This window comes from Ranitomeya variabilis, chromosome 1, assembly GCF_051348905.1.
Source record: "Ranitomeya variabilis isolate aRanVar5 chromosome 1, aRanVar5.hap1, whole genome shotgun sequence".
NCBI lineage: Eukaryota > Metazoa > Chordata > Amphibia > Anura > Dendrobatidae > Ranitomeya > Ranitomeya variabilis.
The window spans coordinates 528,777,998-529,931,430 of record NC_135232.1 but is presented as its reverse complement, the minus strand read 5'-3'; the positions used below and the strand labels follow the sequence as shown (position 1 = coordinate 529,931,430).

General features: G+C 46.3%; 2 protein-coding genes and 1 pseudogene across 2 annotated transcripts; 2 read left to right on the top strand and 1 right to left on the bottom strand.

Moving 5' to 3' along the window:
- Positions 1 to 242,316: 242,316 nt before the first annotated feature.
- LOC143766616 (serine protease ami-like) lies at positions 242,317 to 800,413 on the top strand. Its single transcript, XM_077254425.1, has 5 exons — positions 242,317 to 242,420; positions 592,343 to 592,496; positions 737,116 to 737,254; positions 750,734 to 750,991; positions 798,872 to 800,413. Exons 1-5 carry the CDS (start codon positions 242,363 to 242,365, stop codon positions 799,058 to 799,060), a joined length of 798 nt encoding a protein of 265 aa, XP_077110540.1. The 5' UTR covers positions 242,317 to 242,362; the 3' UTR covers positions 799,061 to 800,413.
- On the top strand, positions 377,042 to 380,411 carry LOC143793790 (polymerase delta-interacting protein 3 pseudogene; annotated as a pseudogene).
- Positions 800,414 to 1,013,619: 213,206 nt separating the features above from the next.
- Positions 1,013,620 to 1,016,761, bottom strand: LOC143766607 (myeloblastin-like). Its single transcript, XM_077254414.1, has 5 exons — positions 1,016,618 to 1,016,761; positions 1,016,105 to 1,016,258; positions 1,015,033 to 1,015,174; positions 1,014,392 to 1,014,625; positions 1,013,620 to 1,013,899 (listed from the first exon to the last, which is right to left on the bottom strand). Exons 1-5 carry the CDS (start codon positions 1,016,697 to 1,016,699, stop codon positions 1,013,750 to 1,013,752), a joined length of 762 nt encoding a protein of 253 aa, XP_077110529.1. The 5' UTR covers positions 1,016,700 to 1,016,761; the 3' UTR covers positions 1,013,620 to 1,013,749.
- Between the last annotated feature and the right edge of the window lie 136,672 nt (positions 1,016,762 to 1,153,433).

Below are 1,153,433 nucleotides of genomic sequence, written 5' to 3'. Positions count from 1 at the left end.
ATTCAGATCGATAGGCGTCTGCGGGAGCGCAAACCTGTGCACCATTTGGCGGTGTCTACTGAGAAAACGCCAGAAAATATGCAATGTGATAGAATTCTGTCCAGAAGCGAGCGGCAGAATTTTAGACGAAAAAATGGGTTGTGCTTCTATTGTGGTGATTCAACTCATGTTATATCAGCATGCTTTAAGCGTACTAAGAAGCCTGACAAGTCTGTTTCAATTAGCACTTTACAGTCTAAGTTTATTCTATCTGTGACCCTGATTTGTTCTTTGTCATCTATTACCGCGGACGCCTATGTCGACTCTGGCGCTGCTTTGAGTCTTATGGATTGGTCCTTTGCCAAACGCTGTGGGTATGATTTGGAGCCATTGGAGGCTCCGATACCTCTGAAAGGGATTGACTCCACCCCATTGGCTAGTAATAAACCACAATACTGGACACAAGTGACTATGCATGTTAATCCGGATCACCAGGAGGTTATTCGCTTTCTGGTGCTGTATAATCTACATGATGTTTTGGTGCTGGGATTGCCATGGCTGCAATCTCATAACCCAGTCCTCGACTGGAGAGCTATGTCTGTGTTAAGCTGGGGATGTAAGGGAACTCATGGGGACGTACCTTTGGTTTCCATTTCATCATCTATTCCCTCTGAGATTCCTGAATTCTTGTCTGACTTTCGTGACGTTTTTGAAGAACCCAAGGTTGGTTCACTACCTCCGCACCGGGAGTGCGATTGTGCCATAGACTTGATTCCGGGTAGTAAATACCCTAAGGGTCGTTTATTTAATCTGTCTGTGCCTGAACACGCTGCTATGCGAGAATATATAAAGGAGTCCTTGGAAAAGGGACATATTCGTCCTTCGTCATCTCCCTTAGGAGCCGGTTTTTTCTTTGTGTCTAAGAAAGACGGCTCTTTGAGGCCGTGTATTGATTATCGACTTTTGAATAAAATCACGGTTAAATATCAATATCCGTTACCACTGCTTACTGATTTGTTTGCTCGTATAAAGGGGGCCAAGTGGTTCTCTAAGATTGATCTCCGTGGGGCGTATAATTTGGTGCGAATCAAGCAGGGGGATGAGTGGAAAACCGCATTTAATACGCCCGAGGGCCATTTTGAGTATTTGGTGATGCCTTTTGGTCTTTCAAATGCCCCTTCAGTCATCCAGTCCTTTATGCATGACATTTTCCGCGATTATTTGGATAAATTTATGATTGTGTATCTGGATGATATTCTGATTTTTTCGGATGACTGGGACTCTCATGTCCAGCAGGTCAGGAGGGTTTTTCAGGTTTTGCGGTCTAATTCCTTGTGTGTGAAGGGTTCTAAGTGTGTTTTTGGGGTTCAAAAGATTTCCTTCTTGGGATACATTTTTTCCCCCTCTTCCATCGAGATGGATCCTGTCAAGGTTCAGGCTATTGGTGATTGGACGCAACCCTCTTCTCTTAAGAGTCTTCAGAAATTTTTGGGCTTTGCTAACTTTTATCGTCGATTTATTGCTGGTTTTTCTGATGTTGTGAAACCATTGACTGATTTGACTAAGAAGGGTGCTGATGTTGCTGATTGGTCCCCTGATGCTGTGGAGGCCTTTCGGGAGCTCAAGCGCCGCTTTTCTTCCGCCCCAGTGTTGCGTCAGCCTGATGTTGCTCTTCCTTTTCAGGTTGAGGTCGACGCTTCTGAAATCGGAGCTGGGGCGGTGTTGTCGCAGAGAAGTTACGACTGCTCCGTAATGAGACCTTGTGCTTTTTTTTCCCGTAAATTTTCGCCCGCCGAGCGGAATTATGATATTGGGAATCGGGAGCTTTTGGCCATGAAGTGGGCTTTTGAGGAGTGGCGTCACTGGCTTGAGGGGGCCAGACATCAGGTGGTGGTATTGACTGACCACAAAAATTTAATTTACCTTGAGTCTGCCAGGCGCCTGAATCCTAGACAGGCGCGCTGGTCGTTGTTTTTCTCTCGGTTTAATTTTGTGGTGTCGTACCTACCGGGTTCTAAGAATGTTAAGGCGGATGCCCTTTCTAGGAGTTTTGAGCCTGACTCCCCTGGTAATTCTGAGCCCACAGGTATCCTTAAAGATGGAGTGATATTGTCTGCCGTTTCTCCAGACCTGCGGCGGGCCTTGCAGGAGTTTCAGGCGGATAGACCTGATCGTTGCCTACCTGGTAGACTGTTTGTTCCTGATGATTGGACCAGTAGAGTCATCTCTGAGGTTCATTCTTCTGCGTTGGCAGGTCATCCTGGAATCTTTGGTACCAGGGATTTGGTGGCAAGGTCCTTCTGGTGGCCTTCCCTGTCACGAGATGTGCGAGGCTTTGTGCAGTCTTGTGACGTTTGTGCTCGGGCCAAGCCTTGTTGTTCTCGGGCTAGTGGATTGTTGTTACCCTTGCCTATCCCGAAGAGGCCTTGGACGCACATCTCGATGGATTTTATTTCGGATCTGCCTGTTTCTCAGAAGATGTCTGTCATCTGGGTGGTGTGTGACCGTTTCTCTAAGATGGTCCATCTGGTTCCCTTGCCTAAGTTGCCTTCTTCTTCCGAGTTGGTTCCTCTGTTTTTTCAAAATGTTGTTCGTTTGCATGGTATTCCTGAGAATATCGTTTCTGACAGAGGGACCCAATTCGTGTCTAGATTTTGGCGGGCATTCTGTGCTAGGATGGGCATAGATTTGTCTTTTTCGTCTGCTTTCCATCCTCAGACTAATGGCCAGACTGAGCGGACTAATCAGACCTTGGAGACATATTTGAGGTGTTTTGTGTCTGCGGATCAGGATGATTGGGTTGCTTTTTTGCCTTTGGCGGAGTTCGCCCTCAATAATCGGGCCAGCTCTGCCACCTTGGTGTCCCCGTTTTTCTGTAATTCGGGGTTTCATCCTCGATTTTCCTCCGGTCAAGTGGAATCTTCGGATTGTCCTGGAGTGGATGCTGTGGTGGAGAGGTTGCATCAGATTTGGGGGCAGGTGGTGGACAATTTGAAGTTGTCCCAGGAGAAGACTCAGCTTTTTGCCAACCGCCGTCGTCGTGTTGGTCCTCGGCTTTGTGTTGGGGACTTGGTGTGGTTGTCTTCTCGTTTTGTCCCTATGAGGGTTTCTTCTCCTAAGTTTAAGCCTCGGTTCATTGGCCCGTACAAGATATTGGAGATTCTTAACCCTGTGTCCTTCCGTTTGGACCTCCCTGCATCCTTTTCGATTCATAATGTTTTTCATCGGTCTTTGTTGCGCAGGTATGAGGTACCGGTTGTGCCTTCCGTTGAGCCTCCTGCTCCGGTGTTGGTTGAGGGTGAGTTGGAGTACGTTGTGGAAAAGATCTTAGACTCTCGTGTTTCCAGACGGAAACTCCAGTATCTGGTCAAATGGAAGGGATACGGTCAGGAGGATAATTCTTGGGTCACTGCCTCTGATGTTCATGCCTCCGATCTTGTCCGTGCCTTTCATAGGGCTCATCCTGATCGCCCTGGTGGTTCTGGTGAGGGTTCGGTGCCCCCTCCTTGAGGGGGGGGTACTGTTGTTAAATTGGATTCTGGGCTCCCCCGGTGGCCACTTGTGGAATTGTGCTTGTGTGCATCATCCCCTCTGTTCACCTGCTCCTATCAGGATGTGGGAGTCGCTATATAACCTTGCTCCTCTGTCAGTTTCTTGCCGGTCAACAATGTAATCAGAAGTCTTTCTGTGCATGTTCCTGCTACTAGACAACTCCCAGCTAAGTTGGACTTTTGTCCTTGTGTGTTTTTGCATTTTGTTCCTGTTCACAGCTGCTGTTTCGTTACTGTGTCTGGAAAGCTCTAGTGATCGGAAATTGCCACTCTGGTGTTATGAGTTAATGCTAGAGTCTTAAAGTAATTTCTGGATGGTGTTTTGATAGGGTTTTCTGCTGACCATGAAAGTGCCCTTTCTGTCTTCCTGCTATCTAGTAAGCGGACCTCGATTTTGCTAAACCTATTTTCGTACTACGTTTGTCATTTCATCTAAAATCACCGCCAATATATGTGGGGGCCTCTGTCTGCCTTTTGGGAAAATTTCTCTAGAGGTGAGTCAGGACTGTCTTTTCCTCTGCTAGGATTAGGTAGTTCTCTGGCTGGCGCTGGGCATCTAGGGATAAAAAACGTAGGCATGCTACCCGGCCACTTCTAGTTGTGCGGCAGGTTTAGTTCATGGTCAGTATAGTTTCCATCTTCCAAGAGCTAGTTCTCATATATGCTGGGCTATGTTCTCTCGCCATTGAGAATCATGACACCACTGTGTAATACTTGGCCATTTTTTTGTGGGGTAAATTCTCCCTTTTCAAAAAAAAATAATTAGTGGGAGATAAATATTGGCAAGTCTGCATCTGTGCCGTTGCTGTGTGTGGCATCTGTCTCTCATTGTGTGCCACCGAAAACCACTATGTAATACTTGGCCATTTTTTTTTTTTTACAAATTCTCCCTTTTCAAAAAAAAAATAATTAGTGGGAGATAAATATTGGCAAGTCTGCCTCTGTGCCATTGCTGTGTGTGGCATCTGTCTCTCATTGTGTGCCACCGAAAACCACTGTGTAATACTTGGCCATTTTTTTTGGGGGGGGGTAAATTCTCCCTTTTCAAAAAAAAATAATTAGTGGGAGATAAATATTGGCAAGTCTGTCTCTGTGCCATTGCTGTGTGTGGCATCTGTCTCTCATTGTGTGCCACCGAAAACCACTGTGTAATACTTGGCCATTTTTTTTTTTTTTTTTACAAATTCTCCCTTTTCAAAAAAAAATAATTAGTGGGAGATAAATATTGGCAAGTCTGCCTCTGTGCCATTGCTGTGTGTGGCATCTGTCTCTCATTGTGTGCCACCGAAAACCACTGTGTAATACTTGGCCATTTTTTTTTTTTTTTACAAATTCTCCCTTTTCAAAAAAAAATAATTAGTGGGAGATAAATATTGGCAAGTCTGCCTCTGTGCCATTGCTGTGTGTGGCATCTGTCTCTCATTGTGTGCCACCGAAAACCACTGTGTAATACTAGGCCATTTTTTTTTTTTTTTACAAATTCTCCCTTTTCAAAAAAAAAATAATTAGTGGGAGATAAATATTGGCAAGTCTGCCTCTGTGCCATTGCTGTGTGTGGCATCTGTCTCATTGTGTGCCACCGAAAACCACTGTGTAATACTTGGCCATTTTTTTTTGGGGGGGTAAATTCTCCCTTTCCAAAAAAAAAATTAGTGGGAGATAAATATTGGCAAGTCTGCCTCTGTGCCATTGCTGTGTGTGGCATCTGTCTCTCATTGTGTGCCACCGAAAACCACTGTGTAATACTTGACCTTTTTTTTTTTTTTTTACAAATTCTCCCTTTTCAAAAAAAAATAATTAGTGGGAGATAAATATTGGCAAGTCTGCCTCTGTGCCATTGCTGTGTGTGACATCTGTCTCTCATTGTGTGCCACCGAAAACCACTGTGTAATACTTGGCCATTTTTTTTGGGGGGGGTAAATTCTCCCTTTTCAAAAAAAAATAATTAGTGGGAGATAAATATTGGCAACTCTGTCTCTGTGCCATTGCTGTGTGTGGCATCTGTCTCTCATTGTGTGCCACCGAAAACCACTGTGTAATACTTGGCCATTTTTTTTTTTTTTTTTTTTACAAATTCTCCCTTTTCAAAAAAAAATAATTAGTGGGAGATAAATATTGGCAAGTCTGCCTCTGTGCCATTGCTGTGTGTGGCATCTGTCTCTCATTGTGTGCCACCGAAAACCACTGTGTAATACTTGGCCATTTTTTTTTTTTTTTTACAAATTCTCCCTTTTCAAAAAAAAATAATTAGTGGGAGATAAATATTGGCAAGTCTGCCTCTGTGCCATTGCTGTGTGTGGCATCTGTCTCTCATTGTGTGCCACCGAAAACCACTGTGTAATACTAGGCCATTTTTTTTTTTTTTTACAAATTCTCCCTTTTCAAAAAAAAAATAATTAGTGGGAGATAAATATTGGCAAGTCTGCCTCTGTGCCATTGCTGTGTGTGGCATCTGTCTCTCATTGTGTGCCACCGAAAACCACTGTGTAATACTTGGCCATTTTTTTGGGGGGGTAAATTCTCCCTTTTCAAAAAAAAATTAGTGGGAGATAAATATTGGCAAGTCTGCCTCTGTGCCATTGCTGTGTGTGGCATCTGTCTCTCATTGTGTGCCACCAAAAACCACTGTGTAATACTTGGCCATTTTTTGGAGGGGTAAATTCTCCCTCTTCAAAAAAAAAAAATTAGTGGGAGATAAATATTGGCAAGTCTGCATCTGTGCCGTTGCTGTGTGTGGCATCTGTGTCTCATTGTGTGCCACCGAAAACCACTGTGTAATACTTGGCCATTTTTTTTTTTTTTTACAAATTCTCGCTTTTCAAAAAAAAATAATTAGTGGGAGATAAATATTGGCAAGTCTGCCTCTGTGCCATTGCTGTGTGTGGCATCTGTCTCTCATTGTGTGCCACCGAAAACCACTGTGTAATACTTGGCCATTTTTTTTTTTTTTTTACAAATTCTCCCTTTTCAAAAAAAAATAATTAGTGGGAAATAAATATTGGCAAGTCTGCCTCTGTGCCATTGCTGTGTGTGGCATCTGTCTCTCATTGTGTGCCACCGAAAACCACTGTGTAATACTTGGCCATTTTTTTGGGGGGGGTAAATTCTCCTTTTCAAAAAAAAAAATTAGTGGGAGATAAATATTGGCAAGTCTGCCTCTGTGCCATTGCTGTGTGTGGCATCTGTCTATCATTGTGTGCCACCGAAAACCACTGTGTAATACTTGGCCTTTTTTTTTTTTTACAAATTCTCCCTTTTCAAAAAAAAATAATTAGTGGGAGATAAATATTGGCAAGTCTGCCTCTGTGCCATTGCTGTGTGTGGCATCTGTCTCTCATTGTGTGCCACCGAAACCACTGTGTAATACTTGGCCATTTTTTTGGGGGGGGGTAAATTCTCCCTTTTCAAAAAAAAATAATTAGTTGGAGATAAATATTGGCAAGTCTGTCTCTGTGCCATTGCTGTGTGTGGCATCTGTCTCTCATTGTGTGCCACCGAAAACCACTGTGTAATACTTGGCCTTTTTTTTTTTTTTTTTTACAAATTCTCCCTTTTCAAAAAAAAAAATTAGTGGGAGATAAATATTGGCAAGTCTGCCTCTGTGCCATTGCTGTGTGTGGCATCTGTATCTCATTGTATGCCACCGAAAACCACTGTGTAATACTTGGCCATTTTTTTGGGGGGGGGGTAAATTCTCCCTTTTCAAAAAAAAATAATTACTGGGAGAGAAATATTGGCAAGTCTGACTCTGTGCCATTGCTGTGTGTGGCATCTGTCTCTCATTGTGTGCCACCGGAAACCACTGTGTAATACTTGGCCATTTTATTTTTTGGGGGGTAAATTCTCCCTTTTCAAAAAAAAATAATTAGTGGGAGATAAATATTGGCAAGTCTGCCTCTGTGCCATTGCTGTGTGTGACATCTGTCTCTCATTGTGTGCCACCGAAAACCACTGTGTAATACTTGGCCATTTTTTTTGGGGGGGGGTAAATTCTCCCTTTTCAAAAAAAAATAATTAGTGGGAGATAAATATTGGCAAGTCTGCCTCTGTGCCATTGCTGTGTGTGGCATCTGTCTCTCATTGTGTGCCACCGAAAACCACTGTGTAATACTTGGCCATTTTTTTTGGGGGGGGTAAATTCTCCCTTTTCAAAAAAAAATAATTAGTGGGAGATAAATATTGGCAAGTCTGCCTCTGTGCCATTGCTGTGTGTGACATCTGTCTCTCATTGTGTGCCACCGAAAACCACTGTGTAATACTTGGCCATTTTTTTTGGGGGGGAGTAAATTCTCCCTTTTCAAAAAAAAATAATTAGTGGGAGATAAATATTGGCAAGTCTGCCTCTGTGCCATTGCTGTGTGTGGCATCTGTCTCTCATTGTATGCCACCGAAAACCACTGTGTAATACTTGGCCATTTTTTTTGGGGGGGTGGTAAATTCTCCCTTTTCAAAAAAAAATAATTAGTGGGAGATAAATATTGGCAAGTCTGCCTCTGTGCCATTGCTGTGTGTGGCATCTGCCTCTCATTGTGTGCCACCGAAATCCACTGTGTAATACTTGGACATTTTTTTGGGGGGGATAAATTCTCCCGTTTCAAAAAAAAATAATTAGTGGGAGATAAATATTGGTAAGTCTGCCTCTGTGCCATTGCTGTGTGTGGCATCTGTCTCTCATTGTGTGCCACCGAAAACCACTGTGTAATACTTGGCCTTTTTTTTTTTTTTTTTTACAAATTCTCCCTTTTCAAAAAAAAAATTTAGTGGGAGATAAATATTGGCAAGTCTGCCTCTGTGCCATTGCTGTGTGTGACATCTGTCTCTCATTGTGTGCCACCGAAAACCACTGTGTAATACTTGGCCATTTTTTTTGGGGGGGAGTAAATTCTCCCTTTTCAAAAAAAAAATAATTAGTGGGAGATAAATATTGGCAAGTCTGCCTCTGTGCCATTGCTGTGTGTGGCATCTGTCTCTCATTGTATGCCACCGAAAACCACTGTGTAATACTTGGCCATTTTTTTTTGGGGGGTGGTAAATTCTCCCTTTTCAAAAAAAAATAATTAGTGGGAGATAAATATTGGCAAGTCTGCCTCTGTGCCATTGCTGTGTGTGGCATGTGTCTCTCATTGTGTGCCACCGAAATCCACTGTGTAATACTTGGACATTTTTTTGGGGGGGATAAATTCTCCCTTTTCAAAAAAAAATAATTAGTGGGAGATAAATATTGGTAAGTCTGCCTCTGTGCCATTGCTGTGTGTGGCATCTGTCTCTCATTGTGTGCCACTGAAAATTACTGTGTAATACTTGGCCATTTTTTTGGGGGGGGGTAAATTCTCCCTTTTCAAAAAAAAATAATTAGTGGGAGATAAATATTGGCAAGTCTGCCTCTGTGCCATTGCTGTGTGTGGCATCTGTCTCTCATTGTGTGCCACCGAAAACCACTGTGTAATACTTGGCCATTTTTTTTTTTTTACAAATTCTCCCTTTTCAAAAAAAAATAATTAGAGGGAGATAAATATTGGCTAGTCTGCCTCTGTGCCATTGCTGTGTGTGGCATCTGTCTCTCATTGTGTGCCACGGAAAACCACTGTGTAGTACTTGGCCATTTTTTTGGGGGGGGTAACTTCTCTCTTTTCAAAAAAAAAAAAATTAGTGGGAGATAAATATTGGCAAGTCTGCCTCTGTGCCATTGCTGTGTGTGGCATCTGTCTCTCATTGTGTGCCACCGAAAACCACTGTGTAATACTTGGCCATTTTTTTTTTTTTTTACAAATTCTCCCTTTTCAAAAAAAAATAATTAGAGGGAGATAAATATTGGCTAGTCTGCCTCTGTGCCATTGCTGTGTGTGGCATCTGTCTCTCATTGTGTGCCACGGAAAACCACTGTGTAATACTTGGCCATTTTTTCGGGGGGGGTAAATTCTCCCTTTTCAAAAAAAAAAAAATTAGTGGGAGATAAATATTGGCAAGTCTGCCTCTGTGCCATTGCTGTGTGTGGCATCTGTCTCTCATTGTGTGCCATCGAAAACCACTGTGTAATACTTTGCCTTTTTTTTTTTTTTACAAATTCTCCCTTTTCAAAAACAAATAATTAGTGGGAAATAAATATTGGCAAGTCTGCCTCTGTGCCATTGCTGTGTGTGGCATCTGTCTCTCATTGTGTGCCACCGAAAACCACTGTGTAATACTTGGCCATTTTTTTTTTGGGGGGGGTAAATTCTCCCTTTTCAAAAAAAAATAATTAGTGGGAGATAAATATTGGCAAGTCTGCCTCTGTGCCATTGCTGTGTGTGGCATCTGTCTCTCATTGTGTGCCATGGAAAACCACTGTGTAGTACTTGGCCATTTTTTTGGGGGGGGTAATTTCTCCCTTTTCAAAAAAAAAAAAATTAGTGGGAGATAAATATTGGCAAGTCTGCCTCTGTGCCATTGCTGTGTGTGGCATCTGTCTCTCATTGTGTGCCACCGAAAACCACTGTGTAATACTTGGCCATTTTTTTTGGGGGGGAGTAAATTCTCCCTTTTCAAAAAAAAAATAATTAGTGGGAGATAAATATTGGCAAGTCTGCCTCTGTGCCATTGCTGTGTGTGGCATCTGTCTCTCATTGTATGCCACCGAAAACCACTGTGTAATACTTGGCCATTTTTTTTTGGGGGGTGGTAAATTCTCCCTTTTCAAAAAAAAATAATTAGTGGGAGATAAATATTGGCAAGTCTGCCTCTGTGCCATTGCTGTGTGTGGCATGTGTCTCTCATTGTGTGCCACCGAAATCCACTGTGTAATACTTGGACATTTTTTTTGGGGGGATAAATTCTCCCTTTTCAAAAAAAAATAATTAGTGGGAGATAAATATTGGTAAGTCTGCCTCTGTGCCATTGCTGTGTGTGGCATCTGTCTCTCATTGTGTGCCACTGAAAATTACTGTGTAATACTTGGCCATTTTTTTTGGGGGGGGTAAATTCTCCCTTTTCAAAAAAAAATAATTAGTGGGAGATAAATATTGGCAAGTCTGCCTCTGTGCCATTGCTGTGTGTGGCATCTGTCTCTCATTGTGTGCCACCGAAAACCACTGTGTAATACTTGGCCATTTTTTTTTTTTACAAATTCTCCCTTTTCAAAAAAAAATAATTAGAGGGAGATAAATATTGGCTAGTCTGCCTCTGTGCCATTGCTGTGTGTGGCATCTGTCTCTCATTGTGTGCCACGGAAAACCACTGTGTAGTACTTGGCCATTTTTTTGGGGGGGGTAACTTCTCTCTTTTCAAAAAAAAAAAAATTAGTGGGAGATAAATATTGGCAAGTCTGCCTCTGTGCCATTGCTGTGTGTGGCATCTGTCTCTCATTGTGTGCCACCGAAAACCACTGTGTAATACTTGGCCATTTTTTTTTTTTTTTACAAATTCTCCCTTTTCAAAAAAAAATAATTAGAGGGAGATAAATATTGGCTAGTCTGCCTCTGTGCCATTGCTGTGTGTGGCATCTGTCTCTCATTGTGTGCCACGGAAAACCACTGTGTAATACTTGGCCATTTTTTCGGGGGGGGTAAATTCTCCCTTTTCAAAAAAAAAAAATTAGTGGGAGATAAATATTGGCAAGTCTGCCTCTGTGCCATTGCTGTGTGTGGCATCTGTCTCTCATTGTGTGCCATCGAAAACCACTGTGTAATACTTTGCCTTTTTTTTTTTTTTACAAATTCTCCCTTTTCAAAAACAAATAATTAGTGGGAAATAAATATTGGCAAGTCTGCCTCTGTGCCATTGCTGTGTGTGGCATCTGTCTCTCATTGTGTGCCACCGAAAACCACTGTGTAATACTTGGCCATTTTTTTTTTGGGGGGGGTAAATTCTCCCTTTTCAAAAAAAAATAATTAGTGGGAGATAAATATTGGCAAGTCTGCCTCTGTGCCATTGCTGTGTGTGGCATCTGTCTCTCATTGTGTGCCATGGAAAACCACTGTGTAGTACTTGGCCATTTTTTTGGGGGGGGTAATTTCTCCCTTTTCAAAAAAAAAAAAATTAGTGGGAGATAAATATTGGCAAGTCTGCCTCTGTGCCATTGCTGTGTGTGGCATCTGTCTCTCATTGTGTGCCACCGAAAACCACTGTGTAATACTTGGCCATTTTTTCGGGGGGGGGGGTAAATTCTCCCTTTTCAAAAAAAAAAAATTAGTGGGAGATAAATATTGGCAAGTCTGCCTCTGTGCCATTGCTGTGTGTGGCATCTGTCTCTCATTGTGTGCCACCGAAAACCACTGTGTAATACTTGGCCATTTTTTTTTTTTTTTACAAATTCTCCCTTTTCAAAAAAAAATAGTTAGAGGGAGATAAATATTGGCTAGTCTGCCTCTGTGCCATTGCTGTGTGTGGCATCTGTCTCTCATTGTGTGCCACGGAAAACCACTGTGTAATACTTGGCCATTTTTTCGGGGGGGGGTAAATTCTCCCTTTTCAAAAAAAAAAAATTAGTGGGAGATAAATATTGGCAAGTCTGCCTCTGTGCCATTGCTGTGTGTGGCATCTGTCTCTCATTGTGTGCCATCGAAAACCACTGTGTAATACTTTGCCTTTTTTTTTTTTTTACAAATTCTCCCTTTTCAAAAACAAATAATTAGTGGGAAATAAATATTGGCAAGTCTGCCTCTGTGCCATTGCTGTGTGTGGCATCTGTCTCTCATTGTGTGCCACCGAAAACCACTGTGTAATACTTGGCCATTTTTTTTTGGGGGGGGGGTAAATTCTCCCTTTTCAAAAAAAAATAATTAGTGGGAGATAAATATTGGCAAGTCTGCCTCTGTGCCATTGCTGTGTGTGGCATCTGTCTCTCATTGTGTGCCATGGAAAACCACTGTGTAGTACTTGGCCATTTTTTTGGGGGGGGGTAAATTCTCCCTTTTCAAAAAAAAAAAAATTAGTGGGAGATAAATATTGGCAAGTCTGCCTCTGTGCCATTGCTGTGTGTGGCATCTGTCTCTCATTGTGTGCCACCGAAAACCACTGTGTAATACTTGGCCATTTTTTCGGGGGGGGGGGGTAAATTCTCCCTTTTCAAAAAAAAAAAATTAGTGGGAGATAAATATTGGCAAGTCTGCCTCTGTGCCATTGCTGTGTGTGGCATCTGTCTCTCATTGTGTGCCACCGAAAACCACTGTGTAATACTTGGCCATTTTTTTTTTTTTTTACAAATTCTCCCTTTTTAAAAAAAAATAATTAGAGGGAGATAAATATTGGCTAGTCTGCCTCTGTGCCATTGCTGTGTGTGGCATCTGTCTCTCATTGTGTGCCACGGAAAACCACTGTGTAATACTTGGCCATTTTTTTTTGGGGGGGGGTAAATTCTCCCTTTTCAAAAAAAAAAAAATTAGTGGGAGTTAAATATTGGCAAGTCTGCCTCTGTGCCATTGCTGTGTGTGGCATCTGTCTCTCGTTGTGTGGCACCGAAAACCACTGTGTAATACTTGGCCATTTTTTTTGGGGGGGGGTAAATTCTCCCTTTTCAAAAAAAAACAATTAGTGAGAGATAAATATTGGCAAGTCTGCCTCTGTGCCATTGCTGTGTGTGGCATCTGTCTCTCATTGTGTGCCACCGAAAACCACTGTGTAATACTTGGCCATTTTTTTTTTGGGGGGGTAAATTCTCCCTTTTCAAAAAAAAATAATTAGTTGGAGATAAATATTGGCAAGTCTGCCTCTGTGCCATTGCTGTGTGTGGCATCTGTCTCTCATTGTGTGCCACCGAAAACCACTGTGTAGTACTTGGCTATTTTTTTGGGGGGGGTAAATTCTCCCTTTTCAAAAAAAAATAATTAGAGGGAGATAAATATTGGCTAGTCTGCCTCTGTGCCATTGCTGTGTGTGGCATCTGTCTCTCATTGTGTGCCACGGAAAACCACTGTGTAATACTTGGCCATTTTTTCGGGGGGGGGGGTAAATTCTCCCTTTTCAAAAAAAAATAATTAGTGGGAGATAAATATTGGCAAGTCTGCCTCTGTGCCATTGCTGTGTGTGGCATCTGTCTCTCATTGTGTGCCATCGAAAACCACTGTGTAATACTTTGCCTTTTTTTTTTTTTTACAAATTCTCCCTTTTCAAAAACAAATAATTAGTGGGAAATAAATATTGGCAAGTCTGCCTCTGTGCCATTGCTGTGTGTGGCATCTGTCTCTCATTGTGTGCCACCGAAAACCACTGTGTAATACTTGGCAATTTTTTTTTGGGGGGGGGTAAATTCTCCCTTTTCAAAAAAAAATAATTAGTGGGAGATAAATATTGGCAAGTCTGCCTCTGTGCCATTGCTGTGTGTGGCATCTGTCTCTCATTGTGTGCCATGGAAAACCACTGTGTAGTACTTGGCCATTTTTTTGGGGGGGGTAAATTCTCCCTTTTCAAAAAAAAAAAAATTAGTGGGAGATAAATATTGGCAAGTCTGCCTCTGTGCCATTGCTGTGTGTGGCATCTGTCTCTCATTGTGTGCCACCGAAAACCACTGTGTAATACTTGGCCATTTTTTCGGGGGGGGGGGTAAATTCTCCCTTTTCAAAAAAAAAAAATTAGTGGGAGATAAATATTGGCAAGTCTGCCTCTGTGCCATTGCTGTGTGTGGCATCTGTCTCTCATTGTGTGCCACCGAAAACCACTGTGTAATACTTGGCCATTTTATTTTTTTTTTACAAATTCTCCCTTTTCAAAAAAAAATAGTTAGAGGGAGATAAATATTGGCTAGTCTGCCTCTGTGCCATTGCTGTGTGTGGCATCTGTCTCTCATTGTGTGCCACGGAAAACCACTGTGTAATACTTGGCCATTTTTTCGGGGGGGGGGGTAAATTCTCCCTTTTCAAAAAAAAAAAATTAGTGGGAGATAAATATTGGCAAGTCTGCCTCTGTGCCATTGCTGTGTGTGGCATCTGTCTCTCATTGTGTGCCATCGAAAACCACTGTGTAATACTTTGCCTTTTTTTTTTTTTACAAATTCTCCCTTTTCAAAAACAAATAATTAGTGGGAAATAAATATTGGCAAGTCTGCCTCTGTGCCATTGCTGTGTGTGGCATCTGTCTCTCATTGTGTGCCACCGAAAACCACTGTGTAATACTTGGCCATTTTTTTTTTGGGGGGGGGGTAAATTCTCCCTTTTCAAAAAAAAATAATTAGTGGGAGATAAATATTGGCAAGTCTGCCTCTGTGCCATTGCTGTGTGTGGCATCTGTCTCTCATTGTGTGCCATGGAAAACCACTGTGTAGTACTTGGCCATTTTTTTTGGGGGGGGGTAAATTCTCCCTTTTCCAAAAAAAAAAAAATTAGTGGGAGATAAATATTGGCAAGTCTGCCTCTGTGCCATTGCTGTGTGTGGCATCTGTCTCTCATTGTGTGCCACCGAAAACCACTGTGTAATACTTGGCCATTTTTTCGGGGGGGGGGGTAAATTCTCCCTTTTCAAAAAAAAAAAATTAGTGGGAGATAAATATTGGCAAGTCTGCCTCTGTGCCATTGCTGTGTGTGGCATCTGTCTCTCATTGTGTGCCACCGAAAACCACTGTGTAATACTTGGCCATTTTTTTTTTTTTTTTACAAATTCTCCCTTTTTAAAAAAAAATAATTAGAGGGATATAAATATTGGCTTGTCTGCCTCTGTGCCATTGCTGTGTGTGGCATCTGTCTCTCATTGTGTGCCACGGAAAACCACTGTGTAATACTTGGCCATTTTTTTTTGGGGGGGGGTAAATTCTCCCTTTTCAAAAAAAAAAAAATTAGTGGGAGTTAAATATTGGCAAGTCTGCCTCTGTGCCATTGCTGTGTGTGGCATCTGTCTCTCGTTGTGTGGCACCGAAAACCACTGTGTAATACTTGGCCATTTTTTTTTTGGGGGGGTAAATTCTCCCTTTTCAAAAAAAAACAATTAGTGAGAGATAAATATTGGCAAGTCTGCCTCTGTGCCATTGCTGTGTGTGGCATCTGTCTCTCATTGTGTGCCACCGAAAACCACTGTGTAATACTTGGCCATTTTTTTTGGGGGGGGGTAAATTCTCCCTTTTCAAAAAAAAATAATTAGTTGGAGATAAATATTGGCAAGTCTGCCTCTGTGCCATTGCTGTGTGTGGCATCTGTCTCTCATTGTGTGCCACCGAAAACCACTGTGTAGTACTTGGCTATTTTTTTGGGGGGGGTAAATTCTCCCTTTTCAAAAAAAAATAATTAGTGGGAGATAAATATTGGCAAGTCTGCCTCTGTGCCATTGCTGTGTGTGGCATCTGTCTCTCATTGTGTGCCACCAAAAACCACTGTGTAACACTTGGCCATTTTTTTGGGTGGGGGTAAATTCTCCCTTTTCAAAAAAAATAATTAGTGGGAGATAAATATTGGCAAGTCTGTCTCTGTGCCGTTGCTGTGTGTGGCATCTGTCTCTCATTGTGTGCCACCAAAAACAACTGTGTAATACTTGGCCTTTTTTTTTTTTTTTTTACAAATTCTCCCTTTCAAAAAAAAAAAAAAAAGTGGGAGATAAATATTGGCAAGTCTGCCTCTGTGCCATTGCTGTGTGTGGCATCTGTCTCTCATTGTGTGCCACCGAAAACCACTGTGTAATACTTGGCCATTTTTTTGGGGGGGGGTAAATTCTCCCTTTTCAAAAAAAAATAATTAGTGGGAGAAAAATTTTTGCAAGTCTGCCTCTGTGACATTGCTGTGTGTGGCATCTGTCTCTCATTGTGTGCCACCGAAAACGACTGTGTAATACTTGGCCATTTTTTGGGGGGGGTAAATTCTCCCTTTTCAAAAAAAAATAATTAGTGGGAGATAAATATTGGCAAGTCTGCCTGTGTGCCATTGCTGTGTGTGGCATCTGTCTCTCATTGTGTGCCACCGAAAACCACTGTGTAATACTTGGCCTTTTTTTTTTTTTTTTACAAATTCTCCCTTTTAAAAAAAAAATAATTAGAGGGAGATAAATATTGGCTAGTCTGCCTCTGTGCCATTGCTGTGTGTGGCATCTGTCTCTCATTGTGTGCCACGGAAAACCACTGTGTAATACTTGGCCATTTTTTTTTGGGGGGGGTAAATTCTCCCTTTTCAAAAAAAAAAAATTAGTGGGAGTTAAATATTGGCAAGTCTGCCTCTGTGCCATTGCTGTGTGTGGCATCTGTCTCTCGTTGTGTGGCACCGAAAACCACTGTGTAATACTTGGCCATTTTTTTTGGGGGGGGTAAATTCTCCCTTTTCAAAAAAAAACAATTAGTGAGAGATAAATATTGGCAAGTCTGCCTCTGTGCCATTGCTGTGTGTGGCATCTGTCTCTCATTGTGTGCCACCGAAAACCACTGTGTAGTACTTGGCTATTTTTTTTGGGGGGGGTAAATTCTCCCTTTTCAAAAAAAAATAATTAGTGGGAGATAAATATTGGCAAGTCTGCCTCTGTGCCATTGTTGTGTGTGGCATCTGTCTCTCATTGTGTGCCACCAAAAACCACTGTGTAACACTTGGCCATTTTTTTGGGTGGGGGTAAATTCTCCCTTTTCAAAAAAAATAATTAGTGGGAGATAAATATTGGCAAGTCTGTCTCTGTGCCGTTGCTGTGTGTGGCATCTGTCTCTCATTGTGTGCCACCAAAAACAACTGTGTAATACTTGGCCTTTTTTTTTTTTTTTTTACAAATTCTCCCTTTCAAAAAAAAAAAAAAATAGTGGGAGATAAATATTGGCAAGTCTGCCTCTGTGCCATTGCTGTGTGTGGCATCTGTCTCTCATTGTGTGCCACCGAAAACCACTGTGTAATACTTGGCCATTTTTTTTGGGGGGGGGTAAATTCTCCCTTTTCAAAAAAAAATAATTAGTGGGAGAAAAATTTTTGCAAGTCTGCCTCTGTGACATTGCTGTGTGTGGCATCTGTCTCTCATTGTGTGCCACCGAAAACGACTGTGTAATACTTGGCCATTTTTTTGGGGGGGTAAATTCTCCCTTTTCAAAAAAAAATAATTAGTGGGAGATAAATATTGGCAAGTCTGCCTGTGTGCCATTGCTGTGTGTGACATCTGTCTCTCATTGTGTGCCACCGAAAACCACTGTGTAATACTTGGCCATTTTTTTTGGGGGGGTAAATTCTCCCTTTTAAAAAAAAAATAATTAGTGGGAGATAAATATTGGCAAGTCTGCCTCTGTGCCATTGCTGTGTGTGGCATCTGTCTCTCATTGTGTGCCACCAAAAACCACTGTGTAACACTTGGCCATTTTTTTGGGGGGGTAAATTCTCCCTTTTCAAAAAAAAATTATTAGTGGGAGATAAATATTGGCAAGTCTGTCTCTGTGCCATTGCTGTGTGTGGCATCTGTTTCTCATTGTGTGCCACCGAAAACCACTGTGTAATACTTGGCCATTTTTTTTGGGGGGGGTAAATTCTCCCTTTTCAAAAAAAAATAATTAGTGGGAGACAAATATTGGCAAGTCTGCCTCTGTGCCATTGCTGTGTGTGGCATCTGTCTCTCATTGTGTGCCACCGAAAACCACTGTGTAATACTTGGCCATTTTTTTTGGGGGGGGGTAAATTCTCCCTTTTCAAAAAAAATAATTAGTGGGAGATAAATATTGGCAAGTCTGCCTCTGTGCCATTGCTGTGTGTGACATCTGTCTCTCATTGTGTGCCACTGAAAACCACTGTGTAATACTTGGCCATTTTTTTTTGGGGGGGGGTAAATGCTCCCTTTTCAAAAAAAAAATAATTAGTGGGAGATAAATATTGGCAAGTCTGTCTCTGTGCCATTGCTGTGTGTGGCATCTGTCTCTCATTGTGTGCCACCGAAAACCACTGTGTAATACTTGACCATTTTTTTGGGGGGGGGTAAATTCTCCCTTTTCAAAAAACAAATAATTAGTGGGAGATAAATATTGGCAAATCTGCCTGTGTGCCATTGCTGTGTGTGACATCTGTCTCTCATTGTGTGCCACCGAAAACCACTGTGTAATACTTGGCCATTTTTTTGGGGGGGGTAAATTCTCCCTTTTAAAAAAAAAAATAATTAGTGGGAGATAAATATTGGCAAGTCTGCCTCTGTGCCTTTGCTGTGTGTGGCATCTGTCTCTCATTGTGTGCCACCAAAAACCACTGTGTAACACTTGGCCATTTTTTTGGGGGGGTAAATTCTCCCTTTTCAAAAAAAAATTATTAGTGGGAGATAAATATTGGCAAGTCTGTCTCTGTGCCATTGCTGTGTGTGGCATCTGTTTCTCATTGTGTGCCACCGAAAACCACTGTGTAATACTTGGCCTTTTTTTTTTTTTTTTTACAAATTCTCCCTTGTCAAAAAAAAAAAAATAGTGGGAGATAAATATTGGCAAGTCTGCCTCTGTGCCATTGCTGTGTGTGGCATCTGTCTCTCATTGTGTGCCACCGAAAACCACTGTGTAATACTTGGCCATTTTTTTTGGGGGGGGTAAATTCTCCCTTTTCAAAAAAAAATAATTAGTGGGAGACAAATATTGGCAAGTCTGCCTCTGTGCCATTGCTGTGTGTGGCATCTGTCTCTCATTGTGTGCCACCGAAAACCACTGTGTAATACTTGGCCATTTTTTTTGGGGGGGGTAAATTCTCCCTTTTCAAAAAAAAATAATTAGTGGGAGATAAATATTGGCAAGTCTGCCTCTGTGCCATTGCTGTGTGTGACATCTGTCTCTCATTGTGTGCCACTGAAAACCACTGTGTAATACTTGGCCATTTTTTTTTTGGGGGGGGGTAAATTCTCCCTTTTAAAAAAAAAAATAATTAGTGGGAGATAAATATTGGCAAGTCTGTCTCTGTGCCATTGCTGTGTGTGGCATCTGTCTCTCATTGTGTGCCACCGAAAACCACTGTGTAATACTTGACCATTTTTTGGGGGGGGGGGTAAATTCTCCCTTTTCAAAAAACAAATAATTAGTGGGAGATAAATATTGGCAAGTCTGCCTCTGTGCCATTGCTGTGTGTGGCATCTGTCTCTCATTGTGTGCCACCGAAAACCACTGTGTAATACTTGGCCATTTTTTTGGGGGGGGGTAAATTCTCCCTTTTCAAAAAAAAATAATTAGTGGGAGATAAATATTGGCAAGTCTGCCTCTGTGCCATTGCTGTGTGTAGCATCTGTCTCTCATTGTGTGCCACCGAAAACCACTGTGTAATACTTGGCCATTTTTTTTGAGGGGGGGTAAATTCTCCCTTTTAAAAAAAAAATAATTAGTGGGAGATAAATATTGGCAAGTCTGCCTCTGTGCCATTGCTGTGTGTGGCATCTGTCTCTCATTGTGTGCCACCGAAAACCACTGTGTAATACTTGGCCATTTTTTTTTTTTTACATATTCTCCCTTTTCAAAAAAAAATAATTAGTGGGAGATAAATATTGGCAAGTCTGCCTCTGTGCCATTGCTGTGTGTGGCATCTGTCTCTCATTGTGTGCCACCAAAAACCACTGTGTAATACTTGGCCATTTTTTTGGGGGGGGGTAAATTCTCCCTTTTCAAAAAAAAAAATTAGTGGGAGATAAATATTGGCAAGTCTGCCTCTGTGCCATTGCTGTGTGTGGCATCTGTCTCTCATTGTGTGCCACCGAAAACCACTGTGTAATACTTGGCCATTTTTTTGGGGGGGGGTAAATTCTCCCTTTTCAAAAAAAAATAATTAGTGGGAGACAAATATTGGCAAGTCTGCCTCTGTGCCATTGCTGTGTGTGGCATCTGTCTCTCATTGTGTGCCACCGAAAACCACTGTGTAATACTTGGCCATTTTTTTTTGGGGGGGTAAATTCTCCCTTTTCAAAAAAAGATAATTAGTGGGAGATAAATATTGGCAAGTCTGCCTCTGTGCCATTGCTGTGTGTGACATCTGTCTCTCATTGTGTGCCACTGAAAACCACTGTGTAATACTTGGCCATTTTTTTTTTGGGGGGGGGTAAATTCTCCCTTTTCAAAAAAAAAATAATTAGTGGGAGATAAATATTGGCAAGTCTGTCTCTGTGCCATTGCTGTGTGTGGCATCTGTCTCTCATTGTGTGCCACCGAAAACCACTGTGTAATACTTGACCATTTTTTTTGGGGGGGGTAAATTCTCCCTTTTCAAAAAACAAATAATTAGTGGGAGATAAATATTGGCAAGTCTGCCTGTGTGTCATTGCTGTGTGTGACATCTGTCTCTCATTGTGTGCCACCGAAAACCACTGTGTAATACTTGGCCATTTTTTTTGGGGGGGTAAATTCTCCCTTTTCAAAAAAAAAATAATTAGTGGGAGATAAATATTGGCAAGTCTGCCTGTGTGCCATTGCTGTGTGTGGCATCTGTCTCTCATTGTGTGCCACCGAAAACCACTGTGTAATACTTGGCCATTTTTTTTTTTTTTTACAAATTCTCCCTTTTAAAAAAAAAATAATTAGAGGGAGATAAATATTGGCTAGTCTGCCTCTGTGCCATTGCTGTGTGTGGCATCTGTCTCTCATTGTGTGCCACGGAAAACCACTGTGTAATACTTGGCCATTTTTTTTGGGGGGGGGGTAAATTCTCCCTTTTCAAAAAAAAAAAATTAGTGGGAGTTAAATATTGGCAAGTCTGCCTCTGTGCCATTGCTGTGTGTGGCATCTGTCTCTCGTTGTGTGGCACCAAAAACCACTGTGTAATACTTGGCCATTTTTTGGGGGGGGGGTAAATTCTCCCTTTTCAAAAAAAAACAATTAGTGAGAGATAAATATTGGCAAGTCTGCCTCTGTGCCATTGCTGTGTGTGGCATCTGTCTCTCATTGTGTGCCACGGAAAACCACTGTGTAGTACTTGGCCATTTTTTTGGGGGGGGTAACTTCTCTCTTTTCAAAAAAAAAAAAAATAGTGGGAGATAAATATTGGCAAGTCTGCCTCTGTGCCATTGCTGTGTGTGGCATCTGTCTCTCATTGTGTGCCACCGAAAACCACTGTGTAATACTTGGCCATTTTTTTTTTTTTTTACAAATTCTCCCTTTTCAAAAAAAAATAATTAGAGGGAGATAAATATTGGCTAGTCTGCCTCTGTGCCATTGCTGTGTGTGGCATCTGTCTCTCATTGTGTGCCACGGAAAACCACTGTGTAATACTTGGCCATTTTTTCGGGGGGGGGGGGGTAAATTCTCCCTTTTCAAAAAAAAAAAATTAGTGGGAGATAAATATTGGCAAGTCTGCCTCTGTGCCATTGCTGTGTGTGGCATCTGTCTCTCATTGTGTGCCATCGAAAACCACTGTGTAATACTTTGCCTTTTTTTTTTTTTACAAATTCTCCCTTTTCAAAAACAAATAATTAGTGGGAAATAAATATTGGCAAGTCTGCCTCTGTGCCATTGCTGTGTGTGGCATCTGTCTCTCATTGTGTGCCACTGAAAACCACTGTGTAATACTTGGCCATTTTTTTTGGGGGGGGGGTAAATTCTCCCTTTTCAAAAAAAAATAATTAGTGGGAGATAAATATTGGCAAGTCTGCCTCTGTGCCATTGCTGTGTGTGGCATCTGTCTCTCATTGTGTGCCATGGAAAACCACTGTGTAGTACTTGGCCATTTTTTTGGGGGGGGGTAAATTCTCCCTTTTCAAAAAAAAAAAAATTAGTGTGAAATAAATATTGGCAAGTCTGCCTCTGTGCCATTGCTGTGTGTGGCATCTGTCTCTCATTGTGTGCCACCGAAAACCACTGTGTAATACTTGGCCATTTTTTCGGGGGGGGGGGTAAATTCTCCCTTTTCAAAAAAAAAAAATTAGTGGGAGATAAATATTGGCAAGTCTGCCTCTGTGCCATTGCTGTGTGTGGCATCTGTCTCTCATTGTGTGCCACCGAAAACCACTGTGTAATACTTGGCCATTTTTTTTTTTTTTTACAAATTCTCCCTTTTAAAAAAAAAATAATTAGAGGGAGATAAATATTGGCTAGTCTGCCTCTGTGCCATTGCTGTGTGTGGCATCTGTCTCTCATTGTGTGCCACCGAAAACCACTGTGTAATACTTGGCCATTTTTTTTGGGGGGGGTAAATTCTCCCTTTTCAAAAAAAAAAAAATTAGTGGGAGTTAAATATTGGCAAGTCTGCCTCTGTGCCATTGCTGTGTGTGGCATCTGTCTCTCGTTGTGTGGCACCGAAAACCACTGTGTAATACTTGGCCATTTTTTTGGGGGGGGGGTAAATTCTCCCTTTTCAAAAAAAAACAATTAGTGAGAGATAAATATTGGCAAGTCTGCCTCTGTGCCATTGCTGTGTGTGGCATCTGTCTCTCATTGTGTGCCACCGAAAACCACTGTGTAATACTTGGCCATTTTTTTTTTGGGGGGGGTAAATTCTCCCTTTTCAAAAAAAAATAATTAGTTGGAGATAAATATTGGCAAGTCTGCCTCTGTGCCATTGCTGTGTGTGGCATCTGTCTCTCATTGTGTGCCACCAAAAACCACTGTGTAACACTTTGCCATTTTTTTGGGTGGGGGTAAATTCTCCCTTTTCAAAAAAAATAATTAGTGGGAGATAAATATTGGCAAGTCTGTCTCTGTGCCGTTGCTGTGTGTGGCATCTGTCTCTCATTGTGTGCCACCAAAAACAACTGTGTAATACTTGGCCTTTTTTTTTTTTTTTTTTACAAATTCTCCCTTTCAAAAAAAAAAAAAAATAGTGGGAGATAAATATTGGCAAGTCTGCCTCTGTGCCATTGCTGTGTGTGGCATCTGTCTCTCATTGTGTGCCACTGAAAACCACTGTGTAATACTTGGCCATTTTTTTGTGGGGGGGTAAATTCTCCCTTTTCAAAAAAAAATAATTAGTGGGAGAAAAATTTTTGCAAGTCTGCCTCTGTGACATTGCTGTGTGTGGCATCTGTCTCTCATTGTGTGCCACCGAAAACGACTGTGTAATACTTGGCCATTTTTTGGGGGGGGTAAATTCTCCCTTTTCAAAAAAAAATAATTAGTGGGAGATAAATATTGGCAAGTCTGCCTGTGTGCCATTGCTGTGTGTGGCATCTGTCTCTCATTGTGTGCCACCGAAAACCACTGTGTAATACTTGGCCATTTTTTTTTTTTTTACAAATTCTCCCTTTTAAAAAAAAAATAATTAGAGGGAGATAAATATTGGCTAGTCTGCCTCTGTGCCATTGCTGTGTGTGGCATCTGTCTCTCATTGTGTGCCACGGAAAACCACTGTGTAATACTTGGCCATTTTTTTTGGGGGGGGGTAAATTCTCCCTTTTCAAAAAAAAAAAATTAGTGGGAGTTAAATATTGGCAAGTCTGCCTCTGTGCCATTGCTGTGTGTGGCATCTGTTTCTCGTTGTGTGGCACCGAAAACCACTGTGTAATACTTGGCCATTTTTTTGGGGGGGGGTAAATTCTCCCTTTTCAAAAAAAAACAATTAGTGAGAGATAAATATTGGCAAGTCTGCCTCTGTGCCATTGCTGTGTGTGGCATCTGTCTCTCATTGTGTGCCACCGAAAACCACTGTGTAATACTTGGCCATTTTTTTTTGGGGGGGGTAAATTCTCCCTTTTCAAAAAAAAAATAATTAGTTGGAGATAAATATTGGCAAGTCTGCCTCTGTGCCATTGCTGTGTGTGGCATCTGTCTCTCATTGTGTGCCACCGAAAACCACTGTGTAGTACTTGGCTATTTTTTTGGGGGGGGTAAATTCTCCCTTTTCAAAAAAAAATAATTAGTGGGAGATAAATATTGGCAAGTCTGCCTCTGTGCCATTGCTGTGTGTGGCATCTGTCTCTCATTGTGTGCCACCAAAAACCACTGTGTAACACTTGGCCATTTTTTTGGGTGGGGGTAAATTCTCCCTTTTCAAAAAAAATAATTAGTGGGAGATAAATATTGGCAAGTCTGTCTCTGTGCCGTTGCTGTGTGTGGCATCTGTCTCTCATTGTGTGCCACCAAAAACAACTGTGTAATACTTGGCCTTTTTTTTTTTTTTTTACAAATTCTCCCTTTCAAAAAAAAAATAAATAGTGGGAGATAAATATTGGCAAGTCTGCCTCTGTGCCATTGCTGTGTGTGGCATCTGTCTCTCATTGTGTGCCACCGAAAACCACTGTGTAATACTTGGCCATTTTTTTTGGGGGGGGTAAATTCTCCCTTTTCAAAAAAAAATAATTAGTGGGAGAAAATTTTTTGCAAGTCTGCCTCTGTGACATTGCTGTGTGTGGCATCTGTCTCTCATTGTGTGCCACCGAAAACGACTGTGTAATACTTGGCCATTTTTTTGGGGGGGTAAATTCTCCCTTTTCAAAAAAAAATAATTAGTGGGAGATAAATATTGGCAAGTCTGCCTGTGTGCCATTGCTGTGTGTGACATCTGTCTCTCATTGTGTGCCACCGAAAACCACTGTGTAATACTTGGCCATTTTTTGGGGGGGGGTAAATTCTCCCTTTTAAAAAAAAAATAATTAGTGGGAGATAAATATTGGCAAGTCTGCCTCTGTGCCATTGCTGTGTGTGGCATCTGTCTCTCATTGTGTGCCACCAAAAACCACTGTGTAACACTTGGCCATTTTTTTTTTGGGTAAATTCTCCCTTTTCAAAAAAAAATTATTAGTGGGAGATAAATATTGGCAAGTCTGTCTCTGTGCCATTGCTGTGTGTGGCATCTGTTTCTCATTGTGTGCCCCCGAAAACCACTGTGTAATACTTGGCCATTTTTTTTGGGGGGGGTAAATTCTCCCTTTTCAAAAAAAAATAATTAGTGGGAGACAAATATTGGCAAGTCTGCCTCTGTGCCATTGCTGTGTGTGGCATCTGTCTCTCATTGTGTGCCACCGAAAACCACTGTGTAATACTTGGCCATTTTTTTGGGGGGGGGTAAATTCTCCCTTTTCAAAAAAAAAATAATTAGTGGGAGATAAATATTGGCAAGTCTGTCTCTGTGCCATTGCTGTGTGTGGCATCTGTCTCTCATTGTGTGCCACCGAAAACCACTGTGTAATACTTGACCATTTTTTTTGGGGGGGGTAAATTCTCCCTTTTCAAAAAACAAATAATTAGTGGGAGATAAATATTGGCAAGTCTGCCTGTGTGCCATTGCTGTGTGTGACATCTGTCTCTCATTGTGTGCCACCGAAAACCACTGTGTAATACTTGGCCATTTTTTTGGGGGGGGTAAATTCTCCCTTTTAAAAAAAAAATAATTAGTGGGAGATAAATATTGGCAAGTCTGCCTCTGTGCCATTGCTGTGTGTGGCATCTGTCTCTCATTGTGTGCCACCAAAAACCACTGTGTAACACTTGGCCATTTTTTGGGGGGGGTAAATTCTCCCTTTTCAAAAAAAAATTATTAGTGGGAGATAAATATTGGCAAGTCTGTCTCTGTGCCATTGCTGTGTGTGGCATCTGTTTCTCATTGTGTGCCACCGAAAACCACTGTGTAATACTTGGCCTTTTTTTTTTTTTTTTTTTACAAATTCTCCCTTGTCAAAAAAAAAAAATAGTGGGAGATAAATATTGGCAAGTCTGCCTCTGTGCCATTGCTGTGTGTGGCATCTGTCTCTCATTGTGTGCCACCGAAAACCACTGTGTAATACTTGGCCATTTTTTTGGGGGGGGGGTAAATTCTCCCTTTTCAAAAAAAAATAATTAGTGGGAGACAAATATTGGCAAGTCTGCCTCTGTGCCATTGCTGTGTGTGGCATCTGTCTCTCATTGTGTGCCACCGAAAACCACTGTGTAATACTTGGCCATTTTTTTTGGGGGGGTAAATTCTCCCTTTTCAAAAAAAAATAATTAGTGGGAGATAAATATTGGCAAGTCTGCCTCTGTGCCATTGCTGTGTGTGACATCTGTCTCTCATTGTGTGCCACTGAAAACCACTGTGTAATACTTGGCCATTTTTTTTTTGGGGGGGGGGTAAATTCTCCCTTTTCAAAAAAAAAATAATTAGTGGGAGATAAATATTGGCAAGTCTGTCTCTGTGCCATTGCTGTGTGTGGCATCTGTCTCTCATTGTGTGCCACCGAAAACCACTGTGTAATACTTGGCCATTTTTTTGGGGGGGGTAAATTCTCCCTTTTCAAAAAAAAATAATTAGTGGGAGACAAATATTGGCAAGTCTGCCTCTGTGCCATTGCTGTGTGTGGCATCTGTCTCTCATTGTGTGCCACTGAAAACCACTGTGTAATACTTGGCCATTTTTTTTGGGGGGGGGGGTAAATTCTCCCTTTTCAAAAAAAAATAATTAGTGGGAGATAAATATTGGCAAGTCTGCCTCTGTGCCATTGCTGTGTGTGGCATCTGTCTCTCATTGTGTGCCATGGAAAACCACTGTGTAGTACTTGGCTATTTTTTTTTGGGGGGGTAAATTCTCCCTTTTCAAAAAAAAAAAAATTAGTGTGAAATAAATATTGGCAAGTCTGCCTCTGTGCCATTGCTGTGTGTGGCATCTGTCTCTCATTGTGTGCCACCGAAAACCACTGTGTAATACTTGGCCATTTTTTTGGGGGGGGGTAAATTCTCCCTTTTCAAAAAAAAATAATTAGTGGGAGACAAATATTGGCAAGTCTGCCTCTGTGCCATTGCTGTGTGTGGCATCTGTCTCTCATTGTGTGCCACCGAAAACCACTGTGTAATACTTGGCCATTTTTTTTGGGGGGGTAAATTCTCCCTTTTCAAAAAAAAATAATTAGTGGGAGATAAATATTGGCAAGTCTGCCTCTGTGCCATTGCTGTGTGTGACATCTGTCTCTCATTGTGTGCCACTGAAAACCACTGTGTAATACTTGGCCATTTTTTTTTTGGGGGGGGGTAAATTCTCCCTTTTCAAAAAAAAAATAATTAGTGGGAGATAAATATTGGCAAGTCTGTCTCTGTGCCATTGCTGTGTGTGGCATCTGTCTCTCATTGTGTGCCACCGAAAACCACTGTGTAATACTTGGCCATTTTTTGGGGGGGGGTAAATTCTCCCTTTTCAAAAAAAAATAATTAGTGGGAGACAAATATTGGCAAGTCTGCCTCTGTGCCATTGCTGTGTGTGGCATCTGTCTCTCATTGTGTGCCACTGAAAACCACTGTGTAATACTTGGCCATTTTTTTTGGGGGGGGGGGTAAATTCTCCCTTTTCAAAAAAAAATAATTAGTGGGAGATAAATATTGGCAAGTCTGCCTCTGTGCCATTGCTGTGTGTGGCATCTGTCTCTCATTGTGTGCCATGGAAAACCACTGTGTAGTACTTGGCTATTTTTTTTTGGGGGGGTAAATTCTCCCTTTTCAAAAAAAAAAAAATTAGTGTGAAATAAATATTGGCAAGTCTGCCTCTGTGCCATTGCTGTGTGTGGCATCTGTCTCTCATTGTGTGCCACCGAAAACCACTGTGTAATACTTGGCCATTTTTTTGGGGGGGGGTAAATTCTCCCTTTTCAAAAAAAAATAATTAGTGGGAGACAAATATTGGCAAGTCTGCCTCTGTGCCATTGCTGTGTGTGGCATCTGTCTCTCATTGTGTGCCACCGAAAACCACTGTGTAATACTTGGCCATTTTTTTGGGGGGGGTAAATTCTCCCTTTTCAAAAAAAAATAATTAGTGGGAGATAAATATTGGCAAGTCTGCCTCTGTGCCATTGCTGTGTGTGACATCTGTCTCTCATTGTGTGCCACTGAAAACCACTGTGTAATACTTGGCCATTTTTTTTTTGGGGGGGGGTAAATTCTCCCTTTTCAAAAAAAAAATAATTAGTGGGAGATAAATATTGGCAAGTCTGTCTCTGTGCCATTGCTGTGTGTGGCATCTGTCTCTCATTGTGTGCCACCGAAAACCACTGTGTAATACTTGGCCATTTTTTGGGGGGGGGTAAATTCTCCCTTTTCAAAAAAAAATAATTAGTGGGAGACAAATATTGGCAAGTCTGCCTCTGTGCCATTGCTGTGTGTGGCATCTGTCTCTCATTGTGTGCCACTGAAAACCACTGTGTAATACTTGGCCATTTTTTTTGGGGGGGGGGGTAAATTCTCCCTTTTCAAAAAAAAATAATTAGTGGGAGATAAATATTGGCAAGTCTGCCTCTGTGCCATTGCTGTGTGTGGCATCTGTCTCTCATTGTGTGCCATGGAAAACCACTGTGTAGTACTTGGCTATTTTTTTTTGGGGGGGTAAATTCTCCCTTTTCAAAAAAAAAAAAATTAGTGTGAAATAAATATTGGCAAGTCTGCCTCTGTGCCATTGCTGTGTGTGGCATCTGTCTCTCATTGTGTGCCACCGAAAACCACTGTGTAATACTTGGCCATTTTTTCGGGGGGGGGGGTAAATTCTCCCTTTTCAAAAAAAAAAAATTAGTGGGAGATAAATATTGGCAAGTCTGCCTCTGTGCCATTGCTGTGTGTGGCATCTGTCTCTCATTGTGTGCCACCGAAAACCACTGTGTAATACTTGGCCATTTTTTTTTTTTTTTACAAATTCTCCCTTTTAAAAAAAAAAATAATTAGAGGGAGATAAATATTGGCTAGTCTGCCTCTGTGCCATTGCTGTGTGTGGCATCTGTCTCTCATTGTGTGCCACGGAAAACCACTGTGTAATACTTGGCCATTTTTTTGGGGGGGGGTAAATTCTCCCTTTTCAAAAAAAAAAAAATTAGTGGGAGTTAAATATTGGCAAGTCTGCCTCTGTGCCATTGCTGTGTGTGGCATCTGTCTCTCGTTGTGTGGCACCGAAAACCACTGTGTAATACTTGGCCATTTTTTTTGGGGGGGGTAAATTCTCCCTTTTCAAAAAAAAACAATTAGTGAGAGATAAATATTGGCAAGTCTGCCTCTGTGCCATTGCTGTGTGTGGCATCTGTCTCTCATTGTGTGCCACCGAAAACCACTGTGTAATACTTGGCCATTTTTTTTGGGGGGGGGTAAATTCTCCCTTTTCAAAAAAAAATAATTAGTTGGAGATAAATATTGGCAAGTCTGCCTCTGTGCCATTGCTGTGTGTGGCATCTGTCTCTCATTGTGTGCCACCAAAAACCACTGTGTAACACTTTGCCATTTTTTTGGGTGGGGGTAAATTCTCCCTTTTCAAAAAAAATAATTAGTGGGAGATAAATATTGGCAAGTCTGTCTCTGTGCCGTTGCTGTGTGTGGCATCTGTCTCTCATTGTGGGCCACCAAAAACAACTGTGTAATACTTGGCCTTTTTTTTTTTTTTTTTACAAATTCTCCCTTTCAAAAAAAAAAAAAAATAGTGGGAGATAAATATTGGCAAGTCTGCCTCTGTGCCATTGCTGTGTGTGGCATCTGTCTCTCATTGTGTGCCACTGAAAACCACTGTGTAATACTTGGCCATTTTTTTTGGGGGGGGTAAATTCTCCCTTTTCAAAAAAAAATAATTAGTGGGAGAAAAATTTTTGCAAGTCTGCCTCTGTGACATTGCTGTGTGTGGCATCTGTCTCTCATTGTGTGCCACCGAAAACAACTGTGTAATACTTGGCCATTTTTTGGGGGGGGTAAATTCTCCCTTTTCAAAAAAAAATAATTAGTGGGAGATAAATATTGGCAAGTCTGCCTGTGTGCCATTGCTGTGTGTGGCATCTGTCTCTCATTGTGTGCCACCGAAAACCACTGTGTAATACTTGGCCATTTTTTTTTTTTTTTACAAATTCTCCCTTTTAAAAAAAAAATAATTAGAGGGAGATAAATATTGGCTAGTCTGCCTCTGTGCCATTGCTGTGTGTGGCATCTGTCTCTCATTGTGTGCCACGGAAAACCACTGTGTAATACTTGGCCATTTTTTTTGGGGGGGGGTAAATTCTCCCTTTTCAAAAAAAAAAAATTAGTGGGAGTTAAATATTGGCAAGTCTGCCTCTGTGCCATTGCTGTGTGTGGCATCTGTTTCTCGTTGTGTGGCACCGAAAACCACTGTGTAATACTTGGCCATTTTTTGGGGGGGGGGTAAATTCTCCCTTTTCAAAAAAAAACAATTAGTGAGAGATAAATATTGGCAAGTCTGCCTCTGTGCCATTGCTGTGTGTGGCATCTGTCTCTCATTGTGTGCCACCGAAAACCACTGTGTAATACTTGGCCATTTTTTTTGGGGGGGGGTAAATTCTCCCTTTTCAAAAAAAAAATAATTAGTTGGAGATAAATATTGGCAAGTCTGCCTCTGTGCCATTGCTGTGTGTGGCATCTGTCTCTCATTGTGTGCCACCGAAAACCACTGTGTAGTACTTGGCTATTTTTTTTGGGGGGGTAAATTCTCCCTTTTCAAAAAAAAATAATTAGTGGGAGATAAATATTGGCAAGTCTGCCTCTGTGCCATTGCTGTGTGTGGCATCTGTCTCTCATTGTGTGCCACCAAAAACCACTGTGTAACACTTGGCCATTTTTTTGGGTGGGGGTAAATTCTCCCTTTTCAAAAAAAATAATTAGTGGGAGATAAATATTGGCAAGTCTGTCTCTGTGCCGTTGCTGTGTGTGGCATCTGTCTCTCATTGTGTGCCACCAAAAACAACTGTGTAATACTTGGCCTTTTTTTTTTTTTTTTACAAATTCTCCCTTTCAAAAAAAAAATAAATAGTGGGAGATAAATATTGGCAAGTCTGCCTCTGTGCCATTGCTGTGTGTGGCATCTGTCTCTCATTGTGTGCCACCGAAAACCACTGTGTAATACTTGGCCATTTTTTTGGGGGGGGGTAAATTCTCCCTTTTCAAAAAAAAATAATTAGTGGGAGAAAATTTTTTGCAAGTCTGCCTCTGTGACATTGCTGTGTGTGGCATCTGTCTCTCATTGTGTGCCACCGAAAACGACTGTGTAATACTTGGCCATTTTTTTGGGGGGGTAAATTCTCCCTTTTCAAAAAAAAATAATTAGTGGGAGATAAATATTGGCAAGTCTGCCTGTGTGCCATTGCTGTGTGTGACATCTGTCTCTCATTGTGTGCCACCGAAAACCACTGTGTAATACTTGGCCATTTTTTTGGGGGGGGTAAATTCTCCCTTTTAAAAAAAAAATAATTAGTGGGAGATAAATATTGGCAAGTCTGCCTCTGTGCCATTGCTGTGTGTGGCATCTGTCTCTCATTGTGTGCCACCAAAAACCACTGTGTAACACTTGGCCATTTTTTGGGGGGGGTAAATTCTCCCTTTTCAAAAAAAAATTATTAGTGGGAGATAAATATTGGCAAGTCTGTCTCTGTGCCATTGCTGTGTGTGGCATCTGTTTCTCATTGTGTGCAACCGAAAACCACTGTGTAATACTTGGCCTTTTTTTTTTTTTTTTTTTACAAATTCTCCCTTGTCAAAAAAAAAAAATAGTGGGAGATAAATATTGGCAAGTCTGCCTCTGTGCCATTGCTGTGTGTGGCATCTGTCTCTCATTGTGTGCCACCGAAAACCACTGTGTAATACTTGGCCATTTTTTTGGGGGGGGGTAAATTCTCCCTTTTCAAAAAAAAATAATTAGTGGGAGACAAATATTGGCAAGTCTGCCTCTGTGCCATTGCTGTGTGTGGCATCTGTCTCTCATTGTGTGCCACCGAAAACCACTGTGTAATACTTGGCCATTTTTTTGGGGGGGGTAAATTCTCCCTTTTCAAAAAAAAATAATTAGTGGGAGATAAATATTGGCATGTCTGCCTCTGTGCCATTGCTGTGTGTGACATCTGTCTCTCATTGTGTGCCACTGAAAACCACTGTGTAATACTTGGCCATTTTTTTTTTGGGGGGGGGGTAAATTCTCCCTTTTCAAAAAAAAAATAATTAGTGGGAGATAAATATTGGCAAGTCTGTCTCTGTGCCATTGCTGTGTGTGGCATCTGTCTCTCATTGTGTGCCACCGAAAACCACTGTGTAATACTTGGCCATTTTTTTTGGGGGGGGTAAATTCTCCCTTTTCAAAAAAAAATAATTAGTGGGAGACAAATATTGGCAAGTCTGCCTCTGTGCCATTGCTGTGTGTGGCATCTGTCTCTCATTGTGTGCCACCGAAAACCACTGTGTAATACTTGGCCATTTTTTTGGGGGGGGGGAAATTCTCCCTTTTCAAAAAAAAATAATTAGTGGGAGATAAATATTGGCAAGTCTGCCTCTGTGCCATTGCTGTGTGTGACATCTGTCTCTCATTGTGTGCCACTGAAAACCACTGTGTAATACTTGGCCATTTTTTTTTTGGGGGGGGGTAAATTCTCCCTTTTCAAAAAAAAAATAATTAGTGGGAGATAAATATTGGCAAGTCTGTCTCTGTGCCATTGCTGTGTGTGGCATCTGTCTCTCATTGTGTGCCACCGAAAACCACTGTGTAATACTTGACCATTTTTTTTGGGGGGGGTAAATTCTCCCTTTTCAAAAAACAAATAATTAGTGGGAGATAAATATTGGCAAGTCTGCCTGTGTGCCATTGCTGTGTGTGACATCTGTCTCTCATTGTGTGCCACCGAAAACCACTGTGTAATACTTGGCCATTTTTTTGGGGGGGGGTAAATTCTCCCTTTTCAAAAAAAAATAATTAGTGGGAGAAAATTTTTTGCAAGTCTGCCTCTGTGACATTGCTGTGTGTGGCATCTGTCTCTCATTGTGTGCCACCGAAAACGACTGTGTAATACTTGGCCATTTTTTTGGGGGGGTAAATTCTCCCTTTTCAAAAAAAAATAATTAGTGGGAGATAAATATTGGCAAGTCTGCCTGTGTGCCATTGCTGTGTGTGACATCTGTCTCTCATTGTGTGCCACCGAAAACCACTGTGTAATACTTGGCCATTTTTTTTGGGGGGGTAAATTCTCCCTTTTAAAAAAAAAATAATTAGTGGGAGATAAATATTGGCAAGTCTGCCTCTGTGCCATTGCTGTGTGTGGCATCTGTCTCTCATTGTGTGCCACCAAAAACCACTGTGTAACACTTGGCCATTTTTTTTTTGGGTAAATTCTCCCTTTTCAAAAAAAAATTATTAGTGGGAGATAAATATTGGCAAGTCTGTCTCTGTGCCATTGCTGTGTGTGGCATCTGTTTCTCATTGTGTGCCCCCGAAAACCACTGTGTAATACTTGCCCATTTTTTTTGGGGGGGTAAATTCTCCCTTTTAAAAAAAAAATAATTAGTGGGAGATAAATATTGGCAAGTCTGCCTCTGTGCCATTGCTGTGTGTGGCATCTGTCTCTCATTGTGTGCCACCAAAAACCACTGTGTAACACTTGGCCATTTTTTGGGGGGGGTAAATTCTCCCTTTTCAAAAAAAAATTATTAGTGGGAGATAAATATTGGCAAGTCTGTCTCTGTGCCATTGCTGTGTGTGGCATCTGTTTCTCATTGTGTGCCACCGAAAACCACTGTGTAATACTTGGCCTTTTTTTTTTTTTTTTTTTACAAATTCTCCCTTGTCAAAAAAAAAAAATAGTGGGAGATAAATATTGGCAAGTCTGCCTCTGTGCCATTGCTGTGTGTGGCATCTGTCTCTCATTGTGTGCCACCGAAAACCACTGTGTAATACTAGGCCATTTTTTTTTTTTTTACAAATTCTCCCTTTTCAAAAAAAAAATAATTAGTGGGAGATAAATATTGGCAAGTCTGCCTCTGTGCCATTGCTGTGTGTGGCATCTGTCTCTCATTGTGTGCCACCGAAAACCACTGTGTAATACTTGGCCATTTTTTTGGGGGGGGTAAATTCTCCCTTTTCAAAAAAAAATTAGTGGGAGATAAATATTGGCAAGTCTGCCTCTGTGCCATTGCTGTGTGTGGCATCTGTCTCTCATTGTGTGCCACCAAAAACCACTGTGTAATACTTGGCCATTTTTTTTTTTTTTTTACAAATTCTCCCTTTTCAAAAAAAAATAATTAGTGGGAAATAAATGTTGGCAAGTCTGCCTCTGTGCCATTGCTGTGTGTGGCATCTGTCTCTCATTGTGTGCCACCGAAAACCACTGTGTAATACTTGGCCATTTTTTTGGGGGGGGGTAAATTCTCCCTTTTCAAAAAAAAATAATTAGTGGGAGACAAATATTGGCAAGTCTGCCTCTGTGCCATTGCTGTGTGTGGCATCTGTCTCTCATTGTGTGCCACCGAAAACCACTGTGTAATACTTGGCCATTTTTTTTTTGGGGGGGGGTAAATTCTCCCTTTTCAAAAAAAAATAATTAGTGGGAGATAAATATTGGCAAGTCTGCCTCTGTGCCATTGCTGTGTGTGACATCTGTCTCTCATTGTGTGCCACTGAAAACCACTGTGTAATACTTGGCCATTTTTTTTTTGGGGGGGGGTAAATTCTCCCTTTTCAAAAAAAAAATAATTAGTGGGAGATAAATATTGGCAAGTCTGTCTCTGTGCCATTGCTGTGTGTGGCATCTGTCTCTCATTGTGTGCCACCGAAAACCACTGTGTAATACTTGACCATTTTTTTGGGGGGGGGTAAATTCTCCCTTTTCAAAAAACAAATAATTAGTGGGAGATAAATATTGGCAAGTCTGCCTGTGTGCCATTGCTGTGTGTGACATCTGTCTCTCATTGTGTGCCACCGAAAACCACTGTGTAATACTTGGCCATTTTTTTGGGGGGGGGTAAATTCTCCCTTTTCAAAAAAAAATAATTAGTGGGAGAAAATTTTTTGCAAGTCTGCCTCTGTGACATTGCTGTGTGTGGCATCTGTCTCTCATTGTGTGCCACCGAAAACGACTGTGTAATACTTGGCCATTTTTTTGGGGGGGTAAATTCTCCCTTTTCAAAAAAAAATAATTAGTGGGAGATAAATATTGGCAAGTCTGCCTGTGTGCCATTGCTGTGTGTGACATCTGTCTCTCATTGTGTGCCACCGAAAACCACTGTGTAATACTTGGCCATTTTTTTGGGGGGGGTAAATTCTCCCTTTTAAAAAAAAAATAATTAGTGGGAGATAAATATTGGCAAGTCTGCCTCTGTGCCATTGCTGTGTGTGGCATCTGTCTCTCATTGTGTGCCACCAAAAACCACTGTGTAACACTTGGCCATTTTTTTTTTGGGTAAATTCTCCCTTTTCAAAAAAAAATTATTAGTGGGAGATAAATATTGGCAAGTCTGTCTCTGTGCCATTGCTGTGTGTGGCATCTGTTTCTCATTGTGTGCCCCCGAAAACCACTGTGTAATACTTGCCCATTTTTTTTGGGGGGGTAAATTCTCCCTTTTAAAAAAAAAATAATTAGTGGGAGATAAATATTGGCAAGTCTGCCTCTGTGCCATTGCTGTGTGTGGCATCTGTCTCTCATTGTGTGCCACCAAAAACCACTGTGTAACACTTGGCCATTTTTTGGGGGGGGTAAATTCTCCCTTTTCAAAAAAAAATTATTAGTGGGAGATAAATATTGGCAAGTCTGTCTCTGTGCCATTGCTGTGTGTGGCATCTGTTTCTCATTGTGTGCCACCGAAAACCACTGTGTAATACTTGGCCTTTTTTTTTTTTTTTTTTTACAAATTCTCCCTTGTCAAAAAAAAAAAATAGTGGGAGATAAATATTGGCAAGTCTGCCTCTGTGCCATTGCTGTGTGTGGCATCTGTCTCTCATTGTGTGCCACCGAAAACCACTGTGTAATACTAGGCCATTTTTTTTTTTTTTACAAATTCTCCCTTTTCAAAAAAAAAATAATTAGTGGGAGATAAATATTGGCAAGTCTGCCTCTGTGCCATTGCTGTGTGTGGCATCTGTCTCTCATTGTGTGCCACCGAAAACCACTGTGTAATACTTGGCCATTTTTTTGGGGGGGGTAAATTCTCCCTTTTCAAAAAAAAATTAGTGGGAGATAAATATTGGCAAGTCTGCCTCTGTGCCATTGCTGTGTGTGGCATCTGTCTCTCATTGTGTGCCACCAAAAACCACTGTGTAATACTTGGCCATTTTTTTTTTTTTTTTACAAATTCTCCCTTTTCAAAAAAAAATAATTAGTGGGAAATAAATGTTGGCAAGTCTGCCTCTGTGCCATTGCTGTGTGTGGCATCTGTCTCTCATTGTGTGCCACCGAAAACCACTGTGTAATACTTGGCCATTTTTTTGGGGGGGGGTAAATTCTCCCTTTTCAAAAAAAAATAATTAGTGGGAGATAAATATTGGCAAGTCTGTCTCTGTGCCATTGCTGTGTGTGGCATCTGTCTCTCATTGTGTGCCACCGAAAACTACTGTGTAATACTTGGCCTTTTTTTTTTTTTTACAAATTCTCCCTTTTCAAAAAAAAAAAAAAATTAGTGGGAGATAAATATTGGCAAGTCTGCCTCTGTGAAATTGCTGTGTGTGGCATCTGTCTCTCATTGTGTGCCACCGAAAATCACTGTGTAATACTTGGCCATTTTTTTTGGGGGGGGGGTAAATTCTCCCTTTTCAAAAAAAAAATTAGTGGGAGATAAATATTGGCAAGTCTGCCTCTGTGCCATTGCTGTATGTGGCATCTGTCTCTCATTGTGTGCCACCAAAAACCACTGTGTTGTGAAATTGGATTCTGGGCTCCCCCGGTGGCCACTTGTGGAATTGTGCTTGTGTGCATCATCCCCTCTGTTCACCTGCTCCTATCAGGATGTGGGAGTCGCTATATAACCTTGCTCCTCTGTCAGTTTCTTGCCGGTCAACAATGTAATCAGAAGTCTTTCTGTGCATGTTCCTGCTACTAGACAACTCCCAGCTAAGTTGGACTTTTGTCCTTGTGTGTTTTTGCATTTTGTTCCTGTTCACAGCTGCTGTTTCGTTACTGTGTCTGGAAAGCTCTAGTGATCGGAAATTGCCACTCTGGTGTTATGAGTTAATGCTAGAGTCTTAAAGTAATTTCTGGATGGTGTTTTGATAGGGTTTTCTGCTGACCATGAAAGTGCCCTTTCTGTCTTCCTGCTATCTAGTAAGCGGACCTCGATTTTGCTAAACCTATTTTCGTACTACGTTTGTCATTTCATCTAAAATCACCGCCAATATATGTGGGGGCCTCTGTCTGCCTTTTGGGAACATTTCTCTAGAGGTGAGTCAGGACTGTCTTTTCCTCTGCTAGGATTAGGTAGTTCTCCGGCTGGCGCTGGGCATCTAGGGATGAAAAACGTAGGCATGCTACCCGGCCACTTCTAGTTGTGCGGCAGGTTTAGTTCATGGTCAGTATAGTTTCCATCTTCCAAGAGCTAGTTCTCATATATGCTGGGCTATGTTCTCTCGCCATTGAGAATCATGACAGTTTGACCGGCCCAAAAAAGGGTTAAATTACTGGCTGAGAAAGGAGAGAAAAAAGAAGTCTGCTACAATTTTTTTTTTTTTTTTTTTTTCCCTCTAGTTCTGAGTGTGCTCTTAATTGAATCACTTGCTAGTCTGCCTATACTGCAGCCTTCCTCTCTTTCTCTCCTTCTAATCCTTGAATGGCTCTGTGTTCACCTGTTTCAAATGGATCTTCAGAGTGTAGCTACAGGTTTGAATAATCTCGCCACAAAGGTACAAAATTTGCAAGATTTTGTTGTTCATGCACCTATGTCTGAGCCTAGAATTCCTTTGCCTGAGTTCTTCTCGGGGAATAGATCTCACTTTCAAAATTTTAAAAATAATTGCAAATTATTTTTGTCCCTGAAGTCTCGCTCTGCCGGAGACCCTGCACAGCAGGTCAGGATTGTAATTTCCTTGCTCCGGGGCGACCCTCAAGACTGGGCTTTTGCATTGGCACCAGGGGATCCTGCATTGCTCAATGTGGATGCGTTTTTTCTGGCCTTGGGGTTGCTTTATGAGGAACCTCATTTAGAGCTTCAGGCGGAAAAGGCCTTGATGTCCTTGTCTCAGGGGCAAGATGAAGCTGAAATATACTGCCAAAAATTCCGCAAATGGTCTGTGCTTACTCAGTGGAATGAGTGCGCCCTGGCGGCGATTTTCAGAGAAGGTCTCTCTGATGCCATTAAGGATGTTATGGTGGGGTTCCCTGTGCCTGCGAGTCTGAATGAGTCCATGACGATGGCTATTCAGATCGATAGGCGTCTGCGGGAGCGCAAACCTGTGCACCATTTGGCGGTGTCTACTGAGAAAACGCCAGAAAATATGCAATGTGATAGAATTCTGTCCAGAAGCGAGCGGCAGAATTTTAGACGAAAAAATGGGTTGTGCTTCTATTGTGGTGATTCAACTCATGTTATATCAGCATGCTTTAAGCGTACTAAGAAGCCTGACAAGTCTGTTTCAATTAGCACTTTACAGTCTAAGTTTATTCTATCTGTGACCCTGATTTGTTCTTTGTCATCTATTACCGCGGACGCCTATGTCGACTCTGGCGCTGCTTTGAGTCTTATGGATTGGTCCTTTGCCAAACGCTGTGGGTATGATTTGGAGCCATTGGAGGCTCCGATACCTCTGAAAGGGATTGACTCCACCCCATTGGCTAGTAATAAACCACAATACTGGACACAAGTGACTATGCATGTTAATCCGGATCACCAGGAGGTTATTCGCTTTCTGGTGCTGTATAATCTACATGATGTTTTGGTGCTGGGATTGCCATGGCTGCAATCTCATAACCCAGTCCTCGACTGGAGAGCTATGTCTGTGTTAAGCTGGGGATGTAAGGGAACTCATGGGGACGTACCTTTGGTTTCCATTTCATCATCTATTCCCTCTGAGATTCCTGAATTCTTGTCTGACTTTCGTGACGTTTTTGAAGAACCCAAGGTTGGTTCACTACCTCCGCACCGGGAGTGCGATTGTGCCATAGACTTGATTCCGGGTAGTAAATACCCTAAGGGTCGTTTATTTAATCTGTCTGTGCCTGAACACGCTGCTATGCGAGAATATATAAAGGAGTCCTTGGAAAAGGGACATATTCGTCCTTCGTCATCTCCCTTAGGAGCCGGTTTTTTCTTTGTGTCTAAGAAAGACGGCTCTTTGAGGCCGTGTATTGATTATCGACTTTTGAATAAAATCACGGTTAAATATCAATATCCGTTACCACTGCTTACTGATTTGTTTGCTCGTATAAAGGGGGCCAAGTGGTTCTCTAAGATTGATCTCCGTGGGGCGTATAATTTGGTGCGAATCAAGCAGGGGGATGAGTGGAAAACCGCATTTAATACGCCCGAGGGCCATTTTGAGTATTTGGTGATGCCTTTTGGTCTTTCAAATGCCCCTTCAGTCATCCAGTCCTTTATGCATGACATTTTCCGCGATTATTTGGATAAATTTATGATTGTGTATCTGGATGATATTCTGATTTTTTCGGATGACTGGGACTCTCATGTCCAGCAGGTCAGGAGGGTTTTTCAGGTTTTGCGGTCTAATTCCTTGTGTGTGAAGGGTTCTAAGTGTGTTTTTGGGGTTCAAAAGATTTCCTTCTTGGGATACATTTTTTCCCCCTCTTCCATCGAGATGGATCCTGTCAAGGTTCAGGCTATTGGTGATTGGACGCAACCCTCTTCTCTTAAGAGTCTTCAGAAATTTTTGGGCTTTGCTAACTTTTATCGTCGATTTATTGCTGGTTTTTCTGATGTTGTGAAACCATTGACTGATTTGACTAAGAAGGGTGCTGATGTTGCTGATTGGTCCCCTGATGCTGTGGAGGCCTTTCGGGAGCTCAAGCGCCGCTTTTCTTCCGCCCCAGTGTTGCGTCAGCCTGATGTTGCTCTTCCTTTTCAGGTTGAGGTCGACGCTTCTGAAATCGGAGCTGGGGCGGTGTTGTCGCAGAGAAGTTACGACTGCTCCGTAATGAGACCTTGTGCTTTTTTTTCCCGTAAATTTTCGCCCGCCGAGCGGAATTATGATATTGGGAATCGGGAGCTTTTGGCCATGAAGTGGGCTTTTGAGGAGTGGCGTCACTGGCTTGAGGGGGCCAGACATCAGGTGGTGGTATTGACTGACCACAAAAATTTAATTTACCTTGAGTCTGCCAGGCGCCTGAATCCTAGACAGGCGCGCTGGTCGTTGTTTTTCTCTCGGTTTAATTTTGTGGTGTCGTACCTACCGGGTTCTAAGAATGTTAAGGCGGATGCCCTTTCTAGGAGTTTTGAGCCTGACTCCCCTGGTAATTCTGAGCCCACAGGTATCCTTAAAGATGGAGTGATATTGTCTGCCGTTTCTCCAGACCTGCGGCGGGCCTTGCAGGAGTTTCAGGCGGATAGACCTGATCGTTGCCTACCTGGTAGACTGTTTGTTCCTGATGATTGGACCAGTAGAGTCATCTCTGAGGTTCATTCTTCTGCGTTGGCAGGTCATCCTGGAATCTTTGGTACCAGGGATTTGGTGGCAAGGTCCTTCTGGTGGCCTTCCCTGTCACGAGATGTGCGAGGCTTTGTGCAGTCTTGTGACGTTTGTGCTCGGGCCAAGCCTTGTTGTTCTCGGGCTAGTGGATTGTTGTTACCCTTGCCTATCCCGAAGAGGCCTTGGACGCACATCTCGATGGATTTTATTTCGGATCTGCCTGTTTCTCAGAAGATGTCTGTCATCTGGGTGGTGTGTGACCGTTTCTCTAAGATGGTCCATCTGGTTCCCTTGCCTAAGTTGCCTTCTTCTTCCGAGTTGGTTCCTCTGTTTTTTCAAAATGTTGTTCGTTTGCATGGTATTCCTGAGAATATCGTTTCTGACAGAGGGACCCAATTCGTGTCTAGATTTTGGCGGGCATTCTGTGCTAGGATGGGCATAGATTTGTCTTTTTCGTCTGCTTTCCATCCTCAGACTAATGGCCAGACTGAGCGGACTAATCAGACCTTGGAGACATATTTGAGGTGTTTTGTGTCTGCGGATCAGGATGATTGGGTTGCTTTTTTGCCTTTGGCGGAGTTCGCCCTCAATAATCGGGCCAGCTCTGCCACCTTGGTGTCCCCGTTTTTCTGTAATTCGGGGTTTCATCCTCGATTTTCCTCCGGTCAAGTGGAATCTTCGGATTGTCCTGGAGTGGATGCTGTGGTGGAGAGGTTGCATCAGATTTGGGGGCAGGTGGTGGACAATTTGAAGTTGTCCCAGGAGAAGACTCAGCTTTTTGCCAACCGCCGTCGTCGTGTTGGTCCTCGGCTTTGTGTTGGGGACTTGGTGTGGTTGTCTTCTCGTTTTGTCCCTATGAGGGTTTCTTCTCCTAAGTTTAAGCCTCGGTTCATTGGCCCGTACAAGATATTGGAGATTCTTAACCCTGTGTCCTTCCGTTTGGACCTCCCTGCATCCTTTTCGATTCATAATGTTTTTCATCGGTCTTTGTTGCGCAGGTATGAGGTACCGGTTGTGCCTTCCGTTGAGCCTCCTGCTCCGGTGTTGGTTGAGGGTGAGTTGGAGTACGTTGTGGAAAAGATCTTAGACTCTCGTGTTTCCAGACGGAAACTCCAGTATCTGGTCAAATGGAAGGGATACGGTCAGGAGGATAATTCTTGGGTCACTGCCTCTGATGTTCATGCCTCCGATCTTGTCCGTGCCTTTCATAGGGCTCATCCTGATCGCCCTGGTGGTTCTGGTGAGGGTTCGGTGCCCCCTCCTTGAGGGGGGGGTACTGTTGTTAAATTGGATTCTGGGCTCCCCCGGTGGCCACTTGTGGAATTGTGCTTGTGTGCATCATCCCCTCTGTTCACCTGCTCCTATCAGGATGTGGGAGTCGCTATATAACCTTGCTCCTCTGTCAGTTTCTTGCCGGTCAACAATGTAATCAGAAGTCTTTCTGTGCATGTTCCTGCTACTAGACAACTCCCAGCTAAGTTGGACTTTTGTCCTTGTGTGTTTTTGCATTTTGTTCCTGTTCACAGCTGCTGTTTCGTTACTGTGTCTGGAAAGCTCTAGTGATCGGAAATTGCCACTCTGGTGTTATGAGTTAATGCTAGAGTCTTAAAGTAATTTCTGGATGGTGTTTTGATAGGGTTTTCTGCTGACCATGAAAGTGCCCTTTCTGTCTTCCTGCTATCTAGTAAGCGGACCTCGATTTTGCTAAACCTATTTTCGTACTACGTTTGTCATTTCATCTAAAATCACCGCCAATATATGTGGGGGCCTCTGTCTGCCTTTTGGGAAAATTTCTCTAGAGGTGAGTCAGGACTGTCTTTTCCTCTGCTAGGATTAGGTAGTTCTCTGGCTGGCGCTGGGCATCTAGGGATAAAAAACGTAGGCATGCTACCCGGCCACTTCTAGTTGTGCGGCAGGTTTAGTTCATGGTCAGTATAGTTTCCATCTTCCAAGAGCTAGTTCTCATATATGCTGGGCTATGTTCTCTCGCCATTGAGAATCATGACACCACTGTGTAATACTTGGCCATTTTTTTGTGGGGTAAATTCTCCCTTTTCAAAAAAAAATAATTAGTGGGAGATAAATATTGGCAAGTCTGCATCTGTGCCGTTGCTGTGTGTGGCATCTGTCTCTCATTGTGTGCCACCGAAAACCACTATGTAATACTTGGCCATTTTTTTTTTTTTACAAATTCTCCCTTTTCAAAAAAAAATAATTAGTGGGAGATAAATATTGGCAAGTCTGCCTCTGTGCCAATGCTGTGTGTGGCATCTGTCTCTCATTGTGTGCCACCGAAAACCACTGTGTAATACTTGGCCATTTTTTTTTGGGGGGGGTAAATTCTCCCTTTTCAAAAAAAAATAATTAGTGGGAGATAAATATTGGCAAGTCTGTCTCTGTGCCATTGCTGTGTGTGGCATCTGTCTCTCATTGTGTGCCACCGAAAACCACTGTGTAATACTTGGCCATTTTTTTTTTTTTTTTTACAAATTCTCCCTTTTCAAAAAAAAATAATTAGTGGGAGATAAATATTGGCAAGTCTGCCTCTGTGCCATTGCTGTGTGTGGCATCTGTCTCTCATTGTGTGCCACCGAAAACCACTGTGTAATACTTGGCCATTTTTTTTTTTTTTTACAAATTCTCCCTTTTCAAAAAAAAATAATTAGTGGGAGATAAATATTGGCAAGTCTGCCTCTGTGCCATTGCTGTGTGTGGCATCTGTCTCTCATTGTGTGCCACCGAAAACCACTGTGTAATACTAGGCCATTTTTTTTTTTTTTTACAAATTCTCCCTTTTCAAAAAAAAAATAATTAGTGGGAGATAAATATTGGCAAGTCTGCCTCTGTGCCATTGCTGTGTGTGGCATCTGTCTCATTGTGTGCCACCGAAAACCACTGTGTAATACTTGGCCATTTTTTTTTGGGGGGGTAAATTCTCCCTTTCCAAAAAAAAAATTAGTGGGAGATAAATATTGGCAAGTCTGCCTCTGTGCCATTGCTGTGTGTGGCATCTGTCTCTCATTGTGTGCCACCGAAAACCACTGTGTAATACTTGACCTTTTTTTTTTTTTTTTACAAATTCTCCCTTTTCAAAAAAAAATAATTAGTGGGAGATAAATATTGGCAAGTCTGCCTCTGTGCCATTGCTGTGTGTGACATCTGTCTCTCATTGTGTGCCACCGAAAACCACTGTGTAATACTTGGCCATTTTTTTTTGGGGGGGTAAATTCTCCCTTTTCAAAAAAAAATAATTAGTGGGAGATAAATATTGGCAACTCTGTCTCTGTGCCATTGCTGTGTGTGGCATCTGTCTCTCATTGTGTGCCACCGAAAACCACTGTGTAATACTTGGCCATTTTTTTTTTTTTTTTTTTTACAAATTCTCCCTTTTCAAAAAAAAATAATTAGTGGGAGATAAATATTGGCAAGTCTGCCTCTGTGCCATTGCTGTGTGTGGCATCTGTCTCTCATTGTGTGCCACCGAAAACCACTGTGTAATACTTGGCCATTTTTTTTTTTTTTTTACAAATTCTCCCTTTTCAAAAAAAAATAATTAGTGGGAGATAAATATTGGCAAGTCTGCCTCTGTGCCATTGCTGTGTGTGGCATCTGTCTCTCATTGTGTGCCACCGAAAACCACTGTGTAATACTAGGCCATTTTTTTTTTTTTTTACAAATTCTCCCTTTTCAAAAAAAAAATAATTAGTGGGAGATAAATATTGGCAAGTCTGCCTCTGTGCCATTGCTGTGTGTGGCATCTGTCTCTCATTGTGTGCCACCGAAAACCACTGTGTAATACTTGGCCATTTTTTTGGGGGGGTAAATTCTCCCTTTTCAAAAAAAAATTAGTGGGAGATAAATATTGGCAAGTCTGCCTCTGTGCCATTGCTGTGTGTGGCATCTGTCTCTCATTGTGTGCCACCAAAAACCACTGTGTAATACTTGGCCATTTTTTGGAGGGGTAAATTCTCCCTCTTCAAAAAAAAAAAATTAGTGGGAGATAAATATTGGCAAGTCTGCATCTGTGCCGTTGCTGTGTGTGGCATCTGTGTCTCATTGTGTGCCACCGAAAACCACTGTGTAATACTTGGCCATTTTTTTTTTTTTTTACAAATTCTCGCTTTTCAAAAAAAAAATAATTAGTGGGAGATAAATATTGGCAAGTCTGCCTCTGTGCCATTGCTGTGTGTGGCATCTGTCTCTCATTGTGTGCCACCGAAAACCACTGTGTAATACTTGGCCATTTTTTTTTTTTTTTTACAAATTCTCCCTTTTCAAAAAAAAATAATTAGTGGGAAATAAATATTGGCAAGTCTGCCTCTGTGCCATTGCTGTGTGTGGCATCTGTCTCTCATTGTGTGCCACCGAAAACCACTGTGTAATACTTGGCCATTTTTTTGGGGGGGGTAAATTCTCCTTTTCAAAAAAAAAAATTAGTGGGAGATAAATATTGGCAAGTCTGCCTCTGTGCCATTGCTGTGTGTGGCATCTGTCTATCATTGTGTGCCACCGAAAACCACTGTGTAATACTTGGCCTTTTTTTTTTTTTACAAATTCTCCCTTTTCAAAAAAAAATAATTAGTGGGAGATAAATATTGGCAAGTCTGCCTCTGTGCCATTGCTGTGTGTGGCATCTGTCTCTCATTGTGTGCCACCGAAACCACTGTGTAATACTTGGCCATTTTTTTGGGGGGGGGTAAATTCTCCCTTTTCAAAAAAAAATAATTAGTTGGAGATAAATATTGGCAAGTCTGTCTCTGTGCCATTGCTGTGTGTGGCATCTGTCTCTCATTGTGTGCCACCGAAAACCACTGTGTAATACTTGGCCTTTTTTTTTTTTTTTTTTACAAATTCTCCCTTTTCAAAAAAAAAAATTAGTGGGAGATAAATATTGGCAAGTCTGCCTCTGTGCCATTGCTGTGTGTGGCATCTGTATCTCATTGTATGCCACCGAAAACCACTGTGTAATACTTGGCCATTTTTTTGGGGGGGGGTAAATTCTCCCTTTTCAAAAAAAAATAATTACTGGGAGAGAAATATTGGCAAGTCTGACTCTGTGCCATTGCTGTGTGTGGCATCTGTCTCTCATTGTGTGCCACCGGAAACCACTGTGTAATACTTGGCCATTTTATTTTTTGGGGGGTAAATTCTCCCTTTTCAAAAAAAAATAATTAGTGGGAGATAAATATTGGCAAGTCTGCCTCTGTGCCATTGCTGTGTGTGACATCTGTCTCTCATTGTGTGCCACCGAAAACCACTGTGTAATACTTGGCCATTTTTTTTTGGGGGGGGTAAATTCTCCCTTTTCAAAAAAAAATATTTAGTGGGAGATAAATATTGGCAAGTCTGCCTCTGTGCCATTGCTGTGTGTGGCATCTGTCTCTCATTGTGTGCCACCGAAAACCACTGTGTAATACTTGGCCATTTTTTTGGGGGGGGGTAAATTCTCCCTTTTCAAAAAAAAATAATTAGTGGGAGATAAATATTGGCAAGTCTGCCTCTGTGCCATTGCTGTGTGTGACATCTGTCTCTCATTGTGTGCCACCGAAAACCACTGTGTAATACTTGGCCATTTTTTTTGGGGGGGAGTAAATTCTCCCTTTTCAAAAAAAAATAATTAGTGGGAGATAAATATTGGCAAGTCTGCCTCTGTGCCATTGCTGTGTGTGGCATCTGTCTCTCATTGTATGCCACCGAAAACCACTGTGTAATACTTGGCCATTTTTTTTGGGGGGGTGGTAAATTCTCCCTTTTCAAAAAAAAATAATTAGTGGGAGATAAATATTGGCAAGTCTGCCTCTGTGCCATTGCTGTGTGTGGCATCTGCCTCTCATTGTGTGCCACCGAAATCCACTGTGTAATACTTGGACATTTTTTTGGGGGGGATAAATTCTCCCGTTTCAAAAAAAAATAATTAGTGGGAGATAAATATTGGTAAGTCTGCCTCTGTGCCATTGCTGTGTGTGGCATCTGTCTCTCATTGTGTGCCACCGAAAACCACTGTGTAATACTTGGCCTTTTTTTTTTTTTTTTTACAAATTCTCCCTTTTCAAAAAAAAAATTTAGTGGGAGATAAATATTGGCAAGTCTGCCTCTGTGCCATTGCTGTGTGTGACATCTGTCTCTCATTGTGTGCCACCGAAAACCACTGTGTAATACTTGGCCATTTTTTTTGGGGGGGAGTAAATTCTCCCTTTTCAAAAAAAAAATAATTAGTGGGAGATAAATATTGGCAAGTCTGCCTCTGTGCCATTGCTGTGTGTGGCATCTGTCTCTCATTGTATGCCACCGAAAACCACTGTGTAATACTTGGCCATTTTTTTTTGGGGGGTGGTAAATTCTCCCTTTTCAAAAAAAAATAATTAGTGGGAGATAAATATTGGCAAGTCTGCCTCTGTGCCATTGCTGTGTGTGGCATGTGTCTCTCATTGTGTGCCACCGAAATCCACTGTGTAATACTTGGACATTTTTTTGGGGGGGATAAATTCTCCCTTTTCAAAAAAAAATAATTAGTGGGAGATAAATATTGGTAAGTCTGCCTCTGTGCCATTGCTGTGTGTGGCATCTGTCTCTCATTGTGTGCCACTGAAAATTACTGTGTAATACTTGGCCATTTTTTTTGGGGGGGGTAAATTCTCCCTTTTCAAAAAAAAATAATTAGTGGGAGATAAATATTGGCAAGTCTGCCTCTGTGCCATTGCTGTGTGTGGCATCTGTCTCTCATTGTGTGCCACCGAAAACCACTGTGTAATACTTGGCCATTTTTTTTTTTTTACAAATTCTCCCTTTTCAAAAAAAAATAATTAGAGGGAGATAAATATTGGCTAGTCTGCCTCTGTGCCATTGCTGTGTGTGGCATCTGTCTCTCATTGTGTGCCACGGAAAACCACTGTGTAGTACTTGGCCATTTTTTTTGGGGGGGTAACTTCTCTCTTTTCAAAAAAAAAAAAATTAGTGGGAGATAAATATTGGCAAGTCTGCCTCTGTGCCATTGCTGTGTGTGGCATCTGTCTCTCATTGTGTGCCACCGAAAACCACTGTGTAATACTTGGCCATTTTTTTTTTTTTTTACAAATTCTCCCTTTTCAAAAAAAAATAATTAGAGGGAGATAAATATTGGCTAGTCTGCCTCTGTGCCATTGCTGTGTGTGGCATCTGTCTCTCATTGTGTGCCACGGAAAACCACTGTGTAATACTTGGCCATTTTTTCGGGGGGGGTAAATTCTCCCTTTTCAAAAAAAAAAAATTAGTGGGAGATAAATATTGGCAAGTCTGCCTCTGTGCCATTGCTGTGTGTGGCATCTGTCTCTCATTGTGTGCCATCGAAAACCACTGTGTAATACTTTGCCTTTTTTTTTTTTTTACAAATTCTCCCTTTTCAAAAACAAATAATTAGTGGGAAATAAATATTGGCAAGTCTGCCTCTGTGCCATTGCTGTGTGTGGCATCTGTCTCTCATTGTGTGCCACCGAAAACCACTGTGTAATACTTGGCCATTTTTTTTTGGGGGGGGGTAAATTCTCCCTTTTCAAAAAAAAATAATTAGTGGGAGATACATATTGGCAAGTCTGCCTCTGTGCCATTGCTGTGTGTGGCATCTGTCTCTCATTGTGTGCCACCGAAAACCACTGTGTAATACTTGGCCATTTTTTTTTTTTTTTACAAATTCTCCCTTTTCAAAAAAAAATAGTTAGAGGGAGATAAATATTGGCTAGTCTGCCTCTGTGCCATTGCTGTGTGTGGCATCTGTCTCTCATTGTGTGCCACGGAAAACCACTGTGTAATACTTGGCCATTTTTTCGGGGGGGGGTAAATTCTCCCTTTTCAAAAAAAAAAAATTAGTGGGAGATAAATATTGGCAAGTCTGCCTCTGTGCCATTGCTGTGTGTGGCATCTGTCTCTCATTGTGTGCCACCGAAAACCACTGTGTAATACTTGGCCATTTTTTTTTTTTTTTACAAATTCTCCCTTTTTAAAAAAAAATAATTAGAGGGAGATAAATATTGGCTAGTCTGCCTCTGTGCCATTGCTGTGTGTGGCATCTGTCTCTCATTGTGTGCCACGGAAAACCACTGTGTAATACTTGGCCATTTTTTTTTGGGGGGGGGTAAATTCTCCCTTTTCAAAAAAAAAAAAATTAGTGGGAGTTAAATATTGGCAAGTCTGCCTCTGTGCCATTGCTGTGTGTGGCATCTGTCTCTCGTTGTGTGGCACCGAAAACCACTGTGTAATACTTGGCCATTTTTTTTGGGGGGGGTAAATTCTCCCTTTTCAAAAAAAAACAATTAGTGAGAGATAAATATTGGCAAGTCTGCCTCTGTGCCATTGCTGTGTGTGGCATCTGTCTCTCATTGTGTGCCACCGAAAACCACTGTGTAATACTTGGCCATTTTTTTGGGGGGGGGGTAAATTCTCCCTTTTCAAAAAAAAATAATTAGTTGGAGATAAATATTGGCAAGTCTGCCTCTGTGCCATTGCTGTGTGTGGCATCTGTCTCTCATTGTGTGCCACCGAAAACCACTGTGTAGTACTTGGCTATTTTTTTGGGGGGGGTAAATTCTCCCTTTTCAAAAAAAAATAATTAGAGGGAGATAAATATTGGCTAGTCTGCCTCTGTGCCATTGCTGTGTGTGGCATCTGTCTCTCATTGTGTGCCACGGAAAACCACTGTGTAATACTTGGCCATTTTTTCGGGGGGGGGGGGTAAATTCTCCCTTTTCAAAAAAAAATAATTAGTGGGAGATAAATATTGGCAAGTCTGCCTCTGTGCCATTGCTGTGTGTGGCATCTGTCTCTCATTGTGTGCCATCGAAAACCACTGTGTAATACTTTGCCTTTTTTTTTTTTTTACAAATTCTCCCTTTTCAAAAACAAATAATTAGTGGGAAATAAATATTGGCAAGTCTGCCTCTGTGCCATTGCTGTGTGTGGCATCTGTCTCTCATTGTGTGCCACCGAAAACCACTGTGTAATACTTGGCAATTTTTTTTTGGGGGGGGGTAAATTCTCCCTTTTCAAAAAAAAATAATTAGTGGGAGATAAATATTGGCAAGTCTGCCTCTGTGCCATTGCTGTGTGTGGCATCTGTCTCTCATTGTGTGCCATGGAAAACCACTGTGTAGTACTTGGCCATTTTTTTGGGGGGGGTAAATTCTCCCTTTTCAAAAAAAAAAAAATTAGTGGGAGATAAATATTGGCAAGTCTGCCTCTGTGCCATTGCTGTGTGTGGCATCTGTCTCTCATTGTGTGCCACCGAAAACCACTGTGTAATACTTGGCCATTTTTTCGGGGGGGGGGGTAAATTCTCCCTTTTCAAAAAAAAAAAATTAGTGGGAGATAAATATTGGCAAGTCTGCCTCTGTGCCATTGCTGTGTGTGGCATCTGTCTCTCATTGTGTGCCACCGAAAACCACTGTGTAATACTTGGCCATTTTATTTTTTTTTTACAAATTCTCCCTTTTCAAAAAAAAATAGTTAGAGGGAGATAAATATTGGCTAGTCTGCCTCTGTGCCATTGCTGTGTGTGGCATCTGTCTCTCATTGTGTGCCACGGAAAACCACTGTGTAATACTTGGCCATTTTTTCGGGGGGGGGGGTAAATTCTCCCTTTTCAAAAAAAAAAAATTAGTGGGAGATAAATATTGGCAAGTCTGCCTCTGTGCCATTGCTGTGTGTGGCATCTGTCTCTCATTGTGTGCCATCGAAAACCACTGTGTAATACTTTGCCTTTTTTTTTTTTTACAAATTCTCCCTTTTCAAAAACAAATAATTAGTGGGAAATAAATATTGGCAAGTCTGCCTCTGTGCCATTGCTGTGTGTGGCATCTGTCTCTCATTGTGTGCCACCGAAAACCACTGTGTAATACTTGGCCATTTTTTTTTGGGGGGGGGGGTAAATTCTCCCTTTTCAAAAAAAAATAATTAGTGGGAGATAAATATTGGCAAGTCTGCCTCTGTGCCATTGCTGTGTGTGGCATCTGTCTCTCATTGTGTGCCATGGAAAACCACTGTGTAGTACTTGGCCATTTTTTTTGGGGGGGGGTAAATTCTCCCTTTTCCAAAAAAAAAAAAATTAGTGGGAGATAAATATTGGCAAGTCTGCCTCTGTGCCATTGCTGTGTGTGGCATCTGTCTCTCATTGTGTGCCACCGAAAACCACTGTGTAATACTTGGCCATTTTTTCGGGGGGGGGGGTAAATTCTCCCTTTTCAAAAAAAAAAAATTAGTGGGAGATAAATATTGGCAAGTCTGCCTCTGTGCCATTGCTGTGTGTGGCATCTGTCTCTCATTGTGTGCCACCGAAAACCACTGTGTAATACTTGGCCATTTTTTTTTTTTTTTTACAAATTCTCCCTTTTTAAAAAAAAATAATTAGAGGGATATAAATATTGGCTTGTCTGCCTCTGTGCCATTGCTGTGTGTGGCATCTGTCTCTCATTGTGTGCCACGGAAAACCACTGTGTAATACTTGGCCATTTTTTTTTGGGGGGGGGTAAATTCTCCCTTTTCAAAAAAAAAAAAATTAGTGGGAGTTAAATATTGGCAAGTCTGCCTCTGTGCCATTGCTGTGTGTGGCATCTGTCTCTCGTTGTGTGGCACCGAAAACCACTGTGTAATACTTGGCCATTTTTTTTTTGGGGGGGTAAATTCTCCCTTTTCAAAAAAAAACAATTAGTGAGAGATAAATATTGGCAAGTCTGCCTCTGTGCCATTGCTGTGTGTGGCATCTGTCTCTCATTGTGTGCCACCGAAAACCACTGTGTAATACTTGGCCATTTTTTTGGGGGGGGGGTAAATTCTCCCTTTTCAAAAAAAAATAATTAGTTGGAGATAAATATTGGCAAGTCTGCCTCTGTGCCATTGCTGTGTGTGGCATCTGTCTCTCATTGTGTGCCACCGAAAACCACTGTGTAGTACTTGGCTATTTTTTTGGGGGGGGTAAATTCTCCCTTTTCAAAAAAAAATAATTAGTGGGAGATAAATATTGGCAAGTCTGCCTCTGTGCCATTGCTGTGTGTGGCATCTGTCTCTCATTGTGTGCCACCAAAAACCACTGTGTAACACTTGGCCATTTTTTTGGGTGGGGGTAAATTCTCCCTTTTCAAAAAAAATAATTAGTGGGAGATAAATATTGGCAAGTCTGTCTCTGTGCCGTTGCTGTGTGTGGCATCTGTCTCTCATTGTGTGCCACCAAAAACAACTGTGTAATACTTGGCCTTTTTTTTTTTTTTTTTACAAATTCTCCCTTTCAAAAAAAAAAAAAAAAGTGGGAGATAAATATTGGCAAGTCTGCCTCTGTGCCATTGCTGTGTGTGGCATCTGTCTCTCATTGTGTGCCACCGAAAACCACTGTGTAATACTTGGCCATTTTTTTGGGGGGGGGTAAATTCTCCCTTTTCAAAAAAAAATAATTAGTGGGAGAAAAATTTTTGCAAGTCTGCCTCTGTGACATTGCTGTGTGTGGCATCTGTCTCTCATTGTGTGCCACCGAAAACGACTGTGTAATACTTGGCCATTTTTTGGGGGGGGTAAATTCTCCCTTTTCAAAAAAAAATAATTAGTGGGAGATAAATATTGGCAAGTCTGCCTGTGTGCCATTGCTGTGTGTGGCATCTGTCTCTCATTGTGTGCCACCGAAAACCACTGTGTAATACTTGGCCTTTTTTTTTTTTTTTTACAAATTCTCCCTTTTAAAAAAAAAATAATTAGAGGGAGATAAATATTGGCTAGTCTGCCTCTGTGCCATTGCTGTGTGTGGCATCTGTCTCTCATTGTGTGCCACGGAAAACCACTGTGTAATACTTGGCCATTTTTTTTGGGGGGGGGTAAATTCTCCCTTTTCAAAAAAAAAAAATTAGTGGGAGTTAAATATTGGCAAGTCTGCCTCTGTGCCATTGCTGTGTGTGGCATCTGTCTCTCGTTGTGTGGCACCGAAAACCACTGTGTTATACTTGGCCATTTTTTTGGGGGGGGGTAAATTCTCCCTTTTCAAAAAAAAACAATTAGTGAGAGATAAATATTGGCAAGTCTGCCTCTGTGCCATTGCTGTGTGTGGCATCTGTCTCTCATTGTGTGCCACCGAAAACCACTGTGTAGTACTTGGCTATTTTTTTGGGGTGGGGTAAATTCTCCCTTTTCAAAAAAAAATAATTAGTGGGAGATAAATATTGGCAAGTCTGCCTCTGTGCCATTGTTGTGTGTGGCATCTGTCTCTCATTGTGTGCCACCAAAAACCACTGTGTAACACTTGGCCATTTTTTTGGGTGGGGGTAAATTCTCCCTTTTCAAAAAAAATAATTAGTGGGAGATAAATATTGGCAAGTCTGTCTCTGTGCCGTTGCTGTGTGTGGCATCTGTCTCTCATTGTGTGCCACCAAAAACAACTGTGTAATACTTGGCCTTTTTTTTTTTTTTTTTACAAATTCTCCCTTTCAAAAAAAAAAAAAAATAGTGGGAGATAAATATTGGCAAGTCTGCCTCTGTGCCATTGCTGTGTGTGGCATCTGTCTCTCATTGTGTGCCACCGAAAACCACTGTGTAATACTTGGCCATTTTTTTTGGGGGGGGGTAAATTCTCCCTTTTCAAAAAAAAATAATTAGTGGGAGAAAAATTTTTGCAAGTCTGCCTCTGTGACATTGCTGTGTGTGGCATCTGTCTCTCATTGTGTGCCACCGAAAACGACTGTGTAATACTTGGCCATTTTTTTGGGGGGGTAAATTCTCCCTTTTCAAAAAAAAATAATTAGTGGGAGATAAATATTGGCAAGTCTGCCTGTGTGCCATTGCTGTGTGTGACATCTGTCTCTCATTGTGTGCCACCGAAAACCACTGTGTAATACTTGGCCATTTTTTGGGGGGGGGTAAATTCTCCCTTTTAAAAAAAAAATAATTAGTGGGAGATAAATATTGGCAAGTCTGCCTCTGTGCCATTGCTGTGTGTGGCATCTGTCTCTCATTGTGTGCCACCAAAAACCACTGTGTAACACTTGGCCATTTTTTTTGGGGGGTAAATTCTCCCTTTTCAAAAAAAAATTATTAGTGGGAGATAAATATTGGCAAGTCTGTCTCTGTGCCATTGCTGTGTGTGGCATCTGTTTCTCATTGTGTGCCACCGAAAACCACTGTGTAATACTTGGCCATTTTTTTGGGGGGGGGTAAATTCTCCCTTTTCAAAAAAAAATAATTAGTGGGAGACAAATATTGGCAAGTCTGCCTCTGTGCCATTGCTGTGTGTGGCATCTGTCTCTCATTGTGTGCCACCGAAAACCACTGTGTAATACTTGGCCATTTTTTTTGGGGGGGGGTAAATTCTCCCTTTTCAAAAAAAATAATTAGTGGGAGATAAATATTGGCAAGTCTGCCTCTGTGCCATTGCTGTGTGTGACATCTGTCTCTCATTGTGTGCCACTGAAAACCACTGTGTAATACTTGGCCATTTTTTTTTGGGGGGGGGTAAATGCTCCCTTTTCAAAAAAAAAATAATTAGTGGGAGATAAATATTGGCAAGTCTGTCTCTGTGCCATTGCTGTGTGTGGCATCTGTCTCTCATTGTGTGCCACCGAAAACCACTGTGTAATACTTGACCATTTTTTTTGGGGGGGGTAAATTCTCCCTTTTCAAAAAACAAATAATTAGTGGGAGATAAATATTGGCAAATCTGCCTGTGTGCCATTGCTGTGTGTGACATCTGTCTCTCATTGTGTGCCACCGAAAACCACTGTGTAATACTTGGCCATTTTTTTGGGGGGGGTAAATTCTCCCTTTTAAAAAAAAAAATAATTAGTGGGAGATAAATATTGGCAAGTCTGCCTCTGTGCCTTTGCTGTGTGTGGCATCTGTCTCTCATTGTGTGCCACCAAAAACCACTGTGTAACACTTGGCCATTTTTTTGGGGGGGTAAATTCTCCCTTTTCAAAAAAAAATTATTAGTGGGAGATAAATATTGGCAAGTCTGTCTCTGTGCCATTGCTGTGTGTGGCATCTGTTTCTCATTGTGTGCCACCGAAAACCACTGTGTAATACTTGGCCTTTTTTTTTTTTTTTTTACAAATTCTCCCTTGTCAAAAAAAAAAAAATAGTGGGAGATAAATATTTGCAAGTCTGCCTCTGTGCCATTGCTGTGTGTGGCATCTGTCTCTCATTGTGTGCCACCGAAAACCACTGTGTAATACTTGGCCATTTTTTTTGGGGGGGGTAAATTCTCCCTTTTCAAAAAAAAATAATTAGTGGGAGACAAATATTGGCAAGTCTGCCTCTGTGCCATTGCTGTGTGTGGCATCTGTCTCTCATTGTGTGCCACCGAAAACCACTGTGTAATACTTGGCCATTTTTTTGGGGGGGGGTAAATTCTCCCTTTTCAAAAAAAAATAATTAGTGGGAGATAAATATTGGCAAGTCTGCCTCTGTGCCATTGCTGTGTGTGACATCTGTCTCTCATTGTGTGCCACTGAAAACCACTGTGTAATACTTGGCCATTTTTTTTGGGGGGGGGGGTAAATTCTCCCTTTTCAAAAAAAAAATAATTAGTGGGAGATAAATATTGGCAAGTCTGTCTCTGTGCCATTGCTGTGTGTGGCATCTGTCTCTCATTGTGTGCCACCGAAAACCACTGTGTAATACTTGACCATTTTTTTTGGGGGGGGGTAAATTCTCCCTTTTCAAAAAACAAATAATTAGTGGGAGATAAATATTGGCAAGTCTGCCTCTGTGCCATTGCTGTGTGTGGCATCTGTCTCTCATTGTGTGCCACCGAAAACCACTGTGTAATACTTGGCCATTTTTTTGGGGGGGGGTAAATTCTCCCTTTTCAAAAAAAAATAATTAGTGGGAGATAAATATTGGCAAGTCTGCCTCTGTGCCATTGCTGTGTGTAGCATCTGTCTCTCATTGTGTGCCACCGAAAACCACTGTGTAATACTTGGCCATTTTTTTTGAGGGGGGGTAAATTCTCCCTTTTAAAAAAAAAATAATTAGTGGGAGATAAATATTGGCAAGTCTGCCTCTGTGCCATTGCTGTGTGTGGCATCTGTCTCTCATTGTGTGCCACCGAAAACCACTGTGTAATACTTGGCCATTTTTTTTTTTTTACATATTCTCCCTTTTCAAAAAAAAATAATTAGTGGGAGATAAATATTGGCAAGTCTGCCTCTGTGCCATTGCTGTGTGTGGCATCTGTCTCTCATTGTGTGCCACCAAAAACCACTGTGTAATACTTGGCCATTTTTTTTGGGGGGGGTAAATTCTCCCTTTTCAAAAAAAAAAATTAGTGGGAGATAAATATTGGCAAGTCTGCCTCTGTGCCATTGCTGTGTGTGGCATCTGTCTCTCATTGTGTGCCACCGAAAACCACTGTGTAATACTTGGCCATTTTTTTTGGGGGGGGTAAATTCTCCCTTTTCAAAAAAAAATAATTAGTGGGAGACAAATATTGGCAAGTCTGCCTCTGTGCCATTGCTGTGTGTGGCATCTGTCTCTCATTGTGTGCCACCGAAAACCACTGTGTAATACTTGGCCATTTTTTTTTGGGGGGGTAAATTCTCCCTTTTCAAAAAAAGATAATTAGTGGGAGATAAATATTGGCAAGTCTGCCTCTGTGCCATTGCTGTGTGTGACATCTGTCTCTCATTGTGTGCCACTGAAAACCACTGTGTAATACTTGGCCATTTTTTTTTTGGGGGGGGGTAAATTCTCCCTTTTCAAAAAAAAAATAATTAGTGGGAGATAAATATTGGCAAGTCTGTCTCTGTGCCATTGCTGTGTGTGGCATCTGTCTCTCATTGTGTGCCACCGAAAACCACTGTGTAATACTTGACCATTTTTTTGGGGGGGGGTAAATTCTCCCTTTTCAAAAAACAAATAATTAGTGGGAGATAAATATTGGCAAGTCTGCCTGTGTGTCATTGCTGTGTGTGACATCTGTCTCTCATTGTGTGCCACCGAAAACCACTGTGTAATACTTGGCCATTTTTTTGGGGGGGGTAAATTCTCCCTTTTCAAAAAAAAAATAATTAGTGGGAGATAAATATTGGCAAGTCTGCCTGTGTGCCATTGCTGTGTGTGGCATCTGTCTCTCATTGTGTGCCACCGAAAACCACTGTGTAATACTTGGCCATTTTTTTTTTTTTTTACAAATTCTCCCTTTTAAAAAAAAAATAATTAGAGGGAGATAAATATTGGCTAGTCTGCCTCTGTGCCATTGCTGTGTGTGGCATCTGTCTCTCATTGTGTGCCACGGAAAACCACTGTGTAATACTTGGCCATTTTTTTGGGGGGGGGTAAATTCTCCCTTTTCAAAAAAAAAAAATTAGTGGGAGTTAAATATTGGCAAGTCTGCCTCTGTGCCATTGCTGTGTGTGGCATCTGTCTCTCGTTGTGTGGCACCAAAAACCACTGTGTAATACTTGGCCATTTTTTTGGGGGGGGGTAAATTCTCCCTTTTCAAAAAAAAACAATTAGTGAGAGATAAATATTGGCAAGTCTGCCTCTGTGCCATTGCTGTGTGTGGCATCTGTCTCTCATTGTGTGCCACGGAAAACCACTGTGTAGTACTTGGCCATTTTTTTTGGGGGGGTAACTTCTCTCTTTTCAAAAAAAAAAAAAATAGTGGGAGATAAATATTGGCAAGTCTGCCTCTGTGCCATTGCTGTGTGTGGCATCTGTCTCTCATTGTGTGCCACCGAAAACCACTGTGTAATACTTGGCCATTTTTTTTTTTTTTTACAAATTCTCCCTTTTCAAAAAAAAATAATTAGAGGGAGATAAATATTGGCTAGTCTGCCTCTGTGCCATTGCTGTGTGTGGCATCTGTCTCTCATTGTGTGCCACGGAAAACCACTGTGTAATACTTGGCCATTTTTTCGGGGGGGGGGGTAAATTCTCCCTTTTCAAAAAAAAAAAATTAGTGGGAGATAAATATTGGCAAGTCTGCCTCTGTGCCATTGCTGTGTGTGGCATCTGTCTCTCATTGTGTGCCATCGAAAACCACTGTGTAATACTTTGCCTTTTTTTTTTTTTACAAATTCTCCCTTTTCAAAAACAAATAATTAGTGGGAAATACATATTGGCAAGTCTGCCTCTGTGCCATTGCTGTGTGTGGCATCTGTCTCTCATTGTGTGCCACTGAAAACCACTGTGTAATACTTGGCCATTTTTTTTTGGGGGGGGGGTAAATTCTCCCTTTTCAAAAAAAAATAATTAGTGGGAGATAAATATTGGCAAGTCTGCCTCTGTGCCATTGCTGTGTGTGGCATCTGTCTCTCATTGTGTGCCATGGAAAACCACTGTGTAGTACTTGGCCATTTTTTTTGGGGGGGGTAAATTCTCCCTTTTCAAAAAAAAAAAAATTAGTGTGAAATAAATATTGGCAAGTCTGCCTCTGTGCCATTGCTGTGTGTGGCATCTGTCTCTCATTGTGTGCCACCGAAAACCACTGTGTAATACTTGGCCATTTTTTCGGGGGGGGGGGGTAAATTCTCCCTTTTCAAAAAAAAAAAATTAGTGGGAGATAAATATTGGCAAGTCTGCCTCTGTGCCATTGCTGTGTGTGGCATCTGTCTCTCATTGTGTGCCACCGAAAACCACTGTGTAATACTTGGCCATTTTTTTTTTTTTTACAAATTCTCCCTTTTAAAAAAAAAATAATTAGAGGGAGATAAATATTGGCTAGTCTGCCTCTGTGCCATTGCTGTGTGTGGCATCTGTCTCTCATTGTGTGCCACGGAAAACCACTGTGTAATACTTGGCCATTTTTTTTGGGGGGGGGTAAATTCTCCCTTTTCAAAAAAAAAAAAATTAGTGGGAGTTAAATATTGGCAAGTCTGCCTCTGTGCCATTGCTGTGTGTGGCATCTGTCTCTCGTTGTGTGGCACCGAAAACCACTGTGTAATACTTGGCCATTTTTTTTGGGGGGGGGTAAATTCTCCCTTTTCAAAAAAAAACAATTAGTGAGAGATAAATATTGGCAAGTCTGCCTCTGTGCCATTGCTGTGTGTGGCATCTGTCTCTCATTGTGTGCCACCGAAAACCACTGTGTAATACTTGGCCATTTTTTTTGGGGGGGGGGTAAATTCTCCCTTTTCAAAAAAAAATAATTAGTTGGAGATAAATATTGGCAAGTCTGCCTCTGTGCCATTGCTGTGTGTGGCATCTGTCTCTCATTGTGTGCCACCAAAAACCACTGTGTAACACTTTGCCATTTTTTTGGGTGGGGGTAAATTCTCCCTTTTCAAAAAAAATAATTAGTGGGAGATAAATATTGGCAAGTCTGTCTCTGTGCCGTTGCTGTGTGTGGCATCTGTCTCTCATTGTGTGCCACCAAAAACAACTGTGTAATACTTGGCCTTTTTTTTTTTTTTTTTACAAATTCTCCCTTTCAAAAAAAAAAAAAAATAGTGGGAGATAAATATTGGCAAGTCTGCCTCTGTGCCATTGCTGTGTGTGGCATCTGTCTCTCATTGTGTGCCACTGAAAACCACTGTGTAATACTTGGCCATTTTTTTGGGGGGGGGTAAATTCTCCCTTTTCAAAAAAAAATAATTAGTGGGAGAAAAATTTTTGCAAGTCTGCCTCTGTGACATTGCTGTGTGTGGCATCTGTCTCTCATTGTGTGCCACCGAAAACGACTGTGTAATACTTGGCCATTTTTTGGGGGGGGTAAATTCTCCCTTTTCAAAAAAAAATAATTAGTGGGAGATAAATATTGGCAAGTCTGCCTGTGTGCCATTGCTGTGTGTGGCATCTGTCTCTCATTGTGTGCCACCGAAAACCACTGTGTAATACTTGGCCATTTTTTTTTTTTTTTACAAATTCTCCCTTTTAAAAAAAAAATAATTAGAGGGAGATAAATATTGGCTAGTCTGCCTCTGTGCCATTGCTGTGTGTGGCATCTGTCTCTCATTGTGTGCCACGGAAAACCACTGTGTAATACTTGGCCATTTTTTTTGGGGGGGGGTAAATTCTCCCTTTTCAAAAAAAAAAAATTAGTGGGAGTTAAATATTGGCAAGTCTGCCTCTGTGCCATTGCTGTGTGTGGCATCTGTTTCTCGTTGTGTGGCACCGAAAACCACTGTGTAATACTTGGCCATTTTTTGGGGGGGGGGTAAATTCTCCCTTTTCAAAAAAAAACAATTAGTGAGAGATAAATATTGGCAAGTCTGCCTCTGTGCCATTGCTGTGTGTGGCATCTGTCTCTCATTGTGTGCCACCGAAAACCACTGTGTAATACTTGGCCATTTTTTTTGGGGGGGGGTAAATTCTCCCTTTTCAAAAAAAAAATAATTAGTTGGAGATAAATATTGGCAAGTCTGCCTCTGTGCCATTGCTGTGTGTGGCATCTGTCTCTCATTGTGTGCCACCGAAAACCACTGTGTAGTACTTGGCTATTTTTTTTGGGGGGGGTAAATTCTCCCTTTTCAAAAAAAAATAATTAGTGGGAGATAAATATTGGCAAGTCTGCCTCTGTGCCATTGCTGTGTGTGGCATCTGTCTCTCATTGTGTGCCACCAAAAACCACTGTGTAACACTTGGCCATTTTTTTGGGTGGGGGTAAATTCTCCCTTTTCAAAAAAAATAATTAGTGGGAGATAAATATTGGCAAGTCTGTCTCTGTGCCGTTGCTGTGTGTGGCATCTGTCTCTCATTGTGTGCCACCAAAAACAACTGTGTAATACTTGGCCTTTTTTTTTTTTTTTTACAAATTCTCCCTTTCAAAAAAAAAATAAATAGTGGGAGATAAATATTGGCAAGTCTGCCTCTGTGCCATTGCTGTGTGTGGCATCTGTCTCTCATTGTGTGCCACCGAAAACCACTGTGTAATACTTGGCCATTTTTTTGGGGGGGGGTAAATTCTCCCTTTTCAAAAAAAAATAATTAGTGGGAGAAAATTTTTTGCAAGTCTGCCTCTGTGACATTGCTGTGTGTGGCATCTGTCTCTCATTGTGTGCCACCGAAAACGACTGTGTAATACTTGGCCATTTTTTTGGGGGGGTAAATTCTCCCTTTTCAAAAAAAAATAATTAGTGGGAGATAAATATTGGCAAGTCTGCCTGTGTGCCATTGCTGTGTGTGACATCTGTCTCTCATTGTGTGCCACCGAAAACCACTGTGTAATACTTGGCCATTTTTTGGGGGGGGGTAAATTCTCCCTTTTAAAAAAAAAATAATTAGTGGGAGATAAATATTGGCAAGTCTGCCTCTGTGCCATTGCTGTGTGTGGCATCTGTCTCTCATTGTGTGCCACCAAAAACCACTGTGTAACACTTGGCCATTTTTTTTTTGGGTAAATTCTCCCTTTTCAAAAAAAAATTATTAGTGGGAGATAAATATTGGCAAGTCTGTCTCTGTGCCATTGCTGTGTGTGGCATCTGTTTCTCATTGTGTGCCCCCGAAAACCACTGTGTAATACTTGGCCATTTTTTTGGGGGGGGGTAAATTCTCCCTTTTCAAAAAAAAATAATTAGTGGGAGACAAATATTGGCAAGTCTGCCTCTGTGCCATTGCTGTGTGTGGCATCTGTCTCTCATTGTGTGCCACCGAAAACCACTGTGTAATACTTGGCCATTTTTTTGGGGGGGGGTAAATTCTCCCTTTTCAAAAAAAAAATAATTAGTGGGAGATAAATATTGGCAAGTCTGTCTCTGTGCCATTGCTGTGTGTGGCATCTGTCTCTCATTGTGTGCCACCGAAAACCACTGTGTAATACTTGACCATTTTTTTGGGGGGGGGTAAATTCTCCCTTTTCAAAAAACAAATAATTAGTGGGAGATAAATATTGGCAAGTCTGCCTGTGTGCCATTGCTGTGTGTGACATCTGTCTCTCATTGTGTGCCACCGAAAACCACTGTGTAATACTTGGCCATTTTTTTTGGGGGGGTAAATTCTCCCTTTTAAAAAAAAAATAATTAGTGGGAGATAAATATTGGCAAGTCTGCCTCTGTGCCATTGCTGTGTGTGGCATCTGTCTCTCATTGTGTGCCACCAAAAACCACTGTGTAACACTTGGCCATTTTTTGGGGGGGGTAAATTCTCCCTTTTCAAAAAAAAAATTATTAGTGGGAGATAAATATTGGCAAGTCTGTCTCTGTGCCATTGCTGTGTGTGGCATCTGTTTCTCATTGTGTGCCACCGAAAACCACTGTGTAATACTTGGCCTTTTTTTTTTTTTTTTTTTACAAATTCTCCCTTGTCAAAAAAAAAAAATAGTGGGAGATAAATATTGGCAAGTCTGCCTCTGTGCCATTGCTGTGTGTGGCATCTGTCTCTCATTGTGTGCCACCGAAAACCACTGTGTAATACTTGGCCATTTTTTTGGGGGGGGTAAATTCTCCCTTTTCAAAAAAAAATAATTAGTGGGAGATAAATATTGGCAAGTCTGCCTCTGTGCCATTGCTGTGTGTGACATCTGTCTCTCATTGTGTGCCACTGAAAACCACTGTGTAATACTTGGCCATTTTTTTTTTGGGGGGGGGGTAAATTCTCCCTTTTCAAAAAAAAAATAATTAGTGGGAGATAAATATTGGCAAGTCTGTCTCTGTGCCATTGCTGTGTGTGGCATCTGTCTCTCATTGTGTGCCACCGAAAACCACTGTGTAATACTTGGCCATTTTTTTGGGGGGGGTAAATTCTCCCTTTTCAAAAAAAAATAATTAGTGGGAGACAAATATTGGCAAGTCTGCCTCTGTGCCATTGCTGTGTGTGGCATCTGTCTCTCATTGTGTGCCACTGAAAACCACTGTGTAATACTTGGCCATTTTTTTTTGGGGGGGGGGTAAATTCTCCCTTTTCAAAAAAAAATAATTAGTGGGAGATAAATATTGGCAAGTCTGCCTCTGTGCCATTGCTGTGTGTGGCATCTGTCTCTCATTGTGTGCCATGGAAAACCACTGTGTAGTACTTGGCTATTTTTTTTTGGGGGGGTAAATTCTCCCTTTTCAAAAAAAAAAAAAATTAGTGTGAAATAAATATTGGCAAGTCTGCCTCTGTGCCATTGCTGTGTGTGGCATCTGTCTCTCATTGTGTGCCACCGAAAACCACTGTGTAATACTTGGCCATTTTTTTTTTTTTTTACAAATTCTCCCTTTTAAAAAAAAAAATAATTAGAGGGAGATAAATATTGGCTAGTCTGCCTCTGTGCCATTGCTGTGTGTGGCATCTGTCTCTCATTGTGTGCCACGGAAAACCACTGTGTAATACTTGGCCATTTTTTTTGGGGGGGGGTAAATTCTCCCTTTTCAAAAAAAAAAAAATTAGTGGGAGTTAAATATTGGCAAGTCTGCCTCTGTGCCATTGCTGTGTGTGGCATCTGTCTCTCGTTGTGTGGCACCGAAAACCACTGTGTAATACTTGGCCATTTTTTTTGGGGGGGGTAAATTCTCCCTTTTCAAAAAAAAACAATTAGTGAGAGATAAATATTGGCAAGTCTGCCTCTGTGCCATTGCTGTGTGTGGCATCTGTCTCTCATTGTGTGCCACCGAAAACCACTGTGTAATACTTGGCCATTTTTTTGGGGGGGGGGTAAATTCTCCCTTTTCAAAAAAAAATAATTAGTTGGAGATAAATATTGGCAAGTCTGCCTCTGTGCCATTGCTGTGTGTGGCATCTGTCTCTCATTGTGTGCCACCAAAAACCACTGTGTAACACTTTGCCATTTTTTTGGGTGGGGGTAAATTCTCCCTTTTCAAAAAAAAAATAATTAGTTGGAGATAAATATTGGCAAGTCTGCCTCTGTGCCATTGCTGTGTGTGGCATCTGTCTCTCATTGTGTGCCACCGAAAACCACTGTGTAATACTTGGCCATTTTTTTGGGGGGGGGGTAAATTCTCCCTTTTCAAAAAAAAAATAATTAGTTGGAGATAAATATTGGCAAGTCTGCCTCTGTGCCATTGCTGTGTGTGGCATCTGTCTCTCATTGTGTGCCACCGAAAACCACTGTGTAGTACTTGGCTATTTTTTTGGGGGGGGTAAATTCTCCCTTTTCAAAAAAAAATAATTAGTGGGAGATAAATATTGGCAAGTCTGCCTCTGTGCCATTGCTGTGTGTGGCATCTGTCTCTCATTGTGTGCCACCAAAAACCACTGTGTAACACTTGGCCATTTTTTTGGGTGGGGGTAAATTCTCCCTTTTCAAAAAAAATAATTAGTGGGAGATAAATATTGGCAAGTCTGTCTCTGTGCCGTTGCTGTGTGTGGCATCTGTCTCTCATTGTGTGCCACCAAAAACAACTGTGTAATACTTGGCCTTTTTTTTTTTTTTTTACAAATTCTCCCTTTCAAAAAAAAAATAAATAGTGGGAGATAAATATTGGCAAGTCTGCCTCTGTGCCATTGCTGTGTGTGGCATCTGTCTCTCATTGTGTGCCACCGAAAACCACTGTGTAATACTTGGCCATTTTTTTTGGGGGGGGTAAATTCTCCCTTTTCAAAAAAAAATAATTAGTGGGAGAAAATTTTTTGCAAGTCTGCCTCTGTGACATTGCTGTGTGTGGCATCTGTCTCTCATTGTGTGCCACCGAAAACGACTGTGTAATACTTGGCCATTTTTTTGGGGGGGTAAATTCTCCCTTTTCAAAAAAAAATAATTAGTGGGAGATAAATATTGGCAAGTCTGCCTGTGTGCCATTGCTGTGTGTGACATCTGTCTCTCATTGTGTGCCACCGAAAACCACTGTGTAATACTTGGCCATTTTTTTGGGGGGGGTAAATTCTCCCTTTTAAAAAAAAAATAATTAGTGGGAGATAAATATTGGCAAGTCTGCCTCTGTGCCATTGCTGTGTGTGGCATCTGTCTCTCATTGTGTGCCACCAAAAACCACTGTGTAACACTTGGCCATTTTTTTTTTGGGTAAATTCTCCCTTTTCAAAAAAAAATTATTAGTGGGAGATAAATATTGGCAAGTCTGTCTCTGTGCCATTGCTGTGTGTGGCATCTGTTTCTCATTGTGTGCCCCCGAAAACCACTGTGTAATACTTGGCCATTTTTTTTGGGGGGGGTAAATTCTCCCTTTTCAAAAAAAAATAATTAGTGGGAGACAAATATTGGCAAGTCTGCCTCTGTGCCATTGCTGTGTGTGGCATCTGTCTCTCATTGTGTGCCACCGAAAACCACTGTGTAATACTTGGCCATTTTTTTGGGGGGGGGTAAATTCTCCCTTTTCAAAAAAAAAATAATTAGTGGGAGATAAATATTGGCAAGTCTGTCTCTGTGCCATTGCTGTGTGTGGCATCTGTCTCTCATTGTGTGCCACCGAAAACCACTGTGTAATACTTGACCATTTTTTTGGGGGGGGGTAAATTCTCCCTTTTCAAAAAACAAATAATTAGTGGGAGATAAATATTGGCAAGTCTGCCTGTGTGCCATTGCTGTGTGTGACATCTGTCTCTCATTGTGTGCCACCGAAAACCACTGTGTAATACTTGGCCATTTTTTTGGGGGGGGTAAATTCTCCCTTTTAAAAAAAAAATAATTAGTGGGAGATAAATATTGGCAAGTCTGCCTCTGTGCCATTGCTGTGTGTGGCATCTGTCTCTCATTGTGTGCCACCAAAAACCACTGTGTAACACTTGGCCATTTTTTTGGGGGGGTAAATTCTCCCTTTTCAAAAAAAAATTATTAGTGGGAGATAAATATTGGCAAGTCTGTCTCTGTGCCATTGCTGTGTGTGGCATCTGTTTCTCATTGTGTGCAACCGAAAACCACTGTGTAATACTTGGCCTTTTTTTTTTTTTTTTTTTACAAATTGTCCCTTGTCAAAAAAAAAAAATAGTGGGAGATAAATATTGGCAAGTCTGCCTCTGTGCCATTGCTGTGTGTGGCATCTGTCTCTCATTGTGTGCCACCGAAAACCACTGTGTAATACTTGGCCATTTTTTTGGGGGGGGGTAAATTCTCCCTTTTCAAAAAAAAATAATTAGTGGGAGACAAATATTGGCAAGTCTGCCTCTGTGCCATTGCTGTGTGTGGCATCTGTCTCTCATTGTGTGCCACCGAAAACCACTGTGTAATACTTGGCCATTTTTTTGGGGGGGGTAAATTCTCCCTTTTCAAAAAAAATAATTAGTGGGAGACAAATATTGGCAAGTCTGCCTCTGTGCCATTGCTGTGTGTGGCATCTGTCTCTCATTGTGTGCCACCGAAAACCACTGTGTAATACTTGGCCATTTTTTTTGGGGGGGGGAAATTCTCCCTTTTCAAAAAAAAATAATTAGTGGGAGATAAATATTGGCAAGTCTGCCTCTGTGCCATTGCTGTGTGTGACATCTGTCTCTCATTGTGTGCCACTGAAAACCACTGTGTAATACTTGGCCATTTTTTTTTGGGGGGGGGGTAAATTCTCCCTTTTCAAAAAAAAATAATTAGTGGGAGATAAATATTGGCAAGTCTGTCTCTGTGCCATTGCTGTGTGTGGCATCTGTCTCTCATTGTGTGCCACCGAAAACCACTGTGTAATACTTGACCATTTTTTTTGGGGGGGGTAAATTCTCCCTTTTCAAAAAACAAATAATTAGTGGGAGATAAATATTGGCAAGTCTGCCTCTGTGCCATTGCTGTGTGTGACATCTGTCTCTCATTGTGTGCCACCGAAAACCACTGTGTAATACTTGGCCATTTTTTTGGGGGGGGGTAAATTCTCCCTTTTCAAAAAAAAATAATTAGTGGGAGAAAATTTTTTGCAAGTCTGCCTCTGTGACATTGCTGTGTGTGGCATCTGTCTCTCATTGTGTGCCACCGAAAACGACTGTGTAATACTTGGCCATTTTTTTGGGGGGGTAAATTCTCCCTTTTCAAAAAAAAATAATTAGTGGGAGATAAATATTGGCAAGTCTGCCTGTGTGCCATTGCTGTGTGTGACATCTGTCTCTCATTGTGTGCCACCGAAAACCACTGTGTAATACTTGGCCATTTTTTTGGGGGGGGTAAATTCTCCCTTTTAAAAAAAAAATAATTAGTGGGAGATAAATATTGGCAAGTCTGCCTCTGTGCCATTGCTGTGTGTGGCATCTGTCTCTCATTGTGTGCCACCAAAAACCACTGTGTAACACTTGGCCATTTTTTTTTTGGGTAAATTCTCCCTTTTCAAAAAAAAATTATTAGTGGGAGATAAATATTGGCAAGTCTGTCTCTGTGCCATTGCTGTGTGTGGCATCTGTTTCTCATTGTGTGCCCCCGAAAACCACTGTGTAATACTTGGCCATTTTTTTGGGGGGGGTAAATTCTCCCTTTTAAAAAAAAAATAATTAGTGGGAGATAAATATTGGCAAGTCTGCCTCTGTGCCATTGCTGTGTGTGGCATCTGTCTCTCATTGTGTGCCACCGAAAACCACTGTGTAATACTTGGCCATTTTTTTTTTTTTACATATTCTCCCTTTTCAAAAACAAATAATTAGTGGGAGATAAATATTGGCAAGTCTGCCTCTGTGCCATTGCTGTGTGTGGCATCTGTCTCTCATTGTGTGCCACCAAAAACCACTGTGTAATACTTGGCCATTTTTTTTGGGGGGGGGTAAATTCTCCCTTTTCAAAAAAAAAATTAGTGGGAGATAAATATTGGCAAGTCTGCCTCTGTGCCATTGCTGTGTGTGGCATCTGTCTCTCATTGTGTGCCACCGAAAACCACTGTGTAATACTTGGCCTTTTTTTTTTTTTTTTACAAATTCTCCCTTTTCAAAAACAAATAATTAGTGGGAGATAAATATTGGCAAGTCTGCCTCTGTGCCATTGCTGTGTGTGGCATCTGTCTCTCATTGTGTGCCACCGAAAACCACTGTGTAATACTTGGCCATTTTTTTTTTTTTACATATTCTCCCTTTTCAAAAAAAAATAATTAGTGGGAGATAAATATTGGCAAGTCTGCCTCTGTGCCATTGCTGTGTGTGGCATCTGTCTCTCATTGTGTGCCACCAAAAACCACTGTGTAATACTTGGCCATTTTTTTTTGGGGGGGGGTAAATTCTCCCTTTTCAAAAAAAAAATTAGTGGGAGATAAATATTGGCAAGTCTGCCTCTGTGCCTTTGCTGTGTGTGGCATCTGTCTCTCATTGTGTGCCACCGAAAACCACTGTGTAATACTTGGCCTTTTTTTTTTTTTTTACAAATTCTCCCTTTTCAAAAACAAATAATTAGTGGGAGATAAATATTGGCAAGTCTGCCTCTGTGCCATTGCTGTGTGTGGCATCTGTCTCTCATTGTGTGCCACCAAAAACCACTGTGTAACACTTGGCCATTTTTTTTTTGGGTAAATTCTCCCTTTTCAAAAAAAAATTATTAGTGGGAGATAAATATTGGCAAGTCTGCCTCTGTGCCATTGCTGTGTGTGGCATCTGTCTCGCATTGTGTGCCACCGAAAACCACTGTGTAATACTTGGCCATTTTTTTTGGGGGGGGTAAATCCTCCCTTTTCAAAAAAAAATAATTAGTGGGAGACAAATATTGGCAAGTCAGCCTCTGTGCCATTGCTGTGTGTGGCATCTGTCTCTCATTGTGTGTCACCGAAAACCACTGTGTAATACTTGGCCATTTTTTTTGGGGGGGTAAATTCTCCCTTTTCAAAAAAAAATAATTAGTGGGAGATAAATATTGGCAAGTCTGCCTCTGTGCCATTGCTGTGTGTGACATCTGTCTCTCATTGTGTGCCACCGAAAACCACTGTGTAATACTTGGCCATTTTTTTTTGGGGGGGGGTAAATTCTCCCTTTTCAAAAAAAAAATAATTAGTGGGAGATAAATATTGGCAAGTCTGTCTCTGTGCCATTGCTGTGTGTGGCATCTGTCTCTCATTGTGTGCCACCGAAAACCACTGTGTAATACTTGACCATTTTTTTTTGGGGGGGGTAAATTCTCCCTTTTCAAAAAAAAATAATTAGTGGGAGATAAATATTGGCAAGTCTGCCTCTGTGCCATTGCTGTGTGTGGCATCTGTCTCTCATTGTGTGCCACCGAAAACCACTGTGTAATACTTGGCCATTTTTTTGGGGGGGGTAAATTCTCCCTTTTCAAAAAAAAATAATTAGTGGGAGATAAATATTGGCAAGTCTGCCTCTGTGCCATTGCTGTGTGTAGCATCTGTCTCTCATTGTGTGCCACCGAAAACCACTGTGTAATACTTGGCCATTTTTTTTGGGGGGGGGGTAAATTCTCCCTTTTAAAAAAAAATAATTAGTGGGAGATAAATATTGGCAAGTCTGCCTCTGTGCCATTGCTGTGTGTGGCATCTGTCTCTCATTGTGTGCCACCGAAAACCACTGTGTAATACTTGGCCATTTTTTTTTTTTTACTTATTCTCCCTTTTCAAAAAAAAATAATTAGTGGGAGATAAATATTGGCAAGTCTGCCTCTGTGCCATTGCTGTGTGTGGCCTCTGTCTCTCATTGTGTGCCACCAAAAACCACAGTGTAATACTTGGCCATTTTTTTGGGGGGGGGTAAATTCTCCCTTTTCAAAAAAAAAAATTAGTGGGAGATAAATATTGGCAAGTCTGCCTCTGTGCCATTGCTGTGTGTGGCATCTGTCTCTCATTGTGTGCCACGGAAAACCACTGTGTAGTACTTGGCCATTTTTTTTGGGGGGGGTAAATTCTCCCTTTTCAAAAAAAAAAAAATTAGTGGGAGATAAATATTGGCAAGTCTGCCTCTGTGCCATTGCTGTGTGTGGCATCTGTCTCTCATTGTGTGCCACCGAAAACCACTGTGTAATACTTGGCCATTTTTTTTTTTTTTTACAAATTCTCCCTTTTCAAAAAAAAAATAATTAGAGGGAGATAAATATTGGCTAGTCTGCCTCTGTGCCATTGCTGTGTGTGGCATCTGTCTCACATTGTGTGTCACGGAAAACCACTGTGTAATACTTGGCCATTTTTTCGGGGGGGGGGGTAAATTCTCCCTTTTCAAAAAAAAAAAATTAGTGGGAGATAAATATTGGCAAGTCTGCCTCTGTGCCATTGCTGTGTGTGGCATCTGTCTCTCATTGTGTGCCACCAAAAACCACTGTGTAACACTTGGCCATTTTTTTTTTTGGGTAAATTCTCCCTTTTCAAAAAAAAATTATTAGTGGGAGATAAATATTGGCAAGTCTGTCTCTGTGCCATTGCTGTGTGTGGCATCTGTTTCTCATTGTGTGCCACCGAAAACCACTGTGTAATACTTGGCCATTTTTTTTGGGGGGGGTAAATTCTCCCTTTTCAAAAAAAAATAATTAGTGGGAGAAAATTTTTTGCAAGTCTGCCTCTGTGACATTGCTGTGTGTGGCATCTGTCTCTCATTGTGTGCCACCGAAAACGACTGTGTAATACTTGGCCATTTTTTTGGGGGGGTAAATTCTCCCTTTTCAAAAAAAAATAATTAGTGGGAGATAAATATTGGCAAGTCTGCCTGTGTGCCATTGCTGTGTGTGACATCTGTCTCTCATTGTGTGCCACCGAAAACCACTGTGTAATACTTGGCCATTTTTTTGGGGGGGGTAAATTCTCCCTTTTAAAAAAAAAATAATTAGTGGGAGATAAATATTGGCAAGTCTGCCTCTGTGCCATTGCTGTGTGTGGCATCTGTCTCTCATTGTGTGCCACCAAAAACCACTGTGTAACACTTGGCCATTTTTTTTTTTGGGTAAATTCTCCCTTTTCAAAAAAAAATTATTAGTGGGAGATAAATATTGGCAAGTCTGTCTCTGTGCCATTGCTGTGTGTGGCATCTGTTTCTCATTGTGTGCCACCGAAAACCACTGTGTAATACTTGGCCATTTTTTTTTGGGGGGGTAAATTCTCCCTTTTCAAAAAAAAATAATTAGTGGGAGACAAATATTGGCAAGTCTGCCTCTGTGCCATTGCTGTGTGTGGCATCTGTCTCTCATTGTGTGCCACCGAAAACCACTGTGTAATACTTGGCCATTTTTTTGGGGGGGGGTAAATTCTCCCTTTTCAAAAAAAAATAATTAGTGGGAGACAAATATTGGCAAGTCTGCCTCTGTGCCATTGCTGTGTGTGGCATCTGTCTCTCATTGTGTGCCACCGAAAACCACTGTGTAATACTTGGCCATTTTTTTTGGGGGGGGGAAATTCTCCCTTTTCAAAAAAAAATAATTAGTGGGAGATAAATATTGGCAAGTCTGCCTCTGTGCCATTGCTGTGTGTGACATCTGTCTCTCATTGTGTGCCACTGAAAACCACTGTGTAATACTTGGCCATTTTTTTTTTTGGGGGGGGTAAATTCTCCCTTTTCAAAAAAAAAATAATTAGTGGGAGATAAATATTGGCAAGTCTGTCTCTGTGCCATTGCTGTGTGTGGCATCTGTCTCTCATTGTGTGCCACCGAAAACCACTGTGTAATACTTGACCATTTTTTGGGGGGGGGGTAAATTCTCCCTTTTCAAAAAACAAATAATTAGTGGGAGATAAATATTGGCAAGTCTGCCTGTGTGCCATTGCTGTGTGTGACATCTGTCTCTCATTGTGTGCCACTGAAAACCACTGTGTAATACTTGGCCATTTTTTTGGGGGGGTAAATTCTCCCTTTTAAAAAAAAAATAATTAGTGGGAGATAAATATTGGCAAGTCTGCCTCTGTGCCATTGCTGTGTGTGGCATCTGTCTCTCATTGTGTGCCACCAAAAACCACTGTGTAACACTTGGCCATTTTTTGGGGGGGGTAAATTCTCCCTTTTCAAAAAAAAATTATTAGTGGGAGATAAATATTGGCAAGTCTGTCTCTGTGCCATTGCTGTGTGTGGCATCTGTTTCTCATTGTGTGCCACCGAAAACCACTGTGTAATACTTGGCCTTTTTTTTTTTTTTTTTTTACAAATTCTCCCTTGTCAAAAAAAAAAAAATAGTGGGAGATAAATATTGGCAAGTCTGCCTCTGTGCCATTGCTGTGTGTGGCATCTGTCTCTCATTGTGTGCCACCGAAAACCACTGTGTAATACTTGGCCATTTTTTTGGGGGGGGGTAAATTCTCCCTTTTCAAAAAAAAATAATTAGTGGGAGACAAATATTGGCAAGTCTGCCTCTGTGCCATTGCTGTGTGTGGCATCTGTCTCTCATTGTGTGCCACCGAAAACCACTGTGTAATACTTGGCCATTTTTTTGGGGGGGGGGTAAATTCTCCCTTTTCAAAAAAAAATAATTAGTGGGAGATAAATATTGGCAAGTCTGCCTCTGTGCCATTGCTGTGTGTGACATCTGTCTCTCATTGTGTGCCACTGAAAACCACTGTGTAATACTTGGCCATTTTTTTTTTGGGGGGGGGGTAAATTCTCCCTTTTCAAAAAAAAAATAATTAGTGGGAGATAAATATTGGCAAGTCTGTCTCTGTGCCATTGCTGTGTGTGGCATCTGTCTCTCATTGTGTGCCACCGAAAACCACTGTGTAATACTTGACCATTTTTTTTTGGGGGGGTAAATTCTCCCTTTTCAAAAAACAAATAATTACTGGGAGATAAATATTGGCAAGTCTGCCTCTGTGCCATTGCTGTGTGTGGCATCTGTCTCTCATTGTGTGCCACCGAAAACCACTGTGTAATACTTGGCCATTTTTTTGTGGGGGGTAAATTCTCCCTTTTCAAAAAAAAATAATTAGTGGGAGATAAATATTGGCAAGTCTGCCTCTGTGCCATTGCTGTGTGTAGCATCTGTCTCTCATTGTGTGCCACCGAAAACCACTGTGTAATACTTGGCCATTTTTTTTGAGGGGGGGTAAATTCTCCCTTTTAAAAAAAAAATAATTAGTGGGAGATAAATATTGGCAAGTCTGCCTCTGTGCCATTGCTGTGTGTGGCATCTGACTCTCATTGTGTGCCACCGAAAACCACTGTGTAATACTTGGCCATTTTTTTTTTTTTACATATTCTCCCTTTTCAAAAAAAAATAATTAGTGGGAGATAAATATTGGCAAGTCTGCCTCTGTGCCATTGCTGTGTGTGGCATCTGTCTCTCATTGTGTGCCACCAAAAACCACTGTGTAATACTTGGCCATTTTTTTTGGGGGGGGGTAAATTCTCCCTTTTCAAAAAAAAATTAGTGGGAGATAAATATTGGCAAGTCTGCCTCTGTGCCATTGCTGTGTGTGGCATCTGTCTCTCATTGTGTGCCACCGAAAACCACTGTGTAATACTTGGCCTTTTTTTTTTTTTTTTACAAATTCTCCCTTTTCAAAAACAAATAATTAGTGGGAGATAAATATTGGCAAGTCTGCCTCTGTGCCATTGCTGTGTGTGGCATCTGTCTCTCATTGTGTGCCACCGAAAACCACTGTGTAATACTTGGCCATTTTTTTTTTTTTACATATTCTCCCTTTTCAAAAAAAAATAATTAGTGGGAGATAAATATTGGCAAGTCTGCCTCTGTGCCATTGCTGTGTGTGGCATCTGTCTCTCATTGTGTGCCACCAAAAACCACTGTGTAATACTTGGCCATTTTTTTTGGGGGGGGGGTAAATTCTCCCTTTTCAAAAAAAAAATTAGTGGGAGATAAATATTGGCAAGTCTGCCTCTGTGCCATTGCTGTGTGTGGCATCTGTCTCTCATTGTGTGCCACCGAAAACCACTGTGTAATACTTGGCCTTTTTTTTTTTTTTTACAAATTCTCCCTTTTCAAAAACAAATAATTAGTGGGAGATAAATATTGGCAAGTCTGCCTCTGTGCCATTGCTGTGTGTGGCATCTGTCTCTCATTGTGTGCCACCAAAAACCACTGTGTAACACTTGGCCATTTTTTTTTTGGGTAAATTCTCCCTTTTCAAAAAAAAATTATTAGTGGGAGATAAATATTGGCAAGTCTGCCTCTGTGCCATTGCTGTGTGTGGCATCTGTCTCGCATTGTGTGCCACCGAAAACCACTGTGTAATACTTGGCCATTTTTTTGGGGGGGGGTAAATCCTCCCTTTTCAAAAAAAAATAATTAGTGGGAGACAAATATTGGCAAGTCAGCCTCTGTGCCATTGCTGTGTGTGGCATCTGTCTCTCATTGTGTGTCACCGAAAACCACTGTGTAATACTTGGCCATTTTTTTGGGGGGGGTAAATTCTCCCTTTTCAAAAAAAAATAATTAGTGGGAGATAAATATTGGCAAGTCTGCCTCTGTGCCATTGCTGTGTGTGACATCTGTCTCTCATTGTGTGCCACCGAAAACCACTGTGTAATACTTGGCCATTTTTTTTTGGGGGGGGGTAAATTCTCCCTTTTCAAAAAAAAATAATTAGTGGGAGATAAATATTGGCAAGTCTGTCTCTGTGCCATTGCTGTGTGTGGCATCTGTCTCTCATTGTGTGCCACCGAAAACCACTGTGTAATACTTGACCATTTTTTTGGGGGGGGGGTAAATTCTCCCTTTTCAAAAAAAAATAATTAGTGGGAGATAAATATTGGCAAGTCTGCCTCTGTGCCATTGCTGTGTGTGGCATCTGTCTCTCATTGTGTGCCACCGAAAACCACTGTGTAATACTTGGCCATTTTTTTGGGGGGGGTAAATTCTCCCTTTTCAAAAAAAAATAATTAGTGGGAGATAAATATTGGCAAGTCTGCCTCTGTGCCATTGCTGTGTGTAGCATCTGTCTCTCATTGTGTGCCACCGAAAACCACTGTGTAATACTTGGCCATTTTTTTGGGGGGGGGTAAATTCTCCCTTTTAAAAAAAAATAATTAGTGGGAGATAAATATTGGCAAGTCTGCCTCTGTGCCATTGCTGTGTGTGGCATCTGTCTCTCATTGTGTGCCACCGAAAACCACTGTGTAATACTTGGCCATTTTTTTTTTTTTACTTATTCTCCCTTTTCAAAAAAAAATAATTAGTGGGAGATAAATATTGGCAAGTCTGCCTCTGTGCCATTGCTGTGTGTAGCATCTGTCTCTCATTGTGTGCCACCGAAAACCACTGTGTAGTACTTGGCCATTTTTTTGGGGGGGGGTAAATTCTCCCTTTTCAAAAAAAAAAAAATTAGTGGGAGATAAATATTGGCAAGTCTGCCTCTGTGCCATTGCTGTGTGTGGCATCTGTCTCTCATTGTGTGCCACCGAAAACCACTGTGTAATACTTGGCCATTTTTTTTTTTTTTTTACAAATTCTCCCTTTTCAAAAAAAAATAATTAGAGGGAGATAAATATTGGCTAGTCTGCCTCTGTGCCATTGCTGTGTGTGGCATCTGTCTCACATTGTGTGCCACGGAAAACCACTGTGTAATACTTGGCCATTTTTTCGGGGGGGGGGGTAAATTCTCCCTTTTCAAAAAAAAAAAATTAGTGGGAGATAAATATTGGCAAGTCTGCCTCTGTGCCATTGCTGTGTGTGGCATCTGTCTCTCATTGTGTGCCACCGAAAACCACTGTGTAATACTTTGCCTTTTTTTTTTTTTTTTTACAAATTCTCCCTTTTCAAAAACAAATAATTAGTGGGAAATAAATATTGGCAAGTCTGCCTCTGTGCCATTGCTGTGTGTGGCATCTGTCTCTCATTGTGTGCCACCGAAAACCACTGTGTAATACTTGGCCATTTTTTTTTGGGGGGGGGTAAATTCTCCCTTTTCAAAAAAAAATAATTAGTGGGAGATAAATATTGGCAAGTCTGCCTCTGTGCCATTGCTGTGTGTGGCATCTGTCTCTCATTGTGTGCCAACGAAAACCACTGTGTAATAGTTGGCCATTTTTTTTTTTTTTTACAAATTCTCCCTTTTAAAACAAAATAATTAGAGGGAGATAAATATTGGCTAGTCTGCCTCTGTGCCATTGCTGTGTGTGGCATCTGTCTCTCATTGTGTGCCACGGAAAACCACTGTGTAATACTTGGCCATTTTTTTGGGGGGGGGGTAAATTCTCCCTTTTCAAAAAAAAAAAAATTAGTGGGAGATAAATATTGGCAAGTCTGCCTCTGTGCCATTGCTGTGTGTGGCATCTGTCTCTCGTTGTGTGGCACCGAAAACCACTGTGTAATACTTGCCCATTTTTTTGGGGGGGGGTAAATTCTCCCTTTTCAAAAAAAAACAATTAGTGAGAGATAAATATTGGCAAGTCTGCCTCTGTGCCATTGCTGTGTGTGGCATCTGTCTCTCATTGTGTGCCACCGAAAACCACTGTGTAATACTTGGCCATTTTTTTTGGGGGGGGGTAAATTCTCCCTTTTCAAAAAAAAAATTAGTGGGAGATAAATATTGGCAAGTCTGCCTCTGTGCCATTGCTGTGTGTGGCATCTGTCTCTCATTGTGTGCCACCGAAAACCACTGTGTAGTACTTGGCTATTTTTTGGGGGGGGTAAATTCTCCCTTTTCAAAAAAAAATAATTAGTGGGAGATAAATATTGGCAAGTCTGCCTCTGTGCCATTGCTGTGTGTGGCATCTGTCTCTCATTGTGTGCCACCAAAAACCACTGTGTAACACTTGGCCATTTTTTTGGGTGGGGGTAAATTCTCCCTTTTCAAAAAAAATAATTAGTGGGAGATAAATATTGGCAAGTCTGTCTCTGTGCCGTTGCTGTGTGTGGCATCTGTCTCTCATTGTGTGCCACCAAAAACAACTGTGTAATACTTGGCCTTTTTTTTTTTTTTTTTTACAAATTCTCCCTTTCAAAAAAAAAAAAAATAGTGGGAGATAAATATTGGCAAGTCTGCCTGTGTGCCATTGCTGTGTGTGGCATCTGTCTCTCATTGTGTGCCACCGAAAACCACTGTGTAATACTTGGCCATTTTTTTGGGGGGGGTAAATTCTCCCTTTTAAAAAAAAAATAATTAGTGGGAGATAAATATTGGCAAGTCTGCCTCTGTGCCATTGCTGTGTGTGGCATCTGTCTCTCATTGTGTGCCACCAAAAACCACTGTGTAACACTTGGCCATTTTTTTTTTGGGTAAATTCTCCCTTTTCAAAAAAAAATTATTAGTGGGAGATAAATATTGGCAAGTCTGTCTCTGTGCCATTGCTGTGTGTGGCATCTGTTTCTCATTGTGTGCCACCGAAAACCACTGTGTAATACTTGGCCATTTTTTTTTTGGGGGGGGGGTAAATTCTCTCTTTTCAAAAAAAAAAATAATTAGCGGGAGATAAATATTGGCAAGTCTGTCTCTGTGCCATTGCTGTGTGTGGCATCTGTCTCTCATTGTGTGCCACCGAAAACCACTGTGTAATACTTGGCCATTTTTTTGGGGGGGGGTAAATTCTCCCTTTTAAAAAAAAAATAATTAGTGGGAGATAAATATTGGCAAGTCTGCCTCTGTGCCATTGCTGTGTGTGGCATCTGTCTCTCATTGTGTGCCACCAAAAACCACTGTGTAACACTTGGCCATTTTTTTTTTTGGGTAAATTCTCCCTTTTCAAAAAAAAATTATTAGTGGGAGATAAATATTGGCAAGTCTGTCTCTGTGCCATTGCTGTGTGTGGCATCTGTTTCTCATTGTGTGCCACCGAAAACCACTGTGTAATACTTGGCCATTTTTTTTTTTGGGGGGGGGTAAATTCTCTCTTTTCAAAAAAAAAAATAATTAGCGGGAGATAAATATTGGCAAGTCTGTCTCTGTGCCATTGCTGTGTGTGGCATCTGTCTCTCATTGTGTGCCACCGAAAACCACTGTGTAATACTTGGCCATTTTTTTGGGGGGGGTAAATTCTCCCTTTTAAAAAAAAAATAATTAGTGGGAGATAAATATTGGCAAGTCTGCCTCTGTGCCATTGCTGTGTGTGGCATCTGTCTCTCATTGTGTGCCACCGAAAACCACTGTGTAATACTTGGCCATTTTTTTTTGGGGGGGGTAAATTCTCCCTTTTCAAAAAAAAATAATTAGTTTGAGATAAATATTGGCAAGTCTGCCTCTGTGCCATTGCTGTGTGTGACATCTGTCTCTCATTGTGTGCCACCGAAAACCACTGTGTAATACTTGGCCATTTTTTTTTTTTGGGGGGGTAAATTCTCCCTTTTCAAAAAAAAAATAATTAGTGGGAGATAAATATTGGCAAGTCTGTCTCTGTGCCATTGCTGTGTGTGGCATCTGTCTCTCATTGTGTGCCACCGAAAACCACTGTGTAATACTTGACCATTTTTTGGGGGGGGGTAAATTCTCCCTTTTCAAAAAAAAATAATTAGTGGGAGATAAATATTGGCAAGTCTGCCTCTGTGCCATTGCTGTGTGTGGCATCTGTCTCTCATTGTGTGCCACCGAAAACCACTGTGTAATACTTGGCCATTTTTTTTGGGGGGGTAAATTCTCCCTTTTCAAAAAAAATTAATTAGTGGGAGATAAATATTGGCAAGTCTGCCTCTGTGCCATTGCTGTGTGTAGCATCTGTCTCTCATTGTGTGCCACCGAAAACCACTGTGTAATACTTGGCCATTTTTTTTTGGGGGGGTAAATTCTCCCTTTTAAAAAAAAAATAATTAGTGGGAGATAAATATTGGCAAGTCTGCCTCTGTGCCATTGCTGTGTGTGGCATCTGTCTCTCATTGTGTGCCACCGAAAACCACTGTGTAATACTTGGCCATTTTTTTTTTTTTACATATTCTCCCTTTTCAAAAAAAAATAATTAGTGGGAGATAAATATTGGCAAGTCTGCCTCTGTGCCATTGCTGTGTGTGGCATCTGTCTCTCATTGTGTGCCACCGAAAACCACTGTGTAATACTTGGCCATTTTTTTTGGGGGGGGTAAATTCTCCCTTTTAAAAAAAAAATAATTAGTGGGAGATAAATATTGGCAAGTCTGCCTCTGTGCCATTGCTGTGTGTGGCATCTGTCTCTCATTGTGTGCCACCGAAAACCACTGTGTAATACTTGGCCATTTTTTTTTTTTTACATATTCTCCCTTTTCAAAAAAAAATAATTAGTGGGAGATAAATATTGGCAAGTCTGCCTCTGTGCCATTGCTGTGTGTGGCATCTGTCTCTCATTGTGTGCCACCAAAAACCACTGTGTAATACTTGGCCATTTTTTTTGGGGGGGGGTAAATTCTCCCTTTTCAAAAAAAAAATTAGTGGGAGATAAATATTGGCAAGTCTGCCTCTGTGCCTTTGCTGTGTGTGGCATCTGTCTCTCATTGTGTGCCACCGAAAACCACTGTGTAATACTTGGCCTTTTTTTTTTTTTTTACAAATTCTCCCTTTTCAAAAACAAATAATTAGTGGGAGATAAATATTGGCAAGTCTGCCTCTGTGCCATTGCTGTGTGTGGCATCTGTCTCTCATTGTGTGCCACCAAAAACCACTGTGTAACACTTGGCCATTTTTTTTTTGGGTAAATTCTCCCTTTTCAAAAAAAAATTATTAGTGGGAGATAAATATTGGCAAGTCTGCCTCTGTGCCATTGCTGTGTGTGGCATCTGTCTCGCATTGTGTGCCACCGAAAACCACTGTGTAATACTTGGCCATTTTTTTGGGGGGGGGTAAATCCTCCCTTTTCAAAAAAAAATAATTAGTGGGAGACAAATATTGGCAAGTCAGCCTCTGTGCCATTGCTGTGTGTGGCATCTGTCTCTCATTGTGTGTCACCGAAAACCACTGTGTAATACTTGGCCATTTTTTTTGGAGGGGTAAATTCTCCCTTTTCAAAAAAAAATAATTAGTGGGAGATAAATATTGGCAAGTCTGCCTCTGTGCCATTGCTGTGTGTGACATCTGTCTCTCATTGTGTGCCACCGAAAACCACTGTGTAATACTTGGCCATTTTTTTTTGGGGGGGGGTAAATTCTCCCTTTTCAAAAAAAAAATAATTAGTGGGAGATAAATATTGGCAAGTCTGTCTCTGTGCCATTGCTGTGTGTGGCATCTGTCTCTCATTGTGTGCCACCGAAAACCACTGTGTAATACTTGACCATTTTTTTTGGGGGGGGGTAAATTCTCCCTTTTCAAAAAAAAATAATTAGTGGGAGATAAATATTGGCAAGTCTGCCTCTGTGCCATTGCTGTGTGTGGCATCTGTCTCTCATTGTGTGCCACCGAAAACCACTGTGTAATACTTGGCCATTTTTTTTGGGGGGGTAAATTCTCCCTTTTCAAAAAAAAATAATTAGTGGGAGATAAATATTGGCAAGTCTGCCTCTGTGCCATTGCTGTGTGTAGCATCTGTCTCTCATTGTGTGCCACCGAAAACCACTGTGTAATACTTGGCCATTTTTTTTGGGGGGGGGGTAAATTCTCCCTTTTAAAAAAAAATAATTAGTGGGAGATAAATATTGGCAAGTCTGCCTCTGTGCCATTGCTGTGTGTGGCATCTGTCTCTCATTGTGTGCCACCGAAAACCACTGTGTAATACTTGGCCATTTTTTTTTTTTTACTTATTCTCCCTTTTCAAAAAAAAATAATTAGTGGGAGATAAATATTGGCAAGTCTGCCTCTGTGCCATTGCTGTGTGTGGCCTCTGTCTCTCATTGTGTGCCACCAAAAACCACAGTGTAATACTTGGCCATTTTTTGGGGGGGGGGTAAATTCTCCCTTTTCAAAAAAAAAAATTAGTGGGAGATAAATATTGGCAAGTCTGCCTCTGTGCCATTGCTGTGTGTGGCATCTGTCTCTCATTGTGTGCCACGGAAAACCACTGTGTAGTACTTGGCCATTTTTTTTGGGGGGGGTAAATTCTCCCTTTTCAAAAAAAAAAAAATTAGTGGGAGATAAATATTGGCAAGTCTGCCTCTGTGCCATTGCTGTGTGTGGCATCTGTCTCTCATTGTGTGCCACCGAAAACCACTGTGTAATACTTGGCCATTTTTTTTTTTTTTTACAAATTCTCCCTTTTCAAAAAAAAAATAATTAGAGGGAGATAAATATTGGCTAGTCTGCCTCTGTGCCATTGCTGTGTGTGGCATCTGTCTCACATTGTGTGTCACGGAAAACCACTGTGTAACACTTGGCCATTTTTTCGGGGGGGGGGGTAAATTCTCCCTTTTCAAAAAAAAAAAATTAGTGGGAGATAAATATTGGCAAGTCTGCCTCTGTGCCATTGCTGTGTGTGGCATCTGTCTCTCATTGTGTGCCACCAAAAACCACTGTGTAACACTTGGCCATTTTTTTTTTGGGGTAAATTCTCCCTTCTCAAAAAAAAATTATTAGTGGGAGATAAATATTGGCAAGTCTGTCTCTGTGCCATTGCTGTGTGTGGCATCTGTTTCTCATTGTGTGCCACCGAAAACCACTGTGTAATACTTGGCCATTTTTTTTGGGGGGGGTAAATTCTCCCTTTTCAAAAAAAAATAATTAGTGGGAGAAAATTTTTTGCAAGTCTGCCTCTGTGACATTGCTGTGTGTGGCATCTGTCTCTCATTGTGTGCCACCGAAAACGACTGTGTAATACTTGGCCATTTTTTTGGGGGGGTAAATTCTCCCTTTTCAAAAAAAAATAATTAGTGGGAGATAAATATTGGCAAGTCTGCCTGTGTGCCATTGCTGTGTGTGACATCTGTCTCTCATTGTGTGCCACCGAAAACCACTGTGTAATACTTGGCCATTTTTTTGGGGGGGGTAAATTCTCCCTTTTAAAAAAAAAATAATTAGTGGGAGATAAATATTGGCAAGTCTGCCTCTGTGCCATTGCTGTGTGTGGCATCTGTCTCTCATTGTGTGCCACCAAAAACCACTGTGTAACACTTGGCCATTTTTTTTTTTGGGTAAATTCTCCCTTTTAAAAAAAAAATGATTAGTGGGAGATAAATATTGGCAAGTCTGTCTCTGTGCCATTGCTGTGTGTGGCATCTGTTTCTCATTGTGTGCCACCGAAAACCACTGTGTAATACTTGGCCATTTTTTTTGGGGGGGGTAAATTCTCCCTTTTCAAAAAAAAATAATTAGTGGGAGACAAATATTGGCAAGTCTGCCTCTGTGCCATTGCTGTGTGTGGCATCTGTCTCTCATTGTGTGCCACCGAAAACCACTGTGTAATACTTGGCCATTTTTTTGGGGGGGGGGTAAATTCTCCCTTTTCAAAAAAAAATAATTAGTGGGAGACAAATATTGGCAAGTCTGCCTCTGTGCCATTGCTGTGTGTGGCATCTGTCTCTCATTGTGTGCCACCGAAAACCACTGTGTAATACTTGGCCATTTTTTTTTGGGGGGGGAAATTCTCCCTTTTCAAAAAAAAATAATTAGTGGGAGATAAATATTGGCAAGTCTGCCTCTGTGCCATTGCTGTGTGTGACATCTGTCTCTCATTGTGTGCCACTGAAAACCACAGTGTAATACTTGGCCATTTTTTTTTTTGGGGGGGGTAAATTCTCCCTTTTCAAAAAAAAAATAATTAGTGGGAGATAAATATTGGCAAGTCTGTCTCTGTGCCATTGCTGTGTGTGGCATCTGTCTCTCATTGTGTGCCACCGAAAACCACTGTGTAATACTTGGCCATTTTTTTGGGGGGGTAAATTCTCCCTTTTAAAAAAAAAATAATTAGTGGGAGATAAATATTGGCAAGTCTGCCTCTGTGCCATTGCTGTGTGTGGCATCTGTCTCTCATTGTGTGCCACCAAAAACCACTGTGTAACACTTGGCCATTTTTTTGGGGGGGTAAATTCTCCCTTTTCAAAAAAAAATTATTAGTGGGAGATAAATATTGGCAAGTCTGTCTCTGTGCCATTGCTGTGTGTGGCATCTGTTTCTCATTGTGTGCCACCGAAAACCACTGTGTAATACTTGGCCTTTTTTTTTTTTTTTTTTTACAAATTCTCCCTTGTCAAAAAAAAAAAAATAGTGGGAGATAAATATTGGCAAGTCTGCCTCTGTGCCATTGCTGTGTGTGGCATCTGTCTCTCATTGTGTGCCACCGAAAACCACTGTGTAATACTTGGCCATTTTTTTGGGGGGGGGTAAATTCTCCCTTTTTGAAAAAAAAATAATTAGTGGGAGACAAATATTGGCAAGTCTGCCTCTGTGCCATTGCTGTGTGTGGCATCTGTCTCTCATTGTGTGCCACCGAAAACCACTGTGTAATACTTGGCCATTTTTTTGGGGGGGGGGTAAATTCTCCCTTTTCAAAAAAAAATAATTAGTGGGAGATAAATATTGGCAAGTCTGCCTCTGTGCCATTGCTGTGTGTGACATCTGTCTCTCATTGTGTGCCACTGAAAACCACTGTGTAATACTTGGCCATTTTTTTTTTGGGGGGGGGGTAAATTCTCCCTTTTCAAAAAAAAAATAATTAGTGGGAGATAAATATTGGCAAGTCTGTCTCTGTGCCATTGCTGTGTGTGGCATCTGTCTCTCATTGTGTGCCACCGAAAACCACTGTGTAATACTTGACCATTTTTTTTTGGGGGGGTAAATTCTCCCTTTTCAAAAAACAAATAATTACTGGGAGATAAATATTGGCAAGTCTGCCTCTGTGCCATTGCTGTGTGTGGCATCTGTCTCTCATTGTGTGCCACCGAAAACCACTGTGTAATACTTGGCCATTTTTTTGTGGGGGGTAAATTCTCCCTTTTCAAAAAAAAATAATTAGTGGGAGATAAATATTGGCAAGTCTGCCTCTGTGCCATTGCTGTGTGTAGCATCTGTCTCTCATTGTGTGCCACCGAAAACCACTGTGTAATACTTGGCCATTTTTTTTGAGGGGGGGTAAATTCTCCCTTTTAAAAAAAAAATAATTAGTGGGAGATAAATATTGGCAAGTCTGCCTCTGTGCCATTGCTGTGTGTGGCATCTGACTCTCATTGTGTGCCACCGAAAACCACTGTGTAATACTTGGCCATTTTTTTTTTTTACATATTCTCCCTTTTCAAAAAAAAATAATTAGTGGGAGATAAATATTGGCAAGTCTGCCTCTGTGCCATTGCTGTGTGTGGCATCTGTCTCTCATTGTGTGCCACCAAAAACCACTGTGTAATACTTGGCCATTTTTTTTTGGGGGGGGTAAATTCTCCCTTTTCAAAAAAAAAATTAGTGGGAGATAAATATTGGCAAGTCTGCCTCTGTGCCATTGCTGTGTGTGGCATCTGTCTCTCATTGTGTGCCACCGAAAACCACTGTGTAATACTTGGCCTTTTTTTTTTTTTTTTACAAATTCTCCCTTTTCAAAAACAAATAATTAGTGGGAGATAAATATTGGCAAGTCTGCCTCTGTGCCATTGCTGTGTGTGGCATCTGTCTCTCATTGTGTGCCACCGAAAACCACTGTGTAATACTTGGCCATTTTTTTTTTTTTACATATTCTCCCTTTTCAAAAAAAAATAATTAGTGGGAGATAAATATTGGCAAGTCTGCCTCTGTGCCATTGCTGTGTGTGGCATCTGTCTCTCATTGTGTGCCACCAAAAACCACTGTGTAATACTTGGCCATTTTTTTTTTGGGGGGGGTAAATTCTCCCTTTTCAAAAAAAAAATTATTGGGAGATAAATATTGGCAAGTCTGCCTCTGTGCCATTGCTGTGTGTGGCATCTGTCTCTCATTGTGTGCCACCGAAAACCACTGTGTAATACTTGGCCTTTTTTTTTTTTTTTACAAATTCTCCCTTTTCAAAAACAAATAATTAGTGGGAGATAAATATTGGCAAGTCTGCCTCTGTGCCATTGCTGTGTGTGGCATCTGTCTCTCATTGTGTGCCACCAAAAACCACTGTGTAACACTTGGCCATTTTTTTTTTGGGTAAATTCTCCCTTTTCAAAAAAAAATTATTAGTGGGAGATAAATATTGGCAAGTCTGCCTCTGTGCCATTGCTGTGTGTGGCATCTGTCTCGCATTGTGTGCCACCGAAAACCACTGTGTAATACTTGGCCATTTTTTTTGGGGGGGGTAAATCCTCCCTTTTCAAAAAAAAAATAATTAGTGGGAGACAAATATTGGCAAGTCAGCCTCTGTGCCATTGCTGTGTGTGGCATCTGTCTCTCATTGTGTGTCACCGAAAACCACTGTGTAATACTTGGCCATTTTTTTTGGGGGGGTAAATTCTCCCTTTTCAAAAAAAAATAATTAGTGGGAGATAAATATTGGCAAGTCTGCCTCTGTGCCATTGCTGTGTGTGACATCTGTCTCTCATTGTGTGCCACCGAAAACCACTGTGTAATACTTGGCCATTTTTTTTTTGGGGGGGGTAAATTCTCCCTTTTCAAAAAAAAAATAATTAGTGGGAGATAAATATTGGCAAGTCTGTCTCTGTGCCATTGCTGTGTGTGGCATCTGTCTCTCATTGTGTGCCACCGAAAACCACTGTGTAATACTTGACCATTTTTTTTGGGGGGGGGTAAATTCTCCCTTTTCAAAAAAAAATAATTAGTGGGAGATAAATATTGGCAAGTCTGCCTCTGTGCCATTGCTGTGTGTGGCATCTGTCTCTCATTGTGTGCCACCGAAAACCACTGTGTAATACTTGGCCATTTTTTTGGGGGGGGTAAATTCTCCCTTTTCAAAAAAAAATAATTAGTGGGAGATAAATATTGGCAAGTCTGCCTCTGTGCCATTGCTGTGTGTAGCATCTGTCTCTCATTGTGTGCCACCGAAAACCACTGTGTAATACTTGGCCATTTTTTTGGGGGGGGGTAAATTCTCCCTTTTAAAAAAAAATAATTAGTGGGAGATAAATATTGGCAAGTCTGCCTCTGTGCCATTGCTGTGTGTGGCATCTGTCTCTCATTGTGTGCCACCGAAAACCACTGTGTAATACTTGGCCATTTTTTTTTTTTTACTTATTCTCCCTTTTCAAAAAAAAATAATTAGTGGGAGATAAATATTGGCAAGTCTGCCTCTGTGCCATTGCTGTGTGTAGCATCTGTCTCTCATTGTGTGCCACCGAAAACCACTGTGTAGTACTTGGCCATTTTTTTTGGGGGGGGTAAATTCTCCCTTTTCAAAAAAAAAAAAATTAGTGGGAGATAAATATTGGCAAGTCTGCCTCTGTGCCATTGCTGTGTGTGGCATCTGTCTCTCATTGTGTGCCACCGAAAACCACTGTGTAATACTTGGCCATTTTTTTTTTTTTTTTACAAATTCTCCCTTTTCAAAAAAAAATAATTAGAGGGAGATAAATATTGGCTAGTCTGCCTCTGTGCCATTGCTGTGTGTGGCATCTGTCTCACATTGTGTGCCACGGAAAACCACTGTGTAATACTTGGCCATTTTTTCGGGGGGGGGGGGTAAATTCTCCCTTTTCAAAAAAAAAAAATTAGTGGGAGATAAATATTGGCAAGTCTGCCTCTGTGCCATTGCTGTGTGTGGCATCTGTCTCTCATTGTGTGCCACCGAAAACCACTGTGTAATACTTTGCCTTTTTTTTTTTTTTTTTACAAATTCTCCCTTTTCAAAAACAAATAATTAGTGGGAAATAAATATTGGCAAGTCTGCCTCTGTGCCATTGCTGTGTGTGGCATCTGTCTCTCATTGTGTGCCACCGAAAACCACTGTGTAATACTTGGCCATTTTTTTTTTGGGGGGGGTAAATTCTCCCTTTTCAAAAAAAAATAATTAGTGGGAGATAAATATTGGCAAGTCTGCCTCTGTGCCATTGCTGTGTGTGGCATCTGTCTCTCATTGTGTGCCAACGAAAACCACTGTGTAATAGTTGGCCATTTTTTTTTTTTTTACAAATTCTCCCTTTTAAAACAAAATAATTAGAGGGAGATAAATATTGGCTAGTCTGCCTCTGTGCCATTGCTGTGTGTGGCATCTGTCTCTCATTGTGTGCCACGGAAAACCACTGTGTAATACTTGGCCATTTTTTTTGGGGGGGGGTAAATTCTCCCTTTTCAAAAAAAAAAAAATTAGTGGGAGATAAATATTGGCAAGTCTGCCTCTGTGCCATTGCTGTGTGTGGCATCTGTCTCTCGTTGTGTGGCACCGAAAACCACTGTGTGATACTTGGCCATTTTTTTGGGGGGGGGTAAATTCTCCCTTTTCAAAAAAAAACAATTAGTGAGAGATAAATATTGGCAAGTCTGCCTCTGTGCCATTGCTGTGTGTGGCATCTGTCTCTCATTGTGTGCCACCGAAAACCACTGTGTAATACTTGGCCATTTTTTTTGGGGGGGGGTAAATTCTCCCTTTTCAAAAAAAAAATTAGTGGGAGATAAATATTGGCAAGTCTGCCTCTGTGCCATTGCTGTGTGTGGCATCTGTCTCTCATTGTGTGCCACCGAAAACCACTGTGTAGTACTTGGCTATTTTTTTGGGGGGGTAAATTCTCCCTTTTCAAAAAAAAATAATTAGTGGGAGATAAATATTGGCAAGTCTGCCTCTGTGCCATTGCTGTGTGTGGCATCTGTCTCTCATTGTGTGCCACCAAAAACCACTGTGTAACACTTGGCCATTTTTTTGGGTGGGGGTAAATTCTCCCTTTTCAAAAAAAATAATTAGTGGGAGATAAATATTGGCAAGTCTGTCTCTGTGCCGTTGCTGTGTGTGGCATCTGTCTCTCATTGTGTGCCACCAAAAACAACTGTGTAATACTTGGCCTTTTTTTTTTTTTTTTTTACAAATTCTCCCTTTCAAAAAAAAAAAAAATAGTGGGAGATAAATATTGGCAAGTCTGCCTGTGTGCCATTGCTGTGTGTGGCATCTGTCTCTCATTGTGTGCCACCGAAAACCACTGTGTAATACTTGGCCATTTTTTTGGGGGGGGTAAATTCTCCCTTTTAAAAAAAAAATAATTAGTGGGAGATAAATATTGGCAAGTCTGCCTCTGTGCCATTGCTGTGTGTGGCATCTGTCTCTCATTGTGTGCCACCAAAAACCACTGTGTAACACTTGGCCATTTTTTTTTTGGGTAAATTCTCCCTTTTCAAAAAAAAATTATTAGTGGGAGATAAATATTGGCAAGTCTGTCTCTGTGCCATTGCTGTGTGTGGCATCTGTTTCTCATTGTGTGCCACCGAAAACCACTGTGTAATACTTGGCCATTTTTTTTTTTGGGGGGGGTAAATTCTCTCTTTTCAAAAAAAAAAATAATTAGCGGGAGATAAATATTGGCAAGTCTGTCTCTGTGCCATTGCTGTGTGTGGCATCTGTCTCTCATTGTGTGCCACCGAAAACCACTGTGTAATACTTGGCCATTTTTTTGGGGGGGGTAAATTCTCCCTTTTAAAAAAAAAATAATTAGTGGGAGATAAATATTGGCAAGTCTGCCTCTGTGCCATTGCTGTGTGTGGCATCTGTCTCTCATTGTGTGCCACCAAAAACCACTGTGTAACACTTGGCCATTTTTTTTTTTGGGTAAATTCTCCCTTTTCAAAAAAAAATTATTAGTGGGAGATAAATATTGGCAAGTCTGTCTCTGTGCCATTGCTGTGTGTGGCATCTGTTTCTCATTGTGTGCCACCGAAAACCACTGTGTAATACTTGGCCATTTTTTTTTTTGGGGGGGGGTAAATTCTCTCTTTTCAAAAAAAAAAATAATTAGCGGGAGATAAATATTGGCAAGTCTGTCTCTGTGCCATTGCTGTGTGTGGCATCTGTCTCTCATTGTGTGCCACCGAAAACCACTGTGTAATACTTGGCCATTTTTTTGGGGGGGGTAAATTCTCCCTTTTAAAAAAAAAATAATTAGTGGGAGATAAATATTGGCAAGTCTGCCTCTGTGCCATTGCTGTGTGTGGTATCTGTCTCTCATTGTGTGCCACCGAAAACCACTGTGTAATACTTGGCCATTTTTTTTGGGGGGGGGTAAATTCTCCCTTTTCAAAAAAAAATAATTAGTGGGAGATAAATATTGGCAAGTCTGCCTCTGTGCCATTGCTGTGTGTGACATCTGTCTCTCATTGTGTGCCACCGAAAACCACTGTGTAATACTTGGCCATTTTTTTTTTTTGGGGGGGGTAAATTCTCCCTTTTCAAAAAAAAAATAATTAGTGGGAGATAAATATTGGCAAGTCTGTCTCTGTGCCATTGCTGTGTGTGGCATCTGTCTCTCATTGTGTGCCACCGAAAACCACTGTGTAATACTTGACCATTTTTTTGGGGGGGGTAAATTCTCCCTTTTCAAAAAAAAATAATTAGTGGGAGATAAATATTGGCAAGTCTGCCTCTGTGCCATTGCTGTGTGTGGCATCTGTCTCTCATTGTGTGCCACCGAAAACCACTGTGTAATACTTGGCCATTTTTTTTGGGGGGGTAAATTCTCCCTTTTCAAAAAAAATTAATTAGTGGGAGATAAATATTGGCAAGTCTGCCTCTGTGCCATTGCTGTGTGTAGCATCTGTCTCTCATTGTGTGCCACCGAAAACCACTGTGTAATACTTGGCCATTTTTTTTGGGGGGGGTAAATTCTCCCTTTTAAAAAAAAAATAATTAGTGGGAGATAAATATTGGCAAGTCTGCCTCTGTGCCATTGCTGTGTGTGGCATCTGTCTCTCATTGTGTGCCACCGAAAACCACTGTGTAATACTTGGCCATTTTTTTTTTTTTACATATTCTCCCTTTTCAAAAAAAAATAATTAGTGGGAGATAAATATTGGCAAGTCTGCCTCTGTGCCATTGCTGTGTGTGGCATCTGTCTCTCATTGTGTGCCACCAAAAACCACTGTGTAATACTTGGCCATTTTTTTTGGGGGGGGGTAAATTCTCCCTTTTCAAAAAAAAAAATTAGTGGGAGATAAATATTGGCAAGTCTGCCTCTGTGCCATTGCTGTGTGTGGCATCTGTCTCTCATTGTGTGCCACCGAAAACCACTGTGTAATACTTGGCCTTTTTTTTTTTTTTTTTACAAATTCTCCCTTTTCAAAAACAAATAATTAGTGGGAGATAAATATTGGCAAGTCTGCCTCTGTGCCATTGCTGTGTGTGGCATCTGTCTCTCATTGTGTGCCACCAAAAACCACTGTGTAACACTTGGCCATTTTTTTGGGGGGGTAAATTCTCCCTTTTCAAAAAAAAATTATTAGTGGGAGATAAATATTGGCAAGTCTGTCTCTGTGCCATTGCTGTGTGTGGCATCTGTTTCTCATTGTGTGCCACCGAAAACCACTGTGTAATACTTGGCCTTTTTTTTTTTTTTTTTTTTACAAATTCTCCCTTTTCAAAAAAAAAAAAAATAGTGGGAGATAAATATTGGCAAGTCTGCCTCTGTGCCATTGCTGTGTGTGGCATCTGTCTCTCATTGTGTGCCACCGAAAACCACTGTGTAATACTTGGCCATTTTTTTGGGGGGTGGTAAATTCTCCCTTTTCAAAAAAAAAATAATTAGTGGGAGACAAATATTGGCAAGTCTGCCTCTGTGCCATTGCTGTGTGTGGCATCTGTCTCTCATTGTGTGCCACCGAAAACCACTGTGTAATACTTGGCCATTTTTTTTGGGGGGGTAAATTCTCCCTTTTCAAAAAAAAATAATTAGTGGGAGATAAATATTGGCAAGTCTGCCTCTGTGCCATTGCTGTGTGTGACATCTGTCTCTCATTGTGTGCCACCGAAAACCACTGTGTAATACTTGGCCATTTTTTTTTGGGGGGGGGTAAATTCTCCCTTTTCAAAAAAAAAATAATTAGTGGGAATTAAATATTGGCAAGTCTGTCTCTGTGCCATTGCTGTGTGTGGCATCTGTCTCTCATTGTGTGCCACCGAAAACCACTGTGTAATACTTGACCATTTTTTTTGGGGGGGGTAAATTCTCCCTTTTCAGAAAAAAATAATTAGTGGGAGATAAATATTGGCAAGTCTGCCTCTGTGCCATTGCTGTGTGTGGCATCTGTCTCTCATTGTGTGCCACCGAAAACCACTGTGTAATACTTGGCCATTTTTTTGGGGGGGGGTAAATTCTCCCTTTTCAAAAAAAAAATAATTAGTGGGAGATAAATATTGGCAAGTCTGTCTCTGTGCCATTGCTGTGTGTGGCATCTGTCTCTCATTGTGTGCCACCAAAAACCACTGTGTAACACTTGGCCATTTTTTTTGGGTGGTAAATTCTCCCTTTTCAAAAAAAATTTATTAGTGGGAGATAAATATTGGCAAGTCTGTCTCTGTGCCATTGCTGTGTGTGGCATCTGTTTCTCATTGTGTGCCACCGAAAACCACTGTGTAATACTTGGCCTTTTTTTTTTTTTTTTACAAATTCTCCCTTTTCAAAAAAAAAAAAAAATAGTGGGAGATAAATATTGGCAAGTCTGCCTCTGTGCCATTGCTGTGTGTGGCATCTGTCTCTCATTGTGTGCCACCGAAAACCACTGTGTAATACTTGGCCATTTTTTTTGGGGGGGGGTAAATTCTCCCTTTTCAAAAAAAAATAATTAGTGGGAGACAAATATTGGCAAGTCTGCCTCTGTGCCATTGCTGTGTGTGGCATCTGTCTCTCATTGTGTGCCACCGAAAACCACTGTGTAATACTTGGCCATTTTTTTTTGGGGGGGGGGTAAATTCTCCCTTTTCAAAAAAAAAATAATTAGTGGGAGATAAATATTGGCAAGTCTGTCTCTGTGCCATTGCTGTGTGTGGCATCTGTATCTCATTGTGTGCCACCGAAAACCACTGTGTAATACTTGACCATTTTTTTGGGGGGGGTAAATTCTCCCTTTTCAGAAAAAAATAATTAGTGGGAGATAAATATTGGCAAGTCTGCCTCTGTGCCATTGCTGTGTGTGGCATCTGTCTCTCATTGTGTGCCACCGAAAACCACTGTGTAATACTTGGCCATTTTTTTTTGGGGGGTAAATTCTCCCTTTTCAAAAAAAAATAATTAGTGGGAGATAAATATTGGCAAGTCTGCCTCTGTGCCATTGCTGTGTGTGACATCTGTCTCTCATTGTGTGCCACCGAAAACCACTGTGTAATACTTGGCCATTTTTTTTTTGGGGGGGGGTAAATTCTCCCTTTTCAAAAAAAAAATAATAAGTGGGAGATAAATATTGGCAAGTCTGTCTCTGTGCCATTGCTGTGTGTGGCATCTGTCTCTCATTGTGTGCCACCGAAAACCACTGCGTAATACTTGACCATTTTTTTTTGGGGGGGTAAATTCTCCCTTTTCAAAAAAAAATAATTAGTGGGAGATAAATATTGGCAAGTCTGCCTCTGTGCCATTGCTGTGTGTGGCATCTGTCTCTCATTGTGTGCCACCGAAAACCACTGTGTAATACTTGGCCATTTTTTTGGGGGGGGGTAAATTCTCCCTTTTCAAAAAAAAATAATTAGTGGGAGATAAATATTGGCAAGTCTGCCTCTGTGCCATTGCTGTGTGTGACATCTGTCTCTCATTGTGTGCCACCGAAAACCACTGTGTAATACTTGGCCATTTTTTTTGGGGGGGGGTAAATTCTCCCTTTTCAAAAAAAAATAATTAGTGGGAGATAAATATTGGCAAGTCTGTCTCTGTGCCATTGCTGTGTGTGGCATCTGTCTCTCATTGTGTGCCACCGAAAACCACTGTGTAATACTTGACCATTTTTTTTGGGGGGGGGTAAATTCTCCCTTTTCAAAAAAAAATAATTAGTGGGAGATAAATATTGGCAAGTCTGCCTCTGTGCCATTGCTGTGTGTGGCATCTGTCTCTCATTGTGTGCCACCGAAAACCACTGTGTAATACTTGGCCATTTTTTTTTTTTACATATTCTCCCTTTTCAAAAAAAAATAATTAGTGGGAGATAAATATTGGCAAGTCTGCCTCTGTGCCATTGCTGTGTGTGGCATCTGTCTCTCATTGTGTGCCACCAAAAACCACTGTGTAATACTTGGCCATTTTTTTTGGGGGGGGGTAAATTCTCCCTTTTCAAAAAAAAAAAATTAGTGGGAGATAAATATTGGCAAGTCTGCCTCTGTGCCATTGCTGTGTGTGGTGTTATGACCCCAATGGCGAGGGTCTCAGAGGAACGTGGAAGTCTGCAGAATACAAAAATCCAGCTCATAGGGCAGTGGTAACTGGTTTGACCATATATCTACTCCTAACGCCATCACTAGAAGTAGCCGGGGATCATTCCTACGTTGATTCTAGATGACACGCGCCAGCCGGAGAATCTAGCTACCCCTAGTAGAGGAAAACAAAGACCTTTCTTGCCTCCAGAGAAGGGGACCCCAAAGCTGGATAGAAGCCCCCCACAAATAATGACGGTGAGGTAAGAGGAAATGACAAACACAGAAATGAACCAGGTTTAGCACAGAGAGGCCCGCTTACTGATAGCAGAATAAAGAAAGGTAACTTATATGGTCAACAAAAACCCTATCAAAATCCACACTGGAAATTCAAGAACCCCCGAACCGTCTAACGGTCCGGGGGGAGAACACCAGCTCCCTAGAGCTTCCAGCAAAGGTCAGGATATAGATTTGGAACAAGCTGGACAAAAATACAAAACCAAAACAAATAGCAAAAAGCAAAAGGCAGACTTAGCTGATATAACTGGAACCAGGATCAGTAGACAAGAGCACAGCAGACTAGCTCTGATAACTACGTTGCCAGGCATAGAACTGAAGGTCCAGGGAGCTTATATAGCAACACCCCTAACTAACGACCCAGGTGCGGATAAAAGGAATGACAGAAAAACCAGAGTCAAAAAACTAGTAACCACTAGAGGGAGCAAAAAGCAAATTCACAACAGTACCCCCCCCTTAGTGAGGGGTCACCGAACCCTCACCACGACCACCAGGGCGATCAGGATGAGCGGCATGAAAGGCACGAACCAAATCGGCCGCATGAACATCAGAGGCAACCACCCAGGAATTATCCTCCTGACCATAGCCCTTCCACTTGACCAGGTACTGAAGCCTCCGCCTGGAGAGGCGAGAATCCAAGATCTTCTCCACCACGTACTCCAACTCGCCCTCCACCAACACCGGAGCAGGAGGCTCAGCAGAAGGAACTACAGGCACAATGTACCGCCGCAACAAGGACCTATGAAATACATTGTGAATAGCAAACGACACAGGAAGATCCAGACGAAAAGATACAGGATTAAGGATTTCCAATATCTTGTAAGGCCCAATAAAACGAGGTTTAAATTTGGGAGAGGAGACCTTCATAGGAACAAAGCGGGAAGAAAGCCACACCAAATCCCCAACGCGTAGTCGGGGACCCACACCGCGGCGGCGGTTGGCAAAGCGCTGAGCCTTCTCCTGTGACAACTTCAAGTTGTCCACCACATGATTCCAGATCTGCTGCAACCTATCCACCACAGAATCCACCCCAGGACAGTCAGAAGGCTCCACATGACCAGAAGAAAAGCGAGGATGGAAACCAGAGTTGCAGAAAAAAGGCGAAACCAAGGTGGCGGAACTAGCCCGATTATTAAGGGCAAACTCAGCCAACGGCAAGAATGTCACCCAATCGTCCTGATCAGCAGAGACAAAACACCTCAAATAAGCCTCCAAAGTCTGATTGGTTCGCTCCGTCTGTCCATTAGTCTGAGGATGGAAAGCAGACGAAAACGACAAATCAATGCCCATCCTACTACAAAAGGATCGCCAGAACCTGGAAACGAACTGGGATCCTCTGTCTGACACAATATTCTCAGGGATGCCGTGCAAACGAACCACGTTCTGGAAAAACACAGGAACCAGATCGGAAGATGAAGGCAGCTTAGGCAAAGGAACCAAATGGACCATCTTGGAGAAACGATCACATATCACCCAGATAACGGACATGCCCTGAGATAGCGGAAGATCAGAAATGAAATCCATGGAGATATGTGTCCAAGGTCTCTTCGGGACAGGCAAAGGCAAGAGCAAACCGCTGGCGCGAGAACAGCAAGGCTTAGCTCGAGCACAAGTCCCACAGGACTGCACAAATGACCGCACATCCCTTGACAAGGAAGGCCACCAAAAGGACCTGGCCACCAGATCTCTGGTGCCAAAAATTCCCGGGTGACCTGCCAACACCGAGGAATGAACCTCGGAAATGACTCTGCTGGTCCACTTATCCGGGACAAACAGTCTGTCAGGTGGACAAGACTCAGGCCTATCAGCCTGAAATCTCTGCAACACACGTCGCAGATCCGGAGAAATAGCTGACAAGATAACTCCATCTTTAAGAATACCAACAGGATCAGCGACTCCAGGAGCATCAGGCACAAAGCTCCTAGAAAGAGCATCGGCCTTCACATTCTTTGAACCTGGTAAATACGAGACAACAAAATCAAAGCGGGAGAAAAACAATGACCAGCGGGCCTGTCTCGGATTAAGGCGTTTAGCAGACTCGAGATACATCAGATTTTTGTGATCAGTCAAGACCACCACACGATGCTTAGCACCCTCGAGCCAATGACGCCACTCCTCAAATGCCCATTTCATGGCCAACAACTCCCGATTGCCCACATCATAATTTCGCTCGGCAGGCGAAAACTTCCTAGAGAAAAAGGCACAAGGTTTCATAACAGAGCAACCAGGGCCTCTCTGCGACAAAACGGCCCCTGCCCCAATCTCCGAAGCATCCACCTCAACCTGAAAGGGAAGTGAGACGTCAGGCTGGCACAAAACAGGCGCCGAAGTAAACCGGCGTTTCAACTCCTGGAAAGCCTCCACGGCAGCAGGAGCCCAGTTAGCTACATCGGAGCCCTTCTTGGTCATATCCGTCAAAGGTTTCACAATGCTAGAAAAATTAGCGATAAAACGACGGTAGAAGTTAGCGAAGCCCAAGAACTTCTGAAGACTCTTAACTGACGAGGGCTGAGTCCAATCAAGAATAGCTCGGACCTTGACTGGGTCCATCTCCACAGCAGAAGGGGAAAAAATGAACCCCAAAAAGGGAACCTTCTGTACACCAAAGAGACACTTTGAGCCCTTGACAAACAAAGAATTTTCACGCAAAATTTTAAAGACCAACCTGACCTGCTCCACATGCGAATCCCAATTATCAGAAAAAACCAAAATATCATCCAGATAAACAATCAAAAATTTATCCAGATACTTCCGGAAAATGTCATGCATAAAGGACTGAAAAACTGAAGGCTCATTGGAGAGCCCAAAAGGCATCACCAAGTACTCAAAATGACCTTCGGGCGTATTGAATGCGGTTTTCCATTCATCACCTTGCTTAATGCGCACAAGGTTGTACGCACCACGAAGGTCTATCTTGGTGAACCACTTGGCACCCTTAATCCGGGCAAACAAGTCAGACAACAGCGGTAAAGGATACTGAAATTTGACAGTGATCTTATTTAAAAGCCGATAATCAATACAAGGTCTCAAAGATCCGTCCTTTTTTGCCACAAAAAAGAATCCCGCACCAAGAGGGGAAGAAGACGGACGAATATGTCCTTTCTCCAGAGACTCCTTGATATATGAACGCATAGTGGTATGTTCAGGTACCAACAGATTAAACAGTCTTCCCTTAGGAAATTTACTGCCTGGGATCAAATCTATAGCACAGTCACAGTCCCTATGAGGAGGCAGTGCACTGGACTCAGACTCACTGAAGACATCCTGATAATCAGACAAATACTCCGGAACTTCCGAAGGCGTAGAAGAAGCAATAGACACAGGCAGGGAATCCCCATGAATACCACGACAGCCCCAACTTGAGACTGACATAGCCTTCCAGTCCAGGACTGGATTATGGGTCTGTAACCATGGCAGCCCCAAAACAACCAAATCATGCATTTTATGTAAAACCAGGAAACGTATCACCTCGCGGTGTTCAGGAATCATGCACATGGTAACCTGTGTCCAATACTGCGGTTTATTTGCTGCCAATGGTGTAGCATCAATACCCCTAAGAGGAATAGGATTTTCTAATGGTTCAAGAGTAAAACCGCAGCGCTTAGCAAATGAGAGATCCATGAGACTCAGGGCAGCACCTGAATCTACAAACGCCATGACAGGATAAGATGACAGTGAGCAAATCAAAGTTACAGACAGAATAAATTTAGGTTGCAAATTACCAACGGTGACAGGACTAACAACCTTAGCTATACGTTTAGAGCATGCTGAGATAACATGTGTAGAATCACCACAGTAGTAGCACAAGCCATTCCGGCGTCTATGAATTTTCCGCTCATTTCTAGTCAGGATTCTATCACATTGCATTAAATCAGGTGTCTGTTCAGACAACACCATGAGGGAATTTGCGGTTTTTCTATCACATTGCACCGAATTAGGTGTCTGTTCAGACAACACCATGAGGGAATTTGCGGTTTTGCGCTCCCGCAACCGCCGGTCAATTTGAATAGCCAGTGCCATAGTATCATTCAGACCTGTGGGAATGGGAAAACCCACCATAACATTCTTAATGGCTTCAGAAAGGCCATTTCTAAAATTAGCGGCCAGTGCACACTCGTTCCAATGTGTCAGCACGGACCATTTCCGAAATTTTTGGCAATACACTTCAGCCTCGTCCTGCCCCTGAGACATAGCCAGCAAGGCCTTTTCTGCCTGAATCTCAAGATTGGGTTCCTCATAAAGTAAACCGAGCGCCAGAAAAAACGCATCAAGATCAGCCAATGCCGGATCTCCTGGCGCCAGCGAAAAAGCCCAATCCTGAGGGTCGCCCCGTAAGAACGAAATAACAATTTTTACTTGCTGAGCAGAATCTCCAGATGAACAGGGTCTCAGGGACAAAAACAATTTACAATTATTCACGAAATTCCTAAACTTAAACCTGTCTCCGGAAAACAGTTCAGGAATCGGTATTTTAGGTTCTGACCTAGGATTTCTGATAACATAGTCTTGTATGCCCTGCACACGAGTAGCCAGCTGGTCCACACTTGTAATCAAGGTCTGGACATTCATGTCTGCAGCAAGCATAGCCACTCTGAGGTAAAGGGGAAGAAGAAAAAAAAAACTCAGAATCTTCTTTCTTATAATCCCTCTTCTGCAATGCATTAAACATTTAATACTGGCCTGGCAAACTGTTATGACCCCAATGGCGAGGGTCTCAGAGGAACGTGGAAGTCTGCAGAATACAAAAATCCAGCTCATAGGGCAGTGGTAACTGGTTTGACCATATATCTACTCCTAACGCCAACACTAGAAGTAGCCGGGGATCATTCCTACGTTGATTCTAGATGACACGCGCCAGCCGGAGAATCTAGCTACCCCTAGTAGAGGAAAACAAAGACCTTTCTTGCCTCCAGAGAAGGGGACCCCAAAGCTGGATAGAAGCCCCCCACAAATAATGACGGTGAGGTAAGAGGAAATGACAAACACAGAAATGAACCAGGTTTAGCACAGAGAGGCCCGCTTACTGATAGCAGAATAAAGAAAGGTAACTTATATGGTCAACAAAAACCCTATCAAAATCCACACTGGAAATTCAAGAACCCCCGAACCGTCTAACGGTCCGGGGGGAGAACACCAGCTCCCTAGAGCTTCCAGCAAAGGTCAGGATATAGATTTGGAACAAGCTGGACAAAAATACAAAACCAAAACAAATAGCAAAAAGCAAAAGGCAGACTTAGCTGATATAACTGGAACCAGGATCAGTAGACAAGAGCACAGCAGACTAGCTCTGATAACTACGTTGCCAGGCATAGAACTGAAGGTCCAGGGAGCTTATATAGCAACACCCCTAACTAACGACCCAGGTGCGGATAAAAGGAATGACAGAAAAACCAGAGTCAAAAAACTAGTAACCACTAGAGGGAGCAAAAAGCAAATTCACAACAGTGTGGCATCTGTCTCTCATTGTGTGCCACCGAAAACCACTGTGTAATACTTGGCCATTTTTTTTTTGGGGGGGGTAAATTCTCCCTTTTCAAAAAAAAAAAATTAGTGGGAGATAAATATTGGCAAGTCTGCCTCTGTGCCATTGCTGTGTGTGGCATCTGTCTCTCATTGTGTGCCACCGAAAACCACTGTGTAATACTTGGCCATTTTTTTGGGGGGGGTAAATTCTCCCTTTTCAAAAAAAAAAAATTAGTGGGAGATAAATATTGGCAAGTCTGCCTCTGTGCCATTGCTGTGTGTGGCATCTGTCTCTCATTGTGTGCCACCGAAAACCACTGTGTAATACTTGGCCATTTTTTTGGGGGGGGTAAATTCTCTCTTTTCAAAAAAAAATAATTAGTGGGAGATAAATATTGGCAAGTCTGCCTCTGTGCCATTGCTGTGTGTAGCATCTGTCTCTCATTGTGTGCCACCGAAAACCACTGTGTAATACTTGGCCATTTTTTTTGGGGGGGGTAAATTCTCCCTTTTAAAAAAAAAATAATTAGTGGGAGATAAATATTGGCAAGTCTGCCTCTGTGCCATTGCTGTGTGTGGCATCTGTCTCTCATTGTGTGCCACCGAAAACCACTGTGTAATACTTGGCCATTTTTTTTTTTTTACATATTCTCCCTTTTCAAAAACAAATAATTAGTGGGAGATAAATATTGGCAAGTCTGCCTCTGTGCCATTGCTGTGTGTGGCATCTGTCTCTCATTGTGTGCCACCAAAAACCACTGTGTAATACTTGGCCATTTTTTTTTTGGGGGGGGGGTAAATTCTCCCTTTTCAAAAAAAAAAATTAGTGGGAGATAAATATTGGCAAGTCTGCCTCTGTGCCATTGCTGTGTGTGGCATCTGTCTCTCATTGTGTGCCACCGAAAACCACTGTGTAATACTTGGCCTTTTTTTTTTTTTTTTACAAATTCTCCCTTTTCAAAAACAAATAATTAGTGGGAGATAAATATTGGCAAGTCTGCCTCTGTGCCATTGCTGTGTGTGGCATCTGTCTCTCATTGTGTGCCACCGAAAACCACTGTGTAATACTTGGCCATTTTTTTTGGGGGGGGGGTAAATTCTCCCTTTTCAAAAAAAAATAATTAGTGGGAGATAAATATTGGCAAGTCTGCCTCTGTGCCATTGCTGTGTGTGGCATCTGTCTCTCATTGTGTGCCACCGAAAACCACTGTGTAATACTTGGCCATTTTTTTGGGGGGGGTAAATTCTCCCTTTTCAAAAAAAAAATAATTAGTGGGAGATAAATATTGGCAAGTCTGCCTCTGTGCCATTGCTGTGTGTGGCATCTGTCTCTCATTGTGTGCCACCGAAAACCACTGTGTAATACTTGGCCTTTTTTTTTTTTTTTTTTTAAATTCTCCCTGAAAAAAAAATAGTGGGAGATTAAGATTGGCATTTCTGCTTGAGTGCCGGTCCTGTGTGTGCCATCTGTCTCAAATTATTGGGGCACAGAAAACCAAGTGTGTAACATTGGGTCTGATTTTCCTTTCAGTGTCAGGCACCTGTAAAGGTATATATAAATCCTACAGAAGTTTGAGTTCACCTTATAAGTTGTTTTACAGTAACAAATACCGTTACTTTGGTTACGTTTTGCAAACAATGAGGAAGTCTAGTGGAAGAGGTCGTGGCCGTGGGCGGTCATTGTCAGCTGGTAATGATGGTAGTGGTGGTGGAGCATCAGGTGGTCATGGTAAAAGCAGTACATTACCTAAGTCTCGAGTTGTTGAGCCAGGTTCGTTGTCTGGCTACACAGGGCCTTGGACGCTCTCTTTTCTGGGAGTAGGAAAACCACTTTTGAAGCCGGAGCAGGAGGAACAAGTATTGGCTTTCATAGCTGACTCTGCCTCTAGCTCTTTCGCCTCCTCCTCGGAAAGTGCCAAATGTCAGAGCAGTGCATCGTCAGTGGATGCTCCCGGTCGGGAACAAGTCGCTTCCTTGTGTCCTTCACCCAGAACAATAGTGAAGGATGCGTCAGTCGACACAACAGGTTACTCCATGGAGCTCTTTACACATACCGTTCCTGGGTTAGACAGTGTAACAGTTAACAGGCTATGCCCATTAGAAGTTGAATCGGACATGGAGTTTACAGATGCACAGCCACAGCCAGATTACTATGCTGTTCCTTTGACTCAGACCAGAACATTGCCCTCGCAGTGTACTGAGGCAGAATCAAACCCAGCGGAGACTATGGTGCCCCGTCATGAACGCTATACCACCGGCTTACACGGTGACACAGACGAAGTTGCACACGACATAGAAGAGGAGGTCATAGATGACCCAGTTGTTGACCCCGATTGGCAGCCATTGGGGGAACAGGGTGCAGGCGGCAGTAGTACTGAAGCGGAGGAGGAGGAGCCGCAGCAGGCATCAACATCACAACAGGTTCCATCTACCAGGCCCGTATCTGGCCAAAAACGCGTGGCAAAACCAAAACCTGTTGGAGGACAGTGTGGCCATCCGGTTAAAGAAGCTCAGTCTGCAATGCCTGAAAAGGTATCCGATAGTAGAAAGAGTGCAGTGTGGCATTTTTTTAAACAACATCCAAATGATCAGCGCAAAGTCATCTGTCAAAAATGTTCCACTACCTTAAGCAGAGGTCAGAATCTTAAAAGTCTAAATACAAGTTGCATGCATAGACATTTATCCACCATGCATTTGCAAGCCTGGACTAACTACCAAACATCCCTAAAGGTTCCAGCACCCTCGGCCAATGAAGCTAGTCAGCAACGCTACATCCCTTCCCTCACTGTAAACCCACCATTTCCCGCACCACCTGCAGTATGTGTGCAGCTTTCGTCGCCAGGCCAAAGCAGTCAGGGAATCACCAGGTTTGCAGTAGGAAACACTGCATGTAGGGCACCGGCAAGAATAACATCTCCAACCCTCTGTCACTCACCCATGTCCACCGGCACCACCGCTAGTTCCACGATCTCGAGCTCTCCAGTCCAGCTCACCCTACATGAGACTCTTGTTAGGATAAGGAAGTACTCATCCACGCATCCGCGTACACAGGGTTTGAACGCCCACATTGCTAGACTAATCTCATTAGAGATGATGCCCTACCGGTTAGTTGAAAGCGAAGCTTTCAAAGCGCTGATGGACTATGCTGTACCACGCTACGAGCTACCCAGTCGGCACTTCTTTTCTAGAAAAGCCATCCCAGCCCTCCAACAGCATGTTAAAGAACGCATCGTCCATGCACTCAGGCAGTCTGTGACTGCAAAGGTGCACCTAACAACAGATGCATGGACCAGTAGGCATGGCCAGGGACGTTACGTGTCCTTCACGGCACACTGGGTGAATGTGGTGGATGCAGGGTCCACAGGGGACAGCAATATTGGGACAGTTCTGCCTAGGCCACGGTCAAGGAAAGAGTTGGCTGTAGGCTTTCGCCCCCCCCTCCTCCTCTTCCTCCTCCTCCTGCAGAAGCGAGAGCTCGTCCACAGACCGCAGTCGCACATCCACTCCATCCGCAGCTGCCACTGTTGCACACCAGGTGTGCCATTATGGGACAGCTAGTGGCAAGCGTCAGCAGGCTGTATTGGCAATGAAGTGTTTGGGCGACAACAGACACACCGCGGAAGTTCTGTCCGAGTTCTTGCACCAAGAAACTCAGTCATGGCTGGGCACTGTACATCTTGAGGCAGGCAAGGTAGTGAGTGATAACGGAAGGAATTTCATGGCTGCCATAGCCCTTTCCCAACTGAAACACTTTCCTTGCCTGGCTCACACCTTAAACCTGGTGGTGCAGTGCTTCCTGAAAAGTTATCCGGGGTTATCCGACCTGCTCCTCAAAGTGCGCAGACTTTGCTCGCATATCCGCCGTTCACCCGTACACTCCAGCCGTATGCAGAACTATCAGCATTCTTTGAACCTTCCTCAGCATCGCCTAATCATCGACGTTGCAACAAGGTGGAACTCCACACTGCACATGCTTCAGAGACTGTGCGAACAGAGGCGTGCTGTTATGTATTTGTGGGAGGATACACGGGCAGGCAGTTGGATGGCAGACATGGAGTTGTCAGGTGTGCAGTGGTCAAAGCTTCAAGACCTGTGTCAAGTCCTTCAGTGTTTTGAGGAATGCACACGGCTGGTTAGTGCAGACAACGCCATAATAAGCATGAGCATCCCCCTAATGCGTCTGCTCATGCAAAGTTTGACGCACATAAAGGAGCAGGCGTCTGCAGCTGAGGAAGAGGAAAGCCTTGATGACAGTCAGCCATTGTCTGGTCAGGGCCATGTAGAGGACGCGGTAGCGGGCGAAGAGGAGGAGGAGGACGAGGAGGATGATGGGGATGAGTACTTTTTTAATGAGGAAGCTTCTCCTGGGCCAACAGAAATTAGTGGCGTTGCAAGGCCGGGTTCTGTTTTTTTAAGGGAGACAAGTGACGTAGATTTGCCTGTAACTGCCCCTCAAACCAGCACAACCGCAGATTTGACAACTGGAACTTTGGCCCACATGGCGGATTATGCCTTACGTATCCTCAAAAAGGACACACGCATTATTAAAATGATGAGCGATGACGATTACTGGTTGGCCTGCATCCTTGACCCTCGCTATAAAGGCAAATTGCAAAATATTATGCCACATGAGAACCTCGAACAAATATTAGCAACCAAACAAGCTACTATTGTAGACCGTTTGATTCAGGCATTCCCAGCACATAGCGCCGGTGATGGTTCTTGTTATGATTCTAGTGGCAAGGATCGCAGGTCGGACTAGCTAAGTAACTGAACAGATTACTAGCTCTGGGGAAGTGGTAACTAGATTGACCACAACCTGATCCTATCCGCAAACAACTATAGGCAGCCGTGGAACGTTACCTAAAAATCCTAGATGTCTCGTCACGGCCTGAGAAACTGACTATTCCTGGAGGGAAAGTAAGTCCTCACTTGCCTCAGTGGAAGACCCCAAAGATATAGAATAGCCCCCCACAAATATTAACGGTGAGTTAAGGGGAAAGCACAAACGCAGAGATGAAATCAGATTTAGCAAATGAGGCCCGCTAATACTAGATAGCAGAAAATAGGAAGGAAACTGTGCGGTCAATAAAAATCACATGTTAGCAAGCTGGACTAGACTCATCATACACAGAAATCATATTGCAGGCAGATGAGCAAAAAATATTCAAACAGAACTTAGCTTATCCTGAAGAGGCAGAAAATGAGATAATCAGGAGTAATCAGAATAGCACTGAATACATTGACAGCCGGCAACAAGTGGAAGTGAAGCAGAGCTAAATAGGAGCCTCCCTGGTGAATAACGAGGCAGCTGATCCAGCAGACCCGCAGGATAATAAACCAAACCACCAGGGGGAGCCAAAAAACCAAAGTCACACAATACCATCTGTGACCACAAGAGGGAGCCTGAAAACGGAGTTCACAACAGGTTCTCACACAAGCTGCAGGGGGCTACAGGGCAGAGGTGTTAGAGGTACACAGATCAGAAGTGGCGTTGGACAGAGGGGTTTTCTGACCAGGTTGTGGAGTGATTTCGCAATGACCGCAGACAGGACAGGTACTGCAGCATCTATTCAAAGTGACAGGAGACAACATTTGTCCAGTATGGTTACTAATTATTTTTCATCCCTTATCGATGTTCTCCCTCTCCGTCATTCCCATTTGATTACTGGGCATCCAAATTAGACACCTGGCCTGAATTGGCAGAATATGCATTGCAGGAGCTTGCTTGCCCAGCAGCTAGTGTGCTATCAGAAAGAGTATTCAGTGCTGCTGGTTCAATATTAACCGAAAAAAGGACTCGTCTGGCTACCCAAAATGTGGATGATCTCACCTTCATTAAAATGAACCACTCCTGGATTTCAAATTATTTTGCCCCACCTTTCCCGGCTGACACCTAGCTTTCCTATAAAAATATAAAAAGGTCTTGCTTGTGGACTGGTCTTACTGAGTGTTCCAATCTCTTAATTTGCAGCAGCTGTTTGTCCAGCATATGACATGTTTACACCTCCCCCAATGGGAAAACTCCCCCCACGGGGCCGTGGTCTCGCCACTTGTCGCAAGCACCCGTTACAGTGCTGTTTGTCTGAAGAGGTGGGTGTGCCCGCTTTTGGTCGACGGCACTGCCACTGGGTCCCTCATAGTTCAATGTAGTGTCTCTGGCGGTGGTGGTGCGCACCCAATGTCAGACACACACCGTTGTAACATGAGGGGCCCTGGGACGGTACTGCCGGACACAAGAGAGTTCCCCCACCCCCCAGCTCAAACTGTGCTCTACCACGTGCAAAATTATCTCGCACAGCTCCACCAATGTTTAGTCTATGCGCTGACATCATTCAATGCCTGGCACTGACAATACCAATTTGTTGACATCTATGATGCTAGTTAAAGTAGTCTGGGTCAGTGTCCTATATTGACACCAGTAAATACTAAGTTACTGCCAAATTACTTTGTCAGAAACTCAGCAGATGAGCCTACCCCTGTACCTAAGTATGCCACCTTTTTTTTTTTTTTTTTGCGAGACATTAACATCTATTTATTTTTTGTGAGTACTAACTGTGTCAGACACTCCTTGCAATCCTCCTCCGCTGACCACAATGCTGCCTGTGTATCCGTGTAACCGATTTAAAACTGCCATGAGCCTATTTTTTGTTATGTTAGTGTTATGATCCTAGTGGCTGAGGATCACAAAACGGACTGGCTAAGTTTATAAACATAGACACAAGCTCTAGGGAGGTGGAAACTGGACTGACCGCAAAACCTGATCCTAACCAACACACTAAAGGTAGCCGGTGAACGTGCCTAAAATCCTGGACGTCTCGACGCAGCCTAAGAAACTATCTACTCCTGGAGGGAAAGTAAGACCTCACTTGCCTCAAGAGAAATCACCCCAAAGATATAGGAAGCCCCCAACAAATAATAACGGTGAGGTAAGGGGAAAACACAAACGTAGAAATGAAAACAGATTCAGCAAATGAGGCCCGCTAATACTAGATAGCAGAAGACAGATAGGGAACTGTGCGGTCAGTAAAAAACCCTATGCAAAATATCCACGCTGAGAATACAAGAACCCCCACACCAACTAATGGTGTGAGGGGAGAAACTCAGCCCCCTAGAGCTACCAGCAAGCAAGGAAATCACATATTAGCAAGCTGGGCAAGAAACAAAAAATAAACCAAGAAACATATGACCACTGATGGTCAAAAAATGAACCAAGCAAAACTTAGCTTCTCTTGAAGAGACTGATAACGAAGGACTGCAGGAGAGCTCCAAAATAGCACTGAAGACATTGACAGCAGGCAACAACTGAGAGTCCAGGTGAACTAAATAGGAAACCAGCTAACAGATAACGAGACAGCTAATCAGCCTCAGACCTGCAGAATGACACAAAGAACCACCAGAGGGAGCCCAAAGACAGCACTCACACAGTACCAGTTGTGACCACAAGAGGGAGCCCAAAAACAGCGTTCACAACATGTTAGGCCTTCGTTAGCCTGTCTGCGGTCACTCCTTGCAATCCTCCTCCGCTGACCACAATGCTGCCTGTGTATCCATGTAACCGATTTAAAACTGCCATGAGCCTATTTTTTGTTATGTTAGGCCTTCGTTAGCCTGTCTGCGGTCACTCCTTGCAATACTCCTCCGCTGACCACAATGCTGCCTGTGTATCCATGTAACCGATTTAAAACTGCCATGAGCCTATTTTTTGTTATGTTAGGCCTTCGTTAGCCTGTCTGCGGTCACTCCTTGCAATCCTTCTCCACTGACCACACCAATGCTGCCCGTGTACCCCTGGAACCTATTTAAAAGTTCATAGAGCCTATTTATATATTTTATTTAATATTAATAAAGCCATGATGGACTACGCTGTACCACGCTACGAGCTACCCAGTCGGCACTTCTTTTCTAGAAAAGCCATCCCAACCCTCCACCAGCATGTAAAAGACCGCATTGTCCATGCACTCTGGCAATCTGTGAGTACAAAGGTGCACCTGACAACAGACGCATGGACCTGTAGGCATGGCCACGGAAGGTTACGTGTCCATTACGGCGCAATGGGTTAATGTGGTGGATGCATGGTCCACAGGGGACAGCCTACTAAGTCTGTCTGCAGTCCCTAATTCAAATTGTCCTCCACTGTATAAATCTGAGCTTCAACCTTCAGGCTCTCATTAAGTGCTTTTTTAACCAAAAATTGGTGGTTGGGGCCTACTAACGGTGTCTGCCCCTCCCTGGTGTCTGTCCTCAAGTGAATAAAGCTGAGCTTCAACCTTCTGGCTTTCGGCCTATAGTATCAGATATTAAACTGCATTTGGCCTTCAACTTTGGTTACGGCCTACTAACGGTGTCTGACGCTCCCTGGTGTTTTCCTCAACTGAATAAAGCTGAGCTTCAACCTTCTGGCTCTCATTAAGTGCTGTTTTTAAAAAAATTGGTGGTTAGGGCCTACTAACAGTGTCTGCCCCTCCCTGGTGTTTTTCCTCAACTGAATAAAGCTGAGCTTCAACCTTCTGGCTCTCATTAAGTGCGTTTTTTAAAAAATTCGGTGGTTAGGGCCTACTAACGGTGTCTGCCCCTCCCTGGTTTTTTCCCTCAACTGAATAAAGCTGAGCTTCAACCTTCTGGCTCTCATTAAGTGCTGTTTTTTAAAAAATTGGTGGTTAGGGCCTACTAACGGTGTCTGCCCCTCCCTGGTGTTTTTCCTCAACTGAATAAAGCTGAGCTTCAACCTTCTGGCTCTCATTAAGGCCGGTTTCACACGTCAGTGGCTCCGGTACGTGAGGTGACAGTTTCCTCCCGTACCGGAGACACTGACACACGTAGACCCATAAAAATCAATGCATCTGTTCAGATGTCATTGATTTTGTGCGGACCGTGTGCGGACCGTGTCTCCGTGTGCCAAACACGGAGACATGTCAGTGTTCGTGGGAGCGCACGGATTACACGGACCCAATAGAGTCAATGGGTCCGTGTAAAACACGCACCTCACACGGACATTCTCCGTCTGGGGTCCGTGTGGCGTGCCGGAGACAGCGCTACAGTAAGCGCTGTCCCCCCCACATGGTGCTGAAGCCGCCATTCATATGTTCCCTGTAGCACCGTTTGCTACAGAGAAAATATGAATGATAGTGTTTAAACTAAAGATCCATGTGTCCGCCGCCCCCCCACCCCCTGTGCGCCCCCCCCGCTGGTCAGAAAATACTTATCCGGATCCCCCGTCGGCAGTCGCTCCTTCCTGGTCTGGCCGCGGCTTCTCTACTGTATGCGGCCGATTACACTCATGAATATGTGGCTCCACCTCCAATAGGGGCGGAGCCGCCTATTCATGATTGTAAATGATCGGGCCCACGTGACCGCATACAGTAGGAGGCGCGGCCAGACCAGGAAGGAGCGACTGCCGACGGGGGATCCGGGTGAGTATTTTCTGACCAGCGGGGGGGGCGCACAGGGGGTGGGGGGGCGGCGGACACATGGATCTTTATTTTAAACACTATTCTTCATATTTTCCCTGCAGCAAACGTTACTGCAGAGAGGATATGAATCGCAGCTTCAGCACCATGCAGAGTGGGTACCACACGCTCCGTGTGGTACCCACTCGCCATACGGGCGGCACACGTGTGCCGCAGGTATGGCCTCCGTGAGTTCCCAGGCACACGGACACGGATAACTCCGGTACCGATTTATTCCGGTACCGGAATTATCTGGACGTGTGGGTCAGCCCTAAGTGCGTTTTTTAAAAAATTTGGTGGTTAGGGCCTACTAACGGTGTCTGCCCCTCCCTGGTGTTTGTCCTCAACTGAATAAAGCTGAGCTTCAACCTTCTGGCTTTCGGCCTATAGTATCAGATATTAAACTGCATTTGGCCTTCAACTTTGGTTACGGCCTACTAATGGTGTCTGACGCTCCCTGGTGTTTGTCCTCAACTGTATAAAGCTGAGCTTCAACCTTCTGGCTCTCATTAAGTGCTGTTTTTTAAAAAATTGGTGGTTAGGGCCTACTAACGGTGTCTGCCGCTCCCTGGTGTTGTCCTCCTCCTGAGTGTTCTCCTCCTCCTTGGTGTTCTCCTCCAGGTTGCCTTGTCTGAGCTTCAACCTTCTGGCTCTCATTAAGTGCTTTTTTAACAAAAAATTGGTGGTTAGGGCCTACTAACGGTGTCTGCCGCTCCATGGTGTTGTCCTCCACTGTATAAAGCTGAGCTTCAGTCTTTAGGCTTTTGGCCTATAGTAGCAGATATTAAACTGCATTTGGCCTACTAGTGTGGTTGGGCCCTTAAAACAGTGTCTGCTGCTCCTGGGTTTGCTACTCCACTGAACAAAGCAATGCCGCCTGTTTAGTCCTGTTACCAATTTTGAACTGCATTTAGCCTACTTTATTCTTTGGCCCTATATCTGTGTTTCCTCCTCATCCTGCCCATTGCCCAGCCACTGCTAGATGAGTCTGCTGGTACATTGACCTAGACCACTACATTCCCCTTGCACTCTACACATCCAGAATCTGACCCTGCTGAAAGTAAGGTTCCCCTTCCCGCATGTTATACCACCTTACACAGGGACAAAGAGGAAGGTGCAGATGAAAGTGCAGGTTCCTTCATCAGGTGGGGGGGCATACTCGTTGGCGACGTCACTGGCACAGGGCCCCTCAGAGTACGCAAAAGTGTCGCTGCTGGTGAGAGGCGCCCCCGCCGTGCAAACACACCGCTGTACTTTGAGGGGCCCTGTGCCAGTGCCAATGCCAACGAGTGGGCCCCCCCTGCTTGCTTAGGATCACAGCACTTGCAAACTTGACATACTTACCTCTCACTGCTCCACTGCCGTGACGTAGTCCACGTTTCCTGGGCCCACTAAAACCTTGAACCAGCCCTACCCCCCACAACTTTTGCCAAATGACCCCCAATTTCCAATGCCCAACTATTATTATAAAGTTAATTAAGATTGACAAGCTTCAGAAACAAGAATGGATGTTTTTGGCATTAAAATGGGCACTGTAGGTGTTTTCCTGGCCTCCACTCACTGCCGACTATACTTCCCCATTGACTTGCATTGGGTTTCGTGTTTCGGTCGATACCCGACTTTTAGCGATAATCGGCCGACTGCACTCGACTCGACTCTGGACAAAGTCGGGTTTCACAAAACCCGACTTGATCTTAAAAAAATGAAAGTCGCTCAACCCTAGTGCCTGGTCCTTTTTTGACACAGTTGCAGATGACATTTGCTTTGTCAAATGCAAGCTGTGTAATCAGAAAGTGAAAAGAGGGAAAAGTGTCAGCAACCTCAATACCACAAATATGTGGAAACATGTGCGGACCAAGCACGTGGTGGAGTTACAAAAACACACTGAAGACCTAGGCCAACCTACAGCAGCACCTACCACCTCTTCAGCTCGTGTTGTAGCCTCTTCCTCCAGCTCACACACAGCTGGTTTGGCTTCCTCACAGGATCGCCATGGAAGAACCTCTGGCGCTTTTGGCCAGAGACAATGTAATTCCACCCACAGCACCACGTTCCCTGTCATCCTCGCACTCCCAGTCCAGTGTACAGCCATCGGTAGCACAGGTATGGGAGAAAAGGCGCCCATACTCAACAAACCACCCGTGAGCACAGGCTCTGAATGCTGGCATTGGAAAACTACTGTCCCTTGAAATGCTATCATTCAGGCTGGTGGAGACTGACAACTTCCGTAACTTCATGGCATTGGCAGTCCCACAATACAACGTGCCCAGCCTCTTTTATTTCAGCAGGCAAGCCGTCCCTGCCCTGCAAAAGCATGTGGTGGGAAAAATTAAACATGCGCTACTAAACGCCGTCAGTAGCAAGGTCCACCTGACCACCAATGCGTGGACCAGTCACCATGGACAGGGACGATGCCTTTCCCTCACTGCCCATTGGGTAAATGTTGTGGAGCCGGGGACAGATCTTGAGAGTGGCGCTATACGTGTTCTGCCAACTCCAAGAATTGCAGGAATCCAGTCTGTACACATTGACTCCTCCTCATACTCCAGTTCCTCTGAATCACCGCTGCAGGAGCCGTCACAGTCTACCTCCACATGAACCTGTGAACGCTTTCCTGTTACGACCGATATGAGCACAGCCGTGGCCAAACGTCAACAGGCCGTATATAAAAAAATATCTATCGGGAATCGAAGCCACACAGCGCAGTAGCTCTGGAATGCCATCAAGCAGCACAGCGACGTGTGGTTTGTGCCAGCGAATCTCCAGCCGGGCATGGTAGTGTGTGACAATGGCCTAAATCTGGTGGCAGCTCTGGGCCTAGGCAACCTCACTCACATCCCATGTCTGGCACATGTGCTCAACTTGGTCGTGCAGAGTTTTTTGAGGGTCTATCCGAATCTTGATGCACTGCTGCACAAGGTCCGCGTAGAGTGCGCTCACTTGCGGCGTTCCAGCATGGCAAGATCGCGCATTGCAGCTCTGCAGCGTCGATTCCGCCTTCCGGAACATCGCATCATAAGTGACCTACCAACCAGGTGGAATTCAATGTTACATATGTTGGAGCGGTTGTGTGAGCAGCAGGCAGCAGTAATGGAGTACCAGCTGCATCAGGCGCAAACAAGTCGCACTGCACGTGGTTCACACTTAACCACCACTGAGAGGGCCTCTATGAAGGACATCTGCCACGTTTTGCATGCCTTCGATGATTCCACACGGATGACGAGTGCAGATGATGCACTAGTCAGCATGACTATCCCCCTTATCTGCCTGCTTGAAAAAACACTGCAAGCACTAAGGGAGGAGGTTGTGGAAGAGGTGGAGGATGAGGTGTCACAAACGCCATCTGCTTTTGGACAGTCTGCGCAACGTGGTTCCTCACAAAGGCCTAGGCAGGGGACACTTTGTGAGGAGGATGAGGAGGAGTCAATGGAGGAGGAAGACATCTGTCCAGAGGAGGGAGTTACACAATGCTCTAGTAGCCAGTAGGTAGAGCAAGGGTGGGGTGATGCAGAGCAGGCAGAGATGATGCCTCAAGCAGGGGACAGCATTTCTTGGCCAGTTGGCAGTCTGCAGCACATGGTTCATTTCATGCTGCAGTGCCTGAGAAACGACCGCCGCATTGCCCACAATCTCAACACGGCTGATTATTGGGTGTACACCCTCCTAGATCCTCGCTACCGGGAGAACTTACAAAGCCTCATAACACCATTGACCTGGGAGCGCAAAATGTGGGAGTACCAAGACACACTCGTGCATTCCATCATGTTCTCCATTCCACCTGAGAGCAGTGCTGCTAGTGCTTTACAAAGCAGCTCAGTGTGTCGAGGCAGTGGAGGAAGCTCTGCACAAAGAGGGAGCAGAAGAAGTGCCTCAGCACAAGGCAAGACCAGTATGGCTCAAATGTGGCAAAGTTTTGTGTGCCCGCCACAAATGTCTACACCATCACAGACGGCTCCAGTCAGCAGGAGGCAACGTTTCCGTCAGATGGTGACAGACTACATGTCTTGCCCTCTTACTGTACTCCCAGACGGCTCTTCCCCCTTCAAGTTTTGGGTCTCTAAGCTGGATACATGGCCAGAGCTTAGCCACTATGCATTGGAGGTGCTGGCTTGCCCTGCTGCTAGTGTATTATCGGAACGCGTCTTTAGTGCCGCAGGTGGTGAACTAACAGACCGTCGCATGCGACTATCCTACGATAATGTTGACCGGCTTACTTTTCTGAAAATGAACAAGTCCTAGATCTCGAAGGATTTTGCCACTCCTCTTCCAGATTAAATAATTGGTTGGCAACAGTATCCAGGTCTCCTGTTGTGTTCATGTTTCTACCACCTGAACTGTAATCTTTGGGCTCCAACACCGCCAGTTGTTGCTCACAAGTGCCATCTGCACAGTCAACACATGACCCAGTGTTATTGGGTTGCAGTAACGTCAGCTGATCCCCAGCTGGGTATCCGGCAATTTCTCCTGCTCCGTCCACATTCACATTACAACAGATATTAAACTTGCTCCAATTAGGCCTCAGCCTACACTCTGCTTCTCCTGGATTCCCTGGGCTCCAACACTACCAGTTGCTGCTCAGAAGTGCCATCTGCACAGTCAACAGTTGCTCCTCTGTTATTGGGTTTCAGTAACGTCAGCTGATCTCCAGCTGTGTATTGGGCAATTTCTCCTGCTCCGTCCACACTCACATTACATCAGATATTAAAGTTGCTCCAATTAGGCCTCGGCCTAAACCCTGATTGACCCTGGGCTCCAACACCGCCAGTTGCTGCTCGGAAGTGCCGTCTGCACAGAGAAAAACACTAGCTCCTGTGTTAGTGGGGTTCAGTAATGCCAGCTGCTCCCCTGCTGTGTGTGCGGCAATTTCTCCACTCTGTTTCTAGCATTGACCCTGGGCTCCAACACCGCCAGTTGCTGCTCGGAAGTGCTGTCTGCACAGTCAACACCTGCTCCAGTGTTATTGGGGTTCAGTAACGTCAGCTGATCCTGTTAAATCCTTTGGTCAGCACAGCAAGGGTTAAATTGATTCTTCCCTGCTAATCATAGCACCATAACCAGTCCTTAGTACACAGGACACATATCAGGGTTGTAGCATCCTGACAATTACCTGATTGTTCACCAGCTTTCATGGAAGTCTTGTAGGTGATAGGAAACCACTGGAACATGATAAAAACATAATAACACAGTTCATCTTAGCATTATAGGATCATCGTCCTTTCCAATTGTGGTTGTCAGTTTAGATACTGTACTCATAGTTGTCAGTGATGGATACTGCAGTTGTATTTGTTAGTGGTGACATGAATTGTATTTGACACAGTCTATTATTACTCAGAAATCATAGCATTGTTACATTGTGAAACTTCTGGATAACGGCTTTTTTCTTCTTGAAACTTTTAAGAATCAATTGAATTTAGAAATATGAAAAGTCTTTATTAACGTAACTTCAGTATCTTGATTGAAGTCTTCATTCCGTATTCTATACCAAATCTGGTAATTTACCTCGCTTATAATATCACAGTGTACCATAGCAATCAATAATACCCAAATAATTATTATAAAAATACTAATATGGAATTCATATTTGGAAAAATAAAATTATAATAAATGATAAAACATTATTAACCATATTCTTCATGTGATAGAACATTTTTATGTCACAGGTGTCATTTCTTTTTGAACCCATAGATGTCAGTGTGTTTTTTATGTAACAAGTATTTCTATCTTTATTACTAAAACTTTATTAATAAACTATATTTATTAGACCAATAATATGTAAGAATGTATAGCCATGAACCAAAATAAGAATATATATGAATGAATGAGTGAGTGAGTGAAAGAATTGTTGTATTTAACTCAGAATTGAAACATTTCTTATATAATGAAACCATATGATCATTATATTTAATAAAGCAATATTCTTGTATTAAACATTTATTTATTAAATATTGTTTTTTTTCTTCTTGAGATATGAAATAAAAATTCAAAATTAAGAATAAAAATAAAGTAAGAAAAAAATAAAGATAAAAATGAGAATAAAAATAAAAATAAGGCCTTTATATGTTGATGATAAATGCAGTGGTTATATCTAAATAACACATTCCCTTTAATATTTTCATCATTTAAATGTTTTCATACTTGTCATAACCTTGTAGTACCAAAATATTGAAATTATGCAACTTTGCATATAAAACCCTTCATTAGAGTAAAAAAAATACTTTTATAATACTTAATGTTATTATACCCAATAATACCTTATTAATATTTCTTCTTTATTAAAATGTGTGAAGAAGTATTGATGAAATGTGATGATGTAATCTGGATCAAAAACACATTCCCCCTTATTGCCAAAAAATATTATTTTATGAAAACAAATAATTTGTAAAAACCAAAATTAAAAATAATTAATTTTATAACTGTTATGTCAGCCTTATGCCATATATTTGTTTGAAGATGTGTACCCATCTATGTAACCATTAAAAAAAAACTGAATATCATAAAATTATCATTGGGAAAAATGTTCTAAATGTAGACTTTATTGATAAACCATATCCCCAGCTCTCCCTGGCTCCTGAATGTTTCTGTTTATTGCATTGAATTTCCATGGTATGCATTGACCTTTCCCCAGCTCTCCCTGGCTCCTGAATGTTTCTGTTTATTGCATTGAATTTTCTATGCCTTCCCTGGATCTGAGTGTCTTGGTGCAGCACATATAATCCTTTTTAGTATGCTTTCTTACCTATCAGCCTGTTTCCATGACCTGTTCCATATATCTCATTGTGTTATTCTGGCATCTCTCTGAGTGGTCACTCCAACCCCTCCCTCTCTTTATGACCTCTGCTTAACTCGCTACATCTGGTCTCCCATACCCAGCCACCTCTTCATTCACACCTGAATGCCCTTAACTGGGGATATATTCACATGCAGGCGTCTGCTACAGACGCACTCTGCTGCATTTCATCTTTTAACTTCCATCTTTTAAATTACATCTTTTTAATTATGAATTTGAATTAGACTGAATTGGACTGGAATTGACTGGAAGGTAACAGAACACCAAACCACTACAATGTTTCGGTTTCTTTTCTCATTCACCCCCATACTACTTTCCTTCTTACAATCTCCTGCAATCCCTCCACCTTGTAAGGAACTAGTCATTTCTTCCTCCATCCTCCCCAGCCATCTCACCTTATCCTCAGAACTGTTCCTCCACATAGAATCCTTTTTCTCCAGACACACACGGCCACATCATGTCCTATCCAGCTCCCACCTTCTAACGCTCTGTCTGCTACTCCTCATTGCCGGTGATGTATCCCCAAATCCCGGCCCACCTCAACACATCCCCACGCTCATTTCTAACCCCCTACCTCGATCCTCCGCACGTTTTCCCAACCATGACAACCTCATACCCATTCATCCAGCCCCCACTCCCCCGGTCCCCTTACCTGGAGCACTATGGAACGCACGCTCCATCTGCAACAAACTGCCATTTATCCATGACCTCTTCATCACCAACAAACTCTCCTTCCTTGGCATCACGGAAACCTGGCTCATGCCCTCTGACTCAGCCTCTCCAGCTGCGCTTTCCTACGGCGGTCTCCACCTCTCTCACACCTCTCGCTCCACCAACAAACGTGGTGGAGGGGTTGGCTTGCTCCTGTCTGACACCTGCTCCTTCACTCCAATCCCGCTACCACCCTCCGCTACTCTTCCCTCATTTGAGGTGCACTCCATCCGCATCTATTCCCCCTCCAACCTCCAGCTGGCTGTCATCTACCGCCCCCCAGAACTAGCCATCTCCACCTTTCTCGACCACTTCACCACATGGCTACTTCATTTCCTCTCTGTTGACATCCCCACTATCATCATGGGTGATTTCAACATCCCGATTGACACTTCCACCTCAGCTGCCTCTAAACTTTTATCACTGACTGCCTCCTTTGGCCTCACTCAATGGTCCTCTGAGGCCACTCACAAAGATGGCCACACGTTGGACCTCGTCTTCACCCGCCTCTGCTCCCTTACTAATCTCACTAACTCACCCCTCCCCCTGTCTGACCACAACCTACTGACATTCTCTTCCCTCTCCTCTCCTAGTGTGCAACCCCCTCTCCACGAACTTCCTCGCAGAAATCTCAAACATCTCAACTTACAATCACTCTCTGAGTCCCTTCTCCCTCTTACCGACATAGCCTCCCTTCATGACACAAATGCTGCTGCTGCTTTTTATAACGCCACAATAACAGCAACACTCAATTCGGCCGCCCCGCTCATGCATAGCAAAACTCGTACAGTCAACAGGCAGCCCTGGCTGACCAGCCTGACTAAAGAACTGAGATGGGCTTCCAGGATCGCTGAGCGAAGATGGAAGCGATCCCGCTCTGCTGACCACTTCACCGCATACAAGCAGTCCCTCGCCAGCTTCAAGTCCGCGCTCACTGCCGCAAAACAAACTTACTTCTCATCTCTCATATCCTCCCTGTCTCACAACCCTAAACAGCTTTTCAACACTTTCAATTCTCTACTCCGTCCCCCTGCACCCCCTCCCTCCCCTCTCATTTCTGCTGAAGACTTTGCCTCTTTCTTTAAACAGAAGATCGATACGATCAGAGAAAGCTTTGGCCCACAGCGCCCACTGCCCATCTTAGCTGCTCACCCCTGCTCCTCCAAAACCAGCTTCTCCACCATGACAGAAGATCAGCTCTCCACCTTCCTGTCGAGATCACACCTCACCACCTGCACGCTCGACCCGCTCCCATCTCACCTCATCCCTAACCTTTCCACGGTCTTCATCCCAACCCTAACACACCTCTTCAACCTCTCACTCACAACAGGTGTCTTCCCCTCATCCTTCAAACATGCCAAGATCACACCCATCCTCAAAAAGCCCTCCCTCGACCCATCCTCTGTGTCTAGCTATCGCCCGATATCTCTTCTTCCTTATGCCTCCAAATTGCTGGAGCAACACATCCATCTTGAACTGTCCTCTCACCTCTCCTCCTGCTCCCTCTTTGATCGATTACAATCTGGCTTCCGTTCCCATCACTCAACTGAAACTGCCCTAACTAAAGTCACCAATGACCTACTAACTGCCAGGAACAAGCGACACTACTCTGTCCTCCTTCTCCTGGACCTGTCTTCTGCCTTTGACACTGTGGACCACTCCCTTCTGCTACAAATCCTCTCATCTCTTGGCATCACAGACTTGGCCCTTTCCTGGATCTCATCATATCTGACAGATCGGACATTCAGTGTCTCCCTCCGCCACACCACCTCCTCACCTCGCCCCTTGTCAGTCGGTGTTCCTCAAGGCTCTGTTCTAGGACCCCTACTCTTCTCCATCTACACCTTCGGTCTGGGACAGCTCATAGAATCCCACGGTATGCAGTACCATCTCTATGCTGATGACACGCAGATCTACCTATCCGGACCTGACCTCACCTCCTTACTTACCAAAATCCCGCACTGTCTGTCTGCTATTTCAGCCTTCTTTTCTGCTCGCTTTCTACAACTGAACATGGACAAAACAGAATTCATCATCTTTCCCCCATCTCACTCTACCCCTCCACCAGACCTATCCATCAATGTCAATGGCTGCTCACTTTCCCCAGTCCCACACGCCCGGTGCCTCGGGGTGATCCTCGACTCTGCCCTCTCTTTCAAGCCACATATCCAAGCCCTTGCCTCCTCCTGCCGCCTCAAACTCAAAAACATTTCCCGGATCCGCGCATTCCTTGACCGTGACACCACAAAAACACTAGTGCATGCCCTTATCATCTCCCGCCTCGACTACTGCAACCTCCTACTCTCTGGACTCCCCTCTAGCACTCTGGCACCACTCCAATCCATCCTACACTCTGCTGCTCGACTAATCTACCTGTCTCCCCGCTATTCCCCAGCCTCTCCCCTATGCCAAGCCCTTCACTGGCTTCCTATTGCCCAGAGACTCCAGTTCAAAACCCTCACAATGACCCACAAAGCCATCCACAACCTATCTCCTCCATACATCTGTGACATGATCTCCCGGTACCTACCAACACGCAACCTCCGATCTTCTCAAGACCTCCTTCTCTACTCCCCTCTCATCTCTTCTTCCCACAACCGCATCCAAGACTTCTCCCGTGCTTCCCCCATACTCTGGAACTCCCTACCCCAGCATATCAGACTCTCGCCTACCATAGAAACTTTCAAAAAGAACCTGAAGACTCACCTCTTCCGACAAGCCTACAGCCTGCAGTGATCCTGAACCTACTGAACCGCCGCACAACCAGCTCTGCCCTCTCCTAGTGTATCATCACCCATCCCCTGCAGATTGTGAGCCCTCACGGGCAGGGTCCTCCCTCCTTATGTACCCGTGTGCCTTGTTTTTTGCTCATATTTAATGTATTTGTCTATATTTGCCCCGTATTTCACATGTAAAGCGCCATGGAATAAATGGCGCTATAAAAATGAATAATAATAATAATAATAATAATTGATGTGTGATTGCACTTATTCACTATTAACTAAATCAAGAAATAATAATTACTAAAGAAATATGGAAATATATGTTGAGTAGATAATATTTAAATATATCTTAATATTGTAATAATTTAGCTGAATCACATTATTTCCCATAAACACAAGTTGTTGTTTTTTTCTTTATTCCAACATACCATAAATCATGAGGCCTCTTTCATATTGTGCATACATTCCACATTAGTTTACTCTTACGTAGTGTTGAGCATTCCGATACCGCAAGTATCGGGTATCGGCCGATACTTGCGGGTATCGGAATTCCGATACCGAGATCCGATACTTTTGTGATATCTGGAATCGGTATCGGGATTAATAGCAATGTGTAAAATAAAGAATTAAAATAAAAAATATTGCTATACTCACCTCTCCGACGCAGCCTGCACCTCACCGAGGGAACCGGCAGCCTTCTTTGCTTAAAATGCGCACGTTTACTGCCTTCCGTGACGTCATGGCTTCTGATTGGTCGCGTGCCGCCCATGTGACCGCGACGCGACCAATCACAACAAGCCGTGACATAATTTCAGGTCCTGAATGCCTAATTCTAGGCATTCAGGATTTAAAAATTACGTCACGGCTTCTGATTGGTCGCGTGCCGCCCATGTGACCGCAACGCGACCAATCACAAGCCGTGACGTAATTTTCAAATCCTGAATGCCTAGAATTAGGCATTCAGGACCTGAAAATTACGTCACGGCTTGTTGTGATTGGTCGCGTCGCGGTCACATGGGCGGCACGCGACCAATCAGAAGCCGTGACGTCACGGAAGGCAGTAAACGCGCGCATTTTAAGCAAAGAAGGCTGCCGGTTCCCTCGGTAAGGTGCAGGCTGCGTCGGAGAGGTGAGTATATCAATATTTTTTATTTTAATTCTTTATTTTACACAGTAATATGGATCCCAGGGCCTGAAGGAGAGTTTCCTCTCCTTCAGACCCTGGGAACCATCAGGGATACCGTCCGATACTTGAGTCCCATTGACTTGTATTGGTATCGGGTATCGGTATCGGACTAGATCCGATACTTTGCCGGTATCGGCCGATACTTTCCGATACTGATACTTTCAAGTATCGGACGGTATCGCTCAACACTACTCTTATGTTAACTTCAATCTTAGCAGCTGCTCATACGCTCATCTGTCATCTGTCACTCAGACTGTGACACACATGGATGGTGAAACTACATATTTCACATACAAAGAATAAGAATACATGTATATTAACACAAAATATTGTATCCTAATTATCAATGCGCATTGTAAATTATTAAATTTAATATTTTAATATTTCTTTGAATATTCCCCAAATACACATTATTTAACACTATGTTCTAACCTATGGATAGGACTCATAAGAACTTGAGCATTTGATCTACAGCTATATTTGGTACAGGGCCTGCAACTGAATCCATTTGACTTGCAAAGGCTGAGGAGCTTCTAAAGCTTCTTCTTACAGCTCTAAATTGAAACAAGGGTGTGACATGTCATGCCATGCAGTAAATATATTATTACCATGCAAAGGAAAAAAAACAAGTTTTAGATTATGTTACAGGAAAAATTTACAGTGCACAAATTTTAGATTATTTGTTATGTATTATTTCTCTTAAGTGTTAAATATATAAATCATGCAGTTATTATAACTTCATGTGTAAATAAAGACATAAATCCATATAAGAGGTTTTTTGTTCAATTCCTGCTTTGAAATGAAAATTCTAAGGAAAAATAAAAGATAAAGGTTAATTTCATATTTAGTTAAAAACAAAATAATTTAAATATCTTATACATTTGTATATATTTAATAAATAATTTAAATATCTTATACATATGTATATATTTAATAAATGTATTTCATGTAATTCTAAGTATTATTACTGGAGTAAATTTTAATTATTTCACTATACATATAAAAATACAGTTAATATAATCTCTACTTATACAAATATGCTACAGTATTTACTGTATACTATATTAATATATATAACTGCAGAATTATATTGTATAATGTAATTACATATTAATAAATAATACATTGTATAACTCATTTACACATCATATAATATAATTACATTTTTAGAAAATTCCTAAACCAAAATTTACTTCTCTCTTGATAATTTGTTGAAAAACTCTATTTAAAATTGCCATTTTTAGACTTATGGAATTTTTTAAGAGCTGTGATAATGAAGTGTTCAGCTCAGCCCCCATGCTCACCTGTTTCTGTCTGTCAATTTCCGCCCTCTTTACAGACAGATCTGACCCTTCAGCTTTTAACCCTTTTAGTGCAACTTCAGTGGAGGACCCCTGAATAATTTTATAAGGCTTATAACAAATATGTAATTTTCTTCGTACTTCATAGATTTGGAAATTTTGATTTTGGCTTCTGATAAGATTTAATTATGTCTGTTTTAGTATAATTCGATTTCCTTTCAAGATTCTCATGTTTTCTAGAAAAATCAAGGGATTGCGCACATTCAAATAAAGAATCTTTTTGTGACGCAATAACACGGGATGCAAGATTTAGGAATCCAAATTTGTTTACAAAACAATTTATCATTGATTGTTTATTGAAATTTGTAATAACTGTTTTGTACAACCTTTCAAATATGGACATGAATGTAAAAGTACATTCTTTCTGGCCAATCTTCAATTTTAGAAGAATATCAATATCTGGATAATTTTCTTGTAATCCACAAGTATCAACATTTTTAATCTTTCTACATCAGTCATTTCTTCATAGAACTCATCATTCTGCATTTTTAATGAGAACCTTCTGGAAAAAGTTACTGGAAGCCACATTTTAAACAACTGATTTTTCTCCTCATTAGTAGTGTTGAGCGATACCGTCCGATACTTGAAAGTATCGGTATCGGAAAGTATCGGCCGATACCGGCAAAGTATCAGATCTAATCCGATACCGATACCCGATACCAATACAAGTCAATGGGACTCATGTATCGGACGGTATTCCTGATGGTTCCCAGGGTCTGAAGGAGAGGAAACTCTCCTTCAGGCCCTGGGAACCATATTAATGTGTAAAATAAAGAATTAAAATAAAAAATATTGCTATACTCACCTCTCCGACGCAGCCTGCACCTTACCGAGGGAACCGGCAGCGTTGTTTGCTTAAAATTCGCGCTTTAACTTCCTTACGCGAAGTCCCGGCTTGTGATTGGTCGTGCGCCGCCCATGTGGCCGGGATGCAACCAATCACAGCAAGCCGTGACGTAATTTCAGGTCCTTCAGGATTTTAAAATTACGTTCCGGCGTTGTGATTGTTTGCGTCGCGGTCACATGGTCGACGCGACCAATCACAAGCTGTGACGTCACGGGATGCTGGACACGCGCGCATTTTAAAATGCGCGCGTCTCCTGCCTCCCGTGACGTCACGGCTTGTGATTGGTCACGTCGCGGTCACATGGGCGACGTGACCAATCACAAGCCGTGACGTCACGGGAGGCAGGAGACGCGCGCATTTTAAAATGCGCGCGTGTCCAGCATCCCGTGACGTCACAGCTTGTGATTGGTCGCGTCGACCATGTGACCGCGACGCAAACAATCACAACGCCGGAACGTAATTTTAAAATCCTGAAGGACCTGAAATTACGTCACGGCTTGCTGTGATTGGTTGCGTCGCGGTCACATGGTCGACGCGACCAATCACAAGCCGTGACGTCACGGGAGGCAGGAGATGCGCGCATTTTAAAATGCGCGCGTGTCCAGCCTCCCGTGACGTCACGGCTTGTGATTGGTCGCGTCGACCATGTGACCGCGACGCAACCAATCACAACGCCGGAACGTAATTTTAAAATCCTGAAGGACCTGAAATTACGTCACGGCTTGCTGTGATTGGTTGCGTCCCGGCCACATGGGCGGCGCGCGACCAATCACAAGCCGGGACTTCGCGTAAGGAAGTTAAAGCGCGAATTTTAAGCAAACAACGCTGCCGGTTCCCTCGGTAAGGTGCAGGCTGCGTCGGAGAGGTGAGTATAGCAATATTTTTTATTTTAATTCTTTATTTTACACATTAATGTTGTTTCGATACCGATACCCGATACCACAAAAGTATCGGATCTCGGTATCGGAATTCCGATACAGCAAATATCGGCCGATACCCGATACTTGCGGTATCGGAATGCTCAACACTACTCATTAGTCAAATAAAACTTATCAGCAAAACTCTCAAATATCTCAGAATTTCTGCACACATGGATTTTGTCATCATATGCAGGAATGATTTTGCATAATTTTAACAAGATTTTCCTAGATTTAGTTTGAAGGAGTTGTTGGGACTCCGAGTCGTCTTCTATTTTTAGTGACCCTTGTACATCTGTCCCTCGTATATCATCTTTGTCAGTTGTCATGTCTTCTACGTTTCCTCCATCTTGTTTTTCATCATGAGACACAAGGTCACCTTGAGTGGCCATTACAGACACATGTGTCACATCTTGTTTACTCTCTACATTACAGTCAATCTTGGGAACATCATTAGTATCAACTGGTACTATTTTTACACGGTCATTTTTGGATTTTTTCTGACACAAACTTGTTCAATACGTTAACCATATGTAATATATTTTTCAGTTTATCTTTTTCTCTTGATATAAACTTAGAATCTATCTTTAGATTTGCTATCTTGCATTCTGCAAATAAAGAAAGCCAAAATATTTCTAAGCTAGATTTGTACAAATGTACAAATTCCATCTGACTTGATTTAGCATACGTATTAATTAAATCCATTTTTCTTACCTTGAAATATCTCAGCTCAAAGTTCCTTTGCTGGACAATGCTGGGCTCATCATCAGCACGTCTGTCTTCAGCACGTCTGGCACTTGTAGTACTCCTACTACTTGTCAATCCAACAGGCACCTGTTAAGTCTCCTTACTCATAGGTTCTTGTGAGATCTTTGTGACTTGAAGTTTTGTAGTGGAATTCCTGAAAACTTGCACAACATCTAGCGAAGCTCTTCTCTTCCCCCGTGTGCAAGGTGAAGGAATCTCATGCAAAAATAGCACAAAAATTCAAAACTGGCTGGCTTGGCCAATGTTAAATATGCTTATTTTGCACATTTATTTAATCAAGACTATTCACCAGGTGCGTTACTCTTAAAGAAAAAATGTCTTGATATTTTCATAAAAAATGTAGTGGTTTATTGAATTGTCCACAGAAAAACCACATTGCAGCAAAACATAAAATAGATGAAATAGTTACAAACAGATTGTCCATTTGTTCCTAACAGCGTTTGTTCCACATCTTTCCCAAAAGTTCTGAATGGTAAAAGCCGTCTGTGTGAAATCTGAAGTCATCATGGCTACCAGCTGTTCCTTCCTTGTGTGACTTGTCTGACGTCCATGGAGAATGATGGTGAAGGCAGGAGGTGACAGCCCTCACGTGACAAGCAGCCCCTACACCCTCCTAAGAGACGTTATTTATGTCCCACAGACCACGTGTTCCCTTTATATGGTGTTGACTTATACTCTGAGCTACATACACAGAAATAGCTTTTTGTAATGTCAGCAAGAAGCAATGTGCTCAGTACAGAATTTAGAATAAGAAAAATTCAATTGATAAATAATATTTAACAGATCCCCAGCTGTGTATCCGGCAATTGCTTCTGCTCTCTCCACACTAAGACCACTACAGATATGAAACTTGCTCCAATTAGACCTCGGCCTACACTCTGTTTCTCCTTTAATCCCTTGGCTCCAACACCACCAGTTGCTGCTCGGAAGTGCCGTCTGCACAGTCAACACCTGCTCCAGTGTTATTGGGGTTCAGTAACGCCAGCTGCTCCCCTGCTGTGTGTGGCAATTTCTCCACTCTGTTTCTAGCATTGAACCTGGGCTCCAACACCGCCAGTTGCTGCTCGGAAGTGCCGTCTGCACAGTCAACACTTGCTGCCATGTTATTGAGGTTCAGTAACGTCAGCTGATCACTGCTGTGTATCCGGCAATTTCTCCTGCTCCCTCCACACTAAGACTACAACAGATATTAAACTTGCTCCAATTAGGTCTCAGCCTACACTCTGCTTCTATCATTGACCCTTGGCTCCAACACCGCCAGTTGCTGCTCAGAAGTGCCGTCTGCACAGTCAACACTTGCTGCCATGTTATTGGGGTTCAGTAACATCAGTTGATCCCCTGCTGTGTATCCAGCAATTTCTCCTGCTCCCTCCACACTCACACTACTACAGATATTAAAGGGAACCTGTCCCCCCCCAGGCGTTTGTAAATAAAAGAGCCAACTTGTGCAGCACTAATGCTGCATTTGGACAAGGTGGTCATTTTGTTATGCTCCTTGCACATGCTGAACTAACCACTTATAAAATGTGCCCCCTCATACCGTGAAAGTCCCGGAGGCGGGACTTTCCTTCCTAATCAGACGCGGCACAGACGTCATTCATACCCCCTTGGTGCCGTGCGCCGCCTCCTGAGCATTGTTTGAATCAGTCCCAGAGCCTGCGCTGTTATCTTTTCCCTTGGCCATGCGCAGTTATCGCTGCCCGTCTTCTGACATCATTTGATGTCAGGCTGACTGCGCCTGTGAAGCCGCGCTGCCCGAGATCCCGCTCCGCAGTGTCTTCTGATTTATTCACACTGTGGGGCGGGATCTCGGGCAGCACGGCCACAAAGGCGCAGTCAGCCTGAAATCAAATTATGTCAGAAGACTTGAAGCGCTATCTGCGCATGCCCAAGGGATAACATAACAGTGCAGACTCTGGGACAGATTCAAACAATGCTGAGGAGGCGGTGTACGGCGCCAAGGGGGTATGAATGACGGCTGTGCTGCGTCTCATTAAGAAGGAAAGTCCCGCCTCCGGGACGGTTTCGCGGTATGAGGGGGCACATTTTATAAGTGTTGACTTCAGCGTGTGCAAGGAGCATAACTAAAAGAGCCACCTTTTCCTTGTGCAGCATTAATGCTGCACAAGGTGGCTCTTTTAGTTACAAACGCCTGGGGGGAGTGATTGGTTCCCTTTCAATTTGCTCCAATTAGTCCTCTGCCTACACTCTGTATCTCCTGTAATCCCTGGGCTCCAACACCGCCAGTTGCTGCTCAGAAGTGTCTTTGTCATGGCTGCTCCCTCCTGCCCAGCCTGGTTCCAGCACGCCAGCTGTTACCGAGTAGTGTCAAGGTCACTTTGCCTCCAATATGTTGTCATGTCATGTTGCGGTCGGGTTAGCCGACTCTATGGTGCCTGCAGTTTAGGTCCTTCCTATGAGGGCTGTGGGATCTGGCAATCAAGGCTGGTTCTGTAGTTCCAATAGAACAAGCTCCCCCTGTAGGACTGTGGGTTTTCGGTAACTCCGGCCGGCTCGCGGCCTTGCAGTTTTTTGTTCATGTGGACCTTCTGCTGACTATCTGTGCTCCAGCACCATTAGCTGGATCTTTAGAAGTCAATTTTGATTAGATCCCCTTGGGTTCCAGTACCATCAGCTGGTTCCAGGCAGAGCCTTTGGCCTAGGTGCCTCCTTCTTGGTATCTGAGTTCCCCCAATGTCTGGTGGTCCTTGGTAGTGCTTTCTGGCACAGGTACCTCCTGCTTAGTAACCGGGCTCCAGTACCGTCAGCTGGTCCTCGGTAGTTCCATTGGCTCTTGTACCTTCTGCTACCCATCCGGGTCCCAGCACCACCAGCTGGTTCTTGGCAGTGTCTTTGGCACGGGTGCTCCCTCCTGCCTAACCTGGTTCCAGCAAGCCAGCTGTCTCCGGGTAGTGTCAAGGTCACTTTGCCCCCAATACGTTGTCCTGTCAGGTTGCGGTCGGGTTAGCCGACTCTATGGTGCCTGCAGTTTAGGTGCTTCCTATGTGGGCTGCGGGATCTGGCAATCAAGGCTGGTTCCATAGTGCCAATAGGACAAGCTCCCCCTGTAGGACTGTGGGTTTTCGGTAACTCCGACCGGCTCGCGGCCTTGCAATTTTTTGTTCATGTGGACCTTCTGCTGACTATCTGAGTTCTAGCACCATTAACTGGATCTATAGAAGTCAATCTTGAATAGGTCCCCCTGGGTTCCAGTACCGTCAGCTGGTTCCAGGCAGAGCCTTTGGCTTAGGTGCCTCCTTCTCGGTATCCGAGTTCCACCAATGTCTGGTGGTCCTTGGTAGTGCTTTCTGTCACAGGTACCTCCTGCTTAGTAACCAGGTTCCAGTATCATTAGCTGGTCCTTGGTAGTTCCATTGGCTCTTGTACCTTTGTTATGGAAATATTTGGGTTGGATAAATATATCCCTGTGTGTGCTGTGGCCGCTCCCAATAAGACTGAGTATTTTGAGCGCTCATCAAGAATGGACTGTACACAACTGTGACAGAACAACATTCCATCAATACTGGTACTTTATTGTACATACATAGTTTTATATTTTCACATAGAAAGGAGTGGTTAGGGGTTGTCAGGGGTGGTTAGTTAAATACCATATTGTCTAGCTCTTCTGTCATTGGTTATCTAAACATATATGGAATATTGTGATTAATGCTCATATGACTGCTGATTAAGCAACTAAACTTGAGTTCTGTATGTAGGACAGAGTTGAGACATTTGATCAGCAGTTAATACATCTGACACTATTCCGTTTTTTGGGATGGAAAACCCCATATGATCTGTCTGGGTTATATCAGGCTTATATCAGTTCGTGTCAGCCATTTTAAACCATTGATTATAATGTATATATTAGCTGTGCGCATATAAGTATATATTTGATTATAGAAGAGTATACATGCAAGTGAGATCTACATGATATATATATTTCTATCACAAGCCCCCCTTAGATATCACTTGCCCTAATCCTAGCCTCCTGTCCCAAAGCGCTGCAACTCTTTTGTGCTGTCGGCAAACTGACACAAGCCTAACGCCTGTGCCCCACTCCGTACAGACTTTTCGCAAATGGGCGGTCAGGAGATCTGTCCCTAACGGGGGTTCGTTGCAATCAGTCTCTTAGTCAATAGCAGGTGTAGTGAGCGATGTGTAGTCTTTATCAGGTAGGTCATCTTTTCGGTCAGGCCGCAACATCATTCTGGCTTGGATGTCATCTTCTGGTAGGGGAGCTTTCTTGCCATGTGATGAGTGGATCCAAGTGGGTCTTCCCTCCAGTTTCACAGAGTTTGGTGTCATCAGCAGCACCTGAGCAGGACCATCAAATCTGGGATCGAGTGGTGTTCTCCTTACAAACTTTTTCACCAACACCCAGTCTCCTGGCTTCTAGGAGTGCATACCGGACACTGAATCTGGATCTGGCAATGAAGGAAAAAACTCGAGAATGGATGTTAGCAAGTTTCTTGGTGATTTCAATTACATAAGCAGACAAAGTATCATATTACATAGTCAGCTGCTGAGGGAGAGGATACCCCTAACCTGGGACTAGACACAAACAAAATTTCATATGGGGACAGCTTTTCTGGGCCTCTGGGAGTGTGCCTAACACTGAGTAGTGTGATTGGGAGTGTTTAGGCCTAAGTTTTACCCTACTGCTGACTAGATCTCTCGTGTGAGGTTTGCTGTGAATGCGGGTCCCTGGTCACTCTCTATCACTTCTGGGACCCCATAGCTGCATATCTCGTCTCTGAGAGTAGCTTCTTTGCAGTAGTCTTTGCTGACTGGTTCTTCACTGGGAAAGCTTCTGGCTGCCATCCTGAGAACATGTCCACGGCCACAAGGGCATATTTGAAACCTCCACTTGGCGGCATCTGGATGTGGTCTATCTGGATCCTCTGGAAGGGGTACAGTGGTCTGGCAAGACTATGTGTGGTAACTTTCTTCATCCTTCCAGGGTTGCATTTGCCCCAGGTCAGACAGCTGTTTATGAACTTGGCTGTTAGGGTGGAGATTTCTGGGGCGAACCAGTAAGCACCAATCGGATCACTCTTCTGTGCCTATAATCTGTGTGTGGGCCCATGTGCCCACTGGACCACGATAAGGTACATGCTTCGGGGTAAACAGGGTTTGTAGTCCATTGAGTATACCCTTCCTTCTTCATGTGCTGCTCTCTTCTGCATCCAGCATTCCTTCTTGTCCTTTGGGGCTTGCTCTTGCAGCTTTTTTGAGCAGATCACAGGACGTCATCTTGTCAGATTTCCTGTCTTCAGCCGTCCTGTAGTAGCCGTCCGGCTCTACGACCTCTTCCACTTTTCCATATTGTCTTCCTTTGACTGCTTCTTTGGTTGCCATATCCGCCATGTTGTTGCCTCGTGCCTCTACTGTGTTTAGTTTTCCATGCGCTTTGACTTTTAGTACTGCCACCACTTTTGGAAGTTGAAGTGTGTTCAGCAGGTCCTTAATGGCTCCATGATGCTTCACGGTTGTTCTGCTTGCTGTGATGAAATCCCTTGCAGCCCAGATGGGTCCGAAGTCATGTGCTATGCCATGCGAGTACCTTGAATCGGTATACATTTTCTCAGTCTTGTCTTCTGCCATCTGGTAGGCCTTCATCAGCGCTATCAGTTCTGCTTCCTGGGCTGACAGACTGGGCAGCAGACTTCTGGATCACAGGATCTCTTGACTGCTGGTCACTGCACATCCCGTGTGGAATCTTCCTTCATCATCTGCAAATCTGGAGCCATCCACATAGAGGATCAACTCTGGGTTGGTCAGTGGCTCTTCTGCCACCTTGGGTAGTCCTGCTGTTTCCTGTGGCATGATGCTGAAGCAATCATGGTCATCCGTCCGGAGCAAATTCAGATCCCTGCAGAAGGTATCATGCAGATTTTGATCAGACTTTTTATCTGAGGGTCCATATCTGTATCCCCCCTTGGGAGTGGGAGTAGAGTGGACGGGTTGAGGACTGTGCATCTGGAGATGGTGACATTGTCGGGCAGGAGTAGAGAGCACTGGAGGCGAAGATGCCTGGCGGTGGAGAGATGTTTTGGCTGGGGTTGGTTGTTTGGTTGAGGATTGCTGAGATGTCATGCGGAGCCAGGATTTCCAATGGTTTTTCCACTGATGTCAGTAGTCCTGTCCAGGAGGGCGTGTGCTGCAACTGCTGCTCTCATGCGGGAGGAAGAGGCTCCCCTTGCAACTGGGTTCCAGGCAAGCTGAAAAGTAGTCCGAAAGTCTCTGCTTTCCCCCCTGAAGCTGCGTCAGGACTCCAGTAGCAAGGCCTTCTCTTCTCATCAAGTAGAGATGGAATGGCTTCTCGTAGTCAGATAGGCCTAGTGCTGGCGCTGAGACTACAGAGCCTTTTAACTTCTTGAACGAACTGAAAGCCACATCTATCTGGAGGAACGGGGTCACGCTGACGTATTCACACAGAGGGATAAATTAGGATGGAAGCATCAGGGATCCAGGCTCTGCAATACGAAACTAGACCAAGGAAGGCCTGTAGCACCTTTGGAGTTGTCGGAGGGACCATCTTCTCCACTGTGGTCCTCCGGTCATCTGTCAGGTGTTTCACCTGGTGAGCAATACAGTGTCTCTGGAACGTAACTTGCTTCAGACACCACTGGACTTTGTTCTTTGAGATCTTGCAGGGCTGCTCCACCAGGTAGAGTAGGAGATACAAGGAATGGGCTTTACACGTGTCAAAGTCAACAGCACAAAGGAGTAGATCGTCCACGTATTGTAGCAGGGTTACTTCTGCATGTTCTGTGACCCAGTTGGTGAGGACTGTGGACATTGCTTTGGTGAACTGTGAAGGGCTGTTCCGGGCCCACTGTGGCATCACTGTCCATGTGTGGTGTCCCCCCTGGTGCATTAAGGCAAACAGGAACTGGTCTTCCGGATGAAGGGGAACACTGGAGAAAACAATAATTGCAGTTTCAAACACCGTGGCGCCATTCACAGCTCTCAGGTCATATACCATTCTGAACTTGGCTGGCTCTCCTTTTACAGTCTTTTTCTTGACGGGGAAAAGCGGGGTATTGCAAGGCGATGTGCGAGGAACAATGATTCCTATTTCCAGGTATACCTTCAGTTGGTCAGAGGCAGCTTGACTCTAGGCCTGGCCTGGGCCTTACGAGGGTACGGGGTACATGGCTTGAGTGACACCCATACTGGGGCAACTTGAGGTCTTCTCATGTGCTGGGGTCCCTTAGACCATAGACTTTCTGGTACTACATCCAGTACCTCCTTGGGTAGGCCTCATCAATTGTTTAATGTTCTTGTAGGGCTGCCAGCATAACTCTTCTCGGGTCAGGGATGAAGAAAGTGTCACTGTCCCATCTCCCTGGAACACTGTGGTTGCCTTCAGCTTCTGCAGTAGGTTCGCTCCCAGCAGGTTGAGTGGCAGGTCCTTTACACCACAAACTGGGACAGGATAGAGTGTCCTGGCTGAGTGCACACGCTCAGTGGCTTTGTAAGCTGAGAATGTCTGACTTGACCATCAATGCCCATGCGAGACACAGAGGATTCTGATAGGCAGGTGGGATCAGTGAGTTCCACAGGTGTCATCACACTTCTGGCTGCACCACTTTGGATCTGACAACGCCATCCATTTTAAGGGTAATTTGAGGTAGTGGTTTTGCAGATGAAGTTTTACATGTCAGGAGCATAGTGTCTTGCGGGCCTGGCTTGCTTGCCTCTGTCCTATGGACGGGGTACTTCACTGCTTTCTGCACTTCCTCCTTGACCTGTTTCTCTGGACCAACTCTTGGATTGCATGGGTCCAGTCTCTTCGGGGGCGTGGGTGCCCTGCACTGGTTCTGGAAATGGCCAAACTTGCCACAGATGTAACTCTTGACACTTCTTCTGTCTTTGTAGGGTGGTTGCACTTCCAGGTCAGTGGTCACCATGAGAGGGGCTGTCTTCTGCACCCCTGGTTGGGACTCAATCCCTTTGGCTACTGTGGACAACGGCATGATGGGTACTGTAGCGGCAGCGGGGTCCGGCCTGCTGATTGAAGCTGCGGTGGTAAGACGGGGCCTGCAGGTGCATTCGTGGCGAGGCCCGGGGTGCCATGAGACCAGTGGCTGCATCCAACCCAAGGTCTTGGGGCATTACAGGGGCTGTGGCTGCATCTGCCATCACTTCTTCCTCCTGCTCCGACATAGCTTCTCCCCTTTGCTAACCTTATTGAGGTTGGTGTCTCCTCTCTGGAGTCTGCAGCGGTTCTTCCGGTGTGTTGATCGGCACTTTGCAGCATCTTCACCTATGGCTTCCCTTCCGGTGTTATCAGCAGCACGGCACCCTTTTCCTTCTTTGTGCTCTTTTGTGGTGCTATAATGGTGGCAATTTTGGTGACAATCGGCAATAAACAGTCTCCTAGGCGCACATAAAACATTTTTTCTGGGTCAGTCCACTGCTATTGACCTGTTCCTAGGCCTAGCCACTATCAGTGGTTTCCTGATTGGCTGTCTCAGTCCATGCCCAAAGACCTGTGTATCTGGTCATGAATGGTGAAGCCCAAGTCTTGGAATACTTGCATTACTCTGCAATGAAACTTCTTTACAGACTCTGTCTTATCTTGGCTCATGTCATGGCTTGTCCTGCCAAGCTGCCTTTGGCCCACTCTCTGATCTGTTCAATTAGCTGTGGCCCTGACTCCCAAGCATGTACGTCTGATTCTGCTGGAAGTTTGAATTGTTCCTTCATGATTGGCCAGAGTTCATCACCTGCTTCTATTTTCATTCATGGCCCAGAGATCATTCCAGGTGGCTGCATATCAGGTGGTTTCATATGTTTACTGCTTCTGCTACATTCTTCGGTAAAATGGCATGGGATGCATCCCTGGGTCTGGAAGATTGTCACCTGACTTGAAGTGCAGTGCACATAGTGTAATGGTGGTGCCTCTATCTGCCCTTGCATTCTTGGTGCCTGTGGGTTTCTTTTCTAGTACTGGACAGCATGTATGATGTTCCCTCTTCATCTTCATCAGAGGAATAGTTGTGATAGCTTGTACTGGGGTCGTACACTGACTGATATTGGACTTAGAAGTTGCTTTTTTATGTGAGGATGTCTCCCCCCTTGCTGAAGCTATGATGGATTAGGCTTATAGTTCTATGTTGGTGTGAATGTAGGCAGCTCTGACCGGTGCTGAAGTTGTACCTTAAGGGTTACAATATTGTTTGACTGTGAAATGAGGTAACGGAGGATCTGTCAGTGAGCTCGTTCTGATATCATTCCTCCCCCCTCTGCACCCAGGGCTGAGCTGTCTGCTGCCTGACACGTCTGGGGGTTGCCTACTGCATTGTGTGTAGTGGGATTTTCACTTTCTTTCCCCGATATCACAACTGGCAATGGCTGGTTTGTGCCAGGGGCATAGAGGGAAACCTTGTGCTGTAAGCACCATATTATTTGAATTGGGCGTTGGCCCAGCCGGCAACAAGGAGGAAAAAAGAGGAGGAAGAAGAGGGAGGGGTTGAGGAGTGAGACAAAGGAATAGTAGGAGGGGAGAGAGAGAATGTGGAGAGAGAGGAGAGAGAAGGAGGGGAGAGAGAGGGTGAGGAGAAGAGGGAGGAGAGATGGGTGTGGGGAAGGAAAAGAAGGAGGAGAAAGGTGTGGTGGGGGAGTGGAGAAGGAGGGAGGAGAAGATGGGAGGTGTGGAAGGGAGAGAGAGGGAGGAGAAGATGGGAGGTGTGGAAGGAAGAGAGAGGGAGGAGAAGAGAGGAGTGGAGAAGGAGGGGAGAGATAGAGAGGGGAAGAGAGAGAAGAGAAAAAATGTGAAGAGGAGAGGAAAGGAGAGAGAGAATGCGGAGAGAAAAGACTGACAGAGAAAAAAAGAGGATAGAGGAGAACAACAAGAATAATAGAGAGGAGCAATTATGCCTTCTCCCTGTAGGGAGAGACGGGGCGCACCACATACTGTGCAAAAATGACTACCTATACCATGGATTCTGCTAAAAGCAGACTGCGCAGATTCTCCTGTCTCATACCCACAAAAATCACTTCCTGGTTTGCTCACATAACTTTCTGTACCACCTAAACGATGTAAGCTCTGCTGCCACTTCATACCATGTATTAGTATTCAGCAATCTAACATCAGCTAACTTCCCTTATTTTCCTTTCTACATCATGCCATTCTGCAGCTTGAAGTCTGCCATTCTAATGAATTTCACGTACTTTATACCTTCCAAAAATCTTCACATACTTAACACCTTCGTGTTCTGCCACTAACTAGGGGCTGTTTTCTCATTAGGAAGTAAAAAGACTTTCCTGTTGCTCGGCCACTTTATTCCCCATGGCAAAAGCAAAAAAAAATGAAAAACACACAAAAATGAAAAAAAAAACAGTACTAAGAAAAAGAAAAAAACTTCTAAAAATGAGTATATAAAACTCTAAGAAAAACCCAAAACGATAAGAAAAACCGTCAAAAACTTAGTTCACAACCAAAAACTCAAAATTTTGATACAAAAGGGAAGGAAAAAAAACTTTTTTCCAAAAAAAAGTAAAAAAGGTAAAGAGATTGAAGATTGAGGAAAACTTAATTAAAAAACTTTAAAATGCCGCAAAAAGAAAAAGACCCTTTAAGAGAGTAAAAAAAAATAAAAAAAAATTAAAAATTAAAACGGCTTTTCTCTTCTCCTTTTTTCTTTTAGAATCTCTGCGCTCAAATACAGTCAGAGACACACTTCCTCTTTTATATGCTGCTGTATGCTATTGCAATAATATCAAATGTCACTAAAATCACGTATCTGAAAACACGTATGTCGCACCAAAAATGATAGATACAATCACTTCTTCACAAATAGCTACACATAGCTAGCATTGCAGCTGAAAACAGCCAGAAAAAAAAACCCAGATGTGACAGTGTGATTTACAATGCATATCTCTCCTTCAGCAGCCGAAAAAGAGGAAGTTCAAGAGAGAAGAGAAAAAAACCCAAAACTTTCTCTTACTATTTCATGCTTCTTAAAGAAGCAACACTTGACAGACAGAACCAGATAGACAATCCGAGAGATGCCCTTTTTTAATTCTGTGACACGTGCAGGTTGCTAACTGCTCTGGGAAACAGACTACTGCCAATCGCACTGAGCACACCTGTGCCCGGGCCGCCTGAGTGAGAACCACAACAAGCGGGAAATCTACCACCCTGGTCCGGACGTCCTGACTGGATCGCCGGCACTACGGGAATCTGCAGTAGCCCTCTAAGTTATCACTACCCGTGCCTGGAACATGGGACTACCTGCCCCGGAACTCTACCTGTTCCTCCTATGCACGGGAATCCTGCAATAACTTATCGAGCGATTTGACCTCCTGCGGTCTGTGTTATGACCCCAATGGTGAGGGTCTCAGAGGAACAAGTAAGTCTGCGAAGTACAAAAATCCAGCTCATAGGGCAGTGGTAACTGGGTTGACCATATATCTACTCCTAACGCAAACACTAGAAGTAGCCGGGGAACATGCCTACGTTGGTCGCTAGATGTCTCGCGCCAGCCGGAGGACTAACTACCCCTAGAAGAGGAAAACAAAGACCTCTCTTGCCTCCAGAGAATAGACCCCAAAAGTAGGATACAAACCCCCCACAAATAATGACGGTGAGGTAAGAGGAAATGACAAACACAGAGATGAACTAGGTTTAGCAAAGAGAGGCCCACTTACTAATAGCAGAATGTAGTAAGATAACTTATATGGTCAACAAAAACCCTATCAAAAAATCCACACTGGAGATTCAAGAACCCCCGAACCGTCTAACGGCCCGGGGGGAGAACTCCAGCCTCCCTAGAGCTTCCAGCAAGGTTAGGATACAGATTATGTACAAGCTGGACAAAAATGCAAACAAAAACAAATAGCAAAAAACAAGAAAGCAGACTTAGCTTAATTTAGCAGGAACCAGGATCAGTAGACAAGAGCACAACAGATTAGCTCTGATTACAACGTTGCCAGGCATTGAACTGAAGGTCCAGGGAGCTTATATAGCAACACCCCTGACCTAACGACCCAGGTGAGCATACAAGGGATGGCAGACATTCCCAGAGTCAAATCACTAGTAACCACTAGAGGGAGCCAAAAAGGTAAATTCACAACAGTACCCCCCCCTTAGTGAGGGGTCACCGAACCCTCACCAAGACCACCAGGGCGATCAGGATGAGCAGTGTGAAAGGCACGAACCAAATCGGCCGCATGCACATCAGAGGCGACCACCCAGGAATTATCCTCCTGACCATAGCCCTTCCACTTGACCAAGTACTGAAGCCTCCGCCTGGAGAGACGAGAATCTAAGATCTTCTCCACCACGTACTCCAACTCGCCCTCAACCAACACCGGAGCAGGAGGCTCAGCAGAAGGAACCACAGGCACAACGTACCGCCGCAACAAGGACCTATGAAATACGTTGTGAATGGCAAACGACACCGGAAGATCCAGGCGAAAGGATACCGGATTAAGGATTTCCAATATCTTGTAAGGACCAATAAAGCGAGGCTTAAATTTGGGAGAGGAGACCTTCATAGGAACAAATCGAGAAGACAGCCATACCAAATCCCCAACGCGAAGTCGGGGACCCACACCGCGGCGGCGGTTGGCAAAACGCTGAGCCTTCTCCTGTGACAACTTCAAGTTGTCCACCACATGACTCCAGATCCGCTGCAACCTATCCACCACGGAATCCACCCCCGGACAGTCAGAAGGCTCCACATGTCCCGAGGAAAAACGAGGATGGAAACCAGAGTTGCAGAAAAATGGCGAAACCAAGGTGGCGGAACTAGCCCGATTATTAAGGGCAAATTCAGTCAACGGCAAGAAGGTCACCCAATTATCCTGATCAGAAGAGACAAAACACCTCAAATAAGCCTCCAGAGTCTGATTAGTTCGCTCCGTTTGTCCGTTAGTCTGGGGATGGAAAGCGGATGAAAACGACAACTCAATGCCCATCCTACCACAAAAGGATCGCCAGAACCTGGAAACAAACTGGGATCCTCTGTCCGACACAATATTCTCAGGAATGCCGTGCAAACGAACCACGTTCTGGAAGAACACAGGAACCAGATCAGAAGAGGAGGGCAGCTTAGGCAAAGGAACCAAATGGACCATCTTGGAGAAACGATCACATATCACCCAGATGACAGACATGCCCTGAGACACCGGAAGATCAGAAATGAAATCCATAGAGATGTGTGTCCAAGGTCTCTTAGGGACAGGCAAGGGCAAGAGCAACCCGCTGGCACGAGAACAGCAAGGCTTAGCTCGAGCACAAGTCCCACAGGACTGTACAAATGACCGCACATCCCTTGACAAGGAAGGCCACCAAAAGGATCTGGCCACCAGATCTCTGGTGCCAAAAATTCCTGGGTGACCTGCCAACACCGAGGAATGAACCTCGGAAATGACTCTGCTGGTCCACTTATCAGGCACAAACAGTCGGTCAGGTGGACAAGAATCAGGCCTATCAGCCTGAAATCTCTGCAACACACGTCGCAGATCTGGAGAAATAGCTGACAAGATAACTCCATCCTTAAGAATACCAACAGGTTCAGCGACCCCAGGAGCATCAGGCACAAAGCTCCTGGAAAGAGCATCGGCCTTCACATTCTTTGAACCTGGTAAATACGAGACAACGAAGTCAAAACGGGAGAAAAACAATGACCAGCGGGCCTGTCTAGGATTCAGGCGTTTAGCAGACTCGAGATACATCAGATTTTTGTGATCAGTCAAGACCACCACACGATGCTTAGCACCCTCGAGCCAATGACGCCACTCCTCAAATGCCCATTTCATGGCCAACAACTCCCGATTGCCCACATCATAATTTCGCTCAGCAGGCGAAAACTTCCTAGAGAAAAAGGCGCAAGGTCTCATAACAGAGCAACCAGGGACTCTCTGCGACAAAACGGCCCCTGCTCCAATCTCTGAAGCATCCACCTCAACCTGAAAGGGAAGCGAGACATCAGGCTGGCACAAAACAGGCGCCGAAGTAAACCGACGTTTCAACTCCTGGAAAGCCTCCACGGCAGCAGGAGCCCAATTAGCCACATCGGAGCCCTTCTTGGTCATATCCGTCAAAGGTTTCACAATGCTAGAAAAATTAGCGATAAAACGACGGTAGAAGTTAGCGAAACCTAAGAACTTCTGAAGACTCTTAACTGACGAGGGCTGAGTCCAATCAAGAATAGCTCGGACCTTGACTGGGTCCATCTCCACAGCAGAAGGGGAAAAAATGAACCCCAAAAAGGGAACCTTCTGTACACCAAAAAGACACTTTGAGCCCTTGACAAACAAAGAATTTTCACGCAAAATTTTAAAGACCATCCTGACCTGCTCCACATGCGAGTCCCAATTATCAGAAAAAACCAGAATATCATCCAGATAAATGATCAAAAATTTATCCAGATAGTTCCGAAAAATGTCATGCATAAAGGACTGAAAAACTGAAGGGGCATTAGAGAGCCCAAAAGGCATCACCAAGTACTCAAAATGACCTTCGGGCGTATTGAATGCGGTTTTCCATTCATCACCTTGCTTAATGCGCACAAGGTTGTACGCACCACGAAGGTCTATCTTGGTGAACCACTTGGCACCTTTAATCCGGGCAAACAAGTCAGACAACAGCGGCAAAGGATACTGAAATTTGACAGTGATCTTATTTAAAAGCCGATAGTCAATACAAGGCCTCAAAGATCCGTCCTTTTTAGCCACAAAAAAGAATCCCGCACCAAGAGGGGAAGAAGACGGACGGATGTGTCCTTTCTCCAGAGACTCCTTGATATATGAACGCATAGCGGTATGTTCAGGTACCGACAGATTAAACAGTCTTCCCTTAGGAAATTTACTGCCTGGAATCAAATCTATTGCACAGTCACATTCCCTATGAGGAGGCAATGCACTGGACCTGGACTCGCTAAAGACATCCTGATAATCAGACAAATACTCCGGAACTTCCGAAGGCGTAGAAGAAGCAATAGACACAGGCAGGGAATCCTCATGAATACCACGACAGCCCCAACTTGACACTGACATAGCCTTCCAGTCCAGGACTGGATTATGGGTCTGTAACCATGGCAGCCCCAAAACAACCACATCATGCATTTTATGCAAAACAAGAAAACGTATCACCTCGCGGTGTTCAGGAGTCATGCACATGGTAACCTGTGTCCAATACTGCGGTTTATTTTCTGCTAATGGCGTAGCATCAATACCCCTAAGAGGTATAGGATTTTGTAATGGTTCAAAAATAAAACCACAGCGCTTAGCAAATGAGAGATCCATAAGACTCAGGGCAGCACCTGAATCTACAAACGCCATGACAGGATAAGATGACAGTGAGCAAATCAAAGTTACAGACAGAATAAACTTAGGATGCAAATTACCAACAGTGACAGGACTAACAACTAGGGTTGAGCGACTTTCATTTTTTTAAGATCGAGTCTGGTTTTGTGAAACCCGATTTAGTCCAGAGTCGAGTCGAGTGAAGTCGGCCGATTATCGCTAAAAGTCGGGGATCGACCGAAACACGAAACCCAATGCAAGTCAATGGGGAAGCATAGCCGGCAGTGAGTGGAGGCCAGGAAAACACCTACAGTGCACATTTTACTGCCAAAAACATCCATTCTTGTTTTCTGAAGCTTGTCAATCTTAATTAACTTTATAATAATAGTTGGGCACTGGAAATTGGGGGTCATTTGGCAAAAGTTGTGGGGGTAGGGCTGGTTCAAGGTTTTAGTGGGCCCAGGAAACATGGACTACGTCATGGCGGTGGAGCAGGGAGAGGTAAGTATTTCAACGTTGCAAGTGCTGTGATCCTGAGCAAGCAGGGGGGGCCCACTCGTTCGCATTGGCACTGGCACAGGGCCCCTCAAAGTACGGCGGTGTGTTTGCATGGCGGGGGCGCCTCCCACCAGCAGCGACACTTTTGCGTACTCTGAGTGGCCCTGTGCCAGTGACGTCGCCAACGAGTATGCCCCCCCACCTGATGAAGGAACCTGCACTTTCATCTGCACCTTCCTCTTTGTCCCTGTGTAAGGTGGTATAATATGCGGGAAGGGGAACCTTACTTTCAGCAGGGTCAGATTCTGGCTGTGTAGAGTACAAGGGGAATGTAGTGGTCTAGGTCAATGTACCAGCAGACTCATCTAGCAGTGGCTGGGCAATGGGCAGGATGATGAGGAAACAGATATAGGGCCAAAGAATAAAGTGGGCTAAATGCAGATCAAAATTGGTAACAGGACTAAACAGGCGGCATTGCTTTGTTCAGTGGAGTAGCAAACCCAAGAGCAGCAGACACTGTTTCAAGGGCCTAACCACACTAGTAGGCCAAATGCAGTTTAATATCTGATAGTATAGGCCGAAAGCCAGAATGTGGAAGCTCAGCTTTATTCAGTTGAGGGCAACACCAGGGAGGGGCAGACACCGTTAGTAGGCCCTAAACACCATTTTGTTTTTTAAAAAACACTTAATGAGAGCCAGAACGTTGAAGCTCAGCTTTATTCAGTTGAGGGCAACACCAGGGAGGGGCAGAAGCCGTTAGTAGGCCCTAACCACCATTTTGTTTTTTAAAAAACACTTAATGAGAGCCAGAAGGTTGAAGCTCAGCTTTATTCAGTTGAGGGCAACACCAGGAAGGGGCAGAAGCCGTTAGTAGGCCCTAACCACCATTTTGTTTTTTAAAAAACACTTAATGAGAGCCAGAAGGTTGAAGCTCAGCTTTATTCAGTTGAGGGCAACACCAGGCAGGGGCAGACACCGTTAGTAGGCCGGAACCACCAATGTGTTTAAAAACAGCAGTTAATCAGAGCCGGAAGGTAGAAGCTCAGCTTTATTCAGTTGAGGGCAACACCAGGGAGGGGCAGAAGCCGTTAGTAGGCCCTAACCACTAGGGTTGAGCGACTTTCATTTTTTTAAGATCGAGTAGGGTTTTGGGAAACCCGATTTTGTCCAGAGTCGAGTCGAGTGCAGTCGGCCGATTATCGCTAAAAGTCGGGGATCGACCGAAACACGAAACCCAATGCAAGTCAATGGGGAAGCATAGTCGGCAGTGAGTGGAGGCCAGGAAAACACCTACAGTGCCCATTTTAATGCCAAAAACATCCATTCTTGTTTCTGAAGCTTGCCAATCTTAATTAACTGTATAATAATAGTTGGGCATAGGGAATTGGGGGTCATTTGGTAAAAGTTGTGGGGGGAGTAGGGCTGGCTCAAGTTTTTCGTGGGCCCAGGAAATGCGGACTACGTCACGGCGGTGTTGCAGCGAAAGGTAAGTATTTAAACGTTGCAAGTGCTGTGATCCTGAGCAAGCAGGGGGGGGTCCACTCGTTCGCATTGGCACTGGCACAGGGCCCCTCAAAGTACGGCGGTGTGTTTGCATGGCGGGGGCGCCTCCCACCAGCAGCGACACTTTTGCGTACTCTGAGGGGCCCTGTGCCAGTGACGTCGCCAACGAGTATGCCCCCCCACCTGATGAAGGAACCTGCACTTTCATCTGCACCTTCCTCTTTGTCCCTGTGTAAGGTGGTATAACATGCGGGAAGGGGAACCTTACTTTCAGCAGGGTCAGATTCTGGCTGTGTAGATAGAGTACAAGGGGAATGTAGTGGTCTAGGTCAATGTACCAGCAGACTCATTTAGCAGTGGCTGGGCAATGGGCAGGATGAGGAGGAAACAGATATAGGGCCAAAGAATAAAGTAGGCTAAATGCAGTTCAAAATTGGTAACAGGACTAAACAGGCGGCATTGCTTTGTTCAGTGGAGTAGCAAACCCAAGAGCAGCAGACACTGTTTCAAGGGCCTAACCACACTAGTAGGCCAAATGCAGTTTAATATCTGATAGTATAGGGCGAAAGCCAGAATGTGGAAGCTCAGCTTTGTTCAGTTGAGGACAACACCAGGGAGGGGCAGACACCTTTAGTAGGCCGGAAAAGCCTATTGCATTTTTTAAAATGGTAATTTGGAGCAGAAGGTTGAAGCTCAGCTTTATTTAGTTGAGGGCAACACCAGGGAGGGGCAGAAGCCGTTAGTAGGCCCTAACCACCATTTTTTTTTTTAAAAAACACTTAATGAGAGCCGGAAGGTTGAAGCTCAGCTTTATTCAGTTGAGGACAACACCAGGCAGGGGCACACAGACAGACACCTTTAGTAGGCCGGAAAAGCCTATTGCATTTTTTAAAATGGTAATTTGGAGCAGAAGGTTGAAGCTCAGCTTTATTCAGTTGAGGACAACACCAGGCAGGGGCACACAGACAGACACCTTTAGTAGGCCGGAAAAGCCTATTGCATTTTTTAAAATGGTAATTTGGAGCAGAAGGTTGAAGCTCAGCTTTATTTAGTTGAGGGCAACACCAGGGAGGGGCAGAAGCCGTTAGTAGGCCCTAACCACCATTTTGTTTTTTAAAAACCACTTAATGAGAGCCGGAAGGTTGAAGCTCAGCTTTATTCAGTTGAGGACAACACCAGGCAGGGGCACACAGACAGACACCTTTAGTAGGCCGGAAAAGCCTATTGCATTTTTTAAAATGGTAATTTGGAGCAGAAGGTTGAAGCTCAGCTTTATTTAGTTGAGGGCAACACCAGGGAGGGGCAGAAGCCGTTAGTAGGCCCTAACCACCATTTTGTTTTTTAAAAACTACTTAATGAGAGCCGGAAGGTTGAAGCTCAGCTTTATTCAGTTGAGGACAACACCAGGCAGGGGCACACAGACAGACACCTTTAGTAGGCCGGAAAAGCCTATTGCATTTTTTAAAATGGTAATTTGGAGCAGAAGGTTGAAGCTCAGCTTTATTCAGTTGAGGACAACACCAGGCAGGGGCACACAGACAGACACCTTTAGTAGGCCGGAAAAGCCTATTGCATTTTTTAAAATGGTAATTTGGAGCAGAAGGTTGAAGCTCAGCTTTATTTAGTTGAGGGCAACACCAGGGAGGGGCAGAAGCCGTTAGTAGGCCCTAACCACCATTTTTTTTTTTTAAAACCACTTAATGAGAGCCGGAAGGTTGAAGCTCAGCTTTATTCAGTTGAGGACAACACCAGGCAGGGGCACACAGACAGACACCTTTAGTAGGCCGGAAAAGCCTATTGCATTTTTTAAAATGGTAATTTGGAGCAGAAGGTTGAAGCTCAGCTTTATTTAGTTGAGGGCAACACCAGGGAGGGGCAGAAGCCGTTAGTAGGCCCTAACCAAAGTTGAAGGCCAAATGCAGTTTAATTTCTGATACTATAGGCCGAAAGCCAGAAGGTGGAAGCTCCGATTTAGACAGTGGAGGACAATTTGAATTAGGGACTGCAGACAGACTTAGTAGGCTGTCCCCTGTGGACCATGCATCTAACACATTAACCCATTGCGCCGTAATGGACACGTAATCTTCCGTGGCCATGCCTACAGGTCCATGCGTCTGTTGTCAGGTGCACCTTTGTACTCACAGATTGCCAGAGTGCATGGACAATGCGGTCTTCTACATGCTGGTGGAGGGTTGGGATGGCTTTTCTCGCAAAAGAAGTGTCGACTGGTTAGCTTGTAGCGTGGTACAGCGTAGTCCATCATGGCCTTATTAATAGTAAATAAAATATATAACTAGGCTCTATGAACTTTTAAATAGGTTCCGGGGGTACACGGGCAGCATTGGTGTGGTCAGTGGAGGAGTATTGCAAGTAGGGGCTGCAGACAGGCTATCAAAGGCCTAAAATAACAAACAGTAGGCAGTCATGGCAGTTTTACATCGGTTACATGGATACACAGGCAGGCACTCCAGGCAGCATTGTGGTCAGTGGAGGAGTATTGCAAGTAGGGGCTGCAGACAGGCTATCAAAGGCCTAAAATAACAAACAGTAGGCAGTCATGGCAGTTTTACATCGGTTACATGGATACACAGGCAGGCACTCCAGGCAGCATTGTGGTCAGTGGAGGAGTATTGCAAGTAGGGGCCGCAGACAGGCTATCAAAGGCCTAAAATAACAAACAGTAGGCAGTCATGGCAGTTTTACATCGGTTACATGGATACACAGGCAGGCACTCCAGGCAGCATTGTGGTCAGTGGAGGAGTATTGCAAGTAGGGGCTGCAGACAGGCTATCAAAGGCCTAAAATAACAAACAGTAGGCAGTCATGGCAGTTTTACATCGGTTACATGGATACACAGGCAGGCACTCCAGGCAGCATTGTGGTCAGTGGAGGAGTATTGCAAGTAGGGGCCGCAGACAGGCTATCAAAGGCCTAAAATAACAAACAATAGGCTCATGGCAGTTTTACAGCGGTTACATGGATACACAGGCAGCTAGGTGGTGAGTGGAGGAGTATTTAAAGTAAGGACCGCAGACAGGCTATCAAAGGCCTAACATAACAAACAATAGGCTCATGGCAGTTTTACAGCGGTTACATGGATAGACGGGCAGGCAGCTTGGTGGTGAGTGGAGGAGTATTTAAAGTAGGGACCGCAGACAGGCTATCAAAGGCCTAACATAACAAACAATAGGCTCATGGCAGTTTTACAGCGGTTACATGGATACACGGGCAGGCAGCTTGGTGGTGAGTGGAGGAGTATTTAAAGTAGGGACCGCAGACAGGCTTCAAAGGCCTAACATAAGAAAATGGGCTGGCTGTAGGCACTTTATAATTGGTTCCAGGGGTACATGGGCAGCAGTGGTCTGGCCAGTGGAGGACTAGTGGAAGGAGGGACCGCAGACAGGCTTCAAAGGCCTAACATAAAAAAATGGGCTGGCTGTAGGCACTTTATAATTGGTTCCAGGGGTACACGGGCAGCAGTGGTCTGGCCAGTGGAGGACTAGTGGAAGGAGGGACCGCAGACAGGCTTCAAAGGCCTAACATAAAAAAATGGGCTGGCTGTAGGCACTTTATAATTGGTTCCAGGGGTACACGGGCAGCAGTGGTCTGGTCAGTGGAGGACTAGTGGAAGGAGGGACCGCAGACAGGCTTCAAAGGCCTAACATAAAAAAATGGGCTGGCTGTAGGCACTTTATAATTGGTTCCAGGGGTACACGGGCAGCAGTGGTCTGGTCAGTGGAGGACTAGTGGAAGGAGGGACCGCAGACAGGCTTTAAAGGCCTAACATAAAAAAATGGGCTGGCTGTAGGCACTTTATAATTGGTTCCAGGGGTACACGGGCAGCAGTGGTCTGGTCAGTGGAGGACTAGTGGAAGGAGGGACCGCAGACAGGCTTCAAAGGCCTAACATAAAAAAATGGGCTGGCTGTAGGCACTTTATAATTGGTTCCAGGGGTACACGGGCAGCAGTGGTCTGGTCAGTGGAGGACTAGTGGAAGGAGGGACCGCAGACAGGCTTCAAAGGCCTAACATAAAAAAATGGGCTGGCTGTAGGCACTTTATAATTGGTTCCAGGGGTACACGGGCAGCAGTGGTCTGGCCAGTGGAGGACTAGTGGAAGGAGGGACCGCAGACAGGCTTCAAAGGCCTAACATAAAAAAATGGGCTGGCTGTAGGCACTTTATAATTGGTTCCAGGGGTACACGGGCAGCAGTGGTCTGGTCAGTGGAGGACTAGTGGAAGGAGGGACCGCAGACAGGCTTCAAAGGCCTAACATAAAAAAATGGGCTGGCTGTAGGCACTTTATAATTGGTTCCAGGGGTACACGGGCAGCAGTGGTCTGGCCAGTGGAGGACTAGTGGAAGGAGGGACCGCAGACAGGCTTCAAAGGCCTAAAATAACAAACAATAGGCTCATGGCAGTTTTACAGCGGTTACATGGATACACGGGCAGGCAGCTTGGTGGTGAGTGGAGGAGTATTTAAAGTAGGGACCGCAGACAGGCTATCAAAGGCCTAAAATAACAAACAATAGGCTCATGGCAGTTTTACAGCGGTTACATGGATAGACGGGCAGGCAGCTTGGTGGTGAGTGGAGGAGTATTTAAAGTAGGGACCGCAGACAGGCTATCAAAGGCCTAACATAACAAACAATAGGCTCATGGCAGTTTTACAGCGGTTACATGGATACACGGGCAGGCAGCTTGGTGGTGAGTGGAGGAGTATTTAAAGTAGGGACCGCAGACAGGCTTCAAAGGCCTAACATAAGAAAATGGGCTGGTTGTAGGCCCTTTATAATTGGTTCCAGGGGTACATGGGCAGCAGTGGTCTGGCCAGTGGAGGACTAGTGGAAGGAGGGACCGCAGACAGGCTTCAAAGGCCTAACATAAAAAAATGGGCTGGCTGTAGGCACTTTATAATTGGTTCCAGGGGTACACGGGCAGCAGTGGTCTGGCCAGTGGAGGACTAGTGGAAGGAGGGACCGCAGACAGGCTTCAAAGGCCTAACATAAAAAAATGGGCTGGCTGTAGGCACTTTATAATTGGTTCCAGGGGTACACGGGCAGCAGTGGTCTGGTCAGTGGAGGACTAGTGGAAGGAGGGACCGCAGACAGGCTTCAAAGGCCTAACATAAAAAAATGGGCTGGCTGTAGGCACTTTATAATTGGTTCCAGGGGTACACGGGCAGCAGTGGTCTGGTCAGTGGAGGACTAGTGGAAGGAGGGACCGCAGACAGGCTTCAAAGGCCTAACATAAAAAAATGGGCTGGCTGTAGGCACTTTATAATTGGTTCCAGGGGTACACGGGCAGCAGTGGTCTGGTCAGTGGAGGACTAGTGGAAGGAGGGACCGCAGACAGGCTTCAAAGGCCTAACATAAAAAAATGGGCTGGCTGTAGGCACTTTATAATTGGTTCCAGGGGTACACGGGCAGCAGTGGTCTGGCCAGTGGAGGACTAGTGGAAGGAGGGACCGCAGACAGGCTTCAAAGGCCTAACATAAAAAAATGGGCTGGCTGTAGGCACTTTATAATTGGTTCCAGGGGTACACGGGCAGCAGTGGTCTGGTCAGTGGAGGACTAGTGGAAGGAGGGACCGCAGACAGGCTTCAAAGGCCTAACATAAAAAAATGGGCTGGCTGTAGGCACTTTATAATTGGTTCCAGGGGTACACGGGCAGCAGTGGTCTGGCCAGTGGAGGACTAGTGGAAGGAGGGACCGCAGACAGGCTTCAAAGGCCTAACATAAAAAAATGGGCTGGCTGTAGGCACTTTATAATTGGTTCCAGGGGTACACGGGCAGCAGTGGTCTGGTCAGTGGAGGACTAGTGGAAGGAGGGACCGCAGACAGGCTTCAAAGGCCTAACATAAAAAAATGGGCTGGCTGTAGGCACTTTATAATTGGTTCCAGGGGTACACGGGCAGCAGTGGTCTGGCCAGTGGAGGACTAGTGGAAGGAGGGACCGCAGACAGGCTTCAAAGGCCTAAAATAACAAACAATAGGCTCATGGCAGTTTTACAGCGGTTACATGGATACACGGGCAGGCAGCTTGGTGGTGAGTGGAGGAGTATTTAAAGTAGGGACCGCAGACAGGCTATCAAAGGCCTAAAATAACAAACAATAGGCTCATGGCAGTTTTACAGCGGTTACATGGATAGACGGGCAGGCAGCTTGGTGGTGAGTGGAGGAGTATTTAAAGTAGGGACCGCAGACAGGCTATCAAAGGCCTAACATAACAAACAATAGGCTCATGGCAGTTTTACAGCGGTTACATGGATACACAGGCAGGCAGCTTGGTGGTGAGTGGAGGAGTATTTAAAGTAGGGACCGCAGACAGGCTTCAAAGGCCTAACATAAGAAAATGGGCTGGCTGTAGGCCCTTTATAATTGGTTCCAGGGGTACATGGGCAGCAGTGGTCTGGCCAGTGGAGGACTAGTGGAAGGAGGGACCGCAGACAGGCTTCAAAGGCCTAACATAAAAAAATGGGCTGGCTGTAGGCACTTTATAATTGGTTCCAGGGGTACACGGGCAGCAGTGGTCTGGCCAGTGGAGGACTAGTGGAAGGAGGGACCGCAGACAGGCTTCAAAGGCCTAACATAAAAAAATGGGCTGGCTGTAGGCACTTTATAATTGGTTCCAGGGGTACACGGGCAGCAGTGGTCTGGTCAGTGGAGGATTAGTGGAAGGAGGGACCGCAGACAGGCTTCAAAGGCCTAACATAAAAAAATGGGCTGGCTGTAGGCACTTTATAATTGGTTCCAGGGGTACACGGGCAGCAGTGGTCTGGTCAGTGGAGGACTAGTGGAAGGAGGGAACGCAGACAGGCTTCAAAGGCCTAACATAAAAAAATGGGCTGGCTGTAGGCACTTTATAATTGGTTCCAGGGGTACACGGGCAGCAGTGGTCTGGTCAGTGGAGGACTAGTGGAAGGAGGGACCGCAGACAGGCTTCAAAGGCCTAACATAAAAAAATGGGCTGGCTGTAGGCACTTTATAATTGGTTCCAGGGGTACACGGGCAGCAGTGGTCTGGCCAGTGGAGGACTAGTGGAAGGAGGGACCGCAGACAGGCTTCAAAGGCCTAACATAAAAAAATGGGCTGGCTGTAGGCACTTTATAATTGGTTCCAGGGGTACACGGGCAGCAGTGGTCTGGTCAGTGGAGGACTAGTGGAAGGAGGGACCGCAGACAGGCTTCAAAGGCCTAACATAAAAAAATGGGCTGGCTGTAGGCACTTTATAATTGGTTCCAGGGGTACACGGGCAGCAGTGGTCTGGCCAGTGGAGGACTAGTGGAAGGAGGGACCGCAGACAGGCTTCAAAGGCCTAAATGTCATGATCTCCATGGCCAGAGAACTAGCATAAGCCTCTATAGGAACAAGCTCTTGGAAGATGTAACTGTACTGACCATGAACTAAACCTACCGCATCATCTAGAAGTAGCCAGGTAGCATGTCCTACTCTTTATCCCTATATGCCCAGCGCCGGCCGGAGAACTAAATAATGCTAGCAGAGGGAAATATAAGACCTGACTCACCTCTAGAGAAATGCCCAAAAGGAGACAGAAGCCCCCCACATATATTGGCGGTGATATGAGATGAAACAACAAACGCAGCAGGAAAATAGTTTTAGCAAATTTGAGGTCCGCTTTCTAGATAGCAGAAGACAGAAAGCATACTTTCATGGTCAGTAGAAAACCCTAACAAAACACATCCAGAAATTACTTTAGGACTCTGGCATTAACTCATAATACCAGAGTGGCAATTCCTGATCAACAAGAGCTTTCCAGACACAGTAACGAAACTGCAGCTGTGAACTGGAACCAAAATACAAAAACAAAACATGGACGAATGTCCAACTTATCTAGTAGATGTCTGGGAGCAGGAACAAGCACAGAGAGGCTTCTGATAACATTGTTGACCGGCAAGCATCTAACAGAGAAGCCAGGTTATATAGCGACACCCAGATCTAATCAGAACAGGTGAACAGGGAAGATGATGTCACAAGTTCAATTCCACCAGTAGCCACCGGGGGAGCCCAGAATCCAAATTCACAACAGTACCCCCCCCTCAAGGAGGGGGCACCGAACCCTCACCAGAACCACCAGGGCGATCAGGATGGGCCCTATGAAAGGCACGAACCAGATCAGAGGCATGAACATCAGATGCAGTGACCCAAGAATTATCCTCCTGGCCGTATCCCTTCCACTTGACCAGATACTGGAGTCTCCGTCTGGAAACACGGGAGTCTAGGATTTTTTCCACAACGTACTCCAACTCACCCTCAACCAACACCGGAGCAGGAGGCTCAACGGAAGGCACAACCGGTGCCTCATACCTGCGCAATAACGACCGATGAAAAACGTTATGAATAGAAAAGGATGCAGGGAGGTCCAAACGGAAGGAAACAGGGTTAAGAATCTCCAATATTTTATACGGACCGATGAACCGAGGCTTAAACTTAGGAGATGAGACCCTCATAGGGACAAAACGAGAAGACAACCACACCAAATCTCCAACACAAAGCCGAGGACCAACACGACGGTGACGGTTGGCAAAAAGCTGAGTCTTCTCCTGGGACAACTTTAAATTGTCCATCACCTGCCCCCAGATATGATGCAATCTCTCCACCACCGCATCCACTCCAGGACAATCCGAGGATTCCATCTGACCGGAGGAAAATCGAGGATGGAACCCCGAATTACAGAAAAACGGGGAAACCAAGGTGGCAGAGCTGGCCCGATTATTGAGGGCGAACTCCGCCAATGGCAAAAAAGCAACCCAATCATCCTGGTCAGCAGACACAAAACACCTCAGATATGTCTCCAGGGTCTGATTAGTCCGCTCGGTCTGGCCATTAGTCTGAGGGTGAAAAGCAGACGAAAAAGACAAATCTATGCCCATCCTAGCACAAAATGCCCGCCAAAATCTAGACACAAATTGGGTTCCTCTGTCAGAAACGATATTCTCAGGAATACCATGCAAACGAACAACATTTTGAAAAAACAGGGGCACCAACTCGGAAGAAGAAGGCAATTTGGGCAGGGGAACCAAATGAACCATCTTAGAAAAACGGTCACACACCACCCAGATGACAGACATCTTCTGAGAAACAGGCAGATCTGAAATAAAATCCATCGAGATGTGTGTCCAAGGCCTCTTAGGAATAGGCAAGGGCAACAATAATCCACTAGCCCGAGAACAACAAGGCTTGGCCCGAGCACAAACGTCACAAGACTGCACAAAGCCTCGCACATCTCGTGACAGGGTAGGCCACCAGAAGGATCTTGCCACCAAATCCCTGGTACCAAAAATTCCAGGATGACCTGCCAACGCAGAAGAATGCACCTCAGAGATGACTTTACTGGTCCAATCATCAGGAACAAACAGCCTATCAGGCGGACAACGATCCGGTCTATCCGCCTGAAACTCCTGCAAGGCCCGCCGCAGGTCTGGAGAAACAGCTGACAAGATAACTCCCTCCTTAAGAATACCTGTGGGGTCAGAGTTGCCAGGTGAATCAGGCTCAAAACTCCTAGAAAGGGCATCCGCCTTAACATTCTTAGAACCTGGTAGGTACGATACCACAAAATTAAACCGAGAAAAAAATAATGACCAGCGCGCCTGTCTAGGATTCAGGCGCCTGGCGGTCTCAAGATAAATCAAATTTTTGTGGTCAGTCAATACCACCACCTGATGTCTGGCCCCCTCGAGCCAATGGCGCCACTCCTCAAACGCCCACTTCATGGCCAAAAGCTCCCGATTCCCAACATCATAATTCCGCTCAGCGGGCGAAAATTTACGGGAAAAGAAGGCACAAGGCCTCATCACGGCGCAGTCAGAACTTTTCTGCGACAACACTGCCCCAGCTCCGATCTCAGAAGCGTCGACCTCAACCTGAAAAGGAAGAGTCACATCAGGCTGACGCAACACAGGGGCAGAAGAAAAACGGCGCTTAAGCTCCTGAAAGGCCTCCACAGCATCAGGGGACCAATTAGCAACATCAGCACCCTGTCTAGTCAAATCGGTCAATGGCTTAACGACATCCGAAAAACCAGAAATAAATCGACGATAAAAGTTGGCAAAGCCCAAAAATTTCTGAAGACTTTTAAGAGAAGAGGGCTGCGTCCAATCACAAATAGCTTGAACCTTGACAGGATCCATCTCAATGGAAGAGGGAGAAAAAATATATCCCAAAAAGGAAATTCTCTGAACCCCAAAAACGCACTTAGAACCCTTGACACACAGAGAATTAGACCGCAAAACCTGAAAAACCCTCTTAACTTGCCGGACATGAGAGTCCCAGTCATCCGAAAAAATCAGAATATCATCCAGATACACTATCATAAATTTATCCAAAAAATCGCGGAAAATATCATGCATAAAGGACTGGAAGACTGAAGGGGCATTAGAAAGACCAAAAGGCATCACCAAATACTCAAAGTGGCCCTCGGGCGTATTAAATGCGGTTTTCCACTCATCCCCCTGCCTGATCCGCACCAAATTATACGCCCCACGGAGATCAATCTTAGAGAACCACTTGGCCCCCTTTATGCGAGCAAACAAATCAGTCAGCAACGGCAATGGGTATTGATATTTAACCGTGATTTTATTCAAAAGCCGTTAATCAATACATGGTCTCAAAGAGCCGTCTTTTTTTGACACAAAGAAAAAACCGGCTCCTAAGGGAGATGACGATGGACGAATATGTCCCTTTTCCAAGGACTCCTTTATATATTCTCGCATAGCAGTATGTTCAGGCACAGACAGATTAAATAAACGACCCTTTGGGTATTTACTACCCGAAATTAAATCTATAGCACAATCGCACTCACGGTGCGGAGGTAGTGAACCCAGCTTGGGTTCTTCAAAGACGTCACGATAATCAGACAGGAACTCAGGGATTTCAGAGGGAATAGATGATGAAATGGACACCAAAGGTACGTCCCCATGAGTCCCCTTACATCCCCAGCTCAACACAGACATAGCTCTCCAGTCAAGGACTGGGTTGTGAGACTGCAGCCATGGCAATCCCAGCACCAAATCCTCATGTAGATTATACAGCACTAGAAAACGAATAGTCTCCTGGTGATCCGGATTAATACACATAGTCACTTGTGTCCAGTATTGTGGTTTATTATTAGCCAATGGGGTGGAGTCAATCCCCTTCAGAGGAATAAGAGTTTCCAAAGGCTCTAAATCATACCCACAACGATTGGCAAAGGACCAATCCATAAGACTCAAAGCGGCGCCAGAGTCGATATAGGCGTCAGTAGTAATAGATGACAAAGAGCAAATCAGGGTCACAGACAAAATAAATTTAGACTGTAAAGTGCCAATGGAAACGGATTTATCAAGCTTTTTAGTACGCTTAGAGCACGCTGATATAACATGAGTAGAATCCCCACAATAGAAACACAACCCATTTTTCCGTCTAAAATTCTGCCGCTCGCTTCTGGACAGAATTCTATCACACTGCATGCTTTCTGGCGTCTTCTCAGTGGACACCGCCAGATGGTGCACAGGTTTGCGCTCCCGCAGACGCCTATCGATCTGAATGGCCATTGTCATGGACTCATTCAGACCCGCAGGCACAGGGAACCCCACCATAACATCCTTAATGGCATCAGAGAGACCCTCTCTGAAAGTAGCCGCCAAGGCACACTCATTCCACTGAGTAAGCACAGACCATTTACGGAATCTTTGGCAGTAAATTTCAGCTTCATCTTGCCCCTGCGATAGGGACATCAAAGTTTTTTCTGCCTGAAGTTCCAAATGAGGTTCCTCATACAGCAAGCCCAAGGCCAAAAAAAACGCATCCACATTGCGCAACGCAGGATCCCCTGGTGCCAATGCAAAAGCCCAGTCTTGAGGGTCGCCGCGGAGCAAGGAAATCACAATCCCAACCTGCTGTGCAGAGTCTCCAGCAGAACGAGATTTCAGGGACAAAAATAGCTTACAATTATTTCTAAAATTCTGAAAGCTAGATCTATTCCCTGAGAAGAATTCCGGCAAAGGAATTCTCGGCTCAGATACCGGAGCATGAATAATAAAATCTTGCAAATTTTGTACTTTCGTGGTGAGATTATTCAAACCTGCAGTTACACTCTGAAGATCCATTATTAACAGGTGAACACAAAGCCATTCAAAGATTATAAGGAGAGAGAAAAAAAAAAAAAAAGACTGCAGCATAGACAGACTGGCAAGTGATCCAATTAAGAGCACAGAGGAAAAAAAAAAAAAAAAAACTCTCAGCAGACTTCTTATTTCTCTCCTTTCTCAGCCAAGGATTTTAACCCTTTAGTGGGCCGGTCAAACTGTCATGATCTCCATGGCCAGAGAACTAGCATAAGCCTCTATAGGAACAAGCTCTTGGAAGATGTAACTGTACTGACCATGAACTAAACCTACCGCATCATCTAGAAGTAGCCAGGTAGCATGTCCTACTCTTTATCCCTATATGCCCAGCGCCGGCCGGAGAACTAAATAATGCTAGCAGAGGGAAATATAAGACCTGACTCACCTCTAGAGAAATGCCCAAAAGGAGACAGAAGCCCCCCACATATATTGGCGGTGATATGAGATGAAACAACAAACGCAGCAGGAAAATAGTTTTAGCAAATTTGAGGTCCGCTTTCTAGATAGCAGAAGACAGAAAGCATACTTTCATGGTCAGTAGAAAACCCTAACAAAACACATCCAGAAATTACTTTAGGACTCTGGCATTAACTCATAATACCAGAGTGGCAATTCCTGATCAACAAGAGCTTTCCAGACACAGTAACGAAACTGCAGCTGTGAACTGGAACCAAAATACAAAAACAAAACATGGACGAATGTCCAACTTATCTAGTAGATGTCTGGGAGCAGGAACAAGCACAGAGAGGCTTCTGATAACATTGTTGACCGGCAAGCATCTAACAGAGAAGCCAGGTTATATAGCGACACCCAGATCTAATCAGAACAGGTGAACAGGGAAGATGATGTCACAAGTTCAATTCCACCAGTAGCCACCGGGGGAGCCCAGAATCCAAATTCACAACACCTAAAATAACAAACAATAGGCTCATGGCAGTTTTACAGCGGTTACATGGATACACGGGCAGGCAGCTTGGTGGTGAGTGGAGGAGTATTTAAAGTAGGGACCGCAGACAGGCTATCAAAGGCCTAAAATAACAAACAATAGGCTCATGGCAGTTTTACAGCGGTTACATGGATAGACGGGCAGGCAGCTTGGTGGTGAGTGGAGGAGTATTTAAAGTAGGGACCGCAGACAGGCTATCAAAGGCCTAACATAACAAACAATAGGCTCATGGCAGTTTTACAGCGGTTACATGGATACACGGGCAGGCAGCTTGGTGGTGAGTGGAGGAGTATTTAAAGTAGGGACCGCAGACAGGCTTCAAAGGCCTAACATAAGAAAATGGGCTGGCTGTAGGCACTTTATAATTGGTTCCAGGGGTACATGGGCAGCAGTGGTCTGGCCAGTGGAGGACTAGTGGAAGGAGGGACCGCAGACAGGCTTCAAAGGCCTAACATAAAAAAATGGGCTGGCTGTAGGCACTTTATAATTGGTTCCAGGGGTACACGGGCAGCAGTGGTCTGGCCAGTGGAGGACTAGTGGAAGGAGGGACCGCAGACAGGCTTCAAAGGCCTAACATAAAAAAATGGGCTGGCTGTAGGCACTTTATAATTGGTTCCAGGGGTACACGGGCAGCAGTGGTCTGGTCAGTGGAGGACTAGTGGAAGGAGGGACCGCAGACAGGCTTCAAAGGCCTAACATAAAAAAATGGGCTGGCTGTAGGCACTTTATAATTGGTTCCAGGGGTACACGGGCAGCAGTGGTCTGGTCAGTGGAGGACTAGTGGAAGGAGGGACCGCAGACAGGCTTCAAAGGCCTAACATAAAAAAATGGGCTGGCCGTAGGCACTTTATAATTGGTTCCAGGGGTACACGGGCAGCAGTGGTCTGGTCAGTGGAGGACTAGTGGAAGGAGGGACCGCAGACAGGCTTCAAAGGCCTAACATAAAAAAATGGGCTGGCTGTAGGCACTTTATAATTGGTTCCAGGGGTACACGGGCAGCAGTGGTCTGGCCAGTGGAGGACTAGTGGAAGGAGGGACCGCAGACAGGCTTCAAAGGCCTAACATAAAAAAATGGGCTGGCTGTAGGCACTTTATAATTGGTTCCAGGGGTACACGGGCAGCAGTGGTCTGGTCAGTGGAGGACTAGTGGAAGGAGGGAACGCAGACAGGCTTCAAAGGCCTAACACAAAAAAAATGGGCTGGCTGTAGGCACTTTATAATTGGTTCCAGGGGTACACGGGCAGCAGTGGTCTGGCCAGTGGAGGACTAGTGGAAGGAGGGACCGCAGACAGGCTTCAAAGGCCTAAAATAACAAACAATAGGCTCATGGCAGTTTTACAGCGGTTACATGGATACACGGGCAGGCAGCTTGGTGGTGAGTGGAGGAGTATTTAAAGTAGGGACCGCAGACAGGCTATCAAAGGCCTAAAATAACAAACAATAGGCTCATGGCAGTTTTACAGCGGTTACATGGATACACGGGCAGCTTGGTGGTGAGTGGAGGAGTAGTGCAAGGAGTGTCTGTCCCAGTACTCCCAAAGTATAAATAGATGTTAATGTCTCGCAAAACAACCAAAACAAAAAAAAAGGTGGCATACTTAGGTACAGGGGTGGGCTCATCTGCTGAGTTTCTGACATAGTAATTTGGCAGTAACTATTTAATGGTGCCAATATAGGACACAGACACAGACTACTTTAAGTTGCATCATAGATGTCTACAAATTTGTATTGTCAGTGCCAGACATTGAATGATGTCAGCGAATAGACTAAAGATTGGTGGAGCTGTGCGACATAATTTTGCATGTGGTAGAGCACATTTTGAGCTGGGGTAGGGGGGAACTCTCTAGAGGCCGGCGGGACCGCCCCAGGGCCCCTCATGTTACAACGGTGTGTCTGACGTTGGGTGCGCACCACCACCGCCAGAGACACTACATTGTACTATGAGGGACCCAGTAGCAATGCCGTCAACCAAAAGCGAGCACACCCACCTCTTCAGACAAACAGCAGTCTCACGGGTGCTTGCGCCAAGTCGCGATACCACGGCCCCGTGTGGGGAGTTTGGCCATTTAGGGAGGTGTAAACATGTCGTATGCTGTACAATCAGCTGCAGCAAATTAGACATTAGAAAAGTAATTCACAGGCAAGAGCCTTTCATAGGAAAGCTAGGTGTCGGCCGGGCAAGGTGGGGCAAAAGATTTCGAAATCCAGTTGTGGTTCATTTTAATGAATGTTAGATCGTCAACATTTTGGGTAGCCAGACGAGTCCTTTTTTCGGTTAATATTGAACCTGCAGCACTGAATACTCTTTCTGATAGGACACTTGCTGCCGGGCAAGCAAGCTCCTGCAATGCATATTCTGCCAATTCTGGCCAGGTGTCTAATTTGGAGGCCCAGTAATCAAATGGGAATGACGGTTGAGGGAGAACATCGATAAGGGATGAAAAATAGTTAGTAACCATACTGGACAAATGTTGTCTCCTGTCACTTTCAATTGATGCAGCAGTACCTGTCCTGTCTGCGGTCATAGCAAAATCACTCCACAACCTGGTCAGAAAACCCCTCTGTCCAACGCCACTTCTGATGTGTGCACCCCTAACACTCCTAGTCTGCTGCCCCCTGGAGCTCGTGTGAGAACGATCACGTGCGCTGTGTGCTGGGAATGCCTGAAGCAAACGGTCAACAAGAGTTGATTGTTTGGTTGCTAATATTAGTTCCAAGTTCTCATGTGGCATAATATTTTGCAATTTGCCTTTATAGCGTGGATCAAGGAGGCAGGCCAACCAGTAATCGTCATCGTTCATCATTTTCGTAATGCGTGTGTCCCTTTTTAGGATACGTAAGGCATAATCCGCCATGTGGGCCAAAGTTCCAGTTGTCAAATCTCCGGTTGTGATTGGTTGAGGGGCAGTTGCAGGCAAATCTACGTCACTTGTGTCCCTCAAAAAACCAGAACCCGGCCGTGACACGCAACCAATTTCCTGTGCCCCCGGGAAAGGTTCGGCATTAAAAATATACTCATCCCCATCATCCTCCTCGTCCTCCACCTCCTCTTCGCCCGCTACCTCGTCCTGTACACTGCCCTGACCAGACAATGGCTGACTGTCATCAAGGCTTTCCTCTTCCTCTGGTGCAGACGCCTGCTCCTTTATGTGCGTCAAACTTTGCATCAGCAGACGCATTAGGGGGATGCTCATGCTTATTACGGCGTTGTCTGCACTAACCAGCCGTGTGCATTCCTCAAAACACTGAAGGACTTGACACATGTCTTGTATCTTAGACCACTGCACACCTGACAACTCCATGTCTGCCATCCTACTGCCTGCCCGTGTATCCTCCCACAAATAAATAACAGCACGCCTCTGTTCGCACAGTCTCTGAAGCATGTGCAGTGTTGAGTTCCACCTTGTTGCAACGTCTATGATTAGGCGATGCTGGGGAAGGTTCAAAGACCGCTGATAGGTCTGCATACGGCTGGCGTGTACAGGCGAACGTCGGATATGTGAGCAAAGTGCACGCACTTTGAGGAGCAGGTCGGAGAACCCAGGATAAGTTTTCAATAAGCACTGCACCACCAGGTTTAAGGTGTGAGCCAGGCAAGGAATGTGTTTCAGTTGGGAAAGGGAGATGGCAGCCATGAAATTCCTTCCGTTATCACTCACTACCTTGCCTGCCTCAAGATCTACTGTGCCCAGCCACGACTGCGTTTCTTGTTGCAAGAACTCGGACAGAACTTCCGCGGTGTGTCTGTTGTCGCCCAAACACTTCATAGCCAATACAGCCTGCTGACGCTTGGCAGTAGCTGGCCCATAATGGGACAACTGGTGTGCAACAGTGTCATCTGCCGATGGAGTAGTTGGCAGACTGCGTTCTGTGGAAGAGCTGTAGCTTCTGCAGGAGGACGAGGAGGAGGAGGGGGTGCGAACGCCTACAGCCAACTGTTTCCTAGACCGTGGGCTAGGCACAACTGTCCCTAAATTGATGTCGCCTGTGGACCCTGCATCCACCACATTCACCCAGTGTGCCGTGATGGACACATAACGTCCCTGGCCATGCCTACTGGTCCATGCATCTGTAGTCAGGTGCACCTTTGTACTCACAGATTGCCTGAGTGCATGGACGATGCGCTGTTTAACATGCTGGTGCAGGGCTGGGATGGCTTTTCTGGAAAAAAAGTGTCGACTGGGTAGCTCGTATCGTGGTTCAGCGTACTCCATCAGGGCTTTGAAAGCTTCGCTTTCAACTAACCGGTAGGGCATCATCTCTAACGAGATTAGTCTAGCTATGTGGGCGTTAAAACACTGTGTACGCGGATGCGAGGATAAGTACTTCCTTTTTCTAACCAGAGTCTCATGTAGGGTGAGCTGGACTGGAGAGCTGGAGATCGTGGAACTTTCGGGTGTGCCGGTGTACATGGCAGACTGAGAGACGGTTGGAGACGGTATTGTTTCCGCCGGTGCCCTAGATGCAATATTTCCTCCTACAAAACTGGTGATTCCCTGACCCTGACTGCTTTTGGCTGGCAAAGAAACCTGCACAGATACTGCCGGTGGTGCGGAAAATGGTGGCCTTACAGTGACGGAAGGGATGTTGCGTTGCTGACTAGCTTCATTGGCCGAGGGTGCTACAACCTTAAGGGACGTTTGGTAGTTAGTCCAGGCTTGAAAATGCATGGTGGTTAAGTGTCTATGCATGCAACTAGTATTTAGACTTTTCAGATTCTGACCTCTGCTTAAGCTAGTTGAACATTTTTGACAGATGACTTTGCGCTGATCAGTTGGATGTTGTTTAAAAAAATGCCAGACTGCACTCTTCCTAGACTCGGATCCCTTTTCAGGGATTGCAGACTGAGCTTTAACCGGATGGCAACGCTGTGCTCCAACAGGTTTTCGCTTTGACACGCGTTTTGGGCCAGATACGGGCCCGGCAGATGGAACCTGTTGCGATGTTGATGCCTGCTGCGGCCCCTCCTCCACCTCCGCTTCTGAACTACTGCCGCCTGCACCCTGTTCCCCCAATGGCTGCCAATCGGGGTCAATAACTGGGTCATCTATTACCTCCTCTTCGAGCTCGTGTGCAACTTCGTCTGTGTCACTGTGTCGGTCGGTGGTATAGCGTTCGTGGCGGGGCAACATAGTCTCATCAGGGTCTGATTGTGGATCTGTACCCTGAGAGGGCAATGTGGTGGTCTGAGTCAAAGGAGCAGCATAGTACTCTGGCTGTGGCTGTGCATCAGTGCACTCCATGTCAGAATCTACTTGTAATGGGCATGGCCTGTTAAATGTTTCACTTTCTAAGCCAGGGACGGTATGTGTAAAGAGCTCCATGGAGTGACCCGTTGTGTCGCCTGCTGCATCCTTCTCTCTTGTTGTAGTTTTTGCTGAGGAGGACAAGGAAGCGACTTGTCCCTGACCGTGAACATCCACAAGTGACGCGCTGCTTTTACATTTACCAGTTTCTGAAGAGGAGGCAAAAGAGCTAGAGGCTGAGTCTGCAATGTAAGCCAAAACTTGCTGTTGCTGCTCCGCCTTTAAAAGCGGTTTTCCTACTCCCAGAAAAGAGAGCGTTCGAGGCCTTGTGTAGCCTGACGACGAAACTGGCTCCACAGCTCCAGACTTAGGTGGAATATTTTTATCCCCACGACCACCTGATGCTCCACTACCACTACCATCATTACCAGCTGACAATGAACGCCCATGACGACCTCTTGCACCAGACTTCCTCATTGTTTTAAAATCTTAACCAAAGTAACTTTATTTGTTGCTGTCAAACAACTTACACGGTGAGCTATAACTTCAGTATGATTTCAATATCCCTTAACAGGTTGGTGAGACCACAAGGAAAATCAGGCACAATGTTACACACTCTGTTTTCTGTGGCACAAAATCACAGAGATGACACACACGCAGGACTGTCACTCAAGCACTAATGTCAATATTAATCTCCCACCTAATTTATTTATTTTTTTTCTCAGGGAGACTTTAGAAACCAAATAATATTAAAAAAAAAAAAAAAAAAAAAGGCTTTCTATGGCCCACAATTAGAGAGAGAGAGGTGGCACACCCAGGAGTCAAGACTGGCGCACAAGCTGAAAGGGCAATATTACTCTCCCACTGTTTTTTTAAGTTTTTTTTTTATTTCAGGGAGACTTTAGAAACCAAATAATATTAAAAAAACCAAAAAAAAAAATAGCCTTTCTATGGCCCACTGAATGAGAGAGAGAGGTGGCACACCCAGGAGTCAAGACTGGCACACAAGCTGAAAGGGCAATCTTACTCTCCCACTGTTTTTTTATGTATTTTTTGTTTTTTAAGGGAGACTTTAGAAACCCAATAATATTTAAAAAAAAAAAAAAAAAAAGGCTTTGTATGGCCCACAATTAGAGAGAGAGGTGGCACACCCAGGAGTCAAGACTGGCACACAAGCTGAAAGGGCAATATTACTCTCCCACTGTTTTTTTTTTTGTTTGTTTTTTTTCAGGGAGACTTTAGAAACCCAATAATATTTTTTTTTTTTTTTTAAAAAGGCTTTCTATGGCCCACTGAATGAGAGGGAGAGAGGTGGCACACCCAGGAGTCAAGACTGGCACACAAGCTGAAAGGGCAATATTACTCTCCCACTGTTTTTTTATGTATTTTTTTTTTTTCAGGGAGACTTTAGAAACCAAATAATATTAAAAAAACCAAAAAAAAAAATAGCCTTTCTATGGCCCACTGAATGAGAGAGAGAGGTGGCACACCCAGGAGTCAAGACTGGCACACAAGCTGAAAGGGCAATATTACTCTCCCACTGTTTTTTTATGTATTTTTTTTTTTTTAAGGGAGACTTTAGAAACCCAATAATATTTAAAAAAAAAAAAAAAAAAAAGGCTTTCTATGGCCCACTGAATGAGAGGGAGAGAGGTGGCACACCCAGGAGTCAAGACTGGCACACAAGCTGAAAGGGCAATATTACTCTCCCACTGTTTTTTTTATTTTTTTTATTTTTTTTTCAGGGAGACTTTAGAAACCAAATAATAAGAAAAAAAATAAATAAATAAATAGACTTTCTATAGCCCACTGAATGAGAGATAGCACACACAGCAGTGGCACACAAGCCCTGACTGAGGCCAATATTTTTCTCCCACTGATTGATGTAGTGTTTTTGTGTTGAGGTAGATTTTAGAACACAAATCAAGGAAAAAAAAAAAAATGCTTTCTATGGCCCACTGAATGAGAGAGAGGTGGCACACCCAGGAGTCAAGACTGGCACACAAGCTGAAAGGGCAATATTACTCTCCCACTGTTTTTTTATGTATTTTTTGTTTTTTAAGGGAGACTTTAGAAACCCAATAATATTTAAAAAAAAAAATAAATAGGCTTTCTATGGCCCACTGAATGAGAGGGAGAGAGGTGGCACACCCAGGAGTCAAGACTGGCACACAAGCTGAAAGGGCAATATTACTCTCCCACTGTTTTTTTATGTTTTTTTTTTTTTTTCAGGGAGACTTTAGAAACCAAATAATATTAAAAAAAAACCCCCAAAAAATAGCCTTTCTATGGCCCACTGAATGAGAGAGAGAGGTGGCACACCCAGGAGTCAAGACTGGCACACAAGCTGAAAGGGCAATATTACTCTCCCACTGTTTTTTTATGTATTTTTTTTTTTTTCAGGGAGACTTTAGAAACCAAATAATATTAAAAAAAACAAAAAAATAAATAGCCTTTCTATGGCCCACTGAATGAGAGAGAGAGGTGGCACACCCAGGAGTCAAGACTGGCACACAAGCTGAAAGGGCAATATTACTCTCCCACTGTTTTTTTAGGTTTTTTTTTTTTTTTTCAGGGAGACTTTAGAAACCAAATAATATTAAAAAAAAAAATAAAATAAATAGGCTTTCTATAGCCCACTGAATGAGAGATAGCACACACAGCAGTGGCACACAAGCCCTGACTGAGGCCAATATTTTTCTCCCACTGATTGATGTAGTGTTTTTGTGTTGAGGTAGAATTTAGAACACAAATCACGGAAAAAATAAATAGGCTTTCTATGGCCCACTCAGTGAGAGATGGCACACACAGGGATGGCACTGTAGCAGAAATGCCAATCTTAATCTCCCACAAAAAAAATAAAAAATAAAACAGGGACTGTCCTACAATTACTATCTCCCTGCAGTAATCTAAGCCAGGTATGGCAGGCAGCAATAGGAGTGGACTGATGCACAAATTAAATAAAAAGTGTGGACAAACAAAAAAGATAGCTGTGCAGAAAGGAACAAGAGGATATGTGCTTTGAAAAAAGCAGTTGGTTTCCACAGTGGCGTACACACAGCAATACAGCTATCACGGAGCCTTCTAGGGCAGCCCAATGAGCTACAGCGCTGAGGGGAAAAAAAATAAAAAATAGCTTCCACAGTCCCTGCACACCGAAGGTGGTGTTGGACAGTGGAAATCGCTGCAGCCGTATTCTAAAAAGATTTTTACATAATCGGAATAATATTATAAAAATTAGTGAACATGTATCCCTTTTAAAATTTATTTTATTTTATTTCAAAAATATTTAAAATACACCACCCAGTGTTTATGGCAGAATACACTGCCTAGATACAAAAGAAGACCAAGGTCTAGCACATACCCTACACTAGTCCTTATTGACCCCTGCCTAACTGTGGAGGTTGGCACCCTAATAACGATTTTTTGGCGCCCCCACTCAGCGTAGGCTGACCCTCTCTGCCCTCACTCACCCTGCAATGCAGGTGGGAAAACAATAACATAAGAACAGAGATGAAGAAAGAAAAAAATTGGTCAACTCAATAAAAAAACCAAATATAACAAACTAAGCAAAAAATGAGAGAGGGGGTTTAGAGGGCAAATTAATGGACACAAGATATCATTTCCATAAAAGGAATGTTATAGCCATCTAATTGTTAGCAGATGCTATCGTGTAATGGGTATGTCACCAGATATGCCACATCAATGTTCAATTTAGGCAATGAGCACCTTTTTTTTGACTAGCACTCATACTGTAGAATAAATATTTCAAAGACTGTTATCAACTATACATTCTATATGATGTGATAGATAGCATATAATTGACCATCAGCCATACCATTGACCAATACTCAGTAACTGTATACAAATCAATCACATACGTCTGAACAATAGGCAAGATATATCAATGGTATCCACAGCTTTGCATAATGTCTTAGCGCAATACTCTGTGTCAACTCAACACTATTGCATGATACTTATCGCAATGTGCTGCGCCTCAACGCGTTTCCCCGTATACCGGTTCATCAGGAGGCCTATAAAAAAGGAATGCTGATAGCAGATGCCATGGATGAAAAGCATGGCCAGCGATCTTAAACCGTGGATTTTAATACCACCGGTAATGTTGAGGCTCCAATCAGCGCCCACACTAATTAGTTCTGGGAGAAAAAACCTGAGTAATGTGATGTTTTACCTGTCGCAGACAAACCCCCAATGCTCCGGCGTACAAGTCACTCCATTGCGCAGGTGCGGAAGTGCTAAAGAGATGAATTCAAAAGGTAAGTGTTGCTATGTTCTAGTGCGCAAGCGCAGAACCGGCGCACTAACCCTGGTGCGCATGACCGATATGTAACGCTGTTGTACACAAACGGATATCCGCATTGCGCAGCGGTGCCAGGTAATACATCACCGCACCAGACAGGATATGCTGTCTAATGTGCACCCTCAAAAGTGGTGTGCACGGAAAAAATTCCCAACACTTCAGTTCCGGCTTACAATCTATAATAAACTATGCCAGAAGAGCAACCGATACATATACTAGAAGCACTATAGATGCTACATATTACCTATCTCATTAACCATTAAATACGAATAATTGATAGTTATTTTGCATTCATTATATCTTTGTCCCTAAACCATGAGATATGTATGTTCATTAGATTAATTTAAGGGGTTTTAAACAGATAAATGAATAAAATTAAAGATATCTTGTCCCATACGGAACATACAATTTCCTAATATTATACTATACAATGTAGTGCACATACAAACGTGCATAAAACAAGACCACTCCAGAAGTACATATTCCACCCATACCCAAGGGGTACTCAGAAACTAACCATAATCACGATATTTCAGGAAAGGGAACTATTTTATAAAGCACGTGTATGAGAGATACTCGTTCAGACCCTTGGGGGACAAGGACTGTAGCCTATACATCCATTCCGTTTCTTTACACTGAATGGCTTTATCCAAGTCGCCCCCCCTTAATTTCGGTCTAATTAACTCCACCATACTGAAGCTTATCTCTTTCAGATTTCCTCCGTGTACCTCATTCATGTGCCGTGCCAACGGGGTGTCTCTTTTATTTCTTATATCCCCTACGTGCTCACCCACCCTCACCCTTAATTCCCTAATAGTTTTTCCGATGTAATCTTTTGGGCAGGTGCACGTAGCTTTATAGACCACCCCGGTGGATTTGCAGTTCCCAAAATCCCTAATGCGGTATTCTTTACCATTTGATGCACTGCAGAAGGTTTTACATTGTGTCATCATTCCACATCTAGAACAGTTTCCACACTTATAGAAGCCAATAGGTTTCCTATCAAGCCACGTACCTTCCTTCTGAGGTTTAGCGTACAGGCTACGGACCAAGGCATCCCCTATGGTCCTACCCCTCCTGTACGTAATACTAGGCCTGGGAGATATCAGATTACTAACGTTGGGGTCCGCAAGCAGTATCCCCCAATGTTTTTGAAACACCTGAAACACCCTATCCGACTGTCCATCAAATGTACCAATCATTCTGACCAAACCCTCATTACAATCCCGGTCTTTTTTAACCAAGAGTGATGGTCTATTGGCTCTGAGCGCCTCCTCAAAGGGGCCATCCAGCACATCCCTTGGGTATCCTTTTGCCCTAAACCTGCCATATAGCTCTTTCGCTTGTTTCCTGTAAACCCCCACATCTGAGCAGTTCCTCCTTATACGTAGGAACTGCCCTTTCGGTATCCCCTTTTTCAGGGGTACAGGATGATGGCTACTCCAACGTAACAGGTTATTGGCAGCAGTTGGTTTGCGAAATGTGCAGGTCTCAATACTCCCACACTGTCCCTTTGAAATGGTCAGATCCAAAAAATTGATACTGTACTCATGGTACTCACAGGTGAATTTCAAACCTATATCATTGTCATTAATGTCCTTCACAAATTTACAAAAATCACTGGCTGAACCGGACCAGAATATCAAAATATCATCGATATATCTGGCCCAAAAATTAATAAAGGGGCTCCACCATGCATCCTCCTCTCCAAAAATAAGAGTTTCCTCCCACCAGCCCAGGAAGATATTAGCATAAGTGGGGGCACATGGGCTCCCCATCGCTGTACCCCTGAGCTGGTGGAAGTACTTGTCATTAAACAAAAAATAATTATGAGACAGGACAAATGACAAAAGGTTCTGGACAAAGGCATTATGATCCCAGCATTCCACCGCTCTCGTACTAAGGAAATGAGCCACAGCCCTAACACCATGTTCGTGTGGTATAGAACTATACAGCGCCTCCACATCTATTGACGCTATAAGTACATCATTTCCTAGGGTAATCCCCTCCAACATAGACAAAAGATGGGACGTGTCCCTAACATAAGATAGGAGCAATGTAACAAACGATCTCAAAACCCTGTCCAAATATACTCCACTATTTTGCGTTAGGGAATCTATCCCTGATACTATTGGACGCCCTTTCAAGGGCATTAAGCCCTTGTGCACTTTCGGCAGAGCGTAGAACGTTGGGGTCATCACCTTGTCAGGTAACATAAATTTGTACTCATTCTCTGATATCAGGCCTTCCTCCTTGGCTCGTTTCAAAATGACTCCCAGATCCTTCTTATATTGCTTAGTGGGATCCTGTAGGGTATGTGCTAGACCTTGGTCTTCTTTTGTATCTAGGCAGTGTATTCTGCCATAAACACTGGGTGGGGTATTGGAAATCGCTGCAGCACAAGCGGTTTGGTGGTTAGTGGACCCTGCCTAACGCTCTCCCTGCTTCTGACGAAGCGGCAGCAACCTGTCCCTAAGCTCAGATCAGCAGCAGTAAGATGGCGGTCGGCGGGAACGCCCCTTTATAGCCCCTGTGACGCCGCAGACAGCAAGCCAATCACTGCAATGCCCTTCTCTAAGATGGTGGGGACCAGGATCTATGTCATCACGCTGCCCACACTCTGCGTTCACCTTCATTGGCTGAGAAATGGCGCTTTTCGCGTCATTGAAACGCGACTTTGGCGCGAAAGTCGCGTACCGCATGGCCGAAAAGCACAGGGGTCGGATCGGGTTTCATGAGACGCCGACTTAGCCAAAAGTCGGCGAATTTTGAAAATGATCGACCCGTTTCGCTCAACCCTACTAACCACCATTTTGTTTTTTAAAAAACACTTAATGAGAGCCAGAAGGTTGAAGCTCAGCTTTATTCAGTTGAGGGCAACACCAGGGAGGGGCAGACACCGTTAGTAGGCCCTAACCACCATTTTGTTTTTTAAAAAACACTTAATGAGAGCCAGAAGGTTGAAGCTCAGCTTTATTCAGTTGAGGGCAACACCAGGGAGGGGCAGACACCGTTAGTAGGCCCTAACCACCATTTTGTTTTTTAAAAAACACTTAATGAGAGCCAGAAGGTTGAAGCTCAGCTTTATTCAGTTGAGGGCAACACCAGGGAGGGGCAGACACCGTTAGTAGGCCCTAACCACCATTTTGTTTTTTAAAAAACACTTAATGAGAGCCAGAAGGTTGAAGCTCAGCTTTATTCAGTTGAGGGCAACACCAGGCAGGGGCAGACACCGTTAGTAGGCCGGAACCACCAATGTGTTTAAAAAAAAAAGTTAATCAGAGCCAGAAGGTTGAAGCTCAGCTTTATTCAGTTGAGGGCAACACCAGGCAGGGGCAGACACCTTTAGTAGGCCGGAACCACCAATGTGTTTAAAAAAAAAAGTTAATCAGAGCCGGAAGGTAGAAGCTCAGCTTTATTCAGTTGAGGGCAACACCAGGGAGGGGCAGAAGCCGTTAGTAGGCCCTAACCACCATTTTGTTTTTTAAAAAACACTTAATGAGAGCCAGAAGGTTGAAGCTCAGCTTTATTCAGTTGAGGGCAACACCAGGGAGGGGCAGACACCGTTAGTAGGCCCTAACCACCATTTTGTTTTTTAAAAAACACTTAATGAGAGCCAGAAGGTTGAAGCTCAGCTTTATTCAGTTGAGGGCAACACCAGGGAGGGGCAGAAGCCGTTAGTAGGCCCTAACCACCATTTTGTTTTTTAAAAAACACTTAATGAGAGCCAGAAGGTTGAAGCTCAGCTTTATTCAGTTGAGGGCAACACCAGGGAGGGGCAGACACCGTTAGTAGGCCCTAACCACCATTTTGTTTTTTAAAAAACACTTAATGAGAGCCAGAAGGTTGAAGCTCAGCTTTATTCAGTTGAGGGCAACACCAGGGAGGGGCAGACACCGTTAGTAGGCCCTAACCACCATTTTGTTTTTTAAAAAACACTTAATGAGAGCCAGAAGGTTGAAGCTCAGCTTTATTCAGTTGAGGGCAACACCAGGCAGGGGCAGACACCGTTAGTAGGCCGGAACCACCAATGTGTTTAAAAAAAAAAGTTAATCAGAGCCGGAAGGTAGAAGCTCAGCTTTATTCAGTTGAGGGCAACACCAGGGAGGGGCAGAAGCCGTTAGTAGGCCCTAACCACCATTTTGTTTTTTAAAAAACACTTAATGAGAGCCAGAAGGTTGAAGCTCAGCTTTATTCAGTTGAGGGCAACACCAAGGAGGGGCAGACACCGTTAGTAGGCCCTAACCACCATTTTGTTTTTTAAAAAACACTTAATGAGAGCCAGAAGGTTGAAGCTCAGCTTTATTCAGTTGAGGGCAACACCAGGGAGGGGCAGACACCGTTAGTAGGCCCTAACCACCATTTTGTTTTTTAAAAAACACTTAATGAGAGCCAGAAGGTTGAAGCTCAGCTTTATTCAGTTGAGGGCAACACCAGCGAGGGGCAGACACCGTTAGTAGGCCCTAACCACCATTTTGTTTTTTAAAAAACACTTAATGAGAGCCAGAAGGTTGAAGCTCAGCTTTATTCAGTTGAGGGCAACACCAGGCAGGGGCAGACACCGTTAGTAGGCCGGAACCACCAATGTGTTTAAAAAAAAAAGTTAATCAGAGCCGGAAGGTAGAAGCTCAGCTTTATTCAGTTGAGGGCAACACCAGGCAGGGGCAGACACCGTTAGTAGGCCGGAACCACCAATGTGTTTAAAAACAGCAGTTAATCAGAGCCGGAAGGTTGAAGCTCAGCTTTATTAAGTTGAGGGCAACACCAGGGAGGGGCAGACACCGTTAGTAGGCCCTAACCACCATTTTGTTTTTTAAAAAACACTTAATGAGAGCCAGAAGGTTGAAGCTCAGCTTTATTCAGTTGAGGGCAACACCAGGGAGGGGCAGACACCGTTAGTAGGCCCTAACCACCATTTTGTTTTTTAAAAAACACTTAATGAGAGCCAGAAGGTTGAAGCTCAGCTTTATTCAGTTGAGGGCAACACCAGGCAGGGGCAGACACCGTTAGTAGGCCGGAACCACCAATGTGTTTAAAAACAGCAGTTAATCAGAGCCGGAAGGTTGAAGCTCAGCTTTATTCAGTTGAGGGCAACACCAGGGAGGGGCAGACACCGTTAGTAGGCCCTAACCACCATTTTGTTTTTTAAAAAACACTTAATGAGAGCCAGAAGGTTGAAGCTCAGCTTTATTCAGTTGAGGGCAACACCAGGGAGGGGCAGACACCGTTAGTAGGCCCTAACCACCATTTTGTTTTTTAAAAAACACTTAATGAGAGCCAGAAGGTTGAAGCTCAGCTTTATTCAGTTGAGGGCAACACCAGGGAGGGGCAGAAGCCGTTAGTAGGCCCTAACCACCATTTTGTTTTTTAAAAAACACTTAATGAGAGCCAGAAGGTTGAAGCTCAGCTTTATTCAGTTGAGGGCAACACCAGGCAGGGGCAGACACCGTTAGTAGGCCGGAACCACCAATGTGTTTAAAAACAGCAGTTAATCAGAGCCGGAAGGTTGAAGCTCAGCTTTATTCAGTTGAGGGCAACACCAGGGAGGGGCAGACACCGTTAGTAGGCCCTAACCACCATTTTGTTTTTTAAAAAACACTTAATGAGAGCCAGAAGGTTGAAGCTCAGCTTTATTCAGTTGAGGGCAACACCAGGGAGGGGCAGACACCGTTAGTAGGCCCTAACCACCATTTTGTTTTTTAAAAAACACTTAATGAGAGCCAGAAGGTTGAAGCTCAGCTTTATTCAGTTGAGGGCAACACCAGGGAGGGGCAGAAGCCGTTAGTAGGCCCTAACCACCATTTTGTTTTTTAAAAAACACTTAATGAGAGCCAGAAGGTTGAAGCTCAGCTTTATTCAGTTGACGGCAACACCAGGGAGGGGCAGACACCGTTAGTAGGCCCTAACCACCATTTTGTTTTTTAAAAAACACTTAATGAGAGCCATAAGGTTGAAGCTCAGCTTTATTCAGTTGAGGGCAACACCAGGGAGGGGCAGACACCGTTAGTAGGCCCTAACCACCATTTTGTTTTTTAAAAAACACTTAATGAGAGCCAGAAGGTTGAAGCTCAGCTTTATTCAGTTGAGGGCAACACCAGGCAGGGGCAGACACCGTTAGTAGGCCGGAACCACCAATGTGTTTAAAAAAAAAAGTTAATCAGAGCCGGAAGGTAGAAGCTCAGCTTTATTCAGTTGAGGGCAACACCAGGGAGAGGCAGAAGCCGTTAGTAGGCCCTAACCACCATTTTGTTTTTTAAAAAACACTTAATGAGAGCCAGAAGGTTGAAGCTCAGCTTTATTCAGTTGAGGGCAACACCAGGGAGGGGCAGACACCGTTAGTAGGCCCTAACCACCATTTTGTTTTTTAAAAAACACTTAATGAGAGCCAGAAGGTTGAAGCTCAGCTTTATTCAGTTGAGGGCAACACCAGGGAGGGGCAGACACCGTTAGTAGGCCCTAACCACCATTTTGTTTTTTAAAAAACACTTAATGAGAGCCAGAAGGTTGAAGCTCAGCTTTATTCAGTTGAGGGCAACACCAGGGAGGGGCAGACACCGTTAGTAGGCCCTAACCACCATTTTGTTTTTTAAAAAACACTTAATGAGAGCCAGAAGGTTGAAGCTCAGCTTTATTCAGTTGAGGGCAACACCAGGCAGGGGCAGACACCGTTAGTAGGCCGGAACCACCAATGTGTTTAAAAAAAAAAGTTAATCAGAGCCGGAAGGTAGAAGCTCAGCTTTATTCAGTTGAGGGCAACACCAGGCAGGGGCAGACACCGTTAGTAGGCCGGAACCACCAATGTGTTTAAAAACAGCAGTTAATCAGAGCCGGAAGGTTGAAGTTCAGCTTTTTTCAGTTGAGGGCAACACCAGGGAGGGGCAGACACCGTTAGTAGGCCCTAACCACCATTTTGTTTTTTAAAAAACACTTAATGAGAGCCAGAAGGTTGAAGCTCAGCTTTATTCAGTTGAGGGCAACACCAGGGAGGGGCAGACACCGTTAGTAGGCCCTAACCACCATTTTGTTTTTTAAAAAACACTTAATGAGAGCCAGAAGGTTGAAGCTCAGCTTTATTCAGTTGAGGGCAACACCAGGGAGGGGCAGAAGCCGTTAGTAGGCCCTAACCACCATTTTGTTTTTTAAAAAACACTTAATGAGAGCCAGAAGGTTGAAGCTCAGCTTTATTCAGTTGAGGGCAACACCAGGCAGGGGCAGACACCGTTAGTAGGCCGGAACCACCAATGTGTTTAAAAACAGCAGTTAATCAGAGCCGGAAGGTAGAAGCTCAGCTTTATTCAGTTGAGGACAACTTGAATTAGGGACTGCAGACAGACTTAGCAGGCTGTCCCCTGTGTGGACCATGCATCCAATACATTAACCCATTGAGCCACAAAGGACACGTAATCTTCCGTGGCCATGCCTACAGGTCCATGTGTCTGTTGTCAGGTGTACCTTTGTCAGTGTAGGCCTATTGGAAGGAGGGACCGCAGACAGGCTTCGAAGGCCTAACACAATAAAATGGGCTGGCTGTAGGCACTTTAAAATTGGTTCCAGGGGTACACGGGCAGCAGTGGTCTGGTCAGTGGAGGCCTATTGGAAGGAGGGACCGCAGACAGGCTTCGAAGGCCTAACACAATAAAATGGGCTGGCTGTAGGCACTTTAAAATTGGTTCCAGGGGTACACGGGCAGCAGTGGTCTGGTCAGTGGAGGCCTAGTGGAAGGAGGGACCGCAGACAGGCTTCGAAGGCCTAACACAATAAAATGGGCTGGCTGTAGGCACTTTAAAATTGGTTCCAGGGGTACACGGGCAGCAGTGGTCTGGTCAGTGTAGGCCTATTGGAAGGAGGGACCGCAGACAGGCTTCGAAGGCCTAACACAATAAAATGGGCTGGCTGTAGGCACTTTAAAATTGGTTCCAGGGGTACACGGGCAGCAGTGGTCTGGTCAGTGGAGGCCTAGTGGAAGGAGGGACCGCAGACAGGCTTCGAAGGCCTAACACAATAAAATGGGCTGGCTGTAGGCACTTTAAAATTGGTTCCAGGGGTACACGGGCAGCAGTGGTCTGGTCAGTGTAGGCCTATTGGAAGGAGGGACCGCAGACAGGCTTCGAAGGCCTAACACAATAAAATGGGCTGGCTGTAGGCACTTTAAAATTGGTTCCAGGGGTACACGGGCAGCAGTGGTCTGGTCAGTGTAGGCCTATTGGAAGGAGGGACCGCAGACAGGCTTCGAAGGCCTAACACAATAAAATGGGCTGGCTGTAGGCACTTTAAAATTGGTTCCAGGGGTACACGGGCAGCAGTGGTCTGGTCAGTGGAGGCCTAGTGGAAGGAGGGACCGCAGACAGGCTTCGAAGGCCTAAAATAACAAACAATAGGCTCATGGCAGTTTTACAGCGGTTACATGGATACACAGGCAGCTTGGTGGTGAGTGGAGGAGTATTTAAAGTAGGGACCGCAGACAGGCTATCAAAGGCCTAAAATAACAAACAATAGGCTCATGGCAGTTTTACAGTGGTTACATGGATACACGGGCAGGCAGCTTGGTGGTGAGTGGAGGAGTATTTAAAGTAGGGACCGCAGACAGGCTATCAAAGGCCTAAAATAACAAACAATAGGCTCATGTCAGTTTTACAGCGGTTACATGGATACACGGGCAGGCAGCTTGGTGGTGAGTGGAGGAGTATTTAAAGTAGGGACCGCAGACAGGCTATCAAAGGCCTAAAATAACAAACAATAGGCTCATGGCAGTTTTACAGCGGTTACATGGATACACGGGCAGGCAGCTTGGTGGTGAGTGGAGGAGTATTTAAAGTAGGAACCGCAGACAGGCTACCAAAGGCCTAAAATAACAAACAATAGGCTCATGGCAGTTTTACAGCGGTTACATGGATAAACAGGCAGCTTGGTGGTGAGTGGAGGAGTATTTAAAGTAGGGACCGCAGACAGGCTACCAAAGGCCTAAAATAACAAACAATAGGCTCATGGCAGTTTTACAGCGGTTACATGGATACACAGGCAGCTTGGTGGTGAGTGGAGGAGTATTTAAAGTAGGGACCGCAGACAGGCTATCAAAGGCCTAAAATATCAAACAATAGGCTCATGGCAGTTTTACAGCGGTTACATGGATACACGGGCAGGCAGCTTGGTGGTGAGTGGAGGAGTATTTAAAGTAGGGACCGCAGACAGGCTATCAAAGGCCTAAAATAACAAACAATAGGCTCATGGCAGTTTTACAGCGGTTACATGGATACACGGGCAGGCAGCTTGGTGGTGAGTGGAGGAGTATTTAAAGTAGGGACCGCAGACAGGCTACCAAAGGCCTAAAATAACAAACAATAGGCTCATGGCAGTTTTACAGCGGTTACATGGATACACAGGCAGCTTGGTGGTGAGTGGAGGAGTATTTAAAGTAGGGACCGCAGACAGGCTATCAAAGGCCTAAAATAACAAACAATAGGCTCATGGCAGTTTTACAGCGGTTACATGGATACACGGGCAGGCAGCTTGGTGGTGAGTGGAGGAGTATTTAAAGTAGGGACCGCAGACAGGCTATCAAAGGCCTAAAATAACAAACAATAGGCTCATGGCAGTTTTACAGCGGTTACATGGATACACGGGCAGGCAGCTTGGTGGTGAGTGGAGGAGTATTTAAAGTAGGGACCGCAGACAGGCTATCAAAGGCCTAAAATAACAAACAATAGGCTCATGGCAGTTTTACAGCGGTTACATGGATACACGGGCAGGCAGCTTGGTGGTGAGTGGAGGAGTATTTAAAGTAGGGACCGCAGACAGGCTATCAAAGGCCTAAAATAACAAACAATAGGCTCATGGCAGTTTTACAGCGGTTACATGGATACACAGGCAGCTTGGTGGTGAGTGGAGGAGTAGTGCAAGGAGTGTCTGTCCCAGTACTCCCAAAATATAAATAGATGTTAATGTCTCGCAAAACAACCAAAACAAAAAAAAAGGTGGCATACTTAGGTACAGGGGTGGGCTCATCTACTGAGTTTCTGACATAGTAATTTGGCAGTAACTATTTAATGGTGCCAATATAGGACACAGACACAGACTACTTTAAGTTGCATCATAGATGTCTACAAAATTGTATTGTCAGTGCCAGACATTGAATGATGTCAGCGAATAGACTAAAGATTGGTGGAGCTGTGCGACATAATTTTGCACGTGGTAGAGCACATTTTGAGCTGGGGTAGGGGGGAACTCTCTTGAGGCCGGCGGGACCGCCCCAGGGCCCCTCATGTTACAACGGTGTGTCTGACGTTGGGTGCGCACCACCACCGCCAGAGACACTACATTGTACTATGAGGGACCCAGTAGCAATGCCGTCAACCAAAAGCGAGCACACCCACCTCTTCAGACAAACAGCAGTCTCACGGGTGCTTGCGCAAAGTCGCGATACCACGGCCCCGTGTGGGGAGTTTGGCCATTTAGGGAGGTGTAAACATGTCGTATGCTGTACAATCAGCTGCAGCAAATTAGACATTAGAAAAGTAATTCACAGGCAAGAGCCTTTCATAGGAAAGCTAGGTGTCGGCCGGGCAAGGTGGGGCAAAAGATTTCGAAATCCAGTTGTGGTTCATTTTAATGAATGTTAGATCGTCAACATTTTGGGTAGCCAGACGAGTCCTTTTTTCGGTTAATATTGAACCTGCAGCACTGAATACTCTTTCTGATAGGACACTTGCTGCCGGGCAAGCAAGCTCCTGCAATGCATATTCTGCCAATTCTGGCCAGGTGTCTAATTTGGAGGCCCAGTAATCAAATGGGAATGACGGTTGAGGGAGAACATCGATAAGGGATGAAAAATAGTTAGTAACCATACTGGACAAATGTTGTCTCCTGTCACTTTCAATTGATGCAGCAGTACCTGTCCTGTCTGCGGTCATAGCAAAATCACTCCACAACCTGGTCAGAAAACCCCTCTGTCCAACGCCACTTCTGATGTGTGCACCCCTAACACTCCTAGTCTGCTGCCCCCTGGAGCTCGTGTGAGAACGATCACGTGCGCTGTGTGCTGGGAATGCCTGAAGCAAACGGTCAACAAGAGTTGATTGTTTGGTTGCTAATATTAGTTCCAAGTTCTCATGTGGCATAATATTTTGCAATTTGCCTTTATAGCGTGGATCAAGGAGGCAGGCCAACCAGTAATCGTCATCGTTCATCATTTTCGTAATGCGTGTGTCCCTTTTTAGGATACGTAAGGCATAATCCGCCATGTGGGCCAAAGTTCCAGTTGTCAAATCTCCGGTTGTGATTGGTTGAGGGGCAGTTGCAGGCAAATCTACGTCACTTGTGTCCCTCAAAAAACCAGAACCCGGCCGTGACACGCAACCAATTTCCTGTGCCCCCGGGAAAGGTTCGGCATTAAAAATATACTCATCCCCATCATCCTCCTCGTCCTCCACCTCCTCTTCGCCCGCTACCTCGTCCTGTACACTGCCCTGACCAGACAATGGCTGACTGTCATCAAGGCTTTCCTCTTCCTCTGGTGCAGACGCCTGCTCCTTTATGTGCGTCAAACTTTGCATCAGCAGACGCATTAGGGGGATGCTCATGCTTATTACGGCGTTGTCTGCACTAACCAGCCGTGTGCATTCCTCAAAACACTGAAGGACTTGACACATGTCTTGTATCTTAGACCACTGCACACCTGACAACTCCATGTCTGCCATCCTACTGCCTGCCCGTGTATCCTCCCACAAATAAATAACAGCATGCCTCTGTTCGCACAGTCTCTGAAGCATGTGCAGTGTTGAGTTCCACCTTGTTGCAACGTCTATGATTAGGCGATGCTGGGGAAGGTTCAAAGACCGCTGATAGGTCTGCATACGGCTGGCGTGTACAGGCGAACGTCGGATATGTGAGCAAAGTGCACGCACTTTGAGGAGCAGGTCGGAGAACCCAGGATAAGTTTTCAATAAGCACTGCACCACCAGGTTTAAGGTGTGAGCCAGGCAAGGAATGTGTTTCAGTTGGGAAAGGGAGATGGCAGCCATGAAATTCCTTCCGTTATCACTCACTACCTTGCCTGCCTCAAGATCTACTGTGCCCAGCCACGACTGCGTTTCTTGTTGCAAGAACTCGGACAGAACTTCCGCGGTGTGTCTGTTGTCGCCCAAACACTTCATAGCCAATACAGCCTGCTGACGCTTGGCAGTAGCTGGCCCATAATGGGACAACTGGTGTGCAACAGTGTCATCTGCCGATGGAGTGGTTGGCAGACTGCGTTCTGTGGAAGAGCTGTAGCTTCTGCAGGAGGACGAGGAGGAGGAGGAGGGGGTGCGAACGCCTACAGCCAACTGTTTCCTAGACCGTGGGCTAGGCACAACTGTCCCTAAATTGATGTCGCCTGTGGACCCTGCATCCACCACATTCACCCAGTGTGCCGTGATGGACACATAACGTCCCTGGCCATGCCTACTGGTCCATGCATCTGTAGTCAGGTGCACCTTTGTACTCACAGATTGCCTGAGTGCATGGACGATGCGCTGTTTAACATGCTGGTGCAGGGCTGGGATGGCTTTTCTGGAAAAAAAGTGTCGACTGGGTAGCTCGTATCGTGGTTCAGCGTACTCCATCAGGGCTTTGAAAGCTTCGCTTTCAACTAACCGGTAGGGCATCATCTCTAACGAGATTAGTCTAGCTATGTGGGCGTTAAAACCCTGTGTACGCGGATGCGAGGATAAGTACTTCCTTTTTCTAACCAGAGTCTCATGTAGGGTGAGCCGGACTGGAGAGCTGGAGATCGTGGAACTTTCGGGTGTGCCGGTGTACATGGCAGACTGAGAGACGGTTGGAGACGGTATTGTTTCCGCCGGTGCCCTAGATGCAATATTTCCTCCTACAAAACTGGTGATTCCCTGACCCTGACTGCTTTTGGCTGGCAAAGAAACCTGCACAGATACTGCCGGTGGTGCGGAAAATGGTGGCCTTACAGTGACGGAAGGGATGTTGTGTTGCTGACTAGCTTCATTGGCCGAGGGTGCTACAACCTTAAGGGACGTTTGGTAGTTAGTCCAGGCTTGAAAATGCATGGTGGTTAAGTGTCTATGCATGCAACTAGTATTTAGACTTTTCAGATTCTGACCTCTGCTTAAGCTAGTTGAACATTTTTGACAGATGACTTTGCGCTGATCAGTTGGATGTTGTTTAAAAAAATGCCAGACTGCACTCTTCCTAGACTCGGATCCCTTTTCAGGGATTGCAGACTGAGCTTTAACCGGATGGCAACGCTGTGCTCCAACAGGTTTTGGCTTTGACACGCGTTTTGGGCCAGATACGGGCCCGGCAGATGGAACCTGTTGCGATGTTGATGCCTGCTGCGGCCCCTCCTCCACCTCCGCTTCTGAACTACTGCCGCCTGCACCCTGTTCCCCCAATGGCTGCCAATCGGGGTCAATAACTGGGTCATCTATTACCTCCTGTTCGAGCTCGTGTGCAACTTCGTCTGTGTCACTGTGTCGGTCGGTGGTATAGCGTTCGTGGCGGGGCAACATAGTCTCATCAGGGTCTGATTGTGGATCTGTACCCTGAGAGGGCAATGTGGTGGTCTGAGTCAAAGGAGCAGCATAGTACTCTGGCTGTGGCTGTGCATCAGTGCACTCCATGTCAGAATCTACTTGTAATGGGCATGGCCTGTTAAATGTTTCACTTTCTAAGCCAGGGACGGTATGTGTAAAGAGCTCCATGGAGTGACCCGTTGTGTCGCCTGCTGCATCCTTCTCTCTTGTTGTAGTTTTTGCTGAGGAGGACAAGGAAGCGACTTGTCCCTGACCGTGAACATCCACAAGCGACGCGCTGCTTTTACATTTACCAGTTTCTGAAGAAGAGGCAAAAGAGCTAGAGGCTGAGTCTGCAATGTAAGCCAAAACTTGCTGTTGCTGCTCCGCCTTTAAAAGCGGTTTTCCTACTCCCAGAAAAGAGAGCGTTCGAGGCCTTGTGTAGCCTGACGACGAAACTGGCTCCACAGCTCCAGACTTAGGTGGAATATTTTTATCCCCACGACCACCTGATGCTCCACTACCACTACCATCATTACCAGCTGACAATGAACGCCCACGACGACCTCTTGCACCAGACTTCCTCATTGTTTTAAAATCTTAACCAAAGTAACTTTATTTGTTGCTGTCAAACAACTTACACGGTGAGCTATAACTTCAGTATGATTTCAATATCCCTTAACAGGTTGGTGAGACCACAAGGAAAATCAGGCACAATGTTACACACTCTGTTTTCTGTGGCACAAAATCACAGAGATGACACACACGCAGGACTGTCACTCAAGCACTAATGTCAATATTAATCTCCCACCTAATTTATTTTTTTTTTTTTCTCAGGGAGACTTTAGAAACCAAATAATATTAAAAAAAAAAAAAAAAAAAAGTCTTTCTATGGCCCACAATTAGAGAGAGAGAGGTGGCACACCCAGGAGTCAAGACTGGCGCACAAGCTGAAAGGGCAATATTACTCTCCCACTGTTTTTTTAAGTTTTTTTTTTTTTTAAGGGAGACTTTAGAAACCCAATAATATTAAAAAAACCAAAAAAATAAATAGCCTTTCTATGGCCCACTGAATGAGAGAGAGAGGTGGCACACCCAGGAGTCAAGACTGGCACACAAGCTGAAAGGGCAATATTACTCTCCCACTGTTTTTTTATGTATTTTTTGTTTTTTAAGGGAGACTTTAGAAACCCAATAATATTTAAAAAAAAAAAAAAAAAGGCTTTCTATGGCCCACTGAATGAGAGAGAGAGGTGGCACACCCAGGAGTCGAGACTGGCACACAAGCTGAAAGGGCAATATTACTCTCCCACTGTTTTTTTATGTATTTTTTTTTTTCAGGGAGACTTTAGAAACCAAATAATATTAAAAAAACCAAAAAAATAAATAGCCTTTCTATGGCCCACTGAATGAGAGAGAGAGGTGGCACACCCAGGAGTCAAGACTGGCACACAAGCTGAAAGGGCAATATTACTCTCCCACTGTTTTTTTATGTTTTTTTTTTTTTTCAGGGAGACTTTAGAAACCAAATAATATTAAAAAACCCAAAAAAATAAATAGCCTTTCTATGGCCCACTGAATGAGAGAGAGAGGTGGCACACCCAGGAGTCAAGACTGGCACACAAGCTGAAAGGGCAATATTACTCTCCCACTGTTTTTTTATGTTTTTTTTTTTTTTCAGGGAGACTTTAGAAACCAAATAATATTAAAAAAAACAAAAAAATAAATAGCCTTTCTATGGCCCACTGAATGAGAGAGAGAGGTGGCACACCCAGGAGTCAAGACTGGCACACAAGCTGAAAGGGCAATATTACTCTCCCACTGTTTTTTTATGTTTTTTTTTTTTTTCAGGGAGACTTTAGAAACCAAATAATATTAAAAAAACCAAAAAAATAAATAGCCTTTCTATGGCCCACTGAATGAGAGAGAGAGGTGGCACACCCAGGAGTCAAGACTGGCACACAAGCTGAAAGGGCAATATTACTCTCCCACTGTTTTTGTATGTATTTTTTGTTTTTTAAGGGAGACTTTAGAAACCCAATAATATTTAAAAAAATAAATAAATAGGCTTTCTATGGCCCACTGAATGAGAGGGAGAGAGGTGGCACACCCAGGAGTCAAGACTGGCACACAAGCTGAAAGGGCAATATTACTCTCCCACTGTTTTTTTATGTTTTTTTTTTTTTTCAGGGAGACTTTAGAAACCAAATAATATTAAAAAAAACAAAAAAATAAATAGCCTTTCTATGGCCCACTGAATGAGAGAGAGAGGTGGCACACCCAGGAGTCAAGACTGGCACACAAGCTGAAAGGGCAATATTACTCTCCCACTGTTTTTTTATGTTTTTTTTTTTTTCAGGGAGACTTTAGAAACCAAATAATATTAAAAAAACCAAAAAAATAAATAGCCTTTCTATGGCCCACTGAATGAGAGAGAGAGGTGGCACACCCAGGAGTCAAGACTGGCACACAAGCTGAAAGGGCAATATTACTCTCCCACTGTTTTTTTATGTTTTTTTTTTTTTTTCAGGGAGACTTTAGAAACCAAATAATATTAAAAAAACCAAAAAAATAAATAGCCTTTCTATGGCCCACTGAATGAGAGAGAGAGGTGGCACACCCAGGAGTCAAGACTGGCACACAAGCTGAAAGGGCAATATTACTCTCCCACTGTTTTTTTATGTATTTTTTGTTTTTTAAGGGAGACTTTAGAAACCCAATAATATTTTAAAAAAAAATAAATAGGCTTTCTATGGCCCACTGAATGAGAGGGAGAGAGGTGGCACACCCAGGAGTCAAGACTGGCACACAAGCTGAAAGGGCAATATTACTCTCCCACTGTTTTTTTATGTATTTTTTGTTTTTTAAGGGAGACTTTAGAAACCAAATAATATTAAAAAAAACAAAAAAATAAATAGCCTTTCTATGGCCCACTGAATGAGAGAGAGAGGTGGCACACCCAGGAGTCAAGACTGGCACACAAGCTGAAAGGGCAATATTACTCTCCCACTGTTTTTTTATGTATTTTTTGTTTTTTAAGGGAGACTTTAGAAACCCAATAATATTTAAAAAAAAAAAAAAAAAAAAAGGCTTTCTATGGCCCACAATTAGAGAGAGAGGTGGCACACCCAGGAGTCAAGACTGGCACACAAGCTGAAAGGGCAATATTACTCTCCCACTGTTTTTTTATTTATTTATTTTTTTTTCAGGGAGACTTTAGAAACCAAATAATAAGAAAAAAAATAAATAAATAAATAGGCTTTCTATAGCCCACTGAATAAGAGATAGCACACACAGCAGTGGCACACAAGCCCTGACTGAGGCCAATATTTTTCTACCACTGATTGATGTAGTGTTTTTGTGTTGAGGTAGAATTTAGAACACAAATCACGGAAAAAATAAATAGGCTTTCTATGGCCCACTCAGTGAGAGATGGCACACACAGGGATGGCACTGTAGCAGAAATGCCAATCTTAATCTCCCACAAAAAAAATAAAAAATAAAACAGGGACTGTCCTACAATTACTATCTCCCTGCAGTAATCTAAGCCAGGTATGGCAGGCAGCAATAGGAGTGGACTGATGCACAAATTAAATAAAAAGTGTGGACAAACAAAAAAGATAGCTGTGCAGAAAGGAACAAGAGGATATGTGCTTTGAAAAAAGCAGTTGGTTTCCACAGTGGCGTACACACAGCAATACAGCTATCACGGAGCCTTCTAGGGCAGCCCAATGAGCTACAGCGCTGAGGAAAAAAAAAAAAAATAGCTTCCACTGTTCCTGCACACCGAAGGTGGTGTTGGACAGTGGAAATCGCTACAGCACAAGCGGTTTGGTGGTTAGTGGACCCTGCCTAACGCTCTCCCTGCTTCTGACGAAGCGGCAGCAACCTCTCCCTAAGCTCAGATCAGCAGCAGTAAGATGGCGGTCGGCGGGAACGCCCCTTTATAGCCCCTGTGACGCCGCAGACAGCAAGCCAATCACTGCAATGCCCTTCTCTAAGATGGTGGGGACCAGGATCTATGTCATCACGCTGCCCACACTCTGCGTTCACCTTCATTGGCTGAGAAATGGCGCTTTTCGCGTCATTGAAACGCGACTTTGGCGCGAAAGTCGCGTACCGCATGGCCGACAAGCACAGGGGTCGGATCGGGTTTCATGAGACGCCGACTTAGCCAAAAGTCGGCGACTTTTGAAAATGATCGACCCGTTTCGCTCATCCCTACTAACAACCTTAGTTATACGTTTAGAGCATGCTGAGATAACATGTGTAGAATCACCACAGTAGTAGCACAAGCCATTCCGGCGTCTATGAATTTTCCTCTCATTTCTAGTCAGGATTCTATCACATTGCATCAAATCAGGTGTCCGTTCAGACAACACCATGAGGGAATTTGCGGTTTTTCTATCACATTGCATCAAATCAGGTGTCCGTTCAGACAACACCATGAGGGAATTTGCGGTTTTGCGCTCCCGCAACCGCCGGTCAATTTGAATAGCCAGGGCCATGGTATCATTCAGACCTGTGGGAATAGGAAAACCCACCATAACATTCTTAATGGCTTCAGAAAGGCCATTTCTAAAATTAGCAGCCAGTGCACACTCATTCCAATGTGTCAGCACGGACCATTTCCGAAATTTTTGGCAATACACTTCAGCCTCGTCCTGGCCCTGAGACATAGCCAGCAAGGCTTTTTCTGCCTGAATCTCAAGATTGGGTTCCTCATAAAGTAAACCGAGCGCCAGAAAAAACGCATCAATATCAGCCAATGCCGGATCTCCTGGCGCCAACGAAAAAGCCCAATCTTGAGGGTCACCCCGTAAGAATGAAATAACAATTTATACTTGTTGAGCAGAGTCTCCGGACGAACAGGGTCTCAGGGACAAAAACAATTTACAATTATTCCTGAAATTCCTAAACTTAAATCGGTCTCCTGAAAACGGTTCAGGAATCGGTATCTTGGGTTCAGACCTAGGATTTCTGATAACATAATCTTGTATACCCTGCACACGAGCAGCAAGCTGGTCCACACTTGTAATCAAGGTCTGGACATTCATGTCTGCAGCAAGCTTAAGCCACTCTGAGGTAAAGGGGAAAAGAAAAAAAAAAACTGAGAGAGGAAAAAAAAAAAACTCAAAATTTTCTTTCTTATAATCCCACTTCTGCAATGCATCACACATTCAATACTGGCCTGGCATACTGTTATGACCCCAGTGGACAGGGTCTCAGAGGTACGTGTAAGTCTGCGAGATACGAAAATCCAGCTCATTGGGCAGTGGAAACTGGGTTGACCAAATATCTACTCCTAACGCCAACACTAGAAGTAGCCGGGGATCATGCCTACGGTGATCGCTAGATGACTCGCGCCAGCCGGAGAATCTAACTACCCCTAGGAGAAGAAAACAAAGACCTCTCTTGCCTCCAGAGAAAGGGACCCCAAAGCAAGATACAAGCCCCCCACAAATAATAACGGTGAGGTAAGAGGAAATGACAAACACAGAAATGAACCAGGTTCAGCAAAGAGAGGCCAGCTTACTAATAGCAGAATAAAGCAAGATAACTTATTTGGTCAACAAAAACCCTATAAAAATCCACGCTGGAGATTCAAGAACCCCCGAACCGTCTAACGGTCCGGGGGGAGAACACCAGCCCCCAAGAGCTTCCAGCAAAGGTCAGGATACAGATTGGAACAAGCTGGACAAAAATACAAAACAAAACAAAAGCAAAAAGCAAGAAAGAGACTTAGCTTTAACAAGCAGGAACCAGGATCAGTACACAAGAGCACAACAGAATAGCTCTGATTTCAACGATGCCAGGCATTGAACTGAAGGTCCAGAGAGCTTATATAGCAACGCCCCTGAACTAACGGCCCAGGTGAGCATATAGGAGAAGACAGAAGCTCCAGAGTCAAATCACTAATGACCACTAGAGGGAGCAAAACGCAAATTCACAACAGGAAGGTACGAAACCACGAAATCAAAACGGGAGAAAAACAGCGACCAACGAGCCTGTCTAGGATTTAACCGCTTGCCATACTCGAGATAAATCAAATTCTTGTGATCCGTCAAGACCACCACGCGATGCTTGGCTCCCTCAAGCCAATGTCGCCACTCCTCGAATGCCCACTTCATTGCCAACAACTCCCGATTACCAACATCATAATTCCGCTCGGCAGGCGAAAACTTTCTAGAAAAGAAAGCACATGGTCTCATCACCGAGCCATCAGAGCTTCTCTGTGACAAGACAGCCCCTGCTCCAATCTCAGAAGCATCAACCTCGACCTGAAAGGGAAGAGAGACATCAGGCTGACGCAAGACAGGAGCTGAAGAAAACCAACGTTTCAGCTCCTGAAAGGCCTCAACGGCCACAGAAGACCAATTCTTCACATCAGCACCCTTTCTAGTCAAATCCGTCAAAGGTTTAACCACACTAGAAAAATTAGTTATGAAGCGACGGTAAAAATTAGCAAAGCCCAAGAACTTCTGAAGACTCTTCACCGATGTAGGTTGAGTCCAGTCATAGATGGCCTGGACTTTAACTGGATCCATCTCGATAGTAGAAGGGGAAAAAATAAAGCCCAAAAAGGAAACCTTCTGGACTCCAAAGAGACATTTAGAGCCCTTCACAAACAAGGCATTGGCACGCAGGACCTGAAACACCATCCTGACCTGCTTCACATGAGACTCCCAATCATCAGAAAAGACCAAAATATCATCCAGGTACACAATCATAAATCTATCTAGATACTCTCGGAAGATGTCGTGCATGAAGGACTGAAACACGGAAGGGGCATTAGAAAGCCCAAAAGGCATCACCAAGTACTCAAAATGACCTTCGGGTGTATTAAATGCTGTTTTCCATTCATCGCCCTGCTTTATATGCACAAGATTATAAGCTCCTCGAAGATCTATCTTGGTGAACCAACTAGCCCCCCTAATCCGAGCAAACAGATCGGACAGCAGAGGCAAAGGGTACTGAAATTTCACCGTGATTTTATTTAGAAGGCGATAATCTATACAGGGTCTCAGAGAACCATCCTTCTTGGCCACAAAAAAGAACCCTGCACCCAAAGGTGACGAGGACGGACGAATATGCCCTTTCTCCAAAGACTCCTTTATATAAGTCCGCATAGCGGTATGTTCTGGTACAGATAAATTAAAAAGTCGACCCTTAGGGAACTTACTACCAGGAATCAAATTTATAGCCCAATCACAATCCCTATGAGGAGGTAGGGCACTGGATTTGGGCTCATCAAATACATCCTGGTAATCCGACAAAAATTCAAGGACTTCAGAAGGAGTAGAAGAAGCAATTGACACCAAAGGAACATCGCCATGTACCCCTTGACAACCCCAACTTGACACCGACATTGCTTTCCAATCCAGGACTGGATTATGAACCTGCAGCCATGGCAGACCAACACGACAACATCATGCAAATTATGTAAGACCAGAAAGCAAATAACCTCCTGATGTGCAGGAGTCATACACATAGTCACTTGAGTCCAGTAGTGAGGCTTATTCTTAGCCAATGGCGTAGCATCAATTCCCTTTAGTGGAATAGGGAATTGCAATGGCTCCAAGATAAAACCACAGCGCCTGGCAAATGACAAATCCATCAAATTCAGGGCAGCGCCTGAATCCACAAAAGCCATAACAGAGTAGGATGACAGAGAGCAAATCAAAGTAACAGACAAAATGAATTTAGGCTGTACAGTACCAATGGTGACAGACTTAGCGAACCTTTTTGTGCGCCTAGAACAGTCAGAGATAACATGAGTGGAGTCACCACAGTAAAAGCACAACCCATTCTGACGTCTGTGATTTTGCCGTTCAATTCTGGTCAGAATCCTGTCACATTGCATAGACTCAGGCTTCTGTTCAGAAAACACCGCCAGATGGTGCACAGGTTTGCGCTCCCGCAAACGCCGATCAATCTGAATGGCCAAAGACATTGACTCATTCAGACCCGCAGGCGTGGGGAACCCCAACATAACATCCTTAAGGGCTTCAGAAAGACCCTTTCTGAAAATTGCTGCCAGGGCACACTCATTCCATTGAGTGAGCACAGACCACTTCCTAAACTTCTGACAGTAAACCTCTGCTTCATCCTGACCCTGAGAGAGAGCCAGCAAAATCTTTTCTGCCTGGTCCACTAGATTAGGTTCCTCATAAAGCAATCCAAGCGCCAGAAAAAACGCATCCACATTTAGCAATGCAGGATCTCCTGGCACTAGGGAGAATGCCCAATCTTGAGGGTCACCACGTAACAAAGAAATAATAATTTTAACTTGCTGAGCAGGGTCACCAGAGGAACGAGGTCTCAGAGAAAGAAACAATTTGCAATTATTTTTGAAATTTAAAAACCTAGATCTATCTCCAGAGAACAGCTCAGGAATTGGTATTTTAGGTTCAGACATAGGACTGTGAATTACATAATCCTGAATGCTTTGTATCCTTGTAGCGAGCTGATCCACACAAGAGGACAGACCTTGAACGTCCATATCTGCAGCTGAGTCCTGAACCACCCAGAGATTAAGGGGAGGAGAGAGGCTAAACACACTGCAGAGGAAAAAAAAAACCTCAGAGCTTCTCTTATCCCTCTTTTGCGATGCATTAACACTTTACGGGCCTGCTGTACTGTTATGGTTCTGGTGGTCAGGAACACATGAACTGACCTGATAAGTAAACCAAAATAAGGACAAGCTCTGGGAATGTGGGAACTTTACTGACCGCAATCCTGATCCTATCAAACACACACTATAGGCAGCCGTGGAGCGTACCTGACTCGGCCTAGACGCCTGTAACAACTCTGCTGGCATCACGGCATGGCCTCACATCTCTCACACTATCTTACCCACTGCTCCAGGTCATGATGTGGTTTCTGTTTCTTGCCAGCTCCATGTTCTGTGTCTCTGCTCTCTGCATGCTTCATGGCTCTGTGTATGGAGGGGCGGCGCCTGAACTCTCTGGTTCTTATAGGAATCAGGTGCATCTGTCCAATCTGTTCCTGACCAATTGTCAAGAGGCCTCCAGTATTTAGTTCAGCTCCACCCAGTGTTCTGGGCCTGTGCAATGTGTTAGCTCAGTTAGTGTCTTGCTTCTGAGTTTGCCTGGCCTTTCTCTGAGTTACTCCCTCTCTGGAGGATTCTCTGTGTTATTTCCTTGGTCTTGTTGTCTGCCCACCAGGAGGCAGTATATCCTGGTCCCAGTGTCTTTGTCCTTGTGTCTTGTTCCATTGCCTTGTCTGTACTTAGTCTTATCTCTGTCTCCTAGTCTTTGACTTCCTTCCCTGTTGTCTTTCCTTGTATTCTCAGTCTGCTTACACTCCGCACTCTTGCAGCTCTGCCTGCTCTGAACCTTTGTTACTTTACCTCTGCTCCTCCCTTCTGCGTTTCTGCTCCTTTCTACTCAGCTTATCTTCTGCTGTTGCAGTTATCCCTTGCTGCAGCTTCTCTCCACATTCTTTGTGGCTCTGCTCAGCTTTGCTGCAGAGACCCCTCCCGCAGCACCTCTCCGCTCCTTGCGGTTCTACCTGGCTCCGCTCCTTGCGGTTCTACCTGGCTCCGCTCCTTGCGGTTCTACCTGGCTCCGCTCCTTGCGGTTCTACCTGGCTCCGCTCCTTGCGGTTCTACCTGGCTCCGCTCCTTGCGGTTCTACCTGGCTCCGCTCCTTGTGGTTCTACCTGGCTCCGCTCCTTGCGGTTCTACCTCCCCTGCACTTGGCTCCGCCGCCAGCCCTTGGCTCCACCTCCTGCCTGTCTGCACTTGGCTCCACCTCCAGCTCTTGGCTCCGCCTCCTGCCTGTCTGCACTTGGCTCCGCCTCCAGCTCTTGGCTCCGCCTCCTGCGGTTTTTCACTTGGCTCCGCCTCCTGCATTTCTGTTCTTGGCTCTAGCTCCTGTGCTTTCGCTCTGCATCCGCTCTTGCGGTCTTTATCTACTTATTCCTAGGTCCTCGTGTCTGAACAGGTTCTTACCCGTTCTGCAGACCGGTCCCTACCGGTTCTTCCAGTGTACCAGTCTTTCCCACCAGTCCTGCCAGAGAGCCAGCCGTGCCCGCCTACCTTTCCAGAGAGCCAGCCGTGCCCGCCTGCCTACCAGAGAGCCGGCCATGCCCGCCTGCCTGTGTTCCTGTTGTACCCGTCTGCCTGCCTATGTGCCAGCCGTGCCCGCTTGCTTGTCTATGTTCCGTTCCCCGGTGGGATCAGCAGCCACAACCAGACTCCACCCTGGAGTGGTACCTGGTAGCTTCCTATTGCACAAGTCTGACCTCACCATCAGAGGCTCCAGCGAACACCTAGGAAGCTACTTAGTTACGCCCCTTCCTGGGAGGTTTGGTCTGTGGTCCAGTGGGGCCACTCCCCCGCACGCCCGCGCCAACCAGTCTGGGCGCGAGCATGACAACGCCTCTTCACAGCCTGAGAAACTAGCTACCCCTAGAGAGAAACAAAGCCTCACTTGCCTCAGAGAAATTTTCCCCCAAGAGTAGGCAGCCCCCACAAATAATAACGGTGAGTTAAGGGGAAAACACAAACATAGAAATGAAAATAGGTTTTAGCAAATGAGGCCCGCTAGTAACTAAATAGTCAGAAGATAGCAAGGAATCTGTGCGGTCAGTATAAAATACTACAAAAATTATCCACGCAGAGAATACAAAAAGACCCCCACACCGACTCACGATGTGAGGGGCGCAACTCCGCATCCCAGAGCTTCCAGCTAGCAATCAAATAGCATATAAGCAAGCTGGACTGAACTCATCATATACTGAGAAACATTTTCAAAAAGCAATGAGAAAAATGGACTAGTATGAACTTAGCTTCTCCACGAGGAGACAGGTCACAAGGGAAGTCCCAGAGAGATCTGAACCAGTACTGAATACAACGACAGCAGGCAACAAGTAAAGGTCCAGGTGGAATTAAATAGGCAGCAAGCCTAGCAGGAAACGAGGCAGCTGGAGTCCAGCCACAGACCAGCCGTAACACTCAAAGCCACCAGAGGGAGCCCAAGAACAGAACTCACAAAGTACCACTCATGACCACAGGAGGGAGCCTGAGAACGGAATTCACAACACTTCCTCTTCAGAGTTGGTTCCGTTGTTTTTTCAGCATGTGGTTCGTTTGCATGGTATTCCGGAGAATATTGTGTCCGACAGAGGTTCCCAGTTTGTTTCTAGGTTTTGGCGGGCCTTTTGTGCTAGGCTGGGCATTGATTTGTCTTTTTCTTCTGCATTTCATCCTCAGACAAATGGCCAGACTGAGCGAACTAATCAGACTTTGGAGACCTATTTGAGATGCTTTGTGTCTGCTGATCAGGATGATTGGGTGGCCTTTTTGCCATTGGCCGCCTTTGCCCTTCATAATTGGGCTAGTTCAGCTACTTTGGTTTCGCCTTTCTTTTGTAATTTTGGTTTTCATCCTCGTTTTTCTTCTGGGCAGGTTGAGCCTTCTGACTGTCCTGGTGTGGAGTCTGTGGTTGACAGGTTGCAGCAGATTTGGGCTCATGTGGTGGACAATTTGGTGTTGTCTCAGGAGGAGGCTCAACGTTTTGCTAACCGTCATCGGTATGTTGGTTCCCGGGCTTCAGGTTGGGAATCTGGTTTGGTTGTCTTCCCGTCATGTTCCTATGAAGGTTTCTTCCCCTAAGTTTAAGCCTTGGTTTATTGGCCCTTATAGGATTTCTGGGATTATTAATCCGGTGTCTTTTTGATTGGCGCTTCCTGCCTCTTTTGCTATCCATAATGTCTTCCATAGATCTTTATTGCAGAAATATGTGGTGCCCGTTGTTCCCTCTGTTGATCCTCCGGCCCCTGTGTTGGTTGATGGGGAGTTGGAGTATGTGGTTGAGAAGATTTTGGATTCTCGTTTTTCGAGGCGGAGGCTTCAGTACCTTGTCAAATGGAAGGGTTATGGCCAGGAGGATAATTCTTGGGTTTTTGCTTCAGATGTCCATGCTGCTTATTTGTTCCGTGCCTTTCATCTGGCTCGTCCTGATCGGCCTGGGGGCGCTGGTGAGGGTTCGGTGATCCCTCCTCAAGGGGGGGTACTGTTGTGAATTCTGCTTTTGGGCTCCCTCCGGTGGTTGTAGGTGGTAATGCAGTTGTCCCTTAGTTGCAGTCCTGGTCAGGTGTATCTGCTGATTGCTGTTCTGACTGGGGTATTTAGGTGTGCAGGATTCATTAGTCCTTGCTAGTTGTCAATTGTTCTTGGGAGGTGTTGGACCTCTGCCTGGTTCCTCCTGCCTTTCTGCCAAATCAGCAAAGATAAGTGTCTGGTTTTGTTTCTGTGGCACACATGCTGTGTGCTTCATAATTCAGTGCTATTCTTTTGTGTTTTCTTGTCCAGCTTAGATTGTGTCAGTATTTTCTCAGTCTTGTTGGATTATCTGGGGTTGCAGATATTCACTCCACGTCTTTAGTTAGATTGTGGAATTTTTTGTATTATCTGCTGTGGATATTTTTTGAAGGGTTTTAATACTGACCGCCTAGTATTCTGTCCTATCCTTTCCTATTTAGCTAGAGTGGCCTCTTTTGCTAAATCTTGTTTTCTGCCTGCGTGTGTCTTTTCCATCACCCCACGGCTACTTCTAGTTGCGGTGTTAGTTCAGGATCTGCGGTCAGTACAGTTTCCACCTACTCTGGAGAAAGTTTCATGCGGCTCCAAGGTCACCGGATCATAACAGCCAACACCGAAAACGCATTGGGATTCACAGCCTCAGATAGATGATTTTGACATTTTTGGTACTCTATTAGATATTAATAAATTGGCCTGCAATTTGATGATTATGGTAAGTGCCATTTCCTACCACAAAATATTAATTGTGATGTTTCTCCAAACTGTGGAGATCAAGACATTGCGGTGGATGTCGTAAGAATATTTGAGGAACAGAAAGCTTTATTGAATTTGAATGTTTTAAAAAAAGAGACATCCAGCTGTACCGTTTCTTTAAATGATCAATTTATTCATGGAAATACACTCTTTTATCCATTACAGTGTAGACTGCTTGTTCTAGACCATTTTCAGGATTTATTTGAAAAAGATCTGCTGGACTTGAAAAAAGGACGGAAAATGTAAGCAAACATTATTCTAATTGGACTAATAAAGAAAAAGTAGCGTTGAAAGAATGTGGAGACAATAAAGACCTTTTAATACGATAATTAGACAATGGGGGCACGGTAGTTTTATTGGATGCGGCTTTAAATGAAAAATTGAATTTGATAGATTAGGAAAATGTTCATATTTACCAGGAAATTTTTTCAGACCCCACGAATGATTATAATTTTGAATTGAGTAATCTTATACAAGAGGGTTTACATATGGGAGTATTTAACAAAAACTTGGCAGAGTATTTATATAATGAATTTCTAGTAGTACCTATATATCATGCGCTCCCCAAAATCCACAAAGGCATATTTCCTCCACCCATGAGGCCCATAATGGCAGGGATTGGTTCTTTGGGTGAATGCTTAGGGGCTTGGGTAGATCATTACCTCCAACTCCTGGTACAGGAAACCCCAAGCTATATTAGATATTCTACAGGGTGGGCCATTTATATGGATACACCTAAATAAAATGGGAACGATTGGTGATATCAACTTCCTGTTTGTGGCACATTAGTATAAGGGAGGGGGAAAACTTTTCAAGATGGGTGGTGATCATGGTGGCCATTTTAAAGTCGGCCATTTTGGATCCAACTTTATTTTTTTCAATGGGAAGAGGGTCGTTTGTGGGTCGCCCATCAGGGCAGTGGCATACTCTGTACCGGGTCCGGTCGCAGTTAAAGGGGTGGTCACGATGGCAGCAACCCGGTCCATGGCCCTGGGCGCCCAAGTAAAAGGGATGGTCTTTAAAGGGGTTGTGGAAATAAAGTTTGTGACGCCACCTGTGGTTCTCGGTCAGAGGTGACCGACGCTGCTTAAAGGGGTGCTCTGGGGGCGATGGTGCTGCAGCAAAGATGGTGTCGCTTCCCACAGTTGAAGCGGTATCCCCAGGGCTCCCGGTGTATTTGGCAGGGATGGTGAATGCAGCAAATAATTGGAGGACACAGGATTGCAGTCTTTATCTAGTTTACTGAGATGGTATTCAGCCTCAGACAAGGATACCGGTAACAGGTGCAGCTGGAGTCCAGGCAGCCTGAAGACAGGTGGGAATCCCCAAGACAGGTCAGTTTGGGAGCCTTCCCCTATGCGCTGGTCTGTGGTCCCTTGCTGCCTGTAGCTCTCTAACAAGGTCCTCTTTCTTCCCTTTCCAGGGACAGTACTTGCACGGTAGGCAACTTGAGCCATCTCTTTTGGGTCTCTGTTCACGGTGACTCGGGACTCTGATTGCTGCTGTACCTCAGGCATTATGTGGGCAAGTCCCTTCTAGTTTCCTGCCCTCTGGTTCTGCCGTGGGGCTTGCAGTCCCCCTTAGCCTCGGGCTCTCGGTGCCCAGTATCCTGTGCTCCGCTTAGAGAGGCCCAGTAGCAGTCTTTCTCTAGCTTCTAAGTACCTCTCTGGTCCTTCAATGTCTGCTGCCAACTGTCAACTCTCTGCTTGTCTGCCTAGCAGCTCCCTAGCAACTGACTCATCCTCCCGACCAGAGAGAGCACCTCCCCTCAAGTCAGGTGTAGAGCTCCCCCTTCTGGCCTGGAGTCAGAATGTGTTGCATGTAAAGTTACCTGCCAAAGGGATTCCTCCTGTCTCCGGCATGGCATTACCCTCCGCGAGAGGAAGGCAATACCACTGATGAGCTAGTATACTTGTTGCTCGGGTTTTCCCGAGCATGCTCGGGTGGTCTCCGAGTATTTGTTAGTGCTCTGAGATTTAGTTTCTGTCTCAGTAGCTGCATGATTTGTGGCTGCTAGACAGCTTGAACACATGTGGGGATTCCTTAGCAACCAGGCAACCCCCACATGTACACAGGCTGGCTAGCAGCCATAAATCATGCAGCTGCAACGGCAAAAACTAAATCTCCGAGCACTCACAAATACTCACAAATACTCGGAGACCACCAGAGCGTGCTCGGGAAAACCCGAACAACGAGTATACTCGCTCATCACTACTTGGTGGCCATTCAACTGGCCCTCAATGACCAATCCATTTTCCATATAACTTCAGTTATGCACTGAAGATGGCATGCTCCCTGAGTTTTTCCAGCAAGATGGTGCACCATCACATTATGGGTGTCAGGTCTGAGCATTCCTACATGAACAGTTTCCTGGAAAGTGGATTGGTCGTTGTGGGCCAGTTGAATGGCCACCAAGGTCTGCTAATCTGACCCCATTAGACTTTGGGGTCATCTGAAGGCAATTGTCTATGCTGTGAAGATTCGAGATGTGCAGCATCTGAAACACTACAGCACTTTGAACACATGTTATAAGTGGTCATAAACTTGTATACAACTCATGAAAGAATAAAGTTACATTAAAACCAAGCACACCATTGTTTTTCTTGTGAAATTCTCAATAAGTTTGACGTGACTATCTTCTCATTGAAAAAAATAAAGTTGAATCCAAAATGGCCGACTTCAAAATGGCAACCATGATCACCACTAATCTTGAAAAGTTTTCCCCCTCCCATATACTAATATGCCACAAACAGGAAGTTGATATCACCAACCATTCCCATTTTTTTTAGGTGTAACCATATAAATGGCCCACTCTTTAAACATATTACTTCCATTTTTAATCAATTCTATTGGAAAAAAGAATTTGCCTGGCTGTCTTGTGATGTCATCGGCTTGTATGCTTCCATCCCTCACAATGTGGCAATATCAACTCTGTTTCATCATTTGGATTCATATAGTATTTATGATATAGAAATTAAGGAGTTTCTCTTGTCAATTGTGAATTTTTTATAACTTATAAATGATTTCATTCTTAAGTTCACTTATTCTTTTGAGACAAATAATATTAATTTTTTGGATTTGACACTTCATGGTGATTTTACCAGCCATTCAGTAAAGATTTCTCCATATAGGAAGCCGATGGCTAGTACCATATTTTTCAGATTATAAGATGCACTTTTCCCCCCAAATTTGGGGGGAAAATGAGGGTGCGTTTTGTAATGCGTATATACCTTACCGATACCATTGCTGCAGGGTGCAGGCTGGGTTGAGCGGGTGCCCGGAGGTGCTACGTGGGTGTCAGGTGCTGCGGGGGTGTCTGGCAGTGCTGCCCGGTGCTGCTGCTGGTGTCTACAGCCTAGTGCTGCTTTGAGGGGCTCTGCTGACATTCTGTGAAAGGCTGGAGCCCCCGCGGTGCCATGGTTTTGTAAGTGGTATACTGAGACCATGCAATACTCCACTACCTTCTTTAGTGTAAATATTCCCTTTGCATATATTTTTAAATGTATACACTTGTCTTGCTATGTATACTAGTTCTGAAATAGAGAAAGTGCAGTACCCACGTAGTCCACAAGATGGAGTGCCGACAGTAGCTAGTTAGTCCACACATTGTATATAGTTTGCTGTAGGAGGAGTCCGCTCCAGTTAAGGTAGGAAGGACTTCCTCTAAGGCCGGGATCACACATGCTAGAAATACGTCCTAGTCTTGCATGGTAATACCCAGCACTGCCGCCGTCACTCAGGAGTGGAGAGTGCGGCCACATGGCAATACATGCAGCCGCACGCTCCACTCCAGAGAGATGGTGGCAATGCCGTGAATTACCATGCGAGACTTGGACGTATTTCTCGCATGTGTGATCCCGGCCTAAGAGTCAGTCGGACCAGAGTGCCTAAACCGACTGGACGGGCTATAGAGCTCGGGATAGAAGCAGTGATCACGTAACATTCTAAGTTGGAGCCCAGCCTGTTATGATCCGGTGACCTTGGAGCCGCATGAAACTTTCTCTGGAGTTGGTGGAACCTGTACTGACCGCAATCCAGAACTAACACCGCAACTAGAACTAGAAGTAGCCGTGGGGTGTGCCTAACACGAACCTAGACATCTCGACACAGCCGGAGGACTAAATACCCCTATAGAGGGAAATAGGAATGCTACCTTGCCTCAGAGCAGACCCCCAAAGGATAGGCAGCCCCCCACAAATAATGACTGTGAGTAGGAGAAGAATAGACACACGCAGGTAGAAACAGGATTTAGCAAAAGAGGCCACTCTAGCTAAATAGGAAAGGATAGGACAGTGTTATGACCCCAATGGCAGAGGGTCTCTGCAATAAATACCAAGTCTGCAAACACAAAAAACCAGCTCATAGGGCAGTGGTAACTGGGCTGACCGTATAGCTAATCCTAGCACCACAAATAGCAGCAGCCGGGGAACGTGCCTACGTTGGTTCTAGACGTCTCGCGCCAGACGGAGAACTAACTAACCCTAGAAGGGAAAAGATAGACCTTTCTTGCCTCCAGAGAAAAGACCCCAAAAGTTGGATACAAGCCCCCAACAAATAATAACGGTGAGGTAAGAAGAAAAGACAAACGTAAGAATGAACTAGGTATTTAGCAAAGAGAGGCCCACTAACTAATAGCAGAATATAGTAAGATGACTTATACGGTCAGCAAAAACCCTATCAAAAATATCCACGCTGGATATTCAAGAACCCCCGAACCGTCTAACGGCCCGGGGGGAGAATACCAGCCCCCTAGAGCTTCCAGCAAAATCAGGAATCAAATTTAGTACAAGCTGGACAAAAAATTAGAGCAATACAAATAACCAAAAAACAAGGAAGCAGGACTTAGCTTAATTTTGCATGAACCAAGACCAGCAGACAGGAGCAAACAGAAAGGACTGATTACAACGATGCCAGGCACCAGACTAAGAATTCAGGAAGTTCATATAGCAACACCCCTGGACTAACGACCCAGGTGGGTGCCAAACTAGGGAAAGACAATCTCAGAGTCATACCACTAGTGACCACAAGAGGGAGCCAAAAAAGTCTAATTCACAACAGTACCCCCCCTTTAAGGAGGGGTCACCGAACCCTCACCAAGACCACCAGGGCGATCAGGATGAGCAGCGTGAAAGGCACGGACTAAATCGGCCGCATGCACATCAGAGGCAACCACCCAGGAATTATCCTCCTGACCATAGCCCTTCCACTTGACCAGATACTGAAGCCTCCGCCTGGAGAGACGAGAATCCAAGATTTTCTCCACCACGTACTCCAACTCGCCCTCAACCAACACCGGAGCAGGAGGCTCAACAGAAGGAACCACAGGTACAACATACCACCGCAACAAAGACCTATGGAACACGTTGTGAATGGCAAACGACACCGGAAGATCCAAGCGAAAGGACACAGGATTAAGGATTTCCAATATCTTGTAAGGACCGATGAAGCGAGGTTTGAATTTAGGAGAGGAGACCTTCATAGGAACAAATCGAGAAGACAGCCATACCAAATCCCCAACACGAAGTCGGGGACCCACACCGCGGCGGCGGTTGGCAAAATGCTGAGCCTTCTCCTGTGACAACTTCAAGTTGTCCACCACATGATTCCAAATCTGCTGCAACCTATCCACCACAGAATCTACCCCAGGACAGTCAGAAGGCTCCACATGTCCCGAGGAAAAACGAGGATGGAAACCAGAGTTGCAGAAAAATGGCGAGACCAAAGTAGCGGAACTAGCCCAATTATTAAGGGCAAACTCAGCCAACGGCAAGAAGGTCACCCAATCATCCTGATCCACAGAAACAAAACACCTCAAATAAGCCTCCAAAGTTTGATTAGTTCGCTCCGTTTGTCCATTAGTCTGAGAATGAAAGGAAGACGAAAACGACAAATCAATGCCCATCTTAGCACAAAAGGATCGCCAGAACCTGGAAACAAACTGGGATCCTCTGTCAGACACGATATTCTCAGGAATGCCGTGTAAACGAACCACATTCTGAAAGAACAAAGGAACCAGATCGGAAGAGGAAGGCAGCTTAGGCAAAGATACCAAATGGACCATCTTGGAAAAGCGATCACATACCACCCAGATGACAGACATGCCCTGAGACACCGGAAGATCTGAAATGAAATCCATGGAAATGTATGTCCAAGGCCTCTTCGGGACAGGCAAGGGCAAGAGCAACCCGCTGGCACGAGAACAGCAAGGCTTAGCTCGAGCACAAGTCCCACAGGACTGCACAAATGACCGCACATCCCGCGACAAGGAAGGCCACCAAAAGGACCTAGCCACCAAATCTCTGGTGCCAAAAATACCCGGATGCCCTGCCAACACCGCGGAATGAACCTCGGAAATGACTCTGCTGGTCCATTTAACAGGAACAAACAGTCTGTCAGGTGGACAACAGTCAGGTCTACCAGCCTGAAATCTCTGCAACACACGTCGCAAATCCGGAGAAATGGCTGACAAGATTACTCCCTCTTTAAGAATACCAACTGGTTCTGCGACTCCAGGAGAGTCAGGCACAAAGCTCCTTGAAAGAGCATCAGCCTTCACATTCTTTGAACCTGGTAAATACGAGACCACAAAGTCAAAACGGGAGAAAAACAATGACCAACGGGCCTGTCTAGGATTCAGGCGTTTAGCAGACTCGAGATACATCAGATTTTTGTGATCAGTCAAGACCACCACACGATGCTTAGCACCCTCGAGCCAATGACGCCACTCCTCAAATGCCCACTTCATGGCCAGCAACTCCCGATTGCCAACATCATAATTCCGCTCAGCAGGCGAAAACTTCCTAGAGAAAAAAGCACATGGTCTCATTACAGAGCAACCAGGGCCTCTCTGCGACAAAACGGCCCCTGCCCCAATCTCAGAAGCATCCACTTCAACCTGAAAGGGAAGTGAGACATCAGGCTGGCACAAAACAGGCGCTAAAGTAAACCGGCGCTTCAACTCTTGGAAAGCCTCCACGGCTGCAGGAGCCCAGTTAGCAACATCAGAACCTTTCTTGGTCATATCCGTCAAAGGTTTCACAACGCTAGAAAAATTAGCGATAAAACGACGGTAGAAGTTAGCAAAGCCCAAGAACTTCTGAAGACTCTTAACTGACGTGGGTTGAGTCCAATCATGAATAGCTCGGACCTTGACTGGGTCCATCTCCACCGCAGAAGGGGAGAAAATAAAACCCAAAAAGGGAACCTTCTGTACTCCAAAGAGACACTTTGAGCCCTTAACAAACAAAGCATTCTCACGCAAAACCTGAAACACCATCCTGACCTGCTCTACATGCGAGTCCCAATCATCAGAAAAAAACAGAATATCATCCAGATAAACAATCAAAAATTTATCCAGATACTTCCGGAAAATATCATGCATAAAGGACTGAAACACTGAAGGAGCATTAGAGAGCCCAAAAGGCATCACCAAGTACTCAAAATGACCTTCGGGCGTATTAAATGCAGTTTTCCATTCATCTCCTTGCTTAATGCGCACAAGGTTGTACGCACCACGAAGATCTATCTTGGTGAACCACTTGGCACCTTTAATCCGGGCTAACAAGTCCGACAACAGAGGCAAAGGATACTGAAATTTAACAGTGATTTTATTCAGAAGCCGATAGTCAATACAAGGTCTCAAAGATCCGTCCTTCTTGGCCACAAAAAAGAATCCCGCACCAAGAGGGGAAGAGGATGGACGGATATGCCCCTTCTCCAGAGATTCCTTGATATACGAATGCATTGCGGTATGCTCAGGTACAGACAGATTAAATAATCTTCCCTTAGGAAATTTTCTACCCGGAATCAAATCTATAGCGCAGTCACAGTCCCTATGAGGAGGAAGAGCACTGGACCTGGACTCGCTGAATACATCCTGATAATCAGACAAATACTCAGGAACTTCCGAAGGAGTAGAGGAAGTAATAGACACCGGTGGGGAATCACCATGAATTCCCTGACAGCCCCAACTTGACACAGACATTGCCTTCCAATCCAAGACTGGATTATGGGTCTGTAACTATGGCAGACCCAAAACGACCAAATCATGCATTTTATGCAGAACAAGAAAACGAATCACATCCCGATGTTCAGGAGTCATGCACATGGTTACCTGTGTCCAAAACTGCGGTTTATTTTCCGCCAATGGCGTAGCATCAATACCTCTAAGAGGGATAGGATTTACCAATGGCTCAAGAACAAAACCACAGCGCTTGGCAAACGACAGATCCATAAGACTCAGGGCAGCACCTGAATCCACAAACGCCATAACAGGGTAGGAAGACAATGAGCAAATTAAAGTCACAGACAAAATAAATTTAGGTTGCAAATTACCAATGGCGACAGGGCTACCAACCCTTGTAAGGCGTTTAGAGCATGCTGATATAACATGTGTAGGATCACCACAGTAAAAACACAACCCATTCTGCCGTCTATGATTTTTCCGTTCATTTCTAGTCTGAATTCTATCACATTGAATTAAATCAGGTGTTTGTTCAGACAACACCACCAGAGGATTAGCAGTTTTGCGGTCCCGCAAACGCCGGTCAATTTGAATAGCCAGCGCCATGGAATCATTCAGACTTGTAGGAATGGAGAAACCCACCATCACATTCTTAATGGCTTCAGAAAGGCCATTTCTGAAATTTGCGGCCAGAGCACACTCATTCCACTGAGTAAGCACGGACCATTTCCGAAATTTTTGGCAATACACTTCAGCTTCATCCTGGCCCTGAGAAATAGCCAGCAAGGCTTTTTCTGCCTGAATTTCAAGATTGGGTTCCTCGTAAAGCAATCCGAGCGCCAGAAAAAACGCATCAATATTCGCCAATGCCGGATCTCCTGGCGCTAGCGAGAAAGCCCAATCCTGAGGGTCGCCCTGCAAGAAAGAGATAACAATTTTAACTTGCTGAGCTGAGTCTCAAGACGAACGGGGTCTCAGAGAAAGAAACAATTTACAATTATTCCTGAAATTCCTAAACTTAAATCGATCTCCAGAGAACAGTTCAGGAATAGGTATTTTAGGTTCAGACATAGGACTACTGGTAACAAAATCTTGTATGCCCTGCACACGAGCAGCAAGCTGATCCACACTTGTAATCAGAGTCTGGACATTCATGTCTGCAGCAAGCTTAAGCCACTCAGAGGTAAAGGGGAGGAAGAAAGAGAGGAAAAAAAAAAAACTCAGAATTTCCTTTCTTATTATCCCACTTCTGCAATGCATTAAACATTCAACTTGGGCCTGGCATACTGTTATGACCCCAATGGCAGAGGGTCTCTGCAATAAATACCAAGTCTGCAAACACAAAAAACCAGCTCATAGGGCAGTGATAACTGGGCTGACCGTATAGCTAATCCTAGCACCACAAATAGCAGCAGCCGGGGAACGTGCCTACGTTGGTTCTAGACGTCTCGCGCCAGACGGAGAACTAACTAACCCTAGAAGGGAAAAGATAGACCTTTCTTGCCTCCAGAGAAAAGACCCCAAAAGTTGGATACAAGCCCCCAACAAATAATAACAGTGAGGTAAGAAGAAAAGACAAACGTAAGAATGAACTAGGTATTTAGCAAAGAGAGGCCCACTAACTAATAGCAGAATATAGTAAGATGACTTATACGGTCAGCAAAAACCCTATCAAAAATATCCACGCTGGATATTCAAGAACCCCCGAACCGTCTAACGGCCCGGGGGGAGAATACCAGCCCCCTAGAGCTTCCAGCAAAATCAGGAATCAAATTTAGTACAAGCTGGACAAAAAATTAGAGCAATACAAATAACCAAAAAACAAGGAAGCAGGACTTAGCTTAATTTTGCATGAACCAAGACCAGCAGACAGGAGCAAACAGAAAGGACTGATTACAACGATGCCAGGCACCAGACTAAGAATTCAGGAAGTTCATATAGCAACACCCCTGGACTAACGACCCAGGTGGGTGCCAAACTACGGAAAGACAATCTCAGAGTCATACCACTAGTGACCACAAGAGGGAGCCAAAAAAGTCTAATTCACAACAGGACAGATTACTAGGCGGTCAGTATTAAAACCCTTCCAAAAATATCCACAGCAGATAATACAAAAAGTTCCACAATCTAACTAAAAGACATGGAATGTATATCTGCCACTCCAGAGAATCCAACAAGACTGAGAAAATACTGACACAATCGAAGCTGGACAAGAAAACACAAAGAATAGCACTGAATTGTGAAGCACACAGCATGTGTGCCACAGGAAAAAAAACCCAGACACTTATCTTTGCTGATTTGGCAGAAAGGCAGGAGGAACCAGGCAGAGGTCCATAACCTCCCAAGAACAATTGACAACTGGCAAGGACAAATGAATCCTGCACGCCTAAATACCCCAGTCAGAACTGCAATCAGCAGATACACCTGACTAGGGCTGCAACTCAGGGGCAACTGCATTACCACCTACAACCACCGGAGGGAGCCCAAAAGCAGAATTCACAACAGTACCCCCCCTTGAGGAGGGGTCACCGAACCCTCACCAGCGCCCCCCGGCCGACCAGGACGAGCCAGATGAAAGGCACGAACCAAATCAGCAGCATGGACATCAGAAGCAAAAACCCAAGAATTATCCTCCTGGCCATAACCCTTCCATTTGACAAGGTATTGAAGCCTCCGCCTCGAAAAACGAGAATCCAAAATCTTCTCAACCACATACTCCAACTCCCCATCAACCAAAACAAGGGCCGGAGGATCAACAGAGGGAACAACGGGCACCACATATTTCCGCAACAAAGATCTATGGAAGACATTATGGATAGCAAAAGAAGCCGGAAGCGCCAATCGAAAAGACACCGGATTAATAATCTCAGAAATCCTATAAGGACCAATAAACCGAGGCTTAAACTTAGGGGAAGAGACCTTCATAGGAACATGACAGGAAGACAACCAAACCAAATCCCCAACCCGAAGCCGGGAACCAACACACCGACGATGGTTAGCAAAACGTTGAGCCTCCTCCTGAGACAACACCAAATTGTCCACCACATGAGGCCAAATCTGCTGCAACCTGTCAACCACAGAATCCACACCAGGACAGTAGGAAGGCTCAACCTGCCCAGAAGAAAAACGAGGATGAAAACCAAAATTACAAAAAAAGGCGAAACCAAAGTAGCCGAACTTAAGGGCAAACTCGGTCAATGGCAAAAAGGTCACCCAATCATCCTGATCGGCAGACACAAAGCATCTCAAATAAGTCTCCAAAGTCTGATTAGTTTGCTCGGTCTGGCCATTTGTCTGAGGATGAAATGCAGAAGAAAAAGACAAATCAATGCCCAGCCTAGCACAAAAGGCCAGCCAAAACCTAGAAACAAACTGGGAACCTCTGTCGGACACAATATTCTGCGGAATACCATGCAAACGAACCACATGCTGAAAAAACAATGGAACCAAATCTGAAGAGGAAGGCAATTTAGGCAAAGGCACCAAATGAACCATCTTAGAAAACCGGTCACAAACAACCCAGATAACCGACATCCTCTGGGAAACCGGAAGATCAGAAATAAAATCCATAGAAATATGCGTCCAGGGCCTCTCAGGGACCGGCAATGGCAAAAGTAACCCACTAGCACAGGAACAACAAGGCTTGGCCCGCGCACAAGTCCCACAGGACTGCACAAAAGAACGCACATCACGTGACAAGGAAGGCCACCAAAAGGACCTACCAACCAAATCTCTGGTACCAAAAATACCAGGATGACCAGCCAACACAGAACAGTGAACCTCAGAAATCACTCTACTAGTCCATCTGTCAGGAACAAACAATTTCCCCACAGGACAGTGGTCAGGTCTATCAGCCTGAAATTCCTGAAGAACCCGCCGTAAATCAGGGAAAATGGCAGAAAGGACCACCCCTTCTTTCAGAATGCCGACCGGTTCAAGGACCTCAGGAGAATCAGGCAAAAAACTCCTAGAAAGGGCATCAGCCTTAATATTCTTAGAACCCGGAAGATACGGAACCATGAAATCAAAACGGGAAAAAAACAAGGACCATCAAGCCTGTCTAGGACTCAGCCGTTTGGCAGCCTCGAGGTAAATCAAATTCTTATGATCGGTCAGGACCACAATACGGTGCTTAGCTCCCTCAAGCCAATGTCACCACTCCTCAAACGCCCACTTCATAGCCAACAACTCCCGATTGCCGACATCATAATTGCGTTCAGCAGGTGAAAACTTGCGGGAGAAGAAGGCACACGGTTTCATCAAAGAACCAACAGAATCCCTCTGAGACAAAACGGCCCCTGCCCCAATCTCAGAAGCGTCAATCTCAACCTGAAACGGAAGAGAAACATCTGGTTGGCGCAACACCGGAGTAGAAGTAAATCGGCGTTTAAGCTCCTGAAAGGCAGAGACAGCCGCAGAGGACCAATTCTCCACATCAGCGCCTTTTTTCGTCAAATCAGTCAAGGGTTTAACCACGCTGGAGAAGTTAGCAATGAAACGGCGATAAAAATTAGCAAAACCCCAAAATTTCTGAAGGCTCTTCACGGATGTAGGTTGAATCCAATCATGAATGGCCTGAACCTTAACAGGATCCATCTCCATAGGTGAGGGAGAAAAAATAAAGCCCAAAAAAGAAACCTTCTGCACCCCAAAGAGACACTTAGACCCCTTCACAAACAAAGCATTGTCACGAAGGATCTGAAATACCATCCTGACCTGTTCCACATGAGACTTCCAATCATCGGAAAAAATCAAAATATCGTCCAAATATACAATCAAGAATTTATCAATATAAGTCCGGAAGATATCATGCATGAAGGATTGAAAAACAGATGGAGCATTAGTGAGCCCGAATGGCATCACAAGGTATTCAAAATGGCCTTCGGGAGTATTAAACGTAGTTTTCCATTCATCACCCTGCTTAATACGAACAAGATTATATGCCCCCCCGAAGGTCAATCTTCGTAAACCAACTAGCCCCCTTAATCCTAGCAAACAAATCGGAAAGCAAAGGTAAAGGGTATTGAAACTTGACCATGATCTTATTCAAGAGGCGATAATTAATACAAGGTCTCAAGGAGCCATCCTTCTTAGCAACAAAGAAAAAACCCGCTCCCAATGGTGAAGAAGATGGCCGAATATGCCCTTTCTCCAAAGACTCCTTAACATAACTCCGCATGGCGGTATGTTCAGGCACAGACAGGTTGAAAAGTCGGCCCTTAGGAAGCTTACTGCCTGGAATCAAGTCTATCGCACAATCACAGTCCCTGTGCGGTGGAAGGGAACTGGACTTGGGCTCATCAAATACATCCTGAAAATCAGACAAAAACTCTGGAATTTCAGAAGAGAAAGAAGAGGAGATTGACATCAAAGGAACATCATTATGAAGCCCCTGACAACCCCAACTAGTCACAGACATAGATTTCCAATCCTACACAGGATTATGTACCTGCAACCATGGAAAACCCAGCACGATAACATCATGCAAATTATGCAACACCAGAAATCGACAATCTTCCTGATGGGCTGGTGCCATGTGCATGGTCACCTGTGTCCAAAACTGGGGCTTATTTTTAGCCAAAGGTGTAGCATCAATCCCCCTTAAAGGGATAAGGTTCTGCAAAGGCTGCAAGGGAAAACCACAATGCCTGGCAAACTCAAAATCCATTAAGTTCAAGTGGCGCCTGAATCCACAAACGCCATGACAGAAAATGATGACAATGAGCAGATCAAGGACACCGATAACAGAAATTTAGGTTGTACAGTACTGATAGTAAATGAACTAGCGATCCTTCTTGTCCGCTTAGGGCAGACTGAAATGACATGAGAAGCGTCGCCACAATAATAACACAACCTATTCTGACGTCTGAATCCTTGTCGTTCCGTTCTAGACAAAATCCTATCACATTGCATTGGCTCAGGACCTTGCTCTAAGAACGACGCCACAGCGCGCACAGTTTGACGCTCCCGCAAGCGCCGATCAATCTGAATGGCCAGAGACATAGAATCACTCAGACCGGAAGGCGTGGGAAACCCCACCATAACATCGTTAACGGATTCAGAAAGACCCTTTCTGAAAATTGCCGCCAAAGCATCATCATTCCATTTAGTCAACACAGACCATTTTCTAAATTTCTGACAATACAATTCTGCCGCCTCTTGACCCTGAGACAAGGCCAACAAGGTTTTCTCCGCTTGATCCACAGAATTCGGATCATCATATAATAATCCTAAAGCCTGAAAAAAGGAATCTACATTAAGCAAGGCAGGATTCCCAGATTCCAGGGAAAATGCCCAATTCTGAGGATCGCCACGCAGCAGGGAGATGACAATTTTAACCTGTTGAATAGAATCACCGGAGGATCGCGGTCTCAGAGCAAAAAACAGTTTACAATTGTTTTTAAAACCCCAAAATTTGGACCTATCACCAAAAAACAAATCAGGGGTAGGAATCTTCGGCTCTAAAGCAGGAGTCTGAACAATATAATCAGAAATAGCCTGTACCCTAGCAGCAAGCTGATCTACAGGAGAAGCTAGTTCCTGAACATCCATGCTGGCACAAGACTCCTCAGCCACCCATAGATAAAGAGGGAAAAAAAGACAAAACAGACTGCAGAAAAAAAAATGGCTCAACACCTTTCTTCCCTTCTTCTGAGATGCATTTAACTCATTATTGGCCAGTTGTACTGTTATGATCCGGTGACCTTGGAACCGCATGAAACTTTCTCTGGAGTCGGTGGAACCTGTACTGACCGCAATCCTGAACTAACACCGCAACTAGAACTAGAAGTAGTCGTGGGGTGTGCCTAACACAAACCTAGACATCTCGACACAGCCGGAGGATTAAATACCCCTATAGAGGGAAATAGGAATGCTACCTTGCCTCAGAGCAGACCCCCAAAGGATAGGCAGCCCACCACGAATAATGACTGTGAGTAGGAGAAGAGGCCACTGTTATGACCCCAATGGCAGAGGGTCTCTGCAATAAATACCAAGTCTGCAAACACAAAAACCAGCTCATAGGGCAGTGGTAACTGGGCTGACCGTATAGCTAATCCTAGCACCACAAATAGCAGCAGCCGGGGAACGTGCCTACGTTGGTTCTAGACGTCTCGCGCCAGCCGGAGAACTAACTAACCCTAGAAGGGAAAAGATAGACCTTTCTTGCCTCCAGAGAAAAGACCCCAAAAGTTGGATACAAGCCCCCAACAAATAATAACGGTGAGGTAAGAAGAAAAGACAAACGTAAGAATGAACTAGGTATTTAGCAAAGAGAGGCCCACTGACTAATAGCAGAATATAGTAAGATGACTTATACGGTCAGCAAAAACCCTATCAAAAATATCCACGCTGGATATTCAAGAACCCCCGAACCGTCTAACGGCCCGGGGGGAGAATACCAGCCCCCTAGAGCTTCCAGCAAAATCAGGAATCACATTTTGTACAAGCTGGACAAAAAATAAGAGCAATTCAAATAACCAAAAAACAAGGAAGCAGGACTTAGCTTAATTTTGCATGAACCAAGACCAGCAGACAGGAGCAAACAGAAAGGACTGATTACAACGATGCCAGGCACCAGACTAAGAATTCAGGAAGTTCATATAGCAACACCCCTGGACTAACGACCCAGGTGGGTGCCAAACTAGGGAAAGACAATCTCAGAGTCATACCACTAGTGACCACAAGAGGGAGCCAAAAAAGTCTAATTCACAACAGTACCCCCCCTTTAAGGAGGGGTCACCGAACCCTCACCAAGACCACCAGGGCGATCAGGATGAGCAGCGTGAAAGGCACGGACTAAATCGGCCGCATGCACATCAGAGGCAACCACCCAGGAATTATCCTCCTGACCATAGCCCTTCCACTTGACCAGATACTGAAGCCTACGTCTGGAGAGACGAGAATCCAAGATTTTCTCCACCACGTACTCCAACTCGCCCTCAACCAACACCGGAGCAGGAGGCTCAACAGAAGGAACCACAGGTACAACGTACCGCCGCAACAAAGACCTATGGAACACGTTGTGAATGGCAAACGACACCGGAAGATCCAAGCGAAAGGACACAGGATTAAGGATTTCCAATATCTTGTAAGGACCGATGAAGCGAGGCTTGAATTTAGGAGAGGAGACCTTCATAGGAACAAATCGAGAAGACAGCCATACCAAATCCCCAACACGAAGTCGGGGACCCACACCGCGGCGGCGGTTGGCAAAATGCTGAGCCTTCTCCTGTGACAACTTCAAGTTGTCCACCACATGATTCCAAATCTGCTGCAACCTATCCACCACAGAATCTACCCCAGGACAGTCAGAAGGCTCCACATGTCCCGAGGAAAAACGAGGATGGAAACCAGAGTTGCAGAAAAATGGCGAGACCAAAGTAGCGGAACTAGCCCAATTATTAAGGGCAAACTCAGCCAACGGCAAGAAGGTCACCCAATCATCCTGATCCACAGAAACAAAACACCTCAAATAAGCCTCCAAAGTTTGATTAGTTCGCTCCGTTTGTCCATTAGTCTGAGAATGAAAGGAAGACGAAAACGACAAATCAATGCCCATCTTAGCACAAAAGGATCGCCAGAACCTGGAAACAAACTGGGATCCTCTGTCAGACACGATATTCTCAGGAATGCCGTGTAAACGAACCACATTCTGAAAGAACAAAGGAACCAGATCGGAAGAGGAAGGCAGCTTAGGCAAAGATACCAAATGGACCATCTTGGAAAAGCGATCACATACCACCCAGATGACAGACATGCCCTGAGACACCGGAAGATCTGAAATGAAATCCATGGAAATGTATGTCCAAGGCCTCTTCGGGACAGGCAAGGGCAAGAGCAACCCGCTGGCACGAGAACAGCAAGGCTTAGCTCGAGCACAAGTCCCACAGGACTGCACAAATGACCGCACATCCCGCGACAAGGAAGGCCACCAAAAGGACCTAGCCACCAAATCTCTGGTGCCAAAAATACCCGGATGCCCTGCCAACACCGCGGAATGAACCTCGGAAATGACTCTGCTGGTCCATTTAACAGGAACAAACAGTCTGTCAGGTGGACAACAGTCAGGTCTACCAGCCTGAAATCTCTGCAACACACGTCGCAAATCCGGAGAAATGGCTGACAAGATTACTCCCTCTTTAAGAATACCAACTGGTTCTGCGACTCCAGGAGAGTCAGGCACAAAGCTCCTTGAAAGAGCATCAGCCTTCACATTCTTTGAACCTGGTAAATACGAGACCACAAAGTCAAAACGGGAGAAAAACAATGACCAACGGGCCTGTCTAGGATTCAGGCGTTTAGCAGACTCGAGATACATCAGATTTTTGTGATCAGTCAAGACCACCACACGATGCTTAGCACCCTCGAGCCAATGACGCCACTCCTCAAATGCCCACTTCATGGCCAGCAACTCCCGATTGCCAACATCATAATTCCGCTCAGCAGGCGAAAACTTCCTAGAGAAAAAAGCACATGGTCTCATTACAGAGCAACCAGGGCCTCTCTGCGACAAAACGGCCCCTGCCCCAATCTCAGAAGCATCCACTTCAACCTGAAAGGGAAGTGAGACATCAGGCTGGCACAAAACAGGCGCTAAAGTAAACCGGCGCTTCAACTCTTGGAAAGCCTCCACGGCTGCAGGAGCCCAGTTAGCAACATCAGAACCTTTCTTGGTCATATCCGTCAAAGGTTTCACAACGCTAGAAAAATTAGCGATAAAACGACGGTAGAAGTTAGCAAAGCCCAAGAACTTCTGAAGACTCTTAACTGACGTGGGTTGAGTCCAATCATGAATAGCTCGGACCTTGACTGGGTCCATCTCCACCGCAGAAGGGGAGAAAATAAAACCCAAAAAGGGAACCTTCTGTACTCCAAAGAGACACTTTGAGCCCTTAACAAACAAAGCATTCTCACGCAAAACCTGAAACACCATCCTGACCTGCTCTACATGCGAGTCCCAATCATCAGAAAAAAACAGAATATCATCCAGATAAACAATCAAAAATTTATCCAGATACTTCCGGAAAATATCATGCATAAAGGACTGAAACACTGAAGGAGCATTAGAGAGCCCAAAAGGCATCACCAAGTACTCAAAATGACCTTCGGGCGTATTAAATGCAGTTTTCCATTCATCTCCTTGCTTAATGCGCACAAGGTTGTACGCACCACGAAGATCTATCTTGGTGAACCACTTGGCACCTTTAATCCGGGCAAACAAGTCCGACAACAGAGGCAAAGGATACTGAAATTTAACAGTGATTTTATTCAGAAGCCGATAGTCAATACAAGGTCTCAAAGATCCGTCCTTCTTGGCCACAAAAAAGAATCCCGCACCAAGAGGGGAAGAGGATGGACGGATATGCCCCTTCTCCAGAGATTCCTTGATATACGAATGCATTGCGGTATGCTCAGGTACAGACAGATTAAATAATCTTCCCTTAGGAAATTTTCTACCCGGAATCAAATCTATAGCGCAGTCACAGTCCCTATGAGGAGGAAGAGCACTGGACCTGGACTCGCTGAATACATCCTGATAATCAGACAAATACTCAGGAACTTCCGAAGGAGTAGAGGAAGTAATAGACACCGGTGGGGAATCACCATGAATTCCCTGACAGCCCCAACTTGACACAGACATTGCCTTCCAATCCAAGACTGGATTATGGGTCTGTAACTATGGCAGACCCAAAACGACCAAATCATGCATTTTATGCAGAACAAGAAAACGAATCACATCCCGATGTTCAGGAGTCATGCACATGGTTACCTGTGTCCAAAACTGCGGTTTATTTTCCGCCAATGGCGTAGCATCAATACCTCTAAGAGGGATAGGATTTACCAATGGCTCAAGAACAAAACCACAGCGCTTGGCAAACGACAGATCCATAAGACTCAGGGCAGCACCTGAATCCACAAACGCCATAACAGGGTAGGAAGACAATGAGCAAATTAAAGTCACAGACAAAATAAATTTAGGTTGCAAATTACCAATGGCGACAGGGCTACCAACCCTTGTAAGGCGTTTAGAGCATGCTGATATAACATGTGTAGGATCACCACAGTAAAAACACAACCCATTCTGCCGTCTATGATTTTTCCGTTCATTTCTAGTCTGAATTCTATCACATTGAATTAAATCAGGTGTTTGTTCAGACAACACCACCAGAGGATTAGCAGTTTTGCGGTCCCGCAAACGCCGGTCAATTTGAATAGCCAGCGCCATGGAATCATTCAGACTTGTAGGAATGGAGAAACCCACCATCACATTCTTAATGGCTTCAGAAAGGCCATTTCTGAAATTTGCGGCCAGAGCACACTCATTCCACTGAGTAAGCACGGACCATTTCCGAAATTTTTGGCAATACACTTCAGCTTCATCCTGGCCCTGAGAAATAGCCAGCAAGGCTTTTTCTGCCTGAATTTCAAGATTGGGTTCCTCGTAAAGCAATCCGAGCGCCAGAAAAAACGCATCAATATTCGCCAATGCCGGATCTCCTGGCGCTAGCGAGAAAGCCCAATCCTGAGGGTCGCCCTGCAAGAAAGAGATAACAATTTTAACTTGCTGAGCTGAGTCTCAAGACGAACGGGGTCTCAGAGAAAGAAACAATTTACAATTATTCCTGAAATTCCTAAACTTAAATCGATCTCCAGAGAACAGTTCAGGAATAGGTATTTTAGGTTCAGACATAGGACTACTGGTAACAAAATCTTGTATGCCCTGCACACGAGCAGCAAGCTGATCCACACTTGTAATCAGAGTCTGGACATTCATGTCTGCAGCAAGCTTAAGCCACTCAGAGGTAAAGGGGAGGAAGAAAGAGAGGAAAAAAAAAAAACTCAGAATTTCCTTTCTTATTATCCCACTTCTGCAATGCATTAAACATTCAACTTGGGCCTGGCATACTGTTATGACCCCAATGGCAGAGGGTCTCTGCAATAAATACCAAGTCTGCAAACACAAAAAACCAGCTCATAGGGCAGTGATAACTGGGCTGACCGTATAGCTAATCCTAGCACCACAAATAGCAGCAGCCGGGGAACGTGCCTACGTTGGTTCTAGACGTCTCGCGCCAGACGGAGAACTAACTAACCCTAGAAGGGAAAAGATAGACCTTTCTTGCCTCCAGAGAAAAGACCCCAAAAGTTGGATACAAGCCCCCAACAAATAATAACAGTGAGGTAAGAAGAAAAGACAAACGTAAGAATGAACTAGGTATTTAGCAAAGAGAGGCCCACTAACTAATAGCAGAATATAGTAAGATGACTTATACGGTCAGCAAAAACCCTATCAAAAATATCCACGCTGGATATTCAAGAACCCCCGAACCGTCTAACGGCCCGGGGGGAGAATACCAGCCCCCTAGAGCTTCCAGCAAAATCAGGAATCAAATTTAGTACAAGCTGGACAAAAAATTAGAGCAATACAAATAACCAAAAAACAAGGAAGCAGGACTTAGCTTAATTTTGCATGAACCAAGACCAGCAGACAGGAGCAAACAGAAAGGACTGATTACAACGATGCCATGCACCAGACTAAGAATTCAGGAAGTTCATATAGCAACACCCCTGGACTAACGACCCAGGTGGGTGCCAAACTACGGAAAGACAATCTCAGAGTCATACCACTAGTGACCACAAGAGGGAGCCAAAAAAGTCTAATTCACAACAGGACAGATTACTAGGCGGTCAGTATTAAAACCCTTCCAAAAATATCCACAGCAGATAATACAAAAAGTTCCACAATCTAACTAAAAGACATGGAATGTATATCTGCCACTCCAGAGAATCCAACAAGACTGAGAAAATACTGACACAATCGAAGCTGGACAAGAAAACACAAAGAATAGCACTGAATTGTGAAGCACACAGCATGTGTGCCACAGGAAAAAAAACCCAGACACTTATCTTTGCTGATTTGGCAGAAAGGCAGGAGGAACCAGGCAGAGGTCCATAACCTCCCAAGAACAATTGACAACTGGCAAGGACAAATGAATCCTGCACGCCTAAATACCCCAGTCAGAACTGCAATCAGCAGATACACCTGACTAGGGCTGCAACTCAGGGGCAACTGCATTACCACCTACAACCACCGGAGGGAGCCCAAAAGCAGAATTCACAACAGTACCCCCCCTTGAGGAGGGGTCACCGAACCCTCACCAGCGCCCCCCGGCCGACCAGGACGAGCCAGATGAAAGGCACGAACCAAATCAGCAGCATGGACATCAGAAGCAAAAACCCAAGAATTATCCTCCTGGCCATAACCCTTCCATTTGACAAGGTATTGAAGCCTCCGCCTCGAAAAACGAGAATCCAAAATCTTCTCAACCACATACTCCAACTCCCCATCAACCAAAACAAGGGCCGGAGGATCAACAGAGGGAACAACGGGCACCACATATTTCCGCAACAAAGATCTATGGAAGACATTATGGATAGCAAAAGAAGCCGGAAGCGCCAATCGAAAAGACACCGGATTAATAATCTCAGAAATCCTATAAGGACCAATAAACCGAGGCTTAAACTTAGGGGAAGAGACCTTCATAGGAACATGACAGGAAGACAACCAAACCAAATCCCCAACCCGAAGCCGGGAACCAACACACCGACGATGGTTAGCAAAACGTTGAGCCTCCTCCTGAGACAACACCAAATTGTCCACCACATGAGGCCAAATCTGCTGCAACCTGTCAACCACAGAATCCACACCAGGACAGTAGGAAGGCTCAACCTGCCCAGAAGAAAAACGAGGATGAAAACCAAAATTACAAAAAAAGGCGAAACCAAAGTAGCCGAACTTAAGGGCAAACTCGGTCAATGGCAAAAAGGTCACCCAATCATCCTGATCGGCAGACACAAAGCATCTCAAATAAGTCTCCAAAGTCTGATTAGTTTGCTCGGTCTGGCCATTTGTCTGAGGATGAAATGCAGAAGAAAAAGACAAATCAATGCCCAGCCTAGCACAAAAGGCCAGCCAAAACCTAGAAACAAACTGGGAACCTCTGTCGGACACAATATTCTGCGGAATACCATGCAAACGAACCACATGCTGAAAAAACAATGGAACCAAATCTGAAGAGGAAGGCAATTTAGGCAAAGGCACCAAATGAACCATCTTAGAAAACCGGTCACAAACAACCCAGATAACCGACATCCTCTGGGAAACCGGAAGATCAGAAATAAAATCCATAGAAATATGCGTCCAGGGCCTCTCAGGGACCGGCAATGGCAAAAGTAACCCACTAGCACAGGAACAACAAGGCTTGGCCCGCGCACAAGTCCCACAGGACTGCACAAAAGAACGCACATCACGTGACAAGGAAGGCCACCAAAAGGACCTACCAACCAAATCTCTGGTACCAAAAATACCAGGATGACCAGCCAACACAGAACAGTGAACCTCAGAAATCACTCTACTAGTCCATCTGTCAGGAACAAACAATTTCCCCACAGGACAGTGGTCAGGTCTATCAGCCTGAAATTCCTGAAGAACCCGCCGTAAATCAGGGAAAATGGCAGAAAGGACCACCCCTTCTTTCAGAATGCCGACCGGTTCAAGGACCTCAGGAGAATCAGGCAAAAAACTCCTAGAAAGGGCATCAGCCTTAATATTCTTAGAACCCGGAAGATACGGAACCATGAAATCAAAACGGGAAAAAAACAAGGACCATCAAGCCTGTCTAGGACTCAGCCGTTTGGCAGCCTCGAGGTAAATCAAATTCTTATGATCGGTCAGGACCACAATACGGTGCTTAGCTCCCTCAAGCCAATGTCACCACTCCTCAAACGCCCACTTCATAGCCAACAACTCCCGATTGCCGACATCATAATTGCGTTCAGCAGGTGAAAACTTGCGGGAGAAGAAGGCACACGGTTTCATCAAAGAACCAACAGAATCCCTCTGAGACAAAACGGCCCCTGCCCCAATCTCAGAAGCGTCAATCTCAACCTGAAACGGAAGAGAAACATCTGGTTGGCGCAACACCGGAGTAGAAGTAAATCGGCGTTTAAGCTCCTGAAAGGCAGAGACAGCCGCAGAGGACCAATTCTCCACATCAGCGCCTTTTTTCGTCAAATCAGTCAAGGGTTTAACCACGCTGGAGAAGTTAGCAATGAAACGGCGATAAAAATTAGCAAAACCCCAAAATTTCTGAAGGCTCTTCACGGATGTAGGTTGAATCCAATCATGAATGGCCTGAACCTTAACAGGATCCATCTCCATAGGTGAGGGAGAAAAAATAAAGCCCAAAAAAGAAACCTTCTGCACCCCAAAGAGACACTTAGACCCCTTCACAAACAAAGCATTGTCACGAAGGATCTGAAATACCATCCTGACCTGTTCCACATGAGACTTCCAATCATCGGAAAAAATCAAAATATCGTCCAAATATACAATCAAGAATTTATCAATATAAGTCCGGAAGATATCATGCATGAAGGATTGAAAAACAGATGGAGCATTAGTGAGCCCGAATGGCATCACAAGGTATTCAAAATGGCCTTCGGGAGTATTAAACGTAGTTTTCCATTCATCACCCTGCTTAATACGAACAAGATTATATGCCCCCCCGAAGGTCAATCTTCGTAAACCAACTAGCCCCCTTAATCCTAGCAAACAAATCGGAAAGCAAAGGTAAAGGGTATTGAAACTTGACCATGATCTTATTCAAGAGGCGATAATTAATACAAGGTCTCAAGGAGCCATCCTTCTTAGCAACAAAGAAAAAACCCGCTCCCAATGGTGAAGAAGATGGCCGAATATGCCCTTTCTCCAAAGACTCCTTAACATAACTCCGCATGGCGGTATGTTCAGGCACAGACAGGTTGAAAAGTCGGCCCTTAGGAAGCTTACTGCCTGGAATCAAGTCTATCGCACAATCACAGTCCCTGTGCGGTGGAAGGGAACTGGACTTGGGCTCATCAAATACATCCTGAAAATCAGACAAAAACTCTGGAATTTCAGAAGAGAAAGAAGAGGAGATTGACATCAAAGGAACATCATTATGAAGCCCCTGACAACCCCAACTAGTCACAGACATAGATTTCCAATCCTACACAGGATTATGTACCTGCAACCATGGAAAACCCAGCACGATAACATCATGCAAATTATGCAACACCAGAAATCGACAATCTTCCTGATGGGCTGGTGCCATGTGCATGGTCACCTGTGTCCAAAACTGGGGCTTATTTTTAGCCAAAGGTGTAGCATCAATCCCCCTTAAAGGGATAAGGTTCTGCAAAGGCTGCAAGGGAAAACCACAATGCCTGGCAAACTCAAAATCCATTAAGTTCAAGTGGCGCCTGAATCCACAAACGCCATGACAGAAAATGATGACAATGAGCAGATCAAGGACACCGATAACAGAAATTTAGGTTGTACAGTACTGATAGTAAATGAACTAGCGATCCTTCTTGTCCGCTTAGGGCAGACTGAAATGACATGAGAAGCGTCGCCACAATAATAACACAACCTATTCTGACGTCTGAATCCTTGTCGTTCCGTTCTAGACAAAATCCTATCACATTGCATTGGCTCAGGACCTTGCTCTAAGAACGACGCCACAGCGCGCACAGTTTGACGCTCCCGCAAGCGCCGATCAATCTGAATGGCCAGAGACATAGAATCACTCAGACCGGAAGGCGTGGGAAACCCCACCATAACATCGTTAACGGATTCAGAAAGACCCTTTCTGAAAATTGCCGCCAAAGCATCATCATTCCATTTAGTCAACACAGACCATTTTCTAAATTTCTGACAATACAATTCTGCCGCCTCTTGACCCTGAGACAAGGCCAACAAGGTTTTCTCCGCTTGATCCACAGAATTCGGATCATCATATAATAATCCTAAAGCCTGAAAAAAGGAATCTACATTAAGCAAGGCAGGATTCCCAGATTCCAGGGAAAATGCCCAATTCTGAGGATCGCCACGCAGCAGGGAGATGACAATTTTAACCTGTTGAATAGAATCACCGGAGGATCGCGGTCTCAGAGCAAAAAACAGTTTACAATTGTTTTTAAAACCCCAAAATTTGGACCTATCACCAAAAAACAAATCAGGGGTAGGAATCTTCGGCTCTAAAGCAGGAGTCTGAACAATATAATCAGAAATAGCCTGTACCCTAGCAGCAAGCTGATCTACAGGAGAAGCTAGTTCCTGAACATCCATGCTGGCACAAGACTCCTCAGCCACCCATAGATAAAGAGGGAAAAAAAGACAAAACAGACTGCAGAAAAAAAAATGGCTCAACACCTTTCTTCCCTTCTTCTGAGATGCATTTAACTCATTATTGGCCAGTTGTACTGTTATGATCCGGTGACCTTGGAACCGCATGAAACTTTCTCTGGAGTCGGTGGAACCTGTACTGACCGCAATCCTGAACTAACACCGCAACTAGAACTAGAAGTAGTCGTGGGGTGTGCCTAACACAAACCTAGACATCTCGACACAGCCGGAGGATTAAATACCCCTATAGAGGGAAATAGGAATGCTACCTTGCCTCAGAGCAGACCCCCAAAGGATAGGCAGCCCACCACGAATAATGACTGTGAGTAGGAGAAGAGGCCACTGTTATGACCCCAATGGCAGAGGGTCTCTGCAATAAATACCAAGTCTGCAAACACAAAAACCAGCTCATAGGGCAGTGGTAACTGGGCTGACCGTATAGCTAATCCTAGCACCACAAATAGCAGCAGCCGGGGAACGTGCCTACGTTGGTTCTAGACGTCTCGCGCCAGCCGGAGAACTAACTAACCCTAGAAGGGAAAAGATAGACCTTTCTTGCCTCCAGAGAAAAGACCCCAAAAGTTGGATACAAGCCCCCAACAAATAATAACGGTGAGGTAAGAAGAAAAGACAAACGTAAGAATGAACTAGGTATTTAGCAAAGAGAGGCCCACTGACTAATAGCAGAATATAGTAAGATGACTTATACGGTCAGCAAAAACCCTATCAAAAATATCCACGCTGGATATTCAAGAACCCCCGAACCGTCTAACGGCCCGGGGGGAGAATACCAGCCCCCTAGAGCTTCCAGCAAAATCAGGAATCACATTTTGTACAAGCTGGACAAAAAATAAGAGCAATTCAAATAACCAAAAAACAAGGAAGCAGGACTTAGCTTAATTTTGCATGAACCAGGACCAGCAGACAGGAGCAAACAGAAAGGACTGATTACAACGATGCCAGGCACCAGACTAAGAATTCAGGAAGTTCATATAGCAACACCACTGGACTAACGACCCAGGTGGGTGCCAAACTAGGGAAAGACAATCTCAGAGTCATACCACTAGTGACCACAAGAGGGAGCCAAAAAAGTCTAATTCACAACAGTACCCCCCCTTTAAGGAGGGGTCACCGAACCCTCACCAAGACCACCAGGGCGATCAGGATGAGCAGCGTGAAAGGCACTAACTAAATCAGCCGCATGCACATCAGAGGCAACCACCCAGGAATTATCCTCCTGACCATAGCCCTTCCACTTGACCAGATACTGAAGCCTCCGCCTGGAGAGACGAGAATCCAAGATTTTCTCCACCACGTACTCCAACTCGCCCTCAACCAACACCGGAGCAGGAGGCTCAACAGAAGGAACCACAGGTACAACATACCACCGCAACAAAGACCTATGGAACACGTTGTGAATGGCAAACGACACCGGAAGATCCAAGCGAAAGGACACAGGATTAAGGATTTCCAATATCTTGTAAGGACCGATGAAGCGAGGTTTGAATTTAGGAGAGGAGACCTTCATAGGAACAAATCGAGAAGACAGCCATACCAAATCCCCAACACGAAGTCGGGGACCCACACCGCGGCGGCGGTTGGCAAAACGCTGAGCCTTCTCCTGTGACAACTTCAAGTTGTCCACCACATGATTCCAAATCTGCTGCAACCTATCCACCACAGAATCTACCCCAGGACAGTCAGAAGGCTCCACATGTCCCGAGGAAAAACGAGGATGGAAATCAGAGTTGCAGAAAAATGGCGAGACCAAAGTAGCGGAACTAGCCCGATTATTAAGGGCAAACTCAGCCAACGGCAAGAAGGTCACCCAATCATCCTGATCCGCAGAAACAAAACACCTCAAATAAGCCTCCAAAGTTTGATTAGTTCGCTCCGTTTGTCCATTAGTCTGAGGATGAAAGGCAGACGAAAACGACAAATCAATGCCCATCTTAGCACAAAAGGATCGCCAGAACCTGGAAACAAACTGGGATCCTCTGTCAGACACGATATTCTCAGGAATGCCGTGCAAACGAACCACATTCTGAAAGAACAAAGGAACCAGATCGGAAGAGGAAGGCAGCTTAGGCAAAGATACCAAATGGACCATCTTGGAAAAGCGATCACATACCACCCAGATGACAGACATGCCCGGAGACACCGGAAGATCTGAAATGAAATCCATGGAAATGTGTGTCCAAGGCCTTTTCGGGACAGGCAAGGGCAAGAGCAACCCGCTGGCATGAGAACAGCAAGGCTTAGCTCGAGCACAAGTCCCACAGGACTGCACAAATGACCGCACATCCCGCGACAAGGAAGGCCACCAAAAGGACCTAGCCACCAATTCTCTGGTGCCAAAAATTCCCGGATGCCCTGCCAACACCGAGGAATGAACCTCGGAAATGACTCTGCTGGTCCATTTAACAGGAACAAACAGTCTGTCAGGTGGACAAGAGTCAGGTCTACCAGCCTGAAATCTCTGCAACACACGTCGCAAATCCGGAGAAATGGCTGACAAGATTACTCCCTCTTTAAGAATACCAACTGGTTCTGCGACTCCAGGAGAGTCAGGCACAAAGCTCCTTGAAAGAGCATCAGCCTTCACATTCTTTGAACCTGGTAAATACGAGACCACAAAGTCAAAACGGGAGAAAAACAATGACCAATGGGCCTGTCTAGGATTCAGGCATTTAGCAGACTCGAGATACATCAGATTTTTGTGATCAGTCAAGACCACCACACGATGCTTAGCACCCTCGAGCCAATGACGCCACTCCTCAAATGCCCACTTCATGGCCAGCAACTCCCGATTGCCAACATCATAATTCCGCTCAGCAGGCGAAAACTTCCTAGAGAAAAAAGCACATGGTCTCATTACAGAGCAACCAGGGCCTCTCTGCGACAAAACGGCCCCTGCCCCAATCTCAGAAGCATCCGCTTCAACCTGAAAGGGAAGTGAGACATCAGGCTGGCACAAAACAGGCGCTGAAGTAAACCGGCGCTTCAACTCTTGGAAAGCCTCCATGGCTGCAGGAGCCCAGTTAGCAACATCAGAACCTTTCTTGGTCATATCCGTCAAAGGTTTAACAACGCTAGAAAAATTAGCGATAAAACGACGGTAGAAGTTAGCAAAGCCCAAGAACTTCTGAAGACTCTTAACTGACGTGGGTTGAGTCCAATCATGAATAGCTCGGACCTTGACTGGGTCCATCTCCACCGCAGAAGGGGAGAAAATAAAACCCAAAAAGGGAACCTTCTGTACTCCAAAGAGACACTTTGAGCCCTTAACAAACAAAGCATTCTCACGCAAAACCTGAAACACCATCCTGACCTGCTCCACATGCGAGTCCCAATCATCAGAAAAAAACAGAATATCATCCAGATAAACAATCATAAATCTATCCAGATACTTCCGGAAAATATCATGCATAAAGGACTGAAACACTGAAGGAGCATTAGAGAGCCCAAAAGGCATCACCAAGTACTCAAAATGACCTTCGGGCGTATTAAATGCAGTTTTCCATTCATCTCCTTGCTTAATGCGCACAAGGTTGTACGCACCACGAAGATCTATCTTGGTGAACCACTTGGCACCTTTAATCCGGGCAAACAAATCCGACAACAGAGGCAAAGGATACTGAAATTTAACAGTGATTTTATTCAGAAGCCGATAGTCAATACAAGGTCTCAAAGATCCGTCCTTCTTGGCCACAAAAAAGAATCCCGCACCAAGAGGGGAAGAGGATGGACGGATATGCCCCTTCTCCAGAGATTCCTTGATATACGAACGCATTGCGGTATGCTCAGGTACAGACAGATTAAATAATCTTCCCTTAGGAAATTTACTACCCGGAATCAAATCTATAGAGCAGTCACAGTCCCTATGAGGAGGAAGAGCACTGGACCTGGACTCGCTGAATACATCCTGATAATCAGACAAATACTCAGGAACTTCCGAAGGAGTAGAGGAAGCAATAGACACCGGTGGGGAATCACCATGAATTCCCTGACAGCCCCAACTTGACACAGACATTGCCTTCCAATCCAAAACTGGATTATAGGTCTGTAACCATGGCAGACCCAAAACGACCAAATCATGCATTTTATGCAGAACAAGAAAACGAATCACCTCCCGATGTTCAGGAGTCATGCACATGGTTACCTGTGTCCAAAACTGCGGTTTATTTTCCGCCAATGGCGTAGCATCAATACCTCTAAGAGGGATAGGATTTACCAATGGCTCAAGAACAAAACCACAGTGCTTGGCAAACGACAGATCCATAAGACTCAGGGCAGCACCTGAATCCACAAACGCCATAACAGGGTAGGAAGACAATGAGCAAATTAAAGTCACAGACAAAATAAATTTAGGTTGCAAATTACCAATGGCGACAGGGCTAACAACCCTTGTAAGGCGTTTAGAGCATGCTGCTATAACATGTGTAGAATCACCACAGTAAAAACACAACCCATTCTGCCGTCTATGATTTTTCCGTTCGTTTCTAGTCTGAATTCTATCACATTGCATTAAATCAGGTGTTTGTTCAGACAACACCACCAGAGGATTAGCAGTTTTGCGCTCCCGCAAACGCCGGTCAATTTGAATAGCCAGCGCCATGGAATCATTCAGACTTGTAGGAATGGAGAAACCCACCATCACATTCTTAATGGCTTCAGAAAGGCCATTTCTGAAATTTGCGGCCAGAGCACACTCATTCCACTGAGTAAGCACGGACCATTTCCGAAATTTTTGGCAATACACTTCAGCTTCATCCTGGCCCTGAGAAATAGCCAGCAAGGCTTTTTCTGCCTGAATTTCAAGATTGGGTTTCTCGTAAAGCAATCCGAGCGCCAGAAAAAACGCATCAATATTCGCCAATGCCGGATCTCCTGGCGCTAGCGAGAAAGCCCAATCCTGAGGGTCACCCCGCAAGAAAGAGATAACAATTTTAACTTGCTAAGCTGAGTCTCAAGACGAACGGGGTCTCAGAGAAAGAAACAATTTACAATTATTCCTGAAATTCCTAAACTTAAATCGATCTCCAGAGAACAGTTCAGGAATAGGTATTTTAGGTTCAGACATAGGACTACTGGTAACAAAATCTTGTATGCCCTGCACACGAGCAGCAAGCTGATCCACACTTGTAATCAGAGTCTGGACATTCATGTCTGCAGCAAGCTTAAGCCACTCAGAGGTAAAGGGGAGGAAGAAAGAGAGGAAAAAAAAAAAAAAAAAAAACCTCAGAATTTCCTTTCTTATTATCCCACTTCTGCAATGCATTAAACATTCAATGTTGGCCTGGCATACTGTTATGACCCCAATGGCAGAGGGTCTCTGCAATAAATACCAAGTCTGCAAACACAAAAACCAGCTCATAGGGCAGTGGTAACTGGGCTGACCGTATAGCTAATCCTAGCACCACAAATAGCAGCAGCCGGGGAACGTGCCTACGTTGGTTCTAGACGTCTCGCGCCAGCCGGAGAACTAACTAACCCTAGAAGGGAAAAGATAGACCTTTCTTGCCTCCAGAGAAAAGACCCCAAAAGTTGGATACAAGCCCCCAACAAATAATAACAGTGAGGTAAGAAGAAAAGACAAACGTAAGAATGAACTAGGTATTTAGCAAAGAGAGGCCCACTGACTAATAGCAGAATATAGTAAGATGACTTATACGGTCAGCAAAAACCCTATCAAAAATATCCACGCTGGATATTCAAGAACCCCCGAACCGTCTAACGGCCCGGGGGGAGAATACCAGCCCCCTAGAGCTTCCAGCAAAATCAGGAATCACATTTAGTACAAGCTGGACAAAAAATAAGAGCAATTCAAATAACCAAAAAACAAGGAAGCAGGACTTAGCTTAATTTTGCATGAACCAGGACCAGCAGACAGGAGCAAACAGAAAGGACTGATTACAACGATGCCAGGCACCAGACTAAGAATTCAGGAAGTTCATATAGCAACACCACTGGACTAACGACCCAGGTGGGTGCCAAACTAGGGAAAGACAATCTCAGAGTCATACCACTAGTGACCACAAGAGGGAGCCAAAAAAGTCTAATTCACAACAGTACCCCCCCTTTAAGGAGGGGTCACCGAACCCTCACCAAGACCACCAGGGCGATCAGGATGAGCAGCGTGAAAGGCACTAACTAAATCAGCCGCATGCACATCAGAGGCAACCACCCAGGAATTATCCTCCTGACCATAGCCCTTCCACTTGACCAGATACTGAAGCCTCCGCCTGGAGAGACGAGAATCCAAGATTTTCTCCACCACGTACTCCAACTCGCCCTCAACCAACACCGGAGCAGGAGGCTCAACAGAAGGAACCACAGGTACAACGTACCACCGCAACAAAGACCTATGGAACACGTTGTGAATGGCAAACGACACCGGAAGATCCAAGCGAAAGGACACAGGATTAAGGATTTCCAATATCTTGTAAGGACCGATGAAGCGAGGTTTGAATTTAGGAGAGGAGATCTTCATAGGAACAAATCGAGAAGACAGCCATACCAAATCCCCAACACGAAGTCGGGGACCCACACCGCGGCGGCGGTTGGCAAAACGCTGAGCCTTCTCCTGTGACAACTTCAAGTTGTCCACCACATGATTCCAAATCTGCTGCAACCTATCCACCACAGAATCTACCCCAGGACAGTCAGAAGGCTCCACATGTCCCGAGGAAAAACGAGGATGGAAATCAGAGTTGCAGAAAAATGGCGAGACCAAAGTAGCGGAACTAGCCCGATTATTAAGGGCAAACTCAGCCAACGGCAAGAAGGTCACCCAATCATCCTGATCCGCAGAAACAAAACACCTCAAATAAGCCTCCAAAGTTTGATTAGTTCGCTCCGTTTGTCCATTAGTCTGAGGATGAAAGGCAGACGAAAACGACAAATCAATGCCCATCTTAGCACAAAAGGATCGCCAGAACCTGGAAACAAACTGGGATCCTCTGTCAGACACGATATTCTCAGGAATGCCGTGCAAACAAACCACATTCTGAAAGAACAAAGGAACCAGATCGGAAGAGGAAGGCAGCTTAGGCAAAGATACCAAATGGACCATCTTGGAAAAGCGATCACATACCACCCAGATGACAGACATGCCCGGAGACACCGGAAGATCTGAAATGAAATCCATGGAAATGTGTGTCCAAGGCCTTTTCGGGACAGGCAAGGGCAAGAGCAACCCGCTGGCATGAGAACAGCAAGGCTTAGCTCGAGCACAAGTCCCACAGGACTGCACAAATGACCGCACATCCCGCGACAAGGAAGGCCACCAAAAGGACCTAGCCACCAATTCTCTGGTGCCAAAAATTCCCGGATGCCCTGCCAACACCGAGGAATGAACCTCGGAAATGACTCTGCTGGTCCATTTAACAGGAACAAACAGTCTGTCAGGTGGACAAGAGTCAGGTCTACCAGCCTGAAATCTCTGCAACACACGTCGCAAATCCGGAGAAATGGCTGACAAGATTACTCCCTCTTTAAGAATACCAACTGGTTCTGCGACTCCAGGAGAGTCAGGCACAAAGCTCCTTGAAAGAGCATCAGCCTTCACATTCTTTGAACCTGGTAAATACGAGACCACAAAGTCAAAACGGGAGAAAAACAATGACCAATGGGCCTGTCTAGGATTCAGGCGTTTAGCAGACTCGAGATACATCAGATTTTTGTGATCAGTCAAGACCACCACACGATGCTTAGCACCCTCGAGCCAATGACGCCACTCCTCAAATGCCCACTTCATGGCCAGCAACTCCCGATTGCCAACATCATAATTCCGCTCAGCAGGCGAAAACTTCCTAGAGAAAAAAGCACATGGTCTCATTACAGAGCAACCAGGGCCTCTCTGCGACAAAACAGCCCCTGCCCCAATCTCAGAAGCATCCGCTTCAACCTGAAAGGGAAGTGAGACATCAGGCTGGCACAAAACAGGCGCTGAAGTAAACCGGCGCTTCAACTCTTGGAAAGCCTCCACGGCTGCAGGAGCCCAGTTAGCAACATCAGAACCTTTCTTGGTCATATCCGTCAAAGGTTTAACAACGCTAGAAAAATTAGCGATAAAACGACGGTAGAAGTTAGCAAAGCCCAAGAACTTCTGAAGACTCTTAACTGACGTGGGTTGAGTCCAATCATGAATAGCTCGGACCTTGACTGGGTCCATCTCCACCGCAGAAGGGGAGAAAATAAAACCCAAAAAGGGAACCTTCTGTACTCCAAAGAGACACTTTGAGCCCTTAACAAACAAAGCATTCTCACGCAAAACCTGAAACACCATCCTGACCTGCTCCACATGCGAGTCCCAATCATCAGAAAAAAACAGAATATCATCCAGATAAACAATCATAAATCTATCCAGATACTTCCGGAAAATATCATGCATAAAGGACTGAAACACTGAAGGAGCATTAGAGAGCCCAAAAGGCATCACCAAGTACTCAAAATGACCTTCGGGCGTATTAAATGCAGTTTTCCATTCATCTCCTTGCTTAATGCGCACAAGGTTGTACGCACCACGAAGATCTATCTTGGTGAAACACTTGGCACCTTTAATCCGGGCAAACAAGTCCGACAACAGAGGCAAAGGATACTGAAATTTAACAGTGATTTTATTCAGAAGCCGATAGTCAATACAAGGTCTCAAAGATCCGTCCTTCTTGGCCACAAAAAAGAATCCCGCACCAAGAGGGGAAGAGGATGGACGGATATGCCCCTTCTCCAGAGATTCCTTGATATACGAACGCATTGCGGTATGCTCAGGTACAGACAGATTAAATAATCTTCCCTTAGGAAATTTACTACCCGGAATCAAATCTATAGCGCAGTCACAGTCCCTATGAGGAGGAAGAGCACTGGACCTGGACTCGCTGAATACATCCTGATAATCAGACAAATACTCAGGAACTTCCGAAGGAGTAGAGGAAGCAATAGACACCGGTGGGGAATCACCATGAATTCCCTGACAGCCCCAACTTGACACAGACATTGCCTTCCAATCCAAGACTGGATTATGGGTCTGTAACCATGGCAGACCCAAAACGACCAAATCATGCATTTTATGCAGAACAAGAAAACGAATCACCTCCCGATGTTCAGGAGTCATGCACATGGTTACCTGTGTCCAAAACTGCGGTTTATTTTCCGCCAATGGTGTAGCATCAATACCTCTAAGAGGGATAGGATTTACCAATGGCTCAAGAACAAAACCACAGTGCTTGGCAAACGACAGATCCATAAGACTCAGGGCAGCACCTGAATCCACAAACGCCATAACAGGGTAGGAAGACAATGAGCAAATTAAAGTCACAGACAAAATAAATTTAGGTTGCAAATTACCACTGGCGACAGGGCTAACAACCCTTGTAAGGCGTTTAGAGCATGCTGATATAACATGTGTAGAATCACCACAGTAAAAACACAACCCATTCTGCCGTCTATGATTTTTCCGTTCGTTTCTAGTCTGAATTCTATCACATTGCATTAAATCAGGTGTTTGTTCAGACAACACCACCAGAGGATTAGCAGTTTTGCGCTCCTGCAAACGCCGGTCAATTTGAATAGCCAGCGCCATGGAATCATTCAGACTTGTAGGAATGGAGAAACCCACCATCACATTCTTAATGGCTTCAGAAAGGCCATTTCTGAAATTTGCGGCCAGAGCACACTCATTCCACTGAGTAAGCACGGACCATTTCCGAAATTTTTGGCAATACACTTCAGCTTCATCCTGGCCCTGAGAAATAGCCAGCAAGGCTTTTTCTGCCTGAATTTCAAGATTGGGTTTCTCGTAAAGCAATCCGAGCGCCAGAAAAAACGCATCAATATTCGCCAATGCCGGATCTCCTGGCGCTAGCGAGAAAGCCCAATCCTGAGGGTCACCCCGCAAGAAAGAGATAACAATTTTAACTTGCTGAGCTGAGTCTCCAGACGAACGGGGTCTCAGAGAAAGAAACAATTTACAATTATTCCTGAAATTCCTAAACTTAAATCGATCTCCAGAGAACAGTTCAGGAATAGGTATTTTAGGTTCAGACATAGGACTACTGGTAACAAAATCTTGTATGCCCTGCACACGAGCAGCAAGCTGATCCACACTTGTAATCAGAGTCTGGACATTCATGTCTGCAGCAAGCTTAAGCCACTCAGAGGTAAAGGGGAGGAAGAAAGAGAGGAAAAAAAAAAAAAAAAAAAAACCTCAGAATTTCCTTTCTTATTATCCCACTTCTGCAATGCATTAAACATTCAATGTTGGCCTGGCATACTGTTAGGACCCCAATGGCAGAGGGTCTCTGCAATAAATACCAAGTCTGCAAACACAAAAACCAGCTCATAGGGCAGTGGTAACTGGGCTGACCGTATAGCTAATCCTAGCACCACAAATAGCAGCAGCCGGGGAACGTGCCTACGTTGGTTCTAGACGTCTCGCGCCAGCCGGAGAACTAACTAACCCTAGAAGGGAAAAGATAGACCTTTCTTGCCTCCAGAGAAAAGACCCCAAAAGTTGGATACAAGCCCCCAACAAATAATAACGGTGAGGTAAGAAGAAAAGACAAACGTAAGAATGAACTAGGTATTTAGCAAAGAGAGGCCCACTGACTAATAGCAGAATATAGTAAGATGACTTATACGGTCAGCAAAAAATATATCAGCTGGATATTCAAGAACCCCCGAACCGTCTAACGGCCCGGGGGGAGAATACCAGCCCCCTAGAGCTTCTAGCAAGATCAGGAATCACATTTAGTACAAGCTGGACAAAAAATAAGAGCAATTCAAATAACCAAAAAACAAGGAAGCAGGACTTAGCTTAATTTTGCATGAACCAGGACCAGCAGACAGGAGCAAACAGAAAGGACTGATTACAACGATGCCAGGCACCAGACTAAGAATTCAGGAAGTTCATATAGCAACACCCCTGGACTAATGACCCAGGTGGGTGCCAAACTAGGGAAAGACAATCTCAGAGTCATACCACTAGTGACCACAAGAGGGAGCCAAAAAAGTCTAATTCACAACAGGCCACTCTAGCTAAATAGGAAAGGATAGGACAGATTACTAGGTGGTCAGTATTAAAACACTTCCAAAAATATCCACAGCAGATAATACAAAAAGTTCCACAATCTAACTAAAGACATGGAATGTATATCTGCCACTCCAGAGAATCCAACAAGACTGAGAAAATACTGACACAATCGAAGCTGGACAAGAAAACACAAAGAATAGCACTGAATTGTGAAGCACACTGCATGTGTGCCACAGGAAAAAAAACCCAGACACTTATCTTTGCTGATTTGGCAGAAAGGCAGGAGGGACCAGGCAGAGGTCCATAACCTCCCAAGAACAATTGACAACTGGCAAGGACAAATGAATCCTGCACGCCTAAATACCCCAGTCAGAACTGCAATCAGCAGATACACCTGACCAGGGCTGCAACTCAGGGGCTACTGCATTACCACCTACAACCACCGGAGGGAGCCCAAAAGCAGAATTCACAACACCAGCCATCCAGTACAGGACATCCAGTAGGACAGAACAGCAGCAGTACAGCAGTAGTGAGAACTGGAGCTGAAAGGAATATCACGGAAGTACAGACAGGCAGGTCGCTCACCATGTGGCAACTTATAGCATTTGCAGATGCCCTCAGATATGGTGTGAAACAGCTGAGGGACTTCTCAAGTGAAGTAAATCTGGCCAGGGAGGATGCTGAGGAACTGTATGATATGGTCCGACCTGGGCACGTGCCGTATGACAAAGAAAGGAGTGCAGGGAAAGAGGAAGAAGTGTGCACAATGGAACCTGTTGATGATGCTGCTATGGATATGGATGTGCTGTGTAAGGAAACCAGTAAGTTGTTCATTTGAAAATTGATATAGACTGTGTCTCGATTTCTGCTAAGCCGTCTAGAGGGAGACTACAGAAATGAAGAGGAGACCCTGACAGTGCCAAAAGAGAAGCCACAGGTATGCAGAGCAATGAGTACTGTTTTCATGTGATGGGAGATCAGGGCACGACTATACAACTAGCATTGGTCATGACTACGGCCCTGGCCCACCCTCACACTTTCATGTGCGGTGGACTCCGGGAAAATGGCTGCCAGGGGGCGGCGCATGCGCAGATGGAGATCTCGGTACCAAGATCTCGGGAGATGAGATTTCAGCACTGAGATCTCATCTTCCAAGATCTTGGTGCCGAGATTTCCATCTGAACATGTGCCGCCCCCCCGGCGGCCATTTTTTCTGGAGTCCACTGCACATAAAACCATGGCACTGCGGTGGCTCTGTCCTTTCACAAAATGTCAGCAGAGCCTCTCGCAGCAGTACCTGACTAGAGACACCCGCAGCAGCACCGCCAGACATCCCCGCAGCGCTGGACACCCCCATTGCACCGTGGGCATCCGCAGCACCGGAGACACCCACAGCAGCACACTGCACATCGGAACACCCCCTCATCCCAGCCTGCGGCCTGCAGAATCACCCCTCTCCTGCCTCCTCTAGCAACGACCCTGGCACCCCACTTTACGGCAGCCACAACCCCCGGTAAGCAATAAGAAGCATGGATTATAAGAAGCACCACCATTTTATTAAAAGAAAATTGTCCTATTTTTCTCCTCAAAATTTGGTGTGCGTCTTATAATCCGAAAAATATGGTAATTCTATACTGACATCAATAATCTTGTCATCCCTCCCATGTCATCAACAATATTCCTTTTGGAGAATTAATAAGACTAAAATGTAACAGTACAGATAAGGAAATTTTTAACAAGGAGTCTGCTGAAGTTTGTGAAAGGTTAGCTAAACGGGGATACCCAAAATGGAATCTTGACAGAGCCAGAAATGTAGTGACTAAGCTTGATCGTAATAAACTGTTGGTTAGCAAGAGCAGCATTAACCGTAATATTTATTCTAATAACCGTGGTGTAACTTTTACTACACAATATAGTTCACAATATATTTAAATTATTTCTATTATTAAGAGATATCTACCAATGTTGAACCAAGATGATAGGTTAAAATTGATCCTCAAGAATAATGTTTGACTTGCTGCTAAAAAAGCACCTACATTCGGCTCAATTTTGTCTCCGAGTCTGTTTAATAGCAATCCAGATATGAAATGTCCACAGAGAGACTGGTTACAAATTAAATGGGATTTCTTTAAATGTGAAGCTACAAAATGTAAAGCATGTGTAACGCTCATGCCCAGACTGGATGGCACGAGCGAGGATTGTGGCCCCACTGCGCCACAAACCAGACTACCCCCTGGAGGGGCATGATTAAGCAGTTACTTTGGTCTTCACTGGAGCCTCTAGTGGTAAGGTCAGGCTTGTGCGGCTGGTAGCTGCCAGGTATCACTCCAGGGCTGTGTCTGGCAGTAGCAGCTGATCCCACAGGGAAACTGACAACTAATTACAGGTGCGGGCAAGTACTGACGGGCACAACTGGTACTCTGGCAGGCATGACTAGCACTCTGGCAGGCAGGTGGGCATGGTGGGCACTGGCAGGCAGGCACGGCGGGCACTCTGGCAGGCAGGCGAGCACTCTGGCGGGCGGGCATGGTGAACACTCTGGCAGGCAGGCGGGCATGGCAGGCACTGTGGTAGGCAGGCGGGCACGGCTGGCACTCTGGCAGGGAGGCATGGCTGGCACTCTGGCAGGCAGGCGAGCACAGCTGGCGCTCTGATAGGCAGGCGGGCACTCTGACAGGCAGGCAGGGACAGCTGGCACTCTGGCAGGCAGGCATGGCTGGCACTCTGGCAGGCAGGCATGGCTTAGACTGGAGGAACCGGAACCGTTTTGGATAGGACAGGAACACTGGCAGGTACGAGTGAGATATGGGAATGGGTAGGAACCAGTTCAGACTGGTGGGAATGGAACAGGTAGGCACCAGCTCAGACTAGAGGGATAAAGGACCAGGTAGGAAACAGTTCGGACTGGAGGGATCAAGAACAGGTAAGAACCAGTTCAGACTACAGGAACAAAGGGGCAGAGAGTGAGCTACAGATGGCCGGCAGTACCTGCTCACATGTGACATCACATTTGAGCAGGTACTGTCGGTCATCTTATTCATCGGCTGGTATACAGGGACGCCACCCGCTGGGGCTCCCCTGGCTCTACACAGCCTTTCTGTCTCCTGCTGTCTGCCAAGTGTAGGAGCATAGCTCAATCTCTGCCCCTTGCAGTCTACCAGCCCGGATGAAACTGTACAGCTGCCTGAGGATTGCAGGAACACACTCCTTCCTCTGCTCTCTGCAGCCTTCCTGCCCGGACACGACTTCACTATTTGCATGCGGTGACACACGATCTCTAGGGTAAGTGATTGGCCTCATATACCTAGTTCTTCCTCTCCTAGAATCACATCTGAGCACTCTTGTCTCTGCTACATCTCTGATTCCAACTGCTGAGGGTTGTTTGCCTGGTTGTGCGCACCGATGTGATTTGTTATTACTGACTTTTGCAAACTTATTTGGTTGGTCTTAACAGCCCTAGCAAGGAGCTCAGCCACATTCAAAGGGACCCCACCAATACAGGTGATCACCGCATCACCGAAGGGGTACGTATACCAATGTGATTCTCATCTGTGCTTTTGGAATGTACGGTACATTCCTAAAAGAACCACACTCAGTTTCCCCCTACAGGGACCATTCTGTAGGCAGCGATCTTTGTGCTAGCGTCTCCTATCCTCATTTAAAGGGGCCGCATCACTACAGTGACTTCTGTACTATCAAGAGGCTACTTTTTTCCTTGTTGGTACTTCTTATGACACACCCTCAAGCTCGGCATCATATACTATGATTATCTAGTCTTTTCGTACCTACAGAATTGGCACATGTTCTGTCTTGATTCCAGCTGCCAGAACTTGTTTTTCTTATATGTATATATATATATATATATATATATATATATATATATATATATATATATATATATATATATATATATGTATACACATATTATATATACTAGCTGGTGGCCCGATTCTAACACATCGGGTATTCTAGAATATGCATGTAGTTTATTTATGGAGATTTCAGAATAATGCAATGAATACACAGGATTCGGACGGCTAGGCGTGACCAATTAGTGAAGCGTGGTTCAAATCCTGCGCCAATTCGTTGCTGCCGGACTGCTCTTGTCGCTGATTGCCAGCCACGTAGTATATAGCACAGCTACGTAGTATTTAGCACAGCCACGTAGTATATAGCACAGCCCACGTAGTATATAGCCCAGCCCACGCAGTATATAACACAGGCCACGTAGTATATAACACAGCCACATAGTATATAGCACAGCCATGTAGTAAACATGCACAGCCATGTAGTATGTAGCACAGCCCACATAGTATATAGCCCAGCGAGGTAGTATATAACACAGCCAACGCAGTATATAACACAACCCATGCAGTATATAACACAGCCCACGTAGTCGCGCCCATCCGGATTTCTGTGACAGACAAACAGACAAACAGACAGACAGAAGTGGACCTTAGACAATTATATAGTAGAAATATATATATATGTCTGCTTTCTCTAACATGTCCTCCCTCTATCTGAAACTAAATCTCTCCAAAACTGAACTTCTTGTGTTTCTCCCCCCTACTAACCTCACTCTACCTAACATCGAAATAACCCTGGAGGGTTCAACCATAACTCCCAAGCAGCATGCCCGCTGTCTTGGCGTCATATTCGACACCGAACTTTCCTTTACTCCCTATATCCAATCACTCACTCGCTCTTGTCATCTGCATTTTAAAAACATCTCCAGAATCCAACCTTTTCTCACCTTTGAAACTGCTGAGACTCTTACTGTCGCTCTTATTCATTCTCGTCTGGACTACTGGAACTCTCTTCTGATCGGTCTCCCTCTTACCAAACTTTCTCCTCTCCAATCCATCTTGAATATGGCAGCCATGGTCATATTTCTATACAGCCGCTTCACCGATGCCTCCATCTTGTGCCAGTCATTACACTGGCTACCCATTCGCTACAGTACTCAAACTAGAAAACACGCACCACCACGAATCAAAATATAAAAATATACAAATTTATTGCAGTAAATACATAAAAGTACATGGGATATGACAGGGGTTTAGCCAAAACATGGGTGGAATCACAGAAGGGGACCAGGCACCAGCAGGTGTATATAGGTATAAAGGGTTAATAAGAGTTGCTCCATAGTGTCATGTCGGACGCTGTTCAGACCAAGTTGTCCGACAGACAGCTGTAATTCCGCTTTTGTCCACTGTGCGCTCATTGGCGTCGGCTAGATTTCATCTAGCTGGTCCAGGGTTAATTTAACTAGTGCTCGGATTGGAAGCTGGGCCATGCCCACTGCCTTTAAATAGTTCTCCTGAACTTTGGGCGTCGCTGATTATAGCTTCTGTCTTGTGCGTTGTTATCTTGGTCTGGAGTGGTGAGCTAGTAGTTGGAGTATTGTTGCTGGTGGTGTATTTCCCTTTGTCTTATTTACTCCTTCCTATATTTGTATTTGTTTTGCCCTTTGCATTTATAGTGTATTCCTGAGTGACTGCGGCATGGTGCTTATTTTTCCGTTATCCTTGTCTGTGCTAACTGTGGGTATTGGAGTGTGGACTCTTCACTGGGTGGTGGGTGGTGGTTTCAGCCTAGGGTTGAAACAGGAGATAGGGCGAGGGCGGAGGCCCAGACATGCACACCATCAGTGTAAACTCTGGGAGAGGGTCATTCAGGGTTTCCCTAGTCTGAGGGAAATCGCAGGGGCCCCAGGTTATTAGCTCTTTCCTACCTAGGTCTCCCGTGACATTATAATCGGCCTTAAAAGAAAAAAAAAAAAGGGGGTTAGTAGTGTAGCATCGCGTGGTTTCATCAAACTCAATTTGACAGGTGGACCCGCCCCTATCAGAGTGTATCAAAGTGTGTAACCCCTCCTCCCCTCCCTGTCAACCAGCTGTCCCTCCGGCTGGCTGCCCGCTTTTGATATAGTCTGATATTGTTAATTTGATCCAGTGAACACTATGCCAATTATATAATTTATATGCTAGTTGTGTATTTATTTGTTTTATATGAGTTTTATAACACACCAGACCCATTTTACGGGAATATTATGTATATTCTGTGTTTCTGCACTATTACTTGATACTGGTATTCTCATTTATATGTGTTTCATAACACACTGTGCCAGTTATATAATTATATCCTATTAGATGGGCCAGTTATATAAATATATCCTATTAGATGGACCAGTTATATAATTATATCCTAGGATTCTCATTTTTACACGTGTTTTATAACACAGTTTCTCATTTTCAACATCACGCCTACATTATATGCAATGCTTAATAGAATAGTGTGTGATAGTGTAATTCTCAATATTATGAAAAAATGACAGTCATTGTATGAGTTTTAAAAGACTTTATTAAAGTATGTAGCAGACACAATATGACCACTACACATTTAGAATGAAGCAACGACAGCATAACTTTTCAGCACAGAGACGACCCACCCTGTACAGATAATGTCCATGTAAAGCTGGCAGCCAGCTGTCCCTCTGATACGCTTCTGCAATGTTAGCTAAATCTCAATTCAACTGTGCACAAAGACACATACATTTTTGATGAAAAAGATGACGAGTGTTATAACGGTTCTTTAAAGTTGCTAATTTTGATGACACAAACTCTGACATGATTCTGCAATGTTAGCTAAATCTCAATACAACTGTGCACAGAGACACATACATTTTTGATGAAAAAGATGACGAGTGTTATAACGGTTCTTTAAAGTTGCTAATTTTGATGACACAAAAATCTCAGAACAACGGGTTAAGCTTGAAAATTTTGATGACACAAATTTAACACAGCAGCCCCACTGTATTGGGCATATTATGTATATCCTGTGTTTTTGTAGCATTATATGATTCTGTGATTCTCATTTATATGCTTTTTATAACACAGCAGGCTCACTGTACGGGAATATTATGTATATCATGTGTTTTTGACAGGTATAAAGCGGTTGTTTTATGCATGACAGGTATATGAATATAAAAAGTAAAAATCATCACATGTACAATTAACATACATCATTACACTTCTTACAAAATAGATAATATACAGTATATAATTCAGCGATAATGTCAGGAGTTGGACAGGCATTTATCAGTCTTTCATACGTATCACAGAAAGATTTTAGATTGATCTGTGCGAGTTTGATATGGATGTACAGAGCCCATGTTACAAAACCCGCAAGTATGAAGCGGTGTGTTTTTATACATTTATAAAAAAGCAAAGACACTATATTGTAAAAGTTTAAATGTGTATTTTATTCACAATGTTCACTAGTCAGGTGGATTTAGATTTATTTAAATTCACAGGTGGGGTGTATATACACATGCATGATTTAGTTTAAAAGCATATAGTTCAGCGATAATGTCAGGAGTTGGACAGGCATTTATCAGTCTTTCATACGTATCACAGAAAGATTTTAGTTTGATCTGTGCGAGTTTGATATGGACGTTCTGAGCAGACATGGCAATAAAGATTTTGATGTGTTCATCATTCCACACAGGGCTCCCTGTTTAAGATGAATGTTCAGCAACATTCTGTTTTTTACTTATGCGGCGCCGTGATACTGAGCGTTTCTTTAGAGGTAGTACATTGTCAAAATCGCTAGAAGATCCTGCAAGAGCAGAATCTGCAGATTGTACAGCTTGACACACCCGTATATTGAACGGAACTGTGGGTGACCACCACATACCCTCGGAGAGCTGTTCAATTTCTCTGTTTTCAGAAGTAACTTGTGGGATGCTGACTGTGCTATTGGCCTCATGATTTATACAGGGACTAGCGATCTGTGATGCAAATCGCTTTCTTGAAAAATTCTTAGATTTTTGACGTGAAATCTTGGAGCTTGGATTCCCGGAGTGTTTGGGTGCCGCGTAGCTTTCCTCACGATCTACAAAACAGATGGGTGAAAGAGGCGTTGTTCTCACAGACGCATTAGCTCTTTGTGGTTGATTCTGTGCAGATCCGTAATTACACCGCTTCAAATCTCGTGGTTGAAGATCCAGGGTATCTAAAAGAAAAGAAGCAAGTGTCTGTTACTCGCGAAATCGGTGTAAAATTGGAAAAGCTACACGCCGACACTTATCTATGATCCTGCGTAATATTTGAAAACTTACCGGCGACAGTTATCCATGAAATGATTGTAACCATATTTGCATAAATCCAGTATAGAGCAGACCAGATATATACTTACAAGTATGAACCGGGAATTGCACCTCCGCAGCTCCTGGTTTAATGGCCCGCGCATTGTTCAAACTCGTCGATACGGGGATATTCTCTTTTTCAAACTGAATTTTTCTGACAGCTAGTTTCGCAGATGTAAATAAAATATGACTATTAGTTAACACAAAATTGATTTTCAAACTCTCTCGTTGAGATGGAGATATTCTCTCTTTCAAAATGAATTTTCTGACAACTAGTTTAGCAGTTGTAAATAAAATATAACTATTACACAAAAAGTGAGAATCGTATGTATTTCAAGTGAACCGTTACCTTTTCTATTCTCGAGACACCTGCATAACGAATTTCCACATCTTTTAGGAGCATCGGGTAGAGGTGAAATTACAGTGTTCTTGACATCTATGATCTCGACGTCTGAATCCAGATCTTGACATGGTTCGGGAACACACCAGTTTTCCGGCATATAGACCGATGGTTGCGTGTCAGTATCTGTATGAGAAATTGCACTTAGTCCGTGTTTACATACAAAGGATTAAAGCAGCTGACATGGTATAATATAGTTTTATAGTATAACCCCTGTTTAAGGTGTATCTGTTTTAATAATTTAGTATTATATTGGTGGCTAGTGGCATTATTTGTTTTAATAATTTAACCGTATATTTATTATGACATAATTTGTGTAATACAATAGTTAATAGCTGTTATAGTTTTACGGTATAACCAGTATTTGTGGTGTAAAATTAATATAGCATGACTTATTCCGTATTACCTATGTATTGCTTGTTATAAACATATTTATGCAGTAGGCGTAAATTTAGTTGTTGAGGTGAGGTGAGACAGTTTTGTGTAGAAAATCAATTCTGTGTTAACTAATAGTCATATTTTATTTACAGTACATCTGCGAAACTAGCTGTCAGAGAAATTCACTTTGAATAAGAGAATATCCCCGTCTCGACGAGTTTGAACAATGCGCGGGCCATTAAACCAGGAGCTGCGGAGGTGCAATTCCCGGTTATACTTGTAAGTATATATCTGGTCTGCTCTATACTGGATTTATGCAAATATGATTACAATCATTTCATGGATAACTGTCGCCGGTAAGTTTTCAAATATTACGCAGCATCATAGATAAGTGTCGGCATGTAGCTTTTCCAATTTTACACCGATTTCGCGAGTAACAGACACTTGCATCTTTTCTTTTAGATACGCCGGATCTTCAACCATGAGATTTGCAGCGGTGTAATTACGGATCTGCACAGAATCAACCACAAAGAGCTAATGCGTCTGTGAGAACAATGCCTCTTTCGCCCATCTGTGTTGTAGATCATGAGGAAAGCTACACGGCACCCAAACACTCCGGGAATCCAAGCCCCAAGATTTCACTTCAAAAATCTAAGAATGTTTCAAGAAAGCGATTTGCATCACAGATCGCTAGTCCCTGTATAACTCAGGAGGCCAATAGCACAGTCAGCATCCCACAAGTTACTTCTGAAAACAGAGAAATTGAACAGCTCTCCGAGGGTATGTGGTCACCCACAGTTCCGTTCAATATACGGGTGTGTCAAGCTGTACAATCTGCAGATTCTGCTCTTGCAGGATCTTCTAGCGATTTTGACAATGTACTACCTCTAAAGAAACGCTCAGTATTGCGGCGCCACGTAAGTAAAAAACAGAATGTTGCTGAACATTCATCTTACACAGGGAGCCCTGTGTGGAATGATGAGCACATCAAAATCTTTATTGCCATGTCTGCTCAGTACGTCCATATCAAACTCGCACAGATCAAACTAAAATCTTTCTGTGATACGTATGAAAGACTGATAAATGCCTGTCCAACTCCTGACATTATTGCTGAACTATATACTGCATATTATCTATTTTGTAAGAAGTGTAATGATGTATGTTAATTGTACATGTGATGATTTTTACTTTTTATATTCATATACCTGTCATGTATAAAACAACCGCTTTATACCTGTCAAAAACACATGATATACATAATATTCCCGTACAGTGAGCCTGCTGTGTTATAAAACGCATATAAATGAGAATCACAGAATCATATAATGCTACAAAAACACAGGATATACATAATATGCCCAATACAGTGGGGCTGCTGTGTTATATTTGTGTCATCAAAATTTTCAAGCTTAACCCGTTGTTCTGAGATTTCTGTGTCATCAAAATTAGCAACTTTAAAGAACTTTTATTACACTCGTCATCTTTTTCATCAAAAATGTATGTGTCTTTGTGCACAGTTGTATTGAGATTTAGCTAACATTGCAGAATCGTGTCAGAGTTTGTGTCATCAAAATTAGCAACTTTAAAGAACCGTTATAACACTCGTCATCTTTTTCATCAAAAATGTATGTCTTTGTGCACAGTTGTATTGAGATTTAGCTAACATTGCAGAAGCGTATCAGAGGGACAGCTGGCTGCCAGCTTTGCATGGACATTATCTGTACAGGGTGGGGCGTCTCTGCTGAAAAATTATGCTGTCGTTGCTTCATTCTAAATGTGTAGTGGTCATATTGTGTCTGCTACATACTTTAATAAAGTCTTTTAAAACTCATACAATGACTCATTTTTTCATAATATTGAGAATTATACTATCACACACTATTCTTTTAAGTATTGCATATAATGTAGGCGTGATGTTGAAAATGAGAAACTGTGTTATAAAACACGTGTAAAAATGAGAATCCTAGGATATAATTATATAACTGGTCCATCTAATAGGATATAATTATATAACTGGCCCATCTAATAGGATATAATTATATAACTGGCACAGTGTTTTATAAAACACATATAAATGAGAATACCAGTATCAAATAATAGTGCAGAAACACAGAATATACATAACACACCACACGTTTAAACTTTTACAATATAGTGTCTTTGCTTTTTTATAAATGTATAAAAACACACCGCTTCATACTTGCGGGTGTTGTAACATGGGCTCTGTACGTCCATATCAAACTAAAATCTTTCTGTGATACGTATGAAAGACTGATAAATGCCTGTCCAACTCCTGACATTATCGCTGAACTATATACTGTATATTATCTATGTTGTAAGAAGTGTAATGATGTATGTTAATTGTACATGTGATGATTTTTACTTTTTATATTCATATACCTGTCACGTATAAAACAACCGCTTTATACCTGTCAAAAACACATGATATACATAATATTCCCGTACAGTGAGTCTGCTGTGTTATAAAACGCATATAAATGAGAATCACAGAATCATATAATGCTACAAAAACACAGGATATACATAATATGCCCAATACAGTGGGGCTGCTGTGTTATATTTGTGTCATCAAAATTTTCAAGCTTAACCCGTTGTTCTGAGATTTTTGTGTCATCAAAATTAGCAACTTTAAAGAACCGTTATAACACTCGTCATCTTTTTCATCAAAAATGTATGTGTCTTTGTGCACAGTTGTATTGAGATTTAGCTAACATTGCAGAAACGTATCAGAGAGACAGCTGGCTGCCAGCTTTGCATGGACATTATCTGTACAGGGTGGGGCGTCTCTGTGCTGAAAAGTTATGCTGTCGTTGCTTCATTCTAAATGTGTAGTGGTCATATTGTGTCTGCTACATACTTTAATAAAGTCTTTTAAAACTCATACAATGACTGTCATTTTTTCGTAATATTGAAAATTATACTATCACACACTATTCTATTAAGCATTGCATATAATGTAGGCGTGATGTTGAAAATGAGAAACTGTGTTATAAAACACATGTAAAAATGAGAATCCTAGGATATAATTATATAACTGGTCCATCTAATAGGATATAATTATATAACTGGCCCATCTAATAGGATATAATTATATAACTGGCACAGTGTGTTATAAAACACATATAAATGAGAATACCAGTATCAAATAATAGTGCAGAAACACAGAATATACATAATATTCCCGTAAAATGGGTCTGGTGTGTTATAAAACTCATATAAAACAAATAAATACACGACTAGGATATAAATTATATAATTGGCATAGTGTTCACTGGATCAAATTAACAATATCAGACTATATCAAAAGCGGGCAGCCAGCCAGAGGGACAGCTGGCTGACAGGGAGGGGAGGAGGAGTTACACACTTTGATACACTCTGATAGGGGCAGGTCCACCTGTCATATTGAGTTTGATGAAACCACCCGATGCTACACTACTGGGGTTTCTTCTTTTTTTTTGTCATGGATCCCATGACTTCCATAACTCGCCAGTTGGAGGCGCTGTCCCTACAGGTCACTGAGTTGAGGGGGGCAGTGAAGCAACAGGGACTAGCAGTATCAATTGTGCAAGCTGGAGCGACAGGTAGCGTTGCTGAGCCTAAGTTTCCTTTGCCTGAAAAGTTTGCTGGGGAACGCAGTAAATTTGTTTCTTTTCGTGAAGCTTGCAAACTATATTTCCGTATGCGCCTGATCTCCTCGGGTAATGAGGCTCAGTGTGTGGGCCTGGTGTTGTCATTATTAAACTGGGATCCCCAAGCATGGGCGTTTTCTTTGCCATCTGATTCTGCTGCATTTGACTCTGTGGAGAGTTTTTTTTCTTTTCTTGGAAACATTTACGATGAGCCTGACAGAATGGCTCTAACAGAATCTAAGATACACACTAGTCGCCAGGGGGAGCGAGTTGCAGAGGATTACTGTTCTGAATTTCGCTGCTGGGCGGTCGACACACAGTGGAATGATCCAGCGCTGCGGAGTCAGTTTATTCATGGGGTTTCTGGAAGGGTTAAAAAAGCCCTTCTGATGTACGAGACTCCTGCTTCTTTAGATTCCGCTATGAGTCTGGTTGTCCGCATTGATCACCGTTTGCGTCAGGGGAAGCATGAGACGCCGCCTATGGGAGAGGGTTTCGGTTCACGTGAGGTTGCTGCAGGTGAGCCCACGGAGCCTATGCAAATCGCAGGGGTGTCACATGTTAAGCATCAAGCCCCTGTGCGCAGGAAGCAGGGAGCCTGTTTTTACTGCGGTAAAACTGGTCATTTTGTTAACATCTGTCCTCAGCTGTCTAAGAAAAACCCAACGGCGGAAAACTTCTAAGCTCAGAGGGTGTGGAGGAGTCCAATCTGAGCTTATGTGTATCCTCCATGATGGTTTCTCAGTCCATGCTCCCTGCCAAAGTTGTTGTCGCTGGCAGAGAGCTGCCAATCACTGTTTTTGTGGATAGTGGTTCCGCCACAAATCTCATTGATGACGAGTTTGTGCGCACTGCTGGTTTTAGGATCGATAAACTGCCTCATCCTATCCGTGTGGTCACCATCAATTCTGCTCCTCTCCCACAGGGGGAGATTACTGAGTTTGTGGCTGAGGTTAAACTCCACATTGAGGTTCTTCATTTCGAGCAGGTTACATGTAAGGTGCTCAAGAGTCTTCCGGCACAATTGGTTCTGGGTTTTCCATGGTTGTCTACACACAACCCGGTGATTGACTGGAAAACTCAGGACATAATTCAGTGGAGTGATTTCTGTCAGGAGAATTGCTTGGCCACATGTGTTTCTGCTGTGACTCCAAGCATTCCTGAGTCACTTCTGGATTTTGTGGATGTGTTCTCTGAGAAGGGTTGTTCAGAGTTGCTACCACATTGCCCCTATGACTGTTCTATCAGGTTTAAACCAGGGGTCAAGTTGCCTAAAGCAAGGATGTTTAATATTTCCGGTCCGGAGAGACAAGCGCTTAAGGATTACATTGCTGAAAGTTTGAGCAAAGGGCAAATCAGGCCTTCATCCTCTCCTGTGGCAGCAGGGTTCTTCTTCGTTAAGAAGAAAGATGGTGGACTACGGCCGTGTCTGGATTTCAGGGAGTTAAACCAGATTATGGTTCGTGATCCATACCCTATGCCATTGATACCGGATTTGTTCAACCAGGTGGCAGGTGCTAAGTGGTTTACCAAGCTTGACCTCAGGGGGGCATACAACCTCATAAGAGTCCATCAGGGTGATGAGTGGAAGACGGCTTTTAATACCCCTGAGGGTCATTTTGAAAATTTGGTGATGCCATTTGGGTTGACAAACGCACCTGCAGTGTTTCAACATTTCATAAATGATGTGTTCTCGCATGTTTTGGGGAAATTCGTTATTGTGTACCTAGATGACATCCTCATATATTCTTGCAACCATGATACTCATTTAGATCATGTCAGGCAGGTATTACAGCTTCTCAGAGAGAATAAGCTATATGCAAAACTGTAGAAATGTGTATTTTCGGTACAGGAGTTGCCTTTCTTGGGCTATATTGTGTCTGCTTCTGGTTTTAAAATGGACGCCGCTAAGGTGCAAGCGGTGTTGCATTGGGAATGGCCTGATAACCTAAAAGCACTTCAGTGGTTCCTTGGGTTTTCTAACTACTATAGGAAGTTTATCAAGGATTTTTCTATCATTGCTAAACCGCTAACTGACATGACTAAAAAGGGTACCAATTTCTCCGTTTGGCCTGAGGCTGCTGTGTGCGCATTTGAATCTCTTAAAAACAGGTTTGTTTCGGCTCCCATTCTGGTTTAGCCAGATGTATCGAAGCCTTTTGTTGTGGAAGTCGATGCGTCTGAGGTTGGTGTGGGGGCGGTGCTGTCACAAGGCTCATCCTTGAGCGGTTTGCGTCCATGCGCCTATTTTTCCAAGAAACTGTCGCCCGCCGAACATAACTACGATATCGGCAACAGAGAGTTGTTGGCAATCAAATTGGCCTTTGAGGAATGGCGACACTTCTTGGAGGGGTCTGTTCATCAGGTTACTGTTATTACCGACCATAAGAATTTGCTTTATTTGGAGTCTGCCAAGCGTCTGTCTCCCAGGCAGGCTCGCTGGGCATTTGTTTTTCACGCGGTTCAACTTTGTTGTCACTTACAGACCTGGTTCTAAAAACACTAAGGCGGATGCTTTGTCCAGGTGTTTTCCCGGGGGAGAGCCTCGGGAAGATCCAGTACCCATCCTCCAAAAGGGTGTTGTGGTTTCGGCTCCCACTACCGAGGTTGAGGCTGAGATTGCCGAGGCCCAGGAGGAGGTACCATCTGAGCTTCCCGTCAACAAAATGTTTGTACCGCTTCATCTCCGCTTAAAGGTTTTGGCGGAGCATCATGATGCTGTCCTGGCTGGCCATCAAGGGGTTATGGGTACCTTGGAGTTGGTGTCACGTCGGTTTTGGTGGCCCAAGATCCGACAGGACGTGGTCTCATACGTGTCAGCTTGCACCACGTGTGCTAGGACTAAGACGCCCCGCTCCCGTCCTGTTGGCACACTACTTCCTCTCGAGGTACCTAGTAAGCCATGGATGGAAATTTCCATGGATTTTATCACTGACTTGCCCTCCTCAGCTGGGAACACGGTCATCTTGGTGATTGTTGATCGGTTCTCAAAAATGTCGCACTTTGTGTCTTTGCCTTCGTTGCCTAACGCTAAGACTCTGTCTCAGGTATTTGTGCAGGAGGTGGTCAGACTTCATGGGGTTCCATCTGACATCGTTTCTGATAGGGGGTCTCAGTTTGTGGCAAAGTTTTGGAAAGCATTTTGTTCACGGCTGGGGATCAAGTTGTCTCATTCTTCGGCGTTTCATCCTCAGTCAAATGGTCAGACCGAGCTTATGAACCAAAATTTGGAACAGTACTTACGCTGTTTTGTTTTGGATAACCAGGAGGAGTGGTCGAAGTTCCTTCCTTTGGCTGAGTTTGCTATCAATAATCACCTTCAGGAGTCGTCTGGGGAATCTCCGTTTTTTTTGTGTTTACGGGCTTCATCCTCAATTTTGTACTTTGAGTCAGGGGGGCTCTTCCGGCCTCCCGGAGGAAGACCAGTTAGGAGCACAATTATCATCAGTCTGGAGGAGAGTTAAACAACGTGAGTGCTAGGTACAAACGTGTGTCTGACAGTAGGCGTGTGCCAGGTCCGGACCTGAGTGTGGATGACTGGGTGTGGTTATCCACAAAGAACATAAGACTCAAAATACCATCCCTTAAATTGGTCCACGATTTATTGGTCCATTTAGGGTCGCCGCTGTCACTAACCCACCGTACCGGTTGGAGCTTCCTACGTTGTATAAAATACGATATTTTATTAATTACCATGGAGGGAATCTCAAACATTTTGAATTCTATAGAATAGAGAATGTCTACAGACCACAGAGAGGAGGTAATCATAAACGCAAATTGCTGAACAGATTCTCATCAAACAATATTATATATTTTACAATTCATAGTTATAGATATTATACGTTACTACTGTATATTGATTTTTCTCTTTCTCTTCCTTTCTATTATGCATTAATTAGTCTGTCACATGATGTGTTTTTAAGGTGGTTTATAATTGTGATTATATTGTATTATGTTTATTTAAATGTTTTTAATTGAGTAACCAATGAAATTGGTGGACACATGATATAAAACTACCATTTGCTGTTGAGAAGTTAGATCATGATGAAGACTTTTGTCGAAACATGTTGATCTGCTCTCCTGTGTATTCAGTGCCAGACATTATGTGTTTCCCACAGTTTTTACACTATTTTGGATTAAAAGATTTTTTTAGCTACCTCCGCTGGATCTTTTCCTCCTTTTTTCACTCATCTCTAAAGAAGACCTGTGATTCATTACTCAACATGACTGTTTGTCTCCAGGTCTTCCAGGGGGACGTGACACCCTTGTGACAGTATGTCAAGGAACGTATATACTATACAGTATAATCCTTAGATGAGTCATGAGTAGAAATATAGTGAACATTGCTACTCACTAATTTACTGGAAACCCAGTTCCACTTACAGATTTGCTATACAGAAACCTTTGTGATAAACCTTTTATGACAGATTAGCAATGTTGGTTCCCATACATAAATCCCTATCAGCCGGTGTTGTGTTTCCTGTTTATGCAGCCGATAATGCTGAAAGCACAGGAAGGCAATAGATAAGGTATGGGAGTTACTCCAGCAATTTATATATTCCAGGAAGACAATCTGGAAAAGGTCAGAGAGAGTTGTGCTTGCAATACAGAATGGCTGTACCCAAACTTCTGTCTGTTTTGACAGTGCTGCTGAGCATCGCACGTTATGGTAAGTAATACCTCTCTATAATGGCACAAGTATCGGTACGGTCAAGTGTGTGTAAATGATGATAGAAGTGATATGTAGTGTTGTGTATACATATAATATTTTTTTTTCTTTCAATAGAGAGACAACATTTGGTTTAAAACAAATTGATGTGTTTTTTTTTCAAAGCTATATGTGATACCTTCTATTATACTCTATCTGTATTTGTGTCCAAATTGTTTTTTTTTCTTTAATTGGAAATTCTATAATATAGTAATTTAGGTCTAGTAGTTTAACCTCATGAGCTATCCTACATGATAAAAGAAAAAATACATCTTCACACACTTTCAGATCCTTTATAGTTAATTGGTAGCTAGAATATCAGTATTGCATCCATTTAACTGACCATTTCCATAAGTGTATTTCTCTTTGTTACATTTTTCCTTGTGATTATGCACCAGTCAGATGTTATGTCTTTATTACTACGTGCTGTAATTTTTTTCTTCAGCAAATATTACAATAAAATACTCTGGTCGGAGATTGTTGTGAAGCATAGCTCACTCATAGGCATGAGAAAAATATATACAGTAGGATGCCATAATGTGAATGGTCAGGAAGAATGGTTTGACAAAATGAGCAATTGTTCTATGAATCCTTAACCACTGAGGCATGAAGGAAGGGGCTTAGGATCGGGGACATTACTACAGGAAAGGGCACAAGATTGGAGATTTTAATACAGGATGGGATTCAGAATGGGGACATTATTACAGGATAGGAGCCAAGAGAGAGGACATTATTACAGGGGCCTGTACATCTGACCAATGTGATGGTGGTAGACCTACTCCAAATTTTGTAACGGGGCCCATAACACTCTAGCTATACCACTTCTTATCACAATGCCCACCCTAATATATCCAGTGCCAGTGGTCAATTTCAAAGTAGTGGTATGTTTTATCAAATGCTTTATTACAAATGGTTTCTCCCCTAAATACATTGTAAAAATTTGGACCTATAATCTATGCCAGTTTCATATACATTTTACCACATAATAATACATTTCATTTTTAAATTAAGGGTATTGCATATATTCGTGCACTATGTGATATTTTGTATGTTTGCAAATTGTTTGTTAAATTTAAATTGTTTAAAAAATATATTGTTATTATAGTACGGTATCTGTCCCCCTCTGATAGGAGATGTAAGAAATATATTTTCCATGCAACATTCTCTTTATCCTCCTCTCTTTTGTAATTCTGTACATCATGTGTTTAATCTAAACTGTATAAATTGTGTTTGTCACAGAAATTGTCCTTATTTACTGTATTTATTAACTAAGGTGCACTTTGTCACTTTATACATATATACGAGTATATACTAGATGGAGGCAGTAATGTCACCATGGGGGCAGGCTTTGCAGCGTTCAGAATCTCTCCCCCCATGTGCTCATCCACCTATCCACTCTCTCTCCCCATGTGCTGACTTCTCCCGTCTGTGCTCTCTTCTGTGACCTGTGTACCCCATGTGCTCTTCTCCTTGTCTGCCGCTCCTCCTGTACAAAGATGGTGGCAGTCAGTGAATCATTCAGCTGATCCTGGTGGCGGCATGTTCGCGACAGTGTTCCACTAGTGGTACCACGTAAGAAGCTGCGTACGGCGTATACAGTGTGTGTGTGTGTGTGTGTGTGGTGCGTACGGCGTATATATTGTGTGTGTGCTGCATACGGCATATACAGTGTGTATGTGGTGCATGCGGCGTATACAGTGTGTGTGTGTGTATGCTGCGTATGGCATATACAGTGTGAGTTTGGTGCGTACGGCATATACAGTGTGTGTGTGTGGTGTGCCGGTGTTCTGCTAGTGGTACCACGCAAGAGGCTGGTATGTTGAATGACAACATTCAATAGCGCTTACGCAGGTGGTAAATTAACTTAAAATGATGTTAATAATAATAATAATAATTAAAAGTCAGAATAATACTAATACATTTTATTCACAGTGTAAAAGCAAACTGGATTCATGTAGTAATGTGTGGGGACAGAGCCTCGTGTGGTAATGTGTGGGGATGCAGCCTCATGTGGTAATGTGTGAGGATGGAGCCTCATGTGGTAATGTGTGGGGACAGAGACTCGTGTGGTAATGTGTGGGTACAGAGCCTCGTGTGGTAATGTGGGGGGACGGAGCCTCATGTGGTGATGTGTGTGGGGCGGAGCCTCGAGTGGTAATGTGGGGGGGATTATGTGTGGTAATATGGTGGGGGATGGGATTATGTGTGGTGATGTGGTAAGGGGGCAAGATTATGTGTGGTAATGTGGTTGGGGTGGGATTATGTGTGGTAATGAGGTGGGGGGGCTGAAATATGTGTGGTAATGTGGTGGGGGGCGGGATTATGTGTGGTAATGTGGTGGGGGGGCAGGATTATGTGTGGTAATGTGGTGGGGGGAATAAGTGTGTGTGGTAATGTGGTAAGGGGGTGGGATTTTGTGTGGTAATGTGGTGGGGGCGGCATTATGTGTGGTAATGTGGTGGGGGCGGGATTATGTGTGTTAATCTAGTGGGGGGTGGGATTATGTGTGGTAATGTGGTAGGTGCGGGATTATGTGTGGTAATGTGGTAGGGGGCGGGATAATGTGTGGTAATGTGGTGATGGGGCAGGATTATGTGTGGTAATGTGGTGGGGGGCAGGATTATGTGTGTAAATCGGTGTGGGGACGGGATTATGTGTGGTGATGTCGTGGGGGGTGGGATTATGGGTGGCAATGTGGTGGGGGCGGGATTATGTGTGGTGATGTGGTGGGGGTCGGGTTATGTGTGGTGATGTGGTTGGGGGCGGGATTATGTGTGGTAATGTGGTGGGGGGGCAGGATTATGTGTGGTAATGTGGTGGGAAGCGGGATAATGTGTGGTAATGTGGTGGGGGGTGGGATTATGTGTGGTAATGTGGTGGGGGGCAGGATTATGTGTGGTAATGTGGTGGGAAGCGGGATAATGTGTGGTAATGTGGTGGGGGGCGGGATTATGTGTGGTAATGTGGTAGGGGGTGGGTTTATGTGTGGTAATGTGGTGCAGGTGGGATTATGAGTTGTAATGTGCTGGGGGGCGGGATTATGTGTGGTAATGTGGTGGGGGGGTGGGATTATGTGTGGTAATGTGGTGGGGGCAGGATTATGTGTGGTAATGTGGTGGGGGGGCGGGATTATGTGTGGTTATGTGGTGGGGGGCGGGATTATGTGTGGTAATGTGGTGGGGGCGGGATTATGTGTGGTAATGTGGTGGGGGTGGGATTATGTGTGGTAATGTGCTGGGAGGGCAGGATTATGTGTGGTAATGTGGTGGGAAGCGGGATAATGTGTGGTAATGTGGTAGGGGGTGGGTTTATGTGTGGTAATGTGGTGGGGGGCGGGATTATGTGGGTAATGTGGTGGAGGGGCGGGATTATGTGGGTAATGTGGTGGAGGGGCGGGATTATGTGTGGTAATGTGGTGGGGGGCGGGATTATGTGTGGTAATGTGGTGGGGGGCGGGATTATGTGTAGTAATGTGGGGGCGGGATTATGTGTGGTAATGTGGTGGGGGGCGGGATTATGTGTGGTAATGTGGAGGGGGTGGGATTATGTATGGTATTGTGGTGGGGGGCGGGATTATGTGTGATTATGTGGTGGGGGGCGGGATTATGTGTGGTAATGTGGTGGGGGGTGGAATTATATGTGGTAATGTGGTGGGGGGCGGGATTATATGTGGTGATGTGGTGGGGGCAGGATTATGTGTAGTAATGTGGTGAGGGGCAGGATTATTTGTGGTAAAATGGGGGGCGGGATTATGTGTGGTAATGTGGTGGGGGGCGGGATAATGTGTGGTAATGTGTTGGGGGGCAGGATTGTGTGTGGTAATGTGGTGGGGGGCGGGATTGTGTGTGGTAATGTGGTGGGGGGCGGTATTGTGTGTGGTAATGTGGTGGGGGGCAGGACTATATGTGGTAATGTGGTGAGGGGCGGGATTATGTGGGTAATGTGGTGGAGGGGCAGGATTATGTGTGGTAATGTGGTGGGGGGCGGGATTATGTGTGGTAATGTGGTGGGGGCGGGATTATGTGTGGTAATGTGGAGGGGATGGGATTATGTATGGTATTGTGGTGGGGGGTGGGATTATGTGTGATTATGTGGTGGGGGGCGGGATTATGTGTGGTAATGTGGTGGGGGGTGGAATTATATGTGGTAATGTGGTGGGGGGCGGGATTATGTGGGTAATGTGGTGGAGGGGCAGGATTATGTGTGGTAATGTGGTGGGGGGCGGGATTATGTGTGGTAATGTGGTGGGGGCGGGATTATGTGTGGTAATGTGGAGGGGATGGGATTATGTATGGTATTGTGGTGGGGGGTGGGATTATGTGTGATTATGTGGTGGGGGGTGGAATTATATGTGGTAATGTGGTGGGGGGCCGGATTATGTGTGGTAATGTGGTGGGGGGCGGGATAATGTGTGGTAATGTGTTGGGGGTGGGATTATGTGTGGTAATGTGGTGGGGGGCAGGATTGTGTGTGGTAATGTGGTGGGGGGCGGGATTGTGTGTGGTAATGTGGTGGGGGTGGGATTGTGTGTGGTAATGTGGTGGGGGGCGGGATTATGTGTGGTAATGTGGTGGGGGGCAGGATTATGTGTGGTAATGTGGTGGTGGGTGGGATTATGTGTGGTAATGGGGTTTGGGGGCTGGATTATGTGTGGTGATGTGGTGGGCAGTGGTATTATGTGTGGTGATGTGGTGGGGGGGCGGGATTATGTGTGGTGATGTGGTGGGGTCAGGATTATGTGTGGTGATGTGGTGGGGGTCAGGAATATGTGTGATGATGTGGTGAGGTTGCAAGATTATGTGTGGTGATGTGGTGGGGGGCGTGATTATGTGTGGTAATGTGGTGGGGGGGCGGGATTATGTGTGGTAATGTGGAGGGGGGCAGGATTATGTGCGGTAATGTGGGGGGGGCGGGATTTTGTGTGGTAATGTGGTGGGGGGCAGGACTATGTGTGGTAATGTGGTGGGGGGCGGGATTATGTGGGTAATGTGCTGGAGGGGCGGGATTATGAGTGGTAATGTGGTGGGGGCGTGATTATGTGTGGTAATATGGTGGGGGCGGGATTATGTGTAGTAATGTGGTGGGGGCGGGATTATGTGTGGTAATGTGGTGGGGGGGCGGGATTATGTGTGGTAATGTGGTGGGGGGGTGAGATTATGTGTGGTAATGTGGTGGTGGGCGGGATTATGTGTGGTTATGTGGTGGGGGGGCGGGATTATGTGTGGTAATGTGGTGGGGGGCGGGATTATGTGTGGTAATGTGGTGGGGGGGCGGGATTATGTATGGTGATGTGGTGGGGGGCGGGATTATGTGTGGTGATGTAGTGAGGGTCAGGATTAGGTGTGGTAATGTGGTGGAGGTGGGATTGTGTGTGGTAATGTGGTGGGGGGTGGGATTATTTGTGGTAATGTGGTGGGGGGGCGGGATTGTGTGTGGTAATGTGGTGGGGGGGCGGGATTGTGTGTGGTAATGTTGTGAGGGGCAGGATTGTGTGTGGTAATGTGGTGGGGAAGCGGGATTGTGTGTGGTAATGTGGTGGGGGGCAGGATTATGTGTGGTAATGTGGTGGGGGTGATATTGTGTATGGTAATGTGGTGGGGGGGTGGGATTATGTGTGGTAATGTGGTGGGAAGCGGGATAATGTGTGGTAATGTGGTGGGGGGCGGGATTATGTGTGGTAATGTGGTAGGGGGTGGGTTTATGTGTGGTAATGTGGTGCGGGTGGGATTATGAGTTGTAATGTGGTGGGGGGCAGGATTATGTGTGGTAATGTGGTGGGGGGGCGGGATTATGTGTGGTAATGTGGTGGGGGCGGGATTATGTGTGGTAATGTGGTGGGGGCGGGATTATGTGTGGTAATGTGGTGGTGGGCGGGATTATGTGTGGTAATGTGGTGGGAGTGGGATTATGTGTGGTAATGTGGGGGGCAGGATTATGTGTGGTAATGTGGTGGGGGCGGGATTATGTGTGGTATTGTGATGGGGGGTGGGATAATGTGTGGTAATGTGGTGGAAAGGGGGGATTGTGTGTGGTAATGTGGTGGGGGCAGGATTGTGTGTGGTAATGTGGTGAGGGGAGGGATTATGTGTGGTAATGTGGTGGGGGGCAGAATTGTGTGTGGTAATGTGGTGGGGGGCATGATTATGTGTTGTAATGTGGTGTGGGGACAGGATTATGTGTGGTGATGTGGTGGGGGGGCAGGATTATGTGTGATGATGTGGTGGGGGTCGGGATTATGTGTGGTGATGTGGTGGGGGGCGGGATTATGTGTGATGACGTTGTGGGTGGCAAGATTATGTGTGGTGATGTGGTGGGGGCGTGATTATGTGTGGTGATGCGGTGGGGGGCAGGATTATGTGCGGTAATGTGGTGGGGGGCGGGATTATATGTGGTAATGTGGTGGGGGGCAGGATTATGTGCGATAATGTGGTTGGGGGCGGGATTATGTGTGGTAATGTGGTGGGGGGCAGGACTATATGTGGTAATGTGGTGGGGGGCGGGATTATGTGGGTAATGTGGTGGAGGGGCGGGATTATGTGTGGTAATGTGGTGGGGGGCGGGATTATGTGTGGTAATGTGGTGGGGGGCGGGATTATGTATGGTATTGTGGTGGGGGCGGGATTATGTGTGATTATGTGGTGGGGGGCGGGATTATGTGTGGTAATGTGGTGGGGGGTGGAATTATATGTGGTAATGTGGTGGGGGGCGGGATTATGTGTGGTGATGTGGTGAGGGGCAGGATTATGTGTGGTAAAATGGGGGGCGGGATTATGTGTGGTAATGTGGTGGGGGCGGGATAATGTGTGGTAATGTGTTGGGGGTGGGATTATGTGTGGTAATGTGGTGGGGGGGCAGGATTGTGTGTGGTAATGTGGTGGGGGCGGGATTGTGTGTGGTAATGTGTTGGGGGCGGGATTGTGTGTGATAATGTTGTGGGAGGCGGGATTATGTGTGGTAATGTGGTGGGGGGCAGGATTCTGTGTGGTAATGTGGTGGGGGGCGGGATTATGTGTGGTAATGGGGTTTGGGGGCTGGATTATGTGTGGTGATGTGGTGGGGGGGCGGGATTATGTGTGGTGATGTGGTGGGGTCAGGATTATGTGTGGTGATGTGGTGGGGGTCAGGAATATGTGTGATGATGTGGTGAGGTTGCAAGATTATGTGTGGTGATGTAGTGGGGGGCGTGATTATGTGTGGTAATGTGGTGGGGGGGCGGGATTATGTGTGGTAATATGGAGGGGGGCAGGATTATGTGCGGTAATGTGGGGGGGGCGGGATTTTGTGTGGTAATGTGGTGGGGGGCAGGACTATGTGTGGTAAAGTTGTTGGGGGGTGGGATTATGTGGGTAATGTGCTGGAGGGGCGGGATTATGAGTGGTAATGTGGTGGGGGCGTGATTATGTGTGGTAATGTGGTGGGGCGGGATTATGTGTAGTAATGTGGTGGGGCGGGATTATTTGTGTTAATGTGGTGGGGGGGCGGGATTATGTGTGGTAATGTGGAGGGGGTGGGATTATGTTTGGTATTGTGGTGGGGGGTGGGATTATGTGTGGTAATGTGGTGCAGGGCGGGATTATGTGTGGTAATGTGGTGGGGGGCGGGATTATATATGGTGATGTGGTGGGGGGCGGGATTATGTGTGGTGATGTAGTGAGGGGCAGGATTAGGTGTGGTAATGTGGTGGGGGTGGGATTGTGTGTGGTAATGTGGTGGGGGTGGGATTATTTGTGGTAATGTGGTGGGGGGGCGGGATTGTGTGTGGTAATGTGGTGGGGGGGCGGGATTGTGGGTGGTAATGTTGTGAGGGGCAGGATTGTGTGTGGTAATGTGGTGGGGAGGTGGGATTGTGTGTGGTAATGTGGTGGGGGGCAGGATTATGTGTGGTAATGTGGTGGGGGTGGGATTATGTGTGGTAATGTGGTGGGGGGGCAGGATTGTGTGTGGTAATGTGGTGGGGGCGGGATTGTGTGTGGTAATGTGGTGGGGGCGGGATTGTGTGTGGTAATGTTGTGGGAGGCGGGATTATGTGTGGTAATGTGGTGGGGGGCAGGATTATGTGTGGTAATGTGGTGGGGGGCGGGATTATGTGTGGTAATGGGGTTTGGGGTCTGGATTATGTGTGGTGATGTGGTGGGCAGTGGGATTATGTGTGGTGATGTGGTGGGGGGGCGGGATTATGTGTGGTGATGTGGTGGGGTCAGGATTATGTGTGGTGATGTGGTGGGGGTCAGGAATATGTGTGATGATGTGGTGAGGTTGCAAGATTATGTGTGGTGATGTGGTGGGGGGCGTGATTATGTGTGGTAATGTGGTGGGGGGGCGGGATTATGTGTGGTAATATGGAGGGGGGCAGGATTATGTGCGGTAATGTGGGGGGGGCGGGATTTTGTGTGGTAATGTGGTGGGGGGCAGGACTATGTGTGGTAAAGTTGTTGGGGGGTGGGATTATGTGGGTAATGTGCTGGAGGGGCGGGATTATGAGTGGTAATGTGGTGGGGGCGGGATTATTTGTGTTAATGTGGGGTGGGGGCGGGATTATGTGTGGTAATGTGGAGGGGGTGGGATTATGTGTGGTATTGTGGTGGGGGGTGGGATTATGTGTGGTAATGTGGTGCAGGGCGGGATTATGTGTGGTAATGTGGTGGGGGGGCGGGATTATATATGGTGATGTGGTGGGGGGCGGGATTATGTGTGGTGATGTAGTGAGGGGCAGGATTAGGTGTGGTAATGTGGTGGGTGTGGGATTGTGTGTGGTAATGTGGTGGGGGTGGGATTATTTGTGGTAATGTGGTGGGGGGGCGGGATTGTGTGTGGTAATGTGGTGGGGGGGCGGGATTGTGGGTGGTAATGTTGTGAGGGGCAGGATTGTGTGTGGTAATGTGGTGGGGAGGTGGGATTGTGTGTGCTAATGTGGTGGGGGGCAGGATTATGTGTGGTAATGTGGTGGGGGTGATATTGTGTGTGGTAACGTATTGGGTGTTGTGGTAATTTTTGTGTGCGGTAATGTAGTGGGGGCGGGATTGTGTGTGGTAATGTGGTGGGGGGTGGGATTATGTGTGGTACTGTGGTGGGGGCGGAATTGTGTGTGATAATGTGGTGGGAGTGGGATTGTGTGTGGTAATGTGTTGGGGGGCGGGATTATGTGTCATAATGTGGTGGGGGCGGGATTGTGTGTGGTAATGTGGTGGGGGCGGGATTGTGTGTGGTAAAGTGGTGGGGGCGGGATCGTGTGTAGTAATGTGGTGGTGGCGGGATTGTGTGTGGTAATGTGTTGGGGGCGGGATTGTGTGTGGTAATGTGGTGGGCGGGCGGGATTATATGTGGTAATGTGGTGGAGTGGGGATTGTGTGTGGTAATGTGGTGGGGCGGGATTATATGTGGTAATGTGGGATGTGGGGGGCGGAGCTACTGTGCAGGGGGCGGGATTAGCGAGTAATCACGATGCCTCATATATATAGATATATATATAGAACCAAGAAAGAAAGGAGTATACATGTCCCAAACACCATATTTAAAAACCAATTGTAAACTTTATTGCATAAGCTAAATAATAATAAACATATCCATAACAGTTATATGTATATATGCAGTAGGCAATATATACCAACACAGAGGTATCAAAGAGAAAACATAACGGTACACCAAGTTACAGGTGAGTTGCAAATTTCATCCCTATGGTAAACAACAAATGCATACACGCAAATGGCGGCACGTAGGGCCCTAAAACAAATTATACATCATATAGTCCTCATGTGAAATGAAGGGTCCACAATGCCGCTGTTTAACCAGTATAGTTGCCCACTTACCCATAATAAATACAAAGGGGAGCGACCCACACTTCACCCAGCGGCTCCGAACGCGCGTTTCACGGTATAGCTTTATCAACAGGGTTTGATTATGTCTCCGTCCCATGTGTTTATATACATGTAACGCCGGAAATATGGCCGGTAAACGGCACATGCGCATTGGCGAATCACACCAGCCACCATCAAGGGCCATTACTACAGAGCGCACATAGGGCGGAATACCGCAGTTAGACGTCATAACATGTGCGCCCTGCGTCTGTAGATAGCCACCAAGGGAGACGGGTAAGAGGAACAATCAACGCGCATGCGCTCCCACCAGCGGCCATTTACAAGGAGCCCAGAGGCGCAGCCATATTTGTGAAGACACAATAGATAAATACACATACCCAATACTTATACAGTGTGTCTAAAATCTAACCACCCCATGAAATATACAGCAATATTATTAACTGCACGTTCCCAATAAAGTATAAGTGAATACACCGTAAAGAAGAGAAAATTGTACAACATACTAAGTATTGTATACATAAAAACATGTATATAATATATATATATAATATACAAAATTCAAAAATTATTATATAAAAGTGCAGTCAGTGCATAGTATATAAAGTGCAAATATAGCATAAAAGATGTCTTCCTATATTCTTCAAACTTCCGTGTACAGAGACAGAGGAGAAAGGCTATCGCAATTCAATGGCATCTGGGCTTGGTGTACCGTTATGTTTTCTCTTTGATACCTCTGTGTTGGTATATATTGCCTACTGCATATATACATATAACTGTTATGGATATGTTTATTATTATTTAGCTTATGCAAAGAATTTTACAATTGGTTTTTAAATATGGTGTTTGGGACATGTATACTCCTTTGTTTCTTGGTTCTATGTAATTGGAGTTGTTAGTTTGATCGGACACCCTTGGGGTGTTCAGGGAGGGATATATACCCTCAGTTACAGGATATATTGGTGCTTTATGATTACGTCTATATATATATATATATATATATATATATATAAAATCATTATGGATTATATTTGGAAAAATTACACAATAATATAAATTGTACTTAACCCCTTAGTGACAGAGCCAATTTGGTACTTAATGACCGAGCCAATTTTTACAATTCTGACCACTGTCACTTTATGAGGTTATAACTCTGGAACGCTTTATCGGATCCCGCTGATTCTGAGACTGTTTTTTCATGACATATTGTAATTCAAGTTATTGGTAACATTTCTTCGATATTACTTGCGATTATTTATGAAAAAAATGGAAATATGGCGAAAATTTTTAAAATTTTGCAATTTTCAAACTTTGTATTTTTATGCCCTTAAATCGGAGAGATATGTCATGAAAAATAGTTAATAAATAACATTTCCCACATGTCCACTTTACATGAGCACAATTTTGGAAACAAAATTTTTTTTTGTTAGGGAGTTATAAGGGTTAAAAGTTGACCAGCAATTTCTCATTTTTACAACACCATGTTTTTTTTAGGGACCACATCACCTTTGAAGTCATTTTGAGGGGTCTATATGATAGAAAATAACCAAGTGTGACACCATTCTAAAAACTGCACCCTTCAAGCTGCTCAAAACCACATTCAAGAAGTTTATTAACCCTTTACGTACTTCACAGGAACTGAAACAATGTGGAAGAAAAAAATGAACATTTAACTTTTTTTTGCAAACATTTTATTCAGAACCATTTTTTTTAATTTTCACAAGTGTAAAAACAGAAATTTAACCACAAATTTTATTGCGCAATTTCTCCTGAGTACGCCGATACCTCATATGTGGAGGTAAACCACTGTTTGGGCACACCGCAGAGCTTGGAAGTGAAGGAGCGCCGTTTGACTGTTTCAATGCAGAATTGGCTGGAATTGAGATCGGACGCCATGTCGCGTTTGGAGAGCCCCTAATGTGCCTAAACAGTGGAAACCCCCCACAAGTGACACAATTTTGGAAACTAGACCCCTTAAGGAACTTAACTAGATGTGTGGTGAGCACTTTGAACCCCCAAGTGCTTTACAGAAGTTTATAACGTAGAGCCGTGAAAATAAAAAATCGCATTTGTTTTCACAAAAATGATTTTTTCGCCCACAAATTCTTATTTTCACAAGGGTAACAGGAGAAATTAGACCACAAAAGTTGTTGTGCAATTTCTCCTGAGTACGTCGTTACCCCATATGAGGAGGTAAACCACTGTTTGGGCGCACCGCAGAGCTTGGAAGTGAAGGAGCACCGTTTGACTTTTTCAATGCAGAATTGGCTGGAATTGAGATCGGATGCCATGTCGCGTTTGGAGAGCCCCTGATGTGCCTAAACAGTGGAAACCCCCCACAAATGATACCATTTTGGAAACTAGACCTCTTAAGGAACTTATCTAGATGTGTGGAGAGCACTTTGAACCCCCAAGTGCTTCACAGAAGTTTATAACGTAGAGCCGTGAAAAAAAAAAATCGCATTTTTTCTACAAAAATGATCTTTTTGCCCCCAAATTTTTATTTTCACAAGGGTAGCAGGAGAAATTAGACCACAAAAGTTGTTGTGCAATTTCTCCTGAGTATGTCGATACCCCATATGTGGGGGTAAACTACTGTTTGGCGCACCGCAGAGCTTTGAAGAGAAGGAGTGTCGTTTTACTTTTTCAATGTAGAATTGGCTGGAATTGAGATCGGACGCCATGTCACGTTTGGAGAGCCCCTGATGTGCCTAAACAGTGGAAACCCCCCACATATGACACCATTTTGGAAACTAGACCCCTTAAGGAACTTATCTAGATGTGTGGTGGGCACTTTCAACCCCCAGGTACTTCACAGAAGTTTATAACGTAGAGCCGTGAAAATAAAAAAATCACATTTTTTCTACAAAAATGATCTTTTTGCCTCCAAATTTTTATTTTACCAAGGGTAACAGGAGAAAATGGACCCAAGAAGTTGTTGAACAATTTGTCCTGAGTATGCTGACACCCAATATGTGGGGGTAAACCACTGTTTGGGCGCATGGCTGAGCTCGGAAGCAAAGGAGCGCTATTTGACTTTTCAATGCAAAATTGACTGGAATTGAGATCGGACGCCATGTCGCGTTTGGAGAGCCCCTGATGTGCCTAAACAGTAGAAACCCCACAAAAGTGACCCTATTTTGGAAACTAGACCCCCCATGGAACTTATCTAGATGTGTAATGAGAACTTTGAGTGCCCAAGTGCATCATAGAAGTTTATAATGCAGAGTCGTGAAAATAAAAAATATTTTTTTTTTTAACAAAAAAGATTTTTAGCCCCCAAGTTTTTATTTTCACAAGGGTAACAAGAGAAATTGGACCCCAAAAGTTGTTGTCCAATTTGTCCTGAGTATGCTGGTACCCCATATGTGGGGGTAAACCACTGTTTTGGCGCATGGCTGAGCTCGGAAGGGAAGGAGTGCCGTTTTGGAATGCAGACTTTGATAGAATTGTCTGCTGGCGTTATGTTGCGTTTTCAGACCCCTAATGTACCTAAACAGTAGAATCCCCCAACAAGTGACCCCATTTTGGAAAATAGACCCCCCAAGGAACTTATCTAGATATGTGGTGAGAACTTTGAATGCCCAAGTGCATCACAGAAGTTGATAATGCAGAGTAGTGAAAATAAAAAATATATTTTTTCCCACAAAAAAGATTTTTTAGCCCCCAAATTTTTATTTTCACAAGGGTAACAAGAGAAATTGGACCCCAATAGTTGTTGTCCAATTTTTCCTGAGTATGCTGGTACCCAATATGTGGGGGTAAACCACTGTTTGGGCGCACGGCAGAGCTCGGAAGGGAAGGAGCGCCATTTTGGAATGCAGGCTTTGATAGAATGGTCTGCGGGCGTTATGTTGCGTTTGCAGAGCCACTGATGTACCTAAACAGTAGAAACCCCCCACAAGTGACACCATTTTGGAAACTAGACCCCCCAAGGAACTTATCTAGATATGTGGTGAGAACTTTGAATGCCCAAGTGCTTCACAGAAGTTTATAATGCAGAGTAGTGAAAATAGAAAATATTTTTTTTTCCACAAAAAAGATTTTTTAGCCCCCAAGTTTTTATTTTCACAAGGGTAACAAGAGAAATTGGACACCAATATTTGTTCTCCAATTTGTCCTGAGTATGCTGGTACCCCATATGTGGGGGTAAACCACTGTTTGGGCACACGGCAGAGCTCGGAAGAGAAGAAGCGCCATTTTGGAATTCAGACTTTGATAGAATTGTCTGTGGGTGTTATGTTGCGTTTGCAGAGCCCCTGATGTACCTAAACAGTAGAAACCCCCCACAAGTGACCAAATTTTGGAAACTAGACCCCCCTAAGGAACTTATCTAGATATGTGGTGAGAACTTTGAATGCTCAAGTGCTTCACAGAAGTTTATAATGCAGAGTAGTGAAAATAAAAAAATATTTTTTTCCCACAAAAAAGATTTTTAGCCCCCAAGTTTTTATTTTCACAAGAGTAACAGGAGAAATTGGACCCCAAAAGTTGTTGTCCAATTTATCCCGAGTACGCTGATGCCCCATATGTGGAGGTAAACCACTGTTTGGGCGCACGGCAGAGCTCAGAAGGGAGGGAGCACCATTTGACTTTTTTAGCGCAAAATTGGCTGTCGTGTTTGGAGACCCCCTGATGTACCTAAACAGTGGAAACCCCCCAATTCTAACTCCAACCCTAACTCCAACACACCCCTAACCCTAATCTCAACCCGATCCATAATCCTAATCACAACCCTAACGATAATCACAACCCTAACCCCAAAACAGCCCTAATCTCAACCCTAACCATAACCCTAATCAAAACCCTAAATCCAACACACCCCTAACCCTAATCTCAACCCTAACCTCAAACCTAACCCTAATCCCAATACACCCCTAACCCTAATCCCAACCCTAACCTCAAACCTAACCCTAATCCCAATACACCCCTAACCATAATCCCAACCCTAACCTTAACCCTAATCCCAACCCTAACCCTAATCCCAACCCTAATCCCAAACGTAACCCTAATCCCAACCGTAACCCTAATACCAACCCTAATCCAAACCCTAACCCTAATCCCAACTCTAACGCTAACTTTAGCCCCAACCCTAACCATAACTTTAGCCCCAACCCTAACCCTAACCCTAATTTTAGCCCCAACCCTAGCCCTAACCCTAACTTTAGCCCCAATCCTAACCCTAAATTTAACCCTAACCCTAGCCCTAACTTTAGCCCCAACCCTAACCCTAAGGCTACTTTCAAACTTGCGTTGTGTGGCATCTGTCACAATCCATCGTTTTGGACAAAAAACGGATCCTGCAAATGTGCCCACAGGATGCCTTTTTTGCCCATAGACTTGTATTGCCGACGGATGGCCACACGTCACGTCCATCGTGCACTGGATCCGTTGTGTTTTGGCAGACCGTTGTCAGAAAAAAAGTTCAATGTAACCTTTTTTTTGTACGTCGCATCCGCCATTTCCGCGCATGCGTGGCCGTAACTCTGCCCCCTCCTCCCCAGGACATAGACTGGGCATCGGATGCGTTGAAAAACTGCATCCACTGCCCACGTTGTGCACAATTTTCACAACGTGCGTCGGTTCGTCGGGCTGACGCATTGCGACCGCCCCGTACCGACGCAAGTGTGAAAGAAGCCTAAGGCTACTTTCACACTAGTTTCGTACTCGGCCCATCGCAGTGTGTCGGGCCGACGTACCGACGCTAGCGTTGTAAGCGCCGCACAACGGGTGCAGCGGATGCTGTTTTTTCAACGCATCCGCTGCCCCATTGTGAGGTGCGGGGAGGTGGGGGCGGAGTTCCGGCCGCGCATGCGCGGTCAGAAATGGCGGACACGTCGCACAAAAAGAGTTACATGTAGCTTTTTTTGTGCCGACGGTCCGCCAAAGCACGATGCATCCGTCGCACGGCGGATGCGACGTGTGGCAATCCGTCGCAATTTGTCGCTAATGCAAGTCAATGGAGAAAAAACGCATCCTGCAAGCACTTTTGCAGGATGCGTTTTTTCTCCAACGACGCATTGCGACAGAAGCCAAAAAACGCTAGTGTGAAAGTAGCCTAACCCTAACCCTAGCCCTAACCCTAAATTTAGCCCCAACCCTAGCCCTAACCCTAAATTTAGCCCCAACCCTAGCCCTAACCCTAACCCTAACCCTAGCCCTAACCCTAGCCCTAACCCTAACCCTAGCCCTAACCCTAGCCATAGCCCTAACCCTAACCCTAATTTTAGCCCCAACTCGTCTCTCCTGCCGGCCGGCAGATGGCAGCAGATGGCGGGCGCACTGCGCATGCGCCCACCATTTTCTTCCCGAGGAAGAAGCCGGCCGGCAGGAGGAGACGTAGGAGGACCCAGGGACACCGGCTGAGTATGATAGGGTCCCCGAATCCCCCTATTTCTCTGTCCTCTGATGTGCGATCACATCAGAGGACAGAGAATTACAGATCGCTTTTTTTTTTTTTTTTTTGCGGTCGCCGGTAAACAGTTAATTACCGGCGATCGCAAAACAGGGGTCGGTGAAAACCGACCCCGATCATGTTCTTTGGGGTCTCGGCTACCCCCGGCAGCCGAGTCCCCAAAGATCTTCTGGGTGCCGGGCGGCGGGCGCACTGCGCATGCGCCCGCCATTTTTTCCCTGGAAAAAAGATGTCGGCGCCCATCGGGAGCCACGAGGAGCACCGGGGGAGATATGTGAGTATTGGGGGGCTATTGGGGGCCATCGGGGACCCTATTTCTCTGTCCTCCGATGTGCGATCACATCAGAGGACAGAGAAATTAAATGGCAAATCGCGTGGTTTTTTTTTTGTTGCGACCGCCGGTAAACGGTTAATTACCGGCGATCGCAACTCGGGGGTCGGTAAAAACCCCCCGATTTATGTTCTCTGGGGTCTCGGCTACCCTCGGCAACTGAGACCCCAGAGAAAATCCGACTCTGGGGGGCGCTATTCACTTTTTCCACAGCGCCGTTAATTAACGGCGCTGTGGTTTAAGTACCCTTAGCGGCCGCCGTTAAAAGGCGTATCGGCGGTCGTTAAGGGGTTAATATTGTTTTATTATTATTTTACTTTATAATGCAATCTGTGATAATATTTCTTCTTGGCACCTTTTGCACTTCAGGTTAGACACATACATCACAAACAGCACAATGTCACGAATTACACAATAGTGATTTTTCTTGGTACAACTTAATAGATTACATTACCGTAACTCACGCATGCGCTGAGTTCTCCTGCATTCTTCCTGCTACCTACAGCGCATGAGCACAAACGGAACTTTATATTAACCGCAGCCAGTCAAGTGACCGGAACGGCCCAATATTTATACCGGACAATTAACACACTGAGGCCATGCCCCCTGAAAAAGCGATAACCACGCGAAATGCGCATCGGAATACGTGGCCGCAGTCCAAGCAGGATCTTTTCTTCCAATGGGTAATTAACCTTTTATTTAATACTATCATGATACATGTATAGCGAGCACTAATTACATACCATGATTTTCACAATAGTTTTGACATCATAGCACCTTACCATATTATCTTTTTGCTATATATTTTGGTACACGGTAATGGATAAAGCAATCTAGTATAAGAATGATAGAAGATGCTGGCGTTTCTTATGTAGATTACTATAATTTATAGGTAGTTCGCATACCCTTCCTTATTATGTAATCCTGACTTGGCCTTCAGCCACTGTCATTTCACCTACGTATCAAAACCCTTTATGTACCCACTGTAATTTATTTTTATGACGCAAATGTTGATTATTGGTATTTTTTCATGTAATAATAAAGATATTTGTAATTTTTATATAGTCATGACTCTACTACTAGGTGGATACAGAGTGATTATAAAACGGGTACATTCCTTATAATATTCTAAATTTAAAACCAGTTTGAAGGAAATTCATGAATGTTGTGTGCCAGAATTGTTGTCAAAAGGTGACAAATTTTGGTGCATACTTAACTTGGGCAAAAATGTTTATCTTTTTTCTAAAAATATTTCTAAAAATTGTAATGGCACTGTAACACTGATTACGTCGATACCTTTGGCGAAGAAATTTGCTTTGTGGTTACTTAACCAGCATTTTAAGTTTTCAGCTACCTAGATTTCAGTGCACAGGGGTTGGACTGTACACGGGGGTCTTCACCTCCCTGTCTGTGATTCCCTAGCAGAAAAGTTCAAATGGTGATTAACCTCTTAACAACCAGACGTATTTTTGTTTTTGCAGTTTTGTTTTTCGCTCCCTTACTTTCCAGAGCCATAACTTTTTCATTATTTGGTCAAAATGGCCATGTGAGGGCTTAGTTTTTGCAGGACGAGTTCTACTTTTGAACAACACCATTAGTTTTAACATATCATGTATTGAAAAATAGGAAACAAAACTCCAAGTGCGGTGAAATTGCATAAAAAAGTGCAATCGCACAGTGCTTTTTTTTTTTTTTACCATGTTCACTAAATGCTAAAAGTGACCTGCCATAAGGAATCTCCAGGTCATTGCAAGTTTATAGACACCAAACATGTATAGGTTCTTTTTTATTTAAGTGGAGAAAAAAAAACACCACAATTTGTAAAAAAAAAAAATTGCGCGATTTTTCAATACTCGTAGCATCTCCATTTTTCATGATCTAGGGAAAGGGCGAGGGCTTATTTTTTTTGTGCCGAGCTGATGTTTTTAATGATTCCATTTTGGTGCAGATACAATCTTTATCTAATGCTGTGGTAACCAAAAAGGTAATTCTGGCATTTTTACTTTTTTACTCCTTACACTGTTTAACGATCAGGATAATCTTTTTTTTATATTGATAGATCAGGCGATTCTGAATGCGGCGATACCACATATGTGTATATTTGATTATTTTATTGTTTTATTTTGAATGGGGCGAAAGGGGAGTGATTTTATATATTTTTTATATTTTTAGAAACATATTACCATATATTTATATTTTATATTTTTTTTAATTTTTTTTTACTGTTTGCATGCTTCAATAGTCTCCACGGGAGACTAGAAACTGCAGTTGTCTGATCGGCTCTGCTACATACATGCGATGATCAGATCGACCACCGGGTGGTGCTCATAGCAATCTGGCTATGACAACCATAGAGGTCTGCTGGAGACCTCTGGTTGTCATGCCGACCCATCAGTGACCCGCGATCATGTGACGGGGGTCACCGATGAGTGGGTTTAGTGACACGCTTCCAGTAAACGCAAGTTAAATGCCGCTATCAGAGATTGACAGGGTCATTTAACTAGTCAACATCTGTGGGTGAATCGCGATTCCACCCGTGGTTGTTGCGGGCACATGTCAGCTATAAATATCAGCTGTCATGTGCCCAGAAAGGTGCGGCCTCAGCGCCTGAGCCCAAACCAAACAGCGGGAGTCCGACATCGATGTACTATTGCGCCCAATGTTGGAAAGGGGATAAAAAAGAACCACAAAATGGATTTCTTTAACAAAGGTATCAATTTGATTTATATTACAGTGCCATTACAGACATGTCTTTACATTACATAATCATTCTGACAGGATCTCGTTATTAAAACTCACTGCACTTGAGAATTTTTTGGGTTACTAACGGCTTGATTATTCTGCCTGATTATTAGAAAACAGATGTAAGTGCACTGTTATATGCAAATACAGCTAAGTAGAGACGCATCAAATTTATTAAGAAGTGCTTGCCTTTTAATCAATTACACTGTGTTCCAAATTATTATGCAATTTGGATTTAAGCGTCATAAAGATTTAATTGTTTTGTTTTTCAAATAAACTCGTGAATGGTATTGTGTCTCAGGGCTCAATGGATCATTGAAATCAATCTTAAACACATGTGAAAATTAGTTTTCCAGGTGATTCTAATTAAAGGAAAACTACTTAAAAATGATGTTCCACATTATTAAGCAGGCCACAGGTTTCAAGCAATATGGGAAATAAAAAGGATCTCTCTGCTGCTGAAAAGCAATAAATTGTGCAATGCCTTGGACAAGGTATGAAAACATTAGATATTTCTCGAAAACTTAAGAGTGATCATCATACTGTGAAGAGATTTGTGACTGAAACAGAGCACAGACAGAGTTCATGCAGAGAAAGTCATAATGAGGAAGGTTTATGCCAGACAAATTCATTGGATTAAGAGAGCAGCTGCCAAAATACCATTACAAAGCAGCAAACAGTTATAGGAAGCTGCTGGTGCCTCTGGAGTCCCTCGAATCTCAAGGTGTAGGATCCTTCAAAGGCTTGCTGTGATGCATAAACCTACTATTCACCCACCCATAAACAGTGCTCATAAGCAGAAACGGTTGCAGTGGGTCCAGACATACATGAAAACTAATGTTTAAACAGTCTTGTTTACTGATGAGTGTCGAGCACTCCTGGATGGTCCAGATGGATGGAGTAGTGGATGGTTGGTGGATGGCCACCATGTCCCAACAAGGCTGCAACATCAGCAAGGAGGTGGAGGAGTCGTGTTTTGGGCCAGAATCATGGGGAAACAGCTGGTAGGGCCCTTTAAGGTTCCTGAAGGTGTGAAAATGACCTCTGCAAAGTATATAGAGTTTCTGACTGACAACTTTCTTCCATGGTTTAAAAAGCAGAACCGTGCCTTCAGGAGCAAAATCATCTTCATGCATGACAATGCACCATCTCATGCTGCAAAGAATACCTCTGAGTCATTGGCTATTATGGGCATAAAAGGAGATAAACTCATGGTGTGGCCACCATCTTCCCCTGACCTCAACCCTATAGAGAACCTTTGGAGTATCATCAAGCAAAAGATCTATGAGGGTGGAAGGCAGTTCAAATCAAAACAGCAGCCCTGGGAGGCTATTCTGACTTCATGCAAAGAAATACAAGCAGAAACTCTCCAAAAATTTACAAGTTCAATGGATGCAAGAATTGTGAAGGTGATATCAAAGAAGTGGTCCTATATTAACATGTAACTTGGCCCGTTAGGATGTTTTGGAGTTAAATAGCTTTTTTGTTCAGTGAATGTGACCTCCTTATGCTGCAAATTCCACAAATGAGCATTTTCAGTTCTTTAAAGCATATCAAATGTTTAGAAATTCTACTGTGCCTAATAATTTGGAACAGTGCATTTTGAGTTTTTATTAATTTTGGAGATTACACTGTTATCATTGGGAGGTTTCTTCAATAAAATTCGATGTATACTCTAACGGGTGATGACTTTTATTAGACTGACTGTTATTTGAACCAACCAGTTAGGAAAATCTGAGAAAAATGTCATTTGCATAATAATTTGGAACATGGTGTAGGTGCAATCTACTCCAGCATACATTAGGTTTAGATTGGAGTATGAAATGCTAGTTTTTATAAATTATTCCTCAATTCTTGCGCTTTTACGAGGTAACCTACAACTAGTTTTTCACACCATTATCTATCTATAGGCACAACACAATACTACATATAACCTAATTTGTCCTCTGCATCTATTCCAACGTAACACCTAATTACATTAAAGGGGGCTCTGAGAAATGTAATAAATACAATGAAAATAAACAGAGTACATTTAACCCCTTAGTGATGGAGCCAAATTTTTGAAATCTGACCAGTGTCACTTTATGTGTTAATAACTCTGCAATGCTTCAACAAATCCCAGTGATTTTGAGATTGTTTTTTCATGACACATTATACTTTATGATAATGGTAAATTTAGGTCAATATGTTTTGTGCTTATTTATAAAAAGTATCAAAAATGTTAGAAAAATGTTAAAAAATTTGCACTTTTCTAAATTTGAATGATTATCTCTTTAATCCAGATGGTCATACCACAGCAAACCATTAATAAATAACATTTCCCACATGTCGGCTTTATATCAGCACCATTTGTAAAATGTTATTTTATTTTGTTAGCATTTTATGAGGTTTAAAAATGTAGCATCAATTTTTCATATTTTCAAGGAAATTTACAACATTTCTTTTTTTAAGGACTTATCCATGTTTGAAGTGACTTTAGGGGTCCTATATATTGGAAAACCCCAAACGTGATACCATTATAAAAACTGAACCCCCTGACATATTGAAAACTGCAGTCAGTTAGTTTGTTAACCCTTCAGGTGCATTACAAGAATTAATGCAAAGTGACATGACAGAAATGTAAATGTGTATTTTTACCACCTAAATATCTCTAACTTCTGAACAGATTACTACAGCTGTCAGACTCTAAGGCCACTATTTAGTCATGAATTGCCATGGCAAACATCAGGACCACAAAATCATGATCTAAGGGCACCAATTGGGATAAAGAGGAAGCCCTCACACTCTTTTACCCATTTATAATGATGCAGTCACTATTGACAGCAGCATCTAAGGGGTTAAACAGATTTGGATGGTGCAAACACTGATCATGGCTGATACAGCAAATTGTCAGCTATAGTGCACAGCCGACAGCTGCTGGATTGTCACCTGAATGGGGATGCTATTTTCTTATATCTGAGGTCAGTAAAAAGACAATTGGCAGTCATTAAGGGGTTAAATATTTAAAATTTTAATAAACACTAGTGATGGACGAGCAATAAAATGCTCGGGTGCTTATTGCTCAGGTCGTACAAATTAGAATTATCGGGTGCTCGACCCGAGCAACGAGCCCAATGCAATTCTATGGGAAACTTGAGCATTTTTACTGCGCACCCCCCGGCGGTCTGGAGATGAACTAAAAATTGCAGAAACCAATGGGAACAGTGCTCACATAACATGGGAACAGCATGGGGAAGACCCTTGGAAGTATTTCTGACTCCCAGGTCACTGCTGTGAACAATGTTATCAGAGTATCAAGCCACTTTTACAGACTCACAATAAAACATACAAAAACTAAACCAAAAGAGATTTTCCTGGAAAATATGTTAAGGAACATCCTTTCCAGGGTAATGACTTGTATATAAGGCAAAATAAATAACCAAAAACCAAAATTCTCCTCCACCACTTGGGCTATGTTCACTCGTAGTGTTTTTGATGTGTTTTTCAACTTTAGCATTGCTTTCAACCAAGACAAATGCATTCACTGGGAAATGTAATTTTACAACCTTATCGGGCCTTGTGGTGTGTGACACATCCTCAGACACATCCTGCTTCATTTATGAAGGAGGGACACTGAAAGACACAAAGCCAATTTTATACAGCAATAAGGCGGCAGTAGTGTATCTTACATATTACTCATCAAACTCAAATTGACAGGTGGGCCCGCCCCTATCAAAGTGTATCAAAGTGTGTAACCCCTCCCTGTCAGCCAGCTGTCCCTCCTTGTCTGGCTGTCAGCTTTTGATATAGCTTGATATTGTTAATCTGAGCCGGTGATTATTATCCCAGTATTGTTTTTTATATTAGATTTTCATATGTAGCTGGTGTGAGATTATTCTGTAAGATGTATTTTAGAAGCAGTGTTTCTGCCGGTTGTTATGTGAAAGCTCATTTTACAGGTGTCCGGGCAAGACATACAGCTAATGGCCAGTAAATCAACACAGCTTAGGTGTTTGTTTCTGGCTGCAATTTTGTTTCTGTCTGCAATTCCAGTTGTTATGTGAAAGAGGCATTCTCAAAGTATTTCTTACGTAAACACAAACAGCGCAAGACATACAGCTAATGGTCAGTCAATCAACACAGCTTAGGTGTTTGTTTCTGTCTGCAATTTTGCTGGCCATATTACAACACCCACAAGTATGAAGCGGTGTGTTTTATACGATTATAAAAACTAATCATATGTAGCTGGTGTGAGATTATTCTGTAAGATGTATTTTAGAAGCAGTGTTTCTGCCGGTTGTTATGTGAAAGCTCATTATACAGGTGTCCGGGCAAGACATACAGCTAATGGCCAGTCAATCAACACAGCTTAGGTGTTTGTTTCTGTCTGCAATTTTGCTGGCCATATTACAACACCCGCAAGTATGAAGCGGTGTGTTTTATAGGATTATAAAAACCAAAGACACGATATTGTAAAAGTTTAAAAAGATTTTATTGTAAAATTTTGTAGCATCGGTAGAGACTTTTTTTTAGGTAGCAGAGTTCCGCGTGTGGTACCTAATGATGGGGAATGTAAAGATTGAATTGTACGTGGCGGCGGGGCTAGCTTCTGTGGCGTAGATACAGCGTGTGTCTCACTGCTGGAAATTTTTAATTCATCCAAAAGCTTCCTAGTAGTGGGGTTACCAACAACTGTAGATGGTATATTTAGCTCGGCCATAGCCTGCATAAATGAATCCCAACCCGGCGGTAAATTTCTGCCGGTCAGAGCATGACTCTGCATTGTACTATGTACCAAATCCAGTAAGTTAGACCCTGGTATTACGGATCCTTTGAAAATAAATTCAGCTTTATTATTCCAGGCTGTGACATTTTTATTCTGCAGTAACCTGTTTAGTAAAATTTCAGCATTCTTTTTATATCTTTGGTTTATATGGCTGACAATTTCAGCGACCTCTTGATTTTTATCAGAGTCGGTATTTGCCAATTGTTGCTGATCAGGATCAGGAGTGCTAACGAGATTTAAAGCCGTTACTTCTTTTGAGCTGTGCCTCATATGTACCAAGTAGCGCTGTAGCACAGAGCTATATATTTTAATTTTCACATCATCGGGAATATCTACGAATGTATTCGGCAGACCCTCCACAAATCTGACGTGGGGAAAAGAGAGAGAGATTTCATCATTTAGTTTTTGCCAACACGAATAAAACCAAATAATATTATCAGGTTTCTGAGAAAAATTAGTTTCAATATTATACAGCAGTTGTTTTACAAAATAGCTCTTTCCAGAATTAGACGGCCCAGCTAGAATGCATGAGAAAAAGCAAGGTAGTGAAATCGTCAATTAGTCGCCGCTTTGTTTAAATGCACTTTTGTGTTTTGCGTAATGGCCTCGTCTCAATCGCCCAGTACTTTTTATTTCTCACAATGGACGGCTGCTGTACGACAATACGTTTCTGTGTATCTGTGTCAGAATTGCGCGGGTAGTCCAGAACTAGATCTTTTAGACTGTTGAAATTAATAGATTGAGAGTTACCGACATTTAGTGTTATCCCCTTAACTTTTAAGACAGTTTTACCGGTGTTGAGTTTGTACCCGTAAGTTTTGGGGCCCGTGGATACAAATTCTGTGATGTGTGTACCATCGGGTATTTCACTGGTCAGTTCCCCCAGGTAATCACCTAAAGGCGGCTGCCACTCACTATCTCTCTGTACATAAATAACAGAATCTGTGTCGTGATAAAGGCACCTCTCCTGCAGCCTGTCCCCAGCGAATAGAGCTCTAGCCGGGCATACGCTGTTGTAAAACACGCTATAAAAATGTTTGTGTTTTTGTTGAGTGTGTGGTGCCCTTTTGCGTATTTCCAGTTAATGGTTGCGGTGTCATCATCAAGGAAATGTAACATCGAGATGTCATAGTAAGGCAGGAACAAATACTTAAAAAGCTCATCTGGGTCCCTAACAATGCTGGTACATGATAGATTAGATCTGTGAGCAAACTTTCCCCATAAAGAATTTAAGAAAAGCTTGGAGATCTGTCTCTTAGGGTACCGTCACACATTGAAATTTTCATCGCTGCGACGGCACGATTCGTGACGTCGCAGCGATCGTATGGTTATCGCTCCAGCGTCGTAGACTGCGGTCACACGTTGCAATCACGGCGCTGGAGCGATGCCGAAGTCCCCGGGTAACCAGGGTAAACATCGGGTAACTAAGCGCAGGGCCGCGCTTAGTAACCCGATGTTTACCCTGGTTACCAGCGTAAACGTAAAAAAACAAACCGTACATACTCACCCGTCGGTGTCCTTCAGGTCCCTTGCTGTCTGCTTCCTGCTCTGAGTGCAGCCGTACAGTGAGAGCAGATCGCAGCACCGCTGCGCTCTGCTCTCACTTTCCGGCCGGCACTCAGAGCAGGAAGCAGACGGCAAGGGACCTGAAGGACACCGACGGGTGAGTATGTACGGTTTGTTTTTTTACGTTTACGCTTGTAACCAGGGTAAACATCGGGTTACTAAGCGCGGCCCTGCGCTTAGTTACCCGATGTTTACCCTGGTTACAAGCGAAGACATCGCTGGATCGCTGTCACACACAACGATCCAGCGATGTCAGCGGGTGATCAAGCGACGAAAGAAAGTTCCAAACGATCTGCTACGACGTACGATTCTCAGCAGGGTGTCTGATCGCAGTAGCGTGTCAGACACAGCGATATCGTAACGATATCGCTAAAACGTCACGAATCGTAACGTCGTAGCGATGGAAATTTCAATGTGTGACGGTACCCTTAGCAGGATTGACAGCTATATTTTCAGGCCGTAATTGGACACCTTCTTTTTCAAGAAAGGAGTCAATGTACTGCCTTTTCTTGTCGTCATCAGTGCACCAGCTAGGGTAGCCAGAGGCTTCCTGCTTATCCCTAAGATGTAATTTAATGTAGGGAGCAAACAGTTCATCAGTGGTTTTAGGAAAATGCCATATTTCATAGATGTGCGCGATCCAATACCCTTTTTCTATCGCCATCTCGAGCTCTATAGTGCACCAGGTGCCTGTAAAGGCACGTTCTTCATCACTATGAGCACAAACACCTGCCTGGGAATTTACAGCGCAAGTGTAGCAAAGGGGAAACATTAATTTTTTGTTGAGTTTTACCGGTAGAACTGGAAAAAATAAATCTCTTGGTGGGTAGACCTTGACTTTAGCAATGCCTAAGTATTTTTTAATGAATCCAAAATTGTCATAGATGATGTCTGGATGGCCTACAGGGTATGTTTTAGTTTTGTTTACAAAGGGGTACAGGCTCGTAAAATCGTAGTAAAGTCTCCCCTTCTTCCAGATGGTGATAGAGCTTAATGGCGTTAGTTCGCCAGCCATAAAGCGCATCACGGGGGTCTAAAGGAACGGGGAATTCCATCTGGTGGAGAAATGTTTGAAGGTTAGAATCATTTTCAACCATTTCATTCCACGCATGCTCCCACATCACTCTTACTGTGTACCCGCAGCACTGTAAGTAACGCTTTTTAGCTGAACAGGTGTAATATAACTGGCCGTAGGACGTGTTTGTGACCTTATTCGTGTCATTTTCATTATAGCACACGGGACAACCGTGGTAAAAACAACCCTGAAATTCAAAGGCTATGTGTTGGCCGTTAACATAGGCATAACCATCTAGAAAATATTTCCCGACCTGTTTTTCACCGCCTCTCAAAGCGTGCTGTATGTCGATGTTCTCGGAGTGGGCTACATACATGAGCCACTGTATAGTGGGTGACGAGTAGCGCTTTTTTGCCTTGTGATAATTATCACCTGGCAAAATGGCGATGGTTTTTTTTGGAAGAAATTTAAATCGGTACATTGCCATACACACCGAGGCCAGGGTGAGGAGCTGAAAAGGATCAACACATCTGCTCACTACAATCATTTGCTTTTGACGCTTACAGTATTTTTTGACATTTTTCTGTGTCATTTGCATAATACGCTCTCTATAGATCTCGCAGGAGCGTCTCAAAATTTCAACATCCTGTTTGCAATAAGATTTTAGCTCAGCCTTGAAGTCAAAAGTTGTATTTACCTGTGTCTCATACCACTTCAGGAACTCTACCTTCTCACCAGGTGACATGTACTCCACCCCATAATATTTTACAGCAGGTATGGGGCCTACATAGCTCTGGTTTTCTCTGGTATTGAAAAAGTGTGGAAAATGTCCTTTGCCACATGAAAAACCCATGGCCTGTGGTAATTTACTGAGTTTCATGGGGATAAAATTTAGAGAGTCTATGAACCTTATAGACAAATCGGTAGCGCCACACACAAGAGACGGCCACCTTGAGTTATCAATTGTACCTGTAGTTTTTCAGAAATCAGTTCCTTAACAATAAAGTATGAGTCGTATCTTCCACCATTGTGGGCAATAAATGTGTGATCTGAAAATTTACCGCTTGTAAAGAACTGTACAAAGTCATGTGTACAGGTATCCCCCTCAAACTCCCAGGAGGGGTGACCATACAGCGTTGTAGCATAAATGTAATTTGGGATGTGCGTGCCTGTCTCCTGCATACATTCAAAATCATAAAAGATATAACAATCTGACTCATCCTGTGCTACATACTGCCGCATGTAACAAAGACGAGCATCAAATTTATTTATACGGCTGCAACATACAGGACAGCGCAAACCATTACATCTATGCTCAGTCTCGCTATTTCTGAAAACAAAACGGTTGCATGAATCACAAAATGTTTTAAGCCTGCAGAAGGCTAAGTCGTCTACACCCAATTGTGTGTGATAATCTATGCACGCGCTCGAGCGGCAATAAACCCGGCAAACAGGACATCTGGGCTGCTGGTTGGTGCTGCCTTCTGCACAACCCTCTCTCTGACAGGCCCTACAAAAATGCTGGCAGGAATGATTGTTCTTGTGATGAAACACTGAATTGCAGAGCTCACAAAAGTAATCAGCACCGATAAAACCCTTCATATTTTTGATACCATAGTAGTGATTATCATGGAACAATATGAATACGGTTTTACCATTAGCTGTATTGCCACTCTGAAAGTAACGCCAATCACCATGACTATAGTACAGCACTTTAATGGTGATCCCCAAATATTTTTCAAATGCCGGAATGTCGCTAAAACTCACTAATTGATCATCAGGGATGCCCAGGGCTGTATGTATGTTTTTAGAACGGCTCAGTAAAACATCATCAGCGACATTGTGTCGTCCATCAGGGCGCACATACTAGCAGCCAAACACAGATTTGTCGTGTAATTGTTAAAATCATACAGCCATCGCATCTTTTGTTTAATGACCTGACTGCTCGCTATAGATTTCAAGCGCCTTTTTACACCACCGCATCGGTTTTTAATGATGGTGATGACTAGCTTTAGCGAATTGGATGATATGCATTCAGCGTTACTTTGAAGTGTGTTGGCAACAGCATTTAAAAAAGATTCAGAATTAAAATCTTCCCTGGTTTGTTTTATAGTGAAAATAGGGTCTAAAGTATCGCCACATTCAAGCCTTAACTGTACAAAGTCACCAGGTTCAAAGTCCCTGATGATTCTATCCAGTAATGACTGAATGTCGTCATGAACAATATTCACGCCCTCTTCAAATGATCGTACATGCTCCAAATTTACAAATCTAAAATGATTTGTATGTATATGACCTTTGAAATTGCGAAGGGACCTTTGATGATGATGAATGAGTTGCAAAAACACTGTATGATCGCTGCTCCGCACATTACCATCAACGGCAGCGTCAACGTCTGAGGCTTGTGAATTTTGTGTAGATGCATGCAGGGCATCTGCAGAGTTGTCTCGGCTATGTGAATGCTGGTCTGACTCTTGTGACGATAACTGGGGAGGCTGTAGAGCTATTGCAGGACACGTGCCACCACGACACATCCTAGCGCATAGCGAGCATTTAGCGCTGACCAACAATTTCAGAGCCCTCTTTATAACTCTAGCCCTATTATACCTGAGTAGTGTTGGTTTAGGTGGATTATGCATGCCGTGGCTGACCATATTCAGTCATAATGGGCTAGCTGCAGATGTTGTCTCGCCATCCAACTGCAGATCCGGAGTGCATATAGTTCGGCCTTATTAGCATGTGTTGGGTCTATTGTTGATAATAATTTTTCAAAAGTATCATAAAAAAACATTATGTTGGGGACCCAGAGTTTGTAGCGTAAGTAGCGGCTGAACTGTTCCTGAAACACAGCCATTTCAGCGATGCCCCAACCGACGGATTCATGCCGCAGATTTGTAGATGCCGCTTGAATCCTTGGCTTTTTACACACCTTAACAGTCACTGGTAAAGACCCCTTTAACCATTTCTTAACATTAACAGAGTTAGATACACAGGCATGAGATGTGCCAACCAAATTAGAGGGACCTGAGGGACCGGCACCAGAGGGATTAGTAGGTACAGTTAGATATGCCGCTGGCGGCTGCACAGTGTGTGCCATATGTATAATGATCGGTTCTACGACTGATTGCTTACCATCAGCGAGCTGATCAATCGCGCGATCAAGCGCTGCACCAGTCAGAGGGGCTGTGGCACCCACGGCGCCGGATGTGCTTGCTGGCTCTGTAATATGCTTTGTTTTTTGCTTATGTTTTCGGGCTGCCTCTACCACTTCTGGATATAGTAGCGCCGGGTCATTCACACAGCTGATCGATGGCTGGTCAGTACTTGAATGGGGTATTTCACGCTGGTCCGCCGCCACAAGGTTTCCCAGGCCGTGCACCACACAGATCGGTGATACCGGGGCGGTTCTAACAGGTCCATTAGACGACTGTATTGGCATCCACACTGGTGCTGCGCCATTCTCCGAGATCTGTAGTGGCTGTAGAGGTGCTGGTGGCGACTTTCTCACGACTTTGCGTTTAGCTGCGGGAAAGATTATACATGTGTCAGATATGTGCGAGACCGCCGCGTGTCGCTGTGCTTAGCTGCTGGAAAGATTATACATGTGCCAGTTATCTGCGAGACCGCTGCATGGCGCGGCGCTTAGCTGCTGGAAAGATTATACATGTGTCAGATATGTGTCAGATATGTGTTAGATATGTGTGGGACCTGGATCTCATTGGAGAAGCACGTGTATCATTGATTGAACAGAGAGTGTGCATGTATATCAAAATATACACTTACGGACTAGCGATATGGGGTGGACGATTGCCGTGACGGCTTCTGGAGCTTCTGTGAGGTTCTCTGTCATGAATCCCAATGGCTAGGGATAGCACTGGACAAGCAAAGTGCAAATAAATAACGGACGAGCTCTAGGGTGATGGAACCTGGGCTGACCGCTGCCCTACGCCTGACAAACGCAACTAGAGATAGCCAGGGAGCGTGCCTACGTTGGTTCTAGACGCCACGCACCAGCCTAAGAGCTAACTAGCACTGCAGAGAAAATAAAGACCTCACTTGCCTCCAGAGGAATGAACCCCAAAAGGTATAGTTGCCCCCCCCACATGTATTGACGGTGAAATGAGAGGAAGGCACACACATAGAGATGATATATAGGTTCAGCAAATTGAGGCCCGCTGTAACTAGAAAGCAGAAGGATACAAAAGGGGTCTGAGCGGTCAGCAAAAAACCCTAATCAAAAAACCATCCTGAGATTACAAGAACCCATGTGCCAACTCATGGCACATGGGGAGAACCTCAGTCCACTAGAGCTACCAGCTAGCATAGAGACATAATTAGCAAGCTGGACAAAAAACCAAACAACTGAAAATCAGCACTTAGCTTATCCTGAAAGATCTGGGAGCAGGTAGTCAGGAACCAAACTGAGCACATCTGAATACATTGATAGCCGGCAAGGAAATAACAGAAAGGCCAGGCTAAATAGGAAACACCCAGCCTCAGATGGACAGGTGGAAACCAGAGACCGCAACCCACCAAAGTCACCCAGTACCAGCCGTAACCACCAGAGGGAGCCCACAAACAGAATCCACAACAGTACCCCCCCTTGAGGAGGGGTCACCGAACCCTCACGAGAACCCCCAGGGCGATCAGGATGAGCTCTATGGAAGGCGCGGACCAAATCAGTCGCATGAACATCGGAGGCGACCACCCAGGAATTATCCTCCTGACCATAACCCTTCCACTTAACCAAATACTGGAGTTTACGTCTGGAAAAACGAGAATCCAAGATCTTCTCAACAACATACTCCAATTCTCCCTCCACCAGCACCGGAGCAGGAGGCTCAACCGAAGGAACAACGGGCACCTCATACCTCCGCAATAACGACCGATGGAACACATTATGGATAGCAAACGATGCTGGGAGATCCAAACGAAAAGATACAGGGTTAAGAATCTCCGAGATCCTATAAGGACCGATGAACCGAGGCTTGAACTTAGGAGAAGAAACCTTCATAGGGACAAAACGAGAAGACAACCACACCAAGTCCCCAACAAGAAGTCGGGGACCCGCGCGGCGACGGCGATTAGCAAACTGCTGAGTCTTCTCCTGAGATAACTTCAAATTGTCCACCACCTGATTCCAAATGTGATGCAGCCTGTCCACCACCACGTCCACTCCAGGACAATCCGAAGACTCCACCTGACCAGAAGAAAAACGAGGATGAAACCCCGAATTACAAAAAAAAGGAGAGACTAAAGTAGCAGAACTAGCCCGATCATTCAGGGCAAATTCGGCCAGTGGCAAAAAGGCAACCCAGTCATCTTGATCAGCAGAAACAAAACACCTCAAATAAGTTTCCAAGGTCTGATTAGTTCGCTCCGTCTGGCCATTTCTCTGGGGATGGAATGCAGACGAGAAAGACAAATCAATGCCCATTTTAGCACAGAACGTCCGCCAAAATCTAGACACAAACTGGGATCCCCTGTCAGAAACGATATTCTCCGGAATCCCATGCAAACGAACCACGTTCTGAAAAAATAAAGGGACCAACTCAGAGGAAGAAGGCAACTTAGGCAAGGGCACCAAATGAACCATCTTAGAAAAGCGGTCACACACAACCCAGGTAACGGACATTTTCTGTGAAACAGGGAGATCAGAAATAAAATCCATGGAAATGTGCGTCCAAGGCCTCTTCGGGATGGGCAAAGACAACAACAACCCACTGGCTCGAGAACAGCAAGGCTTAGCCCGAGCACACACCTCACAAGACTGCACAAAGGTGCGCACATCCCTTGACAAGGAAGGAAACCAAAAAGACCTGGCCACCAAGTCTCTAGTACCAAATATTCCAGGATGACCAGCCAACACAGAAGAATGGACCTCGGAGATGACTCTACTGGTCCAATCATCCGGAACAAACAGTCTTTCTGGTGGACAACAATCAGGTTTATCCGCCTGAAACTCCTGCAATGCACGTCGCAAGTCTGGGGATACGGCGGACAATATTACCCCATCCCTAAGGATACCAGTAGGCCCAGAGTCTCCAGGAGAGTCAGGCACAAAACTCCTGGAAAGAGCATCTGCCTTCACATTCTTTGAACCTGGCAGGTATGAAACCACAAAATTGAAACGAGAAAAAAACAACGACCAACGAGCCTGTCTAGGATTCAGACGCCTGGCAGACTCAAGGTAAATGAGATTCTTGTGATCAGTCAAGACCACCACACGATGTCTAGCACCCTCAAGCCAATGACGCCACTCCTCAAATGCCCACTTCATGGCCAAAAGCTCCCGATTACCCACATCATAATTGCGCTCGGCGGGCGAGAATTTTCTAGAGAAGAATGCACATGGCTTCATCACCGAGCCATTGGAACTTCTCTGTGACAAAACCGCCCCTGCTCCAATCTCGGAAGCATCAACCTCAACCTGAAAAGGAAGTGAAACATCTGGTTGACACAACACAGGAGCAGAAGAAAACCGGCGCTTAAGTTCCTGAAAGGCCTCCACAGCCGCAGGAGACCAATTAGCAACATCAGCACCCTTTTTAGTCAAATCAGTCAAAGGTTTAACAATACTGGAAAAATTAGCAATGAACCGACGATAAAAATTAGCAAACCCCAAGAACTTCTGAAGACTCTTAACAGATGTAGGTTGTGTCCAGTCACAAATCGCCTGAACCTTGACGGGATCCATCTCAATAGTAGAAGGAGAAAAAATGTATCCCAAAAAAGAAATCTTCTGGACTCCAAAGAGACACTTTGAGCCCTTTACAAACAGAGAATTGGCCCGCAGAACCTGAAACACCTTCCTGACCTGTAGAACATGAGACTCCCAGTCATCAGAAAACACCAAAATATCATCCAAATACACAATCATAAATTTATCCAGATATTCACGGAAAATATTGTGCATAAAGGACTGAAAGACTGACGGAGCATTGGAGAGTCCAAAAGGCATTACCAAATACTCAAAATGGCCCTCAGGCGTATTAAATGCGGTTTTCCACTCATCACCCTGTTTTATCCGCACAAGATTATACGCACCGCGAAGATCTATCTTAGTGAACCACCTAGCTCCCTTAATGCGAGCAAACAAATCAGTCAATAATGGCAATGGATACTGATATTTGATTGTAATCTTATTCAGAAGGTGATAATCTATACAAGGCCTCAGGGAACCATCTTTTTTTGCCACGAAAAAAAAAACCTGCTCCCAGAGGGGACGAAGATGGACGAATATGTCCCTTTTCCAAGGACTCCTTAATATAATTCCGCATAGCAGTATGCTCTGGCACTGACAAATTAAATAAACGACCCTTAGGGAACTTACTGCCAGGAATCAATTCTATAGCACAGTCGCACTCCCTATGAGGGGGGACCGAATTGAGCTTAGGCTCCTCAAAAACATCCCGATAGTCCGACAAAAACGCAGGGATCTCAGAAGGAGTAGATGAAGCGATTGAAATCAGAGGTGCATTATCATGAACCCCCTGACATCCCCAGCTTAACACAGACATTGTTTTCCAATCCAGGACAGGATTATGAGTTTGTAACCATGGCAGACCAAGCACTAGTACATCATGTAAATTATACAGTACAAGGAAGCGAATCACCTCCTGATGAACGGGAGTCATGCGCATGGTCACTTGTGTCCAATACTGCGGTTTATTCATAGCCAATGGTGTAGAGTCAATTCCCCTCAGAGGAATAGGAACTTCCAGAGGCTCCAGACTAAAACCGCAGCGTTTGGCAAATGACCAATCCATCAGACTCAGGGCAGCGCCCGAATCCACATAAGCATCGACGGAAATGGAAGACAGTGAACAAATCAGAGTCACAGACAAAATGAACTTAGGCTGCAGAGTACCAATGGCAAAAGATTTATCAACCTTTTTTGTGCGTTTAGAGCATGCTGATATAACATGAGCTGAATCGCCACAATAAAAACACAATCCATTTTTCCGCCCATAATTTTGCCGTTCACTTCTGGCATGAATTCTATCACATTGCATAGTCTCAGGTGCCTGTTCAGAAGACACCGCCAACTGGTGCACAGGTTTGCGCTCCCTTAAACGCCGATCAATCTGAATGGCCATAGCCATAGACTCATTCAGACCTGTAGGCGCAGGGAACCCCACCATAATATCCTTAATGGCCTCAGAAAGACCATTTCTGAAGTTAGCAGCCAGGGCGCACTCATTCCACTGAGTAAGCACCGACCATTTCCGAAATTTTTGACAATATATTTCTGCTTCATCATGCCCCTGAGAGAGGGCTAATAAAGCCTTTTCAGCCTGAATCTCCAGGTTAGGTTCCTCATACAGCAATCCCAGTGCCAGAAAAAACGCATCCACACTGAGCAATGCAGGATCCCCTGGTGCCAATGCAAATGCCCAATTCTGAGGGTCTCCCTGCAGGAAAGATATAACAATCTTGACCTGTTGAGCAGGGTCTCCAGAGGAGCGAGATTTTAAAGAAAGAAACAATTTACAATTGTTCCTGAAATTCAGGAAGGTAGATCTATCTCCAGAGAAGAACTCTGGAATAGGAATTCTAGGTTCAGACATGGGAGTGTGAACAACGAAATCCTGTATGTTTTGAACCTTTACAGCGAGATTACTCAGGCTGGAAGCCAAACTCTGGACATCCATATTAAACAGCTAAGGTCAGAGCCATTCAAGGGTTAAGAGGAGGTAAGAAGCAGCTAGACAGCAATTAAGGGCTAGGCAGCAAAACCTCTAAAGGAAAAAAAAAAAAAAAAATTCCCCAGAACACTTCTTTTTCTCCTGCTTCAGCCCAAACAATTAACACTTTGTGGGCCGGCTATACTGTCATGAATCCCAATGGCTAGGGATAGCACTGGACAAGCAAAGTGCAAATAAATAACGGACGAGCTCTAGGGTGATGGAACCTGGGCTGACCGCTGCCCTACGCCTGACAAACGCAACTAGAGATAGCCAGGGAGCGTGCCTACGTTGGTTCTAGACGCCACGCACCAGCCTAAGAGCTAACTAGCACTGCAGAGAAAATAAAGACCTCACTTGCCTCCAGAGGAATGAACCCCAAAAGGTATAGTTGCCCCCCCCACATGTATTGACGGTGAAATGAGAGGAAGGCACACACATAGAGATGATATATAGGTTCAGCAAATTGAGGCCCGCTGGAGCTAGAAAGCAGAAGGATACAAAAGGGGTCTGAGCGGTCAGCAAAAAACCCTAATCAAAAAAACCATCCTGAGATTACAAGAACCCATGTGCCAACTCATGGCACATGGGGAGAACCTCAGTCCACTAGAGCTACCAGCTAGCATAGAGACATAATTAGCAAGCTGGACAAAAAACCAAACAACTGAAAATCAGCACTTAGCTTATCCTGAAAGATCTGGGAGCAGGTAGTCAGGAACCAAACTGAGCACATCTGAATACATTGATAGCCGGCAAGGAAATAACAGAAAGGCCAGGCTAAATAGGAAACACCCAGCCTCAGATGGACAGGTGGAAACCAGAGACCGCAACCCACCAAATTCACCCAGTACCAGCCGTAACCACCAGAGGGAGCCCACAAACAGAATCCACAACAGTTCTCCATTAGCAGCGGTATATTCTCTTTTGTGTATACAATTCTCCTAGGCTTCACTTTACAGGCTATAAATAAAGATATAGGACTTAGTAGAGGTGAGGGGGATTTTCTCAGAGCGGTTGTGCAAAAACACGTTTTCATACGCTTGCTACCTTTTCCTTTCTTGCTCGCAGGCCCTCGTGGTTTTTTGGGGGTTCTAGAAACAGGGCTGTTTCTCGGTGTGGGGGTCTGGTACAACAGGTCTTCAGCAGACAGCTGATTGTGTACCGAGGTAATTGGTTCTGGAATCAGGTCGATATCTGTAAATAATTAATATATATTTACACGTCTAAATACTTAAAAGATATTCAGGGCGACATCTGTAAAGAATTAATATACATTTACACGTCTAAATACTTAAAAAATATTCAGGTTGACATCTGTAAATAAGTAATATATATTTACAAGGCTAAATACTTAAAAGATATATATACACACACACACACACACACACACACACAGACACACAACGCACCTATGGTGTCTTGCGCCAAATCCCAAACAACTGCGTCACCTTCATTAGTGTTACTATAGTCAGCTCCAGGTGTATCACACTCCAGAGCAGGCACGCTGAAGGCGTTTAAAAAAATCATCGGGGATGGTCCTCATAAGTTCATCTTAAACAAGAAAGAATAAAACAATATAAAATAATATACAAAACAGACCTTACTTAGAATGCCACACTAACAGTTGTATTTATATAAAGCTTGAAACATACCTAATAGCGAATCCTCAACTAGGTCGGAAAAAGCTGAAACATTTTGGGATTCCATCTAAAATAAATTATCTGTGTAAATTTTTGTGCTATCTATATTAATATGCCTATGTCATGCAAAACATATGTAATAAGTAAGCCGTGAATACGCTAGTTAGGATGTATTAACAGCTATTAACTATTGTATTACACAAATTATGTCATAATAAATATACGGTTAAATTATTAAAACAAATAATGCCACTAACCATCAATATGATACTAACTTATTAAAACAAATAACAACTTTAATTATGGTTTTAGCTATAGATAGTTAAATATAATTAAGCATTTGCGAATAATAAGGCAAAATAGAATAATGCGGCGCTCTGTATATACTTACATTTAGAATAGCTCTGCTGTTAGTCTGGTCTGGCTTCTGGTGGATGCCTGGTGTACTGCAGTGGTACAGACAGCTGTATTTATCCTGACTGACAGAAAACAAGCCTTCTGTTAACACCCAGAAACACACCCAGTTACGCCCCTGATGCGCAGTGGCAAGCGGATCTCGTAAGTTTAATTGACTATTCAAGGGAAAATGATAATGTCAAATACATCCTGACAGTGATTGATACTCTATTGAGATACGCATGGTGCGTGGCCTTACCAAACAAGACCGTGGAAGAGTGTAGCCAGATCGTTCGAATTAATATTCCAAAATGATAAGCGCATACCGAAGAAATTGCAGACAGATCGCGGCAAAGAATTTATAAATTCACAACTCAAGCAACTATGTAATATGCATAATATTCACCACTTTTTTACCAACAATGATGTGAAAGCAGCTATGGTAGAGCGCTTTAATCGCACATAAAAACCCCGTATGTAACGCTATCTTACGAAGCATAATACCTTTAGGTATATTGATATTTTACCGGATTTGGCGCATAGCTACAATCATACTTATCATTCTACCATACGCTGTAGTCCCGCTGAAGTGAGTTCGCAAAACGTGATGCAAATCTGGCGCAATATTTACAGTTCTACTATTACTAATAAGCTGATTAAACCATCTTTAAAGGTTGGAGATCATGTCAGAATATCGCGCTATAAGGGAACGTTCTGTAAGAGCTATGAGAAAACGTACAGCGAAGAGATTTTTTAATTACCGGTGTCTCCAATAAATTTCATAAACCTCTTTATAAAATTAGTGATTTAGCCGGCGACCCTGTAGAGGGATCATTTTAAAAGGAAGAGCTGCAAAAAATACCTATGGATGAGAATCGTGTCTACAGAGTATAAAAGATTTTGAGAAAAAAACGTGTCGGGGGTGTTAGTCACTGCTTTGTCAAATGGCTGGGGTACCCCGAAAAATTCAGTAGTTGGATCCCGGCTTCGGAGTTGACAGATATATAGCCATGGAAGCGGGCTCGTTTTTTGTGACATTGCCCAGCAATTCCTCAAATAAAATCTACCCCGATAACACCATATCGAGTTACAATAACAAGTTAGCGAGGGCCGTTCAACTTTCAGACGCTTATGAAGTGGCGTTAACGGAAATACAGTACCCCCATACATGGAACACGTTTGAGGCTTTTGAAGGGAACTTCTACGCAGCTAAACACAACGATCCGTTAGAACATTTTCACATAAAATCAGGATTTTACTCGAACATTCATAAGCTGGTTGGCGCGGTCAATGCCCGAATAGAAGCGCTGAATTTATCCACGCTTGCCTACAGAATACGGTATGATGAGCTACGCCGAGAGGTGATCCTGCCCGACCCGGCCTCTATACAATTTGCTCTGGGTACTAAGCTAAAATTTATTTTCGGCCTACAGACCTTCGATGACTCTCCTGTTGCTTTAATGCCATGGAATCGCCGCTTTTACCCCGATTCAAAGGCTGTTTTTTATTCGCTTTTTGTATACACTGATATAATTCAGCATCAGCTTGTAGGGGACAGTTACGTTCAACTGTTACGAACCGTAGAAGTTAGCGGCGATGATAATGATATTGTCACGGTGCGCTACTCGCGCCCCGATTACATACCGCTGTGCAAACAATACTTTGACTCCATAAACATTACAGTCATGTCGGACCAGGGTGCGCCGGTTAAATTCAGATACGGAAAGTGTATAGTGCGATTACATTTCAGACCGCGACAGTATTGACACAATAAAATGGTGTCTCAAAGGGTGTATGGAGATCCCGCTGTTTATGCCCGCTACTATACTGCCCAGTCGGGGCACGGGCTAGGGGGCTTCCACGGGAGCGAGTACATGTATGGCTCTGGCCTGGCCGGGATATTTAAAGGATTATTTCGTCGCGCTGTGCCACTTTTCAGAAAAGGCCTAGAATTAGTAAAACCACACATAAAGACGGCGGTCCGGAACATCGCGACGGACGCCGTCACGACCGCCTCAACGGCCCTTATGAAACGGATAAATACACAACCACAGCAAGACGGATCTGGGATAATTTATGTCACTAAAAAAGCACAAAAAAGAAAGAGGCGCGCTTGCCCGCCTTTACCGCTGATGCTCATGAATAAAACTACCACCAAGAGACGCCCCCGTCAGAAACGAGTAAGACGCTCTGTGGACGACATCTTCTAATCAGTTATCATGGCTTTCCTGCATGACGCTTCTGTAGAGTGCGCAAAATCTGAACTGGATATTTTTTACGTAGCCCCGACACAAACAAGTATAGAGAAATTTCTATTTGTAGAAGTACAACTGGTTGCGGCTCTGTCAGACAATGGCCTGTTGGAATTTTTCATATCTGGGAGCGGCGATTATTATTATGATCTGAACAACACGCTGCTGTACATAAGCTGTCGCATCGTGAAGCAAGATAATATGGCTATCGCCGATGGGGCGCGTGTGGCGCTCATAAACTATCCTCTAGCCACTCTTTTTAACCAGGTCGATATTACTCTGGGAGACCGACTTATCTCACAATTGGACAATCTCTACAGCTATAGAGCGTACATAGAGATCTTTTAAATTACAGCTCGCAGATGTTGTCATCACAATTTACAGCCGGTTTGTTCTATAAAGACACTGTGGGCCATCATAATGACCGGAGCTTGGATGGCGCAAAATGCAGGGTTTATCAAAAGAGCCAATGCAGCTTCCCGCTCAAAGCCCATCGACCTCTTGGGCCCCATTTTTGGGGATATATTTAATCAACCAAAGTTAATATTGAATGGTCTTGACCTTAAGGTTAAGTTAACAAGAAATAAGGATGCTTTCTGCCTCATGTCCGCAGAAGCCGAGCCGCTGAAGGTGCAAATCTCGCAAGCGGCTCTCTATGTGAAAAGAGTGCAGGTGTCTCTGGCTGTCCGAATCGGCCACAGCCAGGCCCTCCTATCCGCAACCGCCAAGTACGCTATTGACCGAACATGCATGAAAGTGTACAGCATCGCCGCAGGGACACGGATCACGAACCACGAGAACCTCTTCCTAGGCCAGATACCAAAAACTGTCATATTGGGGTTTGTAGATAATGAGGCCTTCAGCGGTTCTTACTCGAAAAGCCCCCTGCAATTCCACCACTACCACGTCAACCACGCCGCTTTATATCTGGACGGCCAGCAGATACCCGCGAGACCTTATAATCCTAATTTTAATGATGATTTAGCCATCAGAGAGTATATGGCGCTTGCCCATATATCTGGTAAGCAAAAGGCTGATTGTGCCATGGCGATAGATCGTGAAGAATTTATGGCTGGATTCACTCTATTTGCTTTTGATTTATCGCCTGATCAAGAGCCTGGAGGCCATTTCTCGCTCATTAAAACAGGCAACCTACGTGCTGAAGTCCGCTTTGCGCTAGCGACACCCCAAACGATAAATATGATTGTTTTTGCAGTCAACCACTCCATTCTGGAACTTAATAATAGGAGAGAGATCTTGTACGATTTCAGTTAAGTAACGATGGACAGTCTGCAGCTTACAGCGGTGGTGAAAGCTGATAATTATACAAATCGTATATTCGCCGGTGTGTTTCCGTGTGATTTGCTTCCGGAAGAAAGAGTGACTCAGAGACCCGCGGCATATATCGTGAATACAGACCCGGCGAGTCAGGCTGGACGCCACTGGGTATTAATCGTGCTCTGCGATGATAAGACGGGCATATTTTTTGATAGTTATGGCTTTCGTCTGGACAATATAATCTTCCCACGCGATTTTGTCACATTCCTGAACAAGAATTGTGAATCTTATTGTTATCAGAACGCGCAAATCATAGATATGTACAGCCGTGTATGCGGCCATTATTGCGTATATGTATTACATAATTTAGCGCACAGGTTACCATTCAAGAAACTTTTACAGCGTTTCACTTCTGACATGCAGAATAATGATAGAATCGTATAAGATTTTGTGTCATCAATATTTTCAAGTTTAACTCGTTGTTCTGTCAGAAATTATCAATTTAATCAAAAAATGTACTTGTCTTTGCAATCTTCGTTGATCTAAATGTCTCACCAGGACAGCTAGCTATGCAAAGTTCGTTGATCTAAATGTCTGACAATAAACATTTTAAACTGCTCTGTGTTTGTACAGCCAGTCTTGCCTACACTTCTGGGATCCCAGAACTCACAACATCCGTGGGACCCTCCATAACTCATAACACACACCTGCTTGTTGTTATGTGAATGCCTTTCACATAACAACCGGAATTGCAGAAAAAAAAAAAATTGCAGACAGAAACAAACACCTAAGCTGTGTTGATTGACTGACCATTAGCTGTATGTCTTGCGCTGTTTGTGTTTACGTAAGAAATACTTTGAGAATGCCTCTTTCACATAACAACCGGAATTGCAGACAGAAACAAAATTGCAGACAGAAACAAACACCTAAGCTGTGTTGATTGACTGGCCATTAGCTGTATGTCTTGCCCGGACACCTGTAAAATGAGCTTTCGCATAACAACTGGCAGAAACACTGCTTCTAAAATACATCTTACAGAATAATCTCACACCAGCTACATATGAAAATCTAATATAAAAAACAATACTGGGATAATAATCACCTGCTCAGATTAACAATATCAAACTATATCAAAAGCTGACAGCCAGACAAGGAGGGACAGCTGGCTGACAGGGAGGGGAGGGGTTACACACTTTGATACACTTTGATAGGGGCGGGCCCACCAGTCAAATTGAGTTTGATGAGTAATATGTAAGATACACTACTGGCGGCCTTTACTATTCTTAGATGGCTAGCACTCAGACATCTCTTTTCTTAGAGAGCCATCAGCCGGCTCTAATTTGTTGTTCCCATTATTAAACAGTGGATCCCCTATAATGTTGCTGCATATGCAGTGAGTGTCAGGGCTGCCCAAAATTTTGACGCACACCAATACCCCTTTGAAGAGACATACAGGAGGGCCAAATTAAATCAATGTTCCCAATTTTAGAAATTTGGTACTCCCATACTGTTTCTCTATGCATTGAATGCAAGACCTGCCCTGCGCTAAAATTTAGACGCACCCCAATAACCCTTTGAACAGACATAAATGAGTGCCACCTGAAAGCAATGTTCCCATTATTAGGAAGTTGGTACTCCCATACTGTTTGCCTATGAAGTGAATGCAAGGCCTTACCCAAATATGGACATACCCCAGTAACCCTTTGAAAAGACATACAGGATAACCACCTGAAAGCAATGTTCCCATTATTAGGAAGTTGTTACTCCTATACTGTTTTCCCATAAACTGAATGCAAGGCCTTCCCCAAATGTGGACGCACCAGAATAACCCTTTGAACAGACATAAATGAGTGCCACCTGAAAGCAACGTTCCCATTATTAGGAATTTGGTACTCCCATACTGTTTGCTCATGAAGTAAATTCAAGGTTTGCCCTGGCCCAAATTTAGGCGCACCCTAATAAACCTTTGAACAGACGTACAGGATGACCACCTGAAAGCAATCAGAGTCAAAACAAAAGAAAGTCAAAACCGCACCCTTTTATATATAAATTGAAGGTCTCAGCCGACACAAGGGCGCACGTCCAAAACCAGGGAGTCCATCCCGGCCAGTACCAACACCACAAAGAACAAAAAGACAGCGCCACAATGGATGGTGAAAAAACAGGAGCTTACATTTATTCTGCCTCCTGTAGCGACATTTTGGTCAACAGACTTGTGCTTGATAAAGGTCTGTTGACAGAAACGTCGCTACAGGAGGCAGAATAAATGTAAGCTCCTATTTTTTCACCATCCATTGTGGTGCTGTCTTTTTGTTCTTTGTGCACCTGAAAGCAATGTTATCATTATTAGGAAGTTGATACTCCCATACTGTTGCCTAACAGTGAATGCAACACCTGCCCCAAATGTGGATGCACACCAATAACCTTTTGAACAGATATACAGGATGGCCACCGGAAAGCAATGCTCCCATTATTAGGAAGCTGGTACTCCCATACTGTTTGCCCATGAAGTGAATGCAAGTCCTTCCCCAAATATAGACGCACCCCAATAACCCTTTGATCAGATGTACAGGATGGCCACCTGAAAGCAATGCTCCCATTATTAGGAAGTTGGTACTCCCATACTGTTAACCCCTGAAATGAATACAAGGCTTTCCCCAAATGAGGATGTACTCCAATAACCCTTTGAACAGATATACAGGATGGCCACCTGAAAGCAATGTTCCCATCATTAGGAAATTGGTACTCCTATAGTGTTTGACCATGAAGTGAATGCAAGGCCTTCCCCATATATGGACGCACCCCAATAACCCTTTGAACAGACATACAGGATGGCCAAATGAAAGCAATGTTCCCATTATTATGAAGTGGTACTCCAATACTATTTGCCCATGAAGTGAATGCAAGGTGTTCCCCAAATGTGGACGCACCCGAATATCCCTTTGAACAGACGGAAATGAGTGCCACCTAAACGCAATGTTGCCATTATTAGGAAGCTGGTTACTCCCATACTGTTTGCCAATGAAGTGTATTCAAGGCCTGCCCTGGCCCAAATTTAGGCGCACCCCAATAACCCTTTGAACAGATGTACAGGATGGCCACCTGAATGCAATGTTCCCATAATTAGGAAGTTGATACTCCCATACTGTTTGCCTATCAGTGAATGAAATACCTGTCCCAAATGTGGACGCACCCCGATAACCCTTTGAACAGACGTACAGGATGGCCACCTGAAAGCAACATTGCCATTATTAGGAATTTGGTACTCCCATAATTTTTCCCATGGAGTGAATTCAACGCCTGCCCTGGACCAAATTTAGCAGCACCCTAATAACCCTTTGAACAGATTAAAGGATGGGTACCTGGAAGTAATGATCCCATTATTAGGAAGTTGGTACTCCCATACTGTTTGTCCATAAAGTGAATGCAAGGCCTCCCCCAAATGTGGACGCATCCCAATAACCCTTTGAACAGACGTACAGGATGGCCACCTGAAAGCAATGTTCCCATTATTAGGAAGCTGGTACTCACATACTGTTTGCCCATAAAGTGAATTCAAGGCCTTCCCCAAATGTGGATGGAGCGCCCCCACACCGCCGCAGGGCCGAGGGGTACCCGGAGCCGGGCCTCTAGGTCTCAGTCCTGGGGTTGTCACGGTGGCTAGACCCGGTCCGTGGCCCTGTCTGTCAGTGGGGGACGTCCGGTGAAATAAGCAGTGTTGTAACGGTGCAGTTGTGGGGTGCAGGTCGCGGTAAATAACGAGGACACCAGGTTGCAGTCTCTTTACCTCTTTACTGGAGATCTCTGAGTCCTCAGTCCAGAATACGGTTCACCAGGCTGCGCAAGTCTGGCCGGTCCAATGGCACCTCCAGAGTTCTCTTCACAGGTGGAAATCGGTGCCTTCCTTCTTAGCGCTATGTGTTGTAGTCCTCCCCTGCTGTGCTTACGGAAAGTACCCCACAACTGTTGTGTCTGTTTCTTAAGTTCCCTCACAACTTGATTAAATGATGTTCTTCTAATCGTCCGTCCCTTCCTGATGTTACGGTTAGAACGGCACCCGTTTGTCGGGTAGGCCTGGAGTTCTTCCGGGACCCTAGAGACGCCCCTCTCCCGCAATTGCCTCCCAAGACTTCATAGGTGATATGTGTTAGACAGCCCGCCTTAAACTGACTGTCCTGCCGCTGTTTAGAGTATTGCTTGAAGCTGAATGTTATAATACTCTCTCGGCGTTCCGGCCACCGGTAGTGCGCCTCAGTAGAGTGTTGCTTCGGTCTTACAGCACGACCCCTACTGGAATTCTCCTATCGCTTGATCTCGTTTCTCACTCAGCACAATCTATCTCGCTTCTAGTCCTTTCTTGGGCCCCGCCGCTTCCCGGAGCTGGCGCGGACCCGTTACGTTCTTTCCAATGCCAAGCCTCTGTCAGGATCCCACCCCTGACAGAGACCCTACTGTCTCTTCCTCCACAACACCCTCTGCCACTAAGTGTTGCTTCGTCCAATCCAGTCAGCTTTCTGATCTAACTTCCTGCCTGACCCCCAGTTTACCCACTATGGTGGGGAGTGGCCTAATGAATAGCACCCTTAGCTCCCCCCGGAGGCCCAGCTGTGAAATGTATTGGTGTCTGTGATACCTGATCAGATGAACTCCTTCAGTGCCATCGGACGCACCGTAGCTCCCCATAGTGGCGGAGCCACAGTACTGCAACGACCAGGACTCTGGGGCGCTGCACTCCCCCCTGGTTAAACACAGTACTCCGGGACTGGGAAGAAAACAACAATACAAGTTAGCAAAAAGACATACAATTTTTGTTGAGTGTAATGACAATAAGTATACTTGAACAAGCTTCCCTTTATGGGAGGTGAGGACACTTGAACGTTACAAACATAATCAACATTATAAATTACAGGCTATAAATAACTCCTGTTACCCAACCGGGTATTCTACTAAGTGCAAAATTGCTGAACAATAATTTAACATTGCCTTTAAGGACATACACTCTTAATCCACCAAAGACCTTCCTATAATCACATTATAAGGTAATTTAACTTTTTCATTCTCCTTCTTTAAATCTGCAGGACCGCCTGTCCTATCGGCACCAGACCTACTGCCTCTCCTTTCAGTTACAGGACCGCCCCGTTCAGCCAGGGCCTACTGCCTTTTCAACCACTATACACAGTATAGAACATAACATTTCTTTCAGTTTGAGAACACCGAGCCGGCTCTACTTGGCTCCTATAAGGACTCACCCCCTAACCCTTACGGGTTCACTTTCTGTCCTTAGTAACACATTACTAACTTTCGATGGGGAACGCAGGGTTTACCTTCTATCCCCCCCCTTTTCTTATCAACATTATCAACTATCTTCTTTTCACAACATTAAACTTTCTCATTACTTCCTTTTACTTTTTCTTTCAGAGAACATTATCAGCATTCCTTTACAATTAACTAATGGCATACATATAACTTTTACATGTAAATATTATCATCATTTTCTTCCATTGACATTATTGCTACCGGTCTTAAAGCAATATCACCATTTACGTGCAACAAATGAACATCCCCTTTAAGAGGGGACCAAGTCTCTGTGAGGTAGCGTATTTTCTCAGGCTTCCAGTCCATACTCAGCAAAGGTTCCAGTGCGGTATCTTCGCAAAGAGTCCTTGTTTAAGTAAAACCAGTAGGGAGCACCTTTAATAAGGTGCAAACTATGTACAAAGAAGTTCTGATCATGCACTGTTCATGATTTCTCAGTTTTTTAAAACTTGTGCAAAAACTTTTAGAAAAGACACAAACAAAACAATAGGGATCCCGGGTCAACAAAGGGATCCCTTTAAGAGTTTACCCTAAACGGGTTTAGCAGCCAAACAGGAAACAGTAACTATTTACAGATTCATGGTATCGAGGTTTATTCTTTTAAGTCTGGGGGCGGTTCCCCCCCCGGTGGAGGCAGCTCCTGAGCTGGTAGTTGGTCTCTCGGGTGCCCTCAGATCAGCCGGTGCCTGAATTTGAAGGCTAATCCTGCTTGCAAGTTCTGGAGCCGCTACGAGGCGTACGGTGGTGATAGGAATAAGATCTGGCAAATCGGGATCATTCATGACCGGGGCCACAGGGGGCGCTCTTTCAGGCCCACACCGTCGAACGTTCCGGGCACACCATCCTTGTGCACTCCGATGGCGGGTGTAGGTCACCTGATCTCCCCTTTGTAACGGATCACCATTTCGGCTGCAGCAGGGGGTCTTCACGTTATAGCTAGTAACAAAAACATCAGTTGGTAGCGGAGGCACTAGCTTTCCCATCGCGTTAGAGGTGAGGATCACCCGCTCCACCAAGAAGGAACGATCATTGCTGGGGTGAGGAGCGGTCACAGGAGCGGGATCGATCGGGGGAACCGGATCGGTCGGGGGAGCAGAATCGACCGGGGGAGTAGGGGCGCTTTCCATACCTGCGCCTGATGTGATTCCACCGGTGTCGATCCGTTCCGCTGACAAGGACACTGGAGTCAGCTGCTGCTCGGACCGCGGCTCCTCCAATGCGGTCCTCGGACGCGGCTCCGCTCGCTGTGGTTCCTCCTCCGCTGGCTCCGACGACGGGATGGGTAAGCTCAGCTCCGCGGCCGGTTCCAACGAATTCAGATCTTTCCGCTGCATTGGACATAGGTCCGTCTCTGGTGAAGGAGGGCAAGCCGGAATCGCTTCTTCCTCGTTCAGGTACTTGCTGCTCGTCATCGCTGCCTGATAGTCGGTGGCAGTGCATGCACCTGACTCCGCCATTTCTCCAGGGACGGGCTTCTCCATCTCCTGCTTCCCGCCGTTGCAAATCAGGGGGTGGTCTTGTACTCCGAGGCAGGTCATCGCTTTGCAGCCAGAAACACAGGGGGCGGTAGCCATTTCTCGCGCCACTCTGATAGTCTCCTCCCATGGCACGCCCTCCTTCTTCTCTGGCGTAGCAATGGCGGCGGCTTTTGGCGGGAACTTCCCTTGGTCAATGGCAATACACAGTCTCTCAATAAAGTACAGTCCAAGCACAACAAATCACAGTTCCAAGGCACACATGACCCAATTCTTCAGGCTTAAGTAGATCCTGTTCGTGACGCCAAGCTGGAGCGCCCCCACACCGCCGCAGGGCCGAGGGGTACCCGGAGCCGGGCCTCTAGGTCTCAGTCCTGGGGTTGTCACGGTGGCTAGACCCGGTCCGTGGCCCTGTCTGTCAGTGGGGGACGTCCGGTGAAATAAGCAGTGTTGTAACGGTGCAGTTGTGGGGCGCAGGTCGCGGTAAATAACGAGGACACCAGGTTGCAGTCTCTTTACCTCTTTACTGGAGATCTCTGAGTCCTCAGTCCAGAATACGGTTCACCAGGTTGCGCAAGTCCGGCCGGTCCAATGGCACCTCCAGAGTTCTCTTCACAGGTGGAAATCGGTGCCTTCCTTCTTAGCGCTATGTGTTGTAGTCCTCCCCTGCTGTGCTTACGGAAAGTACCCCACAACTGTTGTGTCTGTTTCTTAAGTTCCCTCACAACTCAATTAAATGATGTTCTTCTAATCGTCCATCCCTTCCTGATGTTACGGTTAGAACGGCACCCGTTTGTCGGGTAGGCCTGGAGTTCTTCCGGGACCCTAGAGACGCCCCTCTCCCGCAATTGCCTCCCAAGACTTCATAGGTGATATGTGTTAGACAGCCCGCCTTAAACTGACTGTCCTGCCGCTGTTTAGAGTATTGCTTGAAGCTGAATGTTATAATACTCTCTCGGCGTTCCGGCCACCGGTAGTGCGCCTCAGTAGAGTGTTGCTTCGGTCTTACAGCACGACCCCTACTGGAATTCTCCTATCGCTTGATCTCGTTTCTCACTCAGCACAATCTATCTCGCTTCTAGTCCTTTCTTGGGCCCCGCCGCTTCCCGGAGCTGGCGCGGACCCGTTACGTTCTTTCCAATGCCAAGCCTCTGTCAGGATCCCACCCCTGACAGAGACCCTACTGTCTCTTCCTCCACAACACCCTCTGCCACTAAGTGTTGCTTCGTCCAATCCAGTCAGCTTTCTGATCTAACTTCCTGCCTGACCCCCAGTTTACCCACTATGGTGGGGAGTGGCCTAATGAATAGCACCCTTAGCTCCCCCCGGAGGCCCAGCTGTGAAATGTATTGGTGTCTGTGATACCTGATCAGATGAACTCCTTCAGTGCCATCGGACGCACCGTAGCTCCCCATAGTGGCGGAGCCACAGTACTGCAACGACCAGGACTCTGGGGCGCTGCATGGACACACCCCAATAACCCTTTGAACAGACGTAAATGAGTGCCATGTGAATGCAACTGTAACGGGGTCTACCGTGCTGGAGTACCTCTTTCAGTACCACCCTGTGTTTCAGGAGGTCCACTCTGCTTTGGCTGGAGTCTGAAGAAAGAACGTTGGCTGGAATTGCTTGGTTACATGGGCGCATATAAAAGCTCACTGCTTCTCCATGTATTTCCAGTCTGACAACACTTTACTCACAGGACACAGAATATATTACACAGATACAGAGGGCAGGCCAATTGAAAAGCGGCAGGCCAGACATACATTACAATAGCCGCAGGTGGCCGGAGCCTGCCGATATTTACTGTGGGAATTACAAAGGTGGGGAGGTCAGAAGGGGGATATCTTGTCTCCTAAGCCCAGGGGCGCAGCCTGTGGGCTGATGCATTAGGGACATGCATCTCACATGGAACCTATTATACATACATATAACTGCACAACATATTCTGAGTGCTGAGGGGTTCCGTAACACGTTACAGCAACATTCCCATTATTAGGAAGTTGGTACTCCCATACTGTTTGTCCATGAAGTGAATGCAACACCTGCCCCAAATGTGGATGCACCCCCAATACCTCTTTGAACCAACATAAATGAGTGCCACATGAAAGCAACGTTCCCATTATTGGGAAGTTGGTACTCCCATAGTGTTTGCCCATGAAGTGAATGCAAGGCGCTGCCCTGTCCCACATTTAGACACACCCCAATAAACCTTTGAACAGATGTGCAGAATGGCCACCTGAGAGCAATGTTTCCATTATTAGGAAGTTGGTACTTCAATACTTTTTGTCCATGAATTGAATGCAAGGCCTTCCCCAAATGTGGATGCACCCCAATACCCTTTGAACAGACGTGAATGAGTGCCACTTGAAAGCAACTTTCCCATTAATAGGAATTTGGTACTACCATACTGTTTGCCCATGAAGTGAATTCAAGGCCTGGCCTGGCCCAAATTTAAGTGCACCACAATAACCCTTTGAACAGAGGTACAGGATGGCCACCTGAAAGCAATGTTCCCATTATTAGGAAGTTGATACTCCCATACTGTTTGCCTATACAGTGAATACAACACCTGCAGGAAATTTGGACACAACCCAATGACCTTTTGAACAGATGTACAGGATGGCCACCTGAAAGTAATGTTCCCAATATTAGGAAGTTGGTACTCCCATACTGTTTGTCCCTGAAGTGAATGCAAGGCCTTCACCAAATGTGGACACACCCCAAAAACCCTTTTAACAGACATAAATGAGTGCCACATGAAAGCAACGATCCCATTATTAGGAAGTTGATACTCCCATACTGTTTGCCCATGAAGTGAATTCAAGGCCTCTCCTGGCCCAAATTTAGGTACACCCCAATAACCCTTTGAACAGATGAACAGGAAGGCCATCTGAAAACAATGTTCTCATTATTAGAAAGATGATACTCTCATACTGTTTGCCTATGCAGTGAATGCAACACCTTCACCAAATGTGGACGCACCCCAATAACCTTTTCAACACACGTGCAAGATGGCCACCTGAAAGCAATGTTTCCATTATTAGGAAGTTGGTACTCCAATACTTTTGGCACATGAATTGAATGCAAGGCCTCCCCCAAATGTGGACGCACCCCAATAACCCTTTGAACAGACGTGAATGAGTGCCACGTGAAAGCAATGTTCCCATTAATAGGAATTTGGTACTACCATACTGTTTGCCCATGAAGTGAATTCCAGGTCTACCTTGCCCAAATTTAGGTGCACCACAATAACCCTTTGAACAGAGGTACAGGATGGCCACCTGAAAGCAATGTTCCCATTATTAGGAAGTTGGTACTCCCATACTGTTTGCCCCTGAAGTGAATGCAACGTCTTCACCAAATATGGATGCACCTCAATAACAATTAAAACAGACATAAATGTGTGCCACCTGAAAGCAACGACCCTATTATTAGGAAGTTGATACTCCCATACTGTTTGCCCATGAAGTGAATTCAAGGCCTGCCCTTGCCCAAATTTAGGTGCACCCCAATAACCCTTTGAACAGATGTTCAGGAAGGCCATCTGAAAGTAATGTTCTCATTGTTAGGAAGATGATACTCCCATACTGTTTGCCTATGCAGTGAATGCAACACTTTCACCAAATGTGGACGCACCCCAATAACCTTTTGAACAGACACAAAGGATGGCGACCTGAAGGCAATGTTACCAATATTAGGAAGTTAGTACTCCCACACTGTTTGCCCATAAAGTGAATGCAAGGCCTTCTGTGGCACCCTAGGAGTCCGGTTGCCACAATGGCATTGCCTTCCTCACGGGGAGGGGGGGTGATGTCATGCTTGTGACGTGCCCACAGGGCAGTGGGGTACTCTGTACCGGGTCTGGTCGCAAAGGGAGATGTCACAGTGGCTGCAACCCAGTCCATGGCCCTGGGCATCAATGTTAAAGGGGGTTAAATGTTCAAAGTTTGTAGTGACGCCACCTGTGGAGTTCGGTCAATAAGGGGACCGACGCTGCATTAGAGGGGTCCCATGGGGGATGTTGCAGCAGCCCAGATGTTACACTTCCCACAGGTGAAGCGGGGTCCCCAGGGGTCCTATGGTGTGTGGCTTAGATGGTGTAGCCAGTGAATAAATGAAGACAAGTGATAAGTCTTTACCTGGTTTACTTGTGGGTTACAGGCCACAGTCAAGGGTACAAGGCATGGGTGATGGTGGTCCGGCAGGCTCAGAGGCAAATTAGAGTTCTCTTTTCCCAGTACCCAGTAAAGGTCCATGAGCCTTTCCTACTTGCGCCTTTCTAAGTGAGGTCCCTGCTGCTTTAAGCTTCCTACAAGGTCCTCCAGTTTCCCCCTGTCCTGGGACAGGTACCTGCACAGCGGGCAGCTTGAGCCTTTTTACAGGGACTCTCAGATGCCCCGGGCTCCTCCAGTGCTGCTGCATCTTAGGCGTGATGCAGGCAGGTGATCTGTAGTGTTATGCCCTCCGGTTCTGCTCTGTGTCTTAGAGTCTACGAAAGCCTCGGGCTTCCGGTTCCGGGATTCTGCGCTTTGCCACAGTTCCCCTCTGACCTCTGCCTCTCTCCTGTGCTCCTTCCCTTCTGGCTGCTCCACATGCAACCCAACAGGTTACTCCTTCCCAAAGGCTGCAGCTCCTTCGTGGCTCCCAGGCCTCTCTCTCTCTCTGCACTGCATCCCTCCTGGACGTCTGCTTTGCTTGGTCTCCCAGGACCAACTAACTAGCTCCTCCTCCAGGTCAGGATCTTTATACAGGGAAGCTCCCCTGAATCTGGGTCTTGAGCTCTCCCTCCTGGCCTGGATTCAGAATGTGTTGCATGTGTGTGCCTTACCTGGTGAAGAGAACTCCTTTGCCTCTGAGCATGACATCACCTTCCCCGAAGGAAGAGCAACATCACTGCAGCAACCGGTAACCTGGGGTGCTGCACTCCCCCCCAGTTAACACCAGTACTCCCAGACTGGGAAAAGAAAACAGGCATTACAGGTTAAGACAACTTTTGGAAATGCATTTCAACAGGTGAAACAGATTAAACTTAAGTATCCCTTTATGGGAGGTACGGTTCTTGAACGTTGCATAAAATAACAATAAAATAACTTTTTTATTAGAAGTGCACACAGGTTAAAGTGCAAGCTTAGAAATGAACTAGGCGCATTGACCAGTCCTGGTCTCTTCTGCGCCAGGTAGTTTTGCTCCAGTCCTGAAAAGCAAAAAAGGTACATAAACAATTCTGCTTTGAGTCTGTAAAGAATCAAGATATACAAGGCAAACAAGGTCCTACCCACGCCGGCAAAGTGGGCAGAACCAGGGTGCACCTTAACAGGTGCCAACTATTTATAACAGTTTCCAGGGAAACATCTTGTCCATAAATTCTGCAAAGGAAAAGGCATCAAAACAACATATATACATTTGTTATTTCACGCAGGTTAATGTCCTTTATTTCTGCTGTTTCCACGGCAGGTTCTGGTGTGCACAGCTTCCTGACTGGGGAAGTCTATTAACACAGGGGTCAGCAGGTGACTCCTTAGAAAAATGTTCAAGTTCCCAAGTTTGTGTAGCCTGAGTCTGCGTTTCAGTTCCACTTTCAGTGGCTACACGGGTATGATCAGGAAGTCCATGGCACCGTTTTACATGATGCTGGGTATAAGTGACTCTGTCACCAGGGTATAAATCGCGGTCAGGGTGTCCTCTTAACAGGTGTGACTCCACATCCCTGCAGTTTACAAACAGTTCTCTTTGTCCAATTTGCTCTCTTATAAATCCCCAAACTCTGTCCAAGTTAAAGGAAAATACAGTTCCAGTTAAAGTGGGCCCTCTACTGGCAGGTTTAATTAAACGGGATTGAGCTTTAGCTGTTAAGTTCTGTTGCTCTATAGCCTCCCATTTAGCTCTACATTTCTGTCCTTCTGTTGCCAGTTTTAGAATCTGCTGTTTGCAGTAGTCCTCTGTTTCAGTTATTGTCACGCTATTAGCTGCAGATTGGGCTTCTATAGGAAATCCCATAAGGTCTGTCTAAGGGTGTTCCCAGTGTAATGTCTCTTTAGGTCTACATGCCTTCAGGGGCGATGCTACTGGGATCATTGGCTCAGTCAATGTGTGACACGCATCAGTTATGCAGTCCCAAGTCATGGCAGTTGTTACTTGTTAGAGCACTAAAGTTGGCGGGGGTGCTAATGGTCCCACTAAAGTGTCTTCAGTTACCGAGGCAGTGAACATACCTGTCTGTTCCATCTCTGCTGGGGTCTGGATGCCTGGTTGGCGCTGTGCTTGGTCAGCGGGCTGCAGGGCTGGGAACATGGCTGGTAAGTGCTGGCATGGCGGCTGGGCGGTCTTCATTCTCCGGACCAGGGAATCTTTCCATGCAGCCACCGCTGTCATTTGGGTCTTCATCAGTTGTTGGGCCAGCTCCTCCATCTCTGCGGCGCGGAGCTCCGGGTCCAGGGTAGGTTGCAGGTCCGAGGTTTCATGCCGCTGCAGACCGGGGACATCTTTTGGGGTTTCTCTTAGTTCTGACAGCGCTTCTCTGCTGTCCACCAGGGTCTCAGCCAGGTTGCGCGCAGCCATCCTGCTGCCGCGCTGTTCCACGTGCTTCTTCTTCTGTGCCTCACACACTTTCCTGTCAGCTCCTTCTGGGGCAGACCCATCCTGGTGACAGACATCTTTGTTTTGCATTAGAGTCTCTATAGGGGGTGGATCCAGCTTTCGTGCCGGTTCTTGAACTCCACCCATAGCAACACATCTTTTCCTGTTCTCTGTCCGCCTCGTGGTATAGCAATGGCGGCCATATTGCAATTTCACATAGTACAACACAGTCCATTGTAATCCATGGCGCACAGTACCCGGTGATGCCAGGGCTCAAAATCCTGTTCGTGATGCCAAAAGTTGACGCGCCCACAGGGCATGTCCCCTATCTGAGGAAGCCAGTCAGGCGAAACGGCGCTGTCGGGGTCGCTGTGGAACATCTCCCACCAGGACAGTTATTTGTAAGTTCATTATTGTTTGTCTACAATGGCGTGCCATATGCTTACACACTGCATTGTAGTATATAGAGAAATCTATCAGATGTAGCATTAGAGCACTTTAGATTGGGCAAGTCATAGGTTACTACTGAGGCTAATTACACTTGGTACTATAGGAACTGTTGGTTCCTGTCCATTTGATTGTATGTTATATACCTCTTCTAGTACTGGCTTGCTCTTGTAGCAAATTGTTTATTTTTGTATTTTCTGGTGTGGTTATTGTTCCCAGCCATTTTAATGAACTTTACCCTGCTTTTTTCTACATATTTTGTATTTTTTAATTATGTTCATTAAAATTGGTTTTTAAATTTATAGCCTATGCCTCTTTTTCCCTTCATATGTTCTGGGGAAATTTTTGGTCTTATGTCATGATTTTGAGGTGTGCTGGATACCTTTGTGGGACTCTTGATAAAATTATTTCCTCTACTGTAGCACAACACATCTTTCTCAATCCAACATTACATCTCAGCCTTCACCTCACTCAGTCCAGCAGTTTGAACTTTTCTCCATACTCCACACACTCACTCAGCACAGCAGCCAGCCCTCGGGTCCGCAGTTGTGGTCACATAAAAGAATATTCCCTCCTACACATGCCAAAGCTAAGAACTTGAACTCCACCATCTCCAGTCTGTTGGCCATGGAAATTCTGCCTTTCCGCCTGGTGTATACAAACGATTTCAGAAAGTTGATGGCCATCACAGTCCCCCAGTATCAGATGCCCAGTCGCCATTACTTCTCTAAGAATGTTGTGCATGCATTACATGAGCATGTGTCCCGGGTGTGTCAAAGCCTCCAACGTTGTTCCCTATAATACTTGGTGCATTGGAAGGGGTATGATCCAGAGAAAAGGATGTGGGTTTCTGCATCAGAGGTGAACACCCCCAGGCTGGTTCATTTGTTCCACACCTCTTATCCTGAGAAACCTGGTCCTGAGTGTCCGGAGGCCACTTGTAGAAGGGGGGTACTGTAATGGGTGTGTCAGAGGCTGCAGACCGTCGCTCTGCATCTGACTGCAGGAGGTCTCAGCAGTTTGCTTTGCAGACTTCATCCTGATCTTTCTGACTCTAGGACCCAGTGGCAACTTCCCCCGACTCTAGTTGACACACCTGGACCAGGGTGTTTATAACTCCCAGCTTGTAGCTGGGAGTTGTGTTGTGAACTCTATTTTTGGGCTCCCTCTAGTGGTCACAAGCGGTACTGTGTAGCGTTGTCTTTCTGCAGGTTGCAGCATCAGCTGGTTCGTTATCCTGGTTGGTTTCCTATTTAGCTCACCTGGATACTCAGTTCCTTGCCTGCTATCAATGTATTCAGTGCTCTTCAGATTCCTTGTGTCTACCTTGCTCCCAGTCTCTCCAAGACAAGCTAAGTTTTTGTTTGATCATTTTTTGATTATCAGCGTTCATTATGTTTTTAGTCGAGCTCGCTAAAATGTGATTTCCTCGCTTGCTGGTTGCTCTAGGGGACTGAGTTTCTCCCCCCACACCGTTAGTTGGTGTGGGGGTTCTTGAAATCTCAGAGTGGATATTTTGTAAGGGTTTTTTACTGACCGCAGAGATTCCCTTTTCTATTTTCTGCTATCTAGTATTTGTGGGCCTCATTTGCTGAATCTGCTTTCACCCCTGTGTATGTGCCTTCCTCTTACTTCACCGTTATTATTTGTTGGGGGCTTCTATATCTTTGGGGATTATTTCTCTGGAGGCAAGAGAGGTCTTTCTTTCTCTCTAGGGGTAGTTATTTCCTCAGGCTGGCTCGACACGTCTAGGATTTTTAGGCACGTTCACCGGCTACTTCTAGTGTGTTTGGATAGGTTCAGATTTACGGTCAGTCCAGTTTGCCACCTCCCTAGAGCTTGTCCTATGTTTGTTACTTAGCTGGAGTAATTTGTGATCTTCAACCACTAAGGATCATAACAGTATAGCAGGCCCAAAAGTGTTTAATGCATCGCAGAAGTGGGATAAAAAGAAGACCTGAGTACATTTTTTTTTTCCTCCTGCTTTTCCTTTGCTGCAGTCTGTTTAGCTTCTTTCATCCCCTTGAACTCTGGGTGGTTTTGAGCTCAGCTGCAGACATGAATGTTCAGACTCTGACTTCTAGTGTGGATCATCTTACTGCACGGGTGCTAAGTATTCAGGATTTTGTTATTCATAGCCCTATGTCAGAACCAAAGATACCCATTCCTGAGTTGTTTTCTGGAGATAGATCTAGGTTTCTAAATTTTAAGAATAATTGTAAGTTATTTCTATCTCTGAGACCTCGTTCCTCTGGTGATTCCGCTCAGCAAGTTAAAATTGTTATCTCCTTGTTGTGTGGCGACCCTCAAGATTGGGCTTTCTCTCTGGCGCCAGGAGATCCTGCATTGCTTAATGTAGATGCATTTTTTCTGGCTCTTGGACTGCTTTATGAGGAGCCTAATCTTGAGAATCAGGCAGAAAAAGCGTTGCTGGCTATCTCTCAGGGTCAGGATGAAGCAGAGGTGTATTGTCAAAAATTTCGGAAATGGTCGGTGCTTACTCAATGGAATGAGTGTGCCCTGGCTGCAAATTTCAGAGAAGGTCTTTCTGAGGCCGTTAAGAATGTTATGGTGGGGTTTCCCACCCCTACAAGTCTGAGTGATTCTATGGCTTTAGCCATTCAGGTTGATCGGCGTTTGCGGGAGCGCAAATCTGCTCATCCTTTGGCGGTATTTTCTGGACAGAGACCTGAGTCTATGCAATGTGACTGAACTCTGACCAGAATTGAGCGACAAAGTCATAGACGTCAAAATGGGTTGTGTTTTTACTGTGGTGATTCTACTCATGTTATCTCAGCATGCTCTAAACGTTTAAAAAAAATCGCTAAACCTGTCACCATTGGTACGATACAGCCTAAATTTATTTTGTCTGTTACTTTGATTTGTTCTTTGTCGTCCTACCCGGTTATGGCTTTTGTGGATTCGGGTGCTGCCCTGAATCTGATGGATTTGTCGTTTGCCAGGCGCTGTGGTTTTGTCCTGGAGCCTTTGGAATTTCCTATTCCTCTGAGGGGAGTTGATGCTACGCCATTGGCTGAGAATAAGCCTCAGTATTGGACGCAAATGACCATGTGCATGACTCCCATACATCAGGAGGTGATTCGCTTTCTCGTTCTGCATAATTTGCATGATGTTGTCGTTTTGGGTCTGCCATGGCTGCAAGCTCATAATCCAGTTTTAGATTGGAAAGCTATGTCTGTGTCAAGTTGGGGTTGTCAGGGAATTCATGTCGATACTCCGTTGGTGTCTATTGCTTCTTCCACTCCTTCTGAGGTCCCTGAGTTTTTGTCTGACTACCAGGATGTATTTAATGAGCCCAGGTCCAGTGCCCTGCCCCCTCATAGGGATTGTGGCTGTGCTATAAATTTAATTCCTGGTGGTAAATTCCCTAAGGGACGACTTTTTAATTTGTCTATACCAGAGCATAGGAGTCTTTGGAGAAGGGACATATTCGCCCATCCTCTTCCCCTCTTGGTGCAGGATTTTTTTTTGTGGCCAAGAAGGACGGTTCTTTGAGACCTTGTATAGATTATTGTCTTCTGAATAAAATCACAGTCAAATTTCAGTATCCTTTGCCACTATTGTCTGATTTGTTTGCTCGGATTAAGGGGGCCAGTTGGTTCACTAAGATAGATCTCCGTGGTGCGTATAACCTTGTGCGCATTAAGCAGGGAGATGAATGGAAAACAGCATTTAATACGCCCGAAGGCCATTTTGAGTACTTAGTGATGCCTTTTGGACTCTCTAATGCTCCTTCTGTGTTTCAGTCCTTCATGCATGACATCTTCCGAGAATATCTGGATAAATTTATGATTGTTTATCTGGATGACATTTTGGTCTTTTCTGATGATTGGGAGTCCCATGTGAAGCAGGTCAGGATGGTGTTTCAGGTCCTGCGTGCTAATGCTTTATTTGTGAAGGGCTCAAAATGCCTCTTTGGAGTACAGAAGGTCTCCTTTTTGGGTTTTATTTTTTCTCCTTCTACTGTGGAGATGGACCCAGTCAAGGTCCAGGCTATTCATGACTGGACTCAGCCCACGTCTGTTAAGAGTCTTCAGAAGTTCTTGGGTTTTGCTAATTTTTACCGTCGTTTCATCGCTAATTTTTCTAGCGTGGTTAAACCTTTGACAGATTTGACCAAGAAGGGTTCTGATGTGACTAATTGGTCTCCTGCGGCCGTAGAGGCCTTTCGGGAGCTGAAGCACCGGTTTTCTTCAGCTCCAGTCTTATGTCAGCCAGATGTCTCTCTCCCCTTCCAGGTCGAGGTTGATGCTTCTGAGATTGGAGCAGGGGCTGTTTTGTCGCAGAGAAGCTCTGAGGGCTCTGTGATGAAGCCATGCGCTTTCTTTTCAAGAAAGTTTTCGCCTGCCGAGCGGAATTATGATGTTGGTAATCGGGAGTTGTTGGCTATGAAGTGGGCATTTGAGGAGTGGCGACATTGGCTCGAAGGAGCTAAACATCGTGTGGTGGTCTTGACTGATCATAAAAATCTGATTTAACTTGAATCTGCCAAGCGTCTGAATCCTAGACAGGCTCGTTGGTCGTTGTTTTTCTCCCGTTTCAACTTTGTGGTCTCATACCTGCCTGGTTCGAAGAACGTGAAAGCTGATGCACTTTCTAGGAGTTTTGCACCTGACTCTCCGGGAGTTTCTGAGCCGGCTGGTATTCTCAGAGAGGGAGTGATTTTGTCTGCCATTTCCCCAGATTTGCGACGGGTGCTGCAGAAATTTCAGGCGGATAGAGCTGACCGTTGTCCACCAGAGAGACTGTTTGTCCCGGATAGATGGACCAGCAGGGTTATTTCCGCGGTTCATTCTTCGGTGTTGGCGGGTCATCCTGGGATTTTTGGTACCAGAGATTTGGTGGCTAGGTCCTTCTGGTGGCCTTCCTTGTCGCGGGATGTGCGTTCCTTTGTGCAGTCTTGAGGGATTTGTGCTCGGGCTAAGCCTTGCTGTTCTCGTGCCAGCGGTTTGCTTTTGCCTTTGCCTGTTCCGAAAAGGCCTTGGACGCACATTTCCATGGATTTTATTTCGGATCTTCAGGTATCTCAAAAAATGTCTGTCATCTGGGTGGTGTGTGATCGTTTTTCCAAGATGGTCCATTTGGTGCCCTTGCCTAAGTTGCCTTCTTCCTCCGATTTGGTTCCTCTATTTTTTCAGAATGTGGTTCGCTTGCACGGCATTCCTGAAAATATTGTTTCTGATAGAGGATCCCAGTTTGTGTCCAGGTTTTGGCGGACTTTTTGTGCTAAGATGGGCATTGATTTGTCTTTTTCGTCGGCCTTCCATCCTCAGACTAATGGCCAAACCGAGCGAACTAATCAGATGTTGGAAACTTATTTGAGATGTTTTGTTTCTGCTGATCAGGATGATTGGGTGACTTTTTTGCCTTTGGCCGAGTTTGCCCTTAATAATCGGGCTAGTTCTGCTACTTTGGTTTCGCCTTTTTTCTGCAATTCTGGTTTCCATCCTCGTTTTCCTCGGGTCAGGTTGAGCTGTCTGACTGTCCTGGGGTGGATTCTGTGGTGGATAGGTTGCAGCAGATTTGGAACCATGTGGTGGACAATTTGAGGTTGTCACAGGAGAAGGCTCAGCGCTTTGCCAACCGCCGCCGCGGTGTGGGTTCCCGACTTCGTGTTGGGGATTTGGTGTGGCTGTCTTCTCGGTATGTTCCTATGAAGGTCTCCTCTCCTAAATTCAAGCCTCGCTTCATCGGTCCTTATAAGATCTTGGAAATCCTTAACCCGGTGTCTTTTCGTTTGGATCTCCCAGCATCGTTTGCCATTCATAATGTGTTCCATAGGTCTTTGTTGCGGAGGTATGTGGTGCCTGTGGTTCCTTCTGTTGAGCCTCCTGCTCCGGTGCTGGTCGAGGGCGAATTGGAGTACGTGGTGGAGAAGATTTTGGATTCTCGTATCTCTAGACGGAGGCTTCAGTATTTGGTTAAGTGGAAGGGCTATGGTCAGGAGGATAATTCCTGGGTTGTCGCCTCTGATGTTCATGCGGCCGATTTGGTTTGTGCCTTCCACGCGGCTCATCCTGATCGCCCTGGGGGTCTTGATCAGGGTTCGGTGACCCCTCCTCAAGGGGGGGGTACTGTTGTGAACTCTATTTTTGGGCTCCCTCTAGTGGTCACAAGCGGTACTGTGTAGTGTTGTCTTTCTGCAGGTTGCAGCATCAGCTGGTTCGTTATCCTGGTTGGTTTCCTATTTAGCTCACCTGGATACTCAGTTCCTTGCCTGCTATCAATGTATTCAGTGCTCTTCAGATTCCTTGTGTCTACCTTGCTCCCAGTCTCTCCAAGACAAGCTAAGTTTTTGTTTGATCATTTTTTGATTATCAGCGTTCATTATGTTTTTAGTCCAGCTCGCTAAAATGTGATTTCCTCGCTTGCTGGTTGCTCTAGGGGACTGAGTTTCTCCCCCCACACCGTTAGTTGGTGTGGGGGTTCTTGAAATCTCAGAGTGGATATTTTGTAAGGGTTTTTTACTGACCACATAGATTCCCTTTTCTATTTTCTGCTATCTAGTATTTGTGGGCCTCATTTGCTGAATCTGCTTTCACCCCTGTGTATGTGCCTTCCTCTTACTTCACCGTTATTATTTGTTGGGGGCTTCTATATCTTTGGGGATTATTTCTCTGGAGGCAAGAGAGGTCTTTCTTTCTCTCTAGGGGTAGTTAGTTCCTCAGGCTGGCTCGAGACGTCTAGGATTTTTAGGCACGTTCACCGGCTACTTCTAGTGTGTTTGGATAGGTTCAGATTTGCGGTCAGTCCAGTTTGCCACCTCCCTAGAGCTTGTCCTATGTTTGTTACTTAGCTGGAGTAATTTGTGATCCTCAACCACTAAGGATCATAACAGAGTTGCTGATCATATTTCCATATCTCTGTTGAGGCTTGGAGCCAAAGCAGTCGGCTAGCTTCCTCTTGGGGATTTGGAGGATGTCTGTGTTTCTCTCTACTCAAGCTAAGTCTTCCTCTTGTTTGTGTATACCATCTGTCTTTAGTTATAGTGACCAGTGTATCCCTCGTCCTTCCCTAAGCAGAGCTTACTGCTAGGGTCAGGCAGGGATTAGGTATCCTGCTCGGCGATAGGTGCAGAATTTACAGTGGTAACGGAAAGTATTCATACCCCTTTAAATTATTCACTCTTTGTTTCATTGCAGCCATTTGGTAAATTCAAAAAAGTTCATTTTTTCACATTAATGTACACTCTGCACCCCATCTTGACTGAAAAAAATGTAGATGTAGACATTTTTGCATATTTAATAAAAAAGATAAACTGAAATATCACATGGTCATAAGTATTCAGATCCTTTGCTTAGTATTGAGTAGAAGCTTCATTTTTGAGCTAGTACAGCCATGAGTCTTCTTGGGAATGATGCAACATGTTTTTCACACCTGGATTTTAGGATCCTCTGAGATTCTTCCGTGCAGATCCTATCCAGTTCTGCCAGGTTGGATGGTGAACATTGGAGGACAGGCATTTTAAGGTCTCTCCAGAGATGCTCAATTGGGTTTAGGTCAGGGCTCTGGCTGGGCCAGTCAAGAATGGTCACAGAGTTGTTCTGAAATCACTCCTTTGTTATTTTAGCTGTGTGCTTAGGGTCATTGTCTTGTTGGAAGGTGAACCTTCGGCCACATCTGAGGTCCAGAGCACTATGGAAGAGGTTTTTATCCAGGATATCTCTGTATTTGGCCACATTCATGTTTCCTTCAATGACAACCAGTTGTCATGCCCCTGCAGCTGAATAACACCCCCATAGCATGATGCTGCCACCACCATGTTTCACTGTTGGGATTGTATTGGGCAGGTGATGAGCAGTGCCTGGCTTTCTCCACATATACCGCTTAGAATTATCACTAAAAAGGTCTATCTTCGGCTCATCAGACCAGAGAATATTATTTCTCATAGTCTGGGAGTACTTCATGTGTTTTTTTAGCAAACTCTATGCTGGCTTTTATATGTCTTGCACTGAGAAGAGGCTTCTGTTGGGCCACTCTGCCATAAAAGCCCAACTGGTGGAGGGCTGGAGTGATAGTTGACTTTGTGGAACTTTCTCCCATCTCACTACTGCATCTCTGGAGCTCAGCCTTATCTTGGGGTTATTCTTTACCTCTCTCACCAAGGATCTTCTCCCACGATTGCTCAGTTTGGCTGGATGGACAGGTCTAGGAAGATTTCTGCTGGTCCTAAACTTCTTCCATTTAACACTAGAAGTCCCAGAAATTTCGAGCTCCCCCCTGAAGTCCTGAAAGAGGGTCAAATAACCCTTAGTCCAGACAACTCTGATGGCTCCAGCTAGCATCCTTTCATTTGTAAATGTGGCCATTGCCTGAGGAATCTGTTGATCTGTTGATCCACCTCAACAAAGGTCTTGTAAGAGAGTGTAAACAAAAGAATGTAAGCTGCTCCTGAGTGTGTCTGCCCACCCCCCAGCTACATTGTTAGCAAATTTGCATGCAGCCTTTCGTGCTGTGGGGGATAAATACTCACTGCTGTTTTCTGCAATACATTGCAACAAAACCAGATAAGTTTGGCATCAAGTTTTGGGTGGCTTGCGACTTGAAATCAAAATACATCTGTAATGTCCTCCCATATCTTGGCAAGGACCCCAGTCGTCCCAGTGGGGAGAGACTGTACAAAACTGTAGTGATGAGGCTGATGGAACCATTCATGGACAAGGGCAGAACTGTAACCACAGACAATTTCTTTACATCATTGTCACTTGCACAATGACTGCTTAGCCGGAAAACCACTATCCTCGACCTAGTCGACAAGAGTCGCCGGGAAATTCCTCAATCTGCTAGACAGATGAACTGCACTGAATTCACCACTCAGGTGTTTTCAACCACTGGTGCCACACTGACAGTGTATGCACCCAAACAAAAGAAATCCGTCTACATTCTCAGCAGCATGCACAGCGCGGTTGAGACTGAGGATACCAACAAAAGGAAGCCAAACACGGTCACACAATACAACCACACAAAGTGCGGTGTGGATGTAATGGACCAAATGGTGCGGGAGTACAGCGTGTGTGCAGGAACATGGAGATGGCCAGTCGCCGTGTTCTACAACATGGCAGCACTGAATGCTCATATTCTGTATCAGGCATGCACTGGGGTGCAGGAGAGACGGGTGGACTTCCTGGTTGAGCTTGCAAAAGAGTTAGGTGGCTCTCATGTGACTGAAAAGAAGGCACGCAAGGAGAAACTCCTTCGGCAACAACCTTCCACACCCAGCCCTGGCAAAAGGGCGAAGTGTCAGGTCAACCATCGATACACGAACAATTGTGCAACTGAGAGATGTGTTGAATGCTACAAATACACGTGTGGCAAATGTACCAGGGACATACCCAGGCAGTGCCAGGTATGTTCCGACAGTGCAGACAAACTGCTGAGTGAGTGCTGAAATGCTAGTCACACAAGAAGGACATGCCACTCACAAACACACACGCAGCCCCCCACTGCAGCCTATTGTAAATATGTGTGGAATTGTTTTATTCCTTGTATTTTTTTTATTATTTTTATAACAAAAATAAAAAGCATGGAAACAAATAACAGTTGTTCTTTTGTATATTTTTCACACTGAAATTTCAGTCCTCTTGTGCGATTTTCGAGCGATTTTTTTCGCTAGTGTGCTTGAGGCCTTAAGGCCCCGTCTCACATAGCGAGATCGCTAGCGAGATCGCTGCTGAGTCACTAGTTTTGTGACACAACAGCGACCTCAGTAGCGATCTCGCTATGTGTGACACGTACCAGCGATCAGGCCCCTGCTGTGAGATCGCTGGTCGTGTCGGAATGGCCTGGACCTTTTTTTGGTCGTTGAGGTCCCGCTGACATCGCTGAATCGGTGTGTGTGACACCGATCCAGCGATGTCTTCACTGGTAACCAGGGTAAACATCGGGTTACTAAGCGCAGGGCCGCGCTTAGTAACCCGATGTTTACCCTGGTTACCAAAAAAAACAAACAGTACATACTCGCCTTTCGGTGTCCCTTGCCGTCTGCTTCCTGCTCTGACTGAGCCGCCGTACAGTGAGAGCGCAGCGGTGACGTCACTGCTGTGATCTGCTCTCACTGTACGGCGGCTCAGTCAGAGCAGGAAGCAGACGGCAAGGGACACCGAAAGGCGAGTATGTACTGTTTGTTTTTTTTGGTAACCAGGGTAAACATCGGGTTACTAAGCGCGGCCCTGTGCTTAGTAACCCGATGTTTACCCTGGTTACCCGGGTGCTGCAGGGGGACTTCAGCATCGTTGAAGACAGTTTCAATGATGCCGAAGTCTTTCCCCTGATCGTTGGTCGCTGGAGAGAGCTGTCTGTGTGACAGCTCCCCAGCGACCACACAGCGACTTACCAATGATCATGGCCAGGTCGTATCGCTGGTCGTGATCGTTGGTAAATCGCTATGTGAGACGGGGCCTTTAGACACAATTGCTTCTGGTGATTACTCACAGCTGTACCTTGCTCTAAAATTTCTAATTCTCTATTTAAAATATATAAAAAATGATTCATTGTTTCAGTGCTTTTTTGCTCAAATAAAACTAAACTAAATACAATATGTATAGTCTTTATATTATCAAATACAATAAACTGAATAGAACTAACTTGAAATTAAATGGCTAAACTCAATGGAAAACAACAACCTCCTGTGGTGTGACAGTATTGGCCTTAATTACAGAACAAAAGACGGTGATTAGAGGATGTTAGCTAAAATCCTTCAGGTCATTCGACCAGCCTCTGGGTTCCAAAGATAGAAATGTTAAATGACCTCTTTCTGGGACTTCTAGTGTTAAGGATTATGGAGGCCACTGTGCTCTTAGGAGCCTTGAGTACAGCAGAAATTCTGTTGTAACCTTGGACAGATCTGTGCCTTGCCACAATTCTGTCTCTGAGCTCATTGGCCAGTTCCCTTTGACCTCATGATTCTCATTTGGTCTGACATGCACTGTGAGCTGTGAGGTCTTATATAGACAGGTGTGTGCCTTTCCAAATCAAGTTCTATCAGTTTAATTAAACACAGCTGGACTCCAATGAAGGAGTAGCACCATCTCAAGGAGGATCACAAGGAAATAGACAGCATGTGACTTAACCCCTTAAGCCCCGGGGGTGGTTTGCACGTTAATGACCGGGCCAATTTTTACAATTCTGACCACTGTCCTTTTATGAGGTTATAACTCTGGAACACTTCAATGGATCTTGGCGATTCTGACATTGTTTTCTCGAGACATATTGTACTTCATGATAGTGGTAAAATTTCTTTGATATTACCTGCGTTTATTTGTGAAAAAAATGGAAATTTGGTGAAAATTTTGAAAATTTCGCAATTTTTCAAATTTGAATTTCTATGCCCTTAAATCACAGAGATATGTCACGCAAAATACTTAATAAGTAACATTTCCCACATGTCTACTTTACATCAGCACAATTTTGGAAACAAATTTTTTTTTGTTAGCGAGTTATAAGGGTTAAAATTTGACCAGCAATTTCTCATTTTTACAACAAAATTTACAAAACCAGTTTTTTTAGGGACCACCTCACATTTGAAGTCACATTTAGGGGTCTATATAGCAAAAAATACCCAAAAGTGACACCATTCTAAAAACTGCTCCCCTCAAGCTGATCAAAACCACATTCAAGAAGTTTATTAACCCTTCTGGTGCTTCATGAGAGCTAAAGCAATGTTGAAGAAAAAAATGAAAATTTAACTTTTTAGTCATGAAAAGATATTTTAGCAACAATTTTTTTATTTTCCCAAAGGTAACAGGAGAAATTGGACCACAAAAGTTGTAGTCCAATTTGTCCTGAGTACGACAATACCCCATATGTGGGGCGGAACCACTGTTTGTGCACATGGCAGGGCTCAGAAGGGAAGGAGCGCCATAAGACTTTTTCATGCTAAAATTAGCTGGAATTGAGATCGGACGCCATGTCGCGTTTGGTGAGCCCCTGATGTGCCTAAACAGTGGAAACCCCCCACAAGTGACCCCATTTTGGAAACAAGACCCCCTACGGAACTTATCTAGATGTGTGGTGAGCACTTTTATCCCCCAAGTGCTTCACAGAAGTTTATACCGCCCGTGCGTGAAAATAAAAAATCCTATTTTTTCCACAAACATGATGGTTTAGTCCCCAATTTTTTATTTTCACAAGAGTAACTGAAGAAATTGGACCACAGTTGTTGTAGCCCATTTGTCCTGAGTACGCCAATACCCAATATGTGTGTGGGAACCACTGTTTAGGCACATGGCAGGACTCAGAAGGGAAGGAGCGCCATAAGACTTTTTCAAGCTAAAATTAGCTGGCATTGAGATTGGACGCCATGTCTGTTTGGTGAGCCCCTGATGTGCCTAAACAGTGTAAACCCATCACAAGTGACCCCAATTTGGAAACTATACCCCCTAAGGAACTTGTCTAGATGTGTGGTGAGCACTTTTATCCCCCAAGTGCTTCACAGAAGTTTATACCGCCCATGCGTGAAAATAAAAAAACGTATTTTTTCCACAAACATAATCGTTTAGTCCCCAATTTTTTATTTTCCCAAGGGTAACAGGAGAAATTGGACCACAAAATTTGTTGTCCAATTTGTCCTGAGTAGGCTGGTACCCCATATGTGGAAGAAAACTACTGTTTGGGCACACGTCAGGGCTCGGAAGGGAAGTAGTGACGTTTTGGAATGCAGGCTTTGATGGAATCGTCTGCGGCTGTCACGTTCCGTTTGACGAGCCCCTGATGTGCCTAAACAGTGGAAACTCCCCACAAGTGACCCCAATTTGGAAACTAGACCCCCTATGGAACTTGTCTAGATGTGTGGTGAGAACTTTGAACCCCCAAGTGTTTCACGAAAGTTTATAACGCCCGGGCGTGAAAATAAAAAATCCTATTTTTTGCCCACAAAAATGATCTTTTAGTCCCCAATTTTTTAATTTCCCAAGGGTAACAGGAGAAATTGGACCACAAAAGTTGTTGTCCAATTTGCCCTGAGTACGTTGGTACCCCACATGTGGAAAAAAACTGTTTGGGCAAACGTTGGGGCTCGAAAGGGAAGTACTGACTTTTTGAATGCAGACTTTGATGGAATCGTCTGCATGCGTCATGTTCCGTTTGCAGAGCCCCTGATGTGCCTAAACAGGAAAAAAACCCACAAGTGACAACATTTTGGAAAGTAGACCCCCAGAGAACTTACGTAGATGTGCCAACTTTGGAATTATTCTATTTCCTGTAAAGTAAATTAGTAGTGCATGGAGGTGTGGTACAATTTAAAGCAATCCTTCATACACAGGCCAGGTTTGTCGGGGCAGGTGTCGCATTGATAGATGGTGTCTCTTCTAATTCCTCTTTTGTAGCACACTCGGCACCTTTTTTGCGGCTTACCTTTTTTTTCAGTTGGCGGGATCAGCCCAGGAAAATGCTGGCCTGGTACGATACTTGCACCTTCAGTTCCAGAAGTACTGGGGCCCGCTCCTTCCCTCGTGCCAAATATCAGGGCCTTAACCACTACCTCCTGGAAATGAAGGTACGACATATCGGTGTTGCGTGCACATCGTGACAGCAGGAAAGCGTTGAGCATTGCCATTTGTGCACGGACAGCTTTTTGTACCACACCCTGGCCTTTCTCAAAGCACTGTACGGTTGGAGGAGTTGATCGGAGAGATCAACGCCCCCCATGTTTTTGTTGTACCCAAGTACACAGTCCGGTTTGAAGACCTGTGCAGAGGTACCCTGTACAGTGCTGAGGGCGCTGCCATCACCGTGTATGGTGGTCAACAGAAGGACATCCCTTTTGTGCTTGTACTTGACAACCAGCAGGTGGTCGCTACATTGGGCTTTGCTCTCACCTTTTCTGAGAATCTGCCCAAGAAGCGTCTTCGGGAGGCCTCTCTGATTTTTGCGGACAGTACCGCAGGCTGCGGTACCTCGCGCAAAGAGAGATTTGTAGAGTGGGATGCTGGAATAAAAGTTATCGGTATAGAGGTGATAACCTTTATCCAGCAGTGGGTGCACCAAATCCCACACAATTTTCCCACTCACTCCCAGGATAGAAGGACACTCAGGCGGTTCAATCCTGCTGTCCTTCCCTTCGTAGACTCTAAAGCTGTGGGTGTACCCTGAGGTACTCTCACACAGCTTGTAGAGTTTGATTCCGTACCTCGCCCTCTTGCTGGGCAGGTATTGACAGAATCTGAGCAGCCCCTTAAAATGAATTAAGGACTCATCCACGCAGATGTCCCTTTGAGGCACGTACACTTCTGCAAACTTTTTCTTGAAGTGTTCGATGACCGAACGGTCAAAGTTGGGGTCATCTTGTGCGGGACACCGTGCATTATCGTTGTAATGCAGGAACTTATGGATGGCCTCAAAACGCATCCGGGTCATGACCATTCTGAATACTGGAGTGTTATATAAAATATCCACACTCCAATATTGCCAAAGTTCCAGGACCAGGCCCCAAAACTGCATCATTTCAACTGCGTCTACAGGAGACAAGTTAGAATATGATGAACCTGAGTTTTGGTCCAAAAATTGAAGAGCATACAGATTAGTTTGCTCCACCATGAGGTTGACGAAAGCCTTAGAGAAAAAGACTTTGAAAAAGTCTAGCTCTGTGAGGCTGGTGGTGTCAAACTTGATTCCTGATTCTGCCACAAAATCAGGAATCAGTGGCTTGTAATTTTCGGGTGGCGAGGTCCATATGGGGTCCGCAGTGGGGTGCGCTGGTTCGTCTTCAGCAATGGTGGGTGCTTCATCTTCATCTTCATCAACGATGGGCCTAGCTTCATCTTCTGTCCTGCGGCGTCTGCGTGGCGGTTCCGCAGGTCCGGAGGAGGAAGATGAGGGGTGGGAAGAGGATGAGGAAGAATCAGAAAAATAAAGAAAAGTGGGATCCTCTCCCTCGCTATCAGTGTCGGAGGCAAGGAAAGAATATGCCTCCTCCGCTGAATAGCGCTGTTGGGACGAACGGGACAAGCGGGACTTTTTTTTGTGTGGTGCTTGGGTGTACTTTATTGGTAACTATGTGTAAGTGTGGGGGGATAGTGCTTGGTGCAAACTACTCTGAAAAGAAAAAGCTAAAGGAAAAAAAAATACATGTGAAAGAAAAGTATGAAACAGCAGGCCCTAGCTCTGATAAGTGAACCGCGTCACTTAACAAAGTTTGGCGGCTGCTGGGTGTGTGAACGGGGATGTGAAAAAAAAAACGCAGGCACGAGAGCTCTGATAAATGAACCGCGTCACTTATCAAAGTTCAGTGGCTGCTGGGTGTGTGAACGGGGATTTAAAAAAAAACCCCGCAGGCACGAGAGCTCTGATAAATTGATAAATGAACCGTGTCACTTATCAAAGTTCAGTGGCTGCTGGGTGTGTGAACGGGGATGTGAAAAAAAAAACCCGCAGGCACGAGAGCTCTGATAAATGAACCGCGTCACTTACCAAAGTTCAGTTGCTGCTGGGTGTGTGAACGGGGATGTGAAAAAAAAAAACGCAGGCACGAGAGCTCTGATAAATGAACCGCGTCACTTATCAAAGTTCAGCTGCTGCTGGGTGCGTGCACAGGGAAGTGAGAAAAAAAAGAAAAGGAAAGCACAGGTTAGACGCGGCGGGGTGAGCGCACGGAGATGTGGGGAAAAAAAAGAAAAGGAAAGCATAGGTTAGATGCGGCGGGGTGAGCGCACGGAGATGTGGGGAAAAAAAAAGTAAAGCATGGGTTAGACACGGCAAGGTGAGCGCACGGAGATGTGGGGAAAAAAAAAAGGAAAGCACGGGTTAGATGCGGCGGGGTGAGTGCATGGAGATGTGGGGAAAACAAAAGGAAAGCACGGGTTAGACGCGGCGGGGTGAGCGCACGGAGATGTGGGGGGAAAAAAAAAGGAAAGCATGGGTTAGATGCGGCGGGGTGAGTGCATGGAGATGTGGGGGAAAAAAAAGGAAAGCACGGGTTAGACGCGGCGGGGTGAGCGCAAGGAGATGTGGGGAAAAAAAAGGAAAGCACGGGTTAGATGCGGCGGGGTGAGCGCACGGAGATGTGGGGAAAAAAAAAAAAAGAAAACGGCAGGCACGAGAGCTTTGATAAGTGAACCGCGTCACTTACCAAAGTTCGGCGGCTGCTGGGTGTGCGCACAGGTGTGGTGAAAAAAAAAAGGAAAACGGCAGGCACAAACTCTGATAAGTGAACTGCGTCACTTATCAAAGTTTGGCGGCTGCGGGATGGGTGTACGGAATTGGGCAAAGGGGGCTGCTGAAAAAAAGCGAGCACGAGTGTTGATCGGTGAACTGCGTCACCAATCAACGCTCGGCGGCTGCTAAACGTGCGCACGGAGGCGGCGCAAAGAGGGACGGAGGGGGTAAAAAAGAGGGGGGAGGGGGTAAGAGGAGGGAAGGGGGGGATGGGTTGATGGGGGGAGAAGTGAGACCAGGTAGGGGCTGTTAGCACTTACCTTTTGTAGTCTCTCTTCTTTCTTTGGTTTTCTTTCTTCTTTCTTCTTTCTTTTTTTTGTATCGCAGGGGAATGTGGTGTTACAGGCTTCTGTAGCACCACAAGGCCCAGCAAGACAGGATCTGGCTGTGTGACCGCTCAGCAGGAGTCCCTCAGCTAGAGTGAGGACCCCTGCAGAGCGGTCACACAGGTCACCTGCAGGTGACAGACCGGTCACAGAGCGGTCACACCGCTGCTGTAAGCTGTCATTGGTGGGATCGAATGATAACATCGATCCCACCAATCCCTGCAGGGTTTGGTGACCATGGCAATTGCCTAGGATCCCTCCGATCCTTGGCAAGTCACTGCCAGGTCACCAGCAGGGCACACAGCGGTCACAACGTTAGTGCCGCTGTGCCCTGTGATTGGCGCGATCGTCGATCTCATCGATCGCGCCAATCAGCTCCTGCAGGCCCTGCTGGGCCTGCACTAGTCACTGGCCTGTGATCGGTGCCATTGCAGCACCGATCCAGGCCGCTACAGCAGGGGACAGCAGAGAGCAGGGAGTAAGGTACAGCCGGGCACAGCGCGGTAATAGCGCTGCTGTGCCCTGTGATTGGCACGATCGTCGATCGCATCGATCGCGCCAATCAGGTCCTGCAGGCCCTGCTGGGCCTGCACTAGACTCTGGCCCACGATCGGTGCTATTGCAGCACCGATCCAGGCCAGTACAGCAGGGCACAGCAGCGGTAATACCGCCGCTGTGCCCTGCGATTGGCGCGATCGATACGATCGGCGATCGCGCCAATCCGGGGGGGGGTTTGTCAGTGCCTGGCATTGCCAGGCACCGGCCCTAGGATCGAGTACATCGGTACTCGATCCTAGCCTGCGACCTCATTGTTTCAGCTGATCCGATTGGCTGAAACAATGAGGAACGCTGTGATTGGCTGTTCAGAATTGAACAGCCAATCACAGCGATCCAGAGGCCTGGGGGGGCGGAGCCAGGCCCGGGGATGTCGGCGCCATCTTCCTCCAGGTAAGATGGCGCCGGAAATGTAATGCGATCTCCGCGACTTAAGTCACGATGTCGCATTAAACAGTATGACGTACTATCCCGTCGGTGGGAATGAAGGCCACCCCACCTTGACGGGATAGTACGTCATATGGGATTAAGGGGTTAAATATGAGTGAACAAAGGGTCTGAATACTGATGACCATCTGATATTTCAGATTTTCTTTTTTATTAAATTTGCAAAAATGTCTACATTTCTGTTTTTTTCAGTCAAGATGGGATGCAGAGTGTACATTAATGTGAAAAAAATGAACTTTTTTGAATTTACCAAATGTCTGCAATGAATCAATGAGTGGAAAATTTAAAGGGGTGTCAATACTTTCTGTACCCACTGTGTATAGGACACTTAGGGTAGACAGGGTGACGTTATATCTGCCTAGGGGTCTCCACTCCTTAGTTTTGGGCTCTCTTCACCTTATCCCTTTGTAGCACTTAGTCTTTCCTACTTTGTGCGTAGACAGCATGTCGCTGACAATATCACCCGTTCCCTGAAAAAATCTGCCAGGGTGCATTTCACCACTGACACCTGGACAAGCAAACATGGGCATGGGTGTTACAGCTCACTGACTGGGCACTGGGTGACTCTGATGGCTCTGGGGCAGGCAGTCAAGAGGCTGCTCCACAAGTCTTTCAATCCCCAAGGCTTGCGGGACAAACCTCTGTATCAAACAGATCCTCCACTGCTTCTGCCTCCTCCACCTCCACTAGGGCCTCCACCTTTGCTCTCAACATCTCACTAAATCAGACACACATTCCAACAGTGGAGATAGAATCTCCCCCACCTCCGTACTCTGCAGCCATGGCTCACTACAATCAGGCAGTGTTTAAATTAATATGCTTGGAGATTGCAGTCACAAAGCTCAAGAGTTATGGATAGCTATCAAGGCTGAGCAATGGCTGTCTCCACTAAACCTGGAGCCAGGAAAGGTTGTGTGTGATAAGGATGCAAACCTTGTAGTGGCCCTACGCCGTGGTAACCTCATACCCATGCTTTGCATGGCTCACATCCTCAACCTGGTGGTACAACAATTTCTCCACTATCCCAGCCTGAATGCGCTGTCACTGTGTGCTCACTTCCAAAGATTGCACCCCATCGATTTGCATCTCTACAGGGGTCTTTCAGCCTACTGGTTAACCGTTGCAGCAGCTGTGGCAGCAGCAATGAGCCCTCTTGCAATATGTCCTTTTTCATAACCTGGGCCAATGCAGCATGGACGTGGTGCAAATAACGCTTGCGGAATGGATACAGATGAAGGACTTCTGCACCCTTCTGCACAGTTTTGAAATGGCTATTAAGATGGTTATCGCTGACGATGCCATCGTCAGCATCACCATTCCAGTCATCTACATGCTGGAGCACAATTTGAATAGTCTGCGTGAGGAGGTTATGGTCCCAGAGGAAGAGGTGGATGCAGAGGAGAATGTGAAAGGGAAAACAATACCTCAAATTTCTGTACTGTCGACGCAGTGGCGTTGTCGTGATGAGCGAGCACTAAAATGCTGAGGTGCTCGTTGCTCTGGTCGAGCAACTTGTAATGCTCGGGGACTCGGCCAGAACAATGTAAGTCTATGGGAAACCCGAGTATTTTTACCACGATCCCCCCCGGGGGTCCTTTGAAGGTCTAAAAACATCTAACAATGATGGAAACAGTGCTCAAATGACATGGGAACATCATGGGGATGCCCCTGGAAGCATTTCTAACTCCCAAGTCACAGCTTTGAGCAATGTTGTCAGAGTCTTACGCCATTTTTACAGGCACACACAAAAACGAAACCAAAATGGATTTTCATGGGAAATATGTTAATGAATATCCTTTCCAGGGTAAAGAATTTTATATAAGGCAAAATAACTAACCCAAAACAAAAATGTTCCTACACCTCTTGGGCTGTGTTCACACAGAGCGTTTTTAATGTGTTTTTCAACATTAGCATTGCTTTCAACCAATACAAATGTATTCACTGGGAAATCTCATTGTAAGATTTAACGTTATATATAGACTTGGCACACACTGTGTGGATGCAGTGAAAACATTTAATAAGGTGCAGTACATACAGTAGACGTTTCGGTCACTGCGACCTTCATCAAAGTACTATAAAAATAATGGAAAAGCAAAAAACCAAAGTATATACAAAAACATATAATAAGTCTGGGAATCACATATAGTTAGGAAAATAATGCCATGTTACATCATAATCATTATGGCTAATGGGTTATGTCTATATTGCAGAGTGGCTGAACAAAATTACACCGAGATAAGGTATGAACCTACCTAAAGTACTGTACTGTATAGAGTGGTAGTGGGGCAAGGTATCCTAAAAGAAAAGACATGCAAGTAGTGCATGAAGTGAATGAAAGTGCATTTCAAGAAGTCTGCAAAAGAGCAAATGTACATACCCCTAATTAAGGAAATGCTCTTCTAAGGTGATGCTAAAGAATCTGTGGGTCCAAACAACAATGGCAGAGTGATTAACCCCTTCAAGATGAAGCCCTTTTTCGTTTTTGTTTTTCGCTCCCCTCCTTCCCAGAGCCATAACTTTTTTTATTTTTTCGTCAATATGGCCATGTGAGGGCTTGTTTTTTGCGGGACAAGTTGTACTTTTTAACGTCACCATTGGTTTTTCCATGTCATGTACAAGAAAATGGGAAAAAAATTCCAAGTGAGGTGAAATTGCAAAAAAAGTGCAATCCAGCACTTGTTTTTTGTTTGGCTTTTTTGCTAGGTTCACTAAATTCTAAAACTGACCTGCCATTATGATTCTCCAGGTCATTCCGAGTTCATAGACACCAGGTCTAGGTTATTTTTTTATATAAGTGGTGAAAAAAATTCCAAACTTTGCTAAAAATTTTAATTTTTTAATTGATACCCGTAGCGTTTCCATTTTTCGGGATCTCAGGTCGAGTGAGGGCTTATTTTTTGTGCGCCGAGCTGACATTTTTAATGATACCACTTTTGTGCAGATACGTTCTTTTGATCGCCCATTATTGCATTTTAATGCATTGTCGCGGCAACCAAAAAAACATAATTGTGGCGGCTTGAATTTTTTTCTCGCTACGCCATTTTGCGATCAGGTTATTCCTTTTTGATTGATAGATCAGGTGATTCTGAAAGCGGCGATACCAAATATGTGTAGGTTTGATTTTTTTTATTGTTTTATTTTGAATGGGACAAAAGGGGGGTGATTTAACCCCTTTCTGACATCTGACGTACTATCCCGTCGAGGTGGGGTGGGCCCGTATGACCACCGACGGGATAGTACGTCATATGCGATCGGCCGCGCTCACGGGGGGAGAGCGGCCGATCGCGGCTGGGTGTCAGCTGCCTATCGCAGCTGACATCCGGCACTATGTGCCAGGAGCGGTCACGGACCGCCCCCGGCACATTAACCCCCGGCACACCGCGATCAAACATGGGGGGCTCCCTGCGTGCTTCCCTGAGACGATCGGTACAAGGTGATGTACTCACCTTGTACCGAGCGTCTTCTCCCTGCAGGCCCCGGATCCAAAATGGCCGCGGGGCTGCATCCGGGTCCTGCAGGGAGTACTTCCGGGTCAGGGTCCGGAGCAGCCTGCTCCGATGAAAGTAAGATCGCCCATCTGACAGAGTGCTGTGCAAACTGTCAGATGGGCGATCTGTGATGTCCCCCCCTGGGACAAAGTAAAAAAGTAAAAAAAAAAATTTCCACGAGTGTAAAAAAAAAAAAAAAAAAAATCCTAAATAAAGAAAAAAAAAAAAAATTATTCCCATAAATACATTTCTTTAGCTACAAAAACCAAAAAAAAACCAATAAAAGTACACATATTTAGTATCGCCGCGTCCGTAATGACCCAACCTATAAAACCGTCCCACTAGTTAACCCCTTCAGTGAACACCGTAAGAAAAAAAAAAAAAAACGAGCCAAAAAGCAACGCTTTATTATCATACCGCCAAACAAAAAGTGGAATAACACGCGATCAAAAAGACGGATATAAATAACCATGGTACCGCTGAAAAGTCATCTTGTCCCGCAAAAAACAAGCCACCATACAGCGTCATAACCAAAAAAATAAAAAAGTTATAGTCCTCAGAATAAAGCGATGCCAAAATAATTATTTTTTCTATAAAATAGCTTTTATCGTATAAAAGCGCCAAAACATAAAAAAATGATATAAATGAGATATCGCTGTAATCGTACTGACCCGAAGAATAAAACTGCTTTATCAATTTTACCAATCGTGGAACGGTATAAACGCCTCCCCAAAAGAAATTCAAGAATAGCAGGATTTTGGTCATTCTGCCTCACAAAAATCGAAATAAAAACTGATCAAAAACTGTCACGTGTCCAAAAATGTGACCAATAAAAACATCAACTCGTCCCGCAAAAAACAAGACCTCACATGACTCTGTGGACCAAAATATGGAAAAATTATAGGTCTCAAAATGTGGTAATGCAAAAAATATTTTTTGCAATAAAAAGCGTCTTTCAGTGTGTGACGGCTGCCAATCATAAAAATCTGCTAAAAAACCCGCTATAAAAGTAAATCAAACCCCCCTTCATCACCCCCTTAGTTAGCGAAAAATAAAAAAAAATAAAAAATGTATTTCCATTTCCCCATTAGGGCTAGGGTTAGGGTTAGGGCTAGGGCTAGGGTTAGGGCTAGGGCTAGGGCTAGGGCTAGGGTTAGGGTTAGGGCTAGGGTTAGGGTTAGGGCTAGGGTTAGGGCTAGGGTTAGGGTTAGGGTTAGGGCTAGGGTTAGGGTTAGGGTTTGAGCTAGGGTTAGGGTTAGAGCTAGGGTTAGGGTTAGGGCTAGGGTTAGGGCTAGGGTTAGGGCTTGGGTTGGGGCTAGGGTTGGGGCTAAAGTTAGGGTTAGGGTTGTGGCTAAAGCTAGGGTTAGGGTTGGGGATAAAGTTAGGGTTAGGGTTTGGTTTACATTTACGGTTGGGATTAGGGTTGGGATTAGAGTTAGGGGTGTGTCAGGGTTAGGGGTGTGGTTAGGGTTACCGTTGGAATTAGGGTTAGGGGTGTGTTTGGATTAGGGTTTCAGGTAGAATTGGGGGGTTTCCACTGTTTAGGCACATCAGGGGCTCTCCAAACGCGACATGGCGTCCGATCTCAATTCCAGCCAATTCTGCGTTGAAAAAGTAAAACAGTGCTCCTTCCCTTCCGAGCTCTCCTGTGCACCCAAACAGGGGTATACCTCAACATATGGGGTATCAGAGTACTCGGGACAAATTGCACAACAACTTTTGGGGTCGAAGTTCTCTTGTTATCCTTGGGAAAATAAAAATTTTGGGGGCTAAAAATCATTTTTGTGGGAAAAAAAAGATTTTTTATTTTCCCGGCTCCGCGTTGTAAACTGTAGTGAAACACTTGGGGGTTCAAAGTTCTCACAACATATCTAGATAAGTTCCTTGGGAGGTCTAGTTTCCAATATGGGGTCACAGGTGGGGGGTTTGTACTGTTTAGGTACATCAGGGGCTCTACAAATGCAACGTGACGCCTGCAGACCAATCCATCTAAGTCTGCATTCCAAATGGCGCTCCTTCCCTTCCGAGCTCTGCCATGCGCCCAAACAGTGGTTCCCCCTCACATATGGGGTATCAGTGTACTCAGGACAAATTGGACAACAACTTTTGGTGTCCAATTTATCCTGTTACCCTTGTGAAAATACAATACTGGGGGCTAAAAAATCATTTTTGTGAAAAAAAAAAGAATTTTTATTTTCACGGCTCTGCGTTATAAACTGTAGTGAAACACTTGGGGGTTCAAAGTTCTCACAACACATCTAGATAAGTTCCTTTGGAGGTATAGTTTCCAATATGGGGTCACTTGTGGGGGGTTTTTACTGTTTGGGTACATCAGGGGCTCTGCAAATGCAAAGTGACGCCTGCAGACCAATCCATCTAAGTCTGCATTCCAAATGGCGCTCCTTCGCTTCCGAGCTCTGCCATGCGCCCAAACAGTGGTTCCCCCTCACATATGGGGTATCAGTGTACTCAGGACAAATTGGACAACAACTTTTGGTGTCCAATTTATCCTGTTACCCTTGTGAAAATACAATACTGGGGGCTAAAAAATCATTTTTGTGAAAAAAAAAAGAATTTTTATTTTCACGGCTCTGCGTTATAAACTGTAGTGAAACACTTGGGGGTTCAAAGTTCTCACAACACATCTAGATAAGTTCCTTTGGAGGTATAGTTTCCAATATGGGGTCACTTGTGGGGGGTTTGTACTGTTTGGGTACATCAGGGGCTCTGCAAATGCAAAGTGACGCCTGCAGACCAATCCATCTAAGTCTGCATTCCAAATGGCGCTCCTTCCCTTCCGAGCTCTGCCATGCGCCCAAACAGTGGTTCCCCCTCACATATGGGGTATCAGCGTACTCAGGACAAATTGGTCAACAACGTTTGGTGTCCAATTTATCCTGTTACCCTTGTGAAAATACAATACTGGGGGCTAAAAAATCATTTTTGTGAAAAAAAAAAGAATTTTTATTTTCACGGCTCTGCGTTATAAACTGTAGTGAAACACTTGGGGGTTCAAAGTTCTCACAACACATCTAGATAAGTTCCGTGGGAGGTCTAGTTTCCAATATGGGGTCACTTGTGGGGGGTTTGTACTGTTTGGGTACATCAGGGGCTCTGCAAATGCAAAGTGACGCCTGCAGACCAATCCATCTAAGTCTGCATTCCAAATGGCGCTCCTTCCCTTCCGAGCTCTGCCATGCGCCCAAACAGTGGTTCCCCCTCACATATGGGGTATCAGCGTACTCAGGACAAATTGGACAACAACTTTTGGTGTACAATTTATCCTGTTACCCTTGTGAAAATACAAAACTGGGGGCTAAAAAATCATTTTTGTGAAAAAAAAAAGAATTTTTATTTTAACGGCTCTGCGTTATAAACTGTAGTGAAACACTTTGGGGTTCAAAGCTCTCAAAACACATCTAGATAAGTTCCTTAGGGGGTCTACTTTCCAAAATGGTGTCACTTGTGGGGGGTTTCAATGTATAGGCACATCAGGGGCTCTCCAAACGCAACATGGCGTCCCATCTTAATTCAAGTCAATTTTGCATTGAAAAGTAAAATGGCGCTCCTTCGCTTCCGAGCTCTGCTATGCGCCCAAACAGTGGTTTACCCCCACATATGGGGTATCATCGTACTCAGGACAAATTGCACAACAACTTTTGTGGTCTAATTTCTTCTCTTACCCTTGGAAAAATAAAAAATTGGGGGCAAAAAGATCACTTTTGTGAAAAAATATGATTTTTTATTTTTACGGCTCTGCATTATAAACTTCTGTGAAGCACTTGGTTGGTCAAAGTGCTCAACACACATCTAGATAAGTTCCTTAGGGGGTCTACTTTCCAAAATGGTGTCACTTGTGGGGGGTTTCAATGTTTAGGCACATGGGGGGCTCTCCAAACCCAACATGGCGTCCCATCTCAATTCCAGTCAATTTTGCATTGAAAAGTCAAATGGCGCTCCTTCCCTTCCGAGCACTGCCATGCGCCCAAACAATGGTTTACACCAACATATGGGGTATCAGCGTACTCAGGACAAGTTGGACAACAACTTTTAGGGTCCAATTTATCCTTTTACCCTTGTGAAAATAAAAAAATTGGGGGTGAAAATATCATTTCTGTGAAAAAATATGATTTTTTATTTTTACGGCTCTGCATTATAAACTTCTGTGAAGCACTTGGTGGGTCAAAGTGCTCACCACACATCTAGATAAGTTCCTTAGGGGGTCTACTTTCCAAAATGGTGTCACTTGTGTGGGGTTTCAATGTTTAGGCACATCAGGGGCTCTTCAAACGTAACATGGCGTCCCATCTCAATTCCAGTCAATTTTGCATTGAAAAGTAAAATGGCGCTCCTTCCCTTCCGAGCTCTGCCATGCGCCCAAACAGTGGTTTACCCCCACATATTGGGTATCAGCGTACTCAGGACAAATTGTACAACAACGTTTGGGGTCCATTTTCTCCTGTTACCCTTGGTAAAATAAAACAAATTGGAGCTGAAATAAATTTTGTGTAAAAAAAAGTTAAATGTTCATTTTTATTTAAACATTCCAAAAATTCCTGTGAAACACCTGAAGGGTTAATAAACTTCTTGAATGTGGTTTTGAGCACCTTGAGGGGTGCAGTTTTTAGAATAGTGTCACACTTGGGTATTTTCTATCATATAGACCCCTCAAAATGACTTCAAATGAGATGTGGTCCCTAAAAAAAAATGGTGTTGTAAAAATGAGAAATTTCTGGTCAACTTTTAACCCTTATAACTCCCTAACAAAAAAAAATTTTGCTTCCAAAATTGTGCTGATGTAAAGTAGACATGTGGGGAATGTTACTTATTAAGTATTTTGCGTGACATATCTCTGTGATTAAAGTGCATAAAAATTGAAATTTGGAAAATTGCAAAATTTTCTAAATTTTCGCCAAATTTCCATTTTTTTCACAAATAAACGCAAGTTATATCGAATAAATTTTACCACTATCATGAAGTACAATATGTCACGAGAAAATCATGTCAGAATCGCCAAGATATGTTGAAGAGTTCCAGAGTTATAACCTCATATAGGGACAGTGGTCAGAATTGTAAAAATTGGCCCGGTCATGAACGTTCAAACCACCCTTGGGGGTGAAGGGGTTAAACTTTTATATTTTTTTTTATTTTTTTCATATTTTTTAAACTTTTTTTTACTTTTGCCATGCTTCCATAGCCTCCATGGGAGGCTAGAAGCTGGCATAGCCTGATCGGCTTTGCTACATAGAGGTGAAGCTCAGATCGCCTCTATGTAGCAGAATTACTGCATTGCTATGAGCGCCGACCACAGGGTGGCGCTCATAGCAATCTGGCATCAACAACCATAGAGGTCTCAATGAGACCTCTGGTTGTTATGGCGACGCCTCGCTGACCCCCGATCATGTGACAAAGCGGTAGTTAAATGCCGCTGTCAAGAGTTAATAGTGGCGGGTGGATCGCGATTCCACCTGTCGCTATTGCGCGCACATGTCAGCTGTACAAAACAGCTGACATGTCGCAACTTTGATGTGGGCTCAACGCCGGAGCACACATCAAAGGGGGAGACATAAAAGGAGGCATAGATGCTCATGAGGAGAACATAATTTTACCTCTATACAAGTCACTAGTTCGACCACACTTAGAATACTGTGCACAGTTCTGGTCTCCGGTGTGTAAGAAAGACATAGCTGAACTGGAGCGGGTACAGAGAAGAGCGACCAAGGTTATTAGAGGACTGGGGGGTCTGCAATATCAAGATAGGTTATTACTAGTGTTGAGCATTCCGATGCTGCAAGTATCGGGTATCGGCCGATACTTGCTGTATCGGAATTCCGATACCGGGATTCCGATACTCTTGTGGTATCGGGTATCGGGTATCGGAACAACATTTTATTTTAATTCTCTCTTTTACACATTTTAACATTGTTAAAATGTGTAAAAGAGAGAATTAAAATAAAAAATATCGCTATACTCACCTGTCCGACGCAGCCGGGACCTCAGCGCAGGAACCGGCAGCGTTGTTTGTTTAAAATTCCCGCTTTTACATGGTTACGCGAACTCCCGGCTTGTGATTGGTCAGGGCGCCCATGTTGCCGGGCCGCGGACCAATCACAGCAAGCCGTGACGAAAATACGTCACGGCTTGCTGTGGTTGGTCCGCGTCCCGGCAACATGGCCGCCATTAACCAATCACAAGCCGTGACGTCACGGGAGGCTGGACTTGCGCGCTTTTGAAAAAGCGCGCGTGTCCAGCCTCCAGTGACGTCCCGGCTTATGATTGGTTGCGCCGCGATCAACCAATCACAAGCCGGGAGGCTGGACACGCGCGCAATTTTAAAATGCGCGCTTGTCCTGCCTCCCGTGACGTCACGGCTTGTGATTGGTTAATGGCGGCCATGTTGCCGGGCCGCGGACCAATCACAGCAAGCCGTGACGTATTTTCGTCACGGCTTGCTGTGATTGGTCCGCGTCCCGGCAACATGGCGCCGTGACCAATCATAAGCCGGGACGTCACTGGAGGCTGGACACGCGCGCTTTTTCAAAAGCGCGCAAGTCCAGCCTCCCGTGACGTCACGGCTTGTGATTGGTTAATGGCGGCCATGTTGCCGGGACGCGGACCAATCACAGCAAGCCGTGACGTATTTTCGTCACGGCTTGCTGTGATTGGTCCGCGGCCCGGCAACATGGGCGCCCTGACCAATCACAAGCCGGGAGTTCGCGTAACCATGTAAAAGCGGGAATTTTAAACAAACAACGCTGCCGGTTCCTGCGCTGAGGTCCCGGCTGCGTCGGAGAGGTAAAGTATAGCGATATTTTTTATTTTAATTCTTTCTTTTACACATTTATATGGTTCCCAGGGCCTGAAGGAGAGTTTCCTCTCCTTCAGACCCTGGGAACCATCAGGAATACCGTCCGATACTTGAGTCCCATTGACTTGTATTGGTATCGGGTATCGGTATCGGATTGGATCCGATACTTTGCCGGTATCGGCCGATACTTTCCGATACCGATACTTTCAAGTATCGGACGGTATCGCTCAACACTAGTTATTACACTTGGGGCTATTTAGTTTGGAAAAACGAAGGCTAAGGGGTGATCTTATTTTAATGTATAAATATATGAGGGGACAGTACAAAGACTTTTCTGATGATCTTTTTAATCATAGACCTGAGACAGGGACAAGGGGGCATCCTCTACGTCTGGAGGAAAAAAGGTTTAAGCATAATAACAGATGCGGATTCTTTACTGTAAGAGCAGTGAGACTATGGAACTCTCTGCTGTATGAGTTTGTAAGGAGTGATTCATTACTTAAATTTAAGAGGGGACTGGATGCCTTTCTTGAAAAGTATAATGTTACAGGGTATATACACTAGATTCCTTCATAGGGTGTTGATCCAGGGAACTAGTCTGACTGCCGTATGTGGAGTCGGGAAGGAATTTTTTCCCCAATGTGGAGCTTACTCTTTGCCACATGGGGTTTTTTGCTTTCCTCTGGATCAACATGTTAGGGCTAGTGTTGAGCATTCCGATACCGCAAGTATCGGGTATCGGCCGATACTTGCGGGTATCGGAATTCCGATACCGAGATCCGATACTTTTGTGGTATCGGGTATCGGTATCGAAACAACATTAATGTAAAAATGTGTAAAATAAAGAATTAAAATAAAAAAATAGGGATATACTCACCCTCTGACGCGCCCTGGACTTTACCGCCGTAACCGGGAGCCTTCTTTGCTTCAAATGCGCGCGTTTTCTTCATTCCGTGACGTCACGGCTTGTGATTGGTCGCCTGCCGCCCATGTGGCGGCGGCGCTACCAATCACAGCAAGCCGTGACGTAATTTTAGGTCCTTCAGTATTTTAAAATTACGTTCCGGCGTTGTGATTGGTCGGTGTCCAGCCTCCCGGCTTGTGATTGGTTGACCGCGCCGCAACCAATCACAAGCCGGGACGTCACGGGAGGCTGGACAAGCGCTCATTTTAAAATGCGCGCGTGTCCAGCCTCCCGGCTTGTGATTGGTTGACCGCGCCGCAACCAATCACAAGCCGGGACGTCACGGGAGGCTGGACAAGCGCTCATTTTAAAATGCGCGCGTGTCCAGCCTCCCGGCTTGTGATTGGTTGACCGCGCCGCAACCAATCACAAGCCGGGACGTCACGGGAGGCTGGACAAGCGCGCATTTTAAAATGCGCGCGTGTCCAGCCTCCCGTGACGTCACGGCTTGTGATTGGTTGCGTCGCCCATGTGACTGCGACGCAACCAATCACAAAGCCGGGACGTAATTTTAAAATCCTTAAGGACCTGAAATTACGTCACGGCTTGCTGTGATTGGTTGCGTCGCCCATGTGACTGCGACGCAACCAATCACAAGCCGGAACTTCACGTAAAGGAAAGAAAAGCGCAAATTTTAAACAAAGAACGCTGCCGCTTCCCTCGGTAAGGTGCAGGCTGCGTCGGAGAGGTGAGTATAGCAATATTTTTTATTTTAATTCTTTCTTTTACACATTAATATGGTTCCCAGGGCCTGAAGGAGAGTTTCCTCTCCTTCAGACCCTGGGAACCATCAGGAATACCGTCCGATACTTGAGTCCCATTGACTTGTATTGGTATCGGGTATCGGTATCGGATTGGATCCGATACTTTGCCGGTATCGGCCGATACTTTCCGATACCGATACTTTCAAGTATCGGACGGTATCGCTCAACACTAGTTAGGGCATGTTAGGTTAGGCTATGGGTTGAACTAGATGGACTTAAAGTCTTCCTTCAACCTTAATAACTATGTAACTATGTAACTATGAGACACGACATGCACAGTACTAGTACGGCGCATGTTGTGAAGGTGTTAAAAAGACTGTAGATTCAGTGCCATGGACAGCAAAAGTTTCAGTGAGGAATGACTTAGCGACCAAGGTGTAAGGTATTGGGTAAAGATGTGGTATCCACTGCTAGTTGCGTTTACAAGGTATTGTCTCATACTAGCATTTATAGAGTGCAGTAAAGTGATGAAGCCGTGCGGCCGCAAAGCATCAGCTGGAAGTGACATATCATGCATTCCAGTGATGCTGATTTGTGTCCCACTAGGCGGGAAGGAGGTGGGAATTAAATCGTGCATTCCAGGGATGCTGTCTAGAGTTCCATAGGCCAGAAGAAGATAGCAAGTGCATTCCGAGGAGGATGTAAAACGCTGCTAAGCTGTGTGTAAAGTGGATCCATAGATAGGGAGTGCTCTTTCTAGTTCAATTGGAATTATTAATTCTGAAATAAAAGATGCAACAAAGATAATACTAGATGGGTATTTCCTGAAGGAACTACAGATAGTGCTTTGGAATGGTGCCCGGGTTGCCCCAGCAAGACTTTCACACTTGGGTGCCCCTCAGGCGCTGGTTTGGTAGTTGTAGCCACTCTGGGTCCGATTTGGTGGGCGGGGCCACTCTGGGTCCGATTTGGCGGGCGGTGCCACCCTGGGTCCGATTTGGTGGGCGGCGCCACCCTGGGTCCGATTTGGCGGGCGGCACCACTCTGGGTCCGATTTGGCGGGCGGCGCCGCTCTGGGTCCGATTTGGCGGGCGGCGCCGCTCTAGGTCCGATTTGGCGTGCGGCGCCGCTCCGAGTCCGATTTGGTGGGCGGCGCCACTCTGGGTCCGATTTGGCGGGCGGCGCCACTGTGGGTCCGATTTGGCCGCCGGCACCACTCTGGGTCCGATTTGGCAGGCGGCGCCACTCTGGGTCCGATTTGGCGGGCGGCGCCACTCTGGGTCCGATTTGGCGGGCGGCCTAGTGCTTTGGAATTGTGCTGTGCTATCACTTTAAAAGCTGATATTATCTGGCAAAACTGTGCTGGTGTGGTTATGTACAGTTCGCAGGCATTGGCATAGTAACTGGGCCTGACTGCGCATATCAATGAGCTAATCAGCCAGGTGACAGGTACATTTCAAATTGCCTCAGAAACCCGGCCATTATAAACTATGGGAACATTTCCCTATTGAAATGCATTACAATGAGGGGAAAAAAAAATAAATTTCAAACGCAAATTGCGCCAAAACTACAAATCCGATCGACACGAAAAATACTTAGCACACCTCTTGGGGACGCTGGCTTCGAAATGACACCTCACTGGAGTCTGTGAGTGAAGCGGTTCGGGCCGCATTATGTGCGGACTGAATAATAATAACTAGATGGGTATTTCCTGAAGGAACTACAGATAGTGCTTTGGAATGGTGCCCGGGCTGCCCCTGCAAGACTTTCACACTTGGGTGCCCCTCAGGCGCTGGCTTGGTAGTTGTAGCCCCTAAAGGGGTGAGGCCACTCTGGGTCCGATTTGGTGGGCGGCGCCACTCTGGGTCCCATTTGGCGGGCGGCGCCACTCTGGGTCCCATTTGGCGGGCGGCGCCACTCTGGGTCCCATTTGGCGGGCGGCGCCACTCTGGGTCCCATTTGGCGGGCGGCGCCACTCTGGGTCCCATTTGGCGGGCGGCGCCACTCTGGGTCCCATTTGGCGGGCGGCGCCACTCTGGGTCCCATTTGGCGGGCAGCGCCACTCTGGGTCCCATTTGGCGGGCGGCGCCACTCTGGGTCCCATTTGGCGGGCGGCGCCACTCTGGGTCCCATTTGGCTGGCGGCGCCACTCTGGGTCCCATTTGGCGGGCGGCGCCACTCTGGGTCCCATTTGGCGGGCGGCGCCACTCTGGGTCCCATTTGGCGGGCGGCGCCACTCTGGGTCCCATTTGGCGGGCGGCGCCACTCTGGGTCCCATTTGGCGGGCGGCGCCACTCTGGGTCCCATTTGGCGGGCGGCGCCACTCTGGGTCCCATTTGGCGGGCGGCGCCACTCTGGGTCCCATTTGGCGGGCGGCGCCACTCTGGGTCCGATTTGGCGGGCTGGGTCCGATTTGGTGAGCGGGGCAATAATTATAATAAGACTATAGATAGTGCTTTGAAATTGTGCTGTGCTATCACTTTAAGAGCTGATATTATCTGCCAAAACTGTCCTGCTAGGGTCGTGTACAGTTCGCAGGCGTTGGCATAGTAACTGGGCCTGACTGAGCATATCAATGAGCTAATCAGCCAGGTGGCAGGTACATTTCAAATTGCCTCAGAAACCCGGCCATTATAACCTATGTGAAAATTCCCCTATTGAAAAGCATTACAATGAGGGGAAAAAACATTTTCAAACGCAAATTGCGCCAAAACTACAAATCCGATCGACACGAAAAATACTTAGCACACCTCTTGGGGACGCTGGCTTCGAAATGACACCTCACTGGAGTCTGTGAGTGAAGCGGTTCGGGCCGCATTACGTGCGGACTGAATAATAATAAGAATAAGAATAACTAGATGGGTATTTCCTGAAGGAACTACAGATAGTGCTTTGGAATGGTGCCCAGGCTGCCCCTGCAAGACTTTCACACTTGGGTGCCCCTCAGATGCTGGTTTGGTAGTTGTAGCTCCTTAGGGTTGAGGATTTGGTGGGCGGGGCCACTCTGGGTCCGATTTGGTGGGCCGGGTCACTCTGGGTCCGATTTGGTGGGCCGGGCCACTCTGGGTCCGATTTGGTGGCCCGGGCCACTCTGGGTCCGATTTGGTGGCCCGGGCCACTCTGGGTCCGATTTGGTGGCCCGGGCCACTCTGGGTCCGATTTGGTGGCCCGGGCCACTCTGGGTCCGATTTGGTGGCCCGGGCCACTCTGGGTCCGATTTGGTGGCCCGGGCCACTCTGGGTCCGATTTGGTGGCCCGGGCCACTCTGGGTCCGATTTGGTGGCCCGGGCCACTCTGGGTCCGATTTGGTGGCCCGGGCCACTCTGGGTCCGATTTGGTGGCCCGGGCCACTCTGGGTCCGATTTGGTGGCCCGGGTCACTCTGGGTCCGATTTGGTGGCCCGGGTCACTCTGGGTCCGATTTGGTGGCCCGGGTCACTCTGGGTCCGATTTGGTGGCCCGGGTCACTCTGGGTCCGATTTGGTGGCCCGGGTCACTCTGGGTCCGATTTGGTGGCCCGGGTCACTCTGGGTCCGATTTGGTGGCCCGGGTCACTCTGGGTCCGATTTGGTGGCCCGGGTCACTCTGGGTCCGATTTGGTGGGCCGGGTCACTCTGGGTCCGATTTGGTGGGCCGGGTCACTCTGGGTCCGATTTGGTGGCCCGGGTCACTCTGGGTCCGATTTGGTGGCCCGGGCCACTCTGGGTCCGATTTGGTGGCCCGGGCCACTCTGGGTCCGATTTGGTGGCCCGGGCCACTCTGGGTCCGATTTGGTGGCCCGGGCCACTCTGGGTCCGATTTGGTGGCCCGGGCCACTCTGGGTCCGATTTGGTGGCCCGGGCCACTCTGGGTCCGATTTGGTGGCCCGGGCCACTCTGGGTCCGATTTGGTGGCCCGGGTAACTCTGGGTCCGATTTGGTGGCCCGGGTCACTCTGGGTCCGATTTGGTGGCCCGGGTCACCTGGGTCCGATTTGGTGGCCCGGGTCACTCTGGGTCCGATTTGGTGGCCCGGGTCACTCTGGGTCCGATTTGGTGGCCCGGGTCACTCTGGGTCCGATTTGGTGGCCCGGGTCACTCTGGGTCCGATTTGGTGGCCCGGGTCACTCTGGGTCCGATTTGGTGGGCCGGGTCACTCTGGGTCCGATTTGGTGGCCCGGGTCACTCTGGGTCCGATTTGGTGGGCCGGGTCACTCTGGGTCTGATTTGGTGGGCCGGGTCACTCTGGGTCCGATTTGGTGGGCCGGGTCACTCTGACTGACAGCAGGATAAGGGAATGGCTGATAACAGAGAATAGACTGACAGCAGGACAAGGGAATGGCTGATAACAGAGAGAATAGACTGACAGCAGGACAGGGGAATGGCTGATAACAGAGAGAAATAGACTGACAGCAGGACGGGGAATGGCTGATAACAGAGAGAAATAGACTGACAGCAGGACAGGGGAATGGCTGATAACAGAGAGAAATAGACTGACAGCAGTACGGGGAATGGCTGATAACAGAGAGAAAAAGATGGGTATTTCCTGAAGGAACTACAGATAGTGCTTTGGAATGGTGCCCGGGTTGCCCCAGCAAGACTTTCACACTTGGGTGCCCCTCAGGCGCTGGTTTGGTAGTTGTAGCCACTCTGGGTCCGATTTGGTGGGCGCTGTATACTGCGCGGCTCTGCGCTGTATGCTGCGCGGCTCCGCGCTGTATGCTGCGCGGCTCCGCGCTGTATGCTGCGCGGCTCCGCGCTGTATGCTGCGCGGCTCCGCGCTGTATGCTGCGCGGCTCCGCGCTGTATAATGCGCGGCTCCGCGCTGTATGCTGCGGGGCTCCGCGCTGTATGCTGCGGGGCTCCGCGCTGTATGCTGCGCGGCTCCGCGCTGTATGCTGCGCGGCTCCGCGCTGTATGCTGCGCGGCTCCGCGCTGTATAATGCGCGGCTCCGCGCTGTATAATGCGCGGCTCCGCGCTGTATGCTGCGGGGCTCCACGCTGTATGCTGCGGGGCTCCGCGCTGTATGCTGCGCGGCTCCGCGCTGTATGCTGCGCGGCTCCGCGCTGTATGCTGCGCGGCTCCGCGCTGTATACTGCGCGGCTCCGCGCTGTATAATGCGGAGCTCTGCGCTTTATGCTGCGGGGCTCTGCGCTGTATAATGCGGAGCTCCGCGCTGTATACTGCGGGGCTCCGCGCTGTATGCTGCGCGGCTCCGCGCTGTATGCTGCGCGGCTCCGCGCTGTATAATGCGCGGCTCCGCGCTGTATAATGCGCGGCTCCGCGCTGTATGCTGCGGGGCTCCACGCTGTATGCTGCGGGGCTCCGCGCTGTATGCTGCGCGGCTCCGCGCTGTATGCTGCGCGGCTCCGCGCTGTATGCTGCGCGGCTCCGCGCTGTATACTGCGCGGCTCCGCGCTGTATAATGCGGAGCTCTGCGCTTTATGCTGCGGGGCTCTGCGCTGTATAATGCGGAGCTCCGCGCTGTATACTGCGGGGCTCCGCGCTGTATGCTGCGCGGCTCCGCGCTGTATGCTGCGCGGCTCCGCGCTGTATGCTGCGCGGCTCCGCGCTGTATAATGCGGAGCTCTGCGCTGTATACTGCGGGGCTCTGCGCTATATGCTGCGCGGCTCTGCGCTGTATGCTGCGGGGCTGTGCGCTTTATACTGTAATAATAATAAGACTACAGACAGTCCTTTTGAATTGTGCTGTGCTGTCACTTTAAGAGCTGATATTATCTGACAAAACGGTGACCTGGTGGAGTTGGTTGGCGTTGGCATAGTAACTGTGTCTGACTGCGCATATCAATGAGCTAATCAGCCAGGTGGCAGTTATTTTTAGAAATTGCCTCAGAAACCAGCCCATTATAAACGTATGGGACAATTTCCCTATTGAAACGCATTGAAAGACTTTTTTCAAACACAAATTGCGCAAAAACTACAAATCCGATCGGCACGAAAAATACTTAGCACACCTCTTGGGGACGCTGGCTTCGAAATGACACCTCACTGGAGTCTGTGAGTTTAGCGGTTCGGGCCGCATTACGTGCGGACTGAATAATAAGAATAAGAAGAAGTTTACCACGGTGGAATAACAGTATAGTGCTTTGTTCCAAAGCACTATAATAAGAAGAAGAAGTTATCCACGGTGGAATAACAGTATAGTGCTTTGTTCCAAAGCACTATAATAAGAATAATAAGAAGAAGAAGTTATCCACGGTGGAATAACAGTATAGTGCTTTGTTCCAAAGCACTATAATAAGACTATAGATAGTGCTTTGAAATTGTGCTGTGCTATCACTTTAAGAGCTGATATTATCTGCCAAAACTGTCCTGCTAGGGTCATGTACAGTTCGCAGGCGTTGGCATAGTAACTGGGCCTGACTGAGCATATCAATGAGCTAATCAGCCAGGTGGCAGGTACATTTCAAATTGCCTCAGAAACCCGGCCATTATAACCTATGTGAAAATTTCCCTATTGAAAAGCATTACAATGAGGGGAAAAAACATTTTCAAACGCAAATTGCGCCAAAACTACAAATCCGATCGACATGAAAAATACTTAGCACACCTCTTGGGGACGCTGGCTTCGAAATGACACCTCACTGGAGTCTGTGAGTGAAGCGGTTCGGGCCGCATTACGAGCGGACTGAATAATAATAAGAACTAGATAGGTATTTCCTGAAGGAACTACAGATAGTGCTTTGGAATGGTGCCCGGGTTGCCCCAGCAAGACTTTCACACTTGGGTGCCCCTCAGGCGCTGTTTTGGTAGTTGTAGCCACTCTGGGTCCGATTTGGCGGGCGGCGCCACTCCGGGTCCGATTTGGCGGGCGGCGCCACTCCGGGTCCGATTTGGCGGGCGGCGCCACTCCGGGTCCGATTTGGCGGGCGGCGCCACTCCGGGTCCGATTTGGCGGGCGGCGCCACTCCGGGTCCGATTTGGCGGGCGGCGCCACTCCGGGTCCGATTTGGCGGGCGGCGCCACTCTGGGTCCGATTTGGCGGGCGGCGCCACACTGGGTCCGATTTGGCGGGCGGCGCCACTCTGGGTCGGATTTGGCGGGCGGCGCCACTCTGGGTCCGATTTGGCGGGCGGCGCCACTCTGGGTCCGATTTGGCGGGCGGCGCCACTCTGGGTCCGATTTGGCGGGCGGCGCCACTCTGGGTCCGATTTGGCGTTCGGCGCCACTCTGGGTCCGATTTGGCGGGCGGCGCCACTCCGGGTCTGATTTGGCGGGCGGCGCCACTCTGGGTCCGATTTGGCGGGCGGCGCCACTCTGGGTCCGATTTGGCGGGCGGCGCCACTCCGGGTCCGATTTGGCGGGCGGCGCCACTCCGGGTCCGATTTGGCGGGCGGCGCCACTCCGGGTCCGATTTGGCGGGCGGCGCCACTCCGGGTCCGATTTGGCGGGCGGCGCCACTCCGGGTCCGATTTGGCGGGCGGCGCCACTCCGGGTCCGATTTGGCGGGCGGCGCCACTCCGGGTCCGATTTGGCGGGCGGCGCCACTCTGGGTCCGATTTGGCGGGCGGCGCCACACTGGGTCCGATTTGGCGGGCGGCGCCACTCTGGGTCGGATTTGGCGGGCGGCGCCACTCTGGGTCCGATTTGGCGGGCGGCGCCACTCTGGGTCCGATTTGGCGGGCGGCGCCACTCTGGGTCCGATTTGGCGGGCGGCGCCACTCTGGGTCCGATTTGGCGTTCGGCGCCACTCTGGGTCCGATTTGGCGGGCGGCGCCACTCCGGGTCTGATTTGGCGGGCGGCGCCACTCTGGGTCCGATTTGGCGGGCGGCGCCACTCTGGGTCCGATTTGGCGGGCGGCGCCACTCCGGGTCCGATTTGGCGGGCGGCGCCACTCCGGGTCCGATTTGGCGGGCGGCGCCACTCCGGGTCCGATTTGGCGGGCGGCGCCACTCCGGGTCCGATTTGGCGGGCGGCGCCACTCTGGGTCCGATTTGGCGGGCGGCGCCACTCTGGGTCCGATTTGGCGGGCGGCGCCACTCTGGGTCCGACTTGACGGGCGGCGCCACTCTGGGTCCGATTTGGCGGGCGGGGGCACTCTGGGTCCGATTTGGCAAGCGGGGGCACTCTGGTCCGATTTGGTGGGCTGGGTCCGATTTGGTGAGCGGGGCAATAATGATAAGACTACAGAGTGCTTTGTAATTGTGCTGTACTGTCACTTTAAGAGCTGATATTATCTGACAAAACTTGTGACCTGTTGGGCTGGTAGAGTTTATAGGCGTTGGCATAGTAACTGGGTCTCACTGCGCATATCAATGAGGTAATCAGCCAGGTGGCAGTTATTTTTAGAAATTGCCTCAGAAATCAGGCCCATTATAAACGTATTGGAAAATTTCCCTATTGAAATGCATTGAGACACTTTTTTCAAACGCAAATTGCGCCAAAACTACAAATCCGATCGACACGAAAAATACTTAGCACACCTCTCAGGAACGCTGGCTTCGAAATGACACCTCACTGGAGTCTGTGAGTTTAGCGGTTCGGGCCGCATTACGTGCGGACTGAATAATAATAATAAGAATAAGAAGTTTACCACGGTGGAATAACAGTATAGTGCTTTGTTCCAAAGCACTATAACTAGATGGGTATTTCCTGAAGGAACTACAGATAGTGCTTTGGAATGGTGCCCGGGCTGCCCCTGCAAGACTTTCACACTTGGGTGCCCCTCAGGCGGTCCGATTTGGTGGGTTGGGTCAATCTGGGTCTGATTTTGTGGGCGGGGTAAATCTAGGTCCGATTCGGTGGGCGGGGTCACTTTTGGTCCGATTCTGTGGGCGCGGCCACTCTGGGTCCGATTCGGTGGGCGGAGCCTCTCTGGGTCCGATTTGGTGGGCGGGGCACCTTAGGGACCAATTTGGTGGGTGGGGTCACTCGGTCCGATTTGGTGGGCTGGGCACCTCAGGGTCTCATTTGGTGGGCTGGGCACCTCAGGGTCCGATTTGGTGGGTGGGGTCACTCTGGGTCCGATTTGGTGGAAGGGGTCACTCTGGGTCTGATTTGGTGGAAGGGGTCACTCTGGGTTCGATTTGGTGGGCGGAGCCACTCTGGGTCCGATTTGGTGGGCGGGGTCACTCTGGGTCCGATTTGGTGGGCGGGGTCACTCTGGGTCCGATTTGGTGAGCCGGGCCCCTCGGGGTCCGATTTGGTGAGCGGGGTAATCTACTATATAATTGTCTAAGGGCACTTCCGTCTTTCTGTCTCACAACACCGCTACGTCATCATCTCATGAGACCGCAATGCACTCTTGGGACCGGAGCGCGCAACAAGCATCGGGTACCGGCCACTCCAGGTGCAACAAGCATCGTGTACCGGCCGCTCTAGGAGGTGCAACAACCATCAGATACCGGCCGCTCCAGGAGGTGAGTATGTAACTTTTTTATTTTAATTCTTTTTTTTTTTTTAACAGGGATATACAGTATACTATGTGACTGGACAATATACTACGTGACTGGGCAGTATAACTACGTGGCTCTGCGCTGTATACTGCGTGGCTCTGCGCTGTATACTGCGTGGCTCTGCGCTGTATACTACGCGGCTCTGCGCTGTATACTGCGCGGCTCTGCGCTTTGTACTGCGCGGCTCTGCGCTATATACTGCGTGGCTCTTCGCTGTATACTACGCGGCTCTGCGCTGTGTACTGCGCGGCTCTGCGCTGTGTACTGCGCGTGTCCGTGCTGTGTACTGCGTGTGTCTGCGCTGTATACTGCGCGGCTCTGCGCTGTGTACTGCGCGGCTCTGCACTGTGTACTGCACGGCTCTGCGCTGTATACTGCGGGGCTCTGCACTGTATACTGCGGGGCTCTGCGCTGTATACTACGCGGCTCTGCGCTGTATACTACGTGGCTCTGCGCTGTATACTGCGTGGCTCTACGCTGTGTACTGCGCGGCTCTGCGCTGTATACTGCGCGGCTCTGCGCTGTATACTGGGCGGCTCTGCGCTGTGTACTGCGCGGCTCTGCGCTGTATACTGCGCGGCTCTGCGCTGTATACTGCGCGGCCCTGCGCTGTGTACTGCGCGGCTCTGCGCTGTGTACTGCGCGGCTCTGCGCTGTGTACTGCGCGGCTCTGCGCTGTGTACTGCGCGGCTCTGCGCTGTGTACTGCGCGGCTGTGCGCTTTACACTGCGCGGCTCTGCGCTTTATACTGCGCGGCTCTGCGCTGTGTACTGCGCGGCTCTGCGCTGTGCACTGCACGGCTCTGCGCGGTATACTGCGCGGCTCTGCGCTCTGTACTGCGCGGCTCTGCGCTGTGTACTGCGCGGCTCTGCGCTGTATACTGTGCGGCTCTGCGCTGTGTACTGCGCGGCTCTGCGCTGTGTACTGCGCGGCTCTGCGCTGTGTACTGCGCGGCTCTCCGCTTTATACTGCGCGGCTCTGCGCTGTGTACTGCGCGGCTCTGCGCTGTGTACTGCGCGGCTCTGCGCTTTATACTGCGCGGCTCTGCGCTTTGTACTGCGCGGCTCTGCGCTGTGTACTGCGCGGCTCTGCGCTGTGTACTGCGCGGCTCTGCGCTGTGTACTGCGCGGCTCTGCGCTGTATACTGCGCGGCTCTGCGCTGTGTACTGCGCGGCTCTGCGCTGTGTACTGCGCGGCTCTGCGCTGTGTACTGCGCGGCTCTGCGCTTTATACTGCGCGACTCTGCGCTTTGTACTGCGCGGCTCTGCGCTGTGTACTGCGCGGCTCTGCGCTGTGTACTGCGCGGCTCTGCGCTGTGTACTGCGCGGCTCTGCGCTGTGTACTGCGCGGCTCTGCGCTGTGTACTGCGCGGCTCTGCGCTGTGTACTGCGCGGCTCTGCGCTGTATACTGCGCGGCTCTGCGCTGTGTACTGCGCGGCTCTGCGCTGTGTACTGCGCGGCTCTGCGCTGTGTACTGCGCGGCTCTGCGCTTTATACTGCGCGACTCTGCGCTTTGTACTGCGCGGCTCTGCGCTGTGTACTGCGCGGCTCTGCGCTGTGTACTGCGCGGCTCTGCGCTGTGTACTGCGCGGCTCTGCGCTTTATACTGCGCGACTCTGCGCTTTGTACTGCGCGGCTCTGCGCTGTGTACTGCGCGGCTCTGCGCTGTGTACTGCGCGGCTCTGCGCTGTGTACTGCGCGGCTCTGCGCTGTGTACTGCGCGGCTCTGCGCTGTATACTGCGCGGCTCTGCTCTGTGTACTGCGCGGCTCTGCGCTGTGTACTGCGTGGCTCTGCGCTTTATACTGCGCGACTCTGCGCTTTGTACTGCGCGGCTCTGCGCTGTGTACTGCGCGGCTCTGCGCTGTGTACTGCGCGGCTCTGCGCTGTGTACTGCGCGGCTCTGCGCTTTATACTGCGCGACTCTGCGCTTTGTACTGCGCGGCTCTGCGCTGTGTACTGCGCGGCTCTGCGCTGTGTACTGCGCGGCTCTGCGCTGTGTACTGCGCGGCTCTGCGCTTTATACTGCGCGACTCTGCGCTTTGTACTGCGCGGCTCTGCGCTGTGTACTGCGCGGCTCTGCGCTGTGTACTGCGCGGCTCTGCGCTGTGTACTGCGCGGCTCTGCGCTTTATACTGCGCGACTCTGCGCTTTGTACTGCGCGGCTCTGCGCTGTGTACTGCGCGGCTCTGCGCTGTGTACTGCGCGGCTCTGCGCTGTGTACTGCGCGGCTCTGCGCTGTGTACTGCGCGGCTCTGCGCTGTGTACTGCGCGGCTCTGCGCTGTGTACTGCGCGGCTCTGCGCTGTGTACTGCGTGGCTGTGCAATATACTTCGTGGACATACATATTCTAGAATACCCGATGAGTTAGAATCGGGCCACAGTCTAATAATCATAAGACTACAGATAGTGGTTTGGAATTGTGCTGTACTGTCACTTTAAGAGCTGATATTATCTGACAAAACTTGTGACCTGGTGAGCTGATGTAGACTTCATAGGCGTTGGCATAGTAACTGTGTCTGACTGCGCATATCAATGAGCTAATCAGCCAGGTGGCAGTTATTTTTAGAAATTGCCTCAGAAACCAGCCCATTATAAACGTATGGGACAATTTCCCTATTGAAACGCATTGAAAGACTTTTTTCAAACACAAATTGCGCAAAAACTACAAATCCGATCGGCACGAAAAATACTTAGCACACCTCTCAGGAACGCTGGCTTCGAAATGACACCTCACTGGAGTCTGTGAGTTTAGCGGTTCGGGCCGCATTACGTGCGGACTGAATAATAAGAATAAGAAGAAGTTTACCACGGTGGAATAACAGTATAGTGCTTTGTTCCAAAGCACTATAACTAGATGGGTATTTCCTGAAGGAACTACAGATAGTGCTTTGGAATGGTGCCCGGGCTGCCCCTGCAAGACTTTCACACTTGGGTGCCCCTCAGGCGCTGGTTTGGTAGTTGTAGCCCCTAAAGGGGTGAGGCCACTCTGGGTCCGATTTGGTGGGCCGGGTCACTCTGGGTCCGATTTGGTGGGCCGGGTCACTCTGGGTCCGATTTGGTGGGCCGGGTCACTCTGGGTCCGATTTGGTGGGCCGGGTCACTCTGGGTCCGATTTGGTGGGCCGGGTCACTCTGGGTCCGATTTGGTGGGCCGGGTCACTCTGGGTCCGATTTGGTGGGCCGGGTCACTCTGGGTCCGATTTGGTGGCCCGGGTCACTCTGGGTCCGATTTGGTGGCCCGGGTCACTCTGGGTCCGATTTGGTGGCCCGGGTCACTCTGGGTCCGATTTGGTGGCCCGGGTCACTCTGGCTCCGATTTGGTGGCCCGGGTCACTCTGGGTCCGATTTGGTGGCCCGGGTCACTCTGGGTCCGATTTGGTGGGCCGGGTCACTCTGGGTCCGATTTGGTGGGCCGGGTCACTCTGGGTCCGATTTGGTGGGCCGGGTCACTCTGGGTCCGATTTGGTGGGCCGGGTCACTCTGGGTCCGATTTGGTGGGCCGGGTCACTCTGGGTCCGATTTGGTGGGCCGGGTCACTCTGGGTCCGATTTGGTGGGCCGGGTCACTCTGGGTCCGATTTGGTGGGCCGGGTCACTCTGGGTCCGATTTGGTGGGCTGGGTCACTCTGGGTCCGATTTGGTGGGCCGGGTCACTCTGGGTCCGATTTGGTGGGCCGGGTCACTCTGCGTCCGATTTGGTGGGCCGGGTCACTCTGGGTCCGATTTGGTGGGCCGGGTCACTCTGGGTCCGATTTGGCGGGCGGCGCCACTCTGGGTCCGATTTGGCGGGCGGCGCCACTCTGGGTCCGATTTTAGCGTTCGGCGCCGCTCTGGGTCCGATTTTGCGGGCGGCGCCGCTCTGGGTCCGATTTGGTGAGCGGCGCCGCTCTGGGTCCGATTTGGCGGGCAGCGCCGCTCTGGGTCCGATTTGGCGGGCGACGCCGCTCTGGGTCCGATTTGGCGGGCGGCGCCGCTCTGGGTCCGATTTGGCGGGCGGCGCCACTCTAGGTCCGATTTGGCGGGCGGCGCCACTCTGGGTCCGATTTTATCGTTCGGCGCCACTCTGGGTCCGATTTGGCGGCCGGCGCCACTCTGGGTCCGATTTGGCGGGCGGCGCCACTCTGGGTCCGATTTGGCGGGCGACGCCACTCTGGGTCCGATTTGGCATTCGGTGCCACTCTGGGTCCGATTTGGCGGGCGGCGCCACTCTGGGTCCGATTTGGCGGGCGGCGCCACTCTGGGTCCGATTTGGCGGGCGGCGCCACTCCGGGTCCGATTTAGCCGGCGGCGCCACTCCGGGTCCGATTTGGCCGGCGGCGCCACTCCGGGTCCGATTTGGCGGGCGGCGCCACTCCGGGTCCGATTTGGCGGGCGGCGCCACTCCGGGTCCGATTTGGCGGGCGGCGCCACTCCGGGTCCGATTTGGCGGGCGGCGCCACTCTGGGTCCGATTTGGTGGAAGGGGTCACTCTGGGTCTGATTTGGTGGAAGGGGTCACTCTGGGTCTGATTTGGTGGAAGGGGTCACTCTGGGTCCGATTTGGTGGGCGGAGCCACTCTGGGTCCGATTTGGTGGGCGGGGTCACTCTGGGTCCGATTTGGTGGGCGGGGTCACTCTGGGTCCGATTTGGTGGGCCGGGCCCCTCGGGGTCCGATTTGGTGGGCCGGGCCCCTCGGGTTCCGAATTGGTGAGCGGGGTAATCTACTATATAATTGTCTAAGGGCACTTCCGTCTTTCTGTCTCACAACACCGCTACATCATCATCTCGTGAGACCGCAATGCACTCTTGGGACCGGAGCGCGCAACAAGCATCGGGTACCGGCCACTCCAGGTGCAACAAGCATCGTGTACCGGCCGCTCTAGGAGGTGCAACAACCATCAGATACCGGCCGCTCCAGGAGGTGAGTATGTAACTTTTTTATTTTAATTCTTTTTTTTTTTTTTAACAGGGATATGCAGTATACTATGTGACTGGACAATATACTACGTGACTGGGCAGTATAACTACGTGGCTCTGCGCTGTATACTGCGTGGCTCTGCGCTGTATACTGCGTGGCTCTGCGCTGTATACTACGCGGCTCTGCGCTGTATACTACGCGGCTCTGCGCTGTATACTGCGCGGCTCTGCGCTGTATACTGCGCGGCTCTGCGCTGTGTACTGCGCGGCTCTGCGCTGTGTACTGCGCGGCTCTGCGCTGTGTACTGCACGGCTCTGCGCTGTGTACTGCGTGGGCTCTGCGCTGTGTACTGCGCGTTCTGCGCTGTATACTGCGCGGCTCTGCGCTGTATACTGCGCGGCTCTGCGCTTTGTACTGTGCGGCTCTGCGCTATATACTGCGTGGCTCTTCGCTGTATACTACGCGGCTCTGCGCTGTGTACTGCGCGGCTCTGCGCTGTGTACTGCGCGTGTCCGTGCTATGTACTGCGCGTGTCTGCGCTGTATACTGCGCGGCTCTGAACTGTGTACTGCACGGCTCTGCGCTGTATATTGCGGGGCTCTGCACTGTATACTGCGGGGCTCTGCGCTGTATACTACGCGGCTCTGCGCAGTATACTGCGCGGCTCTGCGCTGTATACTGCGCGGCTCTGCGCTGTATACTGGGTGGCTCTGCGCTGTGTACTGCGCGGCTCTGTGCTGTATCCTGCGCGGCTCTGCGCTGTATACTGCACGGCTCTGCGCTTTGCACTGCGCCGCTCTGCGCTGTGTACTGCGCGGCTCTGCGCTGTGTACTGCGCGGCTCTGCACTGTGTACTGCGCGGCTCTGCACTGTGTACTGCGCGGCTTTGCACTGTGTACTGCGCGGCTCTGCTCTTTATACTGTGCGGCTCTGCGCTCTGTACTGCGCGGCTCTGCGCTGTGTACTGCGCGGCTCTGCGCTGTGTACTGCGCGGCTCTGCGCTGTGTACTGCGCGGCTCTGCGCTGTGCACTGCGCGGCTCTGCGCGGTATACTGCGCGGCTCTGCGCTGTGTACTGCGCGGCTCTGCGCTTTATACTGCGCGGCTCTGCGCTGTGTACTGCGCGGCTCTGCGCTGTGTACTGCGCGGCTCTGCGCTGTGTACTGCGCGGCTCTGCGCTGTGTACTGCGCGGCTCTGCGCTGTGTACTGCGCGGCTCTGCACTGTATACTGCGTGGCTGTGCAATATACTACGTGGACATGCATATTCTAGAATACCCGATGAGTTAGAATCGGGCCACAGTCTAATAATCATAAGACTACGGATAGTGGTTTGGAATTGTGCTGTACTGTCACTTTAAGAGCTGATATTATCTGACAAAACTTGTGACCTGGTGAGCTGATGTAGAGTTCATAGGCGTTGGCATAGTAACTGTGTCTGACTGCGCATATCAATGAGCTAATCAGCCAGGTGGCAGTTATTTTTAGAAATTGCCTCAGAAACCAGCCCATTATAAACGTATTGGAAAATTTCTCTATTGAAATGCATTGAAACACTTTTTTCAAACACAAATTGCGCAAAAACTACAAATCCGATCGGCACGAAAAATACTTAGCACACCTCTCAGGAACGCTGGCTTTGAAATGACACCTCACTGGAGTCTGTGAGTGAAGCGGTTCGGGCCGCATTACGTGCGGACTGAATAATAATAATAATAAGAAGAAGTTTACCACGGTGGAATAACAGTATAGTGCTTTGTTCCAAAGCACTATAATAAGAATTTTACCACGGTGGAATAACAGTATAGTGCTTTGTTCCAAAGCACTATAATAAGAAGTTTACCACGGTGGAATAACAGTATAGTGCTTTGTTCCAAAGCACTATAATAAGAATAAGAAGAAGTTTACCACGGTGGAATAACAGTATAGTGCTTTGTTCCAAAGCACTATAATAATAATAATAAGAAGTTTACCACGGTGGAATAACAGTATAGTGCTTTGTTCCAAAGCACTATAATAACTAGATGGGTATTTCCTGAAGGAACTACAGATAGTGCTTTGGAATGGTGCCCGGGCTGCCCCTGCAAGACTTTCACACTTGGGTGCCCTTCAGGCGCTGGTTTGGTAGTTGTAGCCCCTCAGGGTTGAAGGCACTCTGGGTCCGATTTGGCGGGCGGGGGCACTCTGGGTCCGATTTGGCGGGCGGGGGCACTCTGGGTCCGATTTGGCGGGCGGGGGCACTCTGGGTCCGATTTGGCGGGCGGGGGCACTCTGGGTCCGATTTGGCGGGCGGGGGCACTCTGGGTCCGATTTGGCGGGCGGGGGCACTCTGGGTCCGATTTGGCGGGCGGGGGCACTCTGGGTCCGATTTGGCGGGCGGGGGCACTCTGGGTCCGATTTGGTGGCCCGGGTCACTCTGGGTCCGATTTGGTGGCCCGGGTCACTCTGGGTCCGATTTGGTGCACCGGGTCACTCTGGGTCCGATTTGGTGCACCGGGTCACTCTGGGTCCGATTTGGTGGCCCGGGTCACTCTGGGTCCGATTTGGTGGCCCGGGTCACTCTGGGTCCGATTTGGTGGCCCGGGTCACTCTGGGTCCGATTTGGTGGCCCGGGTCACTCTGGGTCCGATTTGGTGGCCCGGGTCACTCTGGGTCCGATTTGGCGGGCGGCGCCACTCTGGGTCCGATTTGGCGGGCGGCGCCACTCTGGGTCCGATTTGGCGGGCGGCGCCACTCTGGGTCCGATTTGGCGGGCGGCGCCACTCTGGGTCCGATTTGGCGGGCGGCGCCACTCTGGGTCCGATTTGGCGGGCGGCGCCACTCTGGGTCCGATTTGGCGGGCGGCGCCACTCTGGGTCCGATTTGGCGGGCGGCGCCACTCTGGGTCCGATTTGGCGGGCGGCGCCACTCTGCGTCCGATTTGGCGGGCGGTGCCACTCTGGGTCCGATTTGGCGGGCGGCGCCACTCTGGGTCCGATTTGGCGGGCGGCGCCACTCTGGGTCCGATTTGGCGGGCGGCGCCACTCTGGGTCCGATTTGGCGGGCGGCGCCACTCTGGGTCCGATTTGGCGGGCGGCGCCACTCTGGGTCCGATTTGGCGGGCGGCGCCACTCTGGGTCCGATTTGGCGGGCGGCGCCACTCTGGGTCCGATTTGGCGGGCGGCGCCACTCTGGGTCCGATTTGGCGGGCGGCGCCACTCTGGGTCCGATTTGGCGGGCGGCGCCACTCTGGGTCCGATTTGGCGGGCGGCGCCACTCTGGGTCCGATTTGGCGGGCGGCACCACTGTGGGTCCGATTTGGAGGGCGGCGCCACTCTGGGTCCGATTTGGCGGGCGGCGCCACTCTGGGTCCGATTTGGCGGGCGGCGCCACTCTGGGTCCGATTTGGCGGGCGGCGCCACTCTGGGTCCGATTTGGCGGGCGGCGCCACTCTGGGTCCGATTTGGCGGGCGGCGCCACTCTGGGTCCGATTTGGCGGGCGGCGCCACTCTGGGTCCGATTTGGCGGGCGGCGCCACTCTGGGTCCGATTTGGCGGGCAGCGCCACTCTGGGTCCGATTTGGCGGGCGGCGCCAATCTGGGTCCGATTTGGCGGGCGGCGCCACTCTGGGTTCGATTTGGCGGGTGGCGCCACTCTGGGTCCGATTTGGCGGGCGGCGCCACTCTGGGTCCGATTTGGCCGAACGGCACCACTCTGGGTCCGATTTGGCGGGCGGCGCCACTCTGGGTCCGATTTGGCGGGCGGCGCCACTCTGGGTCCGATTTGGCGGGCGGCGCCACTCTGGGTCCGATTTGGCGGGCGGCGCCACTCTGGGTCCGATTTGGCGGGCGGCGCCACTCTGGGTCCGATTTGGCGGGCGGCGCCACTCTGGGTCCGATTTGGCGGGCGGCGCCACTCTGGGTCCGATTTGGCGGGCGGCGCCACTCTGGGTCCGATTTGGCGGGCGGCGCCACTCTGGGTCCGATTTGGCGGGCGGCGCCACTCTGGGTCCGATTTGGCGGGCGGCGCCACTCTGGGTCCGATTTGGCGGGCGGCGCCACTCTGGTCCCGATTTGGCGGGCGGCGCCACTCTGGGTTCGAATTGGCGGGCGGCGCCACTCTGGGTCCGATTTGGCGGGCGGCGCCACTCTGGGTCCGATTTGGCCGAACGGCGCCACTCTGGGTCCGATTTGGCGGGCGGCGCCACTCTGGGTCCGATTTGGCGGGCGGCGCCACTCTGGGTCCGATTTGGCGGGCGGCGCCACTCTGGGTCCGATTTGGCCGAACGGCGCCACTCTGGGTCCGATTTGGCGGGCGGCGCCACTCTGGGTCCGATTTGGCGGGCGGCGCCACTCTGGGTCCGATTTGGCGGGCGGCGCCACTCTGGGTCCGATTTGGCGGGCGGCACCACTCTGGGTCCGATTTGGCGGGCGGCGCCACTCTGGGTCCGATTTGGCGGGCGGCGCCACTCTGGGTCTGATTTGGCGGGCTGGGTCCGATTTGGTGAGCGGGGCAATAATTATAATAAGACTATAGATAGTGCTTTGAAATTGTGCTGTGCTATCACTTTAAGAGCTGATATTATCTGCCAAAAAACTGTCCTGCTAGGGTCATGTACAGTTCGCAGGCGTTGGCATAGTAACTGGGCCTGACTGAGCATATCAATGAGCTAATCAGCCAGGTGGCAGGTACATTTCAAATTGCCTCAGAAACCGGCCATTATAACCTATGTGAAAATTTCCCTATTGAAAAGCATTACAATGAGGGGAAAAAACATTTTCAAACGCAAATTGCGCCAAAACTACAAATCCGATCGACACAAAAAATACTTAGCACACCTCTTGGGGACGCTGGCTTCGAAATGACACCTCACTGGAGTCTGTGAGTGAAGCGGTTCGGGCCGCATTACGTTCGGACTGAATAATAATAAGAACTAGATGGGTATTTCCTGAAGGAACTACAGATAGTGCTTTGGAATGGTGCCCGGGCTGCCCCTGCAAGACTTTCACACTTGGGTGCCCCTCAGGCGGTCCGATTTGGTGGGTTGGGTCAATCTGGGTCTGATTTTGTGGGCGGGGTAAATCTAGGTCCGATTCGGTGGGCGGGGTCACTTTTGGTCCGATTCTGTGGGCGCGGCCACTCTGGGTCCGATTCGGTGGGCGGAGCCACTCTGGGTCCGATTTGGTGGGCGGGGCACCTTAGGGACCAATTTGGTGGGTGGGGTCACTCGGTCCGATTTGGTGGGCTGGGCACCTCAGGGTCTGATTTGGTGGGCTGGGCACCTCAGGGTCCGATTTGGTGGGTGGGGTAACTCTGGGTCCGATTTGGTGGGCGGGGTCACTCTGGGCCCGCTTTGGTGGAAGGGGTCACTCTGGGTCCGATTTGGTGGAAGGGGTCACTCTGGGTCTGATTTGGTGGAAGGGGTCACTCTGGGTCCGATTTGGTGGGCGGAGCCACTGGGTCCGATTTGGTGGGCGGGGTCACTCTGGGTCTGATTTAGGGGGCGGGGTCACTCTGGGTCTGATTTGGTGGGCCGGGCCCCTCGGGGTCCGATTTGGTGGGCCGGGCCTCTCGGGTTCCGAATTGGTGAGCGGGGTAATCTACTATCTAATTGTCTAAGGGCACTTCCGTCTTTCTGTCTCACAACACCGCTACGTCATCATCTCGTGAGACCGCAATGCACTCTTGGGACCGGAGCGCGCAACAAGCATCGGGTACCGGCCACTCCAGGTGCAACAAGCATCGTGTACCGGCCGCTCTAGGAGGTGCAACAACCATCAGATACCGGCCGCTCCAGGAGGTGAGTATGTAACTTTTTTATTTTAATTCTTTTTTTTTTTTAACAGGGATATGCAGTATACTACGTGACTGGACAATATACTACGTGACTGGGCAGTATAACTACGTGGCTCTGCGCTGTATACTGCGTGGCTCTGTGCTGTATACTGCGTGGCTCTGCGCTGTATACTACGCGGCTCTGCGCTGTATACTGCGTGGCTCTGCGCTGTGTACTGCGCGGCTCTGCGCTGTGTACTGCACGGCTCTGCGCTGTGTACTGCGCGGCTCTGCACTGTGTACTGCGCGTTCTACGCTGTATACTGCGCGGCTCTGCGCTGTATACTGCGCAGCTCTGCGCTGTATACTGCGCAGCTCTGCGCTTTGTACTGCGCGGCTCTGCGCTATATACTGCGTGGCTCTTCGCTGTATACTACGCGGCTCTGCGCTGTGTACTGCGCGGCTCTGCGCTGTGTACTGCGCGGCTCTGCGCTGTATACTGCGCGGCTCTGCGCTGTGTACTGCACGGCTCTGCGCGGTATACTGCGCGGCTCTGCGCTTTATACTGCGCGGCTCTGCGCTCTGTACTGCACGGCTCTGCGCTGTCTACTGCGCGGCTCTGCGCTGTGTACTGCTCGGCTCTGCACTGTGTACTGTGCGGCTCTCCGCTTTATACTGCGCGGCTCTGCGCTTTATACTGCGCGGCTTTGCGCTGTGTACTGCATGGCTCTGCGCTGTGTACTGCGCAGCTCTGCGCTGTGTACTGCGCGGCTCTGCGCTGTGTACTGCGCGGCTCTGCGCTGTGTACTGCGCGGCTCTGCGCTGTGTACTGCACGGCTCTGCGCTTTATACTGCGCGGCTCTGCGCTGTGTACTGCACGGCTCTGCGCTGTGTACTGCGCGGCTCTGTGCTGTGTACTGCGCGGCTCTGCGCTTTATACTGCGCGGCTCTGCGCTGTGTACTGCACGGCTCTGCGCTGTGTACTGCGCGGCTCTGCGCGGCTCTGCGCTTTATACTGCGCGGCTCTGCGCTTTATACTGCGCGGCTCTGCGCTGTGTACTGCGCGGCTCTGCGCTGTGTACTGCACGGCTCTGCGCTTTATACTGCGCGGCTCTGCGCTGTGTACTGCACGGCTCTGCGCTGTGTACTGCGCGGCTCTGCGCTGTGTACTGCACGGCTCTGCGCTTTAAACTGCGCGGCTCTGCGCTGTGTACTGCACGGCTCTGCGCTGTGTACTGCGTGGCTCTGCGCTGTGTACTGCGCGGCTCTGCGCTTTATACTGCGCGGCTCTGCGCTGTGTACTGCGCGGCTCTGCGCTGTGTACTGCGCGGCTCTGCGCTGTGTACTGCACGGCTCTGCGCTGTGTACTGCGCGGCTCTGCGCTGTGTACTGCACGGCTCTGCGCTTTAAACTAAGCGGCTCTGCGCTTTAAACTGCGCGGCTCTGCGCTGTGTACTGCACGGCTCTGCGCTGTGTACTGCGCGGCTCTGCGCTGTGTACTGCGCGGCTCTGCGCTTTATACTGCGCGGCTCTGCGCTGTGTACTGCGCGGCTCTGCGCTGTGTACTGCGCGGCTCTGCGCTGTGTACTGCACGGCTATGCGCTTTATACTGCGCGGCTCTGCGCTGTGTACTGCACGGCTCTGCGCTGTGTACTGCGCGGCTCTGCGCTGTGTACTGCACGGCTCTGCGCTTTATACTGCGCGGCTCTGCGCTGTGTACTGCACGGCTCTGCGCTGTGTACTGCGCGGCTCTGCGCTGTGTACTGCGCGGCTCTGCGCTTTATACTGCGCGGCTCTGCGCTGTGTACTGCGCGGCTCTGCGCTGTGTACTGCGCGGCTCTGCGCTGTGTACTGCACGGCTCTGCGCTTTATACTGCGCGGCTCTGCGCTGTGTACTGCACGGCTCTGCGCTGTGTACTGCGCGGCTCTGCGCTGTGTACTGCACGGCTCTGCGCTTTCTACTGCGCGGCTCTGCGCTGTGTACTGCACGGCTCTGCGCTGTGCACTGCGCGGCTCTGCGCTGTGTACTGCGCGGCTCTGCGCTGTGTACTGCGCGGCTCTGCGCTTTATACTGCGCGGCTCTGCGCTGTGTACTGCGCGGCTCTGCGCTGTGTACTGCGCGGCTCTGCGCTGTGTACTGCACGGCTCTGCACTGTATACTGCGTGGCTGTGCAATATACTACGTGGACATGCATATTCTAGAATACCCGATGAGTTAGAATCGGGCCACAGTCTAATAATCATAAGACTACGGATAGTGGTTTGGAATTGTGCTGTACTGTCACTTTAAGAGCTGATATTATCTGACAAAACTTGTGACCTGGTGAGCTGATGTAGACTTCATAGGCGTTGGCATAGTAACTGTGTCTGACTGCGCATATCAATGAGCTAATCAGCCAGGTGGCAGTTATTTTTAGAAATTGCCTCAGAAACCAGGCCATTATAAACGTATAGGAAAATTTCTCCATTGAAACGCATTGAAAGACTTTTTTCAAACACAAATTGCGCAAAAACTACAAATCCGATCGACACGAAAAATACTTAGCACACCTCTCAGGAACGCTGGCTTCGAAATGACACCTCACTGGAGTCTGTGAGTTTAGCGGTTCGGGCCGCATTACGTGCGGACTGAATAATAAGAATAAGAAGAAGTTTACCACGGTGGAATAACAGTATAGTGCTTTGTTCCAAAGCACTATAATAATAATAATAAGAAGAAGAAGTTATCCACGGTGGAATAACAGTATAGTGCTTTGTTCCAAAGCACTATAATAAGAAGAAGTTATCCACGATGGAATAACAGTATAGTGCTTTGTTCCAAAGCACTATAATAATTGCATAACAATAGTACACATATCTTATGCATTATGACATGAATATATTATGACTGTGGCAAGAACGATTGAATATCATAGTCCCTGTTAAGGCCTTTTTGAGCCAATGTTTGAAGTTGGTGGATCCAAAAAGCCTCTCTCCTTTTGAGGAGGCAAATGATATTGCCACCTCTGCGTATTACTTTGACCCGTTCTATGACTTGAAACTTAAGTTGTGCAATGGTGTGTCCTGAGTAGTGTTGAGCGATACCGTCCGATACTTGAAAGTATCGGTATCGGAAAGTATCGGCCGATACCGGCAAAGTATCGGATCTAATCCGATACCGATACCCGATACCAATACAAGTCAATGGGACTCAAGTATCGGACGGTATTCCTGATGGTTCCCAGGGTCTGAAGGAGAGGAAACTCTCCTTCAGGCCCTGGGATCCATATTAGTGTGTAAAATAAAGAATTAAAATAAAAAATATTGCTATACTCACCTCTCCGACGCAGCCTGGACCTCATCGAGGGAACCGGCAGCGTTCTTTGCTTAAAATGCGCGCTTTTACTTCCTTCCGTGACGTCACGGCTTGTGATTGGTCGCGTGCCGCCCATGTGGCCGCGACGCGACCAATCACAGCAAGCCGTGACGTAATTTTCAGGTCCTCAATGCCTAATTCTAGGCATTCAGGAATTTAAAATTACGTTCCGGCTTGTGATTGGTCGCATCGCGGTCACATGGGCGACGCGACCAATCACAAGCCGTGACGTCACGGGAGGCAGGAGACGCGCGCATTTTTAAAATTACATCACGGCTTGTGATTGGTTGCGTGCCGCCCATGTGACCGCGACGCGACCAATCACAGCAAGCCGTGACGTAATTTCAGGTCCTGATGCCTATTTCTGCATTGAGGACCTGAAATTACGTCACGGCTTGCTGTGATTGGTCGCGTCGCGGTCACATGGGCGGCACGCAACCAATCACAAGCCGTGACGTAATTTTAAAAATGCGCGCGTCTCCTGCCTCCCGTGACGTCACGGCTTGTGATTGGTCGCGCCGCCCATGTGACCGCGACGCGACCAATCACAAGCCGGAACGTAATTTTAAATTCCTGAATGCCTAGAATTAGGCATTGAGGACCTGAAAATTACGTCACGGCTTGCTGTGATTGGTCGCGTCGCGGCCACATGGGCGGCACGCTACCAATCACAAGCCGTGACGTCACGGAAGGAAGTAAAAGCGCGCATTTTAAGCAAAGAACGCTGCCGGTTCCCTCGGTGAGGTCCAGGCTGCGTCGGAGAGGTGAGTATAGCAATATTTTTTATTTTAATTCTTAATTTTACACATTAATGTTGTTTCGATACGATACCCGATACCACAAAAGTATCGGATCTCGGTATCGGAATTCCGATACCCGCAAGTATCGGCCGATACCCGATACTTGCGGTATCGGAATGCTCAACACTAGTCCTGAGGTAATGAAGTGAAACGATAGGGAATTGGCAGTAATAGATTTTTATACCTAATAGTTAATTTGTGCTTTGAGATACGATCTTTAATAGGTTGTGTGGTCTCACCAATATAAGGCAAACCACATGGGCATTTAATCAAGTAGATGACAAATGATGTATCACATGTGGAGAATTCTTTTATGGTGTATTTTTTGCCAGTATAGGGGTGATAGAATTTGTTACCTCGCTGGACTCCATAATAACAGGGTCTGTACCACAGGACTGGCGTATAGCAAATGTGGTGCCAATATTCAAAAAGGGGACAAAAACTGAACCTGGAAATTATAAGCCAGTAAGCTTAACCTCTACTCTGGTAAAGTCCTGGAGGGTATTCTAGGGGATGCTGTGCTGGAGTATCTGAAGAGGAATAACCTCATGACCCAATATCAACATGGGTTTACTAGGGACCGTTCCAGACAGACTAATCTGATCAATTTCTATGAAGAGGTAAGTTTCGGACTGGACCAAGGGAACCCAGTGGACATAGTGTATATGGACTTTTCAAAAGCTTTTGATATGGTGCCACACAAAAGGTTGATACATAAAATGAGAATACTGGGGATAGGGGAAAATATGTGTAAGTGGGTTGAGAGCTGGCTCAGGGATAGGAAACAAAGGATGGTTATTATTGGAGCACACTTGCACTGGATCACGGTTAGCAGTGGGGTACCACAGGGGTCAGTATTGGGCCCTCTTCTTTTTAACATATTTATTAATGACCTTGTAGGGGGCATACAGAGCAGAATTTCAATATTTGCAGATGACACTAAATTCTGCAGGGTAATCAATACAGAGGAGGACAATTTATATTACAGGATGATTTATGTAAACTAGAAGCTTGGGCTGATAAATGGCAAATGAGCTTTATTGGGGATAAATGTAAGGTCATGCACTTGGGTAGAAGTAATAAGATGTATAGCTATGTGCTTAATTCTAAAACTCTGGGCAAAACAGTCAATGAAAAAGATCTGGGTATATGGGTGGATGACAAACTCACATTTAATGGCCAGTGTCAGGCAGCTGCTACAAAGGCAAATAAAATAATGGGATACATTAAAAGAGGCATAGATGCTCATGAGGAGAACATAATTTTGCCTCTATACAAGTCACTAGTTCGACCACACTTAGAATATTGTGTACAGTTCTGGTCTCCGGTGTATAAGAAAGACATAGCTGAACTAGAGCGGGTGCAGAGAAGAGCGATCAAGGTTATTAGAGGACTGGGAGGTCTGCAATACCAAGATAGGTTATTACACTTGAGGCTATTTAGTTTGGAAAAACGAAGGCTAAGGGGTGATCTTATTTTAATGCATAAATATATGATGGGACAGCACAAAGTCCTTTCTGATGATCTCTTTAATCATAGACCTGAGACAGGGACAAAGGGGCATCCTCTACGTCTGGAGGAAAGAAGGTTTAAGCATAATAACAGATGCGGATTCTTTACTGTAGGAGCAGGGAGACTATGGAACTCTCTGCCGTATGATGTTGTAATGAGTGATTAATTACTTAAATTTAAGAGGGTACTGGATACCTTTCTTGAAAAGTATAATGTTACAGGTTATATATACTAGATTCCTTGATAGGGCGTTGATCCAGAGAACTAGTCTGATTGCCGTATGTGGAGTCGGGAAGGACTTTTTTCCCCAATGTGGAGCTTACTCTTTGCCACATGGGTTTTTTTTTGCCTTCCTCTGGATCAACATGTTAGAGCATGTTAGGTCAGGCTATGGGTTGAACTAGATGGACTTAGAGTCTTCCTTCAACCTTAATAACTATTGTTGCACTGTGTACATTGCAGACAGGGAAAAGTGCAGAATTTGGGATTCATGAGGAATAGTTGTTGTGGTTGATGTGAGGGGCCCATATCCGCTTTAACCAGCATGTCATGTATATTCCTAGGTCTTCTAAAACAAGGAAGGAATGGTTCATTTAATTCTTTGATATTGGGTTGAGCTGCCCCCAAATTTGCCTAAGTCGGCGAATAGTCTTGTGAATAAGATAGGCTAGGATGGTAATTATGGACAAAGGAATTGCGATTCCCTGATTTAGATTTAGGGGAAGTTGTGGTGTTGGATATGTCCAATGTATGTTGTGGATTATCTCTTTCAGAAAATTTGGAACATATTTATTCTAGTCATTGTTTTTTATAACCTGGTTGGACACTATTTTGCTGACACTGTTAAATTGTGAGTTCGGTATGGAATTTTTTACTCTGACGGGATGAAAGCTTTGATAATGAAGTAGACTGTTACGGTCTGTTGGTTTTACATATAGGTCTGTGGATAGACAGCCCAAGTCATCCTTGATTACTAATGTGTCAAAAAAATTGATTTGTTTGGAGTCGTATTGTAAAATCGAGGCCTGGCCATGAGGATTGCAGGCAGAGGAAAAAGGAGTTTAATAAGTCTTGGGAGCCACCCCAAATGCAGAAAATATCATCGATGTACCTCTTTCACACCAGGGTGTGTGAGCGGAAGAGGTTATCGATGAAAATTATGCTATCCTCATTAAAGGGTTGATTGTGACTTTTAGGATCGCTACTTCCAACAGGTGGCACTATAGAGTTAAGTCCTCTTTTTCTCAGAAGAGGCAATTTGCATATTTAATTTCCCAGAGGAGCATTGCACGGCGAATAAGCCTCCTTACCGTGACAAGCCAGCTGGTATGTCACTCTCCATAAGGAGAAATGTTACCCCTTAGACCACTATCCTCGTAGTGAGCCATGTAGCAGTTTGCATAAGGTGGTGCAGTGTTTGAGTCCATGGCTGTGCCCTTGACTTGTAAGTAAAAGGTGTCTGTAAAAAGGAAAAAAAATTTGGTTAGAACAATAGAAAGTAGTTCACAACATAGATTAATTTCTACTGGGTCAAAATTTGCAGAAAGGAGTAAGCGACGTCCTGATTTAATCCCTTCCAAATGGGGTATAGACTTATATAGATATTTTACATCAAAGGTGACCAAAAATGCTTCTTTAGGGATTGGACCAAGACTATGGATCAAATCAAGACAAGCTCCTGTATCTAATAAAAATGAAGTTGTTTGTCTTATTATAAGGGTTAGGATTTTTTCCAAATATCTTGAAATAGGTGACAAAATAGATTCTGTGGATGCCACAATTGGTCTCCCTGGTGGATTGTCCAAACTTTGGTGAATTTTTGGGAGTATATAAAATATGGGGGTAATAGGGAACTGTTTGGTTAGAAACTCACAGGTTATCTTGTCTAAGATGCCTAAGTTGGTGTATTTTGTGAGTGTTTCCTGGATGGGTTCTTTTATTTCATGGGTCGGATCACCGTGGAGTGACTTGTAGACAGAGGTGTCATTCAATTGGTGGTAAATCTCTTGCATGTAGGTGGACTTGTCAAAAATCACTGTTGCCCCGCCCTTGTCCGCTGGTTTAATAGTACGGTTTAGGGATGTAAGATTAGAGGGAAAGTGGAATTTACCCCTGTCTAAATCTTGTCTAAGATTTTGAAAAGAATCATCAATGAAAGAAATGAATGTTTCAAGGGCGTGGGAACCTGTTGGTGGTCTATATGTGCTTTTGTTCCTCAGGCCCAGGCTGTTAGAGGTCAAGAGCGGACCATGTGATGAAGTTTCACATGTTGTGATAGTATCAGATTCGGCAAAATGTAATTTCAGTCTAAGTGACTTATAGAATCTTTGTAAATCCATCTTCAAATTGAAGGTATTATATTTGTAGCTAGGGCAAAAAGAGAGGCCCTTTTGTAATACCTGTAATAATTATAGGGGATAACTCAGGAGACTCTTTGCGTGGAACAAGACAACTACAGGACACAGTTTTATAAGTGGTAAAGTCTATATTATCACACGGTGATTCAAACAGGTGCAGAGAGAAACTCAAGTCCACAACACTTGGTGCAAATATCAAATGCAGCTCAGCAGTCTATAGGAAACTTCAGAGGAAAACGCAATCACGCAGAAAGTCTATGAAGCACAATTATTCTTGAGGATACTTGACATGAATAAGTCCTTGCTGAGTCCAAAACACAGATAGATATGCTAATAAGGCAGTTCAAATAATATCTTAGCTCAACCAGGGAGGTCTGGGTAATAGTCTCAGGTTCTTGCAGAGCAGAAACAGCTTACATGTCCAGCAAATGCAGATGGAAGCAAACACGAGCAGCAGATGAAGGAGGATTACTGGAACTGGTGTATGCAGCAGGAACTCAGAGCAGAGTAGCAGGATAACCCCACAGGTTCACAGGAGCAGGTATATAACCAGGGAGTCACCAGAGGTCAGTAGCTGGATGCAAGGCAGAATTCTCTAGCACAGACTGAAGGCTGGGGTGGAGTTTTATAACAGGAAGATACAGTGCACATGAGACCAAAGACGCCATCTTGAAAAAGGGCAGTAATGCACAAAAGGTAATAAAAAATGTTCAGAGTCCTGACAATACCTGGTATTCGGCTATGCCTAAAATTTTTCACTAAGTATTTACAACAGTGGGGTTGTTACCTGGGAGCGAGTTATGAGAGTGAAGTCCATTTTCCTGTGAGTGCCTGTTGCCTTTGCGTGTCCTCTTCTTCTTGTTGGTCTCTGTCCCTGTCCTAAAAAACGTCCTCTCGGTGGTGACCTGTCTAGTCTCTCATAGTCTGACCCAGAAGTTGAGACATCTGTTGAGGGCCTGTAATTTGAACGAGTAGAAAATTTCCTGGAGTTGGAGGAATTTTGCCATTTATATACTCTGTTATGTTCATAGTCCTCTGTATCTCTTGCAAACTTATTCCATTTCCTTGTTTCCATATCTCGACGATGTTGTTCTGTGGTAGCTTTGATCTTGGTTTTCAAATTGTTGAGTTCCTCTGGTGTTGTAGATGAAGCCAGTTGACTTTCAATGTTAGTGATTTGTGCGTGGTGACCGAGTATTTTGGCGTGCTCAGAGATTTAGTTTTCGTCACCTTAGCTGCATGATTGCCTCTGCTAGACAGCTTGAATACATGTGTGGAATGCCTGTTTGTTAGGGAATTCCCACATGTATTCAGCCTGTCTACAAGTCGCAAATCATGCAGCTGAGACGACGAAAACGAAATCTCCAAGCACGCCAAAATACTCGGAGATCACCCGAGCAACAATGCTACTCGCCCATCACTAATGGAGATGCTCTAGTGTGAGGGTTATAAGGTCGAAAGAACACTTATTGAGAATTTGTTCAAAATGGGAGCAAAACTCTGGGGAATCACTAAAAAGGGTAGGTCTCAGTGAAACTCAAAGGCCTCTGGGTATTCTTTGGACCTTTAAATATTTGGTGAGGGTGGCACAATGTTATTCAAGATTGGTGCACCGTCGTAGTTCTTTCTCTAGATCCCATCTTAGTCAGGAATATGATGTATGATGTATGTCTATGATCACGCACACTGAGCTCTGCTCAGACACACACTGCATGCTTTCCTCCCCACCTCTTGCTCCCTGCTGATAATGCAGCTGTAAATTGAAACTCCAGTGTGGGACTCTGTCCCCCCTCCCTCTTGAAGCAGGATGTTCTGAAAACCAGTCTTTTGTCTGAAACTATGTGCACTTTTGTTCATGTACAAACGTAATAGTAAGGCATAACTTGACCCCAATTAGTGACAGAGATATGAAAGTCATATATTTGGTATGTACATCGGCCGGGCCATCACCCAGTGCATTTTCCAATTTCCTGTTTCCTTGGTATCCGAGAAACGAATTACTACTTACTTGTGGTGCATAGCCAGGTCATGTTTGGTCTTAATAGAATGCTAGCCAAGATCAATGGTAATTCCGTCAATGCTATACGAGGTTGCATCCTGGAGCTACGGTGGATATGAATGTTCCATAAATCTGAGTCCCTCTGAGAAAGTAGGAGTGCATTCCATAGCTCTGCCCACTCAGTGATGTCACGACCAGAGGGCATATGTTAACCCTGCTGAGTTATGAGGGAGTCTTTGCCCAGGAAACGAGCTAACAGCAGCTTCCCCCAGCCACATGGTTTGCCATGATCTGAAATGTAAAATGAAAAGAACTGTAAGTCGATTTTCTTCTGTTAATCCCTTTTTATTTATAATTGTACTGTACATATGATACTTGTCTTCTTTTATAATATCTTTTTACCCTAAACACTGCCTACCTTTTGGAGTAAAATATATAAAATTGCTAGCTTCGTTTCTCCTTGCTCTATAACGTACTGTGACGTCCTCTGAAGTGAATTATGCTGCTAATTTGGATTGGCTCTGGAACCGTTATGAATGAAGAAATCAGAGCTGGTGGCAGCGGATTTGTCCTGCGCATTTGGGAAACCTGGCAGAGACGGATGGCATTGATAATTATTGTTCCCGCCTGAGTGGGAGTAGTTATATCGCCCTCGCTGCAGTGTGCCCATTAGCCAGTACAAAGTAGAGCAGCCTTTCTGGTGACTAATAATCCTAGGTGCAGTACCCTGTCTGACCTGATGGTAAGGTGGCGCCAGAGAGCTGTAAGTTCCAAACCAGACCTGGAAAGTGGGATATAGATAAATCCCCTTCAGAAAGAACTGGGGCAACCAAACAACCCCGGTTCATGACATATTGGTGTGAGCGGGATGGGATGATAAGGTTATTCTTCCTGTGAATGGTGACACCCTCTGGTCTTCTTAGGGGGGACTCTGAAGAAATCACTAGGTATAGTGGATTGGGCTATAATGTTAGATGTTTGTTCAGCATTATACGAAAAAGTAAGTGAGGTCATTGCCCAGAAGATAGTGTGCTTCACGGAAGCGTTAATACAATTATCAGCGAAACAGTTAGCACAACTATGCCAGTGGTGCTCAGGTTTGGTCCCAATCCATGTAATGTTATATATAGACTTGACACACACTGTATGGATGCAGTGAAAACATTTAATAAGGTGCAGTACATACAGTAGATGTTTCGGTCACAACGACCTTCATCAAAGTACTACAAAAATAATGGAAAAGCAAAATATCAAAGTATATACAAAAACATATAATAAGTCTGGGAATCACATAATCACATATTGTTAGGAAAATAATGCCATGTTACTTCTGGCCTAGCGGAACGCAAACCAGCATCATCATAAAAGAGCATTTCTTTAATTAGGGGGTACCGTATTTTTCGGACTATAAGACGCACCTTTTCTGCGGCGGCAGAGGTGCGGTGATGCTGAGGCGGTACGGCGTGCATATGAGCAGGGTCCTTTCCTGTGTGGTGACGCCATGGCCTGGAGTCAACGGAGAGCAGAGCTGGGCGAATCATGGGTTTATCGGTGGCGGCGGCCATCTTCCTGAGGCCGTGCGTGCGCAGACTGAGTTCTCTGCTTCCCGGAGCTTCAGGAAAATGTCCATAGGAGGCAGCGCATGTGCAGATGGAGATCGCGGCGGCCATTTTCCTGAAGCTGAGGTCTCAATCTGCGAACTCGGCTTCAGGAAAATGTCCGCCGCGATCTCCATCTGCGCATGTACTGCCTCCCGTGGCCATTTTCCTTAAGCCCCGGGAAGCAGAGTACTCAATCTGCACAGGCACGGCCTCAGGAAGATGGCCACTGCCCCCGAGAAACCCGTGATTAACCCAGCTCTGTTGCTCGCTTTGGATACCGGGCTGCAGCGTCACCTCACCTGAGGAAGGGACCCTGCTCAGGTGCATGCCGTACTGCCCACCGTGCCTCAGCATCACCGCACCTCGGCCACCACCACACCACTGCCGCAACCCCCATGGACACCAGGCCATGTCGTCGCCTACCTTAACAGGAAGAGACCCTGATCAGGTGCACGTTTCCCACCTTAGTAGGATGGGACCCTGCTAAGGTGCACTCCCAAAAGCCCACACCGAACACCAGCACCGCCGACACTGGACCAGACATCCTGAGGGAGGGACCATGCCTCCTGTGTCCCTGCTGTACCACCGCCAGCCCTCAGGTAAGATACCTTAATTTCGGACAATAAGACGGACCCCCACCTCATAAAAATCTTTTTTTCCGCTATTTCACCCCAAAATTTTGGGTGCGTCTTATGGTCCGGTGCGTCTTATATTCCAAAAACTATGTACATTTGCTCTTTTGCAGACTTCATGTCGTGCACTTGCATTCACTCCGTGCACTACTTGCATGTCTTTTCTTTTAGGATACCTTACCCCACTACCACTCTATACAGTACAGTACTTTAGGTAGGTTCACACCTTATCTCGGTGTCATTTTGTTGGACCACTCTGCAGTATAGACATAATATTTTCCTAACTATATGTGATTCCCAGACTTATTATATGTTTTTGTATATACTTTGGTTTTTTGCTTTTCCATTATTTTTGTAGTACTTTGATGAAGGTCGCTGTGACCAAAACGTCTACTGTACTTAATAAGTTAAATGTTTTCACTACATCCACACAGTGTGTGCCAAGTCTATATATAACCTTACGCGGATTGGGATCCTACTTGAGCACCACAGACATAGCTGTGCTAACGGTTTCGCTGATAATTGTAACATTTAACAACCTTAGCTGGCCATGTAGTGTGTGACACATCATCAGACACATCTTGTTTCATTTATGAAGGAGCGGCTCTAAAAGTCAAAAAGCCTATTTAGGGGCATCCGGCAGCATTAATTTTCTTAATGGGCCATTATTAAAGAATGGGTCCCCTATACTGTTATTACCTGTGCAGTGAGTGGCTGGGCTGCCAAAAATTAGGACGCACCCCAATACCCCTTTCACGTGACATACAAGAGGGCCTCCTGAAAAAATATTCCCGTTATAAGAAAGTGGGTCTCCCATAGTGTTTGCCTATGCATTGAATGCAAGGCCTGCCCTGCCCCAAAGTTACAGGCACCCCAATAAGCCTTTGAACCCACGTACTGTATGGCCACAGGAAAACCAAGTTCACATTATTCATTTGGTACTGCCACACTGTTTGCCTATGCATAGAATGCAAGGCCTGCCCTGTACCAAAGTTACACGCACCCCAATTAGCCTTTGAACCCACATACTGGATGGCTACATGAAACCAAAGTTCCCATTTTTTTCAATTGGTACTGCCATACTGTTAGCCTATGCATTGCATGCAAGGCCTTCCCCGCACCAAAGTTACATGCACCCCCAACAACCCTTGGAACAGACGTCCTGGATGGCCACATGAAACCAAAGTTCCCATTATTAGGAATAAGGTACTTCCATACTGTTTGCTTATGCACTGAGTGCAAAGCATGCCCTGCACCAAAGTTACGTGCACCCAATAACCCTTCGAAGAGACGTCCTGGATGGCCACCTGAAACCAAAGTTCTCATTATTTTTCATTTGGTACTGCCATATTGCTTGCCTATGCATGGAATGCAAGGCCTGCCTTGCCCCAAAGTTACACGCACCTCACTAGGCCTTTGAACCCACATACTGAATAGCCACAGGAAAACCACGTTCACATTATTTGTTTGGCTCTGCCATATTGTTTACCTATGCATTGAATGCAAGGCCTGCCCTGCACCAAATTCACCAGCACCCCAATAAGCCTTTGAACCCACGTACTGGATGGCCACAGGAAAATAAAGTTCACATTATTCGTTTGGTTCTTCCATACTGTTAGCCTATTTACTGAATGCAAGGCCTGCTGTTATGGACCTGGTGGTTAGGAGCACCCGGAATGACCTGATGAGTAAACTAGTAATCGGAACAAGCTCTGGGAAAGAGGGAACTCTGCTGACCGCAAACTCTACTCCTATCACACACACTAGAAATAGCCGTGGAGCGTACCTAACTCTCCCTAGACGCCTCTTCACAGCCTAAGAGCTAACTACCCCTAAAGATAGAAATAGAGCCTAACCTTGCCTCAGAGAAATTCCCCAAAGGTAAAGGCAGCCCCCCACATATATTGACTGTGAGTTAAGAGGAAAGTCACAAACACAGGAATGAAACAGGTTTTAGCAAAGGAGGCCAGACTTCACTAAACAGTCAGAGGATAGAAAAGGGAACTATGCGGTCAGCACAAAAGACTACAAAAAACCACGCAGAGTAAGCAAAAAGACTCCCCACACCGACTCACGGTGTGGAGGTGCCACTCTGCACCCCAGAGCTTCCAGCTAGCAAGGGAATATCATGATAGCAAGCTGGACTAGAAATTAGCAGTACTAAGAAATATATTCAGGAAGCAGTAACAACAAATGAACTAGCAAAGACTTAGCTTCTGCTGGAGTAGACAGGTCCTCAGAGAAGTCCAAGAGAGATCTGAACCAATACTGATACATTGACAGCTGGCATGAAGTAACGATCTGAGTAGAGTTAAATAGGGAAGCCAGCCTAACAGTAAACGAGGTCAGCTGAGAAAGCAAACCTCAGAGACCAGCAGTTCTGCTCAAAGCCACCAGAGGGAGTCCAAGAGCAGAACTAACCAAAGTACCAATCATGACCACAGGAGGGAGTCCGAGAACGGAATTCACAACAGTACCCCCCCTTGAGGAGGGGTCACCGAACCCCCACCAGGGCCCCCAGGCCGATCAGGACGAGCCAAATGAAAAGCACAAACTAAATCGTCAGCGTGGACATCGGAGGCAACAACCCAGGAATTATCCTCCTGACCATAGCCCTTCCCCTTAACCAGGTACTGAAGCTTCCGTCTCGAAATACGAGAATCCAAAATTTTTTCCACCACATACTCCAACTCCCCCTCAACCAACACCGGGGCAGGAGGATCAACGGAGGGAACCATAGGCGCCACGTACCTCCGCAACAACGACCTATGGAACACATTATGGTAGGCAAAAGAAGCTGGAAGGACCAAACGAAATGAGACAGGGTTGAGAATTTCAGAAATCTTATAAGGACCAATTAAACGAGGCTTAAACTTAGGAGAAGAAACCTTCATAGGAACATAATGAGAAGACAACTAAACCAAATCCCCAACACAAAGTCGGGGACCAACACAACGACGGCGGTTAGCGAAACGTTGAGCCTTCTCCTGGAACAACGTCAGATTGTCCACTACGTGAGTCCAAATTTGCTGCAACCTGTCCACCACAGAATCCACACCAGGACAGTCAGAAAGCTCAATCTGCCCCGAAGAAAAACAAGGATGAAAACCAGAATTGCAAAAAAAAGGCGAAACCAAAGTAGCCGAACTAGCCCGATTATTAAGGGCGAACTCAGCCAATGGCAAGAAGGTCACCCAATCATCCTGATCAGCAGAAACAAAGCATCTCAGATAGGTTTCCAAAGTCTGGTTGGTTCGTTCGGTTTGGCCATTTGTTTGAGGATGGAAAGCCGAAGAAAAAGACAAATCAATGCCCATCTTAGCACAAAAGGACCGCCAAAACCTAGAGACAAACTGGGAACCTCTGTCCGACACAATGTTCTCCGGAATGCCATGCAAACGAACCACATGTTGAAAAAATAATGGCACCAAATCAGAGGAGGAAGGTAATTTAGGCAAGGGTACCAAATGGACCATCTTAGAACAGCGATCACAAACCACCCAGATGACAGACATCCTTTGAGAGACAGAAAGATCTGAAATAAAATCCATGGAAACATGCGTCCAAGGCCTTTTCGGGACTGGCAAGGGCAAAAGCAACCCACTGGCACGAGAACAGCAGGGCTTAGCCCGAGCACAAGTCCCACAGGACTGCACAAAAGAACGCACATCCCGAGACAAGGAAGGCCACCAAAAGGACCTAGCTACCAAATCTCTGGTCCCAAAAATCCCAGGATGACCAGCCAACACTGAGCAATGAACCTCAGAAATAACTCTGCCAGTCCATCTATCAGGGACAAATAGTTTCTCCGCTGGACAACGGTCAGGTCTATCAGCCTGAAACTCCTGCAGCACCCGCCGCAAATCAGGGGAGATGGCAGACAGAATTACCCCCTCTTTGAGAATACCAGCCGGCTCAGGGACTCCCGGAGAATCAGGCACAAAACTCCTTGGAGGGGAATCCGCCTTCACATTCTTAGAACCTGGAAGGTATGAGACCACAAAATCGAAACGGGAGAAAAACAGCGACCATCGAGCCTGTCTAGAATTCAACCGCTTGGCAGACTCGAGATAAGTCAGATTTTTGTGATCCGTCAAGACCACCACGCGGTGCTTGGCTCCCTCAAGCCAATGTCGCCACTCCTCGAATGCCCACTTCATAGCTAGCAGCTCCCAATTGCCAACATCATAATTACGCTCAGCAGGCGAAAACTTTCTAGAAAAGAAGGCACATGGCTTCATCACAGAGCCATCAGAACTTCTTTGAGACAAAACAGCCCCTGCTACAATCTCAGAAGCATCAACCTCGACCTGAAAAGGGAGCGAAACATCTGGCTGACGCAACACAGGGGCCGAAGAAAAACGACGTTTCAGCCCCTGAAAAGCCTCAACGGCCGCAGAGGACCAATTCACCACATCAGCATCTTTCTTTGTCAAATCAGTCAAAGGTTTAACCACACTAGAAAAATTAGCAATGAAGCGACGGTAAAAATTAGCAAAGCCCAGGAATTTCTGGAGGCTCTTCACAGATGTAGGTTGAGTCCAATCATAAATGGCCTGAACTTTAACAGGGTCCATCTCGATAGTAGAAGGGGAAAAAATGAAGCCCAAAAAGGAAACCTTCTGAACTCCGAAGATACATTTAGACCCCTTCACAAACAAGGAATTAGCACGAAGGACCTGGAATACCATTCTGACCTGTTTCACATGAGACTCCCAATCATCCGAAAAGACCAAAATATCATCCAGATATACAATCATGAATCTATCCAGTGTAAGACTACTCTTACTGAGTGTATTGGGGGACACTCGCTTGGCCGCGATATTCAGCACACGGGCACGGGTTTTTAAAACAAAACAGTCTATTTGGTTTATTAAGGTATCATAAACCACATCACTCCACTCACAGGAGCTTCTAACACAGACTGTCCAGGACCATGATCACACTGTGGTCTTCAGAACGTCCGTCCCGCCTGGGACCGTCCACCACAGAGGCATGTGGCCTGTCTGGGTGCTATTCAGGACTTAGTCCAACACCCAGGCCACCAGGTCCAAACCATGTGCATACACAGCCCATGCGCAGGCCCTCAGGAACTCCCCCTGTGACCCACACCCTGGTCACGTTATGTACCTGTAACCACACCCACAGTAATGGATCACATGGGCTGGTCACGTGATCCTGACATCACTGCATGTCGATCCTCACAGCCTCAATACGACTCCGTGCACATACCGGGGAGACCATGCAGCGCCCCCTACCTGTTACAGGGGTCACTACATCACATATCCCCCCCCTCTGTTCAAGCTTGTGGGGTTGAACACCTGTCATACACGTGGGGTCACGAGATATGTCACGCACGTTACCTTGCCCTACCAGTCGAGAGAACCGTCTCAGTCGGTTTTGAGCATCACACACAACCATCCAGTTGTTGAGTTTACCCCGCCCCCAGCGGTCAACATGTAGGCCTTGAGCTTTGGCCCTTAAGTCACAGTCTGTCTGTGTCACCAAACCTTTGGTCAAGTTTGTCTCTTTACTCGACCTTTCTCTCCAGGGTCGCCACCCACGGTTGGTGCGGTCATTAGTCCCACATACAGTCGAGACTAGCAACTGATCAGAGTCTGACCCACCATCACTACGTCTACTACTGTACATATCCCTTTTGTTTCCTTTTCCTTGGGAAGAAGGCGGCTGCCACCTTATGTTCTGCAGCTGTTTATTGACCTGCCGTCTCTACAGTCTTAGCTGCTCTATTTCTCTCAGGTATGCCACGCGATACCTCAGGAGCATCCGGATATTCCCTAGACTCTCCTTGGACCCGACAACCAGGAATGACACCATTCCATCTTCACCCGCCTGGGCCTCGTCATCAGCCGGAATCCTCAGTCTCTTCACACCGGATATATTCACCATCTCCTGCATCACTTTCCCAAATCTGCCAACGAGCTTCGCTACCAGAGCTTTGGGCACTTGGACTGTGTCCTCTACCAAGCCCTGACGACTTTGAGCTTTCCTGGCTTGCTCCAAACAACGAGTGGCCTCATTATTCCTCAACAGGATCATCTGTTTCGTGCGGAGGCACTGTAGGTGCATGTCCCTCAGGACAGCCACCCTCTTCACTGTGACTTCCTTAGTAGACAGTATCACCAACTGTTTCGTCTCCAGTGCCCAGTGCACACTACACGCTTCTACTGCCTTTTTAAAGGCCTCATGCACACCCTCACGGGTACATGCATCTTGCGCCTCTTTGGGTACATCTATCACGCACTTGAAGAGCGGAGTCTCACTTTCTTCAGGAAAGGACGGCTCCTGCTTTGCCATGGACCTTTCCATCAAGACACCTGTCACAACCGGGTGACTATCTTGTTCTGCTTTTAGCGCCAACTCCTCTTCAGCTTTACCCTCTTCCAGACCCCGGGTCAAGATTGGCATTAGCAGCTTCACCTCGTTACCACTCTGGTACTGACACGAGAAGTCTGCGACCACCACCTCTTTCTCTTGTAGAGGGCCTGTAAGTGCTTCTCTGAGCACTACAATGTCTTCCTTTAGGGTCTGATACACACTTTGCCATGTGAACAGGTGACCTCTGAGCTCAGAGACTTCCTTCTCCAGCTCATCCACCCTGTGCTCAGCCGCCTGTCTCAGGACCCTTTCTCGCTCAACATGGTCCTTCACTGTCTCTTTAACCAATTCTATCTCGCTTATCCCATCCTCTGGATTGGTGGGACATCCATCACTTGAGGAGGTATTTACTTCAGGCACCACTTCTTTGGTGGCCTCCTCCACTTCTGCACCCTCAGACTCTGCACTGTCAGGGTCGGCCCTCTCTTGGGTCTCAGCGGTGACATCATTAGGTTCGTCCCTTTTCCCTGGGACTTCAGAGTACTTCATACACCCCAGGTTCTCAGCATCTTCCGTCAATTCTTCACAGGGTGCAACTGGTTCAGCCCCTTTGCCTCTTTTACGTCTCCGGCGACGGGAGGAAGACTTGCCATTTGTACCTGAGTCAACCTTATTGCACTCTCTCCCACTGGCATCACCGTCTGAATGGGAGTCACCACCAACCGTCACCACAGGTCCTGGACCCCGTCCTTCACCCGTCACCACAGGTCCTGGACCCCGTCCTCCACCTGTCACCACAGGTCCTGGACCCCGTCCTCCACCTGTCACCACAGGTCCTGGACCCCGTCCTCCACCTGTCACCACGGCACATGCGCTTGTTACTGGCCATGACTTGTCACAGTTACCCCCAGAATCTGTGTCACACCCCACAGTACGATGACCTCGCAAGTCACTCTCTGTCTGGGTGTCAGCTCCACTTGTTTTATCCAGCAGACTACTACCAGTCGTATTGTGGCACACTTCCGGTGACGTCAAGTCAGTTAGTTGGACATTTGCACATTTACCTCTGGTCAGGCCTACCTTAGGACTGTCAACTCTAAGGGGCGCCTTCTCAACATTACTAACTGACATCCACATTATATCCACAAACACTTCAGCCTTTTCCCACAGTGCTACCAAATCTTGTCCTATTACCATAGGATACGGCAAGATCGGGACTACAGCCACCTCATGGTATGTGGAAACCTCTGCTGCGACAATGTAGATAGTGGCTACCTGAAGACATTCAGTGTCCCTAGGTGACACAGAACTTCCTGGAAGGGTTCTCAGCAAAGAAGCTTCTCTCCCCGGGTCTATCAACCCCCGCACACACTCTCCATCCAGCCAAAAAGGACACAGTCGTGACGCCTCACTGATTGCCACCCCTTTTTGGCTCCGCCCCTTTTTTGGGCAAGTGCTCCGCTTTTTGACACCACCCCGGTTCGGGATTCAGCCCCCCTTCCTTCGGGATTCCACCCCTTTTTGGGCCATTACCCCTATTCGGGTTACCGCCCCTTTTTGGGACTCCGCCCCCTTTTGGGCAACCATCTCTGTTATGACCCCAATGGCGAGGGTCTCAGAGGAACGTGGAAGTCTGCAGAATACAAAAATCCAGCTCATAGGGCAGTGGTAACTGGGTTGACCATATATCTACTCCTAACGCCAACACTAGAAGTAGCCGGGGATCATTCCTACGTTGATTCTAGATGACACGCGCCAGCCGGAGAATCTAACTACCCCGAGTAGAGGAAAACAAAAGACCTTTCTTGCCTCCAGAGAAGGGGACCCCAAAGCTGGATAGAAGCCCCCCACAAATAATAACGGTGAGGTAAGAGGAAATGACAAACACAGAAATGAACCAGGTTTAGCACAGAGAGGCCCGCTTACTGATAGCAGAATAAAGAAAGGTAACTTATATGGTCAACAAAAACCCTATCAAAATCCACACTGGAAATTCAAGAACCCCCGAACCGTCTAACGGTCCGTGGGGAGAACACCAGCCCCCTAGAGCTTCCAGCAAAGGTCAGGATATAGATTTGGAACAAGCTGGACAAAAATACAAAACCAAAACAAATAGCAAAAAGCAAAAAGCAGACTTAGCTGATATAACTGGAAACCAGGATCAGTAGACAAGAGCACAGCAGACTAGCTCTGATAACTACGTTGCCAGGCATTGAACTGAAGGTCCAGGGAGCTTATATAGCAACACCCCTAACTAACGACCCAGGTGCGGATAAAAGGAATGACAGAAAAACCAGAGTCAAAAAACTAGTAACCACTAGAGGGAGCAAAAAGCAAATTCACAACAGTACCCCCCCCTTAGTGAGGGGTCACCGAACCCTCACCACGACCACCAGGGCGATCAGGATGAGCGGCATGAAAGGCACGAACTAAATCGGCCGCATGAACATCAGAGGCGACCACCCAGGAATTATCCTCCTGACCATAGCCCTTCCACTTGACCAGGTACTGAAGCCTCCGCCTGGAGAGGCGAGAATCCAAGATCTTCTCCACCACATACTCCAACTCGCCCTCAACCAACACCGGAGCAGGAGGCTCAGCAGAAGGAACTACAGGCACAATGTACCGCCGCAACAAGGACCTATGAAATACATTGTGAATAGCAAACGACACAGGAAGATCCAGACGAAAAGATACAGGATTAAGGATTTCCAATATCTTGTAAGGCCCAATAAAACGAGGTTTAAATTTGGGAGAGGAGACCTTCATAGGAACAAAGCGGGAAGAAAGCCATACCAAATCCCCAACGCGTAGTCGGGGACCCACACCGCGGCGGCGGTTGGCAAAGCGCTGAGCCCTCTCCTGTGACAACTTCAAGTTGTCCACCACATGATTCCAGATCCGCTGCAACCTATCCACCACAGAATCCACCCCAGGACAGTCAGAAGGCTCCACATGACCCGAAGAAAAGCGAGGATGGAAACCAGAGTTGTAGAAAAAAGGCGAAACCAAGGTGGCGGAACTAGCCCGATTATTAAGGGCAAACTCAGCCAACGGCAAGAATGTCACCCAATCATCCTGATCAGCAGAGACAAAACACCTCAAATAAGCCTCCAAAGTCTGATTGGTTCGCTCCGTCTGTCCATTAGTCTGAGGATGGAAAGCAGACGAAAACGACAAATCAATGCCCATCCTACTACAAAAGGATCGCCAGAACCTGGAAACGAACTGGGATCCTCTGTCTGACACAATATTCTCAGGGATGCCGTGCAAACGAACCACGTTCTGGAAAAACACAGGAACCAGATCGGAAGAGGAAGGCAGCTTAGGCAAAGGAACCAAATGGACCATCTTGGAGAAGCGATCACATATCACCCAGATAACGGACATGCCCTGAGATAGCGGAAGATCAGAAATGAAATCCATGGAGATATGTGTCCAAGGTCTCTTCGGGACAGGCAAGGGCAAGAGCAAACCGCTGGCACGAGAACAGCAAGGCTTAGCTCGAGCACAAGTCCCACAGGACTGCACAAATGACCGCACATCCCTTGACAAAGAAGGCCACCAAAAGGACCTGGCCACCAGATCTCTGGTGCCAAAAATTCCCGGGTGACCTGCCAACACCGAGGAATGAACCTCGGAAATGACTCTGCTGGTCCACTTATCCGGGACAAACAGTCTGTCAGGTGGACAAGACTCAGGCCTATCCGCCTGAAATCTCTGCAACACACGTCGCAGATCCGGAGAAATAGCTGACAAGATAACTCCATCTTTAAGAATACCAACAGGATCAGCGACTTCAGGAGCATCAGGCACAAAGCTCCTAGAAAGAGCATCGGCCTTCACATTCTTTGAACCTGGTAAATACGAGACAACAAAATCAAAGCGGGAGAAAAACAATGACCAGCGGGCCTGTCTCGGATTAAGGCGTTTAGCAGACTCGAGATACATCAGATTTTTGTGATCAGTCAAGACCACCACACGATGCTTAGCACCCTCGAGCCAATGACGCCACTCCTCAAATGCCCATTTCATGGCCAACAACTCCCGATTGCCCACATCATAATGTCGCTCGGCAGGCGAAAACTTCCTAGAGAAAAAGGCACAAGGTTTCATAACAGAGCAACCAGGGCCTCTCTGCGACAAAACGGCCCCTGCTCCAATCTCTGAAGCATCCACCTCAACCTGAAAGGGAAGTAAGACATCGGGCTGGCACAAAACAGGCGCCGAAGTAAACCGGCGTTTCAACTCCTGGAAAGCCTCCACGGCAGCAGGAGCCCAGTTGGCTACATCGGAGCCCTTCTTGGTCATATCCGTCAAAGGTTTCACAATGCTAGAAAAATTAGCGATAAAACGACGGTAGAAGTTAGCGAAACCCAAGAACTTCTGAAGACTCTTAACTGACGAGGGCTGAGTCCAATCAAGAATAGCTCGGACCTTGACTGGGTCCATCTCCACAGCAGAAGGGGAAAAAATGAACCCCAAAAAGGGAACCTTCTGTACACCAAAGAGACACTTTGAGCCCTTGACAAACAAAGAATTTTCACGCAAAATTTTAAAGACCAACCTGACCTGCTCCACATGCGAATCCCAATTATCAGAAAAAACCAAAATATCATCCAGATAAACAATCAAAAATTTATCCAGATACTTCCGGAAGATGTCATGCATAAAGGACTGAAAAACTGAAGGCGCATTGGAGAGCCCAAAAGGCATCACCAAGTACTCAAAATGACCTTCGGGCATATTGAATGCGGTTTTCCATTCATCACCTTGCTTAATGCGCACAAGGTTGTACGCACCACGAAGGTCTATCTTGGTGAACCACTTGGCACCCTTAATCCGGGCAAACAAGTCAGACAACAGCGGTAAAGGATACTGAAATTTGACAGTGATCTTATTTAAAAGCCGATAATCAATACAAGGCCTCAAAGATCCGTCCTTTTTTGCCACAAAAAAGAATCCCGCACCAAGAGGGGAAGAAGACGGACGAATATGTCCTTTCTCCAGAGACTCCTTGATATATGAACGCATAGCGGTATGTTCAGGTACCGACAGATTAAACAGTCTTCCCTTAGGAAATTTACTGCCTGGGATCAAATCTATAGCACAGTCACAGTCCCTATGAGGAGGCAGTGCACTGAACTCAGACTCACTGAAGACATCCTGATAATCAGACAAATACTCAGGAACTTCCGAAGGCGTAGAAGAAGCAATAGACACAGGCAGGGAATCCCCATGAATACCACGACAGCCCCAACTTGAGACTGACATAGCCTTCCAGTCCAGGACTGGATTATGGGTCTGTAACCATGGCAGCCCTAAAACAACCAAATCATGCATTTTATGTAAAACCAGGAAACGTATCACCTCGCGGTGTTCAGGAGTCATGCACATGGTAACCTGTGTCCAATACTGCGGTTTATTTGCTGCCAATGGCGTAGCATCAATACCCCTAAGAGGAATAGGATTTTCTAATGGTTCAAGAGTAAAACCACAGCGCTTAGCAAATGACAGATCCATAAGACTCAGGGCAGCACCTGAATCTACAAACGCCATGACAGGATAAGACGACAGTGAGCAAATCAAAGTTACAGACAGAATAAATTTAGGTTGCAAATTACCAACGGTGACAGGACTAACAACCTTAGCTATACGTTTAGAGCATGCTGAGATAACATGTGTAGAATCACCACAGTAGTAGCACAAGCCATTCCGGCGTCTATGAATTTTCCGCTCATTTCTAGTCAGGATTCTATCACATTGCATTAAATCAGGTGTCTGTTCAGACAACACCATGAGGGAATTTGCAGTTTTTCTATCACATTGCACCGAATTAGGTATCTGTTCAGACAACACCATGAGGGAATTTGCGGTTTTGCGCTCCCGCAACCGCCGGTCAATTTGAATAGCCAGTGCCATAGTATCATTCAGACCTGTGGGAATGGGAAAACCCACCATAACATTCTTAATGGCTTCAGAAAGGCCATTTCTAAAATTAGCGGCCAGTGCACACTCGTTCCAATGTGTCAGCACGGACCATTTCCGAAATTTTTGGCAATACACTTCAGCCTCGTCCTGCCCCTGAGACATAGCCAGCAAGGCCTTTTCTGCCTGAATCTCAAGATTGGGTTCCTCATAAAGCAAACCGAGCGCCAGAAAAAACGCATCAATATCAGCCAATGCCGGATCTCCTGGCGCCAGCGAAAAAGCCCAATCCTGAGGGTCGCCCCGTAAGAACGAAATAATAATTTTTACTTGCTGAGCAGAGTCTCCAGATGAACAGGGTCTCAGGGACAAAAACAATTTACAATTATTCATGAAATTCCTAAACTTAAACCTGTCTCCGGAAAACAGTTCAGGAATCGGTATTTTAGGTTCTGACCTAGGATTTCTGATAACATAGTCTTGTATGCCCTGCACACGAGTAGCCAGCTGGTCCACACTTGTAATCAAGGTCTGGACATTCATGTCTGCAGCAAGCATAGCCACTCTGAGGTAAAGGGGAAGAAGAAAAAAAAAAAAAAAAAAAAAAAACTCAGAATCTTCTTTCTTATAATCCCTCTTCTGCAATGCATTAAACATTTAATACTGGCCTGGCAAACTGTTATGACCCCAATGGCGAGGGTCTCAGAGGAACGTGGAAGTCTGCAGAATACAAAAATCCAGCTCATAGGGCAGTGGTAACTGGGTTGACCATATATCTACTCCTAACGCCAACACTAGAAGTAGCCGGGGATCATTCCTACGTTGATTCTAGATGACACGCGCCAGCCGGAGAATCTAACTACCCCTAGTAGAGGAAAACAAAAGACCTTTCTTGCCTCCAGAGAAGGGGACCCCAAAGCTGGATAGAAGCCCCCCACAAATAATAACGGTGAGGTAAGAGGAAATGACAAACACAGAAATGAACCAGGTTTAGCACAGAGAGGCCCGCTTACTGATAGCAGAATAAAGAAAGGTAACTTATATGGTCAACAAAAACCCTATCAAAATCCACACTGGAAATTCAAGAACCCCCGAACCGTCTAACGGTCCGGGGGGAGAACACCAGCCCCCTAGAGCTTCCAGCAAAGGTCAGGATATAGATTTGGAACAAGCTGGACAAAAATACAAAACCAAAACAAATAGCAAAAAGCAAAAAGCAGACTTAGCTGATATAACTGGAAACCAGGATCAGTAGACAAGAGCACAGCAGACTAGCTCTGATAACTACGTTGCCAGGCATTGAACTGAAGGTCCAGGGAGCTTATATAGCAACACCCCTAACTAACGACCCAGGTGCGGATAAAAGGAATGACAGAAAAACCAGAGTCAAAAAACTAGTAACCACTAGAGGGAGCAAAAAGCGAATTCACAACACATCTCCATTTGGGTCACCGCTCACGATTAGGGATACTCCCCTCCCTGGGATACACCCCGTGGACTTCCCCACGGCACTCAGGCCCCAGTTCGCACAGTACACCCCTTTGTCTCTGGGCTTTTTACTGGCCCTTTAAGAGTCAGCACAACTTGGCAGAAAAAGGGAGAGAAAAAAAAATCAAAAAAAATTTTTTTTTTCTTCTTTTATATGTCACTTCACCAGCTCCTGCTGGTACTGCCACAGCTCCCGCTGCAGTCACATACAACCGGCACCTCCGGCTGCCAACCACAAGCCACTGCAGCTCCACCTGCTGTGGAACCTCTTGCTGCCACTGCAGCTACGCTCCACAAGGCTCTACCACCGGCTTCATGGACCCGCCAATCCACAGGACGCCGCTTGTCCCCTTCGTAACCCCGCTGAGTTACAGCCAGACGCTTGTCAGCTTCGTAACCCCGCCGAGTTACAGCCAGATGCTTGTCAGCTTCGTAACCCCGCCGAGTTACAGCCAGACGCAATCTTCGTGGCCCCGCCGAGCCACAGCAATCAACTCCACGTGTGCGTGCTGGATCGTTGCCCGCATTCTCCACCAAATGTAAGACTACTCTTACTGAGTGTATTGGGGGACACTCGCTTGGCCGCGATATTCAGCACACGGGCACGGGTTTTTAAAACAAAACAGTCTATTTGGTTTATTAAGGTATCATAAACCACATCATGAACAGTCCATTTACACACTGTACCAGGACATCACATCAAGTTTCATATCCTTAGTCTGCAGCAACTAAACATGCTGGTCCTCTCCTGACCAGTTGCGGTGGGTTACCACACAGTTCATAGAACATCACAAGCACCAACAGTCAATGGTACCTTATGGGAGCCCCTGCTCCATCTGCTGACTCCTTGTCAGTCCTCTCTCCTGGGGAAACTGCCTTACGGGGTTCACCAACTTGCCTGGTTGGCACACATCAGTCAGTCCAGAGCCACTGAAGGCCGGTAGCTTCCCCAACACCGATCATCCCGGTCCACAGTCTCTCAGGTGCTCCAAGAAGACTCCACTCACAGGAGCTTCTAACACAGACTGTCCAGGACCATGATCACACTGTGGTCTTCAGAACGTCCGTCCCGCCTGGGACCGTCCACCACAGAGGCATGTGGCCTGTCTGGGTGCTATTCAGGACTTAGTCCAACACCCAGGCCACCAGGTCCAAACCATGTGCATACACAGCCCATGCACAGGCCCTCAGGAACCCCCCCTGTGACCCACACCCTGGTCACGTTATGTACCTGTAACCACACCCACAGTAATGGATCACATGGGCTGGTCACGTGATCCTGACATCTCTGCAGGTTGATCCTCACGGCCTCAATATGACTCCGTGCACATACCGGGGAGACCATGCAGCACCCCCTACCTGTTACAGGGGTCACTACATCACACCAGATACTCTCGGAAGATGTCATGCATAAAGGACTGAAACACAGATGGAGCATTTGAAAGCCCGAATGGCATTACCAGGTACTCAAAATGGCCCTCGGGCGTATTAAATGCTGTTTTCCATTCATCGCCCTGTTTAATACGCACAAGGTTATACGCCCCTTGAAGATCTATCTTGGTGAACCAACTAGCCCCCTTAATCCGAGCAAACAAATCAGACAGCAGAGGCAAAGGGTACTGAAATTTGACCGTGATCTTATTGAGAAGGCGGTAATCTATACAGGGTCTCAGAGAACCATCCTTCTTGGCCACAAAAAAGAACCCTGCTCCCATCGGTGATGAAGACGGGCAAATATGCCCTTTCTCCAAGGACTCCTTTATATAACTCCGCATAGCGGCGTGCTCTGGCACAGATAAATTGAAAAGTCGGCCCTTAGGAAACTTACTACCAGGAATCAAATTTATAGCACAATTACAATCCCTATGAGGGGGTAGGACACTGGATTTGGGCTCATCAAATACATCCTGGTAATCCGACAGAAACTCAGGGACTTCAGAAGGAGTGGAAGCAGAAATTGACACCAACGGAACTTCGCCATGTACCCCTTGACAACCCCAACTAGACACAGACATTGATTTCCAATCCAATACTGGATTATGAACCTGTAGCCAAGGCAAACCCAACAAGACCACATCATGCAAATTATGCAACACCAAAAAGCGAATATCTTCCTGATGTGCAGGAGCCATGCACATGGTCAACTGAGTCCAGTACTGAGGTTTATTCTTGGCCAACGGCGTGGCATCAATTCCCCTTAATGGAATAGGATACTGCAAAGGCTCCAAGAAAAAACAACAGCGCCTGGCAAACTCCAAGTCCATCAAATTCAGGGCAGCGCCTGAATCCACAAATGCCATAACCAAGTAGGATGACAAAGAGCAAATCAGAGTAACAGACAAAAGAAATTTAGGCTGTACAGTACCAATGGTGACAGACCTAGCGAACCGCTTAGTGCGCTTAGGACAATCAGAGATAGCATGAGTGGGGTCACCACAGTAAAAACACAGCCTATTCTCACGTCTGTGTTCTTGCCGTTCAGTTCTGGTCAAAGTTCTATCACATTGCATAAGCTCAGGCCTCTGCTCAGAGGACACCGCCAAATGGTGCACAATTTTGCGCTCACGCAAACGCCGATCAATTTGGATGGCCAAGGACATTGATTCATTCAGACCAGCAGGCGTGGGGAATCCCACCATAACATCCTTAAGGGCTTCAGAAAGACCCTTTCTAAAAATTGCTGCCAGGGCACCCTCATTCCATTGAGTAAGCACAGACCATTTTCTAAACTTCTGACAATATATCTCTGCTTCATCCTGACCCTGACACAAAGCTAGCAAGATTTTCTTTGCTTGATCCACTGAATTCAGTTCGTCATAAAGCAATCTGAGCGCCAGAAAAAACGCATCTACATTAAGCAATGCAGGATCTCCTGGCGCAAGGGAGAATGCCCAGTCTTGAGGGTCGCCACGCAACAAAGAAATAATAATTTTTACTTGCTGAATGGGGTCACCAGAGGAGCGGGGTTTCAAAGCAAGAAACAGTTTACAATTATTTTTGAAATTCAGAAACTTAGATCTATCCCCAGAAAACAAAGCAGGAATTGGAATTCTAGGCTCTAACATTGGATTTTGAACTACATAATCTTGAATGCTTTGTACTCTTGCAGTGAGATGATCCACACAAGAGGACAGACCTTGAATATCCATATCTACACCTGAGTGCTGAACCACCCAGAGATTAAGGGGAAAAGAGAGACAAAACACACTGCAAAGAAAAAAAAATGGGTTCAGAACTTCTCTTATCCCTTTTTTGAGATGCATTAACACTTTGTTTGCCAGCTGTACTGTTATGGACCTGGTGGTTAGGAGCACCCGGAATGACCTGATGAGTAAACTAGTAATCGGAACAAGCTCTGGGAAAGTGGGAACTCTGCTTACCGCAAACTCTACTCCTATCACACACACTAGAAATAGCCATGGAGCGTACCTAACTCTCCCTAGATGCCTCTTCACAGCCTAAGAGCTAACTACCCCTAAACATAGAAATAGAGCCTAACCTTGCCTCAGAGAAATTCCCCAAAGGTAAAGGCAGCCACCCACATATATTGACTGTGAGTTAAGAGGAAAGTCACAAACACAGGAATGAAACAGGTTTTAGCAAAGGAGGCCAGACTTCACTAAACAGTGAGAGGATAGAAAAGGGAACTATGCGGTCAGCACAAAAGACTACAAAAAACAACGCAGAGTAAGCAAAAAGACTCCCCACACCGACTCACGGTGTGGAGGTGCCACTCTGCACCCCAGAGCTTCCAGCTAGCAAGGGAATATCATGATAGCAAGCTGGACTAGAAATTAGCAGTACTAAGAAATATATTCAGGAAGCAGTAACAACAAATGAACTAGCAAAGACTTAGCTTCTGCTGGAGTAGACAGGTCCTCAGAGAAGTCCAAGAGAGATCTGAACCAATACTGATACATTGACAGCTGGCATGAAGTAACGATCTGAGTAGAGTTAAATAGGGAAGCCAGCCTAACAGTAAACGAGGTCAGCTGAGAAAGCAAACCTCAGAGACCAGCAGTTCCGCTCAAAGCCACCAGAGGGAGTCCAAGAGCAGAACTAACCAAAGTACCAATCATGACCACAGGAGGGAGTCCGAGAACGGAATTCACAACAGCCTGCCCTGCACTAAAGTTACATTCATCCCCATAAGCCTTTGAACCCAAGTACTGGATGGCCACATGAAACAAAAGTTCCCATTATTAATTTTTTTTTTAATAACCATAAAGTTTGCCCATGAAGTGAATGCAAGGCCTGGCCCAAATTTGCACGCACCCCAATCCCCCTTGAAAGAAATGTGGAGGAGGGCCTACAGTTGCTGCTGGGAAGGTGCAGGTTTATAGCAAAAACATGGCAGACGAGTCTTTGGATGAAGTGATCAGGAAAAGGGGCATGGTGACAACAGGAATGGGAACGTACAGGATTAATAACAGCGGTGGCTATGGGAGGTATGAGATCCAGGATAAAGCCTACAATGATTAGTCGTTTATCCGCGCACCACCAATTACCAGAATGCATTTCATGCCTGTCAGAAGATCAGTGTAACAGATGCATATCTGAAGCTCTGCATAAAAGATGCCCATAAGAAATATGTTGCCAAAGACGCACGTGTCCGTGTAAAGGGCAAAGTGCAACATGCTCGTGAAATGCTAAATTATACAAAGCAGATCAGTGTTGGAGGAAAACCAATCAAACTGATGGATGCTCATGAAAAACTAAGTTTAAAGAGGAGTGCACCGGCCGTAACTATCAACACACCCGTAGCACAAGGTTCTCCATCTTCACCCATACATATTACCAAGAATATCCAAATGTCACAGCCGATAAATATTTGTTCCAGTGTAACAAACACTGTTTAAGCAATGAAAAAGAAAAAATGATCTCCAGCATGGATCTTCTAAAAAGTCAATTTATTAGGAACACTTTAAAATGCAACCATTTGCAAAAAAGAGAAATGGGGGTCCCAGGTGGTCAACGCCGACGCGTTTCGACCATCAGGTCTTAGTCATGGCATGAAAATGGAACCACATATTAACATTTTATACAACACATAACACTAAAACAACAAGTGCTTAGATTAAAACTCAGGTGGGCAATGAGAACATTCATTATATTAACCCCTTGTATAAAATGTTAATATGTGGTTCCATTTTCATGCCATGACTAAGACCTGATGGTCGAAACGCGTCAGCACTGACCACCTGGGACCCCCATTTCTCTTCTTTTGCAAATGGTTGCATTTTAAAGTGTTCCTAATAAATTGACTTTTTAGAAGATCCGTGCTGGAGATTATTTTTTCTTTTTCATTGCTGGCTCTGGACTACGCCCTTGACCAAGGCGGCTCCGTGCGTGGACATCATTGCACTGTTGAGGGATTGGTGAGCTGACTTATTTTCTTCCCATTTTTTCCTTTTTCCCTATTTTTGTAAACACTGTTTAAGGAATAACAATAAATGTAGTTAACCACAAACCTGGGAAACAACTGATTTCTTCTTTACAAGATATGGACGATTATGGTATTGATGACGACTTGGAACTTGACCACAGCCCCACCAATAAGATGAAGATCACAGCTGCAAACAATGTGCAAAAAAGGCCGTGATTGTCAGGAATTTCATTTTCTCTTGGGAAAACTTTACCTCTTGCTAAAGTTTTACAGAATGATGCATACACAGCTTCCATGTCTACTCAGCACGACACCGCCAATCGGCACCTTTATTGCACACAAAGGCTCTAACCAATGTGTCATGGACACTTGTCACAAAGGAGGCCAGTTCATCAGTAGGGCCCACTCATGAAGAGACTGTCTTTAGCTCTTTAGAAGTCACAAAAATGACCATTAATAATTTGCATCCAAGAGTCACAGAGGAAGATATCATGGAGCTTTTCTGTGTATGCGGTGCCTTGAAGCGCACCTGCTTGTTGAGTTCTGGAGTTGCAGAGATTGTGTCTGTAAGAATGGAAGATGCAGTTGGTGCCTACAAAAAATACATCAGATACAGTGGGGCAAAAAAGTATTTAGTCAGTCAGCAATAGTGCAAGTTCCACCACTTAAAAAGATGAGAGGCGTCTGTAATTTACATCATAGGTAGACCTCAACTATGGGAGACAAACTGAGAAAAAAAAATCCAGAAAATCACATTGTCTGTTTTTTTATCATTTTATTTGCATATTATGGTGGAAAATAAGTATTTGGTCAGAAACAAACAATCAAGATTTCTTGCTCTCACAGACCTGTAACTTCTTCTTTAAGAGTCTCCTCTTTCCTCCACTCATTACCTGTAGTAATGGCACCTGTTTAAACTTGTTATCAGTATAAAAAGACACCTGTGCACACCCTCAAACAGTCTGACTCCAAACTCCACTATGGTGAAGACCAAAGAGCTGTCAAAGGACACCAGAAACAAAATTGTAGCCCTGCACCAGGCTGGGAAGACTGAATCTGCAATAGCCAACCAGCTTGGAGTGAAGAAATCAACAGTGGGAGCAATAATTAGAAAATGGAAGACATTCAAGACCACTGATAATCTCCCTCGATCTGGGGCTCCACGCAAAATCCCACCCCGTGGGGTCAGAATGATCACAAGAACGGTGAGCAAAAATCCCAGAACCACGCGGGGGGACCTAGTGAATGAACTGCAGAGAGCTGGGACCAATGTAACAAGGCCTACCATAAGTAACACACTACGCCACCATGGACTCAGATCCTGCAGTGCCAGACGTGTCCCACTGCTAAAGCCAGTACATGTCCGGGCCCGTCTGAAGTTTGCTAGAGAGCATTTGGATGATCCAGAGGAGTTTTGGGAGAATGTCCTATGGTCTGATGAAACCAAACTGGAACTGTTTGGTAGAAACACAACTTGTCGTGTTTGGAGGAAAAAGAATACTGAGTTGCATCCATCAAACACCATACCTACTGTAAAGCATGGTGGTGGAAACATCATGCTTTGGGGCTGTTTCTCTGCAAAAGGGCCAGGACGACTGATCCGGGTACATGAAAGAATGAATGGGGCCATGTATCGTGAGATTTTGAGTGCAAACATCCTTCCCTTCAGCAAGGGCATTGAAGATGAAACATGGCTGGGTCTTTCAACATGACAATGATCCAAAGCACACCGCCAGGGCAACGAAGGAGTGGCTTCGTAAGAAGCATTTCAAGGTCCTGAAGTGGCCTAGCCAGTCTCCAGATCTCAACCCTATAGAAAACCTTTGGAGGGAGTTGAAAGTCCGTGTTGCCAAGCGAAAAGCCAAAAACATCACTGCTCTAGAGGAGATCTGCATGGAGGAATGGGCCAACATACCAACAACAGTGTGTGGCAACCTTGTGAAGACTTACAGAAAACGTTTGACCTCTGTCATTGCCAACAAAGGATATATTACAAAGTATTGAGATGAAATTTTGTTTCTGACCAAATACTTATTTTCCACCATAATATGCAAATAAAATGATAAAAAAACAGACAATGTGATTTTCTGGATTTTTTTGTCTCAGTTTGTCTCCCATAGTTGAGGTCTACCTATGATGTAAATTACAGACGCCTCTCATCTTTTTAAGTGGTGGAACTTGCACTATTACTGACTGACTAAATACTTTTTTGCCCCACTGTACCTAGATGGAAAACCAATGAAATGCAATCTTCCTTTGAATGGTAGTGTGATAACATCAGACCAGCTCAAACTTCTAAGATTAAGTGACACCCCATTAAAGAACAAAAGTTAGGCCATGTGCACACGTTCAGTATTTTTCGCGTTTTTTTCGCGTTTTTTCGCTATAAAAACGTGATAAAAACGCGAAAAAAACGCTTACATATGCCTCCCATTATTTTCAGTGTATTCCGCATTTTTTGTGCAAATGTAGCCTTTTTTTCCGCGAAAAAATCGCATCGCGGAAAAAAAAGCAACATGTTCATTAAAATGCAGAATTGCAGGGGATTCCGCACACCTGGGAGTCCATTGATCTGCTTACTTCCCGCACGGGGCTGTGCACACCATGCAGGAAGTAAGCAGATTATGTGCGGTTGGTACCCAGGGTGGAGGAGAGGAGACTCTCCTCCACGGACTGGGCACCATATAAGTGGTAAAAAAAAAGAATTAAAATAAAAAATAGTCCTATACTCACCCTCGATGTCTTCCCGCCTCTCCGCTACATGCTGCCGCTTCGGTTCCTGTAGCTGGTGTGCGGTGAAGGACCTGCCGATGACGTCGCCGTCTTGTGATTGGTCGAGACCGGTCATGTGACCGCTCACGTGACCGCGACGTCATGGAAGGTCCTGCGCGCACACACCATCTATACGGAACGGACGCCGGTGAGGAGATCAGCTGTCTGCGGGTGAGTATAAGCATTTTTTTTACTTTTTTTATTATTTTTAAACATTCTATCTTTTACTATAGATACTGCAAAAGCAGCATCTATAGTAAAAAGTTGGTCACACTTGTCAAAAGCTAATTACGCTTGCAGAATGCTAAAAAAAACGCAAAAAAAACGGAAAAAAAACGCAAAAAAAAAAATGCGGATTTCTTGCAGAAAATTTCCGGTTTTCTTCAGGAAATTTCTGCAAGAAATCCGGACGTGTGCACATACCCTTAGGCCGGCCTCACACTCGGCGTAAGACAATACGCCACGTATTATACGTCCGTACTACGGCCGTAATACGGAGAAATGTTCCCAAAATATTGATCCGTAGTCAGGGTGTGTCAGCGTATTTTGCGCATGGCATCCTCCGTATGTAATCCGTATGGCATCCGTACTGCGAGATTTTCGCGCAGGCTTGCAAAACCGACATCTAATGGATTTATGTGCTCAAATGTTCGGGAAAACATATATACAGTATATATATATATATGTCATTGAGACACATATATATATATTCTGTATTTAGATTTCATTCAGCGCGATATCTGTGAAAAGCCGGTAATTCAATTGCCGGCTTTTCATTTCTCCTGCACAAACCCGACAGGATATGAGACATGGTTTTCATACAGTAAACCATCTCATATCCCCTTTTTTTTGCATATTCCACACTACTAATGTTAGTAGTATGTATGTGCAAAATTTCAGCGCTGTAGCTGCTAAAATAAAGGGTTAAATGGCGGAAAAAATTGGCGTGGGCTCCCGCGCAATTTTCTCCGCCAGAGTGGTAAAGCCAGTGACTGAGGGCAGATATTAATAGCCAGGAGAGGGTCCATGGTTATTGGCCCCCCCTGGCTACAAACATCTGCCCCCAGCCACCCCAGAAAAGGCACATCTGGAAGATGCGCCTATTCTGGCACTTGGCCACTCTCTTCCCACTCCCTGTAGCGGTGGGATATGGGGTAATGAAGGGTTAATGCCACCTTGCTATTGTAAGATGACATTAAGCCAGATTAATAATGGAGAGGCGTCAATTATGACACCTATCCATTATTAATCCAATTGTTTGACAGGGTTAAAAAACACACACACACATGATTTAAAAGTATTTTAATGAAATAAACACAGCGGTTGTTTTAATATTTTATTGCTCTCTCAATCCATTTGCAGGCCCTCGCTTGGCAAAATAATAAACGCACAAGATACATACCTTCTGATGTCCGATCACGTCCCACGAGGTAATCCATCTGAAGGGGTTAACTAATATTACAGGCACGAGCTGCGATAAACCACTCGCTCGTGCCTGTAATCCCCGGGTGCTGAAAGGAAAGCTGGATCTGTACTTACACTGAGTCGCGGTGATGCGCCCCTGCTGGATGTTCTCATGAACTGCAGCCTGGGAACTTTTTCCCACGCTCCAGGTCATATGAGGACATCCATCAGGGGGCGCATCACCGCGACTGAAGGAAATGTAGGTCAATGACCTACATTTCATTCATTCGCCGGGGAATTACAAGCATGAGCACACCGCTGCATTAGCAGGGCTCCTGCTTGTAAATTATTTTAACCCCTTCAGATGGATTACATCGTGGGACGTGACGGTTCAGCTGAGGGTATGTATCTTGTGCGTTTATTATTTTGCCAAGCGAGGGCCTGCAAATGGATTGAGCGAGCAATAAAATATTAAAACAACCGCTGTGTTTATTTCATTAAAATACTTTTAAATCATGTGTGTGTGTGTTTTTTAACCCTTTCAAACAATTGGATTAATAATGGATAGGTGACATAATTGACGCCTCTCCATTATTAATCTGGCTTAATGTCACCTTACAATAGCAAGGTGGCATTAACCCTTCATTACCCCATATCCCACCGCTACAGGGAGTGGGAAGAGAGTGGCCAAGTGCCAGAATAGGCGCATCTTCCAGATGTGCCTTTTCTGGGGTGGCTGGGGGCAGATGTTTTTAGCCACGGGGGGGCCAATAACCATGGACCCTCTCCTGGCTATTCATATCTGCCCTCAGTCACTGGCTTTACCATTCTGGCGGAGAAAATTGCGCGGGAGCCCACGTCAATTTTTTCCGCCATTTAACCCTTTATTTAAGCAGCTACAGCGCTGAAATTTTGCACATACACACTACTAACATTAGTAGTGTGGAATAGGGTTGAGCGACTTTCATTTTTTTAAGATCGAGTCGGGTTTTGTGAAACCCGACTTAGTCCAGAGTCGAGTCGAGTGCAGTCGGCCGATTATCGCTAAAAGTCGGGGATCGACCGAAACACGAAACCCAATGCAAGTCAATGGGGAAGCATAGTCGGCAGTGAGTGGAGGCCAGGAAAACACCTACAGTGCCCATTTTAATGCCAAAAACATCCATTCTTGTTTCTGAAGCTTGTCAATCTTAATTAACTTTATAATAATAGTTGGGCATAGGAAATTGGGGGTCATTTGGCTAAAGTTGTGGGGGGAGTAGGGCTGGCTCAAGTTTTTCGTGGGCCCAGGAAATGCGGACTACATCACAGTGGTGGAGCAGGGAGAGGTAAATATTTCAACGTTGCAAGTGCTGTGATCCTGAGCAAGCAGGGGGGGCCCACTCGTTCGCATTGGCACTGGCACAGGGCCCCTCAAAGTACGGCGATGTGTTTGCATGGCGGGGGCGCCTCCCACCAGCAGCGACACTTTTGCGTACTCTGAGGGGCCCTGTGCCAGTGACGTCGCCAACGAGTATGCCCCCCCCACCTGATGAAGTAACCTGCACTTTCATCTGCACCTTCCTCTTTGTCCCTGTGTAAGGTGGTATAACATGCGGGAAGGGGAACCTTACTTTCAGCAGGGTCAGATTCTGGCTGTGTAGAGTACAAGGGGAATGTAGTGGTCTAGGTCAATGTACCAGCAGACTCATCTAGCAGTGGCTGGGCAATGGGCAGGATGAGGAGGAAACAGATATAGGGCCAAAGAATAAAGTAGGCTAAATGCAGTTCAAAATTGGTAACAGGACTAAACAGGCGGCATTGCTTTGTTCAGTGGAGTAGCAAACCCAAGAGCAGCAGACACTGTTTCAAGGGCCTAACCACACTAGTAGGCCAAATGCAGTTTAATATCTGATAGTATAGGCCGAAAGCCAGAATGTGGAAGCTCAGCTTTGTTCAGTTGAGGACAACACCAGGCAGGGGCACACACCGTTAGTAGGCCGGAACAGCCAATTTTTTTAAAAAAAGCAGTTAATCAGAGCCAGAAGGTGGAAGCTCAGCTTTATTCAGTTGAGGACAACACCAGGCAGGGGCAGACACCGTTAGTAGGCCGGAACCAAAGTTTTAAAAAAACAGCAGTTAATCAGAGCCAGAAGGTGGAAGCTCAGCTTTATTCAGTTGAGGACAACACCAGGCAGGGGCAGACACCGTTAGTAGGCCGGAACAGCCAATTTTTTAAAAAACAGCAGTTAATAAGAGCCAGAAGGTTGAAGCCCAGCTTTATTCAGTTGAGGACAACACCAGGGAGGGGCACACACCGTTAGTAGGCCGGAACAGCCAATTTTTAAAAAAACAGCAGTTAATAAGAGCCAGAAGGTTGAAGCCCAGCTTTATTCAGTTGAGGACAACACCAGGCAGGGGCAGACACCGTTAGTAGGCCGGAACCAAAGTTTTAAAGAAACAGCAGTTAATCAGAGCCAGAAGGTGGAAGCTCAGCTTTATTCAGTTGAGGACAACACCAGGGAGGGGCACACACCGTTAGTAGGCCAGAACAGCCAATTTTTAAAAAAACAGCAGTTAACCCCTTCACCCCCAAGGGTGGTTTGGACGTTAATGACCAGGCCAATTTTTACAATTCTGACCACTGTCCCTTTATGAGGTTATAACTCTGGAACGCTTCAACGGATCTCGGCAATTCTGACATTGTTTTCTCGTGACATATTGTACTTCATGATAGTGATAAAATTTATTCGATATAATTTGCGTTTATTTGTGAAAAAAACGAATATTTGAATTTCGCAATTTTCCAACTTTGAATTTTTATGCCCTTAAATCACAGACATATGTCACGCAAAATACTTAAGTAACATTTCCCACATGTCTACTTTACATCAGCACAATTTTGGAGCCAAAATTTTTTTTTGTGACGGAGTTATAAGGGTTAAAAGTTGACCAGCAATTTCTCATTTTTACAACACCATTTTTTTTTAGGGACCACATACCACATCTCATTTGAAGTCATTTTGAGGGGTCTATATGATAGAAAATACCCAAGTGTGACACCATTCTAAAAACTGCACCCCTCAAGGTATTCAAAACCACTTTCAAGAAGTTTATTAACCCTTCAGGTGTTTCACAGAAATTTTTGGAATGTTTAAATAAAAATGAACATTTAACTTTTTTTCACAAAAAAAATATTTCAGCTCCAATTTGTTTTATTTTACCAAGGGTAACAGGAGAAAATAGACCCCAAAATTTGTTGTACAATTTGTCCTGAGTACGCTGATACCCCATATGTGGGGGTAAACCACTGTTTGGGCGCATGGCAGAGCTCGGAAGGAAAGGAGCGCCATTTGACTTTTCAATGCAAAATTGACTGGAATTGAGATGGGACGCCATGTTGCATTTGGAGAGCCCCTGATGTGCCTAAACATTGAAACCCCCCACAAGTGACACCATTTTGGAAAGTAGACCCCTTAAGGAACTTATCTAGATGTGTGTTGAGCACTTTGACCCAACAAGTGCTTCACAGAAGTTTATAATGCAGAGCCGTAAAAATAAAAAATCATATTTATTTCACAAAAATGATCTTTTCGCCCCAATTTTTTTTTTCCCAAGGGTAAGAGAAGAAATTAGACCACAAAAGTTGTTGTGCAATTTGTCCTGAGTACGACGATACCCCATATGTGGGGGTAAACCACTGTTTGGGCGCATAGCAGAGCTCGGAAGGGAAGGAGCGCTATTTTACTTTTCAATGCAAAATTGACTGGAATTAAGATGGGATGCCATGTTGCGTTTGGAGAGCCCCTGATGTGCCTAAACATTAAAAACCCCCAAAAGTGACACCATTTTGGAAAGTAGACCCCCTAAGGAACTTATCTAGATGTGTTTTGAGAGCTTTGAACCCCCAAGTGTTTTACTACAGTTTATAACGCAGAGCCGTGAAAATAAAAATTCTTTTTTTGTTCACAAAAATGATTTTTTAGCCCCCAGTTTTGTATTTTCGCAAGGGTATCAGGATAAATTGGACCTCAAACTTTGTTGTCCAATTTGTCCTGAGTACGCTGATACCCCATATGTGGGGGGGAACCACTGTTTGGGCGCATGACAGAGCTCGGAAGGGAAGGAGCACCATTTGGAATGCAGACTTAAATGGATTGGTCTGCAGGCATCACGTTGCATTTGCAGAGACCCTGATGTACCCAAACAGTACAAACCCCCCACATGTGACCCCATATTGGAAACTAGACCCCCCAAGGAACTTATCTAGATGTGTTGTGAGAACTTTGAACCCCCAAGTGTTTCACTACAGTTTATAACGCAGAGCCGTGAAAATAAAAATTCTTTTTTTTCACAGAAATGATTTTTTAGCCCCCAGTTTTGTATTTTCACAAGGGTATCAGGATAAATTGGACCCCAAAAGTTGTTGTCCAATTTGTCCTGAGTACGCTGATACCCCATATGTGGGGGGGAACTACTGTTTGGGCGCATGACAGAGCTCGGAAGGGAAGGAGCGCCATTTGGAATGCAGACTTAAATGGATTGGTCTGCAGGCGTCACGTTGCATTTGCAGAGCCCCTGATGTACCCAAACAGTACAAACCCCCCACAAGTGACCCCATATTGGAAACTAGACCCCCCCAAGGAACTTATCTAGATGTGTTGTGAGAACTTTGAACCCCCAAGTGTTTCACTACAGTTTACAACGCAGAGCCGTGAAAATAAAAAATCTTTTTTTTTCCCACAAAACTTATTTTTTGGCCCCCAGTTTTGTATTTTCCCAAAGGTAGCAGGAGAAATTGGACCCCAAAAGATGATGTCCAATTTGTCCTGAGTACACTGATACCCGATATGTTGGGGTAAACCCCTGTTTGGGCACACGGGAGAGCTCTGAAGGGAAGGAGCACTGTTTTCCTTTTTCAACGCAGAATTGGCTGGAATTCAGATCGGATGCCATGTCCTGTTGGAGAGCCCCTGATGTGCCTAAACAGTGGAAACCCCCCAATTATAACTGAAACCCTAATCCAAACACACCCCTTACCCTAATCCCAACAGTAACCCTAACCACTCCTCTAACCCAGACACACCAACCCTATTCCCAACCATAAATGTAATCCAAACCCTAACCCTATCTTTAGCCCCAACCCTAACTGTAGCCCCAACCCTAGCCCCAACCCTAGCCCTAACCCTAGCCCTATCACTAGCCCTAACACTAGCCGTAACACTAGCCCTAACCCTAGCCCTAACCCCAACCCTAGCCCTAACCCTAGCCCTAACCCTAGCCCCAACCCTAGCCCTAACCCTAGCCCCAACCCTAGCCCTAACCCTAGCCCTAACCCTAGCCCTAACCCTAGCCCTAACCCTTGCCCTAACCCTAACCCTAGCCCTAACTCTAGTCCTAACTCTAGCCCTAACCCTAACCCTAATGGGAAAATGGAAATAAATACATTTTTTTATTTTTTTATTTTTCCCTAACTAAGGGGGTGATGAATGGGGGTTTGATTTACTTTTATAGCGGGCTTTTTAGCGGATTTTTATGATTGGCAGCCGTCACACACTGAAAGACGCTTTTCATTGCAAAAAATATTTTTTGCGTTACCACATTTTGAGAGCTGTAATTTTTCCATATTTGAGTCCACAGAGTCATGTGAGATCTTGTTTTTTGCGGGACGAGTTGAAGTTTTTATTGGTTACATTTTCGGACATGTGACATTTTTTGATCGCTTTTTATTCCGATTTTTGTGAGGTAGAGTGATCAAAAACCAGCTATTCATGAATTTCTTTTGGGGGAGGCGTTTATACCGTTCCGCGTTTGGTAAAATGGATAAAGCAGTTTTATTCTTCGGGTCAGTACGATTACAGCGATATCTCATTTATATCTTTTTTTTATGTTTTGGCGCTTTTATACGATAAAAACTATTTTATAGAAAAAATAGTTATTTTGGTATCGCTTTATTCTCAGGACTATAACTTTTTTATTTTTTTGCTGATGATGCTGTATGGCAGCTCGTTTTTTGCGGGACAAGATGACGTTTTCAGCGGTACCATGGTTATTTATATCAGTCTTTTTGATCGCGTGTTATTCCACTTTATGTTCGGTGGTATGATAATAAAGCGTTGTTTTTTGCCTCGTTTTTTTTTTTTTTCTTACGGTGTTTACTGAAGGGGTTAACTAGTGGGGCAGTTTTATAGGTTGGGTCGTTACGGACGCGGCGATACTAAATATGTGTACTTTTATTGTTTTTTTTATTTTATTTAGCAAAAGAAATGTATTTATGGGAATAATATTTTTTTTTTTTTCTTTATTTAGGATAATTTTTTTTATTTTTTTTTTTACACACATGTGGGGAATTTTTTTTTTACTTTTTTACTTTGTCCCAGGGGGGGACATCACAGATCATTGATCTGACAGAGTGCACAGCACTCTGCCAGATCTGCGATCTGCTGTGCAGGGCTGCAGGCTTACCAAGTGTCTGCTCTGAGCAGACACTCGGTAAGCCACCTCCCTCCCTGCAGGACCCGGATGCCGCGGCCATCTTGGATCCGGGACCTGCGGCGAGGAGGGAGGTAGGAGACCCTCGGAGCAACGCGATCACATCGCGTTGCTCCGGGGGTCTCAGGGAAGCCCGCAGGGAGCCCAGTTCCTGCGCGATGCTTCCCTATACCGCCGGTACACCGCGATCATGTTTGATCGCGGTGTGCCGGGGGTTAATGTGCTGGGGGCGGTCCGTGACCGCTCCTGGCACATAGTGCCGGATGTCAGCTGCGATAGTCAGTTGACACCCGGCCGCGATCGGCCGCGCTCCCCCCGTGAGCGCGGCCGATCGGCTATGACGTACTATCCCGTCGAGGGTCAGATAGGCCCAGGTCACCTCGACGGGATAGTACGTCTAAGGTCACAGAGGGGTTAATCAGAGCCAGAAGGTGGAAGCTCAGCTTTATTCAGTTGAGGACAACACCAGGCAGGGGCAGACACCGTTAGTAGGCCGGAACCAAAGTTTTAAAAAAACAGCAGTTAATCAGAGCCAGAAGGTGGAAGCTCAGCTTTATTCAGTTGAGGACAACACCAGGGAGGGGCACACACCGTTAGTAGGCCGGAACAGCCAATTTTTAAAAAAACAGCAGTTAATAAGAGCCAGAAGGTTGAAGCCCAGCTTTATTCAGTTGAGGACAACACCAGGGAGGGGCACACACCGTTAGTAGGCCGGAACAGCCAATTTTTAAAAAAACAGCAGTTAATCAGAGCCAGAAGGTGGAAGCTCAGCTTTATTCAGTTGAGGACAACACCAGGGAGGGGCACACACCGTTAGTAGGCCGGAACAGCCAATTTTTAAAAAAACAGCAGTTAATCAGAGCCAGAAGGTGGAAGCTCAGCTTTATTCAGTTGAGGACAACACCAGGCAGGGGCAGACACCGTTAGTAGGCCGGAACCAAAGTTTTAAAAAAACAGCAGTTAATCAGAGCCAGAAGGTGGAAGCTCAGCTTTATTCAGTTGAGGACAACACCAGGCAGGGGCAGACACCGTTAGTAGGCCGGAACAGCCAATTTTTAAAAAAACAGCAGTTAATCAGAGCCAGAAGGTAGAAGCTCAGCTTTATTCAGTTGAGGACAACACCAGGCAGGGGCAGACACCGTTAGTAGGCCGGAACCAAAGTTTTAAAAAAACAGCAGTTAATCAGAGCCAGAAGGTGGAAGCTCAGCTTTATTCAGTTGAGGACAACACCAGGCAGGGGCAGACACCGTTAGTAGGCCGGAACAGCCAATTTTTAAAAAAACAGCAGTTAATCAGAGCCAGAAGGTGGAAGCTCAGCTTTATTCAGTTGAGGACAACACCAGGCAGGGGCAGACACCGTTAGTAGGCCGGAACCAAAGTTGAAGGCCAAATGCAGTTTAATTTCTGATACTATAGGCCGAAAGCCATAAGGTTGAAGCACAGCTTTATTCAGTTGCAGCTTCTTGGCAATAATATAAAGAAGATGCGACAGGACAACACTCGGTGGATGCCATATCTGTGTTTTCAACTGAAAAAAACCTTTCAGTTAACTACTTGCAGGAGAAAGTTTTTGTAGCTGGTGGCCAATTTTTGTACTGTACCAGTTTTTTGTTGTATGTGTTTTTGTTTTTAATGTTAAAATGTCTGAATTTGATATCTCTCCAGTATTTTCTTTTTTATAAGCAAAATACTTATTTTTATATTTTCTGATGTTTTATACCGGAGTGTTCCTCGGGACACGCTTATAAAGTGTCTTATATATGTGTTTCTAATGAGTCACATTATATATTCTTTGTAATTGTGGCTCTAAGAGATCTCAAAGATTTCATGGTTTGGAAATGATTGTTATGCCTTTACTGTTATATATAATAAAAACTGAATGGACACTTGTCAGCTCAGCTCTTCTCAGGTGAAATGTTATCAAGTTCCGTCTGTTGGGCCATTATTCTAGGTCATACCCCCAGATCTGTGAACTGAGCAGTAAGGAAAATTAGCTGGTCTAAGAAGCATATCCATCTTTCCTACTTAAACACTTTCTTCATTGCTACTTAATGTGTTATATTTTAAAGCCATTGCAAGATTTTATAGAAGGAACTGATTGTAATTATCACCATAGGTATCATCACCTTTTAAGGACAGTGGGCAATCATTCAGCACTTTTTTGTAGGCATACATCCTCTCCCCAGCAACCTGTATGCATTTGCCATGACATTATTTGTTCCTTTTATTGCATTACTTTCTTCATTGATTCCTTTTGCATAATTTATATGTAGTTTTAGTGCTGGTTTTGTACTCTGAGCTTGTTGCGCTGTGCACAATATTTTAAGACAGACTTAAATGTCAAGTTTGTTCTGTCAAAAGCAGTAGTGTTTCAAAATAGATAAAAAACAACATAAAGACAACATTCTAGAGCTGCTGTTATACTTATAAAGACAGTAAAATGTGATAACAGCTATTAGCAGGTCATCTTTAGTATGTAGGTTTGATGAATCGGTGAGTGGTTGTATTGTATTGTGTGTGGTATTGTTATTAGTATTGTGAATTTTATTAAAATGTTTGCCTTCTGATTCAGTGTTTACTTTTCTTAATTTCCAAAATGCATGATTTCTTTGAAGGTTGTGTCTTCTGTCTTTACACACTTCTTTCTTAACCCCTTCCCAACATGCGCCATATATGTACAGTGCTGTGGGATCATATGAGCTCACACAAAGCACCGTCACGATCAAATGTGGGTGTCAACTCAATATGAGAGGTGACGCCCTGCTAGCATTGATCGTGGGCGTTTAGCCCCTCTGATGCTGCTGTCAATATGGGGAGAACTACGTCCATGCATAGTCTACTGGGGTCTTAACGCCATCACTTAAGAATAAGTATCCTTTGCCCTTGATATCTGAGCTCTTTGATAGACTCTGTAATGCCCCAGCCGTTTTCCAAGACTTTGTGAACGACATCTTCCGGGTGATGCTCACCACCTCGGTCGTAGTCTATCTGGATGATATTCTCATCTACTCTCCAGATATTGACTCCAATCAGAGAGATGTTTGCAAAGTTTTTGACCTCTTACGGGCAAACTGAAGTGTGTGTTTGAGCAGGAGTCTTTGCCTTTCCTTGGCTATATCATCTCTGACCAGGGATTGGCTATGGATCCTGCCAAGCTACAGGCTGTAATGGACTGGCAAGAACCCCATTCTCTTAAAGCAGTGCAGCGCTTTATGGGGTTCATTAATTACTATCGCCAGTTCATCCCACACTTCTCATCTTTGGTAGCTCCCTTGGTTGCCCTCACCAAGAAGGGAGCAAATCCCAAGTTGTGGTCGGAGGAGGTCTCCAAGGCCCTACTCACTATTAAGTCACACTTCGCTAGCGCTCCCATCCTACATCGCCCCGATGTAGATAAGGCATTTATAATAGAGGTGGATGCCTCATCCGTTGGTGCTGGAGCAGTCCTCTTCCAAAAGGATGCTCAAGGTCGGAAGCATCCTTGCTTCTTCTCCAAGACCTTCTCACCAGCGGAGAGGAATTATTCCATCGTGGACAGGGAGTTGCTAGCCATGAAGTTGGCTTTCTCAGAGTGGAGACACCTCCTAAAGTTTTTACAGACCAAAAAAATTTTGTGTACTAACAGACAGCCCAGCGGCAAAATTCTCGCCAGGCCAGATGGTCCCTGTTCTTCTCCCGGTTCCATTTCACCCTAACTTTTTTCTCCAGGTTGAAGAACATTCGTGCCGACGCTCTCTCCCGCTCCGTAGTGTCATCAGAGGAGGAGGAGCCTTGGCTTATTGTCCCTTCTGAGAGCCTGAGAACCGTGGCTCCGGATTCACTAGAGTCTGTTCCCCCGGGCAAGCCTTTTTTACCATCAAATTTGCGACCGGAGTTTCTCTGTTGGGCTTCTTTGTCCAAGGAGGGTACACATTTCGGGATCAAGAGGACATTTGAGCTTCTGGCGAGAACATACTGGTGGCCGCATATGACTCGTGACGTCGGGGATAATATTCGGGCATGTGTCTCCTGCGCCAAGAATCGGTCTACTCGGCAACGGCCTGCTGGGCTACTTTACCCCCTGCCAGTGGCAGACAGGCCCTGGGAGATGGTTGGGATGGACTTCGTGGTGGGCTTACTTAAGTGTCGTAGCTGCACCGTTATCTGGGTAGTCACCGATCAAAGTACAGCGGTGTGTTTGCACGGCGGGGGCGCCTCCCACCGGTAGCAACACTTTTGCGTACTATGAGGGGCCCTGTGGCAGTGACGTCGCCAACGAGTATTCCTCCCCCCACCTGATGAAGGAACCTGCACCTTCATCTGCACCTTCCTCTTTGTCCCCGTGTAAGGTGGTATTTTATGCGGGAAGGGGGACCTGACTTTCAGCAGGGTCACAATCTTGCAGTGTAGCGTGCACGGGGAATGTTGCATTATGGGTCAATGTACCAGCAGACTCATCTATCACTGGCTGGGCAATGGGCAGGATGAGGGGGAAACAGATATGGGCCCAAAGAATAAAGTGGGCTAAATGCAGTTCAAAATTGGTAACAGGACTAAACAGGCGTCATTGCTTTGTTCAGTGGAGTAGCAAACCCAGGAGCAGCAGACACTGTTTTAAGGGCCCAACCACACTAGTAGGCCAAATGCAGTTTAATATCTGCTACTATAGGCTAAAAGCCTAAAGACTGAAGCTCAGCTTTATACAGTTGAGGACAACACCAGGGAGCGGCAGAAACCGTTAGTAGGCCCTAAACACCATTTTGTTTTTTTAAAAAACACCAGTTAATGAGAGGCAGAAGGTTGAAGCTCAGCTGTATTCAGTTGAGGGCAACACCAGGGAGGGGCAGAAACCGTTAGTAGGCCCTAAACACCATTTTTTTTAAAAAAAACAGCAGTTAATGAGAGGCAGAAGGTAGAAGCTCAGCTTTATTTATTTGAGGACAACTTGAATTAGGGACTGCAGACAGGCTTCCTAGGCCTAAAATACCTAAAAATAGGCTTATGGCAGTTTTACATCGGTTACATGGATACACAGGCAGCTTGGTGGTCAGTGGAGGAGTATTTAAAGTAGGGACCGCAGACAGGCTATCAAAGGCCTAAAATAACAAAACATAGGCTCATGGCAGTTTTAAGTCGGTTACATGGATACACAGGCAGCATTGTTGTCAATGGAGGAGTATTTAAAGTAGGGACCGCAGACAGGCTATCAAAGGCCTAAAATAGCAAACAATAGGCTCATGGCAGTTTTACATCGGTTACATGGATACACAGGCAGCTTGGTGGTCAGTGGAGGAGTATTTAAAGTAGGGACCGCAGACAGGCTATCAAAGGCCTAAAATAACAAAACATAGGCTCAAGGCGGTTTAAAATAGGTTACATGGATACACAGGCAGCTTGGTGGTCAGCGGAGGAGGAGTATTGCAAGTAGGGACCGCAGACAGGCTATCAAAGGCCTAAAATAACAAAACATAGGCTCAAGGCAGTTTAAAATAGGTTACATGGATACACAGGCAGCATTGTTGTCAATGGAGGAGTATTTAAAGTAGGGACCGCAGACAGGCTATCAAAGGCCTAAAATAACAAAACATAGGCTCAAGGCAGTTTAAAATAGGTTACATGGATACACAGGCAGCATTGTTGTCAATGGAGGAGTATTTAAAGTAGGGACCGCAGACAGGCTATCAAAGGCCTAAAATAACAAAACATAGGCTCAAGGCAGTTTTACATCAGTTACATGGATACACAGGCAGGCAGCATTGTGGTCAGTGGAGGAGTATTGCAAGGAGTGTCTGTCCCAGTACTCCCAAAATATAAATAGATGTTAATGTCTCGCAAAACAACCCAAAAAAAAAAAAAAAAAGGTGGCATACTTAGGTACAGGGGTGGGCTCATCTGCTGAGTTTCTGACATAGTAATTTGGCAGTAACTATTTAATGGTGCCAATATAGGACACTGACACAGACTACTTTAAGTAGCATCATAGATGTCTACAAATTTGTATTGTCAGTGCCAGACATTGAATGATGTCAGCGAATAGACTAAACATTGGTGGAGCTGTGCGACATAATTTTGCACGTGGTAGAGCACAGTTTGAACTGGGGGAGGGGGGAACTATCTTGTGGCCGGCGGGACCGCCCCAGGGCCCCTCATGTTACAACGGTGTGTCTGACGTTGGGTGCGCACCACCACCACCAGAGACACTACATTGTACTATGAGGGACCCAGTAGCAATGCCGTCAACCAAAAGCGAGCACACCTACCTCTTCAGACAAACAGCAGTCTCACGGGTGCTTGCGCCAAGTCGCGATACCATGGCCCCGTGTGGTGAGTTTGGCCATTTATGGAGGTGTAAACATGTCGTATGCTGTACAATCAGCTGCAGCAAATTAGACATTAGAAAAGTAATTCACAGGCAAGAGCTTTTCATAGGAAAGCTAGGTGTCGGCCAGGCAAGGTGGGGCAAAAGATTTTGAAATCCAGTTGTGGTTCATTTTAATGAATGTTAGATCGTCAACATTTTGGGTAGCCAGACGAGTCCTTTTTTCGGTTAATATTGAACCTGCAGCACTGAATACTCTTTCTGATAGGACACTTGCTGCCGGGCAAGCAAGCTCCTGCAATGCATATTCTGCCAATTCTGGCCAGGTGTCTAATTTTGATGCCCAGTAATCAAATGGGAATGACGGTTGAGGGAGAACATCGATAAGGGATGAAAAATAGTTAGTAACCATACTGGACAAATGTTGTCTCCTGTCACTTTCAATTGATGCAGCAGTACCTGTCCTGTCTGCGGTCATAGCAAAATCACTCCACAACCTGGTCAGAAAACCACTCTGTCCAACGCCACTTCTGATGTGTGCACCCCTAACACTCCTAGTCTGCTGCCCCCTGGAGCTCGTGTGAGAACGATCATGTGCGCTGTGTGCTGGGAATGCCTGAAGCAAACAGTCAACAAGAGTTGATTGTTTGGTTGCTAATATTAGTTCCAAGTTCTCATGTGGCATTATATTTTGCAATTTGCCTTTATAGCGTGGATCAAGGAGGCAGGCCAACCAGCAATCGTCATCGTTCATCATTTTCGTAATGCGTGTGTCCCTTTTTAGGATACGTAAGGCATAATCCGCCATGTGGGCCAAAGTTCCAGTTGTCAAATCTCCGGTTGTGATTGGTTGAGGGGCAGTTTCAGGCAAATCTACGTCACTTGTGTCCCTCAAAAAACCAGAACCCGGCCTTGCCACGAAACCAATTTCCAGTGCCCCCGGGAAAGCTTCCGCATTAAAAATATACTCATCCCCATCATCCTCCTCGTCCTCCACCTCCTCTTCGCCCGCTACCTCGTCCTGTACACTGCCCTGACCAGACAATGGCTGACTGTCATCAAGGCTTTCCTCTTCCTCTGGTGCAGACGCCTGATCCTTTATGTGCGTCAAACTTTGCATCAGCAGACGCATTAGGGGGATGCTCATGCTTATTACGGCGTTGTCTGCACTAACCAGCCGTGTGCATTCCTCAAAACACTGAAGGACTTGACACATGTCTTGTATCTTGGACCACTGCACACCTGACAACTCCATGTCTGCCATCCTACTGCCTGCCCGTGTATGTGTATCCTCCCACAAAAACAGCCCACCTCTGTTGGCACAGTCTCTGAAGCATGTGCAGTATTGAGTTCCACCTTGTTGCAACGTCTATGATTAGGCGATGCTGGGGAAGGTTCAAAGACCGCTGATAGGTCTGCATACGGCTGGAGTGTACAGGCGAACGTCGGATATGTGAGCAAAGTCCACGCACTTTGAGGAGCAGGTCGGAGAACCGAGGATAAGTTTTCAATAAGCACTGCACCACCAGGTTTAAGGTGTGAGCCAGGCAAGGAATGTGTTTCAGTTGGGAAAGGGAGATGGCAGCCATGAAATTCCTTCTGTTATCACTCACTACCTTGCCTGCCTCAAGATCTACTGTGCCCAGCCACGACTGTGTTTCTTGTTGCAAGAACTCGGACAGAACTTCCGCGGTGTGTCTGTTGTCGCCCAAACACTTCATAGCCAATACAGCCTGCTGACGCTTGCCAGTAGCTGGCCCATAATGGGACAACTGGTGTGCAACAGTGTCATCTGCCGATGGAGTGGTTGGCCGACTGCGGTCTGTGGAAGAGCTGTAGCTTCTGCAGGAGGACGAGGAGGAGGAGGGGGTGCGAACGGCTACAGCCAACTGTTTCCTAGACCGTGGGCTAGGCACAACTGTCCCGAAATTGATGTCCCCTGTGGACCCTGCATCCACCACATTCACCCAGTGTGCCGTGATGGACACATAACGTCCCTGGCCATGCCTACTGGTCCATGCATCTGTAGTCAGGTGCATCTTTGTACTCACAGATTGCCTGAGTGCATGGACGATGCGCTGTTTAACATGCTGGTGCAGGGCTGGGATGGCTTTTCTTGAAAAAAAGTGTCGACTGGGTAGCTCGTATCGTGGTTCAGCGTACTCCATCAGGGCTTTGAAAGCTTCGCTTTCAACTAACCGGTAGGGCATCATCTCTAACGAGATTAGTCTAGCTATGTGGGCGTTAAAACCCTGTGTACGCGGATGCAAGGATAAGTACTTCCTTTTCCTAAACAGAGTCTCATGTAGTGTGAGCTGAACTGGAGAGATGGAGAACGTGGAACTTGCGGGTGTGCTGGTGGACATGGCAGACTGAGAGACGGTTGGAGACGGTATTGTTTCCGCCGGTGCCCTAGATGCAATATTTCCTCCTACAAAACTGGTGATTCCCTGACCCTGACTGCTTTTGGCTGGCAAAGAAACCTGCACAGATACTGCCGGTGGTGCGGAAAATGGTGGCCTTACAGTGACGGAAGGGATGTTGCGTTGCTGACTAGCTTCATTGGCCGAGGGTGCTACAACCTTAAGGGACGTTTGGTAGTTAGTCCAGGCTTGAAAATGCATGGTGGTTAAGTGTCTATGCATGCAACTAGTATTGAGACTTTTCAGATTCTGACCTCTGCTTAAGCTAGTTGAACATTTTTGACAGATGACTTTGCGCTGATCAATTGGATGTTGTTTAAAAAAATGCCAGACTGCACTCTTCCTAGCATCGGATCCCTTTTCAGGGATTGCAGACTGAGCTTTAACCGGATGGCCACGCTGTCCTCCAACAGGTTTTGGATTTGACACGCGTTTTGGGCCAGATACGGGCCCGGCAGATGGAACCTGTTGCGATGTTGATGCCTGCTGCGGCCCCTCCTCCACCTCCGCTTCTGAACTACTGCCGCCTGCACTCTGTTCCCCCAATGGCTGCCAATCGGGGTCAACAACTGGGTCATCTATTACCTCCTCTTCGAGCTCGTGTGCAACTTCGTCTGTGTCACCGTGTCGGTCGGTGGTATAGCGTTCGTGGCGGGGCAACTGTTGTGTAATTGGATTCTGGGCTCCCCCGGTGGCCACTTGTGGAATTGAACTTGTGTGCATCATCCCCTCTGTTCACCTGCTCCTATCAGGATGTGGGAGTCGCTATATAACCTTGCTCCTCTGTCAGTTTCTTGCCGGTCAACAATGTAATCAGAAGCCTTCTGTGCTTGTTCCTGCTACTAGACAACTCCCAGCTAAGTTGGACTTTTGTCCTTGTGTGTTTTTGCATGTTGTTCCTGTTCACAGCTGCTGTTTCATTACTGTGTCTGGAAAGCTCTTGTGATCGGAAATTGCCACTCTGGTGTTATGAGTTAATGCTAGAGTCTTAAAGGAATTTCTGGATGGTGTTTTGATAGGGTTTTCTGCTGACCATGAAAGTGTCCTTTCTGTCTTCCTGCTATCTAGTAAGCGGACCTCGATTTTGCTAAACCTATTTTCATACTACGTTTGTCATTTCATCTAAAATCACCGCCAATATATGTGGGGGCCTCTGTCTGCCTTTTGGGAAAATTTCTCTAGAGGTGAGCCAGGACTGTCTTTTCCTCTGCTAGGATTAGGTAGTTCTCCGGCTGGCGCTGGGCATCTAGGGATAAAAAACGTAGGCATGCTACCCGGCCACTTCTAGTTGTGTGGCAGGTTTAGTTCATGGTCAGTATAGTTTCCATCTTCCAAGAGCTAGTTCTCATATATGCTGGGCTATGTTCTCTCGCCATTGAGAATCATGACAGTTTGACCGGCCCAAAAAAGGGTTAAATTACTGGCTGAGAAAGGAGAGAAAAAAGAAGTCTGCTACAATTTTTTTTTTTTTTTTTTCCTCTAGTTCTGAGTGTGCTCTTAATTGAATCACTTGCTAGTCTGCCTATACTGCAGCCTTCCTCTCTTTCTCTCCTTCTAATCCTTGAATGGCTCTGTGTTCACCTGTTTCAAATGGATCTTCAGAGTGTAGCTACAGGTTTGAATAATCTCGCCACAAAGGTACAAAATTTGCAAGATTTTGTTGTTCATGCACCTATGTCTGAGCCTAGAATTCCTTTGCCTGAATTCTTCTCGGGGAATAGATCTCACTTTCAAAATTTTAAAAATTATTGCAAATTGTTTTTGTCCCTGAAGTCTCGCTCTGCCGGAGACCCTGCACAGCAGGTCAGGATTGTAATTTCCTTGCTCCGGGGCGACCCTCAAGACTGGGCTTTTGCATTGGCACCAGGGGATCCTGCGTTGCTCAATGTGGATGCGTTTTTTCTGGCCTTGGGGTTGCTTTATGAGGAACCTCATTTAGAGCTTCAGGCGGAAAAGGCCTTGATGTCCTTGTCTCAGGGGCAAGATGAAGCTGAAATATACTGCCAAAAATTCCGCAAATGGTCTGTGCTTACTCAGTGGAATGAGTGCGCCCTGGCGGCGATTTTCAGAGAAGGTCTCTCTGATGCCATTAAGGATGTTATGGTGGGGTTCCCTGTGCCTGCGAGTCTGAATGAGTCCATGACGATGGCTATTCAGATCGATAGGCGTCTGCGGGAGCGCAAACCTGTGCACCATTTGGCGGTGTCTACTGAGAAAACGCCAGAAAATATGCAATGTGATAGAATTCTGTCCAGAAGCGAGCGGCAGAATTTTAGACGAAAAAATGGGTTGTGCTTCTATTGTGGTGATTCAACTCATGTTATATCAGCATGCTTTAAGCGTACTAAGAAGCCTGACAAGTCTGTTTCAATTAGCACTTTACAGTCTAAGTTTATTCTATCTGTGACCCTGATTTGTTCTTTGTCATCTATTACCGCGGACGCCTATGTCGACTCTGGCGCTGCTTTGAGTCTTATGGATTGGTCCTTTGCCAAACGCTGTGGGTATGATTTGGAGCCATTGGAGGCTCCGATACCTCTGAAAGGGATTGACTCCACCCCATTGGCTAGTAATAAACCACAATACTGGACACAAGTGACTATGCGTGTTAATCCGGATCACCAGGAGGTTATTCGCTTTCTGGTGCTGTATAATCTACATGATGTTTTGGTGCTGGGATTGCCATGGCTGCAATCTCATAACCCAGTCCTCGACTGGAGAGCTATGTCTGTGTTAAGCTGGGGATGTAAAGGAACTCATGGGGACGTACCTTTGGTTTCCATTTCATCATCTATTCCCTCTGAGATTCCTGAATTCTTGTCTGACTTTCGTGACGTTTTTGAAGAACCCAAGGTTGGTTCACTACCTCCGCACCGGGAGTGCGATTGTGCCATAGACTTGATTCCGGGTAGTAAATACCCTAAGGGTCGTTTATTTAATCTGTCTGTGCCTGAACACGCTGCTATGCGGGAATATATAAAGGAGTCCTTGGAAAAGGGACATATTCGTCCTTCGTCATCTCCCTTAGGAGCCGTTTTATTCTTTGTGTCTAAGAAAGACGGCTCTTTGAGGCCGTGTATTGATTATCGACTTTTGAATAAAATCACGGTTAAATATCAATATCCGTTACCACTGCTTACTGATTTGTTTGCTCGTATAAAGGGGGCCAAGTGGTTCTCTAAGATTGATCTCCGTGGGGCGTATAATTTGGTGCGAATCAAGCAGGGGGATGAGTGGAAAACCGCATTTAATACGCCCGAGGGCCATTTTGAGTATTTGGTGATGCCTTTTGGTCTTTCAAATGCCCCTTCAGTCTTCCAGTCCTTTATGCATGACATTTTCCGCGATTATTTGGATAAATTTATGATTGTGTATCTGGATGATATTCTGATTTTTTCGGATGACTGGGACTCTCATGTCCAGCAGGTCAGGAGGGTTTTTCAGGTTTTGCGGTCTAATTCCTTGTGTGTGAAGGGTTCTAAGTGTGTTTTTGGGGTTCAAAAGATTTCTTTCTTGGGATACATTTTTTCCCCCTCTTCCATCGAGATGGATCCTGTCAAGGTTCAGGCTATTGGTGATTGGACGCAACCCTCTTCTCTTAAGAGTCTTCAGAAATTTTTGGGCTTTGCTAACTTTTATCGTCGATTTATTGCTGGTTTTTCTGATGTTGTAAAACCATTGACTGATTTGACTAAGAAGGGTGCTGATGTTGCTGATTGGTCCCCTGATGCTGTGGAGGCCTTTCGGGAGCTCAAGCGCCGCTTTTCTTCCGCCCCAGTGTTGCGTCAGCCTGATGTTGCTCTTCCTTTTCAGGTTGAGGTCGACGCTTCTGAAATCGGAGCTGGGGCGGTGTTGTCGCAGAGAAGTTCCGACTGCTCCGTGATGAGACCTTGTGCTTTTTTTTCCCGTAAATTTTCGCCCGCCGAGCGGAATTATGATATTGGGAATCGGGAGCTTTTGGCCATGAAGTGGGCTTTTGAGGAGTGGCGTCACTGGCTTGAGGGGGCCAGACATCAGGTGGTGGTATTGACTGACCACAAAAATTTAATTTACCTTGAGTCTGCCAGGCGCCTGAATCCTAGACAGGCGCGCTGGTCGTTGTTTTTCTCTCGGTTTAATTTTGTGGTGTCGTACCTACCGGGTTCTAAGAATGTTAAGGCGGATGCCCTTTCTAGGAGTTTTGAGCCTGACTCCCCTGGTAATTCTGAGCCCACAGGTATCCTTAAAGATGGAGTGATATTGTCTGCCGTTTCTCCAGACCTGCGGCGGGCCTTGCAGGAGTTTCAGGCGGATAGACCTGATCGTTGCCCACCTGGTAGACTGTTTGTTCCTGATGATTGGACCAGTAGAGTCATCTCTGAGGTTCATTCTTCTGCGTTGGCAGGTCATCCTGGAATCTTTGGTACCAGGGATTCGGTGGCAAGGTCCTTCTGGTGGCCTTCCCTGTCACGAGATGTGCGAGGCTTTGTGCAGTCTTGTGACGTTTGTGCTCGGGCCAAGCCTTGTTGTTCTCGGGCTAGTGGATTGTTGTTGCCCTTGCCTATCCCGAAGAGGCCTTGGACGCACATCTCGATGGATTTTATTTCGGATCTGCCTGTTTCTCAGAAGATGTCTGTCATCTGGGTGGTGTGTGACCGTTTCTCTAAGATGGTCCATCTGGTTCCCTTGCCTAAGTTGCCTTCTTCTTCCGAGTTGGTTCCTCTGTTTTTTCAAAATGTTGTTCGTTTGCATGGTATTCCTGAGAATATCGTTTCTGACAGAGGGACCCAATTCGTGTCTAGATTTTGGCGGGCATTCTGTGCTAGGATGGGCATAGATTTGTCTTTTTCGTCTGCTTTCCATCCTCAGACTAATGGCCAGACTGAGCGGACTAATCAGACCTTGGAGACATATTTGAGGTGTTTTGTGTCTGCGGATCAGGATGATTGGGTTGCTTTTTTGCCTTTGGCGGAGTTCGCCCTCAATAATCGGGCCAGCTCTGCCACCTTGGTGTCCCCGTTTTTCTGTAATTCGGGGTTTCATCCTCGATTTTCCTCCGGTCAAGTGGAATCTTCGGATTGTCCTGGAGTGGATGCTGTGGTGGAGAGGTTGCATCAGATTTGGGGGCAGGTGGTGGACAATTTGAAGTTGTCCCAGGAGAAGACTCAGCTTTTTGCCAACCGCCGTCGTCGTGTTGGTCCTCGGCTTTGTGTTGGGGACTTGGTGTGGTTGTCTTCTCGTTTTGTCCCTATGAGGGTTTCTTCTCCTAAGTTTAAGCCTCGGTTCATCGGCCCGTACAAGATATTGGAGATTCTTAACCCTGTGTCCTTCCGTTTGGACCTCCCTGCATCCTTTTCGATTCATAATGTTTTTCATCGGTCATTGTTGCGCAGGTATGAGGTACCGGTTGTGCCTTCCGTTGAGCCTCCTGCTCCGGTGTTGGTTGAGGGTGAGTTGGAGTACGTTGTGGAAAAGATCTTAGACTCTCGTGTTTCCAGACGGAGACTCCAGTATCTGGTCAAATGGAAGGGATACGGTCAGGAGGATAATTCTTGGGTCACTGCCTCTGATGTTCATGCCTCCGATCTTGTCCGTGCCTTTCATAGGGCTCATCCTGATCGCCCTGGTGGTTCTGGTGAGGGTTCGGTGCCCCCTCCTTGAGGGGGGGGTACTGTTGTGTAATTGGATTCTGGGCTCCCCCGGTGGCCACTTGTGGAATTGAACTTGTGTGCATCATCCCCTCTGTTCACCTGCTCCTATCAGGACGTGGGAGTCGCTATATTACCTTGCTCCTCTGTCAGTTTCTTGCCGGTCAACAATGTAATCAGAAGCCTTCTGTGCTTGTTCCTGCTACTAGACAACTCCCAGCTAAGTTGGACTTTTGTCCTTGTGTGTTTTTGCATGTTGTTCCTGTTCACAGCTGCTGTTTCGTTACTGTGTCTGGAAAGCTCTTGTGATCGGAAATTGCCACTCTGGTGTTATGAGTTAATGCTAGAGTCTTAAAGGAATTTCTGGATGGTGTTTTGATAGGGTTTTCTGCTGACCATGAAAGTGTCCTTTCTGTCTTCCTGCTATCTAGTAAGCGGACCTCGATTTTGCTAAACCTATTTTCATACTACGTTTGTCATTTCATCTAAAATCACCGCCAATATATGTGGGGGCCTCTGTCTGCCTTTTGGGAAAATTTCTCTAGAGGTGAGCCAGGACTGTCTTTTCCTCTGCTAGGATTAGGTAGTTCTCCGGCTGGCGCTGGGCATCTAGGGATAAAAAACGTAGGCATGCTACCCGGCCATTTCTAGTTGTGCGGCAGGTTTAGTTCATGGTCAGTATAGTTTCCATCTTCCAAGAGCTAGTTCTCATATATGCTGGGCTATGTTCTCTCGCCATTGAGAATCATGACAGGCAACATAGTCTCATCAGGGTCTGATTGCGGATCAGTACCCTGAGAGGGCAATGTTGTGGTCTGAGTCAAAGGAGCAGCATAATACTCTGGCTGTGGCTGTGCATCAGTGCACTCCATGTCAGAATCTACTAGTAATGGGCATGGCCTGTTAAGTGTTTCACTTTCTAAGCCAGGGACGGTATGTTTAAAGAGCTCCATGGAGTAACCCGTTGTGTCACCTGCTGCATCCTTCTCTCTTGTTGTTGTTTTTGCTGAAGAGGACAAGGAAGCGACTTGTCCCTGACCGTGAACATCCACAAGCGACGCGCTGCTTTTACATTTACCAGTTTCAGAAGAGGAGGCAAAAGAGCTAGAGGCTGAGTCTGCAATGTAAGCCAAAACTTGCTGTTGCTGCTCCGGCTTTAAAAGCGGTTTTCCTACTCCCAGAAAAGAGAGCTTTCGAGGCCTTGTGTAGCCAGACGACGAAACTGGCTCCACAGCTCCAGACTTAGGTGGAATATTTTTATCCCCACGCCCACCTGATGCTCCACTACCACTACCATCATTACCAGCTGACAATGAACGCCCACGGCCACGACCTCTTGCACCAGACTTCCTCATTGTTTTACAATGTGTTACACACACTGTTTTCTGTGGCACCAAATCACAGAGATGCCACACACGCAGGACTGTCACTCAAGCACAAATGTCAATATTAATCTCACACCTTTTTTTTCTTTTTTTTTTCTCAGGGAGACTTTAGAGACCAAATAAGATCAAATGATTTCTTTCAGGGACAATTTAGAAACCAAATACTAAAAAAATAAAAAGACTTTCTAGGGCCCACTGAGTGAGAGATGGCACACACAGGAGTCAGGAGTGGCACACAAGCCCTGAGGCCAATATTAATCTCCCACTGATTGATGTTTTATTTTTTTTTCTGGTAGATTTTAGAACCCAAATCAAGCAAAAAAATAAATAGGCTTTCTATGGCCCACTGAGTGAGAGATAGCACACACAGGAGTCAGGAGTGGCACACAAGCCCTGACTGAGGCCAATATTTTTCTCCCACTGATTGATGTAGTGATTTTTTTAAAGGTAGATTTTAGAACCCAAATCAAGCAAAAAAATAAATAGGCTTTCTATGGCCCACTGAGTGAGAGATGGCACACACAGGAGTCAGGAGTGGCACACAAGCCCTGACTGAGGCCAATATTTTTCTCCCACTGATTGATGTAGTGATTTTTTTAAAGGTAGATTTTAGAACCCAAATCAAGCAAAAAAATAAATAGGCTTTCTATGGCCCACTGAGTGAGAGATGGCACACACAGGAGTCAGGAGTGGCACACAAGCCCTGACTGAGGCCAATATTTTTCTCCCACTGATTGATGTAGTGATTTTTTTAAAGGTAGATTTTAGAACCCAAATCAAGCAAAAAAATAAATAGGCTTTCTATGGCCCACTGAGTGAGAGATGGCACACACTGGAGTCAGGAGTGGCACACAAGCCCTGACTGAGGCCAATATTTTTCTCCCACTGATTGATGTAGTGATTTTTTTAAAGGTAGATTTTAGAACCCAAATCAAGCAAAAAAATAAATAGGCTTTCTATGGCCCACTGAGTGAGAGATGGCACACACTGGAGTCAGGAGTGGCACACAAGCCCTGACTGAGGCCAATATTTTTCTCCCACTGATTGATGTAGTGATTTTTTTAAAGGTAGATTTTAGAACCCAAATCAAGCAAAAAAATAAATAGGCTTTCTATGGCCCACTGAGTGAGAGATGGCACACACAGGAGTCAGGAGTGGCACACAAGCCCTGACTGAGGCCAATATTTTTCTCCCACTGATTGATGTAGTGATTTTTTTAAAGGTAGATTTTAGAACCCAAATCAAGCAAAAAAATAAATAGGCTTTCTATGGCCCACAATTTGAGAGAGAGAGGTGGCACACCCAGGAGTCAAGACTGGCACACAAGCTGAAAGGGCAATATTAATCTCCCACTGTTTTTTTATTTATTTATTTTTTTTCAGGGAGACTTTAGAAACCAAATAATAATAATAATAAAAAAAAAGGCTTTCTATGGCCCACTCAGTGAGAGATGGCACACACACTAATGGCACTCTAGCAGAAATGCCAATCTTAATCTCCAACAAAAAAAAAAAAAAAAAAAAACAGGGACTGTCCTACAATTACTATCTCCCTGCAGTAATCTCAGCCAGGTATGGCAGGCAGCAATAAGGAGTGGACTGATGCACAAACTAAATAAAAAGTGTGGACAAACAAAAAAGATAGCTGTGCAGAAAGGAAGGAACAAGAGGATATGTGCTTTGAAAAAAGCAGTTGGTTTCCACAGTGGCGTACACACAGCAATACAGCTATCAGGGAGCCTTCTAGGGCAGCCCAATGAGCTACAGCGCTGAGAGAAAAAATAAAAAAATGTCGCTTCCACTGTCCCTGCACACCGAAGGTGGTGTTGGACAGTGGAAATCGCTACAGCACAAGCGGTTTGGTGGTTTATGGACCCTGCCTAACGCTCTCCCTGCTTGTGACGAAGCGGCAGCAACCTCTCCCTAAGCTCAGATCAGCAGCAGTGAGATGGCGGTCGGCGGGAACGCCCCTTTATAGCCCCTGTGACGCCACAGACAGCAAGCCAATCACTGCAATGCCCTTCTCTAAGATGGTGGGGACCAGGCACTGTGTCATCACGCTGCCCACACTCTGCGTTCACCTTCATTGGCTGAGAAATGGCGCTTTTCGCGTCATTGAAACGCGACTTTGGCGCGAAAGTCGCGTACCGCATGGCCGATGCAACGCTGGGATCGGCTCGGTTTCATGAGACGTCGACTTTGCCAAAAGTCGGCGACTTTTGAAAATGAACGACCCGTTTCGCTCAACCCTAGTGTGGAATATGCAAAAAAAAAGGGGATATGAGATGGTTTACTATATGTAAACCATGTCTCATATCCTGTCGGGTTTGTGCAGGAGAAATGAAAAGCCGGCAATTGAATTACCGACTTTTCACTAACACCGCTGCGTATTTCTCGCAAGTCACACTGCTGGTCCGTGTGGAATATGTATTTTTCTCGCCCCCATAGACTTTCATTGGCGATTTTTTGCGCAAAACGGTGACAAACGCAGCATGCTGCGATTTTGTACAGCCATAGAAAGCCGTATAATACTGAACCGTAATATACGGCTAATAGGAGCAGCCCCATATAATATTTTTCCAAGCGAGGGTGTTGCTGATGGATTGAGAGAGCAATAAATTATTACATACACTTTATGCAGTTAATAGCACTCTGTGTCTGTACTGCTACATACTTAGGCAGTTAACTGGTTCATGCAGCTTTACATGAACACCCGATCCTTACACTATGGCTGGTCCGAATAACTAAAGCAATTGTTACCATCCACCTCTCGTGTCTCCCCTTTTCCTCATAGTTTGTAAGCTTGCGAGCAGGGCCCTCATGCCTCCTGGTATCTATTTTGAACTGTGATTTCTGTTATGCTGTAATGTCTATTGTCTGTACAAGTCCCCTCTATAAGTTGTTAAGCGCTGCGGAATATGTTGGCGCTATATAAATAAAAATTATTATTATTATTATTATTATTAAAACAACCGCTGTGTTTATTGCATTAAAATACTTTTAAATCATGTGTGTGTGTTTTTTAACCCTTTCAAACAATTGGATTAATAATGGATAGGTGTCATAATTGACGCCTCTCCATTATTAATCTGGCTTAATGTCACCTTCCAATAGCAAGGTGGCATTAACCCTTCATTACCCCATATCCCACCGCTAAAGGGAGTGGGAAGAGAGTGGCCAAGTGCCAGAATAGGCGCATCTTCCAGATGTGCCTTTTCTGGGGTGGCTGGGGGCAGATGTTTGCAGCCAGGGGGGGCCAATAACCATGGACCCTCTCCTGGCTATTAATATATCTGCCCTCAGTCACTGGCTTTACCATTCTGGCGGAGAAAATTGCGCGGGAGCCCACGCCAATTTTTTCCGCCATTTAACCCTTTATTTTAGCAGCTACAGCGCTGAAATTTTGCACATACACACTACTAACATTAGTAGTGTGGAATATGCAAAAAAAATGGGGATATGAGATGGTTTACTGTATGTAAACCATGTCTCATATCCTGTCGGGTTTGTGCAGGAGAAATGAAAAGCCGGCAATTGAATTACCGACTTTTCACAGATATCGCGCTGAATGAAATCTAAATACAGAATATATATATATATGTGTCTCAATGACATATATATATATATATATATATACTGTATATATGTTTTAATGAACATTTGAGCACATAAATCCATTAGATGTCGGTTTTGCAAGCCTGCGGGAAAATCTCGCAGTACGGATGCCATACGGATTACATACGGAGGATGCCATGCGCAAAATACGCTGACACACCCTGACTACGGATCACTATTTTGGGAAAATTTCTCCGTATTACGGCCGTAGTACGGACGTATAATACGTGGCGTATTGTCTTACGCCAAGTGTGACGCCGGCCTTAATGTCGAAGAAACACAAACTCCTCCTTCTCCACTGTTGCTTAAAATCCTACAGCTGAAGTTGATCCTGATACTATCTTAGGCCGGTTTCACACGTCAGTGGCTCCGGTACGTGAGGTGACAGTTTCCTCCCGTACCGGAGACACTGACACACGTAGACCCATAAAAATCAATGCATCTGTTCAGATGTCATTGATTTTGTGCGGACCGTGTGCGGACCGTGTCTCCGTGTGCCAAACACGGAGACATGTCAGTGTTCGTGGGAGCGCACGTTTTACACGGACCCAATAGAGTCAATGGGTCCGCGTAAAACACGCACCTCACACGGACATTCTCCGTCTGGGGTCCGTGTGGCGTGCCGGAGACAGCGCTACAGTAAGCGCTGTCCCCCCCACATGGTGCTGAAGCCGCCATTCATATGTTCCCTGTAGCAGCGTTTGCTATAGAGAAAATATGAATGATAGTGTTTAAAATAAAGATCCATGTGTCCGCCGCCCCCCCACCCCCTGTGCGCCCCCCCGCTGGTCAGAAAATACTTATCCGGGTCCCCCGTCGGCAGTCGCTCCTTCCTGGTCTGGCCGCGGCTTCTCTACTGTATGCGGCCGATTACACTCATGAATATGTGGCTCCACCTCCAATAGGGGCGGAGCCGCCTATTCATGAGTGTAAATGATCGGGCCCACGTGACCGCATACAGTAGGAGGCGCGGCCAGACCAGGAAGGAGCGACTGCCGACGGGGGACCCGGATAAGTATTTTCTGACCAGCGGGGGGGCGCACAGGGGGTGGGGGGGCGGCGGACACATGGATCTTTATTTTAAACACTATTCTTCATATTTTCCCTGCAGCAAACGTTGCTGCAGGGATGATATGAATCGCAGCTTCAGCACCATGCAGAGTGGGTACCACACGCTCCGTGTGGTACCCACTCGCTATACGGGCGGCACACGTGTGCCGCAGGTATGGCCTCCGTGAGTTCCCAGGCACACGGACACGGATAACTCCGGTACCGATTTATTCCGGTACCGGAATTATCTGGACGTGTGGGACAGCCCTTAAAAGCACTCATTAAATTCTCAGGGTCATCAGCAATCATCCAACCACCTGCATTTAAGATCAAGCTCTGATTACACCAACACAACTGGGAGACTGTAATAACAGAGATAAACAATTCACATATGGGCTCAGTGACTCCTTACAAAAATATTTTTTTTTTTGCTTTTTGTTTAACGCTGGTGATGAACAACAGCAGGCAGTTGATGTTTGAAGGAGTCTGGCATGAGACATTGGACAATTTATCCTGTTCACAGCATTGTAGTACAGTTCACCTTTGTTGTGGGGCACTTGCATTACTGCATCAAGAATTTCTGTTTTCCCCTTGGTCTGGTATTGTGATACAGCACAATTATGGTTCTACTGTTCTGTCAAGGAAGGCAAAATAAATGTTGAATAACTTGTTTAAATGTCTTCAATAATCTGTTTCAACTTAAAAGATAATGTTTGTTGTTTGGTAGCTTTAATATCTGGATTCCTACAAATGGATCTCAAGACCTTCATATTCCACTAAATGGGGGCCGGGGAAATTACTAAGTGTCCACTGACTGTGTTCTCGAGAAATTATTTTTTTTATGACTAATTAATGTTTCACACTGTAAAAATGTCATCCAGAACTGTTCTATCATAGGCCATACTCGCTGCCCTGTGGCTGAAGCATGTTGTGATATCTGTGATCTGAAGAAAGAGAAATGTTAAAGGCAAATAGATCACGCTAATAGTGATCTAAATACTGATCCGTGCGCCCTCCCCGACGCACGTTTCGGATTTAAACACCTTCCTCAGGGGGCAGGTGTTTAAATCCGAAACGTGCGTCGGGGAGGGCGCACGGATCATGTGTACACCCCACCCAGTCTCCTACTAAAAGGTAAAATACATCATACTTATTTGCTATGCCCTTAACAAGTATTTGCTATCGGATGTTTTGACTTTGTTTATACTAGATGGACTCTTTTTAGGTCCAATTATGGGTATCCAGTCACAAACATACGTTCTTTATCTATTTCTTCTTAGTCGGCATATATACTGAGTAATATGGGTGGGTTTGTCCTAGGTTCCATGCGCCCTTAACATGTTCTTTTTAACCCATGCGGTGCCTTGGCACTCTGTAGCACTGAACCTCACTTTTTCGTTTTTCTTTTTTTTTTTTTTCTTTGTAATTATTATGTATATTTATGTACTATGTTTTTGAATTTGTGATCTAAATAAAAGTTTATACTTTTTATATACATTATTGTATTTGGACTTATTGGTCGTTGTTGCTTTGGGTCCCCTGTGACCCATAATCCCCTGGTCTTCTGATTAGCGATTGTCCTCTGTTATAGTCCCCCTTTATTAGGGCTATCCATGGCCTTGTCGGTTTATTAGCCTCATGGTTATTATATTGGGACCAGTCAGAGCTATGTTCTTGTTTGTTGTGTTCTTGGTTACTTACATTTAAAATCGGCACGGCGTGTGGCAAGGGACAAGGAAGTGGATGTTATGGTGATGGTGCATGCAGAGACTGAGGCTGTTGGCAAGCTGAAATTGGGCCACACCAAACACTCACATTTTCTTGCTCGACCTACATGTGCCAATTACTAGGGGAACGCATCAGCACAAGACGTATTGAACCCACAGCAGTTTCAAAAGGTTGAAGAGCTGTTCACTTTACCATTTATAGATTCAGGCCTCTCGCATGGTACACTTGAAGTGAGGCAAGATGATATCGCATGTAGTGCTGCCCAAATATTTGAGCAGCCACGGTCACATGAAGGCGAGGGTGGAAACTAGGGTTGAGTGAATTTTACTTTTTTGGGATCGAGTCGGGTTTCGCGAAACCCAACTTTGTGAAAAGTCGGGTCGGGTGAAATCGACCGATTATTGCAAAAAGTCGGGGGCCGACTGAAACACGAAACCCAATGCAAGTCAATGGGGAATCAAAGTCGGCAGAGAGTGGAGGACAGGAAAACACCTACAGTGCCCATTTTAATGCCAAAAACATTGATTCTTATTACTGAAGCCTGTCAATCTTAATTTACTTTATAATAATAGTTAGGCATTGAAAACTGGGTGTCATTTGGCTAAAGTTGTGGGGGGTAGGGCTGGCTCAAGTTTTTCGTGGGCCCAGGAAACGCGGAATACGTCACAGCGGTGGAGCAGGGAGAGGTAAGTATTTAAACTTTGCAAGTGCTGTGATCCTGAGCAAGCAGGGGGGGCCCACTCGTTCGCATTGGCACTGGCACAGGGCCCCTCGAAGTATGGCGGTGTGTTTGATGGTGGTGGCGCCTCCCACCGGCAGAGACACTTTTGCGTACTATGAGGGGCCCTGTGCCAGTGACGTCGCCAACGAGTATGCACCCCCCACCTGATGAAGGAACCTGCACTTTCATCTGCACCTTCCTCTTTGTCCCCGTGTAAGGTGGTACAGTATGCGGGAAGGGGAACCTGACTTTCAGCAGGGTCAGATTCTGGCTGTGTAGTGCAAGGGGAATTTAGTGGTCTGGGTCAATGTACCAGCAGAGTCATCTAGCAGTGGCTGGGCAATGGGCAGGATGAGGAGGAAACACAGATATATGCCCAAATAATAAAGTAGGCTAAATGCAGTTCAAAACTTGTAACAGGACTAAACTGGCAGCATTGCTTTGTGTAGTGGAGGACAAATGTAATGAGTGGTTGACACAGTTAGTAGGCCCAAAAACGTAAGTAGGCTAAATGCAGTTCAAAATTGGTAACAGGAGTAAACTGGTGGCATAGCTTTGTTCAGCGGAGGACAACTGTAATGGGAGGCAGACACAGTTAGTAGGCCTAAATAAGTAGGCTAAATGCAGTTCAAAACTGGTAAAAGGACTAAACAGGCGGCATAGCTTTGTGCAGTGGAGGACAACTGTAATGGAAGGCAGACACAGTTAGTAGGCCTAAATAAGTAGGCTAAATGAAGTTCAAAACTGGTAAAAGGACTAAACAGGTGGCATAGCTTTGTGCAGTGGAGGACAACTGTAATGGGAGGCAGACACAGTTAGTAGGCCTAAATAAGTAGGCTAAATGCAGTTCAAAACTGGTAAAAGGACTAAACAGGTGGCATAGCTTTGTGCAGTGAAGGACAACTGTAATGGGAGGCAGACACAGTTAGTAGGCCTAAATAAGTAGGCTAAATGCAGTTCAAAACTGGTAAAAGGACTAAACAGGCGGCATAGCTTTGTGCAGTGGAGGACAACTGTAATGGGAGGCAGACATAGTTGGCCTAAATAAGTAGGCTAAATGCAGTTCAAAACTGGTAAAAGGACTAAACAGACGGCATAGCTTTGTGCAGTGGAGGACAAATTTAATGGGAGGCAGACACAGTTAATAGGCCTAAATAAGTAGGCTAAATGCAGTTCAAAACTGGTAAAAGGACTACACAGGCGGCATAGCTTTGTGCAGTGGAGGACACCTGTAATGGGAGGCAGACACAGTTAGTAGGCCTAAATAAGTAGGCTAAATGCAGTTCAAAACTGGTAAAAGGACTAAACAGGCGGCATAGCTTTGTGCAGTGGAGGACAACTGTAATGGGAGGCAGACACAGTTAGTAGGCCTAAATAAGTAGGCTAAATGCAGTTCAAAACTGGTAAAAGGACTACACAGGTGGCATAGCTTTGTGCAGTGGAGGACAACTGTAATGGGAGGCAGACACAGTTAGTAGGCCTAAATAAGTAGGCTAAATGCTGTTCAAAACTGGTAAAAGGACTAAACAGGCGGTTTTGCTTCGTTCAGCGGAGGACAATTGTAAGGAGTGGCTGACACAGTGAGTAGGCCCAAATAAGTAAGTAGGCTAAATGCATTTAAAAATTGGTAACAGGACTAAACTGGCGGCGTTGCTTTGTTCAGCGGAGGACAATTGTAAGGAGTGGCTGACACAGTGAGTAGGCCCAAATAAGTAAGTAGGCTAAAAGCAGTTCAAAATTGGTAACAGGACTAAACTGGCGGTTTTGCTTCGTTCAGCGGAGGACAATTGTAAGGAGTGGCTGACACAGTGAGTAGGCCCAAATAAGTAAGTAGGCTAAATGCAGTTCAAAATTGGTAACAGGAATAACCAGGCGGCATTGCTTGGTTCAGCGGAGGACAATTGTAAGGAGTGGCTGACACAGTGAGTAGGCCCAAATAAGTAAGTAGGCTAAATACAGTTCAAAATTGGTAACAGGAATAACCAGGCGGCATTGCTTGGTTCAGCAGAGGACAATTGTAAGGAGAGGCTGACACAGTGAGTAGGCCGTAATAATAAAGTAGGCTAAATGTCTGCCAAAATTTTTTTCAGAAATAACCTGGTGGCATAGATAGGTACAGGGGTGGGCTCCTCTGCTGAGTAGCAGACAGTGGTAGTAAGCGCAACGTATTATATGGTCTAAATGGAGGCCAGGGCCCCTGTATATTTTAACTATCATCTATCATTTCAACAAATTTGTATTGGCAGTGCCATTGAAGGATTTAACAGCACAGACTACACAGTGGTGGAGCAGGGAAAGGTAAGTATTGCAAGTGGTAGAGCACTGTTCGAGCTGGGGGGAACACTCTCTGGTGGGCAGAGGTACTGGCACAGGGCCCCTCATATTATGACGGTGTGTCTGACGTTGGTTGTGCACCACCACCGTCAGAGACACTTCATTGTACTATGAGGGACCCTGTGCCAGTGCCGTCGCCCAAGAGTGGGCACACCCACCTGTCCAGGCAAACGGCACTCGCACGGGTGCTTGCGCCAGGTGGTGACCATGGCCCTGTGGGGGGAGTCAGCCCATTTAGGGAGGTATAAAAATGGCCTATGGTGGACATTCAGCAGCTGCAAATGGAGGAATTGGAGAAGTCAATAAGAGGAGGCCAAAAGCAAGACATTTTTCAGGCAAGCTACGTGTCAGCAGGGGAAGGTGGGGCCAAATAATTTGAAATCCATGATTGGTTAATTTTAATGAAGGTTAGATCATCAACATTTCGGGTAGCCAGACGTGTCCTTTTTTTGGTCAGTATTGAACCAGCAGCACTGAATACTCTTTCTGATAGCACACTAGCAGCAGGGCATGCGAGCTCCTGTAATGCATATTCTGCTAATTCAGGCCAGGTGTCTATTTTAGATGCCCAGTAATCAAAGGGGAATGACCTGTGTGGGAGAACATCGATAAGGGCGGAAAAGTAGTTCGTAACCATACTGGAAAAATGCTGTCTCCTGTCACTTTGAATTGATGCAGCAGTACCTGTCGTGTCAGCGGTCGTTGCGAAATCACTCCACAATCTGGTCATAAAACCCCTCTGTCCAATGCCACTTCGGATTTGTGCACCTCTAACACCTCTGCCATGTTACCCACTACGGCTTGTGTGAGAACCATCACCGCTGCTGTGTGCTGGAAATGCCTGAACCAAACGGTCTACAAGAGTTGCTTGTTTGGTAGCCAATATTTGCTCAAGGTTCTCATGTGGCATGATATTTTGTAATTTTCCCTTATATCATGGATCCAGGAGGAAGGCCAACCAGTAATCGTCATCGGTCATCATTTTGATAATGCGGGGGTCCCTTTTTAGGATACACAAGGCATACTCAGCCATGTGGGCCACTGTTCCAGGTGTCAATTCACTGCTTGTGCTGGGTTGAGGAGCACTTTCTTGCAAATCAACATCACTTGTGTCCCGCAAAAACCCTGTACCTGACCTTGCAACGCCACCAGTTTCTATTGCCCCCTGAGAAGCATCCTCCTCCAATAAATATTCATCCCCATCATCCTCCTCCTCCTCCTCTTCGTCCGCCACCTCGTCCAGGAGAGTTCCCTGAGCAGACAATGGCTGACTGTCATCAAGGCTTCCCTCATCCTCGGCTGCAGATGCCTGCTCCTTAATGTGCGTCAAACTTTGCATCAGCAGACGCATTAGTGGGATGCTCATGCTTATGATGGCGTCGTCTGCACTTACCAGCCGTGTGCATTCCTCAAAACACTGAAGGACTTGACAGAGGTCTTGTAGCTTCGACCACTGCTCACCAGTCAACTCCATGTCTGCCATCCAAGTGCCTGCCCGTGTATGTGTATCCTCCCACAAATAAATTACAGCACGCCTCTGTTTGCACAGCCTCTGAAGCATGTGCAATGTGGAGTTCCACCTTGTTGCAACGCCGATTATTAGGCGGTGCTGGGGAAGATTCAGCGATCGCTGAAGGTTCAGCATATGGCTGGAGTGTACGGGCGACCGGCGGATGTGCGAGCAAAGTCTTCGCACCTTCAGGAGCAGGGCTGGTAACCCCGGATAACTTTTCAGGAAGCACTGGACCACCAGGTTCAAGGTGTGAGCCAGGCAAGGTATGTGTTTCAGTTCTGAAAGGGCTATGGCAGCCATAAAATTCCTTCCGTTATCACTGACTACCTTGCTTGCCTCAAGATGTGTACTGCCCAGCCATGACTGAGTTTCTTGCTGCAAGTACTCGGCCAGTACTTCCGCGGTGTGTCTGTTGTCGCCCAAATACTTCATTTGTAACACATCCTGCTGACGCTTACCACTAGCTGTTCGATAATGGGACACCTCGTGTGCAACACTGGCAGCTGTGGATGGAGTAGTTGTGCGACTGTGCTCTGTGGATGACCTTTTGCTTATGGAGGAGGAGGAGGAGGAGGAGGGGTGGCGAACGCCTACAGCCAATTGTTTCTTAGACCGTGGGCTAGGCAGAGCTGTCCCACTATGGCTGTCCCCAGTGGACCCTGCATCCACCACATTAACCCAGTGCGCCATGATGGACACGTAACGTCCCTGGCCATGCCAACTTGTCCATGCATCTGTTGTGAGGTGCACCTTTCCACTGACTGATTGCCTCAGTGCATGGACAATGCGGTCTTTGACATGCTGGTGGAGGGCTGGGATGGCTTTTCTCGCAAAGAAGTGCCAACTGGGTAGGTCATAGCGTGGTACTGCATAGGCCATCCGGTCTTTGAAAGTGTCACTTTCAACCAACCGGTAGGGCATCATCTCTAATGAGATTAGTCTAGCAATGTGGGCGTTCAAACCCTGTGTACGCGGATGAGAGGAGGAGTACTTTCTTTTCCTAACGAGAGTCTCTTGTCGGGTGAGCTGGACTGGAGAGCTGAATATGGTGGAACTAGCGGTGGAGTTGGTGGACATGGCGGATTGAGAGAGGGTTGGTGATGGTATTCTTGATGTTGGCCTACATACAGTGTTTCCTACCAATAACCTTGTCATTCCCTGACTGCTTTGGCCTTGCGACGATACCTCCATATTTGCTGCTGTTGGTGTCCTAACCGGTGGGTTTACAGTGAGGGAAGCAATGTAGCGTTGCTGACTACCTTCATTCTGAGCAGGTGCACCAATGGTACATGACGTATGGTAGTCAGTCCAGGCTTGCAAGTGCATGCTGGTTAAATGTCTACGCATGCACGTTGTATTTAAATTTTGAAGATTCTTCCCTCTGCTAAAGGTCTTTGAGCATTTCTTACAGATAACTTTACACTGATCATTCGGATCTTGGTTAAAAAATTGCCACACTGCACTCTTCCTACTATCGAATACCTTTTCAGGCATTGCACGCTGTGCTACTTTCACCGGAAGGCCACGCTGTCCTAAAACTGTTTTTGGTTTTGACACACGTTTTTGGCCTGATACGGGCCTGCCAGATGACAGCTGTTGCCATGTAGATGGCTGCTGGGGATCATCCTCCTCCGCTTCTGAGCTACTTGCAGCGGCACCCTCTTCCCCCAATGGCTGCCAATCTGGGTCAACAACTGGGTCATCTATCACCTCCTCTTCAATGTCATGTGCACCTTCCTCTGTGTCACCGTGTAAGGTGTTATAGCATTCGGGATGGGGCACCATAGTCTCATCAGGGTCAGATTCTGGCTCAGTACACTGCGAGGGCAATGTAGTGATCTGAGTCAATGGAACAGCATAATAATCTAGCTGTGGCTGTGCATCAGTGCACTCCATGTCCGATTCATCTTGTAATGGGCAGTTAACAATTTCCCTTTCTAACCCAGGCACGGTATGTGTAAAGAGCTCCATGGAGTAACCTGTAGTGTCACCTGACGCATCCTGCACTTTTGGTTTGGGTGAAGGACACAAGGAAACATCTTGTTCCTGACCGTGAGCATCCACTGACGACTCGCTGCTTTTATATTTGGAACTTTCTGAAGAGGAGGCGAAAGAGCTAGAGGCTGAGTCAGCAATGAAGGCCAAAACTTTTTCCTGCTGCTTCGGCTTTAAAAGCTGTTTTCCTAATCCCAGATAAGGTAGCCTTCGAGGCCTTGTGTAGCCAGACGATGACGCTGGCTCAACACCCCCAGCCTTAGGTGCTATTGTGCTTTTCCCACTACCACCAGATGCACTACCACCACCACCAGTACCAGCTGGCAACCTACACCCACTGCCTCTTCCACCAGACTTCCTCATTTTTGGGAAAATGTAACCAAAATAACAACCGTTATATGGTACAGTAAAACAAGGTAGAAGGTGTATATAAACTTGTTGAGAATTTAAATCTCCCTTTTTATTTTGGGGAGACAGCACCACAACTCAGGCCCAGTGTATAACACAACACAATGTAAGTGGCAGAACGTGGCTGGCTGATACACGACAAACTAAGAGGACTGAGGTATATCCACTTTGTGAGAATTTGAATCTCACTTTTTTTGGGGGGGGAGACTGAACCCAAACTCAGGCCCAGTGTATTTTACAACGCAATGCGAGTGGCAGCAAGTGGCTGGCTGATACACGAGAAACTAAAAGGACTGAGGTATATCCACTTTGTGACAATTTGAATCTCCCTTTTTTGGGGGGAGACAGCACCACAACTCAGGCCCAGTGTATTTTACAATGCAATGTGAGTGGCAGTAAGTGGCTGGCTGATACACGAGAAACTAAGAGGACTGAGGTATATCCACTTTGTGACAATTTGAATCTCTCTTTTTTGGGGGGAGACTGAACCCAAACTCAGGCCCAGTGTATTTTACAATGCAATGTGAGTGGCAGCAAGTGGCTGGCTGATAGACGACAAACTAAGAGGACTGAGGTACATCCACTTTGTGAGAATTTGAATCTCCCTTTTTTGGGGGGGAGACTGAACCCAAACTCATGCCCAGTGTATTTTACAACGCAATGTGAGTGGCAGCAAGTGGCTGGCTGATACACGACAAACTAAGAGGACTGAGGTATATCCACTTTGTGAGAATTTGAATCTCCCTTTTTTGGGGGGGAGACAGCACCACAACGCAGGCCCAGTGTATTTTACAACGCAATATGAGTGGCAGCAAGTGGCTGGCTGATACATAACAAACTAAGAAGACTGAGGTATATCCACTTTGTGAGAATTTGAATCTCACTTTTTTTGGGGGGGAGGCTGAACCCAAACTCAGGCCCAGTGTATTGTACAACGCAATGTGAGTGGCAGCAAGTGGCTGGCTGATACACGAGACACTAAGAGGACTGAGGTATATCCACTTTGTGACAATTTGAATCTCCCTTTTTTGGGGGGGAGACAGCACCACAACGCAGGCCCAGTGTGTAACACAACACAATGTAAGTGGCAGCAAGTGGCTGGCTGATACACGAGAAACTAAGAGGACTGAGGTATATCCACTTTGTGAGAATTTGAATCTCCCTTTTTTTGGGGGGGGAGACAGCACCACTACTCAGGCCCAGTGTATTTTACAACGCAATGTGAGTGGCAGCAATTGGCTGGCTGATACACGACAAACAAAGAGGACTGAGGTATATCCACTTTGTGAGAATTTGAATCTCACTTTTTTTTGGGGGGAGACTGAACCCAAACTCAGGCCCAGTGTATTTTACAACACAATGTGAGTGGCAGCAAGTGGCTGGCTGATACACGACAAACTAACAGAACTGACGTATATCCACTTTGTGACAATTTGAATCTCACTTTTTTTGGGGGGGAGACAGCACCACAACTCAGGCCCAGTGTGTAACACAACACAATGCAAGGCTAGGGTCACATTGCATTAGGGCAATCCGTTTAGCGCTAAGCGCTAGCGTATTGCGCTAACGCAATCTCTTTTTCGGGGTCGCGTTAAACGTCCCCGCTAGCACAGATCCCCGATCTGCGAGATCGGGGAACGGACCTCGAGCGCGCCGCGGACGCTGCAAGCACCGTCCGAGGCGCGCTACAAAAGACCGGCATATCGCTAGCGCGTGCCGAAAATGACACGCGCTAGCAATGCGCTTTAACATTGCGGGCATTTGGAGCACTATCGGACGCGTTGCACGGCGTTAATTTCCCCGTGCAACACTGTCCGTTAGCGCTCAGCCATAAACGCAATGTGACCCTAGCCTAAGTGGCAGAAAGTGGCTGGAAGATATCTGAAAAAATCCAAGGACTGTAGTACAATTTCGATCTCCCTACAATGATCTCAGGACAAGTATGGCAGCAACAAAAAGGACTGCTGCACACAAAAGTGTGGACAAATAAACAAGATAACTGCAGAAAGAAGCAACAGGATTTTTGCTTTTTAAAAAGCAGTTGGTTTGCACAGCAGTGGTGCAAACAGCAATGCAGCTATCAGGGAGCTTTATAAGGCATATATATATAAATAATCCGCGCTGGGTTCTCCAGTTTTGTGACCACTAAATACCTCCAAAAAACAATAAATATTTGCACCTTTTATATGACTTTAAAAAACTATTAAAAAATAAGTTTGTGCTGTGTTTTAAAATAGCTCCACCGTGGAGCACGACATTACCATAAGGAAATTCTGAGCGAGATAATAAATTGATTTTTTACCTGGTGCGGTATAGTCGATAATGTCCACAGTTCCCTTTAGTCGGTCTTTGTAAAAGTCCAAATGTGGAAAAATGCGGCTTCGGTGGAGTTTTTTTTCCTCTTTTGCTTTCACGTGAGCGGGCTCCAGGCAGTGCCCCGGCCGGCGGCAAACAGCCCTATGCTCGCTCACTGCTAGTAGCGACTATGCGCTGTGCAGCTCTCAGTTCTCTGCCTCTGCAGGACCTTGCGTGACGTCACGGTCATGTGATTGCTCACGTGACTTGCTACAGATAGCACGGTGGACCAATTTCCTACTAGTTTCGGAATAGGACGTATTCCTTCATCAGGTTCCCTCAGATCTCGGCCCTATATTTCATACTGTCCATAACCACAACCGCTCCGCCTTTATCGGCCGGCTTAATTGTAAGTGAGGTATTGTCGGCCAAGGATTTCAAAACCCCCCTCTCACTAAATGATAGATTTCGGGTTCTGGCAGGTCTAGAGTGGGTTCTTATTTTCTCAATGTCTCTCTGTACGAGTTCAATATAGGACTCCACAAAATGGTTATTATCGGGTGGTTGGAAATGACTCCTGTTGTATAACCCCACCCCTTTTAAAGTGAAGCCCCTCCCCATATGCGTATTAATGTCCGGCCTATCCACCTTGTCAGAAAAAAAGGAAGATAATCTCAGTCTCCTAAAAAAAGTCTGCAGATCAACTTCCACCCCAAACCAGTCTGGACTGTTTGATGGGCAAAACGAGAGTCCCTTAGACAAAACCTTAATCTCAATGTCAGAAAGAATCACAGATGAAATATTTACCACCAGCTGTTTGTCATCCGTTAATTGTCCTTTGTGTTCCTCGTCCTCATTGTGGTGCTCCGTCCCACTCGTTGTTCTCGTGATTTCCCTCCATTTCCTGTGTTTGCGACCCCCTCGCCGACCACGGGACCTGGGGTGCCTCTGTCCGACTTCTCTTTTCCTAAAAAAAGATGATCTTTCGCAGTTCCACTCACATTAGTATCATCCGTAGATTCCGAATCGGCCGAAGTGAAACCGAAGTTCGAATGTTTCCTGTCCTGTGGTCTTCTCTTCCTTTTAGATGTCAGAAGCTTCCTCCTCCCATAACCGGAGTGTTGATTAGGACCCATCTGCCAGGAAAAAATACGGCCCACCTTATAATCCTCGGCATCCCGGAACCATTTAGTCCTCTTGGTGATTTCAATATCATTTCTGAACTTCACCAGACTCTCCTCCATCTTGAACCCTTAAAAAATTCCATCAGACCAGATTATATTAAATAAAATATATTTTTTATTAAAAATAAATTGCAATCACAAAAAACATCACTAAAATGTATGGAAATTTTTATTATTACTAAAATTGTATAATCTACAACAGATATTTATTTATTAAGAATATAAAACATACAACTATAGATAATATGTATCTCCTCCAATCGAGGTTTACTTAGGGATAGATAAAAAAAAAATATATATATATAAAAATCCCGTATGTGCAAGACAGGGCAAGTCCAAACTGATCAGTATAATAAACATAAAAATATATATAATGCAGCAAATAATAATTTAATAATATAATATGTGATAAAAATCAGTCAAATAAATTTGTAAATAATATGTGTGTATATCCATATATACACACACACACCTATTGTGTGCAGCAAAATAAATCAATTCATAATAAAGTGCAATAGTACAATAAAAAATAAATTGCATACAAAACAACCAGTGTGTCCACAAAAGTTGTGAGCCAAAAACAAAAAACAAATAATTATATATTACCCAGTAAAAGCGCTGCCAAATGTGCCAAAATATATTATGAATACTGACCAGTTAGGAGTACCACTGCCCTGCACACACCACTCCAACGCCGTTTCGCTCACTGCTTCATCAGGGAGAGTCAAGTTTGTTTTCTCCTCCATCTAGGTTTGCAGAGGACCCCAGTCCTGTGCTGTCAGCTGGGTTTTCACTTGGTTCGCCAACTCCGCAATCTTTGTTCTAATAGTCACCAATTCTTCCTTTAAAAATTCAATGTTTAGTAACATAATATCAAAGGCATATTTGTTTGAGATGGATTCAAACTTGGCACAAAACTGTACATTGTCTGGTAACAGAGTCGGTCTCAAATGGGGTCGCAGACCTCGTGGGATCCTACGAGCCTTAAAGTACTCAGTCAAAGTCATAACATGTAACTCCAAGGAGTTAAATCTCCTCCTTTCGTTCTCCAGTTTCCGTTTAAGCATATCCGTAGTTGGTCTACTCAAAAAAGTAGCGTCCATACTAGTGCCAGACAAAATACGAACAGCATCATCATCGGTATATGAAAAGGTTGTGGCATTCTCCAGATCACCCACCTCTGGATTTCGTCTTATTTCCGTCATTACGGTCGGGTGCACGTCAAGCCTGGTTCAAACAGTCCAAGAATAAAGAAAAATGGCTGACAGCACTCACTAATTGGAGCGCCCGTTCACTGTCCAGGTGAACCATCCAGGACGATCAGGTAACTTCAGAAAAAAGGATCACAGCGCTCCATCCAGGTGAAGTATATACAAAAGAGTTTACATTTTATTGAAAACAGACATTCAATAAACCAACTTAGGTTCAGGGTGATAGACAGTGTCCCGCCTCCTAGAAGAGGTGGAGATAGGTTACAAATCTTAAGAAAGAAAGAATTACGATGGATTTATACGTTGGGGTCCTTACAACCAAGAGGCTTAAATATAGACTTTAATTTACATACTTGTGTTCCCTAAGTGCGTCATGTGGTCATTGTCGGTATTTGTTTTTAACTTGACACTGTATTATATTGATAATTCTCTCTGTTTTTTGCTTTTTAGATTGAATGGCTTCAGTCGGACGTCACGAGGCAGGGTTACCTGGGAATATTGTTTTGGATGGAGTATCCGTATATTATCTGGCAACCTCCCTGTGTTTCCCTCCTTATGCCCCCCGACTGTCGCTCAATAGTACACTGCTTCTTTAAACTGTATCTGCGTCTATAGTGTAACACTAGGATGGAGTATCCACATATTTGGTATTCTCCCTGTGATTTCTCTTTTTATGTCCCCCGACTGTCGCTTAATTACACACTGCTTCATGTAATTATATCTGTGTTTATACTGCATTAAATACATATGTTGGTTTGCCTCAGGGTTGCAGGGATTTTCTCCTTCCCTGTGACTTCTTGCAGGTTCGGGTGTTTACATGTCGCCTAGGTGACCGGCATGATCCTGTGTCATGTGATGCGGCTGGGGGTGGAGCGTAGTCTGACATCGCCGGAAGGTCCACACTTCGTTTTGCGTATGTGGACATTTCCGGTTTGCGGTGCGCCTGCGATCTCACACCGCCGCAGAACGATGACCAGGTCTGAATGCCGGATGTTGCTGTAAATGATAGCAGACAGGTACGGGCTCTCCGATTGGATGATATGGTAGGACGGAATGTCCTGATATTGCCGATAGGCACATTTTGGGGGCCAGTGAATAGGTTATTGGTTCGATTTGTGCCCCTACTTCAAGCGGATTGGCCATTATCTCCATGACGACCGGACAATGCACAGAGCGGATTGCACGGTGGTGTATTTACATTTGCTGTGTTTGTGAAGCTTGATGTATTTCTTCAATTGATGGCTATTAGAGATATCTGTTAGGTGATTTTTAATTTAGTAATGTCTGATGTCTGTTTTGAACATGGTTTTATTATGTATAATCTGTGGGTGGCGTCCTGATGGTGATTGGTGCCCTGCGTGGTATCCACACTATTTAAGGCCGTCCCTTTTTACTTTGTGTATGCTTGATAAAGACCTGCTCAGGTCGAAACGTCGCTTTGATGGCACAATAAACTCTTTTGTATATACTTCACCTGGATGGAGCGCTGTGATCCTTTTTTCTGAACCCCAAAGACAGAGACTGAGAGGCCCGGTACCGAGTACCCCTCGGCCCTGCATCTGGGGGCGCTCCAAACTCTGCGTCACAAACAGGATCCTACTTAAGCCTGAAGAATCAGGTCATGTGTGCCTTGGAAGTGTGATTTGTTGCAAAGACTGTGTATTGCCACTTGCCACCAGAAATTCCCGCCGAAACCGCCGCCATAGCTTCGGGGGCGGAGCTAGCCGAAAAGAGCGCGGAGCGAGAAGACGCGGGGAGGTGCCGATTCCGGGAGAGGAACTCCGACTCCAGCAGGTTAGCAGGGAGGGGAAATGGCCATGTCGGATCCAGGAGAAGCGGAGGCGGTGGCCGCAGACGCGGGGGCACTCTCCGGCCCCGCAGTAGGTGTAGACGTGGGCCAGGTACTGCTGCCGAATGCCGTGGACCCCGCCGCTCCCATCAGCCAGCTGGACACTGTCGCAGCTACGACGGCCATAATGCCCTTCTCCATGCCGTACCTACCAGGAGCAGCCTGGCTCCCGCGATACTCTAGAGAATCCCATACGTTAACTGACTTTAAGGAGGGGATTTGTAGCCTGCTCGAGTTTTATCCCCTGACGGAGCCTCAGAAAGTCCATATGATAATAGGCCAACTCTTTGGAGCGGCTTTGAGGGAAGCGAAGTCCTGGCCCGCCGCAGAGAAGAAAACTGCACAACAGGTCTTCGCAAACTTAAAACCACCTTTGACACCCGCTCCGCTACGGAAATTAAATTGACGTTCTATGGGTGCAAGCAGAGGCCACAGGATAGCTTACGGGACTATGCCCTTAATCTTCAGGAGGCACTGCGGGCCATCAAGCAGAGTGACCCAAACAGCATGCAAGATGAAGATAAACTCCTGAAAGAGCGGTTCATTGAAGGGCTCCTGTGCAGCCACCAAAGGGCCCAACTACACTTCCTGGCCATGCAGAATCCAGACCTGACTTTTGCGCAGTGTAAAGATAAAGCCATCCAGGCACTACCAGAGTGACAGTCCAGTCGTGCCATACTTCCCAGGCGTCAAGCCCTCACGCACCACCAGGAGGTGGCGCTGGATGAGTCCGTTTCCGCTGAAGCCGATGCCCAGATCCTGGAGGACGACTCCCCTGCAGGACTACGCCTCCAGATGCAGGAGCTGACCAAGAGCATCGCCGCCCTGGCCCGGACCATCCAGTCCCTTCAGGAGGCCCCCAAGGAGAAGATCCAGCTGGCTTCCAGACCGGAGGATGTCCCCTGGCAGTGACAGAGGAGGGTTCCGTCGACCAGAGGCAGAGAAAAAGACCGTTTTAATCGGGACGGACGACCTATCTGCCGCCGCTGCCACCAGGTGGGCCATCTTGCAATGTACTGTCATTTAAACGAGCAATCCCTGGGGCAAAGGGCCAACCCCCAGGAGAAGGACGATCGGGCCCGCAGAATTGGAGAACCAAATACATTGGAGGGCGCCCAGTTCTCCCCATCGTGATTGACGGCATCCCCATGAACGCTTTGCTGGATACCGGTTCCCAGGTGACGACTATGCCTTACATCCTTTATAAGCGTTATTGGGAGGACGCCGACATCACCCGTGGCCCTGATGATGATTTCACCATAATAGCTAGTAATGGTCAGCCACTGCCACAAGTGGGGTATAAGGAGGTCACCATTAAGGTGGGGTGGGTAGAATTGGAGGCCCAGGGAATTGTCATTGTTGATATTGACTGACGTGAATGTAATCCCATGATGACCATCGGTACTAATGTCATAGAAAATTGTCTTGCAGAAGTTATTGTCTTGTTGCAGCAGGTAGCCGAAATAGCTGGTTACAGTGAACAACGTGCCTTGCAGAAGGAGATCAGGGCTCTGATGCAGAGACAGCAGGTGGAGTTGACTGGTGGTGAAGTTGGCCGGGTCACAGTGAGTGATTCTAACCCCATCACGATACCCCCCAGGAGTGAAATGTTAATCTGGTATCGGGCAGCCATAGGCCTAAAGGGAAATGACTATCAGGCCCTGGTAGAACCTGTGTACTCAGATAATAGGCCTACCCTCCTGACAGACAGAGGGGTGGTTGATGTCCGCAAGGGGAGGGTACCAGTCCGTGTTCTCACACGTGTTCTCTGTGGGGAGGAAGAGGTCCACCTAACCAAATACGTCACCATTGCTAAACTGTTCACTGTTAATAACAACGCAATACAAGCACCCGGGCCCTTGGTTCCGTCCAACCCGGCGGAAAGCAACGGCCCTGCAGGGCAGTCGAAAGATTGGTGTCGGGAGTTACACGTGGGCACTGACTCTACCCCATCTCACCAGAAACAGGGGGGTTACAGGGTGGTTTACGAGTATGAGCAGGTATTCAGCAAGCACCCCCTAGACTTTGGAGAGGTGAAAGGGATTCAGCATCATATCCCCACAGGAGATCACCCACCCATAAAGGTGAGATACCATCCTGTACCCCCAGCTCATTATCAGTGTGCCAAGGACATGTTGCGAGAGATGAAGGAGGCTGGGGTAGTGAGAGACAGTTGTAGCCCCTGGGCGGCTCCATTAGTCCTTGTTAGGAAGAAAGATGGCACTATGAGGATGTGTGTGGATTATAGGCAACTAAACCGCATTACACATAAGGACGCATACCCCCTACCCAGGATAGAGGAGTCCTTGGCTGCTTTAAAATCGGCTAACTATTTCTCTACCTTGGATCTCACCAGTCAGTATTGGCAGGTTCCTGTGGCAGATGCGGACAGGGAGAAGACGGCCTTCACGACGCCGATGGGTCTCTGCGAGTTCAACTACATGCCCTTCGGATTGTGTAACGCCCCGGGGACGTTCCAGAGGATGATGGAGTGCTGTCTGGGACACAAGAACTTTGAAACCGTGCTACTATATCTGGACGATATCATTGTCTTCTCTAAGACCTATGAAGACCATCTGAAGCACCTGGCCGAGGTGTTTGAAGCTCTGTCCAACTTTGGTTTAAAGGTGAAACCGTCCAAATGCCATCTGCTAAAACCCAAGGTGCAGACCCCGACAAGGTCACGGTGATCAAGAACTGGCCGAAGCCCGGTAACCTCCATGAAGTCCGGCAGTTCCTTGGGTTGGTGGGCTACTACCGGAGATTTATCAAAGACTTCACTAAGAAGGCCGCGCCACTGCAAGACCTGTTGGTGGGCCAACTCAAGAAGCCCAAGGGTAAGAGTGCCCCATTCGATTGGAACGATGGACTGGAAGAATCGTTCACCTGCTTAAAATCGGCGCTGACGGGCGAAGAGGTACTGGCCTACCCTGAATATGACCAACCATTGGTATTGTATACGGATGCCAGCAATGTGGGGCTGAGAGCCGTGCTGTCCCAGGTCCAAAAGGGCAAAGAGAGAGTAATCACCTACGCCAGCAGGAAACTTCGGCCCACTGAAAGGAACCCTGACAACTACAGTTCCTTTAAGCTGGAATTCCTCGCCGTCGTTTGGGCTGTGACAGAGAGGTTCAAGCACTACCTGGCCTCTGCGAAACTCACCGTCTTCACAGATAATAATCCACTAACGCACTTGGATACGGCAAAACTCGGCGCCTTGGAGCAGCGGTGGATGGCCCGGTTGTCCAATTATGACTTCACCATCAAGTACCGGGCAGGATACAAGAATGCGAATGACGATGCATTGTCCCGAATGCCCCTCTTACCTGAAATGGAAGAAGATTTGGAAGCATTTTAAGAGGTGGAGCTGCCCGCTTTCCATTGCCCCAAGGCCACCCAGTGTTCCCATCAGGTAGGGAACAGGCGCAAGAATAAGCAGGGTGCCCCGTTGAATCCCCTGCCCCATCACGGGTGGGCAGAGAACCAGGATGGTGACACTGCGGTCCATCGGGTGAAGGAGCTCCTGACGCAGGCAGGTTTGCATCCTGGTCCAGATGATCCACCAGAGGCATCACAGTTGTGGAAGGAGAGGGGCAAGCTGTTTATTCACGATGATAAGCTGTGCCGGAGGAGCATCGACCCATGCACTCATGAATTGGTGTGGCAGATCGTGGTCCCAAGACAAGATGTGCCAATGGTCCTGGGAGCGTACCACGATGGGACAGGACACTTCGGATGGAGGAAGCTGGAGAGGCTACTCCGTGGGAGGTTCTACTGGGTTGACATGAAGAAAGCCATCGAGAAGTGGTGTCGAGAGTGTGGCCCCTGTAGTCTATGCAGGAAGGATCGTGACAGCCAACGGACTCCCTTGCAGCCCATCATCACCAAACGGCCGCTCAAGTTGGTCGCGCTAGATCACGTGAAATTAACACCTAGCCGGTCAGGCTATGTCTACGCTCTCACCATCGTGGACCACTACTCTAGATTCCTGGTAGTCGTGCCAGTCAAAGATCTAACGGCTAGGACGGCTGCCAAAACCTTCCAGCAGTACTTCTGTAGACCCCATGGGTACCCGGAGAAGGTACTGACCGACCAGGGGCCGGCATTTGAAGCGGAGGTGTTCCAGGAGTTCTGCAACCTGTACGGGTGTAAGAAGATCAGAAATACGCTGTACCATCCACAAACCAACGGGATGTGTGAGAAGATGAACCAGGTGGTGATCGACTTACTGAAGACCTTACCTGCGGAGGAACGGAACTTGTGGCCCACGAAGTTACCAGACCTGGTAGATATGTACAACCACATCCTAGTGAATTCCACCAACTGCACTCCAGCGTACCTGATGCGAGGGAGGTCTAGCAAGTTACCTGTGGATCTGGACATGGGGGTCCTGACTCCCAAAGATACCTCGCCAGATGCGGATTGGGATACAGAGAGGCAGCAAAGGTACCGCAAAGTACAGGAATGAGTGGAAAGGAGTCTCGCCCAAGCCAGACAAAAACAAGAAAGGGACTACAACCAGCATGCTCCTGCGACTCCCTTGTCACCCGGGGAGCGAGTACTCAAATGGAAGAGGAGACTACACAAGCTTGACGACCAATGGGAAGCGGAACCATATACCATCCTGCCATCTGATTTCAACAATACAAAGGTCTGCCTCATCAGTAAAGATGGAGGGGAAACCTCAATGGCAATATCCAGAGACCACCTTAAGATATGCCCTGATAAGCTGAGAGATGGGAGTACAGACCCTGGGACATCCCCGCCCGTGGAAGAAGAAAAAATGATACACACTGTTCTTGGCGATTTCCCCCAGTCTTGGACTCAAATAAATTAGGCCGTTGTGGTACCTGTCCTAACGTTTCGTCAACTGACACCGCCAGAACTCAATGTGGAGCCAGGTCATCCGACCCCGCAAGCACAGCTAACTCCGCTTGAGGATGCCATACCAACAGTTGAACCGGCAAGTCCTCTCTCTGCTAACGGTGAATCTGCCATGCCCATCGGTAGTAGCAGCAGCCCTGAGAGCTCCAACATGCCAGTGCTACTCAGATTCACTAGAAGTGTAGCTAGAAGACAGTGCACTACACCAGCGTTAGCAAGCATAGTGGGCCCTGTTAGGCCAATAGCAACTCCTGCGCTGCGGAGGTCTACACGTAGCACCAAGAATCAGACTCCCCTTCACTACAAAGCTTGGAGATACTAATGATAAATGCTATTGTTTGTGTAAATATCTTTGTTACAAGTTTAAAAAATGGACAACGGAGTGATGGACGGTGAATTGCTCCAAAAACTTTCACAGGGGCCCCTTTGTTTACCCGGGGTCCCTGCTGTTTCAAAGTTGCCCCAACTGAACTGGGAGTCATGAACTGTGCATGACCAAACTTCTGCAACGTTCAAGCGTCCTCACCTCCCCTAAAGGGAAGTGGAGCGCCCCCACTGTCGCAGGGCCAAGGGGTACCCGGTACCGGGCCTCTCTGTCTCGGTTCTGGGATTGTCACGGTGGCTAGACCTGGTCCGTGACCCTGCTAAGGGGCGTCCAGTAAAAGTTGAGAGTGATAATGTGTGGTGCAGGGTGCGATGAAAAACAAGGACAAAGGGTTGCAGTCTCTTTACCTCTTTACTGAAGATTTCAGGATCCTCAATGCAGAGCACGGTTAAAAGGCTGTCTGAGACCGGCCGGTCCGATGGCACCTCCAGAGTTCCCTTTGCAGGTGGAAATCTGTGCCTTCCTTCTAGCGCTTGTGTGTTGTAGTCCTTCCATGCTCAGCACCACGGGATAGTCCTCACAACTGTTGTGTCTGTTTCTGATGTTCCCTCACAACTGATTCTGATGTTCTTCTCCGTCCCCCAGATGATATGGCTAGGACGCACCCGTATGAAGGGTAGGCCTGGAGTTCTTCTGGGACCCTAGAGTCGCCCCTCTCCCACTGTTGCCCCCTATGTCTGCTTAGGTGATTTAGGTGAGACAGCCCGCCTATAACTGACTGTCCTGCCGTTGGTTTGAAGTAAGGCTTGGAGCCAGTACTTCCTCGGCATTTCCGACCACCGGCTACACGCCTCAGTAGGATGTTGCCTCGATCTTACAGCACGACTCCTACTGGTGTTTTCTCCTTGTTGCTTTGATCTCGTTTCTCACTCTTCACAATAAACCTCTCTTCTTGTCCTTTCTTGGGGTACCGCCGCGATGAAGTGCAGGCGCGGTCCCATAACGTTCTTTCTGTTTGCTAGGCCTCTGTCAGGATCCCACCCCTGACAGGGACCCCCCTGAATCTTCCCCTGAAACACCCTCTGCCACAGGATGTTGCCTGCTTCCAACCCAGTCAGCTTTCTGTCTAACTTTCTATCTAACCCCCAGTTTTACCAGATTGTGAGGAGTGGCCTAATGCATAGTGCCCTTTGCTCCCCCTGGAGGCCAGACTATGAAATGTATTGGTGTCTGTGATACCTGGTTAGGTGAACTCCTTCAGTGCCATCAGAAGTACCATCACTCCCCTTAGCGGCGGAGCGATGTTACTGCAACGACCAGGTCTCTGGGGCGCTGCAGAAGCACTGTTATGTTTATTTGTTCATAGTATTTCAAAATTTTGTATGTTTTACGTTAACATGTATTGTTGTTCTTCTTTTCCCAGTCCGGGAGTACTGGATTTAACCAGGGGGGAGTGCAGCGCCCCAGAGTCCTGGTCGTTGCAGTAATGTCGCTCAGCCACTAAGGGGGGTGATGTTACTTCTGATTGCACTAAAGGAGTTCACCTGACCAGGTATCACAGTCACACACTACACTTCACACTCCGGCCACCAGGGGGGATGGTTCTATCTAGTAGGCCACTCCTCACATTCTGGTAAAACTGGGGGTTGGACAGGAAGTCAGGCAGAAAGAGCCCGGGAGAGTTCGGGAGAGGACCTGTCAGGGGTGGGATCCTGACAGCGGCCTAGAAGGAGGACACGAAGTGAAGTTTATTGTAGAAAAGTGAGAAGCGAGATCGCAGCATTAAGGAGATAAAGCCAGTAGGAGTCGTGCCGTAAGATCGAGGCAACATCCTATTGAGGCGCGTAGCCGGTGGCCGGAGCACCGAGAAAGTAAGAGACTCTACGCATTACTTGAAACACGGCAGGACAGTTAACTTTAGGTTGGCTGTCTCACCTAAATCACCTAAGCAGACAAAGGAGGCAATTGTGGGAGAGGGGCGACTCTAGGGTCCCAGAAGAACTCCAGGCCTACCCGTCATACGGGTGCGTCCTAGCCATATAATCTGGGGGACGGAGAAAGAACATCGAACACAGACACGACAGTTGTGAGGACTATCCTGTGGTGCTCAGCAGGGAGGTACTACAACACCCAGGCGCTAGAAGGTAGGCACTGATTTCCACCTGCAAAGGGAACTCTGGATGTGCCTTCGGACCGGCCGGTCTCAGCCAGCCCTGTTAGCAGTGCTCTGGATTGCGGATCCCTAAGCCTTCAGTAAAGAGGTAAAGAGACTGCAACCCTGTGTCCTCATTATTCATCGCGCCTCGCACCACGCACCAGCATCACACCTTTCATTGGACGTCCCTTAGCAGGGTCACGGACCGGGTCTAGCCACCGTGACAACCCCAGAGACAGAGACTGAGAAGCCCGGTACCGAGTACCCCTCAGCCCTGCGTCTGGGGGCGCTCCATAAGGATCCGGGAAATGTTTTTAAGTTGGAGTCGGCAGGAGGAGGCAAGGGCTTGGATATGTGGCTTGAAAGAGAGGGCAGAGTCGAGGATCACCCCGAGGCGCCGATAATGCAGGATTGGGGAAGTGATCAGCCATTAACATTGATGGATAGTTTGGGTGGAGTGGTACAGTGAGATGGTTGAAAGATGATGAATTTTGTTTTGTCCATGGTCACTTGTAGAAACCGAGCAGAAAGTAAAGATTAAATAGCGGACAGATATTGTGTGATTTTGGTAAATAAGGAGGCGATGTCAGGTCGAGATAGGTAGATCTGCGTGTCATCAGCATAGAGATGAAATTGCAAACTGTGGGATTGTATGAGCTGTCCCAGGCCAAAGTTGTAGATGGAGGAGATTAGGGGTCCTAGAAATGAGCCTTGGGGAACACCGAAACACAGGCGGCGAGGTGAGGAGGTGGTGTGGGAGAGGGAGACACTGAATGTCCCCATAACACCAACACGATGGAAGTTGTCAGTACAACTGTTAGGTCTTCCCGAGTCTGGTGTTTTTTTTAAGACTCTGCCGATAACCTCAAACAGGCCATTTGCACCACTGGCGATGCCAGCATCAGCAGGGGTAGCGAAAATACCTTCCTATCCACCATGATCTGGCAAATGACAGCAAAGCACCTGACTTTGTGGGCCGAACACCAGGCTCCAGGAACAGTGTCTGCGGGTGATACTACTGTTTCTTCTGCTGTTGTGTGTGCAAGCAAATCCCCTGTCTATGGTGCATGCGAAGATGCCTCCTTGCCCTGCATCTGTCATTGCACACAAACTCACATAGCACCATCAGCAAGCAAGTTCACGTCCTTGTTCCAGCACAGCGTTTAGTTGTTCATACCCCAGTCGTTGGAACGCAAGCGGAAATATCCAGTCAACACCCCAAATAACACAGTACTAAATTCACACATTTCTCGTCTGCTTGCGGTCTAAATGTTGCCTTTTTGCCTCGTGGAGATGGAAGCTTTCTGCAAGCTGATTTTGGCGTCCGTCTCAAAGTACTCTGTCCCCAGCCGCCACTATTTCTACCGGTGTGCCATCACAGCATTACACAAGCATGTGTCCCACTACATTACCTGGGCTCTCAAAAATGCTATTACTGGGAAAATCCACCTAACCACGGACATGTGGACAAGTGATTGTGGCCAGGGACGGTACATCTCGCTGACGGCACACTGGTTTAACATAATGAAATCCGAGACCCAGTTGGATATTGTGATGGAACACGTCCTCCCGATGCCAAGGATTGCGGGTCCTACATCAATCACGCTTGCCCCCAGTCTACAGCTCTGCCTCCAACTCCCAAATGAACACATCAGTCACAAGCTGGAAGCACTGCAGCACTGCCTCAACTAAGCGGCAACATGCTGTGCTGAAGCTAATATGCTTAGGTGACAAATCACACAATGCTGAAGAGTTGTGGACAGCTCTGAAAGAGCAGGCAGATGTGTGGCTGACACCGCTGAACCTATAGCCAGGCATGTCAATGGCTGGAACCTGGTGGTGGCTATGAGGTGAGGTGAGCTCACACACATACCATACCTGGCCCATGTGCTTAACCTCATTGTTTAACCGCTTATCGAAAGCAACCCAGAGCTGCCGGATCTGCTTGTGAAAGTACGCCGCCATGCGTGTCCATTTTAGAATGTCAGCTACAGCTTCATCCACCCTTGATGTGCTTCAGCAGCGTTTGCAGTTTTGGGCTCACCGACTGGTGTGCGATTTGCCCACATGTTGAAACTCTGCACTGCACATGTTGGAAAGGATTTGTGAGCAGAAGAGGGCAGTTGTTGCCTACCAGCATCAGCAAGGCCGTCGGTATTCAGGAGTGGACATGGTTGTCAAACATATGTACCATCCTCCCAAACTTTGAGGAATCCACCAAGATGGTGAAAGGTGATGATGCCATAATTAGCATTACCATCCCGCTTCTTTGTGTTCTAATAATATTAATACTTGTTATTTATATAGCGCCAACATATTTACAGTTTAACATTTTGAAACACAACAGTCCTAATTAACAATAACGATGTTAACAATAATACAATAATTCAAGAAAAAAAAAACGACCCTGCTCGTGAGAGCTTACAATCTACAATGAGGTGGGGGAGATAATAATAATAATCTTTATTTTTATAAAGCGCTAACATATTCCACAGCGCTTTACAGTTTACATACATTATCATTGATGTCCCCGATGGGGCTCACAATCTAAATTCCCTATCAGTATGTTTTTGGAATGTGGGAGGAAACCAGAGAACCCAGAGGAAACCCGTACAAACACGGGGAGAACATACAAAAACCTTGCAGATGTTGTCCTTGGTGGGATTTGAACCCAGCACTCCAGCGCTGCAGTGCTAACCACTGAACCACCATGAGATACAAAGTACAGGGGTGTATTTACAATGATGTGTTTACAATGACAGTGCAGAGGTTAGTCGAAAGTTGTGGATAGCCTGAGGACAAGGATGAGGAGGAGAGCATAGTCAGTTGTCCTCTTGGTGAGGACATAGAAGTCTTGCCTGTTAGCAGTCTGGCACGCATTGGTCGAGTTTATGTTACGCTGCCTTTCCCGTGACCCTCGTGTTCTCAAATTTTTGGCTAACAGCCAGGCAATACTGATTTTTGACACGTGCAGGCACTCACTAATAGGAGAACTTGATAGCTCTTATTCCAGAGGCAGACAGGTGTTCAAAAATGTTGCAGTACCAGAGAACACTTCTTGCGGAATTATTAAAAAAAATCCCATTTCAAAAAAATTGCCGGCAGAGGGCACATATCGTTGGACAACCAAGGAGTAGAGGTGAGAGAGACACAACTCCAATCCAGCAGAAGCAGTGGAACACTGGCAAAGTTATGGAAGAGTTTTCTCAGACTCGCCCATCGCTCTGGCCCTGAGACGTGGGTTACTCTCATAAGGAGTGCAAAGTATGGGAAGCTGCTGAGGGAATACCTTGCTGACCGTACCAACATCCTCCGTCATTCCTCTGTACCTTATAATTATTGGTTATCCAAGCTGGACACATGGCATGAACTGGCTCTGTCTACTGCGCTATACTCATGGTCACGGAGCGCATGGCACCTCGCTCTGGTGGTCACTGGGCACACGTTGTCTCGCTCTCTGGCAGTTCTGCTTTTAGCATCTGGAGCCAATGGGAACTGTCCTCCGCAGCACCAGTGCTGTAAGGATGGAGCACGCTGCTCAGCCTCCTACGCGCTGCTTGTCACTGCCAAAAAACTCTGCTGTCATGCCCGCTTTCTCTTAGGCTCGCCCCCCTGCCTCTAGGTCACCGGGTCTGTCTGCTGCAGTAGGATGCAGCGCCGGCGCTTCGGGTGCTTAGTGCGCTGCCCCGTTGCTGCTCATATGCTGACAGCGGGGGACACACCCCTGCTTTGTGTGTCTTTTACATCAGCTTACGGCCAGGTTCCCTGTCTAAACATGCCCCTCTTCCTGGGTAATGGGACCGTTCCCCTATTCCTTCCCCTGGGAAACAGGGGACGAAACCTTGACAGTTCTGGACCCGACGTAGCACAGGAACCCACAGCCCAGTCTTCCTGAGTCCGTACATATCTGGCCAATCAGTTCTTTAATGCAAGCATCATAGAAGGCATGTTCTAATTTTCTAGAGCAAATTGTACATTACATCCAGAACAGTTTCATTTTGAAGGACTTGGTGGCTCACATCATTCCACAAGATGATAGTAGTCTCATACTTCAAAATTTCGGTGGTAAATCTTTGCCACACAGATAGGTTGTGTATGTTCTGACTTATGTAACATCATTTAGGTGATAATTATTCATTCCTATTTGCTTCAGAATATATTCATCATCTTCTTCAAGGTGAAAAAAGTGAAAGCAAGTTGGTGAAGTGTGTGGTAAATCATTGGTGAAAGTAACAGTAATCTTTGCTATTTCTACATTTTGTGTGCGGATAACCACCTCATTGATCTTATTTAGTTTCTTTGGCAAAAAAAGTACAGCTCCATCAAAACCACATGCTTTTCCTATTAATTCATCATGCTCGTAAAGTAGAGGTGAGATTAGGGATCTAGATAACATCTGTGGACTGTACTCAACATGGCACTGTGACAAGACCCACTGGGGTCTAGCTATCAATTTGACATAGTTTTTGCACAGCTGAATAGAGTTGCAAGAAAAATCAGATTTTGATTCCATAACATGTTGGATGGATTGTCTAGTGGAAACACCCATATCATAGAAGTCACATCTACGACCACCATGCCCTCCAATTAACACATCTTGAAATCCATATGAAATGTCAAAATCTCTAGCTTCTGTTCTAGAAACTGCAGGGGCTCCTTTTTGACGTCCTCATCCAACAAGCTCAGTATTAGTAGGTGATGGATTGTCAGAATCCGGCCCAGGAACACCAGGCTATGGTAGTTGCGAGTCTTGGCCCCATGCTTTTCCACATGCTCTTGCTCTTCCAGTAATCATTTAATCTACAAGATTTCGCATTTATAATCCAGAAACAGAGTACAACACAGCCCAAGTAGAGCACCTGCCAGGGCCGTGGGGTACTCAGGCCGGGTCCGACGGTTCTTAAGGGGGTGGTCACTGCAGCAGTGACGCGGTCTGTGGCCCTGGGCATCCAATAAAAGTCAGTTAAAGGAAGGAGAAGGGAATAAAGTTTATAGGGGATTAGTTTGTGAAGCCACCTGAGGTGTTCGGCAATAAGAGAATGGCCGACGTTGCGATTCAGGTCCACTAGGGTGGTTGGTGAAGCAGCAAAGATGTTACAGCTCTCCAAGGGTAGAGATAGGCCCCAGGGCAATTAAAGTGTTTAAGTCAATGATGGACTGTTGTAGTGCAGGGCAGGTGACACAGTAATAATTCAGAGGGCACAGAAGGGTGCAGTTTCTACACTTTACTCACAGTTCTTATATGCAATCCCCAGCCGGGTGCTGTGTCCTCCGGGTCTGTGGTCCAGTCAGCTCTCAGGTAAATTGGGGTACACTTTGCCAGAACCCCCTTATGTTTCTTCTCTGACCGTCTCACTGCACTGGCTCCCGTCTCTCCTGCCCTGCGCCTCACACACAGTGTCCCAAGCCAGCAGCTTCGGATCATGTCGGGCGACATCCTCCTGGTCCCCTCGATCCTATGTGGCTCCCTTTTCAGCGAATGTGTGTGGATGTGACTGTGGCACATAAAGACACCACATCCTCTGGTTTGCTAGCTGAGCCTTGTAGTTCCTCCACTAGTCTGGGGCCAGTCCCCTACTGCGACCTGGTCCCTCCACCCGACTATAGTCGGAGTGGATTCGGGCTCCACGGGTGGATTCTTCACTTCCCATGCCCCTAGGACCCTTTCTTTCTCTTCTCTCGGGAGCTTCTCTCTCCATGTCTGCTCTCACCCACTTCTGCTCACCAACTCAACTCACTAACTAACTCCTCCCCCTTTTCTCCATGACAACTCCTCACAACTGACACTCTCTGTCCACCCACACCCTCTACCTAGTTCCTCCCTGGCCTGGAGAGGTTTAGTGTTGGATGCTAGTTAGTGGGTACTGGGTAGTGTCCCCTCCTTACCCAAGAGGGGAGTACCACACCTCTGGCTGAGGTGCAGTACCTCTGTGGTCACTGGACCCTCAGGGGCACCACACTATCGTTCACCCTCTGCTCCTCAGACTTTGTATCTGTACAGTAACTGACTCTAGGCAGAAGATGATGATGGTGGTAGTATTTGGTGCATTTAAGACACAGTCATGAAGCAGCCATAACAATTTGAAACAGAAGTATTTTTACGGAGATACTAAACTGTTCAATAAGTGGCCTGTATTTTTGTTTTTGGCAACAAAATAGTGTTTAGAACTAGGGTAAGACACAGCAAAAACAGTTGAAGGGAGCCATCAAATGCCAAAATTTGTAGACCACAGATACATGAGGTGTGTCACGGAGATAACACACTTTCAAATATGTTGCCTGTATTTATATTTCTTTCAGAACAATAGGGTATAGAAATAGGGTAATACACAGCAAAAAAAAGTTTAATGGAGGCATGAAATGCCACAATTTGTAGACCACAGATAGATCGGGAGTTTGACAGAGATACCAGACTGTTCAATATGTGGCCTGTATTTTTAAATTTTTTTTAACCCCAAAATAGTCTATTGAACTAGGGTAAGACACAGCAAAAAAAGGGGAATGTAGGCCTGAAATGTCACAATTTGTAGCCCACAGATAGATCAGGCATCTGACGGAGATACTGTTATGGAAATATTAGGGTTGGATAAATTTATCCCTCTGTGTGTGCTGCGGCCGCTCCCAATTAGACTGAGTATTTTAAGCGCTCATCAAGAATGGACTGTACACAACTGTGACAGAACAACATTCCATCAATACTGATACTTTATTGTACATACATAGTTTTATATTTTTACATAGAAAGGAGTGGTTAGGGGTTGTCAGGGGTGGTTAGTTAATTACCATATTGTCTAGCTCCTCTGTCATTGGTTATCTAAACATATATGGAATATTGTGACAAATGCTCATATGACTGCGGATTAAGCAACTAAACTTGAGTTCTGTGTCTAGGACAAAGTGGAGACATCTGATCAGCAGTCACCAAACATCTGACACTCTTCTGCTTTTTGGGATGGAAAATCCCATATGATCTGTCTGGGTTATATTAGTTCGTGTCAACCATTTTAAACCATTTATTATAATGTATATATTAGCTGTGAGTATATGAGTATTTATGATTATAGAGGAGTATACATGCAAGTGAGATCTACATGATATATATATTTCTATCACAAGCCCAGCTTAGATATCACTTGCCCTAATCCTAGCCTCCTGTCCCAAAGCGCTGCAACTCTTTTGTGCTGTCGGCGAACTGACACAAGCCTAACGCCTGTGCCCCACTCCGTACAGACTTTTCGCAAATGGGCGGTCAGGAGATCTGTCCCTAACGGGGGTTCGTTGCAATCAGTCTCTCAGTCAATAGCATGTGTAGTGAGCGATGTGTAGTCTTTATCAGGTAGGTCATCCTTTCGGTCAGGCCGCAACATCATTCTGGCTTGGATGTCATCTTCTTGTAGGGGAGCTTTCTTGCAATGCGATGAGTGGATCCAAGCGGGTCTTCCCTCCAGTTTCACAGAGTTTGGTGTCATCAGCAGCACTTGAACAGGATCATCAAATCTGGGATCGAGTGGTGTTCTCCTTACAAACTTTTTCACCAACACCCAGTCTCCTGGCTTCTAGGAGTGCATACCGGACACTGAATCTGGATTTGGGAATGAAAAAAAAAACTCGAGAATGGATGTTAGCAAGTTTCTTGGTGAGTTCAATTACATAAGCAGACAAAGTATCATATTACATAGTCAGCTGCTGAGGGAAAGGATACCCCTAACCTGGGACTAGACACAAACAAAATTTCATATAGTGACAGCTTTGCTGGGCCTCTGGAAGTGTGCCTAACACTGAGTAGTGTGATTGGGAGTGTGTAGGCCTAAGTCTGACCCTACTGCTGACTAGATCTCTCGTGTGAGATTTGCTGTGAACGCGGGTCCCTGGTCACTCTCTATCACTTCTGGGACCCCATAGCTGCATATCTCGTCTCTGAGAGTAGCTTCTTTGCAGTAGTCTTTGCTGACTGCTTCCTCACTGGGAAAGCTTCTGGCTGTCATCCTGAGAACATGTCCACGACCACAAGGGCATATTCGAATCCTTCACTTGGCGGAATTTGGATGTGGTCTATCTGGAACCTCTGGAAGGGGGTACAGTGGTCTGGCAAGACGATGTGTGGGAACTTTCTTCATTCTTCCAGGGTTGCATTTGCCACAGGTCAGACAGCTGTTTATGAACTTGGCTGTTAGGGTGGAGATTTCTGGAGCGAACCAGTAAGCATCAATCGGAACATTCATCTGTGTCTCTAATCTGTGTGTGGGCCCATGTGCCCACTGGACCACCATAGGGTACATGCTTTGGGGTAAACAGGGTTTGTAGTCCATTGAGTATACCCTTCCTTCTTCATGTGTTGCTCACTTCCGCATCCAGCATTCCTTCTTGTCCTTTGGGGCTTGCTCTTGCAGCTTTTTTGAGCAGATCCCAGGATGTCATCTTGTCAGATTTCCTGTCTTCAGCCATCCTGTAGTAGCCGTCTGGCTCTGCGACCTCTTCCACTTTTCCATATTGTCTTCCCTTGACTGCTTCTTTGGCTGCCATATCCGCCATGTTGTTGCCTCGTGCCCCTACTGTGTTCAGTTTTCCATGCGCTTTGACTTTTAGTACTGCCACCACTTTTGGAAGTTGAAGTGTGTTCAGCAGGTCCTTAATGGCTCCATGATGCTTCACGGTTGTTCTGCTTGCTGTGATGAAATCCCTTGCAGCCCAGATGGGTCCGAAGTCGTGTGCTATGCCATGCGAGTACCTTGAATCGGTATACATTTTCTCAGTCTTGTCTTCTGCCATCTGGTAGGCCTTCATCAGCGCTATCAGTTCTGCTTCCTGGGCTGACAGACTGGGCAGCAGACTTCTGGACCACAGGATCTCTTGATTGCTAGTCACTGCACATCCCGTGTGGAATCTTCCTTCATCATCTGCGAATCTGGAGCCATCCACATAGAGGATCAACTCTGGGTTGGTCAGTGGCTCTTCTGCCACCTTGGGTAGTCCTGCTGTTTCCTGTTGCATGATGCTGAAGCAATCATGGTCATCCGTCCGGAGCGAATTCAGATCCCTGCAGAAGGTATCATGCAGATTCTGATCAGACTTTTTATCTGAAGGTCCATATCTGTATCCCCCCTTGGGAGTGGGAGTAGAGTGGATGGGTTGAGGACTGTGCATCTGGAAATGGTGACATTGTCGGGCAGGAGTAGAGAGCACTGGAGGCGAAGATGCCTGGCGGTGAAGAGATGTTTTGGTTGGGTTTGGTTGAGGATTGCTGAGATGCAGGGGCGGACTGGGCCAGGTGGCAGGAGTGCATATGCCCCCCAGGCCGGTGCCTGAGCAGCTGCACAGGGCCGCTGGAGGACCGGCAGCGATTTTAATACAAAGCGCGCCGCATCCCTCCAGCCGGCCCTTTAAAACTAAGCCAGGTCCTGTGTGCGCGCGGTGCCCGTGCTGATAAGTGCCGCGGCGGCCCACGCTAGTGCGCGAGCACGGCCGCGGTCCTAGTTCCTGCGCGTGCTCGTCTGCTGCCTGTGTCAGCGCGGGCAAGCAGGAGACCACGCGCGCACATTTGAAAAGGTCGGCGCGCATAGGACGCCTCCACCTGACTTTGTCTGACGCTGGCCGGCCTGTACCAGCGTGAGAGAAGACTGCTCACCAATGCCTGGGATCCTCTTCACCGCCGATGCTGGAGAGGACCCGACACACCTCAGCCCTTCATCCTCCTGACCTCCCCCCCCAATCTCAGGGACCTGGGTGAGTCCCAAGATGATTTTTTAATGTATATACAGCAGTTGCAGCTATATAATGTGTATAGACTGCTATATATACGTTATATAGGTGATACTGCTGTATATAATCACTATACCACTAAAATGTATGTATAGCAGCCTATATCTTATATAGGTGACACTGCTACTGATGCGTATATACCTTATATAGGTGACACTGCAGTGTGTGTATACAAACTGTATATACAGTACACTGTACACACACATGTATGTATACACATATATGTACATGTATACACAGCAGTACCACCTATATAACGTATATACACATCAGTAGCAGTGTTACCTATATAAGATGTAGACTGCTATACATACATTATATAGGTAGTATAGTGATTATATACATCAGTATCACCTATATAATGTATATTTAGTAGTCTATACACATTATATAGGCAATACCGCTACTGATGTGTATATAGGTGATACTGCTGTGTATATATGTCGTTATATAGGCGATACTGGTGTGTGTGTGTGTGTGTGTGTGTGTATGTGTATACACACACACACGTACATATATACACAACAGTATCACCTATATATAACATACAGTGCCTACAAGTAGTATTCAACCCCCTGCAGATTTAGCAGGTTTCCACATTTGGAATTAACTTGGCATTGTGACATTTGGACTGTAGATCAGCCTGGAAGTGTGAAATGCACTGCAGCAAAAAAGAATGTTATTTCTTTGTTTATTTTTTTTTTAAATTGGGAAAAGTTTTTTCAGAGGGTCATTTATTATTCAACCCCTCAACCCACCAGAATTCTGTTTGGTTCCCCTAAAGTATTAAGAAGTAGTTCAGGCAAAAAGAACAATGAGCTTCACATGTTTGGATTAATTATCTCTTTTTCCAGCCTTTTCTGACTATTTAAGACCCTCCCCAAACTTGTGAACAGCACTCATACATGGTCAACATGGGGAAGACAAAGGAGCATTCCAAGGCCATCAGAGACAAGATCATGGAGGGTCACAAGGCTGGCAAGGGGTACAAAACCCTTTCCAAGGAGTTGGGCCTACTTGTCTCCACTGTTGGGAGCATCATCCGGAAGTGGAATGCTTATGGAACTACTGTTAGCCTTCCACGGCCTGGACAGCCTTTGAAAGTTTCCTCCCGTGTCGAGGCCAGGCTTGTCCGAAGAGTCAAGGCTAACCCAAGGACAACAAGGAAGGAGCTCCGGGAAGATCTCATGGCAGTGGGGACATTGGTTTCAGTCAATAACATAAGTAACGTACTCCACCGCAATGGTCTCCGTTCCAGACGAGCCCGTAAGGTACCTTTACTTTCAAAGCGTCATGTCAAGGCTCGTCTACAGTTTGCTCATGATCACTTGGAGGACTCAGACTGACTGGTTCAAGGTTCTCTGGTCTGATGAGACCAAGATCGAGATCTTTGGTGCCAACCACACACGTGACATTTGGAGACTGGATGGCACTGCATACGACCCCAAGAATACCATCCCTACAGTCAAGCATGGTGGTGGCAGCATCATGCTGTGGGGCTGTTTCTCAGCCAAGGGGCCTGGCCATCTGGTCCGCATCCATGGGAAGATGGATAGCACGGCCTACCTGGAGATTTTGGCCAAGAACCTCCGCTCCTCCATCAAGGATCTTAAGATGGGTCGTCATTTCATCTTCCAACAAGACAACGACCCAAAGCACACAGCCAAGAAAACCAAGGCCTGGTTCAAGAGGCAAAAAATCAAGGTGTTGCAGTGGCCTAGTCAGTCTCCTGACCTTAACCCAATTGAAAACTTGTGGAAGGAGCTCAAGATTAAAGTCCACATGAGACACCCAAAGAACCTAGATAACTTGGAGAAGATCTGCATGGAAGAGTGGGCCAAGATAACTCCAGAGACCTGTGCCGGCCTGATCAGGTCTTATAAAAGACGAATATTAGCTGTAATTGCAAACAAAGGTTATTCCACAAAATATTAAACTTAGGGGTTGAATAATAATTGACCCACACTTTTATGTTTAAAATTTATAAAAATTTAACTGAGCAACAAAACTTTTTGGTTTGTAAGATTTATGCATCTGTTAATAAATCCTGCTCTTGTTTGAAGTTTGAAGGCTCTAACTTATTTGCATCTTATTAAACCTGCTAAATCTGCAGGGGGTTGAATACTACTTGTAGGCACTGTACATTGTATAGGTGATACTGCTGTGTATAGCAGCACTATCTATCTGTGTCTAATATATGTGTGTATATACACTCACCGGCCACTTTATTAGGTACACCTGTCCAACTTCTTGTTAACACTTAATTTCTAATCAGCCAATCACATGGCGGCAACTCAGTGCATTTAGGCATGTAGACATGGTCAAGACAATCTCCTGCAGTTCAAACCGAGCATCAGTATGGGGAAGAAAGGTGATTTGAGTGCCTTTGAACATGGCATGGTTGTTGGTGCCAGAAGGGCTGGTCTGAGTATTTCAGAAACTGCTGATCTACTGGGATTTTCACGCACAACCATCTCTAGGGTTTACAGAGAATGGTCCGAAAAAGAAAAAAAATCCAGTGAGCGGCAGTTCTGTGGGCGGAAATGCCTTGTTGATGCCAGAGGTCAGAGGAGAATGGGCAGACTGGTTTGAGCTGATAGAAAGGCAACAGTGACTCAAATCGCCACCCGTTACAACCAAGGTAGGCCTAAGAGCATCTCTGAACGCACAGTGCGTCGAACTTTGAGGCAGATGGGCTACAGCAGCAGAAGACCACACCGGGTACCACTCCTTTCAGCTAAGAACAGGAAACTGAGGCTACAATTTGTACAAGCTCATCGAAATTGGACAGTAGAAGATTGGAAAAACGTTGCTTGGTCTGATGAGTCTCGATTTCTGCTGCGACATTCGGATGGTAGGGTCAGAATTTGGCGTAAACAACATGAAAGCATGGATCCATCCTGCATTGTATGGAGCATCTTTGGGATGTGCAGCCGACAAATCTGCTGCAACTGTGTGATGCCATCATGTCAATATGGACCAAAATCTCTGAGGAATGCTTCCAGCACCTTGTTGAATCTATGCCACGAAGAATTGAGGCAGTTCTGAAGGCAAAAGGGGGTCCAACCCGTTACTAGCATGGTGTACCTAATAAAGTGGCCGGTGAGTGTATATATATATATATATATATATCATTTTATTTTTTCAGTTTCATCTATATAATGTGGGTACACCAGTCACAGTATCACATACAATATATAGGTGATACTACAACTATAGACATCAGTCGCAGTGTCAACTATATATTGTATATACAGTAGCTTCAATGTGATATATATTCAGCAGTCGCGGTGTCTCCTATGTACATCAGCCTCTGTGTCTCCTACGTGATGTATGCATCATAACATAGCATAATGCTGTCCTAATTACCGTATATTGTAGAGATGTGTGTGTGTATATATTTTTTGAATATATATATATATATATATATATATATATATTATATATAGAGAGAGAGGGTGTAGAGATGTTTATATAGTATGGCGCTATGTATATAGTGTGGAATTCACACTATATATACACTGCTGCCACATCTCTACACTATCTACTATATAATTGTCTAAGGGTCACTTCCGTCTGTCTGTCACGGATATTCATTGGTTGCTGCCTCGGTCTGTCATGGAATCCAAGTCTCTGATTGGTCTCGCCAGCTGCCTGTCATGGCTGCCGCGACCAATCAGTGACGGGCACAGTCCGATTAGTCCCTCCCTACTCCCCTGGAGTCAGTGCCCGGCGCCCGCTCCATATTCCCCGCAGTCACCGCACACAGGGTTAATGCCAGCGGTAACGGACCGCGTTATGCCGCAGGTAACTCACTCCGCTACCGTCGCTATTAACCCTGGGTGACCAAGTTTTTACTATTGACGCTGCCTATGCAGCATCAATAGTAAAAACATCTAATGTTAAAAATAATAAAAAAAAAAAAAAAGTCATTATATACTCACCTTCCGCCGCCTTTACCACTCCTCGCGACGCTCCCGTGACCGGTCCATGCAAGCGGCAGGTTCCGTTGGCAAGGATGGTCTGCGAGAAGGACCTGCCGTGATGTCACGGTCATGTGACCACGACGTCATCACGGGTCCTGCGCGAGAAGGACCTGCGATGACGTCACGGTCAAGTGACTGCGACGTCATCACACTCTGGGACCGGAAGCTGCCGCCTGCACGGCACACAGGCGACAGAACTACAAGGGACCCCTCGGAAGGTGAGTATATGTTTATTTTTTATTTTTTAACCTGTGACATACATGGCTGGGCAATATACTACGTAGCTGGGCAATATACTACATGGCTCTGTGGTGTATACTACGTCGCTGTGCAATATACTACGTGGCTCTGTGCTGTATACTGCGTCACTGGGCAATATACTACGTCACTGGGCAATATACTACGTGGCTGGGCAATATCCTACGTGGCTGGGCAATATACTACGTGGCTCTGTGCTGTATACTACATCGCTGTGCAATATACTATGTGGCTCTGTGCTGTATACTACATCGCTGTGCAATATACTACGTGGCTCTGTGCTGTATACTACGTGGCTGGGCAATATACTACGTGGCTCTGTGCTGTATACTACGTGGCTGGGCAATATACTACATGGCTAGGCAATATACTATGTGGCTGGGAAATATACTACGTGGCTGGGCAATATACTACGTGGCTGGGCAATATACTACGTGGCTGGGCAATATACTACGTCACTGGGCAATATACTACGTAGCTGGGCAATATACTACGTGACTGGCCAATATACTACGTGGCTGGGCAATATACTGCGTGGCTCTGTGCTGTATACTACATCGCTGTGCAAGATACTATGTGGCTCTTTGCTGTATACTACATCGCTGTGCAATATACTATGTGGCTCTGTGCTGTATACTACATCGCTGTGCAATATACTACGTGGCACTGTGCTGTATACTACGTAACTGGGCAATATACTACGTGGCTGGGCAATATACTACGTCACTTGGCAATATACTACGTGGCTGGGCAATATACTACGTCACTGGGCAAGATACTATGTGGCTGGGCAATATACTACGTGGACATGCATATTCTAGAATACCCGATGCGTTAGAATCGGGCCACCATCTAATATAATATATACAGAGCTCTATATTCCTTAACACGGTATATAATATGCCTCTGTGTATATAATAGATTGTAGTATACCGTATAAACTCATGTATAAGCCGAGTTTTTCGGCATATTTTTTTTTGTCCTGAAAACACCCCCCTCGGCTTATACACGAGTCATTGTCCCAGAAAAACAGAGGGGGAGCAGCGAGTCACAGAATATTCCAGTGCCGTGAATATTCATTTCTCTTATAGCGTTCACAGCCACAGCCGCCGGCTTCCAGAACACATCCTACTTACCTTCCCTGCGCTCCCTCGCTGCATCTTGTTCCGGCGCCAGCAGCTCTTCAGGCCGAGCGATCATGTGTCTGCCTCTCATTAAGGTAATGAGTATTCACCCCTCTCCACTCCCATAGGCGTGGGTAAACATTCATTACCTTAATGAGTGGGGGACACGTGATCACCCAGCCACAGGAGCTGCTGGCACCAAAACGAGATGCTGCAAGGGCATGCAGGGAAGGTAAGTAGGATGTGTTTTTTATTTATTTATCGGAACCATGCATACATGAACAAGGAAGGAGCCATGCATACAAGGACGGGGATAAGGAGCCATGCATACAAGGACGAGGATAAGGAGCCATGCATACAAAAATGGGAATAAGAGGCCCATGCATTCAAGGACAGGGATAAGGAGTCATGCATACAAGGATGGGGATAAGGAGCTAAGGAGCCCATGCAGACAAGGATGGGGATAAGGAGCCATGCATACAAAGACGGGGATGAGGAGCCATGCATACAAGGACGGGGATAAGGAGCCATGCATACAAGGACTGGGATAAGGAGCTCATGCAGACAAGGATGGGGATAAGGAGCCATGCATACAAAGACAGGGATGAGGAGCCATGTGGACGGGGACGGGGGAGCCATGCAGACAAGGATGGGGATGAGGAGCTATGCATACAAGGACTGGGATAAGGAGCAATGCATACAAGGACAGGGATGGGGGAGCCATGCAGACAAGGATGGGGATAAGGAGCCATGCATACAAGGACTGGGATAAGGAGCAATGCATACAAGGACAGGGATGGGGGAGCCATGCAGACAAGGATGGGGATAAGGAGCCATGCATACAAGGACTGGGATAAGGAGCAATGCATACAAGGACAGGGATGGGGGGACCATGCACACAAGGACAGGGATGAGGAGCTATGCATACAAGGACGGGGATAAGGAGCCATGCATACAGGGACAGGGGAGCCATGCATACAAGGACGGGGATGTGGGGACAATGCATACCTGGCTTATACTCGACTCAATAAGCTTTCCCAGTTTTTTTCTGGCAAAATTAGGTGCCTCGGCATATACTTGGGTCGACTTATACTCAAGTATATACGGTATATTGTGGAGCTGTGTATACTTCTACTGTCCTGCATAAATGGTGTAATTCTCAGTATCTATTCTTATTATGTATGTGTGTGTATCTGTCTATCTATCACTCTGATTAATTGTGAGAAAAGTAGCGTACTCCTTATTGGCCCATGTGGCAACATTTCGGATCCATAACTGCACATTTCTCTGATATGGAAGTGAAATGTTGCCACATGGACTAATATAGTGTATAAAAAAAAAAATCGGTTGCATTTTCTTCCACCAAAGTAGCACGATTCTCTTCTCACTTGCTGTCCGTGTGCAGTCGTTTTTTTTTTTCTCAGCAGATGTTGCAGTCTGATACACGGCGAGTCAGACCATTGAGAAGATGGAGAAATTAATTTCTCCGTCTCCTCCACACTTGTGCTGCAAGAGCATTGGAGCACGGACACTCGGATCATGCTCACAGCAGAGCAAGAGCCAAGTATCATTGGCAGATCACATCCAATGCCATATGCTAGTGTTATTCCACCCTAATGAGCACCTGTATTAAAGGGAACCTGTCACCCCCCCCCCCCCCGCCGTTTTTAACTAAAAAAGCCATCTTGTGCAGCTCTAATGCTGCATTCTGTGAAGGTGGCTCTTTTAGTTCTGGTCCCTTCCAACGCTGAAGTAATCATTTTTAGAATGTGCCTGTCATACCTGTAGTTTGTCAGGGGGGCATGTCTTTTCCCCCCTGACACAAATGCCTCCCTCAGTACTCTGTGTGCCAGGCGCCACCTCCTCTTCCTTCATTAGCGTCTCCAGCGCCTGCGCTGTAAGTTTTTTTTCGGGCATTCGCAGCTTGCGCTGCCCTTCCAACTTACAACGCAGGCGCCGGGGGCACTAATGAAGGAGAGGAGGAGGCGCCTGGCTCCGGAGCAGATACTGCTGGGCGGCAGGAGGAGCGCTGGACCCCTGTGAGGGAGATGGCACCTCTGCTGTGAGTGCTCTGCAGAGCGGTCACTGGGCGCTGTGCTCCTCAGTCCTCTGCCATCCTCTGGGCTCTCCTCATCCCCAGGGTGTCCCTGATGCCTGCCTGCGGTGTAAAGAGCACCATGTAAATGGACCTGTGTTCGATCATGCGCACTGTGGCGCCATTCACATGTGGCTCTTCAAATAACGCCTTTAAGAGGAGTGTTGAAAGGCAGTACAAAGTATAGCAAAATTCACTGATCGGGATGGGGAGTGTTATAGTATGTGGGCTGGTGGGGTTTGTGTGGCAGGGCTGGTTTTTTTTGTCCCAGTCCGGCCCTGTGTGTGTGATTATACAGTGTGTGCGTGAGATTATACAGTGAGGCTGTATGTGAGATTATACAGTGGGTCTGTGCCTGTCATTATACAGTGGGGCTGTGCGTGTCATTATATAGTGGGGCTGTGCCTGTCATTATGCAGTGGGGCTCTGCCTGTCATTATACAGTGGGTCTGTGCCTGTCATTATACAGTGGGGCTGTGCGTGTCATTATACAGTGGGGCTGTGCGTGTCATTATACAGTGGGGCTGTGCGTGTCATTATATAGGGGGGCTGTGCCTGTCATTATACAGTGGGGCTGTGCCTGTCATTATACAGTGGGGCTGTGCGTGCGTGTGTGTGTCACTATATAGTGGGGCTGTGTGTGTGTCATTAATTATACAGTAGGGTTGTGCGTGTGTGTGTCATTATACAGTGAGGCTGTGCTTGTCATTATACAGTGGGGCTGAGCCTGTCATTATACAGTGGGGCTGTGCCTGTCATTATACAGTGGGGTTGTGCCTGTCATTATACAGTGGGGTTGTGCCTGTCATTATACAGTGGGGTTGTGCCTGTCATTATACAGTGGGGCTGTGCGTGTCATTATACAGTGGGACTGTGCCTGTCATTATACAGTGGGGCTGTGCGTGCGTGTGTATGTCACTATACAGTGGGGCTGTGTGTGTGTCATTAATTATACAGTAGGGTTGTGCGCGTGTGTGTCATTATACAGTGAGGCTGTGCTTGTCATTATACAGTGGGGCTGTGCCTGTCATTATACAGTGGGGCTGTGCCTGTCATTATACAGTGGGGCTGTGTGTGTGACTGTCACTGTATACAGTAGGACTGTGTGTGTGTTATATATATATATATATATATATATATAATATATTCATTCGCATGCTTGCAGTCACAAGACCACCTGTTCCCGGCGCCGGCACCAGAGAATCCTCACAGTGTGCACGATATGGGGATTCACACACAGTGACTTTAGACATGTAGCTTAAGATCCGACAACCCCTTTAAAGGGAACCTGTCACCCCGTTTTTTGAAGATGAGCTAAAAATAGCATTAAATAGGGGCAGAGCTGGGCGTTACATTAGTGTCTTTGTGTGCCTTTATTACCCACCTATGCTGCTGAAATACCTTTGTAAAGTCGCTGTTTTCTGCTGTCACTCACGCTGGTCTGGTCCTATGGGCGTGGTGACAGCGCTGTTTCTCCCCCAGAATCCTGCTCATCATTACGTTGGTGGCGTAGTGGTGTGCGCATGTCCAAAAGGCTAATCCACTGCCCAGGTGATGAAAAACAGCGCGATCTTCGCTATTCAGCCGTTTACCGGTGGGCGCGGCCATCTTTCCTGTGGCCGTGCGTGCGCAGATGGAGCGCTCTGCTGCCCGGGGGCTTCAGGAAAATGGCCGCGGGATTCCGCGCGTGCGCAGATGGAGATCGCGGCGGCCATTTTCCTGAAGCCCCGGGCTGCAGAGCGCTCCATCTGCGCACGCGCGGCCACGGCCACGCGGGATTAGCCTTTTGGACATGCGCACACCACTACGCCACCAACGTAATGATGAGCAGGATTCTGGGGGAGAAACAGCGCTGTCACCACGCCCATAGGACCAGACCAGCGTGAGTGACAGCAGAAAACGGCGACTTTACAAAGGTATTTCGGCAGCATAGGTGGGTAATAAAGGCACACAAAGACACCAATGTAACGCCCAGCTCTGCCCCTATTTAACGCTATTTTTAGCTCATCTTCAAAAAACGGGGTGACAGGTTCCCTTTAAGGATGGGCCGCGACTCATGGGCCACTGCTGTGTGGTTGCCCCCCAGGCTAAAATTTGCCAGCCAGCCCCTGCTGAGATGTCATGCAGAGCCAGGATTTCCAATGGTTTTTCCACTGATGTCAGTAGTCCTGTCCAGGAGGGCGTGTGCTGCAACTGCTGCTCTCATGCGGGAGGAAGAGGCTTCCCTTGCAACTGGATCCAGGCAAGCTGAAAAGTAGTCCGAAAGTCTCTGCTTTCCCCCCTGAAGCTGTGTCAGGACTCCAGTAGCAAGGCCTTCTCTTCTCATCAAGTAGAGACGGAATGGCTTCTTGTAGTCAGATAGGCCTAGTGCTGGCGCTGAGACTACAGAGCCTTTTAACTTCTTGAACGAACTGAAGGCCACATCTGTCTGGAGGAACGGGGTCACGCTGACGTATTCACACAGAGGCTGCATTAGGACGGAAGCATCAGGGATCCAGGCTCTGCAATACGAAACTAGACCAAGGAAGGCCTGTAGCACCTTTGGAGTTCTCGGAGGGACCATCTTCTCCACTGTGGTCTTCCGGTCATCTGTCAGGTGTTTCGCCTGGTGAGCAATACAGTGTCTCTGGAACGTAACTTGCTTCAGACACCACTGGACTTTGTTCTTTGAGATCCTGCAGTGCTGCTCCGCCAGGTAGAGTAGGAGATACAAGGAATGGGCTTTACACGTGTCAAAGTCAATTGCACAAAGGAGTAGATTGTCCATGTATTGTAGCAGGGTTACTTCTGCATGTTCTGCTACCCAGTTGGTGAGGACTGTGGACATTGCTTTGGTGAACCGTGAAGGGCTGTTCTGGGCCCACTGTGGCATCACTGTCCATGTGTGGTGTCCCCCCTGGTGCATTAAGGCAAACAGGAACTGGTCTTCCGGATGAAGGGGAACACTGGAGAAAACATTAGCCAGGTCGGTCACTGTGAACACTTTTGCTGTGGCAGGCACATTTGAGAGCAGAGTATGCGGATTCGGCATAATTGCAGTTTCAAACACCGTGGTGTCATTCACAGCTCTCAGGTCATATACCATTCTGAAATTGGCTGGCTCTCCTTTTACAGTCTTTTTCTTGACGGGGAAAAGCGGGGTATTGCAAGGCGATGTGCGAGGAACAATGATTCCTATTTCCAGGTAGACCTTCAGTTGGTCAGAGGCAGCTTGACTCTAGGCCTGGCCTGGGCCTTACGAGGGTACGGGGTACATGGCTTGAGTGACACCCGTACTGGGGCAACTTGAGGTTTTCTCACGTGCTGGGGTCCCTTAGACCATAGACTTTCTGGTACTACGTCCAGTACCTCCTTGAGTAGGCCTCATTGGTTGCTTAATGTTCTTGTAGGGCCGCCAGCATGACTCTTCTTGGGTCAGGGATGAAGAAAGTGTCACTGTCCCATCTTCGTGGAACACTGTGGTTGCCTTCAGCTTCTGCAGTAGGTTCGCTCCCAGCAGGTTGAGTGGCAGGTCCTTTACACCACAAACTGGGACAGGATAGAGTGTCCTGGCTGAGTGCACACGCTCAGTGGCTTTGTAAGCTGAGAATGTCTGACTTGACCATCAATGCCCATGCGAGACACAGAGGATTCTGATAGGCAGGTGGGATCAGTGAGTTCCACATGTGTCATCACACTTCTGGCTGCATCACTTTGGATCTGACAACGCCATCCACTTTAAGGGTAATTTGAGGTATTGGTCCTGCAGATGAAGTTTTACATGTCAGGAGCATAGTGTCTTGCGGGCCTGGCTTGCTTGCCTCTGTCCTATGGACGGGGTACTCCACTGCTTTCTGCACTTCTTCCTTGACCTGTTTCTCTGGACCAACTCTTGGGTTGCATGGGTCCAGTCTCTTCGGGGGCGTGGGTGCCCTGCACTGGTTCTGGAAATGGACAAACTTGCAACAGATGTAACACTTGACACTTCTTCTGTCTTCGTAGGGTGGTTGCGCTTCCAGGTCAGTGGTCACCATGAGAGGGGCTGTCTTCTGCACCCCTGGTTGGGACTCAATCCCTTTGGCTACTGTGGACAACATGATGGGTACTGCAGCGGCAGCGGGGTCCGGCCTGCTGATTGAAGCTGCGGTGGTAAGACGGGGCCTGCAGGTGCATTCGTGGCGAGGCCCGGGGGTGCCATGAGACCGGCGGCTGCATCCAACCCAAGGAGGTCTTGGGGCATTACAGGGTCTGCGGCTGCATCTGCCGTCACTTCTTACCCCTGGTCTGACATAGCTTCTCCCCTTTGCTAACCTTATTGAGGTCGGTGTCTCCTCTCTGGAGTCTACAGCGGTTCTTCCGGTGTGTCGATCGGCACTTTGTAGCGTCTTCACCTCTGGCTCCCCTTCTGGTGTTCTCAGCAGCACAGCACCCTTTTCCTTCTTTGCGCTCTTTGTGGTGCTATAATGGCGGCAGTTTTGGTGACAATCGGCAATAGACAGTCTCCTAGGTGCACATAAAACATTTTTTCTGGGTCAGTCCACTGCTATTGACCTGTTCCTAGGCCTAGCCACTATCAGTGGTTTCCTGATTGGCTGTCTCAGTCCATGCCCAAAGGCCTGTGTATCTGGTCATGAATGGTGAAGCCCAAGTCTTGGAATACTTGCATTACTCTGCCATGAAACTTCTTTACAGACTCTGTCTTATCTTGGCTCATGTCATGGCTTGTCCTGCCAATCTGCCTTTGGCCCACTTTCTGAGCTGTTCAATTAGCTGTGGCCCTGACTCCCAAGCGTGTATGTCTGATTCTGCTGGAAGTTTGGATTGTTCCTTCATGATTGGCCAGAGTGCAGCACCTGCTTCTATTTCCATTTATGGCCCAGAGATCATTCCAGGTGGCTGCATATCAGGTGGCTTCACATGTTTACTGCTTCTGCTACATTCTTCGGTAAAATGGCATGGGATGCATCCCTGGGTCTGGAAGATTGTCACCTGACTTGAAGTGCAGTGCACATAGTGTAATGGTGGTGCCTCTATCTGCCCTTGCATTCTTGGTGCCTGTGGGTTTCTTTTCTAGTACTGGACAGCATGTATGATGTTCCCTCTTCATCTTCATCAGAGGAATAGTTGTGATAGCTTGTACTGGGGTCATACACAGACTGATTTTGGACTTAGAAGTTGCTTTTTATATGAGGATGTCTCCCCCCTTGATGAAGCTGTGATGGATTAGGCTTATAGTTCTATGTTGGTGTGAATGTAGGCAGCTCTGACCGGTGCTGAAGTTGTACATTATCAATACATGGTGATATCAAAGTTCATGTAAAACCTTAAGGGTTACAATATTGTTGACTGTGAAATGAGGTAACGGAGGATCTGTCAGTGAGCTCATTCTGATATCATTCCTCCCCCCTCTGCACCCAGGGCTGAGCTGTCTGCTGCCTGATACGTCTGGGGGTTGCCTACTGCATTGTGTGTAGTGGGATTTTCACTTTCTTTCCCCCATATCACAACTGGCAATGGCTGGTTTGTGCCAGGGGCATAGAGGGAAACCTTGTGCTGTAAGCACCATATTGATTGAATTGGGCGTTGGCCCAGCCGGCAAAGAAGAGGAAAAAAGAAGAAGAAGAAGGAGGAGGGGTTGATGAGTGAGACAAAGGAATAGTAGGAGGGGAGAGAGAATGTGGACAAGAGGGAGGAGAAGATGGGAGGTGTGGAAGAGAGAGAGAGGGAGGAGAAGAGGGGAGTGGAGAAGGAGGGAGGAGAAGATGGAGGGTATGGAGGAGAGAGATAGAGAGGGGGAGAGAGAGAAGAGAAAAGTGTGGAGGAAGAGGAGAGGAAAGGAGAGAGAGAGAGAGAGAGAGAGAATGCGGAGAGAAAAGACTGACAGAGAAAAAGGAGGATAGAGGAGAACAACAAGAATAATAGAGAGGAGCAATTATGCCTTCTCCCTGTAGGGAGAGACGGGGCGCGCCACATACTGTGCAAAAAAAAAACAAAAAAAAAACTACCTACTGCGCAGATTCTCCCGTCTTATACCCACAAAAATCACTTCCTGGTTTGCTCACATAACTTTCTGTACCACCTAAACGATGTAAGCTCTGCTGCTACTTCATACCATGTATTAGTATTCAGCAATCTAACATCAGCTAACTTCCCTTATTTTCCTTTCTACGCCATGCCACTCCGCAGCTTGAAATCTGCCATTCTAATGAATTTCACGTACTTTATACCTTCCAAAAATCTTCACATACTTAACACCTTCGTGTCCTGCCACTATCTAGGGGCTGTTTTCTCATCAGGAAGTAAAAAGACTTTCCTGTTGCTCGGCCACTTTATTCCCCATGGCAAAAGCAAAAAAATGAAAAACACACAAAAATGAAAAAAAAACAGTGCTAAATAATAAAAAAAAACTTCTAAAAATGAGTATATAAAACTCTAAGAAAAACCCAAAACGATAAGAAAAACCGTCAAAAACTTAGCTCACAACCAAAAACTCAAAATTTTGATACAAAAGGAAAGAAAAAAAACTTTTTCCAAAAATAAATAAATAAATAAAAAATAAAAAGGTAAAGAGATTGAAGATTGAGGAAAACTTAATTAAAAATTTAAAAATGCCGCAAAAAGAAAAAGACCCTTTAAGAGAGTAAAAAAAATTAAAAATGAAAACGGCTTTTCTCTTCTCCTTTTTTTTTTTTTTTAGAATCTCTGCGCTCAAATGCAGTCAGAGACACACTTCCTCTTTTTATTCCGTATGCTATTGCAATAATATCAAATGTCACTAAAATCACATATCTGAAAACATGTATGTCACATCAAAAATGATAGATACAATTTAACTTAACTTCTTCACAAAAAGCTACACATAGCCAGCATTGCAGCTGAAAACAGTCAGTAAAAAAAAAACCCGATGTGACAGTGTGATTTACAATGCATATCTCTCTGCTAAACAGCACGGAGAAAGAGGAAGTTCGGAGAAGAAAGAGAAAAGAAAAAAAAAAAAGGAGAAGAGAAAAACCGTTTTCATTTTTAATTTTTTTTACGCCCCACGTTGGGCGCCATTAATGTTATGGAAATATTAGGGTTGGATAAATTTATCCCTCTGTGTGTGCTGCGGCCGCTCCCAATTAGACTGAGTATTTTAAGCGCTCATCAAGAATGGACTGTACACAACTGTGACAGAACAACATTCCATCAATACTGATACTTTATTGTACATACATAGTTTTATATTTTCACATAGAAAGGAGTGGTTAGGGGTTGTCAGGGGTGGTTAGTTAATTACCATATTGTCTAGCTCCTCTGTCATTGGTTATCTAAACATATATGGAATATTGTGACTAATGCTCATATGACAGCGGATTAAGCAACTAAACTTGAGTTCTGTGTCTAGGACAAAGTGGAGACATCTGATCAGCAGTCACCAAACATCTGACACTCTTCTGCTTTTTGGGATGGAAAATCCCATATGATCTGTCTGGGTTATATTAGTTCGTGTCAACCATTTTAAACCATTTATTATAATGTATATATTAGCTGTGAGTATATGAGTATTTATGATTATAGAGGAGTATACATGCAAGTGAGATCTACATGATATATATATATATATTTCTATCACAATACAACACTGTTCAATATGTGGCTTTTATTTTTATATTTTTTACCCCAAAATAGTATATAGAGGAATAGGGTAACAGACAGCAAATACAGTGAAATGTTGGCCTGAAATGCCACAATTTGTAGCCCACAGATAGATCTGGCGTTTGACAGAGATACCAGAGTGTTAAATATGTGGCCTGTATTTTTAAATTTTTTACCCCAAAATACTCTATTGAACTAGGGTAAGACACAGAAAAAAAGAAAAAAAAGAAATTGCAGCCCTGAAATACCACAATTTGTAGCCCACAGATAGATCAAGCGTCTGATGGAGATACCAAGCTGTTCAATATGTGGCCTGTATTTTTTTATTTTTTACCCCAAAATTGTGCACAGAAATAGGGAAACAGACTGCAAATACAGTAGAATGCAGCCCTGAAATGCCACAATTTGTAGCCCACAGATTGATCAGGCATCTGATGGAGACACCACACTGTACAATATGTGGCCTGTATGTTTGTTTTTTTGCCGAAAAATACTGTATAGAATTACGGTAAAAGACACAGCCAAAAAAGGAGAATGTAGGCCTGAAATGCCACAATTTGTAGGCCACAGATAGATCATGCTTCTGACGGAGATAGCACACTGTTAAATATGTGGCCTTGATTTTATTTTTTTGGCCACCAAAATTGTGTCAATAAGTAGGCTGTGGGGTTAAAGGTAGAAATCGGTCATAGGAGTGCTGAAAGGAGACACTGACATGTGACCCTTTAACCCTGTGTCTTATCCTCTTTTGGAGGTTTTCAGCTGGAGCTGCTGTGGTTCCTGGCACTTCCCTTATCCCTGGGGCTGCCTCCTCAGTGCTCCTAAATGACCGCCTTACAGGCTATGACACTACAAAAAAATTCTTTGAAGGACTAAAATTGTAAAATATTTAGCGCAATGTTATGCGATGCGTGTGGCGTACAAAACACAGTGTTAAATATATGAACTGTAGATAAATATTTTTTGGGCAGCTAAATTTTTTTTGGGCAGCTAAATTTTTTTTGAGTAGCTAAATATTTTTTGGCAGAGAAATTTTTTTTGGCAGCTAAATATTTTTTGGCAGCTAAATTTTTTTTTTTGTCAGCAAAATGGTGTCGAAAAATTTTATAAGACACTCCAAAAAATACTACAGTGCCACAAAAAATGCCAGAATTTTCTGCCTCTATCTCGTCAGCAGCTCTCCCTACACTGACTGATGTCGGACGTGACTGTGATGAGCAGGGTGGCAGCAGGTCTCTTATGGACCTGATGACGCTGTGTGTCCAGCCAATCACTGTAATACCACAACAAAGGAGGAGGTCCTCCCTCCTTATGTACCTGTGTGCCTTGTTTGTTGCTCATGTTTAATACATTTTTCTATATTTGCCCCCTTTTTCACATGTAAAGTGCCATGGAATAAAAATGTATAATAATAACAAAGATGGCTGCGGCATTTCAGTGCATGGCAGACAATCCCTGCATGTTGATTGGCTCTGTAAAGAGCGCCAATCATGCAGGGTGGAGACCCGAGCTCCTGCCGAGCAAACTCGAAAATGCTCGGTGCTCGCTGAGTGCCACGAGTACAGCGATACTCGGGCGAGTAATGAGCATTGCCGAGTATGTTCGCTTATCACTAGATGACACCCTACCTGCCCTACTGTCCCTAAATTGATTCCTCACAAATCATAGAGCAGGAACCTAAGCGCTGTATCTACCTTGATCTAGGCACTGCATAGAGAGGGGGAGGGGATGACACTGGTCAATCCCCACAGTAAACTAAAGACAAAGAGGTAGACAGACAAGGGGAATGAACTAAGCTTGAGCAGACTCAGAGAGGTAACACCAAACGTCTTCAAACAGCTTCAGAGTAGAAGTTAACCGACTGCTATAACTCCATGCCTTCACAAGGGAAAAATGTGAATATTACTGGCAACTCTGCAGCAGACTGGGGATTTATAAACACCCAGGTCCAGGTGTGTCAACTAGAGCCGGAGGGAGGTTGCCACTGGTTCCAAGAGTCAGGAGAATTAAGGAGGCATCTGTAATGCCAAGTGCAGAGACCTTCTGTAGCCAGATGCTGAGCGACAGTCTGCTGCATCTGACTTACCCGTGACAGCCATCATCGCAAAAACATTAGCAGCAGCAGTGTAAGTGGCATAAGCAATTTCTGTGAGCCCTTTCACACATTTTTTAGACCAACCCATGCAACAGCAGAACAGAATGCAAGTCTAACACGTTGTGAACGAGTGGAGTGGATGTTCAGGAGTATCTGCAGCTCAATATTAATGCCATCTTGGGGGGTTTGGACCCTTTTGCATTTTGGTCTTCAAAAATGGAAGAGTGACCTGAGCTCTCCTGTCATGCCTTGGAGGTTTTGCCCAGCAGCCAGCATTCTCTCAGAACGTGTCTTCAACACTGGTGTCCTGACGGATAAGCACATCCAGCTGTCCCCTGAAAGTGTGGACCATCTAACTTTCATCAAAATGAACAACTTATAGATCTTCAATGACTTTTGTACTCCAGTCACCGATTGAGCAGATGGTGTCATTTTTAGTGTCATGTATTGATCTTGCATTTTTGCAGTCTGTGACATCTTTGTGGTGTCTTCTGTGCCTGCTATTTCTACTGCTGATTATGTTGCAAACAATTTTTTGAAATGTGAAAACTCAAAGTTGAGTATCCAACTGGTGGGTTGCCAGTAGCAGTATCAGAGGCCTATGATACTGTTTCTAATCTATGGAAATTGATGCTACTTTTGTGGTATGTGACAATTATTTTTTGTAATGTGTAGATTCCAAGTTGGGTCTGCATCTGGTGGGTTAACTGTAGTGGATGGTGTGTCAAAGTCCTATTATACTGTTTCTACTTTGTGGAAATTGATCCCACTTTAGTGTTGTGTGATAATGATTTTTTGACATGTGGAGACTATAAGTTGGGTCTCCATCTGGTGAGTAGCCTAAGTAGGGCTCCCAGACAGGCAGGCCTGCACTCACTTTCAATCAACTATCTGTGTTACTTTCCTTACATTTTTGTATCAATAGTACTGTATGAAGCTGATGTTTGTGCCATCTAAGTGTCGCTGGAAAAAAAAGGTGTATGAGGTATCAGGGCTCCCAGATAAGAAGGCTTATACCATTCCCTTAGCCACCATGTCTTAACTGGAACTTCAATTCAAAACTGTAAATGCTGGCCCAGACCCTGTTACCTCATTCATGGCACATGACTGAGTTCTGCTGTGCAATTATCAAATTTCTACTGTAGATAAATTGATGCCATGTTTCCTGTTGTCTGCCCCTAAGTTTGGGAAATGTTTGTACTCCAAGTTGAGTCTCCTTCATGTGTGGTGCCTGTTTCAGTATGGCTACCAGACCGGCAGGCCTGCATTTACTTTTTGTCAACTACCAGTGTTACTATCCTTACATTTTTCTAACATTAGTGCTCTACCAAGTTGATATTTGTGCCACCTGAGTCTGGCTGGGAAAAAAAATTGAGCTATTGCATCAGGTATCCCTTACCCACCATGTCTTAATTGAAACTTCAATTCCTCGTTCTAAATGCTGACCCAGACCCTGATACAACATGCATGGCCTTTTGCTGACTGCTGCTGTGTGATTATAAAAAGTTCTACTGTGGGTCAATTGATCAGTCACCAACCTGTGTTACTATCCTACCAATACTAGTCTATGAAACTGATGTTTGTGCCACCTGAGTATGGCTGGGAAATTAAAAAAAACTGAGCTGTTGCATGAGGTATCTGGGCTCTCAGCAAAGAAGGCTTACACCGCTCCCTTAGCCACCATGCCTTAACTGAAACTTCAATTCAAAGCTGCAAATGCTGTCCCAGACCCTGATACCTCATGCATGACACATCTGTTGCATGAGGTATCCAGGTTGTGTGGCTGGAATGGCTCTAATAAAAGAAAAAAAATTGGAGGTGTTGCATGTGGTATCAGTTCTTCCAGCTAAGAAGGCTTACACCGCTCCCTTAACCAACAGATTCTCATTAAAAGTTAAATTCCAAGCTGTAAATGCTGGGCCACACCCTGATAGCTCATGCATGGGCCATGGCTGACTGCTTCTGTGCCATTATAAAAGGTTGTGCTGTGGGTCAATTGTTCAGTCAAATACCTTTGTAGTTACAATTACATTTTTCTACCAATAGTACTGTATGAAACTGATGTTTGTGCCATCTGTGTGTGGCTGGAATAAAAAGAAATAAAAAATTTGATGAATGAGGTATCAGTTCTCCCAGCTAAGGCTAGTTTCACATTAGTGGTAGAATCCACAGCGTTTATGCCGCAACCTGAAACGCACGATAAACCGCATGCAACGCAGCTTTTTTTAGACGCATAAGCTAACGCATGCGGTAAAAAAAAAACGTTTACATGCTTTTTCATGTGTTTTGCATGCATTTGCGTTTTCTGTGCGCATGGGGGAAAATTTTACAGGAGAAAAATCTAGATAAACAGACACCGCCAATGGGACAACTCTGGGCCTGTGGGGTATCTTTATATAGACCCTTGGCCAGCTGAAATCTTCACAGTTTGGTACTGTATCCGGTGTCACGATGGATCTTCGCATGGAGAGCTTTTATTTCAACCTGGATTTAAGTATAAAGCTGCTTCTTGCCTATGCGTTTGCTTAGGAGCAACAAAGAAATCGAGAAAGACAGAGAAGAACACGGCGTTGGCGTTATTGGAGACACCCCATTATTGAACTACGGGAGAGCCGTGGCGCCTACCACACGCTATATGGCGAGCTTAATGCCAACCCGGACAAATTCCCGGAATATACCAGGATGTCTCAAGAGACTTTTCAGGATTTGCTTGGTCATGTCCAAGGAGCCATCCGGAGACAGGAAACCCAGTTCCGTAGAGCGATTCCTGCAGAGGAACGTCTGCTGGTCACACTAAGGTATGTAATAACTCTAAACAAATGCCTGCCATAATTACTATTGTTCTGCTATGTATTATTAGTATTTTCCTTTATGTGTTTGGCAAAACCCCACCATAAATAGAATTGTTCGAATTTTTTTTCTTCTTTCAGATTCCTGGTTACCGGAGAGTTGCGGACTCCTGCCGGGCTTTGTGGAACCTTCTCCAGTATGAATTTATCCCCCTACCCACTGCGGACATGTGGATGGAAATTGCCAACAAATTCTGGAGAGTGTGTAATTTCCCCAGCTGTTTGGGAGCAGTGGATGGAAAGCACATACGGATTACCAAACCCGCCAGATCTGGATCGCAATACTTTAACTACAAGAAATATTTTTCTGTAGTGCTCATGGCAATAGCAGATGCGGACTGTCGCTTTATCGCCATGGACATTGGAGCTTTTGGCCGTGGCAATGACTCCCAGACTTTCAAGAACTCGGATATGGGCCGACGTTTGTATGGCAAGAATTTAAATTTTCCCCTGCCATTACCTCTCCCCAACACAAGGCAAAGCGATGCCATTTGTTATGGTTGGGGATGAGGCCTTTCAGATGTGTGAAAACCTACTGAAGCCATATTCCAGTCGGGACTTCAACCACACTAAAAGGATTTTTAACTACAGACTGACCAGGGCCCGAAGAACAGTTGAGTGTACCTTTGGGATTCTTGTCTCAAAATGGCGCATTCTTGGGACAGCCATTAATCTAAAAATGGAGACAGTTGATGAGGTTGTCAAAGCCTGTGTGGTTCTCCTCAATTACATAATGGCTAAAGAGCGACCCAACATTGAACTATTGAACTGGATGAACCAGTTGCAAAACCATTGCCAGATTACCAGCATCACCCACTGTGGTCAACTGTTGAAGTTGCCCACATGCCGAACTAATTTGCTGCCTATTTTGTTTATGACATCGGACGTGTGGCATGGCAAGATAATATTGCGTAAAATGTGCTGTTGGGTTTGGGTTTGTACCAGTTATGTTGTAAATGTTGCTAATATTTGTTCTTAATAAACAACGTGTTTTGATACCTGTACCGAGTCTCCTATGTCTTTCCTCTAAAAATCACTTATGATGTCAGTGGCATGGTAGTTGACGTCATTACATCCTGAATCTCTTCTGCATTTTGTCTATTGAACACAGAATGATGAGAAGATGGAGGTATAATAAAAGCAGATCTATACTCACCAGTTCATGTTTCAGAAATAATGACTTCATGATGCACAAAACCCAGCCTCATAAATTCACTATTTCTGACACCTGTCCTGGTGAGTATAGATATGCCTTGTATGACCTCCATTGTCTCTTCAGTTTGTGTGAAATAGATTATGTAGACTGAAGAGAAAATGGAAGTTATGCAAGGCAATTCTATTCAGAAATAATGAGTTCAGGATGATGGGTTTTGTGCATCATGAACTCACTATTTATGACACATGACCCGCTGAGTATAGATCAGCTTTGTATTACCTCCATTGTCTCTTCAGTCTGTGTCACATACATTAAGCAGACTGAAGAGATTATGGAGAAAATACAAGTAATATTAGTTTTTGACAACTCATAGCTCCATACCAAACCCAAGAAGCAAAGCTGCAGTGTTCTACTTAATAACTAGGTGTCAAAAACACAAAGTATAAGGCACAGTGTGTTTATTCGGCGCACGGTATGTGTTGCCGGTGGCGAAATACACAAATAACCAAACAGTATTGGGTGCAAAAATCATTGACATTTATTAAAAAAATAAATTAACTGCGCTGCCTTGGGGTACAGTGACGGAATTGGGGTGTATGTAACTGTGAGGCCTGGCTGGCTGAAGACGACACAGGGGTTGCAGGAGAAGGGGAAATTAAATTCGTGGGGTCAAGGAGTTCAGGGATGGTACTAGAGGCATGGGATGGCAGAGACACACTGGAAGGGCAAGACAAACCTGATATCACAGACACATTGGGAGGTGAGGGGGGAGGGATGGCGATTAGGGTTGAGCGAAATGGATCGGTCATTTTCATAAGTCGCTGACTTTTTGCAAAGTCGGGTTTCTTGAAACCCGACCCGATCCCAGAGTGGGATCGGCCATGCGGTACACGATCTTCGCGCCAAAGTCGCGTTTCATATGACGCTTTCAGCGCCTTTTCTCAGCCAATGAAGGTGGACGCAGAGTGTGGGCAGCGTGATGACAGGTCCTGGTCCCCACCATCTTAGGGAAGGGCATGGCAGTGATTGGCTTGCTTTCTGCGGCGTCACAAGGGCTATAAAGGGGCGTTCCCGCCGACCGCCATCTTACTGCTGCTGATCTGAGCATAGGGAGAGGTTGCTGCCGCTTCGTCAGAAGCAGGGATAGCGTTAGGCAGGGTAAATTAACCCCCAAACCGCTTGTGCTGTAGCGATTTCCAATGTCCAACACCACCTTTTCTTTGCAGGGACAGTGGAGGCTAGATTTCTGTGCAACAGCTCTGTAGCTTATAAGGCTCCCTGATAGCTGCATTGCTGTGTGTACGCCGCTGTGCAAACCAACTGCTTTTTTAAAAGCAAAAATCCTGTTGCTCCTTCCTTTCTGCACAGCTATCTTGTTTGTTTGTCCTCATTTTTTGTGTGCAGCAGTCCTTTTTATTGCTGCCTGCCATACTTTTCAGAGATTATTGTAGGGAGATAGTAATTGTAGTACAGTCCCTTTTTTTTTTTTTTTTAATATCTTCTAGCCACTTTCAGCCCCTGAAACTGTGTAGTGTAAAACAGTAGGCCTGTATTTTTCTGCACTGTCCCACACCTAAGAAGGGAGATTTATATTGCCAATCTGTGCACCTGTGCCAGTGCTGTCTGGTATCTCTGTCAGTCATTTTGTGCCACAGAAACTATACTGTGATATAGTGGGCCTGACTAAATCACTTGTCTCCCATATCACAAAAAAAAAAAATAAAATAAAGGGAGAATAATCTTGCCAAATCTGTACATCTGTGCCACTGCTGTCTGTGGTATCTGTCATTCATTTTGTGCCACAGAAACTATACTGTGATATAGTGGGCCTGATTAAATCACTTGTCTCCCATATCACAAAAAAAAAATTTAAATAAAGGGAGAATAATCTTGCCAAATCTGTGCATCTGTGCCAGTGCTGTCTGTGGTATCTGTCATTCATTTTGTGCCACAGAAACTATACTGTGATATAGTGGGCCTAATTTATTCACTTGTCTCTCCCATATTAAAAAAAAGATAAAATAAAGGGAGAATAATCTTGCCAAATCTGTGCATCTGTGCCAGTGCTGTCTGTGGTATCTGTCATACCAAAAACAGCAATGAAGGACAGCATCAAATCCAGGTGAAGTATACAAAAACGATTCCTTTATTTGCCAAAATGCAACGTTTCAACCACAAGGGTCTTTTTCAAGCATGTGGTATCTGTCAGTCATTTTGTGCCACAGAAACTATACTGTGATACAGTGGGCCTGATTTTTCCCTGCATTCTCCCACACATACAGAGGGACATTTCTATTGCCAGTGTGTGCATCTGCGTCAGTCCTGTTAGTGGCATATCTGCCAGCCTCTTTCTGCCAATCAAACTGTGTAGTGTAATACAGTGGGCCTGATTTTTCCCTGCATTCTCCCACACATAAAGAGGGAGATTTCTATTGCCAGTGTGTGCATCTGCGTCAGTCCTGTTAGTGGCATATCTGCCAGCCTCTTTCTGCCAATCAAACTGTGTGGTGTAATACAGTGGGCCTGATTTTTCCCTGCATTCTCCCACACATAAAGAGGGAGATTTATACTGCCAGTGTGTGCATCTGCGTCAGTCCTGTTAGTGGCATATCTGCCAGCCTCTTTCTGCCAATCAAACTGTGTAGTGTAATACAGTGGGCCTGATTTTTCCCTGCATTCTCCCACACATAAAGAGGGAGATTTCTATTGCCAGTGTGTGCATCTGCGTCAGTCCTGTTAGTGGCATATCTGCCAGCCTCTTTCTGCCAATCAAACTGTGTGGTGTAATACAGTGGGCCTGATTTTTCCCTGCATTCTCCCACACATAAAGAGGGAGATTTATACTGCCAGTGTGTGCATCTGCGTCAGTCCTGTTAGTGGCATATCTGCCAGCCTCTTTCTGCCAATCAAACTGTGTAGTGTAATACAGTGGGCCTGATTTTTCCCTGCATTCTCCCACACATAAAGAGGGAGATTTCTATTGCCAGTGTGTGCATCTGCGTCAGTCCTGTTAGTGGCATATCTGCCAGCCTCTTTCTGCCAATCAAACTGTGTAGTGTAATACAGTGGGCCTGATTTTTCCCTGCATTCTCCCGCACATAAAGAGAGAGATTTCTATTGCCAGTGTGTGCATCTGCGTCAGTCCTGTTAGTGGCATATCTGCCAGCCTCTTTCTGCCAATCAAACTGTGTAGTGTAATACAGTGGGCCTGATTTTTCCCTGCATTCTCCCACACAAAGAGGGACATTTCTATTGCCAGTGTGTGCATATGCGTGCGTCAGTCCTGTTAGTGGCATATCTGCCAGCCTCTTTCTGCCAATCAAACTGTGTAGTGTAATACAGTGGGCCTGATTTTTCCCTGCATTCTCCCACACATAAAGAGGGACATTTCTACTGCCAGTGTGTGCATCTGCGTGCATCAGTCCTGTTAGTGGCATATCTGCCAGCCTCTTTCTGCCAATCAAACTGTGTAGTGTAATACAGTGGGCCTGATTTTTCCCTGCATTCTCCCACACATAAAGAGGGAGATTTCTATTGCCAGTGTGTGCATCTGCGTCAGTCCTGTTAGTGGCATATCTGCCAGCCTCTTTCTGCCAATCAAACTGTGTAGTGTAATACAGTGGGCCTGATTTTTCCCTGCATTCTCCCGCACATAAAGAGAGAGATTTCTATTGCCAGTGTGTGCATCTGCGTCAGTCCTGTTAGTGGCATATCTGCCAGCCTCTTTCTGCCAATCAAACTGTGTAGTGTAATACAGTGGGCCTGATTTTTCCCTGCATTCTCCCACACAAAGAGGGACATTTCTATTGCCAGTGTGTGCATATGCGTGCGTCAGTCCTGTTAGTGGCATATCTGCCAGCCTCTTTCTGCCAATCAAACTGTGTAGTGTAATAGAGTGGGCCTGATTTTTCCCTGCATTCTCCCACACATAAAGAGGGACATTTCTATTGCCAGTGTGTGCATCTGCGTGCGTCAGTCCTGTTAGTGGCATATCTGCCAGCCTCTTTCTGCCAATCAAACTGTGTAGTGTAATACAGTGGGCCTGATTTTTCCCTGCATTCTCCCACACAAAGAGGGACATTTCTATTGCCAGTGTGTGCATATGCGTGCGTCAGTCCTGTTAGTGGCATATCTGCCAGCCTCTTTCTGCCAATCAAACTGTGTAGTGTAAAACAGTGGGCCTGATTTTTCCCTGCATTCTCCCACACATAAAGAGGGACATTTCTATTGCCAGTGTGTGCATCTGCGTGCGTCAGTCCTGTTAGTGGCATATCTGCCAGCCTCTTTCTGCCAATCAAACTGTGTAGTGTAATACAGTGGGCCTGATTTTTCCCTGCATTCTCCCACACATAAAGAGGGACATTTCTATTGCCAGTGTGTGCATCTGCGTGTGTCAGTCCTGTTAGTGGCATATCTGCCAGCCTCTTTCTGCCAATCAAACTGTGTAGTGTAATACAGTGGGCCTGATTTTTCCCTGCATTCTCCCACACATAAAGAGGGACATTTCTATTGCCAGTGTGTGCATCTGCGTGCATCAGTCCTGTTAGTGGCATATCTGCCAGCCTCTTTCTGCCAATCAAACTGTGTAGTGTAATACAGTGGGCCTGATTTTTCCCTGCATTCTCCCACACATAAAGAGGGACATTTCTATTGCCAGTGTGTGCATCTCCGTGCGTCAGTCCTGTTAGTGGCATATCTGCCAGCCTCTTTCTGCCAATCAAACTGTGTAGTGTAATACAGTGGGCCTGATTTTTCCCTGCATTCTCCCACACATAAAGAGGGACATTTCTATTGCCAGTGTGTGCATCTGCGTGCGTCAATCCTCTTAGTGGCATATCTGCCAGCCTCTTTCTGCCAATCAAACTGTGTAGTGTAATACAGTGGGCCTGATTTTTCCCTGCATTCTCCCACACATAAAGAGGGACATTTCTATTGCCAGTGTGTGCATCTGCGTGCGTCAGTCCTGTTAGTGGCAAATCTGCCAACCTCTTTCTGCCAATCAAACTGTGTAGTGTAATACAGTGGGCCTGATTTTTCCCTGCATTCTCCCAAACATAAAGAGGGAGATTTCTATTGCCAGTGTGTGCAACTGCGTGCGTCAGTCCTGTTAGTGGCATATCTGCCAGCCTCTTTCTGCCAAACTGTGTAGTGTAATACAGTGGGCCTGATTTTTCCCTGCATTCTACCACACATAAAGAGGGACATTTCTATTGCCAGTGTGTGCATCTGCGTGCGTCAGTCCTCTTAGTGGCATATCTGCCAGCCTCTTTCTGCCAATCAAACTGTGTAGTGTAATACAGTGGGCCTGAATTTTCCCTGCATTCTCCCACACATAAAGAGGGACATTTAATTTCACAACAAATTTACGTATACCTTCTACCTGGTTGTAGAGGACCACAGAACGGTTGTTTGGTTACATTTTTCCAAGAATGAGGAAGTCTGGTGGAAGAGGTCGTGGCCGTGGGCGGTCATTGCCAGCTGGTAATGATGGTAGTGGTGGTGGTCGTGGAGCATCAGGTGGTCATGGGAAAAGCAAAATAGCACCTAAGTCTTGAGTTGTTGAGCCAGCGTCATCGTCTGGCTACACAAGGCCTCGAACGCTCTTTTTTCTGGGAGTAGGAAAACCGCTTTTAAAGCCGGAGCAGCAGGAAAAAGTTTTGGCTTTCCTTGCTGACTCTGCCTCTAGCTCTTTCGCCTCCTCTTCGGAAAGTGCAAAATGTAAAAGCAGCGCGTCGTCAGTGGATGTTCCCGGTCAGGGACAAGTCGCTTCCTTGTGTTCTTCACCCAGAACAACAGAGAAGGATGCATCAGGCGACACAACAGGTTACTCCATGGAGCTCTTTACACATACCGTTCCTGGGTTAGAAAGGGAAATTGTTAACAGGCCATGCCCATTACAAGATAAATCGGACATGGAGTGCACAGATGCACAGCCACAGCCAGATTATTATGCTGTTCGTTTGACTCAGATCAGAACATTGCCCTCGCAGTGTACTGATCTAGAATCTGACCCTGATGAGACTATGGAGCCCCGTCACGAATTCTATAGCACCGGCTTACACGGTGACCCAGAGGAAGGTGCACAGGACATAGAAGAGGAGGTCATAGATGACCCAGTTGTTGACCCCGATTGGCAGCCATTGGGGGAACAGGGTGCAGGCGGCAGTAGCTCTGAAGCGGATGAGGAGGAGCCGCAGCAGGCATCAACATCGCAGCAGGTTCCATCTGGCAGGCCCGTATCTGGCCAAAAACGTGTGGCAAAACCAAAACCAGTTGTAGGACAGCGTGGCCATCCGGTTAAAGTAGCTCAGTGTGCAGTCCAAGATCCAAATGATCAGTGCAAAGTCATCTGTAAGAAATGCTCAAGGACCTTCAGCAGCGGTCAGAATGTTAAAAATCTAAATACAAGTTGCATGCGTAGACATTTAACCACCATGCACTTGCAAGCCTGGACTAACTACCAAACGTCCCTTAACGTTGTAGCACCCTCTCACAATGAAGCTAGTCAGCAACGCTACATCCCTTCCCTCACTGTAGGCCCACCGTTTACCACACCACCTGCAGTAAATGTGGTGGTTTTGTCGCAAGGCCAAAGCAGTCAGGGAGTCACCAGGATCGTGGTAGGAAACACTGTATGTAGGGCAACAGCAAGAATACCATCACCAACCCTCTCTCAGTCTGCCATGTCTGTTGTGAATTAGACTTTTTTGGCTCCCTCTTGTGGTCACTAGTGATATGACTCTGGGATTGTCTTTCCTCAGTTTGGCACCCACCTGGGTCATTAGTCCAGGGGTGTTGCTATATAAACTTCCTGGTTTCTCAGTCCAGTGCCTGGCATCGTTGTAATCAGTTCCTTTCTGTTTGCTCCTGTCTGCTGATCTTGGATCTTGCAAAATTAAGCTAAGTCCTGCTTCCTTGTTTTTTGGGTATTTGCTTTGCTCATATTTTTTGTCCAGCTTGTACTTAATGTGATTCCTGATTTTTGCTGGAAGCTCTAGGGGGCTGGTGTTCTCCCCCCGGGCCGTTAGACGGTTCGGGGGTTCTTGAATATCCAGCGTGGAAATTTTGATAGGGTTTTTGCTGACCATATAAGTCATCTTACTATATTCTGCTATTAGTCAGTGGGCCTCTCTTTGCTAAATATCTAGTTCATTCTTACGTTTGTCTTTTCTCCTTACCTCACCGTTATTATTTGTTGGGGGCTTGTATCCAACTTTTGGGGTCTTTTCTCTGGAGGCAAGAAAGGTCTATCTTTTCCCTTCTAGGGTTAGTTAGTTCTCCGGCTGGCGCGAGACGTCTAGAACCAACGTAGGCACGTTCCCCGGCTGCTGCTATTTGTGGTGCTAGGATTAGATGTATGGTCAGCCCAGTTACCACTGCCCTATGAGCTGGTTTTTGTGTTTGCAGACTTGGTATGTACTTTTGAGACCCTCTGCCATTGGGGTCATAACAGTATGCCAGGCCAAGGTTGAATGTTTAATGCATTGCAGAAGTGGGATTACAAGAAAGGAAAGTCTGAGTTGTTTTTTTTTTTTTTTCTTTCCTCTCTTTTTTCCTCCCCTTTACCTCTGAGTGGCTTGTGCTTGCTGCAGACATGAATGTCCAGACTTTGATTACAAGTGTGGATCGGCTTGCTGCTCGTGTGCAGGGCATACAAGATTTTGTTACCAGTAGTTCTATGTCTGAACCTAAAATACCTATTCCTGAACTGTTCTCTGGAGACCGATTTAAGTTTAGGAATTTCAGGAATAATTGTAAATTGTTTCTATCTCTGAGACCCCGTTCATCTGGAGACTCAGCTCAGCAAGTAAAAATTGTTATCTCTTTCTTACGGGGCGACCCTCAGGATTGGGCCTTCTCGCTAGCGCCAGGAGATCCGGCATTGGCAAATATTGATGCGTTTTTTCTGGTGCTCGGATTGCTTTACGAGGAACCCAATCTTGAAATTCAGGCAGAAAAAGCCTTGCTGGCTATTTCTCAGGGTCAGGATGAAGCTGAAGTGTATTGCCAAAAATTTCGGAAATGGTCCGTGCTTACTCAGTGGAATGAGTGTGCTCTGGCCGCAAATTTCAGAAATGGCCTTTCTGAAGCCATTAAGAATGTGATGGTGGGTTTCTCCATTCCTACAGGTCTGAATGATTCCATGGCGCTGGCTATTCAAATTGACCAGCGTTTGCGGGAGCGTAAAGCCGCGAATCCTCTGGTGGTGTTGTCTGAACAAACACCTGATTTAAGGCAATGTGGTAGAATTCAGACTAGAAATGAATGGAAAAATCATAGACGTCAGAATGGGTTGTGTTTTTACTGTGGTGATTCTACACATGTTATATCAGCATGCTCTAAACGCCTAACTAGGGTTGTTAGTCCTGTCGCCATTGGTAATTTGCAACCTAAATTTATTTTGTCTGTGACTTTAATTTGCTCATTGTCCTCCTACCCTGTTATGGCGTTTGTGGATTCAGGTGCTGCCCTGAGTCTTAAGGATCTGTCGTTTGCCAAGCGCTGTGGTTTTGTTCTTGACTCTTGAGCCGTTGGTAAATCCTATCCCTCTTAGAGGTATTGATGCTACGCCATTGGCGGAAAATAAACCGCAGTTTTGGACACAGGTAACCATGTGCATGACTCCTGAACATCGGGAGGTGATTCGTTTTCTTGTTCTGCATAAAATGCATGATTTGGTCGTTTTGGGTCTGCCATGGTTACAGACCCATAATCCAGTCTTGGATTGGAAGGCAATGTCTGTGTCAAGTTGGGGCTGTCAGGGAATTCATGGTGATTCCCCGCCGGTGTCTATTGCTTCCTCTACTCCTTCGGAAGTTCCTGAGTATTTGTCTGATTACCAGGATGTATTCAGCGAGTCCAGGTCCAGTGCTCTGCCTCTTCATAGGGACTGTGACTGCGCTATAGATTTGATTCCAGGTAGTAAATTTCCTAAGGGAAGATTATTTAATCTGTCTGTACCTGAGCATACCGCAATGCGTTCGTATATCAGGAATCTCTGGAGAAGGGGCATATCCGTCCATCCTCTTCCCCTCTTGGTGCGGGATTCTTTTTTGTGGCCAAGAAGGACGGATCTTTGAGACCTTGTATTGACTATCGGCTTCTGAATAAAATCACTGTTAAATTTCAGTATCCTTTGCCTCTGTTGTCGGACTTGCTTGCCCGGATTAAAGGTGCCAAGTGGTTCACCAAGATAGATCTTCGTGGTGCGTACAACCTTGTGCGCATTAAGCAAGGAGATGAATGGAAAACTGCATTTAATATGCCCGAAGGTCATTTTGAGTACTTGGTGATGCCTTTCGGGCTCTCTAATGCTCCTTCAGTGTTTCAGTCCTTTATGCATGATATTTTCCGGAAGTATCTGGATAAATTTATGATTGTTTATCTGGATGATATTCTGTTTTTTTCTGATGATTGGGACTCGCATGTAGAGCAGGTCAGGATGGTGTTTCAGGTTTTGCGTGAGAATGCTTTGTTTGTTAAGGGCTCAAAATGTCTCTTTGGAGTACAGAAGGTTCCCTTTTTGGGTTTTATTTTTTCCCCTTCTGCGGTGGAGATGAACCCAGTCAAGGTCCGAGCTATTCATGATTGGACTCAACCCACGTCAGTTAAGAGTCTTCAGAAGTTCTTGGGTTTTGCTAACTTCTACCGTCGTTTTATCGCTAATTTTTCTAGCGTTGTTAAACCTTTGACGGATATGACCAAGAAAGGTTCTGATGTTGCTAACTGGGCTCCTGCAGCCGTGGAAGCCTTTCAAGAGTTGAAGCGCCGGTTTACTTCGGCGCCTGTTTTGTGCCAGCCTGATGTCTCATTTCCCTTTCAGGTTGAAGTGGATGCTTCTGAGATTGGGGCAGGGGCCGTTTTGTCGCAGAGAGGCCCTGGTTGCTCTGTAATGAGACCATGTGCTTTTTTCTCTAGGAAGTTTCCGCCTGCTGAGCGGAATTATGATGTTGGCAATCGGGAGTTGTTAGCCATGAAGTGGGCATTTGAGGAGTGGCGTCATTGGCTCGAGGGTGCTAAGCATCGTGTGGTGGTCTTGACTGATCACAAAAATCTGATGTATCTTGAGTCTGCTAAATGCCTGAATCCTAGACAGGCCCGCTGGTCATTGTTTTTCTCCCGTTTTGACTTTGTGGTCTCGTATTTACCAGGTTCAAAGAATGTGAAGGCTGATGCTCTTTCAAGGAGCTTTGTGCCTGACTCTCCTGGAGTCGCAGAACCAGTTGGTATTCTCAAAGAGGGAGTTATCCTGTCAGCCATTTCTCCGGATTTGCGACGTGTGTTGCAGAGATTTCAGGCTGGTAGACCTGACTCTTGTCCACCTGACAGACTGTTTGTTCCGGATAAGTGGACCAGCAGAGTCATTTCCGAGGTTCATTCCTCGGTGTTGGCAGGGCATCCGGGAATATTTGGCACCAGAGATCTGGTGGCTAGGTCCTTTTGGTGGCCTTCCTTGTCACGGGATGTGCGGTCATTTGTGCAGTCCTGTGGGACTTGTGCTCGAGCTAAGCCTTGCTGTTCTCGTGCCAGCGGGTTGCTCTTGCCCTTGCCTGTCCTGAAGAGGCCTTGGACACACATTTCCATGGATTTCATTTCAGATCTTCCGGTGTCTCAGGGCATGTCTGTCATCTGGGTGGTATGTGATCGCTTTTCCAAGATATCTTTGCCTAAGCTGCCTTCCTCTTCCGATCTGGTTCCTTTGTTCTTTCAGAATGTGGTTCGTTTACACGGCATTCCTGAGAATATTGTGTCTGACAGAGGATCCCAGTTTGTTTCCAGGTTCTGGCGATCCTTTTGTGCTAAGATGGGCATTGATTTGTCATTTTCGTCTGCCTTTCATCCTCAGACTAATGGACAAATGGAGCGAACTAATCAGACTCTGGAGGCTTATTTGAGGTGTTTTGTTTCTGCAGATCAGGATGATTGGGTGACCTTCTTGCCATTGGCTGAGTTTGCCCTTAATAATCGGGCTAGTTCCGCTACTTTGGTTTCGCCATTTTTTTGCAACTCTGGTTTCCATCCTCGTTTTTCCTCGGGACATGTGGAGCCTTCTGACTGTCCTGGGGTAGATTCTGTGGTGGATAGGTTGCAGCGGATCTGGAATCATGTGGTGGACAACTTGAAGTTGTCACAGGAGAAGGCTCAGCGTTTTGCCAACCGCCGCCGCGGTGTGGGTCCCGACTTCGTGTTGGGGATTTGGTATGGCTGTCTTCTCGATTTGTTCCTATGAAGGTCTCCTCTCCTAAATTTAAGCCTCGCTTCATCGGTCCTTACAAGATATTGGAAATCCTTAATCCTGTGTCCTTTCGCTTGGATCTTCCGGTGTCGTTTGCCATTCACAACGTGTTCCATAGGTCTTTGTTGCGGCGGTACGTTGTACCTGTGGTTCCTTCTGTTGAGCCTCCTGCTCCGGTGTTGGTTGAGGGCGAGTTGGAGTACGTGGTGGAGAAGATCTTGGATTCTCGTCTCTCCAGGCGGAGGCTTCAGTATCTGGTCAAGTGGAAGGGCTATGGTCAGGAGGATAATTCCTGGGTGGTTGCCTCTGATGTGCATGCGGCCGATTTAGTTCGTGCCTTTCACGCTGCTCATCCTGATCGCCCTGGTGGTCTTGGTGAGGGTTCGGTGACCCCTCCTTAAAGGGGGGGTACTGTTGTGAATTAGACTTTTTTGGCTCCCTCTTGTGGTCACTACTTTGGTTTCGCCATTTTTTTGCAACTCTGGTTTCCATCCTCGTTTTTCCTCGGGACATGTGGAGCCTTCTGACTGTCCTGGGGTAGATTCTGTGGTGGATAGGTTGCAGCGGATCTGGAATCATGTGGTGGACAACTTGAAGTTGTCACAGGAGAAGGCTCAGCGTTTTGCCAACCGCCGCCGCGGTGTGGGTCCCCGACTTCGTGTTGGGGATTTGGTATGGCTGTCTTCTCGATTTGTTCCTATGAAGGTCTCCTCTCCTAAATTTAAGCCTCGCTTCATCGGTCCTTACAAGATATTGGAAATTCTTAATCCTGTGTCCTTTCGCTTGGATCTTCCGGTGTCGTTTGCCATTCACAACGTGTTCCATAGGTCTTTGTTGCGGCGGTACGTTGTACCTGTGGTTCCTTCTGTTGAGCCTCCTGCTCCGGTGTTGGTTGAGGGCGAGTTGGAGTACGTGGTGGAGAAGATCTTGGATTCTCGTCTCTCCAGGCGGAGGCTTCAGTATCTGGTCAAGTGGAAGGGCTATGGTCAGGAGGATAATTCCTGGGTGGTTGCCTCTGATGTGCATGCGGCCGATTTAGTTCGTGCCTTTCACGCTGCTCATCCTGATCGCCCTGGTGGTCTTGGTGAGGGTTCGGTGACCCCTCCTTAAAGGGGGGGTACTGTTGTGAATTAGACTTTTTTGGCTCCCTCTTGTGGTCACTAGTGATATGACTCTGGGATTGTCTTTCCTCAGTTTGGCACCCACCTGGGTCGTTAGTCCAGGGGTGTTGCTATATAAACTTCCTGGTTTCTCAGTCCAGTGCCTGGCATCGTTGTAATCAGTTCCTTTCTGTTTGCTCCTGTCTGCTGGTCTTGGATCTTGCAAAATTAAGCTAAGTCCTGCTTCCTTGCTTTTTGGTTATTTGCTTTGCTCATATTTTTTGTCCAGCTTGTACTTAATGTGATTCCTGATTTTTGCTGGAAGCTCTAGGGGGCTGGTGTTCTCCCCCCGGGCCGTTAGACGGTTCGGGGGTTCTTGAATATCCAGCGTGGAAATTTTGATAGGGTTTTTGCTGACCATATAAGTCATCTTACTATATTCTGCTATTAGTCAGTGGGCCTCTCTTTGCTAAATATCTAGTTCATTCTTACGTTTGTCTTTTCTCCTTACCTCACCGTTATTATTTGTTGGGGGCTTGTATCCAACTTTTGGGGTCTTTTCTCTGGAGGCAAGAAAGGTCTATCTTTTCCCTTCTAGGGTTAGTTAGTTCTCCGGCTGGCGCGAGACGTCTAGAACCAACGTAGGCACGTTCCCCGGCTGCTGCTATTTGTGGTGCTAGGATTAGATGTATGGTCAGCCCAGTTACCACTGCCCTATGAGCTGGTTTTTGTGTTTGCAGACTTGGTATGTACTTTTGAGACCCTCTGCCATTGGGGTCATAACACATGTCCACCGGCACCCCCGCTAGTTCCACCCTATGCAGCTCTCCAGTCCAGCTCACCCTACAAGAGACTCTCGTTAGGAAAAGGAAGTACTCATCCTTGCATCCGCGTACACAGGGTTTGAACGCCCACATTGCTAGACTAATCTCGTTAAAAATGGTGCCCTACCGGTTAGTTGAAAGTGAAGCTTTCAAAGCCCTGATGGACTACGCTGTACCACGCTATGAGCTACCCAGTCAACACTTCTTTTCGAGAAAAGCCATCCCAGCCCTCCACCAGCATGCGAAAGACCGCATTGTCCATGCACTCAGGCAATCTGTGAGTAGAAAGGTGCACCTGACAACAGATGCATGGACCAGTAGGCATGGCCAGGGGCGTTACATCTCCATCACGGCACACTGGGTTAATGTGGTGGATGCAGGGTCCACAGGGGACAGCAATATTGGGACAGTTCTGCCTAGCCCATGGTCTAGGAAACAGTTGGCTGCAGCTGTTCAACCCCTCTCCTCCTCCTCGTCCTCCAGCAGAAGTGAGAGCTCGTCCACAGACCGCAGTCGCACGACCACTCCATCCGCAGCTGCCAATGTTGCACACGAGGTGTCCCATTATGGAACAGCTAGTGGCAAGCGTCAGCAGGCTGTATTGGCAATGAAGTGTTTGGGCGACAACATAGTTACATAGTTACATAGTTACATAGTTATTAAGGTTGAAGGAAGACTGTAAGTCCATCTAGTTCAACCCATAGCCTAACCTAACATGCCCTAACACGTTGATCCAGGGGAAGGCAAAAAAAACCCATGTGGCAAAGAGTAACTCCACCATGGGGAAAAAATTCCTTCCCGACTCCACATACGGCAATCAGACTAGTTCCCTGGATCAACGCCTTATCAAGGAATCTAGTGTATATACCCTGTAATATTATACTTTCCAGAAAGGTATCCAGTCCCCTCTTAAATTTAATTAATGAATCACTCATTACAACATCATACGGCAGAGAGTTCCATAGTCTCACTGCTCTTACAGTAAAGAATCCGCGTCTGTTATTATGCTTAAACCTTCTTTCCTCCAGACGTAGAGGATGCCCCCTTGTCCCTGTCTCAGGTCTATGATTAAAAAGATCACCAGAAAGGTCTTTGTACTGTCCCCTCATATATTTATACATTAAAATAAGATCACCCCTTAGTCTTCGTTTTTCCAAACTAAATAGCCCCAAGTGTAATAACTAGTGTTGAGCATTCCGATACCGCAAGTATCGGGTATCGGCCGATACTTGCGGTATCGGAATTCCGATACCGGGATTCCGATACTTGGCGCGTATCGGATACCGGAATCGGAAGTTCCATGATTCAAAATTCAGAAATTCAGCCAATGAGAAAGATTCCAAGTGTGGGCACATCCTGTTTAGCATGGAGGGCATGAAACTACTGGCAAGGCTGTGATTGGCTGCTTAAATGATGTCATGATGCAGTTTAAAAGTCGCTGGCGCCATTTTGCGATCACTCTGCTGTGAATTCAGTTAGTGACAGGACGCTGTTTGCTGACTGAGGGACAGTTTAGAGATAGCGATTTGCTTCTTTGTGCTTTCCAAAGGCTAATTTAGCAACCGCTGTGTTCACCTACTAATCACCTTCCTTTTGCCTTGTAGCGCTGTTTTCACAGCGATCTGCAAGGTCTCTCTGTGTGTGTGTGTGAGTGCAGCCCACTCTCTAGTCTGAGTGCAGCCACATAGGCCATCCATAGCTGGTTGTATTCAGTTCAGGGAGGGTGGTTCATTGCCTCATACTGTCCTTTTTTTTTTTTTTTTTGAAGTAGTGCAGGCTGCTGCACATTTTTTCCAAAAATTCCTATTAGTGTCTTTCCACCCGTCTCCAGCTAATTTGTGGAAAAACACTACATAGGATAAAGTAGAGGAGGGTTTTTGGGCCTTGCAGCGACGTTTACGGCTGTCTGCACGGTCTCCGTGTGACTGCAGCTCACCCTGTAGTCTGTGAGCAGCCGTAGCTTGGTTGTCTCCAGCTCAGGGTTGTTCACTGCGTCATACCGCCAAATCAATTTTCATTTTGTTTTCAAGTAGTGTAGTCTGCTGCTAATTAATTTAAAAAAATCCTATTAGTGTCTTTCCACCCGTCTCCAGCTAATTTGTGGAAAAACACTACATAGGATAAAGTAGAGGAGGGTTTTTGGGCCTTGCAGCGCCGTTTACGGCTGTCTGCACGGTCTCCGTGTGACTGCAGCTCGCCCTGTAGTCTGTGAGCAGCCGTAGCTTGGTTGTCTCCAGCTCAGGGTTGTTCACTGCGTCATACCGCCAAATCAATTTTCATTTTGTTTTCAAGTAGTGTAGTCTGCTGCTAATTAATTAAAAAAAATCCTATTAGTGTCTTTCCACCCGTCTCCAGCTAATTTGTGGAAAAACACTACATAGGATAAAGTAGAGGAGGGTTTTTGGGCCTTGCAGCGCCGTTTACGGCTGTCTGCACGGTCTCCGTGTGACTGCAGCTCGCCCTGTAGCCTGTGAGCAGCCGTAGCTTGGTTGTCTCCAGCTCAGGGTTGTTCACTGCGTCATACCGCCAAATCAATTTTCATTTTGTTTTCAAGTAGTGTAGTCTGCTGCTAATTAATTTAAAAAAATCCTATTAGTGTCTTTCCACCCGTCTCCAGCTAATTTGTGGAAAAACACTACATAGGATAAAGTAGAGGAGGGTTTTTGGGCCTTGCAGCGCCGTTTACGTCTGTCTGCACGGTCTCCGTGTGACTGCAGCTCTATCCGTTGTCAGTTCAGCCCCAAAAAAATAAATAAATAATAAAGTTCACCAAACACACCAGTTACACCACTTTACATTTGTGTAGGCCACATTAGCTCATATTCAAGTCTAGTCCACACTTTAGAAAATTAGTGTGTCTTATACCTGTTAGGAGGAGTTGCTCAGGAATAAGCACACAAAGCCGTTAGTACTTTTCTGCTTATCTTTATCAGTCAACCAAGATGAAGAAGGCAGTGAGTAAGGCACGTGGGCGTGGGCGTGGGCGCGGAGCAGGGAGGGGACGTGGGGATTCTGTGCCTGCTGCGGGCACCGGTGAGTCATCAGCACCCACTTTCACAAGGGAACAGTCGTTCATGCGCAGCTTTGTCGCCGAGCGCCGTACACCGCTGCTGCGTCAAGACCAAATTGAAGCCGTTGTGGGATGGATGGCAGCTAATGCATCAACTTCCATTAGTGCCACATCCTCTCAGACACAGAGCACTGGAGAGCAGCCATCTGTCTCTTCACCACCTGCAAAATTGCCCAGGCAGACAGAGATCCCAGGACAGGAGCAGTCTCTACTTCTGTTCTCTGAATCATCTCTTGGCTTGGAAACAGGGGGCCAGCCAAGCAGCATTGGAGAAATGGAAGAAGAGGCAGGGTGCAGTGATGCCCAACCGCTTTTTCTGTCTTCCTCTGAAGAGGCGGGTGGGCCAGTGGCTCCGGTCACCACCTCGCAGGCCGCATCAGCTGATGATGACACTCAGGTGCCACTTACTGGTGCGTGCTCTGCTGCTGAGACTACCCAGGAGGAGCAGTTGGGGGCAGAGGGTAGTGTAGATGATGAGGTCCTTGACCCATCTTGGCGTCAGGGACAGGAAGGTGGTGGGAGCAGCTCTGAGGAAGAGATTCCCCGTACGGCCCAAAGAGGGAGAGGGAGGGGGAAGACTGCGGATCCTGCAGCCTCCGCTTTGGCACCCGTAAGGAGCATGTCTCTTCCAAAAGTCAAAAGGGGGGCTCCCAAGACTTGCAGTGCCTGGTCCTTTTTTGACACAGTTGCAGATGACATTTGCTATGTCAGATGCAAGGTGTGTCATCAAAAAATCAAAAGAGGTCAAAAAGTCGCCAACCTCAATACCTCCAACATGTGGAAACATGTGCGCAACAGGCACCCGGCGGAGTTAGACAAACACACTGAAGAGCTAGGCCAACCAACAGCGGCAGCTACCACCTCTTCAGCTCGTGTTGCCTCTTCCTCTAGCTCACACGCAGCTGGTTCGGCTTCCTCCCAGGATCGCCGTGGAAGAACCTCTGGCCCTGTTGTCCAGAGACCCGCTGTCATTCCACCCGCAGCACCACTTTCCCAGTCAACCACACACTCCCAGCCCAGTCTACAGCCATCGGTAGTACAGGCATGGGAGAAAAGGCGGCCTTTCTCGTCAAACCACCCACGAGCACAGGCTCTGACTGCAGGCATTGCCAAACTTCTGTCACTGGAAATGCTGTCATTCAGGCTGGTGGAGACTGACAGCTTCCGTGACTTGATGTCATTGGCAGTCCCACAGTACAGTGTGCCCAGCCGCTTTTACTTCAGCAGGCAAGCCGTCCCTGCCCTGCACAAGCATGTGGAGGGACACATAAAACACGCGCTACTGAACGCCGTCAGTAGCAAGGTCCACCTCACCACCGATGCGTGGACCAGTCAACATGGACAGGGGCGATACCTTTCCCTCACTGCCCATTGGGTTAATGTAGTTGAGCCGGGTACAGACCGTGCGAGTGGCGCAGGACGTGTCCTGCCCACTCCAAGGATTGCAGGAATCCATTCTGTACGCATTGACTCCTCCTCTTACACCAGTTCCTCAGAATCATCGCTGCAGGAGCCGTCACAGTCCACCTCCACATGGACCCGTGATGAACGTGTACCTGTTACGACCGACATGAGCACAGCCGTGGCCAAACGTCAACAGGCCGTCTTGAAATTAATTTTTTTGGGGAATCGTAGCCACACAGCGCAGGAGCTCTGGAATGCCATCAAGCAGGAGAGCGATGTGTGGTTTGAGCCAGCGAATCTCCAGCCAGGCATGGTAGTGTGTGATAATGGCCGAAATCTGGTGGCAGCCCTGGGCCTCGGCAACCTCACTCACATCCCATGTCAGGCACATGTGCTCAATTTGGTCGTGCAGAGTTTTTTGAGGGACTATCCGGATCTTGATGCACTGCTGCACAAGGTCCGCCTAGAGTGTGCTCACTTGCGGCGTTCCAGCACGGCAAAAGCGCGCATTGCGGCTCTGCAGCGCCGACACCGCCTGCCGGAACATCGCATCATATGTGACCTACCTACCAGGTGGAATTCCACGTTACATATGTTGGAGCGGTTGTGTGAGCAGCAGCAAGCTGTAATGGAGTACCAGCTGTATCAGGCGCAAAAAAGTCGCAGTCAGCGCCGTACAGACTTCACAACCACAGAGTGGGCCACTATGAAGGATGTCTGCCAGGTTTTGCGTCCCTTTGATTATTCCACGCGGATGGCGAGTGCAGATGATGCACTAGTCAGCATGACTGTCCCCCTTATCTGCCTGCTTGAAAAATCACTGCAAGCGCTAAGGGATGATGTTGTGGAAGAGGTGGAGGATGAGGATTCACCACTTCCATCATCTTCTGGACAGTCAGCGCCACGTGGTTCCTCACAAACGCGTAGGCAGGGGACAGTTTGTGAGGAGGATGAGGAGGAGTCAATGGAGGAGGAAGACATCCGTCCAGAGGAGGGAGTTCCCGAATTGTCCAGTACTCAGTGTGTACAGCGAGGGTGGGGTGATGACGAGCGGGCAGAGATCACGCCTCCAGCTGGGGACAGCGTTTCTTGGGCAGTTGGCAGTCTGCAGCACATGGTGGATTACATGCTGCAGTGCCTGAGAAACGACCGCCGCATCGACCACATTCTCAACATGTCTGATTATTGGGTGTTCACCCTCCTCGATCCTCGCTACCGGGACAACGTAGAAAGCCTCATCACACCGTTGAACCGGGAGCGAAAAATGCGGGAGTACCAAGACACACTGGTCAGTTCCATCATCTTCTCCATTCCAACTGAGAGAAGTGCTGCTACTGCATTCCAAAGCAGCTCAGTGCGTCCAGGCAGTGGTGGAGGCTCTGCACAAAGAGGGAGCAGAAGCAGTGCCTCTGCCCAAGGCAAGACCAGTATGGCCCAACTGTGGCACAGTTTTGTGTGCCCCCCACAAAAGTCTACACCATCACAGACGGCTCCAGTCAGCAGGAGGCAACGGTTCCGTCAGATGGTGACAGACTACATGTCTTGCCCTCTTGCTGTACTCCCAGACGGCTCTTCCCCTTTCAAGTTTTGGGTCTCAAAGCTGGATACATGGCCAGAGCTAAGCCAGTATGCATTGGAGGTGCTGTCTTGCCCTGCGGCCAGTGTATTATCGGAACGTGTCTTTAGTGCTGCAGGTGGTGTACTAACTGACCGTCGCATGCGACTATCCTCCGATAACGTTGACCGGCTTACTTTCCTGAAAATGAACAAGGCCTGGATCTCGCAGGAATTTGCCACTCCTCCTCCTGATTAAATAATTAGGTCACTGTATACGTTATCCAGGTCTCCTGTTGTGTTCATCTTTCTACCACCTGAACTTAAATTCCTGGGCTCCAACACCGCCAGTTGAGGCTCAGACGTGCCGTCTGCACAGTCAAAACATACGACCCAGTGTTATTGGGTTTCAGTAACGTCAGCTGATCCCCAGCTGTGTAGCCGGCAATGTGTCATGCGACCGCCACGCTGACACAACAACTGAAATGTAAGGGAATCTGTCCCCCCCCCCCCAAGGCGTTTGTTACTGAAAGAGCCACCTTATGCAGCAGTAATAATGCTGCACAAGGAAAAAGGTAGCTATTTTGTTTTTGCTCCTTGCACACGCAAAACTTAACACTTATAAAATGTGTCCACTGATACCGTAAAACCGTCCCGGAGGTGGGACTTTCCTTCGTAATATGACGCAGCACAGCCGTCATTCCTACCCCCCCGGCGCCGCGCCCCGGCTCCTCAGCGTTGTTTGATTCCGTCCCGGAGCCTGCGCTGTTATGTTATCCCGTGGCCAGGCACACTTAGCGCTGCCCGTCTTCTGGCATCATTTGGTGTCAGGCTGGCTGCGCCTGTGCGGCCACGCTGGCCGAGAGCCCGCCTCGCAGTGTCTTCTGATTTAATCCCACTGGGGGCCTGGGATCTATGGACATGCGCAGTGCATATCTGAACCTCCACCTCTCACTCATCTCCCTATGGCTTCTTCAGACTGTTCGGTGTCAGCTGGTCCCTAATAGCATGCCACGGCCGTGACACCGCACAGTCTGGAAAAGAAGCCGTAGGGAGGGGAGTGAGAGGCGAGGATATGCACTGCGCATGGCCATGGATCCCAGGCCCCCAGTGGGATTACATCAGAAGACACTGCGAGGCGGGCTCTCGGCCAGCGCGGCCGCACAGGCGCAGCCAGCCTGACACCAAATGATGTCAGAAGATGGGCAGCGCTAAGTGTGCCTGGCCACGGGATAACATAACAGCGCAGGCTCCGGGACAGAATCAAACAACGCTGAGGAGCCGGGGCACGGCGGCGGGGGGGTAGTAATGATGGCTGTGCTGCGTCATATTACGAAGGAAAGTCCCACCTCCGGGACGGTTTCACGGCTTCAGGGGACACATTTTATAAGTGTTTAGTTCTGTGTTTGCAAGGAGCATGATGAAAAGAGCCACCTTTTCCTTTTGCATCTTTTGTGCTGCACAAGCTGGCTCTTTCAGCTACAAACGCCTTGGGGGGGGGGGTTAAAGGTTCCCTTTCGACTTTCTCAGGCTTCGGCCTACATTGTGTTCCTCTGCTTTTCCACCTGCCCCTGGGCTCCAACACCGCTAGTTGCCGTCCAGAAGTGCTGTATGCACAGTCAACAGTCGCTCCTCTGTTATTGGGGTTCAGTAACGTCAGCTGTTCCCCTGCTGTGTGTGTGGCAATCCCTCCTACCTCCTCCAACCTCCTCCTCCTCCACCTGTCCCTGGGCTCCAACACCGCCAGTTGCCGTCCAGAAGTGCTGTACGCACAGTCAACAGTCGCTCCTCTGTTATTGGGGTTCAGTAACGTCAGCTGTTCCCCTGCTGTGTGTGTGGCAATCCCTCCTACCTCCTCCAACCTCCTCCTCCTCCACCTGTCCCTGGGCTCCAACACCGCCAGCTGCCGTCCAGAAGTGCTGTACACACAGTCAACAGTCCCTCCTCTGTTATTGGGGTTCAGTAACGTCAGCTGTTCCCCTGCTGTGTGTGTGGCAATCCCTCCTACCTCCTCCAACCTCCTCCTCCTCCACCTGTCCCTGGGCTCCAACACCGCCAGTTGCCGTCCAGAAGTGCTGTACGCACAGTCAACAGTCCCTCCTCTGTTATTGGGGTTCAGTAACGTCAGCTGTTCCCCTGCTGTGTGTGTGTGGCAATCCCTCCTACCTCCTCCAACCTCCTCCTCCTCCACCTGTCCCTGGGCTCCAACACCGCCAGTTGCCGTCCAGAAGTGCTGTACGCACAGTCAACAGTCCCTCCTCTGTTATTGGGGTTCAGTAACGTCAGCTGTTCCCCTGCTGTGTGTGTGGCAATCCCTCCTACCTCCTCCAACCTCCTCCAACCTCCTCCTCCTTCACCTGTCCCTGGGCTCCAACACCGCCAGTTGCCGTCCAGAAGTGCTGTACGCACAGTCAACAGTCCCTCCTCTGTTATTGGGGTTCAGTAACGTCAGCTGTTCCCCTGCTGTGTGTGTGGCAATCCCTCCTACCTCCTCCAACCTCCTCCTCCTCCACCTGTCCCTGGGCTCCAACACCGCCAGTTGCCGTCCAGAAGTGCTGTACGCACAGTCAACAGTCCCTCCTCTGTTATTGGGGTTCAGTAACGTCAGCTGTTCCCCTGCTGTGTGTGTGGCAATCCCTCCTACCTCCTCCAACCTCCTCCAACCTCCTCCTCCTCCACCTGTCCCTGGGCTCCAACACCGCCAGTTGCCGTCCAGAAGTGCTGTACGCACAGTCAACAGTCCCTCCTCTGTTATTGGGGTTCAGTAACGTCAGCTGTTCCCCTGCTGTGTGTGTGGCAATCCCTCCTACCTCCTCCAACCTCCTCCTCCTCCACCTGTCCCTGGGCTCCAACACCGCCAGTTGCCGTCCAGAAGTGCTGTACGCACAGTCAACAGTCCCTCCTCTGTTATTGGGGTTCAGTAACGTCAGCTGTTCCCCTGCTGTGTGTGTGGCAATCCCTCCTACCTCCTCCAACCTCCTCCTCCTCCACCTGTCCCTGGGCTCCAACACCGCCAGTTGCCGTCCAGAAGTGCTGTACGCACAGTCAACAGTCCCTCCTCTGTTATTGGGGTTCAGTAACGTCAGCTGTTCCCCTGCTGTGTGTGTGGCAATCCCTCCTACCTCCTCCAACCTCCTCCAACCTCCTCCTCCTCCACCTGTCCCTGGGCTCCAACACCGCTAGTTGCCGTCCAGAAGTGCTGTACGCACAGAGCCAAACACCTCGCCAATGTGTTAGTGGGGTTCAGCACCGCCAGCTGTTCCCCTGCTGTGTATACGGCAACGTGTACTGCGACCGCCACGCAGACACAACAAGTTAAATGTAAGGGAACCTGACCCCCCCCCCCCCAGGCGTTTGTTACTGAAGGAGCCACCTTGTGCAGCAGTAATGATGCAAAGGGAAAAAGTGCCTCTTTTCGTGATGCTCCTTGCACATGCTGAACCTAACACTTATGAAATGTGTCCCCACACAGCGTTAAACCGTCCGGTAGGTGGAACTTTCCTTTGTCGTGTGACGCAGCACAGCCATCATTTTTACCCCCTTGGCGCCGTGCGCCCCCTCCTCAGCGTTGTTTGAATCTGTCCCGGAGCCTGCGCTGTTAGGTTAGCCCTTGGCCATGCACACATGTTGCGCTGCCCTTCTTCTGACCTCATTTGGTGTCAGGCTGGCTGCGCCTGTGCGGGTGCGCTGGCCGAGATCCCGCCTCGCAGTGTCGTCTAATGTAATCCCACCGCGGGCCTGTGATCCGTGCCCGTGCGCAGTGCATATCCTCTCCTCTCACTCCCCTCCCTACGGCTTCTTCAGACTGTGCGATGTCAGCTGGTCCCTAATAGCATGCCACGGCCGTGACACCGCACAGTCTGAAAAAGCCGTAGGGAGGGGAGTGAGAGGAGAGGATATGCACTGCGCACGGGCACGGATCACAGGCCCGCGGTGGGATTACATTAGACGACACTGCGAGGCGGGATCTCGGCCAGCGCACCCGCACAGGCGCAGCCAGCCTGACACCAAATGAGGTCAGAAGACGGGCAGCGCAACATGTGTGCATGGCCAAGGGCTAACCTAACAGCGCAGGCTCCGGGACAGATTCAAACAACGCTGAGGAGGCGGCGCACGGCGCCAAGGGGGTAAAAATGATGGCTGTGCTGCGTCACACGACAAAGGAAAGTTCCACCTACCGGACGGTTTAACGCTGTGTGGGGACACATTTCATAAATGTTAGGTTCCGCATGTACAAGGACCATAATTAAAAGAGCTAAGTTTACCTTTTCCAGCATTAGTGCTGTACACAATGGCTCTTTCAGCTACAAACGCCTGGGGGGGGGGGGGGGGGGTTAAAGGTTTCCTTTCAACTTGCTCGAGTGCAGGCTTCGGCCTACACTCCGCTCCCCCTGCTCCTCCTGCTGACCCTGGGCTCTAACACCGCCAGTTTTTGCCCAGATGTGCTAGCTGCACAGAGAAAAACACCAGCCAATGTGTCAGTGGGGTTCAGCACCGCCAGCTGTTCCCCTGCTGTGTAGCCGGCAACGTGTCCTGCGACCGCCACGCAGACACAAGAACTGAAATTGAAGGGAACCTGTCCCCCCTCCCCCAGGCGTTTTTACGTTATCCAGCCACCTTGTACAGCGGTAATGCTGCATGTGTGCAAGGTGGCTCAGAAACGTATTCTCCTCGCACATGTGGAACTGAAAACACGTCTGAAATGTGTCCTCTGTGTGACCATTTAACCGTCCCGGTGGTGTGACTTTCCTTTGTAATGACACGCTGCAACCCCCTTGGTAGCGCTGCCCGTCTTCTGGCATCATTGTTTGGCTGCCTGCGCCTCTGCGGCCGCCCTGACCCACACAACGCCCCTCGGTGTCGTATTTATTGGGACTGCGAGGGTGTGATTCATGGGCAGGATCAGTGCATCAGTTCGCCTGTCCCTCCTCTCCTTCCGCCTTCTTCGGACTGTGCGGCTTCATGGCCGTGGCATGCGATAAGGGATCAGATGACGCCGCACAGTCTGAAGCGGGTGTAAGGACCCGAGTGTGAGAGGCCAACATATGTGCTGCGCCAGGCCCTGAATCCCAGCCCCGCAGTGTTTTAACAATGTTAAGACACTGCGGGGCTGGGATTCATGGGCATCGCGAACCGCACCGGCCGACATTACATGATGCCAGAAGATGGGCAGCGCTAACGGCGCTAGGCCAGGGGATAACACGACAGCGCAGACTCCTGTACAGCAAATAACAACGCTCGGGAGGCTGCACCCAGCACCAAGGTGGGATTCTTGACATCTGTGCTGCGTCTCATTACAAAGGGAACTCGCGCCTCCAACACAGTTTGACTGTATAAAGGGCTAAATGTTATACGTGTTTCATTCAGCGTGTGCAAGGAGAAAAATTAAAAGAGCAACCTTTGACTTGTGCAGCACTACTGCTGCATAAGCTGTGGCTCTTCTACTTTGTAACCCCTGAGGGGGGGTTAAAGGTGACTTTTGAAATCGGTTCAATTAGGCTTCGGCCTACACTCTGCTCCACCTGCAGAGCCCGGGCTCCAACAACGCTAGTTGCTGTCCGGAAGTGCTGGCTGCACAGAGCCAAACACCTCGCCAATGTGTCAGTGGGGTCCAGCACCGCCAGCTGTTCCCCTGCTGTGTAGCCGGCAACGTGTCCTGCAAAAGCCACGCAGACACAACAGACCCAAAGCTGCCGCCAGTGCAGGCTTCGGCCTACACTCCCCTCCCCCTGCTCCTCCTCCTCCTGCTCCTCCTCCTGCTGTCCCTGGGCTCTAACACACCGCCAGTTGGGGCCCAGATGTGCTAGCTGCACAGAGAAAAACACCAGCCAATGTGTCAGTGGGGTCCAGCACCGCCAGCTGTTCCCCTGCTGTGCAGCCGGCAACGTGTCCTGCAAAAGCCACGCAGACACAAGAACTGAAATTGAAGGGAACCTGTCCCCCCTCCCCCAGGCGTTTTTACGTTATCCAGCCACCTTGTACAGCGGTAATGCTGCATGTGTGCAAGGTGGCTCAGAAACGTATTCTCCTCGCACATGTGGAACTGAAAACACGTCTGAAATGTGTCCTCTGTGTGACCATTTAACCGTCCCGGTGGTGTGACTTTCCTTTGTAATGACACGCTGCAACCCCCTTGGTAGCGCTGCCCGTCTTCTGGCATCATTGTTTGGCTGCCTGCGCCTCTGCGGCCGCCCTGACCCACACAACGCCCCTCGGTGTCTTATTTATTGGGACTGCGAGGGTGTGATTCATGGGCAGGATCAGTGCATCAGTTCGCCTGTCCCTCCTCTCCTTCCGCCTTCTTCGGACTGTGCGGCTTCATGGCCGTGGCATGCGATAAGGGATCAGATGACGCCGCACAGTCTGAAGCGGGTGTAAGGACCCGAGTGTGAGAGGCCAACATATGTGCTGCGCCAGGCCCTGAATCCCAGCCCCGCAGTGTTTTAACAATGTTAAGACACTGCGGGGCTGGGATTCATGGGCATCGCGAACCGCACCGGCCGACATTACATGATGCCAGAAGATGGGCAGCGCTAACGGCGCTAGGCCAGGGGATAACACGACAGCGCAGACTCCTGTACAGCAAATAACAACGCTCGGGAGGCTGCACCCAGCACCAAGGTGGGATTCTTGACATCTGTGCTGCGTCTCATTACAAAGGGAACTCGCGCCTCCAACACAGTTTGACTGTATAAAGGGCTAAATGTTATACGTGTTTCATTCAGCGTGTGCAAGGAGAAAAATTAAAAGAGCAACCTTTGACTTGTGCAGCACTACTGCTGCATAAGCTGTGGCTCTTCTACTTTCTAACCCCTGAGGGGGGGTTAAAGGTGACCTTTGAAATCGGTTCAAGTAGGCTTCGGCCTACACTCTGCTCCCCCTGCAGAGCCCGGGCTCCAACACCGATCGTTGCTGTCCGGAAGTGCTGGCTGCACAGAGCCAAACACCTCGCCAATGTGTCAGTGGGGTCCAGCACCGCCAGCTGTTCCCCTGCTGTGTAGCCGGCAACGTGTCCTGCAAAAGCCACGCAGACACAACAGACCCAAAGCTGCCGCCAGTGCAGGCTTCGGCCTACACTCCCCTCCCCCTGCTCCTCCTCCTCCTGCTCCTCCTCCTGCTGACCCTGGGCTCTAACAAACCGCCAGTTGGGGCCCAGATGTGCTAGCTGCACAGAGAAAAACACCTCGCCAATGTGTCAGTGGGGTCCAGCACCGCCAGCTGTTCCCCTGCTGTGCAGCCGGCATCGTGTCCTGCAAAAGCCACGCAGACACTTGCTCTTGTACCTTCTGCTCCCCATCCTGGTTCCAGTACCGTCAGCTGGTTCCGGGCAGAGCCTTTGGCTTAGGTGCCTCCCTTTGGTATCCGAGTTCCACCAACGTCAGGTGGTCCTTGGTAGTGCTTTCAGGCACGGGTACCTCCTGCTTAGTAACCGGGTTCCAGTAACGTCAGCTGGTCCTCGGTAGTTCCATTGGCTCTTGGACCTTCGGCTACCCATCCGGGTTCCAGCACCGTCAGCTGGTTCTCGGCAGTGTCTTTTGCTCTTGTACCTTCTGCTCCCCATCCTGGTTCCAGTACCGTCAGCTGGTTCCGGGCAGAGCCTTTGGCTTAGGTGCCTCCCTCTGGGTATCCGAGTTCCACCAACGTCAGGTGGTCCTTGGTAGTGCTTTCAGCACAGGTACCTCCTGCTTAGTAACCGGGTTCCAGTAACGTCAGCTGGTCCTCGGTAGTTCCATTGGCTCTTGGACCTTCGGGTAGCCATCCGAGTTCCAGTTCCATCAGCTGGTTCTCGGCATTTTCTCAGCCTTCTTGTACCTTCTGCTACATTTCCAAGTTCAAGAGACTAAACACAATGACCCAGAAGACCACCCCTAAGATGACGACGACACCAGAGACGACAACCACCGTGATGACGACGACCCTGGAGACGATGACCCCGAAGACCACCCCGATGACGACGACCCCGGAGACGACGACCCTGAAGACCACCCCGATGACGACGACCCCGGAGACGACGACCCTGGAGACGACGACGACCTGGAAGACCGAGAAGCAGAAGAACAAGAGGCTGCAGAACAAAGAGCAGAAGGACATTAAGCATAACACAAAATATCAGAGCAAAAAATATTATGTAAATTATAAGCAGAAGAAGACTAAGCAGTGTATGGGGGTGAGTCCGTTCCTCCTCGTGGTGCCCCTGGATAAAGCCTGATGCTGCAGGCCAAACTGAACGCGGACAAATGTAACTGTTTTGTGACAGGCAGAACGGAAGGTGTAATCTTCAAACTTTTATAGATAACAACTACGGGAATGCCTGTCACAAATAAGAATATGATGAAGAAGTTGAATATGATGAAGATAATAGTAAAATAAAAAGAATATGAACAATGTAACCCAAAAAATAATAGGTAGAAGATGAAGAAGAAGATGAATAAGGTGAAGAAGTTGATGTCAAAGAAGCTGATGATGAGGATAATTAAGAAGAAAGCGTGGGAGAAGTAAAAAAGAAGGTGAAGGGCGTGGAAGTAGTGAAACATCAATATCTGACATAAAAAAAAAAAAAAAAAACATAGTCAAATTCTTTCTAACGCCGAACTTCATAAAAAAAAATAAAAAATCCTGCTATTCTATTACATTGGGCTAAACCTCTGTCCCTTTAATATCTCCGCCACGTCCCCCAATACATCCTACAATATTCTTAGTTGTTTTCCTGCATGTAGAATGAACCTACAAGTGTATAAAGGGTTTATTTTAATTCCGATATTTTCGTCCCATTGACTTGCATTGGGATCGGGTATCGGTATCGGATTGGATTCCGATACTGTGACGGTATCGGCCGATACTTTCCGATACCGATACTTTCCGATATCGGAAAGTATCGCTCAACACTAGTAATAACCTATCTTGGTATTGCAGACCCCCCAGTCCTCTAATAACCTTGGTCGCTCTTCTCTGCACCCGCTCCAGTTCAGCTATGTCTTTCTTATACACCGGAGACCAGAACTGTGCACAGTATTCTAAGTGTGGTCGAACTAGTGACTTGTATAGAGGTAAAATTATGTTCTCCTCATGAGCATCTATGCCTCTTTTAATACATCCCATTATTTTATTTGCCTTTGTAGCAGCTGCCTGACACTGGCCACTAAATATGAGTTTGTCATCCACCCATACACCCAGGTCTTTTTCATTGACGGTTTTGCCCAGAGTTTTAGAATTAAGCACATAGTTATACATCTTATTACTTCTACCCAAGTGCATGACCTTACATTTATCCCCATTAAAGCTCATTTGCCATTTATCAGCCCAAGCTTCTAGTTTACATAAATCATCCTGTAATATAAAATTGTCCTCCCCTGTATTGATTACCCTGCAGAGTTTAGTGTCATCTGCAAATATTGAAATTCTACTCTGAATGCCCCCTACAAGGTCATTAATAAATATGTTAAAAAGAAGAGGGCCCAATACTGACCCCTGTGGTACCCCACTGCTAACCGTGACCCAGTCCGAGTGTGCTCCATTAATAACCACCCTTTGTTTCCTATCCCTGAGCCAGCTCTCAACCCACTTACACATATTTTCCCCTATCCCCATTACTCTCATTTTATGTAACAACCTTTTGTGTGGCACCGTATCAAAAGCTTTGGAAAAGTCCATATATACTACGTCCACTGGGTTCCCTTGGTCCAGTCCGGAACTTGCCTCTTCATAGAAGCTGATCAAATTAGTCTGACATGAACGGTCCCTAGTAAACCCGTGCTGATACTGGGTCATGAGGTTATTCCTCTTCAGATACTCCAGCATAGCATCCCTTAGAATGCCCTCCAGGATTTTACCCACAGTAGAGGTTAAGCTTACTGGCCTATAATTACCGAGTTCAGTTTTTGCCCCTTTTTTGAATATTGGCACCACATTTGCTATACGCCAGTCCTGTGGTACAGACCCTGTTATTATGGAGTCTTTAAAGATTAAAAATAATGGTCTATCAATGTAACAGACACACCGCGGAAGTTCTGTCCGAGTTCTTGCAGCAAGAAACTCAGTCATGGCTGGGCAGTGTACATCTTGAGGCAGGCAAGGTAGTGAGTGATAACGGAAGGAATTTTATGGCTGCCAGACTTTGCTCGCACATCCGCCGTTCGCCCGTACTCTCCAGCCGTATGCAGAACCATCAGCGGTCTCTGAAACTTCCCCAGCATTGCCTAATCATCGACGTTGCAACAAGGTGGAACTCCACACTGCACATGCTTCAGAGACTGTGCGAACAGAGGCGTGCTGTTATGTATTTGTGGGAGGATACACATACATGGGTAGGCAGTTGGATGGCAGACATGGAGTTGTCAGGTGTGCAGTGGTCGAAGCTACAAGACCTGTGTCAAGTCCTTCAGTGTTTTGAGGAATGCACAGGGCTGGTTAGTGCAGACAACGCCATAATAAGCATGAGCATCCCCCTAATGCGTCTGCTGATGCAAAGTTTGACGCACATAAAGGTGCAGGCGTCTGCAGCCGAGGACGAGGGAAGCCTTGATGACAGTCAGCCATTGACTGGTCAGGGAAGTCTACAAGACGAGGTGGCGGGTGAAGAGGAGGAGGACGAGGAGGATGATGGGGATGAGTATTTTTTGGATGAGGAAGCTTCTCATGAGGCAATAGAAACTGCTGGCGTTGCAAGGCCGGGTTCAGGGTTTTTGAGGCAGACAAGTGACGTTGATTTGCCCGAAAGTGCTCCTCAACCCAGCACATGCACTGATTTGACAACTGGAACATTGGCCCACATGGCGGATTATGCCTTGCGTATCCTCAAAAGGGACCCACGCATTATAAAAATGATGACCGATGATTAGTGTTGAGCGATACCTTCCGATATCGGAAAGTATCGGTATCGGAAAGTATCGGCCGATACCGTCAAAGTATCGGATCTAATCCGATACCGATACCCGATCCCAATGCAAGTCAATGGGACGAAAATATCGGAATTAAAATAAACCCTTTATAAACTTGTAGGTTCATTCTACATGAAGGAAAACAACTAAGAATAATGTAGGATGTATTGGGGGAGGTGGCGGAGACATTAAAGGCACAGAGGTTTAGCCCAATCAAATAGAATAGCAGGATTTTTATTTTTTTTTATGACGTTCGGCGTTAGAAAGATTTTGACTGTTATTTTTTTTTATTTTATTTTGTCAGATATTGATGGTTCACTACTTCCACGCCCTTCACCTTCTTTTTTACTTCTCCCACACTTTCTTCTTCATTATCCTCATCATCAGCTTCTTTGACATCAACTTCTTCACCTTATTCATCTTCTTCTTCATCTTCTACCTATTATTTTTTTTGTTACATTGTTCATATTCTTTTTATTTTACAATTATCTTCTTCATATTCAACTTCTTCATCATATTCTTATTTGTGACAGGCATTCCCGTAGTTGTTATCTATAAAAGTTTGAAGATTACACCTTCCGTTCTGCCTGTCACAAAACAGTTACATTTGTCCGCGTTCAGTTTGGCCTGCAGCATCAGGCTTTATCCAGGGGCACCACGAGGAGGAACGGAATCACCCCCATACACTGCTTAGTCTTCTTCTGCTTATAATTTAGATAATATCTTTTGCTCTGATATTTAGTCTTATGCTTAATGTTCTTCTGCTCTTTGTTCTGCAGCCTCTTGTTCTTCTGCTTCTCGGTCTTCCAGGTCGTCGTCGTCTCCAGGGTCGTCGTCTCCGGGGTCGTCGTCATCGGGGTGGTCTTCAGGGTCATCGTCTCCAGGGTCGACGTCATCACGGTGGTTGTCGTCTCCGGGGTCGTCGTCATCGGGGTGGTCTTCAGGGTCATCGTCTCCAGGGTCGTCGTCATCACGGTGGTTGTCGTCTCTGGTGTCGTCGTCATCTTAGGGGTGGTCTTCCGGGTCATCGTGTTTAGTCTCTTGAACTTGGAAATGTAGCAGAAGGTACAAGAAGGCTGAGAAAATGCCGAGAAACAGCTGATGGAACTGGAACTCGGATGGCTACCCGAAGGTCCAAGAGCCAATGGAACTACCGAGGACCAGCTGACGTTACTGGAACCCGGTTACTAAGCAGGAGGTACCCGTGCCTGAAAGCACTACCAAGGACCACCTGACGTTGGTGGAACTCGGATACCCAGAGGGAGGCACCTAAGCCAAAGGCTCTGCCCGGAACCAGCTGACGGTACTGGAACCAGGATGGGGAGCAGAAGGTACAAGAGCAAAAGACACTGCCGAGAACCAGCTGACGGTGCTGGAACCCGGATGGGTAGCCGAAGGTCCAAGAGCCAATGGAACTACCGAGGACCAGCTGACGTTACTGGAACCCGGTTACTAAGCAGGAGGTACCCGTGCCTGAAAGCACTACCAAGGACCACCTGACGTTGGTGGAACTCGGATACCCAGAGGGAGGCACCTAAGCCAAAGGCTCTGCCCGGAACCAGCTGACGGTGCTGGAACCAGGATGGGGATCTATTCAAGCTTGTCTTCCTAGAGCCCCAACTGGCGGTGTTGGAGCCCAGGGTCAGCAGGAGGAGGAGATGGAGCAGAGTGTAGGCCGAAGCCTGCACTGGCGGCAGCTTTGGGTCTGTTGTGCCTGCGTGGCTGTTGCAGGACACGTTGCCGGCTGCACAGCAGGGAAACAGCTGGCGGTGCTGAACCCCACTGACACATTGGCTGGTGTTTGGCTCTGTGCAGCTAGCAGTACCGGGCCCCAACTGGCGGTGTTGGAGCCCGGGCTCTGCAGGGGGAGCAGAGTGTAGGCCGAAGCCTAATAGAACCAATTTCAAAGGTAACCTTTAACCCCCCCTCAGGGGTTACAAACTAGAAGAGCCACGCCTTATGCAGCAGTAGTGCTGCACAAGTCAAAGGTTGCTCTTTTAATTTTTCTCCTTGCACACGCTGAATGAAACACGTATAACATTTAGCCCTTTATACAGTCAAACTGTGTTGGAGGCACGAGTCCCCTTCGTAATGAGACGCAGCACAGATGTCAAGAATCCCACCTTGGTGCTGGGTGCAGCCTCCTGAGCGTTGTTATTTGCTGTACAGGAGTCTGCGCTGTCGTGTTATCCCCTGGCCTAGCGCTGTTAGCGCTGCCCATCTTCTGACATCATTTAATGTCGGCCGGTGCGGTTCGCGATGACCATGAATCCTAGCCCCGCAGTGTCTTAACATTGTTAAAACACTGGGGGTCTGGGATTCATGGCCTGGCGCAGCACATATGTTCGCCTCTCACACTCGGGTCCTTACACCCGCTTCAGACTGTGCGGCGTCAGCTGATCCCTTATCGCATGCCACGGCCATGAAGCCGCACAGTCTGAAGAAGGCGGAAGGAGATGAGGGACAGGCGAACTGATGCACTGCTCATGCCCATCAATCACACCCTCGCAGTCCCAATAAATAAGACACCGAGGGGCGTTGTGTGGGTCAGGGCGGCCGCAGAGGCGCAGGCAGCCAAACAATGATGCCAGAAGACGGGCAGCGCTACCAAGGGGGTTGCAGCGTGTCATTACAAAGGAAAGTCACACCACCGGGACGGTTAAATGGTCACACAGAGGACACATTTTAGACGTGTTTTCAGTTCCACATGTGCGAGGAGAATACGTTTATGAGCCACCTTGCACACATGCAGCATTACCGCTGTACAAGGTGGCTGTAAAACGTACAAACGCCTGGGGGAGGGGGGACAGGTTCCCTTCAATTTCAGTTCTTGTGTCTGCGTGGCTTTTGCAGGACACGATGCCGGCTACACAGCAGGGGAACAGCTGGCGGTGCTGAACCCCACTGACACATTGGCTGGTGTTTTTCTCTGTGCAGCTAGCAGTACCGGGCCCCAACTGGCGGTGTTGGAGCCCAGAGTCAGCAGGAGGAGGAGATGGAGCAGAGTGTAGGCCGAAGCCTGCACTGGCGGCAGCTTTGGGTCTGTTGTGCCTGCGTGGCTGTTGCAGGACACGTTGCCGGCTGCACAACAGGGGAACAGCTGGCGGTGCTGAACCCCACTGACACATTGGCTGGTGTTTGGCTCTGTGCAGCTAGCAGTACCGGGCCCCAACTGGCGGTGTTGGAGCCCGGGCTCTGCAGGGGGAGCAGAGTGTAGGCCGAAGCCTAATAGAACCAATTTCAAAGGTAACCTTTAACCCCCCCTCAGGGGTTACAAAGTAGAAGAGCCACAGCTTATGCAGCAGTAGTGCTGCACAAGTCAAAGGTTGCTCTTTTAATTTTTCTCCTTGCACACGCTGAATGAAACACGTATAACATTTAGCCCTTTATACAGTCAAACTGTGTTGGAGGCGCGAGTTCCCTTCGTAATGAGACGCAGCACAGATGTCAAGAATCCCACCTTGGTGCTGGGTGCAGCCTCCTGAGCGTTGTTATTTGCTGTACAGGAGTCTGCGCTGTCGTGTTATCTCCTGGCCTAGCGCTGTTAGCGCTGCCCATCTTCTGACATAATTTAATGTCGGCCGGTGCGGTTCGCGATGACCATGAATCCCAGCCCCGCAGTGTCTTAACATTGTTAAAACACTGGGGGTCTCGGATTCATGGCCTGGCGCAGCACATATGTTCGCCTCTCACACTCGGGTCCTTACACCCGCTTCAGACTATGCGGCGTCAGCTGATCCCTTATCGCATGCCACGGCCATGAAGCCGCACAGTCTGAAGAAGGCGGAAGGAGATGAGGGACAGGCGAACTGATGCACTGCTCATGCCCATCAATCACACCCTCGCAGTCCCAATAAATAAGACACCGAGGGGCGTTGTGTGGGTCAGGGCGGCCGCAGAGGCGCAGGCAGCCAAACAATGATGCCAGAAGACGGGCAGCGCTACCAAGGGGGTTGCAGCGTGTCATTACAAAGGAAAGTCACACCACCGGGACGGTTAAATGGTCACACAGAGGACACATTTTAGACGTGTTTTCAGTTCCACATGTGCGAGGAGAATACGTTTATGAGCCACCTTGCACACATGCAGCATTACCGCTGTACAAGGTGGCTGTAAAACGTACAAACGCCTGGGGGAGGGGGGACAGGTTCCCTTCAATTTCAGTTCTTGTGTCTGCGTGGCTTTTGCAGGACACGATGCCGGCTACACAGCAGGGGAACAGCTGGCGGTGCTGAACCCCACTGACACATTGGCTGGTGTTTTTCTCTGTGCAGCTAGCAGTACCGGGCCCCAACTGGCGGTGTTGGAGCCCAGAGTCAGCAGGAGGAGGAGATGGACCAGAGTGTAGGCCGAAGCCTGCACTGGCGGCAGCTTTGGGTCTGTTGTGCCTGCGTGGCTGTTGCAGGACACGTTGCCGGCTGCACAACAGGGGAACAGCTGGCGGTGCTGAACCCCACTGACACATTGGCTGGTGTTTGGCTCTGTGCAGCTAGCAGTACCGGGCCCCAACTGGCGGTGTTGGAGCCCGGGCTCTGCAGGGGGAGCAGAGTGTAGGCCGAAGCCTAATAGAACCAATTTCAAAGGTAACCTTTAACCCCCCCTCAGGGGTTACAAAGTAGAAGAGCCACAGCTTATGCAGCAGTAGTGCTGCACAAGTCAAAGGTTGCTCTTTTAATTTTTCTCCTTGCACACGCTGAATGAAACACGTATAACATTTAGCCCTTTATACAGTCAAACTGTGTTGGAGGCGCGAGTTCCCTTCGTAATGAGACGCAGCACAGACGTCAAGAATCCCACCTTGGTGCTGGGTGCAGCCTCCTGAGCGTTGTTATTTGCTGTACAGGAGTCTGCGCTGTCGTATTATCCCCTGGCCTAGCGCTGTTAGCGCTGCCCATCTTCTGACATCATTTAATGTCGGCCGGTGCGGTTCGCGATGACCATGAATCCCAGCCCCGCAGTGTCTTAACATTGTTAAAACACTGGGGGTCTGGGATTCATGGCCTGGCGCAGCACATATGTTCGCCTCTCACACTCGGGTCCTTACACCCGCTTCAGACTGTGCGGCGTCAGCTGATCCCTTATCGCATGCCACGGCCATGAAGCCGCACAGTCTGAAGAAGGCGGAAGGAGATGAAGGACAGGCGAACTGATGCACTGCTCATGCCCATCAATCACACCCTCGCAGTCCCAATAAATAAGACACCGATGGGCGTTGTGTGGGTCAGGGCGGCCGCAGAGGCGCAGGCAGCCAAACAATGATGCCAGAAGACGGGCAGCGCTACCAAGGGGGTTGCAGCGTGTCATTACAAAGGAAAGTCACACTACCGGGACGGTTAAATGGTCACACAGAGGACACATTTTAGACGTGTTTTCAGTTCCACATGTGCGAGGAGAATACGTTTATGAGCCACCTTGCACACATGCAGCATTACCGCTGTACAAGGTGGCTGTAAAACGTACAAACGCCTGGGGGAGGGGGGACAGGTTCCCTTCAATTTCAGTTCTTGTGTCTGCATGGCTTTTGCAGGACACGATGCCGGCTACACAGCAGGGGAACAGCTGGCGGTGCTGAACCCCACTGACACATTGGCTGGTGTTTTTCTCTGTGCAGCTAGCAGTACCGGGCCCCAACTGGCGGTGTTGGAGCCCAGAGTCAGCAGGAGGAGGAGATGGAGCAGAGTGTAGGCCGAAGCCTGCACTGGCGGCAGCTTTGGGTCTGTTGTGCCTGCGTGGCTGTTGCAGGACACGTTGCCGGCTGCACAGCAGGGGAACAGCTGGCGGTGCTGAACCCCACTGACACATTGGCTGGTGTTTGGCTCTGTGCAGCTAGCAGTACCGGGCCCCAACTGGCGGTGTTGGAGCCCGGGCTCTGCAGGGGGAGCAGAGTGTAGGCCGAAGCCTAATAGAACCAATTTCAAAGGTAACCTTTAACCCCCCCTCAGGGGTTACAAAGTAGAAGAGCCACAGCTTATGCAGCAGTAGTGCTGCACAAGTCAAAGGTTGCTCTTTTAATTTTGCTCCTTGCACACGCTGAAAGGAACACGTATAACATTTAGGCCCTTACACAGTCAAACTGATTTTGAGTCGTGAGTTCCCTTCGTAAAGAGACGCAGTACAGCTGGCAAAAATGCCACCTTGGTGCTTTGCGCGGCCTCCTGAGCATCGTTATTTGTTGCACACGAGTCTGCGCTTTTGCGTTATCCCTTGGCCTTGCGCTGTTAGCGCTGCCCATCCTCTGACATCATGTTATGTCGGCCGTTGCGGTTTGCGATGACCATGAATCCCAGCCCCCCAGTGTCTTAACATTGTTAAAACACTGCGGGGCTGGGATTCATGGCCTGGCGCAGTACATATGTTCGCCTCTCGCTTGGGTTCTTACATCCGCTTCAGACTATGCGGCGTCAGCTGATCCCTTATCGCATGCCACGGCCATGAAGACGCACAGTCCGAAGAAGGCGGAAGGAGATGAGGGACAGGCGAAGAAATGCACCGTTCATGCCCATCAATCACACCCTCGCAGTCCCAATAAATAAGACACCGAGGGGTGTTGTGTGGGGCAAGGCGGCCGCAGAGGCGCAGGCAGCCAAACAATGATGCCAGAAGACGGGCAGCGCTACCAAGGAGCTTGTTGCGTGTCAATACAAAGGAAAATCACACCTGAGGGACGTTTTAATGGTCGCAGAGGACTCATTTTTAGAAGTGTTCACTTCAACATGGGCAAGGAGAATAAGTTTCTGAGCCACCTTGCACACATGCAGCATTACTGTCGTACAAGGTGGCTGTAAAACGTAAAAACGCCTGGGGGAGGGGGGACAGGTTTCCTTCAATTTCAGTTCTTGTGTCTGCGTGGCTGTTGCAGGACACGTTGCCGGCTACACAGCAGGGGAACAGCTGGCCGTGCTGAACCCCACTGACACATTGGCTGGTGTTTGGCTCTGTGCAGCTAGCACATCTGGGCCCCAACTGGCGGTGTTAGAGCCCAGGGTCAGCAGGAGGAGGAGAGGGAGCAGAGTGTAGGCCGAAGCCTGCACTGGAGCAAGTTGAAAGGGAAACTTTAACCCCCCCCCCCCAGGCGTTTGTAGCTGAAAGAGCCATCGTGTACAGCACTAATGCTGGAAAAGGTAAACTTAGCTCTTTTAATTATGGTCCTTGCACATGCAGAACCTAACACTTATGAAAAGTGTCCCCTCCTACCGTGATACCGTCCGGTAGGTGGAACTTTCCTTTGTGATGTGACGCAGCACAGCCGTCATTCTTACCCCCTTGGCGCCGTGCGCCGCCTCCTCAGCGTTGTTTGAATCAGTCCCGGAGCCTGCGCTGTTAGGTTAGCCCTTGGCCATGCACACATTTTGCGCTGCCCGTCTTCTCACATCATTTGGTGTCAGGCTGGTTGTGCCTGTGCGGCCGCGCAGGCCGAGATCCCGCCTCGTACTGTCTTCTGATTTAATCCCACTGGGGGCCTGAGATCCGTGGCCATGCGCAGTGCATATCCTCGCCTCTCACTCCCTTCCCTACGGCTTCTTCAGACTGTGCGGTGTCACGGCCGTGGCATGCTATTAGGGACCAGCTGACACCGCACAGTTTGAAGAAGCCGTAGGGAGATGAGTGAGAGGTGGAGGTTCAGATATGCACTGCGCATGTCCATGGATCTCAGGCCCCCAGTGGGATTAAATCAGAAGACAGTACGAGGCGGGATCTCGGCCAGCGCGGCCGCACAGGCGCAGCCAGCCTGACACCAAATGATGTCAGAAGACGGGCAGCGCAAAATGTGTGCATGGCCAAGGGCTAACCTAACAGCGCAGGCTCCGGGACTGATTCAAACAACGCTGAGGAGGCGGCGCACGGCACCAAGGGGGTAAGAATGACGGCTGTGCTGCGTCACATCACAAAGGAAAGTTCCACCAACCGGACGGTATCACGGTAGGAGGGGACACTTTTCATAAGTGTTAGGTTCAGCATGTGCAAGGAGCACCACGAAAAGAGGCACTTTTTCCCTTTGCATCATTACTGCTGCACAAGGTGGCTCCTTCAGTAACAAACGTCTGGGGGGGGGGACAGGTTCCCTTAAATTTAACTTGTTGTGCCTGCGTGGCGTTCGCAGTACACGTTGCCGTATACACAGCAGGGGAACAGCTGGCGGTGCTGAACCCCACTAACACATTGGCGAGGTGTTTGGCTCTGTGCGTACAGCACTTCTGGACGGCAACTAGCGGTGTTGGAGCCCAGGGACAGGTGGAGGAGGAGGAGGTGGAGGAGGTAGGAGGAGGTAGGAGGGATTGCCACACACACAGCAGGGGAACAGCTGACGTTACTGAACCCCAATAACAGAGGAGGGACTGTTGACTGTGCGTACAGCACTACTGGACGGCAACTAGCGGTGTTGGAGCCCAGGGACAGGAGGGGGAGGTGGAGGTGGAGGAGATAGGAGGGATTGCCACACACACAGCAGGGGAACAGCTGACGTTACTGAACCCCAATAACAGAGGAGGGACTGTTGACTGTGCGTACAGCACTACTGGACGGCAACTAGCGGTGTTGGAGCCCAGGGACAGGAGGGGGAGGTGGAGGTGGAGGAGATAGGAGGGATTGCCACACACATAGGAGGGGAACAGCTGACGTTACTGAACCCCAATAACAGAGGAGGGACTGTTGACTGTGCGTACAGCACTACTGGATGGCAACTAGCGGTGTTAGAGCCCAGGGACAGGAGGGGGAGGTGGAGGTGGAGGAGATAGGAGGGATTGCCACACACACAGCAGGGGAACAGCTGACGTTACTGAACCCCGATAACAGAGGAGGGACTGTTGACTGTGCGTACAGCACTACTGGACGGCAACTAGCGGTGTTGGAGCCCAGGGACAGGAGGGGGAGGTGGAGGTGGAGGAGATAGGAGGGATTGCCACACACACAGCAGGGGAACAGCTGACGTTACTGAACCCCAATAACAGAGGAGGGACTGTTGACTGTGCGTACAGCACTACTGGACGGCAACTAGCGGTGTTGGAGCCCAGGGACAGGAGGGGGAGGTGGAGGTGGAGGAGATAGGAGGGATTGCCACACACACAGCAGGGGAACAGCTGACATTACTGAACCCCAATAACAGAGGAGGGACTGTTGACTCTGCGTACAGCACTACTGGATGGCAACTAGCGGTGTTGGAGCCCAGGGACAGGAGGGGGAGGTGGAGGTGTAGGAGATAGGAGGGATTGCCACACACACAGCAGGGGAACAGCTGACGATACTGAACCCCAATAACAGAGGAGGGACTGTTGACTGTGCGTACAGCACTACTGGATGGCAACTAGCGGTGTTGGAGCCCAGGGACAGGAGGGGGAGGTGGAGGTGGAGGAGATAGGAGGGATTGCCACACACACAGCAGGGGAACAGCTGACGTTACAGAACCCCAATAACAGAGGAGGGACTGTTGACTGTGCATACAGCACTACCAGGCAACAACTAGCGGTGTTGGAGCCCAGGGACAGGAGGAGAAGCAGAGGAACACAATGTAGGCCGAAGCCTGATTGGAGAAAGTCGAAAGGGAACCTTTAACCCCCCCCCAAGGCGTTTGTAGCTGAAAGAGCCAGCTTGTGCAGCAAAAAAGATGCAAAAGGAAAAGGTGGCTCTTTTCATGATGCTCCTTGCAAACACAGAACTAAACACTTATAAAATGTGTCCCCTGATACCGTGTGACCGTCCCGGAGGTGGGACTTTCCTTCGTAATATGACGCAGCACAGTCGTCATTCCTACCTCCTTGGCGCCGTTCCCCGGCTCCTCAGCGTTGTTTGATTCCGTCCCGGAGCCTGCGCTGTTATGTTATCCCTTGGCCAGGCACACTTAGCGCTGCCCATCTTCTGACTTCATTTGGTGTCAGGCTGGCTGCGCCTGTGCGGCCGCGCTGGCCGAGAGCCCGCCTCGCAGTGTCGTCTAATGTAATCCCACCGCGGGCCTGGGATCCGTGGCCATGCGCAGTGCATATCCTCGCCTCTCACTCCCCTCCCTATGGCTTCTTAAGACTGTGCGGTGTCACGGCCGTGGCATGCTATTAGGGACCAGCTGACACCGCACAGTCTGAAGAAGCCGTAGGGAGATGAGTGAGAGGTGGAGGTTCAGATATGCACTGCGCATGTCCATGGATCTCAGGCCCCCAGTGCGATTAAATCAGAAGACACTGCGAGGCGGGCTCTCGGCCAGCGCGGCCGCACAGGTGCAGCCATCCTGACACCAAATGATGTCAGAAGACGGGCAGCGCTAAGTGTGCCTGGCCAAGGGATAACATAACAGCGCAGGCTCCGGGACGGAATCAAACAACGCTGAGGAGCTGGGGCACGGCGCCAAGGGGGTAGGAATGACAGCTGTGCTGCGTCATATTACGAAGGAAAGTCCCACCTCCGGGACGGTTTTACGGTATCAGTGGACACATTTTATAAGTGTTAAGTTCTGCGTGTGCAAGGAGCTAAACAAAAATAGCTACCTTTTCCTTGTGCAGCATTACTGCTGTACAAGGTGGCTCTTTCAGTAACAAACGCCTTGGGGGGGGGGACAGGTTCCCTTACATTTCAGTTGTTGTGTCAGCGTGGCGGTCGCAGGACACATTGCCGGCTACACAGCTGGGGATCAGCTGACGTTACCGAAACCCAATAACACTGGGTCGTATGTTTTGACTGTGCAGACGGCACTTCTGAGCCTCAACTGGCGGTGTTGGAGCCCAGGAATTTAAGTTCAGGTGGTAGAAAGATGAACACAACAGGAGACCTGGATACTGTAGACAGTCACCTAATTATTTAATCAGGAAGAGGAGTGGCAAATTCCTGCGAGATCCAGGCCTTGTTCATTTTCAGGAAAGTAAGCCGGTCAACGTTATCGGAGGATAGTCGCATGCGACGGTCAGTTAGTACACCACCTGCAGCACTAAAGACACGTTCCGATAATACACTGGCCGCAGGGCAAGACAGCACCTCCAATGCATACTGGCTTAGCTCTGGCCATGTATCCAGCTTTGAGACCCAAAACTTGAAAGGGGAAGAGCCGTCTGGGAGTACAGCAAGAGGGCAAGACATGTAGTCTGTCACTATCTGACGGAACCGTTGCCTCCTGCTGACTGGAGCCGTCTGTGATGGTGTAGACTTTTGTGGCGGGCACAGAAAACTGTGCCACAGTTCGGCCATACTGGTCTTGCCTTGGGCAGAGGCACTGCTTCTGCTCCCTCTTTGTGCAGAGCCTCCACCACTGCCTGGACGCACTGAGCTGCTTTGTAATGCACTAGCAGCACTTCTCTCAGTTGGAATGGAGAAGATGATGGAATTCACCAGTGTGTCTTGGTACTCCCGCATTTTTCGCTCCCGGTTCAACGGTGTGATGAGGCTTTCTACGTTGTCCCGGTAGCGAGGATCGAGGAGGGTGAACACCCAATAATCAGACATGTTGAGAATGTGGGCGATGCGGCGGTCGTTTCTCAGGCACTGCAGCATGTAATCCACCATGTGCTGCAGACTGCCAACTGCCCAAGAAATGCTGTCCCCTGCTGGAGGCGTGATCTCTGCCCGCTCGTCATCACCCCACCCTCGCTGTACACACTGAGTACTGGACAATTGTGTAACTCCCTCCTCTGGACGGATGTCTTCCTCCTCCATTGACTCCTCCTTATCCTCCTCACAAACTGTCCCCTGCCTATGCGTTTGTGACGAACCACGTGGCGCTGACTGTCCAGAAGATGATGGAAATGCTGAATCCTCATCCTCCACCTCTTCCACAACATCATCCCTTAGCGCTTGCAGTGATTTTTCAAGCAGGCAGATAAGGGGGACAGTCATGCTGACTAGTGCATCATCTGCACTCGCCATCCGCGTGGAATAATCAAAGGGATGCAAAACCTGGCAGACGTCATTCATAGTGGCCCACTCTGTGGTTGTGAAGTCTGTACGGCGCTGACTGCGACTTCTTTGCGCCTGAAGCAGCTGGTACTCCATTACAGCTTGCTGCTGCTCACACAAACCGCTCCAACATATGTAACGTGGAATTCCACCTGGTAGGTAGGTCACATATGATGCGATGTTCCGGCAGGCGGTGTCGGCGCTGCAGAGCCGCAATGCGCGCTTTTGCCGTGCTGGAACGCCGCAAGTGAGCACACTCTAGGCGGACCTTGTGCAGCAGTGCATCAAGATCCGGATAGTCCCTCAGAAAACTCTGCACGACCAAATTGAGCACATGTGCCAGACATGGGATGTGAGTGAGGTTGCCGAGGCCCAGAGCTGCCACCAGATTTCGGCCATTATCACACACTACCATGCCTGGCTGGAGATTCGCTGGCACAAACCACACATCGCTCTCCTGCTTGATGGCATTCCAGAGCTCCTGCGCTGTGTGGCTTCGATTCCCCAAATAAATTAATTTCAAGACGGCCTGTTGACGTTTGGCCACGGCTGTGCTCATGTCGGTCGTAACAGGTACACGTTCATCACGGGTCCATGTGGAGGTGGACTGTGACGGCTCCTGCAGCGATGATTCTGAGGAACTGGTGTAGGAGGAGGAGTCAATGCGTACAGAATGGATTCCTGCAATCCTTGGAGTGGGCAGGACACGTCCTGCGCCACTCGCACGGTCTGTACCCGGCTCAACGACATTAACCCAATGGGCAGTGAGGGAAAGGTATCGCCCCTGTCCATGTTGACTGGTCCACGCATCGGTGGTGAGGTGGACCTTGCTACTGACGGCGTTCAGTAGCGCGTGTTTTATGTGTCCCTCCACATGCTTGTGCAGGGCAGGGACGGCTTGCCTGCTGAAGTAAAAGCGGCTGGGCACATTGTACTGTGGGACTGCCAATGACATCAAGTCACGGAAGCTGTCAGTCTCCACCAGCCTGAATGACAGCATTTCCAGTGACAGAAGTTTGGCAATGCCTGCAGTCAGAGCCTGTGCTCGTGGGTGGTTTGACGAGAAAGGCCGCCTTTTCTCCCATGCCTGTACTTCCGATGGCTGTAGACTGGGCTGGGAGTGTGTGGATGACTGGGAAAGTGGTGCTGCGGGTGGAATTACAGCGGGTCTCTGGACAACAGGGCCAGAGGTTCTTCCACGGCGATCCTGGGAGGAAGCCGAACCAGCTGCGTGTGAGCTGGAGGAAGAGGCAACACGAGCTGAAGAGGTGGTAGCTGCCGCTGTTGGTTGGCCTAGCTCTTCAGTGTGTTTTTCTAACTCCGCCGGGTGCCTGATGCGCACATGTTTCCACATGTTGGAGGTATTGAGGTTGCTGACATTTTTCCCTCTTTTTACTTTGTGATGACACACCTTGCATTTGACATAGCAAATGTCATCTGCAACTGTCAAAAAAGGACCAGGCACTGCAAGTCTTGGGAGCGCCCTTTTTGGCTTTTGGAAGAGACATGCTCCTAACGGGTGCCAAAGCGGAGGCTGCAGGATCCGCAGTCTTCCCCCTCCCTCTCCCTCTTTGGTCCGTTCTGTGAATCTCTTCCTCAGAGCTGCTCCCACCACCTTCCTGTCCCTCACGCCAAGATGGGTCAAGGACCTCATCATCTACACTACCCTCTGCCCCCAACTGCTCCTCCTGGGTAGTCTCAGCAGCAGAGCACGCACCAGTAAGTGGCACCTGAGTGTCATCATCAGCTGATGCGGCCTGCGATGTGGTGAACGGAGCCACTGGCCCACCCGCCTCTTCAGAGGAAGAGAGAAAAAGCTGTTGGGCATCACTGCACCCTGCCTCTTCTTCCATTTCTCCAATGCTGCTTGGCTGGCCCCCTGTTTCCAAGCCAAGAGATTCAGAGAACAGAAGTAGAGACGGCTCCTGTCCTGGGCTCTCTGTCTGCCTGGGCAATTTGGCAGGTGGTGAAGAGACAGATGGCTGCTCTCCAGTGCTCTGTGTCTGAGAGGATGTGGCACTAATTGAAGTTGATGCATTAGCTGCCATCCATCCGACAACGGCTTCAATTTGTTCTTCACGCAGCAGCTGTGTACGGCGCTCTGCGACAAAGCTGCGCATGAATGACTGTTCCCTTGTGAAAGTGGGTGCTGATGAGTCACCGGTGCCCGCAGCAGGCACAGAATCCCCACGTACCCTCCCTGCTCCGCGCCCACGCCCACGTGCCTTACTCACTGCCTTCTTCATCTTGGTTGACTGATAAAGATAAGCAGAAAAGTACTAACGGATTTGTGTGCTTATTCCTGAACAACTCCTCCTAACAGGTATAAGAAACACTAATTTTCTAAAGTGTGGACTAGACTTTAATATGAGCTAATGTGGCCTACACAAATGTAAAGTGGTGTCACTGGTGTGTTTGGTGAACTTTATTATTTATTTATTTTTTGGGGGCTGAACTGACAACAGATAGAGCTGCAGTCACACGGAGACCGTGCAGACAGACGTAAACGGCGCTGCAAGGCCCAAAAACCCTCCTCTACGTTATCCTATGTAGTGTTTTTCCACAAGTTAGCTGGAGACGGGTGGAAAGACACTAATAGGAATTTTTTGAAAAAATGTGCAGCAGCCTGCACTACTTAAAACAAAATGAAAATTGATTTGGCGGTATGACACAGTGAAGAACCCTGAGCTGGAGACAACCAGGCTATGGCTGCTCACAGACTACAGGGCGAGCTGCAGTCACACGGAGACCGTGCAGACAGCCGTAAACGGCGCTGCAAGGCCCAAAAACCCTCCTCTACGTTATCCTATGTAGTGTTTTTCCACAAATTAGCTGGAGACGGGTGGAAAGACACTAATAGAATTTTTTTGAAAAAATTAGCAGCAGACTACACTACTTTGAAAAAAAAAAAAAAAAAAGAACAGTATGAGGCAATGAACCACCCTCCCTGAACTGAATACAACCAGCTATGGATGGCCTATGTGGCTGCACTCAGACTAGAGAGTGGGCTGCACTCACACACACACACACAGACCTTGCAGATCGCTGTGAAAACAGCGCTACAAGGCAAAAGCAAGGTGAATAGTAGGTGAACACAGCGGTTGCTAAATTAGCCTTTGGAAAGCACAAAGAAGCAAATCGCTATCTCTAAACTGGCCCTCAGTCAGCAAACAGCGTCCTGTCACTAACTGAATTCACAGCAGAGTGATCGCAAAATGGCGCCAGCGACTTTTAAACTGCATCATGACATCATTTCAGCAGCCAATCACAGCCATGCCAGTAGTTTCATGCCCTCCATGCTGAACAGGATGTGCCCACACTTGGAATCATTCTCATTGGATGAATTTGTGCATTTTGAATCTGGGAACTTCCGATTCCGGTATCCGATACGCGGCAAGTATCGGAATACCGGTATCGGAATTCCGATACCGCAAGTATCGGCCGATACCCGATACTTGCGGTATCGGAATGCTCAACACTACCGATGATGATTACTGGTTGGCCTGCCTCCTTGATCCTCGCTATAAAGGCAAATTGCAAAATATCATGCCACATGAGAACCTTGAACAAATATTGGCAACCAAACAAGCAACTCTTGTAGACCGTTTGATTCAGGCATTCCCAGCACACAGCGCCGGTGATGGTTCTCACACGAGCTGCAGGGGGCAACAGGGCAGAGGTGTTAGAGGTGCACAAATCAGAAGTGGGGTTGGACAGAGGGGTTTTCTGACCAGGTTGTGTAGTGATTTCGCAATGACCGCAGACATGACAGGTACTGCAGCATCAATTCAAAGTGACAGGAGACAACATTTGTCCAGTATGGTTACTAACTATTTTTCCTCCATTATCGATGTTCTCCCTCAACCGTCATTCCCCTTTGATTACTGGGCATCCAAAATAGACACCTGGCCTGAATTGGCCGAATATGCATTGCAGGAGCTTGCTTGCCCAGCAGCTAGTGTGCTATCAGAAAGAGTATTCAGTGCTGCTGGTTCAATACTGACCGAAAAAAGGACTTGTCTAGCTACCCAAAATGTTGATGATCTAACCTTCATTAAAATGAACCACTCATGGATTTCTAAACATTTTGCCCCACCTTTCCCAGCTGACACCTAGCTTTCCTGAAAAAAGGTCTTGCTTTGGAACTGGTGTTACTGACTGTTCCAATCTCTTAATTTGCAGCTGCTGTTTGTACAGCATACGACATGTTTACACCTCCCTAAATGGCCTAACTCCCCCCACGGGGCCGTGGTCTCACCACTTGGCGCAAACACCCGTCAGAGTGCCGTTTGTCTGAAGAGGTGGGTGTGCCCACTTTTGGTCGACGGTACTGCCACTGGGTCCCTCATAGTACAATGAAGTGTCTCTGGCGGTGGTGGCGCGCACCCAACGTCAGACACACCGTTGTAACATGAGGGGCCCTGGGCCTGTACCGCCGGCCACGAGTGAGCGCCCCCCCAGCTCAAACAGTGCTCTACCACTTGCAAAATTATCTCTCACTGCTCCACCACTGTTTAGTCTATGCGCTGAAATCCTTCAATGCCTGGCACTGACAATAACAATTTGTTGACATGTGTGATGCTAGTTAAAATAGGCAGGGGCCCTGTCCTACATTTATACCAGTAAATACTTTGCGCCAAATAACAATGTCTGAAAGTCAGCATAGGAGCCCACCCCTGTACCTAAGTATGCCACCCTTTTTTTTTTGGTTTTGGTTTTTATGCGAGACATTAACATCTATTTAGCTTTTGGGAGTACTTACTGTCTGCGGTCCCTCCTTCCAATTGTCCTACGCTGACCACACCAATGCTGCCTGTGTACCCCCGCCACATAATGGAAGCTGCATAGAGCCTATTTTGTTATTTTAGGCCTACTAAGTCTGTCTGCGGTCCCTCCTTCCAATTGTCCTACGCTGACCACACCAATGCTGCCTGTGTACCCCTGCCACATAATGGAAGCTGCATAGAGCCTATTTTGTTATTTTAGGCCTACTAAGTCTGTCTGCGGTCCCTCCTTCCAATTGTCCTACGCTGACCACACCAATGCTGCCTGTGTACCCCTGCCACATAATGGAAGCTGCATAGAGCCTATTTTGTTATTTTAGGCCTACTAAGTCTGTCTGCGGTCCCTCCTTCCAATTGTCCTACGCTGACCACACCAATGCTGCCTGTGTACCCCTGCCACATAATGGAAGCTGCATAGAGCCTATTTTGTTATTTTAGGCCTACTAAGTCTGTCTGCGGTCCCTCCTTCCAATTGTCCTACGCTGACCCCACCAATGCTGCCTGTGTACCCCTGCCACATAATGGAAGCTGCATAGAGCCTATTTTGTTATTTTAGGCCTACTAAGTCTGTCTGCGGTCCCTCCTTCCAATTGTCCTACGCTGACCACACCAATGCTGCCTCTGTACCCCTGCCACATAATGGAAGCTGCATAGAGTCTATTTTGTTATTTTAGGCCTAGGAAGTCTGTCTGCGGTCCCTCCTTGCAATCGTCCTCCGATGACCACAGCAATGATGCCTGTGTACCCCTGTAGCCTAATTTAAACCGCATCGATCCTGCTTTATTATGTTAGGCCTAGGAAGTCTGTCTGCGGTCCCTCCTTGAAATCGTCCTCCGCTGACCACAACAATGCTGCCTGTGTACCCCTGTAGCCTACTTTAAACTGCATAGAGCCTACTTTCTATTGTAGGCCTACTACCTGTGTCTGTCTCGGCCAGTCCACTCCTTACAGTTGTCCTCCACTGAACAAAGCTATGCCGCCTGTGTACTCCTGTTACCAATTTTGAACTGCATTTATCCTACTTACTTATTTGTGCCTAGTAACTGTGTAAGCCCCTCATAACAGTTGTCCTCCACCACAGAACCCAGCTATGCCACTTGTGTACTCCTTTTACCAATTTTGAACTGAATATAGGCTTCCTTTTTATTTTAGGCCTACTCCGTGTGTCAGAGCCACTAATTACACATGCCCTCCTCCGCTGAACCACGCTATGCTGCAAGTGTACTCCACTTACCAATTTTGAACTGCATTTTGCCTAATTACTTATTTAGGCCTACTTATTGTGTCTGTCTCCCATTACAGTTGTCCTCCACTGTACAAAGCTGAGCTTCAGTCTTCTGGCTCTCATTAAGTAGTTGTTGTTAATATAACAGTGCAGATGGCCTACTATTTTGGTTGGGGCCTACTAACGGTGTCTGCCGCTCCCTGGTGTTGTCCTCCACTGCACAAAGCTGAGCTTCAATCTTCAGGCTCTCATTAAATAGTTGTTGTTAATATGTGTGGTTGGGGCCTACTAACGGTGTCTGCCGTTCCAAGGTGTTCCCCAGGTTTACTTGCCTGAGCTTCAATCTTCAGGCTCTCATTAAGTAGTTGTTGTTAATATAACAGTGCAGTTGGCCTACTATTTTGGTTGGGGCCTACTAACGGTGTCTGCCGCTCCCTGGTGTTGTCCTCCACTGCACAAAGCTGAGCTTCAATCGTTTCAATCGCTGAGCTTTCGGGCTATATTTGTAATATTAAACTGCATTTGGCCTACTAGTGTGGTTGGGCCCTTAAAACGGTGTCTGCCGCTCCTGGGTTTTCTACTCCACTGAACAAACCAATGCTGCCTGGTTTGTCCTGTTACTAATTTTGAACTGCATTTAGCCCACTTTATTATTTGGGCCTATATCTGTGTTTCATCCTCATCCTGCCCATTGCCCAGCCAGTGCTAGATGAGTCTTGTGGTACATTGACCCAGACCACCACATTCCCCTTGCACGCTACACAGCAACAATCTGACCCTGCTGAAAGTCAGATTCCCCTTCCCGCATACTAAACAACCTTACACAGGGACAAAGAGGAAGGTGCAGATGAAAGTGCAGGTTCCTTCATCAGGTGGGGGGCATACTCGTTGGCGTCATCACAGGCACAGGGCCCCTCAGAGTACGCAAAAGTGTCGCTGCCGGTGGGAGGCGCCCCCGCCGTGCACGTGACGTAGTCCACGTTTCCTGGGCCCACTAAAAACTTGAACCAGCCCTACCCCCCACAACTTTAGCCAAATGACCCCCAATTTCCAATGCCTAACTATTATTATAAAGTTAATTAAGATTGACAAGCTTTAAGTAACAAGAATGGATGTTTTTGCCATTAAAATGGGCACTGTAGGTGTTTTCCTGGCCCCCACTCACTGCCGACTATGCTTCCCCATTGACTTTCATTGGGTTTCGTGTTTCGGTCGATCCCCGACTTTTCGCGATAATCGACTGATTGCACTCGACTCGACTTTTGAGATATTCGGGTTTCACAAAACCCGACTCGACCCCAAAAAAGTAAAAGTCACTCAACCCTAATGGCGATAGTCTGCTGTTTTTTCTTTTTGGGATTGGCGCTGCAGTCTGGGGAGCCTCTGTGTGCTCATTTCTTGTGGCCCAGTGATGGTGGCTGACCTGTCATGGTCCGTGTGCTGCTGCTGTTGCTGCATGGTGGTGGTGGTGAAGGCCATGCCAGGGTCTGCATGCTGCTGCTGCATGGTGGTGGTGGGGTGAAGGCCATGCCAGGGTCTGGCTGCTGTTGCTGCATCCTGGTGGTGGTGATGAAGGCCATGTCAGGATCTGGGTGCTGCTTCAGCTGGGACCTGGTGATGGTGGCTGACCTGTCATGGTCCGGGTGCTGCTGCTGCTGCATTCTGGTGGTAGTGAAAGCCATGCCAGGGTCTGGGTGCTGCTGAAGCAGCACCCTTTTCTCAAGAAAAAAAACAGTAGTCAAAACCAAAAAGGTAAAGAAATAAGCAAAGTGAAGAAATGAAAAGGCAAGAATAGTACAGTCAGGATACAATACACAGAGTACAATCAGTCAGGTAAACTTACATGCCACCTTGCCACATGAACGTGACCATGCAGCTCCCGCTCGGCCTCTGCCGCAGTTGAAGAACTGTTCTGAAAAAGAAAAAAAGAAAAAAAAATTGTCACATGTATAGATGTGACAGAGAATACTTACCAATCTGGAGAGGTGAGTACTAGGGTTGAGCGAAACGGATCGGACAAATTGAAAAATCGCCGACTTTCGGCAAAGTCGGGTTTCATTAAACCCGACCCGATCCCAGTGTGGGATTGGCCATGCTGTCGGCGATCTTCGCGCCAAAGTCGCATTTCATATGACGCTTTCAGCGCCATTTCTCAGCCAATGAAGGAGGACGCAGAGTGTGGGCAGCGTGATGACATAGGTCTCGGTCCCCACCATCTTAGAGAAGGGCATGACAGTGATTGGCTTGCTTTCTGCGGCGTCACAGGGGCTATAAAGGGGCGTGCACGCCGACCGCCATCTTACTTCTACCGATCAGAGCATAGGGAGAGGTTGCTGCAGCTTCGTCAGAAGCAGGGATATACTTAGGGAGGGAAGATTAACCCCCAAACCGCTTGTTCTGTAGCGATTTCCACTATCCAACACCACCTTTTCTTTGCAGGGACAGTGGAGGCTAGATTTTTGTGCATCAGCTCTGTAGATTATAAGGCTCCCTGATAGCTGCATTGCTGTTTCTACGCCGCTGTGCAAACCAACTGCTTTTTTAAAAGCAAAAATCCTGTTGCTCCTTTCTGCACAGTTCTATTGTTTATTTGTCCACACTTTTGTGTGCAGCAGTCCTTTTTATTGCTGGCTGCCATATTTGTCCTGAGATCATTGTAGGGAGATTGTTATTGTAATACAGTCCCTTTTTTTTTTATATATCTTCCAGCCACGTTCTGCCACTTACATTGCTTACATTGCGTAGTGTAATACAGTGGGCCTGGTTTTTGCAGCAGTCTCCCACACAAAAAAGGGAGATTTAAATTGCCACTAAGTGGATCTGCGTCAGTTCTGTTTGTCGTATATCTGCCAGCCACGTTCTGCCACTTACATTGTGTAGTGTAATACAGTGGGCCTGGTTATTGCAGCAGTCTCCCACACAAAAAAGGAGATTTAAATTGCCACTAAGTGGATCTGCGTCAGTTCTGTTTGTCATATATCTGCCAGTCACGTTCTGCCACTTACATTGTGTAGTGTAATACAGTGGGCCTGGTATTTGCAGCAGTCTCCCACATAATAAAGGGAGATTTAAATTGCCCCTAAGTGGATCTGCATCAGTTCTGTTTGTCGTATATCTGCCAGCCACGATCTGCCACTTACATTGTGTAGTGTAATACAGTGGCCCTGATTTTTGCAGCAGTCTCCCACACAAAAAAGGAGATTTAAATTGCCACTAAGTGGATCTGCGTCAGTTCTGTTTGTCATATATCTGCCAGTCACGTTCTGCCACTTACATTGTGTAGTGTAATACAGTGGGCCTGGTATTTGCAGCAGTCTCCCACATAATAAAGGGAGATTTAAATTGCCCCTAAGTGGATCTGCATCAGTTCTGTTTGTCGTATATCTGCCAGCCACGATCTGCCACTTACATTGTGTAGTGTAATTGTAAGGTTCTCAGTATTTTTGCTACATTTGCTGTTGTTTTCTGTTATTGAAACCTAAGTTTTCCGTCGCCATTTTTGCTTTGTCTTGTTGTAGCTACTTTGCCCTGAGTCAGTATGGAGTTTCTAGCTTCCTTGTTTCCGCCCTGTTCTGTCTCTTGCCTTTATAAGCAGCCTCAGCTGTTCAATCAGTGCTTCTGAATCATGTCTGCAGTCAGCCTGTGACCTGCTCCTGGAAGTCTGGACTTGGTATTTGTGGACACTGGAACTCTGCTGCATGCTAATCTACATTTGCAAGGGAAGTAACACAGAGAGAGACTCTGAACCAGTTTGTGCTTCATGTTGAACTCAACGTTTATTCTGATCTGCTATGTCATCTGCCATGTCTCCTGCCTGTGTACCTGCAATTGTGTAAAGCCTTTTTTCCTGTGGCATACTTGTATGCAGTAATACAAGCAAGTCATAACTAAACCTGTGTCTACTGTGTCTTCCTCGCACCCAAGCACAAGACGCTAAACAGACTATGTACAATACATCACAAGATTCAGAAGCCAACTTTAGTGTCTGCTGGGTCTGAGGACGCCGAGTCTGCCGTGGACCGTGTATCCTTTATACTTCTGCGATGATAGTGGTTGTGACTTCTCACAACCATTTCAGGTGAGCGCATTCCCTTATTTTCAGCTAGGTGTGTTACCACAGGTAAACACTATTGTGCGCCCTTGTTTCTCTTCCAGCATTTCTGCCTTAGAGGATCTGGGAAGATATTTCATTTATACCTTCTGTGATGACAGTGGTTGTGACTTCTCACAACCATTTCAGGTGAGCGCATTCCCTTCTTTCCAGCCAGGTGTGTTACCACGGGTAAACACTATTGTGTGCTTTTTTTTTCCTTTTCTAGCACTTCTGCCTTAAAGGATCTGGGAAAATGGAGGCTCGCTTAAAGGACTTGTGTGGAATTACCGATACAATAATTGCGGATATACAGGCTTTAAAGACCAGCTTTGCAAATCTGCAGGATCTGAACAACCACAATCTGCAAGTTTTCGGACAAAATACTCAGGATTTACGAGCCAGGATTGAGGCATTGGAGGAACGAGTCCGGGCACCACCCCTACCTCCGGGTTCTGGGTTTCCCAAGTTACCCCCTTTTCATTTTGGTGGTGAACGTGAAAAATTCAGGGGGTTTATTAACCAATGCAAACTTTTTTTTTCTGCACATGCCTCGCAATTTACCTCGGAACGGTCCAAAGTGCTTACTATAATCATGCTGCTCTCCAACAAAGCTCTGATGTGGGCAAACCCCCTGATTGAGACTGAGGATGAGTGTTTGAATAATTTGGATGCTTTCATTTCAGCCATGGGGCAGGTGTTTGATGACCCTAACCGAGGTGCGACAGCTGAAGCAGCCATGTTAACTTTGCGCCAAGGTAAGCGCTCAGTAGTTGAATATGCCTTGGATTTCAAGAGATGGGCCCTCGATACCACTTGGGACAGTTCTGCCAAAAAATCTATCTTTCGGAAAGGGTTGTCTCCCATGATTAAAGATGAACTTGCTCGTGCTGACCCTCCCACTGCGTTAGGTGACTTTATTAACTACTGCATCCGTATTGATGCCCGTCTTACTGAACGCAGACAGGAGAGATGGTCTGAAAATAATCGCATTAACCATTTCCTACCTTCCTCCCCAGCTAGGGACCCTCTGAGCAAGATCACACGGGAACCAGAACCTGAACCCATGCAGGTAGACTCTTTACAGAGACGGGTTAGTGACGCACGCAAAGAACATCGCTTAAAGGAAAATCTATGTTTCTATTGCGGTAAGTCAGGGCACTTCATTATCAACTGCCCCAGCCGTTCTCGTAAAACTACTGCAGCAGTCATTCACTGTGAGTGTTGTGAAAGGAGATCAGTCATGTCTGAACCTCAGGCTCCAGAAAGATCTGCCGCTATAGATGCTGATTTCTCGGACTTAAACTCTGTTATTTCGGATTCTGATGACTGTGTAAATGCGGCAGTTTTTCAAGTTTCCTCAGCAGTGTCTCAGCTGAGCTGTAAGAACAAGTCTCATTGCTTTCTTTCCATCAAGCTCTGGGTTGACTCGGTCTGGGTGTCTAGCTCTGGTATGATTGACTCAGGGGCAAGCGGTAATTTTATGGACATCTCCTTTGCCCAGAAACATGGGATACGTTCAGTGAAGAAGGCTACTCCTTTACAGATGGAGACTGTGGATGGTTCCCTGCTAACCTCTGGACCAGTGGATCAAGAAACAGAGCCTTTGAAGGTCCTTATGGGTAAGAATCATCAGGAGAAGCTGTCTTTTATGCTCATCTCTTCTCCTCACTTCCCCATTATTCTAGGGCTACCATGGCTGCAGGCTCAGAACCCTACAATTAACTGGGAGACCAAGGAGCTGCATTTTCCAGAGAAACAGATGGGTCCAGAAGTTTCAGCTTGTTCGGTTCCTAAGAGACCCACGTCAGTCTCTGAACTACCAGCTATATACCAGGAGTATGCGGATGTATGTGACAAAAGGAACGCTGACCAGCTTCCCCCTCATCGTCCATACGATTGTCCAATTGAATTATTGCCCGGAGCAGAAATACCCTTTGGTAAGATCTACCCTCTGGCAGGGCCCGAATTAAAGGCGTTGAAGGACTATATTGACGAAAATCTAGCCAAGGGCTTCATACGCCACTCTTCATCTCCTGCAGGTGCACCCATCTTCTTTGTGAAGAAAAAAGATGGATCTCTTAGACCCTGCATAGATTATCGGGAGCTCAATAAGGTTACTATTAGAAACCGTTATCCATTGCCATTGATTCCTGAGTTATTAGAGAGAGTACGGCATGCCAAGATTTTTTCTAAACTGGACCTCCGTGGGGCCTATAATTTGGTCCGTATTAGACCTGGGGATGAATGGAAGACTGCATTCAGGTCACGCTACGGACACTTTGAATATCTAGTTATGCCTTTCGGTCTGTGTAACGCCCCAGCCACTTTCCAACACTTGGTGAATGACATTTTCAGGGATCTTTTGGATACATTCGTGGTGATTTATCTGGATGATATTCTGATTTTTTCTAACTCCACAGAGGAACATCATGGACACGTGAGAATGGTCTTAGAACGCCTAAGACAAAACCATCTTTACATTAAACTTGAGAAGTGTGAATTCCATCGGACCGAAATTCAATTTCTGGGGTATGTAATGTCTACACAAGGAATCAGTATGGATGGAAGCAAGACCCAAGCCATCAAGAATTGGCCAGTTCCTAAGAATGTGAAGGAAGTGCAGCGCTTCATCGGGTTTGCCAACTTCTACAGACGTTTTATTAGGAATTTTTCTGAGGTAGTATCACCCATCACACAACTTACCCGGAAAGCGTCTAGCTTCACTTGGACCCCTCAAGCTCAAGAAGCATTTTCCAGTCTGAAGGATAAATTTACCACAGCTCCTATCCTAGTGCATCCCAACCCTGAACTTGCCTTTATAATAGAAGTGGATGCCTCAGACTGCGCCATCGGAGCTATTCTCTCTCAGAGGACAGGTGAGAAGAATGTGCTTCATCCCTGTGCTTTCTTTTCCCAGCGGTTATCTGCGGCTGAGAGGAACTATGATGTAGGCAATAGAGAATTGCTAGCCATTATTGCCGCATTCAAAGAATGGAGACACCTTCTTCAGGGAGCTGCACAGCAAATAGTCGTCCTAACTGACCACCGCAACCTTGAATTTATAAGGTCGGCTAAGTGCCTGACTCCTCGTCAGGCTCGTTGGAATCTTTTCCTAAACCAATTTAATTTCATAATCTCTTATAGGCCCGGATCGCACAATGGAAAAGCTGATGCACTCTCTAGGATCCATTCAACAGAGACCCGTCCACCTACTCCTCCTAAGACTATTCTTCCTGATTCTAGATTCCTGGGAGTGATTCATAATCAAGACCTACTCAAAGACATCAAGGAAGCATACCATGCGGATTCTTTGCTGGCACAACCTCCTAGAGACGTAAGTCTTGTTTATAAGAGTGGTGTGTGGTTTCAGGGGCAACGCCTGTATATACCTGAAACGGTCAGATTAAGAGTAATGCAACTCATCCACGATTCTAAGATAGCTGGGCATAGAGGAGTTCTAAAGACACAGGAATTTCTTTCACGTTTCTTTTGGTGGCCCACTTTCAGAAAGGACGTTCTAAACTATGTCACTTCATGTGAAGTTTGTGCGAGATGCAAGACACCACGTTCCTCGCCAACGGGTCTATTGCAACCCCTACCCACCCCTTCCCGTCCATGGGGATCCATTTCCATGGATTTCATTGTGGAGTTGCCAACCTCGCAAGGGAAAAACACCATTCTAGTGGTAGTGGATCGGTTAACAAAGGCGGCTCATTTTATTCCCTGCATCGGCCTACCAACTGCTAAACAAACATCAGATTTAATTATTCAAAATGTGTTTCGCTTGCATGGCGTACCAGATGAGGTCATTTCTGATCGAGGAGTGCAATTCACTTCAAGGTTTTGGCAGAATTTTTGTGCCGCATTGGACATTAAAGTAAACCTTTCTTCTGCTTTTCATCCCCAGACTAATGGACAAACAGAACGGACTAATCAGACCCTGGAGCAGTATCTCCGCTGCTTTATCTGCCACCTACAGGATGACTGGGTGGATTTACTTCCACTGGCTGAGTTCTCCTATAATAACTCTCAGAGCGCTTCCACTAAGCAGTCTCCTTTTTATGCCAATCTAGGTTATCATCCTAACATTCTGCCTCAATTTCCCATAGATACGCCATTGCCAGCTGTGGCTGAAAGAATCACGTCTTTACAACGCAATATTGATCTGCTAAAGGAAAATCTGCAATTGGCTCAGGAAAGGTATAAAAGAGCAGCAGATAAGTTTCGCAAACCTGCACCAGCTTTCAAGGTAGGAGACCTGGTCTGGCTGTCAACCAAAAACCTTAAATTGAGAATCCCATCATCCAAATTGGGACATAAGTACATTGGACCCTATAAGATCAGTAGGATTGTAAGTGCTGTTGCTTGCCGTCTTCAACTGCCCGGAACTATGAAAATTCACCCTGTCTTTCACGTTTCCTTACTAAAGGCAGCAGTACCCAATACGTTCCCTGGACGTTCTTCTCCCCATCCTGATCCGGTGCTGATTGATGGTCAGGAGGAATTTGTGGTTGAGAAGATTCTGGATTCCAGATTATATAGGAATCGGCTACAATATCTGATCAAATGGCAGGGTTACCCAGTTGAGGATAACTCATGGGAACCGGTTAATAACATTAATGCTCCTCGCTTACTCCGCCAGTTCCATCAGAGGTACCCAGACAAGCCTGCTCTGAGGTCATCCAGAGGCTGTCCCTAAGGGGGGAGTAATGTAAGGTTCTCAGTATTTTTGCTACATTTGCTGTTGTTTTCTGTTATTGAAACCTAAGTTTTCCGTCGCCATTTTTGCTTTGTCTTGTTGTAGCTACTTTGCCCTGAGTCAGTATGGAGTTTCTAGCTTCCTTGTTTCCGCCCTGTTCTGTCTCTTGCCTTTATAAGCAGCCTCAGCTGTTCAATCAGTGCTTCTGAATCATGTCTGCAGTCAGCCTGTGACCTGCTCCTGGAAGTCTGGACTTGGTATTTGTGGACACTGGAACTCTGCTGCATGCTAATCTACATTTGCAAGGGAAGTAACACAGAGAGAGACTCTGAACCAGTTTGTGCTTCATGTTGAACTCAACGTTTATTCTGATCTGCTATGTCATCTGCCATGTCTCCTGCCTGTGTACCTGCAATTGTGTAAAGCCTTTTTTCCTGTGGCATACTTGTATGCAGTAATACAAGCAAGTCATAACTAAACCTGTGTCTACTGTGTCTTCCTCGCACCCAAGCACAAGACGCTAAACAGACTATGTACAATACATCACAGTAATACAGTGGGCCTGATTTTTGCAGCAGTCTCCCACACAAAAAAGGAGATTTAAATTGCCACTAAGTGGATCTGAGTCAGCTCTGTTTGTCGTATATCTGCCAGCCACGTTCTGCCACTTACATTGTGTAGTCTCATACAGTGGGCCTGGTTTTTGCAGCAGTCTCCCACAAAATAAAGGGAGATTTAAATTGCCCCTAAGTGGATCTGCGTCAGTTCTGTTTGTCTTATATCTGCCAGCCACTTTCTGCCACTTACATTGTGTAGTGTAATACAGTGGGCCTGATTTTTGCAGCAGTCTCCCACACAAAAAAGGGAGATTTAAATTGCCACTAAGTGGATCTGCGTCAGTTCTGTTTGTCGTATATCTGCCTGTCACGTTCTGCCACTTACATTGTGTAGTGTAATACAGTGGGCCTGGTTTTTGCGGCAGTCTCCCACACAAAAAAGGGAGATTTAAATTGCCACTAAGTGGATCTGCGTCAGTTCTGTTTGTCGTATATCTGCCAGCCACGTTCTGCCACTTACATTGTGTAGTGTAATACAGTGGGCCTGATTTTTGCAGCAGTCTCCCACACAAAAAAGGGAGATTTAAATTGCCACTAAGTGGATCTGCGTCAGCTCTGTTTGTCGTATATCTGCCAGCCACGTTCTGCCACTTACATTGTGTAGTCTCATACAGTGGGCCTGGTTTTTGCAGCAGTCTCCCACAAAATAAAGGGAGATTTAAATTGCCCCTAAGTGGATCTGCGTCAGTTCTGTTTGTCTTATATCTGCCAGCCACTTTCTGCCACTTACATTGTGTAGTGTAATACAGTGGGCCTGGTTTTTGCAGCAGTCTCCCACATAATAAAGGAAGATTTAAATTGCCGATAAGTGGATCTGCGTCAGTTCAGTTTGTCGTATATCTGCCAGCCACTTTCTGCCACTTATATTGTGTAGTGTAATACAGTGGGCCTGGTTTTTGCAGCAGTCTCCCACACAAAAAAGGGAGATTTATATTGCCAACAAGTTTATATACACCTTCTACCTTGTTTTACAGTACCATATAACGGTTGTTAGTTTGGTTACATTTTCCCAAAAATGAGGAAGTCTGGTGGAAGAGTCCATGGGCAGTCATTGCCAGCTGGTAATGATGGTGGTGGTGGTGGTGGAGCATCTGTTGGTAGTGGGAAAAGCAAAATAGCACCTAAGGCTCGAGTTGTTCAGACAGCATCATCGTCTGGCTACACAAGGCCTCGAAGGCTCCCTCATCTGGGAGTAGGAAAAACGCTTTTAAAGCCGGAGCAGCAGGAACAAGTTTTGGCTTTCATTGCTGACTCAGCCTCTAGCTCTTTCGCCTCCTCTTCAGAAAGTTCAAAATATAAAAGCGGTGAGTCATCAGTGGATACTCCCGGTCAGGAACAATTCGCTTCCTTGTGTCCTTCACCCAAAGCAAATGTTAAGGATGCGGCAGACGACACTACAGTTTACTCCATGGAGCTCTTTACACAAGATGAATCGGACATGGAGTGCACAGCTGCACAGCCACAGCTAGATTATTGTGCTGTTCCATTGACTCAGATCACTACATTGCCCTCGCAGTGTACTGAGCCAGAATCTGACCCTGTTGAGACTATGGTGCCCCGTCCCGAACGCTATAGCACCTGTTATGACCCCAATGGCGAGGGTCTCAGAGATATCAGCCAGTCTGCGAAGTACAAAAATCCAGCTCATAGGGCAGTGGTAACTGGGTTGACCATATATCTACTCCTAACGCCAACACTAGAAGTAGCCGGGGAACATGCCTACGTTGGTCGCTAGATGTCTCGCGCCAGCCGGAGAGCTAACTACCCCTAGAAGAGGAAAACAAAGACCTCTCTTGCCTCCAGAGAAAGGACCCCAAAAGTAGGATACAAGCCCCCCACAAATAATAACGGTGAGGTAAGAGGAAATGACAAACACAGAGATGAACTAGGTTTAGCAAAGAGAGGCCCACTTACTAATAGCAGAATGTAGTAAGATAACTTATATGGTCAACCAAAAACCCTATCAAAAATCCACGCTGGAGATTCAAGAACCCCCGAACCGTCTAACGGCCCGGGGGGAGAACACCAGCCACCCTAGAGCTTCCAGCAAGGTCAGGATACAGATTATATACAAGCTGGACAAAAATGCAAACAAAAACAAATAGCAAAAAGCAAGAAAGCAGACTTAGCTTAATCACGCAGGAAACCAGGATCAGTAGACAAGAGCACTACAGATTAGCTCTGATATCAACGTTGCCAGGCATTGAACTGAAGGTCCAGGGAGCTTATATAGCAACACCCCTGACCTAACGACCCAGGTGAGCATACAAGGGATGGCAGACATTCCCAGAGTCAAATCACTAGTAGCCACTAGAGGGAGCCAAAAGGTAAATTCACAACAGTACCCCCCCCTTAGTGAGGGGTCACCAAACCCTCACCAAGACCACCAGGGCGATCAGGATGAGCGGCGTGAAAGGCACGAACTAAATCGGCCGCATGCACATCAGAGGCGACCACCCAGGAATTATCCTCCTGACCAAAGCCCTGCCACTTGACCAGGTACTGAAGCCTCCGCCTGGAGAGACGAGAATCTAAGATTTTCTCCACCACGTACTCCAACTCGCCCTCAACCAACACCGGAGCAGGAGGCTCAGCAGAAGGAACCACAGGCACAACGTACCGCCGCAACAAGGACCTATGAAATACGTTGTGAATGGCAAACGACACCGGAAGATCCAGGCGGAAGGATACAGGATTAAGGATCTCCAATATCTTGTAAGGACCAATGAATCGAGGCTTAAATTTGGGAGAGGAGACCTTCATAGGAACAAATCGAGAAGACAGCCATACCAAATCCCCAACACGAAGTCGGGGACCCACACCGCGGCGGCGGTTGGCAAAACGCTGAGCCTTCTCCTGTGACAACTTCAAGTTGTCCACCACATGATTCCAGATCCGTTGCAACCTATCCACCACAGAATCCACTCCAGGACAGTCAGAAGGCTCCACATGTCCCGAGGAAAAACGAGGATGGAAACCGGAGTTGCAGAAAAATGGCGAAACCAAGGTGGCAGAACTAGCCCGATTATTAAGGGCAAATTCAGCCAACGGCAAGAAGGTCACCCAATGATCCTGATCAGAAGAGACAAAACACCTCAAATACGCCTCCAGAGTCTGATTAGTTCGTTCCGTTTGTCCGTTAGTCTGTGGATGAAAAGCGGACGAAAACGACAATTCAATGCCCATCCTACCACAAAAGGATCGCCAGAACCTGGAAACAAACTGGGATCCTCTGTCCGACACAATATTCTCAGGAATGCCGTGCAAACGAACCACGTTCTGGAAGAACACAGGAACCAGATCAGAAGAGGAAGGCAGCTTAGGCAAAGGAACCAGATGGACCACCTTGGAGAAACGATCACATATCACCCAGATGACAGACATGACCTGAGACACCGGAAGATCCGAAATGAAATCCATAGAGATGTGTGTCCAAGGTCTCTTCGGGACAGGCAAGGGCAAGAGCAACCCGCTGGCACGTGAACAGCAAGGCTTAGCTCGAGCACAAGTACCACAGGACTGCACAAATGACCGCACATCCCTTGACAAGGAAGGCCACCAAAAGGACCTGGCCACCAGATCTCTGGTGCCAAAAATTCCCGGGTGCCCTGCCAACACTGAGGAATGAACCTCGGAAATGACTCTGTTGGTCCATTTAGCAGGCACAAACAATCTGTCAGGTGGACAAGAGTCAGGCCTACCAGCCTGAAATCTCTGCAACACACGTCGCAGATCTGGAGAAATAGCTGAGAAGATAACTCCTTCCTTAAGAATACCCACAGGTTCAGCGACTCCAGGAGCATCAGGCACAAAGCTCCTAGACAGAGCATCGGCCTTCACATTCTTAGAACCTGGTAAATACGAGACCACAAAGTCAAAATGGGAGAAAAACAATGACCAGCGGGCCTGTCTAGGATTCAGGCGTTTAGCAGACTCGAGATACATCAGATTTTTGTGATCAGTCAAGACCACCACACGATGCTTAGCACCCTCGAGCCAATGACGCCACTCCTCAAATGCCCACTTCATGGCCAACAACTCCCGATTGCCCACATCATAATTTCGCTCTGCCGGCGAAAACTTCCTAGAGAAAAATGCACAAGGTCTCATAGTAGAGCAACCAGGGCCTCTCTGCGACAAAACGGCCCCTGCCCCAATCTCCGAAGCATCCACCTCAACCTGAAAGGGAAGTGAGACGTCAGGCTGGCACAAAACAGGCGCAGAAGTAAACCGGCGTTTCAACTCCTGGAAAGCCTCCACGGCAGCAGGAGCCCAGTTAGCCACATCAGAGCCTTTCTTGGTCATATCCGTCAACGGTTTAACAACGCTAGAAAAATTAGCGATAAAACAACGGTAGAAGTTAGCAAAACCCAAGAACTTCTGAAGACTCTTAACTGACGAGGGTTGAGTCCAATCATGAATAGCTCGGACCTTGACTGGGTCCATCTCCACAGCAGAAGGGGAAAAAATGAACCCTAAAAAGGGAACCTTCTGTACACCAAAGAGACACTTTGAGCCTTTCACAAACAAAGAATTTTCACGCAAAATCTTGAAAACCATCCTGACCTGCTCCACATGCGAGTCCCAATCATCAGAAAAAAACAGAATATCATCCAGATAAACGATCAAAAATTTATCCAGATACTTCCGGAAGATGTCATGCATAAAGGACTGAAAAACTGAAGGTGCATTAGAGAGCCCAAATTGCATCACCAAGTACTCAAAATGACCTTCGGGCGTATTGAATGCGGTTTTCCATTCATCTCCTTGCTTAATGCGCACAAGGTTGTACGCACCACGAAGGTCTATCTTGGTGAACCACTTGGCACCTTTAATCCGGGCAAACAAGTCTGACAACAGCGGCAAAGGATACTGAAATTTGACAGTGATCTTATTTAAAAGCCGATAGTCAATACAAGGCCTCAAAGATCCGTCCTTTTTGGCCACAAAAAAGAATCCCGCACCAAGAGGGGAAGAAGAAGGACGGATATGCCCCTTCTCCAGAGACTCCTTGATATATGAACGCATCGCGGTATGTTCAGGTACCGACAGATTAAACAGTCTTCCCTTAGGAAACTTACTGCCTGGAATCAAATCTATTGCACAGTCACATTCCCTATGAGGAGGCAATGCACTTGACCTAGACTCGCTGAAGACATCCTGATAATCAGACAAATACGCCGGAACTTCCGAAGGCATAGAAGTAGCAATAGACACGGGCAGGGAATCTCCATGAATTCCATGACAGCCCCAACTTGACACTGACATTGCCTTCCAGTCCAAGACTGGATTATGGGTCTGTAACCATGGCAAACCCAAAACAACCAAATCATGCATCTTATGCAGAACAAGAAAACGTATCACCTCCCGATGTTCAGGAGTCATGCACATGGTAACCTGTGTCCAAAACTGCGGTTTATTTTCTGCCAATGGTGTAGCATCAATACCCCTAAGAGGGATAGGATTTTCTAATGGCTCAAGAACAAAACCGCAGCGCTTGGCAAATGACAGATCCATAAGACTCAGGGCAGCACCTGAATCCACAAATGCCATGACAGGATACGATGACAGTGAGCAAATCAAAGTTACAGATAGAATAAACTTAGGTTGCAAATTACCAATGGCGACAGGACTAACAACCTTAGTAAGACGCTTAGAGCATGCTGAGATAACATGTGTAGAATCACCACAGTAGTAACACAAGCCATTCTGGCGTCTACGAATTTTCCGCTCATTTCTAGTCAGGATTCTATCACATTGCATTAAATCAGGTGCCTGTTCAGATAACACCATGAGGGAATTTGCGGTTTTGCGCTCCCGCAACCGCCGGTCAATTTGAATTGCCAGGGCCATGGAATCATTCAGACCTGTGGGAATGGGAAAACCCACCATCACATTCTTAATGGCTTCAGAAAGGCCATTTCTAAAATTTGCAGCCAATGCACACTCGTTCCACTGGGTCAGCACGGACCATTTCCAAAATTTTTGGCAATACACTTCAGCCTCGTCCTGGCCCTGAGACATAGCCAGCAAGGCTTTCTCTGCCTGAATCTCAAGATTGGGTTCCTCATAAAGCAAACCGAGCGCCAGAAAAAACGCATCAATATCAGCCAATGCCGGATCTCCTGGCGCCAGCGAGAAAGCCCAATCCTGAGGGTCGCCCCGTAAAAAAGAAATAACAATTTTCACTTGCTGAGCGGAGTCTCCAGAGGAACAGGGTCTCAGGGACAAAAACAATTTACAATTATTCCTGAAATTTCTAAACTTAAATCAGTCTCCGGAAAACAGTTCAGGAATCGGTATCTTAGGTTCTAACATAGGATTTCTGGTAACATAATCTTGTATGCCCTGCACACGAGCAGCAAGCTGGTCCACACTTGTAATCAAGGTCTGGACATTCATGTCTGCAGCAATCACAAGCCACTCAGAGGTAAAGGGGAAAAGAAAAAAAAAAATGAGAGAGAGAAAAAAAAAAAAAACTCAGAACTTTCTTTCTTATAATCCCGCTTCTGCAATGCATTTAACATTTAATACTGGCCTGGCAAACTGTTATGACCCCAATGGCGAGTGTTATGGTTCTCAATGGCAAGAGAACATAGCCCAGCAAACATAAGAACTAGCTCTTGGAAGGATGGAAACTAAACTGACCATGAACTAAACCTGCCGCACAACTAACAGTAGCCGGTGTAGCGTTGCCTGCGTTTTATCCCTAGACGCCCAGCGCCGGCCGGAGGACTAACTAATCCTGGCAGAGGAAAATATAGTCCTGGCTCACCTCTAGAGAAATTTCCCCGAAAGGCAGACAGAGGCCCCCACATATATTGGCGGTGATTTTAGATGAAATGACAAACGTAGTATGAAAATAGGTTTAGCAAAATTGAGGTCCGCTTACTAGATAGCAGGAAGACAGAAAGGGCACTTTCATGGTCAGCTGAAAACCCTATCAAAACACCATCCTGAAATTACTTTAAGACTCTAGTATTAACTCATAACATCAGAGTGGCAATTTCAGATCACAAGAGCTTTCCAGACACAGAAACGAAACTACAGCTGTGAACTGGAACAAAATGCAAAAACAAACGAGGACTAAAGTCCAACTTAACTGGGAGTTGTCTAGCAGCAGGAACATGCACAGAAAGGCTTCTGATTACAATGTTGACCGGCATGGAAGTGACAGAGGAGCAAGGCTAAATAGCGACTCCCACATCCTGATGGAAACAGGTGAACAGAGGGGATGATGCACACCAGTTCAATTCCACCAGTGGCCACCGGGGGAGCCCAAAATCCAATTTCACAACAGTACCCCCCCCTCAAGGAGGGGGCACCGAACCCTCACCAGAACCACCAGGGCGATCAGGATGAGCCCTATGAAAGGCACGGACCAGATCGGAGGCATGAACATCAGAGGCAGTCACCCAAGAATTATCCTCTTGACCGTATCCCTTCCATTTGACCAGATACTGGAGTCTCCGTCTGGAAACACGGGAGTCCAAGATTTTTTCCACAACGTACTCCAACTCGCCCTCAACCAACACCGGAGCAGGAGGCTCAACGGAAGGCACAACCGGTACCTCATACCTGCGCAATAATGACCGATGAAAAACATTATGAATAGAAAAAGATGCAGGGAGGTCCAAACGGAAGGACACAGGGTTAAGAATCTCCAATATCTTGTACGGGCCGATGAACCGAGGCTTAAACTTGGGAGAAGAAACCCTCATAGGGACAAAACGAGAAGACAACCACACCAAGTCCCCAACACAAAGCCGAGGACCAACCCGACGCCGGCGGTTGGCAAAAAGCTGAGTCTTCTCCTGGGACAACTTCAAATTGTCCACTACCTGCCTCCAAATCTGATGCAACCTCTCCACCACAGCATCCACTCCAGGACAATCCGAAGATTCCACCTGACCAGAAGAAAATCGAGGATGAAACCCCGAATTACAGAAAAAGGGAGACACCAAGGTGGCAGAGCTGGCCCGATTATTGAGGGCAAACTCCGCTAAAGGCAAAAAAGCAACCCAATCATCCTGATCTGCAGACACAAAACACCTCAAATATGTCTCCAAGGTCTGATTCGTCCGCTCGGTCTGGCCATTAGTCTGAGGATGGAAAGCAGACGAGAAAGACAAATCTATGCCCATCCTAGCACAGAATGCTCGCCAAAATCTAGACACGAATTGGGTACCTCTGTCAGAAACGATATTCTCCGGAATACCATGCAAACGGACCACATTTTGAAAAAACAGAGGAACCAACTCGGAAGAAGAAGGCAACTTAGGCAGGGGAACCAAATGGACCATCTTAGAGAAACGATCACACACCACCCAGATGACAGACATCTTCTGAGAAACAGGAAGATCCGAAATAAAATCCATCGAGATGTGCGTCCAGGGCCTCTTCGGGATAGGCAAGGGCAACAACAATCCACTAGCCCGAGAACAACAAGGCTTGGCCCGAGCACAAACGTCACAAGACTGCACGAAGCCTCGCACATCTCGAGACAGGGAAGGCCACCAGAAGGACCTTGCCACCAAATCCCTGGTACCAAAGATTCCAGGATGACCTGCCAACGCAGAAGAATGAACCTCAGAAATGACTTTACTGGTCCAATCATCAGGAACAAACAGTCTACCAGGTGGGCAACGATCAGGTCTATCCACCTGAAACTCCTGCAAGGCCCGCCGCAGGTCTGGAGAAACGGCAGACAATATCACTCCATCCTTAAGGATACCTGTAGGTTCAGAATTACCAGGGGAGTCAGGCTCAAAACTCCTAGAAAGGGCATCCGCCTTAACATTCTTAGAACCCGGCAGGTAGGACACCACAAAATTAAACCGAGAGAAAAACAACGACCAGCGCGCCTGTCTAGGATTCAGGCGTCTGGCGGACTCAAGATAAATTAGATTTTTGTGGTCAGTCAATACCACCACCTGATGTCTAGCCCCCTCAAGCCAATGACGCCACTCCTCAAAAGCCCACTTCATGGCCAAAAGCTCCCGATTCCCAACATCATAATTCCGCTCGGCGGGCGAAAATTTACGCGAGAAAAAAGCACAAGGTCTCATCACGGAGCAATCGGAACTTCTCTGCGACAAAACTGCCCCAGCTCCGATTTCAGAAGCGTCGACCTCAACCTGAAAAGGAAGAGCAACATCAGGCTGACGCAACACAGGGGCGGAAGAAAAGCGGCGCTTAAGCTCCCGAAAGGCCTCCACAGCAGCAGGGGACCAATCAGCAACATCAGCACCCTTCTTAGTCAAATCAGTCAATGGTTTAACAACATCAGAAAAACCAGCAATAAATCGACGATAAAAGTTAGCAAAGCCCAAAAATTTCTGAAGACTCTTAAGAGAAGAGGGTTGCGTCCAATCACAAATAGCCTGAACCTTGACAGGATCCATCTCGATGGAAGAGGGGGAAAAAATATATCCCAAAAAGGAAATCTTTTGAACCCCAAAAACGCACTTAGAACCCTTCACACACAAGGAATTAGACCGCAAAACCTGAAAAACCCTCCTGACCTGCTGGACATGAGAGTCCCAGTCATCCGAAAAAATCAAAATATCATCCAGATACACAATCATAAATTTATCCAAATAATCACGGAAAATGTCATGCATAAAGGACTGAAAGACTGAAGGGGCATTTGAAAGACCAAAAGGCATCACCAAATACTCAAAGTGGCCCTCGGGCGTATTAAATGCGGTTTTCCACTCATCCCCCTGCTTAATTCGCACCAAATTATATGCCCCACGGAGATCTATCTTAGAGAACCACTTGGCCCCCTTTATGCGAGCAAACAAATCAGTCAGCAGTGGCAACGGATATTGATATTTAACCGTGATTTTATTCAAAAGCCGATAATCAATACACGGCCTCAAAGAGCCATCTTTCTTAGCCACAAAGAAAAAACCGGCTCCTAAGGGAGATGACGAAGGACGAATATGTCCCTTTTCCAAGGACTCCTTTATATATTCTCGCATAGCAGCATGTTCAGGCACAGACAGATTAAATAAACGACCCTTAGGGTATTTACTACCCGGAATCAAATCTATGGCACAATCGCACTCCCGGTGCGGAGGTAATGAACCAAGCTTAGGTTCTTCAAAAACGTCACGATATTCAGTCAAGAATTCAGGAATCTCAGAGGGAATAGATGATGAAATGGAAACCACAGGTACGTCCCCATGCGTCCCCTTACATCCCCAGCTTAACACAGACATAGCTTTCCAGTCAAGGACTGGGTTATGAGATTGCAGCCATGGCAATCCAAGCACCAACACATCATGTAGATTATACAGCACAAGAAAGCGAATAATCTCCTGGTGATCCGGATTAATCCGCATAGTTACTTGTGTCCAGTATTGTGGTTTATTGCTAGCCAATGGGGTGGAGTCAATCCCCTTCAGGGGTATAGGAGTTTCAAGAGGCTCCAAATCATACCCACAGCGTTTGGCAAAGGACCAATCCATAAGACTCAAAGCGGCGCCAGAGTCGACATAGGCATCCGCGGTAATAGATGATAAAGAACAAATCAAGGTCACAGATAGAATAAACTTAGACTGTAAAGTGCCAATTGAAACAGACTTATCAAGCTTCTTAGTACGCTTAGAGCATGCTGATATAACATGAGTTGAATCACTGCAATAGAAGCACAACCCATTTTTTCGTCTAAAATTCTGCCGTTCACTTCTGGACAGAATTCTATCACATTGCATATTCTCTGGCGTCTTCTCAGTAGACACCGCCAAATGGTGCACAGGTTTGCGCTCCCGCAGACGCCTATCGATCTGGATAGCCATTGTCATGGACTCATTCAGACCCGCAGGCACAGGGAACCCCACCATAACATCCTTAATGGCATCAGAGAGACCCTCTCTGAAATTCGCCGCCAGGGCGCACTCATTCCACTGAGTAAGCACAGCCCATTTACGGAATTTCTGGCAGTATATTTCAGCTTCGTCTTGCCCCTGAGATAGGGACATCAAGGCCTTTTCCGCCTGAAGTTCTAACTGAAGTTCCTCATAAAGCAACCCCAAGGCCAGAAAAAACGCATCCACATTGAGCAACGCAGGATCCCCTGGAGCCAATGCAAAAGCCCAATCCTGAGGGTCGCCCCGGAGCAAGGAAATCACAATCCTGACCTGCTGAGCAGGATCTCCAGCAGAGCGAGATTTCAGGGACAAAAACAACTTGCAATTATTTTTGAAATTTTGAAAGCAAGATCTATTCCCCGAGAAAAATTCAGGCAAAGGAATTCTAGGTTCAGATATAGGAACCTGAACAACAAAATCTTGTAAATTTTGAACTTTCGTGGTGAGATTATTCAAACCTGCAGCTAAACTCTGAATATCCATTTTAAACAGGTGAACACAGAGCCATTCCAGGATTAGAAGGAGAGAGAGAGAGAAAGGCTGCAATATAGGCAGACTTGCAAGAGATTCAATTACAAGCACACTCAGAACTGAAGAGAAAAAAAAAAAAATCTTCAGCAGACTTCTCTTTTCTCTCCTTTCTCTGTCAATTAATTTAACCCTTTTAGGCCGGTCAAACTGTTATGGTTCTCAATGGCAAGAGAACATAGCCCAGCAAACATAAGAACTAGCTCTTGGAAGGATGGAAACTAAACTGACCATGAACTAAACCTGCCGCACAACTAACAGTAGCCGGGTAGCGTTGCCTGCGTTTTATCCCTAGACGCCCAGCGCCGGCCGGAGGACTAACTAATCCTGGCAGAGGAAAATATAGTCCTGGCTCACCTCTAGAGAAATTTCCCCGAAAGGCAGACAGAGGCCCCCACATATATTGGCGGTGATTTTAGATGAAATGACAAACGTAGTATGAAAATAGGTTTAGCAAAATTGAGGTCCGCTTACTAGATAGCAGGAAGACAGAAAGGGCACTTTCATGGTCAGCTGAAAACCCTATCAAAACACCATCCTGAAATTACTTTAAGACTCTAGTATTAACTCATAACATCAGAGTGGCAATTTCAGATCACAAGAGCTTTCCAGACACAGAAACGAAACTACAGCTGTGAACTGGAACAAAATGCAAAAACAAACGAGGACTAAAGTCCAACTTAACTGGGAGTTGTCTAGCAGCAGGAACATGCACAGAAAGGCTTCTGATTACAATGTTGACCGGCATGGAAGTGACAGAGGAGCAAGGCTAAATAGCGACTCCCACATCCTGATGGAAACAGGTGAACAGAGGGGATGATGCACACCAGTTCAATTCCACCAGTGGCCACCGGGGGAGCCCAAAATCCAATTTCACAACAGGCGAGGGTCTCAGAGATATCAGCCAGTCTGCGAAGTACAAAAATCCAGCTCATAGGGCAGTGGTAACTGGGTTGACCATATATCTACTCCTAACGCCAACACTAGAAGTAGCCGGGGAACATGCCTACGTTGGTCGCTAGATGTCTCGCGCCAGCCGGAGAGCTAACTACCCCTAGAAGAGGAAAACAAAGACCTCTCTTGCCTCCAGAGAAAGGACCCCAAAAGTAGGATACAAGCCCCCCACAAATAATAACGGTGAGGTAAGAGGAAATGACAAACACAGAGATGAACTAGGTTTAGCAAAGAGAGGCCCACTTACTAATAGCAGAATGTAGTAAGATAACTTATATGGTCAACCAAAAACCCTATCAAAAATCCACGCTGGAGATTCAAGAACCCCCGAACCGTCTAACGGCCCGGGGGGAGAACACCAGCCACCCTAGAGCTTCCAGCAAGGTCAGGATACAGATTATATACAAGCTGGACAAAAATGCAAACAAAAACAAATAGCAAAAAGCAAGAAAGCAGACTTAGCTTAATCACGCAGGAAACCAGGATCAGTAGACAAGAGCACTACAGATTAGCTCTGATATCAACGTTGCCAGGCATTGAACTGAAGGTCCAGGGAGCTTATATAGCAACACCCCTGACCTAACGACCCAGGTGAGCATACAAGGGATGAATGACATACCCAGAGTCAAATCACTAGTAGCCACTAGAGGGAGCCAAAAGGTAAATTCACAACAAGCACCTTACACGGTGACACAGAGGAAGGTGCACAGGACATTGAAGAGGAGGTGATAGATGACCCAGTTGTTGACCCAGATTGGCAGCCATTGGGGGAACAGGGTGCCACTGGCAGTAGCTCTGAAGCAGAGGAGGATGATTCGCAGCAGGCATCAACATCGCAACAGCTTTCATCTGGCAGGCCCGTATCAGGCCAAAAACGTGTGTCTAAAACAAAAACAGTTTTAGGACAGCATGGCCATCCGGTGAAAGTAGCACAGCGTGCAGTGCCTGAAAAGGTATTCGATAGTAGGAAGAGTGCGGTGTGGGAGTTTTTTAACGAAGATCCGAATGGTCAGTGCAAAGTTATCTGTAAGAAATGCTCAAAGACCTTTAGCAGAGGGAAGAATCCCCTAAATTTAAATACAACGTGCATGCGTAGACATTTAACCAGCATGCACTTGCAAGCCTGGACTAACTACCAAACGTCTCGTAACGTTGGTGCACCCGTTCAGAATGAAGGTAGTCAGCAACGCTACATTGCTTCCCTCACTGTAAGCCCACTGTTTAGGTCACCACCTGCTGCAATTGTGGAGGTATCGTCGCAAGGGCAAGGCAGTCAGGGATTCACCAGGTTCTTGGTAGGAAACACTGCATGTAGGCCAACATCAAGAATACCATCACCAACCCTCTCTCAATCTGCTATGTCCACCACCCCCCATATGCAGCTCTCCAGTCCAGCTCACCCTACAAGAGACTCTCGTTAGGAAAAGGAAGTACTCATCCTCTCATCCGCGTACACAGGGTTTGAACGCCCACATTGCTAGACAAATCTCGTTAGAGATGATGCAATACCAGTTGGTTGAAAGTGAAGCTTTCAAAGCCCTGATGGCCTATGCAGTACCACGCTATGACCTACCCAGTCAACACTTCTTTGCGAGAAAAGCCATCCCAGCCCTCCACCAGCATGTCAAAGACCGCACTGTCCATGGTCTAAGGCAATCAGTCAGTAGAAAGGTGCACCTCACAACAGACGCATGGACCAGTAGGCATAGTCAGGGACGTTACGTGTCCATCACGGCGCACTAGGTTAATGTGGTGGATGCAGGGTCCACAGGGGACAGCCATATTGGAACAGTTCTGCCTAGCCCACGGTCTAGGAAACAGTTGGCAGTAGGCATTCGACACCCCTCCTCCTCCTCCTCCAGAAGCGAAAGCTCGTCAACATAGCGCAGTCGCCCTACCACTCCATCCGCAGCTGCCAGTTTTTCACACGAGGTGTCCCATTATGGAACAGCTAGTGGTAAGCGTCAGCAGGCTGTGTTGGAAATGAAGTGTTTGGGGGACAACAGACACACCGCGGAAGTACTGGCAGAGTACTTGCAGCAAGAAACTCAGTCATAGCTGGGCAGTGTATATCTTGAGGCAGGCAAGGTAGTCAGTGATAACGGAAGGAATTTTATGGCTGCCATAGCCCTTTCAGAACTGAAATACATACCTTGCCTGGCTCACACCTTGAACCTGGTGGTGCAGTGCTTCCTGAAAAATTATCAGGGGTTACCAGCCCTGCTCCTGAAGGTGCGAAGACTTTGCTCGCACATCCGCCGGTCGCCTATACACTCCAGCCGTATGCAGAACCATCAGCGATTACTGAAGCTTCCCCAGCACCGCCTAATAATCGACGTTGCAACAAGGTGGAACTCCACACTGCACATGCTTCAGAGGCTGTGCGAACAGAGGCGTGCTGTAATGTATTTGTGGGAGGATACACATACACGGGCAGGCAGTTGGATGACAGACATGGAGTTGTCAGGTGTGCAGTGGTCGAAGCTACAAGACCTCTGTCAAGTCCTTCAGTGTTTTGAGGAATGCACACGGCTGGTAAGTGCAGACGACGCCATCATAAGCATGAGCATCCCACTAATGCGTCTGCTGATGCAAAGTTTGACGCACATTAAGGAGCAGGTGTCTGCAGCCGAGGATGAGGAAAGCCTTGATGACAGTCAGCCATTGTCTGCTCAGGGAACTTTCCTGGACGAGGTGGCGGATGAAGAGGAGGAGGAGGAGGATGATGGGGATGAATATTAATGGAAGGTGGATGCTTCTCTGGGGGCAATAGAAACTGGTGGTGTTGCAAGGTCAGGTTCAGGGTTTTTGCGGGAGACAAGTGATGTTGACTTGCAAGAAAGTGCTCCTCAACCCAGCACAAGCAGTGAATTGACACCTGGAACATTGGCCCACATGGCTGATTATGCCTTGCGTATCCTAAAAAGGGACCCCCGCATTATAAAAATGATGACCGATGACGAATACTGGTTGGCCTGTCTCCTGGATCCACGCTACAAAGGGAAATTACAAAATATCATGCCACATGAAAACCTTGAGCAAATATTGGCTACCAAACAAGCAACTCTTATAGACCGTTTGGTTCAGGCATTCCCAGCACACAGCGGCCGTGATGGTTCTCACACGAGCTGCAGGGGGCAACATGGCAGAGGTGTTAGAGGTGCACAAATCAGAAGTGGCGTTGGACGGAGGGGTTTCATGACTAGGTTGTGAAGTGATTTCGCAATGACCGCAGACATGACAGGTACTGCTGCATCAATTCAAAGTGACAGGAGACAACATTTGTCCAGTATGGTTACAAACTATTTTTCCTCCCTTATCGATGTCCTCCCTCACATGTCATTCCCCTTTGATTACTGGGCATCTAAAATAGACACCTGGCCTGAATTTGCAGAATATGCATTACAGGAGCTCGCTTGCCCAGCTGCTAGTGTGCTATCAGAAAGAGTCTTTAGTGCTGCTGGTTCAATACTGACCGAAAAAAGGACTCGTCTGGCTACCCAAAATGTTGATGATCTAACCTTCATTAAAATTAACCAATCATGGATTTCAAATTATTTTACCCCACCTTCCCCTGCTGACACGAAGCTTGCCTGAAAAATGTCTTGCTTTTGGCCTCCTCTTACTGACTGCTCCAATTCCTCCATTTGCAGCTGCTGAATGTCCACCATGGGCCATTTTTTTACCTCCCTAAATGGGCTGTCTCACCCCAGGGCCGTGGTAACCACCTAGCGCAATCACCCTTGCGAGTGCCATTTGCCTGGACAGGTGGGTGTGCCCACTCTTGGGCAACGGCACTGGCACAGGGTCCCTCATAGTACAATGAAGTGTCTCTGACAGTGGTGGTGCACAACCAACGTAAGACACACCGTCGTAATATGAGGGGCCCTGTGGCAGTACCGCCACCCACGAGAGAGTGTCCCCCCCCTGGTCGAACAGTGTTCTACCACTTGCAATACTTACCTTTCCCTGCTCCACCACAGTGTAGTCTGTGCTGATAAATCCTTCAATGGCACTGCCAATACAAATTAGTTGAAATGATAGATGATAGTTAAAATATACAGGGGCCCTGGCCTCCATTTAGACCATTTAATACTTTGCGCCAACTACCACTGTCTGCTACTCAGCAGAGGAGCCCACCCCTGTACATAGCTATGCCATCTGTTTATTTTTGAAATTTTTTTTGGCAGACATTTACCTCACTTTATTATTTTGGCCTACTAACTGTGTCAGCCACTCCTTACAGTTGTCCTCCACTGAACAAAGCTATGCCGCCAGTTTACTGCTGTTACCAATTTTGAACTGCATTTAGCCTACTTACTTTTTTGGGCCTACTAATTGTGTCTGCCACTCCTTACAATTGTCCTCCGCTGAACAACGCTATGCCGCCAGTTCACTCCTGTAACCCGTTTTGAACTGCATTGAGCTTACTTTTTTATTTTAGGCCTACTATGTCTGTCTGTGCCACTCCTTACAATCGTCCTCCGCTGAACAACGCTATGCCGCCTGTGTACCCCTGTAACCAATTTTAAACTGCATTGAGCCTACTTTTTTATTTTAGGTCTACTACCTGTGTCTGCGCCACTCCTTACAATTGTCCTCCGCTGAACAACGCTATGCCGCCTGTGTACCCCTGTAACCAATTTTAAACTGCATTGAGCCTACTTTTTTATTTTAGGCCTACTACCTGTGTCTGTCTGCGCCACTCCTTACAATTGTCCTCTGCTGAACAATGCTATGCTGCCTGTGTACCCGTGTAACCAATTTTAAACTGCATTTGGCTTACTTGTTTGGTTGGGCCTACTATCGGTGTCTGCCGCTGCTTGTTGTTCTCCTCCACTGAACAAAGCTGAGCTTCAATTTTCAGCCTATATCAAATATTAAACTGCATTTGGCCTACTTGTTTGGTTGGGTCTACTAACAGTGTCTGCCGCTCCTTGCTTTTCTCCTCCACTCAACAAAGCTGAGCTTCAATTTTCAGCCTATATCACATATTAAACTGCATTTGTCCCACTTTATTACTTGGCCCTACTAACTGTCTGCCACTCCTTACAATTGTCCTTCGCTGAACAAAGCTATGCCGCCAGTGTACTCCTGTTACCAATTTTGAACTGCATTTAGCCTACGTACTTTTTTGGGCCTACTAAGTGTGTCTGCCACTCCTTACAATTGTCCTCCGCTGAACAAAGCTATGCTGCCAGTTTACTCCTGTTACCAATTTTGAACTGCATTTAGCCCAGTTTATTATTTGGGCCTATATCTGTGTTTCCTCCTCATCCTGCCCATTGCCCAGCCACTAGTGTTGAGCGATACTTTCCGATATCGGAAAGTATCGGTATCGGAAAGTATCGGCCGATACCGTCAAAATATCGGATCCAATCCGATACCGATACCCGATCCCAATGCAAGTCAATGGGACGAAAATATCGGAATTAAAATAAACCCTTTATACACTTGTAGGTTCATTCTACATGAAGGAAAACAACTAAGAATAATGTAGGATGTATTGGGGGACGTGGCGGAGACATTAAAGGCACAGAGGTTTAGCCCAATGTAATAGAATAGCAGGATTTTTTTTTTTTTGGATGACGTTCGGCGTTAGAAAGAATTTGACTATGTTAATTTTTTTTTTTTTTATGTCACATATTGATGTTTCACTACTTCAACGCCCTTCACCTTCTTTTTTACTTCTCCCACGCTTTCTTCTTCATTATCCTCATCATCAGCTTCTTTGACATCAACTTCTTCACCTTATTCATCTTCTTCTTCATCTTCTACCTATTATTTTTTGGGTTACATTGTTCATATTCTTTTTATTTTACTATTATCTTCATCATATTCTACTTCTTCATCATATTCTTATTTGTGACAGGCATTCCTGTAGTTGTTATCTATAAAAGTTTGAAGATTACACCTTCCGTTCTGCCTGTCACAAAACAGTTACATTTGTCCGCGTTCAGTTTGGCCTGCAGCATCAGGCTTTATCCAGGGGCACCACGAGGAGGAACGGACTCACCCCCATACACTGCTTAGTCTTCTTCTGCTTATAATTTAGATAATATTTTTTGCTCTGATATTTAGTGTTATGCTTAATGTTCTTCTGCTCTTTGTTCTGCAGCCTCTTGTTCTTCTGCTTCTCGGTCTTCCAGGTCGTCGTCGTCTCCAGGGTCGTCGTCTCCGGGGTCGTCGTCATCGGGGTGGTCTTCAGGGTCGTCGTCTCCGGGGTCGTCGTCATCACGGTGGTCTTCAGGGTCATCGTCTCCAGGGTCGTCGTCATCACGGTGGTTGTCGTCTCTGGTGTCGTCGTCATCTTAGGGGTGTTCTTCCGGGTCATCGTGTTTAGTCTCTTGAACTTGGAAATGTAGCAGAAGGTACAAGAAGGCTGAGAAAATGCCGAGAACCAGCTGATGGAACTGGAACTCGGATGGCTACCCGAAGGTCCAAGAGCCAATGGAACTACCGAGGACCAGCTGACGTTACTGGAACCCGGTTACTAAGCAGGAGGTACCCGTGCCTGAAAGCACTACCAAGGACCACCTGACGTTGGTGGAACTCGGATACCCAGAGGGAGGCACCTAAGCCAAAGGCTCTGCCCGGAACCAGCTGACGGTACTGGAACCAGGATGGGGAGCAGAAGGTACAAGAGCAAAAGACACTGCCGAGAACCAGCTGATGGTGCTGGAACCCGGATGGGTAGCCGAAGGTCCAAGAGCCAATGGAACTACCGAGGACCAGCTGACGTTACTGGAACCCGGTTACTAAGCAGGAGGTACCCGTGCCTGAAAGCACTACCAAGGACCACCTGACGTTGGTGGAACTCGGATACCCAGAGGGAGGCACCTAAGCCAAAGGCTCTGCCCGGAACCAGCTGACGGTACTGGAACCAGGATGGGGAGCAGAAGGTACAAGAGCAAGTGTCTGCGTGGATTTTGCAGGACACGATGCCGGCTGCACAGCAGGGGAACAGCTGGCGGTGCTGAACCCCACTGACACATTGGCTGGTGTTTTTCTCTGTGCAGCTAGCAGTACCGGGCCCGAACTGGCGGTGTTGGAGCCCGGGGTCAGCAGGAGGAGGAGAGGGAGCAGAGTGTAGGCCGAAGCCTGCACTGGCGGCAGCTTTGGGTCTGTTGTGCCTGCGTGGCTGTTGCAGGACACGTTGCCGGCTGCACAGCAGGGGAACAGCTGGCGGTGCTGAACCCCACTGACACATTGGCTGGTGTTTTTCTCTGTGCAGCTAGCAGTACCGGGCCCCAACTGGCGGTGTTGGAGCCCGGGCTCTGCAGGGGGAGCAGAGTGTAGGCCGAAGCCTAATCGAACCAATTTCAAAGGTAACCTTTAACCCCCCCTCAGGGGTTACAAAGTAGAAGAGCCACAGCTTATGCAGCAGTAGTGGTGCACAAGTCAAAGGTTGCTCTTTTAATTTGGCTCCTTGCACACGCTGAATGGAACACGTATAACATTTAGCCCTTTATACAGTCAAACTGTGTTGGAGGCGCGAGTTCCCTTTGTAATGAGACGCAGCACAGATGTCAAGAATCCCACCTTGGTGCTGGGTGCAGCCTCCTGAGCGTTGTTATTTGCTGTACAGGAGTCTGCGCTGTCGTGTTATCCCCTGGCCTAGCGCTGTTAGCGCTGCCCATCTTCTGACCTCATTTAATGTTGGCTGGTGCGGTTCGCGATGACCATGAATCCCAGCCCCGCAGTGTCTTAACATTGTTAAAACACTGCTGGGCTGGGATTCATGGCCTGGCGCAGCACATATGTTCGCCTCTCACACTCGGGTCCTTACACCCGCTTCAGACTGTGCGGCGTCAGCTGATCCCTTATCGCATGCCACGGCCATGAAGCCGCACAGTCTGAAGAAGGCGGAAGGAGATGAGGGACAGGCGAACTGATGCACTGCTCATGCCCATCAAACACACCCTCGCAGTCCCAAGAAATAAGACACCGAGGGGCGTTGTGTGGGTCAGGGCGGCCGCAGAGGCGCAGGCAGCCAAACAATGATGCCAGAAGACGGGCAGCGCTACCAAGGGGGTTGCAGCGTGTCATTACAAAGGAAAGTCACACCACCGGGACGGTTAAATGGTCACACAGAGGACACATTTTAGACGTGTTTTCCGTTCCACATGTGCGAGGAGAATAGGTTTATGAGCCACCTTGCACACATGCAGCATTACCGCTGTACAAGGTGGCCTTAAAAACGTACAAACGCCTGGGGGAGGGGGGACAGGTTCCCTTCAATTTCAGTTCTGGTGTCTGCGTGGATTTTGCAGGACACGTTGCCAGCTGCACAGCAGGGGAACAGCTGGCGGTGCTGAACCCCACTGACACATTGGCTGGTGTTTTTCTCTGTGCAGCTAGCAGTATCGGGCCCGAACTGGCGGTGTTGGAGCCCGGGGTCAGCAGGAGGAGGAGAGGGAGCAGAGTGTAGGCCGAAGCCTGCACTGGCGGCAGCTTTGGGTCTGTTGTGCCTGCGTGGCTGTTGCAGGACACGTTGCCGGCTGCACAGCAGGGGAACAGCTGGCGGTGCTGAACCCCACTGACACATTGGCTGGTGTTTTTCTCTGTGCAGCTAGCAGTACCGGGCCCCAACTGGCGGTGTTGGAGCTCGGGCTCTGCAGGGGGAGCAGAGTGTAGGCCGAAGCCTAATCGAACCAATTTCAAAGGTAACCTTTAACCCCCCCTCAGGGGTTACAAAGTAGAAGAGCCACAGCTTATGCAGCAGTAGTGGTGCACAAGTCAAAGGTTGCTCTTTTAATTTGGCTCCTTGCACACGCTGAATGGAACACGTATAACATTTAGCCCTTTATACAGTCAAACTGTGTTGGAGGCGCGAGTTCCCTTTGTAATGAGACGCAGCACAGATGTCAAGAATCCCACCTTGGTGCTGGGTGCAGCCTCCTGAGCGTTGTTATTTGCTGTACAGGAGTCTGCGCTGTCGTGTTATCCCCTGGCCTAGCGCTGTTAGCGCTGCCCATCTTCTGACCTCATTTAATGTTGGCTGGTGCGGTTCGCGATGACCATGAATCCCAGCCCCGCAGTGTCTTAACATTGTTAAAACACTGCTGGGCTGGGATTCATGGCCTGGCGCAGCACATATGTTCGCCTCTCACACTCGGGTCCTTACACCCGCTTCAGACTGTGCGGCGTCAGCTGATCCCTTATCGCATGCCACGGCCATGAAGCCGCACAGTCTGAAGAAGGCGGAAGGAGATGAGGGACAGGCGAACTGATGCACTGCTCATGCCCATCAAACACACCCTCGCAGTCCCAAGAAATAAGACACTGAGGGGCGTTGTGTGGGTCAGGGCGGCCGCAGAGGCGCAGGCAGCCAAACAATGATGCCAGAAGACGGGCAGCGCTACCAAGGGGGTTGCAGCGTGTCATTACAAAGGAAAGTCACACCACCGGGACGGTTAAATGGTCACACAGAGGACACATTTTAGACGTGTTTTCCGTTCCACGAGTGCAAGGAGAATACGTTTCTGAGCCACCTTGCACACATGCAGCATTACTGCTGTACAAGGTGGCTGTAAAACATAGAAACACCTGGGGGAGGGGGGACAGGTTCCCTTCAATTTCAGTTCTTGTGTCTGCGTGGCGGTCGCAGGACACGATGCCGGCTGCACAGCAGGGGAACAGCTGGCGTTGCTGAACCCCACTGACACATTGGCTGGTGTTTTTCTCTGTGCAGCTAGCAGTACCGGGCCCCAACTGGCGGTGTTAGAGCCCGGGGTCAGCAGGAGGAGGAGAGGGAGCAGAGTGTAGGCCGAAGCCTGCACTGGCGGCAGCTTTGGGTGTGTTGTGTCTGCGTGGCTTTTGCAGGACACGTTGCCGGCTGCACAGCAGGGGAACAGCTGGCGGTGCTGAACCCCACTGACACATTGGCGAGGTGTTTTTCTCTGTGCAGCTAGCACATCTGGGCCCCAACTGGCAGTGTTAGAGCCCAGGGTCAGCAGGAGGAGCAGGGGGAGCGGAGTGTAGGCCGAAGCCTGCACTGGAGCAAGTTGAAAGGAAACCTTTAACCCCCCCCCCAGGCGTTTGTAGCTGGAAGAGCCATCGTGTACAGCACTAATGCTGGAAAAGGTAAACTTAGCTCTTTTAATTATGGTCCTTGCAGATGCTGAACCTAACACTTATGAAATGTGTATCCTCACAGCGTTCAACCGTCCGGTAGGTGGAACTTTCCTTTGTCATGTGACGCAGCACAGCCGTCATTTTTACCCCCTTGGCGCCGTGCGCCGCCTCCTCAGCGTTGTTTGAATCTGTCCCGGAGCCTGCGCTGTTAGGTTACCCCTTGGCCATGCACACATTTTGCGCTGCCCGTCTTCTGACATCATTTGCTGTCAGGCTGGCTGCGCCTGTGCGGGTGCGCTGTCCGAGATTCAGCCTCGCGGTGTCGTCTAATGTAATCCCACCGCGGGCCTGGGATCCGTGTCCATGCGCAGTGCATATCCTCGCCTCTCACTCCCCTCCCTACGGCTTCTTAAGACTGTGCGGTGTCACGGCCGTGGCATGCTATTAGGGATCAGCTGACACCGAACAGTCTTTAGAAGCCGTAGGGAGGGGAGTGAGAGGCGAGGATATGCACTGCGCATGGACACGGATCCCAGGCCCGCGGTGGGATTACATTAGACGACACCGCGAGGCTGAATCTCGGACAGCGCACCCGCACAGGCGCAGCCAGCCTGACAGCAAATGATGTCAGAAGACGGGCAGCGCAAAATGTGTGCATGGCCAAGGGGTAACCTAACAGCGCAGGCTCCGGGACAGATTCAAACAACGCTGAGGAGGTGGCGCACGGCGACAAGGGGGTAAAAATGACGGCTGTGCTGCGTCACATGACAAAGGAAAGTTCCACTTACCGGACGGTTGAACGCTGTGAGGATACACATTTCATAAGTGTTAGGTTCAGCATCTGCAAGGAGCACCACGAAAAGAGGCACTTTTTCCCTTTGCATCATTACTGCTGCACAAGGTGGCTCCTTCAGTAACAAACGCCTGGGGGGGGGGGGGGGACAGGTTCCCTTAAATTTAACTTGTTGTGCCTGCGTGGCGGTCGCAGTACACGTTGCCGTATACACAGCAGGGGAACAGCTGGCGGTGCTGAACCCCACTAACACATTGGCGAGGTGTTTGGCTCTGTGCGTACAGCACTTCTGGACGGCAACTGGCGGTGTTGGAGCCCAGGGACAGGTGGAGGAGGAGGAGGTTGGAGGAGGTAGGAGGGATTGCCACACACACAGCAGGGGAACAGCTGACGTTACTGAACCCCAATAACAGAGGAGGGACTGTTGACTGTGCGTACAGCACTTCTGGACGGCAACTGGCGGTGTTGGAGCCCAGGGGCAGGTGGAGGAGGAGGAGGTTGGAGGAGGTAGGAGGGATTGCCACACACACAGCAGGGGAACAGCTGACGTTACTGAACCCCAATAACAGAGGAGGGACTGTTGACTGTGCGTACAGCACTTCTGGACGGCAACTGGCGGTGTTGGAGCCCAGGGGCAGGTGGAGGAGGAGGAGGTTGGAGGAGGTAGGAGGGATTGCCACACACACAGCAGGGGAACAGCTGACGTTACTGAACCCCAATAACAGAGGAGCGACTGTTGACTGTGCGTACAGCACTTCTGGACGGCAACTGGCGGTGTTGGAGCCCAGGGGCAGGTGGAGGAGGAGGAGGTTGGAGGAGGTAGGAGGGATTGCCACACACACAGCAGGGGAACAGCTGACGTTACTGAACCCCAATAGCAGAGGAGGGACTGTTGACTGTGCGTACAGCACTTCTGGACGGCAACTGGCGGTGTTGGAGCCCAGGGGCAGGTGGAGGAGGAGGAGGTTGGAGGAGGTAGGAGGGATTGCCACACACACAGCAGGGGAACAGCTGACGTTACTGAACCCCAATAACAGAGGAGCGACTGTTGACTGTGCGTACAGCACTTCTGGACGGCAACTGGCGGTGTTGGAGCCCAGGGGCAGGTGGAGGAGGAGGAGGTTGGAGGAGGTAGGAGGGATTGCCACACACACAGCAGGGGAACAGCTGACGTTACTGAACCCCAATAACAGAGGAGCGACTGTTGACTGTGCGTACAGCACTTCTGGACGGCAACTGGCGGTGTTGGAGCCCAGGGGCAGGTGGAGGAGGAGGAGGTTGGAGGAGGTAGGAGGGATTGCCACACACACAGCAGGGGAACAGCTGACGTTACTGAACCCCAATAACAGAGGAGCGACTGTTGACTGTGCGTACAGCACTTCTGGACGGCAACTGGCGGTGTTGGAGCCCAGGGACAGGTGGAAAAGCAGAGGAACACAATGTAGGCCGAAGCCTGAGAAAGTCGAAAGGGAACCTTTAACCCCCCCCCCAAGGCGTTTGTAGCTGAAAGAGCCAGCTTGTGCAGCACAAAAGATGCAAAAGGAAAAGGTGGCTCTTTTCATCATGCTCCTTGCAAACACAGAACTAAACACTTATAAAATGTGTCCCCTGCAACCGTAAAACCGTCCCGGAGGTGGGACTTTCCTTCGTAATGTGACGCAGCACAGCCGTCATTCCTACCCCCCCGGCGCCGCGCACCGGCTCCTCAGCGTTGTTTTATTCCGTCCCGGAGCCTGCGCTGTTATGTTATCCCGTGGCCAGGCACACTTAGCGCTGCCCGTCTTCTGGCATCATTTGGTGTCAGGATGGCTGCGCCTCTGCGGCCGCGCTGGCAGAGAGCCCGCCTCGCAGTGTCTTCTGATTTAATCCCACTGGGGGCCTGGGATCCATGGACATGCGCAGTGCATATCCTCGCCTCTCACTCCCCTCCCTACGGCTTCTTAAGACTGTGCGGTGTCACGGCCGTGGCATGCTATTAGGGACCAGCTGACACCGAACAGTCTGAAGAAGCCATAGGGAAATGAGTGAGAGGTGGAGGTTCAGATATGCACTGCGCATGTCCATGGATCCCAGGCCCCCAGTGGGATTAAATCAGAAGACACTGCGAGGCGGGCTCTCTGCCAGCGCGGCCGCACAGGCGCAGCCATCCTGACACCAAATGATGCCAGAAGACGGGCAGCGCTAAGTGTGCCTGGCCACGGGATAACATAACAGCGCAGGCTCCGGGACGGAATAAAACAACGCTGAGGAGCCGGTGCGCGGCGCCGTGGGGATAGGAATGACGGCTGTGCTGCGTCACATTACGAAGGAAAGTCCCACCTCCGGGACGGTTTTACGGTATCAGTGGACACATTTTATAAGTGTTAAGTTCTGCGTGTGCAAGGAGCTAAACAAAAATAGCTACCTTTTCCTTGTGCAGCATTACTGCTGCACAAGGTGGCTCTTTCAGTAACAAACGCCTTGGGGGGGGGGACAGATTCCCTTACATTTCAGTTGTTGTGTCAGCGTGGCGGTCGCATGACACATTGCCGGCTACACAGCTGGGGATCAGCTGACGTTACTGAAACCCAATAACACTGGGTCGTATGTTTTGACTGTGCAGACGGCACTTCTGAGCCTCAACTGGCGGTGTTGGAGCACAGGAATTTAAGTTCAGGTGGTAGAAAGATGAACACAACAGGAGACCTGGATAACGTATACAGTGACCTAATTATTTAATCAGGAGGAGGAGTGGCAAATTCCTGCGAGATCCAGGCCTTGTTCATTTTCAGGAAAGTAAGCCGGTCAACGTTATCGGAGGATAGTCGCATGCGACGGTCAGTTAGTACACCACCTGCAGCACTAAAGACACGTTCCGATAATACACTGGCCGCAGGGCAAGACAGCACCTCCAATGCATACTGGCTTAGCTCTGGCCATGTATCCAGCTTTGAGACCCAAAACTTGAAAGGGGAAGAGCCGTCTGGGAGTACAGCAAGAGGGCAAGACATGTAGTCTGTCACCATCTGACGGAACCGTTGCCTCCTGCTGACTGGAGCCGTCTGTGATGGTGTAGACTTTTGTGGGGGGCACAGAAAACTGTGCCACAGTTGGGCCATACTGGTCTTGCCTTGGGCAGAGGCACTGCTTCTGCTCCCTCTTTGTGCAGAGCCTCCACCACTGCCTGGACGCACTGAGCTGCTTTGGAATGCACTAGCAGCACTTCTCTCAGTTGGAATGGAGAAGATGATGGAATTGACCAGTGTGTCTTGGTACTCCCGCATTTTTCGCTCCCGGTTCAACGGTGTGATGAGGCTTTCTACGTTGTCCCGGTAGCGAGGATCGAGGAGGGTGAACACCCAATAATCAGACATGTTGAGAATGTGGGCGATGCGGCGGTCGTTTCTCAGGCACTGCAGCATGTAATCCACCATGTGCTGCAGACTGCCAACTGCCCAAGAAACGCTGTCCCCTGCTGGAGGCGTGATCTCTGCCTGCTCGTCATCACCCCACCCTCGCTGTACACACTGAGTACTGGACAATTCGGTAACTCCCTCCTCTGGACGGACGTCTTCCTCCTCCATTGACTCCTCCTCATCCTCCTCACAAACTGTCCCCTGCCTACGCGTTTGTGAGGAACCACGTGGCGCTGACTGTCCAGAAGATGATGGAAATGGTGAATCCTCATCCTCCACCTCTTCCACAACATCATCCCTTAGCGCTTGCAGTGATTTTTCAAGCAGGCAGATAAGGGGGACAGTCATGCTGACTAGTGCATCATCTGCACTCGCCATCCGCGTGGAATAATCAAAGGGACGCAAAACCTGGCAGACGTCATTCATAGTGGCCCACTCTGTGGTTGTGAAGTCTGTACGGCGCTGACTGCGACTTTTTTGCGCCTGAAGCAGCTGGTACTCCATTACAGCTTGCTGCTGCTCACACAACCACTCCAACATATGTAACGTGGAATTCCACCTGGTAGGTAGGTCACATATGATGCGATGTTCCGGCAGGCGGTGTCGGCGCTGCAGAGCCGCAATGCGCGCTTTTGCCGTGCTGGAACGCCGCAAGTGAGCACACTCTAGGCGGACCTTGTGCAGCAGTGCATCAAGATCCGGATAGTCCCTCAAAAAGCTCTGCACGACCAAATTGAGCACATGTGCCAGACATGGGATGTGAGTGAGGTTGCCGAGGCCCAGAGCTGCCACCAGATTTCGGCCATTATCACACACTACCATGCCTGGCTGGAGATTCGCTGGCACAAACCACACATCGCTCTCCTGCTTGATGGCATTCCAGAGCTCCTGCGCTGTGTGGCTACGATTCCCCAAAAAAATTAATTTCAAGACGGCCTGTTGACGTTTGGCCACGGCTGTGCTCATGTCGGTCGTAACAGGTACACGTTCATCACGGGTCCATGTGGAGGTGGACTGTGACGGCTCCTGCAGCGATGATTCTGAGGAACTGGTGTAAGAGGAGGAGTCAATGCGTACAGAATGGATTCCTGCAATCCTTGGAGTGGGCAGGACACGTCCTGCGCCACTCGCACGGTCTGTACCTGGCTCAACGACATTAACCCAATGGGCAGTGAGGGAAAGGTATCGCCCCTGTCCATGTTGACTGGTCCACGCATCGGTGGTGAGGTGGACCTTGCTACTGACGGCGTTCAGTAGCGCGTGTTTTATGTGTCCCTCCACATGCTTGTGCAGGGCAGGGACGGCTTGCCTGCTGAAGTAAAAGCGGCTGGGCACATTGTACTGTGGGACTGCCAATGACATCAAGTCACGGAAGCTGTCAGTCTCCACCAGCCTGAATGACAGCATTTCCAGTGACAGCAGTTTGGCAATGCCTGCAGTCAGAGCCTGTGCTCGTGGGTGGTTTGACGAGAAAGGCCGCCTTTTCTCCCATGCCTGTACTACCGATGGCTGTAGACTGGGCTGGGAGTGTGTGGATGACTGGGAAAGTGGTGCTGCGGGTGGAATTACAGCGGGTCTCTGGACAACAGGGCCAGAGGTTCTTCCACGGCGATCCTGGGAGGAAGCCGAACCAGCTGCGTGTGAGCTAGAGGAAGAGGCAACACGAGCTGAAGAGGTGGTAGCTGCCGCTGTTGGTTGGCCTACCTCTTCAGTGTGTTTTTCTAACTCCGCCGGGTGCCTGTTGCGCACATGTTTCCACATGTTGGAGGTATTGAGGTTGCTGACATTTTTCCCTCTTTTGACTTTTTGATGACACACGTTGCATCTGACATAGCAAATGTCATCTGCAACTGTGTCAAAAAAGGACCAGGCACTGCAAGTCTTGGGAGCGCCCTTTTTGGCTTTTGGAAGAGACATGCTCCTAACGGGTGCCAAAGCGGAGGCTGCAGGATCCGCAGTCTTCCCCCTCCCTCTCCCTCTTTGGGCCGTACGGGGAATCTCTTCCTCAGAGCTGCTCCCACCACCTTCCTGTCCCTCACGCCAAGATGGGTCGAGGACCTCATCATCTACACTACCCTCTGCCCCCAACTGCTCCTCCTGGGTAGTCTCAGCAGCAGAGCACGCACCAGTAAGTGGCACCTGAGTGTCATCATCAGCTGATGCGGCCTGCGATGTTGTGACCGGAGCCAGTGGCCCACCCGCCTCTTCAGAGGAAGACAGAAAAAGCTGTTGGGCATCACTGCACCCTGCCTCTTCTTCCATTTCTCCAATGCTGCTTGGCTGGCCCCCTGTTTCCAAGCCAAGAGATTCAGAGAACAGAAGTAGAGACGGCTCCTGTCCTGGGCTCTCTGTCTGCCTGGGCAATTTGGCAGGTGGTGAAGAGACAGATGGCTGCTCTCCAGTGCTCTGTGTCTGAGAGGATGTGGCACTAATGGAAGTTGATGCATTAGCTGCCATCCATCCGACAACAGCTTCAATTTGGTCTTGACGCAGCAGCGGTGTACGGCGCTCTGACACAAAGCTGCGCATGAACGACTGTTGCCTGGTGAAAGTGGGTGCTGATGAGTCACCGGTGCCCGCAGCAGGCACAGAATCCCCACGTCCCCTCCCTGCTCCGCGCCCACGCCCACGCTCACGTGCCTTACTCACTGCCTTCTTCATCTTGGTTGACTGATAAAGATAAGCAGAAAAGTACTAACGGATTTGTGTGCTTATTCCTGAGCAACTCCTCCTAACAGGTATAAGAAACACTAATTTTCTAAAGTGTGGACTAGACTTTAATATGAGCTAATGTGGCCTACAGAAATGTAAAGTGGTGTAACTGGTGTGTTTGGTGAACTTTATTATTTATTTCTTTTTTTGGGGCTGAACTGACAACAGATAGAGCTGCAGTCACACAGAGACCGTGCAGACAGACGTAAACGGCGCTGCAAGGCCCAAAAACCCTCCTCTACTTTATCCTATGTAGTGTTTTTCCACAAATTAGCTGGAGACGGGTGGAAAGACACTAATAGGATTTTTTTAAATTAATTAGCAGCAGACTACACTACTTGAAAAAAAATTAAAATTGATTTGGCGGTATGACGCAGTGAACAACCCTGAGCTGGAGACAACCAGGCTACGGCTGCTCACAGACTACAGGGCGAGCTGCAGTCACACGGAGACCGTGCAGACAGCCGTAAACGGCGCTGCAAGGCCCAAAAACCCTCCTCTACTTTATCCTATGTAGTGTTTTTCCACAAATTAGCTGGAGACGGGTGGAAAGACACTAATAGGATTTTTTTAAATTAATTAGCAGCAGACTACACTACTTGAAAAAAAATTAAAATTGATTTGGCGGTATGACGCAGTGAACAACCCTGAGCTGGAGACAACCAGGCTACGACTTCTCACAGACTACAGGGCGAGCTGCAGTCACACGGAGACCGTGCAGACAGCCGTAAACGGCGCTGCAAGGCCCAAAAACCCTCCTCTACTTTATCCTATGTAGTGTTTTTCCACAAATTAGCTGGAGACGGGTGGAAAGACACTAATAGGATTTTTTTAAATTAATTAGCAGCAGACTACACTACTTGAAAAAAAATTAAAATTGATTTGGCGGTATGACGCAGTGAACAACCCTGAGCTGGAGACAACCAGGCTACGGCTGCTCACAGACTACAGGGCGAGCTGCAGTCACACGGAGACCGTGCAGACAGCCGTAAACGGCGCTGCAAGGCCCAAAAACCCTCCTCTACTTTATCCTATGTAGTGTTTTTCCACAAATTAGCTGGAGACGGGTGGAAAGACACTAATAGGATTTTTTTGAATAAATTAGCAGCAGACTACACTACTTGAAAAAAAAAAAAAAAAAAAAGAACAGTATGAGGCAATGAACCACCCTCCCTGAACTGAATACAACCAGCTATGGATGGCCTATGTGGCTGCACTCAGACTAGAGAGTGGGCTGCACTCACACACACACACACACACAGACCTTGCAGATCGCTGTGAAAACAGCGCTACAAGGCAAAAGCAAGGTGAATAGTAGGTGAACACAGCGGTTGCTAAATTAGCCTTTGGAAAGCACAAAGAAGCAAATCGCTATCTCTAAACTGTCCCTCAGTCAGCAAACAGCGTCCTGTCACTAACTGAATTCACAGCAGAGTGATCGCAAAATGGCGCCAGCGAATTTTAAACTGCAGCATGACATCATTTCAGCAGCCAATCACAGCCTTGCCAGTAGTTTCATGCCCTCCATGCTAAACAGGATGTGCCCACACTTGGAATCATTCTCATTGGCTGAATTTCGGAATTTTGAATCTGGGAACTTCCGATTCCGGTATCCGATACGCGGCAAGTATCGGAATCCCGGTATCGGAATTCCGATACCGCAAGTATCGGCCGATACCCGATACTTGCGGTATCGGAATGCTCAACACTACCAGCCACTGCTAGATGAGTCTGCTGGTACATTGACCCAGACCACCACATTCCCCTTGCATTTTACACAGCCAGAATCTGACCCTGCTGAGAGTCAGGTTCCCCTTCCCGCATACTATACCACCTTACACGGGGACAAACAGGAAGGTGCAGATGAAAGTGCAGGTTCCTTCATCAGGTGGGGGGGCATACTCTTTGGCAACGTCACTGGCACAGGGCCCCTCATAGTACGCAAAAGTGTCTCCGCCGTCAAACACACCGCCGTACTTTGAGGGGCCCTGTGCCAGTGCCAATGCGAACGAGTGGGCCCCCCTGCTTGCTCAGGATCACAACACTTGCAAAGTTGAAATACTTACCTCTCCCTGCTCCACCGCCGTGACATAGTCCGCGTTTCCTGGGCCCACTAAAAACTTGAACCAGCCCTACTCCCCCCCCCCACAACTTTAGCCAAATGACCCCCAATTTTCAATCCCTAACTATTATTATAAAGTAAATTAAGATTGACAAGCTTCAGTAATAATTGACGTTTTTGGCATTAAAATAGGCACTGTAGGTGTTTTCCTGTCCTCCACTCTCTGCTGACTTTGATTCCCCATTGACTTGCATTGGGTTTCGTGTTTCAGTCGGCCCCCTACTTTTCACAATAATCGGCCGATTTCACCCAACCCGACTTTTGACAGTCGGGTTTCGCGAAGCCCGACTTGATCCTAAAAAAGTAAAAGTCGCTCAACTCTAGTGAGTACTCACTTCACTTTCATTTCCACCTTGTTCAGGCCCAGGATGTTGCTCCTCAGAAGACGACGACATTCTGATGCATGCAGCAAGAAAAAAGAGTCATGAATAGTGTTGAGCGTTACCTTCCGATATCGGAAAGTATCGGTATCGGAAAGTATCGGCCAATACCGTCAAAGTATCGGATCTAATCCGATACCGATACCCGATCCCAATGCAAGTCAATGGGACGAAAATATCGGAATTAAAATAAACCCTTTCTTAACTTGTAGGTTCATTCTGCATGAAGGAAAACAACTAAGAATAATGTAGGATGTATTGGGGGACTTGGCGGAGACATTAAAGGCACAGAGGTTTAGCCCAGTCTAATAGAATAGCAGGATTTTGTTTTGTTTTTTATGACGTTCGGCGTTAGAAAGATTTTGACTATGTTAATTTTTTTTTTATTTTGTCAGATATTGATGTTTCACTACTTCCATGCCCTTCATCTTCTTTTTTACTTCTCCCACACTTTCTTCTTCATTATCCTCATCATCAGCTTCTTTGACATCAACTTCTTCACCTTATTCATCTTCTTCTTCATCTTCTACCTATTATTTTTTTTGTTACATACATTGTTCATATTCTTTTTATTTTACTATTATCTTCTTCATATTCAACTTCTTCATCATATTCTTATTTGTGACAGGCATTCCCGTAGTTGTTATCTATAAAAGTTTGAAGATTACACCTTCCGTTCTGCCTGTCACAAAACAGTTACATTTGTCCGCGTTCAGTTTGGCCTGCAGCATCAGGCTTTATCCAGGGGCACCACGAGGAGGAATGGACTCACCCCCATACACTGCTTAGTCTTCTTCTGCTTATAATTTAGATAATATCTTTAGCTCTGATATTTAGTCTTTTGCTTAATGTTCTTCTGCTCTTTGTTCTGCAGCCTCTTGTTCTTCTGCTTCTCGGTCTTCCAGGTCATCGTCGTCTCCAGGGTCATTGTCTCCGGGGTCGTCGTCATCAGGGTGGTCTTCAGGGTCATCGTCTCCAGGGTCGTCGTCATCTCAGTGGTTGTCGTCTCTGGTGTCGTCGTCATCTTAGGGGTGGTGTTCCGGGTCGTCGTCTTTAGGGTGTTGAACTTGGAAATGTAGCAGAAGGTACAAGTAGGCTGAGAAAATGCCGAGAAACAGCTGATGGAACTGGAACTCGGATGGCTACCCGAAGGTCCAAGAGCCAATGGAACTACCGAGGACCAGCTGACGTTACTGGAACCCGGTTACTAAGCAGGAGGTACCCGTGCTGAAAGCACTCCCAAGGACCACCTGACATTGGTGGAACTCGGATACCCAGAGGGAGGCACCTAAGCCAAAGGCTCTGCCCGGAACCAGCTGACGGTACTGGAACCAGGATAGGGAGCAGAAGGTACAAGAGCAAAAGACACTGCCGAGAACCAGCTGACGGTACTGGAACCCGGATGGGTAGCCGAAGGTCCAAGAGTCAATGGAACTACCGAGGACCAGCTGACGTTACTGGAACCCGGTTACTAAGCAGGAGGTACCCGTGCTGAAAGCACTACCAAGGACCACCTGACGTTGGTGGAACTCAGATACCCAGAGGGAGGCACCTAAGCCAAAGGCTCTGCCCGGAACCAGCTGACGGTACTGGAACCAGGATGGGGAGCAGAAGGTACAAGAACAAAATACACTGCCGAGAACCAGCTGACGGTACTGGAACCCGGATGGGTAGCCGAAGGTCCAAGAGCCAATGGAACTACCGAGGACCAGCTGACGTTACTGGAACCCGGTTACTAAGCATGAGGTACCCGTGCTGAAAACACTACCAAGGACCACCTGACGTTGGTGGAACTCAGATACCCAGAGGGAGGCACCTAAGCCAAAGGCTCTGCCCGGAACCAGCTGACGGTGCTGGAACCAGGATGGGGACCTATTCAAGCTTGTCTTCCTAGAGCCCCAACTAGCGGTGTTGGAGCAAAGGGTCAGCAGGGGGAGCAGAGTGTAGACCGAAGCCTGCACTGGTGGCAGCTTTGGGTCTGTTGTGTCTGCGTGGCTGTTGTAGGACACGTTGCCGGCTACACAGCAGGGGAACAGCTGGCGATGCTGAACCCCACTGACACATTGGCGAGGTGTTTTTCTCTGTGCAGCCAGCACTTCGGGGCACCAACTGGCGGTGTTAGAGCCCAGGATCTGCAGGGGGAGCAGAGTGTAGGCCGAAGCCTAATTGAACCAATTTCAAAGGTAACCTTAAACCCCCCCCTCAGGTGTTCCAAACTAGAAGAGCCACAGCTTATGCAGCAGTAGTGCTGCACAAGTCAAAGGTTGCTCTTTTAATTTTTCTCCTTGCACACGCTGAATGAAACACGTATAACATTTAGCCCTTTATACAGTCAAACTGTGTTGGAGGCGAGAGTTCCCTTCGTAATGAGACGCAGCACAGATGTCAAGAATCCCACCTTGGTGCTGGGCGCAGCCTCCTGAGTGTTGTTATTTGCTGTACAGGAGTCTGCGCAGCCAGCACATCTGGGCCCCAACTGGCGGTGTTAGAGCCCAGGGTAAGCAGGAGGAGGAGAGGGAGCTGAGTGTAGGCCGAAGCCTAATTGAACCAATTTCAAAGGTAACCTTAAACCCCCCCCCTCAGGTGTTCCAAACTAGAAGAGCCACAGCTTATGCAGCAGTAGTGCTGCACAAGTCAATGGTTGCTCTTTTAATTTTTCTCCTTGCACACGCTGAATGAAACACATATAACATTTAGCCCTTTATACAGTCAAACTGTGTTGGAGGCGAGAGTTCCCTTCGTAATGAGACGCAGCACAGATGTCAAGAATCCCACCTTGGTGCTGGGCGCAGCCTCCTGAGCGTTGTTATTTGCTGTACAGGAGTCTGCGCAGCCAGCACATCTGGGCCCCAACTGGCGGTGTTAGAGCCCAGGGTCAGCAGGAGGAGGAGAGGGAGCGGAGTGTAGGCCGAAGCCTAATTGAACCAATTTCAAAGGTAACCTTAAACCCCCCTCTCAGGTGTTCCAAACTAGAAGAGCCACAGCTTATGCAGCAGTAGTGCTGCACAAGTCAAAGGTTGCTCTTTTAATTTTTCTCCTTGCACACGCTGAATGAAACACGTATAACATTTAGCCCTTTATACAGTCAAACTGTGTTGGAGGCGAGAGTTCCCTTCGTAATGAGACGCAGCACAGATGTCAAGAATCCCACCTTTGTGCTGGGCGCAGCCTCCTGAGCATTGTTATTTGCTGTACAGGAGTCTGTGCTGTCGTTTTATCCCTTGGCCTTGCGCTGTTAGCGCTGCCCATCTTCTGGCATCATTTAATGTTGGCCGTTGCGGTTCGCGATGACCATGAATCCCAGCCCCGCAGTGTCTTGACATAGTTAAAACACTGCAGGGCTGGGATTCATGGCCTGGCGCAGTACATATGTTGGCCTCTCACACTCGGGTCCTTACACCCGCTTCAGACTGTGCGGCGTCAGCTGATCCCTTATCGCATGCCGCGGCCATGAAGCTGCACAGTCTGAGGAAGGCGGAAGGAGATGAGGGACAGGTGAACATATGCACTGCTCATGCCCATCAATCACACCCTCGCAGTCCAAATAAATAAGACACCGAGGGGCGTTGTGTCGGGCAGGGCGGCCGCAGAGGCGCAGGCAGCCAAACAATGATGCCAGAAGACGGGCAGCGCTACCAAGGGGGTTGCAGCGTGTCATTACAAAGGAAAGTCACACCTCAGGGACGGTTAAATGGTCACAGAGGACACATTTTAGATGTGTTTTCAGTTCCACATGTGTGAGGAGAATACGTTTCTGAGCCACCTTGCACACATGCAGCATTACTGCAGTACAAGGTGGCTGTAAAACATACAAACACCTGGGGGAGGGGGGACAGGTTCCCTTCAATTTCAGTTCTTGTGTCTGCGTGGCTGTTACAGGACACGTTGCCGGCTACACAGCAGGGGAACAGCTGGCGGTGCTGAACCCCACTGACACATTGGCTGGTGTTTTTCTCTGTGCAGCTAGCAGTACCGGGCCCCAACTGGCGGTGTTAGAGCCCAGGGTCAGCAGGAGGAGGAGAGGGAGCAGAGTGTAGGCCGAAGCCTGCACTGGCGGCAGCTTTGTGTCTGCGTGGCTGTTGCAGGACACGTTGCCGGCTACACAGCAGGGGAACAGCTGGCGGTGCTGCACCCCACTGACACATTGGCGAGGTGTTTTTCTCTGTGCAGCTAGCAGTACCGGGCCTGTTGTGAATTTACCTTTTGGCTCCCTCTAGTGGCTACTAGTGATTTTATTCTGGGTATGTCTATCATCCCTTGTATGCTCACCTGGGTCGTTAGGTCAGGGGTGTTGTTATATAAGCTCCCTGGACCTTCAGTTCAATGCCTGGCAACGTTGATATCAGAGCTAATCTGTAGTGCTCTTGTCTACTGATCCTGGTTCCTGTTTCCGCTTTCTTGCTTTTTGCTATTTGTTTTTGTTTGCATTTTTGTCCAGCTTGTTCATAATCTGTATCCTTTCCTTGCTGGAAGCTCTAGGGAGGCTGGAGTTCTCCCCCCGGGCCGTTAGACGGTTCGGGGGTTCTTGAATCTCCAGTGTGGATTTTTGTTAGGGTTTTTGTTGACCATATAAGTTATCTTACTACATTCTGCTATTAGAAAGCGGGCCTCTCTTTGCTAAACCTAGTTCATCTCTGTGTTTGTCATTTCCTCTTACCTCACCGTTATTATTTGTGGGGGGCTTGTATCCTACTTTTGGGGTCTATTCTCTGGAGGCAAGAGAGGTCTTTGTTTTCCTCTTCTAGGGGTAGTTAGTCCTCCGGCTGGCGCGAGACATCTAGCGACCAACGTAGGCATGTTCCCCGGCTACTTCTAGTGTTGGCGTTAGGAGTAGATATATGGTCAACCCAGTTACCACTGCCCTATGAGCTGGATTTTTGTACTTCGCAGACTTGCTGATATCTCTGAGACCCTCGCCATTGGGGTCATAACACGGGCCCCAACTGGTGGTGTTAGAGCCCACGCTCTGCAGGGGGAGCAGAGTGTAGGCCGAAGCCTAATTGAACCAATTTCAAAGGTAACCTTTAACCCCCCCTCAGGTGTTACAAAGTAGAAGAGCCACAGCTTATGCAGCAGTAGTGCTGCACAAGTCAAAGGTTGCTCTTTTCATTTTTCTCCTTGCACACGCTGAATGAAACACGTATAACATTTAGCCCTTTATACAGTCAAACTGTGTTGGAGGCGAGAGTTCCCTTCGTAATGAGACGCAGCACAGCTGGCAAAAATACCACCTTGGTGCTGGGCGCGGCCTCCTGAGCATCGCATTTTGATGTACAGGAGTCTGCGTTGTTGCGTTATGCCTTGGCCATGCGCTGCCCATCTTCTGACATCATTTCATGTCGGCTGGTGCGGTTCGCGATGCCCATGAATCCCAGCCCCGCAGTATCTTTACAGTGTTTCACACTGCGGGGCTCGGATTGATGGCCTGGCGCAGTACATAGGTTCGCCTCTCGCTCGTGTCCTTACACCTGCTACAGACTGTGCGGCGTCAGCTGATCCCTTATCGCATGCCGCGGCCATGAAGCCGCACAGTCTGAAGAAGGCGGAAGGAGCTGAGTGACAGCCTGGCGAAGATATGCACTGCTCATGCCCGTCAATCACACCCTCGCAGTCAAAATAAATAAGACACCGAGGGGCGTTGTGTCGGGCAGGGCGGCCGCAGAGGCGCAGCCAGCCAAACAATGATGTCAGAAGAAGGGCAGCGCTAACAAGGGGGTTGTTGCGTGTCATTACAAAGGAAAGTCACACCTCAGGGACATTTTAATGGTCTCAGGGGACACATTGTAGACGTGTTCTGTTCCACGGGTGCAAGGAGAATAAGTTTCTAAGCCACCTTGCACACATGCAGCATTACTGCTGTACAAGGTGGCTGTAAAACATACAAACACCTGGGAGTGGGGCGACAGGATCCCTTCAATTTCAGTTCTTGTGTCTGCGTGGCTTTTGCAGGACACGATGTCGGCTACACAGCAGGGGAACAGCTGGCGGTGCTGAACCCCACTGACACATTGGCTGGTGTATTTCTCTGTGCAGCTAGCAGTACCGGGCACCAACTGGCGTTGTTAGAGCCCAGGGTCAGCAGGAGGAGCAGGGGGAGCAGAGTGTAGGCCGAAGCCTGCACTGGCGGCAGCTTTGGGTCTGTTGTGTCTGCGTGGCTGTTGCAGGACACGTTGCCGGCTACACAGCAGGGGAACAGCTGGCGGTGCTGAAACCCACTGACACATTGGCGAGGTGTTTTTCTCTGTGCAGCCAGCACTTCCGGACAGCAACTGGCGTTGTTGGAGCCCGGGCTCTGCAGGTGGAGCAGAGTGTAGGCCGCAGCCTGCACTGGAGCAAGTTGAAAGGGAACCTTTAACCCCCCTCCCCCCCAGGCGTTTGTAACAGAAAGAGCCATCTTGTACAGCACTAATGCTGGAAAAGGTAAACATAGCTCTTTTAATTATGGTCCTTGCACATGCTGAACCTAACACTTTTGAAATGTGTCCCCTCACACGGTTAAACCGTTCGGTCGGTGGAACTTTCCTTTGTCATGTGACGCAGCACAGCCGTCATTCTTACCCCCTTGGCGTCGTGCGCCTCCTCCTCAGCGTTGTTTGAATCTGTCCCGGAGTCAGCGCTGTTATGTTATCCCTTGGCCAGGCACACTTAGCGCTGCCCGTCTTCTGACATCATTTGGTGTCAGGATGGCTGCGCCTGTGCGGCCGCGCTGGACAAGATCCCGCCTCGCTGTGTCATCTAATGTAATCACTCTGCGGACCTGTGATCCATGGGCATGAGCAGTGCATATCCTCACCTCTCACTCCCCTCCCTACGGCTTCTTCAGACTGTGCGGTGTCACGGCCGTGGCATGCTATTAGGGACCAGCTGACACCGCACAGTTTGAAGAAGCCGTAGGGAGATGAGTGAGAGGTGGAGGTTCAGATATGCACTGCTAATGTCCATGGATCACAGGTCCGCAGTGGGATTAAATCAGAAGACACTACGAGGCGGGATCTCGTCCAGCGCGGCCGCACAGGCGCAGCCATCCTGACACCAAATGATGTCAGAAGACGGGCAGCGCTAAGTGTGCCTGGCCAAGGGATAACATAACAGCGCTGACTCCGGGACAGATTCAAACAATGCTGAGGAGGAGGCGCACGGCGCCAAGGGGGTAAGAATGACGGCTGTGCTGCATCACATGACAAAGGAAAGTTCCACCGACCGGACGGTTTAACCATGTGAGGGGACACATTTCAAAAGTGTTAGGTTCAGCATGTGCAAGGAGCACCACGAAAAGAGGCACTTTTTCCCTTTGCATCATTACTGCTGCACAAGGTGTCTCCTTCAGTAACAAACGCCTGGGGGGGGGGGACAGGTTCCCTTACATTTAACTTGTTGTGCCTGCGTGGCGTTCGCAGGACACGTTGCCGTATACACAGCAGGGGAGCAGCAGGCATTACCGAACCCCACTAACACATTGGCGAGGTGTTTGGCTCTGTGCGGACAGCACTTCTGGACGGAAACTAGCGGTGTTGGAGCCCAGGGACAGGAGGAGGAGGAGGAGGAGGTGGAGGAGATAGGAGGGATTGCCACACACACAGCTGGGGAACAGCTGACGTTACTGAACCCCAATAACAGAGGAGGGACTGTTGGGACTGTGCGGACAGCACTTCTGGACGGCAACTAGCGGTGTTGGAGCCCAGGGACAGGAGGAGGAGGAGGAGGAGGTGGAGGAGATAGGAGGGATTGCCACACACACAGCTGGGGAACAGCTGACGTTACTGAACCCCAATAACAGAGGAGGGACTGTTGGGACTGTGCGGACAGCACTTCTGGACGGCAACTAGCGGTGTTGGAGCCCAGGGACAGGAGGAGGAGGAGGAGGAGGTGGAGGAGATAGGAGGGATTGCCACACACACAGCTGGGGAACAGCTGACGTTACTGAACCCCAATAACAGAGGAGGGACTGTTGGGACTGTGCGGACAGCACTTCTGGACGGCAACTAGCGGTGTTGGAGCCCAGGGACAGGAGGAGGAGGAGGAGGAGGTGGAGGAGATAGGAGGGATTGCCACACACACAGCTGGGGAACAGCTGACATTACTGAACCCCAATAACAGAGGAGGGACTGTTGGGACTGTGCGGACAGCACTTCTGGACGGCAACTAGCGGTGTTGGAGCCCAGGGACAGGAGGAGGAGGAGGAGGTGGAGGAGATAGGAGGGATTGCCACACACACAGCTGGGGAACAGCTGACATTACTGAACCCCAATAACAGAGGAGGGACTGTTGGGACTGTGCGGACAGCACTTCTGGACGGCAACTAGCGGTGTTGGAGCCCAGGGACAGGAGGAGGAGGAGGAGGAGGTGGAGGAGATAGGAGGGATTGCCACACACACAGCTGGGGAACAGCTGACATTACTGAACCCCAATAACAGAGGAGGGACTGTTGGGACTGTGCGGACAGCACTTCTGGACGGCAACTAGCGGTGTTGGAGCCCAGAGACAGGAGGAGGAGGAGGAGGTGGAGGAGATAGGAGGGATTGCCACACACACAGCTGGGGAACAGCTGACATTGCTGAACCCCAATAACAGAGGAGGGACTGTTGGGACTGTGCGGACAGCACTTCTGGACGGCAACTAGCGGTGTTGGAGCCCAGGGACAGGAGGAGGAGGAGGTGGAGGAGATAGGAGGGATTGCCACACACACAGCTGGGGAACAGCTGACGTTACTGAACCCCAATAACAGAGGAGGGACTGTTGGGACTGTGCGGACAGCACTTCTGAACGGCAACTAGCGGTGTTGGAGCCCAGGGACAGGAGGAGGAGGAGGAGGTGGAGGAGATAGGAGGGATTGCCACACACACAGCTGGGGAACAGCTGACGTTACTGAACCCCAATAACAGAGGAGGGACTGTTGGGACTGTGCGGAAAGCACTTCTGGACGGCAACTAGCGGTGTTGGAGCCCAGGGACAGGAGGAGGAGGAGGAGGAGGTGGAGAAGATAGGAGGGATTGCCACACACACAGCTGGGGAAGAGCTGACGTTACTGAACCCCAATAACAGAGGAGGGACTGTTGGGACTGTGCGGACAGCACTTCTGGACGGCAACTAGCGGTGTTGGAGCCCAGGGACAGGAGGAGGAGGAGGAGGTGGAGGAGATAGGAGGGATTGCCACACACACAGCTGGGGAACAGCTGACGTTACTGAACCCCAATAACAGAGGAGGGACTGTTGGGACTGTGCGGACAGCACTTCTGGATGGCAACTAGCGGTGTTGGAGCCCAGGGACAGGAGGAGGAGGAGGCGGTGGAGGAGATAGGAGGGATTGCCACACACACAGCTGGGGAACAGCTGACATTACTGAACCCCAATAACAGAGGAGCGACTGTTGGGACTGTGCGGATAGCACTTCTGGATGGCAACTAGCGGTGTTGGAGCCCAGGGACAGGAGGAGGAGGAGGTGGAGGAGATAGGAGGGATTGCCACACACACAGCTGGGGAACAGCTGACGTTACTGAACCCCAATAACAGAGGAGCGACTGTTGGGACTGTGCGGACAGCACTTCTGGACGGCAACTAGCGGTGTTGGAGCCCAGGGACAGGAGGAAAAGCAGAGGAACACAATGTAGGCCGAAGCCTGATTGGAGAAAGTCGAAAGGGAACCTTTAACCCCCCCCAAGGCGTTTGTAGCTGAAAGAACCAGCTTGTGCAGCACAAAAGATGCAAAAGGAAAAGGTGGCTCTTTTCATTATGCTCCTTGCAAACACAGAACTAAACACTTATAAAATGTGTCCCCTGAAACCGTGAGACCGTCCCGGAGGTGAGACTTTCATTCGTAATATGACGCAGTACAGCCGTCATTCTTTGCCCCCCCCGGCTCCGTGCCACGGATCCTCAGCGTTGTTTGATTCCGTCCCGGAGCCTGCGCTGTTATGTTATCCCTTGGCCAGGCACACTTAGCGCTGCCCATCTTCTGACATCATTTGGTGTCAGGCTGGCTGCGCCTGTGCGGACGCGCTGGCCGAGAGCCCGCCTCGCAGTGTCGTCTAATGTAATCCCACCGCGGGCCTGGGATCCATGGCCATGCACAGTGCATATCCTCGCCTCTCACTCCCCTCCCTACGGCTTCTTAAGACTGTGCGGTCTCACGGCCATGGCATGCTATTAGGGACCAGCTGACACCGCACAGTCTGAAGAAGCCGTAGGGAGATGAGTGAGAGGTAGAGGTTCAGATATGCACTGCGCATGTCCATGGATCTCAGGCCCCCAGTGGGATTAAATCAGAAGACACTGCGAGGCGGGCTCTCGGCCAGCGCGGCCGCACAGGCGCAGCCATCCTGACACCAAATGATGTCAGAAGACGGGCAGCGCTAAGTGTGCCTGGCCAAGGGATAACATAACAGCGCAGGCTCCGGGACGGAATCAAACAACGCTGAGGAGCCGGGGCACGGCGCCAAGGGGGTAGGAATGACGGCTGTGCTGCGTCATATTACAAAGGAAAGTCCCACCTCCGGGACGGTTTTACGGTATCAGTGGACACATTTTATAAGTGTTAAGTTCTGCGTGTGCAAGGAGATAAACAAAAGTAGCTACCTTTTCCTTGTGCAGCATTACTGCTGCACAAGGTGGCTTTTTCAGTAACAAACGCCTTGGGGGGGGGGGGACAGGTTCCCTTACATTTCAGTTGTTGTGTCAATGTGGCGGTCGCAGGACACATTGCCGGCTACACAGCTGGGGATCAGCTGACGTTACTGAAACCCAATAACACTGGGTCGTATGTTTTGACTGTGCAGACGGCACTTCTGAGCCTCAACTGGCGGTGTTGGAGCCCAGGAATTTAAGTTCAGGTGGTAGAAAGATGAACACAACAGGAGACCTGGATAACGTAGACAGTGACCTAATTATTTAATCAGGAAGAGGAGTGGCAAATTCCTGCGAGATCCAGGCCTTGTTCATTTTCAGGAAAGTAAGCCGGTCAACGTTATCGGAGGATAGTCGCATGCGACGGTCAGTTAGTACACCACCTGCAGCACTAAAGACGCGTTCCGATAATACACTAGCCGCAGGGCAAGCCAGCACCTCCAAGGCATACTGGCTTAGCTCTGGCCATGTATCCAGCTTTGAGACCCAAAACTTGAAAGGGGAAGAGCCGTCTGGGAGTACAGCAAGAGGGCAAGACATGTAGTCTGTCACCATCTGACGGAACCGTTGCCTCCTGCTGACTGGAGCCGTCTGTGATGGTGTAGACTTTTGTGGCGGGCACAGAAAACTGTGCCACAGTTCGGCCATACTGGTCTTGCCTTGGGCAGAGGCACTGCTTCTGCTCCCTCTTTGTGCAGAGCCTCCACCACTGCCTGGACGCACTGAGCTGCTTTGTAATGCACTAGCAGCACTTCTCTCACTTGGAATGGAGAAGATGATGGAATTCACCAGTGTGTCTTGGTACTCCCGCATTTTTCGCTCCCGGTTCAACGGTGTGATGAGGCTTTCTACGTTGTCCCGGTAGCGAGGATCGAGGAGGGTGAACACCCAATAATCAGACATGTTGAGAATGTGGGCGATGCGGCGGTCGTTTCTCAGGCACTGCAGCATGTAATCCACCATGTGCTGCAGACTGCCAACTGCCCAAGAAACGCTGTCCCCTGCTGGAGGCGTGATCTCTACCCGCTCGTCATCACCCCACCCTCGCTGTACACACTGAGTACTGGACAATTGTGTAACTCCCTCCTCTGGACGGATGTCTTCCTCCTCCATTGACTCCTCCTCATCCTCCTCACAAACTGTCCCCTGCCTACGCGTTTGTGAGGAACCACGTGGCGCTGACTGTCCAAAAGATGATGGAAATGGTGAATCCTCATAATCCACCTCTTCCACAACATCATCCCTTAGCGCTTGCAGTGATTTTTCAAGCAGGCAGATAAGGGGGACAGTCATGCTGACTAGTGCATCATCTGCACTCGCCATCCGCGTGGAATAATCGAAGGGACGCAAAACCTGGCAGATGTCCTTCATAGTGGCCCACTCTGTGGTTGTGAAGTCTGAACGGTGCGGAGTGCGACTTCTTTGCGCCTGATGCAGCTGGTACTCCATTACAGCTTGCTGCTGCTCACACAACCGCTCCAACATATGTAACGTGGAATTCCACCTGGTAGGTAGGTCACATATGATGCGATGTTCCGGCAGGCGGTGTCGGCGCTGCAGAGCCGCAATGCGCGCTTTTGCCGTGCTGGAACGCCGCAAGTGAGCACACTCTAGGCGGACCTTGTGCAGCAGTGCATCAAGATCCGGATAGTCCCTCAAAAAACTCTGCACGACCAAATTGAGCACATGTGCCAGACATGGGATGTGAGTGAGGTTGCCGAGGCCCAGAGCTGCCACCAGATTTCGGCCATTATCACACACTACCATGCCTGGATGGAGATTCGCTGGCACAAACCACACATCGCTCTCCTGCTTGATGGCATTCCAGAGCTCCTGCGCTGTGTGGCTTCGATTCCCCAAATAAATTAATTTCAAGACGGCCTGTTGACGTTTGGCCACGGCTGTGCTCATGTCGGTCGTAACAGGTAAACGTTCATCACGGGTCCATGTGGAGGTGGACTGTGACGGCTCCTGCAGCGATGATTCTGAGGAACTGGTGTAAGAGGAGGTGTCAATGCGTACAGACTGGATTCCTGCAATCCTTGGAGTGGGCAGGACACGTCCTGCGCCACTCGCACGGTCTGTACCCGGCTCAACGACATTAACCCAATGGGCAGTGAGGGAAAGGTATCGCCCCTGTCCATGTTGACTGGTCCACGCATCGGTGGTGAGGTGGACCTTGCTACTGACGGCATTCAGTAGCGCGTGTTTTATGTGTCCCTCCACATGCTTGTGCAGGGCAGGGACGGCTTGCCTGCTGAAGTAAAAGCGGCTGGGCACATTGTACTGTGGGACTGCCAATGACATCAAGTCACGGAAGCTGTCAGTCTCCACCAGCCTGAATGACAGCATTTCCAGTGACAGAAGTTTGGCAATGCCTGCAGTCAGAGCCTGTGCTCGTGGGTGGTTTGACGAGAAAGGCCGCCTTTTCTCCCATGCCTGTACTACCGATAGCTGTAGACTGCGCTGGGAGTGTGTGGATGACTGGGAAAGTGGTGCTGCGGGTGGAATTACAGCGGGTCTCTGGACAACAAGGCCAGAGGTTCTTCCACGGCGATCCTGGGAGGAAGCCGAACCAGCTGCGTGTGAGCTGGAGGAAGAGGCAACACGAGCTGAAGAGGTGGTAGCTGCCGCTGTTGGTTGGCCTAGCTCTTCAGTGTGTTTTTCTAACTCCGCCGCGTGCCTGGTGCGCACATGTTTCCACATGTTGGAGGTATTGAGGTTGCTGACATTTCGACCTCTTTTGACTTTGTGATGACACACCTTGCATTTGACATAGCAAATGTCATCTGCAACTGTGTCAAAAAAGGACCAGGCACTGCAAGTCTTGGGAGCGCCCTTTTTGGCTTTTGGAAGAGACATGCTCCTAACGGGTGCCAAAGCGGAGGCTGCAGGATCCGCAGTCTTCCCCCTCCCTCTCCCTCTTTGGGCCGTACGGGGAATCTCTTCCTCAGAGCTGCTCCCACCACCTTCCTGTCCCTCATGCCAAGATGGGTCAAGGACCTCATCATCTACACTACCCTCTGCCCCCAACTGCTCCTCCTGGGTAGTCTCAGCAGCAGAGCACGCACCAGTACGTGGCACCTGAGTGTCATCATCAGCTGATGCGGCCTGTGATGTGGTGACCGGAGCCACTGGCCCACCCGCCTCTTCAGAGGAAGAGAGAAAAAGCTGTTGGGCATCACTGCACCCTGCCTCTTCTTCCATTTCTCCACTGCTGCTTGGCTGGCCCCCTGTTTCCAAGCCAAGAGATTCAGAGAACAGAAGTAGAGACGGCTCCTGTCCTGGGCTCTCTGTCTGCCTGGGCAATTTGGCAGGTGGTGAAGAGACAGATAGCTGCTCTCCAGTGCTCTGTGTCTGAGAGGATGTGGCACTAATTGAAGTTGATGCATTAGCTGCCATCCATCCGACAACGGCTTCAATTTGTTCTTCACGCAGCAGCGGTGTACGGCGCTCTGCGACAAAGCTGCGCATGAATGACTGTTCCCTGGTGAAAGTGGGTGCTGATGAGTCACCAGTGCCCACAGCAGGCACAGAATCCCCACGTCCCCTCCCTGCTCCGCGCCCATGCCCACGTGCCTTACTCACTGCCTTCTTCATCTTGGTTGACTGATAAAGATAAGCAGAAAAGTACTAACGGCTTTGTGTGCTTATTCCTGAACAACTCCTAACAGGTATAAGAAACACTAATTTTCTAAAGTGTGGACTAGACTTTAATATGAGCTAATGTGGCCTACATAAATGTAAATTGGTGTCACTGGTGTGTTTGGTGAACTTTATTATTTATTTATTTTTTGGGGGCTGAACTGACAACAGAGAGAGCTGCAGTCACACGGAGACCGTGCAGACAGCCGTAAACGGCGCTGCAAGGCCCAAAAACCCTCCTCTACGTTATCCTATGTAGTGTTTTTCCACAAGTTAGCTGGAGACGGGTGGAAAGACACTAATAGGAATTTTTTGAAAAAATGTGCAGCAGCCTGCACTACTTAAAAGAAAAGGAAAATTGATTTTGCGGTATGACACAGTGAAGAACCCTGAGCTGGAGACAACCAGGCTATGGCTGCTCACAGACTACAGGGCGAGCTGCAGTCACACGGAGACAGTGCAGACAGCCGTAAACGGCGCTGCAAGGCCCAAAAACCCTCCTCTACGTTATCCTATGTAGTGTTTTTCCACAAATTAGCTGGAGATGGGTGGAAAGACACTAATAGGAATTTTTTGAAAAAATGTGCAGCAGCCTGCACTACTTAAAAGAAAAGGAAAATTGATTTTACGGTATGACGCAGTGAAGAACCCTGAGCTGGAGACAACCAGGCTATGGCTGCTCACAGACTACAGGGCGAGCTGCAGTCACACGGAGACCGTGCAGACAGCCGTAAACGGCGCTGCAAGGCCCAAAAACCCTCCTCTACGTTATCCTATGTAGTGTTTTTCCACAAATTAGCTGGAGACGGGTGGAAAGACACTAATAGGAATTTTTTGAAAAAATGTGCAGCAGCCTGCACTACTTAAAAGTAAAGGAAAATTGATTTTACGGTATGACGCAGTGAAGAACCCTGAGCTGGAGACAACCAGGCTATGGCTGCTCACAGACTACAGGGCGAGCTGCAGTCACACGGAGACCGTGCAGACAGCCGAAAACGGAGCTGCAAGGCCCAAAAACCCTCCTCTACGTTATCCTATGTAGTGTTTTTCCACAAATTAGCTGGAGACGGGTGGAAAGACACTAATAGGATTTTTTTGAAAAAATTAGCAGCAGACTACACTACTTGGAAAAAAAAAAAAAAAGAACAGTATGAGGCAATGAACCACCCTCCCTGAACTGAATACAACCAGCTATGGATGGCCTATGTGGCTGCACTCAGACTAGAGAGTGGGCTGCACTCACACACACACACACACACACACAGACCTTGCAGATCGCTGTGAAAACAGCGCTACAAGGCAAAAGCAAGGTGATTAGTAGGTGAACACAGCGGTTGCTAAATTAGCCTTGGAAAAGCACAAAGAAGCAAATCGCTATCTCTAAACTGGCCCTCAGTCAGCAAACAGCGTCCTGTCACTAACTGAATTCACAGCAGAGTGAGCGCAAAATGGCGCCAGCGACTTTTAAACTGCATCATGACATCATTTCAGCAGCCAATCACAGCCTTGCCAGTAGTTTCAGGCCCTCCATGCTGAACAGGATGTGCCCACACTTGGAATCAGTCTCATTGGCTGATTTCATACAAAGTTGTGCAGTTTGAATCCTGGGAACTTCCGATTCCGGTATCCGATACGCGGCAAGTATCGGATCTCGGTATCGGAATTCCGATACCGCTAAGTATCGGCCGATACCCGATACTTGTGGTATCGGAATGCTCAACACTAGTCAGGAATTATTAGGACATATATAGAGAGAAAAAAGACAAGACAGACATTGGCTTTGATACACACATTGTTCAAAGTGTAGATTCCTCACAGCTTCAGAACTTGGTCTCTTGATCCCAGTCTGCTGAGTAGTGACCTGCAAATGTCCACTCCCTACTTTTATCAGTTTGTATGTGGGGGTGGCTAATTAGTATCTAGACAGGTTTACTTGTGAAAAAAGCATGCGTTCACAAACGCAAATGCATTTGCTTGCGATCGCATGCATTGTCACAGAATGAAATGCGTTTTTTCGCCGCATTCCTTCCGCTAACAACCGCATACGTTTCTAGGCGGCAAATTCACGCCTCTGAAATTACAACATGTAGCATTTACCGCGCCAAGCCGCAAACAACGAAACAACGCATGCGTCGTCAAACGTGGCAAAAAGCATCCAATCGCAGGCACCTGCGTCCCTAATCTTAAAGATAGGAATACACGACACATGCGGAAAAATGCGGCATAAACGCTGTGGACACAACCGCAAATGTGAAACCAGCCTTAGAAGGTTTATACCACTCCCTTAACCACCAGGTCCTCATTGAAACTTCAATTAAAAGCTGTATGTCACAGCTTTAGGAACTCCTAAAGTGAACCCGCAGAACCACGACAACAAACCTCCCATGGGTGAACTGGCCTGGTGGACCACCCCCAATACAGGGAGTGTTAGGGGCAGGCCCGAGGGAAACTATTGCCGCAGAAGCTGATACCCGGGGACAGGAAATAGGAGTGGAAAAGACGCAGAACTGGCTATGACGGAGACACAGGGCAGACTGGCAATGACTGAGACTAAGATTAGGTAGAATATATCGGACACCCAGGACAGACTGGATATGGCGGACGCCCAAGACGGACTAGGTATGGCGGAAACACAGGACAGGCAGGGTATTGTGGAAACACAGGACAGGCAGGGTGTGGCAGACACACAGGACTGGCAGGGTATGACGGACGCACAGGACAGAGCAAGGTATGGCGGAAACACAGGACAGGCAGGGTATGACGGATGCTCAGGACAGAGCAAAGTACGGTGGAGACACAGGACAGGCAGGGTATGATGGACGCATAGGACAGAGCAAGGTACGGCGGACGCATAGGACAGGCAGGGTAAGACGGATGCACAGGACAGAGCAAGGTACAAAGGGACCTGGGTCAAATGAGGACAAATGACAATCAGGCAAAGAGGCAGAGGAAGAGTTACCTTAAATAGACCGAGTGCTGCAGAACTTTCGGGTTGAGATCCTCCAGAGTCATAGAGAGGAGGAATGGAGCGTCTGCAGAGCAGAGGAAGGAAGTGCGTGTGCACAGAAGGAGTTGGAGAGAGGAGTGCGCACGTGCACCCGACGGGAGCCAGGGACCGGCGGCGAGACTGGAGGAGTACAGACCGGAAGGCGCGCGCACACCGCAGGAGCGCGCCGGGTCGGTTAAGTATGTCGGCGAGCAGAAAGGTGAGTGGCAGGCATGGCAGCAGGAGCGGCAGCGCAGAGCAGCGGCGTGACAGTGTAAATGCTGGCTGAGACCCTGTCTGATGCATGGCCCATGCCTGACTGCTGCGCCATTGTAAAATTTCTACTCTGGGTCAACTAATGCCACTTTTCATTGTGTTTCCCCTAATTTGAGCTTGTTAGGCAGCTGTTTTCCCCCCTGAAGGTGTTGTCTATGCTTTTGATTTTGTCTCAGATTGAAATTAATGAGGTTTGGTTACGTTCAAAGAACCTTTTGGTGAATTGATCGGCAAACATCGGTCTGTTCATTGAATCTGAACCAAACCTTGAAAGGTTCATTGGTCCATGATGACCTCCTTTGGCAAGCCCGTCCAGGAGAAAATGTAAATTAGTTCTCAGGTCATGTTTCTGGCAGAGGAGTTTCATAGTGATGCCGCCTCTGGATACCATGTTGTGTAGCCCATAAACACGATGATATATTGGTGCTCTTTGGTGGACTTAACTAGGGGTCCGACAAGGTCAAGGCAATCCGGTCAAATGGAACCTCTATATTGAGTAACAGCACTAGGGGACTACGGAAGTGGGAGATGGGAGCAGTTAGCTGACAGGTAGGACAGGACCAGCAATAATTAGCAATCTTTCAGTGGCATCCAGGCCAGTAGAACTTTTGAAGTACTCACTACTAGATTTTGTCTACAATAATTTTATTAACGTGACCAGATACAGATGACAAAGGGAAAAAGGAGGGGAAATACACCCACTCACACATGTCAAAATCGGACGCTCACAGGCATATAATATGTATTGTTCTAGCAGCATAGGTTCATGGGTTCAATAAAGTTTTGGCAAATATAAAAAAATCTATTGCACTCTAGCCCATGTGGCCTTTTATATCAACCGGCACATCTGTTCGCAACTATTCATTAGCATACTGTGCACTGATTGGCGTTAGGGGCTTTTTATACCTGCACTTTCCCCTTTGTTGTTACCCCTTGAGAAAGGCTACACCGCCGAAACGCACGTCGGGGAGGACGCTCACAGATACACTCCCGGCTCTATTAGGTAATTATAATAGCCCTTTGGCTACTTTTGAACTATTTGTATAATGTTTGCCGGTTTGTTGGTTGATATAATAGGCCACATGGGCTAGAGTGCAATAGATTTTTTTATATTTGCCAAAACTTTATTGAACCCATGAACCTATGCTGCTAGAACAATACATATTATAGGCCTGTGAGCATCCGACTTTGACATGTGTGAGTGGGTGTATTTCCCCTCCTTTTTCCCTTTGTCATCTGTATCTGGTCACGTTAATAAAATTATTGTAAACTATGTCTAGTATATTGGAAGTTCTTTGTCGTGGTTTTTTTCGTTGCATACTGCTTTTGCGACATTTTTTTCATTTATGTCCGTAAACATCACAAGATATTTACATTTGATATTACAATCATTGTGATGTTGCATTTCATGAGGTGGTTTGAATAGATTTTGTCTACGTACAAATATATGTATCGGTATTATTGCACCTGTGTATTTGCCATCTTAACTTGGGTCCGCTGTACCTTGGTTAGTGCAATTGTTGGAGGCCTTGAGCAGGTAAGCATCTCTGCCTGTATACTGGTGTTTTTTTTGTTTAGAATAGTGGAGGTTTTTCCTCTTATGGTGTTTTTTTAGATTAGGACTGCCAATATGTAAGGACCCTTGACGTGGGTTGGCAGCTTAAATATTGTGGCCATAATATGACCAATACCTTGCATACATTGTTATGTTTTTGGTGCACTGTATATTTTTCCAGGGTGCGGCTGGGCCCTAGATGGCTCTGTACACTGTGGCCTCTGTTCACACAGGATGCATTATGGTGAGCCGCTACATGGCGTCATTAATAGGCTTAGAGCCATATACTTTGCAATCCTGTGTGAACACGCCACATACAGACTATTTGTTTGCACAGGTGCACCAGGCGGCCAATTCCTGATTGTAGGGTGGTTGCATTATCGGTATTATTGCACCTGTGTATTTGCCATCTTAACTTGGGTCCGCTGTACCTTGGTTAGTGCAATTGTTGGAGGCCTTGAACAGGTAAGCATCTCTGCCTGTATACTGGTGTTTTTTTTCTACGTACAAATGCCCACCCAACACATGAGAATGGGTCAGGTCTAGTTCCCTACGCCTATAAGGTTCCAGTGCTAACAGCTGCTATAATACTTCCCCACTCAGTTCAGTGACCCGATATAGCAGATCCTCATTTACTGAGAAATACGGAAAGTGTGTCTCGGCCCCCTGCTCTTGAGCTACCCCATTGATCACAGTAACATTGTTGCATGTCCGTTTCAAGGTAAGGTCCTCCATTTGCACAATCTCAAAATTCCCCCCAGAAACCCCCTACTCAGGAATCTCGGCCTCATGAATCACCATTTTGTCCTCATCTCCAGCAAAAGCACACGGGAAACTCATCCGCCTCCGACTGCAATGGGAATTCTTCATGGTTAAACCCGCTCCTATCTGAGTACTTTGATCACCTTTTGCCATAGGTCCCAGAACCAGTTAAATTCCCACCCTATTATTACTGGATGTGCCAGGTCTTTAACTACTCCAACATCATGGGACTCAGTGCCAGAGTTCATTTTTATAAGCACTTTAGCAACAGGGTAGTCCTTGACATGCCTGTGAATTCAGTGGATGCTCACAATTTTCCCGGGGATTAACTGGTCGGGGGTTATGGCCCTTACCAGGGCTACCAAACTCCCCTAATCCAAGAGTTCTGACACCAGTACCCATTTTATTGTCACGGGACATGCTTCTGGCCCCTCACTGGGCTGATAGTCCACACTGCAGGCTGGGAAGCTGTATTACTAACAGAGCCTCCCCATGCTGCAGTCCATCTGTTGGGTGGACATAGGACAACATATGGCTATGTGCTCCGGACCATGAAATCTCCAACAAATTAAGTCCTTCTCATTGGAATTTGGCAACCCCTCAGCGACCCCTTGGGACCTTGGACTCCCCCAGTTGTGGCTCTACTACCCTTCTTTTGAGAGTCAAGCACCATCTGAGCATCCTAGTACGGGAATGCAACACCGCCCGATATCCTTAGGGACTTCTTGACCACTTGGAACCTTTCCACTAGCCCAACCAGGTCATCCACATTCCGGGTGTCTCCCTGGGGAACTCAGGGAGAGAGTTAATAGATCTGTCCATGACAACCCGCTAGGCCATCTGGGATGGAGTGGAGGACTCAGGCTGCAACCATTTCTGTACCAGATGTAGTAGGTCGAACATTTGGGAGCGAGGGGGTTTGTCACCTCAATATGCCCAGTGGTGGACCTTTTGCACTCTAAAAGATAGAGTCACTACTGAGCGTACCAATATCTCAGTTTTTAATTTGGCATACTCCAGATCATCCAATAAGGACAGGTCATAATAAGCCTTTTGGGGCTCTATAGTTAGATAGGAGGCATGCATCTTCGACTAGCTTACTGCTCCCTTGGCACCTTCTAATGCTCTGATACCCTTTGAAACACAGTAAAAAATGCCTCAACATCATCACCTGGGGTCTTCTTTTGCATGGCTTGTCTTACTGCCTTCTGGATGTATGAGATGTCACCTGGACATGGGAGAGGGGCGGTTTCTCTGCTGCAGATATCCCCCACCAAGAGTTCCATCTGTCATTGTTGCTGCTGAATCGGGCATTTAGTTCTCTCCTGCCCTGCATGTTGCTGCTGCTGGAGCTGCTGTTGCTGCTGCTGGCTTTGGACCAGGTGCTTGATCAGCTTCTCCATTTTGTCTGAATGCTGTTCCATACTTATAGCAGTCTTCACTCACGACATGCCATTTATCCACCGCTATCTGGGGACTTTACGCGCACTTCTAGCACAAACTGTGGTAAATCAGTCTCAAATAGATGTAGATACAGGAACACTGTTTCTTTAAACCTTCCACTGGATTATTAAAGGTACTACATAATCCAGTGCAGCATAAACAAAACAAACATGGCCTTTTTGGCCAGGAAAACAAAAAAAACCCATAACATATGGCACAGTCTGTGTTCCTGCGGGGGTCTGCCCTCTCAAGATTACCTCCCCCCACCCTTCCCAATCTTGTGGGAGAATGCCAAGAATGAAAGCTGTGGAATATAAGAAGGGGACAGCCTCTATCTTCAGAGAGACTCTACAGGACGTCATTCCAAGGAACCATGGCTCCAGCTGGTCGAAATATAAGAAAACTGACTGAACAGCCATCTAGTCTGAACTGGTGCATAACCAAAAAGTCTTACATAGCAAATAGATAATGGCTGCACTCAATTTTACTGTGCTAAAGCAAGGAAATGTGCAATACATGAAATGTGAATAGCATAATGGCTTGGGAAATTTATGAAAAAACACATGAGATTCTTAGCACTAGATTTGGCTAAATGTTGTGAGCCCATCCACCAAACGTCAAGGTAATCTCAAAACGGATGGGTAACTGAGCTGACTGCCTAGTGTGAACACTTACCTATGGCTAATAACATGGTAAAGCCTGCTTTTATAGGAAGCTGAGAACCAACTGTGTCTGGATGTAGTTAAAATCACAGCATGGTGAAGGGCGGGGCGTTCAAGTCAGAAAAAATAGTACATAGTAAATATAAGAAAACTGACTGAACAGCCATCTAGTCTGAACTGATGCATAACCAAAAAGTCTTACATAGCAAATAGATAATGGCTGTACTCAATTTTACTGTGCTAAAGCAAGGGAATGTGCAATACATGAAATGTGAATAGCATAATGGCTTGGGAAATTTCTGAAAAAACACATGAGATTCTTAGCACAAGATTTGGCCAAATGTTGTGAGCCCATCCACCAAACGTCAAGGTAATCTCAAAACGGATGGGTAACTGAGCTGACTGCCTAGTGTGAACACTTACCTATGGCTAATAACATGGTAAAGCCTGCTTTTATAGGAAACTCAGAACCAACTGTGTCTGGATGTAGTTAAAATCACAGCATGGTAAAGGGCGGGGCGTTCAAGTCAGAAAAAATAGTACATAGTAAATATAAGAAAACTGACTGAACAGCCATCTAGTCTGAACTGGTGCATAACCAAAAAGTCTTACATAGCAAATAGATAATGGCTGCACTCAATTTTGCTGTGCTAAAGCAAGGACATGTGCAATACATGAAATGTGAATAGCATAATGGCTTGGGAAATTTATGAAAAAACACATGAGATTCTTAGCACAAGATTTGGCCAAATGTTGTGAGCCCATCCACCAAACGTCAAGGTAATCTCAAAACGGATGGGTAACTAACCTGTCTGCCTAGTGTGAACACTTACCTATGGCTAATAACATGGTAAAGCCTGCATTTATAGGGGAGGTTAGAACCAACTGTGTTTGGATGTAATTAAAATCACAGCATGGTGAAGGGTGGGGCGTTCAAGTCAGAAAAAATAGTCCAGCTGGTGGAATACAGATCACTGTCCTGTTGTGAATTTACCTTTTTGGCTCCCTCTAGTGGTTACTAGTGATTTGACTCTGGGAATGTCTGCCATCCCTTGTATGCTCACCTGGGTCGTTAGGTCAGGGGTGTTGCTATATAAGCTCCCTGGACCTTCAGTTCAATGCCTGGCAATGTTGATATCAGAGCTAATCTGTTGTGCTCTGGTCTACTGATCCTGGTTCCTGCTAAATTAAGCTAAGTCTGCTTTCTTGCTTTTTGCTATTTGTTTCTGTTTGCATTTTTGTCCAGCTTGTACATAATCTGTATCCTAACCTTGCTGGAAGCTCTAGGGAGGCTGGAGTTCTCCCCCCGGGCCGTTAGACGGTTCGGGGGTTCTTGAATCTCCAGTGTGGATTTTTTGATAGGGTTTTTGTTGACCATATAAGTTATCTTACTACATTCTGCTATTAGTAAGTGGGCCTCTCTTTGCTAAACCTAGTTCATCTCTGTGTTTGTCATTTCCTCTTACCTCACCGTTATTATTTGTGGGGGGCTTGTATCCTACTTTTGGGGTCTATTCTCTGGAGGCAAGAGAGGTCTTTGTTTTCCTCTTCTAGGGGTAGTTAGTCCTCCGGCTGGCGCGAGACATCTAGCGACCAACGTTGGCATGTTCCCCGGCTACTTCTAGTGTTGGCGTTAGGAGTAGATATATGGTCAACCCAGTTACCACTGCCCTATGAGCTGGATTTTTTTGTACTTCGCAGACTTACTTGTTCCTCTGAGACCCTCGCCATTGGGGTCATAACAGTTTGCCAGGCCAGTATTAAATGTTAAATGCATTGCAGAAGCGGGATTATAAGAAAGAAAATTCTGAGTTTTTTTTTTTTTCTCTCTCTCATTTTTTTTTTCTTTTCCCCTTTACCTCTGAGTGGCTTGTGTTTGCTGCAGACATGAATGTCCAGACCTTGATTACAAGTGTGGACCAGCTTGCTGCTCGTGTGCAGGGCATACAAGATTATGTTACCAGAAATCCTATGTCAGAACCTAAGATACCGATTCCTGAACTGTTTTCCGGAGACAGATTTAAATTTAGAAATTTCAGGAATAATTGTAAATTGTTTTTGTCTCTGAGACCCTGTTCATCTGGAGACTCCGCTCAGCAAGTAAAAATTGTTATTTCTTTTTTACGGGGCGACCCTCAGGATTGGGCCTTCTCGCTGGCGCCAGGAGATCCGGCATTGGCTGACATTGATGCGTTTTTTCTGGCGCTCGGTTTGCTTTATGAGGAACCCAATCTTGAGATTCAGGCAGAAAAAGCCTTGCTGGCTATGTCTCAGGGCCAGGACGAGGCTGAAGTGTATTGCCAAAAATTTCGGAAATGGTCCGTGCTGACCCAGTGGAACGAGTGTGCATTGGCTGCAAATTTTAGAAATGGCCTTTCTGAAGCCATTAAGAATGTGATGGTGGGTTTTCCCATTCCCACAGGTCTGAATGATTCTATGGCCCTGGCTATTCAAATCGACCGGCGGTTGCGGGAGCGCAAAACCGCAAATTCCCTCATGGTGTTGTCTGAACAGGCACCTGATTTAATGCAATGTGATAGAATCCTGACTAGAAATGAGCAGAAAATTCATAGACGCCAGAATGGCTTGTGTTACTACTGTGGTGATTCTACACATGTTATCTCAGCATGCTCTAAACGTCTTACTAAGGTTGTTAGTCCGGTCACCATTGGTAATTTGCAACCTAAATTTATTCTATCTGTAACTTTGATTTGCTCACTGTCATCGTATCCTGTCATGGCGTTTGTGGACTCAGGTGCTGCCCTGAGCCTTATGGATCTGTCATTTGCCAAGCGCTGCGGATTTGTTCTTGAGCCATTGGAAAATCCTATCCCTCTTAGGGGTATTGATTCTACGCCATTGGCAAAAAATAAACCACAGTTTTGGACACAGGTTACCATGTGCATGACTCCCGAACATCGGGAGGTAATACGTTTTCTTGTTCTGCATAAAATGCATGATTTGGTTGTTTTGGGTTTGCCATGGTTACAGACCCATAATCCAGTCTTGGACTGGAAGGCTATGTCAGTGTCAAGTTGGGGCTGCCATGGAATTCATGGAGATTCCCTGCCCTTGTCTATTGCTTCTTCTACGCCTTCGGAAGTTCCGGCGTATTTGTCTGATTATCAGGATGTCTTCAGCGAGTCTAAGTCCAGTGCACTGCCTCCTCATAGGGAATGTGACTGTGCAATAGATTTGATTCCTGGCAGTAAGTTTCCTAAGGGGAGACTGTTTAATCTGTCGGTACCTGAACATACCGCGATGCATTCATATATCAAGGAGTCTCTTGAGAAGGGGCATATCCGTCCTTCTTCTTCCCCTCTTGGTGCGGGATTCTTTTTTGTGGCCAAGAAGGACGGATCTTTGAGGCCTTGTATTGACTATCGGCTTTTAAATAAGATCACTGTCAAATTTCAGTATCCTTTGCCGCTGTTGTCAGATTTGTTTGCCCGGATTAAAGGTGCCAAGTGGTTCACCAAGATAGACCTTCGTGGTGCGTACAACCTTGTGCGCATTAGGCAGGGCGATGAATGGAAAACCGCATTCAATACGCCCGAAGGTCATTTTGAGTACTTGGTGATGCCATTCGGGCTCTCTAATGCACCTTCAGTTTTTCAGTCCTTCATGCATGACATTTTCCGGAAGTATCTGGATAAATTTTTGATTGTTTATCTGGATGATATTCTGGTTTTTTCTGATGATTGGAACTCGCATGTGGAGCAGGTCAGGATGGTTTTTGAGATTTTGCGTGAAAATTCTTTGTTTGTAAAAGGCTCAAAGTGTCTCTTTGGTGTACAGAAGGTTCCCTTTTTGGGGTTCATTTTTTCCCCTTCTGCTGTGGAGATGGATCCAGTCAAGGTCCGAGCTATTCATGATTGGACTCAACCCTCGTCAGTTAAGAGTCTTCAGAAGTTCTTGGGTTTTGCTAACTTCTACCGTCGTTTTATCGCAAATTTCTCTAGCGTTGTTAAACCGCTGACGGATATGACCAAGAAAGGCTCTGATGTAGCTAACTGGGCTCCTGCTGCCGTGGAGGCTTTCCAGGAGTTGAAACGCCGGTTTACTTCGGCGCCTGTTTTGTGCCAGCCTGACGTCTCACTTCCCTTTCAGGTTGAGGTGGATGCTTCGGAGATTGGGGCAGGGGCCGTTTTGTCGCAGAGAGGCCCTGGTTGCTCTACTATGAGACCTTGTGCCTTTTTCTCTAGGAAGTTTTCGCCGGCAGAGCGAAATTATGATGTGGGCAATCGGGAGTTGTTGGCCATGAAGTGGGCATTTGAGGAGTGGCGTCATTGGCTCGAGGGTGCTAAGCATCGTGTGGTGGTCTTGACTGATCACAAAAATCTGATGTATCTCGAGTCTGCTAAACGCCTGAATCCTAGACAGGCCCGCTGGTCACTGTTTTTCTCCCGTTTTGACTTTGTGGTCTCGTATTTACCAGGTTCTAAGAATGTGAAGGCCGATGCTCTGTCTAGGAGCTTTGTGCCTGATGCTCCTGGAGTCGCTGAACCTGTGGGTATTCTCAAGGAAGGAGTTATCGTGTCAGCTATTTCTCCAGATCTGCGACGTGTGTTACAGAGATTTCAGGCTGGTAGGCCTGACTCTTGTCCACCTGACAGATTGTTTGTGCCTGCTAGATGGACCAGCAGAGTCATTTCCGAGGTTCATTACTCGGTGTTGGCAGGGCACCCGGGAATTTTTGGCACCAGAGATCTGGTGGCCAGGTCCTTTTGGTGGCCTTCCTTGTCAAGGGATGTGCGGTCATTTGTGCAGTCCTGTGGTACTTGTGCTCGAGCTAAACCTTGCTGTTCTCGTGCCAGCGGGTTGCTCTTGCCCTTGCCTGTCCCGAAGAGACCTTGGACACACATCTCTATGGATTTCATTTCTGATCTTCCGGTGTCTCAGGGCATGTCTGTCATCTGGGTGATATGTGATCGTTTCTCCAAGATGGTCCATTTGGTTCCTTTGCCTAAGCTGCCCTCCTCTTCTGATCTGGTTCCTGTGTTCTTCCAGAACGTGGTTCGTTTGCACGGCATTCCTGAGAATATGGTGTCGGACAGAGGATCCCAGTTTGTTTCCAGGTTCTGGCGATCCTTTTGTGGTAGGATGGGCATTGAGTTGTCGTTTTCATCCGCTTTCCATCCCCAGACTAACGGACAAACGGAGCGAACTAATCAGACTCTGGAGGCTTATTTGAGGTGTTTTGTCTCTTCTGATCAGGATGATTGGGTGACCTTCTTGCCGTTGGCTGAATTTGCCCTTAATAATCGGGCTAGTTCCGCCACCTTGGTTTCGCCATTTTTCTGCAACTCTGGTTTCCATCCTCGTTTTTCCTCGGGACATATGGAGCCTTCTGACTGTCCGGGGGTGGATTCCGTGGTGGATAGGTTGCAGCGGATCTGGAGTCATGTGGTGGACAACTTGAAGTTGTCACAGGAGAAGGCTCAGCGTTTTGCCAACCGCCGCCGCGGTGTGGGTCCCCGACTTCGCGTTGGGGATTTGGTATGGCTGTCTTCTCGATTTGTTCCTATGAAGGTCTCCTCTCCCAAATTTAAGCCTCGCTTCATTGGTCCTTACAAGATATTGGAAATCCTTAATCCGGTATCCTTTCGCCTGGATCTTCCGGTGTCGTTTGCCATTCACAACGTATTTCATAGGTCCTTGTTGCGGCGGTACGTTGTGCCTGTGGTTCCTTCTGCTGAGCCTCCTGCTCCGGTGTTGGTTGAGGGCGAGTTGGAGTACGTGGTGGAGAAGATCTTAGATTCTCGTCTCTCCAGGCGGAGGCTTCAGTACTTGGTCAAGTGGAAGGGCTATGGTCAGGAGGATAATTCCTGGGTGGTCGCCTCTGATGTGCATGCGGCCGATTTGGTTCGTGCCTTTCACACCGCTCATCCTGATCGCCCTGGTGGTCTTGGTGAGGGTTCGGTGACCCCTCACTAAGGGGGGGGTACTGTTGTGAATTTACCTTTTTGGCTCCCTCTAGTGGTTACTAGTGATTTGACTCTGGGAATGTCTGCCATCCCTTGTATGCTCACCTGGGTCGTTAGGTCAGGGGTGTTGCTATATAAGCTCCCTGGACCTTCAGTTCAATGCCTGGCAACGTTGATATCAGAGCTAATCTGTTGTGCTCTGGTCTACTGATCCTGGTTCCTGCTAAATTAAGCTAAGTCTGCTTTCTTGCTTTTTGCTATTTGTTTCTGTTTGCATTTTTGTCCAGCTTGTACATAATCTGTATCCTAACCTTGCTGGAAGCTCTAGGGAGGCTGGAGTTCTCCCCCCGGGCCGTTAGACGGTTCGGGGGTTCTTGAATCTCCAGTGTGGATTTTTTTATAGGGTTTTTGTTGACCATATAAGTTATCTTACTACATTCTGCTATTAGTAAGTGGGCCTCTCTTTGCTAAACCTAGTTCATCTCTGTGTTTGTCATTTCCTCTTACCTCACCGTTATTATTTGTGGGGGGCTTGTATCCTACTTTTGGGGTCTATTCTCTGGAGGCAAGAGAGGTCTTTGTTTTCCTCTTCTAGGGGTAGTTAGTCCTCCGGCTGGCGCGAGACATCTAGCGACCAACGTAGGCATGTTCCCCGGCTACTTCTAGTGTTGGCGTTAGGAGTAGATATATGGTCAACCCAGTTACCACTGCCCTATGAGCTGGATTTTTTTGTACTTCGCAGACTTACTTGTTCCTCTGAGACCCTCACCATTGGGGTCATAACACTGTCCATCACTGAACCCACAAAGATGTTTGGAGAACCCAGGTTGGGACAATCAAGTTACCTTGCTACATACCTCACTGTGATCCGTCAGCTTCCCCCTTCTCTGTGGGTGCACGGATGGATGTCTTGGATGTCCCAAAGTCGCAGAGGTTCTAATCCCTGGTGAGCCAGTGAACGGGTGAGACTATGTCATTTGTACCATCTTATGTACTTGCTGGGACTATATTATATGTTGTTGCCAACTGGAGCTGGATACATGCACTAGGATCATGGTATCTGATGTCTGGAGGAGCATAGGCTTTGACAGCAGACTATACAAGCGTGAGATACAAAAGCTGTCAGCCAAACAAAAGTTGGGAGATAGTGGGTATCTCCTAGTATGGGAGCAATGGAGCTACCGGTCTTGAATTGGGATCTTGTGGACTGGGGACATCTATACGGAGTTGATGTAAGACCATGGATGGAAGAAATAAAAATAATTGCATCGTTAATCTGCCTAGGTGATTAATACAACCCACAAAATCAAATCCTTACAGTGGGCATTTTTGTTCACGTGCTTTAGGAGAGGCTTCCTTCATGGACGACAACCATTCTTTGTAGTATGCATGGAAATCTCTCCCCTTCTTTTGGCTTTCGATTTCTTTAGCTAACTGCAGTGAACTTGTATACCAGTTTTCTTCAACCCTTTTCATCAGAAGACGCTCCTGTTTAAGTGTTAACTTTTGTGGTCAGCCTGGATGACTCTGTGAGATGTTTGCACTTTTTTCTTTGTTAAATTTTTGGATCACTTTTGCTCTAGTATTTTGACTGATAAGTAAAGCTTTGGGATATGTGCCCACAATCAAGATATAGCAGCGTTTTGGACACAGCGTATTTTCGCTGCATCCAAAACGCTGCCTTTTAGTCACGCACGTAAATCTCCATGTGTTCATTAAATCAAGGGGATTTACTGCATGTAAAGAATTGCTATGGGTGAGACTACGCAGAGGAGGCTAGCGTCAGACATGCTATGTGGCTTGTAAATCCGCACCGCAGCACAGTGGGCATGGGATCCCTTTAAGGCTACTTTCACACTTGCGTTTTTAGCAATCCGTCGCAATCCATCGTTTTGGGAAAAAACGGATCCTGTAAATGTGCTCGCAGGATGCGTTTTTTTCCCATAGACTTGTATTAGCGACGGATCACGATGTCGCGTCCGTCGTGCAATGGACCCGTCGTGTTTTGGCGGACCGTCGGCACGAAAAAACGTTCAAGTGATCGTTTTTTGTCAGTCGCGTCCGCCATTTTCTACTGCGCATGCGCGGCCGAAACTCCGCCCCCTCCTCCCCGGACTTCAGAATGGGCAGCGGATGCGTTGAAAAACTGCATCCGCTGCCCACGTCGTGCACAAATTTCACAACGTGCATCGGTACGTCGGCCCGACGCATAGCGACGGACCCGTACCGACGCAAGTGTGAAGGAGGACTAAGTAACACAATTTTATGGTCAACTGTCTGTTGTAATGAATAATTAGATTTACCTGTGATTCAATTCTTGTTGATTAGAATTTTGTACTCTAAGCTTTGCTCCCAAGATTTTCATTGGGATGTACCCATTTTTGCAACAATATGCTGAATGAGTTTGTTAGGAAAATTACCGTACCATATTTTGCGGATTATAAGATGCACCGGTTTATAAACTGCACCCCAAATTTTGGGGAGGAATATGGGAAAAAATTAGTTTTAAATAAAATGGTGCATGTCATAATCTGCTTTTGCAGTAGCTTACCTGGGGGGAAGCAGCGATAGTGGTGGAGGCAGGAGATGCTGTGGGTTCCAGGCTGGTAGGATGGGGCATTTGGTGGCGGCAGGAGTTGGGTTATAGCTGCGGGACCCATGCTGGTACGTCAAAGTGCTCAGTGCTGCGGGGGCTCCACCGACATTTTGTGAAAGCCTGGAACCCAACACCTTCCATTCTTTCTAATGCGGTAGACTCCGGGAAAATACCCACCGGAGATGGCTCATGCACAATTGAGATCTCGAGAGATGAGATCTGGGTGCTGAAATCTCAATTTGCGGTGGCCATTTTTCCGGAGTCCACCGCATAGAAGAGGATGGAAAGTGTGGGGCCCCGGGCTTTCACAAAAAAATTGGCAGAGCCCCTGCACCGCTGAACACCTTGTCGTGTCAGCATGGGGCCCGCAGCCATTGCCTGACTTCTGCCTCCACTGCCACCAGAAGTTCCGGCAGCAGCGACCCAGGGAGCCGGATCCACCACAGCCGGTAAGCTCCACCTCAGCTACAATTCGAATTATAAGATGCATCTCATTTTCCCTCCAAATTTGGGAGAAATAAAGTGCATCTCATAATCCGAAAAATATGGTACTTTTTTGAGTGTGCAAAATAACAAATCTTGTTTTTGATCAATGGCCCATATTTGTAGGAGTATTTTGTAGTAATGTATCCCATGTGTAAGTGTAGCGCCCCCACTGCCGCAGGGCCGAGGGGTACCCGGTACCGGGCCTGTGCGTCTCTGCTCTGGAGTTGTCACGGTAGCTAGGCCCGATCCGTGACCCTGCCGAGGGGCGCACAGTGAATGATGTGACGAATGTAGATGGTGCAGTGCAGTAAATAACGAGGACACCAAGTTGCAGTCTCTTTGCCTCTTTACTGAAGGTTTTAAAGTCCTCAGTCCAGAGCGCTGTTACCAGGGCTGTCAGAGACCGGCCGGTCTAAAGACACATCAGGAGTTCTCTTTACAGGTGGGAATCAGTGTCTACCTTCTAGCGCTGGGTGTTGTAGTTCTTCCCTGCTGAGCTCCCGGGATAGTTCTCACAACTGGTTCTGTCTATCTCTGATGTTCGTTCTCTCCGTCCTCCAGGTGATATGGTAGGACGCACCCGTATGACGGGGTAGGCCTGGAGTTCTTCCGGGACCCTAGAGTCGCCCCTCTCCCACAGCTGCCTCCGTTGTCTGCTTAGGTGTTAAGTGAGACAGCCAACCTGTAATTGGCTGTCCTGCCGTGGTTTGCAGTAGTACTTAAAGTCTCTTACTTGCTCGGCGTTCCGGCCACCGACTGTTTGCGCCTCAGAAGGATGTTGCCTCGGTCTAACAGCACGACTCCTTCTGGTCCCAATTCCTCTTTACTGTATTCCCGTTGTGCACTGGTTAGTTCTGCTCCGAGGAGTCTGCCAGGATCCCATCCCTGACAGATCCTCTCACTAGCCCTTCCCAGTTACTTCTCCCTGTCTTCCTGTCCAACCCCCAGTTTTACCAGAGTGTGAGGAGTGGCCTACTAGATAGGACCACCCCCCCTGGTGGCCGGAGTGTGAAGTGTAGTGAGGTGTTACCTGGTCAGAGAAACTCCTTTAGTGCAATCAGACGTACCATAGCTCCCCATAGTGGCGGAGCCACAGTACTGCAACGACCAGGACTCTGGGGCGCTGCACTCCCCCCTGGTTAAATCCAGTACTCCCGGACTGGGAAAACAAGAACAACAATACATGTTAACAGGAAACACACAAAATTTTTGAAATAGCATAACAATTAAACATAACAATGCTTCCCTTTATAGGAGGTGAGAACACTTGAACGTTGCGAAAGTTAGGTCATGCACAGTTTATGACTCTCACTTCAGTGGTTGAAACGGCGGGGACCCCGGGTAAACAAAGGGGTCCCCCTTTTTGAAAGTTTTTGAGCAATTCACCGTCCATTACTCTATTGTCCATTTTAAAACCTGTAACAAAAGATATGCACACAAACAATTTCAACTGAATAGCAGCCCTTATTAATACCTCCAAGTTTTGTAGCGGAGGGGAGTTTGATTTTGAGTGCTGCGTGTGGACCTTCGCAGCGCAGGGGTTGCTATTGGCCTAACAGGGTCCGCTATGCTTGCTACCGCTGGTGTAGTGCACTGTCTTCTAGCTACACTTCTAGTGAGTCTGGGTAGCACTGGCAGGTTGGGGCTCTCAGAGCTGCTGCTATCAACAGTGGGTACAGCAGGTTCACCGACAGCAGAGGGAGGATTTTCCGGTTCAACGGTCGGCATGGCATCTTCAGGTAAGGCTTGTTGAGGTTGCGGGACCGGATGATCTGGTACCACCATTGTTTCGGGTGGGTCCGGCTGTTGAAACATTAGAACAGGTACCACGATGGCTTGATTTATCTGAGTCCAGGACTGGGGAAAGTCACCAAGGACGGTATGGATCATCTTCTCCTTTTCCACTGGCGGGGAGATTTCCGGGGCCATGTCCCTCTCTCTCAACTTATCGGGGCAGACCTTAAGGTGATCCCTGGATACCGCTGTCTAGGTCTCCCCTCTGTCCTTGCTGATGAGACAGACCTTCGTGTTATCGAAGTCGGATGGCAGGATGGTATACGGTTCCGCTTCCCATTGGTCATCGAGCTTGTGTAATCTCCTCTTTCGTTTAAGTACTTGTTCACCAGGGGACAGGGGAATCGCAGGAGCGTGTTGGTTGTAGTCCCTTTCTTGTTTTTGCCTAGCCTGGGCGAGACTTCTTTCTACACACTCTTGTACCTCGCGGTACCTTCGCTGCCTTTCTGCATCCCAGTCGGCATCCGGCGAGGTATCTTCGGGTACTAGGACCCCCATGTCCAAATCAACGGGTAACCGACTAGATCTTCCTCGCATCAGGTACGCTGGAGTACAGTTGGTGGAACTTACTGGGATGTGATTGTACATATCCACCAAGTCAGGCAACTTTATTGGCCACAGGTTCCGTTCCTCCACAGGCAAGGTCTTCAATAAATCGATTACCACTTGGTTCATCTTCTCACACATCCCGTTGGTTTGAGGATGGTACGGTGTGGTTCTGATCTTCTTACACCCGTACAGTTGACAGAATTCTTGGAACACTTCCGCTTCGAATGCAGGTCCCTGATCAGTCAGTACCTTCTCTGGGTAGCCATGGGGCCTACAAAAGTGCTGCTGGAAGGCCCTGGCTGCAGTCCTGGCCGTTAGATCCTTGACAGGTACAACCACCAAAAACCTGGAGTAGTGGTCCACGATGGTAAGGGCGTAGATATAGCCCGACCGGCTAGGTGTCAGCTTCACATGATCCAGCGCAACCAGTTCGAGCGGCCGTTTGGTGATGATAGGCCGCAGGGGAGCCCGTTGACTGTCACGGTCCTTCCTGCGCAGACTACATGGACCACACTCCCGACACCACTTCTCAATGTTTCTCTTCATGCCAATCCAATAGAACCTCCCTCGGAGTAGCTTTTCTAGCTTCCTCCATCCGAAGTGTCCGGCTCCATCATGGTAGGCTCCCAGAACCATGGGCGCATCTCGCCTTGGCACCACTATCTGCCACACCAATTCATGAGTACGTGGGTCGATGCTCCTCCTGCACAACTTGCCATCATGGATAAACAGTTTGCTTCTCCCCTTCCACAGCTGTTGGGTCTCTTGTGGGTCATCTGGGCCAGGGTGTGACCCTGCCTGCGTCAAGAGCTCTTTCACCCGACGGACCGCGGGGTCACCATCCTGGGTTTCCGCCCACCCGTGATGAGGCAGGGGATTCAGCGTGTCATCCGGTTGGTTCTTGTGCCTGTTCTTCACACGATGAGAGCTCTGAGTGGCTTTGGGGCGATGGAATGCAGGCAGCTCCACCTCTTCAAGTGCCTCCGGGTCTTCTCCCGCTTCTGGCAAATTGGGCATTCGGGACAAGGCATCGGCATTGGCATTCTCGTGTCCTGCCCGGTACTTGATGGTGTAATCGTAGTTGGACAGCCGGGCCATCCATCGCTGTTCCAAAGCCCCGACTTTGGCAGTATCCAGATGCGTTAGCGGATTGTTGTCCGTGAAGATGGTGAATTTTGCGGAGGCCAGGTAGTGTTTGAACCTCTCTGTCACTGCCCAGACAATGGCAAGGAATTCCAGCTTAAAGGAACTGTAGTTGTCAGGGCTCCTTTCCGTGGGACGGAGTTTCCTGCTGGCGTAAGCGATCACCCTTTCTTTGCCTTTCTGGACCTGAGACAGCACGGCTCCTAATCCCACATTGCTGGCATCTGTGTACAGCACAAACGGTTGGTTGTATTTGGGGTAAGCCAGTACCTCTTCTCCCGTCAGTGCCGACTTCAAACAAGTGAAAGATCTCTCCAGCTCCTCGTTCCAATCAAAGGGGGTGCTCCTCCCCTTGGTCCTCTTTGGTTGGCCCACCAACAGGTTTTGCAAGGGTGCGGCCTTCTTGGTAAAGTCCTTAATGAACCTCCGGTAATAGCCTACCAGCCTGAGGAACTGCCGGACTTCGTGAAGGTCACTGGGCTTTGGCCAGTCCTTGATCACCGTGACCTTGTCGGGGTCTGGGGCCACTCCTTCAGCGCTCACCATATGGCCCAGGTACTGCACTTTAGGTTTCAGCAGATGACACTTGGACGGTTTCACCTTTAAGCCGAAGTTGGACAGGGCTTCAAACACCTCGGCCAGGTGCTTCAGATGGTCTTCGTAGGTCTTAGAGAAGACAATGACATCATCCAAATACAGCAGCACAGTTTCAAAGTTCATGTGTCCTAGGCAGCACTCCATCATCCTCTGGAACGTCCCTGGGGCATTGCACAATCAGAAGGGCATGTAGTTGAACTCGCAGAGACCCATTGGTGTCGTGAAGGCCGTCTTCTCTTTGTCCGCCTCTGCTACAGGAACCTGCCAGTACCCACTGGTGAGATCTAAGGTAGAGAAGTAGTTAGCAGATTTTAAGGCAGCCAGAGACTCCTCTATCCTGGGCAGTGGGTATGCGTCTTTATGTGTAATGCGATTCAACTGCCTATAATCAACACACATCCTCATTGTACCATCTTTCTTTTTAACAAGGACTAACGGAGCTGCCCAGGGGCTACAGCTGTTTCTCACCACCCCAGCCTCCTTCATTTCCCGCAACATGTCCTTGGCACACTGATAATGAGCTGGGGGTACAGGGCGATATCTCTCTTTTATGGGTCGGTGATCTCCCGTGGGGATATGATGTTGGATCCCTTTCACCTGCCCAAAATCTAAGGGGTGTTTGCTGAATACCTGCTCGTACTCGTGTACCACCCTGTAGGCCCCCTGTTTTTGATGGGATGGGGTAGAGTCAGTGCCCACATGCAATTCCCGACACCAGTCTTTCGAGTGCTCTGCAGAACCTTTGTTCTCCGCCACGTTTGACGGGACCAAGGGTTCAGGTGTCTGTATCACACTATTATTGACAGTGAACAGTTTGGCGAGCGTGGTATACTTGGTGAGGTGAACCTCTTCCTCCCCACAATTGAGGACACGTACGGGCACTCTCCCCTGGCGGACGTCGACCACCCCCCGGGCTGTCAGAACAGTAGGCCTATTGTCTGAATATACGGGTTCTACCAAGGCCTGGTAGTCCTTACCCCTGAGGCCTATGGCTGCCCGACACCATATTAACATTTCACTCCTGGGGGGTATCGCGATGGGGTTTGAATCACTCACAGTGACACGACCAATCTCACCACCAGTCAGCTCTACCTGCTGTCTCTGCATCAGAGCTCTGATTTCCTTCTGCAGGGCACGTTGCTCGCTGTGGCCAGCGGTTTCTGCCACCTGTTGCAACAAAACAATAACTTCTGCAAGACAATTTTCTATAACATTAGTACCAAGAGTCATCATGGGATTACATTCTCGACGATCAATATCAACAATCACAATCCCTTGGGCTTTCAATTCCACCCGCCCCACCTTGATGGTGACCTCCTTATACCCCACTTGTGGCAACGGCTGACCATTACTGGCTATTATGGTGAAATCATCGTCAGGGCCACGAGTAATATCAGCGTCCTCCCAATACCGTTTATAAAGCACGTAAGGTATAGTCGTCACCTGAGAACCGGTGTCCAGCAAAGCGTTCAAGGGGATTCCATCAACCACTACAGGGAGAACTGGTCGTCCTCCAATATACTTGGTTCTCCAATGCTGCGGGCCTGACCGTCCTACTCCTGGGGGTTGGCCCTTTGCCCCAGGGGTTGCTCGTTTAAAGGACAGTACCTTGCAAGGTGGCCCACCTGGTGACAGCGGCGGCAGATGGGTCGTCCGTCCTGATGGAAGCGATCGCTGTCCCGGCCTCTGGTCGGTGGGGTCCTCTTCTGTCGCATCCAGGGGACATCTTCTGGTCTGGAGGCTAACTGGATCTTTTCCTTGGGGGCCTCCTGTAGGGACTGCACCATCCGGGCTAGGGCAGCAACGCTCTTGGTCAGCTCCTGCATCTGAAGACGGAGTCCTGCAGGGGAGTCGTTCTCGAAGCTCTGGGCGTCGGCCTCCGTGGCAACTGGGGTTTCCGATGCCACCTCCTGGTGGTATGTGAGAGCGGGGCGCCTGGGTGGTACTGCACGGCTGGGCTGTCGCTCCTGCAATGCCTGGATAGCTTTATCTTTGAATTGCGCAAAAGTCAAGTCTGGATTTTGCATGGCCAGGAAGTGCAATTGGCCCCGCTGGTGACTGCACAGGAGCCCCTTAATGAACCGCTCCTTCAGGAGTTTATCCTCATCCTGCATGCTGCCGGGGTCACTCTGCTTAATGGCCCGCATCGCCTCCTGGAGATTAAGGGCATAGTCCTGTAAGCTATCCTGCGGTCTCTGTTTGCATCCATAGAAAGTCAGTTTAATTTCTGTAGCAGTGCGAGTATCGAAGGTGGCTTTAAGCTTTGCAAAAATCTGCTGTGCAGTTCCCTTATCCTCGGCGGGCCAGGACTTCAATTCTCTCAGAGCTGCCCCAAAGAGTTGGCCAGTTATCATATGAACCTTCTGTGGCTCTGTCAGGGGATAGAACTCGTGCAGGCTGCAGAGCCCTTCCTTAAAGTCAGTGAATGTATGCGACTCCCCAGAGTATCATGGGAGCCAGGCCGCTCCGGGCAGGTACGGCATAGAGAAGGGCATTATGTGTTAGCGGCAGCGTCCGACTGGCTGAGGGGAACAGCGGGTTCTGCGGCAACCGGTGGTGGTATTAGGGCCGTGGCTTCGCCCGCTGCGGGGACCGGAGCTGCCCCTGCGTCCGCGGCTGCGGCCGCCACCTCCTCTCCTCCCAACTCGGACATGGCTGTCCCTTCCTCCCACTAACCTGCTGGAGGTCGGAGTTCCTCTTCCGGGAATGGCGCCTTACCGCGCTTTCCGTTCCGCGCTTCTTTTGGCCGGTTCCGCCCACGAAGCTGAGGCTCCTCCCTCCATGCGCGGCAATGGCGAGTTTTTGGCGGTAAATGGCAATACACAGTCCAAGCACAATAAATCACAGTTCCAAAGCACACATGACCTGATTCTTCAGGCTTAAGTAGATCCTGTTCGTGACGCCAAATTGTAGCGCCCCCACTGCCGCAGGGCCGAGGGGTACCCGGTACCGGGCCTGTGCGTCTCTGCTCTGGGGTTGTCACGGTAGCTAGGCCCGATCCGTGACCCTGCCGAGGGGCGCACAGTGAATGATGTGACGGATGTAGATGGTGCAGTGCAGTAAATAACGAGGACACCAAGTTGCAGTCTCTTTGCCTCTTTACTGAAGGTTTTAAAGTCCTCAGTCCAGAGCGCTGTTACCAGGGCTGTCAGAGACCGGCCGGTCTAAAGACACATCAGGAGTTCTCTTTACAGGTGGGAATCAGTGTCTACCTTCTAGCGCTGGGTGTTGTAGTTCTTCCCTGCTGAGCTCCCGGGATAGTTCTCACAACTGGTTCTGTCTATCTCTGATGTTCGTTCTCTCCGTCCTCCAGGTGATATGGTAGGACGCACCCGTATGACGGGGTAGGCCTGGAGTTCTTCCGGGACCCTAGAGTCGCCCCTCTCCCACAGGTGCCTCCGTTATCTGCTTAGGTGTTAAGTGAGACAGCCAACCTGTAATTGGCTGTCCTGCCGTGGTTTGCAGTAGTACTTAAAGTCTCTTACTTGCTCGGCGTTCCGGCCACCGACTGTTTGCGCCTCAGAAGGATGTTGCCTCGGTCTAACAGCACGACTCCTTCTTGTCCCAATTCCTCTTTACTGTATTCCCGTTGTGCACTGGTTAGTTCTGCTCCGAGGAGTCTGCCAGGATCCCATCCCTGACAGATCCTCTCACTAGCCCTTCCCAGTTACTTCTCCCTGTCTTCCTGTCCAACCCCCAGTTTTACCAGAGTGTGAGGAGTGGCCTACTAGATAGGACCACCCCCCCTGGTGGCCGGAGTGTGAAGTGTAGTGAGGTGTTACCTGGTCAGAGAAACTCCTTTAGTGCAATCAGACGTACCATAGCTCCCCATAGTGGCGGAGCCACAGTACTGCAACGACCAGGACTCTGGGGCGCTGCATAAGTTTCTAGCAGGAACACGGGATGCAGTGATGAGCAGGAGGCAGAGCAAGAGTTAGGCTACGTTCACATTTGCATTGTGCGCCGCAGCGTCGGTGACGCAACGCACAGCGCAGGAACACCGCATGCACAACGCATGCACAACGCATGCACAACGCTGCGTTTTGCGACGCATGCGTCCTTTTTTTGCTTGATTTTGTACGCACAAAAAATGCAACTTGCTGCATCCTCTGCGCCATGACGCGTGCGCCGCAGTGACGCATGCATCGCAAAAGGCAAGTGCAACGCATGTCCATGCGCCCCCATGTTAAATATAATAATAATCTTTTTTTTTATTTTTATATATAGCGCTAACATATTCCGCAGCGCTTTACAGTTTGCACACATTATTGTCGCTGTCCCCGACGGGGCTCACAATCTAAATTCCCTATCTGTATGTCTTTGGCATGTGGGAGGAAACCGGAGTACCCGGAGGAAACCCACGCAAACACGGAGAGAACATACAAACTCTTTGCAGATGTTGTCCTTAGTGGGACTTGAACCCAGGACTCCAGCGCTGCAAGGCTGCTGTGCTATCCACTGTGCCACCGTGCTGCCCGGCGCAATATAGGGGCGCATGACGCATGCGACGACGCTGCGGCGCAGAACGCTAATGTGAACGTAGCCTTAACGGGTTTTATATATATGATTATCTCAACAATAAATACTTCACGCAGGGAGTGAGGGGTTGTAAATATACAGGCCCACAATGTGTGTATAACAATAAAGTAACTACAACGGGTGAAATAACGGGTTAACTTATCAGTCTCTGGTTCCTGGACGATGATGGCTGGAAAATCCCACGATGGTGCCGTAGGTGGCGCGAGAAGTCCCTGAGCTGGTTCTGGAGAAAAGTGTACCACTGTCTCTGTACAGCGAAGAAGTATCTAGGTCTTCTTTCACGTGGCTTTGTGATCCTGAAATGGGGTGCTGAACGGTAAAAGCTCTGCTGCATGGCTGAGGATGTACAAAGTCCCGGACTGGAGGCTGCAGTCTCACCGCTGCTAGCCGCGTGCAACATCGGATCAGCGTTACCAAGAGAGATCGCAGATGTTAGATGCACTGACCAGTTAGGGATGTTAGGGTCGGAGAATAACGGGGAGTCAGTCTCAAGAGAGGCACAGTCTGTATGCGTGGGGGATGGTATGCTGCAAAGCTGGCCTGTCAATTGGCGCCGGTCAGCGGAGAGGGAGTCAACCTTCTCCTGTAGTACACGCTGGGTCCCTGTCAAAAGCCCCGTTCCTGCCTCAACAGTCAGGTGCAAAGGTCTACTCCGGTCAGAAAGTGCTTCCCCCTGCAACAATGTTGATAGTCCCAAAAGTTCCGGCCTGGACATGCAAGAGAGACCACTATTCTGATCCATCTTCCTACACATGGAAAAAAATGTATTTTAATAGGAAACTGCAGGTTTTCTGATAAATCTTTTGGAGTGTATGCTAAAGGACTATAGATAGATAGATTATATACTGTACTATACTACTGCACTGAACTGTATATATACTGTATATAAATTGTTTTTTCTCACTTAGAGAGCTACCCACGTGGTCGAATCCTTGGTGGAAGTGAGTCCCAACAGTTTAGACCTTTTATGGTTTCATTGCAAGTGGAAGGAAAACACTCATGCGGTGGACTGCTAATATCAGATGAGTGGGTGCTGAGTGCTGCACATTGTAAGCCAGAAAGGTATAACTTTACTTATTCAATTCTTAATAATGTTTTTCATAAATTTAAAGCAGGGGTGAGGAACCTCTGGTCCATGGGTCGATGTCCCTTTTTGTGGCACCTGGGTAGATTTCCCCATTGAAAATCTCTGGAATGTAATCAAGAGGAAGATGGATAGTCACAAGCCATCAAACAAAGAAGAACTGCTTAAATTTATGGACAAGGTGTGGCATAAGGTCACCCAAAAGCAGTGTGAAAGACAGGTGGAAAGCATGCCAAGACGCATGAAAGCTGTGATTAAAAATCATGGTTATTCCACAAAATATTGATTTCTGAACTCTTCCTGAATTCTGAAAATGTCTCATTTTCAGAAAATAAATACAAAATTTATTGCTTGGAACTTCGGAGACGTTGTCAGTAGTTTATAAAATAAAAGAACAATTTACATTTTACTCAAACCTATAAAGAGAAAAATCAGATAAATTGAAAAATTTGCAGTGGTCTCTTAATTTTTGCTAGAGCTGTATGTACAAGAGCAGATGAGTGATATTCAAATGTTAACATGAAGCTTGTATAATGATATCTTGGATATGAGGAAAGAGTAAAATTATTGCAGCGGATGCAGTTTTAAAATGCATCCGCTGCCCATTGTGAGTTCCAGGGAGGAGGGGGCGGAGTTTCGGCGGCACATGCGCGGTCGAAAATGGCAGACACGACGCACAAAAAAAGTTACATGGAACGTTTTTTGTACCGACGGTCCGCCAAAACACGACGCATCCGTCGCACGATGGATGCGACGTGTGGCAATCCTTCGCAATGCGTCGCTAATGAAAGTTTATGGAGAAAAAACACATCCTGCGGGCAACTTTGCAGGATGCGTATTTTCTCCAAAACGACGCATTGCGACGTGCGTCGAACGACGCTAGTGTGAAAGTAGCCTAAGAGGGGATATGATACACTAATAGAGGAACGTTATTGGCCCATACATAAAGTATGGTCAAAAGCCGTTTCATATAAAACCCCCTCATAAAACAAGAGGTTGATCCCTCCATCTGAAGAAAGACAGATTCAAAAGGAGACAAGGCTTCCGTACCATGAGTTTTTTTCATCTGTGGAATAATCTATTTTAAGAGCTGGACACAGTGGAACCATTGATGGTTCCAAAAAAGGCTTGGATGCTTTTTTTTTTTAGAAGAAAATAGCATAAATAATTATGAAAATGTGTAAAGTTCTTTTATAAATGTTTGGCCAAGTTGATTGACAATTAAGATCAGGTGGAAAAAAATTAGCTCTTCTTAGGTGAACTAGATTATGCATTGTTGTTGTACAGATAGCCAATATACCCCATGTCCATTATCTCCATTATTATTTCCTTTCCTTTCATCTCCTATAATTTTTCATTTCTCAATTGAACTTCATGGGCATGTTTTTTATTCAACTGTAACTATTACTTTTCTGATAAATCCTCTGCAGTTCCAGATATAGGGCTCAGCTCTTATCTCTGAAGCAAGGTGAATAGAGATCAGCGAACCTTTCAAGGTTCGGTTTGGTTCATCAAATGCACCTGAACCCCACTGAATTCTATGGGAGGCAAAACCAAACGCATAGACAACACCTTAAGGAGAGCCAAAAAGCTTCCCAAACAGCTCAAATTAGAGGCAGACACCAGGAAAAGTGTCATCAATTGACCCCGAGTACAAATAGTATACTTACGCAGCATGGATGCATGGGACAAGGCTTGGACCAGCATTTCTAATTGAAACATTGATGAGTAACAGGTGGATGAGTGAAAGGTGTAGGTAGGTCTGGTGCTCTGAGTGGTCTGCCAAATTCAGGAAACACACATCAAGGAGACCCAACGTACAGTCCAAACATTTCCAAAAGTTAGGGGCAGACACCAGGAAAAGTGGCATCAATTGACCCACAGTAGAACATTTTATATTGGCACAGAAGTGATCAGCCATGGGCTATGCATAAGGTATAAGAGTTTGGGCAAGCATTTAAGAGCTTTGAATTGAAGTTCCAAATAAGACGAGGTGGGTGAGGGAGCAGTGTAATTCTTCTTTGCTGGGAACCCTGATACCTCAGGCAACAGCTCAAACTGTTTTTTTTCCCAGCCACACTCAGGTGGCACAAATATCAGCTTAGTAAAGTGTAATGCTAGCGCTCAGACTAGTTGGCATGAGTGAGGATTGTGGTCCCACTGTGCCATAAGCCAGACTTACCCTGGAGAGGCATGACTAAGCAGCTACCTTTGTGTTTGCTGAAACCTCTAGTGGTGAGGTTAGGCTTGTGCGGCAGTAGCTGCCAGGTAACACTCTAGGGTGGCGTCTGGCAGTAGCAGCTGACTTCCAATGGGACAGGACACTAACGAGAGGTGCAGGCTAGTACTGGCTCATTTGATGTGTAGACAGGCAATACTGGCGGGCACGGGTAATGTGCAGGTGGGCATGTTTGACACTCTGACAGGCAGGCAGGCATGGCTGACACTCAGGCGGGTGGGCACAGTTCAGACTAGAGGGACAGGAACAGTTTCAGGAAAGACTGGGACACAGGCAGGTACAAGTGGGGAACAGGGACGGGTACTAACCAGTTCAGACTGAACCTGAACAGTGGCCCTGGGCACCCATGTTAAAGGGAATGTCCTTAAAGGAGTTTTAAATAAAGTTCATGCTCGTGACGCCACCTGTGGTATTCGGTCAGTGAGGACCGACGCTGCTTAAAGGGGTCCACTGGGGTGATGTTAAGGCAGCTGAGATGGTATAACTTCCCACAGGTGAAGTATGTCCCCAGGGCTCCTGGTGTGTGGGTGAAGATGGTGAATGGTGCAGTAAAGAACAAGGACACCGGTTTTCAGTCTCTTTACCTGGTTTACTGAAGACTTCAGGTATCCACAGTCCAGGGCACCAGATCACAGGTATAGGCAGGGTCCGGCCAGCTTGGAAGCAAGTTCAGAGTCCCCTCTACCTGGTGGAGATGAAAGCCTTCCTCATAGAGCGGTGGTAATATAGTCCCTTACTGCTTTTAGGCTTCTAGCAAGGTCCTCACTGTTCCTTTCTGTCCTCCATAAAGGTGGGACACAAACCCGTATGACAGGTGGCTCGAATCTTTTTATAGGGTCTCTATCACGACCCTGGCTTTATGCGCCACTGTATCTCCAGGGTATTAGGGTGGACAGATTACATACAGTCCAGCTATCCTGCCGGTTATTGCTGTGCCCCTAGAGTCTGACACAACCTCGGTCTTCCGGCCACCGGCATCTGCGCTCCACCAGGGAGGCAGCCCAGTCACAGATGTCCTCCTCAGGTGTCACTCTCCTGTGCTTTGCTCACCTGCACGCTCTCCACAAACTGTTATTTCTTTCGGTATGTCACTATCCATGAGCTGCAGCACCTCTGGCCGCACGACCCCTCACACGTCTTCCTGCCTCAAACTGCTCCAGTCTGCTGTCCGGCACTAACTGTCTGACTTTCCCTCCAGACCAGACTTCATATATAGGTGAGCCACCCATAAGCAGGATCAGAGTTCCCCCTTTTGGCCTGGAGTGTGAAATTGTCATGTCGGACGCTGTTCAGACCAGGTCGTCTGACAGACAGCGGTAGTTCCGCTTTTGACCACTATTTGCTCATTGGCGTCAGCTAGATTTTGTCTAGCTGTTTCGGGGTTAATTTACCTGATCCTCGGATTGGAAGCTGGACCATGCCCATTGCCTTTAAATAGCTCTCCTCATCATTGGGCGTCGCCGATTATAGCTTCTGTCTTGTGTGTTGTTATCTCGGTGAGGAGAGCTGGTGGTTGGAGATTCGTTGCTGGTGGTGTATTTTCCTTTGTCTTATTTACTCCTTCCTATATTTGTATTTATTTTGCCCTGCACATTTATAGTGTATTCCTGAGTGACTGCGGCGTGGTGTATATTTTCCTTTATCCTTGTCTGTGCTTACTATGGGTATTGGGGAATAACATCTTCACTGGGTGGTGGGTGAAGGTTTCAGCCTAGGGCTGAGCTCAGGAGACAGGGCGAGGGTCGAGGCCTGGACATGCACACCTTCAGTGTAAACTTCAGGTAGAGGGTCAGTCAGGATTTCCCTAGTCTGAGGGAAATTGCAGGGGCCCGGGTTATTAGCTCTCGCTCACCTAGTCTCTCCCTGACAGAAATGTTGCATGTTTGTGTTTAACTGAGAGAAGAGATCTTCCCCTGCTTCCAAGCGTGACATTATTATTATTATTATGTATTTATATAGCACCATTAATTCCATGGTGCTGTACATGTGAAAAGGGGTTACATAAAGGGTTTATAGATATCGATAACAGTAAACAAATTTACAATGACAGACGGGTACAGAGGGGTGAGGAAAGCAATGCCACTGTACCAACCAGGACCCTGGGGTGTGAGAGCCTAGCCTGCCAGCCGGAGAGCATCTCAGCCATCAGCCAGCCATCAGCCATGTCTTCTTCTGGGAGCCCTCCCCAACGTTGGCAGCGCACTGAGGTAAATAAAAGTTCTGTTTTTAGTTAATATTTTTTTTGCTCTATCTCTATCTATCTATCTATCTATCTATCTATCTATCTATCTATCTATCTATCTATCTATCTAACCTATATCTATCTATTTGTCCCATATCTATCTATCTGTCCCATATCTATCTATTTATCTATATATATATATATTTTATGAATTAATGTATTTATCAATCTCTCATTTTTGTATTAAGATGCAGCAGAAGAGGTGCTTCCAGAAGAAGACCGAAGGGGTGGAGAGAGACCTGGAGTGGGATCGCAATTGGTAAGTTTCTTGCATTCATCGCGGAACCACAACCTCACACTACACCCAACATATAAAAACAAAAGATCCTTACAGAAAGAACACTGCACACAACACATACAAACTGATCATTATAGACATCACACAACATACAACACATACAGAATGATCATTATAGATATCACGCTGCACACAACACATAAAAAGACAGCATACAAGCACATATTTTTTTTATTTTTCTTTTCCATAGTCTTCTGATTCTGGTGCTCGATCCAGAGGTTCTCACAGCGGCTCCCAGGGTCATCGGCGTGAGACTCTTAGTCATCGTCATCGTGTAAGTACCTTTTTTTTAATGTTATTTTAAACTTTATATTGTTGTGAATCTAATTTTTTTTTCTCCTTTTTTAACAGGCTTCACAGCATGCTCTTGAGTCAGACGGTGAGGAGGTCGGGCTAAATATTGGCCTCCTCATCGATCTGATCTGAAGAGGGAGCCGCTGTGGAACATGGCTGACTGCCGCCACGCTGATGTCATTGTGACCCGTCGGCTCTGGGAGCAAGCCTGTGAACAGCTGGTAGACAACTGGGAGGACCTCGATGTTCGGGCCCAGAATCAAGCACGTAAGAGTTTGGAGTGCCCCCAGATGCAGGGCCGCGGGGTACTCGGTACCGGGCCTCTGTCTCGGTCCTGGGGTTGTCACGGTGGCTAGGCTCGGTCCGTGACCCTGCTAAGTGGCGTCCAATGAAAGATGTGATGGTGGTGTGGGGTGCAAGTCGCGATGAATAACGAGGACACAGGGTTGCAGTCTCTTTACCTCTTTACTGAAGGCTTCAGGATCCGCAATCCAGAGTACTGCTAACAGGGCTGGCTGAGACCGGCCGGTCCGAAGGCACATCCAGAGTTCCCTTTGCAGGTGGATATCAGTGCCTACCTTCTAGCGCCTGGGTGTTGTAGTACCTCCCTGCTGAGCACCACGGGATAGTCCTCACAACTGTTGTGTCCGTTCTGATGTTATTTCTCACAACTCGTATCTGTTCTGATGTTCTTCTCCGTCCCCCAGATGATATGGCTAGGACGCACCCGTATGACGGGTAGGCCTGGAGTTCTTCCGGGACCCTAGAGTCGCCCCTCTCCCACAATTGCCCCCTATGTCTGCTTAGGTGATTTAGGTGAGACAGCCAACCTATAATTAACTGTCCTGCCGTTGGTTTGAAGTAATGCTTGGAGCCTATTACTTCCTCGGCGTTCTGGCCACCGGCTACGCGCCTCAGTAGGATGTTGCTGATCTTGTGGCACGACTCCTACTGGCTTTATCTCCTTTTTGCTGCAATCTCATTTCTCACTTCTCCACAATAAACCTCGCTTCTTGTCCTTTCTTAAGATACCGCCGCAATGAAGTGCAGGCGCGGTTCCGTAATGTTCTGTCATGTTCGCTAGGCCTCTGTCAGGATCCCACTCCTGACAGGGACCCCCCTGAATCTTCCCCCGCAACACCCTCTGCCACAGGATGTTGCCTGGTTCCAACCCAGTCAGCTTCTCCCTAACTTTCTGTCCTGCCCCCAGTTTTACCAGATTGTGAGGAGTGGCCTAATCATAGAACCCTTTGCTCCCCCTGGTGGCCAGAGTGTGACGTGTAATGTGTGACTGTGATACCTGGTCAGGTGAACTCCTTAGGTGCCATCAGACATACCATCACTCCTCTTAGCGGCGGAGCGTCAGTACTGCAACGACCAGGACTCTGGGGCGCTGCATCTACACAGTTCAGTTGATGGATTTAAAGTGTTGTGTCCTAACCAATTTGTGTATTCCCTTTTTTTCACGTGAGAGGATTGTCAAGTGGTGGCGGTTGATCAGGGATCGCTTCAAGAAGGAGTTCAACAAAGAGATGTGGGCCCCGAGTGGAACTGGAGGATGCAGGAGCAGATACAAATATGTCCAAGCCCTGTCGTTCCTCAGGTCAACGATGGTGAGCCGAAGGTAAATATTACCCACCACATTTAATAACCAATGTTTTACATGTCTAACCCTCTTTTGCTGTTTCATCCAGGGCCAATATCAATATATTAATTATAGATTTTTTTTCTCTTTGTTCCACAGCACCGTCGGCAGCACTCAGGAGCCTGTAGCAGAGTTGAACCCTTCTGCGGCGATCCCTCAGGAGTCTGCCAGCGCGGGACACTTCGACAGTCCCGGCCCCTCTGCACCTTCCCAGCCTTCCCTCGCATCTGATCCCTCGGTCCCATCCACCAGCACTGGAGCATCCTGGCCAGCTGAATTGCATGAATCTGCTGGTAAGGATATAGCTTTTCCTTTACCCCACCCCTCTACACCTGTGGCTTCGTGGCGGCAGCGGCAGAGGGGTCAGGTACAGAGCTATGCGCCCAAATTCTTGCACCTGTATGCATCCTTCCAGAAACTGTCTGAAAGTTTTGTCTGAGCAAATGGCTGCAGGTTTCAATTTGGTAAATAAAAGCATTCTCGAGTTGCATACACTTCTGCTACGGATGCATTCAGAAGCAAGTCAATCACCGAACCACACTTTTTTCTGGTCGGTACTCGAGCGCATGGATCTCCTGAACAGCAGATGCAAGTAATGCAATCATGCCAGTCTACTCTAGCGCTTGTTACCTCTCAAGCCACAACACCTGCCCCCCTCCTGCACCTGCCCCCCCTCCAGCCACTGTCCCTCACTCCAGCCACTACCATCATCCTGCCCCGTACCAGCATCCTGCCCCTGCCCCGTACCAGCATCCTGCCTGTACCCCGTCCCAGCATCCTGACCCATACCCACATCCTGCTCGTGCCCCGTCCCAGCATCCTGACCCATACCAACATCCCTCCCCATACCAGTTCCCAACAACATCTTCCGCACCTCCTCTCCCTGCCCACTACTACCAGCCTCCTTCACCCATCATGTCACTATCCCAACCCTCTTCTCCACCCATCACCTCTTCTGCCTCCCAATCCGTCAACTACACCCCTCCATCATTCCAAATCCAACTCCCAGTTTCCTGTCCACCCGTTCACTTTCTTTCTCCACCCCTTCACTGCTACCTACTGATCCTTCACCACCACCACAACCACATTCCTCTCTCAACACTCCCACTGTCGAAGTGTCCCAATCTGACAGCCCCTCCAGCAATATCTCCACCCCAAATTTTGCTAATTTATAAAAGTTATTTAAAAAAAAAAAAATATGTTTAATAAAACTGTTTTGGTAAAACAAAATTTGTATTTTATTTATAAGGTATAGTAATACATTTAAGAATGTGGTTAGAGGTTAAATACTTCAAACAGGTACATAACTTGGGTAAAAGAAGGTAAAAATACTTTGGGTACAAACCAAACAGGTACACAACTTTGGTAATATAATGTTAAAGGTTAGATACTTTGGGGGCAACACAAACAGGTACACAACTTGGCTACAATAAGGTAAAATAACAAGGTCCAAGAAAAATTGTTCAAACTCTCTCATCCTGCCACTCTACTCTTCCTTCAGGTGAAATAAAGTATTTTGCGAATTGGTCCCTCATTCGGTAAACTGCCACAGAACTTCTATACGTAATGTTGTTATAATCAGCGAAATATGTTCCTTGCATATCACATAATTGTGCAGGACAACACACACTTTCACCACCTCATCAACAGTGTCAGTCTTCAAGTTTATAGCTGTCAATAGAACTCGCCATTTGGTGGTCAAAATCCCAAAAGTGCACTCCACAATTCTCCGTGCTCATGTGAGGCGGTAGTTAAAAATTCTTTTTGTTCGTGTTAATCCAATACTGGAGTAGGGTTTCAGCAGGTGTTCCGATAGTTGCAACGCTTCACCCCCAACACAAACAAAAGGCATTGGTGGGGGGAATTGGAAGGTGTTTCCATACAGATGACGCCCCATTGCAGACAGTTTGAAAACTTGGGAATCATTGGAGCGGCCATACGCCCCAATATCCACCGCTATAAATTTGTACTCCACATCGGCGTTGGCCATCAGCACAATGGAGAAGTATTTTTTATAGTTGAAATATTCTGAGCCAGAACCAGCCGGTTTCACGATGCGGATATGTTTCCTGTCCACTACACCCACGCAATTGGGAAACTGACACACTTGCTGGAATTTCTCGGCTACTTCCATCCAACTCTCCATTGTGGGATGTGGTATAAATTCTCCGTGCAAAGAGTGAACAGTGCACTCCAACAGTGCACGGCAGGTGTGCTTGGCAATTCCAGAGATGGTGGAAATCCCAAGTCTGAACTGGAAATGTAGTGACGAAAGGGATTCTCCAGTTGCAAGGAATCTGTGAATAAAAGCAAGGCAAACATTATTACAAAATACCAGCAATATCATTACAGTTATAAGGAAGCATTAAACAGTAGGAGAAACAATAAAAAAGATCACTAAAACAATTCTAAAAAAAAAATTACCAGCAACAACATTAAAGTGTGCTTTACAGGATGAGATACTATAAAAATGGCTTACCGAAGAGTGACCATCAGACGCTCCGCCGGTGAAATGGAGAATCGGCAATACATATCACTCCTTCGGATGAAATGTCCAATTCGTTCCACCAATAGATCGAAGTTCTCGGCTTTCATCTGCACATATGAGTAAAAATTTCTCTGGGTCTCCTAGTAGCTCCATGTACAGTGTAGAAAACACCCCATGTCATTCTCTGTGCAGTGATGGGGTGGATCCACAAATGCCGTCTGCGCAAACGCATGATGCGTTGTCTCTCTCTCACTCCTTCACCAGAACAATTTTATTCAAGCGATTCGCCTCCACAGTGAAATCCACGTTGATCTTCAGAATATTCGCAATAGCGACATCCATCTTGCTCTCCAAACACTTGTTCCTCTACAACCTGTCACAGATGGGCTGTAGGAAGACTGTATATATAGTTTTCAGGGAGCCAATCACATTTTGGAGCCTCCAAGGGGCATTTTTAAAAACCGGATGAAAAAAAGGAAGAAATGGATGCCAACCATATGGATCTGGTTTACCGTCAGATCCGGGTATCGGATCCGGCAAAAAAACGGATCCGTTCCATACGGTTTTCACAAATTATGCCGGATCCGGCTCTGTGGCGCGACGCAAAAGCGCCAAAAAACTGATGTGTGAAAGTAGCCTTAGCAATAGTCTGGGGACACATTAGTAAGGCGCACACTGTCTCTTTTAAGAATCAGGAAGGAAAGGTGCGGCCGACCAAAGCATACAGCCAGGAAGTATGCACACAGCAAACAGATTACATATGGTTTACAGCATATGCAGCGCCCCTGGGTCCTGGTCGTTGCAGTAATATCATTCTCCTCTAGGGGGGAGTGATGTTACGTTTGGAGGCAATAAAGGAGATCTCTTTACCAAGTATCATAAACATACAACACATTTTAGACTCCAGTCCACCAGGGGGAGCTATGCTCCTATTTATTAGGGCACTCTTCACACTTAGGCAAAACTGGTGGCCTGGAGAGGAAGTTAGGCAGTTGCTGTCTGAGCTTTGCTCAGGTAGTTGGTCCCTGACAGGGGTGGGAGCCTGTCAGAGATCTAGATAGAAGGACACAGAGCTGTGCCAGCCCTAAGTGCGGCAGTTCCTAAGCGAACTGTATTGTAGAGCGGGTGAAGAAGTCATAGCAAAAGGAGTGGATACAGAAGGAGTTCTCCCCTGCACAGGCTGCCTCCTTCTGAGGCGCAGGATCCAACAGTCCTTTATGCCTTGCTCCAGAGACCGGCAGGACAGCTAATTTCACGTTACTGATCCGCCCCTACACCCAAGAGGCAAGGTGGCACCCACAAGAGGCTGGGGCATGATAGAGTCCCTGTAAAACGCCTCAAGTTACCGGTCATATGGGTTTGTCCTATCCATCTGGGGGACAGAGAGAGACACAACATCTACAACATCTGTGAGGACCTTATGAGACGCTTAGCAATAAGGTACTACAACACACGGCGCTAGAGGAAGGCTAGTGATTTCCACCTGGATAAGAGGACTCCGGACTTGCCTCCAAACCGGCCGGACTCTGCTTACCCTGTGGTCTGGTGCTCTGGACTGTGGAAGCTGAAACCTACAGTAAAAGGTAAAGAGACTGCAACCTTGTGTCCTCATTCTTCACTGCGCCTCTCACCATTCACCATCTACACACTGGGAAGCCCTGGGGATACACTTCACCTGTGGGAAGGTATACCATCTAACTGCAATATCATCACCCCAGCGGACCCCTTAAAGCAGCGTCGGTCACCCTGACAAAATACCACAGGTGGCGTCACGAACATTCCCCTTTAAAGACCTTTCCCTTTTACACGGACGTCCCTAGGGCAACGGACCGGGTCAGCAACCGTGACATTCCCCCTGTGAACCGAAGGACCCAGTTCCGAGTTCCCCTAGCCCTTGGGAGGCGCTCCACATACAGCAAGCAGAGGACAAAACTCACTGCAAGGCCAGGTGTGGTGAGCAAGTCTATGTATGTGCCTGGTCTGGGATGGGAAGCCATGCAGTGATGCTGACAGGGATATTATATAGAGCACTAATGTTAGAAAAATATTAGTATAGTAACACGGTAGTTGACTGGTCAATTGACCCACAGTAGAACATTCTATAATGGCCCACAAGCAGTCAGCCATGGGTCATGCATAAGGTATCGTAGTCTAGGCCAGAATTTAGCACTTTGAATTTAAGTTTAAATTAAGATGCGGAGGATGAGGGAGCGGTGTAAGGATTCTTTGCTGGGAGCCCTGTTACGTCATGTAACAGCTCAAACTGCTCTTTTGTTCAGCCACATTCAGATGGCACAAATATCAGCTTGTTAGACCACAAATGTTATAAAAATTAAGGATATTAACACAGGTAGTTGACTGAAAGTAACTGCATGCCTGTCTGTCTGGGAGCCCTACTGCTACATTCAACACACTTAAAGAAGACCCAAATTGGAGTGCAAACATTTCAAAAATTATTACCACACACCACTAAAGTGGCATCAATTTCCCCATAGTAGAAATAGTATAATGGGCCTCTGACACACCTTCCACTAAAGGCAACCCACCAGATGCAGACCCAACTTGGAATCTACACATTACAAAAAATAATTATCACATACTGCAAAAGTAGCATCAATTTCCATAGATTAGAAACAGTATAATAGGCCTCTGATACTGCTACTGGCCCCACTTGGAGTGTCGACATTTCAAAATATTGTCACACATTACTAAAGTGGCATCAATTTCCCCATAGTAGAAATAGTATAATAGGCCTCTGACAACCTCTTCCACTACAGGCAACCCACCAGATGTAGACCCAACTTGGAGTGTCCACATTACAAAAAAAATTGTCACACACTACAATAGCAGCATCAATTTCCCCAGAGTAGAAATGGTATAATTGTGCAGCTTTATTACAACTTCTGTTACTGGATGGGTTACTCGCGACTCCCTTTATCTGGCAGCCGCGCAGCGGTATTATTATTATTTATTGTTATAGCGCCTTTTATTCCATGGCACTTTGTGAAAAGGGGTATACATATTAAAAACAAGTACTATAAGCTAATGAGTCGCCCGCCAGGGCCGAGGGGTACCCGGTACCGAGTCCAGTGTTCACAGGGGGATGTCACGGTGGCGACCCAGTCCGTGGCCCTGGGCACCCATGTAAAAGGGGAAATTGAATAAAGTTTATGTTCATGATGCCACCTGTGGTATTTGGTCAGTGGGGACCGACGCTGCTTTAAGGGGTCCTCTGGGGTGATGTTATGGCAGCTAGATGGCATAACTTCCCATAAGTGAAGTATATCCCCAGGGCTCCCGATGTGTAGATGGAAGATGGTGAATGGCGCAGTAAAGAACGAGGACACAGCTTTTGCAGTCTCTTTACCTGGTTTACTGAAGACTTCAGGTAGCCACAGTCCAGGGTACCAGATCACAGAGCAGGCAGGGTCTGGCCGGATTGGAAGCGAATCCAGAGTCCCCTTTACCAGGTGGAGTTAAAAGCCTTCCTCTAGCGTGGTGGTGTTGTAGTCCTTTACTGGCTTCAGAAAAGGTCCTCTCAGTTCTTTTCTCTGTCCCCCAAATAGGATAGGACAATACCTGCATGACAGGTAACTCGAGCCTTTTTACAGGGACTCTAGCACGCCGCGGGCTCTATGTGTTACTTTGTCTCAGGTGTGTGTGGCAGACAGGTAACTTGCAGTTCAGCTGTCCTGCCGGTTTCTGATGTAAGTCCAAGAGTCCCTTACAACCTCGGTGGTCCGGCTACCGGTTATCTGCACTTTGCCAGAGAGACAGTCTGCTCGCTGCTGTCCTCCCCCTGGTGTCACTCTCCTGTTCTTTGCTCTCCTGCACATTCACTGAACATTGTTTGGCTTTCTGTATGTCTCTTTCTTTAAGAGCTGTAGTACTTCAGACTACACGGCCCCTTCATGCCTCAGACTGCTCCAGTCTGCTTCCTGGCACTTTCTGACCAACTTTCCCTCCAAAACCACAATATATAGGCATTTGCAGGGGAGTCACTTAGGAATAGGATCAAAAGCTCCCCCTTGTGGCCTGGAGTGTGAACATGTTGTGTGTATGGTAGTTACCTGATAAAAGATATCCTTCATCGCTTCCAAAGTAACATCACTCTCCCCGTGAGGAAAACAATGCTACTGTGATGACCAGGACCCTGGGGCGCCACACTTACACAATAAAAGTCATTGACTGGTGCTGCAGGAGAGAGGACCCTGCCTGTTAGGGCTCACAGTTTACAAGGGCCGGATGAGGATTCAATAGATGTGCACCCCGATACAGTTGCCTTCTGCGGCAGAGCAGGGAGAATTGATCTCCCTGCTCTGCCACCCGCTATGGGGCCCCTGAGCAGGCCGGGGGGGCCCGGTGCCAGTAGTGGGCCCCCCGTCCGTCACCGCACTGATGAAGGAAGGAGCGCTGCACTCCTTCTCCCACCATCCCCCTGTCAGTGTCTGGCGTCACCAACAGCGATGCTGACAGTGGGCGCAATGACGTCACCGCCTGCTGTCAGAAGATGAGCGGGAGGTCGGAGCACCGCTGAAACAAGGAGAAAGAGAGGTGAGTATTTTTTATTGTTTTTTTAATGGGGGCTGCCTTATACTTCAGGATCTACCTATAGGGGGGCTGCCTTATACTTCAGGATCTGCCTATAGGGGGCTGCCTTATACTTCAGGATCTGCCTATAGGGGGCTGCCTTATTCTTCGGGATCTGCCTATAGGGGGCTGCCTTATACTTCAGGATCTGCCTATAGGTGGGCTGCCTTATACTTCAGGATCTGCCTATAGGGGGGCTGTGTTATATCTCAGGATCTGCCTATAGGGGTGCTGCCTTATACTTCAGGATCTGCCTATAGGGGGCTGCCTTATACTTCAGGATCTGCCTATAGGGGGGCTGCCTTATACTTCAGGATCTGCCTATAGGGGGGCTGCCTTATACTTCAGGATCTGCCTATACGGGGGCTGCCTTATACTTCAGGATCTGCCTATAGGGGGTCTGCCTTACACTTCAGGATCTGCCTATAGAGGGGTTGCCCTATACTTCAGGATCTGCCTATAGGGGGGCTGCCTTATATTTCAGGATCTGCCTTTAGGGGGGCTGCCTTATACTTCAGGATCTGCCTATCGGGGGGCTGCCTTATACTTCAGGATCTGCCTATTGGGGGGCTGTGTTATATCTCAGGATCTGCCTATAGGGGTGCTGCCTTATACTTCAGGATCTGCCTATCGGGGGGTTGCCTTATACTTCAGGATCTGCCTATAGGGGGGCTGCCTTATACTTCAGGATATGCCTATAGGGGGGCTGCCTTATACTTCAGGATCTGCCTATAGGGGGGCTGCCTTATACTTCAGGATCTGCCTATAGGGGGGTTGCCTTATACTTCAGGATCTGTCTATAGGGGTGCTGCCTTATACTTCAGGATCTGCCTATAGGGGGGCTGCCTTATACTTCAGGATCTGCCTATAGGGGGGCTGCCTTATACTTCAGGATCTGCCTATGGGGGGCTGCCTTATACTTCAGAATCTGCCTATGGGGGCTGCCTTATACTTCAAGATCTGCCTATATGGGTGTTGCCGTATACTTCAGAATCTGCCTATGGGGTACTGCCTTTTACTACAGGGTCTGCCTATGGGGTGCTGTCTTTTACTACAGGGTCTGTCTATGAGGTGCTACCTTATACTACAGGGTCTGCCTATGGGGTGCTGCCTTTTACTAGAGTCTGCCTATGGGGGGCTGCCTTATACTACAGGGTCTGCCTATATGGGTGCTGTCTTATACTACAGGGTCTGCCTATGGGGTGCTGTCTTATACTACAAGGTCTACCTATGGGGTGCTGTCTTACACTACAGGGTCTGCCTGTGGGAATGCTGTCTTGTGCTATAGAGTCTGCCTATGGGTGCTGCCTTGTGCTATAGAGTAGGCCTATGGGGAGTGCATTATACTATATGGAGTCCTATGGGGAGTGCATTATACTATATGGAAGCTTATGGGGAGTATATTATACTATATGGTGTCCTATGGGGAGTGCGTTATACTATATGGAGACCTATGGAGAGTGCATTATAGTATATTTAGGATGATCTAGTGCATTATACTATATGGAGGCCATCTAGTGGGCCATCATATAGTGTGGAGATTACAGTGAAGGGGCCATCATACAGTGTTGGAGCGATCAAACAGTTTGGGGGCTACTAAGGGGTCAGTATACTGTGTGGATGGTACTATACAGTGAGGGGGCATTATACTGTACAGGGGGAGACTCGGGACATAATTAAATGTAAAGTGGGCACTTCTTGTTATAGGGGATCTCAGGTTACTGTGACCATCAAAGGGGCACACATGGCAATATTACTTTATAGGGAGCAAAATGTGAGCACTGTTTTCTAGGGCACTTGCACCCGGGATTACTATATTATAGAGGGGTGCTTTAGAATTTAGAAGGCACAGAGAACCACACAGTAGGTGCAGTAATAGGGAGACATGCGGCAGCATCGGCTCAGTATTGGGGTATCAGGTGTAGTAATAGGGACACATACGGCAGCAGCGGCTCAGTATTGGGGTATCAGCAGGATGAGGAGATTGTGCAGGTTGGGAATAGATGGTGATGGGGCTAGAATATGAGAAGTGAAATGTGTCTTTGTTGTATACTCTGCAGACAAGTCCTGGCTGGAAGAAGTTGTCATGTTGGTCTGGGCCAGATGGAAAAGACTGGAAAAGTGAACGGTTCCATCAGAAAGGACGTCAGCGGTAAGACATTATCTGTAACTGTGCTGTGATCTCATATGTTCTGTAGGAATGGTATCTACCACTGACCATATGGCGGTAATATCCATGTTGGTCATTATATAGAGATTATCTTCAGTAATAGAGCGGTCATCTGCTGAGGTTCTCCTCCACTATTAGGGCGCGTCACCGAATTGTAATGAAGGTTACCTGGTTATGGGCCCACTCAGAAGCTTCGCCCCCCCGAACCAAAACCCCAGCTACGCCTCTGATTGGAGGGTTACAAGGGAGGGCACAAAGCAGGAGCTTGCAGTAGTTGAGGCAGGAGAGGATAAGCGCATGGACTAGGGTTTTTGCAGATTCTTGATTAAGGAATGTACGAATACAAGAAATACTTTTGAGTTGTAGTCGGCAGGAAGTGGAAATGGCATGGATATGTGTTTTGAAGGAGAGATCAGAGTCCAGGGCTACCCCAAGGTAGAGAGCTTGAGGGACGGCCTCATTTAGGCCTTGCAGATGAATGCCAGAAAGAGCATGTGCTCCAGTAGATGGCAAGCACTGCATCAAGTGGCCTCTGCTCCTCTTCCTCCACCTTAACATCACACACAGCACAGTCCTCAGAAGTGGCACCCCAGTTACCCTTGTTTCTCCCCTGCGTCAAAACTCTCCAGCCGCCCCATTGACTGTGGGGAACCACAGATGAGCAAGTCTTTAGAGCTGTTCACACATTCTATTATGGGCATCAGACGTCTACACCAAAGATTCACAGACTCAAGAGGAGCATCTGCACCAATATGCATACATTTTTTCATTTGGATCTGAGCCAAATGAAGTAGGGCCCAAACACAATCCAGACCCTCATCACCAGTCATTAACCACCAGGGGTGGAGGTGATCCTGATGTGAGTCAGATAACTGAGGCACACATGGACTGTACTGTACTATCAGGGCAGGAAGAGGATAAGGAGGGTGACTCTCAGGGCAAGGAGTGGGAGAACAGAGAGGATGAAGATGAGGTCGTAGATCCCACTTGGTGTGAACCCATAGTAATGCAGCTGAGTAGCTCATCAGAGGAGGTGGAGAAATAGCACTGCATCCTCAGACACAACTCTGGCTGTGGCCAGCAGTGGTGGGGGTCTGCAGTTCACATGGGCGACAAAGGTTGCCTAGCCTGGATGAGACCAAAAAGGCTGACCCAACTTACGTTATCTGCCAACTTTGTAAAAAAATACCTAATAGAGGCAAAAATTGTAATAATTTGACTACTACATGCATGAACCAGCACATGCGCGATCAATATGCATCAGTCTGGGAATTTCACTGCGCTAAAATGTGGCCTGGTGGGCCTCGACAACCACCGACCACTCCCAACCGTATCTGCTGCTTCTTCCTCCTCTGTCACTGTTGCAAGGGTTCTCACATAAGTCAGCTGTTATGGAAGTGAACATGCCTGCTGTTTTTAACAGACTCCATACACATCGTATCTTTCTCAATCCACCATAACATTTCTGCCTGCACCTCATTCACAATCCAGTTTGTCATGTTCTCCTCCCCATCTCAAATCTGTTTAGCTAAAGAAATGCTGCTGTTACACCTGGTGTATGCATAAGCTTTCTGAAAGCTGATGGCCATTGCAGTCCCTGTTGTGAATTCTGTTTGTGGGCTCCCCCGGTGGTGTTTGATGGTAGTGCCACTTGTGTGCTTTCTGCTATCCCTGCTCACCTGTTGCCACCCATTAGGGGAGTTTCCTATTTAAGGCTGCTTGGCTGTTAGTCCTATGCCGGCCAACAATGTATCAGTAGCATTCTGTTGCATTCTCCTGCCTCAAGTTCCTGTTCAGCTAAGTTGAATTTTGTTTTGAGTTTATGCTAACTTCTTGTCCAGCTTGCAGTAATGTGACTCTCTGCAGCTGGAAGCTCTTGTGGATTGAAATTGCCACTCCAGTGGCATGAGTTGTCACTGGAGTTTTAAAGTAATTTCAGGATGGTGTTTTTGAGTAGTGTTTTAAGTTGACCGTGAAGTAACACTTTCCTATCCTTCTGCTATCTAGTAAAGCGGACCTCTCTATGCTAAACCTGCTGTTCATCCTACGTATGTCATTTCCTCTGAACTCACCGTCAATATCTGTGGGGGGCTGCTATCTCCTTTTGGGGTACATCTCTGGAGGTAAGACAGGCCTGTATATTCCTCTGATAGGGGTAGTTAGATCTCCGGCTGGCGTGTGGTGTCTAGGGCATCGTAGGAACACTCCCTGGCTGCTTCAAGTGTTGTGTCAGGTTCAGGTCACGGTCAACTTTAGTTTCCATCACCCGAGAGCTAGTCCGTTTTGTTATTTTTTATTTCCTTGCCATTGGGAAATCATGACAGTTTGGCCGGCCATGTGTTAAAACCATGCACTAAAGCAGGAAAGGATTAGAAAAGTTTTTTTTTGTTTCTCTATTGTGTTTGAAACTGCTCCTTAGTTTGTTCATTTGTACTTCTTGCTTAAACTGCAGTCTTCAGCCTTTTTTTTTTTCTCCTCTCCTCTTAATCTCTGAATGGCTTTGGTTACACCTGTTTGAATCATGGATCCACAGAGTCTGGTTGCAGGTTTGAATAACCTTGCTACAAAGGTTCAGAACTTACAAGATTTTGTTATACGTGCTCCAATGTTTGAACCTAAGATCCCTATGCCTGAATATTTTACCGGAGACAGATCCCGTTTTTTGAATTTCAGAGAGAATTGCAAATTGTTTTTGTCTCTGAGATCTCACTCCGCTGGTGATCCTGCACAACAGGTTAAAATTGTTATTTCTCTACTGCGGGGTGACCCACAAAATTGGGCATTTGCATTGTCGCCAGGGGATCCTGCGTTACTAAATGTGGATGCGTTTTTTCTGGCTTTGGGGTTGCTTTATGAAGAACCTAATTTAGAGATTTTGGCTGAGAAAGCCTTAATAGCCCTTTCCCAAGGGCAAGACGAAGCTGAGATTTACTGCCAAAAATTTCGTAAATGGTCGGTGCTTACTAAATGGAATGAGTGCGCTCTAGCAGCAAATTTCAGAGAGGGTCTCTCTGATGCCGTGAAGGATGTCATGGTGGGGTTCCCTGTGCCTACAGGTCTGAATGATGCCATGAAATTGGCTATCCAGATTGATCGGCGTTTACGGGAGCGCAAACCTGTGCACCATTTGGCGGTATCTTCTGAGCAAAACCCTGTGCACCATTTGGCGGTATCTTCTGAGCAAAAACCTGTGCACCATTTGGCGGTGACCTATGAAAAGGCACCAGAGCATATGCAATGTGATAGTGTTCTGTCTAGAGGCGAGCGACAGAATTACAGGCGTAAAAATGGGTTGTGCTTCTACTGTGGGGATCCAGCTCATGTTATATCAGCATGCTCTAAACGCATAAAAAAGGTTGATAAAAAGGTTGATAAATCTTTTTCTATGGGTACCTTGCAGTCTAAATTTATTTTGTCCGTGACATTGATTTGTACTTTATCATCTGTTACCGTGGATGCTTATGTGGATTCTGGCGCCGCTCTGAGTCTCATGGATTGGTCCTTTGCCAAGCGTTGTGGGTTTGATTTGGAGCCTCTGGAAGTTCCTATACCCCTGAAGGGTATTGATTCTACACCTTTGGCTAGCAATAAACCACAATACTGGACACAAGTGACTATGCATCTTACCCCGGACCATCAGGAAATTATTCGTTTCCTTGTGTTATACAATTTACATGATGTTTTAGTGCTTGGATTACCTTGGTTACGAATTCATAATCCAGTCTTGGACTGGAGATCAATGTCTGTGTTGAGCTGGGGATGTCGGGGGATTCATGGGGATGCTCCTTTGGTTCCCATTTCTTCATCTACTCCCTCTGAGATCCCAGCATTTCTGTCAGATTTTCATGATGTCTTTCAGGAGCCTAAAATTGATTCTCTCCCTCCTCACAGAGAGTGTGACTGTGCTATTGAGTTGATTCCCGGTAGTAAATTTCCTAAGGGTCGTTTGTTTAATTTGTCTGTACCTGAACATGCTGCTATGCGGGAGTATATCAGAGAATCTTTGGAAAAGGGTCATATTCGCCCCTCTTTGTCTCCACTAGGGGCAGGTTTTTTCTTTGTGGGTAAAAAGGATGGTTCATTGAGACCTTGTATCGACTATCGACTTCTGAATAAGATTACAGTTAAATACCAGTACCCTTTGCCCTTACTGACTGATCTGTTTGCTCGCATAAAGGGGGCTAAGTGGTTCACTAAGATCGATCTTCGTGGTGCGTATAATTTGGTGCAGATTAAGCAGGGGGATGAGTGGAAGACCGCATTTAATACGCCTGAAGGCCATTTTGAGTATTTGGTAATGCCTTTCGGTCTCGCGAATGCCCCTTCCGTTTTTCAGTCCTTTATGCACAATATTTTCCGTGAATATCTGGATAAATATATGATTGTGTATCTGGATGATATTCTGATTTTTTCGGAGGACTGGGAATCTCATGTTCAACAGGTCAGGAGAGTTTTTCAGGTTTTGCGGGCTAATTCTCTTTTTGTGAAGGGCTCAAAGTGTATTTTTGGGGTTCAGAGAATTTCCTTTTTGGGATATATTTTTTCCCCTTCATCTATGGAAATGGACCCTGCTAAGGTTCAGGCTATTTGTGACTGGATACAACCTACTTCTCTGAAGAGACTTCAGAAATTTTTGGGATTTGCTAATTTCTATCGCCGATTCATAGCTGGTTTTTCTGCCATTGCTAAACCTTTGACTGATTTGACTAAAAAGGGTGCTGATGTTGCTAATTGGTCCTCTGCGGCTGTGGAGGCCTTTCGGGAGCTTAAGCGCCGCTTTTCTTCTGCTCCTGTGTTGCGCCAGCCTGATGTGTCGCTCCCTTTCCAGGTTGAAGTGGATGCTTCCGAGATCGGAGCAGGGGCAGTTTTGTCGCAGCAAGGTCCTGACTGTTCAGTAAGAAGACCATGTGCGTTTTTTTCTCGGAAGTTTTCACCCGCTGAGCGAAATTATGATGTTGGAAATCGGGAGCTCTTGGCCATGAAGTGGGCATTTGAGGAGTGGCGTCATTGGCTTGAGGGTGCTAGACACCAGGTGGTGGTCTTGACTGATCACAAGAATCTGATTTATCTTGAGTCAGCCAGGCGTCTGAATCCTAGACAGGCGCGCTGGTCGTTATTTTTCTCCCGATTTAACTTTGTGGTTTCATATCTGCCTGGTTCTAAAAATGTGAGGGCGGATGCCCTCTCTAGGAGTTTTGAGCCTGACTCGCCTGGTGATTCCGAACCTACTGGCATCCTGAAGGATGGGGTGATATTGTCAGCTGTCTCCCCAGACCTGCGACGCTCATTGCAGGAGTTTCAGGTGGATAGGCCTGATCGCTGTCCGCCTGGTAGACTGTTTGTCCCTGATGACTGGACCAGTAGAGTTATTTCGGAGGTTCATTCTTCCGCGTTGGCAGGTCATCCTGGAATTTTTGGCACCAGGGATTTGGTGTCTAGGTCCTTTTGGTGGCCTTCCTTGTCTCGAGATGTGCGTATGTTTGTGCAGTCTTGTGATGTTTGTGCTCGGGCCAAGCCTTGCTGTTCTCGGGCTAGTGGGTTGTTGTTGCCCTTGCCTATTCCTAAGAGGCCTTGGACGCACATCTCTATGGACTTTATTTCTGACCTTCCTGTTTCTCGTAGGATGTCTGTCATCTGGGTGGTGTGTGACCGTTTTTCCAAGATGGTTCATTTGGTACCCTTGCCCAAGTTGCCCTCTTCCTCTGAGCTGGTTCCTCTATTTTTTCAGAATGTGGTGCGTTTGCATGGTATTCCTGAGAATATAGTGTCTGATAGGGGTACTCAGTTTGTGTCTAGATTTTGGCGGGCGTTCTGTGCCAGGATGGGCATTGATTTGTCTTTTTCGTCTGCATTCCATCCTCAGACTAATGGCCAGACTGAGCATACTAATCAGACTTTGGAGACTTACTTGAGGTGTTTTGTGTCCGCTGATCAGGATGATTGGATTGATTTTTTGCCGTTGGCAGAGTTTGCCCTTAACAATCGGGCCAGTTCTGCCACTTTGGTTTCTCCATTTTTTTGTAATTCGGGGTTTCACCCTCGTTTTTCGTCCGGTCAATTGGAGTCTTCGGATTGTCCTGGAGTGGATTCCGTGGTGAATAGGATGCATCAGATTTGGGGACAGGTTGTGGACAATTTGAAGTTGTCCCAGGAGAGGACTCAACAGTTCACTAATCGTCATCGGCGTGCTGGTTCTCGTCTTTGTGTTGGGGACCTGGTGTGGCTGTCTTCTCGATTTGTTCCTATGAAGGTCTCGTCTCCTAAGTTTAAGCCTCGGTTTATCGGCCCTTATAGGATTCTGGAGGTGCTTAATCCTGTGTCCTTTCGTTTGGACCTCCCAGCATCGTTTACTATTCATAACGTTTTTCATCGGTCATTATTGCGGAGGTATGAGGTGCCGGTTGTTCCTTCTGCTGATCCTCCTGCTCCTGTGCTGGTCGAGGGTGAATTGGAGTATGTGGTGGAAAAGATCTTGGACTCCCGTGTTTCCAGACGGAAACTTCAGTATCTGGTTAAGTGGAAGGGCTATGGTCAGGAGGATAATTCCTGGGTGACAGCATCCGATGTTCATGCTCCTGATTTGGTTCGTGCATTTCATAGTGCTCATCCAGATCGCCCTGGTGGTTCTGGTGAGGGTTCGGTGCCCCCTCCTTAAGGGGGGGGTACTGTTGTGAATTCTGTTTGTGGGCTCCCCCGGTGGTGTTTGATGGTAGTGCCACTTGTGTGCTTTCTGCTATCCCTGCTCACCTGTTGCCACCCATTAGGGGAGTTTCCTATTTAAGGCTGCTTGGCTGTTAGTCCTATGCCGGCCAACAATGTATCAGTAGCATTCTGTTGCATTCTCCTGCCTCAAGTTCCTGTTCAGCTAAGTTGAATTTTGTTTTGAGTTTATGCTAACTTCTTGTCCAGCTTGCAGTAATGTGACTCTCTGCAGCTGGAAGCTCTTGTGGATTGAAATTGCCACTCCAGTGGCATGAGTTGTCACTGGAGTTTTAAAGTAATTTCAGGATGGTGTTTTTGAGTAGTGTTTTAAGTTGACCGTGAAGTAACACTTTCCTATCCTTCTGCTATCTAGTAAAGCGGACCTCTCTATGCTAAACCTGCTGTTCATCCTACGTATGTCATTTCCTCTGAACTCACCGTCAATATCTGTGGGGGGCTGCTATCTCCTTTTGGGGTACATCTCTGGAGGTAAGACAGGCCTGTATATTCCTCTGATAGGGGTAGTTAGATCTCCGGCTGGCGCGTGGTGTCTAGGGCATCGTAGGAACACTCCCTGGCTGCTTCAAGTGTTGTGTCAGGTTCAGGTCACGGTCAACTTTAGTTTCCATCACCCGAGAGCTAGTCCGTTTTGTTATTTTTTATTTCCTTGCCATTGTGAAATCATGACAAGTCCCCCAGTGCATCTTGAGTACTGTGCTGGGACTGTTCTGAGTGTTATCTGCCTGTTTTGTGGTTCAATAAAGTATCGCCATACTTTTTTACCTACATGGGGTTCAGATCAGGTGAACAAGGGGGCCATGTCATTATTTTTTCTTCTTTGAGACCTTTACTGGCCAGCCATGCTGTGGAGTAGTTGGAGGCATCTGATGGAGCATTGTCCTGCATGAAAATCATGTTTTTATTGAATGATACTGACTTCTTCCTGTACCACTGCTTGAAGAAGTTGTCTTCCAGAAACTGGCAGTAGGTCTGGGAGTTGAGCTTCACTCCATCCTCAACCCGAAAAGGTCCCACAAGTTCATCTTTGATGATACCAGCCCATAACTGTACCCCACCTACACCTTGCTGGCAGCTGAGTAGGAGTGGAGCTCTCTGTCCTTTACTGATCCAGCCTCTGGCCCATCAAGAGTCACTCTCATTTCATCAGTCCATAAAACCTTTGAAAAGTCAGTCTTAAGATATTTCTTGGCCCAGTCTTGATATTTTATCTAATGTTTCTTGTTCAAAGGTGGTCGTTTTTCAGCCTTCCTTACCTTGGCCATGTCCCTGAGTAGCGCACACCTTGTGCTTTTTGTTACTCCAGTAACGTTGCAGCTCTGAAATATGGCAAAACTGGTGGCAAATGGCATTCTGGCAGCTTCACGCTTGATTTTCCTCAATTCATGGGCAGTTATTTTGCGCCTTTTTTGCCCAACATGCTTCTTGCGAACCTGTTGGCTATTTGCCTTGAAACATTTGATTGTTCGGTAATCACGCTTCAAAAGTTTGGCAATTTCAAGACTGCTGCATCCCTCTGCAAGACATCTCACAATTTTGGACTATTCAGAACCCATCAAATCTCTCTTCTGACTCATTTTGCCAAAGAAAAGGAAGTTGCCTAATAATTAAGCACACCTCATATAGGGTTTTGATGTCATTAGACAACACCCCTCCTCATTACAGACATGCACATCACCTGATTTACTTAATTTGTAGTTGGCTCTCAAGCCTGAACAGCTTGGAGTAGGACAACATGTATAAAAAGTATCATGTGATCCAAAAAAACAACTTGCCTAATAATTCTGCACGCAGTGTATAAGTTGACTTTTGAATTTATGCGTTTCTTTCTAGTTGGGCAAGAAAACAGACTTTTTGCTTGTATAAGCCTGTAATATTGACTTGTACGTTGACATCTATAATTTAATGCTGGGAGGGTCACTCTGTCCAAAGCATTTATAGACTGCGCAAGCGCAAGCGCCTGTGCAGTCTGAATCCAACAGAGTGACGCATCCGGGGATGAGAATAGTGGCCCAGGAGATCACGGTATGCGTAAGCACTGAACGCATACCACGATCTCCAACAGAGAAGCATGAATATGCTAGGAGGGTGAGTATGACTGGGAAGGGTGAGCATGCGATATTCACCTGTCCCCGTTCCACCACCGTGCTGTGTCTTCCGCGTCCTCTGGCTGTGACATTCAGGTCAGAGGGCACGATGACGTGTTTAGTGCACGCCCTCTGACTGAACAGTCACAGCCAGAGGATCCGGAAGGCATGCAGCGGTGGAACAGGGACAGGTGAATATCGCAAGTGCAGGGGGCCTGAGCCAGCGGCGACTCCGGCACCTGACTCCCATAGCATGCTGGTGTCCTCACCTGTTCAGGTGCCCAGCGACAAGAGGTGAGCATGTCATTTTTTTTTAACCGCAGCAGCAGCATACGGGCATATTATGCTATGGAGCTTCTTATGAGGGCATTAACCTTTATGAAGCAGCATATAGGGCATATGGAAGGGAGCAGCATGTGACAGAATGGGGCGCAGGATGGGAGCAGCACATGACAGAATGGGGGAACAGGATGGGAGCAGCACATGACAGGATGGGGCGCAAGATGGGAGCAGCACATGACAGGATGGGGGCTCAGGATGGGAGCAGCATATGACAGGATGGGGGCGCAGGATGGGGGCAGAACATGACAGGATGGGGGCGCAGGATGGGGGAAGAAAACAACAAGATGTGGTCGCAGGATGGGAACACCACATTACAGAATGGGGCGCAGAATGTGAGCAGCACATGACAGGATGGGAGCACAGGATGAGAGCAGCACATCACAGGATGGGGGTGCAGGATGAGAGCAGCACATGACAGGATGGGGCACAGGATGGGTGCAGCACATTACAGAATGGGGGCACAGGATGGGAGCAGCACATGACAGGATGGGGCGCAGGATAGGAGCAGCACATTACAGAATGGGGGTGCAGGATGGATGCAGCACATGACAGAATGGGGCACAGGATGGGAGCAGCACATGACAGGATGGGGGCGCAGGATGGGTGCAGCACATGACAGAATAAGGGCGCAGGATGGGAGCAGTATATTACAGAATGGGGGCGCAGGATGAAAGCAACACATGACAGGATGGGGGTGCAGGATGGGAGCAGCACATGACAGTAGAGTTGAGCGACTTTTACTTTTTTAGGATCGAGTCGGGTTTCGTGAAACCCGACTTTCTCAAAAGTCAGGTCGGGTGAAATGGGCCAATTATTGTGCAAAGTCGGGGGCTGACCGAAACCCAATGCAAGTCAATGGGGAATCAAAGTCGGCAGTGAGTGGAGGACAGGAAAACACCTACAGTGCCCATTTTAATGCCAAAATCATCAATTCTTGTTACTTAAGCTTGTCAATCTTAATTTACCTTATAATAATAGTCATTAAAAATTGGGGGTCATTTGGCTAAAGTTGTGGGGGGGTAGGGCTTGTTCAAGTTTTTTGTGGGCCCAGGAAACGCGGACTACGTCACGGCGGTGGAGCAGGGAGAGGTAAGTATTTCAACTTTGCAAGTGCTGTGATCCTGAGCAAGCAGGGGGGGCCCACTCGTTTGCATCGGCACTGGCACAGGGCCCCTCGAAGTACAGCAGTGTGTTTGACGGCGGGGGCGCCTCCCACCAGCAGAGACACTTTTGCGTACTATGAGGCGCCCTGTGCCAGTGACGTCGCCAACGAGTATGCCCCCACCTGATGAAGGAACCTGCACTGCCATCTGCACCTTCCTCTTTGTTTTTTTTGTTTTTTTAATTGTTTATTTTAAATTTTTAAATCACAAAAACAAGAGCAAAGAATACATGAACATGAGACATATCAGGACAAGTTACATATAAAAACAAGCTGGGGATGCCAAGTGCTCAGTTTTCGCACTGGAAGCGTCCATAAATCTTGAGTGAGTATACAAAAATTCTGGTCCAGATTGTTAGTTATCAGGTATCAGTCCACGTATCCTAAGGAAGGAACAGTAAGGTAACAAAACAAAAACATATATCTAGAACAACAAAAAACGAGAAATAGAAGGGGGGTATTCCAGGTGGGAATAGCAAGTAATGATCCCCTAAGTATATCCTCCAGGGTTGTAAACAAAAGAACAAGTGAAGTACTGAAAGCCCTACAACATGATTTAGGTAGCCAGGGCTAACATGGAGACAAAGATGAAAAAACAATCTTTAGATTTGATTAAATTAGTTGAGCTCGGTTCCATCACAGCACAGTGTCAACGATATAAAAGGTCAGAGTTACCTGGACCAAGAAAGGATAGTTGATAGAGAGTTATGGGGTGCCCGAAGAAGCAAGTTACACCTTCCTCTTTGTCCCCGTGTAAGGTGGTATAGTAAGCGGGAAGGGGAACCTGACTTTCAGCAGGGTCAGATTCTGGCTGTGTAGAGTGCAAGGGGAATGTAGTGGTCTGGGTCAATGTACCAGCAAACTCATCTAGCAGTGGCTGGGCAATGGGCAGGATGAGAAGGAAACACAGTTAGTAGGCCCAAATAATAAAGTAGGCTAAATGCAGTTCAAATGTGGTAACAGTAAAACAAAGAAAATTGGGCGCACTGCCATCTAATATATAAAGCTGAATGTGTGTATGTGTGTATGTGTGTATGTCCGGGATTGGCATATGAACCGTCGCAGCTACAGCCACAAAATTTTGCACAGTCACACGTCTGGACCCCGAGAGCGTCATAGGCTATGTTGTGAGGCGAAATCTTAACCCCGCACTTTCCAATTCACCAAACAATGTTGCCCCTATCTACATAATGGGGAAAAAGTGAAAGGAAAAGTGTTGGAGGCGTCGCAGCTACAGGCACAAAATTTTGCACAGTTACACGTCTGGACCCCGAGAGCATCAAAGTTATGTTGTGAGGTGAAATTTTAACCCCGCGCTTTCCAATTCACCAAACAATTTTGCCCCTATCTATATAATGGGGAAAAAATGAAAGGAAAAGTGTTGGAGGCAAATTAACAGCTGCCAGATGTGAACAAGGGGGACTTAAAGAATGAGAGCGATGGCGCCAAAGAGTATATACTGTACAGTTGCTAAGGTGGGGCCCCGACATGGGATAATCACCACACCGCCACGGGGATATGAACACACACACAAAATGCGCCACACACTACCACGTGCTCGAACACATATACCACCCTCAGCACACATTTCACCACCCATACACCAACCTCGCCACATAAAAGTCGAAACACAAAAGTCGCCGCTCAAAACTCGCCACGCGCAAAACTCTCCACATGCAAAACTCGCCACACGTGCAAAACTCACCTCATGGAAAACTCCCCACACGCAAAACTTGCACACGTGGAAAAATTGCCACATGCACAAAAGTTGCAACACATGCAAAAGTTGCCTCACACAAAACTTGCACATACTCAAAAGGCACCACACATAAAACTCGTCACGCGCAAAACTCGCCATGCACAAAACTTGCTGCACACAACTTGCTACACTAACCTGTCACATGCAACTCAACACACAAAAAGTTGCTACATGCATGTCGCCACACAAAACTCATCTCACAAAAGTCGCTACATGCATGTCGCCAAACGCAACTCAACACACACAACTTGACACACGAAACTCGCCCTAAAACACACACAAGTCTGGTATTATCCTTCAAAAATAAAAATCTGATTAATAAGCAGACAAACTACAAGAGCAACAAATGTACCATATAGGAATCCGGCAGCTGTCAGTCACATGACCTGTCTATTATGTGTATGTGTGAGCTAATATATACTGCCAGGGCGTGGGCTTACTGTTGGCTGGGGATTTATCAGGCTGTCAATTTAGCTTACAAATACTGAGGTAAAAATACTGACCAAATAATGTGTGAACGGGGTCTAATACAGGAGGAGATGACATACAGATATATACTATTTACAGGGGAGATGACACACAGGTATATACTATATACAGGAGAGATGACACACAGGTACATACTACATACAGGAGGAGATGACATACAGGTATATACTATATATAGGAGGAGATGACACACAGGTATATACTATATACAGGAGCAGATTACCTACAGGTATATAGTATATACAGGAGGAGATGACATACAGGTATATGCTATGTATAGGAGGAGATGACATACAGGTATATACTATATACAGGAGGAGATGACACACAGATATATACTATATATAGGTGAGATGACACACAGGTATATACTATATACAGGAGGAGATGACATACAGGTATATACTATATATAGGAGGAGATGACATACAGGTATATACTATATACAGGGGAGATGACACACAGCAGGTATATACTATATACAGGGGAGATGACATACAGGTACATACTATATACAGGAGATGACATACAGGTGTATACTATATATAAGGGAGATGACAAACATGTATATACTGAGGTGAAAATGAGAGGTGTGAGGTGAAAATGAAAAGGTGTGAGTGCAAAATGAGAGGAGTGAGGGAAAATAGTGGAGTGATCGGAAAATGACAGATGTGAGGTCGAAATGACAAGTGTTAGGGGGGAATGAGAGGAGTGAGGGGGAAAATAAGAGGAGTGAGGGGGAAAATGAGAGGTGTGAGGGAGAAAATGAGAGATGTGAGGGGGAAAATGAAAGATGTGATGGGGAAAATGAGAGGCGTGATGGGAAAATAAGAGAAGTGAGGTGCTATAACTAACCACAGATATTTAGTATGCCCAGGCAACGCCGGGCTCTTCAGCTAGTATACTATATAAAGAAATCCCTGAGGGTGCGGTACCAGTAACGGAGACTATACTAGAAAATCAAAGAAGAAAAGCATTACTGCAATAGGTCGCACACCTTCAAATAATAAACAACAATATGCATAAAATACAAGCTGATTTTATTAACAGATCAAAAAGAACACAGGGAATACGGACCATAACTCAGTGTAATAAGGTGACCCAAAATTAACCTAATGGCTCATGGGGTATAGCGCAAACATATATATACAAACCGGGACAGTGCCAAAATAGTTTGCAAGGAACCACACATGGTGCCGAGCAGACAAAACGGTAAATAGGCACAAGTAATTGTCCCCAGAGATGGTCAAAAAAAGGCGAGCCCAAAAAGAAAGGCTAATGGGTCACCATATATGATAATACCACTAGGTCACAGAAAATTAACAAGGGATAACCTCCCATATAGATACAACCTGGTGAAGTGATGCCCCACGCGTATCGCCCAGAGAACCAGGCTTCGTCAGGGAAGATGTGTATTTGAGCCGTCCCTCAGCTATAAATAGTAAACGCCAAATAGCTAATTTGATGCTGGTGTGGGCAGTCAGCACTGGACCGGAGGCGGTACAAGAGTGTAATAGTTCCGCAAGCCGCAGCAATAAAGCACAGACATGCGCAGAAACAGAAACAAGCAGCAGCAGGCCGGAAGATACAGGCACCTGTGACTGATATGTACGGAATGCCGCACTAATAAGGCGCGCGCATGCGCAAAAGGGAGCAAATGACAACGCAGAGACAAGACAAACAACAGCAAGCCGGAAGGGACAATTGCCGATGACACAGAAGTCCAGAGCGCCGCAACCATGTAGCACACGCAAGCGCAGAAGAGAGCCAGCGGCCTACATGCACAGCGCACGCGCCGATAAGAGAATAAACAGGGCGCATGCGTGGAAGGCAGTGTGCAAAGCTGTCAAAATGGGGGTAAAAAGCAAAGTCCTATGGAAGAATTGTGTTAGTGCATGCGTATGGAACCAAGATTATAGATAATAGCAATCTGCCTAAACACTAGGACCAATAATGTAGGTCGTGGTATCTATAAACCACACACCCATGCAGCCAATCACTCAATGCCAGACAACCCCCGGAGGCACTTACATACACACACAAAGATAGCTCTTATACCAAATTATGAATCAAAATAGTAAGACAATCTACATAATAACTAGACATAACTTTTAGAAAAAAGATATAAACATCATAAATATACAGCATGACATATAAATAGTTTAATATGGTTATGAGCTTGTCAGGGACTATTAAGAGCAATATAACCCATTATATAGGGGCTATTCGAAAAAAATGGAAATCACAATAAAGGATGGCCATTGTGGCCAAATATGCGCTGTGCTGATAAACAGCACCCCCCATGAGCCAAAACCCTTTTATTATGTTTTATTGCAAAACCCCTGAGCCAATAAATTGTGTGTATAGAATAAAAGTACATACACCCCCCAGAAAGGAAGCCAGACCAAAAGGCAAGTAACCGCATGGGAGGGCCTCACCATGGTTAGTCCAAACTGGCAAAAGGAAAATGGTAACAATCCTAGGATGGATGACAGCATAGTTCTAGTCTTATACCTAAAACAGACCCAGAATACTATAGATAGGATCTTGTTCCAAAAAGGTCAAAATGGGACAGTCCTACATGGTGAAATGGCCACCAATGCTGAAGGCAAAACGCAAATAAAGTCCATAGTAGATGCAGCAGGATGGTAGTATGCACACAAAGTTCATAATAGAAGGCAAGAGACGTCAAATTCTCATAATCGCCCAAGATGTAATGGGCACATCCCTCAAGAACCCAACAGATGTGGGGGGTTGGTTACCCAAGAAATCCAGTAAAGAGCAGTTCTTCATTAAGGCCTACGGGAACAATGGAACCAAGGTTACAAATCCATCTTGCCTCCATGCACAAAAGCAATTGTTTATAAACACCACCCCTAGTGGTATTATCATATATGGTGACCCATTAGCCTTTCTTTTTGGGCTCGCCTTTTTTTGACCATCTCTGGGGACAATTACTTGTGCCTATTTACCATTTTGTCTGCTCGGCACCGTGTGTGGTTCCTTGCAAACTATTTTGGCACTGTCCCGGTTTGTATATATATGTTTGCGCTATACCCCATGAGCCATTAGGTTAATTTTGGGTCACCTTATTACACTGAGTTATGGTCCGTTTTCCCTGTGTGTTTCTGATGGTGTTTATATATATGTTTTTAACTATGTTAAAATCAGCTTGTATTTTATGCATATTGTTGCTTATTATTTGAAGGTGTGCGACCTATTGCAGTAATGCTTTTCTTCTTCGATTTTCAAATGTGGTAACAGGACTAAACAGGCGGCATTGCTTTGTTCAGTGGAGGACAACTGTAATGAGTGGCAGACACAGTTAGTAGGCCCAAGTAATAAAGTGGGCCAAATGCTGTTCAAAATTGGTAACAGGAGTAAACAGGCGGCACTGCTTTGTTCAGTGGAGTAGAACAACAAGCAGTGGCAGACACCGTTAGTAGGCCCAACCAAACAAGTAGGCCAAATGCAGTTTAATATCCGAAACAGGATGAAAATTGAGGCTCAGCTTTGTTCAGTGGAGGAGAACAACAAGCAGCGGCAGACACCGTTAGTAGGCCCAACCAAACAAGTAGGCCAAATGCAGTTTAATATTCAAAACAGGATGAAAATTGAGGCTCAGCTTTGTTCAGTGGAGGAGAAAAGCAAGGAGCGGCAGACACCGTTAGTAGGCCCAACCAAACAAGTAGGCCAAATGCAGTTTAATATTCGAAACAGGATGAAAATTGAGGCTCAGCTTTGTTCAGTAGAGGAGAACAACAAGCAGCAGCAGACACCGTTAGTAGGCCCAACCAAACAAGTAGGCCAAATGCCGTTGAATATCCGAAACAGGATGAAAATTGAGGCTCAGCTTTGTTCAGTGGAGGAGAAAAGCAAGGAGCGGCAGACACCGTTAGTAGGCCCAACCAAACAAGTAGGCCAAATGCAGTTTAATATCCAAAACAGGATGAAAATTGAGGCTCAGCTTTTTTCAGTGGAGGAGAACAACAAGCAGCGGCAGACACGGTTAGTAGGCCCAACCAAACAAGTATGCCAAATGCAGTTTAATATTCGAAACAGGATAAAAATTGAGGCTCAGCTTTGTTCAGTGGAGGAAAAAAGCAAGGAGCGGCAGACACCGTTAGTAGGCCCAACCAAACAAATAGGCCAAATGTAGTTTAATATTCGAAGCAGGATAAAAATTGAGGCTCAGCTTTGTTCAGTGGAGGAGAAAAGCAAGGAGCGGCAGACACCGTTAGTAGGCCCAACCAAACAAGTAGGCCAAATGCAGTTTAATATCCGAAACAGGATGAAAATTGAGGCTCAGCTTTGTTCAGTGGAGGAGAACAACAAGCAGTGGCAGACACCGTTAGTAGGCTGTTGTGAATTGGGATTCTGGGCTCCCCCGGTGGCCGCTTGTGGAATTGCACTTGTCATCCTCTTTCCTGTTTCACCTGGTTCCATCAGTAGTGGGTGTCGCTATTTAAGCTCATTTCTCTGGTGGTTTCTTGCCGGTCAACAATGTTATCTGATGTCTCTCAGTGCTTGTTCCTGCTTCTAGACAACTACTAGATAAGTTGGACTTTTGTCCATGTTTTGTTTTGCCTATTTGTTCCAGTTCACAGCTGAAGTTTTGTTACTGTGTCTGGAAAGCTCTCGTTGATCAGGGATTGCTACTCTGGCGTTATGAGTTAATGCCAGAGTTTAAGGTAATCTCTGGATGGTGTTTTGTTAGTGTTTTTCTGCTGACCATGAAAGTATACTATCTGTCTTCTGCTATCTAGTAAGCGGACCTCAAATTTGCTAAGACTATTTTCCTGCTGCGTTTGTTGTTTCATCTGAACTAACCGTCATTATATGTGGGGGGCTACTGTCTTCTTTGGAATATTTCTCTAGAGGTGAGCCAGGTCTTATATTTCCCTCTGCTAGCTATTTAGGTCTTAGGCCAGAGCTGGGCATCTAGCGATAAATAGGAAATGCTACCTGGCTATTTCTAGTTGCGCGGCAGGCTTAGTTCATGGTCAGTATAGTTCCATCTTCCGAGAGCTTGTCCCTCTATAGGCTTGCTATGATCTCTGCCTGCAGAGATCATGACAGTTTGACCGGCCCATAAAGTGTTAAAGACCCAGGTTGAGAAAGGAGAGTTATAAGAAGTCTGCTGGAATTTTTTTTTTTTTTTTTTTTTTTCCTCCAGTCTGCCTTGCTGCAGTCTTTTTTCTCTCTCTCCTCCTAATCTCTGTATGGCTCTGTGTGCACCTGACAATAATGGATCTCCAGAGTGTAACTGCGGGTTTGAATAATCTCATCACGAAAGTACAAAATTTACAAGATTTTGTGGTACATGCTCCGGTATCTGAGCTGAGAATTCCTTTGCCGGAGTTCTTCACAGGGAATAGAGCTAGCTTCCAGAATTTCCAAAATAATTGTAAGCTTTATTTGTCCCTGAAGTCTCGTTCAGCTGGAGACCCTGCTCAGCAGGTTAGGATTGTAATTTCCTTGCTCAGGGGTGACCCTCAAGATTGGGCCTTCTCATTGCCAGCAGGGGATCCTGCGTTACGCGATGTGGATGCGTTTTTTCTGGCCTTGGGCTTGCTTTATGAGGAACCTCATTTGGAACTTCAGGCAGAAAAAACTTTGATGGCACTATCTCAGGGGCAAGACGAAGCTGAAGTTTTCTGCCAAAGATTCCGTAAATGGTCTGTGCTTACTCAGTGGAATGAGTGCGCCTTGGCGGCAACTTTCAGAGAAGGTCTCTCTGATGCCGTTAAGGATGTTATGGTGGGGTTCCCTGTGCCTGCAGGTCTGAATGAGTCCATGACAATGGCTATTCAGATTGATAGGCGTCTGCGGGAGCGCAAACCGGTGCACCATCTGGCGGTGTCTATGGAAAAGACGTCAGAAAGTATGCAGTGTGATAGAATTCTGTCCAGGAGCGAGCGACAGAATTTTAGACGGAAGAATGGATTGTGTTTCTATTGTGGGGATTCTACTCATGTTATATCAGCATGCTCTAGGCGTACAAAGAAGCTTGATAAGTCTGTTTCCATTGGCACCATTCAGTCTAAGTTTATTTTGTCTGTAACCCTGATTTGCTCTTTGTCATCCATTGCCACGGACGCCTATGTTGACTCTGGCGCCGCTCTGAGTCTTATGGATTGGTCCTTTGCCAATCGTTGTGGTTTTGATTTAGAGCCTTTGGGGACTCTTATTCCTCTGAAGGGGATTGACTCCACCCCATTGGCTAATGATAAACCACAATACTGGACACAAGTAACCATGCGTATCAATCCGGATCACCAGGAGATTATTCGTTTCCTGGTGCTGTATAATTTACATGACGATTTGGTACTGGGATTGCCATGGTTGCAGTCTCACAACCCAGTCTTGGACTGGAGAGCAATGTCTGTGTTGAGCTGGGGATGTAAGGGTATTCATGGGGACTTACCTTTGGTTTCTATTTCGTCGTCCATTCCCTCTGAAGTCCCTGAGTTCCTCTCTGATTATCAAGACGTCTTTGACGAACCCAAGCTTGGGTCGTTACCTCCGCACCGTGAGTGCGATTGTGCCATAGATTTGATACCGGGTTGTAAATATCCAAAGGGTCGTTTGTTTAATCTGTCTGTGCCGGAACATGCTGCTATGCGGGAATATATAAAGGAGTCTTTGGAAAAGGGACATATTCGTCCATCTTCTTCTCCCTTGGGAGCTGGGTTTTTCTTTGTCTCAAAAAAAGACGGCTCTTTGAGACCATGTATTGATTATCGGCTTCTGAATAAGATCACTGTTAAGTATCAATACCCATTGCCATTGCTTACTGATTTGTTTGCTCGTATAGAGGGTGCTAAGTGGTTCTCTAAAATTGATCTTCGTGGGGCGTATAATTTGGTGCGGATCAGGCAGGGGGATGAGTGGAAGACCGCATTTAATACGCCCGAGGGCCACTTTGAGTATTTGGTCATGCCTTTTGGTCTTTCTAATGCCCCTTCAGTTTTCCAGTCTTTTATGCATGATATTTTCCGCGATTTTCTGGATAAATTTATGATAATATATCTGGATGATATTCTGATTTTTTCTGATGACTGGGACTCTCATGTCCAGCAGGTCAGGAGAGTTTTTCAGGTTCTGCGGTCTAATTCTTTATGTGTGAAGGGGTCTAAGTGCGTTTTTGGGGTCCAGAAAATTTCCTTTTTGGGGTATATTTTTTCTCCCTCTTCCATTGAGATGGATCCCGTCAAGGTGCAAGCTATTTGTGACTGGACTCAGCCCTCCTCTCTTAAGGGTCTTCAGAGATTTTTGGGCTTTGCCAATTTTTACCGCCGATTTATTGCTGGTTTTTCGGATGTCGTTAAACCACTGACTGATTTGACCAGACAAGGCGCTGATGTTGCTAATTGGTCCCCTCATGCTGTAGAGGCCTTTCAGGAGCTTAAGCACCGTTTTGCCTCTGCCCCTGTGTTGCGTCAGCCTGATGTGAATCTGCCTTTTCAGGTTGAGGTTGACGCTTCGGAGATCGGAGCTGGGGCAGTGTTGTCGCAGAAAGGTTCCGACTGCTCCGTCATTAGGCCTTGTGCCTTCTTTTCTCGCAAATTTTCGCCCGCAGAGCGGAATTATGATGTTGGGAATCGGGAGCTTTTGGCCATGAAGTGGGCGTTTGAGGAGTGGCGCCATTGGCTCGAGGGGGCTAGGCATCAGGTGGTGGTATTGACTGACCACAAAAATTTGATTTATCTTGAGACTGCCAGACGCCTGAATCCTAGACAGGCGCGCTGGTCTTTATTTTTTTCTCGCTTTAATTTTGTGGTGTCATACCTACCGGGTTCTAAGAATGTTAAGGCAGATGCCCTTTCTAGGAGTTTTGACCCGGACTCTCCTGGTAATTCTGAACCCACAGGTATCCTTAGGGAGGGAGTAATTTTGTCGGCCGTTTCTCCTGATCTGCGGCGGTCCTTGCAAGAGTTTCAGGCGGATAGACCGGATCGTTGTCCGCCTGATAGACTGTTTGTTCCGGATGATTGGACCAGCAGAGTCATCTCTGAGGTACATTCTTCTGCATTGGCAGGTCATCCCGGAATTTTTGGTACCAGGGATTTGGTGGCAAGATCCTTCTGGTGGCCTTCCCTGTCACGAGATGTGCGAGTCTTTGTGCAGTCATGTGACGTTTGTGCTCGGGCCAAGTCTTGTAGTTCTCGGGCTAGCGGACTGCTGTTGCCCTTGCCTATTCCTAAGAGGCCTTGGACACACATCTCGATGGATTTTATTTCAGATCTGCCTGTTTCACAGAAGATGTCTGTCATCTGGGTGGTCTGTGACCGTTTCTCTAAAATGGTCCATTTGGTTCCTCTGCCCAAGTTGCCTTCTTCTTCTGAGTTGGTTCCTCTGTTTTTTCAGAATGTTGTCCGATTGCACGGTATTCCTGAGAATATTGTTTCTGACAGAGGTACCCAATTTGTGTCTAGATTTTGGCGGGCATTCTGTGCTAGGATGGGCATAGATTTGTCTTTTTCATCTGCTTTTCACCCTCAGACTAATGGCCAGACCGAGCGGACTAATCAGACCCTGGAGACATATCTGAGGTGTTTTGTCTCTGCTGACCAGGATGATTGGGTTGCTTTTTTGCCATTGGCAGAGTTCGCCCTCAATAATCGGGCCAGCTCTTCCACCTTGGTGTCCCCGTTTTTCTGTAATTCGGGGTTTCACCCTCGATTTTCCTCCGGTCAGGTGGAATCCTCGGATTGTCCTGGAGTGGATGCGGTGGTGGAGAGATTGCATCACATCTGGGGGCAGGTTATGGACAATTTGAAGTTGTCCCAGGAGAAGACTCAGCGTTTTGCCAACCGTCATCGTCGTGTTGGTTCTCGGCTTTGTGTTGGAGATTTGGTGTGGTTGTCTTCTCGTTTTGTCCCTATGAGGGTCTCTTCTCCTAAGTTTAAACCTCGGTTCATCGGCCCTTATAGAATATTGGAGATTCTTAATCCTGTTTCTTTCCGTTTGGACCTCCCTGCGTCCTTTTCCATTCATAACGTTTTTCATCGGTCGTTATTGCGCAGGTATGAGGTACCTGTTGTACCTTCAGTTGAGCCTCCTGCTCCGGTGTTGGTTGAGGGTGAGTTGGAGTACGTTGTGGAGAAAATTTTGGACTCTCGTGTTTCCAGACGGAGACTCCAGTATCTGGTCAACTGGAAGGGTTACGGCCAGGAGGATAATTCTTGGGTCAATGCATCTGATGTTCATGCTTCTGATCTTGTTCGTGCCTTCCATAGGGCTCATCCTGGTCGCCCTGGTGGATCTGGTGAGGGTTCGGTGCCCCCTCCTTGAGGGGGGGGTACTGTTGTGAATTGGGATTCTGGGCTCCCCCGGTGGCCGCTTGTGGAATTGCACTTGTCATCCTCTTTCCTGTTTCACCTGGTTCCATCAGTAGTGGGTGTCGCTATTTAAGCTCATTTCTCTGGTGGTTTCTTGCCGGTCAACAATGTTATCTGATGTCTCTCAGTGCTTGTTCCTGCTTCTAGACAACTACTAGATAAGTTGGACTTTTGTCCATGTTTTGTTTTGCCTATTTGTTCCAGTTCACAGCTGAAGTTTTGTTACTGTGTCTGGAAAGCTCTCGTTGATCAGGGATTGCTACTCTGGCGTTATGAGTTAATGCCAGAGTTTAAGGTAATCTCTGGATGGTGTTTTGTTAGTGTTTTTCTGCTGACCATGAAAGTATACTATCTGTCTTCTGCTATCTAGTAAGCGGACCTCAAATTTGCTAAGACTATTTTCCTGCTGCGTTTGTTGTTTCATCTGAACTAACCGTCATTATATGTGGGGGGCTACTGTCTTCTTTGGAATATTTCTCTAGAGGTGAGCCAGGTCTTATATTTCCCTCTGCTAGCTATTTAGGTCTTAGGCCAGAGCTGGGCATCTAGCGATAAATAGGAAATGCTACCTGGCTATTTCTAGTTGCGCGGCAGGCTTAGTTCATGGTCAGTATAGTTCCATCTTCCGAGAGCTTGTCCCTCTATAGGCTTGCTATGATCTCTGCCTGCAGAGATCATGACAGTAGGCCAAACCAAACAAGTATGCCAAATGCAGTTTAATATTTGAAACAGGATGAAAATTGAGGTTCAGCTTTGTTTTGTGGAGGGGAAAAGCAAGGAGCAGCAGACACCGTTAGTATGCCCAACCAAACAAGTAGGCCAAATGCAGTTTAATATTCGAAACAGGATGAAAATTGAGGCTCAGCTTTGCTCAGTGGAGGAGAAAAGCAAGCAGCGGCAGACACCGTTAGTATGCCCAACCAAACAAGTAGGCCAAATGCAGTTTAATATCCAAAACAGGATGAAAATTGAGACTCAGCTTTTCTCAGTGGAGGAGAACAACAAGTAGCGGCAGACACAGTTAGTAGGCCCAACCAAACAAGTAGGCTGTTGTGATCCGGTGACCTTGGAGCCGCATGAGACTTTCTCAGGAGTAGGTGGAACCTGTACTGACCGCAAACCCTAAACTGACACCGCAACTAGAAGTAGCCGTGGGGTGTACCTAACAATTCCTAGACACCTCGACACAGCCGGAGGACTAAATACCCCTATAGATGGAAATGGGAATTCTATCTTGCCTCAGAGCACAACCCCAAAGGATAGGCAGCCCCCCACAAATATTGACACTGAGTAATAGAGGAAAGACACACGCAGGCAGAAATCAGGATTTAGCAAAAGAGGCCACGCTAGCTAAATAGGAAAGGATAGGACAGAATACTAAGCGGTCAGTATTAAAACCCTAAAAATATCCACAGCAGATAATACAAAAATTCCACCATCTAACTAAAGACATGGAATGTATATCTGCATCTCCTGAGAATCCAACTTGACTGAAAAATCCGAACACAGTCTAAGCTGGACAAGAAAAAACATTGAATAGTACTGAATTGTAAAGCACACAGCATGTGTGCTGCAGAAACAAAACCAGACACTTATGTTTGCTGATTTGGCACAGGGTAGGAGGAACCAGACAGAGATGCAAAACCTCCAAGAACAATGGACAACTGGCAAGGGCTAATGAATCCTGCACCCTTAAATATCCCAGTCAGAGCTGCAAACAGCAGGGACTCTTGCCCAGGATTGCAACCCAGGGACAACTGCATTACTACCAACAACCACCGGAGGGAACCCAAAAGCAGAATTCACAACAGTACCCCCCCCCCTTGAGGAGGGGTCACCGAACCCTCACCAGAGCCCCCAGGCCGATCAGGACGAGCCAGATGAAAGGCACAGACCAAATCAGCAGCATGGACATCAGAGGCAAAAACCCCAGAATTATCCTCCTGGCCATAACCCTTCCATTTGACAAGGTACTGAAGCCTCCGCCTCGAAAAGCGAGAATCCAAAATCTTCTCAACCACATACTCCAACTCCCCATCAACCAACACATGGGCCGGAGGATCAACAGAGGGAACAACGGGCACCACATATCTCCGCAATAAAGATCTATGGAAGACATCATGGATAGCAAAAGAAGCCGGAAGGGCCAATCGAAAAGACACCGGATTAATAATCTCAGAAATCCTATAAGGACCAATAAAGCGAGGCTTAAACTTAGGGGAAGAAACCTTTATAGGAACATGACGGGAAGACAACCAGACCAGATCCCCAACCCGAAGCCAGGAACCAACACACCGACGACGGTTAGCAAAACGTTGAGCCTCCTCCTGAGACAATACCAAATTGTCCACCACATGAGCCCAAATCTGCTGCAACCTGTCAACCACAGAATCCACACCAGGACAGTCAGTAGGCTCAACCTGCCCTGAAGAAAAACGAGGATGAAAACCAAAATTACAAAAGAAGGGCGAAACCAAGGTAGCCGAACTAGCCCGATTATTAAGGGCAAACTCGGACAATGGCAAGAAAGCCACCCAATCATCCTGATCAGCAGACACAAAGCATCTCAGATAAGTTTCTAAAGTCTGATTAGTTCGCTCGGTCTGGCCATTTGTCTGAGGATGAAATGCAGAAGAAAAAGACAAATCAATGCCTAGCCTAGCACAAAAGGCCCGCCAAAACCTAGAAACAAACTGGGAACCTCTGTCGGACACAACATTCTCCGGAATACCATGCAAACGAACCACATGCTGAAAAAACAACGGAACCACATCAGAAGAGCAAGGCAATTTAGGCAAAGGCACCAAATGGACCATCTTAGAGAACCGGTCACAAACAACCCAGATGACCGACATCTTCTGGGAAACCGGAAGATCAGAAATAAAATCCATAGAAATATGCGTCCACGGCCTCTCAGGGACCGGCAAAGGCAAAAGCAACCCACTAGCACGGGAACAACAAGGCTTGGCCCGCGCACAAGTCCCACAGGACTGCACAAAAGAACGCACATCACGTGACAAGGAAGGCTACCAAAAGGACCAACCAACCAAATCTCTGGTACCAAAAATACCAGGATGACCAGCCAACACAGAACAGTGAACCTCAGAAATCACTCTACTAGTCCATCTGTCAGGAACAAACAATTTCCCCACAGGACAGCGGTCAGGTCTGTCAGCCTGAAATTCCTGAAGAACCCACCGTAAATCAGGGGAAATGGCAAGAAAGGACCACCCCTTCTTTCAGAATGCCGACAGGTTCAAGGACCTCAGGAGAATCAGGCAAAAAACTCCTAGAAAGGGCATCAGCCTTAATATTCTTAGAACCCGAAAGATACGAAACCATGAAATCAAAACGGGAAAAAAACAAGGACCATCAAGCCTGTCTAGGACTCAGCCGTTTGGCAGACTCGAGGTAAATCAGATTCTTACGATCGGTCAGGACCACAATACGGTGCTTAGCTCCCTCAAGCCAATGTCGCCACTCCTCAAACGCCCACTTCATAGCCAACAACTCCCGATTGCCGACATCATAATTGCGTTCAGCAGGCGAAAACTTGCCAGGGAAGAAGGCACACGGTTTCATCAAGGAACCAACAGAATCCCTCGGAGACAAAACGGCCCCTGCCCCAATCTCAGAGGCGTCAATCTCAACCTGAAATGGAAGGGAAACATCCGGTTGGCGCAACAATGGAGCAGAAGTAAATCAGCGTTTAAGCTCCTGAAAGGCAGAGACAGCCGCAGAGGACCAATTCGCCACATCAGCGCCTTTCTTCGTCAAATCGGTCAAGGGTTTAACCACGCTGGAGAAATTAGCAATGAAACGGCGATAAAAATTTGCAAAACCCAAAAATTTCTGAAGGCTCTTCACGGATCTGGGTTGAATCCAATCATAAATGGCCTGAACCTTAACCGGATCCATCTCCATAGATGAGGGAGAAAAAATGAAGCCCAAAAAAGAAACCTTCTGCACCCCAAAGAGGCACTTAGACCCCTTCACAAACAAAGCATTGTCACGAAGGATCTGAAATACCATCCTGACCTGTTCCACATGAGACTCCCAATCATCGGAAAAAATCAAAATATTGTCCAAATATACAATCAAGAATTTATCAATATAAGTCCGGAAGATATCATGCATGAAGGATTGAAAAACCGATGGAGCATTAGTGAGCCCGAATGGCATCACAAAGTATTCAAAATGGCCTTCAGGCGTATTAAACGCAGTTTTCCATTCATCACCCTGTTTAATACAAACAAGATTATATGCCCCCCGAAGGTCAATCTTAGTAAACCAACTAGCCCCCTTAATCATAGCAAACAAATCAGAAAGCAAAGGTAAAGGGTATTGAAACTTGACCGTGATCTTATTCAAGAGGCGATAATCAATACAAGGTCTCAAGGAGTCATCCTTCTTAGCAACAAAAAAAAATCCTGCTCCCATCGGTGAAGAAGATGGCCGAATATGCCCTTTCTCCAAAGACTCCTTAAAATAACTCCGCATGGCAGTATGTTCAGGCACAGACAGGTTAAAAAGTCGGCCTTTAGGAAACTTACTGCCTGGAATCAAGTCAATAGCACAATCACAGTCCCTGTGCGGTGGAAGGGAACTGGACTTGGGCTCATCGAATACATCCTGAAAATCAGACAAAAACTCTGGAATTTCAGAAGAGGAAGAAGAGGAGATTGACATCAAAGGAACATCATTATGAACCCCCTGACAACCCCAACTAGGCACAGACATAGACTTCCAATCCAACACAGGATTATGTACCTGCAACCACGGAAAACCCAGCACGATAACATCATGCAAATTATGCAACACCAGAAATCGAAAATCTTCCTGATGGGCTGGCGCCATGTGCATGGTCACCTGTGTCCAAAACTGAGGCTTATTTTTAGCCAAAGGTGTAGCATCAATCCCCCTTAAAGGAATAGGGTTCTGCAAAGGCTGCAAGGGAAAACCACAATGCCTGGCAAACTCAAAATCCATTAAGTTCAAGGCGACGCCTGAATCCACAAATGCCATGACAGAAAATGATGACAATGAGCAGATCAAGGACACCGATAGCAGAAATTTAGGTTGTACAGTACTGATGGTAAATGAACTAGCGATCCTCTTAGTCCGCTTAGGGCAGACTGAAATGACATGAGAAGCGTCGCCACAATAATAACACAACCTATTCAGACATCTGAATCCTTGACGTTCCGTTCTAGACAAAATCCTATCACACTGCATTGGCTCAGGAATTGGCTCTGAGGATGACGCCACAGCGCGCACAGTTCTACGCTCCCGCAAGCGCCGATCAATCTGAATGGCCAGAGACATAGAATCACTCAGACCGGAAGGCATGGGAAACCCCACCATAACATCTTCAACGGATTCAGAAAGACCCTTTCTGAAAATTGCCGCCAAAGCATCATCATTCCATTTAGTCAACACAGACCATTTTCTAAATTTCTGACAATACAATTCTGCCGCCTCTTGACCCTGAGACAGGGCCAACAAGGTCTTCTCCGCTTGATCCACAGAATTCGGTTCATCATATAATAATCCTAAAGCCTGAAAAAAGGAGTCTACATTAAGCAAAGCAGGATTCCCAAATTCCAGGGAAAATGCCCAATCCTGAGGATCACCACGCAGCAGGGAGATGACGATTTTAACCTGCTGAATGGAATCACCGGAGGATCGAGGTCTCAAAGCAAAAAACAGTTTACAATTGTTTTTAAAACTCAAAAATTTGGACCTGTCACCAAAAAACAAATCAGGAGAAGGAATCTTCGGCTCTAAAACAGGAGTCTGAACAATATAATCAGAAATACCCTGTACCCTAGCAGCAAGCTGGTCTACACAAGAAGCTAATTCCTGAACATCCATGCTAGCACAAGACTCCTCAGCCACCCATAGATAAAGAGGGAAGAAAAGACAAAACAGGCTGCAGAAAAAAAATGGCTCAACACCTTTCTTCCCTTCTTCTGAGATGCATTTAGCTCATTATTGGCCAGTTGTACTGTTATGATCCGGTGACCTTGGAGCCGCATGAAACTTTCTCTGGAGTAGGTGGATACTGTACTGACCGCAGATCCTGAACTAACACCGCAACTAGAAGTAGCCGTGGGGTGTGCCTAACATACCCTAGACAGCTCGACACAGCCGGAGGACTAAATACCCCTATAGATGAAAATAGGAATACTACCTTGCCTCAGAGCAGAACCCCAAAGGATAGGGAGCCCCCACGAATATTGACTGTGAGTAGGAGAAGAAAAGACACACGCAGGCAGAAAACAAGATTTAGCAGAAGAGGCCACTCTAGCTAAATAGAAAAGGATAGGACAGAATACTAAGCGGTCAGTATTAAAAACCCTTCCAAAAATATCCACAGCAGATAATACAAAAAGTTCCACAATCTAACTAAAGACATGGAATGTATATCTGCCACTCCAGAGAATCCAACAAGACTGAGAAAATACTGACACAATCTAAGCTGGACAAGAAAACACAAAAGAATAGCACTGAATCATGAAGCACACAGCATGTGAACCACAGAAACAAAACCAGACACTTATCTTTGCTGATTTGGCAGAAAGGCAGGAGGAACCAGGCAGAGGTCCAACACCTCCCAACAACAATTGACAACTGGCAAGCACTAAAGAATCCTGCACACCTAAATACCCCAGTCAGAACTGCAATCAGCAGAAACACCTGACCAGGACTGAAACCCATGGACAACTGCATTACCACCTACCACCACCAGAGGGAACCCAAAAGCAGAATTCACAACAGGGAATTAACAGAGGTCGACTACCTGAAGACATCCGCCTGGATGCGCCGATGAGTATCGACCTCCAGGCGGATGTCCAGGAAGTCGACCGTAACATCACTATATGTATATGTGAGTCTGATATTAGAGATGTTATCATTTAATGTACCCATGAATTCCTCGAGCTGGCGGACGGTCCCATCCTACAAAAAAAGAATATCATCGATGAAGCGATACCAGCACAGCACATGGGAGGTGGCCAGCGGGCCCTCGTCACCAAAAAGGGATCTCTCCCAGTGACCCAAGAAGAGATTGGCATACGAGGGTGCACAGGCCGCGCCCATGGCTGTGCCGTGCTTCTGTAAATAAAAAACATCTTTAAAAACAAAAAAGTTGTGGGTAAGGATATAGTCCAACATCTCAAGGATTAGTCCACGCAGAGGGTTGTCCAGGTCGGAGGTCCCCAGGAAGAAGGGAACCGCCTCAATCCCCCTAGAAAGTTCAATGCAAGTGTAAAAGCCCTCTACGTCAGCAGTGACGAGAAGGGTTGTACTGTCCACAAGGATGCCGTCGACCCATGCCAGGACGTCCATGGTGTCACAAACATGCGAAGGTAGAGTTTTGACCAGGGGTTTTAAATAAAAATCTATAAATTGACACACATGGTCACATAGACCCCCAATCCCAGACACAATTGGACGTCCTGGGGGTCGAGAGCATCCTTGTGGATTTTTGGTAATAAATAAAAAGTTGGAACCCTGGGGGACTTGACCATCAAACCGTCAAAAACATTCTTGGGTATAATCCCTCCCTCAAAGGCTCTAACAAGAATCCGCTCCAGCTCCCGCAAGTAAGTGACCATCGGATTGAAGGACAACCTGAGATATGTATTGGGGTCCTGAAGTTGGCGAAATGCCTCCTGCTCATATTTCTCGCCTGGCCAGACAACAATGTTCCCCCCCTTGTCCGCAGGCTTAAAGACAACATCCTGTAATGATTAGAGCTGTGAGATAGCCTGGCGCTGTTTAAAAGTTAAATTATCAAACATCCGCCTTGTGGATAGTTTTTTAAAATCTTCACTGACCAATTTAGTAAATATCTCAACCGCTGGACTGAGGGGCAAGGGGGGGAACCTGGCAGATCTGGACAGGACAGAAGGCCAGAACTTACTTACATTCGGGAGCTCCTGTTCCTCAAGTAAGTCCTCCAAATGACAAAGTGTCTGTTTTTCAATCTCACTCATAGTTTGTGATGTAAATTTCTTTTCATGTAGCTTTTTCAAGATCAACTTGCGGGAGAACAGGTGCAGGTCCTTCAGAGCTGTAAAATAATTAAATGAATAAAGGTACCTTCACATTAAGCGACACTGCAGCGATAGCGACAACGATGCCGATCGCTGCAGCGTCGCTGTTTGATCGCTGGAGAGCTGTCACACAGGCCGCTCTCCAGCGACCAACGATGCCGAGGTCCCTGGGTAACCAGGGTAAACATCGGGTTACTAAGCGCAGGGCCGCGCTTAGTAAAATGATGTTTACCCTGGTTACCAGCGTAAAAGTAAAAAAAACAAACAGTACATACTTACATTCGCGTCCCCCGGCGTCCGCTTCCCTGCACTGTGTGAGCGCTGGCCCTAACAGCAGAGCGGTGATGTCACCGCTGTGCTTTTACTTTCACTTTAGGGCCGGCGCTCAGTCAGAGCAGGAAGCGGACGGTGGGGGACGCGCAGGTGAGTATGTACTGTTTGTTTTTTTTACTTTTACGCTGGTAACCAGGGTAAACATCGGGTTACTAAGCGCGGCCCTGCGCTTAGTAACCCGATATTTACCCTGGTTACCAGCGTAAAACATCGCTCGTATCGTTGCTTTTGGTGTCAAACCTGACGATAAACGCCGGTCTGACGACCAAATAAAGTTCTGAACTTTATTCAACGACCAGCGATATCACAGCAGGATCCTGATCGCTGCTGCGTGTCAAACTAAACGATATCGCTAGCCAGGACGCTGCAACGTCACGGATCGCTAGCGATATCGTTTAGTGTGAAGGTACCTTTAGTCAGAGAGAAGGTCAAGCCCTTACTCAGGACTTCCAACTGAGACTCAGTAAGTACATGTGATGATAAGTTTAATACCTGAAGACCTCCCTGGTGGCCAGCCCGGGCCGTATCTCCCCCTGCTCCCTTGCTCTTGGTATATTGTCTGGTGGTCATCCTTTTATTGGTAGTTTCAGAAGTAGACCACCACCCTCGGATCCTTCAGACGGAACCTAAAAACCCATCTCTTCAAGAAAGCCTACAGCCTGCAATAACCATTCTGCCGCCTCGCCATCGCCAGAGCAGCCGCCTCTCCATCGCCAGAGCTGCTGCACCTCTGACCTTCTGTCTCTCCCCCACTATCCCATAGAATGTAAGTCCGCAAGGACAGGGTCATCTCCCCTTTGTACCAGTCTGTCACTGTAAACTTGTTTACTGTAAATGATATTTATAACCCTGTATGTAACCCCTTTCTCATGTACAGCACCATGGAATTAATGGTGCTATATAAATAAATAATAATAATAATAATAATAATAATAAGTAGAAGCATGTTCAGATTGAGATATATTAGATCTTATATCGTCATCATGATTAGATCTGCCAGACCATACAGACGTAGATCTTGATCGAGAATAGGACGTATTCCTAGATCTCGGACATGACCGGCCCCACGAGTTCCACCTTCTGTATACCCTGGATTGTTGTTTATCCTGGATATCCCTGTTGAACTTCTTCATTTTGGTGGTTTGGATATCATTAGCCCACTTTTGTAATTCAACATCAATTTCTTCATTTAGTTTTTTTAAAGCATCACTCGTCATATCCCTCTGCAGACTAGACTGTAGATCACTGACTCATGGTTCATCTGTTTGAGCAGGACCATGAATCCCTTGGAACAAGCATTCGTAAGTTCTTCCCAACTATTTTTGAAATTGTCATCCGAAATCGGAAATGACGGGAAGACTTGGATGCGGAGCCCTCGTGAAATGAGGTCTTTCTGAATGTACTTATCCAGAAACTCGTGGTTCTACCAGATACGAGTTCTTTTACGTAATAACTCTTTAAAACGGTAAAACACCTCCTGCAGCTCTTTGGCGGACCCATCAATACCCCCATCAGCATTGTCAAGACAAACATCGTTGATCTGTCCTCGCCAAGAGCAATCACGTGCACGGAAGTCCATGCTTAAGAATGGGATAACTGTGAAAAACACAGAAAATATTGGTAACAAAGACCCCAAATACATGTTGTGAGATACGGGGTGTGGCAAAATTTACCGACCACCCCCAAACTCACTAAATCAGCTCCAAAGACACTATTTTTTTGAAGAAGGAGAAAAATACGGAGCATCGATGAAAATAATATCAAAAATGTCTATTCAATAATTAGTCCATAATAAAATGTGTAATTCAACATTAACATTATACAGTAACATGCATGAAAAAAGTGCCTAGACATGCTGAGACCCCCATCCCCCAAAACCCACAAATGATGCTCCCGCAATGGAGAGCATCAAGAAGCCCCCTCCATGATCATATGTATTAAAGTGCCATATAGTGAAAAGGCCACAATAGGCCTGGCCCAATATAGGATACCAATTCCCCAAAACCAGCGTGAGGGAAGCAATGTAGCGTTGCTGACTACCCTCATTCTGAGCGGGTGCACCAACGGTACGGGACGTTTGGTAGTTAGTCCAGGCTTGCAAGTGCATGCTGGTTAAATGTCTACTCATGCACGTCGTATTTAAATTTTGGACATTCTTCCCTCTGCTAAAGGTCTTTGAGCATTTCTTACAGATAACTTTGCACTGATCATTCGGATCTTGGTTAAAAAATTCCCACACTGCACTCTTCCTACTATCGAATACTGTAATACTATTGTAGGAACTCAAGGATTCTGATAGCATGGGGCAATGAACAGAGACGGGTTTCTTTAGTGCAAATAGTGTATTTGTACAACAGCAACAATACCCAAAATAATATACAGATAACCCACAGAGTCCTGAAAAGAAACGAGTCCTTGAAACATATACAGTAAATCGGCAGAGTTCTTAAGGCAGAGTCCTCAGCAAGGTGAATGTGATAGGTGACGTGGTGCAGATCCAAACACTGTGGGCACAGAAAGAGTCAAATCCAGGTATGAAGTAAACACAGGGAAGTCCAGAACAAGTCCACAAGTTCATCCCAGGTGTGGCATGAACACGGGTAAGTCCAGAAACTAGTTCACAAGTTGATCCCAAATCTGGCATAAACACAGGTAAGTTCAGAAAGAGGTTCACCTTAAAGTATTATACTGGTGTTTTTTCCTACAGCTCCCACCGGGGGGAGTAAATGAAGGATTAAGTAGCAACACATAATCCCGAAACAAGTCCCGAAACAAAGTTCCAAAAACACAGTTCTTACCAGAAGGAGTGAACCGAGGGTAAAGTTCCAAGTCAGCAGACTAATGATAACATAGAGAGTGTAGCTTACAAATGCAGGAAATGTCCAGAGCCAGAGGTAGAGAAACACTCAGAACCAGCAGCTGAGCTGAAGGAGAACAGAATCAGAATACTCCAGCAAAGAGGTTGACACCTGACCCGGGTTTTAAACAAACGAACAGGAAGTAGGGCAGACAAAAACAGCAAACTCCATCTTAACACAGGGCAAAATCATTCACAAGGTGACTTAGAAAACCCAGAATACTGACAAACACCTTATCAGGCATTGCACGCTGTGCTACTTTCACCGGATGGCCACGCTGTCCTAAAAGTGTTTTTGGTTTTGTCAAACGTTTTTGGCCAGATACGGGCCTGCCAGATGAAAGCTGTTGCGATGTAGATGCCTGCTGTGGATCATCCTCCTCTGCTTCAGAGCTACTGCCAGTGGCACCCTGTTCCCCCAATGGTTGCCAATCTGGGTCAACAACTGGGTCATCTATCACCTCCTTTTCAATGTCATGTGCACCTTCCTCTGTGTCACCGTGTAAGGTGCTATAGCATTCGGGACGAAGCACCATAGTCTCATCAGGGTCAGATTCTAGCTCAGTACACTGCGAGGGTAATGTAGTGATCTGAGTCAATGGAACATCATAATAATCTAGCTGTGGCTGTGCATCTTTGCACTCCATATCCGATTCATCTTGTAATGGGCTGTTAACTATTTCCCTTTCTAACCCTGGCACGGTATGTGTAAAGAGCTCCATGGAGTAAACTGTAGTGTCGCCTGCCGCATCCTTCACTTTTTCTTTGTGTGAAGGACACAAGGAAGCAACTTGTTCCTGACCGGGAGCATCCACCGACGACTCGCTGCTTTTATATTTCGAACTTTCTGAACAGGAGGCAAAAGAGCTAGAGGCTGAGTCAGCAAGGAAAGCCAAAACTTTTTCCTGCTGCTCCGGCTTTAAAAGCGGTTTTCCTATTCCCAGCTAAGGGAGCCTTTGAGGCCTTGTGTAGCCAGACGATGACGCTGGCTCAACAACTCGAGCCTTAGGTGCTATTTTGCTTTTCCCACTACCACCAGATGATCCACCACCACCACCACCACCATCATCATTACCAGCTGGCAACGACTGCCCACGGCCTCTTCCGCCAGACTTCCTCATTTTTGGGAAAATCTAACTAAACTAACAACCATTACATGGTACTGTAAAACAAGGTAGAAGGTGTATATAAACTTGTTGAGAATTTAAATCTCCCTTTTTTGAGGGGGGAGACTACAGCAAAACTCAGGCCCAGTGTATTACACTACACAATGTAAGAGGCAGAACGTGGCTGGCAGATATACGACAAACAGAACTGACATATATAAACTTGTTGGCAATTTAAATCTCCCTTTTTTTGGGGGGGAGACTGCAGCAAAAAACAGGCCCTGTGTATTACACTACAGAATGTGAAAGGCAGAACGTGGCTGGCATATATACGACAAACAGAACTGTTGTAGATCCACTTAGTGGCAATTTAAATTTCCCTTTTTTGGGGGGAGACTGCAGCAAAAAACAGGCCCTGTGTATTACACTACACAATGTAAAAGGCAGAACATGACTGGTAGATATACGACAAACAGAACTGACAAAGATCCACTTAGTGGCAATTTAAATCTCCCTTTTTTTGGGGGGGAGACTGCAGCAAAAAACAGGCCCTATGTATTACACTACACAATGTAAAATGCAGAACGTGGCTGGCAGATATATGACAAGCAGAACTGATGTAGATCCACTTAGTGGCAATTTAAATCTCCCTTTTTTGGGGGGGAGACTGCAGCAAAAAACAGGCCCTGTGTATTAGACTATACAATGTAAGTGACAGAACATGGCTGGCAGATATACGACAAACAGAACTGATGTAGATTTACTTAGTGTCAATTGAAATCTCCCTTGTTTGGGGGGAGACTGCAGCAAAAAACAGGCCCTGTGTATTACACTACACAATGTAAAAGGTAGAACGTGGCTGGCAGATATACGACAAACAGAACTGACGTAGATCCACTTAGTGTCAATTTAAATCTCCCTTTTTTGGGGGGAGACTGCAGCAAAAAACAGGCCCTGTGTATTACAGTACACAATGTAAAAGGCAGAACGTGGCTGGCAGATATACGACAAACAGAAATGACGTAGATTCACTTAGTGGCAATTTAAATCTCCCTTTTTTGGGGGGAGACTGCAGCAAAAAACAGGCCCTGTGTATTACACTACACAATGTAAGTGGCAGAACGTGGCTGGCAGATATACGACAAACAGAACTGACGTATATAAACTTGTTGGCAATTTAAATTTCCCTTTTTTGGGGGGGAGACTGCAGCAAAAAACAGGCCCTATGTATTACACTACACAATGTAAAAGGCAGAACGTGACTGGTAGATATACGACAAACAGAACTGACGTAGATCCACTTAGTGGCAATTTAAATCTCCCTTTTTTTGGGGGGGGGAGATTGCAGCAAAAAACAGGCCCTGTGTATTGGACTATACAATGTAAGTGGCAGAACGTGGCTGGCAGATATACGACAAACAGAACTGAAGTAGACCTAATTAGTGGCAATTTTAATCTCCCTTTTTTGGGGGGGAGACTGCAGCAAAAAAAAAGGCCCTGTGTATTAGACTACACAATGTAAGTGGCAGAACGTGGCTGGCAGATATACGACAAACAGAACTGACGTATATAAACTTGTTGGCAATTTAAATCTCCTTTTTTGGGGGGAGACTGCAGCAAAAAACAGGCCCTATGTATTACACTACACAATGTAAAAGGCAGAACGTGGCTGGTAGATATACGACAAACAGAACTGACGTAGATCCACTTAGTGGCAATTTAAATCTCCCTTTTTTGGGGGGGGAGATTGCAGCAAAAAACAGGCCCTGTGTATTAGACTATACAATGTAAGTGGCAGAACGTGGCTGGCAGATATACGACAAACAGAAATGAAGTAGATCTACTTAGTGGCAATGTTAATCTCCCTTTTTTGGGGGGGAGACTGCAGCAAAAAACAGGCCCTGTGTATTAGACTATACAATGTAAGTGGCTAGTGGCAGAAAGTGGCTGGCAGATATACGACAAACAGACCTGACGTAGACCCACTTAGTGGCAATTTAAATCTCCCTTTTTTGGGGAGGAGACTGCAGCAAAAAACAGGCCCTGTGTATTAAACTATACAATATAAGTGGCAGAACGTGGCTGGCAGATATACGACGAACAGAACTGACGTATATAAACTTCTTGGCAATTTAAATCTCCCTTTTTTGGGGGGGAGACTGCAGCAAAAAACAGGCCCTATGTGTTACACTACACAATGTAAAAGGCAGAACGTGACTGGTAGATATACGTCAAACAGAACTGACGTAGATCCACTTAGTGGCAATTTAAATCTCCCTTTTTTGGGGGAGAGACTGCAGCAAAAAACAGGCCCTATGTATTACACTACACAATGTAAGTGGCAGAACGTGGCTGGCAGATATACAACAAACAGAACTGATGTAGATCCACTTAGTGGCAATTTAAACCTCCCTTTTTTGTGTGGGAGACTGCAGCAAAAAACAGGCCCTGTGTATTACACTACACAATGTAAAAGGCAGAACGTGGCTGGCAGATATACGACAAACAGAACTGACGTAGATCCACTTAGTGGCAATTTAACTCTCCCTTTTTTGGGGGGAGACTGCAGCAAAAAACAGGCCCTGTGTATTACACTACACAAAGTAAGTGGCAGAACGTGGCTGGCATATATATGACAAACAGAACTGACGTAGATCCAATTAGTGGCAATTTAAATCTCCGTTTTTAAGGGGGGAGACTGCTGCAAAAAACACGCCATATGTATTACACTACACAATGTAAAAGGCAGAAATTGTCTGGCAGATATATGACAAACAGAACTGACGTAGATCCACTTAGTGGCAATTTAAATCTCCCTTTTTTGGGGGTGAGACTGCAGCAAAAAACAAGCCCTGTGTATTAGACTATACAATATAAGTGGCTAGTGGCAAAATGTGGCAGGCAGATATACAACAAACAGAACTGACGTAGATCCACTTAGTGGCAATTTAAATCTCCCTTTTTTGGGGGGGAGACTGCAGCAAAAAACTGGCCCTGTGTATTAGACTATACAATGTAAGTGGCAGAACGTGGCTGGCACATATACGACAAGCAGAACTGACGTATATAAACTTGTTGGCAATTTAAATCTCCCTTTTTTGGGGGGGAGACTGCAGCAAAAAACAGGCCTGATGTATTACACTACACAATGTAAAAGGCAGAACGTGACTGGTAGATATACGACAAACAGAACTGACGTAGATCCACTTAGTGGCAATTTAAATCTCCTTTTTTAGGGGGGAGACTGCAGCAAAAAGCAGGCCATATGTATTACACTACACAATGTAAAAGGCAGAACGTGGCTGGCAGATATACGACAAACAGAACTGACGTAGATCCACTTAGTGGCAATTTAAATCTCTCTTTTTTGGGGGTGAGACTGCAGCAAAAAAAAGGCCCTGTGTATTAGACTATACTATGCAAGTGGCTAGTGGCAGAACGTGGCTGGCAGATATACAACAAACAGAACTGACGTAGATCCACTTAGTGGCAATTTAAATCTCCCTTTTTTGGGGGTGAGACTGCAGCAAAAAACAGGCCCTGTGTATTAGACTATACAATGTAAGTGGCAGAACGTGGCTGGTAGATATATGACAAACAGAACTGACGTATATAAACTTGTTGGCAATTTAAATCTCCCTTTTTTGTGGGGGAGACTGCAGCAAAAAACAGGCCCTATGTATTACACTACACAATGTAAAAGGCAGAACGTGACTGGTAGATATACGACAAACAGAACTGACGCAGATCCACTTAGTGGCAATTTAAATCTCCCTTTTTTGGGGGGGAGACTGCAGCAAAAAACAGGCCCTATGTATTACACTACACAATGTAAAAGGCAGAACGTAGCTGGCAGATATACGACAAACAAAACTGACGTAGATCCACTTAGTGGCAATTTAAATCTCCCTCTATTGGGGGGAAGACTGAAGCAAAAAACAGGCCCTGTGTATTAGACTATACAATGTAAGTGGCAGAACGTGGCTGGCAGATATACGACAAACAGAACTGACATAGATCCACTTAGTGTCAATTTAAATCTCCCTTTTTTGGGGGGAGACTGCAGCAAAAGACAGGCCCTGTGTATTACACTACACAATGTAAGTGGCAGAACGTGGCTGGCAGATATACGACAAACAGAACTGACGTATATAAACTTGTTGGCAATTTAAATTTCCCTTTTTTGGGGGGGAGACTGCAGCAAAAAACAGGCCCTATGTATTACACTACACAATTTAAAGGCAGAACGTGACTGGTAGATATACGACAAACAGAACTGACGTAGATCCACTTAGTGGCAATTTAAATCTCCCTTTTTTTGGGGGGGAGATTGCAGCAAAAAACAGGCCCTGTGTATTAGACTATACAATGTAAGTGGCAGAACGTGGCTGGCAGATATACGACAAACAGAACTGAAGTAGATCTAATTAGTGGCAATTTTAATCTCCCTTTTTTGGGGGGGAGACTGCAGCAAAAAAAAAGGCCCTGTGTATTAGACTACACAATGTAAGTGGCAGAGCGTGGCTGGCAGATATACGACAAACAGAACTTAAGTAGATCTACTTAGTGGCAATGTTAATCTCCCTTTTTTGGGGGGGAGACTGCAGCAAAAAACAGGCCCTGTGTATTAGACTATACAATGTAAGTGGCTAGTGGCAGAAAGTGGCTGGCAGATATACGACAAACAGAACTGACGTAGATCCACTTAGTGGCAATTTAAATCTCCCTTTTTTGGGGAGGAGACTGCAGCAAAAAACAGGCCCTGTGTATTAGACTATACAATATAAGTGGCAGAACGTGGCTGGCAGATATACGACAAACAGAACTGACGTAAATAAACTTGTTGGCAATTTAAATCTCCTTTTTTTGGGGGGAGACTGCAGCAAAAAACAGGCCCTATGTATTACACTACACAATGTAAAAGGCAGAACGTGACTGGTAGATATACGTCAAACAGAACTGACGTAGATCCACTTAGTGGCAATTTAAATCTCCCTTTTTTGGGGGAGAGACTGCAGCAAAAAACAGGCCCTATGTATTACACTACACAATGTAAGTGGCAGAACGTGGCTGGCAGATATACGACAAACAGAACTGACGTAGATCCACTTAGTGGCAATTTAAATCTCCCTTTTTTGGGTGGGAGACTGCAGCAAAAAACAGGCCCTGTGTATTACACTACACAATGTAAAAGGCAGAACGTGGCTGGCAGATATACGACAAACAGAACTGACGTAGATCCACTTAGTGGCAATTTAACTCTCCCTTTTTTGGGGGGAGACTGCAGCAAAAAACAGGCCCTGTGTATTACACTACACAATGTAAGTGGCAGAACGTGGCTGGCAGATATACGACAAACAGAACTGACGTAGATCGAATTAGTGGCAATTTAAATCTCCGTTTTTAAGGGGGGAGACTGCTGCAAAAAACAGGACATATGTATTACACTGCACAATGTAAAAGGCAGAAAGTGGCTGGCAGATATATGACAAACAGAACTGATGTAGATCCACTTAGTGGCAATTTAAATCTCCCTTTTTTGGGGGTGAGACTGCAGCAAAAAACATGCCCTGTGTATTAGACTATACAATGTAAGTGGCTAGTGGCAGAATGTGGCAGGCATATATACAACAAACAGAACTGACGTAGATCCACTTAGTGGCAATTTAAATCTCCCTTTTTTGGGGGGGAGACTGCAGCAAAAAACTGGCCCTGTGTATTAGACTATACAATGTAAGTGGCAGAACGTGGCTGGCACATATACGACAAGCAGAACTGACGTATATAAACTTGTTGGCAATTTAAATCTCCCTTTTTTGGGGGGGAGACTGCAGCAAAAAACAGGCCTGATGTATTACACTACACAATGTAAAAGGCAGAACGTGACTGGTAGATATACGACAAACAGAACTGACGTAGATCCACTTAGTGGCAATTTAAATCTCCCTTTTTTAGGGGGGAGACTGCAGCAAAAAACAGGCCATATGTATTACACTACACAATGTAAAAGGCAGAACGTGGCTGGCAGATATACGACAAACAGAACTGACGTAGATCCACTTAGTGGCAATTTAAATCTCTCTTTTTTGGGGGTGAGACTGCAGCAAAAAAAAGGCCCTGTGTATTAGACTATACTATGCAAGTGGCTAGTGGCAGAACGTGGCTGGCAGATATACAACAAACAGAACTGACGTAGATCCACTTAGTGGCAGTTTAAATCTCCCTTTTTTGGGGGTGAGACTGCAGCAAAAAACAGGCCCTGTGTATTAGACTATACAATGTAAGTGGCAGAACGTGGCTGGTAGATATATGACAAACAGAACTGACGTATATAAACTTGTTGGCAATTTAAATCTCCCTTTTTTGTGGGGGAGACTGCAGCAAAAAACAGGCCCTATGTATTACACTACACAATGTAAAAGGCAGAACGTGACTGGTAGATATACGACAAACAGAACTGACGCAGATCCACTTAGTGGCAATTTAAATCTCCCTTTTTTTGGGGGGAGACTGCAGCAAAAAACAGGCCCTATGTATTACACTACACAATGTAAAAGGCAGAACGTAGCTGGCAGATATACGACAAACAAAACTGACGTAGATCCACTTAGTGGCAATTTAAATCTCCCTCTATTGGGGGGAAGACTGAAGCAAAAAACAGGCCCTGTGTATTAGACTATACAATGTAAGTGGCAGAACGTGGCTGGCAGATATACGACAAACAGAAGTGACGTAGATCCACTTAGTGGCAATTTAAATCTCCCTTTTTTGGGGGGGAGATTGCAGCAAAAAACAGGCCCTGTGTATTGGACTATACAATGTAAGTGGCAGAACGTGGCTGGCAGATATACGACAAACAGAACTGACATAGATCCACTTAGTGTCAATTTAAATCTCCCTTTTTTGGGGGGAGACTGCAGCAAAAGACAGGCCCTGTGTATTACACTACACAATGTAAGTGGCAGAACGTGGCTGGCAGATATACGACAAACAGAACTGACGTATATAAACTTGTTGGCAATTTAAATTTCCCTTTTTTGGGGGGGAGACTGCAGCAAAAAACAGGCCCTATGTATTACACTACACAATTTAAAGGCAGAACGTGACTGGTAGATATACGACAAACAGAACTGACGTAGATCCACTTAGTGGCAATTTAAATCTCCCTTTTTTGGGGGGGGAGATTGCAGCAAAAAACAGGCCCTGTGTATTAGACTATACAATGTAAGTGGCAGAACGTGGCTGGTAGATATACGACAAACAGAACTGAAGTAGATCTAATTAGTGGCAATTTTAATCTCCCTTTTTTTGGGGGGAGACTGCAGCAAAAAACAGGCCCCGTGTATTAGACTATACAATGTAAGTGGCTAGTGACAGAAAGTGGCTGGCAGATATACGACAAACAGAACTGACGTAGATCCACTTAGTGGCAATTTAAATCTCCCTTTTTTGGGGAGGAGACTGCAGCAAAAAACAGGCCCTGTGTATTAGACTATACAATATAAGTGGCAGAACGTGGCTGGCAGATATACGACAAACAGAACTGACGTATATAAACTTGTTGGCAATTTAAATTTCCCTTTTTTGGGGGGGAGACTGCAGCAAAAAACAGGCCCTATGTATTACACTACACAATTTAAAGGCAGAACGTGACTGGTAGATATACGACAAACAGAACTGACGTAGATCCACTTAGTGGCAATTTAAATCTCCCTTTTTTGGGGGGGGAGATTGCAGCAAAAAACAGGCCCTGTGTATTAGACTATACAATGTAAGTGGCAGAACGTGGCTGGCAGATATACGACAAAGAGAACTGAAGTAGATCTAATTAGTGGCAATTTTAATCTCCCTTTTTTGGGGGGGAGACTGCAGCAAAAAACAGGCCCTGTGTATTAGACTATACAATGTAAGTGGCTAGTGACAGAAAGTGGCTGGCAGATATACGACAAACAGAACCGACGTATATAAACTTGTTGGCAATTTAAATCTCCCTTTTTTGTGGGGGAGACTGCAACAAAAAACAGGCCCTATGTATTACACTACACAATGTAAAAGGCAGAACGTGACTGGTAGATATACGACAAACAGAACTGACGCAGATCCACTTAGTGGCAATTTAAATCTCCCTTTTTTTGGGGGGAGACTGCAGCAAAAAACAGGCCCTATGTATTACACTACACAATGTAAAAGGCAGAACGTGACTGGTAGATATACGACAAACAGAACTGACGCAGATCCACTTAGTGGCAATTTAAATCTCCCTTTTTTTGGGGGGAGACTGCAGCAAAAAACAGGCCCTATGTATTACACTACACAATGTAAAAGGCAGAACGTAGCTGGCAGATATACGACAAACAAAACTGACGTAGATTCACTTAGTGGCAATTTAAATCTCCCTCTATTGGGGGGAAGACGGCAGCAAAAAACAGGCCCTGTGTATTAGACTATACAATGTAAGTGGCAGAACGTGGCTGGCAGATATACGACAAACAGAACTGACGTAGATCCACTTAGTGGCAATTTAAATCTCCCTTTTTTGGGGAGGAGATTGCAGCAAAAAACAGGCCCTGTGTATTGGACTACACAATGTAAGTGGCAGAACGTGGCTGGCAGATATACGACAAACAGAACTGACGTAGATCTACTTAGTGGCAATTTAAATCTCCCTTTTTTGGGGCGGAGACTGCAGCAAAAAACAGGCCCTGAGTATTAGACTATACAATATATAGTGGGGCAAAAAAGTATTTAGTCAGTCAGCAATAGTGCAAGTTCCACCACTTAAAAAGATGAGAGGCGTCTGTAATTTACATCATAGGTGGACCTCAACTATGGGAGACAAACTGAGACAAAAAAAATCCAGAAAATCACATTGTCTGTTTTTTTATCATTTTATTTGCATATTATGGTGGAAAATAAGTATTTGGTCAGAAACAAACAATCAAGATTTCTGGCTCTCACAGACCTGTAACTTCTTCTTTAAGAGTCTCCTCTTTCCTCCACTCATTACCTGTAGTAATGGCACCTGTTTAAACTTGTTATCAGTATAAAAAGACACCTGTGCACACCCTCAAACAGTCTGACTCCAAACTCCACTATGGTGAAGACCAAAGAGCTGTCAAAGGACACCAGAAACAAAATTGTAGCCCTGCACCAGGCTGGGAAGACTGAATCTGCAATAGCCAACCAGCTTGGAGTGAAGAAATCAACAGTGGGAGCAATAATTAGAAAATGGAAGACATTCAAGACCACTGATAATCTCCCTCGATCTGGGGCTCCACGCAAAATCCCACCCCGTGGGGTCAGAATGATCACAAGAACGGTGAGCAAAAATCCCAGAACCACGCGGGGGGACCTAGTGAATGAACTGCAGAGAGCTGGGACCAATGTAACAAGGCCTACCATAAGTAACACATTACGCCACCATGGACTCAGATCCTGCAGTGCCAGACGTGTCCCACTGCTTAAGCCAGTACATGTCCGGGCCCGTCTGAAGTTTGCTAGAGAGCAGTTGGATGATCCAGAGGAGTTTTGGGAGAATGTCCTATGGCCTGATGAAACCAAACTGGAACTGTTTGGTAGAAACACAACTTGTCGTGTTTGGAGGAAAAAGAATACTGAGTTGCATCCATCAAACACCATACCTACTGTAAAGCATGGTGGTGGAAACATCATGCTTTGGGGCTGTTTCTCTGCAAAGGGGCCAGGACGACTGATCCGGGTACATGAAAGAATGAATGGGGCCATGTATCGTGAGATTTTGAGTGCAAACCTCCTTCCATCAGCAAGGGCATTGAAGATGAAACGTGGCTGGGTCTTTCAACATGACAATGATCCAAAGCACACCGCCAGGGCAACGAAGGAGTGGCTTCGTAAGAAGCATTTCAAGGTCCTGGAGTGGCCTAGCCAGTCTCCAGATCTCAACCCTATAGAAAACCTTTGGAGGGAGTTGAAAGTCCGTGTTGCCAAGCGAAAAGCCAAAAACATCACTGCTCTAGAGGAGATCTGCATGGAGGAATGGGCCAACATACCAACAACAGTGTGTGGCAACCTTGTGAAGACTTACAGAAAACGTTTGACCTCTGTCATTGCCAACAAAGGATATATTACAAAGTATTGAGATGAAATTTTGTTTCTGACCAAATACTTATTTTCCACCATAATATGCACATAAAATGATAAAAAAACAGACAATGTGATTTTCTGGATTTTTTTGTCTCAGTTTGTCTCCATTAGTTGAGGTCTACCTATGATGTAAATTACAGACGCCTCTCATCTTTTTAAGTGGTGGAACTTGCACTATTGCTGACTGACTAAATACTTTTTTGCCCCACTGTAAATGGCTAGTGGCAGAACGTAGCTGGCAGATATACGACAAACAAAACTGACGTAGATCCACTTAGTGGCAATTTAAATCTCCCTCTATTGGGGGGAAGACTGCAGCAAAAAACAGGCCCTGTGTATTAGACTATACAATGTAAGTGGCAGAACGTGGCTGGCAGATATACGACAAACAGAACTGAAGTAGATCTACTTAGTGGCAATTTAAATCTCCCTTTTTTTGGGCGGAGACTGCAGCAAAAAACAGGCCCTGTGTATTAGACTATACAATGTAAGTGGCTAGTGGCAGAACGTAGCAGGCAGATACACGACAAACAGAACTGACGTAGATCCACTTAGTGGCAATCTAAATCTCCCTTTTTTGGGGCGGAGACTGCAGCAAAAACAGTCCCTGTGTATTACACTACACAATGTAAGTGGCAGAACGTGGCTGGCAGATATACGACAAACAGAACTGACGTATATAAATTTGTTGGCAATTTAAATTTCCCTTTTTTGGGGGGGAGACTGCAGCAAAAAACAGGCCCTATGTACTACACTACACAATGTAAAAGGCAGAACGTGACTGGTAGATATACGACAAACAGAACTGACGTAGATCCACTTAGTGGCAATTTAAATCTCCCTTTTTTGGGGGGGAGACTGCAGCAAAAAACATGCCCTGTATATTAGACTATACAATGTAAGTGGCTAGTGGCAGAATGTGGCAGGCAGATATACAACAAACAGAACTGACGTAGATCCACTTAGTGGCAATTTAAATCTCCCTTTTTTTGGGGGGAGACTGCAGCAAAAAACAGGCCCTGTGTATTAGACTATACAATGTAAGTGGCAGAACGTGGCTGGCACATATACGACAAGCAGAACTGACGTATATAAACTTGTTGGCAATTTAAATCTCCCTTTTTTGGGGGAAGACTGCAGCAAAAAACAGGCCTGATGTATTACACTATACAATGTAAAAGGCAGAACGTGACTGGTAGATATACGACAAACAGAACTGACGTAGATCCACTTAGTGGCAATTTAAATCTCCCTTTTTTAGGGGGGAGACTGCAGCAAAAAACAGGCCATATGTATTACACTACACAATGTAAAAGGCAGAACGTGGCTGGCAGATATACGACAAACAGAACTGACGTAGATCCACTTAGTGGCAATTTAAATCTCCCTTTTTTGGGGGTGAGACTGCAGCAAAAAACAGGCCCTGTGTATTAGACTATACAATGTAAGTGGCAGAACGTGGCTGGTAGATATATGACAAACAGAACTGACGTATATAAACTTGTTAGCAATTTAAATCTCCCTTTTTTGTGGGGGAGACTGCAGCAAAAAACAGGCCCTATGTATTACACTACACAATGTAAAAGGCAGAACGTGACTGGTAGATATACGACAAACAGAACTGACGCAGATCCACTTAGTGGCAATTTAAATCTCCCTTTTTTGGGGGGGAGACTGCAGCAAAAAACAGGCCCTATGTATTACACTACACAATGTAAAAGGCAGAACGTAGCTGGCAGATATACGACAAACAGAACTGACGTAGATCCACTTAGTGGCAATTTAAATCTCTCTTTTTTGGGGGTGAGACTGCAGCAAAAAAAAGGCCCTGTGTATTAGACTATACTATGCAAGTGGCTAGTGGCAGAACGTGGCTGGCAGATATACAACAAACAGAACTGACGTAGATCCACTTAGTGGCAGTTTAAATCTCCCTTTTTTGGGGGTGAGACTGCAGCAAAAAACAGGCCCTGTGTATTAGACTATACAATGTAAGTGGCAGAACGTGGCTGGTAGATATATGACAAACAGAACTGACGTATATAAACTTGTTGGCAATTTAAATCTCCCTTTTTTGTGGGGGAGACTGCAGCAAAAAACAGGCCCTATGTATTACACTACACAATGTAAAAGGCAGAACGTGACTGGTAGATATACGACAAACAGAACTGACGCAGATCCACTTAGTGGCAATTTAAATCTCCCTTTTTTTGGGGGGAGACTGCAGCAAAAAACAGGCCCTATGTATTACACTACACAATGTAAAAGGCAGAACGTAGCTGGCAGATATACGACAAACAAAACTGACGTAGATCCACTTAGTGGCAATTTAAATCTCCCTCTATTGGGGGGAAGACTGAAGCAAAAAACAGGCCCTGTGTATTAGACTATACAATGTAAGTGGCAGAACGTGGCTGGCAGATATACGACAAACAGAAGTGACGTAGATCCACTTAGTGGCAATTTAAATCTCCCTTTTTTGGGGGGGAGATTGCAGCAAAAAACAGGCCCTGTGTATTGGACTATACAATGTAAGTGGCAGAACGTGGCTGGCAGATATACGACAAACAGAACTGACATAGATCCACTTAGTGTCAATTTAAATCTCCCTTTTTTGGGGGGAGACTGCAGCAAAAGACAGGCCCTGTGTATTACACTACACAATGTAAGTGGCAGAACGTGGCTGGCAGATATACGACAAACAGAACTGACGTATATAAACTTGTTGGCAATTTAAATTTCCCTTTTTTGGGGGGGAGACTGCAGCAAAAAACAGGCCCTATGTATTACACTACACAATTTAAAGGCAGAACGTGACTGGTAGATATACGACAAACAGAACTGACGTAGATCCACTTAGTGGCAATTTAAATCTCCCTTTTTTGGGGGGGGAGATTGCAGCAAAAAACAGGCCCTGTGTATTAGACTATACAATGTAAGTGGCAGAACGTGGCTGGTAGATATACGACAAACAGAACTGAAGTAGATCTAATTAGTGGCAATTTTAATCTCCCTTTTTTTGGGGGGAGACTGCAGCAAAAAACAGGCCCCGTGTATTAGACTATACAATGTAAGTGGCTAGTGACAGAAAGTGGCTGGCAGATATACGACAAACAGAACTGACGTAGATCCACTTAGTGGCAATTTAAATCTCCCTTTTTTGGGGAGGAGACTGCAGCAAAAAACAGGCCCTGTGTATTAGACTATACAATATAAGTGGCAGAACGTGGCTGGCAGATATACGACAAACAGAACTGACGTATATAAACTTGTTGGCAATTTAAATTTCCCTTTTTTGGGGGGAGACTGCAGCAAAAAACAGGCCCTATGTATTACACTACACAATTTAAAGGCAGAACGTGACTGGTAGATATACGACAAACAGAACTGACGTAGATCCACTTAGTGGCAATTTAAATCTCCCTTTTTTGGGGGGGGAGATTGCAGCAAAAAACAGGCCCTGTGTATTAGACTATACAATGTAAGTGGCAGAACGTGGCTGGCAGATATACGACAAAGAGAACTGAAGTAGATCTAATTAGTGGCAATTTTAATCTCCCTTTTTTGGGGGGGAGACTGCAGCAAAAAACAGGCCCTGTGTATTAGACTATACAATGTAAGTGGCTAGTGACAGAAAGTGGCTGGCAGATATACGACAAACAGAACCGACGTATATAAACTTGTTGGCAATTTAAATCTCCCTTTTTTGTGGGGGAGACTGCAACAAAAAACAGGCCCTATGTATTACACTACACAATGTAAAAGGCAGAACGTGACTGGTAGATATACGACAAACAGAACTGACGCAGATCCACTTAGTGGCAATTTAAATCTCCCTTTTTTGGGGGGGAGACTGCAGCAAAAAACAGGCCCTATGTATTACACTACACAATGTAAAAGGCAGAACGTGACTGGTAGATATACGACAAACAGAACTGACGCAGATCCACTTAGTGGCAATTTAAATCTCCCTTTTTTGGGGGGGAGACTGCAGCAAAAAACAGGCCCTATGTATTACACTACACAATGTAAAAGGCAGAACGTAGCTGGCAGATATACGACAAACAAAACTGACGTAGATTCACTTAGTGGCAATTTAAATCTCCCTCTATTGGGGGGAAGACGGCAGCAAAAAACAGGCCCTGTGTATTAGACTATACAATGTAAGTGGCAGAACGTGGCTGGCAGATATACGACAAACAGAACTGACGTAGATCCACTTAGTGGCAATTTAAATCTCCCTTTTTTGGGGAGGAGATTGCAGCAAAAAACAGGCCCTGTGTATTGGACTACACAATGTAAGTGGCAGAACGTGGCTGGCAGATATACGACAAACAGAACTGACGTAGATCTACTTAGTGGCAATTTAAATCTCCCTTTTTTGGGGCGGAGACTGCAGCAAAAAACAGGCCCTGAGTATTAGACTATACAATATATAGTGGGGCAAAAAAGTATTTAGTCAGTCAGCAATAGTGCAAGTTCCACCACTTAAAAAGATGAGAGGCGTCTGTAATTTACATCATAGGTGGACCTCAACTATGGGAGACAAACTGAGACAAAAAAAATCCAGAAAATCACATTGTCTGTTTTTTTATCATTTTATTTGCATATTATGGTGGAAAATAAGTATTTGGTCAGAAACAAACAATCAAGATTTCTGGCTCTCACAGACCTGTAACTTCTTCTTTAAGAGTCTCCTCTTTCCTCCACTCATTACCTGTAGTAATGGCACCTGTTTAAACTTGTTATCAGTATAAAAAGACACCTGTGCACACCCTCAAACAGTCTGACTCCAAACTCCACTATGGTGAAGACCAAAGAGCTGTCAAAGGACACCAGAAACAAAATTGTAGCCCTGCACCAGGCTGGGAAGACTGAATCTGCAATAGCCAACCAGCTTGGAGTGAAGAAATCAACAGTGGGAGCAATAATTAGAAAATGGAAGACATTCAAGACCACTGATAATCTCCCTCGATCTGGGGCTCCACGCAAAATCCCACCCCGTGGGGTCAGAATGATCACGGTGAGCAAAAATCCCAGAACCACGCGGGGGGACCTAGTGAATGAACTGCAGAGAGCTGGGACCAATGTAACAAGGCCTACCATAAGTAACACATTACGCCACCATGGACTCAGATCCTGCAGTGCCAGACGTGTCCCACTGCTTAAGCCAGTACATGTCCGGGCCCGTCTGAAGTTTGCTAGAGAGCAGTTGGATGATCCAGAGGAGTTTTGGGAGAATGTCCTATGGCCTGATGAAACCAAACTGGAACTGTTTGGTAGAAACACAACTTGTCGTGTTTGGAGGAAAAAGAATACTGAGTTGCATCCATCAAACACCATACCTACTGTAAAGCATGGTGGTGGAAACATCATGCTTTGGGGCTGTTTCTCTGCAAAGGGGCCAGGACGACTGATCCGGGTACATGAAAGAATGAATGGGGCCATGTATCGTGAGATTTTGAGTGCAAACCTCCTTCCATCAGCAAGGGCATTGAAGATGAAACGTGGCTGGGTCTTTCAACATGACAATGATCCAAAGCACACCGCCAGGGCAACGAAGGAGTGGCTTCGTAAGAAGCATTTCAAGGTCCTGGAGTGGCCTAGCCAGTCTCCAGATCTCAACCCTATAGAAAACCTTTGGAGGGAGTTGAAAGTCCGTGTTGCCAAGCGAAAAGCCAAAAACATCACTGCTCTAGAGGAGATCTGCATGGAGGAATGGGCCAACATACCAACAACAGTGTGTGGCAACCTTGTGAAGACTTACAGAAAACGTTTGACCTCTGTCATTGCCAACAAAGGATATATTACAAAGTATTGAGATGAAATTTTGTTTCTGACCAAATACTTATTTTCCACCATAATATGCACATAAAATGATAAAAAAACAGACAATGTGATTTTCTGGATTTTTTTGTCTCAGTTTGTCTCCATTAGTTGAGGTCTACCTATGATGTAAATTACAGACGCCTCTCATCTTTTTAAGTGGTGGAACTTGCACTATTGCTGACTGACTAAATACTTTTTTGCCCCACTGTAAATGGCTAGTGGCAGAACGTAGCTGGCAGATATACGACAAACAAAACTGACGTAGATCCACTTAGTGGCAATTTAAATCTCCCTCTATTGGGGGGAAGACTGCAGCAAAAAACAGGCCCTGTGTATTAGACTATACAATGTAAGTGGCAGAACGTGGCTGGCAGATATACGACAAACAGAACTGAAGTAGATCTACTTAGTGGCAATTTAAATCTCCCTTTTTTTGGGCGGAGACTGCAGCAAAAAACAGGCCCTGTGTATTAGACTATACAATGTAAGTGGCTAGTGGCAGAACGTAGCAGGCAGATACACGACAAACAGAACTGACGTAGATCCACTTAGTGGCAATCTAAATCTCCCTTTTTTGGGGCGGAGACTGCAGCAAAAACAGTCCCTGTGTATTACACTACACAATGTAAGTGGCAGAACGTGGCTGGCAGATATACGACAAACAGAACTGACGTATATAAATTTGTTGGCAATTTAAATTTCCCTTTTTTGGGGGGGAGACTGCAGCAAAAAACAGGCCCTATGTACTACACTACACAATGTAAAAGGCAGAACGTGACTGGTAGATATACGACAAACAGAACTAACGTAGATCCACTTAGTGGCAATTTAAATCTCCCTTTTTTGGGGGGGAGACTGCAGCAAAAAACATGCCCTGTATATTAGACTATACAATGTAAGTGGCTAGTGGCAGAATGTGGCAGGCAGATATACAACAAACAGAACTGACGTAGATCCACTTAGTGGCAATTTAAATCTCCCTTTTTTTGGGGGGAGACTGCAGCAAAAAACAGGCCCTGTGTATTAGACTATACAATGTAAGTGGCAGAACGTGGCTGGCACATATACGACAAGCAGAACTGACGTATATAAACTTGTTGGCAATTTAAATCTCCCTTTTTTGGGGGAAGACTGCAGCAAAAAACAGGCCTGATGTATTACACTATACAATGTAAAAGGCAGAACGTGACTGGTAGATATACGACAAACAGAACTGACGTAGATCCACTTAGTGGCAATTTAAATCTCCCTTTTTTAGGGGGGAGACTGCAGCAAAAAACAGGCCATATGTATTACACTACACAATGTAAAAGGCAGAACGTGGCTGGCAGATATACGACAAACAGAACTGACGTAGATCCACTTAGTGGCAATTTAAATCTCCCTTTTTTGGGGGTGAGACTGCAGCAAAAAACAGGCCCTGTGTATTAGACTATACAATGTAAGTGGCAGAACGTGGCTGGTAGATATATGACAAACAGAACTGACGTATATAAACTTGTTAGCAATTTAAATCTCCCTTTTTTGTGGGGGAGACTGCAGCAAAAAACAGGCCCTATGTATTACACTACACAATGTAAAAGGCAGAACGTGACTGGTAGATATACGACAAACAGAACTGACGCAGATCCACTTAGTGGCAATTTAAATCTCCCTTTTTTGGGGGGGAGACTGCAGCAAAAAACAGGCCCTATGTATTACACTACACAATGTAAAAGGCAGAACGTAGCTGGCAGATATACGACAAACAAAACTGACGTAGATCCACTTAGTGGCAATTTAAATCTCCCTCTATTGGGGGGAAGACTGAAGCAAAAAACAGGCCCTGTGTATTAGACTATACAATGTAAGTGGCAGAACGTGGCTGGCAGATATACGACAAACAGAAGTGACGTAGATCCACTTAGTGGCAATTTAAATCTCTCTTCTTTGGGGGTGAGACTGCAGCAAAAAACAGGCCCTGTGTATTGGACTATACAATGTAAGTGGCAGAACGTGGCTGGTAGATATATGACAAACAGAACTGACGCAGATCCACTTAGTGGCAATTTAAATCTCCCTTTTTTGGGGGTGAGACTGCAGCAAAAAACAGGCCCTGTGTATTAGACTATACAATGTAAGTGGCAGAACGTGGCTGGTAGATATATGACAAACAGAACTGACGCAGATCCACTTAGTGGCAATTTAAATCTCCCTTTTTTGGGGGGGAGATTGCAGCAAAAAACAGGCCCTGTGTATTGGACTATACAATGTAAGTGGCAGAACGTGGCTGGCAGATATACGACAAACAGAACTGACATAGATCCACTTAGTGTCAATTTAAATCTCCCTTTTTTGGGGGGAGACTGCAGCAAAAGACAGGCCCTGTGTATTACACTACACAATGTAAGTGGCAGAACGTGGCTGGCAGATATACGACAAACAGAACTGACGTATATAAACTTGTTGGCAATTTAAATTTCCCTTTTTTGGGGGGGAGACTGCAGCAAAAAACAGGCCCTATGTATTACACTACACAATTTAAAGGCAGAACGTGACTGGTAGATATACGACAAACAGAACTGACGTAGATCCACTTAGTGGCAATTTAAATCTCCCTTTTTTGGGGGGGGAGATTCCAGCAAAAAACAGGCCCTGTGTATTAGACTATACAATGTAAGTGGCAGAACGTGGCTGGCAGATATACGACAAACAGAACTGAAGTAGATCTACTTAGTGGCAATGTTAATCTCCCTTTTTTTGGGGGGAGACTGCAGCAAAAAACAGGCCCTGTGTATTAGACTATACAATGTAAGTGGCTAGTGGCAGAAAGTGGCTGGCAGATATACGACAAACAGAACTGACGTAGATCCACTTAGTGGCAATTTAAATCTCCCTTTTTTGGGGAGGAGACTGCAGCAAAAAACAGGCCCTGTGTATTAGACTATACAATATAAGTGGCAGAACGTGGCTGGCAGATATACGACAAACAGAACTGACGTATATAAACTTGTTGGCAATTTAAATCTCCTTTTTTGTGGGGGAGACTGCAGCAAAAAACAGGCCCTATGTATTACACTACACAATGTAAAAGGCAGAACGTGACTGGTAGATATACGTCAAACAGAACTGACGTAGATCCACTTAGTGGCAATTTAAATCTCCCTTTTTTGGGGGAGAGACTGCAGCAAAAAACAGGCCCTATGTATTACACTACACAATGTAAGTGGCAGAACGTGGCTGGCAGATATACGACAAACAGAACTGACGTAGATCCACTTAGTGGCAATTTAAATCTCCCTTTTTTGGGTGGGAGACTGCAGCAAAAAACACGCCCTGTGTATTACACTACACAATGTAAAAGGCAGAACGTGGCTGGCAGATATACGACAAACAGAACTGACGTAGATCCACTTAGTGGCAATTTAACTCTCCCTTTTTGGGGGGGAGACTGCAGCAAAAAACAGGCCCTGTGTATTACACTACACAATGTAAGTGGCAGAACGTGGCTGGCAGATATACGACAAACAGAACTGACGTAGATCCAATTAGTGGCAATTTAAATCTCCGTTTTTAAGGGGGGAGACTGCTGCAAAAAACAGGACATATGTATTACACTACACAATGTAAAAGGCAGAAAGTGGCTGGCAGATATATGACAAACAGAACTGATGTAGATCCACTTAGTGGCAATTTAAATCTCCCTTTTTTGGGGGTGAGACTGCAGCAAAAAACATGCCCTGTGTATTAGACTATACAATGTAAGTGGCTAGTGGCAGAATGTTGCAGGCAGATATACAACAAACAGAACTGATGTAGATCCACTTAGTGGCAATTTAAATCTCCCTTTTTTTGGGGGGAGACTGCAGCAAAAAACAGGCCCTGTGTATTAGACTATACAATGTAAGTGGCAGAACGTGGCTGGCACATATACGACAAGCAGAACTGACGTATATAAACTTGTTGGCAATTTAAATCTCCCTTTTTGGGGTGGGAGACTGCAGCAAAAAACAGGCCTGATGTATTACACTACACAATGTAAAAGGCAGAACATGACTGGTAGATATACGACAAACAGAACTGACGTAGATCCACTTAGTGGCAATTTAAATCTCCCTTTTTTAGGGAGGAGACTGCAGCAAAAAACAGGCCATATGTATTACACTACACAATGTAAAAGGCAGAACGTGGCTGGCAGATATACGACAAACAAAACTGACGTAGATCCACTTAGTGGCAATTTAAATCTCCCTTTTTTGGGGGTGAGACTGCAGCAAAAAACAGGCCCTGTGTATTAGACTATACAATGTAAGTGGCAGAACGTGGCTGGTAGATATATGACAAACAGAACTGACGTATATAAACTTGTTGGCAATTTAAATCTCCCTTTTTTGTGGGGGAGACTGCAGCAAAAAACAGGCCCTATGTATTACACTACACAATGTAAAAGGCAGAACGTGACTGGTAGATATACGACAAACAGAACTGACGCAGATCCACTTAGTGGCAATTTAAATCTCCCTTTTTTGGGGGGGAGACTGCAGCAAAAAACAGGCCCTATGTATTACACTACACAATGTAAAAGGCAGAACGTAGCTGGCAGATATACGACAAACAAAACTGACGTAGATCCACTTAGTGGCAATTTAAATCTCCCTCTATTGGGGGGAAGACTGAAGCAAAAAACAGGCCCTGTGTATTAGACTATACAATGTAAGTGGCAGAACGTGGCTGGCAGATATACGACAAACAGAAGTGACGTAGATCCACTTAGTGGCAATTTAAATCTCTCTTCTTTGGGGGTGAGACTGCAGCAAAAAAAAGGCCCTGTGTATTAGACTATACTATGCAAGTGGCTAGTGGCAGAACGTGGCTGGCAGATATACAACAAACAGAACTGACATATATCCACTTAGTGGCAATTTAAATCTCCCTTTTTTGGGGGTGAGACTGCAGCAAAAAACAGGCCCTGTGTATTAGACTATACAATGTAAGTGGCAGAACGTGGCTGGTAGATATATGACAAACAGAACTGACGTATATAAACTTGTTGGCAATTTAAATCTCCCTTTTTTGTGGGGGAGACTGCAGCAAAAAACAGGCCCTATGTATTACACTACACAATGTAAAAGGCAGAACGTGACTGGTAGATATATGACAAACAGAACTGACGCAGATCCACTTAGTGGCAATTTAAATCTCCCTTTTTTTGGGGGGAGACTGCAGCAAAAAACAGGCCCTATGTATTACACTACACAATGTAAAAGGCAGAACGTAGCTGGCAGATATACGACAAACAAAACTGACGTAGATCCACTTAGTGGCAATTTAAATCTCCCTCTATTGGGGGGAAGACTGAAGCAAAAAACAGGCCCTGTGTATTAGACTATACAATGTAAGTGGCAGAACGTGGCTGGCAGATATACGACAAACAGAAGTGACGTAGATCCACTTAGTGGCAATTTAAATCTCCCTTTTTTGTGGGGGAGACTGCAGCAAAAAACAGGCCCTATGTATTACACTACACAATGTAAAAGGCAGAACGTGACTGGTAGATATACGACAAACAGAACTGACGCAGATCCACTTAGTGGCAATTTAAATCTCCCTTTTTTTGGGGGGGAGACTGCAGCAAAAAACAGGCCCTATGTATTACACTACACAATGTAAAAGGCAGAACGTAGCTGGCAGATATACGACAAACAAAACTGACGTAGATCCACTTAGTGGCAATTTAAATCTCCCTCTATTGGGGGGAAGACTGAAGCAAAAAACAGGCCCTGTGTATTAGACTATACAATGTAAGTGGCAGAACGTGGCTGGCAGATATACGACAAACAGAACTGAAGTAGATCTAATTAGTGGCAATTTTAATCTCCCTTTTTTGGGGGGGAGACTGCAGCAAAAAAAAAGGCCCTGTGTATTAGACTACACAATGTAAGTGGCAGAGCGTGGCTGGCAGATATACGACAAACAGAACTTAAGTAGATCTACTTAGTGGCAATGTTAATCTCCCTTTTTTTGGGGGGAGACTGCAGCAAAAAACAGGCCCTGTGTATTAGACTATACAATGTAAGTGGCTATTGGCAGAAAGTGGCTGGCAGATATACGACAAACAGAACTGACGTAGATCCACTTAGTGGCAATTTAACTCTCCCTTTTTGGGGGGGAGACTGCAGCAAAAAACAGGCCTGATGTATTACACTACACAATGTAAAAGGCAGAACGTGACTGGTAGATATACGACAAACAGAACTGACGTAGATCCACTTAGTGGCAATTTAAATCTCCCTTTTTTAGGGAGGAGACTGCAGCAAAAAACAGGCCATATGTATTACACTACACAATGTAAAAGGCAGAACGTGGCTGGCAGATATACGACAAACAGAACTGACGTAGATCCACTTAGTGGCAATTTAAATCTCTCTTTTTTGGGGGTGAGACTGCAGCAAAAAAAAGGCCCTGTGTATTAGACTATACTATGCAAGTGGCTAGTGGCAGAACGTGGCTGGCAGATATACAACAAACAGAACTGACATAGATCCACTTAGTGGCAATTTAAATCTCCCTTTTTTGGGGGGGAGACTGCAGCAAAAAACAGGCCCTGTGTATTAGACTATACAATGTAAGTGGCAGAACGTGGCTGGTAGATATACGACAAACAGAACCGACGTATATAAACTTGTTGGCAATTTAAATCTCCCTTTTTTGTGGGGGAGACTGAAACAAAAAACAGGCCCTATGTATTACACTACACAATGTAAAAGGCAGAACGTGACTGGTAGATATACGACAAACAGAACTGACGCAGATCCACTTAGTGGCAATTTAAATCTCCCTTTTTTTGGGGGGAGACTGCAGCAAAAAACAGGCCCTATGTATTACACTACACAATGTAAAAGGCAGAACGTAGCTGGCAGATATACGACAAACAAAACTGACGTAGATCCACTTAGTGGCAATTTAAATCTCCCTCTATTGGGGGGAAGACGGCAGCAAAAAACAGGCCCTGTGTATTAGACTATACAATGTAAGTGGCAGAACGTGGCTGGCAGATATACGACAAACAGAACTGACGTAGATCCACTTAGTGGCAATTTAAATCTCCCTTTTTTGGGGAGGAGATTGCAGCAAAAAACAGGCCCTGTGTATTGGACTACACAATGTAAGTGGCAGAACGTGGCTGGCAGATATACGACAAACAGAACTGACGTAGATCTACTTAGTGGCAATTTAAATCTCCCTTTTTTGGGGCGGAGACTGCAGCAAAAAACAGGCCCTGAGTATTAGACTATACAATATATAGTGGGGCAAAAAAGTATTTAGTCAGTCAGCAATAGTGCAAGTTCCACCACTTAAAAAGATGAGAGGCGTCTGTAATTTACATCATAGGTGGACCTCAACTATGGGAGACAAACTGAGACAAAAAAAATCCAGAAAATCACATTGTCTGTTTTTTTATCATTTTATTTGCATATTATGGTGGAAAATAAGTATTTGGTCAGAAACAAACAATCAAGATTTCTGGCTCTCACAGACCTGTAACTTCTTCTTTAAGAGTCTCCTCTTTCCTCCACTCATTACCTGTAGTAATGGCACCTGTTTAAACTTGTTATCAGTATAAAAAGACACCTGTGCACACCCTCAAACAGTCTGACTCCAAACTCCACTATGGTGAAGACCAAAGAGCTGTCAAAGGACACCAGAAACAAAATTGTAGCCCTGCACCAGGCTGGGAAGACTGAATCTGCAATAGCCAACCAGCTTGGAGTGAAGAAATCAACAGTGGGAGCAATAATTAGAAAATGGAAGACATTCAAGACCACTGATAATCTCCCTCGATCTGGGGCTCCACGCAAAATCCCACCCCGTGGGGTCAGAATGATCACAAGAACGGTGAGCAAAAATCCCAGAACCACGCGGGGGGACCTAGTGAATGAACTGCAGAGAGCTGGGACCAATGTAACAAGGCCTACCATAAGTAACACATTACGCCACCATGGACTCAGATCCTGCAGTGCCAGACGTGTCCCACTGCTTAAGCCAGTACATGTCCGGGCCCGTCTGAAGTTTGCTAGAGAGCAGTTGGATGATCCAGAGGAGTTTTGGGAGAATGTCCTATGGCCTGATGAAACCAAACTGGAACTGTTTGGTAGAAACACAACTTGTCGTGTTTGGAGGAAAAAGAATACTGAGTTGCATCCATCAAACACCATACCTACTGTAAAGCATGGTGGTGGAAACATCATGCTTTGGGGCTGTTTCTCTGCAAAGGGGCCAGGACGACTGATCCGGGTACATGAAAGAATGAATGGGGCCATGTATCGTGAGATTTTGAGTGCAAACCTCCTTCCATCAGCAAGGGCATTGAAGATGAAACGTGGCTGGGTCTTTCAACATGACAATGATCCAAAGCACACCGCCAGGGCAACGAAGGAGTGGCTTCGTAAGAAGCATTTCAAGGTCCTGGAGTGGCCTAGCCAGTCTCCAGATCTCAACCCTATAGAAAACCTTTGGAGGGAGTTGAAAGTCCGTGTTGCCAAGCGAAAAGCCAAAAACATCACTGCTCTAGAGGAGATCTGCATGGAGGAATGGGCCAACATACCAACAACAGTGTGTGGCAACCTTGTGAAGACTTACAGAAAACGTTTGACCTCTGTCATTGCCAACAAAGGATATATTACAAAGTATTGAGATGAAATTTTGTTTCTGACCAAATACTTATTTTCCACCATAATATGCACATAAAATGATAAAAAAACAGACAATGTGATTTTCTGGATTTTTTTGTCTCAGTTTGTCTCCATTAGTTGAGGTCTACCTATGATGTAAATTACAGACGCCTCTCATCTTTTTAAGTGGTGGAACTTGCACTATTGCTGACTGACTAAATACTTTTTTGCCCCACTGTAAATGGCTAGTGGCAGAACGTAGCTGGCAGATATACGACAAACAAAACTGACGTAGATCCACTTAGTGGCAATTTAAATCTCCCTCTATTGGGGGGAAGACTGCAGCAAAAAACAGGCCCTGTGTATTAGACTATACAATGTAAGTGGCAGAACGTGGCTGGCAGATATACGACAAACAGAACTGAAGTAGATCTACTTAGTGGCAATTTAAATCTCCCTTTTTTTGGGCGGAGACTGCAGCAAAAAACAGGCCCTGTGTATTAGACTATACAATGTAAGTGGCTAGTGGCAGAACGTAGCAGGCAGATATACGACAAACAGAACTGACGTAGATCCACTTAGTGGCAATTTAAATCTCCCTTTTTTGGGGCGGAGACTGCAGCAAAAACAGGCCCTGTGTATTACACTACACAATGTAAGTGGCAGAACGTGGCTGGCAGATATACGACAAACAGAACTGACGTATATAAATTTGTTGGCAATTTAAATTTCCCTTTTTTGGGGGGGAGACTGCAGCAAAAAACAGGCCCTATGTATTACACTACACAATGTAAAAGGCAGAACGTGACTGGTAGATATACGACAAACAGAACTGACGTAGATCCACTTAGTGGCAATTTAAATCTCCCTTTTTTTGGGGGGGAGATTGCAGCAAAAAACAGGCCCTGTGTATTAGACTATACAATGTAAGTGGCAGAACGTGGCTGGCAGATATACGACAAACAGAACTGAAGTAGATCTAATTAGTGACAATTTTAATCTCCCTTTTTTGGGGGGGAGACTGCAGCAAAAAAAAAGGCCCCGTGTATTAGACTACACAATGTAAGTGGCAGAACGTGGCTGGCAGATATACGACAAACAGAACTGACGTATATAAACTTGTTGGCAATTTAAATCTCCTTTTTTGGGGGGAGACTGCAGCAAAAAACAGGCCCTATGTATTACACTACACAATGTAAAAGGCAGAACGTGGCTGGTAGATATACGACAAACAGAACTGACGTAGATCCACTTAGTGGCAATTTAAATCTCCCTTTTTTGGGGGGGGAAATTGCAGCAAAAAACAGGCCCTGTGTATTAGACTATACAATGTAAGTGGCAGAACGTGGCTGGCAGATATACGTCAAACAGAACTGACGTAGATCCACTTAGTGGCAATTTAAATCTCCCTTTTTTGGGGGAGAGACTGCAGCAAAAAACAGGCCCTATGTATTACACTACACAATGTAAGTGGCAAGTGGCAGAATGTGGCAGGCAGATATACAACAAACAGAACTGACGTAGATCCACTTAGTGGCAATTTAAATCTCCCTATTTTGGGGGTGAGACTGCAGCAAAAAACATGCCCTGTGTATTAGACTATACAATGTAAGTGGCTAGTGGCAGAATGTGGCAGGCAGATATACAACAAACAGAACTGACGTAGATCCACTTAGTGGCAATTTAAATCTCCCTTTTTGGGGGGGGAGACTGCAGCAAAAAACAGGCCCTGTGTATTAGACTATACAATGTAAGTGGCAGAACGTGGCTGGCACATATACGACAAGCAGAACTGACGTATATAAACTTGTTGGCAATTTAAATCTCCCTTTTTTGGGGGGGAGACTGCAGCAAAAAACATGCCTGATATATTACACTACACAATGTAAAAGGCAGAACGTGACTGGTAGATATACGACAAACAGAACTGACGTAGATCCACTTAGTGGCAATTTAAATCTCCCTTTTTTAGGGAGGAGACTGCAGCAAAAAACAGGCCATATGTATTACACTACACAATGTAAAAGGCAGAACGTGGCTGGCAGATATACGACAAACAGAAGTGACGTAGATCCACTTAGTGGCAATTTAAATCTCCCTTTTTTGGGGGGGAGATTGCAGCAAAAAACAGGCCCTGTGTATTGGACTATACAATGTAAGTGGCAGAACGTGGCTGGCAGATATACGACAAACAGAACTGACATAGATCCACTTAGTGTCAATTTAAATCTCCCTTTTTTGGGGGGAGACTGCAGCAAAAGACAGGCCCTGTGTATTACACTACACAATGTAAGTGGCAGAACGTGGCTGGCAGATATACGACAAACAGAACTGACGTATATAAACTTGTTGGCAATTTAAATTTCCCTTTTTTGGGGGGGAGACTGCAGCAAAAAACAGGCCCTATGTATTACACTACACAATTTAAAGGCAGAACGTGACTGGTAGATATACGACAAACAGAACTGACGTAGATCCACTTAGTGGCAATTTAAATCTCCCTTTTTTTGGGGGGGAGATTGCAGCAAAAAACAGGCCCTGTGTATTAGACTATACAATGTAAGTGGCAGAACGTGGCTGGCAGATATACGACAAACAGAACTGAAGTAGATCTAATTAGTGGCAATTTTAATCTCCCTTTTTTGGGGGGGAGACTGCAGCAAAAAAAAAGGCCCTGTGTATTAGACTACACAATGTAAGTGGCAGAGCGTGGCTGGCAGATATACGACAAACAGAACTTAAGTAGATCTACTTAGTGGCAATGTTAATCTCCCTTTTTTTGGGGGGAGACTGCAGCAAAAAACAGGCCCTGTGTATTAGACTATACAATGTAAGTGGCTAGTGGCAGAAAGTGGCTGGCAGATATACGACAAACAGAACTGACGTAGATCCACTTAGTGGCAATTTAAATCTCCCTTTTTTGGGGAGGAGACTGCAGCAAAAAACAGGCCCTGTGTATTAGACTATACAATATAAGTGGCAGAACGTGGCTGGCAGATATACGACAAACAGAACTGACGTATATAAACTTGTTGGCAATTTAAATCTCTTTTTTTTGGGGGGAGACTGCAGCAAAAAACAGGCCCTATGTATTACACTACACAATGTAAAAGGCAGAACGTGACTGGCAGATATACGTCAAACAGAACTGACGTAGATCCACTTAGTGGCAATTTAAATCTCCCTTTTTTGGGTGGGAGACTGCAGCAAAAAACAGGCCCTGTGTATTACACTACACAATGTAAAAGGCAGAACGTGGCTGGCAGATATACGACAAACAGAACTGACGTAGATCCACTTAGTGGCAATTTAACTCTCCCTTTTTTGGGGGGAGACTGCAGCAAAAAACAGGCCCTGTGTATTACACTACACAATGTAAGTGGCAGAACGTGGCTGGCAGATATACGACAAACAGAACTGACGTAGATCCAATTAGTGGCAATTTAAATCTCCGTTTTTAAGGGGGGAGACTGCTGCAAAAAACAGGACATATGTATTACACTGCACAATGTAAAAGGCAGAAAGTGGCTGGCAGATATATGACAAACAGAACTGATGTAGATCCACTTAGTGGCAATTTAAATCTCCCTTTTTTGGGGGTGAGACTGCAGCAAAAAACATGCCCTGTGTATTAGACTATACAATGTAAGTGGCTAGTGGCAGAATGTGGCAGGCAGATATACAACAAACAGAACTGACGTAGATCCACTTAGTGGCAATTTAAATCTCCCTTTTTTGGGGGGGAGACTGCAGCAAAAAACAGGCCCTGTGTATTAGACTATACAATGTAAGTGGCAGAACGTGGCTGGCACATATACGACAAGCAGAACTGACGTATATAAACTTGTTGGCAATTTAAATCTCCCTTTTTTGGGGGGGAGACTGCAGCAAAAAACAGGCCTGATGTATTACACTACACAATGTAAAAGGCAGAACGTGACTGGTAGATATACGACAAACAGAACTGACGTAGATCCACTTAGTGGCAATTTAAATCTCCCTTTTTTAGGGAGGAGACTGCAGCAAAAAACAGGCCATATGTATTACACTACACAATGTAAAAGGCAGAACGTGGCTGGCAGATATACGACAAACAGAACTGACGTAGATCCACTTAGTGGCAATTTAAATCTCTCTTTTTTGGGGGTGAGACTGCAGCAAAAAAAAGGCCCTGTGTATTAGACTATACTATGCAAGTGGCTAGTGGCAGAACGTGGCTGGCAGATATACAACAAACAGAACTGACGTAGATCCACTTAGTGGCAATTTAAATCTCCCTTTTTTGGGGGGGAGACTGCAGCAAAAAACAGGCCCTGTGTATTAGACTATACAATGTAAGTGGCAGAACGTGGCTGGTAGATAAACGACAAACAGAACCGACATATATAAACTTGTTGCCAATTTAAATCTCCCTTTTTTGTGGGGGAGACTGCAACAAAAAACAGGCCCTATGTATTACACTACACAATGTAAAAGGCAGAACGTGACTGGTAGATATACGACAAACAGAACTGACGCAGATCCACTTAGTGGCAATTTAAATCTCCCTTTTTTTGGGGGGAGACTGCAGCAAAAAACAGGCCCTATGTATTACACTACACAATGTAAAAGGCAGAACGTAGCTGGCAGATATACGACAAACAAAACTGACGTAGATCCACTTAGTGGCAATTTAAATCTCCCTCTATTGGGGGGAAGACGGCAGCAAAAAACAGGCCCTGTGTATTAGACTATACAATGTAAGTGGCAGAACGTGGCTGGCAGATATACGACAAACAGAACTGACGTAGATCCACTTAGTGGCAATTTAAATCTCCCTTTTTTGGGGAGGAGATTGCAGCAAAAAACAGGCCCTGTGTATTGGACTACACAATGTAAGTGGCAGAACGTGGCTGGCAGATATATGACAAACAGAACTGACGTAGATCTACTTAGTGGCAATTTAAATCTCCCTTTTTTGGGGCGGAGACTGCAGCAAAAAACAGGCCCTGAGTATTAGACTATACAATATATAGTGGGGCAAAAAAGTATTTAGTCAGTCAGCAATAGTGCAAGTTCCACCACTTAAAAAGATGAGAGGCGTCTGTAATTTACATCATAGGTGGACCTCAACTATGGGAGACAAACTGAGACAAAAAAAATCCAGAAAATCACATTGTCTGTTTTTTTTATCATTTTATTTGCATATTATGGTGGAAAATAAGTATTTGGTCAGAAACAAACAATCAAGATTTCTGGCTCTCACAGACCTGTAACTTCTTCTTTAAGAGTCTCCTCTTTCCTCCACTCATTACCTGTAGTAATGGCACCTGTTTAAACTTGTTATCAGTATAAAAAGACACCTGTGCACACCCTCAAACAGTCTGACTCCAAACTCCACTATGGTGAAGACCAAAGAGCTGTCAAAGGACACCAGAAACAAAATTGTAGCCCTGCACCAGGCTGGGAAGACTGAATCTGCAATAGCCAACCAGCTTGGAGTGAAGAAATCAACAGTGGGAGCAATAATTAGAAAATGGAAGACATTCAAGACCACTGATAATCTCCCTCGATCTGGGGCTCCACGCAAAATCCCACCCCGTGGGGTCAGAATGATCACAAGAACGGTGAGCAAAAATCCCAGAACCACGCGGGGGGACCTAGTGAATGAACTGCAGAGAGCTGGGACCAATGTAACAAGGCCTACCATAAGTAACACATTACGCCACCATGGACTCAGATCCTGCAGTGCCAGACGTGTCCCACTGCTTAAGCCAGTACATGTCCGGGCCCGTCTGAAGTTTGCTAGAGAGCAGTTGGATGATCCAGAGGAGTTTTGGGAGAATGTCCTATGGTCTGATGAAACCAAACTGGAACTGTTTGGTAGAAACACAACTTGTCGTGTTTGGAGGAAAAAGAATACTGAGTTGCATCCATCAAACACCATACCTACTGTAAAGCATGGTGGTGGAAACATCATGCTTTGGGGCTGTTTCTCTGCAAAGGGGCCAGGACGACTGATCCGGGTACATGAAAGAATGAATGGGGCCATGTATCGTGAGATTTTGAGTGCAAACCTCCTTCCATCAGCAAGGGCATTGAAGATGAAACGTGGCTGGGTCTTTCAACATGACAATGATCCAAAGCACACCGCCAGGGCAACGAAGGAGTGGCTTCGTAAGAAGCATTTCAAGGTCCAGGAGTGGCCTAGCCAGTCTCCAGATCTCAACCCTATAGAAAACCTTTGGAGGGAGTTGAAAGTCCGTGTTGCCAAGCGAAAAGCCAAAAACATCACTGCTCTAGAGGAGATCTGCATGGAGGAATGGGCCAACATACCAACAACAGTGTGTGGCAACCTTGTGAAGACTTACAGAAAACGTTTGACCTCTGTCATTGCCAACAAAGGATATATTACAAAGTATTGAGATGAAATTTTGTTTCTGACCAAATACTTATTTTCCACCATAATATGCACATAAAATGATAAAAAAACAGACAATGTGATTTTCTGGATTTTTTTGTCTCAGTTTGTCTCCATTAGTTGAGGTCTACCTATGATGTAAATTACAGACGCCTCTCATCTTTTTAAGTGGTGGAACTTGCACTATTGCTGACTGACTAAATACTTTTTTGCCCCACTGTAAATGGCTAGTGGCAGAACGTAGCTGGCAGATATACGACAAACAAAACTGACGTAGATCCACTTAGTGGCAATTTAAATCTCCCTCTATTGGGGGGAAGACTGCAGCAAAAAACAGGCCCTGTGTATTAGACTATACAATGTAAGTGGCAGAACGTGGCTGGCAGATATACGACAAACAGAACTGAAGTAGATCTACTTAGTGGCAATTTAAATCTCCCTTTTTTGGGGCGGAGACTGCAGCAAAAACAGGCCCTGTGTATTACACTACACAATGTAAGTGGCAGAACGTAGCAGGCAGATATACGACAAACAGAACTGACGTAGATCCACTTAGTGGCAATTTAAATCTCCCTTTTTTGGGGCGGAGACTGCAGCAAAAACAGGCCCTGTGTATTACACTACACAATGTAAGTGGCAGAACGTGGCTGGCAGATATACGACAAACAGAACTGACGTAGATCCACTTAGTGGCAATTTAAATCTCCCTTTTTTTGGGGGGGAGATTGCAGCAAAAAACAGGCCCTGTGTATTAGACTATACAATGTAAGTGGCAGAACGTGGCTGGCAGATATACGACAAACAGAACTGAAGTAGATCTAATTAGTGACAATTTTAATCTCCCTTTTTTGGGGGGGAGACTGCAGCAAAAAAAAAGGCCCCGTGTATTAGACTACACAATGTAAGTGGCAGAACGTGGCTGGCAGATATACGACAAACAGAACTGACGTATATAAACTTGTTGGCAATTTAAATCTCCTTTTTTGGGGGGAGACTGCAGCAAAAAACAGGCCCTATGTATTACACTACACAATGTAAAAGGCAGAACGTGGCTGGTAGATATACGACAAACAGAACTGACGTAGATCCACTTAGTGGCAATTTAAATCTCCCTTTTTTTGGGGGGGAGATTGCAGCAAAAAACAGGCCCTGTGTATTAGACTATACAATGTAAGTGGCAGAACGTGGCTGGCAGATATACGTCAAACAGAACTGACGTAGATCCACTTAGTGGCAATTTAAATCTCCCTTTTTTGGGGGAGAGACTGCAGCAAAAAACAGGCCCTATGTATTACACTACACAATGTAAGTGGCAAGTGGCAGAATGTGGCAGGCAGATATACAACAAACAGAACTGACGTAGATCCACTTAGTGGCAATTTAAATCTCCCTATTTTGGGGGTGAGACTGCAGCAAAAAACATGCCCTGTGTATTAGACTATACAATGTAAGTGGCTAGTGGCAGAATGTGGCAGGCAGATATACAACAAACAGAACTGACGTAGATCCACTTAGTGGCAATTTAAATCTCCCTTTTTGGGGGGGGAGACTGCAGCAAAAAACAGGCCCTGTGTATTAGACTATACAATGTAAGTGGCAGAACGTGGCTGGCACATATACGACAAGCAGAACTGATGTATATAAACTTGTTGGCAATTTAAATCTCCCTTTTTTGGGGGGGAGACTGCAGCAAAAAACATGCCTGATATATTACACTACACAATGTAAAAGGCAGAACGTGACTGGTAGATATACGACAAACAGAACTGACGTAGATCCACTTAGTGGCAATTTAAATCTCCCTTTTTTAGGGAGGAGACTGCAGCAAAAAACAGGCCATATGTATTACACTACACAATGTAAAAGGCAGAACGTGGCTGGCAGATATACGACAAACAGAACTGACGTAGATCCACTTAGTGGCAATTTAAATCTCTCTTTTTTGGGGGTGAGACTGCAGCAAAAAAAAGGCCCTGTGTATTAGACTATACTATGCAAGTGGCTAGTGGCAGAATGTGGCTGGCAGATATACAACAAACAGAACTGACGTAGATCCACTTAGTGGCAATTTAAATCACCCTTTTTTGGGGGGGAGATTGCAGCAAAAAACAGGCCCTGTGTATTAGACTATACAATGTAAGTGGCAGAACGTGGCTGGTAGATATACGACAAACAGAACCAACGTATATAAACTTGTTGGCAATTTAAATCTCCCTTTTTTGTGGGGGAGACTGCAGCAAAAAACAGGCCCTATGTATTACACTACACAATGTAAAAGGCAGAACGTAGCTGGCAGATATACGACAAACAAAACTGACGTAGATCCACTTAGTGGCAATTTAAATCTCCCTCTATTGGGGGGAAGACGGCAGCAAAAAACAGGCCCTGTGTATTAGACTATACAATGTAAGTGGCAGAACGTGGCTGGCAGATATACGACAAACAGAACTGAAGTAGATCCACTTAGTGGCAATTTAAATCTCCCTTTTTTGGGGGGGAGATTGCAGCAAAAAACAGGCCCTGTGTATTGGACTACACAATGTAAGTGGCAGAACGTGGCTGGCAGATATACGACAAACAGAAATGACGTAGATCTACTTAGTGGCAATTTAAATCTCCCTTTTTTGGGGCGGAGACTGCAGCAAAAAACAGGCCCTGAGTATTAGACTATACAATATAAATGGCTAGTGGCAGAACGTAGCTGGCAGATATACGACAAACAAAACTGACGTAGATCCACTTAGTGGCAATTTAAATCTCCCTCTACTGGGGGGAAGACTGCAGCAAAAAACAGGCCCTGTGTATTAGACTATACAATGTAAGTGGCAGAACGTGGCTGGCAGATATACGACAAACAGAACTGAAGTAGATCTACTTAGTGGCAATTTAAATCTCCCTTTTTTGGGGGGCAGACTGCAGCAAAAAACAGGCCCTGTGTATTAGACTATACAATGTAAGTGGCTAGTGGCAGAACGTAGCAGGCAGATATACGACAAACAGAACTGACGTAGATCCACTTAGTGGCAATTTAAATCTCCCTTTTTTGGGGCGGAGACTGCAGCAAAAAACAGGCCCTGTGTATTAGACTATACAATGTAAGTGGCTAGTGGCAGAACGTAGCAGGCAGATATACGACAAACAGAACTGACGTAGATCCACTTAGTGGCAATTTAAATCTCCCTTTTTTGGGTGGGAGACTGCAGCAAAAAACAGGCCCTGTGTATTACACTACTGTTGTGAAATTGGATTTTGGGCTCCCCCGGTGGCCACTGGTGGAATTGAACTGGTGTGCATCATCCCCTCTGTTCACCTGCTTCCATCAGGATGTGGGAGTCGCTATTTAACCTTGCTCCTCTGTCACTTCCATGCCGGTCAACATTGTAATCAGAAGCATTTCTGTGCATGTTCCTGCTGCTAGACAACTCCCAGATAAGTTGGACTTTAGTCCTCGTTTGTTTTTGCATTTTGTTCCAGTTCACAGCTGTAGTTTCGTTTCTGTGTCTGGAAAGCTCTTGTGATCTGAAATTGCCACTCTGATGTTATGAGTTAATACTAGAGTGTTAAAGGGAACCTGTCACCATGTTTTTGGAAGATGGGATAAAAATAGCGTTAAATAGGGGCAGAGGTGGGCGTTACATTAGTGTGTTTGTTATGCGTTTATTACCCACCTAAGTTGCCGAAATACCTTTGCAAAGTCTCCGTTTTCGCCTGTCAATCAGGCTGGTCTGGTCAGATGGGCGTTGTCTTCCCCCAGATTTTGCGTAGTTTTCCGTTGGTGGCGTAGTGGTGTGCGCATGCCCAAGGTCCCGAATCCTCTGCCAGGGGATTTCAAAGAGCGCGGTGTCCGTTATTGCATTGGTGATCGGTGGGCGCGGCCATCTTCCTTTGGCCGCGCGTGCGCAGAAGCGGCGCTCTGCTGGCCGCGGCATCAGGAAAATGGCCGCGGGATGCCGCGCGTGCGCAGATGGATATCGCGGCGGCCATTTTCCTGAAGCCGCGGCCAGCAGAGCGCCGCGGCAAGCAGAGCGCCGCTTCTGCGCACGCGCGGCCAAAGGAAGATGGCCGCGCCCACCGATCACCAATGCAATAACGGACACCGCGCTCTTTGAAATCCCCTGGCAGAGGATTCGGGACCTTGGGCATGCGCACACCACTACGCCACCAACGGAAAACTACGCAAAATCTGGGGGAAGACAACGTCCATCTGACCAGACCAGCCTGATTGACAGGCGAAAACGGAGACTTTGCAAAGGTATTTCGGCAACTTAGGTGGGTAATAAACGCATAACAAACACACTAATGTAACGCCCACCTCTGCCCCTATTTAACGCTATTTTTATCCCATCTTCCAAAAACGTGGTGACAGGTTCCCTTTAAAGTAATTTCAGGATGGTATTTTGATAGGGTTTTCAGCTGACCATGAAAGTGCCCTTTCTGTCTTCCTGCTATCTAGTAAGCGGACCTCAATTTTGCTAAACCTATTTTCATACTACGTTTGTCATTTCATCTAAAATCACCGCCAATATATGTGGGGGCCTCTGTCTGCCTATCGGGGAAATTTCTCTAGAGGTGAGCCAGGACTATATTTTCCTCTGCCAGGATTAGTTAGCCCTCCGGCCGGCGCTGGGCGTCTAGGGATAAAAAACGTAGGCAACGCTACCCGGCTACTGTTAGTTGTGCGGCAGGTTTAGTTCATGGTCAGTTTAGTTTCCATCCTTCCAAGAGCTAGTACTTATGTTTGCTGGGCTATGTTCTCTTGCCATTGAGAACCATAACAGTTTGACCGGCCCAAAAAGGGTTAAATTAATTGACAGAGAAAGGAGAGAAAAGAGAAGTCTGCTGAAGCTTTTTTTTTTTTTTTTTTTCCTTCCCTTCAGTTCTGAGTGTGCTTGTAATTGAATCTCTTGCAAGTCTGCCTATATTGCAGCCTTTCTCTCTCTCTCTCTCCTTCTAATCCTGGAATGGCTCTGTGTTCACCTGTTTAAAATGGATATTCAGAGTTTAGCTGCAGGTTTGAATAATCTCACCACGAAAGTTCAAAATTTACAAGATTTTGTTGTTCATGTTCCTATATCTGAACCTAGAATTCCTTTGCCTGAATTTTTCTCGGGGAATAGATCTTGCTTTCAAAATTTCAAAAATAATTGCAAGTTGTTTTTGTCCCTGAAATCTCGCTCTGCTGGAGATCCTGCTCAGCAGGTCAGGATTGTGATTTCCTTGCTCCGGGGCGACCCTCAGGATTGGGCTTTTGCATTGGCTCCAGGGGATCCTGCGTTGCTCAATGTGGATGCGTTTTTTCTGGCCTTGGGGTTGCTTTATGAGGAACCTCAGTTAGAGCTTCAGGCGGAAAAGGCCTTGATGTCCCTATCTCAGGGGCAAGACGAAGCTGAAATATACTGCCAGAAATTCCGTAAATGGGCTGTGCTTATTCAGTGGAATGAGTGCGCCCTGGCGGCGAATTTCAGAGAGGGTCTCTCTGATGCCATTAAGGATGTTATGGTGGGGTTCCCTGTGCCTGCGGGTCTGAATGAGTCCATGACAATGGCTATCCAGATCGATAGGCGTCTGCGGGAGCGCAAACCTGTGCACCATTTGGCGGTGTCTACTGAGAAGACGCCAGAGAATATGCAATGTGATAGAATTCTGTCCAGAAGTGAACGGCAGAATTTAAGACGAAAAAATGGGTTGTGCTTCTATTGCGGTGATTCAACTCATGTTATATCAGCATGCTCTAAGCGTACTAAGAAGCTTGATAAGTCTGTTTCAATTGGCACTTTACAGTCTAAGTTTATTCTATCTGTGACCCTGATTTGTTCTTTATCATCTATTACCGCGGATGCCTATGTCGACTCTGGCGCCGCTTTGAGTCTTATGGATTGGTCCTTTGCCAAACGCTGTGGGTATGATTTGGAGCCTCTTGAAACTCCTATACCCCTGAAGGGGATTGACTCCACCCCATTGGCTAGTAATAAACCACAATACTGGACACAAGTAACTATGCGGATTAATCCGGATCATCAGGAGATTATTCGCTTTCTTGTGCTGTATAACCTACATGATGTGTTGGTGCTTGGATTGCCATGGCTGCAATCTCATAACCCGGTCCTTGACTGGAAAGCTATGTCTGTGTTAAGCTGGGGATGTAAGGGGACGCATGAGGACGTACCTGTGGTTTCCATTTCATCATCTATTCCCTCTGAGATTCCTGAATTCTTGACTGAATATCGTGACGTTTTTGAAGAACCTAAGCTTGGTTCATTACCTCCGCACCGGGAGTGCGATTGTGCCATAGATTTGATTCCGGGCAGTAAATACCCTAAGGGTCGTTTATTTAATCTGTCTGTGCCTGAACATGCTGCTATGCGAGAATATATAAAGGAGTCCTTGGAAAAGGGACATATTCGTCCTTCGTCATCTCCCTTAGGAGCCGGTTTTTTCTTTGTGGCTAAGAAAGATGGCTCTTTGAGACCGTGTATTGATTATCGGCTTTTGAATAAAATCACGGTTAAATATCAATATCCGTTGCCACTGCTGACTGATTTGTTTGCTCGCATAAAGGGGGCCAAGTGGTTCTCTAAGATAGATCTCCGTGGGGCGTATAATTTGGTGCGAATTAAGCAGGGGGATGAGTGGAAGACCGCATTTAATACGCCCGAGGGCCACTTTGAGTATTTGGTGATGCCTTTTGGTCTTTCAAATGCCCCTTCAGTCTTTCAGTCCTTTATGCATGACATTTTCCGTGATTATTTGGATAAATTTATGATTGTGTATCTGGATGATATTTTGATTTTTTCGGATGACTGGGACTCTCATGTCCAGCAGGTCAGGAGGGTTTTTCAGGTTTTGCGGTCTAATTCCTTGTGTGTGAAGGGTTCTAAGTGCATTTTTGGGGTTCAAAAGATTTCCTTTTTGGGATATATTTTTTCCCCCTCTTCCATCGAGATGGATCCTGTCAAGGTTCAGGCTATTTGTGATTGGACGCAACCCTCTTCTCTTAAGAGTCTTCAGAAATTTTTGGGCTTTGCTAACTTTTATCGTCGATTTATTACTGGTTTTTCTGATGTTGTTAAACCATTGACTGATTTGACTAAGAAGGGTGCTGATGTTGCTGATTGGTCCCCTGCTGCTGTGGAGGCCTTTCGGGAGCTTAAGCGTCGCTTTTCTTCCGCCCCTGTGTTGCGTCAGCCTGATGTTGCTCTTCCTTTTCAGGTTGAGGTCGACGCTTCTGAGATCGGAGCTGGGGCGGTTTTGTCGCAGAGAAGTTCCGATTGTTCCGTGATGAGACCTTGTGCCTTTTTCTCGCGTAAATTTTCGCCCGCCGAGCGGAATTATGATGTTGGGAATCGGGAGCTTTTGGCCATGAAGTGGGCTTTTGAGGAGTGGCGTCATTGGCTTGAGGGGGCTAGACATCAGGTGGTGGTATTGACTGACCACAAAAATCTAATTTATCTTGAGTCCGCCAGACGCCTGAATCCTAGACAGGCGCGCTGGTCGTTGTTTTTCTCTCGGTTTAATTTTGTGGTGTCCTACCTGCCGGGTTCTAAGAATGTTAAGGCGGATGCCCTTTCTAGGAGTTTTGAGCCTGACTCCCCTGGTAACTCTGAACCTACAGGTATCCTTAAGGATGGAGTGATATTGTCTGCCGTTTCTCCAGACCTGCGGCGGGCCTTGCAGGAGTTTCAGGTGGATAGACCTGATCGTTGCCCACCTGGTAGACTGTTTGTTCCTGATGATTGGACCAGTAAAGTCATTTCTGAGGTTCATTCTTCTGCGTTGACAGGTCATCCTGGAATCTTTGGTACCAGGGATTTGGTGGCAAGGTCCTTCTGGTGGCCTTCCCTGTCTCGAGATGTGCGAGGCTTTGTGCAGTCTTGTGATGTTTGTGCTCGGGCCAAGCCTTGTTGTTCTCGGGCTAGTGGATTGTTGTTGCCCTTGCCTATCCCGAAGAGGCCCTGGACGCACATCTCGATGGATTTTATTTTGGATCTTCCTGTTTCTCAGAAGATGTCTGTCATCTGGGTGGTGTGTGACCGTTTCTCTAAGATGGTCCATTTGGTTCCCCTGCCTAAGTTGCCTTCTTCTTCTGAGTTGGTTCCTCTGTTTTTTCAAAATGTGGTCCGTTTGCATGGTATTCCGGAGAATATCGTTTCTGACAGAGGAACCCAATTCGTGTCTAGATTTTGGCGAGCATTCTGTGCTAGGATGGGCATAGATTTGTCTTTCTCGTCTGCTTTCCATCCTCAGACTAATGGCCAGACCGAGCGGACGAATCAGACCTTGGAGACATATTTGAGGTGTTTTGTGTCTGCAGATCAGGATGATTGGGTTGCTTTTTTGCCTTTAGCGGAGTTTGCCCTCAATAATCGGGCCAGCTCTGCCACCTTGGTGTCTCCTTTTTTCTGTAATTCGGGGTTTCATCCTCGATTTTCTTCTGGTCAGGTGGAATCTTCGGATTGTCCTGGAGTGGATGCTGTGGTGGAGAGGTTGCATCAGATTTGGGGGCAGGTAGTGGACAATTTGAAGTTGTCCCAGGAGAAGACTCAGCTTTTTGCCAACCGCCGGCGTCGGGTTGGTCCCCGGCTTTGTGTTGGGGACTTGGTGTGGTTGTCTTCTCGTTTTGTCCCTATGAGGGTTTCTTCTCCTAAGTTTAAGCCTCGGTTCATCGGCCCGTACAAGATATTGGAGATTCTTAACCCTGTGTCCTTCCGTTTGGACCTCCCTGCATCTTTTTCTATTCATAATGTTTTTCATCGGTCATTGTTGCGCAGGTATGAGGTACCGGTTGTGCCTTCCGTTGAGCCTCCTGCTCCGGTGTTGGTTGAGGGCGAGTTGGAGTACGTGGTGGAAAAAATCTTGGACTCCCGTGTTTCCAGACGGAAACTCCAGTATCTGGTCAAATGGAAGGGATACGGTCAGGAGGATAATTCTTGGGTGACTGCCTCTGATGTTCATGCCTCCGATCTGGTCCGTGCCTTTCATAGGGCTCATCCTGATCGCCCTGGTTGTTCTGGTGAGGGTTCGGTGCCCCCTCCATGAGGGGGGGGTACTGTTGTGAAATTGGATTTTGGGCTCCCCCGGTGGCCACTGGTGGAATTGAACTGGTGTGCATCATCCCCTCTGTTCACCTGCTTCCATCAGGATGTGGGAGTCGCTATTTAACCTTGCTCCTCTGTCACTTCCATGCCGGTCAACATTGTAATCAGAAGCATTTCTGTGCATGTTCCTGCTGCTAGACAACTCCCAGATAAGTTGGACTTTAGTCCTCGTTTGTTTTTGCATTTTGTTCCAGTTCACAGCTGTAGTTTCGTTTCTGTGTCTGGAAAGCTCTTGTGATCTGAAATTGCCACTCTGATGTTATGAGTTAATACTAGAGTCTTAAAGTAATTTCAGGATGGTATTTTGATAGGGTTTTCAGCTGACCATGAAAGTGCCCTTTCTGTCTTCCTGCTATCTAGTAAGCGGACCTCAATTTTGCTAAACCTATTTTCATACTACGTTTGTCATTTCATCTAAAATCACCGCCAATATATGTGGGGGCCTCTGTCTGCCTATCGGGGAAATTTCTCTAGAGGTGAGCCAGGACTATATTTTCCTCTGCCAGGATTAGTTAGCCGGCCGGCGCTGGGCGTCTAGGGATAAAAAACGTAGGCAACGCTACCCGGCTACTGTTAGTTGTGCGGCAGGTTTAGTTCATGGTCAGTTTAGTTTCCATCCTTCCAAGAGCTAGTACTTATGTTTGCTGGGCTATGTTCTCTTGCCATTGAGAACCATAACACACTACACAATGTAAAAGGCAGAACGTGGCTGGCAGATATACGACAAACAGAACTGACGTAGATCCACTTAGTGGCAATTTAACTCTCCCTTTTTTGGGGGGAGACTGCAGCAAAAAACAGGCCCTGTGTATTACACTACACAATGTAAGTGGCAGAACGTGGCTGGCAGATATACGACAAACAGAACTGACGTAGATCCAATTAGTGGCAATTTAAATCTCCCTTTTTTGGGGGTGAGACTGCAGCAAAAAACATGCCCTGTGTATTAGACTATACAATGTAAGTGGCTAGTGGCAGAATGTGGCAGGCAGATATACAACAAACAGAACTGACGTAGATCCACTTAGTGGCAATTTAAATCTCCCTTTTTTGGGGGGGAGACTGCAGCAAAAAACAGGCCCTGTGTATTAGACTATACAATGTAAGTGGCAGAACGTGGCTGGCACATATACGACAAGCAGAACTGACGTATATAAACTTGTTGGCAATTTAAATCTCCCTTTTTTGGGAGGAGACTGCAGCAAAAAACAGGCCTGATGTATTACACTACACAATGTAAAAGGCAGAACGTGACTGGTAGATATACGACAAACAGAACTGACGTAGATCCACTTAGTGGCAATTTAAATCTCCCTTTTTTAGGGAGGAGACTGCAGCAAAAAACTGGCCATATGTATTACACTACACAATGTAAAAGGCAGAACGTGGCTGGCAGATATACGACAAACAGAACTGACGTAGATCCACTTAGTGGCAATTTAAATCTCTCTTTTTTGGGGGTGAGACTGCAGCAAAAAAAAGGCCCTGTGTATTAGACTATACTATGCAAGTGGCTAGTGGCAGAACGTGGCTGGCAGATATACAACAAACAGAACTGACGTAGATCCACTTAGTGGCAATTTAAATCTCCCTTTTTTAGGGGGGGAGACTGCAGCAAAAAACAGGCCCTGTGTATTAGACTATACAATGTAAGTGGCAAAACGTGGCTGGTAGATATACGACAAACAGAACCGACGTATATAAACTTGTTGGCAATTTAAATCTCCCTTTTTTGTGGGGGAGACTGCAGCAAAAAACAGGCCCTATGTATTACACTACACAATGTAAAAGGCAGAACGTGGCTGGCAGATATACGACAAACAGAACTGACGTAGATCCACTTAGTGGCAATTTAAATCTCCCTTTTTTGGGGGTGAGACTGCAGCAAAAAACATGCCCTGTGTATTAGACTATACAATGTAAGTGGCTAGTGGCAGAATGTGGCAGGCAGATATACAACAAACAGAACTGACGTAGATCCACTTAGTGGCAATTTAAATCTCCCTTTTTTGGGGGGGAGATTGCAGCAAAAAACAGGCCCTGTGTATTGGACTATACAATGTAAGTGGCAGAACGTGGCTGGCAGATATACGACAAACAGAACTGACGTAGATCTACTTAGTGGCAATTTAAATCTCCCTTTTTTGGGGCGGAGACTGCAGCAAAAAACAGGCCCTGTGTATTAGACTATCTATATATATAATTGTCTAAGGGTTTTTCCGTCTGTCTGTCTGTCTGTCTTTCTGTCTGTCTGTCTGTCTGTCTGTCCTGGAAATCCCGCGTCTCTGATTGGTCGAGGCCGCCAGGCCTCGACCAATCAGAGACGGGCACAGCATGGCGACGATGATGTCATAAAGGTTGTCTCGACCAATCAGTGACGGGCACAGTCTGCCATGAATTCGCCTCGACCAATCAGCGACGGGCACAGTATCGACGTAGATGTCATAATGGTTGCAATGGCGACGATGATGTCATAAAGGTTGCCTCGACCAATCAGCGACGGGCACAGTCTGCCGTGAATTCTGGAATCATCATTGTCCATATACTACGGGGACATGCATATTCTAGAATACCCGATGCATTAGAATCGGGCCACAGTCTAGTACAATATAAATGGCTAGTGGCAGAACGTAGCTGGCAGATATACGACAAACAAAACTGACGTAGATCCACTTAGTGGCAATTTAAATCTCCCTCTATTGGGGGGAAGACTGCAGCAAAAAACAGGCCCTGTGTATTAGACTATACAATGCAAGTGGCAGAAGGTGGCTGGCAGATATACGACAAACAGAACTGACGTAGATCCACTTAGTGGCAATTTAAATCTCCCTTTTTTGGGGGGGAGATTGCAGCAAAAAGCAGGCCCTGTGTATTGGACTATACAATGAAAGTGGTAGAACGTGGCTGGCAGATATACGACAAACAGAACTGAAGTAGATCTACTTAGTGGCAATTTAAATCTCCCTTTTTTGGGGCGGAGACTGCAGCAAAAAACAGGCCCTGTGTATTAGACTATACAATGTAAGTGGCTAGTGGCAGAACGCAGCAGGCAGATATATGACAAACAGAACTGACGTAGATCCACTTAGTGGCAATTTAAATCTCCCTTTTTTGGGTGGGAGACTGCAGCAAAAAACAGGCCCTGTGTATTACACTACACAATGTAAAAGGCAGAACGTGGCTGGCAGATATACGACAAACAGAACTGACGTAGATCCACTTAGTGGCAATTTAACTCTCCCTTTTTTGGGGGGAGACTGCAGCAAAAAACAGGCCCTGTGTATTACACTACACAATGTAAGTGGCAGAACGTGGCTGGCAGATATACGACAAACAGAACTGACGTAGATCCAATTAGTGGCAATTTAAATCTCCCTTTTTTGGGGGTGAGACTGCAGCAAAAAACATGCCCTGTGTATTAGACTATACAATGTAAGTGGCTAGTGGCAGAATGTGGCAGGCAGATATACAACAAACAGAACTGACGTAGATCGACTTAGTGGCAATTTAAATCTCCCTTTTTTGGGGGGGAGACTGCAGCAAAAAACAGGCCCTGTGTATTAGACTATACAATGTAAGTGGCAGAACGTGGCTGGCACATATACGACAAGCAGAACTGACGTATATAAACTTGTTGGCAATTTAAATCTCCCTTTTTTGGGGGGGAGACTGCAGCAAAAAACAGGCCTGATGTATTACACTACACAATGTAAAAGGCAGAACGTGACTGGTAGATATACGACAAACAGAACTGACGTAGATCCACTTAGTGGCAATTTAAATCTCCCTTTTTTAGGGAGGAGACTGCAGCAAAAAACAGGCCATATGTATTACACTACACAATGTAAAAGGCAGAACGTGGCTGGCAGATATACGACAAACAGAACTGACGTAGATCCACTTAGTGGCAATTTAAATCTCCCTTTTTTAGGGGGGGAGACTGCAGCAAAAAACAGGCCCTGTGTATTAGACTATACTATGCAAGTGGCTAGTGGCAGAACGTGGCTGGCAGATATACAACAAACAGAACTGACGTAGATCCACTTAGTGGCAATTTAAATCTCCCTTTTTTAGGGGGGGAGACTGCAGCAAAAAACAGGCCCTGTGTATTAGACTATACAATGTAAGTGGCAAAACGTGGCTGGTAGATATACGACAAACAGAACCGACGTATATAAACTTGTTGGCAATTTAAATCTCCCTTTTTTGTGGGGGAGACTGCAGCAAAAAACAGGCCCTATGTATTACACTACACAATGTAAAAGGCAGAACGTGGCTGGCAGATATACGACAAACAGAACTGACGTAGATCCACTTAGTGGCAATTTAAATCTCCCTTTTTTGGGGGTGAGACTGCAGCAAAAAACATGCCCTGTGTATTAGACTATACAATGTAAGTGGCTAGTGGCAGAATGTGGCAGGCAGATATACAACAAACAGAACTGACGTAGATCCACTTAGTGGCAATTTAAATCTCCCTTTTTTGGGGGGGAGATTGCAGCAAAAAACAGGCCCTGTGTATTGGACTATACAATGTAAGTGGCAGAACGTGGCTGGCAGATATACGACAAACAGAACTGACGTAGATCTACTTAGTGGCAATTTAAATCTCCCTTTTTTGGGGCGGAGACTGCAGCAAAAAACAGGCCCTGTGTATTAGACTATCTATATATATAATTGTCTAAGGGTTTTTCCGTCTGTCTGTCTGTCTGTCTTTCTGTCTGTCTGTCTGTCTGTCTGTCCTGGAAATCCCGCGTCTCTGATTGGTCGAGGCCGCCAGGCCTCGACCAATCAGAGACGGGCACAGCATGGCGACGATGATGTCATAAAGGTTGTCTCGACCAATCAGTGACGGGCACAGTCTGCCATGAATTCGCCTCGACCAATCAGCGACGGGCACAGTATCGACGTAGATGTCATAATGGTTGCAATGGCGACGATGATGTCATAAAGGTTGCCTCGACCAATCAGCGACGGGCACAGTCTGCCGTGAATTCTGGAATCATCATTGTCCATATACTACGGGGACATGCATATTCTAGAATACCCGATGCATTAGAATCGGGCCACAGTCTAGTACAATATAAATGGCTAGTGGCAGAACGTAGCTGGCAGATATACGACAAACAAAACTGACGTAGATCCACTTAGTGGCAATTTAAATCTCCCTCTATTGGGGGGAAGACTGCAGCAAAAAACAGGCCCTGTGTATTAGACTATACAATGCAAGTGGCAGAAGGTGGCTGGCAGATATACGACAAACAGAACTGACGTAGATCCACTTAGTGGCAATTTAAATCTCCCTTTTTTGGGGGGGAGATTGCAGCAAAAAGCAGGCCCTGTGTATTGGACTATACAATGAAAGTGGTAGAACGTGGCTGGCAGATATACGACAAACAGAACTGAAGTAGATCTACTTAGTGGCAATTTAAATCTCCCTTTTTTGGGGCGGAGACTGCAGCAAAAAACAGGCCCTGTGTATTAGACTATACAATGTAAGTGGCTAGTGGCAGAACGCAGCAGGCAGATATATGACAAACAGAACTGACGTAGATCCACTTAGTGGCAATTTAAATCTCCCTTTTTTGGGTGGGAGACTGCAGCAAAAAACAGGCCCTGTGTATTACACTACACAATGTAAAAGGCAGAACGTGGCTGGCAGATATACGACAAACAGAACTGACGTAGATCCACTTAGTGGCAATTTAACTCTCCCTTTTTTGGGGGGAGACTGCAGCAAAAAACAGGCCCTGTGTATTACACTACACAATGTAAGTGGCAGAACGTGGCTGGCAGATATACGACAAACAGAACTGACGTAGATCCAATTAGTGGCAATTTAAATCTCCCTTTTTTGGGGGTGAGACTGCAGCAAAAAACATGCCCTGTGTATTAGACTATACAATGTAAGTGGCTAGTGGCAGAATGTGGCAGGCAGATATACAACAAACAGAACTGACGTAGATCCACTTAGTGGCAATTTAAATCTCCCTTTTTTGGGGGGGAGACTGCAGCAAAAAACAGGCCCTGTGTATTAGACTATACAATGTAAGTGGCAGAACGTGGCTGGCACATATACGACAAGCAGAACTGACGTATATAAACTTGTTGGCAATTTAAATCTCCCTTTTTTGGGGGGGAGACTGCAGCAAAAAACAGGCCTGATGTATTACACTACACAATGTAAAAGGCAGAACGTGACTGGTAGATATACGACAAACAGAACTGACGTAGATCCACTTAGTGGCAATTTAAATCTCCCTTTTTTAGGGAGGAGACTGCAGCAAAAAACAGGCCATATGTATTACACTACACAATGTAAAAGGCAGAACGTGGCTGGCAGATATACGACAAACAGAACTGACGTAGATCCACTTAGTGGCAATTTAAATCTCCCTTTTTTAGGGGGGGAGACTGCAGCAAAAAACAGGCCCTGTGTATTAGACTATACTATGCAAGTGGCTAGTGGCAGAACGTGGCTGGCAGATATACAACAAACAGAACTGACGTAGATCCACTTAGTGGCAATTTAAATCTCCCTTTTTTAGGGGGGGAGACTGCAGCAAAAAACAGGCCCTGTGTATTAGACTATACAATGTAAGTGGCAGAACGTGGCTGGTAGATATACGACAAACAGAACCGACGTATATAAACTTGTTGGCAATTTAAATCTCCCTTTTTTGTGGGGGAGACTGCAGCAAAAAACAGGCCCTATGTATTACACTACACAATGTAAAAGGCAGAACGTGACTGGTAGATGTACGACAAAGAGAACTGACGCAGATCCACTTAGTGGCAATTTAAATCTCCCTTTTTTTGGGGGGAGACTGCAGCAAAAAACAGGCCCTATGTATTACACTACACAATGTAAAAGGCAGAACGTAGCTGGCAGATATACGACAAACAAAACTGACGTAGATCCACTTAGTGGCAATTTAAATCTCCCTCTATTGGGGGGAAGACTGCAGCAAAAAACAGGCCCTGTGTATTAGACTATACAATGTAAGTGGCAGAACATGGCTGGCAGATACACGACAAACAGAACTGAAGTAGACCTACTTAGTGGCAATTTAAATCTCCCTTTTTTGGGGCGGAGACTGCAGCAAAAAACAGGCCCTGTGTATTAGACTATACAATGTAAGTGGCTAGTGGCAGAACGTAGCAGGCAAATATAAGACAAACAGAACTGACGTAGATCCACTTAATGGCAATTTAAATCTCCCTTTTTTGGGGCGGAGACTGCAGCAAAAAACAGGCCCTGTGTATTAGACTATACAATGTAAGTGGCTAGTGGCAGAATGTGGCAGGCAGATATACAACAAACAGAACTGACGTAGATCCACTTAGTGGCAATTTAAATCTCCCTTTTTTGGGGGGGAGATTGCAGCAAAAAACAGGCCCTGTGTATTGGACTATACAATGTAAGTGGCAGAACGTGGCTGGCAGTTATACGACAAACAGAACTGACGTAGATCTACTTAGTGGCAATTTAAATCTCCCTTTTTTGGGGCGGAGACTGCAGCAAAAAACAGGCCCTGTGTATTAGACTATACAATATAAATGGCTAGTGGCAGAACGTAGCTGGCAGATATACGACAAACAAAACTGACGTAGATCCACTTAGTGGCAATTTAAATCTCCCTCTATTGGGGGGAAGACTGCAGCAAAAAACAAGCCCTGTGTATTAGACTATACAATGCAAGTGGCAGAACGTGGCTGGCAGATATACGACAAACAGAACTGACGTAGATCCACTTAGTGGCAATTTAAATCTCCCTTTTTTGGGGGGGAGATTGCAGCAAAAAACAGGCCCTGTGTATTGGACTATACAATGAAAGTGGCAGAACGTGGCTGGCAGATATACGACAAACAGAACTGAAGTAGATCTACTTAGAGGCAATTTAAATCTCCCTTTTTTGGGGCGGAGACTGCAGCAAAAAACAGGCCCTGTGTATTAGACTATACAATGTAAGTGGCTAGTGGCAGAACGTAGCAGGCAGATATACGACAAACAGAACTGACGTAGATCCACTTAGTGGCAATTTAAATCTCCCTTTTTTGGGGGAGAGACTGCAGCAAAAAACAGGACCTGTGTATTAGACTATACAATGTAAGTGGCTAGTGGCAGAATGTGGCTGGCAGATATACGACAAACAGAACTGACGTAGATCCACTTAGTGGCAATTTAAATCTCCTTTTTTGGGGGGGAGACTGCAGCAAAAAACAGGCCCTGTGTATTAGTCTATACAATGTAAGTGGCAGAACGTGGCTGGCAGATATACGACAAACAGAACTGACGTATATAAACTTTTTGGCAATTTAAATCTCCTTTTTTTGGGGGGGAGACTGCAGCAAAAAACAGGCCCTGTGTATTAGACTATACAATGTAAGTGGCAGAACGTGGCTGGCAGATATACGACAAACAGAACCGACGTAGATCCACTTAGTGGCAATTTAAATCTCCCTTTTTTGGGGGGGAGATTGCAGCAAAAAACAGGCCCTGTGTATTAGACTATACAATGTAAGTGGCAGAACGTGGCTGGCAGATATACGACAAACAAAACTGACGTAGATCCACTTAGTGGCAATTTAAATCTCCCTCTTTTGGGGGGAAGACTGCAGCAAAAAACAGGCCCTGTGTATTAGACTATACAATGTAAGTGGCAGAACATGGCTGGCAGATACACGACAAACAGAACTGAAGTAGACCTACTTAGTGGCAATTTAAATCTCCCTTTTTTGGGGCGGAGACTGCAGCAAAAAACATGCCCTGTGTATTAGACTATACAATGTAAGTGGCTAGTGGCAGAACGTAGCAGGCAAATATAAGACAAACAGAACTGACGTAGATCCACTTAATGGCAATTTAAATCTCCCTTTTTTGGGGCGGAGACTGCAGCAAAAAACAGGCCCTGTGTATTAGACTATACAATGTAAGTGGCTAGTGGCAGAATGTGGCAGGCAGATATACAACAAACAGAACTGACGTAGATCCACTTAGTGGCAATTTAAATCTCCCTTTTTTGGGGGGGAGATTGCAGCAAAAAACAGGCCCTGTGTATTGGACTATACAATGTAAGTGGCAGAACGTGGCTGGCAGATATACGACAAACAGAACTGACGTAGATCTACTTAGTGGCAATTTAAATCTCCCTTTTTTGGGGCGGAGACTGCAGCAAAAAACAGGCCCTGTGTATTAGACTATACAATATAAATGGCTAGTGGCAGAACGTAGCTGGCAGATATACGACAAACAAAACTGACGTAGATCCACTTAGTGGCAATTTAAATCTCCCTCTATTGGGGGGAAGACTGCAGCAAAAAACAAGCCCTGTGTATTAGACTATACAATGCAAGTGGCAGAACGTGGCTGGCAGATATACGACAAACAGAACTGACGTAGATCCACTTAGTGGCAATTTAAATCTCCCTTTTTTGGGGGGGAGATTGCAGCAAAAAACAGGCCCTGTGTATTGGACTATACAATGAAAGTGGCAGAACGTGGCTGGCAGATATACGACAAACAGAACTGAAGTAGATCTACTTAGAGGCAATTTAAATCTCCCTTTTTTGGGGCGGAGACTGCAGCAAAAAACAGGCCCTGTGTATTAGACTATACAATGTAAGTGGCTAGTGGCAGAATGTGGCTGGCAGATATACGACAAACAGAACTGACGTAGATCCACTTAGTGGCAATTTAAATCTCCTTTTTTGGGGGGGAGACTGCAGCAAAAAACAGGCCCTGTGTATTAGTCTATACAATGTAAGTGGCAGAACGTGGCTGGCAGATATACGACAAACAGAACTGACGTATATAAACTTTTTGGCAATTTAAATCTCCTTTTTTTGGGGGGGAGACTGCAGCAAAAAACAGGCCCTGTGTATTAGACTATACAATGTAAGTGGCAGAACGTGGCTGGCAGATATACGACAAACAGAACCGACGTAGATCCACTTAGTGGCAATTTAAATCTCCCTTTTTTGGGGGGGAGATTGCAGCAAAAAACAGGCCCTGTGTATTAGACTATACAATGTAAGTGGCAGAACGTGGCTGGCAGATATACGACAAACAAAACTGACGTAGATCCACTTAGTGGCAATTTAAATCTCCCTCTTTTGGGGGGAAGACTGCAGCAAAAAACAGGCCCTGTGTATTAGACTATACAATGTAAGTGGCAGAACGTGGCTGGCAGATATACGACAAACAGAACCGACGTAGATCCACTTAGTGGCAATTTAAATCTCCCTTTTTTGGGGGGGAGATTGCAGCAAAAAACAGGCCCTGTGTATTGGACTATACAATGTAAGTGGCAGAACGTGGCTGGCAGATATACGACAAACAGAACTGAAGTAGATCTACTTAGTGGCAATTTAAATCTCCCTTTTTTGGGGCGGAGACTGCAGCAAAAAACAGGCCCTGTGTATTAGACTATACAATATAAATGGCTAGTGGCAGAACGTGGCTGGCAGATATACGACAAACAGAACTGACGTAGATCCACTTAGTGGCAATTTAAATCTCCCTTTTTTGGGGGGGAGACTGCAGCAAAAAACAGGCCCTGTGTATTAGACTATACAATGTAAGTGGCTAGTGGCAGAACGTATCAGGCAGATATACGACAAACAGAACTGACGTAGATCCACTTAGTGGCAATTTAAATTTCCCTTTTTTGGGGGGGAGACTGCAGCAAAAAACAGGACCTGTGTATTAGACTATACAATGTAAGTGGCTAGTGGCAGAATGTGGCTGGCAGATATACGACAAACAGAACTGACGTAGATCCACTTAGTGGCAATTTAAATCTCCCTTTTTTGGGGGGGGAGACTGCAGCAAAAAACAGGCCCTGTGTATTACACTACAGAATGTGAAAGGCAGAACGTGGCTGGCATATATACGACAAACAGAACTGTTGTAGATCCACTTAGTGGCAATTTAAATTTCCCTTTTTTGGGGGGAGACTGCAGCAAAAAACAGGCCCTGTGTATTACACTACACAATGTAAAAGGCAGAACGTGACTGGTAGATATACGACAAACAGAACTGACAAAGATCCACTTAGTGGCAATTTAAATCTCCTTTTTTTGGGGGGGAGACTGCAGCAAAAAACAGGCCCTATGTATTACACTACACAATGTAAAATGCAGAACGTGGCTGGCAGATATATGACAAGCAGAACTGATGTAGATCCACTTAGTGGCAATTTAAATCTCCCTTTTTTGGGGGGGAGACTGCAGCAAAAAACAGGCCCTGTGTATTAGACTATACAATGTAAGTGACAGAACATGGCTGGCAGATATACGACAAACAGAACTGATGTAGATTTACTTAGTGTCAATTGAAATCTCCCTTGTTTGGGGGGAGACTGCAGCAAAAAACAGGCCCTGTGTATTACACTACACAATGTAAAAGGTAGAACGTGGCTGGCAGATATACGACAAACAGAACTGACGTAGATCCACTTAGTGTCAATTTAAATCTCCCTTTTTTGGGGGGAGACTGCAACAAAAAACAGGCCCTGTGTATTACAGTACACAATGTAAAAGGCAGAACGTGGCTGGCAGATATACGACAAACAGAAATGACGTAGATTCACTTAGTGGCAATTTAAATCTCCCTTTTTTGGGGGGAGACTGCAGCAAAAAACAGGCCCTGTGTATTACACTACACAATGTAAGTGGCAGAACGTGGCTGGCAGATATACGACAAACAGAACTGACGTATATAAACTTGTTGGCAATTTAAATTTCCCTTTTTTGGGGGGGGAGATTGCAGCAAAAAACAGGCCCTGTGTATTAGACTATACAATGTAAGTGGCAGAACGTGGCTGGCAGATATACGACAAACAGAACTGAAGTAGACCTAATTAGTGGCAATTTTAATCTCCCTTTTTTGGGGGGGAGACTGCAGCAAAAAAAAAGGCCCTGTGTATTAGACTACACAATGTAAGTGGCAGAACGTGGCTGGCAGATATACGACAAACAGAACTGACGTATATAAACTTGTTGGCAATTTAAATCTCCTTTTTTGGGGGGAGACTGCAGCAAAAAACAGGCCCTATGTATTACACTACACAATGTAAAAGGCAGAACGTGGCTGGTAGATATACGACAAACAGAACTGACGTAGATCCACTTAGTGGCAATTTAAATCTCCCTTTTTTTGGGGGGGAGATTGCAGCAAAAAACAGGCCCTGTGTATTAGACTATACAATGTAAGTGGCAGAACGTGGCTGGCAGATATACGACAAACAGAAATGAAGTAGATCTACTTAGTGGCAATATTAATCTCCCTTTTTTGGGGGGGAGACTGCAGCAAAAAACAGGCCCTGTGTATTAGACTATACAATGTAAGTGGCTAGTGGCAGAAAGTGGCTGGCAGATATACGACAAACAGACCTGACGTAGACCCACTTAGTGGCAATTTAAATCTCCCTTTTTTGGGGAGGAGACTGCAGCAAAAAACAGGCCCTGTGTATTAAACTATACAATATAAGTGGCAGAACGTGGCTGGCAGATATACGACAAACAGAACTGACGTATATAAACTTGTTGGCAATTTAAATCTCCCTTTTTTGGGGGGGAGACTGCAGCAAAAAACAGGCCCTATGTATTACACTACACAATGTAAAAGGCAGAACGTGACTGGTAGATATACGTCAAACAGAACTGACGTAGATCCACTTAGTGGCAATTTAAATCTCCCTTTTTTGGGGGAGAGACTGCAGCAAAAAACAGGCCCTATGTATTACACTACACAATGTAAGTGGCAGAACGTGGCTGGCAGATATACAACAAACAGAACTGACGTAGATCCACTTAGTGGCAATTTAAATCTCCCTTTTTTGGGTGGGAGACTGCAGCAAAAAACAGGCCCTGTGTATTACACTACACAATGTAAAAGGCAGAACGTGGCTGGCAGGTATACGACAAACAGAACTGACGTAGATCCACTTAGTGGCAATTTAACTCTCCCTTTTTTGGGGGGAGACTGCAGCAAAAAACAGGCCCTGTGTATTACACTACACAAAGTAAGTGGCAGAACGTGGCTGGCAGATATACGACAAACAGAACTGACGTAGATCCAATTAGTGGCAATTTAAATCTCCGTTTTTAAGGGGGGAGACTGCTGCAAAAAACACGCCATATGTATTACACTACACAATGTAAAAGGCAGAAATTGTCTGGCAGATATATGACAAACAGAACTGACGTAGATCCACTTAGTGGCAATTTAAATCTCCCTTTTTTGGGGGTGAGACTGCAGCAAAAAACATGCCCTGTGTATTAGACTATACAATATAAGTGGCTAGTGGCAAAATGTGGCAGGCAGATATACAACAAACAGAACTGACGTAGATCCACTTAGTGGCAATTTAAATCTCCCTTTTTTGGGGGGGAGACTGCAGCAAAAAACTGGCCCTGTGTATTAGACTATACAATGTAAGTGGCAGAACGTGGCTGGCACATATACGACAAGCAGAACTGACGTATATAAACTTGTTGGCAATTTAAATCTCCCTTTTTTGGGGGGGAGACTGCAGCAAAAAACAGGCCTGATGTATTACACTACACAATGTAAAAGGCAGAACGTGACTGGTAGATATACGACAAACAGAACTGACGTAGATCCACTTAGTGGCAATTTAAATCTCCCTTTTTTAGGGGGGAGACTGCAGCAAAAAACAGGCCATATGTATTACACTACACAATGTAAAAGGCAGAACGTGGCTGGCAGATATACGACAAACAGAACTGACGTAGATCCACTTAGTGGCAATTTAAATTTCTCTTTTTTGGGGGTGAGACTGCAGCAAAAAAAAGGCCCTGTGTATTAGACTATACTATGCAAGTGGCTATTGGCAGAACGTGGCTGGCAGATATACAACAAACAGAACTGACGTAGATCCACTTAGTGGCAATTTAAATCTCCCTTTTTTGGGGGTGAGACTGCAGCAAAAAACAGGCCCTGTGTATTAGACTATACAATGTAAGTGGCAGAACGTGGCTGGTAGATATATGACAAACAGAACTGACGTATATAAACTTGTTGGCAATTTAAATCTCCCTTTTTTGTGGGGGAGACTGCAGCAAAAAACAGGCCCTATGTATTACACTACACAATGTAAAAGGCAGAACGTGACTGGTAGATATACGACAAACAGAACTGACGCAGATCCACTTAGTGGCAATTTAAATCTCCCTCTATTGGGGGGAAGACTGCAGCAAAAAACAGGCCCTGTGTATTAGACTATACAATGTAAGTGGCAGAACGTGGCTGGCAGATATACGACAAACAGAAGTGACGTAGATCCACTTAGTGGCAATTTAAATCTCTCTTTTTTTGGGGGGAGATTGCAGCAAAAAACAGGCCCTGTGTATTGGACTATACAATGTAAGTGGCAGAACGTGGCTGGCAGATATACGACAAACAGAACTGACATAGATCCACTTAGTGTCAATTTAAATCTCCTTTTTTGGGGGGAGACTGCAGCAAAAGACAGGCCCTGTGTATTACAGTACACAATATAAAAAGGCAGAACGTGTCTGGCAGATATACGACAAACAGAACTGACGTAGATTCACTTAGTGGCAATTTAAATCTCCCTTTTTTGGGGGGAGACTGCAGCAAAAAACAGGCCCTGTGTATTACACTACACAATGTAAGTGGCAGAACGTGGCTGGCAGATATACGACAAACAGAACTGACGTATATATACTTGTTGGCAATTTAAATTTCCCTTTTTTGGGGGGGAGACTGCAGCAAAAAACAGGCCCTATGTATTACACTACACAATTTAAAGGCAGAACGTGACTGGTAGATATACGACAAACAGAACTGACGTAGATCCACTTAGTGGCAATTTAAATCTCCCTTTTTTGGGGGGGGAAAATTGCAGCAAAAAACAGGCCCTGTGTATTAGACTATACAATGTAAGTGGCAGAACGTGGCTGGCAGATATACGACAAACAGAACTGAAGTAGATCTAATTAGTGGCAATTTTAATCTCCCTTTTTTGGGGGGGAGACTGCAGCAAAAAAAAAGGCCCTGTGTATTAGACTACACAATGTAAGTGGCAGAACGTGGCTGGCAGATATACGACAAACAGAACTTAAGTAGATCTACTTAGTGGCAATGTTAATCTCCCTTTTTTTGGGGGGAGACTGCAGCAAAAAACAGGCCCTGTGTATTAGACTATACAATGTAAGTGGCTAGTGGCAGAAAGTGGCTGGCAGATATACGACAAACAGAACTGACGTAGATCCACTTAGTGGCAATTTAAATCTCCCTTTTTTGGGGAGGAGACTGCAGCAAAAAACAGGCCCTGTGTATTAGACTATACAATATAAGTGGCAGAACGTGGCTGGCAGATATACGACAAACAGAACTGACGTATATAAACTTGTTGGCAATTTAAATCTCCTTTTTTTGGGGGGAGACTGCAGCAAAAAACAGGCCCTATGTATTACACTACACAATGTAAAAGGCAGAACGTGACTGGTAGATATACGTCAAACAGAACTGACGTAGATCCACTTAGTGGCAATTTAAATCTCCCTTTTTTGGGTGGGAGACTGCAGCAAAAAACAGGCCCTGTGTATTACACTACACAATGTAAGTGGCAGAACGTGGCTGGCAGATATACGACAAACAGAACTGACGTAGATCCAATTAGTGGCAATTTAAATCTCCGTTTTTAAGGGGGGAGACTGCTGCAAAAAACAGGACATATGTATTACACTACACAATGTAAAAGGCAGAAAGTGGCTGGCAGATATATGACAAACAGAACTGATGTAGATCCACTTAGTGGCAATTTAAATCTCCCTTTTTTGGGGGTGAGACTGCAGCAAAAAACATGCCCTGTGTATTAGACTATACAATGTAAGTGGCTAGTGGCAGAATGTGGCAGGCAGATATACAACAAACAGAACTGACGTAGATCCACTTAGTGGCAATTTAAATCTCCCTTTTTTGGGGGGGAGACTGCAGCAAAAAACAGGCCCTGTGTATTAGACTATACAATGTAAGTGGCAGAACGTGGCTGGCACATATACGACAAGCAGAACTGACGTATATAAACTTGTTGGCAATTTAAATCTCCCTTTTTGGGGGGGAGACTGCAGCAAAAAACAGGCCTGATGTATTACACTACACAATGTAAAAGGCAGAACGTGACTGGTAGATATACGACAAACAGAACTGACGTAGATCCACTTAGTGGCAATTTAAATCTCCCTTTTTTAGGGAGGAGACTGCAGCAAAAAACAGGCCATATGTATTACACTACACAATGTAAAAGGCAGAACGTGGCTGGCAGATATACGACAAACAGAACTGACGTAGATCCACTTAGTGGCAATTTAAATCTCTCTTTTTTGGGGGTGAGACTGCAGCAAAAAAAAGGCCCTGTGTATTAGACTATACTATGCAAGTGGCTAGTGGCAGAACGTGGCTGGCAGATATACAACAAACAGAACTGACGTAGATCCACTTAGTGGCAATTTAAATCTCCCTTTTTTGGGGGGGAGACTGCAGCAAAAAACAGGCCCTGTGTATTAGACTATACAATGTAAGTGGCAGAACGTGGCTGGTAGATATACGACAAACAGAACCGACGTATATAAACTTGTTGGCAATTTAAATCTCCCTTTTTTGTGGGGGAGACTGCAACAAAAAACAGGCCCTATGTATTACACTACACAATGTAAAAGGCAGAACGTGACTGGTAGATATACGACAAACAGAACTGACGCAGATCCACTTAGTGGCAATTTAAATCTCCCTTTTTTTGGGGGGAGACTGCAGCAAAAAACAGGCCCTATGTATTACACTACACAATGTAAAAGGCAGAACGTAGCTGGCAGATATACGACAAACAAAACTGACGTAGATCCACTTAGTGGCAATTTAAATCTCCCTCTATTGGGGGGAAGACGGCAGCAAAAAACAGGCCCTGTGTATTAGACTATACAATGTAAGTGGCAGAACGTGGCTGGCAGATATACGACAAACAGAACTGACATAGATCCACTTAGTGGCAATTTAAATCTCCCTTTTTGGGGAGGAGATTGCAGCAAAAAACAGGCCCTGTGTATTGGACTACACAATGTAAGTGGCAGAACGTGGCTGGCAGATATACGACAAACAGAATTGACGTAGATCTACTTAGTGGCAATTTAAATCTCCCTTTTTTGGGGCGGAGACTGCAGCAAAAAACAGGCCCTGAGTATTAGACTATACAATATATAGTGGGGCAAAAAAGTATTTAGTCAGTCAGCAATAGTGCAAGTTCCACCACTTAAAAAGATGAGAGGCGTCTGTAATTTACATCATAGGTGGACCTCAACTATGGGAGACAAACTGAGACAAAAAAAATCCAGAAAATCACATTGTCTGTTTTTTTATCATTTTATTTGCATATTATGGTGGAAAATAAGTATTTGGTCAGAAACAAACAATCAAGATTTCTGGCTCTCACAGACCTGTAACTTCTTCTTTAAGAGTCTCCTCTTTCCTCCACTCATTACCTGTAGTAATGGCACCTGTTTAAACTTGTTATCAGTATAAAAAGACACCTGTGCACACCCTCAAACAGTCTGACTCCAAACTCCACTATGGTGAAGACCAAAGAGCTGTCAAAGGACACCAGAAACAAAATTGTAGCCCTGCACCAGGCTGGGAAGACTGAATCTGCAATAGCCAACCAGCTTGGAGTGAAGAAATCAACAGTGGGAGCAATAATTAGAAAATGGAAGACATTCAAGACCACTGATAATCTCCCTCGATCTGGGGCTCCACGCAAAATCCCACCCCGTGGGGTCAGAATGATCACAAGAACGGTGAGCAAAAATCCCAGAACCACGCGGGGGGACCTAGTGAATGAACTGCAGAGAGCTGGGACCAATGTAACAAGGCCTACCATAAGTAACACATTACGCCACCATGGACTCAGATCCTGCAGTGCCAGACGTGTCCCACTGCTTAAGCCAGTACATGTCCGGGCCCGTCTGAAGTTTGCTAGAGAGCAGTTGGATGATCCAGAGGAGTTTTGGGAGAATGTCCTATGGTCTGATGAAACCAAACTGGAACTGTTTGGTAGAAACACAACTTGTCGTGTTTGGAGGAAAAAGAATACTGAGTTGCATCCATCAAACACCATACCTACTGTAAAGCATGGTGGTGGAAACATCATGCTTTGGGGCTGTTTCTCTGCAAAGGGGCCAGGACGACTGATCCGGGTACATGAAAGAATGAATGGGGCCATGTATCGTGAGATTTTGAGTGCAAACCTCCTTCCATCAGCAAGGGCATTGAAGATGAAACGTGGCTGGGTCTTTCAACATGACAATGATCCAAAGCACACCGCCAGGGCAACGAAGGAGTGGCTTCGTAAGAAGCATTTCAAGGTCCTGGAGTGGCCTAGCCAGTCTCCAGATCTCAACCCTATAGAAAACCTTTGGAGGGAGTTGAAAGTCCGTGTTGCCAAGCGAAAAGCCAAAAACATCACTGCTCTAGAGGAGATCTGCATGGAGGAATGGGCCAACATACCAACAACAGTGTGTGGCAACCTTGTGAAGACTTACAGAAAACGTTTGACCTCTGTCATTGCCAACAAAGGATATATTACAAAGTATTGAGATGAAATTTTGTTTCTGACCAAATACTTATTTTCCACCATAATATGCAAATAAAATGATAAAAAAACAGACAATGTGATTTTCTGGATTTTTTTGTCTCAGTTTGTCTCCATTAGTTGAGGTCTACCTATGATGTAAATTACAGACGCCTCTCATCTTTTTAAGTGGTGGAACTTGCACTATTGCTGACTGACTAAATACTTTTTTGCCCCACTGTAAATGGCTAGTGGCAGAACGTAGCTGGCAGATATACGACAAACAAAACTGACGTAGATCCACTTAGTGGCAATTTAAATCTCCCTCTATTGGGGGGAAGACTGCAGCAAAAAACAGGCCCTGTGTATTAGACTATACAATGTAAGTGGCAGAACGTGGCTGGCAGATATACGACAAACAGAACTGAAGTAGATCTACTTAGTGGCAATTTAAATCTCCCTTTTTTTGGGCGGAGACTGCAGCAAAAAACAGGCCCTGTGTATTAGACTATACAATGTAAGTGGCTAGTGGCAGAACGTAGTAGGCAGATATACGACAAACAGAACTGACGTAGATCCACTTAGTGGCAATTTAAATCTCCCTTTTTTGGGGCGGAGACTGCAGCAAAAACAGGCCCTGTGTATTACACTACACAATGTAAGTGGCAGAACGTGGCTGGCAGATATACGACAAACAGAACTGACGTATATAAATTTGTTGGCAATTTAAATTTCCCTTTTTTGGGGGGGAGACTGCAGCAAAAAACAGGCCCTATGTATTACACTACACAATGTAAAAGGCAGAACGTGACTGGTAGATATACGACAAACAGAACTGACGTAGATCCACTTAGTGGCAATTAAAATCTCCCTTTTTTGGGGGGGGAGATTGCAGCAAAAAAAAGGCCCTGTGTATTAGACTATACAATGTAAGTGGCAGAACGTGGCTGGCAGATATACGACAAACAGAACTGAAGTAGATCTAATTAGTGACAATTTTAATCTCCCTTTTTTTGGGGGGAGACTGCAGCAAAAAAAAAGGCCCTGTGTATTAGACTACACAATGTAAGTGGCAGAACGTGGCTGGCAGATATACGACAAACAGAACTGACGTATATAAACTTGTTGGCAATTTAAATCTCCTTTTTTGGGGGGAGACTGCAGCAAAAAACAGGCCCTATGTATTACACTACACAATGTAAAAGGCAGAACGTGGCTGGTAGATATACGACAAACAGAACTGACGTAGATCCACTTAGTGGCAATTTAAATCTCCCTTTTTTTGGGGGGGAGATTGCAGCAAAAAACAGGCCCTGTGTATTAGACTATACAATGTAAGTGGCAGAACGTGGCTGGCAGATATAAGACAAACAGAACTTAAGTAGATGTACTTAGTGGCAATGTTAATCTCCCTTTTTTTGGGGGGAGACTGCAGCAAAAAACAGGCCCTGTGTATTAGACTATACAATGTAAGTGGCTAGTGGCAGAAAGTGGCTGGCAGATATACGACAAACAGAACTGACGTAGATCCACTTAGTGGCAATTTAAATCTCCCTTTTTTGGGGAGGAGACTGCAGCAAAAAACAGGCCCTGTGTATTAGACTATACAATATAAGTGGCAGAACGTGGCTGGCAGATATACGACAAACAGAACTGACGTATATTAACTTGTTGGCAATTTAAATCTCCTTTTTTGGGGGGGAGACTGCAGCAAAAAACAGGCCCTATGTATTACACTACACAATGTAAAAGGCAGAACGTGACTGGTAGATATACGTCAAACAGAACTGACGTAGATCCACTTAGTGGCAATTTAAATCTCCCTTTTTTGGGGGAGAGACTGCAGCAAAAAACAGGCCCTATGTATTACACTACACAATGTAAGTGGCAAGTGGCAGAATGTGGCAGGCAGATATACAACAAACAGAACTGACGTAGATCCACTTAGTGGCAATTTAAATCTCCCTTTTTTAGGGAGGAGACTGCAGCAAAAAACAGGCCATATGTATTACACTACACAATGTAAAAGGCAGAACGTGGCTGGCAGATATACGACAAACAAAACTGACGTAGATCCACTTAGTGGCAATTTAAATCTCCCTCTATTGGGGGTGAGACTGCAGCAAAAAAAAGGCCCTGTGTATTAGACTATCCTATGCAAGTGGCTAGTGGCAGAACGTGGCTGGCAGATATACAACAAACAGAACTGACGTAGATCCACTTAGTGGCAATTTAAATCTCCCTTTTTTAGGGGGGGAGACTGCAGCAAAAAACAGGCCCTGTGTATTAGACTATACAATGTAAGTGGCAGAACGTGGCTGGTAGATATACGACAAACAGAACCGACGTATATAAACTTGTTGGCAATTTAAATCTCCCTTTTTTGTGGGGGAGACTGCAGCAAAAAACAGGCCCTATGTATTACACTACACAATGTAAAAGGCAGAACGTGACTGGTAGATATACGACAAACAGAACTGACGCAGATCCACTTAGTGGCAATTTAAATCTCCCTTTTTTTGGGGGGAGACTGCAGCAAAAAACAGGCCCTATGTATTACACTACACAATGTAAAAGGCAGAACGTAGCTGGCAGATATACGACAAACAAAACTGACGTAGATCCACTTAGTGGCAATTTAAATCTCCCTCTATTGGGGGGAAGACGGCAGCAAAAAACAGGCCCTGTGTATTAGACTATACAATGTAAGTGGCAGAACGTGGCTGGCAGATATACGACAAACAGAACTGAAGTAGATCTAATTAGTGACAATTTTAATCTCCCTTTTTTTGGGGGGAGACTGCAGCAAAAAAAAAGGCCCTGTGTATTAGACTACACAATGTAAGTGGCAGAACGTGGCTGGCAGATATACGACAAACAGAACTGACGTATATAAACTTGTTGGCAATTTAAATCTCCTTTTTTGGGGGGAGACTGCAGCAAAAAACAGGCCCTATGTATTACACTACACAATGTAAAAGGCAGAACGTAGCTGGCAGATATACGACAAACAAAACTGACGTAGATCCACTTAGTGGCAATTTAAATCTCCCTCTATTGGGGGGAAGACGGCAGCAAAAAACAGGCCCTGTGTATTAGACTATACAATGTAAGTGGCAGAACGTGGCTGGCAGATATACGACAAACAGAACTGACATAGATCCACTTAGTGGCAATTTAAATCTCCCTTTTTGGGGAGGAGATTGCAGCAAAAAACAGGCCCTGTGTATTGGACTACACAATGTAAGTGGCAGAACGTGGCTGGCAGATATACGACAAACAGAAGTGACGTAGATCTACTTAGTGGCAATTTAAATCTCCCTTTTTTGGGGCGGAGACTGCAGCAAAAAACAGGCCCTGAGTATTAGACTATACAATATATAGTGGGGCAAAAAAGTATTTAGTCAGTCAGCAATAGTGCAAGTTCCACCACTTAAAAAGATGAGAGGCGTCTGTAATTTACATCATAGGTGGACCTCAACTATGGGAGACAAACTGAGACAAAAAAAATCCAGAAAATCACATTGTCTGTTTTTTTATCATTTTATTTGCATATTATGGTGGAAAATAAGTATTTGGTCAGAAACAAACAATCAAGATTTCTGGCTCTCACAGACCTGTAACTTCTTCTTTAAGAGTCTCCTCTTTCCTCCACTCATTACCTGTAGTAATGGCACCTGTTTAAACTTGTTATCAGTATAAAAAGACACCTGTGCACACCCTCAAACAGTCTGACTCCAAACTCCACTATGGTGAAGACCAAAGAGCTGTCAAAGGACACCAGAAACAAAATTGTAGCCCTGCACCAGGCTGGGAAGACTGAATCTGCAATAGCCAACCAGCTTGGAGTGAAGAAATCAACAGTGGGAGCAATAATTAGAAAATGGAAGACATTCAAGACCACTGATAATCTCCCTCGATCTGGGGCTCCACGCAAAATCCCACCCCGTGGGGTCAGAATGATCACAAGAACGGTGAGCAAAAATCCCAGAACCACGCGGGGGGACCTAGTGAATGAACTGCAGAGAGCTGGGACCAATGTAACAAGGCCTACCATAAGTAACACATTACGCCACCATGGACTCAGATCCTGCAGTGCCAGACGTGTCCCACTGCTTAAGCCAGTACATGTCCGGGCCCGTCTGAAGTTTGCTAGAGAGCAGTTGGATGATCCAGAGGAGTTTTGGGAGAATGTCCTATGGTCTGATGAAACCAAACTGGAACTGTTTGGTAGAAACACAACTTGTCGTGTTTGGAGGAAAAAGAATACTGAGTTGCATCCATCAAACACCATACCTACTGTAAAGCATGGTGGTGGAAACATCATGCTTTGGGGCTGTTTCTCTGCAAAGGGGCCAGGACGACTGATCCGGGTACATGAAAGAATGAATGGGGCCATGTATCGTGAGATTTTGAGTGCAAACCTCCTTCCATCAGCAAGGGCATTGAAGATGAAACGTGGCTGGGTCTTTCAACATGACAATGATCCAAAGCACACCGCCAGGGCAACGAAGGAGTGGCTTCGTAAGAAGCATTTCAAGGTCCTGGAGTGGCCTAGCCAGTCTCCAGATCTCAACCCTATAGAAAACCTTTGGAGGGAGTTGAAAGTCCGTGTTGCCAAGCGAAAAGCCAAAAACATCACTGCTCTAGAGGAGATCTGCATGGAGGAATGGGCCAACATACCAACAACAGTGTGTGGCAACCTTGTGAAGACTTACAGAAAACGTTTGACCTCTGTCATTGCCAACAAAGGATATATTACAAAGTATTGAGATGAAATTTTGTTTCTGACCAAATACTTATTTTCCACCATAATATGCAAATAAAATGATAAAAAAACAGACAATGTGATTTTCTGGATTTTTTTGTCTCAGTTTGTCTCCATTAGTTGAGGTCTACCTATGATGTAAATTACAGACGCCTCTCATCTTTTTAAGTGGTGGAACTTGCACTATTGCTGACTGACTAAATACTTTTTTGCCCCACTTTAAATGGCTAGTGGCAGAACGTAGCTGGCAGATATACGACAAACAAAACTGACGTAGATCCACTTAGTGGCAATTTAAATCTCCCTCTATTGGGGGGAAGACTGCAGCAAAAAACAGGCCCTGTGTATTAGACTATACAATGTAAGTGGCAGAACGTGGCTGGCAGATATACGACAAACAGAACTGAAGTAGATCTACTTAGTGGCAATTTAAATCTCCCTTTTTTGGGGCGGAGACTGCAGCAAAAACAGGCCCTGTGTATTACACTACACAATGTAAGTGGCAGAACGTGGCTGGCAGATATACGACAAACAGAACTGACGTATATAAATTTGTTGGCAATTTAAATTTCCCTTTTTTGGGGGGGAGACTGCAGCAAAAAACAGGCCCTATGTATTACACTACACAATGTAAAAGGCAGAACGTGACTGGTAGATATACGACAAACAGAACTGACGTAGATCCACTTAGTGGCAATTAAAATCTCCCTTTTTTGGGGGGGGGAGATTGCAGCAAAAAAAAGGCCCTGTGTATTAGACTATACAATGTAAGTGGCAGAACGTGGCTGGCAGATATACGACAAACAGAACTGAAGTAGATCTAATTAGTGACAATTTTAATCTCCCTTTTTTTGGGGGGAGACTGCAGCAAAAAAAAAGGCCCTGTGTATTAGACTACACAATGTAAGTGGCAGAACGTGGCTGGCAGATATACGACAAACAGAACTGACGTATATAAACTTGTTGGCAATTTAAATCTCCTTTTTTGGGGGGAGACTGCAGCAAAAAACAGGCCCTATGTATTACACTACACAATGTAAAAGGCAGAACGTGGCTGGTAGATATACGACAAACAGAACTGACGTAGATCCACTTAGTGGCAATTTAAATCTCCCTTTTTTTGGGGGGGAGATTGCAGCAAAAAACAGGCCCTGTGTATTAGACTATACAATGTAAGTGGCAGAACGTGGCTGGCAGATATAAGACAAACAGAACTTAAGTAGATGTACTTAGTGGCAATGTTAATCTTCCTTTTTTTGGGGGGAGACTGCAGCAAAAAACAGGCCCTGTGTATTAGACTATACAATGTAAGTGGCTAGTGGCAGAAAGTGGCTGGCAGATATACGACAAACAGAACTGACGTAGATCCACTTAGTGGCAATTTAAATCTCCCTTTTTTGGGGAGGAGACTGCAGCAAAAAACAGGCCCTGTGTATTAGACTATACAATATAAGTGGCAGAACGTGGCTGGCAGATATACGACAAACAGAACTGACGTATATTAACTTGTTGGCAATTTAAATCTCCTTTTTTGGGGGGGAGACTGCAGCAAAAAACAGGCCCTATGTATTACACTACACAATGTAAAAGGCAGAACGTGACTGGTAGATATACGTCAAACAGAACTGACGTAGATCCACTTAGTGGCAATTTAAATCTCCCTTTTTTGGGGGAGAGACTGCAGCAAAAAACAGGCCCTATGTATTACACTACACAATGTAAGTGGCAAGTGGCAGAATGTGGCAGGCAGATATACAACAAACAGAACTGACGTAGATCCACTTAGTGGCAATTTAAATCTCCCTTTTTTAGGGAGGAGACTGCAGCAAAAAACAGGCCATATGTATTACACTACACAATGTAAAAGGCAGAACGTGGCTGGCAGATATACGACAAACAAAACTGACGTAGATCCACTTAGTGGCAATTTAAATCTCCCTCTATTGGGGGTGAGACTGCAGCAAAAAAAAGGCCCTGTGTATTAGACTATCCTATGCAAGTGGCTAGTGGCAGAACGTGGCTGGCAGATATACAACAAACAGAACTGACGTAGATCCACTTAGTGGCAATTTAAATCTCCCTTTTTTAGGGGGGGAGACTGCAGCAAAAAACAGGCCCTGTGTATTAGACTATACAATGTAAGTGGCAGAATGTGGCTGGTAGATATACGACAAACAGAACCGACGTATATAAACTTGTTGGCAATTTAAATCTCCCTTTTTTGTGGGGGAGACTGCAGCAAAAAACAGGCCCTATGTATTACACTACACAATGTAAAAGGCAGAACGTGACTGGTAGATATACGACAAACAGAACTGACGCAGATCCACTTAGTGGCAATTTAAATCTCCCTTTTTTTGGGGGGAGACTGCAGCAAAAAACAGGCCCTATGTATTACACTACACAATGTAAAAGGCAGAACGTAGCTGGCAGATATACGACAAACAAAACTGACGTAGATCCACTTAGTGGCAATTTAAATCTCCCTCTATTGGGGGGAAGACGGCAGCAAAAAACAGGCCCTGTGTATTAGACTATACAATGTAAGTGGCAGAACGTGGCTGGCAGATATACGACAAACAGAACTGAAGTAGATCTAATTAGTGACAATTTTAATCTCCCTTTTTTGGGGGGGAGACTGCAGCAAAAAAAAAGGCCCTGTGTATTAGACTACACAATGTAAGTGGCAGAACGTGGCTGGCAGATATACGACAAACAGAACTGACGTATATAAACTTGTTGGCAATTTAAATCTCCTTTTTTGGGGGGAGACTGCAGCAAAAAACAGGCCCTATGTATTACACTACACAATGTAAAAGGCAGAACGTGGCTGGTAGATATACGACAAACAGAACTGACGTAGATCCACTTAGTGGCAATTTAAATCTCCCTTTTTTTGGGGGGGAGATTGCAGCAAAAAACAGGCCCTGTGTATTAGACTATACAATGTAAGTGGCAGAACGTGGCTGGCAGATATAAGACAAACAGAACTTAAGTAGATGTACTTAGTGGCAATGTTAATCTCCCTTTTTTTGGGGGGAGACTGCAGCAAAAAACAGGCCCTGTGTATTAGACTATACAATGTAAGTGGCTAGTGGCAGAAAGTGGCTGGCAGATATACGACAAACAGAACTGACGTAGATCCACTTAGTGGCAATTTAAATCTCCCTTTTTTGGGGAGGAGACTGCAGCAAAAAACAGGCCCTGTGTATTAGACTATACAATATAAGTGGCAGAACGTGGCTGGCAGATATACGACAAACAGAACTGACGTATATTAACTTGTTGGCAATTTAAATCTCCTTTTTTGGGGGGGAGACTGCAGGAAAAAACAGGCCCTATGTATTACACTACACAATGTAAAAGGCAGAACGTGACTGGTAGATATACGTCAAACAGAACTGACGTAGATCCACTTAGTGGCAATTTAAATCTCCCTTTTTTAGGGAGGAGACTGCAGCAAAAAACAGGCCATATGTATTACACTACACAATGTAAAAGGCAGAACGTGGCTGGCAGATATACGACAAACAAAACTGACGTAGATCCACTTAGTGGCAATTTAAATCTCCCTCTATTGGGGGTGAGACTGCAGCAAAAAAAAGGCCCTGTGTATTAGACTATCCTATGCAAGTGGCTAGTGGCAGAACATGGCTGGCAGATATACAACAAACAGAACTGACGTAGATCCACTTAGTGGCAATTTAAATCTCCCTTTTTTAGGGGGGGAGACTGCAGCAAAAAACAGGCCCTGTGTATTAGACTATACAATGTAAGTGGCAGAACGTGGCTGGTAGATATACGACAAACAGAACCGACGTATATAAACTTGTTGGCAATTTAAATCTCCCTTTTTTGTGGGGGAGACTGCAGCAAAAAACAGGCCCTATGTATTACACTACACAATGTAAAAGGCAGAACGTAGCTGGCAGATATACGACAAACAAAACTGACGTAGATCCACTTAGTGGCAATTTAAATCTCCCTTTTTTTGGGAGGAGACTGCAGCAAAAAACAGGCCCTATGTATTACACTACACAATGTAAAAGGCAGAACGTAGCTGGCAGATATACGACAAACAAAACTGACGTAGATCCACTTAGTGGCAATTTAAATCTCCCTCTATTGGGGGGAAGACGGCAGCAAAAAACAGGCCCTGTGTATTAGACTATACAATGTAAGTGGCAGAACGTAGCAGGCAGATATACGACAAACAGAACTGACGTAGATCCACTTAGTGGCAATTTAAATCTCCCTTTTTTGGGGGGGAGATTACAGCAAAAAACAGGCCCTGTGTATTGGACTACACAATGTAAGTGGCAGAACGTGGCTGGCAGATATACGACAAACAGAACTGACGTAGATCTACTTAGTGGCAATTTAAATCTCCCTTTTTTGGGGCGGAGACTGCAGCAAAAAACAGGCCCTGAGTATTAGACTATACAATATAAATGGCTAGTGGCAGAACGTAGCTGGCAGATATACGACAAACAAAACTGACGTAGATCCACTTAGTGGCAATTTAAATCTCCCTCTATTGGGGGGAAGACTGCAGCAAAAAACAGGCCCTGTGTATTAGACTATACAATGTAAGTGGCAGAACATGGCTGGCAGATACACGACAAACAGAACTGAAGTAGACCTACTTAGTGGCAATTTAAATCTCCCTTTTTTGGGGCGGAGACTGCAGCAAAAAACAGGCCCTGTGTATTAGACTATACAATGTAAGTGGCTAGTGGCAGAACGTAGCAGGCAGATATACGACAAACAGAACTGACGTAGATCCACTTAATGGCAATTTAAATCTCCCTTTTTTGGGGGGGAGATTGCAGCAAAAAACAGGCCCTGTGTATTGGACTATACAATGTAAGTGGCAGAACGTGGCTGGCAGATATACGACAAACAGAACTGACGTAGATCTACTTAGTGGCAATTTAAATCTCCCTTTTTTGGGGCGGAGACTGCAGCAAAAAACAGGCCCTGTGTATTAGACTATACAATATAAATGGCTAGTGGCAGAACGTAGCTGGCAGATATACGACAAACAAAACTGACGTAGATCCACTTAGTGGCAATTTAAATCTCCCTCTATTGGGGGGAAGACTGCAGCAAAAAACAAGCCCTGTGTATTAGACTATACAATGCAAGTGGCAGAACGTGGCTGGCAGATATACGACAAACAGAACTGACGTAGATCCACTTAGTGGCAATTTAAATCTCCCTTTTTTGGGGGGGAGATTGCAGCAAAAAACAGGCCCTGTGTATTGGACTATACAATGAAAGTGGCAGAACGTGGCTGGCAGATATACGACAAACAGAACTGAAGTAGATCTACTTAGAGGCAATTTAAATCTCCCTTTTTTGGGGCGGAGACTGCAGCAAAAAACAGGCCCTGTGTATTAGACTATACAATGTAAGTTGCTAGTGGCAGAACGTAGCAGGCAGATATATGACAAACAGAACTGACGTAGATCCACTTAGTGGAAATTTAAATCTCCCTTTTTTGGGGGAGAGACTGCAGCAAAAAACAGGACCTGTGTATTAGACTATACAATGTAAGTGGCTAGTGGCAGAATGTGGCTGGCAGATATACGACAAACAGAACTGACGTATATAAACTTTTTGGCAATTTAAATCTCCTTTTTTGGGGGGGGAGACTGCAGCAAAAAACAGGCCCTATGTATTACACTACACAATGTAAAAGGCAGAACGTAGCTGGCAGATATACGACAAACAAAACTGACGTAGATCCACTTAGTGGCAATTTAAATCTCCCTCTTTTGGGGGGAAGACTGCAGCAAAAAACAGGCCCTGTGTATTAGACTATACAATGTAAGTGGCAGAACGTGGCTGGCAGATATACGACAAACAGAACTGACGTAGATCCACTTAGTGGCAATTTAAATCTCCCTTTTTTGGGGGGGAGATTGCAGCAAAAAACAGGCCCTGTGTATTGGACTATACAATGTAAGTGGCAGAACGTGGCTGGCAGATATACGACAAACAGAACTGACGTAGATCCACTTAGTGGCAATTTAAATCTCCCTTTTTTGGGGGGGAGATTGCAGCAAAAAGCAGGCCCTGTGCATTGGACTATACAATGAAAGTGGTAGAACGTGGCTGGCAGATAGACGACAAACAGAACTGAAGTAGATCTACTTAGTGGCAATTTAAATCTCCCTTTTTTGGGGCGGAGACTGCAGCAAAAAACAGGCCCTGTGTATTAGACTATACAATGTAAGTGGCTAGTGGCAGAACGTAGCAGGCAGATATACGAAAAACAGAACTGACGTAGATCCACTTAGTGGCAATTTAACTCTCCCTTTTTTGGGGGGAGACTGCAGCAAAACACAGGCCCTGTGTATTACACTACACAATGTAAGTGGCAGAACGTGGCTGGCAGATATACGACAAACAGAACTGACGTAGATCCAATTAGTGGCAATTTAAATCTCCCTTTTTTGGGGGTGAGACTGCAGCAAAAAACATGCCCTGTGTATTAGACTATACAATGTAAGTGGCTAGTGGCAGAATGTGGCAGGCAGATATACAACAAACAGAACTGACGTAGATCCACTTAGTGGCAATTTAAATCTCCCTTTTTTGGGGGGGAGACTGCAGCAAAAAACAGGCCCTGTGTATTAGACTATACAATGTAAGTGGCAGAACGTGGCTGGCACATATACGACAAGCAGAACTGACGTATATAAACTTGTTGGCAATTTAAATCTCCCTTTTTTGGGGGGGAGACTGCAGCAAAAAACAGGCCTGATGTATTACACTACACAATGTAAAAGGCAGAACGTGACTGGTAGATATACGACAAACAGAACTGACGTAGATCCACTTAGTGGCAATTTAAATCTCCCTTTTTTAGGGAGGAGACTGCAGCAAAAAACAGGCCATATGTATTACACTACACAATGTAAAAGGCAGAACGTGGCTGGCAGATATACGACAAACAGAACTGACGTAGATCCACTTAGTGGCAATTTAAATCTCTCTTTTTTGGGGGTGAGACTGCAGCAAAAAAAAGGCCCTGTGTATTAGACTATACTATGCAAGTGGCTAGTGGCAGAACGTGGCTGGCAGATATACAACAAACAGAACTGACGTAGATCCACTTAGTGGCAATTTAAATCTCCCTTTTTTAGGGGGGGAGACTGCAGCAAAAAACAGGCCCTGTGTATTAGACTATACAATGTAAGTGGCAGAACGTGGCTGGTAGATATACGACAAACAGAACCGACGTATATAAACTTGTTGGCAATTTAAATCTCCCTTTTTTGTGGGGGAGACTGCAGCAAAAAACAGGCCCTATGTATTACACTACACAATGTAAAAGGCAGAACGTGACTGGTAGATATACGACAAACAGAACTGACGCAGATCCACTTAGTGGCAATTTAAATCTCCCTTTTTTGGGGGGGAGACTGCAGCAAAAAACAGGCCCTATGTATTACACTACACAATGTAAAAGGCAGAACGTAGCTGGCAGATATACGACAAACAAAACTGACGTAGATCCACTTAGTGGCAATTTAAATCTCCCTCTTTTGGGGGGAAGACTGCAGCAAAAAACAGGCCCTGTGTATTAGACTATACAATGTAAGTGGCAGAACGTGGCTGGCAGATATACGACAAACAGAACTGACGTAGATCCACTTAGTGGCAATTTAAATCTCCCTTTTTTGGGGGGGAGATTGCAGCAAAAAACAGGCCCTGTGTATTGGACTATACAATGTAAGTGGCAGAACGTGGCTGGCAGATATACGACAAACAGAACTGACGTAGATCCACTTAGTGGCAATTTAAATCTCCCTTTTTTGGGGGGGAGATTGCAGCAAAAAGCAGGCCCTGTGCATTGGACTATACAATGAAAGTGGTAGAACGTGGCTGGCAGATAGACGACAAACAGAACTGAAGTAGATCTACTTAGTGGCAATTTAAATCTCCCTTTTTTGGGGCGGAGACTGCAGCAAAAAACAGGCCCTGTGTATTAGACTATACAATGTAAGTGGCTAGTGGCAGAACGTAGCAGGCAGATATACGAAAAACAGAACTGACGTAGATCCACTTAGTGGCAATTTAACTCTCCCTTTTTTGGGGGGAGACTGCAGCAAAACACAGGCCCTGTGTATTACACTACACAATGTAAGTGGCAGAACGTGGCTGGCAGATATACGACAAACAGAACTGACGTAGATCCAATTAGTGGCAATTTAAATCTCCCTTTTTTGGGGGTGAGACTGCAGCAAAAAACATGCCCTGTGTATTAGACTATACAATGTAAGTGGCTAGTGGCAGAATGTGGCAGGCAGATATACAACAAACAGAACTGACGTAGATCCACTTAGTGGCAATTTAAATCTCCCTTTTTTGGGGGGGAGACTGCAGCAAAAAACAGGCCCTGTGTATTAGACTATACAATGTAAGTGGCAGAACGTGGCTGGCACATATACGACAAGCAGAACTGACGTATATAAACTTGTTGGCAATTTAAATCTCCCTTTTTTGGGGGGGAGACTGCAGCAAAAAACAGGCCTGATGTATTACACTACACAATGTAAAAGGCAGAACGTGACTGGTAGATATACGACAAACAGAACTGACGTAGATCCACTTAGTGGCAATTTAAATCTCCCTTTTTTAGGGAGGAGACTGCAGCAAAAAACAGGCCATATGTATTACACTACACAATGTAAAAGGCAGAACGTGGCTGGCAGATATACGACAAACAGAACTGACGTAGATCCACTTAGTGGCAATTTAAATCTCTCTTTTTTGGGGGTGAGACTGCAGCAAAAAAAAGGCCCTGTGTATTAGACTATACTATGCAAGTGGCTAGTGGCAGAACGTGGCTGGCAGATATACAACAAACAGAACTGACGTAGATCCACTTAGTGGCAATTTAAATCTCCCTTTTTTAGGGGGGGAGACTGCAGCAAAAAACAGGCCCTGTGTATTAGACTATACAATGTAAGTGGCAGAACGTGGCTGGTAGATATACGACAAACAGAACCGACGTATATAAACTTGTTGGCAATTTAAATCTCCCTTTTTTGTGGGGGAGACTGCAGCAAAAAACAGGCCCTATGTATTACACTACACAATGTAAAAGGCAGAACGTGACTGGTAGATATACGACAAACAGAACTGACGCAGATCCACTTAGTGGCAATTTAAATCTCCCTTTTTTGGGGGGGAGACTGCAGCAAAAAACAGGCCCTATGTATTACACTACACAATGTAAAAGGCAGAACGTAGCTGGCAGATATACGACAAACAAAACTGACGTAGATCCACTTAGTGGCAATTTAAATCTCCCTCTATTGGGGGGAAGACGGCAGCAAAAAACAGGCCCTGTGTATTAGACTATACAATGTAAGTGGCAGAACGTAGCAGGCAGATATACGACAAACAGAACTGACATAGATCCACTTAGTGGCAATTTAAATCTCCCTTTTTTGGGGGGGAGATTACAGCAAAAAACAGGCCCTGTGTATTGGACTACACAATGTAAGTGGCAGAACGTGGCTGGCAGATATACGACAAACAGAACTGACGTAGATCTACTTAGTGGCAATTTAAATCTCCCTTTCTTGGGGCGGAGACTGCAGCAAAAAACAGGCCCTGAGTATTAGACTATACAATATAAATGGCTAGTGGCAGAACGTAGCTGGCAGACTTACGACAAACAAAACTGACGTAGATCCACTTAGTGGCAATTTAAATCTCCCTCTATTGGGGGGAAGACTGCAGCAAAAAACAGGCCCTGTGTATTAGACTATACAATGTAAGTGGCAGAACATGGCTGGCAGATACACGACAAACAGAACTGAAGTAGACCTACTTAGTGGCAATTTAAATCTCCCTTTTTTGGGGCGGAGACTGCAGCAAAAAACAGGCCCTGTGTATTAGACTATACAATGTAAGTGGCTAGTGGCAGAACGTAGCAGGCAGATATACGACAAACAGAACTGACGTAGATCCACTTAATGGCAATTTAAATCTCCCTTTTTTGGGGCGGAGACTGCAGCAAAAAACAGGCCCTGTGTATTAGACTATACAATGTAAGTGGCTAGTGGCAGAATGTGGCAGGCAGATATACAACAAACAGAACTGACGTAGATCCACTTAGTGGCAATTTAAATCTCCCTTTTTTGGGGGGGAGATTGCAGCAAAAAACAGGCCCTGTGTATTACACTACACAATGTAAAAGGCAGAACGTGGCTGGCAGATACACGACAAACAGAACTGAAGTAGACCTACTTAGTGGCAATTTAAATCTCCCTTTTTTGGGGCGGAGACTGCAGCAAAAAACAGGCCCTGTGTATTAGACTATACAATGTAAGTGGCTAGTGGCAGAACGTAGCAGGCAGATATACGACAAACAGAACTGACGTAGATCCACTTAATGGCAATTTAAATCTCCCTTTTTTGGGGCGGAGACTGCAGCAAAAAACAGGCCCTGTGTATTAGACTATACAATGTAAATGGCTAGTGGCAGAACGTAGCTGGCAGATATACGACAAACAAAACTGACGTAGATCCACTTAGTGGCAATTTAAATCTCCCTCTATTGGGGGGAAGACTGCAGCAAAAAACAAGCCCTGTGTATTAGACTATACAATGCAAGTGGCAGAACGTGGCTGGCAGATATACGACAAACAGAACTGACGTAGATCCACTTAGTGGCAATTTAAATCTCCCTTTTTTGGGGGGGAGATTGCAGCAAAAAACAGGCCCTGTGTATTGGACTATACAATGAAAGTGGCAGAACGTGGCTGGCAGATATACGACAAACAGAACTGAAGTAGATCTACTTAGAGGCAATTTAAATCTCCCTTTTTTGGGGCGGAGACTGCAGCAAAAAACAGGCCCTGTGTATTAGACTATACAATGTAAGTGGCTAGTGGCAGAACGTAGCAGGCAGATATACGACAAACAGAACTGACGTAGATCCACTTAGTGGCAATTTAAATCTCCCTTTTTTGGGGGAGAGACTGCAGCAAAAAACAGGACCTGTGTATTAGACTATACAATGTAAGTGGCTAGTGGCAGAATGTGGCTGGCAGATATACGACAAACAGAACTGTCGTAGATCCACTTAGTGGCAATTTAAATCTCCTTTTTTGGGGGGGAGACTGCAGCAAAAAACAGGCCCTGTGTATTAGTCTATACAATGTAAGTGGCAGAATGTGGCTGGCAGATATACGACAAACAGAACTGACGTATATAAACTTTTTGGCAATTTAAATCTCCTTTTTTTGGGGGGGAGACTGCAGCAAAAAACAGGCCCTATGTATTACACTACACAATGTAAAAGGCAGAACGTAGCTGGCAGATATACGACAAACAAAACTGACGTAGATCCACTTAGTGGCAATTTAAATCTCCCTCTTTTGGGGGGAAGACTGCAGCAAAAAACAGGCCCTGTGTATTAGACTATACAATGTAAGTGGCAGAACGTGGCTGGCAGATATACGACAAACAGAACTGACATAGATCCACTTAGTGGCAATTTAAATCTCCCTTTTTTGGGGGGGAGATTGCAGCAAAAAACAGGCCCTGTGTATTGGACTATACAATGTAAGTGGCAGAACGTGGCTGGCAGATATACGACAAACAGAACTGAAGTAGATCTACTTAGTGGCAATTTAAATCTCCCTTTTTTGGGGCGGAGACTGCAGCAAAAAACAGGCCCTGTGTATTAGACTATACAATATAAATGGCTAGTGGCAGAACGTGGCTGGCAGATATACGACAAACAGAACTGACGTAGATCCACTTAGTGGCAATTTAAATCTCCCTTTTTTGGGGGGGAGACTGCAGCAAAAAACAGGCCCTGTGTATTAGACTATACAATGTAAGTGGCTAGTGGCAGAACGTATCAGGCAGATATACGACAAACAGAACTGACATAGATCCACTTAGTGGCAATTTAAATTTCCCTTTTTTTGGGGGGAGACTGCAGCAAAAAACAGGACCTGTGTATTAGACTATACAATGTAAGTGGCTAGTGGCAGAATGTGGCTGGCAGATATACGACAAACAGAACTGACGTAGATCCACTTAGTGGCAATTTAAATCTCCCTTTTTTGGGGGGCAGACTGCAGCAAAAAACAGGCCCTGTGTATTAGACTATACAATGTAAGTGGCAGAACGTGCCTGGCAGATATACGACAAACAGAACTCACGTATATAAACTTGTTGGCAATTTAAATCTCCCTTTTTTGGGGGGGAGACTGCAGCAAAAAACAGGCCCTATGTATTACACTACACAATGTAAAAGGCAGAACGTAGCTGGCAGATATACGACAAACAAAACTGACGTAGATCCACTTAGTGGCAATTTAAATCTCCCTCTTTTGGGGGGAAGACTGCAGCAAAAAACAGGCCCTGTGTATTAGACTATACAATGTAAGTGGCAGAACGTGGCTGGCAGATATACGACAAACAGAACTAACGTAGATCCACTTAGTGGCAATTTAAATCTCCCTTTTTTGGGGAGGAGACTGCAGCAAAAAACAGGCCCTGTGTATTAGACTATACAATGTAAGTGGCAGAACGTGGCTGGCAGATATACAACAAACAGAACTGACGCATATAAACTTGTTGGCAATTTAAATCTCCCTTTTTTGGGGGGGAGACTGCAGCAAAAAACAGGCCCTATGTATTACTCTACACAATGTAAAAGGCAGAACGTGACTGGTAGATATACGTCAAACAGAACTGACGTAGATCCACTTAGTGGCAATTTAAATCTCCCTTTTTTGGGGGGGAGACTGCAGCAAAAAACAGGCCCTATGTATTACACTACACAATGTAAAAGGCAGAACGTAGCTGGCAGATATACGACAAACAAAACTGACGTAGATCCACTTAGTGGCAATTTAAATCTCCCTCTTTTGGGGGGAAGACTGCAGCAAAAAACAGGCCCTGTGTATTAGACTATACAATGTAAGTGGCAGAACGTGGCTGGCGGATGTAGGACAAACAGAACTGATGTAGATCCACTTAGTGGCAATTTAAATCTCCCTTTTTTGGGGCGGAGACTGCAGCAAAAAACAGGCCCTGTGTATTACACTACACTATGTAAGTGGCAGAACGTGGCTGGCAGATATACAACAAACAGAACTGACGTAGATCCACTTAGTGGCAATTTATATCTCCCTTTTTTAGGGGGGAGACTGCAGCAAAAACAGGCCCTGTGTATTACACTACACAATGTAAAAGGCAGAACGTGGCTGGCCGATATACGACAAACAGAACTGACGTATATAAACTTGTTTGCAATTTAAATCTCCCCTTTTTTGGGGGGAGACTGCAGCAAAAAACAGGCCCTATGTATTACACTACACAATGTAAAAGGCAGAACGTGACTGGCAGATATACGACAAACAGAACTGACGTAGATCCACTTAGTGGCAATTTAAATCTCCCATTTTTGGGGGGAGACTGCAGAAAAAACAGGCCCTGTGTATTAGACTATACAATGTAAGTGGCAGAATGTGGCTGGCAGATATACGACAAACAGAACTGACATATATAAACTTGTTGGCAATTTAAATCTCCCTTTTTCTGGGGGGAGACCGCAGCAAAAACAGGCCCTATGTATTACACTACACAATGTAAAAGGCAGAACGTGGCTGGCAGATATACGACAAACAGAACTGACGTAGATCCACTTAGTGGCAATTTAAATCTCCCATTTTTGGGGGGAGACTGCAGAAAAAACAGGCCCTATGTATTACACTACACAATGTAAAAGGCAGAACGTGACTGGCAGATATACGACAAACAGAACTGACTTAGATCCACTTAGTGGCAATTTAAATCTCCCATTTTTGGGGGGAGACTGCAGAAAAAACAGGCCCTGTGTATTAGACTATACAATGTAAGTGGCAGAATGTGGCTGGCAGATATACGACAAACAGAACTGACATATATAAACTTGTTGGCAATTTAAATCTCCCTTTTTCTGGGGGGAGACCGCAGCAAAAAACAGGCCCTATGTATTACACTACACAATGTAAAAGGCAGAACGTGGCTGGCAGATATACGACAAACAGAACTGACGTAGATCCACTTAGTGGCAATTTAAATCTCCCTTTTTTTGGAGGGAGACTGCAGCAAAAAACAGGCCCTGTGTATTAGACTATACAATGTAAGTGGCAGAACGTGGCTGGTAGATATACGACAAACAGAACTGACGTAGATCCACTTAGTGGCAATTTAAATCTCCCTTTTTTTAGGGTGAGACTGCAGCAAAAAACAGGCCCTATGTATTACACTACACAATGTAAAAGGCAGAACATGGCAGGCAGATATACGACAAAGAGAACTGACTTATATAAACTTATTGGCAATTTAAATCTCCCTTTCTTTGGGGTCGAGACTGCAGCAAAAAACAGGCCCTCTGTATTAGACTATACAATGTAAGTGGCAGAATGTGGCTGGAAGATATATCAAAAACTACAAGGACTGTACTACAATTTGAATCTCCCTACAATGATCTCAGGACAAGTATGGCAGCCAGCAATAAAAAGGACTGCTGCACACAAAAGTGTGGACAAATAAACAAGATGACTGTGCAGAAAGGAGCAACAGGATTTTTGCTTTTAAAAAAGCAGTTGGTGAGGGGCGTGGCCTAGGCAGCAACGTTGTAAGGTGTGCGGTGCCTAAGCTCCTGAGTGACATCGTCTGAAATCAACTCAAACCGTGGAAAAACAGCATCCTTTGATAAAAATAATCGAGGATATGTTCCCAGTTTCTCTCTAGGATAACAGAGAGCCTAAATTTGTGACTTAATTGTCTCTTCTGAGAGAAATCCCTGTCAGCATTTTGAGGCCTGTCAATCTTTGTGACAGGAATCCTCAGCCATTTTTCCTGCCGGTTTTCTCCCTGTTAAATTGACTGTGATTCCTCAGCTTGTCCACCCAGTACTGTGACAACCCACCTGACAACAGAGGAACCCCTGGAATTAATGGGTCACAGTGTTTATTACCTTCACCCCGACACCGGCCCGGCTAGTTAGAGAAGTACCAGCTCTCCGGGCGCCATCTTAGAAAATTGTCATCTGACACAATAGGATTATTTACCGCCCTGCCCATCTCTATACAGCACCAAGCCTCCCCGGACTGAAGGGCGGAGGCAGAAAAGAACAATTAAGGATTCAGGGAGGATCCGGTGAAGTGACGGACAGCGCTTCACGCCACCTCCGACACTCCCCTGGACTTCGCATCATAGGAGAAAACAGAAGACGCCGCCATTTTATTGGTGGTCAGCAGTGGACCAGGCGACACGCACGACCGGCTCCTGTTAAAGCTGCGCCGGACAACACAAGCTGGACCCGATCAGCTGCAAATCTAATCGGCGGTAAGTTCCAGCTCCTGGCTGGGAAAGTCCCTGCACCGGAAGACGACAACGCGGCAACACAAGCTGAGGACTCAGACAGCTGGCCGGACTGCTTCAGCGCCATTTCTGGAGGTGGTGAGTTCCAGCTTATGCTGGATGCTGCATCACAGGGGGTAGAGAGATTAACGGAGACCGACGGTCCAGAACGCTGTTGGCTCTGAAGACCCTGCCAGATCCACTAGCAAGAAGAAGAGACTACAACACAACTAATCCTGCTGACGACTAGTTAGGAGCCTGAAGGGCTTTTAATGCAAAAGAGCTATAACCTAATTTCTCTGGCAGGATCAACCCCAGGTGAATAGTATTAGTTTACACACCCCTCTGTATCTCTGCATAGTCATAACTACTGCCTGCCTATATAGTACCTTCTCTCTCCTAATTATATTCTTAGGGTTATTCTAATAAGCAACCCTTTGTCTCTTACTTCAGAGTTACCAGTAGAGAATTCTGACTAATCCTCCCTGAAATTCTTCCATGACAACATATAAATCATTCTATATAACTCCAACTTTACTGGGAGATTTAGAGTGTGGGCAACCCTCCTACCCTATTCTGTGACTGTCTTAGTTACTACTATCTGAACTCTAGAGCACAGATTGGGGATAATTATGAGTAAATCCTCGGCCAAACCCCAATTCTCAAACATGGCCTCATCAAATTCTCAAAAAGCCCAAAAATTTAAAGGGGTAGGGCGAATACATCAAAAGACTTGATAACGAAACCAAGTCCCAATAGGTCCAGGTCCCCACTAAAAGATGAGGAAGAATCAGACCACGAAAAACTCTCTAACCGCAATGAAGTAAAACAATACTCCCCCACTACTATTATAGAGATGGATTCATCTACCTCTTTAAAGAGGAAAATTCCAGAGGTTATAACCGAAAAATACACTACTCCACATGACTCATCTGACGAGGTCTCAGAAACCTCTCCTAACTTGAGCCCAGCTAAATCCAAGCAAAAAATAAGTAACCCAAACATAGACGATACCCAGGGATTTGACCTGAATTCTGTGGGGATTCTTATATCTAAATTGACAGGGAAAATGGACAAATTCGAAAATAGTATGAATGAAAAATTTGATAAACAAAATAAATTACTAGAAGACTCATTATCCCTCCTCAGCAAAAGGATGGACAGGTTTGAGGACAGAATTAAAAAAATAGAAGAGAGGCCAGATCTAAACTCTAAAATAAACAAAGACATCACAAAAGAGTTGCACAAGCTGAAGCTCAAGGTAGCGGATTTAGAAGATCGAAATCGCAGAAACAATATTAAAATTAGGGGCATCCCCGAGACCATAGGCCCAAACAAACTGGAGGAATTTACCAAAAAATTATTCAGGAAAATTATTCCCTCCCTAACGGAGCAAGAGCTAGAAATTGACAGAATACATAGGCTACGAAAACCGCCCACCATCCCTAAAGACCTACCCAGAGACACACTCATGAGAGTGCACTTCTTCAAAACAAAAGAAAGAATCCAAAATTACTTTAGAGAAAATAAACATTTCCCTGAGCCATTTGAAAAACTAAAAATATATGCTGACCTCTCCAAAGAAACGATTGAAGGGAGGAAAACTTTTCAAAGCATTACCATACCTCTCAGGGACAATGAGATCTCCTATAAGTGGGGATTCCCACTCAAGTTAATAGTCAACTACAAAGGCAACTTTATCGTTCTTAATTCTCCAGAAGAAGGCAGAGACTTCTTGCACTCCATCAGTATTCCTCTTCAACCACGACTCTGATGGTAAAACATGAAGAGTTTTTGATCAAGTTTATTGTTTACTTAAATGGGAAACTATCCCGATAAGAAGCTAATACCTATCTTTGGTCGTTCTTGTTAATGTTACATGGGTATAAGTTCAACAACCAAGAAGGTGTTGCTTGGGAGCTAGTAACACGAACTTTTCCCCCAACAGGTGAAGTCAGGTTCACCGTAGTGGACCACTTCAAATGGACATTACAGTTTATTGTTTATTGTTCTTACTCTTACTTAACGTATATAGATTTCTTAATCCTCACAGGTTTGCTGCTACACAATGAGTTTTAAGATATTATCTTACAATGTTAGAGGCTTAAATAGTCCACACAAAAGACACACCCTTTGGAGAGAACTATCCAAAAGCCATGCCGATATAATTTGTTTACAGGAATCCACATTTAAACACTCAGACAACCCAAAATTTTCGCATAAAAATTTCCCACATATTTACAAGTCGGACAACACAAAAAAGAAAGCCGGTGTGGTCACAATCGTTAAAGGAACTATCTCATTTGAATTTCTAGAGGAGATCAAAGATGCTAAAGGGTGGTTTCATATTCTTGTTTGTTCCTTGAATAACCAGATTTGCACAATCATCAATATTTACGCCCCCAACACAGGTCAAATAGGTTTCCTGAACAAAGTAAATAAAAAAGTAATGTCAATCAAGAGAGGTGCCATGATTTGGTTGTGAGACTTTAATTTGGTACCAAATGCAAATATGGATTCCTCCACCCCAAATAGATACCGACCACATACTTTAGACAATTGGATACATCAAAATGAATTATTTGACATCTTTCGGTGTCTAAACACCACTTCAATTGAATACACCCATTTCTCTGACCCTCATCAATCAGCGTCACGAATCGATTTAATCTCATCAGATATTTTTACGCTCCCTAAAATCTATAGAATCACAATAGAAAGGAAAACTTTCTCGGACCACTCCCCAGTTTCAGCAGAAATCCAAATTGGCCACACGGTTAATAAAAATCCACTATGGAAATGTGACGCTAACCTACTACACCACCCTGACCATAGATCAATATTAGAAAAATCACTAACAAATTATTTCACAGAGAACTCACCTACTGAAACATCCCCTTTCACCCATTGGTGTGCCCATAAGGCAGTCATGAGGGGTATCATGATCCAAATCTCTGCAAAAAGGAAAAGGTTGCTTAGAATTCAGATTGAAGACATTCAAAATAAAATAAAAGACAAAGAAAGCGAACAACTAAGTTTAAACCCCCCGTCTACTCAAATTAAAATAGAGCTACTGAACCTCAGTACCTCATCATATCACACCATGGTCAAAATTTCCAAAATGAAGCAATATTCCTCAATTAATAAGCCAACGCGTTACATTATTAATAGAATGAAAAAAATAAGACAAGCAAACAGGATCACCAAAATACAAACAAAAAATGGTACAATGGTATCTCATTCCCAAGATATAGCCAACTCCTTCGCAGATTATTACAGCAAATTGTATAATTTACATTCCCAACCTCCACCCCACTTCCCAATATTTCTGACATTGAAAAATTCTTGACCTCAATTAGCCTTCCAAAATTGACCCTTGATGATTTAGAAAACCTAACCTCCCCTTTTTCCCTAGAAGAAATAGAAAGAACCATTCTTCAACTCAAGGACTTTAAATCGCCAGGCCCAGATGGTTTCGGAAACGAATATTATAAAACCTTCACCAAATTACTCTCCCCACATCTACAAAACCTTTTTAATATAGCTAGTTCCTCAGGTAAATTCCCAGCAGAAATGTTAGAATCAACAATTATTTTAATTCCCAAACACAATTCGGACTTAACCCTTGTTAATAATTACAGGCCAATTTCCTTAATCAATACAGATCTGAAAATTTACTCCAAGCTAATTGCAAATAGGCTCAAATCCTGTTTGCCGTTATTGATTCATGGGGACCAAATGGGTTTTATAACAGGTCGTCAAGCGTCAGATGGTACTAGAAGACTTATCAACTCGATTAAATTGATTCATTCCTCTAAAGTGCCATCTGTAATTATTACTCTAGACGCTGAAAAGGCTTTTGACCGATTAAATTGGCTTTATTTAACATCAGTACTTCAAAAATTTGGGTTTAATGAAAAATATATCAACAGCGTAATGGCACTCTATTCAAAACCAACAGCCAAAATCTATGCAAACAATTACTCCTCTACACCATTTAACATTTCAAATGGTACACGACAAGGGTGCCCTTTATCTCCGCTGCTTTTTATTTTATCAATGGAACCACTGGCGCAATCAATTAGGCAAAATAATTCCATAAAAGGTCTACAAACGCGAACACGCCATTATAAGATAGGGCTCTTTGCCGACGACATGATGTTTACCCTGACGGACCCCTATGAATCAGTTTCGGAGCTACCCAAAACCCTTCAATTTTTTTCAACTATTACCTTTTTTAAGATAAACGAAAATAAATCCAAAATATTGCCATTTTACTTGACGGAATTAGAAACAAAGAAAATAAAAGATATAGTTTCATTCAGTTGGTCAGAAGGAGACCTAGACTATTTAGGTACAATCATTTAAAAAAACTTAGACACATTAATAAAGAAAAACTTGAACAAACTCTTGGAAAATATAAACAAAGACCTGGCTTTCCTCGGTACTAAAGACCTCTCATGGTGGGGCAGAGTATTGGCAACTAACATTTTTATCGTCCCAAAAATCTCTTATATACTGAGAACACTTCCCCTAAAAATCAACACTTCCTACCTGACTAGCTTCCAATCAACAATAAATACGTTTATTTGGAATAAAAAAAGGGCCCGCATTTCCACAAACATTCTATATAAATGCATGGAATTTGGGGGCATAGGCTTACCAAACATTACAGCTTTATATCTATCGAATTTAATAAAACAAAGCCAGTATTGGTTCATGAAAGAAGATCCTCCGAATTGGCTTGACCTTGAAATTGAACTTAACAATAGGAAATCTCCCAAAGAATTGGTTTTTGACCATATTCTCAACAGACCTTATAAGGCCTACGCCCATCACCCTATCTTTTCTCCCATTATATATGCCTGGAATAAACTGTCCAAACGGAAGAGAGGCTCCAACAGGAAAATCCTCCTCCAAAATACCACTATAGAGATTATCATGCTTACCCAAAATATTAACCCTTCCCCCATATGGAGAGACAATGGGATTCAAAAATTAAATGATATCCATGATGGGGTTAAATTTCTCACCTTCAGCTCTATTAAACAAAAATTTTAAATACCCTCCTCAGCCTTTTTCCCTTACATGGTACTAAAGGACCAAGCTCAAAAATTCATTACAAACAAACCAAAAATATCTGAAGCAACTATTAATTTACTAAAAAAACCCACACACAATTTATTTTGGAGTAACAAGCAAATATATCGGTGGTTTAACAATGACACACAATTTAATAAGTTAGCTCATATGATAAAATGGGAAGGGGATCTGAATGTAACGTTCACTCCAGAACAGTGGGAAAATGCAATCCACTTTACTTATGCATCAAACATCTGCATGACACTGAAAGAGGCCTACTATAAAATAATAACAAGATGGTACTATACTCCGGCTCGCCTTTCTCATCTGCTGTCAGGAGGATCTCCATTATGCTGGAGAGAATGTGGAGAGCGTGGAAGTTTGCTACATGTGCTTTGGTCATGCCCCCGGGTAAAACCCTTATGGAGGCAAGCCATAAAATTAATTAACAAATTATTAACAGGTAATATTATAGTTACTGTATTTTCTGGCGTATAAGATGACTGGGCGTATAAGACGACCCCCCAACTTTACCAGTTAAAAAATAAAATCTTCTTAAAAGTCGGGGGTCTTCTTATACACCGTATGTCGTCTTATAGGGCCGGTGAATATGTGCATTTTGGGGGGGGGAGTGATCCTGATGACGACGAGGGGGCGTCTCACAGGAAAGTGAGTATCCCCCATTATCTTATCATAGCGCTGCAGCGTGGGGTCTCTGTGCTGGGAGCGGCGGCTGCTGTGCTGTGGTGCGGCGGCTCCTCTTCTGCAGTGTGGGGCCTCTGTGCTGTGGGGTGGCGGCGGCGTATCTTTATGCAGTCGGGGCTCCTCCGGCATCTCATTAAAGCCTGGAAGCCCCGCCGGCAACTCCATCGGTACAATGCGGTGGCCTCCGGGAAAATGGCCGCTGCTCAGATTCAGATCTCGTCCCGAGATCTCGGGAGACGAGATCTGAATCTGAGCAGCGGCCATTTTCCCGGAGGCAGCTCAATAGGTGCGATGCAGTGGCCTCCGGGAAAATGGCCGCTGGGGGCTGCGCATGCTCAGATTCAGATCTCGTCCCGAAATCTCGGGACACGAGATCTGAATCTAAGCAGCGGCCATTTTCCCAGAGGCCACCGCATTACACCGATGGAGTTGCCGGCGGGGCTTCCAGGCTTTGAGATGCCGGAGGAGCCCCGACTGCATGAAGATACGCCGCCGCCACCGCCCCACAGCACCAGAGGCCCCACACTGCAGAAGAGGAGCCGCCGCACCACAGCACAGCAGCCACCGCTCCCAGCACAGAGACCCCACGCTGCAGCGCTACGATAAGGTAATGGGGGATACTCACTTTCCTGTGAGACGCCCCCTCGTCGTCATCAGGACCACTCCCCCCCCCCACCCACCATATACACCCGGCGTACAAGGCGATTCCCGGCGTACAAGACGACCCCCGACTTTTAAGAAGATTTTCAGGGGTTAAAAAGTCGTCTTATACGCCGGAAAATACGGTACCCCTGCAATGGCCTTGTTGTCCCTGAACTGGGAAAAAATAGACACAAATGTGAGATCTCTTATCATCCATATCTGCCTTGTGGTCAAACAAATCATAGCTTTCCATTGGAAGAATCCGATTTTACCGGCTTTTACTGAAATTATAGACCAAATTAACTTACACAAGACATACGAAGAAAACTTCGCAATAGCAAATAATTACTATACGAAACATGATAGGAAATGGAAGAAATGGGTCGAGGTAAACTCCAACCTATCGCATTAAAAGGAAAGATGATGGCTTCTACATACCTGTGAGGATATTACAATTTATTATATGCTATATGCTATTATTATATGCTATTATATGTTACTATATGTTAATCTGTTAAAAAATTGTTAATCATTATCAAATTTTGTTTAAAATGGTCAGCGTGTCCACAATGTGGTTCTTACCTTTCCCCAAACCCACCCTCCCCTACCTCCCTCTCTCTCCTTCCCCTATTCACTTGTGAGCTGACTCCACATGCTAATATTAAATTTCAAAGATATAATACAATTATTTGAATAAGTATGATCACAGGTTACCTTTCCCCAAACCCGTCCCCTCTACCTCCCTCCCTCTCCTTACCCCTATTCCCTTGCGAGCTGACTATATGATTATTTCCACATGCTAATATTACATTTCAAAGTTATAATAAAAATTATTTGAACATAAAAAAGCAGTTGGTTTGCACAATGGCGTACAAACAGCAATGCAGCTATCAGGGAGCCTTATAAGGCAGCCTAATAAGCTACAGAGCTGATGCACAAAAATATAGCCTCCACTGTCCCTGCAAAGAAAAGGTGGTGTTAGACAGTGGAAGACAGCACAAGCGGTTTGGGGGTTAATCCTCCCTCCCTAACAATATCCCTGCTTCTGATGAAGCTGCAGCAACCTCTCCCTATGCTGAGATCGGCAGAAGTCAGATGGCGGTCGGCGTGCACGCCCATTTATAGCCCCTGTGATGCCGCAGAAAGCAAGCCAATCGCTGTCATGCCCTTCTCTAAGATGGTGGGGACCGGGACCTATGTCATCATGTTGCCCACACTCTGCATCCTCCTTCATTGGCTGAAAAATGGCGCTGAAAGCGTCATATGAAATGCGACTTTGGCGCGAAGATCGCCGACCTCATGGCCGATCCCACACTGGGATCGGGTCGGGTTTCATGAAACCCGACTTTGCCGAAAGTCGGCGATTTTTGAATTTGTCCAATCCGTTTTGCTCAACCCTACATGACAGGATGGGGGCGCAGAACGGGAGCAGCACATGACAGGATGGGGAGCAGGATGAGAGCAGCATATGAAAGGATGGGGCACTGGATGAGAGCAGCACATGACAAAAAGGGGGCGCAGGATGGGAGCAGCACATGTTAAGATGGGGGTGCAGGATGGGAGCAGCACATAACAGGATGGGGATGCAGAATAGGAGCAGCACATAAGAGGATGGGGGCGCAGGATGAGAGCAGCACATGACAGGATGGGGTCGCAAGATGATAGCAGCACATGACAGGATTGGGGCGCAGGATGGGAGCAGCACAGGACAGAATGGGGGCACAGGATGGGAGCAGCACATGACAGAATGGAGGCGCAGGATGGGAGCAGTACATGACAGAATGGGGGTGCAAGTTGCAGGCAGCACATGACAGGATGGGGGCGCAGGATGAAAGCGGCACATTACAGAATGGGGGCGCAGGATGAGAGCAGCACATGACAGGATGGGGCGTAGCATAGAAGCAGCACATGACAGGATGGGGACGCAGGATGGGAGCAGCACATGTCAAGTTGGGGGTGCAGAATGGGAGCAGCATATGACAGAATGGGGCGCAGGATGGGAGCAGCACATGACAGCATGGGGGTGCAGGATGAGAGCAGCACATGACAGCATGGGGCACAGGATGGGTGCAGCACATTACAGAATGGGGGCACAGGATGGGAGCAGCACATGACAGGATGGGGGCACAGGATGGGTGCAGCACATTACAGAATGGGGGTGCAGGATGGGAGCAGCACATGACGGAATGGAGGTGCAGGATGGGAGCAGCACATGAGAGAATGGGGGTGCAGGATGGGAGCAGTACATGACAAAATGGTTGCGCAGGATGGGGGCAGCACATTACAGAATGGGGCGCAGGATGGGAGCAGCACATGACAAAATAGGGGTGCAGGATGAGAGCAGCACATGACAGGATGGGGGTGCAGGATGAGAGCAGCACATGACAAAATGGGGGCACAAGATGAGAGCAGTATGTGACAGGATTGGGACGCAGGATGGTGCAGCACATTACAGAATGGGGGTGCAGGATGTTAGCAGCACATGACAGGATGGGGGTGCAGGATGGGAGCAGCAAATGACAGAATGGGGGTGCAGGATGTGAGCAGCACATGACAAAATGGAGATGCAGGATGGGGGCTGCACATTACAGAATGGGGGCGCAGGATGGGAGCAGCACATTAGAGAATGGGGGTGCAGGATGGGAGCAGCACATGACAGAATGGGGGCGCAGGATGGGGCAGCACAATACAGAATGGGGGCGCAGGATGGGAGTAGCACATTACAGAATGGGGTTACAGGATGGGAGGAGCTCATTACACAATGGGGACACAGGATGAGAGCAGCACTTTACAGAATGTGGGCACAGGATGGGAGCAGCACATTACAGAATGGGGAAGCAGGATGGGAGCAGCACATGACAGAATGGGGGCGCAGGATACAGGCAGCACATGACGGGATGGGGGCGCAGGATGAAAGCGGCACATTACAGAATGAGGGCGTAGGATGGGAGGAGCACATGACAGGATGGGGAAGCAGGATGGGAGCAGCACATGTCAAGTTATGGGTGCTGAATGGGAGCAGCATATGACAGAATGGGGGCGCAGAATAGGAACAGCACATGACAGAATGGGGGCGCAGGATGGGATCAGCACATGACAAAATGGTTGCGCAGGATGGGGGCAGCACATTACAGAATGGGGCCGAAGGATGGGAGCAGCACATTACAGAATGGGGGTGCAGGATGGGAGCAGCACATGACAGGATGGGGGTGCAGGATGTGAGCAGCACATGACAGGATAGTGGTGCAGGATGAGAGCAGCACATGACAGGATGGGAGCGCAGGATGAGAGCAGCACATGACAGGATTGGGGCGCCGGATGGGTGCAGCACATTACAAAATGGGGTTGCAGGATGGGAGCAGAACATGACAGAATGGGGGTGCAGGATGGGAGCAGCACATGACAGAATGAGGGCGCAGGATGGGGCAGCACATTACAGAATGGGGATGCAGGATGGGAGCAGCACATCACAGAATGGGGTGCAGGATGGGAGCAGCACATTACAGAATGGGGGTGCAGGATGGGGCAGCACAATACAGAATAAGGTTACAGGATGGGAGGAGCACATGACAGGATGGGGACACAGGATGGGAGCAGCACTTTACAGAATGGGAGCACAGGATGGGAGCAGCACATTACAGAATGGGGAGCAGGATGGGAGCAGCACATGACAGAATGGGGTGAAGGATGCAGGCGGCACATGACAGGATTGGGGTGCAGGATGAAAGCGGCACATTACAGAATGGGGGCGCAGGATGGGAGCAGCACATGACAGGTTGGGCATAGGATAGAAGCAGCACATGACAGGATGGGGACGCAGGATGGAAGCAGCAAACGTCAAGTTGGGGGTGCAGGATGGGAGCAGCATATGACAGGATGGGGAAGCAGGATGGGAGCAGCACATGACAGAATGGGGGCGCAGGATGGGAACAGCACTTTACAGAATGGGAGCACAGGATGGGAGCAGCACATTACAGAATGGGGAGCAGGATGGGAGCAGCACATGACAGAATGGGGGCGCAGGATGCAGGCAGCACATGACAGGATTGGGGTGCAGGATGAAAGCAGCACATTACAGAATGGGGGCGCAGGATGGGAGCAGCACATGACAGGTTGGGCGTATTATAGAAGCAGCACATGACAGGATGGGGACGCAGGATGGGAGCAGCAAATGTCAAGTTGGGGGTGCAGGATGGGAGCCGCATATGACAGGATGGGGAAGCAGGATGGGAGCAGCACATTACAGAATGGGGTGCAGGATGGGAGCAGCACATGTCAAAATGGTTGCGCGGGCAGGGGGCAGCACATTTCAGAATAGGGCTGAAGGATGGGAGTAGAACATTAAAGAATGGGGATGCAGGATGGGAGCAGCACATGACAGGTTGGGGTGCAGGATGAGAGCAGCACATGACAGTATGGGGGTGCAGGATGAGAGCAGCACATGACAGGATTGGGGCACAGGATGGGTGCAGCACATGACAAAATGACTGCCTCCCGAAGAAGCAGCAGCGAAACACGTGTTGGGGTATCTGTGCAGTGACTGGCGGTATCCTATGGGTAAGATGTACTTCCATTGCATATGCTTTTGATTTGGGCTCCTTCTTTTATGGGTATATTTATGTATTTACTACTTGTCACCGGTTTGGTGATTTTACTGCAATTTTACACACACTGGGGAGGTAGCCGTTTGGTATTATGTGGATCCTGCCCATTTTTATACATACTTTTACTGAGGTTACTCATATATATGCTGTTCATGTAAAACCATTAATATATGTATACTTTTGATATCTGCTGAGTATACCCTTGTTACGGATAGCCTGTCACTGCCTGTTTTGCATCATCGTCTGTTTGACCGTCCAGTGATTTTGATTTTATTGTTCGCACTTAGTGTTTGCCTGTTTTTGTACCTAAATATTAATAAAGTTGTACATACATTTTTCTAAACTACCTTTTTGGCAAATAAGCATTTATTGAGTACAAATGGTTACATTTGGGAATTATAGGCTCTTTTTTCTTCTATGATTGTCATATTGCCCTTCAAAGAATATCTCCCATGAATATGGTCTTTTCATATTATTGGCTCTGGTATGTTTATCTCTTTACAGAATGGGGGCGCAGGATGGGAGCAGCACATGACAGAGTGGGGGTGCAGGATGGGAGCAGCACATGACAAAATGGTTGCGCAGGAAGGGGGCAGAACATTACACAATGGGGCCAAAGGATGGGAGCAGCACATTACAGAATGGGGGTGCAGGATGGGAGCAGCACATGACAGGATGGGGATGCAGGATGAGAGCATCACATGACAGGATGGGGGTGCAGGATGGGAGCAGCACATGACAGAATGGGGGTGCAGGATGGGAGCAGCATATGACAAAATGGGGGCACAGGATGGGGCAGCACATTACAGAATGGGGGTGCAGGATGGGAGAAGCACATGACAGAATGGGGGCGCAGGATGGGAGCAGCACATCAGAGAATGGGGGCGCAGGATGGGAGCAGTACATTACAGAATGGGGTCGCAGGATGAGAGCAGCACATGACAGGATGGGGGCACAGGATTGGATCAGCACATGACAGGAGGGGGAGATGAGAACAGCACATGACAGGATGGGGCGCAGGATGGGTGCAGCACATTACAGAATGGGGCGCAGGATGGGAGCAGCACATAACAGCATGGGGGTGCAGGATGAGAGCACCGTATGACAGGATGGGGCTCAGGATGGAAGCACCACATAGACAGGATTTGGGCACAGGATCAGAGCATATGACAGGATGAGGGCACAGGAAGAGTGTAGCACATGACAAGATAGAGGCGCACAAAACAGGATGAGGGCGCAGGATATGAGCACATGACAGGAAGGGGGCGCAGGATGGAAGCAGCACATAACAGTATGGATACCATATACCAATATAAATACCAGCCACCTGGGCATAGAACGGGTTCAATAGCTAGTTTGATATAACCACTAGTGATGAGCGAGTGTACTCGTTGCTCGGGTTTTCCCTAGCATGCTCGGGTGACCTCTGAATATTTGTTAGTGTTCAGAGATTTACCGTAATTTTCATCACTGCAGCTGAATGATTTACAGCTGTTAGCCAGGCTGAGTACATTTGGGGGTTGCCTGGTTGCTAGGTAATCCCCACATGTAATCAAGCTGGCTAATAGCTGTAAAATCATGCTGCTGAGGCGATGAAAACTTAATCTCCAAGAAGTCATAAACACTCGAAGACCACCCGAGCATGCTCGGGAAAACCTGAGCAACGAGTACACTCGCTCATCACTAGGGTTGAGTGAAACAGATCGGCCAATTTCAAAAGTCGGCCGGCTTTTGGGAAAGTCGGGTTTCGTGAAACCCGACCCGATCTCACTGTGGGATCGGGTCGGCCGTCGGCGATCTTCGCTGCAAAGTCGGGTTTCGTTTTTATATATATATATATATATATATATATATATATATATATATATATATATATATATATGTCATTGAGATATATATATATATATATATATTTATATTTACTTCAGTGCAATATATGTGAAAAGCCGGTAATTCAATTGCCGGCTTTTCATTTCTCCTGCCTAAACCCGACATGATATGAGACATGGTTTACATACAGTAAACCATGTCATATCCCCCTTTTTTTTGCATATTCCACACTACTAATGTTAGTAGTGTGTATGTGCAAAATTTCGGCGCTGTAGCTTGTAAAATAAAGGGTTAAATCGCGGAAAAAATTGGCGTGGGCTCCCACGCAATTTTCTCCGCCAGAGTGGTAAAGCCAGTGACTGAGGGCAGATATTAATAGCCAGGAGAGGGTCCATGGTTATTGGCCCCCCCTTTGGCTAAAAACATCTGCCCCCAGCCACCCCAGAAAAGGAACATCTGAAAGATGTGCCTATTCTGGCACTTGGCCACTCTCTTCCCACTCCCGTGTAGCGGTGGGATATGGGGTAATGAAGGGTTAATGCCACCTTGCTATTGTAAGGTGACATTAAGCCAGATTAATAATGGAGAGGCATCAATTATGTCACCTATCCATTATTAATCCAATTGTATGAAAGGGTTAAAAAAACACACACACATTATTTAAAAGTATTTTAATTAAATAAACACATAGGTTGTTTTAATATTTTTTTGCTCTCTCAATCCAGCTGAAGACCCTCGCTTGGCAAAATAATAAACCCACAATATACATACCCTCTGATGACCTGTCACGTCCCACGAGGTAATCCATCTGAAGGGGTTAAAATATTTTACAGGCAGGAGCCCTGCTAATGCAGCTGTGCTCGTGCCTGTAAGCCCCGGCGAATGAAGGAAATGTAGGTCAATGACCTATAGTTACCTTCAGTCATGGTGATGTGCCCTCTGCTAGATGTCCTCATGAAATGCAGCCTGGGAACTTTGTCCCACGCTTGACGTCATATGAGGACATCCAGTAGAGGGCGCATCACCGCGACTGAAGGTAACTATAGGTCATTGACCTACATTTCCTTCATTCGCCGGGGATTACAGGCACGAGCACAGCTGCATTAGCAGGGCTCCTGCCTGTAAAATATTTTAACCCCTTCAGATGGATTACCTCGTGGGACGTTACAGGTCATCAGAGGCTATGTATATTGTGGGTTTATTATTTCGCCAAGCGAGGGTCTTCAGCTGGATTGCGAGAGCAATAAAATATTAAAACAACCTGTGTGTGTATTTCATTAAAATACTTTTAGATAATGTGTGTGTGTTTTTTTAACCCTTTCATACAATTGGATTAATAATGGATAGGTGACATAATTGACGCCTCTCCATTATTAATCTGGCTTAATGTCACCTTATAATAGCAAGGTGGCATTAACCCTTCATTACCCCATATCCCACCGCTACACGGGAGTGGGAAGAGAGTGGCCAAGTGCCAGAATAGGCGCATCTTCCAGATGTGCCTTTTCTGGGGTGGCTGGGGGCAGATGTTTTTAGCCATGGGGGGGCCAGTAACCATGGACCCTCTCCTGGCTATTAATATCTGCCCTCAGTCACTGGCTTTACCACTCTGGCGGAGAAAATTGCGCGGAGCCCACGCCAATTTTTTCCGCGATTTAACCCTTTATTTTACAAGCTACAAAACGCCGAAATTTTGCACATACACACTACTAACATTAGTAGTGTGGAATATGCAAAAAAAGGGGGATATGACATGGTTTACTGTATGCAAACCATGTCTCATATCATGTCGGGTTTAGGCAGGAGAAATGAAAAGCCGGCAATTGAATTACCGGCTTTTCAACATTATCGCGCTGAAGCAAATATTAAAAAAGTATGCTTCCCCATTGACTTGCATTGGGTTTCGTGTTTTGGCCAATCCCCGACCCCAACTTTTCAGTAAGATTGGCCCATTTCACTTGACCCGACTTTTGAGAAAGTTGGGTTTCGTGAAACCCGACTCGATCTCAAAAAATGAAAAGTCGCTCAACCCTACTCATCACTAATAACAACTAGTTGTGCTCCTATCTTTGATGACTAGTGATGTCTACTGATATGCTAATTATGCATTGCCTAGGCCAGATAGTTTGTTGACTTTGAAAACAGAGGAGGAAAACTATGAAAGTGTATTGCCACACTGTCTTACCCTCACCCTGTGTTGTCTGAGTAGCGTTATGCCCACAATAAAAGGACAGCGGGCATTTGGTGGTATTTATGTGTCCAGCCCTGCAAATTGCAGGCAGGTAGGACAATTTATAATTGATGATGACATACCCTGCAGTTTCCATTGTCTTTTGAATATTGATTTTTTTCACGGGGATATATTTTTGTCTGGGAACTAATTACTCACTGTGGTGTTTTTTGAATATCCTTAGTCTAGATTAGCCATTAATAGGCCCTATTAGGGTCAGCCGCCGAAGATGAGATATTTAGAAGAGTGCCATCTGTTAATGAACATAAAGAATATTAAAGGTTTTTTTTACATAACTAAAAAAGGGGATAACTAGCAAGTATACAAGTTAAAAGTTTTATTGTGATGTGCTTGTAAAAGAGTCAATGAGTAAAAGCTAACATTTATTTATTCTAATCTTTCAGTATCAATACAACTCTGCAAGCTGTCCTAGGGATTAAGTCTCTGTCTGACCCCAAAAAGTTAGTTTATGATATTGAAACTCAAGTAATACATCCTGAGTATAACACATCTAATAAACGCCATGATTTACTTCTTCTGAAGGTAAGACTATTCGCCTCATGGTTTGCTCACACTTGCAAATAAATTAGACGAATGCAATCTGATAAAAAATCGGATTGCATTCAGGCCTCTGTTATTCTATGATTGTGTGCTCATCTGCGTTATTTTTTTCAGCTCCCATAGGATCGAGATCGGACTGAAAAAAAAAATGCAGCATGCTGTGAATGCATGCGGAATTCAGATCCCATGCACCCATACAAGTCTATGGGTGCGTGTGAAACATTGCACTGCACTGAGATGTCACCCGAGTGCAGTGCAATGCTCGCAAATGTTGGCTATTGAGGAGATGGAGAAATTAAGTTCTCTGTCTCCTCTGCACCTGTGCTGCAATTCTCTGATGCAAGTAGTGTAGCAGTCATATTACTCATCAAACTCAATTTGACAGGTGGACACGCCCCTATCAAGATGTATCAAAGTGTGTAACCCCTCCCCTCCCCTTGTCTTCTAACAGCAGCTGTGTGGCCGCTCCCCCTCCCTTTTTATATAGTTTAATATTATCACTGTATTTGATACGGTGAATATTATCTCCGTAATTGTTTTATATTAGATGTTTATATGATATATTAAGATTAGTCATGTTTGATAATCCTGTGATAGGGAGTGTGCGGGTGTGTTTCTACAGTATTATTCTGTTGTGAGCTTGAAGTCTGGGCACTATAACTGCTAACAGCTGCTAAGATTTTCTGTGGTGCAGATACAAGCACTCAGCTTGCTAGCAGCTGTTAAAATGTATCTGTACTGACCACTAACTAGATGTCAGGTTGTGTGATATAGTTTAATTTGTTAATACAGTGAATATTATCCCAGTAATTGTTTTATATTAGATGTTTATATGATATATTAAGATTAGTCTTGTTTGATAAGCCAGTGTTCTGACATTTTCATAAACCAATAGTCCCAATAATATTTATCTGGACTGCAGATAATTAATTAAAAAGCGCATAAAACGTGTTAAATAGACATTACACCAAAATCATTGCGAATCAAAATGTATTAAATTGATTACTGATACGCGGCCAACAAGTTGATAATAATATCAAAAGTGTATAAAAACGCATAAAGCGTGTTAAATAGACATTACACCAAAATCATAGCGAATCAAAATGTATTAAATTGATTACTGATACGCTTCCAACAAGTTGATAATAATATCAAAAGTGTATAAAATCGCATAAAGCGTGTTAAATAGACATTACACCAAAATCATAGCGAATCAAAATGTATTAAATTGATTACTGATACGCTTCCAACAAGTTGATAATAATATCAAAAGTGTATAAAATCACATAAAGCGTGTTAAATAGACATTACACCAAAATCATAGCGAATCAAAATGTATTAAATTGATTACTGATACGCTTCCAACAAGTTGATAATAATATCAAAAGTGTACCAACAATTTTGTATAACAGCTGTGTTTCTCCTGATTTTTCTAGCGCGGCTCGCTGAGCATTACCACTGCACATTACTTTAATAATAATAATGATAATAATAATAAAAATATGAATATTATTGAATATAATGTTTTACATATGTTACAGTATTTTATTTTTCCCGGTGTTACTTTTGTTCATGTATTACCGGATTCTTCTGCAGTTGTGATTCTCACCTTTCTATATAAACAGTGCAATAATTCACACCCACGGCCAGTTTTCTGTTAAAAATATGAATATTATTGAATATAATGTTTTACATATGTTACAGTGTTTTATTTTTCCTGGTGTTACTTTAATAATAATAATGATAATAATAATAATAATAATCATACACCGCAAAATTGTGTCAATATTGGACTACTATGAAATTTTCCATAAAAATCTTCGTGGCTATCCCAAGACACGTGAGAAACAATTGCATGACTTTTAGGGGTTTATGGTTCTCTACAATAAACACCATGTGTAGAAATTTGGTTCTAGAACTTGTTGGATTAGTGAATATAATAACGTTTGTCATATTTTATAACATACAGCTAATGATTCTTGCTTTCAACTTGTTTGTAACTGGATTAAAATAAAGAATAATGAGCTAGTTGATTTGGGTGATATTGTAAAACCATTTATTGTTTCTACTACTTGGCAATTGTTACATTCAGTTATTTTTATTTATTTATTTATTTATTTTTCTTGGTTAAGGGATCACGGATGTTTTAAAAAACTTTGAATAAATAACTGTGCATACATAAGAAACCTTGCGATATATCTGGCTAAAAATAGTTAACTGTGTGAAGTAAAGCATGGTAGAATTCCCACTAGCTGACCAAACACAGAATTTGCTAGCAGCTGTCGTCCTTGAACGTCCTCTAAGAATTTAAACAATTATTTAGACCAGTGAAGACAAGTGCAGTTTTGATTAAATTGATAATTACAATTAGAACGAGTTAAATTTGAAAATGTTGACGAAATAAAAGCTGTTACTCTATTCTGGGTGAGTCTGTGTACAGGCTGCAGGGGCTGCAGTCAGAAAAGTGTGTAACCCCCCTCATCCCCTCCCTGTCAGCCAGCTGTCCTCAGTGCCTGGCTGGCCCCTTTTGATATAGTTTAATTTGTTAATACAGCGAATATTATCCCAGTAATTGTTTTATATTAGATGTTTATATGATATATTAAGATTAGTCATGTTTGATAATCCAGTGATAGGGAGTGTGCGGGTGTGTTTCTACAGTATTATTCTGTTGTGAGCTTGAAGTCTTGGTACTATAACTGCTAACAGCTGCTAAGATTTTCTGTGATGCAGATACAAACACGCCACTTGCTAGCAGCTGTTAAAATGTATCTGTACTGACCACTAACTAGATGTTAGGTTGTGTGATATAGTTTAATTTGTTAATACAGCGAATATTATCCCAGTAATTGTTTTATATTAGATGTTTATATGATATATTAAGATTAGTCTTGTTTGATAAGCCAGTGTTCTGACATTTTCATAAACCTATAGTCCCAATAATATTTATCTGGACTGCAGATAATTAATTAAACCAGCAGATAATTAATTAAAATCGCATAAAGCGTGTTAAATAGACATTACACCAAAATCATAGCGGATCAAATTGTATTAAATTGATTACTGATACGCTTCCAACAAGTTGATAATAATATCAAAAGTGTATAAAATCGCATAAAGCGTGTTAAATAGACAGTACACCAAAATCATAGCGAATCAAAATGTATAAAAATGATTACTGATACGCTTACAACAAGTTGATAATATCAAAAGTGTATAAAATTGCATAAAGCGTGTTAAATAGACATTACACCAAAATCATAGCGAATCAAAGTGTATTATTTTATTTATAGTCCCAATAATATTTATTTGACCAGCAGATAATTAATTAAAATCGCATAAAGCGTGTTAAATAGACATTACACCAAAATCATAGCGGATCAAATTGTATTAAATTGATTACTGATACGCTTCCAACAAGTTGATAATAATATCAAAAGTGTACCAATAATATTTATTCTCTTTTTATTGACATTTTCATAAACCTATAGCGCCAATAATATTTATTTGACCACCAGATAATTAATTAAAATCGCATAAAGCGTGTTAAATAGACAATACACCAAAAGCATAGCGAATCAAAATGTATTAAATTGATTACTGATACGCTCCCAACAATTTGATAATATCAAAAGTGTACCAACAATATTTATTCTCTTTTATTGACATCGGATATCGTAGTGCCTGTGCCGTCTATTTGCACACAATCATTTTGAATCCGTGTTTTGCTGACCTTAAACATTTTGTATAACAGATGTGTTTCTCCTGATTTTTCTAGCGCAGCTCGCTGAGCGTTACCACTGCACTCATTTCTCTTTGCGGCTTCTGAATGTACACTATTCTCACCCATAGACAACTTTCCTTTAAAAAATACGAATATTATTGAATATAATGTTTTACATATGTTACAGTATTTTATTTTTCCTGGTGTTACTTTAATAATAATAATGATAATAATAATAATAATAATCATACACCGCAAAATTGTGTCAATATTGGACGACTATGAAATTTTCCATAAAAATCTTCTTGGTTAACCCAAGACATGTAAGAAACAAATGCATGACTTTTAGCACCGCCACAGACACGTATATTATTCCATCTTTCTTTAATTCAACATTATTTTATCACATATTAATTTCACAGATGTCTGTGCCGTCTATTTGCACACAACCATTTGAATCCATGTTTTGCTGACCCTAAACATTTTGTATAACAGATGTGTTTCTACTGATTTTTCTAGCGCAGCTCGCTGAGCGTTACCACTGCACTCATTTCTCTTTGCTGCTTCTGAATGTACACTATTCTTACCCATAGACAGTTTTCCTTTAAAAAATATGAATATTATTGAACATAATGTTTTACATGTGTTACAGTATTTTATTTTTCCTGGTGTTACTTTAATAATAATAATGATAATAATAATAATAATAATCATACACCGCAAAATTGTGTCAATATTGGACGACTATGAAATTTTCCATAAAAATCTTCTTGGTTAACCCAAGACATGTAAGAAACAAATGCATGACTTTTAGCACCGCCACAGACACGTATATTATTCCATCTTTCTTTAATTCAACATTATTTTATCACATATTAATTTCACAGATGTCTGTGCCGTCTATTTGCACACAACCATTTGAATCCATGTTTTGCTGACCCTAAACATTTTGTATAACAGATGTGTTTCTACTGATTTTTCTAGCGCAGCTCGCTGAGCGTTACCACTGCACTCATTTCTCTTTGCTGCTTCTGAATGTACACTATTCTTACCCATAGACAGTTTTCCTTTAAAAAATATGAATATTATTGAACATAATGTTTTACATGTGTTACAGTATTTTATTTTTCCTGGTGTTACTTTAATAATAATAATGATAATAATAATAATAATAATCATACACCGCAAAATTGTGTCAATATTGGACGACTATGAAATTTTCCTTAAAAATCTTCTTGGTTAACCCAAGACATGTAAGAAACAAATGCTTGACTTTTAGCACCGCCACAGACACGTATATTATTCCATCTTTCTTTAATTCAACATTATTTTATCACATATTAATTTCACAGATGTCTGTGCCGTCTATTTGCACACAACCATTTTGAAACATGTTTTGCTGACCTTAAACATTTGTATAACAGCTGGGTTTCTCCTGATTTTTCTAGCGCAGCTCGCTGAGCGTTACCACTGCACTCATTTCTCTTTGCTGCTTCTGAATGTACACTATTCCCAACCACGGACAGTTTTCCTTTAAAAAATATGCGTATTGTTGAATATAATGTTTTACATATGTTACAGTATTTTATTTTATTAATAGTTACTTTTAACTATTCTTTTAGAGTGTCTAGTAGATTTATATTCTTTGCCTGATATATTTCTACACAAAGCTTCAAACTATTTTGTAATTTATAATGTATCACAGTAGTTTCATATGGAGTTACATCTTAGGCCCCATTCAGACTATTGTAATATCTGTAGCTTAAAATAGAGCCAAATAGCTACTTCCAAATCCGGACATACACCACTGATTTTAATGGGGTCTAAGGGGATTCTATCACGGTTTCCACATAATAGTTATGGAAAGAATAATGCTACAGAATTGGCCGCTCCAGTTATAAAACAAAAATGATGAAAATTATCCATGACGTTAATGTGAAAAAGGCTTATGCAGTGGGTTTATGGATCTCTACAATAAACACCATGTGTAGAAATTTGGTTCTAGAACTTGTTGGCTTAGTGAATATAATAACGTTTGTCATATTTTATAACATGCAGCTAATGATTCTTGCTTTCAACTTGTATGTAACGGGGTTAAAATAAAGAATAACGACCTAGCTGATTTGGGTGATATTGTAAAACCATTTATTGTTTCTACTATTGGCAATTGTTACATTCAGTTATTTTGATTTATTTATTTATTTATTTTTATTTTTATTTATTTATTTATTTATTTTTCCATGGAGTTTGTTAGTCATTACAATTATTTTTGCCCCCAAGATAGGCTATTAGAGGCACCAAGCTACATAAATGTGCAGGCTCCTGAATATTACAATTACAAAACATTCAAAGTTTGTTTCGCCACTTTTTGCAGATAATAAATCTTAATTTCTTTATAATCTGACTTTTAGTTATAGTTTGTCGCAGTTCTTTGGCGTTCTATGTATACCGCAAATTTTGCGTCCTTTCAGTGAATAATATAAGACAGATTATTTTTATTCAAAAAACACCTAACTTATGTATACTTTTAAAGCTTTGTTACATTTCTAGCCAGTCTACACCATGCTGTGTAACATAAATACATGCGGCCTTGTAGTGATTTAATATAGTGCACCAAACATGATATGGTTTTTGGTTTCTCTGAACTGACGCAAACAAAACATATAAGGTAGTACGGCACAAGACGTGAGCGTGCTCGCAGCTCAATCTTTATAGAAATAATACTTCTGCACTCATGGCCACTTCTCCTCCACCTTTGCCTCCTGAACTCATCATTCACTGTGAAATAATGCAAAAATCCAGCTTTGTGCTGATGGAGGCATCAACATTTTGCCATTATAAGTTTATGGCTCTGTAAAGAGAGGCGAGAATTGTCTTATGGTTAAGATATCTGGATGATGTTTTTGTACTATGGAGGGGCAGTGAATTGGAATTTCATAATTTTTTGGATAATTTGAATGACAATGATCTTGGATTACACTTCACCTCTGAAATGGATAGAAGTAAACTGGCTTTTCTTGATGTCTTGGTCCAAAGGGGTGAAGGGGGATTATTGGTTACGAAAAACTATCGTAAACCCACAGCCACCAATGCATTATTAAGGTGGGAGAGTAGCCACCCTGGTCCCCTTAAACAAGGTATACCTAAAGGACAGTATTTAAGACTCCGCCGAAACTGTTCGGAGCTGAGCAGTTTTAAAGAACAAGCGGATGATTTGAGAGGAAGGTTCCGGGATAGGGGATACCCTGAACGTGTACTCAATGAAGCGTATAGATCCTCTCTTACAAGAGAACGTGGAGAGTTGCTGATAAAAAAACCAAAAAATGGGGATGAAGGGATTACACGATTCATAACCCGCTTCTCAAATGGAGCTAACGAGATCCGTAAAATTCTAAAAAAACATTGGCAAATCCTCTGTATGGACCCAGACATCAGGAATAGCATAAACCCATTGCCTCAGGTCACCTTTCGCAGAGGTAGATCCATAAAGGACAGATTAGTCCATAGCCACTACCAAGAAGAAAAAAAGAATCACTCATGGCTCAGTACGCAGCCGGCTGGCTGCTACAAATGCGGTAGATGCAAAGCATGTACTTCTGTACAAACAAGCAAGACATTTGTGGGAAATAATACAGGAAAGACCTACCAGATTAGGCAATTCATCAACTGCCAAACGAAGGGAGTGGTGTACAAAGCTACATGCGAATGTGGGCTTGAATATATAGGAAAGACTAAGAGGGAATTCTGCAAAAGGATAAGAGAGCATATACGAGATATTATAAAGAAAAACGATACATCTATAGCCAATCATGTAAATAGATACCATCAAGGCAACACTAAGAAAATCACCTTTGTAGGGATTGATAGAATCAAACCACCTATTAGAGGGGGAAACTGGGATCAAATGATTCTTCAAAGGGAATGTAAATGGATTTTTTGGTTAGGTACAGTCCATCCAAATGGTCTTAATGATCAGCTCTCGTTTACTTCCTTCCTCTGATGTAGGGTGGATTAGGGATATTAGAGAGGGTGAGTCGACGTTGAGTGGGGGCGCCACTGCGTAGGTCCTAGGGTGCCAACCTCCGCGTTAGGTAGGGTTAGTAGTTATAGGGGCCCCTAGGGCCTGTGTAGGCTGCCACTTTACTCTTTCTTTTTCCATCTAAAACTATCCCCTCTATGCCCCAGAACTCTTGGGAATAGTCGGTCGTATATACAAAAAATACAAAAATAAAAAGTATATATGTAACATAGTATCCCCAATTCATGTCACTCTGCTTATTATCTTTTTATCCCCTATATAGGTAGTATACTTGATCTGTACAGACTTGTCCTGGGTCCAATATGCCTTTTGACTATTTAATAATGTCTTACCGATAAGGGAAAATACATGTACATAACATGATGGTACACTAGAGATGCAATGTAAAAGTTATAAGCATCCATCTAGTGATATAGGCAAGATAGCTGGATTTTATAGCTATCAAACGATATAAATAAATACCGCAACTAGTAACGCAGGCGCATTGAGAATGTTTGCGTACTAGACATACTACAGTGAGAGCTCAGGCGCGTTGAAAAGCCTGCGTTCCAGGAGCTAGTATGGTATACGGCTGACGTAGATTCCGGTCAGCTGATGCGGTCAGATTACCTCACATCCGGTCACATGTGTAAACTCCGGGCGGGAGAAAGACCGGATGCCGACAATGTAAGATGCACTATATAAGAAACGAGCATACCTATATACAATACGCGCATGGACTAGCAGCGTCGGCTGGGCAAAAACACTAGATTAACCCCGATGTTATCCCCTGAAGAGTTTTAAACGAAACGCGTCGGGACAATGGGGAAGAACATCCACCGCCATCAGCAATAATACAAAGCGGGTGAGATTGTTCCTATTTATTTCTGCACAAACCAGTCAAAACTAAATGGATTCTTTTTAGTAGGACCTAATAAGAGTGTTGAATGGTCCTGGACAGACTAAATATTGGTATGGTTCCGGTAAAATAAGAATCCAGACCTGTTATTCCCCGATCTGCAGTGTATAGATGTATATGTTCTCTGCGATACTGGGGTTTAAAAAACCTCTTTGGGATGCCAATTATTGAAAGGTCCCTATTGCTGTATTAATGATATTCTATGTTAATATTGAAGGATCTTAGAGATCATAGAGGTTTGAAGCGCTATTGTACCCTATTTCGGAAGATTAATATAAGGGTTATAGTGACATAGCGTTTTAAGGATTTATAGCGCTAATTTCTGTTCACAGTATTTGTGTGTTTATCTGTTATATGCACCTTGCACTTTATATGTGAGTTTGTGGTTTTTCTATTTTTAAATATATAAGTAAAAGTTATATTTTATCGTCCAATATTGACACAATTTTGCGGTGTATGATTATTATTATTATTATTATCATTATTATTATTAAAGTAGGAAAAATACCAGGAAAAATAAAATACTGTAACACATGTAAAACATTATGTTCAATAATATTCATATTTTTTAAAGGAAAACTGTCTATGGGTAAGAATAGTGTACATTCAGAAGCAGCAAAGAGAAATGAGTGCAGTGGTAACGCTCAGCGAGCTGCGCTAGAAAAATCAGTAGAAACACATCTGTTATACAAAATGTTTAGGGTCAGCAAAACATGGATTCAAATGGTTGTGTGCAAATAGACGGCACAGACATCTGTGAAATTAATATGTGATAAAATAATGTTGAATTAAAGAAAGATGGAATAATATACGTGTCTGTGGCGGTGCTAAAAGTCATGCATTTGTTTCTTACATGTCTTGGGTTAACCAAGAAGATTTTTATGGAAAATTTCATAGTCGTCCAATATTGACACAATTTTGCGGTGTATGATTATTATTATTATTATTATCATTATTATTATTAAAGTAACACCAGGAAAAATAAAATACTGTAACATATGTAAAACATTATATTCAATAATATTCGTATTTTTTAAAGGAAAGTTGTCTATGGGTGAGAATAGTGTACATTCAGAAGCCGCAAAGAGAAATGAGTGCAGTGGTAACGCTCAGCGAGCTGCGCTAGAAAAATCAGGAGAAACACATCTGTTATACAAAATGTTTAAGGTCAGCAAAACACGGATTCAAAATGATTGTGTGCAAATAGACGGCACAGGCACTACGATATCCGATGTCAATAAAAGAGAATAAATATTGTTGGTACACTTTTGATATTATCAAATTGTTGGGAGCGTATCAGTAATCAATTTAATACATTTTGATTCGCTATGCTTTTGGTGTATTGTCTATTTAACACGCTTTATGCGATTTTAATTAATTATCTGGTGGTCAAATAAATATTATTGGCGCTATAGGTTTATGAAAATGTCAATAAAAAGAGAATAAATATTATTGGTACACTTTTGATATTATTATCAACTTGTTGGAAGCGTATCAGTAATCAATTTAATACAATTTGATCCGCTATGATTTTGGTGTAATGTCTATTTAACACGCTTTATGCGATTTTAATTAATTATCTGCTGGTCAAATAAATATTATTGGGACTATAAATAAAATAATACACTTTGATTCGCTATGATTTTGGTGTAATGTCTATTTAACACGCTTTATGCGATTTTATACACTTTTGATATTATCAACTTGTTGGAAGCGTATCAGTAATCATTTTTATACATTTTGATTCGCTATGATTTTGGTGTACTGTCTATTTAACACGCTTTATGCGATTTTATACACTTTTGATATTATTATCAACTTGTTGGAAGCGTATCAGTAATCAATTTAATACAATTTGATCCGCTATGATTTTGGTGTAATGTCTATTTAACACGCTTTATGCGATTTTAATTAATTATCTGCTGGTTTAATTAATTATCTGCAGTCCAGATAAATATTATTGGGACTATAGGTTTATGAAAATGTCAGAACACTGGCTTATCAAACAAGACTAATCTTAATATATCATATAAACATCTAATATAAAACAATTACTGGGATAATATTCGCTGTATTAACAAATTAAACTATATCACACAACCTAACATCTAGTTAGTGGTCAGTACAGATACATTTTAACAGCTGCTAGCAAGTGGAGTGTTTGTATCTGCATCACAGAAAATCTTAGCAGCTGTTAGCAGTTATAGTACCAAGACTTCAAGCTCACAACAGAATAATACTGTAGAAACACACCCGCACACTCCCTATCACTGGATTATCAAACATGACTAATCTTAATATATCATATAAACATCTAATATAAAACAATTACTGGGATAATATTCGCTGTATTAACAAATTAAACTATATCAAAAGGGGCCAGCCAGGCACTGAGGACAGCTGGCTGACAGGGAGGGGATGAGGGGGGTTACACACTTTTCTGACTGCAGCCCCTGCAGCCTGTACACAGACTCACCCAGAATAGAGTAACAGCTTTTATTTCGTCAACATTTTCAAATTTAACTCGTTCTAATTGTAATTATCAATTTAATCAAAACTGCACTTGTCTTCACTGGTCTAAATAATTGTTTAAATTCTTAGAGGACGTTCAAGGACGACAGCTGCTAGCAAATTCTGTGTTTGGTCAGCTAGTGGGAATTCTACCATGCTTTACTTCACACAGTTAACTATTTTTAGCCAGATATATCGCAAGGTTTCTTATGTATGCACAGTTATTTATTCAAAGTTTTTTAAAACATCCGTGATCCCTTAACCAAGAAAAATAAATAAATAAATAAATAAAAATAACTGAATGTAACAATTGCCAAGTAGTAGAAACAATAAATGGTTTTACAATATCACCCAAATCAACTAGCTCATTATTCTTTATTTTAATCCAGTTACAAACAAGTTGAAAGCAAGAATCATTAGCTGTATGTTATAAAATATGACAAACGTTATTATATTCACTAATCCAACAAGTTCTAGAACCAAATTTCTACACATGGTGTTTATTGTAGAGAACCATAAACCCCTAAAAGTCATGCAATTGTTTCTCACGTGTCTTGGGATAGCCACGAAGATTTTTATGGAAAATTTCATAGTAGTCCAATATTGACACAATTTTGCGGTGTATGATTATTATTATTATTATTATCATTATTATTATTAAAGTAACACCAGGAAAAATAAAACACTGTAACATATGTAAAACATTATATTCAATAATATTCATATTTTTAACAGAAAACTGGCCGTGGGTGTGAATTATTGCACTGTTTATATAGAAAGGTGAGAATCACAACTGCAGAAGAATCCGGTAATACATGAACAAAAGTAACACCGGGAAAAATAAAATACTGTAACATATGTAAAACATTATATTCAATAATATTCATATTTTTATTATTATTATCATTATTATTATTAAAGTAATGTGCAGTGGTAATGCTCAGCGAGCCGCGCTAGAAAAATCAGGAGAAACACAGCTGTTATACAAAATTGTTGGTACACTTTTGATATTATTATCAACTTGTTGGAAGCGTATCAGTAATCAATTTAATACATTTTGATTCGCTATGATTTTGGTGTAATGTCTATTTAACACGCTTTATGTGATTTTATACACTTTTGATATTATTATCAACTTGTTGGAAGCGTATCAGTAATCAATTTAATACATTTTGATTCGCTATGATTTTGGTGTAATGTCTATTTAACACGCTTTATGCGATTTTATACACTTTTGATATTATTATCAACTTGTTGGCCGCGTATCAGTAATCAATTTAATACATTTTGATTCGCAATGATTTTGGTGTAATGTCTATTTAACACGTTTTATGCGCTTTTTAATTAATTATCTGCAGTCCAGATAAATATTATTGGGACTATTGGTTTATGAAAATGTCAGAACACTGGCTTATCAAACAAGACTAATCTTAATATATCATATAAACATCTAATATAAAACAATTACTGGGATAATATTCACTGTATTAACAAATTAAACTATATCACACAACCTGACATCTAGTTAGTGGTCAGTACAGATACATTTTAACAGCTGCTAGCAAGCTGAGTGCTTGTATCTGCACCACAGAAAATCTTAGCAGCTGTTAGCAGTTATAGTGCCCAGACTTCAAGCTCACAACAGAATAATACTGTAGAAACACACCCGCACACTCCCTATCACAGGATTATCAAACATGACTAATCTTAATATATCATATAAACATCTAATATAAAACAATTACGGAGATAATATTCACCGTATCAAATACAGTGATAATATTAAACTATATAAAAAGGGAGGGGGAGCGGCCACACAGCTGCTGTTAGAAGACAAGGGGAGGGGAGGGGTTACACACTTTGATACATCTTGATAGGGGCGTGTCCACCTGTCAAATTGAGTTTGATGAGTAATATGACTGCTACACTACTGATGCAAGAGGATCGAAGCACAGAGCACTGACACTTGGCTCACGCGCGCAGCAGAGCTGGAGTCGAGTGTCATTAGCATATCGTATCCACGCTCTCGCGTCGCATGCTATACGCTAGTGTGATTCCAGCATTATAAGAATTTTGCACAAAAAGTCCCTACTGTAATACAAGGGAGCCATAAGCTGCATTGTGATAGTCCATAGAACATAGTAAACTGATTAACATTTAGGTGTTTTGCTTAGAGATGTCTTTTATCAATTTCAATGGTCCAAAATCAGTATATTTTAACTTGGCTTCGTCAACTGGGCAGAGAAATAAATGTAATATATAAATATATGCTTTACCCTTTTTACAAAGCTACCAGAAAAGGTTCCATTGAGCGAATCAATAAGCCCTCTAAGTTACCAGACTGAAGATATCATGATTAAAGAAAATACACTTTGTATGGTAGCTGGTTGGGGAAAAATGAAGAAGACTGGAAAGAAGCCAGATGTCTTACATGAGGTATTGGTCCCAGTGATTAGCCGAGAGGTATGCAACCGTCGGGACTACTATCATGGAGAGGTCACTGTCAACATAATCTGCGCAGGAGACAATAAACGGGATTCATGTGAGGTGAGATAAACTATAACATATATAGTAATTTATTTAAATAGGAGAACTCTTCCAACATGCCTATTTAAAAAAATATTGTATTCCTAATATTACGCCACGTTCACACTACCAATCAGTATTGGTCAGTATTTTACCTCAACATGTGTAAGCCAAAACCAGGAGAGGGTGATAAATACGGAAGTGGTGACCTGTTTCTATTATACTTTTCCTCTGACTGCTCCACTCCTGGTTTTGTCTTACACATACTGAGGTACAATACTGACCTCATACTGATAGTGTGAACATGGTCTTATATAAATTTGGGAGCATATATTTCCATTTCTCTGTTACTTCTCCTATACATGTATGATTAAATTGGTTGTTACCTAATTGGGGGGGGGGGGTAGGTCCCTAACGTCTGACACTGTCCAATCAAAGCTAACAATAACAGATAATGTGGGGAGAAAGAGAATAGCAATAGAATTATCAAGGAATGCCACATATACTGATAGATTTCTTAATATTTCATTTAGCTGCCAGAGGTTTGTTTTTCTAATTTAAAGCTCTAAAACTCCTGCAAAGGCCAACATTTAAGGCAGAGGAAAATCTAGGTTTTTCTGCACCCAGGGCAAAAATTCATATTGGCGCCCTGTCCTATATACCGCCCAACCAGTGTGACCAGTCATCAGGTGACCATTCATATTTGTTTTGAATACTTACAAATGCAATAGGCACACGATGACTAGTAGATCTTCCTAATTCTCTCAATATTCAGTGAAAAACTACAGTCCCTGCTTCATTGAGAGACATAGAAAGAGAAGTTAGTCATCACGTGACCGGAAGTATGACATTTTCATATGAGTGGTTACATGATAACCACTGGAAGCTGCAAGTGGAGCCAAATCCTGATAGTGAGTATACAGCTCTGGCAAAAATTAAGAGACCAATGCAAAATTTTCAGTTTCTCTGATTTTTCTCTTTATAGGTATATTTTTGAGTAAAATGTAAATTGTTCTTTTATTCTATAAACTACTGACAACATGTCTCCGAAGTTCCAAGCAATACATTTTGTATTTATTTTCTGAAAATGAGAAATAGTCAAATTAACAAAAAAAGGCATTGCTTGCAGTCCTCAAATAATGGGAAAAAATGCAAGTTCATAATCATTTAGAAACAACAATACAAATGTTTTAACTCAGGAAGAGTTCATAAATCAATATATTGTGGAATAACCATGATTTTTAATCACAGCTTTCATGCGTCTTGGCATGCTGTCCACCAGTCTTTCACACTGCTTTTGGGTGGCCTTATGCCACTCCTGGTACAAAAATGTAAGCAGTTCTTTGTTTGATGGCTTGTGACAATCTCTCTTCCTCTTGATTATATTCCAGAGGTTTTCTATGGGGTTCAGGTTTGGAGATTGGGCTGGCCAGGACAGGAATTTGATGTGGTGGTCCTTCATCCACACCTTGCTTGACCTAGCTGTGTGACATTGCACATTGTCCTGCTAGAAAAACCAGTCCTCAGAGTTGGGGAACATTCCCTGAGCAGAAGGAATCAACTGTTTTTCCAGGATAAGGCCGGCGTCACACTCAGCGTATGAAAATACGGTCCGTATTTTACGGCCGTAATATGCAGAAATGTTCCCAAAATAGTGATCCATATGTCATCTGTAGGCAGGGTGTGGCAGTGTATTTTGCGCATGGCATCCTCCGCGTGTAATCTGTATGGCATCCGTACTGCGATATTTTCTCTCAGGCTTGCAAAACCGACATCTAATGGATTTTTCGGCTCAAATGTTCGTTTAAACATATATACAGTATATATATATATATATATATATATATATATATATATATATGTCATTGAGACACACATATATATATATATATATATATATATATATATATATAAATATATATATACTGTATTCATATTTAATTCAGCGCTAGATATCCTAAAAGCCGGTAATTCAATTGCCGGCTTTTCATTCCTCCTTCACAAACCCGACATGATATGAGACTTGGTTTACATACAGTACACCATCTCATATCCCTTTTTTTTGTGCATATTCCACACTACTAATGTTAGTAGTGTGTATGTGCAAAATTTTGGCGCTGTAGCTTGTAAAATAAAGGGTTAAATCGCGGAAAAAATTGGCGTGGGCTCCGCGCAATTTTCTCCGCCAGAGTGGTAAAGCCAGTGACTGAGGGCAGATATTAATAGCCTAGAGAGGGTCCATGGTTATTTGCCCCCCTGGCTAAAAACATCTGCCCCCAGCCACCCCAGAAAAGGCACATCTGGAAGATGCGCCTATTCTGGCACTTGGCCTCTCTTTTCCCATTCCCATGTAGCGGTGGGATATGGGGTAATGAAGGGTTAATGTCACCTTGCTATTGTAAGGTGACATTAAGCCAGATTAATAATGGAGAGGCGTCAATTATGACACCTATCCATTATTAATCCAATAGTACGAAATGGTTAATAAAACACACACACATTATTTAAAAGTTTTTTTATGAAATAAAGACACAGGGTGTTTTAATATTTTATTATACTGGTAATCCACCTGAAGACCCTTGTCACCTGAAATAAAGTAAAACAAAACAAACAACAATATTCCATACCTTCCATCGTTCTGTCAGTCCCACCATGTAAATCCATCTGAAGGGGTTAAATCATTTTACAGCCAGGAGCTGTGCTAATGCATATATATATATATATATATATATATATATATATATATATATATATATATATATATATACACTGCTCAAAAAAATAAAGGGAAGACTAAAATCCCACATCCTAGATATCACTGAATGAACTATTCCAGTTGTAAATCTTTACTCATTACACAGTGGAATGTGTTGAGAACACCAACCTAAAAATGATCAACGTAAATAACAATATCCCACAGAGGTCTGGAGTTGGAATTATGCTCAAAATCAAAGTGGAAAATGAAGTTACAGGCAAATCCAACTTTAGCGGACATGCCTCAAGACAAGAAAATGATGCCCAGTAGTGTGTGTGGCCTCCACGTGCCTGTATGACCTCCCTACAATGCCTGGGTATGCTCCTGATGAGGCGGCGGATGGTCTCCTAAGGGATCTCCTCCCAGACCTGGACTAAAGCATCCACCAACTCCTGGACAGTCTGTGGTGCAACATCATGTTGGTGGATGGTGCGAGATATGATGTCCCAGATGTGTTCAATCATATTCAGGTCTGGTAATGAGCGGGCCAGTACATAGATTCAATGCCTTCATCATGCAGGAACTGCTGACACACTCCAGCCACATGAGGTCTAGCATTATCCTGCATTAGGAGGAACCCAGGGCTAACCGCACCAGCATATATTCTCACAAGGGGTCTGAGGATCTCATCTCGGTAGCTATTGGCAGTCAGGCTACCCCTGGCGAGCACATGGTGGGCTGTGCAGCACTCCAAAGAAATGCCACCCCACACCAATACTGACCTACTGCCAAACCGGTCATGCTGAAGGATGTTGCAGAAAGCATATCGCTCTCCATGGCATCTACAGACTCTGTCACGTCTGTCACATGTGCTCAGTGTGAACCTGCTTTCATCTGTGAAGAGCACATGGCGCCAGTGGTGAATTTGTCAATCCTGGTGTTCTGTGGCAAATGCCAAGCCTCCTGCACGGTGTTGGGCTGTGAGCACAACCCCCATCTGAGGACGTCAGGCACTCAGACATCCTCATGGAGTCGGTTTCCAACCATTTTTGCAGACAGATGCACATTTGTGGCCTGCTGGAGGTAATTTTGCAGGGCTCTGGCAGTGCTCCTCCTGTTCCTCCTTGCATAAAGGCTGAGGTAGCGGTCCTGCTGCTGGGTTGTTGCCCTCCTACGGCCCCCTCCACGTCTCCTGGTGTACTGGCCTGTCTCCTGGTAGTGCCTCCAGCCTCTGGACACTACGCTGACAGACACAGCAAACCTTGCCACAGCTCACATTGATGTGCCACCCTGGATGAGCTGCACTACCTGAGCCACTAGTGTGGGTTGTAGAGTCCGTCTCATTCTACCACGTGTGTGAAAGCACAACCAACATTCAAAAGTGACCAAAACATCAGCCAGAAAGCATTGGTACTGAGATGTGGTCTGTGGTCTACACCTGCAGAACCACTCCTTTATTGAGTGTGTCTTGATAATTGCCAATATTTTCTATCTGTTGCCTATTCCATTTGCACAACAGGAGTGTTGCTTCATAAGTGGACAGTTTGATTTCACAGAAGTTTGATTTACTTTGGCGTTACATTCTGTTGTTTAAGTGTTCCCTTTATTTTTTGACCTGTGTGTGTGTGTGTGTATATATATATATATATATATATATATATATATATATATATATATATATATATACAGTATATGTGTATATATATATATATATATATATATATATATATATATATATATATACGGTGAAAGAAATAATTATTTGATCCCTTGCTGATTTTGTACATTTGCTCACTGACAAAGACATGAACAGTCTATAATTTTAAGGGTATGTTAATTTTAACATTGAGAGGTGGAATATCAAAAATAAAATCCAGAAAATCACATTGTATAAATTATATAAATATATTTTGATTTTGCAGTGAGAAATAAGCATTTGATCCCTTTGGCAAACAAGACGTAATACTTGGTGGCAAAACCCATGTTGGAAAGCACAGCAGTCAGACATTATTTGTAGTTGATGATGAGGTTTGCACACGTCAGGAAGAATTTTTATCCACTCCTCTTTGCAGATCATCGCTAAATCATTAAGATTTTGAGGCTGTCGCTTGGCAACTCGGAGCTTCAACTCCCTCCAGAAGTTTTCCATGGGATTAAGTTCTGGAGACTGGCTAGGCCACTCCATGACCTTAATGTGCTTCTTTTTGAGCCACTCCTTTGTTGCCTTGGCTGTATGTTTTAGGTCATTGTCTTGCTGGAAGACCCAGCCACGAACCATTTTTAATGTCCTGGTAAAGGGAAGGAGGTTGTCACTCAGGATTTTATGGTATATGGCTCCATCCAATCTCCCATTGATGCGGTGAAGTAGTCCTGTGCCCTTAGCAGCAAAACACCCCTAGAACATGATGTTTCTACCTCAATGCTTGACAGTAGGGACAGTGTTCTATAGGTCATAGGCAGCATGTCTCTTCCTCCAAACATGGCGAGTTGAGTTAATGCCAAAGAGCTCGATTTTTGTCTCATCTGACCACAGCACCTTCTCCCAGTCACTCACAGAATCATTCAGGTGTTCATTGGCAAACTTCAGATGGGCCTGCACATGTGCCTTCATGGGCAGGGGGACCTTGCGGGCACTGCAGGATTTTAAACCTTTTCGGCGTAATGTGTTGCCCATTGTTTTCTAAATGACTGTGGTCCCAGCAGCCTTGAGATCATTAACAAGTTCCCCCCCGTGTAGTTTTAGGCTGATCTCTCAACTTCCTCATGATCAAGGATAGCCCACGAGGTCAGATTTTGCATGGTGCCGCAGATCGATGTCGATTGGCAGTCATTTTGTATTTCTTCCATTTTCTTACTATTGCACCAACAGTTGTCTCTTTCTCACTCAACGCCTTACATATGGTTTTGTAGCCCATTCCAGCTTTTTGCAGGTCTATGATCTTGTCCCTGGCATCCCTAGAAAGCTGTTTGGTCTTACCCATGTTGTAGCGGTTAGAGTTTGACTGATTGAGTCTGTGGGCAGAAGACTTTTATAAGAGTGACTATGTAAGACAGCTGTCTTTAATGCAGGTAACAAGTTGATTAGGAGCATCTAACTGGTATGCAGGAGACAGAACTTTTAATGGTTCGTAGGGGATTAAATGCTTATTCCTCACTGCAAAATGAAGATACATTTATATAATTTATACAATGTGATTTTCTGGATTTAATTTGTGATATTCTTTCTCTCAATGTTAACATTAACATACCCTTAAAATTATAGACTGTTCATGTCTTTGTCAGTGGGCAAAGTCAAGTAAATAAGGCAGCACACTGCAGCGCTGAAACATGCAAACATGAAACATGAAAACTGAGCTGCATTACTGCACTAGAAATATGAAAAATGAGAGTGTTTAGCGCATAAAAATGGCCAATTTTATGTGTACCTGGTAGCCACTTTAGGGCATCTCTCGTATACCAGGTCCTACGCTTTCCTTTCCTCGCTGAGAATAAACGTCTCCATCTGAATGGGTACCTGTGAAACCTCTTCTTAGACTAACATTCTCTCTCTCTGTGGAGGGGTAATAGACCTGTTGCGATTAAAACACCTGTGGCTAAGAGGCGGAGTGCTCAGTCAGAAGGCTAAAGAATACCTTTTAAAAAACTGACCGTCACATCCAAACATAGACTAAGTGTGAACAGGTGCTGAACCTAGAGTCACCAAGTCATATGCAGTCAAGTAAATAAGGCAGCACACTGCAGCGCTGAAACATGCAAACATGAAACATGAAAACTGAACTGCATTACTGCATTAGAAATGTGAAAAATGAGTGCATTTAGCACATAAAAATGGCCAATTTTATGTGTACCTGGTAGCCACTTTAGGGCATCTCTCGTATACCAGTTCCTATGCTTTCCTTTCCTCGCTGAGAATAAACGTCTCCATCTGAATGGGTACCTGTAAAACCTCTGAGACGTTTATTCTCAGCGCTGCAGTGTGCTGTCTTAACTTCTTTATTATTTTGTGCACCATGGACAAACTAACATCAAGATCTCTGGAGACTTGTAGCCTTGAGAAAGTTGATATTTTTCAACAATTGTGGTTCTCAAGTCCTCAGACAGTTCTCTTCTTGACGTGTGATTTTCATATTAACCACAGCGGTTACTTGCCACAGGTGAGTTTTAACATGCATCCCATGCTTGAAACAAGGCTGTTTACCTACAGTTGTGCTCAAAAGTTGACATACCCCAGCAGAATTTTTACTTTCTTGGCCTTTTTCAGAGAGTATGAATGATAACACCAAAACTTTTTCTCCGTTCATGGTTAGTAGTTGAATGAAGTCACTTATTGTCAAACTACCGTGCTTTCTCTTTTTAAATCATAATGACAACCCAAAACATCCAAATGACCCAGATCAAAAGTTCACATACCCTGGTGATTTTGGCCTGATAACAAGCACAGAAGTTGACACAAATGGGTTTGAATGGCTAATAAAGGTAAGATTCTTGCTTGAAATCAGTGTGTGTGCATAAAAGCTGAGTGAGTTTCTGGGATCCAGACATACTCTTGCATCTTTCATCTAGCCACTGACGTTTCTGAATTGTGAGTCATAGGGAAAGCAAAAGAATTGTCAACGGATATATGGGAAAAGGTAGGTGAACTGTATAAAGCAGGAAAGGGATTCAAAAAGATATCCAAGGAATTGATAATGCCAACTTCTGGAACAAGATAATTTGGAGCGATGAGACAAAAATTTAACTTTTGGGCCACAACCATAAACGTTACATTTGGAGAGAGGACAACAAGGCCTATGATGAAAGGAACACTATTCCTACTGTAAACTATGGAGGTGGATCACTGATTTTTGGGGGATGTTTGAGCTTAAAAGGCACAGGAAACTTGGTCAAAGTTGAAGGAAAGTTGAATGCAGCACATTATCGGCAAATACTGGTGGCAGATTTGCAATCATGGGCCCGGAAGCTGCGCATGGGACATACTTGGATTTTCCAACATGACAATGAGCTAAAACACAAGGCCATGTTGACTTGTCATTGACTGCAGCAGAGTGAAGATTCTGGAGTGGCCATCTCAGTCTCCTGACCTCAATATCATTGAGCCACTCTATGGAGATCTCAAGCATGCAGTTCATGCTAGATAGCCCAGGAATTTACATGAACTGGAGGCATTTTGCCAAGAAAAGTGGGCAGCTTTACCATCCGAGAAAATAAAGAACCTCATCCACAACTACCACAGAAGATTATAAGCAGTCATTGATGTTAGAGGGGGCAATACACGGTATTAAGAAATGGGGTATGGAAACTTTTGGATGTTTTTGGATGTAATTATGATTTAAAAAGAGAAAACACAGTAGTTTGACAATAAATGGCTTCACCCAACTACTAACCATGAGTGGAGAAAAAAAGTTTTGGTGTTATCATTCATATTCTCGGTAAAAAGGCCAAGAAAGCAAAAATTCTGCCGGGGTTTGTAAACTTTTGAGCACAAATGTATATTTTTGGAAAGGAGCCAACAAATTTGTCCTGTTTTCGGGTTTTGTGTGAAATTATGTCCAATTTGCCTTTTTTTCTGTGTTATTTTTTGTGTTGTTCCAATACACACAAAGGAGACAAACATATGTATAACAAAACATGTATACCGTATATTTCGGATTATAAGATGCACTTTTCCCAAAAATTTTTTGGGGAAAATGTGGGTGCGTATTATAATGCGAATGTACTTTACTGGTACCATTGCTGCAGGCCGCAGGCTGGGATGAAGGGGTGTCCGGCGGTGCTGTGGGTGTCCGACCCTGCTACCCAGTGCTCTGCGGGTGTCTCCGGTGCCCGCAGGTGCTGTGGGGGTCTCCAGCAGTGCTACTGCGGGTGTCTGGCACTGCTGCTCTGTGCTCTGCTGGTGCCTCCGATGCTGCAGGTGCGCGGACAGCGCTGCCCGATGCTGCTGCGGTGGCCTCCAATGCTGCCGGGGCCCACCCCGGCAGTCCCATGATTTTCTGTGCTGTGGACTCCGGTAAAATGGCCACCGGGGGGAGCGGCGCATGCACAGATGGAGATCTCGGCACCGAGATCTTGGGAGATGAGATTTCAGCGCTGAAATCTCATCTCCAGAGATCTCGGTACCGAGATCTCCATCTGCGCATGCGCTGCTCTACCAGCGGCCATTTTACCTGAGTTCATCGCACGGGAAATCATGGGACTGCCGGGGCTCTGGCCTTTCACAAAATGTCAGCAGAACCTCGGCAGCACTGGGACTGCCGCAGCAGCACTGGGCAGTGCCGTCTGGTCACCCGCAGCACCAGAGACACCAGCAGAGCACTGGGCAGCAGCACCAGAAACCCACAGCAGGACCGCTGGACACCCCCACAGCGCCGCCGGGCACCGGAGACACCCGCAGAGCACCGAGCAGAAGCACCAGACACCAGCAGCACTGCCGGACACCTCTTCATCCCAGCCTGTGGCCTCCAGTATCACCCCACTCCTGCCTCCTCCAGCAGCGACCCTGGGTCCCCACTTCACCCCAGCCACCACCCCCGGTAAGCAATAAGACGCATGGATTATAAGAAGCACCACCATTTTATTTAAAAAACAAAAAAATTCCTATTTTTCTTCTCAAAATTTGGGGTGCGTCTTATAATCCAGGGCGTCTTATAAAGCGAAAAATACAGTAATTACAAAAATTTTCTCAGAGAAATGCTTCATTTTCTGGAACAATTTTAAGGGTGCCAACACTTTTGGTCATGACTGTATATATTGTAAGGCTGCAGCTTTCACATCCGTGCAGCAAGGAGGCAATGACCCAAGAAAGTTCAACATAAAAGTCTTTATTTTGAAAACTCACAAAATAAAAAAAGCCCATATCAGGTTTTCCTAAATCTGACTTGGTCAAATAGTTTGAACAAGCACCGTGCAACCCCCTGAAGATCCTGATCCAATCCTGCAACTAGAGAGCACTGCAGCTGATCTGAAACAGTATGCTAGAAGATGCCAATAGAACACTTGCATCAATACCTACCACCATAACTCAAACTAATAAACTAATGTACGTTACTGCCTCAGCAATCATGGAAATGCTTGGCTATACAACTAGCAAAAACAACAGAAGTACGTGCCCCCCTTGGAAAAGAAGACTGGAGACAAAGATCAAGGTGACACAAATGGAAGTCAGCCAACTAACAGAAGTACAAAAGGGTGTGAAGATCAAGAATAAGACCAAGTTAGACAAGTGCAAAGGCCTGTCCCCAACTGAAGCCCTATAGACTGCTAAAAAAAGGCTCACAGCACTTGCTGCAAGACTAGGGAGATACACTAGAGAAGCTGAGGCCAAGAAGATAAATGCATTGTTCTCCAAGGAACCATCCAAGGTGTACTCTCAGCTACAGAGTAACAGCACAAATGCAGCAACTCCATCAATAGCAGAGACAGAACAATACTGGAGGAACATATGGGAGAATGAAAAAACACCATTTCAATGTGGCTGCAAGATCTGAGAATGAATACAGCAACCACCTAGAGCAAGAACCAGTGATCATTACAGAAGCAGACATCCAACAGCGGGTCGAGAAGATGAAGAGCTGGACAGCACCTGGCCCAGACATGATCCACACCTACTGGCTAAAGAAATTAATAGCGGTACATGAACGCAAGGAAAAGCAGATGAACCTGCTAGAAGCAGGCCTCCACCCAGCTTGGCTAACACAAGGTAGAACAGTGCTGGTCATGAAGGATGCTCACAAAGGAACAGTTACATCCAACTATTGCCCAATAACATGCCTTACAACAACATGGAAACTCCTGTCAGGCATCATAGTCACCAAACTATAGAACCATATGAACCAGTACATGAATCCAGCTCAGAAAGGCATTGGGACCGACACCAGAAGCTCTAAGCAATAGCTCCTAGTAGATAGAAGGTGTTGCACTGTCCCCATTGCTATTCTGCAGAGGTTTGAACCCCCTCAGACAGATAATTACAGAGTCTGGCTATGGATACAAGTTCAAGAGTGGAAGCACTATCAGCCACCTCCTCTACATGGATGACATCAAGCTGTATGCGAAAAATGACATCAATTCACCGATCCTCCTGACAAGGATCTACAGTAAAGACATTGGGATGTCTTTCGGACTGGATAATTGCGGCCAGTTGGTAATAAAGAGAGGCAAGGTAGTCAAGACTGGTGGAGTGTAATTACCAGCAGGGCACATAGCAGATATACATACATGCTACAAGTACCTCGGCATCCCACAGGGATACGGTAACCACAGAGGCGTAGCTAGGGTTTTGGTTCAGGGGGGGCGAAGCTTCTGAGTGGGCTCCTAACCAGGTAACCTTGATTACAATTCAGTGCCGCTCCCTAATAGTGGAGGAGTGGAGGAGAACCAACATAGATATTACCACCATACGGTCAGTGGTAAATACAGTCCTACAGAACATATAAGAGATCACAGCACAGTTACAGATAATGTCGTACCGCTTATGTTTTCTAATGGAGTTGCTCACTTTTCCCGTCTTTTCCATCTGGCCCAGACCGACATGACAACTTCTTCCAGCCAGGACTACAACAAAGACACATTTCACTTCTCACATTCCAGCCCCATCACCATCTATTTCCAACCTGCACAAACTCCTCATCCTGCTGATACCTCAATGCTGAGCCGCTGCTGCCGTATGTGTACCTATTACTGCACGTGATACCCCGATACTGAGCCGCTGCTGCTGTATGTGTCCCTATTACTGGACCTGATACCCCGATACTGAACCACTGCTGCCGTATATGTCCCTATTACTGCACCTGAAACCCCAATACTGAGCCTCTGCTGCCGTATGTGTCCTTATTACTGCCCTTGATACCCCGATACTGAGCCGCTGCTGCCGTATGTGTCCCTATTACAGCCCCTGATACCACAATACTGAGCCGCTGCTGCCGTATGTGTCCTTATTACTGCCCCTGATACCCCGATGCTGAGCCGCTGCTGCCGTATGTGTCCCTATTACTGCACCTGATACCCCAATACTGAGCCACTGCTGTATGTGTCCCTATTACTGCACCTGATACCTCAATACTGAACCTCTGCTGCTGTATGTGTCCCTATTACTGCACCTGATACCCCAATACTGAGCCTCTGCTGCCGTATGTGTCCTTATTACTGCCCCTGATACCCCGATGCTGAGCCGCTGCTGCCGTATGTGTCCCTATTACTGCACCTGATACCCCAATACTGAGCCGCTGCTGCCGTATGTGTCCCTATTACTACACCTGATACCCCAATACTGAGCCGCTGCTGCCGTATGTGTCTGGAGCGCCCCCACACCGCCGCAGGGCCGAGGGGCACCCGGAGCCGGGCCTCTAGGTCTCAGTCCTGGGGTTGTCACGGTGGCTAGACCCGGTCCGTGGCCCTGTCTGTCAGTGGGGGACGTCCGGTGCAATAAGTGGTGTTGTAACGGTGCAGGTCGCGGTAAATAACGAGGACACCAGGTTGCAGTCTCTTTACCTCTTTACTGAAGATGTTGGAGACCTCAGTCCAGAGCGCTGTTAACTGGGTTTTCAGAGGCCGGCCGGTCCAACGACACATCAGGAGTTCTCCTTACAGGTGGGAATCAGTATCTACCTTCTAGCGCTGTGTGTTGTAGTTCTTCCCTGCTGAGCTCCCGGGATAGTCCTCACAACTGTTTCTTTCTGTCTCTACTGTTCTTTCTCCGTCCTCCAGGTGATATGGTAGGACGCACCCGTATGACGGGGTAGGCCTGGAGTTCTTCCGGGACCCTAGAGTCGCCCCTCTCCCACAGCTGCCTCCGTTGTCTGCTTAGGTGTTAAGTGAGACAGCCAACCTGTAGTTAGCTGTCCTGCCGTGGTTTGCAATGTACTTAAAGTCTCTTACTTGCTCGGCGTTCCGGCCACCGACTGTTTGCGCCTCAGAAGGATGTTGCCTCGGTCTAACAGCAGGACCCCTTCTGGTATTTCTCCTTCTCTGTATTCCCGTTGTTTACTGGTTAGTTCTGCTCTGAAGAGTCTGCCAGGATCCCATCCCTGACAGGTCCTCTCACTAGCTCTTCCCAGCTACTTCTCCCAGTCTTCCTGTCCAACCCCCAGTTTTACCAGAGTTGTGAGGAGTGGCCTACTAAATAGGACCACCCCCCCTGGTGGCCGGAGTGTGAAGTGTGGTGTGAGTGTACCTGGTCAGAGAAACTCCTTTAGTGCAATCAGACGTACCACAGCTCCCCATAGTGGCGGAGCCACAGTACTGCAACAACCAGGACTCTGGGGTGCTGCACTCCCCCCCGGTTAAATCCAGTACTCCGGGACTGGGAAAACAAGAACAATAATACATGTTAACAGGAAACACACAGACTTTTGAAATAGCATAACAATTGAACATAACAGGGCTTCCCTTTACGGGAGGTGAGGATTCTTGAACGTTGCAAAAGTTAGGTCATGCACAGTTTATGACTCTCAGTTCAGTGATTGAAACAGCGGGGACCCCGGGTAAACAAAGGGGCCCCCCTTTTTGAAAGTTTTTGAGCAATTCACCGTCCATTACTCTATTGTCCATTTAAAACCTGTAACAAAAAGATATATATATACAACATTTTCAATTAAATAGCAGCCCTTATTAATACCTCCAAAGTTTGTAGCGGAGGGGAGTTTGATTTTGAGTGCTGCGTGTGGACCTTCGCAGCGCAGGGGTTGCTATTGGCCTAACAGGGCCCGCTATGCTTGCTACCGCTGGTGTAGTGCGCTGTCTTCTAACTACACTTCTAGTGAGTCTGGGTAGCACTGGCAGGTTGGGGCTCTCAGAGCTGCTGCTATCAACAGTGGGTACGGCAGGCTCACTGATAGCAGAGGGAGGATTTGCCGGTTCAACGGTTGGCATGGCTTCTTCAGGCAAGGCTTGTTGAGGTTGCGGGACCGGATGATCTGGTACCACCATTGTTTCTGGTGGGTCCGGCTGTGGAAACGTTAGAACAGGTACCGCGATGGCCTGATTTATCTGAGTCCAGGACTGGGGAAAGTCACCAAGGACAGTATGGAACATCTTCTCCTTTTCCACCGGCGGGGAGATTTCTGGGGCCGTGCCCCTCTCTTTCAACTTATCGGGGCAGACCTTAAGGTGATCCCTGGATACCGCTGTCGAGGTCTCCCCTCTGTCCTTGCTGATGAGACAGACCTTAGTGTTGTCGAAGTCGGATGGCAAGATGGTATACGGTTCTGCTTCCCATTGGTCATCAAGCTTGTGTAACCTCCTCTTTCGTTTAAGCACTTGCTCACCAGGTGACAGGGGAATCGCAGGAGCGTGTTGATTGTAGTCCCTTTCTTGTTTCTGCCTAGCCTGGGCGAGACTTCTCTCCACACACTCCTGTACTTCGCGGTATCTTCGCTGCCTTTCTGTATCCCAATCTGCCTCCGGCGAGGTATCTTCGGGTACTAGGACCCCCATGTCCAGATCAACGGGTAACCGACTAGACCTTCCTCGCATCAGGTACGCTGGAGTACAGTTGGTGGAACTTACTGGGATGTGGTTGTACATATCCACCAAGTCAGGCAACTTTGTCGGCCACAGGTTCCGTTCCTCCACAGGCAAGGTCTTCAATAAATCGATTACTACCTGGTTCATCTTCTCGCACATCCCGTTGGTTTGGGGGTGGTACGGTGTAGTTCTGATCTTCTTACACCCGTACAACTGGCAGAATTCTTGGAACACTTCCGCTTCGAATGCAGGCCCCTGATCGGTCAGTACTTTCTCTGGGTAGCCATGGGGTCTACAAAAGTGCTGCTGGAAGGCCCTGGCGGCAGTCCTAGCTGTTAGATCCTTGACAGGCACAACCACCAAAAACCTGGAGTAGTGGTCCACGATGGTAAGGGCGTAGATATAGCCCGACCGGCTAGGCGTCAGCTTCACATGATCCAGCGCGACCAGTTCGAGCGGCCGTTTGGTGATGATAGGCCGCAGGGGAGCCCGTTGACTGTCACGGTCCTTCCTTCGCAGACTACACGGACCACACTCTCGACACCACTTCTCAATGGTTCTCTTCATGCCAATCCAATAGAACCTCCCTCGGAGCAGCTTCTCCAGCTTCCTCCATCCGAAGTGTCCGGCTCCATCATGGTAGGCTCCCAGAACCATGGGCGCATCTCGCCTTGGCACCACTATCTGCCACACCAATTCATGAGTACGTGGGTCGATGCTCCTCCTGCACAACTTGCCATCATGGATAAACAGTTTGCTTCTCCCCTTCCACAGCTGTTGAGTTTCTTGTGGATCATCTGGGCCAGGGTGCAACCCAGCCTGCGTCAAGAGTTCCTTCACCTGACGGACCGCGGGGTCACTATCCTGGGTTTCTGCCCATCCGTGGTGGGGCAGGGGATTCAGCGTGGCATCCGGTTGGTTCTTGTGCCTGTTCTTCACATGATGAGAGTTCTGAGTGGCTTTGGGGCGATGGAAGGCAGGCAGCTCCACCTCTTCAAGTGCCTCCGGGTCTTCTCCCACTTCTGGTAGATTGGGCATTCGGGACAGAGCATCGGCATTGGCATTCTGGTGTCCTGCCCGATATTTGATGGTGAAATCATAGTTGGACAGCCGGGCCATCCACCGCTGTTCCAAAGCCCCGAGTTTGGCAGTATCCAGATGCGTTAGCGGATTGTTGTCCGTGAAGACGGTGAATTTCGCAGAGGCCAGGTAGTGCTTAAACCTCTCTGTCACTGCCCAAACAAGGGCAAGGAATTCCAGTTTGAAGGAACTGTAGTTGTCAGGGTTCCTTTCCGTGGGACGGAGTTTCCTGCTGGCGTAAGCGATCACCCTTTCTTTGCCGTTCTGAACCTGGGACAGCACGGCTCCTAATCCCACATTACTGGCATCTGTGTACAGCACAAACGGTTGATCGTATTCGGGGTAAGCCAGTATCTCTTCTCCCGTCAGTGCCGACTTCAAACAGGTGAAGGATTCCTCCAGCTCTTCGTTCCAATCAAAGGGGGTTTTCCTCCCCTTGGTCTTCTTTGGTTGGCCCACCAGCAGATTTTGCAAGGGTGCGGCCTTCTTGGTGAAATCCTTAATGAATCTCCGATAGTAACCTACCAACCCGAGGAACTGCCGGACTTCGTGGAGGTCACTGGGCTTTGGCCAGTCCTTGATCACTGTGACCTTGTCGGAGTCTGGGGCCACTCCTTCAGCGCTCACCACATGGCCCAGGTACTGCACTTTAGGTTTCAGCAGATGACACTTGGACGGTTTCACTTTTAGGCCGAAGTTGGACAAGGCTTCGAACACCTCGGCCAGGTGCTTCAGATGGTCTTCGTAGGTTTTAGAGAAGACTATGACGTCATCCAGATATAGCAGCACGGTTTCAAAGTTCAGGTGTCCCAGGCAGCTCTCCATCATCCTCTGGAACGTTCCGGGAGCATTGCACAATCCGAAGGGCATGTAGTTGAACTCACAGAGGCCCATTGGCGTCGTGAAGGCCGTCTTCTCTTTGTCCGCCTCCGCCACAGGAACCTGCCAGTACCCACTGGTGAGATCTAAGGTAGAGAAATAGTTAGCAGATTTTAAGGCAGCCAGAGACTCCTCTATCCTGGGCAGTGGGTATGCGTCCTTATGTGTAATGCGATTCAACTGTCTGTAATCAACACACATCCTCATTGTACCATCTTTCTTTTTAACGAGGACTAACGGAGCTGCCCAGGGGCTACAGCTGTCTCTCACCACCCCAGCCTCCTTCATTTCCCGCAACATGTCCTTGGCACACTGGTAATGAGCTGGGGGTACAGGGCGATATCTCTCTTTTATGGGTCGGTGATCTCCCGTGGGAATGTGATGTTGGATCCCTTTCACCTGCCCAAAATCTGAGGGGTGTTTGCTGAATACCTGCTCGTACTCGTGTACTACCCTGTAAGCCCCCTGTATTTGATGAGATGGGGTAGAGTCAGTGCCCACATGCAATTCCCGACACCAGTCTTTCGAGTGCTCTGCAGAACCTTTGTTCTCCGCCACGTTTGACGGGACCAAGGGTTCAGGTGTCTGTATTACACTATTATTGACAGTGAACAGTTTGGCGAGCGTGGTATACTTGGTTAGGTGGACCTCTTCCTCCCCACAATTGAGGACACGTACGGGCACTCTCCCCTGTCGGACGTCGACCACCCCCCGAGCTGTCAGAACAGTAGGCCTATTGTCTGAATATACAGGTTCTACCAAGGCCTGGTAGTCCCTACCCCTGAGGCCTATGGCTGCTCGACACCATATTAACATTTCACTCTTGGGAGGTATCGCGATGGGGTTTGAATCACTTACAGTGACACGACCAATCTCGCCACCAGTCAGCTCTACCTGCTGTCTCTGCATCAGAGCCCTGATTTCCTTCTGCAGGGCACGTTGCTCACTGTGGCCAGCGTTTTCTGCCACCTGTTGCAACAAAACAATCAATTCTGCAAGACAATTTTCTATAACATTAGTACCAAGAGTCATCATGGGATTACATTCTCGACGATCAATATCTACAATCACAATCCCTTGGGCTTTCAATTCCACCCGCCCCACTTTGATGGTGACCTCCTTATACCCCACTTGTGGCAACGGCTGACCATTACTGGCGATTATGGTGAAATCATCGTCAGGGCCACGAGTAATATCAGCGTCCTCCCAATACCGTTTGTAGAGCACGTGAGGTATAGTCGTCACCTGAGAACCGGTGTCCAGCAAAGCATTCAAGGGGATTCCATCAATCACTACAGGGAGAACTGGTCGTCCTCCAATATACTTGGTTCTCCAATGCTGCGGGCCTGACCGTCCTACTCCTGGGGGTTGGCCCTTTGCCCCAGGGGTTGCTCGTTTAAAGGACAGTACCTTGCAAGATGGCCCACCTGGTGACAGCGGCGGCAGATGGGTCGTCCATCCTGGTGGAAGCGATCGTCGGGCCGGCTCCTGGTCGGCGGAGTCCTCCTCCGTCGCATCCAAGGGACATCCTCCGGGCTGGAAGCCAACTGGATCTTCTCTTTGGGGGCCTCCTGTAGGGACTGCACCGTCCGGGCCAGGGCAGCAACGCTCTTGGTTAGCTCTTGCATCTGGAGACGGAGTCCTGCAGGGGAGTCGTCCTCGAAGCTCTGGGCGTCGGCCTCCGCGGCAACTGGGGTATCCGATGCCACCTCCTGGTGGTAGGTGAGAGCGGGGCGCCTGGGTGGTACTGCGCGGCTGGGCTGTCGCTCCTGCAATGCCTGGATAGCTTTATCTTTAAACTGCGCAAAAGTCAAGTCTGGATTTTGCATGGCCAGGAAGTGCAATTGGCCCCGCTGGTGACTGCACAGGAGCCCCTCAATGAACCGCTCCTTCAGGATTTTATCCTCATCCTGCATGCTGCCGGGGTCACTCTGCTTAATGGCCCGCATCACTTCCTGGAGATTAAGGGCATAGTCCCGTAAGCTATCCTGCGACCTCTGTTTGCATCCATAGAAAGTCAGTTTAATCTCTGTGGCAGTGCGAGTATCAAAGGTGGCTTTAAGCTTGGCAAAAATCTGTTGTGCAGTTCCTTTATCCTCAGCGGGCCAGGATTTCACTTCTCTCAGAGCCGCCCCAAAGAGTTGGCTGGTTATCATATGGACCTTCTGGGGCTCGGTTAGGGGATAGAACTCGAGCAGGCTGCAGAGCCCTTCTTTAAAGTCAGTGAACATATGCGCCTCCCCAGAGTATCGTGGGAGCCAGGCCGCTCCGGGCAGGTAGGGCATGGAGAAGGGCATTATGGCTTTCGCATTAGCGGCAGTGTCCGACTGGCTGATGGGGGCAGCGGGTTCTGCGGCAGCCAGTGGTGGTATTAGGGCCGCGGCTTCGCCCGCTGCGGGGACCGGAGCTGCCCCTGCGTCCGCGGCTGCGACCGCCACCTCCTCTCCTCCCGACTCGGACATGGCCGTCCCTTCCTCCCACTAACCTGCTGGAGGTCGGAGTTCCTCTTCCGGGATTGGCGCCTCACCGCGCTTTCCGTTCCGCGCTTCTTTTGGCTGATCCCGCCCACGTAGCTATGGCTCCGCCCTCCGCGCGCGGCAATGGCGAATTTTGGCGGTAACTTTCCGCGGCAAGCAGTAGCACACAGTTCTTTCAATAAAGTACAGTCCAAGCACGATAAATCACAGTTCCAAGGCACACATGACCTGATTCTTCAGGCTTAAGTCTATCCTGTTCGTGACGCCAAGTTGGAGCGCCCCCACACCGCCGCAGGGCCGAGGGGCACCCGGAGCCGGGCCTCTAGGTCTCAGTCCTGGGGTTGTCACGGTGGCTAGACCCGGTCCGTGGCCCTGTCTGTCAGTGGGGGACGTCCGGTGCAATAAGTGGTGTTGTAACGGTGCAGGTCGCGGTAAATAACGAGGACACCAGGTTGCAGTCTCTTTACCTCTTTACTGAAGATGTTGGAGACCTCAGTCCAGAGCGCTGTTAACTGGGTTTTCAGAGGCCGGCCGGTCCAACGACACATCAGGAGTTCTCCTTACAGGTGGGAATCAGTATCTACCTTCTAGCGCTGTGTGTTGTAGTTCTTCCCTGCTGAGCTCCCGGGATAGCCCTCACAACTGTTTCTTTCTGTCTCTACTGTTCTTTCTCCGTCCTCCAGGTGATATGGTAGGACGCACCCGTATGACGGGGTAGGCCTGGAGTTCTTCCGGGACCCTAGAGTCGCCCCTCTCCCACAGCTGCCTCCGTTATCTGCTTAGGTGTTAAGTGAGACAGCCAACCTGTAGTTAGCTGTCCTGCCGTGGTTTGCAATGTACTTAAAGTCTCTTACTTGCTCGGCGTTCCGGCCACCGACTGTTTGCGCCTCAGAAGGATGTTGCCTCGGTCTAACAGCAGGACCCCTTCTGGTATTTCTCCTTCTCTGTATTCCCGTTGTTTACTGGTTAGTTCTGCTCTGAAGAGTCTGCCAGGATCCCATCCCTGACAGGTCCTCTCACTAGCTCTTCCCAGCTACTTCTCCCAGTCTTCCTGTCCAACCCCCAGTTTTACCAGAGTTGTGAGGAGTGGCCTACTAAATAGGACCACCCCCCCTGGTGGCCGGAGTGTGAAGTGTGGTGTGAGTGTACCTGGTCAGAGAAACTCCTTTAGTGCAATCAGACGTACCACAGCTCCCCATAGTGGCGGAGCCACAGTACTGCAACAACCAGGACTCTGGGGTGCTGCATGTCCCTATTACTGCACCTGCTGTATAAATTCTAAAGCACCCCCTCTATAATATATTAATGCCAGGTGCAAGTGCCCTAGAACACACTCCCCATATTTTGCCCCGTAGAAAGTAATATTGCCCTGTGTGCCCCTTTGATAGTCACAGTAACCCGAGTTCCCCTATAACAATAAGTGCCCACAGTACATTTAATAATGTCCCGAGTCTCCCCCTGTACAGCTCCGCTATACACAGCATGATGCTCCCTCACTGTATAGTACCACCCACACAGTATACTGACCCCTTAGTAGACTCCAAACTGTTTGATGGCTCCAACACTGTATGATGGCCCCTTCACTGTAATCCCCACACTGTATGATGGCCCCATAGATAACCTCCATATAGTATAATGTGCAAGATAGTCCTCAATATAGTACAAGACAGTACCCTATAGGCAGACCCTGTAGTATAAGGCAGTACCCCTATAGGCAGATCCTGTAGTGTATAAGGCAGCAGCCCCCCAATGACAGATCCTATAGTGTATTAGGCAGCACCCCCATAGGCAGATCCTGTAGTGTATTAGGCAGAAGCCCCCCCCATAGGCAGATCCTCTAGTATAAGGCAGCACCTCCCCATAGTCAGATCCTGTAATGTATAAGGCAGCAGCCCCCCATAGTCAGATTCTGTAGTGTATAAGGCAGCAGCCCCCCATAGGCAGATCCTGTAGTATAAGGCAGCACCCCCACATAGTCAGATCCTGTAATGTATAAGGCAGCACCTCCCCATAGTCAGATCCTGTAGTGTAAAAGGCAGCAGCCCCCCATAGGCAGATCCTGTAGTGTATTAGGCAGCAGCCCCCCCCCATAGGCAGATCCTGTAGTATAAGGCAGCACCCCCCATAGTCAGATCCTGTAATGTATAAGGCAGCAGCCCCCCATAGTCATATTCTGCAGTGTATAAGGCAGCAGCCCCCCATAGGCAGATCCTGTAGTATAAGGCAGCACCCCCCATAGTCAGATCCTGTAATGTATAAGGCAGCACCCCCTTAGGCAGATCCTGTAGTGTAAAAGGCAGCAGACCCCCCATAGGCAGATCCTGTAGTGTATAAGGCAGCAGCCCCCCCATAGTCAGATCCTGTAGTGTATTAGGCAGCAGCCCCCCCATAGTCTGATCCTGTAATGTATAAGGCAGCAGCCCCCCATAGGCAGATCCTGTAGTGTATTAGGCAGCAGCCCCCCCATAGGCAGATCCTGTAGTATAAGGCAGCACCCCCCCATAGTCAGATCCTGTAATGTATAAGGCAGCAGCCCCCCATAGTCAGATTCTGTAGTGTATAAGGCAGCAGCCCCCCATAGGCAGATCCTGTAGTATAAGGCTGCACCCCCCATAGTCAGATCCTGTAATGTATAAGGCAGCACCCCCCTTAGGCAGATCCTGTAGTGTAAAAGGCAGCAGACCCCCCATAGGCAGATCCTGTAGTGTATAAGGCAGCAGCCCCCCCATAGTCAGATCCTGTAGTGTATAAGGCAGCAGCCCCCCATAGTCACATCCTGTAGTGTATAAGGCAGCCCCCCATAGTCAGATCCTGTAGTGTATTAGGCAGCAGCCCCCCATAGTCTGATCCTGTAATGTATAAGGCAGCAGCCCCCCATAATCAGATTCTGTAGTGTATTAGGCAGCAGCCCCCCCATAGTCAGATTCTGTAGTGTATTAGGCAGCAGCCCCCCCATAGGCAGATCCTGTAGTGTATTAGGCAGCCCCCGTAAAAAAACCAAACACAATACTCACTCACCTCTCTTTTTCCTTGTTCCAGTGGCGCTCCCTGCTCCCGCTCTTGTCCTGACAGCGGGCGCAGGGCGGTGACATCACCGCGCCCAGTGTCAGTGTCGGCGGCTGCGAGTGGTGAGGGGGATGATGGGGGAATGAGCGCAGCGCAGCACTCCTTCCCTCATCAATGCGGTGAGCTGTATCGGCTAGTTGCCGATACAGCTCACCATGCGATGACGGCGTGGGCCCACTGCTGGCACTGGCCCCCCCACCTGCTCAGGGGCCCCATAGTGGCAGAGCAGGGAGATTGATTCTCCCTGCTCTGCCACAGAATGTAACTGCATCGGCGCACTGCGTGTGCCGATGCAGTTACAGTAGCGTAGCTCCGGGTGGGCCCCCTCGGAGCGTGGGGCCTGGGGGATGGCCCCCTCTGCCCTCCCTGTTGCTATGCTACTGGGTAACCATGATGAGGAGGCAAGGAAAGCATCCACATCCAAATACCATCAAAAAGTAAGACAGGTCCTGAAGAGCCAGCTCAATGGGAAAAATAAAATCTGCGCCATCAATTCATATGCCCTGCCAGTTATCAGATACCTTGCTGGCATAGTGTGCTGGCCCAAAGAAGAGATGGAAGCTGCAGATGTGAAGGCAGAAAAAATGTTCACGATGCATGGAGGTCTCCAGCCCAAGTCTAACACTCAAAGATTGCAAACCCACAGAAAGGAGGGTGTGCATGGCTTGCTAAGCATCCAAGCCACCATCAAGGATAAAACAAGGAGTATCCAGGAATACATCAGAAAAAGGTGGAGCGCCCCCACTGCCGCAGGGCCGAGGGGTACCCGATACCGGGCCTCTCTGTCTCAGTTCTGGGGTTGTCACGGTGGCTAGACCCGGTCCATGACCCTGCTGAGGGGCGTCCAGTGAAAGTTGAGGATGTGATGATGTTGTGGTGCGGTGCAAGTCACAGTAAATAACGAGGACACCAGGTTGCAGTCTCTTTACCTCTTTACTGAAGGCTTCAGGATCCTCAGTCCGGAATATGGTTAACCGGGCTGCCTGAGTCCGGCCGGTCCGATGGCACCTCCAGAGTTCCCTTTTCAGGTGGAAATCTGTGCCTACCTTCTAGCGCTTGTGTGTTGTAGTCCTTCCCTGCTGTGCTTACGGGATAGTCCTCACAACTGTTGTGTCTGTTTCTGAAGTTCCCTCACAACTCGATTATGATGTTCTTCTTCGTCCCCCTGATGATATGGCTAGGACGCACCCGTATGACGGGTAGGCTCGGAGGTCTTCCGGGACCCTAGAGTCGCCCCTCTCCAAATGTTGCCTCCTGTGTCTGCTTAGGTGATTTTGGGTGAGACAGCCCGCCTATAACTGACTGTCCTGCCATAGGTTTGAAGTAAGGGCTGGAGCTCAATACTTCCTCGGCGTTTCCGGCCACCGGCTGCGCGCCTCAGTAGGATGTTGCCTCATCTTACAGCATGGCTCCTACTGGTGTTTCTCCTTGTTGCGTTGATCTCGTTTCTCACTCAGCACAATAAACCTCGCTTCTTGTCCTTTCTTGGGGTACCACCGCAATGAAGTGCAGGCACGGTCCCGTAATGTTCTTTCTGTTCGCTAGGCCTCTGTCAGGATCCCACCCCTGACAGGGACCCCCCTGAATCTTCCCCTGCAACACCCTCTGCCACAGGATGTTGCCTGGTTCCAACCCAGTCAGCTTTCTAACTTTCTATCTAACCCCCAGTTTTACCAGACTGTGAGGAGTGGCCTAATACATAGCGCCCTTAGCTCCCCCTGGAGGCCAGACTGTGAAGTGTATTGGTGTCTGTGATACCTGGTCAGGTGAACTCCTTCAGTGCCATCAGACGTACCATAGCCCCCCTTAGTGGCGGAGCATCAGTACTGCAATGACCAGGACTCTGGGGCGCTGCAAAGGCACCAAAAGATGAGATGCTGAGAGAAAGCCTAAGGCAGCAACAACAATAGATCTGGAAGGAAGAACAGGAACATGAAGCACCATGGCAAGACAAGCCACTGAATGGGATGTACCATTGACAGATAATGGAGGTGGCTGACATAGAGAAATCCTACCAATGCCTGGAGAAAGCTGGACTACAAGACAGCACAGAGGCACTAATCAAAGCGGCACACAGCAAGCACTAAGTACCAGATCCATAGAAGCAGGAATCTACCACACAAGACAGGACCCAAGGTGAAGACTATGCAAAGAAACCTCAGAAACCATCCAACACATAGTGGCAGGATGCAAAATCCAAGCAGCAACAGCATATACTGAACGGGAATTGTATACAGGAACATCTGCACAGCATATGGGCTAAGTCCCCCTAAGTCCATGTAGGAGACCCCAGAAAAAGTGGTGGAGAATGAAAGGGCTAAAATCCTGTGGGACTTCAAGGTCCAGTGTTATGATCTGGTGGCCTAGAAGCAGCATGGACGAGCTCTGGAGTAGGTGGCCTCTATACTGACCGCAGACCCTGAACTTAACACCGCAACTATAAGTAGCCGTGGGATGTTCCTGTCACTCCCTCGACACCTCGTCACAGCCAGAGGACTAATTACCCCTAAAGAAAGAAACAGGAAAACTATCTTGCCTCAGAGAAAATCCCCAAAGGAAAGACAGCCCCCCACAAATATTGACTGTGAGAGGAGAGGGAAATTACAAACGCAGACTGAAAACAGAATTTAGCAAAGGAGGCCACACTACCTAGAAAGAAAAGACAGGACAGAGTACTGTGCGGTCAGTATTAAAATACTACAAAAATCCACCACAGAGAATACAAAAATCTCCACACCTAACTAATGGCATGGAGGGTAACTCTGCGACTCCAGAGCTTCCAGCTTGGCTGAATAAATCCTTACACAGACAAAGCTGGACAAGAAAAAACATAGCAATTCACTGAACTATAAAGTCCACCGCATGTGGACTGCAAAAACAAAGCCAGGACTTATCTTTGATGATTTGGACAATCCAGCAGGAGAAACCAAGCAGAGATGTGAATCCTCCAGAAAAACAATGGACAACTGGCACTCACTAAAGGGTGAAGCCAGACTAAATAGCCCCGTCCAAAGTGGAAGCACCTGATGACTGCTGTGAAGGACAAACAGCAGCACTACCACTTATAACCACCGGAGGGAGCCCAAGAGCAGAACCCACAACAGAATTCACAACAGTCCAGACAGATAAGCAGGTGTTTGCTATCCAACCTGATATTGTGATAGTAGACAAGGATCAGAAGACAGCAATGATAATAGATGTGGCAGTGCTAAGTGACAGCAACATCAGAAAGAAGGAAAATGAAAAGATGGATAAATACCAGGGCCTCAAAGGAGAACTGGAGAATATGTGGGAGGTGAAGGCAACAGTGATTTCAGTGGTGATAGGAGCACTTGGAGCAGTGACACCTAAGTTGGAAAAAGGGCTACAACATATCCCAGGAGCAACATCTGAGCTCCCTGTCCAGAAAAGCGCAATGCTGGGAACAACTAAGATCCTGCGCAGAACCCTCAAACTCCCAGGCCTCTGGTAGAGGACCTGAGAATGAGAATGGACAACAAAGACCACCCCATTGGGGGTGAGTGAGAAGGAAATTTTTTTATATATATATATATATATATATATATATATATATATATATATATATATATATATTATACATATATGGAGCACCCTGCCAGGGCTGTGGTGTACTACGTATTGGGCCGGTTCTTAAAGGGATGTGTCACGGCAGCAGTGACCCGGTCCGTGGCCCTGGGCATCCAATAAAAGAGTCAATGAATTGAAAGGGCAAATAAAGTTTATTGGGGAATTTTTTGTGACACCACCCATGGTACTCGGTCAATATAGCCGACGCTGCAGTTCAGATCCACTGGGGCAGTTGGTGACGCATCCAAGATCTTTCAGCTCTCCATGGGCAGAGCTAGTCCCCAGGGCAGATATAGGTGTTAATTGTGATGATGGTGGTTGTGGTAGTTGTAGTAAGGGACGGGGCAAGTGACGCAGGAATAATTCAAAGGACACAGCTGGGTGCAGTTTCAACGCTTTACTCACAGTTCTGCAGATTACTGTCTCCAGCCATGTGCTGCGTCCTCCGGGTCTGTGGTCCAGCCAACCCCCAGATAATTTGGGGTACACTTCTCCAGGACTCCTCACTTATGTTCCCTTCCTGGCTAGCTCACTGTGCTGGTTCCCAGCTCTCCTGCTCTGCGCCTTCACACACACTGTCCCAAGCCAGCAGCCCCAAATCCTGTTGGGTGACATCTCTAGTCCACTGGATCCTATGTGGCTGCCTTTTCAGCGAATATGTGTGCATGTGGCTGTGGCATGTACAGATACCACAGCCTCCGGCTGGCTAGCTGAGCCTTGTAGTTCTCCACTAGTCTTGGGGGCCAGTTCCCCACTGCGACTTGGTCCCTACACCTGTTGATGGTCAGCATAGATGCGGGCCCCATGGGTGGATTGCTCACTACCTGTGGCCCTAGGACCCCTTCTTGCTTCTGAAGCTTCTTTCTCTCTCTAGCTCCCTCTCTCTGGTAGCTCCTTCTCAGCATGTCTCACTCCTTCCACTTCCTCTCAAAATCTCCTAACTTTCACTTCTAATTAGCTCCTCCCCTAACTACTGGCTCCACCCAAACCCTCTACCTAGTTACCCTCTCCAGACTGGGATGAAGTCATCCTCCCTTGGAGTACGCCCAGATGCCATGACTGGTGTGGTGTGGTGTTGGATGCTGGTGTTAGAGTCCTGGGTAGCGCTCCATAATTACCTGAGAGTGAGATACCACACCTCAGTGGAGACTGAACCCTCAGGGGGCACTACATATACACACACTAACACACATGCAAACGCTGATGCAAATAAAAAAAATCACGCGCATTGATATATGCATAAATGCATAGAGAAGCTGATAACTACAGTGCATTAAAAAGTATTCACACCCCCGTGAATTTTTCCACACTTTTTCATGTTGTAGCCACAAAATTAAATGTATTTTATTGGGAATTTATGTAATATATCAACACAAAGCAAGTATTTGTGAAGTGTAAAAGAAGTGATATATGGTTTTCTAAATATTTTAAAAATACACCCCCCCAAGTTAATACTTTGTAGGACTTTTTTCACTGCAGCTACTGTTGCAAGTCCTTTGGGGTATGTCTCTACAAGCTTTGCTCATCTAGAGGCTGAAACTCTTGTCCATTCTTCTTTGCATACTATGCAATGAGATTGGATGGAGAGTGTCTGTGACCAGCAATTTGTGTGTGTAAAATGTGGAAATGTTCTCAATTTATATATGCCTTTTCAAGGCACTGTTCTCCCTCATTAGCTGTAACTACTGAACTTTCCAGCCACATTGTCCACCCATATGAACTTCAACTGCCATACTGTCTCCCTTATGAATTATAATTGCCGCACTGTCCACTCCTTCTGAGTCATAACTACCACATTATCCTCCCAGCCTTTATAATGTTCCCCCCTCCTCAATCTTTTTCTTCATAACTTACAGTCCCCTAACAGTACTACCCTAAATAAACTTCCTTCTTCAGCTCCTTGGAGCACTTACTTTCCTGCCATCTTTGAATCCTCTGCAGTATAACAATATCCGCAGCATGATCAGCTGACTTCATTACTTTACTACATGCCAACTTGATCCCAGAGTTCCCAGCACTCTCTGTGAGACATGTCAGACCACTGAATGAGGTGAGATGGTAATCTCACCTCAAGGCAGAAGTAGCCTGACACCGCCTCTCTGCTATTTGTACTTAGGGCACATACCCCCTAGTTGCACCTTTTCAAAGGGAATTTGTTAACACCAAATTACTGTTTCAGGATGGTTTCACATTTGCGTAGGGCAGAGCTGCGCAGGGCTGCATAGTTCATCCGTTAAACCCCGCCCACTGCTGCACCTCTTTTATTCAGCTCTGCCTATGTCAGCATGCGGCCTGCGTAGCTATCTTTAACATTGGTTACGCAGGCCATGCGAATGTATGCGGATGCCTCCGCATGCATCGTTTTGCCACTGCGCTGACTGCAACAAAATGCAACTTGTTGCATTCAGCGCAGTTCGGAGGAGGAAATACGCAGCCCTTTGCAGCTCTGCCCTATGAGTCGCCCGCCAGGGCCGTGGGGTACTCGGTACCAGGTCTGATACTTAAAGGGAATGTCACGGTGGCTGCGACCCGGTCCATGGCCCTTGGTGCCCAAGAAAAAGGGAAAGGTCTTTTAAGGGAGTCATAATAAAGTTTGTGTTCGTGACGCTAGCTGTCATATTCGGTCAGTGGGGACCGACGCTGCTTAAAGGGGTCCTCTGGGGTGATTTTATTGCAGCAGGGATGGTATGGCTTCCCACAGGTCAAGTTGGTTCCCCAGGGCTTCCGGTGTGTAGATGAGGATGATGAGTGGTGCAGTATAGAATGGAGAACACAGGTTTGCTGTCTCTTTACCTGGTTTACTGGAGACTTCAGGTTTCCACAGTCCAGGGCACCAGATCACAGGTACAGGCAGTGTCCGGCCGGCTTGGAAGTAAGTTCAGAGTCCCCTTTACCAGGTGGTGATGAAAGCCTTCCTACTAGTGCTGTGGTGTAGTCCCTTGCTGCATGTGGCTTCTATCAAGGTCCTCACGGTTCTCTCTGTCCTCCATAAAGGTGGGACAGTAACCCGTATGACAGGTGGCTTGAGCGTTTTTACAGGGTCTCTATCCCAAACCGGGCTCTATGTGCCATTGTGCCTCCTGGGTGTTAGGGCGGACAGGTTACATGTAGTCCAGCTGTCCTGACGGTTTCTGCTGTGACTCTTAGAGTCCGACACAACCTCGGTCTTCCGGCTACCGGAATCTGAGCTCTGCAGGGAGGTAGCCCAAACGTTGCTGTACTCCCCTGGTGTCACTCTCCTGTGCTTCAGTCTCCTGCACGCTCTCTACAATCTGTTCTTTCCTTTTGTATTCTCTTTCTCCAGTCCTTCCGATACTCACTGTCTGACTGCTCTCTTCTCTGTCCTCCTGACAGACTGACTGACTTCCCCTCCAGACCAGAAAATATATAGGGAAGTTCCCCTTAAACCGGGTTTAGAGCTTCCCTTTCTGGCCTGGAGTGTGAACATGCTGCATGTTTGTGTTTACCTGATAAGAGATCTTCCCTCACTTCCATGGGTGACATCACTCTGAGGAAAGCAATGCCACTGTAACATCCAGGACCCAGGGGTGTTACACCTACTCAAGTTTGAAACCAGCCTCAACCAAGCATCTTGGAGTGGACATATCACTTTTAAAAATCATATCTTTATTGTTTGTGAGAGCACAGCATGTTATCTTAATTAACCAAATGCCTACTTTCAGCAAGCCATTAAGAATAGACTGTATTCTATACGTTGACTTTTGAATTTATGTGTTTCTTTCTGGTTGGTCAAGAAAACAGACTTTTGCTTGCGTAAGCCTGTAATATTGATTTGTAAGTTGACAATTTGTTGTAACATATTATGCTCTTATTCATTGACTACTGATAAAGGATCATTGAACAATGGTGTTTGCTGATATGTTGATTACACATTGTCCAGGCCAGCCAGTTTGTTGACTTGAAAAACAAAAAAGGAAAAACTATGCAAGTAGATTAAATAATTAAACAATGCGAGTTTATCTCACCACCTATCTTCTTCTTGACCTCTGGATATGGGTTTCGAGGACAGTGTGAACTATAAAAAGGGGGATATTTACATCCACAGAGAGAGAGAGACAGAGATCCAGAGAACCAGACTCTCTACAGGACAGCAGCCAAGACACCATGGCTCCATCATGAGGGACACAGATTTGTCATTCTACAGGATGCCAGCTTAGGGGACCACGACCCCAGCAGGAAGAATACAGATTTGCTTTATTGAGCATCCATGGATATGTTTGGAGAAAGCCAGTATTGGGACCCGCTGGTCGCCTGGCTCCATGGTGCTGTTCGGAGAATGCAGGATATGACCCTCCAGTCTACAAGTGGGGTAGTCAGCTCTGAAAGGTAAAGCCAGGTTGTGACCCTCCAGTCAACTTGCCTTGTACCTCGATGGACTGTCATCTTCCTAAGCTTGTCGTTACCTTCTGTCTGTGCATGCCACAGGTGGGGTAGTTAGGCCAGGAAGCTATGAAGTAGCAGCTGCTCTTATCCCGGTGAGCCAGCAGAAGGGTGAAACTCTGTAGTGTGCACCATCTTGACTATTTTTCTGTTACTGTTCTATGTGTTATTTGCCTGTTTTGTTGTTCAATAAAGCATTACCACACTGTTTTACTCTCATCTTGTTATGTCTGAGTAGTGTTATGACCACATTAAAAGGAGAGTGGGCATTCCATGGGATGATCCCTGGTCCGTGCAGTTTTGGCTAGTGGACTGGGATGTCCGCTGACCCCCCTGTGTCTCCACAGTGATCAAATCCATTTTTGTGTTTGCCAGAAATCTTTCTTTATTCAAATATGCTAATCAAGTGGGCAATGCACCCTTGATGTGGCTGAGCAATTCAGTGCATATTCCCATCTACTTGTTTTCTATCTAATACTCTCCTCCCCTGGATTTTGTAAATCCAGAACTGTCAATCAAGGAATAGGGCATCAAAACAAACTGACTCATTCACTTTAAGACCACGTTCACACATTCAGCATTTTACATCAGTATTTGTAAGCCAAAACCCAGACTGAGTGAAAAATGCAAAAGTGGGGCACGTGTTTCTACACCGTGTTCCAAATTATTATGCAAATTGGATATAAGTGTCATAAAGATTTCATTGTTTAGTTTTTCAAATAAACTCATGGATGTTATTGTGTCTCAGGGCTCAATGGATCACTGAAATCAATTTAAACACATGTGATAATTAGTTTTCCAGGTGATTCTAATTAAAGGAAAACTACTTAAAAATGATGTTCCACATTATTAAGCAGGCCACAGTTTTCAAGTAACATGGGAAAGAAAAAGAATCTCTCTGCTGCCGAAAAGCATCAAATAGTGCAATGCCTTGGTCATGGGATGAAAACATTAAATATTTCCCGAAAACTTAAGCGTGATTATCGTACTGTTAAGAGATTTGTGGCTGAATCTGAGCACAGACGTGTTCGTGCTGATAAAAGCATAATGAGGAATGTTTCTGCCAGGCAAATTCATCGGATTAAGAGAGCAGCTGCTAAAAAGCCATTGCAAACCAGCAAACAGATATTTGAAGCTGCTGGTGCCTCTGGAGTCCCTCGAACCTGAAGGTGTAGAATCCTTCAAAGGCTTGCTTTGGTTCATAAACCTACTATTCGGCTCACCCCTAAACAGTGTTCACCAGCAGAAATGGTGGCAGTGGGCCCAGACATACATGAAGACTAATTTTCAAACAGTCTTGTTTACTGATGAGTGTCGAGCAACCCTGGATGGTCCAGATGGATGGAGTAGTGGATGGTTGGTGGACAGCCACCATGTCCCAACAAGGCTACGACGTCAGCAAGGAGGTGGAGGAATCATGGTTGGAATCATGGGGAAACAGCTGGTAGGGCCCTTTAAGGTTCCTGAAGGTGTGAAAATGACCTCTGCAAAGTATATAGAGTTTCTGACTGACAACTTTCTTCCATGGTGTTAAAAGCAGAAACGTGCCTTTAGGAGAAAAATCATCTTCATGCATGACAATGCACCATCTCATGCTGCAAAGAATACCTCTGAGTCATTGGCTGCTATGGGCATAAAAGGAGATAAACTCATGGTGTGGCCACCATCTTCCCCTGACCTCAACCCTATAGAGAACCTTTGGAGCATCTTCAAGCAAAAGATCTATTAAGGTGGGACGCAGTTCACATCAAAACAGCAGCTCTGTGAGGCTATTCTGACTTTATGCAAAGAAATACAAGCAGACGTTCAATGGATACAAGAATTGTGAAGGTGATATCAAAGAAGGGGTCCTATGTTAACATGTAACTTGGCCTGTTAGGATGTTTTGGAGTTAAATAGCTTTTTTGTTCAGTGAATGTGATCTCCTAATGCTGCAAATTCCAGAAATGAGCATTTTCATTTCATTTAAACATATCAAATGTTTTGAAATTCTACTGTGCCTAATAATTTGGAACAGTGAATTTTGAGTTTTTATTTACTTTGGAGATTATACTGTTATCATTGGGAGGTTTCTTCAATAAAAGTCGATGTATACTCTAACGGGTGATTACTTTTATTAGACCGACTGTCATTTGCACCTACCATTTAGGAATATCCTAGAAAAATATCATTTGCATAATAATTTGGAACATAGTGTATACTTTTGCTATGATTGTTCCACTTCTGGTTTTGGCTTACAATTATTGATGTAAAATAATCACTAAATATTGGACGTTTGAATGTGGCCTAAAGGACAGAATCATATGCCTATACCCAACATACAGTCTGATTGTAGCTGGCTCCTGAAGTTACTAAGATGCTTATTGCATACTGGGTAATATTATTCAGGGAGCCAAAAGGACAAGAAATCTGGAAATTTACACTAATTGTTAATATCCACCCTGAAAAAAATCTGCAACAGGTGATGTGGATAATATTTGTAAAATTGTATCTACTTGCCTGATGTTGTATCCACTGTAGATTTTACTTTTGGAAATCTGCAGGTAAAATCTACAGGTACACATAGGATTAACTTGAAGAGAGACAATATTCCAAGGCAAAAAATAAAGGGAACACTTAAACAAAACAATGTAACTCCAAGTCAATCACATTTCTGTGAAATCAACCTGTCCAGTTATGAAGCAACACCGATTGTGAATTAATTTCTCCTGCTGTTGTGCAAATGGAACAGACAACAGGTAGAAATGATAGGCAATTAGCAAGATAAGTCCTATAAAGGAGCGGATTGGCAGGGGGTGAACACAGACCGTTTCTCAGTTCTCATCCTTTTTGGCTGTTGTTTTGGTCACTTTTGCATTTATTCATTGCTCTGACCCAAAGAGGTGCTGTACAATAGCATGAGATGGTGTCTACAACCCACAGACATTGCTCAGGTAGTGCAGCTCATCCAGGATGGCACATCAATGCGAGTTGTGGCAAGAAGGGAAGCTTTTTTTGTCAGCTCAGTGTCCAGAGAATGGAGCAGACACTAGGAGTCAGGCCAGTATATCAGTAGATGTGGAGAAGACTATAACAGGGCAACAAACCAGCAGCAAGTGTTTGCTCAAACTGTAACATACAGACGTCATGATGGTGGTATCAGGACCCAATGTCCACAAGTGGGTGTTGTGGTTACAGCCCAACACCATGCAGGGTGATTTGCATTTGCCAGAGATCACCCAGATTAGCAGATTCAACATTGGTGCCCTCTGATTTTCACAAATAAGAGCAGGTTCACACTGAGCACATGTGACAGACGTGACAGAATCTGGAGACTCAGTGGAGAACATTCTGTTGCCTTCAACATCCTCCAGCATGACTGTTTTTAGTGGGTCAGTATTGGTGTGCGGAGGCATTTCTTTGGAAGGTCGCACAACTCTGCATATACTAGCCAGAGGTACCCTGACTGCCATTAGGTACAGGGATGAAATCCTCAGACCCATTGTAAGACCATATGCAGGTGCAGTGTGCCTTGGGTTCCTTCTGATGCATGACAATGCTAGGCCTCAAGTGGCTGAAGTGTGTCAGCAGTTCCTGCATGATGAAGGCATTGATGCTATGGACTGGTATGTCCATTTCCCAAACCTGAATCCACGTGGTGCAGATCCAAACACTGTCGGCACAGAAAGAGTCAAATCCAGGTATGAAGTAAACACAGGGAAGTCCAGAACAAGTCCACAAGTTCATCCCAGGTGTAGCATGAACACGGATAAGACCAGAAACTAGTTCACAAGTTGATCCCAGATGTGGCATAAACATGGGTAAGTTCAGAAACAGGTTCACATTAAAGTATTATACTGGTGTTGCTTCCAACAGCTCCCACTGGGGGGGGTAAATGAAGGATTAAGTAGCAATACACAGTCCCGAAACAAAGTTCCAAAAACACAGTTCTTACCAGAAGGAGTGAACCGAGGGTTAAGTTCCAAGTCAGCAGACTAATGATAACCTAGAGAGTGTAGCTTACAAATGCAGGAAATGTCCAGAGCCAGAGGTACAGACACACTCAGAACCAGCAGCTGAGCTGAAGGAGAATAGAATCAGAATACTCCAGCAAAGAGACTGACACCTGACCCGGGTTTTAAACAAACGAACAGGAAGTAGGGCAGACAAAAACAGCAAACTCCATCTTAACAAAGGGCAAAATCATTCACAAGGTGACTTAGAAAACCCGGAACGAACCTGGACCAGGCTTGTCTGGGTATCTACGATGAAATTGAGCAACCTTCAAGGGAGCATTGATGTTACTTACTGGTTCCCAAGAATCGTTTTCAGGAGAGTAACCCTGCCATCTAACTAGATACTGAAGCCGGTTCCTATGAAGTCTTGAATCGATAATGTCCTGTACCACAAATTGTTCTTCGCCATCAACCAACACTGGTGGAGGAGGAGGTACGATACGTCCCTGAAATTTGTTCAGAGAGACTGGTTTTAATAAAGAAACATGAAATACTGGGTGTACCTTTAGAGTTCGTGGCAGCTTCAGCCGACAAGCAACAGAGCTCACAATCCCGGTGATCTTGAATGGACCGATGAACTTCTGTCCCAGTTTCTGCGAAGGAACACCCAATTTTAGATTCTTGGTGGACAACCAAACCGATTCTCCTACCTTATACATGGGTGCCGGTTTCCGGAATCTATCGGCTGACTTCTTGTAACGCTCCTGTGCTGCGGTCAGGGAGTCTTTCAAAACTTCAAGATTACGTTGCAACACCGCCACTCTGTCTTGAACTGCCGGTACCAAAGTAGCAACCGGAGACCTAGGCAAAATATTTGGATGATATCCCAGATTGGCGAAAAAAGGTGTTACCTGGAACTGCTCTGTGAGTTTTTATACAAAAATTCCGCTAGTGGAAGTAGCTTCAGCCAATCATCCTGCAAATGACTGACGTAACAGCGTAGATATTGCTCCAAGGTTTGATTGGTCCGTTCAGTCTGCCCGTTGGTCTGAGGGTGGTATGCAGAAGACAAGCAAACATTAATGTGGAGCGCAGAACAAAATCCTTTCCAAAACCTGGAGGTAAATTGTATTCCCCGGTCAGAGATGATCTCATCTGGTACCCCATGCAGCCGGAAAACGTTCTGGATAACCAGATCCACTGTCTCTGTAGCTGAGGGAAGACCAGTGCAAGGAATAAAATGAGCAGCCTTCGTTAAACGATCCACTACCACCAAAATAGTATTTTTACCGCCAGAGGTGGGTAATTCCACAATAAAGTCCATCGAAATAGACCCCCAAGGGCGAGATGGTACGAGTAGTGGCTTAAGAAGGCCAGTAGGTGAAACATGAGGAACCTTGTACCGGGCACAAACCTCACAAGAGTGGACATAGTCATTCACATCCTTCAAGCAGGTAGGCCACCAGAAAACTCGACTTAAAAATTCCTGCGTCTTCTGTACCCCCCCGATGACCAGCCAATATGGAGTCATGGACCAATTTGAGAATTCGAAGTCTCACAGCCTCAGGGACATAAATACAGCGATCTCTAAGCCATACACCATTCCGAAAGACAAGATTCACATTGTCAGGTGGGGCAGCAAGAAATACGTCACCATCATAGGCCAGCTTGATCTCCTCCCACAAGTCCCGGTCCTGGAGCACTCCTATGAAATTGGCATCAGACAAGATGGTCTTAGACGGGGTCCCAGGCATGGAGTCCGTCGTGTGGATTCGGGATAGTGCATCGGCTTTCCCATTACGTGAACCTGGGCGGTACGAGATGATAAAATCAAACTGGTTCAAGAACAAACTCCACCTAGCTTGTCGAGGAGCAAGACATCTGGCGGACTTAAGGAATTCCAAATTACTGTGATCTGTGAGCACCACTACCTGTTGAGTTGCTCCCTGCAAATGGTGTCTCCATTCCTTAAAGGCGGAAATGGTTTCGAAAAGTTCCTTATCTGCAATATCATAGTTAAGTTCAGTGGATGATAATCTGCGAGAAAAGAAGGCACACGGGTGCAGCAAACCTTTGTCTCTGGTTCATTGTGAGAGGATTGCTCCCAGTTCACAGTCAAAAGCATCCACCTCCATGACAAAAGGCAGTGCAGGATCGGGGTGCGTCAATATCGGAGCCGTGGTAAAACAAACCTTGAGGCGATCAAAGGCTTCCTGGGCTTGCGAAGACCATACAAACTTCTTCCCCTTCTTAGTGAGGAGAGTGATGGGACGGACAATTTCTGAAAAATTCCGGATAAAACGTCTATAAAAGTTAGCAAAACCAATGAATCATTGTATCTCTTTGATGTTTCCTGGTACCGGCCAATCTATGATCGCCTGGATCTTGCTGGACTCCATATTCAATCCCTGGGGAGAAATAACATAGCCTAAAAATTGAATCTTGGAGCAATGAAATTCACTCTTTTCGAGCTTGATGTACAAATGATTATTTCTCAAACGTCTGAGCACGATCTTGACATGTTCCTGATGTTCCTGTAGTGAATCAGAGAAAATCAAGATGTCATCCAGGTAAATTACTACATAATGATCCAGTAAATTCCTGAAGATATCGTTGGCTAAGTGTTGGAAAGCAGCAGGAGCGTTACAGAGTCCGAATGGCATCACTAAATATTCAAAATGTCCATACCGACATCTGAAAGCTGTCTTCCATTCGTCTCCGGGACGTATACGGAGTAAATTATATGCCCCGCGAAGATCTAATTTGGTAAATATTTTAGCTTGGCGAACTCTCTCCAACAATTCAGGAATTAAAGGCAACGGGTACCTGTTACGAATGGTTACCTTGTTTCGCTCCCGGTAGTCAATACATGGTCTTAGAGTGCCATCTTTCTTCTTTACAAAGAATATGGAGGCTCCCGCTGGTGAAGAGGATGGTCGGATAAACCCCTTGGCTAAATTCTCATCTATGTATTCACGTAATGTCTTTAATTCTGGAGCTGACAACGGGTAAACATGGCCGAAAGGAATCGCTTCCCCAGGAAGCAGCTTTATGGGGCAGTCATAAGGTCTATGTAGAGGGAGTGAGTCTGCCTTCCTCTTGTCACAAATGTCCAAAAATTCCTGGTAAACCAGTGTCATGGGGGTACTGGGTATACTACAGCTGATTACCCAGACCCCTGCAATATCCCTCAGACTGGGGAAACCCTGTCTGTCCCTCTCCCAGAGTTTACACTGAAGGTGTGCATGTCTGGGCCACCAGGCCTGACCCTGACTCCTGTTTCAGTACTAAGCTGAAACCTTCACCCGCCACCCAGTGATAAAACCTCACACCAACCCCTACAGAAAGCACAGACAGGGAAAACTAAAAAACGCACCACGACGCAGACACACAGGAAAACACTATAATGTGCACAGGGCAAAACAAATACAAATGTAGGAAGGAGAAATATGATGAAGGATAATACACCACCAGATATGATATTTCCCTCTCCTAGATCACCACTCCAGACCGAAATCACCAGGCACAAGACACAAGCTATAATCGGCGATGCCCAAAGTTCAGCAGAACTATTTAAAGGCAGTGGGCGAGACCCAGCCTCCAATCCGAGTACCAGCTAGATTAACCCCGGAGAACCTAGAAGAAATCTAGCCGGCGCCACTGAGCGCATAGAGGACGAATGCGGAATTACCGCTGTCTGTCGGACGCCCTAGTGTGAATAGCATCCGGCATGACAACCAGAGGGAGAGTAGATACCTGTTTCATTTCCTCCAAGTTCTGGGTAACTGGAGACATTACCGGTGGACTGATTGTAGGGTTGCACTTTGAAGGAATGATATCTCCTTGGTTTCCCAATTGATGTTTGGATTCTGTGACCGTTACCAGGGAATTCCTAAAATTACAGGAAAATGAGGAGAAGATACTAACATAAAGGAAAGTGTTTCCTGATGGTCTGGTTCCATCTTACACTTCAGAGCACCGTCTCCCAGTCTACTGGTCCGGAAACTAATGGAGAACCATCTACTGTTTCCATGGTGACTGGTGAGGCTCTTAGTAGTGTCTTAATACCACGTTCCCTGGCAAAAGAAGAATCCATGAAATTTCCACCTGCTCCAGAGTCTATCATAGCAGAACTTGGTATCCACTGTCCCTCCCACCGAATCTGAATAGGAAGAGAACAATGTGAGTATTTCTCCCCTTGATCTTTAGGGGAGGTCGGCATCACTGTTAGGGGAACCACAGCATCTATATGTAAACTGGTCTCCAAAACTTCTGACTCAGTGTCCGTATTGTCATAGTCCCCTACTGCCGCCAACATTTTGTTAGGTCACCTGGGACATTTAGGACAATTAATGAGGAAATGATCCGATTGACCGCAGTAAAAACATAAGCACTCACAAAACCGATATTCACGGCGTTCGTTACTCTCACATTTTTGTAGTGAGTCCACTTGCATAGGCACCTCCTCAGCTTCCTGCGGGTTCTTGCTGGTAGTTTCCCTAGACGGAAGAGTAAAATTAGTGATGCGATTTGATGCCGCCCATTTCTCTTGTCTGCGTTCAGTTAGGTGGATATCAATACGCACACAGTGTTGTAAAAATAATTCAAACTCCTGTGGAGCTAGCTCATCCTTGATTGTACTGGACAACTAGTGTTGAGCGATACCGTCCGATACTTGAAAGTATCGGTATCGGATAGTATCGTCCGATACCCGAAAAGTATCGGATATCGCCGATACCGATACCCGATACCAATACAAGTCAATGGGACACCAAGTATCGGAAGGTATCCTGATGGTTCCCAGGGTCTGAAGGAGAGGAAACTCTCCTTCAGGCCCTGGGATCCATATTAATGTGTAAAATAAAGAATTAAAATAAAAAATATTGATATACTCACCTCTCCGGAGGCCCCTGCACCTCACCGCTGTTAACCGGCAGCCTTCTTTGCTTAAAATGAGCGCGTTTAGGGCCTTCCATGACGTCACGGCTTCTGATTGGTCGCGTGCTGCTCATGTGACCGCCACGCGACCAATCAGAAGCCGTGACGTCATGGAAGGTGCTGAACGCGCTCATTTTAAGCAAAGCAGGCTGCCGGTTACTACCAGGGCGCGTCAGAGGGTGAATATATCCCTATTTTTTATTTTAATTCTTTATTTTTTACATGGATATGGATCCCAGGGCCTGAAGGAGAGTTTCCTCTCCTTCAGACCCTGGGAACCATACACTGGGAACTTCCGATTCCGATTCCCGATACCACAAAAGTATCGGATCTCGGTATCAGAATTCCGATACCGCAAGTATCGGCCGATACCCGATACTTGCGGTATCGGAATGCTCAACACTATGGACAACCCTTTCCTAAAAATTGGCAATAAAGCATTGTTATCCCAGTTGGTATCAACTACTAACCTCTTAAATTCAGTAATATACTCTATGACTAAACGTTTCCCCTGGTGTAAGGAAAGCAAGGATTTTTCAGCGGAGGCACGGCGGTTGGGATCATCAAACATTTGCGCCATAGCTGATAGAAAATCATCCAAATCATTTAGACGGACATCGCGACTTTCAACCTTAGGATTTGCCCAAGCCAGTGCCCGTGATGTCAACAACATAATAATACATAGTACCTTAGATCTATCTGACTGATAGTAGGAGGCATGTACATCAAAAAATATGCATTGATTAACAAACCTGCGGAATTGACTTCGGTCACCATTAAACCGGAAAGGAGGCAATTTAGGCATACTGGTGGGTGGTGTATCTTGAGCTTCTACCAAGGTACGTAAATCTTGGAGAGCCTGACCAAACACCTGCACATTGTGGTTAGCCCGGGAGTCCATGTCTCTAATCTTATTTTGTATAGCCGCCACCTCCTGCTGCAAGGAGTTAATCATAGAAAACATCTTGTCTACCCATGTGTTAGGGGTCGAGTTCCCGCCTCTGCACAGGGGGAATCTCAGGCCATCTCCGTTGCGGTCTCCCATTCTTCTCCTGCCGCAGTGGAGCCTGCTCAGCAGAGACGTCGGTCCCAGCGTCTCGCTCTGTCTGACTCTGTACAAAGAGTTACTGCTGCCTTTCCTGCTTCTGCCATTGAAGTCAGTGCTGGGCAGCGGCGAGCAGATGCTTCTGGGACTAAGTCCTGCTTTTCTCGTTCTGAGCATGCCCAGAGTAAGATCTCTCAGTGGAGATCGAGGGTCACATGATCAGATACTGCAGCTAAGGCCATTGGTCCTTCAGGAAGGTCCTGTAGGTGCTCATGCAACTATTTAAGGCTCACATGGCCACACGGCCATGCGCTAGTATTGTTCTATGTTATGTGCTTTGCGCCAGTGTGGTCATGTGAGTTTGTGTTCAGGGACCCGGCTGAAATAAGCCCCTAGAATGCTGGCACCTCCGGCGAGGAGATTTTATGTTTATGTATTCAGGGGCCTGGCTGAAATAAGCCCCTAAAATGCTGGCACCTCCGGCGAGGAGTTTTGTGTGCATGCGTGACCACTGACTGCTCTCTGTTTGGGCAGTTAGCCTGTGCCTCTGTGAAGTCTAACAGGGCACAGTGCTTTGCTTTCACTGCTACTCGGTGAATTAACTAAGTTATTCCATACCGCCATATAGTGCCGCCATTTGCTAGCAGCAGGTACTCCTGCACAGTGGACCCCGGGCTGCGAACGCACCAATATCAATAAAAACATCTGTATTTACTTGGTGCGTTCCGCTAGCCCTAACAGAATACTAGCACCAGGATCTGGCTAGTAAATGGCGGACATTCAGCAATCCTTGCGGTATATCCAGCAGCTGGAGGGTAGGTTGGCGGCTCTCGAGAAGCTCAACCTCAGCTGTGGATGTTACCGCAGTTGCTGTACAGGCTGCTAGTGTGGCTGCAACAACCTTGTCCACTGTCACCCCTGTTCCGACATTATCTCGCCTCCCGCTGCCAGAAAATTTTTCTGGAGATAGCAAATCTTGTAGGGGATTCGTGAGTCAGTGCTCTATTCACCTCGAGCTCCTGGCTGCACGTTTTCCCACTGAGCGGGCTAAGGTGGGATTTATTCTGTCTCTCTTGTCGGACAGGGCGTTGGAATGGGCTACGCTGCTGTGCGAGCGTGGTGATCATGTGGTGCAGAGTGCTCCGCTGTTCCTGAGCACTCTGAAACAGGTCTTTTTAGGACCTCAAGTCACCCATGACACGGCGCTCCAACTTCTGGCATTAACTCAGGGTGAGTCCTTGGTCAGCCATTTTGCGGTCCGCTTTCATACTTTAGCTTCTGAGCTGGAGTGGTTGGATAAACCCTTATCCCCATATTTTGTAGGGGCCTGGCTGATCACGTTAAGGACGCTCTGGCCAATAGGGAGATTCCTGCCACACTGGAGGAGTTAATAACTGTCTCTACTCGAATTGACCTCCGTTTTAACGAGCGGAGGTTAGAGCGAGCCCAGTGTAGGCAGAGGTTTCGGCTGGCTCCCACCGTCGCCAAACCTCTGGAATCTCCGGTCCTGGTTCCTGAGTCACATGAGGCCATGGAAGTGTCACGAGCGGGATCTAAGTCCCGGACCGCTTGTGCACTCAAGGTCTGTCATGTTTGCCAGCAGTCAGGACATCTTGCCACCAGATGTCCCCAGCAGTCAAGGAAACGTCAACGTCTAGTGGTAGTAGGTGGAGGTACACTAGACACGGCGACGTTTGCCTCCAAATTTTCCTTTAAGGGGACAATTACAGTATTATAAGCTCATCCTTCCACTCGGTAGAGCTCTGCGTGGATTCTGGGGCGGAGGGCAATTTTATGTCCTCTGCCTTCGCCCAACGTCACGCAATACCCCTGGTTATGCTAGCTCAACCAGTAACGGTACGAGTGGTGAATGGGTTGACACTGCCCTCACAGATAACACACCAGACCATCCCCCTTACTCTGTCCATGTCGCCATCCCATCAGGAGATTATATCTGAGGGATTTGATGAGGTCCTGTTGGGGATACCTTGGCTACGGTACCACTCTCCTCATATCGAGTGGTCCTCAGGCAGAATTCTGAGATGGGGTGAATCTTGTGGGGGTAGGTGTCAGAGGGAGTGCATTCAGGTTGCGACTAGGGTTGAGCGAAACGGGTCGGCAATTTTCAGAAGTCGCCGACTTTTGGCAAAGTCGGGTTTCATGAAACCCAACCCGACCCCTGTGTGGGGTCGGCCATGAAGTCGGCGATCTTCTGAATCTGGAATCGGAATTCCGATACCGATTCCCGATATGTTTAAGATATCGGGAATTGGTATCGGAATTCAGATTTAAGTGTAAAATAAAGAATTAAAATAAAAAATATCGCCATACTTACCCTCTGACGGGCCCTGGTACTAACCGGGAACCTTCCTTCCTTAGAATCAGCCTTCCAGGGCCTTGCAGTGACGTCGCGGTGACGTCGCGGCTTGTGATTGGTCGCGCGGCCCCCATGTGACTGCTCGCGTGACCAATCACAAGCCGCGACGTCACGTCCGAGGGTGAGTATATACCTAATAGGAATATACTCACCCTCGGCTTCGTTCCGGCAGCCTTCCTTCCTAAGAATCAGCCCTTCCAGGGCCTTCGGTGACGTCACGGAGACGTCGCAGCTTGTGATTGGTCACGTGAGTGGTCACATGGGAGCCGCGCGACCAATCACAAGCCGCGACGTCACCGCAGGTCTTGGAAGGCTGATTCTAAGGAAGGAAGGTTCCCGGTTAGTACCAGGGCCCGTCAGAGTGTAAGTATAGCGATATTTTTTATTTTAATTCTTTATTTTACACTTAAATATGGATCCCAGGGCCTGAACGAGAGTTTCCGCTCCTTCAGACCCTGGGAACCATTGGAAACCCAATGCACTGCATTGGGTTTCGAGTTTCGGCCGACCCCGACCCCGACTTTTTTATAGGATCGGCCGATTTCACTCGACCCGATTTTTGAAAAAGTCGGGTTTTGTGAAACCCGACCCGATCCTATAAAAGTAAAGGTCGCTCAACCCTAGTTGCGACTACAGAGGTACCCACAGATCTATCCTGTCTCCCCAAGCAATACTGGTCTTATACAGACGTATTCTCCTAAAAGGCGGTGGAGACCCTTCCGCCCCATCGCCCCTATGACTGTCCTATTGATCTCTTGCCTGGTGCTGAGCCTCCCCGGGGTTGAGTTTATCCGTTATCTCTCCCGGAGATGGAGGCAATGTCTCAGTACATTCAAGAGAATCAGGCAAGAGGGTTCATCAGGAAGTCAGTGTCACCTGCTGGGGCTGGGTTCTTCTTCGTGCAGAAGAAGAATGGGGAACTGCATCCATGTATAGACTACAGGGGTCTTAACGCCATCACCGTTAAGAATAAGTATCCTTTGCCCTTGATATCTGAGCTCTTCGATAGGCTTCGGGGAGCAAGGGTGTTTACTAAACTAGATCTGCGGGGTGCTTACAACCTGATTCGCATCCGTGAGGGGAACGAATGAAAGACGGCTTTTAACACCAGGGATGGGCACTATGAATATCTGGTGATGCCCTTCGGGCTCTGTAATGCCCCAGCCGTTTCCCAAGATTTTGTGAATTACATCTTCCGGGATATGCTCACCACCTCAGTCATAGTCTATCTGGATGATATTCTCATCTACTCTCCAGATATTGACTCCCACCGGAGAGATGTTTGCAAAGTCTTCGACCTCCTACGGGCAAACTCCCTCTATGCCAAGTTGGAGAAGTGTATGTTTGAGCAGGAGTCCTTACCTTTCCTAGGCTATATCATCTCCGCCCAGGGATTGGCTATGGATCCTGCCAAACTACAGGCTGTGATGGACTGGCAGGAACCCCATTCTCTTAAAGTGGTGCAGCGCTTTATGGGGTTCATTAATTATTATCGCCAGTTCATTCCGCACTTGTCAACTTTGGTAGCTCCCTTGGTTGCCCTCACCAAGAAGGGGGCAAATCCCAAATTGTGGTCTGAGGAGGTCTCCAAGGCCTTTAACTCCATAAAGTCACACTTCGCTAGCGCTCCCATCCTACATCGCCCCGATGTAGATAAGCCATTTATCATGGAGGTGGATGCCTCATCTGTTGGTTCTGGAGCAGTCCTCTTCCAAAAGGATGCTCAAGGTCGGAAGCATCCTTGCTTCTTCTTTCTAAGACCTTCTCACCAGCAGAGAGGAATTATTCCATCAGGGACAGGGAGATGCTAGCCATGAAGTTGGCGTACTAGGAGTGGAGACATCTCTTGGAAGGAGCTCGTTTTCCTTTCCAAGTCTTCACAGATCATAAAAATTTGGTGTACCTGCAGACAGCCCAGCGGTTAAATTCTCGCCAGGCCAGATGGTCCTTGTTCTTCTCCCGGTTTAATTTCACCCTCCATTTTCTTTCTGGGGAGAAGAACATTCGTGCCGATGCTCTCTCTCGCTCCGTTGTGTCATCTGTGGAGGAGGAAGAGGAGCCTCGGCTTATTGTCCCCACCGAAAGCCTGAGAACTGTGGTCCTGGTTTCGCTAGAGTCTGTGCCTCCGGGCAAGACTTTTGTACCATCCAGTTTGCAACTGGAGGTTCTCTCTTGGGCACACTCGTCCAGGGTGGGTGGACATTTTGGTTCCAAAAGGACATCTGAGTTACTGGCGAGGACATACTGGTGGCCGCATATGGCTTGTGATGTCGCAGACTATGTTCAGGCGTGTGTCTGTTGCGCCAAGAACAAGTCCCCTCGGCAATGGCCAGCTGGGTTGCTTTACCCTCTGCCGGTGGCGGACAGGCCCTGGGAGATGGTCGGGATGGACTTTGTGGTGGGCTTACCCAAGTCTCGTAGTTGCACCATTATCTGGGTGATCACTGACCATTTTTCCAAAATGGTTCATTTGGTGCCTCTTCCACGGCTACCTTCTGCACGGGCTCTGGCAGCCTTGTTCATCAAGCATATCTTTCGCTTACATGGTATGCCGGACAAGATTGCCAGTGACCGGGGTCCCCAGTTTGCATCTTGATTCTGGAGGGAGCTTTGTCGTCTTCTCAGTATTGAGTTAAATCTCTCCTTGGCTTATCATCCCGAGATGAATGGGTTGGTTGAGAGAGCCAATCAGACTCTGGTCACTTATTTACGACATTTTGTTTCTGCCAGGCAGGAAGACTGGGCATCCTTGTTACCGTGGGCAGAGTTTGCCCTTAACAACTCTGTAGCCGACTCCACCGGTCAGACTCCTTTCCTCCTTAATTACGGCCAGCATCCGCGGGTTCCTGTGCCTATGCCTGTGTCCTCTGCTGACTGCAGGGTGGCAGACTGGGCAGTGGAGGCACGAGACATTTGGGACTGCACTCAGGATGCCATCTGGGCATCCAAGGAGAGAATGAGGACCTCCGCCGATGCACATCGGTGCCCTGCCCCGACCTTTGCTCCTGGCGACTTAGGGTGGCTCTCCGCTCGTAACCTCAGGCTGCGTGTTGAGTCCACTAAGTTTTCTCCTCGCTACTTGGGTCCCTTCAAGGTCCTCGAACAGGTTAATCCTTTGGTCTACCGTCTAGCCCTTCCTCCACGCCTAGGTATCACCGACACCTTTCATGTGTCCCTCCCCTCCTTAAGCCCGTATACATGTCCCGATTTTCTGAGTCATCTGCCGGGACATCGCGTTCGTCTACGGACGATTACGAGGTGAACGCTATTTTGGGGTGCAAGGTGGTTCATGGCAAAAAATTTTATTTGGTGGACTGGAAGGGTTACGGTCCTGAGGATAGGTCCTGGGAGCCTGCTGAGCACATTCGGGGTCCGCAGCTCATTGCTGCCTTCAAATGTAGTGAGGCTCAAGGAGGGGGGGCCCTAGGAGGGGGGATAATGTTAGGGGTCGAGTTCCCGCCTCTGCACAGGGGGAATCTCGGGCCATCTCCGCTGCGGTCTCCATTCTTCTCCTGCCGCAGTGGAGCCTGCTCAGCGGAGACGTCGGTCCCAGCGTCTCGCTCAGTCTGACTCTGTACAAAGAGTTACTGCTGCCTTTCCTGCTTCTGCCATTGAAGTCAGTGCTGGGCAGCGGCGAGCAGATGCTTCTGGGACTGTCCTTCTTTTCTCGTTCTGAGCATGCCCAGAGTAAGATCTCTCAGTGGAGATCGAGGGTCACATGATCAGATACTGCAGCTAAGGCCATTGGTCCTTCAGGAAGGTCCTGTACGTGCTGCAACTATTTAAGGCTCGCATGGCCGCACGGCCATGCACTAGTATTGTTCTTTGTTATGTGCTTTGCGCCAGTGTGGTCACATGAGAGTGTGTTCAGGGACCTGGCTAAAATAAGTCCCTAGAATGCTGGCACCTCCGGCGAGGAGTTTGTGTTTGTATGTATTCAGGGACCTGGCTGAAATAAGCCCCTAGAATGCTGGCACCACCGGCGAGGAGTTTTGTGTGCATGCGTGACCACTGACTGCTCTCTGTTTGGGCAGTTAGCCTGTGCCTCTATGTAGTCTAACAGGGCACAGTGCTTTGCTTTCACGGCTACTCGGTGAATCAACTGAGTTAGTCCATACCGCCGTTTGCTAGCAGCAGGTACTCCTGCACGGTGGACCCCGGGCTGCGAACGCACCAATATCAATAAAAACATCTCTATTTACTCGGTGCATTCCGCTAGCCCTAACAGAGTGTCTCTGTCATTGCCCCAGCAGAATCCTTTTTTTGGGCTGGAGTATCCTGTAATACTGTTGTAGGAACTCAAGGATTCTGATAGCATGGGGCAATGAACAGACAGAGACGGGTTTCTTTAGTGCAAATAGTGTATTTGTACAACAGCAATAACACCCAAAACAATATACTGATAACCCACAGTGTCCTAGAATGAAACGAGTCCTGGAAATATATACAGCAAATCGGCAGAGTTCTTAAGGCAGAGTCCTCAGCAAGGTGAGTGTGATAGGTGACGTGGTGCAGATCCAAACACTGTCGGCACAGAAAGAGTCAAATCCAGGTATGAAGTAAACACAGGGAAGTCCAGAACAAGTCCACAAGTTCATCCCAGGTGGAGCATGAACACGGGTAAGTCCAGAAACTAGTTCACAAGTTGATCTCAGATGTGGCATAAACACGGGTAAGTTCAGAAACAGGTTCACATTAAAGTATTATACTGGTGTTGTTTCCAACAGCTCCCACCGGGAGGAGTAAATGAAGGATTAAGTAGCAACACACAGTCCCGAAACAAGTCCCGAAACAAAGTTGCTAAAACACAGTTCTTACCAGAAGGAGTGAAACGAGAGTTAAAGGGACTCTGTCACCTGAATTTGGAGGGAACAATTTTCAGCCATAGAGGCGGGGTTTTCGGGTGTTTGATTCACCCTTTCCTTACCCGCTAGCTGCATACTGGCTGCAATATTGGATTGAAGTTCATTCTCTGTCCTCCATAGTACACGCCTGCGTAAGGCAAGATTGCCTTGTGCAGGCATGTACTACGGAGGACAGAGAATGAACTTCAATCCAATATTGCAGCCAGCATGCAGCCAGCGGGTAAGGAAAGGGTGAATCAAACACCCGAAAACCCTGCCTCTATGGCTTAAAATTGTTCCCTCCAAATTCAGGTGACAGAGTCCCTTTAAGTTCCAAGTCAGCAGACTAATGATAACCTAGAGAGTGTAGCTTACAAATGCAGGAAATGTCCAGAGCCAAAGGTAGAGACACACTCAGAACCAGCAGCTGAGCTGAAGGAGAACAGAATCAGAATACTCCAGCAAAGAGGCTGATACCTGACCCGGGTTTTAAACAAACGAACAGGAAGTAGGGCAGACAAAAACAGCAAACTCAATCTTAACAAAGGGCAAAATCATTCACAAGGTGACTTAGAAAACCCGGAATACTGACAGCCACATTACACCACAGACTGTCCAAGAGTTGACTGATGCTTTAATCCAGCTCTGGGAGGAAATCACTCAGCAAAACATCTGCAGCCTCATCAGGAACATGCCGAGGCATTATAGGGAGGTCATACAGCCACGTGGAGGCCACACACACTACTGAGTATCATTTCCTTGTCTTGAGGTTTTTCTGCTGAAGTTGGATCAGCCTGTAATTTGATTTTTCACTTTGATTTTGAGTATCATTCCAAATCTAGACCTCAATGGGATATTAATTTTGATTTACATTGATCCTTTTAATGTTCTATCGTTCTCAATGCATTCCACTATGTAATGAATAAGATTTTCAACTGGAATTTTCATTCAGTGATATCTAGGATTTGGCATTTTAGTGTTCCCTTTATTGTTTTTGAGTCATGTATTTGATCTACATTGAAGAACTAAAAAGACAGTAATTCTGCCATATATTAAGGATTTTGAATACAATGTGGACTAAAAATAATAATATTTATTACGATTTCTATTCATTAGGGTGATTCTGGTGGACCTTTGATATGCAATGAAGTCGTGGAAGCTATAGTGTCTTCTGGATTTACCGTCTGTGGCAATCTAAAACGTCCAGGAAAATACACACGCATTGCTCCCTATAAGAACTGGATTGTAGAGACCATGCGTAACTTCACCGAACCAACCATACCTATTCCAACTGTAAAAGTCTGAGTAACATGAAATGATGGATTTCTGTAGAAAGTATATTCTTTAAATCTATATCCGTGAAGAAAAAAAATGTTACTCTGGGTATTCAGTTAGAATTGTTAATAACCACAGCAGACTGGCCTTATGTGCTAGAACTATACGCATCTGTTTTAGTTAGCACTGTAGTTGAGGTATTGTGTAGGATTGAGGCATTTCATTGTTATGTACGATCCACCTTGCGCCCACACTCAACAACAGTGAGGACAGCATCAGCCTGTCTTGTATCATTACTTATTAAAGTATGTATTGTACAACTTCTACTTGTTATTTTATTGAATACCTGAAAGAGTTTTGATGGATTCTAAAAATATAATTGTGTCCTTCCAAAAATAGCTACTGAAAACTTAAATGAAGTATTGCAGAATGGAAGACCGGGCTGCCAGAGCTGCTGAAAAGCGGGGTCCGGAACTGCTGGGGCCGAAACTCCTGTTCCTGGGGGGAACAAGATTGCAGCCGGAGCAAGCCAGTAACCAGGGTGAAGGGGGCGTGGCCAGTCAGTGTGTGGTAAAATGGGTTGTGTGGCAACGGAAGCAGTCTTCCCGCCAGAATGCTGAGGAGGTACAGACCACAAACGCTGAGAGGGAATGACAGGCTGCAGTGTGAAGAGAAAGGGCGGCATAGTGAGGTACTCACCAAAACCGGTGGGTGCACAGAGGAGTGTGCGACCAATGGAGCATTGCAGCTGTGACATCCAGAGAGGCGCACGTTGGGCAGAGCATTGCAGCGCATTCCTTCAGGTGACAGCGGCTTTTTAAAGAGACACGCGTGGAGAGGCATCCAGTGTAGAGCTCTATTCTTTTGCTCCACAGATACATGGACTATGAGCTCAGCGGGCAAAACTGGTGACCACCCGCTGCCTCCAGAAGTAGGACCATGTGCTGGACGAGAATGCCAGCAGACACCACAAAGACTGCTGCCAGCCTGCTGCTACCCATGGGACCTTCAGCGAATGACAGGCTGCGGAGCCACGATAACTGAACTGTTAATCAGAGACTGTTAGTTAAACAACCATTTAGTTTTGTACCCTTTTACCCTGCTATCTCCCTGTGCGGAGTTCCCTACTGTCGATTAATGAAATATAGTTAGCCCCTGCTCTGCAGCATTTGTGTCACTGCATCCCAGCACCTGCATATTACAGTATTGTAGTGCTCTCTTTCAGTAAATGTAACTATGCTGTAATACCATATGCAACCTGTAGAGTGGTATAATAAACCCTACAAATAAAGGTCTAAATAATTGGCACTTCCAAATCAATTACTCAACCTACAAAGAAATAGAAGTCTTTGTCATGGGTATTAAAAAATAAACTTTATTGAGAAAAAATATGGCGCTGTGTTTAAAAACTTGATTACTAGTGATGGGCGAGCACTAAAATGCTCGGGTGCTCGTTGCTCGGGTCGAGCAAATTAGAATACTCGGGTACTTGGCCAGAACAACGAGCCCAATGTAAGTCTATTGGAGACCTGTGTATTTTTGCCGCGATTCCCGGGGGTCCTGTTAAGGTCTAAAAACGTCTGAAAATGATGGAAACACTGTTCAAATGACACAGGAACCTCACGGGGATCGCCCCTGGAAGCATTCCTGACTCCTAGTTCACAGCCTTAATCATCTTTTTCCGAGATTCATGCCATTTTTCCCGGTGCCACAAAAAACACATGAAAACAAAACCAAAACGGGTTTTGCTTGGAAATATGCCAAGGTACATCCTTTGCAGGTTAATGACTTGCCTGTAAGGCCAAATATTTAACCCCAGACCGAAAATTTACTCTCCCACTTAGGCTTAGTTCAGACGCTGCGTTTTTGAAGCGTTTTTCAACTTTAACATTGCTTTCAACCACTACAAATGCATTCACTGAGAAATGTCATTGTAACATTTAACAACCCTAGCTGGCCATGTGGTGTGTGACACATAAACAGACCCATCTTGTTTCATTTACGAAAGAGGGACTCTTAAAGTCACAGAGCCTATTTTTACTGGTGCATCAGGCGACATTAAACTTCTTAAAGGGCCATTATAAAACAGTGGGTCTCCTAAGCTGCTGTAGCCTATGCTGCGAGTGAATGGGCTGCCAAGAATTATGACGCACCACAATACCCTTATCATAAGATGTCCAGGGGGACTCCTGAAAAAGTATTGCATTGAATTCAAGGCCAGCACTGCTGCCAATTCATATGCCCCCCATTAGGCCTTGGAACCCACATACTGGATGGGCCCATGAAAATCCACTTCACAATATGCATTTTGTGCTCCATACTCCTTTGTTTTACACATTGGCAGCAAGGTCAGCCCGGCTGCATAGTCAGTCATATGCACACCATTAGGCCTTGGAACCCACATACTGGATGGGCCCATGAAAATCCACTTCAAAATATGCATGTTGTACTCCCGTACTCCTTTGTTTTACACATTGGCAGCAAGGCCAGCCCTGCTGCATAGTCAGTTATAAGCACCCCATTAGGCCTTGGAACCCACATACTGGGTGGGCCTATAAAAATCCACTTCACAATATGCATTTTGTTCTCCATACTCCTTTGTTTTATACATTGGCAAGAAGGCGAACCCTGCTGCATAGTCAATCACAAGCACCCCATTAGGCCTTGGAACCCACATATTGGATGGGTCCAGGAAAATCCACTTCACAATATGCATTTTGTGCTTCCGTACTTCTTGGTTTTACACATTGGCAGCAAGGCCTGCCCTGCTGCATAGTCAGTCACATGCACCCCATTAGGCCTTGGAACCCACATACTAGATGGGCCCATGAAAATCCACTTCACAATATGCATTTTGTGCTCCCGTACTTCTTGGTTTTACACATTGGCAGCAAGGCCTGCCCTGCTGCATAGTCAGTCACATGCACCCCATTAGGCCTTGGAACCCACATACTGGATGGGCCCATGAAAATCCACTTCACAATATGCATTTTGTGCTCCATACACCTTTGTTTTATATATTGGCAGGAAGGCGAGCCCTGCTGCATAGTAATATGCACCCCATTAGGCCTTGGAACCCACATACTGGATGGACCCAGGAAAATTTACTCGTATTTTTTAATGGTATGATGGTTCCCTCTTTGCACAATTATTTACAGGAGAATTTTGCAATTTTATTTGACATGTTTTTAACACTAAGGTTCAGATACGGCTATAAAAAATGCTAGTACTTGCAATACAAGGCAATTTTATTGCAAGCTACAAAATTCAAGGAATAGTATGATTGAATAGTGTGAGTGCATACACTTTTGTATGTGTACACAGGTTAATAAGTACATATAAGGATTAAATAAATATAGTGATTACGTATATATGAAGATTAACTACATACAGTATAGTTAGATCACCAAGAGGCTTTTAAACATCATCCGTCTGGAATATCAGAGAAGCAACAAAAAAAAGAGAACTCCTGGGAGATTACCTACACTGCATGGGCATCCCCAATTATGCAGGTATCAGCACACTGTACATGTACAGCTACCCCAGTTTTGGCATCTGTCTAAGTCATGTTTCTCTGGTCTTATATAGTGATTTACACTATGTAGTAACTCTAGTTTCACCCACACCTTCAAGTGGCCACCTTTCAAGGTTGGTTGAAACTGAGATATCATGGAGTCATCAGACGAGGGGCCATAAACCCCTAGAAAATAAAAGCAACAAGGATTTAGATCAAACCACCACCACCATAGTTTCAGTAAACCTTAATGTTTTACAATGACAAACAGCAAACATATTGAGGCTTAGAACTGTTTGTGAAGTGAATAAACAAACATTTATCCAGATTGTGTCCCAATGAGCATTGTCTGTCACATCCCTAAATGTTTTACAAGAAATGCAGCTATGTGATTGTCTGAATGCATTCGGTATACAGTATTTCAATCTTGCTTACAAATCGCCATTTGTATATTCTCCATTTGTACATTTGAGGCAGACAAAGTTAAGGCTCGCAAGGAGAGAAACAAATATAGTGGACAGAGCTATATTTTTTTATGAACTACTGAGGCAAAGTAACAGCATTGCTTTATCAAATTTATATGAAGTATATTGTGTCCAATGTTAGCAACCAGGCAACACAAAAAGGAGCTTTTCAGATGAACTCTTTAAGGTACACAAATGTTATGAAGTGTTTTCCAACAAGGATGTGGTTTCACCAATGGGGGGACCTTTTGTAAAAAAAAACCCCTTGACCAAACTTCATTAGCCTATAACAGTACACTGGTGATCTAGTGGCAGTTAAACAAAAGACATTGCAGGAGACAGAGTTAAGAAGTAGGCCCAATGGAATGCCATGCACAATTCCCCAATGTCGGGTCCTTTTTGGACTGATTAAAATAGTGCCATCACAGCCCCCTAGACCTAAATGTCCTGTTCAGACCACATTCACTCTGGTGATCTACAGGCAGGAACTGGACAGATTGCAGGAGACAGAGTTAAGAAGTAGGCCCAAAGTAATGTCATGCCCAATTCACCAATGTAAAATCTTTTTTTAAATAAAAGAGTGGCATGACAGCCCCCTTGGCCAAAATACTCCGTACAGTGCACGTTGACCCTGGTGATCTAGTGGCAGGTACAGGACAGATTGCAGGAGACCAAGTTAAGAAGTAGGCCCAATGTAATGTCATGCCCAATTCCCCAATGTGTTGTCCTTTTTTAACCCCTTTACCCCCAAGGGTGGTTTGCATGTTAATGACCGGGCCAATTTTTACAATTCTGACCACTGTCCTTTTTTGAGGTTCTAAATCTGGAACACTTCAACAGATCCTGATGATTCTGACATCGATTTCTCGTGATATATTGTACTTCATGATAGTAGCAAAATTTCTTTGGTATTAGGCTGGTTTCACACTTGCGTTTTGATCTGCAGCGTTTGTAAAAAAAACGCAGGTGGTGAAAAAACGCATGTAAACGCGTGCAAACGTTGCGTTTTTTAGACGCATGCATTTTGCATGCAGAAAAAAAATGCGGCGTTTTGACGCATTTACATGCGTTTTTCCTGCGTTTGCGTTTTTGAAACGCATGCTGAGAAGTGTGTGACAGCTGCCAATCATCAAAATCAACTAGAAAACCCACTGATAACAGAATTAGCTAGGGTTAGGGTTAGGGTTAGGGTTAGGATCCCTAGGGTTAGGGTTAGGGTTAGGGGTAGCTTTTTATTAGAAGAATGTCCTGGTCACCAGGTCACTGATAAGCCACCCCCCACCATCAAGGTGATAAAGGGATCCAAACCCTAACCCTACCCCTAACCCTACCCCTAACCCTAACCCTAACCCTAGGGATCCAAACCCTAACCCTACCCCTAACCCTACCCCTAACCCTAACCCTAGGGATCCAAAACCTAACACTAACCCTAACCCTAACCCAAGGGATCCTAGGGATCCATAGGGATTGGCTATTATGTTGACCTGGAGACCAGGACATTCTTCTAATAAAAAGCTTTGTTCAATGTGGACACCCCAAGATATACGGTATTGCTATAGAGTACTAAAAATATAAACTCGGAGCGTATTCACTGTCATATTGTTAGGGTTAGGGGTAGGGTTAGGGTTAGGGTTAGAGGTAGGGTTGGGTTTAGGGGTAGGGTTAAGGTTAGGGTTTGGATCCCTAGGGTTAGGGTTAGGGGTAGGGGTAGGGTTAGGGTTAGGATCCCTTTATCGCCCTGATGGTGGGGGGTGGCTTATCAGGGTGTATTCTTGTTTTTTTCTATAAAAACGCATGCGTTTAAAACGCACACAAACGCATGTACGCAAAAACGCATGCGTTTCCATAGACATCAATGTATTTTTTGACGCAAATCAAACGCAAATGAACGCATGGTTTTTTTGTGGCAAAAAAACGGCCCTGAAAATAACTACATGTTGCATTTCTGCAAAAGAATGCATGCAGCAAAAAAACGCATGCGTCGTAAAGCGCAGCCAAACGCGTACAAAAAAACGCATGCGTTTTAATGTGAAACATAGGGAAAAACGCTGCAGATCAAAACGCAAGTGTGAAACCAGCCTTACCTGCATTTATTTGTGAAAAAAAAGGAAATTTGGCAAAAATTTTGAAAATTTAGCAATTTTCCAACTTTGAGTTTTTATGCCCTTAAATCACAGAGATACAGTACAGACCAAAAGTTTGGACACATCTCATTTAAAAAAAATTCTGTATTTTCATGACTATGAAAATTGTACATTCACACTGAAAGCATCAAAAGTATGAATTAACACATGTGGAATTAATTATATACTTAACAAAAAAGTGTGAAACAACTAAAATTATGTCTTATATTCTAGGATCTTCAAAGTAGCCACCTTTTGCTTTGATGACTGCTTTGCACACTCTTGGCATTCTCTTGATGAGCTTCAAGAGGTAGTCACCGGGAATGGTTTTCACTTCACAGGTGTGCCCTGTCAGGTTTAATAAGTGGGATTTCTTTCCTTATAAATGGGGTTGGGACCATCAGTTGTGTTGTGCAGAAGTCTGGTGGATACACAGCTGATAGTCCTACTGAATAGACTGTTAGAATTTGTATTATGGCAAGAAAAAAGCAGCTAAGTAAAGAAAAACAAGTGGCCATCATTACTTTAAGAAATGAAGGTCAGTCAGTCTGAAAAATTGGGCAAACTTTGAAAGTGTCCCCAAGTGCAGTGGCAAAAACCATGAAGCGCTACAAAGAAACTGGCTCACATGAGGACCGCCCCAGGAAAGGAAGACCAAGAGTCACCTCTGCTTCTGAGGATAAGTTTATCCGAGTCACCAGCCTCAGAAATCTCAGGTTAACAGCAGCTCACACAGAGTTCTAGCAGCAGACACATCTCTGCAACAACTGTTAAGAGGAGACTTTGTGCAGCAGGCCTTCATGGTAAAATAGCTGCTAGGAAACCACTACTAAGGCAACAAGCAGAAGAGACTTGCTGGGGCTAAAGAACACAAGGAATAGACATTAGACCAGTGGAATTCTGTGCTTTTGTCTGATGAGTCCAAATTTGAGATCTTTGGTTCCAACCACCGTGTCTTTGTGCGACGCAGAAAAGGTGAACGGATGGACTCTACATGCCTGGTTCCCACCATGAAGCATAGAGTAAGAGGTGTGATGGTGTGGGGGTGCTTTGCTGTGACACTATTGGGGATTTATTCAAAATTGAAGGCATACTGAACAGCATGGCTACCACAGCATCTTGCAGCGGCATGCTATTCCATCCAGTTTGCGTTTAGTTGGACCATCATTTATTTTTCAACAGGACAATGACCCCAAACACACCTCCAGGCTGTGTAAGGGCTATTTGACTAAGAAGGAGAGTGATGGGGTGCTATGCCAGATAACCTGACGTCCACGGTCACCAGACCTTAACCCAATCGAGATGGTTTGGGGTGAGCTGGACCGCAGAGTGAAGGCAAAAGAGCCAACAAGTGCTAAGCATCTCTGGGAACTCCTTCAAGATTGTTGGAAGACCATTCCCGGTGACTACCTCTTGAAGCTCATTAAGAGAATGCCAATAGTGTGCAAAGCAGTCATCAAAGCAAAAGTTGGCTACTCTGAAGAACCTAGAATATAAGACATAATTTCAATTGTTTCACACTTTTTTGTTAAGTATATAATTCTCATGTGTTAATTCATAGTTTTGATGCCTTCAGTGTGAATGTACAATTTTAATAGCCATGAAAATACAGAAAAAACTTTAAATGAGACGGTGTGTCCAAACATTTGGTCTGTACTGTATGTCACACAAAATACTTAATAAGTAACATTTCCCACATGTCTACTTTACATCAGCACAATTTTGGAACCAAAATTTATTTTGTTAGGGAGTTATAAGGGTTAAAAGTTGACCAGCAATTTCTCGTTTTTACAACACCATTTTTTTTAGGGACCACATCACATTTGAAGTCATATTGAGGGGTTTATATGATAGCAAATAACCAAGTGTGACACCATTCTAAAAACTGCACCCCTCAAGGTGCTCAAAACCACATTCAAGAAGTTTATTAACCTTTCAGGTGTTTCACAGGAATTTTTGGAATCCTTAAAAAAAAATGAACAATTAATTTTTTTTCACCAAAATTTTATTTCAGCTCCATTTTCATTTCAATTTGTTTTATTCTACCAAGGGTAACAGGAGAAAATGGACCCCAAAAGTTGTTGTACAATTTGTCCTGAGTATGCCGATACCCCACTGGGGGTAAACCACTGTTTGGGCGCATGGCAGAGCTCGGAAGGCAAGGAGCGCCGTTTGACTTTTCAATGCAAAATTGACTGGAATTGAGATGGGACACCATGTTGCTTTTGGAGAGCCCCTGATGTGCCTAAACATTGAAATCCCCCACAAGTGACACCATTTTGAAAAGTAGACCCCCCATGGAACTTATCTAGATGTGTTGTGAGAGCTTTGAACACCCAAGTGTTTCACTACAGTTTATAAGGCAGAGCCGTGAAAATAAAAATTATTTTCTTTTTCACAAAAATTATTTTTTAGCCCCCAGTTTTGTATTTTCCTAAGGGTATCAGGAAAAATTGGACCGCAAAATTTGTTGTCCAATTTTTCCTGAGTATGCTGTTATCCCATATGTAGGGGGCAACCACCGTTTACGCGCATGGCAGAGCTCGGAAGGGAAGGAGCGCCGTTTGACTTTTCAATGCAAAATTGACTGGAATTGAGATGGGACACCATGTTGCTTTTGGAGAGCCCCTGATGTGCCTAAACATTGAAATCCCCCACAAGTGACACGATTTTGGAAACTAGACCCGCCAAGGAACTTATCTAGATGTGTTGTGAGAGCTTTGAACCCCCAAGTTTTTCACTACAGTTTATAAGGCAGAGCCGTGAAAATAAAAATTCTTTTTTTTTTCACAAAAATTATAATTTAGCCCCCAGTTTTGTATTTTCTCAAGGGTAACAGGAGAAACTGGACCCCAAAAAATGTTGTTTAATTTGTCCTGAGTATGCCCATACCCCATATGTGGGGGAAACCACCATTTGGGTGCATGGCAGAGCTCGGAAGGGAAGGAGCGCCATTTGGAATACAGACTTAGATGGAATGGTCTGCAGGCGTCACATTGCGTTTGCAGAGCTCCTAATGTACCTAAACAGTAGAAACCACCACAAGTGACCCCATATTGGAAACTAGACCCGCCAAGGAACTTATCTAGATGTGTTGTGAGAGCTTTGAACCCCCAGTTGTTTCACTACAGTTTATAACGCAGAGCCGTGAAAATAAAAATTCTTTTTGTTTTCACAAAAATTATAATTTAGCCCCCAGTTTTGTATTTTCCCAAGAGTAACAGGAGAAACTGGACCCCAAAAGTTGTTGTCCAATTTGTCCTGAGTACGCTGATACCCCATATGTGGGGGGAACCACCGTTTGGGTGCATGGCAGAGCTCGGAAGGGAAGGAGCGCCATTTGGAATGCAGACTTAGATGGAATGGTCTGCAGGCGTCACATTGCGTTTGCAGAGCCCCTAATGTACCTAAACAGTAGAAACCCCCCACAAGTGACCCCATATTGGAAAATAGCCCCCTAAAGAACTTATCTAGATGTGTTGTGAGAACTTTGAATCCCCAAGTGTTTCACTACAGTTTATAACGCAGAGCCTTGAAAATAAAAAATCATTTTTTTCCCACAAAAAGAGATTTTAGCCCCCCAAATTTTTATTTTCCCAAGGGTAACAAGAGAAATTGGGCCCCAAAAGTTGTTGTCCAATTTGTCCTGAGTATGCTAATACCCCATATGTTGGGGTAAACCCCTGTTTGGGCGCACCGGATAGCTCGGAAGGGAAAGAGCACTGTTTTACTTTTTCAACGCAGAATTGGCTGGAATTGAGATCGGACGCCATATCGCGTTTGGAGAGCTTTTGATGTGCCTAAACAGTGGAAACACCCAATTCTAACTGAAACCCCAACTAAAACACACCCCCAACCCTAATCCCAACTCTACCTATAACCATACCCCAAACCTGAACATGCCCCTAACCGTAATCCAAACCACACCCCTAACCCCAACCACACCCCTAACTCCAGCACACCCCTAACCCTAATCCCAACCCTAAACACACCCCTAAATCCAACACACCCCTAACACTAATCCCAACCATAACCTTAACCACACCCCTAACCCTGACACACCCCTAACCCTAATCCCAACCGTAAATGTGATCCAAACCCTAACCCTAAATTTAGCCCCAACCCTAACCCTAAATTTAGCCCCAACCCTAACCCTATCTTTAGCCCAAACCCTAACTGTAGCCCTAACACCAACCCTAGCCCCAACCCTAACCCTAGCCCCAACCCTAACCCTAGCCCCAACCCTAGCCCTAACCCTAGCCCTAGCCTCAACCCTAACCCTAGCCCCAACCCTAGCCCTAACCATAGCCCCAACCCTAATCTTAGCCGCAACACTAGCCCCAACCCTAAAATGGAAATATATACAATTTTTAATTTTATTATTTTTCCCTTACTAAGGGGGTGATGAAGGGGGGGTTGATTTACTATTAAAGCAGGTTTTTGTAGCGGATTTTTATGATTGGCAGCTGTCACACAATAAAAGACGCTTTTTATTGCAAAAAATAGTTTTTGCGTCTCCACATTTTGAGTGCTATAATTTTTCCATATTTTGGTCCACAGAGTCATGTGAGGTCTTGTTTTTTGCGGGATGAGTTGACATTTTTCTTGGTACTATTTTTGGGCATGTGACATTTTTTGATCGCTTTTTATTCCGATTTTTGTGAGGCAGAATGACCAAAAACCAGCTATTCAAAAATTTATTTTGGGGTGGGGGGCATTTATACCATTCTGCGTTTCGTAAAATTGATAAAACAGTTTTATTCTTTGGGTTAGTACGATTACAGCGATACCTCATTTATATAATTTTTTAATGTTTTGGCGCTTTTATACGATAAAATCTATTTTATATAAAAAATAATTATTTTTGCATTGCTTTATTCTGAGGACTATAACTTTTTTATGTTTTCTTTGATGGTGCTGTATCATGGCTCGTTTTTTGTGGGACAAGATGACGTTTTCAGCGGTATCATGGGTATTTATATCCGTATTTTTGATCGCGTGTTATTCCAGTTTTTGTTTGGTGGTATGATAATAAAGCGTTATTTTTTGCCTCATGTTTTTTATGGTGTTCACTGAATGGGTTAACTAGTGGGACAGTTTTATGGGTCGGGTCGTTACGGACGCGGCAATAGTAAATATGTGTACTTTTATTTATTTTTTTATTTAGATAAAGAAATGTATTTATGGGAACAATATATATACTGTATATATTTTCTTTATTTAGGTTTTTGTTTTTTTTTACACTTGTGAATATTTTTTTTTTACACAATAACATTCCCCCGGTGGGGCATCATGTTATAGGGTCAAATCGCTGATCTGACACTTTGCACAGCACTGTGTCAGATCAGCGATCTGACAGGCAGGGCTGCAGGCTTACCAGCACCTGCTCTGAGCAGGCGCTGGTAAGCCACCCAACGGCCATTTTGGATCTGGGGCCTGCAGGGAGGTAGGAGACCCTCGGAGCAACGCGAGCATATCGGTCTCAGGGAAGCACGCAGGGAGCCCCCTCCCTGCGCGATGCTTCCCTATACCGCTGGAACACTGCAATCATGTTTGATCGCGGTGTTCCGGGGGTTAATGTGCCAGGGGCGGTCCATGACTGCTCCTGGCACATAGTGCCGGATGTCACCTGCGATAGACAGCTGACACCCGGCCGCGATTGGCCGCACTCCCCCCTGAGAGCTTGGCCGATCGCATATGACATACTATCCGGTTGGTGGTCATACGGGCCCACCCCATCTCGATGGGATAGTACATCATATGTCAGAAAGGGGTTAAAAAATAAAAGAGTGCCATCACAGCACGCTTGGACAACATGCACTGTACAGGGCACGTTCACCCTGGTGATCTACTGGCAGGTACAGGACAGATTGCAGGAGACCGAGTTAAGATGTAGGCCCAAAGAAATTTCATGCCCAATTCCCCAATGTGTTGTCCTTTTTTACCTTAAAAATATAGTGCCATCACAGCCCACTTGCCCAAAATTCACCGGCCTATAACAGTACTGAGCACGTGCACCCTGGTCATCTAGAGGCAGTTAAAGGACACATTGCAGGAGACAGACTTAAGAAGTAGGCCCAATGTAATGTCATGCCCAATTCCCCAATGTGGGGTCCTGTTTTTACAAAATGAAATGGTGCCTTCACAGCCCCCGTGCCCAAAAAACACCGGTCTATAAAAGTACTGGTGATCTAGTGGCAGATACATTTTAGATTGCAGGAGACCGAGTTAAGAAGTCGGCCCAATGGAATGTCATGGCCAATTCCCAATGTGGGGTCCATTTTTTAAAAAAAATAAAAGAGTGTCATCACAGCCCCCTTGCCCAAAATGCACTGTACAGAGAGCGTTAACCCTGGTGATCTAGTGGCAGTTAAAGGACACATTGCAGGAGACAGAATGAAGAAGTCGGCCCAATGTAATGTCTTGCCCAATTCCTCAATGTGTTGTCCTTTTTTAAAAAAATAAAAGAGTGCCATCACAGCACCCTTGGCCAACATGCCCCGTACAGACCACATTTACCCTGGTGATCTACAGGCAGGAACTGGACAGATTGCAGGAGACAGAGTTAAGAAGTAAGCCCAAAGTAATGCCATGCCCAATTACCCAATGTAAATTCTTTTTTTTTTTTAAATAAAAGAGTGCCATCTAGTGTTGAGCGATACCGTCCGATACTTGAAAGTATCGGCATCGGAAAGTATCGGCCGATACCGGCAAAGTATCGGATCTAATCCGATACCGATACCCGATACCAATACAAGTCAATGGGACTCAAGTATCAGACGGTATCCCTGATGGTTCCCAGGGTCTGAAGGAGAGGAAACTCTCCTTCAGGCCCTGGGATCCATATTAATGTGTAAAATAAAGAATTAAAATAAAAAATATTGCTATACTCACCTCTCCGACGCAGCCTGGACCTCACCGAGGGAACCGGCAGCGTTCTTTGCTTACAATGCGCGCTTTTACTTCCTTCCGTGACGTCACGGCTTGTGATTGGTCGCGTGCCGCCCATGTGGCAGCGACGCGACCAATCACAGCAAGCCGTGACGTAATTTTCAGGTCCTCAATGCCTAATTCTAGGCATTCAGGAATTTAAAATTACGTTCCGGCTTGTGATTGGTCGCGTCGCGGTCACATGGGTGACGCGACCAATCACAAGCCGTGACGTCACGGGAGGCAGGAGACGCGCGCATTTTTAAAATTACGTCACGGCTTGTGATTAGTTGTGTGCCGCCCATGTGACCGCGACGCGACCAATCACAGGAAGCCGTGACGTAATTTCAGGTCCTGATGCCTATTTCTGCATTGAGGACCTGAAATTACGTCACGGCTTGCTGTGATTGGTCGCGTCGCGGTCACATGGGCGGCACGCAACCAATCACAAGCCGTGACGTAATTTTAAAAATGCGCGCGTCTCCTGCCTCCCGTGACGTCACGGCTTGTGATTGGTCGCGTCGCCCATTTGACCGCGACGCGACCAATCACAAGCCGGAACGTAATTTTAAATTCCTGAATGCCTAGAATTAGGCATTGAGGACCTGAAAATTACGTCACGGCTTGCTGTGATTGGTCGCGTCGCGGCCACATGGGCGGCACGCGACCAATCACAAGCCGTGATGTCACGGAAGGAAGTAAAAGCGCGCATTTTAAGCAAAGAACGCTGCCGGTTCCCTCGGTGAGGTCCAGGCTGCGTCGGAGAGGTGAGTATAGCAATATTTTTTATTTTAATTCTTAATTTTACACATTAATGTTGTTTCGATACCTATACCCGATACCACAAAAGTATCGGATCTCGGTATCGGAATTCCGATACCCACAAGTATCGGCCGATACCCGATACTTGCGGTATCGGAATGCTCAACACTAGTGCCATCACAACCCCCTTGGCCAAAATGCACCATACAGAGCAAGTTCACCCTGGTGATCTAGTAGCAGGTACATTTTAGATTGCAGGAGACCAAGTTAAGAAGTCAGCCCAATGTAATGTCATGCCCAATTCCCCAATGTAAAATCCTTTTTTTTTTTTTAAATAAAAAAGTGCCATCACAGCATCCTTGGCCAACATGCCCCATACAGACCACGTTCACCCTGGTGATCTACAGGCAGGAACTAGACAGAGTGCAGGAGACAGAGTTAAGAAGTAGGCCCAAAGTAGTGTCATGCCCAATTTTTCAATGTAAATCCGTTTTTTTTAAATAAAACAGTGCCATCATAGGTCCCTTGGCCAACATGCATCATACAGAGCACGTTCACCCTGGTGATCTACTGGCAGGTACAGGACAGATTGCAGGAGACAGAGTTAAGAAGTAAGCCCAATGTAATGCCATGCCCAATTCCCCAATGTGTTGTCTTTTTTAAAAAAAATAAAAGAGTGCCATCATAGCACCCTTGGCCAACATGCACCGTACAGACCACGTTCACCCTGGTGATATAGTGGTTCTGGATGAGGAGAATGAGGATAAGGAGCAGGATAAAACAAACAGACCAAATCTGGAAGCGTATACCCATGTGTGGTTATGAAAAGGTGCATGAGAATACACATCCCCAAACGAGAGAATGTATTTGAGGTTGTCACGCTCATGCCCTGACTGATGGGTGTAAGCTCGGGGGGTTTGTGGCCCCACTGAGCCACAAACCAGACTACCCTGGAAGGTGCCTAACTATGACAGCTGCCTTGGTCTTCACTGGAGCCTCTGATGGTGAGGTCAGGCGTGTGCGGCATACAGCTGCCAGGTGCTACTCCAGGGTGGTGTCTGGCTGTGGCTGCTTATCACACTTGGGAATCAGGAACACCAGGATTGGTTCGGGCATCAGGCAGGACTAGCAGATGGGCATGGAAGAGATTCAGACGAGTAGGCTGGCACGGCTGAGACACAGAGCTGGCAGAGACACAGGACTGGCAGGAACGACAGAGACACAGGGCTGGCAGGTAGAGCAAAGACACAGGGCTGGCAGGCATGGCAGAGACACAGGGCTGGCAGGAACGGCAGAGACACAGGGCTGGCAGGAACGGCAGAGACACAGGGCTGGCAGGAATGGCAGAGACACAGGGCTGACAGGAACGGCAGAGACACAGGGCTGGCAGGAACGGCAGAGACACAGGGCTGGCAGGAACGGCAGAGACACAGGGCAGGCAGGAACAGTAGAGACACAGGGCAGGTTGGTGTCGTGTATGAAGGAACAGGTAGGGACCAGTTCACACAGGAGGTGCAGGTACGGAAACAAGCTAGAAGGAAAGGAGAATGAAGGAACAGGTTGGGACCTGTTCACACAGGAGATGCAGGTATGGATATGAAGTATGAAGGAAAGCAGCATGAAGGAACAGGTAGGGACCTGTTCACACAGAAGATGCAGATATGGAAACAAGCAGGAAGGAATGGAGTGGGAAGGAACAGGTTTGGACCTGTTCACACAGGAGAGAACCGCAAGGCTGTGGATAGGAAGGGTAGCACAGCAGGAGATGGAGCAGCAACAGAAGCTGAGCAGAGCGCAGCGGAACTGCAAGGAATGCGGGGAGGAGCTGCAGCAAGAGGTTTCTGCAGCAGCAATGCAGAGCCACAAGGAAACCTGAGAGGAGCTGCAGCAAGAGATTACTGCAGCAGCAGAAGCTAAGCAGAGCACAACCGAGAGGAGCTGCAGCAAGAGATTACTGCAGCAGCAGAAGCTAAGCAGAGCGGAACCACAAGGAATGCGGAGAGGAGCTGCAGCAAAAGATTCCTGCAGCAACAGGAGTGGAGCAGAGTAGAACGGAGCAGAACTGCAGGAGTGCAGAGCAGATTTAAAGCCACAAAGTTACAGAGCAGGCAGAGCCACAAGAGTGTGGCGCATAAGCAGACTGAGAACTCAAGGAAACACACAACAGGGAAGCAAGCCACAGACAAGGAGACCAAGATAAGACTAAGTTCAGACAAGTAATTGAACAAAACAAGGAACAAGAACAAAGCCACAGGGACCAGGATATTCTGCCTCCTGGAGGGCGGACAGCAAGATCAAGGCAAGAACACTGAGAAAAGCCTCTAGAGAGGGAGTAACACAGAGCAAGGCCTGGCAAACTCAGAAGCTAAACACAAACTGAGCTAACACATTGCACAGGCTCAGTCCTCTGGGTGGAGCTGCACTAAATACTGGAGGCCTCTTGGTAATTGGTCAGGAGCAGATTAGACAGGTGAATCTGATTCCTATAAGAACCAGACAGTTCAAGCACTGCCCCCCTATACACACAGCCAGGAAGCATGCAGAGAGCAGAGGAGCTGGCAAGAAACAGAAACCGCATCATGACCTGGAGCAGTGGGTTAGATGCCGTGATGCCAGCAGAGTTGTTACAGAGGTTATGTTTCGCTGTTTTCACTTGGTGGTGTACAGAAGTCTTTCATAATCCAGCCCTTGTTTATTTTTATAAGAGTCAGCCTGTCAGCATTTTCAGTTGACAGGCGGATGCGCTTATCTGTTATAATTCCACTAGCGGCACTAAAAACCCTCTCTGACAGAGCGCTAGCAGCAGGGCAGGCCAGGACCTCCAAGGCATAGAGAGCCAGTTAATGCCACGTGTCCAGCTTGGATGCCCAATAATTAAAAGGCACAGAGGAATCACGGAGGACATTTGTACGATCTGCAAGGTACTCCCTCATCATCTTCCCAAACTTTGCACTTCTTGTGACAGCACCCCTTGCCTCTGTGCCACCACGATGGGAGGGTCTGAGAAAACTGTCCCAGAACTTAGCCATTGTTCCCCTGCCTGAGCTGGATTGTTCTTCTGTCTCTCTTGCTTGCAGTCCTTGGTTGTACAACAAACTCTGACGTCTGCTGCCAGCGTTCTCACATGCGAATTTTCTAAGTAATTCTGCTACAAGGGCCCTGTGGTACTGCAACATTTAGTACACCTCTCTGCCTCAGGCAGAAGAGATTGAAAGTTCTCCTTGTAGCATGGGTCTAGAAGTGTCACCAATAGTGTTGAGCATTCCGATACCGCAAGTATCGGGTATCGGCCGATACTTGCGGTATCGGAATTCCGATACCGAGATCCGATACTTTTGTGGTATCGGGAATCGGAATCGGAAGTTCCCAGTGTGTGGTTCTCAGGGTCTGAAGGAGAGGAAACTCCTCTCCGGAGGCCCCTGGACATCACCGCTGGTAACCGGCAGCCTGCTTTGCTTAAAATGAGCGCGTTCAGCACCTTCCATGACATCACGGCTTCTGATTGGTCGTGTGCCGCTCATGTGACCGCCACGCGACCAATCACAAGCCGTGACGTAATTCTCAGGTCCTAAATTCCTAGAATTCGGAATTTAGGACCTGAGAATTACGTCATGGCTTGTGATTGGTCGCGTGGCACTCACATGAGCGGCACGCAACCAATCAGAAGCCGTGACGTCATGGAAGGCCCTAAACGCGCTCATTTTAAGCAAAGAAGGCTGCCAGTTACCAGCGGTGATGTCCAGGGGCCTCCGGAGAGGTGAGTATATCAATATTTTTTATTTTAATTCTTTATTTTACACAGTAATATGGATCCCAGGGCCTGAAGGAGAGTTTCCTCTCCTTCAGACCCTGGGAACCATCAGGATACCTTCCGATACTTGGTGTCCCATTGACTGCGCAGGCGCAGTGTGCAAGCCTGGCTTGGACGGCAGACGGCCAGAGCTTACTGCGCCTGCGCAGAACAGTACTACACAGCGCAGGCGTCGGTTTGAAAACGTAAACAGCGCTGAGGGGGCTGCGCAGAAAGACCAAGAAGATGTGAGTGACGGCAGAGGAGCGTTTCGAGCTGGGGAGTGAGGAGCTGCCTCCCTGGCTAGAGACAGCAATGGTGGCTAAGTATCAAATCGCTTTTTTTGGGGTATACTTGAACCTAAAACTAAAAGAGCCACCTTGTTAGAATGCAGCATTACTGCTGCACAAGGTGGCTCTTTTAGTTTATAACGGCTGGAGGGGGGTGACAGTGGCCCTTTAAATAGCGCTGTATAGAATTTGAGTATCACACAGCCACAAAGTAAGTACACCGGTCTCCAATGCCCAAACTTAGAGCACAGAGATACAGTATATGACGGCTGTAACAGAAATACCATACTGGCAAATCTGTGGCCTTTCAATTTTTTTGGAGGCTAAATAGCGCTGTATAGAATTTTAGTATCACACAGCCACAAAGTAAGTAAACCGGCCTCCAATGCCCAAACTTAGAGCACAGAGATATATGAGGGCTGTAACTGAAATACCACACTGGCAAATCTGTGGCCTTTCAATTTTTGCGGAGGCTAAATAGCGCTTTATAGAATTTGAGTATCACACAGCCACAAAGTAAGTACACGGGCCTCCAATGCCCAAACTTAGAGTACAGAGATATATGAAGGCTGTAACGGAAATACCACACTGACAAATCTGTGGCCTTTCATTTTTTTGGGATGCTATATAGCGCTGTATAGAATTTGAGTATCACACAGCCACAAAGTAAGTACTCCGGCCTCCAATGCCCAAACTTAGAGCACAGAGATACATGACGGCTGTAACAGAAATACCACACTGGCAAATCTGTGGCCTTTCATTTTTTTGGGAGGCTAAATAGCGCTGTATAGAATTTGAGTATCACACAGCCACAAAGTAAGTACACCGGCCTCCAATGCCCAAACTTAGAGCACAGAGATATATGAGGGCTGTAACTGAAATACCACACTGGCAAATCTGTGGCCTTTCAATTTTTGCGGAGGCTAAATAGCGCTGTATAGAATTTGAGTATCACACAGCCACAAAATAAGCACGCTGTCCTCAAATGCCGAAACACCAAAAAAAAAAAAAAAGGGCACCAGGGTAGCACACACAACTACGCTACGTATGCCTGACAAACTATCACTTTTCAACAGGCCTCAGTCTGACAGAACAGACTGTATTTTTCTTTTTTTTTTTGGGGGGGGGGGAATTTGTGGAAAAAATAAATAAAAAAAAATGGTATATAGACAGTAAATAAGCTGCTGCTGCAGCAGGCAGTTATGGAGCTTTGGGAAGGATGCAGTGGGAGCAATGTGCGCACATACAGTGCCTACAGGCCTTGCACTGATGTGGATATGCTGTGCCCTGCCTATCTAGCGCTGCAATATCGGGACCCACAAATTAGCCCTAAAAAGGACTGTTGATTTCTCAGGAGTTGTGGAAGTAAGAGTTGCAGACCTACACTAACTCTAAAACCACGATTCTGACCCTATTTTGGCACCAGCTCTCCCTACTCTCGCTGAAGCAGGAACAGAATGCGGCGAGCAGGGCGGCGCCTGGTCTCTTATACTCGGGATGATGCTGTACGGCCCAGCCAATCACTGCACGAACACAACAAAGATGGCTCCCGCGTTTCATGGCGTTTCCCTGCACCGTGATTGGGCCTCTAAAGTCCGCCAAAACTGCTGGGTGGAGACTGCAGTTACCGCTGAATAATCCCAGAAATGCTCGCTGCTCGCCGAGTACCCCGATACTCGGGCGAGTAACCAGCAGTGGCGAGCACGCTCACTTATCACTAATGATTACCATTATTCTTTATAAAACTCTTCAAAAAATTTTTGTACAAATTAGAAAACATTTAGTTACTATAGATGGCTGCTTCTGCAGCACCTTCATTGGGAAAAGTCAGAAACTGGACTGCAGAGAAAAAACATTTTAATTCTTCCCCTTGATGCCCCTTTCGCTGTCCTTAACCATATAACACACATAATTATTTTGTTGGATACAGATTTTAATTATTTGCTAATACTGTCCTATCATAATCCACAACACTTTACAGACATCATCTCTGTCCCCATTGTGGTTCACAATTTAAAACTCCTATAAGTATGTCTTTGAGTTTGGGAGGAAACCCACGCAAACATAGAGAGAACATATACACTCTACACTCCTTGAAGATTATGTGGTGTGATTTGAATCAAGGACACCACGAACACTCAATGCAGCGGTTCAAACCACTAACCCCCTCTTTGCTGCACATTTAAAGGGACCCTGTCAGCAGGATTGTGCACAGTAACCTACAGACAGTGTCAGGTTGGCGCTGTTATACTGATTAAAATGATACCTTGGTGGATGAAATCCGTCTTGTGGTTGTTGTTTAATCTTTATTTCCAGTGTTCAGTTAATAACTAGTGTTGAGCGATACCTTCCAATATCGGAAAGTATCGGTATCGGAAAGTATCGGCTGATACCGGCAAAGTATCGGATCTCGCCGATTCCGATACCCTATACCAATGCAAGTCAATGGGATGAAAATATTGGAATTAAAATAAACCCTTTCTTTCCTTGTAGGTTCATTCTACATGAAGGAAAACAACTAAGAATAATGTAGGATGTATTGGGGGAGGTGGCGGAGACATTAAAGGCATAGAGGTTTAGCCCAATCAAATAGAATAGCAGGAATTTTAAATTTTTTTTAAGACGTTCGGAGTTACAAAGATATTGACTATGTTAAGACTTTTTTTATTTTGTCAGATATTGATGTTTCACTACTTCCACGCCCTTCACCCTCTTTTTTACTTCTCCCACACTTTCTTCTTCATCATCATCAGCATCTTTGACATCAAGTTCTTCTTCACCTTATTCATCTTCTTCTTCATCTTCTACCTATAATTTTTTTTTGTTACATTGTTCATATTCTTTTTATTTAACTCTTATTCTTCTTCATATTCAAGTTCTTCATCATATTCTTATTTGTGACAGGCATTCCCGTAGTTGTTATCTATAAAAGTTTGAAGATTACACCTTCCGTTCTGCCTGTCACAAAAGAGTTACATTTGTCCGCATTCAGTTTGGCCTGCAGCATCAGGCTTTATCCAGGGGCACCACGAGGAGGAACGGACTCACCCCCATACACTGCTTAGTCTTCTTCTGCTTATAATTTAGATAATATCTTTTGCTCTGATATTTTGTGTTATGCTTAATGTTCTTCTGCTCTTTGTTCTGCAGCCTCTTGTTCTTCTGCTTCTCGGTCTCCCATGTCGTCGTCGTCTCCAGGGTCGTCGTCTCCGGGGTCGTCGTCATCAGGGTGGTCTTCAGGGTCATCGTCTCCAGGGTCGTCGTCATCTCAGTGGTTGTCGTCTCTGGTGTCGTCGTCATCTTAGGGGTGGTCTTCCGGGTCATCGTCTTTAGGGTCTTGAACTTGGAAATGTAGCAGAAGGTACAAGAAGGCTGAGAAAATGCTGAGAAACAGCTGATGGAACTGGAACTCGGATGGCTACCCGAAGGTCCAAGAGCCAATGGAACTACCGAGGACCAGCTGACGTTACTGGAACCCGGTTACTAAGCAGGAGGTACCCGTGCCTGAAAGCACTACCAAGGACCACCTGACGTTGGTGGAACTCGGATACCCAGAGGGAGGCACCTAAGCCAAAGGCTCTGCCCGGAACCAGCTGATGGTACTGGAACCAGGATGGGGACCTATTCAAGCTTGTCTTCTTACAGCCCCAACTAGTGGGTTTGGAGCAAAGGGTCAGCAGGGGGAGCAGAGTGTAGGCCGAAGCCTGCACTGGAGGCATTTGGAGGTCTGTTGTGTCTGCGTGGCATTTGCAGGACACGTTGCCAGCTATGCAGCAGGGGAACAGCTGGCGGTGCTGAACCCCACTGACAGAGTGGCGGGTGTTTTGCTCTGTGCAGCCAGCACATCCGGGCACCAACTGGCAGTGTTAGAGCCCAGGGACAGCAGGAGGAGAGGGAGCAGAGTGTAGGCCGAAGCCTAATTGAACCAATGTTAAAGGTAACCTTTAACCCCCCCTCAGGTGTTACAAACTAGAAGAGCCACACCTTGGGCAGCAGTAATGCTGCCCCAGTCAAAGGTTGCTCTTTTAATTTTGTTCCTTGCACACGCTGAGTGAAACATGTACCACATTTAGGCCCTTATACAGTCAAAACTGTCTTGGAGGAGGGAGTTCCCTTCTTAATGAGACGCAGCACAGCTGGCAAAAATACCACCTTGGTGCTTGACGCGGCCTCCTGAGCATCGCATTTTGCTGTACAGGAGTCTGCGCTGTTGCGTTATCCCTTGGCCATGCGCTGTCCGTCTTCTGACATCATTTCATGTCGGCTGGTGCGGTTCACGATGCCCATGAATCCCAGCCCAGCAGTGTCTTTACATTGTTAAAACACTGCGGGGCTGGGATTCATGGCCTTGCGCAGTACATATGTTCGCCTCTCACTCGGGTCCTTACACCTGCTTCAGACTGTGCGGCGTCAGCTGATCCCTTATCGCATGCCACGGCCATGAAGCCGCACAGTCTGAAGAAGGCGGAAGGAGATGAGTGACAGGCGAACATATGCACTGCTCATGCCCGTCAATCACACCCTCGCAGTCAAAATAAATAAGACACCGAGGGGCGTTGTGTCGGGCAGGGCGGCCGCAGAGGCGCAGCCAGCCAAACAATGATGTGAGAAGATGGGCAGCGCTACCAAGGGGGGTGTAGCGTGTCATTACAAAGGAAAGTCACACCTGAGGGACGTTTTAATGGTCTCAGGGGACACATTTTAGACGTGTTCAGTTCCACTTGTGCAAGGAGAATAAGTTTATGAGCCACCTTGCACAAATGCAGCATGACTGCTGTACAAGGTGGCTGTAATACATACAAACGCCTGGGGGGGACAGGTTCCCTTCAATTTCAGTTCTTGTGTCTGCGTGGCTTTTGCAGGACACGTTGCCAGCTACACAGCAGGGGAACAGCTGGCGGTGCTGAACCTCACTGACACATTGGATGGTGTTTTGCTCTGTGCAGCCTGCACTTCCGGGCGCCAACTGGCGGTGTTAGAGCCCAGGGTCAGCAGGAGGAGAGGGAGCAGAGTGTAGGCCGAAGCCTGCACTGGCGGCAGCTTTGTGTCTGCGTGGCTTTTGCAGGACACTTTGCCAGCTACACAGCAGGGGAACAGCTGGCGGTGCTGAACCCCACTGACACATTGGCGGGTGTTTTGCTCTGTGCAGCTAGCACTTCTGGGCGCCAACTGGCGGTGTTAGAGCCCAGCGTCAGCAGGAGGAGAGGGAGCAGAGTGTAGGCCGAAGCCTGCACTGGCGGCAGCTTTGTGTCTGCGTGGCTTTTGCAGGACACGTTGCCAGCTACACAGCAGGGGAACAGCTGGCGGTGCTGAACCCCACTGACACATTGGCGGGTGTTTTGCTCTGTGCAGCTAGCACTTCCGGGCGCCAACTGGCGGTGTTAGAGCCCAGGGACAGCAGGAGGAGAGGGAGCAGAGTGTAGGCCGAAGCCTAATTGAACCAATTTTAAAGGTAACCTTTAACCCCCCCTCAGGTGTTTCAAACTAGAAGAGCCACACCTTGTGCAGCTGTAATGCTGCACAAGTCAAAGGTTGCTCTTTAAGTTTTGAATCTTGCAGACGCTGAATGAAACACGTATAACATTTAGCCCCTTATACAGTTAAACTGTCTTGGAGGCGTGACTTTCCTTCTTAATGAGACGCAGCCCAGCTGTCAAAAATCCCACCTTGGTGCTGGGCGCAGTCTCCTGAGCGTTGTTATTAGCTGTACAGGAGTCTGCGCTGTTGTGTTATCCCTTGGCCATGCGCTGTTTGTGCTGCCCGTCTTTTGACATCATTTCATGTCGGCTGGTGCGGTTCGCGATGCCCATGAATCCCAGCCCAGCAGTGTCTTTACATTGTTTCACACTGCGGGGCTGGGATTCATGGCCTTGCGCAGTACATATGTTCGCCTCTCACTCGTGGCCTTACACCTGCTACAGACTGTGCGGCGTCAGCTGATCCCTTATCGCATGCCACGGCCATGAAGCCGTAAAGTCTGAAGAAGGCGGAAGGAGATGAGTGACAGGCAAAGATATGCACTGCTCATGCCCGTCAATCACACCCTCGCAGTCAAAATAAATAAGACACCGAGGGGCGTTGTGTCGGGCAGGGCGGCCGCAGAGGCGCAGCCAGCCAAGCAATGATGTGAGAAGACGGGCAGCGCTACCAAGGGGGGTGCAGCATGTCATTACAAAGGAAAGTCACACCTGAGGGACGTTTTAATCATCTCAGGGGACACATTTAGACGTGTTGCGTTCGGCGTGTGCAAGGAGAGTAACTTAATTGGCCACCTTGTACAAATGCAGCATTACTGCTGTACAAGGTGGCTGTTATACATGCCAACGCCTGGGGCAGGGGGACAGGTTTCCTTAAATTTCAGTTCTTGTGTCTGCGTGGCTTTAGCAGGACACGTTGCCAGCTACACAGCGGGGGAACAGCTGGCGTTACTGAACCCCACTGACACATTGGCTGGTGTTTTGCTCTGTGCAGCTAGCTCTTCCGGGCGCCAACTGGCGGTGTTACAGCCCAGGGTCAGCAGGAGGAGCAGAGGGAGCATAGTGTAGGCCGAAGCCTGCACTGGCGGCAGCTTTGTGTCTGCGTGGCGTTTGCAGGACATGTTGCCAGCTACACAGCAGGGGAACAGCTGGCGGTGCTGAACCCAACTGACACATTGGCGGGTGTTTTTCTCTATGCAGCCAGCACTTCCGGGCACCACCTGGCGTTGTTAGAGCCCAGGGTCAGCAGGAGCAGAGGGAGCAGAGTGTAAGCCGAAGCCTAATTGAACCAATTTTAAAGGTAACCTTGAACCCCCCCTCAGGTGTTACAAACTAGAAGAGCCACACCTTATGCAGCAGTAGTGCTGCACAAGTCAAAGGTTGCTCTTTTAATTTTGTTCCTTGCACAAGCTGAATGTAACACGTACAACATTTTGGCCCTTATACAGTCAATCTGTCTTGGAGGCGGGAGTTCCCTTCGTAATGAGACGCAGCACAGCTGGCAAAAATACCAAATTGGTGCTTGGCGCGGCCTCCTGAGCATCGCATTTTGATGTACAGGAGTCTGCGCTGTTGCTTTATCCCTTGGCCATGCGCTGTCCGTCTTCTGACATCATTTGATGTCGGCCGGTGCGGTTCGCGATGCGCATGAATCCCAGCCCTGCAGTGTCTTTACATTGTTAAAACACTGCGGGGCTGGGATTCATGGCCTTGCGCAGTGCATATGTTCGCCTCTCACTCGGGTCCTAACACTTGCTTCAGACTGTGCGGCGCCAGCTGATCCCTTATCGCATGCCACGGCCATGAGGCCGCAAAGTCTGAAGAAGGCGAAAGGAGATAAGTGCCAGGCGAAGATAGGCACTGCTCATGCCTATCAATCACACCCTCACAGTCGAAATAAATAAGACATCGAGGGGTGTTGTGTCGGGCAGGGCAGCCGCAGAGGCGCAGCCAGCCAAACAATGATGTCAGAAGACGGGCAGCGCTACCAAGGGGGTTGCAGCGTGTCATTACAAAGGAAAGTCACACCTCAGGGACGGTTTAATGGTCTCAGAGGACACATTTTAGATGTGTTTCGTTCGGCGTGTGCAAGGAGAGTAACTCAATGAGCCACTTTGTACAAATGCAGCATTACTGCTGTACAAGGTGGCTGTTATACATACAAACACCTGGAGGGGGGGAAAGGTTCCCTTAAATTTCAGTTCTTGTGTCTGCGTGGCTGTTGCAGGACACGATGCCGGCTACACAGCAGGGGAACAGCTGGCGTTGCTGAACCCCACTGACACATTGGCAAGGTGTTTGGCTCTGTGCAGCCAGCACTTCTGGGCCCTAACTGGCTTTGTTAGAGCCCAGGGTCAGCAGGAGGAGTAGAGGGAGCATAGTGTAGGCCGAAGCCTGCACTGGCGGCAGCTTTGTGTCTGCGTGGCTTTTACAGGACACGTTGCCAGCTACACAGCAGGGGAACAGCTGGCGGTGCTGAACCCCACTGACACATTGGCGAGGTGTTTGGCTCTGTGCAGCCAGCACTTCTGGGCCCCAACTGGCGTTGTTAGAGCCCAGGGTCAGCAGGAGGAGTAGAGGGAGCATAGTGTAGGCCGAAGCCTGCACTGGAGGCAGCTTTGTGTCTGCGTGGCGTTTGCAGGACACGATGCCGGCTACACAGCAGGGGAACAGCTGGCGTTGCTGAACCCCACTGACACATTGGCGAGGTGTTTGGCTCTGTGCAGCCAGCACTTCTGGGCCCTAACTGGCGTTGTTAGAGCCCAGGGTCAGCAGGAGGAGTAGAGGGAGCATAGTGTAGGCCGAAGCCTGCACTGGCGGCAGCTTTGTGTCTGCGTGGCTTTTGCAGGACACGTTGCCAGCTACACAGCAGGGGAACAGCTGGCGGTGCTGAACCCCACTGACACATTGGCGAGGTGTTTGGCTCTGTGCAGCCAGCACTTCTGGGCCCCAACTGGCGTTGTTAGAGCCCAGAGTCAGCAGGAGGAGTAGAGGGAGCATAGTGTAGGCCGAAGCCTGCACTGGAGGCAGCTTTGTGTCTGCGTGGCGTTTGCAGGACACGATGCCGGCTACACAGCAGGGGAACAGCTGGAGTTGCTGAACCCCACTGACACATTGGCGGGTGTTTTTCTCTGTGCAGCTAGCACTTTCGGGCGCCAACTGGCGGTGTTAGAGCCCAGGGTCAGCAGGACGAGCAGAGTGTGGGCCGAAGCCTGCACTGGAGCAAGTTGAAAGGGAACATTTAACCCCCCCCCCCAAGGCGTTTGTAGCTGAAAGAGCCATCTTGTACAGCACTAATGCTGAAAAAGGTAAACTTAGCTCTTTTAATTATGGTCCTTGCATACGCTGAACTTGACACTTATGAAATGTGTCCCCTCACACCGTTAAACCGTCCGGTAGGTGGAACTTTCATTTGTCATGTGACTCAGCACAGCCGTCATTCTTACCCCCTTGGCGCCGTGCGCCGCCTCCTCAGCGTTGTTTGAATCTGTCCCGGAGCCTGCGCTGTTATGTTAGCCCTTGGCCATGCACACATTTTGCGCTGCCCGTCTTCTGACATCATTTGGTGTCAGGCTGGCTGCGCCTGTGCGGCCGCGCTGGCCAAGATCCCGCCTCGCTGTGTCATCTAATGTAATCATTCTGCGGACCTGTGATCCATGGGCATGAGCAGTGCATATCCTCGCCTCTCACTCTCCTCCCTATGGCTTCTTCAGATTGTGCGGCGTCATGGCTGTGGCATGCTATTAGGGATCAGCTGACGTTGCACAGTCTGAAAAAGGCGTAGGGAGATGAGTGAGAGGCAGAGGTTAAGATATGCACTGCGCATGTCCATGGATCACAGGCCCGCAGTGGGATTAAATCAGAAGACACTATGAGGCGGGATCTCGTCCAGCGCGGCCGCACAGGCGCAGCCAGCCTGACACCAAATAATGTCAGAAGACGGGCAGCGCTAAGTGTGCATGGCCAAGGGCTAACATAACAGCGCAGGCTCCGGGACAGATTCAAACAACGCTGAGGAGGCGGCGCACGGCGCCAAGGGGGTAAGAATGACGGCTGTGCTGCATCACATGACAAATGAAAGTTCCACCTACCGGACGGTTTAACGGTGTGAGGGGACACATTTCATAAGTGTCAGGTTCAGCATGTGCAAGGAGCACCACGAAAAGAGGCACTTATTCATTTTGCATCATTACTGCTGCACAAGGTGGCTCTTTCAGTAACAAACGCTGGGGGGGGGACAGGTTCCCTTAAATTTAAGTTGTTGTGCCTGCGTGGCGGTCGCATGACACGTTGCCGTATACACAGCAGGGGAGCAGCAGGCATTACTGAACCCCACTAACACATTGGCGAGGTGTTTGGCTCTGTGCGGACAGCACTTCCGGACAACAACTAGCGGTGTTGGAGCCCAGGGACAGCAGGAGGAGGAGGTGGAGGAGATAGGAGGGATTGCCACACACACAGCTGGGGAACAGCTGACGTTACTGAACCCCAATAACAGAGGAGCGACTGTTGACTGTGCGGACAGCACTTCCAGGCAACAACTAGCAGTGTTGGAGCCCAGGGACAGCAGGAGGAGGAGGTGGAGGAGATAGGAGGGATTACCACACACACACAGCTGGGGAACAGCTGATTTTACTGAACCCCATTAACAGAGGAGCGACTGTTGACTGTGCGGACAGCACTTCAAGACAACAACTAGTGGTGTTGGAGCCCAGGGACAGCAGGAGGAGGAGGTGAAGGAGATAGGAGGGATTGCCACACACACAGCTGGCGAACAGCTGACGTTACTGAACCCCAATAACAGAGAAGCGACTGTTGACTGGGCGGACAGCACTTCCAGGCAACAACTAGCGGTGTTGGAGCCCAGGGACAGCAGGAGGAGGAGGTGGAGGAGATAGGAGGGATTGCCACACACACAGCTGGGGAACAGCTGACGTTACTGAACCCCAATAACAGAGGAGCGACTGTTGACTGTGCGGACAGCACTTCCAGGCAACAACTAGCGGTGTTGGAGCCCAGGGACAGCAGGAGGAGGTGGTTGAGGAGATAGGAGGGATTGCCACACACACAGCTGGGGAACAGCTGACGTTACTGAACCCCAATAACAGAGGAGCGACTGTTGACTGTGCGGACAGCACTTCCAGGCAACAACTAGCGGTGTTGGAGCCCAGGGACAGCAGGAGGAGGAGGTGGAGGAGATAGGAGGGATTGCCACACACACAGCTGGGGAACAGCTGACGTTACTGAACCCCAATAACAGAGGAGCGACTGTTGACTGTGCGGACAGCACTTCCAGGCAACAACTAGCGGTGTTGGAGCCCAGGGACAGCAGGAGGAGGAGGTGGAGGAGATAGGAGGGATTGCCACACACACAGCTGGGGAACAGCTGACATTACTGAACCCCAATAACAGAGGAGCGACTGTTGACAGTGCGGACAGCACTTCCAGGCAACAACTAGCGGTGTTGGAGCCCAGGGACAGCAGGAGGAGGAGGTGGAGGAGATAGGAGGGATTGCCACACACACAGCTGGGGAACAGCTGACGTTACTGAACCCCAATAACAGAGGAGCGACTGTTGACTGTGCGGACAGCACTTCCAGGCAACAACTAGCGGTGTTGGAGCCCAGGGACAGCAGGAGGAGGAGGTGGAGGAGATAGGAGGGATTGCCACACACACAGCTGGGGAACAGCTGACGTTACTGAACCCCAATAACAGAGGAGCAACTGTTGACTGTGCAGACAGCACTTCCAGGCAACAACTAGCGGCGTTGGAGCCCAGGGACAGCAGGAGGAGCAGATAGGAGGTATTGCAGCACACACAGCAGGGGAGCAGCTGACCTTACTGAACCCCAATAACACAGCAGCAAGTGTTGACTGTGTGGACAGCACTTCCAGGCACCAACTAGCGGTGTTGGAGCCCAGGGACAGCAGGAGGAGCAGAGGAACACAGTGTAGGCCGAAGCCTGATTGGAGAAAGTCGAAAGGGAACCTTTAACCCCCCCAAGGCGTTTGTAGCTGAAAGAGCCAGCTTGTGCAGCACAAAGGATGCAAAAGGAAAAGGTGGCTCTTTTCATTATGCTCCTTGCAAACACAGAACTAAACACTTATTAAATGTGTCCCCTGATACCGTGAGACCGTCCCGGAGGTGGGACTTTCCTTCGTAATATGACGCAGCACAGCCATCATTCCTACCCCCTTGGCGCCGTGCCCCGGCTCCTCAGCGTTGTTTGATTCCGTCCCGGAGCCTGAGCTGTTATGTTATCCCTTGGCCAGGCACACCTAGCGCTGCCCATCTTCTGACGTCATTTGGTGTCAGTCTGGCTGCGCCTGTGCGTCCGCGCTGGCCGAGATCCCGCCTCGCAGTGTCGTCTAATGTAATCCCACCGCGGGCCTGGGATCCATGGCCATGCGCAGTGCATATCCTCGCCTCTCACTCCCCTCCCTCCGGCTTCTTCAGACTGTGCGGTGTCACGGCCGTGGCATGCTATTAGGGATCAGCTGACGGCGCACAGTCTGAAGAAGGCGAAGGGAGATGAGTGAGAGGCGGAGGTGAAGATATGCACTGCGCATGCCCATGGATCCCAGGCCCGCAGTGTGATTAAATCAGAAAACACTGCGAGGCGGGATCTGGGCCAGCGCGGACGCACAGGTGCAGTCAGGCTGACACCAAATGATGTCAGAAGAGGGGCAGCGCTAAGTGTGCCTGGCCAAGGGATAACATAACAGCGCGGGCTTTGGGACAGAATCAAACAACGCTGAGGAGCCGGCGCACGGCGCCAAGGGGGTAAGAATGACGGCTGTGCTGCGTCACATTACGAAGGAAAGTCCCACCTCCGGGACGGTTTTACGGTATCAGTGGACACATTTTATAAGTATTAAGTTCTGCGTGTGCAAGGAGCTAAACAAAAATAGCTACCTTTTCCTTGTGCAGCATTACTGCTGCACAAGGTGGCTCTTTCAGTAACAAACGCCTGGGGGGGGACAGGTTCCCTTACATTTCAGTTGTTGTGTCAGCGTGGCGGTCGCAGGACACATTGCCGGCTACACAGCTGGGGATCAGCTGACGTTACTGACACCCAATAACACTGGGTCGTATGTTTTGACTGTGCAGACGGCGCTTCTGAGCCTCAACTGGCAGTGTTGGAGCCCAGGAATTAAAGTTCAGATGGTAGAAAGATGAACACAACAGGAGACCTGGATACTGTAGACAGTCACCTAATTATTTAATCAGGAAGAGGAGTGGCAAATTCCTGCGAGATCCAGGCCTGGTTCATTTTCAGGAAAGTAAGCCGGTCAACGTTATCGGAGGATAGTCGCATGCGACGGTCAGTTAGTACACCACCTGCAGCACTAAAGACGCGTTCCGATAATACACTAGCCGCAGGGCACGCCAGCACCTCCAATGCATACTGGCTTAGCTCTGGCCATGTATCCAGCTTTGAGACCCAAAACTTGAAAGGGGAAGAGCCGTCTGGGAGTACAGCAAGAGGGCAAGACATGTAGTCTGTCACCATCTGACGGAACCGTTGCCTCCTGCTGACTGGAGCCGTCTGTGATGGTGTAGACTTTTGTGGCGGGCACACAAAACTGTGCCACAGTTGGGCCATACTGGTCTTGCCTTGGGCAGAGGCACTGCTTCTGCTCCCTCTTTGTGCAGAGCCTCCTCCACTGCCTGGACGCACTGAGCTGCTTTGTAATGCACTAGCAGCACTTCTCTCAGTTGGACTGGAGAAGATGATGGAATTCACCAGTGTGTCTTGGTACTCCCGCATTTTTCGCTCCCGGTTCAAGGGTGTGATGAGGCTTTCTACGTTGTCCCGGTAGCGAGGATCGAGGAGGGTGAACACCCAATAATCAGACATGTTGAGAATGTGGGCGATGCAGCGGTCGTTTCTCAGGCACTGCAGCATGTAATCCACCATGTGCTGCAGACTGCCAACTGGCCAAGAAACGCTGTCCCCTGCTTGAGGCGTGATCTCTGCCCGCTCGTCATCACCCCACCCTCGCTGTACACACTGACTACTGGACAATTGTGTAACTCCCTCCTCTGGACGGATGTCTTCCTCCTCCATTGACTCCTCCTCATCCTCCTCACAAAGTGTCCCCTGCCTACGCGTTTGTGAAGAACCACGTGGCGCTGACTGTCCAGAAGATGATGGAGATGGTGAATCCTCATCCTCCACCTCTTCCACAACTTCATCCCTTAGCGCTTGCAGTGATTTTTCAAGCAGGCAGATAAGGGGGACAGTCATGCTGACTAGTGCATTATCTGCACTCGCCATCCACGTGGAATAATCGAAGGGACACAAAACCTGGCAGACGTCCTTCATAGTGGCCCACTCTGTGGTTGTGAAGTCTGAACGGCGCGGAGTGCGACTTCTTTGCGCCTGATGCAGCTGGTACTCCAATACTGCTTGCTGCTGCTCACACAACCGCTCCAACATATGTAACGTGGAATTCCACCTGGTAGGTAGGTCACATATGATGCGATGTTCCAGAAGGCGGAATCGGCGCTGCAGAGCCGCAATGCGCGATTTTGCCATGCTGGAACGCCGCAAGTGAGCACACTCTAGGCGGACCTTGTGCAGCAGTGCATCAAGATCCGGATAGTCCCTCAAAAAACTCTGCACGACCAAATTGAGCACATGTGCCAGACATGGGATGTGAGTGAGGTTGCTGAGGCCCAGAGCTGCCACCAGATTTCGGCCATTATCACACACTACCATGCCTGGCTGGAGATTCGCTGCCACAAACCACACATCGCTCTCCTGCTTGATGGCATTCCAGAGCTCCTGCGCTGTGTGGCTTCGATTCCCCAAAGAAATTAATTCCAAGACGGCCTGTTGACGTTTGGCCACAGCTGTGCTCATGTCGGTCGTAACAGGTAAACGTTCACGGGTCCATGTGGATGTGGACTGTGACGGCTCCTGCAGCGATGATTCTGAGGAACTTGTGTAAGAGGAGGAGTCAATGCGTACAGACTGGATTCCTGCAATCCTTGGAGTGGGCAGGACACGTCCTGAGCCACTCGCACGATCTGTACCCGGCTCAACAACATTAACCCAATGGGCAGTGAGGGAAAGGTATCGCCCCTGTCCATGTTGACTGGTCCACGCATCGGTGGTGAGGTGGACCTTGCTACTGACGGCGTTCAGTAACGCGTGTTTTATGTGTCCCTCCACATGCTTGTGCAGGGCAGGGATGGCTTGCCTGCTGAAATAAAAGCGGCTGGGCACATTGTACTATGGGACTGCCAATGACATCAAGTCATGGAAGCTGTCAGTCTCCACCAGCCTGAATGACAGCATTTCCAGTGACAGAAGTTTGGCAATGCCTGCAGTCAGAGCCTGTGCTCGTGGGTGGTTTGCTGAGAAAGGCCTCCTTTTCTCCCATGCCTGTACTACCGATGGCTGTAGACTGGCCTGGGAGTGTGAGGATAACTGGGAACGTGGTGCTGCGGGTGGAATTACAGTGGGTCTCTGGACAACAGTGCCAGAGGTTCTTCCACGGCGATCCTGGGAGGAAGCCGAACCAGCTGCGTGGGAGCTGGAGGAAGAGGCAACACGAGCTGAAGAGGTGGTAGCTGCCTGTTGGGAATTCTGTTTGTGGGCTCCCCCGGTGGTGTTTGATGGTAGTGCCACTTGTGTGCTTTCTGCTATCCCTGCTCACCTGTTGCCACCCATTAGGGGAGTTTCCTATTTAAGGCTGCTTGGCTGTTAGTCCTATGCCGGCCAACAATGTATCAGTAGCATTCTGTTGCATTCTCCTGCCTCAAGTTCCTGTTCAGCTAAGTTGAATTTTGTTTTGAGTTTTTGCTAACTTCTTGTCCAGCTTGCAGTAATGTGACTCTCTGCAGCTGGAAGCTCTTGTGGACTGTAATTGCCACTCCAGTGGCATGAGTTGTCACTGGAGTTTTAAAGTAATTTCAGGATGGTGTTTTTGAGTAGTGTTTTAAGTTGACCGTGAAGTAACACTTTCCTATCCTTCTGCTATCTAGTAAAGCGGACCTCTCTATGCTAAACCTGCTGTTCATCCTACGTATGTCATTTCCTCTGAACTCACCGTCAATATCTGTGGGGGGCTGCTATCTCCTTTTGGGGTACATCTCTGGAGGTAAGACAGGCCTGTATATTCCTCTGATAGGGGTAGTTAGATCTCCGGCTGGCGCGTGGTGTCTAGGGCATCGTAGGAACACTCCCTGGCTGCTTCAAGTGTTGTGTCAGGTTCAGGTCACGGTCAACTTTAGTTTCCATCACCCGAGAGCTAGTCCGTTTTGTTATTTTTTATTTCCTTGCCATTGGGAAATCATGACAGTTTGGCCGGCCATGTGTTAAAACCATGCACTAAAGCAGGAAAGGATTAGAAAAGTTTTTTTTTTTCTCTATTGTGTTTGAAACTGCTCCTTAGTTTGTTCATTTGTACTTCTTGCTTAAACTGCAGTCTTCAGCCTTTTTTTTTTTTCTCTCCTCTCCTCTTAATCTCTGAATGGCTTTGGTTACACCTGTTTGAATCATGGATCCACAGAGTCTGGTTGCAGGTTTGAATAACCTTGCTACAAAGGTTCAGAACTTACAAGATTTTGTTATACGTGCTCCAATGTCTGAACCTAAGATCCCTATGCCTGAATATTTTACCGGAGACAGATCCCGTTTTTTGAATTTCAGAGAGAATTGCAAATTGTTTTTGTCTCTGAGATCTCACTCCGCTGGTGATCCTGCACAACAGGTTAAAATTGTTATTTCTCTACTGCGGGGTGACCCACAAAATTGGGCATTTGCATTGTCGCCAGGGGATCCTGCGTTACTAAATGTGGATGCGTTTTTTCTGGCTTTGGGGTTGCTTTATGAAGAACCTAATTTAGAGATTTTGGCTGAGAAAGCCTTAATAGCCCTTTCCCAAGGGCAAGACGAAGCTGAGATTTACTGCCAAAAATTTCGTAAATGGTCGGTGCTTACTAAATGGAATGAGTGCGCTCTAGCAGCAAATTTCAGAGAGGGTCTCTCTGATGCCGTGAAGGATGTCATGGTGGGGTTCCCTGTGCCTACAGGTCTGAATGATGCCATGAAATTGGCTATCCAGATTGATCGGCGTTTACGGGAGCGCAAACCTGTGCACCATTTGGCGGTATCTTCTGAGCAAAAACCTGTGCACCATTTGGCGGTATCTTCTGAGCAAAAACCTGTGCACCATTTGGCGGTGACCTATGAAAAGGCACCAGAGCATATGCAATGTGATAGTGTTCTGTCTAGAGGCGAGCGACAGAATTACAGGCGTAAAAATGGGTTGTGCTTCTACTGTGGGGATCCAGCTCATGTTATATCAGCATGCTCTAAACGCATAAAAAAGGTTGATAAAAAGGTTGATAAATCTTTTTCTATGGGTACCTTGCAGTCTAAATTTATTTTGTCCGTGACATTGATTTGTACTTTATCATCTGTTACCGTGGATGCTTATGTGGATTCTGGCGCCGCTCTGAGTCTCATGGATTGGTCCTTTGCCAAGCGTTGTGGGTTTGATTTGGAGCCTCTGGAAGTTCCTATACCCCTGAAGGGTATTGATTCTACACCTTTGGCTAGCAATAAACCACAATACTGGACACAAGTGACTATGCATCTTACCCCGGACCATCAGGAAATTATTCGTTTCCTTGTGTTATACAATTTACATGATGTTTTAGTGCTTGGATTACCTTGGTTACGAATTCATAATCCAGTCTTGGACTGGAGATCAATGTCTGTGTTGAGCTGGGGATGTCGGGGGATTCATGGGGATGCTCCTTTGGTTCCCATTTCTTCATCTACTCCCTCTGAGATCCCAGCATTTCTGTCAGATTTTCATGATGTCTTTCAGGAGCCTAAAATTGATTCTCTCCCTCCTCACAGAGAGTGTGACTGTGCTATTGAGTTGATTCCCGGTAGTAAATTTCCTAAGGGTCGTTTGTTTAATTTGTCTGTACCTGAACATGCTGCTATGCGGGAGTATATCAGAGAATCTTTGGAAAAGGGTCATATTCGCCCCTCTTTGTCTCCACTAGGGGCAGGTTTTTTCTTTGTGGGTAAAAAGGATGGTTCATTGAGACCTTGTATCGACTATCGACTTCTGAATAAGATTACAGTTAAATACCAGTACCCTTTGCCCTTACTGACTGATCTGTTTGCTCGCATAAAGGGGGCTAAGTGGTTCACTAAGATCGATCTTCGTGGTGCGTATAATTTGGTGCGGATTAAGCAGGGGGATGAGTGGAAGACCGCATTTAATACGCCTGAAGGCCATTTTGAGTATTTGGTAATGCCTTTCGGTCTCGCGAATGCCCCTTCCGTTTTTCAGTCCTTAATGCACGATATTTTCCGTGAATATCTGGATAAATTTATGATTGTGTATCTGGATGATATTCTGATTTTTTCGGAGGACTGGGAATCTCATGTTCAACAGGTCAGGAGAGTTTTTCAGGTTTTGCGGGCTAATTCTCTTTTTGTGAAGGGCTCAAAGTGTATTTTTGGGGTTCAGAGAATTTCCTTTTTGGGATATATTTTTTCCCCTTCGTCTATGGAAATGGACCCTGCTAAGGTTCAGGCTATTTGTGACTGGATACAACCTACTTCTCTGAAGAGTCTTCAGAAATTTTTGGGATTTGCTAATTTCTATCGCCGATTCATAGCTGGTTTTTCTGCCATTGCTAAACCTTTGACTGATTTGACTAAAAAGGGTGCTGATGTTGCTAATTGGTCCTCTGCGGCTGTGGAGGCCTTTCGGGAGCTTAAGCGCCGCTTTTCTTCTGCTCCTGTGTTGCGCCAGCCTGATGTGTCGCTCCCTTTCCAGGTTGAAGTGGATGCTTCCGAGATCGGAGCAGGGGCAGTTTTGTCGCAGCAAGGTCCTGACTGTTCAGTAAGAAGACCATGTGCGTTTTTTTCTCGGAAGTTTTCACCCGCTGAGCGAAATTATGATGTTGGAAATCGGGAGCTCTTGGCCATGAGGTGGGCATTTGAGGAGTGGCGTCATTGGCTTGAGGGTGCTAGACACCAGGTGGTGGTCTTGACTGATCACAAGAATCTGATTTATCTTGAGTCAGCCAGGCGTCTGAATCCTAGACAGGCGCGCTGGTCGTTATTTTTCTCCCGATTTAACTTTGTGGTTTCATTTCTGCCTGGTTCTAAAAATGTGAGGGCGGATGCCCTCTCTAGGAGTTTTGAGCCTGACTCGCCTGGTGATTCCGAACCTACTGGCATCCTGAAGGATGGGGTGATATTGTCAGCTGTCTCCCCAGACCTGCGACGCTCATTGCAGGAGTTTCAGGTGGATAGGCCTGATCGCTGTCCGCCTGGTAGACTGTTTGTCCCTGATGACTGGACCAGTAGAGTTATTTCGGAGGTTCATTCTTCCGCGTTGGCGGGTCATCCTGGAATTTTTGGCACCAGGGATTTGGTGTCTAGGTCCTTTTGGTGGCCTTCCTTGTCTCGAGATGTGCGTATGTTTGTGCAGTCTTGTGATGTTTGTGCTCGGGCCAAGCCTTGCTGTTCTCGGGCTAGTGGGTTGTTGTTGCCCTTGCCTATTCCTAAGAGGCCTTGGACGCACATCTCTATGGACTTTATTTCTGACCTTCCTGTTTCTCGTAGGATGTCTGTCATCTGGGTGGTGTGTGACCGTTTTTCCAAGATGGTTCATTTGGTACCCTTGCCCAAGTTGCCCTCCTCCTCTGAGCTGGTTCCTCTATTTTTTCAGAATGTGGTGCGTTTGCATGGTATTCCTGAGAATATAGTGTCTGATAGGGGTACTCAGTTTGTGTCTAGATTTTGGCGGGCGTTCTGTGCCAGGATGGGCATTGATTTGTCTTTTTCGTCTGCATTCCATCCTCAGACTAATGGCCAGACTGAGCGTACTAATCAGACTTTGGAGACTTACTTGAGGTGTTTTGTGTCCGCTGATCAGGATGATTGGATTGATTTTTTGCCGTTGGCAGAGTTTGCCCTTAACAATCGGGCCAGTTCTGCCACTTTGGTTTCTCCATTTTTTTGTAATTCGGGGTTTCACCCTCGTTTTTCGTCCGGTCAATTGGAGTCTTCGGATTGTCCTGGAGTGGATTCCGTGGTGAATAGGATGCATCAGATTTGGGGACAGGTTGTGGACAATTTGAAGTTGTCCCAGGAGAGGACTCAACAGTTCACTAATCGTCATCGGCGTGCTGGTTCTCGTCTTTGTGTTGGGGACCTGGTGTGGCTGTCTTCTCGATTTGTTCCTATGAAGGTCTCGTCTCCTAAGTTTAAGCCTCAGTTTATCGGCCCTTATAAGATTCTGGAGGTGCTTAATCCTGTGTCCTTTCGTTTGGACCTCCCAGCATCGTTTACTATTCATAATGTTTTTCATCGGTCGTTATTGCGGAGGTATGAGGTGCCGGTTGTTCCTTCTGCTGATCCTCCTGCTCCTGTGCTGGTCGAGGGTGAATTGGAGTATGTGGTGGAAAAGATCTTGGACTCCCGTGTTTCCAGACGGAAACTTCAGTATCTGGTTAAGTGGAAGGGCTATGGTCAGGAGGATAATTCCTGGGTGACAGCATCCGATGTTCATGCTCCTGATTTGGTTCGTGCATTTCATAGTGCTCATCCAGATCGCCCTGGTGGTTCTGGTGAGGGTTCGGTGCCCCCTCCTTAAGGGGGGGGTACTGTTGTGAATTCTGTTTGTGGGCTCCCCCGGTGGTGTTTGATGGTAGTGCCACTTGTGTGCTTTCTGCTATCCCTGCTCACCTGTTGCCACCCATTAGGGGAGTTTCCTATTTAAGGCTGCTTGGCTGTTAGTCCTATGCCGGCCAACAATGTATCAGTAGCATTCTGTTGCATTCTCCTGCCTCAAGTTCCTGTTCAGCTAAGTTGAATTTTGTTTTGAGTTTTTGCTAACTTCTTGTCCAGCTTGCAGTAATGTGACTCTCTGCAGCTGGAAGCTCTTGTGGACTGTAATTGCCACTCCAGTGGCATGAGTTGTCACTGGAGTTTTAAAGTAATTTCAGGATGGTGTTTTTGAGTAGTGTTTTAAGTTGACCGTGAAGTAACACTTTCCTATCCTTCTGCTATCTAGTAAAGCGGACCTCTCTATGCTAAACCTGCTGTTCATCCTACGTATGTCATTTCCTCTGAACTCACCGTCAATATCTGTGGGGGGCTGCTATCTCCTTTTGGGGTACATCTCTGGAGGTAAGACAGGCCTGTATATTCCTCTGATAGGGGTAGTTAGATCTCCGGCTGGCGCGTGGTGTCTAGGGCATCGTAGGAACACTCCCTGGCTGCTTCAAGTATTGTGTCAGGTTCAGGTCACGGTCAACTTTAGTTTCCATCACCCGAGAGCTAGTCCGTTTTGTTATTTTTTATTTCCTTGCCATTGGGAAATCATGACAGCTGCCGCTGTTGGTCTGCCTAGCTCTTCAGTGTGTTTTTGTAACTCCGCCGCATGCCTGGTCCGCACATGTTTCCACATGTTGGAGGTATTGAGGTTGCTGACATTTCTCCCTCTTTTGACTTTGTGATGACACACCTTGCATTTGACATAGCAAATGTCATCTGCAACTGTGTCAAAAAAGGACCAGGCTCTGCAAGTCTTGGGAGCACCCTTTTTGGCTTTTGGAAGAGACATGCTCCTAACGGGTGCCAAAGTGGAGGCTACAGGATCCGCAGTCTTCCCCCTCCCTCTCCCTCTTTGGCCCGTTCGGGGAATCTCTTCCTCAGAGCTGCTCCTGTTGTGAATTTACCTTTTTGGCTCCCTCTAGTGGTTACTAGTGATTTGACTCTGGGAATGTCTCCCATCCCTTGTATGCTCACCTGGGTCGTTAGGTCAGGGGTGTTGCTATATATTCTCCCTGGACCTTCAGTTCAATGCCTGGCAACGTTGTAATCAGAGCTAATCTGTTGTGCTCTGGTCTACTGTTCCTGGTTCCTGCTAAATTAAGCTAAGTCTGCTTTCTTGTTTTTTGCTATTTGTTTTTGTTTGCATTTTTGTCCAGCTTGTACATAATCTGTATCCTATCCTTGCTGGAAGCTCTAGGGAGGCTGGAGTTCTCCCCCCGGGCCGTTAGACGGTTCGGGGGTTCTTGAATCTCCAGTGTGGATTTTTTGATAGGGTTTTTGTTGACCATATAAGTTATCTTACTACATTCTGCTATTAGTAAGTGGGCCTCTCTTTGCTAAACCTAGTTCATTTCTGTGTTTGTCATTTCCTCTTACCTCACCGTTATTATTTGTGGGGGGCTTGTATCCTACTTTTGGGGTCTATTCTCTGGAGGCAAGAGAGGTCTTTGTTTTCCTCTTCTAGGGGTAGTTAGTCCTCCGGCTGGCACGAGACATCTAGCGACCAACGTAGGCATGTTCCCCGGCTACTTCTAGTGTTGGCGTTAGGAGTAGATATATGGTCAACCCAGTTACCACTGCCCTATGAGCTGGTTTTTTTGTACTGCGCAGACTTACTTGTTCCTCTGAGACCCTCGCCATTGGGGTCATAACAGTTTGCCAGGCCAAATATTAAATGTTAAATGCATTGCAGAAGCGGGATTATAAGAAAGAAAATTCTGAGTTTTTTTTTCTCTTTCTCATTTTTTTTTTTTTCCTTTTCCCCTTTACCTCTGAGTGGCTTGTGTTTGCTGCAGACATGAATGTCCAGACCTTGATTACAAGTGTGGACCAGCTTGCTGCTCGTGTGCAGGGCATACAAGATTATGTTACCAGAAATCCTATGTCAGAACCTAAGATACCGATTCCTGAACTGTTTTCCGGAGACCGATTTAAATTTAGAAATTTCAGGAATAATTGTAAATTGTTTTTGTCTCTGAGACCCTGTTCATCTGGAGACTCCGCTCAGCAAGTAAAAATTGTTATTTCTTTTTTACGGGGCGACCCTCAGGATTGGGCCTTCTCGCTGGCGCCAGGAGATCCGGCATTGGCTGACATTGATGCGTTTTTTCTGGCGCTCGGTTTGCTTTATGAGGAACCCAATCTTGAGATTCAGGCAGAAAAAGCCTTGCTGGCTATGTCTCAGGGCCAGGACGAGGCTGAAGTGTATTGCCAAAAATTTTGGAAATGGTCCGTGCTGACCCAGTGGAACGAGTGTGCATTGGCTGCAAATTTTAGAAATGGCCTTTCTGAAGCCATTAAGAATGTGATGGTGGGTTTTCCCATTCCCACAGGTCTGAATGATTCTATGGCCCTGGCTATTCAAATCGACCGGCGGTTGCGGGAGCGCAAAACCGCAAATTCCCTCATGGTGTTGTCTGAACAGGCACCTGATTTAATGCAATGTGATAGAATCCTGACTAGAAATGAGCGGAAAATTCATAGACGCCAGAATGGCTTGTGTTACTACTGTGGTGATTCTACACATGTTATCTCAGCATGCTCTAAACGTCTTACTAAGGTTGTTAGTCCGGTCGCCATTGGTAATTTGCAACCTAAATTTATTCTATCTGTAACTTTGATTTGCTCACTGTCATCGTATCCTGTCATGGCGTTTGTGGACTCAGGTGCTGCCCTGAGCCTTATGGATCTGTCATTTGCCAAGCGCTGTGGATTTGTTCTTGAGCCATTGGAAAATCCTATCCCTCTTAGGGGTATTGATTCTACGCCATTGGCAAAAAATAAACTGCAGTTTTGGACACAGGTTACCATGTGCATGACTCCCGAACATCGGGAGGTAATACGTTTTCTTGTTCTGCATAAAATGCATGATTTGGTTGTTTTGGGTTTGCCATGGTTACAGACCCATAATCCAGTCTTGGACTGGAAGGCTATGTCAGTGTCAAGTTGGGGCTGCCATGGAATTCATGGAGATTCCCTGCCCTTGTCTATTGCTTCTTCTACGCCTTCGGAAGTTCCGGCGTATTTGTCTGATTATCAGGATGTCTTCAGCGAGTCTAAGTCCAGTGCACTGCCTCCTCATAGGGAATGTGACTGTGCAATAGATTTGATTCCTGGCAGTAAGTTTCCTAAGGGGAGACTGTTTAATCTGTCGGTACCTGAACATACCGCGATGCGTTCATATATCAAGGAGTCTCTTGAGAAGGGGCATATCCGTCCTTCTTCTTCCCCACTTGGTGCGGGATTCTTTTTTGTGGCCAAAAAGGACGCATCTTTGAGGCCTTGTATTGACTATCGGCTTTTAAATAAGATCACTGTCAAATTTCAGTATCCTTTGCCGCTGTTGTCAGATTTGTTTGCCCGGATTAAAGGTGCCAAGTGGTTCACCAAGATAGACCTTCGTGGTGCGTACAACCTTGTGCGCATTAGGCAGGGCGATGAATGGAAAACCGCATTCAATACGCCCGAAGGTCATTTTGAGTACTTGGTGATGCCATTTGGGCTCTCTAATGCACCTTCAGTTTTTCAGTCCTTCATGCATGACATTTTCCGGAAGTATCTGGATAAATTTTTGATTGTTTATCTGGATGATATTCTGTTTTTTTCTGATGATTGGGACTCGCATGTGGAGCAGGTCATGATGGTTTTTGAGATTTTGCGTGAAAATTCTTTGTTTGTAAAAGGCTCAAAGTGTCTCTTTGGTGTACAGAAGGTTCCCTTTTTGGGGTTCATTTTTTCCCCTTCTGCTGTGGAGATGGACCCAGTCAAGGTCCGAGCTATTCATGATTGGACTCAACCCTCGTCAGTTAAGAGTCTTCAGAAGTTCTTGGGGTTTGCTAACTTCTACCGTCGTTTTATCGCAAATTTCTCTAGCGTTGTTAAACCGCTGACGGATATGACCAAGAAAGGCTCTGATGTAGCTAACTGGGCTCCTGCTGCCGTGGAGGCTTTCCAGGAGTTGAAACGCCGGTTTACTTCGGCGCCTGTTTTGTGCCAGCCTGACGTCTCACTTCCCTTTCAGGTTGAGGTGGATGCTTCGGAGATTGGGGCAGGGGCCGTTTTGTCGCAGAGAGGCCCTGGTTGCTCTACTATGAGACCTTGTGCCTTTTTCTCTAGGAAGTTTTCGCCGGCAGAGCAAAATTATGATGTGGGCAATCGGGAGTTGTTGGCCATGAAGTGGGCATTTGAGGAGTGGCGTCATTGGCTCGAGGGTGCTAAGCATCGTGTGGTGGTCTTGACTGATCACAAAAATCTGATGTATCTCGAGTCTGCTAAACTCCTGAATCCTAGACAGGCCCGCTGGTCATTGTTTTTCTCCCGTTTTGACTTTGTGGTCTCGTATTTACCAGGTTCTAAGAATGTGAAGGCCGATGCTCTGTCTAGGAGCTTTGTGCCTGATGCTCCTGGAGTCGCTGAACCTGTGGGTATTCTTAAGGAAGGAGTTATCGTGTCAGCTATTTCTCCAGATCTGCGACGTGTGTTACAGAGATTTCAGGCTGGTACGCCTGACTCTTGTCCACCTGACAGATTGTTTGTGCCTGCTAGATGGACCAGCAGAGTCATTTCCGAGGTTCATTCCTCGGTGTTGGCAGGGCACCCGGGAATTTTTGGCACCAGAGATCTGGTGGCCAGGTCCTTTTGGTGGCCTTCCTTGTCAAGGGATGTGCGGTCATTTGTGCAGTCCTGTGGTACTTGTGCTCGAGCTAAGCCTTGCTGTTCTCGTGCCAGCGGGTTGCTCTTGCCCTTGCCTGTCCCGAAGAGACCTTGGACACACATCTCTATGGATTTCATTTCGGATCTTCCGGTGTCTCAGGGCATGTCTGTCATCTGGGTGATATGTGATCGTTTCTCCAAGATGGTCCATTTGGTTCCTTTGCCTAAGCTGCCCTCCTCTTCTGATCTGGTTCCTGTGTTCTTCCAGAACGTGGTTCGTTTGCACGGCATTCCTGAGAATATTGTGTCGGACAGAGGATCCCAGTTTGTTTCCAGGTTCTGGCGATCCTTTTGTGGTAGGATGGGCATTGAGTTGTCGTTTTCATCCGCTTTCCATCCCCAGACTAACGGACAAACGGAGCGAACTAATCAGACTCTGGAGGCTTATTTGAGGTGTTTTGTCTCTTCTGATCAGGATGATTGGGTGACCTTCTTGCCGTTGGCTGAATTTGCCCTTAATAATCGGGCTAGTTCCGCCACCTTGGTTTCGCCATTTTTCTGCAACTCTGGTTTCCATCCTCGTTTTTCCTCGGGACATGTGGAGCCTTCTGACTGTCCGGGGGTGGATTTTCTGTGGTGGATAGGTTGCAGCGGATCGGGAGTCATGTGGTGGACAACTTGAAGTTGTCACAGGAGAAGGCTCAGCGTTTTGCCAACCGCCACCGCGGTGTGGGTCCCCGACTTCGCGTTGGGGATTTGGTATGGCTGTCTTCTCGATTTGTTCCTATGAAGGTCTCCTCTCCCAAATTTAAGCCTCGCTTCATTGGTCCTTACAAGATATTGGAAATCCTTAATCCGGTATCCTTTCGCCTGGATCTTCCGGTGTCGTTTGCCATTCACAACGTATTTCATAGGTCCTTGTTGCGGCGGTACGTTGTGCCTGTGGTTCCTTCTGCTGAGCCTCCTGCTCCGGTGTTGGTTGAGGGCGAGTTGGAGTACGTGGTGGAGAAGATCTTAGATTCTCGTCTCTCCAGGCGGAGGCTTCAGTACTTGGTCAAGTGGAAGGGCTATGGTCAGGAGGATAATTCCTGGGTGGTCGCCTCTGATGTGCATGCGGCCGAGTTGGTTCGTGCCTTTCACACCGCTCATCCTGATCGCCCTGGTGGTCTTGGTGAGGGTTCGGTGACCCCTCACTAAGGGGGGGGTACTGTTGTGAATTTACCTTTTTGGCTCCCTCTAGTGGTTACTAGTGATTTGACTCTGGGAATGTCTCCCATCCCTTGTATGCTCACCTGGGTCGTTAGGTCAGGGGTGTTGCTATATATTCTCCCTGGACCTTCAGTTCAATGCCTGGCAACGTTGTAATCAGAGCTAATCTGTTGTGCTCTGGTCTACTGTTCCTGGTTCCTGCTAAATTAAGCTAAGTCTGCTTTCTTGTTTTTTGCTATTTGTTTTTGTTTGCATTTTTGTCCAGCTTGTACATAATCTGTATCCTATCCTTGCTGGAAGCTCTAGGGAGGCTGGAGTTCTCCCCCCGGGCCGTTAGACGGTTCGGGGGTTCTTGAATCTCCAGTGTGGATTTTTTGATAGGGTTTTTGTTGACCATATAAGTTATCTTACTACATTCTGCTATTAGTAAGTGGGCCTCTCTTTGCTAAACCTAGTTCATTTCTGTGTTTGTCATTTCCTCTTACCTCACCGTTATTATTTGTGGGGGGCTTGTATCCTACTTTTGGGGTCTATTCTCTGGAGGCAAGAGAGGTCTTTGTTTTCCTCTTCTAGGGGTAGTTAGTCCTCCGGCTGGCGCGAGACATCTAGCGACCAACGTAGGCATGTTCCCCGGCTACTTCTAGTGTTGGCGTTAGGAGTAGATATATGGTCAACCCAGTTACCACTGCCCTATGAGCTGGTTTTTTTGTACTGCGCAGACTTACTTGTTCCTCTGAGACCCTCGCCATTGGGGTCATAACATGCTCCCACCACCTTCCTGTCCCTCACGCCAAGATGGGTCAAGGACCTCATCATCTACACTACCCTCTGCCACCAACTGCTCCTCCTGGGTAGTCTCAGCAGCAGAGCACGCACCAGAAAGTGGCACCTGAGTGTCATCAGCGGATGCGTCCTGCGATGTGGTGACCGGAGGCACTGGCCCTCCCGCCTCTTCAGACTCAGAGAGAAAAAGCTGTTGGGCATCACTGCACACTGCCTCTTCTTCCATTTCTCCAATGCTGCTTGGCTGGCCCCCTGTTTCCAAGCCAAGAGATTCAGAGAACAGAAGTAGAGACGGCTCCTGTCCTGGGCTCTCTGTCTGCCTGGGCAATTTGGCAGGTGGTGAAGAGACAGATGGGTGCTCTCCAGTGCTCTGTGTCTGAGAGGATGTGGCACTAATTGAAGTCGATGCGTTAGCTGCCATCCATCCGACAACGACTCCAATTTGGTCTTCACGCAGCAGCGGTGTACGGCGCTCTACGACAAAGCTGCGCATTGTGATGCAGTGACCCCTGTGGCAGCTAGGGGGCGCTGTGTGTGCTCTTTGGGATATGCATGGAGGCATATTTGTTGTTATAATGGTGGTGAAACAAAGTCCGCATTGTGATGAATGGACGATATGTGTGTCGCAGAGGAGGAGACTCTGCGCTGCCAGCCTGAAGTGATATGGTGGTCTGGGACCTGTAGTCCTACAGTTATAGTATTTGGCATATTTATAATGGGAGGCTAGGCAGGGCTAGTTGTGTGAGATGGGCGGGACAAACTAGTCACACATCCACACTCCCATCCAGGGGAGTGGTTAAGGGTATATAATGTGACCAGGGTGTGGGTCACATGTTCCTCTATGGTTCCAGTGTTTGGACCTGAGTGGTGAAGGTCCTGAAAATATGTGTTGGATTTCCTGGGAGTAGGAATCCTGAAGAGCACATACCAGTGTGTTGGATTTCCTGGGAGTAGGAATCCTGAATAGCACCTGGTAGGACTTTGCTATTGGTGACCTGGGTATTGGACGGTCCCAGCTGGGGATGGACGTCCTGAATAGTACCCGGACTGGCCACCTGTGTGATCCTGCGTAACCTGGGTGTTGGGAGGTCCTAGGAGTAGGACCGGATCCCTGAATAGCACGAGGTAAGGACCGGGATCTGCAGAGCCAGTGACAGCTACTGTGTGGGGAAGCTACAGTCCTTCGGTGGGTCTGGACTGACTAATGTGTGCCAGCCAGGCAAGTTGGTGATCCCTGTGAGGCAGCTTACCCGGAGGAGTGGACTGACAAGGAGTCAGCAGGTGGAGCAGGAGCTCCCGTCAGGTATTATACAGACTGTTGGTGCTTGTGATGTTCTATGAACTGTCTGGTCTCCCACGGCAACTGAACGGAGTGAGGTTCAGTGTGTTTAGAGACCGCGACCCAGTGTCATATGTGCTGTATGTGACTTGGGACGTTGGTGAACTGTACGGCGTACGGACACCCATGGTAACTGGGTGAAGTGAGAGGTCCAGCATGTTTAGTGTCCGTGAGTCAAAGCCGTAAATGAAGTGTAACTTAAAGCTGCAAGTTTATATCACCAGTTGGTGCCTGTTGTGTTTCATGAGATGTACATAATGAACTGTGCATAACCCGGTTTATGAGGCTTAATAAACCGTATGGACTGCTTTGTTTAAAAAAACCGCGGCCGTGTGCTTGAATCCCGTGCCTAGCGAGTGTCCCCCAATACACTCAGTAAGAGCAATCTTACAGCATGAAGGACTGTTCCCTGCTGAAACTGGGTGATGATGAGTCACCGGTGCCCGCAGCAGGCACAGAATCCCCACATCCTCTCCCTGCTCCACGCCCATGCCCACGTGCCTTACTCCCTGCCTTCTTCATCTTGGTTGACTGATAAAGATAAGCAGAAAAGTACTAACGGCTTTGTGTGCTTATTCCTGAACAGCTCCTAACAGGTATAAGAAACACTAATTTTCTAAAGTGTGGACTAGACTTTAATATGAGCTAATGTGGCCTACACAACTGTAAAGTGGTGTGTTTGGTGAACTTTATTATTTATTTATTTTGTGGGGGCTGAACTGACAACAGGGAGAGCTGCAGTCACACGGAGACCGTGCAGACAGCCTGCACTACTTAAAAAAAAGGAAAATGGATTTTACGGTATGACGCAGTGACGCACCCTGAGCTGGATACAACCGGCTATGGCTGCACAGACTACAGGGCGAGCTGCAGTCACAAGGAGATTGTGCAGACAGCCGTAAACGGCGCTGCAAGGCCCCAAAAACACTCCTCTACGTTATCCTATGTAGTGTTTTTCCACAATTTAGCTGGATACGGGTGGAAAGACACTAATAGGAATTTTTTGAAAAAATGTGCAGCCTGCACTACTTAAAAAAAAGGAAAATGGATTTTACGGTATGACGCAGTGACGCACCCTGAGCTGGATACAACTGGCTATGGCTGCACACAGACTACAGGGCGAGCTGCAGTCACACAGAGACCATGCAGACAGCCGTAAACGGCTCTCCAAGGCCCAAAAACACTCCTCTACGTTATCCTATCTAGTGTTTTTCCACAATTTAGCTGGATACGGGTGGAAAGACACTAATAGGAATTATTAGAAAAAATGTGCAGCAGCCTGCACTACTTGAAAAAAAAAAAAAAGAAAATAGAACAGTATGAGGCAGTGAACCACCCTCCCTGAACTGAATACAACCAGCTATGGCCTATGGCTGCACACAGACTAGAGAGTGGGCTGCACACACACACACACACACACACAGAGACCTTGCAGATCGCTGTGAAAACAGCGCTGCAAGGCAAAAGCAAGGTGATTAGTAGGTGAACACAGCGTTTGCTAAATTAGCCTTGGAAAAGAACAATGAAGCAAATCGCTATCTCAACTGGCCCTCAGTCAGCACACAGCGTCCTGTCACTAACTGAATTCACAGCAGAGTGAGCGCAAAATGGCGCCAGCGACTTTTAAACTGCAGCATGACATCATTTCAGCAGCCAATCACAGCCTTGCCAGTAGTTACATGCCCACCATGCTGAACAGGATGTGCCCACACTCAGAAACATTCCTCATTGGCTGAATTCGTGCAGTTTGAATCCTGGGAACTTCCGATTCCGGTATCCGATATGCGGCAAGTATCGGATCTCGGTATCGGAATTCCGATACCGCAAGTATCGGCCGATACCCGATACTTGCGGTATCGGAATGCTCAACACTATTAATAACTAGTGTTGAGTGATACCGTCCGATACTTGAAAGTATCGGCCGATACCGGCAAAGTATCGGATCTAATCCGATACCGATACCCGATACCAATACAAGTCAATGAGACTCAAGTATCGGACGGTATCCCTGATGGTTCCCAGGGTCTGAAGGAGAGAGGAAACTCTCCTTCAGGCCCTGGGATCCATATTAATGTGTAAAATAAAGAATTAAAATAAAAAATATTGATATACTCACCTCTCCGACGCAGCCTGCACTTTACCGAGGGAACCGGCAGCCTTCTTTGCTTAAAATGCGCGCATTTACTGCCTTCCGTGATGTCAGAATTAGGCATTCAGGACCTGAAAATTACGTCACGGCTTGTGTGATTGGTCGCGTCGCGGTCACATGGGCGGCACGCGACCAATCAGAAGCCGTGACGTAATTTTCAGGTCCTGAATGCCTAGAATTAGGCATTCAGGACCTGAAAATTACGTCACGGCTTGTGTGATTGGTCGCGTCGCGGTCACATGGGCGGCACGCGACCAATCAGAAGCCGTGACGCTATTTTCAGGTCCTGAATGCGTAGAATTAGGCATTCAGGACCTGAAAATTACGTCACGGCTTGTGTGATTGGTCGCGTCGCGGTCACATGGGCGGCATGCGACCAATCAGAAGCCGTGACGTCACGGAAGGCAGTAAACGCGCGCATTTTAAGCAAAGAAGGCTGCCGGTTCCCTCGGTAAAGTGCAGGCTGCGTCGGAGAGGTGAGTATATCAATATTTTTTATTTTAATTCTTTATTTTACACATTATATCGATCCCGATTGTCATGATTCCCAATGGCAGGGACACATCAGAACACAAAAATAACGGACGAGCTCTGGGTGATGGAATCTCGAGCTGACCGTGAGCTAAATCTACCACACAACTAATAGTAGCCAGGGAGCATACCTACGACTTCCTAGATGCCACGCGCCAGCCGGAGGACTAACTACACCTGGTAGAGAAAGGAACAGACCTGGCTTACCTCTAGGGAAATACCCCAAAAGATGATAGCAGCCCCCCACATGTAATAACGGGGAGTTAAGAGGAAAAGACATACACAGTATGAAAGTAGATTTAGCAAAGAGAGGTCCACTTACTAGATAGCAGAAGGATACAAAAGAGGACTTCACGGTCAACTGAAAACCCTTTCAAAAAACCATCCTGAAATTACTTTAAGACTCCTGTGTCAACTCATGACACAGGAGTGGCAATTTCAGCCCGCAAGAGCTTCCAGCTACAGAGAATAACAAAAACTGCAAACTGGACAAAAGATACAAAACAAAAGGACAAAGTCCACTTAGCTGATCAGCAGACTAGTAGCAGGAACATGCAACCGAAGGCTCTGGTTACAATGATGACCGGCAAGGAAATGACTGGAGAGCAAGGCTAAATAGGAAACTCCCAAACACTGATGGGAGCAGGTGAACTGAGACAGCAAAGCACACACAAGTCACCAGTATCACCAGCAACCACCAGGGGAGCCCAAAAAGCGGATTCACAACAGTACCCCCCCCTTAAGGAGGGGGCACCGAACCCTCACGAGAACCGCCAGGGCGATCTGGATGAGCCCTATGAAAGGCACGAACCAAATCCGAGGCATGAACATCAGAGGCAGTTACCCAAGAATTATCTTCCTGACCATAGCCCTTCCATTTAACCAGATATTGAAGTCTCCGTCTGGAAATACGGGAATCCAAGATCTTCTCTACAACGTACTCCAATTCACCCTCCACCAGCACAGGAGCAGAAGGTTCAGTAGAAGGAACCACCGGTACCTCATATCTCCGCAACAACGACCGATGGAATACATTATGGATAGCGAAAGATGCCGGGAGGTCCAAACGAAAGGACACAGGGTTAAGTATCTCCAAAATCCTATAAGGACCGATGAACCGAGGCTTAAACTTAGGAGAAGAAACCCTCATAGGGACAAAACGGGAAGACAACCACACCAAGTCCCCAACACGAAGGCGAGGACCAACACGACGACGGCGGTTAGCAAACTGCTGAGTCCTCTCCTGGGACAACTTCAAATTGTCCACCACTTGTCCCCAAATCTGATGCAACCGATCCACCACCGCATCCACTCCAGGACAATCCGAAGATTCCACCTGACCAGATGAAAAACGAGGATGAAACCCTGAATTGCAAAAGAAAGGAGAAACCAAAGTAACAGAACTAGCCCGATTATTAAGAGCAAATTCTGCCAACGGCAAAAAGGCAACCCAGTCATCCTGATCCGCAGACACAAAACACCTCAAATAAGTCTCCAAAGTTTGATTAGTTCGCTCCGTCTGGCCATTAGTCTGAGGATGGAATGCAGACGAAAAAGACAAATCAATGCCCAACCTGGCACAGAATGCCCGCCAAAATCTAGACACGAACTGGGTTCCCTTGTCAGAAACGATGTTTTCCGGAATACCATGCAAGCGAACCACATTTTGAAAAAATAGAGGGACCAACTCAGATGAGGAAGGCAACTTAGGCAATGGTACCAAATGAACCATTTTAGAAAAACGGTCACACACCACCCAGATGACAGACATCTTCTGAGAAACAGGGAGATCAGAAATAAAGTCCATAGAGATGTGCGTCCAAGGCCTCTTCGGAACAGGCAAGGGCAACAATAACCCACTAGCCCTAGAACAACAAGGCTTGGCCCGAGCACACACATCACAAGACTGCACAAAAACACGCACATCCCGAGACAGGGAAGGCCACCAGAAGGATCTAGCCACCAAATCTCTGGTACCAAAAATTCCAGGATGACCTGCCAGCGAAGAAGAATGAACTTCCGAGATGACTCTACTGGTCCAATCATCAGGAACAAACAGTCTACCAGGCGGACAACGATCAGGTCTATCCGCCTGAAATTCTTGCAAAGCACGTCGCAGATCTGGGGAGACAGCAGACAAAACCACCCCATCCTTAAGGACACCAGCAGGTTCAGAATCCCCAGGAGAGTCAGGCTCAAAACTCCTAGAAAGAGCATCTGCCTTAACATTTTTAGAACCCGGTAAGTATGAAACCACAAAATTAAACCGAGAAAAAAACAACGACCATCGTGCCTGTCTAGGATTCAGGCGCCTGGCAGACTCTAGATAAATCAGATTCTTGTGATCAGTCAAAACTACCACCTGATGTCTGGCACCCTCAAGCCAATGACGCCACTCCTCAAATGCCCACTTCATGGCCAAAAGCTCCCGATTACCAACATCACAATTTCGCTCGGCGGCCGAAAATTTTCGAGAAAAGAACGCACAAGGTCTCATCACTGAGCAGTCGGAACTTTTCTGCGACAAAACCGCCCCCGCTCCGATCTCGGAAGCATCGACCTCAACCTGAAAGGGAAGAGAAACATCAGGCTGGCGCAACACAGGGGCAGACAAAAAGCGGCGCTTAAGCTCCCGAAAGGCCTCCACAGCAGCAGGGGACCAATTGGCAACATCAGCACCCTTTTTGGTCAAATCCGTCAGAGGTTTAGCAACGCCAGAAAAACCAGTTATAAATCGACGATAAAAATTAGCAAAGCCCAAGAATTTCTGAAGACTCTTAAGAGAAGTAGGCTGCGTCCAGTCACAAATAGCCCGAACCTTGACAGGGTCCATCTCAACAGAAGAAGGGGAAAAAATGTACCCCAAAAAGGAAATCTTTTGAACCCCAAAAACACACTTTGAACCCTTTACACACAAAGAATTCTCCCGCAAAACCTGAAAAACCCTCCTGACCTGTTGAACATGAGACTCCCAGTCATCAGAAAAAATCAAAATATCATCCAAATACACAATCATAAATTTATCCAAATATTCACGGAAAATATCATGCATTAAGGACTGAAAGACTGAAGGTGCATTAGAAAGGCCGAAAGGCATTACTAAATACTCAAAATGGCCCTCAGGCGTATTAAATGCGGTTTTCCACTCATCCCCCTGCTTAATTCGCACCAAATTATACGCCCCACGAAGATCAATCTTAGAGAACCACTTAGCCCCCCTTATGCGAGCAAACAAATCAGTCAGCAAAGGCAACGGATACTGATATTTGACTATAATTTTATTCAGGAGTCGATAATCAATACAAGGCCTCAGAGAGCCATCCTTTTTAGATACAAAGAAAAAACCAGCTCCTAAAGGAGATGAAGAAGGACGAATATGTCCCTTTTCCAGGGACTCCTTAATATACTCTCGCATAGCAGCATGTTCAGGTACAGATAAGTTAAACAAACGACCCTTTGGAAATTTACTGCCAGGAATCAGATCTATGGCGCAATCACAATCTCTGTGGGGAGGGAGTGAACCAATTTTTGGCTCCTCAAAAATATCACGATAATCAGACAAAAATGCCGGAATCTCAGAGGGAATAGATGACGAAATGGAAACCAAAGGTATGTCTCCATGAGCCCCCCGACATCCCCAGCTTAACACAGACATTGTTTTCCAGTCAAGGACTGGGTTATGAGATTATAACCATGGTAATCCAAGCACCAAAACATCATGCAAATTGTACAACACAAGGAAGCGAATCACCTCCTGATGGTCTGGAGTCATACGCATAGTCACTTGCGTCCAGAATTGTGGTTTATTACAAGCCAAAGGCGTAGAATCAATACCCTTCAGAGGTATAGGGACTTCCAGAGGCTCTAAATCAAACCCACAGCGCCTGGCAAAGGACCAATCCATAAGACTCAGAGCGGCGCCAGAGTCCACATAGGCATCCACGGTAATAACTGATAATGAACAAATCAAGGTTACAGACAGAATAAATTTAGACTGTAGATTGCCAATTGAAATAGACTTGTCAACCTTCCTTGTACGTTTAGAGCATGCTGATATAACATGAGCAGAATCACCACAATAGAAGAATAACCCATTTATACGCCTATAATTCTGCCGCTCGCTTCTGGACAGAATTCTGTCACATTGCATTTTCTCTGGCGTCTCTTCAGAAGATACCGCCAAATGGTGCACGGGTTTGCGCTCCCGCAAACGCCGATCAATCTGAATAGCCATTGTCATGGACTCATTCAGACCTGTGGGCACAGGGAACCCGACCATAACATCTTTAACGGCATCAGAAAGGCCCTCTCTGAAATTTGCCGCTAGGGCGCACTCATTCCACTGAGTAAGCACAGACCATCTACGAAATTTTTGGCAGTATATCTCAGCTTCATCTTGCCCTTGAGATAGGGCTATCAAAGCTTTTTCAGCTTGAATCTCCAAATTAGGTTCCTCATAAAGCAACCCTAAAGCCAGAAAAAACGCATCCACATTGAGCAACGCAGGATCCCCTGGTGTCAATGAAAATGCCCAATTTTGAGGGTCACCTCGCAGCAAAGAGATTACAATCTTAACCTGCTGGACAGGATCTCCAGAGGAGTGAGGTCTGAGAGACAGGAAGAATTTACAATTATATTTGAAATTCAGGAACCGAGATCTATCTCCGGAAAACACCTCTGGTGTAGGAATTTTAGGTTCAGACATCGGAGTATGTATAACAAAATCTTGTAAATTTTGAACCTTGGTAGCAAGATTATTTAAACCTACAGCCAAACTCTGAGGGTCCATCTTTAAACAGGTGAGATCAGAGCCATTCAAGGATTAGAAGGAGAGAAAGGCAAAGGCTGTAATTAGAGCTGAAATACAACTGATCCAACTATGGAGCAAGCATAGGGGAAAAAAAAAACAAAAAACCTACAGACTTCTTTTTTCTCTCCTTTCTTCTGCCAATAACTTTAACATTGGCCGGTCATACTGTCATGATTCCCAATGGCAGGGAAACATCAGAACACAAAAATAACGGACGAGCTCTGGGTGATGGAATCTTGAGCTGACCGTGAGCTAAATCTACCACACAACTAATAGTAGCCAGGGAGCATACCTACGACTTCCTAGATGCCACGCGCCAGCCGGAGGACTAACTGCACCTGGTAGAGGAAGGAACAGACCTGGCTTACCTCTAGGGAAATACCCCAAAAGATGATAGCAGCCCCCCACATGTAATAACGGGGAGTTAAGAGGAAAAGACATACACAGTATGAAAGTAGATTTAGCAAAGAGAGGTCCACTTACTAGATAGCAGAAGGATACAAAAGAGGACTTCACGGTCAACTGAAAACCCTTTCAAAAAAACATCCTGAAATTACTTTAAGACTCCTGTGTCAACTCATGACACAGGAGTGGCAATTTCAGCCCGCAAGAGCTTCCAGCTACAGAGAATAACAAAAACTGCAAACTGGACAAAAGATACAAAACAAAAGGACAAAGTCCACTTAGCTGATCAGCAGACTAGTAGCAGGAACATGCAACCGAAGGCTCTGGTTACAATGATGACCGGCAAGGAAATGACTGGAGAGCAAGGCTAAATAGGAAACTCCCAAACACTGATGGGAGCAGGTGAACTGAGACAGCAAAGCACACACAAGTCACCAGTATCACCAGCAACCACCAGGGGAGCCCAAAAAGCGGATTCACAACACCCGATACCGATTCCCGATACAACAAAAGTATCGGATCTCGGTATCGGAATTCTGATACAGCAAATATCGGCCGATACCCGATACTTGCGGTATCGGAATGCTCAACACTATTAATAACATGTCTTCATGTCATGCTCTGCTTACATATTCATCCCCCCGTAGAATGTGAGTCCACAAGGACAGGGTCCTCTCCCCTCTGTACCAGTCTGTCATTGTAAATTTGTTTACTGTAAATGATATCGATAACTTTGTATGTAACCCCTTTTCTCATCTCATATAGCACCATGGAATTAATGGTGTTATATAGATAAATAATAATAATAATAATATTGCTTCTGACAGGTCAATGATCCTTCAGTGACCTGCTCCCTATTTTGCATACTGAATATAATATGTTTTTTAAAAAAGAAGGAAAAATCACATTCAACAGGCAAGTGCCGGTGTCGGCTCCTGCGCTGCAGCATGATTGTATCTATAATATCCATTTAATTATTTTATTTGCTGATATAAATTGATTCAGAAGAAAAAAATCTTTATCAAAATGGCACCTGTGCAGTAGCATTGATCGCCAATCCGATAGATGCTACAGTGCAGGCGCTACCGGCACCATCTTGCTGGAGACAATTGTTTTTTCCTCTAGCAGCGCCTGAGCAGTAGCATTGATGGTATGTGCACATGTTATGGAAAGATGTGCGGATTTTTCCACACTGATTTTGGTAAATCTGCTGGAAATCCGCACTGCAGATTTACTGCGGAATTACCACAGATTTATAGTGTTTTTTTCCCAGTTTTTGTGCGGATTCCACCTGCGGTTTTACACCTGCAGATTCCTATTGAGGAGCAGGTGTAAACCGCTGCAGAATCCACACAAAGAATTGACATGCTGCGGAATAAACAACGCAGCGTTTCCGCACGTTTCCGCGCGTTTCCGCAGCATGTGCCCTGCAGATTTTGTTTTCCATTGGTTTACATTGTACTGTAAACTCACGGAAAACTGCTGTGAATCCGCAGCGGCCAATCCGCTGCGGATCCGCAGCAAAATCCGCAACGTGTGCACATACCCTTATTGGATCGCTGATCAATGCTACTGCACAGATGAAATTTTGATGGAGATTTTTTTCTGAATTATTTTTTATGAATTCAATAAATAAATCAGCAAATAAAATAATTACATGCATATTATAGATGAGATTATGCTATAGCGCGAGTGCCGCCACCTGCCTGCTGAATGTAATTTTTTTTTCTTCAAAACATATTATATTCAGTATGTTAAATAGGGGGCAGGTCACTGATGGATCAGTGACCTGTCATAAGCCATCAGTATGAATAACTAAGCAGAGCACCACATAAAGACCCCCCCACAGACCGCCCCGAAGCACGAGAATCTCATTAACTGAAAACTGAAAATAAAGACTAAACAAGAACCACAAGACAGTTTTCATCAACCAAGGTATCATTTTAATCAGTATAACGACGCCAACCTGACACTGCCTGTAGATTACTCAGCACAATCCTGCTGACAGGTTCCATTTAAAATTCAGCCATAACCACCAGTTAATGTCACGAGTTAATTATCACCGTATGTAAAACAGTATGCCAACCAAGGACTTGTTTCATTGCAGGTCACTGCGGGTTATCGGTATATTGTTTTGTGTGTTATCTGCTGTTATACAAATACACTTTTTGCACTAAAGAAACCCGTCTCTGTCTGTTCGCTACCAGAATCCTCGAGTTCCTACAATAGTATTACAGAAAACTCCAGGCTACAGAGGATTCTGCTGGGGCAATGACAGAGACATGGGTAGACCAACTGTTTTCTATGATTAACTCTTTGCAGCAGGAGATGGAGGCTGTACAAAATAAGCTTAGAGACATGGACTCCCAGGCTGGCCACAATGCGCAGGTGTTTGGTCAGGCTCTCCAAGATTTACGTACCTTGATAGAGGCTCAGGAGTCCGTACCCTTTCAGCATGCACCACCCACTAGTATGCTCAAATTGCCTCCATTCCGGTTAAATGGTGACCGAAGTCAATTCCGCGGGTTTATTAATCAATGCATATTATTCTTTGATGTACATGCCTCCTACTATCAGTCTGATAGATCTAAGGTATTATGTATTATTATGTTATTGACATCACGGGCACTGGCTTGGGCAAATCCTATGGTTGAAAGTCGCGATGTCCGTCTAAATAATTTGGATGATTTTCTGACAGCTATGGCGCCAATGTTTGATGATCCCAACCGCCGTGCCGAAACTGCCTTGCTTTCCTTACGCCAGGGGAAACATTCAGTCATAGAATATATTACTGAATTTAAAGGTTAGTGGTGGATACCAACTGGGATAAGAATGCTTTATTTCCAATTTTTAGGAAAGGTTTGTCCAGTATAATCAAGGAGTTTGAGTTATTTTTACAACACTGTGTGCGAATTGATATCCGTCTAACTGAACGCAGACAAGAGAAATGGGCATCTTTAAATCGCATCACTAATTTTGCTCTTCCATCTAGGGAAACTACCAGCAAGAACCCGCGGGAGGCCGAGAAGGTGCCTATGCAAGTGAACTCACTACAAAAACGTGAGAGTAATGAACGCCGTGAATATCGTTTTCGTGAGCGCTTATGTTTTTAAATGTGCCAGGCGACCTAACAAGGTGTTGGTGGCAGTAGGGGATTATGACAATACGGACACTGAGTCAGAGGTTTCGGAGACCAGTTAACATCTAGGTGCTGTGGTTCCCCTAACATTGATGTCGACTTCCCCTAATGATCAAGGGGAAAAATATTCACATTGTTCTCTTCCTATTCAGATCCAGTGGGAGGGACAGTGGATATCAAGTTCTGCTATGATAGACTCTGAAGCAGGTGGGAATTTCATGGATTCTTCTTTTGCCAGGGAACATGGTATTAAGACACAATTAAGAGCCTCACCAGTCACCATGGAAACGGTGGATGGTTCTCCATTAGTTTCCAGACCAGTAGACGGGGAGACGGTGCTTCTGAAGTGTAAAATGGAACCAGACCATCAGGAAACCCTTTCATTTATGTTAATATCTTCTCCTCATTTTCCTGTAATTTTAGGAATTCCCTTGTTACGGTCACAAAACCCAAACATCAATTGGGAAACCAAGGAGATATCCTTTCTCCCGAAGTGTTGTCCTACCATCAGTCCAATGGTAACGGCTCCAGTTAGAAGAAACAATACAAGTATCTACTCTCCCTCTGGTTTACCAGGAATTCTTGGATGTTTGTGACAAGAGGAAGGCAGACCAACTCCCTCCACATAGACCATATGACTGCCCCATAGAACTGCTTCCTGGTGCAGCGATTCCTTTTGGCCATGTTTACCCGTTGGCAGCTCCAGAATTAAAAACATTACGAGAATATATAGATGAGAATTTAGCCAAGGAGTTTATCCGACCATCTTCTTCACCAGCGGGAGCCCCCATATTCTTTGTAAAGAAGAAAGATGGGACTCTAAGACCTTGCATTGACTACCGGGAGCTAAATAAGGTAACCATTCGTAACAGGTACCCTTTGCCGATAATTCCTGAATTGTTGGAGATAGTTCGCCAAGCTAAAATATTTACCAAATTAGATCTTCGCGGGGCATATAATTTACTCTTTATACGTTCTGGAGACGAATGGAAAACAGCTTTCAGATGCCGGTATGGACATTTTTAATATTTAGTGATGCCATTCGACTCTGTAACACTCCTGCTGCTTTTCAACACTTAGCCAACGATATTTTCAGGGATTTACTGAATCATTATGTAGTAATTTACCTGGATGACATCTTGATTTTCTCTGATTCCCTACAGGAACATCAGGAACATGTTAAGACCGTGCTCAGACGTTTGAGAGATAATCATTTGTACATCAAACTCGAAAAGTGTGAATTTCATTGCTCCAAAATTCAATTTTTAGGCTATGTTATTTCTCCCCAGGGATTGAATATGGAATCCAAAAAGATCCATGTGATCATAGATTGGCCGGTACCAGGAAACATTAAAGAGGTATAAAGATTCATTGGTTTCGCTAACTTTTATAGACGTTTTATCCGGAATTTTTCGGAAATTGTCTGTCCCATCACTCTCCTCACTAAGAAGGGGAAGAAGTTTGTATGGTCTTCGCAGGCCGAGGGAGCCTTTGACCGCCTCAAGGTTTGTTTTACCATGGCTCCGATATTGATACATCCGGATCCTGTATTGCCTTTTGTCGTGGAGGTGGACGCTTCTGACTGTGCACTGGGAGCAATCCTCTCACAACAAACCGGAGACAAAGGTTTGCTGCACCCATGTGCCTTTTTTTCTCGCAGGTTATCATCTGCTGAACTGAGCTATGATATTGCAGATAAGGAACTTTTCACAATCATTTCCGCCTTTAAGGAATGGAGACACCATTTGCTGGGAGCAGCTCAACAGGTAGTAGTGCTCATAGATCACCGCAATTTGGAATTCCTTAAGTCCGCCATATTTCTTTCTCCTCGACAAGCTAGGTGGAGTTTGTTCTTGAACCAGTTTGATTTTATTATCTCTTACCACCCAGGTTCACATAATGGGAAAGCCAATGCATTATCCCGAATCCACACGATGGACTCTGTGCCTGGGACCCCGTCTAAGACCATCTTGTCTGACGCCAATATCATAGGAGTGCTCCAGGACCGGGACTTTTGGGAAGAGATCAAGCTGGCCTATGATGGTGATGTATTTCTTGCTGCCCCACCTGACAATGTGAATCTTGTCTTTCAGAATGGTGTATGGCTTAGAGATCGATGTATTTATGTCCCAGAGGCTGGGAGATTTCGAATTCTCAAATTGGTTCACGGCTCTGTTTTGGCTGGACATAGGGGATAACAGAAGACGCAGGAATTTTTAAGTCGTTTTTTCTGGTGGCCTACCTGCTTGAAAGATGTGAATGACTATGACTATGTCCGCTGTTGTGAGGTTTGTGAGCAGTACAAAGTTCCTCATGTTTCACCTACTGGCCTTCTTAAGCCGCTACCAGTACCATCTCACCCTTGGGGGTCTATTTCGATGGACTTTATTGTGGAGTTATCCACCTCTGGCGGTAAAAATACTATTTTGGTGGTAGTGGTCCATTTAACGAAGGCTGCTCATTTTATTCCTTTTACCGTTCTTCCCTCAGCTACAGAGACAGTGGATCTGGTTATCCAGAACGTTTTTCAGCTGCATGGGGTACCAGATGAGATCATCTCTGACAGGGGAATACAATTTACCTCTAAGTTTTGGAAAGAATTTTGTTCTGCGCTCCAAATTAATGTTTGCTTGCTTTGAAATGACGAAATGACGTACTGGATGGCCACATGAACTAAAGTTCCAATTTGTTTCATTTGGTGCTGCCATAATGTTAGCCTATGCATTGAATGCAACGCCCGCCTTGCCGCAAAGTTACACGCACCCCAATAACCCTTGGAACAGATGTCCTGGATGGCCACATGAAACCAAAGTTCCCATTGGTATTCATTTGGTACTGCCATACTTTTAGCCTATGCATTGAATGCAAGGCCCGCCTTGCCACAAAGTTACATGCACCCCAATAACCATTTGAAATGATGTACTGGATGGCCACATGAAACCAAAGTTCCCATTGGTATTCATTTGTTACTGCTATACTGTTAGCCTATGCATTTAATGCAAGGCCCTCCTTGCTCCAAAGTTACACACAACCCAATAACCCTTTGAAGCAGCGACGTACTGGATGACCACATGAAACCAAGTTCCCCTTTTTTTCATTTGGTGCCATTATACTGTTAGCCTATGCATTAAATGCAAGGCCTGCCCTGCCACAAAGTTACACGCACCCCAATTACCGTTGGAAAAGATGTAGGTGGGCCTCCTGAAATCAATGTTCCCATTATTGGGAAGTGGTTCTCCCATAGTGTTTGCCTATGTAGTGAATGCAAGGCCTGCAAAAAATTAGGAGGCATTCCAATGCCCCTTGAAAGATACGTGGAGGAGGGCCTCATAAAAAAATGTTCCCATTATAAAGGAGAGGGTCTCCTATACTTGTAATGCCCATACATTAAGTGTATGGGCTGACAAAATGTCCCCCTGTGGGGTACAAATCAATGTATTTTTTTAAACATCGGGCATCATAAACACCCTTGAAAATAATAGCGTGGCTGTTGCATCACGCAACGCGTCATCCTGGTGATCTTGTGGTGGTGTCGGAACAGACGTGGAGGATAGCATCTGAAAATTGTTTTCCCAGTTTCAAGGAGCATGTCTCCAATACTTGTAATGCCCATACATGTATGGGCTGACAAACATTTCCCTCTGGGGGGTATGCATCAACCTACTGTGTCAACTTTTTTTTCCGGGCATTATAAACACCCTTGAAAATAATAGTGTGGCTGTTGCATCATGGAACGCGTTCACCCTGGTGATCTAGTGGTGGTGTCAGAACAGATGTGGAGGATGGCCTCCGAAAAATGTTTTCCCAGTTTAAAGGAGCGGGTCTCCTATACTTGTAATGCCCATACACTTATATGGGCTGACAAATATTTCCTCCAAGGGGGTACACATCAACCTACTGTGTCATATTTTTTTTACGGGCATCATAAACAAACTCCTCATTGAGGAGTTTAAGGCCTGCGATGACGTCGCGGCCTGTGATTGGTCGCGTGAGCGGCCACATGAGTGGCACGCGACCAATCAGAAGCCGCGACATCATCGAGGGTCCTAAACTGCTCATTCTTAGAAACGGAAGCTGCCGGTTACTACCAGGGCGCGTCAGAGGGTGAGTATATCCCTATTTTTTATTTTAATTCTTTATTTTTTACATGGATATGGATCCCAGGGCCTGAAGGACCCTGGGAACCATACACTGGGAACTTCCGATTCCCGATACCACAAAAGTATCGGATCTCGGTATCGGAATTCCGATACCGCAAGTATCGGCCGATACCCGATACTTGCGGTATCGGAATGCTCAACACTAGTCGTGGCAAAACAGCCACGACCAATCAGCGACGGGCACAGTCCGGCGGAAAAATGGCTGCTCCTTCCTCCCCGCAATCAGTGCCCACTCCGTACTCCCCTCCAGTCTGCCCTCACACAGGGTTAATGGCAGCGGTAACGGACCACGTTATGCCACGATGTAATGCACTCCGTTACCGCTGCTATTAACCCTGTGTGACCTATTTTTTACTATTCATGCTGCCTATGCAGCATGAATAGTAAAACGATCTAATGTTAAAAATAATAAAAAAAAAAAAAAATCGTTATATACTCACCGTCCGTCGGCCCCCGGATCGACAACAGGCCTTTCCCGCTCGCGACGCTCTGTTAACCGGTCCATGCTGCGATCTCGCGAGATGATGACGTAGCAGTCTCGCGAGACCGCTACATCATCATCTTGCAACACCGCAATGCACTCTTGAGACCGGAGCGCACGAGCAGCGTCGGTAACCGCTTCGCTTGGATCCGGGGGCTCCGGAATGTGAGTATATAACTATTTTTTATTTTTTATTTTTTTTAACAGGGATATGATGCCCACATTGCTATATACTACGTGGGCAATATACTACATGGGCTGTGCTATATACTACGTGGCTGGGCAATATACTACATGGGCTGGGCAATATACTACATGGGCTGTGCTATATACTACGTGGCTTGGCAATATACTACATGGGCTGTGCTATATACTACGTGGGCTGTTCTATATACTACGTGGCTGAGCAATATACTACATGGGCTGTGCTATATACTACGTAGCTTGGCAATATACTATGTGACTATACAACGTGGGCTGCACAAAATACTACATGGACTGCGCAATATACTACATGGGCTGCGCAATATACAACGTGGGCTGCGCAATATACAACTTGGGCTGCGCAATATACAACGTAGACTGCGCAATATTCAATGTGGGCTGCGCATTATACAACGTGGGCTGCGCAATATACAATGTGGGCTGCGCAATATACTATGTGGGCTGCGCAATGTACAACGTGGGCTGAGCAATGTACAACGTGGGCCGCGCAATGTACTACGTGGGCTGCGCAATGTACTATGTAGGCTGCGCAATGTACTACGTGTGCTGCGCAATGTACTACGTGGGCTGCGCAATGTACTGCATGGGCTGCGCAATGTACTGCGTGGGCTGCGCAATGTACTGCATTGGCTGCACACAATGTACTGCGTGGGCTGCGCAATGTACTGCGTGGGCTGCGCAATGTACTGCGTGGGCTGCGCAATGTACTGCGTGGGCTGCACAATGTACTGCGTGGGCTATGCAATATACTACGTGGGCTGTGCTATACACTACGCATACATATTCTAGAATACCCGATGCGTTAGAATCGGGCCACCATCTAGTCAGTTATAATTCCACCAGCGACATTAAAAACGCACTCTGACAAAATGCTAGCGGCAGGACAGAGTGCCAGTTCATGCCACATATCCAGCTTTGAGACCCAATAAATATAAGTCACAGAGAAATAACGGAGGACATTGGTACGGTCAGCAAGGTACTCCCTCAGCATTTTCCAAAACTTTGCACTCCTTGTGACAGTATCCCGCATCTCAGGGCCACTGCGATTGGAGGGTGTGAGAAAACGCTCCCAGAACTTTGCCAGTGTTCCCCTCCATCTGCTGGATTGGAGTTGTGTTTCTGTCGCCTGTACTTCTTAGTCGTCCAACGAACTGTGACCTCTTCCGCCAGCGTTTACAGATGGGAAATTTTTTTAATAATTCTGCAACAAGGGCCTTCTTTTAAGAATACCTGTCTGTTGTGAAATTGGATTCTGGGCTCCCCCGGTGGCCACTTGTGGAATTGAACTTGTGTGCATCATCCCCTCTGTTCACCTGCTCCTATCAGGATGTGGGAGTCGCTATATAACCTTGCTCCTCTGTCAGTTTCATACCGGTCAACAATGTTATCAGAAGCCTTCTGTGCTTGTTCCTCCTACTAGACAACCCCCAGCTAAGTTGGACTTTTGTCCTTGTGTGTTTTTGCATTTTGTTCCTGTTCACAGCTGCTGTTTCGTTACTGTGTCTGGAAAGCTCTTGTGATCGGAAATTGCCACTCTGGTGTTATGAGTTAATGCTAGAGTCTTAAAGTAATTTCTGGATGGTGTTTTGATAGGGTTTTCTGCTGACCATGAAAGTGCCCTTTCTGTCTTCCTGCTATCTAGTAAGCGGACCTCGATTTTGCTAAACCTATTTTCATACTACGTTTGTCATTTCATCTAAAATCACCGCCAATATATGTGGGGGCCTCTGTCTGCCTTTTGGGAAAATTTCTCTAGAGGTGAGCCAGGACTGTCTTTTCCTCTGCTAGGATTAGGTAGTTCTCCGGCTGGCGCTGGGCATCTAGGGATAAAAAAACGTAGGCATGCTACCCGGCCACTTCTAGTTGTGCGGCAGGTTTAGTTCATGGTCAGTATAGTTTCCATCTTCCAAGAGCTAGTTCTCATATATGCTGGGCTATGTTCTCTCGCCATTGAGAATCATGATAGTTTGACCGGCCCAAAAAAGGGTTAAATTACTGGCTGAGAAAGGAGAGAAAAAGGAAGTCTGCTACAATTTTTTTTTTTTTTTTTTTTCCTCTAGTTCTGAGTGTGCTCTTAATTGAATCACTTGCTAGTCTGCCTATACTGCAGCCTTCCTCTCTTTCTCTCCTTCTAATCCTTGAATGGCTCTGTGTTCACCTGTTTCAAATGGATCTTCAGAGTGTAGCTACAGGTTTGAATAATCTCGCCACAAAGGTACAAAATTTGCAGGATTTTGTTGTTCATGCACCTATGTCTGAGCCTAGAATTCCTTTGCCTGAGTTCTTCTCGGGGAATAGATCTCACTTTCAAAATTTTAAAAATAATTGCAAATTGTTTTTGTCCCTGAAGTCTCGCTCTGCCGGAGACCCTGCACAGCAGGTCAGGATTGTAATTTCCTTGCTCCGGGGCGACCCTCAAGACTGGGCTTTTGCATTGGCACCAGGGGATCCTGCGTTGCTCAATGTGGATGCGTTTCTTCTGGCCTTGGGGTTGCTTTATGAGGAACCTCATTTAGAGCTTCAGGCGGAAAAGGCCTTGATGTCCTTGTCTCAGGGGCAAGATGAAGCTGAAATATACTGCCAAAAATTCCGCAAATGGTCTGTGCTTACTCAGTGGAATGAGTGCGCCCTGGCGGCGATTTTCAGAGAAGGTCTCTCTGATGCCATTAAGGATGTTATGGTGGGGTTCCCTGTGCCTGCAAGTCTGAATGAGTCCATGACGATGGCTATTCAGATCGATAGGCGTCTGCGGGAGCGCAAACCTGTGCACCATTTGGCGGTGTCTACTGAGAAAACGCCAGAAAATATGCAATGTGATAGAATTCTGTCCAGAAGCGAGCGGCAGAATTTTAGACGAAAAAATGGGTTGTGCTTCTATTGTGGTGATTCAACTCATGTTATATCAGCATGCTTTAAGCGTACTAAGAAGCCTGACAAGTCTGTTTCAATTAGCACTTTACAGTCTAAGTTTATTCTATCTGTGACCCTGATTTGTTCTTTGTCATCTATTACCGCGGACGCCTATGTCGACTCTGGCGCTGCTTTGAGTCTTATGGATTGGTCCTTTGCCAAACGCTGTGGGTATGATTTGGAGCCATTGGAGGCTCCGATACCTCTGAAAGGGATTGACTCCACCCCATTGGCTAGTAATAAACCACAATACTGGACACAAGTGACTATGCGTGTTAATCCGGATCACCAGGAGGTTATTCGCTTTCTGGTGCTGTATAATCTACATGATGTTTTGGTGCTGGGATTGCCATGGCTGCAATCTCATAACCCAGTCCTCGACTGGAGAGCTATGTCTGTGTTAAGCTGGGGATGTAAAGGAACTCATGGGGACGTACCTTTGGTTTCCATTTCATCATCTATTCCCTCTGAGATTCCTGAATTCTTGTCTGACTTTCGTGACGTTTTTGAAGAACCCAAGGTTGGTTCACTACCTCCGCACCGGGAGTGCGATTGTGCCATAGACTTGATCCCGGGTAGTAAATACCCTAAGGGGCGTTTATTTAATCTGTCTGTGCCTGAACACGCTGCTATGCGAGAATATATAAAGGAGTCCTTGGAAAAGGGACATATTCGTCCTTCGTCATCTCCCTTAGGAGCCGGTTTTTTCTTTGTGTCTAAGAAAGACGGCTCTTTGAGGCCGTGTATTGATTATCGACTTTTGAATAAAATCACGGTTAAATATCAATATCCGTTACCACTGCTTACTGATTTGTTTGCTCGTATAAAGGGGGCCAAGTGGTTCTCTAAGATTGATCTCCGTGGGGCGTATAATTTGGTGCGAATCAAGCAGGGGGATGAGTGGAAAACCGCATTTAATACGCCCGAGGGCCATTTTGAGTATTTGGTGATGCCTTTTGGTCTTTCAAATGCCCCTTCAGTCTTCCAGTCCTTTATGCATGACATTTTCCGCGATTATTTGGATAAATTTATGATTGTGTATCTGGATGATATTCTGGTTTTTTCGGATGACTGGGACTCTCATGTCCAGCAGGTCAGGAGGGTTTTTCAGGTTTTGCGGTCTAATTCCTTGTGTGTGAAGGGTTCTAAGTGTGTTTTTGGGGTTCAGAAGATTTCCTTCTTGGGATACATTTTTTCCCCTCTTCCATCGAGATGGATCCTGTCAAGGTTCAGGCTATTGGTGATTGGACACAACCCTCTTCTCTTAAGAGTCTTCAGAAATTTTTGGGCTTTGCTAACTTTTATCATCGATTTATTGCTGGTTTTTCTGATGTTGTAAAACCATTGACTGATTTGACTAAGAAGGGTGCTGATGTTGCTGATTGGTCCCCTGATGCTGTGGAGGCCTTTCGGGAGCTCAAGCGCCGCTTTTCTTCCGCCCCAGTGTTGCGTCAGCCTGATGTTGCTCTTCCTTTTCAGGTTGAGGTCGACGCTTCTGAAATCGGAGCTGGGGCGGTGTTGTCGCAGAGAAGTTCCGACTGCTCCGTGATGAGACCTTGTGCTTTTTTTTCCCGTAAATTTTCGCCCGCCGAGCGGAATTATGATATTGGGAATCGGGAGCTTTTGGCCATGAAGTGGGCTTTTGAGGAGTGGCGTCACTGGCTTGAGGGGGCCAGACATCAGGTGGTGGTATTGACTGACCACAAAAATTTAATTTACCTTGAGTCTGCCAGGCGCCTGAATCCTAGACAGGCGCCCTGGTCGTTGTTTTTCTCTCGGTTTAATTTTGTGGTGTCTTACCTACCGGGTTCTAAGAATGTTAAGGCGGATGCCCTTTCTAGGAGTTTTGAGCCTGACTCCCCTGGTAATTCTGAGCCCACAGGTATCCTTAAAGATGGAGTGATATTGTCTGCCGTTTCTCCAGACCTGCGGCGGGCCTTGCAGGAGTTTCAGGCGGATAGACCTGATCGTTGCCCACCTGGTAGACTGTTTGTTCCTGATGATTGGACCAGTAGAGTCATCTCTGAGGTTCATTCTTCTGCGTTGGCAGGTCATCCTGGAATCTTTGGTACCAGGGATTTGGTGGCAAGGTCCTTCTGGTGGCCTTCCCTGTCACGAGATGTGCGAGGCTTTGTGCAGTCTTGTGACGTTTGTGCTCGGGCCAAGCCTTGTTGCTCTCGGGCTAGTGGATTGTTGTTACCCTTGCCTATCCCGAAGAGGCCTTGGACGCACATCTCGATGGATTTTATTTCGGATCTGCCTGTTTCTCAGAAGATGTCTGTCATCTGGGTGGTGTGTGACCGTTTCTCTAAGATGGTCCATCTGGTTCCCTTGCCTAAGTTGCCTTCTTCTTCCGAGTTGGTTCCTCTGTTTTTTCAAAATGTTGTTCGTTTGCATGGTATTCCGGAGAATATCGTTTCTGACAGAGGGACCCAATTCGTGTCTAGATTTTGGCGGGCATTCTGTGCTAGGATGGGCATAGATTTGTCTTTTTCGTCTGCTTTCCATCCTCAGACTAATGGCCAGACCGAGCGGACTAATCAGACCTTGGAGACATATTTGAGGTGTTTTGTGTCTGCGGATCAGGATGATTGGGTTGCTTTTTTGCCTTTGGCGGAGTTCGCCCTCAATAATCGGGCCAGCTCTGCCACCTTGGTGTCCCCGTTTTTCTGTAATTCGGGGTTTCATCCTCGATTTTCCTCCGGTCAAGTGGAATCTTCGGATTGTCCTGGAGTGGATGCTGTGGTGGAGAGGTTGCATCAGATTTGGGGGCAGGTGGTGGACAATTTGAAGTTGTCCCAGGAGAAGACTCAGCTTTTTGCCAACCGCCGTCGTCGTGTTGGTCCTCGGCTTTGTGTTGGGGACTTGGTGTGGTTGTCTTCTCGTTTTGTCCCTATGAGGGTTTCTTCTCCTAAATTTAAGCCTCGGTTCATCGGCCCGTACAAGATATTGGAGATTCTTAACCCTGTGTCCTTCCGTTTGGACCTCCCTGCATCCTTTTCGATTCATAATGTTTTTCATCGGTCATTGTTGCGCAGGTATGAGGTACCGGCTGTGCCTTCCGTTGAGCCTCCTGCTCCGGTGTTGGTTGAGGGTGAGTTGGAGTACGTTGTGGAAAAGATCTTAGACTCTCGTGTTTCCAGACGGAAACTCCAGTATCTGGTCAAATGAAAGGGATACGGTCAGGAGGATAATTCTTGGGTCACTGCCTCTGATGTTCATGCCTCCGATCTTGTCCGTGCCTTTCATAGGGCTCATCCTGATCGCCCTGGTGGTTCTGGTGAGGGTTCGGTGCCCCCTCCTTGAGGGGGGGGTACTGTTGTGAAATTGGATTCTGGGCTCCCCCGGTGGCCACTTGTGGAATTGAACTTGTGTGCATCATCCCCTCTGTTCACCTGCTCCTATCAGGATGTGGGAGTCGCTATATAACCTTGCTCCTCTGTCAGTTTCATGCCGGTCAACAATGTTATCAGAAGCCTTCTGTGCTTGTTCCTGCTACTAGACAACCCCCAGCTAAGTTGGACTTTTGTCCTTGTGTGTTTTTGCATTTTGTTCCTGTTCACAGCTGCTGTTTCGTTACTGTGTCTGGAAAGCTCTTGTGATCGGAAATTGCCACTCTGGTGTTATGTGTTAATGCTAGAGTCTTAAAGTAATTTCTGGATGGTGTTTTGATAGGGTTTTCTGCTGACCATGAAAGTGCCCTTTCTGTCTTCCTGCTATCTAGTAAGCGGACCTCGATTTTGCTAAACCTATTTTCATACTACGTTTGTCATTTCATCTAAAATCACCGCCAATATATGTGGGGGCCTCTGTCTGCCTTTTGGGAAAATTTCTCTAGAGGTGAGCCAGGACTGTCTTTTCCTCTGCTAGGATTAGGTGGTTCTCCAGCTGGCGCTGGGCATCTAGGGATAAAAAAACGTAGGCATGCTACCCGGCCACTTCTAGTTGTGCGGCAGGTTTAGTTCATGGTCAGTATAGTTTCCATCTTCCAAGAGCTAGTTCTCATATATGCTGGGCTATGTTCTCTCGCCATTGAGAATCATGACACCTGTCTGTCTCTGGAAGAAGAGATTGAAAATTCTCCTTGCAGCGTGGGTCTAGAACTGTCACCAACCAGTAATGACTGTCACCCAAAATTTTGAGAATACGAGGGTCACAGTAAAGACAGCTCAACATAAAGTCATGCGTGCCAGACTGCTAACAGGCAAGACTTCCATGTCCTCACCAAGAGGACTGACCATGCCCTGCTCCTCCCTGTCCTCAGGCCAGCCACGCTGAACAGACAGTATGGCAATTGTGCTTGTAGTACCATCTATAGTGCTTGAAAGTAGCCCCGGTTCTTCCTCCTCTTCCTCATTATCAACCAATCCACATTGTGATGACATGAGGCTGGGCTGTGTGTAATCACCCTGTATGCTTCCTTGCTCCATCTCATCATGCTCCACCTGCAATGCATCCTCTTTGATTGTGAGCAACGAGTGTTTCAGAACACAGAGAAGCGGGACTGTGATGCTAATTATGGCGTCATTGCCACTCACATCTTGCTGGACTCCTCAAAGTTTTGTAGGATGGTACATATGTCTGACATCCATGTTCACTCATGAGGTCTTATGTATGATAAGGATGGCCTTATTGATGCTGGTAGTCAACAACTGCCCTCTTCTGCTCACAAATCTTTTCCAACATATGCAGTGTAAAGTTCCAACGCGTGGGGACATCACTCAACAGTCGGTGAGCTGGAAACTTAAAATGCTGCTGAAGCACAGCAAGGGTGGCTGAAGCTGTAGCTGACTCTAAAATGGACACACAGTTGGTGTACTTTGTCAAGCACCTTCGGGTAGCTTTTGAGAAACTGTTGAACAATTAGGTTAAGCACATGGACCAGGCGTGGTATGTGTGGGAGCTTGCCTCGCCTCAGAGCTGCAACCAGGTTCCGGCCATTTTCACACACGACCATGCCTGGCTGGAGGTTCAGCGGTGTCAGCCACAGATCTGCCTGCTCTTTCAGAGCTGTCCACAACTCTTCAGCATTGTGCAGTTGGTCACCTAAGCATATTAGCTTCAGCACAGCCTGTTGCTGCTTGGCTGAGGCAGTGCTGCAGTGCTTCCAGCTTGCGACTGATGTGCTACTTTTGGAGATGGAGGGTGAATTGGAGGAGGAGGAGATGCAGGAGCTGTAGACTGTGGGGGCAACCCTGATTGGCGTAGGGCCCGCAATCCTTGGCTTCGGGAGGATGTGTTCCATTCCAAGGTCCAGCTGGGTCCCAGCTTCCACTATGTTAACCCAGTGTGCCATCAGTGAAATGTACCATTCCTGCCCACAAGCACTTGTCCACGTGTCTGTGGTTAGGTGGACTTTCCCAGTAACAGCATTGTTGAGGGCACAATAAATGTTGTGGGATACATGCTTGTGTAATGCCAAGATGGCACACCAGGAGAAATAGAGTACCTTGGGATGGCTGCCATCATCAGGTTGCAGAAAGCTTCCATCTTCACGAGCCTAAACAGCAACATTTCGAGTGCAAGCAGACAAGAAATGTGTGAATTTTGTACTGTGGCCTGTGCGGTGTTGGCTGCCTATTTCGGCTTGCATTCCAATGGACCTGACTGGGGCATGGACAACTGGAGGCTACACTGGGACAAGGATGTGGATGTGCTTGATGATGGTGGTAGTTGAGTGTGGGCAACGACATGTGCAGGGTAGCAGGCATCTTTGCATGCACCATGGACAGGGTATTGGCTTGCAATGGAACAGTGGAAGATGCAGTGGTGTCACCCACAGATACTCTTCCTGGAGCCTGTGGTTCGGCCCACAAAGTCAAGTGCTTTGCTGCCATGTGCCTGATCATGCTGGTGGTGGTCAGGCTGGTAGTTTTGCTACCCCTGCTGATGCGCATGGCAGGTGGTGCAAATGGCCTGTTTGAGGTTAATGGCAGAGTATTTAAAAAACAATCAGACTCAGGAAGACCTAACAGTTGTACTGCCAACTTCTGTCGTGTTGGTGTTATATGAAACGGTTGCCCGCCTTCTGTCTGTGGCCACCACGCTGCTTCTTCCTGCCTGTTGGGGTGCTACGCCTTCCTCCCCATGTGTGCTGCTGTCCTCGCTCTGCATGTCCTCCTGCCAGGTTTGGTCAGTTACTATATCATCCACCACCTCGTCTTCCACTTCTGCACCCTGGTCCTCCTCTTGACTTTCTGGCAATTGTGTCTCATCATCATCCACCTCTTGTGACACTTTCCCACCCTCGCCATTCATGTGACCGTGGCTGCTCAAATATTTGGGCATCACTACATGCGATCTCATCTTGCTCCGCTTCAAGTTGACCAGGTGAGAGGCCTGAATCTATAAATGGAAAAGTGAACAGCTCTTTGGAGTGTCCAAGAGTGGGATCAGTTGTCCCCCGGCACTCGGCATGGTGGGAGGAAGGAGGATCAGGGTGAGGAATATGCAGTCTAGACTCATGGCTACTCAGACTTAACCGTGTGGAAGACAGGGTGCTGGTGGTAGTTGCAAAGTGACTGGAAGCATTATCTGCTATCCAACCAACAACCTTTTGACACTGCTCTGGCTGCAATAGTGGTGTGCTGCTGCGGTCCCCTAGTAATTGGGACAGGAAGGTTGAGCGAGAAGAAGTGGGTGTTTGTTGTGGACCAATTTCAGCTTGCCCACGGCCTCGGCCTCTGCATGCACCATCACCATCACATCCACTTCCCCATCCCTTGCCACGCGCCTTGCCCATTTTATGGACTACAATATTTTCCACGTTCACTACAAATGGTTGAATTTGGAGCGAACTCATATGTGTTCCATGTGCGGGAAAACCTGTTTAAAATATTTTGCCTGTAGGTCATTTTTTTTTTTAGCAAACATGTCAATAACTAGGGTAACATACTGCAAAAAAAGTTGAATGGAGGCCTGAAATGCCCAAGTTTGTAGCCCACAGATAGATGACGCATCTGACGGAGATACCACACTGTTAAATATGTGACCTGTATTTTTGTCTTTTTCCAGAAAAATAGTGTGTAGAACTAGGGTAACACACAGCAAAAAAAGGTGAATGTAGGTCTGAAATGCCCAAATTTGTAGCCCACAGATAGATGAGGCGTCTGATGGAGATACTACACTGTTCGATATGTGGCCTGCGTTTTTACTGCAAAATAGTGTATAGAACTAGGGTAACCACTACAAAAAATGGTGAATGTAGGCCTGAAATGCCCAAATTTGTAGCCAACAATAGATGAGGAGTCTGACGGAGATACTACACTGTTCAATATGAGGCTTGTGTTTTTGTTTTTTTTACAGCAAAATAATGTATAGAAATAGATTAAATATAGAAAAACTGACTGAACAGCCATCTAGTCTGAACTGGTGCATAACCAAAAAGTCTTACATAGCAAATAGATAATGGCTGCACTCAATTTTATTGTGCTAAGGCAAGGAAATGTGCAATATATGAAATGTGAACAGCGTAATGGCTTGTGAAATTTATGAAAAAACACATGAGATTTTTAGCACAAGATTTGGCCAAAAGTTGTGAGCCCATCCACCAAACCTCAAGGTAATCTCCAAACGGATGGGTAACTAACCTGTCTGCCTAGTGTGAACACTTACCTATGGCTAATAACGCCCCACCCTTCACCATGCTGTGATTTTAATTACATCCAAACACAGTTGGTTCTAACCTCCCCTATAAATGCAGGCTTTACCATGTTATTAGCCATAGGTAAGTGTTCACACTAGGCAGACAGGTTAGTTACCCATCCGTTTTGAGATTACCTTGACGTTTGGTGGATGGGCTCACAACATTTGGCCAAATCTTGTGCTAAGAATCTCATGTGTTTTTTCATAAATTTCCCAAGCCATTATGCTATTCACATTTCATGTATTGCACATTTCCTTGCTTTAGCACAGTAAAATTGAGTGCAGCCATTATCTATTTGCTATGTAAGACTTTTTGGTTATGCACCAGTTCAGACTAGATGGCTGTTCAGTCAGTTTTTCTATATTTACTATGTATTGCTTTTTCTGACTTGAACGCCCCACCCTTCACCACGCTGTGATTTTAATTACATCCAAACACAGTTGGTTCTAACCTCCCCTATAAATGCAGGCTTTACCATGTTATTAGCCATAGGTAAGTGTTCACACTAGGCAGACAGGTTAGTTACCCATCCGTTTTGAGATTACCTTGACGTTTGGTGGATGGGCTCACAACTTTTGGCCAAGTCTTGTGCTAAAAATCTCATGTGTTTTTTTCATAAATTTCACAAGCCATTATGCTGTTCACATTTCATATATTGCACATTTCCTTGCCTTAGCACAATAAAATTGAGTGCAGCCATTATCTATTTGCTAGAAATAGATTAAGACACAGCTAAAACAGTTGAATGGACCCCTCAAATGCCACAATTTGTAGCCCAGAGATAGGAAAGGCGTCTGACGGAGATACCACACTATTAAATATGTGGCCTGTATTTTCTTTGCTTTTACCACAAAATAATGTATAGAACTAGGGTAACTCAAAACACAAAAGGTGAATGTAGGCCTGAAATTCCACAATTTGTAGCCCACAGATAGATGAGGCATCTGATGGAGATAACACGCTGTTCAATAAGTGACCTGTATTTTTACCTCAAAATAGTGTGTAGAACTAGGGTAACACACAGCAAAAAAAGGTGAATGTAGGCCTGAAATGCCCAAATTTGTAGTCCACAGAGAGATGAGGTGTCTGATGGAGATATCACACTGTTAAATATGTGGCCTGTATTTTTTGTTTTCTTACAGCAAAATAGTGTATACAAATAGAGTAAGACAGAGCAAAAACAGTTGAATGGAGCTCTCAAATGCCACAATTTGTAGCCCACAGATAGATGAGGCATCTGACGGAGATCACACACTGTTTATTATGTGGCCTGCATTTTTTTTTACCTCAAAATAGTGTATAGAACTAAGGTAACACACAGCAAAAAAGGTGAATGTAGGTCTGAAATGCCCAAATTTGTAGCCCACAGGTAGATGAGGCGTCTGATGGAGATACTACACTGTTCGATATGTGACCTGTGTTTTTACCTCAAAATAGTGTATAGAACTAAGGTAACCACAGCAAAAAATAGTGAATGTAGGCCTGAAATGCCCAAATTTGTAGCCAACAGATAGATGAGGAGTCTGACGGAGATACCACACTGTTCAATATGTGGCTTGTGTTTTTGTTTTGTTTTTTTTACAGCAAAATAGTGTATAGAAATAGGGCAAGACACAGCAAAAACAGTTGAATGGAGCTCTCAAATGCCACAATTTGTATCCCACAGATAGATGAGGCATCTGACAGAGATAACACACTGTTCAATATCTGGCCTGTATTTTTTTTTTTACCGCAAAATAGTGAATAGAACAAGGGTAACAGAGCAAAAAAAAGGTGAATGTGGGCCTGAAATGCCCAAATTTGTAGTCTACAGATACATGAGGCATCTGATGGAGATGCCACACTGTTAAATATGTGGCCTGTATCTTGCATTTTTTTTAACATCAAAATTGTGTATAGAAATAGGGTAAGACACAGCAAAAACAGTTGAATGGAAACCCTCAAATGCCACAATTTGTAGCATAGTGTATAGAACTAGGGTAGCACACATCAAAAAAAGGTGAATGGAAGACTCACATGCCACAATTTGTAGCTCACAGATAGATGAGGCGTGTGACGGTGATAGCCCACTTTCAAATATCTGGCCTGTATTTTTTTGGGGGGCCAGCAAACTTGTGTCAATAAGTAGGCTGTGACAGAACAAAAAAAATTCTATGGAGGCCTGAAATGGCACAATTTTGAGCGCAACGATATGCAATCCGTGTGGCGGATAAAACGTAGTGTAAAATATCTGCACTGTAGCTAAAAAATTTTTGGCAGCTAAATATTTTTTTGGCAGCTAAATATTTTTTGGGCAGCAAAATGGTGTCAAGAAACTGACACTCCAAAAAAATTCTACAGTACCACAAAAAATGGCAGAATTTTCTGCGCACTCAGATGGGATGGCTGGAAGGGGCAAACCCATTTAAAATTGCTGGATTTTCATGCTGTACTATAAAAATGATCTGGCTGTAGCCTGCAGTGTCAACAAGCAAATGGAGAAAAAAAGGGGGCTCTGGATTGCTTTGGAATAAAATAATCAGGATTAAGATGCAAAAAATAAATATTCCTAGCCACTGATACTTGGGGCTAGGTATATATGTAATAGGCAGCAGCAGACAGTAATGGAATGGACCCTCTTGATGTATGCAATGATATCTACAGTTAGGTCCATATATATTTGGACAGAGACAACATTTTTCTTATTTTGGTTATAGACATTACCACAATGAATTTTAAACAAAACAATTCAGATGCAGTTGAAGTTCAGACTTTCAGCTTTCATTTGAGGGTATCCACATTAAAATTGGATGAAGGGTTTAGGAGTTTCAGCTCCTTAACATGTGCCACCCTGTTTTTAAAGGGACCAAAAGTAATTGGACAATTGACTCCAAGGCTATTTCATGGACAAGTGTGGACAATCCCTTCGTTATGTCATTCTCAATTAAGCAGATAAAAGGCCTGGAGTTGATTTGAGGTGTGGTGCTTGCATTTGGAAGGTTTTGCTGTGAAGTAAACATGCGGTCAAAGAGCTCTCCATGCAGATGAAACAAGCCATCCTTAAGCTGCGAAAACAGAAAAAACCCATCCGAGAAATATTAGGAGTGGCAAAATATACAGTTTGGTACATCCTGAGAAAGAAAGAAAGAAAGCACTGGTGAACTCATCAATGCAAAAAGACCTGGGCGCCCACAGAAGACAACAGTGGTGGGTGATCGCAGAATAATCTCCATGGTGAAGAGAAACCCCTTCACAACAGCCAACCAAGTGAGCAACACTCTCCAGGAGGTCGGCATATCAATATCCAAATCTACCATAAAGAGAAGACTGCATGAAAGTAAATACAGAGGGTTCACTGCACGGTGCAAGCCACTCATAAGCATCAAGAATAAAAAGGCTAGACTGGAATTTGCTAAAAAACATCTAAAAAAGCCAGCACAGTTCTGGAAGAACATTTTTTGGACAGATGAAACCAAGATCAACCTCTACCAGGATGATGGAAAGAGAAAAGTATGGCGAAGGCGTGGTACAGCTCATGATCCAAAGCATACCACCTCATCTGTAAACCACGGCGGAGGCAGTGTGATGGCATGGGCATGCATGGCTGCCAGTGGCACTGGGTCACTAGTGTTTATTGATGATGTGACACAGGACAAAAGCAGCCGAATGAATTCTGAGGTATTCAGAGACATACTGTGTGCTCAGATCCAGCCAAATGCAGCCAAACTGATTGGTCGTCGTTTCATACTACAGATGGACAATGACCCAAAACATAAAGCCAAAGAAACCCAGGAGTTTATTAAAGCAAAGAAGTGGAATATTCCTGAATGGCCAAGTCAGTCACCTGATCTCAACCCAATTGAGCATGCATTTCACTTGTTATAAAGACTAAACTTCAGACAGAAAGGCCCACAAACAAACAGCAACTGAAAACCACTGCAGTGAAGGCCTGGCAGAGCATCAAAAAGGAGGAAACACAGCGTCTGGTGATGTCCATGAGTTCAAGACTTCAGGCAGTCATTGCCAACAAAGGGTTTTCAACCAAGCACTAAAAATAAACATTTTATTTAAAATTATTGAATCTGTCCAATTACTTTTGGTCCCTTTAAAAACAGGGTGGCACATGTTAAGAAGCTGAAACTTCTAAACCCTTCATCCAATTTTAATGTGGATACCCTCAAATGAAAGCTGAAAGTCTGAACTTCAACTGCATCTGAATTGTTTTGTTTAAAATTCATTGTGGTAATGTCTATAACCAAAATAAGAAAAATGTTGTCTCTGTCCAAATATATATGGACCTAACTGTATATACCTACATACAGTGCCTACATGCCTTGCACTGATATGTATAGAGCCACATACACTCCCCTGCCTACCTAGCACTGCAATCTATATACTCCGTAATTAGTCCTTAGAAGGACTGTTGGTTTAGCTGGATTTGAAAATTCTATGATGGTATACCTACACTAACTGATAAACCCCCAAATCTGACCATATCTTGGCAGCAACTCTCCCTACACTGTCTGAATCCAGAGCTGAATGCATCGAGCCGGGTGGCGCCAGGTCTCTTATAGACCTAATGACGCTGTGTGGCCAACCAATCACTGTAATGTTACAACCAACATGGCTGCGGCATTACAGTGCATGGCAGACAATCCCTGCATGTTGATTGGCTCTCTAAAGAGTGCCAAACATGCAGGGCGGGGGCCGGAGCTCCTGCCGAGAAAACATGGAACTGCTCGGTGCTCGCCGAGTACTGCGAGTACAGCGTTACAGCGGGCAAGTAATGAGCATTACTGAGCATGTTCGTTCATCGCTAGTAACAATATTATTAAATATTTTACAGCCGATTTAGCCCATTTAAACCTAAAGGCTCTTTTCAAGGGAGCCAAGATGCAATGGGGAATATTAACGTTTAAGGCTTCTGATTTGGAAAGTTAATTTTAAAATTTGAAAGGCTAGTGTATGTGGAGCGCCCCCGTAGGGCAGTGGGGTACTCGGTACTGGGCCCTTCAGTTCTCGATGGGGATGTCAAGGTGGCTGACCCGGTCCGTGGCCCTCGGGAAGTCCATTGATAAAATGGGAGAAAGGTCTTTAAAGGGGTATGTTCGTGACGCCACCAGTGGTATTCGGTCAGAGTGACCGACGCTGCTGTAATGGGTCCGCTGGGGTGATGTTATGGCAGCTAGATGGTATACCTTCCCACAGGTGAAGTGTTTCCCCAGGGCTTCCCAGAGTGTAGATGGTAGATGGTGTAAGGCACAGTGAAGAACGAGGACACAAGGGTGCAGTCTCTTTACCTTTACTGAAGGCTTCAGCATCCACAGTCCTGAGCACCAGATCACAGGGCAGGCAGAGTCCGGCCGGTCTGAAGGCAAATCCAGAGTCCCCATATCCAGGTGGAAATCAGTAGCCTTCCTCTAGCGCCTGGGAGTTGTAGAACCTTCCTGCTGAGCGTCTCGGTAAGGTCCTCACAACTGATGTTGGTGTTCTAGATTTTATGTCTCTCTCTCTCTGTCCCCCTGATGGTAAGGATAGGACAAACCCGTATGACTGATGGCCTGAGGCTTTTTACAGGGACTCTAGCACGCCCCGGCCCCCACAGTTGCCACCGTGCCTCCTGGGTATGGGTCGGGCAACTAATTTGGAATTAGCTGTCCTGCCGGTCTCTGGAGCCAGGCTTGGAGACGATGACTCCCTCGGTGTTCCGGCTACCGGATCCTGCACCTCAGAAAGGAGGCAGCCTTTTGCAGGGCAGAACTCCTTCTGGTTTCCTCTCCTTTTGCTATGACTTTGTTTCTCACTCTCTACAATACAATTCTCTTCCAATGTCTCTTTCTTAGGATGCTGCCGCACGTCGGGCAGGCGCAGCTCCGTGGCCTTCTGTCTAGGCCTCTGACAGGATCCCACCCCTTTCAGGGACCCACTACCTGAGTGGAGCTCAGATAGCAGCTCACTGGGTGAAGCCCAGCTCGCTTCTGCCTAACTTACTATCCAAGCCACCAGTTTTACCTAATTGTGAAGTGTCCCCGTGTACGATTACATATCCTGAAATCCTTAGACAAGGCCCTGTTTACCTTTACCCTAGTGGTTGGCTTTGATTACAAGGTGGAAATCCAGCGTATTGGATTTCAGAACCATTCAAGACATTGAACTCGGCTTCAGGAAAATGGCCGCCGCGATCTCCATCTGTGCACGCGTGGCATCCCGTGGCCATTTTCCTGAAGCCCCGGACAGCAGAGTGCTCCATCTGCACACGCGCGGCCTCAGGAAGATGGCCGCCGCCGCCAGCGATAAAGCGGTGAATAGCGCAGATCGCGCTCTTTTTCTTCAGCTGCGCAGTGCATTCCGCTGTTGGGCATGCGCAAACCACTACGCGACCAGCGGAAAGATAAGCAAGATCTGGGGGAGAAAAAGCGATTTGACCACGCCCCTTTTGACCAGACCACCTTGATTGACAGGCGAAAACGGCGACTTTGGTAAGGTATTTCGGCAGCATAGGTGGGGAATCAGGGTACACAAAATACACTATTGTCCAGCACAGCTCAGGCCCTATTTAATGGTATTTTTATCTCATACTGAAAAAACAGGGTGACAGGTTCCCTTTAATGAAGCCCATTCTAGTGACTTTTTCAATAGCAAAGGTGGCCTCTATTGGTCTACATGAGATGTGATATCACCACTCTGGCAATCCTTTAATCTGGATACTGTTTCTTCTTTCCCTATTTTCTTGGTCATCGAGAGAAAGGATCATGTTTTGCACCTGGGAATTCAGGGTATCCTGTTTACCTTCTCAAATTTGGATCGGTTTTGTGTGGTCTCTTGAGGCACCCTCTGTGACTGTTGTCCTGGAGGCCAGATGGTTGATTTCCTCTCCTAAAGGGTCAATGGCCTGTTGGTAGTGTGATGCCTCAATTCTCTGCGCCAGGAAGTCTATGTCTTGTTTTGTTGGTTAGGCCTGTATTAATTCCCGTAACCCATGAAGGTTCAGATGCATCATAGATGAAGATGTGTGTCCATGTTGAGCATGGCAAAGCCGACTCATTTGTAGACTGCAATGCCTCTAATCTCTTCACATCACAGGAATGCTCAAAGTCAGCTGGAGATGGAGAGATGGAAGATGAATCCTTGTGGAAATTGTTTAAGGCTTTGTGTGTGGTTCCCTGAGAATTGATTGATAAGTTGGACATTGGTGTCACTTTAGGTAGAGGGGGGTTGGCACATTTGAAAAAAGTACAATGGTAATTCTCTGCACTTCTTTAGTACTTGTAGCTGGTTTGGGGAATCTTATGCCCAGGTCTCTGCAATTTTCCCCAGAGGGGTTATAAAATAAAGTAAAATATTTAATCCTTGTCAGGTATATGGGACCTTAGGGCAGCATACTGTAGGTGGCTAAGATTCTCATTTCATCATGTTTAATTTACATCAGCCTTAATTATTTCCATAGTGTTCCACTGTTAGACTTCTAGAGCCTGCTATATTCCAATATGAACAGTAGGTGGTGATAGCACACTTAAAATACTTGTTTAAACTGAGTCTCCTATATTCAGAAAACTACCACTAGATGTTAGCAGAGGATTATGGATAAAATGGCTGGGAAAGGAGTACGGGAGAGCGCTGCGGACGCAGCTGGAGGAATCTGTCCACATAGAGAGAGAAGTTTGTTCAGCCAGGCAGCACAAACAAGATGTGGCAGGTCTTTGCCTGGGCAACAGTTCTTAGAACTGAGGAGAAGCAGTATAGGACTCTCCTATGTGAGGCAAGAATTCCAGATGGAATAGATTCTGCGGGACCAGAAGATTCAGTCCGACCCGGACAGAAAAAGACAGAGAAGGGACAGAAAGGAACAAATCGACTGTGATACTTGAAGTGCCTGTATTTGAACAGACTGTGCTGAGTAAACAGGCTGTTATTGAAGTTAAGCTGAGGTGTGTCTCCTTTATTGCGGAACCATCTCTGAGGAATACACCTGACGCGCCCACAGGGCAGTGGGATACTCGGTACCAGGTCCGGTCGCAAAGGGGGATGTCATGGTGGCTGCGACCAGGTCCGTGGCCCTGGACATCAACGTTAAAGGGGGTAAAATGTTCAAAGTTTGTCGTGACGCCACCTGTAGAGTTTGGTCAATAGGGGGACCGGCACTGCATTAGAGGAGTCCCCTAGGAGATGATGCGGCAGCCCAGATGTTACACTTCCCACAGGTGAAGCGGGGTCCCCAGGGGTCCTATGATGTATGGCGTAGATGATAAGGCCGGTGAGTAAATGGAGGAGACAAGTTGTAAGTCTTTACCTGGTTTACTTGTGGGTGACAGGCCACAGTCCAGGGCGCCGGCAACAGGTCAATTAGAAGACCAGGTAGTCCAGAGACAAGTGGAATCCCCTTGGCAGGTCAGGTAGGAGCCTTCCACTATGCGCTTACTGTCTCTGAGGTCCCTGCTGCTACTAAGTGTTATAAGCAAAGTCCTTATTCGTTCTCCTGTCCTGGAACAGGTACCTGTATGGCAGGCAGCTTGAGCCGTGACTGCTGGGGTCCTTTCATGGTGACTCCAGGCTCCAATGTGCTGCTGTGCAACAGGTAAATATGGGCAAGGTCCATGTAATTCAATGCCCTCCGGTTCTGCTCTGTGTCTTATAGTCCACAAAAGTCTCGGGCTCCAGGTACCCAGCTACTGTGCTCTGACTCCCTGGAGGCCTTCCTAGTCCCCTCCGGGAGTCCTGTATCTCCCCTGTGCTCTGTCCCTGTCTGTCCTCACACACAGACTGTCTGCACTAACTGAACTGACTCCACCTCCAAACCAGGATCTTTGTCCAGGGAAGCTGCCCTAAAACAGGATTTTGAGCTCCCCCTCCTGGCCTGGATTTGGAAGGTGTTGTGTGTGTGATAACCTACCAAAGGGAATCTCACTTGTCTCCAGACATAGCACTACCCTCCCTGAGAGGAAGGCAGCACTACTGTGGTACCCAAACTCCTGGGGTGCCACATTCCCCCCATTGAATCCAGTACTCCTGGACTGGGAAAAGAAACATAAACAACAGATTAACAAAGACATTTTTGCAAATACATTTGAAACACATCAAAACAGGTTAAACTTTTCATCCCTTACGGGAGGCATGGTTCTTGAACATTGCAAACAATTTATAAAAGTATATCTGGCCTTATACCAGGGGGTCCATGTTCATAAGTTAAACAATACCGATGCGAGGGACCCATCATAAACCCCCAACGTAGGCTTGGGCGGGCTTCAAGGCATATCCTGACTGGGTATTCGCCACGCCAGACGGTTTTATCTTATGTCTGCTGAAGCAAAGAAGGCTCTACCCTCACCAGAAAGTGGGCAGAACCAGGGTGAGCCTTGAGGGTGCCAAACTATTTACAATAAAAGTTTTTGGGTAATCAGTGTCCATTACCGCAATGTCCATTATAATGGAAGAAAGCTGAAGCACCACTGTAATTGGTATTCGAGGGGAGCAGACCACAAAAACTCCCTCTACATGCCCTTTAGGCCACACAGGATAGCTCCAAACAAGTGTACCCACTAGTGGCTATACTATGTGAAGACCTGCATTGTGTAGGTATACTAGGTAATTGTCTTCGAGTTCTCAGATTCATCATAGGTCTGACAGTTTCACCAATAGCAGAGGATGGATTTTCTGGTTCCACTGCTGGAGTGACATTGGCTGCTTGAACCTGCTGGTGTAGAGTCTCTTCTGGTTCAGGGTGGTTCTGAGTCACTTCTTCTTATATTTCCGGCTGGGGAAAAGTTAAGACAGGTATCACTATATCCTGATGTATTTGAGTCCAAGACTGGGGAATTTTCTTTTCTTCTTCTTCCATGGGTGAAGATGTTCCTGGGTCTGTTTCTCTGTTCCTCAATTTATCAGGGCATACTTTGAAATGGTCTCTGGATACTGCAGTCGAAGTTTCTCCTCCATCTTTACTGATAAGGCAGATATTCATGTTGTCGAAGTTTGAAGGTAGGATAGTATACAGTTCTGCTTCCCATTGGTCATCAAGTTTGTGGAATCTCCTTTTACGTTTGAGCACTTGTTCACCTGGTGACAAAGGAATTGCAGGGGCAAGTTGGTTATAGTCTCTCTCTTGCTTTTGTCTCGCTTGTGATAGACTTCTCTGTACGCATTCTTGTACTTAACGGTATTTTTCTTGTCTCTCAGTATCCCAATCTGTATCTGGTGAGGTATTTTCTGGGGTTAGGACTCCCATGTCTAGATCAACTGGTAGTTTACTAGATCTTCCTCTCATCAGGTATGCTGGAGTACAGTTGGTGGAATTCATTGGAATGTGGTTGTACAAGCCTACCAAGTCTGGTAACATCTCTGGCCATAAGTTCTTTTCATGTAAAGGCAAGGTCTTTAACAGATCGATTACCACCTGGTTCATCTTTTCACACATTCCATTGGTTTGCGGGTGGTACGGTGTGGTTCTAATCTTTTTGCATCCGTACAGGTTGCAAAATTCTTGAAATTCCACTTCAAAGGCTGGTCCTTGGTCAGAAAGTACTTTTTCAGGATATCCATGTGGTCTTCAGAAATGCTTTTGGAAGGCTCTGGCTGCTGTCTTTGCTGTCTGATCCTTGACAGGTACAACTACCAGGAATACAGAGTAGTGATCCACAATAGTCAAAGCGTAGACATAACCTGACCGGCTTGGAGTTAGCTTCACATGGTCTAAGGCGACCAGTTCAAGTGGCCGTTTGGTGACTATGGGCTGTAGGGGATCCCTCTGGCTGTCACGGTCTTTTCTGCGCAGGTTACATGGGCCACACTCTCGGCACCACTTTTCGATGACCTTTCTTATGCCAATCCAGTAATCTTCCACGTAACAGGATCTCCAACTTCTTCCATAACTAACTCATGAGTGTGTGGATCGATGTTTCTTCAGCACAGCTTACCATCGTAGACGAATAGTTTGCCTTTCTCCTTCCACAGTTATTGCGTCTCTTGTGGATCATTTGGTCCAGGGTGTGAATCTGCCTGCATCAGCAGCTCTTTCACCAGATGGACCGCGGGGTCACTGTCCTGAGTTTCTGCCCATCCAAGGTGGGGCAACAGGTTCAGCGTGGCTTCTTGTTTGTTTTTGTGCCTGTTTCTCACATAATGTGAATACTGATTCATTCCAGGTCGATGGAAAGCTGGCAGCTCTACTTCCTCAAGTTCCTCTGAATCCTCTCCTACATCTGGTAGGTTGGGCATTCTGGATAACGCATTGGCGTTGGTAATTTTGTGCCCTGCATGGTACTTGATAGTGAAGTCGTAATTAGACAACCGGGCCATCCATCGCTGTTCCAAGGCACCTAGCTTTGCCGTCTCCAGGTGAGTCAGCAGATTGTTATCAGTATAGACTGTAAATTTTGCTGAGGCCAGGTAGTGCTTGAACCTTTCTGTCACTGCCCAGACGATGGCGAGGAACTCCAGCTTAAAGGAACTATAATTTTCAGGGTTCCCTTCTGTGGGGCGCAGCTTCCTGCTAGCGTACGCAATTACCCTCTCTTTGCCTTTCTGTACCTGGGACAGTACTGCTCCCAGTCCCACGTTGCTGGCTTCCGTGTACAGCACAAAAGGTTGGTCATATTCTGGGTAGGCCAGTACCTCATCTCCTTTGAGAGCCAACTTCAACCGGGTGAAGGATCCTTCCAGCCCATCGTTGCAGTCAAACGGGGTATTCTTACTAGTGTTGAGCATTCCGATACCGCAAGTATTGGGTATCGGCCGATACTTGCGGGTATCGGAATTCCGATACCGAGATCCGATACTTCTGTGGTATCAGGAATCGGTATCGGGATTAATATCAATGTGTAAAAGAAAGAACTAAAATAAAAAATAGGGATATACTCACCTCTCCGGCGGCTCCTGGACTTTACCGCCGTAACCGGGAGCCGTTGTACCTAAGAATGCGCGCTTGAAGGGCCTTAGATGAGGTCACTGCGCTCTGATTGGTCCGTAGCGGTCGCGTGACCACTACGCGACCAATCACAAAGCAGTGACGTCACCTAAGGTCTTTCAAGCGCTTGAAATACCTTAGAAGACGTCACTGCTTTGTGATTGGTCGCGTAGCGGTCACGCGACCACTACGCGACAAATCAGAAGCTGCGGACGTCTTCTAAGGTATTTCAAGCGCTTGAAAGACCTTAGGTGACGTCACTGCTTTGTGATTGGTCACGTAGCGGTCACGCGACCGCTACGGACCAATCAGAGTGCAGTGACCTCATCTAAGGCCCTTCAAGCGCGCATTCTTAGGTACAACGGCTCCCGGTTACGGCGGTAAAGTCCAGGCTGCGTCGGAGGGTGAGTATATCCCTATTTTTTATTTTAATTCTTTCTTTTACACATTGATATGGATCCCAGGGCCTGAAGGAGAGTTTCCTCTCCTTCAGACCCTGGGAACCATACAGGATACCGTCCAATACTTGGTGTCCCATTGACTTGTATTGGTATCGGGTATCGGTATCGGATTAGATCCGATACTTTGCTGGTATCGGCCGATACTTTCCGATACCGATACTTTCAAGTATCGGACGGTATCGCTCAACACTAATTCTTACCTTTAGTTTTCTTAGATTTGCCCACTAACAGGTGTGGCTACCTTGGTGAAGTCTTTAATAACTGGGAACTGTCGGACTTCAAGGAGGTTACTGGGTTTTGGACAGTTCTTGATCACAGTGACCTTGTCAGAGTCTGGGGCCACTCCTTCAGAGCTCACCACATGGCCCAGGTACTGTACTTTGGATTTCAACAGGTGGCATTTAGATGGTTTTACCTTCAAGCCAAAGTTGGACAGGGCTTCAAACTCTTCAGCCAGGTGCTTCAGGTGGTCCTCATACGTCTTGGAGAAGACAATGACGTCGCCCAGGTACAACAATACAGTTTTGAAGTTCTTGTGCCCAAGACAGCACTCCATCATTCTTTGAAATGTCCCTGGGGCATTGCACAATCCAAATTGCATGTAATTAAATTCAGCGAGACCCATTGGTGTTGTGAAGGCCATCTTCTCCTTGTCCGCCTCTGCTACGGGAACCTGCCAGTACCCACTGGTGAGATCCAAGGTAGAAAAGTAATTAGCAGATTTTAACGTAGCCAATGACTCTTCTATTCTAGGCAACGGGTATGCATCCTTGTGTGTAATGCGGTTTATCTGCCTATGATCTACACACATTCTTATGGTGCCGTCTTTCTTTCTGACGAGGACTAATGGAGCTGCCCAGGGGCTACAACTATCTCTGATTACCCCAGCCTCCTTCATGTCTCACAACATACTTTTGGCACACTGGTAATGAGCTGGAGGTACAGGCCTCTCCTTGATGGGTGGATGACTTCCCATGGGGATATGATGTTGTACCCCTTTTGCCTGCCCGAAATCTAGTGGGTGTTTACTGAAGACCCATTCATACAAGCCCCTTGTTTCTGGTGTGAAGGTGAAAAATCAGTGCCCACGTGTAGTTTCTGAAACCAATCTTCCATTTGACCTGCAGAGCCATTGTCCGCTGCCTGGTTGGACGGGACCAATGGTTCTGTCACCTGTATCACATTGTTATCAACAGTAAACAGTTTGGCAATCGTGGCATATCTGGTTAAGTGAACCTCCTTCTCTCCACTGTTGAGAACACGTACCCACCTTTTGCGGACTTCAACCACCCCTCTGGCTGTCAGGATTGTAGGCCTACTGTCCGAATACACAGGTTTTACCATTGTCTGGTAGTCTTTACCTCTGATACCTATTGCTGCCCGATACCATATCAACATTTCACTCCTGGGGGGTAATGCAATGGTGTTTGGATCACTCAATGTGACTTTGCCAATTTCTCCACCAGATAGTTCTACCTGTTGTCTTTGTACCAGGGCTCTGATTTCCTTCTGCAGGACTCTCTGTTCACCGGAACCAGCAGTTTCTGCCACCTGTTGTAACAAGACAATAACCTCTGCCAGAAAATTTTCAATAACATTAGTACCAATGGTCATCATAGGGTTACATTCACATTGATCAATATCAACAATCACCATCCCTTGTGCTTTTAATTCTACCCACCCCACTTTAATGGTGACCTCCTTGTATCCCTCCTGCGGCAAAGGCTGACCATTACTGGCTACTATCGTTAAGTCACTATCTGGACCATGGGTAATGTCTGCATCGGCCCAATAACACTTATAAAGGAAGTAAGACATGGTTTTAACCTGTGAACCGGTGTCCATCAAAGCGTTCATCCGGATGCCGTTGAGATCACAATGGGGAGAACTGGTCGTCCTCCGACATATTTGGCTTGCCAGTTGTGTGGGCCTGGTCATCCTATTCCTGGGGGTTGGCCCTCTGCCCCAGGGGTCGCTCGTTTAAATGACAGTACCTTGCAATGTGTCCTGCGGCAGATGGGTCGTCCATCCTGGTGATAGTGATCATTGACCCTGGTCGGCGGGATCCTCCTCTGTCGTCGCCAGGGGATGTCCTCCGGTCTGGAAGCCAGCTTGATCCTCTCCTTAGGGGATTCCTGTAGAGACTGTACGGTCCAGGCTAATGCAGCAACACTCTTGTTCAGCTCCTGCACCTGGAGGCGTATTCCTGTAGAAGAATCCTCATATAGAACCTGTGCATCAGCTTCAACGGGGACCTGAGGGTATGATGCCATCTACTGGTGGTACGTCAGGGCTGGATGCTGAAGAGGCACTGCACGGCTGGGTGGAGGTTCCTGTAGCACCCGGATAGCTCTGTTCTTAAATTGCGCAAAGTCCAGGTCAGGGTTTTGCAAGGCCAGGATGCGTAACTGAGTCCTGTGGGTGCTGGACAGGAGCCCCTCAATGAACTGCTCTTTTAAAAGTCTATCTCCATCCTATACACTGTTAGGATCCACTTGATTAACAGCCCGGGGTGCCTCTTGCAAATTAAGGGAATAGTCCCGTACGCTGTCTTGTGCTTTTTGCTTACACCCGAAGAACTTCATTTTTATCTCTGCAGCGGTGCGGGTTTCAAAGGTAATTTTTAGCTTAGCAAAGATCTGCTGTACAGTCCTTTTATCCACATCTCAGGGCCGCACCAATCGATTGGCCAGTTAAGATATTAATTTTCTGATGCACTGTCAAAGGATAAACTTCAAACAGGCTGCAGAGTCTTTCTTTAAAGTCATTTAATGTATGTGACTCTCAGGAATACTGTGGGAGCCATTTTACTCCAGGTATATATGGCATGGAGAGAGGCATGATGGGCACCGTAACTGTGGCAGTGTCCAGCCGGCTTACTGGAGCTGCGGGCTCTGCGGGGCCTGGTAGCGGTACGGGACCTGTGGCTGCTTCCACCGCGGGGCCTCGGGGCATCACTGGGCCTGCGGGTGCATCCGCTGCAGGGCCTGGGGGTGCTATGGGGCCTGCGGCTGCGTCCGCCGCCAATTCTCTCCCTGAGTCGGACATATCTCTTCCCCCTCGCTAACCTGGTACAAGCCGGGCCTCCTCTCTGGAGCCCGCAACGGTTCCTCCGGTGTGCGCTCGGCACTTTGCGGCATCTTCACTTCCGGCGTTCCTCTCAGCAGCGCGGCACCCATTTCTCCTGCTTCGCGCTCCTTCTGGCTGGCTCTGCCCACGAAGGTATGTCTCCTCCTTCCCCTCGCACTCCACACGGCGCGGCAGTGGCGGCTTTTGGCCGCAAACTGTCACAGTCTCTGGCACACAGTACCTGGTGAAATCTCCTGTTCTCCAGACATAGTGCAGCACCCCAGAGTCCTGGTCATTGCAGTAATGTCATACTTCCACCAGGGGGAGTGATATTACGCCTGAGGGTAACAAAGGAGATCTTCCTGCCAGGTATCACAAACCATACACTACACTTCACACTACAGGCCACCAGGGGGAGCCTTGCTCCTATCTACTAGGGCACTCCTCACAGAAGGGTAAAACTGGTGGGCTGGATAGAAAGTTAGAGAGACGCTGACTGGGCTTTGCCGAGGCAACACCTGTCAGGCAGACAGGGGGAAAGGAGGAACATCTGAGCTGCAGACAGAGGGTCCCTGTCAGGGGTGCGATCCTGACAGAGGCCTAGCGGGACAGAAAGCTACGGAGCTGCGCCTGCCCCACGTGCGGCAGCATCCTAAGAAAGGACACAAGGAGAATTGTATTGTAGAGGGTGAGAAACGAAGTCACAGCACAAGGAGATAACACCAGAAGGAGTTCTGCTCTGTAAAGGCTGCCTCCTTCTGAGGCGCGTAGCCGGTGGCCGGACCACCGAGGGAGTAATAGACTCTACGCTTTACTTCAAAGACCGGCAGGACAGTCAATTCCAAGTTGGCTGCCCGACCTTAATACCTAAGAAGACACAGTGGCAACTTGTGGGGGTAGGGGTGACTCTAGGGTCCCTATAAACAAGCCTCAGGCAATCAGTCATACGGGTTTGTCCTATCCATACCATCTGGGGGACAGAGAGGAAGAAATAACATCTAGAACATCTACAAGAGTTGTGAGGACCTTACCGGGAAGCTCAGCAGGGAGGTACTACAACACACAGGCGCTAGTAGGAAGGCTACTGATTTCCACCTGGATAAGGGGACTCTGGATTTGCCTTCAGACCGGCCGGACGCTGCCTACCCTGTGGTCTGTACCCTGGACTGTGGATGATGAAGCCTCCAGTAAAAGGTAAAGAGACTGCAACCTTGTGTCCTCGTTATTCTCTGCGCCTTACATCACCCACTATCACCATCTACACGTCTGGGAAGCCCTGGGGATACACTTCACCTGTGGGAAGGTATACCATCTAGCTGCCATCACATCACCCCAGCGGACCCCTAAGCAGCGTCGGTCACCCTGACCGAATACCACAGGTGGCGTCACAAACTTATTCAAACTCTCCCTTTTATTGGATGCCCCTCTAAGGGCCACGGACCGGGTCAGGCCACCGTGACATCCCCCGAACTGAAGGACTCGGTACTGAGTACCCCATTGCCCTTATAAGTGGGGGCGATCCAATAGCACTACCCTCCCCGAGAGGAAGGCAGCACTACTGTGGTACCCGAACTCCTAGGGTGCCACACACCCCCGTACCAGGCAAGTCCAGATGGTGCAGAGAGAAAGCACAGAGGTAATGCAACAGAGAAATGTGAACTTTTACTTGGAAGGCACCAGGGAGTGATCCAAGGGTTGCTATCGGCCATGACTACCGCCCTGGCTCCCCCTCCCTACAGATGAGCGAATATTTCAATGTTCAGTTTGGATTATGATCACCAAATTTGCAACATTCGCAGATTTATTAATTGAATATTCACCAAAGATAGCCGAACGCCATTTAAGTCAATGGCAGGCAAAAACAAATGCATACGCATCATCAAATGGGCCCAAAAGCTGCCAAACACATCAAATGAGGTGCAGACACCAGGAAAGTGGTCTCAATTCACCCACAGTTAAGCATGGCATGGCAGCAATCAGCCATGCATGAGGTGTCGTGGCCTTGGCCAGCATTTACAGCTTTAAATTGAACATCAAATTAAGGTGAGGTAGGTGAGGGATGAGTGTCGGCCTGCTGTGCTGGGATCCCTGATACCACATGCAGCAGCTCAACCTGCTTTCATGCTCAGCCACATTCAGGTGGCACAAATATCAGTTTCTTAGACTGTTATTGTCAGAAAAATCTAACGATAGTTACACGGATAGTTGACTCAAAGGTGGGGGAGGCATACTGCTAGAGGCAACACGCATGAAGGAGACCCAACCAGGAGTCTACACATTTAAAAAAAATAATGGCAGACACCAACAAAATGGCATCAATTGCAACAGAGTAGAACTAGTAAAATGGGGACCAACACCTCTTCCACTACAGCCAACTCAGCAGATAGAATCTGTGACGGGTAAGGTGGTGAAACCACTGTGCCGTATATTATGTGGCTAGATTCAGATAGGGGGGGACATGTCTCATGAATTCTTTGGAACTCTGGGGGAACCGTTATTCAGGGCTACCATGTACTGCAGCTTCATCAGGCACAAGATGCATTCACTTGCTCACACAGATACAATTGATAGAGTTCTCATGAACATGAACAGTTTAGTTTACTGTCAAGGCACATTCAGTACAATTCAAGTCTCTTAAGCACAGGCTTTATAAACTGTGCAGCTGCTTCTTAAGGTACCTTCACATTAAGCGACGCTGCAGTGATAGCGACAACGATGCCGATCGCTGCAGCGTCGCTGTTTGATCGCTGGAGAGCTGTCACACAGACAGCTCTCCAGCGACCAACGATGCCGAGGTCCCCGGGTAACCAGGGTAAACATCGGGTTACTAAGCGCAGGGCCGCGCTTAGTAACCCGATGTTTACCCTGGTTACCAGCGTAAAATGTAAAAAAAACAAACAGTACATACTTACATTCGCGTCCCCTGGCGTCCGCTTCCTGCACTGACTGAGCGCCGGCCCTAACAGCAGAGCGGTGACGTCACCGCTGTGCTGTACTTTCACTTTCACTTTACAGCGCTCAGTCAGTGTGGGAAGCGGACGCCGGGGGACGCGAAGGTGAGTATGTGGTGTTTGTTTTTTTTACATTTTTTGCACTGGTAACCAGGGTAAACATCGGGTTACTAAGCGCGGCCCTGCGCTTAGTAACCCGATGTTTACCCTGGTTACCATTGTAAAACATCGCTGGTATCGTTGCTTTTGGTGTCAAACACAACGATACACGGTGATCTGATGACCAAATAAAGTTCTGAACTTTGTTCAACGACCAGCGATATCACAGCAGGATCCTGATCGCTGCTGCGTGTCACACTAAACAATATCGCTAGCCAGGACGCTGCAACGTCACGGATCGCTAGCGGTATCGTTTAGTGTGAAGGTACCTTTAGAGGCACATTGACCAACAGTCTCTTTTGATAGCACAGTTCAGCACAGATCAAGATCAATCCCCCTGGGGCTCTGCTAACCACTCCCTGTCTCCTGTGACTGTGTTATCTCCTCTAGTTACTGAATGCTTTTGAAGCACAGCATTTAGCACTACTTCTGCATGTCACACGCAGGGTCGGACTGGCCCATCGGAAAACCAGAGAATTGTCCGGTGGGCCTAGGCACTGGCATCTGCTGGCATACTGGTCAGAAGCTGCCTAGGGCCTCCAGTGCTCCAGGGGCCCCCAGCCAGTGGCGTGTCACTAATAGTGGCACACCTAGCAGCTATGGGGCCTGAGTCAAGGGGGCCCCCATTGTGCCAGCGGAGCAGCAGCTGGAGACAGGAGTTTGTCCCTGCTGCTAAAGAGAAATTAATGTTCATGCCTCCCCATGCCCCCATGGGCATGGAGAGGAGTGAACAATCATTTCACTGTAATAGTGTTCAGTGTTTTCCTCAGGCTGAGGCTAACACTGCCCGCATGTATCACCGGTACGGCTGCATCAGGGCCCCAGAGTTGGGCCCCTGCAGGGTGGCTAACCCTGAGGGCAATCAGCAGGCAGGGAGCAATCCTTGCTGCTTGGCAGTGGAGCGGAGCTGCAGGGATCTGATGGCATCCTGCATGCTGCCCGGCGCTTCCTGTCTGACACAGCGTGGCTGGATGACGTCATCAATTCAGCACATGGCTGTTTCAGACAGAAAGCTGCCGGCGACGAAGATGCTTCCAGGAGGTGCTGCGGCTGCGGGGAACATGCGGAGAGGTGAGTGGTGCTGTGTGTCTGTCTGTCTACCTGTGTGCTTGTGTGTGTGTGGTGCGGTGTTTTGTGTGTGTGAGAGAGTGGTGCTGTGCTGTGTGTGTGTTGCTGTGTGTGTGAGAGTGGTGCTGTGTGTGTATTGGAGATGTGTATATTGGAGATTGGCAATGATGTGGGTGATGGAGAGAGCAGTGATGGGGTGGTGGGTGAGAAGGCAATGTTGTTGGTGGTGTAAAGGATGATGGGGTGGTGGAGGGAGGCAATGATGGAGGTGTTGAAATGGGCAATGATGGAGGTGGTGGAATGGGTAATGATGGGGTGGTGGGGGAGAAGGCAATGATGGTTGTGGGTGGAGGCAATGATGGAGGTGTTGAAATGGGCAATGCTGAGGGTGGTGGGGAGAAAGCAATGATGGTTGTGGTGGAAAGGGAAATGATGGGGTAGTGGAGGGAGGCAATGATGGATGTGTTGAAATGGGCATTGAAGGAGGTGGTGGGGGAGAAAGCAATGATGGTTGTGGTGGAAAGGACAATGATGGTAGTGGTGGAAAGGACAATGGTGGTGTGGACGAGGAAATGATTGAGGTGGTGGAATGGGCAATGATGGGGGTTGTGGGGGAGAACAGTGATGGAGATGTGGGGGCTGTATTATACTTAATGAGGGGGCTACATTATATTCTGTGGGGGGCTGCATTATATTCTGTGTGGGGACTGCATTATTCTCTCAGGGGACTACATTACACTATGTTCCAAATTATTATGCAACTGACATTTTTATCAGATTTTCCTAAATGGTTGGTGCAAATGACAGTCAGTCTAATAAAAGTAATCACCCGTTAGAGTATACATCGAATTTTATTGAAGAAACCTCCCAATGATAACAGTATAATCTCCAAAATGAATAAAAACTTAAAATGCACTGTTCCAAATTATTAGGCACAGCAGAATTTCTAAACATTTGATATGTTTTAAAGAACTGAAAATGCTCATTTGTGGAATTAGCAGCATTAGGAGGTCACATTAACTGAATAAAAAATCTATTTAGCTCCAAAACATCCTAACGGGCCAAGTTATGTGTTAACATAGGAACCCTTCTTTGATATCACCTTCAGAATTCTTGAATCCATTGAACTTGTGAGTTTTTGAAGAGTTTCTGCTTGTATTTCTTCCCTCCCTGAGCTGCTGGTTTGATGTGAACTGCCTCCCACACTCCTAGATCTTTTGCTTGATGATACTCCAAAGGTTCTCTATAGGGTTGAGGTCAGGGGAAGATGGTGGCCACACCATGAGTTTATCTCCTTTTATGCCCATAGCAGCCAATGAGGTATTCTTTGGAGCATGAGATGGTGCATTGTCATGCATGAAAATGATTTTGCTCCTGAAGGCACATTTCTGCTTTTTATACCATGGAGGAAAGTTGTCAGTCAGAAAATCTATACAGTATACTTTGCAGAGGTCATTTTCACACTTTCAGGAACCTTAAAGGACCCTACCAGCTGTTTCTCCATGATTCCTGCAAAAAAAACATGACTCCTCCACCTCCTTGCTGACGTTGCAGCCTTGTTGAGACATGGTGCCATCCACCAACCATCTACTACTCCATCCATCTGGACCATCCAGGGTTGCTCAACGCTTATCAGTAAACAAGACTGTTTGGAAATTAATCTTCATGTATGTGTGGGCCCAATGCAACCATTTCTGCTTGTGAACACTGTTTAAGGGTGGCTGAATAGTAGGTTTATGCACCATAGCACGCCTTTGAAGGAGCCTACACCTTGAGGTTCGAGGGACTCCAGAGGCACCAGCAGCTTCAAATATCTGTTTGCTGCTTTGTAATGGCCTTTTAGCAGCTGCTCTCTTAATCCGATGAACTTGCCTGGCAGAAATCTTCCTCATTATGCCTTTATCAGCATAAACACATCTGTACTCAGATACAGCCACAAATCTCTTAACACTACGATGATCACGCTTAAGTTTTCAGGAAATTTCTAATGTTTTCATCCCTTCACCAAGGCATTGCACTATTTGATGCTTTTTGGCAGCAGAGGAATCCTTTTTCTTTCCCATGTTACCTCAAAACTGTGACCTGCTTAATAATGTGGAACATCATTTTTAAGTAGTTTTCCTTTAATTAGAATCATCTAGAAAACTAATTATCACATGTGTTTAAGATTGATTTCAGTGATACATTGAGCCCTGAGACACAATACCGTCCATGAGTTTATTTGAAAACCAAAACAATTATATCTTTATCACACTTAAATCCAATCTGCATAATAATTTGGAACACAGTGTATATTCTGGGGGGGCACATCATACTATATGAGGGGGGCAGCATTATGCCCTATGGGGGGCTGCATTATATCTTATGAGGGGGTTGCATTATACTCTAACGGGGCAATATTATATTCTGTGGTGGGGCTGCAATATACTATATGAGGGGGGCTGCATTTTACCCTATGAGGGTGCTACATTATATTCTATAGGGGTCTGCATTATTCCCTATGAGGGGGGCTGCATTATATTCTATGAGGCGGGTTGCATTATATTCTTTGTGGGGGGCTACATTATATTCTATGAATGGGCTACTGTATATTCTATGAGGGGGCTACTGTTATGACCTGGTGGTTAAGAAGCAACATGGGACAAGCTCTGAGGAGGTGGTATCTGTACTGACCGCAGTTCCTAATCCTAACACCAACACTAGAAGTAGCCGTGGGATGTTCCTGTCACTCCCTAGACACCTCGTCACAGCGTGAGAACTAACTACCCCTAAAGATGGAAACAGAAAGCTATCTTACCTCAGAGAAAGGAAAGGAAAGATAGCCCCCCACAAATATTGACTGTGAGTGGAGAGGGAAATGACATACACAGAATGAAAACAGGATTTAGCAAAGGAGGCCAAAACTACCTAGATAGACAGAACAGAAAAGGATACTGTGCGGTCAGTATTAAAAGCTAAAAAATCCACGCAGAGTTTACAAAAATAATCTCCACACCGACTCACGGTGTGGAGGGCAAATCTGCTTCCTCAGAGCTTCCAGCTAAGTTGAATATATCATACTGAAAAGCTGGACAAGAAAAAACATAACATGAGCTGAGCGATTAAGCCCACAGCAAGTGGAAAACAAAAGAACAAGCAAGGACTTATCTTTGCTGAAATGGACAGGCAATCAGAGAAATCCAAGGAGAGATTAGCAGCTGCTAATGCTAAACCCAAGGAGCAGCAGTTCCACTCAAAACCACCAGAGGGAGCCCAAGGGCAGAATTCACAAAAGTGCCATTTACAACCACCGGAGGGAGCCCAAGAACGGAATTCACAACAGGCTACATTACATTCTATGAGGGGGCTGCTTTATTTTCTATGAGGGGGCTACCCCAACCCCTGCTTCATAATTAAGACATGTACTACCTTATATTATACCCTGATATTAGCGCATTTTACTGCACAGTTGGTGGTTTTGTATTTATTTCTATGTAGCTTCATAGTGGGCCCCAAGAATGATTTTCTCTGGTGGGCTCAAGGTGCTCCAGTCCGATGCTGGTCACACGTAACCCTTGGAAAGTCTAGAGGGGTGTAACTAGGTGGCCTACCAAATCCCAACTCTGATAAGTAGCAGCAGGTAAAAACTGCGACCCACTGAGGAACAAGGAGGTGGCACCATGTGCTACTCCTGGGCAGACCTACAGAGGGTGGCAGCTAACCCCCTAGAGCAGGTAGACTGCTATGGCACGAAGAAGGGATGAAGAATGCAGGCAGGCACTGTGGGGACACTGATACCACAGGTGCAGATGGGACTGGCACATGGGATCGGCTAAGGAACAGCAAAACACTTGGATGTGCGGGCTGAACCGGGTGTTAGACAGATGGGCGCTGGCAGGTGCGATCTGGTCCATCTGATGGACAGAAGAGCACAGACAGGTACGAGCAGACGGGTACAAGGTAGACAAGCAGATGAGCGGACCTGGGGAATCTGACAACTACCAAGCATGCAAGGCAAACTAGCAACATTGCTCAGGCACCTCCATATTGGAGGAGTGTTAAATAGAAGGTGTCACCCAGCTATTGGCTGGAAACACCTTAGGTCAATTCAGGCAGTCCCTTTAAGGGGAGGGAGCGCACACCCAAAGCATAGTGCCCAGGCCTACAACTGACCCTTGAGGGACACCGACACATAGGGGGTGAGATGAGGAGGTGGTGTGTGAGTGAGAGACACTGAATGTCCTGTCTGTTAGGTACAAGGAGATCCAACAAAGGGCCAAGTCTGTAATGAGAGAGAGACCAGAAAGTCTGTAGTAAGAAGGAAAGGTCAACGGTGTCAAAGGAAGATGCCAGGTCCAGGAGAAGGAGGACAAACTAGCGTTGCTTTCATTTGCCGGTTAGTAGATAATTGGTGGCTTTAGTCAGGGCAGCTTCCATAGAATGGTGCAGTTGGAAGCCATATTGTAATTGTTCAAAGAGGGAGCAAGAGGTCAAGTGGGAAGACAGTTCAAAATGGACATGTTGTTCCAGTAGTTTGGTGGCATAGGGAAGAAATGAGATGGGGCGATAGCTAGACACAGACGATGTGTCAAGGCAGGGCTTTTTGAGGATGGATGTGATCGAGGTATGTTTCAATCAGGAGAGGAAGACACCAGTTGTTAGTGACAGGTTGAAGAGGTGGGTTTGGCTTGGAATGAAGACTGTGGTAAGGTTTGGAATGAGGTGGAACATTATTGGGTCAAGTTCACAGGTGGTGAGGCAAAGTCTTCAGCTGAGATGAGAGGAGAGGGAGGAGGAGCTGGTGGACGGTGGAGAGAATTTAAAGTACTGAATAGCTGTTTAGGGTTGTGAGACAGGTATCACATGAGAGATGAGAAGTAGGTTTGTTTTTCTGCAGTGACAATTGTGTAGCATTTTTAAAATCTCTGTTACTGGATGAGCTACTCCACTCCCTTTCTTTGTTCAAAATTCAATCCCTCGTCAACAGATGTTAATGCCAGAGGGTGGAGGTAATCCGTTCCTGATGAGACTCAGATACTTGAGGACAGACTTTACTGTGTTGTCATGGGAGGAAAAGGAGGAGAGGGTGACTCCCAGGGTGAGGAGTGGGAGAACAGAGAGGATGACGATGAGGTAGTAGATCACACTTGGTGTAAACCCAGAGTCATGCAGCTGAGTAGCTTGGCAGATGTGGAGGAAGAAAATGAGGTGGTTAATTTGCGGCTTCTTGCAGACACAGAATTATGCAACCACGACAAGCAATGCATCCTTAGCCCCAACTCTGTCAGTGCCAGCGTTCACGGGTCTACAGTTGGCTAGCTGGGGTCTTTTTATCAGACCGACAAAAATGACAAAAATCACGTTATATGCCAACTTTGTTAAAAACTAATAGAGTTTAAAAAAAATGCAATAATTTGACTACTACATGCATGAACTGGCACATGCACGATCAACATGGGTTAATCTGGGAATTTTACTGTACTAAAATGCAGACTAGCATGCCTCGCCAAAAAATGTCCACCCCATTAACCGCATCTTTTAATTCTTTCCCTCCCTCACCGTAGCAAGAGTTTTCACACAGGTCTTTGGCCACAGAACCTCCACTTGTTTACCCGCTACAGTCGGGGTGAATGAGAGCCTGTCAGCTGATATGGAAATAGACATTCTAGCTGTTTTTGAATGATCTTGGATGCCAAGCACTCCCCACCTTTCTCAATCCACCGTAACATCTCCACCTGCACCTCTGTCACAGTCCAGCAGTTCACTCTTCTCCACCCTGTGTCAGCACAGCAGCCAAATCTCATTTGTGCAGCTGAGCTCACGTAAAAGATTGTTTCCTCCTACACATGGCAAAGCTAAGATCTTGAACTTCACCATCTTCAATCTACTACTAATAATAACCTTTATTTATAGTGTTAACATATTCCGCAGAGCTTTACAAGTCAGCAGTTCATATAAAACAATCAAAAGTTACACAGTTTCTGAAAATCAAACAATTAAAGCTAAAATAATGATGACCCTGCTATTCAGAGCTTACAATCTACAATGAGGTGGGTGACACAAAGTACAAGTGCTTATTTACAATGATAGTCCAACCATCTTGAGGAAATGGTGGGTAGATAAAAGCTGCATGAGGCTTTTGGGTATGGTTGATTTGGATGGTGAATTGTGTTCAGAGAAGTAGAGAATAGGCTATATGTATAAAGGACTTTGATTACGGAATGTGATAGGCTGCCCTAAACAGGTGTGTTTTGAGGGAGCACTAAAAAATGTGTACGTTGTGGTTATACTCCTAATTTCATGGAGGAGAAAAGGTAAGAGGTGAGTTATCTAGGTAGGAGATTGAACTGAGCCGGACAAGGGCCAGATAAGGGGTGTTACCATCTTTGTGTGTTTCAGGGGTTGAAAGTTATAATAGACAACGAGAAGTGGCTAGGGAAAGAAGCTGGGATGCAGTTGGGGAGGCGGTGCTGTTGAAGTCTCCCAGGATAAAGGTTGGTAATTCTGAGAACATGAAGTCAGGCAGCAAGGCAGAAAAGTGGTCAAGGAAGTGAGTGGGTGAGCCTGGGGTACAGTATATGCTCCAAAGAAGAATGGCGCCCAATGGGCCTATATTTATAACTTTTTTAAAAACAGGATTGTTGGTGGCAGCAAGGAGTGCGGGGTTATTGTGGAGTTAGCAATCATCGTACGGCGGGATATACAGATATTCCATGCGTTCTAATCAGGAGATGGATATGCCGTACACTCACTATTAGTTTTCTGAGAACTAATTATTGTGAATAGCCTGCGGCCTCCTCGCATGATTGTCACCCACTTGTGTAATTGTCTACAGGATAGGGCGCAGCTGAAAGCTCTTCGCTACAAAGATCACAGAGGGTGGTTCTGTGTGACTCACAGCCTTTGATCTCTGTGATTATTGCATGGCCAATCCAATCTGTTGGCCACGGAATTGCAGCCTTTCAACCTTGTGGATACAGATGGTTTCCGAACACTGATGGCCTTCGCAGTCCACCAGTACCAGTTGCCCAGTCACCATTACTTCTCTAATTAAGATGTGCCTACACTACACCAGTGTGTCGCAGACAACATCAATCATTCCCTGACAAATCCTATGTCTGACAGGGTGCATTTCAACACTGTTACCTGGACAGCAAAGCATGGACAGCGACATTACATCTTGCTGACTGGGCACTGGGGGCTGAGGGGGCAGTCGGGGAAGGGGCTGCTACACAAGTCTTGCAATCCCCAAGGCTTGCAGGGCGCTTGGGGATGGAGAACTAATCCACTGCACACCATAAGATGGAGAACTAAACTGCTAGATAACAGGGGTTGGAGAGCTAAACTACTAAACAACTACAATTAAAGAACTAAACAAATGCACACAAGAACTTGCAGAAGTAAACTAATAGACAACAGGGGTTGGAGAGCTAAGCTACTAAACAGCTATGATTGGAGAACAAAACAAGTACACACCAGAACATGGAGAACTAAACTAATAGACAACAGGGGTTGGAAAACTAAACTACTAAACAGCTTGGGTTGGAGAACTAAACTAGTACACACAGGGCTGATTTTAGACAAAGTGGGGCCCCAAATTCTCACATACTGCATCATCACACAGAAACATTTTGGCTGTATTTACTTGCGCAGAGTTCAGGCCGCTAAACAAGCGCGATCGACAATATTAAAGTCGTTCGACGCTTGTTTCCCGGTCTCTTTAGGGTAGGTGTACACATTCAGTAATTGGCAGTGCTTTGGACACAGCCAATGTCTGCTGCATCCAAAGCGTTGCTGGATATTGAACGCAGGTGAATCTGCATGTGTTCATTGAACCGTACGGATTCACCGGGTCAAATACATTGTACGGGTGACATTTATCTTGCGGAGGCTCGCGTCTCCGCAAGATGAATACACTCCCTGAAAGAAATTATGTCGCTTATCCATGTTTTGTAAATAAGAGCTTATAACCTGACGTTAAATTAATCCATTGGTTGCATAAATTATTTTTTTGAAAGCTGAAACCCTCTGAAATGTGGTTTGGTTAAGAAAATAAATTGGCATCAATGCAGAAATATGGATCGGTTAATAGACATACAATGGTCATATTTTGGCAAGGCAAACGTTTTGTCTCCTGGTCATATAATGCACCCAATCCTAGTTTACATCCTCACCTGTGCTCAGTAAATGATTGGTTAATTAGTGTGTGTGTATAAAAAGAAACCCAGCACCCCAGACCTTCACTTGATCTGCAACTTGAGCTCTGACAACATGCTAAAAATCCACCCTGCGACCAAAGCCTGGATTATCAAGAGGCTGAAGACCAGATCCACTGCAGAGGTGGCTGGCACCTTTAATGTGTCTCAGCATCAAGTACAAAGAATTAAAAAAAGATTTGAAAAGACTGGAGATGTGTTTGACAAGCCCAGGTCCGGCAGACCCCGCAAGACAACTGCTCAGGAGGAACGTATGGTGGTTAGAAAATCCAAAGCAAGCCCCTCTTCCACTGCAGCAGATCTCCAACAGGCCTGGCCATCTCAAGTCCCTGTGTCAACTAGAACAGTTTGTAGGACTCGAAATGGCCTCCATGGTCGAATCAGTGCCCAGAAGCCAGCACTAAACAAAAGCCAAATAAAAAAAACGTGTGGCATTTGCAAAATCCCACAGCCTGATAAACAGATGGACACTGGAAAAGTGTCAGATGTCTCTGATGAATCTTCAGTAGAGTTACACCACAGCTGCCGCAAATACTGCAGGAGACCTACTGGAGCCCATATGGATCCAAAATATACCCAGAAAACACTTAAATTTGGTGGTGGAAAGATCATGGTCTGGGGTTACATTCAGTATGGGGGTGTGCAAACATTTGCAAGGTGGAAGGCAATATTAATAGCCTAAAATATCAAGAAGTATTAGTTACCTCTTATATACCTCTTATATTCCAAATCATAAAAGGGGTCAAATTCTGCAGCAGGATGGTGCTCCATCTCATACATCCATCTCTTCAACAAAGTTCCTCCAGGCAAAAAAGATCAAGGTGCACATGGTCTGGCCAGCCCAGTCACCAGACAAGAACATCATTGAGCATGTTTGAATATCACATTACTTACTGTGGGCGACAAACCTTTTGTCTTGCCAAAATCTGACCATTCTGTGTCCATTAACTGATCAATATTTCTGCATTGATGTCAATTTATTTTCTTAACCTAAACCACATTTCGGAGGGTTTCAGCTTTCAAAAGAATAATTTATACAACCAATGGTTAAATTTAACGTCAAGTTATAGGCTTTTATTTACATAACATGGATAAGCGACATAACTTCTGTCAGGGAGTGTAAACATGCTGCGGTCTGGAGAGACGCATCACATGTCCGTCTCCGTGGGTGAGCCGCGGCGTCTGTGCAAGCATATGGACTTCACCCATACTCTATACCAGGCCAGTTAGTTTCTTAAAGGGGATGTGTCATGGCAGCGTTGACCCGGTCCGTGGCCCTGGGCGTCCAATTAAAGGGGTTAAATGAAAATAATGAAAGATAGGAAATGGGTATTAAGTTTGTATAGGGAAAGGGGATACAGGGAATGTTCATGATGCCACCTGTGGTACTCGGCCAGGGATGGCTGACGCTGCTGGGGTCGATGGTAGTGCAGGGCCCAGGGCACTTAAAGATGTTTTGTAGAGTTATGATGGTGGTAGTGATGGTGCAGGGCAGACGTTGCAGGAAAAAATTGTGAGGACACAGCCAGGTGAAGTATTCACATTTTACTTACAGTCAGATGTTATTCCCCAGCCGGGGTGCTGCATCCTCCATGTGAGTGGTCCACGAAACTCTCCAGCAAGTTGGGGCAGCTGTTCCCTTTCTGCAACCTGGTCCCTCCAACCTGACACTGGTCAGCCTGGATGCGGGCCCCACAGGTGGCTTCTGCACTTCCCATGCCCCTGAGACCATTTTTTCTCCTTCCGGGGAGCTTCCTTCCTTTTCTTTCCTTCCACTCACAAGAGCTGCAGACCCATCTGTCTGCTCAGCTCCACTTCTCCTCACAGACTCTTTAACTCCTCCCTCCTGTCTCCCCTCTCCAACCACACCTTCTACCTATTCCCTCCCTGGCCCGGTGAGATCTGGTGTTGGGCGCAAGTGTTACGGTTCTGTGCAGTGTCCTCTCCTTACCAGAGAGTTGGGGTCCCACACCTCTGGATGAGATGCAGTACCTCTGTCATGACTGGACCTTCAGGGGCATCACACATAGTGGGTATGGGATTTCTTGAAATCCCATCCACTGTGCTGTAACATCTGGACGCTGCACAAGTACGCAGTGTCCAACCCGCATTGTTTACTGACCGTGTGCACCTACCCTTACTCTGACTGAGGAAGATTGATTGGAACAGATAGTCCTCAATACAATATAATGCAGGCCCCATATAGTACATATAGGAAAATGCACTCCCCATGGTCCTTGATAGAGTATAATGCAGCCCCCTTCAGAGTATAATGCAGCCCACCTCACAGTATAGTGCAGCCAAGTATACTGCAGCCCCCTCAGAGTATAATGCAGCCCATTCAGAGTATAATGTAGCCCCCTCAGAGTACAATGCAGCCCCCTCATAGAACGTAATGCAGCCCCCATCAGAGTATAATGCAGCCCCATCAGTGTATAATGAAGCCTCCTCAGAGCATAATGTAGCCCCCCACACATAGTATAATGCAGCCCCCACACACAGTATAGTGCAGCCCCCACACACAGTATAGTGCAGTCCCACCATACACAGTATAACGCAGCCCCCGACACACACACAGTATAATGAAGACCCCCACACAGTATAATGCAGACCCCCCACACACAGTATAGTATACTTCCCACACACAACACAGTATAGTGCAGTCCCCCCACACACAGTATAGTGCAGCAGACACACACACTACAGTATAGTGCAGTCCCCACACACACAGTATAGTGCAGCAGACACACACACAATACAGTATAGTACAGTCCCCCACACACAGTATAGTGCAGCACACACCCACACCACAAACACACTACAGTATAGTGCAGCCTCCTCACAGACAATATAGTGCACCAGACACCCATACTACTTACCTCTCCTTGTTCCCCTGCTGCTCTGGCTTCTGAAGAGTGTCTCAGCATCTTATCAGCTCCACTGCTCGCACACACTGAGTCAGAGGCAGAAGGGGAGTGATGGGAGAGGGAGCGTCACTTTACGCTCTCTCCTCATCATTGCTTTCAACTGAATTGGCATATGATGCCGATAAGTTGAATGCGGGGGAGGGGGCGGAGCTGGGCCCTTCTTACTCAGTGGCCCCATAGCGGCAGTGGTGTGTGCCGCTGGTTGGTGGGTGCCCCTGGATGAGTGGGGGCCCTAGGCAGCTGCCTTGTCTGCCTTCCCCTAATGTCGGCACTGAGTACACGCCAGAGAATGGTGAACTAAAGCACTAGACACTAGGGCATCACTTGACACCAAGTCTTGGAATCCCCCGGGCTTGCGGAACAAAGCTCTCTAGCTAACATTTCCTCCAGTGCTTCAGCCTCCTCCTCTAGGGTCTCCACCTGCACCTCAACTTCAGGCTTAAAGAAACACACGTTCCAACACAGAGAATCCACCCCACCTCTGTACTTCGCAACCAGGGTTCACCGCAATCAGGTGGAGTTTACATTAAAATGCCTTGGAGATCGCAGTTATAGAGATAAAGAGTTGTGGACAGCTACCAATGCTGAGTTTGAGCAATAGCTGTCTCCACTCAACCTGGAGCCAAGGAAGGCCATGTGCGATAATGGTGGGAACTAGGTGCCAGCCCTATGTTGAGGCAACCTCACACTCGTGCCTTTAATAGCTTTTCAGACTACAGTTTAACCGGTTGATATACGATGTGACTACACCGTGGAATTCAAGTCTGCACATTGCAGTGACTGTGGCTGCAGCACCGTGACCTGGTGCAGTATGACATATTGCATAGCCTGGCACAATGCAGCACAGACGTAGTGCAAATCACACTTTTGGAGTGGACACAGATGAAGGACCTCTGCACCCTTCTGCATGTTTTTGAAATGACTACTAAGATGGTTAGCGCAGACGATGCCATCATCAGCATCACTATTACTGTCATCTGCATGCTGGGGCACACTTTAAATAGTCTGTGGGAGGACTTGGTCATCCAAAGGGAAGAGAAAGAAGCAGAAGAGGATGCCTTTAGGGTTAATAATTAGTGATGAGCAAACGTGCTCGCCACTACTCATTACTCACCTGAGTATCACTATGCTCGATGTACTTGTCGAGCACCGAGCATTTCCGGGATTATTCGGCGGTAACTGGTGTCTCCACCCAGCAGTTTTGGTGGACTTTAGAGACCCATTCACGCTGCAGGGATTGTCTGCCAGGCCATGAAACACTGCAGCCATCTTTGTTGTGGTCGTGCAGTGATCGAGTGTAAGGGACCTGGTGCCGCCCTGCTCGCCGCATTCTGCTCCAGATTCAGCTAGAGTAGGGAGAGCTGCTGCCGAGATAGGATCAGAATCATGGTTTTTAGAGTTAGTGTAGGTCTGCAACTCTTAAATCCACAACTCCTGAGAAACCAACAGTCCTTTTAAGGGCTAATTCGTGGGTCCCGATATTGCAGCGATAGGTAGGCAGGGCACAGCATATCCACATCAGTGCAAGGCCTACAGGCACTGTATGTGCGTACATAGCTCCCACTGCATCCCTCCCAAAGCTCCATAACTGTCTGCTGCTGCTGCAGCTTCTTTACTATATACCTAGTTGCATTTTTTTCCCAAAAAATTTCACCCCCTAAAAAAAAATATACAGTGTGTTCTGTCAGACTGAGGCCTGTTTAAAAATCATAGTTTGTCAGGCATATGTAGCATAGTTGTGTGTGCTAGCCTTGTGCCACTTTTTTTTGTGTGTGTTTTAAAATCACCAAAAAAGGCCTCATATATCTGCGTGCTCCAAGTTTGGGAATTTTAGGCCGTTTTGCCACTGTTTTTGCTGTCTGTTACTCTAATTATATACAGCACTATTTGGCATTTAAAAAAAAAAACAGGCAACACATTTGCCAGAAGAAAAAAAAATGGCTTAAAAAGCCATAGCCAGCTCACCAACCAGCCCTGCAGGTACGGACCACGGAGGTTCGTCCTGACCCAGACGTCCTAGCAGCAGCAAATCCAATAGAAAATAGATACTCCAGCTCCGATAAAATTGAAGTCTTTATTTATCCAAAATGGTTAAAACGTAGTCCTTACATTTGGTGGACCAAACAGGTGTATATAGATCACGGCTACGCGTTTCGACCTAGATCGGTCTTAATCATGCATGATTAAGACCGATCTAGGTCGAAACGCGTAGCCGTGATCTATATATATATATAATTTTATCGGAGCTGGAGTATCTATTTTCTATTGGATTTGCTAACACATTTGCCAGTGTGGTATTTCCGTGACAGCCCTCATATATCTGTGTGCTCTAAGTTTGGTCATTGTAGGCCGGTGTACCACTTTTTTTGCTGTCTGTTACTATAATTATATAAAGCACTATTTAGCCTAAAAAATATAAAAAGGCCACATATTTGCCAGTGTGGTATTACTGTGACAGCTCTCATATATCTGCGTGTTCCAAGTTTCGGCATTGTAGGCTGGTGGACCACTTTTTTTTGCTGTCTCTTACTGTAATTATATAGAGCACTATTTAGCATAAAAAATTATAAAAAGGCCGCATATTTGCCAGTGTGGTATTTCCGTGACAGCCCTCATATATCTGCGTGCTCCAAGTTTGGGCATTGTAGGCCAGTGGACCACTTTTTTGCTGTCTGATATTCTAATTATATACAGCACTAGTTAGCATAAAAAAATATAAAAAGGCCACATATTTGCCAGTGTGGTATCTCTGTGACAGCCCTCGTATATCTGCGTATTCCAAATTTGGGCATTGTAGGCCGGTGGACCACTTTTTTTGCTCTCTGTAACTGTAATTATATACAGCCCTATTTAGCATAAAAAATATAAAAAGGCCACATATGTGCCAGTGTGGTATTTCCATGACAGCCCTCATATATCTGAGTGCTCCAAGTTTGGTCATTGTAGGCCGGTGGACCACTTTTTTGCTGTCTGACACTCTAATTATATAGAGCACTATTTAGCATAAAAAATATAAAAAGGCCACATATTTGCCAGTGTGGTATCTCTGTGACAGCCCTTGTATATCTGCATGTTCAAGTTTGGGCATTGTAGGCCGGTGGACCACTTTTTTTGCTGTCTGTTACTGTAATTATATACAGCACTATTTAGCATAAAAATATATAAAAAGGCCACATATTTGCCAGTGTGGTATATCCGTGACAGCCGTCACATATCTGCGTGCTCCAAGTTTGGTCATTGTAGGCTGGTGGACCACTTTTTTTGCTGTCTGTTACTCTAATTATATACAGCACTATTTAGCATAAAAAAATATAAAAAGCCACATATTTGCCAGTGTGGTATTTCCGTTACAGCCCTCATGTATCTGCGTGTTCCAAGCTTGAGCATTGTAGGCCGGTGGACCACTTTTTTTGCTGTCTGTTACTCTAATTATATACAGCACTATTTATTTTAAAAAAATATAAAAAGGCCACATATTTGCCAGTGTGGTATTTCCGTGAGAGCCCTCATATACCTGTGTGCTCCAAGGTTGGGCACTGTAGGCTGGTGGATCACTTTTTTTGCTGTCTGTTACTCTACTTATATACAGCACTCCTTTGCATAAATTAACTTCACCAAAAAGCCCCCAAAAATTGAATACAGTCTGTTATGTCAGGCTGAGGCCTGTCTGGTGTTTGAGTTTGAAAAATGGTAGATTTGCAGGCATACTGATCAGATATTATTTCGCAACTAATAAATATATGTGTGTTGAGCATTTGAAATAGCGCAGTAGTCCATTTAAAATTGGCAAGGCAAGGGGAAAGGGACAGGGAAGTGGACGTGATGATGATGGTGCATGCAGAGGACGAGGCCATGGCCTAGGTGAAAGTGGGCAACAACAAAGATCCACATCTTCTCGCTCGACCTTCCTGTCCCAGTTTCTAGGGGACCGCAGCACACCACTATTGAAGCCAGAGCAGTGTGAAACGGTTGTTGGTTGGATAGCGGATAATGCTTCCAGTCACTTAGCCACCACCACCAACACCATGTTTTCCACATGGTCAAGTCTGAGTAGCCGTGAGTGTGGCCCGGATATTCCTCACTCTGATCTTCCTTCCTTCCACCATGCCGAGTGCCCTGAGACAACTGATCCCACACTTGGACATTCTGAAGAGCTGTTCAGTTTTCCATTTCAAGACTCAGAACTCTCAGCCGGTCAACTTGAAGTGGGGAAAGATGAGATCGCATGTAGAGATGCCCAAAGCTTTGACCAGCCCCGGTCATACGAAGGCGATGGTGGGAAAGTGTCAGAAGAGGTGGACGATGATGAGACACAATTGCCAGAAAGTCAGGAGGAGTAGCAGGGTGCGGATGTGGTAGACGAGGTGGTGGATGACTATGTGACTGACCCAACCCGGCAGGAGGACATGCAGAGCGAGGGCAGCAGCACACATGGGGAAGGAGGCATATCACCCCAACAGGCAGGAAGAAGCAGTGTGGTGGCCACAGACAGAAGGCGTGCATCCATTCCCCGTAACACCAACATGAGGGAAGTTGCCATTCCAACTGTTAGATCTTCCCGAGTCTGGTTATTTTTTATAGACTCTGCCGATAAGCACAAACAGGCCATATGCAGCACCTGCCATGCCCTCATCAGCAGGGGTAGCAAAACAATGGCAGCAAAACACCTGACTTTGTGGGCTGAACCCCAGGATCCAGGACCACTGTCTGCAGGTCACACCACTGCTTCTTCCCTTGTTTTGCGTAGAAGCCAATCCACAGCCCATTGTGCATGTGAAGATGTCTCTAGCCCTGCACCTGTTGTGGCCCACAGTCAAGCAGCACCATCATCAAGCCCGTCCAGGTCCTTGTCCCAGCACAGCCTTCAGTTGTCTATAACCCAGTCTTTGGAATGCAAGCGGAAATACCCAGCCAACGCCCCACAGGCCACAGTCCTAAATTCCAATATTTCTCTTATGCTTGCGCTAGAAATGCTGCCTTTTAGGCTCATTGAGACAGAAGCTTTCCGCAACCTGATGGCAGCGGCCTTCCCAAGGTACTCTGTCCCCAGTCGCCACTATTTCTCCTGGTGTAGCATACCGGCATTACACCAGCATGTGTCCCACATTACCCGTGCCATCAACAATGCTGTTACAGGGAAAGTCCATCTAACCACGGACACATGGACAAGTGCTTGTGGGCAGGGACGTTACATCTCATTGACGGCACACTGGGTTAACATACAGTACAGACCAAAAGTTTGGACACACTTTCTCATTTAAAAAATTTTCTGTATCTTCATGACTATGAAAATTGTACATTCACACTGAAGGCATCAAAACTATGAATTAACACATGTGGAATTATATACTTAACAAAAAAGTGTGAAACAACTGAAATTATGTCTTATATTCTAGGTTCTTCAAAGTAGCCACCTTTTGCTTTGATGACTGCTTTGCACACGCTTGGCATTCTCTTAATGAGCTTCAGGAAGTAGTTACCGGAAATGGTCTTCCAACAATATTAAAGGAGTTCCCAGAGATGCTTAGCACTTGTTGGCCCTTTTGCCTTCACTCTGCGGTCCAACTCACACCAAACCATCTCGATTGGGTTCAGGTCTGGTAACTGTGGAGGCCAAGTCATCTGGCGTACCCCATCACTCACCTTCTTGGTCAAATAGCCCTTACACAGCCTGGAGATGTGTTTGGGGTCATTGTCCTGCTGAAAACTAAATGATGGTCCAACTAAATGCAAACCGGATGGAATAGCATTCCACTGCAAGATGCTGTGGTAGCCATGCTGGTTCAGTATGCCTTAAATTTTTCAATAAATCTTCAACAGTGTCACCGGCAAAGCACCCCCACACCATCACACCTCCTCCATGCTTCACAGTGGGAACCAGGCATGTAGAGTCCATCTGTTCACCTTTTCTGCGTCGCACAAAGACACAGTGGTTGGAACCAAAGATCTCAAATTTGGACTCATCAGACCAAAGCACAGATTTCCACTGGTTTAATGTCCATTTCTTGTGTTCTTTAGCCCAAACAAGTCGCTTCTGCTTGTTGCCTGTCCTTAGCAGTGGTTTCCTAGCAGCTATTTTACCATGAAGGCCTGCTTCACAAAGTCTCCTCTTAACAGTTGTTGTAGAGATGTGTCTGCTGCTAGAAATCTGTGTAGCATTGACCAGGTCTCTAATCTAAGCTTCTGTGAACCTGCGATTTCTGAGGCTGGTGACTTGGATAAACTTTTCCTTAGAAGCAGAGGTGACTCTTGGTCTTCCTTTCCTGAGGCGGTCCTCATGTGAGCCAGTTTCTTTGTAGCACTTGATGGTTTTTGCAACTGCACTTGGTGACACTTTCAAAGTTTGCTCAATTTTTCAGACTAACTGACCTTCATTTCTTAAAGTAATGATGGCAACTCATTTTTCTTTACTTAGCTGCTTTTTTCTTGCCATAATACAAATTCTAACAGTCTATTCAGTAGGACTATCAGCTGTGTATCCACCAGACTTCTGCTCAACACAACTGATAGTCCCAACCCCATTTATAAAGCAAGAAATCCCACTTATTAAACCTGACAGGGCACACCAGTGAAGTGAAAACCATTTCCGGTGACTACCTCTTGAAGCTCATCAAGAGAATGCCAAGAGTGTGCAAAGCAGTCATCAAAGCAAAAGGTGGATACTTTGAAGAACCTAGAATATAAGACATATTTTCAGTTGTTTCACACTTTTTTGTTAAGTATATAATTCCACATATGTTAATTCATAGTTTTTATGCCTTCAGTGTGAATTTACAATTTTCATAGTCATGAAATTACAGAAAAATCTTTAAATGAGAATGTTTGTCCAAACTTTTGGTCTGTACTGTAGAGGAAGACGGGACCTAGTCGGACCTTGGGATGGAACACATCCTCCCCACGTCGAGGATTGCTGGTCCTACGTCAATCACGGTTGCCCCCAAAGTCTACAGTTCCTGCACCTCCTCCTTCTCCTTCTCTTCATCCTCCATCTGTGAAATCAACACATCAGTCAGAAGCTGAAAGCACTTCAGCACTGCCTCAGCCAAGCGGCAACAGGCTGTGCTGAAGCTAATCTGCATCGGTGACAAACCGCACAATGCAGAAGAGTTGTGGACTGCGCTGAAAGAGTAGTCAGATGTTTAGATGACACCACTGAACCTACAGCCAAGCATAGTCATGTGTGACAATGGCCATAACCTGGTGGTGGCTCTGAGGCAAGGTGAGCTAACACAAGCACCTTGCTTGGCCCATGTGTTTAACCTCGTGGTTCAACGTTTTCTGAAAAGCTACCCGGAGTTGCCGGATCTGCTAGTGAAAGTAAGCCATCTGTCTGCCCATTTTAAAAAGTCAGCTACAGCTTCAGCTGCCCTTGCCGTGCTTCAACAGTGTTTTGCAGCTTCCAGCTCACCGGCTGGTGTGTGATGTCCCCACGCGCTGGAAGTCTACGCTGCATATGTTGGAAAGGATTTGTGAGCAGAAGAGGGCAGTTGTTGACTACCAACATCAACAAAACCATTGATATTCAGTTCAGACTCCACACATAAGACATCAGGAGTGGACATGGATGTCCGACATATGTACCATTCTCCAAAACTTTGAGGACTGCACCAAGATGGTGAGTGTTGTGAATTTGCTTTTTGCTCCCTCTAGTGGTTACTAGTTTTTTGACTCTGGTTTTTCTGTCATTCCTTTTATCCGCACCTGGGTCGTTAGTTAGGGGTGTTGCTATATAAGCTCCCTGGACCTTCAGTTCAATGCCTGGCAACGTAGTTATCAGAGCTAGTCTGCTGTGCTCTTGTCTACTGATCCTGGTTCCAGTTATATCAGCTAAGTCTGCCTTTTGTTTTTTGCTATTTGTTTTGGTTTTGTATTTTTGTCCAGCTTGTTCCAAATCTATATCCTGACCTTTGCTGGAAGCTCTAGGGGGCTGGTGTTCTCCCCCCGGACCGTTAGACGGTTCGGGGGTTCTTGAATTTCCAGTGTGGATTTTGATAGGGTTTTTGTTGACCATATAAGTTACCTTTCTTTATTCTGCTATCAGTAAGCGGGCCTCTCTGTGCTAAACCTGGTTCATTTCTGTGTTTGTCATTTCCTCTTACCTCACCGTCATTATTTGTGGGGGGCTTCTATCCAGCTTTGGGGTCCCCTTCTCTGGAGGCAAGAAAGGTCTTTGTTTTCCTCTACTAGGGGTAGCTAGATTCTCCGGCTGGCGCGTGTCATCTAGAATCAACGTAGGAATGATCCCCGGCTACTTCTAGTGTTGGCGTTAGGAGTAGATATATGGTCAACCCAGTCACCACTGCCCTATGAGCTGGATTTTTGTATTCTGCAGACTTCCACGTTCCTCTGAGACCCTCGCCATTGGGGTCATAACAGTTTGCCAGGCCAGTATTAAATGTTTAATGCATTGCAGAAGAGGGATTATAAGAAAGAAGATTCTGAGGTTTTTTTTTTTTTTTTTTTTTTTTCTTCTTCCCCTTTACCTCAGAGTGGCTATGCTTGCTGCAGACATGAATGTCCAGACCTTGATTACAAGTGTGGACCAGCTGGCTACTCGTGTGCAGGGCATACAAGACTATGTTATCAGAAATCCTAGGTCAGAACCTAAAATACCGATTCCTGAACTGTTTTCCGGAGACAGGTTTAAGTTTAGGAATTTCGTGAATAATTGTAAATTGTTTTTGTCCCTGAGACCCTGTTCATCTGGAGATTCTGCTCAGCAAGTAAAAATTGTGATTTCGTTCTTACGGGGCGACCCTCAGGATTGGGCTTTTTCGCTGGCGCCAGGAGATCCGGCATTGGCTGATCTTGATGCGTTTTTTCTGGCGCTCGGTTTACTTTATGAGGAACCCAATCTTGAGATTCAGGCAGAAAAGGCCTTGCTGGCTATGTCTCAGGGGCAGGACGAGGCTGAAGTGTATTGCCAAAAATTTCGGAAATGGTCCGTGCTGACACATTGGAACGAGTGTGCACTGGCCGCTAATTTTAGAAATGGCCTTTCTGAAGCCATTAAGAATGTTATGGTGGGTTTTCCCATTCCCACAGGTCTAAATGATACTATGGCACTGGCTATTCAAATTGACCGGCGGTTGCGGGAGCGCAAAACCGCAAATTCCCTCATGGTGTTGTCTGAACAGACACCTAATTCGGTGCAATGTGATAGAAAAACCGCAAATTCCCTCATGGTGTTGTCTGAACAGACACCTGATTTAATGCAATGTGATAGAATCCTGACTAGAAATGAGCGGAAAATTCATAGACGCCGGAATGGCTTGTGCTACTACTGTGGTGATTCTACACATGTTAGCTCAGTATGCTCTAAACGTATAGCTAAGGTTGTTAGTCCTGTCACCGTTGGTAATTTGCAACCTAAATTTATTCTGTCTGTAACTTTGATTTGCTCACTGTCATCTTATCCTGTCATGGCGTTTGTAGATTCAGGTGCTGCCCTGAGTCTCATGGATCTCTCATTTGCTAAGCGCTGTGGTTTTACTCTTGAACCATTAGAAAATCCTATTCCTCTTAGGGGTATTGATGCTACACCATTGGCAGCAAATAAACCGCAGTATTGGACACAGGTTACCATGTGCATGACTCCTGAACACCGCGAGGTGATACGTTTCCTGGTTTTACATAAAATGCATGATTTGGTTGTTTTAGGGCTGCCATGGTTACAGACCCATAATCCAGTCCTGGACTGGAAGGCTATGTCAGTCTCAAGTTGGGGCTGTCGTGGTATTCATGGGGATTCCCTGCCTGTGTCTATTGCTTCTTCTACGCCTTCGGAAGTTCCGGAGTATTTGTCTGATTATCAGGATGTCTTCAGTGAGTCTGAGTCCAGTGCACTGCCTCCTCATAGGGACTGTGACTGTGCTATAGATTTGATCCCAGGCAGTAAATTTCCTAAGGGAAGACTGTTTAATCTGTCGGTACCTGAACATACCGCTATGCGTTCATATATCAAGGAGTCTCTGGAGAAAGGACATATTCGTCCGTCTTCTTCCCCTCTTGGTGCGGGATTCTTTTTTGTGGCAAAAAAGGACGGATCTTTGAGACCTTGTATTGATTATCGGCTTTTAAATAAGATCACTGTCAAATTTCAGTATCCTTTACCGCTGTTGTCTGACTTGTTTGCCCGGATTAAGGGTGCCAAGTGGTTCACCAAGATAGACCTTCGTGGTGCGTACAACCTTGTGCGCATTAAACAAGGTGATGAATGGAAAACCGCATTCAATACGCCCGAAGGTCATTTTGAGTACTTGGTGATGCCTTTTGGGCTCTCCAATGCGCCTTCAGTTTTTCAGTCCTTTATGCATGACATTTTCCGGAAGTATCTGGATAAATTTTTGATTGTTTATCTGGATGATATTTTGGTTTTTTCTGATAATTGGGATTCGCATGTGGAGCAGGTCAGGTTGGTCTTTAAAATTTTGCGTGAAAATTCTTTGTTTGTCAAGGGCTCAAAGTGTCTCTTTGGTGTACAGAAGGTTCCCTTTTTGGGGTTCATTTTTTCCCCTTCTGCTGTGGAGATGGACCCAGTCAAGGTCCGAGCTATTCTTGATTGGACTCAGCCCTCGTCAGTTAAGAGTCTTCAGAAGTTCTTGGGCTTCGCTAACTTCTACCGTCGTTTTATCGCTAATTTTTCTAGCATTGTGAAACCTCTGACGGATATGACCAAGAAGGGCTCCGATGTAGCTAACTGGGCTCCTGCTGCCGTGGAGGCTTTCCAGGAGTTGAAACGCCGGTTTACTTCGGCGCCTGTTTTGTGCCAGCCTGACGTCTCACTTCCCTTTCAGGTTGAGGTGGATGCTTCGGAGATTGGGGCAGGGGCCGTTTTGTTGCAGAGAGGCCCTGGTTGCTCTGTTATGAAACCTTGTGCCTTTTTCTCTAGGAAGTTTTCGCCTGCCGAGCGAAATTATGATGTGGGCAATCGGGAGTTGTTGGCCATGAAATGGGCATTTGAGGAGTGGCGTCATTGGCTCGAGGGTGCTAAGCATCGTGTGGTGGTCTTGACTGATCACAAAAATCTGATGTATCTCTAGTCTGCTAAACGCCTTAATCCGAGACAGGCCCGCTGGTCATTGTTTTTCTCCCGCTTTGATTTTGTTGTCTCGTATTTACCAGGTTCAAAGAATGTGAAGGCCGATGCTCTTTCTAGGAGCTTTGTGCCTGATGCTCCTGGAGTCGCTGATCCTGTTGGTATTCTTAAAGATGGAGTTATCTTGTCAGCTATTTCTCCGGATCTGCGACGTGTGTTGCAGAGATTTCAGGCTGATAGGCCTGAGTCTTGTCCACCTGACAGACTGTTTGTCCCGGATAAGTGGACCAGCAGAGTCATTTCCGAGGTTCATTCCTCGGTGTTGGCAGGTCACCCGGGAATTTTTGGCACCAGAGATCTGGTGGCCAGGTCCTTTTGGTGGCCTTCCTTGTCAAGGGATGTGCGGTCATTTGTGCAGTCCTGTGGGACTTGTGCTCGAGCTAAGCCTTGCTGTTCTCGTGCCAGCGGTTTGCTCTTGCCCTTGCCTGTCCCGAAGAGACCTTGGACACATATCTCCATGGATTTCATTTCTGATCTTCCGCTATCTCAGGGCATGTCCGTTATCTGGGTGATATGTGATCGCTTCTCCAAGATGGTCCATTTGGTTCCTTTGCCTAAGCTGCCTTCCTCTTCCGATCTGGTTCCTGTGTTTTTCCAGAACGTGGTTCGTTTGCACGGCATCCCTGAGAATATTGTGTCAGACAGAGGATCCCAGTTCGTTTCCAGGTTCTGGCGATCCTTTTGTAGTAGGATGGGCATTGATTTGTCGTTTTCATCTGCTTTCCATCCTCAGACTAATGGACAGACGGAGCGAACCAATCAGACTTTGGAGGCTTATTTGAGGTGTTTTGTCTCTGCTGATCAGGACGATTGGGTGACATTCTTGCCGTTGGCTGAGTTTGCCCTTAATAATCGGGCTAGTTCCGCCACCTTGGTTTCGCCTTTTTTCTGCAACTCTGGTTTCCATCCTCGCTTTTCTTCGGGTCATGTGGAGCCTTCTGACTGTCCTGGGGTGGATTCTGTGGTGGATAGGTTGCAGCAGATCTGGAATCATGTGGTGGACAACTTGAAGTTGTCACAGGAGAAGGCTCAGCGCTTTGCCAACCGCCGCCGCGGTGTGGGTCCCCGACTACGCGTTGGGGATTTGGTATGGCTTTCTTCCCGCTTTGTTCCTATGAAGGTCTCCTCTCCCAAATTTAAACCTCGTTTTATTGGGCCTTACAAGATATTGGAAATCCTTAATCCTGTATCTTTTCGTCTGGATCTTCCTGTGTCGTTTGCTATTCACAATGTATTTCATAGGTCCTTGTTGCGGCGGTACATTGTGCCTGTAGTTCCTTCTGCTGAGCCTCCTGCTCCTGTGTTGGTTGAGGGCGAGTTGGAGTACGTGGTGGAGAAGATCTTGGATTCTCGCCTCTCCAGGCGGAGGCTTCAGTACCTGGTCAAGTGGAAGGGCTATGGTCAGGAGGATAATTCCTGGGTGGTCGCCTCTGATGTTCATGCGGCCGATTTAGTTCGTGCCTTTCATGCCGCTCATCCTGATCGCCCTGGTGGTCGTGGTGAGGGTTCGGTGACCCCTCACTAAGGGGGGGGTACTGTTGTGAATTTGCTTTTTGCTCCCTCTAGTGGTTACTAGTTTTTTGACTCTGGTTTTTCTGTCATTCCTTTTATCCGCACCTGGGTCGTTAGTTAGGGGTGTTGCTATATAAGCTCCCTGGACCTTCAGTTCAATGCCTGGCAACGTAGTTATCAGAGCTAGTCTGCTGTGCTCTTGTCTACTGATCCTGGTTCCAGTTATATCAGCTAAGTCTGCCTTTTGTTTTTTGCTATTTGTTTTGGTTTTGTATTTTTGTCCAGCTTGTTCCAAATCTATATCCTGACCTTTGCTGGAAGCTCTAGGGGGCTGGTGTTCTCCCCCCGGACCGTTAGACGGTTCGGGGGTTCTTGAATTTCCAGTGTGGATTTTGATAGGGTTTTTGTTGACCATATAAGTTACCTTTCTTTATTCTGCTATCAGTAAGCGGGCCTCTCTGTGCTAAACCTGGTTCATTTCTGTGTTTGTCATTTCCTCTTACCTCACCGTCATTATTTGTGGGGGGCTTCTATCCAGCTTTGGGGTCCCCTTCTCTGGAGGCAAGAAAGGTCTTTGTTTTCCTCTACTAGGGGTAGCTAGATTCTCCGGCTGGCGCGTGTCATCTAGAATCAACGTAGGAATGATCCCCGGCTACTTCTAGTGTTGGCGTTAGGAGTAGATATATGGTCAACCCAGTCACCACTGCCCTATGAGCTGGATTTTTGTATTCTGCAGACTTCCACGTTCCTCTGAGACCCTCGCCATTGGGGTCATAACAGGTGAGCGGTGATGACGCCATAATTAGCATCACCATCCAGCTTCTGAGCATTCTGAAAGCCTCTCTGCTCACAATGAAAGAGGATGCATTGCAGGTGAGCATGAGCAAGGAACCATACAGGGGGATTACACTCAGCCCAGATTCATGTCTTCTCAATTTGGATTGGTAGTCAATGAGAAGGAGGAGGAGGAGGTAGAACAGGAGCTTCTTTCATGCACTAAAGATGGTACTACAAACACAGCTGTCATACCGTCTGTTTAGCAGGGGTTGCCTGAGGACAGGGAAGAGGAGGATGAGGAGGAGGACAGCATGGTCAGTCGTCCTGTTGATGAGGACATGGAAGTCTTGCCTATTAGCAGTCTGGCACGCATGGCTAACTTTATGTTGAGCTGCGTTTCACGAGTCCCTCGCATTATAAAAATTTAGGATGACACTCATTACTGGTTGGTGACACTTTTAGACCCACGCTACAAGGAGAACTTTCAATCTCTTCTACCAGAGGCAGAGAGGTGTACTAAAATGTTGCAGTACCAGAGGGCCCTTAGGATTACTTAGAAAATTGCCAAGTGAGAATGCTGGCAGCAGACATCAGAGTTTGCTGTACAGCCAAGGAGTCCAAGCGAGAGAGACATAAGTACAATCCAGCTCAGGCAGGGGAACAATGGCAAAGTTCTGGGACAGTTTTCTCAGACCCTCCCATTGTGACGGCACAGAGGCAAGGGGTGCTGTCTCAAGAAGTGCAATGTTTGGGAAGATGGTGAGGGAGTACCTTGCAGATAGTACAAACATCCTCCGTGATTCCTCTGTGCCTTTTAATTATTGGGTATCCAAGCTGGACACGAGGCATGAACTGGCTCTCTACGCCTTGGAGGTCCTGGCCTGCCCTGCTGCTAGCATTCTGTCAGAGGGGGTTTTTAGTGCCGCTGGTGGAATTATAACAGATAAGCGCATCCGCCTGTCAACTGAAAATGCTGACAGGCTGACTCTTATAAAAATGAACAAGGGTGGATTGGGAAAGACTTCTGTACACCACCAAGTGAAAACAGCAAAACATAACCTCAAATACATTCTCTCTTTTGGGGAGGTGTATTCTCATGCACATCTTCACAACCACACATGGGTATACGCTTCCAGATTTGGTCTGTTTGTTGTTATCCTCCTCCTTATCCTCATCCTCATCATCCAAACCACTAGATGACCAGGGTGAACGTGCTCTGTACTGTTATAGGCCAGTGCATTTTGGGCAAGGGGGCTGTGATGGCACTATTTTATTAAGTAAAGAAAGGAGCCCACATTTGGGAATTGGGCATGACATTAGATTGGGCCTACTTCTTAACTCGGTCTCCTGCAATGTGTCCTTTAACTGCCACTAGTTCACCAGGGTGAACGTGCTCTATACGGTGAATTTTGGCAAGGGGGCTCTGATGGCACTGTTTTAGTTAGTAAAAAAAGGACCCCACATTGGGGAATTGGGCATTACATTAAATTGGGCCTACTTCTTATCTCTGTCTCCTGCAATGTGTCCTTTAACTGCCACTAGATCACCAGGGTGAACGTGCTCTGTACAGTGCATTTTGGGCAAGGGGGCTGTGATGGCACTATTTTATTTAGTAAAGAAAGGACCCCACATAGGGGAATTGGGCATGACATTACATTGGGCTTACTTCTTAACTCTGTTAACTCTGTCTCCTGCAGTGTGTCCTTTAACTGCCACTAGATCACCAGGGTAAATGTGCTCTGTGCTGTGCATTTTGGGCAAGGGGGCTGTGATGGCACTATTTTATTTAGTAAAGAACGGACCCCACATTGGGGAATTGTTGTCAGCTCATGCCCTCCATTACAAGTCTCAGAGACCCACTCCTACATTGGGCCTACTTCTTAACTCTGTTTCCTGCAATGTCTCTTCCTTATCGCCGATGACATGACCTGGGTGAACGTGTTCTGTACTTTTATAGGCCCCAGAATTTTGAGCAAGGGGGGCTCTGTTGGCAATAGTATATTTTTAAAAAGGTACCCCCCATTGGTGAAACCACATCCTTGTTGACAAAGACTTTATAACATTTGTGTACCTTAAAGAGCTCACTTGAAAAGCTCCTGTTTGTGTTGTCTGGTTGCTCACATTGGACACAATACACTTCATATAAATTTGATAACGCAATGCTGTTAGTTTGGCTCAGTAGTTCATTACAAATATTTCTTTGTCGACTATATTAGTTTCTCTCCTTGAGAGCCATAACTTTGGCTGCCTCAAATGTGCAAATGGTGAATATACAAAAGGCAATTTGGAATCCAGATTAAAATACTGTATACCGAATGCATTCAGACAATCACATAGCTGCATTTCTTGTAAAACATTTACAGATTTACAGACAATGCTCATAGTGACACAATTTTGAGAAATGTTTGTTTATTCACTTCACAAACAGTTCTAAGCCTCTATATGTTTGCTGTTTGTCATTGTAAAACATTAAGCTTTACTGAAACTCTGCCTGTGGTGGTTTGATCTAAATCCTTGTGGCTTTTATTTTCTAGGGTTTTTCTCTGTCTTGGTCTTGCTTTTCTGATATTCCAGATGGATGATGTTTAAAAGCCTCTTGTGGATGAAGTAAGTATACTGTATGTAGTTAATCTTCATATAAACGTAATCACTATATGTATTTAATCCTTATTTGTACTTATTAACCTTTGTATGTTAACATATACAAAAGTGTACGCACTCGGACTATTCGATCATACTATTCCTTGAATGTTGTAATTTGCAATAAAATTGCGTTGTATTTCAAGTATTAGCCTTATTTAAAGCTGTATCTGAACCTTACTGTTAAAAACATGGCAAATAAAATTGCCAAATTCTCCTGTAAATAATTCTGCAAAGAGGGAACCACATACCACTAAAAAATACGAGTAGATTTTCATGGGCCCATCCAGTATGTGGGTTCCAAGGCATAATGGGCTGCATATAACTATGCAGCAGGGCTGGCCTTGCTGCCAATGTGTTAAAACAAAGGAGTACGGGAGTACAAAGTGCATATTGTGAAGTGGATTTTCATGGGCCCATCTATTATGTGGGTTCCAAGGCATAATGGGGTGCATATGATTGACTATGCAGCAGGAGTGGCCTTGCTGCCAATGTGTAAAACAAAGGAGTACGGATTACAAAATGCATATTGTGAAGTGGATTTTCATGGGCCCATCCAATATGTGGGTTCCAAGGCCTAATGGGGTGCATATGACTGACTATGCAGCAGGGCTGGCTTTGCTGCCAATGTGTAAAACAAAGGAGTATGGGAGTACAAAATGCATATTGTGAAGTGGATTTTCATGGGCCCATCCATTATGTGGGTTCAAAGGCTTATTGAGGTGCATATGAATTGGTAGCAGGCCTTGAATTCAATTCAACACTTTTTCAGGAGCCCCCCCTGGACATATTATGAAAGGGGCATTGTGGTGTGTCATAATTCTTGGCAGCCCATCCACTCACAGCATAGGCTACAACTATTAATGCCGCCTGATGCACCAGTAAAAATAGGCTCTGTGACTTTAAGAGTCCCTCCTTCATAAATTAAACAAGATAGGTCAGCTTATGTGTCTCACATTACATTTCCAGTTAGGGTTGTTAAATGTTACAATGACATTTCCCAGTGAATGCATTTGTAGTGGTTGAAAGCAATGTTAAAGTTGAAAAACGCTTCAAAAACGCTGCGTCTGAACTAAGCCTAAGTGCGGGAGGAAATTTTTGGTCTGGGGTTAAATATTTGGCCTTACAGGCAAGTCATTAACCTGCAAAGGATGTACCTTGAGATATTTCCCAGCAAAATCCGTTTTGGTTTCATTTTAGTGTGTTTTTTGCTGCATCGGGAAAAATGGCATGACTCTCGGAAAAAAAAAGTTTACAGCTGTGAACTAGGAGTCGGGAATGCTTCCAGGGGTGATCCCTGTTGTTGTCCCTGTGTCATTTGAGCAGTGTTTCCATCATTTTCAGACGTTTTTAGATCTTAAAAGGACCAGTAAAAATACTCAGGTTTCCCATAGACTTACATTGGGCTCGTTGTTTTGGCCGAGTACCCGAGTATTCCATTTTGCTCGACCTGAGCAATGAGCACCCGAGCATTTTAGTGCTCACTCATCACTAAAGTTCAGTAAATGCACTCAATACTTGGTCGGGACTCCTTTTGCATCAATTACTCCATTAATGCAGTGTGGCATGGAGGCGATCAGTCTGTGGCACTGCTGAGGTGTTATGGAAGCCCAGGTTGCTTTGATAGCAGCCTTCAGCTCGTCTGCATTGTTGGGTCTGGTGTTTCTCATCTTCCTCTTGACAATACACCACATATTCTCTATGGGGTTAACATCAGATGAGTTTGCTAGCTCCCCAAATCATCATTGATTGTGGAATTTTTGCCTCTAGGACATTATTGCAAGAAAGCTTGGCTGATTGAGTAGATTACATAAGAAGGAAGAAACACAGCAGATTATGAGAGCAGGGTTTTGATGCAGTGACAGACAGGAGGCAGGGCAAGGATTAACACATTTTTACTGTTTTAACTAAAACGGTTAAGAAGGGTTAACCGATGGAATAAACAGTCAAATTGCAAAAGATATGCAGTTAATGAACAAGGTATTGGAAGTCCTTTTTGTACACTTATCGTGTCAGAAGTTTCTCAGGCTGCAGATACTACTTGTGGGTTAGTAGCGCCAACAACGACTGGCACGGTGCTTGTCCAAACAGTTTCTGTTAGTAACAGCGGTTGGTCTTCTGGCGGCAGTGGTCGGTCTCCGGCACCTTCCACTGAGCCCCAGTCCATATGTATATGTGGCAGGAACAAAAAAGGCTGCAGCACTATCATGGCCCAGCGTGAGTGGGCAGGTATACACTGGTAAAGTGGGTCACAAACGTCTGTCCAGTACCCGGTTTTCTCTATGCTGCACGTGCGCTGTACTCACGGTCACTAAGCGCACGGCATGTCATTCTCTGCCAGCTACCGTGCACACTGCACTTCTCTCTCTGAAATTCCCGCTGGTGATGGCGGGAGTACATGAATACAGTCCGGCGTAGTCCCAGTGCTCCAGAGATGGAGCACTTCTATCTCTGTGCTGCGTGCTGTCTGTTCCCGCCAAGACTGACTGCTTCTGGGTGTGCTGTGGATGCTGCCACTTAGGCACACCCCCAGCTTCTGAGTGCAAAGGTCAGTCCGCGGGAAACAGAGGAGACAGCCCTGACAGTTCCTGACTCGGCACAGGACAGGTACTCATGGCCCGGTTCTCCTCCTTACAATTACACAAGAAGGTTACACACAGTAGATTACACAAGAAGGAAGACACACAGCAAGTCAGCAGGATCTAGGAGCAACATGGCTGATGTGACAACCTACATGGTGAGCTGCAACATGTGCTACATGTTCACAGATCGACCAGAAGAAGAATCCAACTTCACCTGCCTGAAGTGTATACTACTGGCCCTTTTAGAAAAACAGGTGCGGGGTCTGGAATAATAAATTGCAACTTTGAAACTCATCAAAGAAAATGAAGACTTCCTAGACAGAACAAAAGCATCTCTACTGGTCACAGAAGGTGAAGAAAGTGTCAGAGAACCTCCAAAAGCAGACGAGTGGAAGCATGTGACCAAAAGAATCAAGAAAACCATGGAGACATCACCAACCACACAACTGAGAAACCGATTCCAAAACCTTGTGGAGGCTGAAGATGGCACACCTAAGGACGAGGCACTACCAGCCAGCAAAGAAGAAAAGGGCACACAGCAACACCCAGAAGTGACAACAAAAAGTACTGCCAAGAAGCAAAGAAGAGTGGTAGTGGTGGGAGACTCACTACTGAGAGACACAGAAGCAGTCATCTGCAGACCGGACATAACTGCAAGGGAAGTATGCTGCCTCCCAGGTGCAAACATCAAGGATGTGACCAATAGGATACCAAAGCTCATCAGTTCCAAGGACATCCACGCATTTCATCTTATACATGTTGGCACCAATGACAGGGCAAGGAAGGACCTACCGACAATCTGCAAGGACTTTGAAAATTTGGGAAAGTAAAGGAACTGGATGCACAGTTGATTTTTTCTTCTATCCTTCCAGTAGATGGGCATGGCACCAGGATATGGAACAGGATCCTTGATGAGAACAACTGGCTAAGACGATGGTGCAGACAATAAGGATTTGGATTTCTGGACCACGGTGTGAATTACCTATATGACGGACTCCTCGCCAGAGATGGACTACACTTCAACAAACCTGGGAAACACACAATCGCCAGAAGACTTGCTACACTCTACAGGAGGAAGTTAAACTAGAAGAGGGGACGGGAAGAAAAACGCTAGACACAAACATGAAGCCAAAAAAAAAAAATACTGATGAAGGATATGAGGTGCGGCAAAGAAGACCCAAGACAACATACTTGGAAGGGAGGTCAGAAAATTTCTAAAACAATCCATATGGAGGAGATTGGAATGAAACAAAATCCTCTAAACTGCATGCTCACAATCGCCAGAAGCCTGACAAACAAGATGGAAGAACTAGAAGCAGAAATATTTACAGGTAACTATGACATAGTGGGAAAACCCGAGACATGGATAGATGAAAGCTATGACTGGGCAGTTAACTTACAGGGTTACAGTCTGTTTAGAAAGGATCAAAAAGGAGGAGGGGTTTGTTTTTATGTAAAGTCTTGTTTAAAGTCCACTTTAAGGGAGGATATTAGCGAAGGGAATGAGGATGTCGAGTCCATATGGGTCAAAATACATGGAGGGAAAAATAGTAACAAAATTCTCATTGGGGTCTGTTACAAACACCCAAATATAGCAGAAATCATGGAAAGTCTACTACTAAGGCAGAATGATGAAGCTGCAACCCATAATGAGGTCCTTGTTATGGGGGACTTTAACTACCTGGATATTAACTGGGAAACATGTTTCTGCTAATAACCAAGAAAAATTATCTTTCACAATTGGTGCAGAATCCAACCAGAGAAGCACTTTTAGACCTAATACTATTTCATAGACCTGACAGAATAACAGATCTGCAGGTCGTCGGGCATCTAGGGGCAGCACGGTGGCTTAGTAATATAAAAATAAACTATATAAAAATAAGGATTATAATTATTATCTAGGAAATAGCGACCACAATATTGCACAGTTTCACTTGTCTTTCTCTAGGGGGACTTGTCAGGGAGTCACAAAAACACTGAACTTTAGGAAGGCAAAATTTGACCAGCTTAAGGTACCTTCACACGAAACGACTTTGTAACGATATCGCTAGCGATCCGTGACATTGCAGCGTCCTGGCTAGCGATATCGTTTAGTTTGACACGCAGCAGCGATCAGGATCCTGCTGTGATATCGCTGGTCGCTGAATAAAGTTCAGAACTTTATTTGGCCGTCCGATCGCCGTGTATTGTTGTGTTTGACAGCAAAAGCAATGATACCAGCGATATTTTACACTGGTAACCAGGGTAAACATCGGGTTACTAAGCACAGGGCCGCGCTTAGTAACCCGATGTTAACCCTGGTTACCAGTGTAAAATGTAAAAAAAACAAACAGTACATACTTACATTCGCGTCCCCCGACGTCTGCTTCCCACACTGACTGAGCGCCGCAAAGTGAAAGTGAAAGCACAGCACAGCGGTGACGTCACCGCTGTGCCCTGCTACTGCCGGCGCTCAGTCAGACAGTGCAGGAAGCGGACGCCGGGGGACGCGAATGTAAGTATGTACTGTTTGTTTTTTTTACATTTTACGCTGGTAACCAGGGTAAACATCGGGTTACTAAGCGCGGCCCTGCGCTTAGCAACCCGATATTTACCCTGGTTACCCGGGGACCTCGGCATCGTTGGTCGCTGGAGAGCGGTCTGTGTGACAGCTCTCCAGCGATCAAACAGTGACGCTGCAGCGATCGGCATCGTTGTCGCTATCGCTGCAGCGTCGTTTCGTGTGAAGGTACCTTAAGAGATGCCCTTAATCTGGTTAACAGGGACAATGTCCTCAGAAATAAGAATACAGAATTAATGGTAAATGTTTAAGAACATCCCAAATAGGCTCTGCAAGTGGTTAATACCTTGTGGTAATAAAAGGACAAGAAATAGGAAAAATGTGTCTAAACAAAGAAGTAAGAGGGGCAATTAACAGTAAAAAGAAAGCATTTAAACCACTAAACCAGGATGGCACCGTTGAAGTTCTAAAAAAATATAGGGAGAAAAACACTTTATCTAAAAAACTAATTAAAGCTGCCAAAAAGGAAACAGAGAAGCACATTGGTAAGGAGAGTAAACCTAATCCAAAACTGTTCTTCAACTATATCAATAGTAAAAGAATAAAAACTGAAAATGTAGGTCCCTTAAAAAATAGTGAGGAAAGAATGGTTGTAGATGACGAGGAAAAAGCTAATATATTAAATACCTTCTTCTCCACGATATTCAAGGTGGAAAATAAAATACTAGGTGAAATGCCGAGAGACAAAAAAACCCTATATTAAGGGTCACCAATCTAACCAAATACGAGGTGCGAAACCTGCTAAATAAGTCCGTTGCCATGGGCGACTGCACCACAATATCACTCGTGATTGCGTTAGTGGCTTTACTTTAGTTTCTGGCTCTGGTCCGTATTCAATCTAACCCAAGAAAAGGTGCGAAACCAGCTAAATAAGATTAAAATAGATAAATCTCCGGGTCCAGATGGCATACATCCACGAGTACCAAGAGAACTAAGTAATGTAATAGACAAACCATAATATTTAGGGACTATAGCGATGGGGTCTGTTCTGCCCATTAATGTGCAGCAAGTTAATTCACAATGTAGTACCAGTTGTCACCATTAGAGGTCATTAGGTACACATTTATCCTGTTCCTGTATCCAGGAGCATTTTGCTTTAAGCCTGTTTTCTGACTAGAACCGCCCCCCTGGTTTCCCGGGCAAGAGTAGACATTTTCCCCTGGACCTTACACACTTTCCCCTGGACCTTACACACTTACATTTTCCCCTTGAGTCTTACACACATGTTCCTGGCTCTCTCTTACTGCAGATCATTGCTCTTGATAAGCAATGTGTGTGTTATGTTAGAACAGTTATGCAGCCACTGTGTAGCAGAGTGTGTAGTTAGGCATGTTGTGCTGTGTTTCATGTTGCTGTTTCTCTGTATGCAGATAGATGTTTGCCTGTATAGAGTAATACAATGCTGACAGCCTGAATTTGCCCTAAGGTAGCCATGATAACTGTGTATCTGCCTTGTTCTGTGTTAGCTCTGTAATCTCTGTTGTTCATGTTATTGCATCCTGCAACATGCTGTAATGTGCCAAATACCGATGCACTGTTATTTCCTTTGCAGTTTTTACCTGATTGTCCATTATATCGCATATCTCACAATATCATTCACTATTGTTGTTCATCATTCACCATCTCAATAAATCTAGACTTAAGAACCTATACAGTCTGTCTACTGAGGAAATGTATGAAGGTTTAGCCGTATGCTAGAATCCACACCGCATCATACGTGGAGGAAGGCCGGACAGTAAAAACGGAACCGCCAGACGCTTGTGGTGATTTCACAGACTGCACGGGACCGCTACCACCCAAACTGCTCCGCATACGGGTATTACAGCAGCCACCATACAGCCCCAGGGAATAAGAACCCAGGACCCAGTAATAACCAATTAGGCGCCTTCAGTGAAACTGATAGCCGGTCGCAGGCTGTAGTTGATCAGACTGTACGGGACCGTTAACACCCACACTGCTTCGCATACGGGTATCATAGCAGCTGCCATACAGCCGCAGAACAATACTACAGCCCGCCAAGAAGTGCTACGCCATTCCCACCAAGCGGACGCTCACCCGCACAAAAACTCAGTTTCCCGCCAAAATACTCAGTAGTACGTCCATCAACATTCTGGCATGGATGACAGCCCTGACGCACTACACCAACCAGCCTAAGCTGATTACCAGCGATCCAACCTTGAACTTCGCTACTATAGACAAGAGGATGCCCAGCATAGAGATGTCGATCACAGCTACCGTTCCACTGATCAGAAGGTACGGCTCCCGTCCCACCTTAAAGAGACACCTTCACCGGAAAGGTACTATGCAGACTATACGAAACCAGGAACGTCTCACAGGTATGGTGGTACACCACACATTAGACATGACTATAACACACCGCCTCGTACCAGCTCTGACCAAGCCACCATGGACTTTGCAAAATTCTTTGCCCACAGAGAACTGGTTACTAAAGGACTTGTAAAGTTCACTGATAAAGCTGAAAACTATAGATCATGACGTGCCTCGTTCCAGAACGCCATTAAGGGAGTGGACTTTTCTAGTAGTGAGGAATTAGATCTCCTGGTAAAGTGGCTCGGAAGTGAGTCAGTCAAGCATGCCAAAAGACTAAGAGACATTAATATAAAGTATCCACACATAGGTCTACGTAAAGTGTGGGAAAGACTTGATGAATGCTATGGGTCCATAGAAGTCATAGAGAATGCATTATACAAAAGAATTGATGATTTCCCTAAGATAGGGCCTAAAGGTTATCAGAAGCTTAGAGAATTGAGTGATTTATTGATAGAGTTACAGGTTGCCCAGAAGGAAGGTCACTTGCACGGATTGGCATTCTTAGACACTGCTAGGGGTGTCAATCCAATAGTACAGAAACTCCCTTACAACTTACAAGAAAAGTGGGTTACACATGGTTCACGGTATAAGCAAACTCATAACGTACCATTACCTCCTTTTACTGTGTTTGTAGAATTTGTCACCCAACAAGCTAGGATCAGAAATGACCCTAGTTTTGACTTCACTCTGTCACGTTCCACTGTCCCTGGTGTAAAACCCAGTAAGACACCTGTGGCAGTCCAAAAAACTAATATTGTTTCCACAGGTCCTCCTCACAATACAAGTAAGCCCCCTCCAGAAGAGAACAATCCTCAAGATGTAAGTAAGCAGTGTCCTCTACACCGTAAACCACATCCTCTACTGAAATGCAAAGCCTTCAGGGAGAAATCTGTAGAGGATCGCAAAGGTTTACTCAAGGAAAACAACATCTGCTTCAAGTGCTGTACCACAACCTCTCATCTCGCCAAGAACTGTGAAGCTATCGTGAAATGTGCAGAATGCAAAAGCACAGATCACAACACAGCCTGGTACCCTAGACCACCACCACGAGCTTTGTCGAAAGCAGAGGAGCATGATGAGATGCAAAAGAACACTGAAGAAGACACCCTTATGGTTACCTCTCAATGTGCGGGGATCTGTAAGGGACTCACAGGAGGAAGATCCTGTTCAAAAATCTGCCTTGTCCGAGTCTACCCAGCAGGCCGCAGGGACAAAGCGTTCAAGATATATGCAATCCTCGATGACCAAAGTAACAGGTCTCTAGCCAAGTCCATCTTCTTTGACAACTTCTGCATTGTAGGCCCCGGATCTCCCTACTCCTTGAGGATGTGTTCAGGTACCGTTGAGACGGCGGGGAGAAAAGCAACCGGATACAAGGTGGAGTCCATAGATGACCAGACCTGCCTATCACTACTGACCATCCTGGAGTGCAACCAGATTCCCGACAACAGGTCTGAGATACCTTCAATGGAGGCAGTAACACATCACCCCCACCTGAAGCGTATAGCCCACCTGATACCCGAGTTGGACCCAGAAGCCCCAATAGCTTTACTCCTGGGAAGAGATATACTACGAGCCCATTAGTCTAGATAATATAATGATGGATGGGTCATTATAGGAGACTTATGTCTAGGAGGAGCACACAAGCTGGCCTCAGTCAGCAGTATGCTTACCAGCACACTTGAAAATGGACATCTATCTCTCTTCCAGCCATGTCACAATAGTCTACTGGTAAAGGAATTAACAAACAGCTCTTCCCTACCTTGCCCTTTCTCAGCTCTTACCAACGAAGGCGCCTGTGAGGGTGAACAAGACCACATAGGATGTGCAGTCTTCCACAGGACAAAGGAAGATGACAAGGTAGCGATGTCTATAGAAGACAGGATGTTCTTGGATATAATAGATAGTCAAATTGTCAAGGACAAGTCAGACAGTTGGGTCGCACCCTTACCATTTTGACCTCGGAGAAGACACCTACCCAACAACAGGGAACTTGTCTACAATCGATTCATCTCCCTCAGACAAAAGTTTCAGAAGTCACCTGAGACGAAGGAACATTTCTTTACTTTCATGGGGAAGATATTCCAGAACAACCACACAGAGATTGCACCTGCACTTCAGCAATCAGAGGAGTGTTGGTACTTGCCCATATTCGGAGTGTACTATCCTAAGAAGCCAGGTCAAATAAAAGTGGTATTCGACTCAAGCACCAATTTTGAAGATGTTGCATTGAATGATGTCCTACTGTCGGGCCCAGACCCGAAAAACAGACTTCTAGAAGGACTACTCTGTTTCCGCAAAGATACGGTGGCATTTATGGCTGATATACAACAGATGTTCCACTGTTTTCTCATCAAGGAGGAACACAGAAACTACTTGAGGTTCTTTTGGTAGCGCAACAATGACCCAGGCAAAGACATCACAGAGTACCGGATGAGAGTACACATCTTCGGGAACAGCCCTTCTCCAGCAGTCACTATCTACGGCCTCTGGCATTCTGCCAAAGAGGGGGAAGAAGAGTATGGGTCAGATGTCAGATCCTTCGTAGAAAAGGACTTCAATGTAGACGACTGTTTGAAGTCCACACCAACAAATGAGGCTGCAATCAGTCTACTAAAAAGGGCTCAAGAAATGCTCGCTCATTCTAACCTAATGTTACACAAGATTTCCTCCAACAGCCAAGAGTTGATGGAAGCCTTTCCCTCTGAAGACTATTCCAGCGATCTAAAAGACTTAGACCTAAGCATCGACTCCCTTCCCATGCAACGGAGCCTTGGATTGCTTTGGGATCTGAAGATGGATGCCTTCACCTTTCAGATCTGCAAGGACGAGAAACCCTTCAAGCGCAGAGGAGTTCTTTCTTTTGTGAATAGTCTATATGACCCCCTGGGACTTGTAACTCCAGTAACCATCCAAGGAAAAATGATGCTAAGGGACTTCACCCAAGACACATCTGATTAGAACGATCCACTTCCAGCAGAAAAGGCTGACCTGTGGGCAGAGTGGAGGAAGTCTCTCGAAGTCTTGACTGACCTTTGTGTGAAACGATCGTATGGTCCTGTGCCATCCACAGAAGTCAAAACACAAAGACTTTGTATCTGCTGTGACACATCAGTCAAAGCTGTTATGGTTCTCAATGGCAAGAGAACATAGCCCAGCAAACATAAGAACTAGCTCTTGGAAGGATGGAAACTAAACTGACCATGAACTAAACCTGCCGCACAACTAGCAGTAGCCGGGTAGCGTTGCCTGCGTTTTATCCCTAGACGCCCAGCGCCGGCCGGAGGACTAACTAATCCTGGCAGAGGAAAATATAGTCCTGGCTCACCTCTAGAGAAATTTCCCCGAAAGGCAGACAGAGGCCCCCACATATATTGGCGGTGATTTTAGATGAAAATGACAAACGTAGTATGAAAATAGGTTTAGCAAAATTGAGGTCCGCTTACTAGATAGCAGAAGACAGAAAGGGCACTTTCATGGTCAGCTGAAAACCCTATCAAAACACCATCCTGAAATTACTTTAAGACTCTAGTATTAACTCATAACATCAGAGTGGCAATTTCAGATCACAAGAGCTTTCCAGACACAGAAACGAAACTACAGCTGTGAACTGGAACAAAATGCAAAAACAAACGAGGACTAAAGTCCAACTTAGCTGGGAGTTGTCTAGCAGCAGGAACATGCACAGAAAGGCTTCTGATTACAATGATGACCGGCATGGAAGTGACAGAGGAGCAAGGCTAAATAGCGACTCCCACATCCTGATGGAAACAGGTGAACAGAGGGGATGATGAACACCAGTTCAATTCCACCAGTGGCCACCGGGGGAGCCCAAAATCCAATTTCACAACAGTACCCCCCCCTCAAGGAGGGGGCACCGAACCCTCACCAGAACCACCAGGGCGATCAGGATGAGCCCTATGAAAGGCACGGACCAGATCGGAGGCATGAACATCAGAGGCAGTCACCCAAGAATTATCCTCCTGACCGTATCCCTTCCATTTGACCAGATACTGGAGTTTCCGTCTGGAAACACGGGAGTCCAAGATTTTTTCCACAACGTACTCCAACTCGCCCTCAACCAACACCGGAGCAGGAGGCTCAACGGAAGGCACAACCGGTACCTCATACCTGCGCAATAATGACCGATGAAAAACATTATGAATAGAAAAAGATGCAGGGAGGTCCAAACGGAAGGACACAGGGTTAAGAATATCCAATATCTTGTACGGGCCGATGAACCGAGGCTTAAACTTAGGAGAAGAAACCCTCATAGGGACAAAACGAGAAGACAACCACACCAAGTCCCCAACACAAAGCCGAGGACCAACCCGACGCCGGCGGTTGGCAAAAAGCTGAGTCTTCTCCTGGGACAACTTCAAATTGTCCACTACCTGCCCCCAAATCTGATGCAACCTCTCCACCACAGCATCCACTCCAGGACAATCCGAAGATTCCACCTGACCAGAAGAAAATCGAGGATGAAACCCCGAATTACAGAAAAAAGGAGACACCAAGGTGGCAGAGCTGGCCCGATTATTGAGGGCAAACTCCGCTAAAGGCAAAAAAGCAACCCAATCATCCTGATCTGCAGACACAAAACACCTCAAATATGTCTCCAAGGTCTGATTCGTCCGCTCGGTCTGGCCATTAGTCTGAGGATGGAAAGCAGACGAGAAAGACAAATCTATGCCCATCCTAGCACAGAATGCTCGCCAAAATCTAGACACGAATTGGGTTCCTCTGTCAGAAACGATATTCTCCGGAATACCATGCAAACGGACCACATTTTGAAAAAACAGAGGAACCAACTCGGAAGAAGAAGGCAACTTAGGCAGGGGAACCAAATGGACCATCTTAGAGAAACGGTCACACACCACCCAGATGACAGACATCTTCTGAGAAACAGGAAGATCCGAAATAAAATCCATCGAGATGTGCGTCCAGGGCCTCTTCGGGATAGGCAAGGGCAACAACAATCCACTAGCCCGAGAACAACAAGGCTTGGCCCGAGCACAAACGTCACAAGACTGCACGAAGCCTCGCACATCTCGAGACAGGGAAGGCCACCAGAAGGACCTTGCCACCAAATCCCTGGTACCAAAGATTCCAGGATGACCTGCCAACGCAGAAGAATGAACCTCAGAAATGACTTTACTGGTCCAATCATCAGGAACAAACAGTCTACCAGGTGGGCAACGATCAGGTCTATCCGCCTGAAACTCCTGCAAGGCCCGCCGCAGGTCTGGAGAAACGGCAGACAATATCACTCCATCCTTAAGGATACCTGTAGGTTCAGAATTACCAGGGGAGTCAGGCTCAAAACTCCTAGAAAGGGCATCCGCCTTAACATTCTTAGAACCCGGCAGGTAGGACACCACAAAATTAAACCGAGAGAAAAACAACGACCAGCGCGCCTGTCTAGGATTCAGGCGTCTGGCGGACTCAAGATAAATTAGATTTTTGTGGTCAGTCAATACCACCACCTGATGTCTAGCCCCCTCAAGCCAATGACGCCACTCCTCAAAAGCCCACTTCATGGCCAAAAGCTCCCGATTCCCAACATCATAATTCCGCTCGGCGGGCGAAAATTTACGCGAGAAAAAAGCACAAGGTCTCATCACGGAGCAATCGGAACTTCTCTGCGACAAAACCGCCCCAGCTCTGATTTCAGAAGCGTCGACCTCAACCTGAAAAGGAAGAGCAACATCAGGCTGACGCAACACAGGGGCGGAAGAAAAGCGGCGCTTAAGCTCCCGAAAGGCCTCCACAGCAGCAGGGGACCAATCAGCAACATCAGCACCCCTCTTAGTCAAATCAGTCAATGGTTTAACAACATCAGAAAAACCAGCAATAAATCGACGATAAAAGTTAGCAAAGCCCAAAAATTTCTGAAGACTCTTAAGAGAAGAGGGTTGCGTCCAATCACAAATAGCCTGAACCTTGACAGGATCCATCTCGATGGAAGAGAGGGAAAAAATATATCCCAAAAAGGAAATCTTTTGAACCCCAAAAACGCACTTAGAACCCTTCACACACAAGGAATTAGACCGCAAAACCTGAAAAACCCTCCTGACCTGCTGGACATGAGAGTCCCAGTCATCCGAAAAAATCAAAATATCATCCAGATACACAATCATAAATTTATCCAAATAATCACGGAAAATGTCATGCATAAAGGACTGAAAGACTGAAGGGGCATTTGAAAGACCAAAAGGCATCACCAAATACTCAAAGTGGCCCTCGGGCGTATTAAATGCGGTTTTCCACTCATCCCCCTGCTTAATTCGCACCAAATTATACGCCCCACGGAGATCTATCTTAGAGAACCACTTGGCCCCCTTTATGCGAGCAAACAAATCAGTCAGCAGTGGCAACGGATATTGATATTTAACCGTGATTTTATTCAAAAGCCGATAATCAATACACGGCCTCAAAGAGCCATCTTTCTTAGCCACAAAGAAAAAACCGGCTCCTAAAGGAGATGACGAAGGACAAATATGTCCCTTTTCCAAGGACTCCTTTATATATTCTCGCATAGCAGCATGTTCAGGCACAGACAGATTAAATAAACGACCCTTAGGGTATTTACTACCCGGAATCAAATCTATGGCACAATCGCACTCCCGGTGCGGAGGTAATGAACCAAGCTTAGGTTCTTCAAAAACGTCACGATATTCAATCAAGAATTCAGGAATCTCAGAGGGAATAGATGATGAAATGGAAACCACAGGTACGTCCCCATGCGTCCCCTTACATCCCCAGCTTAACACAGACATAGCTTTCCAGTCAAGGACTGGGTTATGAGATTGCAGCCATGGCAATCCAAGCACCAACACATCATGTAGGTTATACAGCACAAGAAAGCGAATAATCTCCTGGTGATCCGGATTAATCCGCATAGTTACTTGTGTCCAGTATTGTGGTTTATTGCTAGCCAATGGGGTGGAGTCAATCCCCTTCAGGGGTATAGGAGTTTCAAGAGGCTCCAAATCATACCCACAGCGTTTGGCAAAGGACCAATCCATAAGACTCAAAGCGGCGCCAGAGTCGACATAGGCATCCGCGGTAATAGATGATAAAGAACAAATCAGGGTCACAGATAGAATAAACTTAGACTGTAAAGTGCCAATTGAAACAGACTTATCAAGCTTCTTAGTACGCTTAGAGCATGCTGATATAACATGAGTTGAATCACCGCAATAGAAGCACAACCCATTTTTTCGTCTAAAATTCTGCCGTTCACTTCTGGACAGAATTCTATCACATTGCATATTCTCTGGCGTCTTCTCAGTAGACACCGCCAAATGGTGCACAGGTTTGCGCTCCCGCAGACGCCTATCGATCTGGATAGCCATTGTCATGGACTCATTCAGACCCGCAGGCACAGGGAACCCCACCGTAACATCCTTAATGGCATCAGAGAGACCCTCTCTGAAATTCGCCGCCAGGGCGCACTCATTCCACTGAGTAAGCACAGCCCATTTACGGAATTTCTGGCAGTATATTTCAGCTTCGTCTTGCCCCTGAGATAGGGACATCAAGGCCTTTTCCGCCTGAAGCTCTAACTGAGGTTCCTCATAAAGCAACCCCAAGGCCAGAAAAAACGCATCCACATTGAGCAACGCAGGATCCCCTGGAGCCAATGCAAAAGCCCAATCCTGAGGGTCGCCCCGGAGCAAGGAAATCACAATCCTGACCTGCTGAGCAGGATCTCCAGCAGAGCGAGATTTCAGGGACAAAAACAACTTGCAATTATTTTTGAAATTTTGAAAGCAAGATCTATTCCCCGAGAAAAATTCAGGCAAAGGAATTCTAGGTTCAGATATAGGAACATGAACAACAAAATCTTGTAAATTTTGAACTTTCGTGGTGAGATTATTCAAACCTGCAGCTAAACTCTGAATATCCATTTTAAACAGGTGAACACAGAGCCATTCCAGGATTAGAAGGAGAGAGAGAGAGAAAGGCTGCAATATAGGCAGACTTGCAAGAGATTCAATTACAAGCACACTCAGAACTGAAGGGGAAAAAAAAAAAAAAAAATCTTCAGCAGACTTCTCTTTTCTCTCCTTTCTCTGTCAATTAATGTAACCCTTTTCTGGCCGGTCAAACTGTTATGGTTCTCAATGGCAAGAGAACATAGCCCAGCAAACATAAGAACTAGCTCTTGGAAGGATGGAAACTAAACTGACCATGAACTAAACCTGCCGCACAACTAGCAGTAGCCGGGTAGCGTTGCCTGCGTTTTATCCCTAGACGCCCAGCGCCGGCCGGAGGACTAACTAATCCTGGCAGAGGAAAATATAGTCCTGGCTCACCTCTAGAGAAATTTCCCCGAAAGGCAGACAGAGGCCCCCACATATATTGGCGGTGATTTTAGATGAAAATGACAAACGTAGTATGAAAATAGGTTTAGCAAAATTGAGGTCCGCTTACTAGATAGCAGAAGACAGAAAGGGCACTTTCATGGTCAGCTGAAAACCCTATCAAAACACCATCCTGAAATTACTTTAAGACTCTAGTATTAACTCATAACATCAGAGTGGCAATTTCAGATCACAAGAGCTTTCCAGACACAGAAACGAAACTACAGCTGTGAACTGGAACAAAATGCAAAAACAAACGAGGACTAAAGTCCAACTTAGCTGGGAGTTGTCTAGCAGCAGGAACATGCACAGAAAGGCTTCTGATTACAATGATGACCGGCATGGAAGTGACAGAGGAGCAAGGCTAAATAGCGACTCCCACATCCTGATGGAAACAGGTGAACAGAGGGGATGATGAACACCAGTTCAATTCCACCAGTGGCCACCGGGGGAGCCCAAAATCCAATTTCACAACACAAAGCGTTTGGAGCAGTAGCATAGAGATATTGCTTTCTTCATCTGTCCCAAAAAACATTGGACATGCTTTGTACAACACGAAGTATTGTATCCTTGGCTCTTTCCAGGTTGGAAACAGTAAACACCTGCTTGCAGTGATGCCAACCTTTACAAGGTTTCTGGCATGCAGGTAGTGCTGACTGGTAGGACTGGGCTACATGAAGTAGACAAGCGATGGCTTGAACAACTGACTTCCAGGTTGAGAACCTGATGAACCGATGAGATTCGAGGTGTTGACTTGAAATCACTATATGTGGAACAGACACTCGAGGACGGAGCTCTTCGTCGGTAGCTGGATCCACTAGTTCGAATGTATCAGACCTGCTGATGTGAGGCATTCCAGAATGCTGTAAATAAGCCCCTGATGCCGGTGGGCTTAGCACACCCTCGATTTTGGGGGTGACAGGTTCCCTTTAAAGCCTGTGTTTTGACTAGAACCGCCCCCCTGGTTTCCCGGGCAAGAGTAACCATTTTCCCCCGGACCTTGAGTCTTACACACATGTTCCTGGCTCTCTCTTCCTGCAGATCATTGCTTTTGATAAGCAGATTCCGGTGAGGCACAAATGTACTTACATGTGTGTGTTATGTTAGAACAGTTATGCAACCACTGTGTAGCAGAGTGTGTAGCTAGGCATGTTGTGCTTTGTTTCATATTGCTGTTTCTCTGTATGCAGATAGATGCTTGCCTGTATAAAGTAATACAATGCTGACATCCTGAACTTGCCCTAAGATAGCAATGATAACTGTGTATCTGCTTGTTCTGTGTTAGCTCTGTAATCTCTGATGTTCATGTTATTGCATCCTGTAACATGCTGTAATGTGCCAAATACTGATGCACTGTTATTTCCTTTGTAGTTTTTTCCTGATCATCCATTATATCGCATAGCTCACAATATCATCCACTATTGTTGTTCATTGTTCACCATCTCAATAAATATAGACTTCAGGTACCATCACACTCAGTGACGCTACAGCGATATGAACAACGAGCCGACCTAAACTAGATCGCTGGGGCGTCGCTGTTTAGGTCGCTGTAGAGACGTCAAACACAGCAACTCCAGAACGATGCAGGAGCGATCCAGTGACGTAACGGCGACTCACTTCTCGTTCTCGCTGGTTGTTAGCTCCATGTCAAACAGCCGGAGTGTACCGATCCGACACACATCTACGGGCATTGCAGCGTAGCCAGATAGGCGTGTTTCTCCACAGGGAGACACCCAGGATGTGACATCCCGGCGTCCCGGAATATAAACCGCGACTCTACAGTGATTCAGTCTTTCCATATTTTTTGAAAGGTACGTCTTCACGTTCTGCCTTTCCAGCGTCCTGTCCGGAACGACCCTCCACCAGCTACGATCCTCTTCTCCCGGAAGTGTTCTGTCCGGAACGCCATACTCAGTTTACTGCAGGCGTCTTCATCGGTTCTTTTCTTGCTCATCAACGGTATGAAATATCTTTGTGTTGTTCTTTGTTTTTTCTGTGTATAGTTATGGCTATGCATGAATGATGGTTAACATACGTGACGGCCCGGGCTGTGGGCTGCCGCTGGTGGCGGATGAAGGGCCAGTGCTGGCAGGTGACGACCCCTCTTGCCGGCGCTGTCTCTCTACACAAAAACTAAAGAACCGTTATGTTTAGACACCAAAAGTACAGGGCTCCAGACTAAAAAAAAATACCTAGGCGCCATTGGCGGCAAAAGTTAGGAGCCAAATGAAATTTTGAGTCGCCAAATGTACGTACATATATAGAAAATAGAGATCACTCTTCCCAGTGATGCTATACTCTGCATTGTCTGGGGGCTCTGGTGTTCAATGCTCTGCGTGGCCTGGGACTCTTAGTGTTGCATCACTAGGAAGCGCCTCCCGGCAGCGCACATCTCCTGATTCCCCCTCCCGGCAGCGCGCTCAGGGTTGCCAACCTCCTCCTAAATGATTTTGGGACAATCTAGCTAAAAATTGCATACATCCCAAAATTTTATATGTTTGTGGAGATTCTGGAACCCCTGACCTGACCATTTTTCACGTACACCGCATTTTCCTCTCGGACAATATGGACATGAGGAAAAAGTGGCATGTTTTTCCGGGAACTCCAGGACAAGTTGGCAACCATGAGCGTGAGTCTCCCGATTCCCCCCTCCCGGCAGCGTGCGTCTCCCGATTCCCCCATACTGGTACTTACCATGCCTTATCTCCGCCCGCAACTCTGCCAGACGCTGTAGGTTCTTGTACCGAAGGTCAGCCCACTTCTTGCGCAGCTGCAGCGCACTGTGGCGAATGCCAAAACGCCTCTCCATTATGTGACCAATGTGGCACAGCACCTCCTGCTTGTGGAGGTTCCTGTGGGCTGGTGCAGTCTCCAGGCCCTCGTAATCCCAGGCATACATTTTGCTAACGAAAAATTTCAGCTCTGTCTGCCCCAGAAGAGCAGAACGCTGTCTCGCCGTCATTTTACCTGGAAAGACGCTGAACGGCACGGCCCAACCACACCCAGAGGTGGTCCTAGACTCAGGCGTGATGCATCGCTATAGCGTCTCCGTTTATGCACAGTGTCGCGGTTGTGGCGCCGGTATACACAGCGTCACGGTTGTGGCACCGGCTCCAGAAATCACTCTTTGGCGTTCCCGGTTTCAAGCCGCAGCACTCATCGTCCTGGTTTCAGCATTTCAGCGGCTTGTACAGTGATTTTAGGGTACGTTCACACATTGCAACTCAGCTGCATACTGTATGTCTGTATCTGTGCAGCGTATATATGCTGCATAAATTGACATGCTGCTTATGAAAAATACGCACCTGTGTAAAGATATACAGCGAACTTTTGTATGCAGTGTGTGAACTACTGTTATTAGCAAACAAAGGTTGTCTATGGGGAACGGCAGTTGCATCAACGCTGCTTATTAGCCCTGCGTATTTAACGGACGTAAAATATGCGGCAAATACGCGATGTGTGAACGCTACCTTACAGTATTGGATGTCTTGTGTCAGTTTAGCAAATCATAAGTACTAATTCTTTTTTTTGCTTTTTCAGGTTGCCATGTCTATTACAGATGTACCTGTGATTGTAGCGGCTGCGTTGTTGGTTGAAGCTCACCGCCAGCAGGAGGCTCTTGCGCGGAACACTCATACTAAGCGACAGCGCCGCATGTGGACCAGACAGTGGCTGCAGAAGAGGAATCAATTGTCCCATATGGGCCTAATAAGGGAACTGCATGAGAACAGCCCGCATGATTTCAGGAACTACCTGCGAATGTCGGAGGATTCCTTTAATGTGCTACTTGCTGCTGTGGAACCTTTTATCAGGCGGCAAAATACCAGGATGCGAGCTGCTGTCCCTGTGGATGAGAGACTTGCTGTCACGCTGCGGTTCCTGGTGACTGGCAGGTCTATGCAAGACTTGCATTACTGCGCAGCTATTTCCCGATCTCTGCTCAGCGTCATCATCCCAGAGACATGTAATACAATCGTATCAGCTTTACACCGCACTTACATGCCTTTCCCGGAGACCCATGATGATTGGAAACAGATTTCCCATGGATTTCAGCAGCAATGGCAGTTCCCAAATTGCGGTGGGGCCTTGGATGGGAAACATGTCCGCATCACCCAACCACCACACTCCGGCTCATTTTTCTACAATTACAAGGGTTATTTCAGCGTTATTCTGATGGCCGTCGTTAATGCAAACTATGAATTTATAAGTGTGGATGTAGGGATCAACGGGAGAGTATCTGAAGGCGGAGTTTTTGAGCACACCGATTTTGGGGACCGCTTGAAAGAACACAAACTGGCCTTGCCGCCCAACAGCGACACTACTGAAAACATGAACTTTGTGTTTGTCGGAAATGAGACGTTCCCACTGCATCCCAACCTTCTGAAGCCCTTCTCCCAGAAAACTCTGACACCGGAGCGACGCATTTTTAGTTACAGACTTTCCAGAGCTCGACGCGTTGTGGAGAATGCTTTTGGTGTTATGGCAAACCGATTTCGGGTTTCCCACACTCCACTCAACATGAAACTCTTGTCTATTGACTCTGTGGTGCTTGCCTGTTGGTCCTGCACAACTTTCTACGCCGCCGTGATGCCACTGCATACAGCCCTCCACAATATGTTGACTCTGTTGACCCTGCAAACGGAGATGTAACCCAGGGCGAATGGCGTCTCGACGAGCACAGGGTTTCAGGCTTGGAAAGTCTTGGATCCGGAAGGAACTCTGATGATGCAACGATTTGCAGGGAGAAGTACTGTGACTTTTTCAATGGGCCAGGGGCTGTCCCATGGCAGCATCTCCAGCAGTAGCGCAACTGTTGCCATTTCCTTGTTCCATGTGTTATGGAATAATTTTTTTTTGGTTGATGTGCTCTCGTGTACCATTTTTTTGATTACCCATGCAATTCCTTTTTCTGTCTCAATGTCTACATAAATATATCTATCAATGAATATGTAAACAATAAAGCTAAAGAAAAGAGACCATGTGAAGCTAATAAAGTTTATTGACATACTAAACCAGCAACAAGTGATAGTAACGAGATACGTATACACACTAGGCTGGCAACTCGCAGTGGTTAACCACGGCCGTACATACGGGAGGAGCTGACATCGGCAGAAGAAAGGACGCATATTTGTTTCTTCTGCCGATGTCAGCTCCTCCCATATGTATGGCCATGGTAAACCACAGCAAGTTGCCGGCCATGTGTATACGGACAAAAATTCATAGAAAATTGTGGCCCACAAAACTAACGGTAAATGAAGGCCCCCCCAAAAAAACGGCACTGTGAACGCATGAAGTGCTTAGGAAAAAGAAGTCTCTATCGTTTTTAGTCCAAGAACACTACAGATGTTGATAGTAGGTGTCCATCTCGCTGTACTGGTGTGTGGGTGTAGAAGGTCCTTGCGAAAAGTCACCAAAAGAAGGGGGTGCAGGTGGTGACCAGAACTGGAAATAATGTGGGGTCGGTCTGCGGACAGGAGTGCTGTGCATGGGCTCTTGCTGGTGTCCCCAAGAAAACTGGCCACTGGGCTGATGGTCGCTGCTGGTCAACATTGTTGTCTCAGTCAGTTTGCCTGCGGCTGCCGCGTTCAAAGCCTCGAACATCACTCTCTCCACGTGCATTCGCTGGGTAATGTCCAATCTACTTAAGCGTTCCGCAACGAAGGATGGGAATCCGGTGAGCTGGGTTGCGGCATGCTGGCTCATTATGTTGCTGGCCAGTGCCTGGAGATCGACAGGTGTGCCCGCAGTCACCTTTATTTTGCGAGATGGCCGCTGTGGACGTGTCTGCTCCTCGACACACGAGCTTATGGAGGACTGAGGGGTCTTGTCATCGTTGCCTTCCGGTGTTTCGAGATGTTCAGGAGGCACCTGCGAGTACAGAAAAAAAAAAAAAACGTCAATAACATAAAAAAAACATCAGCCCTAGAGAGCCCCCACCTCCCCAACACTTCTATGCCCGTCCATGGGAAGCTATGAGGAACAGTCATCTACGTAGCAAACCACAGGGGTTACAGAGCCGGGCTGAACTACTTTTGCCAGCTATACTGTACGAATCAGCGGAAGACACAAAATGTAATTTTATTTTTGAATTTTGAAATAAGACAGCATTTAAAGGTAGTGAAGGACTGTTTGGACTATACTTATCTGAACAGGAAGTGGCAACTGTTATTATCTGGTGGATTAAACATGAAAAACGGGAATTATTATTATTGGAAACCGAGCATTATCATAAACATTCAAGACACAGGGACAGCATTTAAAGGTAGTGAAGGACTGTTTGGACTATACTTATCTGAACAGGAAGTGGCAACTGTTATTATCTGGTGGATTAAACATGAAAAACGGGAATTATTATTATTGGAAACCGTGCATTATCATAAACATTCAAGACACAGGGACAGCATTTAAAGGTAGGGAAGGACTGTTTGGACTATACTTATCTGAGCAGGAAGTGGCAACTGTTATTATCTGGTGGATTAAACATGAAAAACGGGAATTATTATTATTGGAAACAGTGCAGTATCATAAACACACAAGACACAGGGCTTTCTACAAGCAGGGAAGCTAGGGGGTACTTACATGCTCGTCAGGAGACTCAGACAGGATCTTTTCTGCTGATGGCACACAAAGGCTTGTCACGGTTTTGGGCGGGCGAGGGATTTCCAGGTCCCGAGTGAACGCCAGCAGGTCATAGTACCACAACTTGGGCACATACACATCGTCGGTTCCGGCCCCAGACTTCACGGACTTTTCCACCTTGTTGAGTTCTTTTTTGTAGACTGTGCGGAGAGCCTGGATCTTCTTCCGCACAATGTTTTCATCCACCATCTTAGTGGGATGATGCTGCTTGTAGAGGGCCACCAGTTTCTCGTACGCAGCTTTCTTCTTGCAGCGGTTGCTGTAATCCGCAGACTTGATCTTCCACAAGCAGGGCAGGGAGCGGTACATGTCGATCAGTTCCCGAACAAACTCCAGGTCATTGGCAGACATCTGAAAGAAAGAAATAGTAAGGTTACAGCAAGCAAGAAAGGGAACGCTCAAAATGGCTGCCAGCCAGCGCAAAAGCGTTTTTGTTTACCTTTCCATAAAGCGAACACTCAAAATGGCTGCCAGCCAGCGCAAAAACGTTTTTGTGTACCTTTCCATAAAGCAAACGCTCAAAATGGCTGCCAGCCAGCGCAAAAACGTTTTTGTTTACTTTTCCATAAAGCGAACACTCAAAATGGCTGCCAGCCAGCACAAAAGTATATTTGTTTACCTTTCCATAAAGCGAACACTCAAAATGGCTGCCAGCCAGCGCAAAAACGTTTTTGTGTACCTTTCCATAAAGCGAACGCTCAAAATGGCTGCCAGCCAGCGCAAAAGCGTTTTTGTTTACCTTTCCATAAAGCGAACACTCAAAATGGCTGCCAGCCAGCGCAAAAACGTTTTTGTGTACCTTTCCATAAAGCAAACGCTCAAAATGGCTGCCAGCCAGTGCAAAAACGTTTTTGTTTACCTTTCCATAAAGCGAACACTCAAAATGGCTGCCAGCCAGCGCAAAAGCGTATTTGTTTACCTTTCCATAAAGCTAACGCTCAAAATGGCTGCCAGCCAGCGCAAAAGCGTTTTTGTTAACCTTTCCATAAAGCGAACACTCAAAATGGCTGCCAGCCGGCAAGGCCAAAAACTTTTTTGTTTACCTTTCCATAAAGCGAACACTCAAAATGGCTACCAGCCAGCGCAACAATGTTTTTGTGTACCTTTCCATAAAGCTAACGCTCAAAATGGCTGCCAGCCAGCGCAAAAGAGTTTTTGTTAACCTTTCCATAAAGCGAACACTCAAAATGGCTGCCAGCCAGCGCAAAAACTTTTTGTTTACCTTTCCATAAAGCAAACACTGAAAATGGCTGCCAGCCAGCACAAAAACGTTTTTGTTAACCTTTTCCATAAAGTGAATGCTCAAAATGGCTGCCAGCCAGCTCAAAAGCATATTAGTTTACTAACTTTGCAAGCTCTAACAGATCTCTGCAGAGATGTAGTATACATCACTCTACAATACACATAAATTAGCATTGCTGCAAGGCAGATGAAACAAACAGCACAAAGATATTACTAGCCGTTGATAAGCTGAAATAGATAGAGGACGAAGACATCGGGAGTATGCAGAGTTCCGGACAGGACGCTCCCGTGAGGCTCATAGGTGGCGGAGGGACGTTCCGGACAGGACGCACAACTGATCGCAAAGCAAAGACTGAGTAGAGTCGCGGTTTATATTCCGGAACGCAGCTACAGATGATCCTGCTGTGGTCTATCAGCTGGCGGAGGGTCGTTCCGGACAGGACGCTGGAAAGGCAGAACGTGAAGACACAGCTCGCAAAAAATATGGAAAGACTGAATCGCTGTAGAGTCGCGGTTTATATTCCAGGACGCCGGGACGTCACATCCTGGACGTCACATCCTGGGTGTCTCCCTGTGGAGAAACACGCCTATCTGGACGCTGCGACGCCCCCTATGCTTGTTGCTGGCGTCGTTGCTTTTGATGTCACACATGACGATACATGCCGACCTGGCGATGATATAAAGTTCTGGACTTCTAGCTCTGACCAGCGATGGCACAGCGGGATCCAGATCGCTGCTGCATGTCAAACACAACGGGATCGCTATCCAGGACGCTGCAACGTCACGGATCGTTGTCGTTCTCTTTGCAAAGTTGCTGAGTGTGACGGTACCTTTAAGAACCTATACAGTCGGTTTACTGAGGAAATGGATGAAGGTTTAGCTGTATGCTAGAATCCACACCGCATCATATTGTGGAGGAAGGCAGAACAGGGTCTGTTCCACAGGACTGGCGCATAGCAAATGTGGTACAATATTCAAAAATGCTCTAAAAGTGAACCTGGAAATTATAGACCTGTAAGTCTAACCTCTATTTTTGGTAAAATATTTGAAGGGCTTCTGAGGGATGTTATTCTGGATTATATCAATGACAATAACTGTTTAACTCATATCAGCATGGGTTTACGAGGAATCGCTCCTGTCAAACCAATCTAATCAGTTTTTATGAAGAGGTAAGCTATAGACTGGACCAAGATGAGTCATTGGACATGGTATATCTTGATTTTTCCAAAGCATTTGATACCGTGCCACATATGAGGTTGGTACACAAAATGAGAATGCTGAGTCTGGGGGAAAATGTGCGTAAATGGGTAAGTAACTGGCTTAGTCATAGAAAGCAGAGGGTGGTTATAAATGGTATATTCTCTAACTGGCTCGCTGTGACCAGTGGGGTACCGCAGGGGTCAGTGTTGGAATCTATTCTCTTCAACATATTTATTAGCGATCTGGTAGAAGGTTTACACAGTAAAATATCGATATTTGTAGATGATACAAAACTATGTACAGCAGTCAATACAAGAGAAAATAGTATTCTGCTACAGATGAATCTTGATAAGTTGGAAACTTGGGCCGAAGGGTGGCAGATGCGGTTTAACAATGATAAATGTAAGGTTATACACATGGGAAGAAGGAATCAATATCACCATTACACACTGAACTGGAAACCACTGGGTAAATCTGACATGGAGAAGGACTTGGGGTTCCTAGTTAATGAACAACTTACCTGGAGCAGCTAGTGCCAGGCAGCGGCTGCCAAGGCAAACAGGATGATGGGGTGCATTAAAAGAGGTCTGGATACACATGATGAGAGCATTATACTGCCGCTGTACAAATGTCTGGTTAGACCACATATGGAGTACTGTGTACAGTTTTGGGCACCGGTGCTCAGGAAGGATATAGTGAAACTAGAACGAATACAAAGGAGGGCAACAAAATTAATAAAGGGGGATGGGGGAACTACAATACCCAGAGAGATTATCAAAATTAGGATTATTTAGTCTAGAAAAGAGATGACTGAGGGGCAATCTAATAACCATGTATAAGTATATAAGGGGACAATACAAATACAGCTCTGGCAAAAATTAAGAGATCACCACATCAAAACCCTCAAGTAAATAAGGCAGCACACTGCAGCGCTGAAACATGCAAACATGAAACATGAAAACTGAACTGCATTACTGCACTATAAATATGAAAAATGAGAGCATTTAGCGCATAAAAATGGCCAATTTTATGTGTACCTGGTAGCCACTTTTGGGCATCTCTCGTATACCAGGTCCTACGCTTTCCTTTCCTCGCTGAGAATAAATGTCTCCATCTGAATGGGTACCTGTGAAACCTCTTCTTAGACTAACATTCTCTCTCTCTGTGGAGAGGTAATGGACCTGTTGCGATTAAAACACCTGTGGCTAGGAGGCGGAGTGCTCGGCCAGAAGGCTGAAGAATACATTTCAAAAAACTGACCGTCACATCCAAACATAGACTAAGTGTGAACAGGTGCTGAACCTAGAGTCACCAACTCATATACAGTCAAGTAAATAAGGCAGCACACTGCAGCGCTGAAACATGCAAACATGAAACATGAAAACTGAACTGCATTACTGCATTAGAAATATGAAAAATGAGAGCGTTTAGCGCATAAAATGGCCAATTTTATGTGTACCTGGCACATCAAAACCCTGTCATAGGCATTTCAATCTCCAGACCTGAACCCCATTGAAAACCTCTGGAATGCAATCAAGAGGATGATGGATAGTCACAAACCATCAAACAAAGAAGAACTGCTTAAATTTTTGCACCAGAAGCAGTGTGAAAGACTGGAGGAAAGCATGCCAAGACGCATGAAAGCTGTGATTAAAAATCATGGTTATTCCACAAAATACTGATTTCTGAACTCTTCCTGAGTTAAAACATTAGTATTGTTGTTTCTAAATGATTATTAACTTGTTTTCTTTGCATTATTTGAGGTGTGAAAGCACTGGGTGTTTTTTATTTTGACAATTTTTCTTTGTCAGAAAAAAAATACAAAATGCATTGCTTGGAAATTTGGAGACATGTTGTCAGAAGTTTATAGACTAAAAGAACAATTTACATTTTACTCAAAAATATACCTATAAAGAGAAAAATCAGACAAACTGAACATTTTGCAGTGGTCTCTTAATTTTTGCCAAAGCTGTATCTCTTTGAGGATCCATTTATACCAAGGAAGGTGATGGTCACAAGGGGGCATTCTCTGCATCTGGAGAAGAGAAGGTTTTTCCACCAACATAGAAGAGGATGCTTTACTGTTAGGGAAAGAGAATCTGGAATTCTTTGTCTGAGGAGGTGATGATGGCAAACTCAGTCATGGCGTACAAGAGAGGCTTGGATGTCTTTCTGGAGAGTACCGTATTTTTCGGACTATAAGACGCACTTTTTCCCCAAAAATATTTTGAGGAAAATGGGGGGTGCGTCTTATAGTTCGAATGCAGGCTCACTGATTGGTTTCGGCAGTGGTGTGGTGGCAGCAGAAGTGCGGGGATGCTGAGGTGCGGTGAGTGGTATGTCGTGCCCCTGGGCAGGGTCCCTTCCACAAGAGAAGTGACGCCGAGGCCCGGTATCCAAGGCGAGCAGCAGAGCCGGGTGAATCACGGTGGCGGTTCTCGGTGGTGGCGGCCATCTTCCTTAGGCCACGCGTGCGCAGATTGAGTTCTCTGCTTTCCAGGGCTTCAGGAAAATGGCTGCAGGAGGCCACGTGTGCGCAGATCGAGATCGCGGCAGCCATTTTTCTGAGCCAAGTTCGCAGACTGAGAGCTCGGCTTCAGGAAAATGGCCGCAGCAATCTCAATCTGCACACGTACTGCTTCCCCTGGCCATTTTCCAGCAGAGCACTCAATCTGCGCATGAACGACCTCAGGAAGATGGCCGCCACCACCGAGAAACCGGTGATTAACCTGGCTCTGCTGCTCACCTTGGATACCGGGCCGCAGCGTTACCTCATCTGAGGAGGTGACTGCACCTCTGCCGCCGCCACCCCACTGCCGCAACCCCCCCATGGACACCAGGCTGCGGCGTCGCCCACCTAAGCAGGAAGGAACCCTGCTCCGGTGCATGCCATACCACCCACCACGCCTCAGCACCACCGCACCTCTGCCGCCACCATGCCTCCTGTGACCCTGCTCTGCCACTGCCAGCCCTCAGGTAAGATACCTTAAATTCAGACAATAAGATGGACCCCATATCATAAAAATCTTTTTTTCTGCAATTTTCACCCAAAATTTGGGGTGCGTCTTATGGTCCGGTGGGTCTTATAGTCCTAAAAATGCAGTAACAGTATTGTATTTTACAGTTATTAGGTTCTTTAGAAGGACATAGATCTGGGGATTTATTCTCGCAGAATGTAGGGTGAACTGGATGGACAAATGTCTTTTTTCAGCCTTGCTAACTATGTTACTATGTTACTTTTGGCAGTGTGGACAGGTGCCAAGTCCTGCAGGAGAAAGAAATTTCCACCTCCAAAAAGCTTGTCAGCAGAGGGAAGCATGAAGTGCTCTAAAATTTCCTGGTAGATGGCTGTGCTGACTTTGTTCTTGATAAAACACAGTGGACCTACAGCAGCAGATGACATGGCATCCCAAACCATCACTGATTGTGTAAACTTCTCACTAGACCTCAAGCAGCTTGGATTGTGTGCCTCTCTACTCTTCCTCCAGACTCTGGGACCTTGATTTCTGAGGTCTAGTGAGAAGTATCCATGCTCCATCAGCCGTCATTGCATTATACGTCTTACAAGACAGGACGGTATGTAATAAAGACAGGGCTCTATATAATCTGATATGTAAGGGATGGTGCTGTACATAAGAGGGGGCACTGTGTAATAAGGGATGGCAATATAAAAAATGAAGCAGATTGTGTAATATATATACATGTATGTGTGTGTGTGTTTGCGAATATATATCTATATACAGTTATATGAAAAAGTTTGGGCACCCCTATTAATCTTAAGCTTAATGTTTTATAAAAATTGTTTTTTTTGGACACAGTAATGTTTCTGCCTTGAAATGAGGATTATTGTACTAACAGAAAATGTGCAATCTGCATTCAAACAAAATTTGACAGGTGCATAAGTATGGGCACCTCACCAGAAAAGGACATTAATATTTAGTAGATCCTCCTTTTGCAAAAATAACAGCCTCTAGTCATTTCCTGTAGCTTTTAATGAGTTCCTGGATCCTGGATGAAGGTATTTTTGACCATTCCTCTTTACAAAACAATTCCAGTTCAGTTAAGTTTGATGGTCGCCAAGCATGGACAGCCCTCTTCAAATGATCCCACAGATGTTCAATGATATTCAGGTCTGGGGACTGGGATGGCCATTCCAGAACAGTGTAATTGTTCCTCTGCATGAATGCCTGAGTAGATTTGGAGCGGTGATTTGGATCATTGTCTTGCTGAAAGATCCATCCCCTGCGTAACTTCAACTTTGTCACTGATTCATGAAGATTATTGTCAAGAATCTGCTGATACTGAGAGGAATCCATGCGTCCCTCAACTTTAACAAGATTCCCGGTGCTGGCATTGGCCACACAGTCCCAAAGCATGATGGAACCTCCACCAAATTTTACTGTGGGTAGCAAGTGTTTTTCTTGGAATGCTGTGTTTTTTTGCCGCCATGCATAACGCCTTTTTGTATGACCAAACAACTCAATCTTGGTTTCATCAGTCCACAGGACCTTCTTCCAAAAAGAAATTGGCTTCTCCAAATGTGCTTTTGCATACCTTAGCCGACTCTGTTTGTGGCGTGCTTGCAGAAATGGCTTCTTTCGCATCACTCTCCCATACAGCTTCTCCTTGTGCATTGTATAGTTGACCGATGCACAGTGACACCATCTGCAGCAAGTTGATGCAGCAGCTCTCTGGAGATGATCTGAGGATTGTCCTTGACTGATCTCACCATTCTTCTTCTCTGCCTTTCTGATGTTTTTCTTGGCCTGACACTTCTGGCCTTAACAAGAACTGTACCTGTGTTCTTCCATTTCCTTACTATGTTCCTCACAGTGGAAATTGACAGGTTAAATTTCTGAGACAGCTTTTTGTATCCTTCCCCTGAACAACTATGTTGAATAATCTTTGTTTTCTGATCATTTGACAGTTGTTTTGAGGAGCCCATGATGCCACTCTTCAGAGGAGATTCAAACAGGAGAATAACTTGCAAGTGGCCACTTTAAGTAGCTTTTCTCATGATTGCCTACACCTGGCTATGAAGTTCAAAGCTCAATGAGGTTACAAAACCAAAAAAAAGTGCTTTAGTAAGTCAGGAAAAAGTAGGTAGGAGTATTTAAAACAAGAAAATAATAAGGGTGCCCATACTTATGCACCTGTCAAATTTTGTTTGAATGCAGATTGCACATTTTCTGTTAGTACAATAAACCTCATTTCAAGGCAGAAACATTACTGTGTCCAACAGTTATTAGATATATGAAACTGAAATAGCTGTTGCAAAAAAAACAATTTTTATAAAACATTAAGCTTAAGATTAATAGGGGTGCGCAAACTTTTTTATATAACTGCATATTTATAACTATATATATATTGTATAATAAAAAGAAAAATAGCTTACCGGTCTGCGATGAAATCCCCAAAAGTGCCAACGCCCAGCACGGATTGGGGTGAGCACCCACGCCAAATGAGAACAGAGGAGAAATGATCCAGCTTGAAGCGGAGGCGGCTCAAACTTTGTAAAGCTTTATTGGACAACTTAAAAAATATATAAAATATAAAGTTCTTCAAAAAATCTGCATAGCAAACACCTGGCACACCAGTGAGGCCGATCAACGCGTTTCAACTAAAAAGTCTTACTCATGATCTACCTCGTGGTGCATTGGGAACATATATATAGTATACACATGACATTGATGGGACAGACAATTAAAAAATGCAAAAAAAGCATATATAAATGTAGAAAGAAGTGATTATCAGTTCCAAACCATCATGGATATTAATTAACTTAAATTTGCATGATATTTTCCCTTGAGAAGTATTATTTAAGCATTAATTAATATTGTTTTATTAAGTCTTGTCTATCATTGAGACCCTGAGGGGTACGAGTGTCAAGCACAAACATCCAATATGTTTCTCGACTGAAAAGTTTCTGCTGTTAAGTTACCTCCTCTTGGAGGTTTGTAGGCCTTTTCTATTCCACAGAATCTAAGACTAGTTAGCAGGGCCGCGCTTAGTAACCCGATGTTTACCCTGGTTACCATCGTAAAAGTAAAAAAAACAAACAGTACATACTCACTGTTGTGAATTAGACTTTTTTGGCTCCCTCTTGTGGTCACTAGTGATATGACTCTGGGATTGTCTTTCCTCAGTTTGGCACCCACCTGGGTCGTTAGTCCAGGGGTGTCGCTATATAAACTTCCTGTATTCTCAGTCCTGTGCCTGGCATCGTTGTAATCAGTTCCTTTCTGTTTGCTCCTGTCTGCTGGTCCTGGATCTTGCAAAATTAAGCTAAGTCTTGCTTCCTTGTTTTTTGGTTATTTGCATTACTATTATTTTTTGTCCAGCTTGTACTAAATGTGATTCCTGATTCTGCTGGAAGCTCTAGGGGGCTGGTGTTCTCCCCCCGGCCGTTAGACGGTTCGGGGGTTCTTGAGTATCCAGCGTGGAAATTTTGATAGGGTTTTTGCTGACCGTATAAGTCATCTTACTATATTCTGCTATTAGTCAGTGGGCCTCTCTTTGCTAAATATCTAGTTCATTCTTACGTTTGTCTTTTCTCCTTACCTCACCGTTATTATTTGTTGGGGGCTTGTATCCAACTTTTGGGGTCTTTTCTCTGGAGGCAAGAAAGGTCTATCTTTTCCCTTCTAGGGTTAGTTAGTTCTCCGGCTGGCGCGAGACGTCTAGAACCAACGTAGGCACGTTCCCCGGCTGCTGCTATTTGTGGTGCTAGGATTAGATATATGGTCAGCCCAGTTACCACTGCCCTATGAGCTGGTTTTTTGTGTTTGCAGACTCGGTATGTATTTTTGAGACCTTCTGCCATTGGGGTCATAACAGTATGCCAGGCCAAGGTTGAATGTTTAATGCATTGCAGAAGTGGGATTACAAGAAAGGAAAGTCTGAGTTTTTTTTTTTTTTTTTCTTTCCTCTCTTTTTTCCTCCCCTTTACCTCTGAGTGGCTTGTGCTTGCTGCAGACATGAATGTCCAGACTTTGATTACAAGTGTGGATCAGCTTGCTGCTCGTGTGCAGGGTATACAAGATTTTGTTACCAGTAGTCCAATGTCTGAACCTAAAATACCTATTCCTGAGCTGTTCTCTGGAGACCGATTTAAGTTTAGGAATTTCAGGAATAATTGTAAATTGTTTCTATCTCTGAGACCCCGTTCATCTGGAGATTCAGCCCAGCAAGTAAAAATTGTTATCTCTTTCTTACGGGGCGACCCTCAGGATTGGGCCTTCTCGCTAGCGCCAGGAGATCCGGCATTGGCAAATGTTGATGCGTTTTTTCTGGCGCTCGGATTGCTTTACGAGGAACCCAATCTTGAAATTCAGGCAGAAAAAGCCTTGTTGGCTATTTCTCAGGGGCAGGATGAAGCTGAAGTGTATTGCCAAAAATTTCGGAAATGGTCCGTGCTTACTCAGTGGAATGAGTGTGCTCTGGCCGCAAATTTCAGAAATGGCCTTTCTGAAGCCATTAAGAATGTGATGGTGGGTTTCTCCATTCCTACAGGTCTGAATGATTCCATGGCGCTGGCTATTCAAATTGACCGGCGTTTGCGGGAGCGCAAAGCCGCGAATCCTCTGGTGGTGTTGTCTGAACAAACACCTGATTTAATGCAATGTGGTAGAATTCAGACTAGAAATGAATGGAAAAATCATAGAAGTCAGAATGGGTTGTGTTTTTACTGTGGTGATTCTACACATGTTATATCAGCATGCTCTAAACGCCTAACTAGGGTTGTTAGTCCTGTCGCCATTGGTAATTTGCAACCCAAATTTATTTTGTCTGTGACTTTAATTTGCTCATTGTCCTCCTACCCTGTTATGGCGTTTGTGGATTCAGGTGCTGCCCTGAGTCTTATGGATCTGTCGTTTGCCAAGTGTTGTGGTTTTGTTCTTGAGCCATTGGTAAATCCTATCCCTCTTAGAGGTATTGATGCTACGCCATTGGCGGAAAATAAACTGCAGTTTTGGACACAGGTAACCATGTGCATGACTCCTGAACATCGGGAGGTGATTCGTTTTCTTGTTCTGCATAAAATGCATGATTTGGTCGTTTTGGGTCTGCCATGGTTACAGACCAATAATCCAGTCTTGGATTGAAAGGCAATGTCTGTGTCAAGTTGGGGCTGTCAGGGAATTCATGGTGACTCCCCGCCGGTGTCTATTGCTTCCTCTACTCCTTCGGAAGTTCCTGAGTATTTGTCTGATTACCAGGATGTATTCAGCGAGTCCAGCTCCAGTGCTCTTCCTCCTCATAGGGACTGTGACTGCGCTATAGATTTGATTCCAGGTAGTAAATTTCCTAAGGGAAGATTATTTAATCTGTCTGTACCTGAGCATACCGCAATGCGTTCGTATATCAAGGAATCTCTGGAGAAGGGGCATATCCGTCCATCCTCTTCCCCTCTTGGTGCGGGATTCTTTTTTGTGGCCAAGAAGGACGGATCTTTGAGACCTTGTATTGACTATCGGCTTCTGTATAAAATCACTGTTAAATTTCAGTATCCTTTGCCTCTGTTGTCGGACTTGTTTGCCCGGATTAAAGGTACCAAGTGGTTCACCAAGATAGATCTTCGTGGTGCGTACAACCTTGTGCGCATTAAGCAAGGAGATGAATGGAAAACTGCATTTAATACGCCCGAAGGTCATTTTGAGTACTTGGTGATGCCTTTCGGGCTCTCTAATGCTCCTTCAGTGTTTCAGTCCTTTATGCATGATATTTTCCGGAAGTATCTGGATAAATTTATGATTGTTTATCTGGATGATATTCTGGTTTTTTCTGATGATTGGGACTCGCATGTAGAGCAGGTCAGGATGGTGTTTCAGGTTTTGCGTGAGAATGCTTTGTTTGTTAAGGGCTCAAAGTGTCTCTTTGGAGTACAGAAGGTTCCCTTTTTGGGTTTTATTTTTTCCCCTTCTGCGGTGGAGATGGACCCAGTCAAGGTCCGAGCTATTCATGATTGGACTCAACCCACGTCAGTTAAGAGTCTTCAGAAGTTCTTGGGTTTTGCTAACTTCTACCGTCGTTTTATCGCTAATTTTTCTAGCGTTGTTAAACCTTTGACGGATATGACCAAGAAAGGTTCTGATGTTGCTAACTGGGCTCCTGCAGCCGTGGAAGCTTTTCAAGAGTTGAAGCGCCGGTTTACTTCAGCGCCTGTTTTGTGCCAGCCTGATGTCTCACTTCCCTTTCAGGTTGAAGTGGATGCTTCTGAGATTGGGGCAGGGGCCGTTTTGTCGCAGAGAGGCCCTGGTTGCTCTGTAATGAGACCATGTGCTTTCTTCTCTAGGAAGTTTTCGCCTGCTGAGCGGAATTATGATGTTGGCAATTGGGAGTTGCTGGCCATGAAGTGGGCATTTGAGGAGTGGCATCATTGGCTCGAGGGTGCTAAGCATCTTGTGGTGGTCTTGACTGATCACAAGAATCTGATGTATCTCGAGTCTGCTAAACGCCTGAATCCTAGACAGGCCCGTTGGTCATTGTTTTTCTCCCGTTTTGACTTTGTGGTCTCGTATTTACCAGGTTCAAAGAATGTGAAGGCTGATGCTCTTTCAAGGAGCTTTGTGCCTGACTCTCCTGGAGTCGCAGAACCAGTTGGTATTCTTAAAGAGGGAGTAATCTTGTCAGCCATTTCTCCGGATTTGCGACGTGCATTGCAGAGATTTCAGGCTGGTAGACCTGACTCTTGTCCACCTGACAGACTGTTTGTTCCTGATAAGTGGACCAGCAGAGTCATTTCCGAGGTTCATTCCTCGGTGTTGGCAGGGCATCCGGGAATTTTTGGCACCAGAGATCTGGTGGCTAGGTCCTTTTGGTGGCCTTCCTTGTCACGGGATGTGCGGTCATTTGTGCAGTCCTGTGGGACTTGTGCTCGGGCTAAGCCTTGCTGTTCTCGTGCCAGCGGCTTGCTCTTGCCCTTGCCTGTCCCGAAGAGGCCTTGGACACACATTTCCATGGATTTCATTTCAGATCTTCCGGTGTCTCAAGGTACGTCTGTCATCTGGGTGGTATGTGATCGCTTTTCCAAGATGGTCCATTTGGTATCTTTGCCTAAACTGCCTTCCTCTTCCGATCTGGTTCCCTTGTTCTTTCAGAATGTGGTTCATTTACACGGCATTCCTGAGAATATTGTGTCTGACAGAGGATCCCAGTTTGTTTCCAGGTTCTGGCGATCCTTTTGTGCTAAGATGGGCATTGATTTGTCGTTTTCGTCTGCCTTTCATCCTCAAACTAATGGACAAACGGAGCAAACTAATCAGACTCTGGAGGCTTATTTGAGGTGTTTTGTTTCTGCAGATCAGGATGATTGGGTGACCTTCTTGCCGTTGGCTGAGTTTGCCCTTAATAATCGGGCTAGTTCCGCTACCTTGGTTTCGCCTTTTTTTTGCAACTCTGGTTTCCATCCTCGTTTTTCCTCGGGACATGTGGAGCCTTCTGACTGTCCTGGGGTAGATTCCGTGGTGGATAGGTTGCAGCAGATCTGGAATCATGTGGTGGACAACTTGAAGTTGTCACAGGAGAAGGCTCAGCGTTTTGCCAACCGCCGCCGCGGTGTGGGTCCCCGACTTCGTGTTGGAGATTTGGTATGGCTGTCTTCTCGATTTGTTCCTATGAAGGTCTCCTCTCCTAAATTTAAGCCTCGCTTCATCGGTCCTTACAAGATATTGGAAATCCTTAATCCTGTGTCCTTTCGCTTGGATCTTCCGGTGTCGTTTGCCATTCACAACGTGTTCCATAGGTCTTTGTTGCGGCGGTACGTTGTACCTGTGGTTCCTTCTGTTGAGCCTCCTGCTCCGGTGTTGGTTGAGGGCGAGTTGGAGTACGTGGTGGAGAAGATCTTGGATTCTCGTCTCTCCAGGCGGAGGCTTCAGTATCTGGTCAAGTGGAAGGGCTATGGTCAGGAGGATAATTCCTGGGTGGTTGCCTCTGATGTGCATGCGGCCGATTTAGTTCGTGCCTTTCACGCTGCTCATCCTGATCGCCCTGGTGGTCTTGGTGAGGGTTCGGTGACCCCTCCTTAAAGGGGGGGTACTGTTGTGAATTAGACTTTTTTGGCTCCCTCTTGTGGTCACTAGTGATATGACTCTGGGATTGTCTTTCCTCAGTTTGGCACCCACCTGGGTCGTTAGTCCAGGGGTGTCGCTATATAAACTTCCTGTATTCTCAGTCCTGTGCCTGGCATCGTTGTAATCAGTTCCTTTCTGTTTGCTCCTGTCTGCTGGTCCTGGATCTTGCAAAATTAAGCTAAGTCTTGCTTCCTTGTTTTTTGGTTATTTGCATTGCTATTATTTTTTGTCCAGCTTGTACTAAATGTGATTCCTGATTCTGCTGGAAGCTCTAGGGGGCTGGTGTTCTCCCCCCAGCCGTTGAACGGTTCGGGGGTTCTTGAATATCCAGCGTGGAAATTTTGATAGGGTTTTTGCTGACCGTATAAGTCATCTTACTATATTCTGCTATTAGTCAGTGGGCCTCTCTTTGCTAAATATCTAGTTCATTCTTACGTTTGTCTTTTCTCCTTACCTCACCGTTATTATTTGTTGGGGGTTTGTATCCAACTTTTGGGGTCTTTTCTCTGGAGGCAAGAAAGGTCTATCTTTTCCCTTCTAGGGTTAGTTAGTTCTCCGGCTGGCGCGAGACGTCTAGAACCAACGTAGGCACGTTCCCCGGCTGCTGCTATTTGTGGTGCTAGGATTATATATATGGTCAGCCCAGTTACCACTGCCCTATGAGCTGGTTTTTTGTGTTTGCAGACTCGGTATGTATTTTTGAGACCCTCTGCCATTGGGGTCATAACAACTCACCCTCTGATGTCTGTCACACGTCCCTCGCCGTCCGCTTCCTGCACTGACTGAGCGCCGGCCGTAAAGTAAAAGCACAGCACAGCGGTGACGTCACCGTTCTGCTGCTAGGGCTGGCACTCAGTCAGTGCAGGGAAGCGGACGCCGGGGGACGCGAAGGTGAGTATGTAGTGTTTGTTATTTAACATTTTACACTGGTAACCAGGGTAAACATCGGGTTACTAAGCGCGGCCCTGCGCTTAGCAACCCGATGTTTACCCTGGTTACCCGGGGACCTCGGCATCGTTGGTTGCTGGAGAGCGGTCTGTGTGACAGCTCTCCAGTGACCACTGTTATGATCCCAGTGGCAAGGATCACAGGTCGGACTAGCTAAGTAACTGAACAGACTATTAGCTCTGGGGAAGTGGTAACTAGATTGACCGCAACCTGATCCCATCCGCAAACAACTATAGGCAGCCATGGAACGTTACCGAAAAATCCTAGACGTCTCGTCACGGCCTGAGAAACTGACTATTCCTGGAGGGAAAGTAAGTCCTCACTTGCCTCAGTGGAATGACCCCAAAGATATAGAATAGCCCCCCACAAATATTAACGGTGAGTTAAGGGGAAAGCACAAACGCAGAGATGAAATCAGATTTAGCAAATGAGGCCCGCTAATACTAGATAGCAGAAAATAGGAAGGAAACTGTGCGGTCAATAAAAAACCATATTCAAAATATCCACGCAGAGATTGCTCGAGCCCCCGCACCATCTAACGGTGCGGAGGAAGCAACTCCGTACCCCAGAGCTTACCAGCAAAAAGAAATCACATGATAGCAAGCTGGACTAGACTCATCATACACAGAAATCATATTGCAGGTAGATGAGCAAAAAATATTCAAACAGAACCTAGCTTATCCTGAAGAGGCAGAAAACTAGATAATCAGGAGCAATCAGAATAGCACTGAATACATTGACAGCCGGCAACAAGTGGAAGTGAAGCAGAGCTAAATAGGAGCCTCCCTGGTGAATAACGAGTCAGCTGATCCAGCAGACCTGCAGGATAATAAACCAAACCACCAGGGGGAGCCAAAAAACCAAAGTCACACAATACCATCTGTGACCACAAGAGGGAGCCTGAAAACGGAGTTCACAACAGTACCCCCCCCTTGAGGAGGGGTCACCGAACCCTCATCAAAAACCCCAGGGCGATCAGGGTGAGCCACATGGAAGGCATGAACCAAATCGGCCGCATGAACATCAGAGGCGACAACCCAGGAATTATCCTCCTGACCATAGCCTTTCCACTTAACCAAATACTGAAGCCTCCGTCTAGAAATACGAGAATCCAAGATCTTCTCCACCACGTATTCCAATTCTCCCTCAACCAGCACAGGGGCAGGAGGCTCAATCGAAGGAAACACAGGCACCACATACCTCCGCAACAACGACCGATGGAACACATTATCAATAGCAAACGATGCCGGGAGGTCCAAACGAAATGACACAGGGTTAAGGACTTCCAAAATCTTATAAGGACCGATAAACCGAGGCTTAAACTTAGGAGAGGAGACCTTCATAGGAACAAAGCGAGAAGACAACCACACCAAATCCCCAACGCGAAGTCGGGGACCCACACAGCGACGGCGGTTGGCAAAGCGCTGAGCCTTCTCTTGTGACAGCTTCAAATTGTCCACCACATGATTCCAAATCTGATGCAACCTATCCACCACAACATCCACTCCAGGACAATCAGAAGACTCCACCTGACCCGAGGAAAAACGAGGATGAAACCCTGAATTACAAAAAAAAGGCGAAACCAAAGTAGCAGAACTAGCCCGATTATTAAGGGCAAACTCGGCCAATGGCAAAAAAGTCACCCAGTCGTCCTGATCAGCAGAAACAAAACATCTTAAATAGGTTTCCAAAGTCTGATTAGTGCGCTCGGTTGGGCCATTCGTCTGAGGATGGAAGGCCGACGAAAAAGACAAATTAATGCCCATCTTAGCACAAAGGGTCCGCCAAAATCTAGACACAAACTGGGATCCTCTGTTGGAAACAATATTTTCAGGGATCCCGTGCAAACGAACCACATTTTGAAAAAACAGGAACCAACTCGGAGGAGGAAGGCAACTTAGGCAAGGGCACCAAATGGACCATTTTAGAAAAACGATCACACACCACCCAAATGACCGACATTCTCTGAGCGACAGGGAGATCTGAAATAAAATCCATGGAAATGTGCGTCCAAGACCTCTTCGGGACAGGCAAAGGCAACAACAAGCCACTGGCACGAGAACAGCAAGGCTTAGCCCGAGCACAAAATCCACAAGACTGCACAAAGGAACGCACATCCCGCGACAAGGAAGGCCACCAGAAGGACCTAGCCACCAAATCTCTGGTACCAAAAATCCCAGGATAGCCTGCCAACACCGAAGAATGAACCTCGGAAATAACTCTGCTGGTCCATCTATCCGGGACAAACAGTCTCTCCAGTGGACAACGGTCAGGTCTATCCGCCTGACACTCCTGCAGCACTCATCGCAAATCTGGGGAGATGGCAGACAAAATCACCCTTCTCTGAGAATACCAGCTGGCTCTGAATCACCAGGAGAGTCAGGCACAAAACTCCTAGAAAGAGCATCAGCCTTCACATTCTTCGAACCAGGCAGGTATGAGACCACGAAATCAAAATGAGAGAAAAACAACGACCAACGAGCCTGTCTAGGATTCAGCCGCTTGGCCGACTCGAGATAAATCAAATTCTTGTGATCAGTCAAGACCACCACACGATGCTTAGCTCCCTCGAGCCAATGTCGCCACTCCTCAAATGCCCACTTCATAGCCAACAACTCCCGATTACCAACATCATAATTCCGCTCGGCAGGCGAAAACTTTCTTGAAAAGAAAGCACATGGCTTCATCACAGAGCCATCAGAGCTTCTCTGCGACTAAACAGCCCCCGCTCCAATCTCAGAAGCATCAACCTCGACCTGGAAAGGAAGGGAGACGTCTGGCTGACATAAGACCGGAGCCGAAGAAAACCAGCGCTTCAGCTCCCAAAAGGCCTCCACAGCCGCAGGAGACCAATTAGTAACATCAGAACCTTTCTTGGTCAAATCCGTCAATGGCTTAACAACACCAGAAAAATTAGCGATGAAGCGACGGTAAAAATTAGCAAAACCCAAGAACTTCTGAAGACTCTTAACAGATGTAGGCTGAGTCCAGTCATGAATAGCCTGAACCTTGACTGGGTCCATCTCAATAGCAGAAGGAGAAAAAATGAAACCCAAAAAAGAGACCTTCTGGACTCCAAAAAGACATTTTGAGCCCTTCACAAATAAAGCATTGGCACGCAGGACCTGAAACACCATCCTGACCTGCTTAACATGGGACTCCCAATCAACCGAAAAAAACAGAATATCATCCAGATACACAATCATAAATTTATCCAGATATTCGCGTAAGATGTCGTGCATAAAGGACTGAAAGACAGAAGGAGCGTTAGAAAGTCCAAAAGGCATCACCAAGTACTCAAAATGGCCTTCGGGCGTATTAAATGCAGTTTTCCATTCATCACCCTGCTTAATACGCACAAGGTTATACGCACCACGGAGATCTATCTTGGTGAACCAACTAGACCCCCTAATGCGAGCAAACAGATCAGATAACAATGGCAAAGGATACTGAAATTTGACCGTGATTTTGTTTAGAAGGCGATAATCAATACAAGGTCTCAAGGAACCATCCTTCTTAGCCACAAAAAAGAACCCCGCACCAAGAGGGGAGGAGGAGGGGCGAATAAGTCCTTTCTCCAAAGACCCCTTTATATAACTCCGCATAGCAGCATGCTCCGGCACTGACAAATTGAAAAGTCGTCCCTTAGGAAACTTACTACCAGGAATCAAATTTATAGCACAATCACAATCCCTATGAGGAGGTAGAGAACTGAGTTTGGGCTCATCAAATACATCCTGGTAATCTGACAAAAACGCAGGGACCTCAGAAGGAGTGGATGAAGCAATTGACACCACAGGAGCGTCGCCATGAATTCCCTGACAACCCCAACTTGACACAGACATTGCTTTCTAATCCAGGACTGGATTATGAGTCTGCAACCATGGCAGGCCCAACACGACAACATCATGCAAATTATGCAATACAAGAAAGCGAATCACCTCCTGATGAACAGGAGTCATGCACATGGTCACTTGTGTCCAGTACTGAGGTTTATTCGTAGCCAATGGTGTAGCATCAATTCCCCTTAGTGGAATAGGGAATTTTAAAGGCTCCAAAACAAAACCACAGCGCCTGGCAAATGACAAATCCATCAGACTCAGGGCAGCATCTGAATCCACAAAAGCCATAACCGGGTAAGATGACAGGGAACAAATCAGGGTAACAGACAAAATAAACTTAGGCTGTAAAGTACCGATGGTGACAGATTTATCAATCTTTTTTGTGCGCTTAGAGCATGCTGAGATAACATGAGCTGAGTCACCACAGTAAAAGCACAACCCATTTTGCCGTCTATAATTTTGCCGTTCACTTCTGGTCAGAATTCTATCACATTGCATAGACTCAGGTGTCTGTTCAGAAGACACCGCCAAATGGTGCGCAGGTTTGCGCTCCCGCAAACGCCGATCAATCTGAATGGCCAGAGTCATTGACTCATTCAGACCTGCAGGCGTAGGGAACCCCACCATGACATTCTTAATGGCTTCAGAAAGACCTTTTCTGAAATTTGCAGCCAGGGCACACTCATTCCATTGAGTAAGCACCGACCATTTCCGAAATTTCTGGCAGTACACTTCTGCATCATCTTGCCCCTGAGAGAGGGCCAACAATGCTTTTTCAGCCTGGTTCTCAAGATTAGGTTCCTCATAGAGCAATCCAAGGGCCAGAAAAAACGCATCCACACTGAGCAATGCAGGATCCCCTGGAGCCAATGCGAAAGCCCAATCTTGAGGATCGCCACGCAAGAAAGAAATAATAATCTTAACTTGCTGAACAGAATCCCCAGAGGAACGAGGTTTCAAAGAAAGAAACAACTTGCAATTGTTCTTAAAATTCAGGAACCTAGATCTATCTCCAGAAAACAACTCCGGAATAGGTATTCTAGGCTCTGACATAGGACTGTGCACAACAAAATCCTGAGTACTTTGTACCCTTGCAGCAAGATGATCTACACTGGAGGCTAAACTCTGAATATCCATATCAGCAGCTGAACTCAGAGCCACACCAAGATTAAGAGGAGGAGAGAAGCCAGACACACAGCAGCTAGACACACGGCAGCAAAAAAAAAAAATATCTCCAAGCTTCTTTTCTCCTGCTTCTGCCATGCAATTAACACTTTATAGGGCCGGCTGTACTGTTATGATCCTAGTGGCAAGGATTGCAGGTCGGACTAGCTAAGTAACTGAACAGACTACTAGCTCTGGGGAAGTGGTAACTAGATTGACCGCAACCTGATCCTATCCGCAAACAACTATAGGCAGCCGTGGAACGTTACCTAAAAATCCTAGACGTCTCGTCACGGCCTGAGAAACTGACTATTCCTGGAGGGAAAGTAAGTCCTCACTTGCCTCAGTGGAATGACCCCAAAGATATAGAATAGCCCCCCACAAATATTAACGGTGAGTTAAGGGGAAAGCACAAACGCAGAGATGAAATCAGATTTAGCAAATGAGGCCCGCGAATACTAGATAGCAGAAAATAGGAAGGAAACTGTGCGGTCAATAAAAAACCCTATTCAAAATATCCACGCAGAGATTGCTCGAGCCCCCGCACCAACTAACGGTGCGGGGGAAGCAACTCCGTACCCCAGAGCTTACCAATAAAAAGAAATCACATGTTAGCAAGCTGGACTAGACTCATCATACACAGAAATCATATTGCAGGCAGATGAGCAAAAAATATTCAAACAGAACCTTGTTGTGAATTTGGATTCTGGGCTCCCCCGGTGGCCGCTTGTGGAATTGGACTTGTCATCCTCTTTCCTGTTTCACCTGGTTCCATCAGTAGTGGGTGTCGCTATTTAAGCTCATTTCTCTGGTGGTTTCTTGCCGGTCAACAATGTTATCTGATTCCTCTCAGTGCTTGTTCCTGCTTCTGACAACTACTAGATAAGTTGGACTTTTGTCCATGTTTCGTTTTGCCTATTTGTTCCAGTTCACAGCTGAAGTTTTGTTACTGTGTCTGGAAAGCTCTCGTTGATCAGGGATTGCTACTCTGGCGTTATGAGTTAATGCCAGAGTTTAAGGTAATCTCTGGATGGTGTTTTGTTAGTGTTTTTCTGCTGACCATGAAAGTATACTATCTGTCTTCTGCTATCTAGTAAGCGGACCTCAAATTTGCTAAGACTATTTTCCTGCTGCGTTTGTTGTTTCATCTGAACTCACCGTCATTATATGTGGGGGGCTACTGTCTTCTTTGGAATATTTCTCTAGAGGTGAGCCAGGTCTTATATTTCCCTCTGCTAGCTATTTAGGTCTTAGGCCAGAGCTGGGCATCTAGCGATAAATAGGAAATGCTACCTGGCTATTTCTAGTTGCGCGGCAGGCTTAGTTCATGGTCAGTATAGTTCCATCTTCCGAGAGCTTGTCCCTCTATAGGCTTGCTATGATCTCTGCCTGCAGAGATCATGACAGTTTGACCGGCCAATAAAGTGTTAAAGACCCAGGTTGAGAAAGGAGAGTTATAAGAAGTCTGCTGGAATTTTTTTTTTTTTTTTCCAGTTTGCCTTGCTGCAGTCTTTTTTCTCTCTCTCCTCCTAATCTCTGTATGGCTCTGTGTGCACCTGACAATAATGGATCTTCAGAGTGTAACTGCGGGTTTGAATAATCTCATCACGAAAGTACAAAATTTACAAGATTTTGTGGTACATGCTCCAGTATCTGAGCCGAGAATTCCTTTGCCGGAGTTCTTCACAGGGAATAGAGCTAGCTTCCAGAATTTCCGAAATAATTGTAAGCTTTATTTGTCCCTGAAGTCTCGTTCAGCTGGAGACCCTGCTCAGCAGGTTAGGATTGTGATTTCCTTGCTCAGGGGTGACCCTCAAGATTGGGCCTTCTCATTGCCAGCAGGGGATCCTGCGTTGCGCGATGTGGATGCGTTTTTTCTGGCCTTGGGCTTGCTTTATGAGGAACCTCATTTGGAACTTCAGGCAGAAAAAACTTTGATGGCACTATCTCAGGGGCAAGACGAAGCTGAGGTTTACTGCCAAAAATTCCGTAAATGGTCTGTGCTTACTCAGTGGAATGAGTGCGCCTTGGCGGCAACTTTCAGAGAAGGTCTCTCTGATGCCGTTAAGGATGTTATGGTGGGGTTCCCTGTGCCTGCAGGTCTGAATGAGTCCATGACAATGGCTATTCAGATTGATAGGCGTCTGCGGGAGCGCAAACCGGTGCACCATCTGGCGGTGTCTATGGAAAAGACGCCAGAAAGTATGCAGTGTGATAGAATTCTGTCCAGGAGCGAGCGACAGAATTTTAGACGGAAGAATGGATTGTGCTTCTATTGTGGGGATTCTACTCATGTTATATCAGCATGCTCTAGGCGTACAAAGAAGCTTGATAAGTCTGTTTCCATTGGCACCATTCAGTCTAAGTTTATTTTGTCTGTAACCCTGATTTGCTCTTTGTCATCCATTGCCACGGACGCCTATGTTGACTCTGGCGCCGCTCTGAGTCTTATGGATTGGTCCTTTGCCAATCGTTGTGGTTTTGATTTAGAGCCTTTGGAGACTCTTATTCCTCTGAAGGGGATTGACTCCACCCCATTGGCTAATAATAAACCACAATACTGGACACAAGTAACCATGCGTATCAATCCGGATCACCAGGAGATTATTCGTTTCCTGGTGCTGTATAATTTACATGACGATTTGGTACTGGGATTGCCATGGTTGCAGTCTCACAATCCAGTCTTGGACTGGAGAGCAATGTCTGTGTTGAGCTGGGGATGTAAGGGTATTCATGGGGACTTACCTTTGGTTTCTATTTCGTCGTCCATTCCCTCTGAAGTCCCTGAGTTCCTCTCTGATTATCAAGACGTCTTTGACGAACCCAAGCTTGGGTCGTTACCTCCGCACCGTGAGTGCGATTGTGCCATAGATTTGATACCGGGTTGCAAATATCCAAAGGGTCGTTTGTTTAATCTGTCTGTGCCGGAACATGCTGCTATGCGGGAATATATAAAGGAGTCTTTGGAAAAGGGACATATTCGTCCATCTTCTTCTCCCTTGGGAGCTGGGTTTTTCTTTGTCTCAAAAAAGGACGGCTCTTTGAGACCATGTATTGATTATCGGCTTCTGAATAAGATCACTGTTAAGTACCAATACCCATTGCCATTGCTTACTGATTTGTTTGCTCGTATAGAGGGTGCTAAGTGGTTCTCTAAAATTGATCTTCGTGGGGCGTATAATTTGGTGCGGATCAGGCAGGGGGATGAGTGGAAGACCGCATTTAATACGCCCGAGGGCCACTTTGAGTATTTGGTCATGCCTTTTGGTCTTTCTAATGCCCCTTCAGTTTTCCAGTCTTTTATGCATGATATTTTCCGCGATTTTTTGGATAAATTTATGATAATATATCTGGATGATATTCTGATTTTTTCTGATGACTGGGACTCTCATGTCCAGCAGGTCAGGAGAGTTTTTCAGGTTCTGCGGTCTAATTCTTTATGTGTGAAGGGGTCTAAGTGCGTTTTTGGGGTCCAGAAAATTTCCTTTTTGGGGTATATTTTTTCTCCCTCTTCCATTGAGATGGATCCCGTCAAGGTGCAAGCTATTTGTGACTGGACTCAGCCCTCCTCTCTTAAGGGTCTTCAGAGATTTTTGGGCTTTGCCAACTTTTACCGCCGATTTATTGCTGGTTTTTCGGATGTCGTTAAACCACTGACTGATTTGACCAGACATGGCGCTGATGTTGCTAATTGGTCCCCTCATGCTGTAGAGGCCTTTCAGGAGCTTAAGCACCGTTTTGCCTCTGCCCCTGTGTTACGTCAGCCTGATGTGAATCTGCCTTTTCAGGTTGAGGTTGACGCTTCGGAGATCGGAGCTGGGGCAGTGTTGTCGCAGAAAGGTTCCGACTGCTCCGTCATTAGGCCTTGTGCCTTCTTTTCTCGCAAATTTTCGCCCGCAGAGCGGAATTATGATGTTGGGAATAGGGAGCTTTTGGCCATGAAGTGGGCGTTTGAGGAGTGGCGCCATTGGCTAGAGGGGGCTAAGCATCAGGTGGTGGTATTGACTGACCACAAAAATTTGATTTATCTTGAGACTGCCAGGCGCCTGAATCCTAGACAGGCGCGCTGGTCTTTATTTTTTTCTCGCTTTAATTTTGTGGTGTCATACCTACCGGGTTCTAAGAATGTTAAGGCAGATGCCCTTTCTAGGAGTTTTGACCCGGACTCTCCTGGTAATGCTGAACCCACAGGTATCCTTAGGGAGGGAGTAATTTTGTCGGCCGTTTCTCCTGATCTGCGGCGGTCCTTGCAAGAGTTTCAGGCGGATAGACCGGATCGTTGTCCGCCTGATAGACTGTTTGTTCCGGATGATTGGACCAGTAGAGTCATCTCTGAGGTACATTCTTCTGCATTGGCAGGTCATCCCGGAATTTTTGGTACCAGGGATTTGGTGGCAAGATCCTTCTGGTGGCCTTCCCTGTCACGAGATGTGCGAGTCTTTGTGCAGTCATGTGACATTTGTGCTCGGGCCAAGTCTTGTAGTTCTCGGGCTAGCGGACTGCTGTTGCCCTTGCCTATTCCTAAGAGGCCTTGGACACACATCTCGATGGATTTTATTTCAGATCTGCCTGTTTCCCAGAAGATGTCTGTCATCTGGGTGGTCTGTGACCGTTTCTCTAAAATGGTCCATTTGGTTCCTCTGCCCAAGTTGCCTTCTTCTTCTGAGTTGGTTCCTCTGTTTTTTCAGAATGTTGTCCGATTGCACGGTATTCCTGAGAATATTGTTTCTGACAGAGGTACCCAATTTGTGTCTAGATTTTGGCGGGCATTCTGTGCTAGGATGGGCATAGATTTGTCTTTTTCATCTGCTTTTCACCCTCAGACTAATGGCCAGACCGAGCGGACTAATCAGACCCTGGAGACATATCTGAGGTGTTTTGTCTCTGCTGACCGGGATGATTGGGTTGCTTTTTTGCCATTGGCAGAGTTCGCCCTCAATAATCGGGCCAGCTCTTCCACCTTGGTGTCCCCGTTTTTCTGTAATTCGGGGTTTCACCCTCGATTTTCCTCCGGTCAGGTGGAATCCTCGGATTGTCCTGGAGTGGATGCGGTGGTGGAGAGATTGCATCACATCTGGGGGCAGGTTATGGACAATTTGAAGTTGTCCCAGGAGAAGACTCAGCGTTTTGCCAACCGTCATCGTCGTGTTGGTTCTCGGCTTTGTGTTGGAGATTTGGTGTGGTTGTCTTCTCGTTTTGTCCCTATGAGGGTCTCTTCTCCTAAGTTTAAACCTCGGTTCATCGGCCCTTATAGAATATTGGAGATTCTTAATCCTGTTTCTTTCCGTTTGGACCTCCCTGCGTCCTTTTCCATTCATAACGTTTTTCATCGGTCGTTATTGCGCAGGTATGAGGTACCTGTTGTACCTTCAGTTGAGCCTCCTGCTCCGGTGTTGGTTGAGGGTGAGTTGGAGTACGTTGTGGAGAAAATTTTGGACTCTCGTGTTTCCAGACGGAGACTCCAGTATCTGGTCAACTGGAAGGGTTACGGCCAGGAGGATAATTCTTGGGTCAATGCATCTGATGTTCATGCTTCTGATCTTGTTTGTGCCTTCCATAGGGCTCATCCTGGTCGCCCTGGTGGATCTGGTGAGGGTTCGGTGCCCCCTCCTTGAGGGGGGGGTACTGTTGTGAATTTGGATTCTGGGCTCCCCCGGTGGCCGCTTGTGGAATTGGACTTGTCATCCTCTTTCCTGTTTCACCTGGTTCCATCAGTAGTGGGTGTCGCTATTTAAGCTCATTTCTCTGGTGGTTTCTTGCCGGTCAACAATGTTATCTGATTCCTCTCAGTGCTTGTTCCTGCTTCTGACAACTACTAGATAAGTTGGACTTTTGTCCATGTTTCGTTTTGCCTATTTGTTCCAGTTCACAGCTGAAGTTTTGTTACTGTGTCTGGAAAGCTCTCGTTGATCAGGGATTGCTACTCTGGCGTTATGAGTTAATGCCAGAGTTTAAGGTAATCTCTGGATGGTGTTTTGTTAGTGTTTTTCTGCTGACCATGAAAGTATACTATCTGTCTTCTGCTATCTAGTAAGCGGACCTCAAATTTGCTAAGACTATTTTCCTGCTGCGTTTGTTGTTTCATCTGAACTCACCGTCATTATATGTGGGGGGCTACTGTCTTCTTTGGAATATTTCTCTAGAGGTGAGCCAGGTCTTATATTTCCCTCTGCTAGCTATTTAGGTCTTAGGCCAGAGCTGGGCATCTAGCGATAAATAGGAAATGCTACCTGGCTATTTCTAGTTGCGCGGCAGGCTTAGTTCATGGTCAGTATAGTTCCATCTTCCGAGAGCTTGTCCCTCTATAGGCTTGCTATGATCTCTGCCTGCAGAGATCATGACAGAACCTAGCTTATCCTGAAGAGGCAGAAAACGAGATAATCAGGAGCAATCAGAATAGCACTGAATACATTGACAGCCGGCAACAAGTGGAAGTGAAGCAGAGCTAAATAGGAGCCTCCCTGGTGAATAACGAGGCAGCTGATTCAGCAGACCCGCAGGATAATAAACCAAACCACCAGGGGGAGCCAAAAAACCAAAGTCACACAATACCATCTGTGACCACAAGAGGGAGCCTGAAAACGGAGTTCACAACAGACCACACAGCGACGCTGCAGCGATTGGCATCGTTGTCTGTATCGCTGCAGCGTCGCTTAGTGTGAAGGTACCTTTAGGCTAAGTGCACACATTGCAGAATTGCCGTGGAAATTTCCGCGGCAATTCCGCAACTCCTGCAGCGGGTATATCGCATGTGGAATTGGCATGCGTATTCCTGCTAAACACTACCATTTTGCAAGTGTAATTAGCTTGCAGAATGCTAGCGTTTTCCAAGCGATCTGTAGCATCGCTTGGAAAACTGATTGACAGGCTGGTTACACTTGTCAAACAGAGTGTTTGACAAGTGTGAACAACTTTTTTTACTATGCAGCATCAATAGTAAAAAGATCTAATGTTAAAAATAATAAACAAATAAAAAAATGGTTATTCTCACCTTCCGACGTACCCCGATCTCCTCAGCGGTGCACGCTGTGGCTTCCGTTCCAATGGATGCTTTGTGCAAAGGACCTGGGATGACGTCGCGGTCACATGACCGTGACGTCATCCCAGGTCCTTCACACAAAGCATCCCTGGGAACGGAAGCCACCGCATGCACCGCTGAGTGCCGGAAGGACTCCGGGGGCCATCAGAAAGTGAGTATATCCCTGTTTTTTATTTTAATTCTTTTTTTTAACAATTATATGGTTCCCAGGGTCTGGAGGAGAGTCTCCTATCCTCCACCCTGGGTACCAACTGCACATGATCTGCTTACTTCCCGCATAGTGGGCATAGCCCCATGTGGGAAGTAAGCAGATCAATGCATTCTTATGTGTGCGGAATCCCCGCGATGCCACAAATTAAGGAACATGCTGCGTTTTTTTCCAGAATGCGTTTCCGCTCTGGAAAAAAACGCAGCATGTGCATACAAAATGCGGATTGCATTCTATTAATAGGATGCTTAATGTGAGCGTTTTTTTTTGCGGTTTTATTACATTTTTATAGCGAAAAAACTAAAAAAAAAGTGAAAAATCCGGAACGTGTGCACACAGCCTTATGATTGTGGAAACAAGAGAATTTATTTGTTTTATAGACATAGTTACATGTTTTACAACGATTGGCTCCACATCTAAAAAACCCTGTGGCATCGAGCCAAGTAGCTCGGTTAGTATCCCGTGCAGAAATAGAGAACAGGCTAGGGAACAAGATCGAGCCCACAGTGGGAGCTCTTTTAGCAACAAATTGAATATCATTGTGTGTTACTATTCGTTTTAATTTATCATCTTGTTTTAACATCGGTAAATAATTTTTAACAATATCCACGATCTGCCTATATTGTGAACTATAAGGGGTACTAAATACCAGATTATTATTATGTTTCTGTGGATTATTATGAATAGATCTACCATTTTTCGCTGTTAATACATTTTTATGATCTGCTTTAAAGATTTTTTTACGTGCTTTGTCTTGAATCCATTTAGGATATCCTCTTTCAGGAAGACACTCACAAGTTTTCTCTGTTTTTGCCAAAAAACATCATTTTCAGAGCAATTCCTTCTTATTCTAATGAGTTTACCGTATGGAATGTTATTTATGACTAGTGTTGAGCGATACTTTCCAATATCGGAAAGTATCGGTATCGGAAAGTATCGGCCGATACCGTCAAAATATCGGATCCAATCCGATACCGATACCCGATCCCAATGCAAGTCAATGGGACGAAAATATCGGAATTAAAATAAACCCTTTATACACTTGTAGGTTCATTCTACATGAAGGAAAACAACTAAGAATAATGTAGGATGTATTGGGGGACGTGGCGGAGATATTAAAGGGACAGAGGTTTAGCCCAATGTAATAGAATAGCAGGATTTTTTATTTTTTTTTATGAAGTTCGGCGTTAGAAAGAATTTGACTATGTTAATTTTTTTTTTTTTTATGTCAGATATTGATGTTTCACTACTTCCACGCCCTTCACCTTCTTTTTTACTTCTCCCACGCTTTCTTCTTAATTATCCTCATCATCAGCTTCTTTGACATCAACTTCTTCACCTTATTCATCTTCTTCTTCATCTTCTACCTATTATTTTTTGGGTTACATTGTTCATATTCTTTTTATTTTACTATTATCTTCATCATATTCTACTTCTTCATCATATTCTTATTTGTGACAGGCATTCCCGTAGTTGTTATCTATAAAAGTTTGAAGATTACACCTTCCGTTCTGCCTGTCACAAAACAGTTACATTTGTCCGCGTTCAGTTTGGCCTGCAGCATCAGGCTTTATCCAGGGGCACCACGAGGAGGAACGGACTCACCCCCATACACTGCTTAGTCTTCTTCTGCTTATAATTTACATACTATTTTTTGCTCTGATATTTTGTGTTATGCTTAATGTCCTTCTGCTCTTTGTTCTGCAGCCTCTTGTTCTTCTGCTTCTCGGTCTTCCAGGTCGTCGTCGTCTCCAGGGTCGTCGTCTCCGGGGTCGTCGTCATCGGGGTGGTCTTCAGGGTCATCGTCTCCAGGGTCGTCGTCATCACGGTGGTTGTCGTCTCTGGTGTCGTCGTCATCTTAGGGGTGGTCTTCCGGGTCATCGTGTTTAGTCTCTTGAACTTGGAAATGTAGCAGAAGGTACAAGAAGGCTGAGAAAATGCCGAGAACCAGCTGATGGAACTGGAACTCAGATGGCTACCCGAAGGTCCAAGAGCCAATGGAACGACCGAGGACCAGCTGACGTTACTGGAACCCGGTTACTAAGCAGGAGGTACCTGTGCTGAAAGCACTACCAAGGACCACCTGACGTTGGTGGAACTCAGATACCCAGAGGGAGGCACCTAAGCCAAAGGCTCTGCCCGGAACCAGCTGACGGTACTGGAACCAGGATGGGGAGCAGAAGGTACAAGAGCAAAAGACACTGCCGAGAACCAGCTGACGGTGCTGGAACCCGGATGGGTAGCCGAAGGTCCAAGAGCCAATGGAACTACCGAGGACCAGCTGACGTTACTGGAACCCGGTTACTAAGCAGGAGGTACCCGTGCCTGAAAGCACTACCAAGGACCACCTGACGTTGGTGGAACTCGGATACCAAAGGGAGGCACCTAAGCCAAAGGCTCTGCCCGGAACCAGCTGACGGTACTGGAACCAGGATGGGGAGCAGAAGGTACAAGAGCAAGTGTCTGCGTGGCTTTTGCAGGACACGATGCTGGCTGCACAGCAGGGGAACAGCTGGCGGTGCTGGACCCCACTGACACATTGGCGAGGTGTTTTTCTCTGTGCAGCTAGCACATCTGGGCCCCAACTGGCGGTTTGTTAGAGCCCAGGGTCAGCAGGAGGAGGAGGAGCAGGAGCAGGGGGAGGGGAGTGTAGGCCGAAGCCTGCACTGGCGGCAGCTTTGGGTCTGTTGTGTCTGCGTGGCGGTCGCAGGACACGTTGCCGGCTACACAGCAGGGGAACAGCTGGCGGTGCTGGACCCCACTGACACATTGGCGAGGTGTTTGGCTCTGTGCAGCCAGCACTTCCGGACAGCAACTAGCGGTGTTGGAGCCCGGGCTCTGCAGGGGGAGCAGAGTGTAGGCCGAAGCCTACTTGAACCAATTTCAAAGGTAACCTTTAACCCCCCCTCAGGGGTTAGAAAGTAGAAGAGCCACAGCTTATGCAGCAGTAGTGCTGCACAAGTCAAAGGTTGCTCTTTTAATTTTTCTCCTTGCACACGCTGAATGAAACACGTATAACATTTAGCCCTTTATACAGTCAAACTGTGTTGGAGGCGCGAGTTCCCTTTGTAATGAGACGCAGCACAGATGTCAAGAATCCCACCTTGGTGCTGGGTGCAGCCTCCTGAGCGTTGTTATTTGCTGTACAGGAGTCTGCGCTGTCGTGTTATCCCCTGGCCTAGCGCTGTTAGCGCTGCCCATCTTCTGACATCATTTAATGTCGGCCGGTGCGGTTCGCGATGACCATGAATCCCAGCCCCGCAGTGTCTTAACATTGTTAAAACACTGCGGGGCTGGGATTCAGGGCCTGGCGCAGCACATATGTTGGCCTCTCACACTCGGGTCCTTACACCCGCTTCAGACTGTGCGGCGTCATCTGATCCCTTATCGCATGCCACGGCCATGAAGCCGCACAGTCCGAAGAAGGCGGAAGGAGAGGAGGGACAGGCGAACTGATGCACTGATCCTGCCCATCAATCACACCCTCGCAGTCCCAATAAATAAGACACCGAGGGGCGTTGTGTGGGTCAGGGCGGCCGCAGAGGCGCAGCCAGCCAAACAATGATGCCAGAAGACGGGCAGCGCTACCAAGGGGGTTGCAGCGTGTCATTACAAAGGAAAGTCACACCACCGGGACGGTTAAATGGTCACACAGAGGACACATTGCAGACGTGTTTTCAGTTCCACATGTGCGAGGAGAATACGTTTCTGAGCCACCTTGCACACATGCAGCATTACCGCTGTACAAGGTGGCTGGATAACGTAAAAACGCCTGGGGGAGGGGGGACAGGTTCCCTTCAATTTCAGTTCTTGTGTCTGCGTGGCTTTTGCAGGACATGATGCCGGCTGCACAGCAGGGGAACAGCTGGCGGTGCTGGACCCCACTGACACATTGTCTGGTGTTTTTCTCTGTGCAGCTAGCAGTACCGGGCCCCAACTGGCGGTGTTAGAGCCCGGGGTCAGCAGGAGGAGGAGAGGGAGCAGAGTGTAGGCCGAAGCCTGCACTGGCGGCAGCTTTGGGTGTGTTGTGTCTGCGTGGCGGTTGCAGGACACGTTGCCGGCTGCACAGCAGGGGAACAGCTGGCGGTGCTGGACCCCACTGACACATTGGCGAGGTGTTTTTCTCTGTGCAGCTAGCACATCTGGGCCCCAACTGGCGGTTTGTTAGAGCCCAGGGTCAGCAGGAGGAGGAGGAGCAGGAGCAGGGGGAGGGGAGTGTAGGCCGAAGCCTGCACTGGCGGCAGCTTTGGGTCTGTTGTGTCTGCGTGGCGGTCGCAGGACACGTTGCCGGCTACACAGCAGGGGAACAGCTGGCGGTGCTGGACCCCACTGACACATTGGCGAGGTGTTTGGCTCTGTGCAGCCAGCACTTCCGGACAGCAACTAGTGGTGTTGGAGCCCGGGCTCTGCAGGGGGAGCAGAGTGTAGGCCGAAGCCTACTTGAACCAATTTCAAAGGTAACCTTTAACCCCCCCTCAGGGGTTAGAAAGTAGAAGAGCCACAGCTTATGCAGCAGTAGTGCTGCACAAGTCAAAGGTTGCTCTTTTAATTTTTCTCCTTGCACACGCTGAATGAAACACGTATAACATTTAGCCCTTTATACAGTCAAACTGTGTTGGAGGCGCGAGTTCCCTTTGTAATGAGACGCAGCACAGATGTCAAGAATCCCACCTTGGTGCTGGGTGCAGCCTCCTGAGCGTTGTTATTTGCTGTACAGGAGTCTGCGCTGTCGTGTTATCCCCTGGCCTAGCGCTGTTAGCGCTGCCCATCTTCTGACATCATTTAATGTCGGCCGGTGCGGTTCGCGATGACCATGAATCCCAGCCCCGCAGTGTCTTAACATTGTTAAAACACTGCGGGGCTGGGATTCAGGGCCTGGCGCAGCACATATGTTGGCCTCTCACACTCGGGTCCTTACACCCGCTTCAGACTGTGCGGCGTCATCTGATCCCTTATCGCATGCCACGGCCATGAAGCCGCACAGTCCGAAGAAGGCGGAAGGAGAGGAGGGACAGGCGAACTGATGCACTGATCCTGCCCATCAATCACACCCTCGCAGTCCCAATAAATAAGACACCGAGGGGCGTTGTGTGGGTCAGGGCGGCCGCAGAGGCGCAGCCAGCCAAACAATGATGCCAGAAGACGGGCAGCGCTACCAAGGGGGTTGCAGCGTGTCATTACAAAGGAAAGTCACACCACCGGGACGGTTAAATGGTCACACAGAGGACACATTGCAGACGTGTTTTCAGTTCCACATGTGCGAGGAGAATACGTTTCTGAGCCACCTTGCACACATGCAGCATTACCGCTGTACAAGGTGGCTGGATAACGTAAAAACGCCTGGGGGAGGGGGGACAGGTTCCCTTCAATTTCAGTTCTTGTGTCTGCGTGGCTTTTGCAGGACACGATGCCGGCTGCACAGCAGGGGAACAGCTGGCGGTGCTGGACCCCACTGACACATTGTCTGGTGTTTTTCTCTGTGCAGCTAGCAGTACCGGGCCCCAACTGGCGGTGTTAGAGCCCGGGGTCAGCAGGAGGAGGAGAGGGAGCAGAGTGTAGGCCGAAGCCTGCACTGGCGGCAGCTTTGGGTGTGTTGTGTCTGCGTGGCGGTTGCAGGACACGTTGCCGGCTGCACAGCAGGGGAACAGCTGGCGGTGCTGGACCCCACTGACACATTGGCGAGGTGTTTTTCTCTGTGCAGCTAGCACATCTGGGCCCCAACTGGCGGTTTGTTAGAGCCCAGGGTCAGCAGGAGGAGGAGGAGCAGGAGCAGGGGGAGGGGAGTGTAGGCCGAAGCCTGCACTGGCGGCAGCTTTGGGTCTGTTGTGTCTGCGTGGCGGTCGCAGGACACGTTGCCGGCTACACAGCAGGGGAACAGCTGGCGCTGCTGGACCCCACTGACACATTGGCGAGGTGTTTGGCTCTGTGCAGCCAGCACTTCCGGACAGCAACTAGCGGTGTTGGAGCCCGGGCTCTGCAGGGGGAGCAGAGTGTAGGCCGAAGCCTACTTGAACCAATTTCAAAGGTAACCTTTAACCCCCCCTCAGGGGTTAGAAAGTAGAAGAGCCACAGCTTATGCAGCAGTAGTGCTGCACAAGTCAAAGGTTGCTCTTTTAATTTTTCTCCTTGCACACGCTGAATGAAACACGTATAACATTTAGCCCTTTATACAGTCAAACTGTGTTGGAGGCGCGAGTTCCCTTTGTAATGAGACGCAGCACAGATGTCAAGAATCCCACCTTGGTGCTGGGTGCAGCCTCCTGAGCGTTGTTATTTGCTGTACAGGAGTCTGCGCTGTCGTGTTATCCCCTGGCCTAGCGCTGTTAGCGCTGCCCATCTTCTGACATCATTTAATGTCGGCCGGTGCGGTTCGCGATGACCATGAATCCCAGCCCCGCAGTGTCTTAACATTGTTAAAACACTGCGGGGCTGGGATTCAGGGCCTGGCGCAGCACATATGTTGGCCTCTCACACTCGGGTCCTTACACCCGCTTCAGACTGTGCGGCGTCATCTGATCCCTTATCGCATGCCACGGCCATGAAGCCGCACAGTCCGAAGAAGGCGGAAGGAGAGGAGGGACAGGCGAACTGATGCACTGATCCTGCCCATCAATCACACCCTCGCAGTCCCAATAAATAAGACACCGAGGGGCGTTGTGTGGGTCAGGGCGGCCGCAGAGGCGCAGCCAGCCAAACAATGATGCCAGAAGACGGGCAGCGCTACCAAGGGGGTTGCAGCGTGTCATTACAAAGGAAAGTCACACCACCGGGACGGTTAAATGGTCACACAGAGGACACATTGCAGACGTGTTTTCAGTTCCACATGTGCGAGGAGAATACGTTTCTGAGCCACCTTGCACACATGCAGCATTACCGCTGTACAAGGTGGCTGGATAACGTAAAAACGCCTGGGGGAGGGGGGACAGGTTCCCTTCAATTTCAGTTCTTGTGTCTGCGTGGCTTTTGCAGGACACGATGCCGGCTGCACAGCAGGGGAACAGCTGGCGGTGCTGGACCCCACTGACACATTGTCTGGTGTTTTTCTCTGTGCAGCTAGCAGTACCGGGCCCCAACTGGCGGTGTTAGAGCCCGGGGTCAGCAGGAGGAGGAGAGGGAGCAGAGTGTAGGCCGAAGCCTGCACTGGCGGCAGCTTTGGGTGTGTTGTGTCTGCGTGGCGGTTGCAGGACACGTTGCCGGCTGCACAGCAGGGGAACAGCTGGCGGTGCTGGACCCCACTGACACATTGGCGAGGTGTTTTTCTCTGTGCAGCTAGCACATCTGGGCCCCAACTGGCGGTTTGTTAGAGCCCAGGGTCAGCAGGAGGAGGAGGAGCAGGAGCAGGGGGAGGGGAGTGTAGGCCGAAGCCTGCACTGGCGGCAGCTTTGGGTCTGTTGTGTCTGCGTGGCGGTCGCAGGACACGTTGCCGGCTACACAGCAGGGGAACAGCTGGCGCTGCTGGACCCCACTGACACATTGGCGAGGTGTTTGGCTCTGTGCAGCCAGCACTTCCGGACAGCAACTAGCGGTGTTGGAGCCCGGGCTCTGCAGGGGGAGCAGAGTGTAGGCCGAAGCCTACTTGAACCAATTTCAAAGGTAACCTTTAACCCCCCCTCAGGGGTTAGAAAGTAGAAGAGCCACAGCTTATGCAGCAGTAGTGCTGCACAAGTCAAAGGTTGCTCTTTTAATTTTTCTCCTTGCACACGCTGAATGAAACACGTATAACATTTAGCCCTTTATACAGTCAAACTGTGTTGGAGGCGCGAGTTCCCTTTGTAATGAGACGCAGCACAGATGTCAAGAATCCCACCTTGGTGCTGGGTGCAGCCTCCTGAGCGTTGTTATTTGCTGTACAGGAGTCTGCGCTGTCGTGTTATCCCCTGGCCTAGCGCTGTTAGCGCTGCCCATCTTCTGACATCATTTAATGTCGGCCGGTGCGGTTCGCGATGACCATGAATCCCAGCCCCGCAGTGTCTTAACATTGTTAAAACACTGCGGGGCTGGGATTCAGGGCCTGGCGCAGCACATATGTTGGCCTCTCACACTCGGGTCCTTACACCCGCTTCAGACTGTGCGGCGTCATCTGATCCCTTATCGCATGCCACGGCCATGAAGCCGCACAGTCCGAAGAAAGCGGAAGGAGAGGAGGGACAGGCGAACTGATGCACTGATCCTGCCCATCAATCACACCCTCGCAGTCCCAATAAATAAGACACCGAGGGGCGTTGTGTGGGTCAGGGCGGCCGCAGAGGCGCAGCCAGCCAAACAATGATGCCAGAAGACGGGCAGTGCTACCAAGGGGGTTGCAGCGTGTCATTACAAAGGAAAGTCACACCACCGGGACGGTTAAATGGTCACACAGAGGACACATTGCAGACGTGTTTTCAGTTCCACATGTGCGAGGAGAATACGTTTCTGAGCCACCTTGCACACATGCAGCATTACCGCTGTACAAGGTGGCTGGATAACGTAAAAACGCCTGGGGGAGGGTTCCCTTCAATTTCCCTTCAATTCAGGTTCCCTTCAATTTCAGTTCTTGTGTCTGCGTGGCTTTTGCAGGACACGATGCCGGCTGCACAGCAGGGGAACAGCTGGCGGTGCTGGACCCCACTGACACATTGTCTGGTGTTTTTCTCTGTGCAGCTTGCAGTACCGGGCCCCAACTGGCGGTGTTGGAGCCCGGGGTCAGCAGGAGGAGGAGAGGGAGCAGAGTGTAGGCCGAAGCCTGCACTGGCGGCAGCTTTGGGTGTGTTGTGTCTGCGTGGCTTTTGCAGGACACGTTGCCGGCTGCACAGCAGGGGAACAGCTGGCGGTGCTGAACCCCACTGACACATTGGCGAGCTGTTTTTCTCTGTGCAGCTAGCAGTACCGGGCCCCAACTGGCGGTGTTGGAGCCCGGGCTCTGCAGGGGGAGCAGAGTGTAGGCCGAAGCCTAATCGAACCAATTTCAAAGGTAACCTTTAACCCCCCCTCAGGGGTTAGAAAGTAGAAGAGCCACAGCTTATGCAGCAGTAGTGGTGCACAAGTCAAAGGTTGCTCTTTTAATTTGGCTCCTTCCACACGCTGAATGGAACACGTATAACATTTAGCCCTTTATACAGTCAAACTGTGTTGGAGGCGCGAGTTCCCTTTGTAATGAGACGCAGCACAGATGTCAAGAATCCCACCTTGGTGCTGGGTGCAGCCTCCTGAGCGTTGTTATTTGCTGTACAGGAGTCTGCGCTGTCGTGTTATCCCCTGGCCTAGCGCTGTTAGCGCTGCCCATCTTCTGACCTCATTTAATGTTGGCTGGTGCGGTTCGCGATGCCCATGAATCACAGCCCCGCAGTGTATTGACATAGTTAAAACACTGCGGGGCTGGGATTCATGGCCTGGCGCAGTACATATGTTCGCCTCTCGCTTGGGTTCTTACACCTGCTTCAGACTATGTGGCGTCAGCTGATCCCTTATCGCATGCCACGGCCATGAAGCCGCACAGTCTGAAGAAGGCGGAAGGAGATGAGGGACAGGCGAACTGATGCACTGCTCATGCCCATCAAACACACCCTCGCAGTCCCAAGAAATAAGACACCGAGGGGCGTTGTGTGGGTCAGGGCGGCCGCAGAGGCGCAGGCAGCCAAACAATGATGCCAGAAGACGGGCAGCGCTACCAAGGGGGTTGCAGCGTGTCATTACAAAGGAAAGTCACACCACCGGGACGGTTAAATGGTCACACAGAGGACACATTTTAGACGTGTTTTCCGTTCCACATGTGCGAGGAGAATACGTTTATGAGCCACCTTGCACACATGCAGCATTACCGCTGTACAAGGTGGCCTTAAAAACGTACAAACGCCTGGGGGAGGGGGGACAGGTTCCCTTCAATTTCAGTTCTGGTATCTGCGTGGCTTTTGCAGGACACGATGCCGGCTGCACAGCAGGGGAACAGCTGGCGGTGCTGAACCCCACTGACACATTGGCTGGTGTTTTTCTCTGTGCAGCTAGCAGTACCGGGCCCCAACTGGCGGTGTTGGAGCCCGGGGTCAGCAGGAGGAGGAGAGGGAGCAGAGTGTAGGCCGAAGCCTGCACTGGCGGCAGCTTTGGGTGTGTTGTGTGTGCGTGGCTTTTGCAGGACACGATGCCGGCTGCACAGCAGGGGAACAGCTGGCGGTGCTGAACCCCACTGACACATTGGCTGGTGTTTTTCTCTGTGCAGCTAGCAGTACTGGGCCCCAACTGGCGGTGTTAGAGCCCAGGGTCAGCAGGAGGAGCAGGGGGAGCGGAGTGTAGGCCGAAGCCTGCACTGGAGCAAGTTGAAAGGAAACCTTTAACCCCCCCCCAGGCGTTTGTAGCTGGAAGAGCCATCGTGTACAGCACTAATGCTGGAAAAGGTAAACTTAGCTCTTTTAATTATGGTCCTTGCAGATGCTGAACCTAACACTTATGAAATGTGTCCCCTCACAGCGTTCAACCGTCCGGTAGGTGGAACTTTCCTTTGTCATGTGACGCAGCACAGCCGTCATTTTTACCCCCTTGTCGCCGTGCGCCGCCTCCTCAGCGTTGTTTGAATCTGTCCCGGAGCCTGCGCTGTTAGGTTACCCCTTGGCCATGCACACATTTTGCGCTGCCCGTCTTCTGACATCATTTGCTGTCAGGCTGGCTGCGCCTGTGCGGGTGCGCTGTCCGAGATTCAGCCTCGCGGTGTCGTCTAATGTAATCCCACCGCGGGCCTGGGATCCGTGTCCATGCGCAGTGCATATCCTTGCCTCTCACTCCCCTCCCTACGGCTTCTTAAGACTGTGCGGTGTCACGGCCGTGGCATGCTATTAGGGATCAGCTGACACCGAACAGTCTTTAGAAGCCGTAGGGAGGGGAGTGAGAGGCGAGGATATGCACTGCGCATGGACACGGATCCCAGGCCCGCGGTGGGATTACATTAGACGACACCGCGAGGCTGAATCTCGGACAGCACACCCGCACAGGCGCAGCCAGCCTGACAGCAAATGATGTCAGAAGACGGGCAGCGCAAAATGTGTGCATGGCCAAGGGGTAACCTAACAGCGCAGGCTCCGGGACAGATTCAAACAACGCTGAGGAGGCGGCGCACGGCGACAAGGGGGTAAAAATGACGGCTGTGCTGCGTCACATGACAAAGGAAAGTTCCACCTACCGGACGGTTGAACGCTGTGAGGGGACACATTTCATAAGTGTTAGGTTCAGCATCTGCAAGGAGCACCACGAAAAGAGGCACTTTTTCCCTTTGCATCATTACTGCTGCACAAGGTGGCTCCTTCAGTAACAAACGCCTGGGGGGGGGGGACAGGTTCCCTTAAATTTAACTTGTTGTGCCTGCGTGGCGGTCGCAGTACACGTTGCCGTATACACAGCAGGGAACAGCTGGCGGTGCTGAACCCCACTTACACATTGGCGAGGTGTTTGGCTCTGTGCGTACAGCACTTCTGGACGGCAACTGGCGGTGTTGGAGCCCAGGGACAGGTGGAGGAGGAGGAGGTTGGAGGAGGTAGGAGGGATTGCCACACACACAGCAGGGGAACAGCTGACGTTACTGAACCCCAATAACAGAGGAGGGACTGTTGACTGTGCGTACAGCACTTCTGGACGGCAACTGGCGGTGTTGGAGCCCAGGGACAGGTGGAGGAGGAGGAGGTTGGAGGAGGTAGGAGGGATTGCCACACACACAGCAGGGGAACAGCTGACGTTACTGAACCCCAATAACAGAGGAGGGACTGTTGACTGTGCGTACAGCACTTCTGGACGGCAACTGGCGGTGTTGGAGCCCAGGGACAGGTGGAGGAGGAGGAGGTTGGAGGAGGTAGGAGGGATTGCCACACACACAGCAGGGGAACAGCTGACGTTACTGAACCCCAATAACAGAGGAGCGACTGTTGACTGTGCGTACAGCACTTCTGGACGGCAACTGGCGGTGTTGGAGCCCAGGGACAGGTGGAGGAGGAGGAGGTTGGAGGAGGTAGGAGGGATTGCCACACACACAGCAGGGGAACAGCTGACGTTACTGAACCCCAATAACAGAGGAGGGACTGTTGACTGTGCGTACAGCACTTCTGGACGGCAACTGGCGGTGTTGGAGCCCAGGGACAGGTGGAGGAGGAGGAGGTTGGAGGAGGTAGGAGGGATTGCCACACACACAGCAGGGGAACAGCTGACGTTACTGAACCCCAATAACAGAGGAGGGACTGTTGACTGTGCGTACAGCACTTCTGGACGGCAACTGGCGGTGTTGGAGCCCAGGGACAGGTGGAGGAGGAGGAGGTTGGAGGAGGTAGGAGGGATTGCCACACACACAGCAGGGGAACAGCTGACGTTACTGAACCCCAATAACAGAGGAGCGACTGTTGACTGTGCGTACAGCACTTCTGGACGGCAACTGGCGGTGTTGGAGCCCAGGGACAGGTGGAGGAGGAGGAGGTTGGAGGAGGTAGGAGGGATTGCCACACACACAGCAGGGGAACAGCTGACGTTACTGAACCCCAATAACAGAGGAGGGACTGTTGACTGTGCGTACAGCACTTCTGGACGGCAACTGGCGGTGTTGGAGCCCAGGGACAGGTGGAGGAGGAGGAGGTTGGAGGAGGTAGGAGGGATTGCCACACACACAGCAGGGGAACAGCTGACGTTACTGAACCCCAATAACAGAGGAGCGACTGTTGACTGTGCGTACAGCACTTCTGGACGGCAACTGGCGGTGTTGGAGCCCAGGGACAGGTGGAGGAGGAGGAGGTTGGAGGAGGTAGGAGGGATTGCCACACACACAGCAGGGGAACAGCTGACGTTACTGAACCCCAATAACAGAGGAGCGACTGTTGACTGTGCGTACAGCACTTCTGGACGGCAACTGGCGGTGTTGGAGCCCAGGGACAGGTGGAAAAGCAAAGGAACACAATGTAGGCCGAAGCCTGAGAAAGTCGAAAGGGAACCTTTAACCCCCCCCAAGGCGTTTGTAGCTGAAAGAGCCAGCTTGTGCAGCACAAAAGATGCAAAAGGAAAAGGTGGCTCTTTTCATCATGCTCCTTGCAAACACAGAACTAAACACTTATAAAATGTGTCCCCTGCAACCGTAAAACCGTCCCGGAGGTGGGACTTTCCTTCGTAATGTGACGCAGCCCAGCCGTCATTCCTACCCCCCCCAGCGCCGCGCACCGGCTCCTCAGCGTTGTTTTATTCCGTCCCGGAGCCTGCGCTGTTATGTTATCCCGTGGCCAGGCACACTTAGCGCTGCCCGTCTTCTGGCATCATTTGGTGTCTGGATGGCTGCGCCTGTGCGGCCGCGCTGGCAGAGAGCCCGCCTCGCAGTGTCTTCTGATTTAATCCCACTGGGGGCCTGGGATCCATGGACATGCGCAGTGCATATCCTCGCCTCTCACTCCCCTCCCTACGGCTTCTTAAGACTGTGCGGTGTCACGGCCGTGGCATGCTGTTAGGGACCAGCTGACACCGAACAGTCTGAAGAAGCCATAGGGAAATGACTGAGAGGTGGAGGTTCAGATATGCACTGCGCATGTCCATGGATCCCAGGCCCCCAGTGGGATTAAATCAGAAGACACTGCGAGGCGGGCTCTCTGCCAGCGCGGCCGCACAGGCGCAGCCATCCTGACACCAAATGATGCCAGAAGACGGGCAGCGCTAAGTGTGCCTGGCTGTTATGACCCCAATGGCGAGGGTCTCAGAGGAACGTGGAAGTCTGCAGAATACAAAAATCCAGCTCATAGGGCAGTGGTAACTGGGTTGACCATATATCTACTCCTAACGCCAACACTAGAAGTAGCCGGGGATCATTCCTACGTTGATTCTAGATGACACGCTCCAGCCGGAGAATCTAGCTACCCCTAGTAGAGGAAAACAAAGACCTTTCTTGCCTCCAGAGAAGGGGACCCCAAAGCTGGATAGAAGCCCCCCACAAATAATAACGGTGAGGTAAGAGGAAATGACAAACACAGAAATGAACCAGGTTTAGCACAGAGAGGCCCGCTTACTGATAGCAGAATAAAGAAAGGTAAGTTATATGGTCAACAAAAACCCTATCAAAATCCACACTGGAAATTCAAGAACCCCCGAACCGTCTAACGGTCCGGGGGGAGAACACCAGCCCCCTAGAGCTTCCAGCAAAGGTCAGGATATAGATTAGGAACAAGCTGGACAAAAAATACAAAACCAAAACAAATAGCAAAAAGCAAAAGGCAGACTTAGCTGATATAACTGGAACCAGGATCAGTAGACAAGAGCACAGCAGACTAGCTCTGATAACTACGTTGCCAGGCATTGAACTGAAGGTCCAGGGAGCTTATATAGCAACACCCCTAACTAACGACCCAGGTGCGGATAAAAGGAATGACAGAAAAACCAGAGTCAAAAAACTAGTAACCACTAGAGGGAGCAAAAAGCAAATTCACAACACCTGGCCACGGGATAACATAACAGCGCAGGCTCCGGGACGGAATAAAACAACGCTGAGGAGCCGGTGCGCGGCGCCGTGGGGGTAGGAATGACGGCTGGGCTGCGTCACATTACGAAGGAAAGTCCCACCTCCGGGACGGTTTTACGGTATCAGTGGACACATTTTATAAGTGTTAAGTTCTGCGTGTGCAAGGAGCTAAACAAAAATAGCTACCTTTTCCTTGTGCAGCATTACTGCTGCACAAGGTGGCTCTTTCAGTAACAAACGCCTTGGGGGGGGGGGGACAGATTCCCTTACATTTCAGTTGTTGTGTCAGCATGGCGGTCGCATGACACATTGCCGGCTACACAGCTGGGGATCAGCTGACGTTACTGAAACCCAATAACACTGGGTCGTATGTTTTGACTGTGCAGACGGCACTTCTGAGCCTCAACTGGCGGTGTTGGAGCACAGGAATTTAAGTTCAGGTGGTAGAAAGATGAACACAACAGGAGACCTGGATAACGTATACAGTGACCTCATTATTTAATCAGGAGGAGGAGTGGAAAATTCCTGCGAGATCCAGGCCTTGTTCATTTTCAGGAAAGTAAGCCGGTCAACGTTATCGGAGGATAGTCGCATGCGACGGTCAGTTAGTACACCACCTGCAGCACTAAAGACACGTTCCGATAATACACTGGCCGCAGGGCAAGACAGCACCTCCAATGCATACTGGCTTAGCTCTGGCCATGTATCCAGCTTTGAGACCCAAAACTTGAAAGGGGAAGAGCCGTCTGGGAGTACAGCAAGAGGGCAAGACATGTAGTCTGTCACCATCTGACGGAACCGTTGCCTCCTGCTGACTGGAGCCGTCTGTGATGGTGTAGACTTTTGTGGGGGGCACAGAAAACTGTGCCACAGTTGGGCCATACTGGTCTTGCCTTGGGCAGAGGCACTGCTTCTGCTCCCTCTTTGTGCAGAGCCTCCACCACTGCCTGGACGCACTGAGCTGCTTTGGAATGCACTGGCAGCACTTCTCTCAGTTGGAATGGAGAAGATGATGGAATTGACCAGTGTGTCTTGGTACTCCCGCATTTTTCGCTCCCGGTTCAACGGTGTGATGAGGCTTTCTACGTTGTCCCGGTAGCGAGGATCGAGGAGGGTGAACACCCAATAATCAGACATGTTGAGAATGTGGGCGATGCGGCGGTCGTTTCTCAGGCACTGCAGCATGTAATCCACCATGTGCTGCAGACTGCCAACTGCCCAAGAAACGCTGTCCCCTGCTGGAGGCGTGATCTCTGCCTGCTCGTCATCACCCCACCCTCGCTGTACACACTGAGTACTGGACAATTCGGTAACTCCCTCCTCTGGACGGACGTCTTCCTCCTCCATTGACTCCTCCTCATCCTCCTCACAAACTGTCCCCTGCCTACGCGTTTGTGAGGAACCACGTGGCGCTGACTGTCCAGAAGATGATGGAAATGGTGAATCCTCATCCTCCACCTCTTCCACAACATCATCCCTTAGCGCTTGCAGTGATTTTTCAAGCAGGCAGATAAGGGGGACAGTCATGCTGACTAGTGCATCATCTGCACTCGCCATCCGCGTGGAATAATCAAAGGGACGCAAAACCTGGCAGACGTCATTCATAGTGGCCCACTCTGTGGTTGTGAAGTCTGTACGGCGCTGACTGCGACTTTTTTGCGCCTGAAGCAGCTGGTACTCCATTACAGCTTGCTGCTGCTCACACAACCGCTCCAACATATGTAACGTGGAATTCCACCTGGTAGGTAGGTCACATATGATGCGATGTTCCGGCAGGCGGTGTCGGCGCTGCAGAGCCGCAATGCGCGCTTTTGCCGTGCTGGAACGCCGCAAGTGAGCACACTCTAGGCGGACCTTGTGCAGCAGTGCATCAAGATCCGGATAGTCCCTCAAAAAGCTCTGCACGACCAAATTGAGCACATGTGCCAGACATGGGATGTGAGTGAGGTTGCCGAGGCCCAGAGCTGCCACCAGATTTCGGCCATTATCACACACTACCATGCCTGGCTGGAGATTCGCTGGCACGAACCACACATCGCTCTCCTGCTTGATGGCATTCCAGAGCTCCTGCGCTGTGTGGCTACGATTCCCCAAAAAAATTAATTTCAAGACGGCCTGTTGACGTTTGGCCACGGCTGTGCTCATGTCGGTCGTAACAGGTACACGTTCATCACGGGTCCATGTGGAGGTGGACTGTGACGGCTCCTGCAGCGATGATTCTGAGGAACTGGTGTAAGAGGAGGAGTCAATGCGTACAGAATGGATTCCTGCAATCCTTGGAGTGGGCAGGACACGTCCTGCGCCACTCGCACGGTCTGTACCTGGCTCAACGACATTAACCCAATGGGCAGTGAGGGAAAGGTATCGCCCCTGTCCATGTTGACTGGTCCACGCATCGGTGGTGAGGTGGACCTTGCTACTGACGGCGTTCAGTAGCGCGTGTTTTATGTGTCCCTCCACATGCTTGTGCAGGGCAGGGACGGCTTGCCTGCTGAAGTAAAAGCGGCTGGGCACATTGTACTGTGGGACTGCCAATGACATCAAGTCACGGAAGCTGTCAGTCTCCACCAGCCTGAATGACAGCATTTCCAGTGACAGCAGTTTGGCAATGCCTGCAGTCAGAGCCTGTGCTCGTGGGTGGTTTGACGAGAAAGGCCGCCTTTTCTCCCATGCCTGTACTACCGATGGCTGTAGACTGGGCTGGGAGTATGTGGATGACTGGGAAAGTGGTGCTGCGGGTGGAATTACAGCGGGTCTCTGGACAACAGGGCCAGAGGTTCTTCCACGGCGATCCTGGGAGGAAGCCGAACCAGCTGCGTGTGAGCTAGAGGAAGAGGCAACACGAGCTGAAGAGGTGGTAGCTGCCGCTGTTGGTTGGCCTACCTCTTCAGTGTGTTTTTCTAACTCCGCCGGGTGCCTGTTGCGCACATGTTTCCACATGTTGGAGGTATTGAGGTTGCTGACATTTCGACCTCTTTTGACTTTTTGATGACACACGTTGCATCTGACATAGCAAATGTCATCTGCAACTGTGTCAAAAAAGGACCAGGCACTGCAAGTCTTGGGAGCGCCCTTTTTGGCTTTTGGAAGAGACATGCTCCTAACGGGTGCCAAAGCGGAGGCTGCAGGATCCGCAGTCTTCCCCCTCCCTCTCCCTCTTTGTGCCGTACGGGGAATCTCTTCCTCAGAGCTGCTCCCACCACCTTCCTGTCCCTCACGCCAAGATGGGTCGAGGACCTCATCATCTACACTACCCTCTGCCCCCAACTGCTCCTCCTGGGTAGTCTCAGCAGCAGAGCACGCACCAGTAAGTGGCACCTGAGTGTCATCATCAGCTGATGCGGCCTGCGATGTGGTGACCGGAGCCACTGGCCCACCCGCCTCTTCAGAGGAAGACAGAAAAAGCTGTTGGGCATCACTGCACCCTGCCTCTTCTTCCATTTCTCCAATGCTGCTTGGCTGGCCCCCTGTTTCCAAGCCAAGAGATTCAGAGAACAGAAGTAGAGACGGCTCCTGTCCTGGGCTCTCTGTCTGCCTGGGCAATTTGGCAGGTGGTGAAGAGACAGATGGCTGCTCTCCAGTGCTCTGTGTCTGAGAGGATGTGGCACTAATGGAAGTTGATGCATTAGCTGCCATCCATCCGACAACAGCTTCAATTTGGTCTTGACGCAGCAGCGGTGTACGGCGCTCTGACACAAAGCTGCGCATGAACGACTGTTGCCTGGTGAAAGTGGGTGCTGATGAGTCACCGGTGCCCGCAGCAGGCACAGAATCCCCACGTCCCCTCCCTGCTCCGCGCCCACGCCCACGCCCACGTGCCTTACTCACTGCCTTCTTCATCTTGGTTGACTGATAAAGATAAGCAGAAAAGTACTAACGGATTTGTGTGCTTATTCCTGAGCAACTCCTCCTAACAGGTATAAGAAACACTAATTTTCTAAAGTGTGGACTAGACTTTAATATGAGCTAATGTGGCCTACACAAATGTAAAGTGGTGTAACTGGTGTGTTTGGTGAACTTTATTATTTATTTCTTTTTTGGGGGCTGAACTGACAACAGATAGAGCTGCAGTCACACAGAGACCGTGCAGACAGACGTAAACGGCGCTGCAAGGCCCAAAAACCCTCCTCTACTTTATCCTATGTAGTGTTTTTCCACAAATTAGCTGGAGACGGGTGGAAAGACACTAATAGGATTTTTTTAAATTAATTAGCAGCAGACTACACTACTTGAAAAAAAAATAAAATTGATTTGGCGGTATGACGCAGTGAACAACCCTGAGCTGGAGACAACCAGGCTACAGCTGCTCACAGACTACAGAGCGAGCTGCAGTCACACGGAGACCGTGCAGACAGCCGTAAACGGCGCTGCAAGGCCCAAAAACCCTCCTCTACTTTATCCTATGTAGTGTTTTTCCACAAATTAGCTGGAGACGGGTGGAAAGACACTAATATGATTTTTTTAAATTAATTAGCAGCAGACTACACTACTTGAAAAAAAATTAAAATTGATTTGGCGGTATGACGCAGTGAACAACCCTGAGCTGGAGACAACCAGGCTACGGCTGCTCACAGACTACAGGGCGAGCTGCAGTCACACGGAGACCGTGCAGACAGCCGTAAACGGCGCTGCAAGGCCCAAAAACCCTCCTCTACTTTATCCTATGTAGTGTTTTTCCACAAATTAGCTGGAAACGGGTGGAAAGACACTAATAGGATTTTTTTAAATTAATTAGCAGCAGACTACACTACTTGAAAAAAAATTAAAATTGATTTGGCGGTATGACGCAGTGAACAACCCTGAGCTGGAGACAACCAGGCTACGGCTGCTCACAGACTACAGGGCGAGCTGCAGTCACACGGAGACCGTGCAGACAGCCGTAAACGGCGCTGCAAGGCCCAAAAACCCTCCTCTACTTTATCCTATGTAGTGTTTTTCCACAAATTAGCTGGAGACGGGTGGAAAGACACTAATAGGATTTTTTTAAATTAATTAGCAGCAGACTACACTACTTGAAAAAAAATTAAAATTGATTTGGCGGTATGACGCAGTGAACAACCCTGAGCTGGAGACAACCAGGCTACGGCTGCTCACAGACTACAGGGCGAGCTGCAGTCACACGGAGACCGTGCAGACAGCCGTAAACGGCGCTGCAAGGCCCAAAAACCCTCCTCTACTTTATCCTATGTAGTGTTTTTCCACAAATTAGCTGGAGACGGGTGGAAAGACACTAATAGGATTTTTTTAAATTAATTAGCAGCAGACTACACTACTTGAAAAAAAATTAAAATTGATTTGGCGGTATGACGCAGTGAACAACCCTGAGCTGGAGACAACCAGGCTACGGCTGCTCACAGACTACAGGGCGAGCTGCAGTCACACGGAGACCGTGCAGACAGCCGTAAACGGCGCTGCAAGGCCCAAAAACCCTCCTCTACTTTATCCTATGTAGTGTTTTTCCACAAATTAGCTGGAGACGGGTGGAAAGACACTAATAGGATTTTTTTGAATAAATTAGCAGCAGACTACACTACTTGAAAAAAAAAAAAAAAAAAGAACAGTATGAGGCAATGAACCACCCTCCCTGAACTGAATACAACCAGCTATGGATGGCCTATGTGGCTGCACTCAGACTAGAGAGTGGGCTGCTCTCACACACACACACACACAGACCTTGCAGATCGCTGTGAAAACAGCGCTACAAGGCAAAAGCAAGGTGAATAGTAGGTGAACACAGCGGTTGCTAAATTAGCCTTTGGAAAGCACAAAGAAGCAAATCGCTATCTCTAAACTGTCCCTCAGTCAGCAAACAGCGTCCTGTCACTAACTGAATTCACAGCAGAGTGATCGCAAAATGGCGCCAGCGAATTTTAAACTGCAGCATGACATCATTTCAGCAGCCAATCACAGCCTTGCCAGTAGTTTCATGCCCTCCATGCTAAACAGGATGTGCCCACACTTGGAATCATTCTCATTGGCTGAATTTCGGAATTTTGAATCTGGGAACTTCCGATTCCGGTATCCGATACGCGGCAAGTATCGGAATCCCGGTATCGGAATTCCGATACCGCAAGTATCGGCCGATACCCGATACTTGCGGTATCGGAATGCTCAACACTATTTATGACATGATTTGGATGACAAGAGTTAGCTCTGAGGATTGAATTGCTTGAAGTCAGTTTTCTGTAGGGGGTAATCTCAATGGTATGCTTGAATGTATTACCAAGGAAATTCAAATCCCCAAAATTGGTGCGTTTTTTTCTGAAAAGAATAAGTAAATTTTAAATTAAAATTATTATTATTAATATGATCAACAAATTTAATAGACCCCTCCTGTGTACCCCTCCATACTAGGATCAAGTTGTCTGTAGAGACAATGAGTTTGCATATATTATTATCATCATCATAAATATGACTTTCTTCCCATTTCAGCATAACAATATTAGCTAGAGAAGGCAAAAATTTCGCGCCCATACTCACTCCTGTTAGTTGTTTGAAAAATCTGTTATCAAAGCAAAAATAGTTGTGATTAAATAAAAAATCTACTGCAGATATCAGAAAGTTTTTTGGGTCATTGTTGCACGCAGAGTATGTATCTAAGTGATATGACAAACTAGATAGAGCCACAGAGTAGGGAACTGATGGATATAAGCCCACCACATCACATGTGAGCCATGCATATTCTTCCATCCAGTAAAATTGATCAAAAACCGAAGTTATATATTTTGAGTCTCGTATAAAACTGGGGGTATTTTGTACCACCCAAGATCCCAATCTTTCCCCTATGGAACCAATACCTGCAACTATTGGTCTCATTGGGGGAGGAACAACATTTTTATGTATTTTTGGGAATGAATGATAAATTGGAGTGACAGGATGATAATTTTTTTAAAATTCTGCTATTCTGTCATCAATAACATTCATACATACACCTTCCAATAGCAGATTGCGGAGCAATGAATTGAATTTCTTATTTTCCAGGTCTAGTAAGTTCAGTTTTTTATATAGCCCTGCATCTAGTAACACGATAATGCCTCCTTTATCTGATTGTCTTATTATAAGATCCTGGTTATCATGCAGATCTTAAAGAAGATTCTCTCTCCAACATCTTTAGACTGAGAAATGCTTTCTGTTCATGAAACATACGTATATTATCAGTAGTGGAAAAATCAAGATTTTCTGTACAAATAATATTTTCAATAGCAACATCTGAAAGGAAATGGCATTTCACTGTCAAGTTACATGCAAATGTATTCAAGTCAAGTAAAGTTTTGAATAGATCAAAGTCAGTTGTTGGGGAGAAACTTAATCCCTTGCTGAGTACTGCAATCACTTCTTTCTACATTTATATGTAAGGAAGTAAAACACAAGAAGAGTCTGGGGGTGGTTACCTTCTCGGCTCTGTGCCTGGAACCATTGAGCTGTGCTGCAGGTTCCCCAAGGGGCAGACTTAGAGACTGGGACAGGAAGGAAGCGGGCAGAGAGCGGGAAAGGCACGCGCGCAGGGGACAGAGCAGCGTGAGCAGCGTGCAGCTGCGCTCCAGGAGAGAGAGAGCTCCCGGTCTGAGGACAAATACTGGGAGACTGCCCAGAAAGACTGCATCTTGTGAGTACATGAAAGCGGACTCTGCTGTGACTGGAGAGGGGCACTTTGAGACCCGTGTAGAGACATTGGCCCGTGCAGAAACTTCGACCCCCTGGTCCCCGCGGTATCAGTACAGAGACTGTGAGTCCTGGTACAGTGACTTAACAGTGCAGAGCCCCTGATTCCTGGTACAGAGACTTAACAGTGCAGAGCCCCTGATTCCTGGCTGTGCTGTAAAAGCTAAAGACTCAGAGCCTGTGCATACCACATTAACTCCCGAAACCCCAGGCAGCAGGCTCCTAGAGACTACTCAGCCCACGGACAACAGAGGGACGACAAGTGCCGCTGATTCTCGGCACCTACTTGGAGAAGATGACCCTTCAAACAAGTCCTCATCAGACTGACAAGTGTTCTTTTCTCAAGAAATCCTGCTTAATTCTGTTATATTGTTTGACTCCCATATTTTTGCACCATTTTATTGCTAGTTATTTTCCATTGCTTCCTCCCTGCGAGGAGAACCTGATTCCTGTTATTAAACCCCTCAACTGTTGGTCTGTCTGTTCCGTGGTGACGTACTCAGTACCTGCATACTATTATATATATAAGGGGCATCGTTTCTCCTTATGGAGAGTGACATACCATCTCTGGCTTGTCAAGGTAAGGAGGCTTATTCGCCGTGCAATGCTCCTCTGGGAAATATAATATGCAAATTGCCTCTTCTGAGAAAAAGAGGACTTAACTCTATAGCGCCACCTGTTGGAAGTAGCGATCCTACAAGTCACAATCAACCCTTTAACGAGTCGTGCAATAGGACTTAGGATAAAAGCCAAATCAGTATCTCAATTCGCAGACATGGTGTTTCGGGCTGTTGGCCCTCGTCAGTGTGAAGCATGAGAACTGATTTGGCTAGGTGAGAGGCTCTGGACTGGGGTCTAAGGGGTATCGTTTCTCCTTATGGAGAGTGACATACCATCTCTGGCTTATCAAGGTAAGGAAGCTTATTCGCCGTGCAATGCTCCTCTGGGAAATATAATATGCAAATTGCCTCTTCTGAGAAAAAGAGGACTTAACTCTATAGCGCCACCTGTTGGAAGTAGCAATCCTACAAGTCACAATCAACCCTTTAACGAGTCATGCAATATGACTTAGGATAAAAGCCAAATCAGTATCTCAATTCGCAGACACGGTGTTTCAGGCTGTTGGCCCTCGTCAGTGCGAAGCATGAGAACTGATTTGGCTAGGTGAGAGGCTCTGGACTGGGGTCTAAGGGGTATCGTTTCTCCTTATGGAGAGTGACATACCATCTCTGGCTTGTCAAGGTAAGGAGGCTTATTCGCCGTGCAATGCTCCTCTGGGAAATATAATATGCAAATTGCCAGAGATGGTATGTCACTCTCCATAAGGAGAAACGATACCCCTTAGACCCCAGTCCAGAGCCTCTCACCTAGCCAAATCAGTTCTCATGCTTCGCACTGACGAGGGCCAACAGCCTGAAACACCGTGTCTGCGAATTGAGATACTGATTTGGCTTTTATCCTAAGTCATATTGCACGACTCGTTAAAGGGTTGATTGTGACTTGTAGGATCGCTACTTCCAACAGGTGACGCTATAGAGTTAAGTCCTCTTTTTCTCAGAAGAGGCAATTTGCATATTATATTACATATATATGCATTTTTGCATTTTTAATTGTCTGTCCAATCAATGTCACGTGTAGAGATGAGCGGTGTTCGATTTGAACTGTTCGGCAATTTCAAATTCGAGCTGTTTTGGGCGGTGTTCAAGTTGTTCGTCGAGCTCGAACAATTTGCTTAAAATTCGGCTGTACGAGTTTCTGTTCAATAACTGTTCGTTCACCAAAAGCCTAACTTGATTTGCACATTAAAACTGTTTATCATTGTTATCATTGCCCATGCTGGGCAGCACGGTGACGCAGTGGTTAGCACAGCAGCCTTGCAGCGCTGGAGTCCTGGGTTCCAATCCCACCTTGGACGACATCTGCAAAGAGTTAGTATGCTCTCTCCATGCTTGCGTGGGCTTCCTCCCACATTCCAAAGACATACTGATAGGGAATTTAGATTGTGAGCCCCATCGGGGACAGCGATGATAATGTGTACAAACTGTAAAGCGCTGCGTAATATGTTAGCGCTATATAAAGATTATTATTATTATTAATAGACTGTTTCAGTGTATAGTGGGCAGGGGATAGATCTGTGCTGAAATAATGCCGATCTCCTTTTTTTTTTCCTTTTCCGTATTTACAGTGGGGCGGTGCAGTCTCTCAGCCTATCAGCAGTGCACACACACACAGCAATGTGCATGTGATGCACACAAGCAAGGGCATGTGTCATTGGCTGTGTATGTCACATGTTCTTGCCCTATAAGAACCAGCCATTTTCCCCATCGCCACATGTCTTCACTGCTGCAGCTTAGTGTTAGACGGCACCGCTGCTGCTGTGGGCGCTATACAGTAAAAGAGTCTTTTTTTGAGAGCGAATTTTCTGAGAGATAGGGTTAGGAAGTCGGGACTAGTTGTAATATCAGCCCTTTTCAGGGTAGGTTACAGCAGTTCATAGGACTTTTTGCCAGGCAGGTCTGTGCCAGTGGGCCTAGGAGCAGTGTCTGCACGTCAGCGGAGTAGCCCACCCATGAAGCAAGCTACAACGCCTGTTTATCTAAGTACTACTTTTTAACTGCATCTAGCCCAGGAAATCCATTTGGGCCTAGTAGCATTTTGTGCTACTCAGCAGAGTACCCCACCAATGAAGCAAGCTACACTGCCTGTTTACCTAAGTACTATTTTTTAATGGCATCTAGCCCAGGAAATCCTTTTGGGCTTAGTAGAATTTTGTGCTACTCAGCACAGTACACCACCCATGAAGCAAACTACACCGCCAGTTTATCTAGTGACTAATTTTTAACTGCATCTAGCCCAGGAAATCCTTTTGGGCTTAGTAGAATTTTGTGCTACTCAGCACAGTACACCACCCATGAAGCAAACTACACCGCCAGTTTATCTAGTGACTAATTTTTAACTGCATCTAGCCCAGGAAATCCTTTTGGGCCTAGTAGAATTTTGTGCTACTCAGCAGAGTACACCACCCATAAAGCAAACTACACCGCCTGTTTATCTAATGACTAATTAATTTTTAAATGAATCTAGCCCAGGAAATCCTTTTGGGCCTAGGAGCAGTGTCTGCATGTCAGCGGAGTAGCCCACCCATGAAGCAAGCTACAATGCCTGTTTATCTAAGTACTAATTTTTAACTGCATCTAGCCCAGGAAATCCTTTTGGGCCTAGTAGCATTTTGTGCTACTCAGCGGAGTACACCACCCATGAAGCAAGCTATACCACCTGTTTATCTAAGTACTACTTTTTAACTGCATCTAGCCCAGGAAATCCTTTTGGGCCTAGTAGCATTTTGTGCTACTCAGCAGAGTACCCCACCCATGAAGCAAGCTACACCGCCTTCTTCCTTTCTCAATCTAACCCCTCGGCTCTGGGGTGTCCACTCTCCCTCCAGCTCTCTCCTTCTCACAGGTGGACTACCGCATGTATTCACACTGTGGTGAATCTTTTGGGCCCAGGCATAAGAAGTCGTCGAGGTAATGGATAATATGTGCCCCCTTAGAAACGTCCATGACGACCCATTCGAGGAAGGAACTAAACGCCTCAAATAGTGAGCAGGATATGGAGCACCCCATGGGCAAACAGCGATCTATGTAGTATGCTCCTTCACAGAAGCAGCCCAATGGGAGGACACTATTCGGAGGCACAGGTAGTAACCGGAACACCCCCTCAATGTCTGTTTTGGCCATTAGGGTGCCCCTTCCCTACCTCTTGACCTGCATGATTGCCTCGTCAAAGGAGGTACAGTACATAGTACTGTACTTGGTTCCGCGTCGATGTTGTCGTTTACTGACCTGCCCCTTGGATATGACAAATGGTGGATTAGTCTGAATGTTTTGGGTTCCTTTATTGGCACAATTCCCAACAGGGATACCACTACATCTTCTAAGGAAAGTGTTCTGAATGGACTCGCCGCCATTCTACCTAAAGATATTTCTTTTTTACATTTTTTTGTCACGATGTCTGGGTGTTGGTAGGGTGATTTTAGATTTTTACTCTAGCCTTTCTTGATTTTAGAATTGCATGACATGCCTATATCTGTGTCTCCTCCTCCTTTTACTCCTCCACCTCTTTTCTTTTCGCATGACTATATGTAGTTGTGATTTTTTCATGTGTTTGTTGTGTCTTCTGAGAAGTTTGTCAGCTTTTGGACACCTTTTAAAGGTGTTTTCTATGTGTTTGTATGTTTTTCTGTTTGCCTGCCATTGGTTTCAATGGGGTTCGACGGTGTTCGACGAACATTCGTCGAACACGCCCCAATTCGATAAACTGAACCGAACTCGAACACTAGGGGGGTGGCTCAACACTAGTCACGTGTATACTATATATATGTTCTCAATGAACTACGAGGTAGATCATGTGTAAGACTTTTTAGTTGAAATGAGTTGATCGGCCTCACTTGTGTGCCAGGTGTTTGCTATGCAGATTTTTTCAAAAACTTTATATATATTTTAAGTTGTCCAATAAAGCTTTACAAAGTTTGAGCCGCCTCCGCTCAAAGCTGGATCATTTCTCCTCTGTTCTTATATATATTGTGGTATGTCGAGTGGCCATATGGTTAACCCATTACTTGCCAAATTAGAAATTTTCATTTTACGGGTTTTTCAGAAAAGGGTGTCCCAATATTCAATTAAAAATGACAATGACATGATTTCCTATTTTGAAAACATTCATTTTACAAACACAACACAAAAAATTGGACCTAATTATACAAAATTATAAAATCTTAGTTGCTAGAAGCAAAAGATTAGGCGTCCCTAAAAAAGGACATTGGTAGATAATGGGTTAATCGGCGGTATGTATCACAGAGGTGGATGGCCTTGTGATGGAAGCCTGAGTTTGTTTTTCAGCAGATCTACAGCAGGGTTTACTATACATTGCGAAGGCTTCCAGGTGACTTGGAGAGATGGGTGGGTCCAGTCACCTACATACCCCACCCAAGATGGAGTCTGTGTGTTTGTGCACAGGCAGTGCTGGCTAGGCCGAGCCAGAGAGAGGATGCCTGTGGTACACCTCCAGAGAGGATGCCGCTGAGGATAAGAGGTATCCAGGACAGTTAACAGACAATAATCCGTGTTAGGCACACAAAGGCTCAGCGAGGACCGTGGGTACTGTAAAGCCAAACGGTTGCCGGATGGTGCACGGGGTGCTGCATGGTACCAAATACCTGAGATTTGATTTATGCTGTGTTTTAATAAACCAAATGGACTTTTGTTTTATCCCTGAATGTCCTAGCGTATGCCTCAACGACCGGCCAAGTGAGAAATACCACAATATACAGCTCTGGCAAAAATTAAGAGACCACTGCAAAATTTTCAGTTTTTCTAATTTTATAGGTATATTTTTGAGTAAAATGTAAATCGTTCTTTTATTCTATAAACTACTGACAACATGTCTCCGAAGTTCCAAGCAATACATTTTGTATTTATTTTCTGAAAATGAGAAATGGTCAAAATAACAAAAAAATACATTGCTTGCAGACCTCAAATAATGCAAAAAAAAAAAAACAAGTTCATAATCATTTAGAAACAACAATACTAATGTTTTAACTCAGGAAGAGTTCAGAAATCAATATTTTGTGGAATAACTATGATTTTTAGTCACAGCTTTCATGTGTCTTGGCATGCTTTCCACCAGTCTTTCACACTGCTTCTGGCGCAAAAATGTAAGCAGTTCTTCTTTGTTTGATGGCTTGTGACTATCCATCATCCTCTTGATTACATTCCAGAAATTTTCAATGGGGTTCAGGTCTGGGCTGCCCATGACATGGTTTTGATGTGATTGTCTCTTAATTTTTGCCACAGCTGTATATAGCTTTGTCACCATAAAAGGGGGGGGGGGGGGCAGACACATTTCTTTCACAGAGACCCAAAACTGTCAGTATCTGCCCCTGGGATGAACACATGGTCCATGTAAAAACATAGACTTATGCATAACACCATAGATTATAATAGGTACTGTATGTGTATATGTGAAAAAAATTGATACCACACGTACTGGAAACACGGAGATGTGAAGGAGGCCTTAATTAAATTTCTCATAAAGAACGAGGAACACAAATTTAAAGTGGATTTGAATCCCAGTTTATACATAGGCAGTTACTAAATATCATCACTATACTTATGAGCAGAAGTCTTCAAATTACATACAGTTAAAGGCTAATATTCACATTTAAGCCATCTGCCAAATTATAAATGGGAATGAATCTGAAATATAGCTCTTCATTTTTTTTTTTTACAGACCACTGAAGCAGCTCACAAGTTTTAAGTTCCAGTTCACACTGCACTTCAATGCAGTTATTTTAATGACATTTGGAAACAAATTTAAATAAGGGTTTTGGCTAAAAAAATCTATGTTGTAAGGTACAAGTGTCAAACTCAAGGTCTGTGGGCTGAATCCAGATCCCTATGTCATGGCAACACAAGCATCATTCATTCAATAAAATAAATAAAATAAATAAAAACACGACAAGGCTTTCATAGTGGAAAAATAAGGCCGTGATGTTTATTTTGGGTAACTATAAATTTCATAACAAACAAACCAAATAAATAATCCATTAAATTGACCAATCTTCCATAAACCACAAAACCATCCACCCAGAAAAACTGGGCGATTTTCCCACAACATAAACATCACGACAAAGTACATTTTTAAGGGAGGGAGGGTGGGGTCTTCTTATCTTGACTGTCGCCTCAGAATGCCCGAAACTTGCCAGAACCTGGCCATAAATAACCCAGCGACTGTACAGCAACGCACTGACAGCCAATAGTCAGCCGTTAAATGACCGCCAAAAAAGATGATAGGAGCTGGATTTACCAATCCAAAACTTAATATAAATAACCCAACTTACTATTCTGGCTAGTAACCTGTTTTAGCCAATCATATTCAGATGCTGTGTGGCCATGTGACCCCCCCTATATTCCCTACGTAAAGTAGGGGGGGGGCTTCCATGGCAACACAAGCATCATTCATTCAATAAAATAAATAAAATAAATAAAAACACGACAAGGCTTTCATAGTGGAAAAATAAGGCCGTGATGTTTATTTTGGGTAACTATAAATTTCATAACAAACAAACCAAATAAATAATCCATTAAATTGACCAATCTTCCATAAACCACAAAACCATCCACCCAGAAAAACTGGGCGATTTTCCCAACAGCCTTGCCTCAAAGAGGAAAGGCCCCCCCCACACCACAGAGCCATTTTTCCACTATGTTTTGCATATCAATATTGAAAATATCACAACCAATGTTAGACAAATGAACTGAGTCTTGTTTAAAGAGACCAGGTAAAAAACCCTCGAGATCAATGTGCCTGTAAGAGAAGCCATTAATTAAGGGAAAAAATGTTTCCATGCCTTTGTTCACTCGTTTCCGAATCTTATCCATAAACCTGGATTCTGGAGATTGCCATAATAGCCTAGGTATGATCTCAGAAAACACAAAGCCCGGAAAAGGAAAGGATTGTTTAAGCTTAGCCAAGTCGGTTCGCATTAGAGCGAGCAAATCCAGGGTTCTGTATTTTCCAAGATCATTGCCACCTACATGCAAGATTACTAGATCAGGAAAAGGAAATAAATCAATACAGTGTTGAAATTCAAATTTTAAATTATACCAACTCAGTCCACGGACACCATGCCAAAAAATTTGGACCAATGCCGGGTCGAAGGACAAATTCTCCGTGTAACATCTTTGGGAAGCTCGTCTTTGCGCCCAGAAAATAAAAGAATGACCGATTATCCAAACTATTACCGGACCTAAAAACAAATCAACAATTAGTAGTCATATAAATTGTGACGTATATACAGCTTAAACCTCCCTGATTCCCATCTCCCAATTCGCTTAATTTGAGAATCACAGAGGCCAGCCCTAGAGGCCTCAGTTGCAGCACCAATCCGAAATGAGTGCGAAGATATTTTGAGATGATCTTTGCCGACGGCTTTTAGGCATTTTTTCAAGATAAAGTTAAATTGGAACACTGTAGCAGGTGAACCGTCTTTATGAATAAACAACGGACCTTCTGTAAGTGCTCTAGTGCGTAACCAAAGCCCAATACGCACAACAGGGCAGATGAATGGATCCGGAAAAGATACGATTTTAATAGTTGTTCCTCTAGATAGCTGGTCAGTCTTAGATCTCCAAATAAACAGTGTGAAAAAAACCGTCAAATAATTTCAGATCGGACAACCTAAGACCAGACGGATGAGACTTATTGGCAGAAACTAATTCGCCTACCCTAAGTGCCCCAAAAAATGCTAAACAAAAAGCTGTGTGGAACAGTAACACTTCATCCGAATTTAAACAAACCTGGCCCAAAGCCGAACACAAATCTTTAAGCAAAGGCAAAGAAATAGGCCGTCTGGTATCAGGTTGAAACGTGCATCTCCTAAGGCCTTTTAGGAACTGTTTAACTGGGAAAAATGAGGTTAGTGGTGATCCACCGAGAAGCTTAATAAAGAATGACACCCCTGCTAAATTTTTGGACACTGCAGAATAGGTTAGACCTTGAGAAACTAATGACTCAGAAAATTTTAAACTAGTAAAAGCATTTGGTGCTCTATGGTTAAACGAGTGCAAACTGCAAAAATTCAGCCAAGCTAGCCATGCGGCCGAATAACTGGCCCATGATCTACCAGACAATGACTCTTTAATATAATGCGGGATCAAACCGAAATCACTTCCCAGATTGAAGGCGGGCAAGGGGTTTCCTCCGTGTCCGCTTCTGGAACCTGCGAACGAAAATTCGACCAATGACCAGCACATAGGGCATCAGTAGCGGAATGAAATCTACTTCTACCTGAGTTTGCTTTAAGCCAAATGTTCTGCCTAAGGCAGGCCAGAACCAGATGTCTCAAAATGCTCGCTGCCCATCTGTTTCTGGATGATAAGGTGTTAATCGAGAGAATCACGCCAGGGTCAAGAGACAGAAGGACAATTCTTGAATTTTGTAAAAAAGGACCCCAAATGTAGATGCCTAAAAAAATAGAAAAAAGTTCCAAGACCATCATATTGTTGGTAACACCCGCAGAGACCCAAGTAATTGGCCATTCATGAGCTAACCAATGTGAGGAAAATAACATACTGCAGCCAGTAGTGGCATGAACTGAAAACACTAAAGGTAAAGAATCTGCAGAAATGAAGGGCGTCTGCCAACACGATATACCGTTAAAATCAGACAGAAAAGATAGCCAGACCCTAGCATCCTCCTTTAAAAATGAAACGATTCTCACATGAGAATTAGGACCAGAAATACCTTTCGTGGCGTCATAAAGGCGGCGGGAAAATGCTCTACCGATTGGAATAATTCTACTCGCAAAATTCAGCAGGCCCAATAACGATTGTAACTCCTTAAGTGTAGCTTTCGGCTTGGAAATAAATTTAAGTAAAGCAGAACGCAATTTGGAAATTTTATCAACAGGAAGTCTACACTCCATAGTGGAAGAGTCCAAAATGACACCCAAAAATTCAATTGTTGTAGTGGGCAAAACAGTCTTTTCTTGAGCCAGAGGCACACCAAAATGACTACATAGATTAACAAAAGAATTCAATGTATTGAGGCATTCGTGTGAAGAAGGAGGGCCAACAAAAAGAAAGTCATCCAAATAATGTAAAATGCCTGCCCTAGGTAAATTAGACTCCAAAACCCAATGCAAGAATGAGGAAAAACTCTCAAAATAAAAACAGGACAAAGAAAAACCCATCGGGAGACATTTATCAAAGAAAAAACAATCCTGGAAATGAAAGCCCAAAGAGGAAAAACCGTCAGGATGAACAGGAAGAAGACGGAAAGCAGATTTAATATCAGCTTTAGACAATAATGCATCCCGTCCAAATTGTCGTAAAATGTCAATTGCTTTGTCAAACGAAGAGTATGACACAGAACAGCTAGAACTGTCAACTTCATCATTTAAAGAGGAACCAGCAGGAAAAGAAAGATGGTGAATAAGCCGAAAAGAACCAGGATCTCTTTTGGGGACGACACCTAGCGGAGAAACTCTAAAATTTACAAATGGAGGAGAAGAAAAAGGACCTGCTATCCTACCAAGATCCAATTCATTCCTGATCTTATCTAACACGACATCAGGATATAGATCCACTGAACGTAGATTATCAACAACGTTACACCCCGAACCTTGAAAAGGGGGAACAAAGAAACCAAATGAAAAACCTCTAAAAAGCAGGTCACTGCTCGCTCGGTCTGGGTATTGATTTAGCCACGAAACCATGTTTTCCACCTTCACTGGTGTCACTGCTTTTTCCGTTAGATTCTTTAGATACGGCAGCAGCTGATTGCTTCTTGAAGCATTTAAAAGCGGGGTGTGTGTTCCCACAGAAGGAACACTCGTGGCGAAAGCGACAGTTGGAACTCCATTTACAAGTAGATTCGTTAAAAGCAAAACAGAAACCTTTCCTAGAGACTGGAGCAGAAGAGGATCTGGATGAAAAATGCCTCTGAGGAAGCATTAAATTAAGCCATAAGCCTACATCCTTACTACCCCAGTGGACTTCAGGGTGAACTGCCAGCTTCTGGCGGAAGGCCTCGTCGTAGTGAAGCCAAGCCACTCCGCCGAAATTGCGATATGCTTCCAAAATAATGTCTATATGTTGAAACAATTGACTACACAACTGAGGCGACTTCTCTCCAAGAACAGCCGAGTAAATAGCAAAAGCCTGAAGCCAATTGTTGAAAGACTTAAATGTGCGTTTAGCATCATCTGAATCAGGCTTTTCATCTTTTTTATCAAACCTACTCGGCTGTTCCCTACGAGGAAGTAACGAGAATAATTCAACATAATGGTTATTCCAAATAAGCTCCTTAGTGGAGGAGCTCAAGTGGAATCCTAATGGAGAAAGCTGGCATGTTAACGCTTCTTTAAAAACATTCTTAGGGACAGAAGCAGTTAAATCTATATGAGGGGTGGAGTGGGGACTAGTAACTAAAGAGCCGCCTAGGGCCTCAGAAAGAGCATTCTGAACCATGCGTTTAATGTCACAATTAATTAAAGATAACTGAGTGTCCGCAATCTCACCCCTTCCAGAGCTCCTGACATCCGATGGCGACTCCGTTGCGCAGCCTGCACTCAAGCCCTCCAAGTTAGGCGAATGCAGCTGCGTGGGTAAGGCAGGCAGGCAATCCGGGTCCTGGATATGAGCTGAAGACATCCTGGAAGCCGCTGGAAAGGTGAAATCCGCAGCCGCTGCTAAAGGGGAACCGGCATTTGAAATTGGCGCTCTCACCGCTTGGTTCTTCCGGCCGCGACTGCTTCCGGTTTTGCTGGCGGCGCCTGATGACGAAGGTGGTGACTCGTCGCGACGTCTCTGCACAACGCGAGATGGACTTCGGGATCTTCTAGCCGTGGTGAGGCGGGATTTCCTGCTGTTCTCCATCGTAGAATGCCTGGGTGCTGGAGAAGAGTGTGAAGGGGAATACGCCGTTCTTGGTTTTCTTTTTCTGGCGCTGCCGCGGTGGACCGGGGAAGACACTGGAGGCAAAGGTATGGGCTGCGGCATTGTGCTGGGATCCGGTTGTTCACGAACGCCCTCCGGCGCTGCCGCCACAGGTTTTGGAGCTAGGCAGGACAGCAGCCAGGCAGCCCCATCGTCCTCCGCTGCCCTCGCAAGCACTTGCTGCAATAGCGTATCCATATAGCGACGTGGGGTCTTCTTATCTTGACTGTCGCCTCAGAATGCCCGAAACTTGCCAGAACCTGGCCATAAATAACCCAGCGACTGTACAGCAACGCACTGACAGCCAATAGTCAGCCGTTAAATGACCGCCAAAAAAGATGATAGGAGCTGGATTTACCAATCCAAAACTTAATATAAATAACCCAACTTACTATTCTGGCTAGTAACCTGTTTTAGCCAATCATATTCAGATGCTGTGTGGCCATGTGACCCCCCCTATATTCCCTACGTAAAGTAGGGGGGGGGCTTCCATTCTATGAGACCCACAAAATTCGGACACACTTCAACACTGCTCCAACTGGCTCTCCATAAGGAGAAAGTGGAGAGACTGTCGGAGCAGTGTTGAGGTGTGCTCTGGAGCTCAAAATCTAACATGTCACCCACCGACTGTGCTAGTGCCACATCTACTAAGTACTGGCTGCCTCTATGTCAACACAGCCAGTGTTTAGCAGAGGAGGTGGAGCCGATTCAGCGATCTGATAAGATCCAGCAAAAGGAGCAGGTGCCATCTTTCCAAACAGTGCACACCTGCACAAATGGTGAACGTAGTGATCGCAGCCACCCAGCACAACAAATAAAGGCAGAGAACACAGTCAGTCAGCACAAACATTGAAACAGTGAAACGCAGTAGTTTGACAATAAATGGCTTCACCCAACCACTAACCATGAGTGGAGAAAAAGTTTTGAAGTTATCATTCATATTCTCTGAAAAAAGGCCAATGAAGCAAAAATTCTGTTGTGGTATGTAAACTTTTGAGTACAATTGTATATGGTTATAGTGTGACGGTATTTATCCCCTTTGGTTTATTTTTGGTATATTGAATTTGGTGTAGCAGACTTGTTCAGTTACAATATGGTAATATTTATTATTTGGTATCTGTATGACTACTAGTTAGAAGTATTAACCCCTTTTTACCCCCAATAGTGGTTTGCACGTTAATGACCTGGCCAATTTTTACAATTCTGACCACTGTCCCTTTATGAGGTTATAACTCTGGAACACTTCAACGGATCCTGGTGATTCTGACACTGTTTTCTCGTGACATATTGTACTTCATGATAGTTGTAAAATTTCTTTGATATTACCAGCGTTTATTTGTGAAAAAATGGAAATTTAGCGAAAATTTTGATATAATTTGAGATATATCACACAAAATACTTAATAAGTAAAAAAAATAAACATTTCCTCATGTCTATTTTACATCAGCACAATTTTGGAACCAAATTTTCCTTTTGTTAGAGAGTTATAAGGGTTAAAAGTTGACCAGCAATTTCTCATTTTTCCAACACCATTTTTTTTTTAGGGACTACATCTCATTTGAAGTCATTTTGAGGGGTCTATATGATAGAAAATAACCAAGTATGACACCATTCTAAAATCTGCATCCCTCAAGGTGCTCAAAACCACATTCAGCAAGTTTATTTAACCCTTCAGGTGTTTCACAGGAATTTTTGGAATGTTTAAATAAAAATGAACAGTTAACTTTTTTTCACAAAAAATGTATTTCAGCTCCAATATGTTTTATTTTACCAAGGGTAACAGGAGAAAATAGACCCCAAAAGTTGTTTTACAATTTGTCCTGAGTACGCCCATACCCCATATGTGGGGGTATACCACTGTTTGGGCGCATGGCAGAGCTTGAAAGTGAAGGAGCGCCATTTGACTTTTCAATGCAAAATTGACAGGAATTGATATGGGACGCCATGTTGCGTTTGGAGAGCCCCTGATGCGCCTAAACATTGAAACCCCCCACAAGTGACACCATTTTGGAAAGTAGACCCCCTAAGGAACTTATCTAGATGTGTGGTGAGCACTTTGACCCATTAAGTGATTCACAGAAGTTTATAATGCAGAGCCATAAAAATAAAAAATCATTTTTTCACAAAAATTATATTTTTGCCTCCAATTTTTTATTTTCCCAAGGTTAAGAGAAGAAATTGGACCCCAAACGTTGTTGTACTATTTGTCCTGAGTACGCTGATACCCCATATGTGGGGGTGAACCACTGTTTGTATGCATGGCAGAGCTCGGAAGGGAAGGAGCGCCATTTGACTTTTCAATGCAAAATTGACTGGAATTGAGATGGGACGCCATGTTGCGTTTGGAGAGCCACTGATGTGCCTAAACATTGAAACCCCTCACAAGTGACACCATTTTGGAAAGTAGACCCCCTAAGGAACTCATCTAGATGTGTTGTGAGAGCTTTTAACCCCCAAGTGTTTCACTACAGTTTATAATGCAGAGCCGTGAAAATAAAAAAAAAATGTTTTCACACAAAAATTATTTTTTAGCCCCCAGTTTTGTATTTTCCCAAGGGTAACAGGAGAAATTGGACCCCAAAAGTTGTTGTCCAATTTGTCCTGAGTACGCTGATACTCCATATGTGGGCGCATGGGAGAGCTCGGAAGGGAAGGAGCGCCCGAGGGTCTCAGGGAAGCATGCAGGGAGCACCCTCCCTGCGCGATGCTTCCCTATACTGCCGGAACAATGCGATCATGTTTGATCGCAGTGTGCCAGGGGTTAATGTGCCGGGGGCAGTCCGTGACCACTCCTGGCTCATAGTGCCGGATGTCAGCTGCGATCGTCAGCTGACACCCAGCCGCGATTGGCCGCGCTCCCCCCGTGAGCGCGACTGATCGCTCTGGATGTACTATTCCGTCCTTGGGAAGTAGTGCCCACCCCGCATGGACAGAATAGTACATCCAATGGTAGAAAGGGGTTAATTGGCAAATAATTGTATTGCTGTTTTCTGTGTGATTTATATATTTTATCTGTAGTTTTTTTTAAAGGGAGGAGGGAGACAACACCTATGTCTATAGGATCTATAATGCTAAAGGGGCCTGTACATTTGACCAACATGCTAGTGGCAACCAGAGTCCAAGCTTTGCAATGGGATCCAAAGGATTCTATTTATGTCACTGTTTGTCACTCCAGTTCTATTCACCACCCAGAGTCGCCTTCTCCTGGTTGATTTATGGCTCCTTTGCCTAAAGTCACACAGTAACGAGGCTGTCAGTGTGTTAGGACTGGCGGAATGCACCAAATGTGTTGTGAATTCTGTTTGTGGGCTCCCCCGGTGGTGTTTTATGGTAGTGCCACTTATTTGCCTTCTTCTATCCTTGATCACCTGTTGACACCCATTAGGGGAGTTTCCTATTTAAGGCTGCTTGGCTGCTGGTCTTATGCCGGCCAACAATGTATCAGTAGCATTCTGTTGCATTCTCCTGCCTCAAGTTCCTGTTCAGCTAAGTTGAATTTTGTTTCTAGTTAATGCTATTTTTTGTCCAGCTATCTGCAATGTGACTCTCTGTAGCTGGAAGCTCTCGTGGACTGAAATTGCCACTCCAGTGGCATGAGTTGTCACTGGAGTTTTAAAGTAATTTCAGGATGGTGTTTTTGAGTAGTGTTTTGAAGTTGACCGTGAAGTAACTCTTTCCTGTACTTCTGCTATCTAGTAAGCGGACCTCACTGTGCTAAATCTGCTGTTCATCCTACGTAGGTCTTTTCCTCTTGACTCACCGTCAATATTTGTGGGGGGCTGCTATCTCCTTTTGGGGTCCATCTCTGGAGGTAAGGCAGGCCTGTATATTCCTCTGATAGGGGTAGTTAGATCTCCGGCTGGCGCGTGGTGTCTAGGGCATCGTAGGAAACACTCCCCAGCTACTTCCAGTGTTGTGTCAGGTTCAGGTCACGGTCACTTTAGTTTCCATCACCCGAGAGCTAGTCCGTTTGTTATTTTTGATTTCCCTGCCATTGGGAAATTCATGACAGTTTGGCCGGCCTACATGTGTTAAAACTATGCACTAAAGCAGGAAAGGATATGAAAAGGTTTTTTTTTTCCTTCTGTGTTTGGAAAGTGCACCTTAGGGCTTATTTGTACTCCTTGCTTAAACTGCAGTCTTCAGCCTTTTTTTTTTTTTTTTTTTCCTCTCCTCTTAATCTCTGAATGGCTTTGGTTACACCTGTTTGAATCATGGATCCACAGAGTTTGGTTGCAGGTCTGAATAACCTGGCTTCAAAGGTCCAGAACTTACAAGATTTTGTTATACGTGCTCCAATGTCTGAACCTAAGATCCCTATGCCTGAATTTTTTACCGGAGACAGATCCCGTTTTTTGAATTTCAGAGAGAATTGTAAATTGTTTTTGTCTCTGAAATCTCACTCTGCTGGTGATCCTGCTCAACAGGTTAAAATTGTTATTTCTCTATTGCGGGGTGACCCACAAAGTTGGGCATTTGCATTGTCGCCAGGGGATCCTGCGTTATTAAATGTAGATGCGTTTTTTCTGGCTTTGGGGTTGCTTTATGAAGAACCTAATTTAGAGATTTTGGCTGAGAAAGCCTTGATAGCTCTTTCCCAAGGGCAAGATGAAGCTGAGATATACTGCCAAAAATTTCGTAAATGGTCGGTGCTTACTAAATGGAATGAGTGCGCTCTAGCAGCTAATTTCAGAGAAGGTCTCTCTGATGCCGTGAAGGATGTCATGGTGGGGTTCCCTGTGCCTACAGGTCTGAATGATGCCATGAAATTGGCTATCCAGATTGATCGGCGTTTACGGGAGCGCAAATCTGTGCACCATATGGCGGTATCTTCTGAGCAAAAATCTGTGCACCATATGGCGGTATCTTTTGAGCAAAAACCTGTGCACCATATGGCGGTATCTTCTGAGCAAAAACCTGTGCACCATATGGCGGTATCTTCTGAACAAAGACCTGTGCATCATTTGGCGGTGACCTCTGAAAAGGCACCAGAGCATATGCAATGCGATAGTGTTTTGTCTAGAGGCGAACGACAGAATTACAGGCGCAAAAATGGGTTGTGCTTCTATTGTGGAGATCCAGCTCATGTTATATCAGCATGCTCTAAACGCATAAAGAAGGTTGATAAAAATGTTGATAAATCTTTTTCTATGGGTACCTTGCAGTCTAAATTTCTTTTGTCCGTGACATTGATTTGTACTTTATCATCTGTTACTGTGGATGCTTATGTGGATTCTGGCGCCGCTCTGAGTCTCATGGATTGGTCCTTTGCCAAGCGTTGTGGGTTTGATTTAGAGCCTCTGGAGGTTTCTATTCCCTTAAAGGGTATTGATTCTACACCTTTGGCTAGCAATAAACCACAATATTGGACACAAGTGACTATGCATCTTACCCCAGACCATCAGGAGATTATTCGTTTCCTTGTGTTATATAATCTACATGACGTATTAGTACTTGGATTACCATGGTTACAAATTCATAATCCAGTCTTGGACTGGAGATCAATGTCTGTGCTGAGCTGGGGATGTCGGGGGATTCATGGGGATGCACCTTTGGTTCCCATTTCTTCATCTACTCCCTCTGAGATCCCAGCATTTCTGTCAGATTTTTATGATGTCTTTCAGGAGCCTAAAACTGATTCTCTCCCCCCTCACAGAGAGTGTGACTGCGCTATTGAGTTGATTCCCGGTAGTAAATTTCCTAAGGGTCGCTTGTTTAATTTGTCTGTACCTGAACATACTGCTATGCGGGAGTATATCAGAGAATCTTTGGAAAAGGGTCATATTCGCCCCTCTTTGTCTCCACTGGGGGCAGGGTTTTTCTTTGTGGGTAAAAAGGATGGTTCATTGAGACCTTGTATCGACTATCGACTTCTGAATAAGATTACAGTTAAATACCAGTACCCGTTACCTTTACTGACTGATCTTTTTGCTCGCATAAAGGGGGCGAAGTGGTTCACTAAGATCGATCTACGTGGTGCGTATAATTTGGTGCGGATTAAGCAGGGGGATGAGTGGAAGACCGCATTTAATACGCCTGAAGGCCATTTTGAGTATTTGGTAATGCCTTTCGGTCTCGCGAATGCCCCTTCCGTTTTTCAGTCCTTTATGCACGATATTTTCCGTGAATATCTGGATAAATTTATGATTGTGTATTTGGATGATATTTTGATTTTTTCGGAGGACTGGGAATCTCATGTTCAACAGGTCAGGAGAGTTTTTCAGGTTTTACGAGCTAATTCTCTATTTGTGAAGGGCTCAAAGTGTATTTTTGGGGTTCAGAGAATTTCCTTTCTGGGATATATTTTTTCCCCTTCATCTATGGAGATGGACCCTGTTAAGGTTCAGGCTATTTGTGATTGGATACAACCTACTTCTCTAAAGAGTCTTCAGAAATTCTTGGGATTTGCTAATTTCTATCGCCGATTCATAGCGGGTTTTTCTGCCATTGCTAAACCTTTGACTGATTTGACCAAGAAGGGTGCTGATGTTGCTAATTGGTCCTCTGCGGCTGTGGAGGCCTTTCGGGAGCTTAAGCGCCGCTTTTCTTCTGCTCCTGTGTTGCGCCAGCCTGATGTTTCGCTCCCGTTCCAGGTTGAAGTAGATGCTTCCGAGATCGGAGCAGGTGCAGTTTTGTCGCAGAAAGGTCCTGACTGCTCAGTGATGAGACCATGTGCGTTTTTCTCTCGAAAGTTTTCGCCCGCTGAGCGAAATTATGATGTTGGAAATCGGGAGCTCTTGGCCATGAAGTGGGCATTTGAGGAGTGGCGTCATTGGCTTGAGGGTGCTAGACACCAGGTGGTGGTCTTGACTGACCACAAAAATCTAATTTATCTTGAGTCAGCCAGGCGTCTGAATCCTAGACAGGCGCGCTGGTCGTTGTTTTTCTCTCGATTTAACTTTGTAGTTTCATATCTGCCTGGGTCTAAGAATGTGAGGGCGGATGCCCTCTCTAGGAGTTTTGAGCCTGACTCGCCTGGTGTTTCCGAACCTACTGGCATCCTGAAGGATGGGGTGATATTGTCAGCTGTCTCCCCAGACCTGCGGCGCTCTTTGCAGGAGTTTCAGGTGGATAGGCCTGATCGCTGTCCGCCTGGTAGACTGTTTGTCCCTGATGACTGGACCAGTAGAGTTATTTCGGAGGTTCACTCTTCCGCGTTGGCAGGTCATCCTGGAATTTTTGGCACCAGGGATCTGGTGTCTAGGTCCTTCTGGTGGCCTTCCTTGTCTCGAGATGTACGGATTTTTGTGCAGTCTTGTGATGTTTGTGCTCGGGCTAAGCCCTGCTATTCCCGGGCCAGCGGGTTGTTGTTGCCCTTGCCTATTCCTAAGAGGCCTTGGACGCACATCTCTATGGACTCTATTTCTGACCTTCCTGTTTCTCGTAGGATGTCTGTCATCTGGGTGGTGTGTGACCGTTTTTCCAAGATGGTTCACTTGGTACCTTTGCCCAAATTGCCCTCCTCCGCTGAGCTGGTCCCTCTATTTTTTCAGAATGTTGTGCGTTTGCATGGTATTCCTGAGAATATAGTGTCTGACAGGGGTACTCAGTTTGTGTCTAGATTTTGGCGGGCGTTCTGTGCCAGGATGGGCATCGACTTGTCTTTTTCGTCTGCATTCCATCCTCAGACTAATGGCCAGACTGAGCGTACTAATCAGACCTTGGAGACTTACTTGAGGTGTTTTGTGTCCGCTGATCAGGACGATTGGCTTGATTTTTTGCCATTGGCAGAGTTTGCCCTTAACAATCGGGCCAGTTCTGCCACTTTGGTTTCTCCATTTTTTTGTAATTCAGGGTTTCACCCTCGCTTTTCGTCCGGTCAATTGGAGTCTTCGGATTGTCCTGGAGTAGATGCTGTGGTTGATAGAATGCATCAGATTTGGGGACAGGTTGTGGACAATCTGAAGTTGTCCCAGGAGAAGACTCAACAGTTCACTAATCGTCATCGGCGTGTCGGTCCTCGTCTTTGTGTTGGGGACCTGGTTTGGTTGTCTTCTCGATTTGTTCCTATGAAGGTCTCGTCTCCTAAGTTTAAGCCTCGGTTTATCGGCCCTTATAGGATTCTGGAGGTTCTCAATCCTGTGTCCTTTCGTTTGGACCTCCCAGCATCTTTTACTATTCATAATGTTTTTCATCGGTCATTATTGCGGAGGTATGAGGTGCCGGTTGTTCCGTCTGCTGATCCTCCTGCTCCTGTGCTGGTTGAGGGTGAGTTGGAGTATGTGGTGGAAAAGATCTTGGACTCCCGTGTTTCCAGACGGAAACTTCAGTATCTGGTTAAGTGGAAAGGCTATGGTCAGGAGGATAATTCTTGGGTGACAGCATCTGATGTTCATGCTCCTGATTTGGTTCGTGCATTTCATAGTGCTCATCCAGATCGCCCTGGTGGTTCTGGTGAGGGTTCGGAGCCCCCTCCTTAAGGGGGGGGTACTGTTGTGAATTCTGTTTGTGGGCTCCCCCGGTGGTGTTTTATGGTAGTGCCACTTATTTGCCTTCTTCTATCCTTGATCACCTGTTGACACCCATTAGGGGAGTTTCCTATTTAAGGCTGCTTGGCTGCTGGTCTTATGCCGGCCAACAATGTATCAGTAGCATTCTGTTGCATTCTCCTGCCTCAAGTTCCTGTTCAGCTAAGTTGAATTTTGTTTCTAGTTAATGCTATTTTTTGTCCAGCTATCTGCAATGTGACTCTCTGTAGCTGGAAGCTCTCGTGGACTGAAATTGCCACTCCAGTGGCATGAGTTGTCACTGGAGTTTTAAAGTAATTTCAGGATAATGTTTTTGAGTAGTGTTTTGAAGTTGACCGTGAAGTAACTCTTTCCTGTACTTCTGCTATCTAGTAAGCGGACCTCACTGTGCTAAATCTGCTGTTCATCCTACGTATGTCTTTTCCTCTTGACTCACCGTCAATATTTGTGGGGGGCTGCTATCTCCTTTTGGGGTCCATCTCTGGAGGTAAGGCAGGCCTGTATATTCCTCTGATAGGGGTAGTTAGATCTCCGGCTGGCGTGTGGTGTCTAGGGCATCGTAGGAAACACTCCCCGGCTACTTCCAGTGTTGTGTCAGGTTCAGGTCACGGTCACTTTAGTTTCCATCACCCGAGAGCTAGTCCGTTTGTTATTTTTGATTTCCCTGCCATTGGGAAATTCATGACACAAATGATAATTAGAGAGAATATGAGGTGCGTTCGCAGTCCAGAGTCCACCGTGCAGAAAGGACACTGGCTGCTCAGTAATGGCGGACTAGATGGTGGTATAATGAGAATACACACAAGGGTTAGCTTCACCCGGTATGAAGGAAGCGAACCCTGTTGCGTCACAGGGCCACGATACCGAACAGAGAGCGCAAGTAAAGAGTCACAGAACTTTGTCCCAAGGCATGGGGAAAGAGTTCCTCTAGACCTCGTACGCTCGACACCGCTACTGTGGTGTCAGGGACAGAACTGAACGAATAATTAATTGCACAAGAGTGCGTACAGCGCCGCTCTGGCGGATGCCACTAACCACCCTAACAAGGGCCAGGAAAGCGCACTAGCGCACGGCGCCGCACTTGCGGTCGCTGGTGAGAGATGCTGAATTGTGTGCTGGATGTGCAGAGTAGCACGGTCTGGCGCTAGGTAGCTTCCACCATTCGCGAGCAGGCAACAACACTAGGGATGGGAATGATTCAGAGCTTTCATCCATCAACAAGCATACATCCACACACTAGCAAGTTTACACTAGTGCATGGCTGAGCGGCCATGCGAACCTTTAATAGCAGTAGCGCTCCGGGCCCTTCCTGATGGTCCAATAAGAGCCGCAACAGGACCTGAGCATGTGACCCCCGACCTCCAATGGGAAGTAGTCCCGTCGGTATGCGCAGTATGGGAAAAGCAGGACTTAGGGTACTGTGTCACAGTGGCACTTTTGTCGCTACGACGGTACGATCCGTGACGTTCCAGCGATATCCATACGATATCGCTGTGTCTGACACGCAGCAGCGATCAGGGACCCTGCTGAGAATCGTATGTCATAGCAGATCGTTTGGAACTTTCTTTCGTCGCTGGATATCCCACTGTCATCGTTGGATCGGTGTGTGTGACACCGATCCAACGATGCGTTCGCTTGTAACCAGAGTAAACATCGGGTTACTAAGCGCAGGGCCGCGCTTAGTAACCCGATGTTTACCCTGGTTACCATCGTAAAAGTAAAAAAAAAACAAACACTACATACTCACATTCCGGTGCCCGTCAGGTCCCTTGCCGTCTGCTTCCCGCTCTGACTTACTGCCGGCCGGAAAGTAAGAGCAGAGCACAGCGGTGACGTCACCGCTGTGCTGTGCTTTCACTTTACGGCGGCACTCAGTCAGAGCGGGAAGCAGACGGCAAGGGACCTGACGGGCACCGGAATGTGAGTATGTAGTGTTTTTTTTTTTTTTACTTTTACGATGGTAACCAGGGTAAACATTGGGTTACTAAGCGCGGCCCTGCGCTTAGTAACCCGATGTTTACCCTGGTTACCCGGGGCCTTCGGCATCGTTGGTCGCTGGAGAGCGGTCTGTGTGACAGCTCTCCAGCGACCACACAACGACTTTCCAATGATCACGGCCTGGTCGTATTGCTGGTCGTGATCGTTGGAAAGTTCCAGAGTGTGACGGTACCCTTAGTCCAAGAAATGCCTGCTCGCCGCTGACCAGTACTGGCTACAAAGTCAGAGCCTGGAAAGGCAGCAGTAACCATTTGCACAGTATGAGCTTAAGCCAGACGCTGGGACCGACATCTCCGCTGAGCAGGTTCCACTGTGGCTGGAGGAGAGTGGGAGACCGCAGCGGAGATGGTTTGAGATTCCCCCTGTACAGCGGTGGGAACTCAACACCTAACACAGTGAAGCAGGAATATGTGGAGACTGGTGGGAAATAGAGCAGGAGACAAAGGCTCTAGGTCTGCAATTTCATTTACACATCAATTCAAAAGCTGATTTCTCAGTATCTGAGGGGTGTACTGGCCATAGAATGGTACTGCTGGACTTGCCTTTGAAACCCAGCATGCATGCAGCGTGTAAGCGCACGTTCACACTGAACAGAAAAAGCAAACACAGAAACATGCTAACTAAGTACCCTATATTAGGACGGTCCCAAGTAGGGTCACCGTGAAGTGGTGGGATGGCATTTGCATTTTTTTTTTTATCAAAAAACATGTTAATTAAGTACCCTATGTTACTTTCGCTCACTATTTCTATTTATTTATTTATTTAGTGCAGAGTATTCAATCAATATGTTTCTGTCTTTTGTTTTTTTTTTGTTCGGTTACCAGTGTGAACATGCGCTTATACGCTGCATGCACACCAGTTTATATCCAAGTTCATACCTTTGGGTTTTTTTTAGTCTGTTGGCACCATATGCATATAAGGGTGTAGCGTGCCTTTTCTCTGAGATGGACATTATATTGAGGTGGATTCCTATGGACTAGTGTCTACTAGATGGGTCCCAGTCCTTCTCATCCCTTATCCACATGCATGTCACTTGACAAATGGTAAGGTTATTAATATTAGAGTTAGGACTGTCCCAATAAGGGTCACTATGAAGTGGTGGGATGGCTTTTGCATTTGTTTGATAAAAAGCATGTTAACTAAGTAATCTATATTATTTTCATAGACTATTGTGGTTTATTTATTTGCTGCTGGGTATTCAATCATTATGTTTGTCTTTGTTTTTTTTATGTATATATCAATTGTTTGGAAGATGAAATCCTGCCGACAGATTTCCTTTAATACAGTTTGTCATGTAGAACAGAAAAAAACTTTGCCAAAAATATAAAAAACTACATTTACAGCACAAAAACCTTGCATTCTGATAGCTTCCGTTTATGTTAAAATGTCCCCAAATGGTTTTATAGTCTTTAAAGTGACAAAACACCAAGAATAATGTTACAGATAAAACATGCCAAATAACATGATTGCAGTCATTTTCTATGTGATGACGCACCTGCTTCCCATTATATCCTCTTACCTAGATTTGTTTATCTGATTGCATCATAGGTTTTCTCAGTGACCATGGGGTAACAGATTTGTAACAGATTTGATTGTTGTAGTAACAGACAATCATTTATACAGGGACTTATAAGAGAACAGAGCAGGCAGACTCCACTAGATTTGCCACTATTTTCACGCAAAATTTCTAACCACGTCTTGCATTTTTGATACAAGTTCGCACCAGTTATGGAAGCACAAGCCACATGTAGCAGTAACCTAAATTGACTAAAAGTGGGCTTCACCTAGGCACCACCCTTGAAACAACGATGGTAGGAATCATATTTTATTTGCTGGTCAGTAACCCATTTCTTTATAGAATGCATGTGGTCGAATGTGCACAAGACAAACCTTTAAGGAAATTAGACATTACTGTGTGAAATATTCACTTACAGATTGATAAAAGAAACAACAAAACAACAATGCAACAGAAACCTACAGTTTTATATCATGCATGTTTATTTCTCACGTTTCCATCACTTTGTAATTGAGCCAAATGGAAAGTAGTAAAAGGCAATGGTTTCATTTTCAATTTTGTATCAGGAAAAGAAGACTGCTCTGCAATGTCAGCTACTGATGGAACGATCAATGAAGTCTCGGAAAAGTGCAACCCTTGAGAAGAAATCAGGAGCTACGCCACTTCCACAACTCTGGATTATGAAAGAAGAAATTCCTTGAATCTCCCCATTGCATACGAGAGGTCCCCCAGAGTCTCCCTGGAAAACAAATGTTTTTATTGGGACCTATTTTATTTATATTCTTGCAACTTTAATTTCACTCATTGCAAACAAACTATGTTTAGTTCTGTATGAAGCAAGATTGAAAATACCCAGTTAATTATAGTCCTATTTTATTCACACCATAGCCTAAGGTTGTGCACCATGCTACCATCACTGCCTGTTTTTATAAAAAATAAAATTATACACACTGTATATAGCATCACTATTTTCTTATAAAATTCATGAGACTTTGTGTACCCCATTATAAGTTGTTGGGTGCCAGTGACATAACAGCCATTGTCTGACGGGAAGCTCTGCTCCAACTATAGTTATGACACCATATATTCAAAGCTATGAAATATATATATGTACCCTATAACTGCCTCCTAAGATTTTGATCACTAATGAACTTTGACTCACTGGTCGATTTTTAGAGGAGGGTCAATAGTCCGTATTCCACTTATCATCCACTTGTGTTGCATTACTTACAAAACATATGCCAGCCTGACGCATGAATACTCCAGTGCATATGTTGTTGGGACGACACAAATCACTGCCAGTCACTGTGACACTGAGCTCCTGAAGACGGTCTGGAATCCTTGCCTGCGTTCCCAGTCGCCCCCATCCTGAAGTAATACACTGGGTCCCAGCAGGAACTGTCTCATTGACTCGTGGTAGTTCAATCAAATTAACTCTTGAGTTCAGAGTTACTCTCCTATCAAGCTGCATCAACAAGACACAACCAGAAAACAATTTCATCAGTTAATATGTGGGAGAATTGTTAAGGTAAGGCCCTCACACACTTTAGACTATTATTGGCCAAAACCACTGACAACGAAGGGTTCGACCAACAGTCTAATGTGTATGAGAGCGTCAATCTTTTGATGGTTGGGGAATATGTAGATCACACATGTTCTATTTAGGACTACAGTTCATATTGTTCTTCCAGAGATAATACGGCAGCCAATATGTTAATCAGTGGCTTTCTCATAGAGAACATATAAGTGCTCATCTAAATGAAACCTCCTTTGTATGAAAATGTCAGCTCACTTGGGTGACAGTCATATAGTAGGAATGGCCAGCCTAAGCCTACTAAATGATGTCTCATGTGAACATTGCGGTCATCTCACCTGTAAAATAAGGATATCATTTTCAAGTGTCTGTGGGTTGAAACCGTTTTCGAAGACTCTAGAAATTCTAAATGTTTGTCTGGAGGCTTCGTTGCTACTTAGAGAATGAGCCCCCAATACCACAATCACTTCTCTTGGGTTTCTGAATGATAAAAGGGAAAAATACAATATGTATATACAGTAGATGGAATATAATTATATATATATATATATATATATTTGGCTATGGTTTGGCTATTGTGATAATTAGTTATGGTGACTTACACTCATCTATTAAAGGGAATCGATGAGCAGGTTTTTGCTACCTTATATGAGAGTGCCGTGATGTGGACAAAGAGACCCTGAATCCAATGATGTATCGCTTAGTTTACTGGGTGCAGTGTTTCTGACTCAATAAGTTTTTAGATTTAGCAATGCAGCAGAGCTGAGAAAGCTACTACCACCCACGCCAGGCTCTTTATGTACAAAGTCCATAGACAGTGAGCTGCTTATCACAGGAGGGGGCGGGTCAGACTGCCAGGCATGTGCTGCTGTGTCCAGCAATGATAAGCTCCTGGTGCTAAAACAATCATTGCAAATACACAACAGCACAGAGCTTGATAAGAGAGACATTCCTGAAATCTGTGTTTAACCCCTACAGCATGCTGTTTTCAGACAGATTCCCTTTATTGGTATGTAGTGGGAATGTGAGCTATGATGAGCACTAGAGCATGGAGAGCTGAGAGGAAGAAGCAATATGATCATTGACACAACAGCACAGAGCTTGATAAGAGAGGCATTCCTGGAATCTGCATTTAACCCCTACAGCATGCTGTTTTCAGACAGATTCCCTTTATTGGTATGCAGTGGGAATTTGAGCTATGATGAGCACTAAAGCATGGAGAGCTCAGAGGAAGAAGCAATATGATCACTGGATAGAAAGTTACTGCAGGACAAAGGATTGTTCTTAGCTAAAGAGGTCTCTTGTTCTCCAAATGAAACATTGAATCCCATAGGTATCTTGCCTGTACTACCCTGATCATAGCCCTTTGCATACGTACAGTAATAATTACCTTATAAACAAGATACTTACATGTCTGATAAGCAATGTGCAGCTGTCATTAAAAACTGCTGGGCAATGAGGGATCCTCCACAGAAGTGCTGACGTCTTAACTGAAGAGAGGCAATGTAAGGATGAGAGTTGGGAACAGCCTCTCTGCCCCCAACAATTTCAGTACGGAAAATTCCTGAACAAAACAAACATAAAAAAATATATAAAAAAATTGTGAAAATGTAAAAACTCTTGAAATTACATTGTTATAATCAGTCCTTCAAAGATAGATAATCCTTAGGTACTAAAGGTACTAAGAACTGTTAAAAAGTAATAATGAACAGTCTTTCTTCTACCCTTTTACATAATAAATTTCATGTGTTGTAGACCCATATTATTGCCATGTCAGCTCTTTCTCTAGTAAGCAGTGGTGTCTACTTTAGATACCATGCACAAACAATACAAAAAATGCATAGACTCTGATAGACTTGCAAATTTGTAAAGTCAATTACTTGTAAAAAAAAATGTAACCTGTTTTATGCATCTAGTACTCACCTCCATCTATCTGGCCTACCCAGAGTGCTACTAGAATGATGAGACGATGGTCCATGTTGCTGATGGAAATCAAGTTCATCATTCTTACAGGTTTTGCACCTTTATAATTGCCCGATAACGGTTCAGTTTACACAACTAACTGCTATTACTAAACTACATTGAGAAATCAGCAACTGTACAGGTCAAAGGAAATTAGGAATTAGAAACATGTGAAAACCAGTGTGACTGTGCAAAGTTGGCAACAGCTTTATAACACCCATAGTTGAGAAATAAGACAAATGTTTCTGTACATTGTGAAGAAAACTGTGTAAAATATATAACAATCATATAAATAAAATATTGCTATGCAGCTTCAACACTGAAACTATTCACTGTTCATGCGGGTGTATTCTACCATCTGATATTACACCCAGGTATAGAGAGCCCACTTGCACGATGGGCTGTAGGTACAGTTGCCTACTGAATTTTGGGAATAAATGAGTCACTCTGTAATCAGCAGTACCTGAAACAATACTAATTGGATGTCACATGATTTCAGTAATTTTAACCAAGCCTCCGACTTCTGAACTGTTTTCTCATATTGCATGAGTATTACACATAAATAAATAAATATAAATAAATAATAATAATAATAAATCAATGAAGTATCAATTTAGTTCTTCAATCCTAATTAAAATCCATAAAGACATCTCCATAGAGGGGACACATCACCCTCACATTAAACATATGGGATTAATTGTAACTGGGGAAGTGAGAAACTAAATAGATCTGGGGAAGTGAGAGAGAGCTGATACTTCAACCTTCATTGAAGTAGAACCTCCTGCAGTGACCAGGTGATTTAGAACACAAGATTTGCCCTGAGAACCAGGCACCAAGGCTAGGATTCCCATATTCAGAAGTGATAAAGTTCCTCTTTTCTAAGTACTGATCTCAGACATTCTGGAGCCAGTGGTTAGTGATGAATATTGGAAATGCAGTGATCTGATATTTAAGGGAGACACAGTTTTGACATGATAGAAAAGGGACGAACATAACGGTAAAACCGTGATAGAAAGCATGACCATGATATCTCCAGCCTGGGATCTCCAGCGCAAAGTTAGCATGAATGTTGGGGAGCCATAATGGAGCGCCCCCACTGCCGCAGGGCCGAGGGGTACCCGGTACCGGGCCTCTCTGTCTTGGTTCTGGGGTTGTCACAGTGGCTAGACCCGGTCCGTGACCCTGCTGAGGGGCGTCCAGTGAAAGTGGAGAGTGATGATGTTGTGGTGTGGTGCAGGTCACGGCGAATAACGAGGACACCAGGTTGCAGTCTCTTTACCTCTTTACTGAAGGCTTCAGGCTCCTCAATCCGGAGTACGGTTAACAAGTCTGTTTGAGACTGGCCAGTCCAATGGCACCTCCAGAGTTCCCTTTGCAGGTGGAAATCTGTCCCTACCTTCTAGCGCTTGTGTGTTGTAGTCCTTCCCTGCTTAGCACCACGGGATAGTCCTCACAACTGTTGTGTCTGTTTCTGAAGTTCCCTCACAACTGCTTTTGATGTTCTTCTTCGTCCCACAGATGATATGGCTAGTACGCACCCGTATGACGGGTAGGCCTGGAGGTCTTCCGGGACCCTAGAGTCGCCCCTCTCCAACTGTTGCCCCCTATGTCTGCTTAGGTGATTTGGGTGAGACAGCCCGCCTATAACTGACTGTCCTGCCATAGGTTTGAAGTAAGGCCTGGCGCTCAATACTTCCTCGGCGTTTCCGGCCAGTAGGATGTTGCCTCGTCTTACAGCACGACTCCTACTGGTGTTTCTCCTTGTTGCGTTGATCTCGTTTCTCACTCTTCACAATATACCTCGCTTCTTGTCCTTTCTTGGGGTACCGCCGCAATGAAGTGCAGGCGCGGTCCCGTAACGTTCTTTCTGTTCGCGAGGCCTCTGTCAGGATCCCACCCCTGACAGGGACCCCCCTGAATCTTCCCCTGCAACACCCTCTGCCACAGGATGTTGCCTGGTTCCAACCCAGTCAGCTTCTCACTCACTTCCTATCTAACCCCCAGTTTTACCAGATTGTGAGGAGTGGCCTAACACATAGCACCCTTAGCTCCCCCTGGAGGCCAGACTGTGAAGTGTATTGATGTCTGTGATACCTGGTCAGGTGAACTCCTTCAGTGCCATCAGACGTACCATAACCCCCTTAGTGGCGGAGCAACAGTACTGCAACGACCAGGACTCTGGGGCGCTGCAATAAGACCTAGCACATCCTACAATTAGATCCCATATGAGTTCACCAAGGGAAGGGATGTGGGCAGGGGCGGACACAGACAGCCTGGGGCTCCTGTGCAGGAAATGTGTCTGGGCCCCCCTCCTTTTAAGGTGACAAAGCTAAGGGACTGTGCTTTACATAAGTGAGAACTTTATACTAAGGGACTCTGTTAGACATAATAATCGATAATAACGTCTTCTTCCACTTCCCCCTTTTCTTAAATCGATTATAAATCCCCCACATGCCATTATTGCCCTTTCCCTCACCCCCATGATTGCCCTCTTCACCACCTCCATTATTACTTTCTCCCCCACAACCGCATATCATTGACCATTCCACCACCTCCATCATTGCCTCCTCCCTACCACCCCATCATTGTCCTTTCCACTGCCACCATTATTTCCTTCTCCCCACCACCTTATCATTACCCATTCCATCACCTCCATCATTTCCTTCTCCCCCACCACCCGTATCATTGCCCTCCCCATCACCACAATCATTGCCTTCGGCCCCATCACCCCATCATTGCCTTCTCTGTCAACCCAGTCATTGCCTTCTGCCCCATCACCCCCTTCATTGCCTTCTCCGCACACACACACCTTATCTCTGCGCATGGTATCCTGAAGCCACACCACTGCCGGCAGCTTCCTGTCTTGCACAGCCATGGCGCTGAATGATGAGGTCATTCAGGCGATGCTGTGTGACAGGTAGAGCAGGCAGGAAGCAGGTTGGATCCATTCCCTTGCTCCCTGCCTGCCGCACATGAGGGCAATGTGGCTAGGGGCACCACAGAGCATCGGGGCCAGATAAACTGGCCAGATTGCCATCATTATTAGTCGCCCTGCAGGTAGGGACAGTTTTAGGCAAAACTGGGGCCACAGGCAAAGTTTAAAATGGGGCCCAAAAAGCTAACATATTGCACATCACACAGAAGCATTTCGGTTGTATTTACATGCGCTGAATTCAGGTAGCTAAATGAGTGAGATCGACAATATTGAACTCGTTCAATGCTTTTTTCCCGGCCTCCTTCCACTGTTTGAGAAAGAATGATGGGAACAGAATGATCACTAATAATAGGGTATCATGTTATCAGCAGCACATCTACAGTTTACACCGGCAATGTGCTGCTGAGAACAATGATTTCTGTTTCGGCATAAACAATCCAATCACTCGATAAATATGCAGCATTTTGCTTGTTTAGCATTGTGGAGAAACGGGGTCAGTGGTTGCTCTCGTCCGCTGGCCCGGCTGTCTTTAGCAAGACTGCATGGACCACGGCTCATACCACTGAACGCCCGCTCTATCTCCCCGTGGGCCATACACTACACAGACAACACAGGGTTAAGGTAAAACAGTGTGGCAATACTTTATTGAACCACAACACACAATAGCAAACAGAACAATCCCACCATGGCTGGAATTGTTTGATTACATGGGCGCATATAAAATATCACTGCGTCTCCACATATTTCCAGTATGACATGATGTCAGAGCTCCCATGGTCACATGGGCGCATATAAGAGATCACTGCGTCTCCATGTATTTCCAGTATGACATGATGTCAGAGCTCCCAGGGTCGCTACTCCATCTGTGGATGAACGCACAGAGAAGGGGTAATGACAAGCATAGGGAGATGACCAAGAACTGTCCATAGAGTCCATACAAGGTCCAAAACCAGTTGCCACGAGAGGCACCACATGGCTTATCTGACCATCTCTATGGAACCAGGCGACCAGCGGGTCCCAACCCTGGCTTTCTACAAACATATCCATGGTTCAGAGATGGTCACTGGATCAGATCTGTGTCCTTCCAACCGGAGCCGACAACCCCTAGGTTGTTTCCTATAGAATCCTAGATCAGTGTCCCTCGTGATGGTGCCATGATGAATTGGCTGCAGTTCATTCTCTTGTCTGTTGGTTGGTTTGCAGAATGTCTGGCTGGTAGCTCTGTATTACTTCAGACTCTCAAGATGTGAACTCCGAGTCATTTTATACCCAAGGCATGCAAGCTATTTTTAGAATTATCCAGGGTCTTTCAGTCCAACATCAAGGTAAGGTAAACAACGGTGATGGGATTAAGTAGCACTATTAGCATATAAGCACACATCAATAAACAAAGCTTAACCCACTCAATGTACAGTCATTATTACAGACTTAAGGTACCTTCACACTGAGCGACTTAACAACGATATCGCTAGCGATCCATGATGTTGCAGCGTCCTGGATAGCGATATCGTTGTGTTTGACACGCAGCAGCGATCTGGATCCTGCTGTGAAATCGTTGGTCGGAGCTAGAAGGCCAGCACCTTATTTCGTCGCTGGATCGCCCGCAGACATCGCTGAATCGGTGTGTGTGACACGGATTCAGCGATGTCTTCACTGGTAACCAGGGTAAACATCGGGTTACTAAGCACAGGGCCGCGCTTAGTAACCCGATGTTTACCCTGGTTACCATTGTAAATGTAAAAAAAAAAAACCAGCACATACTTACATTCCGGTGTCTGTCCCCTCGCAGTCAGCTTCCCGCACTGACTGAGCTCCGGCCGGCCGTAAAGCACAGCGGTGACATCACCGCTCTGCTGTTAGGGCCGGCGCTGAGACAGTGCCGGGGAGCTGAGGCCGGGGGACAGACACCGGAATGTAAGTATGTAGTGTTTGGGTTTTTTTACATTTACAATGGTAACCAGGGTAAACATCGGGTTACTAAGCGCGGCCCTGCGCTTAGTAACCCGATGTTTACCCTGGTTACCAGGGGACTTCAGCATTGTTGGTCGCTGGAGAGCTGTCTGTGTGACAGCTCTCCAGCGACCACACAGCGACGATACAGCGACGCTGCAGCGATCGGCATCATTGTCTATATCACTGCAGCGTCGCTTAATGTGACGGTACCTTTACACAGTATGTTAGATAGTATATCAGTGGGCAAGTCTGTCTTCTTGACCCACCAGACATAAACACTTAAATTCACAAGCCAATATACAGATAAAAAAGCCCGTTCTTTTGTTTTTGCAAAACATAGTTGTCTGGGAAATTAAGATACAATCTGGTTTCTTCACAAGCATAATACACCCCATAGTCCTCCACATAGTATAATGTGCACCACAGTCCTCCATATTGTAAAATGCACACCCCATAGTCCTCCATATAGTATAATACACTCCTCAGTCCTCCATATAGTATTAAACACTTACCATAGTCTTCCACATAGTATATTACACTCTTCATAGGAGTGCATTATACTATATGGAGCCCTCATAGTCCTCCATATAGTATATAGTATAATGTGCACCACAGTCCTCCATATTGTAAATTGCACACCCCATAGTCCTCCATATAAAATAATATGCCCCATAGTCCTTCATGTAGTATTATACACTTCCCATAGTCCTCCATATAGTATAATACACTCCTCATAGTGCTCCATATATTAAAATATTAAAATACACTGCTCAGTCCTCCACATAGTATAATATACTCCTCATAGTGCTCCATATAGTATAATGCACTGCCATAGTCATCCATGTAGTACAATTCACTTCCCATAGTATAATGCACCCCATAGTTCTTCATATAGTATAATGTATTCCCCATAGTCCTCGATACAGTATAATGCAACCCACATATTGTATAATGCAGCCACCCCATACAGCACAATGCAGCCACCCCACAGATTATAATGTAACCCCCATAGAATATAATGCAGCCTCCCTCATATAGGATATTGTAGCCCCCTCATAGAGTATGATGCAATCACTCAAAATAAAATATAAATATAATACAGCACCCCATAGAATATAATGTAGCCTCGAATAGAATATAATACAGCCCACCTCCCCATAGAATATAATGTAGCCCCATCAAAGAGTATGATGCAATCATCCCTCATAAAATCTAATATAGCCCCCCATAGAAAAAAATTTAACCCCCCATAGAATATAATACAGCCCACCTCCACGTAGTATATAATGTAGCCCCCATAGAATATAATGCAGCCCTCCATAGTATATAACACAGCCTCCCCCATAGAATTTAATGTACCCCCATAGTATATAACACAGCCCGCATTGTATATAACACAGCTTCCCCATAGAATATAATATACCCCACAATAGTATATAACACAGCCCCCATAGTATGTAACACAGTCTGCATAGTATATAGCGCAGCCCTCATAGTATGTAGCACAGCCCGCATAGCATATAGCACAGCCCGCATAGTATATAACAAAGCCCGCTTAGTATATAACCCAGCCTGCATAGTATATAGCACAGCCTGCATAGTATATAACACAGCCTGCATAGTATATAACACAGCCTGCATAGTATATAACACAGCCTGCATAGTATATTACACAGCCCACGTAGTATACAGCACAGCCCGCGTAGTATACAGCACAGCCTCACAGTATACATTACAGCCTCATACTATACAGCACAGCCCACATACTATACAGCACAGCCCGCATAGTATACAGCACAGCCCACATAGTATACAGCACAGCCCACATAGTATACAACACAGCCTGCGTAGTATACAGCACAGCCCATGTAGTACACAGCACAGCCCACATAGTATACAGCACAGCCTCATGGTATACAGCACAGCCTCCTAGTATACAGCACAGCCCACGTAGTATACAGCATGATGTGCCGCTAGCTAGGGGCCCCTGGGGGAGTGGGGGCCATAGGCAGCTGCCTGCCCCTAACACTGTCCCTGCCTGTAGGGGCCCCCGGAGCCTCTGGGCCCCTGTGCAGCCACAGTGGTTGAACCGGCGGTATGTCCGCCCATGCATGTGGGCATAACCTTGATCTAATAAAATCAGAGTTTGGGTTTCTGTCATTGTTCATTTTCTGGAAGACAGTTCACTGTGACAGTGTTACAGTTTCCTAATCAAAGTGTTTCCCTCCTTGAAGATAAGAGCCATTCCTGCAACATCAGGTTCAGTACTTTTCTTTCTTATGCCTTTTAATTGTACACTGCTCAAAAAAATAAAGGGTACACTAAAATACCACATCCTAGATATCACTGAATGAAACATTCCCCTTACAAATCTTTATTCATTACATAGTGGAATGTGTTGAGAACAATAAAACCTAAAAATAATCAATGTAAATAAAAATTGGAGGTCTGGATTTGGAATGATACTCAAACGTATCAAAAGTAGAAAATCAAATTACAGGCAGATCTAACTTCAGTAGAAATGTCTCAAGACAAGGAAATAATGCTCAACAGTGTGTGTGGCCCACCACGTGTCTGTATGTGTGGCACCTCAGGAGCCCTGATCCCACAGTGGCAATGCCTCCCTCACAGGGGGTAATGCTATGTCTGGATGCAAGAAGGAATCCCCTTAACAGGTAACACTAGCATGCAACAATTTCTTGACTCCAGACCAGAAGCGGGAGCTCTAAACCCAGTTTCAGGGGAACTTCCCTGATAAGTTCTGGTCTGGAGGCGGGTTTATTCAGTCAGTCAGAGACAGTGAAGGATGAGGAAGCAAGTGAGGAGAAGCTGGGGATAGGAGCTGCGACTGAGCTCCCCCCCAGGACCGAGCGCTACAGACCAGACACCGGAGTCCTTGGTTGTGTGGGAACTGCATGCCCAGCAACTGAGAACAGGAGATTGTAGGTCTCCTGGCCACATCTGACGTCCAAAGGCACAGCAGCAAACTAGAGAGCCCAGAGTCACCATGAGGGAGTGACATCAGGAAAAGTCTCAAGCTGCCTGCCATGTGGGTAGTGTTCCACCAAAAGGACAGACAGAGAGGGACTTGAAGAGAGCTTAAGGCATCAAGAAGCTAAAGAACAGTGCAGTAAGGAGGCTTCCAACCCCACCTGGCTAGGTGGATTCTGAACTGCTTCCAGGCTGCCTGGATCTCCAATACCACCTGTACCTGTGCTCTGGACTGCAAATTCAATTAAAGAAACTACAGTCCCTTTGTTCTCCAATCATTCCTGAACCCCAATATCCACAACCCCTCAGACTATTCCGGTAACCCTGCGCCCCCGCTCCACCTGTGGGGAGCAGAACCATCCTAGCTGCATCACCATTGGCCCCTGCTGTCCCTTTAAGAAGCATTGGCCATCTATAGCTGAATACCACAGGTGGTATTCAGCTATAACAATCCCCTACAAACAATTGCCTCATCCCTTTTAATTGTGCACCCAGGGCCACGGACCGGGTCACCCTACCGTGACCACCCCTTTAAGAGCCATGCAACCCGGTTCTGAGTGCCTCACGGCCCTAGCGGGTGTTGTATATGACCTCCCTACAATGCCTGGGCATGCACCTGATAAGGCGGCAAATGTTCTCCTCAGAGATCTCCTCCCAGACCTGGATTAAAGCATCAGTCAACTCCTTCACAGTCTGTGGTGTCGGTCAATGGAACAAGACATGATGTCCCAAATGTGCTAAATTGGATTCAGGTCCATGTCTCCTGGTGTACTGGTCTGTCTCCTGGTATTTGCTCCTTGCTCTGTACACTGTGCTGAAAGACACAGCTACCTCTCTTGCCACAGCTCACATTGATGTGCCATTCTGGATGAGCTGCACAACCTGGGCAACTTCTGTGGGTTATAGACACCGCCTCATTCAACTGTACAGTAACTCTAGGAGTGAGAGCAACGGCAAAATGCAAAAGTGACCAAAACAAAAGTCAAAAAGGATGAGAACAGAGAAATGGTATGTGGTCACCCACTGCAGAACCATTCCTTTATAGGGATTGTCTTGCTAATTGCCTACCAATTCTACCTGCTGTCTGTTCCAATTGCATAACAGCAGGAGAAATTGATTCACAATGGGTGTTGTTTCATAACTGGACAGGTTGATTTCACAGAAGTGTGATTGACTTGGAGTTACACTGTGTTGTTTAAGTGCTCCCTTTATTTTTTGAGCAGTGTATATAATGTACAGTTTTGCTACAATTTTGTAACATCTTTGTATATTTTTTATAAACACTGCCTACCTTTCCCAATTAGATCTACAAAATGTAATAGCTCTTTTCTTTTTTCATTGCAAACCTCACCCCGGAAGCCATAAGCTATCTGCAACGCGTGTCCAATCGGACTGTATAAACGATTCCCGGTGGCAGCTAGTTCCTTTTGTTAGCTTTTGACAGCTAGTTGGCAGTGACTATACTGGGATATATATTCACTGCTCAAAAAAATAAAGGGAACACTAAAATACCACATCCTAGATATTACTGAATAAAATATTCCAGTGGAATTTGTTGAGAACAATAAAACTTAAAAATTATCAATGGAAATCACAACTAATATGCAATGGAGGTCTGGAGTTGAAATGATGCTCAAAATCAAAGTGGAAAATGAAGTTACAGGCTGATCCAACTTCAGTGGAAATGCCTCAAGACAAGGAAATGATGTTCAGTAGTGTGCGGACTCCACGTGCCTGTATGACCTCCCTAAAATGCCTGGGCATGCTCCTGATGATGGTCTCCTGAGGGATCTCCTCCCAGACCTGGACTAAAGCATCTGCCAACTCCTGGACAATCTGCGGTGCAACGTGACAATGGTGGATGGTGCAAGACATGATGTCCCAGATGTGTTCAATCAGATTCAGGTCTGAGGAATGAGCGGGCCAGTCCAGAGCTTCAATGTCTTCATCTTGGAGGAACTGCTGACACACTCCAGCCACATGAGGTCTGGCATTGTCCTGCATTAGGAGGAACCCAGGGCCAACCGCACCAGCATATTGTCTCACAAGGGGTCTGAGGATCTCATCTCGGTATCTAATGGCATACCTCCACTTTTGTCATATAGGAGGAACAGAAGTTTAAAGGATGAGTTGGTTGTATCTGATGTGGGCAGTTCAAAGAGAGACCTACAAACTACTCTCAGCCATCCGAGCTTGGGTAATTTCCCTTGTCTCGGATGTGCATGTTGTAACAATATGGTGAAAGGGGCATCTTTCTATCACCCCCATACCGGAAAAAAATATATGATACAAAAACGTTATACATGCAGGAGTAGTTTTGTGGTTTATGTTCTTAGTTGCCCTTGTGGCCTCTACTACGTAGGCGAGACTACGATGGAGATCAGGTCAAGGATCTCTAAGCATAAAAGTACTATTAGAACAAAGCTTATTGATCTTCCGGTACCAAGGCATTTTCACGAGTTGGGACATTCGGTCAATCAACTTAGATATAGAATTATAGATGATGTACCTATACTAAGACGGGGTGGGGATCGTGTTTCTCTCCTTAAGAAAAAAGAGCTGAAATGGATATTTGAGCTTGATACTCTCTTCCCTAGGGGATTGAATATTGAATACCAACAGAGTTGTTTCCTATAGTGTTCTGTGGATCTACTGTGGTGCAATAATCGGTATATTGTTTTTAACCTTGTTATATACTGTTTTATTGTAGTGTCTGATGTTTGAGCAGTATGAGTAATGTCCCTAACAGGATGTTCCTCCTAAATTTTTTGATGTTGAATTATTAATATTGGGAAGGTTTTATCTGTTATTGTTAATTGCTGGGTTGATGATATGGCCCCCCCTCTCTTTGGGTCATATTGTCTGCCCTCTTTTGGGTATATGTGTCCACATAAGATAATGGTTCCTTCTTTTTAGTGCATTTTGTAAATTGAATGCTCCACATTGCATTGACAGCTTCCCTGTGAATCATGTTTAATCTATTGTGATCAATGACTCTCTTTTCCTCCAGTATGTCTTATACTTCATTACAGATTTACATATGATGTTGCATTACAGGTTCGCATATACTGCTTAGGATATGACATTTGGGTTATTTATATTTTGTACATTGGTGATAGTGCCCCGAATAGAATATGGACATTTAAGAAGACTTACATGTCACCTGATATCACTTAAATGTCATATTGGATGTGCACTCCATTGCGCGATGTGATGTGGACTAAGAATGAAGGAGCGCCCGAAAAACTTTTTGTGTTATGTGCACTGAGGGCTGACCTGTGATATGCGGACAAGTGAAGTCATGCGCATTAATACCGGTGGAAATCGGAACTTTGACTTACGCAATATAGTTATGTGGACAATTGAGGTCATGCGCACTGATGCCGGTGGAAATCGGAACTTTGACATGCGCAGTATAGTCCTTCAGGAATGTGATGTCGCGGATATGCGCGGTACAACTACAAATTGGAACTTTGACATGCGCAGTATAGCCCTTCAGGAACGTGACGTCGTAGACATGCGCAGTACAACTACACCCGCTGACGAATATGGATGGACTGGGAGAACAGCCTATGGGCTGGCGTGGTGTCGAGCTCTGCATGCTGGTTATATGATGATCACGTGATATGGGAGTCTAGCGTCCGGATTGGATTATTCCCGTCTTGTATACGCCTCTATTGTTATGACAACCGTCGATGCATAGCCCAGATTGGTGAGATGTGGTTTGTTTACATCTTTAATGCTGGGTGTTTATTATTGGATTTATGAACGCGATTGTACAATAGGGAGCGATCAGGATCAGTTGGACTATGTTAGTTAGTGGGACGTATACAGGGCTACTTGTGTGGGACAGTTTTTATATGTATATGTGTGTATTATATTATATTGTGTTTTTTCTAAACTGAGATAGTCACCCCATTTGGTGTTAGCTAATTAATGGGGTGTGTCTAAGGGTATATAATGGTGGTTAGAATGTTCTTTCACTGTGCTTGATTTTCGGACCGAAACGTTGCCGCAGGAGGCAGATTAAAATGTGAGTTGCTTTCTTCACATCCTAGTGTGGCGCTGTCCTTCTCTTCTTTTATGTTTGGATTTGTGTACTGGGATGGACTCCCCGGTAAGGACTTGCGTCCCTATGTCCGTAGAGACTGTGTAACTTCAGGGTGCGGCCCTACTACTATTTGATACTTGCATTGTGTGGGTCCTGTTTGGCCTGCATCCTTTTGTATTTTTAATAATGGATATTTGTGCTGGATTGAGTGGTGGTGAACCAGCATCTGCCTGTTTTTACTATACCGATGAGGATGCTGCAAGGATCATATCAGACGCTAAAACTGACAACTCGTATTTGAGACAGCCATCCGTTGAAATGCTGAAAACGAGATGGGAGACAGAGAGGAGAAAAATCATCTCACTAGAACTACATGCTGGAACGCTGGTGGAGTATTTTAAGGCCAAGAGAATCCCTAGGGGGTTGAGACCTAATCTAAGACCCACCCTGATGCCAAACAGTGTGCAATTTTGTGCTAAGTTTGAGGCGATTGGCAATAAATATGCTTTTGACATCATGCTACTAAATATAGAATTTCTGAAGAAAGAGATTGAGACCTTAAAAATTAAACAGGATGAGACGAAAAATGCTCTTCTGTCTGCCACTTCAGCGGATGAGCTTGGAAATATCAATACTAAGATGGAGGAAAATCTCCTCAAGTTTAAGGTCGGATTGGAGGATACCAAGAGATCCAAATGGTTCAGGGATCTGGACGATTACAATAATGGCTGGATATATGGTTGGCAGTTTAGAAATTCTTTGCCAAATAGACCAACATCAGGGTCTGGACGTTCTAGAGGTGCTCCAAAGAGAACGAGGAGACCTTGTAAAGGTGCGAATGCACAAGCGGCTTTTGGATTCACAGGTGGTGAATCGACTCCACAGATGAAGGTGGTATGATGAATTTGGATACGACTCGTTTTTTAGCCAAAGGGATGGTGACATCCCAAGGAGACGGAGGGGCCACAGGGGTGGCAGGAAACACAGGAAGAGAGAACCAAGGGTCGGTGACCAGATCCAAGGGGAGGAGGAAGTGAGCGAAGCACCCTCTTTGGTGGTAAATATATCTTCATTAATTCTTTCAGATTTATAGGTTAAGGTGCTTTCCAAGGGGCTTTCGTTTTGCCCTACAGGTAGCACCAATTGGTTTAATGTTGATATTGATCTGTTCTCTTTTTTTAGGCGTTTGAAATTGGCATTATTTTTTTCAGGTAAAGAGAAGGCTGTGACCTTGGATTCTCACACACATCTCTCTCTTGATATGTTTGATCTCTATAATAAGAGTGATTTTGTGCCTCCGGTACAGGACCCTGTTATAGAGACTTTTTGTAAATTTGTGAAGGCTGATATAGCCTGATTGAAACAAAAAGGGAGGAGAGTGGGCCGTTCAAATTTGACCCAAGCAGAACGTAGGGAAATTGGGATTTTGAAAAACAACAAATCCATTACCATCAAGGCTGCCGACAAGGGCGGGGCCTTGGTGGTGATGGATACTGCCCAATATATTGATGAGATAAGGTCACAGCTTTCGGATACAAAGGTGTATGAGAGACTTCAGGGGAACCCAACCCAGAGGTTCAAATTAGAATTGGATACACTGATAGAGGAAGCACAAAATAATGGTCTTATTGACGCCAAGTTGGCTGAATATCTTACAGTTGAGCACCCAGTGGTTCCCATCTTGTACACCCTTCCGAAGATCCACAAGGATCTCCAGAGGCCCCCTGGTCGCCCGATTGTGTCGGGCAGGGGTTCCTTATGTAATGAAGTGGCGATCGTTTTAGACCACTTGTTGAGGAAATTTGCAGTTGCTGCACCATCTTATGTGAAGGATACAAGTGACTTCATTAGGTCCTTGGAGGGTGTACGGGTTGAGGATTCCACATGGTTGGTCTCTTTTGACATTACATCGCTATATACGTCCATCGAACATGTCAGGGGGCTGTCAGAAGTTGGTGTGGCACTAGCCGGCTCCGATATGGCTCCAGACTGTGCATGGTTCGCCCTGGCGTTGCTGGAGTTCATCCTTTAGAGAAATTTTTTTCTCTTTGGGGATGAATACTTCCTGCAGCGCCGTGGGACAGCCATGGGGTCCAATGTGGCCCCGACTTATGCTAACATCTATATGGCTGTCCTGGAGGGCGAAAACGTGTACAGTTCTCGATTTTGGGGCCGTGTCAGGGGCTGGCGGCGCTACATTGATGACGTCTTTCTGATATGGGATGGTGACCGGGATGAGCTAGAGCTTTTTCACTCATTTTTGAATGACATCTACCCTGGGTTGTTGTTCACTATGGAGTGTTCCCAGACTAAGATGCAGTTTTTAGACACGTGTTTATAAAAGTGATGGGTTGTTGCATACCGATCTGTTTGTTAAACGGACGGATAGGAACAATTTATTACATTTTTGCAGTGAACACCCACGTCGAATGGTGGAGTCTCTTCCATGGAGCCAACTCTTGAGAGTTAGAAGAATTGTTTCTAGTGATACTTTGATTGATGTTAGGCTCAATGAAATGTGCCAAAAATTTCTTGCAAGAGGGTATCCTAAGTCTGATTTGGATAGGTTTAAGACTAAAGTATTATCCAAAGAAAGGGATGAGCTCCTTACTCCTAAGGTGGCTGTGGAATCAGAGAAAAGGATACCGTTTGTCACGGCATACAATGGTCAGAGTCATCAGATCTCTGACATAATACGAAGACACTGGCCACTGTTGAATAGGGGACATGCTAATGTTAATGAATTTCAGTTACCTCCACTTTTCTCATATAGGAGGAACAGAAGTTTAAAGAATGAGTTGGTTGTATCTGATGTGGGCAGTTCAAAGAGGGACCTACAAACTACTCTCAGCCGTCCGAGCTTGGGTAATTTCCCTTGTCTCGGATGTGCATGTTGTAACAATATGGTGAAAGGGGCATCTTTCTATCACCCCCATACCGGAAAAAAATATATGATACAAAAACGTTATACATGCAGGAGTAGTTTTGTGGTTTATGTTCTTAGTTGCCCTTGTGGCCTCTACTACGTAGGCGAGACTACGATGGAGATCAGGTCAAGGATCTCTAAGCATAAAAGTACTATTAGAACAAAGCTTATTGATCTTCCGGTACCAAGGCATTTTCACGAGTTGGGACATTCGGTCAATCAACTTAGATATAGAATTATAGATGATGTACCTATACTAAGACGGGGTGGGGATCGTGTTTCTCTCCTTAAGAAAAAAGAGCTGAAATGGATATTTGAGCTTGATACTCTCTTCCCTAGGGGATTGAATATTGAATACCAACAGAGTTGTTTCCTATAGTGTTCTGTGGATCTACTGTGGTGCAATAATCGGTATATTGTTTTTAACCTTGTTATATACTGTTTTATTGTAGTGTCTGATGTTTGAGCAGTATGAGTAATGTCCCTAACAGGATGTTCCTCCTAAATTTTTTGATGTTGAATTATTAATATTGGGAAGGTTTTATCTGTTATTGTTAATTGCTGGGTTGATGATATGGCCCCCCCTCTCTTTGGGTCATATTGTCTCCCCTCTTTTGGGTATATGTGTCCACATAAGATAATGGTTCCTTCTTTTTAGTGCATTTTGTAAATTGAATGCTCCACATTGCATTGACAGCTTCCCTGTGAATCATGTTTAATCTATTGTGATCAATGACTCTCTTTTCCTCCTGTATGTCTTATACTTCATTACAGATTTACATATGATGTTGCATTACAGGTTCGCATATACTACTTAGGATATGACATTTGGGTTATTTATATTTTGTACATTGGTGATAGTGCTCCGAATAGAATATGGACATTTAAGAAGACTTACATGTCGCCTGATATCACTTAAATGTCATATTGGATGTGCACTCCATTGCGCGATGTGATGTGGACTAAGAATGAAGGAGCGCCCGAAAAACGTTTTGTGTTATGTGCACTGAGGGCTGACCTGTGATATGCGGACAAGTGAAGTCATGCGCATTAATACCGGTGGAAATCGGAACTTTGACTTACGCAATATAGTTATGTGGACAATTGAGGTCATGCGCACTGATGCCGGTGGAAATCGGAACTTTGACATGCGCAGTATAGTCCTTCAGGAATGTGATGTCGCGGATATGCGCGGTACAACTACAAATTGGAACTTTGACATGCGCAGTATAGCCCTTCAGGAACGTGACGTCGTAGACATGCGCAGTACAACTACACCCGCTGACGAATATGGATGGACTGGGAGAACAGCCTATGGGCTGGCGTGGTGTCGAGCGCTGCATGCTGGTTATATGATGATCACGTGATATGGGAGTCTAGCGTCCGGATTGGATTATTCCCGTCTTGTATACGCCTCTATTGTTATGACTAGGGTTGAGCGAAACGGATCGTTCATTTTCATAAGTCGCTGACTTTTGGCAAAGTCGGCATCTCATGAAACTCGACCCGATCCCTGTGTGGGGTCGGCCATGCGGTACGCGACTTTCGCGCCAAAGTCGCGTTTCAATGACGCTAAAAGCGCCATTTCTCAGCCAATGAAGGTGGACGCAGAGTGTGGGCAGCGTGATGACATAGATCTCAGTCCCCACCATCTTAGAGAAGGGCATTGCAGTGATTGGCTTGCTTTCTGCGGCGTCACAGGGGCTATAAAGGGGCGTTCCCGCCGACCGCCATCTTACTGCTGCTGATCTGAGCGTTGGGAGAGGTTGCTGCCGCTTCGTCAGAAGCAGGGAGAGCGTTAGGCAGGGTACATTCACCCCAAAACCGCTTGTGCTGTAGCGATTTCCACTGTCCAACACCACCTTTTGTTTGCAGGGACAGTGGAAGCTAAATTTTTTTTTCCTCAGCGCTGTAGCTCATTGGTCTGCCCTAGAAGGCTCCCTGATAGCTGCGTTGCTGTGTGTGTGTGTTTACGCCGCTGTGCAAACCAACTGCTTTTTTCAAAGCACAAATCCTGTTGTTCCTTCCTTTCTGCACAGCTATCATGTTTGTTTATATCCAAGAAAATAGAACCAAAACGGAAGCTTTGTGCCAATAAAAAAACATTAATTTTATTAATAATACATTAAAAATTCTGGTAAAGTCCAAATGACAATCAGTGGAGAAACATAAGACAAAATATACTGTCTGCTGAGGAAAAACATATATAGATACACCTATCCAACATAAAGTGTTCCCTAATAGATAGAATCCAGTATAAAAAATAGAATATATAGATAGTTCAAGCAAATAATAACCTAAGTTCTAGAATGAGCAATGTACCATATATGTGGGCTAGGTAGAAATGCCTGGGTCAGCGCTACATGTCACATATAAACTGGGGCTACAAGATATATATAATAAAGAGGTATACTAACCTAAAAAAGAGTAAATAAGCCCTCAGAAAGTTGAAAGTAAAGTTACTGTATGTAACTCAACCTATTGAACACATAGTGATGCTCAAATATAAGGCATAATGAAAGGTATATAGGATAATGCCACTATGTATATCAATATACTGACCACATAATAGATAATGTACAAACATTAGGCATAGAGAGAGGTGAAAGTATATTAACCTATAACAGCAGAGCAGTAGATGGACCCCATCTGCTGTTATAGGTAAATATACTTTCACCTCTCTCTATGCCTAATGTACTTGTACATTATCTATTATGTGGTCAGTATATTGATATACATAGTGGCATTATCCTATATACCTTTCATTATGCCTTATATTTGAGCATCACTATGTGGTCAATAGGTTGAGTTACATACAGTAACTTTACTTTTACTTTCAACTTTCTGAGGGCTTATTTACTCTTTTTTAGGTTAGTATACCTCTTTATTATATATATCTTGTAGCTCCAGTTTATATGTGACATGTAGCGCTGACCCAGGCATTTCTACCTAGCCCACATATATGGTACATTGCTCATTCTAGAACTTAGGTTATTATTTGCTTGAACTATCTATATATTCTATTTTTTCTACTGGATTCTATCTATTAGGGAACACTTTATGTTGGATTGGTGTATCTATATATGTATTTCCTCAGCAGACAGTATATTTTGTCTTATGTTTCTCCACTGATTGTCATTTGGACTTTACCAGAATTTTTAATGTATTATTAATAAAATTCATGTTTTTTTATTGGCACAAAGCTTCCGTTTTGGTTCTATTTTCTTGGATATTTGCTTTATTTTGGAAGTGCCTGTGATATAGGCTATTGTTTGGGATATAACATGTTTGTTTGTCCACACTTTTGTGTGCAGCAGTCCTTTTTATAGCTGCCTGCCATACTTTTCTGAGATTACTGCAGGGAGATAAAGACTGGCAAGTCTGCCTCTGTGCCATTGCTGTGTGTGGCATCTGTCTCTCATAGTGTGCCACAGAAAACCAGTGTGTAATACTGGGCCATTTTTTTTTTTTGTAAATTCTCCCTGAAAAAAAAAAAAAATAAATAAATAGTGGGAATAAAGATTGGCAAGTCTGCCTCTGTGCCATTGCGGTGTGTGGCATCTGTCTCTCATAGTGTGCCACAGAAAACCAGTGTGTAATACTGGGCCATTTTTTTTTTTTTTGTAAATTCTCCCTGAAAAAAAAAAAATAAATAGTGGGAGATAAAGTTTGGCAAGTCTGCCTCTGTGCCATTGCTGTGTGTGGCATCTGTCTCTCATTGTGTGCCACAGAAAACCAGTGTGTAATACTGGCCATTTTTTTTTTTTGTAAATTCTCCCTGAAAATAAATAAATAAATAGTGGGAGATAAAGATTGGCAAGTCTGCCTCTGTGCCATTGCTGTGTGTGGCATCTGTCTCTCATTGTGTGCCACAGAAAACCAGTGTGTAATACTGGGCCTTTTTTTTTTTTTTTTATTCTCCCTGAAAAAAGTAAATAAATAGTGGGAGATTAAGATTGGCATTTCTGCTTGAGTGCCGGTCGTGTGTGTGCCATCTGTCTCAAATTATTGGGGCACAGAAAACCTAGTGTGTAACATTGGGCCTGGTTTTCCTTTCAGTGTCAGCCACTTTTAAAGGTGTATATAAATCCTACAGAAGTTTGAGTTCACCTTATAAGTTGTTTTACAGTAACAAATACCGTTACTTTGGTTACGTTTTGCAAACAATGAGGAAGTCAGGTGGAAGAGGTCGTGGCTGTGGGCGGTCATTGTCAGCCGGTAATGATGGTAGTGGTGGTGGAGCATCAGGTGGTCGTGGTAAAAGCAGTACAGCACCTAAGTCTCGAGTTGTTGAGCCAGGTTCGTCGTCTGGCTACACAAGGCCTCGAACGCTCCCTTTTCTGGGAGTAGGAAAACCGCTTTTAAAGCCGGAGCAGCAAGAACAATTTTTGGCTTTCCTTGCTGACTCAGCCTCTAGCTCTTTTGCCTCCTCTTCTGAAAGTGCAAAATGTAAAAGCAGCGCGTCGTTAGTGGATGTTCACGGTCAGGGACAAGTCGCTTCCTTGTCTTCTTCACCCAGAACAAGAGAGAAGGATGTGTCAGGAGACACAACGGGTTACTCCATGGAGCTCTTTACACATACCGTTCCTGGGTTAGACAGTGAAACAGTTAACAGGCCATGCCCATTAGAAATTGAATCGGACATGGAGTGCAATGATGCACAGCCACAGCCAGATTACTATGCTGTTCCTTTGACTCAGACCAGAACATTGCCCTCGCAGTGTACTGAGCCAGAATCAAACCCAGCTGAGACTATGGTGCCCCGTCACGAACGCTATACCACCGGCTTACACGGTGACACAGACAAAGTTGCACACGAGATAGAAGAGGAGGTCATAGATGACCCAGTTGTTGACCCCGATTGGCAGCCATTGGGGGAACAGGGTGCAGGCGGCAGTAGTTCTGAAGTGGAGGAGGAGGAGGAGCCGCAGCAGGCATCAACATCACAACAGGTTCCATCTGCCGGGCCCGTATCTGGCCAAAAACGCGTGGCAAAACCAAAACCAGTTGGAGGACAGCGTGGCCATCCGGTTAAAGAAGCTCAGTCTGCAATGCCTGAAAAGGTATCCCATAGTAGAAAGAGTGCAGTCTGGCATTTTTTTAAACAACATCCAAATGATCAGCGCAAAGTCATCTGTCAAAAATGTTCAACTACCTTAAGCAGAGGTCAGAATCTTAAAAGTCTAAATACAAGTTGCATGCATAGACATTTATCCACCATGCATTTGCAAGCCTGGACTAACTACCAAACGTGCCCAAAGGTTGCAGCACCCTCGGCCAATGAAGCTAGTCAGCAACGCTACATCCCTTCCCTCACTGTAAGCCCACCATTTACCGCAACACCTGCAGTATCTGTGCAGCTTTTGTCTCCAGGCCAAAGCAGTCAGGGAATCACCAGGTTCGTAGTAGGAAACACTGCATGTAGGGCACCGGCAAGAATACCATCTCCAACCCTCTCTCAGTCTGCCATGTCCACCGGCACCACCGCTAGTTCCACGATCTCCAGCTCTCCAGTCCAGCTCACCCTACATGAGACTCTCGTTAGGAAAAGGAAGTACTCATCCTCGCATCCGCGTACACAGGGTTTGAACGCCCACATTGCTAGACTAATCTCATTAGAGATGATGCCCTACCGGTTAGTTGAAAGCGAAGCTTTCAAAGCGCTGATGGACTACGCTGTACCACGCTACGAGCTACCCAGTCGACACTTCTTTTCTAGAAAAGCCATCCCAGCCCTCCAACAGCATGTTAAAGACTGCATCGTCCATGCACTCAGGCAGTCTGTGACTACAAAGGTGCACCTGACAACAGATGCATGGACCAGTAGGCATGGCCAGGGACGTTACGTGTCCATCACGGCACACTGGGTGAATGTGGTGGATGCAGGGTCCACAGGGGACAGCAATATTGGGACAGTTCTGCCTAGCCCATGGTCAAGGAAAGAGTTGGCTGTAGGCGTTCGCCCCCCCTCCTCCTCTTCCTCATCCTCCTGCAGATGCGAGAGCTCGTCCACAGACCGCAGTCGCACATCCACTCCATCCGCAGCTGCCACTGTTGCACACCAGGTGTGCCATTATGGGACAGCTAGTGGCAAGCGTCAGCAGGCTGTATTGGCAATGAAGTGTTTGGGCGACAACAGACACACCACGGAAGTTCTGTCCGAGTTCTTGCAGAAAGAAACTCAGTCATGGCTGGGCACTGTACATCTTGAGGCAGGCAAGGTAGTGAGTGATAACGGAAGGAATTTCATGGCTGCCATAGCCCTTTCCCAACTGAAACACATTCCTTGCCTGGCTCACACCTTTAACCTGGTGGTGCAGTGCTTCCTGAAAAGTTATCCGGGGTTACCCGACCTGCTCCTCAAAGTGCGCAGACTTTGCTCGCATATCCGCCGTTCGCCCGTACACTCCAGCCGTATGCAGAACTATCAGCGGTCTTTGAACCTTCCCCAGCATCGCCTAATCATCGACGTTGCAACAAGGTGGAACTCCACACTGCACATGCTTCAGAGACTGTGCGAACAGAGGCGTGCTGTTATGTATTTGTGGGAGGATACACGGGCAGGCAGTTGGATGGCAGACATGGAGTTGTCAGGTGTGCAGTGGTCGAAGCTACAACACCTGTGTCAAGTCCTTCAGTGTTTTGTGGAATGCACATGGCTGGTTAGTGCAGACAACGCCATAATAAGCATGAGCATCCCCCTAATGCGTCTGCTGATGCAAAGTTTGACGCACATAAAGGAGCAGGCGTCTGCAGCCGAGGAAGAGGAAAGCCTTGATGACAGTCAGCCATTGTCTGGTCAGGGCCGTGTAGAGGAGGCGGTAGTGGGCGAAGAGGATGAGGAGGACGAGGAGGATGATGGGGATGAGTACTTTTTTAATGAGGAAGTTTCTCCTGGGCCAACAGAAATTAGTGGCGTTGCAAGGCCGGGTTCTGGTTTTTTAAGGGAGACAAGTGACGTAGATTTGCCTGTAACTGCCCCTCAAACCAGCACAACCGCAGATTTGACAACTGGAACTTTGGCCCACATGGCGGATTATGCCTTACGTATCCTCAAAAGGGACCCACGCATTATTAAAATGATGAGCGATGACGATTACTGGTTGGCCTGCATCCTGACCCTCTCTATAAAGGCAAATTGCAAAATATTATGCCACATGAGAACCTCGAACAAATATTAGCAACCAAACAAGCAACTCTTGTAGACCGTTTGATTCAGGCATTCCCAGCACACAGCGCCGGTGATGGTTCTCACACGAGCTGCAGGGGGCTACAGGGCAGAGGTGTTAGAGGTGCACAAATCAGAAGTGGCGTTGGACAGAGGGGTTTTCTGACCAGGTTGTGGAGTGATTTCGCAATGACCGCAGACAGGACAGGTACTGCAGCATCTATTCAAAGTGACAGGAGACAACATTTGTCCAGTATGGTTACTATCTATTTTTCATCCCTTATCGATGTTTTCCCTCAACCGTCATTCCCATTTAATTACTGGGCATCCAAATTAGACACCTGGCCTGAATTGGCAGAATATGCATTGCAGGAGCTTGCTTGCCCAGCAGCTAGTGTGCTATCAGAAAGAGTATTCAGTGCTGCTGGTTCAATATTAACCGAAAAAAGGACTCGTCTGGCTACCCAAAATGTGGATGATCTAACCTTCATTAAAATGAACCACTCCTGGATTTCAAATTATTTTGCCCCACCTTTCCGGGCTGACACCTAGCTTTCCTATAAAAAGGTCTTGCTTGTGGACTGGTCTTACTGAGTGTTCCAATCTCTTAATTTGCAGCAGCTGTTTGTCCAGCATACGACATGTTTACACCTCCCTCAATGGGAAAACTCCCCCCACGGGGCCGTGGTCTCGCCACTTGGCGCAAGCACCTGTTAGAGTGCCGTTTGTCTGAAGAGGTGGGTGTGCCCGCTTTTGGTCGACGGCACTGCCACTGGGTCCCTCATAGTACAATAAAGTGTCTCTGGCGGTGGTGGCGCGCACCCAACATCAGACACACCGTTGTAACATGAGGGGCCCTGGGATGGTACCGCCGGCCACAAGAGAGTTCACCCCCCCCAGCTCAAACTGTGCTCTACCACGTGCAAAATTATCTCTCACAGCTCCACCAATGTTTAGTCTATGCGCTGACATCATTCAATGCCTGGCACTGACAATACCAATTTGTTGACATCTATGATGCTAGTTAAAGTAGTCTGGGTCAGTGTCCTATATTGACACCAATAAATACTTACTGCCAAATTACTATGTCAGAAACTCAGCAGATGAGCCCACCCCTGTACCTAAGTATGCCACACTTTTTTTTTGTTGTTGTTGTTTTGCGAGACATTAACATCTATTTATTTTTTGTGAGTACTAACTGTGTCAGACACTCCTTGCAATCGTCCTCCGCTGACCACACCAATGCTGCCTGTGTACCCCTGCAAGATAACTCTAAGTGCCTTGAGCCTATTTTTATTTATTTTAGGCCTAGTAAGCCTGTCTGCGGTCCCTCCTTGCAATCCTCCTCCACTGACCTCAACAATGCTGCCTGTGTGCCCATGTAACCTATTTAAAACTGCATAGAGCCTATTTTTATTTATTTTAGGCCTAGTAAGCCTTTCTGCGGTCCCTCCTTGCAATCCTCCTCCACTGACCACAACTATGCTGCCTGTGTACCCATGTAACCTATTTAAAACTGCATAGAGCCTATTTTTATTTTAGGCCTAGTAAGCCTGTCTGCGGTCCCTCCTTGCAATCCTCCTCCGCTGACCACAACAATGCTGCCTGTGTACCCATGTAACCTATTTAAAACTGCATAGAGCCTATTTTTTTCTTTTATTTAATATTAATAAAGCCATGATGGACTACGCTGTACCACGCTACGAGCTACCCAGTTGACACTTCTTTTGCGAGAAAAGCCATCCCAGCCCTCCACCAGCATGTAAAAGACCGCATTGTCCATGCACTCTGTCAATCTGTGAGTACAAAGGTACACCTGACAACAGACAAATGGACCTGTAGGCATGGCCACGGAAGGTTACGTGTCCATTACGGCGCAATGGGTTAATGTGGTGGATGCATGGTCCACAGGGGACAGCCTACTAAGTCTGTCTGCAGTCCCTAATTCAAATTGTCCTCAATTCAGGTTTTCGGGCTTTTTTAAAAAATAGGAAACTGCATTTGGGCTACTAGTTTGGTTGGGGCCTACTGTTGATGTCTGCCGCTCCTGGGTGTTCTCCTCCTCCTTGGTGTTCTCCTCCAGGTTTCCTTGTCTGAGCTTCAACCTTCTGGCTCTCATTAAGTGCTGTTTTTAAAAAAATTGGTGGTTGGGGCCTACTAACGGTGTCTGCCGCACCATGGTGTTGTCCTGTGTTATTTTCCTGACCTTTAATCTTCAGGCTTTCGGCCTTCATTTGTAATATTAAACTGCATAGGGCCTACTAGTTGGGTTGGGCCTACTAATGGTGTCTGCCGCTCAAAGGTGTTCTCCACTGAACAAAGCAGTGCCGCCTGTTTACTCCTGTTACCAATTTTGAACTTTATTTTGCCCACTTTATTATTTGGGCCTACTAATTGTGTCTGCCTCTCATTACAGTTGTCCTCCACTGAACTAAGCAATGCTGCCTGGTTAGTTCTGTTACCAATTTTGAATTGCATTTAGCCCACTTTATTATTTGGCCCTATATCAGTGTTTCCTCCTCATCCTGCCCATTGCTCAGCCGGTGCTACATGAGTCTTGTGGTACTTTGACCCAGACCACTACATTCCCTTTGCACGCTACACAGCCACAATCTGACCCTGCTGAAAGTCTGGTTCCCCTTCCCGCATACTATACCACCTTACACAGGGACAAAGAGGAAGGTGCAGATGAAAGTGCAGGTTTCTTTAACAGGTAGGGGGCATATTCGTTGGCAACGTCACAGGCACAGGGCCCCTCAGAGTACGCAAAAGTGTCGCTGCCGGTGGGAGGCGCCCCCGCCGTGCAAACACACCGCTGTACTTTGAGGGGCCCTGTGCCAGTGCCAATGCGAACGAGTGGGCCCCCCCTGCTTGCTCAGGATCACAGCACTTGCAACGTTGAAATACTTACCTCTCCCTGCTCCACCGCCGTGACGTAGTCCACATTTCCTGGGCCCACTAAAACCTTGAACCAGCCCTACCCCCCACAACTTTTGCCATATGACCCCCAATTTCCAATGCCCAACTATTATTATAAAGTTAATTAAGATTGACAAGCTTCAGAAACAAGAATGGATGTTTTTGGCATTAAAATGGGCACTGTAGGTGTTTTCCTGGCCTCCACTCACTGCCGACTATTCTTACCCATTGATTTGCATTGGGTTTCGTGTTTCGGTCGATCCCCGACTTTTCGCGATAATCAGCCGACTGCACTCGAATCGACTTTGGGCAAAGTCGGGTTTCGCAAAACCCGACTCGATCTTAAATAAATGAAAGTCGCTCAACCCTAGTTATGACAACCGTCGATGCATAGCCCGGATTGGTGAGATGTGGTTTGTTTACATCTTTAATGCTGGGTGTTTATTATTGGATTTATGAACGCGATTGTACAATGGGGAGCGATCAGGATCAGTTGGACTATGTTAGTTAGTGGGACGTATACAGGGCTACTTGTGTGGGACAGTTTTTATATGTATATGTGTGTATTATATTATATTGTGTTTTTTCTAAACTGAGATAGTCACCCCATTGGGTGTTAGCTAATTAATGGGGTGTGTCTAAGGGTATATAATGGTGGTTAGAATGTTCTTTCACTGTGCTTGATAAAGGTTTTTGGACCGAAACGTTGCTGCAGGAGGCAGATTAAAATGTGAGTTGCTTTCTTCACATCCTAGTGTGGCGCTGTCGTTCTCTTCTTTTATGTTTGGATTTGTGTACTGGGATGGACTCCCCAGTAAGGACTTGCGTCCCTATGTCCGTAGAGACTGTGTAACTTCAGGGTGCGGCCCTACTACTATTTGATACTTGGTATCTAATGGCAGTCAGGCTATCTCTGGCGAGCACATTGAGGGCTGTGTGGCCCTCCAAAGAAATTCCACCCCACACATTACTGACCCACTGCCAAACCGGTCATGCTGAAGGATCGCTCTCCACGGCGTCTCCAGACTCTGTCATGTCTGTCACTTGTACTCAGTGTGAATCTGCTTTCATCTGTGAAGAGTACAGGGTGCCAGTGGCGAATTTGCCAATCCTGGTGTCTGTGGCAAAGGCCATATGTCCTGCACGGTGTTGGGCTGTGAGCACAACCCCCATCTGTGGACGTCGGGCACTCAGATCATCCTCATGGAGTCAGTTTCTAACCCGTTGTGCAGACACATGCACAATTGTGGCCTGCTGAAGGTCATTTTGCAGGGCTCTGGCAGTGCTCCTCCTGTTCCTCTTTTGCACAAAGGCTGAGGTAGCGGTCCTGTTGCTGGGGTTGTTGCCCTCCTACGGCCTATGTCTCCTGGCGTACTTGCCTGTCTCCTGGTAGTGTCTCCAGCCTCTGGACACTACGCTGACAGACACAGCAAAGTCTTCTTGCCAAAGCTCATATTGATGTGCCATCCTGAATGAGCTGCTCTACCTGAGCCACTTGTGTGGGTTGTAGAGTCTGTCTCATGCTACCACAAGTGTGCAAGCTAAACCAACATTAAAAAGTGACCAAAACATCAGCCAGAAAGCATTGGTACTGAGATGTGGTCTGTGGTCCCCACCTGCAGAACCACTCCTTTATTGAGTGTGTTTTGATAATTGCCAATAATTTACATCTGTTGTCTATTTCATTTGCACAACAGCATGTGAAATTGATTGCCAAACAGTGTTGCTTCCTAAGTGGACAGCTTGATCTCACAGAAGTTTGATTTACTTGGAGTTATATTCTGTAATTTAAGTGTTCTCTTTATTTTTTTGAGCAGTGTAAATAAATATATATATATATACACTCACCGGCCACTTTATTAGGTACACCATGCTAGTAACGGGTTGGACCCCCTTTTGCCTTCAGAACTGCCTCAATTCTTCATGGCATAGATTCAACAAGGTGCTGGAAGCATTCCTCAGAGATTTTGGTCCATATTGACATGATGGTATCACACAGTTGCCGCAGATTTGTCGGCTGCACATCCCAAAGATGCTCCATACAAGGCAGGATGGATCCATGCTTTCATGTTGTTTACGCCAAATTCTGACCCTACCATCCGAATGTCGCAGCAGAAATCGAGACTCATCAGACCAAGCAACGTTTTTCCAATCTTCTACTGTCCAATTTCGATGAGCTTGTACAAATTGTAGCCTCAGTTTCCTGTTCTTAGCTGAAAGGAGTGGTACCCGGTGTGTTCTTCTGCTGCTGTAGCCCATCTGCCTCAAAGTTCGACGCACTGTGCGTTCAGAGATGCTCTTAGGCCTACCTTGGTTGTAACGGGTGGCGATTTGAGTCACTGTTGCCTTTCTATCAGCTCGAACCAGTCTGCCCATTCTCCTCTGACCTCTGGCATCAACAAGGCATTTCCGCCCACAGAACTGCCGCTCACTGGATTTTCTTTCTTTTTCGGACCATTCTCTGTAAACCCTAGAGATGGTTGTGCGTGAAAATCCCAGTAGATCAGCAGTTTCTGAAATACTCAGACCAGCCCTTCTGGCACCAACAACCATGCCACGTTCAAAGGCACTCAAATCACCTTTCTTCCCCATACTGATGCTCGGTTTGAACTGCAGGAGATTGTCTTGACCATGTCTACATGCCTAAATGCACTGAGTTGCCGCCATGTGATTGGCTGATTAGAAATTAAGTGTTAACAAGAAGTTGGACAGGTGTACCTAATAAAGTGGCCGGTGAGTGTATGTATATATATATATATATATATATATATATATATATATATATATATAATGTCTAAGGGTTTTTCTGTCTGTCTGTCTGTCCTGGAAATCCCGCGTCTCTGATTGGTCGAGGCCGCCAGGCCTCGGCCAATCAGCGACGGGCACAGCATGGCGACGATGATGTCATAAAGGTTGCCTCGACCAATCAGCGACGGGCACAGTCTGCCGCGAATTCGCCTCAACCAATCAGCGACGGGCACAGTATCAACGTAGATGTCATAATGGTTGCCATGGCAACGATGATGTCATAAAGGTTGCCTCGACCAATCAGCGATGGGCACAGTCTGCCACGAATTCTGGAATCATCATTGTGCAGCGCCACCACTGCCGCAGGGCCGAGGGGTACCCGGTACCGGGCCTCTGAGTCTCTGCTCTGGGGTTGTCACGGTGGCTAGGCCCGATCCGTGACCCTGCCGAGGGGCGCACAGTGAATGATGTGACGGATGTAGATGGTGCGGTGTAGTAAATAACGAGGACACCAAGTTTTGCAGTCTCTTTACCTCTTTACTGAAGATCTCTGGGTCCTCAGTCCGGAATCTGGATAACCAGGCTGCGCAAGTCCGGCCGGCCCAATGGCACCTCCAGAGTTCTCTTAGCAGGTGGAAATCTGTGCCTTCCTTCTAGCGCTATGTGTTGCGGTCCTCCCCTGCTGTGCTTACGGAAAGTCCCCACAACTGTTGTGTCTGTTTCTTAAGTTCCCTCACAACTCGATTAGATGATGTTCTGCTAATCCTCCGTCCCTCCCTGATGTTACGGTTAGGACGGCACCCATTTGACGGGTAGGCTCGGAGCTCTTCCGGGACCCTAGAGTCGCCCCTCTCCACAAGTTGCCCCCCAAGACTGCATAGGTGATTTAAGTGAGACAGCCCGCCTTAGACTGACTGTCCTGCCGCTGTTTAGAGTATTGCTTGAAGCTGAATATTGTAATACTCCCTCGGCGTTCCGGCCACCGGTTGTGCGCCTCAGTAGGATGTTGCCTCGGTCTTACAGCACGACTCCTACTGGTGTTCTCCTTATTGCTTTGATCTCGTTTCTCACTCAGCACAATCTATCTCACTTCTGATCCTTCCTTGGGCACCGCCGCTATCCTGAGCAGGCACGGTCCCGTTACGTTCGCTCAAGTCGCCAAGTCTCTGTCAGGATCCCACCCCCGACAGAGACCCTACTGTATCTTCCCCCACAACACCCTCTGCCACAAGGTGTTGCCTGGTTCCAACCCAGTCAGCTTTTTTTCTAACTTCCTGCCTGACCTCCAGTTTTACCAGTGTGTGAGGAGTGGCCTAATGAATAGAACCCTTAGCTCCCCCTGGAGGCCCGGCGGTGAAATGTATTGGTGTCTGTGATACCTGATCAGATGAACTCCTTCAGTGCCATCAGACGTACCATAGCTCCCCTTAGTGGCGGAGCCACAGTACTGCAACGACCAGGACTCTGGGGCGCTGCAATTGTCCATATACTACGGGGACATGCATATTTTAGAATACCCGATGCGTTAGAATTGGGCCACAATCTAGTATATATATATATATATATATATATATATATATATATATATATATATATATATATAATTGTCTAAGGGTTTTTCCGTCTGTCTGTCTGTCTTTCTGTCTGTCTGTCCTGGAAATCCCGCGTCTCTGATTGGTCGAGGCCGCCAGGCCTCGACCAATCAGCGACGGGCACAGCATGGCGACGATGTCATAATGGAAATCCCGCGTCTCTGATTGGTCGAGGCCGCCAGGCCTCAACCAATCAGCGACGGGCACAGTATCGACGTAGATGTCATAATGGTTGCCATGGCGACGATGATGTCATAAAGGTTGCCTCGACCAATCAGCGACGGGGCAGAGTCTGCCGCGAATTCTGGAATCATCATTGTCCATATACTACGGGGACATGCATATTCTAGAATACCCGATGCATTAGAATCGGGCCACAGTCTAGTATATATATATATATACACTCACCGGCCACTTTATTAGGTACACCTGTCCAACTTCTTGTTAACACTTAATTTCTAATCAGCCAATCACATGGCGGCAACTCAGTGCATTTAGGCATGTAGACATGGTCAAGACAATCTCCTGCAGTTCAAACCGAGCATCAGTATGGGGAAGAAAGGTGATTTGAGTGCCTTTGAACGTGGCATGGTTGTTGGTGCCAGAAGGGCTGGTCTGAGTATTTCAGAAACTGCTGATCTACTGGGATTTTCACGCACAACCATCTCTAGGGTTTACAGAGAATGGTCCGAAAAAGAAAAAAAATCCAGTGAGCGGCAGTTCTGTGGGCGGAAATGCCTTGTTGATGCCAGAGGTCAGAGGAGAATGGGCAGACTGGTTCGAGCTGATAGAAAGGCAACAGTGACTCAAATCGCCACCCGTTACAACCAAGGTAGGCCTAAGAGCATCTCTGAACGCACAGTGCGTCGAACTTTGAGGCAGATGGGCTACAGCAGCAGAAGACCACACCGGGTACCACTCCTTTCAGCTAAGAACAGGAAACTGAGGCTACAATTTGTACAAGCTCATCGAAATTGGACAGTAGAAGATTGGAAAAACGTTGCTTGGTCTGATGAGTCTCGATTTCTGCTGCGACATTCGGATGGTAGGGTCAGAATTTGGCGTAAACAACATGAAAGCATGGATCCATCCTGCCTTGTATGGAGCATCTTTGGGATGTGCAGCCGACAAATCTGCGGCAACTGTGTGATGCCATCATGTCAACATGGACCAAAATCTCTGAGGAATGCTTCCAGCACCTTGTTGAATCTATGCCACGAAGAATTGAGGCAGTTCTGAAGGCAAAAGGGGGTCCAACCCGTTACTAGCATGGTGTACCTAATAAAGTGGCCGGTCAGTATATATATATATATATATAGACCACCACATCAAAACCCTGTCATAGGCATTCCAATCTCCAGACCTGAACCCCATTGAAAATCTCTGGAATGTAATTAAGAGGATGATGGATAGTCACAAGCCATCAAACAAATAAGAACTGCTTACATGTTTGCGCCAGAAGCAGTGCGAAAGACTGGTGGACAGCATGCCAGGATGCATGAAAGATGTGATTAAAAATAATGGTGATTCCACAAAATATTGATTTCTGAACTCTTCCTGAGTTAAAAGATTAGTATTGTTGTTTCTAAATGATTATGAACTTATAATAATAATAAATTTTTATTTGTATAGAACCAACATATTCCGCAGCACTTTACATTATAGAGGGGATTTGTACAGACAATAGACTTTACAGCATAACAATAAACACAGATCAGAACAGATACCAAGAGGAATGAGGGCCCTGCTCACAAGCTTACAATCTATAGGAAAAAGGGGAGACATGAGAGGTGGATGGCAACAATTGCTTTAGTTGTTCAGACCAGCCATAGTGTAAGGTTCGGGTGTTCATGTAATACTGCATGAACCGGTTATCAGCCTAAGTATTGTGGCGATACGCTACCCGAGTGGGTTGGGGAATACTCGCTAGGCCGCAGGATAAACACTTCAGGCACGATATCTCACACATAACAGTCTATTTTGGTTTATTACACATCATAAACCACATGACGTACAGTCCATTGCGTTACATTTCATGAACTTATCACGACCCTCAGTCCGTTCATACAGCCGTTAGGCTTCTCTGCTGTATAATATAATCCCCTTGCAGGGGCTGACTGGCCCAGGTGGCAAAGAGGCAAATGCCCCCTGGGCCGCTCCCCCAGCAGCTGTTCAGGGCCGGCTGCCTGATGGTGGCTACAGCCACACAGCAAATTGTGCGCAGCCATGTCTGCTGTACTGTGACATGGCTGACAGCAGACACAGCCGCATCACAGTTAGTGCACACGTCTGCGCTGGAGCCAGGAGCTATGCTTGGCTATCACCTTGACGGCTGCGCAGCTACTGCTCCCTTCATGTTCTCTATACTTCCAGGTTAGCTGTTGGGCATGCGCGATGGCGTCCTCACGCACACGCCGACATGACCCGGATGCTAGAAGCAGAGAGGCACTGCAGGGGAGCGACTGGTGAGGTAAATATGAAGAACTTGTTTGTTTTCTTTATAAAATAAATTTAATGGTGGGTAACTGCAAGTTATGAAGTGGGGGGTGTAAGGAGGCTGCACACAATGGAATTTGGGGGTTAAAGGAGACTGCACATGATGGAGTGAGAGGGTAAGTGGGGCTGCACATGAAGGTTGAGTGGGGCTGTACATGATGGAGTGGGGTTGCACATGATGAAGGGGGAGTGGGGCTGCACATGATAGTTTAGTGGATAAAGGAGACTGCACATGATGAAGTGGGGAGAGTGGGGCTGTACATGATGGAATGGGGCAGCACATGATGATGTGGGGTAAGGGGGATTGCGCATGATGAAGGGGGAGTGGGGCTGCACATGAAGTGGGGGGTAAGGGGGACTGCACATGACGAAGTGGGGGGTAAGGGGGACTGCACATGATGAATTGGGGGTTAAAGGGGACTGCACATGATGAAGTGGGGGGTAAGGTGATCTACACATGAAGTGGGGGGTAATGGCGACTGCACATGATAAAGTGGAGTGTAAGATGGACTGCACATGAAGTGGGGTGTAAGGGTGACTGCACATGAAGTGGGGGTAAGGGTGACTGCACATGATGAAGTGGGGGATAAGGGGACTGCACATGATGAAGTGGGAGAAGGGGACTGCAGACTGCACATGATGAAGTGTGTCTGATGTGGGACTGCTCATGATGAAATGGAAGGGGGATAGGGGGCTGCAAATGATGAAGGGGCACTGCAGATGAAGTGAGGGGGTGATAGGGGACTGCAATGAATGAAGTAAGGGGACTTCAAATTAAAGTGGGGGGACTGCAAAATGATAAATTCAGTGTGAGGGACAGGGGACAGCAATTTAATTGAAGGTGGGGGTGGGGAGAGCAAATGATGATCTAGGGGAAGAACAAATAATGAATTTTAAGGGTGGGGGAGTATTGAATGTGGGGTAGAGCAGTTGATAATGAATAGAGGGTGAGAGAGAGACATGACAATGAATTGGGGCGGGAGGGGCATGTAACTATAATGAATCAGGGTTAGGGTTAGAGTGGTAGGTACATAGTGGGGGGGCGTTGAGGATGAAGTGACTGGTAATGAATTGGGGGAAAGAGTACAGGTGCTAATTAATTTATATATTAAATGGGGAAAGTGGCTATTTATAGTTAGTGGGTGCACAGTGGTGGATTATAATTTATATTTGGAATGGTCAGTTAATAATAATAATTATAATAATTTTATTTCTATAGTGCCAACACTTTACATTTTAGAGGGGACTTGTACAGACAATAGACATTAAGCATAACAATAAACACATAGATCAACAGATACCAAAAGGAATGAGGGCCCTGCTCGCAAGCTTACAATCTATGAGGTTGCATAATAACCAATTATATTGTTTGTGGGTGCACCTCTGTATTCAGATGTCTAGTGTACACCATGTTCCAAATTATTATGCAAATTGGATTTAAGTGTCATAAAGGCTTAATTGTTTTGTTTTTCAAATAAACTTGTGGATGGTATTGTGTCTCAGGGCTCAAGGGATCACTGAAATCAATCTTAAATACATGTGATCATTAGTTTTCCAGGTGATTCAAATTAAAGAAAAACTACTTAAAAATGATGTTCCACATTATAAAGCAGACCACAGGTTTCAAGCAAAATGTGAAATAAAAAAGGATCTCTCTGCCTCTGAAAAGCATTAAATAGTGCAATGCCTTGGTCAAAGTATGAAAACATTAGATATTTCACGAAAACGTAAGAGTGATCATCATACTGTGAAGAGATTTGTGACTGAAACAGAGCACAGACAGAGTTCATGCAGATAAAGGCATAATGAGGAAGGTTTCTGCCAGACAAATTCATTGGATAAAGAGAGCAGCTGCCAAAATACCATTACAAAGCAGCAAACAGTTATTTGAAGCTGCTGGTGCCTCTGGAGTACCTCGAACCTCAAGGTGTAGGATCCTTCAAAGGCTTGCTGTGGTGCATAAACCTACTATTCGGCCACCCCTAAACAGTGTTCACAAGCAGAAACGGTTGCAGTGGGCCCAGACACACATGAAGACTGATTTCCAAACAGTCTTGTTTACTGATGAGTGTCGAGCAACCCTGGGTGGTCCAAATGGATGGAGTAGTGGATGGTTGGTGGATGGCCACCGTGTCCCAACAAGGCTGCAACGTCAGCAAGGAGATGGAGGAGTAATGTTTTGGGCTGGAATCATGGGGAAACAGCTGGAAGGGCCCTTTAAGGTACCTGAAGGTGTGAAAATGACCTCGGCAAAGTATATAGAGTTTCTGACTGACAACTTTCTTCCATGGTATAAAATCAGAATTGTGCCTTCTGGAGCAAAATCATCTTCATACATGTCAATGCACCATCTCATGCTGCAAAGAATATCTCTGAGTCTGCTATGGGCATAAAAGGAAATAAACTCATGGTATTGCCACCATCTTCCCCTGACCTCAACCCTATACAGAACCTTTGGAGTATCATCAAGCAAAAGATCTATGAGGGTGGGAGGCAGTTCACATCAAAACAGCAGCTCTGGGAGGCGATTCTGACTTCATGCAAAGAAATACAAGCAGAACCTCTCCAAAAACTCACAAGTTCAATGGAGGCGAGAATTGTCAGGGTGACATCAAAGAAGGGTCCTATGTTAACATGTAACTTGGCCTGTTAGGATGTTTTGGAGTTAAATAGCTTTTTTGTTCAGTGAATGTGACCTCCTAATGCTGCAAATTCCACAAATGAGCATTTTCAGTTCTTTAAAACAGATCAAATGTTTAGAAATTCTACTGTGCCTAATAATTTGGAACAGTGCATTTTGAGTTTTTATTCATTTTGGAGATTATACTGTTATCATTGGGAGGTTTCTCCAATAAAATTCGATGCATAATCTAACAGGTGATGACTTTTATTAGACTGACTGTCATTTGCACCGACCATTTAGGAAAATCCGAGAAAAATATAATTTGCATAATAATTTGGAACATGGTGTAGAAGAAAGGGAAAAAGTGGGGAATGTGGTCTGGAAGCCGTGCTCTAGGTAACTGTGTTATTTTATGCAGAGACGAGTCCTGGCTGGAAGAAGTGATGGCAGTCTGTGCTGGATGAAAATGAAAAGCAAAGATGAAGGACTTCAGCTTGAGACTTCACTAGTGAGTCAGTGTATTACCTGTACACCGACACTATACACTGTATACTATATACAAAGCTCCTATGTATAATGTCACTGGCAGTGGTGATCACTGTATTACCTGTACACTGACACCTTATACAGATCTCCTGTGTATAATGACACCAGTGATCACTGTAGTATCTTTACACTGACCGTAAATAGAGTTTCTGTATACAATGGCACTTAGTGTTGTGCTTTTTTAAAATTAATGATCAGTATTGTAGTATACAAGTAGTAAAAGTTGTACACTCCCTGACAGAAGTAATGTCGCTTATCCATGTTATGTAAATAAAAGCTTATAACCTGATGTTAAATTCATCCATTGGTTGTATAAATTATTCTTTTGAAAGCTGAAACCTTCCAAAATGTGGTTTAGGTTAAGAAAATAAATTGACATCAATGCAGAAATATTGATCAGTTAATGGACACAGAAAGGTCAGATTTTAGCAAGACAAAAGTTTTGTCGCCTGGTCATATAATGCACCCAATCCTAGTTTACATCCTCACCTGTGCTCAGTAAATGATTGGTTATTTAGTGTGTGTGTATAAAAAGAAACCCAGCACCCCAGACCTTCACTTGAACTGCAACTTGAGCTCTTGACAACATGCCAAAAATCCACCCTGCGACCAAAGCCTGGATTATCAAGAGGCTAAAGACCAGATCCACTGCAGAGGTGGCGGGCACCTTTAATGTGTTTCAGCGTCAAGTACAAAGAATTAAAAAAAAGATTTGAAGAGACTGGAGATGTGTTTGACTAGCCCAGGTCCGGCAGACCCCGCAAGACAACTGCTCAGGAGGAATGTTTGTTGGTTAGAAAATCCAAAGCAAGCCCCTCTTCCACAGCAGCAGAGCTCCAACAGGTCTGGTCACCTCAAGTCCCTGTGTCAACTAGTAAAAGTTAAATTCACCGCACGTGACACGCTGATCGTTAGCAAGGCGCGGGAGCGCCTCTTGTCATAACAGGCACTGCAGGTCCACACTACTGGACAGGATCTTCCATAGGCGGACATTTAGATTACAATAGAGCTTATATTGCACCGCTGGGACTTTCCACCTTCTCTGTATATCACTATCTTAGCTGGAACAAGCGATTACGTGACAAAGGCTCTGGTTGAGCCGAAACGTTGTATATAAAAAAATCGCAGATGCTGTAATATTCTGTTACGCTCCCAGTTTATGTATAATAAATTTATACCAGACTTTGCATAAGAAACCTAGAGAGAGTGCGGTGAATTTAACTTTTACTGTTATTCTGGGCCATTGGTCCGTTACACCAGCACCTCGCCATATTAAGGCTGAGTGCACACCTAAACCTTTACCTGTGTCAACTAGAACAGTTTGTAGGATTCTGTCTCAAAATGGCCTCCATGGTCGAATCAGTGCCCAGAAGCCAGCACTAAACAAAAGGCAAATAAAAAACCGTGTGGCATTTGCAAACTCCCACAGCCTGCTAAACAGATGGACGCTGGAAAAGTGGCAGAAGATGGATTTCTCTGCAGTAGAATTACACCACAGCTGCCACAAACACTGCAGGAGACCTACTGGGGCCCGTATGGATCCAAAATACACCCAGAAGACAGTTAAATTTGGTGGTTGAAAGATCATGGTCTGGGGTTACATTCAGTATGGGGGTGTGCGAAACATTTGCAAGGTGGAAGGCAATATCAATAGCCTAAAATATCAAGAAGTATTAGCTACCTCTTATATTCCAAATCATAAAAGAGGTCAAATTCTGCAGTAGGATGGTGCTCCATCTCATACATCCATCTCTACAGCAAAGTTCCTCCAGGCAAAAAAGATCAAGGTGCTCAAGGACTGGCCAGCCCAGTCACCAGACATGAACATCATTGAGCATGTTTGGGGAAGGATGAAAGAGGAAGCTTGGAAGACAAAACCAAAGAATCTAGATGAGCACCACAACTTCATTCACCAATGTTATGCAACATATATTTGTATTTTAAGTTAATTATTTGTCTGTGGGCAACAAAAATTTTGTCTTGCCAAAATCTGACCATTCTGTGTCCATCAACTGATCAATATTTCTGCTTTGATAACAATTTATTTTCTTAACCTAAATCACATTTTGGAGGGTTCCAGCTTTCAAAAGAATAACTTATACAACCAATGGATGAATTTAACATCAGGTTATACAGTAAGCTTTTATTTACATAACATGGATAAGCGACATAACTTCTGTCAGGGAGTGTATGGTGGCATCATTGGTCTTTGTATAGAATGTAGTTTCATGTAGAGGTAATGGTGATATTATAATATTATGTATTCTCTGTGTAGTGGTGATAGTACTAGGCACTGTGTAGCTGTATTGTTGTGTGTATGTTTGTAAGTAAGCTCCGTTATGGCACCATATCTAAGCAGTAAGCTTGGTTCTGGTACTCTATCAATGTAGTAATCTAGATTATGGTACTGTATGTGTGTCGTAATCTCAGTTCTGCTCCAGTTTCTATGTAGCAGACTTGGTTCCATGTAGTAGACTTAAGCTCGGTTCTGCTCCCTTATCTCTGTAGTAAGCTCGGTTCTGCTCCCATATCTGCAGTAAGCTCGGTTCTGCTCCCATATCTCTGTAGTAAGCTCGGTTCTGCTCCCTTATCTCTCTAGTAAGCTCGGTTCTGCTCCCTTATCTCTGTAGTATGCTAGGTTCTGTTCCCATATCTCTTTAGTAAGTTTGGTTCTGCTCCCATATCTCTGTAGTAAGGTCGATTCTGTTCCCATATCTCTGCAGTAAGCTCGGTTCTGCTCCCATTTCTCTGCACTAAGCTTGGTTCTGCTCCCATATCTCTGTAGTAAGCTTGGTTCTGCTCCCATATCTTTGCAGTAAGCTCGGTTCTGCGTCCATATCTCTGTAGTAAGCTCCGTTCTGTTCCCATATCTCTGTAGTAAGCTCGTTTCTGTTTCCTTATCTCTGTAGTAAGCTCATTTCTGCTCCCATATCTCTGTAGTAAGCTCGGTTCTGTTCCCCTATCTCTGTAGTAAGCTTGGTTCTGCTCCCTTATCTCTGTAGTAAGCTTGTTTCTGCTGCCATATCTCTGTAGTAAGCCCCGTTCTGCTCCCATATCTCTGCAGTAAGCTTGGTTCTGCTCCTATATCCTTGCTGTTAGCTCAGTTCTGCTCCCATATCTCTGTAGTAAGCTCGGTTCTGCTCCCATATCTTTGCAGTAAGCTCGGTTCGGCTCCCATATCTCTGAATCTAGTAAGTTCGGTTCTGCTCCCATATCTATGCAGCAAGCTCCGTTCAGTTCCCATATCTGTGTACCAGCCTGTTTTTAAAGCCTGTTATCTCTGCTACTTTAATGCAGTGGCCAGATATAAGCAGGGAAAAGAAGGGCCACTGCAACTCGAGGGCCACTGCCTTGTGATTGCCCCCCAGGCTGAAAATTGCCAGCCAGCCCCTGTCCCCTTGTCCGGGTTACCTTTCAGGAGTTCCACTCCTCATGCTGATTACTCGTCAGTCCCATGGTCCTCACCACATTGACCGACCAGGTCGACGGTCTCACAGTGCTTCCAGGACGACTCCAATCCCAAGAGCCTCCAACACTGACCGTCCAGGTCGACGGTCTCACAGTGCTTCCAGGACGACTCCAATCCCAAGAGCCTCCAACACTGACCATCCAGGGCCTACAGCACACAGGCCACTCAGCAGTGTCCAGCCAGGACACATGGAAAGTCTGTCCACACTTGCAGACTACCAAACACTCACACCATGTGCTACACACACCTCCTTACATAGGTGTAACCACATCCAGGTACCTGTCACATGGCTAGTCAGGTGAGCGTGACATCACCACAGGTCCTTTCACACAAAACCACCTTACGTGTTCAGACACGCCTCTTTGGGTGGGTTTGTAGGTGACTGAACCCACCCATCTCTCCAATCACCTGGAAGCCTTCCCAAAGTAAACAAATCCCTCAGTAGTAGATCTGCTTGAGCAAAACATACCCAGGCTTCCATCACAGGGCCACCCACCTCTGCGATACATATGACCAGTCGTTGTTTCAACACAATTATGTCTCCAAGTGCGTCCCGAAGTGCACATACAGCGCCCCCTGGCTGAAACGTGGGTCACCGCACCACATACCTCCCCCCTTTGTTCAACCCTATTGGGGTGGACACATGACATAAACCTGGGGTTCCGATACCGGGAACCCACGTCACCTTTGATAGGCCTCCCCCGCCCCAGCAGTCAGTTTGTAGGCCTTGGGTTTCAACCCTTGAGTCACCATCCGTCTGTGTCACCAGACCCTTTTTGGTCAACCCACTTTTACTACTAGGTCTTCCAGCTATGTCACTCATCCCTGAGTCAACTGAGGAGACACTACTTCTTTCATTAGGCTGGTTACTTCCAATCTTTTTCTTGTCCACATTTCGGGTCAAACGTGATAGCCATCTTCCATCAACAGGGCGCAGCAGTCCTGTAAGGCGCCGTCCTTCAACCCTTAACTGCTCCATTTCCTTCAGATATACCATACGATATTCCAGCAGAGTCCGTATTTTGCCAAGACTCTCCTCTGTTCCCAAAATGAGGAAAGGAACCATACCCTTTTCTCGAGGAAACTGGTCTTCATGGACACCAGGCATTCTCAACCTTACCACTCCAGAGTTATCCACCATTTCTTGCATGGCTTGACCATTCCTTCCAATGACTCTTTACCATAGAAACTGGTACCTGTATTACGCTCTCCTGAAGACTCCGAGCTTTCCTCATATGCTCCAGCCACCTAGCAGCGTCTTCATTCCTCAATTGGGCCATCCACTTTGTGCGTACATATCTCCAGTGCATGTCACTCAGGGTAGCTACTCTCTTCGCTGTAACCTCAGTTGTGGACAGTTGTTAAGATCTGGTGGCCTAGGAGCGGCATGAGACGTACTCTCGAGAATGTGGTAACTGTACTGACCGCAGACCCTGGACTTAACACCGCAACTAGAAGTAGCCGTGGGATGTACCTACTGATCCTAGACACCTCGACACAGCCGGAAGACTAATTAACCCTATAGATAGAAAAGGGAAAACTATCTTGCCTCAGAGAAAATTCCCAAAGGATAGGCAGCCCCCCACAAATATTGACTGTGAGAGGAGAGGAAAAAACATACACAGGCTGAAAACAGAATTTAGCAAAGGAGGCCAATCTAGCTAGATAGAAAAGATAGGACAGAGAACTATGCGGTCAGTATTAAAATACTATGAAATGTCCACCACAGATAATACAAAAAACTCCACATCTAACTAAAGATATGGAGGGTAAATCTGCCTCTCCAGAGTTTCCAGCTTGGGTGCATAAATCCTTACACAGATAAAGCTGGACAAGAAAAAACATGCAAAACACTGAACAATGAGGCCCACAACATGTGGGCAGAAAAACAAACAGAACTTATCTTGTAGAAATGAACTGCAAGCAGGAGCGACCAGGAAGGGATGAATCCTCCAGAAACAATGAACAACTGGCACTCACTAAAGGGTGAAGCCAGACTAAATAGCCCCGTCCGAAGTGGACGCACCTGATGACTGCTGTGAAGGACAAAAAGCAGCACTACCACTTATAACCACCGGAGGGAGCCCAAGAGCAGAACCCACAACAGAATTCACAACAGACAGTATCACTAACTGACTTGTGTCCGGGGTCCAGCTCACCTTCCACGCCCCCACAGCCTTCTTGAACCTTCATGCATAGACTCCCTAGCACACGCCTCTCTCAGGTCTTCAGGTACGTCTATCATGCACTTGAACAAGGAACTCTCCTTCTCTTCTGCTGTCATTAGACGCCCATCTTGTTCAGGTTTCAGAGCGAACTTCCTCTGAATATCACCAGTTTCCAGATGTTTGGCCAGGAAAGACACCTGCCGCTCCACGTTTTCCCAGGCTGCTTTATGCAATGACTGGCTTTCCTCCAGGCGACCTCTGAGCTCCGCCACCTCTTTCTCTAAGGCACTCACACGGCACTCAGCAGCCCGTCTCCGTAGCTCCTTTTGCTTTAACTGGGTTTCTACTTCAGGCCCCACTCATTTGGTGGCCTTCTGCACTTCTTCACAAGGTGCAACTGGTACCATTTCTTTGCACCCTTTACGTCTCCAGCGACGGGAAGATTTTTCCTTTTGGTGGGGCTCTTCTTTACTGTACTCCCTTGCTTCCTCAGAGTCACAGTCACCCGCATAGTCTGTGTCACACTCCATAGTATGGTGAACTTCCAAGTCACTCTCTATCTGGGTGTCAGCTCCACAGGTTCTATTTACCACATTACAAACCATCATATTGGGGTACACGTCAGGTGACATGTCCGTAAGTTGGGCCCGTCCACGACTTCCTTTGTCACCAGTTTATCTGACCTGTCAGTTTTGGGTGGTGTTACTGCCAACGTCGTGTCACTAAGTTGGGCCCGTCCACCATTTTCCTTGGTCACACCCACCTTAGGACTGTCAACTATCAGGGGTGCATTCTCTGCAACAGTTTTTCATACACATTAACCCCACAGACACTTTCCCTTTTATCCACCAGTCCACCCGGGTTTCCAAGTCTCGCCCTATTACGATAGTATATCGTAAGTCCGGGACTACCCTTACTTCATGGTACAGGGACTCCTCTGTCGTGTCAATGTAGAGGCAGGCTGTCAAATGTCATTTAACGTCCCCACCTGTATCATTCACTCTTGTCCCTAACCCAGGTGACACAGTGCATTCAGAAGGGGTTCTCAGTAAAGTCACTTTACTCCCTGGGTCTATCAGTCCCACCACACTTTCTCCATCCAAAGAAAAAGAGCACTGTCATGGCAAAACATTAGCTGAGCAATTCACAGCATAGCCTGGACCTGCATAGCACAACTGCGCCTGTGGCCCACTGATCTGCGCCACTCCTTTAACTTCAGGAGGCTCCACCCCCTTTTGTGCATCTGCCCTCTTTAGGGTCACCACCCCCTTAAGGGACTCTACCCCCTTTTGGACACCAACTCCCTTTTTAGATGCCGCCCCTTTTTGGGACTCCGCCCCCTTTTGGGCAACCATCCTTTTTGGGTTTTCCGCCCCATATTTGGGACACTACCCCTTTTAGGGACACCACACAACGGTATTCTCTGGCACCAGTTCACACAGTACAGGAAAAAACACATCTCTTTGGGTCGCACTGGCCCTTTAAGAGTCTGCAAACAAAAAAAAAATGTTTTGTTTTTTTTTCCTTCACCAGCTCCTGCTGGCAATCACAAGCCGCTGCTGCTGAACAAGGCTTTGCACGGCTCCACCGCAAACTTCGTGGACCCGCCGATCCACAGCAAGCCGCTTGTCACCTTCGTGACCCCGCCGAGCCACAGCAAACTTCGTGACCTCACCGAGCCACAGCAAACTTCGTGACCTCACCGAGCCACAGCAAACTTCGTGACCTCACCGAGCCACAGCAAACTTCGTGACCTCACAGAGCCACAGCAAACTTCGTGACCTCACCGAGCCACAGCAAACTTCGTGACCTCACCGAGCCACAGCAAACTTCGTGACCTCACCGAGCCACAGCAAACTTTGTGACCTCACCGAGCCACAGCAAACTTCGTGACCTCACCGAGCCACAGCAAGCTGACTTGAGAAAAAAACTTCACAGTCTCTCACTGACCTCAGTCAGCAGACAGAGTCCTGTCTGTTACACATGGTTCTCAGACCGTTTACTCCTCTGGCTCAGATCAGCCAGCGCTGCAACATGTGCTTCTTGGACCGTGCCCGCATTCGAAACACCAAATGTGGTGATACGCTACCTGAGTGGGTTGGGGAACACTCGCTAGGCAGCAGGATAAACACTTCAGGCACGATATCTCACACATAACAGTCTATTTTGGTTTATTACACATCATAAACCACATGACGTACAGTCCATTGCGTTACATTTCATGAACTTATCACGACCCTCAGTCCGTTCATGCAGCCGTTAGGCTTCTCTGCTGTATAATATAATCCCCTTGTCCGGGTTACCTTTCAGGAGTTCCACTCCTCATGCTGATTACCCGTCAGTCCCATGGTCCTCACCACATTGACCGTCCAGGTCGACGGTCTCACAGTGCTTCCAGGACGACTCCAATCCCAAGAGCCTCCAACACTGACCGTCCAGGTCGACTGTCTCACAGTGCTTCCAGGACGACTCCAATCCCAAGAGCCTCCAACACTGACCACATGGCTAGTCAGGTGAGCGTTGACATCACCACAGGTCCTTTCACACAAAACCACCTTACGTTTTCAGACACGCCTCTTTGGGTGGGTTTGTAGATGACTGAACCCACCCATCTCTCCAATCACCTGGAAGCCTTCCCAAAGTAAACAAATCCCTCAGTAGTAGATCTGCTTGAGCAAAACATACCCAGGCTTCCATCACAGGGCCACCCACCTCTGCGATACATACCGTCCATCAATCACATGACCAGTCGTTGTTTCAACACAATTATGTCTCCAAGTGCGTCCCGAAGTGCACATACAGCGCCCCCTGGCTGTAACGTGGGTCACCGCACCACAGTATGTAACAGTACAGATACAGAGGGCTATTAAATACATAAAGCGCATGAGAACTTGTTTTCTTTGCATTATTTGAGGTCTGAAAGCACTGGTTTTTTTTTTTCATTTTGACCATTTTTCTTTGTCAGAAGAAAAAAACAAAATTTATTGCTTGTAAATTCAGAGACATGTTGTCAGAAGTTTATAGAATAAAAGAACAATTTACATTTTACTCAAAAATATACCTATAAGAGAAAAATCAGAAAAAAAGACAAAAATGAAGAGACCACTGCAAAATGTTCAGAGCTGTATATATATTCCATGCTTTGAATTCGGTGGTTTATATACTGTACCCTCACTGCGGGTTCCCCAACACCTTGTTTAGTAGTGGACGGCCTCGTCCATCACAATTGTGTAAGTGTTCTGACAATTGAAGGCAGAGGAGTTGCATCTCCTGACATATTGGTGGCAGCAGTAGGATTTGTGTAATCTCTTTGGTGTTCTCCCTGACAAATTAGTGGCAGTGGTGGTATCTGCGCAATTCCCTCTACTGTTATCCTTAACAATAAGGCTGACGTCACACTAGCAGTATTTGGTCAGTATTTTACATTAGTATTTGAAAGCCTGGTTTTGGCTTACAAATATTGACCAAATACTGCTAGTGTGACGGCTAGTGTTGAGCATTCCGATACCGCAAGTATCGGGTATCGGCCGATACTTGCGGGTATCGGAATTCCGATACCGAGATCCGATACTTTTGTGGTATCGGGTATCGGTATCGAAACAACATTAATGTAATAATGTGTAAAAGAGAGAATTAAAATAAAAAATATTGCTATACTCACCTCTCCGACGCAGCCTGGACCTCAGCGAGGGAACCGGCAGCGTTGTTTGCTTAAAATTCGCGCGTTTACTTCCTTACGTGAAGTCCCGGCTTGTGATTGGTCGCGTCGCGGTCACATGGGCGACGCGACCAATCACAAGCCGTGACGTCACGGGAGGCTGGACACGCGCGCAATTTTAAAATGCGCGCGTGTCCTGCCTCCCGTGACGTCCCGGCTTGTGATTGGTCGCGTTGCCCATGTGGCCGCGACGCGACCAATCACAGCAAGCCGTGACGTAATTTTAGGTCCTTCAGGATTTAAAAATTACGTTCTGGCTTGTGATTGGTCGCGTCGCGGCCACATGGGCGACGCGACCAATCACAAGCCGGGACGTCACGGGAGGCAGGACACGCGCGCATTTTAAAATGTGCGCGTGTCCAGCCTCCCGTGACGTCACGGCTTGTGATTGGTCGCGTCGCCCATGTGACCGCGACGCGACCAATCACAAGCCAGAACGTAATTTTAAAATCCTGAAGGACCTAAAATTACGTCACGGCTTGCTGTGATTGGTCGCGTCGCGGCCACATGGGCGGCACGCGACCAATCACAAGCCGGGACTTCACGTAAGGAAGTAAACGCGCAAATTTTAAGCAAACAACGCTGCCGGTTCCCTCGCTGAGGTCCAGGCTGCGTCGGAGAGGTGAGTATAGCAATATTTTTTATTTTAATTCTTTCTTTTACACATTAATATGGATCCCAGGGCCTGAAGGAGAGTTTCCTCTCCTTCAGACCCTGGGAACCATCAGGGATACCGTCCGATACTTGAGTCCCATTGACTTGTATTGGTATCGGGTATCGGTATCGGATTGGATCCGATACTTTGCCGGTATCGGCCGATACTTTCCGATACCGATACTTTCAAGTATCGGACGGTATCGCTCAACACTAGTGACGGCAGCCTAATATTGGATTAATTTCCTGAAGTAAAAAACTTGAAATAATAAACGTCCTCAATTACCATATTCTTTTTACCTTGTGTGCACAATTATTAGGTAAGTGAATATTTTGACCATATCATCATTTTTATGCAGATTATCCACCTCCAAGCTGTAAATGTGAATGCTTATTGAATGTAATATATCAGCTGATCTGTATTTGTGTAATGATGGAAGGTGAGGCCTAAGGATACAACACCCTTTATCAAAGTGTGCAGAATTATGAGTCAGCTTGTTCTCATCAGGCAAAATAAGATTTAACTGACTCAAAAAAGTAAAAATGTATTAAAAGTCTTACAGAGTGTTGAAGCACTCTTGAAATTGATGAGATATTGGGGCATGATGGTACAACCATCAAAAGTTTTGTTGCAAACAGTCAACAGGGTCGAAAAAATTGTGCTGAGAAAAAAAGATGCAGATTAATTGTCAAAGATTTGACAAGAATCAAACATGAAGCGACCTGGAACCCATTATCCTTCAGTGTTGTCATATTGCAGAACTTCAACCTTCCAGGAGTGCCCAGAAGTACAAGGAATTCAATGCTCAGAGACATGATGCTGGTATTGTCAACTCTCCGGTGGTTCCGATAACCACCAGACCCACTATAGTAAACCCCACCCCTAACCAACCATGAACATACCTACAATTATTACAGACACAAATAGTTGGATAATAGTGGCCACAGCAGCCTTTATTATAAACATTACAAAAATGTAATATATAATTGCCAATCAGGTCTGTCACAGCTTCCGGCGATTGTGTCGCTATTCCACAATCCACCGCAGCTGGAAAGCCATGAACTGCGCCTCCACAGCACCACTATTCCATTGGGAGATCAGCGGCGCTAGCCGCCGATCTCCTGACAGCAGCTGTGGCTCATCTCCCGCCGCAGGGAGGTCAGCGGCGACGCAGCCAGGAGATGAGCGACGCCAGCAGCTCATTTCCCGGCTGTTTGCATCGGAACTACGCCGACTGCCATATTGGAACACCCAAGTTATGGGTATTCCAATATGGTGGCCGGGATTCATATTCCCCGGCAAGCTGCTTGGCACCGCTCATTGAATGAGCGCCCCTGGCCTCAGCCAATGAGCAGCGCGGGATTCAAATCCCCCACCAAAGCCGCGCATCTCCGCTCATTGGCTGAGCCGCCTGCCGGTTGAGGTTTGGCGGGGGATTCAAATCCCGTGCGGCACCGCTCATTAGCTCAGCCAACGAGCGGTGCCACGCGGGATTCAAATCCCCCGCCAAAGCCGCGCGGCACCTCTCAGCCAATGAGTGGTGCCGTGTTCCTTGGTGGGGGATTTGTGTCACGGGAAGACAAGGAGGGCGAGAGCTAATAACCCGGGCCCCTGCAATTTCCCTCAGACTAGGGAAACCCTGTCTGACCCTCTACCTGAAGTTTACACTGAAGGTGTGCATGTTCAGGCCTCCACCCTCACCCTGACTCCTGATTCAGCCCTAGACTGAACACCACTGCCCACCACCCAGTGAATGCAATAGACCAATACCCAGAGTTATAAGAAACAAGGATAAAGGAAAATATACACCACGCCGCAGTCAATCAGGAATACACTATAAATGTGCAGGGCAAAATAAATACAAATATAGGAAGAAGTAAATAAGACAAAGGAAAATACACCACCAGCATCGATTCTCCACCAACCAGCTCTCCACTCTGGACCGAGATAACTAAGGATAAGACAGAAGCTATAATCAGCGACGCCCAAAGATCAGGAGAACCATTTAAAGGAAATAGGCATGGCCCAGCTTCCAATCCGAGGATCAGATAAATTAACCCCGGAGCAGCCAGACGAAAACTAGCCGACGCCAATGAGCAAACAGTGGTCAAACGCGGAATTACCGCTGTCTGTCAGACGACCTGGTCTGAACAGTGTCCGACATGACAGTACCCCGCCTTCTACGAGGGACCCCAGGGCCCTCACGGCTTATAGGACCCAGCTTGTCCAGATGGCGACGATGAAAACACCTGACCAGCCGATCCGCATGAATGTCCGAGGCTGGTACCCAGGACCTCTCCTTAGGCCCATACCCATGCCAGTGTACCAAATATTGTAAAGTGCGGCGCACCATACGAGAGTCAAACACCCTGGAGACTTCAAATTCTAGGTTACCATCCACCAAGACTGGAGGTGGCATAGGCGCTGCGTCCACAGAACCCACCACCTTCTTAAGAAGAGACCTGTGGAACACGTTGTGTATTTTATACACCATAGGGAGCTCCAGTCGGTACGCTACTGGGTTAATGACGGCGGTGACCCTAAATGGACCAATAAACTGTGGACCCAATTTAAGGGATGGTATCTTGAGTCTTATGTTTTTTGTGGATAACCACACCCAGTCATCCACACTCAGGTCCAGACCTGGCACACGCCAACTGTCAGCCACACGTTTGTACCTAGCACCCACACTCAACAGGCGCTGTTTCACTCTCCTCCAGACTGATGACAATTGTGTTCCTAACTGGTCTTCCTCCGGAACGCCGGAAGAGCCTCTCTGACTCAACGTACAAAACTGAGGATGTAGCCCGTAAACTCAAAAAAACGGAGACTCCCCAGACGACTCCTGGCGGTGACTATTGATGGCAAACTCAGCCAAAGGAAGAAAGGTAGACCACTCCTCCTGGTTATCAGAGACAAAGCAGCGCAAGTACTGCTCCAAATTTTGGTTCATACGCTCGGTCTGACTATTTGACTGGGGATGAAACGCAGACGAATGAGACAACTTGATCCCCAGCCGTGAGCAAAATGCTTTCCAAAATTTTGCTACAAACTGAGTACCCCTATCTGACACGATGTCAGACGGAACTCCATGAAGCCTGACCACCTCCTGCACAAACACCTGAGCAAGAGTCTTAGCGTTAGGTAAAGAAGGCAAAGACACAAAGTGCAACATTTTTGAAAACCGATCCACAATCACCAACATGACCGTGTTCCCAGCTGAGGGAGGCAAATCAGTGATGAAATCCATGGAGATTTCCGTCCATGGCTTACTAGGCACCTCCAGAGGAAGTAGTGTGCCAACAGGACGGGAGCGGGGCATCTTCGCCCTAGCGCACGTGGTGCAAGCTGACACATATGAGACCACGTCCTGTCGGATTTTGGGCCACCAAAACTGACGTGACACCATCTCCACAGTACCTCTAACACCTGGGTGGCCAGCCAGGACAGTATCATGATGCTCCGCCAACGCCTTTAGGCGGAGATGAAGCGGTACAAAAGATTTGTTGATGGGAAGCTCAGATGGTACCTCCTCCTGAGCCTCGGCAATCTCAGCCTCAACCTCGGTAGTGAGAGCCGAAACCACAACACCCTTTTGGAGGATGGGTTCTGGATCCTCCCGAGGTTCTCCCCCTGGAAAACACCTGGACAGAGCATCCGCCTTAGTGTTTTTAGACCCTGGTCTGTAAGTGACAACAAAGTTGAACCACATGAAAACGATGCCCAGCGAGCCTGCCTGGGGGACAGACGCTTGGCAGACTCCAAATACAGCAGATTCTTATGGTCGGTAATAACAGTGACCTGATGTACTGACCCCTCCAAGAAGTGTCGCCATTCCTCAAAGGCCAACTTAATAGCCAACAACTCCCTGTTGCCGATATCGTAGTTACGTTCAGCGGACGACAGCTTTTTTGAGAAATAGGCGCACGGACGCAAACCACTCAAGGATGAGCCTTGAGATAGTACCGCCCCCACACCAACCTCAGACGCATCGACTTCCACGACAAAGGGTTTAGATACGTCTGGCTGCACAAGAATGGGGGCTGAAACAAAACTGTTCTTGAGAAATTCAAATGCGCGAACAGCGGCCTCAGGCCAAACGGAGAAATTGGTACCCTTTTTAGTCATGTCAGTTAGCGGTTTAGCAATGATAGAAAAATCCTTGATAAATTTCCTATAGTAGTTAGAAAACCCAAGGAACCGCTGAAGTGCTTTCAGGTTATCAGGACGTTCCCAATGCAGCACCGCTTGCACCTTAGCGGCGTCCATTTTAAAACCAGAGGCAGACACAATATAACCCAAGAACGGCAACTCTTTAGCAAAAAATACACATTTCTCGAGTTTAGCATACAGCTTTTCTCTCTGAGAAGCTGTAACACCTGCCTGACATGATCTAAATGAGCATCATGGTTGCAAGAATATATGAGGATGTCATCTAGATACACGATAACGAATTTCCCCAAAACATGCAAGAACACATCATTGATGAAATGTTGGAACACTGCAGGTGCGTTAGTTAACCCAAAAGGCATCACCAAATTTTCAAAATGACCCTCAGGGGTATTAAAAGCCGTCTTCCACTCATCACCTTGACGGACTCTTATGAGGTTGTACGCCCCCCTGAGGTCAAGCTCGGTAAACCACTTAGCACCTGCCACCAGGTTGAACAAGTCAGGTATCAGTGGCATAGGGTATGGATCACGAACCGTAATCTGGTTCAACTCCCTGAAATCCAAACACGGGCGTAATCTGCCATCTTTCTTCTTCACGAAGAAGAACCCTGCTGCCACCGGCGAGGATGACGGCCTGATGTGCCCTTTGCTCAAACTTTCAGAAATGTAATCCTTGAGTGCTTGTCTCTCCGGACCGGAGATGTTGAACATCCTTGCTTTAGGCAACTTGGCCCCTGGTTTAAACCTGATAGAACAGTCATAGGAGCGGTGTGGCGGCAACTCTGAACAACCCTTCTCAGAGAACACATCCGCATAATCCTGAAGTGACTCAGGAACGCTTGAAGTCACAGCAGACACACATGTGGCCAGGCAATTCTCCTGACAGAAATCACTCCACTGGATTATGTCCTGAGTTTTCCAGTCAATCACCGGGTTGTGTGTAGACAACCATGGAAAACCCAGAACCAATTGTGCCGGAAGACTCTTGAGCACCTTACATGTGACCTGCTCGAAATGAAGAACCCCAATGTGGAGTTTAACCTCAGCCACGAACTCAGTAATCTCCCCCTGTGGCAGAGGAGTAGAATTGATGGTGACCACACGGATAGGATGAGGCAGTTTTTCAATCTTAAAACCAGCAGTGCATGAAAACTCCTCATCAATGAGATTTGTGGCGGAACCACTATCCACAAAAATAGTGATTGGTATCTCTCTGCCAGCGACAACAACTTTGGCAGGGAGCATGCATTGAGAAATCATCATGGAGGATATACATAAGCTCAGATTGGACTCCTCCACTCCCTCTGAGCTCAGAAGTTTTCCGCCATTGAGTTTTTCTTTAACAGCAGAGGACAGATATTAATAAAATGACCAGTTTTACCGCAGAAAAAACAGACTCCCTGCTTCATGAGTACAGGGGTACGATTTTTAACATGTGACACCCCTGCGATTTGCATAGATTCCGTGGGCTCACCTGCGGCAACCACACGTGAACCTAAACCTTCACCCACAGGCGGCGTCTCATGATTCCCTTGACGCAAACGGCGATCAATGCGGACAACAAGACTCATAGCGGAATCTAGTGAAGCAGGAGTCTCGTACATCAGGAGGGCTTTTTTAACCCTATTAGAAACTCCATGAATAAAGTGACTCCGCAATGCTGGCTCATTCCACTGAGTGTCAACCGCCCAGCGGCGAAATTCAGAACAGTAATCCTCTGCAACACGCTCCCCCTGGCAAATAGTGCGTAACTTAGATTCTGCTAGAGCCATTCTGTCTGGATCGTCGTAAATGTGTCCTAGAGCAGAAAAGATACTCTCCACGGAGTTAAATGCAGTAGAATCAGATGGCAACGAAAATGCCCAAGATTGGGGATCCCCGCTTAATAATGACAACACCAGACCCACACGTTGAGCCTCATTACCAGAGGAGATCGGGCGCATACGGAAATAGAGTTTGCAAGCTTCATGAAAAGAAACAAATTTACTGCGTTCCCCAGCAAATTTTTCAGGCAAAGGAAACTTGGGCTCATTAACTCCTCCTGTCGCTCCAGCCTGTATATTAGATACTGCTAGTCCCTGTTGCTGCACTGCTTCCCTCAACTCAGTGACCTGTAGGGACAGTGCCTCCAACTGGCGGGTTATGGAAGTCATGGGATCCATGACAAAACACAGAGGGAAAAAAAAAAAGGAACCCCTTTTTTTTTGGCCGATTATAATGTCACGGGAAGACAAGGAGGGCGAGAGCTAATAACCCGGGCCCCTGCAATTTCCCTCAGACTAGGGAAACCCTGTCTGACCCTCTACCTGAAGTTTACACTGAAGGTGTGCATGTTCAGGCCTCCACCCTCACCCTGACTCCTGATTCAGCCCTAGACTGAACACCACTGCCCACCACCCAGTGAATGCAATAGACCAATACCCAGAGTTATAAGAAACAAGGATAAAGGAAAATATACACCACGCCGCAGTCAATCAGGAATACACTATAAATGTGCAGGGCAAAATAAATACAAATATAGGAAGGAGTAAATAAGACAAAGGAAAATACACCACCAGCAACGATTCTCCACCAACCAGCTCTCCACTCCGGACCGAGATAACTAAGGATAAGACAGAAGCTATAATTGGCGATGCCCAAAGATCAGGAGAACCATTTAAAGGAAATGGGCATGGCCCAGCTTCCAATCCGAGGATCAGATAAATTAACCCCGGAGCAGCCAGACGAAAACTAGCTGACGTCAATGCGCAAACAGTGGTCAACGCGGAATTACCGCTGTCTGTCAGACGACCTGGTCTGAACAGTGTCCGACATGACAATTTGAATCCCGTGCGGCACCGCTCATAGGCTCAGCCGGCAGGCGGCTCAGCCAATGAGCGGTGCCGCATGGCTTTTGCGGGGGATTCAAATCCCGAGCAGCACCGCTCATTGGCTCAGCCGGCGGGGCATTTGAATCCCGCGTCGCTCATTGGCTCAGCTGGCGGCAGCTCAGCCAATTGTTAATTTCACCGAACTCCCGATGCAATAGCATTGGGCCTATTTCTAGTTTATAAATAATTTTCAAAGCGTGAAGCTACAGAGTCTGGTGACCCCAAAAATTGAACATAAGCAAATCAAAATTAATCCTAGCCATGACCCACAGGCTGAGTAGCATCAAAAAACCATCCATGTCCATGTCATGATGAATCCCCTATACCAATTTAAAACCATCTCCAAGGACCCCAATACACACCACAACAAGAATATTTTAAACCTCAAATGCTCAAGACCCCCTTATCCTTAAAAACATTGCACACTCAAAGCCCTCCTGTAACGCCTAAACCCATAAATTAAAACCCACACAATTCAAATGTACTCCGTTTGCTAACCAAAAATTGTCACTACCACTTTCCAAGTCAAAATGCCACACAGCCACACCTCCATTCCGGAAAACTAAGCTAAAAATCGCCCTGTTCACCCTTATTCAAGCTATAATTAAGTTCTCAACAAAGCGAGCATTTCACCTCTTCATCTGGGGAGCAATCTTTGACCAAACTGTGATGACCACGGAAAAGGATGTCCAAAGCCATACAAATGTTTTATGTCCCTAATTAAATCCATACATAGGATAACCCTCAAAACCCTCCCCCCCAACATGTAAATGCAAAACATCTGGAGGACGATTTAAATGAACAAAACTATGAACTTCTTTTAAAACCCTGTTCCATCCCATACTCCTAAAACCGAGCCATCTGATAACTGCTTTTTCTCTTAGAAAACCAAGTCTCTTCTCACATCCATCCAGGCAGCTGTCCAATAGACGTATGAATGGCCTATAATCCACATCATAAGGGGGGAACCTGTATAAAAACCATAGCATTAGCAGCTGTAACACACTTAAATTCAATACTTTACCTAACTAACTTTAACTAGTGCACTAGGCCTAAAAAACGATAAAAAACACTTAGAGATTCCCATCTGCCTTTTCGTGGAACAATCTCAGGACTCAAAACACATGTAGGATGCTAGCAGGTGCGTAAGATGCAGTGACACACAGGAGGCAGAGCAAGGGTTAACAGGGATTTTATGTAACACAATAATAAATCAAGCAGGGGGGGTATTATTGTAAAGAGAAACAACAGTTCAACTTATCAATCTCTGGGCCTTGGTAGGAGGTGGCTGGAATGTCGTGTCTGCAATCCAGTCCCGAAGAGAGGCGATGCACTGGCTCTTTGTGGTGGTAAATCCCCCGGGTCCTTCGGCATGTGATCTCCTGGTCCGGGCATGAGATGTCATATAGGTGTTGGTCTGCGGCACGGCGGACATAGCAAACAGTTCAGCAGACATAGCTGCAGGAGTAATATGCAATCCACCGGTCACGGCCACAGAAGCAGGCCGGCACTCAGTTGGCACCGCAGGGAAAAGACTTAGCAGTGCCTCTGCGGTGGTGAGCGGAACGATGTTCTGAAGTCCGTACTGGTCACTGCATGGTGCGGTGGTCTCTCTGGGCCCTGGGTCATCAATCGGGATGACACTGCTAACTGGGTAAGAAGGCATGGGTAGCTGAAGTCGATAAGTCGAGAGGGAGGCAGCCGTCTCTGTGCTCTCACCCTGATTCCCCGCCAAAAGCCCCATCTTCCCATGCATACCAATATTTATGCCGGACCCGCCCCCATCAGTCAGGTGTTCTGAACTGCACTGGTCAGAAATCTCTTCCCCTGACACAATGGTGACAGCCCCGACAGTTCCGACTCAGACACACAACAGGGACCATTAGCTTGGCTCTCCTCCCTACACTCCCACACTCTTTTTTCTTGCCATTCCACATTTTTTCTTGCCATTCCATGGGCGAGACTCTTCGAGGAATGTGTCTGTCTTCTCTTTTTCTGTGTGGATTGTTGCCAGACAAAATTTTCTTGGTTATAGCGACTGGGGGGCTTGCCAGTTGTTGTTCATTCGGAGCATCTCAGATCAGGAAAAGTAGTGTAGCTCTCTTGTGGGGCTCAATCCCTTTGTGGGGGAAGAGCCATAGGTGAGCCTGTATCCTCTGGTTACAACCTCTCGGAGCTTAATCCTACACCCCCTTCTTTGTCCTCTTCTTCCACTGGCGTATGGACCATCTCAGGAGCCTCTTCTACTCGGACAGGGTTCTTAGACAAGCAGGATCAGAGCATATTCCGGTGAAGAGTTTGAGTGGGGGCATCTTCCTTTCCTTCAGGCTGGACTTCGTAGACAGGTCCCTCTGGACTAACTCTTCTCTTCACCCAATATGGGTCTTTCTCCCAAAGATTTTCCAGCTTGTCTTGAGAACACTTCTCCCACACTAAGACACAGTCTCCAACTTGAAACTCTGTTGCTCTGGATGGGATCTTCTCTGCATCTTTTAGCTCCTGTAATCTGGTCTGGACCAACCGATGTAAGGTCTGCATGCGGTGTCGATGGTCCCGAACTCAGGAGGACACCCCCGTCTGGGGGTAGTCCTCTTCTGTATCCAATGCCAACTCGGTGATTCCTTTTTGATCTCGGCCAAACAGAAGGGAGTAAGGTGTATATCCCGTGGTCCGATGTACTCGATTATTATATATCCATACCAGTTCAGGAATGTACTCTTGCCACCGGGCCTTCCAATCTTCCTCTAGAGTGCTTAGCATCTGAATTAGTGTACGGTTAAATCGTTCACAGGCACCATTACCTTGAGGATGGTACAGTGTGGTGCGGGACTTGTCAATCCGGTACAGGCAATGCAACTCATTCATTACTTTTCCCAAGAAACAGGCTACCTGGTCAGAGTGAATTTTCTTTGGACACCCATAGGGTTGGATGAAGTTCTTGCAGATTGCGTACGCAGCGGAATCTGCGGTCTGGTCCCGAGTTGGAATTACCACAGCAAATTTTGTGAAGTGATCCACTATCACCAGGCAATGCTCATAGTCCTGATGGGATGGGCCAATGGTGTGATAGTTTATTGTTAAGAGTTCCAGAGGAGCGGAGGTTACGATAGACTGGACAAGAGCTCTTTGGCGGCTTGGTCAGTTCACATGTATGACACATTCGTCAGGCCTCTTCCACTTTTGCCTTCAACAGTGGGTGGTAAATGAACCATTGTAACCATTGGAAGGTCTTTTCTGGACCAACGTGGGCCGCTTGTTCGTGTGCAGTAACGGCAACCTCAGATAATAATGCTGTCGGGATTATGATTGGCCAGGTCGCACTCAGCTCAGTCCGCAATTGTGGTTTCCGGTATAGTAGGCCATTCTTCATCCGAAGCTGTTCCCAGTGAGGAAGGAATCATAACACTTCTGGAGACAGAGTACTTCTTTCTGCCGAGTTGGGGAGTCTTTGAGCAGTCACACTCCATCTCATCAATGCCAGTTCACTATCTTCCTGTTGAAGTTGAACCCACTCATCCCAGGATCGTCCCTGTACACCTTCCTGGGCCGAGGTGTGTATTTGCTTCTGCGCTGCCATCACCACCCTGCGGGTCTCAGAAACTTTAGGATTTCTTCATCTTCCAGCTTCTCATCTCTGTCCCGCTCTGGATTAGTACTTCTCTTCTTAGACAGGGCATCGGCGTGAGTGTTTTCTGCTCTCCTCTTATAGGCAATCTTGTAAGTGAAACTTCACCATTCTGGCCACCCATCGCTGCTCCAGAGCCCCCAGTCTTGCATTCTCCAGGTACATTAGTGGGTTGTTGTCAGTACACACTAATACTTCGGAGCCATAGCCCACACCAATGCCAGCAGCTCCAACTTAAAGGAGCTGTAGTTGTCCGGATTGCAATCGGAATCATGAATGGATTGGCTAGCGTATGCGATCACCCTCTCTTTCCCGTCCTGCATCTGCAACAACACAGCTCCAAGTCGCAGCAGACTCCCGTCGGTGTGGAGAATAAACGGTTGTGAGAAATCTGCATAAGCCAGGAGCTTATGTGAGTGCTCTTTTTAGATCCTGAACGGCTTCTTCTTGGGACACCTTCCAGCAGATGTTCCAGTTTTTTTGCACTGGAAGGTACCTTTTTCAACAGCTCCTGCAAAGGCTTTGCCCGTCGAGCAAAGTTCTTCACAAAACGCCTGTAATATCCGGTCAGTCCCAGGAACGCCCGCGCATCCTTCGCGGTCTCTGGAGTAGGCCAGTTTTGAATCACGGGGATGTTCTCTCTGGAGGGTTCTACTCCTTCAGCAGAAACGACATGGCCCAAGTATTCAACTTCAGTGTGAAACAAATGACACTTCTGGGGCTTCGCTTTTAATCCGTGTCTCTGAAGGCGGGCCAGCACTTGTTTTAAGAGCTGTAGATGTTCCTCAAATGTAGCCGCAAAGACTATAATGTCATCCAGGTAGATGAGCGTAGATTCAAAGTTCAAATCTCCTATGCACCTCTCCATGAGACGTTGAAAAGTTCCTGGAGCATTGGCTAAGCCTAACGGCATACGGTTGAACATAGTTCTTAAATAAAGTGAATCATATTACTCTGCAGTAAAATAACCAAATGTGGCCCAAAAGAATCTTTAAAGTACTTGGAACATAACGTTCAACATGCTATAGTGTGGGTGACTGGAAATGATCAGCTGACAATAACATAAATAAAAGGTTACACTTACATCAGTAAATATCCTGGCTACAGGTGCTCCTCAGCTACCCCGACAGCGCCGTATCTTCTGACTGGTTTCCTCAATGGGGACATATATATTTAAGCACTATGCTATATACTTTAGGTGGAACTAATTGAAGCGGTTTTCCATTTAGTATGGTTCCGTTATTTGTCTATATATGTGGATGATCATGTTTTTGCTGTCCTATATTATTATTTTCACCTGGCTTTGGTAGCTGCTCCTGGCTTGGAGGTGTGCTAAAAATCTTTATCAGACACTTGATAAAATTACTGAACAGAGAACTAGTCTGAACTGGTGCATAACCAAAAACACATTCATTTGCTTTAGTACAATAGAGTGCCGCCATTTATCTATTTGCTATGTAAGTTGTTTTTGGTTATGCATCAGTTCAGACTAGTTCTCTGTTCAGTCAGTTTACCATTACTTTGCTCGATCTTGTTCAGACGTTGGGACTTGCCAGTAGCCGCTGGTGAGGTCCAGTGTAGAGAACAACCTGGCTTTCCCCAGAGCAGACAGGGAGTCTTCAATCCAGGGTAACGGGTATGAGTCTCTCACAGCACAGGTGTTGAGCTGTCGGTAATCCACACAAAAATGGAAGGTACCGTCTTCCTTCTGCACTAACACAATTGGGGCAGCCCACGGACTCTGGCTCTCCCTAATCACACCGGCCTGCAACATCTGGTTCAACATGCTCTTCACTTCCTGGTATAACTGTGGGGTAATTTGCTGGTAACGCTCTCTTCTGGGAGTGGTGCTTCCGGTGGTATTTCGTGTGTGATGGCCGTGGTGCAGCCAAAATCATCTTTGTGAAGAGCAAAAACATCTTTATACCTCCCCAGCAGAGCCTTTATCTGTTGCACCTGAGTGTGTGTGAGTTCGGCTAGCTCAGCCACATTTGTTATAATATGGGTTGGCCCTCTTTGATGTAATCAGGTTCTGGCACTGAATTGGAGTTTAGTGACACAGTCCATGGGTCTCCAGGTTGTATCTCCAGTTGTACTGTTTGGGGGGCATTATTTCTTCAGGTAGATTCATTATTCGGGCCACCACACTTCTGGAAGCAACAGTAATGTCCTGGTCTCCTAAGTTAATGCACAGTATCGGAAAAGTCCCCCCTCATACAATGGCTAATGTATGCGCCACTAGGAGTCCCGTGGGTAACTGCTCTGAAGAAGATGGTTCAATTTGGACCTCAACCCCCTCTAAGGGGACACAGGTACGAACGGGCAGGGACAGCACTGTTTGTCCTAGTGGAAGAACGATTTTGGTGAAGGCCGGGACGATTACCTTTCCTAACACTCCTCCCTCATAGTTAGACTCCTGTACTTGTGCCACTTGTGCCAGTTGCTGAAAAATTCTTCTCTGTGGTGTATGTGGACCCCACTGTTTTAGGGTCTTGTTAGAGGGCTCCCTGATGAGAACGCTTCCAAACTCCTTCAGCACATTCATCCCCAATGTGACAGCGGGTCCATTACTCACTTCTCCCTGTGTCAGTGTCACACCTTTCCGTCCCAAGTCTTTCCCACAGATGGACACTTGCATCCATACCACCCCTGCGACCGGGTTGGGCAGATGGTTGGCCACCATTAACTTTATCAAAGGGCCTCATTCAGGTTGTTTTGCTCTGGGAAAATGTTGCCAAAAATAAGCTTCTGGCATCGTTGTCACCTGCGAGCCCGTATCCACCAGGTAAAGCACTGCACTTCCGTCCATTTCTGCACATACGAGGGGGCATGTTGTTACTAAAATGTGGGACTTCCACTACTCTTCCTCACCTTTCTGGCTCTGGGTGGTGTCCCCCCTGGCTCAGAGCCCTCTAGTTTAATGGGCGGCAAGATGTCACTCTTCCTCGGCGGATGCACTCCCGTGCGATTTGTCCACTCTCTCCGTAGTTGTAACAAGTGATGAACCTCAGCTGGTGAAACATTCGGGAGTCACAACAGGGGTCTGGGCCTTCCCTGCTCACTGAAAAATTACTGATAGCCTCTGTTTTCTTCTTTATGTCAGCCAGTTCCACTTTCACACTCACAAGTTCTCTCCTCATTTCTTCCTCCCATTGGGGTTCAGCAAAGGCATTTACAGATACCCCCACGCTCTGGACCTTCCCCACTTGGACTGTCACCCCCTGCTCCTGTTCACGCATACGTGCCTCACTCCCAACTTCAGGGAAAGTCATTTGGGGGTTTACCCATACACGTTCTCGCAGGGCTTATTTTGTCAGCATGTCTCGCAAGCCAGTCACTAGGAGGTCCCGTAACATTACGTCTGTGGGTCCTACTCCCATGCCGTCTTTTCTAATAATCGCAGTGTGTAGCTCTTGCAATGCATTCATATATTGGGTTACAGTCTCCCCCTCCCTCTGCATTCTACTAAAAAGACATGTTCTCAGTTCCCCTACATCTGTGGGGTCTCCGTGAGTTTCCTCCAAGATCTGTAACACCTTATTAAAAGTATCTTGGTCTCAGGGCATCCGTAACATCACTGAATCTCTGGCTTATCCATCCATTGCCATGATAGCCACCTCAGCCTCCAATGCAGGGGTCATAGGGTGCATATTCATCCTGCTTCTAAGGCGTTCAGTCCAGCTTCACAGCATAGTGTTGCTCCCTGTAAATTTGGGCAAAATACTCAGCATGGCCCCCAGGGAAAGGCTGGTCCTGGGGACACCCCCAACTGCTTGGTCTGCCGCCTTCATGCTATTGGACTACATCCTGCTGACTACGCCAAGTGTAAGATGCTAGCAGGTGTGTAGGATGCAGTGGCACATAGGAGGCAGAGCAAGGGTTAACAGGTTCTTTATATCAAACAATGATAGTACCAGCAGGGGGGTAAAGGTTGTGATCTTGCAGATGGGGAAAGTCAAATTCAGGAAATAACAAGTTAACTTATCAGTCTCTGTGCGGTGGAAGAAGATGGCTGGAAGATCCCTCGGCGGCACCACAGGCAGCGCGAGATGTCTTCTTTTGATGATGAATCCTCTGGGTCCTTCGGCACACGATTTCCTGATCCAGGCATAGGGTGGGATAGAGATGAAGGTCAGCGGCACAGTGGAAGAAGCAGAAGGTTCAGCAGACAATGCTGCAGTTGAAGCATACAGTCCAGCGGACACAGCCACAGGCACGAGCCAGTCCTTAGCAGGCACCGCAAGGATTGGATGGGCCAGTCCTTAGCAGGCACCGCAAGGATTGGACTAAGCGGTGCCTCCGCAGTGGTGAGTGGAACCAAGGTATGCACTCTATCCTCATCACTAGCAAGTGCAGATGTCTCTCTGGGCTGAGGGTAGAATGTGTTGGCAGTCTTGCTAGCTGGGAATACAGGCACAGCTAGCTGGCGTGGGTCCATCGAGACGGAGTCAACAGTCTCACTGCTCACAAGCTTGTTTCCCGCCAAGTCTGTCGTCTTCCCACTCACACCTCTATTTATGTTGGACCTGTCCCCATCAGTCAGGTGTAGTGTTGAGCGATACCTTCCGATATCCAAAAGTATCAGTTTCGGATTGGATCGGCCGATATTCAAAAAATATCGGATATCGCCGATACCGATACCCGATACCAATGCAAGTCCATGGGACAAAAATATCGGAATTAAAATAAACTTTTTCTTTCCTTGTAGGTTAATTCTACATGAAGGAAAACAACTAAGAATAAAGTAGGATGTATTGGGGGAGGTGGAGGAGACATTAAGGGCATAGAGGTTTAGGCCAATTAAATGGAATAGCAGGAATTATTATTATTTTTTTTAAGACGTTCGGAGTTACAAAGATATTGACTATGTTATTTTTTTAAATATTTTGACAGATATTTATGTTTCACTACTTCCATGCTCTTCACCTTCTTTTTTAGTTCTCCCACACTTTCTTCTTCATCATCATCAGCAGCAGCATCTTTTTCATCAACTTCTCCTTCACCTTATTCATCTTCTTCTTCACCTTCTTCCTATTATTTTTTTTTTACATTCTTCATATTCTTTTTATTCAACTATTATTCTTCGTGTTCAACTTCTTCATCTTCTTCATATTCTTCTTCTTCATCATATTCTTATTTGTGATAGGCCTTCCTGCAGTTGTTATCTATAAAACTTTGAAGATTACACCTTCTGTTCTGCCTGTCACAAAAGATTTACAACAGGATTTGTCCGTGTCCAGTTTTGCCTGCAGCAGCAGGTTTTTTTCCAGGAGCACCACGAGGAGGAACGGACTCACCCCCATACACTGCTTAGTCTGCTTCTGCTTATAATTTAGATAATATCTTTTGCTCTGATTTTTAGGCCATGTGCACATGTTCAGTATTTTTTGCATTTTTTTCACGTTTTTTCGCTATAAAAACGTGATAAAAATGCGAAAAAAATGCTTACATATGCCTCCTATTATTTACAGTGTATTCTGCATTTCTTGTGCAAATGTTGCATTTTTTTCCGCGAAAAAATCGCATCGCGGAAAAAAAGCAACATGTTCATTAAATTTGCAGAATTGCAGGGATTCCGCACAACTAGGAATGCATTGATTTGCTTACTTTCCGCATGTGGCTGTGCCCACCATGCAGGAAGTAAGCAGATCATGTGCGGTTGTGTTATGGACCTGGTGGTTAGGTGCACCAGGAATGACCTGATAGTTAAACACAGAATCGGGACGAGCTCTGGGGAAATGGGAACTCTGCTGACCGCAAACCCTACTCCTATCAACACAACTAGAAATAGCCGTGGAGCGTGCCTGACTCTGCCTAGACGCCTCTTCACAGCCTAAGAGCTAACTACCCCTAAAGAAAGGAAACAAAGCCTCACTTGCCTCAGAGAAATTTCCCCAAAGGTAAAAGCAGCCCCCCCACAAGTATTGACTGTGAGTTAAGAGGAAATCACAAACACAGGATGAAATAGGCTTTAGCAAAGAGAGGCCAGTCTAACTAAACAGATTGAGGATAGAAAAGGGATCTTTGCGGTCAACACAACAAACTACAAAAACCACGCAGAGTGAGCAAAAAATACCCCCGCACCGACTAACGGTGCGGTGGTGCCACTCTGCACCCCCAGAGCTTCCAGCTAGCCAGGCAGTTTCATGATAGCAAGCTGGACTAGAACTTAGCAAGAAAAACCATAAGTAACAAATGAACAAGCCGGAACTTAGCTTTTGCTGGAGTAGACAGGTCCTCAGAAAGATCCAGGAGAGATCTGAACCAGTACTAGAACATTGACAGCTGGCATGGAGTAACGATCTGAGTGGAGTTAAATAGAGAATCCTAGCCTAGCCCTAAAGGAGGGCAGCTGGGGAAGGAATCTCAGAACCAGCAGCTCCACTCACAGCCACCAGAGGGAGTCCAAGGACAGAACTCACCGAAGTACCATTCATGACCACAGGAGGGAGTTCGAGAACGGAATTCACAACGGGTTGGTACCCAGGGTGGAGGAGAGGAGACTCTCCTCCACGGACTGGGCACCATATAATTGGTAAAAAAAAAAAGAATTAAAATAAAAAATAGTCATATACTCACCCTCTGATGGCCCCGGAGTCTTCCCGCCTCTCATCGGCGAACGCTGCCGCTTCCGTTCCTATAGATGGTGTGTGTGAAGGACCTGCGATGACATCGCAGTCTTGTGATTGGTCGTGTGACCGCTCATGTGACCGCTCACGTGACCGCGACGTCATCGAAGGTCCTGCACACACACACCATCTATAGGAACGGACGCCGCTGAGGAGAACGGCTGTCTGCAGGTGAGTATAACCATTTTTTTAATTTTTTTAATTATTTTTAAACATTCTATCTTTTACTATTGATGCTGCATAGGCAGCATCTATAGTAAAAAGTTGGTCACACTTGTCAAACACTATGTTTGACAAGTGTGAACAACCTGTCAGTCAGTTTTCCAAGCGATGCTACAGATCGCTTGGAAAACTTTAGCATTCTGCAAGCTAATTTCGCTTGCAAAATGCTAAAAAAAACGGAAAAAAACACACAAAAAAATGCGGATTTCTTGCAGAAAATTTCCGGTTTTCTTCAGGAAATTTCTGCAAGAAATCCTGACGTGTGCACATACCCTTAGTCTTATGCTTAATGTTCTTCTGCTTTTTGTTCTGCAGCTTCTTGTTCTTCTGCTTCTCGGTCTTCAGTGTCATCGTCTCAAGGGTCGTCGTCTCCGGGGTCATCGTCTTCTTCTGGGTGGTCTTCAGGGTCGTCGTCTCAGGGTCGTCGTCTCAGGGGTCATCGTCTCTGAGTTCGTCGTCTTCGGGGTGGTCTTGAGGGTCGTCGTCTTTAGGGTCTTCAACTTGGAAATGTAGCAGAAGGTACAAGAAGGCTGAGGAACTGCCGAGAACCAGCTGAAGAAGGCAGAAGGAGATGAGTGAGAGGTAAAGATATGCACTGCGCATGCCCATGAATCCCAGCCTCGCAGTGTGAATAAATCAGAAGACACTGCGGGCCTGGGATTCATGGGCATGCGCAGTGCATCTCTTCGCCTCTCACTCATATCCTTCCGCCTTCTTCAGACTGTGCCACGTCTGCTAATCCCTAATCGCATGCCACAGTCATGATGAGGAACAGTCTGAAGAAGGACTAAGGAGATGAGTGAGAGGCGAAGATATGCTCTGTGCATGCCCATGAATCCCAGCCCCGCAGTGTGCATGAATCTGAAGACACTGCGGGGCGGGATCTCGGGCAGGGCGGCCACACAGTCTCAGCCAGCCTGACAACAAATGATGTCAGAAGATGGGCAGCGCTAACTGCGCATGGCCAAGGGATAAAATAACTTCGCAGGCTCCGGGACAGATTCAAACAACGTTGAGGAGGCGGCGCCTGGCGCCAAGGGGGTAGGAATGATGGCTGTTCTGTGTCTCATTAAGAAGGAAAGTCTCACCTCTGGGACGGTTTGAAGGTATGAGGCGACACATTTTATAAGTGTTTTGTTCTGTGTGTGCAAGGAGAATAACTCCTTGTCCAAATGCAGCATTAGTGCTGCACAAGGTGGCTCTTTTAGTTACAAACGCCTGGGGGGGGACAGGTTCCCTTTAATTTCTGTTGTGGTGTCAGCGTGGAGGGAGCAGGAGAAATTGCCGCACACACAGCTGGGGATCAGCTGATGTTACTGAACCCCATACACTGGAGCAGGTGTTGACTGTGCAGACAGCACTTCCGGGCAGCAACTGGCAGTGTTGAAGCCCAGGGATTACATGAGAAACAGAGTGTAGGCTGAGGCCTAATTGCAGCAATTTTCAAATCTGGAGTAGTGTGAATGTGGAGGGAGCAGGAGAAATTGCCGCAAACACAGAAGGGGAGCAGCTGGCGTTACTGAACCCCAATAACAGAGGAGCAACTGTTGACTGTGCAAACAGCAATTCCGGGCAGCAACTGGTGGTGTTGAAACCCAGGGTCAATGCAAGAAACTGAGTGGAGAACTTTCTGCACACACAGCAGGGGAGCAGCTGGCATTACTGAAACCCAATAACAGAGGAGCAACTGTTGACTGTGCAATTGGCACTTCCGGGCAGCAACTGGTGGTGTTGGAGCCCAGGGAATGCAGGAGAAGCAGAGTGTAGGCTGAGGCCTAATTGGAGTAAGTTGATAGGGAACCTTTAACCCCCCCAGGCATTTGTAACTGAAAGAGCCACCTTCTGCAGCACTAATGCTGCACGAGGAAAAGGTGGCTCTTTTATTTATGCTCCTTGCAAACGCAGAACTAAACACTTATAAAATGTGTCCCCTCATACCGTGAAACCATCCCGGAGGTGGGACTTTCCTTCGTAATGAGACGCAACACAGCAATCATTCCAACCCCCTTGGCGCCGTGCGCCGCCTCCTCAGCGTTGATTGAATCTGTCCCAGAGCCTGCGCTGTTATGTTAAACCTTGGGCATGCGCAATGAGCGCTGCCTGTCTTCTGACATCATTTGGTTTCAGGCTGACTGTGCCTGTGCGGCTGACCGAGATCCCACCTCGCAGTGTCTTCTGATTTAGTTACACTGCGGGGCTGGGATTCATGGACATGCGCAGTGCATATCTTCACCTCTCAGGCATCTCCTTCTTCAGACTGTGCGGCATCACGGCCGTGGCATGTGATTAGGGATCAGCTGACGGCGCACAGTCTGAAGAAGGCGGAGGGATATGAGTGAGAGCCTGAGGTGAAGATATGCACTGCGCATGCCCTGGAATCCCAGCCCCACAGTGTGAATAAATCAGAAGACACTGCGAGGCGGGATCTCGGTCAGCGCGGCCGCACAGGCGCAGTCAGCCTGACAGCAAATGATGTCAGAAGACGGGCAGCGCTCAGTGTGCATGCCCAAGTTTTAACATTATAGCGCAGGCTCCGGGACAGATTCAAACAAAGCTGAGGAGGCGGCGGACGGCACCAAGGGGGTAGGAATGACGGCTATGTTGCGAATGACGGCTGTGTTGTCCTTCGGGACAGTATCACGGTATGAGGGGACACATTTTATAAGTGTTAAGTTCAGCGTGTGCAAGGAGCATAACTAAAAGAGTCACCTTTTCCTTGTGCAGCATTACTGCTGCACAAGGTGGCTCATTCAGTTACAAACGCCTGGGGGGTAACAGGTTCCCTTTAATTTCTGTTGTAGTGTCAGCGTGGAGGTAGCAGGACACATTGCCGTATACACAGCAGGGGAGCAGCTGACGTTACTGAACCCCACTATCACAGGAGCGAGGGTTTTTCTCTGTGCAGACAGCACTTCCAAGCAGCAACTGGCAGTGTTGGAGCCCAGGGTCAATCAGGCTGTAGGCGGAGGCCTAATTGGAGGAAGTGTCAGGACTCTGAACATTTTTATTACCTTTTGTGCATTACTGCCCTTTTCCAAGATGGCGTCTTTGGTCTCATGTGCACTTTGTCTTCCTGCTATAAAACTCCACCCCAGCCTTCAGTCTGTGCTAGAGTATTCTGCCTTGCATCCAGCTCCTGACTCTGGTGACTCCCTGGCTATATACCTGCTCCTGTGAACCTGTGTGGTGATCCTGCTACTCTGCCCTGAGTTCCTGCTGCATACACCAGTTTCCAGTAATCCTCCTTCATCTGCTGCTTGTGTTACTTCCATCTGCATTTGCTGGACATGTAAGCTGTTGCTGCTCTGCAAAAACCTTAGACTATTAACCTGGCCTCCCTGGTTGGGCTAAGATATTATTTGAACTGCCTTATAAGCATATCTATCTGTGTTTGGACTAAGACAAGGACTTATTCGTGTCAAGTATCCTCAAGAATAACTGTGCTTCATAGACTTTCTGCATGATTGCATTTTCCTCTGAAGTTCCCTATAGACTGTTAAGCTGCGTTTACTATTTACACCAAGTGTTGTGGACTTGAGTTTCTCTCTGCACCTGTTTGAATCACCGTGTGATAATATAGACTTTACCACTTATAAACTGTGTCCTGTAGTTGTCTTGTTGCTTGCTCTTGCTGGCATAGAGTCCCAGTATGGACGGGCTTTTCAGGACATAAGCACACAAATAGCTGCACAAGTGACTTTACCCTCTGGGCAACCGCCACCAGCTAGCCCACCTAAGTTGCCCCATTCATATTTAATGGTGATCGCAACAAATTTCGTGGCTTTATGAATCAATGTATGCTATATTTTGATGTGCATGCTGACCTTTTTCCTACTGATAGATCCAAAGCAAAGTATTGTGTGTAATAATGCTGCTGACCTCACAAGCGCTCGCCTGGGCGAATCCGATGATTGAGTCTCGTGACCCACGGTTAAATAACTTGGATGATTCCTTGGCCACTATGGCATTAATGTTTGATGACCCTAATCGCTGTGCAACCACTGAATCTGCTTTGTTGTCTTTACGCCAGGCTAAACGTTCTGTTATTGAGTATGCCACTGAATTCAGGAGATTAGCGGTAGATACCAATTGGGACAGTTATAATAATAATAATCTTTATTTATATAGCGCCAACATATTCCGCAGCGCTTTACAGTTTAACAGTTTCAAACACAACAGTCATAGGTAACAATGTTAACAATACAGTAATAAAGCAAAATAAGACAAAATAAGACGACCCTGCTCGTGAGAGCTTACAATCTACAATGAGGTGGGGAAATACAAAGTACAGGTGTGTATTTACATTGATGTATTTACAATGATGGTCCAGCCATCTTCAGGGGGTGGGGGGTAGATGGAGATAGTGAATGGGCTACACACACACAAACATAAAATGACTGATTAGGGAACGTGATAGGCCGCTCTGAACAAATGAGTTTTGAGCGAGCGCCTAAAACTATGCAAGTTGTGGATGGTTCTAATATCTTGGGGTAGAGCATTCCAGAGGATTGGCGCAGCACGGGAGAAGTCTTGGAGTCGGGAGTGGGAGGTACGGATTAGTGCAGAGGTTAGTCGAAAGTCGTTTGCAGAGCGCAGCGGTCGGCTAGGCCGATAGACAGAAATGAGGGAGGAGATGTAAGGGGGTGCCGCACTGTGGAGAGCTTTGTGGGTGAGAACAAGTACTTTGAATTGTATCCTGTAATGAATGGGCAGCCAGTGTAATGACTGGCGAAGAGCGGACACGTCCGAGTAACGATTAGCCATATGGACGACCCTGGCTGCTGTATTAAGGATAGACTGGAGAGGGGAAAGTCGCGTGAAGGGGAGGCCAATTAATAGAGAGTTGCAGTAGTCCAGACGGGAGTGGATTAGGGCGACAGTGAGAGTTTTTGTTGTCTCCATGGTGAGAAAAGGGCGGATTCTAGAGATGTTCTTTAGGTGTAAGCGGCACGAGCTGGCAAGAGATTGTATGTGGGAGGTGAAGGAGAGATCGGAGTCAAACATAACACCCAGACAGCGTGCCTGCTGCCTAGGCGTTATTATGATGCCACCCACGGAGAGGGAAATGTCAGATTTAGGGAGGCTAGTAGAAGGCAGGAGCAGAAGAAGTTCAGCTTTGGAGAGGTTGAGTTTCAGATAGAGAGCGGACATGATGTTAGAGACTGCAGACAGACAGTCAGTGGCGTTTTGTAGTACAGCGGGGGTAAGGTCAGGGGCTGACGTGTATAGTTGTGTGTCATCAGCATAAAGATGGTACTGAAAGCCAAATCTGCTGATGGTCTGTCCAATTGGGACCGTGTAGAGGGAGAAGAGAAGGGGGCCAAGGACTGAGCCCTGAGGTACCCCGACAGTGAGAGGAAGAGGAGATGAAGTGGAGCCAGACAACAGAACACTGAAGGAGCGTTCAGAAAAATAGGAAGAGAACCAGGAGAGAGCAGTGTCCTTAATGCCTAGTGACTGGAGCCTAGAGAGTAGGAGAGGGTGGTCAACAGTGTCGAAGGCTGCAGAAAGATCGAGGAGAATGAGCAGAGAGTGGTCACCGTTACATTTTGCTGTCAGAAGGTCATTGGTCACCTTGATGAGTGCAGTTTCTGTTGAATGTAGGGGGCGGAACCCGGACTGTGAAGGGTCTAGGAGGGAATGAGTGGAGAGGTAACGGGTAAGGCGGGAGTAGACTAGGTGCTCCAGGAGTTTTGAGATGAAGGGGAGATTGGAGACCGGTCTGTAGTTGTTTGCGCATGATGGGTCAAGGGTGGGTTTTTTTTAGTAATGGAGTGTTTGAAGGAGGAGGGGAAAATGCCAGAGGAGAGGGAGAGATTAAAGATTGTAGTTAGGTGAGTTGTGATGACTGGAGAGAGAGACTGGAGGAGGTGTGAGGGAATGGGGTCGGTGGTGCATGTAGTCGGACGAGAAGAGGAGAGGAGCTTGGAGACTTCTTCTGTGATGGGATCAAATGCAGAGAGTGAGCCAGGGGAGATGCAGGGAGGAATGGGAGTCATTGCACTTGGTGTCTGGGAGCGGATTTCCTGATGGATATTGTCTTTTTTCTCTATAAAGTGGGAGGCCAGGTCATCAGCACAAATGTCTGTGATAGGGTCTTGTGCTTTTGGCCTGAGGAGGGAGTGAGAGGTGTCAAAAAGTTTCTTGGGGTTGTTGGATAGTGATGAGATCAGAGTGGTGAAGTAGGTCTGTTTGGCAAGGTGAAGGGCATAGTTATAGGTCCTTAACATAAATTTGTGTATGAAGTCTTCTGGGGTGCGAGTTTTCCTCCATAAGCGTTCAGCACACCTGGAGCATCGCTGGAGAAATCGGGTTTGCGATGTGAGCCAGGGCTGTTTCACTCTGTGTTTGGAGGTTCTGAGGGTGAGGGGAGCTACTTGGTCTAGGGTGCTTCTAAGAGTGTCATTGCAGTGATGTACAGCCAGATCAGGACAGGAAAAAGAGGAGATTGGGGACAGTGATGAGGGTAAGGAGTCTGAAAGTGTATGAGGGTTAATGGCATGTAGATTTCTGAATGTGTGGTAGGTAGGAGGGTGCTGGGGTGGGCGAGGAGTTGTGAGTGTGAAGGAGAGAATGTTGTGGTCAGAGAGGGGAAGTGGTGAGTTATCTAGGTAAGAGATTGAACAGAGCCGGGCAAAGACCAGGTGCAGGGTGTTACCATCTTTGTGTGTTTCAGAGGTTGAGAGCTTTGAGAGGCCTAGGGAAGTGGTTAGTGATAGAAGCTGGGATGCAGATGTGGAAGTGGGGCTGTTAATGGGAATGTTGAAGTCTCCCAGGATAAGGGTTGGTAGTTCTGAGGACATGAAGTGCGGCAGCCAGGCCGAGAAGTGGTCCAGGAAGTGGGTGGGTGAGCCTGGAGGCCGGTATATGACCGCTACTCTGAGGGAGAGGGGACGGAAGAGCCTGATAGTGTGGACCTCAAAAGAAGGGAATGAAAGTGAAGGAACTGGGGGTATAACCTGGAACGTGCATTGGGGGACAAGAGTATGCCGACTCCACCACCAGGTCTGTTAGTGGGTCTTGGGGAATGGGAGAATTGTAAGCCACCATGGGAAATGGCAGCAGGGGAGACAGTGTCAGAGTCTTGGATCCAGGTTTCAGTGAGGGCCAACAGATTGAGAGAGTTGTTCAGAAGGTAGTTGTGCAGGAAAGGAAGCTTGTTACATACAGACCGTGGATTCCAAAGGGCACAATTGAAAGAGAGAGATAAGGGAGTGCAAGTAATATTAATAAGGTTAGTATGGTTTTGATATGAGGTAGGGTAGCGGTTGAGGTTGGGGGTTGGGGGAGCGGGGTTGGGGGATATGTCCCCCGAAATAAGTAGGAGTAACAAGATAAAAAGCAAGTAGTTTTTTGAAATGTTTGAAGTTTTTTTGTGCAGTGTGTATGGGTAAGATGGGCTGAGGTTTTTCAGGAAGGTAAGAAGTGCATGGAAGCTGGGAGTTATGCACAATTGCCTATTTTTAAAATTGGTCTGTCTAGTATTGTAAAAGATGAACTAGCTCACTCTGAGTCACCACAAGAGCTAGAGACATTTATACAGCATTGTGTGCGCATAGACATTCGCCTTACTGAGCGTAGGCAGGAGAAGTTTGCTGCATATAACCGTATTTCTAACTTTTCCCTTCCTTCCAAAGAGCCTGCAGGTAAAACCTCTCGGGAGGTGGAGGAGGTGTCCATGCAAATTGATTCCGTTCAGAGGCGCGAGATTAATGAGCGCCAGGAGCATTGCCTTCGTGAAAGTCTATGTTTCTACTGCAGTCAGTCTGACCACTTTTTAATCAACTGTCCCAAGTGTCCCAAGCAGCCTAACAAGGTGCTAGCAGCAGTAGGGGAGTATGACAACTATGATGATGAATCTGACATCTCTGAAAGTAGCTTGCCTTTAAACGCTGCATTCCATTCACTTTCTATGACTTCACCCCCCAAGGAGCTGAAGGAGAAGAACTCTCACTGTTCTCTCCCTATTAAGATCCTGTGTTCAGGACAGTGGATTTCCAGTGCAGCTATGATTGACTCTGGTGCATGTGGCAATTTCATGGATATCGCATTTGCCAAGGAACATGGTATTGAAATTCAGCAAAGAGCCTCTCCAATTACCATGGAAACAGTGGATGGGTCACCTTTAATATCTGGGCCTCTGGATCAGGAGACCGTACCCCTTGAAATTTTGTTGGAGCCTAATCATCAGGAGCAGCTTTCTTTCTTGCTAATTTCTTCTCCTCATTTTCCTGTGATTTTAGGCATTCCTTGGTTGCGTTCTCAGAACCCAATTATCAACTGGGAGACCAAGGAGATTATCTTTCCAAGGAGCAACTCAGCGTTAACAGAAGCTGTCCCTGAGTCCACGGCTATGGAACCACATGTACAGGTATTTACTTTACCTTCAGCATATAAAGAGTTCTCTGACATCTGTGACAAGAAGAATGCAGATCAGCTTCATCAACACAGGCATTATGACTGTCCCATTGAGCTGCTTCCTGGGGCAGCTATTCCTTTTGGTAATGTATACCCTTTGGCGGCACCTGAGCTTCAAGCCTTAAAGGAGTATATTGATGAAAATCTGGCCAAAGGCTTCATACATCCTTCTTCCTCACCAGCAGGGGCACCTATATTTTTTGCAAAAAAGAAGGATGGGACCCTGAGACCCTGTGTTGACTATCGGGAACTTAATAAGGTAACCATACGAAACCATTACCCTTTGCCTCTGATTCCCGAATTACTGGAAAGAGTCTGCAATGCTAAGGTGTTCTCTAAACTGGATCTTCATGGGGCTTATAATTTGGTGCATATTCGTCCAGGGGATGAGCGGAAGACAGCATTCAGATGCCGGTATGGACACTTTGAATATCTTGTGATGCCCTTCAGGCTTTGTAATGCCCCTGCAACGTTTCAACACCTTGCTAATGACATTTTCAGAGATTTGTTGGACCAGTTTGTGGTGATCTATTTGGACGATATACTAATCTTTTCTGACTCTCTACAGGAACATGAAGAACATGTCAAAACTGTTTTAAGACGTCTGAAAGAGAACCATCTGTATATTAAGCCGGAGAAATGTGAGTTCCATCATTCTGAGATACAGTTCTGAGGTTATATCATCTCTCCCCAGGGGCTGAACATGGAATCTGGTAAGATTCAGGCTATCCTTGACTGGCCGGTACCCAAGAGCGTTAAGGAGGTCCAAGGTTTTATTGGTTTTGCAAATTTCTACAGACGCTTCATTCGAAATTTTTCTGATATTGTCCATCTTATTACTTCTTTAACAAAGAAGGAAAGGCCCTTTAAGTGGTTATCACAGGCTCAAGAAGGTTTTGATCGGCTTAAGATCTGTTTCACCTCAGCAACGCTGTTGATACACCCAGATCCAACACTTTTTTTCATTGTGGAGGTGGACGCTTCTGATAATGCTTTGGGGGCTATTCTCTCCCAAAGAACTGGAGAGATGGGTCTGCTACATCCTTGTGCTTTCTTTTCCCGTAGACTAATCTCAGCAGAGAAGAATTACAACGTGGGAGACAAGGAATTGCTGGCTATTATTGCGGCTTTCAAAGAATGGAGGCATCATCTGCAAGGAGCTGCACAACAGATCATAATAGTGCTAACTGACCATCGCAATTTATAGTTCCTTAGATCCGCTAGATGTCTTTCTCCTTGTCAAGCTCGTTGGAACTTATTTTTAAATCAATTTAACTTTGTTATCTCGTACCGTCCAGGTTCTCGTAATGGGAAGCCTGATGCTTTATCCCGAATCCATGCTGCGGATTCTATACCTGGAGCCCCGCCCAAGACCATTCTATCTGATGCCAATTTCATCGGAGTTATCCATGATCAGGACTTGTGGAAGGAGTGCAGGGAGGCTTATGATGGTGATGTAGTTCTGGCCAACCCACCTGTGGATATTAATCTTGTCTTTAAGGGTGGCATGTGGTTCAGAGATCAACGTATCTACGTCCCTGAGGTCATCCGTCTGCAGATCCTCAAGTTGGTACATGACTCCAAGTTGGCTGGTCACAGGGGGGTACAGAAGACACAAGAGTTCCTGAGCCGATTCTTCTGGTGGCCAACTTGCCTGAAGAATACCAAGGACTATGTTCTCTCTTGCGAGGTATGTGCTCGTTACAAGACTCCTCATGTGGCACCTACGGGTCTTCTATAACCATTACCTGTTCCGTCACGCCCTTGGGGGTCTATATCAATGGACTTTATTGTGGAGCTGCCTACAATCATGAATATATGAATACATGAATACAATCGTGGTAGTTGATCACCTGACTAAAGCTGCTCATTTTGTTCCTTGCACCGGCCTCCCTTCAGCTAAAGATACAGTGAACTTGGTTATACAGAATGTCTTTCGGTTGCATGGGGTCCCGGATGAGATCATCTCTGACCGTGGAATACAGTTCACTTCAAGATTCTGGAAGGGGTTTTGCTCTGCACTCAATATTAATGCCTGTCTGTCTTCTGCTTACCATCCCCAGACAAATGGTCAGACTGAGCGGACCAACCAGTCGCTGGAACAATATCTAAGATGCTATGTCAGCCATCTCCAGTATGATTGGTTGGAGTTGCTGCCTTTGGCCGAATGTTCATATAACAATTCTCAGAGCGCCTCCACTAAATTTACACCTTTCTTTGCCAATCTGGGTTATCATCCGTGTATCTTACCTAGGTCTACAATTAATTCTCCGGTTTCGGCAGTGGAGGAAAGGCTGACTGCGATGAGGCAAAATCTGGAGGTCCTGAAGGAATCCCTGACCACAGCTCAAGATCGATATAAGAGATCGGCTGATAGAGTCCGTAAACCTGCACCCATGTTCAAGGTAGGAGATTCCGTGTGGTTAGCAACTAAGAATCTGAAGTTAAACGTTCCTTCACAAAAACTTGGACAGAAATTCATTGGTCTTTTCAAGATCAACGGTATAGTGAGCTCTGTGGCCTGCCGGCTGAAGCTGCCTAGGACTAAGAAGGTACACCCAGTTTTTCATGTATCTTTACTAAAGCCTGTATCTCCTAATACCTTCCAGGGACGTGTTGTGCCACCTCCGCAGCCTGTGGTGATTGATGGGCAAGAACAATTTGTGGTGGAGGAAATTATTGATTCCAGGATTCGCAGGAATCGGCTCAAATATCTGATAAGATGGCAGGGATATCCCCCTGAGGAAGACTCTTGGGAACCTGTGGAAAACATCAATGCCCAACAGAAGATTTCTCATTTTCATCAGAGATTCCCTGAGAAACCAGGTCCAGGATCGTCCTGAGGCCGCTTCTAAGGAGGGAGTAATGTCAGGACTCTGAACATTTTTATTACCTTTTGTGCATTACTGCTCTTTTCCAAGATGGCATCTTTGGTCTCATGTGCATGTGTCTTCCTGCTATAAAACTCCACCCCAGCCTTCAGTCTGTGCTAGAGTATTCTGCCTTACATCCAGCTCCTGACTCTGGTGACTCCCTGGCTATGAACCTGTGTGGTGATCCTGCTACTCTGCTCTTAGTTCCTGCTGCATACACCAGTTTCCAGTAATCCTCCTTCATCTGCTGCTTGTGTTACTTCCATCTGCATTTGCTGGACATGTAAGCTGTTGCTGCTCTGCAAAAGCCTGAGACTATTAACCTGGCCTCCCTGGTTGAGCTAAGATATTATTTGAACTGCCTTATAAACATATCTATCTGTGTTTGGACTAAGACAAGGACTTATTCGTGTCAAGTATCCTCAAGAATAACTGTGCTTCATAGACTTTTTGTGTGATTGCATTTTCCTCTGAAGTTCCCTATAGACTGTTAAGCTGCGTTTACTATTTAAACCAAGTGTTGTGGACTTGAGTTTCTCTCTGCACCTGTTTGAATCACCGTGTGATAATATAGACTTTACCACTTATAAACTGTGTCCTGTAGTTGTCTTGTTCCACGCAAAGAGTCTCCTGAGTTATCCCCTATAATTATTACAGCAAGTTTAATATCTGACGTAATTTGACTGTGGAGGTAGCAGGAGCAATTGCCAGACACACATCAGGGTAGCAGCTGATGTTACTGAACCCCACTAACACAGGAGCCAGTGTTTTTCTCTGTGCAGACAGCACTTCCGAGCAGCAACTGCCGGTGTTGGAGCCCGGGGTCAATCAGGCTGTAGGCCGAGGCCTAATTGGAATAAGTTTAATATCTGATGTAATTTGACTGTGGAGGTAGCAGGAGCAATTGCCGGACACTCAGCAGGGGAGCAGCTGACGTTACTGAACCGCACTAACACAGGAGCGAGTGTTTTTCTCTGTGCAGACGGCACCTCCAAGCAGCAACTGGCGGTGTTGGAGCCCAGGGTCAATCAGGGGAAGCAGAGTGTAGGCCGAGGCCTGCACTCGAGGCAGTTTAACAGCTATTGTAGTGTCAGTGTGGAGGTAGCAGGCCAAATTGCCAGATACACAGCTGGGGATCAGCTGACGTTACTGAAACCCAATAACACGGCAGCAAGTGTTGACTGTGAAAACGGCACTTCCGGGCAGCAACTGGCGGTGTTGGAGCCCAGGGAATGCAGGAGAAGCAGCGTGTAGGCTGAGGCCTAATTGGAGCAAGTTGAAAGGGAACCTTTAACTCCCCCTGGCGTTTGTAACTGAAAGAGCCACCTTGTGCAGCACTAATGCTGCACAAGGAAAAGGTGGCTCTTTTATTTATGCTCCTTGCAAACGCAGAACTAAACACTTATAAAATGTGTCCCCTCATACCATGAAACCATCCCGGAGGTGGGACTTTCCTTCGTAATGATATGTAGAAGAGACGCGGAGACACCATCACGTGTTTCTCAACGCAAGCAATGAATAGCCAGGTCTTTCACTGGGAAGGAACAACAACGGGAAGGGCAGCATCCAATAAAGGAAAACCACCTATGCCAAAACATGGTATCCATCCACAGACAGCTGTTTCGGGGTATTTGCCCCTCATTAGTGTGGAGTAGGAAACTGGCTATATTTCCTTCGTAATGAGACGCAACACAGCCCCATTCCTACCCCCTTGGCGCCATGCGCCGCCTCCTCAGCATTGTTGGAATCTGTCCCAGAACCTGCGCTGTTATGTTAAACCTTGGGCATGCGCACTGAGTGCTGACTGTCTTCTGACATCATTTGGTGTCAGGCTGACTGCGCCTGTGCGGCCGCGCTGACCGAGATCCCGCCTCGCAGTGTCTTATGATTTATTCTCATTGCGGGGCTGGGATTCATGGGCATGCGCAGTGCATATCTTCACCTCTCACTCATCTCCTTCCGCCTTCTTCAGACTGTGCGGCGTCATGGCTGTGGCATGCGATTAGGGATCAGCTGACGGCGCACAGTCTGAAGAAGGCGGAGGGAGATGAGTGAGAGCCTGAGGTGAAGATATGCACTGCGCGTGCCCATGAATCTCAGGCCCGCATTGTGACTAAATCAGAAGACACTGCGAGGCGGGGTTTTGGTCAGCACGGCCGCACAGGCGCAGTTAGCCTGACAGCAAATGATGTCAGAAGACGGGCAGCGCTCATTGCGCATGCCCAAGGTTTAACATAACAGCGCAGGCTCTGGGACTGATTCAAACAACGCTGAGGAGGCAGTGCATGGCGCCAAGGGGGTAGGAATGACGGCTGTGTTGCGTCTCATTACGAAGGAAAGTCCCACCTCCGGGACAATTTCACGGTATGAGGGGCATATTTTATAAGTGTTAAGTTCATCGTGTGCAAAGAGCATAACTAAAAGAGCCACCTTTTCCTTGTGCAGCATTACTGCTGCACAAGGTGGCTCTTTCAGTTACAAACACCTGGGGGGGACAGGTTCCCTTTAATATCTGTTGTAGTGTCAGCATGGAGGTAGCAGGACACATTGCCGGATACACAGCAGGGGATCAGCTGACGTTACTGAAACCCTATAACACTGGGTCATGTGTTGACTGTGCAGACGGCACTTCTGAGCTGCAACTGGTGGTGTTGGAGCCCAGGGATTGCAGTTCAGGTGGTAGATTCATGAACACAACAGGAGACCTGGATACTGTTGCCAACCAATTATTTAATCTGGAAGAGGAGTGGCAAATTCCTGCGAGATCCAGGCCTTTTTCATTTTCAGAAAAGTAAGCCGGTCAATGTTATCGGAGGATAGTCGCATGCGACGGTCTGTTAGTACACCACCTGCGGCACTAAAGACGCATTCCAATAATACACTAGCAGCAGGGCAAGCCAGCACCTCCAATGCATTCTGACTAAGCTCTGGCCATGAATCCAGCTTAGAGACCCAAAACATGAAGGGGGAAGAGCCGTCTGGGAGTACACTGAGAGGGCAAGACATGTAGTCTGTCACCATCTGACGGAAACGTTGCCTCCTGCTGACTGGAGCCGTCTGTGATGGTGTAGACATTTGTGGCGGGCACACAAAACTTTGCCACTGTTGGGCCATACTGGTCTTGCCTTATGCTGAGGTACTGCTTCTGCTCCCTCTTTGTGCAGAGCTTCCTCCACTGCCTTGACGCACTGAGCTGCTTTGTAAAGCACTAGCAGCACTGCTCTCGATTGGACTGGAGAAGATGATGGACTGCACCAGTGTGTCTTGGAACTCCCGCATTTTACGCTCCCGGTTCAACGGTGTTATGAGGCTTTGACAGTTGTCTCGGTAGCGAGGATCTAGGAGAGTGTACACCCAATAATCAGCCGTGTTGAGAATGTGGGCGATGCGGCGGTCATTTCTCAGGCACTGCAGCATGAAATCAACCATGTGCTGCAGACTGCCAACTGGCCAAGAAGCACTGTCCCCTGCTGGAGGCGTGATCTCTGCCTGCTCTGCATCATCCCACCCTCGCTCTACATACTGACTACTGGAGATTTGTGTAACTCCCTCCTCTGGACAGACGTCTTCCTCCTGCATTGACTCCTCCTCATCCTCCTCACAAAGTGTACCCTGCCTAGGCCTTTGTGAGGAACCATGTTGCACAGACTGTCCAGAAGCAGATGTCGTTTGTGACTCCTCATCCTTCACCTCTTCCACAACCTCATCCCTTAGCGCTTGCAGTGTTCTTTCAAGCAGGCAGATAAGGGGGATAGTCATGCTGACTAGTGCATCATCTGCAATCGCCATCCGCGTTGAATCAATGAAGGCACGCAAAACCTGGCAGATGTCCTTCATAGTGGCTCACTCAGTGGTTGTGAAGTCTGAACGGCGCGCAGTGCAACTTTTTTGCGCCTGATGCAGCTGGTACTCCATTACTGTTGGCTGCTGCTCACACAACCGCTCCAACATATGTAACGTAGAATTCCAGCTGGTGGGTAGGTCACATATGATGCGATGTTCCGGAAGGCGGAATTGGCGCTGCAGAGCTGCAATGCGTGATCTTGCCATGCTGGAATGCCGCAAGTGAGCACACTCTAGGCAGACCTTGTGCAGCAGTGCTTCAAGATCCGGATAGTCCCTCAAAAAACTCTGCACGACCAAGTTGAGCACATGTGCCAGACATGGGATGTGAGTGAGGTTGCCTAGGCCCAGAGCTGCCACCAGATTTCGGCCATTGTCACACACTACCATGCCTGGCTGGGGATTCGCTGGCACAAACCACACGTCGCTCTCCTGCTTGATGGCATTCCAGAGCTCCTGTGCTGTGTGGCTTCGATTCCTCAAAGAAATTAATTTCAATACAGCCTGTTGACGTTTGGCCATGGCTGTGCTCATATCAGTTGTAACAGGTAAGCGTTCACGGGTCCATGTGAAGGTGGACTGTGACGGCTCCTGCAGCGCTGATTCAGAGGAACTTGAGTATGAGGAGGAGTCAATGTGTACAGACTGGATTCCTGCAATCCTTGGAGTTGGCAGAACACGTACAACGCCACTCGCACGATCTGTACCCGGCTCCACAACATTTACCCAATGGGCAGTGAGGGAAAGGTATCGTCCCTGTCCATGGTGACTGGTCCACGCATCGGTGGTGAGGTGGACCTTGCTTCTTTAGGCGTTCAGTAGCACGTGTTTTATGTTTCCCTCCACATGCTTTTGCAGGGCAGGGACGGCTTGCCTGCTGAAATAAAAGCGGCTGGGCACATTGTATTGTGGGACTGCCAATGCCATCAAGTTACGGAAGGTGTCAGTCTCCACCAGCCTGAATGACAGCATTTCAACGGACAGTAGTTTTGCAATGCCAGCATTCAGAGCCTGTGCTCAGGGGTGGTTTGCCGAGAATCAATGCCTTTTCTCCCATGCCGGTGCTACCGATGGCTGTAGACTGGGCTGGGAGTGTGAAGAGGACTGGGAACGTGGTGCTGTGGGTGGAATTACACTGGGTCTCAGGACAACAGTGCCAGAGGTTCTTCCATGGCGATTCTGTGAGGAAGCCGAACCAGCTGTGTGTGAGCTGGAGGAAGAGGCTACAACACAAGCTGAAGAGGTTTTAGGTGCTGCTGGAGGTTGGCCTAGGTCTTCAGTGTGTTTTTTGTAACTCCACCGTGTGCTTGGTCCGCACATGTTTCCACATATTTGTGGTACTGAGGTTGCTGACACTTTTCCCTCTTTTGACTTTCTGATGACACACCTTGCATTTGACTAAGCAAGTGTCATCTGCAACTGTGTCAAAAAAGGACCAGGCACTGCAAGTCTTGGGAGCACCTGTTTTGGCTTTTGGAAGAGGCATGCTCCCAATGGGTGCCGAAGTGGAGGCTACAGGCACCACAGTCTTCCCTCTCCCTCTCCCTTCTTGGGCCGTTCGGGGAATCTCTTCCTCAGATCTGCTCCCACCACCTTCCTGTACCTCACGCCATGATGGGTCAAGGACCTCATCATCTACACTAACCTCTTCCACCAACTGCTTCTCCTGGGTAGTCTTGGCAGCACAGTACACACCTGAAATTGGCACCTGAGTCTCATTATCAGATGCGTACTGAGGTGTGCTGACCGGAGGCACTGGCCCACCTGTCTCTTCAGATTCAGAGAGACAAAGCTGTTGGGCATCACTGCATTCTGCCTCTTCTTCAGTTTCTCAAATGCTGCTTGGCTGGCCCACTCTTTCCAAGCCAAGAGATTCAGAGAACAGAAGTAGAGGTGGCTCCTGTCCTGGGCTCGCTGACTGACTGGGCAATTTGGCAGGTGGGGAAGAGAAAGATGGGTGTTCTTCAGTGCTCTGTGCCTGAGAGGATGTGGCACTAATTGAAGTCGATGCGTTAGCTGCCATCCATCCGACAATGGCTTCAATTTGTTCGTCCCGCAGCAGCGGGTTACGGCGAGCTCCAACAAAGCTGCGCATGAAGGACTGTTCCCTGCTAAAACTGGGGGATGATGAGTCACCGGTGCCCGCAGCAGGCACAGAATCCCCACGTCCTCTCCCTGCTCAACCTCCATGCTCACGCCCACATGCCTTACTCCCTGCCTTCTTCATCTTGGTAGACTGATAATGATAGGCAGAAAAGTACTAAGGGCTTAGTGTTCTTATTCCTGAACAGCTGCTAACAGGTATAAGAAACACTAATTTTATTAACTAGACTTTAATATGAGCTAATGTGGCCCACACAACAGTAAAGTGGAGTGTTTGGTGAACTTTATAAACTTTTAGTTTTTTCTGCAGAACAGACTACAGAGTGAGCTGCACTCACACAGAGACCATGCGGACAGCCGTGAACGGCGCAGCAAGGCCAAAAAAAGCTCCTCTATGTAATCCTATATAGTGTTTTTCCACAATCTAGCAGGATACGGATGGAAAGCCACTAATAGGATAAATTTGAAAAAATGTGCAGCAGGCTGCACTAATTGAAAAACGGACAATGGAACGGTATGAGACAGTGACGCACCCTGAGCTGACTACAAACAGCGGTGGCTGCAGACCAGACTACAGAGTGAGCTGCACTCACACACACAGAGACCTTGCAGACAGCCGTGAACAGCGCTGCAAGGCAAATACAAGGTTCTCACACAGCGGTTGCTAAATTAGCCTGGGTAAAGCACAATGAAGCAAATCGCTATCTCAAAACTGGCCCTCAGTCAGAACACAGCATCCTGTCCCTAACTGAATTCACAGCAGAGTGAAGACAAAATGGCGGCAGTGACTTTTATACTGCATCATGACATCATTTCAGCAGCCAATCACAACCATGCCAGTAGTTACAGTCATATGAAAAAGTTTGGGCACCCCTATTAATCTTAAGCTTAATGTTTTATAAAAATGTTTTTTTTTGCAACAGCTATTTCAGTTTCATATATCTAATAACTGTTGGACACAGTAATGTGTCTGCCTTGAAATGAGGTTTATTGTACTAACAGAAAATGTGCAATCTGCATTCAAACAAAATTTGACAGGTGCATAAGTATGGGCACCCTTATCATTTTCTTGTTTTAAATACTCCTACCTACTTTTTACTGACTTACTAAAGCACTTTTTTTGGTTTTGTATCCTCATTGAGCTTTGAACTTCATAGCCAGGTGTATGCAATCATGAGAAAAGCTACTTAAAGTGGCCACTTGCAAGTTGTTCTCCTGTTTGAATCTCCTCCGAAGAGTGGCATCATGGGCTCCTCAAAACAACTGTCAAATGATCTGAAAACAAAGATTATTCAACATAGTTGTTCAGGGGAAGGATACAAAAAGCTGTCTCAGAGATTTAACCTATCAATTTCCACTGTGAGGAACATAGAAAGGAAATGGAAGAACACAGGTACAGTTCTTGTTAAGGCCAGAAGTGGCAGGCCAAGAAAAACATCAGAAAGGCAGAGAAGAAGAATGGTGAGATCAGTCAAGGACAATCCTCAGGCCACCTCCAGAGATCTGCAGCATCAACTTGCTGCAGATGGTGTCACTGTGCATCGGTCAACTATACAACGCACTTTGCACAAGGAGAAGCTGTATGGGAGAGTGATGCGAAAGAAGCCGTTTCTGCAAGCACGCCACAAACAGAGTCTGCTGAGGTATGCAAAAGCACATTTGGAGAAGCCAATTTCTTTTTGGAAGAAGGTTCTGTGGACTCATGAAACCAAGATTGAGTTATTTGGTAATACAAAAAGGCGTTATGCACGGCGGCAAAAAAACACAGTGCGTTGTATAGTTGACCGATGCACAGTGACACCATCTGCAGCAAGTTGATGCCGCAGCTCTCTGGAGATGCCGATACCGGGATTCCGATACTTGCCGCGTATCGGATACCAGAATCGGAAGTTCACAGATTCAAACTGCACAAATTCAGCCAATGAGAATGATTCCAAGTGTGGGCACATCCTGTTCAGCATGGAGGGCATGAAACTACTGGCAAGGCTGTGATTGGCTGCTGAAATGATGTCATGATGCAGTTTAAAAGTCGCTGGCGCCATTTTACGCTCACTCTGCTGTGAATTCAGTTAGTGACAGGACGCTGTTTGCTGACTGAGGGCCAGTTTAGAGATAGCGATTTGCTTCTTTGTGCTTTTCAAAGGCTAATTTAGCAACCACTGTGTTCACCTACTATTCACCTTGCTTTTGCCTTGTAGCGCTGTTTTCACAGCGATCTGCAAGGTCTGTGTGTGTGTGTGAGTGCAGCCCACTCTCTAGTCTGAGTGCAGCCACATAGGCCATCCATAGCTGGTTGTATTCAGTTCAGGGAGGGTGGTTCATTGCCTCATACTGTTCTTTTTTTTTTTTTTTTCCAAGTAGTGTAGTCTGCTGCTAATTTTTTCAAAAAATTCCTATTAGTGTCTTTCCACCCGTCTCCAGCTAATTTGTGGAAAAACACTACATAGGATAACGTAGAGGAGGGTTTTTGGGCCTTGCAGCGCCGTTTACGGCTGTCTGCACGGTCTCCGTGTGACTGCAGCTCGCCCTGTAGTCTGTGAGCAGCCATAGCCTGGTTGTCTCCAGCTCAGGGTTCTTCACTGCGTCATACCGCAAAATCAATTTTCATTTTGTTTTAAGTAGTGCAGGCTGCTGCACATTTTTTCAAAAAATTCCTATTAGTGTCTTTCCACCCGTCTCCAGCTAATTTGTGGAAAAACACTACATAGGATAACGTAGAGGAGGGTTTTTGGGCCTTGCAGCGCCGTTTACGGCTGTCTGCACGGTCTCCGTGTGACTGCAGCTCGCCCTGTAGTCTGTGAGCAGCCATAGCCTGGTTGTCTCCAGCTCAGGGTTCTTCACTGCGTCATACCGCAAAATCAATTTTCATTTTGTTTTAAGTAGTGCAGGCTGCTGCACATTTTTTCAAAAAATTCCTATTAGTGTCTTTCCACCCGTCTCCAGCTAACTTGTGGAAAAACACTACATAGGATAACGTAGAGGAGGGTTTTTGGGCCTTGCAGCGCCGTTTACGGCTGTCTGCACGGTCTCCGTGTGACTGCAGCTCTATCTGTTGTCAGTTCAGCCCCCAAAAAATAAATAAATAATAAAGTTCACCAAACACACCAGTGACACCACTTTACATTTGTGTAGGCCACATTACCTCATATTAAAGTCTAGTCCACACTTTAGAAAATTAGTGTTTCTTATACCTGTTAGGAGTTGTTCAGGAATAAGCACACAAAGCCGTTAGTACTTTTCTGCTTATCTTTATCAGTCAACCAAGATGAAGAAGGCAGTGAGTAAGGCACGTGGGCGTGGGCGTGGGCGCGGAGCAGGGAGGGGACATGGGGATTCTGTGCCTGCTGCGGGCACCGGTGACTCATCAGCACCCACTTTCACCAGGGAACAGTCATTCATGCGCAGCTTTGTCACAGAGCGCCGTACACCGCTGCTGCGTGAAGAACAAATTGAAGCCGTTGTCGGATGGATGGCAGCTAATGCATCAACTTCAATTAGTGCCACATCCTCTCAGACACAGAGCACTGGAGAGCAGCAATCTGTCTCTTCACCACCTGCCAAATTGCCCAGGCAGACAGAGAGCCCAGGACAGGAGCCGTCTCTACTTCTGTTCTCTGAATCTCTTGGCTTGGAAACAGGGGGCCAACCAAGCAGCATTGGAGAAATGGAAGAAGAGGCAGGGTGCAGTGATGCCCAACAGCTTTTTCTCTCTTCCTCTGAAGAGGCGGGTGGGCCAGTGGCTCCTTTCACCACATCGCAGGCCGCATCAGCTGATGATGACACTCAGGTGCCACTTACTGGTGCGTGCTCTGCTGCTGAGACTACCCAGGAGGAGCAGTTGGGGGCAGAAGGTAGTGTAGATAATGAGGTCCTTGACCCATCTTGGCGTGAGGGACAGGAAGGTGGTGGGAGCAGCTCTGAGGAAGAGATTCCCCGTACGGCCCAAAGAGGGAGAGGGAGGGGGAAGACTGCGGATCCTGCAGCCTCCACTTTGGCACCCGTTAGGAGCATGTCTCTTCCAAAAGCCAAAAAGGGCGCTCCCAAGACTTGCAGTGCCTGGTCCTTTTTTGACACAGTTGCAGATGACATTTGCTATGTCAAATGCAAGGTGTGTCATCAAAAAGTCAAAAGAGGGAAAAATGTCAGCAACCTCAATACCTCCAACATGTGGAAACATGTGCGGAACAGGCACGCGGCGGAGTTACAAAAACACACTGAAGAGCTAGGCCAACCAACAGCGGCAGCTACCACCTCTTCAGCTCGTGTTGCCTCTTCCTCCAGCTCACACGCAGCTGGTTCGGCTTCCTCCCAGGATCGCCGTGGAAGAACCTCTGGCCCTGTTGTCCAGAGACCCGCTGTAATTCCACCCGCAGCACCACTTTCCCAGTCATCCACACACTCCCAGCCCAGTCTACAGCCATCGGTAGTACAGGCATGGGAGAAAAGGCGGCCTTTCTCGTCAAACCACCCACGAGCACAGGCTCTGACTGCAGGCATTGCCAAACTTCTGTCACTGGAAATGCTGTCATTCAGGCTGGTGGAGACTGACAGCTTCCGTGACTTGATGTCATTGGCAGTCCCACAGTACAATGTGCCCAGCCGCTTTTACTTCAGCAGGCAAGCCGTCCCTGCCCTGCACAAGCATGTGGAGGGACACATAAAACACGCGCTACTGAACGCCATCAGTAGCAAGGTCCACCTCACCACCGATGCGTGGACCATTCAACATGGACAGGGGCGATACCTTTCCCTCACTGCCCATTGGGTTAATGTCGTTGAGCCGGGTACAGATCGTGCGAGTGGTGCAGGACGTGTCCTGCCCACTCCAAGGATTGCAGGAATCCATTCTGTACGCATTGACTCCTCCTCTTACACCAGTTCCTCAGAATCATCGCTGCAGGAGCCGTCACAGTCCACCTCCACATGGACCCGTGATGAACGTTTACCTGTTACGACCGACATGAGCACAGCTGTGGCCAAACGTCAACAGGCCGTCTTGAAATTAATTTATTTGGGGAATCGAAGCCACACAGCACAGGAGCTCTGGAATGCCATCAAGCAGGAGAGCGATGTGTGGTTTGTGCCAGCGAATCTCCAGCCAGGCATGGTAGTGTGTGATAATGGCCGAAATCTGGTGGCAGCTCTGGGCCTCGGCAACCTCACTCACATCCCATGTCTGGCACATGTGCTCAATTTGGTCGTGCAGAGTTTTTTGAGAGACTATCCGGATCTTGATGCACTGCTGCACAAGGTCCGCCTAGAGTGTGCTCACTTGCGGCGTTCCAGCACGGCAAAAGCGCGCATTGCGGCTCTGCAGCGCCGACACCGCCTGCCGGAACATCGCATCATATGTGACCTACCTACCAGGTGGAATTCCATGTTACATATGTTGGAGCGGTTGTGTGAGCAGCAGCAAGCTGTAATGGAGTACCAGCTGCATCAGGCACAAATAAGTCGCACTCCGCGCCGTACAGACTTCACAACCACAGAGTGGGCCACTATGAATGACGTCTGCCAGGTTTTGCGTCCCTTTGATTATTCCACGCGGATGGCGAGTGCAGATGATGCACTAGTCAGCATGACTGTCCCCCTTATCTGCCTGCTTGAAAAATCACTGCAAGCGCTAAGGGATGATGTTGTGGAAGAGGTGGAGGATGAGGATTCAGCATTTCCATCATCTTCTGGACAGTCAGCGCCACGTGGTTCCTCACAAACGCGTAGGCAGGGGACAGTTTGTGAGGAGGATGAGGAGGAGTCAATGGAGGAGGAAGACATCCATCCAGAGGAGGGAGTTACACAATTGTCCAGTACTCAGTGTGTACAGCGAGGGTGGGGTGATGACGAGCGGGCAGAGATCACGCCTCCAGCAGGGGACAGCGTTTCTTGGGCAGTTGGCAGTCTGCAGCACATGGTGGATTACATGCTGCAGTGACTGAGAAACGACCGCCGCATCGCCCACATTCTCAACATGTCTGATTATTGGGTGTTCACCCTCCTCGATCCTCGCTACCGGGACAACGTAGAAAGCCTCATCACACCATTGAACCGGGAGCAAAAAATGCGGGAGTACCAAGACACACTGGTGAATTCCATCATCTTCTCCATTCCAACTGAGAGAAGTGCTGCTAGTGCATTCCAAAGCAGCTCAGAGCGTCCAGGCAGTGGTGGAGGCTATGCACAAAGAGGGAGCAGAAGCAGTGCCTCTGCCCAAGGCAAGACCAGTATGGCCCAACTGTGGCACAGTTTTCTGTGCCCGCCACAAAAGTCTACACCATCACAGACGGCTCCAGTGAGCAGGAGGCAACGGTTCCGTCAGATGGTGACAGACTACATGTCTTACCCTCTTGCTGTACTCCCAGACGGCTCTTCACCTTTCAAGTTTTGGGTCTCAAAGCTGGATACATGGCCAGAGCTAAGCCAGTATGCATTGGAGGTGCTGTCTTGCCCTGCGGCCAGTGTATTATCGGAACGTGTCTTTAGTGCTGCAGGTGGTGTACTAACTGACCGTCGCATGCGACTATCCTCCGATAACGTTGACCGGCTTACTTTCCTGAAAATGAACAAGGCCTGGATCTCGCAGGAATTTGCCACTCCTCTTCCTGATTAAATAATTAGGTGACTGTCTACAGTATCCAGGTCTCCTGTTGTGTTCATCTTTCTACCACCTGAACTTTAATTCCTGGGCTCCAACACCGCCAGTTGAGGCTCAGAAGTGCCGTCTGCACAGTCAAAACATACGACCCAGTGTTATTGGGTTTCAGTAACGTCAGCTGATCCCCAGCTGTGTAGCCGGCAATGTGTCCTGCGACCGCCACGCTGACACAACAACTGAAATGTAAGGGAACCTGTCCCCCCCCCCAAGGAGTTTGTTACTGAAAGAGCCACCTTGTGCAGCAGTAATGCTGCACAAGGAAAAGGTAGCTATTTTTGTTTAGCTCCTTGCACACCACGCAGAACTTAACACTTATAAAATGTGTCCACTGATACCGTAAAACCGTCCCGGAGGTGGGACTTTCCTTCGTAATATGACGCAGCACAGCCGTCATTCCTACCCCCTTGGCGCCGTGCCCCGGCTCCTCAGCGTTGTTTGATTCCGTCCCGGAGCCTGTGCTGTTATGTTATCCCTTGGCCAGGCACACTTAACGCTGCCCATCTTCTGACATCATTTGGTGTCAGGCTGGCTGCGCCTGTGCGTCCGCGCTGGCCGAGAGCCCGCCTCGCAGTGTCTTCTGATTTAATCCCACTGGGGGCCTGAGATCCATGGACATGCGCAGTGCATATCTGAACCTCCGCCTCTCACTCATCTCCCTACGCCTTCTTCAGACTGTGCGCCGTCAGCTGATCCCTAATAGCATGCCACGGCCGTGACGCGGCACAGTCTGAAGAAGCCGTAGGGAGGGGAGTGAGAGGCGAGGATATGCACTGCACATGGCCACGGATCCCAGGCCTGCGGTGGGATTACATTAGACGACACTGCGAGGCGGGCTCTCGGCCAGCGCGGACGCACAGGCGCAGCCAGCCTGACACCAAATGATGTCAGAAGATGGGCAGCGCTAAGTGTGCCTGGCCAAGGGATAACATAACAGCGCATGCTCCGGGACGGAATCAAACAACGCTGAGGAGCCGGGGAACGGCGCCAAGGAGGTAGGAATGACAGCTGTGCTGCGTCATATTATGAAGGAAAGTCCCACCTCCGGGACGGTCTCACGGTTTCAGGGGACACATTTTATAAGTGTTTAGTTCTGTGTTTGCAAGGAGCATCATGAAAAGAGCCACCTTTTCCTTTTGCATCTTTTGTGCTGCACAAGCTGGCTCTTTCAGCTACAAACGCCTTGGGGGGGGGATAAAGGTTCCCTTTCGACTTTCTCCAATCAGGCTTCGGCCTACATTGTGTTCCTCTGCTTCTCCTGCTGACCCTGGGCTCCAACACCGCTAGTTGTTGCCTGGTAGTGCTGTACGCACAGTCCCAACAGTCCCTCCTCTGTTATTGGGGTTCAGTAACGTCAGCTGTTCCCCAGCTGTGTGTGTGGCAATCCTTCCTATCTCCTCCACCTCCTCCTCCTCCTCCTGTCCCTGGGCTCCAACACCGCTAGTTGCCGTCCAGAAGTGCTGTCCGCACAGTCCCAACAGTCCCTCCTCTGTTATTGGGGTTCAGTAATGTCAGCTGTTCCCCTGCTGTGTGTGTGGCAATCCCTCCTATCTCCTCCACCTCCTCCTCCTCCTGATGTCCCTGGGCTCCAATACCGCTAGTTGCCGTCCAGAAGTGCTGTCCGCACAGTCCCAACAGTCCCTCCTCTGTTATTGGGGTTCAGTAACGTCAGCTGTTCCCCAGCTGTGTGTGTGGCAATCCTTCCTATCTCCTCCACCTCCTCCTCCTCCTCCTGTCCCTGGGCTCCAACACCGCTAGTTGCCGTCCAGAAGTGCTGTCCGCACAGTCCCAACAGTCCCTCCTCTGTTATTGGGGTTCAGTAACATCAGCTGTTCCCCTGCTGTGTGTGTGGCAATCCCTCCTATCTCCTCCACCTCCTCCTCCTCCTCCTGTCCCTGGGCTCCAACACCGCTAGTTGCTGTCCAGAAGTGCTGTCCGCACAGTCCCAACAGTCCCTCCTCTGTTATTGGGGTTCAGTAACGTCAGCTGTTCCCCAGCTGTGTGTGTGGCAATCCTTCCTATCTCCTCCACCTCCTCCTCCTCCTCCTGTCCCTGGGCTCCAACACCGCTAGTTGCCGTCCAGAAGTGCTGTCCGCACAGTCCCAACAGTCCCTCCTCTGTTATTGGGGTTCAGTAACGTCAGCTGTTCCCCTGCTGTGTGTGTGGCAATCCCTCCTATCTCCTCCACCTCCTCCTACTCCTCCTGTCCCTGGGCTCCAACACCGCTAGTTGCCGTCCAGAAGTGCTGTCCGCACAGTCCCAACAGTCCCTCCTCTGTTATTGGGGTTCAGTAACGTCAGCTGTTCCCCTGCTGTGTGTGTGGCAATCCCTCCTATCTCCTCCACCTCCTCCTCCTCCTCCTGTCCCTGGGCTCCAACACCGCTAGTTGCCGTCCAGAAGTGCTGTCCGCACAGTACCAACAGTCCCTCCTCTGTTATTGGGGTTCAGTAACGTCAGCTGTTCCCCAGCTGTGTGTGTGGCAATCCTTCCTATCTCCTCCACCTCCTCCTCCTCCTCCTGTCCCTGGGCTCCAACACCGCTAGTTGCCGTCCAGAAGTGCTGTCCGCACAGTCCCAACAGTCCCTCCTCTGTTATTGGGGTTCAGTAATGTCAGCTGTTTCCCAGCTGTGTGTTGCAATCCTTCCTATCTCCTCCACCTTTTCCTCCTCCACCTGTCCCTGGGCTCCAACACCGCTAGTTGCCGTCCAGAAGTGCTGTCCGCACAGTCGCAACAGTCCCTCCTCTGTTTTTGGGGTTCAGTAACATCAGCTGTTCCCCTGCTGTGTGTGTGGCAATCCCTCCTATCTCCTCCACCTCCTCCTCCTCCTCCTGTCCCTGGGCTCCAACACCGCTAGTTGCCGTCCAGAAGTGCTGTCCGTACAGTCCCAACAGTCCCTCCTCTGTTATTGGGGTTCAGTAACGTCAGCTGTTCCCCAGCTGTGTGTGTGGCAATCCTTCCTATCTCCTCCACCTCCTCCTCCTCCTCCTGTCCCTGGGCTCCAACACCGCTAGTTGCGGTCCAGAAGTGCTGTCCGCACAGTCCCAACAGTCCCTCCTCTGTTATTGGGGTTCAGTAACGTCAGCTGTTCCCCTGCTGTGTGTGTGGCAATCCCTCCTATCTCCTCCACCTCCTCCTCCTCCTCCTGTCCCTGGGCTCCAACACCGCTAGTTGCCGTCCAGAAGTGCTGTCCGCACAGTCCCAACAGTCCCTCCTCTGTTATTGGGGTTCAGTAACGTCAGCTGTTCCCCTGCTGTGTGTGTGGCAATCCCTCCTATCTCCTCCACCTCCTCCTCCTCCTCCTCCTGTCCCTGGGCTCCAACACCGCTAGTTGCCGTCCAGAAGTGCTGTCCGCACAGTCCCAACAGTCCCTCCTCTGTTATTGGGGTTCAGTAACGTCAGCTGTTCCCCAGCTGTGTGTGTGGCAATCCTTCCTATCTCCTCCACCTCCTCCTCCTCCTCCTGTCCCTGGGCTCCAACACCACTAGTTGCCATCCAGAAGTGCTGTCCGCACAGTCCCAACAGTCCCTCCTCTGTTATTGGGGTTCAGTAACGTCAGCTGTTCCCCTGCTGTGTGTGTGGCAATCCCTCCTATCTCCTCCACCTCCTCCTCCTCCTCCTGTCCCTGGGCTCCAACACCGCTAGTTGCCGTCCAGAAGTGCTGTCCGCACAGTCCCAACAGTCCCTCCTCTGTTATTGGGGTTCAGTAACGTCAGCTGTTCCCCAGCTGTGTGTGTGGCAATCCTTCCTATCTCCTCCACCTCCTCCTCCTACTCCTGTCCCTGGGCTCCAACACCGCTAGTTGCCGTCCAGAAGTGCTGTCCGCACAGTTGCAACAGTCCCTCCTCTGTTTTTGGGGTTCAGTAACATCAGCTGTTCCCCTGCTGTGTGTGTGGCAATCCCTCCTATCTCCTCCACCTCCTCCTCCTCCTCCTGTCCCTGGGCTCCAACACCGCTAGTTGCCGTCCAGAAGTGCTGTCCGTACAGTCCCAACAGTCCCTCCTCTGTTATTGGGGTTCAGTAATGTCAGCTGTTCCCCAGCTGTGTGTGTGGCAATCCTTCCTATCTCCTCCACCTCCTCCTCCTGTCCCTGGGCTCCAACACCGCTAGTTGCCGTCCAGAAGTGCTGTCCGCACAGTCCCAACAGTCCCTCCTCTGTTATTGGGGTTCAGTAACGTCAGCTGTTCCCCTGCTGTGTGTGTGGCAATCCCTCCTATCTCCTCCACCTCCTCCTCCTCCTCCTGTCCCTGGGCTCCAACACCGCTAGTTGCCGTCCAGAAGTGCTGTCCGCACAGTCCCAACAGTCCCTCCTCTGTTATTGGGGTTCAGTAACGTCAGCTGTTCCCCAGCTGTGTGTGTGGCAATCCTTCCTATCTCCTCCACCTCCTCCTCCTACTCCTGTCCCTGGGCTCCAACACCGCTAGTTGCCGTCCAGAAGTGCTGTCCGCACAGTTGCAACAGTCCCTCCTCTGTTTTTGGGGTTCAGTAACATCAGCTGTTCCCCTGCTGTGTGTGTGGCAATCCCTCCTATCTCCTCCACCTCCTCCTCCTCCTCCTGTCCCTGGGCTCCAACACCGCTAGTTGCCGTCCAGAAGTGCTGTCCGTACAGTCCCAACAGTCCCTCCTCTGTTATTGGGGTTCAGTAATGTCAGCTGTTCCCCAGCTGTGTGTGTGGCAATCCTTCCTATCTCCTCCACCTCCTCCTCCTGTCCCTGGGCTCCAACACCGCTAGTTGCCGTCCAGAAGTGCTGTCCGCACAGTCCCAACAGTCCCTCCTCTGTTATTGGGGTTCAGTAACGTCAGCTGTTCCCCTGCTGTGTGTCTGGCAATCCCTCCTATCTCCTCCACCTCCTCCTCCTCCTCCTGTCCCTGGGCTCCAACACCGCTAGTTGCCGTCCAGAAGTGCTGTCCGCACAGTCCCAACAGTCCCTCCTCTGTTATTGGGGTTCAGTAACGTCAGCTGTTCCCCAGCTGTGTGTGTGGCAATCCTTCCTATCTCCTCCAAATCCTCCTACTCCTGTCCCTGGGCTCCAACACCGCTAGTTGCCGTCCAGAAGTGCTGTCCGCACAGTCCCAACAGTCCCTCCTCTGTTATTGGGGTTCAGTAACGTCAGCTGTTCCCCTGCTGTGTGTGTGGCAATCCCTCCTATCTCCTCCACCTCCTCCTCCTCCTCCTGTCCCTGGGCTCCAACACCGCTAGTTGCCGTCCAGAAGTGCTGTCCGCACAGTCCCAACAGTCCCTCCTCTGTTATTGGGGTTCAGTAACGTCAGCTGTTCCCCAGCTGTGTGTATGGCTTTCCCTCCTATCTCCTCCACCTCCTCCTCCTCCTCCTGTCCCTGGGCTCCAACACCGCTAGTTGTTGTCCAGAAGTGCTGTCCGCACAGAGCCAAACACCTCGCCAATGTGTTAGTGGGGTTCAGCACCGCCAGCTGTTCCCCTGCTGTGTATACGGCAACGTGTACTGCGACCGCCACGCAGGCACAAGAAGTTAAATTTAAGGGAACCTGTCCCCCCCCCAGGCGTTTGTTACTGAAGGAGCCACCTTGTGAATAAGTAATGATGCAAAGGGAAAAAGTGCCTCTTTTTGTGGTGCTCCTTGCACATGCTGAACCTAACACTTATGAAAAGTGTCCCCTCCTACCGTGATACCGTCCGGTTGGTGGAACTTTCCTTTGTGATGTGACGCAGCACAGCCGTCATTCTTACCCCCTTGGCGCCGTGCGTCGCCTCCTCAGCGTTGTTTGAATCAGTCCCGGAGCCTGCGCTGTTAGGTTAGCCCTTGGCCAGGCACACATTTTGCGCTGCCCGTCTTCTGACATCATTTGGTGTCAGGCTGGCTGCGCCTGTGCGGCCGCGCTGGACGAGATCCCGCCTCGTACTGTCTTCTCATTTAATCCCACTGGGGGCCTGAGATCCATGGACATGCGCAGTGCATATCTGAACCTCCACCTCTCACTCATCTCCCTACGGCTTCTTCAGACTGTGCGGTGTCAGCTGGTCCCTAATAGCATGCCACGGCCGTGACACCGCACAGTCTTAAGAAGCCGTAGGGAGGGGAGTGAGAGGTGAGGATATGCACTGCGCATGGCCACGGATCCCAGGCCTGCGGTGGGATTACATTAGACGACACTGCGAGGCGGGCTCTCGGCCAGCGCAGCCGCACAGGCGCAGCCAGTCTGACACCAAATGATGTCAGAAGACGGGCTGATTCAAACAACGCTGAGGAGGCGGCGCACGGCGCCAAGGGGGTAAGAATGACGGCTGTGCTGCGTCACATCACAAAGGAAAGTTCCACCTACCGGACGGTATCACGGTAGGAGGGGACACTTTTCATGAGTGTTAGGTTCAGCATGTGCAAGGACCACAATTAAAAGAGCTAAGTTTACCTTTTCCAGCATTAGTGCTGTACACGATGGCTCTTTCAGCTACAAACGCCTGGGGGGGGGGTTAAAGTTTCCCTTTCAACTTGCTCCAGTGCAGGCTTCGGCCTACACTCTAATCCCTCTCCTCCTCCTGCTGACCCTGGGCTCTAACACCGCCAGTTGGGGCCCAGATGTGCTGGCTGCACAGAGCCAAACACCAGCCAATGTGTCAGTGGGGTTCAGCACCGCCAGCTGTTCCCCTGCTGTGTAGCCGGCAACGTGTCCTGCAACAGCCACGCAGGCACAAGAACTGAAATTGAAGGAAACCTGTCCCCCCTCCCCCAGGCGTTTCTACGTTTTACAGCCACCTTGTACGACAGTAATGCTGCATGTGTGCAAGGTGGCTCAGAAACTTATTCTCCTTGCCCAGGTTGAACTGAACACGTCTAAAATGAGTCCTCTGCGACCATTAAAACATCCCTCAGGTGTGATTTTCCTTTGTATTGACACGCAACAAGCTCCTTGGTAGCGCTGCCCGTCTTCTGGCATCATTGTTTGGCTGCCTGCGCATCTGCGGCCGCCTTGCCCCACACAACGCCCCTCGGTGTCTTATTTATTTGGACTGCGAGGGTGTGATTGATGGGCATGAACGGTGCATTTCTTCGCCTGTCCCTCATCTCCTTCCGCCTTCTTCGGACTCTGCGTCTTCATGGCCGTGGCATGCGATAAGGAATCAGGTGACGCCGCATAGTCTGAAGCGGGTGTAAGAACCCAAGCGAGAGGCAAACATATGTACTGCGCCAGGCCATGAATCCCAGCCCCGCAGTGTTTTAACAATGTTAAGACACTGCGGGGCTGGGATTCATGGTCATCGCAAACCGCAACGGCCGACATTAAATGATGTCAGAAGATGGGCAGCGCTAACAGCGCTAGGCCAAGGGATAACACGACAGCGCAGACTCCTGTACAGCAAATAACAACGCTCAGGAGGCTGCACCCAGCACCAAGGTGGGATTCTTGACATCTGTGCTGCGTCTCATTACGAAGGGAACTCGCGCCTCCAACACAGTTTGACTGTATAAAGGGCTACATGTTATACGTGTTTCATTCAGCGTGTGCAAGGAGAAAAATTAAAAGAGCAACCTTTGACTTGTGCAGCACTACTGCTGCATAAGCTGTGGCTCTTCTACTTTGTAACACCTGAGGGGGGGTTAAAGGTTACCTTTGAAATTGGTTCAATTAGGCTTCGGCCTACACTCTGCTCCCCCTGCAGAGCCCAGGCTCCAACACCGCCAGTTGGGGCCCGGTACTGCTAGCTGCACAGAGAAAAACACCAGCCAATGTGTCAGTGGGGTTCAGCACCGCCAGCTGTTCCCCTGCTGTGCAGCCGGCAACGTGTCCTGCAACTGCCACGCAGACACAACAGACCCAAAGCTGCCGCCAGTGCAGGCTTCGGCCTACACTCTGCTCCCTCTCCTCCTCCTGCTGACCCTTTGCTCCAACACTGCTAGTTGGGGCTCTAGGAAGACAAGCTTGAATAGGTCCCCATCCTGGTTCCAGCACCGTCAGCTGGTTCCGGGCAGAGCCTTTGACTTAGGTGCCTCCCTCTGGGTATCCGAGTTCCACCAACGTCAGGTGGTCCTTGGTAGTGCTTTCAGGCATGGGTACCTCCTGCTTAGTAACCGGGTTCCAGTAACGTCAGCTGGTCCTCGGTAGTTCCATTGGCTCTTGGACCTTCGGCTACCCATCCGGGTTCCAGTACCGTCAGCTGGTTCTCGGCAGTGTCTTTTGCTCTTGTACCTTCTGCTCCCCATCCTGGTTCCAGTACCGTCAGCTGGTTCCGGGCAGAGCCTTTGGCTTAGGTGCCTCCCTCTGGGTATCCGAGTTCCACCAACGTCAGGTGGTCCTTGGTAGTGCTTTCAGGCACGGGTACCTCCTTCTTAGTAACCGGGTTCCAGTAACGTCAGCTGGTCCTCGGTAGTTCCATTGGCTCTTGGACCTTCGGCTACCCATCCGGGTTCCAGCACCGTCAGCTGGTTCTCGGCAGTGTCTTTTGCTCTTGTACCTTCTGCTCCCCATCCTGGTTCCAGTACCGTCAGCTGGTTCCGGGCAGAGCCTTTGGCTTAGGTGCCTCCCTCTGGGTATCCGAGTTCCACCAACGTCAGGTGGTCCTTGGTAGTGCTTACAGGCACGGGTACCTCCTGCTTAGTAACCGGGTTCCAGTAACGTCAGCTGGTCCTCGGTAGTTCCATTGGCTCTTGGACCTTCGGGTAGCCATCCGAGTTCCAGTTCCATCAGCTGTTTCTCGGCATTTTCTCAGCCTTCTTGTACCTTCTGCTACATTTCCAAGTTCAAGAGACTAAACACGATGACCCGGAAGACCACCCCTAAGATGACGACGACACCAGAGACGACAAGCACCGTGATGACGACGACCCTGGAGACGATGACCCTGAAGACCACCCCGATGACAACGACCCCGGAGACGACGACCCTGGAGACGACGACGACCTGGAAGACCGAGAAGCAGAAGAACAAGAGGCTGCAGAACAAAGAGCAGAAGAACATTAAGCATAACACTAAATATCAGAGCAAAAGATATTATCTAAATTATAAGCAGAAGTAGACTAAGCAGTGTATGGGGGTGAGTCCGTTCCTCCTCGTGGTGCCCCTGGATAAAGCCTGATGCTGCAGGCCAAACTGAACGCGGACAAATGTAACTGTTTTGTGACAGGCAGAACGGAAGGTGTAATCTTCAAAATTTTATAGATAACAACTACGGGAATGCCTGTCACAAATAAGAATATGATGAAGAAGTAGAATATGAAGAAGATAATAGTAAAATAAAAAGAATATGAACAATGTAACAAAATAAATAATAGGTAGAAGATGAAGAAGAAGATGAATAAGGTGAAGAAGTTGATGTCAAAGAAGCTGATGATGAGGATAATGAAGAAGAAAGTGTGGGAGAAGTAAAAAAGAAGGTGAAGGGCGTGGAAGTAGTGAAACATCAATATCTGACAAAAAAAAAAAAAAAAAATAACAGTCAAAATATTTCTAACGCCGAACGTCATAAAAAAAATAAAAATCCTGCTATTCTATTTGATTGGGCTAAACCTCTGTGCCTTTAATGTCTCCGCCACCTCCCCCAATACATCCTACATTATTCTTAGTTGTTTTCCTTCATGTAGAATGAACCTACAAGTTAAGAAAGGGTTTATTTTAATTCCGATATTTTCGTCCCATTGACTTGCATTGGGATCGGTATCGGATTAGATCCGATACTTTGACGGTATCGGCCGATACTTTCCGATACCGATACTTTCCGATATCGGAAGGTATCGCTCAACACTACTCAGGAGAATATCCACCGCCTCATCAGTAGCATAATCAGGCGTTGTAGGCAGGTCATACAGGCATGTGGAGGCCACACACACTGATATAGCTTATTGTCCTAATACTTAGATTCACCTAATTTCAAAGGGTAAAACACTTTCCAAGAAAAATAATATCAACAATTAACCCAGGTGTGTGTAAACAAGGTTAAAAAAAGTGTTGCAATACAGTATATTTTAAAAACTAATTTATTGAGAATTATTAAAAGGATACATTAAATAAAATAAGTAAGGTGCAGAATAACAAAGAGGGACTGGAGCTTGAAAGTAAAATTTGCAAAACTAAAATACAAATATTGGAAAAGAAAGTAAAATTTGCAAAATATGGTAATTGATATTAACTTCAATAATTATGCAATGGCTTATTGATAAGTAGTGTTGAGCAATACCATCCGATATGCAAAGGTATCGGTATTGGATTGTATCGGCCGATATCCAAAAAATATCGGACATCGCCGATACCGATACCCGATACCAATGCATATCAATGGGACACAAAGTATTGGAATGGTTCCCAGGGTCTGAAGGAGAGGAAACTAAGAGCCAGGGTCCGCCGGAGGGGTGAGTTTATCAATATTTTTTATTTTTATTATTTATTTTTTACATGAAATTGGATCCCAGGGCCTGAAGGAGAGGCTCTTCTCCTCCAGACCCTGGGAACCATACCCACCGCACACTTCCGATTCCGATTTCCGATATCACAAAAATATTGGAACTCGGTATCGGAATATCGGAATTCCGATACTTGCGGTATTGGAATGCTCAACACTATTTATAAGACATAATAACAAACTGTTCTCATTAGTGAAAGGTCATGAGTTTTTAAAGTGCATAAATTATGCAAAAACATATAGCTTAGGCAAAAATTAAGAGACCACTGCAAAATTTTCAGTTTATCTGATTTTTCTCTTTATAGGTATATTTATGAGTAAAATGTAAATTGTTCTTTTATTCTATAAACTACTAACAACATGTCTCCGAAGTTCCAAGCAATAAATGTATTTATTTTCTGAAAATGAGAAATGGTCAAAATAGCAAAAAAATGAATTGCTTGCAGACCTCAAATAAGAACAATTCACATTTTACTCAAAAATATACCTATAAAGACAACAATCAGACAAACTGAAAATTTTGCAGTGGTCTCTTAATTTTTGCCAGAGCTGTATATAATACAAATTGAAGTAAAGTGCTTATAATCAACTGTATTTGTTATACTGACTTATTATAATAACATAATATATCACTATACAGTGATTATGTGCATCAAGTAAATAGTATTGGTTGTCTTTTTTTGTTTACTTTCTCATTTATTATAGGGCATTCAAAAGGGAAGAGTAGTCTGTTTAAGGTATATGCATGAAATGCTTATAGAGCGCATCTGGTTGGTTAGGACTGAAAAAATCAGTCTCTGGTCTTAGGGTACCGTCACACAGTGCCATTTTCATCGCTACGACGGCACGATCCGTGACGTCGCAGCGTCGTATGATTATCGCTCCAGCGTCGTAGACTGCGGTCACACTTTGCAATCACGGCACTGGAGCGATGCCGAAGTCCCCGGGTAACCAGGGTAAACATCGGGTTAATAAGCGCAGGGCCGCGCTTAGTAACCCGATGTTTACCCTGGTTACCAGCGTAAACGTAAAAAAAACAAACAGTACATACTTACATTCCGGTGTCTGTCCCCCGGCGTTCTGCTTCTCTGCACTGTGTAAGCGCCATAGCCGGAAAGCAGAGCGGTGACGTCACCGCTGTGCTCACTTTCCGGCCGGCAGGCGCTCACAGTGCAGAGAAGCTGAGACGCCGGAGGACAGACACCGGAATGTAAGTATGTACTGTTTGTTTTTTTTACGTTTACGCTGGTAACCACGGTAAACATCGGGTTACTAAGCGCGGCCCTGCGCTTAGTTACCCGATGTTTACCCTGGTTACAAGCGAACACATCGCTGGATCGGTGTCACACACAACGATCCAGCGATGTCAGCGGGTGATCAAGCGACGAAAGAAAGTTCCAAACGATCTGCTACAACGTACGATTCTCAGCAGGGTCCCTGATCGCTGCTGCGTGTCAGACACTGCGATATCGTAACGATATCGCTAGAACGTCACGAATCGTACCATCGTAGCGATGAAAATGGCACTGTGTGACGGTACCCTTACTCTAAGTGCAAACATTAACAAAGTTACATACCACTAGAAACACTTGTTAAGGTAATAAATGCATTCTGAGTTAAAGGATGCAAGAGAAGGATAAAATAAATGAAGCTATATTACCTAGGTAGTAAGCAATCAGTAGTGGTATTACAGTCCAGTTCCTCAGCCCTGACACGCACGTTTCACCCTCCGAATATATATATATATATATATATATATATATATATATATATATATATATATATATATATATATATATATATATATATATATATATATATATATATATACAGTTATATGAAAAAGTTTGGGCACCCCTATTAATTTTAAGCTTAATGTTTTATAAAAATTGTTTTTTTGTAACAGCTATTTCAGTTTCATATATCTAATAACTGTTGGACACAGTAATGTTTCTGCCTTGAAATGAGGTTTATTGTACTAACAGAAAATGTGCAATCTGCATTCAAACAAAATTTGACAGGTGCATAAGTATGGGCACCCTTATCATTTTCTTGTTTTAAATACTCCTACCTACTTTTTACTGACTTACTAAAGCCCTTTTTTTGGTTTTGTAACCTCATTGAGCTTTGAACTTCATAGCCAGGTGTATGCAATCATGAGAAAAGCTACTTAACGTGGCCACATGCAAGTTGTTTTCCTGTTTGAATCTCCTCTGAAGAGTGGCATTATGGGCTCCTCAAAACAACTGTCAAATGGTCTGAAAACAAAGATTATTCAACATAGTTGTTCAGGGGAAGGATACAAAAAGCTGTCTCAGAGATTTAACCTGTCAATTTCCACTGTGAGGAACATAGTAAGGAAATGGAAGAACACAGGTACAGTTCTTGTTAAGGCCAGAAATGGCAGACCAAGAAAAACATCAGAAAGGCAGAGAAGAAGAATGGTGAGATCAGTCAAGGACAATCCTCAGACCACCTCCAGAGAGCTGCTGTCATGTCGGACGCTGTTCAGACCAGGTCGTTCGACAGACAGCGGTAATTCCGCTTTTGACCACTATTTGCTCATTGGCGTTGGCTAGATTTTATCTAGCTGTTCCGGGGTTAATTTACCTGATCCTCAGATTGGAAGCTGGGCCATGCCCATTGCCTTTAAATAGCTCTCCTGATCATTGGGCGTCGCCGATTATAGCTTCTGTCTTGTGCGTTGTTATCTCGGTCTGGAGTGGAGAGCTGGTTGTTGGAGATTCGTTGCTGGTGGTGTATTTTCCTTTGTCTTATTTACTCCTTCCTATATTTGTATTTATTTTGCCCTGCACATTTATAGTGTAATCCTGGGAGACTGCGGCGTGGTGTATATTTTCCTTTATCCTTGTCTGTGCTAACTGTGGGAATTGGTGAATTACATCTTCACTGGGTGGTGGGCGGAGGTTTCAGCCTAGGGTTGAAACAGGAGACAGGGTGAGGTTCGAGGCCTTGACATGCACATCATCAGTGTAAACTCCAGGTAGAGGGTCAGTCAGGATTTCCCTAGTCTGAGGGAAATTGCAGGGGCCCGGGTTATTAGCTCTTGCCCACCTAGTCTCCCCGTGACAGCTGCAGCTTCTACTTGCTGCAGATGGTGTCACTGTGCCTCGGTCAACTATACAACGCACTTTGCACAAGGAGAAGCTGTATGGGAGAGTGATGCGAAAGAAGCCATTTCTGCAAGCACGCCACAAACAGTCGGCTGAGGTATGCAAAAGCACATTTGGAGAAGCCAATTTCTTTTTGGAAGAAGGTCCTGTGGACTGATGAAACCAATATTGAGTTGTTTGGTCATACAAAAAGGCGTTATGCATGGTGGCAAAAAACACAGCATTCCAAGAAAAACACTTGCTACCCACAGTCAAATTTGGTGGATGTTCCATCATGCTTTGGGGCTGTGTGGCCAATGCCGGCACCGGGAATCTTGTTAAAGTTAAGGGACGCATGGATTCCTCTCAGTATCAGCAGATTCTTGACAATAATCTTCATGAATCAGTGACAAAGTTGAAGTTACGCAGGGGATGGATCTTTCAGCAAGACAATGATCCAAAACAAAGCTCCACATCTACTCAGGCATTCATGCAGAGGAACAATTACACTGTTCTGAAATGGCCATCCCAGTCCCCAGGCCTGAATGTCATTGAACATCTGTGGGATCATTTGAAGAGGGCTGTCCATGCTCGGCGACCATCAAACTTAACTGAACTGGAATTGTTTTGTAAAGAGGAATGGTCAAAAATACCTTCAAAAGCTACAGGAAGTGACTAGAGGCTGTTATTTTTGCAAAAGGAGGATCTACTAAATATTAATGTCACTTTTCTGGTGAGGTGCCCATACTTATGCACCTGTCAAATTTTGGTTGAATACAGATTGCACATTTTCTGTTAGTACAATAAACCTCATTTCAAGGCAGAAACATTACTGTGTCCAACAGTTATTAGATACATGAAACTGAAATAGCTGTTGCAAAAAAAAACAATTTTTATAAAACATTAAGCTTAAGATTAATAGGGGTGCCCAAACTTTTTCATATAACTGTATATACCCTATATATATAGGGTTACTGGTACTGTATGTGAGGCTAGATATGAGTCATGGAGAATGCTTTCCTCCGTGATCTAGAAACCCATAAGTCGGTGTTATGGGCAGGTTTTTAAGTGAGTAGGTAAAGAGATGGCCGGAATGCCTACTCACCATATCTCCACCTCAAGGGTGTGGCTGGAGAAATAAATATCCTGCCAGTTTTTTGTACTGGGTTTGTGTTGTGTGGAGGCAAGGGAGTCTTCATACTAAAGCTCCTGTGAGAGCTGCCAAATGCGTTGTCCCAGAAGTACTGGGCAGGAATGTGTATGAACTCTTTATTTTCTATTGAGCTGGACAGGCTGTTTTTATGTTAATATTTTGGGTTTTTGGTTTATGAAACAATAAAACACCTAAAGGCTTTAACCCCACGTGTGCTTGCGTCTACCTCAAGGAGCAACTAAGTGAGCCAACTTTCCACAAGTGGTGCTTCGGATGCGGGCAATGTTTCAGGAACATGTATAGCAGCAATGGACAAATCATATGTCCTAGGTTAAGTCAACTATGGAGATGGAACAGCAGTTGGACAAAATGGATGAGCTACTCAGGCAGCAGCAACACCACCAGGTACAGCAGGAGACTAATAAACTCCTAATACAACAGCTGCAGCAACAGCAAAGGCAGATGGAACTCCTGATGAGAGATGTCTGCAGCAGCTCCTCCTCCAATTCAAGGTGATGACTCCTGCGTCCGGAAAGCAGTAAGACGAGCCATGCAAAAGATAACACCATGGGGTGACATAGAGGCATTTTTGACTGTTTTTGAAAGGGTTGCAGAACAATAGAGGCTGCCCCCGCAGCAGTGGGTGGGGGTGTTGCATATTTTGACTTGGCTTTGCAGAATTCCTGGGAATATGCCAAGTTGAAAATGGAGATATTGGCACGCTCAAGGGTCACTATGTCTATCAGAGCCCAAAGGGCCTCATGGAAAGGTACCAGGTGGTCGAGAGGTCCCTGAGGAAGCCAGGGGGTGGAACATCTCCATACTGCAATACCCAGTGGGACCTTGAGTCCCAAAGGAGGGGTAACAGAGCCACCACTGGAGGGAGTCTGAGGTCCCAAGGAGCTGCTGAGGGGCTACCAAAGGCTGCTGATAAAGACCTGATCTGCTGGTGGTGTCACAGTCTTGGATATGTAGCAGCCTATTGTCCTATGTCTGCCGAGCAGATGGATTGTAGCTTAGGCAGGTGCTGCTAGTATTATGCCAACCCATTCTGCAGTGTGGACTATCAGCCCGGAGAGGGGCCATAGGCATGCCTTGTGAACATAAACTGAGTACTGTTATCTGGACTCCTAGTCTTAGAGTTTGATAACCCTGATAAGGGCAACGCTTCCCCTCCAGTTGAGCATGACATGGAACTGCAGATAAGGGTGAACCTCAAGCCCTATAGAATTCCGGAAGCACAGAGAGAGGTGATATCAAATGAGGTGAAGAGGATGCTTGACCTCATGGTGATAGAGGAGTCAAAAAGTGGATAGTCGATACCCATCGTCCTCATACTGAAGCCTGATGGTGACTGGCGGTTCTGCAACAACTACCGCAAGCTGAATGAAGTCTCTAGTTTTGATGCTTACTCGATGCCTCGTGTGGACGAACTCATTGAGAAACTTGGACCTGCGAGGAACATGACGAAAGGCTATTGGCAGATCCCCATGTCCCCGAGTACCAAGTAGAAGACATCATTTTCAATGCCTAATGGGTGTTTTCAATACACGACGATGCCCTTCGGTCTGCACGGAGCCTCGGCCACCTTCCAGAGGGCAATGGTTTTTATCCTGGCTCCGCATAAGAAGTTTGCCACAGCATACCTCAATGACATAGTGGTCTTTAGACCTGACTGGGCTAGTCATCTGTGGAAAAACCTCCACTATACTAAACAAAAAACACCAGAACACAGGCAGAGATGCTTACCTGTTCAAGGCCTCCAACAATTGCACTAACCAGGGTGCACCAGGCCCAAGTAGAGATAGCAAATACACAGGTGCAAATAATACTAATGCAGCCAACCTACAATCAGGAATTGGCCGCTTGGAGCACCCATGCAAAAAATAGTCTGTATGTGGCATGTTCACACAGGAATGCAAAGTATATGGTGCAACGCCTATTAATGACGCCATATGTATAGCGGACTAACCATGATGCATCCTGTGTGAACAGAGGCCACAGTGTACAGAGCCATCTAGGGCCCAGTCGCACCCTGGAAAAATATACAGTGCACAAAAACATAACAATGTATGCAAGGTATTGGTTGATATTATGGCCACAATATTTAAGCTGCCAACCCACGTCAAGGGTCCTTGTATATTGGCAAGAGGGAGCCAAAAAAGTCTAATTCACAACAGTACCCCCCCTTTAAGGAGGGGTCACCGAACCCTCACCAAGACCACCAGGGCGATCAGGATGAGCAGCGTGAAAGGCACGAACTAAATCGGCCGTATGCACATCAGAGGCAACCCCCCAGGAATTATCCTCCTGACCATAGCCCTTCCACTTGACCAGATACTGAAGCCTCCGCCTGGAGAGACGAGAATCCAAGATCTTCTCCACCACGTACTCCAACTCACCCTCAACCAACACCGGAGCAGGAGGCTCAACAGAAGGAACCACAGGCACAACGTACCGCCGCAACAAAGACCTATGGAACACGTTGTGAATGGCAAACGACACCGGAAGATCCAAGCGAAAGGACACAGGATTAAGAATTTCCAATATCTTGTAAAGACCGATGAAGCGAGGCTTAAATTTAGGAGAGGAGACCTTCATAGGAACAAATCGAGAAGACAGCCATACCAAATCCCCAACACGAAGTCGGGGACCCACACCGCGGCGGCGGTTGGCAAAACGCTGAGCCTTCTCCTGTGACAACTTCAAGTTGTCCACCACATGATTCCAAATCTGCTGCAACCTATCCACCATGGAATCTACCCCAGGACAGTCAGAAGGCTCCACATGTCCCGAGGAAAAATGAGGATGGAAACCAGAGTTGCAGAAAAATGGCGAAACCAAAGTAGCGGAACTAGCCCGATTATTAAGGGCAAACTCAGCCAACGGCAAGAAGGTCAACCCAATCATCCTGATCTGCAGAAACAAAACACCTCAAATAAGCCTCCAGAGTCTGATTAGTTCGCTCCGTTTGTCCATTAGTCTGAGGATGAAAGGCAGACGAAAACGACAAATCAATGCCCATCTTAGCACAAAAGGATCGCCAGAACCTGGAAACAAACTGGGATCCTCTGTCAGACACAATATTCTCAGGAATGCCGTGTAAACGAACCACATTCTGAAAGAACAAAGGAACCAGATCGGAAGAGGAAGGCAGCTTAGGCAAAGATACCAAATGGACCATCTTGGAAAAGCGATCACATACCACCCAGATGAAAGACATGCCCTGAGACACCGGAAGATCTGAAATGAAATCCATGGAAATGTGTGTCCAAGGCCTCTTCGGGACCGGCAAGGGCAAGAGCAACCCGCTGGCACGAGAACAGCAAGGCTTAGCTCGAGCACAAGTACCACAGGACTGCACAAATGACCGCACATCCCGTGACAAGGAAGGCCACCAAAAGGACCTAGCCACCAAATCTCTGGTGCCAAAAATTCCCAGATGCCCTGCCAACACCGAGGAGTCAACCTCGGAAATGACTCTGCTGGTCCACTTATCAGGAACAAACAGTCTGTCAGGTGGACAAGAGTCAGGTCTACCAGCCTGAAATCTCTGCAACACACGTCGCAAATCCGGAGAAATGGCTGACAAGATAACTCCCTCTTTAAGAATACCAAGTGGTTCTGCGACTCCAGGAGAGTCAGGCACAAAGCTCCTTGAAAGAGCATCAGCCTTCACATTCTTTGAACCTGGTAAATACGAGACCACAAAGTCAAAACGGGAGAAAAACAATGACCAACGGGCCTGTCTAGGATTCAGGCGTTTAGCAGACTCGAGATACATCAGATTTTTGTGATCAGTCAAGACCACCACACGATGCTTAGTACCCTTGAGCCAATGACGCCACTCCTCAAATGCCCACTTCATGGCCAACAACTCCCGATTGCCAACATCATAATTCCGCTCAGCAGGCGAAAACTTCCTAGAGAAAAAAGCACATGGTCTCATTACAGAGCAACCAGGGCCTGCCTCTCTGCGACAAAACGGCCCCTGCCCCAATCTCAGAAGCATCCACTTCAACCTGAAAGGGAAGTGAGACATCAGGCTGGCACAAAACAGGCGCCGAAGTAAACTGGCGCTTCAACTCTTGGAAAGCTTCCACGGCTGCAGGAGCCCAGTTAGCAACATCAGAACCTTTCTTGGTCATATCCGTCAAAGGTTTAACAACGCTAGAAAAATTAGCGATAAAACGACGGTAGAAGTTAGCAAAACCCAAGAACTTCTGAAGACTCTTAACTGACGTGGGTTGAGTCCAATCATGAATAGCTCGGACCTTGACTGGGTCCATCTCCACCGCAGAAGGGGAAAAAATAAAACCCAAAAAGGGAACCTTCTGTACTCCAAAGAGACACTTTGAGCCCTTAACAAACAAAGCATTCTCACGCAAAACCTGAAACACCTTCCTGACCTGCTCTACATGCGAGTCCCAATCATCAGAAAAAAACAGAATATCATCCAGATAAACAATCATAAATCTATCCAGATACTTCCGGAAAATATCATGCATAAAGGACTGAAACACTGAAGGAGCATTAGAGAGCCATCTCTAAAAAGGCATCACCAAGTACTCAAAATGACCTTCGGGCGTATTAAATGCAGTTTTCCATTCATCTCCTTTCTTAATGCGCACAAGGTTGTACGCACCACAAAGATCAATCTTGGTGAACCACTTGGCACCTTTAATCCGGGCAAACAAGTCCGACAACAGAGGCAAAGAATACTGAAATTTAACAGTGATTTTATTCAGAAGCCGATAGTCAATACAAGGTCTCAAAGATCCGTCCTTCTTGGCCACAAAAAAGAATCCCGCACCAAGAGGGGAAGAGGATGGATGGATATGCCCCTTCTCCAGAGATTCCTTGATATACGAACGCATTGCGGTATGCTCAGGTACAGACAGATTAAATAATCTTCCCTTAGGAAATTTACTACCTGGAATCAAATCTATAGCGCAGTCACAGTCCCTATGAGGAGGAAGAGCACTGGACCTGGACTCGCTGAATACATCCTGATAATCAGACAAATACTCAGGAACTTCCGAAGGAGTAGAGGATTATGGGTCTGTAACCATGGCAGACCCAAAACGACCAAATCATGCATTTTATGCAGAACAAGAAAACGAATCACCTCCCGATGTTCAGGAGTCATGCACATGGTTACCTGTGTCCAAAACTGCGGTTTATTTTCCGCCAATGGCGTAGCATCAATACCTCTAAGAGGGATAGGATTTACCAACGGCTCAAGAACAAAACCACAGTGCTTGGCAAATGACAGATCCATAAGACTCAGGGCAGCACCTGAATCCACAAACGCCATAACAGGGTAGGAGGACAATGAGCAAATTAAAGTCACAGACAAAATAAATTTAGGTTGCAAATTACCAATGGTGACAGGACTAACAACCCTTGTTAGGCGTTTAGAGCATGCTGATATAACATGTGTAGAATCACCACAGTAAAAACACAACCCATTCTGACGTCTATGATTTTTCCGTTCATTTCTAGTCTGAATTCTACCACATTGCATTAAATCAGGTGTTTGTTCAGACAACACCACCAGAGGATTAGCGGCTTTGCGCTCCCGCAAACGCCGGTCAATTTGAATAGCCAGCGCCATGGAATCATTCAGACTTGTAGGAATGGAGAAACCCACCATCACATTCTTAATGGCTTCAGAAAGGCCATTTCTGAAATTTGCCGCCAGAGCACACTCATTCCACTGAGTAAGCACAGACCATTTCCGAAATTTTTGGCAATACACTTCAGCTTCATCCTGGCCCTGAGAAATAGCCAGCAAGGCTTTTTCTGCCTGAATTTCAAGATTGGGTTCCTCGTAAAGCAATCCGAGTGCCAGAAAAAACGCATCAATATTTGCCAATGCCGGATCTCCTGGCGCTAACGAGAAGGCCCAATCCTGAGGGTCGCCCCGTAAGAAAGAGATAACAATTTTAACTTGCTGAGCTGAGTCTCCAGATGAACGGGGTAGAAACAATTTACAATTATTCCTGAAATTCCTAAACTTAAATCGGTCTCCAGAGAACAGTTCAGGAATAGGTATTTTAGGTTCAGACATTGGACTACTGGTAACAAAATCTTGTATGCCCTGCACACGAGCAGCAAGCCGATCTACACTTGTAATCAAGGTCTGGACATTCATGTCTGCAGCAAGCTCAAGCCACTCAGAGGTAAAGGGGAGAAAAAAAGAGAGGAAAAAAAAAAAAAAAAAACTCAGAATTTCCTTTCTTATTATCCCACTTCTGCAATGCATTAAACATTCTACTTTGGCCTGGCATACTGTTATAACCCCAATGGCAGAGGGTCTCAAAAGTAAATACCAAGTCTGCAAACACAAAAAACCAGCTCATAGGGCAGTGGTAACTGGGCTAACCGTATATCTAATCCTAGCACCGCAAATAGCAGCAGCCGGGGAACGTGCCTACGTTGGTTCTAGACGTCTCGCGCCAGCCGGAGAACTAACTAACCCTAGAAGGGAAAAAATAGACCTTTCTTGCCTCCAGAGAAAAGACCCCAAAAGTTGGATACAAGCCCCCAACAAATAATAACGGTGAGGTAAGAAGAAAAGACAAACGTAAGAATGAACTAGATATTTAGCAAAGAGAGGCCCACTGACTAATAGCAGAATATAGTAAGATGACTTATACGATCAGCAAAAACCCTATCAAAATTTCCACGCTGGATATTCACGAACCCCCGAACCGTCTAACGGCCCGGGGGAAGAATACCAGCCCCCTAGAGCTTCCAGCAAAATCAGGAATCACATTTAGTACAAGCTGGACAAAAAATAAGAGCAATGCAAATAACCAAAAAACAAAGAAGCAGGACTTAGCTTAATTTTGCAAGAACCAGGACCAGCAGACAGGAGCAAACAGAAAGGAACTGATTACAACGATGCCAGGCACCAGACTGAGAATTCAGGAAGTTTATATAGCAACACCCCTGGACTAACGACCCAGGTGGGTGCCAAACTGAGGAAAGACAATCCCAGAGTCATATCACTAGTGACCACAAGAGGGAGCCAAAAAAGTCTAACTCACAACAGTTCTGTCTCTTTCTAGGACCCTGCCAGGATCCCACCCCTGACAGGTCCTCTCTCTAGCTCTTCCCAGCTACTTTCTCCCTGACTTCCTGTCCAACCCCCAGTTTTACCAGAGCGTGAGGAGTGGCCTACTAGATAGAACCACTCCCCCTGGTGGCCGGAGTGTGAAGTGTTACCTGGTCAGGTGAACTCCTTTAGTGCAATCAGACGTAACATCACTCCCCTTAGTGGCAGAGCGACATTACTGCAATGACCAGGACTCTGGGGCGCTGCACTCCCCCCCCGGTTAAATCCAGTACTCCTGGACTGGGAAAATAAGAACAACAATACATGTTAACAGAAAACACAAACTTTTAAAATATCATGAACAATTAAACATAACAGTGCTTCCCTTTATGGGAGGTGAGGACTCTTGAACGTTGCAAAAGTTTGGTCATGCACAGTTTATGACTCTCAGTTCAGTGGTTGAACTTTAAAACAGCAGGGACCCCGGGTAAACAAAGGGGCCCCCTTTGAAAGTTTTGGAGCAATTCACTGTCCATTGCTCCGTTGTCCATTTTTTTAAACCTGTAACAAAGTTATTTACACAAACACAATTAGCAACTTTTGTTAATACCTCCAAGTTTTGTAGCGAAGGGGAGTTTGATTCTTGGTGCTACGTGTAGACCTCCATAATGCAGGGGTTGCTATTTGCCTAGCAGGGCCCTCTATGCTTGCTACCATTGGTGTAATGCACTGCCTTCTAGCTACACTTCTAGTGAGTCTCGGTAGCACTGGCATGCTGGATCTCTCAGGGCCTCTGCTACCAACAGTGGGTACGGCAGATTCGCCGATAGCAGAGGGAGGCTCCGCCGGTCCGACGGTGGGCATGGCATCGACTGGTCTGTTGTGATTGCGGGTCTGGAGGATCTGGCACCACGTCTAGGCCAGGCGGGTTCGGTTGACGAAACGTTAAGACAGGTACCACGATGGCCTGATTTATTTGTGTCCAAGACTGGGGAAAGTCACCAAGAACAGTGTGTATCATTTTCTCCTCTTCTGCCAGTGGAGAGGCTCTTGGACCTGTTTCCTTCTCCCTCAACTTATCGGGGCATACTTTAAGGTGGTCTCTGGATATTGCCGTTGAGGTTTCCCCTCCATCTTTGCTGATGAGACAGACTTTGGTATTGTCGAAATCGGACTGTAGAATGGTGTACGGTTCTGTTTCCCATTGGTCATCAAGTTTGTGTAGCCTTCTCTTCCGCTTGAGTACCTGCTCGCCAGGCGGCAAGGGGATCGCAGGAGCATGCTGGTTGTAGTCCCTTTCCTGTTTTTGCCTGGCCTGAGCAAGACTTCTTTCCACACTTTCCTGTACCTTGCGGTACCTTTGCTGCCTCTCTGTATCCCAATCGGCATCCAACGAGGTATCATCGGGGGTCAGAACCCTCATGTCCAGGTCAACGGGCAACTTGCTAGACCTTCCTTGCATCAGGTACGCCGGTGTGCAGTTGGTAGAATTCACTGGGATGTGGTTGTACATGTCTACCAGGTCGGGCAATTTTGTTGGCCACAAGTTCCGCTCTTCTACAGGCAAGGTCTTCAGTAAGTCGATCACCATTTGGTTAATCTTTTCACACATCCCGTTGGTTTGGGGATGGTACGGTGTGGTTCTGATCTTCTTACACCCGTACAGATTGCAGAACTCCTGGAACACCTCCGCCTCAAACGCTGGTCCCTGATCGGTCAGTATCTTCTCCGGATACCCATGGGGCCTACAGAAGTACTGCTGGAAGGTTTTGGCGGCCGTCCTGGCCGTTAGATCCTTGACAGGTACAACCACCAGGAACCTGGAATAGTGATCCATGATGGTGAGAGCATAAATATAGCCCGACCGGCTAGGTGTCAGCTTCACGTGGTCCAGCGCGACCAGTTCCAGCGGCCGTTTGGTGATGATAGGCTGCAAAGGAGCCCGTTGGCTGTCACGGTCCTTCCTGCGTAGGCTGCACGGGCCACACTCCCGACACCACTTCTCGATGGCTTTTTTCATGCCAATCCAATAGAATCTCCCTCGAAGTAGTCTCTCTAACTTCCTCCACCCGAAGTGTCCAGCCCCATCGTGGTACGCTCCCAGAACCATTGGCGCATCTTGCCTCTGAACCACTATCTGCCATACCAATTCATGAGTGCGGGGGTCGATACTTCTTCGGCACAGCTTACCATCGTGAATAAACAATTTTCTTCTCCCCTTCCACAGCTGTTGGGTTTCTTGTGGATCATCCGGGCCGGGATGCAAACCTGCCTGCATCAGGAGTTCTTTCACCCGACAGACCGCAGGTTCACCATCCTGTGTCTCTGCCCACCCGTGGTGGGGCAGGGGATTCAGCGTGGCATCCTGGTTGTTTCCGTGCCTGTTCTTCACATGATGGGAGCATTGAGTGGCTTTGGGGCGATGGAAAGCGGGCAGTTCTACTTCTTCAAGTGCCTCGGGGTCCTCCCCCACTTCTGGCAAATTGGGCATCCGGGACAAGGCATCGGCATTCGCATTCTTGCGTCCTGCCTGGTACTTGATGGTGAAATCGTAATTGGACAGCCGGGCCATCCACCGCTGTTCCAAGGCCCCAAGTTTTGCTGTGTCCAAGTGTGTTAGTGGATTGTTGTCCGTGAAGACGGTGAATTTTGCTGAGGCCAGGTAGTGCTTAAACTTCTCCGTCACGGCCCGGACGATGGCGAGGAATTCCAGCTTGAAGGAACTGTAGTTGTCTGGGTTCCTTTCCGTGGGACGAAGTTTCCTGCTGGCGTAAGCAATTACCCTCTCCTTGCCTTTCTGGACCTGGGACAACACAGCTCCCAGTCTTACGTTGCTGGCATCCGTATACAGTACAAACGGTTGATCATACTCAGGGTAGGCCAGTACCTCGTCTCCCGTCAGCGCCATCTTCAAGCAAGTGAATGACCCTTCCAGTCCTTCGTTCCAATCAAATGGGGTGCTCTTTCCCTTGGTCTTCTTGGATTGGCCCACCAACAGATCTTGCAATGGCGCAGCCTTCTTGGTGAAGTCCTTGATGAACCTCCTGTAATAGCCTACCAACCCGAGGAACTGCCGGACTTCATGGAGGTTGCTGGGTTTTGGCCAGTCCTTAATCACCGTAACCTTGACGGGGTCTGGGGCCACTCCTTCAGCACTCACCACATGGCCGAGATACTGCACTTTGGGTTTCAGCAGGTGGCATTTGGATGGTTTCACCTTTAAGCCAAAGTTGGACAGGGCTTCAAACACCTTGGCCAGGTGCTTCAGATGGTCTTCATAGGTCTTGGAGAAGACAATGACATCGTCCAGATACAGCAGTACGGTTTCAAAGTTCTTGTGCCCCAGACAACACTCCATCATCCTCTGGAACGTCCCCGGGGCATTGCACAATCCGAAGGGCATGTAGTTGAATTCACAGAGACCCATCGGCGTCATGAAGGCTGTCTTCTCCTTGTCCGCCTCTGCCACGGGAACCTGCCAGTACCCACTGGTGAGATCCAAGGTAGAGAAGTAGTTAGCAGATTTTAACGCAGCCAGTGACTCCTCTATCCTGGGCAGTGGGTATGCATCTTTATGTGTAATGCGATTTAACTGCCTATAATCCACACACATTCTCATTGTGCCATCTTTCTTCTTAACAAGGACTAATTGAGCTGCCCAGGGGCTACAACTGTCCCTCATTACCCCAGCCTCCTTCATCTCTCGCAACATGTCCTTGGCACACTGATAATGAGCTGGGGGTACAGGACAGTATCTCTCTTTTATGGGTCGGTGATCCCCTGTGGGGATATGATGTTGGATCCCTTTTACCTGCCCAAAATCTAGGGGGTGGTTACTAAAGACCCGCTGGTGAGGTGGGGTAGAGTCAGTGCCCACGTGTAATTCCCGACACCAATCTTTCGGTTGCCCTGCGGGACCGTTGTTCTCCGCCGGATTGGACGGGACCAAGGGCCCAGGTGCCTGTATCACACTACTAACAACAGTAAACAGTTTGGCAAGTGTGGCATACTTGTCTAGCTGGACTTCTTCTTCCCCGCAATTTAGAACACGTACTGGCACCCTCCCCTCGCGGACGTCAACCACCCCTCTGGCTGTCAGCAGGGTAGGCCTATTATCTGAATATTCAGGTTCTACCAGGGCCTGATAGTCTTTACCCCTGAGGCCTATGGCTGCCCTACACCATATTAACATTTCACTCCTGGGGGGTATCGCAATGGGGTTTGAATCACTCACTGTGACACGACCAATTTCACCACCAGTCAGCTCCACCTGCTGTCTTTGCATCAGGGCCCTGATTTCTTTTTGCAGGGCACGTTGTTCACTGTAGCCAGCTGTTTCTGCTACCTGTTGTAACAGGACAATAACTTCTGCAAGACAATTTTCTATAACATTAGTACCAATGGTCATCATGGGATTACACTCACGGCGGTCAATATCAACAATGTTGATATTCAATTCCACCCGCCCCACTTTGATGGTGACCTCTTTATACCCCACTTGTGGCAATGGCTGACCATTACTGGCTATTATGGTGAAATCGTCATCGGGGCCACGAGTAATATCGGTGTCCTCCCAATACCGTTTATAAAGCACGTAAGGCATAGTCGTCACCTGAGAACCGGTGTCCAGCAAAGCGTTTCTGGGGATACCGTCGATCACAACAGGAAGAACTGGTCGCCCTCCAACGTATTTGGCTCTCCAATGCTGCGGGCCTGATCGTCCTATTCCTGGGGGTTGGCCCTTTGCCCCAGGGGTTGCTCATTTAAAGGACAGTACCTTGCAAGGTGGCCCACCTGGTGACAGCGGCGGCAGATAGGTCGTCCGTCCCGATGAAAGCGATCGTAGTCACGGCCTCTGGTCGGTGGAGTCCTCCTCTGTCGCATCCAGGGGACATCCTCTGGTCAGGAGGCCAGCTGGATCTTCTCCTTGAGGGCCTCCTGTAGGGACTGCACGGTTCGGGCTAGGGCAGCAACGCTCTTGGTCAGCTCCTGCATCTGGAGGCGGAGTCCTGCGACTGGGGCGTCCGACGCCACCTCCTGGTGGTATGTGAGAGCTTGGCGCCTGGGAGGCACTGCACGGCTGGGTTGTCGCTCTTTTAGCGCCTGGATGGCTTTATCCTTGAATTGCACAAAAGTCAGGTCTGGATTCTGCATGGCCAGGAAGTGCAGCTGACCCCTTTGGTGGCTGCACAGGAGCCCCTCAATGAACCGCTCTTTCAGGAGTTTATCTTCATCCTGCATGCTGCCGGGGTCACTCTGCTTGATTGCCCGCAGCGCCTCCTGGAGGTTAAGGGCATAGTCCCGTAAGCTATCCTGCGGCCTCTGTTTGCACCCATAGAAAGTCAACTTAATTTCCGTAGCGGTGCGGGTGTCAAAGGTGGCTTTAAGCTTTGCAAAGACCTGCTACGCAGTTTTCTTATCCGCGGCGGGCCAGGACTTCACTTCTGTCAGAGCCACCCCAAAGAGTTGGCCGGTTATCATATGAACTTTCTGAGGCTCTGTCAGGGGATAAAACTCAAACAGGCTGCAGATCCCCTCTTTAAAGTCAGTTAATGTATGTGACTCTCCAGAGTATGGCGGGAGCCAGGCTGCTCCGGCAGGTACGGCATAGAGAAGGGCATTATGGCTGTTGTAGCCGCGGCAGTATCCGGCTGGCTGACTGGGGCGGCAAGCTCTGCAGTGACCGGTGGTGGTACAAGGCCTGCAGCTGCGTCTGCTGCGGGGCCCGGAGGTGCCTCTGTGTCCACGGCTGCGACCGCCGCCTCTGCCCCTCCCGACTTAGACATGGCCATTCCTTCCCCCTGCTAACCTGCTGAGAGTCGGGGTTCCTCTTCCGGGATCGGCACTTCACCGCGTTTTCTTGTTCCGGGCTCTTTTTAGCCAGCTCCGCCCACAAAGCTATGGCTCCTCCCCTCGTGCACGGCGATGGTGGATTTTGGCGGCAAATGGCAATACACAGTCTGTGCAATAAATCACGGTTCAAGCACAATTCAGACACAGTTCCAAGGCACACAACCTGATTCTTCAGGTTTAAGTATATCCTGTTCGTGACGCCAAGTTTGGAGTGGCCCCCAGTCGCAGGGCCGTGGGGTACCCGGTACCGGGCCTCTCTGTCTCGGTTCTGGGGATGTCATGGTGGCTAGACCCGGTCCGTGACCCTGCTAAAGGGGCGTCCAATGAAAGATGTGATGGTGGTGCGTGGTGCAAGTCGCGATGAATAACGAGGACACAGGGTTGCAGTCTCTTTTACCTCTTTACTGAAGGATTTGGGATCCTCTATCCAGAGCACTGCTAACAGGGCTGGCTGAGACCGGCCGGTCCGAAGGCACATCAGAGTTCCCTTTGCAGGTGGAAATCAGTGTCTACCTTCTAGCGCCTGTGTGTTGTAGTACTTCCCTGCTGAGCACCACGGGATAGTCCTTACAACTGTCCTGTATGTTTCTGTTCTTTCTCTCTCTCTCTGTCCCCCAGATGATGTGGCTAGGATGCACCCGTATGACGGGGTAGGCCTGGAGCTATTTTCTAGGGAACCTAGAGACACCCCTCTCCCACAGTTTGCCTCCGTTGTCTTCGTTAGGTGATTTAGGTGAGACAGCCAACCTATGGTTAACTGCCCGGCCCTAGTTAAAGTAATGCGTGGAGTCTCTTACTTTCTCGGCGTTCTGGCCACCGGCTACGCACCTCAGAAGGATGTTGCTGATCTTGAGGCACAACTCCTTCTGGTATTATCTCCTTTTTGCTGTATTTCTGTTCCTCACTTCTCCACAATAAACCTCGCTTCTTGTCCTTTCTTAGGAGTCTGCCGCTGTAAGGCACAGGCACAACTCCATAACGTTCTGTCTCTTTCTAGGACCCTGCCAGGATCCCACCCCTGACAGGTCCTCTCTCTAGCTCTTCCCAGCTACTTTCTCCCTGACTTCCTGTCCAACCCCCTGTTTTACCAGAGCGTGAGGAGTGGCCTACTAGATAGAACCACTCCCCCTGGTGGCCGGAGTGTGAAGTGTTACCTGGTCAGGTGAACTCCTTTAGTGCAATCAGACGTAACATCACTCCTCTTAGTGGCAGAGCGACATTACTGCAATGACCAGGACTCTGGGGCGCTGCAAGGGCATTTCTTGGAATTGTGGGGTACTATCAGTGATTTAGTCACCATGCCATTGACAGATTTTTTTTAACGACGATAGTTAAATGGACTGATGACACAGGAATGGAGTTCCAAGAACTGAAAAAAACTCTGTGTAAACATCCAGGTCTGGTCGCACCAGACTTCAGCAAAGAGTTCATGGTCCAGACAGATGCATCAAAAGTTGGCCTGGGAGCCATGCAGTCTCAAATAATAAATAGAAAAGAACATCCCATCCTGTATTTGAGCCAGAAGCTCGGTCGTGTGAGAAGAACTATGCCTTCGTCAAGAAGGAGTATCTAGCCATAAAATGGGTCGTAGATAGTGATGAGCGAGTGTACTCTTTGCTCGGGTTTTCTCGAGCACGCTCGGGAGACCTCAGAGTATTTATGACTGCTCGGAGATTTAGTTTTCATCACGGCAGCTGAATGATTTACAGTTACTAGCCTGCTTGATAACATGTGGGGATTCCCTAGCAACCAGGCAACCCCCACATGTACTTAGCCTGGCTAGTAGCTGTAAATCATTCAGCTGCGATGAAAACTAAATCTCCGAGCAGTCACAAATACTCGGAGGTCACCAGAGCGTGCTCGGAAAAACTGAGCAAGAAGTACACTCGCTCATCACTAGTCGTGGATACATAAAGGTATTATCTAGTAGGCCGGAGGTTCAAACTTGTGTCCAATCATGCCCGTCTGAGATGGTAATAGAGAAAAAGGGTATGAACGCCCGGGTGAATAGGTGGTTCTTATGTTTCCAGGATTTCAAGTTCCATGCAGAACACAGGCCCGAGAAAACACACAGGAACACAGATGCCCTCTCCCAAATTCCTTGTTTGGTGTCTGAAGGTGCCAAAGCACCTGGCTTTGGGCAGAGGGTGGAATATGTGACAGGGTCACTGGCACTGTATGTGAGGGGAGATATGTGTCATGGAGATTGTTTTCTTCTGTGATCTACACTGTGTTCAAAATTATTATGCAAATTGGATTTAAGTGTCATAAAGATTTCATCGTTTTGTTTTTCAAATAAACTCATGGATGGTATTGTGTCTCAGGGCTCAATGGATCACTGAAATCAATCTTAAACACATGTGATATTTAGTTTTCCAGGTGATTCTAATTAAATGAAAACTACTTAAAAATGATGTTCCACATTATTAAGCAGGCCACAGGTTTCAAGCAATATGGGAAATAAAAAGGATCTCTCTGCTGCTGAAAAGTGTTAAATAGTGCAATGCCTTGGACAAGGTATGAAAACATTAGATATTTCACGAAAACTTAGGAGTGATCATCATACTATGAAGAGATTTAGGACTGAAACAGAGTTCATGCAGATAAAGGCATATTGAGGAAGGTTTCTGCCAGACAAATTCATTGCATTAAGAGATCAGCTGCCAAAATACCATTACAAAGCAGCAAAAAGTTATTTGAAGTTGCTGGTGCCTCTGGAGTCCCTCAAACCTCAAGGTGTAGGATCCTTCAAAGGCTTGCTTTGGTGCATAAACCTAATATTCGGCCACCCCTAAACAGTGATCACAAGCAGAAATGGTTGCAGTGGGCCCAGACATACATGAAGACTATTTTTCAAGCAGTCTTGTTTACTGATGAGTGTCGAGCAACCCTGGATGGTCCAGATGGAAGGAGTAGTGGATGGTTGGTGGATGGCCACCATGTCCCAACAAGGCTGCGACGTCAGCAAGGAGGTTGAGGAGTCATGTTTTGGTCCGGAACAGCTGGTAGGGCCCTGTAAGGTTCCTGAAGGTGTGAAAATGACCTCTGCAAAGTGTATAGAGTTTCTGACTGACAACTTTCTTCCATGGTATAAAAAGCAGAAACATGCCTTCAGGAGCAGAAACATCTTCATGCATGACAATGCACCATCTCATGCTGCAAAGAATACCTCTGAGTCATTGGCTGCTATGGGCATAAAGGGAGATAAACTCATGGTGTGGCCACCATCTTCCCCTGACCTCAACCCTATCTAGAACCTTTGGATTATCATCAAGCTAAAGATCTATGAGGGTGGGAGGCAGTTCACATCAAAACAGCAGCTCTGGGAGGCTATTCTGACTTCATGCAAAGAAATCCAAGCAGAAACTCTCCAAAAACACACAAGTTCAATGGATGCAATAATTGTGAAGGTGATATCAAAGAAGGGTTCCTATGGTAACATGTAACTTGGCCTGTTAGGAGGTTTTCGAGTTAAATAGCTTTTTTGTTCAGTGAATGTGACCTCCTAATGCTGCAAATTCCACAAATGAGCATTTTCAGTTCTTTAAAACATATCAAATGTTTAGAAATTCTACTGTGCCTAATAATTTGGAACAGTGCATTTTAAGTTTTTATTCATTTTGGAGATTATACTGTTATCATTAGGAGGTTTCTTCAATAAAATTCGATGTATACTCTAACGGGTGATGACTTTTATTAGACTGACTGTCATTTGGACCGACCATTTAGGAAAATCAGAGAAAAATGTAATTTGCATAATAATTTGGAACATAGTGTAGAAACCCATAAGTTTCTTTTCAGCATGCTAGGTGCTGAAGAAGTTAAGTGGCCATCTTATGGGCGGGTTTTTAGGTGACTAGTTAAATAGATGGGTGGAAGGCCTACTGACTATATCTCCACCTTAAAGGGCCACTGTCACCCCCCTCCAGCCGTTATAAACTAAAAGAGTCACCTTGTGCAGCAGTAATGCTGCATTCTAACAAGGTGGCTCTTTTAGTTTTTGGTTCAAGTATTCCCAAAATAAAGCGTTTTGAAATTTATCCAAAATACCTGTCTTTAGCCAGGGAGGCAGGTCCTCACTCCCCAGCTTGAACCGCTACTCTGCCATCACTCAAATCTTCAGGGGCTTTCAGCGCCGCCCCCTCCGCACTCTTTTTGCTTCAAAACCGGCACCTGCGCTGTGTTTAAGGTCTGACGTCCCAGCCAGGCTTGCAGACTGGGCCTGTGAAGGCATTGCGGCCACCCACCTTGGGAATCCCAGCCCCGCAGTGTGTTATGCATTATGCACAGTGTGGGGCTAGGATTCCTGGGCATGCGCACTGCGTGTGTCAGACGCTTCCCCAGGTCCCCCGCCTTCCAGCCCCGCACTGTGCATAATGCATATCACACTGTGGGGCTGGGATTTCCAAGGTGGGTGGCCGCAATGCCCGCACAGGCGCAGTCTGCAAGCCTGGCTGGGATGTCAGACGGCCAGAGCTTAAACACAGTGCAGGCGCCGGTTTTGAAGCGAAAAGAGCGCGGAGGGGGCGGCGCCGAAAGCCCCTGAAGATTTGAGTGACGGCAGAGTAGCGGTTCAAGCTGGGGAGTGAGGACCTGCCTCCCTGGCTAAAGACAGGTATTTTGGATAAGTTTCAAAACTAGTGTTGAGCATTCCGATACTGCAAATATTGGGTATCGGCCGATATTTGCTGTATCGGAATTCCGATACCGAGTTCCGATATTTTTTCGGTATCGGAAATCGGAATCGGAAGTGTGCGGTGCGTATGGTTCCCAGTGTCTGGAGGAGAGGAGGCTCTCCTTCAGGTCCTGGGATCCATATTCATGTAAAAAATAAATAATAAAAATAAAAAATATTGATATACTCACCCCTCCGGCGGCCCCTGCTCTTAGCGGTGCCTCCGTTCCTAAGAATGCGGGGAGTGAAGGACCTTCGATGACGTCGCGGCTTGTGATTGGTCGCGTGAGCGGTCACATGAGCGGTCACGCGACCAATCACAAGCCGCGACGTCATCGAAGGTCCTTAACTCTGCATTCTTAGGAACGGAGGCACCGCTAAGAGCAGGGGCTGCCGGAGGGGTGAGTATAACAATATTTTTTATTTTTATTTATTTTTTACATGAATATGGATCCCAGGGCCTGAAGGAGAGTTTCCTCTCCTTCAGACCCTGGGAACCATTTCGATATTTTGTGTCCCATTGATATGCATTGGTATCGGGTATCGGTATCGGCGAGATCCGATATTTTGCCGGTATCGGCCGATCCAATCCGATACCGATACCTTTGCATATCGGAAGATATCGCTCAACACTATTCAAAACGCTTTATTTTGGGAATACTTGAACCAAAAACTAAAAGAGCCACCTTGTTAGAATGCAGCATTACTGCTGCACAAGGTGGCTCTTTTAGTTTATAACGGCTGGAGGGGGGTGACAGTGGCCCTTTAAGAGTGTGGCTGGGGAAATAAGTGTTCAGACAGATTTTTCCTGGGTCTGTGTTGTGTGAAGGCAAGGAAGTCTCCATACTTCAGCTCCTGTGAGAGATGCCATATGCGTTGCCCCAGAAGTTCTGGACAGGACTGTGCATAAACTGTTTATTTTCTTTTGAGCCAGATAGGCTGTTTTTCTGTTACCATTTTGGGTTTTTGATAAAATTCACCACCCAGAGACTTTAACACCATGTGTGCTTGTGTCTACCTAAAGGAGCAGCTAAGTGAGCCGACCTTCCAGAATCAATATTTGAATATTTGCTAATTATTAATTAGTAAAAAAAACTGTTGACAGGCAGGATATTGTGTAGCATATATATTCTTCTCCCCTTCTATACCTACTGACCTTTCTGAGATGACAGTCTCAATATCACAAAATCCAGCATATTGTAAATCATTGATTGAGCTAAACAAACCATTAACTACTACCCCTTCTTCCAAATATTGTTACCACTTGTTATAGCATAATTTTCTGCAAACATATATTTTTAAAACCTACTTCAACATTTGGTATAAATGTAATTTAACAATAATGATCCTAAGACATGTATAGATTACTAATATTTTAAACACTAGTTTCAGTAACTGAAGTTTTGAGCAAAACCGACATATATTGTTTCACATCCTGACACTTGGGCATCTCTATTCATACATTGCACTGTTAATAACCAGTATGGAAGCTTTCTTGTTGGCCTTTCATAAGGTCAAACTTTGTCTGCAGCATCAATGATCTTGTATCTGAATCAGTTTACTTGTTGACAGTGTCGCTGCCAGCACCTGGTGCACCTGGGCAAGTGCCGAGACCCTGACCAGGTGGAGGGGCACTCGTCGTTGAGAACACCAGCACGCTATGGGGGCTCGGTGCCTGTACCAGTGCCGGCACTTGCAAGTTGATCCCCGCCCCGCTTGCTCCTGGTCTCGGTACTTGCGATACTCACCTCTCCCTGCTACGTCTTCCGTTTCCTCTGACTGTGACGTTAAGTCAGAGGGCGAGATTACATCATGTCTGTGCGCCCTCTGCCTGAACAGTCACAGCGCAGAGAGCCAGAAGATGGTGACGCTGAGGAGGCGGGGCAGAGCAGCGGCCAGCAAGTAGAGGTGATTATTTAAATTTTTTTTACTATTTTTTAATTTTTGGAGTATCTTATGGGGCCAATTATATATGGAACATCTTATGGGGCCAATTACATATGGAGAATTACATATGGAGCAGTGTATGGGGCCCATTATAAATGGAGCACCTTATGGGGCTAATTACATATGGAGCATCTTATGGGGCCATGAGACTTCATACACTTCAAATTTATGTTAAAAACCTATAACTCTGCCCTTCACATCGCCAAACAGACCTACTTCACCATTCTGATCTTCTCACTATCCAACAACCCCAAGAAACTTTTTGACACCTTTCACTCCCTCCTCAGGCCAAAAGCTCAAGCCCCTATCACAGACATTTGTGCTGATGACCTGGCCTCCCACTTTATAGAGAAAATAGACAATATCCGTCAGGAAATCCGCTCCCAATCACCAAGTTCAGTGACTCCCATCCCTCCCTGCATCTCCCCTGGCTCACTCTCCGCATTTGATCCCATCACAGAAGAAGAAGTCTCCAGGCTCCTCTCTTCTTCTCGTCTGACTACGTGCACTACCGACCCCATTCCCTCTCATCTCCTCCAGTCTCTCTCTCCAGTTGTCACTACTCACCTAACTACAATCTTTAATCTCTCACTCTCCTCAGGCATTTTCCCGTCCTCCTTCAAACACTCTAGTGCAGCGCCCCAGAGTCCTGATCATTGCAGTATTGTCGCTCTTCCACAAGGGGGAGTGATGGTACATCTGATGGCACTAAAGGAGTTCACCTGACCAGGTATCACAGTCACACAATACACTTCACACTCCGGCCACCAGGGGGAGCAAAAGGTTCTATGTATTAGGCCACTCCTCACACTCTGGTAAAACTGGGAGTCGGATAGGAAGTTAGGGAGAAGCTGACTGGGTTTTGCCCAGGTAACATCTAGTGAGAGAGAGAGTTGCTTGGGAAGACTCAGGGAGGTCCCTGTCAGGGGTGGGATCCTGACAGTGGCCTAGCACGAGACAGATCGTTACGGAGCCGTGCCTGCACCTCATTGCGGCGGCATCCTAAGAAAGGACACGAAGCAAAGTATACTGTGGAGAAGTGAGAAACGAGATCACAGCACAAAGGAGATAGAACCAGGAGGAGTCGTGCCTCAAGATCGGCAACATCCTTCTGAGGCGCGTAGCCGGCGGTCGGAACGCCGAGGAAGTAATAGGCTCTACGCATTACTTTGAACTACGGCAGGGCAGGTAACTCTAGGTTGGCTGTCTCACCTTTACACCTAATGAAGACAATGGAGGCAATTGTGGGAGAGGGGCGTCTCTAGGGTCCCTATAAAATAACTCCAGGCCTACCCCGTCATACAGGTGCGTCCTATCCAAACCATCTGGGGGACGGAGAGAGAAAACAGAAACATACACGACAGTTGTGAGGACTATCCCGTGGTGCTTAGCAGGGAAGTACTACAACACACAGGCACTAGTAGGAAGGCTACTGATTTCCACCTGCAAAGGGAACTCTGGATGTGCCTTCGGACCGGCCGGTCTCAGCCAGCCCTGTTAGCAGTGCTCTGGATTGTGGATGCCGAAGCCTTCAGTAAAAAGGTAAAGAGACTGCAACCCTGTGTCCTCGTCATTTACTGCGACCTACACCATTACCATCTACTCATCAAGGGAAGCCCTGGGGACACACTTCACCTGTTGGAAGTTACAACATCTAGCTGCCATTCCATCACCCCAGCGGACCCCTTGCAGCGTCGGTCACCCTGACCGAATACCACAGGTGGCGTCACGAACACTTGACAAACTCTCACCTACACCTTTATTTGGGCACCCCTTAGCAGGGCCACGGACCGGGTCGGGCCACCGTGACACCCCTAGAACCGAGACCGAGGGACCCGGTACCGAGTACCCTGCTGCCCTGCGTTTGGGGGCCGCTCCACTAACATTACTCCGTTACTAAAGAAACCAGCCCTTGACCCATCCTGCACAAATAACTACAGACCAGTCTCCAACCTCCCCTTTATCTCTAAACTCTTGGAGCGCCTAATCTACTCCCGCCTTACCCGTTACCTCCCCATTCACTCCCTTCTAGACCCTTCACAGTCCGGCTTCCGCCCCCTACACTCGACAGAAACTGCACTCATCAAGTGACCAATGACCTTCTGACAGCAAAATGTAACTGTGACCACTCTCTGCTCATTCTTCTCGATCTTTCTGCAGCTTTCGACACTGTTGACCACCCTCTCTTACTCTCTAGGCTCCAGTTACTTGGCATTAAGGACACTGCTCTCTCCTGGTTCTCCTCCTATCTTTCTGACTGCCCCTTCAGTGTTCTGTTCTCTGGCTCCACTTCATCTCCTCTTCCTCTCACTGTCGGGGTACCCCAGGGCTCAGTCCTTGGCCCCCTTCTCTCCTCCCTCTACATGGCCCCAATTGGACAGACCATCAGAACATTTGGCTATCAGTACCATCTTTATGCCGACGACACGCAACTATACACGTCATCCACTGGCCTTACTCCTGCTGTACTACAGAACACCACTGACTGTCTGTCCGCTGTCTCCGACATCATGTCCACTCTCTATCTGAAACTCATCCTCTCCAAAACTGAACTTCTTCTGCTCCCACCATCTACTAACCTCCCTAAACCTGACGTTTCCCTCTCCATGGGTGGCACCATAATAACACCCCGGCAGCAGGCGCACTGACAGGATGTTATTTTTGACTCCGATCTCTCCTTCACATCCCATATACAATCTCTTGCCCGCTCTTGCCGCTTACACCTAAAGAACATCTCTAGAATCCGCCCTTTTCTCACTATAGAAACGAAAAACCCTCACTGTCGCCCTGATCCACTCCCGCCTGGACTATTGCAATGCTCTATTAATTGGCCTACCCCTCACTCGACTTTCCCCTCTCCAGTCTATCCTTAATGCAGCAGCCAGGGTTGTCTATCTAGCTAATCGTTACTCAGACGCGTCCGCTCTTCGCCAGTCATTACACTGGTTGCCCATTCATTACAGGATACAATTCAAAGTACTTGTTCTCACCCACAAAGCTATCCACAGTGCGGCACCCCCTTACATCTCCTCCCTCATTTCTGTCTATCGGCCTAACCGACCTCTGCGCTCTGCAAATGACTTTCGACTAACCTCTGCACTTATCCGTACCTCCCACTCCCGACTTCAAGACTTCTCCCGTGCTGCGCCAATCCTCTGGAATGCTCTACCCCAAGAAATTAGAACCATCCACAATTTGCATAGTTTTAGGCGCTCCCTCAAAACATATTTGTTCAGAGTGGCCTATCATGTTCCCTAATCAGTTATTTTGTTTGTGTGTAGCCCATCCACTACTTCCATCTATCCCCCACTCCCTGAGGATGGCTGGACCATCATTGTAAATGCATCATTGTAAATACACTCCTGTACTTTGTATCTCCCCTCCTTATTGTAGATTGTAAGCTCTCACGAGCAGGGTCGTCTTGTGTTGCTTTAATTATTTATTGTTAAAATTGTTACTTATGACTGTTGTGTTTGAAGCTGTTAAACTGTAAAGCGCTGCGGAATATGTTGGCGCTATATAAATAAAGATTATTATTATATATGTAGCATCTTATGGGGCTAATTATATATGGAGCATCTTATGGGTACCAATTACATATGGAGCATCTTATGGTGCCAATTACATATGAAGCAGTTTATGGGACCCATTATGAATGGAGCGTCTTATGGGGCCCATTATATATGTAGCATCTTATGGGGCCAATTATATATGGAGCATTTTATGGGGCTAATTATATATGGAGCATCATATGGGGCTAATTACATATGGAGTATCTTATGGGGTCAATTACACAGGTCAACAAAAAAAAAAAATTTTTCTGGTGTCCAAAATATTTTAATGAATTTGGGGTGTTTTTGGGGTGCTGATTCTGAATATGCTATCAGTTTTGCCAGATTGGCTCAAGTTTTTGAGATTTTTGGTATCTTATTTATAGCACTTGTTGGTAAATGCGACGCATCATCTCATTAATTTCTTTGGATTAGTACTTGAACTGAGCAGTTCTCAATATAGTTTTGTGTTAATTAGTGTTCTAAAAGTTTGTTCATAGCTTGATTTTTGCACTAACTTTATGTTGTTGTCTGTTTTCCAGTGAAAAGCATGAACTCATCAAGAAGAAGTTGTCTTAACGATCCAGACTCATTCTGTTACATTTGTGGTGAATACTGTTGAGTCCTTTTCCGTCCCTGGCTTCCAGGATGCAGAGATCCAAGTAATGACACGCAGCACAGAGGTTGTGTGATCATATACAGGAGTAGCCCAGGAGCTCGCCTCTGACTCACTGGGCGCTCACCCCTCCTTTTTATATAGCAAAAAGTTTAGACATTTACAGACATGCGTACAAGCACTCATATTTCACCATCACTTACAAAAACAGTCTATACCAGAGATAAGGCACGGCTTCTGGTATTTAGGTAAGAGGTTACAATTACAAGAAGAAATGCACCCGTGATTAGTTCCATAAAAGGAAATGTCAACTTTGCTCTAGTTTCTTGCAATAAGCCAGATGTAACAGGAGAAAGACACAAAGGATTCTTTCAGTCTGATCTCCACAATTCCCCCCTTTGACATATTCCTTTTATTTATTACCATAGGGCCAAAGACAAAGCCTTTATTTTTGGTATTACACATACACACACTTATATTATTAATAAGAGAATCAAATCTAGTATTAATTCTTCTATCGCAAGTTATTTTCTTCTTTAGCAGTATACTAAAATATAAAAACAAAAATTAGTACAGTAAAATTTATACTCTTGCATCTATTATACAAAGTTTATCTGTGCATACTGAGATACCCTTGAGCACAATCTGGAATAGTACGTATATGACTACAATAATCATAACTATATGTATTATGCTCTGCATAATCCCAGCAACCCACCTACCGATTCCTCTGAACCAGTTGGCTGGGTTAAGAAAAGAAAAGGTATCTGACCACCAGTTATCCTTATTCTGGTCATTATCTTTGTCATACTGATCTCTGAGTCGTTGTACGTCCTTTAATTTAAATGTCATACTCATAGTACTATTCGGGTCTATATAATGACAGCAGGTGGGTCCGATGATTTGACACATACCTCCTTGTGAGGCAGTTAGGTAATCCAATACCAGGGTATGTTGGTTGATGACTATTATAAGCTGATTCTGTACTGCTATACTAGTGTTTAGTATATCCAATATATCCCAAATTTGATCATCTAGATAGTCTGTGGCCCTAACCAGTTTATCCCACATTTGTGTAATCATAGGGTAAATAAAAATAGAACTGACAATTTTATTGGCTATACCCATTTGCACTATGTGTGGTCTCCCCGAGGGGCGTGGTGAGTTATCTGCAGCTCTTTTATACAGTGTGTGCTTGGGCACGGCTTGCATATTCACTTGTTTATTTGAAATTATGAAAGTAGCCGGGGTTAGGCGTCCTAATGTACAAGTACCCTTTATACCTACGGGAAGCCATTTATATGCTCCTTCTCCGCATATCCAAAATGTACCCTCAGGCAGATCCCACATAGCTGAGTGCTGCAATACCAATCTGTGAGCCAAATCCACGAAACTAGATACATTCTGAAGCATACACCAAGAGGGTTTTTGTCCCAAAGGGCTACAGTACACGGCTGCGGGATTCCCACATACAGGCATTCCTTTGACATACTCATCGGATTCATTACAAATCAGGTTTCCTGGCTTACTTGTACAACTGTTTGCATCACCTTGGGGGAACAACTCAGAATGTTCCCATTTTCTATTATGTATGTATCTTTCCAATACTACAGGTTTGAAGGCATCAGAGGAAGGGACGGTTGTACTGAAACTGAGCTGTAGATTTTCAGTGGGGACCTGTCCTAGATCAGTTAATCCAGTCTTATTCCTAGGTACCCATTTTCCTCCCCTGAATGCTAAATATTGTAGATGTGTATTACTCCCTGAGAGATTACCCTGCCACCAAGGAAATTCTACCCATCCCACAATTGGTATGGCGATTGTAGTATTCCACAGCCTAGCATTACCAGTTTGGTTGTTGGCCAGGTTGTCTGAACAATTAGGCCAAGCGAATATTTCTTCTGCTGATACGGGAACTGCTAGAAAAGGTATACTTGTGGCTGATACCGGTGAATGGGTACAGATCCAACAATCTGCCAGGGGTTGTGTATTATTTAACAAGTCATGCACAAATTTTCTATGATGTTGTACGAATCTATTGTTCAAAGGGGCTAGAGATTTTAGTCTATCCCATGCCTCCGTTGAGATTAACATTATTAACATCAATATCATGAGTTTTGTACTGCTTTTTTGCAGTGGCTTGCATGTATCCATGATGCCTTTCCTTCAAGCTTGACTGATGTAGGTGTTGTCAACAGGACTTGGAAGGGTCCGTCAAATCTTGGTTCAAGAGCCTTTCTGGTGTGTCTTTTTACATAGACTTGATCACCTGGTTCCAACTTGTGACTTCCTTCAATGTTGTCAGGATCTGGAAGGGAAGCAAAAACTTGTGCATGCACCTTAGTTAATTGTTTCTGAAGATTTTGCACATAAGAAGTCAATGACTCAATATTTAACACAAGTTGTTGTGGAAAATAACATCCTAAATTGGCAGTCCTGCCAAACAAAATTTCATATGGAGACAGTTTAGTCTTACCCCTTGGGGTATTGCGTATTGAGTAAAGGGCCAGTGGAAGGCATTCTGTCCAAGGCTTTCCTGTTTCAGCCATGGCTTTCTGTATTTTTAATTTTAAAGTTCCATTCATGCGTTCCACCTTACCAGAACTTTGAGGATGGTATGGAGTGTGTAACTGACTTTCAACACCCAACATTTTCAGTACATTTTGAAATATTTCTCCAGTGAAATGAGTACCCCTATCTGACTCGATCACTTCAGGGAGACCGTAACGGGGTATCAGTTCGGCAACTAGCTTTACAGCAGTGTTTTTAGCTGAAGCCTTCCGAACTGGATAGGCCTCTGGCCACCCTGAGAACATGTCCACACACACCAACACATACTCATACCCATTACTTTTTGGCAGCTGGATAAAGTCTATTTGTAATCGCTGAAACGGATAGAGAGGTCGGACGTGGTGCTTCATAGGGGTCTTTGTCGTCTGTCCGGGATTATGTGCCAGGCATATAACGCATGCAGCACAATAGTCTCTTGCGTAGTTGCCAAAACCTGGAGCCAACCAGACTTGCTTTGCCAGTAGTGTCATTGCATTCGCAGACACATGAGTAGGGTGGTGTAGTCCACCAACTACAATCGGGTACCAGGCTCTAGGTAGACATATTAGTCCATCTTTCTTCCAAATTCCTGCTTGTTCTTCTGCCCCTTCCTTTTTCCACCTGTCCCTCTCCTCTTCTCCTGCATCTTCCTGTGCTTGTCTCAGTCTATCTTCAGTATTTTCTGTGAGGTTTACAGTATGAACCTGTCGTAAGGGTTTAACTGCCGCTGCTTTGGCTGCTTTATCAGCCCTATCATTTCCCCTAGATTCCCTAGTGTCGAGTCTCACATGTGCAGCTACCTTAATTACTGCTACTTCTTTTGTTTCTTGTGCAGCCTCTAAGATCTGTTTGATCAAAGAAGCATGTTTTACAGGTTGTCCTGATGCTGTCATGTAACCTCTAGCTCTCCAGATTACTCCAAAGTCAAACACAATACCATGTGCATACCTAGAATCAGTGTATATATTAGCTGTCTGATTCTCAGCTATTTTTAGCGCTTCGATCAATGCTGTTAGTTCTGCTTCTTGTGCAGACTGTTTTGGTGGAAGTGGTTCTGCTTTGAGAGTTTCAGATTCTGACACAACTGCATACCCTGTATGGAAGTTACCTGTGTCATCTGCAAACCTACTACCGTCTATAAACAGCTCTAAATCTGGATTTTGAAGTGGTGTTTCGGATACATTGGGTAAGCCTGCTGTTTCTTGTAAAATGAGCTCTGTACAATCATGTGTGTCTGTAGGGAAAAAATTTGCATGTGGATCAGTGTCCTTATTCCCCCCTTCAGACTCGAGAGGTAGCAGTGTAGCTAAATTGAGAGTCTGAAGCCTTGCAAATGTGATAGTAGAGGGGAGCAGCAAAGAACACTGTAGCCGCAAATGTCTGGCCATGGAAATGTGTTTCGGTTGGACCTGGTTTAATATCCCATAAACATCATGTGTAGTTTGAACTGTGAGTGGATGCTCTAGGACAATTTCTGATGCTTTGTCCAACAATAGTGAGACAGCAACAACTACACGTACACAGGTTGGCGCTGCTTTAGCTACTGGATCTAACCTTGCTGAAAGATATGCAATTGGTCTTTGTTTCCCTGCATGCTTCTGGGTAAGAACTCCTGTAGCATGAGAATCAACTTCTGCAGCCATAAGCTGAAATGGTTTGGTGTAGTCTGGTAGCCCTAACGCTGGAGCTGAAACAAGGGCATCTTTTAATTGTTGGAACGAAATCTGACCTTCTTTTGTCAACAAATAAGGTTCACTTTTTACACAGTCATACAGTGGTTGCATTAGTTGACTGGCATGTATAATCCATTGTCTACAATGAGACACTATTCCTAAAAAATGCTCGTAGCTGTTTATGATTTCTAGGCTCATTCATCTGTCTTATTGCTTCAGTTCTTTGAGGTGTAAGATGCTTTTTACCTTGAGAAATGCAATGACCTAGAAAGACCACTTTGATCTGACAAACTTGTAGCTTTTGTCTATTCACTTTACACCCTTCTTTTTCTAGAAAACATAGTAAACTCACAGTGGACCTTTCTGCAGTTTCTAGATCTGGGCAGCAAAGTAGTAGGTCATCCACATACTGCAAAATTACTACCTGTGGTTCGGGTTCAAACCTCTGAAGGACTGTTTGTAGGGCATTTGAATAAAGAGTAGGGGAGTGTATCATTCCCTGTGGAAGGCGTGTCCACGCCAACTGTTTGCCCTTAAATGTAAATGCAAACAAATGCGAACTATCTTGGTGTAAAGGAACCGAGAAAAATGCATTTGAAAGATCTATTACAGTAAACACTTGAGAACTGGCTGGTATCTGTGATAGTAACGTATGAGGATTGGGTACAACTGGGGTGATTGGATCTAGAACTTTGTTTATTTCTCTTAGATCATGTACCATACGATATTTGGGCATAGAACCCTTATCAAGAGTTCTCTTCTTGACTGGATACAGAGGGGTATTAGCAGGTGATTGGATTTCCACTAAAACTCCTTTTTCTCTGTAACCCTCTATTTGTTTTGTAATTGCTAATTCCTGCTGGGCACTCACAGGGTATTGTCTGAGCTGTGGGAGAACAGTTCCTGGTTGCACAGATAATTTTACAGGAGAGATATGCAATAATCCCACATCAGTGTCACCCTGTGCCCACAGTGTTTCTGGGACCGTTGAGAGGTCTAGATCTGTGGTGTACTCTTTTTCTTCAGTATAATCCTCAAAAGCCTGAATTCTGACATATTGTTCTAATGTTTCTGCATCATCAGGGATAGTCAGCATAACTGTACCATCTTCCCTAAAATTGATGTTAGCTTCTAATTTCTTTAGTACATCAGTTCCTAACAGACATGTTGGGGCACCTCTGGCATACAAAAATCTGGATGCAAAACATTTAGGTCCTAACGAGACCTCTAGGGGCACAGTATATGGCAGTGTTCGAATTACCCCATCATAACCCTCAGCAAAAGTTGTTTGTTCTGAAATATCTTCCGGATTCGGAAGAAAATCTTGATTCAAAATTGAGGAAGTTGCACCTGTATCTATCAAAAATGGAATCTCTCTCCCCCCCACATTCACCTGTATCATAGGTCTTCTAGCTGGTAGGGAAGTTTGTAACACATCGAGTCAATCTGAATCTGGTATGGGACCATCTATGATGGTAGATTTATGCTGGTTGTCCGTTTGGGGAGGGTTATTTCTGGGAACAAATTTGCCTGACTTTATATCTGCCAACTTCTTCCTGCACTCTCTTTGGAAATGACCTGGCTTTTTACAGTAGTGGCAAGGAAAATTGTGTCTCACTCTTCCTCCTGTATTAGCTTGTGCTATTCTAACAGGCTTACGATTCTCTCTCATATCCATGGCTATTCCTAAACATCGTTGTTTCACAATATTTGGTTGTTCAATTGTTCTCCAATCTGGAGTAGAGGATTTAAATTTTTCTCTGATTTTCGGATCTAGCCCCTCTATTAATTGTTTTGTAAAAAGTCTCCTTACTGAAGCATCAGTCAAATCCAATCCTTCATCCCTAAAGCTATTTTCTAGTTCCTGACTATATTCTTCAATACTTTGCCCAAATTTCTGCATAATCACACCTGTAGACCCCCTTTCCCTCTGTTTTCCTCTCATGAAAATTATTAATGCCTCTGTGAACTGGGTACCTGATGCTTCTGTCTGTAAGGCACCCCCTTCTGCCCCTGGTCTATTGGGCTGTAGGTGTGTCAATAATTCCTGAAAAAGTCCGGGGGACATTTTCATTCTACATAATTCTTCCCCGTCCGCCCAGACCCCAGCATGAGTCTGCATGATTTGTTGTATATACTGCGCAAACCTTATGGGGTATTGAGTGGGATCCGGTGCATTATGCAAGAGTGACATACCCTCAGCAGGGGACCAAGGAAAGTATTGTCTGGTCTGATGATATCTGGTGTTCATTACTCCTCCTTCACCAGGTTCCCTAAAGGGTCTTGGTACTACCCTAACAGGGGCAAGTACAGCGCCATATCTAGGTGTACCACAGGCTAGGCAATCATTTCTCCAATCTGGATTTTGTTGTCCACAGTGTGAACATTCCCATCCTCCTACCCCACCAAGATTGGGATACAAGGCTGGAAATTGTTTTCCTCCTTCTGCTCTTCCAGATGGTACAAATGATTGGGCTTTTGGATCTAGGTAAGGTGGCGGGATTATGTCACAACTTTTTCCCTTCCCCATGATCCATTTGGAAGTGTCTGGATCATACTTCCAATTCTCCTCTTTAGCTGTTTTTGAGACCTCTATCATACAGTGTATGATTTCTTCCCACCCATTGTCTTTGATAATTCCACCTCGTTCTTTACTCAGTCTTTCCCATTCTGTACTGAACATAAGTGCTTCTGAAATTCCCAATTTTTCTCTTACCCTTCTAATCTGCCTTCTGACTGTCTTTCCACATCTTTCCTGTATGATATCTGCTGCTTCCACTTGTCCTAAGACAGTTTTTGTCTGTTTATTTCCCATTTTTCTTTTTCAATATTAGCTATGACTACCCTAGGTGACGTTTGGACAATCACTTACTCTATGGTGATGTCTCGTTGCCTTCTCTCCTAGGGAGCTAAAATATTGAAAGGCTCGTCTGCTCCGTTTCTTCTAATATGCAGGACGTACTTAAGTGCTATTATGCACACAAACAGACCCAGCAACACCATACAGATCACAAAACTTTCTGTGTCAGTTAGCATACTTGTCCCAGGCTCATGAAAACCGCGTCCTGGGCTCATTCTATCACACCTTATCCAGGGAATGTAGAAACAAGTTCTATAGGAGAGTCAAGCATGGGCAGAGGTCTCCCCAAAAGGACACAACCACATGACCCAGTTAGGCTGACTTCACCAATAACCTTGTTCTAACAATCGTGGCTTATTGTTCTACGTACTTCTATTCTTCTTTCACAACATGTCACAACCTTCACACTGCTCACACACTGCCAGGGACTAGACTCATAAATCTATACAATATGGTAACCCGAGTTCTATAGGTATCTACTCACTACTAGACTAACCCAGCATGACACGGCTCATAGAGATCTTTCGGATAATACAGGGCAGATAAAAGAGAACTAATAATGTCTCTTACCTGGCCAGGTTTTTTAGTTCATTTGCCGTCCATTATCCCAGATCTCCGTTGTCCGTATCCGCAGGTAAATCTCGAGCAAATACTCTCGCCTCGGGTCCCTGTTCGGGCGGCCAAGAAATGTTGAGTCCTTTTCCGTCCCTGGCTTCCAGGATGCAGAGATCCAAGTAATGACACGCAGCACAGAGGTTGTGTGATCATATACAGGAGTAGCCCAGGAGCTCGCCTCTGACTCACTGGGCGCTCACCCCTCCTTTTTATATAGCAAAAAGTTTAGACATTTACAGACATGCGTACAAGCACTCATATTTCACTATCACTTACAAAAACAGTCTATACCAGAGATAAGGCACGGCTTCTGGTATTTAGGTAAGAGGTTACAATTACAAGAAGAAATGCACCCGTGATTAGTTCCATAAAAGGAAATGTCAACTTTGCTCTAGTTTCTTGCAATAAGCCAGATGTAACAGGAGAAAGACACAAAGGATTCTTTCAGTCTGATCTCCACAATACACACTGCCAAAACATAGAAGAAACATAACAGACTTCGTAAAAAAAAGTGTATTTTGCCTATTTTGGGGTTATGCTTGGGGACCAAGACAAGTTTTGGGCACCACACATAGTGTGCAAAGCATGTATCGAATTATTACGAAAATGGAGCAAAGGACAAAGAAAAAGCTTCAAATTTGGTGTTCCAATGGTGTGGAGAGAGCCAAAAAATCATCATGATGACTGTTATTTCTGTGCAGTGCAAGTGCAAGGATTCAATAAGCATAAGAAACGAAAATGGGAGTAACATGGAATCTGCAAGAAGGCCTGTCCCTCATTGTGAAGATGTGCCTGTACCTGTGTTTACCATAAATAACAGTCATCATGATGATTTTTTGGCTCTCTCCACACCATTGGAACACCAAATTTGAAGCTTTTTCTTTGTCCTTTGCTCCATTTTCGTAGTAATTCGATACATGCTTTGCACACTATGTGTGGTGCCCAAAACTTGTCTTGGTCCCCAAGCATAACCCCAAAATAGGCAAAATACACTTTTTTTACGAAGTCTGTTATGTTTCTTCTATGTTTTGGCAGTGTGTATTCACCACAAATGTAACAGAATGAGTCTGGATCGTTAAGACAACTTCTTCTTGATGAGTTCATGCTTTTCACTGGAAAACAGACAACAACATAAAGTTAGTGCAAAAATCAAGCTATGAACAAACTTTTAGAACACTAATTAACACAAAACTATATTGAGAACTGCTCAGTTCAAGTACTAATCCAAAGAAATTAATGAGATGATGCGTCGCATTTACCAACAAGTGCTATAAATAAAATACCAAAAAACTTGAGCCAATCTGGCAAAACTGATGACATATTCAGAATCAGCACCCCAAAAATACCCTAAATTCGATGAAATATCTTTGGCACCAAAAATGCTGTTGACCAGTGTTATATATGGAGCATCTTCTGAAAATATATTTGTGGATGCTTTTTGCGCTCCTAGACGAACTGAGACGTTTACTCCAGTATAATGAGTGAAAAGGTAGTGGTTTATTCAACGCATTTCATAGTAACATAGTAACATAGTTATTAAGGTTGAAGGAAGACTTTAAGTCCATCTAGTTCAACTCATAGCCTAACCTAACATGCCCTAACATGTTGATCAGAGGAAGGCAAAAAAAACCCATGTGGCAAACAGTAAGCTCCACATTGGGGAAAAAAAATTCCTTCCCAACTCCACATACGGCAATCAGACTAGTTCCCTGGATCAACACCCTATCAAGGAATCTAGTATATATAACCTGTAACATTATACTTTTCAAGAAAGACATCCAGTCCCCTCTTAAATTTAAGTAATGAATCACTCCTTACAACATCATACGGCAGAGAGTTCCATAGTCTCGCTGCTCTTACAGTAAAGAATCCACGTTTATTACTATGCTTAAACCTTCTTTCCTCCAGACGTAGAGGATTCCCCCTTGTCCCTGTCTCAGGTCTATGATTAAAAAGAACATCAGAAAGGTGTTTGTACTGTCCTGTTGTGAATTCCGCTCTTGGGCTCCCTCCGGTGGTTGTAAGTGGCACTTTTGTGAGTTCTGCTCTTGGGCTCCCTCTGGTGGTTTTAAGTGGTACGGCTGCTCCTTGGATTTAGTAGTCAGCAGCTGCTTCCACTGATTGTCTTTCTGGCTCGGCTATTTAGCCTGGTTCTATCCTTCAGCCAGTGCCAGTTGTCAATGGTTCCTGCTTGGATTCACATCTCTGCTAGGATTTCTGACCCGTTCAGCAAAGATAAGTCCTTGCTTTGCTCTTTTGCAGTCCTCTTGTTGTGGACTTAATCGTTCTGCACTTTCTATGTTTTTGCTAGTCCAGCTTGTCAGTATGGATTTATTCAGTTTAGCTGGAAGCTCTGGAAAGCAGATTTACCCTCCACACCTTTAGTCAGGTGTGGAGATTTTTGTAAACTCTGTGGTGGATTTTTCTAGTTTTTAATACTGACCGCACAGTATTCTGTCCTGTTCTATCTTTCTAGCTAGACTGGCCTCCTTTGCTACATCTTGGTTTCATTCTGCGTATGTCATTTCCCTCTCCACTCACAGTCAATATTTGTGGGGGGCTGTTCTATCCTTTGAGGATTTTCTCTGAGGCAAGATAGAAACAAAAAAGCTATCTTTAGGGGTAGTTAGTCCTCCGGCTGTGACGAGGTGTCTAGGGAGTGACAGGAACATCCCACGGCTACTTCTAGTGTTGTGTTAAGCTCAGGAACTGCAGTCAGTACAGATACCACCTCTTCCAGAGCACGTCCCATGTCGCCCCTAAACCACCTGTTCATAACAGTACAACTTGCCAAAAATGAATTAAATGCATCTCAAAAGAAGGAAAAAAAAGTTCTGAGCCATTTTTTTTTCTGCAGTCTGTTTTGTCTTTTTTTTCCTCTTAATCTCTGGGTGGTTCAGGATTTTGGCGCTGGCATGGATGTTCAGGGTTTGTTTTCTCGTGTGGATCAACTTGCTGCAAGAGTACAGTGTATCCAAGATTATGTTGTCCAGACTCCGGCCCTAGAGCCTAGAATTCCAACTCCTGATTTGTTTTTTGGGGACAGATCCAAGATTTTGAACTTTAAAAATAACTGCAAATTGTTTTTTGCCTTGAAACCCCGTTCCTCTGGTGATCCCATTCAGCAGGTTAAAATTGTCATCTCTCTGCTGCGTGATGACCCTCAGGACTGGGCATTCTCCCTTGAATCAGGGGATCCGGCATTGCTTAATGTAGATGCATTTTTTCAAGCACTCGGATTATTGTATGACGAACCTAATTCTGTGGATCATGCACAAAAGACCTTGTTGGCCCTGTGTCAGGGTCAGGAAGTGGCAGAATTATACTGCCAGAAATTTAGAAAATGGTCTGTGCTCACTAAATGGAATGAGGAGGCTCTGGCAGCAATTTTCAGAAAGGGTCTTTCTGAAGCCCTTAAAGATGTTATGGTGGGGTTCCCCACGCCTGCTGGTTTGAGCGAATCTATGTCTCTAGCCATTCAGATTGATCGGCGCCTGCGCGAGCGCAAAGTTGTGCACCATATGGCAGTATCCTCTGAGCAGAGTCCTGAGCCTATGCAATGTGATAGGATTTTGACTAGAGCAGAACGGCAGGGATTCAGACGCCAGAATAGGCTGTGTTTTTACTGTGGTGATTCTGCTCATGTTATTTCTGATTGCCCTAAGCGTACTAAGAGGGTCGCTAGGTCTGTTACCATCAGTACTGTACAGCCTAAATTTCTCTTATCTGTGACCCCGATTTGCTAATTATCGTCCTTTTCTGTCATGGCATTTGTGGATTCAGGCGCTGCCCTGAACTTAATGGACTTGGAATTCGCCAGGCGCTGTGGTTTTTCCTTGCAGCCTTTGCAGAGCCCTATTCCTTTGAGGGGCATTGATGCTACGCCGTTGGCCAAGGATAAACCTCAGTATTGGACTCAGCTGACCATGTGTATGGCTCCAGCACATCAGGAAGATTGCTGTTTTCTGGTGTTGCATAATTTGCATGATGTTGTTGTACTGGGTTTTCCATGGCTACAGGTACATAATCCGGTGCTGGATTGGAAATCTATGTCTGTGACTAGTTGGGGTTGTCAAGGGGTACTGTTGTGTATCCGCTTTTTGGGCTCCCCTGGTGGTTGCTGGTGGTACTGGTGACTTGTTTGCACTTTGCTGCTTCTGTTCACCTGCTTCCATCAGCGTTTGGGAGTTTCCTATTTAGTCTTGCTCTCCAGTCATTTCCTTGCCGGTCATCATTGTAACCAGAGCCTTCGGTTGCATGTTCCTGCTACTTGTCTGCTGATCAGCTAAGTGGACTTTGTCCTTTTGTTTTGTACCTTTTGTCCAGTTTGCAGTTTTTGTAATTCTCTGTAGCTGGAAGCTCTTGCGGGCTGAAATTGC

Bases quoted from the DNA above. Each gene is read 5' to 3' on its own strand.
- LOC143766616 (XM_077254425.1), top strand. From the start codon at position 242,363: ATGGCTGTACCCAAACTTCTGTCTGTTTTGACAGTGCTGCTGAGCATC. The intron at 737,255-750,733 runs GTAAGACTATTC...CTTTTTACAAAG, and splicing joins ATGATTTACTTCTTCTGAAG to CTACCAGAAAAGGTTCCATT. The intron at 750,992-798,871 runs GTGAGATAAACT...TCTATTCATTAG, and splicing joins ATAAACGGGATTCATGTGAG to GGTGATTCTGGTGGACCTTT.
- LOC143766607 (XM_077254414.1), bottom strand. From the start codon at position 1,016,699: ATGATGAACTTGATTTCCATCAGCAACATGGACCATCGTCTCATCATT. The intron at 1,015,175-1,016,104 runs GTAAGTATCTTG...TTTATCATTCAG, and splicing joins GCACATTGCTTATCAGACAT to AAACCCAAGAGAAGTGATTG. The intron at 1,013,900-1,014,391 runs GTAAGTAATGCA...TTTGTTTTCCAG, and splicing joins GTCAGGCTGGCATATGTTTT to GGAGACTCTGGGGGACCTCT.